Source organism: Tursiops truncatus, chromosome 16 (assembly GCF_011762595.2).
Source record: "Tursiops truncatus isolate mTurTru1 chromosome 16, mTurTru1.mat.Y, whole genome shotgun sequence".
In the NCBI taxonomy this organism is placed as follows: domain Eukaryota; kingdom Metazoa; phylum Chordata; class Mammalia; order Artiodactyla; family Delphinidae; genus Tursiops; species Tursiops truncatus.
The window spans coordinates 64,498,884-65,601,472 of record NC_047049.1 but is presented as its reverse complement, the minus strand read 5'-3'; the positions used below and the strand labels follow the sequence as shown (position 1 = coordinate 65,601,472).

At 36.2% G+C, this 1,102,589-nt stretch overlaps 1 protein-coding gene, 1 long non-coding RNA gene and 4 pseudogenes across 2 annotated transcripts; 2 read left to right on the top strand and 4 right to left on the bottom strand.

Moving 5' to 3' along the window:
- Nucleotides 1-190,093: 190,093 nt before the first annotated feature.
- On the bottom strand, nt 190,094-191,068 carry LOC101325987 (E3 ubiquitin-protein ligase RNF13 pseudogene; annotated as a pseudogene).
- Nucleotides 191,069-230,576: 39,508 nt separating this feature from the next.
- LOC141276764 (uncharacterized) lies at nt 230,577-235,963 on the top strand. The gene is made up of 3 exons (XR_012326761.1): nt 230,577-230,612; nt 235,066-235,181; nt 235,917-235,963. It is a non-coding gene; the product is annotated as an uncharacterized lncRNA (long non-coding RNA).
- Nucleotides 235,964-307,876: 71,913 nt separating this feature from the next.
- Nucleotides 307,877-309,148, bottom strand: LOC101322421 (BUB3-interacting and GLEBS motif-containing protein ZNF207 pseudogene; annotated as a pseudogene).
- A 17,027-nt stretch (nt 309,149-326,175) lies between these two features.
- LOC101322709 (catenin alpha-3) lies at nt 326,176-816,141 on the bottom strand. Its single transcript, XM_033841933.2, has 8 exons — nt 815,988-816,141; nt 719,520-719,720; nt 644,949-645,100; nt 497,128-497,220; nt 455,445-455,626; nt 391,063-391,168; nt 379,196-379,330; nt 326,176-327,414 (listed from the first exon to the last, which is right to left on the bottom strand). The coding sequence occupies exons 1-8, from the start codon at nt 816,082-816,084 to the stop codon at nt 327,127-327,129; spliced, it is 1,254 nt and encodes a 417-aa protein (XP_033697824.2). The 5' UTR covers nt 816,085-816,141; the 3' UTR covers nt 326,176-327,126.
- Nucleotides 758,750-759,068, bottom strand: LOC101319173 (small ribosomal subunit protein eS21 pseudogene; annotated as a pseudogene).
- A 77,920-nt stretch (nt 816,142-894,061) lies between the features above and the next one.
- Nucleotides 894,062-895,024, top strand: LOC101325186 (transmembrane protein 33 pseudogene; annotated as a pseudogene).
- Nucleotides 895,025-1,102,589: the final 207,565 nt, after the last annotated feature.

Below are 1,102,589 nucleotides of genomic sequence, written 5' to 3'. Positions count from 1 at the left end.
TAGGCCTTATCGGGGGGCCTCTTATGTTGGGGTTGTTACTTTTCATGCCAGGAGCTAACATGACCTCAACTAAGCAGTTATATAGGTCTTCCCTCCTGTAGTGAGTTCCTTGATGAGCCTCCCTGATGGCTTGACAAGCTGCAGGTGGGGGAAAGAAGTATTGCCCATGTTCATTAACTAGCCACCCATGGCCTCCTAGATCTCTCTTAAAGCCACATTTTGGAGATTTGTCTAATTCTTCCTTGGTGTAGATTGGGGAATAATTGGATGGGACTGGTCTTCAAGGCATGAGGAGTAGTTCTAGTGGTTCTAGTGGTTCTAGGGCCACCCTTTCGGCAGTTGTGTCCACTGTGTTGTTTCTCTTTATTATCTCTGCATCCCCCTTTCGGTGACCCCCTACAATGAATCACTGCCACCTTTTTTAGAAGCTGTGCTGCTTCTAAGAGCTTCAATATGCTTAAGCCATGTTTCATCAGTTTATTCTCCACAGTAAGCACAGCATTTAAGATCTTCCCTGGCTCAAGCTCTAAGGCTCAGGTGAGCACTATCAGCTCCAACTTTTGGGCAGAAGTCCCTGGGGGTAGGCGTCTTGCTTCTATGACTTGGGTCTGGGAGGTTCCTGTGTATCCCACCAGGCTTTTCCCTCTCTAATGAAACTGCTTCCATCTGTGAACCATTCCTCTGTGATGTTTGGGAGAGGCTCACTTCCTAGGTTGGGGCGACTGGAATGGATCATGTCTATGGTTTCTATACGATCAGGCACCAGGGACCCGTTTCTGTGGGTAGCAGGGTGGCAGGATTTAGCACGTGACAGGTTTTTATGGTAGCCACTGGGTTGTCTAAAAGCATAGCCGGAACTTGAATCAACCTTCTGGGGGATAGCCTTTCTGTTTCCTTAGAACTTGCTAAAGCCTGAACCTAGCATAGAATCCATAAGGGATTGGCTGACCAAATGTTAACCTCTCAGCCTCCTTTAGCAGAGTTGCAGCAGCTGCAATGCCCGTAGGCAAGGAGGCCATCCCTTAGCAGTTTGATCAAATTGTTTAGATAGATAAGTTACCACCCAAGTAAGCTAATACTCCAAGGGCAATTCCCCTTCTCTCATGAATGTAAAAGTCAAAGGGTTTAGCCAAATCTGGGAGGGCCAGGGCAGGGGGCTGAAGTAATTGCTCTTTTAATTCTTGAAAGGCCCCTTCACATTCTGGGTTCCATTCAAATGGATCATCATCCTTTCCTTTCAAGTTTTCATATAGAGGCCTAGCTATCCCTGGTTAGGGATCCAGATGTGGCAAAACCTGGAAGCGCCTAAGCTGTCTTCTATTTTTAGGAGGGACGAGGCTACAAACGGCTTCTTTTCTTCCCTGGGGTAGGCTTCTCTGACCTTCTATGAGAATGAAACCTAGGTAGATCACCCTAGTTTGTGATATTTGAGCCTTTATCTTGGACACCTTATGTCCTTTATTGGCTGGTGATTCAGGGTAGTTACAGTATTTTAAGTCAGAGGTCTCCTTAGTAGGGCTGGCAATCAGAATGTCACCTGCATACTGGAGGAGGATTCCCTTCTCCAGATGTAGATCTTTTAGGTCTTTAGCTAAAGTTTTCCCAAAGATGGCGGGGGAAATTTTGAACTTTTGGGGCAGGACTACCCAGCAGAATTGTTTTTGTTGTGTTTGGGTCCTGCCACTCAAAAGCAAAAACTTCTTCTGACTCTGGGGCTAATGGAATACAGAAGAAGGCATATTTTAAATCTAATACAGAATATCAGGTTCTAATGGATGGTAGAATGGCCAGCAAGGTGTAGGGATTAGGGACTAGTGGATATATATCCTCTGTGGCTTCATTGACTGCCCTGAGGTCCTGTACCATACAGTACTCCCCATTAGGTTTCTTTATGGGGAGAATGGGAGTATAGCAAGCTGACTGGCATGGTCTAATAGGACCCTGGTGAGGAAGGCTCTGTATGGCAGGGGCAGTGCCCAACAAGGCCTCCCGACAGAGAGTACTGTTTCCTATTGGGCCATGTGTGGCCGGGATTTAGATGGACTGTCACTTACTCTATCCGTCCCGAGGCCCAGACTTGGGGATTTACTCCAGGGAGGTCGACTTGTTCTGTCCCAGGAGATTTGTCCTCAGTCATTAACATTGTCATCTTGTGCCTTTGTCCAGGGGATGCCAATCTCCAGTTTGTCTCCCATTAGGTGGATAGTAGCCCCCAATATACATAAGATATCTCTTCCTAGCAGGGGCATAGGGCATTCAGGGACATACAGGAAGGAATGGGTGAGCTTGTGTTCACCCAGTTTACATTCTGTTGGCTCTGTGAATGCCTGCTCTTGGGCCTTCCCTGTTACTCCCATACTTTTACAGCTCTTGCGACCAAGTTTGCCTGATCTGGTGTTTAGAACTAAGTAAGTGACACTAAGTGTTGACTAAGAATTTGATAGGCTGTGCCCCTATGTCCAATATCAGCTGGACTCCTCTGGGGTCCATTGGATTGGCAGCTTAGGAACCCCCTGACCCCATAATTTTAATCTATTTGGGCCATCCGCCTTTCAGGGGAGTGGCCAGGAACTGCCACTTCCATCTCCCTTTGGGAGCAGTAGGGAATTCTCTCTTCCAGTGTCCCTCTTGTTTACATATGGCACACTGACTGGGTCCTAATTTCCTTGGCTTGCTATCCCTCGATGGGGGCTAGGGGTCACTCTCCAGAGTTGAGAATCTCCATGGGCAGTTAGTCCAGATTCCTGTGCCAACCAGTTGACATTGGAGGGCAATAGCCAGTGGGTGGGCATGCCTCTGGGCCTTTTCATCCTCTAACTTTTCCTCCTCTATATCTCAGTTATTAAACACCTGGTAGGCAACCTCGACCAGGTAAGAGGTAGGAGGTATCTGGTTCTATTTCCAGTTTCTGAAGTCTGTGTCTAATGTCAGGAGCACTTTGGGAAATGAAATACAACCTCAGGGTTGCATTCCCTTCCAAGGACTCAGGGGCAATGGTAGTATAAATTCAGAGGCAGTCCCTAAGGCTCTCTAGGACTGTGAAGGGTTTTTTTTGGCTCCTGATTGATTTTCCTTATCTTATCCCAGTTGACAGGTTTCTTTCCTGCTGCCTGGATTCTCTTTAGGATCATATTTTTATAACGGGTCAGCCTCTGTCTTGCACTCCATTCTCCATTGTCTCAGTGGTCCCTGTTAAGTCTGTTATCTGAGACCTCTTGATTCCCCAATCTGAACATAGAAGGACCTGAATCGTTTCTGTTCTCGTTGTTTGCTTCCTCTCCGGCTTTTGAAAAGACCATGGCCTTTTCTTTCTCTGGTAGGGGTACATTGAGGAGGCTCTGGATGTCAGCCCAGGTGGGGTCATGGGTCTCAGAGATTCTCCTAATCTGGATCTTTCCTCAACCCTTTACCATGACTTTTCCAGTTATACAGATCAGAAGTGGTAAAGGGGATGTATACCTGGACGAGCCCTCCTTCTCCATTGGGGACCTGCCTCAAAGGGAGTTCTTTTTCTGAATTTCACCCCATTTCTTTTGCCTCTGGCATAGCAGGCCCAATTGTAAAATGGTGTTGTAATTTAGAGACCCATTGGCAGGCCAACTCTCCCCATTTCCCAGATGGTATTGAGGCCAGGCTGTATTCCATAGGAAGATTCAGTGTTTGGGGATCAAGGAGTGATACCCGAAAAACTTGCAGTTCTGGAGGACATACCCTAATGGGCTATCCTTCCGTATGGTAGATATTTGGTTACCCATACCTTAGATGTTGTTTTGGGTTTGTTTTCATCTACCGAGGGGGTGGCTGGAATAATTTGTTGGCTTGCAAATGTCACAAGATTTAACCCAAATAAGATTTCCAGTTCAGGAAATTTGGAACCAGCGCCAAACTCATAATGGATTCCTCAAAAGATCAAAATAGGAGGTGTTCAAATGGCGTGGACTCTGGTATAACTGGGGGTCCCCCTTGAATTCATAACAGCCCGTTCTTGAGACGGCCCCTCCTCAGTCAGAACATCCCACAGGTGGTGAGATGAGACCGCCTCCAGGCCAGAGCAGCTTGGCCATATTAGTTCCTGACCAACTTGGTCCGTTAGGCAGTGGCACAGCTGTCTGAGGAGTGTGTGTGTGGGTCTTCTTTTTCCTCCTTTTGCTTGTAAAGGAGGAGTTTTCAGACTTCCCACTGGGTGAGATCTAAAGGCACAAGGGATTCCCAGTGGGTACTCACCAGGTCGCTGGGCAACTGGTATTCTGTGCTGATACTGGGAGGAGAGCCCATGGAATCTCGGTCAATAAAGAATCACCCAAGGTTCACCTCACAAGCAGAGTGGTGGGGAGGGGGGCGGGGGGCAGGCAATGAATGTTTCCTGGTCTTTCCAGCAGCTCACAGGGCTCCCCAGCCCACTTCAGAGAAACTAGCTCTGATTGGAAGAGGTCAGGTCAGCAGTCATGTACCTGCCTTGGGACCCTTTCACACTGGGGCATCCACAGTGCCTTTTCCTGAACTGGATTGAGCATCCTCTTCTGTTTTGTCAGGCGGTCCTTGTTATCTGAGCCTGTTCCCGATCTTGCTTCTTGGCTCACAGGGCTGGTCATTTTCCTTTACCAAACCAAAAGTGACTGTGGAGAGTGCTACCATTGACGCCTGGAGATTGGCAAGGAGGGAGAAAAGGCCCTGGTGTGGCTGCTACTGGCTTGTACAGGGGTCAAGCAGGCAGCACTACTGGCAAGACAGTGGGCAAGACTGCTGTGGCTCCCTCTTGTCCACAGGTCCCCACTGGCCCTTGGGCATCCGATACTGTGGGAAGGACAGCCAGAGGAAGGGGGCAGACACAAGTGAGTTTTAGTCTCTGCTCCCCAGTGATGCCACAGTTTGATCCCCTCATGGGGGTACAGTCTAAATGACTCTGGGGGCCTACACCGTGTGTGTGCCACACCTGAGTGGTTGCTGGGCAGAGCTGCTCTGAATTTGGCCGAAAGCTGCTGCCACTCTACCCCATCAGAGTGTACTCAAAGACCAGAGCCAGTCATCCACATGCACACCTCCCAAAGCTTCTGCCATCCTCCTGCTGGAGCCCGGGTGAGCCCAGAGCCTAGTGGATAGGTGCGGGCAAAAAGGAAAAGGTCGTGGTTCGTACGATCTGGGGTGCCAAAATTTGTTACCCTTTTGAGTCAGGCCCCCACAAGGGTCCTCCTGACTATTGAGCCAATAGAAGGAGACCTAGTTCAGTTCAGAAGCAAAGGAAAGTTTTCTTTTTGATCAAAGAGCTCCTTGTGCTGTAGAGTACATGCTCTCCCTGAAAGCTACTCTATAGGTGGAACTGCTTCATAGGGTTCTTATTAGTGCAGAGGGGGTCCAAGTTCTTGCCAGCCAGGTGCAGGGGTATTGATCACAGCCCTTCAGAACGCAGTGCTGGGCACAGCATCTCTGCACCTGGCCGGGCTGGCCGTTTCACACTAGAAACTGGTCTGAATTACTGTGCTGGGTGCAAGGCCTCTGCATGCGGCACCCTGTGAGCAAGAGAGACTAGACTGAACACAAAGGAAAAGAAAAAAGGGTTAGACTTCATTACCCAGATTCTGTTGTTATTCCCCGGGGATTGTTAATGGGCTTTGCAGGTAACATTTTGTCAAGTTCAACCAGAAATAAAGATTACTTTGATTTCTGTGTTGTCCCCATGTGTATTTCCCAGTTGCCCCATTACTCAGTTGAAAAAGACTGGTGTCCCTCCTGCCTCACCACCGCCAGGAATAGTTTACCCAGAAATCTCAAGTTACGCAGTTTGTTCAAGCAGATCATCAAATGTCTGTCCATGAATACCTTCCTATAGTCTCAGACTTGCATAATCATGTTTTTAGAAGTAAATCCCCAGCTCTGCTCTATACACACATTCAAGGTTCTATATTTCTTTTACTTTGTCACTGTGCCATTTTTGTAAGGAGTTGTCCTTGACCCAGCGGTTGAGGCTGGCATACTGCTGTGTACACATTCCTGTCCGTAGGTTAGAAAAAGATCTGTCAAGGACGAAAGGCTTCATTTTTGAAGAGGGAACCTGCAAGTGCATGTGTGCCTTTTTCCTAAGGTATTATTGTCCCCCTTAGTCATGAGGCCGTAACTAACTATGAGGAGATTAGCAGCTATGGTTCACGTACCAACTAAAAGTGAATTCTCTTAGAAGAGAAAGATGAAAAGGACGAAGGAGGAGAGGAGAAAGAGGAGAGGAGAAACCATATGAGGGTTATAATTAGTGCTACAGTATCTGAAGTGTCGAAGTGTTTATTGTTGCTAGCACATAGTTCTAATAGGGTCCGAAATACATAAAGAATTTAATATGTAAAGCATGGTAGTTAATTGTTAGCATTGTTCTCTTACAAAGTTGGTTGCTAGCAAATAGAAAAATATTACAACCAATGTATTTATTCAATATCCTTTTTTCCTTATTTTTATATTTATACTCTTTCAATAATTTGGTATTAAAATATATTTTTATTTATAAAATTACAGTGATATAGGTTTTGCTTATTATTGCTAATTCCATATTTCTGAAGTATAAATTGGTAATCCATAGTGGTGCTCTGTTTAAAAAATAAATAAACAAGTAAGGATTAAAGGTACATATGAGCCAAAAACATTGTGACCAATAATATGAGGAGTAAATGGAATTTTTCTCTCTAATGTGTTTACATTGCACAATGCACCTCTGAAAAAAAATTCCAAGATAAAATCATATCTTTAGAGTATTAAGGTAATTTAAGAATCATCTAGATCAAGAAACGACACAGAAGCCTTAAAGAATTTGTGCAAGTTTGTCCAATTTAGTAAAGGCGTTTCTGGCCCTAGAACAGTAGTTACCAGCTCATTTTTTTTTCTTTTCTTTTTCTTTTTTAAAAATATTTATTTATTTGTATTTATTTATTTTTGGCTCCACTGGGTCTTTGTTGCTGCGCACGGGCTTTCTCTAGTTGCAGCAAGCAGGGGCTACTCTTCGTTGTGGTGCGAGGGCTTCTCATTGCAGTGGCTTCTCTTGTGGAGCACGGACTCTAGGCACGCGGGCTTCAGTAGTTGTGGCACATGGGCTCAGTCGTTGTTGCTTGCGGGCTCTAGAGCGCAGGCTCAGTAGTTGTGGTGCAGGGGCTTAGTTGCTCCGCGGCATGTAGGATCTTCCCAGACCAGGGCTCGAACAAACGTCCCCTGCACTGGCAGGCGGATTCTTAACCACTGTGCCACCAGGGAAGCCGTTCATTTTTTTTCTTATTTCATAAAAAAAGTAATGCTTCTGTTAAAGCAGTATTGCTCAAAGTACAGAAAGTAGAACACAGTTCCACTGAATATTGTTTTTTACAAAATAAATTGGAGACCATGTCAAATAAGTTCACGAAAAGCTATAGTAACAATTAGAGAATGGAGCTAGCTTGTAGGGCTTTACCCAGTCTTTCCTAAACTAAAATGCTTTGTGAGTCATGAGAGGGATAGAAGACAGAGCATTTCACATAGGTCCCTGGTTTTGAAACATCACTTTATGTTTACTTTCTGAGAACACATTTTGAGAAATGTTTCTCTCTTGGAAATGGTTTTTATCAGTCAACAGAATTTCAAAAGTCCTATTGTATTAATACATTTCACATTCACAAAAGCCTTATGATATGCCATACACCTTATGCGTAATATGCAGCACACTGACAGACTATTAACTGAAAATCCATGGATACGAGTTTAGGGTTCAAGGAGTACAAATCACTGTTTACTTTTTTGTTCTTATGGAATCTTTGTACTAAAGTAAAAAGTATAGTAATTCAGGACACTCACCTTTAAGTTTTTGAACAGCATTTGGTACATAGTATGTGCTAAAGAATACGTAGCATGAATCACTTGTGAAAGCTGCCCACTTTAGGTTTTTAGGATTTGTCATTAGGTGATTGAAAACACTAGAGGCACATCTTCCCTCTTTAGTCAATGACAGACAAACAAACAAGACAAGCCACACACACACACAGTAGAGGAGGTGATCGGAACTACAAAGACAATTCATAGCAGGTTATCCCTGTTTCCATTTGTACACATTTTTATCTAGTTTTTCTGATTTAGTGTTTTTTTTTAATTGGGTCCTCTTTTCCAATGCTCTTAATTTCCCATTGCTCTTTTTTTTGTAAATGTGCATTACTTTTTTCACTCTATTACCCATAAATAGAACGCATTCTAATTGACTCACAAATGATCCCAGAGCACAGAAATATCTTTAAAAGAATATTTCTGAAGTTCAGAGGTTTTTATTTTTTTAAGTCAAACAATGAATACTCTGTATCTGGGCTTGTTTCACATTTTACAAGAAGATTAATAGAGATGTGATTAGAGTCAGGTAGTAAGTATTTTTTGGAAAGTGGTTTGGTGTTAGTTTCACATCTCATATTAGCAGATTTGGTGTTAATAAAGTCCCTCTATTGGGATTTGTCTGATAGTTTTCTCATGATTAGACTCAAGTTTTGTGTTTTGGGAAGAAAGTCACTGAGGTAGAGTGCCATTCTCATCTAGTCGTATACAAAGTACATATTGTCGAGATGACTTATTATGGTTCCTGTTGACCTGAGAGAGTGTTTGTCAGGTTTAATCACTTTAAAGTTAGGGTTTTTTCCCCCTTACTTTTCTATACTATATTCTTTGGAAAGAAATTACTATTTACAGCCCATGCTTAAGGGAGTGAGATTCATGATCCACCTCTTGAGGGCAAGGCATCTAAATAAATTATATAAAATTGTTCTGCAAGGGAAAAGCATCTCTTTTTCACCACTTATTCATTCATTTATTTATGTCAGTATTGACTCATAGATATTTATTTTATTCTTTAGGTTATACTCCAGTAACATTTGATTTATTTTGTTGCTCAAATTGTCCCAGTTTTAACCATTGGGAACTCTCTCAGTTGGTTCCTCTGTCTCCTTAATATACCCCCATAATTGTGGGTTTTTTTCATTGTTGTTGTTTTTGGTTTTCCTGCACAACTCTTATTTTTCATCAATACAAGATACTCTGGGATCATTCTCTGCCCAGTCTTAGAATCTGCCATTTCCCCAAGGAGTCCTGATTCATTTTATTGACGAATGGTATTCGAAACTAAAATCGGAATGCTATGTATTTGTACATTATTTGATACAACTACTCTTTCCCCACTTAAAAGTGATATCCCATGTAAATTCTTGCAATAATGCTGGATAGCATTTATTGAGTAGTTGCTGAGTTCTGGGCAATGTTTTGATTACTTTATTACCTCAGTCTCTAAAATAATCCTTTGATATTAGTACTATTGCTTTCCCTACTGTATCCAAGATTGCTCAAGCTCACACAGAATAATCAATTATGTGATAGGTATTCATACCCATGCAGTCTGACTTGTCTGATGTCATTCTAATCCAAAAATGCTGGTTATTTACTATACTTTTTTTTAAATGACATTTAGTTCTTTGTCTTTCATCATATTACTTTGTATATATAGCTATCAGCTTATTATATTTAGAAATTAATTTCTAATTTTGTGGAAGCCTTCCCTAGAAACCCCAATAATATATAGAAGTTAGGTGCCATTCTTCTATTTGCAATACTGTGTCACTATATTGTAATTGTACACATTTAAATATCTCTCTTCACTAGTTAATAAACTCCTTAAGTGCTGGAATTCTGGCTTGTGTATCCCAAATCCTGTCATAATTTATGGTTTCAGTACATTTGGATAAATGTACATCTTTATGAGGCTGCAAGCAACTAATATAGTTGATTCATATTAATATTTTTAGAAGTAATTTGCAGTCTTTTGGCCAACTTGTAGTTGTTCAACAATTGTTGAGTGAATGAATATGGATTTATGAAATAAGTCCTATCACTCCTTGTGTGGCTAGCATTTGAATTATTTCTCAAATAGAAAATAAATACAGAAGGGCTAGGTCTAATTTCATCTAGGTCTTCATGCTAAGAATTTGTTTCTCTAAATAGTATGTGATCCTTCTAGCATTTGAAATTGTTTTAAGGTTCATGGAAGTTTGTTTTGTTCTGTTTTGGTGTGGAATTAATAATTCCTTATTGACCTAATAAACACAAAACTTGTTTTCCTGTATATTTTAACCAAAGTAAATGAGAATATACTTTAAAAAAATTGGGTAAATGGTAAATTTAGAAGAGTTAGGAATACTGGAACAGAAGAGAATTATTTCTGGTACTTAAATATTTATTCATGATTTCTTGTCTCTGGCAAAAACAAAGGGAGGGAGAGTTAAAAATCAAAGTGGATTTAATTCTTTATCATTATTCAACAAATTCAGTGAACAGAAAAATATAATGGATTTTCTAGGAACAACTTTTGTTATTTGGGAAATGTTAAAGTAGGTTAAAAGAAAAATAGTTATTGACCTAAATAGCTCCAGTGTTAGAAGAAATAAATACTTTGCTAAAATCCGTAAGTAAAATGGTACTGATTTTGTATTATATTTGAAGAATTCACTTTTGATGGAGTTGATAAATCCAAGATGATTTTAATCTATAGAAAAAAATTAGAGAATCATGTTTATTAGATGTTTAACTCTGCATGAGAGAGGATTTCTTATTCAAGTTCCTGCCAATTTTTGCACCCTAGAGTGCCTAGCCCATAAAAGTCACTGAATAGGGCTTCCCTGGTGGCACAGTGGTTGAAAGTCCTCCTGCCGATGCGGGGGACGCAGGTTCGTGCCCCGGTCCGGGAAGATCCCACATGCCGCGGAGCGGCTGGGCCCGTGAGCCATGGCCACTGAGCCTGAGCATCTGGAGCCTGTGCTCCGCAATGGGAGAAGCCGCAGTAGTGAGAGGCCCGCGTACCGCAAAAAAAAAAAAAAAAAAAAAATTCTTAAGTTTTGTAACAGAAACAAAGCCAGTGATTTGGAAATTTTGTAGTATATTTTTGCCCTTAAATTAATAAATAAAAATATACTCAGATTTCCTTTTATGTTTACATTATGGACACTATTTTTCTGAAATGCTAATTTCAAGTTCCAGCATCTAGTCCACTAATTAGACATGTATAATAAATATTTGTTGAATTAAAGTTTACCCTACATCAGCATCAATTTGAGTTAGAAGGGTGATGTAGTAAAGTTCTACAATAAATGATATTAATATTCTCACTGAATTCTAATAAAGTTCTATGCATAAACTTTTTTACGATTTTAACCACCCTGAGAATCAAAATACTTAGCCCTCGTGTATTGTTATTTTAAGTCTCATTCTAGAGACTGGTCAATTCAGTCAAAGCTATTGCTTCACAATCCCAATAAATAAACTTCCTTGTGTTAAAAGAATCTAATGTACCATATAGATTTACACTCAGTGGAAACCAACAAATAAATTCAATATATAAAATTGTTTTCTGACAGTGTGCTCAGAATGTTCTAATATTTCATTTATTATTTCTTTCAATGAGTTGTAGAAATCTAGTTTACAAATCATTACATTGGCTATTAGCATATTATAAGCCTCAACTTACTCCATCATGCATGAAGAAAAAAATGAAGTCTTAAAACTAATGCATAAATAAATTCATACCAGTGACTCTAGAAGAAGTAACAGCATTTGTAATTTTGTAAATAGTCCAGTTTATGGCAATAAGCCCATGTTAAATCATTCAAAAAGGATTTGTTGAGCTTATATTTTCTTTGTGCCTAGCATAGCTATAACATATGATCTCTCCTTCTCCCTCTCCTTCTCCTTCTCCCTTTCCCTCCCTCCCTCCCTCCCTCTCTCTCTCTCTCTCTCTCTCTGTCTTTCTCTCTATATACACACACACACATATATACACATATATGTATATATAATCTATATTTAATATGCAATATATACAAATATATATACTTTGCTCTTTTTATATTTAATATTCCATATTCTTTCACAGCATGATCATCATAATGCTGGTATTTTTCAAGTAAAGAAAAATCCTCTTCTTTCAAGGTCATCAACAGAATCCCCAAACTCTCCCTGAAGCCTTGCTTATTATCACAAGGGAGACCAGGCAAAGACTATTAAGTGCCTCAGCCCTGCACAAAAATCAGTTCAGGGTTCATATTCTACCGAGAGTGAAGCCAGGAATTCTAGAGGGTCATGTTATATTTTATAGTAATGATTCCACTCTCTTTTGCTTTCTGTCTGTGTGTGTATACACACACACACATATTGTACTGGGGAAGAATAGACTAAAAGGATTTTACTAAAAGGAGACTAAATTAGAAAATGTATCAGATTTGCATGTAAGGGGAAGAAGCCAATAATGAAAAAGGGGACTAGGAAATATGGAAATAGCCCTTAGCAAACCATGGTAAACTATTGCTTATTGAAAAAGGGCGCTTGGAAATATGGAAATAGCCCTTAGCAAACCATGGTAAACCATTCAATTTTGAATTGACAATTTTATCTTGGGGTAGGTTCTCAAAGTTGTGGTTTTAGATTCACACCTTTAAAAATCATTATGGATCAACAATACCTTTTGATTTTGTGGGTTATATTTTATTACCTTTACCATATAGAAATTAAGACTGAGAAACTAAAATATTTATTATTTAATTTAAAAATAACAGAAACCCATTTCACATCCATAAAAATGTGGTTTCTATTAAAAAATAGAATAATAAACAACAAAAATAATTTTATGAGAATAATGACATTGTTTCACATGTTGACATATCTCTTTCATGTATAGCTTAATTTAAGACATCTGGATACTCATACTGCTTTGGCATTCATCCTGCTGTGATACTTTGTTTTGGTTCAAGTATATGAAGAAAATATAAACTGACACATACGTGTGTATATATATATATATATATATATATATATGTATATATATATATAGTTGGAAAATGGAGGAATATTTTAGTAACCTTGTCAGATAGTTGCAGACAGTCTAATTTGATGTTATATCAAACCTTGATAAATGGCAGTTTCTTAATGGTTAGTTGCTATTTGGAATGTGAAATCATAACAATGAACTCATATTCTGTTAAATTCCATTAATATGTCTCGGACTTAAAATAGATTTTGTGTGTGTGTGTGAAATCATTGGTCATTTGAAAAATATTGTTTTACTGGGCAATGTAGACTTCCCAAAAGTTGATATATTTCAGGAAAACAAAATTTAAAAATCACATGCTAATAGCACTTAGCTCATCAGAAAATTTTTCACATCTTAAGAAGCAATGGTGCTCATGATGGTAGATAAAAATTTTCCAAAATTCAGATTTTTCCCTGAAATTAAATCATTGGCAACACATACTTTAGCTGTTTGTTTTCCTTGAAGTAACAAGTAGTGTTCCTTCATTTTTGAGAAAATATTTCCTAAGCACAAAATTCTAAATAACAATCGTTTTTCAGTCATTCTTTTAAATTAAATGGTATTTAACAACAACAGTAAAGTGGTTAGTTCAGCTCACAACTCGAACAATTTCTTGGGTGGACAGCAGAAGTCCTTTATTGGTATATGTACTTCCCATTTCATCACTTAGAATATTAAAAAGACATGTTCTCAAAGTAAATACTTAATAAAATTAATAATTATCAAAGATATTCTTAGGTGAAAACAAGTATTTTTTTTCCATGTGTGTGTAGCAGGTAAAGTTATGACATTTTGTACATTTTGGCACCACTGCCTTGAGTTGTGTTAAGACATCAAGCTATCTACACACCACTGCTTTTATACCATCAGCACAAATATCTACAAATGAAAGCAAATACTATCTTAGTATTGTTAAGAAAAGAATTTTCTTGGACTTCCTGAAAGTGTCTCAGTGAAATCTGAGGACCAAAAACTGCACTTTGATAAATATTGTTCTAACAATATCAACTCAAAGCCGATGGTATTCTATGGAATTGAAAGCAAAGTCACTATTGACTGCAGTATTTCCCATACGTGCACCAAGAAAAAAATTTTGAATCAGAGAGAAATTTGTTTTCTGGGGGGATTTTTGCTTATTGAGCATATTATGTGAGTTAAATACAAGGCCATTTGTATCATTTATTACAGGTTCTTTTATGTTTCTATTCACCTCCACTACCTTTAAAGGAACATCTAATTGATAGACATTCAGGGTTCTTATTATAGCTTATTCCTAACAGTGAAACAGTACCTATTTCTCATGACAATAAATAAACTTTACTTACATCTTACTATGCAAAGCTCCTCAACTTAGCAGATACAATGTGGGAGAGCATACCACCTTCTATTTTCAGAATCTAAATTTGTGTATTGAAAGGACTTTAAGAATCAGTTCAGGGCTTCCCTGGTGGCGCAGTGGTTGAGAGTCTGCCTGCTGATGCAGGGGACACGGGTTCGTGCCCCGGTCCGGGAAGATCCCACATGCTGCAGAGGTGCTAGGCCTGTGAGCCATGGCCGCTGAGCCTGCGCGTCCGGAGCCTGTGCTCTGCAACAGGAGAGGCCACAACAGTGAGAGGCCCAAAAAGAATCAGTTCAAATCATTCTTATGTAGAGCATGGAAAATAATTAAATATTTATATAAGTTGATATAATATTTACAGTCAAGTTATAATGTATATACTGTGTTTTGCTGGAGCCAGCTCATAGTGGCTCACAAGAGTCAAGTGTGTATCTCTCTTCCCAATTCTACATTCACTGATGTTACCAAAACTTGAGCTGAGATTTGCTGAGTTTACCATAAATCAAACCTTTCATTAGGAGGTATTCCTGAAGATAAAACATCATTGAGTCCAGAGGAGGTACTTACATGATCATGTTTGATACCTCTACTATTGATGATGATGGTGATGATAATGATGATGATGACAATAATTTTAATAATATGCACTTTTGCCAAAGCGTCTGACACGGGTTGTGGTGAAGGAATGTGCAGTGTTCATTGAAAGGCCAAGCAAGAAGTACAGGTGGCTAATGCTCAAAAGACAGAACTCTTAGATGGCTTTCAGGAAAATGTGTGGGAGAGGGTTGTGGGGTGTGAGATCAGCTTATAGACATTCTTCTGATTGTTTGGTAGTGAGGTAATTAGGAGTCAAGGTCATCAGCCTTCTGGTTCCAGCAGGTCTGGGTCTAGCTGCTTATGGTCAGCATACTGTTTACTTCTTCCACCTGGTGGGGATTTCTGTATTTGCAAAATAGCTCAAGGATATGGCTCAGAATACTATCTATAGCCCTTGAGGAGGAGGTAAAAATCCTTGATTTTGTTTAGTGGCTAAACTATTATTTTGTCTTGCTTGACTATTTTCCATTGTTTCTGCATTTTCTTCTTTGATTAAATTTGTTCTTTGGAACTTGAGGAAGGCCTTAGGAGGCTGAAGTTTTTGTACAAACAAGAGACAAGCAGAGGACATGGGTGTGTCTGTCCTGAGAAGGCCCCTTAGGGTCCTGCTTGGTTACAGTCTCCCCTTTTCTTTGATACTCTCAATCTTGAGGGGTAACAAGTGCAGGACAAGGGAGTAAAGTTTTGGATATAGAGGTTAATCATAAACTCAGCAGAGGAACTTGTCCTGTATGAGACTTAAATCTTTAAAATAGATGTAAATATTTTTATTTAAGCATTTTAGCAAATTTTTCCAGTGCTTTGGATGGCATCATAGGTATATTAGGTAATATTTACTAAAGGATGTCAAAATCAAAAACTTTGGAACTTTGGCAAAAATCCAGCTCACTTTTGGCATCAGAGTTTATCCTTTTTTCCAGTTCAAATAAATTGTTGATTATCTTTAGCAAAAATGACTTCTATATCTTCACGGAATTTTGTTAGTGAAGAAATATTAAAAACCCATGTGGGATTGGTTTAAAAGTAATATACAATAATTCTTTAATAAGGTAAAAAAAAATCTCAATAACTAGAACTACATGAAAAAATAGCACTAGCACAGTTTGTGGTGGTAAATAAATATTGATTAAGAGAAGTTTTGCCTGGGTCTTAAAAAAAAAGGAAAGAAAATGAGAAGTTAGGTCAGTAAACCAAGAGTGAGAGGAGGAATGCTTGGTTAGATGTCAAGATATCCACTGATGTTTATTCTAATTGTGCCATTAACTGTCTATGCTAGTTGTGCCCTTGACCATATGGAAAGTGCTTCTTTGGACCTCAGTTGTCTTAAATTTACAGTGAGAGAAATTGATTGGTTTGATTTTAGTTGCTTTATATTTCTAAAACCTACAGTATGATTATGGACATATATAAGATGACCAAGGAAAAAAAACAAAATATATATATACACACACACACACACACACACATACATATACACACACACACACATATATGTATACAATAATTATATAAAACATTATATGTGTATAAACATTGTATATACATATGTAATATATAATCTAACAGCTACTACATGAGATATATATATCATGATAGTAATTTAATTATATATATATTTGTGTATATATATGTATAGTAGTATTAGATTATGGTTTCAACGGTTATCAAGACTTCTGGTCAAACTTGTTGAGCTGTGATGAGTTTACAAAACAGCCTAATCAGATCAGTCTCTTGTTTCTGTTCAGAACATGGCATCTGCAGAAAATCCATGGCTAATTTAATCGTAAAAGTTATGACATTGTGGCACTTTGGCCAAAAAATAAGAGAGATTCTAAAATCTCTAGAAATGTTCAGAGTAATTCCACAGGTTTTATTGAAGCATAACAAAGCAGGAATATCTATCACAATATAGGATTTGGGGAAATATATGTGTTTCTTTCTATTATATATAATGTTGAGAAGGCATCATCCATAGTACTGAATACAAGATAAAATGAGGCAAACTCTTGGCTTGGTGACTAACATTTATATTGAATGGTTATAATGAAGTGATTCAGAAAGCGTTTAAATTTTAGGAGTATCAGGCTTGTTGGCTATAAGAAGAAAATAGTGATTTAAAGATGTAAAAGCTCTTTTATTAAGACATAAAATAAAGCAACTCATGTAATCGAAAATAATGGGCTATAAACCAAATGCAGTGATTGGCATCAGTGCTATCAATAGCTATGTTGCAGTGTAAAATAAAAATAAAAATCACAACTTGGAAGTATAAGACCACATTTCCTCAGAAATCACAAATTGAGAATAAACTTTCTTTAAGGACAAACCTTAGACTGAGATATTGGCTGACCTAGATTTTAAGCTCAACTAACCTTTTTCTAAACAGGGAAGCTTCTATCTCCATCTCTTTGTAATAAAGTTCATTTCAAGTAAATAGTGCCAATTTCTCTACTGTGATTTGCTTTTATTTTATTATTATATTTTCTATTCTATATTGTTTGAATTTTGTATAATGAGCATATATTACTTTTATTAAAAAATACATAATGATAAAACTCAAAACAAATACACCTAGATTTTTTGAAGTGGTTTATTTTGAACAATCGGAATTTGAAGAATGATAATGTTCTTTCAACTTTCAGGTATTTGGGGGATTTTAATAATTTAAATTAAATTTATTAAAATCATTAATCAAACTGTTACTAAAAGTAAAAAAATTTACTTTACACATATGATAGCCTAAACACTTTACATAGGTTTTTACTTATCTCATTAAATACTCATAAAAACTCTGTGCAACTGAAAATATTATTATCCCGCTTTTAGTAGTTAGAAAACTGAAGTTGAAAGAGATTAATATCTCTTCCAAAGTTGTGTTACAGATAAAATTAGATAATAGATATGCTTTATTTTGCCTATGAGATTTGCACTTTTCATTTTCCGTTGAGTAAAGAGACCAATTAATTCAGTCATAACTACATATTGAGTTGTCTTCTTTGTACATAGCCTTAGGGTTGTGAAAGCTACTTTGATTTGTGACCCATTTCCAGTAAGCAGAATTTCCTTTGTCTTTCTTTTGTGCTTAACAAGAAAGTAGAATAAAAGGTGTTTGGGGGAGACTATTGAGAAAGGATTTAAATATTAGCATTGCCTGAAGTAGATGAAAAGATCTAGGAAACATCTAAGTGTGTTTTTGTTTTTAATGCCTAGAAAAATCAGCACTGGTGGTTTCTGTGTTGTAGTTAAACACTGTTTTATCTCAACCAGCATGTGTGACTGATTATGGTTGATAAATAAGAAATGATTTCAGCTAAAGCACTATTTTACAACATGGCTCCTACACATATGAAATCATATTTTTCGCAAAAGTTTTTATTTTTTCTCTCAGTTTTCTCTTTCCTCTTCTACTTTATGTGCGACTTAACTTCCTCTGAATATGTTTGGTCACTCTGACCTTTTGCTCCTAGTCAAGGGAAAGCCTGCAAGGGGAATCACCATATTCAGACGTTTTAAATAGAATCAAGTTTGCACCATTTTGGTTTCAGTGAGAGTTAAACCTGAATAGGTTTCCTGCCTGTGATTCATTGTCTGTTGAAAAAGGACATAATATGGAAATGGTGATTAATTTCCCTACAATATGCTCAGGTCAGTGTTTTCTTGATGGTCTAAAAGAACCAGAGAAAGATATAACTGTGTTTGTATTTCCTTCACGTGTTCTGACATTTCATTTCCTACCTCTCATCAACGGGAGTTCGTGGTCTTCTCATTAAAAAAAGAAAAAAAAAAAGAAAAAAAAATCCTTCTATTTTACCTGCTCAAAATTACAATAATATTTTTAATCTACATTTGAAATGTCACATATCATCTTTAAAATTCTCCTTAAATCATCCTTTTAAATTCTGTAACCTTTGCGCAGACCTTTTATAATTTTTTCTTTTCATTGGAAGTTAGTAAAAGGAAAGGAAGGGAAAAATATTAAAGATAGAGAAGCTAAAAAAGTAAAGGACAGGGAAATGAAACTAAAGAGAAGGAAAAGGAAGAAAAGAGGGAAGAAAATTTCAGATTTCTCAGCATATAATTTTCATTATCTTTCAGTTACAATATATGATAAAGTTATACATATTATATATTATATTTAATTATTTCAATGGGCTATTTTATCCAATTTTTATTTCTAAAATATAATTGCCTTACCATTATTTGACATAATTTTATACTGTTTTATTTTTAAAGGCCCTTGTTATTAGATTTTTAAATCATTAGTGATTAGTCTTTAAAAATGATTGGACTTATTTGTGCATTATATTTGTTCCTCTTCAAATTTTACTTTATTTTATGTTGCTTTTTAAAAACAAACTTAACTTGAAAATAAGTTTTTTCTGATAATTAAAATCTTTGAAGATTTATTTAAGTAAGTATAAATTGACTATGTTATCTAGATCAGTGTTTTCAAACTTTCCTATGTCCATGAAACATCTGGGAATCACATTAAATGCAGATACTGGTTTACTTGTCTGAGATTCGGCCTAAGGTTCTGCATATCTAACAAACTTCAGTGTCGTGGTGATTCTACTATTCTGTGAACTGCACTATGTATAGCAAAGACTGTAACAAGCTGTTTTTAAATTCTCATTTAGAAGTAATCTCTTAATTGTCTTTTTTCTCAATGTATTCTTCCTTTAGTCAATTGAATTTTAAGAGAGTATTTCTTAATTTTCAATTAATATTGATTTGTTTATTTGATTTCTTATTTTTATTTTTATATTGTCATTAGATGTAAAAGTCTGCTCGTATGTAGCAAGTGTTATTTTGTTAAAGCTGGATTGCCAGATATTGCAAATAGAAATATAGATTTCTCAGTAATACGACTTTCAGCGAAACAACACATTTTTTGGTATAAGTTGTGTCCCATATGTGGATGTAGCTTAAAATTATTCAGTCTATCTAAAATTCTAATTTAACTGGTGTCCTGTAGTTTATCTAGCAAACACAGTTTGAGGTCTAATGTAGCTCTAATGTTATGGACAGTTATGGACAGCTGAAAATATGAATATCTTCATTTGGAAGAATATAAAATCCAATTTAAACCTACAAATTCTGGTTTTTAAATTATGTTTACATTCTCTATATCTTTTAGTTTCTTTTCCATTTTACCTAACAAATGTAGATAATGAAGAATCTAAATATTTTACAATTTTATATCTGTCAATTTGTAATTATAATCCTATTTGTTTCAGGAGTTTCACTTTTCTATTTTTTTCTCCAATTATTTTTTCGTTTTTGCCAAAATGTAGTATATTAGTAATTTTTTAGTGGCTTTAATGTTGAGTTCTATACCATATAACAAGTTTTATGGTTCTCATTTTCCTTATGTTTGAGTATGGTATTTATTTGTCTAATGATCTATGATAAAACATTCTGAGATTTTCCAGGCTATGTTGCCCCAAATACAAAAGGTCATCATTTAAAATGTATATAGCCTTTTGGACTTTTAATGATGGAATTTGGACAATTTTTATATCTAGAGTTATATTGGTTATGTTTGCAACCAATATGTCACAGGTTTTGTCATCCTAATTTTTCTTAATATTAATGTTTTGCTGTAACTTCATTTTATTGGGTTTTAGGTAAGCATTGTATTTGATTTCCTTTTATCTCTTAAATCAGTTGGTAAGGTGAAAACAGTTTAAACTTACAATAATTTATACTAGTTTCTGTGTTTGCCTAGTCTCACATAATCGAACATAATAACTTTGGATTTTACTTTATTTAAGAGGGGCAAATAGTTGTACCCTTTTGGGCTTCAATGAGTCTCTCCTTTACCTACATTTCCCATTTCTATTAATTTAACACCAAATCTAGTACCTCTCTCCTTTATGGGTTTTTTTTTTTCTATTTAAATTCTGCATTGCATATTCATTCAATAATTAGAAAAAAATAGTTATCTTTTGTTAATATTTAATATTATTTGTTACAGTATTAGAAAATATCACATCTCAAAGCTAAGCAGCAATATGCTTTTAACAATTCACCTGAATAACTGAAAACACTATCCAGAAATTGCTTAATGAAAGTTTCTACCTTGTATATACTCAGATACTTGAGGCGTCTCATATAAATGGCTTTTTAATTTTTCTTTACCAAAGTAAGTTTCCTTGGTTCAGAATTTTCCCTCTCCAAGATATTTTAAAAGTGCTGTTGTATTGCATTTTTATGTTGTTAACATTGAGAACTTGGAGCTACTCTGATGTGTAATTGTATTATGTCTGTTTTTATCTACTCATACCTATAAAATCATAGTTTAACATATTATGAAAGAACAAATGATGTATAGATATGGATCTTCCAATGATCATTTTAATTCGAGTTCAATGAGAGTTTAATTTCTAAAATCAGAACTTATTCTACCAAGTGAAAATGTATTCTATAATACATTTGCATATAAATCCCCTGATTTTTGTTCTATCTTCCACAATATTTTCTTTTGTTCCCATATTAAAGTTCCATGTTTATTTTCTTATATCTAATATATATTGTGATAGTACTTTTATATCTATATAATCTATTGATTGAATTTTCTCTATTGTCAGTTCTGCATTTTACTACTTCCACCAGTTAGTCTATTAATATATTATTCTATTATTATATCTGGCTTAAAATATGTATCTGTGTGTTCAAATTTAGGCAAACCTTTTCCTTCAGTGTTCATTAAGAAAAGAATTAGCATTAGAATTTGTCCTATTTTAAGGAGCTGCTTTTAAGAGATTAATTTATCTCCAAAGACACACTTGTTAAAAAGCATTTTTCATTTGATCTATAAAAGGTTTACATTGGTCTTATTTTTAAAATTAATCTTCATTAATATATCTTTAGTATTAACTAATTGTACTGCAATAGCTGAAAATGTATTTAGATTATTATATTTGCATGTTTATGGAAGAGAAAAAATTTGAGAAGAATGTTGGTGTTGGTTAACATGCTCCAATGCTGGGTGTTTTTTATTTACTTCATGTTAAACAAAACACTAAAAAATAATTAGCAGAGAAACTCCACCAGGCAGTTCAGGCAATTAATCTTTCTAAGGCAGTGTGGAGTTATAGGGGAGAGATCAGGAACAAAGGGAAGATCTAGAATATAAGCCTGGCCATTTTTATTTCAGTTTTATTCCAGAAACATTTTTATTCCAGAGACTTCTACCAATTATGAAAGTGATGTCTAGGAGACTGAGATGTTAAGCAGAGTTTTTACCCATCTTATGAGACTGAGGGACCAAAATAGAAGTTTAGGGCAATTTAAGGAGGCAGGACTCTATTCAACATCCCAGTCTTCTGATTGGAATACCAAAGAGGGCTTCTCTAGAAGAAAGAATATACTACAACTAGACCAGCACTAACTGTGGCCCAGCTTGCAATCATCTAAACTTCTAATTGGCTATAAGGATCCTGAATTGATGGAACTCCTCTGCTAGCTAAATCCCAGAAGCAAAAGCATACATTCTGTGTGGAAAATGTCATCATCCAGATACTCAAGTTAGCTTTACGTTTTTTTTATGTACAATGCTTGCAATCCAATATAAAATAGCTGCTCATAATAGAAGGCAAGTAATGATGGAAGACAGAGAAGGGAAGAGAGGAAAAACAGACAATAGAAACAGGTCCTCAAGTGATTCAAATGATGGAATCATCAAACAAGCTATAAAATCAATGATTAATATGTGGAAGAACCTAAAAGACAGGATGGAAATTTTTGCCATACAATTTGGAATTGTAAAAAAAGAAGCAATTTGAAAATCTACAAAAAAGTCAATACCTAAAATTAAGAATGTCATTGATTAGTTTAACAGCAAATTTGACAGAGCTGAACTAATTGAAGAGCTGTAAGATAAGTCAGTATGATGTATCTATGTCTAGAGAGACAAAGGGAAGGGAAACACATAAAAGAGCAAAAGAAAAATAGGAGATTCAGCAAAAAGGTCAAGCATAGGCATAATTGAAGGGCTAGAGAAGTGAGAGTTAATGGGACTAAAGACATATTAGAAGGGTGAATAGCTGATAATCTCCCAAAGTAATGAAACCCACCAGCCATCATTCAAGAAGCATGTGCGCGCATACACACACACACAGCCAATCGAAGTAAGTATAAAGAATATTGCCTCTAGTTCGTCTTTTCAAGACATCACAGAAAAACAGCTTAAAATAAAAATTCAAGTCAGAATAGCTCAAACACTCATTAAGCCTATAATACCTTAGTGTAACGATCTGTCTCAGAACATTTTTAAAAAATTATATTCTTCTAGCGGTCTCATCGTTAATAGAGATAAGGGGAAAAGAAATTTACTTTCCAAATATAAATTATTTGCAAATAGCATTTATTGTTTCTCTCTTTCATTCATAATAATTATTTTATTAGCCATGATCAAAAAGCTTTCTTTTAAATTTTATTTTCTTAAAAATTTACTTTTAACATATTAAAAGAAAAAGGCTTTATTCACTTTCAACCAAGACGATACATACATCTATATAATTTTCTTTTTGAACTCAAATGATATCCTATAATACATATTCTTCGGTTTCAAAAACATATTTTTTAAGCCTCTTACTGGCTTCTAAGCAAGTTGGTACACTACAATCAAACTCATTAAAATTAGTCAAATGAGAAGTATACATCATTTCAAGGTCCATATCATAGCCATATATTATAGTCACAATTTAGAAACTGTTCTGTCCTTTCTTTTTTCATATTCTGAAAGGATCCTTTTGTTCCACCATTCACTTCTACTTTCAAGAGCTGAGTTTGGTATACTTAATTAAATCAGAAAATAAGGCAGGGTACACACATCCAACAGAGACAGGATGGTAGGAATTTGCAATTATCTGTTTAATGTTTTAATGTAAAACCAAATGTGAATATTAAAGTGAAGATCTATGTGAAAGATATATATCTTCTAGAGTGAATTTTTGAACATTTTTTTCCTTTTACTTGATGATTTACTAACATTAATTTTAATACATATATTGCTCCCTTACATACATGCTCTTTATATCCTGGAAATATAAGGGCCCCTAAGTGATAAAAGAGAATGGAATCAGTGAACCCATAGTAAAAACTTCTAGCTTGATCAACTGTGGGGATTTTAAAAGTGGCATGGGTATGTATAGGGTTATTTTCAAATATTTTAAGATACGTGTAATTTGATAAGCCTTTAAATAATTAAAATTCCTAAGAGTACCTATCCTGAGCATCACATGAGCAAATATATAAGGGTCCAGTGATAAAAGGGTAAAGCTGGCCTGTGGTTGATAGTATGGCATGATGAAAAATATACACTGAAGTGTTGACCTAGCTACTCAGCTCCAGTATAGTTTTGCCATGAAGGGAAAAGGAAACACAGTCTCCTGACACTCTAGATTTTCTAAAGAAATAGGCATTCAGATTCTTATTTGAAGTCTTCTGATTTCTATATGTCTCCCAAATGACAGCTGATATTTTATGACTAGTGTTTTAGAGTGTATGTGGTTTATATTCTTATATCTCGGTGGATTCTCATAACAGTCTGATGAGTCAGGCAAGGGATCAGGGCCCAGGGCCTAATAAAAGACAATAGTTCAGCAGTAATTCTTGATGCCTAAATTCTGATAACAGTTCTCCCATATGATGCATTAATTCAATATCATTGAGTAAAGAGTCCTTCTGATTTTCTCTAGTTTGTCTAAAAAATTCAGCAAGGACTTTTTTGTTGTTGTTTATTTCCCTTTGCAACAAGTGTTTTTCCTTCATGCTCAATAGTTATTTCAATTAAACTGTCAGGATATGTTTCACACTCCCCCAAACCTGACATCTTACAGCAGAGTGTACACAACCTTTTGTAAAGGGAGTTTGGAGAGCTTGCAATGAATATAGAAATGATTTTATCTAAAAATCTTCTGATCTCTACATAGATAGCACTAAATAAATCTCTATACAGGCTACTGTTATAAGAAAAATCAAAGGCTTAGTTCTAAATATACATAGATTTAAAACTCAGTTTCAATAAAGACTGAAAGTAAAGGACATTACATTTTGCTTTGTAAGCTCTTCCAAGAATGAATTGCATTGGCCTCTTGAAATGGCTCTTAGTCATCACTTTCAAAGACATTTAATGGTTGTACTAGATCTAAATCATAACTTACATGTGCATTGATACTTGCTAGCTGTATTAAGACCTGAGTCAGCACTGGCCATGGCTGAGCAAGATCAGTTTATTCGGTGGCTTCCACCTAACTGGAGAAGGGTTGCAGCTTTCACTGTGACGATGATAAACCATTCTGTCTTGTACCCTGATAGAGGAGATTCCTTGAACTTACTATATTGTAGAGTTTTTGGTTATAGTTTTAGCTGAACTCCTAAAAAATTTCATTTAAGCTGGAAATTTAAATATTGCTTTTAATAATTAAAAATAATTGTATAATTTTGAGTGTGAATGCAATTGAGAGATAATATAGCCCAACCCCTTATTCTAAAGATAGGACAACCAGGCACAGAGCAGGATGACTGCTCCAGGCCACATAGGTGGTTAGCAGCTGGAGTGAGAATACAGGACTCCAGAATATAATGCAGGTTGAGCTTCTGTATTTTGTTGCTAAGTACCAAGATTTAGTATTTAGCCATACTAACATAAAAAGAAAGAACAGGAGAAGTGGGATCAGACTTGGAGATAACACTGATATTCTTTGTTAGTTTAAATTTTCCTATGAATTGTTTCACTACAGCTATGATGTTGTCTTTTTTACTGAAAAGCATCTGAAACAATCAGCAATTCTACAAAACAGTCAAAAAGCACACAATATAGAAACAACTACAATAATCTTTCATAAGCAAGGGTTCCTTCCTAAAAGATACACATTTTAATTCATCTCTTTTGCATTCAAGCTACTCTTCTAGGTGATGTGGATGTAAATAGTTCCCATAATATGAAGCTTAAAGTTAATAGATGACAGGAGTGCAAAACGATTCTTTCATTAAGTGTTGATTAGGTTCAGGATGAAGTGATACTACTTTTGATTAATATATCCAGCATAGGCTCATGGACATGAAATAATGAACAAAGATTAGGAACAGTAAAGTGGAACACATTTTGAAAGGAAGGTGGGGAGTTTAGTTTGAATCCTCTAAGAAGACACTAGTTTGGTTAGGTAAATTTTATTGATAGATATAAATATATGGATATGGGGGGGGGGAGTATCTTCCAAAATGTGATATTAGAAACAATCAAGGGAATAGGCATCAAAAGGAGTGAGAATTTCAGGAATGCCTCTGTTTATGGAGAAGATGGAAAAGATAATCCAATGGAGGAGCAAGAGGAGATGTAGTCTGAATGTAAGAAGCAAACCAGTGAGTGCTGAATTACAAAAAGTAGCCAAAGAACAAGTCATGTATGAAGTTGGAACAGATGGGGAACTGCCATTTCCTCAAGCTCTGAACCCAAAGCTCTGACCGTGGACCACAGAGACTCGTCTGACTGTCACACCAAACTTGAGGACTTTACAGAACTTGAAAGTATACAAGAGCAAAGGTACAGCACTTAGTATACTTTAAATAACATCTTGCTTTAAAAATTTATGTATTTCTTATATTTGAAAATAAATAATGCGAGATATAAAACATTTGTCAAACAAGCTGTAAATATGTGCCATTTTAATATGTTACAACATCATTTCATGTTGAAAAAGCCTATTTCTAGATTTTGTTGACTGTGAATTATATGATGCCTGTCAAACTGAGTCCATCACTGGTCCAGATAAATGTACAAGTAAATGAGGTATGCTTCACGTGTGAATTAAATTTCAAGATACCCTAGCTAATCCATTGCTCCTCCCAAACTGTTTTACCACTCCTAAGCACCTCTTTCTCTGATATAAATCCCTATTAATGAGCAACTCTTCTTTTCATGCTAAAATTATGTTACATTAATTTTTTTCTAAAACAGGAATACATGTCTTCAAAAAATAAAACAGCATTAAAAATTTCACACATTTATTTCTGATAAAATGACACATTTTGTTTCAAATGACACATTCATTTCTTCTCCCCATTACTTGAATGAATAAAAACATTCTGTACTCTTCATTAGCATTACATGAGGCAATTTTCAAAAATAATATTTATAAGCAATATTTTCTAACAAGTATAATTTTTTTTAAATAAAACTCAATTCAGGAATAGGGAATTTTGTATTCCAACTGCCTGATTTTATTGAAGGGTTAATAAGCAATTTAAAAGAATATAAAGCAGCTGCTTTGATGAACAATAGTAAGATTATTCTCTCATCTTTAACATTTAATAGTCAAAAATATTGACAAAATTACTTTATAGAATGTAAAAGCCATGTCCCAAGTCAACAATAAATGAATGTAACCTGATTTTCAGAATACAAGATAGAAAACTATTGAAGATTATTTTACACACACACACACACACACACACACACACACACACACACAAAGATGCACACACACATTCCTACCTCTCCCCTTACATCGTATGTGTTAGAAGAATTACAGCTTTCCTAAAAAGTAAGGGTTTGGACTTCCATTCCCAGTAATGTGATTAACTGGAAGTATAGTGAAACCTCTCTAATATAACTTTCTTAGAATTACTGTAATGTATATATTTAAACTTGAGATGATGCAAAATTAATGCAGTTTTTCAGAAGCTGATTTTTTTCTAAAACTCATGAATCCATAGGGATGAAGTGACTCCAAAAACAGCATTTGCCCTGAGTTTATCTACTAATCTCAGAATATCTAGAGACTGGGATTTATCAAGTAAAGATAAAGGGGTCAAATAACAAAGTCAAGGCTATGAGCAGATTGAAAGTTTGGGGCATAGAAGTGGAGCTAAGACTCCAAAGGCACAAAACCCTCAGTGAGAGGAACTAGACAGTGGGGATGCATGCATGTCCCAGGTTTGGCTCTGGGAGGAGCAGGAAAACACATTTCTGTGAAACTTTTAAACTACAAATTTGCATTTTGGATTTGGGGTTAAAATCCACTTTCCTTAATGATCTGAAAACCCAAACTAAAAATTATAAAGAAATTCTGATTGGTGGTACCATCAAGTCCGAGACAGAAACAAAGCCAAATACTCTGTAGAAGGAAATACTTTAATTCAAACCTCAATACTGTCTAGTATTGAGTATCTAGACTGTTTCAATACTGTCTATACTGACTAGTATAGCTTTATGTGAGTCTTTAAAAAGTTTATTGTGAGTCCTTCAAATTTTTAAAAATTGTTTTGCCTTTCTGTAGGAATTTATATGAGATTTAAAATAAAAAACAAAAGCTGCTGGGATTTTGACTAGGATTACATTGACTATAACTATATTGAATCTTAAAATCCATTAACCTTTCTCCGTATTTAGGCCTTGTTGGTTGTCTTCCATTAGTTTTTTCTAGTTTTCAGTATACAGATCACGTAGAAATTTTGTTCAATTTATACCCAAGTATTTTATTTTTGGTACTTTGTCAATGATATTTGTTTTACAATTTGGATTCAGTGCTTTATTGCTAGTCTGTAGAAATGCAATTGACTTTTTAATATCACTTTGTAGCCTGCAAACTTGCAAACTTCACATACAGCTTCTGTAAATTTATTCTAGATTTATGGATTTTCTTTGTAGACAACATCATATGTGAACTGAAATAGTTTTATTCCTTTCTAATCTGGATGAATTTTATTTCTTTTTATTGCCTTAAGTTTTAATATAATGCTGGATATGAGCATTCACTTTTTTTAAATGAATATTAATTTTTTCCAAATCCTTCTGCATCTATTAAGATGATCATATCATTTTCTTCTGTTAACATGTTGAATTACATTCATGTGAAACTATTTTTCAAGATTATTCTTTTCATATGTTACTAGAATAGATATATTAACATTTTGCTAAAGATTTTTGAGTCTATGTTCGTGAGTATTATTGCTTTATAGTTTTTTTTTTTTTTTCTATTCTTGTGGTTCCTGGGTGGATTTTGATATTAATGAAATGCTAACCTCATAAAATTTGTTGGAAAGTATTCCCTCCTTTTTAATTTTTCTGAAAAGTATTGCATGAAGATGTGGAATTACTTTTTCTTAAATGCTTGAAAGATTTCTCCATTGAAAACATCTGGTCCTGAAGTTACTTGATAGAAAGAATTTTACTAGAAATTCCACTTTTTTTTTAGTAGATGTGAGACTATTCAGGTTATCTATGTCATCTGAGTAAGTTTTCATAATTTGCATCTTTTGTGAAATTAGTATTAACTATTTGTTGAATATGGGCGTAGAGTTGTTTGTGGAATCTCTTATTTAGTGGACAGAATAATGCCCCCCTCCCCAAATGTCTGCATCCTAATTCTCAGACTCTGTGAATATGCTACCTTAACATGGAAAAATTAACTTTACCAGTGTGGTTAAATTAAGGATTTTGAGATGAGGTTATTCTAGATTATCCAGATGGGCCCAGTGTAATTTTAAAGGCTCTCAAAAGAGAGAGAGGGAGGCAAGAGAGTCAGAATTAGAGGTGATGAGATGATAAAAGCAGAGGGATAGAAGGCAATATGAAAATGGAGGAAGATGCCAAAGGAATGCAGGCAACTACTAGAAGGCAGAAAAAGTAAGGGAACAGATGCTTCCTTAGAATCCCCAGAAGGAATATAATCTGCTTGACACTGATTTTAGGGCTTCTGGCCTCTAGATATGTCAATTCCTATTGTTTCAAGCTAATAAATCTGTGGTAATTTATCACAATAGGAAACTAGCACATCTTCTTATACTTTTAATGTCTGTGTGGTTTGCATTATGTCCCCTCTTTTATTTCTGATTATTGGTTAATTGTGTCTTTTCTCTTTTTTTGCTTGCTCAGTCTGGCTAGAGATTTTTTAATTGTACATTTTTTTTTTTCAAAACTCAGTTTCACTGATTTTCTCTATTCTTTCTCTGTTTTAATTTATTTCGTCTCAACTTTTAAATTTATTCTTTCTAATTGTTTAGGATTTAATCTTCTATTGTTTCTCTGGTTCCTTAAAATGAAAGCTTAAATAATTGATTTGAGCATTTCCTCTTTTCTAAAAGAAGAAGAAGAAAAACGAGAAAAAATTCCTCTAAAAAATTTCGTCTAAGCAATGCTTAAGCTAAATTCTGTACATGATATTTTGCACTTTTATTTTCATTAACTTCAAAATATTTTAAAACTTACTTTGTGAATTCCTTTTTGACCCATGTCATATTTAGAAATTTTTATTCAAATGTGAAATAATTAGGAATTTTCCAATTATCTTTCTGTTACTGGTTTTTAACTTAAATCTCTTACCATTGCATAAAATGCACACTACATGATTTCTATTCTTTTAAATTTCTTAAAGTTTGTGTCCCAAAATGGGATTTATATTGGTAAATGTTAAATGCAAACTTCAGAACATGTATTCACTGTTGCTATGGTGTGTTCTATAAATAACAGTGAACAACAAGCAGAATAAATTCAAAGAAAATCACTCCTAAACATATAATAAAAGTGACAAAAAACATAAAGAAAAAGCATTGAAAGCAGCAAAAGAAAAATGACAGAATGCATAACACATGGGAATAATTATTCAAATGACTGTGGGTTTTCTCATCAGAGCCACTGAATGACAGTGAAATAACACTGTCAGTTGAAACAGTGAAACATTTTAAAAGAAGAAAATAAAAATACAGAAATCTATAATGGAAATATTATTCTTACATAAATGCAAAATGAGAACATTTTCAGATGAAGGAAAACTAGATAAATCAACTGCAAGCAGCCCGGCTATATACAAAGGTGCTAAAGGGATTCTTCAGGCTGAAAGGAAATAATGCTAGTGGGCAATTTGGATCTTTGAGAATGAGGGAAGCCCAACAGTAATTGTGAATATTCGGAGAAATATAAAATACTAAGCATTTTTCTTCTTAAGCTCTTAAAATTAAGATAAATTATTAAAAATATATAATATTGCCTGGTAAGTTTTAACATATATGTGCATGACAACTATTACATAATGGTTGGTAGAAGAAAAGAATCTACTTGTCTCTAAGTTTTCTACATTTTGTGTGAAGTGATAAATACTAACTCCAGATAGTTCGGGAAGGTTAGGTATGACGAAGAAAGCTAAACTAAAAATATGTATATTAGGGATAAATAAAATATTTAAGCCAAAAGAAGCCAGGGAAAGGGAAACAGTGGAACAACAATGACAACAATCACAGAACAAATGGGGCAAAAAGAACACAAAGAATAAAATGGTATACTCAAATCCAACCACATCAGTTGTTACACATCAAATGGTAATTATCTAAACACTCCAATTAAAAGGAAGAGAGTGGTGGGGTGGATTCAATAATAATAGGACCTTACTATATGCTGCCTACAAGAGACAAATTTTGAACATAGAAACACAGGTAAGTTGAATGGGATGGATGGAAAATGATAAACCATGCAAACCATACACATAAGAGGACTGGTGTGACTAATAAACAGGGAAATAGACTCTGATGGGCTTATTTATTTATTTTTAATCAAAATCTATAATGAAAATTACCGCTAACACTAAAACTTGAGACATTCTTTTAAATTTAGGAATAAGGCAAAGGTGCTTATAATCAAAGTTCTTCTCTTGTATAGCAACATGTTGGAATTCTTGGTCAACAATAAGATGATAGCATAGAAAGAGAGGTACAGTGTGAGTTTCCAAGGAACAAGACGTACTTGACATTATTTGTACTAATATGAGAGTTACCAAGACTGCAAAACACCAAAACAAAAACATCCATCCCAGAAGTAACCAACTCGTGAAGAAAATGTTTTATAGTTTCAGATTTTATTTTTAGTTCTAGTTCAAGTTATGAATTAGTATCTAATTAAGTCTCCTTTTTATATAAAATGTATGTTGTGAAGTTGGTGTAAATGCTTAGTTACTTCCATAAGTTTCCTCAGGTAACCCAGCACCATTTGTTAAAAGATTTTTCTTGTCCCATTGAATTGCCTTGGCAACTATTTTTGGATTCTCTCTTCTATTACATTGATCTATATATCTGTGTACCAGTATCAAAGTGTCTTAATTCCTGCATCTTTCCATCTTAAAATCAATTAGGATAAATCCTTCCACTTTTTCTTTATTTAAAAGGCTGCTTTGGTTATTCTCTAGGTCTTTTAATTTTCATATACTTTTTTTTTTTTTTTTAAAAGCTTGAAATTTTCTACTGAAAAAGCCTGCTGTAATTTTGATTGATATTTGAAACTACAGGTCAGTTAGAAGAGAATTGACATCTTAGGAAATATTGAGTCTTCCAATCTATAAACATGCTATATCTCTCCACTTATTTAGGTCTTTAAAAATATTTCTCCAGATACACTCAGGTGGAGGTCATTGATGCCTTTCTTAGATTTATTTCTAAACATTTTGTATTTCTAGGCATTACTGTAAATTGAATTGTTTTCTTCATTTTATTTTCCAATTGTTTGCTGCTAATATAAAAGAACCCTCTGATCTTGTTAAGTTCATTTAACAGTTCTTGCAGTTGTTTCATAGACTTACTGGGATTCTCTATTTAAACAATGCTGGGCTTCCTTGGTGGTGCAGTGGTTAAGAATCTGCCTGCCAATGCAGGAGACACAGGTTTGATCTCTGGCCCAGGGAGATCCCACATGTCACGGAGCAACTAAGCCAGTGTGCCACAACTACTGAGCCTGCGTTCTAGGGCCCGTGAACCACAACTACTGATCCCGTGTGCCACAACTACTGAAGCCTGCGTGCCTAGAGTCCATGCTCCACAACAAGAGAAGCCACCACAATGAGAAGCCTGCGCATCTCAATGAAGAGTAGCCCCCACTCGCCACAACTAGAGAGGGCCCGCGCACAACAACAAAGACCCAACACAGCCAAAAATAAATAAATAAAATAAATTAAAAAAAAAAATAATGCTATTCTTAGCAAATAGAGACAATTTTTTTTTCTTTCTGTTCTTGATGTTTCCTATTTATGGAAGTTTGTTTTTAGTCATTTATTTTCTAATATGTTTTACTATATATATTTACTGAACATTAAGGTATGCATTTTGCATCTTTTGAGATTATAGTATCAGTCTTCTCTGTAGTCTTTTAGTGTAATGAATTCTATTAATGGATTGTCTATATTGAATCTTATTTGTTTTCCTTAGGTAAAGCTTATTCATTATCTAATACTTCAGTGGAAATTATTTTGCATCAGTGCTTCTGTACTATTTGGGCTTATTTTCATTTTCTTTCCCTGTATTGTGTTTATCTATGTTTATTGCTGAAATTATGTATAAATTATATATTCATGTTATCTGAGTTGATACCTCCTCCTCACACTGTTTTGTTTTGTTTTGTTTTGTTTTAATGGAGCTACTGAAGTATCTAAAGCAAGAGAGTGGCATTATCATGTTTGCATTTTGTAAAGGTCACTAAGATAGAGTGGAGAATGAATTTGAAGGCGATAATATTACTAGAATCAGGGAAAGCAGTTGAGTGTTGTTGTTGTTTGTTTTTGTAATAGGAGCTTAAATGATCAGGCAGTGGACGTAGAGATAAAAATTTGAGTTGTCAGATATGGTGAGATGTAGTCACAATTAGATAGGTGGGTGCAAGGGCTAGGAAGTTTACAATTTTCTGGTTCAGGAATCTCTGTGATAAAGCCATTGCTTAGATACGGAGTATAAGAAACAATAGTAAGCATAATAATGATCCCGATAATTTTTGATGTGCCTATGATTATTGGTAGTCATTTCGGATTTATAGGTATAGAGCTCAGAGAAGAATGTAATTTTAGAGATTTCTGAAGAGGTTAGCGATCATGTTTTTAGCCATAAAAACAGGTGAAAATATTCAGCTTTGTTAGCAATTTGGTAGAAAGCAAGAGTTCCATGAATTGAGAGTAAATTAAGAGTTGTGAAAACTATGATTTAGCCTTGGTTTTTGTTTTGCCATAGCTTCTTGAATCACTTCTTAATGAACTGTGTTTCAGGGTCAATGTACTAGCAGCTCCAAATCTGAGACCTTAAAATTAAGGAGTTTAAGGAATCACCCAAATTCCTTATAGCTGAGTGATGCAGCTGGTAACGTGACTGCAATTTGTCTTCCATACTCACACTCTTGGCTTTCAGGCTACAAAAGAGTAACCTTCCTAGACAGCGCAAATGCCAATAGGCTTTTCTTTTGCAACTCTGATGTGTGATTTTTGATGAAGTAGTTTGGGGAACTATCAAGAACTCCAGTGTAAAAGGTAAACATAAATGCATATTGGTTAGGATTCTCTGCACCTTTATAGACTAATAATAACTGCCCTCCCAGGATTGTAATGTTGACGGGGAAATAGAGTTGAGTGTGAGCACAGCTCTAGTAAAAGCCTTTGTTAAATGCTTTAACACCTTGTTATATAAAGGGAACATAGTCCCTATTTTTTTTTTTACGGAAAATGTATCCAAGCAATTCTTGTTCTTGTGCAAATGAACATTAATGCTTTATTCTTCAGATTTCACCTACAAAAGAAGCATCATGTAAGCCCCTTTCTTTTCCTAAAGTGGCTGCTATGGAAACAAGCCCTGATGCATGACAGAGGAAGAAATCTAGCTGTACTGTGCTTAAACAAAGAGGAGAAATTTCCACAAGATTTCCAATTGTATGTGGAGCCAATAAAGTAGTGACTGGGAATTACACTGCACTGCAAATCTAACGAAGGGATTGCTAATTCAGCTTCACAATATACATTTTCTCAAGGCCTGTAATTAAAAGTGAGCTTCAGGGCACTAGCAGAGAAGTCAAATTTGCTCCGAACCTCAGGGGCTTATAAACTGGCTGCTTTTGCAAACTGCTTTCACTCTTTTAGGTCAAGAGTGTAAGAATTAATGTCTTTGTGTGGTGGAATAAATGCTCCCCTCGTGGCTTCAAAGAAGAGATTTGCCTCCCTAAAGCTCAGATTACATACTGATACAAGGGAGAACTGGCTTTGGAAGAAGTTAAATTTGCTGCAAAAAGTTACAGGTATACCGGATTACAACACTGTGCTTTGCATTATAGTCAACATGCCTCCAGTTTTGTCTTCGACATGCCTTTTATTGTACCTGCATAATATGGAAATTAACAGACACATTTATAAAGTTTATGTGTAAAAGTCTAGGCCAAATTATAATGTGGGCAGCAGAAGTAAGAAAAGGGGAGTGGTCTCAAAAATCCAAGAATATTTTGAAAAAAGTCTTGGAATCAGTTTCCCTAGGATATCACAGGGTTGGTTTAAAATCTAGTCACAATGACAAGAGGCCAGACAGCAGAAGCAAGAAGAACTACAATCCTGCAGCCTGTGGAACAGAAACCACATTCACAGAAAGATAGACAAGATGAAATGGAAGAGGGCTTTGTACCAGATGAAGGAACAAGATAAAACCCCAGAAAAGCAACTAAATGAAGTGGAGATAGGAAACGTTCCAGAAAAAGAATTCAGAATAATGATAGTGAAGATGATCCAGGACCTCAGAAAAAGAATGGAGGCAAAGATCAAGAAGATGCAAGAAGTGTTTAACAAAGATCTAAAAAAATTAAAGAACAAACAAACAGAGATGAACAACACAATAAATGAAATGAAAAATACACTAGAAGGAATGAATAGAAAAACTGAGGCAGAAGAATGGATAAGTGTCCTGGAAGACAGAATGGTGGAATTCACTGCTGCGGAACAGAATAAAGAAAAAGGAATGAAAAGAAATGAAGACAGTCTAAGAGACCTCTGGGACAACATTAAATTCAACAACATTCGCATTAAGGGGTCCCAGAAGGAGAAGAGAGAGAGGAAGGACCTGAAAAAATATTTGAAGAGGTTATAGTTGACAACTTCCCTAAACATGGGAAAGGAGATAGCCACCCATGTCCAGGAAGTGCAAAGAGTCCTATACAGGATAAACCCAAGGAGAAACACGCTGAGACACATAGTAATCAAATTGGCAAAAATAAAAGACAAAGATTATTGAAAGCAGCAAGGGAAAAATGAAAAATAACATACAAGGGAACTCCCATAAGGTTAACAGCTGATTTCTCAGCAGAAACTCTACAAGCCACAAGGGAGTGGGATGATATATTTAAAGTGATGAAAGGGAAGAACGTACAACCAAGATTACTCTACCCGGCAAAGGTCTCATTCAGATTCGATGGAGAAATCAAAAGCTTTACAGACAAGCAAAAGCTAAGAGAATTCAGCACCACCAAACCAGCTCTAAAACAAATGTTAAAGGGACTTCTCTAAGTGGGAAACACAAGAGAAGAAAAGGACCTACAAAAACACACCCAAAACAGTTAAGAAAATGGTAATAGGAACATACATATCAATAATTACCTTAAACGTGAATGGATTACATGCTCCAACCAAAAGACACAGGCTCACTGAATGGATACAAAAGCAAGAACCATATATATGCTGTCTACAAGAGACCCACTTCAGTCCTAGGGACACATTCAGACTGAAAGTGAGGGGATGGAAAAAGATACTCCATGCAAATGGAAATCAAAAGAAAGCTGGAGTAGCAATACTCATATCATAAATAGACATAGATAAAAGACATTAAAATAAACAATGTTACAAGAGACAAGAAAGGACATTACATAATGATCAAGGTATCAGTCAATCCAAGAAGAAGATATAACAATTATAAATCTATACACACCCAACATAGGAGCACCTCAATACATAAGGCAACTGCTAATAGCTCTAAAAGAGGAAATTGACAATAACACCATAATATTGGGGGACTTTAACACCTCACACCAATGGACAGATCATCCAAACAAAATTAATAAGGAACACAAGCTTTAAATGACACAGTAGACCAGATAGATTTAATTGATATTTATAGGACATTGCCTCCAAAAACAGCAGATTACACTTTCTTCTCAAGTGCGCACAGAACGTTCTCCAGGATAGATCACATCTTGGGTCACAAATCAAGCCTCAGTAAATTTAAGAAAACTGAAATCATATCAAGCATCTTTTCTGACCACAGCGCTCTGAGATTAGAAATGAATTACAGAGAAAAACACGTAAAAAACACAAATACATGGAAGCTAAACAATACGTTACTAAATAACCAAGAGATCACTGAAGAAATCAAAGAGGAAATCAAAAAATACCTAGAGACAATTGATAATGAAAACACGATGATCCAAAACCTATGGGATGCAGCAAAAGTAGTTCTAAGAGGGAAGTTTATAGCTATACAAGCCTACATCAAGAAACAAGAAAAATCTGAAATAAACAATCTAACTTTACACCTGAAGGAACTAGAGAAAGAAGAACAAAAAAAACCCAAAGTGAGCAGAAGGAAAGAAATCCTAAAGATCAGAGCAGAAATAAATGAAATAGAAGCAAAGAAAACAATAGCAAAGATCAATAAAACTAAAAGCTGGTTCTTTGAGAAGATAAACAAAATTGATAAACCACTAGCCAGACTCATCAAGAAAAAGGAGAGGGCTCAAATGATTTAAATTAGAAATGAAGTTACAGCAGACACTGCAGAAATACAAAGCATCCTATGAGACTACTACAAGCAACTCTATGCCAGTAAAATGGACAACCTGGAAGAAATGGACACATTCTAGAAAGGTATAATCTTCCAAGACTGAACCTGGAAGAAATAGAAAACATGAACAGACCCATCATAAGTAATGAAATTGAAACTGTGATTAAAAATCTTGCAACAAACAAAAGCCCAGGACCAGATGGCTTCACAGGTGAATTCTATCAAACATTTAGGGAAGAGCCAACACCTATCCTTCTCAGACTCTTCCAAAAAATTGCAGAGGAGGGAACACTCCCAAACTCATTGTATGAGGCCACCATCACCCTGACACCAAAACCAAAGATATTACAGGAAAAGAAAATTACAGACCAATATCACTGATGAATATAGATGCAAAAATCCTCAACAAAATACTAGCAAACAGAATCCAACAATACATTAAAAGGATCATACACCATGATCAACTGGGATTTATCCCACGGATGTAAGGATTCTTTAGTATACGCAAATCAATCAGTGTGATACACCATATTAACAGATTGAAGAATAAAAACCATATGATCATCTCAATAGATGCAGAAAAAGCCTTTAACAAAATTCAACACTGATTTATGTTAAAAACTCTCCAGAAAGTGAGCATAGAGGGAACCTACCTCAACATAATAAAGGTCATATATGACAAACCCACAGCAAACATCATTCTCAATGGTGAAAAACTGAAAGCATTTCCTCTAAGATCAGGAACAAGACAAGGATGTCCACTCTCACCACACTTATTCAACATAATTTTGGAAGTCCTAGCCATGGCAATCAAAGAAGAAAAAGAAATAAAAAGAATACAAATTGGAAAAGAAGAAGTAAAACTGTCACTATTTGCAGATGAAATGATACTATACATAGAGAATCCTAAAGATGCCACCAGAAAACTACTAGAGCTAATCAATGAATTTGGTAAAGTAACAGGATACAAAATTAATGCACAGAAATCTCTTGCATTCCTATACACTAATGATGAAAATCTGAAAGAGAAATGAAGGAAACACTCCCATTTACCATTGTAACAAGAAGAATAAATACCTAGGAATAAACCTACCTAGGGAGACAAAAGGCCTGTATGCAGAAAACTATAAGGCACTGTTGAAAGAAATTAAAGATGATACCAACAGATGAAGAGATATACCATGTTCTTGGATTGGAAGAATCGATATTGTGATAATGACTATACTACCCAAAGCAATCTACAGATTCAATGCAATCCCTATCAAATTACCAATGCCATTTTTTAGAGAACTAGAACAAAAAATCTTAAAATTTTTATGGAGACACAAAAGACCCTGAATAGCCAAAGCAGTCTTGAGTGAGAAAAACGGAGCTGGAGGAATCAGACTCCCTGACTTCAAACTATATTACAAAGCTACAGTAATGAAGACAATATGGTACTGGCACAAAACCAGAGATATAGATCATTGGAACAGGATATTAAGCCTAGAGATAAACCCAGGCACATATCGTCACCTTATCCTTGATAAAGGAGGCAAGAATATACAATGGATAAAAGACAGTCTCTTCAATAAGTGGTGCTTGGAAAACTGGACAACTACATGCCAAAGAATGAAATTAGAACACTCCCTTACACCATCCACAAAAATAAACTCAAAATGGATTAGAGACCTAAATGTAAGCCCAGGCACTATAAAGCTCTTAGAGGAAAATATAGGAAGAACACTCTTTGGCATAAATCACAGCAAGGTCTTCTTTGATCCCCCTCCTAGAGTAATGGAAATAAAAATAAACAAATGGGGCCTAATGAAACTTTAAAGCTTTTGCAAAGCAATGGAAACTACAAACAAGATGAAAAAACAATCCTCAGAATGGGAAAACTTATTTGCAAATGAATCATCAGACAAAGGATTAATCTTCAAAATATATAAACAGCTCATGCAGCTCAATATTAAAAAAGTAAACAACCCAATCAAAAAATGGGCAGAAGACCCAAATAAACATTTCTCTAAAGAGGACATACAGTTGGCCAAGAAGCACATGAAAAGCTGCTCAGCATCACTAATTATTAGAGAAATGCAAATCAAAACTACAATGAGGTATAACCTCACATCAGCTAGAATGGGCATCAGAAAATCTACAAACAACAAATGCTGGAGAGGGTGTGGAGAAAAGGGAACCCTCTTGTGCTGTTGGTGGGAATGTAAATTGATACAGCAACTATGGAGAACAGTATGAAGGTTCCTTAAAAAACTAAAAATTGCCTTGTGACCCAGCAATTCCACTACTGGGCATATACCCAGAGAAAACCATAATTCAAAAAGACACATGTACCCCAATGTTCACTGCAGCACTATTTACAATAGCCAGGTCATGGAAGCAACCTAAATATCCATCAAGAGATGGATAGGTAAAGAAGATGTGGTACATATATACAATGGAATATTACTCAGCCTTAAAAAGGAAAGAAATTGGGTCATTTGGTGAGACGTGGATGGATCTAGAGACTGTCATACAGAGTGAAGTAAGTCAGAAAGAGAAAAAAAATATTGCATATTAATGCATATATGTGGAACCTAGAAAAATGGTACAGCTGAACTGCTCTGCAGGGCAGGAATTGAAACACAGATGTAGAGAACAAACATATGGACACCAAGGGGGGAAAGCAGTGGTGAGTGGGGGTGGTGGTGTGATGAATTAGGTGATTGGGATTGACATGTATACACTGATGTGTATAAAATGGATGACTAAAGAACCTGTTGTATAAAAAAATAAAATTAAATTAAAAAGAAAAGATTTTTACTTATGTACTTGTGTTTCCATGGCTGGATTAAAAAATAATAATAAAATCTAGTCACATTAATATTTATAGTGCATATTTCCAAGGCTTTTCTCCCTTCTGATATGGTGGGATCTCTAGCCTCAAGCTATGTCTTACATGTACTAATAAACGATGCCTGTGGCCTCCCACAAAAAGTCCACTCCCACTCTGGCCTACTTTCAAGATGTACCTGACAATCTTGCTGACTTCAGTGCCTAGAATCTAGGTGCCTTGCACCTGGCTTTGCCTCTGCTGATGGACACTGGTGCCCTTAAGAGTCCCAAAGCACCAAAGAAAATTTGAGAAACCTAAGAGAATCTGGTGTGGCAAAACCTCTTGTCCATGCAAAAGATAGGACAATGTTTCTCTTTCAGGTTATCCTTATACACAAATGGATAATAAAATTGATGGGAAGCACTTTTTTGTTTGCTTAATTTTTATTTTATATTGGAGTGTAGTTGATTGACAGTGTTGTGTTTGTTTCAGGTATACAACAGAGTGATTCAGTTATACATGTATTCTTTTTCAAATTCTTTTCCCATTTATGTTTTTATAGAGTATTGAGCAGAGTTCCCTGTGCTATACAGTAGGTCCTTGTTGGTTGTCTATTTTAAATATTGCAGTGTGTATGTGTCAACCCCAAACTCCCAATCTATCCCTCCCCTCACCCTTCCCCCTGGTAACCACAAGTTCATCTTCTAAATCTGTGAGACTGTTTCTGTTTTGTAAATAAGTTCATTCGTATCCTTTTTTTTGGATTCCACATATAAGCAATGTCATATGATATTTGTCTTTCTCTGTCTCTTGTATTGACTTGCATTTTCCAGCACTCTTCTGAAACCTCTCCAGTAACACCTTATTTAATCCTCACCACAGCAGCACTGTGAGGCAGGGTTTCAGCCACGGTGGACATGGGTTCAGAGAGATGGGATGTGTTCCCTACTCATAAGGCTCTCCTTTTCTGTTCTCTCCCCCGAATGTCTTGTATAAAAAGTGCTCTTCATTCTGACTGGTATGGAAATTTAATATCTCCTAGCATTGCTCAACTTTGAATATCTCTAACTTACCCTAACCCCACAGCACCTGCTCTGGTCTCCCTTGAACATGTGAAGCTCAACTTTCAGCAAAATATTCCTGGGGGAACCCTCACACATTGTCCTGGGGCCCAGTCTCTGCACTGTTCTCTCCCATTGCTAACCCTCCCATTGCAGCCCCTTCAGCAAGCCTGACCTCTGATATTTGCCACCTAAGTGCAGCAGGATTGCAGAAGTTGGTTGGAAAACTTTCACTGGGCAGGGAACCTGCCAGGGAAATTGGTAGGGCTCACCCCGTGCGTTTCCATTTTATCCGGGATCGCAGCCTAGGTTGGCCTATTTTTCAATGCCTAAAAGCAGTTACCTCATCTATTTTGTCTGTTTTACAGTTGTTTAGTTGTTAGTCAATACCAGTTGGTTTTTCTTGGCCAGAACTATAGCTTCTTAATTACAGAGTAAGGTATAATTTTATTCTACTTTTCCCTCGAAGAATGAAAGATACCAATGGGCTAAAATTCTACAACTGTTCTTCATTTTATTGTTAAAATCTCTGCACTAGATGCAAATGTCACTTGAATTTTTTTAAAGCATCTTTATGTATTCTGTGTTGAATCACCCAAAGGACAGGGGCTGGGGTATATGCATTGTTTAATACCCAGATCCTGGCACAGAGCCCAGCACTGCAATATTTGGTGAATAATTAATTGGATGTGTAAGTAAAGTATTCACAAGGTTTTAAAATGTAAAATAAATGTTAATATAATAAATTTTGTAGCCATTCTTTGAGATAATATTTTCTTTTTCTGAGCCATAGGATTTACTACTAAGAGTTTAGACTGAGAAATGAAGGAATTATGGCTTAGTGTCAGAAAAAAAAAAAAAAAACATTTGGAATTTTCTCCATGGTAAAGCATTATGTGCTAAAAAAGGCTAGAGACCACAGAAGCTAAAGCAATTTAAAATCAGAGACTTTAAATCATATTTCCATATTGATATCGTATTTTGAATGACACTAATGGCATCTTTTCATTGATATGGCGTCTACTCACAACCTCTAAATGTAGAGCCCAATTCTGAATATCCTATCCTTGGCCTTCTTTACTTCTAGAGTTAGTTTTCCTTAAAACTTCCATGCGTTGCTCAAGGTCACAGGGTAATAAAAGACTGGGCTGGAATTGGAAATACCAGTGTGGAGGAATTAGCATCCTATATACATATCAAAGTTAGTCTGCATATTTGTAGGTATCAAGCTTGCATAAGGACAACACTGGCTGTGTAGTTTAATAAGGCAAATATCACTCTTAATGTACTTCAGAAGTAAGAGTCTTTGGCATGATTTGTGCATCTAAAATTACATTTTAAACAGTACTATCTGATTCAACTTCATTTAAAATAGACTTATTAAGAGCTTTTAAAGAAAAAAAATACTGAAATTAGAGTTGGAGAAATAGGTTTGTATCTTTATTATTTCATGATTTTTGTGTGACGTGATTTTTTGTGACCTTAAGCAAATTTTAAAACATTTCCTTAGTTTTCTTCATGTTTAACATCAGAATTAAATCAAATAGTAAATTTGAGAAAATGTAATAGATTTGTTCAACACGTGTTTGTAGAATGAATAAATGAATATATATATATATATATTATATGTATATATATACACAAAGCAATTCAAAGGTAAATTCTTTTGTTGTTGTTGTTGTTTTTGTTTTTTTGTTTTGCAGTACGCGGGCCTCTCACTGTTGTGGCCTCTCCCGTTGTGGAGCACAGACTCCGGACGCGCAGGCTCAGCGGCCATGGCTCGCGGGCCCAGCTGCTCCGCAAGTGGGAACCTCCCGGACCGGGGCACAGACCCGCGTCCCCTGCATCGGCAGGAGGACTCTCAACCACTGCGCCACCAGGGAAGCCCCAAAGGTAAATTCTTAATATTACTTATTCTGAATACCTCTACATGTTAAACCTTAGTATGTCTTAGAGTAAATGCTTAACATTTCTGAACACAATGAAGGAGAGAGTATTATAATCATCCAGGGAATTATTTTTGCCTTGAATATTTACAAGATAATTGCCTAATCTAAATTTAAGCATTTTTCTGATTAAGTTCTCCATTTTCCTTTGTATATTCATAATCACAAAAGCTCTTTCTGTTAAAGTCCAGTATCTGTTACCCCAGAATTCATCTTCAAAGGTTCTTATAGCGACTTAACTCAGAGTTGTTAGGTCCTAAGCCCCAGCCAATGTCAACAAACATAAAGCAGTGGTATCAAGAAATAAATTCAAATGATGCTATCACATAAACAGTGAGAAAATACCTTAAATGTGATACTCTGATTATATCAAAGATTTAAACAGAAATATTAAAAACCTGAAGTTTATTCTAAAAATTAAAGTTAGCCAAAAAGGAAAGGAAAAATACAGTCTACAGGGAGGTGAACTTTAAAAAATGAGCAGGGTGGGAGAAAAAAAGAAACTTACTAAAATATTTGAATTATTTTCTTGACTTTCATTTAATTATTCTGTTTACAAAGGCTCTTTTAAAAGTCTATAGGCAGAGCTTTAATTAACATTTCCATGAAGTGTGTCTATCATCTTTACACATTCCCAGCAAATTTTCTCTTCCAACACAAAGCAAGTTTTTAATCACATAAACTAGAAGAAGGGAGCATTATGATATTTCATTCATTCTGCTGATTATATTAACCCTCAATTAAGTTAAATGAAATTACTGCTCTGCTCAGGGCTTTCTATGTTTTCTCATATCAGAGAGAAAGGCAAAGTCCTCACAGTAGCCTGCAGATTTCCATATACACCTTTTCCCTTTGAGCATGAGAGAACTTTTTGGTATAAAGGTAACATTCTCTGTCTTCATTGGATACTGGTTGTTTGAGTGGTTATATCGCTTATGACCCAGGAAAAAGTTTTCAAAACACATTGGTTTATCTGAAATAGGTGCATTTTATTATATAAGTTATATCTTAATAAAGTTGAGTAGACAAAATAGAGAAGGAGAGAAAGGGGGATGAAAAGGCACCAAACTCAAATACATTTTATTTGGTCTTCTTAATAAAAGGCAAAACTCTCCTTTTTATTCAGATTCTTGAATAACAAGGAAGGAGGTATATATCAACTTATAAATAATATTGTAGATAGTTTAGAAATTATGGGAAGTTACAAAGAATACAATTAAAGTCACAGTGATAAACTATTTAAATTTGATGTATATTACAGGTATCCCCCACTTTTTGAAAGTTTGCTTTACACTGCTTCGCCATTAAGAAAGACCTACTTTAGTACCTGTTTTCACTAACTGAAAGAAATCCGAAGAAGTTCCTCCAAGCTCCTTCCCAGGAACTACAATAGCATCTCAGCATCAAGCTGCCATAGCTTCGAACTGTGTCTCTGAGCATCTCTGCTTTGTCTGGATTTATTTTATGCATCCATTAGCAAGATGTGTCCAAAGGTAATTGCTTCTTTACTTTATACCATTTCAGCTTATGAAAGGTTTCATAGGAAAACTCTACTTTCTGAGAGTGGGGGACACCTTTACTTTGTTTTTTCCAATGCTTTTATTTTCTTTTGTTGCAAAGATCCTAAATCTATGCTATGCTCTACTTCTTTCTCCTTAATTTTAGAATTTTTATATCATTTACAATGAATGGAAGGGTACAACTCCTGAAGAAGACTCTGAAAGCCCAGCATTGGGTGTCAGGTAAAATACAGAATACAGATTTCAATCTGACCACCCAATAATTACTGAGACCCACTCAATAATCATGAGTAGGTCTCTCCACTTACAACCATTGACTTATATCAGATTTTCCTGGGAAGCATCAAAGCCATCTGTCAACAGCAATATAAAGTTCTGACTTGGGTCTAATGAAATATTTTTGCTGTAGTCTGTTTGCAAAGTCAGTCTCATTCTTGGATTTTTCTCGGGAGGTTATCCCCCAAAGTCTGAGCTGTTACCTGAGAGTAAGAGGAAATCCTACTACTAGCAGGTATAATACACTCACTGTTCTCTCTATACCATTTTGTCAAAATGATACATTTATAACATTGTAATTTATGATATATCCCATTGGATTCATCCATGTACTGCAAAAAACTTTATCTCAGAATCTAGTTATTATTGTGATACGTTTTAATTTTTGCCAAATAATTCTTTCTAAAATTTCAGAAGTAAATCTTTAATTCTCAAAGCATTTATCTTAGGAGTAATTTCTACAGACATATATAAACATATAAATAAAGTTTTATTATTTTAAAAAAGTAAATGTTGATAGTATATTCTGGGGATGTTTATTTTACTAGAAAAATACATCTTATTCAGGATATAAACCAAAGAAATGTTAGGATTTACTGCCACACTGACTTATATAAGAGATCTTATCAAATTATCATTGATTGATCCCTTGGGTTTCTAGTGATTAATTATTCAGTGATTATTTAGAAAATCACACTTAAGTTTCCTCTGAGAAGGGAAAAATAGGAAAAGAAACAAGGTGCTCTAGAAAAAATTTATATACTTACATGTCTGGGCTTATCAAAGTGTACTGTGCATATAAATCAATCTAGAAAACTTGTTAAAATGCATTTTCTGAGGCCCCTTTTCCTTGGAAACTCTGATTCTCTAGGTCTTGGATAGAATCTAAGTACCTACAAATTAAATAAGTACCTGAAGTGATAGTATCTTGGAAAGTCTGTTGGCAACAGTTAGAAAAACTGAATTAGCTGTTCCCTGAAAGTCTTTCTTTATTCTAAAATGCTATGACTTAAAATCCACAATGAAAACCAGAACTGAGAAAAAATCAGTAATCTAAATGTAATTAAAACATTGAAATCCCATTAGTAAATTTCTGTAATCAATAAACTGTTTATTTTAAAAGGAGTTTTGGTTCACAGCAAAAAAGAAAAGAAGGTAAAGAGTTCCCATATACCCTCTGTCCTCACACAAGTACAACCTCCCTCCCCCACTATCAATGTGTGGTATTGATAGTGTACATTTGTTACTACCCGCTGGGATACCCACTGTAGTACATTTGTTACAATTGATGACCTACAATGGCACATCATCATCACTCAACAGTCCATAGTTTACATTAGGCTTCACTCTTGATGTACATTCTGTGAGTCTTGACACATTTATAATTACATGTACCCATCATTATACAGAATAGTTTTACTGCCCTAAAAATGCTCTGTGCTCTGAATCAGTAATCTAGATATAATTAAAACTTCATTGCAATTCCATTAGTAAACTTAAAAAATGAATTACACTTTAAGTATATCTTAAACTTTTCTTATCCATTGGTATTAAAACATTTAACAATATTTTAATTCTTGGGTTCCAAAAGTTATGCAAGAGCTTGATATTCCTAACAACCCATGCTATCTTTTGTCATTTAATAACAATGCTATATAGAAGCGGAATATCAGATGGCCAAGTCAGTTCCCTAGGCTTGACACAGCAACTGCTCATCATGTCAGGATTTTTATCTATAGAAGTCTGAATACCAACAAAAATAATAACCATCATTTTTTTGCTCACATAAAGGATTTTTTAAAATCCTCAAAATTGTCTTAGGTGTTCTACAAAAATTTTCTCTGGTTTTCGAACAAATTACTTCCAGTGTATTCTAGTTGATGACTGGTAAACTGAAATAGCTTGGAGTTTGCTGATTTTGAAGATCACAGAGGTCCAGTAACTTGTCCACAGCTCCTCAGTGATTTCATTGTGCCATGGCTAGGCTATCAGCTAGACAATGTCACCGCGGCATATTTAAATATCAACAATTTAAAGCCATCTTTGATTCTTCTTTCGATAATACGAGTCTTTAAACTGTCGAAACAAGGATATCTATCTATAAGTAAAATAACAATCTCTAGCGTTCTCTCACCCTTTTCTTTCTTTCAGTTTTCAGATCCTGATCTTTTTCCCATTTTAGTACTCATTGACATATTGTAAACAGAGTTTATATTAAATTTAACTTAAGGATACTAGAGATACTTAGTACTGAAGATTTCCTTAGCATACCTAAAAAATATAGTACTTTTGACGGCTCATAAATCACAGAATTATTGACTCATAGTCTGGAAATACGGCCTAAGTCTATTCAGATTAATAATGAGAATTTGGGGCTCTGATATCATTTGGAAGCACACTGTTTAGATTGGTTGGTTCTAGAATCAAACAGCCTCTATTCATTTCTTAGTTCCATTGCTTGATTGCTTTTTACACTTCAGTAAATTATTTCCAACCTCTTAGATTCAGTTCCCTCATCAGCATAAAGGACAGGATCATAATAGTACATACCTCATAAGGTTTTCGGGACATTAAATTCATGTACATAAAACTCTGCTCATCATAACATTTTTATAAATTGTGGCTAATATCAGTTTATTCAAAAGTTAAGCAAAAACACATATGTTGTTCTGTGAGTTTCAATAATTCACTCTGTAATTTGAATTCAATTTATTATTTGTAAGTTGAATATAGGGTTTTGGATATCTTCTGAAGTTCAGGTTACAATTAAATTGCTGATTATACAGGGTCACTAAAGGTATTTGTGCTATGTGAAGTAGTCTGTTATCCATTCCATTCTAGTTTTTCAATGTCAGCTGCAATCCCTCTAAAAATGTTGAAGTCAGCCTTTATTTTAAAAATGCTTTAAACACTTCACTGAAATAATTCAATGTCCTGGTATTAATGTAATTCTCATGGTACAGAAGAATAAATGGGTTGTTAAGAATATTGAAAGGATTAGGGAACACTGAATTTAAAGTGCCCTCTTCAACTATTTTCAGACATTATAAATGTAACCAATAATATGCAGTTTCCTACTAAAGTTCAACATACTTGAAAGATCTTTTTTTTTTCTTTTATGATTTAAAAATGGTAGTTACAATATGTTGAAAGGATAAACATTAATTTTTTTATATATGAAAGCACTCCCAAATCATAACTGGGACATTTTTTCCTATAGCTCTAAATTACCTATTTAATAAAAGACCAAAAAAATTTGGTGTACAGAACTGGTCTAAAAGTGTCAGTAAATGTTAGAGTGGATTTTGGAAGCCTTTCAAAGTATATACTTATTAAGTATAAGGTTGCTTTGGAGAATATAATACATTAGAGTTTTACCTCATAATAATATCACTTATTAAATATGTACTATAAAAGGTACTAAGTATGTTACATTATAATTTTATCTAGTATCTCAATGACCAGTTCTGAGTTGTCTTACAATTAGCATCAGCACCATCTAAATTCTCCTCAGCTTCAAGAAATAACAAGAACCAAGTTTTACTGAATTCACTTATGTGTGTGGTTCTGACCTAGTGTCTGAAGTGAGAAATCTTGTCTGAGACATAAAAAGCAGGAAAGATAGACCATTATTCTCCAGAGACAGCTGCCCTTTGGGAATATGTAAGGTTCAAGGCACCTTTTAGATAAGCTTCTTGAGAAGAACTTGCATCATTGCTGCAGTCTGAAACCATCTAGAGAAGCTTTCCCAGAGCTGTTGAAATTTGCCATGGCTTTGGGCAAAGCTCCTCATAACCATCTACTTCTGTGCTGTTGACTGACACTGATGATGGTGGCTTCCCTGACCTTCATTTCCTCAGACACCCCAGCAACTGTTTACACATTTAAAACCTTCCTACTTGTAATACATAAGGTGGCTTCTCTTTTCCTGATGGAAATTTGATTGACACAAACCTTATGACACAGGTATCATTATTCCCCGTAAACAACTCAGAGATGTTAAGATCAAAAAGGTTAGATAAAATGTACAAATATCACACAACTAATACTTGGCTACACTGACATGTGGCCCTATTTATTCAAAGGTGGTTTTGCCGAGTGAAGAACACTTGCCATTGCGTTCTGGGGTTGGTTCTAAAAGTGGTGTGTCTTATACTAAATTACTCTATACTGCATCTATTATTAAACACAAAGAGGGGAAAAAAGACTATACGCGACAGCTATATATACTAATATAAATTTCATTCAGTATAAATTGATTCTATATCAAATAGAAGGGCAGCTTAAAAAATAACTTTATTAGGCAAACTTCATATATGCTCAGTTTTATCATCCAAATTTTCCTAGGCTTAACCAAGCTTAAATGCCTAGTGTGCCCTGAGTCTAAAATGCTTTAAAAATGCTTTAAACACTGTTGGTACTAAGTCTGTTGGTACTAATACGTGAAGACCCTTTCATCATACAGCAGCCCGTGCAGGAGACCTTGGGACCAGACACATGAAGATTAAGAACTTTGCACAGAAGATAATGACCAGAAGCTTAAATTTTCAAGGAGGGTAAACAGAATGAATAAGAGTGTCTAGTGCTTCCCTTGTGGCACACTGGTTGAGAGTCCGCCTGCCGATGCAGGGGACACGAGTTCGTGCCCCATTCCGGGAAGATCCCACATGCCGCGGAGCGGCTGGACCCGTGAGCCATGGCCTCTGAGCCTGCGCGTCCGGAGCCTGTGCTCCGCATCGGGAGAGGCCACAGCAGTGAGAGGCCCGCGTACTGCAAAAAAAAAAAAAAAAAAAAAAAAAAAAAAAAAACTAGTATGTCTAAGAAAGTTGAGTCCAAGAACACAGTTTTATAGAAGAGGGCAAGTGGGACTCTCAGTTTATATGTTTTAAGTGTTTCCAATACTTAATTGTTTCCTTTTATCGGAATATTCTTTGGGTGAAGCTCTCTCCTCTCTCAGGCTCAGTTCAATAATGCTTCTTCTAAAAATCTCTTTACTTATTGTTATATCTAATAATTTGCTTGCTTTTAAATGTTTGAACATTGAATGTCCATTTGTAATGGAAAATTTTTCAAAGTCTGCAAGTAAATTTGATCTGGGCCTCTCATATTTTTTTTAAAAATTTTTAACATCTTTATTGGAATATAATTGCTTTACAATGGTGTGTTAGTTTCTGCTTTATAACAAAGTGAATCAGTTGTACATATGTCCCCATATCTCTTCCCTCTTGCATCTCCCTCCCTCCCACCCTCCCTGTCCCACCCCTCTAGGTGGTCACAGAGCACCAAGCTGATCACCCTGTGCTATGCGGCTGCTTCCCACTACCTACCTATTCTACATTTGGTAGTGTATATATGTCCATGCCACTCTCTCACTTTGTCCCAGCTTACCCTTCCCCCTCTCCGTATCCTCAAGTCCATTCTCTAGTAGGTCTGTGTCTTTTTTCCCATCTTGCCCCTAGGTTCTTCATGACCTTTTTTTTTTTTTTTTAGATTCCATATATATGGGTTAGCATACTGTATTTGTTTTTCTCTTTCTGACTTACTTCATTCTGTATGACACACTCTAGGTCCATCCACCTCACTACAAATAACTCAATTTCATTTCTTTTTATGGCTGAGTAATATTCTATTGGATATATGTGCCACATCTTCTTTATCCATTCATCTGTTGATGGACACTTAGGTTGCTTCCATGTCGTGGCTATTGTAAATAGAGCTGCAATGAACATTTTGGTACATGACACTTTTTGAATAATGGTTTTCTCAAGGTATATGCTCAGTAGTGGGATGGCTGGGTTGTATGTTAGTTCTCTTTTTAGTTTTGTAAGGAACCTCCATACTGTTCTCCATAATGGGTGTATCAATTTACATTCCCACCAACAGTGCAAGAGTGTTCCATTTTCTCCACACCCTCTCCAGCATTTATGGTTTGTAGATTTTTTGATGATGGCCATTCTGACTGGTGTGAGATTGATATGTCATTGTAGTTTTGATTTACATTTCTCTAATGAATGATGTTGAGCATTCTCTCATGTGTTTGTTGGCAATCTGTATATCTTCTTTGGAGAAATGTCTATTTAGGTCTTCTATCCATTTTTGAATTGGGTTGTTTGTTTTTTTGATATTGAGCTGCATGAGCTGCTTGTAAATTTTGGAGATTAGCCCTTTGTCAGTTGCTTCATTTGCAAATATTTTCAGTCATTCTGAGGGTTGTCTTTTCATCTTGTTTGCAGTTTCCTTTGCTGTGCAAAAGATTGTAACTTTCATTAGGTCCCATTTGTTTATTTTTGCTTTTATTTCCATTACTCTAGGAGGTGGGTCAAAAAGGATCTTGCTGTGATTCATGTCACAGAGTGTTCTGCCTATGTTTTCCTCTAAGAGTTTTATAGTGTCTGGCCTTACATTTAGGTCTTTAAACCATTTTGAGTTTATTGTTGTGTATGGTGTTAGGGAGTGTTCTAATTTCATTCTTTTACATGTAGCTGTCCAGTTTTCCCAGCACCATTTATTAAAGAGGCTGTCTTGCCTCCTTTATCAAAGATAAGGTGACCATATGTGCGTGGGTTTATCTCTTGGCTTTCTATCCTGTTGCATTGATCTATATGTTTCTTTTTTTGTGCCAATACCATACTGTCTTGATTACTGTAGCTTTGTAGTATAGACTGAAGTTGGGGCTCCTGATTCCTCCAGCTCCGTTTTCTTTCTCAAGATTGCTTTGGCTATTCGGGGACTTTTGTGTTTCCATACAAATTGTGAAATTTTTTGTTCTAGCTCTGTGAAAAATGACATTGGTAGTTTGATAGGGATTGCATTGAATCTGTAGATTGCTTTGGGTAGTAGAGTCATTTCCACAATGTTGATTCTTCCAATCCATGATCATGGTATAACTCTCCATCTATTTGTATCATTCTTAATTTCTTTCATCAGTGTCTTATAACTTTCTGCATACAGTTCTTTTGTCTCCTTAGGTAGGTTTATTCCTAGATATTTTATTCTTTCTGTTGCAATAGTACATGGAAGTGTTTTCTTAATTTCACTTTCAGAATTTTCATCATTAGTGTATACGAATGCAAGAGATTTCTGTGGATTAATTTTGTATCCTGTTACTTTACCAGATTCATTGATGAGCTCTAGTAGTTTTCTAGTAGCATCTTTAGGATTCTCTATGTATAGTATCATGTCATCTGCAAACAGTGACAGCTTTACTTCTTCTTTTCTGATTTTGATTCCTTTTATTTCTTTTTCTTCTCTGATTGCTGTGGCGAAAACTTCCAAAACTATGTTGAATAATAGTGGTAAGAGTGGGCATCCTTGTTCCTGATCTTAGTGGAAAAGGTTTCAGCTTTTCACCATTGAGGATGATATTGGCTGTGGGTTTGTCATATATGGCCTTTATTATGTTGAGGAAAGTTCCTTCTATTCCTACTTTCTGGAGGGTTTTTATCATAAATGGGTGTTGAATTTTGTCAAAAACTTTTTCTGCATCTATTGAGATGATCATATTGTTTTTCTACTTCAATTTATCACTATGGTATATCACATTGATTGATTTCTGTATATTGAAGAAACCTTGCGTTCCTGACATAAACCCCCCTTGATCATGGTGTATGATCCTTTTAATGTGCTGCTTGACTCTGTTTCCTGGTATTTTGTTGAGGATTTTTGCATCTTTGTTCATCAGTGATATTGGCCTGTTTTTTTCTTTCTTTGTGACATCTTTGTCTGGTTTTGGTATCAGGGTGATGGTGGCCTCGTAGAATGAGTTTGGGAGTGTTCCTCCCTCTGCTACATTTTGGAAGAGTTTGAGAAGGATAGGTGTTCGCTCTTCTCTAAATCTTTGATATTCACCTGTGAAGCCGTCTGGTCCTGGGCCTTTGTTTATTGGAAGATTTTTAATCACAGCCTCAATTTCAGTGCTTGTGATTGGTCTGTTCATATTTTCTCTTTCTTCGTGGTTCAGTCTCGGAGGGTTTTGCATTTCTAAGAATTTGTCCATTTCTTCCAGGTTGTCCATTTTATTGGCATATAGTTGCTTATAGTAATCTCTCATGATCCTTTGTATTTCTGCAGTGTCAGTTGTTACTTCTCCTTTTTCATTTCTAATTCTATTGATTTGAGTCTTCTCCCTTTTTTTCTTGATGAGTCTGGCTAATGGTTTATCAATTTTGTTTATCTTCTCCAAGAACCAGCTTTTAGTTTTATTGATCTTTGCTATCCTTTCCTTCATTTCTTTTTCATTTATTTCTGATCTGATCTTTATGATTTCTTTCCTTCTGCTAACTTTGGGGTTTTTTGTTCTTCTTTCTCTAATTGCTGTAGGTGTAAGGTTAGGTTGTTTATTTGAGATGTTTCTTGTTTATTAAGGTAGGATTGTATTGCTATAAACTTCCCTCTTACAACTGCTTTTGCTGCATCCCATAGGTTTTGGGTCATCGTGTTTTCATTGGCATTTGTTTCTAGTATTTTTTGATTTCCTCTTTGATTTCTTCAGTGATCTCTTGGTTATTAAGCAGGGCATTGTTTAGCCTCCATGTGTTTGTACTTTTTACAGTTTTTTTTCCTGTAACTGATATCTAGTCTCATAGCGTTGTGTTCAGAAAAGATACTTGATACAATTTCAATATTCTTAAATTTATCAGGGCTTGATTTGTGACCCAAGATATGATCTATCCTGGAGAATGTTCCATGAGCACTTGAGAAGAATGTGTATTCTGCTGTTTTTGGATGGAATGTCCTATAAATATCAATGAAGTCCATCTTGTTTAATGTATCATTTAAAGCTTGTTTCCTTATTTATTTTCATTTTGGATCATCTGTCCATTGGTGAAAGTGGGGTGTCAAAGTCCCCTACTATGATTGTGTTACTGTCGATTTCCGCCTTTATGGCCGTTAGTATTTGCCTTATGTACTCATGTGCTTCTATGTTGGGTGAATAAATATTTACAATTGTTATAACTTCTTCTTGGATTGATCCTTTTATCATTATGTAGTGTCCTTCTTTGTCTCTTGTAACAGTCTTTGTTTTAAAGTCTATTTTTTCTGATACGAGAATTGCTACTCCAGCTTTCTTTTGATTTCTATTTGCATGGAATATCTTTTTCCATCCCCTCACTTTCAGTCTGTATGTGTCCCTAGGTATGAAGTGGGTCTCTTGTAGACAGCATATGTTCAGGTCTTGTTTTTGTATCCATTCCACCAGTCTGTATCTTTTGGTTGGAACATTTAATCCATTTACATTTAAGGTAATTATTGATATGTATGTTCCTATTAAAATTTTCTTAATTGTTTTGGGTTTGTTATTGTACGTCTTTGCCTTCTCTTGTGTTTCCTGCTTAGAAAAGTTCCTTTAGCATTTGTAGTAAAGATGGTTTGGTGGTGCTGAATTCTCTCAGCTTTTGCTTGTCTGTAAAGTTTTAATTGCTCTGTCATATCTGAATGAGATCCTTGCTAGGTAGAGTAATCAAGGTTGTAGTAATCCTTGCTAGCTACAGTAAACTTGCTTAACTTACTGTGTTTGAGGTCTCCTTTTTGCCAGCTGCAGGTTCGTATTTCCCGTTGTTTTTGGTGTCTGTCCCCAGTGGCTAAGGTTGGTTCAAGGGGTTGTGTAGGCTTCCTGGTGGAAGGGACTCTTGCCTGTGTTCTGATGGATGAGCCCGGATCTTGCCTTTCTGTTGGGCAGACCCACGTCTGATGGTGTGTTTTTGGGTGTCTGTGTCCTTATTATGTTTTTAGGCAGCCTCTCTGCTAATGGATGGGGTTGTGTTCCTGTCTTGCTAGTTGTTTGGCCTAGGGTGCCAAACAATTGTAGTTTGCTGGTCCTTGAGTGGAGCTGGGCCTTGGCAATGAGATGGAGATCTCTGGGAGATTTTTGCCATTTGATATTACGTGGAGCTGGGGGGTCTCTTGTGGACCAGTGTCCTGAAGTTGGCTCTCCCATCTCAGAGGCACTGCCCTGACACCTGGCTGGAGCACCAAGAGCCTTTCATCCTATCGGCTCAGAATAAAAGGGAGAAAAGAAAAGAAGAAAGAAAGGAAGGAAGGAAGAAATAAAGAAAAGGGATAAAATAAAATAAAGTTATTAAAATAAAAAATAATTATTAAGAAAAAAAATTTTTCAGTAGAAAAAAATTTTTTTTTAAGTAATTAAAAAAAAAACCGGACAGACAGAACCCTAGGACAAATGGTGAAAACCAAGCTATACAGACAGACTCACACACAGAAGCATACACATGCACACTCTCAAGAAGAGAAGAAGGGAAAACAATATATATCTATCATTGCTCCCAAAGTCCACCTCCTTAATTGGGATTAATTGTTGTCTATTCAGGTATTTCACAGATGCAGGGTAAATCAAGTTGATTGTGGAGATTTAATCCGCTGCTCCTGAGGCTGCTGGCAGAGATTTTCCCTTTCTCTTTGTTCACACAGCTCCTGTGGTTCAGCTTTGGATTTGGCCCTGCCTCTGCGTGTAGGTCGCCTGAGGGCGTCTGTTCTTCACTTAGGGTGGGGTTAAAGGAGCAGCTAATTTGGTGCCTCTCGCTCATTCAGGCCCAGGGGGAGGGAGGGGTACGGATTCAGGGTGAGCCTGCGGCAGCCCAGGCCAGCATGACGTTGCACCAGCCTGAGGCGCACCATGTGTTCTCCCAGGGAAGTTGTCACTGGATCACAGGCTCCTGGGCGGGGAGGTGTGGATAGTGACCTGTGCTCTTGCACAGGCTTTTTGGTGGCTGCAGTAGCAGCCTTAACATCTCATGCCCGTCTCTGTGGTCCACACTGATAGCAGCGGCTCGCGCCTGTCTCTGGGGCTCCTTTAAGCGGCTCTCTTAATCCCCTCTCCTCTCGCACCAGGAAACAAAGAGGGAAGAAAAAGTCTCTTCGGCAGCTCCAGACCTTTTCCCGGACTCCCTCCCGGCTAGCTGTGGCGCACTAGTCCCTACAGGCTGTGATCACGCCGCCAACCCCAGTCCTCTCCCTGGGATCTGACCTCCGAAGCCTGAGCCTCAGTTCCCAGCCCCCACCCGCCCCGGCGGGTGAGCAGAGAAACCTCTCGGGCTGGTGAGTGCTGGTTGGCACTGATCCTCTGTGCGGGAATCTCTCCACTTTGCCCTCCGCACCCCTGTTGCTGTGCTCTCCTCCGCGGCTCTGAAGCTTCCCCCCTCTGCCACCCGCAGCCTCCGCCCACGAAGGGGCCTCCTAGTGTGTGGAAACCTTTCCTCCTTCACAACTCCCTCCCACTGGTGCAGGTACCATCCCTATTCTTTTGTCTCTGTTTTTTCTTTTTTCTTTTGCCCTACCCAGGTACGTGGGGAGTTTCTTGCCTTTTGGGAGGTCTGAGGTCTTCTGCCAGTGTTCAGTAGGTGTTCTGTAGGAGTTGTTCCACATGTAGATGTATTTCTGATGTATTTGTGGGGAGGAAGGTGATCTCTGCGTCTCTCTTCCGCCATCTTGAAGCTCCTCCCCTCTCATATTTTTTAAGATGGTCTATATCCAAACCTGGAATGAAGACATACAGTTATTCTTTAAGCTAATCTGTTAATATCCTTTATAATTTGACAATGTATATAACCTTTAAAAATGCCTCTTCTAGTTCCATCATTACTTCATTCATTTTTTTAATCACAAAGAGTTTGAACATTTTTGTCCTTTAGATTGGTAGAAAGAAATAATATCTTTAGTTTTGGAATGCTGAGAGCCTAGAACAGCACATGGAACAGTATTGGTGCTTAATAAAGGGTAATGATAATGATAGTATTATATTATTACATATGCAAATTTTTGATGAATGATACCAAGACCGATACAAAGCATACTGTAGCTATGACTGATGAATTATTCAGAGCTGAAAAAGTTGAGCCATAAAGAGACAAGGTTACCTTCTGCTTTCTGGATAAGCCGTTTCTGGAGAGGTCCTGGGACACATGCACCAGAGGGTCCATTTTTTCCATTGATACAACAGGGCCAGAGAAAGCGAGTTGAGCATCAGAAGAATAAAGAGCATAACAACACAAAATGAACTGAAAGGCCAACTAGTGACACTCGGTGGCCTTTCCCAGCCCACCTAGTGTTGCATGAGTTACCCTGATGTTGTACCAGGAGGGATCTCTGAGGGAGTTGGAGATTAGGGTTAGACAAGCCCACCAGTGGAACACTGCATATTTGGATTCCAAGGAATTCTGAGTTGGGATTCAAAGCGGAGAGATTTGATTTCCCAAGAACAAATGTAGGGTGGGGAACAAAGTTACCTGTGCACTTATTTCATATCATTTAGAACTGTTTTATATTGTAACACATTTTAACAACAGGTTTATTTCCACAAACCATACAGTTTACCTATTTAAAATATACAGTTTTATGGTTTTTCATATATTTACTCAGTTGTGCAACTATCATCACAATCAATTATAGAACATTTAATCACGCCTCAACAAAATCCTGCACACATTAGCAGTCACACCCTTTTCCCCTCATCTTCCACACCACCCACCCACATCACCACCTCCACCACTACCACCAAGCCCTAGGCCACTTCTAACTTACTTCTCATCTCTATAGATTTGCCTATACTGGACATTTCCTGTAATGGAACTATATAATATGTGGTCTTCTGTGATTGGCTTCTTTCATTTAGCATACTTCTCTCAAGGTCCATCCTGTTGTATCATATATCAGTATTTCACTCATTTTTATTTCTAAATAATATTCTATTATATGGATATACCATATTTTATTTATCAGCTGATTAACATTTAGGTTGTTCCTACTTTTTGACTATTGTGAATAATGCTTATATGAATATTCAAATATTAGGGTTTGTGTTTGTTTAATTTTTACTGAAATATAGCTGATTTACAATGTTGTGTTAGTTTCAGGTGTACAGCAAAGTGATTCAAATATCTATCAATTGATTGATTGATCAATCTTTTTAAGATTCTTTTTAAGGTTCTTTTCCATTACAGGTTATTATAAGATATTGAGTACAGTTCCCTGTGCTACACAGTAGGTCCTTGTTGGTTATCTATTTTATATATAGTAGTGTGTATATTTTAATCCCAAACTCCCAATTTATCCCTCCCCCACCTTTCCCCTTTGGTAACCATATGTGTTTTTTCTATGTCTGTGAATCTATTTCTGCTTTGTAAATAAGTTCATTTGTATCATTTTTTAAGATTCCACATGTAAGCCATGTCATATGATATTTGTCTAACTTACTTCACTTAGTATGATAATCTCTAGGTCCATCCATGTTGTTGCAAATGGCATTATTCGATTCTGTTTTATGGCTGAGTAACACACTATTTTATATATATATGTGTGTTATATGTATATATATATATTATATGGTATATATATATATGTGTGTGTATATATATATATATATATATATATATATAAAAAAACACATTTTCTTTATCCGTTCATCTATCAGTGGACACTTAGGTTGCTTCCATGTCTTAGCTATATAAGTAGTGCTGCTATGAATATTGGGGTGCATGTATCATTTTGAATTATGGTTTTCTCCAGATATATGCCCAGGAGTGGGATAGCTGCATCACATGGTAACTCTATTTTTAGTTTTTTAAGGAACCTCCATACTGTTCTCCATAATGACTGCACCAATTTACATTCCCACCAACAGTGTAGGAGGGTTCCTTTTTCTCCACACTCTCTCAGCATTTATTATTTGTAGACTTTTTGATGATGGCCATTCTGGCTGGTGTGGAGTGGTACCTCACTGTAGCTTTGATTTGCATTTCTCTAGTAATTAGTGATTTTGAGCGTCTTTTCACGTGCCTGTTGGCCATCTGTATGTCTGCTTTGGAGAAATGTTCATTTAGATCTTCTGCTCATTTTTTGATTGGGTTGTTTGTTTTTTTCAATGTTGAGCTGTATAAGCTGTTTGTGTATTTTAGAAACTAATAGCTTGTCAGTTGCATCATTTACAAATACACATATTAGTTTTTAAATGGACATGTTTTCATTGGATATACACTTGGGTATATACTTAGGAGTGGAGTTCCTGGATCATATGGTATCTTTACATTTAACCTTCAGAGGAACTGACCGACTGTTTTCCAAAGCAGCTGCACCATTTTCCATTCCCACTAGCAGTATATGAGGGTTATTTTTTTCCATATCTTCACCAACACTTACTATAATCTGACTTCTTTGAGTCTACTTATCCTAGTGGGTGTGAAATGCTATCATATTCTGGTTTTGATTTGCAATTCCCTGATTATTAATGATGTTGAAAATCTTTTCATGTGCTTATTGACCACTTGTTTATCTTCTTTGGAGAAATGTCTATTTAAAGGCTTTGACTATTTTTAACAGGGTTGTAGTCCTTTTTTTATTGAGTTGTATGTATGTTCCAGATATAAGTCCCTTATCAGATACATGATTTGCAAATATTTTTTCCCATTCTGTGAATTTTCTAAATACACAAAGATTATGTGTGTATATATATATATATGCAAATTATCTATGTACCAGATCATGCCATTTACAAAATATAGATACTTTTATGCCCTAAAATACAGATGTTTAACTTATTTTCTTGCCTAATTGCCCTGGCTAGAACTTCCAGGAACACTGAACTGTAATTTTGACAATACTATAGGACATAAATTGCTCCACAGTCTGATCTGATTAGATTTGAGCCCCTTTGCAGGGGTAGCTGGGGCAAGTCTTTGAGGTTCATTCTGACTCTAGAAGAGCTCTTTTTAACTATCTGTTTCCCTGATTTTCTCAGGTAAATCAACTGCCTATGGTTTACCTTGTTGCTCTACTGTAGTTACCAGTTTCTTGTTAATTGTTTATCACCAAAACCTGTATTGCTTTTGAGAGTGCCCTTCGGATTAAACTCCCCATAGGCTGTATCCAATCAAGCCAGTTTCCTTGCAGAAAGCTTCAGAGCTCTCTGTTGCTATGGAGTGTCTCTTTTTCCTGGGCAGAATCTCTGAGCTTCAGCCTCAGAGCTGGCGCAGGGACATTGGTCCACTTTTCTCAGTGATAGCCTTGCTTTGTGATTAGTGTTCTGGATGCAGGCAGTAGAATCTTGTCTTCTCAGCTTGCCTGTGCTTCCTCACCCTCAATGAGACCTCTTCCCTACAGCTAGCTGAGGTGGGAGAGATCAAGGCCACAGCATTCTTGGCATGTCATACCCAGGGTCACTACCCTGTCAGTGTGGACCGGGTATAAGAAAAGAGTCTCCGACCTCTTGGCAACACTCACCCAGAATTTAGCTTCTGCTACTGGGGCTGGGGGAGGGGAGTGTGAAATTCTAATATTCTTTGATTAGACCTAATAAGAGAGGGAGCCATATTTTCTTGGCCACACCTACCTAGATTCTTTCATCAGGCTGAAAGGGATGAAGGAGAAGAAAGGTGTGGTGTCTGGCTCCAGTTTCAAAGAATTTCAGTGTTTTACCAAGATTTATTAAATTAAGACAAATATTTACTTAAGTATTTTAACCTTCTGGATCTTTAATGTATAAAAATGCTCATTTTTACGTACCAAACAATATAGACATAAAAGAAAATATTCATGAAATTCTTTCTTAATCCTACATCAAGCTAATACTTACAATGTGAATTTTTTATACCTTTATTCATACACGTGTATTTACTTTTTGTTTTTTACAAATATGAGCTAATCATGTGTTATATTTCACTGATTTTTGTTTTATTCTGTTAACAGCTTTATTGAGGTATAATTTACATATTATAAAACTACCCAATGTATGTGGACAATTTTGTGATTTTTGGTAAATTTATAGAATTATGCTAGTATCACAACAATCCTTTATTAAAACATTTTCATCAACCCACAAGTTTCCCTCATGCTCTTTCACAGTTAATCTCTGCTCCCACCTCCACTCTAGGTAAACATAGATCCATTCTGTGTCTCTCTATATATGCTTTTTCTGTACATTTTTTATAAATGAAATCATATAATCCATGATCATCTGAGTCTTTTTTTCATTTAGCATACTGTTTTTGAGGTTCATCAAAATAAAAAACCAAAACATCAAAAAACTGTTTTAGCATGCATCAGTATTTCATTTCTGTCTGTGCTGAATCATATTCTCTGGTATGGATACCACATTTTATTTACTTATTCATCCATTGAGAACATTTGAATCGTTTTCATTTTTTGATTATTATAATAACACTAATATATACATTCATATAATGTGCTTGTGTGGATGTATATTTTCTCTTGGTTAAATTTTAGGAATAAAATTGGGTCACATGGCAAGTTTATGTTTAAATTTTTTAAAAACTGCCAAATTGTTTTTCAAAATGGCTTTTTCATTTTACTTTCCTCTTTACACTATACTCGAGTTCTAGTTTCTCTACTTCTTTGCCAATACTTGTTATCATCTGACTTTTTTTAAATTATAGTCATTCTATTGGGTAAGCAGTAGTATTTCATTGTCTTAATTTATATTTCCTTAATGACTAATGATGGTTAGACCCTTTTAATGTGCATATTGGCCATTTGTGTATCTTCTTTAGTAACATGTATATTTCAAATATTTTGCCCAGTTTTAAATTGGTTGTTTTGTCCTCTTATTTATAAAGTTGTGAAAATTAGTATATATCCTGGATACTACTTTACCAAATATATGATTTGAAAGTATTTTTTGCCAATCTGTCACTTGTATTTTCATTTTCAAAATGGTGTTTTTGAAGTGCAAAAGTGTTTGATAAAGTCCAATTTATCCATTTTTTTCTTATATGGATTCTTCTTTTGCTATTATAACCAAGAATTATTTGCCTACATTAGGTCATGAAGATTTCCTCCTTTTTTTCCCCAGATTTTTTTTTTATAGTTAAACCTCTAACATTTAGGCCTTTGATCCATTTTTAATTACTTTTCTATATGGTGTTAGGTACAAGTGTAAATTCCCTTTTATTTTATTTTATTTTTTTAAATTTATTTGAATAAGGATAAATAATTTTCCCAGCACCAATTGATAAAATAACTGTCATTTCTCCATCAAAATTGTTTTGTGCCTTTTGCAGAAGTCAGTTGACCATAAGTATGAATTTAATTTATAGACTGTTAATTCTGTTCCATTAGTCTATACACCAGCTCTTAGTGCCAGTACCACATGATATTGATTACTATGGCTTTATAGTTTTTACTTTCTTTTACCATTTAATATATCATGGCTAATATCTCAGTCAATGCTCATGATTTTGAATAATTTAATGTCTTTCTGATATTTTTATAATAATAAAAAATGAATAAATTATAACTTTTCTACTAATTCCCTATGAGTTCATGAAGATAATCTATGTTTTCTTTTAAAAACTTTATTGTGTGGAATACACATATAGTCTGTAACTCATTTGGAATTGATTTTTTCATAGCATAAATTAGAGGAATGATCATTTTCATATGAGTACATAAATGTTTCTGAATCATTACTTGAGAAGACTGTAGATTAGTCATTGCTCTGTAGCATAACCTTTGTCATAAATCTATATCTTTATACCTTTTTAAATTCTTTTTTTTTTTTTTTGCGGTTCGCGGGCCTCTCACTGTTGTGGCCTCTCCCGTTGCGGAGCACAAGCTCCAGACACGGAGGCTCAGCGGCCGTGGTTCACGGACCCAGCCGCTCTGCGACATGTGGGATCTTCCCGGACCAGGGCACGAACCTATGTCCCCTGCATCGGCAGTTGGACTCTCAACCACTGTGAAACCAGGGAAACCCCTTTTTAAATTCTTTCATTAAATGTTTATAGCTTTAGTTATTGAACTCATGTACATCTTTTGTTAAATTTATTTCTACTTAATATGTTCATACTATTATAAATTACACATTTTTCTTTGTACTTCATTTCTGAATATTGCATTCATAATTTTCAAACATACACATAATTCTATCATATGAATGTTTAGGGATTTTTGTCTCTATTCCCAATCTCTATACTTTTAATTTATATTAGTTCCTTACAGAATTTTCCAATATTGAATAAAGTTGGTAATTTTGAGTATCTTTTCTTGTCCCTTATTGTATATAAATTTCAATATGTCACTTTTAGTGTGAAGTTTTCTATAATTTGTTGTTGTTATTCTTTCCTTGTTTCATTGTTGTTATTTTGGGGAAATAGTCTTTATCCAGTTAAGAAAGTTCCATTCTATGGTGGTAAGAATTTTACAAAACATTTAAAAGAATCTATTTAGAGGAACAAATAATTTTTCTTCTTTAGTCTGGTAATATGATACAAGTTGTTGAAGTACCATAAGTTAAACATTGCCTTTTCTAGTAGAGAACTTAGTAATGTTGTTGAATACTATTTATATATAGAGATGCATTATATTTGCTAATATTTAGGATTTTATATCTAATATTTCTTTATTTAATTAATCTATAATTGTACATTACTTGTCAATCTTAGTATCCAGGTCATGATTGCCATATAAAATAAGTTAAGTGTTGGGTCCCCATTCTGGTCTCTGGATAATTTGCTTAAGATTTGAATTATATTCTCTTTAAGTACTTGGTAGATTTCCCTAGTGAAGACCTCTGATAAAGGAGTTTTCACTCTGGTAAACTATATAATTACTAATTTGATATCTGTATTAAGTATAAGATTATATATATTGCTGGCTTGTTTTCATATTTAAGATTTTTTTTTTAGTTAGTATATCTTAACCATACAATATGGTATCTTACATACCATAATCTTATGGTATATAAGATTATATAAGCTGCTGATTTGTTTTTATATGTACATTTTGTTGGAATAAGTTTGCACACAATATCTTAAATTCCCTTATTTGATGTAAACGATGGAAATATTTGGAGGTACATTTTATGGGATTTGGTGAAGTCTTGGACATTCAGGATGAGGAAGGGGATTGAGTTGAGGATGACTGTTTTCTAGATTTTATCAAGAGAGGTATGGAGATGAGGAGGACAAGTTTTGTAAGTGATAGCATCATAGAATTTATTTGCATGTGTTAAATGTGAGTTGCCTTTGAGAACTGGGTGGGAAAAAAAAAGACAAATTTCAAGTGTGCTTGTTTATATCCATGCACAATTTGAAGCACAAAAGAAACTTCTCAGCTGGAGATACAAAAATGAGGGCCATTTGTATGTGAATTGAAAGCGTGGATACAGATGCAATTATTTAGAGAGATTTTGGGAATGAATAGAGAATAGGTTCATGAACTACAAGGACAAAATAATCACTAATGACAACACATTGTATAGTTTATTGCAAATTGTGTATCTTTTCCTGGGAACATGTTTTAGGATCTTTGGTCATTTTTTGTTGTTGTTGAAGACTTTTCTTATCAATTTTTATGTGTACCTACATGTTTTAACAATCATATTTAGATCAGATGTTTGTTTCTAACTTGCTATTTACCTTTAATTATACTTTAAAATGCATATCTTCTGTGCCCAGGTACTAAAAGTTTATGAAGTCATATCTATTGTCTTTGTTTTTTATTATTTTAATATTTATTACTTATGAATAAATTATTATATTTATATTATTTTACCAACATCTAGAAAAAATGTCCTCATTAATGCTTACGTAAACTTTCTCTTTCCATCTTAAATTTTCCCATTCACTTGGCTTGTAAAATGCATGATATGAAATGTCAATCTTAACTAACCAATGTTAATTGATTATCAAATACCTACCCAATTCTCTTAACTCAGTATGTTGAGTAATCTACCTCTTAGTCACTGAGTTTTACTTCTACATTTTATTTATATGAATCTTTTATACATACTAAGGTTACTCCTAAATAATCTGTTCTGTATCATTGATTCTGTCTATTTGTTCACTACTTTATCATTTTGAGGAAATGAATGTTCTTTGAACTGTGTGCATATATGTGTGTGTGTGTACATAATTTTCCTCAATGTAATTTTTAGTAAAGTCTGTATTAATGGAACAAATAACTGAAAATGGAAAAATTTGAAGTAACTTGATTAATTGACTATATTTATAGTCTTTAATGCACTATTTGTTATTTATAAAAAGTAAAAAATTAAAATAGGCAATGTTGAGAAGATGAAAGCCAGCTTTACTCTTCTTTCTTAAGGTTGCTTTGGCTATTTATGGTCTTTTGTGGTTCTATATAAATTTTAGAAATATTTGTTCTATTTCTGTGAAAAATGCCATAGGAATTTTGTTGAGAATTGCATTGAATCTGCAGTTTGCTTTGTATAGTATGGTCATATTAACAATATTCATTTTTCCAACCCATGAACACAGTATATCTTTCCATTTATTTGTGTTGTCTTCACTTTCTCTCATCAGTGTCTTATGGTTTTCCAAGTACAGGTCTTTAGGCACCCTGCTTAAATTTACTCCAAGGTATTTTATTCCTTTTAATGCAGAGAAAGCTTTCATTTATGCAAAATTTTTGGAGAATGTTCATGTTCATAAATAGATTTGCTGTTAACTATGTAACTTCTGATAAACAGAGTCTTATGTTTGCCTATATAAGTGAGTTCTTTAAATCACTCATAACATCAATTTAGGCTTACACTTAAAAGTCTTGAAACAAATACCTTCTAATTAGTACCTTTCAAAAACTGATTTTCATTTCCAGTCATGAAATTAATATTTATTAATGAATTATTCCATTTATTTATATTTTAACATATTTCAGAAGATTTAATTCCTTTAACTTTCTATATCAGTTAGCTAACCGAAACAAAAATCATTTTAATCAATTAAGTAAAATAATCTGTTTTGTCTATATCTTTTATCAGAGAAGTTAATTGCCCTTTATTTTTATTTGAATAGTTGTGCTCAGGTAAGCACAGTTTTCCCCCTTCTATAGTAGTACTATACACTTTAACATGAAATATTTTGTTCATATTTTATGAATATTTAAAATGTTACAGTCTTTACTATATTAAGCAAAAATAATTAATGCTAAGAAAATTATAATTGTTAATTATAAACAATGAACAGTTTATTATAGCCTTCAATTGCATGAAAATATTTTCTATATTTTAGAATCCAGTATATTATAGAATAGAGCTTTGATTTTGAGTTTTATTGTTTCATGACATTTCTAGCAGTTCTGCCTTTAAAACAGAATGATTACACAGTGGAAATTCAAAGAATTTCCACTGTAGAATTATTCTGTTTCAAGCCTATAATCTTATAAATTACTTTCCCACATTATACATAAGAGAAAGATTATTAGAAAGAAATAAGTTTTCTCTAACCTTGGTTTTGAAGAGAGAGGCATTGTGGGCAAAGGAGTGGTGGCCAAGAATGTCTTTCCAGAGGCTGATAATGTGCTGGTCAATGATAATTGCCCTGTGGAATTTCTTTGTGAATTGAATCAAAAGTTGAGAATATATAATTGCTGAATGAAACACTCATCTCAAGGGAATTGATCTGGAATTTAACAGAAAATCAGCTTGATCTGTCTATGAAAGTGTCTTCATTTTAATAATATTCAAACATAGAGTTTTCCCCGACCTCTGCAAGCACTTGAAGAGTACTTTAAATAATATACGCATTCATACTGAAACCTGAATCACTTTAATTGGATTCTATGACAATGATTCCCAGGTGTCTAAATTTCTTTAAAATTCTGTTAGCAGGTGACTCTAATGCAGGGCTGTGATTAACACAAGAAAATGAGTAACACAATACAGCTAAGAATGCATTTCTTACTACCATTTTATAAATCTAGTTGAAAATTACCTGTAATTTTATTAGAAAGGCTTAGAAGAAATAAAGTAGAGTGAGTGTGAAGAAATTGGTATGATAGAGCATTGGAATGAGAGTCAGAGGACTGAAGGTTTTCTTTCCCATTAAGTGTCTAGTTCTGCTTTGACTCTATATCCTGACTCATAAACACAAGAGTGTACAAGATAATTGTAGCAGACATGTTCTTGCCTCCTCATTTCCACTTTTTCCTTTCCGTTTTCCAACAGCTCTAGTCTTCTCTTTGACAATCCACATAGTTACGGGGAAGTTGCTCCCAATACCAGCTCAAGAGGCATGGCATGTTGTCCTTTCAAAGACCATCAGTATATTCATCTCTCCTGGCCACAGGTATGGACATAAAACTCAAACAAGACCAATCAGGATCAATATTTAACATTTTGCTTGGAATTTTAGGGAAAAGGACATTCTCTATTTGTTGGAGAGTGTAGTATATGTACGTAGGGCCAGGAATTGTGTAAGGTACTTTTGCCACTGTTAAAAAACAAAATTCAACTGAGAAAATTTTAAAGGTCTTATTGGCTTTATTCAGTGATTTTTGAATCTAGCAGCATCCAACCTTGGAGACAGAAAAGAGCCCTGAGGAGTTGTAGAGAAAGACCTTTACAGGCAGAATGAAGCAGGAGCAAGGAAGTTATACAAGCAAAAAGTAGATGGGATGTGGCAAGGTCACTTTCCTTTAAGCTATGGCAGGAGTCTGTTAGGCAGATTAGCTAACTAGTGCTGATCAGGCAATTCCTGACTGGTTTCAGATTCCATTTCTGGCAGAGTGAAAACTATATGTTTCCATTTGGTGATGTGGGGCTTAGCATAAGTGACTCCATTTTGATACTGTTGGTTTGTTTGTAACACTACCAAAAGAGAAGGCAACTGGAGAAGAAAGCCAAAACACAAAGAAGGGCAAGACCAAAATAATTATATAAAAATAGTCTTGTTGGTACAGTAGGCCTCTGTGTAAAACTGTATGTGAGAGGGACCTTCAAGATGGCAGAGGAGTAAGACGTGGAGATCACCTTCCTTCCCACAGATACATCAAAAATACATCTACATGTGGAACAACTCCTAAAGCACACCTACTGAATGCTGGCAGAAGGCCTCAGACTTCCCAAAAGGCAAGAAACTTCCCACGTACCTGGGTATGGTAAATGAAAAAAGGAAAAACAAAAGAGACAAAAGAATAGGGACGTGACCTGCACCTCTGGGAGGGAGCTGTGAAAGAGGAAAAGTTAACACACACTAGGAAGCCCCTTCACTGGTGGACACGAAGTGTGGATGGGCAGGGGGAGGGGGGAAGCTTCAGAGCCATGGAGGAGAGTGCAGCAACGGGTACAGAGGGCAAAGCAGAGAGATTCCTGCATAGAAGATCGCTGCCGACCAGCACTCATCAGCCCGTGAGGCTTGTCTGCTCACGTGCCGCGGCGGGTGGGGACTGGGAGCTGAGTCTCAGGCTTCGGAGGTCGGATCCCAGGGAGAGGACTGGCTTTGGCTGCGTGATCACAGCCTGAAGGGGCTAGTGTGCCACAGCTAGCCGGGAGGGAGTCTGGGTAAAAGTCTGGAACTGCCTAAGAGGCATGGGACCATTGTTTTGGGGTGCACAAGGAGAGGGGATTCAGAGCACCGCCTAAATGAGCTCCAGAGATGGACGTGAGCCACGGCTATCTGGGCAGGCACCAGAGATGGGCATGAGATGCTAAGGCTGCTGCTGCAGCCACCAAGAAGCCTGTGTACAAACAAGAGACACAATCCACACCTCGCCTCCCAGGAGACTGTGCAGCCTGCCACTGCCAGGGTCCCGTGATCCATGGACAACTTCCCACAGAGAACACACGGCATACCTCAGGCTGGTGCAATGTCACACCAGCCTCTGGCGCCACAGGCTCACCCCACATTCCACACCTCTCCCTCTTCCAGGCCTGAGTGAGCCAGAACCCCCTAATCAGCTGATCCTTTAACCCCATCCTATCTGGGTGGGAACAGATGCCCTCAGGTGACCTACATGCAGAGGCAGGGCCAATCCAAAGCTGAACCCCAGGAGCTGTGTGAACAAAGAAGAGAAAGGGAAATTTCTCCCAGCAGCCTCAGGAGAAGTGGATTAAAAATTCACAATCACCTTGATGTACCCTGCATCTGTGGAATACCTGAATAGACAATGAATCATCCCAAAATTGAGTTGGTGGACTCTGGGAGCAACTGTAAGACTTGGGGTTTGCTTTCTGCATCTAACTTGTTTCTAGCTTTATGTTTATTTTAGTTTACTATTTAGAGCTTATTATCACTGGTAGATTATTGATTTGTTTGCGCTCTTCCTTTTTTTTTTTTTTTTTTTGCGGTACGCAGGCCTCTCACTGTTGTGGCCTTTCCTGTTGCAGAGCACAGGCTCTGGACGCACAGGCCCAGTGGCCATGGCTCATGGGCCTAGCCACTCTGTGGCATGTGGGATCTTCTCGGACCGGGGCACGAATCCGTGTCCCCTGCATCAGCAGGCAGACTCTCAACCACTGTGCCGCCAGGGAAGCCCCCCTTTTTTTTTTAATATATATATATTTTTTCCTTTTTTTTCTTTTTGTGAGTGTGTATGTGTTTGCTTCTTTGTGTGATTTTATCTATATAGCTTTGCTTTTCCCATTTGTCCTATGGTTCTGTCTGTCTGTTTTTTTGGGGGGGGGTTTGTATAGTTTTTAGTGCTTGTTATCATTGGTGGATTTGTTTTTTGGTTTGGTTCTTTTATTTTTATTGCTTTTGAATTTTTTTATTTTTAATAATTTTTTAATTTAATAACTTTATTTTCTTTCTTTCTTCCTCTCTCTCTCTCTCTCTCTCGTTCTCTCTCGCTCTCTCGCTCTCTTCCTTTTTTTCTTTTATTTTCTCCCTTTTCTTCTGACCCAGTGGCTGACAGGGTTTGGTGAATGGCCAGGTGTCAGGCCTGAGCCTCTGAGGTGGGAGACCCAAGTTCAGTACACTGGTCCACCAGAGAGCTACCGGCCCCATGTAATATCAAATGGTGAAAGATCTCACAGAGATCTCCATCTCAACGCTAAGATACACCTCCACTCTACACCAGCAACATACAGTGTTAGACACCCTATGTGAAACAACTAGCAAGACAGGAACACAACCCCACTCATTAGCAGAGAGGCTGCCTAAAATCATAATAAGGTCACAGGAACCCAAAACACACCACAAGACACGACCCTGCCCACCAGAAAGACAAGATCCAGTCTCCTCCACCAGGAAGCCTACACAACCCACTGAACCAAACTTACCCACTGGGGGCAGACACCAAAAACAATGGGAACTATGAAGCTGCAGCCTGAAAAAAAAGAGATCTCAAACACAGTAGGTTAAGGAAAATGAGAAGACAGAGAAATGCACAGCAGATGAAGGAGCAAGGTAAAAACCCACCAGACTAAACAAATGAAGAGGAAATAGGCAGTCTACCTGAAAAAGAATTCAGAGTAATGATAGTAAAGATGATCCAAAATCTTGGAAATAGAATGGAGAAAATACAAGAAACGTTTAACAAGGACCTAGAAGAACTAAAGAACAAACAAAGAGTGATGAACAACACAATAAATGAAATTAAAAATTCTCTAGAAGAAATCAATAGCAGAATAACTGAGGCAGAAGAACAGATAAGTGACCTGGAAAATAAAATAGTGGAAATAATTATTGCAGAGTAGAATAAAGGAAAAAGACTGAAAATAATTGAGGACAGTCTCAGAGACCTCTGGGACAATATTAAATGCACCAACATTCGAATATAGGGGTCCCAGAAGAAAGGGAGAAAAAGAAAGGCACTGAGAAAATATTTCAAGAGATTATAGTGGAAAACTTACCTAATAGAAAAGGAAATAGTCAATCAAGTCCAGGAAGCACAGAGCGCCCCATACAGGATAAATCCAAGGAGAAACATGCCAAGACACATATTAATCAAACTACCAAAATTTAAATGCAAAGAAAAAGTATTAAAAGCAGCAAGGGAAAAGCAACAAATAACATACAAGGGAATCCCCATAAGGTTAACAACTTATCTAACAGCAGTAACTCTGCAAGCCAGAAGGGAGTGGCTGGACATATTTAAATTGATGAAAGGGAAAATATCTACAACCAAGATTACTCAGCAAGGATCTCATTTGGTTTCAACGAGAAATTAAAACCTTTACAGACAAGCAAAAGCTGAGAGAATTCAGCACCACCAAACCAGCTTTACAACAAATGCTGAAGGAACTTCTCTAGGCAGGAAACACGAGAGAAGGAAAAGACCTACAATAACAAACCCAAAACAATTAAGAAAATGGTAATAGGAACATACATACTGATAACTACCTAAATGTAAATGGATTAAATGCTTCAACCAAAAGAAATACACTGGCTGAATGAATACAAAAACAAGATCCTTATATATGCTGTCTACAGGAGACCCACTTCAGACCTAGGGACGCATAGAGAATGAAAGTGAGGGGGTAGAAAAACATATTCCATGGAAATCAAAAGAAAGCTGGAGTAGCAAATCTCATATCAGACAAAATAGACTTTAAACTAAAGACTATTACAAGAGACAAAGGAAGACACTACATAATGATCAAGGACTCAATCCAAGAAGAAGATATAACAATTGTAAATATTTATGCACCCAAACATAGGTGCACCTCAATACATAAGGCAAAAGCTAACAGCCATAAAAGGGGAAATTGACAGTAACACAATCATAGTAGGGGGTTTTAACACCCCAATTTCATTAATGGACAGATCATCCCAAATGAAAATAAATAAGGAAGCACAAGCTTTAAATGATATATTAAACAAAATGGACTTAATTGATATTTATAGGACATTCCATCCAAAACCAACAGAATACACTTTCTTCTCAAGTGCTCATTGAATATTCTCCAGGTAGATCATATCTTGGGTCACAAATCAAGCCCTGGTAAATTTACGAAAATTGAAATCACATCAAGTATCTTTTTGGACCAGAACACTCTGTGACTAGATATCAATTACTGGAAAAATATCTGTAAAAAATACAAACACACAAGACTAAATGATATACTACTTAACAACCAAGAGATCACTATAGAAATCAAAGAGGAAATCAAAAATTACCTAGAAACAAATGACAATGAAAACACGACCCAAAACTAATGGCATGCAGCAAAAGCAGCTCTAAGAGGGAAATTTATAGCCATACAATCCTACCTCAAAAAACAAGAAACATCTCAAATAAACAACCTAAACTTACACCTAAAGTAATTAGAGAAAGAAGAACAGAAATTAAAAAAAAAACCAAAGTTAGCAGAAGGAAAGAAATCATAGAGATCAGATCAGAAATAAATGAAAAAGAAATGAAGGAAAGGATAGCAAAGATCTCTAAAACTAAAAGCTGCTTCTTTGAGAAGATAAACAAAATTGGTAAACCATTAGCCATACTCATCAAGAAAAAAAGGGAGAAGACTCAAATCAATAGAATTAGAAATGAAAAAGGGGAAGTAAAAACTGACACTGCAGAAATACAAAGGATCATGAGAGATTACTACAAGCAACTATATGCCAATAAAATGGACAACCTGGAAGAAATGGACAAATTCTTAGAAAAGGACAACCTTCAGAGACTGAGCTGGGAAGAAATAGAAAATATAAACAGACCAATCACAAGCACTGAAATTGAAACTGTGATTAAAAATCTTCCAACAGGGCTTCCCTGGTGGTACAGTGGTTGAAAGTCCGCCTGCCGATGCAGGAGACATGGATTTGTGTCCCGGTCCAGGAGGATCCCACATGCCGCAGAGTGGCTGGGCCCGTGAGCCATGGCCGCTGAGCCTGCACATCTGGAGCCTGTGTTCCGCAACGGGAGAGGCCACAACAGTGAGAGGCCTGCATACTGCAAAAAAAAAAAAAAAATCTTCCAACAAACAAAAGCCCAGGACCAGATAACTTCACAGGAGAATTCTATCAAACATTTAGAGAAGAGCAAACACTTATCCTTCTCAAACTCTTCCAAAATACAGCAGAGGAAGGAACATTCCCAATCTCATTCTATGAGGCCCCCATCGCTCATACCAAAATCAGACAAAGATGTCAGAAAGAAAGAAAACTACAGGCCAATATCACTGATGAACATAGAAGCAAAAATCCTCAACAAAATACCACCAAACAGAATCAAGCAGCACATTAAAAGGATCATACACCATGATCAAGTGGGGTTTATGTCAGGAATGCAAGGTTTCTTCAGTATACACCAATCAATCAATGTGATATACCATAGTGACAAATTGAAGTAAAAAAACAATATGATCAACTCCATAGGTGCAGAAAAAGCTTTCGACAAAATTCAACACCCATTTATGATAAAAATCCTCCCAAAAGTAGGCATAGAGGGATCTTACCTCAACATAATAAAGGCCATATATGATAAACCCACAGCCAGCATTGTTCTTAAGGGTGAGAAACTGAAACCATTTCCACTAAGATCAGGAACAAGACAAGGTTCCCCGCTCTCACCACTATTATTCAACATAGTTTTGGAATAATATTTGTATACTATTCAACATAGTTTTTAGCCACAGCAATCAGAAAAGAGAAAGAAATAAAAGGAATCCAAATCGTAATAGAAGAAGTAAAACAGTCACCATTTGCAGATGATACGATGCTATACATAGAGAATCCTAAAGATGCTACCAGAAAACTTCTAGAACTAATCAATGAATTTGATAAAGTAGCAGGATACAAAATTAATGCACAGAAATCTCTTGCATTCCTATACACTAATGATGAAAAATCTGAAAATTAAGGAAACACTCCCATTTACCATTGCAACAAAAAGAATAAAATACCTAGGAATAAACCTACCTAAGGAGACAAAAGACCTGTATGCAGCTATAAGACACTGATGAAAGAAATTAAAGATGATTCAAAGAGATGGAGAGATATACCGGGTTCTTGGATTGGAAGAATCAACATTGTGAAAATGACTAAAGTACCCAAAGCAATCTACAGATTCAGTGCAATCCCTATCAAACTACCAATGGCAATTTTCACAGAACTGAAACAAAAAATTGCACAATTTGTATGGAAACACAAAACACCCCAAATAGCCAAAGCAGTCTTGAGAAAGAAAAACAGAGTTGGAGGAATCAGGCTCCCTGGCTTCAGACTATACTATAAAACTATAGTAATCAAGACATTATGGTACTTGAACAAAAACAGAAATATAGATCAGTTGAACCGGATAGAAAGCCTAGAGATAAACCCATGTACATATCGTCACCTTATCCTTGATAAAGGAGGCAAGAATATGCAATGGAGAAAGACAGCCTCTTCAATAATTGGTGCTGGGAAAACTGGAAAGCTACATGTAAAAGAATGAAATTAGAACACTCCCTAACACCATACACAAAAATAAAGTCAAAATGGATTAAAGACCTAAATGTAAGGCCAGACACTATCAAACTCTTAGAGGAAAACATAGGCAGAACACTCTATGACATAAATCACAGCAAGATCCTTTTTGACCCACCTCCTAGAGAAATGGAAATAAAAACAAGAATAAACAAATGGGTCCTGATGAAGCTTAAAAGCTTTTGCACAGCAAAGGAAACTATAAACAAGATGAAAAGACAACCCTCAGAATAGGAGAAAATATTTGCAAATGAAGCAACTGACAAAGAATTAATCTCCAAAATTTACAAGCAGCTCATATAACTCAATATCAAAAAAAAAAAAAAAAAAAAAAAACAATCCAAAAATGGGCAGAAGATCTAAACAGACATTTCTCCAATAAGATATACAAATTGTCAACAAACACATGAAAGGATGCTGAAAATCAATAATCATTAGAGAAATGCAAATCAAAACTACAATGAAATATCACCTCACACCGGTCAGAATGGCCATCAAAAAATCTACAACAATAAAGGCTAAAGAACATGTGGAAAAAAGGGAACCCTCTTGCACTGTGGGTGGGAATGTAAATTGATACAGCTTCTATGGAGAACTGTATGGAGGTTCCTTAAAAACTAAAAATAGAACTACCATATGACCCAAGAATCCCATTACTGGGCATATACCCTGTGAAAACCATAGTTCAAAAAGTGTCATGTACCACGATGTTCTTTGCAGCTCTATTTACGATAGCCAGGACATGGAAGCAACCTAAATGTCCATCGACAGATGAATTGATAAAGAAGATGTGGCACATATATAAATGGAATATTACTCAGTTATAAAAAGAAACGAAATTGAGTTATTTGTAGTGAGGTGGATGGACCTAGAGTGTGTCATACAGAATGAAGTAAGTCAGAAAGAGAAAAACAAATACTGTATGCTAACACATACAGAATCTACAAAAAAAAGAAGCTTCTGAAGAACCTAGGGGCAGGACAGGAAAAAAGACACAGACGTAGAGAATAGACTTGAGGACACGGGGAGTGGGAAGGGTAAGTTGGGACGAAGTGAGAGAGTGGCATGGACATATATACACTACCAGATGTAAAACAGATAGCTAGTGGGAAGCAGCCACATAGCACAGGGAGATCAGCTCGGTGTTTTGTGTCCCCATAGAGGGGTGGGATAGTGAGGGTGGGAGGGAGATAGAAGAGGGAGAGGATATGGGGATATATGTATGTGTATAACTGATTCACTTTGTTATAAAGCAGAAACTAACACACCATTTTAAAGCAATTATACTCTAATAAAGTTGTTAAAAAATGAATTGTGTCTAGGTCAGAGTAAGAGTTTAATAAATATTAATCCATATAAAAAAAAAAAAACTGTATGTGAAACCCTCCCTGCTTCTGCACCAATGACTGCCTTTCATTTCTTAAGCCAGTTGAATTTGTCTTCCTATCAATTGTAATTCTTGCAATTGAATTAATTCTGATATAGTAATCCTCAAGGCCTCTTCCAGTTTTAATGCTTTTGACATTATGATACTTAAAATTTAATGTAATTGGTACAGCATGAAAAGATTTTGGTCCAGATTAACCTGAAATTCTGTCAAATGAGCTAAAAAGTCAGCGATAGGACACATGTCAGATATTACCATACCAAAGAGACATATTTCTATTAGAGGTGTGATCTTCAAGTAATCTGTGAGAAACAATTCTGAAAAAAATAAAGCAGTATTTAAACATTCATTAAGTATAATGATAGGTTAAGAGATTTCCAAAATTGCCAGGCTCAGTGTGGCTTTCTTCTGTCCAAAACGGTGTATATTTGAAGAACAGTTGTACACACTGAACACTTTTGGTGAACCCTGCCCACCAGAACTGAAGACCAAACCCTTAACGCTGAGTTTCAGCTGGAAATGTTTGAGCATTTCTCATTCAGTACTTTGAGACTCCATGTCATTCTCCCTGCAGCTAATACATCTTTGGCTTTGTCTAAAATGCTCTATGTTTTGGATGGAATTTAAGCCCAACTCCCAGTGTGACCCCGGGTAGCCCTAAGCTAATGATGGCCTTAGACAGGGTAGGTAGCAAATGCCAGCCTCTTTCCTCATGGTCTGACCGACTCGAGAAATTTGTACTCTGGAGTCCCTAATGAATTAGGCTGAAATTAGTCTCTAAATGAGAATATGCTCTCACCTAAGTATTTTTCCCTGCTCTATTCTGGTACCTCACCTCCCCTTCTCCATTGGGCACTCCCTCAATTAATCATACAAATACAAGTCTGCATCTCAACTCAGCGTGTAGGTAACCCTTTCTCCCTGCCTTTTCCCCTGGTTCTAGAGTCTTTACCTGGGGAACATGCTGAGTTCTTTAACTTCCTAAAAATTGTAACCACGACTAGCATTGAACATTTTGTTTTCACAGGCCTGGAGTTCAGATCCTGGTGACTTACTGCCCATTGCCATGCTTTCCCATGTTTCTCTCTGAAACTCTGCTTCTGAACTCTGTTGTTAGTTCATGTTTGCTTTATATCATGAGTTTGGAAGATGGGGGAATGGACTGTGAGAGCCCTAGTCCTGAGAAGCAGATATTTTACAGCATTTCAAATGTCATTGTGTTCTCTCAGGAGATCTCTGTGGCCATAGTATTGAAATAATTGTAGATATAGTTATAAATCAATAGAAATTTAAACACAGAGATTGCTATATCTCTATCTAAATTCATTTACTTATTTTCTATCTATGTATTGCATATGGGGAGGGGTGTTTTCTTTCTACTTGGCTTTATGTGAACTATGTACTATTTAGAATCACATACTAAATGTTTCCTTGCTGATCCTTTTTTCAAATTACAAAGCCTCTTATTAGAGTTGGACTTTGAAAGCACCATGAGCAATTGCCCCTTTGGGCTTCTTCAGTTTTTGTTTTCTCATTGTGTTTGTGTTTCTTTCCCTATGTGATACAAGGATATATTCTGCCCTGCAGCTGTAGGTATATTTTCTTCTGTTCTTGCTTTGTTTAAACCCAGAATAGAAAACATTTATGGGAAGTAAATTGGGTCAATATAAACAATAGTTAGCCAGTAGAGTTTTTCCAAATTGCAATAATTTGTGAAGGGAAGTAGATAGAGAAATAAGCCAACATTTGAGTGAAATACAATTAAGGGGATTAAGCCATTGGAGGCGGCACTGGAATAGATGACCCTAATGCCCCTTCCAATTCTGAGATTCTGTTATTCCCTAAAATGATATAGAGTAAAAGAGTAAAGATTCTAAGTGGTAAAGCATTGTTATTTTTATTTTAAGTTAAATAAAATCTGAACATTTTCATCCTTTATGTTCCTGACAAATAGGAGAGATATGGTGACATTTAAGTTTGACCCAAATTTCTTAAATCTTTTTATATTTCTCTTATTGTGTTAAAATTTTTTTTTAGCTTACCTCAATTTCGAGAGGAACCCAGAATGTTTCTGACTACTTTTCACTTAAGAAATGATGTGCTTTTAAAGAGCTAGTTGGTGTCCTGAAAACTCTATTAGAGCTTTTTACTAATCCCGCTGAGGGGGTGTTTGTTTGTTTGTTTTGTTTTTGAGACAGGAATACACATTGTATCAGTTCTCCTTGTAATGGAATTTTTGTTTTTGTTATAAATCCTAAAATCCGTATGTTAGATTTCCCCTTTCTTTGTTAAGCCATAGTTAATTCAAAAATTATTTTCCTTTTTAAAATTAACAAAACTAAGATATTGACAGTTTGGGTGAATTTGTGAAAAGCCACAATAAAATGATAATAAGCTCAAAAAAGATAATTAATTGCTTCTAGTTACCCATCAAGCTACTTTCTGGGTTTAAACTATGAAAGCTAAAGTTCATGTAGGTTTTAAATTAAGCAAAATACACGTAAGGTATATTTTCATGTATATAAAAAGGTAACACAATTATTTTGCATTGTGAAACTTCTAAAATTTAATTTCCACTTCTTACATTGGCATAGTACTTTGTTCTATAAATAAGTATATATATGTAGTACCTAAGGAAAAACAACCCTTAAGATATAGCAAACTAAATGACTTTTAAAAAATAAAATTCTACAAGCATAACATTACTTACAACCAAAATATCATAATAATAGAGAATAACATCAAAAATTTAAACTATTTTATAGTTTAGAAAATTACTCTATAGTTTTCCATAAAATGTCTGTAATGTAGGTATTATTTTTCTTTTCTCCTTTAATACATTAGAAATCAAAAACTCAGAATAGTTAAGAAATGACAGAAAGTCACATGAAATCACACTGAAATCCAAGTTTTCTCATTCAGTTATGCATTCATTCATTCAAAAATCATATTTATTGAGCACCAATAGTGTTTCAGGCAATGGATTAAATATTTGAGGTTATAAGAAGAATACCATATCTCCTAACCTATTGAAACCACTAAACTGTTTGGATGTTACAGAACTCAGAAAATAGTGATTTTTTTTTTTGTTCCCATAAGAAATTTCCAGAGAAGTCATAGAAAAGACTTGCAAAAATGAAATGAGGGAAGTAATCCATCCCATTATTGGCATGATCAGGGCCACTGCCTGGTCCAGGACTATTCCATGACCTACTGAATAGACTCCTAATTTTTTTTCTTGCTTCTTTTCTATCTCCTATAAAGTTCAATCTTCACTCACAACTCAGAGTTATTTTTAGACTATTAGTTCAGTCATAGCACTCCTCTACCCTTGATATCACCTAATATATAGATGATAAATCTCAAATGTATTATCATAGAATGTTTTTAACTAATGACAAACTAATCCTAATCAATCTTCCAATATTTTCCTCAAAGGATTGAAGTTGGCTTATCTTGACACATATTTTGACTTAAATGGCAGAAACTGATTCCTAATACTCTCCTTTCTGAATCTCAGTCAAGATAATAGTGTATTTTAGAGTAGGAGGTTCTATTGAATAAAAGTTTTTAAATGCTCTACAAATAGGTGCTTTTAACTCTTTCTATATTGTCTTATAAAATAAACAATGAAATTTTCTGTCAACAAAAGATACTGGATGTCTCTCCAGATGTTTTTGAGACAGGTTATAATTTGTGATTTATATTGATATATAATTTGTAATTTTATATACTTACATTTTTAATATTTGTACTCACATGTATCAATAATAATGCAAGTAAACAAAGCAGAATTTTCTGTTTATTAATATCTTTTAAATTATGTACAAAACAAACTAAGTTAAAATAGCTCATTAGTTGCCTATATGTAGTATAAAATCAGCTTAGTGTCATCAGATCTTTGCTTTTCCAGTAAATCATTATCTAAAGAAAAAAGCCTACTCTTGCTCTTATGAATTGTGTACTAATTTGTTTAGTGAGAACCAATGTCTTTCCCTTTACGTTATCACCTCTAATGGAGGGGGATTTTGTCATAAAAAATGTCATGACACATGCTAAGAATGGCTATCAATATTAACATAAGGAATGGTTGAGGATTCATGCACAGAATATTCTGAAAGAGACCTGAGTATTCCCAATGAGGATACAATTACCTCCCAAAGTAATAGGGTCTTTGCAGCCTTGGGAAACCATGCATGGATGGTATCTGGCAGATGAAGTCATCGTTTCACTCTGGCTGGGACATAAAATTGATAGCTTGCTTAGCTTTCTTTCTATCTTTCCCCGTCTTACCTCTTCCACCCCTTACTAATCTTCCCTGGGAGCAATTACTTATTAACCCATCTGAACTTAAATCCCCCTCTCAGGGGCTGCTTCTGGAGAACATGACTCTAAGGGAAAGAAATATAGAAATCAGAGGAAAGAGGGAGAACAGGTCTGGAAGTCAAATTGTGTAAATTTTTAGCATGTTTCTAATCAATTAGTAATTGTGTCTATTTTCAGATAAACAACTGTATCTACATTTATTTTTAGTTGCTAGGGGCCTAATGACAGGATTGTGTTTATATCAATTTTTGTGGTTTTTTGGTCTGTGTGTGTTAAGTTTCTCCTCTTTGTGTCTAATTTGTATCCAGTTTTTGTACTTAACTACAATTGCTTAATGAGAATGGGATTTATTCTTTATTCTTTATATAGGGAACACCCATGGTATAGACTATACTTGGTCATGGGGCTTGACTTTGCCCCATAAACATATTTCCAAAAATTACATATTGTTATAAAGCTTAAGAATATAATGAAAAGGGTTAAAGTTGGTCATTTAAAAACAAGACCGTGGTGAGTTGTCAACTTTACAGACCCAATACCCCATCTTCCACCCCTGGCCTTGGACTTGGTTCTCAGATGTTATTATATATGAAGTCCCTAGGGAGAAGCCACGTGAAAACTGGAGCCAACTGCTAGGGAGAACGGAACCTAATACTTTTTATCTTGATCCATATTTCTATTTTCAGCATCTAAATGTTGCTAAAACCAGTCACTCCCCCAAAGAGATTATATTCTAACTCATTTGGACTGTAATGTCTAGGACATTACACTTTGTGTTAAATGACACACAAAGTGAGTTGAATTGATTTCTATTGTGACATTAATTTTTAGTTAATGAATTGTGTGTGCTTATGTGCTTATGTGTGTGTGTGTGTGTGTGAGCTGAGTATATTACCATAAGCGTTAGTGAGAGCAGGAGGAAAGCAAGACAGAGAGACTTCATGGATGGAAGCTCAAGTCCTGTGATATATAACCTTGCACTGAATTCTGGTTCTGCCCATCCTAGTCAAGCTACGCTAACCAAATTTCTTAACTCTTTGAAGATTTGTTTTTCTCTTCATCAAATGGGATCTTGCCTTTCATTCCTTCATGTAGGTGTGAGTTTACATCTGGTGTCTTTCATCTTCATCCTGAAGGACTTTCTTTAGCATTCCTTGCATTGAATATTTGCTGGTGATACCTCTCCATTTTTTGTTTTATCTGAAAATGTATTTTCTTTTAATTTCCAAAGGATATTTTTACTAGTTATAGTATTACGGTTTGAGAGGTGTTGTTTTTTCCTTTTCAGCATTTTAAGGTTGTTGATTCATTGTCTCCTAGTCTTTATATTTTTCTGATGAGAGGTCAACTATCATTTGTATTTCTAATTTTCTGTTCGTAATGTGTTTTTTTCTGACTGTGTCCAAGATTTTCTGTTTATCTTCAGTGTCCAGTACTTTGATCATGTATGGCTGTAATTTTTTGTTTGACCCTGCTTGTGTTTTTTAAAAATTCTTTGACTTGTAGGTTGATTTCTTTCTTGCTTGCTTGCTTGTTTGCTTGCTAAATTTAGAAATGCTATTTATTTTTTTTTTTTTGCTATTATTTTTTTAGTACCATTTTTCATCTGTTTTCAATCTGGAATAAAAATCACATGTATTTTAGACCACTTGATATTTTTCCATGGTTTATTTTTTAAAAATTTCTGTGTTTTTTATGTAGTATAGTTTCTATTAATATATCTTTAATTTTATTGCTCTTTTCTTCTGCTCTCTCCAACCTGCTGTCAAGCCCATATAGTGTTGTTAAATTTCAGTTATTATAACTTTCTGTTCTATAATATCTAATTTGATCTTTTCCATTTTTATTTTCTGCTGAGTTTTCCCTATATTTTTATTCATTAAAAATATTTTCTTTTTATGCTTTTGTAAATATTTATCATGGGTGTTTTAAGGTCCTTTTCTACTAATAATAGCATCTGGTTCATCTTTGGGAAATAGATTATATTTCCCAGTTTTTGCATTTTCAATAATCTTAGACTTTATATTGTACATTATGAATAATATGTTGCAAAGACCCTGACTTTTTTATCTACCTCTGAAAATTTTTGATACTTGTTAGCAGCATGCAATTTACTTCTGTGAACTCAGACTCCAAAATATCATTCATGTGATGCACAGCAGCTGCAAAATTCTGTTCTTTGAGACTTCCAGCTGTGACTTATACTTGCATGAATACTTTATGGGTCATTTGAGGGTTTAGTGTGGATATAAATCAATTATGGGACTCACTCTTCTGTGGTTTTGTCTTTTCTTCCCCACTTGCATTCTGCGACTATGCTAGTAGCCTACAACTTGGTCTCTGACAACTCCAGCTACTTATATCCTTTTTCTTTTTTTTTTTTCATTAATTCCAGCCTTCTCTCATTGTGGATGCTGGGGTATATCTTAAGGCATTAAGCCGTATAAATGCAAATTTACCTGGTGCAACACCTTTCTTTAGGTGGTCATCTTCCCTCTAGTTTCTGCCTGCTTTTGTTCATTCTTCAGGGCTTTCAAATATGTGTTTTTATATTTTGTCCAGATTTTATAATTGTTATCCATGAACATGTCAGTTCACCATGAGGCACCCCACGATTTGGAAACCATTTAAATATTATTGTACTTATTAAGTTCAATAACATGAGAACACATAATATTAATAATCACTAATCACAAGATATGTCTGATAAAAAATAGATTGTAAAGATTCTGAATTAAGTATCTGGATTTCCTTTGGGAGGCTGTAAGTATTTTGAGTAAAGAACAGACTGAAGCAACTGAGAAAATACTTTACTATCTCACTGAGATAATTGAGTTGATCAGAAGCATAGAAATTAGAGTAACTACCTCATATCACTCAGGAAAGGGTATTTCCTGGAGGACAATAAAGAAACATATATATTTAATAAATATATATATTAGTGGGGTACTCTTCAAACTGTTTATATATTAAATATTCACTTGTCTTTAATAATTTCATTTAATTCTAAAGTTCCATTTTTGCAAATGAATTGCTTATAAATATATCATGCCACTTTTAAGAAAATAATATAAGTTGAAATTATGAAAAGCAAATTTTGTGTTGCTCAGGTGGGTACGGTATTATGTTAGTTAGTAAGTATTGTAGCTCTTGGAATGTGAGGGCCATGAGGATCTTCACATTTATACCTAACAGTTTTTTGAGCTACTTATACAAATGCATTAGTCTTACAGTTTCTAACAAACCAAAGTACCTCAGGGAATTAACTTATACTGAAACCTAATTTACATGTGAATATAATCTGCAATGCTAGATTTTAAAAATATCAAATAATCTTACTAGGCATTATCATATTAAAAACAATTAGCTATTATCTAGAGAGGTATCATAATATCTTATATGATTAACTACCAAGTGGATTAAATATGCATAAATTTAATTTAGAATTAAATTTTATTAAAATATCTCTAAGGTCTTAGATTTCACAGTTTAAAAAAAATCTCTGTAGTATATACATATGTCTATCACTGTTACCCTTTAACATGCTAATAATAGACTTCTAGTCAACACTAAAAGAAACAAGAAAAAGAGAAGAAAGAAAAGAAAGGAAAGAAAGAAGAGAAAGAAAGAAAAATTAGTAATGTGGCATAAGTATTTGAAAAGATAAATACTCTTCTTGTTTCAGGCAATAAGATTTCCTCCTTAGTAGAGAACAAAAACAACATGAAAGAGGATCAGTCCCTAAACTGTTAGAACTGAATCAGGTTATTGTCAAAATCAGGACTGTTTCCTCTAGCACAGACCTTAATTTTGGTTATTTAAGTTATTCTAAAATAAACTATGAGACAGAAATTTTATGATACCATGAAACCTAGGAACCGAAGTGTTATTCTACAGCTGCCTTATTTTCTTCACCAAAACTCTTGCACAATATTCAGGTAATATTACTCCAGTGATTTTAACCCTTTGCTTGTATGTGTTTAACCCACTGTTTGTACAGATGGAGATCATTTTTTCCTTTTTCAAATATCTAAGTAGATCTGAATTCCAAACCTTTAGATCGGGTATCTACAATTTTTTTTCTGTAAAGGGCCAGAATATAAATATTTTAATCTTCATGGGCCATTAGGTCTCTGTTATAAATATTCAGCACTGCTATTATAGCATGAAAGCAGCCTTAGGCAGTATGTAAATGATGGGCACAGCTGTGTTCCAATAATACTTTATTTACAAAAGCAGGTGACTGGCCTCATAATTTACCCAGTATTGCTTTAGGGAGATGGAGTGAGAGCTCCATCAATAGAATATTGATTTTGCCATCAATAGAATGTCTTCCAAAGGATTCTATCAGATCTTGTTATCACCTCTCCTGGTGTAGATAAATAGACAGTAATAACATCAAATAGTTATTTCACTTTTTTCACTTTTCTTTAAAGACAAGATTAATAAGGAAACCTCTTGCTCTTCTTTAGTTGCAGCCTAAGTCATCAAGATGGAATAATTTTAGAAGAAAGCTTCTCTCACAACCGTGACAAGTGGTTTCAGGATTCATTTGTTTAAGAATGTGATAAGTATTTGACTGAGAAATGTGCCCAAAGATCTAGTTACTTAACCAGAGACAATATTTAGTAAGCTAGATTTGTAATATTAGTGTTTTCCCAATAAAATGTAGAGGAAATTATATGGATTGGACTTCAGGCCACTAAAGAAGAGTTTTACCAAGGGTCTGTCTGAACAAAACTGACAAGAAAAGGCAGCAAGATGCATATATTAAAACTAATGGATATTCTTAAATTGCAGCAATTACTAATTACTGGATAAATTTTAAAGTTTCATAATAACAAATAATTTTTAAAACCCTAGAAGCAAATGTAAGGCATGCAAAAATTATATAAAAATATGTAACTTTACTAATGGATGTAAGATGTAAACAGTGGTAAAATATACCTTGTTTTGGTGGCAATGTCTTGTGGGAAATATGCACATTCTTCTTAAATTTATCACTGAAATTTAACTTATCACTTAAATTGAAACCCTGATTGAAATCAATCAGGGAATTCCCTGGAGGCCCAGTGCTTAGGATTCTGCCTTTCCAGTGCAGGGGTCACTGGGTTCGATCCCTGGTCGGGGATCTAAGATCCTGCATGCTGCCTGGCACAGCCATAAAGAAAAAAAAATCATCAATAAAAATCTCAACCAGGTTTTTATAAGCAGTTGACAAATTTACCTTCAACATAAAATATTTAAGAATAGCTGAGAATTTGGGGGAAGACTTGGAGCAATAATAGCAAGGGCCTAATTTGAAAGACAGCTAAACATGTTACAAACAGGGCAAAAATAGAAAAAAAAAATATAAACAAACAAGTTACAACTCTGTCTTATATTTTCACGAAACAAATTCTCAATATAGTAAGGAGCTAAGTGTACAAAAATGGAAAATCATACATAAAAGGGTGATTAATAACATTATGGTTCTGGAAGTTCCCACAAAATAAAAATATAAGGAAAAATATGTTTACTACCTCAAGTATTAAGATATCAATATGATAAAATGCTTCACAGATAGTTAAAATGAAAATGTAAGACCTGGAGAAAACATTAACAACCTATATGAAGACAAAGAACCAATCTCTGTATTATTTACTAATATAAATAAATAAGAAAAAGGCTACTAATAGAAAAAAATGGAAAATGTGAGAAGGTAATTTACAGCAAAAAATGGTCACAAAATTTTAAGGAAAAATATGCTCAACCTTATCAATCATCATGAAAATACAAATTATAATAATAAGATAATATCCTTCACTCATTTGATGGATAAAATAAAAAAGGATGATAAACTCCTGGATTAAGGAAACTTTTCCTACTTTTGAGATTTCAAATTAATACAATTATGTGCAGGATAATTTGACAGTATTAGTTAAATTAAAAGTTATATGACACATTAATATTATTATTTCATTGCTCTGTATATCTGCTATAAAAGTAATCAATGGTATACAAAGAGACATGGCAGATGGGATTGTTGCAGTACTGGTGAAACAACATCACCAGTATGTGATGTTGTAGTATGGATATAGTTAAATAAATTATGCTCTATCTATACTGTATACTGCTATGTAACAGTTAGAACTACATGTTCTGATGTATGTTAACTAGATTTATTATGATTTATTATGATGATCATTTTGCAATATATACCAATAGCAAATCATTATGTTGTACACCTGAAACTAGTATAATATTGTGTGTCAACTATATCTCGATTAGGAAAAAAAATATAAGGTAGATCTGTTTTATTCTAACATAGAAAAATCTCTAAAGCACATTGTGACATGGAAAGCTGAGCATCCAGAGTATATATGACACAATTCCTTTAAGTAAATACACCTAAAACGTGTTTCTGTAATTGTTTCAAGTTTTGTGTAGTACTATGGAATACTAATACAATGAAAACTGATTATATAATTCAGTTAAAAATAGCACTTTTTAAAAATTAGTAGGCAAAAATAAGCACCTGATATATCTTGTCATTTGTATAAAATCTTGTAAATCAAGAAGTAACCTATGCTTTTCTTTTAATCACTGAAAAATTTTACAGCAAAAATCTTTAAGCATGTAAATATCATCATTACCTACTAATTGTGGTTAATTGGTCTGTTCATTTGGTTTAGGCAAAGCCAGAAGTGACTCGATATTTACAGAGCATTGAACCAGTGGCCGTTTTGAAAAATCCCAAGATGATATTCTGCAGGAGAGTGCTTTTGGTTAATACCACAAAAGGTAAGTTTTCATAAAATAATACATAAAATAAGTCATCTTTATTATAAAATTCCTGCATTTTTTAAGTAAAATTGGTATATAACATTATATTAGTTTCAGGTATACAAAGTAATAATTTGATATTTGTATACACTGCAGCATGATCACCACAGTATGTCTACTTACTATTTGTCATCATGCAGTTGACTCCCTTCACACACACACCCCAACCCCATTCTCCTCTGGAAACCACAAATCTGTTTCCTGTACCTATGAGTTTTGTTTTGTTTTGTCTGTTTATTTTTAAGTCCACATATTGATGAAATCATACAGTATTTGTCTTTCTCTGTCTGACTTATTTCACTTACTATAATACCCTCAAGATTTCACTTAGTATAATACCCTCAGGTTGTCACAAATGGCAAGATTTCCTTCTTTTTTATGGCTGAGTAGTATTCAATTGTGTGTGTGTGTGTGTGTGTGTGTGTGTGTGCATCACGTCTTCTCTATCCATTCATCCATCTATGGACATCTAGATTGTTTCCATATATTGACTATTGTAAATAATGCTGCAATGAACATAGAGGTGCATATATTTTTCGGGCATCAGACTATATATTTATGATTGGACTCCTTTCTATATTTCAAGATCTGCACTTCGATATAAGAAATGGCAACAGGAATAGGGTAGATAACCGGACATTGGACACTTTTATGGCAGGGACAGAGAGGGGCTAAACACTGGTAAAAGATCAAGAGGTCATACATGTCCCATCCTTGGGGCAAAGGAAACATTGCACATGCGCAGAAAGGCTCCTTGGGAGTCAAAAAGGAGGGGGCACAACCCTATAATATGTGATGCTAAGGCTGTCCCATAGGCCTCTGGCCTGTAATTCATCTTGGAAAAAAGTTGTGCATGCATGTTGGGGAGGGTCCTAAGGCAGGTCAGGTGTAGAAAAAGAAACCAGATAATTGGCCAAAGGTAAACAAAGACCCAGAAGAACTGCCCTATATAAGTGACTTAACGGCCTCTTTACTGCACTCCTCCTCATTAGGGAGGACACCCACAGCCTTTCTCTCTGTGTGCATCTCTGCCTTGCTTCTGTCTTAACTAAGCAAACTGTTTCTCTGTGTGCTCTCTCACTTGTTGTTGTGCTGTCTCTAATAATAAACTTTGTACATGTTTTTACAAAAAAAAAAATTTGTATTTTTGGGGCTTCAGATAAATGACCAGAAGTAAAACAGCTGGCTCATACAGTATTTCTATTTTTAATTTCTTGAGGGACCTCCATACTGTTTCCTATAGTGGCGACACTGATTTACATTCCCACCAGCAGTGTACAGGTGTTCCCTTTCTTCACATTCTCTCCAACACTTGTTATTTCTTGCCTTTTTGATAATATCCATTCAAGCAAGTATGAGGTGATGACTCATTGTGGTTTTAATTTGTATTTCCCTAATGATTAGTGATGTTGAATATCTTTTCATGTGCCTGTTGGCCATTTGTATGTCTCCTTTGGAAAAATGTACCTTTTTTAATCAAATTGTTTGTTATTTTTGCTACTGGGTTGAGTTCTTTACATATTTTGGATATTGACCCATTATCAGATGTATGATTTGCAAATATTTTCTCCCATTCCACAGGTTGCCTTTTCGTTTTTTTTAATTTTAAATTTTTATTGGAGTATAGTTGATTTACAAGGTTGACTTTTCATTTTGTTGATGGTTTCCTTTGCTGTGCAAAACTTTTAGTTTGATGTTGTTCCACTTGTTTATTTTTGCTCTTGTTGCCTTTGCTTTTGGAGTCAGATACATAAATTCAATGCCAAGACTGATGTGAAAGATTTTACTGCCTATGTTTTCTTCCAGGATTTTTATGGTTTCAGGTCTTACCTTCAAGTCTTTAATCATATTAAGTTAATTTTTGTGTATGGTGTGAAACAGTGGTCCAGTTTCATTCTTTTGCATGTGGCTGTCCAGTTTTCCCAACACAATTTATTGAAGAGAGTGTCCTTTCTCCATTATACATTCTTGACTTCTTTATCATAAATTAATTAACCATATGTGTTGGGGGGTTTATTTCTGGGCTCTTTATCTTGTTACATTGATCTATGTGTCTGTTGTTATGCCAGTACCATACTGTTTTGATTACTGTAACTTTGTAGTAAAATTTGAAATTAGACAGCATGATACATCTAGCTTTGCTCTTCTTTCTTAAGATTGCTTTGGCTTTTGTGGTCTTTTGTGGTTCTATATAAATGTTAGAAATATTTGTTCTATTTCTGTGAAAAATGCCATTGGAATTTTGTTGGGGATTGCATTGAATCTGCAGTTTGCTTTGGATAGTATGGTCATATTAACAATATTAATTTTTACAACCCATGAGCACAGTATATCTTTCCATCTATTTGTGTTATCTTTAATTTCTTTCATCAGTATCTTATGGTTTTCCAAGTACAGGTCTTTCACCACCTTGGTTAAATTTATTCCAAGGTATTTTATTCTTTTTAATGCAGTTGTAAATGGGATTGTTTTCTTGATTTCTATTCCTGATAGTTTGTTTTTAGAGTATAGAAATGCAGCAGACTTCTGTACATTAATTTTATATCCTGCAACTCTACTGGATTCATTTATTAGGTAAGTTTTTTGATGATGTCTTTAGGGTTTACTATATATAGTATCATGTCACATGCAAATAGTGACAATTTCTTTTTTCCTTTCCAATTTGGGTATCTTTTGTTTGTTTATTTTTTGCCTAATTCCTGTAGCTGGGATTTCCAATACCATGTGCATAAAAGTGGTGAGAGTAAGCATCTTTGTCATGTTTGCGATCTTAGGGGAAAAAGTTTCAGGTTTCACTGTTGAGTATATGTTAGCTGTGGGTTTGTCATATATGGCATTTATTATGTTGACTACATTCCCTTTATTACCACTGTGTATAGAGTTTTTTTTAATCATTCCTTGGGTTATTTTTGTTAGTTTGTTTATCACAAGGAAGATAAAGGTATTTAAAATGATCTGGGATATTAGAATTTTCTATTCTGAATTTATTAGTATATGATCAAATTTTTGAATGGATTCATTTTTTAAAAAGTATTTTGTATTTAGGTATTCAATCATCTGGTTTATTTTTAGAGTTTCTTATAAGACTGGAGGATGTCTTCCAGTTCACCCAACACACAAATATTCTGTTAGGTCACTAGAAGTACAAATTCCTCTTTTCAACTCCAAATATATCGATGGCAGCTGCACATTCCATTCTCATTGATCAAAGTCCAAGGCAAAGAATAATCCTTAGTAATTGCTTACTTATTCAATTTGCTTTTTGGCTCAATGTTCTAGCAAGATTCTTTCTGAAAGGTCAGCAACTTGTCTCCAATTCATTTCATTAAATATGAAAAAAGAAAGAAGCTTTTTATAACTTAGTGAGAACAAGGTACATAATCACAAAGTGAAAGGTGTTAATATCTGTTCTTAGTCAAAATGAACTGCAGCATTTTTCATCTTTTATCAGAACGTTAATTGGCACTATAATAAGGGTATCTTATAAAGCAACTGCATAGTAAAGAAGACAATAGCTAGCAAGAATCCCCATTGTTGAAGAACGCTTTTCATCATCTGAAAGAAAAGAAGGATTAAAATAGATTATTAAATGATAACTTTATACATTTGAAATCAGTTGTAAGAGGAGTTTTTTGTTGATGCTGCAGAGCAAGAAGTCATTTAGAATGTGGACTCATTAACAACTGTACCTAAATTTGAATGAGAGAGTGATAGGATTTTATTCATGTGCCAATTTATTCCTTCTCCTACAAAGTCTCATTTCTATTTTCATCTCAAAATCAACCATCTGCTCCAGCCAGCACTGGTTAGTGAGCTTTTAATGGTTAAGGTTTACACCTTGTCATCCACTTATTAGCTACGCGATTAGTACCGTTTCTTATCCTCACTTATCATCAGTTTTCTTATACGTAAAATGGGATAATAAAATGCACTCTAGTACCTGTTTCATAAAGTTGTAGTGGGCACTAAGCAATTCATGTAAAATGACTTGCACAGGAATACTTTTGTAGTTAATAATCATAAAGATGGAAGTCATTAGTGCCTTTATCCCATAGTGCATCCTTTTTAAATACTTTCCTCTATACTCATGGTACAATAGAAATGGTTTCCTTGCATGCTTTTCTACTCCTCAGCACTCATGCAAATGTTTCCAGCTCCTCTAATGAATATCTCTCTGATCAGCCCTGTGAGTTGGTATTATCAATGCTACGTACTTTACACTTTTAAAAGTCTTTCCTCGTTATTAGAATAATTACTGTTCCCAAATACATTTACCTGTTCCTCTATAATATAATTTTTAAAGATTTTATTCTTCTTTTGTATCTCAGTTCTTGTTGAGAATATGAGAAAATCTACAAAATATTTCCTGAAAACATGTCATATATATGATAAATATTTTTTCATACATATGTATATTTATATACATGTTTGTACACATATATGATTTTTGCACCCAATTTCATGGGAGTACATAACCTACATCACATCTCTAGTCCATCTAGATGTCATCTAGGGGTCCATGAAACCAGTCTTAAATATTGTGAATCTCTGTATATGTAGAAATCTTAAACTGGCACACAGCCAATTCTGCGTTAGAATATTCCAATTTCCCTTTCCTCAAAATTACAGAAAAATGTAGATATTGTATAAAACACTCGGAAACTCAATGTAAAGTCAACTTGGAAAAGAAAAGTGGAACAAATATTAGCTTGAAAGGAGGGCAGCTGAAGTCTTGTAAGCTAAGGAATATATCAGAACATGAAGACATAGCAAGGGCATATAATATTGTAGAAAAGTTTAAGATACATTTAAGAAAGGATATATTTCTACCTTGCTTGTGATGGAGGTACAGAGAAAGAGGGGTCCATCATGGATGCCCACCAGGGGAGATAGACAGGGTTTGGGGATGTTTGTATGTGAAGGAAGGTAACTTATGGCAGTGAGTGGTGAGCATATGTAATCAACTCTTTGTTTCTTCATATTGGTCCAAGTTGGCAGATTCCAACTTTGTGTTCAACATTTGGCAGGCTAATGTAAGCGGCCAATAATAATGAACTATCAGTGAAGATTTTCCAAGACTACTAACTCCTTGGCATATCAAAAGAGGTCTATTGGAGATGTTTGCCGCAAGAGATTAATATGAATATCATCCCTCATTTTTCTTTTTGTCTGGCATAGCAACCAACACACAGTGAATGTTGAAAAATCTTTTGTTGAGTATTTTTTTTACTAGCCAGACATGTGTCTGTGCAAAAACCTGGACAATTCCACCATACACTAGTAAAAGTTGTTCACCTTATTTCAGCTTTACAGGGAACTTTCTTAACAATGAGAGGTACAGGCTTTTTGGAAATCAGTGGGGGAAAGACAGAGGAGCCAGAGGAAGTGATGGAGTAAAGTGCCCCTATGTCTAGGGCACTCATGTGGAAAATTAACTGTTCACCATCTGGGTCATTAGAGTGACTTGGGAAGACTCAGGTAGGCTTAGTGATTAGGCTGCTCTAGTAGAAATTCAGAAACCTCAATTTTGTTACTGGCTTTCTGCCTTTTGACCTTTTGAAAAAGTAATTTCAGATCTCATTTTCTCTGGCTCTTAAATAGAATTATACTTGTCTGTAAGGCAATTTAAAGATACTCAGATGAATGATATACATGTTTGAATGCAATTCTCTACTGATTTACTGGAAGACATATATTTCTTTATTTGGAAAGTATCTTTTATATTTTATTAGCTCTTATACCATATTAAAAAAGTCTTGAAATAGGCAGCTAGTAGAATTGCCACTTTGCCAATATGTAAACTGAATAATAGAACTACAAATAAAAGGATCAGAAGTCAGAATCTCAAGTATCATATAGTCATTTAACCCCAAAATGAGTGAATAAAGAACTTTGATAAAGCACAATGTTGAACCTTAGATAAGGCATAATAATGTCCACTATATCTAATCTGTGTTAATAACAGTAGTTAATACAAAGCAGTGATTATATGCAGGTACTGTTCTAAGAATTTTACATATATTAACTTAGATAATCTCACCACAGCCTTGCAAGTTATATACTATTGCTATTTCCTTGTTCACTTGAGGAATCTGAGACATAAACTATCTAATATACTTGAGATCAGTAAGTAGCAGAACCAAGATTTGAACCTGGGAAAAATGGATTCAGAATCTGGGTTCATACCACTGTATTATACTATGCATCCAGTTGGATGGCTTTTCAAAACCATTGTTAGGTCACAAATCCAATAAGTCATCTCTACTCAAACATTACCTATCAACTTATTTCAACTATTTTAAAAATTGGTTAAAGATATTTTGGGTTATTTTAATACATGAAATAACATATATTTAATTGCTATAATGTGTAAGGGGCTAAATTTTACATTGGTTGTATGGAAAATTGCATAAGACTGCATTGGTTTCTTGTTATTTCTGCATTCTAACCGGAAGATCCCAATATCAGTATGGAAAGGACAAAAGTGTACAGTCAGATATTTACTATTAAAATGGCCATAGTTACCCCAAGACTTATTGACTGTTATGACAGTATAGACAAGGACTTGGACATTGTAAAACATAAATTAACACTTCCATAAAGATTTCATTTTGTTTTGTTTTTGTTTGAGACTCAGAGTTTCAACTGTTCTCCTAAGCTCCACTTAATGCTCACCTGCACCTCAAGCAAAACTATTGGGACAGACACTTTACATTTTAGATATATTCATAATAATAAAAATATTTTCGTTGCTGATGTATTAATAGGTGATTCAAAACACAGTTGACCCAAACCACTTGTTACAAATCAGTGTATAGTTAAACTAATTTAAACAGAGAATATACGTTCAGATTCACAATTCTTAGCCTATAGCTGATCCATAGTCACAAGCCATTCCTCCTAATTAAAGCTTGGTCTTACACTCTGCTAAAACTTGATAATAGATTTAAAGGAGTCATTATCCATGTAAACTCATCTCAACAAGTTCTTATAAATTGTTTTCTTAAATGAGCCCACGAATATCCTTTATTAAAATGTGGGTGGATTTTCTTTTTTTAATACTCTAATCAGAATGAGTGGCTCAGACTGTTTCATACACCATATTTTCTAAATCATTTTAGCAGCTGAAAGGTCCTGCCTCTATGTAACATAATGCATCAATATTATTTTTCATCTGGTTACTTTTGTATAGACCAAAAAAAAAGGTTTTTAGGAAATAACATCACCAAAATTGTTTTTGTAAAAGACTATCTATGCTTCATACATTATTTTATATTCTACACTATGCCAAACTATATTATTTGGCTTTCCATTTTGAAATCCTGCAGGTGGAGAAACATGTTTCTTCTCTTTTTTTTTTTTTTTTGGTTTTCCCCTATAAATTTTATATAGCTATTTACTTGAAATTGTGTTCAACTTGCTAGAAATGTGGTGTGACAAATATAACTAACCAAAATTATATGCATATTTGTCTGTCAAAGGTTCAAATTTGTGTTTTGGATACTACTTATGTAGTTTGGACCTATTTATGTGTGGCTTCTAGAGGAAAACGAGAAATTGAGCATCACAATTTCTAAGCAACTTAAATTGCAGTGTGAGACAGGCATTGGTCTTTCTAGGATAATATGTCATATGGTAAATGGCCAGTTAGTCTCTTACTTAGATTATAGATTATTCCACACAGCATAAAGCAATGGAAATGGAATACTTTGATTCAAAATGGTAATTCATTCATGATGTGATACTACAGGTTGTAGGGTTTGAAGTCAGTAATATAAAGGTAAAAATCAGCAGGTAATATATCATATCTGTTTTTCCTTCATAATTCTATCTTTAGAGAAATACAAAGTGGCATGAAATAAATACTCAGTGACTATAAATAAACTAACCTAATAAGACACTTAGGAGTAATAGCCATAGGAATGCAATTTAAATAAATAGGAAAACGATTTGGATACCTAGTATGAAAAATAGGATTAGTTTTACAAAGAAGGATGGAATAAAACCTATGTTACAGCACAAAACAAAATAGCCATAGGGTCTAAAGTCCCTGAAGTGGCTTCTATGGTTAAAGTAAATATTTATTTCTGCTTGGTGAATAAGGACATGTCAAAATTCTCTAGGCTGCATCTGGGGAAAGTGACATACATTTTCACTTCTGTTACATGTTACAAGTTCATGCCAGTGAAATAGACAGTTGTGTCTTCTGTGGGTTTCTTCTGACAGAATGAACACTATAAAAATACTAATAACGAAGTTCAAGCCAATTCTTTGTTCCATAGCTATTTCCACCATTGCAAATTAACACGTCTTGGTTTTTCAAATTGGATAGTACTAGTCCCTCAAAGATAATACATCAGTGTTCTCAGTCTGCTCTTCGAATGGGTATATTGAGCAATGCTCCACCAACTACACTTCATAAGGGAGAAAAATGTACCAATTCATATAACAGATAAGATTCTTCTTTTGGACGGGACCAGTGGATAGGGCTGCTGATAGACTTCATGCTTCTTTGCTACATGTACCAGTTATGTTTTCTTTTACAAGATGTTTCTGCAGTTATCCCAAGAGCAGCTTCTTTGCTGTGCTACAAATATAGAGAGTGATGCTACACACAGAATGGGCATGATGTGTTAAATGTATTCTATTAGCACCTCATAAAAGTTGCATGGACTTAAAGCGTCTGCATTCAAGTCCAGTTCTGCCACTTCAAGCTGTATAACATGGGCTAATTTTTCTTATATGGGCAAAAAGGATAATGATACTTTAATATATGGTTATGATGACGTGATGGTCAAATGTGGTAATATATGAGAAAGTGACCTTGTGAACTCTAAACTGCTGTAGAAATATATAATGTTATTATTCAGGATATGAACTTAGCTACATAAGTGCCCATTTAAAATTGTACATTTAATTGTATGTATAAAATGCTTTGCATTTATACAAACTATTTTTCAATGAGCTGTTTTTATTCGTGCATGTCTTAAAAGGTTTAATTTTTTAATATTTAAGCATCATTTAACTCTCCCAAATTTTCAGGAACCAACAAATTATGTAAGTTCATCCTTGCCACAAATGTTTTATGTGCAAAAACAACAACGACATTTATCAAGAGTATTTTTCATTGTGAAGGGCCCAAATATTAAATGAACTATTTTCAAAACTATAAATTTATTCTAAAATAGTGTTATTAAGTTCCTCACACATCTAACAAAACAAACATAAAGAGGTACAATCTCATGAAACATTCTCTATCTCAAAGAATTAATTTTTTCACCACCTAAAAACTATTAGCACAGTAAGAAAAAGTCAATGGTTATTTCAAGCCAGATAATAGGGCATTCTAAAAAGTAGGCATAATCATTTACTTTACTTGTTTCTATGTTTCAGGTAAATGTGACATTGGCCATTTGGTGTCTTTTCTTGAAACTACACAAGAAAATAGTGGGCATCTCTTATTCTACTCAATGGGGTATTAACTTTAGAGCTACCTATCTTTGAGAACAAGATTTGAATAGAACTATTCAACTAGCTGGGGTTTAACTTTTGGTTGCAATTTAGAACTGAAGGGATGCATTCAGGCTGAAAGCCAATTTAGGTCTTACAGGTATCTTGTTCTTGGGACTAGTAGACTTGTATCCAGAGGTAAAGTTCTGTTTTTCCATTGTTTTTACAAAACACAAAATTAAGAAAATAAATTAAAAGATGTGCTGTTATATTTTCCTACTATTCCCCTGACATTTTACACACACACACACACACACACACACACACACACACACGATTAAATTCTCTGGCAAATTGCTTTTTTTTTTTAAAGATAGATTCTATTCATTTTTTTTTTTTTTTATTTTACTTTTTTATTTTTGGCTGCGTTGGGCCTTCGTTGCTGCGTGCGAGCTTTCTCTAGTTGTGGTGAGCAGGGGCTACTCTTTTTTGCGGTGCGCAGGCTTCTCATTGCAGTGGCTTCTCTTGTTGTGGAGCACGGGCTCTAGGCGCGCTCTTCCTACCCTTTATGCTACTGTGACGGCTTGGGACCTAATGCTACAGTAACTGTTTTGGTGTATCTCTCAACAGAAACAACATTATCAGTTCTTGTTTATCCTATATCTCCTATGTGTGAAAAAGAAAAAAATAATATAATACTCATTTTTATGAAAAAACTCAAACATTATACTGCTCTGGCAGCATATGTTTTTTTGTTTTTTGTTTTGCGGTACGCGGGCCTCTCACTGTCGTGGCCTCTCACTGTCGTGGCCTCTCCCGTTGCGGAGCACAGGCTCCGGACGCGCAGGCTCAGCGGCATGGCTCACGGGCCCAGCCGCTCCGTGGCATGTGGGATCTTCCCGGACCAGGGCACGAACCCGTGTCCCCTGCATCGGCAGGCGGACTCTCAACCACTGCGCCACCAGGGAAGCCCCATATGTATTTTTTTAGAGGACGTCAAAACTTTCTCCAGAGATCACCAATATGAATTTCTGATAAAAACAGCAGACTAATCATAAGATATTCTTCGGCAGGAGGGTATGTCTTTCAAATCTTAACGCATATGTTGTCACATATGTAGAGGGCCAATATCATATCTCCTCCACTTCTACTTTTTCTTTTTTTTGGCCCCCTCCTGATCCATTTTTCATGTTCATTGGGCCTCTGCAAGTTATTTTTTATGTACTGCATCAAGTAATTCCTTTGAGGTCTGCCTTCTGGTTGAATTTGTTCAATGGAAGGCAATTATAGGAGATTAGAACAAGAAATGAGAGTAAGATCAGAATATTTATTATCCATTTCCTCTATGCTGGGCTATAGTTGTATCCCGTAACCAAAAGCCACAACTCCTATTGGACAGCAGGAGAACAATTCTTCTGAATTCTGGTAACTTTGCCATACTGGAGGTTAACAGCTCTTTACTTTTGTTAGCCCTGAGGTGTTTCAGTATCTCTTGTTGGTTTCCAGTAATCTTTCACACACCTCTGAGTATCTCTCACGGAATTCTACTACCTATTGTCATGACACTGACTAACATAACAGGGTGCTGAAAAAACAAAAATTCAGGGACTACCTCTTGAAATAAAGAGAAAAAAATAAGTTTTCATCTACCACCAACAGTTTTCACAGATGTTCACATGCATATTTTCTTAGTTTCTTAGTCTTTGCTTCTCAATTAAAAAACTGAGATATTAAGAAACGACATAAACAAAATTAGCATCAAAAGCTATAAAATTATGAAGTAAAAAGTGAAAGTTCCACCTAACTACCTACATTCTCACTAATGACATCCCACTTTACCCTGGCACTTCTACTCAGAAAAAGCTATTGTTATGGTAGTATATTTTTTCCTATGCATGTATTCATTTTCACTTTGCTGGTAACAAATTATCGCAAATTTTGTAGCTTAAAACGCCCATTTATTATCTCAAAGTTAGTCTAGGTCAGAATTCCTGACCCAAGTTTCTATTCAGAATCTCAAAATAGTGATATCGAAGTGTTGGCCCAGATGTATTCTCATCTAGAAGCTCAACTGGAAAAGGATCTAACTTCACCCTCCTTCTGGGTGCTGGCAGAATTCATGCCCTTGTAGCTAAAGAATTCACGGAGGCTTGCTTCTTCAAGCCAGTAATGAAGAGAAAAAGAGTCTCTTTGGTTTTAAAGTCTCTGACCTTTAGAACATCTTTTAAATGGTTCACCTAATTATGTCAGGCCCACCAAGAATAATCTGTTTTTGTTTATAGTTGACCATTGAATAATGTGGGGGGCTAGGGGTGCTGAACCCCAGCACAGTTGAAAATCCACTTATTACTTTACAACCAGCCCTTCATATCTGGGGTTTTGCATCCAGGATTCAACCAACTGCAGATCCTGTAGTACTGTAGTATATATTTATTGAAAAAATCTGAGAATAAGTAGACCTATGCAGTTCAAACTTGTGTTGTTCAAGAAGCAACTGTACATTAAAGTCCCAGTTGGGCATTTCTTTAAATATTTATGAGTTGTATACATTTATTATTTATTACTAAAGTAATTCATGTTAATTTCAGGTAAAATGCTTTTAATGAAACAAACATATGTTTTAAAACTGTCCTATTACTTTTATTGAAGATAAACACAGTTAACATTTGTTTATAATCTGTCAGACATTTTTCTAAGTGTACATGAAATCTGTCAATTTTTAAAATACAAATGCTATCTTAGAACGCATACCTAAACATAGATATTGTTCTATGCCACATATCATTCTATATCCTCATTTTTAATGGCTGCATAGTATTGTATTTTACAGAAGTGCCATAATTTTTATACCCAATTTCTTTATATGTGGAAATAGGTTTTCAGATATTTAGTTTCCTACTCAGTGCTCATGTGCAGCTGTGTGTGTGTGTGTGTGTGTGTCTGTGTGTGTGTGTGTGTGTGTGTATTACCTTGGGATAAAGTTCTAAAAGCCATTCATAAGTTTTAAGACATTGTATTTATATTGCCAGTTTTCCATTTAGAAAGATAATACCAGTTTGAATTCATAAGCCATATTCAATAATTTTATTATTCACAATTCTCTAATTTATCCCTATCTAAGGATGAAAAATCATGTCTCATTTTTAAATTTTGCATCTCTTTGACTACTATTGTGTTTGATTATTTTTCCTATGTTAGCTATCAACTTCTTAGTATCTGTTCTGACCCTAATTTGATTTTGACTTACAGGAAAAGCATATAAATATTAATAGTATGAAAATACTGTCAAACTTTGCAAATATGTTTCTCTGAGTATGCCATTTAACTTTGTTTACTAACTTCTGTTTTGTTGTTATTGTTTGTTTTTCCTCTGGATGATTTTGGCCACAATTAATTTCCATGATGAAGAGATATTTTACTCTTTTTTTTACTTCTATTTTATTTATTTTCATCTCTTTAGTCTCTCTTTTTAAAATGTTTTTAGCTCTTTTATTTATTTTTAATTAATTAATTTATTTAATTTATTTTTGGCTGTGTTGGGTCTTCGTTGCTGAGCACGGTCTTTTCTCTAGTTGCGGCGAGTGGGGCCTACTCTTTGTTGCGGTGTGCAGACCTCTCATTGCAGTGGCTTCTCTTGTTGCAGAGCATGGGCTCCAGGCGTGTAGGCTTCAGTAGTTGTGGTGCACAGGCTTAGTTGTTTCATGGCATGTGAGATCTTTCCGGACCAGGGCTCGAACCCGTGCATCGGCAAGCAGATTCTTAACCACTGCACCACCGGGGAAGCCCTTGATGTTTATTTTAAAGTTAAAATTTTTTCTTTAGCAAGTTTATGTATTTATATATTTCTTTCTAGTAATTTTATGTTTTTCTTTTTCTCTTTTAAAATTTTGCTTAGAAATACAATGGAAAAACACACTAAGATAGTTCAATTTTACCCATATGTTGTTTCACATTAGAAATATATAAACATATACATGTGTACAAATATGCATGCATACATATGCTCGTGTTTCCATGTATGTACATATATTCCCTTTTCACTCACTAGATCATAGCCCTAATTGTTAACTTTATTTTGTGTGTGTCATATATGAATTTTTCTTAAATTCATATTGAAGTAAATCATCTATGAATGTAAACACACATTCATATTATGCTCTAAATGTTGATCTATAAATTGCTATATTTTTACGTGAAAGTACCATTAGGCATTTATCTATGTCAATTCATCTTGCACTGTTTTTAATGACTGAAATTATACCATTTCATATAATGAATTTATTATAGTTTATTTATCCACCTACTGATTAATATTTAAAATATTTTCAATCTTTAGCTACTGTATATTTATATGTGCTGGTGGTTTTGTTTTGGTAGAGTCAGTTCCTATAATGATTTTTTTAAAATACATCTACAAATATATAAAGACCTTCAATTTATTGGATGAGGGTCACCCGCAGTGTGTAGAGTAATCTGTTTTACTTAAAGTCTACCGATTTAAATGTTAGTCTCACCTAAATAATTACCTTCACAGTGATGTCTAGACTGGTGTTTGGCCAAATATCTGGTACTTTTGACACATACAATTAATCACCAGAGAGTCTTAATTCCTTTTATTGGACAATACTTAGAAATCAAGATCTGGGTGGTAGGTGTGTTCATTGCTACTGGGAAATCATTGCCTCTCAGTGAATAGACCTCAAAAATAGTTGTATGTATACTAACCCCATGCACACACAACTAGTCTGTCTGTCTGTCTATCTATCTATCTATCTGAATGAGTTCATACTTACACTTCTGATTTTAGTCCAACACCATCAGTTCATCTTAACCTTCCCATTTCCATATTTTAACTTTTTATCCTCCAAGATAAAAAGTTGATAAGCCTGGATCTCATTAACTACAATGTATATACTTATTTGTATATGTACAATTGTATATGTACAATATACTTATTTGTTTAATCCTATTGTACACATACAGTCATCTCAGAATTATTTACTCATACCCCTGGGAGAAACAGATTTACTAATTATATTACAGTATGTATGTACAGTTTCTTGTGTCTTAAGCCCTACAGTAGCTAGTGAAAATACTATTTTCTGATGTTACTTAGGTTAGTTATTTTCTGCCTCACCACATATGGTATGGTGATGTTATTCATTGGTAATATGGTTAGCTTCCTTTGTTCCTGTTTTTATTAACTGTTTGGTTATGTCTATTTTTAACTCAACACTAAAAAGTAATTATGTAATGAAAAACAGATCTTTTAGATTTAAATTTCTATTTAAAAACTTCCAAAAATCTGTATTAATCTCTAAGTTCCAAATATGAGTTTTATTTTACATTTTCAATAAGCTCAGTGCTTTATGGGGGTGGGAGTTAAGGGGGAGAAGTCACTGACCTTGCTTGACACATAGATTTTGTTATCTCCTCCTCCAGAAGGTGTAACTTCTCAAGACACTCAACGCAGCATTAATAAAACATATTTTTCTGATAGAAAACAAGCCAACGTTCTAGCTTATTGTTTGAAACTGCCATGGAAACTCTCATGAATTCTCTAAGACATCTGGTTTGTTAAACTGATTTTCATTAGTTTTTCTATCTAGTGGGAGTTTTCTACAAAACATTGAAACTCTTTAATATGCCTCCTAAAGTTTACTTTGATTCACCAATGATCCTTGATCATATTATTAAAGCAGGTCTGACTTCAGATAAATTGTAAGCAACATTTTTCTATAGAAATCAATTTAAATCAATAAATATTCACATTTTAAAAACTTTAATACTTGTTATATAAGATAAACCTACTGTATGATTTCATTTTTGTGGCATTCTAGAAAAGACAAAATTATAGGGTCAGAAAACAAATCACTGTTTACCAGGGCTAGGATTGAATTCAAGTGGGCATAAGGGAATTTTTGCTGTAATGGAAATGTTATATATTTTGTTATTGGTGACAGTTACATGAATGTATATATTGTCAAAGCACATCAAATTGCACACTTTAAAACGGTGAATCATTGTGTGTATATTATATTTCAATTTAAAAATCATGCATAATGCACAAAGGCTAAAGTATGGTATATGAAATGTATAATTTAATGGTAGCATTTATAAAGAAGATGTTGGAATTATAGATTACTCAAAGATACATAGTATCTGACCAAAAAGACTAATTTGATCTTAGGCTATTTTAAAAGAGAAACACTGTTCAGGTGCAGGGACATTTCCCATAATGTGTGGGCACTGGTCAAGTGATAACTATATTATTCAGCTCAGCTCTAACCTCTGGGTGTTACACTTAAAAGAGAAATTAGAGAAAAATCACCAAATATGGCCTAGAGACTGTACACCCCTGCTACTGAAATCATAGTCCAAGGACCAGCATCAGTAGCATCACCTGGGAGCTTGTTGAAAATTCTGAAGCTCAGGCCCCGTTTTATAAGATTCAAAGATTCTTTTTACTGCAGGACACAGCACAGAGACAGTGGGGTACATGGAAGGCAGAACTCTGTATTGCTTACAATTTCAAAGGAGAAAAGACTCCAGGCAGGACCACACAGGGGGTTGTACCCAGGAGAAAGGATTATAGAAAACTGTAGCTGTAGGGAGCAGTTTAGATGTGACAAGTAGAATGGAGTCAGCTAGGTTCCCTTTGAATTGGTTTATTTGAATAATTTCGACTGTCTGCAGGGCACAGAGGCCATCCCTAGTTGTATGAAACGTGGCCCCAGGGTAATTAGGGCAGATGCCTAATGGCCCAGAATATGAGAGCCCATTAATGAAAGTCTTTGGGATGTGGACCTATTTAACTGCTCAAGAAGGGGAACCCACCAGCTTCTAGCCAGTGCCTCAAAGCTGAGTCAAGATAGCGTAAAGCAAACACACACACAACAACAAACTATGTTACAATTGACCTGTTGATGTCTTGAAGTCAGTTTTAAGGCTGAGTATTTGGGATATCTGAGCTGCCCAAATAGTAGAGGAGACTTTTTGAGAGTAAGGCATAAGTCGCTGTAAACAGTATAGAAAACATTTTATTATAAAAAGGAGAAGAACACAGTAGAAGTATACAGAGTCCTGTGGGCCGGCCCATTACCAAGGTTTCTATTTATATGGCGTTAGAAAACAGATGTAAATTTTGGGAGTCTCTAGCATTGTCTTGTAAAGTGTGTTTAAAGTATGAGTTATATTTTTTATGACAGTAACATATTAGTGTATTGAATAAAGTTGGAGGTTTCCCAGCTTCATTGTTGGAAGGTATGAACTGACAGTTTAGTAAGGTATATGTAAAAGTTAGTAGTATTTGTAACCAAGAGTAAGGAGAACTCTTGAGACCAAGGACAGGATGTCATGGTAGCAAGCTGAAGGGAATTAGGAGAAGCCTGGGAAATGGTAGGTCCTGCCCTCAAGAGGTCAAGGGGTGTACTTATATGAGGCAGTTGCCTACTGAGGAAAGCAATAATTTTCACTTGTTTTTAGAATGACACATTTAGTAGCAACCTCTATAAGCTTTCCCCTTAGGGATGGAGTAGAGTGCAGGGAGTAGAGTGTAGTTTTGGCAGAGAACAAGAGATGTGAAAGGATCATGGGCTAAGCAAGCAATAAGCTCAGGAAATGTAATAGAATCCCTAATATCTGTTGACCTAAAACAAATATACTGCCAGATCTTTCTCCAGCAAAGATGGGTCTATTCAGAATCATCAGAAAATTGCAGTTAGATGTCTGCAATCATGGTGAGCCACCTGTTAAGTCCCCGAAAAGCAAGGGAAGGAGAACACATCTACAGAGAGGAAACGGAAGTTGGGAGGGTTACAGTAAACATAGAGTCCACGGCTTTTCTTTGGTTGAGCCCTTGCCAGGAAAGACAAAAGGAGTCTTTCTTCTTCCAGTTGGGCTCTGCTATCATTAAAGGGCATCAGAGCTCCCCATTCTGGTCTCTCTGATCTATTTAATTGAGGTTTCTGTTTATTTTTTCATATCAAAAAAGAGAAGAAATGAATTCCCTGTGTCCAATTTGTCAGTGCCTTAGGAGAAGCAGTCTTGAATTAAGAGAGATTAAGACCTATTTAGGGCTTTGTTTTTCATTTTCTTTTTTTCTTTCTTTTATCTTTTTGGCTGCACTGGGTCTTCGTTGCTGCGCGTGAGCTTTTCTCTAGTTGTGGCGAGCGGGGGCTACTCTTCATTGCAGTGTGCAGGCTTCTCTTGTTGCAGAGCACGGGCTCTAGGGCACATGGACTTCAGTAGTTATGGTGCGCGGGCTCAGTAGTTGTGGCGCACAGGCTTAGTTGCTCCGCGGCATGTGGGGATCTTCCTGGACCAGGGCTCGAACCTGTGTCCCCTGCATTGACAGGTGGATTCTTAACCACTGTGCCACCAGGGAAGTCCCTGTTTTTCATTTCCTGATCTTATATTGTTGTTCTTTGGAAACCTAATTAAGCATTCTAATTAAACCAGCTACCTAGAACCTACCAGAGAGATGAAAGATCTATAGAATGCCTTTTTAAAGAGCCCAGTAACATGTATTTTGAGAAGTGAAATGTGGGCTGTGGTCACTATCAGTAATGCCAAACTCCAAGGGGGATAAGAAGAGTCCTGGTAAAGCCTTGTATTGTAATATTGTTAAATGTGGAGACATTTGGGGCATCTATTAGGCAAGAGAGTCCCAGAATTCCTTACCCTGAAGGGGTAAACTCCTCTTAAGCTATAGCCCAAGAGTTTGTAGAAATGTACAGATTGAACCATTTGCTAACCTGGGCCTCCAGCCTTAAGATGACTGCTTGAACTTAGGCCATAAATGCTGACCCTTAAGCCCCATCTTTTATCAGGGACATCTCAGCTATTTGTTGGAAAGCAGCAACATTCTACTGAGCTCCAGCATTTATGTCAGTGGCAATGCTATTGGTACAGTGTATGGACTCACTGCTGTTCTCTCAGTTTATCCTAAGGGCCTTCCCAGGTAGGTAAGGGGTCTGGGGGTGGAGTGACCTCCTCCAGCACCATTACATCTGGCAAGGACTAAGGACAGGAGAGGCCACTCCCTCCTGCAGGTGGAATATACCACAAGCTCCAGGTTTGCCTCCAGCATTTATTAAGGAGGCCTCAGTAGACCTGCCAAGCTTGTGGTGTGCTTCTTTCATGACTCAAGCAATAATGGACAGCTAGGTATGGAGGGTCACAGAAGAGCCTAGTCTGTGGCCAGCAATTTTTACTCTAATGGTGTATAGCATAAGTCTGAGAAGGGCAGTTTTTTGCATGAGAAGCCCATGGGTAATTTATGGCCATCATAGGTGGTCCAGAGATTCCAGGAGGCTGCTGAAGAGAAAAGGCTGCTAAAGTCTTTACAGTGAAGGAGTCTCCCAGAGCACTAACAAGAGTGCCTGTTAATTTTGACTTGGACCAATTCTAGAGGCTTTTCTGTAAAGTAGGCTGCTTTGTTAGTAGCAGCATCCGTGAAACAAAGTAAAATCTGTAAATGAGGAATATGCTGCCTCTAGAACTCAAAAAGAACTAAAAGATGTTGGATTTGTATGTTTTTAATGCGTGTGCCAAATGAATCTCCTCGGAGGAGGATATTGGCAATGTAATGTCGTGCCTGTGGTACTAGAGGAGGGTTGATGTAGTTAAGATCCTGTCTGCAAAGATGTGTGCAATGGCAAAGCTGTCGAGGTAACTTATGTGGAGTCTAGTAAAGGTGTGTTGTGTCCTTGGGAGGTGAGAGTGAACTGTAGCTGAGGGGTTGTTGAAATAAGCATGGAATAGAACACATTAGTTGAATCTATAATGGCAAAATATTCACTAGCTGCTGATTGGATGGAGTTAGTAAATTAAATAATATTGGGTATTGGGGACTTAACAGACGTGAGCACGGCATTAAGGTGGTAGTAATTTACCATGATGCACCGTTTATTCTTTCCATGTTTAAGAACAGGCAGTGGGGTGTCAAATGGAGAAGCACCCTGAATGCTTCACAATGAATGAATCACCTATTCATTAATTCGTTCTTATAAGTTTCAATCTTTGAAGACCCTTTTTAAATTTGTGTTGGGCTGAACCATTCTAACTAGGGAGTCCACGAGGTCCCATTTCATACAAGTTGTAAGTGTCAAAAATTTAAGTTTATTATTCACTATGTCAGAGTATTTATGTCTAATATAGGATATTTTAGGGCAAAAGGTACTATGACTATGGAAAATTGAGCCAAGGCTATAATTAAACTGAGGCATAGCTATTTTTTCTCTTATTGTATTTATTTTCCTAAGATTATAGGAGATACCATGTTTCAACTTAGTAGAATCCTCAGGTATAACTATAATTTAAGGCCCAGTATTAATTAAGTCCATAAAGCTTTGTCACTGGTGCATTTTAGCAAATGTTGAAGTTAATTTAAAATCTATGTTGTGGAGGCACAAAAACCAGTCAGTATCCTTATATCTTTTTATTATATACATTTTTATTAGTAAATTGTGGATTTTCAGTTGGGTCAAATAATTAAGCTTTGTTTTAATTTAATTGTATATGTACCTATGTGTTTGTTTTGTTGTTTCCTGCCCACGCATCCTGTTTTTTCCTTTTTTTTTTTACGTCCACCTTTTCTCTACCATTTTAAACTTCTAGCAGCCTAAAGCCACAGTTTTTAGTTTCTGTTTCTGTCTGACAAGTCATATGTGGACCTTCTATGTGGTTACGGGAAAGGGGAGCGGAGTGTACCCTGCCTCGTGGGAAGCCATCTCTTGTTCTAAGCCTTCCTAGTACACCTCCCTGGGCTTGGAGTTTACTCGTAGGGAGCTATAGCTGTCTCTTGGGACAATGCAATAGCCTCCTTGTGCAAAGTATCTGTCAGTTCAAATGCAGTGGCACTTACCAAGGCTCAGTTATGTTGGCTAGTGTTTTTTCATTATTTAAGCCATTGGGTAACTTCGGCAGGTGTATGGATAGTACAGGGATGAGATATTCATCCCCTTGTCCAAGGGGCCCCGCTTCCTTTAACCATCTGGCTACTGATCTCCAAAAGTGCAACCCACAATACCCCTGGGGATCTTGGAAGCATGAAGTTAGCTGGCAACAGCAGCAAGGGATGTACTAGCAGAGAAGAGAGACCACCACCACCGGAGGAACATCAACAACAGCACGGGGTGCCATTTTTCCACTGTAAGGAAGTCCAGTCAACACCTGCTTCCTTAGGGGTCACCCGAAACACATGGACAAACCAAAATTCTGCTCCAAATAGTAATAATAATAAACAGTGACACTGAAGAAGTGACAAGCCCCTGAAATAACCCTCTGTCAAACACAGATTATGACCAGAAACACCAGAAAGCTGACTCCAGAAAGTACAGTTCAAGTGACCCATTATTTCCACTGCTCTAAGGGATGCCCCCACCTGGGCTGGAATCTAACCCCACAGAGTTTAGACAATATTTTGAATATTCCAACACGAAGGAGATTTGGGTAAAGAAAGACATGGGAGCCATTAACAGACTCAGTAAGTTTTCTTTTTCTTTTTTTTTTTTTAACATCTTCATTGGAGTACAATCGCTCCACAATGGTGTGCTAGCTTCCGCTCCACAGCAAAGCGAATCAGCCACACACATACACACACCCCCACATCTCCCTCCTCCCGCGTCTCCCCCGATCCCACCCTCACTACCCCACCCCTCCAGGCTGCCACAAACCACCAAGCCGATCTCCTCATGCCACGGGGCTGCCCCCCACCAGCTATCTATTTTACGTTTGGTAGTGTATATATGTCCGTGCCACTCTCTCACTTTGTCACAGCTTACCCGTCCCCCTCCCCATGTCCTCAAGTCCATTCTCTAGTAGGTCTGTGTCTTTATTCCTATCTTACCCCTAGGTTCTTCATGACCTTTTTTTTTTTTTTTCTTTTTGTCTTAGATTCCATATATATGTGTTAGAACAGTATTTGTGTTTTCTATTTCTGACTTACCTCACTCTGTATGACAGACTCTAGGTCCATCCACCTCACTACAAATAACTTCATTTTGTTTCTTTTTATGGCTGAGTAATATTCCATTGTATATATGTGCCACATCTTCTTTATCCATTCATCTGATGATGTACACTTAGGTTGCTTCCGTGTCCTGGCTATTGTAAATAGAAATGCAGTGAACATTTTTGGTGCATGACTCTTGGAATTATGGATTTCTAAGGATATATGCCCATAGTGGGATTGCTGGGTCGTATGGTAGTTCTATTTGTAGATTTTTAAGGAACCTCCATACTGTTCTCCATAGTGGCTCTATCAATTTACATTCCCACCAACAAGGCAAGAGGGTTCCCTTTTCTCCACACCCTCTCCAGCATTTATTGTTTCCAGAGTTTTTGATGATGGCCATTCTGACAGGTGTGAGATGATATCTCATTGTAGTTTTGATTTGCACTTCTCTGATGATTAATGATGTTGAGCATTCTTTCATGTGTTTGTTGGCAATCTGTATATCTTCTTCGTAGAAATGTCTATTTAGGTCTTCTGCCCATTTTTGGATTGAGTTGTTTGTTTTTTTGTTATTGAGCTGCATGAGCTGCTTGTAAATTTTGGAGATGAATCCTTTGTCAGTTGCTCCATTTGCAAATATTTTCTCCCATTCTGAGGGTTGTCTTTTCGTCTTTTTTATGGTTTCCTTTGCTGTGCAAAAGCTTTGAAGTTTCATTAGGTCCCATTTGTTTATTTTTGTTTTTATTTCCATTTCTGTAGGAGGTGGGTCAAAAAGGATCTTGCTGTGATTATGACATAGAGTGTTCTGCCTATGTTTTCCTCTGAGTGTTTGATAGTGTCTGGCCTTTCATTTAGGTCTTTAATCCATTTTGAGTTTATTTTCGTGTATGGTGTTAGAGAGTGTTCTAATTTCATACTTTTACATGTACCTGTCCAGTTTTCCCAGCACCACTTATTGAAGAGGCTTCTTTTCTCCACTGTATATTCTTGCCTCCTTTATCAAAGATAAGGTGACCATATGTGCATGGGTTTATCTCTGGGGTTTCTATCCTATTCCATTGATCTATATTTCTGTTTTTGTGCCAGTACCATACTGTCTTGATTACTGTAGCTTTGTAGTATAGTCTGAAGTCAGGGAGCCTGATTCCTCCAGCTCTGTTTTTCTTTCTCAAGATTGCTTTGGCTATTTGGGGTCTTTTGTGTTTCCATACAAATTGTGAAAATTTTTGTTCTAGTTCTGTGAAAAATGCCAGTGGTAGTTTGATAGGGATTGCATTGAATCTGTAGATTGCTTTGGGTAGTAGGGTCATTTTCACAAAGTTGATTCTTCCAATCCAAGAACATGGTATATATCTCCATCTATTTGTATCATCTTTAATTTCTTTCATCAGTGTCATAATTTTCTGCATGCAGGTCTTTTGTCTCCTTAGGTAGGTTTATTCCTAGATATTTTATTCTTTTTGTTGCAATGGTAAATGGGAGAGTTTTCTTAATTTCACTTTCAGATTTTTCATCATTAGTGTATAGGAATGCCAGAGATTTCTGTGCATTAATTTTGTATCCTGCTACTTTACCAAATTCATTGATTAGCTCTAGTAGTTTAGTGGTAGCATCTTTTGGATTCTCTGTGTATAGTATCATGTCATCTGCAAACAGTGACAGCTTTACTTCTTCTTTTCCGATTTGGATTCCTTTTATTTCCTTTTCTTCTCTGATTGCTGTGGCTAAAACTTCCAAAACTACATTGAATATGAGTGGTGAGAGTGGACAACCTTGTCTTATTCCTGATCTTAGTGGAAATGCTTTCCGTTTTCCACCATTGAGGACGATGTTGGCTGTGTGTTTGTCATATATGGCCTTTATTATGTTGAGGAAAGTTCCCTCTATGTCTACTTTCTGCAGGGTTTTTATCATAAATGGGTGTTGAATTTTGTCAAAAGCTTTCTCTGCATCTATTGAGATGGTCATATGGTTTTTCTCCTTCAATTTGTTAATATGGTGTATCACGTTGATTGATTTGTGTATGTTGAAGAAACCTTGCATTCCTGACATAAACCCCACTTGATCATGGTGTATGATCCTTTTAATGTGCTGCTTGATTCTGTTTGGTGGTATTTTGTTGAGTATTTTTGCATCTATGTTCATCAGTGATATTGGCCTGTAGTTTTCTTTCTTTGTGACTTTTTTTTTGTTTTTTTTGCGGTACGTGGGCCTCTCACTGTTGTGGTCTCTCCCGTTGTGGAGCACAGGCTCCGGACGCGCAGGTTCAGTGGCTATGGCTCATGGGCCTAGCCACTCTGCGGCATGTGGGATCTTCCTGGACCGGAGCACGAACCCGTGTCCCTTGCATCGGTAGGCGGACTCTCAACCACTGCGCCACCAGGGAAGCCCTTTGTGACATCTTTGTCTGGTTTTGGTGTCAGGGTGATGGTGGCCTCGTACAATGAGTTTGGGATTGTTTCTCCCTCTGTTATATTTTGGAAGAGTTTGAGAAAGAGAGGTGTTAGCTCTTCTCTAAATGTTTGATAGAATTCACCCATGAAGTCATCTGGTCCTGGGCTTTTGTTTGTTGGAAGATTTTTAATCACAGTTTCAATTTCAGTGCTTGTGATTGGTCTGTTCATATTTTCTATTTCTTCCTGGTTCAGTCTTGGCAGGCTGTGAATTTCTAAGAATTTGTCCATTTCTTCCAGGTTGTCCATTTTATTGGCATATAGTTGCTTGTAGTAATCTCTCATGATCCTTTGTATTTCTGCAGTGTCAGTTGTTACCTCTCCTTTTTCATTTCTAATTCTATTGATTTGAGTCTTCTCCCTTTTTTTCTTGATGATTCTGGCTAATGGTTTATCGCTTTTGTTTATCTTCTCAAAGAACCAGCTTTTATTTTTATTGGTCTTTGTTATCATTTCCTTCATTTCTTTTTCATTTATTTCTGATCTGATCTTTATGATTTCTTTCCTTCTTCTAACTTTGGGGTTTTTTTTTTGTTCTTCTTCCTCTAATTGCTTTAGCTGCAAATTTAGATTGTTTATTTGAGATGTTTCCTGTTTCTTAAGGTAAGATTGTATTGCTATAAACTTCCCTCTTAGAAGTGCTTTTGCTGCATCCTGTAGGTTTTGGGTCATCGTGTCTCCATTGTCATTTGTTTCTAGGTATTTTTTTATTTCCCCTTTGATTTCTTCAGTGATCACTTGCTTATTAAGTAGTGTATTGTTTAGCCTCCATGTGTTAGTATTTTTTACAGATCTTTTCCTGTAATTGATGTCTCATAGTGTTGTGGTCGGAAAAGATACTTGATATGATTTCAATTTTATTAAATTTACCAAGGCTTGATTTGTGACCCAAGATATGATCTATGCTGGAGAATGTTCCATGAGCACTTGAGAAAAATGTGTATTCTGTTGTTTTTGGATGGAATGTCCTATAAATATCAATTAAGTCCATCTTGTTTAATGTATCATTTATAGCTTGTGTTTCCTTACTTATTTTTATTTTGGATGATCTGTCCTTTGGTGAAAGTGGGGTGTTAAAATCCCCTACTATGATTATGTAACTGTCAATTTCCCCTTTTATGGCTGTTAGTATTTGCCTTATGTATTGAGGTGCTCCTATGTTGTGTGCATAAATATTTACAATTGTTATATCTTCTTGGATTGATCCCTTGATCATTATGTAGTGTCCTTCTTTGTCTCTTGTAATAGTCTTTATTTTAAAGTGTATTTTGTCTGTTACGAGAATTGCTACTCCAGCTTTCTTTTGATTTCCATTTGCATGGAATATCATTTTCCATCCCCTCACTTTAAGTCTGTATGTGTCCCTAGGTCTGAAGTGGGTCTCTTGTAGACAGCATATATACGGGTCTTGTTTTTGTATCCATTCAGCCAGTCTATGTCTTTTGGTGGGAGCATTTAATCCATTTACATTTAAGGTAATTATCAATATGTATGTTCCTACTCCCATTTTCTTAAATGTTTTGGATTTGTTATTGTAGGTGTTTTCCTTCTCTTGTGTTTCTTACCTAGAGAAGTTCCTTTAGCGTTTGTTGTAAAGCTGGTTTGGTGGTGCTGTACTCTCTCAGCTTTTGCTTTTCTGTAAAGATTTTAATTTCTCCATCAAATCTGAATGAGATCCTTGCTGGTTAGAGTAATCTTGGTTATAGATTTTTCTCCTTCATCACTTTAAATATGTCCTGCCACTCCCTTCTGGCTTGCAGAGTTTCTGCTGAAAGATCAGCAGTTAACCTTATGGGGATTCCCTTGTGTGTTATTTGTTGTTTTTCCCTTGCTGCTTTTAATATGTTTTCTTTATATTTAATTATTGATAGTTTGATTAATATGTGTCTTTGCGTGTTTCTCCTTGGATTTATCCTGTATGGGACTCTCTGTGCTTCCTGGACTTGATTAACTATTTCCTTTCCCATATTAGGCAAGTTTTCAACTATAATCTCTTCAAATATTTTCTCAGTCCCTTTCTTTTTCTCTTCTTCTTCTGGGACCCCTATAATTCAAATGTTGGTGTGTTTAATGTTGTCCCAGAGGTCTCTGAGACTGTCCTCAGTTCTTTTCTTTTTTTTTTTTTTTTTTCTTTATTCTGCTCTGCAGTAGTTATTTCCACTATTTTATCTTCCAGGTCACTTATCCATTCTTTTGCCTCAGTTATTCTGCTATTGATCCCTTCCAGAGTATTTTTAAATTCATTTATTGTGTTGTTCATTGTTATTTGTTTCCTCTTTAGTTCTAGGTCCTTGTTAAATGTTTCTTGCATTTTCTCTGTTTTATTTCCAAGATTTTGGATCATCTTTACTATTATTATTCTGAATTCTTTTTCAGGTAGACTGCCTATTTCCTCTTCATTTGTTAGGTCTGGTGGGGTTTTACCTTGCTCCTTCATCTGATGTGTGTTTTTCTGTCTTCTCATTTTGCTTATCTTACTGTGTTTGGGGTCTCCTTTTCACAGGCTGCAGATTCGTAGTTCCCGTTGTTTTTGGTGTCTGTCCTCAGTGGGTAAGGTTGGTTCAGTGGGTTGTGTAGGCTTCCTGGTGGAGGGGAATAGTGCCTGTGTTCTGGTGGATGAGGCTGGACCTTGTCTTTCTGGTGCGCAGGTCCACGTCTGGTGGTGTGTTTTGGGGTGTCTGTGTCTTTATTGTGATTTTAGGCAGCCTCTCTGCTAATGGATGGGGTTGTGTTCCTGTCTTGCTAGTTGTTTGGCATAGGGTGTCCAGCACTGTAGCTTGCTGGTCGTTGAGTGAAGCTGAGTCTTGGTGTTGAGATGGAGATCTCTGGGAGATTTTCACTGTTTGGTATTCTGTGGAGCTGGGAGGTCTGTTGTGGACCAGTGTCCTGAAGTTGCCTCTCCCACCTCAGAGGCACAGCCCTGATGCCTGGCTGGAGCACCAAGAGCCTTTCATCCACACAGGTCAGAAAAAAAAAATTTTTTCAATAAAAAGAAAAAAAAACAAGAAACGGTCGGACAGAACCCTAGGACAAATGGTGAAAGCAAAGCTATACAGACAAAATCTCACACAGAAGCATACATATACACACTCACAAAAAGAGGAAAAGGGGAAAAAATAATATATCTTGCTCTCAAAGTCCACCTCCTCAGTTTGGGATGATTCATTGTCTATTCATGTATTCCACAGATGCAGGGTACATTAAATTGACTGTGGAGATTTAATCCGCTGCTTCTGACATTTTTGGGAGAAATTTCCCTTTCTCTTCTTTGTTCGCACAGCTCCCAGGGGCTCAGCTTTGGATTTGGCCCCGCCTCTGCGTGTAGGTCGCTGGAGGGCGTCTGTTCTTCGCTCAGACAGGACGGGGTTAAAGGAGCAGCTGATTCGGGGGCTCTGGCTCACTCAGGCCGGGGGGAGGGAGTGGTATGGAGTGCAGGGCGGGCCTGCGGCGGCAGAGGCCGGTGTGACGTTGCACCAGCGTGAGGCTCGCCCTGCGTTCTCCCGGGAAAGTTGTCCCTGGATCCCGGGACCCTAGCAGTGGCGGGCTGCACAGGCTCCCCGGAAGGCAGGTGTGGATAGTGACCTGTGCTCGCACACAGGCTTCTTGGTGGCGGCAGCTGCAGCCTTAGTGTCTCATGTCCGTCTCTGGGGTCCGCGCTGTTAGCCGCGGCTCGCGCCCATCTCTGGAGCTCCGTTAAGCAGCGCTCTTAATCCCCTCTCCTTGCGCACCAGAAAACAAAGAGGGAAGAACAAGTCTCTTGCCTCTTCCGCAGGTCCAGACTTTTCCCCGGACTCCCTCCCGGCTAGACGTGGCGCACTAACCCCTTCAGGCTGTGTTCACGCTGCCAACCCCAGTCCTCTCCCTGCGCTTCGACCGAAGCCCGAGCCTCAGCTCCCAGTACCCGCCCGTACCGGCGGGTGAGCAGACAAGCCTCTCGGGCTGCTGAGTGCCGGTCGGCACCTATCCTCTGTGTGGGAATCTCTCCGCTTTGCCCCCCGCATCCCTGTTGCTGCACTCTCTCCTCCGTGGCTCCGAAGCTTCCCCTCTCCGCCAACCGCCGTCTCCGCCCGCGAAGGGGCTTCCTAGTGTGTGGAGACCTTTCCTCCTTCACAGCTCCCTCCCACTGGTGCAGGTCCCGTCCCTATTCTTTTGTCTCTGTTTTTTTCTTTTTTCTTTTGCCCTACCGAGGTATGTGGGGAGTTTCTTGCCTTTTGGGAGGTCTGAGGTCTTCTGCCAGCGTTCAGTGGGTGTTCTGTAGGAGTTGTTCCACGTGTAGATGTATTTCTGATGTATCTGTGGGGAGGAAGGTGATCTCTGCGTCCTACTCGTCCACCATCTTCTCCACACCAGTAAGTTTTACAAGATTTCAAGGTTCCTTTGATGGTGGGACACAACACACTGACACTGGGATAGATGAAAGGCAGAACTCTTTGTTACCTATAGCTTCAAGTGAGAGAAGGCTGCCAGCACGGTCACATAGTGCCTGTACGTGGAGACCGGGTAACATAAAGTTGGAACTGTATGGGGCCCCTTCTACATGGCAAGTTGGGTGGGGTATCCATTTTTCTTGGCCTTCCCGTGGATTAGCTTATTTGAATAATTTCCCAGGCCCTGAGACAAGGGGGCTGCTGCTAGTCATTTTATAACTGGCCCTGGTCCATTGTTGCTGGTGCATAACAGCCCAAAGTGTGAAAGTTCAGTAACGGAAGTAGTTAGAATATAGACTAAATTAGCTGCTCAATAAGGGGAGTTTTAACCTCAAAACTAGGTTAAGACATCCTTTAGAAAACAACTACAACAAACAAAAGGCTATATTACAGGACTTATCCAGGCCTATTGAATCCGAATCTACATTTTAATATCTCCACAACCTGCCAACGCACATTCAAGTTTGAGAAGCACTGCTTTAAGCAGTTCCTTTTCAGAGACAGTTGAAACACTGGAAATATTTAATTTGGAAAAGAAGAAATGTTGAGATGAATATTGGAGGTGAGTCAAAATGCATTTTTAAAATCTAAATATATGAGGGCTCTCAATGATATTACTGGTCCCTTAGGAAAGAAAATGAAATATTAAATACAAGTTCAAGAATATCGATTTTGTTGAAATAAGATCATGATCAACCCACTGTATGGTTTGGTGACCCTCTCTATAGAAGAATTATACATCCTCATTCTGTTTAACTTAGGCACAGCAATATAACTTGTCCTGGCCAATGAAATGTGAAAGAAAAAGACATTTGTTGTCTCCATGTGGAATCTTTAAGAACTTCCCACATGGAATATTTCACCATTTTTCCTTTCCTTGCTTCTGGGATCATAAAAATATAGGTCAAGGGCTTCCCTGGTGGCGCAGTGGTTGAGAGTCCGCCTGCCGATGCAGGGAACACGGGTTCGTGCCCCGGTCTGGGAAGATCCCACATGCTGCGGAGCGGCTGGGCCCGTGAGCCATGGCCGCTGAGCCTGCACGTCTGGAGCCTGTGCTCCGCCACGGGAGAGGCCACAACAGTGAGAGGCCCATGTACCGCAAAAAAAAAAAAAAAAAAAAAAAAAATATATATATAGGTCAAGACAGAGCTTCCCGTAGCCTGTGTACCTCAGGGCATATAATAAGTAGTGTTTTGCTATCCTGGAATGGACATATAGTGTGAACAGGAACCGTTCTTGTTTTAAGAACCTTTTTTAAAATTCATTTGTTTCCTTCTTTTAAGCCTTTGAAATTTGGAGGTTGTTTGCTATGAGTGTAGCATAACCTAGGGTGACCTGGCTGAGACAATGAGGAACTTTCTGAAATAAGAAGTATGCAAAAAGGCAATGCACTTTCTTCTGAGGAATGGGAATAAGGCTTTGCAGTCAATTAGACATTGACTGAAATCCCAGCTCCACTGTTCCCAGCCAATTACATGTATATGGTCTGGCACCTCATGAATGTTTGATAAGTGTTACTTTCCCTCCACTAATGCAGCAGTTTTCAAGTAAGTCTGTGGAGCTCCATGTTCCCATAGGGGTGCCTCAGGGATCCCAGTATACCTCTGAGATGCTAAAGGTCCAGAGCTCCAGGTCTACAGTCTCCTGTTCAATCAGTGTGACCCTACATGAATATTTTTACATATTACAGTGGCATTTAAATTTAGCTGACTAAAAATCTCCAAAGGGGCATGGGTATAAAACTAGTGCACTAGAGAATTCCTTGTGAATGGGAATGTACTAAACATTTCAGTTAACTATAGTTGAGCAAAGCTAGGGTGGAAAATATGCTAGCTTTCACAGGCCTGACTACTTAATTAGTAATTGTTCCCTTTCTGTGCTCTCAAAAGTTGCCCAGTTTGGATAATAAGTTATGTAGTAACCCCAATAAAAAGTTGAGTATAATGGCCTTCTGAATAAATGATGATGATGATAATAATAAGCAGTTAACATTTACATAACTGCTCACAATGTACTGAACAGATTTCTTTCCTTTTTAAAAAGTGATTCTTTTTCATCTGATGAATAAATGGACTAGATATACTTTAAAATACATTTCAACTTTGAAATTCTATCATAACATAAACAACAGAAATAGCCTAGAGTAATTCAATCTCTTTAGAGGATGAAGAAACTGTCATTGCTAAAAATAATAAATATTGATAACACCAAATAAATAGAAGCCATGAGAAGAAGAAAATTTTCAATTGGCTATCACTTTTACTATTTGAAAGCATTATGTGGTTCTAAGATATAAGATATATCTTATAAGAATGCAGGATTCCATCATGTTCAAAAATCTTTAGAGTTGCAGGGAAAAGTCTACTATATAACTTAAAAGCAATAAAAATAATATCCAACTGAGAGCCAGAGCCATCAGGCACCAGTTATATATTTTAATCTAACTTAAAATATAATTTTTAAATCTAAGGGGCATGTTCAGAATCACCACTTACACCTTTTTGTGATAGAGTCACTGACAATTATAGAGTTCACATGTATCCTCAGTTCTAACGTCAAGGGTTTAGCTGCATCCTAGCCAGTAGTTCCAGTTCTTAAGTACTCAGAAAATCAAAAGAGCAGCTCCAAACATGTTGGTTTATGAAAGCAGGGCTTCAAGTTATGTTGGCTTATGTAATTGTGGTGTGAGTGGTAAGCATTTTAAAACTTATGAAGGCTTAGAATCACTTATAAAAAATAAAATTGACTTTATATTATTTTATATGAGGAAATCTAAGCATATATCTTTATATTTTAGCTATTTAAGACAATATGACTTTTAGGGAAATGACTTCAATATATGACTCCAATTTCAAAAATAAATAATTGGGAGTTTAGATTTTAAGTTGAAATCATCCTAAATTTAAAAACAATATTGGAATGTTTAAGATAACTTAGAATCACTCTACTAAAGTTTTAATGTGTCACAATTTTAAGAGTCACCTGAGTGCTTTCAAAAGTTTATCAACCAAATAATGGAGGAACTTAAAAAGGTAATCCAGTATTTCAAAGTATCTGATCGGCGTAAGGACTATATGCAGAACCTAGCATAGTTTAAGTACCTCACATTGTCATTTAAATTGTGTTGGCCAATATAAACCAAATTTAGAAAATTCATCCCTGTATAAGCATCTCTGTGGGGAAAAGAAACAATAACCAAAAGTGGTCCAATATATATAAATGTGTGTTTTCCTAAGTAGCCACACATCCATCCTGTTTCCTGATAACTTCCATCCTTACTTTTCAGGTGTGAAAAATAATGACATGTGGCCACAATGAAGTTTAAGTATTTAAATGTAATCATAAATTTGACAAAATACTAGCCGCTTGTGAGCAATGGGATTTGGGAGTAAATCTAATCTTCTCCATGCAGAACATTATTTCTATATCTTATTAATGAAAATAGACAATTTTCAAGCCATAAATGCAACCCAGTGTGAAAAGTCTAAAGCTCAGACCTTGAGTTCTTAACTGATGAAAAGTTTAATCATGAAATCAGTATTTTGTGAACAAAACTTCTAGTGAGTTTTGTGTGCCTGGGGACAACATTTTTATGGCTCAATGATGCTGCTTAGTAAGTGAAAATCATTGAGGCATAACCTAAGAATGAAGTTAGTGAAACAGAATATTCAGCTGTGTTTACAAGATATTGAGCAATGCAAATTATTTTGTCTAACCGCAATGCAAATTATTTTGTCTAACCGCTTTGCTTTTTTTTAAAGCTTGCCAATTCCTATATAACGGCCCATTAGGGTACTATAACTTGTAGTTGTGTGTGCTTTTTATTCCCTTGAGTTTATTGATACCTAATTCCATATTGTAAGTCACTATATATAGCATTGCATAAGGTTAAACAAAGTTTTTAGAATCAAAAGAGATTTGGGGTGGAGAAAATTGTGGCACATCCTTTTCTTTCTTTCTTTTTTTCAAGGAGAAGAAAGAGGCTGAAAGAACTAGCTCCGTGTGCGGTCGTATAAGCATCCACAGAGCACTGGGGCAGGAGTATTCACATTTAATCTTTCCCGTACCTTTCTCGTGAGGTTTCTATAATTTACCATAACCATGACCTCCCCACATGCCACAAAGCTCCACAGCGATAAGTCATTTTGGTGATGACCAATGTTCTTGCATGGTGACTTCCCTGATTCTAGAAAACACAGCAGAACAATCAACAGGAAGACATTTTCTTTTTCTGTGTAAGAGTGAAAGTAGTGAGGTTAAAAAAATGAAAGAATAAATACAAATATGAATATAAGGGAAATTCTGGTCAGACAAAATGCCACTTACTCAGGGGAAAGATCAAATAATTAAATAATTGGTTGCCTCTCTCTAAGTAGATAAATGGCTATGTTGACCGGATACAAGTGAAATGTACTGCTGATTCTCTCATCTTTTCGTTTTGGGGTTTCTTTCTTTTCTCTTGTTATCCCACTATTCCTATTCTATGAATTGAGAGATCTAGGCTTCCCTAGTGGGTAAGAAGGACACACGTGATATAACTCACCAAAAGCAAGATCTGTTTCAAGTCCTTCAGCAAATCGTGTGTCTGTCATTGTCTCATTGAATCTAGGCTCAGTTCACTTCTTTTCAAATGCAGCTAGTTAATCTAAGTGTGATAGACACAGTGAGTGCCACCCAGATCCCCCTCAAGAAAGGACTGCCCTGCTGCAGGACTATTGTCAGCAGAGAGCTTCCAACAGTCAGCTCTATTATGATCAGTTTCAGCTGCAGAGAACAGCTTCATCAGAGGTTGCAACTCCCTGGGAAGTTCATACTGGAAGAATGAGAAGGCTGGGGTATAAATGCACAGTCATTTCAGCTCAAAATATAACAACTCTAGTGGATAATACCCCTCCTGCAGGTTTACCAAGTCTTTGTAGGACCTACATCAGACAAACTTCTTCTGTCCAATCCTGCTCCTTCACTTTTTTTCCCCACAAGTCTTGATATCTAATAAATACTATGTACCCAAAACTTCATCTTAGTGTATGCTAAGCCCTCCAACATGTAATGTCAACAAATTCCTATTAAAGTATTGCTAGCAAATAACAGCTTAATACACAATGCTCTGGGTGCATTGTAGCTGAAGAAGAAACCCTTTAAAACACAAAGCCTTTACCTGCAAACAGTCAGTTTGTAATGCTAGAATTCTCATAACTTGGTAGTGCAGAAGTTTTTGCACCTGTTTGTAGGGCAGGAAAGTCTTCCTAGGTTCATTTTAAGGGACCTCTTTAGTAGGTGACTCAATCTTTATCAACCATTTTACCAATGCAGATAGAATGAGGAAACATCAAATTCTCTCTGAAAGACAAATGATTTCATTGCTGATAGTATTTACAATTATTTTAAAACCAACACTGTATCAGGTACTGTATTAAATTATGTACATTTATTATAACTAATCCACTTATGGGGCAATCTCTATTTTACTCTATAGATAAGAAAACTGAAGCTCAGAAAAGAATGAATGAATGAATGAAGAGATAGATAATAGATAGGTACATAAATAGTGAAGCAAAGCAAAGCCATTGGCCAAAATATATCTGAAGACTATGTTTCTGTCTTCCTGGGGGAACAAAAGGATGAGATCTGGGAAGAGGAGATACTGCTGATGCCTCCACTAGTATACCCAGGAGTTGGGAGCAGAGATTCAACAGAAAGAAAGAGAAGGAAAATGTAGAGGCCTGAGAGAATTTCTCCACTATTTATTTTTCCCTTTGGAATTGCCCTAACCAGAGTCAAATACTTCAAAAAATTATTTTTGCATGAAGTTTGACATAAAATAATAAAAATGAAATGTTTTAACTTGAATTCCCTATGTATAAACTAAAACTTTTAAGAATGTAGTAAAGAGGAATAAGTATAACCTTATCAAGACCTTTGCTAATAACTGACTAAAAATGTAAATAGCTCAGCATTATTGCATATTTATTGAGTCTCTAGGAAATACCATGTGAAGCACAAAGACACATTACCTTGATTGCTTTTATTATTTTCTTGCAGTCAGGGTTTTCAGGTATCTAATGATAAACTCCTAAAGGCAGTAGACAGAAGGATGGTTACCTTGGCAACTGAGTCTAACCAACCACAGAAATATCTTAGTATGACAGCAGCACTGTCGATGATAAACAGAACCAGTGTGACAGAGGAGTAAAATTGGCACACTGAACCTGAACAGGACAGGAACACATATAAGATAGACACAAACAAATGCTGCAGTAGGATGTGTTCTAAAATTCTACTTGCAAGAAAAATCATTGCAGTTCAAAAACGTATACTAGTTGCCAGGGGATGTTTAATATTCCATTGTGCCCTGAGTGCTCACAAGGTTGAAGCTATAGTTGACCTGCCATAATATTTAACAAAATTATTGGAAGGTTACACTCAATCAAGTCTAGGCACACAGATGATATTTTCAAGTGGGCTTTCAGGGCACTAGAAAGCTCTTAGTAAAGTGCTCCATGAGTGCCTTTGAAATAAATGGATGCAGAGATGGCGCTGAAAGGTCGAAGCTTAATTCATTGATCTCATCTGTTAAGTAGGTGTGGAGAACTAGGAAAGTGAGAAGACTTCAGTCTTCCTCATGCCTCTTCAAACATATCACAGGGGGCTTCCCTGGTGGCGCAGTGGTTGAGAGTTCACCTGCCGATGCAGGGGACACGGGTTCGTGCCTCGATCCGGGAAGATCCCACATGCCGCGGAGCGGCTGGGCCCGTGAGCCATGGTCGCTGAGCCTGCGCGTCCGGAGCCTGTGCTCCGCAACGGGAGAGGCCACAACGGTGAGAGGCCCGCGTACCACAAAAAAAAAAAACATATCACAGGGACAGTTCCTCCTCTTTTGATTTGTGAGACAGTTTAAGTGAGACAGAGTTTAAGTTGATGGCCTTCCGGGAAAGTTCATTGAAATGTCTTTTTTTTATAGGCCAGACTAATCCCTACGGATTGGTTTTGGATCCACAAAATAAGATAACTCAGTTTGCAGATAATATGCTGAACAGTCAACTGAGAATCCTACATTTCAGTATGTACAGGTAGCTGGATTGCAAACACCACACTAAAATTAGCATATTTGCTCAAAAATAGTCCATTTGTTGAGGCTGAATAAATATGGGCATAACACAACTCTAAAAAGAATCGTACTTTGTATTTCTTGTATCACTGAGCCCTATTAGAGATAGTGATAATTTCAGTGTGGCCTCCTCTGGCCTGCTTTTTCAAGGCAGGTTAGGTACCCCATTTTTTCATCTGCCTAAATAACCTTAAAAAACTATTTATTGAATTATTTTTTTATTTTTGTATACTGGCTTGCATCTTCTTTGTACTAAAAGCTCTTTGAAAACAGTAATCCTATTTATATAAATGCATATCTCCAGGATGTTATCCAGCATCTAGCTCAGAGTATATGTAAAATAAATGTTTTTTGACTGCACCAGTAAAATAGTAGAGAACACGTGTGAATTACAGTTATTATAGCTAGTGGGACTCCTGTTGACTTCTAATCTCCTCTCTGATGTGGCTGCCTCACACAGAAACTTGGTAACTTGGGCTTTCTTGATCTACAAGAAAATAAACTGTGAGTGAGAGGGTAACTGCTATTTTCCACCACCCCCCCTTTTTTTTTGTTAGACTCACATTCACTCTGAATTATCGGTTGTCTAGTGTTGGTTTGAAGCAATCTTACCTATTGGAATTTTCCCTTCCCAGACTCCCCAGACGTAAACCTCAGATCTAAGATCTTAAATTTATCACATGGACTGATGACTCCCTACACTCCTTGTCTTGACTGGTTGCTGCTTTGAGAAGCAGCGGACTGAGCCCCACTCAGGCTGTTGAATCTTGGTCCCTGACCTGTGCCTGCCTCCAGATCTGCTTAGTGTAAATTATTAACATTGATGACCAAGGATTTTGTTTTTTAAATTTTGTTCAGTTTCTTTATGCCAAGAGATGCTCAGAAATTACATACATTTGCATCATGAAAAGTCAATCACATAAAACTGAGATCATATAGAATTTGTCTTTCTGTGACAGGCTTACTTCACTCATCAGATTGTCCTCCAGGATCATCCATGTTGTCACCAATGAATAGGTTATAATCAACATGAGAGTATAGATATCTCTTTGAGATAGTGACTTCATGTTCTGTGGATACATACTCTACTATGTTCTGAACGTTACTAAACCCCCAAATTCCTGTGTTGAAATCCTAACCCCTAAAATTGATGCTATTATTAGGTGGAGCCTTTGGGAGGTGATTAGGTTATGAGGGAAGAGCCCTCATGAATGGGATTAGTGCCATTATGAAAGAGACCTCACAGAGACCCTTAGCCCCTTCCATTTTATATGAGGATAAAATGAGAAGTCTGCAATCCAGAAGAGGGCCCTCCATACTGGCACCTTGATCTCACGCTTCTAGCTTCCAGAATTGTGAAAAATTGCTGTTTCTAAGCCACCCAGTCTGTGACATTTTGTTTTAGAACCTCAGCAGACTAAGACATGCACAGAAGTGGCATTTCTGGGTCATATGGTAGTTCTATATTTTTTTGAGGAACCTCCATACTGTTTTTTATAATGGCTGCATAAATTTATATTTCCACCAACAGCATATAATGGTTCCCTGTTTTCCATATGCTCACCAACATTTGCTATCTTTCATCTTTTTGATAAAAGCCATTCTAACAGGTATGAGGTGATATCTCATTGGGGTTTGGATTTGCATTTCCCTGTTGATTAGTGATTCTGCTTCCCTGTTGATATACCTGTTGGCTATTTGTATGTCTTCTTTTAAGAAATGTCTACTCAGGTCCTTAGTCCATTCTTAGAAGCAGAGAGCAGAATAGTGGTTGCCAGGTGTTTGAGGGGTGGGAAAAATGCGGAAATGTTGGTCAAAGGGTACAAAGTTTCAGATATGCAGGATGAATGAGCTCTGGAGATCTAATGCGCAGCATCATGACTATAGTTAATGATACTGTGCTGTACACTTGGTATTTGCAGAATAAAAGAGTAAATCTTTATTGCTCTTGCAAAAAAACACGTTAACTCTATGAAATGAGGATGTGTCAGTTATCTTGATTGTGGTGATCATTTCACGGTAATACTATATCAAAACATTCTATCATGTACACGATTTTTATTTATTAGTTAACACCTCACTAAAGCCGGGGGTGGGGTGGGAAGTCTACTAATCATCTTATCGTCTGTTTGAAAAAAATATGTATGTACAGGCACACTACATCTTGATCATTTTTCTTTTTATCAGAGAGGAATATTTACTTGGAAGTTACCATTTGATCTTTGTATTAACAGTACCATTGCACTCAAGATAAATATTCTATCCCTTTTTTAGATGAGCAAACTGAGATTCTGGAAGTTGTGAGTGAACTAGCACTTATAGAGCCTGGACAAAAATCCAGGTTTATTTTCTCCTTGCAACCCCTACAGATAACATCCCATATCAGGAAAAACAACAAAAAAACCCCACCTTACATCTTTATTAATTCCACTTGGGTCATGAAAAAATGCTGTATTATTCATACTGTTCTCAAATAAGAGGGTGTTATGATGATTTGAGAGGATTTATATATACTAGCAACAACATAGTAGGTGCAGTATAAAAAAAGGCTTTTGTGTATAATTTGTCAAGTTATTATGTTGTAAAAAAGTAGAAAAGCCTTTCAGAAATGTTTATTGAAAAAAAATCTGGCAAAGATATCTTTGCTTTGCTGTATATGGCATGGTTTGTATGCGTTAAAGGTCTCCTACTTGAAGACACCTCATAATTCATTTTAGGTCACTCGTATTAGAAGCTTATCTCTATATTTTTATCCATTGTATCATTTCTCCCAGAAATCTGTGCAGTATTTTTTTCTAGGAAAATATCTTCCAATTTGATAAGCTAGGAAGCTACATTATAATAGGCTTCTTGATAGACAGGCATAATAAAAATTTATTTAAACTCATGTCATGAAGACAAAACAAATGTCATATTTTTAAAAAAAATTACAAGATGACCTTTTGAAGCAAGGCTAACGATCTCATACCAAGATGCATAAGTGATATAGCTAATATTACTTCTCATTTGTCATGATGCACAACCACACAAACGACATGTGTATTTGAAAAGGTCAGGATGGATGATGTGATTGCTTACTAAGATTAACACCCAATAAAATTTAAACTAGGCATTTTACAATTGCATTATTGAAAACTTTTAATGGCCATGGGGATAATTGAGAATTGAGTCTGAAGTTTTCCCATTCTAAAATTATCATGGCCATGTGTAATTGTCTATGATTGAGAGTGGTAAAAATGTTAGATCTCAGAATTTTTTTTCTGGGATCATATCTTGGGCCTGCAGAGAAAGCTTGGGAAGTGTGGCTGTATTCCAACAGAACTTTATTTATGAAACTGAGAGTGGCTGAATGGGCTGTAGTTTGACTCTTGATAGAATAACAACATCTACAGTTTTGATAGACAAAAATTATTCTGAAATCTTAGTATACAAGTTACCGAATAATCTATTGTGAACAGTATTAGTCATGGGATTTTCCTTGAAGGAAAGGCACTCCTCTCATTTCACCAGCTTCCTATTTACCCGAGCCTTTACTGGAAAAAATAGTATATCCATGCAATATTATTAGGCTATTAGTAATTGTGTGGTTTAAACTTATGCTAGATTAAAAACAATGTAATAGGCTTTTTGGGAGCAAGAGTTATGGTAATTTTTAATATAACAAAGTGCACCATGAATCTTCAAAAGGGGCAGGAGAGTTTTTCTAAATTTATTTTATGTGTGAGCCTCCTTCTTTAGTATTCTTTTTTTGTTTTTAACAAAACATTTCTCAAGGAATAGTTTTTTCTGGGACACAGTTTGTAAGAAAATTAACTTTAGTTTGTGAGGGAGTAGGTAGTGATATGTTCAGTTATTTAAACTGTCATTTTAGGTTTTTTGTTGATGTTGTTGTTTCTTTATAGATTTGGTAAGTATCCATCTTAAGAAAGCTTTGAGTTACCTCACAATATATGTCATATAAATCTTTGCCTTTAAGGAAGGTTTGGAATTAAGATAAAATAGAAGAAACATAAGATGACAGTGCTGTCATCCTACTACTCATGAAAACTTCACAAAGAGAAGTATAACCATGCTAACCTGTCAAAGATTTCCACACAATTAGGATTTCTACATTATAATGCTCTTGGCCATTTAAGTAATACAACTTTCAGACATTTTTTCCACTGCAGTCTGTAAGTGAAAACAAGTTTATTAATATTAAAGGTAATGTGAATTCATGAAAGCACACCCAGAATATTTAAATAAATTTTCCTTTTGTTAACTCAATCCCCAGACTTCTAATTGCTTTAATACATAATTTCAAACAGGCCTACCTCATATAACTCCTTTCTTTTTTTTTTTTTGGCGGTACGTAGGCCTCTCACTGTTGTGGTCTCTCCCGTTGCGGAGCACAGGCTCCGGACGCGCAGGCTCAGTGACCATGGCTCACGGGCCCAGCCGCTCCGCGGCATGTGGGATCTTCCCGGACCTGGGCGCGAACCCGCGTCCCCTGCATCGGCAGGCGGACTCTCAACCACTGCGCCACCAGGGAAGCCCATATAACTCCTTTCTTAATAATTTTTTGTTATAATGACTCTTTCGAAAGTATTCCACTTTTGGAAAACAACTTAAAAAAATAGGTGAGGAATAATAAGAGGTACAAACTTTCAGTTGCAAAATAAATGAGTCATGGGTATATAATGTACAGTGTGGGGAATATAGTCAATAACTATGTAATATTTTAGGATGGTGACAGATCATAACTAGTTTATTGTGGTGATCATTTCAAAATGTACAGAAATATTGAATCACTGTGTGTGTAACAGGAACTAACATAGTGTTGTAGGTCAAATATACTTCAAAAGTAAAAACAAACAACCTCATAGAAAAAGAGATCAGATTTGTGGTTATCAGAGGCAGGGGTGGGGGAGGGAGGGGGTGTGGACAGGGAATTGGATAAAGGCAGTCAAAAGGTATACACTCCAGTTATAAGATAAATAAGGACTAGGGATGTAATGTACAAGATGAAAAATATAGTTAACACTGCTGTAATGTTATATCTGAGATTTGTTAAGAGAATAATTCCTAAGAGTGCTCATCCCAAGGAAAATTTTTTTCTATTTGTTTATTTTTGTCTGTATATGAGATGATGGATATTCACTAAACTTACTGTGATAATCATTTCATGATGTATGTAAGTCAACTCATTATGCTGTACACCTTAAACATATGCAGTGATATATGTCAATTATATCAATAAAACTGGAAGAAAAAAAATATATATAATCACATCTTATGCAAAAGACACCAATGTGTAAAGTACGACACCTGGACATTAAAAATTCAAGTAAAGATGCAGTCACAATTTTTTCAACCCAACCCTCTTCATTCACAGAACATCATGTGAAATAAATGTGAATGTACACCATATTTGGACAAATCCACCACAGTTTGCCTAGCCTACTCTATCAAGGATGACAAAAAATGACTACACTCTCTTATGATTCTTCTATATTCCTTATCCACCAACCACTGCCCACTGTCAGCTTGTCTGTTCCTGTTTGGTGATTATGTATAAACTCTATGTTTATGTTTAAATTGTTCTTTACAAATATAAACTCTTTTCTGTCTTTTTGTTTGTTTCTCCTACTTTTATTGAAATATACTTGACATATAGCACTGAATATGTTTAAGGTGTACAGCATAGTGATTTAACTTACATACATCAAGAACTGATTATCACAGTAAGTTTAGTGAACACCCATTATCTCATGTAGATAACAAAATTAAAGAAATAGAAAAAAAAAATTTTTGTAATGAGAACTCTTAGGATTTACTCTCTTAACTTTCATGTGTAACATAAGCGGTGTTAATTATATTTATCATGTTGTATACTACATCCCTAGTACTTATTTATCTTATAACTGGAAGTTTTTGCCTTTTGACCACCTTCAGCAAATTCTCCCTCCCCTCATCCCTGCCTCTGGTAACCATAAATCTGTCTTATTCTATGAGTTTGTTTGTTTGCTTGCTTATTTTTGAAGTATAATTGACCTACAACACTGTTAGTTCCTGTTACACAACATAGTGATTTTATATTTCTATACAGTGAATATAAATTCTTTATATGTTCAATTGATATGCTTTTCCTTTTGTGAAAATTGTTTGAATTTCCTTGGTTAGGATGAAATGTATCATTTTCATTTAAAATTGATAATATTTTTCTATTAGTGTTTTTCTTTATTTGCAGAAGAAAGGATTAAAATCATTAAATTGAGGGATAGATGTGATAGATATCATTTCTATTAATGTCTGTCAAATATTCCCAGATAATTTTAAGTTCTTGGAATGCAGAAATCATGTTCCATTTTTCTAATATCTTCCATAGGACATAATATTATGCTGGGTATCAGGTAGATTGATGGAGTGATTAAACTTCCTCAGAGAGCAACTGATGAGGCTTTCCTATGGCTCATATTCCTTAGGGATTTTTATTTAGAAAAACCAATCTTCATAAGAAGCAATTTTTATAATAAAAGGTTGGTATATATTATAATATTAGAACTAACATGGGAAAAGCATACGATATACGTCCAGGGAACATGAGTTTAAGTTTCTGCCATTGTGGTTATTAATAGTATCATTATAACAACTTAGTTAACTAGTCTGAGCCTCATTTTCCTCATTTTTTGAATTTATTTTAATTTTTATTGGAATATAGTTGATTTACAATATTGTGTTAGTTTCTGCTGTACAGCAAAGTGAGTCAGTTATACATATACATATATCCATTCTTTTTTAGATTCTATTCCCATATAGGTCATTACAGAGAATTGAGTAGAGTTCCCTGTGCTATACAGTAGGTTCTTATTAGTTATCTATTTTATATATAGGAGTGTGTATATGTCAATCCCAATCTCCCAATTTATTCCTCACTTCCTTTCCCCCTGGTAACCATAAGTTTGTTTTCTACATCTGTGACTCTATTTCTGTTTTGTAAATAGGTTCATTTGTACCATTTTTTTTTACATTCCACATATAAGCAGTATTATATGATACCTGTCTTTCTCTGCCTGACTTACTTCACTCAGTATGACAATCTCTAGGTTCATCCATGTTGCTACAAATGGCATTATTTTGTTATTTTTTATGGCTGAGTAATATTCCATTGTATTTATGTACCATATCTTCTTTATCCAGTCCTCTATCAATGGACATTTAGGTTGCTTCCATGTCCTGGCTATTGTAAATAGTGCTACAATGAACATTGGGCTACATGTATCTTTTCAAATTATGGTTTTCTCCAGATATATGCCCAGGAATGGGATTGCTGGTTCATAAGGTAGCCCTATTTTTAGTTTTTTAAGGAACCTCCATACTGTTTTCCACAGTGGCTGTACCAATTTATATTCCCACCAACAGTATAGAAGGGTTCCCTTTTCTCCACACCCTCTCCAACATTAATTGTTTGTAGATATTTTCATGGTGGCCATTCTGACCAGTGTGAGGTGATAACTCATTGTAGTTTTGATTTGCATTTCTCTGATAATTAGTGATGTTGAGAACCTTTTCACATTCCTCTTGACCATCTGTATGTCTTCTTGGGAGAAATGTTAATTTAGATCTTCTGCCCATTTTTTGATTGGGTTGTTTGTCTTTTTTGATATTGAGCTGTCTGAGCTGTTTATATATTTTGGAGATTAACCCCTTGTCTGTGGCTTAGTTTACAGATATTTTCTCCCACTCTGTGGTTTGTCTTTTCATTTTGTTTATGGTTTCCTTTGCTGTGCAAAAGCTTTTAAGTTTAATTAGGTCTCATTTGTTTACTTTTGTTTTTACTTTCATTACTCTAGGGGGTATATCAAAAAAGATCTTGCTGCAATTTATGTCAGAGAGTGTTCTGCCTATGTTTTCCTCTAAGAGTTTTATTGATATAGTATTCAGTCTTACATTCAGGTGTTTAATCCATTTTGAGTTTATTTTTGTGTATGGTGTTAGAGAATGTTCTAATTTCATCCTTTTACATGTATCTGTCCAGTTTTTCCAGCACGACTTATTGAAGAGACTGTCTTTTTTCCATTGTATGTTCTTGCCTCCTTTGTCGTAAGTTAGGTGACTATATGTGGGTGGGTTTATCTCCAGGTTTTCTATCCTGTTCCATTGACCTAAATTTCTGTTTTTGTGCCAGTACCATATTGTCTTGATTACTGTAGCTTTGTAGCATAGTCTGAAGTCAGGGAGTCAGATTCCTCCAGCTCCATTTTTCTTTCTCAAGATTGCTTTTGCTATTCCTCATCTTTAAATGATAATAACAGAACCAGCTTTTCAATATCACTGTGAAGATTAAGTGAGATAATGAAAGTTCACAGGAGGAGGGAAAATTTAATATGTCGCCATGTTCCAAATAGACAACACAAGCACAAATTCACAAATAATCACATGAAAAACTAACAAGTAAAAAAGTAGCAAATAAAATGTCAAAGGGTATAGAAAAGGAAACATTATCTTTAACTAAGGGTGCCCCTCAAAAAGGAAATGGTGTAAGAAATGGGCATTGCCCTGTGGACTGTTCTAAGTAGAAGTCAATGAAATACATTTCAAGTGTAGGTGAATATGTGAATAAAGGTATAAGAGTTGTGGCTAGAGAGAAAGACACATTAGGGAAAAGAAATTAGGTATGTTTGCCAAATGTCTGGAACTTCCTTTGAAGAAAGTTGTAAAGACAAAGTGACATAGATCTGTGCTGACATTAGTACTATGACAATTATTTTAGATTTCATTCGATAAAGAAGGAAATGGATGGTACATGCTTCTAAGCAATGGAATCTCCAGGACATAATGATTAACTAAATATGCATTAAAAGAAGGTGAAGTTGGTGTAAAATTAATTTCAAGTTTGCCTGGGGTATAGGTGATGCTAATAACAGGAAGAGAGAGAACAGTAACAGAGCCAGATTTCAACACAAGAACTAGTAAAACAAAGATTAATAAAGAACATTATAAATATATCTGGGAGATAAAATAATTTAAAAGCACATATAAATTGAGTGAAGTCATATATATGACTTGCTTGTGTTTGGAATAACTGAGACCCTTTCACTATGAGGACATTTTGTGATTTCAAGTTTATTTACACAATATGATAGAAATTTTAAGAAGCAGAGTAAAGCCTCAGTTAGATGTTGATCTCAGGAGCTGTGATGAATGGCCGTCTACTCTCTCCTTATTCTATTTTGCTAATTACAGTAATTAGCAATAAAGTAGCTTTAAATTTTTTGCCTCTGAAAGAAGTTTAAGAAGCATAAATATTGTACAGCTGAATTCTTATATCATTCAGTTCAAATTCTTTATTTTATAGAGGCCCAGATGACTTACTGAAGGATTCAGAACATGATTTCCAAATCATGATTTAAAACCACCTTATTTTCTTGTAGAAAACATCACAGTTCATGGTGATAAAGTACAGAATATCTTTAGCATTAAGAGAATTCAGAAATCCTGGTCTTCCTTGGTGGCGCAGTGGTTGAGAGTCCACCTGCCAATGCAGGGGATGCGGGTTCGTGCCCCAGTCCGGGAAGATCCCAGATGCCATGGAGCGGCTGGGCCCGTGAGCCATGGCCGCTGAGCCTGCGTGTCCGGAGCCTGTGCTCCGCAATGGGAGAGGCCACAACAGTGAGAGGCCCGCGTACCGCAAAAAAAAAAAAAAAAATTTCAATCTATAAACTTTAACAGTTATGTAGTCTTATGAAATGCATCACAGCATCAAAAATATTTTTAAGCTGTATTTTTTGCATATACATATGCAAAAATGAAAAATATGAGAAAGAGTTCCCTAATATAAAAATCAATAGCAAAAGAAATGGGCACTTAAAAATGGGCAAAAGACTTGAATAAGCATTTCTCTAAAGGAGACCAACAGGGGTGTGTGTGTGTGTGTGTGTGTGTGTGTGTGTGTGTGTGTGTGTGTGTGTGTGTTTAGGTGTGTTTCCACTTGCACATGTGTGGAAATTCACATGCTAATTCAATAATGTATATGGAGATGCAAAGGATATGTAATATTCAAGCCAATTTTGAAAAATAACAATGATAGGAAAAAACTATTTGATTTTAAGATGTACAATAAAGAAATTGATATGTGTAATCAAAAGAACAGAAGAATATAAAGTTAAGAAATAGACTGACACATAGGTAGTCATTTGATCTTCAACAAAGGCACCAGTGTGATTTAATGGTTAAAGCTTAGTATTTTCAATAAATCATGTTGGACAACTGGATATATATCTATGGAAAGAAACTAACCTTGACCCTTGCCTAATATCACATTAAAAAAATACTCGCAAGAAATTATAGTCTTAAAGGTAAAAACTAAAATAATAAAACATCTACAGGAAAACAGGAAAAAAAATCTTGGTAACCTTGGGATTGGTAAAGATTTCTTAGATCACACACACACACACACACGCATACACCCCATAAAAGAAAAGCTGATAAATTGGATCAAATTGTGATTTAAATTGTCTACTCCTTAAAAAACACAATAGAGAAGGGAAAAAGTAAGCCACAGACTGGGAGGATACATAACAGTTACTATATCAAACAAAAGAGTTTTATACATAACATATGAAGAATTCTAATAATTCAATAATAAAATTAACCCTGAGATGTGTAAAAAAATGTTGAAAGACATTTCATAAAAGATTTATGAATATCCAATAAACTCATTCAAAGAAGCTTACATAATTAGTAATCAGAGAATGACTTTGAGATACCTCAAAACACCCACTGGATTGGATAAATTTAAGAAGGCTGGCAATACCAAGTATCAGTGAGGTTGTGGAACCAATTGGTGTTTAGAGTGTAAAATGGTACAAACACTCTGGAAATGAAGTTTGGCAGATTTAGCAAAGTTGAAACACACTTATGTGAGACACCAATTCCACTTCTACATATTTTCCAAAAAGAAATTAAAACACTTTATTAGCAAACCAAATCCAACAATATATTAAAAGGATCATACACCATGATCAAGTGGGATTTATCCCAGGGATGAATAATAATTCAATATCTACAAATCAATCAGTGTGATACACCATGGTAACAAATTGAATGATAAAATTATATGATTATCTCAACAGATGCAAAAAAAAGCTTTTGACAAAATTCAACATCCATTTATGATAAAAACTCTCCAGAAAGTGAGTATAGAGCAAATATACCTCAACATAATAAAGTCTGTATATGATAAGCCCACAGCTAACATCATATTCAACAGTGAAAAGCTAAAAGGATTTCCTCTAAGATCAGGATCAAGACAAAGATGCCCACTCTTACCACATTTGTTCAGCATAGTCCTAGCCACAGTAATCAGGAGAAAGAAATAAAAGGAATCCAAATTGGAAAGGAAGCAGTAAAACTCTCACTGTTTGCAGATGACATGATACAATACATAGAAAATCCTAAGGATGCCACCAAAAAACTACGAGAGTTCATTGGTAAAGTTGCGGTATACAAAATTGCTATACATACATCTATTCCATTTCTATACACTTAACAACAAGCTATCAGAAAGGGAAATTAAGGAAACAATCCCATTTAAAATCTCATCAAAAAGAATAAAATACCTAGGAATAAACCTACCTAAGGAGATAAAAGATATGTTCTTGGAAAACAATAAAACACTGATGAAAGAACTGAAAATGACACAAACAGATGGAAATCCATGTTCATGGATTAGAAGAATTAATATTGTTAAAATGACCATACAACCCAAGTAAATCTACAGATATAATGCAATCCTTATCAAAATACAAATGCTTTTTTTTTTTTTACAGAACTAGAACAAACATTTTTAAAATTTGTATGGAAACACAAAATACCCTGAATAGCCAGAAAAATGTACAGAACTGGAGGAATCATGCTCCCTGACTTCAGACTGCACTACAAAGCTGCAGTAATCAGAACAGCATGGTAGTAGTACAAAAACAGACACAGGTCAACAGAACAGAGTAGGGAGTCCTGAAATAAACCCACAGCCTTATGGTCATTTAATCTATGACCAATACAATGGAGAAAGGATAATCTCTTCAATAAGTGGTGATGGAAAAACTGGACAACTGCATGTAAAAAAAATTAAATTAGGGGCTTCTGTGGTGGTGCAGTGGTTAAGAATACACCTGCCAATACAGAGGACATAGGTTAGAGCCCTGGTCTGGAAAGATCCCACATGCTGCAGGGTAACTAAGCCCGTGAACCACAACTACTGAGCCTGCGCTCTAGATCCTGCGAGCCACAACTACTGAAGCCCACATGCCTAGAGCCTGTGCTCTGCAACAAGAGAAGCCACCGCAATGAGAAGCCCATGTACCACAACGAAGAGTAGCCTCTGCTTGCCGCAACCAGAGGAAAAAAAAGTCAGCACGCATCAACGAAGGCCCAATGCAGCCAAAAATAAAATAAATTAAATAAGTAAATTTTTTAAAAAATTAGAACATTCTCTAATACCATATACAAAAGTAAACTCAAAATGCATCAAAGACCTACGTGTAAGATCAGATACCATAAAACTCCTAGAGGAAAACATAGGAAGAACACTCTTCAACATAAATCACAGCAATATTTTTTTGGATCTGTCTCCTAAAGTAAAGGAAATAAAAGCAAAAATAAACAAGACCTAATTAAACATAAAAGATTTTTGCACAGCAAAGGAAATCATCAGCAAAATGAAAAGACACCCTACTGAGTGGGAGAAAATATTTGAAAATAACATGACCAATAAAGGATTAATATCCAATATATATAAACAGCTCATACAACTCAACATCAAAAAAAATCAAACAACCCAATTAAAAAATGGGTAGAAGAAATGAATAAAAATTTTATCAAAGTGGAAACACAGATGGCCAACAGGCATGCAAAAAGATGCTCAACGTCACTAATCATCAGGGAAAAGAAAATCAAAACCACAAGGAGACATCACTTCACACCTGTCAAAATGGCTGTCACCAAAATGAACACAAATAAATGATGGCAAAGATAAAGGAGAATTTTATGTTGGTGGGAATGTAAATTGTTGTAGCCACTGTGGAAAACTGTACAGTTTTCTCAAAAAACTAAAAATAGAACTATCATGTGACCCAGCAATTCCACTCCTGGGTATATATCCGGAAAAAGAAACATGCTAATTCAAAAGCATATATGCACTCCAATGTTCATAGCAGCATTGTTTTCAATTGCCAAGATACAGATGCAACCTGTGTCCATTAACAGATGAATGGACTTGGAGGACATTATGTTAAGTGAAATAAGTCAGAGAAAGACAAATGTTGTATGGTATTACTTATATGTGGAATCTAGGAAATACAACAAACTAGTGAATGTAATAAAAAAAGAAGCAGACTCACAGATATAGAAAACAAACTAGTAGTTACCAGTGGAGAGAGGGGGGAAGGGGCAATATAAGGATGGGGGAGAAGTAGGTACAGAATACTGGGTATAAGATAGGCTACAAGGATGTATTGTACAACATGGAGAATATAGACAATATTTTGTAACTACTGTAAATGGATTGTAAACTTTAAAACTATAAAAAATGATTTTTCCTAAAAAATAAAAATAAATACGTACATACATACAAAAAAAATATGGAGGCAAGAGGGTCTGACATTATATAATCTTTTGAACAAGGAGATGAAAGTGGAAGTCATTGAAAAGACTTCTAGAAAAATTATTTTAAATGAAGGGGCTTTCCTGCCGTTTCCTTTCACTTATTTCTATCTGAAATGCTGATGAGATGGTGTTAGTAAAGCAACTATTATGCAACCACGAGGTAATAAGATGGAGACTATAAACCACCTTCCCAAGATGACTAAGCAGAAGTTTTGACAGTATTGTTTCACTGACCACATTCTCAAACTACCATATCAGCTCCAGATCAAATATCTTTTTAGTTCTTGTTAGATGGGGAAAAATTAAACTGATTTAGATACACTCATTAGTTAGATATTCTGTTACACTCAGGTTTATTCCCAGCTAATGTAGAAAGAAAGTGTTGTCTTATTTATCTTATTTAGTAAGCACAACTGTGATCAGTTGTTCCCTCTACTTCCTCACCTGGTTTGTCCCTTAAGATACTTCAGCCCACTACAAGTCATGTATCAAGTTCCTTTTGTAAATCAGGAAAAGATTTCAGAGTATGTCCTCCTGCATGTTCAAGGCATACCTAGACTTATTCCAGTAGTATCCCTTTGAGAAAAGATTTATAAAAGCATATAAACATTTTTATAATTTATAACAGGAATAGTCCTCTGTCTCTTTTTTAGAGTCTGAAATGATGTCTTTTGTTCTAATCTGTTCTCCTGTTAAAACTTATTTCTTGCTATAATTCAGCTAAACCAACATAGCATAGCTATTTTTAGGTATAGATGAATTTGCTTTCATGTGATTTTTTTTCTTTTATCTACAGTGAACACAGGTCCAAAGAAAGTAATTTTCCAGAAGTTTCATGACGATTTTTCCCTTAGCTTAAGGAATAAATGACAGCCATTCAGAGAAGCAGAGCAACTAAAATATTGCACATTTCCCAAGAAAAGAAATCATAATATAAAATTAGATATAATTAGACACATTGTCTCTTGCCTGTTAATTATCCATGTTCAAATCCAGTTAAAAATACCTTACCCACTTTATTCTTTGTTCCTATTTTCATCCAGAGAACAATTAATATCCTAATATGCCATAAAGAAAGACTGCTGTACTATATTTTTTTTTGAAGGAATGAAAGCTAAAAGCAGGGGGTGAAATGATTGTTTACCTTGGTCGGAGGTAAAATTGCTTTAATTTTCCCAGCTATGTTGCTGCAGTAATTTAAAAGCCTGAGCACGTCCTCCCAGTAGCATTAAAACAAAACTGGAATTAAGACCCAGCCCACTCAATCCATATCATAAAGCAGTCAAGGAAATGCTGATGGTGTTTGAACTATTGACAGTGGGTTGAATTTTATGAACTAATGGAGTATATATCATCACCGATTATGCTGATAATGAATTGATGATGTTATGCTTAAACAAAGAAAAGGGCTTGCCTGAAAGATTTCCTATTTGAGTAATTATTTTTCTTTCACTTCATGCCTACAACACGGATATGGGTAAGAAAAAAATTACCCATGAAAAGAGATATTGTTACATCTGAAACTCAAATGTGAACCGTGTCAGCCAGATAGAATGCTTGGGTGCCACAAAAGTATAGTTAGAACATTCCATTTTGCGGTGGTGATGTGTTTATGTGAAGTACTTAGCACTAGAGAGAGATCTCCATCCCTTCAAGAGTGTCTCTGTTTTGAAAATTATTGTTTAGTACCTCTCCTTTAAGTGGTGATGGTGGTGGTGGTGGTGGTGGTGGTGGTGGTGGTGTGTGTGTGTGCGTGTGTGTGTGTGTGTGTGTGTGTGTGTGTGTGTGTTGGGGAGCAGAAGTGGTTATTGAGGGCTAGCCAGTCAAATGATGATGATTATTAGGGATATCAACAGAGTTGGTATTGAAACAAAGGAATCAGTGGAGCCAAAATTCAAAGGAGACACTGTGATCAGTAAAATAAACACACACCTTACCTACAACCCAACAATTCCAATTCTACGTAGATAACTATGGACACTCTGGCATAGCAGGCATGTACAAGAATTTTTGTAATATAAAGAAAAAGGGAGGGATTCCCTGGTGGCGCAGTGGTTGAGAGTCCGCCTGCCGATGCAGGGGACGTGGGTTCATGTCCCAGTCCGGGAAGATCCCACATGCCGCGGAGCGGCTGGGCCCGTGAGCCATGGCCGCTGAGCCTGCGCGTTCGGAGCCTGTGTTCCGGAACGGGAGAGGCCACACAGTGAGAGGCCCGCGTACCGGAAAAAAAGAAAAAAGAAAAAAAAAGAAAAAGGGAATCAACCTAAATGTCACCAATATTAGGCTGAACAAATTAATTATTATTTATTCATTCAGTGAATCATATGCACAGTAAAAATGAATCAATAAGCCATATGCATCAGATATGATGAACCCTAAAAATGTTAATACTAAGAAAAGGAAGCAAGTTACTTTTGAAACTTTAGTTCAAAAGCAGATAGTACTAAGTAATATAATTCGAAAGGACAATTAACATGAATTTAAGAAGAGCAATTTAAGGGAGCAATTTTGAAGGGTATGGTGAATGATGGCTAGAAGAAGTTTTCCAAAATACAGTAAATATTCAATTTTTAAACTTGGTTTGGTAGAAACAGGAATGTTTGTTATGTAAAAAATGTGAACCACTTTTATTGGCTCTCTTTCCTTGAGCATTGTCTCATGGAATTTTCACAATTTATCATATATTACTATTATCCTATTTTATGTAAAGGCAAACTTAAGCACGTATTAACCTGGCCAAAGTTGCACAGAGTGAATTATCCAAAATGACACAGCTAGCAACTTTCAGAACTGGGATCCAAATCTCGGTAATTTGACTGTAGAGCAAATGCTCTTAACCACATGATTATAGACCCTCTGTGCCCAGGACATTATCAAAGCACATGCATAATTTTAATGTAGCTATAATCATATCCTGCATTTTATATGTAATATCGCATTTAGGGAAACAGTCTGTGTCATTATTACCTTCTGAAAATATACATATTAATGGTTGCATAGTATTTTATCCTGTCTGTGCCATACTTTATATAAAAAACAAATTTTGATTTCCAATGTCTTGATATAATAGTGTTTCAGAAACATCCTTGAAAGTATCCATTATTTTCCTAAAGTAAATTTTTAGAAATCCGATAATGGTAAAACATAAAAACACAATTTTTAAACATTCTGTCTAATTACTCTCTAAAGGGTCTTTATCAACTCATTCTCTTCCTAGCTGTTTATGAGAAAACAAGCATTTTGAAAATTTGACACATTCTGATTATATAATAGTGCTGTTTTAATTTGTATACATCTAATAAGTAATGGAATTTTATATTCTTTCTGATAAACAATTTTTATTTCTTTTGATGATCTTCCTATAGCTATATTAGCATTTGTTTTAGTGTTTGGTAAGATAATTTTCTGTAAAAAAAAAAAAAGAAAAAGGGATTCTCTGTCATATTTGTTTAAATGTTTTATTAGTCTACAGATACCTTCTAAGTTAATTTTTAACCTAAAACTTTTTCAGATTCTTCATAAGTCTATGTGGCGTTAAAATTTTTTTAATATGTTTAGGAGATAATTTGCACCACAAAATGCCATATGTAGGCACCTTTTTCCCTTCTCTTCATATTTATAAAATCATAAGTTCTCATTGCACCTAAAAGTATATGTTATTGTCAGATGTAAGATAAGGATGTCACTTTTTTCAAAATTATTTCTTAAATTACCAGCAATGTTTGTATATTTACTCTTTTTAATTAATTTGGGTATTTCAAAACTTATGCATGTATATTATATATACAAAGGTCAATTTCTGGGCTGTCATTCTTTTCCATTATTTTCTCTATCATTTCTTGCCCTATTGATTTCTAAATCACTGACTTATCTATCAACTTTTGTACTAATCTCTACTCCTACAAACGTAGTAGCATCATCAATTTCTTGGATGATTGCAATGACATCCTCACTGGTTTATCTACTTCATCACTGCCCTCCATCATCAGTTCACCATGTAGCAGTCAGAGTAAATCTCAAATAAGTCAATCACATCATTTCTCATTGTAAATACTCTAGCAGCTTTTATTTCATTTTTAAATTTAAACTAATCATGGATTACACATCTCCATAGCACCTGACCTCCTCACCCTGGCCGTAGTTTTTGACTTAATTATCCATTTCTCTCATTCTTCTCTAGTCATTTCTGCCTTCTTAGTATACTAGTGACAAACCAAGTATACTTTTCTCCATACAAAATGTTAAAATTTAATAACATTTTCAGTACTTCCATGCTTATTTCAGTAGTGATTTGGAGGAGAATAAGCCTGTCACTGCTAGCTCTCTTAGTACATTTTAATCAGAAAACACTTTACAAGATTTATAGATCTTGAAATGATGTTGGCATCAATTAAAAATAATATTACTGTCATTTTCCAGTTTCTAAATGCAATAAATATAAAATAAATTTGTATTGCTCAAGCAGGCTTACCAACAGACTTAGATAAAAACTTTTTTTTTTTTAACATGAAAGGAGTACCATGTTGCTTACTGATGAAAACATCTAAATTGTAGCCCCCGGTTAAAATCTAATCACAAAAATGCTACTCTCTCTGAGATTTGGGAGTGACTACAAGCCCATTTGAAAATTAGGGGTAGGTGAAGCTCAGGAATTTGTGTCAGCACAAGAGTCTCGGGGAAATTAGTTACATCCCACTCCCAACCCTCAATTTTCTTGTGACAAAAACTATAGTGAAAACACATCCAGTAGTCATATTCTATCTGTTAAAGGCACAGTGTGGTTAAGCAGAGGTCATTGGCTACCCAATGACTTTCCTGTGTTCTTAGTTTATTTTTCTTATGACTCTTTAAAACAGCCTAAGAATACAGGAAGAGGAAATTATTATCAGGCTTTGTTTACAGATGAAAAGATTAACAAACAAATTTCTTTTTTTTTTAACATCTTTATTGGGGTATAATTGCTTTACAATGATGTGTTAGTTTCTGCTTTATAACAAAGTGAATCAGTTATACATATACATGTGTTCCCATATCTGTTCCCTCTTGCGTCTCCCTCCCTCCCACCCTCCCTATCCCACCCCTCTAGGTGGTCACAAAGCACCAAGCCGATATCCCTGTGCCATGCGGCTGCTTCCCACTAGCTATCTACCTTACGTTTGTTAGTGTGTATATGTCCATGACTCTCTCTCGCCCTGTCACAGCTCACCCTTCCCCCTCCCCATATCCTCAAGTCCGTTCTCCAGTAGGTCTGTGTCTTTATTCCTGTCTTACCCCTAGGTTCTTCATGACATTTTTTTTTCTTCTTAAATTCCATATATATGTGTTAGCATGCGGTATTTGTCTTTTTCTTTCTGACTTACTTCACTCTGTATGACAGACTCTAGGTCTATCCACCTCATTACAAATAGCTCAATTTCGTTTCTTTTTATGGCTGAGTAATATTCCATTGTATATATGTGCCACATCTTCTTTATCCATTCATCCGATGATGGGCACTTAGGTTGTTTCCATCTCCGGGCTATTGTAAATAGAGCTGCAATGAACATTTTGGTATATGACTCTTTTTGAATTTTGGTTTTCTCAGGGTATATGCCCAGTAGTGGGATTCCTGGGTCATATGGTAGTTCTATTTGTAGTTTTTTAAGGAACCTCCATACTGTTCTCCATAGTGGCTGAACCAATTCACATTCCCACCAGCAGTGCAAGAGTGTTCCCTTTTCTCCACACCCTCTCCAGCATTTATTGTTTCTAGATTTTTTGATGATGGCCATTCTGACTGGTGTGAGATGATATCTCATTGTAGTTTTGATTTGCATTTCTCTAATAATTAGTGATGTTGAGCATCGTTTTATGTGTTTGTTGGCAATCTGTATATCTTCTTTGGAGAAATGTCTATTTAGGTCTTCTGCCCATTTTTGGATTGGGTTGTTTGTTTTTTTGTTATTGAGCTGCATGAGCTGCTTGTAAATTTTGGAGATTAATCCTTTGTCAGTTGCTTCATTTGCAAATATTTTCTCCCATTCTGAGGGTTGTCTTTTGGTCTTGTTTATGGTTTCCTTTGCTGTGCAAAAGCTTTTAAGCTTCATCAGGACCCATTTGTTTATTTTTGTTTTTATTTCCATTACTCTAGGAGGTGGGTCAGAAAGGATCTTGCTGAGATTTATGTCATAGAGTGTTCTGCCTATGTTTTCCTCTAAGAGTTTGATAGTTTCTGGCCTTACATTTAGGTCTTTAATCCATTCTGAGCTTATTTTTGTGTATGGTGTTAGGGAGTGATCTAATCTCATACTTTTACATGTATCTGTCCAGTTTTCCCAGCACCACTTATTGAAGAGGCTGTCTTTCTCCATTGTACATTCCTGCCACCTTTATCAAAGATAAGGTGTCCATATGTGAACAAACAAATTTTCTATGCATCAAGTACCTTTATACTGGGGAAAAATTTTCCCAAGCAAAAAACTCAGCTTTCAAGAAACATTGTCTGTTTTTTTCTCTTGGTTGACTGAAATTTATTTATAATTCAAGGCTTTAGTCCACTAGAAGAAAATAACTTAATCTAAGTAAATTGAGTTATTTTCTGTGTACACAAGGATCCACTTTCATGACATCTGCTCTTCTACGGATCAAATCTAATTTCCTGATGGGAGTTGCGTACAAATCAGGCATTTTGTTTAATATCATTATCCATGGTGATATGACTTGGGCACCCAGATTCCCATTAGCTCTCACAATTCACAAGGTCCAGGAAGATCACAGCTATAATCTTTTGACCTCCAACTGCATGAGCATTTTAGATCCTACATTTTTCAGTTATTTTCATGGCCCAGAGAAGACACAGGAAATGATTTCATGCCCTCCTGCACATCTCTGGGGCTATGGAAAAACTCTCTTAAAATTACCAGCTCCTGGGGAAAGAATAGTCTCTTCAGTAAATGGAGATGGGAAAACTGGACAGCCACATGCAAAAGAATGATGTCGACCACTGTCTTACCCCATACACAATCATTAACTCAAAATGGATTAAAGATGTGAACTTAGGACCTGAAATCATAAGACTCCTAAAGAAAATATAGGCAGTAAACTCCTTGACTTAGGTTTTGGTGATGATTTTTTGAATCTGACAAAAAGTAACAGAAGCAAAAATAAATAAGTGGGACTATATCATACTAAAAAAGCTTTTGCAAAGCAAAGGAATCCATCAACAAAATAAAGCAACCTACTGAGTGGGAAAAAATATTTGCAAGTCTTATATCCAAAAAGCAGCTAATATCCAAAATATATAAAGAACTCAAACAACCCAATAGCAAATAAACAATCTATTTAAAAATTGGCAAAGGATCTAAAAAGATATTTTTTTCCAAAGAGGACATACAGATGGCCAACAGGTACATGAAAAGATGATCAGCATCATTAATCATCAGGAAAATGCAAATCAAAACCACACTGAGACATCACTTCACACCTATTAGAAAGGCTATTATCTAAAAGACAGGAAGTAACAAGTGTTGGTGAGGATGTGAAAGAAAAATCCTTTTACACAGTTGGTGGGAATGTAAATTAGTACAGCCACTATGGAAAACAGTATGGAGGTTCCTAAAAATATTAAAAATAGAACTACCATATTATGAAGCAATTCCAGTTCTGGGTATTTATCTGAAGAAAATGAAAACACTAACTTGAAAAGATATATGCACCTCCATGTTTTTTGCAGCATTATATACAATAGTCAAGATATGGAAACAACCCAGGTGTTCGTCAGTGGATGAGTGGTTAAACTGTGAGATATATATTTATATGTATGGAATATTTTTCCACCATAAAAAGGATGAAATCTTGCCATTTACAACAACATGGATGGACTTCAACAATATTATGCTAAGTAAAATAAGTCAGAGAAAGACAAGTACTGTATGATCTCAGTTATATGTGGATTCTGCAAAACAACAACAACAACAAAAGCTCCTGTATACAGAATACAGTTTGGTTGTTGCCAGAGGCAGGGGAGGGACTGGGGAAAATGGGTAAAGGGAGTTAAAAGGTAAAGAAAAACAGCAACAACAAAAGTAAATATGGTGCAGCATTACTGAGCAACAAAAAAGAAAATTTTGAAATGAGAATCTCTGATTATTTCCTGGAAGGTAGGTAGAAGAGGAGAAATAGGGAGGGAAGAAAAAGAGTAAAATATTCCTTGTCTTATTTAAAGATTATGATATAGATTCTGATTAAACTCTAGAGGTGCTTATATAAATACAGTTCTAAATATTTGTATTAAAATTTTAAGGGTAGAGAACTTTCTGAAAAACCAATAAAATGATGGCAAAATATTTTTAAAAGATATATTTCCCAAAAGGGTGGAGAATGGTAAAGAAGACAATAAGTAGATGGACAAGTGGTAAGTGATGCAACAGACTCAAGAAAGCTGAATCTTAGAGCATAAGTTGGAAAGCTGGAAAGGATACCATAGAAAAGGAACACTCAGTGTAAGAAATGAGCATTTGGAAATTAAAAACACGACAGTAGAAATGAAGAGATGGAAACTAAAGTGAAGGAAATCTCCCAGAAAAATAGAACAAGGGATACAAGAATAGACAGTAGAAGAGAAATAGAAGGTAGGAGATCAATCCAGGAGATCCAATAGTCAAATAATTAGTCAAGAAAGAGAAAATGGAGAAGAGGAAATTATTTACAAAATGATTTAATTTGATACAGTTTTCCAGAATTTTTGCCATGATGTGCAGTACTGCTGTGAACACTTGTATATTGTTAAGAACACACCACCATCATTTAGCCTGTGCATATTTTCTCATTTTATGCATTTTGATTTGCTCGTGTATGCATTTATGGATGCATTTATTTATATAATGAATTTCCATAAACCCACTACCCAACTAGCCAATAACCAGCTATGGTATTCTTGCCTTTCAATAAACAAACCAGCAAATAAATACGACCTCCCATATTTTAATCCCTTATATTGTCCTTTCTACTCTTCTGTTCCCAGAGAGTTAAGAGCTTTGCTCTTTGAAAATCTACTTGGGAAACTGGTCACAAACTCCACACTCATCAATTCTCATAACCTCCTAGAGAATCTGTTCTTCAGTTCATCCATCTGTACCCCAGGAAGCAGTCCTTGTAGTATGGCAGGTCAGAAGGCTTTTTTCTCAGGAAAATATACAGGTGATTAACTCCTTTCTTGCCATCAGACGTCATTTTTTCTGCCCTTTCTCTAAGTGGGGGAGAAAACTGACTAGTACTAAGGAAGCATTCTTCTATGCTCAGTATTAGCTTATAATGCACATTTATGTCTACAGTTATTATGGGTTGTGGCTTTTGTAATACAAAAGTAATTTTCCTTGAGAGATTATACTTCTGTGGTGATTTTAAAATCCCATTCTGAAACTCAAAAGCCAATACTTGATAAGTTTTGTTCTTCGTATTTTTATGTGCTATCTTTTACTGAATGGACCAATTAATCATTCTGAATGAAGGGAAAAGGGCAAAAGACAGGAAAAAATTCTTGAGAATTAAAAAGACATGCATCGATATATAAAAATAGTCTCATTTTAAAATGAAACTACTCAAGAAAATAAAATCAAAGATGGAAGCTCCTGTTTTCCAATTTCTAGTATATTGCATTGAATAAAACTGGCTTCATTGGAATACGGATGATCAGAATGTTAACTGAATCCTAGCCCTACTGGCCATCTTTTGAATTATCTCCCTATCTATCTAATCTCTATCCAGTATCATCTATCTATGGACATGCAAATAAATAAGAAATATAGACACATAAAACTAACACTTGTAATTCACAACTCAGTTGAAGAAGTAGAGCATTACAAAGAACTTTCAAAACTGAAATACCCTTTGAAGTCTCCTAATTTTTCTCTAGTATCAAATACATTTCTCAATTTTATGCTTATCACTCTTTTGCTTTTCACAATAGTTCTAATGCAAGTGGATGTGTTTTTAAATATGAAACTGTTATACTTTGTATTCTTAAAAATTTATATTAATAAGATTATACTAAATGTATTATTGCCATTTTCTTTTTTCACTCAACATTGTTATTTAATATTTATCTGTGTTATTTCACACAGATCTACTTGATTTTTTTTAATGCTATCAGTATTCCATTGGTTGGATATTCCACAATTTTTACATCCATTCCAGCATGTTCTGCATGATACCATTTTTTGAACTTTTTTGAGATACGCTTTTTGCCTCAGTGCAAAGTAAATTTTCATAATTTTGTTCATGGGCAAGAATATACTTGGGTTGAGATGATTGCATTTAACATCACAGATCAATGATTCTAATATAAAATACAACACACCCTTCTTTCCTCTTCAGTTTCATGCTCTGAAAGCAACCCTGTGCATTTTATTCGTTGGTAGATGTGCCTATGGGGAGATATCAGTCCTGCTGCCATGAGTATTACAACCTCTTTGGTAGTATTGCTTTTCTCCTTGCAACCAATATATTGGACTTGTAATTTATATGTCAGTCTCTTGTGAATCTTACCTGGAGAGAACAAATCAATTTTCTGGAATGGCAAATTTGAGGATCAAAACCCTTTAGCCTCAAGCAATTTTGTTTCCCTAGAAGACTTTTCATCTTTCTTCTTACTATGCCACACAGTTGCTCAGAGAATTCCTTCTCAGAAAACTATAGGAACCCACAGTAGCTCTACTGTATATTCTCTGAAAAAATGTGTAATCAATGAAGTGGCATATGACCAAAACAAATAAATAAAAGTCCTCATGATATAATACAACGTTGGTCACTCTTTATTCTTTTAAGATATTGGTTGCAGTATAGATTAACACACAATGGAAAAAAAAAAGTCTCCTTTTTTTACTCATTTTTTACTTTCCTTTTATTGTTCCTTATTTTCATCATTCATTTTTTGTTTTTACTTTAATTGCTTTCCTTGTTGATAGTTGAGAAAAGCTGCTAAGGTTTAAGATAGGGTTATGAAGGAAAAGCAGTAGAAAATAATCATATGCTATTTTAAAAATTGTAATGTATCATGATAATTCATGAGATAAAGAATGGTAGAAATCTGTTGAAACCTGAGAAATAATGTCATTTAAAGATAATTGGTGGGAGCCGACATAATTTCTAATTAAATTATTGACAGTTAAATAGAGGCAGATAAAGTAAAAAGTATGAACTAAATTTGGAGTAAGATTGCCTTTCTAAAGAAGCATATGTTGACTTCCAAAGCCTAAATTCTGTCAGAATTTTTTATCTTTGAGCAAACCAACAATTGAATTTTCTTGTAGATTTAAGGAAAATTATTACTTAAATATGATGCTAGTTCTTGATGAATCTACTGTGTGAATTTGATGAATCAAATTCCTTGCTCTACTCTAATTGTCTTACGTTTGCCTAAAGATTATGTTTGGATGTTATCATGGTAGTCTGCTTATTCTGATATTCATAAACGGTCTATTTATTCATACATATTAATGCTATGAATCAAATAAACTGTGTCATTGCCACAGGCAAAACTGTATGAAAAAGGAAATCTGAAAGGGAGCTTTCTCAGATCACATTAGTATTGTTCTGTGTCTGTCTTATCCTTCATTTGTCTATAGGTAAATAATAAAAATATAACTTTCAAGGTAATTCCTCTCCTCACGGAATTATTTTCCCAACAAGTTTCAAATCATATGTTATAGAGATTAATATTTTCTAATTTCCCCTTTTTTGCTAATTTCTCCACATTTGCATATTTCCTTTGTGAAATACTACATACATGTGATTATCATTGAATATGCCCTGACAGTGCATGTCAGACTCATATCATCTACATGTATGTATATATATATATATATATATGTATGTATGTATGTATGTGTATATATGTATATATAAAGAGATATATAGATAGATATCCTCATTATTTGCTGATCCCATATTCATATATTTTTCTACTTGGGAAATTTTATATGCGATACTTGGCAGTACTTCTGCAGTCACTCATGGACATACACAGAGTGGTAAAAAATTTAAGTCCCCTAAGGTACATGCTCCCAGCCAAGGTCAAACAAGACAATGCTCTTAGTTTTATAGCTTTCATATTATAAACAAATGTGTTTTTTTCCCACAGTCTGCTTAGTGCCGCATTCTTCACATTTTTGTGCTTTTGGTTGGTTGATGATTTTACTGTTTAAAGTGGCCCACAGGCATAGTGCTAAAGTGCTCTCCAATGTTCTAAGCACAAGAAGCTGTGATGTGCCTTATGGAGAAATATGTGGGTTAGGTAAACTTAGTTCAGGTATGAGGTATAGAGCCAGTTGGCTGTGAGTTCAATGTTAATCACCTATATATACTTATATTTATATTCATATTTATGTATTTATTTATATAAAGTGTCTTTAAACAGAAACACACATAGAACAAGGGTACTTATAAATCAGTTGAGGAAGATGTGGTGACCAGGCTCACAGGACTCTAACCTTGTGAGACTCTAAACTTTATCTTAGGGCAATGGTTCAGATTTCATTAATTGAGATTTTGCAGAGCCTATAGATTATAATTACTATTATTAAGGAGAATTGACTGTAAATGGATGATAGATGGTTGATAGACAATTATATAGGTGTATGTATGCATACATAAAATAGTGAAAATATAGGTGTTTTAATAACTTTTCTACAATGACCTCTGATATATTTCCATCAGACACTTTTTTTTGACTGTGTATGTCGTGCAAATACATGAACATTACACAAAAATATTTCGTAAACTTATCTATATTCCTGAGTTTGTTTTAGCACAGATAAGTTATAATTTCTGTTTTCGCATAGATCTGTGGTTTTCAAAGTGCATTCCCTGAACCAGCAGCTTCAGGATCATCTGGGAAGTCGTTAGAAAAATCTCAAGCCTCGCCTCAGATTTAGTAATTCTGAGTCTCTGGAGGTGGGGCCCAGCGATGCTGTTTTTAACAGGGCTCTAGGTGATTCTGACACACACCAAAGTCTGTGAAATGCAGGTCTAGATGATTGCAGTGCCACACAGAGATTTGGCAACATTCTATTATCACAATTCAAAAGAAGAATCTTAATTTGAATGAAATAGTAGATTTATGTCAACTTAATATTTGGCTTCTCTACTTGACTACATTATAAATAAAAATGATGACACCTTTCAATTTCAATTTCTTTCATTGCAGCTACGATTCTTAGGAGATAATCCTTTATAAACAGTCGTAGACACCTTCAGTCAATCATACATAACAACATACCACATGTTCAATAATGCAACATGTCACATGCACATGTACAAACACACACCTAAGCACACACACATTAAGTCTTTATTCAGGCTATTTGATGGCAGGTCTTACCAATGACAAGTAATTTCAAAAATAATTTATTTGTGCTTATGTTACAATAAAAATACGAAAGATACTTTCAAACTACTTATCTCAAGGACAAACATAAACTCATTAATATGGCATTCTTCATTTTCTGAGGATCTTTGTATATGATATAAATTATAGTTCATTTATATTCTACAAACATTATTAATATGGGATTTCAACAAGGAAATTAGATTAACTGTAAACACCCCGAAAAGAAATTCAGATGCTCAAAGAAAGTAACTATGCAGTATAGTTTAGTTACTATGCAGATAGTAACTAAACAAACCTACATCTGAGAGATATGACTAAGAAGATAATTCTAGTGTCTCGGCATTTTCCTAAAAGAACACTGATTTCAGAATGAAACACTACAGAATCTGCTTAGGTTCATCTGTCTTAGATATCCACATCTGCCAGTAACTTACTTTTAAATTTTTTTTTCACAATTTCCATCATGCCAATGGCAAGTTATATGGTGAAGCCAAACCTTAGCAACTTCTAGGACTAAAATCAGTAAGTCAAGGATCTCTTGTGACTTTATCTGGGTTTTAAAAATATCTGGGGCAAGATCATCAGCCTTGACTCTTGACATCTCTGAATGACTTCTCGAAATGTCTTCACACAGACCTAAAGGTAGAAAGAAGGCCTGAAGTAAACGGAAGATACAGTACTGTAGTTAAACCAGTAAAGTCTAAGGTTGCAGCAAGCATAATGATAACCTTGTCCTTTTTTTTTTTTTTTTTCCTTTTGCAAGATAATTTGACTTTCTCTCATGGAGTGATTTTATAGGCTTAGAAATAAACACTAATTTGCAGGTAGTAAATATTTCTCAAAGGGTTTACTGCAGCCCAAAATTAAGAACTGGAGAAAGCATAACTACATGTTGTGTTTACAGAACAAGAAGCTGTATTTTGACCAAATTCTAACATTTCCAGTTTGAAAAAGAATAATTGAAAATGTGCTGCTTACAAATGTAATGAGAGTTTCACTGTATTGTTGAGACGTCTCAGCTTTTTAACTGGTTTTGTTTTTTTTAATGAGTTTATTTATTTATTTATTTTTTGGCTGCATTGGGTCTTCGTTGCTGCACACAGGTTCTCTAGTTGTGGTGAGTGGGGGCTACTCTTCGTTGCAGTGCACGGGCTTCTCATTGCAGTGGCTTCTCTTGTTGCGAAGCAGGGGCTCTAGGCATGCGGGCTTCAGTAGCTGTGGCACGTGGGCTCAGTAGTTGTGGCTCATGGGCTCTAGAGCGCAGCCTCAGTAGTTGTGGCACATGGGCTTAGTTGCTCCGTGGCATGTGGGATCTTCCTGGATCAGGGCTCGAACCTGTGTCCTCTGCATTGGCAGGTGGATTCTTAACCACTGTGCCACCAGGGAAGTCCTTAACTGTTAAGTGAACCCCTTTGAGCCACTTTACGGAACAATCTTCTATGACTTTAGTGTTTTTGATTCTTTATCATCAGGATTTGTCCAGAGCTTGAGATCTGCCTAGAACATTTCTGGGCCTGTATCCCAACCAATCATAATTCATACATACATGTAATTCATGAAATTTCCCGAGAGCTGTTCTGCCAAGTAAATCTATTCTGAACCTTGTTATGTATATAAAGGTTGGACTCATGATGTGAGTAGAGAACAAAATTATTATCTTCAGATGATGAGCACAAACATATTTTATTTAAAGAAAACTCCCAGTTGGTGCAGAACTGAGAACAGATGGAACCAGCAAAATTGCCTACTTGCTTAGGCTCAATGCATTAACTATTTCAGATCACTAGGAAAACTCTAAGTAAATTACTGTTCTGAAAAACTCTGATGGTGGGATAATACAGCTATGCTAATTAGAATGGTTCAATAAATACGTGGGCCTGAAATCTAGGAGTCTATTGGTAAGTGTCGGTCGTTTAATACAACGTGAAGTGATACTGCTTTCTAGGGTATTACTTACTAACATAATCAGATTTTTCACATTTTAAGGGCAATGTGAGAGCAAGTAAGAATTGAGAAGGGAACGAAGTATGATAATATCTTTGAAAATAAAAATATTTTATTTAAATTCCTTTCTAGAGCTGCTATTATATTAGAGAATACCTCAATGAGATAACTAAGCAGATAAGAAGTCTTAATTTACTTCTTATAGTTTTTTTGATGCTATAAAATGCCCCACATGTTTGCATACATATTTTTTTTTTCTTCTCTGAGAACATGAATTGCTCTGGTCCATTGCCTGTTTTTGTTTTTTCGGGTATTTTGGAATAAAATACACGTAATGAAAGTTACCATTTGTTATATTTAGTACATTCACAATGCTGTGCAACAATTACCATAATTGAGTTTGAAAACATTTTAATCATCCCAAAAGGCAATCAGACCCATTATGAAGTCACTCTCCATTCCCGCCTCCTACTAGCTCCTTGAATCCACTAATTTGCTTTCTGTCTCCATGGATAGTCTAATCTGAATATATCATAGAGATGAAATCACTTAATGTGTGACCTATTGTGTCTAACTTCTTTCACTTAGCATATTTTCAGGGTTCATCCAAGTAGTAGCATGTACGAGTACTTCATTTGTATTGCCAAATAAGATTTCACAGTATATATCATTTCATCAGTTGATGAACATTTGAGTTGTTTCCACTTTGGGCCATTGGGAATAGTGCTGCTCTGAACACTTGTGTATACGTTTTTGTTTGAGTACCTGTTTACCATTCTTTTCGGTATTTACCCAGGAGTAGACTCAAATGGTTATATGGTAATTCTATGTTTAACTTTTGAGGAACTGCTAAACGATTCTCCAGAGTGCTTGTACCATTTTACATTCCATCAGCAACATACAATTTCTCTGTAATTTGGTCAACACTTTTTCTTTTACAATAGCGTTTGTAGTGGGTGTAAATTGATATCCCATTGTGCCTTGATTTGCATTTTCCTAATGAATAATGATGTTGAGTATCTTTTCATGTGCTTGTTTGTGCCTTGTAAATCTTCTTGGGAGAAATGTTCATTTATATCCTTCATCCATTTTTTAAAAATTGAGTTGCTTTCCTTTTTGCTGTTGAGTCATAATAGCTCTTTTTATATTCTGGATACTAATTCCTTATCATATATATGATTCACAGATATATTCTCCCATTCCGTGGGTTGTCTTTTCACTTTGTTTATAGTGTTCTCTGGTGCATGAAATTTTTAATTTTAATACAGCCAGATATATTTCTTTTTCTTTTTTACCTGTTTTTTTTTATGTCATGTATAATTAACCATTACCAATTCCAAGGTTGTGAATATTTACCCCTAATATTTTCTTCTAAAAGGTTTAGGGTTTTAGCTATTATATTCAAGACTCTGAACCATTTTGAGTTAATTCTTGTATATGGTTTGAAGTAAGGATCCAACCTCATTCCCTTGCATGTTCCCAGTGCCATTTGTTAAAAAGACAGTTCTTTCCCCATTGAATGGTCTTCACACCCTTGCCAGAAATTACTTGATCATAAATGTATGGGTTTATTTCTGTACAGTCACTTCTCTTCTATTGACCTATATGTATATCCTTTTGTAATATCAAACTGTTATAATTATGGTAGCTTTATAGGTACTTTCGAAATTGGAAAGTGTGGGTCCCCTAACGTTATCCTTTTTCAAGATTGTTTTGGCTACTTGGGGACCTTTGCAATTCCATACAAATTTTAGAATAGGCTTTTCCATTTCTGCAAAAGAAAAGAGCAGGGGCTGTTGGGATTTTGATGGAGAATGCATTGAAAACATAGATAGCTTTGAGTGGCAGCACCATTTTAACAGTGTTATATCTGCCAATTCATAAATACAGATGTCTTTCCATTTGTTTATTTTCATTTCTTCCAAAGATACATTGTAGTTTTCAGTGTACATATTTTGTAGCTCCATAGATAAATTTATTCTAAGTATTTTATTCTGTTTGATGCTAATTATAAATGGAACTGTTTTCTTTCATTGTGTATAGAAATACAATTAAATTTTTCATGTTGTATTATATTCAGCATCTTTGATGAATTCTATTAGCTGTAATAGTTTTTTCGTTGATTCTTTAGGAATTTCTATAAATAAGGTCATGTTTTCTGCAAATAGAAAAAAAATTACTTTTTCCTTTCCAACTTGGATGCTGTTTGTTTCTTTTCCTTGCCTAACTTCTTTCACTAGAACTTCCAGTAGAACATTGAATAACAGTGTAAAAATGTGATGCTTGTCTTGGTCCTGATTTTAGGGGTACAACTTTCAGTCTTTTACCATTTAGTAGTATGTTAGCTGTGGGTTATTCATAAATGTTCTTTATCATGTTGAGAAAATTCCTGTATATTCCAACTTCCCTCTTTTTTTTTTTTTTTCATGAACCCATGTCCCCTGCATTGGCAGGCAGACTCTCAACCACTGCGCCACCAGGGAAGCCCTTCCCTCTTTTTTATTATGAAAGGATGTTGGATTTTGTCCGAAGCTTTTTTCTATGTCAACTGAGAGAATTGTGTCAGTTTTCCCTTCATTCCGTTAATGTAGTGTATTATATTTATTGATTTTCATATCTTGAACCACCCTTGCATTCTTGAGATAAATCCCATTTGGCCATGAGGAAAAATCCTTTTAATACTTTGCATTTGGTTTGCTACTATTTTGTTGAGAATTTTCACATCTATCTTCCTATGTGGTCTATTGTTTTCTTTTCTTGTGTAATCTTTGTCTAGCTTGGTATCAGGATAATTTTGACCTTATAGAATGATTTAGGGAATGTTTCCTCCTTTTCTATTTGTTGGAAGAAATTTGAGAAGCATGGATGTTAAATCTTTTAAAAATCTCTGAGAGAATTCACTAGTGAAGTAATCTAGTCCTAGTTATTTCTTTGTTGGGATGTTTTGATTAATAAATTTGTCTCTTTATAAGTCTGCTAAGATTTACTATTTATTCTTGAGTTAGTTTTAGTAATTTGTATGTCTCTAGTAATTTTTCCATTTATGTAGTTTTTTCTAATTTGTTAACATACAATTGTTTATGGTATTCTTTTAATATTGTTTTTATTTTTGTAGTGTTAATAGTAATATCTTCACTTTCATTTCAGATTTCAGTTACTTCTGTCTTCCCTCTTTTTGTAATAGTCTACTCTAATGTTTGTCAATTTTGTTGCTCTTCCCAAAGAACTAACTTTGGTTTCATTCTTTCTATTGTTTTTCTATTTTATTTCATTTATCTTCATTCTAATCTTTATTATATTCTTCATTCTGCTTGCTTTAGGTTTAGTTTGTTATTTTTCTAGTTCTTTAAGATATAAAGTTAGGTTATTGATTTGCCGTCTTTCTTCTCTCATAATGTAGGCATTCATAGTTAAAGATCTCCCTCTGAGCACTCCTCAGAGGTGTTAAAGAGTAGTAGGGGGAAAGTGTTCTATGGCCTTATGATTAAACCTCAGTCTTTAAGTGGGCCTCTTCCTAAGAGCTGTGACCTTCACGAGTTTCTCTTACCTTCTTTTTTTTTTTCCCCTCTTCTTACCTTAGGTGAGACAGGAAGGTTAGAGCTGGGTGGTTTTGACACCTGTCATCTCTGTGAATTTGACTCCATATTATGTTGTCCGTGATCCTCACAGACTAGCTTATAGCTCTCTTGGAAGTGACTCTTGGCTTACTCCTTGTTTCAGTCTGGGTGCCCTGAATCTCAGCTGATTCATGTCGGGCAGGCAGAAAAACATCCAGAGAAGGGCAATGTCCAATAAATTTAAGAAAAGAGAATTTTGGAAAATAGGAAATATGAGCATTGACAAATGTAATGGGACTACAAAGAAAATCATGTTTGAGAGGCTTGGCCAAACACACACACACACACACACACACACACACACACACACACACAAGGAATGATTTTGAGGCCCTTTGAGACAGTATAGTACTGGATACACAGACGGGATCATTGCTGGTTAGTTTGATTTAATAGATGTGTCTGTTTATTTTTTAATGTTTTTAGACTTGAAGTAATTTGTTTTCTCCCCTTAGAATATGTGTATATCTACAATATTCACTAATTTATCTTTTATTTCTTCAAAAGTAAAAGCAGTAAAAGAAAAATGTCTCAACAAAGAAAATTAAATAAGGAGTAGACAAATATTCTATCATAATTCAGAGTAAATGACTATTATTGCTTTCATTAAAACAAGTTTCATAAGAATATCTTGTGAAAGATGATATCTTTGCATGGAAAAGTGACTTTATCTAATTTTTTTTCAAAAGCAGCATCAGTTCAATTGAGAACAAGCTATGAAAACCTGTATAAACACAGTCAGAATGCATTTATAGAAATTTTATTCAAACATCAACATCTAAAAAACATTAAATTACACTTCCCATTAGAGCTGGCACATATCTAACCCTTTACAGGCGCCCATAAATGTAATCTTACATGTATATTTTTCAGTGTCACATATTGAAAATTTAGTGGTAAAAGGAATTTTAGAAAACACCATCATCTATTATGTCTTAATTTGTACAGCCCTCATTTAACATTTATGTTCATGTAATGATTGGGTTCAAACTCACATAACAGTGAAATTCTAGGACATAAAGAGAAGCGAAGTTCTGTAACTATTCTCATGAGGATGCTAGGGTGACAGTTAAGATAGGTTATAATTGACACTAATTGGTGCTCTGGATTGCTACAGCATTATCTTCTTTATAATAATGTGTTCAGAATAGCTTGATACTTTCAAAGCATCAAAAACATGTCTTTTATGAAATAAACACACTGGTATCTATAACTGAATAACAGCAACAAATAGAGGTGACATTTTGAAAAATTCATTATTGTTTTAAAAACATATTCAGAGGTGATATAGAAATGCTGTAGATTCCATATATTTTTTTCTTTCTAAAGTGAATTTTTATTATATTAATTAAAAGATAAACATAAATATTAAAAACTATGCTATCTGAAGCATAACTATTCAGTCACAACTATTCTCTATGATGTGTGTAGTTCCTTCAAGTTTTCTTTTTGTAGACAATTGAAATATTAAATATGATTTTAATGCTGATTTTTTCTTATCTTCAACTAATAAATATTTTCCCGGTGTATTCCAATAACATTACCTATTAACATTTTCAATGGCCACATACAATTTTAAGTGGTTCATCACCATTTACTTAGCCTTTCCCCTATGTTTGGAAATGTAAGTTATTTCAGAATTGTACAATTATAAAAACACACTACCTTTAGTATCTTTGTGCTAATCAATGTTTCCAATTCATAATTATTTCTAAAATAAACAGCTGTAAAACTTCTGGGATAGACACATAAACATTTTAAGTGTGTTGATACAAGGATATATATTGTCAAACTGCTTTATAAAAAGATAAACTCACTTGACAGTCTCAATAAAAGATCTTATGAATACTAACCAGCCTAGGTAAGTTTTTTCTAATTCTGTTTTAAACTGTATTTCTCTTATTACTAAGGAGGCAGACAATTTTTATACATTTGCCTAATACTTGTATGCCAAAGGGATTATCAGTTCCTTATCTTTACTCACTTTTTAATTAGGGTCACAATGTTGCATCTTATTGCTATATAGGTTTCTTATTTAGTAAAATATAAATGTATGTCATAATGACAATAAATGTATTCCCTGTTTTTGCTCTGTGGCTTCTGGTTACTATTTTACATATCCAATTTTCAAAATTTTGTGAAGTTAAAATCTATCCATCTTCTGCTTTATAATATCTCCTATTATTTTAATAAAAATTAGTCTATCCAAAATAACTATATTTTTATCCATTTAGAATGTTTTGGTTTGTGTTGTAAGATAGGACTCTATCATTTTTCCAAGTGGTTTATCAGTTGTCTCTACACTGTTTAATATAAATTCCATTCCTCCTTGATTTATGCTTTCTCTTTTATCATATAATAAGCTGATATGTAATAGGTCCTGTTTCCTGGCTGTCAACTCTGTTTTATTGCTCTGTTTCTCTAATTTTATGTCATTTCATACTATTAAAATTAGGCATAAAATGGCTAGTGCCCTCTCATTGCCCTTCTATATTAGAATTCTTTTTGCTGGGCTTGTCTGCTTATTTTTCTTGATAAGTTTCAAAATCATTTGGTCAAAACTCCAAAATAAGGTCTACTGTTTTTTTGTAGAATTGAATTAAATCCGTTAGTGAATAGGAGTTAAAATTTGTCTAAAAGTGGCTTCAACCCAAATTAAGGAAGCTATTCTGAATTCATCACTGAGTTTACGAGGATCAGTAGTCAAAATTAATTTGGTCAATATTTCTTCACCATTGTCCTCCAAGATTTATAAATATTACTGTTAATCCATGTAATTCAGCATTTCTTATTTATTAAATGTTACCATTCAGTCCCTGTGAATATTCCAATATGTAGGAATTATGAGACTTTCACTAGTCATCCCGTATGATTTCACTAGTCATGATGCTGGACATGAGGAACAATTAAGCACTGGGATGTAGTACTGAATGTTGCAAAAACATGAATGAGCAAAAAGCAAGGTTCACAGTACAAGGCTTACTTTCCCTGTCATAAGAGTTCATATATTTTCCCACATTTTGTTAATCATGGGAGGAGAGTGGACTGTGTGAATATTTGCAAGGGGAGGAAGGACTGTTTCTTCTTTCTCTATAAACACTGTTAAGAGTGTCAATTTCTAAGTTAGCTGGGAGAAGTTCTTCCCCTAGTTGCATTAGTATATTATATTTCAGGATCCTTCTCCACAAAAGTGAGATTTGAATTCTACATAATACTCAGGTCCTTCAAAAGTAGCCTTGGTATTGGAAACATTATCTTCATAATACTTATTTGTATTTTTCCCATGAGAGATATCATTCATGCATTCTCCTTTGTGCCAGAAAAATTAAAAAGGGCAGTTGCAATAGTTTTCCATTTTATTTATTCAATTATAGTCCACTTGATTTTTCATAAGATATGAGGAGTCTTGAATGAATTAAAGTAATTTAGGAGGAAAATTTGATAAAAATCAAGATCAGAAAAAATACAAAAAGAGGAAATAATCAAAAGTGAGGAGCAGTATGAAATTTATATATGTATATATATATATTAAACCAAAGTTCTACAGAATTAAGGTTGAACTGCAAATCCGGCTCAAATAAAATAGATACACTTTCAGCTATGTGACTCACTTTGTTCATCAGGCCCACATATACTGATTTCTCAGAGGAAAAGGATCATTTCCCAGGCTTTTGTTAAGGAAGAAATTTCAGACATGAATCTCATCGTGCAGGCAAGATTGATGATGTGAGAAGTGTTGGCACCTATATCCATTTAATAAATGGAATAACCAAAGCTGTACAGATTGTTACCGCAATCGTCAATATTGGTCAATGTGATGGTGTTAAAATATAGGTCTGTTATCACCCTTTTGGGTGGGGAGCAAAACGGAATGACCAAAGCACCCAGCTTTCTGATCATTTGCCTTGATTCAAGATAATAACAAAAGGATATAGAGTAGATGAACTGTGAATCGCAAGCTGTCTTACAAATATATCAATTCTTTCAACCTGACCTTTAACAAAAGTTACAAATCAAACACTTTGAAATCACAATCTTTGGCCTGGTCTATGTTGTTCATTAAAGAAAATTTATATACTTTACAACTATATGAATAAATAACATGGTCTATTATCCTCTTGTGAAAGTAGGTAGTAGCTGCTGAGTGAGTGTCTAGTCATTATACCACTGAAGAGGGCTGAGATTTTTTTTCTCAAAACAGAGAGCTTGTTTCTCCACTGGTTCCAATTATAGTTGACCTTGTGTATTGGAACTACATTCTGCTTACATTTTGATTGATTAACTTGTTTCTAATATTGACATTTTTCTGTTTTAAATATTGCTTCATTGAACAGATATCTTATCCCAATATTAAACTACCAGTGGGCATTTTGTTTTCCTTTTATTCATTTTCTGAAAATGTTACCTGAACTGATTGTGATCTACCCCAAAATCTCATCTATAACCACTCTTCAACATCTTACTACACAGGTCTTTGCTTAAATGTCACTTCCTGAGACACAAGTTCATGGACCCCTTTGTCCAGTGTATCTGCCCATGCTCTCTCTGTGCCACCACTGGCTTTTATATTCTTCAGAGCACTTACTGTAGTATTTGTCCCTCTCAGTAGAATGCAAAACCTATGAGACCAAGAACTTTTAGAACCTAAAACAGACTATAACACACTGAATATTTGTAGGATCGATGAATTAGAGAAAGCTGAATGAATACATGAATAAAATTGTTAATGTAAGTAACATGTGCTGACTTCTTAATTATAATAATGACTGGTAATTGCAAGTAAATATACTTTAGCACACTAAAATGTTTACCTCTGTCTTCTCTAATAATTGTATAATATGAGTATTGGATTTTATCAAAATTTTAAGAATAATATTGATGCATTAATTATTTTATCTGACCTTTCAAAATCATATACTTTACTACTATATATCCCAATTTTCCTTGTGTATTTGGGTAAACCCTACCTAGAGGATCACCTTTAAATATACTCTTCATTTCTATATGCTATTATTACATCAAGGATTTTTACACCTACACTTCACAGTTTTTAATTAGTTTATATTAAACATAAATAGATTCATTTAGTCGTATACCTTTTAAAAATATTAAAATTTTCCTTTCTTGACCATTTTTTCTTTTATTTTGGGCGTGAGCTATAAAATGGTCCATGCAAAGAATGATCTGTTATATTTAGGCTTTCAAGGTGTTATCCCTTAAATTAGCCAATTTGATTGACATCACAGTTAATATTAGATGAAATATATAAAATATTTTCTGAAATATCTGTTTCAGATGGATATTTAAATTTATAGAGATAAATTATTTTAACTCTAATGGAAATTAACTTTTTAACTGAAGAAGTAAATATTGTGCATATGCTTTTTGTAGAGGGGGTGTGTGTGTGTGTGTGTGTTTGTATGTGTGTCTATTACTTTCAATGTATCCAAGAAAATTTGGGATATCCATAACTAAAGGAAAATTAACACAATAGATATTGAGATGCAACTAACACAACTATGTATAATCTATACAAGATTATACATAGATCCCTCAACCTGGGATGCATATTTCTTTGTACTAGATGCAGTGTTAGTTCTTCATATATTTGTGGTAACATGAAGAGAGCCTTAAGGACAAATGACATTTAAGTTATGAACTGGAAGAAACCAGCCGCTCTGCTTTTGTACTGGAGGATGACACGGCCCTTAGGTCTTAGTATATTTTGATACGTTCTACAGGATCTATTTTATTTTTCTAGCATGCCAATCTCTTGTACTGTGTTAATGCCAATAAGTTACACCAAATATTATGACAAAATGTCTAGTATGCTCAACTGGGGTAATAAAAATGTCCTTGTTTTTTCCTGCCTGAGGTAACGTTCAGTTAAAAACAATTTCTGCTCACTGAGATTCAATAGCTAATCATATATATATATATATATATATATATATATATATATATATATATATATATATATATCTTGTACTTGTTGATGGGCTGTAGAGGAAAAGAAAATTAAAACCCTTTCTTTGACCTTTGCAATTTGGAAATAATCTTTTATTACACGCTGATTTGACATATCAGTTAAAAGCGCAAATTTTAAATGGCAGTTATCCCTCTCCCATCTACTGAACCTTTTGATACACATACAGAAGCACAGAGAATTAAAACGATGCAGGAAATACTGGAAACTTGCCTGCTTGCTGCTACTTTTATGTGTTGCATCGGAAAATGAAGTTAACCTCTTTGCTTCCATCTCATTTTTCACTTATGTGATGTGATAGAGGGAGTTAGCTGCTATTTGTAAAGAGCTTCAAAGCTGAAAACTAGTGTGTAACCAGCGAAAGTGCTTCAATTATATTTCAGATGATGTAAACACAGCCCAGTGTAAAGCATCTCAAACACCTGCTCTCTCTTTTCAAATTAATGTGTTTTTCCACAGAACATGAGTTCATTTGAATTACTTTTTAAAATATATGCTTCATACACATTTTTAGAGTCCTGTTCTATTAAAGAAATTGATTCACATCTCATGTAACTATGTTTTGAAATGACTGAACTTTCCTCTCTCTTATAATTTGCTTCCCCACTCAAAGAATAAATAAGAAAAAGTATGGACTAAATGAAACAACTGACAAAGCTAAGAAAGAGCTAAAGAATGCATGTATTGGTTAACCCTAACTACGTTGCCTCCTACATGTGAGATTTAATGAGTAAATGTAAGTTACATAGCATAATCTTTGTGAAATAATCACTAAATGTAAATACAAATACGTTATAATATTTACTGATTAAAATTCTCCAGAAAATTCAGTATTTCACTTTCTTCTTTATGAAGTACGTTATCTCCTTGGCATTTTCAAGTTTCCAGTTTTAAAGTGGGAAAGCAAGTTCAAGTTTGTGGGATGTTTGTGGTATTCTAAGACGACTTGATCTTGCCCATTGTGAGGCTTGTGAGCAAATGGGAAAAGATTTCTTTTGCATTTTGGAAAAGAGTACATATTTACTAGTATTTACTGAATTCATAACAGCTTCTATTTTTTAATGAAAAAGTAGCTCAATTCATATCTACCTAGTAGTGCTTAAATGCATGTCAATACTTGTAGCTGTTATACAAGCAAAACTCATAGTTGTAGTTCATCCTATAATATTTACTAAAAATACAACTTCTTTCTTTTTTAAAAAAAATTATACCTGAACCATTATGTCAAAATATCCTACCAACAAAATTTCTGGAATTTAGCCCCCATTTAATGGGTTTTTCATTTATGTCTGAGTTTCTCAGAAGAAGGCCTTCTGATTCTTCTTGCCTTGACAATATTGACTTTGCAATTCAAAATCCTTGAGATGCTGTCATCTTGCTGCTCAGAGCTGGCCCTCATTAGTGACTACTGCTATCCCTCACACTATTCTTTTTTCTTTTTTCTTTTTTTCTGGTACGCGGGCCTCTCACTGCTGTGGCCTCTCCCGCTGCAGAGCACAGGCTCCGGACGCGCAGGCCCCGCGGCCATGGCTCACGGGCCCAGCTGCTCCGCGGCATGTGGGATCTTCCGAGACCGGGGCACGAACCCGTGTCCCCTGCATCGGCAGGCGGACTCTCAACCACTGTGCCACCAGGGAAGCCCCCTCACGCTATTCTTGATTGTTTCAAGGGTAATGAGAGTGTGTTTGTGGTGAGATGGTGCACTGATCTCCTCATCACCTAAAAATTGGTGTAGACCTAACTTCTACAAAAGAAGTTTGGATATACAACTAATAAGACTTTACTAAGGATTTGAGGGTAAACCAAAGCACATCACACACACACACCCCCACACACACACACATTTTTTTACAAAGTAACCTAAATTTGCCGCATAAACCCACACTACTTTAAGAAGCCTTAATCTTATTTCCCTATGTTGCTCACTACATCTTACACCTAGGCTTGGAAATTTGGATAAATTGACCTCAGGTTCTAGATAGAGGCAATATTTTTATTTTAAGCAGATTTTTAAGGCTTGCTTCCAGAAGTTCTTATTTTTTGCCCCTTTTTTTTTCCAAGGTGACTGGCACTAGGACTGCACATTCCATGAAGGCAAATGTCCACCCTCCCACTATGCACGCTTGCTTTATGGTCCTGCCAAAATATCATAACACATTCCAAAGTTGATAATTTCCTAAGGTCTGGATTATTTAGTATCTATAGCAACTGTTGTATAGCAGTTTGAAGATTTTGATATAGTGTATTATGTTTGCAAAATGAAAATCACAAATAAAAATTGCATCATTTGTACATTATAGAAATCTGTGAATAGTTGAAAAAACGTAAAATTATACAAAATAGTACCAACTACAAGATCACTGCTATTTTTCATTTTGGAACACTGATTTATCTATAGCAATCAAATAATTGATAATCTACTAATGGTTACTAGATACATATAACACTGTTTGAACCATTTAGAAAATCTTGATAACATAGCTATATATTTAACATAAATAATAAAACTATATGGGTATTTTTTTTAAGTTTAATAGGAGTTTTAAGGTATTGCTGTTAATGATTTCATTCAAAACATCTAGAAGGATGTGAGTGTGTGTGTGCATGTAGCACACATGTGAGTGTTTTGAAAAGCTAAACAAGTGTGTACCAGAAAAAGAAAGCTTCATACACTGTAACTTCTTAAGGAAATGTTTGTATTTCTTTGTGTAATTTGTACCAGCTTATTGTACATAACAATAGATGTGAGAAAGATAATTCTACTAAAATTCTTTTCTAAAAATCTTTAAATGATACTTGCTTTTAGAGAAACTGTGAAGTTGTTGCAGCTCATAGAGAAGTACAATAATTTTGAACAAAATGTGAAATTGCCAGTATAAGTGATCAGCTTCTAGTTCACAGTGTAATTTAAAACCATTTTTTCTCTTAATTCTTACACTGTTTTTGCAAAGCTATTGTGTGCAAGGCAGTCATTGTGTTTGAAAGATCTAAAAACACAGTCTCTGCTTTGAAAGATATTTCAGTATGGTGGCGGGTTTGGTGAGAGAACAATCCTGAGATTAGGTATGAACGTGAATATAATGTATGCAGAATATGTAAAATGTTCCAAAATATTAGAAGGATTTTGCATGAAGATATTATTACCTTCTGTAGGGGGACTTCAAGAAGGATTAAGGGAATATTTGGATTGTGAGGTTGGGACCCTATTTGAAAGGAGTTACATTTAAGTGAGGTGAATTAGATTTAAAATGTGGAGTTGAGAATGGAGTTTAATTTGTAGCTTTTACACTAGAGATAATTATAACAAAAATAATTACAGCTACAATTCGTAAAGTTGAATTAAGTGCTATGGGCTAAGATAAATAGTTGGGAGGCATTATTTCATATAGTTGCAACTAATTCCTTATAGGAAGGCACTGCTTACTATCATCCCCATTTTATAGGTGAGGAATCTGAATCGTAAACATCCTGGATAATGTTCACAACTTGTAAGAGGTGGACTTGAGTTCAAGAAGCAAAAACCATCTTTGTAAATGTAAAGGCCATGCTCTAAATTAAAACTGTATAGTTTTCCCACATAACAAGGATCAGAACATGGCTTTGGTCATTGAAACAGCATAGGCCTCCTTGGTTCTAAACAGCAGATTCAGAGAAACGATATGGAAAGGTAAATGTTTATAAGCAGGATATACTGGATCTGAGTGTCATAATATTTTTAGCTCTGATGAGCTCAAATATGTACCCCCAATAAAAATGATAGTTATAAAATAGATTATGTGAAGTAATGGTTTTTCATCCAGTAACATTAACTAGCTTGCTATAATTATGTATAATGCTTTAAGGTTTTATCTATTGATACTACAATACTATAACAATTAAGACATTTAGAAGTATTATATCTCAAATGTTTACTTTTATATTTTATATGCTTTATAATACACATGAAATAGTAGTTCAGGTACATATAAGGAGTGAGGACTCTAAATTATTTTAGACAGACATAATATAATCAAGCTAATTTGCAGACCACTGATTAAAGAGGCTGCCATCACAAGGGTCCACATCTAAAAATTAAAAATGTGACCATAATACTTAATTTTAAAAACCTTCCACTCTCTTTCAGCAGAGTAATATTTTAGTATTTGGCTTCACTTTTAACTCCATGAGTAGATTTTTTCAGTAGCCTACTAGGAGACTTATTTCTCATATATAGATTTGCAGTAATTTTCAGTAATTCTTCCCATGACAGATTAAAGAAAAATGCATTTCTGCCAAATGCATGCAAAACATTTTTACTCCCTTCTTCTTTTCATTTTTCCCCTTATCTTTCAAACTGACTGATTCTTGAGTTCCATGTATACTGTAGCATTATTTTAAATGTTTATTGTGAAATGTGATGCAAAATAAATATTCTTCCATTGAATAGCCTTGGAACCCTTATTGAAAATCAAATGACTGTAAAAATTTAGATTTATTTCTGGACTCTCAGTTCTTTTCTGTTGTTCTATATATGTCTGTCTATATGCCAATACCACACTGTTTTGATTATGATTACATACCTCTGCAGTAAGTTTTGAAATCAGGAAATATGAATCCTCTTTGTTCTTTTTTTTTCAATGTTGCTTTAGTTATTCAGGCTCCCCTGCATTTCCATATGAATTTTAGTAGCAGCTTGTTGATTTCTGAAAAAGAAGCAAGTAAGATTTTGATAAAGATTTTGTTGAATCTATGGATCAATTTAGGGAATATTGCCATCTTAGCAATATTAAATATTTCAGTTCATAAATGTGGGAGGTGTTTCCACACAGTTTGATCTTTAATTTATTTCAACAATATTTTGTAGTTTTCACAGTACAAATTTTACATTTCTTCTGTGATGTTTGTCCCTAGGTATTTTATTTTTTTGGTATTATTGCAAATTGAATTGGTTTTTTAAAATTTCATTTTCTGATTATAGCTTTGTATAGATATAAAATTATTAATTTTTGTACACTGATCTTGTACCCTGCAACTTTATGGAGCTCACTTTTTTCTAATACTTTTTAGTGGATTCCTCAGGATTTTTTGTATGCAACATAATCTTATCTGCCAATAGAAATTGTTTTACTTCTTCCTATACAATCTTTATGCCTTTTATTTGCTTTTCTTACCAAATTGCTCTGGCTGGAAACTGCAGTATCATGATGAATAGAAGTGGTTAACATAAGTGATAGAAACAGAAATACTTGTCTTCTTTTTGATTGCAAAGGGAAAATATTTGGTCTTTCACCATTAAGTATAGTGTTAGCTGTGTATTTTCATAAGTGACCTTTATCATGTTAATGCCCTCTAACAATTACATAGATATACTTTCTATTCCTAATTTTTTCAGTGTTTTCATCATGAAAGGGTGTTAGTTTTTTTTCAAATGTTTTTCTGCATCTATTGAGATGATCATGTAGTTTTTGTACTTTTATCTACTGATGCTATAATATAACATTCATTAGTTTCATCTCTTAAGATAATCTTGTATTCTTGGGATAAATGCCACTTCCTCAGGGTGTATAATCTTTTCACTATGTTGCTGGTTTTGGTATTTTCTGAGGATTTTTTTGTTTGTTTGTTTGCTAAGGATTTTTGTGTCTATGTTTATGAGATATTGGTAAATAGTATTTTTCCCTGTGAGGTAAAAGAAAAAAACAAAAAAAAACACGTTATTTTCCTTGTTATTTATATAAAGATAATACTAGCCTCAGAGAATGAATTGATAAGGGTTTCCTCTTCTTTTTTTCTGGGAAGAATATGTTAAAAAATTGTATAAATTCTTAATTAAGTATTTCATAGAATTCACCAGTGAAGCCATTTGGTCCTTTTCTTTTGGAACTTTACTTTGCGGGGTGCTTTTTCATTACTAATTCAGTCTCTTTCCTTGTTAAAGCTCCATTCAGATTTTCACTCCCCTTTTGAGTCAGTTTCAGTGGTTTATGTCTTTGTAGAAATTTTTCCATTTTATTTAAATTATTTATTTTTTGACATCCAGTTGTTCATAGTATTCCCTTGTGATTTTTCTATTTCTGTAAGGTTGATAGTGATGTCCTCTCTTTCATTCCCATTTTAGTAATTTGAGACTTTTCTTTTTTCTCTAGGTTAATCTAGCTGAAAGTTTGTTAATTTGTTGATCTTGTCAAAGATCAAATTGTTTTGTTTCATTGATTTTCTCAAATGTTTTTCTATTCTAATTAATTTTTGCTCCAGTATTCATTATTCCCTCTTTCTGCTTGCTTTATATTTAGTTTACTCTTCTATCTTCAGTGTATTAAGGTGGAAGGTTAGGTGATTGATTTGGGATCTTCTTTTTTTTGGGGGGGGGTATCTTCTTTGTAATATAGGTATTTATACTTACAAATTCCTTTCTAAGCACTGCTTTAGCTACACACAATATGTTTATTATTTTTATGTTATTTCCATTCATCTCAAAGTATTTTCTAATGTGTTTTGTGATTTCCTCCTTGATTTATGTTATTTGGAAGTATCTTGATTGCTTTCCACATATTAGCAAATTTCCTAAAGTCCTTTCTGTTACTATCTCTAGTTTCACTCCATGGTGGTCAGAGAACATACTTTATATGATATCAATCTTTTTAAATGTAATATTTTTATGGCCTAGTATACAGTCTATCCTGCAAAATGTTCCACGTACACTTGAAAATAATGTATATTAGGCTATTGCTTTGTTGAGTGCCATACAAAGATCTGTTAGGTCTAATTGGCTTATATTTCTATTCAAGCATTTCATTTATTTCTGTGTAGTTATTCTATCCGTTTGAAAGTGGGATACTGAAATCTTGAGCCATTATTATTGAATTATATATGTGTCAGCTAGATATTGTCAATTTTTGCTTCACGTATTTTAAGTCTCTCTTGTAAGTGCTTGCTTATAATTGTTATTTATAATGGTTAATTTTTTATAATGTTTCTAACTATAAATATTATTGTATATTTGTATTAAATATTCTTCATGTATTAACCTAATTATTAAATCTTATCTCTAGTAACATTTATTTGTTTAAAAGTCATTTTGTCTCATGTTAGTAATGCCATTCCACCTCACTTATGGTTGCTGTTTCCATGGTATATCTTTATTCATCTTTTTATTTTCAACCTACTTGTACCCTTGAATAGCAAGCATATCTCTTTTAGATGATATATTGGACTTAGCATTGTGTATGTTTTCTTTTTAATCCAATCTGACTCTCTTTTCTTTGGATTGTTTAATCCATTCACATTTAATACTATTATTAAAATAGTTGAATTTACCTCTGCTGCTTTTTTTAAAAATTATATCTTATTTACTTTTGTTCCTTTGTTCCTCTTTTATGTTGTTTTCCTTTTGCATTAATGGAGTATCTTTTAGTGTAATATTTTAATTTCTTAATGATATACACTACATTAAAATTTTTTGTTTTAGTAATTGCTCTAAGGCTAACAATATACAACTTAATTTATCAGAACCTACTTCAAATTTACATCACCTTTATTCCAATGAGATATAGAAACATTATTCATAAAGTTCTGTTATCTCATCCACATTTTTGTGCTATTATGGTTATGCATATGACATCTATTTATATTACACACCCAACAATATATAGTTATAATTATTACTTTCTATAATTTTATGTATTTTAAAGAAGCTGGAAAAAGAAAGGATAGAAAGTATATACTTCAGATTTTGTTATATTAACTTTTATACTTAGAATTCTGGGTATTCTTAATTTTCTATTTCAGTTTTAAGGTCCAGGCTTTGGGTAGCACACAACTTAAATGTCAGCTGTGATCTCCCCTTGGTATCTTTCTCATGATTTATTCTGTGGTGAAGAACAGCAACATGTGTCTCTTTTTACTCCACGTGAATAAAAATATTAGTGAGAATATATAATTTAGAGCACACTACATATTTTATAACACGTTGATTTATCCTTCGACCAGAGACAACATATGTTTGATCAACGTTCATATAAGCAATGAATTTGTGTTACTCTTCAGTAATTCATTTGAGGAAATTCTATGCGTGGGATGAACACTGCATGCCATGTATAGAGCTTGGGTCATCTCATCAGAATTCATTTTACAAATTTCTAATTGGATTGGATGGGACTTAGATTTATTGTTTCTAATCTTTAGTCCTGCTTGGACTTCTGATAATGCAACTACCCCTCTCAAACTAGTGGGAAACAGGAAAATGCAGCTGGCAAAAGAAAAAAGCAACTTTAATACTCCCAAACACAAACCTGAAAAAGATTATATAGTACTGGCGTGTTTACATGAAGGTAACATGTTACTAAAAAACATTAGGAATTTTAGCAAATCAAAGATACCTGTAATTGTTGAATAGCAGGTGGTTTGGCCATTATACTAGTGAGATCCATTTCCTTCACTAACTGTTCTAAATACATTTCTTCTGCAAAGAGGAAACAGTAGGATGCTGATTATTTCTCATCCTTTCTGGCCTTGTATCACACTTTCAAAGGAAAACTGCCCTTTTAACTATAATTTATAATGCATTATGTAATTTACTGCTACAGTGAACATGCAGAAAGTATTTGTTTAATTTGCAATTTGGGGACTGCTGAGCTTGGACCAATTAGTGGCAAAGCAGAAATCTTTTACTTTTGCTGAAACTCCACATTCCACACTCAATACTTGAGCAAACTTTTTTTTTTTTAACATCTTTATTGGAGTATAATTGCTTTACAATGGTGTGTTAGTTTCTGCTTCATAAAAAAGTGAATCAGTTATACATATACATATGTTCCCATATCTCTTCCCTCTTGCGTCTCCCTCCCTCCCACCCTCCCTATCCCACCCCTCTAGGTGGTCACAAAGCACCGAGCTGATCTCCCTGTTCTATGTGGCTGAGCAAACATTTTTGATATGTCAGCTTAACCATATGTCATTTCCTTTGTAAGTTGAATTCTGTCAATCACAATTTTGATTCCCACTTATGAAAACAAGCTCTTTATAATGACTTACATATATCTCAACTTGGCTGCAGGTATTCCATAATAATAAGTCATTTCCATTTTTACAGATGATAAGCAATTTAATAACATTGATCAAGGGTTTTGGTCTTCCTACATTCTAAGCTAATAAATGATGATGGGAGTGCTATATGTTTGTGTGTGTGTGTGTGTGTATGTGAGTGTGTGTGTATCTCTATATATGTGTATATATGTACATATATATGAAAATAATTTTATTAATATTTTCATATAATTTGTGAGTGATCATTAATCCTATTTGAAGCTGACCTACTCTTTAATATATGTGGCCAAATACCTAAGGAATGTTTCTTAGGATTTATCTTATTTCCACCTGATTAATTTGGGAAGCCACAGAATTTAGATCACCAGTAATTTATAAAGGAATGAAAAGACATTATTTGGGCACCTACTTATAACCCAAACCCCAAAGGCAATACTGGAAACCTCAAGATCCCAAACCATTAGCAGCAAATCAAGACTGACATTAAGAATTATTGTTTCCCAGTTATCCCCCCAGGAAGTCAGGCCCCCTGCATATATTTCCAGAAGTTGTGTACTACCCAGCATTAGGGAACTCTAGTCATATCAGCTTGTGAACATCAACCATCTTCAGTTTAACTCCATTTGTGACTCTTTGCCCTCAGGAGAGCCAGCAGACCAGCTTCAGGCAGGGTTAATTCCACTTCTCTGATGGGATCTGTTTTACGTAGAATAGAGACATTCACTCTCCTCTCCTTTCCTGCTTCCATCTCCTCTTCTGATACTTTCCTGCCCTGCCTCCATATTCAGTATTTCCCAATTGGTAGGGATATCAGAGATTTCTTATCCATGAAGCAAGGGATGTTTAGTCTGTTTTCAGCAGTTTTCTTGGAGATATTTGGCTAATTTAACACTGGGCCCTGTCCCCACCTGGTTAGTGAAGATAAGTCTCTCCTGTTCCTGGTAAATTTTTCGCTTTTTAACTAGTGTCATCTGCCTTCCTCTCAGTTCTCTGAACGTTCATTTTTTCACTCAGATTGAGAAAAATATAGATGCACATAATTTAAATATACCTTCTAAAAACCATGGAGGATAGATATTATTATCCCAATTTTATAAATATGGAAACCAGATTTTATAATTCACCCAAGTCAGGCTACTGATAAATGGTAGAATTCTAGTCCCATTCTATCTTATTTCAGTATCTTAAACTCTTTCTGCTAGTTAACAATTTCTTAAGATTGCATTTATTGTTCTTAATTCTCCCTTTCCATCTCCCTGACTCTTACACTTTTGATCTTGTTGGCAAGCTTTCATAGTAATATCTGGATGTAATATATTTTTCTTTGAGGGCTATGTATTCTCATCAGTTTTCTTCTAAATTGTGTATACCTACCACATTTTGTTTGTGAAGAGGGCTGGATTATAAACCTCGGGAGTCAGTGACATCTAAAACATTATTTTTTAATTAAAAAGATTTAGGAAGATACCACAATAGGTGAGCACAAAGTAAGGGTAATTTTATGATACTGATTTTCATCAGGAGACCTCATTCCAGGAAACAAATCTGACTGATGCATTGACACATTCTGCTTGCAGATCAGTGTTGCCCTGCTGGATGAAAAGCCCACTTTAAGCCCCAAGTCCCTGAATGCAAGATTGCAGCCTGTCTCTTAGAGTTTAAAGAGTTTTCAGGTAAGGACATTTGGTATTTCATAGAAATTAGAAATTTAAAATCCTTACAAATAAAATATACCTCAGATGACAATGTCACTTACATGAAGATTGGGAAGCACCTCTGCTTTGAGAGTTAATTTTACTCTGTTTGCTAGAAGAGATTGCCCAGGAAAATCAGAATCTTCAGAGCAATAGTTGAGTTCAAATCTCAATTAGAGTGTGCATTTTCACTCCCATGTTCATTGTAGCATTATTCACAATGACCAAGATATGGAAACAGCCTAAATGTCCTTTGATGGATAAATGGACATCTATCTATCTGTCTACCCCTATCTATTTATCTATTTAGATATAAATATGTAATGGACTATCATTCAGCTATATAAAACAAGGAAATCCTACCATTTGTGGCAACATGGTTGAACCTGGAGGGTATTATGCTAAGTGAAATAAGCCAGACAGAAAAAGACAAATACTGTATGATCTCACTCTTATGTGGGAATCTATTAAGAAAAAAAGAAGAAGAAGCAAATTTCATAGAAATAGAGAACAGAATGGTGGGAAGGGAAAAAAGGAGGGAGGGTGAATCTGTAGGTCTCAAAAAGTACAAGCTTTCAGTAATAAGAAGAATAAGTTCTGGGGATCTAATGTACAGCATGGTGACTATAGTTAATGATACAGTATTATACACTTGAAAGATGCTGAGACTAGATCTTAAGCATTCTCACTGCTCAAAAAAATGTAAAAGTTAACTATGAGAGGTGGTGAATGTGTTAATTATCTTAATTTTGGTAATTATTACACAACATACTTGTATATCAAATCAACACATTATACACTTAAAATATATTCAATTATATTTGTCAATTTTTCCTCAATAAATTTGGAAAAAAGGGGAAAATAAGAGAAGAAACAGACATATGCCGGTAAAACTGAAAACAAAAGAAAATAGCCCACACAGCTTATGTCAATTAATTTGAATATCAATGTGAAGTAAATGTTTTGGGGAAAATAAATATTACTGCTATTGACCCAAGAAATCTAAAAAAGAAATCATCAAGTTAATTGAAAAGTCAATTAAAGATCTCTCTGTAGTATCCAAGGAACATGTAATTAATGTACTCTTTGTCTCTTAGTACAGAAAAAAATTGGAAAACTCCAAATTCACTTTATGACACTAAATTATGTTGATAATACAATGATTAATGTTAGCCCCCAGAAGAAATGTACTGGGGGGCCCACAACTGGTGTATTACATTAAGAATATGCAGATTCTGATCTGCTGAAGAAGGCGGCACAAGCCACGCACACGTGGTCAGCGGGTAGCTCCCTCAGCATCCAGGCTCCTCCTTTGGGGAAGTGAAACCCACAGGATCATTTTGATTCAAGTCATGTTTTCAATACACTGACACAAAAGAAATAGTCACAAGATCCCAGAAGCAAAGAGGCTCCATGAGCTGAGTCTTTCCTCCAAGGTCAGAAGTGAGCAGAAGATAAGGAGCAGAATAGAAAGCAAAGATGGTTGGGGTGAAGGTTACTAACTTTTCCCAGGCTTAACTCTGAGTGGTTACTATTTTAAAAGTGCCCAGGAAAAAGGAAAGCAAGAATTTATGATAGGCATCCTAAATTCAAGTTCTTATCTAAATGTCCAGACTCTGGGTATGAGCAGGGTTATTGTATTGTAAAATGCCTAGGCGGCAACTCAGAAAAACAAAAGTTGTTTTTCTCCACAGCTGTTTTTCTCATCACAAAAAGTTTGTTCCAATTTCATTTACTAAATTGAATTAAAAAATCATAAATAAAATGTTAGCAAATAACATTCAACAGTTCTTTAATTCATACTTTGTCCTATCTTAGAAGGCATTATCCCCCCAAAAGTTGCAAGGATGTTACAAATGAAGAATTATTTTTATAATTTACCACATTGCCAAATGTGGTTATTTGAATAGGGAGTGACTATGGGAAAGTCTGGAGGTAGGAGGATGTAATTAGGTATTCATGAGTAGCACTAAATGACCCTGATCTTGGTGACTATCTATGAACAAGAAATATCTGTCAGTGTCATTTTATCAACAAACACTCCTGTGGGTAGGAATAGGCTTTACCTTTGTTTCAGCCATCTATCCCTGCTGAGAAACTATCCCAAAATTTAACAGGAAACTAACTTTCTATTTCTCATGATTCTGCCATTTGTGCATCGCTCAGCTGGGTAGTTTATCTGCTACATGGAGTGCGTTAGGGATAGAACTTCCAGGATGGCTGTATTAGTTCTCTAGGGCTGCCATAACAAAATCCCACAGAATAGGTAGTTTAAACAACCTCAATTTATTTTCTCACCGGTCTGGAGACTAGAAGTACAAGATCAAGATGCCAGCAGGTTTGGTTTCGCCTGAGACCTCTCTCTTTGGCTTGCAGACAAGAGGCCTTCTCAGTGTGTCCTCAGGTGGCTTTCTCTTTGTGCTTATGCATTTCTCATTCTTCCTCTTTTTATAAAAATCCAGGCCTATTGGATTATGATCCTACTCTTATAACCTCATTTAACCTTCATTACCTCCTTTAAAGGCTATTAACCTTCATTACCTCCTTTAAAGGCTATATTTCTAAATATAGTCACCCTGGAGGGTTAGATCTTCAACATGAATCCAGGGGTGGGGGTGAGGGGTGGCACACAATTCAGTCCAAAATGGTGGCTTTATTACTCACCTGTTCTAATTCCTCAGTTGGGATGGTTGGAACATCTGGAGGGTGGTGGGATACTCTTCTCTCTCCAAAACGCTTCTCACTGTGGCTAGCTTGGGATTTCCTACAGCATGGTGGTCTCAAGATAGTCAGACATCCTATATGGTGCTGGCTTTCAAGAAAGTAGAAGCTTTGAGGTCTCTTTCTTGAAGGTTAGGCCAGAAACTGATAGAGCATTATTTCTGTCACATTGTATTAATCAAGGTAATTAACAGTTCAGCCCAGATTCAGAGTGGGAGGAGTGGAGATATGGACTCTTCCTTCTTCATGGGTGCAAGGGCACACATATGTAAGGAAGAAAGGAATTACTTTTTAAAAGTTTTTATTTATTTTTGACAAATAAATATTGTATATATTTAAGTTATACAATGTGATGTTTTGATATATGTATACATTGCAAAATGATAACAACAAGCAAATGAATTAACATAGCATTCTGTAGTTACCCCCCCTTTTGTTTTTGGTGTGGTATTAACATGAGATCTACTCTTTTAGCAAATTGCAAGTATATAATACAGTATTATTAACTATAATCACCATGCTGTACATTAGGTCTCCAGAACTTATTCATCTTACGATGGAAAGTTTGTGCTCTTTGATTAATATCTCCCCTTTTCCCCCACCCCCAGGAAGGAATCGATGAGTTCTTTCTTCTAATGCTTTCTATCACACACCTAAAATGAATTAGTGTTCCCAACGCCAAGCAACCTATGAAGGTTAATCCTGGATAGGGAATAAATTTCACGAAAGAGACATTATACCAACTCAGGAGAGAAGCTTCTTTTTTTTCTGGGCAATAGAATAAATGTCCATATTCCAAGCCCTCTGGAGGCCTGAAGCAGTTCTAGAGTTGTTAGAAAGATTGACTGAAATTGATTAAGAGACCCAACGCTTGGCCAGAAGTTTTACTTTACTCTTGTGCTGTAGTTTCCATTCGTTGTCCATACCCTTTCATTAAACTCTGACTAAAATTACAGCCTGGTATTGGTTCTGCTCTCTGGAGAGAGGAAAGGGTCTATGTCCATAATTGAGATGAAATGATACAAAGGAAAAAGCAGTGCCCTTTGCCCAAAGACTAGGGAGGAAGTATTAGGGGTGATCAGTAACAGGAAATAGCCCAACCAAGGCATTGCAATAAGGCAAATGTTATTTATAATACAGACAGTAACAAGGTTACATAAATTAACAGTTCCTAATCTCATGAGAAGCTATAACCTAGGAAATAATGTTGGTGAATGTTTGTGCCACTGTGATTGGATGCAGAAAGACATCATACTAATCCCTGTTCCAATTTAAATTACTCATGTCTTCTAGTGTATCTGGTCCCATTCATGTATCTGGTTTCATTTAAATCACTCACATCTTAAAGTGCATATAGGATAAAAAGTAAACATCATAGCATAATATAAAAAGTCCTCTGTGATCTTGAGTCCATGGATGGACATAATATTGATGAAAAATTCTTCACAAAATAAAGTGTGTGTCTTTTCTGACTAAGACATTTTCCCTCAGATTATTAGTAGAATTCAATATCCAAAAAAAAAAAAAAAAAAAACACTGTCTTACTACCTTATTTCTCACTGTTATTTCTGTGACCTTCAGTCACATTGTTTGCTATTCCCTGAAACTGTTTTGTTCTTCCATATTAGCATGCCTTCGTTTGTTGTATTTCTGAATCCTGGACTCCCCTATCCTTTCTGTGTTCCCTCAGAAATCAATTACTAAGATTCAGTGCAAGCCTAATTCTTCAATGAAACATTTCCCAATAATTCTTAGCTCCTGACAGTTCTCCGCTACTATATTGTGAACTCCTTGATGGTAAAGACCACACCTTACATACATCTCCAAGGAAAAATAACAGGAAACATTTTTAAATGATTAAAAGGATGATATAATATCACACTCAGATTTTAAATGGAGATTGCACTGGCTTTCAATCCCATGAAACTTCAATTTTGAAGAAACCTGACAAAACAACAAATTAATCTCCATATGTTCTTCTTGGAATGCATATGCATACTGAATCGCAGGGTAAAACCTCAGAATTACATAGGTTCTTAAAATAAATGTGAAAAGTAATTCTAATGATAATATTTTGTGGCATATGTTTTGGTCAAATAAAAGAAACCATAGCAAATATGCTGCAAAAATGCTTCGGTTCAAAATGTCCTTTTAGATCATCTTTTCCCAGGCAAAGATAAACGTGATTCTAACAGTATTTGGCCAGTAAATGTGTTTTCATTGATGTAGGTTGGCATTTTCCTTTTGTAAACTAAAAATTAATAATTTGAGGGATTGAAAAGACATGTAAGATATGGTAACTGAGAAAAGAGACATGTATAACATCGTTTAAAAGAGTAGAACTTTCATGATATGTTTCTTCTTGGTATGCAGTTATAAAAATGATTTTTTAATGTTCATAGGGTAACAAGTTAGTTTTTTCCCTCTTGATGGTAAAGAAAAATAATAAAATATTAGATTCTCCTTTGGAGTGTTATTTCTGATACAAGAAATCAAGTGGACATCAATGCATTTCTCTATATAATCAGATTGCTTTATTGCAATCATCAGAAATTAACTTTGCTTAAGCATAATAGAAACATTTTGGAAGAATATCAGGTCTTACGGAATTACACTATAGGCTAGATAATCAGGTCCAGAAAATGAACAGACTTCACCACCACTCTCTAGGTTATTGCCACTGACAGCCTGTGACACTTATATTAATAATTTCTCAACTTTGCTATACCTTTGACTCAGTTCTGAAGAAGTCAAATCTCTAGTTGACCCTGCCTGATGGGGAGCAGGGACTGAAAACATCTTGCCTCTTTCTCACTTGTTGTAGGAGGTGGGATGTAGGTAAGGAAGATTTCCCAAAACATAAAAAGAGTGTTGAGAAATTGGTAGCCTTCACATGCATAACTATCTGCTATACATTTTTAATACATCAGGAGATAGAACATATTAAACATTTTGGCTCTTTTCAAACTCAATATTTGGCAGTCTCCATGTTAATCTAATATAAAAAGTAAAGATTGTGAGAGGACTCATTCTTTTCTATTTGAAGTTAATTTTCATAATATACATGGGAATAAAAAGATAAAATAAAAGATAAAAATATGTTACTGTAGAGTATGGAATCTTCCCTTATATTAATCAGACTGTTTGTACAGGATAAACTTGACAATTTTAGAGTTGACGTAAAAAATAATCACCAGAAGTAAGATTTTTGTTTTAGCGCCCCCAAACTGAGTCATTTACCAACTAGGTGGGGATTCCGGAGAAGATTATGTCATTTGTTTGATGAGAGTTTAAAACCCTGCATACTGTGATCCTGTGCTGACTCTTATTTTTAATGCTGTAATAACAAAGTAAATGCCAATGGTTATAATTCAGAAGATAAAGACATTTCTTATGGAACTGCTGAAGGCAAATCAAATCACCAGAATAGTGTCAAGTGGTGTCAACAGAATGGAGATTATTAAAGAACATGAAAATACTAACAAAGTATCCTCACTGAAGTTCCAGTAGCATGATAATTCTTGAAATGGTGAACAACCATCACAAATAATATGTATCACCACTGCTATTAAAAAGCCATTAGCCTAGATTGGGAAGAACTATTCAAACTTAGAAGTAATAGAAGAAATTACAAACAGAGGTATAGGCATATTAAAATATACAACACTTGAAACTGATATGTATCAAAGTAAACATCGCATCACAATTAAAGGCAAATAATATGGTACTTAAAATATTTTCAGTAAATATGCCAAAGGATTAATATTCTTAATGCATCAAAAATGCTTTCAAATTGATAGCCTTTTAAGATCTCAATATATAGATGGATAAAGAGCATAATTAGAATCAAGAAAGAAGATGCTGAAATAGCTTGTACAAATATAAATATATGTACACATTCCTCAACATTTTTGTAATAAAATAAATACAATTAAAAGCATCATATTTCACTTAGAAAGCATCAATTTTTTAAATGATAATATGCATTGTTCAAAAAGTACAGTGATAAAAGGGCACTTTTATTTATTCACTCTCATAGGACCCGAGGATATGATAAGTTTTTTGAAAGCAATATGGCTCTAGGTATCAAAGCAATACATTCATAAACTTGAACTCAGTAATTTAAATTATATGGATTCAATTTGTCACAATATAAAAATACTGCTTATCTCTGTATTATTTCTCGTAATTAGAAAACAAAAACTAAATGCTTAACAAGAAATAAGTGAAACAAACTATATTCAGATAAAATAGTTCAACCATTAAAATAGTTATGAGACAGTTTTAGCTCCAGAGAAATAGTCACTCCCATCATTACAACAACAATTTAAAAATGCCTCTTTGACTCGTCAGAGAAGTGAGATTTCAGGGCACATTATTTTCATGAAATTTAGAGAGACAGGTGAATTCAGAAAGTCACAGCAGAGATCTGATTACCTGGAACAAAAGTCATTGGAACCATAAAATGGTAGGAGCACTGAACGGTAATTTTCATTAATTGCTTTAGATTGAATATAGACTAACATGAGAGGAAGAAACTCCTGGAGGCCACAGTCTTGGTGGAATGTGGGCAGCAAAATGTTCATGAGCTTTACCTCCAGGAACTCCACTAGGTTCTCATGGTTGAATATCTAAGAAAGAACACCTTTTGATTCAATCAACTAGAAAGAAAGAAAAATCATTCTGAAATATTACCACCGCATTGTCTATAACAAAGGCCTTCTCTCCAGGATAAAGACTTTACCAGAGTCTTGTTCCAGAGTCATGGAGGAAGGGTGTTTGTCTCACTGCAGCCCCTTCTATCCTTCCTATCTTACCCAAGTACAGGACTGGAGTGGGAAACTCTACGAGAATAAACACTTGTATAGGTCACAGGTCACAGACATGAACACACTAAAAGACAGATTTACCTAGAATGCTTCCAACTCCCACACCTTACCACCACACCAAGAGGGCTCCAGTGTAATAGTGGATTATCAGAGATAGTAGATAGCTAGTATCTCTGAGGAAGGGTATATAAGGAAGACCAAAGTCAATACAGGAGACAAAAGCAAAAACACTACAGGATTTTGAGATCCCTAGGGGGTACACCTACTGCAAACATTAAACATGGCACAACTCTTAGCCAGATTTTTTAAAAAGCACAGTGGAAGAGACAAAGCAGATATTAGAGCCAGATCCAGGTATGACACAAATATTTTTACACACAGGAATTTCAAAACACTATAATTAATATGGTAAGGGCTCTAATGGAAAAAATAGACAATATGCAGGAACAGATTGTAATGTTACTAGAAAGATGGACATTCTAAGAAAGAAACAAAAGAAAATGCTAGAAATAAAAACACCCTACTAGAAATGAAAGCAATCTTTGATAATCTCATTGGTAGACTAGACATGACTTAAGAAACAATCAGTAAGCTTGAGTTAAATCAACAGAAAGTTCCAAGACATAAATGCAAAGGAAAAAAAAAAAAAAGACTGACAAAACAGAACAGAATATCCAAGAACAATTTCAAAAATGCATAACTGGAATACTAGAAAGAGAAGAGAGAACAAATGAAAGAAATACTTAAAGTAGTATTAACCAATGACTATGCAAAATTAGTGGCAGACACCAAACCACAGATCTAGGAAGCTCAGAAAACACTAAACAAGATAAATGCTAAAACATAAACATATGTTTATCTTATTTACATTGTAGAAAATTAAAGACAAGGAAAAAATCTTGAAAGAAGCAATAGGTTAAGAATAAGGATAGGAATTAAAGTGGATTTTTCCTCAGAATCCATCATAGCAAGAAGAGTTGTGTGAAATACTTAGGTGCTGAAAGATAAAGCCCTAAGAAATGAGAATTCTATATCCAATAATATTACTCTTCAAGAGTGAAAAAGAAATACTTTCTCAGACAGACCAAAACTGAATAAATTATTCACCAGAAGATCTGTCCTGCAAGGAATGTTAAAAGAACACGTTTGAGGAAAAGAAAAATGAAACTCAAACCTAGAAACTCACACTCAAAACTCAAATGAAGATAAAATAAACTTTTTTACTTTTCTTGTTCTTAATTAGTCTAATAGTTAACTGTTTAAAGTTATAATATTTCATGCAGTGATTATAGCATATGATAAGTAAAAGGAATGATATTAACATCAAAGGGACAGAAGGGAGGAACTGAAACTTCATGTTAAATGGTATAGTGTTATTTCAAGGTGGACATATATTAGTTACAAATGTGCCATTGGAAATTCTAGGGCAATCACTAAAACATTTTTTAAAGCATAATTGCTATGCTAAGAGAGGAAGTAAAATGGAATAAAATGCTCAGTTAAAAGTAGAGAAAGGAGAAAAAGAGAAAACAAAGAAAAAATGCAATGATTAAAAACCAGTTACCAACGTGATATATATTAATCCTGCTATATCGATAATCACTTTTTTATGATAGTTGTATGGAATCAGTTTATTCTGCAAGACTAAAATAAAATGTGTGTATATTTAAGGAGGTGGCATTCCATAACGATTTGGAACACAGTCTTTAGAGTCAGACAGAACTAAGCAGCTCTGTGTCCTTGTGGAAGTTTCCTAAACTATGTCTTCATTACTTCATCCTTAAAATGAGTTTATAATACTTCAAATTGATTTAAATGAGGTTATGCATATAAAGCTCTTATCCCAAAGTCTGGTATGTGGTAAATGTTAAATAAATGATAAGTATTATTATCAAACTTTTTATATTCCTATGGGAAGAAAGTCCCACTCAAGGTAAATTTCACATCACCAACAGAAAATAAGGGCAGACACATTCTATATGGATGTTGCAGAGAGGAATTCATTCATAGGGTAAATTGTTTCTATGTCTTCTCAGTTGAAATGTACAGTGATGTTATGACTTTGGTCTCCTAGTCAGTGTTTTCACTTGTGAATTTCAGGAGGAAATAGAAAAGGCATTATATCAATAATCATTTTAAATGTGAATGAGCTAAACACACCAAATAAAAGAAAGAAACTGCTAGAATGGATAAGTAAATAAGACAACCCAGGTATATGTTACATACAATAATGGATAGATCAATATATGGATGGATAGATATATATAGAGAGAGAGAGATAGATGACAGATAGATAAATTAAAACTTAAAGGATGGATAAGATATGTCACACTAACACTATTCAAAAAAAGTTGGAGTACTTATATTAATTTCAGACAAAGTACACCTCAGATCAAGTAAACCAATGACATATATAAAGAAAGGAAGTACATAATGATAAAGGAATCACTTATCCAAGGAGATATAACATTCTTAACATATATGCTCTTAACAAGAAAGCATCAGAATATGGGGCACAAACTGCTGGAAATAAAAGGAGCACTAGGTAAATTCACTATTACAACTGAAGACTGCAACAGCCCTCTTTCAATAATTGATACATCAAGCAGGCAGAAAATCAGTAAAGATAATAGTTGACCTTAACAGGACTATAAATCAACCAGATCTAACTGGCATTTATAAAGTACTTAATTCAACATCAAAATACACATTCTTCTTAAGAAACATGAACATTCACGAAGATATACCACTCCTGGTCTATGAAGGACAGCTTAATAAATTTAAAAAAAAGAAATCCTATAAAGTATGTTCTCAGACCATAATGGGCCTGTATTCAAAATCAATAACAGAAAGATAGCTGGATGATCACCAATTACTTGAAAATTAAACAATACAATTCTAAATAATACATGGAGAAAAAAGAACTCTCAAAATAATAAAACAGGGCTTCCCTGGTGGCGCAGTGGTTGAGAGTCTGCCTGCCAATGCAGGGGACACGGGTTTGTGCCCCGGTCCAGGAAGATCCCACATGCCGTGGAGCGGCTGGGCCCGTGAGCCATGGCCGCTGAGCCTGCGCGTCCAGAGCCTGTGCTCCGCAACGGGAGAGGCCACAAGAGTGAGAGGCCCACGTACCGCAAAAAAAATAAATAATAATAATAATAATAAAACAATATTTTTAACTAAATGAAAATGAAACTACATCTTAGCAAAATATGTGGAATGCAATGAAAACAGCATTTGAAAGGGAATTTATGTGTTAAAGAAATATGTCAGAAAAGAAAAATGATCTAAAAACTATCTTAAACTTCCATCTTAGGAAGTCTTTTAGAACACCAGAGAAAGAAGAATTTAAGTCTAAATCAAGCAGAAGTAAATAAATAATAAAAAACAGAGCAAAAATCAATGCAATTGAAAGCAGGAAATCAATAGAGGAAATCAATGAAATCAAAAGCTGTTTCTTGGAAAAGATAAATATAATTGATACACATGTAGGCAGGTTAACCAAGAAAAAGAGAGAAGACAAAACTTACCAATATCAGATATGAAAGAGGGGTCATCCTCGCTGATCCCACTATCATTAAAATTATAACAGAGAAATACTATAAAAAGTTCTATCAATTTGATACATTACACATAAAGTATCAATTCCTTCAAAGACCAAACCACCATAACTAGGTAACCTGAGTTTCCCTCTTTCTATTAAAGAAGTGGAATCAATACTTAATAACCTTACAAGAGAGAAAACACCAGGCCCAGATGGTTTCACTGCTGGATTCTACCAAACATTTAAAGACAAAATGTTATCCACTCTCCACAATATATTTCAGAAAATAGAAGCAAGTAAAACATTTCCTACCTCCTTCTATAAGGCCAATATTACCCTAGTACCATTAAATACCATTATAACCAGATAAAACCATTACAAGAAAAGAAAGCCACAGACGAATATCTCTGTGGACATAGATGAAAAAGATTCTCAACAATATATTAGCAAGTGGACTCCAACAATGTATAAAAGGAATTATACACCATACCCGACCGCATCCATAGTTTTAAGAGGAAAAATCATATGATCATATACACTACTCCCTCAAGGAGATGGAACATAAATCTCCACTCCTTAAGTGGTGGCTACACAAAGTGATTTTCTTCCAAAGAGTACAGTTTGGAAAGTGGGGGAAGGAGAGTAACTATACAATGCAAAAGTTGATAAATACCACTTCAGTTAGGTGGTCAAGGTTAACATCAACAAGTATAAATCATGTTGATAGTTTGTACCCTTAATATGGTAGGATGAAAATGGCCTCTTCTGTGGTCTCCTTCCCCAAATCACTTACACTAATCTAATAATAAGAGAAATATCAGACAGATTTCAATTTAGGGGCGTTCTATCCAGTACCTGACCAGGGATCCTCACACTATCAACATCATTAAAAAAAAAAAAAAAAGTCTGAGAAGTTGTCATAACTAAGAGGATCCTGAGGAGATATGATGACTAAATGTAATGTGCTATCCCAATACTGAAACAAAAAGTATATCAGGAGAGAATTAAGTAACTCTGAATAAAGTGTGGACTTTAGTTAATAATAATATATCAATACTGTTTCATTAACTGTAACATGCACCATTCTAATGTAAGATGTTAATAATAGGGGAAACTGCAAGTTATTTGGGAACTCTCTGTACTATTTTGCAATAAATCTTCAAATCTAAACATTTTCTAATATATAAGGATTATTTTTAAATATGAGTTTTTTAATGACGAGGAGGCATGCTTATATTATAAGATGAAGTGAAATACAGACACAATTAAAAATATAGTAAGATCTCAGCTAGGTTAAACAATGCTCATGCAAAATAATCTGAAGAACATCTACTACAGTATTATCAGCATTGTTTGTTTTGGAGAGGCTGTAGCAGAATAGGTGATGCTTATTATTGTTTTTATACTTTGTACAATTTCAAATAATAATTAGAAAAATGTTACACTAAAAGGTATAAATAAAGGTTGATACCTCAGCTTTGAATATTTGAAATCACAGAATATCACACCTCAACATATTTTCTCAGTTTCTGTAACAGTGTCAATGTCAGTAAAAGAATAAAAATTTTAAAAAATTTTAAAAAAACAACAACCTCTTTGAACTACTCATGCCAAGTGTTACTATGGCAATATTCTAAATGAATAATTAAAGTACATTTTAAAATTAATGAACATTTGATAGTTTGGAATTGTTCCCACAGTTTCTATGGAGATAATTATTATGCCTATTTGAACAAATATTTCTCTTGATAAATGAGACAGTTTATTTTCAAAATTAAAACTAAGACCTTCTTACTTTAATCTACTTAACACAAAACAGAATTAAACAAGTAAAGTACTCTTAACAGTCACTGAAGACTAGAAACCACAGAAATTTCTGCACTCTATGCTTTAAAATATGAATATGCTGGATCTTTTATTTCAAGGAAAGAGACACTTCGGGCATTTAGCTTTCCCTGAGAATGAGTTTTCAAAGACTGTAGAATCAAAGATGAACTGAGGTTACTTTTCCAAAATGCAGTGTTTAGGTTAGAAGTTTTATTATGAAAGAAACAAAATTAAACTTGAGCAGTAGTTTAGGTTAAAGGTCATTATAAAGCAAAGATTTGTTTGATTAAAACATGTCAAGCTTTGTCTTAAACTCTAGCCCTGATAGAAAATATCAAGGATACTTTCTATCTGAACTGAACAAGGAAAGGGTAGAAAGAGTGCCCCTAAGTCTAATATGATGACTTGTAAGGCGATAAATTGGCTGGCTAGTAATTCATATAGCTCTCTACAAACTTACATTATATGAAAGATCTGGAGCGGGCGGTGGGGGTGAATGAATTTGATATTAGGTAGACAAGAACCAATTAGGATTGTCTTCAATTTTAAGCAAAAGACCCAAGTCTCTCTGGACTCCATGTGACTTTCCTATGATAGATTTGGTGGGACCATGATTTTGATTTGTCCTTTCTGACTATTAGCTAGAGAATTCAAGTATGCTCAGGAACAACATCAATGCATGTATTATATGAGTAAAGAAATGTGATAATAATGTGAAGTGTATTATCTCTGAGTTTATAAGACAGTGAAAATAGCATTTGATATTTTGTGAGAAAACTGCTCAAAAGAAGTTTGAATGCTAAAGGTGCTTAAACATGTCATTTAGAGGCAAAGAAGAAAAAAAAAAACATTTTCACAAAAACTGTATGAGAAATCAATATTAAGAAGACAAACAACCCAATCAAAAAATGGGCAGAAGACCTAAATAGAAATTTCTCCAAAGAAGACAGACAGATGGCCAAGAAGCACATGAAAAGCTGCTCAACATCACTAATTATTAGAGAAATGCAAATCAAAACTACAATGAGGTACCACCTCACACCAGTTAGAATGGGCATCATCAGAAAATCTACAAACAACAAATGCTGCAGAAGAGGGATCCCTCTTGCACTGTTGGTGGGAATGTAATTGATATAGCCACTATGGAGAACAGTATGGAGGTTCCTTAAAAAACTAAAACTAGAATTACCATACGATCCAGCAATCCCACTACTGGGCATATACCCAGAGAAAACCATAGTTCAAAAAGACACATGCACCCCAATGTTCATTGAAGCACTATTTACAATAGCCAGGTCATGGAAGCCACCTAAATGCCCATCGACAGATGAATGGATAAAGAAGATGTGGTACATATATACAATGGAATATTACTCAGCCATAAAAAGGAACAAAATTGGGTCATTTGCAGAGATGTGTATAGACCTAGAGACTGTCATACAGAGTGAAGTAAGTCAGAAAGAGAAAAACAAATATAGTATATTAACACATATACGTGGAATCTAGAAAAATGGTACAGATGAACTGGTTTTCAAGGAAGAAATAGAGACACAGATGTAGAGAACAAACGTATGGACACCAAGGGGGGAAAGTGGAGGGGAGGATGAATTGGGAGATTTGGATTGACATATATTCACTAATATGTATAAAATAGATAACTAATAAGAGCCAGCTGTATAAAAATAAATAAAGATAAAAATAAAAATACTATGTGAGAAATGTTTCAGGGTAGAAAAGTTGCAATGATTTTGAGAGGCTCTGAGTCACCTATGGACCTTATTATTGTAGGTTTGATGAAAGTGGGGTTCAGCTCCTCTGTGGGGTTGACCTTGTGGACACACCTTGTGTGCCTAACTTGACCTGGTCCTCTAAGCCTTTTGTCTCTTATATTATTCATTTGTTTTCTTACACTGTTGATCAGTGTTTTTTTCTGTTCTCTTAAAGACTTTTAAGCCTGAAACCATAGAAATTCACAATGAGAGTTAAATGTTCCATGCTTAATCAAATGCTTTGTCTCTGACTGTTTTTTTCATTTTTAACCTTTCCAACATGAAAGTAAATATTAAAATATGTGTATTTTTTAATTTCAATAGAAAGTCATTGGATCTTTCTATAGTTAAGGCCATTTTTGAATCTAGAAGCATGACATTGTCTTTCTTGGAAGTATTCAATTTTACATCTTAATGTTTTAATACAAAGAACACTTAGAACTTTCTAAAATCATGGAAGACTTTTTGATTTCTATAGTGGGGTTGATTTTTTGTAATTTATAAAATTAAGTTTCTTGAGATGTGATTTATATACAAATACAACCATTTTAACAATACTAGGTTTTGTTTTGTTTTTATTTTTTATTTATTTTTTACATCTTTATTGAAGTATAATTGCTTTACAATGTTGTGTTTCTGCTGTACAACAAAGTGAATCAGCTATACGTATACTTATATCTGCATATCCCCACCCTCTTGTGTCTCCCTCCCACGCTCCCATCCCACCCCTCTATGTCATCACAAAGCATGTAGCTGATCTCCCTGTGCTATGCGGCTGCTTCCCACTAGCTATCTATTTTACATTTGGTAGTGTATATATGTCACTGCTACTTTCTCCCTTCATCGCAGCTACCCCTCCCCTGCCCCACCATGTCCTCAAGTCTATTCTCTACGTCTGCATCTTTATTCCTGCCCTGCCACTAAGTTCATCAGTACTGTTTATTTTAGATTCCATATATGTGTGTTAGCATATGGTATTTGTTTTTCTCTTTCTGACTTACTTCACTCTGCATGACAGACTCTAGGCCCATCCACCTCACTACACATAACTAAATTTCATTCCTTTTTATGGCTGAATAATATTCCATTGTATATATGTCTTTATCCATTTATCTGTCTATGGACATTTAGGTAAGCATACTAGTTTTGACAAATTTAAATTTTTGAGTAATCACCACCTCAATCAAGACACAGTATTTTCATCCACCCCAAATGTGCCTTTCCCAGGCAATCATCTCCTCCCAACACTGGCTCCAGGCAACCACTGACCATCCTTCTGTCACTATACATTCAATTTACATTTTCTAGAGTTTCATGTGAGTAGAATGATATGGTACATAGTTTTTTGGAGTCTAGCTTCTTTGTCTCATAGTGTATGTAATATTTACAATCCTCTTGTGTTCCTCAGTAGTTTGTTTCATGTTATTTTGAGAAGTAATCTATTCTTTGAATATACCACAATTTGTTTATTCATTTAACTGTTGGTAGATTTGAGCTATTTACAGTTTGGGGCTACAACAAATAAAACTGATAGGAACAATCATGTAAAGTCTTTGTGTTGATGTAAAGCTTAATTTCTCCTAGAAACATCTAGGAGTGAAGTTGTTGGGTCATACAGTAATTGTAGGTTGAAATTAATAAGAAACTCCAAACTGTTCCAAATTGGTTGTATCATTTTGCATGTCTACCAGCAGTATATAAGAATTCCAGTTGCTGATATCCTTACCAAAACTGGTACAGCCAGTTCTTGTAAACTGAGCCAATCTATTGATATGTAGTATTATCTGCTTGTGATTTAGTTTGAATTACCACAGTGGCTAAATATCTTTTCATGTGTTTGTCTATATATCTTCTTTTGTGAAGTGTCTGGTTTAAATAGTTTGTCCTTTTTTTTTTTTTTGCGGTACGCGGGCCTCTCACTGCTGTGGCTCTCCTGTTGCAGAGCTCAGGCTCCTGACACGCAGGCTCAGCAGCCATGGCTCACGGGCCCAGCCGCTCCACAGCATGTGGGATCTTTCCGCACTGGGGCACGAACCCATGTCCCCTGCATCGGCAGGCGGACTCTCAACCACTGCACCACCAGGGAAGCCCGTTTTTTTAATTGGAGTTTTAGTCTTATTATTGAATTGTTAGTGTTCTTTATACATTCAGCATACAGTTCTTTTATCAAATAAATACACATATATATTTCTTTATCAGAATTACATATAAATGTACATATTCATATGTCATATATATTTCTTTGAAGTATGTGATATGCTTTTTTATTTTTTAGTTGTATCTTTGCAAAAGCAGAAAATTTTAATTTTTTTAAGTCCAATTGTCAAGTTTTCATATTATGTGTGTATTTGTACAGTCTTAAAATCTGATAATATTATGTTCTCCAATGTTGCTATTTTCTTTTTAAATTGTTTATTGGTCCTTTGCAATTTCACATAAATTTTAGAATTGCCTTGTCAATTCCACCCAAATAAGTATGCTGGGATTTTGAGCAGGATTATATTAAATCTATAGATTCAAATGGTGGATAATCTTAAAAGATATTGAGTCTTCCAGTCCACAAACATAGTATTTCCTCTTTTGCTATATGTTCTTTAATTTCTTGGCAATTTTTTTTTTTTTTTAGATTTTTTCATTGAATAGGTCTTTAAATATTTTGAAATAATTTATCTCTAACTATTTTAGGTATTTTTATGTTTTATAAGTGTTATTTTGCTTTCAAGTTCCAATTGTTTATTGCTAGGCAGTAAGAAACCAAATGCATTTTGTATATTTATTTTGCATTTGGGAAATATTAATCTCACTTATTTTAATAAATTCTTTGCAAATTTTGTGAGATTTATATCATATAAAATTGTCACCTGCCAGAAAAGACAATTTTGTTTCTTCCTGTCCAATCTGTATGCCTGTTATTTTTTGTTTGTTTGATTGTATTGCACTGAGTAGGATCAATACAACATTGAATAGAAGTTGGAAGAATTGTCTTTCTTTCATTTTACAAATCTTACCAGGGAAGCTTTCATTAAGTATGATGTTAGTTGTAGTATTTTTATTTATTCATTTATTTATTTATTTTTTGCCAGTTCTTAAAGTGGAAAACGTGTTTATTAACATTCAAACTCCCTTCATACAAGGCCATATAAAAATTCTTAACATTTTGACTGTACATAAGTCTATATTTTCTACATAGTTACAATAATGTATAATTTAGCTTTTCATAATACATTGTTTAAATACATCATTAGTCCTGTTAAACATAAGCAATATTTGCAAATCTAATACTTGAACAATTTCCTCTGTTCATAGTTTAGCAGGACTAATTAGCATAAGATGCTCTTTTTTAAGAGGTATATAATCTGAGTATTAACAATTACTGAAGTTTGGTATTTCTATACAGCATTTTCTTTTTGCTTTGATCACAATAACACAAAAAATCCTTAAGGATACTGAAATTCAGTAACTAAAGCCCAGAGACATTAGCCAATAAGTCAAGTTCATACATAACACTATAGTATTAAAAACCTTAAAAAAAAAAAAAAAAAAAAACCTTTTGCAATCTGCCCTAGTAGAGACTGTTCCTCTCAGGATAAGCCTACTTGGCAATAGAAAGGAAAAAGACAACTTTGAGTCTCTGTGGTGCTGATCGGAAGAAAAATGTTAACTTACCTTGTCGCCTCTCACTAATGATGGCAGTAATACCAGAACAACCATATTCCAGCTCAACAACTCTAGGTAACTTTATGGAGATGGGAGTTGAGCTTAGCTCATGCTAGGTGACCACAGCACTGACCTTGTGTGTAAAAACATGGAACATTTGCATATTGTGATCTAGGTCTTAATTGTAAGCTATACTGAGGAATTTTTTTAATGTTTTGGCTATATTTCATTCCAAAAGAAGAGTTGATTTGATGCTTGAGTTACAGCACCAGTCTGTATTAGTTATTAGTGAAATGAAGTACACTCCTGCAGATAAATACCAGGTCAAAAAAACCTGTTTCAGTAATCTGATTAACCTGTAGAATACTAAAAAATAAGTTATTTCCACAGAAATCTCTGAAGGGAGCAAAATAACTATATGCCTAAATAAACATTTTAAAGGGAAATAACCCAATACCCTCTGAAGGTCAAACAGTGTTTGCTATGTTGTAATCCTATTCATCATCAGGCTGCAGTTGGACCACAACACTATGTTCATTAGCTTCGTTTTCTGCATCACTACTGTCAGTATCTTCATTGTCATCTTCCTCATAGTCTGAAGATTCTGTCACGTTCTGATGTGAGCGGGATTCCGGCAAAGCCCCAAATGACTGGGTGCTGACAGAAGCCAAAGGTCTGAATAAAGGCGTATGTTCTGACACTTCATTTTCTTCTTGACTACTCTCTGTGTCAGAGTCTGAATCGCCTTGAGAAGGAACAACTTTTTGCTTGCAGACTGGACAGGTTTTTTTGGTTTTAGTTAGCCAAGGATCTACACACTTGCAATGATAAGCATGGGAACACGGAAGGATTCTGAGCTTGTCTCCATCTTCATATTCATCCAAATCAATGGCACATACCTCATACTCATCTCCTTTTTTGAATTTATGTATAGGGAGTTTCTTAAGTTGATCTTTACGAAGTCAGTTTCTTCTAGCTCTATGTCTATCCTGGACAGATTTTGTGATCTGTACTTACTGTCACTGGATCCCATGTTAATGAGGTCATCAGAATCAACAGTGTGAACTATGGCTGCTTTGTATCCTGCTCTCTGTGCATTTAAAACCTTTTCATCAAAATTACAATCAAGTCTTCTAATTAACACGATGAAAGGGCCAGATGAATTGTCTCTTAGTGGCGGAGGCACTATGAGTTCACAGGCATCCTCTGGTTTTGAGTTAATCAAAAAACCCTTTAAACCTTCAGCTGGAAGTCTATAACCAAATCATGCTGGAAGGTCATCAGTGTCTGAGACGCGTTTTCAAAATTATATGCTAAAATGTCCGCTTCTACAGGCAGTAGGTTTAGGAATGCAAAGAGCTGGACAGTCAAGATGGTATAGACTTGTGTGGCCGACAGCATAAGCATCCCTATGGAGAGCAGCATCTCACTGTAAAGTCACCTGGAAGCCTGACGCCACAACACAAATAGGCTCGCCAACCACGTCACTGCGGGAGAAGTCCCTAATCCCGACTTCATGACTGAATCTCCGCACCGACCCCCACCCTAGCTGTAGTATTTTTATTGATGTCTATTATCAGAGTGGGAAAAAAAGTCCCTTTTGATCTAAGTTTGCTGAGTGTTTTTATCATGCATGATTGCCGAATTTTTCAAGTGCTTTTTTCTGCAACAATTATCAACAAAATAGGTGTTGAGGTGGTCAATTGGACAGAAAGACTGAAAGTACTAATCAAGCCTTTATTCACTTACTGTGACAGTGAATAATGCAAGAGGTTAAAGGAAGCTCTGGCTCCCTGCCATTTTGTTTTTCTTCATAGAATGGCAGGAGAGGGTCAGATGGATAGAGCGCAGAAAGGGGTAGCTGTCTCTGAGGAGAGGCTTAACAAAAGGCTCTTGTCTCTTCATGGACCATGGGCTGAAGGTAAGGAAAGAAAGAAGAGGTTAGGAGTTGGAAGGTACTGAGTTGAAGTACAGTGCCTTAGCTACGGGCACTGAGATGGAGGCCTCAAAATAGGTGGTCAGGGCTAGGAGTGCCCATATGCCTATGAGGATGCAGATGAGTGGGGTGGGGGAAATCTGAGTCCTTGACTACAACTTTCTTCAGAAAATTGCAGTGTAACATTGTGCACCAAATCTGGTGAGGGGAAAGCAGCTTTCACTCATGAGGCCTGTCAGGCAAAGCTTGGTAATTGCCTATAGTTGGGCCAAGGATTCCACACAGGATTTGGGGATGGAGCCAGACTCCTCAGTCACAGGTTTTTTCTCCTTTATTGTCTTGATAAAAACAATACTTTAAGTTCATTCTTCTTTCCTAATATATGCATTTGGAGCTTTAAGTCTCCCTCAAAGCACCACATTGGCTGCATATCCTGTTATTAGCTATGCCTTGCTTTTTTTTTTTTTTTTTGGCGGTTACTCATGGGTTGACATTATGCATCTTTAAATTTTCCAGTCTGCCTTCAGATAATATTGAACCACTTCACACAGAATCAAAGGAAAGGCTGAAATGAAAACAGGGATCTGTGATGTATTATTTTAAAGCAGGATACTTTTTAGCTGGCTTGCTGGTCCATGAGATTAGGATAAGTTGAACGTGAAGGTACAAAAGTGTGATGTGTTATAACTGATATGAAGATATGAAGGAGGTATTCAGGAAGGCATCAAGTGCCCAACCGAGTTTGGAGAACACAAATTTGTAATGGCACTTGTGCGTAAGGCTGTATGGCTTTCTCCAGCAGATCTCAGCAACCTGAGTAATAAGTGGAGAAACGTGGGTTGGAGTTGAGTAGGACTGATGGGGTAGAAAGTAAAAGCTCAAGTATTGATGGTGAAATTAATTGATTGAAATGACACGTCATCTTCCCTAAACTGGATAAGAGAGAAAAGGAATTGATGAGGTAGGTGAAAGATCAGGAAACAAGGAAATTCCATATTCAGTCTAACATTTCATTTTCATGATAAGTGTGAGATGAGAAGAAAATGTACAAAAATTGAGGGAGAGAGGGAAAAAAAGAAGCATGAGAAAAATTTTAGATGTAGCAGAATTTAACAATGATATAAAATCTCTATCAGATCCAATTTGCACCATTCTTCACTGTACTCTTTGCCCTGAGAGGATAGCCTGCATAGAATTATATCATCAATAGATTTCCTTTACCTCAAGCTTCTTTCTAGGTTTGAACATTGAGAGGCACTAGCATGAGATCAGAAGACAAGACAGGTCAAGGTAGTTATTCTTCTTGATGCCTCTTTGCCAAGCTGCAGCTCCTGCCAGGATGTTCCTTCTATAAGGCTCCTGTCTACAGATTCTAATATTTATTTCCTTTCTTTGTCCCTTAAGAAGTAGGGTCATAGCTGTTTCAGGTGCCACATTATTCCCCAAATGCTGCTCACACCTTTGTAGAGCATCTCCTTATTAAATTGACCCTGAACTTTCCAGTTTGAGTGTGCCATCTGTTTCCAGTAGGACCCAGGCTAACACACACACACACGCATACACAGTAATAGCCCAATGTGATGTCAGATTTCCTTCCTCACTGAAAATCAGTATTTCTCTTGGATTTGTCATACAAGTTCACATGTTATACAGGTTCACGTATAAGTGGAAAGTATGGCCACCAAAGTGCTATGTCTTGAGTGGACAAACTGTCTGATCTTTGTGCCCCACTAATTTTGGTGTCTAAAATCATATTATTAACCACTCTAAAACAAGATAATGAATCCAGAAAAACCTAATCCAACAAATATTTATTTAAATGCTTGGTATGTACCTGGCACTGACCTGATGAAATGAACATGACTCAATGTGTGTCATGAACACTAGTGCAAGTGATTTATATGAATTATCACTGCATTTCTCCAGCACCTAATGTCTTCTTTCTTCTTTAAAACTTCATAGAAAGTTCTGTTTGAAAACATATATTTTAAATGTCTAGCTTAGCTTATACCATTGTTTATCTTTGTATGTCTAATATATATATTTCCCTATCAGATTCAATGTAATTCATTTTTATGAATTCTGAATTGCCTGTATTTTTCAATACCCTTCATTTGCTACCAATCAACTTAAGACTCATAGAATTTGAACAGTTTTTTTGGCTTTTTTTTTCCAGGATGATATTGAAGATACTCATGTTGTTAGGTCAGCAATCATATTTCTAACTGCCTCCCCCCAATATCTGCCTTCCTCTTCATATGGCGTTCATCCCCTGTGCATATCTGTGTCCGCATTTGTCCTTTTTATAAGGATATCTGTCATGTTGGATTAGGGGCCAACCCTACTACAGTATTACTTAATCTTAATCTTAACTAATTACATTCCAATGACCCTATTTCCAAATAAGGTCACATTCTCAGGTACTAGGGGTTAGGACTTCAACATATAAATTTGGTGAGGGGGACACCATTCAATCCATAACAATACTCAATAAATAAACTACTGCATTATTTGCCAAGTACCTCAGGTGGACCCCAACTCTGAGACTTAATACATTTATCTTATTGTAAAATACTGACAAGAAACTGGTTAGGTATATTTTGCTAATCATAAGGACTAATTTTATTTTCTGTACTCCTGATAGCAATTTATGGAGGTAGACTAGAAGTACCTCGTGAATGAATCCAAAAGACTACATTCAAAGCTTAGAGCACAAAAGGTGGAGTATTAAATTCCAAGCGTAGGCACTTGTCTGATGGATGAGTTCTTTGATCCTTCTCTCCCTTTCTCTGAAGAGGATTTAGGGTAAAGAACTGAGTATATATAAGTACAATCTCTTTTTCACTCTCCTCCTCTCCAGTTCTTCCATTTCACTTCCTATTTCTTTGTATAAAAGACTTTGGAGAGCCCAAGAGCATAGCAGGCCTTTTTTATGTGTGTTTCAAATCAAAGAGATATCCAGTCAGCAAAAATCAAAGATCACAAGTAGCAAATCTGTCAGGTCTGAGATGTAACCCTGTGTCTTTTTTTCCAAAAGAGACAATTGACCTTCTCAATAAGTCATAACTTATGTACTATGTACAGAGGTATCAAAGGTTTTGAAAGCACAGCATGTTTAATACAAAAAGGTGTACTCTGCTATCTATAAGTAACAGAAAATAAGAGAATAAGTGTGACTGCGTCCACTTTAGTCTAATTTTTATGCTAATAATAATGTATCCTAAAGAGCACAGATTGTTTTTCCCTTAGTAGGTGGAAAGATATAGAAACAGATATAATGAAAGCTAGATAACATAAAATATGATTTTTAACTACTTATTCATTTCTTTTGTTCTTGAAAATGTGTCACATTCACTGCATAAGTGAGAAATAAGTGATAAGAAAGAAGGGCACCCCAAGCTTGAAGAAATAGCAGAACATGGAAATAAGTCTGAGGTGAGAACCATGAAATAAGATTCAGATCAGGGAAGAGAACAATTCTAACTAAAATACACTTTGAAGAATAAATGTAAGAATAAAGGCAATTTTAATCTGTCATCCTATTTGAAGCTTAAGTCCACATTAAATCTCCTACTACTGGAAAAAAGGAGGTGGTAAGAAAATACAAAGGAAGAGATTATTGGAAACTGCATAAATTAGTTGATGAGGACTCATGCATAGGAGCTTTCCAAAGTTTCAAACACATATTCTGTATGTGTGTGGGTATTTGTTTGCATAACTCATATTTTGTCAAGTTCAAGACAATTGTGACTCGCAGGATTGCTGAGGGTCTGAGAGGGAGAAAATGTATCTAAGAACAACTACCATAACAGTTGACATACTGGAGGATTAAAATTAGAAGTCAGTTTCTGGTGTTTGTTTCATTAGTATTGGCAGCAAAAGTTTTCACTTTGATTAAATAATTTTCTCTTTTATATTCAAAACCTGGAAAAAGATAACCTACAAAATAACATTAAAGGAGAAAAAGTAGGATGATAAAGCAGCTTGTTCCCAAGAAATCCTTAAGTCTCAAAAAAGAGAATGATTGTTGTTTCTTGTTGTTGTTGTTGTGTGTGTGTGTGTTTTAGGAAAACAGCTGTATATATCAGCAGGGGATGGTTAGGTTGGGCAGAGGTCATGAGAGAATAAGTGATATGAGAGCATTTTATTTTTATTGTCTGGAACTTTTTTCTCTGGGATGGAGCTTCAAAAATGGAACCCTCTCCCCTCAAGGTTTTCTCCTCATAGATATTTTGAAAAAAATCTTTATTTTAAGGATTTTTTTCCATGATGGGTTAAAATAACTACATAAATTATTTTATGTAGTTAAAAGGCTCCAGATAGGTGACAGGGAGATTGAAGAAGGAGGATGATATGGTCCAGAAAAACTATTTCCAAGAAAACCCAGCCCCTGAAAAATCACGTGAAGTGTTTGACCATATAGCAAGGTGTTTTAGATTCCTTTTTATTTTCAGTATCTTTAAGGGAAAAGATGGATAGGTAAGCACCTAATGAGGCATTAACTAAACTGGGGTGGAAGGCGGGGAGATGCATAAGAAAGGAAATGTAATCGTTATGGTATGTATCTCAATTGTGAATAATACTATGAATTATTATGTATTTCATAATAATGAAAATATGTAATACAATTTGCCCCCAAATTTTGATATGATTACATTGGAAGAATACCTTTAAGGTGGAAGGAGCTTTATAAGAGTGCTAAACCCTCATTTTACTGATTAGGAAGGCAGTAGGTAACATGTGTAACTGAAAAATACATTATATTATAAGTGTGTAATTTAAACATATAGTGCAAATACCTCCCAAAATAGTTAGAAATGTGTTTCTCTCTGTGAGTGAGCAAAGGAGATTGGAGGGTGGAAGGTGGGGACTGCTGACTTATACAGTGAATCTAAACAATAAAAACATATTTTTAAGTCAAGAAAGAAAGAAATGATAAATATAATTTTTAAAAGCTATCTAGTTTTTCAGGAATTCCCTGGTGGTCCAGTGGTTAGGACTTGGCACTTTCACTGCCAGTGCCTGGGTTCGATCCCTGGTCAGGGAACTAAATCCCACATGTCATACGGTGCAGACAAAAAAAAAAAAATTGTCTAGTATTTTATCATAAACATAGAATAATGTTTGGACACTGTGACTAAATTAAAAAATAAATTGTTTCAAAGATAAAAGCTATACTTGTCTGTATCTTAAATAAGACAGCGGGAAGAAAGACAAAGAATGTGAAAGAATAAAGACCAGGTTGCATTTGTGCATATGAATATGACACAGCACTTACTTTTGACAGCACATATGTAGCTAAAAATGCATACATACATCTAAATGCTAAGCAGTTCTACTGCCATATATGTGTAACATATTCACATCAAAGTTAATTAATGTGTTATCATTCTAAAAATAAATACCAGATTTTACCTTATGTGTTTCTCATGTCCAGGCTTCAAGACTTTATTGTGCCATTTATTCCTTTAAGCAATTGCTACTCAGAGGAATATTTAGTTTGGTTTGGCAATTAACAGCATAAAGAGCTTAAGTGGCATTTGTTGAGAACTTTTTAGCCTTGGACAGAAGCCTTCTCATAGAACAAAGTTTCATATATATTCTTCAGAGAAATAATACCAGAAGGTGCTCCTTCAAAAGAGTAGTTCCAAGACAAATTATTTTGGAAACAACATATTACACTTTCATTTTGGATTTTGACCAATATATCCTTAATGTTTTCCTCAGCTTGACTACACATTAGATAGGTTTATTCCTGAATCTAGTCCCCTTTTTCTTAGAACAATGGCAGTTAGAAATATGATTGCTGAGCTAACAACATGATTATCTTTAATATCATCCTAAAAAAAAAAAAAAACTGGTCAAGTTCTATGAGTCTTCAGTTCCCTTTTTCTTAGAACAATTACTATAGAAACATTGCAATTGTAAGTTCTTTCTCTGTCCTTTTGAGATGTAAATCTTCCCTCAGTCTCTTACCAGTTTTACAAACCAGGAAGCTCTCTCTCAAACATCTGGGAGCCATTCCTGTGAAATGTAGTCATAAAGAAAGATAAAGTCCCCATCTTCCTATCTCTGGGGCAGGTATCACTAGCAAATAGAGATGCCCTGATCACAGTCACCACCCTTCCATATAAAGTCATCTAGTACATTTTCACTAGCTCACCTCACGGCTTCAAAACTCCTAACTTTCTTTCAGTAGAGAGGAGTTCAATCTCTCTCCCCTATTTCAATAGTCTTGAATAGTTTTCCCTGCCTGTTTAACGCCACCTGTTGCAGTACTGCTTTGGCAATATTTATAAAATACATTTTATATTAAATGTTTTCAGGAATACTGCAGAAAAGAAACGAACCTACCTGAGGTTCCTAACCAAATGTTCCCAATTCATAGCAAAATGAAAACTTTTATTTGTTAATACATATTCCATTATACCAGTAGTTTTCTTCAAAGCATGGTTCAAAGACCAGCAATATCAGCACCAAATGGGAACTTGTTAGAAATAAAGTTTTCAGGCCCCACCGAAACCTTTTGAATCAGACAATTTGGGGGTGGGGCTCAGTAACCTGTGGGTTACCAAGTCTACCAGGTAATTGTGATGCATGCACACTAAACCAGCACATTTTATCACATGTGTTGGGAAATTCAATCCTAGGTAACAGCAATAAAGAAACAAAGGCCAGCTAAGAAAGAGCATTACTCTATTTATTTATTTATTGCATTTTAATAATTGAAATTAACACTCAGACAAATTTCTGTCCTAAAATTTAGAATGCAGAGCAAACAAATATATTTATATTTTATTTATGACTAAAGGCTTTTTAGGTTTCCTTGTTAGCTGTCCTCTCTGCCATGCACTCTTCTTTCCTGCTCCATGCATTATATAAATACATTTTTATTTGTCATTATTCTAGAACTAATATAAAAGTTTTATGATCAAGAATCTGGAGGTTTATTTGCACTCATTACTGTTAATTCTGGGAAGTCTTTCTCTTGTCATAGTTTTTGACATCCCATGAAAATACAAAGCAATTCTCCAGCACCTAATGTCTTCTTTCTTCTTTAAATCTTCATAGAAAGTTCTGTTTGAAAACACATATTTTAAATGTCTAGCTTAGCTTATACCATTGTTTATCTTTGTATGTCTACATATATATATTTCCCTGTCAGATTCAATGTAATTCATTTTTATGAATTCTGAATTGCCTGTATTTTTCAATACCCTTCATTTGCTACCAATCAACTTAAGACTCATAGAATTTGAACAGTTTTGTTTTTTTTTTTTCCAGGATGATATTGAAGATACTCATGTTGTTAGGTCAGCAATCATATTTCTAACTGCCATTACTAAACCAAATATTGTTTCTTGTGATTAATGTATTTCCTTCCAGATGCATATATAAATTGCATGTTACATTCAGAAGTAGTACAGAGTCTGCAGAGAAAGCAGAACTCTGAATTAGAGGCGATAGCCCTTACAGAAAGCTCATGTGACTTATTTTTTGGGTTTTTTAGCTGTGGAGAAATGACACTAACTACCCATATTATACAAGGCTGATTTTCTCCCTCCTTTACAAACAAGATCCATTCCCCACCCACATCTTTACCTTAGGTCTTTAGACAATATTTTTAACACTGAAGCTGGAAAAGCTAGGACTGAGAAAGTGGGAAGCTATGATGACTACATACCAAAGTATACTTAATAATCACAGTCATGCACAGAGATAAAGTTCACCTTTTATAATAACATTTGTGAATTTTCACATGTACATAAGTGTAATAAGCCTAGCAATTCCTCCAGGTATGCATATTAAATCTTCAAGCAAATACAGGTATACTGTGTATTTCCTTGCATTTGCATTAATATTTGCCACTTTTTTTTCATTGTCCCATCGTGAATCTGTTGGAATCTACAGACTTTCCAGTTGGTTTTGTTACAGCATTTTCTTTTGTTACCAATTTGTCACCACATTATAGATGAGAATGACACCAAATATAACTATCACTGAATGAAATTTGAAATTTTTAGCCCATTGGGAAGGACTGTTGGTTGGAAAATCTACTCATTCCCATTTTTCCAGAAAAATCAATGAGAGGAAATGAATTCAAGTGCTCTTTTTTTTTTTTTTTTCTGGATTCTTCTTCTAGAAGATATTTAGTCAACAAGCAAACTATTTGTCACAGATTGCTTAGGGTAAATTTTACTCTGAGACAGAGAATTGTCCTCATGAGAGCATTAGAATTCTTGACAGACATGGACTATGTCTGGAGGAACATCTTTGAACTTGGAAGCTGAAGATCCTGTTTATAAATATAAACCTACTTCATATTTTTGTAAATATCTCTTCTCTGCTTTTCTATTTTCCTTTGTGTTTTGAAGGTGTTCTGTGCACTGATTTAAAAACTGTTGGGGACCCCACTGGGGTTAATGAATAGGTGGAACCAAATACTTTGATGTCACGAAGACACTGATTGGCAGTGATTGTGCTGGCAAAACACTTTCCTCTCTTCTCTAAATTCTCTATTATACCATTTTCTGTTCTATTAGTCACATAACTGTGTGGAGGATAAACCTTTTCAGTTTCTAATTGCACTTGTTGTTTACTGTAAATTACTCTTATGAAAATATTCCCATGTATTTGCCTGTGCAAGTGTGCATGTAATTGCATTTTGGCAAGAGGGCAAAAATACATCCACTTTGAAAATGAAGTCTAAGGGGTGCTTGTACAATGACACTTTTAGCTTGACTCTTAGTTGAAATTTCTTTTGTACTCCTAAAACTGACAAGATGACAGTCTCGTCATCTTAGCTTCTCCAGCCACAAGATAGGTACAAAACTGATGCTTCTAGGTTTTTCCTGACATTGAACCTTTGTCGAACATGCCACATTTAAGGATAAAGGGAATTCTCTTGTAAACTCTCATATCTTGCTGTGGGCATGCATATGTACCTCTCAAAGCCCATCACCAAGTCATATGCAAATATATTCCAAAAGGTGCCATTGCTGTCATAACAGGGAGGTGAATTGGAGGTTTTTCCAGAATAATGGTAGAAAGCTGAGCTGAAGGACTGCTGTCTGCTTCTACCTATGAATAACCTATCAAAGGTGGCACCCCAGGCAGTCAGCTCACTCATGAGCAGATGATAGCTGTCTGGAGTTTCATGTCATAATTACTGAAAAGGAAAACTTCTGAAGTGAAAAAATAGGTTTGATAAATACACAGTCACCACAAGAGTACAGAAAAATTGTCTTTTTATAACTACAGTATCAAAAATAGGCTATACATGTTCCTTCTCAGAATAAGAAGTACTATTATGAGGGTGCTAGAGCTTTGTATAATCTTTGTCTTCCCAGGTAGAGATCATTAGGAATTTTACAGGCTTAAGCAAAGTGATCTGGCAATAATAAATGGAAATATGAGTTTATAAGCTCAGCTGTCTTGCCAGGCTGGACTGTCTGCCCATCTCTGGACTATTATTTGTGTAAGAAATAAACTATCTTATTTAAACTACAAAAAAAAAAAAATGGAAAGAGTAGTGAAAGGAGAAAAATGGGAAAACTAATGGTGTTTCTCTTTTTCTTTCATTATTTGGATTTTTTGAATTTTATTTTATTTATTTTTTATACAGCAGATTCTTATTAGTTATCTATTTTACACATATTAGTGTATATATGCCAACCCCAATCTCCCAGTTCATCCCACCACCAACCCCTCTCCGGCCACTTTCCCCCCTTGGTGTCCATACGTTTATTCTCTATATCTATGTCTCTATTTCTGCCTTGCAAACCAGTTCATCTGTACCATTTTTCTAGATTCCACATATATGCATTAATATATCATATTTGATTTTCTCTTTCTGACTTACTTCACTCTGTATGACAGTCTCCAGATCCATCTGCGATTCTACAAATGACACAATTTCTTTTTTTATGGCTGAGTAATATTCCACTGTATATATGTATCACATCTCTTTATCTATTCACCTGTCGATGGGCATTTAGGTTGCTTCCATGTCCTGGCTATTGTAAATAGTGCTGCAAAGAACATTGGGGTGCATGTGTCTTTTTGAATTATGGTTTTCTCTGGGTACATGCCCAGTAGTGGGATTGCTGGGTCCTATGGTACTTCTATTTTTAGTTTTTAAGGAACCTCCATACTGTTCTCCATAGTGGCTGTATCCATTTACATTCCCACCAACAGTGCAAGAGGGTTCCATTTTCTCCACACCCTCTCCACCATTTGTTGTTTGTAGATGTTCTGATGATGCCCATTCTAACTGGTGTGAGGTGATACCTCATTGTAGTTTTGATTTGCTTTTCTCTAATAATTAGTGATGTTGAGCAGCTTTTCATGTGCTTCTTGGCCATCTGTATATCTTCTTGGGAGAAATGTCTATTTAGGTCTTCTGCCCATTTTTGATTGGGTTGTTTGTTTTTTTAATACTGAGCTGCATGAGCTGTTTATATATTTTGGAGATTAATCCTTTGTCCGTTGATTTGTTTGCAAATATTTTCTCCTGTTCTGAGGGTTGTCTTTTCGTCTTGTTTATGGTTCCTTTGCTGTGAAAAAGCTTTTAAGTTTCATTAGACCCCATTTGTTTATTTTTGTTTTTATTTCCATTACTCTAGAAGGTGGATCAAAAAGATCTTGCTGTGATTTATGTTGAAGAGTGTTCTTCCTATGTTTTCCTCTAAGAGTTTTATAGTATCTGGTCTTACATTTAGGTCTTTAATCCATTTTGAGGTTTTTTTTTTTTGTGTATGGTGTTAGAAAGTGTTCTAATTTCATTCTTTTCCATGTAGCTGTACAGTTTTCCCAGCACCACTTATTGAAGAGGCTGTCTTTTCTCCATTGTATATTCTTGCCTCCTTTATCAAAAACAAGGTGACCATATGTGAGTGGGTTTATCTCTGGGCTTTCTATCTTGTTCCATTGATCTATATTTCTGTTTCTGTGCCAGTATGATATTGTCTTCATTACTATAGCTTTGTAGGATAGTCTGAAGTCAGGGAGTCTGATTCTTCCAGCTCCATTATTCTTTTCAACACTACTTTGGCTATTCGGGGTCTTTTGTGTCTCCATAGAAATTTTAAGATTTTTTTGTTCTAGTTCTGTAAAAAAATGCCACTGGTAGTTTGATAGGGATTGCATTGAACCTGTAGATTGCTTTGGGTAGTATAGGCATTTTCAAAATATTGATTCTTCCAATCCAAGAACATGGTATATCTCTCCATCTGTTTGTGTTATCTTTGAATTCTTTCATCAGTGTCTTGTAGTTTTCTAAGTACAGGTCTTTTACCTCCTTAGGCAGACTTATTCCTAGGTATTTTATTCTTTTTGTTGCAATGGCTAATGGGATTGTTTCCTTAATTTCTCTTTCTGATGTTTCATTGTTAGTGTATAGGAATGCAAGTGATTTCTGTGCATTAATTTTGTATCCTGCAACTTTACCAAATTCATTTGATTAGCTCTAGTAGTTTTCTGGTGGCATGTTTATTTATTTATTTATATTTTTGGCTGTGTTGGGTTTTCATTGCTGTCTATGTGCTTTCTCTAGTTATGGTGAGTGGGGGCCACTCTTTGTTGTGGTGTGCAGGTTCTCATTGCGGTGGCTTCTCTTGTTGTGGAGCACGGGCTCCAGGCATGCAGGTTTCAGTTGTTGTGGCACGCAGGCTCAGCAGCTGTGGCAAATGGGCTTAGTTACTCCACAGCAGGTGGAATCCTCCCAGACCAGGGCACGAACCCATGTCCCCTGCATTGGCAGGCAGATTCTTAACCACTGCGCCACCAGGGAAGCCCTGGTGGCATTTTAGGATTATCTGTGTATAGTCTCATGTCATCTGCAAACAGTGACAGTTTACTTCTTTTCCAATTTTTATTCCTTTTATTTCTTTCTCTTCTCTAATTGCCATGGCTAGGACTTCCAAGACTATGTTGAATAATAGTGGCGAGAGTGGACATCCTTGTCTTTTTCCTGATCTTAGAGAAAATGCTTTCAGGTTTTCACCATTGAGAATGATGTTTGCATGGGTTTGTCATATATGGCCTTTATTATGTTGAAGTAGGTTCCCTCTATGCCCACTTTCTGGAGAGTTTTTATCATAAATGGGTGTTGAATTTTGCCAAAAGCTTTTCTGCATCTATTGAGATGATCATATGGTTTTTGTTCTTCAATATGGTGTATCACATTGATTGATATGCATATATTGAAGAATCCTCGCATTCCTGAGACAATCCCACTTGATCATGGTGTATGATCCTTTTAATGTGTCCTTGGATTCTGATGCTAGTATTTAATGAGGATTTTTGCATCTTTATTCATCAGTGATATTGGTCTGTAATTTTCTTTTTTTGTAGTATCTCTGTCTGGTTTTGGTATCAGGGTGATGGTGGCCTCATAGAATGAGTTTGGCAGTGCTCCTTCCTCTGCAATTGTTTGGAAGAGCTTGAGAAGGATGTGTGTTACCTCTTCTCTAAATGTTTTATAGAATTCACCTGTGAAGCCATCTGGTGCTGGACTTCTGTTTGTTGGCAGATTTTTAATCACAGTTTCAATTTCGTTACTTGTGATTGGTCTGTTCATATTTTCTATTTCTTCCTGGTTCAGTCTTGGAAGCTTATACCTTCATTTCTTCCATGTTGTCCATTTTATTGGCATAGAGTTGCTTGTAGTAGTCTCTTATGATGCCTTGTATTTCTGAAGTGTCCATTGTATATTCTCCTTTTTAATTTGTAATTTTATTGATTTGAGTATTCTCCCTCTTTTTCGTGATGAGTCTGGCTAAAGGTTTATCAATTTTGTTTATCTTTTCAAAGAACCAGCTTTTAGTTTTATTGATCTTTGCTATTATTTTGTTTCTATTTCATTTATTTCTGCTTTGATCTTTATGATTTCTTTCCTTCACCTAACTTTGGGTTTTGTTTTTTCTTCTTTCTCTAGTTCCTTTAGGTGTAAGTTTAGATTGTTTATTTGAGATTTTTCTTGTTTCTTGAGGTAGGATTTTATTGCTATAAACTTCCTTCTTAGAACTGCTTTTGCTGCATCCCATAAGGTTTGGATCATCGTGTTTTCATTGTCATTTGTCTCTGGTATTTTTTGATTTCCTCTTTGATATCTTGGTTATTTAGTAATGTATTGTTTAGTCTCCATGTGTGTTTTTTTTTTTTTTACAATTTTTCCCTGTAATTGATGTCTAATCTCATAGCCTTGTGGCCGTAAAAGATGCTTGATATGATTTCAATTTTCTTAAATTTACTGAGGCTTGATTTGTGACCTAAAATGTAATCTGTTCTGGAGAATGTTCCATGTGCACTTGAGAAGAAAGTGTAATCTGCTGGTTTTGGATGGTATGTACAATAAATATCAGTTAAATCTATCTGGTCTATTGTGTCATTTAAAGCTTGTGTTTCCTTATTAATTTTCTGTCTGGATGATCTGTCCATTGGTGTAAGTGAAGTATTGAATTCCCCCACTATTATTGTGTTACTGTTGATTTCCTCTTTTATAGTTGTTAGCAGTTGCCTTATGTATTGACGTGTTCCTCTGTTGGGTGCATATATATTTATAATTGTTATATCTTCTTCTTGGCTTGATCCCTTGATCATTATGTAGTGTCCTTCCTTGTCTCTTGTAACATTCTTTATTTTAAAGTCTACTTTATCTGATATGAGAATTGCTCCTCCAGGTTTCTTTTGATTTCCATTTGCATGGAATATCTTTTTCCATCCTGTCACTTTCAGTCTGTATGTATCCCTAGGTCTGAAGTGGGTCTCTTGTAGACAGCATACCTATGGCTCTTGTTTTTGTATCCATTCAGCGAACCTGTGTCTTTTGGTTGGAGCATTTAATCCATTTTTGTTTAAGGTAATTATCGATCTGTATGTTCCTAATTACCATTTTCTTAATTGTTATTGGCTTGTTTTTGTAGGTCCTTTTCTTCTCTTGTGTTTTCCACTTAGAGAAGTTCCTTTAGCTTTTGTTGTAGAGCTGGTTTGGTGGTGCTGAATTCTCTTAGCTTTTGCTTATCTGTAAAGCTTTTGATTTCTCCATCGAATCTGAATGAGATCCTTGCCAGGTACAGTAATCTTGGTTGTAGGTTCTTCCCTTTCATCACTTTAAGTATATTGTGCCACTCCTTTCTGGCTTGTAGCGTTTCTGGTGAGAAATCAGTTGTTAACCTTATGGGAATTCCCTTGTATGTTATTTTTCGTTTTTCCCTTGCTGCTTTCAATAATTTTTCTTTGTCTTTAATTTTTGTCAGTTTGATTCCTGTGTGTCTCGATGTGTTTCTCCTTGGGTTTATCCTTCCTGGTACTCTCTGTGCTTCCTGGACTTGGGTGGCTATTTCCTTTCCCACGTTAGGGAAGTTTTTGACTATAATCTCTTCAAATATTTTCTCGGGTCCTTTCTCTCTCTCTCCTTCTTCTGGGACCCCTGTCCTGCAAATGTTGGTGAATTTAATGTTGTCTGAGGGGTCTCTTAGGCTGTCTTCATTTCTTTTCATTCGTTTTTCTTTATTCTGTTCCACAGCAGTGAATTCCACCATTCTGTCTTCCAGGTCACTTATCCGTTCTTCTGCCTCAGTTATTCTGCGATTGATTCCTTCTAGTGTATTTTTCATTTCAGTCATTGTATTGTTCATCTCTGTTTGTTTCTTCTTTAATTCTTCTAGGTGTTTGTTCTTTAATTTTTTTAGGCCTTTGTTAAACATATCTTGCGTATTCTGGATCTTTGCCTCCATTCTTTTTCCGAGGTCCTCGATCATCTTCACTATCATTATTCTGAATTATTTTTCTGGAAGGTTGCCTATCTCCACTTCATTTAGTTGTTTTTCTAGGGTTTTGTCTTGTTTCTTCATCTGGTACATAGTCCTCTGCCTTTTCATCTTGTCTATATTTCTGTGAATGTGGTTTTCATTCCACAGGCTGCAGGATTGTAGTTCTTCTTGCTCCTTCTGTCTGCCCTCTGGTGGATGAGGCTATCTAAGAGGCTTGTGCAAGCTTCCTGATGGGAGGGACTGGTGGTGGGTAGAGCTGGGTGTTGTTCTGGTGGGCAGAGCTCAGTAAAACTTTAATCTGCTTATCTGCTGATGGGTGGGGCTGAGTTCCTTCCCTTTTGGTTGTTTGGCCTGAGGCATCCCAGCACTGGAGCCTACCTGGCTCTTTGGTGGGGCTAATGGCAGACTCTGTGAGGACTCACGCCAAGGAGTACTTCCCAGAACTTCTGTTGCCAGTGTCCTTGTCCACGTGGTGAGCCACAGCCACCCCCTGCCTCTGCAGGAGACCCTCCAACATTAGCAGATAGGTCTGGTTCAGTCTCCTGTGGGGTCACTGCTCCTTTCCCTCAGTCCCGATGCACACATTACTGTGTCTGTGCCCTCCAAGAGTGGAGTCTCTGTTTCCCCCCATCCTGTGGAACTCCTGCAGTCAAATCCCACTAGCCTTCAACGTCTGATTCTCTAGGCATTCCTCCTTCCATTGCTGGACCCCCCCTGATGTGGGGCTCAGAACCTTCACAACAGTGGGTGGACTTCTGTGGTATAAGTATTCTCTGGTTTGTGAGTCACCCACCCAGCAGTTTTTGGATTTGATTTTATTGTGATTGCACCCCTCCTACTGTCTCATTATGGCTTCTTATTTGTCTTTGGATATGGGGTATCTTTTTTGGTGAGTTCCAGTATCTTCCTGTTGATGATTGTTCAGCAGTTAGCTGTGATTCCAGTGCTCTCGCAAGAGGGAGTGAGAACATGTCCTTCTACTCCGCCATCTTGAAGCAATCTGTCTTTTTCTGACTTAATCTTCATTCTGCTTGTGCCACTATTGACCTCCCCCTTTATAATCCAATCCTAAAATATCTTGCCAAAGTTTCCCACTTTAACGTTCTGATATAGTCAAATATATTGTAAATATAACTTTATTCTAAATGTGCCTCTTTCTTTTTATCCTATGTGACTTTATTTATCTTGTACTCTCATTTTGGAAGCCCTTCTAATTGCATGAAAGTTGTTGGTGATTGTCCAGAGAGAACTCCTGCTCAGTGACTCTTGCTGCATTCTCAGTTTCTATTTGTACTTGACTGAATGGATGTCTTTCACTCTTATCTAACTGTCCATAAGTAAACATCTCAAGCCTTTCAGGTGGTGGTTCCCAGACTTAAGCTTCTTTACATTCTCTATTATGCTTTGTACAAAGAGAAGGCATCATATTTCTTAGTAAAGTGTTTTATAATAGGTTTACTGGCATTGTGATTTAATAGCTGACTATTAGGAGGATTCTTCTATCTTATTAAAACTCATGACCACCCATTATCACTATCAGAGGGGGATTAAAACAAAGGGCTATGCTTGCTGATGTTTGTAAAAGCAAGACAAGTGGGAGACAAAGATATGGAAAAGCTGATTTAGCATATAGAATACTGGTATCATGGTTCAGTTTCAGGGGTTCTGGCAACTAGGGCAGTAGTTATAAAATGGGATGATCAGTTTTAGAATCAAAGTAGGTATTATTTTAATGCACATTTCTTTTTCTCCTTGAAAATTATTCACATATGGGGAAGAAGAATATTGGAGGTGAGTGGAGTATGCATGTGCATTTTGACAAATATACCCAAACAATTTAGAAATCCCTGTTATATATTTTCTCCCACAGGTAGGAAAACAATAACGTAAGGATAGAGAGCCATAAAAGAAGAGATATAAGACTGATTTACCCCCAGAACTTCACCTTTGTGGTTCCTGGGCCTAGCACAGTGTATGTCATAGAGTAATTGTATAATACATTTGTCTTGTTAAAAAGAAAAAGAAACAGCACTACTTCCACAGTGGCATTGCATACCTACAAACAGTTCTGTAGTCAGATTTGCTTGGGAAATTCTGGATTAAATGAAGCTTAACCAAGTCTTTCCTGAAGTCTTCTCACAAATGTAAACATGCTTTGTAAGTTTTCAAAAGAAGCCATGTTTCCCAAACTGATTTTACCAAAGGATCCTATCCCTGTGTTTTTCCAGGGACTCTAATGGAGCTGTGATTCCATGGAATAAACTATTAGAGATACTGAATTAATTTTTAAAAATTAAAGAAAACATATGTTAATATAAAAGATGAAGTCAAGCTAATAGGTCATTTGTGTTATGCTTTAACATTATTTCTCTAAAAATTTACCTTTCTTATTTACCATTTTATGTTTAAAAATATAGTTTAGCTGTTTGCTAAACTATATTTAACAGGATATAGTGAATGCAGGATTTTTTGATTATTCTTTTGTTAGTGAAGTGTGCTTCACACTGACTCACACCTCTTAACCCAACCATCACCTGTAGAAATGGAGATCTTCTCTATTCAGAATTCTATTTTACATCTGAAAGAACAAGGCCATTAAATAATTGTGCTCTTATAACAGAGCTTGGACTACAACCTGGATGTCAACTCACCAACAGTGGGTCTTCATATACAATCTTTGATGTCACATTTCTGTCTACCCCTTGATCTCATGTTTCAAAATTCTCAGGAGATACTCCTTTCAAAATTATTAAAAGAAACAATCAATTCATATTGTCAAGTGTTACTGATTTGCCTATGTAGATTCACCACTTCCAGGTTTTCAGATAGTATAATTCACTTCGTTAAATTACTGAAAGAGATTATTTCATCTGTATCTACCAAAGAGGAGAGAAAAATACTGATAGAAGTTGTAGTGCTTTAACAAACATTTTAATGATTTCGTATAGAAATAAACCATTGTTTTGAAATATTTAAGTAATAGAATCTGTCAAAAGTCAGATCCACAATAAATAGCTACCTCCAAAAGTGACATATATACTTTATGCAGTTTTCCATTTTTTATTAATCATTATGAATTTATAAATTTCTTCATAAAAAAAGATAAATACAAAAAAGTAAAGAGAGTGGTGTAACAAAACCTCATGTACTGCCTACTTCACCTCACCAATACCAATACAAGTACAATTTTGTGTCATCTCAAACATTATACCCTCCCACTACTGAATTATTTCTAAGAAGAAAATCCCAAGCATCATATTTTACTCATAAATTCTTTAGTACCTTATGTAGTTTCATACAATATATGTGTTGCAATAAATACAATCAGTATTATCCTAATCACATTATTTTCTTTTTTAGTTCAATTCTAATGAGAGCTTCCCCAGGCTGATTTTAGGACACTGGAGGGTCCTAAAAATGGCTGCTCTCTATTTACTCCTAGGACATGCTATTTCCTATCAGGATGGCAATTTCTCATTGTTCTTGTCTTTTTTAATTGAATTATTTTATTTTTACACAGAAATTCCTCTAAGTTTCTGGGGAAATGGAAAATATTACCATCTTTGTAGGAAGTCTGGGTAAGGTTAGAAACCTCTGCTTACCCTTCTTTTTTGTACAAAGTTCAGATCCTGATGATTAAAAATGACTCAATTGGGCTTCCCTGGTGGCGCAGTGATTGAGAGTCCACCTGCCGATGAAGGGGACACGGGTTCGTGCCCTGGTCCAGGAAGATCCCACATGCCATGGAGTGGCTGGGCCCGTGAGCCATGGCCACTGGGCCTGCGCGTCCGGAGACTGTGCTCCGCAACAGGAGAGGCCACAATAGTGAGAGGCCCACGTACCGCAAAAAAAAAAAAAAAAAAAAGACTCGATCATTATTATTCATTGTATATTTTAGGTTATTTGAAATAAATAAATAAGTAGGCCAGAGCATTCTGCATTTGTTTTGGAAGTAGCTCTTGTACCAAGTCTTTAATCTGAGAGTTGGTTATTTAAGTATTTTTTTCTGTCCTTTCTAGTAGGACCTATATTTCAAGGTAACCAAATAACTCTAAGTGATAAGGAAAAACTCTTCTTTACAAAATAACCCCATCTAATATACAGTGAAAGAAAATTTTAAAATTCACCACTTTTCTTACTAAGTAATTTCCTCAAGCTAAAACCATTATATTAAGAAAAAGTGTTTAGGAATTGAATATTTACAGTGTCCAAAGTGTCATCTGGAGTAATATAAAGATTTGTAATGGAGGAATTAGAGTATAATCACCTGAACCCCAAGCTAATTTTATCCAAACTAATAGAAAGATAAATAAGACACACCTGTACACTGATGTGATCCAATATGTAATACACAGCTTCATCTCTAAAGTATTCTTGCCTAATTTTTACATCTGAATTCAGTTAAGTCTCTTTATAAGAAATGTAGGGGATAGAGGGATATGTAAAAGGAACTACCAGGATGAATTAGATAAATCCATAAAGAAAACTGATTTTATCCCAACAAGTTCATGGAGTAAAATACAAGGGAAGAGCAGTGGCGTTTCTAGGTTAAAAGAGATTAAAACGACATAATATCCGACTCTCAGTAATTGATTGTAGAAAGATACTTCAGGTACAATTGAAGAAAAGTGAATATGAATTGAACATCAGATGATATTAAGGCACTACTGTGATTTTGGGATATGATAATGATACTGCTATGAGAGAAAACTGCTAATGTCTTTGTTCATGCATACTAAAGTAGTGGTGAGATATAATGTAAATAAATGTAATGTATATAATAAATATATAAATAATATTTCTGTTACCCCAGAAGTTGCCCTGGACCTGCTTCAAGTCAATCCATTCTTCCACAGAGGCAACTGCCATTCTAATTCTTATTATCACAGATAAATTTTGCTTGTTCTTTGGCTGCTTATAAGTGTTGTCAAATAGATGTAATTTTTGTATGTGACTTCACTCAGCATACTGGTATCATGTTCTTTTGTATAGCTGTATTTCTTTTTTATTTCTGTGCCATATTCCACTGTATGAATATGCCAAACTTATTTTTACTTTGCTCAGAGTTTTTACTTTAAAAGGGAGAAACATTTTATTAAATGTATTTTATACATGTATTTAGATGATAATATATTTTTTTATTTTTTGGTGATGAATTATATTGATTGACTCTAGGTTCTTTGAATTTTAGGATCAGCCTGTCAGTTTCTATGAAAATCTAGCTGAGATTTTATTTTTTAAAAATTTTTAAAGTATTTTTATTCTATTTATTTATTTTGGTCATGCCACGCAGCTTGTGGGATCTTAGTTCCCCAGCCAGGGATTGAACCCAGACCCTGAACAGTGAAAGTGCAGAATGTAAACCACTGGACTGCCAGGGAATCCCCTAGCTAAGATTTTAAGTGTGATCTGATCAAACTATAGATCAATTTGGAAAGAACTGACATAACACTATTGAGCCAATCCACAAACAAGATACAGCTCTCCATTCATTTGCATCCTTACTTTCTCTAAGCAACGTTTTGTAGTTTTCAGTTTACAAATCTTTCATATCTTTTGTTAGAATTATTTCTAAATGTTTCATATTTTGGTGGTATTGTAATATTTTATTTCAACTTCTTATTTTTCAATATAGCAAATCGAAATACTTTTTATTTTGACCTTGTATCCTGCAATATTGGTAAACACACTTATTATTTCTAATAACTATTTTATAGATTTTATCTAATTTTCTTCATAAACTTTAGTGCCATCTGTAGATAAAGACCATTTTATTTCTTGCTTTCCAATCAGGATGCGTTTCATATATTGGGTTGGCCAAAAAGTGCCTTCAGTTTTTAAGCAAAAATGAAAGACACATCTTTCATTTTCACCAAGAACTTCATGGAGCAATGTATTCACCCTTTTGTTCCACTACCTTCTGCCATTTTTCAGGCAACTTCATAATTCCATCTTCCCAAAACTTTTTTATCTTTTTGAGCAAAGAACTCGTCCAGGTGCCTTTTACAGTCTTCCAGGGAATTGAAATTTTTTCCATTAAGAGAATTTTGTAAAGACCGAAATAAATGGGAATCCAAAGGTGCAATGTCTAGTGAATATGGTTGATGAATCAGAACTTCCCAGCCAAGCTGTAACAGTTTTTGCCTGGTCATCAAAGAAACTTGTAGTCTTGCATTATCCTGATGGAAGATTATGCATTTTCTGTTAACTAATTCTGGACACGTTTTGTTGAGGCTGCTTTCAGTTGGTTTAATTGAGAGCAGTAGTTGTTGGAATTAATCGTTTGGTTTTCAGGAAGGAGCTCATAATAGAGGACTCCTAATCCCACCATATATACAACATCACCTTCTTTGTATGAAGACCGACCTTTGGTGTGGTTGGTTCATTTCGCTTGCCTCGCAATCTCTTTCACAGTATCCACTTTTCGTTACCTGTCAAAATTTGTTTTAAAAACGGAATGTTTTTATTACATTTAAGTAGAGAATTTCATGCAGAAATAGGGTAAAGAAGTGTATTTTTGCTTAACTTATGTGGAACCCAAACGTCAAAGTGATTAACATAACCAAGCTGGTGCAAATGATTTTCAGTGCTTGATGGATATTTTGAGTATGTTGGCTGTCTCCCATATGGTATAACGTTGATTGTTCTTGTTGATTGTTCTCAGTTAATGTCTCGATTTGATCGCTATCAACTTCAACTGGTCTACCCGCCCGTGGAGCATTGTCCAGCGAGAAATCTCCAGCACAAAACTTCGCAAACCACTTTTGACATGTTCCATCAGTCACAGCACCTTCTACACACACTGCACAAATCTTTTTTTTGCATTTCAGTTGTGTTTTTACCTTTCTTGAAAATATAAAGCATAACATGCTGAAAATGTTGCTCTTTTCTTCCATCTTCAATATTAAGATGTCTATACAAAAATTCACCAATTTTGATAAATCTTTTTTTAAATACACACTATGACAGCTGTCATAATCTAACAAAATTGTTTTGAATGAAGTAAAAGACAAATAAGTGCTACTAGAGGCATCTTATGGAAAAAAAAGGAAGGAACCTTTTGGCCAACCCAATATTTTTCTACCTGATTACACAGGCTAGAAACTCCAGTACAGTGTTGAATAGAAGTGGCAAGAGTGGATATTCTTGTCTTGCTCTTGCTCTTAGCGGAAAATCATTGAGTTTTTCTATCAGTATTATGTTAGTTAAAGGATTTTCAAAGATACCGATTTTCAGGTTGAGGAAGTTGCCTTCTTTGCCTAAGTTGCTAAGGGTGGGTTCGGTTTGTTGGTTGTTTTATCACAAAGGAATGATGGATTTGTCTAATGTTCTTCCTGCATTTACTGAGTTAATCACATGAATTTTCTTTTTAGCTTGCTAATGTGGTGAATTATCTTGATTGATTTTTGAATGTTAAACCAAATTTATATTCCTTGGAGAATCTCCCACTTGCTCATGATACAATGTTCTTTTTTACATATTGTTGAATTTCTTTGTTCACATGCTATTTTTAATCTTTTTGTCTACATTCATGAAGACATCGATTTGAACTTTTCTTTTTCCCCTCTTTATCCTTTTTCAATCTGATAGAATGAGTTGGAAAATATTCCTTCTTCTTCAATTTTATAGAACAGTTTGTGTATAATTGGTATTATTTCTTTCTTAAGTATTGGTTGAATTTGCCAATGAAGGCATTTGGACCAGGAATTTTCACTTTAGGAAGATTTTTAACTCTAAAGTTAATTTCCTTAGGGGATATAGGACTCTTCACATTATGAATTTTTCTTGAGTGAACTTTGGTACCTTGTGTCTTTAAAAAAATTTGTCTATTTCACCTAAATCTTCAAATTTATTGACATAAAGTTGATAATATTTCTTCATTATCTTTTTGATATCTGGTGAATATCTCACCTTTTTCATCCCGCTAATGGTCATCTGTATCTTTTCTCTCTCTTACTCTCTCTCTCTTTTTTTTTTAAATCTATCTGGCTAGACATTTATAAACCAGTTTTCATGCTTTAAACAATTTTTCTCCATTGTTTCTGCTTTATATTTCATTAATTTTTTATCTGATTCATTTTATTTTTATCTATATAACTTGGTTTCATTTGCTCTTTTTTGTCTAGCTTCTTAATGTGGAAGTTAAATTCGTTGCTTTGAGATCTTTCTTATTTTCTAATACAATAAGTATAATGCTATAAATATTCCCTAAGTATTGCTCTAGTGGCAACTCACAAATTTTCTTGTGATATGTTTTCATTTTCATTCAGTTCAAAACTCTTTCTAATTTCCCTCTGTATTTTTTTTTTTTGACCATGCTATTTTGGAATTTTTTTCCCCCTAAATATTTGGACATTTTCCAGAGATCTTTCTATTTTTTTTTCTAATTTTTATTTGAGTGTAGTTGATTTAAAATGTGTTAGTTTCTGCTGTACAGCAAAGTGAATCAGATATATATATATGTGTGTGTGTGTGTGTGTGTGTATATATATATATATATATATATATATATATATATATATATATATATATAGTCACTCTTTTTTAGATTCTTTTCCCATATGGATCATTACAGAGTATTGAGAAGAGTTCCTTGTGCTTTACAGTAGGTCTTTATTAGTTAGCTATCTTATATATAGTAGTATATATGTGTCATTCCCAGTCTCCCAATTTATCCATCCAGAGAGCTTTCTATTGATTTCCAATTTAATGTCATTGTTTTCAGAGAACATACTTTTTATATGTCATGAATCCTTTAAAATTGATTGAGATTTGTTTTACAGCCCATAATACGTTGTGTACATGTGTAAGAAGAATTTGTATTCTGTTGTTTTGGGTGTCAGGAGAGAGCGTAGAAATGTTAATATGTCAGTGTTCTTTTATATCCTCTTTGATTTTCTCCAGAGTTCTCTGGGCCCTACATAGTCTGTATAGTGTTTCCCTGAATACATGACGTTTTCTTATAAGTATCTCCAAGGGGCAAGACACCATGTTTTAAGGAGGAAGGCAGGCCAATGCCTGGTCTCCTGACAAGTATAATTCCAGGGATAGATGGTGCTTTTATTAGAAAAAAATATTGTTGTTTATTATTGTTGGAGCCACTGGGTAAATCATTCTTCAGTCAGACAGCAGGTTTATAGTGCTTAAGGGACCTTCTGTGGAGCCTCCTAGACAGCTGATAAACCTTAAAGTTCCTCTTCTGCGGTGTATCACACTGCAAATTCAGATCACATCTAGCTCACATCACATCACCCTGTGTGGCTTTGGACATGAGGAACTCATGAAATGTTCACGGGGAACATGAGAAGCTCTCAGTGTACTCTTCTGGCTGTGAGCAATAAATGGTCTATTCTTTTGAACCAGGGATATTTTGTATTCTGTCAGTATTCATTAGCCTGCAAGTAAAGTAAGATGTCAGACCCTTCAGTTTCTTACTTAACAGAGGTCTGTTAGGATTCTTGGAAATGAGGAGTTTTGTTTTCATCAAATTTGGATTTTTTTCAAACATTTCTTCTAATATTTTCTGTCTCTTCCTCTCTCCTCTTCTTGGATTCCAATCACATGTACATTAGGTCACTTTAACCTCTCTCACAGCTCACGGATACTATTTTTTTTTTTTAACATCATCATCATATCATTCTCTTTTCTCTCTTTTGTTTTGGATAATTTCTATTGCTAAATTTTTCAAATTTACAAATCTCTTTTTCTGCAATGTCTAATCAGAAGTTGATCTCATCTAGTGTATTTTTCATCTCACACATTACAGTTTTCATATTTGCAACTTAAATTTTTGATCTGATGAGTATAGTCATTGGTGAGAGACAATTCTTTGTGAACTGTTTCTACATATCTTGCCAGCAGAGGGACTGACAGTCTTTATGTTTTCAAGGATGGTTGTAGAGCAAACAGGCTTGGAAAATAGAGATAGTGTCTCTCTGTGGAGTAAAGAGCAGAATTGTTTATTTTACTATAGCAAATATAATGTTTTCCTCTGGGGCAAAGGGCAGGTTTATTTGCACTTCATTATAAAAGATTCTGATTGTCTTTAGGTTCCTCAGCTGTGATAAAACTCACTGTAGGTACAATTTTCACCTAGGCCCTTTTGTGTGACTCCAGAATTTGGAGGCAAGAGGTATAGATGTCAACATAAGTTCATGGTTTTTTGCTATGAATAACAAACTCCTTGGTCCCTGACCCAAGTGTCCCATGTCTTGTGAGAGTATCCATAAAACGATGGTAGTCTAACTTGTTAGCTTGCAACTAGTATAAAATTTCAGACCCTTCATGGTTCTTGACAGTTACCATAATTAGTTTAATATCCTTATCTACTAATTCTAAAATTTGTGTCAGTTCTAGATTAGTTTCAATTGATTTATTGTTTCATTTTAGGCTTCATTTGCCTTCTTCTTAGTATCCCTGGTAATTTTCGATTGAATTCTGACACTGATTTTTATCTCATTGGGTACTGAATAATTTTATGTCTCTATACATACCCTTTTTTTTACACATATATACGTTCTTTTTTTATATTCTTTTATATTATGGTTTATCCCAGGAGATTGGATATAGTTCTCTGTGCTATAGAGTGGGACCTTGTTGTTTATCCATTCTAAATGTAATAGTTTGCATCTACTTACCCCAGACTCCCAGTCCATCCCTCTGCTCCCCCTCACTTGGCAACCACAAGTCTGTTCTCTATGTCTATGTGTTCGTTTCTGTTTTGTAGATAGGTTCATTTGTGCCATATTTTAGATCCCACATATAAGTGATATCATATGGTATTTATCTTTCTCTTTCTGACTTACTTCAGAAAGTATCATACTTCAGTATGATAATCTCTAGTTGCATCCATGTTACTGTAAATGGCATTATTTCATTCTTTTTTGTGACCAAGTAGTATTCCATTGTATATATATGTACCACATCTTCTTTATCCATTCATCTGTCGATGGACATTCAGGTTGTTTCCATGTCCTGGCTATTGTGAATAATACTGCTATGAACATAGGGGTGCATGTCCTTTTACATACTCTTGAGCTTTGTTCTGGAATGCTGCCAAATTATTTGGAAACAATTTGAACCTTTAGGTTTTGCTTTTAAGATCTCTAACTTAAGCTAAACCATAGAAGTTCTCAATCTAAGGCTCTGGCACTCCCGTTGCATTTAAAGCCTTATCCCTGTCATTATATTCACCATATTATAGTGATATTTATTAGTTTCCTTTCATATCAGACATACAGCCCTTTAAGGGAAATATCAAACATGCACATAATAGATACTTAACAAATCTGAGCTCTTCTGAATTTTTATTCTTTTCCTACGTTTGTATCAATATTCTGCATCCAAAGATTCACTTCATCTAGCGCCATCCACCCACTTCCTAAGAGGCAGCTCTCCTCATATAAACAGATCTCTTGGCCATTCTAAAATTAGAAGTTCCCAGTGGAACTGTATATAAAATAGCTAACTAATAAGGACCTACCGTATAGCACAGGGAGCTCTACTCAATACTCTGTAATGGCCTATATGGGAAAGTAATCTAAAAAAGAGTGGATATATGTATAAGCGAATCACTCTGCTGTATACCTGAAATTAACACAACATTGTAAATCAACTATACTCCAATAAAAATTTTTTAAAATGAAGTTCTCAGTGGAATTATCTGAGTCTCTCTCACAGCCATCTCTCAGTTTTACCATTTTGTTTCAACCAGTAGATCTTATGTAGCTCTTAAGTCATTTAAAATGTTGACCTATTATTGGGATAACATATAAAAACTCCCTCCATATGACAGATAAATATTAGATATCGTGTAAGTACTAAAGACTAATTCCATAGGAAGAATTAAATCATACCATATATTTATTAGTTAGTACTACATCTGATTTTTTTCTACTAAACATTCATTTTTATAGACAATTTTATGGAAAATTTGAAGAAAACGGGCAATATGATATTCAAAGAAGTCGGTCTCTACCTTTTACACTCATGGCACTATATTATGCCTTGAATTCTTTGTTGCTTTCTTAAACTGTGCAGCAAACACTTTTCAGAGGCTGAAAGAACCTTGGTAGATACATATAATATGCTTTTAAATTCTTTTAGTAGTGTTATAAATAGAGAAGTACCTACCAGCAATAATTTAATTACACACAAGTTATGTGGGTGTTATAGTTTAACTACACCCTGGTGATCTGCTTTGCCTGTGTCAGATTACCAACCTCAAAGACAAGCTAGCCATGTGCCAGTTACTGAGAGACCTTTCAACACTTAAGACAGTTGCTTCTGCATTTAGTGTCTGTTTTGAGCCACACATATATTTTTGAATTGACATTGTATTCAACTTTATACTTTAAACATGGAAAGATTGTAACAGAATGCTCTGGCTGGAATATTTTAAAAAGATACAAATATCTCAGTGCAATTAATTTGCTGTCTTCAGAATCATCATTATTGACAGCAACAACAACTACAATATGGCTTTTTCTTCTTCTCTTTGGTTTTATGTTCCAAATATATGCTCTTTTTTTGCAATAGTTATAAAAAAGAAGAGTTGAAGGAGAGCTATGCGATGGGCATTCTCTCTCCTTAAGCTTTCAAGAGATAATGGTAGAAACAGCTTTCTGTTGTATTAAACTTTGTTTCACAAAGAAAATGCAAGTAATTTAATAAAAACAATCTGAACAACAAGACTTGTTACAAATGTCAGAAAGTTTAACAAGTAACAAATCTACTAATCATTGCTTTTAAAAGTAGTCACTATCTAAATAAACAAAAGAAAACATATATTAAATATTTTAATCACTGTTTTTTTAAGACACCAATCCTCCATCCCCAATGAGACCTCTTCCTATATATAACCTTTATGTCATTTCTTTGACATGGATGGTTTACATTCTGGGCATTTTCAAAATCTTTCCTGCTAATGCTTATGCTTTTCTCTTTGAATTATTTTTCAATTAATGGAATATGCACACAAAAAATTAAAAACACAGCCATTATCTGAATTCTTCTACTATTGCAGTAAATATCATACAAGGTTGTCAACTATGTTTTTCTGAATGATGCAATACTGGAGAAACAAGCCAAGTAAATATTTTTTTCAATTTTATAAATCTGTTTTATATTATCATGGTGCTTAACTGACATTATTGCTCATCATGGTATCTATATTAACATTTTTCCTATGTAACTGTTCTATTAGAGTAGAACCATTATATTTTTCTATAGTGCATAGGTTTTTATTGTTTTACATGTAATCATGAAGGTCCAATTTAAATTTTATTGAACTCTAAGGTATATTTCTAAGAGGTAGGAAGGTAGCATAAATGCAACAAATGCTCAATTTAGTAGGGTCTGTGCAGAATTTAATATGACGAGATCATAATTCCTGACTTCTCAGTATTCATAATCCAGTTAGGGTGAACAAATACCTGTAAGGATAATTTAATAACAGAGTAGAGTGTTATAAATGCTCAATAAAAATGTATTTTCATACAATAGGAGTTTGGAGTGATGGAGATGCTTCTGAGTTAAGGGATCTAGAAGACTTCTCAAGGGAACTATAGATTAGCTTTCTCTGGAATTATAGATAAGACCTTTATAAGCAGATACAAAAATGGAATGGGATTGAGGGAGATTCTGAGCAGAGTGAACCAACATATATAAGCAGAGTAATCAAATTTAGATTAATAATTTTTTCATTATCAAATAGAATTGTTTGTTTCATCATTTCCCAGGTGTGTACTGAAAGTTTGTTGCTTAACTTCTATGAGCTCCTCTAGGTTTTTTCCTCCTATTACTTTGAGAGTAAAGGGTAATTTCATATAAAGTAGTGAGCACAGCACTCAATAAACATTTACTTGTATATATTTAGCATTGTTATTATTTTGTTGAATTAAAAAATATAAAAACTTTTACCAAAGTTAATTTGACAAGGATTTTAATATTTATCAGGGCAAATCTTCAGCTAAAATTATACTAGCATTAAGTACATTATTAACATTCTTTATTTACTCAATTAGTTGAATAATGGTAGGTGGCATGTTTCTCCTATTGAATTCTTCCTTTCTCGTATTGAATGTCCAACATTCCTACATAATTTTCATGCTAATTTGCTAAGAATATATATTGAATCAGTGTGCTACATAAGGAAATTGATAAAAGCCAAAAATACAGTGATTGAAAAAGTAGTCATGACATAGAACATGTTTTTTAAAAAATCAGTTCTTAACTTGGAACCATGTATCATAACCTTTTTATATTGCATTAGGGAGAACTTCAGTGTCTGAAAATGGACCAGGGGATTAAAATGGCTAAGAATAGTTTATGGGCTAATTGTAATTGTCTAGGTTATATTAGTTATCTCTACACTAGCAAAGTTAGGTACAGACCTCAAATCCTCTTATTCATACCAGCCATCCCTGACTTGAAAGAAAATAATAGATTTCCTATGTGTTTGTTGAAACAACTGCTAAGTCATTTCTACTAAGGTCTCTTTCTAGAGAAGGTTAGGGAAAGAGACAGTATTTATCAAATCATTATCATCTTTAGTCGAGTGGGATTTGTTATAATAATTCAGCCCGCTAGTTCATAAATTGTCTCCTGAACTAGCGTTATCTTTATCCTGTGTCTGCAAATGAAAACTCTTTTTACATTGAAATCCTCTGGAAATTGACATTGAATGAAAACTGACAACATCAGTCTAACTCTTGCAAATGTATTTACACATTCTCTGAAGTGGTAGCATTTATGATTTACCACTCATTTAGCAATTAAGGCAGTATTACATTTATTGTGCTTTTGTTCCGTATAGGTAATTAGCATTTCCTCTATAGAAGTCCTTTCTCTCCCAATCTAGAATAAATACACTAGAATAAATAAATACAACAAGAGGCAAGAACAACATCAACAGTAACAACACCACTGGAGGGCAAAGGCTACCCATTAGTCTTCAGCTCTCCCTACAGAATGAAAATAATGTCCCCTTTGTGTCTTCATATATAGATATCAATTCAATGAAAGCAGAGAGCTGTCCATTGTTAGTATTTATAAAAGTTGTGATTATTTCTCCTACTTTCATGTCTTTCTATTCCAAAACAGCTCGACACAATTTGTGGGATATGATTTGATTTCTATGATAGTCCTATAATTATTATTTGATAGTCATCACAAGTATATACTGTACTTTTATTATTAAAGAGAAGCTGTGCTTAGGGATATAACAGAGAACGTCACAAGAATATCTAAATTGTTTTCCTTAACCTCCTGGAAAGCTCAAGATTGGGTTGCTCGCATATAACTGTCAGGCTCTCTAATAAGAGTGTTTTAAGCTGTTGATTCTTTCTTCATTAGTGCATGGATAAATGACATAATAAACTGTAATAACTTCAATTACATAAATACATATTTAGGAACTTTTTAGGATGCATACTTTTGACACAATCCATGCTAATAGCTTCTTCAAAGATCTGTTGTTTCACAGTCTGTTTGAAGGTGCTTCGTAACATAAATTTTCAACTCTTTAACATTCATATTACTGACAAAAATGTAAGATAAAACTTTTTGTTGTTGCAGTTATAGCTTACAAGGAAAATAATTTATGTTCTACTTGAATATCACTAATTTGTGGTTTCTCTTTTACAGTCCTTAAATGTGTGTATACGTACACAGAGATTGAAATGCCAGCAAACAAAACTGGGTGCCTTTTCATAACTCTTAAGTAAGTATCGAGCACATTTTTATAAATACAGTCATTTAGCAATATGGCTTAAGTGTAGTTTAATCAAAGGCATATGGCTTTTAATTTAAGCTTAATTAAAATACAATTATTTTAAAATATTTGTATAATTATTTGGCAGTAATATTGTTAAGCGTGATTATATAATTTACATTACTTATGTAAAATGCAAGCCATTTGTAAAAGCACCCATGAAACAAAAGTTGTGCTTGATTAAAATAGTATAAGTGTACCTACATAGCAATCAAATTCCAGATCAGCTTAAGAAGTTGTCACTGGAGTACCCTCATCTAGTGATTAAATAGTTTTGTCACTTTAGTTCAACTCAACAGAGGTCTGAGATATGAATTGCATATGGATCTTATTCTTTTTTTAAATTTATTTTTTTAAAAATTTATTTTTGGCTTCATTGGGTCTTCACTGCTGTGCGCAGGCTTTCTCTGGTAGTGGTGAGCAGGGGCTACTCTTCGTTGCAGGTGCAGGCTTCTCATTGCGGTGGCTTGTTGCAGAGCATGAGCTCTGGGTGCGCCGGCTTCAGTAGTTGTGGCTCGTGGGCTCTAGAGCACAGGCTCAGTAGTTGTGGCGCACGGGCTCAGTTGCTCCGTGGTATGTGGGATCTTCCCGGACCAGGGCTCAAACCTGTGTCCCCTGCATTGGCAGGTGGATTCTTAACCACTATGCCACAAGGGAAGTCTGGATCTCATTCTTAAACGTACCTAATTGTTTGGTTAATTTTCAGAGATTCACGCTTTCTAAGAACTAGTCTATACATCAGTTTTCTTGACATTTCATGTGTTAGTATGCCAGTGTGATGCTCTCCTTCCTAGCACAGGGTTTGCACTTACATTCTAAAGGTGTTGAAATTGTTTTCTTAATTCCTCAATTATATTTCCTGCCCTCACTTTCCACCTCCCCATACCACACCTTACCACCTGGAAACCAAAATATATCTACTAATAGTATATGTGTCCTTAGCACATTCCGTTTAATTTAACAGAAGTTCTGTTTGATCTGAAAGTCAAAATTGGTCTCAATGATATTTCAAGTGAGATTTTTATTCATTCAGCTACAAACCTGAGGGCTTCCCATGATTATAGTTCCAAAGAAGAGTTTTATACATTGGACAAACTTGGATTTTAATCCCAGTTCTGCCACAGAGAAGTTATTATCCTTAAACTTACTGTTTGAATCTGTAGATGTTGTGAGAATTCACTGAAATCCCGTATGTAAAACCCCTAGCTCTATGTTGCCATGTCTGGGAAAACATCCTCAATTCCCTTTATATTTCACTTAAATTTTGATATTTAGATATATCATTTCATACAATGCTACTAAATTTCTCTATGCAACTCTTGTGTTTGTGTGTCTGTTTGCTTGTTCAGGGATGCCAAAGCATATTGCTTACATGAACTCTCTTTCCATGAGAGGGCATGCTTCACAGCAGCAGCAGATTTTTCTATTCCTCCCCTGAGAAGCTCAGATGTTTTCCCTTCCATTGAGCAACAAATAGATGCTAATTAGAATTTGGTCCCAAGATAAGGCTTTCTTTTTAAAAATCTCTCATTTACAGGTTAATTTGTATTATATGGAATTTTGGCTCCATTGTCTCAAAAATTACAACACATTATTCTATCATCCTACCACTGTTCTTTTGTTTCATGGCTTAAAAGCAGAGTCAGAAGGGCCTTTAAATATACAGCCCTGGATCCATATTTTGCAGTTGAGAAAAATTCGGAAAACTGGAAGGGACATAATCTAAGTCACATTGGAAGTGGCATAAACGGATTTGAACTAGGAGATGCCTCATTTAATGCCTTTTATCTACTATACAATTTGGCTTCACTGAAAACATTTCCTATTCTATGAATAAACATCCCCATCCCATGCACATACATGCACTACCCCTGTTGCCTTCCAGAGAAAGGAACTTCTGAAACCTCATGATCAAAAGAAGTATGAAAAGACAAAAACAAACAAACAAAAACAAAAAAGAGAAGACACTGCCACGCCTATCTACTGCAGACTTTGCTAGCATTCCTTTCAATAAGCATAAACATGACCTGACCAGCAATAACAGTCAAATTGATGTAATTGTCATGTATGGGATACTCCATCCAATTAAAGCAGGATATACATTCTTCTGTAGATTGCATGAAACATTCACCAAGGTAGAACATATTCTGGGTCATAAAACACACATTCACATATTTAAAAGGGTATAAATAATACAAAGTATGTTCTCATACTGCAGTTCACTTAAACTAAAAATCAATAACAGAAATATAGCTGGGAAATCTTCCAATCTTTGAAAATAAATAATACTCATCTAACCTAAACCTATGGATAAAAGAAATCTCAAGAGGATTTTTAAAAAATATTTTGAACTAAATAAAATTGCAGTATGATTCATCAAAATTCGTGGGATGGAGTAGAGGGAGTGCTTAAAAAGAAGCTTATAGCTTTAAATACGCATGTCAGAAATGAAATAAAAATGAAATAACCAAATTTTCTACATTAGAAAACTGGAGATAAAGGAGCAAATTAAATTTAAATCAAGAAGGAGAAAAAATAACACTAGCACAGAAATTATTGAAATTCAAAAAAGAGGAAAATAATATAAAAATCATGACACCAAAATCTAGTGCTTTGAAAAAATCAGGGAAGTTGATGAACCTGTTCCAGTGGACATTAAAACGATAATAAGTAACATCATGAACAATTTAAGGCCCACAAATTTGATAATATACATCAAATAAAACAATTTCTTGAAAGACACACCTAAATGATTTTTATAACCTCCAAATAGGAAAAAATCAGGTCCATATGACTTTCATTACTGGTGAATTCTATCAAACGATAAAGGAAGACATGACACAAATTCTCTAAATTTCTTCCAAAAAAATAAAAGCAGAGGTAACATTTCCTAATTCATTCTATGAGGCCAGAATTACCCTACACCAGAACCAGATAAAGATATTACAAGAAAGGAAAATTAAAAGCTGTAATACCTATCTATAAATGTTTATGGCAGCTTTATTCATAATCACTGAAAATTGGAAGCAACTTATATATTCTTCAGTAGTTGAATGGATGAAACAAATGTGGCACATGCATACAATGAAATATTATTAAGTAATAAAAAGAAATGATGTATCAAGCCACAAGGAGACATGGATGAATATTGGTGAATACTGTTGTGTAAAGGAAGATAGATAGCCTGAAAGGTCTACATACTACACTTTTCCATCGTGGAAAAGGCAAACCTGTAAGGACAATAAACAGGGATTATATGTGAAGGGAGGATTAATTGGTGAGGCATAATGGATTATCTATGAATAACTACATGCAGAAAAATGAAACTGGACCCTCATCTTACACCATACACAAAAATTAACTCAAAAAGTATTGAAGACTTGAACATAAAACCTAAAACTATAAAAATCCTAGAAGAGATCCTAGTAGTGGTAAACTTCTTTACCTCAGTCTTGACGAAGTTTTTTGGATTTGACACCAAAAGCAAAGGCAACAAAACCAAAAACAAACAAGTGTGACTTCATGAAACTAAGAACTTTCTACACAACAAAAGGAAACTATCAACAAAATGAAAAGCCAACCTATGGAATGGAGTAAATATTTGCAAATCATGTAAGGGATTAACCAGTATGGAGGTTCCTCAAAAATTAAAAACAGAACTACCATAGGATTAGGTGATCTCACCTCTGGTTATGTTCCCAAAGGAAAATGAACAATATCTTGAGGAGACATCTGCACTCATGTTTATTGCAGAATTTTTCACAATAGCCAGATTATGGAAACAATGTAAATGTCAATAGATGAATATATAAAGAATCTATCTATCTAATATAGATACAGATATATATCTCACATATATTTAAATATTACAGATATTATTTAGCCATGAGAAAGAAGGAAATCGTGTCATCTGCAAAAACATGGATGAAACTTGAGGGCATTATGCTGAGTGAAATAAGACAGAGAAATTCTTTATGGTATCACTTACATGTGGAATCTAATATAGCTGAAACCGTAGAGACTAATGCTGGTTCTGGAGGCTGGGAGGGTAAGGGGAATTGAAAGCTATGGATTCAAGAGTACAAACTTCCAGTGTTAGATACACACATTCTGGGGATCTAATGTACAGCATGATGATTACAGTTAATAATTCTGAATTAAATACTTGAATGTTGGTAAGAGTGAATCTCCGGTGTCCTCACTATAAAAAGAAATGGTAATTAGATGACATGATGGAGATGTTAGCTAAAGCTAGCTATGGTTGTAATCATTTTGCAATATATAGGTGTATCAAATCAAGACTTGTTTTATTGGCATATAAAAACATTGCTTTACAATGTTGTGTTAGTTTCTGCTGTACAATGAAGTGAATCAGCTATATATATACATATATCCCCTCCCCCTTGGACCTTCCTCCCACCCCCCCCACCCACCCACCGAATCCCACTCATTTAGGTCATCACCGTGCACGGAGCTGAGCTCCCTGTGCTACACAGCAGGTTCCCACTAGCTATCTATTTTATACATGGTATTTTTAAAAAAAATTTATTGGAGTATAGTTGTTTTACAATGTTGTGTTAGTTTCTACTGTACAGCAAAGTGAATCAGCTATACATATACATATATCCCCTCTTTTTTGGATTTCCTCCCCATTTAGGTCACCACAGAGCAATGAGTTCCCCGCGCTATACAGTAGGTTCCCATTAGTTATCTATTTGATACATAGTATCAATAATGTATATATGTTGAGCCCCATCTCCCAATTCATCCCACCCTCCTTACCCCCTTGGTGTCCATAGGTTTGTTCTCTACATCTGTGTCTCTATTTCTGCTTTGCCAATAAGATCATCTATACCATTTTTCTAGATTCCGTATATATGCGGTAACATATTTGTTTTTCTCCTTCTGACTTACTTCACTATTATATATATATCAATCCTAATCTCCCAATTCTTCCCACCCTCCCTTTCCCCCTCCATGTCCACCTGTCTGTTCTCTACATCTACGTCTCTATTCCTGCCCTGCAAATATGTTCATCTGTACTATTTTTCTAGGTTCCACATATATGCGTTAATATACGATATTTGTTTTTCTCTTTCTGACTTACTTCACTCTGTATGACAGACTCTAGGTCCAACCACATTTCTACAAATGACCCAATTTCATTCCTTTATATGGCTGAGTAATACTCCATTGTATGTATGTACCACATCTTCTTTATCCATTCATCTGTTGATGGACATTTAGGTTGCTTCCATGTCCTGGCTATTGTAAATAGTGCTGCCATGAACATTGGGGTGCATGTATCTTTTCAAATTATGGTTTTCTCCAGATATATGCCCAGTAGTGGGATTGCTGGATCATATGGTAGCTCTATTTTTAGTTTTTTAAGGAATCTCCATACTGTTCTCCATAGTGACTGTACCAATTTACATTCCCACCAGCAGTGTAGGAGACTTCCCTTTTCTCCACACCCTCTCCAGCATTTACTGTTTGTAGATGTTTTGATGATGGCCATTCTGACTGGTGTGAGGTGATACCTCATTGTAGTTTTGATTTGCATTTCTCTAATACTTAGTGATGTTGAACATCTTTTAATGTGCCTCTTGGCCATCTGTATGTTTAATGACACAAAAACAAAAATAAACGGGACCTAATTAAACTTAAAAGCTTTTGAACAGCAAAGGAAAACATAAACAAGATGAAAAGACAACCCTCAGAATGAGAGAAAATACTTGCAAGGGAAGCAACTGACAAAGGATTAATCTCCAAAATATACAAACAACTCAGGCAATTCAATATCAAAAAAACAAATAACCCAATCAAAAAATGGGTGGAAGACCTAAACAGACATTTCTTCAAATCAACACATTTTACACCTTGTTGGAATATGTTACACAACATTACATGTCAGTTATATCTCAATAAAGCTGGAAAAGAAAGAATTTTCTTATCTCTCACGTTAACAACGATGTGGGAGATAAGAAAGACATGTCAAGAAATGGCATTCAGATTTCTACCCTCTTGAAGAACTAGAATTTGTTCCAAGGAACACATTTTAAGAGTGCTGGAGCTGAGATGAATCATGGTCCTCTTTTACCTACTTAATGTTCTGTCCATAATATTTTGATACTGAATATCTTGATATTGATAAAAAAAATTATATACTAAGCCCTTGAATTTGATATGAATATTGTTCAGCAATTCTCAAATTATCAAATATAATTTCTCCCATTAAGTACAATAAGAAAAATTTAAACTTAGTAAACTGAAAATTCAAGACACTTCTTCAGTTCCTGATAAGCAATAATGAAAGATCTAAAGCCACATCATGTGGGGATGCTAGGAAGTGACTAAACTCTCACTGTCTTCTCTGTACACAGAGTTTCACACCTGCACCTAAATAAAAGGACAAGTTATTTTGGGTTATACATTTTCAAGTTTTCATGTGACTAGTGGTAAATAAAAATATTATCCAGTACAAATAGCCTCTGTAGCTGTTAACATTTTGGAGAAGCAAGCATTTATTTTATTATTTTTAAAAATTCATTTATTTAATTTATTTATTTTTGGCCGTGTTGGGTACCCGTTGCTGCACATGGGCTTTCTCTAGTTGCGGCGAGCAGGGGCTACTCTTCCTTGTGGTGCACAGGCTTCTCACTGTGGTGGCTTCTCGTTGCAGAGCGTGGGCTCTTCTAGGTGCGCGGGCTTCAGTAGTTGTGTCTCATGGGCTTAGTTGCTCCTTGGCATGTGGGATACTCCCGGACCAGGGCTCAAACCCATGTCCCCTGCATTGGCAGGTGGATTCCCAATCACTGCGCCGCCAGGGAAGCTCTGAAGAGGTCAGCATTTAAATTAAGCTATACTGGAGTTGATTTTGACCCCAAAGTCTCTGTTGTTTCAGAGACTATGAGGAAGATTTAAACTCCCAAACTATGTGAATTATTGCAGCTTACTCTAAAATTTGGGGGGATAACCTGCACTCCAATTTATGTGCTGACTTACCTTCTTTCAGTCGAGAATAAAATGGAATCTTAAAGAAAATATATTAACAATTTTTTAGTCTCTCAAAGGGTAATCAACTTCATTTATGACATTGACTTTTCTCTCAACATCTAAAGATATTACTTCAGTGTAAAATTCCTGTTAGCTGGGAAGTTAACATTAATACTTATCCCTATATGACTAGTGATTATTAAAGATGTAGAATGAGCAGAAACATTGTGTTGGATCTTGGAAAGAGATTTCTAATTCCACCGTGTACTTTCTTTATAAGAAATGTCTTGAGAAATTCATGCCACTTGCCTGGAGGCAAGCATATCTCAGTCCTGGTGAATAAAGCTCTGAATGAATTAGCCCAATTCCATTATGTTAAGTCTGAGAAGTGTCGCCTTTACCCATTGAAAAGTTTATAATTTATTAAAGCCTCATGATCATACAATTCAGCCCCTTGAAATGGAGCTCAGCTTGATTAATTAAATTGGAAACATACGCCTTTCTTGCAGTTAAATAGAGAAAACACATTGTTTAGAATGCCTAAATTGCTGGTATATGTGTATTTGTGGATGGAAAAGGATAAGCTATCGAATAATCCAGTGACAATTAAAATACTTTCTGAAGAATATTTTGGCTACTTTTACCCTCATTAAGTGGAATTTTACTGAGCTAAGGATCGTCTGTTGGTTCCAGAACCATTGCCATCGGTCAAAGTTCAAACCTCTGAAGTTTCAGAAAATTAAATATTAAGTCACAGTTACCGGATTGTTCTTGAAGTACATAGAAACTTTAAAAATGGCCTATGAAGGTAGCTATATGTCCAAGGCAATTAAGCTTAGAGAAAATTTGAGGGTCTAGAAATGTTTCTCAGAGTCTAGTCCTTCACTCTCTACCTTGAGCGTGGGAATTTTTTCTCTGTTACACTTTTAGTATTGTGATTGGTAGCCAATATTTTATGTTGCTGAGAATGGATAGAGGAAAACAAGAAGCTAACCTATTAATATGAGAACAAACACTAGTCTTCTCTAAAAGAGTCAAACTCTGAGCATCTCATCTAATCCCCCAATTCATTATCTCTGCCATCTCAACTTGCTATCTCCACCTCATCATAATCACTTCCTGCCCCCACCCCCACAAAACACAAGTGCAGAAAGCCACAAGGGTGTGGTCTCCATTGTGGTTCTATGGGCTCTAGAAGACCTTTTAGAAATAAACATTCAGCAGAAGAGAAGTAGTCATAAACTGATAAATACAAGAAAGAATAACGTGAACTCTTATTCTGTTCTTGTTGGAACCTTAAGCAAGTCACTTAATTTCTGAGTCTATTTCTTTTTCTTCTTTAAAATAGATGTAAACTGTCCATTTGTACAACTGATTCAAAAACACCTCCAGATTTGTCCACACCTTTTTCTCTTGCAGTGTATGTTTTTCTGAAGATGACTGATTGGCACCATTGCAAAAGAATCCAGTCATGATATTTCAAAAAAAAAACCCTCTAGTTATTGAAGGTGAGCTTGCATTCTGCCTCAGCATGAAAATATGTGCATCTCACTTCTCTCATTTTGCAATAAGCTCAAATATACTTCTTTGTCAACATAGAAAAACTCATTAAGAATAAAGCCAAATTGGAGGTCACTCTTCATTGTTTCTGAGTGAGAACACACAGATTCTGTCCCTAGAAGACCCCAATACTTGCCAAAAGTAAATTGTCATAAGTTGTGTGCTCATTTACTCTACACTCATGTGATGACTTTAAAATAATGAAATAAATGAAGCATTTAATTTAAATGATACTTCATCTGTTAATGGTATTTGTGCCAATTTTCAATAGCTTTTGGTAGTGTTAATGTTATTTGATTTCTGAATAATTAAGCAATACATTTAGTACTGGCAAAATGATTAATTAGAAACGTTGGACAATATGCCAAAAAAGTTATCTTTTCCTTCTTATGTTATTTATTTTTGAAGCATTACAGGAGACTAGATTTATATAATTTCAGGCTTGTAGATCTTAGAGGCTATATAGTCCAACTGCCAACCTGAGGCATATACCAGGTCTACATTTTCCCAGGAAAGTAGCTGCTTAAAAGGTATTGCAACATACATTATTACTTTCCAAGGAAAACTAGGCCATTGTTGAAGGGCCTGAACATTAAAAACAAACACAAAAACAAAACAAAAAAATTAAACTACTTACACTATCTATCACCCCTAATGTTGCAGAAACTCTCTTTGATGCTGGAAATGCAAGGTTGATTTAGGCAAAATTCCTGCTCCCAGATAACTTGCAGTCCAGTAGGAGATTAACAGGTAAAACAGATAATCCTGACTCAGGACACAAAATTTTTGATAGAGGTGTTTGTAGGACACAGTAGGAAGATGGAGGAGGGCAGTTAACAAAGATTCAGGATTGAATAAAAGCTTGTCTAAGAGCTGAGGCCTGATCTGAATCTTGATGAAGAATGAATGCCTATAATAACCTAGCGGGATATTTGCAACGGACAGTTGAGTATATAGGCTGAAGTTGAAAGGGTTAGAGATAGAGATAGAGAGTCATTAGCACACGCATTTAGAACTCAGAAGCATAAAAGGGGGCTTCCCTGGTGTCGCAGTGGTTGAGAGTCCGCCTGCCGATGCAGGGGACATGGCTTCATGCCCCGGTCCGGGAGGATCCCACATGCCACGGAGCGGCTGGGCACGTGAGCCATGGCCGCTGAGCCTGCACGTCCGGAACCTGTGCTCTGCAACGGGAGAGGCCACAGCAGTGAGAGGCCCACGTACCGCAAAAAAAAAAAAAAAAAAAAAAAAAAAAAATCATAAAAGGGACTGAAATTGCTCAGTGAACGTGTAGAGAATGAAGAGGAGTACACCAAGAATGGGTAGACAGAGGAGAGGCCTGTGAAGGAAAAGGAATGGTCGGGGGTCTTGTACCCAAAGGTATGTAATAGAGAGACCAAGAAACAGCTATCTAGAGTAGCATCAGTCAGGGACCCTGAAAGTTACTGGGAAATTGTCAAAAAGCAAACCATCAATTTCATGGAATAAATTGAGAGGCCAATCCAAGTACAAACAAATTGCTTATCAAAAAAACTGGATTAATTCAGGTTTGAAATTTAAACTGCAAAAGCAAAATGAAGAAAAAGGCCAAGATTACATAGTAAATGGGGTTGTCATTGAAAGCGTAAGTGACAAAGCAGGTGGGTTGGGAGGATGAGCAAAAGTCCCTGAGTCAAAAAGCATATCATTAATTCTAATGTACAGCATAGTGACTATAGTTAATAATACAATATTGTATAGATGAAATTAGCTAAGAGAGTAGATCCTAAGTGTTCTTACCAAAACAAAAACAAACAGAAAAAGTGACTATGTGAGGCGATGAATGAGTTAATTAACTTGATTGCATGTAATCACTTGACAATCTATGCATGTAGGTACCAAATCATCACATTGTACATCTTAAACTTTCTGTTTTTGTGTAATTTATTGACCATATTAGGGGCATGGCCTAGGTGTAGTATAAGTCTTAACGATTGATTTTTTTTTTTTTCATGCAGTTACCTGACTTAAGCTTTGATTGCTGTGGCATCCACTTCAAAGAGGGCTCTCTGAATAAACACACTGTCAACCACATGGCTAGATAAAGAGCCAGGATGTGCCCTCTGCACTCCCCTCTCCCCTACATACATACCCAGACTCTTGGTTTTAGAGATCTTGGTTGATTTTAACAACTGACCATTTGGGCCTCTTGTTTTTCTCTTTCTAAGCTTTACATTTCCACTCTTACGTTTTAAATTCACCAATAAAAAGTGAGCCCACAAAACCCTTATAAAACAAGGGAAATAAAAGAGCATTGCTTACCAACTAGTTCTACAAGGATTGAGTCATTAGTCACTGCAGTCACCAACCAACAGTGCACCCTGAGAAGAATTCAGAATGAAAACCAGGATGAGGCACTCTGTGCTTTGGATAAACAGGCCACATGGATAGTTAGATGCATATCTCAGGAAGAATTCTAATGAACGCAGATTCTTGCATCTTCCCATACATAGAGAAGCACTAAAATCATGAACTTGGGATATCCGTTCTTTGTGACTAGCTGTAATCTTTTACGAAGATGTATGTATGCTGGACTGCACATATTCCCTAGCCAAAAGTTATATACTGGTTTCTCCCCTACTTCTCTGGAGCAATTTCCCCAGAGCTACTGAGAGGCTATCTCCTGGGCTATAGTCCTAGGTAAGATCCTGAGTAAAACCTAAACTCACAACTCTTATGTTGTGCATTTTTCTTTAAGTTGACACCCTAGGCCTCCACCATTCAACCCAATAAAAACAGAATTTCAGGCCTGCGTGTTCTCTCTGTCTCGCTCTCTGTGACCTCACTGTGTGGCCCCAGAACCTGTAAATATGAAACCTTGTCTATTTAAACGTTCTCAAATGGTTATTGCTGAGGGTATCTTGTAATCATAAGAACAAGGGTTGGTCAAGCCACAACACAGGTTACTCATATGCTGAGACTGTAGGCAGATAGGGTTAGGAGTCCCCAGAAAAAGAAGGGAAAGACATAGCTTTCTTGACATAAGAGAAGCCATTTTAGGCCCCAAGCCATTCTGTGATCTATGCCTGACCTCAATAGTTGCCCAAGCACATTTCTTGCAAAACTTCCTGGTTGAAACTGTAGAAGAAGAGGCCTCAGTAGTTAATGATTTTAAAGGAACAAAGAATGCAAGAACAAGCATCTATTACCAGACCAGGAAAATAGTTTGACCATATCTGAGACAATAAATCAGTCCCACAGACTCCCAGTTCTGTTTGAAAGTAAAGATCAGCCTGACGCACATTGCACATTCTTGAGCTCTTTTGCGGGTTTCAAACCCCTTGAGCACTCAACCACTGGACTAACTGGAGCCTGAGAATCAATGAGGCCAACCCTTACTGGCCCTCATGACTTCAATCAGAGCCTGGACTCTGTCAACCTAGAATGACCTTTGCCCCAATTCTGTGATGAAATCTCATCTCCACCAGGCAAGCACCCCTAGGACTCTCTCTCTACCTGGAACGACTATACCTTTCCTTCATATAGTATATGCATGCACCCTTAGCTTAAAAGTTCCCTGATCTTGCTATTTGGTGAGACACTACTTTGGGAAGTATCCCTGGTGTTCCCCTTACTTGTTGCAAGGAATAAAATCCTCTCTTCTCTTGCTCCTTAACTTGGTTGTGCCCTCTGACTAGATACCCACCAAGAGGTGAACCCAGTTTTCAGGTAACAAAACCAGCACAAAACACCTGGGCTTCTAGAGACATGACTGAAAAAGGAAATATGCTAGGTATAGCTTATGGCTGAGTTCTAGAGTGGGTGTGCCCCTCCCCCCCTTTAAGGACAAGATATCTTTTTCTAAAGAATGGACTTTTAGACTTCTTGTGTTTCAACATTCTAATTTGCATCTAAAGCTTGCACTCAGCGGGTTAAAACTTTTATAATATTGGTCAAATAATTGGATAATTCAACTGTTTCCATTAATTTGTGTTTTGAGCTCCGCAATGTAAACAATATTAGAAACTCAATTCCAGAATTCCTCCTAGGGAGGGAATTGTCTTTGCTTTCAGAAATTCATCAATGAGTGATTAAGATAGAAAATTATGCCCTGAATGCCTGAGGGATGGCTGCCAGTAAAGCATCAGAGAAAATGGTTTATAAATAAATAAAGAGATGCATTTATTGCTGACTTGGTATTGTTTTCTCCTAGGAGGAGGGATAGTGTTGAGATTAGAAAAGATGACAGAAACCAAGAGATGACAGCGGGGCTATGAAAGCATGTACTCTTGGCTGCTGTGGAAAGATGAAGAGAGCAGCCACTGGGTACATGTGAATAAAGAATATTTCACAGAATAGAAATTTCTAATAAACTGTTTTATTTTTTTTCTCCTATGTTCAATATATGTTATAAATCCCATGCAGCCATTATGCGGTTGAATTATTTCCAGAGGCTAAGGAAGCTGAAAACGCTGAGCATTTTATGTCTTTTAGACATGGTACAGAAGTCCACGTGGAAGGAACTGCTCAGAGGGAAAGAAGTAAGCTTTGATGGGAAAATGCATAATTGAGGGATTGTGTCAGGCTATCACAAGGTATGACATGGGGCTGAGGTATAGGTGAAAGGTTAAAGATAACTTGATTTTACCAATAGCTGATAAAGGCTATTTTGTCCTAGCTCATAGGTAGATTACATTGTAAAGGAGGATACCTCACATTACTTGTTTAAATATGGAGTTTGATTATTGGCAAAAGACCAAAGAATTGCTGGGTTTTGACTGGTTAAATGTCCTTAAAGTGTGATTGGTCCATAACAAGTGACACACATTTGCCTGACTGGGCTGCAATAACGTATCTTGCAGGGAAGTGTGGTTGTACCAGTTTTATATTTTACTAGGTACAATTTAAATTTTTTAGATTTGCTTTATTTGTTTGAAACATTTTACAATATCAATTTCAATGGATTCCATAATTAAATTCCTCAAAGAAAAATGCTCCCAAGATAAATGGCTGAAAATGTTTATTTGTATCATATAGATTATAAAAATTATACTGTGAAAATGGAGCAGAAACATGTTCATTGTCAAATTCACATTCTCTTGTTAGACCAAGAACATATTGGTTGTAGTCTAATGTTAGGCTGATGGTCTACCAAAGTTTCTAGTATAATTCAACACGTAGTTCATGACTTATCTTTCATACCACACAGCTGCTTTTTGTCTTTTGAGCTATTTTTTATAAACATAATTTAGCAATTATATTCTTTGTCTTTTTAGGTTGATGTTATACAAAGTCCTAACACTTCCCAAATATCTAAGGCAGAAATAATGAAGGTATATCTTAGTATTGTTGTTTTCATTAATATTTTTATTTCCAAGAAGCTTCCTTTGTGATGTTAAGCTCTGCGCACATAGCTTAATTATCAGGATTGAGAGTAGAGACCAACATTTTCTAAGGATTTCGTGATCAAGAAGAAGGCAGTTAAACCAATACGTAACTTCACTGCAAAACAATTTATCTGAACAAAGAGTTTGCTCATCTGAGAAAACAACTTACTTTTCACAGAATAGTTTACTTACATGGATTCATTTCAGTTCTCAGTTTGCTGTGTCTGCCAACCCTAAACTGTTATATTACAAATGTCGCCCAATTATGATTTTTTTCCCCTTTAAAGTAAGTAAGTTAAGAAAGTAAGAGCTAAATTTGATCAATAGTTTTTCTGGTGGTCTTTTTATGGAAGATGACAGTCATCAACCTTATCAAGTTATTTATGTCAACGTGTCTGTTACATTATTTGTAAATAGAATCAGTATGTTTTTTGTGATTACATGAAATAATTTAAGTAATATACTAATGACAGTTCCAAGAACATAGTGATTGCTCAGTAAAAATTGTTTATTATTAATCAAAAGCATTAAGAGCAATCCCATTGTTCTTAGAAATACATGGACACAATATAATAGTTTGATTTTTTTATGATAACAACATTGTTTCCCCTATAGAAAATTATGTTAAATGAAAACGATGTTAAACTATTTCTTAACTTCTTTTACTTTAATCTGTTTATTTAAACCAGGTGATGTGGCTTGATATTTTATTGAGCACTAGGTGCAGTTTCCTCAGGTGATAAATTTAAAGAGGAATAAAACATTAACAAATACACTTTCAACCATCCTTTATGTGAGATGCACCAGGGAAAGGAGTGTAGATATTTCTTGGAGAGAAAAAACCTATGAGAATATGAAAACGTGAATCTGGTTGTAGGTCAATAACATCTAGAGAATCAAGGAACAGAGTGAGAAGAGTAAGTGATAATCAGTCAAGGAAAACATGTTTCTTTTTCTCTGGTAAAATCCACCTATAAAATTAACTCAGCATCACCTTTTTATTGAACTGTTCAAACATGGCCAACGTGGTTTTTATTCTTGCATTAAAAGTGTTTTTTTTTCACAGGTTTATAGAACAAACCTGACACAACAATAAAGCTTTCACAAACATGTTAGTCTGTCTAAATTTGGCCATTTTTTTTTTGCTTCAGTATGTTTTTACACTTGTCCAAGTCAAAACCATCTTTAGATTGTGAGGAAATACATTGCAGGAAACTTGTTAAGCTGAAGCCATCTTACCTGTTAACTTCATTTGAGAGAGAGAAAAATGCTTCATAAAATTCTCATAATGACCAATAGAGCAAACATCCTTATTCTATAGTTGCATTAGTGAATTTATTACTTAATGTGTCTCAAACATTTCTGTAGAGGCCTTTGGTTTTCTTTTATTTAAAATTTTTATTGTGAGTCATATGAGAAACTTTGCTGTGTCCTATAAAACAAGTTACCTCAGTTTCCAACCTAGCTAAAATTCTATCTTTAATGTGATGGGAAATGTCTGCATTTTCTGGAGCTCTATCTTTTTATGAATCCCATTTGTTTAATTGCCAAAGAACTGAGTGGTATCTTTATTGACATCACAGACATGGCCACAAGGGACTGACTTTCCAATTCTTAAATTATTTAAAAACAGACAAATGAAATATCTTTGGGTGAGAATGGGTGAAACTCATCACTTAATCATCAGTTGTCTTCTCCTTCTTCCTCTTCCTCTTCTTTTTCCCCTTCCCCATCCCCTTCATTTCCATCATCAGTACAAGCAGCTGTCCTCTTATGGCCACATTTTGACCCTTCTCATTTCATAAGAGTTTTATAGGGTTAAATATAAAATTTATGGAGAATAAAGCCATATTGAAATTTCTGTTTTTGCATAATCAGATAATTTCACTCATTAATCCAGTGTTTATCAAACTCTGGGTCATGATATCAGTGTGAACATTAAATACATAATTAGATTAAATATATCATGATAAGAAAATGAATCATACATAGAAACATTAACAGACTTTTACTTGATTATCTGTTGTAAATGCTCACCTGTATTCATGAGAATCCTGGAACTAAATTTTGTAGAATCTCCTTCTATGCATTTTTCCTTGTTTAGAGGCTTCAATTAAGAAGCACTCAAGTGGGTAAATTCTGATGACAATTTAGAAAGACTCACCCATAGGCAGAGTTTGAGCTCTTGAGCATCGTCTCCCTTAAGGATGTGGGCAAATAAAATCTGTGGCAGTGGTGGCCACTCTTGCATACCTAGAGCTTCAAGTTGTTGAAACTGTGGGTAATCAGTCAAATCCATTTCACCTGCTTTCACTAATCAAACTCGTTTTAATTATTGCTACAAAAGACTTGCATGTCCTCCAAGAGGCTCGTAGCCTAAACAATAAGATGTTTGCCTGAGTTGTGTGTGTGTCAGGAATTTGGAGTCAGCTGTGTCTACTTTGAGCTGAGCTGGTTAAGATTGAAATTGAATGTGAATAGGCCTTGTCGCGTAGTTACGCCTGCGCAGAACGGTGATTACACACATTTTCCCAATCATCTTTCCCCACGCTCCCCACGTATCCCACGTTCCCTACGCTCTCTACGTGTCAGAACGTCCTTCTTTCTTCCTTCTTTATTCCGTAGGTAGCCCAGGCCCCTTATCTTTGGGACGCCAAAGGTTGCAGTATCCTGACTTGCTGCGCGTTGGGCAAAACAAACCTCGTTGTCTCCGGACCGGTGAAGCTAAGATTTACCATCTACATTCTAGCATGAGGTTGAGACTGCCTTCAGTCTTCAGCGTCTCCCTCAGAAGTCCTGAGACTCATGGTGGCTTCCAGGTGAGTTCCAATGAGTCATAGCTTTTAAACGCTGCTTTTATTTTTTCTAATTCCACCAGCACTCCCAAAGGTATACGTAAATCTAATGTTATGATTTCTCTGACGAACTCCCTTCAATTGCTTTTTAGTTCTGTATTTTTTGTTGTTGAGTTGAATGAGCTGTTTGTGTATTTTGGAAATTAAGCCCTTGTCCGTCTCATCATTTTGCAAACATTATCTCCCAGTCTGTAGGTTGTCTTTTCATTTTGTTGGTGGTTTCCTTTGCTGTGCAAAAGGTTTTGAGTTAATTAGGGCCCATTTGTTTAGTTTTGCTTTTATTCTATTGCCTTGGGGGATTGACCTAAGAAAACGTTGTCGGAGAATGTTTTGCCTATGTTCCCTTCTAGGAGTTTTGTGGTGTTGTGGCTTATGTTTAAGTCTTTAAACCATTTTGAGCTTATTTTTGTGTATGGTGTGAGGATGTGTTCTAACTTCACTGACTTGCATGAGGCTGCCCAATTTTCCCAGCCCCACTTGCTGAAGAGACTTTTCCCCACTGCATATTCTTGCCCCATTGTGTATTCTTGCCTCCTTTGTCAGAGATTAATTGACAGGCATGTGGGTTTATTTCTGGACTCTTTATTCTGTTGCATTGATCCATATGTCTGTTTTTTGTGCCAATAGCAAATGCTGTTTTGATTACTGTTAGCTTTGTAGTACTGTCTGAATTATGGGAGGGTTATACCTCCTGATTTGTTCTTTTTCCTCAGGATTGTTTTGGCAATTCTGGGTCTTTTATGATTCCATATAAACTTTAAGATTCTTTGTTCTAGTTCTGTGAAAAATGTCATGGGTAGTTTGATGGGAATCACATTAAATCTGTAGATTGCTATGGGCAGTGTGGCCATTTTAACAGTAGTAATTCTTCCAATGCAAGAGCATGGGATATCTTTCCATTTCCTTGAATCAATTTCAGTTTCCTTTATTAACGTTTTGTTGTTCTCAGCCTATGTCTTTCACCTCCTTGGTAAGACTTATTCCTAAGTTTTTTTTTTTTGTTTCCTTGATTCGATTTTAAAAGGGATTTGTTTGTTTACATTCCCTTTCTGATATTTCATTGTCATGTCCCTTTAGTCCTCCCCAATCTGTGGCATTTCCTCAGTCTTTCTTCATTCATTACGTGAACACTTTTGAAGAATATTGCCCAATTATTTTGTAGAATGTCCCACAGTTTGGGTTTGCCTGATTTTTTTTCTTCATGACTAAATTCAGGTGATGTGTTTTTAGTAGAAATGCCACCAAGTGATGTTCTGAGTTGTCACTTTCTCAGTACACCGCATTGGAAGGCACATAACATCAATATGCATCAGTATTGGTGATGCTAACCTTAGTAATTTGGTTAAGGTGATGTGTGTCCAGTTTCTCCACTGTCAAGTTACTATTTTGCCCTATATTATTAAGTATATTATGGGAAGATGTTTTGAGACTATGCAAACATCCTGCTTATCATATTTTTGCTCACCAATTTTAGAATACAGTGATGATTCTTGTTGGGAACAATTATTACTGTACTGTTTGCCAAAAGACACTTTTCAATTTCTGACATTCTTTCCATATTTATGAAATTGAATTTTTACTATTAAGAAGAGTTTTCTCCTCTCAATTTATTTATACTAGTATTGTTTTATTCTACTTATATTAGAATGAAATCATAGGTATTTTGTTTACATTATCTCAGATTTCTCCATTGACAGCCCCTTCAAGTTGTTGGCTATTGACATAACACCATTTTTGACCATTTCTTACTTTCCATGACTACAAGATGTTCCAGGATCACCTTGTGTTTTCCCTGTCCCAGCAGTCTTTATATTAGTCAGTTATATTTAGAAAATAAGATATGAACACTAGATATTCTCATTACCATTCATGTATATTTTGCCTCCAGGCCCTCTAAGCAGATATACATACATATAACTAAATCTATTTATCTATCTATATATACAAGACATGAGTTCATACTGATAGCTCTGAGTGCAGTCTAACTCCATAGGGTTTATTCTAACCTTTATTTATTTATAACTCCTGTATGGAAAATGAGAAACCTGACTCATTTCCTCAGGTATTTCCTTATTTACTCAATCCTGGAGTACTTTAAATTTTTTGTTAAATACCTTCAAAATTGTTAACCTCTTTAACCCTCTGAAAAACGTACTGGCTAAATGGAGTATTTTGTATCCTTCTTTTTGTTTTTAACTTTCCAGTATACAGTCAAAATTCCTTTTTCAAAGTTACTTAGATGAGTTATTTTCTATTCAACATTCTTCACTGTGATTATGTCATGAATCTGTAATGCAGTTAGGTTCATTTGTAGATCATGGAATCTAGAAAGAGAAGAGAGGGAAGTCAGAACAGAAGAAATATTTTAGAAGATACTATTTGAGAATTGTCCAAAATTAATGATGAATACCAAATCACAGTTCCAAGACACTCATAAGTCAGCAAAGCAGGATAAATGCCAACAAAAGCACACACACACACAAAACTAAACATATCATATTCAAGCTGATGAAAACCAAACACAGACAAAAAATCTTAGCAACCATAAAAAAATGACATACAAATAAAAAATGTAATAGTAACAGTAGATTGCTAATCAAAATCATGCAAGCCAGAAGAAAATGGAGTAAATCTTTAAATTACTGAAATTGAAAAAAAACAAAAAACTGTCTCAGAATTCCATACTAAGTGAAAATAACTTTCCAAAATAAAGGAGAAATGGATATTTTTTCATATAAACAAAAACAGGTAGTTAATTGCCAGCAGACTTCAACTAAAGAATTGTTGAAGGATTCTTCAGGTGAAAGTAATATGTTTAAATCAAACCTAGACCTAAGGGAATGAAGGTGTTGTAAATGGCATAGATGAAGGTAAATAAAACATTTACATTGTCCTTATATTCAATAGTTCTAAAAGATAACTATCTAAAGCAAAAATAGTAGTATGTGCTGTGTTCTTACTGTATATGCAAAATTTAAAGGTATGTCCAGATATCACAAATGATTGGTGGAGAATTTTAAATTACAGGTTGTAAGTACCTTACAGGATATGTGAAGGTAGACGTTGATTTATTAATGAAATATATTGTGTTAGAGTATCCATTAATTTTGTTATTTGTGTATTCATCTACTCTCATTTCCACCTTTGTTTTAGTCTTGAGTCTACACATACATGTTAAAGTATTTACCATCAGTCTTTTTGCTGAAGGTTGGATGAAGCTCATCCTCTAGTAGTTTCTTTAAGAAAGACTCAGGGATGCAGAATTCCCCTGGTTCTTTTACATTTAAAACCATTTTTTCCAAAGCTTTGATTAAAAGATTTAGGACTTGTAAAATGCTCAGAATGGTATCCGACACATAGGCAAGTGCTTCACTGACAGGTGCTTTCATGTTCTGATACAGTGAAATTTTCTGGGACAGATTGGGGTGTATTTGATAAATGGGATCAGGCAAGGATCTAACAATATCCACAGTTCTTCAGTAGAGTTGAATTAGTGAGGCTAGTTTGGACCTGAAGCCAAGGTGTAAGCATTGTACATGCCCTTGGAATGAAAAACAGTCACATCTATACACCCTTAAACACCTACCTTATTTTATTATCACTAGAAAATATGGAAAGGAAAAGGATGGTAAATAGGCAGAATTAGCTCAGTCTGCTTACCATAGGGAGAGAGGAAGTACAGGTGTTCATTGTAATTAGGTGCAGGCAGACTCAAGGGACTGTAAAGCCGAGGCATGAACTGTGTGTGATCTTTAATCCCACCAGCCAGCAAAACAAGAGCTGCTGGATATCAAGCTCTCACAAATTAGTTTATTTACTCCTGTTTCTCAGAAGAGGGATGAAAAGAACGTGGAAACTAATTCCAACATTCTCCTTTTCTAGGTAACTTTATTGAGCACTTATCGTGTGCTTCATTGTACAAAGCATTTAATATGCGCAGTATCCTTCTTATCACAGTAATTCTGTAAGGTAGAAACAATGATAATGAATATTACACATGAGCAAACTCTGATGAAAGAAGGTAAAGAGTCATCTACAGCAGAGCTTCTCAAAATTGAGCGTATTAGAACCACCCTGAAGGCTTGTTAAAATACAGATTTCTGGGTCCTAACCCTCTGACTTTGATTCTGTGGTTTTGGAGTGGGAGCCCAAAATGTGCATTTCTAACAAGTCCCTGGGTGATGTGATATTGTTCTTAGAGGACCACACACTGAGAACTACTGCTTGGTAGAAACATGAGGGTAAAGTGAGAATACCCTTCTTCCCTCCAACATTCCCCATGTTTGTTCTCTTTATCTTAACAACCAAGCATGGTATTAATTAGAAACTTGGGTCTCATTAAGGCCATTCCTGTGATTTCTAACAATATTCCTTGGGATTTCTCTGTGATAATCGGTAGAGAATTTAGTTTATGCCCCAAGAAATATCCAAATTCTGTCAAGTCATATTGCACCACAGGTCAGTTATTTACTGCCTTTTCTGTTATGTGTTTCAAATTATACCAACCATGTTTTTCAGTGTAACTCACCAGAGATTACACAATGAACTCTAGTATATAATGAACAAAAACTCAAATGTGAACACTATCAAACTCATATTATTCGATTTCCACAGAAAAACTAAAGTAATAAAATAAAATAACCTTAAGCTGAAGTTCAAAGACATTAAAAGCCAAACACTTTTCCTATTCGTTTGTTCAGTTTCCTCCAACGTATCTTAGCAGATGAAAGCCCAGTTCCTTGTTTCATTTTTCTTCATTTTTTTCCCAGTAGAATAAATTTGGCTTCTCTGAATGCTCCAAATTTGAATAAATCCAATTCCAACCTGATCCTGGCTTGTCTTCCTTTTCCATAGATACTGTTAATGGATTTAGTATTAAAAGAGAATAAAATCAGGATTCTCACATAAAATGAACACATTAAAATCTTGATTTTACTCACACTAATGAGAGAACCAGGTAGTTATTACAGCTAGCTCAAAGGAGAATCCAAAAGACAAACACATATATAGATCAGAAATATTGAAATAAACTTGTAAATGGATATAAAAGTGACTTTTTCAAGGTGGGAAAAGAGTTTTCCCACGAACAGACAGGATTCTTTTGAATACCTACAAACAAAATTAATTCTACATTGCTGCCACTTATCTGTGATTTACAAAATTGTAAAATAGCTCAAAGGAATTTAATGGCTAGAATGGATAACCCATAAGGCTATGCCCCAACAGTGTACATTCTTCCATTGGAGATACCCAGTAATCTTTTTGCTTATTCCAAATTTCCTTAATACTTCAAGGGTCATGGGGTATGTCTATATGATTATCATAATACCTACACACATCTATAAAATTTTGAAAACACATATAATTTTTCAAGTCATATAATAATCATTCCAAGAAATAATTTTTCTTGGACACAGTATAGAGTATAAGACAAATCTCCAGTGTCTGAAAATCAGGGGTTATGGTAGAGACTTGAAAAGAAGCTAGAGAGAAAAAAAAAAAATCATTAAAGAGATTTCATTATGTTTTTCAGCCTCTTCATATTAAGAAGTTAATTGAAATACTAAGCTTGCCACGTGATGTTGGAGGAGGTAGTTCTAAATAAGCATACACCCTCTATTGTCAGAGCGCAGCATTTGAAATTTTTTGCATTTTCTTGAAAATTTTAAACGTATATACAGTGGTGACACCCACCTCCTCCAGCTTCCCATCTTCTGAGACTCCCCTTTCCCTTTAATACTCATCCCACATATTTAAAACCACTTAACATTTTGCCTTTGAGTCTTAGATATCTGGCCTTCTCTATATACAGGCTTCGTCCCCTTTCCTCATTCCAATTAGGATATCTGATATTTATAACAGGAAACACCATAAGCACAGTTTATTGTCATGCATTTTGCACAGATACAATATGCTGTTCTTCTTTGTGCCCAGAGTGATCTTAATACATTTTTAGTTGCTCCATACTTGCAGATTCTGCTTCCTTTTCTGTAATTTTTCAAATGCATAGGTTATTTTTGCCTCAGTTGGAGGATCTCCACAATAACTTGTTGAATTGAAACAACTGGTGATGCTAGAAAATAAATCATCCGTGACAGGTCAACATCCCTCACATTTGCTGTCCCTCAGCTATTGAATTTTTACCCAGAACATACTTTCTTTATACATCTTTTCTTCAAATAATTATCTATAATTCTAATGTTTTACTTCCTCCCTCCCAGTTATTGTAAATAAGTCCAGCTATATGTTTATCACTTCAAACTACTTATTTTAGTTCTTTCCTTCCCCACTTCACTCATACTTTTCACTGGACTTAGAGACCCTCCTTCTTCTTGCTTTCAGGTCCAACATTTACCTTCTGTCTTGTACTCCAGATTCTGTCTTGCAGAGTCTCCTGTAGTGAGACATATAAAAACAATGAGTTTTGAATTTTTCAAAAGCATACACCATTTAAGTAAATTCACATAACCTTCTCTCTCATGAATACTTGATTTTGATTTTTCATCTCTCTGTGCTTTTATTTAGAATTTATTTAAATTTGCCAATCCATCCTTCATATTAACTCTATTACTTTAAAATGTATTTCATACTTTCAAAAGTATTGTACATTAATTTTCTCAGGACTTCTTCATTCAAATTCATCCAAATGTTGAATCATCTCATAGCTAATTTAATCATTATGGAGCTGTTTCTCAATTGCTTTCATAATTGATTTTTGATTAACAGCTTAAAAAGGAGTCCTCATTATAGATTTTGGGGGTCTTGGTTCCTCTGTAGGAATCAATTAGGCATCTGAGATCTCCCTTTGTTTTGTTGTTTTCCTCTTGTTTTGTTGTTTTCTTGATTTTTCTATTTTTGTTTTTTTATTTTCAGCTCTAGTGACCCTCCTAACCAACAACAACTCAATTTTCTCCTATTCTTAGTTCCATCTTTAAGGTAGGCCTTCTCTTCCCATTTGATAGATAGATGATAGAGTGATCAATCAATTGATAGGTAGGTAGATAGACTAATAACTTGGTCTCTAAGATCTCAATCTTTCTCAAAATAAAATCACTTCTTTCCATCAGGCAAACCATGTGTCTTTCTTTTTTCCATGTTTCTATTTGAACTACAAGATCATTTTGGATTTCAATTTATACCATTCATTCTTATGCTGAACAAACATGGCAAGTAGAAGATCTGGGTTTAAGTAAGTCTTTTTTTTTTTTTAAGTGCATTTATTTATTTATTTTTGGCTGCACTGGGTCTTTGTTGCTGTGCGTGGGCTTTCTGTAGTTGTGGCGAGTGGGGGTTACTCTTCATTGCGATTCCTGGGTTTCTCATTGCAGTGGCTCTCTTGTTGTGGAACACAGGCTCTAGGCACTCAGGCTTCAGTAGCTGTGGCATGAGGGCTCAGTAGTTGTGGCTCGTGGGCTCTAGAGCACAGGCTCAGTAGTTGCGGTGCACAGGCTTAGCTGCTCTGTGGCATGTGGGATCTTCCTGGTCCAGGGCTTGAACAGTGTCCCCTGCATTGGCAGGTGGATTCTTAACCACTGTGCCACCAGGGAAGTCCCTAAGTAAGTCTTTTTAATTTCCTTCCAAGATTTTATTTTTGTAAAATTACATTAAATTATTCATCTACTTCAATCTAAGAAAATGACATATTTCCATATAATAAGGATCCTCATTTTTATCTGTTATTTAATGAGATGTACTATTTGAGCATAATTAACCTACAGGCTATGTCTCTGAATTAAACAGCGATAATCAGAGCTTATAAAATAGAACAAAATTTATACTGTGTACATGTGATTGAAAATAATTGTCTGCATTCTGGTGATGGCATAATAAAAGAAGAGAATGCAAAACAAAACACACTTCCCTAGCCAACCCAACTATGCTTAAATAGCCTATATAGTGATGTTATTCTTTCTTTGAGGTGAGCCTTACCTGGAAATTAACAAAAAAAACATTCCTGATAATCTAGCATCTAGACCATCTAGGCCTTTAGGAATATCCATGGTCACAGTATAAGAAGCTACTGAATGTGCAGTTTATTTCTTGCTTGCCCTAGGTCTGCTAAAGCCAGTTACAGCACTGGCACCTAAAGCCTGATTCACTCTACAGTACTTTGATAAAACCCAAACCAGTGTCCATGTTTATGCATAAGGATTTCTTGTTAATCTCTCAATATTTGCAGTGGCATGGGGAGATATAAGAGTAAGGCTAATACTCATTCCTCCTTGCTTTGGAGTATAACCAATGAAGAATAGATCCAATGAACTAGGCCTGGAATGGATTTAAATTCGGGATTAATATGTTAGTTTTAATAACTGGTCAGGAAGGTACCCAGCAGCTCAGTACTCTGAAAGAATAAGGCCATCTAATAAAGTTAAATTGGAAAATGCAGCTTGAATCAATAATCAAAGTGGAGGGCTCCTTGCTATCTCCCCACATTTAGAACTCAATTATCACTGATGGAAAGAACTGGGTCTGCAGAGATATTATAGCTGTTGACATTGAAGATTTTAGACTTACTTCATCACATAATTGTTGGCAAGGCACTGAGAAGAAAGGAGGGAGAAAGGGTCACACACTGTCTTAATGCAGCAATCCTTAACTCCTAGTATAAATGTTAGATGCTCGGTAATAAGAGTAAATCTCTATCTCCCTGTAAGAAGAATGAGTTAATTAGATGAAAAGAGAGGCTCAAAGCATTTATTCTGATAATACACCCTTGTGGGGGAGAAAGAAAAGCCACAAAATGTGAACATGACATAGATGGGTCGTAGTGCATTCCAATATTTAGATGGAAGGGTTGATGGTCTAAGGGTCATCTTTTTCATGAACATCCACAATTAGTAAAATTGTCAAAAAATGAATAGGTTAGAGAAGTAAAAAAATGATTTCAGTAATATTTTTTTAAAAGATGTCAAGGAAAAAGTATGATCAAAATACACTAGTGTAATTTAAAAAGAGAGAATGGGAAGAAAGAAGATGGAGGCAAGGCTACAGGATTATGTTTGCACAGGAAACATAATTGGAGACAAAACTGGGAGTAGAAACCAGATAGCAAGTGAGGGACCACTTACTGGGAGTAGAAACCAGATAGCAAATGGAGACAAAGAAAGCACATCCCTCATTTAAAAGTTTGGTAGAGCAAGGGAATGAGGGGCATAGTGAAGATGTTTACATGATTGGACAGAATTGCACATGCTTACAAAGACAGATGGATCAAGTAAAGAATTAGTAAAACTACCTAGGACCTGCAGAAAGGATGAAAGGGGTACTCAGTGAGAAGAAGCTTCTTGATTTGGTCCTGTATACTTAACCTTATCAAAAATCTACCTGGTTCCCCAACTACTGAAAGTTAAAATAGTTAATTGTAGAAATGAAAATGCCAAGAAGGGATGGTGTCTGGGTGCAGTAATCTTTAGAGGGTATGAGGGAAGACCTTCTTAAACTTAAGGGAAGGATGAGAAGATAGATTTAGAGCTTAGTACTCAACCTTCGGTGCACACAAGAATGATCAGCAGAGAGTTTTAAAATTCTGATACTCCAGTCACACTTCTGCCCAGCTACATCAGAACTTGTGGGAGTGGGAACAGGAATCATTGATGTTAAAATTACCAAAGTGATTGCAATCGGTAGCCAAGATTGAGAAGCACAAACGTAAAGCACATCTCCCAAACATGTTCTATGGAACATTAATATGCTACTTGAAATAGTTCAGATATTGAAATGACTTGGGGAAATTGTCTCCTCTATATTCTCTTTCTAATTCAAAATGTAGTGTAGAATATCAAAAAGCCTGAGAAATCCCACAGTTACGGAAAAAAGCCAATTCCATATTGATAATCCAGCATTTCCCCCAAGTTATATACCACAGAACTTGAGTTCAGTAAATCTCATTTTAGAACTTAGAGGTATAGGGGAAATGGGCTGATTAGAAATGAGATTATGCATAACATTTATAGGTGACATTAATCTCTTTTTTGAAGTAGGTGGCAAGGAAGACAAGAAGACAAGACATATCATGTACTAAGCTAGCATGTGGTGAATGAGATTATGGACATGAAGCCTAGAGAAAAAGGTTTCAAAGAGTAGATATGGGAGTGTGATAAGGAATCAGAATAAGGAAGGGGTGCTATGCCTGCTGAGGTAGCATTACTTTTTAATTTTTTTTAAATTTTTGGCTGTGTTGGGTCTTCATTGCTGCTCATGGGCTTTCTCTAGTTGCAGTGAGCGGGGGCTACTCTTTGTTGCAGTGTGCGGGCTTTCATTGCAGTGGCTTCTCTTGTTGCAGCACACAGGCTCTAGGCACGTGGGCTTCAGTAGTTGCAGCACGCGGGCTCAGTAGTTGTGGCGCACGGGCTTTGTTGCTCCGTGGCACATGGGATCTTCCTGCACCAGGGATTGAAACCTTGTCCCCTGCATTGGCAGGCAGATTCTCAACCACTGTGCCACCGGGGAAGTCCGGCAGCATTACTTTTCATGAAATAAAACTACATAGTGACAGTATGTCTTCATACATAAATTGAGTTTCTAAGTGGATAAGCCAATGTCACACAATTTTGTTAAATTAAGGATCAGAAGGAAATCTGCAGGATATAAATGATTTTGTTTCAAATTTTCAAGCTTAAAACAAGAGTTTTAGTTAGAGCCTTATTTTAGATCTAAAAATTGTAATGAAATTGTGAGGTGTGATTATTATTCAATTGTTAGGTAATAAATATGAGAATGATGTTTGTGGTATTTTTAAAACTTGGCCGTTAGTTTTAGGGGCATAGAGTCAATCATTTGTAAAAGAATATAGGATTCTGCTGTACTTATTTTATGTTGTATGAAATGACGCAGGAACATTCAAAACAAGTTTTCCTAGCTTCATTGATAGTGCTTTTATGCTACCCTACGTTTATATCCTGTTCAAGTACTGAGGTCCAGGGAAGCAATTCAATGATTATATTTCTTGAAGTTTCAATACTAAAAGCAAAATTGAACTGAGCATGTACACTTGTAATTTATTCACTAGGCTTTTGCCAGTAAGATATTAAAGGTATTTGTTTGGTCATGAAATTTTACACCCCCAAAACAAATTTACCAAGCTAAGAAATATACTGAATAATCTCAATAGTATAATGTTCATGGATTCTTCATCCAGGGATTGTTCATTAATGGAACTCTTAGATCTTTTGTCGAAAGATATTTTCAGTAATGCAGTAAACACTCTTATTTGGAGAAGTGGAGGCAGGGACAAGGGAGTTAGAATTTTCTGCTATTCAAATATTGGATTTTCATCATGTATCGAGGGCCCGTTTTTAAACACTTAAGGGAAAATGAAATACATTGACATCGTCTTAAACACTGTTTGCTCTTTGGTAAGTTGATAACTAACCCACTTGTGTCAGTTGCTTCAGGGTTCCTTAAGGGCATAAAATTTTATCACACTGTAGAAGGTGGATAAGAATGACTGTGCTTCAGGGAGATTAACTCAGTGCTCTGTGACAACCTAGAGGGGTGGGATAAGAAGGGTGGGAGGGCTAGAAACACTTTTTTTTCTAGATAAGGGTAAGGGGCCCTGTTTAACTTCTTTTCATGGTGAAGTTATAATTTACAGTGTAAATTACTTCACCGGATGATTGTGTAAAAAATGAATCAAGCTATGTGTATGAAAATGATTTGCAATGTATTGTGTATTACTCAAATGTAAGGCATTTTTAAAACATTATATGGATGGCTTTTTGATATGTCCTATTTGCTGTGAATCTTCATCATTAGAAATAAAAAGATGAGGCAAATTTGAAAGAAGTCTGAATCACGGAGTTAATGTGTCCTCATTCCCAAGTGTCCTGGGGCCTTATCAGTAATGTATGTAAAAGATTTTTCTGCGAAACATACCAAGAGAATGGCAGATGGTAGCAGGCTTCTCTGACCCACAACCCAGGGCCATGGCCACATGTGTTTGCTATCTTTTTGTTCACCTAAAGGGGAGTAAAGCATTTGTCTATGAATAATTCTTAAAAAATCCATTGAGAAACGTTTCACATAAAACCACAACGTGCTGAAATTCCCAAAGTAAAAATAAACACGATGTCTTTCTGCAGTTTTTCATAGCAAACTTCATGTTTCTAACTAACAGCAACTTAGAAAATTTTTATGACAGACAAGATCAAAAGAATTTCCCTTTAGACTATTTTTAACAAAACTCTTTGGAGAATTTTTCAGCCAAATATACTCTTTACATGTGACAGTTCTTTCACACTCTAAACAAGTGTCATTTTAATCAAGTATGTGAATTTACAAAATGTGGTATCAGCCTCGACATTTCTGCCACAGAGAACATTTCCTCCTAAAGGAGCATTGGCAAACATTGAAAATCATTAAATATGTTTAGGTTTTTCTAGGCAGTAATTTTGAGAGATTATGTTAGAGTGATGACAAAATGAACACAGGTGAGAGCTATATGGCATTTAGACAAACTCTTGGAGGATAGGGAGCCCTCTGGCTTCACAAAATAGAGCAGTGGCCTGAAAAGAGGGCAAACAACCGTGGCATGGAACCACACCTTTCTATTCTGGATGATCTGCAAACATTGGTGATAGAGAGAGTTAGTTTACAGTCATTCACATGAAATGCAGAGGTTGCTAAGGGCAAGGACGAAGCACTGTGGGAGAATCACATTTCAGAATTCAGTATTTCCCCATCACATCAGGCCAGGTTTCTTTGCCTGGAGTCTGTGTTTTATAATGAAAGTTTTTTGGTTTTTTTTGTGGTACGCGGGCCTCTCACTGTTGTGGCCTCTCCCATTGCGGAGCACAGGCTCTGGATGTGCAGTCTCAGCGGCCATGGCTCACGGGCCCAGCCGCTCCGCGGCATGTGGGATCCTCCCAGGCCGGGGCACGAACCTGCGTCCCCTGCATCGGCAGGCGGACTCTCAACCACTGCGCCACCAGGGAAGCCCCATGAAAGGTTTTTTAACTCACTCAAGAGTTAGCATCAATATAAAGGCTGTGGTAGTGTTTAACATGACTTGTTAACTGATGTTCCTCCCATCACGTTAACTATTTTTAAAAGTCATCTATTTTTATTTGAGAATACTTTTGCACTTATAGAAAAGTTAAAAGAATATTACAGAGAGTTCCCAAATACTAGTTTTCCCTATTGTTAAGATTCCTGTGGTGCATTTGTCGCACTAATAAACCAATATTCGTACATTATTATGATCTGAAGGGCCTTTATAAGGCTTTGGCTCCCTTCCCCATAACAGTCTGAATTTTACCCACATCTGTGTCTCCCAAATGCAATCATTATTATTATTGAGATATCTTTAGATTTTATCTAATATCCTTTCCATGTTCTAGAATCCCACCCAAGGTACTACATTACATGTAGCTGTCAAGTCTCCTTAGCCTTCTCTAGACTGTGAGAGCTTCTCAGAAGTGCATTGTTTTTTTATGACCTTGACAATTTTGAGGAATACTGGTCAGATATTTTACTGAATGTTCCTCAGTTTGGTTTGTCTGAAGTTTTTTTCATGGTTAACTAGGGTTATGTGGTTTTCAGAGGAAGAGCACAAAGGTAAAGTATAATTTACATTATATCAAAAGTGCATACTGGGCTTCTCTGGTGGCGCAGTGGTTGAGAGTCCGCCTGCCGATGCAGGAGAGGCGGGTTCGTGCCCCCGGTCCGGGAAGATCCCACATGCCGCAGAGCGGCTGGGCCCGTGAGCCATGGCCGCTGAGCCTGCGCGTCCAGAGCCTGTGCTCCGCAACGGGAGAGGCCACAGCAGTGAGAGGCCCGCGTACCGCAAAAAAAGGTGCATGCTATCAATGTGAACCATTACTCACGATGTTAACCCAGCTCACCTGGCTGAGTTAGTATTTGTCAGATTTCTCTACCATAAAGTTACTCATTTTCCTTCTTTCCATACTGTACTCTTTAGAAAGAAGTCACTGTGAACAATCCACACTCTGGAATGGGGAGAAATTTGCTATATCTTTTAGGGAAAATAATCTATATAAATTATTTGGTAATTTTCTGTATGAGAGATTTGTCTTTCCTATTTATTTATACATTTATGTATATCCATATGGGCTCATAGATATTTTGTACTTTGGGCTATAATCTAATACTATGTTATTTATTTTGTTGCTCAAATTCTTTGGCCATTGGGGGCTATTTCAGTTGGTTCCTGTGCTCTTTGACAGATCTCCATCATTTTGTGTTTTTAAGCTTCCTTATTTTCTGGCACCATAAGATACTCCAGGTTCATTTTGTATATTCTCTGCCCCAACCCTAGAATCAGCCATTTCTCCAAGGATCTTTGATTCCTTTTATTGGAAAATATTAGAAACCAAGATACAGGTGAAGGGTGTGTTTGTTGCCACCAGTGTATCATTGCTTCAAAACTCTCAGTGAGCAAAACTAGTTAAATATGTGTGTACCACCTGTGTATACACATATATCTATGAATATTTCTGTATGTAACCATCTGTATATATTGTGAAAGGAATATCAAAATGGAGTCAGTGTTGCTAAGAGAGCTCTCTAAAATGAAACCAGGAAGTGTGAGGAAGTGTGACTTACGCATGTCTTAGCCTGAATGGAATCTGACCTTTTGACCACTTTTTGTCTTAACATAGGCATTCAGAACATCTACCAAATGTTCCAGAAACTCAAGATACTTATTGGGCCCTTGCCCTAAAATAACTCATGACAGCCTATCCCTTAAGGACAAATATTCCCTTTCCTGCGCCAGAGTCAATTATAATTCCTGCTAGACAGCTTTAACAACCTTGTGGGTTTTGCTTGTATAAGCCCCTGACTCACTTTCCCTTAACACTCTTTTGGTTTTACTGTTTTGAAATTCCCAAGGCCCCAAATAAAGCTTTCTTCTTTGCAGCCTTGATACTGATTACTGCCTCCCTCTCCCTCCCTCCCTCCCTCCCTCCCTCCCTCCCTCCCTCCCTCCCTCTCTCTCCCTCTCCTCTCTGTCTCTGTCTCTCTCCCCCCCCCCCCCCCCCCACACACACACACACACACACACACACACACTTTATACTTTTGGATATAAATCTATCCAAGTATTCATACTGATGTTTCTTACTCCCACGCATTACCATATATTTCTTTCTAAGCTTCACCCTTTGCTTATTGGTAACCCCTACTCCAACAGTGAGAAACCTACTTCCCTTTAACCACCATCCTACCCCAGAATCCATGCAGAGTCATTTCAGAGCTGTTTACCTGTGTCCCATACTTGGGGCAGGGTGAGGAGAATTTATCAACTAGAGTACAGTTCTTTTTGTCTTTAATCTTACAGTTTCCAATTATTTTCAAAATTACTGAGATCAGCATCTTTTTCCCTAACTCCCTTCAGTGAGGTGATGTCAAACATTTGTGATACAGTTAGATCTTTTTATTACAATCTACATTCCATCTTGGGGTTCCTCAATCTCCTAACTTATTTTTTCCCAATTAGTACACATTAAAGCTCACTCTTTATGCTGTAAGATTCTGTGTTTTGACAAACTCATAGTGTCATGTATCCACCTTGATAACATACAGAATAATTTTACAACCCTAAAAATCACCTGTGCTGCTCCAATTCAACCTTCCCCAAACTTCCAGTCCCTGGCAACTGTAGACCTATTTCCCATCTCTACAAGTTTTCCATTTTCAGTATGTGATATAAATGAAATCATATAGTATAGAGTCTTTTCAAGTTGGCTTCTTTCACTTAGAAATACACGTTTAAGATTCACACATGTTGTTTTGTGGATCGAAAGCTGATCCCCTTTTATAACTGAATAATATTCCGTTGTATGGAGGTTCCACAGTATTTACCCATTCAACTATTAAAGGACATTGTCATTGCTTCCACATTTTGGCAAGCCTGGATAAAGCTGCTGTAAGTATTGGCAAGTAGGTTTTCCTGGGAACATCAGTTTTGTATTCAGATGAACAAATTCCTAGGAGGGAAAATGTTTAATCATGTGGTAAGACTGCTTATCATTGTAAGACATTGCCAAAATGTCTTCTAGAATGTCAGTACTGTTTTTCATTCCCACTACTAATGAATGAGAATTCTGGTTTCTTTGTATCCTAGTCCGCAACTGAATATTGTCAATATTTTGGATTTTAACATTCTAATAGGCTTGTAGTTATATTCATTTTTTCAACATGGAATTGGGTGGTTGACACAATTTTAAATTGAAGTATCATTGATTTACAATACTATAGTAGTTTCAGGTGTACAACAAAATGATTTAATAGTTTTGAATTTGAAGATATTATAAAATATTGGCTACATTCCTGTGCTGTACAATATATCCATGTATCTTATTTATTTTATACATAGTAGTTTGGACCTCTTAATCCCATACCTCTGTCTTGCCCCTCCACCCTTTCCTCTCCCCACTAGTAATCACTAGTTTGTTCTCTGTATCTGTGAGTCTGTTTTTGCTCTGTTATATTCATTGATTTGTTTTACTTTTTATATTCCACATATAAGTGATGACATAGGTATTTGTCTGACTTATTTCACTACATAAAATGCTCTCTAGGTCCATCCGTGTTGTTGCAAATGGCAAAATTTCATTCTTTTTTATGGCTGAGTAATATCTCGTGTGTGTGTGTGTGTGTGTGTGTGTTTGTATGTGTATCACCACTTCTTTTTCCATTCGTCTGTTCATGAACACTTAGCTTGCTTTCATATCTTAGCTATTGTAACTACTGCTGCTATGAACATTGGGGTGCATGAATCTTTTTGAATTAGTGTTTTGTCTTCTTTGGATATATACCCAGGAGTGGAATTAATGGATCATATGTTCTATATGTAGTTTTTTGAGGAAGCTTCATGCTGTTTTCCACAGTGGCTGCATCAATTTACATTCCCACCAGCAGTGTAGGAGGGTTCCCTTTTCTCCACACCCTCTCCAGCATTTATTATTTGTGATCTTTTTGATGATAGCAGTTCTAACAGGTATGAGGTGATATCTTGTAGTTTTGATTTGCATTTTTCTGGTGATAAGAAATGTTGTGCATTTTATTCATGTGCCTTTTGACCATCTGTGTGTCTTCTTTGGAAAAATGTCTATTCAAGTCTTCTAATTAAAAAAAAAAATTTATTGAATGAGCTGTTTATGTATTTGGGATATTAACCCTTTATCATTCATATCATTTGCAAATATTTTCTCCCATTTAACAACTTGTCTTTTTGTTTTTCTCAGTGGTTTCCCTTACTGTGCAAAAGTTTTAAGTTTAATTAAGTCCCGTTTGTTTATTTTGCTTTTGTTTCCTTTGTCTTAGGAGACTGATACAAAAATACATTGCTACAATTTATGTCAAAGAGTGTTCTGCCTATGTTTTCTTTTAGGAGTTTTACTGTTTATGTTATTGCATTTAGGTCTTTAATCCATTTTGAGTTTATTTTTATATATGGTGTAAAAAATGTTCTAATTTCATTTTTTTACATGTAGCTGTCCAGTTTTCCCAGCACCACTGATTGAGAGATTGTCTTTTCTCCATTGTATATTCTTCCTTTGTCATAGATTAATTGATTCTAAGTATGTAGGTTTATTTGTGGGCTCTCTTTTCTGTTCCATTGATCTCTGTGTCTGTTTTTGTGCCAATACCATACTGGTTTTTTTTTTTTTTTTTTTTTTTTTTTTGCGGTACACGGGCCTCTCACGGCTGTGGCCTCTCCCGTTGCGGAGCACAGACTCCGGACGCGCAGGCTCACCGGCCATGGCTCACGGGCCCAGCCGCTCCACGGCACGTGGGATCCTCCCGGACCGGGGCACGAACCCTTGTCCCCTGCATCGGCAGGCTGACTCTCAACCACTGCGCCACCAGGAAAGTCCCATACTGTTTTGATTATTGCAGTTTTATAATATATAGTCTGAAGTCAGGGAGTGTGATACCTCCAACATTGTTCTTTATTCTCAAGATTGCTTTGACAGTGCAGGGTCTTTTGTGGTTCCATGTAAATTTCAGGATTATATGTTCTAGTTCTATGAAAAATGTCATAGGTATTTTGATAGCTATTGCAGTAAATCTGTAGATTGCTTTGCATAGTATGGACTTTGCTTTTTTTTATTTGCTGATTTCTTTATTTTTCTTTTTTTAATTTTTTTTAAACATCTTTATTGGGGTATAATTGCTTTACAATTGTGTGTTAGTTTCTGCTTTATAACAAAGTGAATCAGCTATACCATATCTCTTCCCTCTTGCATCTCCCTCCCTCCCACCCCTCTAGGTGGTCACAAAGCACTGAGCTGATCTCCCTGTGCTCTGGCTGCTTTCCACTAACTATAGGTTTTACATTTGGGCAAAGTGAGAGAGTGGCATGTACATATGGACGTTTTAACAATATTAATTATCTCAATCTATGAACATGGAATATATTTCCATTTCTTTGTATCATCTTCAGTGTCCATCAATGTTTTATAGTTTTCATGGTTTCTTTTCCACCTCTTTGATTAAGTTCATACTTATGTATTTTATCATCTGATGTAATTTTTAAAAGAGTTGTTTCCTTGTTTTCTATTTCCCTTTAAAAATTTTTTTTATTGACATGTAGTTGATGTATAATAGTATATAAGTAACAGGTGTACAATATAGTGATTCACAATATTTGAAGTTTATACTCCCTTTATAGTTATTACAAAATATTTGCTATGTTCTTAGGGAGGAGCACTATAGTGATAGGGGATTAAGAGGTACAAAATATTAGGAATAAAATAAGCTACAAGGATATTTTGTTTTCTATTTCTGATAGTTCATTTTTAATGTATGGAAAAGCAACACATTTCTGTATATTAATCTTGAATCCTTCAACTTTACTGAATTCATTTATTCTGATAGTTTTTGGAGGGAGCCTTTAAGGATGTTTATATGTAGTATCAGGTTATCTGCAAATAGTTTTACTTCTTCCCTTTCAATATGGATTCCTTTTCTTTTTCTTACCTGATTCCTTGGCTAGGAAGTCCAATACTATGTGAAATAGAACTGGAAAGAGTCAGCATCCTTGATTTGTTTTCAATTCTAGAGGAAAATATTTCATCTTTTCACCAGTGAATATGATGTTATCTGTGGGTTTGTCATAAATAGGCTTTATTATGTTGAGATATTTTCCCATTTATACCAACTTTGATGAGATTTTTATCATGAATAGACATTGAATCTTCTGAGAATCATGTGATTTTATCCTTCCTTTTGTTAATGTGGAATATCACATTGACTTGTGGATATTGAACCATCCTGCATTCTGGTAACAAATCCCAATTGATCATGGTGTATGATCCTTTTTATAGCTTGTTGAATTCAGTTTGGTAGTACTTTCTTGAGGATTTTTGCATCTTTATTTATCAGAGTTATTGGCCTGTAATTTAATTTATTTTTTAGTGTTTTTGTCTGGTTTTGATATCAGGGTAAAGATGGTCTTGTAGAACGAGTGATAGAAGTGTTCCTGCATCTTCAATATTTTGGAATCGTTTGAGAAGGATAGGTATTATCTCTTTATTATATGTTTGGTAGAATTCCCTATGAAACCACCCAGTCCTGGACTTTTGTTTGCTGGGAGTTTTTTTTTTTTTTAACTAATTCAATTTCAGTACTAGTGATTGGTCTGTTCAGATATATTTCTTCCTGATTAACTCATGGAAGATTTTTTGTTTCTAGAGGTTTATCTCTTTTCTTGTAAGTTGTCTAATTTGTTGACCTATAACTGTTTATAATATGCTTTTATGATTTTTTTTGTATCTCTGTGGTTATCAATTGCAATTTCTCCTCTTTCATTTCTTATCTTATTTGGGTACTCTCTCTTTTTTCTTGATGGGCCTGTTAAAAGTTTTATCAATTTTATCTTTTCTAAAAATCAGCTCTTGGTTTCATTGATCTTTTCTATTGTTTTCTGATCTCTTTTATTTATTATCTATCTGATAATAATTCCTTCCTTCCTTCAGCTGACTTTGGCCTTTGTTCTTTTTCTAATTCCCTTAGAAGGTAGCTTAGATTATTTGAGATTATTCTTTTTCCTTGAGCTAGGCCTGTATCACTGTATACTTCCCTTTTAGAACAGCTTTTGCTACATCCCATAGATTTTGGAAAGTTGTGTTTCAATTTTCTTTTGTCTCAAGGTATTTTCTGATTTCCTCTTTTTTTTTTTTTTTTTGTGGTACGCGGGCCTCTCACTGTTGTGGCCTCTCCTGTTGCGGAGCACAGGCTCTGGACGCGCAGGCTCAGCGGCCATGGCTCACGGGCCCAGCCGCTCCGCGGCATGTGGGATCCTCCCGGACTGGGGCACGAACTCGTGTCCCCTGCATCGGCAGGCGGACTCTCAACCACTGCGCCACCAGGGAAGCCCTCTGATGTCCTCTTTTATTTCTTCACTAACTCATTTTTTAGTTACATGTTGTTTAGTCTCTACCTGTTTGTGTTTTTCCCATTTTTTTCCTGTAATTATAATTTCATACTGATGAGGCCAGAAAAAATTCTTGACATAATTTCTATACTCCTAAATTTGTTGAGAATTGTTCGTAGCCTCATGTGTGATCTATCCTGAAGAATGTTCCATGTGAATTTGAAAAGAGTGTATATTCTTCTGTTTTTGAGTGGAATGTCCTGTAGATATTAAGTATGACTCCTGTAATGTGTCATTTAAACTACTGTTGCCTCATTGATTTTTCTGACAGGATGATCTGTCCATTGATGTAAGTGGGATGCTAAAGTCCCCTACTATTTTTGCATTATTCTCAATTTCTCCCTTTATGTCACTTAATATTTGCTTTAAATATTTAAGTGTTCCTATATTAGGTGCATATAAGTTATTGAATGTTATAGCCTCTTCTTATATTGATCTCTTTATCTCTTTATCCCTATATAATGACCTTCCATGTCTTTTTATAGACTTTATTTTAAAGTCTACTTTATCTGGTATGAGTATTGCTATCCCCACTTTCTTATCATTTCCATTTGCATGAAAAGTCTTCTTCCATCCCCTCACTTTCAGTCTGTGTGTGTCTTTAGCTCTGAAGTGAGTCTCTCATAAACTGCATGTAGATAGGTCTTTTTTTAATCCCAATCAAACACTTGTGTCTTTTGATGGTAGCATTTAGTCCATTGACATTTAAAGTGATTATTGATAGGTCTGTCATTGCCATCTTGTGGTTGGACCTTTTGGTCTATGGTTGTTTTTATCATTCTTCTATGTTCTTTTCTTCTTTCAGTTTCTTAATTTCTGGTTTGATGGTTTGCTTTAGTAGAGGCTTGTGTTCCTTTCTCTCTAGTTTTTGAGCATTTATTGCTGGTTTTTGAATTCTGATTATCATGGGGTTTATATGTGTTGACGTATAACTATATCTACTTGTTTTAAACTGATAGTCATTCAGGTTCAGACACATTCTAAAAGATCTACATTTTTCTCCTTTCCCCCATATTTTTTCTTTTCGATGTCGTAGTTTACATTTTCAAGTTTATTCCTTCACTGGTTAATGTAGTTATAGTTGCTTTTTACAATTTTTTGTCTTTTAATCTTCTTACTAGGTTATTTAAGTGGTCAATCCACAACCTTTACTACATATTTGTGTTTACTGGTGACATTTTTCCTTTTCTATAGATTTTTACTCTTTGTAGGTTTTCTTTTCCACATAGAGAAGACCCTCTAACATTTCTTTTTAGGGTGAGTTTAGTGTTGATGAACTCTTATGTTTTGCTTATCTGAGAAGTTCTTTTTCTCTCCTTTTGTTCTCAGTAATAATCTCACTAGGTAGAGTATCCTAGGTTGTAGAATTTTTTTTTTCTTTCAGCACTTTAAATATAACATGCTGCTCTCTTCTGGACTGCAGAATTTCTGCAGAAAAATCAGCTGATAGCTTTACAGCAGTTGTCTTGTATGTGACTCTTTGTTTTTTTCTTGCTGCCTTTAGAATTCTCTCTTTAACTTTTGCCATTTTAATTATGATATGTCTTGTTTTGGTTCACTTTGGGTTCATCTTGTTTTGGACTCTGTGCTTCCTGTACCTGGATATCTCTTCCTTCTTTAGCTTTGGGGAAATTTTAGCCATAAATTCATCAAATACATTTTTGACCCTTTTCTCTCTCTCTTCTACTTCTGGGACCTCTGTATTGTGAATGTTAGTACATTTGATGTCCTAGAGGTCCCTTAAACTGTTGTCATTTTTTTTTTCTTTTTGCTCTTTTGATTGGGTGATTTCCATTATTCTGTCTTCCAGATCACTTAAGTGTTCTTCTGTATCACCTAGTCTGCTGTTAATTCTTTCTACTGTGTTTTTTATTTCAGTTATTGTATTCTTCAGTTCTGAGTGGTTCTTTTAATATTTTCTAGGTCACTGTTAAAATTGCCATTGTGTTCATCTATTCTTCTCTAGTTCAGTTAGTATTATTATTACTAATGCTCTGAACTCTTTATCTCTGTTTCATTAGTTGTTTCTCCAGGGTTATTTTTTCTTGTTCTTCTGTTTGAAATAAATTCCTCTGTCTTCTCATTTTGCTTAACTTTCTCTGTTCCTATGAAATTATGTAAAACACTTACCTAACTTGGTCTTGAAGGAATGTCCTTGCGTTGGAGCACCACTATGTAGTCTACACATACCCAGTGGCTTTGGTGGGAGAGCTGGTTCTGAGATGAGTGTGCGTCTCGTCCTTCCCCAGTAATGCTGCTAACTATCACCTTGGTGCTAGGTGTGGCTGGAGTTTGAGGGGCTAGAGCCAGAACCATGTGTTAGGGCTTTGCCTGTGTTCAGTGGCCAGCTGCCCTATTGCGGGCAGGATATGGCCCCAAGGTGCTAGAGCTGAAGCCCTGAAGGTCGGGTCCAAGCTGGTTTTGTACTCTCTATTTTTGCGTTTTCTTACCTCCCAGCTATGGCAACGTTGCCCCTGAAGGGATTAGCCCTGGAACAAGAGGAGCCAGAGTGGGCACCTGGTACAGGGCAGAACTCATGCTGGGACTTTCCCACCATAACAGTGAACTCTTGTTCAAGACAGCTCCCAATAAGCCCCTTCACAAGTGCCAGTAACAGCTGCCCTTGAGCTATTTAGATGCCTTGATGGGTTCTAGCCAGCTCTGTCCCCAACAACTGCACACTCTCCTTAGCGATGGCAGTCTCCACCCTAGTAGGGAGTTGCACTGGAGCAACAGGGGCTTGAGTGGGCACTTAGTGTGGACCATAGTGCGCTGGGGCTGTCGTGGGAAACCACCCATAGTCCCAGGCAGTTAAAATCTGTACCCTCTGCCTTACTGTGGGTAGTAAGCAAGCCAGTGCATGCTCTTCATATACTGAATCTAAGTTTTTTTTACAGCCATCTTGTTAGTCCCACTGGTTTTCAACCAGCTAAGGGAACTGGTCTTCCAAGTGTCAGACCTCAGGACCAGGGTGCCCAAAATGTAATTTGAACTACTCAATCCCCAGGGGGCGGATCTCTGAACTCATGTAATCCCTTTCTTCTTCTCTGTTTCCTCCTAGTGGCACAGTTCCCGATTTGATCACTTCTCTTCCTACCTCACTCCATGTGATTCTACAACCTTGGTTGTAGAAGAGTCTTTCTGCCAGTCTCCAGTTTGTTTCCAGTGAGAATCACTCCACATCTAGATGTGTCTTTGTTGTGTTCTGGGCGGGGTGGGGGGCGAGGAGGGCTCAGCATCCTCCAACTCTGTCATCTTGAGCTCTTCCCTATTCCTTGTTGCTTTAATTTGCATATCCATAGTAACACATGATATTGTACATCTTTTCATATGATCATTTGCCCATCTGTATATCTTCTTTCCTGAGATGTGCCTTTAGAGACACCTCATTTTGCTCATTTACTACTTGGGTTGTTTATTTTATTATAGTTGAATGTTAAGAGTTTTTATATATTGTAGACATAAAACTTTTATCAAATACGTGTTTTGCAAATACTTTCTCCCACTTAGTGCATTGTATTTTTATTCTCTTAGTGGTTTCTTGTATTTTTTTATTGAGGTAGAGTCATGTACAATATTATAACTTTCAGTTGTGCAACAGTGATTCACAATTTTTTAAAGTTATACTGCATTTGTAGTTATTATAAAAATATTGGCTATAGTCCCTGTGCTGTACAATATACCCTTGTAGCTTATTTATTTTATACATAATAGTTTGTATCTCTTAATCATCTACCCCTATCTTGCCCCTCCTCCCTTCCCTCTCCCCACAGGTAACCACTAGTTTGTTCTCTATATCTTGAGTCTGTTTCTTTTTTGTTATATTCAGGTTTGTTGTATTTTTAGTTCCACATATAATTGAAAAGCTATAGTATTTGTCTTTCTCTGTATGATTTACTTCAATAAGCATAATACACTCTAGGTTAATCAATGTTGTTGCAAATGGCAAAATTTTATTATTTTATATGAATGAGTAGTAGTCCATTGTATGTATTTATAAGACATTATAACACATATTCTTTATTCATTCATCTGTTGATGAACACTTAGGTTGCTTCAGTATCTTGGCAAATATAAATAATGCTGCTGTAAACATTGGGGTACATATATCTTTTCAAATTAATGTTTTTGTTTTCTTCAGATGTACACCCAGGAGTGGAATTGCTGGGTTATATGGTAGTTTTAGTTTATTGAGAACTCTCTATACTGTTTTCCACAGTGATGCATCAATTTACATTCCCACCAACAATGTATGAGTGTTCCCTTAGCTCCATATCCTCGCCAACATTTGTTATTTGTACTCATTGATGATAGCCATTCTGACAGGTGTGAGGTGATGTTCTGTTGTGGTTAGTATTTGCATTTCTCTGATGATTAACAATGTTGATCATCTTTTCATGTGCCTGTTGGTCATCTGTATGTCTTCTTTGGTAAAATGTCTATTTAGGCCTTCTTCCATTTTTTAATTAGGTTTTTTTTATATTGAATTGTATGAGCTTTTTTTATATATTTTTATATTTATATAAATTTTTATATTTATATATATTTTTATATTTTTTATTTTATATTTTATATAAAAATATATAAAATATAAAAATATAAAATATTTTTATATATATTTATATATAAATATATATAAATATATATATTTATATATAAATATATATATAAATATATATAAATATATAAATTTTATTTATTTATTTATTTTTTATTTATTTATTTTTTAAATTTATTTATTTATTTATATTTATTATATTTATTTATTTTTTATTTATATATTATTATTATTTATATTTATTTATTATATAAATATATATATTTATATAATATAATATATAAATATATATATTATATATATAAATATATATATTTATATATATTTATATATTTATATATAATATAATATATATAATATAATATATAATTATAATTATAATATAATTTATAATATAATATAATATAATATAAATATATATATAATATAATATAAAATATATATATAATATAATATATATATAATATATATATTATATTAATATAAATTATATATATAATATATATTATATATTATAATATATATAATATATATTACAATATATATATTTATATAATATATATAATTATTATATTTATTTATTTATTTATTTATTATTTATTTATATATTATTATTTTTATTTATTTATTTATTTATTTTATTATATATAAATATATATAAATATATAAATATATAAATTTTTATTTATTTATTTTTTATTTATTTTATTTATTTATTTATTTATTTTATATATTTATATATATAAATATATATATAAATATATATAAATATATAAATTTATATATATATTTATATAAAAATATAAAATATATATTTTATATATATTTTATATTTTTATATTTTTATATTTATATGTATTGCTTTTTTTATATTGAATTGTATGAGCTGTTTATATATTTTGGATATTAGCCCTTTATCAGTCATGTAATTTGAAGATATTTTCTCCCATTCAGTAGCCTTTTTGTTCTGTTGATGATTTCCTTTGCTGTGCAAAAAATGTTAAGTTTAATTAGGTCCCATTTGTTTAATTTGTTTTTATTTCCATTACTTTAGGAGATGGATCCAAAAAAGATATTGTTGAGATTTATGTCTAAGAGTGTTCTGCCTATGTTTTCCTCTAGGAGTTTTATAGTATCTGGTCTTACATTTAGGTCTTTAATCCATTTTGAGTTTATTTTTGTGTATGATGTTAGAGAATGCTCTGATTTGATTCTTTTACATGTAACTGTCCAGTTTTCCCAAAACCACTTATTGAAGAAACTGTCTTTTCTCCATTCTTGTCTCCTTTGACATATATTAATTGACTGTCAGTGTGTGGGTTCATTTCTGGGCTCTCTATTCTGTTCCATTAATCTATGTGACTGCTTTTGTGGTAATACCATACTATTTTGATTACTGTAGCTTTATAGTATAGTCTAAAGTCAGGGAGCATAATTCCTCCTGCTCTGTACTTCTTTCTCATGATAGTTTTGGATATTTGGGGTCTTTTGTTTTTCCATACAAATTTTAAAGTTATTTGTTCAGGCTCTGTGAAAATATCCTATACAAAGGACATTGAATCTGTAGCTTTCCTTGAGTAGTATTAATTTTATATCCTGCAACTTTACCAAATTCACTGATGAGCTAAATTAGTTTTTTGGTGGCATCTTTAGGATTTTCCACATATAGTATCATGTCCTCTGCAAACAGTGACAGTTTTACTTTTTTCTTTCCAATTTGTGTGTGTTTTATTTTTCTTGCCTTATTTCTGTGGCTAGAACTTCCAATACTATATTGAATAAGATAGTGGCAAAAGTGGGCATTCTTGTCTTGTGCCTGATCTTAGAGGAGATGCTTTCAGGTTTTCACCATTGAGTATGATGTTAGCTGTGGGCTTGTTATCTACAGCCTTTATTATAATGAGATATATTTCCTCTATGCCCACTTTCTGGAGAGTTTTTATCATAAGTGGATGTTGGATTTTGTCAACAGATTTTTTTGCATCTACTGAAATGATTTTTATTCTTCCGTTTGTTAAAGTGGTGTATCATGATTTTTATTCTTCAGTTTGTTAAAGTGGTGTATCACATTGATTTGCAGATATTAAAAAAGCCTTGCATCGCTAGAATAAATTCCACTTGATCATAGTGTATGATCCTTTTAATGTATTATTGGATTTGATTTGCTAATATTTTGTTGAGGATTTTTGAATATATGTTCATCAATAATATTGACCTTTAATTTTTTGTGATATCTTTGTCTTGTTTTGGTATCAGGGTGATACTGGCCTCGTAGAATAAGTTCAGAAACACTGGCCCTCTGAACTTTTGGAATAGTTTGAGAAGAATAGATATGAATTCTTCTCTAAATGTTTGGCTTAGAATTGACCTTTGAAGCCATCTGGTACTGGATTTTTGGTTTTTGGTTTTGTTTTGCTACCGATCTAATTTTATTACTGGTCATTAGTCTGTTCATATTTTCAATTTCTTCCTGGTTAAGTCTTGGGAGATTGTACATTTCTAGCATTTCATCTATTTTTTCTACGTTGCCCATTTTATTGGCATATAGTTGTTAATGGTAATATCTTATGATCCTTTGCATTTCCATGGTCTCAGTTGTAACTTGGCCTTTTTCATTTCTGATTTTATTGATTTGGGCCCTCTCTCTTCTTCTTGATACATCTTGCTAAAGGTTTATCAATTTTGTTTATTTCATCAGAGTACCAGCTCTTAGTTTCATTGATCTTTTCTATTGTTTTTGAGTCTCTATTTTATTTCTGCACTGGTTTTTATTATTTCTTTCCTTCTGCTAACTTTGAGTTTTGTTTTTTCTTTTTCTAGTTATTTTAGGTTTAAGGTTGTTTGGGATTTTTTGTTTGTTTGTTTTTGTTTCCTGAGGTAAGCTTGTATCTTTATAAACGTTCTCTTAGAAATGCTTTTGGTGTATCCCATAGATTTCGGATCATTGTGTTTTCATTTTCATTTGTCTCCATGTGTTTTTTTATTTCTTCTTTGATTATTCCGTGATCCACTGGTTGTTTAGTAGCATACTGTTTAGCCTCCACATGTTTGTGTTTTTTGCAGTTTTTTCCTGTATTTGATTTCTAGTCTCATAGCACTGGTCAGAAATAATGCTTGATATGATTTCTATTTTCTTAAATTTACCAAGGCTTGTTTTGTGGTCTAGTATGTGATCTGTGGTGGAGAATGTTCTATGTGCTCTTGAAAAGGTGTATACTGCTGCTTTTGGATGAAATATTCATATATACCTATTAATTTCATGTGGTCTGAAGTGTCATTTAAGGCCAGTGTTTATTTATTGATTTTCTGTCTGGGTGATCTGTCCATTGGTGTAAGTGGGGTGTTGAAGTTCCCTACTATTATTGTGTAATAGTCAATTTCTCCCTTTATGTCTGTTAATATTTGCTTTATATATTTAGGTACTCTTATGTTGGGTGCATATACGTTTACAATTCTTATGTCTTCTTCTCTGATTGATCCATTGGTTATTATGTAATGTCGATCTTTGTCTCTTGTAACAGTCTTTGTTTTAAAGTCTATTTTGTCTGATATTGCTACCCGAGCTTTCATTTTATTTCAATTTACATGGAATACCTTTTTCCATTCCCTCAGTTTCAATCTGTGTGTGTCTTTAGATTTGAAGTAAGTCTTTTGTAGGCAGCATATATATGGGGCCTGTTTTTGAATCAATTTAGCCACTCTAGGTCTTTGAGCATTTACTCCATTTACATTTTAAGTAATTATCCATATGTATCAGTATGTTCTTGTTGCATACTCTCTTTTGTAATTTTAAAAAATTTCTACCTGTGGGGCTTCCCTGGTGGCGCAGTGGTTGAGAATCCACCTGCTGCTGCAGGGGACAAGGGTTCATGCCCCAGTCCGGGAAGATCCCACATGCCGCAGAGTGGCTGGGCCCATGAGCCATGGCCGCTGGGCCTGCGCATCCGAAGCCTGTGCTCCGCAACGGGAGAGGCCACAGCAGTGAGAGGCTTGCGTACCGCAAAAAAAAAAAAAAAAAAAAAAAATTTCTAGCTGTGACCTTTTCTTTTCCACTTAGAGAAGTTCCTTTAATATTTCTTATAAACCTGGTTTGGTGGTGCTGAACTCTTTAAGCTTTTGCTTGTCTGTAAAGCTTTTGAGTTCCCCAACAAATCTGAACAAAGACCTTGCTGGATAGAGTATTTTTGATTGTAGCTTTTTTCCTTTCATCACTTTAAGTACATTATACCACTCTCTTCTGACCTGCAGAGTTTTCGCTGAAAAGTCAGATGATAGCCTTATGGGGGTTCCCTTGTATGTAACGTGTTGCTTTTCCCTAGCTGCTTTTAATATTCTCACTTTATCTTTAATTTTTGCCATTTTAATTACAATGTATCTTGGTATGGTCCTCTTTGGGTTCATCCTGTATGGGACTCTCTGCCCTTCCCGGACTTGGATGTCTGTTTCCTTTCCCAGGTTAAGGAACTTTCCAGCTATTATGTCTTCAAGTATGTTATCAGCCCCCTTCTCTCTCTTTTCTCTTTCTGGGACCCCTAAGGCAAATATTAGTGTGCTGGATGTCGTCCCAGAGGTCCCTTGAACTGTTCTTATTACTTTTCATTCTGTTTTCTTTTTTTCTGTTCAGCATCAGTGATTTCCACTACTCTCTCTTCCAGCCTGCTGATACATTCCTGTGTTTCACATAGTAGTATACTCTTGATTCCTTCTAGTGTATTTTTTTATTTCGGTTATTGTATTCTTCACCTCTGGTTCGTTGTTCTTTATATATTCTAACTCTTTGTTAAAACTTCTAACTTCTCACTCTGAGCATCTGTTCTTCTCCCAAGTTCTTTCGTCATCTTTACAGTCACTCTCCTGAACTCTTTATCAGGTAGATTACTTATTTCCACTTCACTTAGCTCTTCTTCTGGGGTTTTATCTTGTTCCTTCATTTGGAACCTGTTCCTCTGTCACCCTGTTTTTGCCTAAGTTGCTGTTTTTATTTTTATGTATCTGGTTGGTTGCTTACATTTCCCGATCTTGGAGAAGTGGCCCTTTGTTGGAGATGGCCTATGCCTCCTATCAGTGCACTCCCCTTTCTTTACCAGTACTACTTGCTTTAGGGATTCCTCCTATGAGGGCTGTATGGGTCTTTCTGGGCTGACTATATGGGTGGTCTGGTGGAATTTCATGGCCCCAGTCCAGTTGGTAGTTAGCCCCTACCTTGTGTGGAAGCTGTCTTTTGCTGGTTGGCAAGACTGGGTCACAAGGCTGCTGACTGTGGGACCCTGGAGGCTAGTGCTGCATTACTGGTGGACGGTGTCAGGGTGCAGGTGGCCCTCAGGCTGTTGCCTGCCCACTGGTGGCTGAAATAAGTACCTAGGGCTAGTGCCAACCTAATGGCTGGTAGAGCTGAGTCCTGGGGTCTGGTTGCAAGGGCCCAGGGTCCCAGAATTGGTGTTGTATTGCTGGTGGGAGGGACTGGTTCCTGAAACAGTTGGCTGCAGTTTCCAGTGTGGCCCAAAACTTGTGTTGGCATACTAGTGGGCTGGGCCAGAATCCAGCCAGTCCTAGGGCAGGTCTGGCCTCCTGGTAACGGGGCTCCTCCACAGATGCACAGCTGCAGTTTTCTTGAGGCTGGTTTCTGCTCCCTGGTGGGTAAAGCTGGGTCTGAGGGTAGAGCAGCCATGCTGTTGGGCAGGGCCAGGGTCTAGCTGATCCCAAGGCAGGGTTTGGCCTGCTGATAGGCAGGCCTGGTCCACAGACTATGGGTCTGCATTTTCTTGAAGCTGCTGTCTGCCCCTGGTGGATGAGGCTGGACCCAAGGCTAGAGATGATGCCCTAGTGGGCAGGGCTGGGGCACGGGGATTCTGGGGCTGGTACCTGCCCACTGGTGGGTGGAGATGGGTCCTGGGTTCTCTGGCTGGAGGGATTTGTGAGCCCCATTCTAGTGCCTATGCACTGATGTGCCTATGCATATCCAGGGTGGCTGTGAGTTAAAATCCCCCACTATTATTGTGTTACTGTCCATTTCCCATTTTATGGTTGTTAGCATTTGCCTTATATATTGAGGTGCTCCTATGTTAGGTGCATATATATTGACAATTGTTACATCTTCTTCTTGGATTGATCCCTTGATCATTATGTAGTGTCCTTCTTTGTCTTTTGCAGTAGTCTTTATATTAAAGTCTATTTTGTTTGATATGAGTATCACTACTCCAGCTTTCTTCTGATTTCCATTTTCATGGAATACCTGTTTCCATCCCTTCACTTTCAGTCTGTATGTGTCCCTGGATCTGAAGTGGGTCTCTTGTAGACAGCATATATACAGGGCTTGTTTTTTTTTTTTTTTAAAGAAGATGTTGGGGGTAGGAGTTTATTAATTTATTTATTTTTGCTGTGTTGGGTCTTCGTTTCTGTGCGAGGGCTTTCTCTAGTTGTGGCAAGCGGGGGCCACTCTTCATCGCGGTGCATGGGCCTCTCACTATCGCGGCCTCTCTTGTTGCAGAGCACAGGCTCCAGATGCACACAGGTTCAGTAGTTGTGGCTCACGGGCCTAGTTGCTCCGCGGCATGTGGGATCTTCCCAGACATGAACCCATGTCCCCTACATTAGCAGGCAGATTCTCAACCACTGTACCACCAGGGAAGCCCCCCAGGGCTTGTTTTTATATCCATTCAGCCAGTCTGTGTCTTTTGGTTGGAACATTTAATCCATTTACATTTAAGGTAATTATTGATATGTATGTTCCTAGTGCCATTTTCTTAATTGTTGTGGGTTTGTTTTTGTAGGTCTTTTTTCTTCCCTTCCTTTTTTGTTCTCTTGTGGTTTGATGATCATATTTAGTGTTGTGGTTGGGTTGCTTTTTCTTTTGTGTGTGTGTAGCTATTTTAGCTTTTTGGTTTGCATTTCCCATGAGGTTTTGATAAAACAGTCTATATTTATATATACACAAAGTTGTTTTAAGTTGCTGGTCTCTTAACTTCAAGTGCAATTCCCATTTCCTGCATCTCCTCTTCTCATAGTTGTTGGTTTTGATATCACACCTGCTTTTACTATATGTTTGCCTTTACCAGTGAGCTTTCCCATTTGTGATTTTCATGTTTCTAGTTGTGGCCTCTTTTTTTTTACTCCCCTTGCCTAGAGAAGTTCCTTTAGTATTTTTTGTAAAGCTGGTTTGATGGTGCTGAATTCTCTTAGCTTTTTCTTATCTGTAAAGCTTCTGATCTCTCTGTAGAATCTGAATGAGAGCCTTGCTGGGTAGAATATTCTTGGTTGTAGGTTTTTCCCTTTCATCACTTTGAATATATCATGCCACTCCCTTCTGGCCTGCAGAGTTTCTGCTGAAAAATCAGCTGATAACCTTATAGGGATTTCCTTGTATGTTATGTGTTGCTTTTCCTTTGTTGCTTTTAATATTTTTCTTTGTATTTAATTTTTGCTGGTTTGATTAACTTCTGTCTCAGCGTGTTTCTCCTAGGATTTATCCTGTATGGGACTCTCTACACTTCCTGGACTTGGGTGACTATTTCCTTTCCCATGTTAGGGAATTTTTCAGCTATTATCTCTTCAAATATTTTCTCAGGCTCTTTCTTTCTCTCTTCTTCTTCTGTCACCCCTATAATTCGAATGTTGGTATGTTTAATCTTGTCACAGAGGTCTCTGAGACTGTCCTCATTTCTTTTCATCCTTTCTTTCTTTATTCTGTTCCACAGCAGTGATTTGCACCATTCTGTCTTCCAGCTCACTTACCCATTATTCCGCCTCAGGTATTCTGCTATTTATTCCTTCTAGTGTATTTTTCATTTCAGTTATTGTATTTTTCATCTCTGTTTGTTCTTTAATTCTTCTAGATCTTTTGGTGTTGTACCAGTAACTCATCTTCCAAACCAAGTTTATGCCTATCTTCACCTATGTTTCATTTTAGAAGTTTCATAGTTTTGCATTTTTCATTTGGGCCTCTGATCCATTTTGAGTCAAGTTTTGCTTGAAGTGTGAGGCCTCTGTATAGGCTTATTCTTTTGCATATGGAAGTCCAGTTTTTGAAAAGATCATTCTCTTTCTGTTGAATTGCCTCTGTGCCATTATCAATAGTTAGTTCACTACATTAGTGAGTCTGTTTTGGGCTCTCAGTTCTGTTCCATTATCAATGTGTTTATTCTTCTGCCAGTATAATGCTGTCTTGATTACAGTGTCTTTAAAACAAATTTGAAAATCAGGTTTCAAGGATGAGAGTGATGACTTCCAAGTTCTTTACATATTGGAGCCGAATCTAGATATTTCATTATATTAATGTTTGCATATATTCAAATTGTCATAATTTAACGCATGTCCACACCGAAAGGAGGTACAGTTTTACTCTACCACCACTTTCTACCTTTTAGGATTTCTAATTTCCAATGACATTTCACATAATCTTTAATCATCCTAGTATCTGTGACAGTAAGGGAGAACTAAGTAATATATCCTTATTTTTCTGTTAAAATAAATTAAGACAGAGATAAAGTAGCTGACTTATCCAGATTCATACAGCTAGAACATGGCAGAAAGAAGTTATTCTTTTAGAAGACTGAAATCCTGCCTTTTCAGAAATAAGAGAAATACAGCTCATTATCAAAACTTTCTTAATTCATTCTGTCATGTTGAATAAATTCTAATTCTTATTTTTAATAGAAACACAAACTGGGACTTCCCTGGTGGTCCAGTGGTAAAGAATCCATCCTGCAATGCAGGGGATGCGGGTTCGATACCTGGTCAGGGAACTAAGATCCCACATGCCACAGTGCAACTAATAAGCCCATGAGCCACAACTACTGAGCCTGCACATTTCAACTAGAGAGCCTGCATGCTGCATACTGCAGAGCCCATGCACTCTGGAGCCTGTGTGCCACAACTAGAGAGAGAAAAACCTACACAACACAACTAGAGAGAAGTCTGTGCACTGAAATGGAAGATCCTGCATGCCGCAACTAAGACCCAACACAACCAAAATAAAAAAATAAATTAAAAAAATAAATATTAAAAAAAAATAAAAGAAACAGAAACTCAAGTCAAAATTCCCAAAAGTCTTACAGTGAACAAGTACCATTACTTTATAGTCACAACCCACAAATAATCATTTGGTTTTTCACAAAGTTCTTTCTGTGGTTATAGCACCAAGTGAAACATAATTGTATAGGTTAAACATTTAGGAGGTCAAGGAAGATAATCACCATTGGTTTATACTGGCAAAAATCCATTTGTTATTTAAAATATTTACTCTTCCCTGATTCTGCATTGCTCTGGATTTTCCTCTGGTGTCTAGATGTAGATTGCTGGCTGAAATACTGAGTTTTAAATTCACATCTTGGCAATGTTTGTAGAGAAAATTGAATCTACATCGCATTAGTAAGTTCACGCCCCCAAGTGCCTGGATATTACAGCTTTTGTACGGAATTGGGGAAATAAGAAACCTTGTTTACAGTCCTAATTCATTATGACATTGCTTTGGCCCAGCTGTAGGAGTTCCTTTCAATTAGCACTTTACCCAGAATACTAAAAGTTCTTCTACACTTTGAAATATATTATGGCATTTGACAATTTCTTTACATTTTTAAAAAATTAATTAATTTATTTTTGGCTGTGTTGGGTCTTCATTTCTGTGCGAGGGCTTTCTCTAGTTGCAGCAGGCGGGGGCCACTCTTCATCGTGCTGCACGGGCTTCTCACTGTTGCAGCCTATCTTGTTGTGGAGCTCAGGCTCCAGACGCGCAGGCTCAGTAGTTGTGGCTCACAGGCCCAGTTGCTCTGCAGTATGTGGGATCCTCCCAGACTGGGGCTCGAACCCGTGTCCCCTGCATTGGCAGGCAGACTCTCAACCACTGCACCACCAGGGAAGCCCTTCTTTTCATTTTTGATATAGTTTGTTATATACATCAATTTTCATTCTAGTTTGTTATATACATCAATGCATCAGTGTAATACAACTTCCAAACTTACGAAGGCGCCACCTGTGACGTTTCAGAAATACCTTATATTAAAGTATAAAGTTCAAGGTCTAAACTCCAGGCCTAATTACCATTGTATCCTAGAGCCTCAGTCTGGCATATAGTTTGTACCTAATATTTTTTAATAAATTATTTGGCACAGTGGATATCATCTAACCTGCCATTGTCTCTCAGTTCTAGCAAGAAGTTGATGGGTAGTTTTTAGAGATCAGTGAGTAGAGCCTGTATTTCATGGAAGACTCTAGGCAAGTTTTTGCTCTAGTCTTCTAAATGTTTACAGTCGGTGTGGAATATAAGACTTAGGATTGAAGAAAAATAGTAAAAAAAAAAAAAAAAAAAAAAGAGACACTGAGACAATGATGTAAACATTTTAGAGAATATAGTATATCTCTATGTTTTAAGTATGTTTTAAATTGATGATAAATGTAGCATTAAGTTTAGAAAGAGGTAAATTTTACGTAGGTGAACATTAAGACTGTATGAAAATATTATTTTAAAACATGTTGATAAACCGTTTTTAAAACTTGTCTGCCACCCTTTCCTATTGCATTCCCCGCATAGCATCAGGGGCTCAGAATTTATTTTTTTTTACATAGGAGGAAGACAAGGAGAAAAAAAAATTAATTTTCATCATTAGACTTTAAGATCCAAGGGACCATTTTAGACGCGAAAAGAGTGAAAGCCACAGTTTAATTACAGGGAATTTTTTGTGTGCTGTTTTTGTAGAGGTATAGTTGATTTACAATATGATATTTGTTTAATGTGTACAACATAGTGAGTCAATATTTTGAGATTATACTCCATTTAAAATTATTGTAAAATAATGGTTATATTTTTGTGTGCTGTACAATATATCCTTGCAGGTTATTTTATACATAGTAGTTTGTGTCTCTTAATTCCATACCCGTATCTTGCCCCCCTTCCCTCTCCCCACTGATAACCACTAGTTTGTTCTCTATATCTGTGAGTCTGTTTAGTTTTTTCCTACCTTCATTTGTTTTATTCTTTAGATTTCCATATATAAGTGATAATACAGAGTATTTGTCGTTCTCTGCCTGACTTATCTCACTAAGCATAATTCTCTCTAGGTTCATCCATGTTGTTGCAAAATGCAAATTTTCATTCTTTTATATGGTTTAGTAATATGCCATGGTATATATATATACCACTTTATTTATTCATCTGTTGATGGACAGTTAGCTTTCTTCCATACCATGGCTAATGTAAATAATGCTGCTATGAACATTTGAGTGCATGTATATTTTTGAAATAGTGTTTTTGTTTTCTTTGGATATATGACCAGAAGTGGAATCAATGGATCATATGGTCATTCTATTTTTAGTTTTTTGAGGAACGTCCATACTGTTTTTCATAGTGACTACATCAATTTACATTCTCACAGACAGTGCATGAACATTTCCTTATCTATGCATGCTCGTCATCATTTGTTATTTGTGGTTCTTTTTTGATGATAGCCATTATGACAGGTGGGCGGTTCTATCTTGTGGTTTTGATTTGTATTACTCTGATGATTAGCAATGTTGAGTATCTTTTCATGTGTTTGTTGGCCATCTGTATGTCTTCTTTAGAAAAATGTATATTCAAGTCTGTCCATTTTTTAATTGGGTTGTCTGGTTATTTTGGATATTGAGTTATATGAACTGTTCATGTATCTTGGACATTAACCCCTAATGGTCATATAATTTGCAAATATTATCTTCCATTTAGTAGCTTGTGTTTTTGTTTTGTCAGTGGTTTCCTTTGCTGTGCAAAAGCTTTTAAGTTTACTTACATCCCATTTGTTTATTTTTGCTTTTATTTCTTTTGTCTTATGAAACAGATCCAAAAAATACTGCTATGATTAATGTCAGAGGGTGTTCTGCCTATGTACTCTTCTAGGAATTTATGGTTTTGGGTTTTACATTTAGGTCTTTAATCCACTTTGAGTTAATTTTTGTATTTGGTGTGAGGTAATGTTCTAATATTAATCTTTTACACATAGCAGTCCAGTTTTCCTAGTACCATTTATCTATCTGTATTTCTCCATTGCAAATCTTGCCTTCTTTCTCAAAAATTAATTGACCATAAGTGTGTGAGTTCAATTCTGGGCTCTCTATTCTGTTCCATTGATCTATGTGTCTGCTTTTGTGCCAGTACCGTGATGTTTTGATTTCTGTAGCTTTGTTGTATAGTCTGAAGATAGGGAGTGTGATATGCCCAGCTTTGTCTTTTGGTGTTTTTTTTTTTTTTTTCTCCCTCAAGATTTGCTTTGGTTATTCAGGGTCTTTTGTGGTTCCATACAAATTTTAGTATTATTTGTTCTAATTCTTTGAAAAATGTCATGGATATTTTAATAGAGATTGCATTAAATCTGTAGATAGCTTTGGGTAGTATGGACATTTTAACAATATTAACTCTTCCAATCCAAGAATACAGGATATCTTTCCCTTTCTTTGTATCATTTTCAAATTTCTTCATCAGTGTTTTACAGTTTTCATAGTACAAGTTTTTTACCTGTTTGGTTAAATTTATTCCTATGTATTCCTTTTGATACAATTTTAAATGAGATTTTTTTTTTTGCTTTCTTTTTCTGATAGTTTATTATTAATGTACAGAAAAGCAACAGACTTCTGTATACTAATCTTTATCCTGCAACTTTACTGAATTCATTTCTTAGTCTTTTGATGGAAACTTTAGTGTTTTCTATATGTTGTATCATGTCACCTACAAATAGTGACAGTTTTACTTCTTCCCTTCCAATTTGGATGTCTTTTATCCTTCTCTGATTGCTGTACCTAGGGTATCCAATATTCTGTTAAATAGAAATGGTGAGCATGGGCATCCTTTTCTTGTTCCTGAGGAAAGAATTTCATCTTTTCTCCATTGAGTATGGTGTTAGCTGTGGTTTTGTCATAAATGGCCTTTATTATGTTGAAACATGTTCCCTCAATACCAAATTTGATGAGAGTTTTAGCATGAATGGATATTGAATTGTGTCAAATGCTTTTTCTGCATCTATTGAGATTATTATGTAATTTTTATCCTTCATTTTGTTAATGTGGTAAATCACATTGAATTGCAAATGTTGAGCAATCCTTGTGTCCTTGGAATAAATACTGTTTGATTGTGGTTTATAATCCTTTTTATATATTGTTGAATTCAGCTTAGTAGTATTTTTTTTGAGGATTTTTGCATCTATATTCATTAGAGGTATTGGCCTGTAATTTTCTTTTTTATAGTGTCTTTGGTTTTGGTATGAGAGTAATTGTGCATCATAGAATAATCTTGGAAGTGTTCCCTTCTCTTTATTTTTTTAGAATAGTTTGAGGAGGAAAGGTATTAGCTCTTATTTGTATGTTTGGTAGACATCACCTGTGAATCTGTCTGATCCTGGACTTCTGTTTACTGTAAGTTCTTAAATTATAAATTCAATTTTACTACTAGTGTTCAGTCTATTCAGATTGTCTATTTTTTCCGATTCAGTCTTGAAAGATTGCATCTTTCTAGAAATTTGTCCATTTATTGTAGGTTGTCCAATTTATTGACATTTAACTGTTCATAATATTCTCTTTTGATTTTTTTTTGTGTGTTTCTGTGACGTCAGTTGTAATTTCTCATGTTCATTTCTTACTTTGTTTATTTGGGTCTTCTCTATCTCTCTCTTTTTTTAATGAGCCTGACTAAATGCTTATTAATTTTGCTTATCTTTAAAAAAAACGCTTGGTTTCATTGATCTTTTCTATTCCTTTTTTTATCTTTTTTTTTTTTTTTTCTGCTATGGTATTTATTATTTCCTTCCTTCTGTCAACTTTGGCTTTGTTTGTTCTTCTCTTTCTAACTCCTTCAGACAGTCAGTTAAGTAGTTTATTTGAGATTTTTCTTGTTTCTTGAGCTAGACCTGCATTGCTATAAACTTCCCTTTTAAAACTGCTTTCACTGCATCCCACAGTTTTGGAAAGTTATATTTCCATTTTCATTTGTCTTAAGGTATTTTCTGATTACCTCTTTGATTCTTCACTGATCCCTTCCGTTTTTAGTTACATGTTGTTTAGTCCCCATGTGTTTATGCTTTTCCCAGTTGTCTTCCTATATATATAATTTATTTCTGGTTTCATACTGTTGTGGTCAGAAAATATGCTTGACATAATTTCTGTCTTCCTGAATTTGTTGAGACTTGTTTCTGGCCTAGCATGTGATCTATCCTGGAGAATGTTCCACATGCACTTGAAATAACATGTATACTGCTGTTTTGCGATGGAAGGTCATGTAGATGTCAATTAAGTCCAACTGTGTCATTTCAGACCATTGTTGTGTTATTGATTTTGACAGGATGATCTGTCCATTGATGTGTGGTGTTAAAGTCCCCTATTATTATTGTTTTGTTGTCAATTTCTCCCTTTAGGTTTAATATTTATTTTACATATTTAGGAGCCCCTGTTTTGGGTGTATATATGTTAATGAGTGTAATTTTTTCTTGTATTGATTCTTTCATCACTGTATAATGCCTTTTTTTTTTTGTCTTTTGTTATAGACTTTGTAAGTATTGTTAACCCTACTTTCTTGTCATTTCCATTTGCTCGAAATATCTTTTACCATTACCTCACTTTTGGTCTGTGCGTGTCTTTTGCTCTGAAGTGAGTCTGTTACAAGTAGCATATAGATGAGTCCTGTTTTTTAATCAAATCACCACCACCTTATGTCTTCTGATTGGAACATTTAGTCCATTGACATTCAAAGTAATTATTAACAGATATGTCCTTATTGCCATTTTATTATTCGTTTTCCTGGCCATTTTTTGTACTTCTTTTTTCTTCTTATTTCTTGCACTTTTTTGGATTATTTTCTAAAGTCGTATGCTTGTGTTCCTTTCTCGCTAGTTTTTGTGTATGTATTGAGGGTTTTTTATTGTGGTTACCATGGGGTTTATATATGTTGACCTATAACTATATCTACTTGCTTTAAACAGGTAGCACTTTAATTTCAAAGACATTCTAAAATATCTACAATTTTAATTTCCCTCCCCCACGTTTGTTTTTTTGATGTTGTATTCTACATCTTCATGTTTTTCCCTTTGCTGATTGTTGAAGTTATATTTGATTTTACAATTTTTTGTCTTTGATCTTTGGTCTAGCTAATTTAAGTTGTTGTTCTTCAGCCTTTACTATGTATTTGCCTTTACTAGTGGGATTTTTTATTTCCTATGGGTTCATTCTCTGGTAGCCTTTTCTTTTCCACTTAGAGAAGACCTTTAACATTTCTTTATAGGTAGGTTTACTATTGATGAACTCCTTTTGTTTTTTCTCCTCTGAGAAGTTCTTTATTTCTCCTTCACTTCTGAATAATAATGTTGCTGGGTAGAGTACCCTAGGTTGTAGATTTTTCCTTTTCAGCACTTTGAAGATAACAGGCCACTCCCTTCTGGCCTGTGAAGTTTCTCAGAAAAATCAGCTCACAGCCTTACATGGGTTCCCTTATATATAACTCTTTGTTTTTCACTTGCTGCCTTTAGAATTCTCTCTTTCACTTTGCCATTTTAATTATAAAATGTCTTGATGTTTATTTCTTTCAGGGTTCATCTTGTTTGGGACTCTCTGTGCTTCTTATACCTGGATATCTGTTTCCTTTTACAGGTTTTGGAATTGTTCAGCCACAATTTCCTCAAATACATTTTTGACCTTCTATCTGTCTTCTCCTTCTGGGACACTATGATGCATATGTTAGTCCACTTAATGTTGTCCCACAGGTCCCATAAATTGTTTTCATTTAAAATTTTTTTCTTTTCGCTTTTTGACTGCATGATTTCCATTATTCTATCTGCCAGATCACTTATACGTTCTTCTATATCACCTGGATTGCTATGAATTTCTTTTTGTGTGTTTTTGTTTCAGTTATTATATTCTTCAGTCTGACTGGCTCTTTTTTATATTTTCTTTTTCCTTGTTAAAATTCTAACTGTGTTCATCTATTCTTTTTCCCTAATTCAGTTACATTCTTATTACTAATGCTTTCAATTATTTATCTGGTAAATTTTTATTTCTGTTTCATTATTCATTTTTTCTAGAGGTCTTCTCTTGTTTTTTCAAATGGGACCAATTCCTCTGTCTTCTCATTTTGCTTAACTTTCTATTTCTCTATGAAATTAAGTGAAAAAAAAAACCTTCCTATTGTGGTCTTGAAGGGGTGTACTTCTGTGGGAAAGTTCCTCTACAGTCTGCATGTGCCCAGTGACTTCGGTGACAGAGCTGGATCTGTTGTGAACACAAGTCACATCTTGATCAGAGTGTGCTGGCAGCAGTAATGTTGGTAGGAGGTAGGGTTGGAGATAGAGAAGCTAGGGCTATATCCAGGTGTGAGCCAGGATTTCTCTTCTGCTCGGTGTCTGTCACTCCCCTATTGGTAATGTGAGAGAGTCTCAAGTCCCTGGAGCAGTAGCCCTGAGGGTCAGGTCCAAGCTGACTCTGTTTGCTTTGTTTATCCTCCCCCAGCTCCCAGCCACAGTACCTTCACTCCAGAGGGGAGTGGTGCTACAGCAAGAGGGGCTGGTGTGGGCACTTGGAGTATGTCAGGGCACATGCTTAGGTGGTCCAGCTGGGGTTGGAGATCTACACTACTTCTCACATCCTGCCTGTTAATTGCAACGAATGGCTGACCCTGCCCTGCTCAGATATCTCTTCAGGTCTGAGTTTCCTTTGTCCATCCATGCTCACCACCAGGGACATGCACGAGAACCAAGCCTTTGCTTTAGGATAATCTGTCATCATTGAGATCCCTAGAAGTTTTCTCTAGAAGAGCTCTACTATCTGCCATTTTGATTGCTGTCTAAAGAAGGCATCCCACACACAGCTGTTATCACTGATTAATCATTCACTTCTAGTAACCTCTCCCTGGACATAGTTTTGTAAACCTATCTGAATTCTCCTGAGTGATGATTTTCCTTAAGCAGGAATGAATGCAAGATACCCAGAGGGAGTAATAGTTGTTAAAATGGAAAAACATGATCTGTCACCTCTGCTGGTTCTGCTTTACCACTCATCAGTTGTGTTCATTGTTCTGTATGCTTTATTTTTCTTATTTGGGCTGAATTAGTTAGAATCATTCCCACCCCAAAATAGACAAAGATAAAAATCTATCCCATGTGCAGGTATCCAAGTTATATCTGTTGCAAAAATGTGACACAGTGAGAAAAGTTGAGTACCTCTGTCTATTCCTTCCTATTAATTTAAAATTTGGAAGCATAAGGATCCAGGAGCCCCAGTACTTACCTTATTAATATAATGAGACCAATAACATGATTCACATAAGCATTTTGAGGAATAAATAACTAAATATATACTTAATAGCTTAGCAGTGTTCAACACAAAGAACATACTAATTAAAAATATGTACACCTCTCTCATTCCCCAACAAAGAGATGGAAGTGAAATAAGCTAAAGGAGTAAAGGGAAATCCACAAACAGCCTAATCAAAAGTCCATTGGGAAAGGGAAAGAGAGGAGGAGTCAGGAAGGCTTCTCTCCCTAACACAATTGGCCAATCGGAGATACAACCAATCCCTCCATTTTGGTTTTCTTCATTATCTGCAATCTCTGGGCCGAACAGAATGGGCTTCCATGCACTAACTGTGAAGACAAATGAAACAAGTGAATTGTGTGAGCCATGGTCTGTTTGTTTTATGCAGTTAGGCATCAGCTGTTCTCCCAGAGAACAACCCACGACCAAATAAAGAATGTGACGTTTTAAGTAGAATTCATCTAAGAAGCACCATCTCCCTGACCGCACATCACAAACAGGTGGCACTCATTTTCCATTACCCTTCGGAAGTCACCAAAAACATCATAACATTTCATTTGAGCTGCAGTTGAGAATAAATGTCCATTTTATTATCTCTTCAAGCATTAGTAGATGAGCAAGGAGGGGAGAATTTAACTGTCTGCTCTTTTCTTTTTATAGCCTTTGACAGAAGTAGAACCTTAACCAACGGATAGACAGTGGCACAAAGAGGCACTAAAGTTATATTAGTTATGTTTGCATCTTATTATTCAGGTCCCATCTTGAACAGATGTCTCAGCATCTTCAAAGGGGATTTAGAGCATTAGAAAGCAGTGCAGCAGCCCACGTAAAGAAAGATCTGTGAGAAGTCAAAGTCACAGAAAGATCTGTGAGGAACATAAGTCAACCCAAACATTATCACTAATTATCACATGTGCTGGCTAAAGTCATAGTTTCATTATTGGTATTATTCTAGAAAGTTACAGATAATTTACAGAACTTAGGAGAAACTTGAATTATGTAACAATCTTTAGCCTACTGCATGAGCAACAGTTGAATTTGCCAGAGTCTAGCAAACACAGTGATGGGACAGAGGAGTTGGTAGTGATAATGAGTAATGAGGGGAGACTGGGGGAAATCCAGCAATCATTTTTTATTACCACACCCCAATAACGACTTTATTTTCATTATATTTAGAAAGGAAAAGAAAACCCTGGCATCTGGTCTGCCTTCACACTCTGAGGGATTATGCTCGGTTCTAGGCCTCAGCATAATCACATTGGCTGATTGAATTTGGAGGTCTGTGGACCATCTTGAAATATTTAGAGTTCATCTTAGAGGAAAGCTCTTTCTAAAAAAATTATAATCGTGAACACTTACTATTGCTACTGAGGCCTGTCACGTCTGTGAACTCTACTTTATCCCTTATCACTTAGACTCATTATTCTGGATACGTTTCAGTTTTCTTATCTATCTGTTAGAGAATAAAAATAGTAAACACTCCTACTGTGCTTAGCACAGTAAGAGGTATATAAAAGCACTATTATTATTATTTTTGGTTATTATGAAAATCCTATGCCACTACAAAACATGACTGAACATCAAGGAATGTTCTTTTTTTTTTTTTTTTTAAGGAATATTATTTCTCATGTCAATCAGAGTCCTACCTGAAGATACGTAATCTTTTTCTGAATGTTATGTTGTCCCTGTGGACATTCTAAAATTGAATATGCTAATCCTGTTTTCTGTAAAGTCTCTTAAGATTTTATGTTCTTTCCAGTATGGTTAGAATTTTATAATACAGTATTGAAATTGTAGTCTGCGGCTTAATAAAACCTCCAAGGGTATCTAAGATAACTGTATGTGTGTATGTGTTGTAGTAGTAGGAGTAGTAGTCCTAGTATAGGAGTAGTAGCAGTAGTAATAATTGTAATAGTGTTTTTCTGTCTATGCCCTGAATAGGACAAAAAAGGTGCTTCTACTATTTAAGAAGAAAAGAAAAGAAAAAATAAAAATGCCACCATAATCAGTAGACTGGATTGAAGAGGGCAATGATTACAAATAGAGTTTTGTGGGCTACTTTTAATGTGGCCTATCACATACTATTGAAAGCAATTTAAGTTCATTGACAAATTTCTGAAGCAAATTTGTGAAAGATGCCACCAGTAAACCCCACATATGTGAAACCAAGTAAAACCTTTAGGGTGTGCTAACTGCCTTCTTCCCCTTTTCTATCTCCAAGGGTCACGTATGCTCTCTCCACAAAGTCAAGAGAACGGTAGGGGGAATGTAAAGAAAAGAGAAGGAGTTTTCAGTGCAAAGGAGACCAAAATTAAAAAAAAAAAAAAATCACCAGTCATGGAAATTTAGCATTACACAGCAAAGAAAACTGTTTAGAAGACCTGAGTGGTAGCTCGGAAATTCCATTCACTTAATTTTGATGGCATTATTTTTATTAGTTTTTGTTAATGTCTCTAGTTTGGAATGGATGCAAAATATGCCATTTTCCATTCTAGAGTGTTTAATATTGTTTTGAAAGGTATTCAGACTTATGAAAAAGTGAGATAGAGTATTTGCTTTTTTCATCTCATTTTCTTTTTTCTCTTCCTTCTTCCCATCTACACATTTAATTAACAGTTTTTATGGAATCTTTAGGGTTTTCTACTACTATGTCATCTGCAAACAGATAATTTTCTTTTTCCAAATGTAATGTCTTTTATTTATTTTTTTCCATTTGTCCTGGCTAGGAATTCCAATACTGTGTGGAAGAGAAGTGTGGAGAGTGGACATCCCTGACTTGTTCTTGATTATAGCAAAATTTTCAATGTTTCACCACTGAGTATGATGTTAGCTATTGGCTTGTCATATATGTCCTTTATTATGTTGAGGTACATTTCTTCTATACCCAGTTTCTTGAGAGCTTTTATCATGGAAGTGTATTTAATTTTATCAAATGCCTTGTCTGCATCTATTAGGATAATCATGTGATTTTTACCCTCTGTTCTGTTAATGTGGCATATTGTACTAATTGGTTTATATATATTGAACCATCCTTGCATCACCCCCATAAATCTGACTTGATAATGTATTGGCATCTTGATTTCATTTAGTTATCTCTGTGTTCTCTTATAACTCACTGAGCTTTTTTAAGATGATTACTTTGAATTCTTTCTCAAACAATTCTTAGGCCTCCACTTTTAAGGATCATTTACTGGAGATTTATTTTGTTCCCTTTTTTTGGGTCATATTTCCTAATTCTTCATGTTACCTGTGGCTTTGCATTGATGCCTGTGCATTGGAAGAACAGTCACCTCTCTGAGTCTTTACAGAATTGCTTCATCAAGGAAAGACCTTCACCAGTCAGACTGGCTAGAGATTCTGGGAAACTCTTGAAACTTTTCTATGATTGTATGCATTTTATTCCTCTTCTTTCCTCCTGGGAGATTAAAGGTGTAACTTTTCTTAGTCTCAGAGATGTGCTGGTCACAGTAAGCCTCCTACCCCTTTCCTGAGGCAGTACACTAAAAGACAGGAACAGTGGATGCACACTCAACTCCTCTCCCTCCCTCGTGATGACCAAGTCTTAGCATTGAGCATCTTCTCCCAGTATCACAGAACCATACTGGCTGCTGGGAGCCACTCATTCCTTTTCCCTAGGTCAGTGTACTGAAATTCTGGGACATTGAGTGGAAGCTCCACTTCTCTTTCTCCTGAAGGAAAAGTCTCAAGATTATGTACCTTCTCCCAATTTGGCAGGGCCATGCCAGCTGCTGAAAGCTGTCTGCCCCTTTGCTTTGTTCTTTGTCTCCAAGTGTTGCAATTATGCCAGTTCCCTCAGCATTCTGGGTGAGATTATACAGTAGCAGGTCTCTCTGAAATGCCTTGAGACTTGTTGCACAGTTAACTCTTTCCACTTATGGAGAAACTGATGGCTGAGGGGATCTATCTGGCTGCTAAGTTACGCTGGTTTAGTAGAAGGGCTGAGACAGGTAAAATGCAACTACTCTTAACTATTTCAGTGTGACTATTCTCAGTTTTGAACTCATCTAATGTACTGCAACTTCTTAACTGGATTCTGGAGTTTTCATAAAGGCATTTTGTTCCTTAAAGTGTTATTAAATTAGTGCTTCTGTTGGGGGGTGAGGGCTGGGACTTCCTATTCTGCCATCTTGCTGATATCACTCCCTCTAATCTAACTCAGTTTCTGCTCTTCCAATCAGAAGAGTCGGGGAATGTCTGTAGTGAGATATTTAGCATAGAAATAAGAGAAAATAAGGTTTTGTTTATTTTATGATATTATATCAAATATTGTTTTGGTAGGTGTTTATTTTTATCTACTTTGAATCTGTTTATAGCCTCTAATACAGACTTTTAATGAATCCTAATTGAAATTAACCCTACTCATCATTAAGAGAAAAAATATATATTTTCACCCCACAGCTCACTTTGAGGTAGAATAACACCTCTGAAAATGTAATTACCAAATACCCTTTGAGTGAAAAAAATGGCCCACTCCTTTGTTCATTAATCCATCTCAAGTGCATGATTACCTATATATCTGAAATGAGTTTATACACTTTTGATATTCCCTCTGAACATACCAAAACTTTACAACTGGAAAATCATATTGCTACTATGCCATCGAGGTTCACACAGATTATTTTGAGAATCAGAGCAGAATAGGATAAGCACTCTTGTAGAATTACAATGATTCTACAATTACAGTAAGGACTCAACCCACATGTTTCTGAAAATATGTAGGTGGAAATATTTGTATGATAAACGTCATTATTGAAGAAAAACTCATAAGGTCATATAGTCCTATATTTTCTGATCTTCAAGATGTAAAGGTTAGTCACTGAGTTTCTATATAAGATGACTCACAGCTTATCTAAATGAAGCAGAAAGCCACTGTCATGGACCAGTGTTTCCACAGAATACCTGAGATGCTTCAGGCCACCACATTTTGGGGAAACTGGATTCAGGCTTCTGTTATGGTGGACCAACAGACAAATCAATTCCATATTTTTGTACTGAAGCCAGTTATACTTATTACTGAATAGAGTATTCAGTGATTCCACTTATGATAGCATTAAAAAGACATGTCAAGGAAAAAATATTTTTGGAAGTAGAATCGTTTTTTGTTGTTAACTTGAATTATCACCAAATTTCATGACCTCAATTCCATTATGAAAGTCCATTTTTAACAGATTTAGTAATTGGAAAATTAAAGTTCAACCATTACCAGGTTTAATAATTTATTCAGTTCAGATCTTAAATATTTTAATTATTCAATATGTTAAAATCTGTGCAAGAAAATGTCTTACAAGATATAAATCAAGAACTCTCTGCTAAGCTATGTTTTAAAAGCTGTATCTTCTACCTACTCAACTGCCCATTCTCTCACTCCATACCAACTCACTACTTACCTCTGCCCACAACCACTCCATACTCCCCTCTTTCAAGTTTCTAAATTAGACTCTCTTCTGAACTGATAAATATCAGGATTATAGTTAATTCCATAAAGAGCAATTTGCTCTTATATACACGGACAAAGAACTTTGTGTATTTATTTTTCTACAAGGGAAGCATTTGTAGGACAGTCTCTAGATGATGTCTTTAACAATTTTTTGTGTCCTAAGATGATATCTTTGTGGTTTCACGTGTGTGAAATTTTGTGGCAGTCACGTTGAACATTTATATTTAGGAAGAAAAAAAAACATAAAAATAAAACTGTTAGGGGAACACTAACTGCCAATTCTTATTTGAGCTGACCTTCCCTGTCCACAACGTGTGTTGTTCAACACAGTCTAGTTGAGAATTGCTGAGTAATGATGGAGTTCTTGGCTTTTGTCATCACCTCATTGCTGGTGCTCTGGAGCTCTCTAAGAAGCCAAGTCCTTCATCCTTACCTCATTACTTAATGAAGTCCAAATGCTCATAATTGGTCAATATACTTTTGAGAAATGGAAGGTCACTTTTTTCTTTTTTAAATTTTATTTTATATTAGAGTATAGTTAATTTGCAATGTTGTTAGTTTCAGGTGTAGAGCAAAAGGATTCAGTTATATATATATATATATATACACACACACACACACACACACACACACACACACACACACACACACACACACATATACACACACACACATATATACATTCTTTTTCGGATTCTTTTCCCATATAGGTTATTACCTAATATTGAGTAGAGTTCCCTGTGCTATACAGTAGGTCCTTGTTGATTATCTATTTTAAATACAGTAGTGTGTATATGTTCCCAAACTCCTAATTTATCCCTCCCCCCACCTTTTCCCTTTGGTAACTGTGAGTTTGTTTTCAAAGTCTGTGAGTCTTTCTCTGTTTTGTAAATAAGTTCATTTATATCACTTTTTAGATTCCACATATAAGTGATATCATATGATATTTGTCTTTCTCTGTCTGACTTACTTCACTCAGTATGACAATCTCTAGGTCCATCCATGTTGCTGCAAATGGCATTGTTTCATTCTTTTTAATGGCTGAGTAATATTCCATTGTATATATGTACCACATCTTATTTATCCACTCCTCTATTGATGGACATTTAGGTTGCTTCTGTGTCTTGGCTATAGTAAATAGTGCTTCAGTGAACATTGAGGTGCATGTATCTTTCCTAATCATGTTTTGTTCTGGATATATGCCCAGAAGTGGGATTGCTAGATCATATGGTAATTCTATTTTTAGTTTTTTAAGGAACCTCCATACTGTCCTCCATAATGGTTGCTCCAATTGACATTCCTACCAGTAGTGTAGAGGGTTCCCTTTTCTTCACACTCTCACCACCATTTATTTATTTATTTATTTATTTATTTATTTTAACATCTTTACTGGAGTATAATTGCTTTACAGTAGTGTGTTAGTTTCTGCTTTATAACAAAGTGAATCAACTATACGTATACATATGTCCCCATATCTCTTCCCTCTTGCATCTTCTTCCTCCCACCCTCCCTATCCCACTTCTCTAGGTGGTCACAAAGCACTGAGCTGATCTCCCTGTGCTATGTGGCTGCTTCCCACTAGCTATCTGTTTTACATTTGGTAGTGCATATATGTCTTCAGCATTTATTGTTTGTAGACTTCTTGAAGATGGACTTTCTGACTGGTGTGAGGTGATACCTCACTGTAGTTTGGATTTGCATTTTTCTAATAATTAGTGATGTTGAACATCTTTTCATGTGAGTTTTGGCAAAAATGACTATACCATCCAAGGCAATCTACAGATTCAATGCAATCCCTATCAAATTACCAATGGCATATTTCACAGAACTAGAACAAAAAATTTTACAATTTGTATGGAAACACAAAAGACCTTGAATAAGCAAACCAGTCCTGAGAAAGATAAACACAGCTGGAACCATCAGGCTTCCTCACTTCAGACTGTACTGCAAAGCTGCAGTCATCAAAACAGTATGGCACTGGCACAGAAACGGAAATATAGATCAATGGAACAGGATAGAAAGCCCAGAAATAAACCCACACAGCTATGGTCAATTAATCTCTGACAAAGGAGGCAAGAATATACAATGGAGAAATGGCAGTCTCTTCAGTAAGTGGTGCTGGGGAAACTGGACATCTACATGTAAAAGAATGAAACTAGAACATTCTCTAACACCACACACAAAAATAAACTCAAAATGGATTAAAGACCTAAATGTAAGACTGGATACTATAAAACCTTTAAAGGAAAACATAGGCAGAAAACTCTTTGACATAAATTGGAGGAATGTCTTTTTGGATCTACCTTGTAGAGTAATGAAAATAAAAAACAAAAAATAAACAAATGGGACCTAGTTAAACTAAAAAGCTTTTGCACAGCAAAGGAAACTATAAACAAAACGAAAAGACACCTCACAGAATGGGAAAAAATATTTGCGAATGAAGCGACTGACAAGGGATTAATCTCCAAAATACACAACAGTTCATGCATCTCAGTATCAAAACAACAAACAACCCAATCAAAAAATGTGAAGAAGCTCTAAAGAGACATTTCTCCAAAGAAGACACACAGATGGTCAAGAGGCACATGAAAAGATGCGCAACATCACTAATTATTAGAGAAATGCAAATCGAAACTACAATGAGGTATTACCCCACACCAGAATTTCACCATTTAATATTGGAGTAATTACTAGGAGTAGAAGTGTTAGTCTTGTTGGAAAGATAGACATATAAACAGATATTTTTAACCTGTGAAAAGCAAGTTTGAGATGTTGTGGGTTAGAAAAGGAGCACCATTGCTTGCTATGTTAGTATTGAGGGTAACCAAGAGTGCCTTAATGTTCCCTTCAGCTTGAATAAATTTAAGACAGCTTTCTTCCTGACTATAAGCCCCTGACTTCCTTTTTCTTAGTGTATTTACTTTAGAAAACTCATGATTGTAAATCCTTTCTCTCTCTCTACAGGTATAAATATTCTCACAGCCATTTTACAACCCAGGTATGTCTTTGTCAAGGACCTGGGCACCATCCCTTTGAAATGTAATCATCAAGGAAGATAGAACCCCCACCTCCCAGTCTCCATAGGGGAGTCCAAGTCTATCTTAGATCAACACCAATTAGCCAACACAGATGGCCTAATCATATTGACCAACCCCTCCCATTAAAATCTTCCAGCATTTATCCACTAGCTCACCCCAGCATTTCACAACTCTCCCACTTTTTGTTTCAGGGGAGTTGAGTTCATTCTTTCTCCTTTATTGCAATATATTGAATACAGTTTTCCTTGCCTGTTTAACCTGTCTGGTACAATGAATGACCAAATACAAGATCCCAGAAGAAAGTTTAGAAACTAGTGAAAGCAGGATAAATAAGCATTATCATGGTTGTATGAATTTGGCAATTTCTAGGGTCTGGGTCAATGCTTCCTGCTTTTCTGAGAACGGCACAAAGAACTGATGATTACAGGTAGAACCATTCTATGCTTCCCAGCAGCTACGAAGGAATTCTCTAATATGACAAGGGGAGAGAGTCCTTCAGACTGTACATGGATTTTCCTTTAACATTCTTCGCTGTCCACTCTTATTCATTCTCTCTTACAAGCCAGTTGTAACACTCTTTTGCTATGTCAAGCTTCTTTGTCCTTCCCCTTCTGTAAAGTTTTAAAAATTAAAATATTTTTTTAAAAAAATTTGAACAATCTATTAAGAAATTTTACATTTTATTACATAGGCTTGATCTTAAAAATGCATTTCATCCATCCCCATACCTCAAGTCATAACATATCCCTTTACCCTGGCCCTTTTTAAACAGAAGGTAGTGTAAACATTTTCTAAGGCTTGTCTTTTCGGGAGGTCAAATTCTAGCACATGATTGCTGAAATGCAGTCTTAGAAAATCTACTCCATAGTTTTAGAATCTCTGCCTGAGGGAGTCTCCACTCTGATTCCTCTTCCTAATACCATGCCAGCCTTAGGAGAATATTGTTGTCCCTTTCTCTATTTCTTCAAATGGGCAAAAAACTAAATACTCCTTCTTTTTCCCTCATCAAATAAAAGATGTACAGTCCATGGGAAACCAAAGGGGAATTGACAGCAACAAACATTTAAACAGGATACAGCTGTTCAGTTTGTATTTTTTCAAATTTGAATTTCATTAAAATTTGTAAAATATATAGAAATGGATTACTGTCATTAAAGTCAAGTTATCTAGAGCTTCTCCTCCTTCTTGGTCTCCCTCCTGTACCCTGTTATAGTCCTGAGAATCTTTCATTAAACTTTAGGTCTTTGAGAAACTCAAATTGAAAACTATTGATCTAGAAGATTGGAGTCATTGTGGTTTTCAAACGTTAGGGTGCAAACAATCATTGGGAATCACTTGAAAGTGAAAATTGGAATAGACCATTATAAAATGGGAATACTGAGACTGTCTTAATAGGGAAAATGATGAGAAATTTTATTTTAAAAATTTGAGGCTTAGGTTATTCCTGTGGGGGGAAAACGTTTTAAAGTTAAAAGTGACTTTGAAATTGAAGGGAAACGTAGACAGCTGCAAAAATTAGTAATTAGTTAAATTACACTCTTCAAATGGTTAGCAAGTTCATCTTCAATTCTGCTGAATAGCGCCTGTTTCTCATTTTGAGTTCCAGGGATCCTAGAATGCTATCTTCTCTAACATTAAAAGAATTACTTTGGAAATACAATTTAGACATCTAACAAAGAGCAAGCATCCTTTATTCTTCTTCCTGCCTCCACTTCTGTGCTTTAAAAAAAATGTTGCTGACAGTTGGCTTGCCATCTGTTCTAGCAGAGCAAAAGAATAAAATTTTGAGATAGTTTTCAATGGAAGCAGTTGATTATAGATAACATTATTTTCAGAAAATATGTCTGTTAATGTCGCATTAAAATATTAACTAACAAAGCATTTAATCTGAAAAGAAACTTCAAGAACAAAGTTGGCACATTTGTTCCCAAGATATCCATAATTTTGTTTTTCATGTTAAAGCTACTAAAACTTTGAAACATATGTTTGGGCAAAGTGTAGGGACAGCGGAGTGGTACACTCTTATAACTTTCCAATCTGACATTTTTGACTGCATGGGCTGAAGACTAACTGGTCATTATTATTATAGTAAATATTATTATAATGGTGGAACAGGGACAGCTGGTAAACTGTTGTGGGATGATAAGTTCTTTGGTCATTCAATGAGAAAATGGAAAATGTAATTTCTTCCAATATCATTTTGTGACTAGTAGCAACTACTATTTATTTTAAGCCCTCTGGAAAATTTGTGTAGTGAATCCACTTTCTAGATCACAGTTTTCTCTCCTGTAGAATGGGAATATCCATATGCACATTTTGCCTTTATTCTACTATCAAAAGAGAGCCCAGTTACTCAGCCTTACTGATCTTTCCAGTAGACTCAGAAATATGACTCTTACCTGCAGTCTAGGTATATGGTGACAGGAGGTCCACAAAGTCATGTAGTGGGACTCAGGTCAGCTGACAAACCATGTCAAGGGTGCAACTTACTTACATGTGTCCTAATGGAAAAAACACTGAGAAGAGACTCCACAGATATTAATCCTTAGCCCACTCCACCCATTTTCCCCCATAATTAACTACTAGTTTCCCACTTCAGTTATTTAAGATATTAGTATCAAGTTATTGGCATGGTAGAACTTGGAGAAAAAAATCCATCCTTACTACCAAACCATCCTAGACTGATGCAGTCATTCAGTTTTTCATGTCCTTGTCCAATTACACCAGTAACAACTTTCTCTGTCTTACTCAGGTAAATTTTAAAACCATGGTCTATAACCAGAATTCTTCCTATTGGGTTTCCTCTTATTCTGTTATCAGTGCTGACAGTGGAGAATTTTCACTGCAAGTCTCCAAGCAAGATTTTAAAGTGGATCCTTTGCCCTTAGTTAATTATAAAATAAGTACTTCTCTTCCTTTAAGTGCCCTCCTGTCCAGCAGGGATTGTGTTGGAGGAAAGCACACCCCAAGAGTCACTGTTCTCTCTCTGGGAAGTCTCCACTTATGTGAAGAACATTATTACTTTGCCCTTCAAGTTGCTTCTCTCCAAAATGAATAAATTCAGTTTCTTTCATCTTTCCTCTAGGGCTTTCTTTTCCATGCATTTGTCATCTTCTCTTTGTATGAGACATCCAGAAATAACAATCTATGAGTGAACAAAGCCAAATGTTATAAACGTACAATTAATATATCCAATTAATTCCTCAATGCTATGTGGGAAAAAGTAGCTTAAATGTTATTTTGCTTTACTTTCAGAATATTCAAACTAAAAAATACTGTATTTTTGTTGTTTATACATTAGTATTAATTTTTCCCTAGCCAAAAATATCACTTTGTATGTTATTAATCTCTTGCAATGGATACTGTTTAAAGTAGAGCAGGATTGTTTAACTTCTGTCCCTCTTGACCTTCTGTGTATAATCTAATGGTTTATTTACTGAACAAATACAGATCAGAGATATTTAGTCTTCATTAAAGCCTGTTGGCTCAACAAAAGTGTAATAATAAAAAGAAATCTGATAACAATGGAAGTGAAGAAAAGAAATCAAAATTTATTACTCTGTTAATGTGCTGGCACTCCCTAATGAAGACAAACTCTTCCTGGCCAACTGAAGGTCAATGTCAACTTGAATCTCCTGTATTTATATATGTCCCCGGTACCTATAAAGACCTTGGGAGACTTGAAGGAATAATTTGTGTGTTACTGTGTAGAATAAAGTCTAATAACACTCTAAATCTTACTTCTAACCCTAAGTAACCAAGACATGACGTGAGGATAGACTTAAAATTGTTTTCCCACTCACTCTCTAACAATACAGACCTGCTGCACTTACACCGCTGTAGATCTGTTCCAAGCTAGTATTTTAAACCTTCAAATGCCTGAAACAGTAACCGTAAAAGTGTATAGAAACTTGTATAAATATACACCAGAAGGTCCTTAAGGGCCCACAAAAACATTTAACAGTGGCCGCCACCTTTAAAAAAAAGGAGTAAAGTGTGTAGTGGGAAGAAGGGGATGGTGGTTGTGTCTGATTAAAGGGGAATTTTAATTATTAAAATATTTCAGTATTTTTAGATTCTTTTATTGTAATACTATATCATTGCATCATTTTGTACAATTTAAAAATAATGTAAAGCAATAACCTTTGAAAAAACTAACATTCTCAAGTAGTTCAAAAAAATCTCCATAAGTTAATTAAAATTTTTACTTGAAATACAGTACCCATTAATCCTAGGTGTTTATAGTTTTTCTTCTTTTCTGGTATACCTTTGTGTAAGCTGAAAACTAACAACAACAACAAAATTTGGATGTACCTGCATATCCCCAAATGTCCAACATTAAGAATTACATTCCTGGAAGTAGCAGGGAAAAAAGCCATCATACGTCCCAGATCAATTCAATCACCAGAAATAAAATCTCTGGCTACAATTCTGGTTAATTGATCTGTTTGCATTAGCAACTGGCTTAATCTCAAGACTGAGTCTGTCAAATTCATATATTCTGTCTCAGGGTATGTAGTTCTTTTTTTAGAAAACATTATTACTAGATACCTTAAAATACTGCCTAATAAAAATGAATTTTGTTACTCTCTTCACACTATTTAACTGAGAGGTAGGCCAATATGCCATCAAAGCAAACAAATTGCTACCTTTAATGCAAGATGTTCCCTGACACAGAACTTATTCAGCAGGTGCTCCATAGAACACTGATGACATCCAAAGGTCAAATCACTGATTCGCAGAGTTTCAGCTGCTCAGTAGCAGGGCCTTCCCTCAGGTGGTATCTGTCCCTCTTGGCATCACCCACATGTGGTATCTTCTCCATAGCAAAAAGATTAAGTGTAGTCTCCTTATATGGAGAGAGGCATGAAGAAACCAGAAAAAAAAAAAAAAAAAACAAAACCCAGAATGGGAAATGGAGAATAGCAATCTTTGAATTATCTTGCAAAGGCAAACTGTGAAGGGGATCATTTCTGTCATGAAGCCTCATGGGAAATCTCATTTAGATCCATGTTTCTATGCTTCAGCTACATTTGGTGTGAATACTGCTTAGATGATAAAGTTTTGATGATAAGTAGGTTTTTTGAAATCAGAGGATCCCATACCACAAGTTAGAAATATTTGAGGAAATTGAAGACCCAAAGACACTATTGTAAAATACCCCTGTTCTTGTGGTGGATGAGTTCTGTTCCCTGATTTTGTTACAGTTACATCATGTCCATTAACTCTGATAACACAGTTGCTAACTTCCAGAATGACTGTTACTATGTCATTTTCTTCTTGGTTAACAGCCTGCTTCATTACCATTACCTTAAAGGTGGCTTGTGACAAATTAAGAATGAATCAACTGTGAAACAAGAATGAAAAATGGGGGGCTTTCCTGGTGGCGCAGTGGTTGAGAGTCCGCCTGCTGATGCAGGGGACACGGGCTCGTGCTCCGGTCCGGGAGGATCCCACATGCTGCGGAGTGGCTGGGCCCGTGAGCCATGGCCGCTGAGCCTGCGCGTCCGGAGCCTGCGCTCCGCAATGGGAGAGGCCACAACAGTGAGAGGCCCACGTACCGCAAAAAAAAAAAAAAAAAAAAAAGAATGAAAATGGGGAATGTTTTGTGTAGCTCCTTTGCACCTGTTCTGTGAATATGTTGTGTGCTTTTACAGTCTTTGCCTTTGCTTTTCCTGATCCCTAAGACTGAAGTCATATTCTTTCTACTTCCAACAGGCTAAAGTCAGCTCATACCATAAGTTATAATTTTATATATTTTTTCCACTTTATTTTTTATGAAGTATAGTTGATTTACAGTATTTTATTAGTTTCAGTATACAACATAGTGACTCAGTATTTTTATAGGTTATAATCCATTTAAAATTACTGAAAAACAATGCTTATTTTTCTCTGTGCTGTACAATATATCCTTGTTGTTTATCTATTTTTTACATAGTGGTTTGTATCTCGTAGTCCCCTACCCTTGTCTTGCTTCTCCTCACTTCTCTCTCCCAACTGGTAACCCCTAGTTTGTTCTCTATATCTGTGAATCTGTTTCTGTGTTTATATATACATTTGTTGGTTTCCTTTTTTTAGATTCCACATATGAATGCCAACAATATTTGTCTTTCTTTGTTGGACTTACGTAACTAAGCATAATACTCTCCAGATGATCATGTTGTTGCAAATGGCAGAAATTCGTGCTTTTTGTGGCTGAGTAATATCCCATTATACATATATACACAATATCTTCTTTATCCATTCATCAGTTGACGGACACTTAGGTTGCTTCCATATTTTGGCTATTATAAATAGTGCCATGAACATCGGGGTGCCTGAATACTTTCGAATTAGTGTTTTTGTTTTTTTTCAGTTACGTACCCAGGGGTGGAGTGGCTAGGTCATACGGTAGTTCTATTTTTAGTTTTTTTGAGAAACCTCTATACTGTTTTCCACAGTGGCTGCACCAATTTACATTCCCACCAACAGTGTGTGAGGGGTCCCTTTTCTCCACACCCTCACCAGAATTTGTTATTTGTGGTCTTTTTGATGATAGCTATTCTATCAGCTGTGAGGTGATATCTCACTGTGGTTTTGACTTGCATTTCCCTGATGATTAGTAATGTTAAGCATATTTTCATGTGCCTGTTGGCCATCTGTATGTCTTCTTTGGAAAAATGTCTACTTAGGTCTTCTGCCTGTTTTTTATTGTGTTTTTTTTTTTGATATTGAATTGTATGAGCTGTTTATATTATTTGGATATTAACCCCTTAAGTCATATCATTTGCAAACATCTTCTCCTATTTAGTAGGTTGTCATTTAGTTTTGTTGATGGTTTCCTTTGCTGTGCAAAAGCTTGTGAGTTTAATTAGGACCCATTTGTTTATTTTTGCTTTTGTGTCTTTTGTCTTGGAGACAGATCAAAAAAAATATTGCTATGAGTTACATCAAAGAGTGGTGTGCTTATGTTCTCTTCTAGGAGTTTTATGGTTTCACGTATTACAGTTAGGTCTTTAATCCATTTTGAGTTTAGTTTTGTATATGGTATGTGAATACGTTCTAAGCTCATTCTTTCACATGTAGCTCTCCCGTTTTCCTAGCACCACTTACTGAAGAAACTGTCTTTTCTTGATTGTGTATCCTTGCCTCCTTTGTCATAGATCAATCAACCGTAAGTGTGTGCGTTTATTTCTGGGCTCTCTATTCTGTTCCCTTGATGTATGTTTCTGTTTTTGTGCTAGTACCACATGGCTTTTATTACTGAAGCATTGTAGTATAGTCTGAAGTCAGGGAGTGTAATACCTCCAGCTTTGTTCTCTCTCAAGATTGCTTTGTCTATTCGAAGTGTTTTGTGATTTCATAAAGTTTAGGATTATTTGTTGTAATTCTGTGAAAAATGTCATGGGTATTTTAATAAGATTGTATTAAATCTGTTGATAGCTTTGGGTAGTATGGACATTTTAACAATGTTAAAAGTCTTCCCATCCAAGAACATAGGATATATTTTCATTTCCTTATATCACCTTCAATTTCCTTTATCAATATTTTTATAGTTTTCAGAGTGTAAGTATTTTAGCTCTTAGGTTAAGTTTTTTTCCTGGGTAATATATTATATTTTTAGATGCAATTTTAAATGGGATATCGTTTTTACTTTCTCTTTCTGGTAGTTCATTATTAGTTATAGAAGAGCAATAGATTTCTGTATTTTAATCATGTGTCCTGCAACTTTACTAAATTCATTCACTAGTACTAGTTTTCTGGTGGAGACTTTAGGGTTTTCTATATAAAGTATCATGTCTCCTGCAAATAGTGACTGTTTTACTTCTTCCCATCTGATTTGGATGCTTTTTACTTTTATTTCTTGTCTGATTGCTGTAGCTAGGACTTTGACGACCACGTTAAATAGAAGCGGTGAGAGCGGGTATCTTTGCCTTGTTCCTGATTTTAGAGGAAAGGCTTTAAGCTTTTCCCAGTTGAGTATGTTAGTTGTGGGTTTGTCGTAAATGACCTCTATTATGTTGAGGTATGTTCCCTGTATAACCACTTTGATAAGACTTTTTACCACGAATGGATGTTGAATTTTATCAAATGCTTTTTCTGCATCTGCTGAGATGATCATGTAATTTTTATCCTTCCTTTTTTTAGTGTGGTCTATCACATTGCTTTTGCAAATTTTGAACTATCCTTTCATTCCTGGAATTAATCCTGCTTGAATATGGTGTATGATCCTTTTTACGTATTGTTGGATTTGGTTTGCTAGTATTTTGTTTAGGATTTTTGCATCTAGATTCATCAGAGAAATCGGCCTATAATTTTTTTTTTTTTTGTAGTGTCTTAGTCTGATTTTGGTATCAGGGTAATTATGGCAACCTAGAATGGGCTTGGGAATGTTCCTTCCATTTCAATTTTCTTGGAATAGTTCAAGAATGATAGGTATTAGCTCTTCTTTGGTAGAATTCGTCTGTGAAGCCATCTGGTCTTGGACTTTTGTTTGCTGGGAATTTTTAAAATTGCAAATTCAGTTTCATTTCTAGTGATCACTCTTTTCAAATTGTGTTTTTCTTCTTGATTCAGTTGTCAGACTGTATGTTTCTAGAAACTTGTCCATATCTTCTAGGTTGTCCAGTTTGTTGGAATATAACTGTTTATAGTTTTCTATTATGATTTTTTACATCTCTGTGATATTGATTGTTATTTCTCCATGTTCATTTCTTATTTTATTTGGGTCTTCTCTGTCTTATTCTAGGTGAGCCTGGGTAAAGGTTAATTTATTTCAACCTTATAAAATTATTTGAATTTATTCTCATTTTTTAACTTTGTTTTTCTTTTTGCTGTTCTGATTGAGTGATTTTCATTATTGTCTTCCAGATCATCTATGCATTCTTCTATATCACCTAGTTTGCTATTAATTTATTCTAGTGTGTTTTTCATTTCAGTTATAGTATTCTTCATTTCTGACTGGTTCTTTTTTATGTATTCTAGTTCCTGGTTGACATCTCCCTGTGTTCATCTATTCTTTTCCCTAAATCAGCTAGCATTCTTATTACTGATGCTTTGAATTTTTTATCTGCTAAATTGTTTATTTCTGTTTAGTTAGTTATTTTTCAGGGATTTTCTCATAGTGTTTCATTTGAGATAAGTTCCTCTGACTTCTCATTTTCCTTAATTTTCTCTTTCTTTATAAAGTTATGTGAAATACTAACCTATTGTGGTCTTATGGGGTGTTCTTATGTGGGAGCTTCCCTATCCAGTCTGTGTGTGCCCGTTGGTTTTAAGAGCTGAATTTGATTTGGACACAAGTCATGTCTTTCTTCAGGGTGTGCTGGTGGCTATCTCCTTGGTAGGCAGTGGGGCTGGTGATGCAAGGGTTTGGCTGGAGCCAGGTGTGAGCACAAACTTCTCCTTTGCTTGCTGGCTGTCATAGCCCTATCAGGGGACGTGGGCAGGTCTCAAGTTACTGCAGCAGAATCCCTGAGTGTCAGGTCCCTTTTATGGTACGTTTCCCCCCTCCAAGTACCTGCACCTCCACACCATAGGGGCAGTGCTGGAGCAGTAGGGCTCGCGTGGGCACTCAGCTTGTGTCTGGGTGCAGGCTTTGGCAATCCAGCCTGGGACGAAAATCTGGATTGCTTCTGATATGCTGCCTGTGTAAGTACCAGCCATGGCTGCCTCCACCCTTCTCAGATGCCACCTTGGGCCTGAGTCTCTTTTGTTTTTCTCAGCTGGACTCTTCCCCCCAGCCTCTGGTACTGTTCTTGCCCTAGTGTGGGCCATGCTGCATGTTAGGCTGGGCCTGTGTGGGCTCTCAGTGTGTCAGGGTGCAGGCTGTGGAGGTCTGGCCACAGACGGAAATAGGGATGCTTCTGATGAGCTGCCTGTGTAAGTGCCAGGTCCCGCTCTGCTCAGACACCACTTTGGGACCAGCCGTATCTGTATCTCACAGCAGCATTCCCAAGCCGGGTTGGAGAATTTGCTCAGCTCAGGCTGATGTATGCCCCGGGGTGGTTGCAGGAAACTGAACAGCCACTCATGCAAGCTTCTATCCACTACCTGACTCGCTAGTAAGGATGCAAGCAAGCACGTGTTCCTTACGAGTGGAATCCAGGCTTCCCAGAGCCCACCTGCTATTCCAGTGGCCCTCCAACCAACCAAGGGGCTCGTCTGCCCTGTGTTGGACCCTAGTTCTGGGGCGCCCAATATATGGCTTGAACCCTCCCCAAAGAGGGTCTCCACCCATGTAATCTTCCTTTTCCTCTGTGTCCCTTCTTAGGGGCACATGTCCTCACCTGACTGCTTCTCTTCCCTTCCTACTGATTCTCTGTGCATCCTTCTTACAGCCTTGATTGTATGGGAGTCTTTTTCCAGTCTCCTGTTAGTTTTCAGTGAGAATTGTTCCACATGTAGATGTATCTTTGACGTGTTCATGGGAGGAGGTAAGTTTCTTGCCTTCCTTTTCTACCATCTTCATCCCTCCTGATAATTCAGTATTTTAATATAGGTTTCTCGAACCAATCTATTAGGAATTACACATTCTTTCCTAGGTTGAGCGACAGCTTTGTTTCCTCACTTTCTACCAATTTCCGTCACATTTTACCCTATGTATCAATTCCCAGCTCTCAATTTTGAGATTTTCAAGAGCAAGAACCAGATATTATCCATGCCTGGGTCTTTCATAGTAATTCAGCACGTGCTCAAATCATGTTGGTTTAGTTAATGTCTTCACATTATTACATGGTCTTGTCTATTCTCAGTAGTCATATTTTTAATCTGTTAACAACATTAACACATTGGATTATTTTTCCCTGTTTGGAACACTTTGTTCATTTGGCTTTCAGGACAACACGATTTCTTGTTTTGTTGTTACTCTCACTGGCTATAATTTTTATTGGTTTTGGTTCATCGCTACAGCTTCCAAGGTGGTGGATTGAAGATTCTACATTCTCTACCTACGTCTGTTTCTTTGGGAGACTCATCCTGTCACAATATATTAAATTTTATCTATATTTTGATGAATATCACATTTCTGTTTCTAGCCCAAACCGTACTTCAGACCTCAGGTAGTCATCTGAACTACTGATCTTCATCCTGAAGCATTCTTCTCCTATTGTCTTTTTGAAAGCAGCAAACGGGCAGTTCTACCTTCTGGACGCTTAGGCCAAAGCCCTTGAGATGATTGTTGCCGTATGTGCTTTATTCACAATGTACAGTGATCCATCATGAAATCTGATCGGCTCACCTCTTTTCTCACCTGTCCAAACGCTATAATGTTTAATGTGGATATAGCATTAATCCTTGAACTTGTCTTTCTGCTTCTGCCATTATCTCCATTCAGTTTGTTTTCAACCCAGTAGTCACAGAGATTCTTTTACTATAAGCCAGATTAGGGAATTTTTCATCTTCAAAACCCTTCAGTAATTTCTTTCTTAATCCAAAGTCCTGCAAGGCCCAGTATAGTCTAACCTCCTTGACCTCATCTCCTTCTACTTTTCTCACTCATTCCTCCTCAGACTTACTGGCTTGCATTTCAAATAACTTCTACTTCAGAGCCTTTGCATTGCTTTTTCATTTTCCTAGAATACTGTTCTCTCAGAGAGACATAGCTCTCTCCCCTACTTTCTTGTCTTCCCTCCCAAACATCACCATTTACAATATTTGATATTGTCTGTCTCTACCTGATCACCACATGAAAGTAGAACTTTTTGTTTGTATTGTTTTATTTATTGCAAATAAGTAATGATATTTATTATCCCTAACACCTAGAATAGTACACAACAAACAGAAGGCACTCAATAAACTTTCCTCGAATGAAAGAATAAATGAATAAATGATTGAAACAACATATTTGCTCAGTTTTTCCTTGTGTTCCTAATACTAGGTAGAAGGAGAACCATGACTGGACTGTCCTCAAAATACATTCAAACAACTACTTAGAAACATAACGGATGAATACATCTGCCTCTTTGCAATTTAATCATTTCTTTCCAAAATCCTAGGGCAAGACAATCTATAGATTATATTTTAAATATATAATAACTTATGCAGTTATATAAATTGATACTGTAAATCTCTATTATATATTAAATATTTTCCATGATTTTTGTTAAAGAAAAAATGGTGATTATAAAAGATTATATACAGCCATTTTTCTTCGATGAATGGAGTAGAAAGGAGGAAGGAAATAAAGAAGCCATTTGAAGACTATAGACCAACATGTTATCAGAAGTTTTCTATGTGTGGTAAAGTCATTTACTTCTTTTTTTCCCAATTTTCCATTTTTTATACATTTTATAATAAGCAATGTTAATCAGGAAAAATGTGGAAAAGCTAAAGTTTCATACTGAAAGAGATCATGAATTCTTGTGTTTGGACTACCATTTTTCTTATTTAAACAAAGTAGAAGGAATAGCTAGTTGAATAGGGCCTTATTCTTAAAATAAAGTGAAAACAGACTCTTTTACTTTTTCCTTCCTTTAGAAATTCCTGTTGGATCCTCACCTTCACTCGCTTATACATTTTCTTCTACATTCTGCTTTTGGTGGAAGTTGATACATACTTCCTTAGCGATCTGAGATTTAAGACTTTTACTCCTTCTCTCTGCTTACTTAATTACTATAGGAACAGTTGTATTTCTTGTCCATTCCATAGTTTGCCCCTCCAAAAAACCAACCAAACACACAAAAAGCTCCCACAAAAAAGGAAAAATACATAATAAAGTCACAAATAGCTTTCTGAGAAACAGTTTTTTTAAAACCTCAATACTTGTCAAGGCAGAGCCTGATCATGCCAGAGAAATAATTCATCTCTAAATATTTTTTGAGAACCCAGCTTGCTTGAACAGTAATGAAGAAAACAACTGCCATCTCTTCTGTTCTAACAATTAGATTTATTTACAATTCACTTTTAATTTTAAAACAATATGAAAGTAAATTTAATTGTCATTAGCATGGATCTCATATTAACTAATGAGTATTTTCTGGGTGGCATTGTTTTCCCTTTTCAGCATTTCTCTGTAATATTTACTTTCCCTCTCTTTTCATACCTTGCTTTTTGCCTTACAATTTTACATCTTTGTTTTTATGTCAATAAGAAATCCTTTTTTTCTGTGGTTTTATTTGTTTGACTACACTTTTGTCTTTCTTGAGCATTGAAGCACTTTGGCATTCATCACTTGAAACTATAGGGACTAGTTAGGTAATGAATGAAGCTAAAATATCAGACCTATAACAGCAAAGGATCATTTCTTGTTCAGGGTATTTATCCTGTTGACCCTGGAACAACAGAGGTTTGGACTGCATAGGTCCAATTTTGTGCAAATTTTTTTTCAATAAATGTGTATTACATGATCCCTGGTTAGTTGAATCTGCAGATGTGGAACCATGGATATGGAGGGTCAACTATAGAGTTATACACAGAGTTTTGACTGTGCAGAGGGTGGGTTGCCCTAACTCTGGCGGTGTTCAAAGGTCAACTTATGTATATGTATGTGTGTGTGTGTATGTATGTATATATATATATATATATATATATATATCCACACACACTTCTACATGTTGTCTTCATTCTAGTATCCAACTTGAGGAGGAAGCCCTTATCTGGAATATGGCTGGGCTTGTGTTAAAAGAAACATGGTGGGGAATTTCCTGGAGTTCCAGTGGTTAGGACTCCACAATTTCACTGCCGAGGGCACAGGTTCAATTCCTGGTCGGGGAACTAAGATCCCACAAGCCACACGACACAGCCAAAAAAATAAAACCCCAAGAAACAAAGAAACATGGTGAAACACAGCAGGCTTTTTCTTAAAATTTCTACCTGGAAACAACACATGTCATTGGCGCTCTCATTCTATTACCAAAGTAAGTCAAATGACAACTTACAACTTCGGTAAGATGGGGATGTATGATACTTGTACAGAAAGAAACAATAAATGTTCATTGCTTTATAACTTATCACTTATCCCAAGTCTAGGAAAATATCTCAAGTTTAGGAAAATAAATCAGAAATGGAGTTCTAGTGGAGGTGAGCTTGGAGTAGGGTTTTTAAGAGGAATCACTAAGTTATGATATAAAGGGTCACACATAAAGGCAGGGGAAGAGAAAGTATGGGAAGGAGGCCAAAGTAGAGAGTTTTTCATGGCATGTGACTCTGTAGGTTATGAAAATTAGGTGGTTGAGATTGTTAGTAAAGGAAATGGGACTGGTAAGGGCTTAAAGGTTAGCAGTATTCACACAGAAAAAAAAAAATGGACCACAATAATCTTTTGTGTATTGAGCTGATGTAACTTTAAAATAGCACTATGATGTAGGCATCTAACATTCTGTGAGTATAGGCAGTGAAGTTAAGGTGCTTATTTATCAGCTGGTGACTTCCAGCATGCTGTTTTTGTCTTTGGATGTATGTACTTCTGCAAATGTGATGTATGTTTACTTGGAGTTTTGTGATGGATAACTACCACTGAGTGACTGCTGTGACTATAAAAATACTCTCCCTATCTAAGTTAAAAGGTTTTTTATCTTTCATTTTTTTGCATTTTTTTCTTTTTTTTAAGGAAGTATAGTTGATTTACAATATTATATTTGTTTCAGTGTACAACATAGTGATTCAGTCTTTCCATAGGTTATAATCCATATAAAATTATTATGTCTGCCAGAAAAAGACATACTCTGTTATCACTTACATGTGGAATCTAAAAAGTAAAACAAACATGTATATAACAAAACAGAAACAGACTCACAGATATAGAGAACAAACTAGTGGTTACCAATGGGAAGAGAGAAGGGGTGAGGGGCAAGATAGGGGTGTGGGATTAAGAGATACAAACACTGTATAAAACATATAAGCAACAAAGATATATTGTACACCACAGAGAAATATAGCCATAATTTATGTCAGAGTGTTCTGACTATGTTCTCGTCTAGAAGTTTTATGGTTTCGGGTCTTACATTTAGGCCTTTAATCCATTTTGAGTTTATTTTGTATATGGTATGAGGAAATGTTTTAAACTCATTGATTTACATGCGGCTGTCCGGCTTTCCCAGCACCACTTGCTGAGAGGCTGTCTTTTCTCCATTGTATATTCTTGCCTCCTTTGTCATAGATTAATTGACCGTAGGTGTGTGGGTTTATTTCTGGTCTCTCTATTCTGTTCCATTGATCTATGTGTCTCTTTTTGTGCCAGTACCATACTGGTTTGGTTACTGTAACTTTCAAATATATTCAGAAGTCAGGAAGGGTTATACCTCCAGCTTTGTTCTTTTTTCTCAAGATTGTTTTGACATTCAGGGTCTTTTGTCATTCCATATCAATTTTAAGATTTTTTTTTATAGTTCTGTGAAAAAATGTTCTGGATATTTTGATAGGGATTGCATTACATCTGTAGATAGCTTTGGTAGTATGGATATTTTTAACAACATTAATTCTTCCAATCTAAAAGCACAGTGTATCTTTCCATTTCTTTGTATAATTTTCAAACTCCTTCATCGATACTTCATAGTTTTCAGAGTATGTCTTCCACCTCTTTGGTTAAGTTTATTCCCGGATATTCTATTCTTTTTGATGTAATTTTATATGAGATTGTTTTCTTTCATTCTCTTTCTGATAGTTCATTTTTAGTTATAGAAACCAACAGATTTCTATATAATTAATCTTGTATCCTCAATTTTACTGAAGGCATTTATTCTAATAGTGTTCTGGTAGATACTTTAGGGTTTTTGATATAGAGTATCATGTCATCTGCAAATATTGACAGTTTTCTTCCCTTCCAATTTGGATAGTATTTATTTCTTTTTCTTGTTTGATTTCTGTGGCAAGGAAATACAACACTATGTTAAGTGGAAGTGGAGAGAATATGCGTCTTTGTTTTGTTCCTGATTTTAGAAGAAAGGCTTTCAGCTTTTCACTGTTGAGTATGATATCAGCTATGAGTTTGTCATAAATGGCTTTTATTATACTGAGATATGTTCCCTCTTTACCCATCTTCATGAGAGTTTATTTTTTTTAAACATATTTATTGGAGTATAATTGCTTTACAATGTTGTGTTAGTTACTGCTGTATAACAAAGTGAATCAGCTATACATATACATATATCCCCATATCCCCTCCCCTTTGTGTCTCCCTCCCATCCTCCCTAGCCCACCCCTCTAGGTGGTCACAAAGCACGGAGCTGATCTCCCTGTGCTATGCGGCTGCTTCCCACTAGCTAGCTATTTTACATTGGGTAGTGTATATATATCAATGCCACTCTCTCACTTCGTCCCAGTTGACCCTTCCCCCTCCCTGGGTCCTCAAGTCCATTCTCTACATCTGCGTCTTTTTGATGAGAGTTTTAATCGTGAATGGATGTTGAATTCCGACAAATGCATTTTTTTTCTTCTTGTATTTGTTGGGATGCTGTCGTGAGTTTTCCCTTAGATTTGTTAATGTGGTGTATCACTTTGATTGATTTGTGAGTGTTGAACCATCTATAGAATAAATCCCACTTGAATATGGTATGTGATCCTTTTATATAGCACTGGATTTGGTTTGCTAATATTTTGTTGAGGATTTTTACATCTGTATTCATCAGAGATATTGGCCTGTAATTTCCTTTTGTGTAGTGTCTTCGTCCGGTCTTGTAATCAAGGTAACGTAGCCTCATAAACTGAATTTGGGAGTGTCCCACCCTCTTCAATTTTTTGGAATAGTTTGAGACTAAAAGTTATTAGCTCTTCTTTATAAAGTTGGTAGAATTCCTCTGGACTATTTTTTTTCTGCGAGTCTTTTAAATTATTAATTCAATTTCATGTCTAGTTATCAGTGTGTTCAGACTGTCTCTTTCTTCCTGATTCAGTCTTGGCAGGTGGTACAACTTCTAGAACTTTGTCCATTTCTTCTAGGTTGTCCAGTTGGTTGGCATATAACTATTTGTAGTAATCCCTTATGGTTTTTTTGGTACCTCTGTGGCATCAGTTGTTATTTTTCCTCTTTTATTTCTTATTTTGTTTGGCTTTTCTCTCTTTTCTTCTTTAGGCTGGCTAAAGGTTTATTTTGTTTGTCTTTTCAAAAACAAAGGTTTGATTTCATTGATTTTTAAAAATACTTCTGTATTTATTTACTTTCCAATCTTCATTTTTTCTCCCTTCTGCTGGGTTTGGGCTTTGTTTGTTCTTCTTTTTCTAATTCCTTTAGATGATAGGTAGGCCTAGCATGTGATCTATCCTAGAGAACGTTCCATCTGCACTTGAAAAGAATGTGTATTCTGCTGTTTTTAGATGGAATGTCCTCAAATACCTATTCAGTCCACTCTATTGTGTCATCTAAAACTTTAGTTGCCTTTTTGATTTTCTGTCTGGATAATCTTTCCACTGATTGTCAGTGGGGGTGTTGAATTCCCCCACTATTATTATGTAACTGTTAACTTCTCCCTTTTTGTCTTTTGGTATTTGCTTTATATATATAAGTCTTCCACTATTGGGTACATATATGTTATTGAGTATAATATCCTCTTCTTGTATTGATCCTTTTATCATCATATAATGCCCTTCTTTGTCTTTTGTTATAGACTTTGTTTTAGTCTATTTTATCTGAGATGAATATCGCTATCCCTAACTTCTTGTCATTTCTATTTGTGTGAAATATCTTTTTCCATTCTCTTACTTTTAGTCTGTGTGTGTCTTTAGTTCTGAAGTGAGTCTCTTTTAAGCAGTATAAGATCTACATTTTTTATTTCCCTTCCCCACATTTTGTGCTTTTGATGTCATATTATACATCTTCAAATTTATCCCTTTACTATGTATTTTAGTTATAGTTGCTTTTACAATTTTTTTCTTTCGTTCTTTGTACTAGCTTATTTAAGTGGTTAATCCTCAGCTTTACTATATGTTTTTCTTTACTAGTGGGATTTTTCTGTTCCTGTGGATTCTTTCTTCTTGTTAATGCCTTTTATTTTCCACTTAGAGAAGACCCTTTAACTTTTCTCTAAAGTAGGTTTAACATTGATTAACTCTTTTAGTTTTTGCTTGTCTGAGAAGTTTATGTCTCCTTTAGTTCTAAATGATAATTTTGCTGGGTAGAGTATCCTAGGTTGCAGATTTTTCCCTTTTATTTTTATTTTTTTTTTAATTGCAACTTCAGGAAAAGTTCCTGCTTTATTATTTCCAAATAAATTTTCGCATGTAAAATAAATGTCCAATAGTTCCTGATATGTGGGAAGATAATGTTTGTTAAAGTCACAATGAAGCCTTATTGACAGAAGCTTGTCTATATAAACAGCACAAGTTGAGAAAAGGTTTAATCTCCAAACCTATTAGACTGGATGAAGTAAGATCAGTAACAGCCACCTTGCAACATTACAGAAGGTCTCATTCCTATCGGAGGTTGAGGAGGCCCACCTTGGTAAGGGGGCACCATTGGCAGTCCCTGCCCATACGGCAGCATAGCACCAGGAAGATAACCTGGCATGCCTTGATGATGACCACCATACTGACCATGAGGTGGCATTGGGGGTCTCATTCCTTGTTGCTGTGGGATGCCTGGCTGTGGTGGCCTCATGCCTCCAGTTGGTCCAATGGGTGGATTACCAATGGGAGCCTCTCCTGGTCGAGGAAGATTACGTTGATATTTAGGTAACTGTGCTCTTCTCTCTTCCAGCAATATATCCTCATCTGGATGGATCAACTTACTGGTTGCACTGGTCGTCATAAGTGTAGCAGGCTTACTTGTTATTGAAGCTGCTGGTTTAGCTGCAGTGCTATTTGTTGTACTAGTGGTTGAAGCTGTAGACTGTGTATATGCAGGGAATGTAGGCTTTGGGGGTTCTGTAGTTGTTCCTGGGGTACTATTTAAGGGCTTGAAATCTGTACCAACAGGCCCTTGGACAGCTGCCTGAGCCTGTCTCACACTGGGGAAAAGAGGCTTAGTAACTGGAGGCTGTGGAGCTGGAACTGTTGCTGTTGGTGTAGGTGGTCTGTAAAGAATATCTGGCGCTGAAACAGCCTGTGCTTGAGTCATTGGAGGAATTCCAGGACATGGAACAGGAGGGGGCGTACCTGGTGGCATACCAGGCATCAGAGGTGGTATTCCTGGTCCAGGTGGCATCATTCCACCCATTGGCATCATTCCAGGTGGCATTCCCGGTGCTCCTGGAGCTGGTGGTAGTCCTGGTTGTGCCATTGGGGGGATATAACCTTGTTGAGGTTGAACAGGCTGTGGTTGAAATGAAGTTGAAGCTGCAGAGTCATCATCATCATATTCATCATAATCCTCCGGTTCCTTCTTTTTTTGACTCTCTGCTTGTGTTTTCTGTTCAAGAAGTCATCTTCTTTCATCCATGTCTTTTTTTGGAATACTTTCCATACCATATATTTCCAACTCTATGTCTGTTCTCCCAGGTATTGCATTTGGTACTGCATCTATTGTCTCTTTATGCACCTGCATGCAATGAATAGCTAAGCCAGGTCCTGTATACAGTTTCTTATGACATATATGACATTTAAAATGCTTTGCTTTTTGGTGCTGTATAAGAATCTTCTCATCATCAAAATCTCTATTACAATACCAGCACCATGGCTTCAGCTCCTGCTTCTTCTTGTGACCCATAACTACGCTCTACCGACAAAAAAAAGGGAGGAGAAAACAAGCAGGAAAAACTAGCCGAAGAGTCGCTCACTCTTCCGACCCAACCGCCACCACCGTGTCCCACAGGAAAACCAGGTTTTTCCCTTTTAGCACTTGCAATAATGATGCCTGTCCCTTCCAGCCTGCAAAGTTTCTGCAGAAAAATCAGCTTATAGCCTTATGGTGGTTCCTTTATATATGACTCTTTGTTTTTCTCTTGCTGCCTTTAAATTCTCTGTATCTTTAACTTTTGTTATTTTAAGTACGATATGCCTTTGTGTGGATCTGTTTGGACTCATCTTGTTTGGGATCCTCTGTGCTTCCTGGATTGCATAGCTGTTTTCTTCTAAAGTTTTATGAAATTTTCAGCCATATTTTCATCAAATATATTTTCAATCCCCTTCTCTCTCTCTTCACCTTCTGGGACCCCTATAATGTAAATGTTGGTATACTTGTTGTTGTTCCAGAGATCTCTTAAATTGATCTCATTAAAAAAAATTCCTTTTGCTGTTCTGATTGGATGATTTCCATTATTCTGTCTTCTGGATCACTTATGCATTAATCTGTATCCCCTTCTCTGGTATTAATCCTTTCTCGTGTATTTTTTATTTCAGTTATTGTATTCTTCAATTCTGACTGATTAAAATTCCACTGTGTTCCTCTATTCTTTTTGCTAATTCAGTTAGCATTCTTTTTACTAATGCTTTGAATTCTTTATCTGATACATTATTTCTCATTATTTGTTTTTTCAGGGGTTCTTCTTTCGCTTTTTCAAATGAGACCAATTTCTCTTTCTTCTCATTTTGTTCAACTTTTTTGTCTCTAGAAAATTTGGTGAAACAGTTCCCTGTTTGAGCTCTTGAAGGTGTGCCCTTATGTGGGAGCCTCCCTGTACAGTCTGTGTGCGTCGTGTGGCTTTGGTGGGAGAGTTGGATTTGATGTGAACGTAAGCCATGTCTTTGCTGTTTTGCTGGCAGCTATCATCTTGGTGGGAGGTGAGGTTGGAGAAGGGGGAGCCAGGGCTTGAACCAGATGCCAGCTGGGGCTTCCCCTCCTCTGCTCAGTGGCCATCATCACCCTATTGGGGGCAGGGGCCCATCCCTTATTGCTGGAGCAGAAGCCCTGAATAACAGGTCTAAACTTTCTCTGTTCTCTTTAAGTGTGTGATCTCCCCCCTGCTAGCACCAGCAAACTTCCCCCATAGGGGAGAAGTGCTGGGGCAAGTGGGGCCCATGGAAGCACTTGGTATGTGTTGGGGCATGGGCTGTGGTGCTCCGACCACATACAGAAGTCTGAGCTGCATGTGATGCACTGCCTATGCAAGTGCCAGTGCCTGGGTCAGCTGCCTATGACCTGCTCCACTCAGGTGCTACTTTGGGTCTGAGTCTCCTTTGTCCCTCACAGTTGACCTCTCGTCTTTGCCTCTACTACCCCTGCCCTGGTTTGGAGCTGCACTGCAGTGCAGGCAGGGCCCATGTGGGCTCTTTGTATGTATCGAGGCACAGGCTGTGGCGGTTTGGCCACGGACAGAGTTTGGGCTACTTCTGATGCACTGCTTGTGCGAGCACCGGTAGTGGCTGCCCCAGCCCTGCTCAGATGCTGCTTCAGATTTGCGCTGCCTCTGTGTCACGTGGTCCAGCGCTTTTCCTTAGTCGTAGAGCTGTGATGTGAAGTAAACAGGCTGGAGCATTCCCTTGGCTCGGGTTAGGGCTCGCGCTGGGGATGTCATGGGAAACCAGTCAGCCTCCTCAGCGGTTTCAATCTGTCCTCTTTGTCCTGTCTTGGGAGCAAACCAACTCATGTGTGCTCCTCGTGAGTGGAGTCCAGGATTCCCACAGCCCTCCTGTTAGCCCCACTGACCCTCCAGGCAGCCAAGGGGACTAGCCTTCCCTGTGTTGGACCCCAGGACTGGGGTGCCCAATATGTGGCTGGAACCGTCCATTCCCTAGGGAGGATCTCCACCTGTGTAATCTCCCTTTTCCTCTGTGTCCCCTCACAGGGGCACAGGTCCTGACATGATTGCTTCTCTTCCGTTCCTACTGATTGTGTGTGGATCCTTCTTATAACCTTGGTGTACAGAGTTTTTCTGCCAGTTTCCAGTGGGATTTGTTCCATATGCAGATGTATTTTTGATATGTTCCTATGGGGAGGTGAGTTCCACCTTTTCCTCTTCTGCCATCTTCATCTCCTCTCTCTCCCAAGTTAAACATTTTAAGCACCTTTTCCTCTTCTGCCATCTTCATCTCCTCTCTCTCCCAAGTTAAACATTTTAAGAAACAGAAACTGACTTAGGATGGATTAAGCCTAAAAATATTGACAAGTTTATTGTAAGTATATTGGGCAGCTAAAATCAATGGGAGAGCTGGAATACCAGGAGAAATGGCCAGAACCACATCTCAAACCTGGGCTGATGTGGAAAATTCTTCTCCCTTCACTACCTCTGCCAGGAAGCAACCACCTAAGCCCTTGGTTTCTGCTGCAATTAGCTCCTGAGGCAAAGACCAGAATGCATGTATCGAGTGCTGTAGCCAAAGATAATGCCAGGGCCTAACTGCAGGAAAGTCTCATAAGCAAGTGCCTGGCAACTCGCTCTTTAAAGAGAGATGCTTTTCCCATGTCAAATCAGACGCTGAAAGTGTGAAAACCCTAAATATCAAGAGGCATTTAGATGCTAATTGTCAAAATGAAGGAAAATACCCATACAAGTAGAAAGTAAAGAAGTGACTGATATGAAAAGAAATAAAAGAGTTGATTGGGAAAATGGGTATTGAGAGATGGCAAGAGGAGATCTGAAATTAGTTTGGGGAGTGTTTGTGCTAAGGGACCAGGAAGATACACATACTTCGGTGGCAAGAAAATCATGACCTTTGGAGCCAAAGAGAAGGGAATTTAAATCCTTGTCTTGATACATATTAGATGTGTGTCTTAGTCAAGTTAGTCCAGGAACCTCAGTAAATTGGAGATAACGATATTAGTATGAAGATCAAATAAAATATGTAAAGGTCTGTCATTCTGTCTACCATATGGTAGGTACTCAACAAACATTACCCACCCACCTATTCCCCCCAAAGCTTTAGGATAAAAGCAATGAGGAAAGTCAGTACAAAGATTTCCATGTTGTTCTAGCATCTAATGTCCTGAATTCCTCAGGAGATGATGGTTGGTAAAGGAACAATAAGAGAATAAAATTTAGAGGTAAGTTTTGTTACTGGTAAGGGATAGAATCTTTTCTGGAACCTAGCTGGATCACAGGTTGCCCTATGGTTATCTTTAGTTTTCTCTCAACCAAGGTGCTGAAGACAGACTAGTCCTTGAACAGTCTTAGTGAGCAGGTGTACCCCCTGGATTTTCCTCTGCTTCTGCACCATTTCTGTCCAAGTAGATCTGGATTTCCATTCAGTCTTACCTTCTTCCTTCTTTTGAGTCCTTTCTGGAAGGAAAAAATAGAAAGCAGCCAATCTAAAGGGAATTCCAGTTAAAAGCATTAAGAGTCATAAAAGGTCTACAAAAGGGCGCAAATTCAAATATATTGATAAATATTAGCATCATCCTTGGGCAAGACAATTGTAAGTAGTGAGTTGATAGGACTGAGGTTTGTTTGAACTTAAAGGAATTCAAATTCAAATTGCTTATAACTCAAGCAAAGTGAAATATAAATGAAGGCAGATAGCTGTCAGGTTACAGGTCCTAGCCTACATCTGGGGTTTCTTATCTTCTCAGAATCCTCTTGCCTCTGAGGAAACATGGGTTGGAAGACCCAAGGTGTGAAGACTTTCTGTTTTGAACTCAAGCAGCTTTACGTTGCATCTCTCATTCACACTGAGGTCACACAAGACATTATTTGAAAACAGGGCTGTGTGGCTAAAAAGGACATTTAGACTGTGATGCTCTTTTACGCAGATTTGACTCTCTCATCAGATTTATAGTAAGTGAAGACTACACTTTTCCCAAAGCACTTCCACATATAGTCTTTCAATGACCCTCTTAAGAACATAGTGAGGAAAGCATATGACTTGAATATTGGTGATCAAGAATATAGCCACATATTATTTTCAGTCAATGGAATAAAACGATGATTTTTTGGAATGGTGAAAGAGAGATTACTATTTTCTTCACAGTCAGTGGTTTTTGCTAAGTCTCTAACAGGCTCATTCTGACCAGGAAAAATGGATTTGGGTTGGGAACATGGAATGTGAAATCAGTGTTTCAGGGGCATGGACTTCCACAGAGGCCTCTGCAATCACCATGTTCCTGGCTAGTAAAACCCACTGAAATTATTTTCTTGCTATAATGTGATTTACAACTTAAACGTGTTCTAGTAAATAGAGATGCTTCCACGGCTCTACCGCTTCCCACCCTTTTTGCCAGATCTCGGCATATCTGAGAAAAATTATGAGATCTCATGTTAAAAGATCTAATGGTACATGAATTGTGTTTTCTCCTTATGTCTTGATGTGATGGGGAAAAACATGTCTCTAGAATTGGCTATTTCATTCTCAACGGCACCAGTTATTTAAAAGTGTCATTTATATACAGACCCTGCAGCTGGAATTTAATTTAATCCATTTACTCATTTGTTCAGTTAACATTCCGTGAACACTGAATGGTACCTGTGGTTGAGCCACAATAATGGGAAAAGTTATGACAAAGGAGACAAGAATATACAATGGAGAAAAGACAGCCTCTTCAATAAGTGGTGCTGGAAAACTGGACAGCTACATGTAAAAGAAAGAAATTAGAACACTCCCTAACACCATACACAAACATAAAGTCAAAATGGATTAAAGACCTAAATGTAAGGCCAGACACTATAAAACTCTTAGAGGAAAGCATAGGCAGAACCCTCTTTGACATAAACCACAGCAGCATCTTTTTTGATCCACCTCCTAGAGTAATGAAAATTAAAACAAAAATAAACAAATGGGACCTAATAAAACTTAAAAGCTTTTGCACAGCAAAGGGGATCATAAACAAGATGAAAAGACAACCCTCAGAATGGGAGAAAACATTTGCAAATGAAGCAACTGACAAAGCATTAATCTTCAAAATATATAAGCAGGTCATACAGCTCAATATCAAAAAAACAAACTACCCAATCAAAAAATGGGCGGAAGACCTAAATAAACATTTCTCCAGAGAAGACATACAGATGGCCAACAAACACATGAAAAGATGCTCAGCATCACTATTAGAGAAATGTAAATCAAAACTATAATGAGGTATCACCTCACACTGGTCAGAATGGCTATCATCAAAAAATCTACAAACAGGGCTTCCCTGGTGGCGCAGTGGTTGAGAGTCCGCCTGCCAATGCAGTGGACACGGGTTTGTGCCCCAGTCCGGGAAGATCCCACATGCCGTGGAGCGGCTAGGCCCGTGAGCCATGGCTGCTGAGCCTGCGTGTCCAGAGCCCGTGCTCCGCAAAGGGAGAGGCCACAACAGTGAGAGGCCTGCATACCGCAAAAAAAAAAAAAAACAAAACTACAAACAATAAATGCTGGAGAGGGTGTGGAGAAAAGGGAATCCTCTTGCACTGTTGGTGGGAATGTAAATTGATACCGCCACTGTTGAAAACAGTATGGAGGTTCCTTAAAAAACTAAAAATAGAACTACCATATGACCCAGCAATCCCACTACTGGGCATATACCCAGAGAAAACCATAATTCAAAAAATCACACACACCCCAATGTTCATAGCAGCACTGTTTACAATAGCCAGGACATGGAAGCAACCTAAATGTTCATCGACAGAGGAACGGGTAAAGACGATGTGGTATATATATACAATGGAATATTATTCAGATGTAAAAAGGAATGAAATAGGGTCATTTGTAGAGAGGTGGATGGACCTAGAGACTGTCATACAGAGTGAAGTAAGTCAGAAAGAGAAAAGCAAATGTCATAATAATGCATATATGTGGAATCTAGAAAAATGGTATAGATGATCTTAGTTGCAAAGCAGAAATAGAGACACAGATGTAGAGAACAAATGTGTGGGTACCAAGGGGGAAAGGGGTGGGGTAGGAGGAATTGGGAGACTGGGATTGACATATATACATTATTGATATTATGTATGAAATGGACAACTGATGGGCACATGCTGTATAGCACAGGGAATTCACCTAGTGCTATGGTAACCTAAATGGGAGGGAAGTCCAAAAGGGAGGGGATATCTATGTGTATAGCTGATTCATTTTGCTGTGCAGTGGAGGCTAACACAACATTGTAAAGCAGCCATACTCCTATAAAAATTAATTTAAAAAATAATGGGAAACGTTAATGGATGTATAGAGCTTTCTATATATAAAGCATTGTTTTAAGTGCTTTTATATATATTATTTGTTTAATTCTTTTACAAATCTAAGCAATAAGTACCCAATTTACAGATGAGGTAACATAGGTACAGAGATATGAAATAATTTAAACTTGGGTTGTCTCACTCAGAGTTCTCACTTCTAACCATTGTACAGCCCTTCCTCAGAGTCCCTGTGGGGAAAGCACCTGTCTCATCTGATCGTCTTCCTGTCTACTCCAGTGAAAGCCCATCCAGGATAGACCCTCTAACCAGGTACTAACCAGGTATCTATGAGCTATTTGATATCTTCACTTTAGTGATCAATGGAGATCATACATACACAGATGGGTGTGTGTGTGTGTATATATATATGTATCTATATATGAACTAATGGAGATTTTAATATCTATGCATATAGAAATGATGTTTTACGTATATGATGGATGTTATATATAGAAGGATTATATGTATATAAATGGAGCTTATTATGTATATATATGTAATTACAAATTTCCTGCATCTTCTCCTCCTCTTCCTCCCTCTCTCTCGTCTCTTTTCCTCTAAAATACCTCATAATAAATGACAAAGGAGCCATTCCCTTTTGGACCTCCCATTGTAAATTCTTCCTAAGGATGAATAACTTGACCTCGAATTCCTCCCGTCATGTGTGATTTTCACAGAGGGACTGGAAATCCCATTTCTAACCCACCTGCGAGAGGAAGAGCCCTTGTGCAGGGGTGAGATGGGGAGATGGTTTAGACAGGACAGAGCCCTGAGCACAGGAAGGGGTCCAGAGCGGAGGCTGTGACTCACACAGACAATTTGTAGCTGAGGAGTTGTGCCTTCTATTTGGTTTGAAGTATTTCCGTCATATTCAGTAAAATGGATGGCAGAAATAGAAGCCCATGTACTTCGTCCATTTGTAAGAATGCAGCCTAGGGTCATACATACTCTCCCTCCCTCCCATGTCAAGGTGCCATGAGGGCCAGCGGCCTGGGGCTGGAACAGGGGCTCTGAGCGACGGCTGAGCTTCCTTGAGGAGCGCAGCCACGGAGCCGGGCTCTTGCCTTGCTGGCCCTTTGGGGAATCCTGAGGGCAGGATTTGTCTTGGCCCTTCATTGTCTCCCCCACCATTTCCACCTGGAACCTGGCTTTGTCTCTGACTTCCTGTCCCCCCAAACCAACCTGCACGTTCTCCACTAGCCTGCTTTCACACGCTGTGCGCGGGGGCCCCGGCCCACAGACAGGAGCTTTGCACCTACTATTAACTCTGTTTTCAACACTCTTCCCATCCCGCTTCACCTGCTGAAACTCTACTCATTCCTTTGATTTCAGCTTAAGGCTCACTTCCTCAGACCAGCCTTTCCCGATTGTCCTAATTCTGCCAAAAGCCCTTCATTTTAGCCTCGTGGCACCTGTGTGTCTCTTCTGTGGCCATTGTCAAAGATAGTTTTACACTTTTGGACCCGTTATTTAATTAACTCCTAGTGTCTCTGCTCATCTTTAAATCCTTGATGAAGGAAGATTGTTTTTACTGACCAGTACCTAGTCATCCCCAGCACCTAGAAAAATATCCAGCCCACGGGTATACGTACCTGTTGGCTGGAAGAATATGTCAGCTACTCTCTGCCATTCCCTGGCATGCTATGCTCTCCTGCTCCAGGCTTTTCTTTCTCCCTGGCCCTCCTATAAGAAGCTTTCAGAAACCTGTTCTGTGTGTGTTTAATCTTGAAGCTTATAAATTGTATACATAATAATAATGGTTAAATTTTATATTGTGTTTACCTTGTGCCAGGCATCCTTCAAAAGTACTTTACTTACATTCGTTCATTCAATACTCATAGCCATCCTGTGTGGTAGGTTCTATCTCATTTCATTGAATATGAGGGACGTTGATTGTAAAACACATCATTGTTTCGTCAGTCGAACTCTGAAACGTCATCTCTCTCTTACAAATGAGAATTTCAGGATAATGAAAGGTTTAGCAACTTGCCCAAGAAAGGCTGCTGCTAAAAATGATGGAGCCATGGTGCAGATGTGGTAAGGCAATGCCAGAGGCCATGCTTTTCACCATGGGGCCATCTTGCCACACAAAGAGTCCCACACCTGGGCTGTTTCTGCATTTCTTAAATCAGATACAGCCATCCCAGCGGATCTCAGAGGCCACGTGAAGTCACAGGATAAACACGGTGCCACCTACTTGACTATCACTATTTGACAGGAAAATGTTAAATTGCCTTTATAGTAAAATATACTTTATTAAAATAAATAAGGATATATTAAATAGTAGAATGCAAAATGTATCCACGTTTTAGATAGAACTTAAAACCTGTGATAGTTTATGTTTGATACTTTATAGTTCATTTTGAAAATACTCTTTTAATTCCTAATGCTATCATTTCGCCCAGGCACTTGTTTATATCACACAGGATTATTGCAACTGATGTTTCCTGTTCACTTTCCTTACTCTGAATACCAACCCTGCATTTCACTGTCTAACTAGTCATCTTACAACTCTGCTTGTATCAGAGAACTTGTTTGCTAGGAGATACGAGTATTGTCCCCATTTACAGATTAAAGCTTTAGCACCTTTGCCTGACACTGAGATCCTCTGTGACTTAACCCATTCGTGTCTTTCTGAGCTCCTATCCCAATGGGGTCATCTAGAACTCTTTGCTTCAGTCAGCTGACCTCCATGTGTGACGTTCTCATTCCTGTGTTTGTGACTTGGGTCATGTCCATCCTCCTGGAATGTTATCTTCCTTCATCCTGCTGAACTCTACTCTCCTATTAAAACCTCTATAAAGGTCCCCCTTGAGTCCTGAAACTTGCATTGCTTTCTTGTACCCTGGGTGAGATTGCCACGAGCTGCATTTTTATTTCCCTTCCTCTGCTATTTAATTAACTTGATGAGTCCATGTCTTGATTCCAAAACATTCATGCTTCTTTCTGTCACCCATAGCACCTTTGCATATAACAGTCCCTCAAGAAATATTTTTGACTGTTGAATAAACAAATGAGTGAGAAACAGCCCATGGCTTTTCCTCATCAGTGACTTTCATTTATCTAAGGTGGCAGTGATGGTTTTGGAAGAGTAACACGGAGAATTAGGAGTTTTCAAATCCCGTCCTTGACACTAGTTACTGTCTCTGTAAACTTGAGGATCAGAAGCAGAAACATCAGTAGAGCCAATGGTATTCCGTGCCCACCCTGTAGTATGTGTTCAGTCTTAGAAAAATTGGTTCTTTTCATAAAGTCTTAAGCTAGAGAACAGTTCTTTAACTACACAGACATTATTTTAAAAACTTAATGTCCATATTGAACAAAAAAATGCCACTTAAACTGAAAATTTAATTCTATCCCATATGGTCTATGTTACTTGTGTTCATACGGTAGTTTGTGAAAGTACCCTCCCAAATTGTAGTACATATAAGTGAAAGAGAGTAGGAATGAAGGTGATACCTAGACTAGTGGTTAGACTACTCAGCAATTCATTACCTTCCCTTTTTTGTTCCCACTCAAGACACATACCACCAAAGATAAATGCCAAATGCATAAACAGTTCTTTCAGTTTTATTGCTTTAACATACATAGTTTAATTATCAGTTGAGCAAATTATTAACAAACTACAGTGACATGAGTTGAAATAAATATTGTTTCAAATAATACTGCATAATTTCAAAACAAACCCAGTGTTACATGCGTGAAAAAATTGAGAACACAATGAAAAAAAAATTTTGATTCAGTTAAGCACAAAAGGAATGCAGAATCCCAAACAAGGAATATCTGACCTTCTATGTCAATGTTGTGAGGGTATTAAAGAGCTTTATCTATTCCTGGATAAATAATTCATTTTTATTGATTGGTGAAATTGACTTTAAGGATGAATAATGACCAGAAAGCTCTACAAGTGCTTTTGCCAAAGTTTATCTATGGCCAAACCATAAACCTACTTTGAATTGGCAGTTACTAGAGTGGATGCTTCACTCAGCCCCATTCTGCCTTCTGCGCAGCAGGGTGAGGTGTAGAAGCCAAGGTACTGATAGTTTGAAACACCTCAAATGCCACTAAACTTAAGTTCTCAAGATATTGCTGCAATAAACATGACTATTATCAAGTGCTTGCTTTTACTTAATCTCAGGCTGTCAGCTTAAATCTCCCTTCATCCTGATTTACAATGTGCATGCTACCTTCGGAAATGTCACTAAGTTTAAAATGTCAAAGTTGTTGCCTGTAAAAGTACATAAGGTAAAGTAAGTGCATTTTTTTTTTTTTTTTTTTTTTTTGCCAAGTCAGTATGGAACTAAAACGTAATCAAAATGGAAAGCAGGGGCATCTGGAAATCTTTCACTGGAAGTTTTAATTCATATTTAATCACCCAAAAACTTGCTCAAGAAAATTTTGTTTTGTTTTTTAAAGTCCCAACTATTAGGTACTAAATTGGGCATAACATATGTCTACTTCTGTTTTCAGGGAGTTGTTAGTCATGGATATCAAAGAAAAATTATTATGCTGTCATTCAGGGCCAATGAAATTTTCTTTGGAGGAATTTTACCACACAAGCACAATTTTCAAAATCAGTCAGAAGCACAGCTTAACCCTGCAAGACAGTTGCTGAAATTCTCATATTTATATCTCATTGTATACCAGCACATAAAAATAGAGTTATAATGGTATAAGATTCAGCAAGCAATGGAATACTATCTCTACAGTATTTTCAAAATTAATTTTATGTTTAAAGCTTAAGGAAGAAGAAAAGTTCTGTGTAACTGAGAGTGTGAACTAACCTCTCAGACTTGCCCCTTTGCCTTATGAATAAACACTCCAATCCAGATTTGATGTTAGAAGCCCAGACTTGTCAGTCTTAGCTAGACTATCACTGAATATCACAGAGAGGTTCAGATAATTCATAAAGATGGGAAACTGATGGACATGTTGAGGGCTGGCCTGGGACTACCTAATACATGGTTGTCTGAATAGAAAAAGTAATCTGCCGGCTTTGAACTATTGATATAATTATTGAAAGGGGGCTTTAAGATGTTTAGAGGTGCTACGTATCTTTAAGACCGAATACCCAGAACAAAAAATAAGCATTCTTCTTGAAAATGCAAAGGAAAGAAAACTTTATAACTAAAAAATACCTCATTTGGAATGAAAACACAGGACATAAGTAGAATTAGTATTCTGCTAATACCATTTAAGTGGCTGTTGTATATATCCTACATTGAAGAGATTTTTAGAGATGGTTGTTAGAAATCTGAGCCTCTTTCAGAAAGAGTTTCCCTCCAGAGCTTCCTTTTATGACAGTTGGCAGCCGGCACCATCATGACTGCCAGGTACCCAAAATTGAAGACCCCAAATAAATACATTCCCAGTTAAGGAAACATTTCTGGCTCTACTTTAAGAAAGATTAGAAAGTCATTCAACTACCCCAGGCCTGAGATAGGGAGGTCTATCCAGCAACATGGGCAAGAGGGAGAGTCTAGACTTCAGTTGTCTCTAGGAAGAAGGACCATGTAAAGTTAGGGGACTAAATTTGCTTACAGTCAGACACATACTGTATACATTGTTACCTCTATAAAGAAGGAAACATACATTTCCTATGGTTCAGTCAGTGTGGAATACAAAGAAACTTGAGCTTATTTCAATAATCCTTGGCCCATCCTCCCTGGGATATATAATTTTAAACACACATTAGCAGTAAAGAAGGAAAGAAATGGTGTCAACAAATTGTTTTCACCAGTCAATGCTAAAGATGGATTTTAAACAGGCATCTCCATGGAAGATTTCACCTCTGTGGAAGTGAAAGTAATTTGGTGTTTTCATCTGATTTCAGATCACGTAGATGAAATATTCACTCCTCATATATCTGATACTTTTATTCAATTATTAGAGGTTATAACACTCAGCTAATTACTTATGTACCTGCTTTTTATTTGCTTTGAGTGATGTAGGCATGGATTTATATACCATATATATTTAAGTTTTGATCCTTTTGCTCTTACATAGGAAGCCAGCCAGCATTTGAAATGTGCATCTCATTTTCAACTAAAAAATCCAATCCCATTTTCCAGGAAATCTGGATGGTGTGGTGGCTAAAAGTTCAGACTCGAGAGTGCAACCAAATTTTAAGGCCAGTGAGTTTTCAAGCAAGGTCCGTCTCCTTAGTTTCTTTTTCTAAGGAATAGAGCTGATAATGTTTATCTCCTAGGGTTATTGAAAAAATTAAATAAGGTAATAGCATTCAGCACAGAGTCTGCCCATAAGGGCAAGAATCACTGTTTGTTTTGTTATCTGGTATATCCCAAGAACCTAGAGCAGTGCCTGGAACATCAAAGTTGCTCAAAAGATATTTGTTAAATATGTAATATCCTGATTAACTCTGATACTGGGGAGAATTTCACCCACCAACGTGCTAAAAAATTGGCTGAATTTCAATTTCTCATCTTGCAAACAATATCACTAAATGATCCTCAAAAGTTATATAGTTTGTCCTCTGCCCTGACACGACTTCACCCAAACTGCCAAAGATAAGTGCCCTATCCTATCCTTAAAATCTTCCTCAGGAGAAGGCTGCCTAATCTTCATAGAACTCAAAACTCTTCCTTCCTCTGGTATAAAAGTTACCTGCTTCTGCAACTACCTTTCTTATTCCCTCCTCTACCTCTGTCACTTTCTTACCCACTTTCTTTTAGAACTGCTCTGTATTTACTGCTTTCTTCCCCCTCTAACTTGTTAAATTCATTTTGAAGTTCATTCCTTGGGTTTTGTTCTCCTAAACCAGTGGGGACTCTTGGATTCTAGAAGCCAGCCTGCAGCCCTGAAACATCTCATCCCAGGATCTACATAAAGGCCAGCCCTACAAACCATCTATTGTCTGTAGGTGGGATTCTGGTAAGGTTGGGTTCCATTTGGAAGCGGTTCTCTCAGTTAGTATAATCTTCTTTTGAAGTGTTCAGGAGTAAGTCCTGTCTATCTTGGTAGGGGAAGAAAATTCACATGTAAAATGATTAATATAGGAAATCATTCTTTCTTTTGCTTTAATAGAAAATGTTTCTTGTTCATGTAAATTAGTTAAAATGGCAAAAAGAATGCATTAAACATTTTAAGCCTTCTCTCTTTCAGATGTCTAGGATAGTGTTAAAACCTTGGTTACCTCTCTAGTTGCATACACCTGGTTTTAGTAACATCCACATTTTTCTATCCTAATAGACCCAAAGAACCAAAATGAAAATTTTAAACTACTTTGTGTGTAGACTCTTCTGTCATTAGGCCTGGCTTGTTTATTTGGCAGTAACATGCAAAATATTTACTAATGTTAAAGATATTATAATGATAGGGAAAGAGAGTTATGACAAAAAATGCGATAGGGTTTTTGTCCGATTAAGTGTTGTTTTCTGGTATGTGACATATAAATGAAAATGATAAATAAATATAAATTTTTAAGGTTGCAGACCTTTTTCTAGTTGACTTAAAAAGAATTATTAAAATAATATGGAAGTTACAGTCTTTTAACTGGATGCCCCTAAATTTTCTGATGCAGTCAAACAGAAGTATTTCTGACTTTCCAAAAAGAAAAATGGCTGTTTGATACCTAAATATGCAATAAGCAGACTGTCTTAACAAAAGACAGGCAGACAAAAGAAAGTACAGATTTTACTCAACTTGATACTCTGGCGCTTGCTTTGCTAACCTAGAGAATTACTTACAATGAAGGTGAAACAGGCTGGCAGCTCTGCAAGGACTTCACTAGAGAAAGGTAAATATCACCAGGAAAAGTCTCGATCTCACTCTACTCATTCTGCCACTGTACAGAAATATGTATCCATGGGAACCACAGTGCCTAGCATGGAAGTGTTCATTTGACACCGAAAAAGATAAGAATGTTTTCTGGAATAGAAAAAAAAAAAAGATAATGGCATTGGGAATTAAAATTAATCATTTTAACTAGAATGCTACAGAATGTATTAATCAATTGATATGTGAGATGGTCTCCTAAGGGGATGAGAGATGAGCAAGAGAGATTTTGGACTAAGAGGGAAGGACATTATTTGGGGGTAATTGATTGGGATGAGCAGGCCTGCTGCATCATGCTGGTAGCAAACTGTCAGCAGTTTATAGGAAGATACGGAGCTCAGGGATGGTGAGATGAAAAGACCACCCTGAATGTGAAGGTGTAGGAAGTCACTGGAAATACTTTCTCTGTTGTCAGACATTAGTCTTTTCAGCCACTCATTAAATTTGAGGAGTACTAATTATTAGGTTTGAGGCCCAGATTGGGCACTTAACGGTGTGTTCACAATTTTAAATATCTTGCTTTACTGTGACTTGAAAACTGACCTCTCTGAAGATGTTAAGTGTGCAAGGATGTCAGGCTGACGACGCGGGCCTTTCTGTAGAGTTGTGGACGTACTTACCCCTCATACAGAAGGAATTTTATGGGGAACGTACATGTTATCTTAATACTGATAAATTCAGAGATTTGCAAAGACCAGAAGGCAATTTTAAGAATATTGTATTTTCTAATACATTCACAGTTTTCGTTCATGTCATAAGACAAGCAGAAAGGGAATAATTAACAAATTTCCTTAGAAGTTTAGTGTTTGAATTTTTTTCCAGACTCATTCATTTAGTCCATTAGAAAGAAGGAAATATTTTAAGCCATTAATTTCCACTTGTGATAAGTAAAAGGGAAAGATTTATATTTATCACCTTTCCTATTTAATGGAAACCTTCCAGTTTTTCTAACTAAAAAATCTTGAGTGGATTCACAGATATTTTCTAACTTATCATTCTGATTTCAGTCTAATGTTTGCCAGTGATGCTGGTGGCTAACCAGGACGGAACTGCTGTCCTTCAAAGGTGATATAAACCCTCTCCTCCCTCCCAAAGATTTTTTTTCCTTCATAAATTAACATAACTCAATTTCACTAAAAGAGAAAGGTGAGTTTTGATTAGCAAGATAAAGCAAAAGTATCATTAGAAGAAGCACCAGTCTCTGTGATGCAATTTCAAAAGATGCATAGATGGGCCACCAAGCAATCACTCTCATTAAGAAATTTCTGTCATTCCCCTGCCAGAAGAAGGGCTTAGTTATAAATATATACACCACCTTCATACTTACTGATTAGATTCATTTAACTATGTTTTATAATGGGAGGATTTGTTAATATATTTGCTGCTAATTTTTCTTCTAAGTATTATACTATTAGCGGGTTTGAATTGAATTAAATCCTGAAATGCTGCCCACTGCAGGAATTGAGTCAGGTGGACAGATGTCCTTCTCAGCTCTGTACATCTTGTTCTTATTGCACCTCTGATTATTGCACCAGACTTTACTCCTGGGACATTCTCCAAGTTAATGTTTTTTTTTTAATTAAGTTTTGCTTAATTATAGTTGTTTGCTTTGAGCTAAGCTGGAAATCCCTCTACTTTGAAGAGGAGGACTTGTTCACATCTCATTTTTAAAGAGTCATTTTCTTAAGATAGATACAGAAGTTATTTGATAAGTGTATAATTTCAAATTAGTTATGTTCTTTTGGCATCGAGTGCTGCATTCTAAACCCTAACCTGTGGAAAGCTGATGTAGAATTAAACAGACATTAGATTTTGTAAATGAGACTCTTAAGATTCTTGAGCATGTGGCTTTAGGAACTAAGATATACTAGTAGTTTGGTAATTTTTTAAGAAATTATTTTCTCAACTAAATTGTAAATTCACACTTCTACCTGACAAAGGGAAGTGTCATAGAGGTAACTCCTGTAATGTCTATCTTAGAACAGAAAATGATGGTAGCATGTCAACAAAAGAAATACCCTGTTTTGCCTCAGTTAGCTAGCGAGTCCTGGACAATATAATTATCTGGATTCTCTAATTCCTTTCTGCACTGCCTTTTCTTTTAGGGAGTGGACTCTGTCCAGAATAATATTGATCGTGGGCCAGTGCACACTGCAAGAGAGGCAGGAGCGTATTGCTTTCACTCTTAGAAAGTGTATGTATCAATACTGAGCCCAGGTAACCTAGCATTTTGGAAGAACAATATAACATATTACAATGAAAAGTTTACATTTTCCCCATAATTTATTAACATATTGACCGATTAAATCCCTTTCCCATACCATTTTGTTCAACATACTCCCATACCATTTTGTTCAACATACTCCCATACCATTTTGTTCAACATACCACACACATCATGCTCTCAACCTTTATGCCTTCTTACGTTTCACACATTCTTTTACCCAAACTGGCCCTCCTAACATCAGCTGATGTTGCATGTTTAAACTTTACCTAGTCAAACTAAGATGTCATGGCTGTTGAAACAGTTCATTGATGGAAATGTTTTACAAGGTGAAGTTACGATGTGGGTATAATTTTGATAAAGTAGAATAGGAAATTCATGTTTAAAATCCTGTGAATGGGAACTCTATGCATGAGAAAAGGTAAAACTGAAACTTAACTCCTCCAGAGACAGACAGAAGTAGAGAGAAGCAACGCACTAGACTCTGAAACTATTATAAAGTGCATTAGGAACTCAATTTGGCATCAGCACAATGACTGCAGTTATAAAATGACCTCAGACTTCTATTTTAAAAAATGTTATTAAAATCACTCCAGCTTCATTGCCACTAACTCTACTTCAGAGTTCAGCGGTACCACACATTTTTTGAGTTATATTTTACTCAATGACTTCAGAGTTCAGCGGTACCACACATTTTTTGAGTTATATTTTACTCAATGACAAAAAATATTTTTCAAACTGGCCTTTTCCTTTTAATTATACTTGCAAGGTGATACAAACGGAGTCATGCAGAACTCCTTGCATTTCTGTTATCAGTCATAACTCGCTTGGGGATAGAGTTAAATGCCCATTTCCCCAACGGATGATAACTCTTCCTCCATATATGTAGTATTCTGGTGGGCCTTTTTAAATCCAGAACTCAACGTGCAGAACAGCTGAGCACAGTGGAGTCCTGAAATGCACACTTGTGGCATGAAAACTCATTGTAAACTTTATAATGTTAATAAATTGTTTCATAAATAATTAAGGCGGACCTTGAAAATCCAGAAAGTAACTTGATTGCTCAAGCTTGGTTAGTTTCTGATGGATATTAGCCCAATCAGTTGACAACAGTTGTTACAAATATCTAGAGGTTGAATTTTTTTTTTTCCTGTAGAAGGAATCACACATGTCTGTCAGGTTACATCAGATAAAGGAAGTATGGAGATTAAATGGGAGAGTATTTTATGAAATCTTTTGTTTCCGTTGAAAACCAAGTCAAGAGCTCATATCACTATTTTAATTTAAAATGAAGAGGGTGAGTATACTTAAACTGGTACAGATGAACAGGACTCATTTGAGTCTCCTGTGTTCATTTAGTAATGAATATAAGATATTCTCCGTGATGGGAGAGGCTGAATGACCCTGAAGATTTCATTCATTCAGCAAGCATCTGTTGATTCCTTATTAGGTGCTGGCCATGCAGAAATGACAGTGGCATGATCCCCAAGATACGTTGCTCGTGTTGGTTAGGCTTTCAGTGTTTTACATTATTTGTGGGTTAAATTCTAAGTTAGTGAACTTACAGAACTAATCAAGTGTAAAAATAAAGCAGTGTGTTTAGCCAGGACTTTGTCATATAAACACTAGAGTAGAATAGTGGTTTCAGTAGATATGTCTTCCTCTAAATTCACTCATCACTTGCACTGGGTGGAGTTTTTTCTTTGCTGAGCCTCGTCTGACAGCTGCATAAGTTTCCTCTGGTTTCTCTCTTTTAATCAAGGGTTTTTTTGCAGGAGCCTTCATTCTCCACATAACAACTGGGTGCCGGGGCCCAGCAGGACTCTGAATTCGGATGATCTTGGTTGAGGCAATGTAAGACATTTTCACTGTTTGCACTACAGCATTCATTAAATTTTTGGCTGCTTGAATCAGGGAGGTGACACTGTCCAACTGTAGAAAAAAAACAAAAAACAAACTATTATTCAGAGAATGTAATCAGGAATTTAAAGAGATTTAATGTTACAGAAAATGAAATGTGCCACTTTGTTTTTATCCCAGAAACGAATGAGTTATTCCTCATTTTATACACCTAGGTAAATTATCACATCAATCTATTTTTAATCATTTATCTAGTCATCTGATGCATAAGTAATTCCATATTCTATTTTCTAAGATGATAGCTTAGATTTTTTTTCTTGGTTTTCAGTGAAATCAGTTCTGTACCTTCTATATCATACCATAAGAACCAGATGGTCACTGCTTTCTTTATAATGGATCTCCATACTTCCAGGGTTAATGTTCACCCCTTTTGTAAGAAATGACTGTCTACAGTAAAAGCTATATCATATATAAGTAACTTAATAAAACAACAACTGAAAAATCTTCTCAGGGAATTCACAGTCTACGATAAATATCATACCCACATATGCATATACACATGCATGTATACCACTCATTTTCATGAATATTTCCCAAATAATTCCACCTACAAGAGTCTCTTTTTTAAAAACACATAATTCTTACACCTATCAGGCAGTGTATTAAAACAGATCTTTTCAGTCAAAGTTGGTTGAAATTCCAGATCTGCCTGCCATTTAGTAACATAAACAAATCATTTAACTGTTTTCTCCTAGTTTCCTCAGATATAAAATAGGAAAAGAGTACTTATTGAAGTTAAATAACATGTGTAAAGAGCCTAGTAGACTGCCACGTAGTTGTTGTTAATTATTTCCTTTGTTTCTTGGGAAGGCTGACAAAATTGCTTAATTATAAAGATATACCAATGAAATTACTAAAAGACACCTTTTCCCACATGATTCTATTTTGTAATTGTTGTTATGTTTTCTGGGTTGTTCACTAAAACCATCTCAGGGCAAAACGAGGTGACAGTCCTAGAACCTTGCAAAATACTTTAGCGCTAAGCCCAGTTGGTTCATTTTTATATAAATGATGCCTCTTCCATTATTTTAGTTTGGCAGATTGTCACCCACAGCCAACTCACACAGGAAGATGTGCTTCCACTGTCACCTGGCTGTGATGTGTGCTGTCAGGGTGAGGCTCAAACACTGCCTCTGTAGTTACTGAAATCCATCAGCAGCTGACTGGCCTGAGTACTCTACTCAGTTTGCAGTTCGAGGAATCTCATCTCACACAGAATAAATGAGCGAAGGAAAGTAGTAAGCTCAGGTTATGTGCCTGGGGCAGTGGTCTAGCTGGCTGCTTCCTCAGTGAAAACTTTAATTAGCCCCATTATAATGCTAACCCTGAAATCCTTAAAAAGGTAACACCAAAAAATATGTAATTTGAAAGGCAGTAATACTTGAAAACTACACATCTTTGAGTCTTTTTACTTATTGAAGCCAGAAATGTAAAATCTTTGTATGTGTCAGGAATGACAAAATTTTTTGACAAACATTAAACAGGATTTCATGAAGCACTCACATGTATTTCACAGAACACTTAGAACTTCTGAATCTGTACACAACTTAAAAAAAAAAAAGACAGACTTTGAATAGAATAACACACTTTGTAATGAACGTTACACTGTGGACAAACTGCATGCTAAAATCTGCTGTTTAATAATTAGCAGTTTTCATTAAAGACCTCCTAGAACTAGTTAGATTCTGAAAGTCGTTTCCAATCTCACTGTAGTAAGAAGAAAGTTTTTCTAAGTGATGAATCAACCTGAATAGTATTCAGGATCCTTGGTCATCTCTCTCAAACATGAAACTATTTGGTGTATTCTCAGGGCTCTGTGCTGCCATTAAGTCTTCTGGAGAAGAAGGTCCTAGGGACCTGCTGTCATTCAAGATTTCACCAGGGCCTCTGGCCTTCCCACCCTAAAACTTACATTCTCTTCTCCTTTTGACTCTGTAATCTTGTCATGTATAGATTGTATTTATTTCATTTGCTCTTGAAGCAAATGAACCCACCCATACAAGTGGGTTTTATACATAAACCTATAGTCTTGAAAGGAGGTTTAAGTTAAATTCATGACTTAAAATGTGGAAATTGACTTGTCTTCTTTCCTCACTGAATCAGCAAAGCCCTGTCTGGGCCATTGTGGTTTCTTATTCTGGCTTCTGACAAATCTTTTTATTTAAAAATCCTAAATGACTGTAGTAGGACTTCTCCTCCAGTAGACTGAAGAAAACCACAGGACAAATTATCCCTCTAGGAGAGCATGAAAACTAGTTTTGCAGACAGATTAGGACAATCGCTGCAAGAATACTGTTATTTCACGAGGAGAGCTTGTAAGACATTCTATGAGGATCTTTGAGGTCCAAGAGCTATATGCCCTAAGAGGCCTGACTTTTTGCTATTAGCCAAATCACAGGCCACACAAGCAAGGGGCACAGGCAAGCCAAGCAAGTGGTAGGGAATTTTGTTTGAGGCCTAAGCAGTGCCTCAGGCCTACTCATAGAGAATAACTGCACAATTTCATGTCTCCAAAAAGTAGTATAAGTCCTCTTACCAGGCTTAGTTTAATGAAAAATCCTCCAAGGGAAGAATTCAGAAGAAGTCCCTTTGTGGAAACAAAGCATATTTGAGTAGGCTAATGTACCACTTTGGGATCTCTGTGTTCAATTTCTTGAACAAAGTTTTCTGAATTTCACAAGTGTCCCTGTGCAAGCGAGAATGCTATTTTACTCTAAAGGCCTGGTAAGCCAATCAGACTATAAAACTCAGGTCCAAAAACTCTCTTACCATTACAAATCGCTTTCATCAACTGAAAAGGCTTCTACGTAAATGTAACTTGAAATGTTTGCCATAAAACGAGCTATTTTTCCTAACATCTGGTAACAATCCTCTCTGATTTGGATGAAGAGTTCTTGATCAGGGTATCAACTGAGAAATGAAATGGCTTCTAAGGCCCTGAAACCTCCTAAGGTTATATGTAAGTATTTGCATGCAAGTACATATAAGCAGCTTCCTGTTGCCTTCTTTCCATAAACGTGGATGAGGTTAAAAAAAAATAAGATCTTGATCCAAATTAAAGGCCTGTGGTCTACATAAACTGGAAGTCTGTTCTCCTACCATAGTAAATAGGAATACAGCCATCCTTCTTATGGTAGTGACCTGTGCTTATTCTTACAATACTGATGTGGTTTCAAAATAACTGAACTTAAGGGTCTATTAATGTCACAATAAGATCTTCAATATTGTCGATGTTCAAAAGTAAATCGGACATAGTTCATAAGTTCTGCCTCTTTTTTTTTGAGGATCTACATGAATGTAGAGATGATGCCCAGTGTTAGCTCGAACTGCAAGATGTATTTTGCAAATAATCCAAATTAAGACCATCTAAATAGAGTCCTTCTCAATATTATCGCTCGACAGATCTTAGTTCATTTTATGGTAATGTCTCTTTTGTGCTTTGTGGTATGTGATCTGTGATTTCAGTTAAGCTACAGTACAAATCTGTCCAGTTCTAAGAATGTTTTCAGACAAAAGGCTTGGTCCTAGTTAGACATGTGTCTGCAAGCCTTTGTTGTGGAAAAGGGTTAGAACAACAATAAAAGGTATGTTCTTTTCCCTCATAAAATGTCAAAATTTTGGTCATGTATACATAAAATGGCTGGATCTTTTTACAAAACTCGAAGTTAAATACGTGTGATAAAAGTCCTCAACAACCACATCAGAGTGGAATGTGTGCTGGCAAATCTTTGTTCAGATCTTACTGTAATTATTGATAGTTAAGAGGAGTATCCAAGAAAGACATGCTAATTATTCCTCCTTTTAATTTTGTAAGTTCCTCATCCACGTTATGTCAGAACACCAGAATGTCTTGTACTATACCACTCTAACTCTCCACGTTCTGGATACAAGACCTTTGTCAGAAATGTGTTTTGCACGGGGTTGCTAACTCCCACTGATGTAGATCCCATACCCTTGCGCCTGGGCTGTCACCTGGGGAAAGCATAGATAGCTCCCCACCCGCTGTGTGAAGTGCCATGGCAACTACAGTTGCTGGGACTCCTGTGGAGAGAGAAGCCTGGTGTTGCCTGGAGAAATATATTTCCTGTCCTATAACCTTCTAGGTAAACTGGTGCCAAGGTAGCCTATGATATTCTTGTAAGTCTCAATGTTTACCTGAACTTAAAGACCCCTGGTGGATGTAGCACCTGCACAAAAGTAGTACCTGAAAGGCAAATGTGTGCGGTTTGGCTCCAAGTATGACAGCTTATAATAATTGCTAATATCTATTGTGTGCCTCCTATGTGCTGGCGCTGTTCTAAACAGCTGACATACATTAACTCACAGCAATCCTATGAGGTAAGTACTATTATTATCTCCATTTTAAACATGAGGAAACAAAGGAACTAGGTTTGGTAGCTATCTCAAGGCGATACAGCTATTAAATGGTAGAGTTGGAATTGGAGCCAAGGCAGCGTTGTTCAAGTACCTGGTACTTTTACCCATTACACAACACTGCCTCTCAGTAAAATGTCACTTCCAATGTGTGTTTATTTTCAGATATTGTATAGTTGAAGAAATTGCACCAACATTAATACAATGTCTAAAATTTTAAAAAAATGACTATTCGATAACTGTTTTTAGAAAGGTTATAGAATTTTTGTATGCATGTTGGTACTAAGAAAAATGAGGGTATCTTACTTGCCAATGTATTTTGTTAGGATGATAGTTTGATAATGTTTATACTCCATTATTTTCCAAGCAGCATGCTTTTGAAAGAGTAAATAGAAATACTCAGTCATCCTCATAAGCCCCAAACAGTTTGAAGACTTTGAGATTAAAGATATTTTCTAACAAAACCTTTTAAAATTTTAAAATGTAGATCTCAGTAAACATATCAATAAGGCAAAGATAAACCATAAACAAATCATATTATAGTTTCTAGGACATGGAATTGTATAACATTTACTTCATCTTTAAAATGTGTCATACTGTAAATACAAAGAAAACTTTTTTTTTCTGATTCTCAAACAAAATTAAATAAATTTGTTTGCCTTGGTTTTGCAGTAGAAACCAGGATTTTGTCCCCAGACCCTGGAGTTGCTTGCTAACCTGTACTTAGTTTTAAAATGCTCAGTTAAAGTATTTGGAAATAAGGTTAACATAGGTAAGTAACGTTAAAGGGCATTACATATGTGTGTTGGTAGATAACAAGTGACAGCTTAAATAATTCTTAAAAGTAAACACTGTTATAGTCTTTCTAACTTATGATTGATCTAATAGTGGTAGTTGTACACCATAGGAAATATTTAAATACACATTTGTTGGCAAAAATACATCATCTAATTCAACATGTTTTTAGTATCCACCCTGAACTTTTCTTGAGGACCTAATTTTATCCAAATACGTGCTTAACACATCCTTTTGTTTCTGAACAGATTTTTAGAAGAATGGCCTGTATTGAAAACATTCTCCTTTTTAGGTTGCATTCAAAAATGTTAAAGAGCCAGCCTGGCTTAATGGGAAAATCAAATAAGGGGCTTTGTTAAGGCTAGTCAAAATGGAGTTATACATCCAAATTGAAATTGTCAAGCTTATAATTAAATTGAGAAGGTGGTGCCTTCCTTGAATATGAAGAGTTATTCCACTGGGCCACTGATAGGATTCATCTTGTAAATTTGTCCTTTGCCAGCTCTCCATCAGATCATGACAACAGAAAAGGACAACTTAAGTTGAAAGGGGGAAAATCAATGTATGGAATAACTAAAGAAATTTAACACTGCTGAAAGGGCCATACGTGAAGTGAAATATGACATTTATTCAGTTGTAATATATTGTCCTGTCAAAAAGCAATTTTCAGATCTTATTGTTTTCTAAAGCACATCTTCCAGGCCAAAAACATTTTATGTCATCTTAAAAGGAAATAATAAAAAACATAACACCAATTCAGGTGGCTACTCAGAATGCTTTTTAATTCTATCTGAAATGGCCTATTTTGGAAATACTATTGGTAATGTTAGTGATTAGCTATCCTATAGTCATGTTGGCTTAAAGGCAAATGATTAGCTGAAGAACTAATTTTCTATAACAATTATACCCCAGCTACTAGTGACACAGATTCTTTACTAAGTAGTGCTAGCAGGAGGGGCTAGGTTTGGCATGGTTCTCTGACCTTCTGTGTTTCAGCCTGTGCCGTTCTTCTCTCCAGCATCAGGCAGCGCTCTGAGTTCTGCCCTTTTCACAGACATCTACTGATAATACTCAACCTGACATCTTAATGACGTTGCAAGGACTCTGTGCTGAGAGTAAGAAAGCACCGTTGTTGGTCCTAGATCGTACACTCATCTCTTGCATGACCACAGGTAAGGAAAAACTAGGTTGTGTGAAGCTAAAAATCCAAAGAGCATCGTTCCCCAATCCATGTAAGGACTTCCATTTCATAGACCTTCTCACATTCCTCAGTACTATTTTTCCACCTGTCTTGATCATCATCATTCTACCATTTTAATCCCTCTAGTTGCAGTAGTAAACATTTCTTAGCTTGCTTCTGTCTGCTACAACCAACCAGTAGAAGACAGATGTCCGTGTTCCCAGCACTGATCCATAGGTTACTCTCTCTTAGAGAATCCCCTCATTGGCCGCCAGATGGGTTTCTAGATAAATTGGTGGCCACCAAGCTGAAGCTGACAGACGATGCTTTTGTGTCTTTAGCCAATTATTGCACCCATTCTACCCAAGCACTGTTTCAAACTTCCACTCTAATCAAACCTTTGTCACCTCACATTCTCACTTGTTCTGCAGATTACTTCACTTAAAATATAAAACAAACAAGAAAGCAAGCAGACAAAATAGTAACAAAAACAGAAGCAGCAAAATGAAACTGCCTGAACTTGTCCTTAATTCTTGTCCATTTTTATTAAAATTAAAGTTCTCTCTTTTTCTCTCTATAAATGATACTTCTAATTATACCCTAGATTCTATTCCCTCTCTGCCTTCTTGGAGATTTTGCACAATTACTAATTATTTTCTACCAATGCATCTTCATGCTATTCCTTTCTATTGGCTTTTTCACTGTAGTATTTGTTTATTTTTTATATTTTTATTGAAGTGTAGTTGATTTACAATGTTAGTTTCAGGTGTACAACACAGTGATATAGATCATAATACATTTAAAGCTTTTACAACATATTGGCTATATTCCCTGTGCTGTACATTATTACATACTGTATCTTATTTATTCATACATAGCAGTTTGTATCTCTTAATCCCATACCCCTATCTTGTGTCTCCCCACTGTTAATCACTAGTTTATTCTCTATATCTGTGAGTCTGTTTCTGTTTTGTTATACTGACATTTGTTGTATTTTTAGATTCCACCTGTAAGTGAAAAAATACAGTGTTTGTCTTTCTCTGTCTGACTTACTTCACTAAGCATAATATGGTACAGGTCCATCCATGTTATTGCAAATGGCAAAATCTCATTCTTTTTTATGGCTGAGTAATGTTCTGTTTTTCTGACACACACACACACCACATCTACTTTATCCATTTATCTTTTGATAGATGTTTAGTTGCTTCCATATCTTGGCTACTGTAAATAATGCTGCTCTGAACATTGGGCTGCATGTATCTTTTCAAATTAATGTTTTCATTTTCTTTGGATATATATCCAGGAGTGGAACTGCTGGATCATGTGGTAGTTCTATTTTTAATTTTTTGAGGAGCCTCCATACTGTTTTCCACAAACCAATTTACATTCCCAATAACATTGAACTAGGGTTCTCTTTCTCTACATACCCACCAACGTTTATCATTTCTTGTCTTCTTGATGGTAGCCATTCTGACCAGTGGGAGGTGATATCTCATTGTGGTCTTGATTTGCATTTCCCTGGTGATTAGAAATGTTGAGCATCTTTTCATGTGCCTGTTTGCCATTGGTATATCTTCTTTGTAAAATGTCTATTCAGATCTTCTGCCCATTTTTTAATATGGATTGTTTGTTTTCTGGATACTGAGCTGTATGAGATGTTCATTTGTTTTGGAAATTAACCTCTTATATGACATATCTCTTGCAGATATCTTCTCTAATTCAGTTGGTTGTGTTTTCATTTTATTGTTGGCTTCCTTTACTGTGCAAAAGTTTTTAAGTTTGATTAGGTCCCATTTGTTTATTTTTGCTTTTGTTTATCTTGCCTGAGGACACAGATCCAAAAAAATACGTCTAAGGCTTATGTCAAAAAGTATACTGCCTATGTCTTGTTTTAGGAGTTTTACGGTTTCAGGTCTTATGTTAGGTCTTTAATCCATTTTGAATTTATTTCTGTATATGGTGTGAGAAAATGTTTTAATTACATACTTTAAAAAAATTTATTTTATATTGAAATATAGTTGATTTACAATGTTGTTAGTTTCAGGTGTACAGCAAAGTGATTCAGTTATACATATATGTATATCTATTCTTTTTCAGATTCTTTTCCCATATAGGTTATTACAGAGTATTCAGTAGAGTTCCCTGTGCTATACAGTAGGTCCTTGTTGATTATTTATTTTATATATAGTAGTGTGCATATATTAATCCCAACCTCCTAATTTATCCCTCCCCACCACCTTTCCCCTTTGGTAACCATAAGTTTGTTTTCTAAGTCTGTGGGTCTGTTTCTGTTTTTGCAACTTCATTCTTTTACATGTAGCTGTCCAGTTTTCCCAGCACCACTTCTTGAAGAGACTTTCTTTCCCTGTTGTATATTTTTGCCTCCTTTGTCATAGATTAATTGACCATAAGTTCATGAGTTTATTTTTGGGCTCTCTATTCTGTTCCATTGATCTATGTGTGTTTTTGTGCCAGTACTGCACTGTGTTGACTGCTGTAGCTTTGTAGTATAGTCTGAAGTCAGGAAGCATGATAACTTTCAGCTTTCTTCTTTTGTCTCAAGATTGCTTTGGCTATGTGAGGTCTTTAGTAGTTCCAAATAAATTTCAGGATTATTTGTTCTAGCTCTGTGCAAAATGTTGTGGGTATTTTGATAGGGATTGTATTAAATCTGTAGATTGCTTTGGGTAGTATGGATATTTTTAACAATATTCATTTTTCCAATTCATAAACATGGGATCTTTCCATTTATTTATATCATCTTCAGTTTCTTTCATCAATGTCTTATAGTTTTCAGAATATAGATCTTGCACCTCTTTGGTTAAATTTATTCCTAAGTATTTTATACCTTTTTATGTGATTGTAAATGGGATTGTTTTCTTGACTTCTCTTTCTGCTAGCTCATTATTTGTATATAGAAAATCAACAGATTTCTGTATTATTAATCTTGTATCCTACAACTTTACTGAAATCATTTTATTCTAACAGCTTTTTGGTGGAGACTTTAGGGTTTTCTATATATCATGTCACCTGCAAAATAGTGACGCTTTTACTTCTTCCCTTCCAATTTGGATGCCTTTTATTTCTTTTCTTCTCTGATTGCCATGGCCTGGACTTCAATACTGTGTTGAATAAAAGTGGTGATAGTATGCATCCTTGTCTTGTTCCTGATCTTAGAGGAAATGCTGTCAGTTTTTCACGACTTAGTATAGCGTTAGCTGTGGGTTTGTCATAAATGCCCTTTATTATGTTGAGGTATGTTCACTCTCTACCCACTTTGTGGAGAGTTTTTAACATGAATGGATGTAGAATTTTGTCAAAAGCTTTTTATGCATCATGTGATTTATTTTATGGTTCCTTTTGTGGATATTGAACCATCCTTGCATCCTTAGAATAAGTCCCCCTTGATCATGATGTATGATCCTTCTAATATATTGTTGGATTTGATTTGCTAATATTTTGTTGAGGATTTTTGCATTATGTTAATCAGTGATACTGGCCTGTAATTTTCTTTTTAGTGATATCTTTGTCTGATTTTGATATCAAGCTAATGTTGTCTCATAGAATGAGTTTAAAAGCATTCTTTCCTCTACAAGTTTTTGGAATGGTTTGAGAAAGATAGTTGTTAACTATTCTCTAAAAGTTGGTAGAATTCACTTGTAAAACCATACGGTCCTGGACTTCTGTTCGTTGGGATTTTCTTTTCTTTTTTTTTTACTGATTCCATTTCATTAGTGATAATTGTTGTGTTCATGCTTTCTATTTCTTCCTGATTCAGTGTTGTGAGACTGCACATGTCTAGGAATTTGTTTCTTCTAGGTTGTCCATTTTATTGGCATATAGTTGTTCTTAGTGATCTCATGTAATCTTCTGTTTTTCTGTGGTGTCGGTCATAACTTCTCCTTTTCCATTTCTCATTTTACTGATTTGGGACCTCACTCTATTTTTCTTGATGAGTCTGACTAAAGGTTTAACAATTTTGTTTATTTTTTAAAAAATCAGCTCTTAATTTCATTGATTTTTTTTAATAGTCTCTATTTCATTTATTTCTCCTCTGAGCTTCATGATTTCTTTACTTCTACCACCTTTGGGTTTTGTGTTTTTCTTCTTTTTCTTGTTCCTTTAGTTGTAAGGTTAGGTTTTTTATTGGAGACTTTTCTTGTTTCCTGAATTGGTCTTGTATCACTATAAACTTTCCTCCTAGAACTGCTTTTGCTGCATCCCATAGATTTTGTATCATTGTGTTTTGCTGCATCCCACAGATTTTGTATCATTGTGTTTTTTTTTTTTTTCTCCCCTGGTATTTTTTTTTTTTTTTTTTTTTTTTTTTTTTTTTTGCAGTACGCGGGCCTCTCACTGTTGTGGCCTCTCCCGTTGCAGAGCACAGGCTCCGGACGCGCAGGCTCAGCGGCCATGGCTCACGGGCCCAGCTGCTCCGCGGCATGTGGGATCCTCCCGGACAGGAGCACGAACCCGCGTCCCCTGCATCGGCAGGTGGACTCTCAACCACTGCGCCACCAGGGAAGCCCCTCTCCAGGTATTTTTTGATCTCTTCTTTGATTTCTTCAGTGATCCATTGGTTGTTTAGTAGCATATTGTTTAGCCTCCCCACGTTTGTGTTTTTAGCAGCTTTCTTTTTTTTCCTTGTCATTGATTTCTAGTCTCATAGAGCTTTGGTTGGAAAAGATGCTTGATATGATTTCAATTTTCTTAAAATCTTTTTGGGATATAGGGCTAGAGTTGGAGGGGCTGGAGCCTGAGCCAGGTGCACACTGTGGCTTCTCCTATGCTCAGTGGCCATCACAGCCCTAATGGGGTTGGGAGTGAGACCCAAGGAGCTGGAGCTGAGGCCCTGAGAGAGCTGGGTTTCTCCTGGGTGTGGTGGCAGTCTCTGACTTGGTTTCAGATGTGGCTGGAACCTAGGGGCTTGAGGCTACACTTCTGTGCTTGTTTCATTTTTCCCTGTGTGTATTCCTTGGCTGGAGACTGGATCATTTTTGGAGAGGTTGATGCCACACCACTGAGCTGGCCCCGCCCCTCCCAAATGGGCAAGAGACACATGCTCCTGTGATGGTGGTTTCTGCCTGGAGCTATCATTGCTCCCTCCAGAGTGTGTGCAAGGACAGATGAGAGAGTTGGGAGTGGCTGCCTCTGCCCTGATCAGAGGCAGGGCCAGGGTCTGAGCTGCCTCCATTCTCTCCAAGTTTGTGCACCCTTGTTGGCAATGGTTGCCTTGCACTAGTGGGGAGCAGCACTGAAGCAAGAGGGTCTGGAGTAGGAGCCTGGTGTAGGCTGAGGGGCACAGAGCCCCGGGCAGTTTTAAATTTGCTGCCTCTGTGCTGTGACTGAGAATAAGCAAGTCTGTGTGTGTATTCTTCAAGAGTAGAGTCTTGGTTTCTTACAGCCCTCCAGTAATCCCCACCGGTTTTCAAACCAGCTAAGGGGGCTCATCTTGCCAGTGTCAAATCCCAGTAATATGTGGCTTGAACCATGTTTTCCCCTGGGAAGATCCCCTAGTCTGTGATATCCCTCCTCTTCTTTGTCCCCCACTAGGGATGTGTGTCTCAACCAGATCACTTCTCCTCCCTTCCTACCAGACTCCATGTGGATCTTTCTTTATAGCTTTGGTTGTAGAAGAGCAGTTCTACTAGGCCCCAGGTTGATTTCATCAAGAGTTGCTGTACATGTAGTTGTCGTTTTGATGTGTTTTTGAGGGGAGGTGAGCCCAGTATCCTCCTACTCCTCCATCTTGATCTCTCTCCTCCTTCACTGTAGTATTTAAATGTTTTTGAAAGGTTTTCTATACTCCCTGACAATATTTTCTTCACTTCTCACTTATTCTCAAGCAGTCAAACTCTTAGTACGTTTTCCCTTTTTTCTACTAGATACTGATAGATATATACACATATTAAATATATAGAGTTTAATATATAATTAAAATATCTAACATTACATATGTGTTAAATATACAACACATGTTAAGTAATTTAATGTGTAATCTTGTATATTTGGCTTCTTTCAATCATTTCATTTATAAGATCAATTAATTCTCATTCTGCTGTACTATTCCATTACATAAAGAGTATATAGTTTATTTAGCCATTTTTCCGTTGATGGACTTTTACATATTTTGGGGCTATTACGAGTAGCAATTTATAAATATTCTGGCATGTATGTTTTGGTGAACAAATGTATGAAACTTTGTTGGGTAGATACCTGAGAGTACAATCTCAGAGTCATAAAAATGCATATCCACAGACTTCCAAAGTGCTGTTGCAAATTTACACTCCCACCAGCAATATGAGAGTTCCAATTGCAACACAAGTTCACCTATGCCTTTTTCCCCATCATCTTTTTCACATTAGCCATTTTGTCAGGTTTATATTTAAGATTTTAATTGGCACTTCCCTGATAACTAATGAAGCTGAGCATATTCTTCTATGTTTATACTAACCTGCATCTAGATACCTTGCAGAATGCTCTTAATAATTCTTAAATATTTTTCCAGATTTTTGGATTTTCTTAGTACACAAAGCATGTCATCTATGAATACTGACAATTATATTTCTTCTTTTTTATTTTCTCTTTTTTTCCGTTGCATTATTATACTACATAGAAATACCAGTACAGAAGTGGTGATACCAGGTATTATTTTATTCATCTTCCATACCAGAGAATGTTTTCAATATTTAAGCATTGATTTCTTAGTTACCTCATGGACTAGATACTTTTTTGAATTTCCTGGTAAGAGAGGATTTACTAGTTTTCTTCTTATTTTCTACGTAAAATACTATTGTAATTCGAGAACATGCTCTGAATGATTTCAAAAATGTACTATTTGTTGAGGCTTTCTTTATGACCCAACATGTGGTCAAATTTAATATGTGTCAGGAATACAGGAAAGTAAACTTTAGTATTGCTATATCAGTGTTGTTTTATATCAGATAGTTTCCTTACGCCTCTTCTCAGTCAAGCCCATCCCCATCCCAGGTTTCAGGCAACAACTGATCTTTGTATCACTATATAGATGTACCTTTTCTAGAGCTGCATACAAATGAAATTCTAGAGCATGTACTTTTTGTGTGTTTTACAAATACAATGCTGAGGGAAAGCAAGCTTCACCCATGTTACTGCATGTATCAGTAGTTTATTATGTTTATTGAGGATTATTAAATTTTATATGTATACCAAAACTTACTAATCCAATCATCTGTTGACTAGCATTTTTTTTTTTTTTTACAATTTTCATTATTATGAAAAAAGATGCTATGGCCATACTTGTACAATTATTTTGTATGTTTTTATTTGTAAGAAACTACCAAAATGTTGATCAAAGTTATGTTACCATTTTAAATTACCACCAGCAATAATATTAAATTATAATTACTCTACATCCTAGGCCATATTTGGTTTTTTTGATCTTTTTAAATTTTAGACATTCTGGTGAGTATGAACTGAAATGTTACTGTGGCTTTTCTCTGATTGTTAATGAGGTCGAGGATATATTAGAGTACTTAATGAATCTTCACACATCTTCTTTAACTGTTAAATATTTTGCTTCATTTTTTAGATTACCATCTTTCTAAGTTTTCTTTATACATTCTGGATACAAGTCCTTTGTATATTTTCTTCCAGTCTTATTTTTCTTTTCGTGTTCTTGTCTGAGTCTCTTGAGAAGTGCAAGTTTTTAAATTTGATGAAATATTTATCAAAGATTTTCTTTTATGATTTAGATGTTTGAAGTTTTAGATTCATGTTTAAGGCTAGGGCCAACTTTGTGTTGATTTCTGTTTATGGAGTGATGTACAGTACATTTATTTCTTATTGATAACCCACCAGTTTTCAAGCACCATTCGGTGAAAATACTATTTTCCTTTGAATTATCTTGGACTCACTGTCAAAATTAAATTGATCATCATATGTGGCTGAGTCCATTTCTGGACTTTCATTTCTGTTCCATTTCTATGTTTCTCTTTATCTTAAATACTATATAACTTTATGTTTGGAAGTAAAATATATTGAATATAAACTTGTTCTTTTAAACCAGTTGATTATTTTAGGTCATTTGAATTGCTATATGATTTATGAAAATGATTTATAAAATTAAGTAGTTTGGTAAGTAAGCCCTACAAAATGCCTACTGGGATATTGATGGGGATTATGTTTAGTATATGGATCAAGCTGGATAGAAATGACAATTTAGCAACATTGACTCTCAACCTATGAAGAGAGTTTGTCGTTTTTGGTTTAAGCATCTTGCACATATGACAATAGATTTCTTGCATATATAACAACAGATTTTTCCCTATTATTTTTTGATGCTACTGTAAAGGTTATTTTGAAAATGTCATTCTCCAATTTTTCATTGCTGACATATAATGGATTTTTGTTAGTTTTTTGTATTTTGGTCTCGTTTCTTGCAACATTTCTACAGTCCACAACTTGTCTCTAGGAAGAAATCTGGAGTTGATGTAGGGCTCACCTTGTTTGTTTTCCTTCTCTCAGAGATTGTGGTCTTCTGATATTTATTGACCAGTATTTGAAAATAGTTCTAATATATATCTCATTCAGTGTTGTGGTTTCTCAGGTTATGTTTACAACTATCATATTACTCATTGTTTCATTTTACATATTTTCATATTATTATTTTCTTCTTTCTTGTTTTGGGAGGCTAATGAAATATTTTACATTATTCCTTTTTTATTCCCTAGTACCTCCTCAGTTATATATACATTTAGACTACTTTTGATTGATTTACTGAGGTTTAATATAAAGTATTACTTATACCACACTTCTGTAATGCTAGAATCATAGAAAATTTGAATTCCACCTACTCACTCATTTCAATTTTTACAATACTGTCTGTCTGTCATCCTGAATTTCAATTCTAAACAAACATTGTAAACTCAATAGGGAAATTTTAGTATCACTTTGTACAGTAAAATTACCTTGGACTTGCCATTCTCCTTCACCCATAACATTTAGTCAATCACCAAGGTCCGTTAGTACAGAAGGAAGGTATTGACAGGATTAACCTAAACTATTACTACCTTAGAGCAGGTCATTATCCATTTTGCTCCCCTCTAGCCCATTCCCTACATTCAAACTAAAAATGATCTTAAAAAAAAAAAACAACAAAAAAAAATTTCTTTTACAGTACACTGATGGAGTTTCATTAGACTTATCTTCATTCTAAGCTTTTGTTACAGAGCCCAAAGACTTAAATTATCTTGTCTCTTCCTGCTTTAACCAACTTTATTTATTGCTTTTACATTATGAGGTCCAGCCATACAATGAAACTAAACTAATTAAAATATTTTAAATATGCCGCATATTTCTCCTCACCTCCAAGCCTTTCATAAGGGAACTCTTCTTCCCTTAGGTGTTACATTAATATCACTTTCTCAGGGAAGCATTCCATGATACCTAGACTAGGCTGGAACACCTTTTTATATGTTGTTATAGCAATTTATATTTCATCTAACAAACATTAGAGTCATCATAAAGCAATGAGGTCCATGTAGAAGAGATAATACTCTCATTTTCACCCTAATTGTTTGACACAGGTTACAGGAAATATTAGACACAAAAATAACTTGAAATATTTATGAGTCGCTGTGTCTTTCATCACAAGAAACTTGAGGAGGAAGTTTGGAGCACAGTGATGCAAACCCTATGGGATGCAGCAAAAGTATTTCTAAGAGGGAAGTTCATAGCAATGCAATCTTAACTCAAGAAACAAGAAAAATAAACAAACAACCTTACACCTAAAGTAACTAGAGAAAGAAGAACAGACAAAACCCAAAAAGTTAAGTCAGCAGAAGAAATCAATCATAAAGATTAGAGCAGAAATAAGTGAACTAGAGACGAACAATAGAAAAGATCAATGAAAGTAAAAGCTGGTTCTTTGAAAAGATTAAACAAAATTGATAAACCTTTAGCCAGATTCACCAAGAAAAAAAGGGAGAGGGCTCAAATCAATAATATTAAAAAAGGAAAAGTTACAAAGGACCATACAACTACAAGCAACTCTATGCCAATAATATGGACAACCTGGAAGAAATGGACAAATTCATAGAAAGATACAATCTCCCAAGACTGAGCCAGGAAGAAATCACAAATACTGAAACTGTAATTAAAAAGCTCCCAACAAGCAAAAGTCCAGGACCTGATGGCTTCTCAGGTGAATTCTATCAAACATTTAGAGCAGAATTAACACCTATCCTGCTGAAGCTATTCCAAAGAATTGCAGCGGAAGGAACAGTCCCAAAGTCATTCTCTGAGGCCAATGTCACCCTGATACCAAAACCAGATAATGATACCACAAAAAAAGAAAATTACAGGCCAATATCACTGATGAACATAGACGCTAAAATCTTCAACAAAAATACTAGCAATCCGAATCCAACATGATCAAGTGGGATTTATCCCAGGGATGCAAGGATTTTTCAGTCTCTGCAAATCAATAAATGTGATACACCACGTCAGCAAATTGAAGAATAAAAACCATATGATCATCTTAATAGATGCAGAAAGTTTTTGACAAAATTCAACACCCATTTATGATAAAATCTCTCCAGAAAGTGAGCACAGTGGGAATATACCTCAACACAATAAAGGCCATATATGACAGACCTACAGCTAACATCATCCTCAGTGAAAAGCTCAAAGCATTTCGTCAAAGATCAGGCACAAGACAAAGATGTCCACTGTCACCAGTTTTATTCTACGTAGTCTTGAAGTCCTAGAAATGGCAATCAGAGAAGAAAGAAAAAGAGAAAGAAGAAGTAAAACTGTCACTGTTTGCAGAAGACATGATATATACACAGGAAATTCTGAAGATATTACCAGAAAACTACTAGAGGTCATCAATGAATCTGGTAAAGTTGCAGGATACGAAATTAATAAACAGAAATCTGTTGCACTTCTATACACTAACAACAAGAGATCAGAAAGAGAAATTAAGGAAATAATCCCATTTACCACTGCATCAAAAGGAGTAAAATACCTAGGAATAAACCTACCTAAGGAGGCAAAAGACCTGTACACAGAAAACTGTAAGATACTGATGAAAGAAATCGAAGATGACACAAACAGATGGAACGATATACCATGTTCTTGGATTGGAAGAATCAACATTGTGAAAATGACTATACCCAAGGCAATCTGCAGATTCAGTGCAATCCCTATCAAATCACCAATGACATTTTTCACAGAACTAGAACAAAAAAATTCACAATTTGTATGCAAACACAAAAGACCCCGAATAGCCAAAGCAATCTTGAGAAAGAAAAACAGAGCTGGAGGAAGCAGGCTCCCTGACTTCAGACTATACTGCTACAGTAATGAAGACAGACAGTATGGTACTGGCACAAAAACAGAGATATAGATCAATGGAACAGGATAGAAAGCCCAGAGGTAAACCCACGTACCTATGGTCACCTAATCTATGACAAAGGAGGCAAGAATATATACAATAGAGAAAAGACAGCCTCTTAAATAAATGGTGCTGGGAAAACTGGACAGCAAATGTTAAAAAAAAAAATGGAATTAGAACATTCTGTAACACCATACACAAATATAAACTCAAAATGGATTAAAGACCTAAATTAAGACTGGATGCTATAAAACTCTTAGCAGAAAACATAGGCAGAACATTCTCTGTCATAAATTGCAGCAATATCTGTTTGGATCTGTCTCCTAGAGTAATGGAAATAAAAACAAAAATAAGCAAATGGGACCTAATTGAAATTAAAAGCTTTTGCACAGCAAAGGAAACCATAAACAACATGAAAAGACAACCCACATAATGGGAGAAAATATTTGCAAATGATGCGACCGACAGGGGCTTAATCTCCAAAATGTACAAACAGCTCATACAGCTCAATATTAGAAAAACAAATAGCCCAATCAAAAAATGGGCAGATCTAAACAGACATCTCTCCAAAGAAGACATACAGATGGCCCAGAGGCACATGAAAAGATGCTCAGCATCGCTAGTTATTAGAGAAATGCAAATCAAAACTACAATGAGATATCACCTCACACCAGCCAAAATGGCCATCATCAAAAAGTCTACAGACAATAGCGGGAGAGGGTGTGGAGAAAAGGGAACCATCCTACTGCTGATGGGAATATAAAGTGGTACAACCACAGTGGAGAACAGTATGGAGGTTCCTTAAAAAACTAAAAATAGAGCTAACATATCATACAGCAATCCCACTCCTGGGCGTATATCCCTAGAAAAACATGGTTCAAAAGGATACCTACACCCTGATGCGCATTGCAGTGCTGTTTACAATAGCCAAGACGTGGAAGCAACCTAAATGTCCATCAATAGATGAATGGGTAAAGAAGACACAGTATGTATATACAATGGAATATTACTCAGCCATAAAAAAGAACGAATGCCATTTACAGCAACATGGATGGACCTGGAGATTATCATACCAAGTGAAGGAAGTAAGTCAGACAGAGAAAGACAAATATCACATGATATCGCTTATATGCGGAATCTAAAAAAAATGATACAAATGAACTTATTTACAAAACAGAAACAGACTCACAGGCTTAGAGAATGAACTTAGTTACCCGAGGGGGAATGGTGGGGAGAGATAGACTGGGAGTTTGGGATTGGTATGTACACACTGCTATATTTAAAACAGATAACCAATAAGGATGTACTGCATAGCACAGGGAACTCTGCTCAATATTGTGCAATAACCTCAATTGGAAAAGAATGGATACATGTGTGTATATATATATATATATATATATAAAAAACTGAATCACTTTGCTGTACACCTGAAACTAATACAACATTGTTAATCAACTATATTCCAATATAAAATAAAAAAAATTTAAAAATTATTTGAAATATTTATATGTTATAGAACTATAAGTACAGAAACCATATATAAAATATTTTCAAAGATAGGCATGATTTCAATTATTCTCTTCTATTCTTCCCCCAAACAATATTTCCCAGGCATTCCACCGCCAAGGTCCATAAAACAAACTTTTCTGGTGTCTAGAAATGGCATTCTTGATTAAATGATGCTTTTCATTATTTGGCAGAAAATTCCAAATTTCTACATTTAGATAAAGATCACTCAGTGATTTAAATGTAGTATCAATAAGACATGTCTAATAACCTAAGAATAAAATCATTTTTGTAGTATATAACCTATTATATTTGATTCTCAACTCACCACATCCTAGATATGCAGTCAGGGAAGAAAATAATTAGCTTCCCTGAGCTTCTGTTTCCTTTCAGTGTTGGTTGTTAAGATTAAGTGTGATACTTAGGGAGGGCTCTACACATATATGTACACATGCACATAATGAAGCTATGACTTTTACAAATCTATAAAGTCAACTGGCAAATAATACAACACAGAATATGGAGATGTGGATGGAACAAAACTAAGGACAAATTCTACCTACGTTTTCAAAGCCAGGAACAACAGCACAAGAACATTTCTTGAGAATAAGGTGCAAGAGCAAGTACTAAGCGTCTTTCTCATCCCCGCGCGCGCGCGCACACACACGCACACGCACACACACACACACACACACGTCTCAAATTAGCATGAAGCCAGTTCTGCTCATCACAATTCTTTCAGTGAGTGTATCAGTCAGGGTCCAGTGAGGAAGATATAAACTATTTCAGGTGTTTCAAACATGGAATTTAACACAGAAAATTGATTACTGTGAGGCAGTCCTCAATTTGCCATCAGCATGAAATATTACCATTCCTAGTACTGAATGAAATGGAAAAGATGAAGCTATGACAAGCAGCTAAAACACCAAAAGTGGATGACTGCCTGCCAATAGGATGCCAATTGCTCCCACTGGTTAAACCTAGCTAAAAAGTAGTAGTCAAAAAAATCTTGGGTAGAGAAAGGTTCTGGGAGCAAAAGTGACCGTGACTAGCAAAATAAGATTCTTGCCTGAGCTAGCACGTCCCCTCAGTTTCAGTGTGTCATGCTTCCATTCATAAAATCTCACAGAACTTACCTTTCCATTATGTGTGTTTGAAAAAGAAAGTTCATGTCTTTGCTGTCATTAAATCAAACAAATGCTTACACAAAATCAAGTGGTTCTTTTCCTACCTCTATTCTTAGTTAAAAAAAAAAATACGGGGGAATGCTGGCTTCTTTAGCTCTCAAAGATTTTACATACTTAACGATCTTTAAGATGCTGTCAAACACACCTATGCTTCTTTAGAAAATTTTTGCTATTTTGTTGGGAAAATAGAGGCTACAGGAATAAGGGAGTGCATAAATGAACTCTAAAATATTATATAGATAAGCACATACATTTTATATATTTATATAAAGGATGTGGTTTTCCGACAGTAAAATGTCACCTTCCCTGTTTCGAAGTACATCTGAAATTCCACCTCATGTTACAAATTTCCTCTGCAACCTAGATTTTCCAGAGTCTTTGATGATTTGACCATGGTTTAAACATAACTCTATAAAATATAGCATTAGTCTCTATTTTAAAATTAAAAACTGAATTTCACAGTTATCTATAAAATAAAAGCTATACTGAAACCATGACTCGCTTTAGGTAACTGCCAGTTTTCTGGACTCTTGTGTACCTTTTTAATATCGTATGCTTCCTGTGATCTCACTTAAGTGGCAGATCTGGGTGCGACTCCAGCCTCATGCCCACTATGTCCTACAGACATTACAGTCATGTTCTGTGTCAGTGGTTTGAATCTAGGATAGGAAGCAGCTTAACTCTTACCATTATTGTTTCATCCACACACTGGAAGGAAAGGGCGGCAGGTAACAAGACAGAGCAGTGCTTCAGAAATTATTCCAGGGAAAGCCTGGAGCAACATAATGCTGTTATCTCAAATGTGAAGCATGGAATATGTCAGGTGTAAAAACCGTACCTCGAGGAAAACAAAGTGTTTTGAAAAATGACTGTCTTCTATTTATTTGAGACTCACAAACTTTGTATCTGAGTAAATATCAGAGGTTAGAAAAGCATCCACAATGGGGAAATACTAAAATGTTCTGTTCTGGAATTTAGTCTCTTTTCAAATCAGAAATCTCTCTCGTCTTGCCTAGAATGCGTTATAAAACAGAAAACCCTCTTCCAGAGTCTTTCTATAGATAATCACAGCTGTCTCTTAGTTGAGGGGATGAGATTCAAAGGCATTTCAGAGCAGCTGGTTGTTTCCTCCCAGCTGCTTGGAAAATGGGAAACTTTATTGGCAGCAAGCCCCAAGCCCAAAGCAGTAGATATGTAAACTAGCTCTCAGGCACTGGGATTCAGCAGGCAGCCAGCAGAAACATGAAGCCGTGAGTGTTTTTAAATCACTGTGATCTTAGCTTTTGTGTGAATTTAAAGAATAAAGCCCACAGGGTTGGTAGGTTACTGTATAGGTGTGCAGGTATGTGTGGGGAGAGGGGAGGAAGGAAGGAGAGCCAGGTGGTTAGGAATATGGACTCTGGAGACAAACTATTTAAATCCAAACAAGTTCTTTCTCTAGGTCTCAGTTTTCTCCTCTGTAGAATGGAAAACCAACAACATCTACCTCGTAGGATTGCCACGCGGACAGATTAAGGATATAGCACAATGCACCATATATATACACTGATTCACTGTCATATTTATATTACTAAGGTTTTGGAAACAACAACATTCCATTCCCACTGGTTATTGCAAAAAGTAAAAGAATGAGGAAGGGGGAAGTTGTAATAGTGACCCCTATTTTGTAAACTTGTGTCAAGACCATATGCTTTAAAATAGTATCTATAATCCTAATAACAACCCTATGGGGTAGGTATTATTTTTCCCATTTATCAGATAAGGTATCTAAGAACTATGACTCAGAGAATTTCAATGCCTTGTCCCTGGTAAGAGGTTTTGGGATTAAGCCCAGATCTCTATAACTCCAAATCCCCTGCTCGCTCAACCATCTTGTGCTGCTACGCTCTCAAGAAAAATATTTTGTAATTTAGTGAAAAGTCTTGTTTGGGACTGTTTTGCTCTGGCTGAGACCTCCCAACCCACCCTTCTTGTTCTCCCTCAAATACGTTGCACTGAGGTATTCCTCCTTTTTCTCTGGGGAGTCTTTTAAGCCCTGAACACTTAACTCTGTTAGTGATCTCCAATCAGTTTCTCTGAATGGCACTCCCCAGTCTTGTACTCCAGAACTGTGTGCCACATGTGATTGCTCATAATTTTCCTACTGCATCTTAAGAGAATGATTGATTTTTCTGATAAAAATTGTTTGACTTTATAGGTAAATCTCTATTTTTGTAGCACACGATTTTTGACTGTTTATTACATGCCTAACAATGGGCTGAGTGTTGTGTGTATGTGTGTGTGTTTACCACTTCAGATGCCTAGGGTTTTCTCTTCTCTTTTTAATCTCACTATTCAACTTGAACATCTACACGTCCAGGAAATACAACAATGTAATGACAATAACAGAGTGGTCACAAAGAAAGAAGAGGGCTGTCCTCTAGTTGAAAGCTTTTAACCCAGAGTTCAGACACACTGGTGCATTTCAATTACTTGTGCCATGTGTCACAGGGTTCAGAATTTGTTGGTAATAATAATAGTTCAGATACTGAAATTGGGGAATTGTTTTCCCATAAATTAGAGTGGCTTCAAGGTTATCCCTCTAATTATATCCTTTCACTCACTTGCATTCTGATACACTTCTTGGAGTGAAAAAGAAAAGAACTAAAACTAGTTTCCTAATAATTAAGCTAGAAGCCCACTTTATCAATACAGTGTTCAGTGAAGTGTGTCTGCTCATAAGAAATATGTTCTGTATATGAACGCATGTCATGGCAGCAAAACAAAAACGAAGAGTTACTGTTCTCTGGTAACTGGAGGCTGAGACTAAACAGATTATTTCCCTTCAAAGGTGTTCCCCATAACACCAATATGAAATAAATAATACGGTCATCTTCTAAGATTCAAGGTCTAATTTACTTTTAGTAATCTCTGTTTTATACATTTCATAAGTATCCAATTCATGTTGCTTCATATTCCACAGTGTCTTCTGTGGTGGACACTAGCAGCTGAGTACCCAATAGTCATTTCCCCATTCTTCCTTAATAACTAAATTTCTGCCTGATTTTTATTCAGGCAGAAATTTACCCACCATTGAGAGATGAAACATTGGTCTATGACCCTTTACAAATGATTGGTCTAAGGGTGTTTTATGTGACCCAATCCTGAACAACTGGGTAGGGGAAAATCTCCTGGGCGTGATTCTGGGAAAGATATTTTTGTAATAAAAAATCATGTCATATAAAGAGAAAGCTCATTATTTTACTTCTTAAAAAGCTGTGTAAAAACATGAAGTTTGCAGCCGCTGCATTCATACTGAAATTATAAGGGAACATTATAATTTAATGTTATCATTTAAATTATAAGAGATGACGGTAGAGGGAAATATGGAAAGAATCTAACTTTAATGATATTATTAAATATTGGAGCAACCACTATCTGGACTTCTTGTTATAGTTTATACCATTGACAGTAAATTTTGTTACTTGCAATTAAAATCATTCTTCTCTCAAATCCTATTACCACTTCTGTAAGCCCAGCCCAAAATATACAGAGGAAGATGATGCCATCATATTCCTAGCTGGTATTCCACATCCCAAACATCATGGAAACATTGGTTGCAGCTATTTCCCTCCAGCACTATTCGTTCAAGAACATACAGAAACTCTTTACTATGGGTTTCATACTACGGGTACTCGGTTTTGCACTCATTTATTTTTCTCCCAGGTCATATCTTTACTTAAGCATGACCATTGCATTTGCTATTGCTCACCTACACCTAGTTCATTCTGCCTCACAATTTGAATCGCAAACTATTTTACCTATGAAACCACACCACACTCACCTAATTCATATCGATTTCCACCTCTAAAATCCAGGTTTTAAAGCAAAGTAATCGATTATTTCAATGAAAACAGTGTCTGTAGGTATGGAACCAATCAGCATGATACTGAGATCTCGTTCAACAATCTGAGAAAGAAATAAAAAACGGACAGAGAAGTCTCTGAAAAAAGGATAGGATAAACTTCTGGGAGAATGGAAAGAGGTCAAGGCACAAATGTTGTTGCATTGAGGACCAAAGGCAAGCTCCCTTAGGAGTGAAAGACCTTAGGTACAAGGAGGTCAGACTTTTCACCTTAGATAAACATTGATTGGGGACCTATAAAAGACAGTCACTCCTTTTAGGAAGCCGTGTGGCTTTTTAAAGCAGAAACTGGGGCCTAGCATTGCAGAACTGGAGATTTCACCACCTAATAGAACCACAACATCACCAAGAGAAAAGGGACTTTGCCACCTTATTTGCCACCAATCCAACTATTTATAGTTCCTTTCTCATAGCATCCAATGAAAACCATGCCACCTTGCCTTTGTAGATGTTTGCCTCTATTTCAAGAATTCTTTCTTGTATTGATATTTATTTTTCAAGACTCAGCTTGATTATTCCAGTAATTCCCCAGTGAGATGGTCACGATTTCCCCTACTCCATTTTCCCCTTTCAGATAGAGACCAACATTAGTTTCTCTGTGCTCCCTATTTTACTTTGCACATACTTCTATAGTAGCACTTACCACAATGAACTGCTGTTTACTTTCATTGATCTTCACTGTGGAAAACAGAGATGCAAAACTAAAAATGTGGGATAAACCAAACTCTAATTTTATTTGGTTGTTGGCCCACATTAAGTGGTGATTACATTTTTTAAAAAAATCCTAGATAGATGGCTATCATTTTCTTTGATTTTGTGGATCTAGTAAATCATGACACTTTGCAAGCATGTCTGCCACACAAGAACAATCAGAATAAGGAGTTGAAGAGAAATGGCAATTAGTCAAAACAGGTTCAGATTTACTGTCCTATATCCAAAAATTGAAAACAAAAACAAAACATATTAGCAGGCTCTTTTGATGTTGCCTTAATACAAACCAAGAACATTTAAAAGAATGGAGGCGGCCGAATAAAATACTCCATCAAGGAAAAAAAAAAGATTTTTAAGGTGAACAATGGTTGTGAGCAGTCTCAGTAAGAATGCTATAGTTGAGGTGACAGTTATCTCTGGATTGAGTGTGAAAAATCAATAACCCTCTGAACTTAGTTGAATGTTGTATTCTGCAGTACTTGACTCCATTAAAACTGGAATCTTAATGCTCTGTTCTACTTTCCTAACATTGATACTTAAATATGCTTCTTAAACCACCCTAACCAAAACACCTGAGTAATCTATATGTAATGTAATGGCACCAGGAAGAGAATACACAATTTCTTCTCAGCCAAATTTGTTTCTCCCTGCTGTGTCAGAGAGATGATGCAAAATATCACTGATGTCATGACTTGACTGGCCACATTTACAACCTTGACACTGTTTATTGGAATTAAGTAGGCAGTAACATTGGTTGGAGGCTCAAAGGGGTTGGTAAAGACTTGACAGGAAGAAGTCTGATTTATAAACTTTCTCATCTATGGGTTTTCAAGAGAACTTTAATGTTCTAACCTTTGTGGCAGTGTCCAATTTATCCAATAAGCCGTCCAATAAACAGTTCTTGAGAGGTTTGTGAGGTCTTGCTGTGACTATCCCCCCAGGGCTCAACACAGAGAGCAGACAGAAAAACCCATCTCCCAGTCTTTCCCTGGAAGAGGCCTATTTGCATACTATAAAAGCTGCTGCCTAAGGGTCAGGCTTCTGATTCAGCGCACATGTAGGAGCTCACTGCCCTCCTTCCCAGAGACTGGGGAGGCCAATGGGTACCATTTCCACATTCTCCATCTGGCTCACTCTGGGTCCTGCAGTCTCCCTGGAGGGAGCTTATAAACATGTGTGGCATCGCAGCTTCCGCAGCTGCCACCCAGAGGATGGACCCCTTGACTGCCTGGCTCTGGTGAACAGTGGAGCTTGTGTTCCCAGGCCACAGAGGACTGTTGCAAACCAAGGAACGGTTCTTAACCAGCTATTACCTACCCCCTCTTCCCACCAGGGCTCAGTGCAGAGGGAACAGACAGAAATTCCCATACCCAGTCTTGCCCTAAAGAAGGCCTAACTTCATACCTTAAAAGCTGCTTCCTGCGGGTTAGACTGCTAATTTAGCACCTACGGGCTGAATATGATCTTCCCCAGAGACCAAGGCAGCAAGCGGACACCGTCTCCACCTTCTGCCTGTAACCTCTTCAAATCGCTGATATGTTCCTAGAAGGAGTTTGTGCTCAGGCCTGGCAACATGGCTTTTGCAGCTGACACTCTGGGGACACACCCCTGGATCGCCAGGCTCTCACTGGCTTGTGTTTGCCTCTTCCACACAAGAGCAGCAAACAGTTTTCAACCAGCTATCTCTCCCCGACCCCCACCCCTCAGTGGCTTGGAGGGAACTGAGAGGAACTCTCATCTCTTAGTCTTCACGTGAAAGAAGTCTATTTGAATAATTTAAAAGCTGCTGCCTTAGTGTCTGGCTTCCAATCAACCTGCATCTAAGTGTAGAGTGTGATCCTCTCCTTTGTACACTGACAAATCTTGGTACAACTTAAATCTTGGGAGCCATTAAGAACAAAAAGGTGGCTTTAACAAACAAAAAGGTTTGTTTTTAAAATGATAGTCTCTTCACAAAAAGGTTATGAGAAAACTAGACAGCCACGTACAAGAGAATGAAACTAGACTACCATCTTACACCATCCACAAAAATTAACTCAAAATGGATGAAGACTTGAATATAAAACCTTGAAGACATAAACTCTTAGAAGAAAAGGAGGTAAACTCCTTGACAATGGTTTTGGCAAGGATTTTTTTTTTTTTTTTTGATTTGACAAAAAAAGTAAAGGCAGTAAAAGCACAAATCAACAAATGAGACTACATCCATCTAAAAAGCTTCTGTACCTTTAAAGAAACCATCAGAAAATGAAAAGTCAATGTACAGAATGGGAGAAAATATTTGTAAATCATACATTTGACAAGGGGTCACTATGTAAAATATATAAGGAACTCATGCAACTCAGCAAAAAAGCAAAACAATACAATAAAAAATTGACAGGAAAAAATGAATAGATATTTTGCCAATGAAGACATAAAAATGGCCAACAGGTACATGAAAGGGTAATCAACATCACTAATCATCAGGGAAATGCAAATCAAAACCACAATAAAATATTAGAGTGGCTCCTAATCAAAAAGACAAGAGATAATAGTCATTGGCAGGGATATAAAGAAAAGGGATCCCTTGTGCACTGTTGGAAGTTTAAATTAGTTCAGCCACTATGGAAAACAGTATAGAGGTTTCTTAAAACTTAAATAACTACTGTATGATCCGTAAATCCAACTTCTGGGTATACATCCAAAGAAAATTAAAACAGGATATCAAAGACAAGTCTGCACTCCCATGTTCACTGCAGCATTATTCACAATAGCCAAGATATGGAAACAACCTAAGTGTCCATCAACAGATAAATGATTAAAGAAGTAGTAGTATATATACGATGGAATACTATTCAGCCATGAGAAAGAAGGAAATCCTGACATTTATGTCAACACGAATGAACCTTGAAGGTATTATGCTAAGTGAAATAAGCCAGACAAAAAGAGAAATACTGCATGGTATTGCTTGTATTTAGAATTAAAAAGAAAAGTCAAATTCATAGAAACAGTAGAAAAGTGGTTTCTAGGGGCTGGGAGGTAGGGGAAATAAGGAGAGGCTGATGAAAGGGTACAAACATGCAGGTATAAGATAAATAAGGTTAGTCTAAGAAAATAATATAAAAGGTAGTGACTATAGTTAATAACACTGTATTGTATAATTGAAATTTGCTAAGAGAGTAAAACTTAGATGTTTTCACCAAACAACAAAAGAATGTCAGATAGATGTGTTAATTAACTAAATGGAGGGAAATTCTTTTAAAATGTACATGTACAGTAAATCACCACGATGTACACTTTAAATATCTTCTAACTTTTAATTATATCTCAATAAAGCTAAAATTTAAAAAATGTTAAATACAGTCATAAGGGTGGGGCTCTAATCAGACAGGATTAGTAACTTAAGATCTCTCTCGGGGCTTCCCTGGTGGCTCAGTGGTTCAGAGTCCGCCTGCCGATGCAGGGGACACGGGTTCATGCCCCAGTCCGGGAAGATCCCACATGCCGCGGAGCGGCTGGGCCTGTGAGCCATGGCCGCTGGGCCTGCGCGTCCAGAGCCTGTGCTCCGCAACGGGAGAGGCCACAACAGTGAGAGGCCCGCGTAACGCAAAAAAAAAAAAAAAAAAAACTCTCTCTCTTTCTCTCTCTCTCTCTCTCTCTCTCTCTCCACCATGTGAGGACATTGCAAGAAGGCAGCCATCTGCAAGCCAGGAAGAGAACTCTCACCAGGAACCAAATCAGCCAGCACTTTGATCTAAGACATCCCAGCCTCAAGAACTGTGAGAAAATAAATTTCTATTGTTTCAGCCACCCGGTCTATTGCATTTTGCTATGGCGGCCCTAGCAGACTAAGACATCACACATGCCACTTGTTCTCCTGAGTTAGTAGAGATATTTGGAATATAATCCTATACTACACAGATATTTTACCCACTCCTCATAATTTACTAGAAACTACACCCTAGCCTAATGGAATTCTATGAGTTTGCATTATTCCCTAATGCTAGCCTCCCTAGTGTATCCCTTCTAAATTCTCAATGAACATGTCAATTAACAAAACATCATCTATTTACATATATATTAGATTCTCAAACTATTATCGTAGCACAGTTTGGTAATATGAACAAGCATGAATGTGCTAGAGTGTAATTATCTGATAAACTGGGTAACTGTACGATCCTTTCTGCTTTAGCAAGATTACAACAAAACACAGTATGGTGGTGTTTGGGGCAAAAGCAACTTGAACACCAAAGCTTTTAATCTTGATCAATAAAGGGGGCAACATGAAATATCCAGGTAGGGAACTGTGTATTATTCATGGAAAAATAAGTCAACTTGAATTGGGCAACAGATTTTTGTTGATTAAATAATGTATTTGTGTACCTACTAACTGATAAATTTAATAATTAATAGAATACTCCAACCAAAAGACAAGACATCCACTTCTAATTTGTATTGATAATTCAATTTCAGTTTGATGGAACTCAGTATTTCCTTTAGTGCATAAAAAGCATTTCTAACTCTGTAAGATGGACCCTAAATAATCAATATGTTGTAAAAATTCAGATGGACTACACTATTAAGCATGGAGTATAATTGTTCCTTGCACTTCTAAACCAAAATAAACTGTAAAAGACCTATTCAATATTATTTCATAATAACAGGGAACTTAGCAGCTACTTATTGAGAGGGAATATTATAATCGATGATATCTAGCCCCAGATTAGTCTAAAACATTAATAATCTAGAGTATGGTCATTTACAGCTCTTGGCCTCACCCTACCATAACAGAAAGCTAGCAAAACATATTATTTTACTATGTCTTTTATATATTCATGACCAATATATACTATATTTTGTTAGGCAACCTATACTGCCCCTCTTACAACATATTGAGAAGAGATTAGATGAGACTTGGGACAAATGCAAGAGTACTGACATATTTATTCAGAAAATCTGGGGTTTCATTTTACTTACAGACCTTGGTTGTATACACATGGGTTTTTAGCAAAAACAGAATTTAGATGCATAGGCTTCTATGCGTGCACTGCAACAAAATTTATCTGATTTAAGGATAACAGTCTAAGTATTTCAGTCTTATACATGGCAACATACTGGCATTTACGGATTCCCAATCAAATTTGGGGATTATAGCTTATTCAGAAATCAACTTGTAAAACTTGAAATGCTTTTCAAAAAGAAAGCAATATTATACATGGTAGTAGTATGCTTTCTCAGACTATCTACTAAATCTTTCTTATTTAACTCATGTTATATATAAAGTATCTATGGTTATCATGAATCCCAAAATAATAATTAGTATCCACTGGTTCATTACAACAAAAATATTACATCTATTATCACATCTATTTCTGCAGATGAACCAAAAAAATTCAATGGGATATGTGAAATTGAAATTCCCATTTTATACTAGGTAAAGGAGGTTTATTACCTTTTCCAAGATCACAAGTCTAGTCTAAATAGCTAGTATTTATATAGTTTAAATGCACAATAAACAGAACTTGTTATCTGCTAAGCATTATTAAAGAGCTTCCCTTGTATTTAAATAATTTAAAACCATCACTCCCAATTTTCGGTTTAATATCTTTATTAAATTGATTCTAATGTTTACCTCCCAAATATGATTGTGGCTTGTTCCACATGCTTAAACCTAACCCTGAGATGTGTAGTCCCAAGATGTTCTGAAGATGTTGATGACTTGCAATAATGGGGAGAATGTAAGTGGGTAAAAGTCACATTTTTGGAAAAGTTCAACTCCTGTTTATGATTTATTTCTGGTGTTTCTGGGTCACTCCATTTTAACATGGAATGTTCATATCATGTAAATTCCTGCCCCAGAGCCCCCATCACTTGTTTTGTTTTAATTTAATGTTTGTTTAGATAGTACAGATGAAAAAAAAAACATATTAGACATAGGTGAATCTTTAAAAGTGTCAAAGGAGTAGTTTTTTTGTTTTTTTTCTTTTTTGCGCGGTATGCGGGCCTCTCACTGTTGTGGCCTCTCCCGTTGCGGAGCACAGGCTCCGGACGCGCAGGCTCAGCGGCCATGGCTCACGGGCCCAGCCGCTCCGCGGCATGCGGGATCTTCCCGCACCGGGACACGAACCCATGTCCCCTGCGTCGGCAGGCGGACTCTCAACCACTGCGCCACTAGGGAAGCCCCAAAAGAGTAGATTTTACCTAGATTTCAGAGAAGAACTCTATACTCATCTGTTCAATTTTCATGAAAGCAAGCTGATCTTACAATCATTAAAATAAAATTTAGAGCAGGATGAGGGACAGGCTCCCTGGTGGTGTGGAGAGCTGCTGGAGATACACGAGAGCTTGGGGATGACAGCAAGGAAACTGCCACTGTCAGAAGACACATCCCTACAAATTCATTTTTATTTTATTTTTTGTCTCTTTTCTCTTCTCCTTAATAATATGTCTTCCTATTGAAACTTCTTATAGGGAGAATGAGAGAATAAGAACTAAAAAGATATTTAGAACAGAGGAATTTTATATCATTAAGCTAAAATTATTCATTTACTTAAAGAATATTTAGATTTGAGAGACAGCGAAATATCCTGGGTTAGGAGTGCAAGCTCTGGAGTCAAAAGGCCTCGATTTGAATCTTGGCTCTACCACATACTAACTGTGTCACTTCAGGGGCCAGATACTTAATTTTTGCCTCAGGTTTTAATTTGCAAAGTTGTGATAGCAATAATATATCTAATTTAGTTATTTTAAAGATTAAATAAAATAATTCATGTGAAGAACTTAAAACACTCTGGCATATAGCAGGCCCCAGTAAGAGTTAACTATTGTCACTGTTGCTATTGGTAATAGTTATGTTATTTCTAAATATGCATTGTGTTCTAGATGCTAAGGTGATAGTTTTACACAGAGATCTATACAAATCACAACCACAACTACTCTCCAATATTGCTGATGGGATACTCTAATGAGAAACAATACCATATTCTGATATGATGCAGGAAAAACAAAATCTGCAAATGACCTTACATCAGCGGTCCCCAACCTTTCTGGCACCAAGGACCAGCTTCGTGGAAGACAATTCTTCCACAAGAGGGGGGTAGTGGTGATGGCTCAGGCGGTAATAAGAGCGACAGGGAGCGACAGGGGGCGGCAGATGAAGCTTCGCTCGCTCGCCCGGGCGCTCACCTTCTGCTGTGTGGCCGCGTTGCTAACAGGCCGCAGACCGGTGGTGGTCTGCCCCCCAGGGGTTGGGGACCCCTGCCTTACATCAAACCCATTTGCTGCATGCAGCTAGCAGGGTGAATGATAGAGTGGCAAAGTGGAACTTTCTATCAGGATTTCCATTTCCATAGGCTCTTGGACCCACAGACGTGAACATTATGGGGTCTCTGGAGGGTTTAGGCATCGTGGACAGGTCCCTATTTTTTTATTCCATTTCTTTAAAAAGCAGGAGAACCTCTTAACAAAGCATATGGGTGAACTTTAGAGTTAGAGAAGCCTGAGTTCCCCCCTTGGCTTTACCTTACAATAGGTTTGTGAACCTGAACAAATTATTAAACTTCTATGAGACACAGACCCAACATTTGTACAGTGGAGACGATAATACATACACACTAGGCAGATGAGAACTAAAAGGGATGATGTATATAAAACATAGTTGCTTATATATAATGAGGCTTTAGCAAACTGGCTATTCTTGTATTATAATATCTAAATGTTAAATTGGAAAATCAAGCACAAACTTACCTTTTTTTTAAAAAAAAAGCTAGTATATGTGTACATATGTATGTATTTTCATATTTAGGCAAAGGCCCTTGGTATACGTCGCCAGAGATCGTGGCTAAAACAAAATCCTTTTTACTTGAGAAGCCCTTTAAATCTGAAAGGTTGGCAAGAGCAGATTCTTAAGTCCCCTTGTATGAATTAGTAGACCATATTTCTCAGCTTTCAAATTGCTTTTCCCAACATAGACCACAGTCCAAATATTTACACTGACCCCTCCAAAGTATAAGCAAACTGGGCTGGTACTGAAGCTTTGTTCATCACCTTCCCATTTCTTTGCAGCTCACTCCCAGGCACTTAATGCCATTAGGCAAACGTGCCACTGATGACACTTCACTTGGCAGGGCTGGTGCCCCCAGGTGGAGAAGCAGATGTATGATGGACCTATTTGAAAATGCTACATTAGAGAAAGAGCTCTACAAACAAAATTAGTGAGATAATGCCGAGGATTGCTCTTCCTTTTGTTCCATCATAATTTATCATCCAGAAAAAGGAACTGCCAGGTAAACCATGGAGGAGCACAATTAAAGGGGAAGGCAAAGGGAAGGAGTCTTGAGGTGGCAGACGTCCCCTGGATATCGTGCAGGGAAAGAGAATGCAAACTAAGGCATTCGGCTCATATGTCCGTGCATGTTAAGCCATTCAGCTGGCGTATAGAATGTTGCAGGTTGTCCCGGGGGTACAGGCAAGGAATTAAATATTGACTCAGCAAGAGCTCAAATGAGAGGTCTAATTTAATTAAATAGTACAAAGGGGAGGCTTTTTTCATAGACTCCAGTAATTGCTTAAAACTCAAAAGAGACTAAATAAAGGTCAAAAAGTAGAGTAACAACCAGGCAGATACATGTAGTGAGACATAAGGAAGACATAAGCAAAGAAATGAACAAAAGTTCAAAGGCTATTGTTGGCCCAATTGTGAAAAATGATTAGATGTTGTCATGACCATAAGTAATTAGTGCTGCCTTTGAAGTCTGGCATTGACACGTGCAGCGGCATGTTAGTTTTAATTTTACTTTAATGGCTGGCTATGTGCAGAAATGCCTTAGGGTAAATGCCCTTTCCTTGGACGGACTTGATTAAGAGCTCATGGAGAATAGGTGTAATACTTTTGAGCTCTAAAAGTGCTGTGTTTCAAGTTCCACTCCAGAAAGGACAGTGTGTAAAGGACCATGAGGATGACTCTAGTGTACTCAGGGTTGGCTATTTCGTAATACAATGTTGGAAATATGGGATAGCATTATGTGAACAGGCGGAAAGATGAAGAAGGACTCTGATTTTATTTCTGTGACCCTAAAGCTACTATCACTGGACACTGGGGGCAGCGGAGCCCCTCCTAGATGAGAGAATGAAGGTGGCAGAGAGGAAGAAAGAGACAGATCTCCCTCGTTGTACTTAAGCTCTCTGAGCCTTAGTTTCTCATTTTAAAATGGAAATAATAGTGGGACTTTCCTCAGAGCATTGTTTGTATATAAAATAATGAATATATGTGAGGGATTTAAAATATCTGGTCATTATTAAGAGCTCAATAAATGGTTATCATTGTTGCTATCATTATTCTTCTTGTAATTATCACAGAAGTGAAGAATAAGCACCTTGTCCTAAAAAAGTGCCTCATCTGCTCACATTTTGAGATATGGACCCCAAATCTACTCAATTTTCCATTTTCGCTAGAGCTTCAGTGTGCATTGCTGGGCAACTTAGTATTACTTATTTATGCTTTAGAATCAGAGGACTGGGTTTAAGTCTTGCCCTGCCTCTTAACAGCTTTGTGGTCTTGGAGAAGTTGTTCAACCCCTTTAAGTTTCAGTTTCCATATCTATAAAATAGCAATAAAACTTTCTGATAAAAACTATGAAAGCAAATTCATTTCAAATATTTAGGGCAATGCCTAGCATTAATGAGCACTCAGTTTCATGTATATACACAGACATCCATATATTACATATATGGTTTACATATATGAGCTATACGTGTATGCACACACACACACACCACCATTTATTCCCTAAAATCTAGAGTCACAGAATTTTTTAGCTTGATGTGACCTAGTCATATGGTTCATTCTCTCTGTCCTCGCCAGTCTCTGTTTCTATCTCTGTCTTTCTCTCATTCTCATTCACATTCATTCATACACACACACACACACACACACACACACACACACATGCTATGCAGGGAAAATGTTTAGGGGTTTATACTTACACTGTTTCTTAATCCAGACATGCCTTTCCTGATTTATTATTTATCTAGCATTTATTAAATTATCTGACATTTTAGAGCAATTCATAATTTCAGCTCAGTTTCATAGACCTTTTCTTCTCTCCACCTAACCAAATTCTTCCAATTTTTTTTTATTATTTAGCTCAAATTTTCTGTGAAGTTCTTCAGACTATACAAATCAGAGTGCTTTCTTTGCTGCAGATCTTGGTCATTTATTGCTTAAAACGTATTTGTTTATTAATTTGGTGCTACTCTTAAGCATTTCTGTAACATATTGACTTAATGTCCTCTGCCCAACATCTTAAAATCCCATGCTATCAGAAATGTTGGTCTTGCCAAAACGATTCCCCTGAAATTTGGGGTGGCTTAAGTTCTACTCTGTGTTGCAATTGAATAATTCTGAACATATGACATTTGCATAAACATTCTAATGTTGAATAAAAATACTTCTGTGCCCAATCTTTCTTAAAGTCTAAGAGTTAAATGTCTCCATTTGCATTGGCAACAAGTAGACTACAGTCCAAATGTCTACCTGAAGATCGTTTATCTTATGCTGAATGCAGTCAAGGATAGCCCAAGCTGTACTTTGTACAATTCTTCCAATACTCATCAGACTTGCATGGACCAAACTCTAACCTTGGCTCAGAAGCAAAGATAATTATTCTTCCTCAAAGCCCTTATCAAATGCCACTGCTAAAAAAGGGATGGGCAATAAGCAGTCTTATGATATGCCGAGGAATTATCTCACTAAAAGGAGAACGTTTTCCTAGGCTTCTCCTTAAATGTAATTTGAAATAAACATTTATAACTAGATGAAACACATCAATAAATATCACTTCATGAAAACTTATCATTTAGCCCACATTAGCTAATACTATGACTACTGCTACTACTACTATTACTGCCACAAGTTAATATTTAATGAGCACCTGCTATATGCCAAACACTATGCTAAGACCTTACATGCAGTATTTTATTTCCCTCCTGGAAGGTGTTTATCAGCCAGTGAGCAACATTTCTAGCCTTTCGTTTCCTAGTACAGAGATGTTGGAGGTCTCACAGTGAGATTTGAGAAAGTACATAAACCCTCTTTCTGATTAACTATGTAAGTAAAAGCTCCCTAACAACTTGTATCAATCTTAAAAGTGACCAAAAAGTAAAAACTTTGTTGTTTTAAATCACTGAGAATTGGGAACCATTTGTTATGACAGCAGAATCTAACCTAAATTGACTAACTCAGGGTTGTTGACTAGAAAAACTTTCTTTTTTCCGTTACAGATATTCTTTTCTATGCTATTTGATGCAGAACCTGAGTCTAGATTAAAAATGATTTATTTTTGTGCAAAGGGGAGTTAATCTGTACTCTACATCTGCTTGAAAGTATAAGTGAAGCTCCTAAAACATTCATAAAAGGATGTCAATTTTGTCATTAGCAATAATACCATGCATGTGTGCACGCGCGCACACACACACACACACACAAAAGCACACACACATATACACAGTACTTGCTCAATGTTTGCAATGTATGAGTGATATCTAAAACTGTATGCACCTTTTGGAATAAACACAGAGCTTTTTCATAAAATTCAACCATGAATTGTCTGTGACCCAGGCCTTGACCAGAAACTTTCTTGAGACATCTAATGTTGCAAAGAGATGACTTAATGCATTTGTTTCCCTTGGGGTGTCAGAGCATTATTTTTGTCATCAGCTACAACATCCGAAAGCAGCATTTCCAGACCATATTATCATAACTCCCTGCTGAAAAGCCTTGACTAAATTGAGGTTTTATGTGGCAACTTTAGGTTTATTGAGGGTCAGTGTTACAAAACGTCTGTCTGAACATTTCTGTCTTTTACAGACCCCTAGGTTAGGACATCATTCATTACATTATCAATTGTTACTCAAATAATAACCACACACACTACATTTTTTGTAAATTTAAAGCCTGATAACCTTTTTCTCTCTAAAGAAATTTCTGTGCTGCTTATCATCAAGCAATGAAAACTATATAATACAGTTACTTATTTAATTTCCAGATTAATATACTCAACTAGAGCAATTTAGCCAAAAGCTTGATAATACACATTTCTTTGTTTTTTTAAAAAATATTCTTTCAAGTATGTTTTAAGTTTTAGTGTTGAATTCTTATATTTTTCTTGATTTATAAAACTGCTAAAACTTTTCAGAAGCATGAGGAATACAAATTCTATTTGTGAGTTAGCATTTCCTAAAATTAACTTTTTTTTCTTTTTTGCTGTTTTTTTTTTCAACTGAATTCCTTTAGAACAAGGATTGTTGACTCATCTCCATATTGTTTCAGGGCAGCAATGTGAGAATAAATATATGTTAGTGCAGAGAGACACAAAGAGCTCTGAAACCAGAGCCTGGATTCACATTTTCACTCTATCACTTACTAACCATATAACATTTGGCAAGTTTACAAGTTTACTTGTAGCACTGTTGAGAGGATAAGAGAATATATACAAATGTGTCAATAAGAGTGGTGTATTCAGCAAATTCTCCTATCACCTCTTTTCTATATACAAAGAAATTGACAGTAAAGGACACAGTGATGCTATCATTTGTCTCTGGAGTAGGTAGGTACCTACGAAGAGAGCTTGAAAGGAATTTGTGCATGTGGTTTACTGAAGGTCTGTCCTCAGGAAAAGGGTAAGAAAGAAATAAGAATAGGGTGGGTGAGGGTAAAGCTAAATAACATTACTAGTATCAACCAGAGGCCAGCTTTGGCCTGATTGCATAGGGGGCTGTGAAACTGCACAGCAGAGTTGATTCCATCTTGAGGCAAGGAACCTGGACTTCTGTATCCTCCTCTCAAGTCAGTCACTGGCAATAGGCTTCCAGGCATGCAGGGGGGGGTGGTACATAACCAGACAGGGTGATTCCTGCTTGACTGAAAACAATTATCCAGAGAGGGGAGCAGCTGTGAGATGTCAGCAGCCAGAACTTGCAGCAGCTGGAAGATGGGAGAACTACCAGGTTAAGGGATCTGGCAGGAGTAACAACATCAGTAGCAGCACTATTCCCTTAATTCTTATCTTCCCTTAGACCACTAGTTCTCAAACAGGGACAATTTTGCATTTGGCAGTGTCTGGAGACATTTTTGGTTATCACAACTGAGTGAGAGGGTATGGGGTGGGCACTGGCATCTAGTGGGTAGAGTGCAGGGATACTGCTAAACATTTCACAATGCACAGGACAGCCCCCCAGAACAAATAATTATCTAGCCCTAAATCCCAAATGCCAATAGTGTCAAAGATGAGAAATCCTGGAATAAACAGATACAGAAGTCAATGTGTAGTATTTTTTATTCACAGTTATTGATTTGCTATTAATATTATTCAGACTTTAGGAATCAAAAGGGGAAAATGTCAGACTTCCCTGGTGGTGCAGTGGTTGAGAATCCGCCTGCCAATGCAGGGGATACAAGTTTGAGCCCTGGTCCGGGAAGATCCCACATGCTGCAGAGCAAATAAGCCCGTAGCCACAACTACTGAGCCTGCATGCCACAGCTACTGAAGCCCGTGCGCTTAGAGCCTGTGCTCCACAACAAAGACCCAACGCAGCCAAAAATATATAAAGTAAATAAATAAATTTATAGAAAAGAAAAGGGGAAAATGTATTGATTTCACACACACAAACACACCCTCACAGGAACTTTTTATCTTGTAAATGTAACTACTATTACTTCATAATCTGCATCAACAGGCACAAATTCAGCATGAGATGAATCACAGACTGAAATGACCACTTTTGCAAATGCCATCCATACTGCCTTGTGCCTTTTTTTCACTTCTGTCACGTCTGCTTTTGCCCATGCCTTTATGGGTTTTGACACCAACACTCTGCTGTCCTAGAATCTTTAGCTCCTTGATTTTTCCTTCTCTCCCCTTTTCTTCTGTGCTTTTTCTCCCTGGCTTGCAGCTGAACTCAGGATGAAGTGAACATCAGGATGTTTGCATCCAGCTCTGCTCTTTTCCTTCAGCTGCACTTTGTCTAATGGGGAATTTGGCACCATCCTACAGCTGTCAAATACATCACGCTCGCTTTCAAGGCCTCTCTTCCCACCTCTCTGAAGTTCTGTGTTTCAGGTTGTTTAGCACACAATAGAAATAATGAGCCCCTTATCTTCTTTTCTAAGGATTGTTAACAATTAAGGTAATTCTTGTTTTCTAAAACAGAAATAGTCTTTTCCATTAAATTTTAAATTCTTCCAGTATTTTCCTTTTTAATAATATAGAACTATTTGACATACAATAAGAACATGGCAACAATTATAAGAAGTAAATTTAACAGTAGAGTCTCTCACATCACATTTATATTTTTCTTCCTTTTCCCCCTCCATTTCTTAACTTTTGTGTGTGTGTGTATATGCATTATCCAGATGTTTTATCCTCTCCATCTCTTAACTTCACAAAGAAAATTTAACAAAACGGATCACTGCTGTTCTGTGAGAGATACCACAGCAGTCTCAGTAAAGCCATGTCAAACCAATCCTATACTTATGGACAGTATATTGCACCATTTTAATACACATCTCTCACTTTTCTCTAGGTCTAAAATTAACAGGTAACTCCTAAAGCATCTGATCTCATTCTCACTGATGGATATTGTTTAAGCAAAATTCCAGTAGCAGTCTTTCTAAACAAGTAAAAATAAAACATCTTGCTATGTCATATTATAATTTGGCAATTGGTGCTTAGAGGAAAATTCTGTATAAGAACTGGGAAGAGAAAGTGAGAGCAAAAGGAAATAAGAAGAAAGATTCTGAAACGATAGTGAAATAGGAAGCACCAAAAATCTGTCGCCCCACACAGACCACAACTGTACCGTACAATTGTCCAATCTGACTTATGTAACTATTTAGGAACAATGGAGTCTACTGAAGGCTTCCAACTTCCAGAGGAAGTTTTGGAAGGTACATTATGGTTAATTTATGTCAATTTCAGCTCTTAGCACAGTAGCAGCTATCCATCTCCCACTCCTTAGCCACTTGACAGGCAGCCGTGCACATGTTCCTGTAGTAGCTTGCATGCAACTTATGAGAGCTAGGGTGGAAAAAGTATGCTGTCTCAATATCAGAAATCTGTGATCTTATCCCTGAGTGCTGCTTCTCATCACAAAGGTACAGACAAAGTGGCAGAGGCCACTGTTGCACCTACCCTCATTGTTATAAGCCCTTTCCACTCTGGCTCAAGTGACTTCTGGGGCACCTGTCTTTACCCTCATTTTTCTTTTTTCTTTCCTCTTTTGGAAGCCAGATACTGAAGATTAGAACATTCAAAACTAACCACAAATACATGGGGAATTAGAAAGTCACTGCACATACCCAGGGGAAGGCACAGGCTCATAAAACACCTGAGAAGACCGCCAGGTTACACTTTAGGCTGATCACTGACACAGAGATAGACTGCAATAATCAAAAAGCAAAACAAAAGACCTCACAAAAAACCAAAAGCAAGCACACACATACACAGCAAACCCTGGGGAAGAAGGAGAATCTGATTTGCAAAATTACATTCAAATGACTAGTTTTCAACATAAAAGCACACAACATACAAATAAATAAGAAAGTATGTTCTATTCAAAGGAAAAAAAAAAAAAAAAACAGAAATTGTCCCTGGGAAAGACATGATGGCAGATCTACTAGACAAAGACTTTAAAACAACTGGTTTAAAGATACTTAAAGAACTAGAGAAAGATATGGAGAAAGAAAATGATGTATGAACAAAACAGAAATATCAATAAATGGAAGCCAAAAAGAATCTCTGGTGTTGAAAAATACAATAACTGAAATGAAAAATTAACTAAAGGGATTCAAAGGCCAACTTGAGCAGGCAGAAGAAAGTATCAGCAGCCTTGAAGACAGTACAAAGAAATGAACAAGTCTGAGAAGCAGAGAGAAACAAGATTGAAGAAAAGTGAAGAAGAGCCTAACAGACTTGTGAGATATTACCAAACAGACCAACATACCCATTTGTGAGAGTCCCAGAGGAAGAGAGAAAAGGGGGCAGAAACAATATTTAAAGAAATAATGACTGAAAACTTCCCAAATTTGATGAAAGACATGAACATAAATATCCAAAAAGCTCAGTAAACTCCAAGTAGGATGAACAGAGAGACTCACTTCCAGACACATTATAATCAAACTGTTGAAAGACAAAGACAAAAAGAGAATTTTGAAAGCAACAAGAGAGAGGCAACCCATCAACTACAAGGAATCCTCAATAAGATAATAATCAGACTTCTCACTGTAAACTTTGAAGACCAGAGGGTAGTGGGATGATATATTCAAGGTGCTAAAAGAAAGACTGTCAATTGAGAATACTATATCCAGTATACTGTCCTTCAAAAGTAGGGAGAAATTAAGACACTCCCAGGTGAACAGAAACTGAAATAGTTCATCACTACCATTAGACCTGCCCTGAAAGAAATGCTAAAAGGGGTCCTGCAGGTTGAAATGAAAAGGCACTAGACAGTAACTCAAAGTTGTATGAAGAAATAAAGGTCTCAGTAAAGGTAAATGCATGGGCAATTATAAAAGCTAGTATTATTATAACAATAGTGTGCAACTACACTTTTTGTTTTCCATGTGATTTAAGAAGCTAACATTTTTTTTAAAAAAGCAATTATCAGTCTAAAAGTAAGTATGAATGTATTTTTGGTTTTTAACTCCACATTTTGTTTTCTACATAATTTAAGACACTAATGCATTAAAAATTTTATTTGTTTATGTTTTTGGACACACAATGTATAAAAATGTAATTCTGTAGCATCAGCAACTGAAAGGAGTGGAGAATAGAGCTGTTAAGGAGGAAAGAATTTGTATGTTATTGAATTTAAGCTGCTACAAATTCAAGTTAAAATGTTATAACTTTGGGATGTTAAACATAATCCCCATGATAATCACAAATAAAATAGCCACAGAATATACAGAAGATGGAATGAGAAAGAAATTTAAATATTCAGTACAAAAGAGAATAAGATCAGAAATTATGAGTTGGAAGGAACCATAGAGCTCATTTAATTCCAAACCTTAGTTTAAGAGATAGATAAAGAAACAAACCCAAAGAGATTAAGATCTAGACTACAATCTGGGTCTCCTAATTTGGAGTCCAGTAGTTTTCCCTCCTGTTAGCTTCTCATGTTCAAGATGAAGAATGTGTTCTGGTCAGGCTTTCTTAAAAATCTGAGAACATTAAATCATCATTTTTATCAGTTAATACTGTGTTCAAGTCAGTGTTTTCCACATCTTTCTATTAAAACCATTCCTTACCTTTGGGAGACTGGGATTGACATATATATATATATATATATATATATATATATACTAATATGTATAAAATAGATAACTAATAAGAACCTGCTGTATAGCACAGGGAACTCCACTTTGCTGTACAGTAGAAACTAACACAACATTGTAAAATGACTATACCCCAATTAAAAAATAATTCCTTATCTCTTGATGTCCACAGCAACTATCCCAGCTGAGTATACCAAGACCACCTCCTGCCATTTTGCCGCTAACCCCACTCGGAGGCTACAGAGCTTACTTTCAGTAGTGATGGAGTAAAGAACTTGAGAATTCGATTCTAGCCCTGACTCTGCTGTTAGATACTGTCATGCACTAAGGCAAGTCATTGAAAGTCCTTGACCTATTTCATTGTAGAGCTAATTTGAGTTAGTTATAACATGAAGAGATTATAAGATTCCTTCAAGTGTTATTACAACCAGATGCATAGCACAATCAAGAAAATCTAATCCACTGTGATATCAGCTTACCTAAATACCAAGAGAATTTCATAGACTACTTTACTACATTGCAAGGAAAAAAAAAAAAAGAAAGAAAAGAAAAAAAAGACAATACCCCCACACCCTTTCTTGTTTTTAAAATATATTCTGGGCTTCCCTGGTGGCGCAAGTGGTTGAGAGTCCGCCTGCTGATGCAGGGGACACGGGTTCATGCCCCAGTCCGGGAGGATCCCACATGCCGCGGAGCGGCTGGGCCTGTGAGCCATGGCCACTGAGCCTGCGCATCTGGAGCCTGCGCTCCGCAACGGGAGAGGCCACAACAATGAGAGGCCCACATACCGCAAAAAACAAAACAAAACAAACAAACAAAAAAATAAAATATATTCTTTGAATTACTAAGGTCTATTACTTCCATTTCCCTCCTATTCAGCATTAAAAACAAACTGAAAACTCCCAACATTCTTGAGAGTTAAATTTATTGGCCAGGTGTCTTCTTCCTTCTCTTTACTTTTTCTCCTCGCCCTTCTCCCCTTCGTCATTTCTTTCATCTCTCCCCATTCCATTTCATACATCTCCTAGTCCTTCTATAAATCTCTAAATACTTCAGGTGATTTTCCAAATCTTCTTTTAGTTTTCCCAGTGTTCTTGATGACTACCAATGACTGCAGCAGGTTCAGAAAGCTCATTAACTAATTCCCTTAATGTCTTAACATGGCAAGCATATTAACCTACTAAATCATTCTGTATGCAATCCATTGCCTGCGTTCTTCAGGCCCTAGTGGCTCTTTCAGTCAATAGCTGCATTGTTACTGTTCCCTATCACTCTTAGTTGAATGCGCACTGCCCCTTGATTTCAGCTAAAGCTGAAGTGCTGTTGTTTGGCAAATTTTCCATCGTGCTGATCTTTCCCCCCCGACTGATTAGTTTTATTATTTATCCAATTTTTAAAATTGTGGCTTTGGCACACCTGCTCAGGGTAAGACAGCACAATTAAACACATTAAAGGAAATGCACAAAACATGGTGATTATGTAATTAATTGCTAGCCTAGAAGCATAACACTTTGGGAAAGAGTAATTTTAAGAATTTAAAACAATTTTAATTATTTGATTTTTTTCTCTTAAACTTTATATACACACACACACACACACACACACACACACACACACACACACACACACACACACAGGCTAGAATATAAGAATATTTATTTCTTTATAGCAAGACTCCTTTCACAAGGTAAAATAGCTTCCGCACTTGGCACCATGCTTAAGGACGCTAGAGGAACGATTGACAGATAATTTATTGGAATGCCCTTAGGTAACCCAGGTACATTTTAATCTTCTGAGAGTTATATTTGTAATGTATTCCTAATTAGTACATTAATAAGTCAAGAAGCCTATGGAAAATGATCTGCAACGGTAAGTTTAATTACATGGTTTCACTGTGTTTTGCTATCATTTTTTTCAGTTAAGCTTTTATATATTCCCCCTTTTTGTGAGAGAGGATAGCCATTGGAAGGCTTCCTTTTCATGTGACTGAAGGATAAAATGAAGCTGAGTCAGTTTGCATAATCCAGGCAATGTCCTGGAGCTCAGCACTGGCAGAATAATGTCTAGCACACAGTATATCTGATTACTATCTCAAATCATTGGTATTAACTTAGATTATTTTCTCTTCTAAGCAATACTGGAAAGTCTTTGAATATATGGACATATTTACTTTGTTCTTTTGCCAAAATAAAACTGTGGATAGAGCACTCAAGTCTTAATCTTAATGGGAAATTACTGCTCCCATTTTACCAAAATGACTGTGTCTAAATGTTTTTATATCCTCATTCATCTGTATCTAAATGTTTTTATATCCTCATTTCTCTTCATTTATCTGTATCTGTTGCTCAGGAGAAAAGTTCTTTTTTTCCAAATCTACACTTTCTACCTGTTATCTTAATTCTACTCCTTCTCCCTTGCTTAAGATTTTATTCTATCAGTTACAGTCTTAATCCTTACAGATTCATTCTTTTCTGGCTTTTTGCTCTTTACGTAAACATTTGCTCAATTACTACCATTTAAAAAGTACATAAGTAAAATGCTAACAAAAAAAAAGGGAAAAAAAAAGTAATAAGAAGAAGCTTCCAGCAATTCCATTTGCCCAAGTCTGTCTCAGTCTCTTCCCCAACCCTGACTTTCTCCTTCCTTTCAACTACAAACTGCTGGAAAATCTAGTGTAAGCTACTATCTTTTCTCTCTTACTGCATACTCAGTATTCAGCCCACTATGGCCTAATTTTTGCTTTCACCATATTACTGATCCTGCTTCAGAAAAGATGTAAAGATACCTTATAAATGTAAAATCCAATATGTGCTTTAAGGCTCAGTTAACCTGAATTTTCTGTGTTTCTAGTTACTGGCTATTGTATCTTCAATCATTCAAAAATATTCATGGACTTTATAGTCTAAAGGAGAAAATGTATAAAAAAGCAGATAATTAGAATATATACGAGTAGTGCTGTGACTTTTGTCATAATAGAGGGATATGGTATAATTGCTAGTTGTCACCCAATAACTATTCTCTCTTCATAGAAACAAAACTCTGATTTAGTTGGGGAAAGCAACATGCCTAGATTAAAACACACAGAAACAAACAAACAAATTTTACATTTTGTGGTGTCCTTTGCAGTTATACATAGCCATATAACTGAAGTCTTGGCAATAATATGTAAGAGAAAGCATTTGCAAGAGACTTAAAAAAGATGTAGGAATGTTTGCTTCTGCTTCTCTTCATTTTTACTGTCTGGAATACAAATGCCATAGCTACTAGAGTTAGAGAAGACATATTTTGATACTAATAAAAATGGAAACCAGAAGCCAAGCATAATAAAGCAAAAGACATAAGAGTCTGATTCCCTGATGACTTTGTGAAGCTGACATTCAGAACTGCCCATTCTTGGATTTATTTATTATTATTTTTTTTATGGAGATAGTAAACTCCCAATTTCTTTAAACGACTACAACTAAGTCTCTGTGTCTGACACAGGCACATTAGAATAACATGTGTAGGAAAAACATTCTTTCTGGATCTGTCTTAGCTATTTTTGGTCTTATTCAGCATACTTTCACTGGATGATCCCATCTATTTCTCCTTCATACCTCTCTCCTCAGTTCCAAAACCATATACCCAACTTCTCCTAGACTTTTCTCCTTGGATACCTCTTAGTTGCTTATGACTAAGTCACTTATGACTAAAACCTGAATGAGCTGCCTTACCCTTCTTGATCTGCTCTTTCTTCTGTGTATAGCTTTTGGCTAATGATGCCACTTTTAACTATGAAAGCTAACAACTCTCAAAACATTGGGGGTAAGTCTTAATTATTCCTTCTTCTTCATCCTTAAAATTCAATAGATCATTGATTCTAATCATTTCTACCTCAGAATTTTTTCTTGCAAGGATACATACATCTCCATTCTCACCAAGACTGCCTTAACCCGGGTTCTCACTGTTAATGCTCTCGAACTTTAAAAAAAATCATTCCTGAAGAGTCTTCTATCTTCCAGCCCCTCATCTTTCCATCTATCACCACCCTGGTAAAATAAAGATGTAGCATGCAGATGCATACACACACACACAAACACAAACACACACACGGGAATATTATTCAGCAGTAAAAAGGAATGAAATTCTGCCATTTGCACAAAAAAACATGAATGGACCAAGAAAGTATTATGCTTAGTGAAATAAGTGAGTTAGAGAAAGGCAAATACTGAATGCTATTACTTACATGTGGAATCTAAAAAATAAACGAATAAATATAGCAAAACAGAAACAGACTCATAAAGACCAAACCAGTGGTTACCATTGGAGAGAGTGAAGTGGGGAGGGGCAAGATATGGGTAGGGTGTTAAGAGGTACAAACTACTACGTATAAAATAAATAAGATACAAGGAGTCTCCCAAGGCAATAGAAATAAAACAAAAATAAACAAATCAGACCTAATCAAACTTACAAGCTTTTGCATAGCAAACGAAACCATAAAAAAAAACAAAAAGACAACCTACAGAATGGGAGAAAATATTTGCAAATGATGTGACCTAAAGGGCTTAATTTCCAAAATATACAAGCAGCTCATACAACTCAACAACAAAAAACAAACAACCCTTTCCAAAAAATGGGCAGAAGACCTAAATAGACATTTCTTCAAAGAAGACATAAAGATGACCAGTAGGCACATGAAAAGACAGTCAACATCACTAATTATTAGAGAAATATAAATCAAAACTACATACAAATATATACTACATATAAATATAAAATATAAAAAACTACATAAAACATATAAAATATAAAAAACTACATATAAGTACAAATCAAAACTACTACTACTGGTCAAAATGACCATCACTAAAAAGTCTACAAATAACAAATGCTGGAGAGGGTGTGGAGAAAAGGGAACCCTCCTACACTGTTGGTGGGAATGTAAATTGGTACTGCCACTGTGGAGAATAGTATGGAGGTTTCTCAGAAAACTAAACATTGAATTACCATATGATCCAGCAATCCCACTCCTGGCCATATACCCAGAAAAAACTATAATTCAAAAAGACACATGCACTCCAATGTTCACTGCAGCACTATTCACAATAGCCAAGACATGGAAACAGCCTAAATGTCCATCGACAGAGGAATGGATAAAGAAGTTGTGGTACATACATACAATGGAATACTATTCAACCATTAAAAAGAACAAAATAATGCCATTTGCAGCAGACAGATGCAACAAGAAATTATCTTACTAAGGGAAGTAAGTCAGAAAGAGAAAGACAAATACCATATGATATCACTTATATGTGGAATCTAAAATATGACACAAATGAACCTATCTACGAAACAGAAACAGACTCACAGACATAGAGAACAGACTTGTGGAGAGAGGGAGAGGGATGGACTGGGAGTTTGGGGTTACTAGATGCAAACTATTACATTTAGAATGGATAGACAACAAGTTCCTTATGTATAGCACAGGGAACTATATACAGTCTCCTGGGATAAACCATAATGGAAAAGAATATTAAAAAAAGAATGTATATATGTGTATAACTGAGTCACTTTGCTGTACAGTGGAAATTAGCACAACATTGTAAATCAACTGTACTTCAATAAAACAAAAAAAGATGCAAGGATATATTGCACAGCACAGAGAAATATAACCATCATTTTATAATAACTATAAATAGCATATAATCTATAAGAACACTGAACCACTATGTGGTACACCTGAAACAAATACATTATTATAAACCAACTATACTTCAATAAAAATAAAAGGTTAGGTATGAACTCTTTAAAAAAATGTTAACTTCCAAATACATACATTGGTTTATACCTATTTCAAACTTCAACTTTTTCAATTACTCTCAATTGCCTACAGGATAAAGTTGAAATGTTGTTAGTGATCCTTTAGAAACACTCTCAGTTTCATTTAAAGCTTCTCTTCTATTTCCCACCCCCCTTAACACACACCAACAGACCAAGTATAGTTGTTTGCAATCACTTCAGACTGTTTGTTATTTCCATAAAAATCCTCATCTTTCCCTATTTCTACCTTTCTACTTCAGTTGTTCTATCTACCTCAAATCCATTTCCCCTCCTTCCCTCATAAAGATACAGCTTTTTTGTTTTGTTTTTTTACCTATTAATCAAGGACCAAATTAGAGTCAAACCACTTTCTGGAGCTTTCTCTTGTTCACTTGCCACATCAGTGGAATTAATTATTCCTTCACCTCTTACCATATGCTTTTGTTCATTCAACTATCATATGGCCTATTACATTATTTTGAAGTCATTTTTGAATATTTAGGTATATTTTATGTACATTAATTCTGCACATATTTGAGGATCTTAAAGGAGGCTTTGCATCTCCCAGATGGTCTCAGATGCCTGGTACTGAGAGGATGCTCAATTCACGGCTGGAGTTTTGGACTAACTACACTTTGGTTTCGTTATAAATAAAATATGTAACTTCAGGCTAAATGCTTGCAGATAGACATAAGAATCATTGGAAAATTATTTTAATTAAATGGTCTATTATGAGAATGATTTCAAATTCCTTTATGTTATGAACTCAGCTTCTTTATCCTAAACCCTGACACTCCAGACCCAGAATACATTCTGCCCATTCACTCCAGAAATGCATTCCATTCATACCTATTTCCTTCTAACCAAATATATTTGTTAAAAGTAATGTTTCATGAACCTGATTTTGGAATGCAAACTTTGAAAAGTGTAGTTTTGAATACCAAATTTCTGTAATTTTTAATGGGTTTCCCTGCTTTACAATCAGGTTTATTACTTTTCAGAAGACCTCATAGAAAAATGATGGTTTAGTTTAGAACCTCTTCTCAATTTAAAGAAGAAAGAAGACGAGAACTCAGGATCACAGAGAGAATAAAGCAATTGTGCTTTGGCACACACAAATTAAATGTATTTTATAAGCTTTCCAGGATCTACCTGCAAGCAGATGGCAGTAAGGCATGTAAAAGGGTGCATGACATGCTCCCTTTCTTCAGAGTTATTTTTTCTAATGCAAAATTGTGGGTGAAATGATGACAAAATAGCTTTGGATTTGCAATGCTATTCTTCATTTTATATAATGACAGCTTTTAAATTGTAAATAATGGATTCTAAATGGTTCATGCTTAATCTATCTGCAAAATACGTAAAGTTCATGAATTTGAATTGTCATATCAAACAGGAAGGGATAAAAATTCAATTTGTACATCTGGAGGAAATTATATTTGGAGGGACCATTAACAGTAATACATTTTAACATAATGTATAGGCCAAACTTCTATCAACATTTTTGAAAGCTTAGCTTCAGACAACATGAAGAGGTAAATATATAATTGGAAAAGAAAATTCATATGGATTTAGACCTTGTGAATGATGGTGAGTGTGAGAAACTGAGGAAAGTAAACAGATGACAGGCTTGGGTATACAAATAAACATATTTTTTACACATTTAAAGTAGTATGATGGGAACTTCCCTGGTGGCGCAGTGGTTAAGAATCCACTTGCCAATGCAGGGGACACGGGTTCGAGCCCTGGTCCAGGAAGATCCCATATGCTGGAGCAACTAAGCCTGTGTGCCACAGCTACTGAGCCTATACTCTAGAGCCCAGAGCCACAACTACTGAGCCCGTGTGCCACAACTACTGAAGCCCACACGCCTAAAGCCCGTGCTCTGCAACAAGAGAAGCCACTGCAATGAGAAGCCCGTGCACCGCAACAAAGAGTAGCCCCTGTTCGCCGCAACTAGAGAAAGTCCGCACACAGCAAAGGGGACCCAACACAGCCAAAAATAAATAAATTAAATAAATGAATTTTAAAAATATAAAAATAAAGTAGTATAATGTTAAGTGAGAAAATGAAGACTGAGTATCTAATAATCCAAAATAAAGATACAATATTTTTAAATGTTTATATACGTATATGCATTCTGTTTGTATATATGCATATATGTAGTCACACATGGAATCATATACCCACACACATGTCTGTGTGGATAGACAGTGACTACTTAAAATGCATTTTCCTTTGAAAAATGATAGGGAACCAATATAGCACAGGTTATGTTGGTTTGCATTACTGTTTTTGTACAATTTGAATATCAAGGAAACTAACTTTTTATCTCTAATAATTACTTAGAAATAATTTCCAAATTATTCACTTTTAATTTTTGGTTTTCAGTTTCATCATAGATTCAAGCCTGTCCACCTGAACAGAGAAGGCAAGACCTTTGAAGGTAAACCCCCAGGTCTGATATTTACTAATAGGAATTTGGGGAAGCTATTTAACCTTTCTAAATTTCCTTTTTTCAAGTTTTAAAGAACATAAAACAAACAACTAAACAATCTATCTGGTATGTTATTGTGAAGATTAAATGAGACAAAATATAGGCAAGAGATAGTCAGTAAGGATTAGTTCCCAGCCACCTACCCTTGACGGTAATTCTTTGCTTTCTTTTTTTTTTTAAGCCAACTGTGCAGATTGCGGGATTTAGTTTCCTGACCAGGGATTGAACCCGGGCCCTCGGCAGTGAAAGTGCAGAGTCTTAACCACTGGACTGCCGAGGAATTCCCTTTGCTTTTGTTTTTGCAACTATGTTCTTTTGAAAAATGTTAGTTCATTGGGGGAAAGACCAAAGTCTGGCTAAAGAGCTCCCAGACTTACACATTTATATGTATGCTATCATTTTAAAAAATTTGTCCTCATGAATATAAGTTCCTAGAATGTTCATGATGTTTCACTTTAACTTAAATTTATAATCTTGGTCAATGTCCTTCTCAAAGTCACTGATAACTGAATCCAATATAGACATCAAATATCATTTTATTACAGACCCACTCTAGAGAAATGATCTACTGTTGTTATTAAAAGATGAGTAGAATAGGTAGACATTATTTCTACGATGGTCATTTTATAGCAATTTGAAACTCAGGGTCACCAAAGAATTTATGAAGGTTCCTCTAAACCTATTTACATTCTATCATATTCTACTGGTACAATTACATCTGGAGATAACAGTTTTCAAGACCTGAATTTCTATGATATAAAAATGAACAATGAGAAAGTGAATATTAATTAATAGTAATAAAGCAATTATTTCATTGATTTGCAATTACATATGCCCTTATTTTTCTAAAAAACTAGAGGATTCAATTCAGAAAACCATGCTCTAAATTCACATCCATTTCTTATACAAGGGGCTTACCAAACCTGATTCACTGTAAAATCTCTGAAGTAAATAAAGACAAGCTATACTGACTTAACATTTCTTTAAGAAATCTGGCAAGCTTTCTTGCTCGTTTAGTTTCATGCAATTTTAGATACTCCAGTTGAGTTTCTTCTAACCTACATGGCCCTAAACGATTTGGTGGGGTAAGGTGGGGTGTAGCTTCTTTGTTTCAAGCCTCTTCCACCCGTGGTGGGGTAAGTCTGGGGCAGTACTCACCGCTGACATGATGAGCTCTCCTCCCAGGCTCTGGATCTCAGCTTTAACCTGACTGCAGATTTTCAGCTGGTGAGAGTAGAATTTAATCTGTTCCAGGTAGGCCAACAAGTCCTGTTTGCATGATGGATCTGGGCACTAAACGTGCATGAGATAAAAATGGAAATAGCAAAACAAAGAGTAAGTAGATCAGAGCAATTCAATATTGAGATTGCAAGTATCTTATAAGGCACGGACTTTATTTGCATTGAGTCCCATTTCTCCGACCAAGGCCATGTAGATTCTGATATGCTTCCACCATTAGAAGAGTTTCTTCATGTTCCAACCTTAACTACTTTAGCATAGACAGAAGAAGTAGTAAAGGAATTTCCAGACATGAAAAGGTACATGAAATAATTGCCTTTAATTTATGATAAGGTTAGAAGCCTTAGATTTCATTTTTAGGTAAATCTGAAGAAGTATTTAAAATGCAATTATTCCCTTCATCTAAAGTTGCTATTAGAATACTCCTCGGGACCCATAGTTCTGCATTGTCTGTCCTTCGTTATTTACATGGGCATTAAAAACATCTGCAACAAAACATATATTATGTTCTATTACTTCCAGCATTTAATGTTTTTAGCTATTACTGACAAAAGAAATCATTTCCACCTTAGCTAACAGCTGGGGATCTACCTGGAGCCAAGAAAGAGGCAGCAGCATACATGTTTTAGAGATGTATTATTATTATTATTATTTTTTGCAGTACGTGGGCCTCTCACTGTTGTGGCCTCTCCTGTTGCGGAGCACAGGCTCCGGACACGCAGGCTCAGCGGCCATGGCTCACGGGCCCAGCCGCTCTGCGGCATGTGGGATCTTCCCGGACCTGGGCACGAACGCGCGTCCCCTGAATCGGCAGGCGGACTCTCAACCACTGCGCCACCAGGGAAGCCCTAGAGATGTATTAAATTTCTTTACGAGAAACAGTCTCCTACATTATGTTAGCTTCTGTAAGGAATTTCCTGGAGTAGAGCTTTGTGCTTAATCATAACATGATAAATATCTGTGGTCAGTGTTTAATGTTTGTGTTCTTTCTCCTATGCAATTAGAATAGATTTTTAAAAATCCCCAATAACTTAATTTCACTTTAAAAACATTCATAAGGATATGGAAATATGAACTGTAACTTATATTGCAAAGATATTCACTGCAGCCTTACTTACAATAGCAAAATTTGGAAATAAATATTCTATAATAGTGAGAAGATTAAATAAGGATACATATCTATATAATGTGATATTATACAGTCTCAAAAATTAATATTTTCAAAGGAAAATGTTTTTGGAAGGAAAAAACACAGCATTTAAAATTTCACATACTGGGCTTCCCTGGTGGCGCAGTGGTTGAGAGTCCGCCTGCCGATGCAGGGGTCACGGGTTTGTGCCCCGGTCCAGGAAGATCCCACATGCCGCGGAGCGGCTGGGCCCGTGAGCCGTGGCTCCTGAGCCTGCAAGTCCGGAGCCTGTTGCTCCACAATGGGAGAGGCCACAACAGTGAGAGGCCCGCGTACCGCAAAAAAAAAAAAAAAAAAAAAAATTCACATACTATCTCAAAGTATGTAAAAAATATGTGTTTATGCTTGTGTTTAAAACATAAAGGGAAATAAATATGTGAAAATGGTAAATAAACACGATATAATCAATATTTTTCACTCTTCATATTTTACATATCTAATATATATTACTTAAATTATATTATTTCTATAGTAATAAAAATGTTATTATTTAAAAAGCTTTAATTCTAATAGCCTAAAATGAAAACTGAAAAGCAGGATGAAAGACCTGAAAGTATTCCATGCATTTCTGCTTTTACGTAGTAGTTAATAAGCTGGAGTGTTGTTGAAAAAATCCTGAGAATCTTATTCTCTTTTATATTTGCTAAATAGACTAATCTACATAGCTCCAGAACGTGTGGACAAGATGAGAACATGTGACTTTTGAGTAAAATTTAGTCAACAAAGGTAGCAAAGATATCAATTCTTCTGCAGAAATACTATCAACCTGCTAGATAGGCATGGACAGATGACATGACACATGATAACCAGACAGACAGACAATCAGATAAGATGATAGAGAGACCGTGATATTAAGGGCGTTTCTCAAATTTTTAACACAGAAGAAAGGATACTCCCACAAGTCTCATCAGGAGGATTAAACTGTAACTAAGTAAGAAGAAAGAGAAGGAGAGGAAGGAAAAGAAAAGGAGAGAGAGAGAGAGAGAAGGGAAGGGGGGAGGAGGAAGAAGAAGCAAAAAACAAGTAAAGGAAGGGATTTCTCCAATTTACACATGAGAAATGAGAAGTTTAGAAAGCATAATAATTTTCCCAGGATTGAAGAGCTTATGCTAGAGCCAGTATTTGAATCCATATCTACTTGCTTTTAAATCCATTTTATTTTCAATCGCTGAACTTAGGAGAATTTGGAGTGAATTTTTTTTTTTAATCACAGATTACCATGGGTTGCATAATTTCAAGGAAAAAGAGAATTTATGGGAAAACTATGTCTATTTTGAAATAAAGATTGCTTAGATTTTTTTAAAGACAAAAATTAGCTATCTAGAATTACCTATAATGATGACAGGCAAGTCATCTCATTGTTTTACCACGACAGGAAGTTGATCTTTATTAGGTACTTCTTATGTGTCAGGCACTGTGCCATGTCCTTTACATGCATAATTCTAAGTTAGTATTCATAGTTAGTATTCTAGTATTCTAAGTTAGAATTCTAAGTTAGTATTCATAATTCTAAGTTAGTATTCATAGTTAGTATTCATGGTATTATAGTATTCATTTTACTGAGATCTAATTATTGTCATTTTGCATATTTGCAAGCTAGGTTTTGGATAGAATTTATGATTTGCGTAAAGATTTGAATTGAGTTTTCTCTGTTTCATTCACTACACAATGATCTCCTATGACACTCATTCAAAACGTTGCTTTGTCTATCCTGAGTAATGAATGTTCTTATCTATTGTTTGTTCTTATGGATGGACTCAATGATAATCTTTGACACATACAGTGTTCTATCTGTCATATACTCTTCTAGGTGCTTTACCTATATTAACTCTTTTAATAATCACACAACTTCATGAGGCAAGTTCTATGCCTCCTTCTCTATGCCTCAGTTTCCTCCTTAACAAAGGAGGAAACTGAGGCATAGATAAGTTAATTGACTTGCCCAACTGAGAAATAGTAGAGCTGGTATTCAGACTCACATGATCTGGCTCCAATCCCTACCTCTAAGGTCTAGGAACAATATCAGTCTTCCTGCCAGTTTTGTCTTATATATAAACAGTAAATTGCCACTCTGATTTGTACATTGGTTGCTTAAATTGACACTCTTATCTGTATACTGTAGGTAGGATTTGGGTGAATTTGTTCCTTAAAGACCAGCACCACTATATAACTTCCGATACAATCGAACTTGCAAATTAATAATCAGATTGTTAACTGATAACCAATGTTGCAATCACCTAAGTTTAAGCAAAACATACAGTCTCCCTCAAGACACTTTCAAGGCCATGCTAGAAGAGTCTAGAATTGTGTTAAGCAAAGAATGAGTCAAATGAGTAGAAAGTTTGAAGTTGAACTTTGGAAATTAAAAGTTACTTGACCCAGGGCTTCCCTGGTGGCGCAGTGGTTGAGTCCACCTGCCGATGCAGGGGTCACGGGTTCGTGCCCCGGTCCGGGAAGATCCCACATGCCGCGGAGCGGCTGGGCCCGTGAGCCATGGCCGCTGAGCCTGCGCGCTCCGCAACGGGAGAGGCCTCAACAGTGAGAGGCCCACGCACCACAAAACAAAAACAAACAAACAAAGTTACTTGATCCAGATTTATCCTTCATTCCCAGAATTGATGAAAATGTTGGTTACACCTAAAGATAGTAGTTTTATAAGTGAAGTATGAAAAACATAGTGATTGGTAAATTCCATACTATAAGACTTGTTAAAGCCTTCTTTTCTATTGACATTTGGAAAGTCTTTCTGAGTCACTTTTAGCTGCCCAGAAGCAGAACCAGGAGAATGAATCATTCCCACTTTAAGAATGCTCTTCTACTATTTGCCAAATCTCCGTTATTAAAATCAAATTATGTTTTCCTCACCTTTTATATTTTTACATAAAGCTAATTGAAAAAGTTTGGGACCTAGATTGGTACTGGGTGGGCCAAAAAAGTGCCTGACACATTTTTCATTTTCACCAAGAACTTTATTGAACAACGTATTCACCCATTTGTTCCACTACCTTCTGCCATTTTTCAGGCAACTTCATAATTCCGTCTTCCAAAAACTTTTTATCTTTTTAAGCAAAGAACCGTTCCAGGTACCTTTTACAGTCTTCCAGGGAATTGAAAATTTTTCCATTAAGAGAATTTTGTAAAGACCAAAATAAATGGAAATCCGAAGGTGCAATGTCTGGTGAATACGGCGGATGAATCAGAACTTCCCAGCCAAGCTGTAACAGTTTTTGCCTGGTCATCAAAGAAACATGTGGTCTTGCATTATCTTGATGGAAGATTATGCATTTTCTGTTGACGAACTCTGAACGCTTTTTGTCTAGTGCCACTTTCAGTTGGTCTAATTGGGAGCAGTACTTGTTGGAATTAATCATTGGGTTTCCTGGAAGGAGCTCATAATAGAGCAGCGGTCCCCAACCTTTTTGGCACCAGGGACCAGTTTCATGGAAGACAATTTTTCCACCGATGGTGGCTGGGGGCGGGGGGGATGGCTCAGGTGGTAATGCGAGCGACAGGGAGCAATGGGGGGCGGCAGATGAAGCTTCACTTGCTTGCCTGCCGCTCACCTCCTGCTGTGTGGCCCGGTTCCTAACAGGCCGCAGACCGGTACCGGTCTGCAGCCTGGGGGTTGGGGACCCCTGTGATAGAGGACTCCCTTCCAATCCCACCATATATACAACATCACCTTCTTTGGATGAAGATTGGCCTTTGGTGTGGTTGGTGGTGGTTCATTTCGCTTCTCCCACGATCTCTTCTGTTCCACATTATTGTACAGTATCCACTTTTCATCACCTGTCACAATTTGTTTTAAAAATGGAATGTTTTCATTACATTTCAGTAGAGAATTGCATACAGAAATATGGTCAAGAAGGTTTTTTTCTCTTAACTTACGTGGAACCCAAACATCAAAGCGATTCACATAACCAAACTGGTGCAAATTATTGTCAACACTTGATTTGGATATTTTGAGGATGTTGGCTATCTCCCAAGTGGTATAACGTTGATTGTTCTCAGTTACTGTTTTGATTTAACTTCAACTCTACCCGACCGTGCTGCACTGTCCAGAGAGAAATCTCCAGCACAAAACTTCACAAACCACTTTTGACGCATTCAATCAGTCACAGCACCTTCCCCATACACTGCACAAATCTTTTTGTGCGTTTCAGTTGGCTTTGCCCTTTCTTGAAATAGTAAAGCATAATATGCTGAACATGTTGCTTTTTTTCTTCCATATTCAATATTAAAATGGCTACACAAAAATTCACCACTTTTGATAAGTCTTTTTTATAAATGCACACTGATATGACAGCTGCCACCCATGATCTAACAAAATTGTTTCAAATGAAATTAAAGACTACTAAGTGCTACTAGAGCCATCTTAAGGAAGAAACCTCTCAGCCCACCCAATAGAACATGCGTGTCCTTTACTTTTCAAAAAAATAAAATTTGTACAAAAACACTTTTAAAGGAATACTGCTAGGGACTTTTAGTCAAATCAAGTGGTAGAATATCGTAACACATTTTGGTTATTATGTCCCAGTTTATTAAGATAGGAGATGTTAACCAGGACACCTGGTTAGCTTTTTAATTCATGGATTTTCTTTTGTTTAATTTAAGTTTTATAACCACCAGGACACTCACTACAGACAAGCAGATGGCATGTCAGCCTAAGTGGTTTTGGCACATTGAACCGGCTTTCACTCTTCTAGTAAGATGCTTCATACCAATACAGAATACATCATTTAGTAATGAGAGGAAAAGTGAAGAACATTTATTACCTTTCAGTTTGAATTTTAAGGGTATTAGCAAAGTGAATACTTTTAAAGACCTTTATTCCATTAGTTTAGCTATTTTTTTTTTTTTGCTCATAATGGAGTTGAAACTTTATTTAAGACACCATTAAAATGACTTTCGCAATTACAGACAACAAATTCTGCTAAGCTGGCAAAGTTTGTTAAGGGAAAGTTATTAGGTGTCATTGTGAATTTCTAGAGTAGAAATTTCAAGCAACCAGTGAGAGCAGAAGCATTCTGTGTCCATGACCTTTCCCTTCCCACAGGGCTCATTTCTTCACCTATACTCCAGCCCAGAGGCTGTCTCGTTTCACCTTCCTCAGGGTCACAGATCACCCATGATCCCATCTTTTTCTGTACTTTTAGTGTCTTTTTCTATCCTTGAATCTATCAACATAAAGTCCCTCAAACCAAAATCCCTCCCTCAACCCTGTAATCCCATCTTTCTCTCCTCTTGTTCACGAACATGCTTTCTAAAAAATTTCAATGCCACCCTTATTGGTGTTCTGAGTTTTCATTCTTGGGCATCTTTTCACTCTTACCCTCTTCTTGGACAATACTATCAATATATGCTGCTCTGGCTTCACTGATCACTTACAAAATAAACATGACTAAATCTCTATCATCCAGCCCTGTCTTCAGAAAATCCATATACATATTGTATTGCCCCAGCTCATCTCACTGTCTTATCAAGATTTCACACTCAACACATATAACCCCCCACTGTCTCATACTCCATCTTGCCTATTATAAAACCATTTTTCCGGTTCTATTAACTATCTCAATAAAGAGTGCTTCCTTCCTCTCTCCCATCTATTAAATTTGGTCAGTCATTTATTTGGGTTGATTTTACATCCAGAAATCTCAGCACACTTTGAACGTTTTTCTTCTTTGTTATGCCTATCATTGCTGCTCTTTAGCAAACTACGGTTTCTAAGACACAAAAGAGAAGGGTATCTCTGGAAGTATGGTAAAAATACAGTGGGACTCTTTTATGATGTCATGATGGAGGACGACATTGATTCATATGGTCTACAGTGGACCTGCTGACTTGTGAGAGTTATATTTGGGAAATTATAGTTTGGCATTTTTCAATGCATAAATGTTGTTTTACCAGAAATTGTATATGTTGTTCAAATTTTGTCACATCTCCTTATTTAGACTAAAATGGTCTTTTAAAAACAAATTATTTATTTTATTTATTTTTGGCTGCGCAGGGTCGTCATTGCTGCGTGCAGGCTTTCTCTAGTTGTGGCAAGTGGGGGCTACTCTTTGTTGCGGTGCGCGGGCTTCTCATTGTGGTGGCTTCTCTTGTTGCAGAGCATGGGCTCTAGGCACGCGGGCTTCAGTAGTTGTGGCATGCAGGCTCAATAGTTGTGGCACTCGCGCCCTAGAGCACAGGCTCAGTAGTTGTGGTGAACGGGCTTAGTTGCTCCGTGGCATGTGGGATCTTCCTGGACGAGGGCTCGAACCTGTGTCCCCTGCATTGGCAGGCGGATTCTTAACCACTGCGCCACCAGGGATGTCCCTAAAACGGTCTTTTTTAAAAAAATATTTATTTATTTTGGTTGTGCCGGGTCTTAGTTGCAGCGTGAGGTCTCTTAGTTGTGCATGCAGACTCTTAGTTGCAGCATGCATGCGGGATCTAGTTCCCCGACCAGGGATCGAAGCTGGGCCCCCTGCATTGGGAGCACGGAGTCTTACCCACTGGACCACAAGGGAAGTCCCTAAAATAGTTCTGAGTTTAAGAACTGCTTCAAATTTATTTTTAGTTTCAGCTTGGTTTGGACATACAATCATTGAGAGACGGCTATCAGTGACATATCCTTTGAACACTAATACAAATTAAAGACAAAGATATTTTCCATCTTCATCAAAGCTTCATCCTTTAGTAGGTATAAAGTTCTGGCCCAACCTACTTTTCTGCTTTATGCTGACTTCCATGAGAAATTCTCAGAAGGATTGGTTTCCCTATGTATTAGATTAAAACTCAAAACACATCATCTCCCTCCCTGAAACCTGAAACGTGTCAACTGAAGAGTTACGGGATTGAAATGAACTTATACAAATGTTTTACCCTGTATAAAGAATATGGATATGGTAAGGATGGTGGAAAGGTAATTCAGACAAATTTTGATTCTTTGGAATTTTTGGTTAAAGTCAGCCAGCCACCTGTAAGGAGAAACTTTCCTCATCTTTCATCTTCCCCTCTTATACCAAATAGCCCCTTCTTCCTAGACCCTAAAACACCTTATTCTGGGTACCCAAGGCTATAGTTTTGCATACATGAAATAATACTGAATATATAATCACCCTCCAATCATTTAAGATATTGTTTCAATGGGAAAATGACAAAGACCCAATAAAAAAGAAAAATAGTAAAGCAGCATGCCTTTTAACAGGAAACTCTTACTTCAAGGATGCAAACAGATAAAATATTTTCAGTATTTTATCTATTCCTATTTAATTTCTGAGAACCTGCTATGCATTCATTTTTATAAAGTAGGGGTTCATTAATCGGGAGAACAAATATAGGTATCAAATTCTCTGTTCAAGATAAATTTCAGACAAATAATTGTGTCAAAATACAAATATTGTCACAAGATGCATCTAGAAGTTATATTCTTAAGAGACATGTTAGAATGATGTAATTAATGCTTCATAAGTTTCTTTTTAGTGTAGTTTTATTACATTTTTTTTACTCATAACATCAGCAGGAAAACAATACAAATCAGGCTAGCCACCAACAATATTTTGTCAAAATATCAATATAAATTACCCTTGGAGATTGTTTTCTTCATAGTTGAGTGCACTGTGTATGATTTGCCTTGTAATTCTTTATCTTGTTTTTTAAATGCCATCTTTCTTAAATTAGTTTTGGCTTTCAATATATTTAAACTGAAAATTCATTTTAATTGTGTCCTGTTATGGTTAGGTGGGAGTACCCAATCAACAATCTGGATATCTTTGCTTTGGAAAATTTACAGTGAAGGAGCATTAGGATTCAGACACAACACTCAGGGGTTAGAAAGTCCAATTTTGTCCTCTTCTTGCACAAAACACTTTAGCAGATGTTAATTTTATTTTGTTTCCTATTCACCTCTTTTCTATTTGAGGTAGGTTGCTTCTGTGACTAATTGAGATCTTTCAGTGTATTATTCCTACCTTGTGAGGTATTTTCCAGTTCATCTAATTTAGAATACCTGCTAACATGATGATTTATCATGAAGAGTCAAAGAATAGAAAGAGATGTGTACCAAGAGTCCGAAATACTAAATTTGTAAGAAGCATACTTTTCCAACTTGTCATTCTCTTTATTCATGGGGAAAATGTTTAAGAATTGTGATAACTAACAACATCCTGACCCTCAGGAATATACTGGCTAATGGAGACAGGATTTGTACCAGAGTTCTACAGGACTTAAACAACATGGTCTTGGATGGCATATGAAATCTACCTCACCATCTCAAGATAATTCTAAATCCAAGAGATGTTGAGTGATTGGGACAAGCAAGCTTACATTATGCTTCTGTATGTTACAACAGAAGATTTTCAGTCATCTCTTCCTAGCTACCTAATGGTAATGCCAGAGTAGTAAATTGTATGTAGTTATATACAATAAACATATGTTCAAGGAAGCAAGACAGGGAAGAAGGGTTAAAAAAAAAATCCAGGAAGGCAGAACTAGAAGTCTCAATTTGATTAGATTTCATTCTCTCTACATATGAACTTTGACTATGAAACTTTATAGAATGAAACTAAATTGGCCCAACTATATATATATTTCACAAATCCATGTTGGATAGAATTGAAGATTGATTGATGTTTGACCTTCTGACACTCTAGCCAAAAGCAGACTGGAAAGCATCATAAAAATTATTAAAAGGTTTTTGGGCTATTAGTTTGTTCAAAATTAAAAGCAAGCGATGTTCTGGCAGAGTTTTTTTCATAATATACATTGACACTGTAAAAACTGCCTTACTTATTTACATTATTCAATTGTATTCCACAACCAATTTCAGTAATTATTTTTGTCTAAATTTTTTATGTTGACCTATCAAAAAATATCCGAAGCACAATCATAGAGAATCTTCCCAGATAGTCACTATAATAAGTGATTCAATTCTGATTCTTCAGAACCGTATTTCTTCAGATGAAAATTAAATATATCATTTGAAACTACTTTACTATATGAAATGGAAAAGGCCAAAGAGAGTCATCCATAATTCTTCATTAGTCAGTGACTGTTTCTTTAAGCTTCTTTTAAAATGTCAAAGTTATATGGAAGTGAGACAATACTTTTGCTCTCTTCCATGCAATGTGAATAATGTTAAAAACAATAGCATGATTTAATACAGCTATGTTATAGAAGCACCTACTGCAAGGTGACCTGATCCAATTAAATAAGAATATCAGTCAAGAAGAAAAGGACAACTTCAAAGTGACACAATTATTTGGACTTTGAAAACTGTGCATTCTAAAACAAACAGAAGTACACTGCTAGGAATCATTAAGTATTTTAAAAGTTATTAGAACACATGCATCTGTTTAATGTATTATGGTTTCACTTATCTTACTACTGTTTTGTCTCATAAAAGTGAATGCAATAAAATTCTAGAACACAGAAAACCATGGGCAGATTTGGGCTTCACTCATTTATTCATAATAGATTTTGAATTATATTAGAATAGAGTTTGTTTTTAACTGTAAATGCTGAATACTAAAAAGATTAATAAAATGTTTATAGAGTAGTAGCAAGAACTTGAAAAAATATATATGACCATATATGTGAATATATATATATATTCAAGTATGTTTTAAAATATTTGTCTCTGTTATTATTTTTCCTTGTTTATTTCTCTTCCCTTATATCTAAAAATATAATATCTAATAAGAGAAAGTTCCTCAGGTTCCAAGAAAAAGAGGATAAAAAAATAAAATAATAATAAGTAGCCTAATAAAGTTTCTCTTAAAGTATATCCACAAAAAAGATATGAAGTCATTTCAGACTCAAAAAGACAAGTGTTTTTTTTTTCCCCAAAGATAGATAAATATGTATTATGGAGTTGAATAATGTAAAACCTGCAAAGGAATACTATATCTCAGTTTGAAACAGTAACTGAATATCTCAGTACATTAACTAAAGAAACTGACAGATTTCTCAATTAACGTTAAGCAAAAGGTAACTCTAATAATGTAGCTGCTGCTTAGAAAACTGGAATAGAGACATCAGAGATCTAAAGAAAGGAAACCAAGTATTTAGAGCATCTGTAAGGATTAAATGCTTCCTACATTTTATATCTTCACTTCAGTATTCTACTAATTACTATTTGTCTCACAGTTTTACATAGAATGCCAGAACATATTGTTTACACAGAAAACCTAACATACTTCTGAAAAGCCCTAATTTTGAAGAGCAAAAATAAGAAATCTGAGATATTAAGAAAAAGAATACTAACATTGGGTATTACAGCCAATTAAAATAATTTGAGTACATCTGAAACTCATAAAGCTGATATTTAGGATAATCTGAATGTATTTGAAGCTCAAAAATCTTAAAAATAATCCAACCCTAAATAATAATAATGATAATAGTAGTAATAATAAAGCACCAAGAAATAAACTTCCTCAGAATAAATTTTCCACTACTTGTGTGTTAATTATGCAAAAAAAAATTAAAAATAATTCAATAATAATTTAGGAAAAACAATCCAACAGAGTAAAAATTCAACTTTGTTTTAAACGATGTCAAATGACAGAGGGCAATTACCATGAACTTTCATCACATCCATTTGTAAAGAACTCACCTGGTTGGCAATCTGCCGAGCAAGGACGTCCATCCTTGATCCTGATTCTGATATCATTTTAGCTGCATAGATCACATCAGTTGTATGCTTCAGTGGTCCTTTTCCCCTTAAAATAAAAGAATACATGTTTGCTGCAGTGGTTCATGCTAAGATACAAACACACACACATAAGATTTGTACCCCAAAGTATAAGCCATTGGTTTTACATACTTAGTTTTAAACAGGCCATGATTAGATTCCAGTATTAAATGAAGAATTTTAAAAAAAAGAAGGCCTATTTTGTTAAGATTCAGGATACTTTGCCAAGAAGATGGACTCCATTTGATCTTCATTCCCATGTATTTTGTACAATAAACCTTAGCCCAGAGATACTTTTGGTGGACGTAGACCCCTGAAGGCAAAGGTATTTTCTTTATTCTGGGTGGAAACATGAGATTTTGGACGTCTTATATGTTCAACAGTGTACTTTGATTAGCAGGGATGCTGTTAATCCTCCTATTTTAAATCTTTTTTTTTTTTTTTTACAGTCTTTTGGTTAACTGTACTTTGTTTTTATCACATTACCTCTCCTCCACAATTATTTCCTAGTAATATCAGAGTAGTTGAGTATGAATCTGGAGTCACACTATCGTGGACTATTTCCCCGCACAGACTGCTTCTGACCATTTGTGTAAGTCGAACAAGATAAATACCCACTTTATGCCCCAGTGTCCCAGTGAGAGGAAATAGGAGCACCCACCACATGAAGTCATTCTAGGGACTTCAGGATTTAATTTCCACAAAGTGCTCAGAACATTGTTTTAAACAAAGTAAGCAGTCAATAAGTTGTTATTTTTGTGCTTGTTATTTTAAGATAATTTTGGTTTCTAATGCCATGGAATAAAAAAGTTAGGTTTATTTAGGGATTTGCAACGTAGTTAAGAAAGAAGTACACTTCTTACATAGTTGGAGTGGGATAAGGAGATATTCTTCTGTCTTCTCATTCCTCAAAAATAAATGAATAGCTGACCTGAATGAATATAAATGTTCCATCCACCTAAAACTGCTCCTCTCCTTACTCCTTAAGGCCCAATTCCTAACCCTCTACTGAGTATCGACACACTGGCTATTCCAATTATGTGGTTTCTGTTCCTTGTTCCTAGCAGAGAATAGGACCCTGAAGAAATCACTCACTAATGCAACTGTTTTGATGCTTTGCCATCTGTTTCGATGCTTTGGGAGTGAGAAGAGTGAGGAAGGTGGGAAGAAGGAATAAGCCAGTCAGGGTGAGGAAAGGGAGATTTTGAGAGGCCAAAATACAGTGGAGTTGAAGAGAAGGGAAATGGACACAACCTTTGTCCAATATCTTATTTACATCTTGGACCAGTCTTGAGGGTAGATGCCCTAATGTTAAATCTAATAAGATGTGTTGTTAAGAGAAAAATCTCTGTTCACGTAGGGACTATCATTCTATACTAATACAACATAGGGGGATTCATGCAAAGGAAAATGATCAGAGTATTCTACACCTGAAAACCTGAACATCAACTCACTTGTGACTAGTATGTCAAAAAGGCCCTTTCACTGCATTTTATTCATGGGGCCTCTCCAATACATTACAAGCAAGTTTTCCTGTAAAAATGGAACCTCACAGCTAAGAGGATGAAAACCTGGCCTCAGTAGATAGTTATCACCATACTTCTCCTCTTTGAATCTGCTGACACAGGTTGCTTTGAATTTTTCTAAAAAATCAACATTAATCGTTACAATTTTTTTGACTTGCTCTTATCAGATTTACTTTATGAATCAGGCAGGACTAGATGTTATGTACATGGTTATGTTCAAGACGGGCACTGCATTTCATTATGTCTATGCATCTCCAGAGAAAGTTAAACTTAAATAAAGCTGTCCAAGCTCCCAAAAGGCAATGCATCAATTTTCAAGGTCTTAAACAACGGACAAAATTTGTTACTAAGGAGAGGGGCTAATGCTCACTTAGCTTAAACAATGGACACAGAGTTTTATCTAAGGGATGTAGCTAACGTACCCTTCCCCTCAAAAAGAATATATGTCCCCGTATAAAAACCCTGGGCTGATGAAAAGGAACTTACCTCTAGCTTTAAATACACACCTTGTTATGAGACGACTATCTTAAACACATATAGAACTTAAAAGTAACAATAATATATTTTGACAGACTACAATTATTCTCTTTTCCTCATGCTCCTAATTAAATGTATTGCCTGGCAAGCTTCCTACTGAGAGCCAAACAAAATATACATTTACAAATGATTCCATCTTATGCCAAGTTCCAGAGGAAGCTGCAATTACTGAAACTATGATAAATTTTTAACATTCTCAGCCTGAAATGTGCTATGTCATGAAGGCTTTTTAAATTGGAAAATACAAAGGTTGCTTCTGCCTTCATTTTCATAATGGGTTTTCGGGATCTCTGTCAGCCACTTCTGTCTTAAATCATTGAATTTGGATCCTGCAGAGAAAGATACCCAAGGAGGAGGGAGCAGACTTTGGAAATATGTTAAGGAAACCAGAGGCCAGAAATCTTTCATAAATAGTGGTTACAATAATTATCTATCTCCTCAAAAAAGAGGGCAGACCAAGCTCTGGAGTAGACAGTCTGCCAGTTAATCTCTTAAGTTATAGCTTAGAAGGTATAATGAGAAAGGCTGAAATAACCCAGTGATGTTGATACCATAGACAATTTTATTAACAAGTGAAAGGGATGTCTTTGAAACTTGATTTATTGGTACAACACAAACCTCTCAGCCATTTTTGATACTGCCCCAACCTGGATTCTCACTCCTCTCCCTGCCCTCTCTCACGTTCTGGCATCCACCCCTCCCTTCCTTCTACTGATTAGCATGAGAAGCAAGAAGATGGTATAGCTGATCAGTAACAGCTCAACTAACTAGAGATCTGGTTTGATAATAGAAAATATCAAATAAGTGTCATGGACTTATTTTATCTTTTTAGGGACAGAGAATATCTTTGAAACAACTTGGTATTTTCTGCTACTGATGAAAACAAAAGGCTTGTTTTATATCTTTTGCACTTTGTAGCCCCTAAATCTTTGATAATGTAACATTATTCCCCCTTTCACGACCAAAAACTTTCCCTTTAATTCTTTCTTCCTTTATATTTTTATAGAATAAGTCTCATGACTTTGTGGTTAACTTAAGAGATGAAAACAATGATAGCATATATTATGGTCCATAACAGTAGTTAACACACTTAGTATTTTCTATGTGCTATATACTATCCCATACACAAATTAATTTGATTAAAATAATCCTATGAATTTAGAATTATTATTATCCTTATCTTGCAGATGAGAAATCTGAGGGAAAGAGGTATTAAATATATATTTTATCAAGTTACACAGCTATTAGGTATCAGAGATGGGATTTGAACTCAGGTAGTCTAGCTACAGAATCTGCTTTTAATGACGATTCTACACGACTTCCAATAAAATATACTAAGATGACATTACAATATTTAAAAAGATCTCCTTAGACACTGGTGGGAGTTACCGTGAATGCAATAGAGAGCAAAGAGGAGGGTTAGATTTAGACACCAGGTGGCAAGGAGGCCCCCCAGCAGTTACTTGCTCATACACAACAGCCTCAAGGAACACAAACCAAATGTGTCCCAGACCCAATGAAATAAAAATGTGCCACATTACACAGGCTTTTTCAGTCTCGTCAAAGTGTTGAAACAGCACCAGTTGCCTACCGTTTTGAGATTTCTTTCTTGAGATATTATAACTTTTCTTTATTACTTTTCTTGGTACCTTTCCTCCCTCTCCCTTTCTCCCTGGATTCTAATCACTAAATTCAAAACTCAACCGCTATAAATGCCACACTAGGATGAGAGATGGAATGTTGACTTTTATTTATAATACAACAAATAGAACTTTTACCTGAGAATCTCAGCTTTAGACATAGTTATTTAATTCTAACACTGAAATTTAGTGCTGCAATAAAGTACAGCGAAATGAATACGGACTTGGGAAATACATTTTGTCTGCGTCCTAATACTTATTAGCCATGTAGCCTCAGGTAAATGAGTTGTTGGTCTGAGCTTATTTTCTCTTCGTTAAAATAATAATTGTGTTACTTGCCACATGGTAAGGATACATAAAATCATGTATTTTACACAATATTTGGCACACATTAGGTGCTCAGCAAATTTTATGTTTTATTTTCCTAATCCCTTTACAAATATTTTATAAAAATTTGCCTTTTGAATTATTTAATAATTATAGCACTTGCCAGACGATATGAACTGACGATTAAATTGAGTTCCTTCTTACACCTGCTGACAATATAACTCTGTACAGCCTTGTCCATAATATCCTTTTACTAATAAAAAAATATAAATATATATATATACCTATAAACTTTGTGTGTGTGTGTGTACTTGTTATTGTTGTTCAAGGCTGTTCTTTAACTGCTTTTAAGGAGCTGAATTACATTTAATGACAGGTCTTTTTGCTGTTATAAATGTCCCAAGATTAATGATTTAGCTCTACAAGGGTACTGTCAGAATTCTCTTACTTATAATTCTGACTTCAGATACAAAAGAAAAAAGTAATTATCATGGAAGCAGCTGAAAATGATGAGATAAAGAGAGATGCCAGACTCAAGCAAGGACATACTGTTTCTGTACTATTCAAACATGAAACTTGAATTAGGCAACTCTCTCCCTCTGGGTGTTACTTTCTCTTGTAAAGTGTCATTCTCAAGTTTTGAGGACCCTATAAAAGTCCTTGGAAAATAAACTAGTGAGTTATCAGCTAACAACCATCCTGAGTAATTAGTATCCTGAGGAATCTTTGAGATTCAAGTCTGAAAAAGGTGTTGCCCCATGAAAGAGGGAAAATATTGTCTGAACATTGCATATGTATATTTTTTTCATTTCTGCTCCCCTCATTCCATATTATTCAGAGTAGCCTGGCTGCTATAAGAACAACATAAAAATATCGTAAGGGCTTAACCCAATAAAGGTTATTCCTCTCTCACATCACAGTCAAGGTGGATTGTGGGTGATGGGTCATGTACCACACAGTCATTTAAGAACTCAGGCTCCTTCTCATTATAAGATAACCTAACCTCTAAGGCTTCACAGCCCTCAGAAGGATTCACTGCATCCAGACACCTGACATGGAAAATGAGTGAGGATCTCATGGGAAATTTTAGGGATCAGGATAAGAATTAAAATACATCACTCCCACCCGTATTCCAGAATCCAGACACATAGACTCATGTAACTGCAAAGAAAGCTGGAAGAAGTATTCTATCTGGGCACAGGAAGAAAAGAAAACAGCGTTTTATGAAATCATAGCATTTCCTCTATATACAGTCCCAGAGGTGCTAAAATCCTATATTTTCTTTTGTCGTTTTAGCAACGAAAGTGTGTGCTCCCTGTGAAGGGAATTTTGGATGTCACCAAGTAGGTGGGGAAATATTGGGAAAATCCCAAGTCTCTTCACCAATACAGCTGAAATTATAGGAGATGTACTTTGCCTGGGCAGAAGACCAATTCTATCTTTTGTTTTGAAATTGTCACTATGTAGATGGTTTATTATTAAAAATAAAAATTACATAAGTTTACTTTGTGCATGGTGATAATAGCCTTTCATGTTCAATGTTGTGTTTGTCTATGAAACAAGGATAGGGCTTATTTTAGAGATCTTTTGGGGGATCAGCCTGGAGAGAATACTTTTAAAGTTACTAATATTATTATTGTTGCTGCTGCAGTTGTTGTCTGTGTGTATATGGGCTCTGTGTACATGCATGAGTGTGTGTGTGTGTGTGTGTGTGTGTGTGTGTGTGTGTGAAGTAGGAATTCCCTTCCTCAAATGTAAAAACTAATTTTCTAAAAAAAAACTGAGACATAAATCTTGTCTATTCTTAACTCTCAAATTTTCTAATTTACTCTCCACCTGTTAATGTTGTTTCAAATCCTAGACAGATTGTAAAATTTAGAGATTTCATGGAATACCCTTAAAGAAACAAAAACGCTAAACATCTAGGTGGAAGCAGAAGAATTAGAATTCTTTAATTATAATTCTATATAATTATATAGGGATAGACCTTATTTAGCAAAGCTCATTTGTTTCCAACTTGTAGGCAAAGAAGAGGTCACCTAGCCAGACAGTCTTCTTTTTGTCTTTAGCAAAACAGACAACCTTCTTCAGTTCTTCCTAAGTGTGAAGATTTTACTATTTTCCTATGTAATTTTGTACTGAAAGCATATATAACAAACTTTTTGTGTGCTTACTATGTTCCAGACACTGTTAAGTTACTCAATTTTCTCATACCCGGCACTGCTGCATAGTGCTGTGCAGGTTGTTCACTGCACAAATTTAAGAGTTGCCATTCATATCATGGATACTCCCATAATAGTGCGTATCACAATTTATGCAGCCTTACATGCTCATTCTGCTCCTACAATCTATTATCTTTGTCCTACAAACAAGAATCAAAAGCTTAGAAGCTCAAAGTCCCTTAACTTTTCTCCAAGCTATATGAATATCAGTTGGTCTAAATTTAAAAGCAAGGAGTTTAAGTCATTGGTACTTTCAGAGCCAATTAAAAAGAAATCATGTAGATGGAAACTGTCATAAGTTTTCTGTCAGTATGCATCTTGAAACACTGAAATTCAATGGATAGCTCTGAATCAGTGGAATGTTTCATATACTGCAAAGAAATATACAAGAGCAGAGATTCTTAGCCATTGTCCTGAGTGGGGTCCTATTAAAACATCATTATCTGTCTATCTGAACATTCCCAGGGGTTATGAAATAAATAACCTCTTTTTCAATGAATGTTTTTTTATCAGTAACCTAACATTTATCTTTCTCTTTCTCCTTTTTCCCCATTCTACTTGGGGCTAAAAGAAGATATATGTAGGGAAAAAGAAAATCACAATTGTTTTTTTCCCTCTCAACTGGATTTTTGAGTTTTGGTTCAAAGAGAGATGTAGCCTGGTGATGGGGGCCCATGACTGATCATCAGAAGTTTGCTAGAACCAAAAATGAAGCCATTAATATTCATTTGAGAATTGTAGCACTGTTGAAGTTTGTGGTGTATAAGTCTAAATTTTTTGTAGTGAACTCAGCCCAATTTGTGAGTAATAAAATAAGCTGTTTTACTATCTCACCTAAAGATCATAGACATCTAAGAAACACTGTCGCTATCAACCACTTTTCCAATGGCAAGGAAATGCCTGTATCAACCTAAAGAGAAAACTATAGTTGGTAGTCACACGGATGCCGATTCTCACTGCTCCCTCTATATTTAATCAATTGTCCTCTTACTCTTTCTTCAAGAAGAGTCATTTTATTCATTTCCTACTGCTGTTGTAATGAATTGTCACAAACTCAGTGGCTTAACACAACACACATATCGTTGTACAGTTCTAGAGGTCGGAAGTTCTAAAGAATTTTCACCAGGCTGAAGTCAAGGGCTTGGCAGGGCTGGTTCCTTCTGGAGGCTCTGAGGCCAGAATCCATTCCTTTGCCTTTTTCAGCTTCTAGTGGGCACCTGTGTCCCTTAGCTGTGGCTCCTTCCTCTGTCTTCTGAGCACATCACTGCAACTGCTGCCTGTCATCACATCGATGGCCTTCTCCTTTCTGATTTCTTGCTTCTTCTCTGAGGACCTCTGTGATTACATCAGGCCCACCCAGATAACCCAGGATAATTTTCCCATCTCAATATCTCTAATGTAATTACATATACGAAGTCTCTTTTGCCATAGAAGGTAATAGTCACAGCTTCTGAGGACCAGAAGGTGCACACCTTGGGGAGCCACTATTCAGGCTGCCAAAATCCTCCAGAGTCACGACCAAGGAGTCAGACTTGGCTCCTATGAGGGAACTACTGGTCTTCCTGGACTTAGACCAAATCAGCTCGAACAACTTGACAGCACTCTGGTGGTTGCTTCTCCAGCCTGCTAGCTCTTTATTTTTACAACTGCCAGTGAAAGTTTCAGGTTCTTAGTTCTTAATGGTTTGCTAGCTGTATATTCCTTTCCTTACAATTCATATCAAAGGGTGGCGCCTGAAGAAATCTGAAGATCTGGGAAAACCAGAGTTACCCAGAGAGACTATTTTTGTGCCGGCTGCTGCCCTTTCCCCATCCAGCACACAGTGATTTCAGCGTGCCTCTCTCTCCTCCTGGAGCTGCCCGTGAAACACACACAACCACTGCCTGAAAGCATGTCACAGTCTAACATGGGGCAAAACGAGAGGAGAAGTCCTCTTCTGGGGGAGATGGGGAATGGTTTTCAGATGATTATTATAAATATTCATTTTTTTCTTTTGGACCTACAGGCCTTGAAAACGCTGAAACTTGTTTTCCTAAGACATTCAAAAAGTGTACCTGCTGCTTACGTAAAGGGGTCACTTAGGGACACTATGGTTGCAATCATTTAAGAAAACTCATAGAAGCAATTGGTTAAGAAACTGTGAAATAAGGGATAAACGTCTCAGTGGTGGCTCTCCAGACTCACACAGGGGGTGAAAACTGACAAGGAAATCCATTTGTACGTCCCCTCATTCATGGGAAAGTACCCCTCCAGCAGCACCAAAGCCCACCACCACCAAAAAATAGGACTGTATGTCATTATTCATCGATACTTTCTCAGGACATAATGGAAAGCCCATACTGAGCACCAACATTTGAAAACAGGTCTTTTCTCGCCCTCTATACATTACTTCTCTGAGCACACATCAGCCCAAGCCAATGCACTGTAAATACAATCACACTCTCCGACTGTGGCGGTCCCTCTTTTTCCTGTTGGCAGTGGCCTCGGCATTAATCACGTACATGATCTCTTACAGAGCCTGGGCACCTTTTCCAGCTTCCCCTTAAACCACTGTGATATACGGGCTGCTCCTGTTCCTTTAATATCGGACCAGATTTTGGGGCTCAGAAAATAATCATTTTCAATTTATGAAAATAATATAATTTAGCTTTTATTATTCGACATTTAGACCTTCTTAAAACCAACATACCAACTCACTTCTAAATCTGGTCATGGCCCAATGTTATCCTAAGGTCCAGTTGAAGAAACATACAGGGGGTGAAAAGGCCACTAACTTCGTACAGGCTTATCACAGCTAATAGATTGAGTACAGAGGGGGTTCAAGTGTCTGGCTCGCCACCAGTATCTGACCTTGATGTTTTGGAGATGATAAAAACTGCCAGTACATTTTTGGCATGCCCTCCCTCCCCTAGTCTAGTCAGATATAGCTGCAGTTTATTAAATATTAGGACGCTATAAGGCCTACCTTTTTCATTGGGCTCATTCAGATTGAGTATGACTTGAGATATCCTGATTTCTGTAGCTAGTCTCTTTGTTAATGTGCCACTATTGCTGCTCTCCAATGATTTGCTATATTGAATTATTTTATTGTACAGTGACCCAAAGCTGATTTTCATTAAGTAAAGGGTATGATTTTAAAACGTGAATGAAATAATCAGTGCTAGTTTAGACAAACACATTATTTTTTACTTTCTCCCCCTATTTGGCCTAATATTCAACTATTTAGCTAATGCTATGTGAGACAACATATGTAATGCCTCCTCAAGTAAAAGTTCAAACAATATTATTGTAAAATAGTAGTCATCCAGTATTATGCCCAGCTGTGTGATCCACCCTCTTGTCTGTACGTGCCAGCCTTTGCCCTAAAAATCTCTTGCCTTGGGGATAAGATAAACTCATACCATACCCAGGTATTTGGACCTGCTTTTATACTGTATGGCTCTGTCTAGAGGGTCACATGGTGATATCAGACTGAAATATATTAAAAGGACTATAAACTAGTTTCGAATTGTATACTTATTAATTTATTTCTGATTAAACCAAAATTACAATAGAAACATATAGAAAAGAAAAGTCAGGGCTGAGATTTTTCTTTTTCCTTCCTTCCTTTTTCTTTTGTAACTTTCTTAGATCGTGTTGCTCTTTGTTAGGTGCGAGTGCTTTGGTGCTGCCCCAGCAGTGTGCCTTGGGCCACGGTGCCAGGATGTATCATAGCACACACCTCCTCCACCCTTTTCTACAGGGGGTCTATTTCATTTAAGGCCTGTCAGTTCTGTCTTTCTGAAAATAGGCCTCAAATGTTTCCTGAAATTCTTTTGAAAACTTTAATGATGGCATGCGAGCATATCAAACTCGACTCAAATAGCTGCCTTTCTCTCCGGCCTAAAACTCTTCTCCAAACCCCAGTGTTTCTTTTTTGAAAATGTTCTTCGAAATGTGAGACACTGGGGTTCCAATGAAGTGTGGGGGTTATTTAGGAAGAAAAGAATAGGAAATGAGAAAATAAATGGCCACGTGATAGGATGGTTACTCTGAATAAAATCCAGATTTGCACCCCTCAAGAAAGAGGAAGCTCATAAAATTCATTTCTATGGCTTAGACTCTGGTGCTGAATAACTTTTATCTACCCCCCGGATGGAAAAACATGACATCTTCCCAGAGGCTAAAATCATTACGATTATGCCTGTTCTATGGGATTAGCTCTAAGAAGGCAAACATGTTCATGCTAGGAGCTAGCATTCTGAAGACCTCTTCATATTGAACTGTTGGTGTTTTAATTAGCAAAACATTCATATTATAGCCAAATAGGTTGCTTTGGGGGCCTTTATACATCCTACTCTGTCAAGCATAGAATAACACATGTTTTACCTTCATCTTCTATATCTGCTATTTATTTATGTTACGTGTGTACTACTGTGCTAATATGTATATTACAAAACATATACAGAAATGTAAATTGTAAAGAGATCAATTAAAGATAAAAGAAACTATTTTAAATATCTTGCTAATGATAATGTCATTAAAACAATCTCAAGATGCAATACTCCCTTAAGGAGAAATTTAACATGAGTATTAGGGAATGTAAATCCGTAATTCAAGCAGTCTTCTTGATAACTAATTTTATTAGCCCGGTTCTTGTCAGTTTTGATTAGATCATCACTGATCTTCCTTTGTAATATGGCTCACGAATAACTCCTTCTAGGAATAGAGAACTGTTAACTCTGACATCTTGTTTTTTGCTTGAGCTTGTCTTCTAATGATCCTCAATCCATGTTTTCATTTTGTTTTGTTTTGTTTTTTTTGGTTTGTTTGTTTTTTCTGAAAATTTTAAAGCAATGTATCCTATTTAATGAAGGTTAGGTTAGCTTAGTTAAAACTAGATAATGTAATTCATAAATCCAGTTAAACAGGTACATTAATTGTGATATGTTGAAAGCTACTGAACAAGTGAAGGCACCGTAATCAGTCCTTCTAGGCCACTGAAATCTCTTGCCTGAGATAGGCAGGGCAGTACCAGTGTCAGTCATATATTAAATACTGTTAAGAATACAATTCTTTTCGTCTTGTTTATGGTTTCCTTTGCTGTGCAAAAGCTTTTACGTTTCATTAGGTCCCATTTGTTTATTTTTGTTTTTCTTTTCATTTCTCTAGGAGGTAGGTCAAGAAGGATCTTACTGTGATTTATGTCATAGAGTGTTCTATGTTTTCCTCTAACAGTTTGATTGTGTCTGGCCTTACATTTAGGTCTTTAATCCATTTTGAGTTTATTCTTGTGTACAGTGTTAGGGAGTGTTCTAATTTCATTCTTTCACATGTAGCTGTCCAGTTTTCCCAACATCACTTATTGAAGAGGCTGTCTTTTCTCCACTGTATATTCTTGCCTCCTTTATCAAAGATAAGGTGACCATATGTGTGTGGGTTTATCTCTGGGCTTTCTATCCTGTTCCATTGATCTATATTTCTGGTTTTATGCCAGTACCATACTGTCTTGATTACTGTAGCTTTGTAGTATAGTGTGAAGTCAGAGAGCCTGATTCCTCCAGCTCCGTTTTTCTTTCTCAAGATTGCTTTGGCTATTCAGAGTCTTTTGTGTTTCCATACAGATCGTGAAATTTTTTGTTCTAGTTCTGTGAAAAATGCCATTGGTAGTTTGATAGGGATTGCACTGAATCTGTACATTGCTTTGGGTAGTAGAGTCATTTTCACAATGTTGATTCTTCCAATCCAAGAACATGGTATATCTCTCCATCTATTTGTATCATCTTTAATTTCTTTCATCAGTGTCTTATAATTTTCTGCATATAGGTCTTTTGTCTCCTTAGGTAGGCTTATTCCTAGATATTTTATTCTTTTTGTTGCAATGGTAAATGGGAGTGTTTTCTTAATTTCAATTTCAGATTTTTCAACATTAGTGTATAGGAATGCCCTTCTGTCTCCACACTGGTAGCCACTAGTTTGTTTTCTGTATCTATGAGTCTGTTTCTGTTTTGTTATATACATTCTTTTGTTTCATTTTTTTAGATTCCACATATAAGTAAGAGCAAACAGTATTTCTCTTTCTCTGTCTGACTTTTTTCAGTAAGCATAATACTCTCTAGGTCCATCCATGATATGACGAGTTTTATGAAGAGCTAAGGTGTCAGAATTAACATTTTGCAAAAGAAGCTATGGAAGGCTGGTGGCTTTATGGAAAGGGAGGGAGGGATCAAGAGAGAAGAGAAGTAAGGAAGAGAAACAGTAACTTTTCTGTTTCAACCTTCAGTAGGAACTAAATTTATAGTAAGATGATATTTGCACTTTAACATAAAACTCAATGTTCTAGCATTTAACCGTATGGACAAAACTCACTTTGTTAATAAATGGAAACAGGTATAAATTTCATGGCCATATCAATTTTTAAACATTCACTATGGTTAATTTTCCATCCTCTGAAAGTATGCGTGTGTGTATGTATGTATGTATGTATGTATCTATCTATCTATCTATCTCTGACTCTCTTCTCTATTAACAAAGTTTCGTCTCCTTACAGACAATATTCAGGCTATATTCAGCTTATGTAGCACCCTAACATTTCTCCCTCGGTTGTTTGTTTTTATCACCATCCTTGAATTTTTATACTACTCCATTTAATGACTGGTTTCTGCCTCTGTCAAAAGTGATGCTGTGTCAACCCCAGGAATCTGGATGCTCATGTCAGTGTGCTGTAATCTTGAGGTGTGAGGCACAGGAATCACTTACAGGCATTCTCTACTTAACGTCTCTCAGTATCAGATCTCACCTCTTTAAAAAGGGCATACATAGTATGTCAGTCTTGCCCATCTCATGGAATAATTTCTAGAGTTTAATGGGTTAATGCATATGAAAGTACTTTGTGTACTTCAAATTTCTGCAGAGATATATGAATGCCATTATTAATAATATCTGCATATGATGTTGAAATTCTTTGAGACAAATACTTTAATAATCTGGCATAGTTAACTAGTAAACACTCTCTTAAATTGATACCTGCCTTATATAAATGTGCATAGGAAATTTTCCATATCTGGAGTTGTGCTGAGAAAAATAAGCATGTCTATACAATAAAATAACCCCTCCACTCAACTGTGGATAGAGACTATTTTTGGTCTTGTGCATGCATTTGTTTCTTTGGTAATATACACTACATATTACATTTATTCAAATAATCAATATTGTTTTACATATGCTATTTGTCTATATTATTTTCCTGAAATATGCTTCTAGAAGAGAATACATTAGTTTCAGTAGTTTAGTACATTATAAAACCATTGTATTGAGTGGACCAGTATTCAACAAATAAGCCGTTTGTCAAAAACTATTAATCTATGTAACTTACATATATTAGTATCAATTAAAATTACATGTATTACATGTATCACAAATTTTAAAATAGCATACCCTAAATTGGGTAATATATATGTGTGTGTTTTATACACACACACACACACAACCTCTCATCAGTATTTTGTTAATGTACTTTGAAAGTTTCAAATGTTTGTGCAATAGGCTTTGATTTCCATGAAAACCTTTTATGTTTAAAATAAACATTTTCTATTGAGAGAAGTTATTTCAGCAGTTGAATTTTAGTAAAACAAATAAATTATAATATTTAATTTAGGTAACACATTGTAGAGGAATATGAACAGAATTTTTAAATTTCCATTTTGGGTTAGCTGTGTTTCTAGAACATCTGTTATGCTATTATGACAGGTGTTTATTAATATGGATATATAATCAGATCTCTTGGTTGCTAATAGCTTGGCAATTCAACATCTAAATATTGTCAAAATCCTTGATTATACGTTGAAAACTGTAGGTAATTGATTCAAGGCTGTTTGCCTTGACTAGATTAAAAAATTAAAACTTGCCCTGTGTACTTCCCTTTAGAAGCTCAATTTTTTTCTGAAACTTCTAAAACATTTCAGTAATAAGAGCTTGTGAACAAATAAAAGCCTTCTACAAGCCAAGATGTGTCTTGACTCAAATTTCTTTAGGCTATTCATTATACAAACACAAATAAATTATTTTTAATGCCCTGGGCTGGAAGTGAGTTCATAGAGGGGAAATAATGAAGTAATACAGTTCATAAACACACACATACACACACACACATATACATACATAAAGAGAAGAGCCTACAGAAAACCCCCTTTTGGGTGCATGAAAGCTCAGATTTTTAAATTAAATTTTCTTAAAATTATTTAATAAATTCTGAGTAACAGAAGTCAACAAGAAGCAATTTAGTTGTATAGCTTCTTTACATCACAGACCCAGAGCTAGAATTCTCCTTTGAATATACAAGGGTATGACACAAATTTCTAGGAAATTTCTGTGCTAATAATATCAAACAGAAATCTTTGCCAGTATGAAACTTGTAATTGTAGATTCTGAAAGTTTAAAATTTATTTCCTTCTGGCACACTTTAATTCTAGCACTTACATGAGAATGTTTGCTTTTTTATCTTTAAGGGTTAGGTACGTGTTCTTAGTCGAGTATCAGCACTGGCCAACAGAACTTTCTACAAAAAAGAACATGTTCCCTGTGCTATTCAATATGGTAACCACTAAAATCATTTGAAATGTGTCGTGTGCAGCTAAAAAATGGAATTAATTGTATTAATTTTAATTAATTTATACTTATTTACATAGCCTCACTTGGCTAAGGGCTACTGTGTGGGACAGTGCAGTGATTTAATAAAATTGCTTCATCATAGTTCAGAATAATGCTAAATTACTTGCATAGATACTTCTGCTAGAATTCAATGATTTTTTATGTATAAGAAAACAATATCAGCATCTAATAGACTAGTGATCTTTCTAGATATTGTTTTGCTGTGGCAGAAATGAAGTCACAATGACAATGAACATAGTTTATTAGAGGGTGAATATATTCAGAATTTTTTCCACATGACCTAGACCAGGAGTTGACAAACTATGGCTGACAAGCCAAGTTCAGCCTACCACCTGTTTTTGTAAATAAAACTTGATGGGAACCAAGCCACACCGATTCATTTATGTATTGTCAGTGACTACTTGTGTGCTACAACTGCAGAGTTGAGTAGTTAAGACTGAGACCATATGGCCTGCAAAGCCTAAAATATTTGCTACTTGGCCCTGTATGAAAAAGTTTTCCAGCCTCTGTTCTAGATGAATGGTTATGCGATAAATGTTAGGATAAAGTCTCTCTTATGGAGAAGTATGCATAATATATATTATATTTATATGTAATATATAAATATATATATTATAATCTATATAGCAATTTAGCAAGTGAGATGATAAAATCATATATATGTATGATATATATATAATTAAATAGTTAACAAATAAAAACTTATGTGTTTTCATCCATTTTCATGGTAAATTTGAGGCACAATCATTTATAGCATCTGCTTTCTAATTTAAGAAAAAAAGGAGAGCTAACATGTCTTTGTAAAGAACCTTGGTGATCAGAGAGTACTGGACCTAGAGTGGAACATACGAGTATATTTCAAACTCATTTTATGGATAATAGCCTAAGAAGTTCTGAGATGCCTAAGGACACACAGAGATAATAACCAGTTAATCAGTACTCATTTATTGAGATACATCTGTTGTATAACCACCCAGTTAAGCCTATGTGGTATGTAGAATTCAGAAACATAGTACTTTAAGAGCTCTGGATACAGCCTGGGAGGGAAACCCTGTGAACTGTCATTGTGACTATGCCCTCATCTCAATCCAATAGAGAAGAAAGACAGTCTTCAAATTAGATTCCCATCTTGGTTTCTGTAGCGTGTATATTCCATGCTATCAACTGCTATTAGGACACAGAGGAGAGTGGCATGCACAAGGGAAAAATTATGGTCTGTCATTTAAGGACACAAACAATTGGCAATCACAGATGACTTTTCTATCTCAGAGGATAGACTCTAACTGCTCAATATAAGCACTCAGATTTTAGACCTCACTTTACTCATAAGTAATTTTGAGTTAGTTTGAAGACTTACACCAAAATAGAAACATGCCCCTTTGGATTACATTACAATCGTCTGAAAAGCAAGTCTAATTGCATTGAAATTTACTTAAAGAATTCCATTCACTGTTAGGAAAAATCCTTGAATTAAAATTTACTTTCTGACCTCAGTAGAACTGGGTCTTTTTATAGGAAAAGGAAATGTATCATAAAGCAACAGACTTTTTATAGACTTTTCCTTTTTATAGGAAATGTATCATAAAGCAATAGACTTCTACTCAAATATAATCTGAAATTTGGTATAAATTTTAATTTGGTATAAATTTCAAAGTAAGACATATGGCATTACTTTCATTAGGGACTTTCATTAAAACTTTATATATGAGTTTCTGGAAGGTGTGGAAGAAAGTTATAAATTCAAATTAATGTATAATGGTAGAAAAGGGTATTTCAAATTCTGCATTGGTAGAGCCTTTAACCTAACCAGAAAACCATCTGGTTTTCACTAACCAGATGTTTAAATAAAAATTAATATCACAACTTAGGATTTTTTGTCTCTTCTTTCTGTCTAACAGTATAGATCTTGGGTTCATAATACAATTAAAGTGCATAATACAACCTGAGCTTTATAGATGCCTGAACTACATTTTTCTTTTTCAGCAATGTGTGTGAATCTAGATCTTTGAATGGATTGTAAAATGCAGACGTACTCAAAAAGAGATCCAATTTCATTACAATTGGATCATTTCAATTACATTACATTGTACTACCAAGAATATTTGAGAATATGCTTCTTACACTTTTCTCAAACACTGTTCTTATTCCTGTGTGATGCCTTATTAGTCCTATGAAATCAATCAGGTGGGGATAAAGGTGATAAAAAAGACTTTTATTATTCCAGAGTTAGCTCTGACCACAGCAGCCCACGGAGAGATTCCAAATAAAGCCCTGGATAGCCAATAGTGAGTACTATAAGTAGCAAGCCTTAAAACATTACCTTGTGCATTCTGTTGGAAGAGATAACTAAAGATCTCCATAGATTCTTTAAGTTATTTATATTACCAAATGAAATACTATTGAAGAAGTTTTATTTGAACTGCAAGCAAAGGTAAAGCAAAGTCACTACACGTGGTGTTACAGCTGAGAGAATTTAGCTGTTTTACACCATGACAGCGGGTTGATATATTAGGACTAGAGATCTCCAGCAGTGAGAGAACCTCTGAACCTCTTATGTGTGAATAGGCATATAAACAGGAGACAGCGTGAAGCATCCTAAATACCCCTTAATTATAGTGCCAAACAGAGCAATTGTTATCTGACAAGATGCTATGCATCACATTTTGGGTTTGACAACTGACAAAATGGATTTTGTTTGTTGATGCAGTTCAGAATGACATATACATAAATACTGGGATTTATACTAATTCTCTGAAGAATAATTCATTTTCTCCCAAAGATATACATGATTTGTTCTCATATCTTCTATGCCCTTCTTTATCTTTATTGTACTGATATTATCACGGCTAGGTATATCAAAACACATGTGTTTGGGACAATCTTTTGTATCATCTTAACTCCTTGACCACAGGAGAGGATGACTGGTCCTACAGAGATCTTTTCAGTTCTATCCCAGAAACATGTGACATGACCCAATATCTGTCATATTAGATACAAACTGCAAAAGACAAACACACCCATGGTCCTGGAGCTCAAGTGCTTATCTAACTATATTGGGAAATGAAGTTAATAAAAATACACATACATAAAAATAAAATACGCATACATACACACATTCTTTTACTGGTTGACAAAGAATGAGTGCAGAAGTGTTCAGTATATAAAATAGCCTACGCTGAAACAGCAAAAGTCTTTTTATTCACTACTTTTAAGTTTTATTCAATAAAGCACTGCACTACTTAATAATTAGTTTGTAAAGGTTGCAGTTGCATACAAACCATCACATGTAAGTATGGATGTTATCCAGGTGGACAATGAGGAGGATTTAATATATCATCAGTATTATTCTAAGAGAAAATACTCAGTCACACACAGATAAACATTCGGATTGCTTAATGAGCACAATTAGGACATATATTTTACCAAAGTCATTCTTTATGGGCACTCCAAACTCATGTAGAGCAATTACACTGCAATATGTTTTCCTTATTACATAATCAACACTTCTGCTTTGTGTGAAATGTCACATTAAATCTAAAGCCCTGAAGTTCAGTGGCCTTCAGAGAGATATCAACCATTTCTCAAACCATTCACCCTAGAAGGGATATTGAATTTTTTAAAACAGCAATTATCTTCCCTATCTGTAAAATGAGAGGGTTGCAAAAGATAATCTTGTAGGACCTTCTAGGTCTTAGATCTTATAATTTTATGTCTTTTTCCCTTTCAATGAATAATTCCTCAGAATTAAATAAACTATACATTTGTCTTAAAAAAGTATACTTTATAGTGATGATAATCAATCATATTTATATTTATAAGTGAAAAATATTTATCTTCTGTATTAGTTATAAAGCAAACATGTTTTCATTTTCAGCTATCTGAAACCAGTTAGGAAGACAGCTGCACAGATGATCGACCATATGGCATTAATAAATATATAACCAAGACAGACATGAAACATTTTATATTTTAACCAAACTGCTAAACTAACTCATGAAAATGTCATATATTACCTATTTAGCTGAGAATTTTATTGCAAAGGAATTGTGTCATAATTTAAAATAAACAGAGGACCAACCATTCTATTTTATGATTACTTCTCAAATTTTTTAAAAAAGATGAATTATCTTTCATCTACATTCAGTTATAGCTCCATACAATTATATGTGGGAATATATAAATATCTATAATTATATGAAAATGACTCAATCAGCTCTATGAGTAGTATTTACACAGAAGGCATGATGAGGAATATAATCAGTACAGTTAAATACATAGAAATTTTAGGTAGATCAGTAATTCTCAAACTGTCTTCCACTGAGGTGTCCAAGGCTATAGAGAGTAGAAGTGAAGAGCTAGAAAGGATGCCAAATTGGAAGACCTCATGCCTCTCACTACAGCATCCCCTAGTTTATCTTCTGTTTGTACTTGTATGATGTAATTGTATCTATGGTTCTGATTTTTAAAAAGATCCCAAATACTTTAGAAAATTAAAAGAAAAATCTGTGATAGTGAAATTCTTTAATACTGTATTAAATGATCTATATAAACACAGGACTACAGAAAAAAAAAAGGGAAGAAAATGAGAAAAAGGGAGTAACTGATAAAAGCCCAGGGGAAACAGACATTTAAAGAAAAGATGCAGACATAATAAATATACTTAAAAATTTGTTAGTATAATTTGATGGTACTGTACTTCCCATGTCTATAAAATGAATAAGGTAAGAAAGGAACTTTGATTATTTTGTCATATGTCTGCCTGAAAATGGAAATATTTTAGCATAGCTAGCCCATTAGTAGTTTACTGTTTCCTCCATTTTATCTCTGTAGTATTGTTATTAACACAATATTACATTCATTATAGATCTGAGAGCAACTATTTTCTGTAGGGGAGTTGCAGTGGAAATAGATTGAGTTATCCAATCATACTGGATTTTCAAGCATTCCAAATTTAATACAGGTAAGACATTTACTTCAAAACTATTCTTCCCTCCATTGCAAAATTCTCAACAGCAAAACAGTTGAATATGATTTTATATATTTCAATTGTGTCAATAAAAATGGCAAATGACATCAAAACAAATTCCAATTATAAGACCAATTTTTATTTGGAAGAAAGGCATACTCTGCACACATCTATCCCAGAAGGTTAAGTGCAAAATTTCAGGAGTATAGACTTGGGCTGAAAGAAAATGGAGGAAGGCTTTGCCGAATGGAAGAGAGGGAGGGGGTAGCACATGCTAGTTACTGAGTTGCTCCGGGAAAAGTCATCTAATTTGACCAGACCAGAGAATTTCTACAGCAGAGTGCTGAAGAAAGAAATAGGACAATATGTAAGGACCAGATCTGGAAGTCTGGGAATGCTGACATGTCTGGGACAACTCTATTCTTGCCACTCTTCAACAAAAACTAAACACGTCTGCAGAGTAAAGAAATGGTGTTAAATATTTAAGCAGCATTAATTTCTCTTTCAATACAGCCAGTAAACTCTCTGATGCTCAAAGAGCACTGGCTGGCCTCAGGGGTGATTTTCCAGTTGACTGGGTCTTCCATATGCTCTCAGGAGTGTGGTTCCTAAGTCTAAACACTTGATAATGATCTGAATTTTACTCATCGTTAATCACTGCCCCTTTCTTGACTCTCTCTGCCTGACCACCAGTAGCTATTAAATTTCTCCTTTCTCTGCCCATTTAATCTTCACTTTCTTAAATATTTTTATGGCTGTCATCTATCTCTCTATTTCTCAAGGACATTACTTAAAGATAGAAAGTCTGGTCTACATATTTTTTGTATAGTCCCAAACACAAGGATTGTGAATGCTCAAACACTGTCAATAATTAGTCTGATTATATCAAACTTAATGCAATAATTTAAAAGGCTGAATTTATCTACTCCCTTCATATGCTGGAAAATCAGTGTTATTAAGGAAAAATATAGATTCATTTCTTATAAGAGGATTGGCAAACTGGAGAAAATTGTAACAATTATCTACCGGCAATTTGTGTTTGACATTATTCTGTGTAATTTGAAATGTGAATTATTGTCTTAAGTACTCATAATAGTATTTTGAAAAGAGTTTACATTAAGACTAACTTGAGGAATCTGTAAATAGCACTATGTTGACAACACGTAGTGAATGTTGGCAAAATTCTTACTCACTGATTCACTCCTATTTGCATTATTTATAAGATACTAATTGGACTCTAAAAGAGATGCTAAATATGGTACTCTACAAGAGCTCTAATTTAATAAAGACCAAATAACAAATATTCATAAAGCTCTCAAATTTTGAAGATTCCATACTTGATAAACCACAATATTAGTGACTAAAATTGAGAAAAATAAAAGATTAAATGAAAATAAAAACTATTTTAGCTTGACTGAATGACTACTTTAACTGACATGTTCTTCTCAAAATAATCTGGAAATTCTATATATAGTACCTTTGCTATGTTTTCTGTTAGATGATGTCTTTCATAAAGGTGAGGAGTTAATTTTTGACCTTGAATTTCCCTGGTGATACGTTCAACCTTCACATGCTGGGTTCTTCTTACTTTTACACCACCCTCCCCAAATAAATAGCAAACACAGAATCTCCAGGAGCTCTGAACAAAAGTCATATTCCAAAAATGAATAATGTATGTAAGTATCCTCAACCTATATGCAAAGTACAAGGTTGAGGAGAACTTCTCTTTTGCTTTAATGAAAGACAGCTCTGCTCATGACCCTCTTCAAATTCTTCAGTGTAAACATTTGCCGAAAAAAGTATTCATGGTTCTATGACCTGTGATGCATTAAAAATTACATGACAGTAACTATTTTAGAAAGGAAGGGAAAAGGGGACTGTGCTTGTCCCACGTACACATGCCTTACCAACAGCACAGCACCCAGAGACAAGCATATGATCTGATATTAAACACACATACACACCTCAAAAGCAAGCAAGCTTCTTAGCAAGGCATACAAGATTATTTACCATCTGGGCTCCACCTATCCAGCCACACCCTGCCATATGCAACCATTCCTCACCACACGTTTTAAGCCAACTATATGGACTCCTTCATCCTTATATGCCCTTGCATTTTAATCTCTGTCATTCTGTTTCCTTAGCCTATAATTTCCTTCCTCCGTTGTCCACCTACGAGTCCCAATTCATTTTCTGGCATCTAATGTTTAATGTCCACCTCTTCTCTAAAAAATAAGTGGATAAGACCTTCAAGATGGCGGAGGAGTAGGACGTGGAGATCACTTTCCTCCCCACAAATACATCAAAAATACATCTACAAGTGGAACAACTCCTACAGAACACCTACTGAACACTGGCAGAAGACCTCAGACCTCCCAAAAGGCAAGAAACTACCCATGTGCCTGGGCAGGGCAAAAGAAAAAAAGAAAAAAAAGAGACAAAAGAATAGGGACGGGACCTGCACCAGTAGGAGGGAGCTGTGAAGGAGGAAAGGTTTCCACACACCACGAAGCCCCTTTGCGGGCAGAGACTGCGGGTGGCGGAGGGGGAAAGCTTTGTAGCCACAGAAGAGAGCGCAGCAACAGGGGTGTGGAGGGCAAAGTGGAGAGATTCCTGCACAGAGGATGGGGGCCGATCAGCACTCACCAGCCCGAGAGGCTTGTCTGCTCACCCGCCAGGGCGGGTGGGGCTGGGAGCTGAGGCTTGGGCTTCAGAGGTCAGATCCCAGGGAGAGGACTGGGGTTGGTGGTGTGAACACAGACTGAATGGGGCTAGTGCGCCACAGCTAGTCAGGAGGGAGTCTGGGAAAATGTCTGGAACTGCCTAAGAGGCAAGAAACCATTGTTTCAGGGTGCGCAAGGAGAGAGAATTCAGAGCACCACCTAAATGAGCTTCAGAGACGGGTACAAGTCACAGCTATCAGTATGGACACCAGAGACGGGCATGAAATGCTAAGGTTGCTGCTGCAGCCACCAAGAATCCTGTGTGCAAGCACAGGTCACTATCCTCCCCTCCCCTCCCAGGAGCCTGTGCAGCCCGCCAATGCCAGGGTCCCGTAATCCAGGGACAACTTCTGTGAGAGAACACACGGTGCTCCTCAGGCTGTCACAATGTTACCCCAGCCTCTGCCACTGCAGCTCGCTCCGCATTCTGTACCCCTCCCTCTCCCCGGCCTGAATGACAAGACAACTTAATCAGCTGCTCCTTTAACTCCCTCCTGTCTGGGAGAAGAACAAATGCCAGAGGTCAACCTACATGCAGAGGTGGGGCCAAATCCAAAGCTGAACCCAGGAGCTGTGCGAACAAAGAAGAGAAAGGGAAGTTTCTCCCAGCAGCCTCAGGAGCAGCAGATTAAATCTCCACAATCAACTTCATGTACCCTGCATCTGTGGAATACCTGAATAGACAACGAATCATCCCAAAATTGAGGTGGTGGACTTTGGGAGCAACTGTAGGCTTGGGGTTTGCTTTCTGCATCTAATTTGTTTCTGGTTTTACGTTTATCTTAGTTTAGTATTTACAGCTTATTATCACTGGTAGATTTGTTTATTGATTTGGTTACTCTCTTCCTTTTTGTTTTTATATACATATATATCTTTTCCTTTTTGTGAGTGTGTATGTGTATGCTTCTTTGTGTGATTCTGTCTGTACAGCTTTGTTTTAACCATTTGTCCTGGGATTCTGTCTGTCCTTTTTTCCTTTTTTTTTTAGTATAGTTTTTAGAGCTTGTTATCATTGGTGGATTTCTTTATTGGTTTGGTTGCTCTCTTCTTTTTATTTTTTATTACCTTTTTGTTTTTAATAATATTTAAAAATTTTTTTATTTTAATAACTTTTTTATTTTATAATATTTTATTTTCCATCTTTCTTTTTTCTTCTCCATTTTCTTCCAAGCCATGTGGCTGACGGGGTCTTGGTGCTCCAGCTGGGTGTCAGGCCCAAGCCTCTGAGGTGGGAGAGCCGAGTTCAGGACACTGGACCACCAAAGACTTCCTGACCCCATGTAATATCAAACAGCAAAGTCTCTCCTGGAGATCTCCATCTCAATGCTAAGACTGAGCTCCCCTCAATGACAAGCATGCTACAGTGCTGGACACCCCATACCAAACAACTAGCAAGACAGGAACACAACCCACCCATTAGCAGAGAGGCTGCCTAAAATCATAATAAGTTAACAGACATCCCAAAACACACCACTGGACGTGGTCCTGCCCACCACAAAGACAAGAACCAGCCTCATCCACCAGAACACAGGCACCAGTCCCCTCCACCAGGAAGCCTACACAACCCACTGAACCAACCTTAACCACAGGGGGCAGACGCCAAAAACAATGGGAACTATGAACCTGCAGCCTGCGACAGAGACAAAGAAACACATAGCAGATGAAGGAGAAAGGTAAAATCCCACCAGAACAAACAAATGAAGAGGAAATAGGCAGACAACCTGAGAAAGAACTGAGTAATGATAGTAAAGATGATCCAAAATCTTGGAAATAGAGTGGAGAAAATACAAGAAATGGTTAACAAGGACCTAGAAGAAATAAAGAGCAAACAAACAATGATGAACAACACAATAACTGAAATTAAAAATTCTCTAGAAGGAATCAATAGCAGAATAACTGAGGCAGAAGAATGGATAAGTGACCTGGAAGATAAAATAGTGGAAATAACTACTGCAGAGTAGAATAAAAAGAAAACAATAAAAAGAATTGAGGACACTCTCAGAGACTTCTGGGACAACATTAAACGCACCAACGTTCGAAATATAGGGGTCCCAGAAGAATAAGAGAAAAAAAACAGGACTGAGAAAGTACTTGAAGAGATTATAGTTGAAAACTTCCCAAATATGGGAAAGGAAATTGTCAAACAAGTCCAGGAAGCACAGAGAGTCCCATACAGGATAAATCCAAGGAGAAACACGCCAACACATAATAACCAAACTACCAAAAATTAAATACAAACAAAAAATTTTAAAAGCAGCAAGGGAAAAACAACAAATAACATACAGGGGAATCCCCATAAGGTTAACAACTGATCTTACAGCAGAAACTCTGCAAGCCAGAGGGGAGTGGCAGGACATATTTAAAGTGATGAAAGGGAAAAACCTAAAACCAAGATTACTCTACCCAGCAAGGATCTCATTCAGATTCGATAGAGAAATTAAAACCTTTACAGACAAGCAAAAGCTAAGAGAATTCAGAACCACAAAACCAGCTTTACAACAAATGCTAAAGTTGTCTAGGCAGGAAACACAAGACAAGGAAAAGACCTACAATAACAAAACCAAAACAATTAAGAAAACGGTAATAGGAACATACATATCAATAACTACCTTAAATGTAAATGGACTAAATGCTTCAACAAAAAGACATAAACTGGCTGAATGGATACAAAACCAAGACGCATATATATGCTGTCTACAAGAGACCCACTTCAGACCTAGGGACACATACAGACTGAAAGTGAGGGGATGGAAAAAGATATTCCATGCAAATGGAAATCAAATGAAAGCTGGAGTAGCAATTCTCATATCAGACAAAATAGACTTTAAAAACTATTACAAGGGACAAAGGAGGACACTACCTAATGATTAAGGGATCAATCCAAGAAGATATAACAATTGTAAATATTTATGCACCCAACATAGGAGCACCTCAATATTAAGGCAAATGCTAACAGCCATAAAAGGGGAAATTGACAGTAATAGAACCACAGTAGGGGATTTGTAACACCCCACTTTCACCAATGGACAGATCATCCAAAATGAAAATAAATAAGGAAACATATGTTTTAAATGACACATTAAATTAGATGGACTAAACTGACATTTACAGGACATTCCATCCAAAAACAACAGAATACACTTTCTTCTCAAGTGCTCATGGAACATTCTCCAGGACAGATCATATCTTGGGTAACAAATCAAGCCTTGGAAAATTTAAGAAAATTGAAATCATATCAAGTATCTTTTCTGACCACAGCGCTATGAGACAAGATATTAATTACAGGAAAAAAATCTGTAAAAAATATAAACACATGAGGTTAAACAATACACTACTCAATAACCAAGAGATCACTGAGGAAATCAAAGAGGAAATCAAAAAATACCTAGAAACAAATGACAATGAAAACACAATGACCCAAAACCTATGGGATGCGGCAAAAGCATTTCTAAGAGGGAAGTTTACAGCAATACAATCCAACCTCAAGAAACAAGAAACACCTCAAATAAACAATGTAAACTTATACATAAAGCAATTAGAGAAAGAAGAAAAAAAAAACCAAAGTTAGCAGAAGGAAAGAAACCATAAAGATCAGATCAGAAATAAATGAAAAAGAAATGAAAGAAACGGTAGCAAAGATCAATAAAACTAAAAGCTGCTTCTTTGAGAAGATAAACAAAATTGATAAACCTTTAGCCAGACTCATCAAGAAAAAAGGGAGAAGACTCAAATCAATAGAATTGGAAATGAAAAAGGAGAAGTAACAACTGACACAACAGAAATACAAAGGATTAATGAGAGATTACTACAAGCAACTCTATGCCAATAAAATGGACAACCTGGAAGAAATGGACACATTCTTAGAAATGCACAACCTTCCGAGACTGAAACAGGAAGAAACAGAAAATACTAACAGACCAATCACAAGCACTGAAATTGAGACTGCGATTAAAGCTCTTCCAAAAAACAAAAGCCCAGGACCAGATGGCTTCACAGGCGAATTCTATCAAACATTTAGAGAAGAGCTAACACCCATCTTTCTCAAACTCTTCCAAAATATAGCAGAGGGAGGAACACTCCCAAACTCATTCTATGAGGCCACCATCACCCTGATACCAAAACCAGAAAAAGACGTCACAAAGAAAGAAAACTACAAGCCAATATCACTGATGAACATAGATGCAAGAAACCTCAACAAAATACTAGCAAACAGAATCCAACAGCACATTAGAAGGATCATACACCCTGATCAAGTGGGGTTTATCCCAGGAATGCAGGGATTCTTCAATATATGCAAATCAATCAATGTGATAGACCATATTAACAAATTGAAGGAGAAAAACAGTATGATCATCTCAACAGATGCAGAAAAAGCTTTCGACAATATTCAACACCTCTTTATAATAAAAATCCTCCTGAAAGTAGGCAGAGAGGGAACTGACCTCAACATAATAAAGGCCATATATGAAAAACCCACAGCCAACATCATTCTCAATAATGAAAAACTGAATCCCCGCTAAGATCAGGAACAAGACAAGGTTGCCCACTCTTACCACTATTATTCAACATAGTTTTGGAAGTTTTAGCCACAGCAATCAGAGAAGAAAAATAAAAGGAACCCAAATCGGAAAAGAAGTAGTAAAACTGTCAGTGTCTGCAGATGACATGATACTGTACATAGAGAATCCTAAAGATGCTACCAGAAAACTACTAGAGCTAATCAATGAAATTGGTAAAGTAGCAGGACACAAAATTAATGCACAGAAATCTCTTGCATTCCTATACAGTAATGATGAAAAATCTGAAAGTGAAATTAAGAAAACACTCCCATTTACCACTGCAACAAAAAGAATAAAATACCTAGGAATAAACCTACCTAAGGAGACAAAAGATCTGTATGCAGAAAACTATAATACACTGATGAAAGAAATTAAAGATGATACAGATGGAGAGATATACCATGTTCTTGGACTGAAAGAATCAACATTATGAAAATGACTATACTACCCAAAGCAATCTGCATATTCAATGCAATCCCTATCAAACTACCACTGGCAGTTTTCACAGGAGGAGAACAAAAAATTTCACAATTTGTATGGAAACACAAGAGATCCCAAATAGCCAAAGCAATTTTGAGAAAGATAAATGGAGCTGGAGGAATCAGGCTCCCTGACTTCAGACTACACTACAAAGCTACAGTAATCCAGACAGTATGGTACTGGCACAAAAACAGAAATATAGATCCAAGGAACAGGATAGACAGCCCAGAGATAAACCCATGCACATATGGCCACCTTATCTTTGATAAAGGAGGCAAGAATATACAGTGGAGAAAAGACAGCCTCTTCAGTAAGTGGTGCTGGGAAAACTGGACAGCTACATGTAAAAGAATAAAATTAAAACACTTCCTAACACCATACACAAAAATAAACTCAAAATGGATTAAAGACCTAAATGTAAGGTCAGGTACTATAAAACTCTTAGAGGAAAACATAGGCAGAACACTCTATGACATAAATCACAGTAAGATCCTTTTTGACCCACCTCCTAGAGAAAGGGAAATAAAAACAAAAATAAACAAATGGGACCTAATGAAACTTCAAAGCTTTTGAACAGCAAAGGAAACCATAAACAAAATGAAAAGACAACCCTCAGAATGGGAGAAAATATATGCCAATGAAGCAACTGACAAAGGATTAATCTCCAAAATATACAAGCAACTCATGCAGCTGAATATCAAAAAAACAAACAACTGAATCCAAAAATGGGCAGAAGACCTAAATAGACATTTCTCCAAAGAAGATACACAGATTACCAACAAACACATGAAAGGATGCTCAACATTACTAATCATTAGAGAAATGCAAATCCAACTACAATGAGATATCACCTCATACTGGTCAGAATGGCCATCATCAAAAATCTACAAACAATAAATTATGGAGATGGTGTGGAGAAAAGGGAACCTTCTTGCAGTGTTGGTGGGAATGTAAGTTGATACACCCACTATGGAGAAGAGTATGGAGGTTCCTTAAAAAACTAAAAACAGGACTACCATATGACCCAGCAATCCCACTACTGGGCATATACCCTGAGAAAACCATAATTCAAAAAGAGTCATGTACCACAATGTTCATTGCAGCTCTATTTACAATAGCCAGGATATGGAAGCAACCTAAGTGTCCATCGACAGATGAATGGGTAAAGAAGATGTGACACATATATACAATGGAATATTACTCAGCCATAAAAAGAAACGAAATTGAGTTATCTGTAGTGAGGTGGATGGACCTAGAGACTGTCATACAGAGTGAAGTAAGTCAGAAAGAGAGAAACAAATACCGTATGCTAACACATATATATGGAATCTAAAAAAAAAAAAAGGTTCTGATGAACCTGGGGACAGGACAGGAATAAATATGCAGACATAGAGAATGGACTTGAGGACATGGAGAGGGTGAAGGGTAAGCTGGGACGAAGTGAGAGAGTAGGATGAACATATATACACTACCAAATGTAAAACAGATAGTGGGAAGCAGCCATATGGCACAGGGAGATCAGCTCGGTGCTTTGTGACCACCTAGAGGGGTGGGATACTGAGGGTGGGATGGAGACACAAGTGGGAGGAGATATGGGGATATACGTACACATATAGCTGATTCACTTTGTTATACAGCAGAAACTAACACACCATTGTAAAGTGATTATACTACAATAAAGATGTTAATAAATAAATAAATAAAAATAAAAATGGGATTAATATGTGAGGATAAAAAAGTAAATAAATAAAAAATAAATGCACCTCCCCAAAACAATATTACTCTCTCATTGTTCTCCCATAGCACTTAGAACAGAACATAACCAGCTCTTTTGTTGTTGATCTGAATAATATATTTGCTTCTTCGCTATAATTTGAATACCTCAGAGTCTGCGTCACAGTTTTTTGACTATCTCTAGTACTTAGAACAGAGCATGAACTATGTACTTAATAAATGTTTTAAGAAAGGCTTTCACCAACCACTGTTGTCTGTGTTTGCTTAAAATCTTAACCCAGAAAAACAATGTTGAAACAAGCATTAAAATAGCTTTCAGGAGCTTATGGCATTACTATTTTTTCTTATGTTGCAACAGAATAATAAGTTACAACTTTGCATTTAAAAAGTATTTTTGCCAAATACAGAGAGCTTTTGAACTTGGTACTTCGTCAGCATTAACAACTGATGAATTTAAAGTAGCAAACAGAGAGACAATGTTTGAAGCAGGATGTTGACTCATATTGACATCTGGAAATTTTGACTTAGTCACCTGGCTTCTCTATTTCCAGTAATGAAAGAGATGGAGGCGATGTATACCACTTTCTTACTACAGAAATAAAGGTATCAGGCAACTTAACTAAAATATACCTACGAATGTTACAACAAATTTTACTTTAAAAATACCAGCACAAATGTGTTCAGTGATGAAATGCTGCTTTAATAAGGAATCTGAGTTCTCCCCAGATGTATTATCAAATTGCTTCCTGAAGCCTTTCTAGTCTCACTTCCTCACTTGTAAAATGAGAAGATGGACTATATGAACATTTAGGTCTCCTAAATATTTGAAATCTAACACTTGATAAGATAATTTATACAATAACTGAATTGCTAAATCACTACTACAGTCTCCAAAAAGCCCTCCTTCAGAAAAAATCACAAGTATTTACATAGTTAGAAAAACCTCCAGACCCTACATGTACCTTGTTCCACTAAATTTTAATCAAGTCAAGTTTATGGTGACTATTCAGAAACACTTCTCACAAATGGAATAGAATTAGATTTCTTTTCAGTAGCATAATTTGGTTCAGTAAGAATCAAAGATATGCACCTCTTCTAATCATCTGAAAAACTGATGAGAAGTTTAAAAAAAAAAAAAAAAAGACTTTGCCCAAAGCCATTGAGACAGTTTCCCAGATTGATAAGTGGTATGAAAATGCCCATACTTTGGTGTATGAGCCTTTTAACAAAATGATACCATCCTCTGTAAAGGTGGACTCTATCAATGTATAGTTCATAAAATCTATATATTACATATTCTTTCATAAACAAATCAAAATAAGAAACAATCATCAAACTCTATCTCCCAGGCAACATATTAGTTCAACACTAAGCTATCTGATAATGTAAACAATGGCCAAATTAAGAAGTGGAACATATGCTTGCAGAGATGAGTAGCAGATTTGGGAAGCTAATTAAAGACTGATTCAAATGATGAAACTAATCTATGACTAGCCTGAGATAGACCAAGACAAGTTTCATGAATGAGTAAAAGTAGCACAAGTTAAGTGACTTAAGATTCAGCGTTCCAGACAGCACAAGACTATATCCTCTGTAGCAGCATCTGGCTTGATAATACATCATGGCCTGAGGAGAGAGACTGCTGATTTGACACAGATCACCATTTCTAAACCACAGACATAGTAATATTCCTAACAGTAACAGCATCATCTCTTACGGGGTTTTTTTTTTTGCATTTTTCTTTTTATTTTTTTTGGAGTATAGCTGATTTACAATGCTGTGTTTAGTTTCTGCTGTACAGCAAAGTGAGTCAGTTATACATACACCCATATCCACTCTTTTTTAGATTCTGTTCCCATATAAGTCATTACAGAGTACTGAGTAGAGTTCCCACTGCTATTCGGCAGGTTCTTATTAGTTATCTATTCTATATGTAGTAGTGTATATATGTTAATCCCAATCTCCCAATTAATCCCTCCACTCCTTTCCCTGCCGGTCTCTTATGTTTTTAAATGCTAAATCTAGTAGTGACAGTTTTGTATCCAGTTGAATGCTTTCGTTAACACTGATTAAGAGGCTAATACTGGCTTCTTCAAGAAAGCCTTTCATTTTGTGAAAGAAATATAGAAAATACTGCCAATGTCCATCATGTTACATGCCCTGTTTTGGTTTGTCTGCTGTTGCAAACAGCACACACACTCCAATGTGAACTGGAGACGTTAATTCAGTTGGGTAGAGCACTGGGTTAATGAGGACAAGGTCACAGATTTTATCCCCTTTCAGCCCAGTTAACTTGGCAGAGAAAAACCTTGCTACACAAGCTACAGCTGTTATTTCATCAAGCCCAATTGTAAATGCATAGTGTGGGTAATGGCAGAGGGGATCAAAACAACCCACCCATCCAGTCTCCTAGAAAACAATTCCAAATGTGTGTGGTTCAAGTTAGCAATTGTGTATTTTATTTAAATGACACCATTTTTTTTTTTTCCAGATTTTGCTGGGCTCTGAATACTGATGGAAGATGTAAGTTCAGAAAAACTTGTTGTACATCACTGAATGTGTTCTTGTACGTGATCTACTGTTTGTTTCAGGTGGTTCGTCCACCTGTAATGAAGGAATAATTCATACATCCTAAGCTGCAGAATTCAACTTTCATCAGGCAGAAATGGTGAATTCCAAGGGTATAATTATGTAAAATGGAATACATTTTCTGAGCCTCAGACGTAGAGGAGGATTTTCAGCAATGGAATATGTTGAACTACACTAATAACAGGCATTCTGCTACCTAAGCATTATGAGTAGGAGACATCCTGTTTCATGAAAAGAATCATGGTTTTAAAGTGAGTCTATGTGGCAGATTAGCAAATCAGCTGTAAAAAAGATTCTGCACAATTATGCCAATGTTAGAAGCAACCCACACTAGTCAATTGTACATGTGTGTGCCAGGACACACACACACACACACACACACACACACACACACACTCTTAGATCAAAAGTCAAAATGTGAGTTCCATCATCTAATATTAATCTATATTATATCTCCCTTATGAGCCTCCTATCAAATTTGTGAGACTTTATCATTAATGATCTTTAAAATCTAATAGACTCAAATCTTGAAAGTGAAGTAAACTAGCTCCTTCTGATTTCTAGTTCTGCTGATGAATGTCTGTGTCCTACTTACATGTGCTTTATGTGAAGGACTATGGCATCTCCTTCATGTAGGAGAAAATAAAAACAAATTGGCTCAACATGCAAGTCATTTTACAGATCCCTATACACCTACATTCCAAAAAGACTTTTCATATTAACTTTTACTTTAGTAAAGATGTTTTCACTGAGTTAGGTTCTATTATTCCTAAACTTTGTGCCTTGCTCTTACAGTTACTTTCAATTGATTTCTAAAGAACAGAAAAGTAAAGGCACACATTTAAAAATTCTATCTAGGGGCTTCCCTGGTGGCGCAGTGGTTGAGAGTCTGCCTGCCAATACAGGGGACACGGGCTCGAGCCCTGGTCTGGGAAGATCCCACATGCCGCGGAGCGGCTGGGCCTGTGAGCCATGGCTGCTGAGCCTGCGTGTCTGGAGCCTGTGCTCCGCAACAAGAGAGGCCATGATAGTGAGAGGACCGCGCACCGCGATGAAGAGTGGCCCCCGCTTGCCACAACTAGAGAAAGCCCACGCACAGAAACGAAGACCCAACACAGCCAAAAATAAATAAATAAATAAGTGCAGAGTGCATTAAAAAAAAAAAAAATCTATCTAAACAAAGTAAAGTATCAGAATCATTACATTCTTCAGGAATATCTGCAGAATGATAAAAGTCAAGAAGCCTTCTTCAAGTGAAATATGAAAGTGTTAAAAATTTAGCATTCTATTAGACCCTGTTTGACTGATAAATACCTTCCCCTCTATTTCTGTCCCCTAGAATGCTGAGCACCAAACTCTGCCTACAGTTTCTCTATTTTAATATTATTGTTATTTTCATCTTGCTCATTTATTAAGTAATTTCACAAGTCTATTTGTATTACCTCGTTAGCAATGCAGACACAAGATTTGGAAATCATACACTAAGTCAGAAGAGAATCAGTTTAAGGGCTTTGATTGTTGGGCTCCAGTTATCAGAGGTAACATGATTACTGTAAGAAAATGGTGCTTCTAGGTGATATTTGTAAAGTTCAAACAATAATACTGATCCTGTATTAGCATTTCTATGTTTTTTCCTTTCTGTTGAGTTCAGTTTTGTTTTGTTATTCCAAACATTGGTATATGTTAAGAAAAATAAAGTGAAACAAATAGGTGTTATGAAAATTAATAAAGAGAAACCTTACTAAAATGCAGTTGGGAGGCTGGAATGGGGAGCTCTCATGCAGTACTATTTGATGTCAATTACAGAAAGAATTGTCAATTACAGACCCCAACAGAAGAATCATTAACAGGAAAGAATCATTAATTACAGACCTGTCCAGTTTATACAGGAAAAAAAATGTGCACTGCATCTCCCACAAGAAACTGACTATCCAGCAACTGATACAATGAGAAACCATCACTACCCTGAACTCTCATTTTTCTCCAACGACTTCCATTCTTTCAAAACAACCCCTCCCAACTTCCACCTTTTACTCTATAAAACAGTGTCTCTCTCCTTTGTTTGTTGGACTTGCCTATATTTTTTTGTTGTGATTTGCTCACCTCGAATTCTCTGCTATTCCCAAATAAATCCATTTTTGCTGGTAAAATAACTATTTTATTTTGAAGGTCAACAGTATACAAGTCCAGAAATTTTAAAGACTATCTTACTAATCTGTAATTTTTTTTTCCTCTTTTTAGTTGAAATATAGTTGATTTACAATATTATATTAGTTTCAGGTGTACAATATAGTGATTCAAAATTTTTACAGATTATACTCCATTTAAAGTTATTATAAACTACTGGCTATATTACTTGTGCTGTACAATATATCCTTGCAGCTTATTTATTTTATACAAAGTAGTCTGTATAAACTATGGTTTTATTTTACAAGGCATTGTGGAGCAGAGTTGCAATGTGAAAACAAAACAATAAAATAAAATAACAATAAAAAAGCTTAAATGTATATCTCGTTTACACGATGCTCCCTCATGAAATAAAACCTTTGAACATGCTATGCCAGGAATATGCTTCCTACCATTTTCACCTTGTTAACTCCTCCTTATACTCAGATCTCTTCATAATTGTCATGACCTTAGGGAAACCTTCTCAACCTCACTATGTCAGGTACCTTGCTATATTTTTAAAAGAAAATAAGAGCACTTATCGCTTATAAAATATATTTTCTTATGGTTCACAGTAAAGGAAGCCTCAGTTTAGGATCATGTACACAAGCAACAGACTTGGCAACACCAATTTATACCAAATAATGAGGCTGAAATTCTTTTTGCAAATGGTCAATCCTTTTCCAACTCCAATAACTCTCCTCTACCCTGACTCACAGGTGACTGACAGTTACATATTTCTCTTGTGGGCCAAAAGGTGAAGGCTTCTCTTCTAATAAAACAAAAAAAAAGTATAAAAAGTATATTCTAAGTTCTCTTTTAATACAAATGTTGAAATCCTAATTCAAAGCGTTTAGAGTCCTCCATCTTAAAGGCCAGATTCATCCCACTTATTCTTGGTCAAGTGAGACAGAGACAACTCCCACCTAAGTACACAAGTGTACAAATTTGCTTTTCTTTGGCTTATTCTTAAATATAAGCAGAGATCCAAGAATTCTATACATTTAAGAACAGCCTTAAACATGAAAAAGAAACAGTAAGATAAACAGGGGAGAAATGACCCTTAAGGAGGCTCAGATTATTCAAGGAAAATAAGCAAAATAAAACTAAATTGAATCAATCCAAATAAAACTCTCAATACTAAATAAAAGGATTTATGAAGACAGTATATCCATAATGCAATAACTGGATAATAAGAAGAAAATAAAGGGACTTCCCTGGTTGCACAGTGGTTAAGAACCCGCCTGCCAATGCAGGGGACACAGGTTCAAACCCTGGTCTAGGAAGGTCCCACATGCCACAAAGCATCTAAGCCCGTGTGCCACAACTACTAGAACCTGGGCTCTAGAGCTGTCAAGCCACAACTACTGAGCCTGCGTGCCACAACTACTGAAGCCCACATGCGTAGAGTCTGTGCTCCACAACAAGAGAAGCCACCACAATGAGAAGCCTGTGCACCCCAACGAAGAGTAGCCCCCGCTCGCCGCAACTAGAGAAAGCCCGCACACAGCAACAAAAACCCAACACAGCCAAAAATAATCAATTAATTTAAAAAAATAAAATAAAAGCATTTAAATACAGGTAAATTAATTCAAATGAAATAATTAGAAAATAAAATAAAGGATAAGAGGCAGAACTTTGGAGAGGAAAACTAAGAAATATATAGAATCAATAGAGAAGATCCAGCATTCAACAAATAGGAGTTCCAGAGAGATAGGAAATAGGAAAGTGATGGAAATCTCAAAGACATAAAAGATATGGAATTCTCAGAGGTGGAGGGCACATCGTATTTTTCCTCAGTTCTTGTTAGAGCTACAAATTGCTCTCTTTGCCTTTATCCTTGCCTCATATTATTTTTCTCAACACAGGAATCATCTGTTTAAAATGTACTACAAAGCAGTGAACATCTTTACTCAAAACTCCAAAATGCCCCATTACATTCAGAGAAAAAGCCAAAGTTCTCACATGACCTGACTAGCACTCCCTATCACATCTCTGACCTTATCTCATATCACTTAGCCCAGGCTCAACGATCAGGCATGCTCCCCAGCAAGGTTTTCTCTAATTGAGCCTTCTGCCTCAAATTCTTTTTTCCCAGATATGCATGTTTAACTTCCCCATCTCTTTTAACTTGTGCTCAAATGAGGCCTATTCTGATCACAATATTTCAAACTATAACCCCAACCTAGCGATACTGGTCTTCCTCACCCTTCTCTATGTTTTGATTTTCCCATACCTTTCTCAAATATGATCAAATTTGCTTATTTATCATATCCACTCTTTAATGTCTGTTTCTATTCAGTGGGATATAATAAGGTCAGGCACTTTTGTAGTTTTTATTCATTATTGTGTTGCAAGAGCCTGCAACAGTACCTGGCACATAGAAGATGCCCTATAACTGTTTATTGAATGAATAAATAAATAAACAAATAAATGAAGAATTTCTCCACTGAGTGGCACAAAACCTGAATAATGGCATTGTAAAAAAAGAAACTACAACCTGAGCATACCATCCATTGAGATAAACAATATTTATAGCATGAGTAATATAGATAATACTTACTGGTTTTGAAACATATACAATCAGCCAATAGACACCACATAAATGTTATAACGATGGTTATAAAGTAATATTGCCAAGTAAAAATCAAGATACATTCCTAAAATTTGGTAAGGTAGGAACGTGGCAGGATAGGTTAAAAAAAAAAAAAGTTAAGATAGCTACTGTGTCCTCATCACACAAACTGGGAGTACAGACAAATCCTGTTCTCATCATGGAAAGTGGATGATTGGTTAACAAAATAGTTATTAGTGTGATTTTTTGAAGTTATAGAGATGGCTAATGACAGAACTAAAAACAAAAACAATGATGGTATAAATTTATGGGGAGTCAAAAAACAATGATCATGGCTGGTAAATTATAAAACAGCAATATAGTCATTTAGTGAAACCTAGATAGCTAAAAGAAAAGCTAAATATTAAAGTAGCTAAAAGTGGTTATATGTTGGAATTTGAATTAGAAGAGGGAAGGTGTATGTGCAAGAGAAGACTTTAAAAAAAATATGTTCTGGGCTTCCCTGGTGGTGCAGTGGTTGAGAGTCCGCCTGCCAATGCAGGGGACACGGGTTCGTGCCCCGGTCCGGGAAGATCCCACATGCCACGGAGCGGCTGGGCCCATAAGCCATGGCCCCTGAGCCTGCGTGTCTGGAGCCTGTGCTCTGCGATGGGAGAGGCCACAACAGTGAGAGGCCCTAGTACCGCCAAAAAAAAAAAAAAAAAAAAAATGTATACATATATATATATATATATATATGTTCTTATATACTATTAGGTATTTTAGTGCACAGTATTTCTTTGATAAATTTTTTTAAATATTTGAAAAGAAACAAAAAACAGCCTGGAGAATGCATATTAATAATTACTAACCAGTCGACATTCTTTTCATTCTGTGTGTGAAAAATGAATGATTTTATTACATAGAGGTATTTTTCAGGTGAAATACAACAAGACATGGCTACAAAACAGAAAAGGAAAATAAGAATAAAATTAAAATGAGAGCCCTGCTACTAACCCTTCATCCTGAGACCAAGGCCGGAATAATAGGTTTACATAACAGTACAGTATTTTTTCCACAGTCCAGAGGTTGAAGCCATAGTCTCTTTAAGGTGGAACAATGAAAGTACTGGTGAAAATCAGAACTTGACATTCACTCGTTTGTACAACTCACTTATTTTTTCATTCACACGTCAAATGTATATTGTGTACCTGTTAGATTCTAGGCAGTGTGTAACATTTTATGAGAGAAAACTCATATAGCCACTTTCTCATTTCTAAGTATTATTATCTCATTTCCAAGCATTATTTTGTCATGACCGAAAGCCACAGGAGTTTGATAAGCAATAGCCACCAGTTGGAATCATTTACTAAAATATCAACATAAATACATTATTAACAATATATTAATTTTACACATAAAGTTATAAAGTATATTCATGTAAAGTAATATTTTGCTTCATAACAACCCTGTGTAGCAAGTAGTTTTCTCTTCCTAACTTACAGAGGAGGAAATAAGCTCAGAGAAGGCAAGGGACTTGCCTAAGACCACATATTTCGAAAGAGGCAAGTTCACTGCAGTTTCCGCCACACTTCACCTACTTTTGCATCATTCTAACGCTTCAGTTGGACATGTTCGTGCCATCCTTCTAGTTATTCTGAAGACGTATCAAGTGCTCCTCTCTGGAAGTTAGACTGATTCAGTTCAGGCACAGTAATCGCTTCCTTATCGGGATTCTAAACCTTGTATGCTTGTATGTGCATGTGTTTGCATGTGTGTGTGCACATGTGAGTGTCTGTGTGTGTGTAGCATTTATCCTATTGTTTCAACATGCTTGCATATTTTTTGGACTAAGAGTGCCACGTAATACCTGCTAGCTTGTATGCTGCCTCATGGAAATACATTCATCGTGCAGGCTTAGAAGGACTTTAACTTCTGATTCTGACTGATTAAAAAGCTTAAAGGCTGGATTTCATAAAACTTCACACCCAAACAGATGACATTTTTCTGTACTTCTGTACGTCACCTAGAGACATGCATTAGGAATCACAGAATTACATGATCGCATAGCTTCTACCTCCTTCTCTGCCATATGTGGGGGAAAGACTGGGGCTGACTCTGGAGTCAAACTGGGTGGATTCAAATCCTATCTCTAGCATTCACCAACTATAGGCCTTGGGCTGTGAATATATTCTCTCCATGCCTCAGTGTCTTCATCTATAAGGTAACAGCAGTATATGCGCCATAGGATTGTTCAGAAGGCTAAATGAATTTATTAAATAATTTAGAACAGTGTCTGAAACACAGTGGCACTTAATAAATTATTATTAGCTATTTCATCTTCCTCACAGGTGATATGGATAATCAAATTAGATGGTGCATGTGAAAATGATCTGAAAGTTCTCTTACTATTTCTCTAAGTCATGTATTTATGAACAACGAAATGCGCAAGTTTAAAACATGTTAAATGACTCATCATTAATCTTAAGGATTACATGAAAATAATGAAATACTATCTAGAAAGGAGTGACTGATATTGTGAGGTCCTCAGAGAACTTCCTGTCAATTCAGTTATCAATGATTTCTGATTCATTCTACCATAGAATTCTGAGAAAAGAAAACAAAAGGGAGAGCAGGCTTTTGCCCTTCTGGGGCCCATATATTCCTGGTTACGCCCTCTCCAGCCCGATTCTTCACAACTGTCACCTAACTTCAATAGCACCGGTAGCACAATGCTCAGTGATGGGAACATTACATGTTTATTTAGATAAGTTGAAAAGCTAGCTTCTACTCCTTAGCTGCATTTGCATAATTGCAAGCTGAATATTATTTTGACCATTTACTAGCTTTATGCCATTTATAAAACAGTAATTTATACACTGAGTATTCCAGAGAACTCCTTTAATAGCCACTTACTTTCAATTTCCTGTGGCTGAAACATCATTCAGTTGAATGACAAGGGATCAGTGTTAGTCAATTAAAGCTCATGAAAGGAAAACAGACACTACCCATAAGGAGAACCCTGAACTGTGGGTTAAGAATGCAAAATGTACTGTGTACCTGCAAATTGGAACCTGCTGTGATTTTCCTGAACATTCAATTATACTCTACTATGCTTAGAGTCAAACTTATGTCTCAGTCTCAACAAGAGTTTCAGATTTTTATTTTTATGTTTGAGTCTCACTCAGTGCAATTTTACAACCATATCCTTTTTCCCTTTTTGTACATTTCACTTCTTTCAAATTTTGTTTACTTTAGGTATTTTACATGTTTTTTCAATCTAAATTAATTGTATTTCAAAACAAGCAGGGAAGATAATTAGATGGATAGATGGAAATTGAGTGTATTTTGGAGGAGTCTATATAGCAGAAAAGGATACAGGTAGGGAATGAAAGGGACATTCCAGGGAAATGGAATAGTATGTATACAGAACACTGAGTCCCAAAATGACGTTTTCATTCATTCACCTCCATCCTCCCTTGGGTGGCATCTTGGTTGCCCAAGAATTTATAATAATCCAAGAATAATATTCCATTGTATATATGTGCCACATCTTCTTTATCCATTCATCTGTCGATGGACACTTAGGTTGCTTCCATGTCCTGGCTATTGTAAATAGAGCTGCAGTGAACATTGTGGTACATGACTCTTTTTGAATTACGGTTTTCTCAGGGTATATGCCCAGTAGTGGGATTTCTGGGTCGTATGGTAGTTCTATTTTTAGTTTTTTGTTTTTTTTTTAACATCTTTATTGGGGTATAATTGCTTTACAATGGTGTGTTAGTTTCTGCTTTATATCAAAGTGAATCAGTTATACATATACATATGTTCCCACATCTCTTCCCTCTTGCGTCTCCCTCCCTCCCACCCTCCCTATCCCACCCCTCCAGGCGGTCACAAAGGACCAAGCCGATATCCCTGTGCCATGCGGCTGCTTCCCACTAGCTATCTACCTTACGTTTGTTAGTGTATATATGTCCATGACTCTCTCTCACCCTGTAACAGCTCACCCTTCCCCCTCCCCATATCCTCAAGTCCGTAAGTCAGAAAGAAAAAGACAAATACCGTATGCTAACACATATATATGGAATTTAAGGGAAAAAAATGTCATGAAGAACCTGGGGGTAAGACAGGAATAAAGACACAGACCTACTGGAGAACGGACTTGAGGATATTTTTAGTTTTTTAAGCAACCTCCATACTGTTCTCCATAGTGGCTGTATCAATTTACATTCCCACCAACAGTGCAAGAGGGTACCCTTTTCTCCATACCCTCTCCAGCATTTATTGTTTGTAGATTTTTTGAAGATGGCCATTCTGACCAGTGTGAGATGATATCTCATTGTAGTTTTGATTTACATTTCTCTAATGATTAATGATGTTGAGCATTCTTTCATGTGTTTGATAAGAAGAAATGAAATTGAGTTATTTGTAGTGAGGTAGATGGACCTAGAGACTGTCATACAGAGTGAAGTGAGTCAGAAAGAGAAAAACAAATACCACATGCTAACACATATATATGGAATCTAAGGGGGAAAAAAAAAGGTCATGAAGAACCTAGGAGCAAGACGGGAATAAAGACACAGACCTACTAGAGAATGGACTTGAGAATATATGGGGAGGGGGAAGGGTAAGCTGGGACAAAGTGAGAGAGTGGCATGGACACATATATACTATCAAATGTAAAATAGATAGCTAGTGGGAAGCAGCCACATAGCACAGGGAGATCAGCTCGGTGCTTTGTGACCACCTTGGGGGGTGGGATAGGGAGGGTGGGAGACGCAAGAGGGAAGAGATATGGGGATATATGTATATGTATAACTGATTCACTTTGTTATAAAGCAGAAACACACCGTTGTAAAGCAATTATACTCCAATAAAGATGTTAAAAAAAAACGGAGAAAATAAAATCAAATATATTAATTCAAAAAAAAGAGAATAATCCAAGAATAAGACAGAAACTTACAGTACTACAGAAGAAGCACAGGATTAAAAACAAAATCAAACCAAACAAAATAAAGGATTGGGAGGAAATAGATCAATATTCCCATGAGAGACAGAGAGAGAGAATAGTAGCATAATACAAGGATAAACAGTATTTTCTACCTTAACCTTTGTAATAAACATATTAGATTCTCAATAGAAAATTCTGACTCACACATAAACCTTTTTAGATGAGGTATTTGGGATGAATTGATATTACACATATTTCTTCAGCTGTTTATGTTTCTACTGCCAATATTTGAGGTTAGCAACCATATGTCACTTGCCTTATATTCCCAAAGTCTAGCATAGGGCCTGGTCATAGGAGAACTCTATAAATACTTAATTATGTGGTAGGGGTTAGGGATGGGGTAGGGATGAAGAATGGGCAAGACTGCCCATTATGTACATTAACTGATGATTTTTTAAAAATGAAAACAGAATTTTTCTTAGGAGAAATCAAAATTTACCTGGTGTCCAGATGAATGCAACAAAATATCATATACTTTTCTATATCCTTTGATTTTACACACACCGTGCCCTCATCTCCCACATACCTGCACCCCCTTCCACATACATACATGTTTGTAAGCTAGAAACTTGTGAAAAATAGTTTCAGGTGATTTCAATGGATAAAGCTGATAGAGTAAAAAATAAATATCCCTTTTACCCCTGCCTTGTCCCTCTGTCCCCTTGTCTAGCGGAAAATATCCAAAGATGTTTTACAGATACACAAGCACAGAAGTGTATATTTGGTATTAACACACATGGATGGCAGCAGTCTACACAAAGAGTTGTATACATCGTTATTTCCTCCAGATGATGGCGAATTATATTAAACATGCATTTTAAGCCGGTATTTTTGAAACAGTTCACGGCAGAATAAACTAGGAAGCTACAAATATTCTCAATCACTACACCCTGACATTCAGATATTTCTGATCACAGTTTGAGAACAACTGTTCTAACTGGGTTTACTTCTGTTGAAACTACGCACATATACACAGATGAACTCATCTAGGAGTTCAGAAAGAGAATTATTTGTCCAGGCTTCTATTACAGAGGCTTATCATAGAGATGCAGAGAATTTAAACAGTACTTCCAAATTTTAAAATGATTCAGATTTGAATCATATCAGAACAATTATTTATCTATACAGGAAAACGTTGCTTAATAAACTCAGTTTTCTAGAATATTATGCCCTCCTGGGTCAGGATAGTTCAGAACTAAATCTGGTTAAAAGAATAAACACTGGTTAATGTAAACAACACTCAGATTAATTCTAATGTAACTCTCCCTTGCAATCCAAGATTTTTATACTGCTAAATATAATTTGACAGATCCCTTCAATTAGTTTATGAGGTTAGGCCAGAGTCAAGCTCCTCACGGGAATCATAATTCAATCCATTTTGTCTTCCTTACTTGCCTACTGAATGAATGAATACCCAATTCATATCACGAATCCTCATCTTATACCTAAACCTTAAACCTAAACATAACTTTAATAATACTGGGGATGGAGAAAGAAGATTCAATTTATTCAAGGACCCTCATCATTGCCACCACCGAGAAACACACAGTAAATGAAGCATGATGTGATGACACATTCACATAGCAAAGTGGAGTCAGTTCCTGGCAGAGTGCCCTTCCTCCTACCTATGCTCATTCCCCATTTGAAATGAACATGAGAGCAGAGCAGGAAAGGCCTCTGTTATCATCAGCCTCCCCTGTGTTGTTACCGCTACTAGGAAAGCAATTTCTCTGGTTTTCAGCTGGGCTGGGAGAACACAGAGGCCTTTGTTTTATACCAAACACTTGCACATTGCTTTGAAAATAACGTCTCTGTCTGTATTACAACTCCACAGGAATACAAAACAAATGTGCAGCAAATGTGAAAAGATTATTAGGATGAATCTGAGAGTCATTAATACAGTCTTAAGCCTATATGTAACACACATATATATAAAAACATGGGTCTGCAACATACTGTGTGTATATGAACTATTTGTTTATTAAGGGTGAATTCTAAGCCAATTGGTAGCTTGCTGTTACTTGAAGGTGTCTCTTCAAGTGATAGAAAATTTCTGTGTAGGAGGTACTGAATGATATGCGTTACTGTGGCAGGTTCAGGATGCACCTAATGGGGATCATCTTTAAAATTGCTCATGTCTGTGAAGCCAGCGCCTTCATGGCTGCATCACCCAGGCCGGCATCCCAGCAGCCTAACTGCCAGGGCAGGGTCTGAAGCTGTCTAACTGAAAACATTTTGAGCATTTAAATAACCTACTGTCACTAGGATATACAGGTGAGAAAAGGCTTTTTCAATGCTCTTATCTGAAAATTGTGGATATTAACTGCTCAACTTCAGAGAATTCTCATGAGGATTGATTAAGTAACAGATAGGTGAGAGCTTGAAAAATTACGGTCCGCTTTAAAAAAACCAAGTTATCAATATTATTGGAAGACCGCTAGGGAGGGAGAACAAAGGATGAGCTGCTCCTCTGCCGTGTTCCTCCTCTCTCAGCTTCTGACGTCATCGTCCTCTTCCACCTCGTTACTCCAAGAATCATCCTTTCCCTTACTACCCATATTCAATCAGCAATTAAGTTCTGTCAACTTTTTCACAAATAATTCTTGAATCTGCTCTCTCTGGTATTTTTCTCTTTGCCATCCTGATCCAGATTTTCATAAAACAGTCTTCAGCTAGCAAGCCTACCACCATCCAAGTATATCTCTCAAGTCTATTCTCTAAATAGCTGACCAAATATATGGTCAAAATGAGTATCAGTTATGGCTATTTCCTGCTTGAAATGCATCCAAGATTCCCATTCATGTCCATGCTTCTCAGTATGACAAATCATTCCCTCTACAGCAAGACCATTTCCTGTCTTCAAGCTCCCTCTCTCCACATTCTCTGCCTTCCATTTACACTCCAGCAATGCCAATTTACTTACCACTCGCCCTTCAAGACTTAGCCAAGGTAACACACCATCTAGGAAATTTTTTCTTGATTCCACCCTCTCCTAAGCCACAGCACATTCCCTAGGGCTTCTATAAAATCCTGTATCTCTTTGTATCCCTGCATTTTCTACATATTTATCTTATCTTGTTGATTTATATGTCTGTCTCTTCTAGATGGGAACTCCTTAAAGGAAAGGTCTGTGTCATATTAGGCCCTTATATTGTCGGCATGTAGTGAACCTCAATAAATACTTATTTCTAAGTGTGAGTAAAGGAGGCTGGAGGAAAAAGAATGATATGGAAATAACTATAAAAATATAAGGAGAAAGAGATGGCACAGAAACATTGGACGTAAGTCACTTGTAAGAAAGAAGCAAAAAATGATAGGGGCAAAAATAAAGGGAAAGAATCATTGATGACATATATGGATAAGGAGGGTCATGGGGAAGAGGCAAATGTTGAAAGGAGAAATAGGAGAAGGTGGAAAAATAAAATAAGAAAGGGTTGATGGAGAATAGGTCTATTAGAGGACAAGATAAGAGAAGCAGATTGTAGAAAGAAAAGGCAAAATTGACAAATAAAAATCAATTATGTTGAGCCCAGACAAACAGAAGAGAAGAAACCAGAAGGTGTGTTGATAAGCAATAACCATGGAAAGTAGCAAACATAAAGTAGCTATCGGGGTAGTAGAAGAAAAAAAACAGCCTAGAATAGTTAGAGAAATCTAAATGATTTAACGTCAATATGAAGGAGGGAACACCTAAAAGTAAACAAGCAAACATGGAAAAGAAAGAGTAAGAAATTATGACTTGGAAATATACTAGAGGCTGTCTTTTAAATACTGAACCATTTGTCTGTTAGAATATGGAATTTGTTAAAAACAGTAACTTTTACATATCTTTCTTTATTAAAAATAGGGACAGATATTGACCCCAAAGTCAGCAATTCCACTGGCAATGCAGTCATTAAGTACTACACAGCTATTCAGGCCTATTTTTTTTAGGTTAATTTTTCCATGTAATTATATTAAATGAGTTTTGCTCTCATCAAGGGCAATTGCGATTTAGTATCTGCCCTTAACTATAACAAATGAGCCAGACTTGAAATACAAAATGTTCTTTTCTATCGGTACACTGTAAAAGACTACCAGTCTCCACTGGCATCTTAGAGTTGCTTCATTATACAAGGAGAAAATTGGAAGAAAAGCACCACGGGCAGATGTCCTGAATGCTGTCAGAGCAGGTGACATTTATGTGATGTGACTCACCTTGACATCTCTTGGTATTCCATTACAAATCTGAGAGAGAATGTTTTCGCTTGTGGGTTGCAATTGCCTCCGGTACCCTGGTACTATCCATGTTCTTCAGCAGGGGTCAGCCCATACTCATTGTTAAACACCAGTCAAACATATGGTGACCAGCTGGCAAATTGACAGTCCTGCAATGCATCAATCTGCCCTTTCTAATAAAATATTTTGTAGGAGGTAGACCTCAAGGGATATCATGATGTTAGTTATGATGTGTCTAAAAATGTAATAGGTCTACTTTTGTTTAAATGTAGAGTTTCATTGCTTTATAATCACATTCTTTATCCAGAAAAATCAAGAGTATACCAAAGCAAATTTTGTAGCTATTTTAAACAACACCCTTCAATAACTGTCTTTTTTTGAAACTGACTAGAAATGCCTACCTGAGGAAATTTTATCTTCTCATTTCTGGCAATGCAGAATATAACCTATTCCTCTCCCTACTGTACTTCATCCTTTGGCTCTCCTTTAATATTATTAATAATGGATTAGTATCCATGATGATTGATCCATGCTATTTTATGGCCAAAATATTTCAACCTCTCTTTGCCATCATCAGCTGTTGACTATAAACTTTCTCATTTCCCCACCATGCATTATGCCTGTATGTCCCATGTTCTCTCTAAATTTTGTGGGATTCTGGAAGGAATTTAAAATTCCACACCCACTTTTTCTTAGGGTTTTTCCTCTTGCCTATTCACATTAGTTTTCAAAGAATTTAAAATCAGTTGAAAATATTAGTCACCGTTTATAATATCTCTACTCTACAACCCAGTGGTTTTTATATGCATTATCTATATAACTGTCACAGCAAGCCTATCAGGTGGGCTTTGCTTTCCTCATGTTAATGAGGGAAAAAAACAAACAAACCTGAATTTGGAGAGTGTAAGTGATGTATGCACACCACAAAAAGCATCTAGTAGCCAAGTCAGGATTTGAACCTGGTGTGTTGGATTCTAAAGCCAGTATTTATCATTAAACACCAGACAAACAAACGATAACCTCTTGGCATTTTCCATGTGCATAGTACTTTCATATGCACCTGGAAAAATTCAATGACAAAAATAATCTGCTGGGAAAACAAACCAAAAAACCTGAAAGTCTTATACACTTAGAATTTTGTTGGCACGGTTTATCTCAATTAAGCAGATACCAGAAAGCTTCTTGTGTACTCTGAGCCTAAAGAAACATCTCAAAAGCCCAAGTACTCCATATTGGGAAGAAATGAGAGTCACTTCCAATATGCACTCATGACATATTGCTAGGTTTCATCTACCCAAATCCCAAATTGTTGTGGCTTTCTTTGTTTTCTGCTCAAATTATGTACACTTGAAAACCCTACAACCCCTGCTCTTAAACCACACTCAAAAAGCAAAGGGTAAGGTAAAAAACATTAAACAAAAATATTACTAATCGTTATAACATTAAAATATTCTGTGTAGAGTATATTTATATATTTACTTATTATTTTGGTATTTCTAGTGACATCTTTACTAAAACTGCCTTCTAATAATATAAGGTGCTCTAGCTTTAGCTTAAAAATGAAATGAAAAAGAAAGTGTTCACTGCTTGAACCCTGTTGCTATTATATATTCCTACCCCAGGGCAAATGAGAGTACTGTGGTACAGATTCAAAGTTAAATTTTCATTTCTTTTTTTGTTACATTGAAGGACTACTGAAAATATAAGTATATCTTCTTCTAGACTACTAAACTCCAATCTGAAAAAAGGAGCTGAGCAAAGTACAGCTCTTTTTCCATAGAGACATGACCATTTGGGTCTGCAAGGGATCCATGGGACACATAAAATCCCATTTCTGGGCCCATTAAGATGGTACATTAGCACATATACAAGAACTTTTAAATAATTTATGAAAGAGAAGCAGGCTAATGAGTATTTTAATATTTTAAATTTTTGAATAGATTTTATTATTTTTTTATTTGTAAATTATTTTATTATTATTATTATTTTTGGCCACGCTGAATGTGGCTTGTGGGATCTTTGTTCCCTGACCAGGGACAGCACCCTTGCCCCGTGCAGTGGAAGCGTGAAGTTCTAACCACTGGACTGCCAGGGAAGTTCCTTGACTAGATTTTAATACTCAGACTACAGTTTTCTTCTTTTTTTTTTTTTTTTTTGCGGTACGCGGGCCTCTCACTGTTGTGGCCTCTCCCGTTGCGGAGCGCAGGCTCAGCGGCCATGGCTCACGGGCCCAGCCGCTCCGCGGCATGCGGGATCCTCCCGGACCGGGGCACGAACCCGCGTCCCCTGCATCGGCAGGCGGACTCTCAACCACTGCGCCACCAGGGAAGCCGCAGTTTTCTTCTTCTTTTTTCACATAGCCTGCCTTGAGAAACTCATTGACTCTTAACAGCTTTAACAACAGTCTCTGAGAATAATTCCCAAATTTATATCTATACCTAGTATTACTCTAAACTCTCATTCCTCTTTTCAATAGGAATTAGATATTTTCACTTACATGTTTTATCTGAAATTCAAAATATCTGTATTTGAACTCCATCCTCAAAATTATCTTTTCTTCAAAACTCAGATTCCAGTAAAATTAAAAAGAAAAGCACCTTTATTTTCCCCTATTTTTCATATGCAACACATTAGAGTCATGTTAAACACTGGCATCCCCAGGTTTTTATAAGTTGAAATTCCAATTCCAAGTTCTTTATGATGCTGCTCCCAACTCACCCTAGTACATCCCCTGCTTCTCTTCCTTCTAATCATGCCCTACATTTCACATTCCTTCTTTGAAGTGCTTTTCTCCTTCTTACCCTGGGAAACTCCCACTCATTCTTCAAGACTGAGCTCAAACAGTTCCTCTTCTGTAAAGTATTTTGCTCAAGGCATAGCTGGTCACTTCCTGGGTTCCTAATAGCTACATTTATTCCTTCCCTAATTTCTAAAAATCCTTGAGGGCAAACATTGAATCCAAATCTAGATTTCTGCTTTCTATATGAAGAATAGAACCAACGTATAATAGGTGCTCACTAAATATTTTTAAATGCATGCAGAAATAAATGAGTGAGTACATGAATGAACAAATAGTTCAATTAATATTGACTTCTCTTAGCATCTTCATGGACTTTATATCACTACATTTTGTTTTTCCTTTATCTACTTGAAAAATAATCCCTTAGGTAGTTAATATCTGTTTAAACTAAAAAGTCAAAACTTCCATTAAATATAATTCAGCTTCTTTTTCCAAGGTCATAATATGTTGATGAACTTTAAAAACATTTTGTAGGTCCCAAATAGTTGCAATAAATTATCCATAAGACAACTGTGAATATGTTCCCTGCGTATGTGGGCAAATTATGATGACCACCACCAACAAAAGAGCTTCAAAGTTCAAAGGGAAAAATAATATATTTAATGTTTTTATTCCTACAAATCATTTCCTTTCATTTTTATTTCTACTCTCCCACATACTATCAATTCCATCAGATCAGAAATATGATGGAAACGCTTCCTGAAGTTTTAGTTTTTCCTTGTAGGACATAAGGAAATATTCTCTGCAAATAATGGTGGAATTTGGGGGGGGTTAAGGGTGTTTCCCTAAGGAAAACTCGAAATATAGTACCCCCTTCTAACACATTTAATTCCCAAGAATATCGAATTTAAAACTCTGGATGTTTTGGTCTCTACAATAATGGAATTATGATTTTTTTTGTCTTTTGTTGTTATTATTAACAGGCAAAAATACTTTAATCCAATAAAAAATCCATTAATAAGCATTTGTAAAATAAATCCTATGTTTATAGTAAAAATGAATCTAAGAAAATAAATATAAAAATTTGAAAGCAAAGAGTAAGCTTCCATGGAGAAATCACTAAATGGCCACTCTGATGGCCTTGACCTTTCCTATGAGCAAAGGAAGGCAGCCTCACATTTTAAGCGTCAGGATAATTACAATGATAATGAATATTTATATAGCTGCATGCAACTGACCAGTGCATTTGTTGGCAAGACAAAGCAGAAAGGACCTGGCTAATGAGTCTGCGAGCACCTAGGTGAGGGCACTGAGATCAATTCTTACCCACAATCAGGGAATATGGTCACAAAATGTAAATATCAAAGACTGCCTTCAATGTGGATACTTATTCCAAGCGAAGGATGGGACAAGAAGAGGAAATTACCTGTAATCAAGGTAGAGTGCTCAACAGAACCCAAAGGCTTAAAGAAAGTAAGAGAGAAGTTCATCTAGAGGGAGGATCCTTCTGCCCCAAATTAAAAATGACAAGCAACTACATACCAGAGTAATAAGAATTTAGTATCTCTTTGAGGCTCCCTCTTTCTCTAACATCTCCTGGTACAAACACACCCCTGATCATAAGGAAAGAAGGGGTGAAATTCAGTCTGAAGCCCAATCAAAAGACAGAAGGAGGCAGTGTTTGGACTGAAGCAGTGTTGAGATTCGGCATGTCATGTGGTCGCGAGAGACAAAGAGATCAAGAGAGTGGTTGTTACAGTGTAGGCCAAGTGGTCTAGGCTGTATAAGAAAGGCAAAATAAAATGACTAAAAGTAGAGGAAAAATGAAAGGATCTGAGGCCAGAGAACATGATAAGGTTGAGGATAAGGTGTTAAAACTTTTAGACATGAGAGAGTTAGACATAAGAGTGGGAATTTAAGTTATCAAAGTGAAAAAATAGCCTATTTGTAGATAATACTCATCGAAGTACTATAGAAGGGAAAATTAACTCCAAACTTCACTAATTAATGGTTCTTGAACCACAGCAAGAATAAGGCTGATAAAATTAGTTATATTTACAAAGATTCCTCTATTGGAATATATCACTGTTTTTTTTCTTTTAACCAGTTACTTTTAAACTCACTGGACATTGATTTAGGATACAGATTTTCACAGACTGCTCTTCTTTTTTAAATACAGTATTTTGTTTTTAAATATAAAATTAATCCAATATTGTTTGCATAATTATCTATCCATCACCAACTCAAATAAATGATTATCAGTTATATTTCTGAGAGACTGAAAAGACAAAAGGACAATGACCAGACTAATATGACCAGACTAAATATGACTAAATATGACCAGACTAAAAATGATTATCAGTTAAATTTCTGAGAGACTGAAAAGACAAAAGGACAATGACCAGACTAATATGACCAGACTAAATATGACCAGCTTTGACCCACAACTTCTGCCGCAACTACGTCAAGAAATTAAACCACAGTCTCTGTAGCAATTGGCCCAGAATGGACTTGAACAACAACAGCCAGCCTAGCTCTATTTGCCCCTGCTTTAAATTCAGTAACAATCAGACAAAGCAAAATGTGCTACCCAAACCAATGACATACATACGATGGCCTGCTTCTTCCCTGTGTCATTAATCTCCAATCAGAGATACCTGAAGTCTTCCCTTTTTTCCATTTTAAAGCTTTGTGTCACTGCCAAAAGCAAGTGATGATGGCTACAGTGAGCTCTGAATAGTCTCTGCATGTTTTCGTTTGGCTGTTCTTTGTTTATTCCCACATTTATAACAGTTGAGGCTCCAGTGTTCTAAGACAATTCATAATTTAATTCTACCCTCCTGAAATCTCTGCAGATTCACACAATACAGAACCGTTTTGCCTCTTGGAAACTGGCAGAGTCATTTCACCAAATTCTCTGATAAATTCCCCACAGCCAGACATTGAAATACCAGATTTCACATAAAAGTGTGCTCTCACTCTCAGTGAATTTTTTTTGTTTGTTTGTTTTGCGGTATGCGGGCCTCTCACTGTTGTGGCCTCTCCCGTTGCAGAGCACAGGCTCCGGACCGCGCAGGCTCAGCGGCTATGGTTCACGGGCCCAGCCGCTCCGTGGCATGTGGGATCCCTCCTGGACCAGGGCACGAACCCGTGTCCCCTACATCGGCAGGTGGACTCTCAACCACTGCACCACCAGGGAAGCCCTCTCAGTGAATTTTAATAAACAATTACTAAGGTGTTATATAAACTGAATTTTTGCCCATTACTTATCATATCAGAATACATGTAAATTTTTATCATGTAAAAATAAATGTCAGACAGAATTATTCTCCTTTATGTTAAAGTATTTCTCATTGGCATTACTGTATAATGTTTCCAGTGATTCAAGGCTCTACAAAGTAAAACCAATTCTTTACAGGAGAATATTCATGCAAAAGGCAATAATAATAGCCTATAATTACTCTAACACAATGTCCAAGAGAAAGAAAAAGAGCCATCATTTAGAGCACAGAAAAATAATTCCTCCTCCCTGATACAATATTTATTTCAAATATAGAATGAATGCCTTCTTAAAGTTATAAATTGGAAGGCCTTTTCAAAATCTTAAGTGATCTACATATCTCATATTTTATATTTTCAATTATTTGCTATATATTTATGTATATTTTTAACACATAAGGGAAAGAGAATTAGGTAGTTTTATCAAGTAAAGCAAAAGTCACCTTTCTCTGCTCGTATAGTTTAAATCATAAGACATAAAACTGCTTTTAAAAGGAAGAAACATAAAACTCACCAATATTTCTTATTCCCTTTGCTGTGTGGGCTAAAACATTTAAATTGCTAATATCGTTAACACATTGTGTTAGAATATAAACGCTTCACCTCAGAGAGTAAAACAAACCATGTGCAAAGAGATTCTGTATTTACCAAACAAAAGGATGTAAGGCATAGAACATATGAATTTCATACGTTTATGCTTCCAAAAAGGCTTTAATTCTGAAGTTCCAGCTGAATAGACGAATGGTGAGCTTCTATCCTTCTCTCTGCTCATTTGCTATTTCATCTCTCAGGATTGCATCTTGGAAAAGGAAGGTGGGGCAAAAGGGTGTCTTAGATACAAGCTTGCGTCCAGTGGGAGGTACACAGATAGTGAGAATAAAAGCACCCCGACTTCCAAACAGTTCGTCATCTGCCATCACTCTACAGTTGCCTCATCCGAAGACTCTCTTTCTACAGATGAATGCAACATGATTTCTACATGAATATTCATGAGGGCTCTTTTCTTCTTCCTTCACTTGGGCAGCCTTTATTGCCCAGTCATTACTTAGGATACCCTGGATATAAGGAAAGCTGAGAGCTCAGTGTTTTACCGGAAACCCCTTTACATCTACACAGTCCTCCATATTTTAGGTTAACTTCTTTTTAAATTCAATTCTTGTATTTTCTTTTCTTCTTTTTAATTTTATTGAAGCATAGCTAGGATAACTCTTGAGTGCAGCAGGCCACGCTTAAAATGGTTAGAGTGATAAAATGCCTGAGAAAACTGGCCCATTAGCAGACAAGTAGGCTTAGCTTGCTGGTTTGGCCAAGATTCTGAGAACATACAGATAGTGTAGAAAAATAAAACCAGAAGAACTGCTGGTTGTGGTATTAACTACATAGGATAAGCCAGCCCAGCCCTTTCCCTATTTATATCTCAACTCCTAGCAAGCTTCTTCAGTTTCTCTCAGAGCTGAATGTCTGCTGTCACCATGTCCACTCCTACTTTATTATCATTCCTTCAGATCTTTTTTCTTTCATCTTTCTGCCTTGCTGTCCATCTTCCTGTTCTCCTCACCTCTTCTATCTTAGGCTACCCTAGTTCAAAATTCTCCACTGTAGGTATTGGTATATCCTTCATACCAGGACAGTGCCTGATATTCTACAGATGTTCAGTAAATGAACCCCAAAAAAGTTATAGAAAAGCCTACAATCTAGTACATCATTTTTTCAAGTGAAAATTGACACTGCATTGTATCTTAAAATATAAAATCTGATGAGGATAGATAAACCACCCTGGTATATTTCTGAATAAGTAGTTTAAAGAATATTAGTGCTTAAAGCAGCATTACTTTTCTCTAGGTATTTTCAGTTTTTTAACTGTATTAATAGTAACATTACAGTTGGTACACACTTAGAAATCACTATTTTTTGACAAAGATGAAGTTTTGTATTTCTTATTTGAGGAAGAGTTATCATTTTTATCTTTTTCCCATAAATTTTCAGCAACTTTTAAAAATGCATCTTAAGTGACCATAGAAGATACAATTATCTAGAAAGTTTTACCTAGAACTTGTCTCCTGTTCAAATGAGGGAAAAGAATTAGATGTTCTCAAGTGTTATGTAAACCATGAAATGTAGAAACTAAGTTTAGCCAAGATATTGCTTGGACAGAATTTACCTGAGGTGAGAAAAGGAAAGGGGGGAGTATTATTCATGAAGAAAACATTAAATATTCTAACTTCCAAATATCATGAAGAGAAAACTTTCACAACCCTAGTAAATCCTAGTGGGTTTGCAGGTTAAGATGACAAATTGTCACCTATATATAACTTTTCTTCTTCTCCAAGCATCACTGAAAATACAGATGAGTTGTCTTTCCTTTTTTCTTTTTTTTTTTCTTCTTCTTCTTCTAAAAACCTAAACCTATTAGGATGCAGAGGACAAAATATGAGAAGAGGCAACAGCAAGAAATATTAGGAAACTAGGAAGCAGATAGCAAGTGGGAAATACTACAGTCAATCCAAGGAAGTCAGAGTCTAAATCAGCAGTGGGAAAACTAAGCATCAAACTGATTTAAACAGAAAGATACGTATGACTGAAATTTGGGGTGAAAGAAGAGACCAAAAGTAGCAGTTTGATTCCATCCCCTGTTCTACACCATTGAATATCTGCCTCTCTCTCATCCCAGGAAAAGTCTGGAGATTACTCCGTGAAGAGAATAAAGTACAGTCTTTGCGTTAGAGGTTTTTAGACTTATTTAAAGGGTATAGTACCTTTTACTGACAACAGGGGTATTAAGTGAACATCCGAATTCCTAATACTAAATGTAGAGACTACCAGCGACTCCACGCTCCACATCTCTGCTCCCAAAACCCTTACATTTCAGGCAGGAATTTGGAAGATGCTTCCCTGGGAAACTAATCAGTGCAAGGGGGAAAGGCTTGCTTTCCTCTAGCAAGCCTTAAGTCCTTCAGTCTGATTCTGGAAAGTCCCAGAGGCTGAAGAAAAGGAATGCTGAATTATTAGAAGATGTCACAGGTTCAGTGTAATAATGTAACATAGCTTATGTGACTGTGCGGATGGTCCTTCACCAAGGAGAAATCATGGTTAAAACACTAAAGCCTTACTTTTCTGCCCTGGAATGAGTGTATCACGATAGTAGTGACAGAAATACACAAAGAACCAGAGTAACACCTGCTCCACCTCTCCCCTTTAGGCTGGAAGAAGCACTAAATGGCTGGTGAGCCAAGGGGCTTGTCAAGGCTCAGAAATGGTTACATCAAGTTTTACAGAAGTAATTTTTCCAGCCCCTGGTACAATACTTTCTAGGAATTTATCAAGATTCTATTAGCCACATATATACACTACCAAATGTAAAACAGATAGCTAGTGGGAAGCAGCCACACAGCACAAGGAGATCAGCTCGGTGCTTTGTGACCACCTAGAGGGGTGGGATAGGGAGGGTGGGAGGGAAGTACAAGAGGGAGGGGATATGGGGATATATGTATATGTATAGCTGATTCACTTTGTTGTACAGCAGAAACTAACACAACACTGTAAAACAATTATACTCCAATAAAGATGTTAAAAAAAAAAAAAAGATCCTACTAGCCTCTATCAGAATTGTCAGAGCCTGTCTAATTATTTGGGTCTCTCAGTTGCGGCTAGACCCCCATGGGTTGAGTCTCTGCTGGCATTGCCATCCAAAAGTGCCTGTCCTTCCTACCACATGTCATACTTAGATTTATTTTTTTCTGTCATGCCACCATCCTGATTACAATTCTTGAATAGTTCCCTATTTTCTACTTCATTTAAAAAAATAAACAAAAAACCTGTCCATTTTCTAATGACTTATATAAGCTATCACTTTCTTCATGCCCATCTAACTTCTTCCTGTATTTATATAGTTTTCTGAGGGCCCCCAAATGGATCTAACACGTTCCTACTTCCCGGCCTCCATCCTGGGGGTTTTATCACTTATATCATCTCACTCCGCAATTCAATCCCCATATCTCACTCAAAGTCAAATACAAACTTCACTTGTTCAGGTTTCCTTCTCTGCTTACTCTGGTCTCCATTGCTAATCCCTCTCTTCCGAAGTCCCAATGTATTTACAGCTAGAAGCATACAATTATTCTTATTTTTAATGTGTCATTTTTGTTTCTTCTTGAAGAAAGGACTGGTTCTTGTTCTGTGTTTAGCACGAGGGTGAAGATTTGTAATACAATGAGTAGGTACCCAGATTCTGAAATTGAACCAGCTCCAATTCAGAGTCATTTGTGTGTCCTGGAGCAATTTACCTGACCTCTATGAATCTCAGTTTAACAATAAATTAGAGAATATAATAATCAAACTGTCCTGAAAATAAAAACGAGAAAACATGTATATTCATCATAGTGCAGTACAGAGTAAGCATTCAAAGTTTACTATTATGCCTCTTATTAATAATAAAATAGTAGTTAAAGAAAATGAGAAAACAGAGCATTCAGTGGCACTTTAGAGAATATAATTTATTATTTTTTCTTATTTAAAAAATATACAGCTATTTAAAAATCTGTATGTGGGACAGAGACTGTATGCCTACCAACTGATCGACTACTTGTTGATAAATATTATACTGGCAGCTCCCACTGCAAACAAACTAAAACACCTCTAATGAGATAAATGTGATGTGGGCAGAATTAAGGAATAATCTATAAATAAAACTGCTAAACTTAAACCTCAGTAAAACATTGCAGTGTCTGAGAAAAACTCTTAAAACAATTGGAAGTGAAAATAAGAACAAGGTTTCCTCCATTTTAAAACAATTTGAGATTTATCAGTTTATATGAACTGAAATTAAACTGAATGTGGGTGCAGTTCGAGTGTAAAAGATTGTCAGAAACTGAAATTCAATTTTGCTCCCCTACCTTTACTACAATCTGAACACACAGTATTCCTGTTCTGCGGCTGCCTTTGGCAGCAACACCTATAGGTTGTGAGAACGTTGGACTGATTAGTTTTTGCAAAACATGACACATGTCTTATTTTCCAATGAGTTATCACTCTGTGGAGTTGTGAATCTTCTTCTAACACACTAGTTACAGATTACAACACTCTCAAAGTCACTGAGCATCCTTTCCAAAGTCATATTTCAGCAACCCTTCCAACTTGATTCAAAGTATGTCAACAGCAAAACATTAATTCCTTTGGGAGGGAAACAGATATAGAGTAGGGAAAACTAAAGTCTATATCTTTATCACCTGTTGGTGACATATGCTTACCTTTCCACCTTTTGTTCTACTCTCCAACCTTATTTCCCTTCTGTCCCAGTCTGGGTCCAGTCAGTTATTTCAATATATTCTTTCTAGTAGTTTCAATTCTCTCATCCCCCTGAATTCTACTGAAAATTCCTTAACATCCTAGGACTTCAGGTAAGTCTAATTCACCAGTTCTCTCAAAACAGGTGAAGAGAATCTATTCACTCTGCTAATAAATGTATTAGGTTTTGAACTGGTGACTAACTCTAAGTAAATGACTGAATGAATAATCTTTCAGGTTAACTACTTTTTTTTTTTTTTTTTTTTGCAGTACGCGGGGCCTCTCACTGTTGTCGCCTCTCCCGTTGCGGAGCACAGGCTCCAGACGCACAGGCTCAGCGTCCATGGTTCACGGGCCCAGCTGCTCCACAGCATGTGGGATCTTCCCAGACCGGGGCACGAACCTGTGTCCCCTGCATTGGCAGGCAGACTCTCAACCACTGCGCCACCAGAGAAGCCCAGGTTAACTACCATTTATAGCCCCATATCTGTTCCTGTTTTGCTACCCAAGCTCTCAATCCATTTTTGCCTTTTCAAGGCTTCACATATTCCACAGTTGACATCACTTAGCAAGTAGAATCTATTAGGCGTATACTTCCTTAAATTCCCTCCGTTTATTCATACATTTCCTTCCTCTTTTAGAAAGAGATGTTTCCTCCGCTTTCCCATGGTTCCTAGAAAAAGTATTCCTATATGTCTCTGTTAAATGATAGATTTTTTTGTTGTTGCTGTTTGTACTTATAGTAGTATTGTACTTACACTTTTTAAAACTACTAAGCTTGCTACATTTACACATTAGAAATACTGATATACCTAGCATGTTTCATAAAATGATTGAATTTTTATATTCACGCCACATTTTCTTCTCTATATTTTTCTCATTTTCTAACTTCTAGCCCTCCATATTAATTTAATCTATTAATATGAAAATTTCAGAGATCCCTTATAAATATTAAAAGGCACTATATGCATTCTTTATGTAGCAACATATAGTATTAATACTTCTAAATTTTCCCTGAATATAAAAATAGACCATTTAACTCTGATCTCACTTACATGTTCCCTGTGTAATGTTGCTACTTCACACAGTCCTTCTGTGTTGTCGTCATTGTTCCGCCAAAGCTTATTTGAATAGACCAGCATGGTTTCTGATTTATTTGCTCACCATTGCTTCTTGCATCTTAATTCTTCTCTAAAGGTAGCCTTTTCTGGTTATGTAATTTGAAATTCATCAGTTTAATAGGTCATAGACTTGAAGTCACTATTTCTTAAAGACCTTTATTTGACCTAGACTCCAAGGAAAATAATTTTGATGTTCCCTCAGGCTGTTGCATAGAAATATTTCTAGTTTCCTTTTTAGAGGCACAGCTCTAGGCTTTTCCAAGGACCTCATCTCTAGCTCCCCTGACTATGTGTCTCCTCTTAATGCCATGTGGGCATTAAAATTAAAATCTTTGTGTTCAACATTTAGGATCTATATATGGGTTAAAGAATAAACACAACGAGTTGGTGTCAAGAGCTTAAATTTATGTTACTCCACTGTTTTTTGTTTGTTTGGGTATTTGCTTATTCCTAGCTCCTTCTGAGTTCAAGTTGTTTTTTTCTTTTTAGTTAATTAATTGAAATTGTTAAATGTCTTAATTCATTCAACACATTATTGTATACTATACATATATATGCATATGAATATGCTATAGTATGTGCAACTACATATATGTATATATATATATGTATTCTATTTAGGCTGTTATAAGTTCTGGGTATATAAAAAATAAGTCAAATTTCATATTTTCACACCACTTATGCTCCATTAGGGATATGGAGGAAGAGCATATGTAAACAAATGAACTAGGTAATCCAAGAAGTGCTAACTGTAAAGTAGAAAGTAACAGGATGTTGTAACATAGAGAGACAGGCTGGGGGGAGTCTTTATGCCATTTGGCCAGGAAAGGCTTCTATGACGGACATTCTAGCTAAGATTACAAGATACACCATGTAAACTCATGCAGGTTAATCCTTATATCTGTTTTTGTTTCTTTCTTTCCCTATTTCTCAGTGTTTATGCTCTACCCTTTTGTCTCATTTTTGGCTACAGCTATTGAATAAAAGTTGAATAACTTTTACAGTTTCATTCTATCCCTCCCCATTTCCCCTGTCCCTTCAACCTAGAATATACTCAAGTTATTCAGAAATCTCTAAATCTTGTCTTGATCATTTGCCTCCTTTAAGTTACTACTTTGAGTATCTTTGTTTTATCATCTGCTCTTTTCTCATCTACTTCGTAATGAATTAATTAGGCTTTTTAATCTCTCACCTAAAATTTAGTGAAGCTACTCAAACAAAAGTAACCATAAATTGAGAATTGCCAAAACTATACTATCTTTTCAATCTTTACACTAATTAGGATCTCTTCAAGTAAAACACTTAATTGATAATCACTGAAACTTCCTTAACTCTGGCCCAAGAATCGTTCTTTGCATATTACACAATTTCTTATTAAGTGCTCTGTCTTTATGGGATTCTATCTCCTCTGACCACTTCTTAAAAGCTTTTTTTTCTCATGGCTTTGTCCTTGATTGTTTTTCCTTCTAACTTTAGATTCTGCCTATATATATACTCTTTATACAATACGGTGAGAAAGATTAAGAGAACTCTCATTGACACATTTATCAAACTGATGTTAAAACATAGTTCTTAGTTCAGGTTTCTTTCCACGATGTGTTGTTTCCCATATAAATATATGGGTACTTCATGTATGTCTAAACTCTAATTCAACTTTCGACTGGAAATATGTTTCCTTCATGTGTGTTTCCTATCTAGGTTAATTATTTCAGTGTCATAAACATTTTATTTATTAATCTTCACTTTCAGAATAAACCAATAGAATAAGCATGGGTGATTTAGTTATTTAGAAGAATGTAAATGTTACATTAACTATCAATATAAAAGAGGTATACTAGAAAGAAGTTGGGTTACAAATGAGATGTACAGGAGGAAGCAGTAACAGGCAAAAGAAAGAGTAAGAGTGGGTATTTCTTCAACATACAGAGTGAGAAGTTGAGATATAACTAATATACATATAGCGAGAAACACTTTATGGATAACATATTATCAAGGTCTATAAATATAAGTAATAAAATATATAAATTCATGAAACCAAGGAAAAGATAGAAGAAGAGATGAACAGTCATATAAATGACCTACATTCTCATTTGCAGGAAAAGTCAATAAACCATATCTCAGAAAGTGTATTGTTTAGAGATATAGAGATAATCACATGGAATGAAATCATAAGGTTAAAAGTACATGCCTCCCCTTTGTGGAGGTAAGGATGTTTCTCATAAATTTTTATTATTCAATTGGTTTCACTTTGCTATTTCTCTCTCCATATACATATAATATGTAGGATATAGTATTGCTATATATAATATATTGGTATTTTTTACATATGAGGAAAACGTACGTGCATGTGTGTGTGTGTGTTTAGTGTTGTCTGGGTCAAATTTCCTAGGAATATGGTAACGCCTTTCTACATGTAAATTTAAGTTTAGTATTATGTATGGAAAACTTTCTTGGTTTATACTTTTAAATATTGGCTGTTTTATTATTTCTTTTTTTTCAAAGTGTCTAACATATGTCTATCAGATCTCCTTTGCCTCTTCTCCATTTCAAGCTATTTTTCTCTGAGCCTTTTCTTATTTTTTTTTTAAATCTTTATCTCACAGTCATTCTCTTGGTTAATCCCCTGCTTGTCCTCCCCTTACGGAATTTTTATCTGAATCTATTTTCCTTTGGACACTTTATAATTTTTTTTATTTTTTAGATATTTTTGTCCTTTAATTTTTTTCCCTAAGTTTTATTAACTCATTGCATTCCTCATTTCATTTTTTCATTTATTTTTAAAATTTATCTTCTTAGTTTTTGATCTTCTGAGTCCAGGTTTTAAAAACATGTATCTTCAACTCTTAGTTTTTGAAATCCACTGTAGTTTGGAGTGTTGTGTTATAGTTTTATTGTTGTTTTGTATTTGTTTTCTAGATGGAAGGTTTTCATCAGCTGAATTGTTTGATTCTCACTTTTTTCAGCTTTATTGAGGCATAATTGACAAAACTGTAATATATTTTTAGTGTACAATGTGATGATTTGATATATGTATACAATGTGAAATGATTACCACAATCAAGTTAATTAACACATCCGTTACCTTACATAATTGCCTTTTTTGCATGAGAACTCTTAAGATCTACTCTCAGCAAATTTCAAGTATTAACAGCTGTGGTCAATATGCTATATATTAGATCCTCAGAACTTACTCATCTTATAACTGAAAGTTTGTAATCTTTGATCAGCATTTCTCTACTTCTCCCGCCCTCCAGTCCCCACCATTCTATTCTCTGTTTGACTTTTTTTTTTTTTTTCAACATTCCACATATAAGTGATACCATCCAGTACTGGTCTTTCTCTGTCTAGCTTATTTCACTTAGCATAAGGCTCTCCAGGGTCATCCATGTGTCACAAATGAGTAGGGTTTCCTTTATTATTTAAATTTATCATATACACAAATTTACTTTTTATATATGACATTTTCTCTATCTATTCATTCATTGATGGACACTAAGACTGTTTCCATATCTTGACTATTGTGAGTAATGCTGCAGTGAACCTGGGAATACCAGTAACTCCTAAAGATAATTATTTCATTTCCTTTGCATATGTACCCAGAAACACGTTCATTTTCTATATCTCATTACGTAGCTTTGCATGTCATCGGTCTGAATCTCTTTGATTTTAGACAGGGCTCCTGGACCAAGAATACTCTCTTTAATCATTACTGTGAAGTATACTTTCTTTAATGGATAACATTTTTGGTGGTGGTGGGGAAGGGGAGGGGTTGACATATATTGTGATTCTCTTTCATTTCTCTAGGTTCCTTCTTATTTCCTATCTATGTCCTTTTCGATCACTGACATACCTTCAGTGTCACTTGTCCTGCATTTTCCTTTTTTTTCTCAAAAGTGACATTTCCCAAATCCAGACCCATTCAATTTTAAGCTAAATCTCTATAGTTAATGTTGTAAAATGACAAGTCCCAGACCTGTGGCTCAGTATGTTAGCACTTAGCATCAGGTGTTCTCATTTTGGTCCAATTTTCTTTTGTGCTTTATCTATTGCTTTATCTATCACATTCCTCCCATTTCTACTAGGTGTTTTAATTTTCTCAATGCCTGCTTTCCAGATCCACAGGTTTATGTTGATGACAGAGTACCAGCAGTAGCTCTGTTGGAATTTGGTGTTTATTTCTCTACTTAAAGGTAGTACTTTGAAACTCACACTATTTTCTGTATCTTAATAATGTTGAAAGCTGACATCACTTAAGGTTTTATTTGTGCTTCTTTTTAGTCTTAACTGTTGGGAAAGTTTGCATGAAATGATTTAAGTTTAGTCAATTTCCACTCTCCTAGGACTAACTTGAAGCAAAATTATAAATTATTTAAAATACCTATATACTTATCATAGAAAATTAACAAATTATAGAAAAGTAAAAGTAATTAACTTACCCACCACTAAACTACCAAAACATAGTCAGTATTTAATATCACTGTAGTATAGTTTGTTTCTTATACACAGGCACATTCATGTCTATGTTTTATATATATATAAAATATACGTGTGGAGTAGAGGGGGAGAAGTTTCTCAGAATCTTTGTAGAGACTGAGCAATAGGTTAAAACTGAATTCTGTGTATGAAAGGAAATGGTAAGACATTTAAAAGTCATGGTAGGGGGTTAGAAAAAAATGGCAAGAACCAAGAGGGGCAAACATAAACTGATATCTAACAGGCATTCTATATGAAATTGTATATGTAACATACAGATATAGATAGATATAGATATTAAAAGTCTGTGAAAGTTTTTAGTTTATATATAGTGCCAAAATACCACAAGGCTTATATCAATATATGCTTTCATTACCATACCTTCTCTGTAAAGGGCTATTTTAAAAGTTTTGGCCAGTTTTACAGAATTAAAAGGTACGTTATTTAAAATATTTTAGGTTAAAATATTTTCACATACTTACGCCTCATATCTTTTATGGGGAGAAATTGGTGAGCTATCTGCTCATATTTTTTGCCCATTCTTCTACTAGGACATTTAAAAAATTTTTAATGTCTGTAAGTATTCTTTACATACAAATGACATCCAATTCTTGTTATTTTTTGTTATAGATGTTTACCCAATTATCCATTTATATTTAAGTGTTGTTTAGGACATTCTATTGACATTTTGAAATTTTAATGCCACTCAATTTAATGATCCTTTTTTATGAGTTCTTTGTCTATAATGCTTAGAAAGCTTTCCTCAATCTTAATTTTAATGAAATATTCATGTATATTTTTTCCATTTATTATTATTTTAAAATTACATTTATTTCATTACTCCATCTAAAAGTTATTTTTGTGCTTCATGTATAGGGATATAAATAAATAGTTTTGTAATTATACTAGGTCTGCTTCAGAGTATTCTTCTGTACTGTGGCTTTTATAATTACATCAAGACTAAATTATTTTAATTGTAGTTTTGTACATTTTAGTAACTGGTATTGCTCTTTGGCTAGCTCTGTAAAATAATATTTTGAAGCTATAAGAAACATGTTTATTACTTCTAGAATATACAATGTATGATTCCTTTGTGTATATCATTAAGTCACTGTAATTTCAAATATATCTAGTTGATATCTCAGTATGTAGCTAAGAAAATCAATCATTCGGATAGCTCCAATAGAGATCATAACTTGATTTACCACTTTCTTTGTAATAAAAAAAAGGAAAAAAAGCTAATACGATACACAGAGAAGGTTCCTGATAGTGAGGACATAAATTGGTTTCTAAAATTATTCCTCAGCAGTTTATGAGAAACTCTGCCACATTTATTTACCAAAACCTCTAGAAGAACCTACGTACAACTTTCTAATTCTTTATTATTTGCTTTTCCCATACCACTTTATATTTAGCACCTGACACTCAGAGAAACTTAAGGTTTCACTAATGTGACAAATGTTTCTAACATTATAAATTTACACATCATTTCCCACATAATTACCTTGTGAAGTCTGTCATCTCCATCATGATCATACACATCTTCTTGGCAAGAACAATGATATCGTTGCTCGTATCGTCCCATATCTCAATCTCAGCATCCAGCTTACTCTTTACTTTCTTGAAATCAGCAACTTGCTCAGCTATCTTTTCCTTTTCTGCCTCAGGCAACTGAGTCATCTTAGCCTAAAACAGGTGATAATTAGATTTAGAATCATTCCACTAGGTCAAAATACATTTTAGGAAAAAAGCGATCATTATAGGATGTTCATAAAACTTGTTCATTTAAGAATAGAGACATACCATTGTTTTTTTAAAGTCATATAAAAACTTTCCAGGTTTAATTTTTCATATAAATATCTACTGAATATAATTGTTTGCTCTAGAACTACAATGTTAAATTTAATACAAAAGTATAATTTAATATCTGACATATTTAAATCTACTCCTTAATATAAGTGTATGACTTCTCACATTTCTAACGTATTAAAATTTTAACTTAATTCAAACTTAATGTAATTCCTCACATACGTTAGAAAAGCATATACCTTATTTAATTTTATTAATAGTATGCTTCAAAAGGTAGAAGTATAACAAACTATAGCTTGAAATGAGACTGTTTATCGATGTATGTATATACATTGATAGATCCCTATGTAAACGATGAATACACACTGGTAAACAGTACAGTATACATTTATAAATTGTTATGTATACAGACAAGCACATATATAAAATCCTAAGGATTAATGTGTATATGGTGCATATAAACATATTCAAGTGTGTATGTGTATTACAAACTATCTGGGGAAGAATAAAAATGTTATGGGCAGGGTTTATTAAGTCAGCCCTCCCTAATTAGCATCCTGAGTTTTGAGGTGCTATTTTCTTATACACAGTAAACTTAATGCACTGGCATAGTACTATTCTTTGTATATGTCATATTTTGAACAGTATGCAAACTTGCTTCTTGCACTTGCAATTTAAAATGTGGGATGGTAGAAAACTATCTATACCCCTAAACTACCATATTCACAACCATAGCACCTGGGACCTAAGACTTTTTGTCAAATAAAAAAGAACTTTGGGGCTTCCCTGGTGGCGCAGTGGTTGCGAGTCCGCCTGCAGGGGACACGGGTTCGTGCCCCGGTCCGGGAAGATCCCACATGCCGCGGAGCGGATGGGCCCGTGAGCCATGGCCACTGGGCCTGCGCGTCCGGAGCCTGTGCTCCTCAACGGGAGAGGCCACAACAGTGAGAGGCCTGCGTACCGCAAAAAACAAACAAACAACAAAAAAGTCCATACATAATCCAATAGTAGAAGAAGTAAATAGGTTTGAGAAGGAACATTTAAAAAGGATAAATCATATAAGTGGAATTTACTTATTTGATTATTCACAGGGAACATGTGATACCTACAATGCCTATATATTAATATTTCCAGATGCTGATTTCTAGTTCACCTATAAATGGGGAAATTGGAAGAAATCACCTCACAAAGCTTTACAAAAACGTGGTTACTAGGTTCAGAATACTAAAAACACACTTTATTGAGGCAATACTGTACAAGAGCAATAAAATTAAATATATGAAATGAAGGAATTATAAGAATGGTCAATGGAAAATCCGACCAAAATATAAAAATCAAAGAAGCAATATCAAATATGTGTCATTTATTATCTATCATAAGCCTAATTTGGGGTCTAAAATAACTTGACATTTGTAAAATCTCAGGATTAGTTATCCATGCTTCAGTTCTAACCTATTAAAGAAACTAAACGATGAAGCTTTCTGAAGTTTTCTTTAAGCTCCTTAGCATAAGGCTTGATACATATTGAGTAGTTCACAATAAATGACAGTCCATACTGAATAAAAAATAAAAATATATTCACATATCTAGCACTTAAAATTTGCTTTCTTTTCATTATATATTTTATTTTATTTTAAGAACTAAACTAAGCTATGAGACTAATTTTTTTTTTTTTTTTTTTTTTTTTTTTTTTGCGGTATGTGGGCCTCTCACTGTTGTGGCCTCTCCCGCTGCGGAGCACAGGCTCCGGACGCGCAGGCTCAGTGGCCATGGCACACTGGCCTAGCCGCTCCGCGGCATGTGGGATCCTCCCGGACCGGGGCACGAACCCGTGTCCCCTGCATCGGCAGGCGGACTCTCAACCACTGTGCCACCAGGGAAGCCCTAAGTTTTTAATTGATGAGTGTACAGATGACTCTTCCTTAGGAGCTGAAAATAGTTTGTAGTTTCTTTTCTCAGGAAATGTGGCCTATGTAACACATTAAAGGAAGAGCAGCTTTTACTGCTGCTGGTATGTGGCAAAGCATGTAAATAAAGACACAACTCTCTTATGTCTGAAATCAATAGTATACAAGCCATTAAGAAAGCTGTAAGCTACTAATGCACTAAACTAGCTTTAAAATAGAAATGAATTTTCTCCTTCTTAACTACTGGTCATTATCATTCTCTCCATTTTCATAAAAACATAATTAAACTTCCAAATGATAACAGCTATAGACCAATTTATTTGGGGTCTCTTTTTACAGCCTTTATCTCAGGGATAATAAATGCATGACTCTGGATCTAAGAAATAATTTTGACGTGTATCCTGGCATACAGTGGAAAATTTTTCACTATCCTCATGCTGAAGTTTAAACCATTTAAGAGGTTATCTGGTTAAGTGTATTCCAAGTTCTGTTCCTTGGAATGCCATTGATTCACAATATGACCTTGAGGAAGTCACTTAACTCTCCTGTCTACATTTCCCCAGACACAAAATGACAATAATTGCAACTGCTATCCACCTACCATGCAGGAAACAGAGTCGATTATTGGCTAGCATTGACTGACCCTGTCCTGGACAAGAATCTCATGGGTTGCACTCAGTTTCCTTAATAACATCTCAACTCACACGGTGAATTACAATTGGCAGATATTTACTTTTGCCAAGATAAGGGCCAAAAGTTGGGCAATAGTTTACAAAACTAAAAGTTCTGGAGAATTCTGACTCTTTTTTTACAAGAGGAACAACAGGGACAAAAAAGCATTAAATTACTGACTGACACCTTTACTGAAGACTTTTAGTGCTTCTGTGAATGATTTATCATACGCCATCAATCAATTGCAATCACTATGAAAATGTCAAAATAGAACTTCAGAGAATACTTGATATTTAGGAATTCTGGGTGAATGTTCCTTGTTGGATTATTTTTTGCTGGATAAGCAAAGAAACTGAGGTACAAAGCTCAAATCACGTAAGTGGAATCTCTGATATTTATTGCCAGCTGGCTAAGTGGCTCTGCTTCTGCTCACATATATAGAATACAACTCTGATACAAACAGCTAATAAAGGCTTTTGGAATCCCTGCCATCCACATGAAATTACATTGTATGTTAACTGATTCGAAAATCTGTTCCAGAAGACAATGAAAATAACATGTATATATGTCAAACACTCTTCTAGGCGCCTTAACATATATTTAAAATTTAATCTTCATAAGAGCCCTCTGAGGTAAGAACACTATTATGCTAAGATTACGAAGCTGAGTCTCTAAAAGGTTAAGTGATTTACTCAAGATTGTAGTGTTAGTAAATGGTAGAACCAGGATGAAAACCCAGAAACTCTGACTCGAGTTTTTGTTCTATCACCATGACTGCAAACAAGAGGAATACTGCCCACCATAGGCCAAAATATCTACATTCTCCTCGCTGATATTTCTGTATCACCTTCTACTTTTGAATGTAATTGTTCTCCAAAATATAGCCACATATCTTTTACAATATAAGTTTCCTTATTTGCAAACTAGAAAAAAATGATATTCACATCATGGGTTATTTTAGATATCAAAAGAATGAATGTATATGAATATACTTTTTAAAATTCTTAAGTGCTATTAAATGCTAACTGTTACTCATACTAAGAGATTCAGTTCTTCACTCTATACAGTTAGTGATCCTCAGAATTCTACTTCTCAGGTTATTCTCCTCTCTTCAACAAAAGTTGTATGTTCCCATTAGCCTATTAGGCATTTTCAAGTATACATATATCATTTATAATTTTAGCTCTAAAACAGAGGTAAGCAGAATTTTTCTGAAAGGGCAAGACAGTACACAGTATACATTTTCCAGGCCGTACCATACCAATCTATTGCATTACTTAACTCCACTGCTGCTGTAATGTGAGGGCAGTCACAGAACCTGTGCTAACAAATGAGCATGGCTGTGTTCCCACACAACTTTATATGGACACTGAAATTTCAATTGCCTATAATTTTCACACATCACAAATACTATTCTGATTACATCTATTCTAATTTTTTTCAACCATTTAAAAATGTAAAAATAAAGCAAACCCCAAAACAACAACAACAAAAAACCCATAAAAAACCCAAAACAAAACAAAAACATTCCCAGCTCATGGGCTGTACAAAACAGTCAATGGGCCAGATTTGACCAGCTGGCTATAGTTTGCCAATGCTTGCTAAATCCTTTATCTTTATGTTCATTTCTGTCAGTAGTACTACCTGCCATCCAGTCTTGAAATCTCATTTAAAAAATAAAAATTCTCCCCTTTTATCTATCCTGTTCTGATAGGCACAACATTTGCCAATTTTATCACTAACACTTTTACCACATCCATCTCTTTCTTTGTCTTCCTATTACTATCATACAAGTTTGGGTCTTAATTTTCTCTTTCATTTTCAATCCTTTCGTCTTGCCACCATTTGATTCAATCTTTCTGATAGAATTGTGCAATTCTTCAGCTAAAAAACACCTTTCATGTCTCCTTATTGAATAAAGACTATAAATTCCTCAAATATCACCATTAAATTGAATTAAAGTAGAAAATTCACATAGAAAAATGCCCAAATCTTAAATGTACAGTTGAACAACTTTCACAAACTGAGGGAATCCATGTACCTAGCACCCAATTAAGAAAAAAACAGCATCACCCCCAAAAGTCAGTATCTCCCAAGAGCAATCAAATAACTACCTGTATATCTAGAACTATAGATTTTCCTGTTTCTGAACCTTATAAAAATGGAATAATAATATATATACTCTTGTACTTGGCTTTTTATGTCCAACATTTATATATTTGAAATACATCTATATTATTGCATGGAGTTATAGTATGTTTATTCTCATTGCTCTATACAGAGTATTCCACTGTGTAAACATATACCATTCATTTATCTGTTTTTCTATTAATGGCCTTTCGGGAAGCATAGTATTTTTGGCTATTATGAATAGTAAATATTCTTATATTTTTCTTTTGGTGCACTTACGGGTGCGTTCTTCTTCAGTCTACATCTAGGAGTGAAATTACTATGACACAGCCATCACCACGACCTTTGCCCCTACCAGCTTTTCTTTTCATTTATTTATTTATTTATTTATTGGCTGCATTGGGTCTTTGTTGCTGTGCACGGGCTTTCTCTAGTTGTGGTGAGTGGGGGCTACTCTTCATTGAGGTGCGCGGGCTTCTCATTGTGATGCCTTCTCTTTGTTGCAGAGCACCGGCTCTAGGCACGCGGACTCAGTAAGTGTGGCTCACGGGCTCTAGAGCACAGGCTCAGTAGTTGTGTTGCACAGGATTAGTCGCTCCGCGGCATGTGGGATCTTCTGGGACCAGGGCTCAAACCCATACCCCCTGCATGGCAGGCAGATTCTTAACCACTGTGCCACCAGGGAAGTCCCCCTACCAGCTTTTCAATGTCATTTCATCTTCCTTTCAATGTCATTTCATCTTCCACTGTACCCTCAAGCTAAACCAAGCTATTTGCTGTTGCATTTAAATACCTTAAGATATTGTCCATTAATTATTTTGTTCATCTTCTTTCCTTTCCCCATCTCTGTTGGTCCAAACTTAATCATATTTCCAAGCCCAATTCATACAGTATATCCCCCTTTCTTCTCCAGAAAAAAGGAGATATATTATATAATTATATATTATATAATATATAATTATTCTTTTAAAGGTTTCAGAACATGTTATCAGTTTTTCCCTCAGGATGTTTATACTGTTCTCTATTGTAGCCTAATTATTTGTAAATGTGACTATCTTACCTCACTATAGGAAAGGTCTTTGAAAACAAAATCATCTTTCAGAGTAATAGTGGTGAATCTGTCTGTCTATCTTATTTGCTTTTTTGTGGGTTTTTTTGGTCTTCTGCCCCAGACTATAAGATTCCTGAATGTAGGAACATATACATGATAAATGTTTGTTTGCAGTTGTTAATAGGAACTGTCAAGACATAAAGAAGAAAAGCCTTGTGGGATCAAAATTTTATAGCACTGATCTTGCATTTTGTCACTTACATTTACATATTTTCTAAGCTTCTACCTGTACAAGGTAGAAATTAATTTCTCTTATTTTTCCTGTCCACTTTCTTTTTTAAAATTTTTTAAAATTTAATTTTTACTTTATATTGGAGGATAGTTGATTTACAATGTTGTGTTAGTTTCAGGTGTACAGCTAAGTGATTCAGTTATACATATACATAAATCCATTCTTTTTCAGATTCTTTTCCCATGTAGGTTATTACAGAATATTGAGTAGAGTTCCCTGTGCTATACAGTAGGTCCCTGTTGTTATCAACTTTATATATAGTACTGGGTATATGTTAATGCCCAAATCCTAATTTCCTGTCCAGGATTTTGTTATTCCTCTAAGACTATATTAATAACACAACTGATCTTCTCATTTTTTATCTACTTTTTAATTTCATTATGCTCATCACTACTACTTAAAATGTTGATATACCTATATTAGTTCTTTACTTAAACACGTTAAATGATTTTCATTAACACTTAAAAAAGATAAAAAGGGGGCTTCCCTGGTGGCACAGTGGTTGAGAGTCCGCCTGCCAATGCAGGGGACACGGGTTCGTGCCTCGGTCCGGGAAGATCCCACATGCCGCGGAGCGGCTGGGCCCGTGAGCCATGGCCGCTGAGCCTGCGCGTCCGGAGCCTGTGCTCCGCAACGGGAGAGGCCACAGCAGTGAGAGGCCTGCGTTCCGCAAAAAAAAAAAAAAAAAAAAAAAAAAAAAAGATAAAAAGGAAAAAGTGATAATAGAAAAAAATGCAAAACTTTGTTGTCATACAGACCTCCATTCAAACTCCAGCTCTGCCAAGTACTAGCTTTGTAGATAGTAATGCAACCATCCTAGACCCGAGTTTCATCACATGTTAAATGATGACAATCTTATTAGAGATTTTCTGACAATTAGAGTTATGTCTGTAAATAGTGATACCTAGAATACACTAGGGACTTAGTAAATGGTGCTTACGATTAATGTATATAAATATGATAAGCCTTGCCTCCAAGACTTTCTACAACATCGTGGGAAAGGACAGTTAAAAATATTCACTTAGCTACCTCACAGAGTTTAGGTAGAGATCAAGCAGTATATTTTGAGTGAATATATTCCATAAGCAATAAACTATATGGTAATCGAAGCTCACTATAATTCTCTTATTTTCAGAAGCTCTAGAATCCAAATTGCTTATTTTACAGATAAGGAAACTGAGTTCCAGGGAAGAGAAATGTCTTGAAAAATATTACCCAGCTGGTTAATGGCACATTTGGTACATAAATCCACCTGTTGCCATTATTAATAGTTCTCTCTTCCCACAAAAATGTTCTGCTTTACTTAGCTATAACTTTTTTGTTTTGCTACAACTTTTACATGAAAATTGAATTCTTAAGTAAATCATATGACTCTGTTACATTCCCTATCCATAAACCTGGATGGAACACAGAAATAGTATTTTATTAATAAGTAAGCCACAATTACTAGTTTTTATAAATATTAGGGAATTCCTAATCAATTAGTATTACTCGTGTGGGTGGGTAGCTAGAACTCAACATTCAAAATGAAATGTTTTATAAACTTTTAAAATGTATGCCTGGTGTATGCATATTGGTTAACTATTACTAAAAGGGGAATTCTTGTTCTTACCTTCAGAGTACACCTAATTTAATAACAGCATTTATAATTTTTAAAATAAGCCCAGAGGCATTTTGGAATGGATATATTTTTAATATATCAAAAACATAAGCAGTAGAACGTTTCACTGGAGTTTAGAAAATCTAAAGTACTGCCAGCAGAAATTCAACTTAATTAAAATTGAGAGAACAAATTCATAAAAAAAGATTTTTGGACTGATTTTTTAAGCATACTAAATTGTGATTTCAAACATATTCATGAGAATTCATTAGAGAAAGTTTTCCATAATATTTTAAAATGATATTTAGGGATTAAAATTGGACTCTGCTTTAAGGAATAATATACATTTCTACATTTTTATATGTAGTCCTTTAAATCAAATTTATAAATATATTAGCTTTAAAAAGCTTTCAGCTTCCCCACCTGTCGAAACTAGCACTCTTAAAACCTTGTGGGGTACACTCACAGATTCCTATCAGCTATAAAACTATCTCATTTTATTATAAAACCTTATAGGCTTCAGGGGCTGGGTTGAAACACAGTATTAAATCATTAGGCTTACTTGATTGATTGCCTATTTTCTTTTTTTTCTCATACCAAATAAACCTGCAACCCTCTTTTTAATTTTTAAAATTTTTGGAATTTTATTTTTTTATACAGCAGGTTCTTATTAGTTATCCATTTTATACATATTAGTGCATACATATCAATCCCAATATCCCAAATCATCACACACACACACCCCGCCCCACCACCACCCCTTTTTTTTTCCCCCCTTGGTGTCCATACGTTTGTTCTCTGCATCTGTGTCTCAATTTGTGCCCTGCAAACCGGTTCATCTGTACCATTTTTCTAGGTTCCACATATATGCATTAATATATGACATTTGCTTTTCTCTTTCTGACTTACTTCACTCTGTATGACAGTCTCTAGATCCATCCGCGTCTAAAAAATTATCCAGTTTTGTTCCTTTTTATGGCTGAGTAATATTCCATTGTATATATGTACCACATCTTCTTTACCTATCCATCTGTTGATGGACATTTAGGTTGCTTCCAACCTGACTGTTATAAATAGTGCTGCAATGAACACTGGGGTGCATGTGTCTTTTTGAATTATGGTTTTCTCTGGGCATATATCCAGTAGTGGGATTGCTGGGTCATATGGTAATTCTGTTTTTAGTTCTTTAAGGAACCTCCATACTGTCCTCCATAGTGGCTGTATCAATTTACATTGCCACCAGCAGTGCAAGAGGGTTCCCTTTTCTCCACACCCTCTCCACCATTTGTTGTTTGTAGATTTTCTGATGATGCCCATTCTAACTGGTGTGAGGTGATACCTCATTGTAGTTTTGATTTGCATTTCTCTAATAATTAGTGATGTTGAGCAGCTTTTCATGTGCTTCTTGGCCATCTGTATGTCTTCTTTGGAGAAATGTCTATTTAGGTCTTCTGCCTATTTTTGTATTGGGTTGTTTGTTTTTTTAATATTGACCTGCATGAGCTGTTTATATATTTTGGAGATCAATCCTTTGTCCACTGATTCATTTACAAATATTTTCTCCCATTCTGAGGGTTGTCTTTTCGTCTTGTTTGTAGTTTCCTTTGCTGTGCCTAAACTTTTAAATTTCATTAGGTCCCATTTGTTTATTTTTGTTTTTATTTCCATTACTCTAGGAGGTAGATAAAAAAAGATCTTGCTGTGATTTATATCAAAGAGTGTTCTTCCTATGTTTTCCTCTAAGAGTTTTATAGTATCCGGTCTTACATTTATGTGTCTAATCCATTTTGAGTTTATTTTTGTGTATGGTGTTAGGGAGTGTTCTAATTTCATGCTTTTACATGTAGCTGTCCAGTTTTCCCAGCACCACTTATTGAAGAGACTGTCTTTTCTCCATTGTATATCCTTGCCTCCTTTGTCATAGATTGGTTGATGATAGGTGCATGGGTTTATCTCTGGGCTTGCCTTACTTGATTGATTGCCTATTTTCTAATGGTAATAATAATAATGGTAATTAACATTTGTTCATGCTTCCCATATGTCACTCACTTTGCTAAGCACTTTTGAAAAATTATACCATTTAAATAATAATATTATAGGGTTGATATTGTTAATATCTACCTTTTACAGTCATGGAAAAGAGGTCTCTAGGGGGCATATACATGTCTCCTATAAATGAAGAAGACCTCCTCCAATTTTTTTTTCCTTTTACATAATACCTCATTGTTTATGGTTTCATTTACAACACAGTTTTTAGCACTAGGGTTAAATGTTAGTTTTGAAAAAAATTAGTCATATATTATTTGTAAACCAACTTGTGTCCTGGGTCTAGGAGAAAATAAAGCTGTAAAAGGCATTTAGAAGACAAATGGAGAAATCTGAATATAGACCGAGTATTAGGAAATATTAAGAAGTGATTGTTAATTTTCTTCCATGTGATAACAATATTGTGGTTATATAGGAGCGTATCCATTATTTTAGGAGACACTGGCTGAAATATTTAGGCATAAAATGCTATGGTGTTGCAAATCATTCTGAAGTGGTTCAGAAATAAAAAGCAACTATGACTCTGGAAGTATGTTAAAATTACTATCTAGATCATGGAAATATGCATGTACATTGTATGAGGGTTAAATTTTTCTATACATTTTAATTGAAAAAATAAACCAATCAATAAAATAAAATGTAAATAAAATGAAATAAAGTTAAAACTTTTAAAGAATTATTTGAAAAAATTTTAAAAGCCTGGAAAACAGATAATATTTTCTATTTTCTTATTTTGTCATGGTATCAGGGATTTTATAGGCCATACAATCTATTCTCTTAACCCAAAATACCATTCCGTCTGTCATATCCCTGAAGATGCTTCAGCCTCTCCTTGGACATACCTGAAGGCTCAGTTCTGAGTTCTCTGGTGCTAAGAGATAAGTAAATTTTACCAGTAAAAACCAAAACTGAATGAGATTCATGACCTGCAAAAGTAACCCACATAGATTAGTGTGGCTGAAAACCCATAAGAAACAAGTTCACTCAGAATCTTGGTGTATATCATATGATTGAAATTTAAATAAATGTGGCTATAGTATCAACCTTTCTCTAAAAAGAAAGGTTGCTAACTCAGAGTTGGTGATCTACATGGAGGCTCAAAAAAAGTGGTGCTGGTGGGAGGAGGTACCAAAAATCTGACATGAGAATCCCAATCATTTTGACAGATGTGACCCTACCATGGCCATATAGTTTTTGCACTACATGTTTTAGCTATAGGGTTAACACTAAGCCTTTAACATCTTTCCTCTGGTTCCTTTCTCACCAAAACAGGTAGGTTATTATAAGTTGTCGTCCAAAGTAGCCTTTCTCAATTGGAAAGGCATACTTTAACGAGCTTATATGAGTATTCTTATCTAAATGGTTCCATATATATTTTTTAATCTAAACATTGCAAGGATTTAGATTAATTTAAATTCAATTGAATCATGTTTCCTTTAGATCTTCGTTCCAGGTTTTTGTAATACTTTTTGTCTTGGGTATTGCCAAGATGGAAAAAATAGAAATACTCATGTTTTGAAATTACACAGCTACACATAAAAAAGGAACAATTCAGGCCTTCCCTGGTGGCGCAGTGGTTGAGAATCTGCCTGTGAATGCAGGGGACACGGGTTTGAGCCCTAGTCTGGGAAGATCCCACATGCCGCGGAGCAACTAGGCCCGTGAGCCACAACTACTGAGCCTGCGCGTCTGCAGCCTGTGCTCCGCAACAAGAGAGGTCACGACAGTGAGAGGCCAGCGCACCGCGATGAAGGGTGGCCTCCGCTTGCCACAACTAGAGAAAGCCCTCACACAGAGACGAAGACCCAACACAGCCAAAAATAAAAATAAATAAATAAATTGAAAGAAGGCTCAACATTTAAAAAAAAAAAAAGAACAATTCAATAAGTAAATATTATAAAGGCTGTGAGAAACTCAATCATGTTTTAGAAGCCCATTCATTTTAATCACAAGTCTGCCTTTAGGATGTGATTCAGAGCCTAGAATATTTTACTTTGCACACAATTTAAATAAATTTAGTTGCCTGAATTCCATGCCCACTTTACAGTAAACTGGAAGTAGAGAGGAAGAGTGCTAGTCTGATCCCAAGGAAGGAAAATAAAATCTATCAAAGAAGAGACGGAAAGCTCAGATAACTGGGGTCTTTCAGTTTATGAATAAACTTTCCTGCTCATATCAGGACACCTCCATCCTATCACTGTATTATAGCATAGTACAGTTATGTTTGGTCATAATACTGACAATGAGTCATCTACCACATCATCACCCAGCATTTACTGATTTTCTACTGCATGGGAGTTAAAAAGCACCATTCCTGCTCTCAAGGAACTTAAAATCTCTGTGCCCAGAAAATATCAAATTATATTTGGAATATTTTAGTTGGTAAGTTAAATTGCATGGAATACAATTTGAAGACAAATTCAAGTAGATATTATTTTTGAAGTTAAAAATGTATCTTCGTCCAAAACAATTTGTTCTATAACAGTTCCAGGAAAGCAAGTGTTTTACTAAATATAGTTTTTGTATATCTTTGATGGTGTAATATTTAATGTTTGTTTATAATTAATTAAAAATTTTTTCAAACATAAAATCCTGACACAGTATATGAATAATGTACCACTAAAATAGGTATACCCACTAAAACAGGTATAATTTGAGAAAAAATTCTACATCTCTACTGATAGTTAGCATAGTTCCTTCTTTTTTTTAAGTTTTTTTTTTTTATGTGGACCATTTTTAAGTTTTTATTGAATTTTACAATATTGCTTCTGTTTTATGCTTCGGTTTTTTGGCTGCAAGTCATGTGGGATCTTAGCTCCCCAACCAGGGATCGAACCCGCACCCCCTGCACTGGAAGGTGAAGTCTTAACCACTGGACCAGCAAGGAAATCCCAACTCCTTCTTAATTATACTTTTGTAATGAATATAATTTTATAAAATTATACATGTATTAAATGTATAACTGAATATAATTAACAGATTTCTTCCCAATAGTTTATGGAAATCTGAACACTTTATCTTTCTAACAACATTTTTCTTCATAGAATAACAATCTGAGGAATGTAGTATAGAATTACAAATAACTGTCCATATATTATGCTTATATATGTCTATATTATTATGATTTCATATAGTGCCATGTTTATGATCTATATAAATATGCTGAGAATGCTTGCCATCATATATACATGGTAAATTTTAAAAATCTCATTAGATTAATGTCAGTTGAATACAGGATATGTAATCCCCAAAGAAAAGTGAACAGTTATAATTTGTAACCTATTTAAGACTTGCTAGGTATTTAAAAAAGAAAAACATATATCAATTTAGAAAATTCACAAATATTGTTTAGTGACTACATTACTGGGTAACTGTCCATTTTTTCTATTCTGACCCACAGTTAGCTGAAGTTTCCATATTTAAAAAGAAACTGTCAAACTCCTTATCATACATTCTTTGAAAATTCCCTAAGAGCACTATAAATTACTGAGGACTTACATCCCCATTGACCAACTTTCTACTCTGCATTTCTGCCCTTACTGATCTATTCCTTTCACTTGAGACTAACCTTCCATGACTATTCCCTTCTCACTATGTTATAGTGGCCCAACATTTTTAAACTCTTTAAAAATCATCCATATACATAATTTGTGTAATGAAAAAATTGTGAAGTTGTTTAGGGGTAATATGGGAATTTCACAAAGTGGGAATGAAAATATCTTAAAATTATAATCTATCTTGTTTTTATCTGAGTATTTAGAAAATTGGAGAAAACACTGTTTCCACATTAAAAAGAACAAGTCAGAAAATCTAAAAGTTCATGACCATTTTATTAACCTATCAGAGACGTCAATGAAAAATTACACTGGCTAAATTAAACAAGCAAGGAAAAATTTATTCAAGAGTATTGCATACGGGAGAGACTGAACTCAACTCTGCTGAAACAGAAGTTGGGAGAGTTTTTAAGCACTGAGGTGAGCTAGCAGAAAAGCATTAGAGGACATTAAAGCGGAGTTGGTCAATGTGGTTAGACCATCTATGTATGGTAATGATGCTTATGAAAGTTTGGCTCCTACTATCCAGCAGAGGCTGGTAGATAAGAGACACTATCTTTCTTGATTATTATACTTCAAAGGGCTAGCTCCCAGGTCCTTGTGAAAAATATTCCTGAATTGTAAACCTGGCAAGATGCTGGGAGAATATTTGCATCTCAAAGGGACAGAGAGGGGCTTCCCTGGTGGCGCAGTGGTTGAGAGTCCGCCTGCCGATGCAGGGGACACGGGTTCGTGCCCCGGTCCGGGAAGATCCCACGTGCCGCGGAGCGGCTAGGCCCGTGAGCCATGGTCGCTGAGCCTGTGCTCCTCAACGGGAGAGGCCACAGCAGTGAGAGGCCCGCATACCACCAAAAAAAAAAAAAAAAAAAAGAAAAGGGACAGAGAAAGAATTTACAAGTTTTCTAAAGTAAATGCTCTAAAAAAAAGTAAAGTCAGTGACCTATAGTTAGGAAGAAACCTGTCTAAAGCTTAGTCAATCTGGAATGAACAATAAGGTCTTCTTGTTTAGAGGTCACAAGGCAACCAACTAACCTGAAGTCTAGGGGGAGTCAGGTGCCTGCTGGAAGAAGTCCTAGCAAACGCTTGCTTGTCTTGGGCAGGTGCCATTGGACATTGGTAAGATGAATTTAGTTAAAAGAGTTGACAAACTGGTTGAGCTTGGATCATCTTATGATAACAAAAAGTAAGCAATTCCTCAAAAAAGGGGAGCCAAGGGGCTTCCCTGGTGGCGCAGTGGTTAAGAATCTGCCTGCCAATGCAGGGGACACGGGTTTGAGCCCTGGTCTGGGAAGATCCCACATGCCGCGGAGCAACTAAGCCTGTGAGCCACAACTACTGAGCCTGCACGTCTGGAGCCTGTGCTCCACAACAAGAGAGGCCACGACAGTGAGAGGTCCACGCACCGCAACAAAGAGTGACCCCCACTCGCCGCAACTGGAGAAAGCCCTCGCACAGAAACGAAGACCCAACACAGCCAAAAATAAATAAATAAATAAATAAATAAATAAAAAGAAACAGGAGCCAAACTCTAAAAGTTTCCAGTAGCAAAGGTGGGACAACTGGTCAACAAACTAGGGTTAAATCCACAGAATACAATAAATATGCAGGAACCAACTGTGACAGAAATAAACTGAATAAATAATGTGAGAGAAGGGGTAGCTCTTCCTATTAGTTCTAATTAATAAATTCAGAAGAAATAGGGATATAAAAAATGACTTAGGCAAACATCACTGTAATATCTGTGGTTAGATTAAGTGATGAACATTAAAATTAGTAGATAAACACTTGAGAATAAGATTTGGATAGCCTTAAATCATTTTCTCCAAGATATTTATTAACTACAAAGAAAAAATGATCATAAATTTACAGTAGAGAGAGCTAACAACCAACACTTTAGCCAAGTGATAAAGGCCAACATCACAAGAAATTTAACATACTGACATCTTGTACCTCCTGATTTGATGGACAGAGAACATAATATAATCATAAGAAAAATATCAGACAAATCCAAATTAAGGGACAGTCTGTAAAATACCTGATCTGTATCAAGTATCAAGGTCATAAAAGACTAAGAAAGGTAAGGAATTGGCATAGTTTATAGGAGACTAGGAGATTTGACAACCAAATACAATCTTGGCTTTAATCTTAGAACAAAAAAAGAATGTTAGTGGAAAAATTGAGGAAGTGTATATACTTTAGCTAGTAGTATAATACCAATGTTCATTTCTTAGTTTTGACAAGCAGACCTTAGTTATGCCAGATGGCAACATCAGGAGAAACTGGGTGAAGGGTATATGGGAACTCTCTATATTATAACTGTAACTTTTCTATAATTCTAAAACTAATTCAAAATGAAACTTAATGAAAAATGTACATCCCAATGGTCAAACATACTTCAGAAAGCACATGATAATTTATTTTTTAGTGGTCACCTTTCTTTTAAGGGTCATCTTCTTAATTTGCCCTTTTCTCTCCTATGTGTTCTCCTACAAAAAAAAAATACTGTATATTTTTAAGCAAACTTTTAAAGTATTGTCTGATATCTATTCACACCTCAGAACCTCATCTTCCAGCACCGCACAGTATATATTCCTGAAGAAAGAATCCTCTCTCTCTAAAAGAAAGTCTGAAATTATTAAAAATTTTTTTTCTTTGCTAGAGTTCTTTTTTTGAAGAAGTAAAAAGAAGCAAGGGCAAAAATAAACATGAAATTGTTAACCCAAATAGGAATTTATTCCAAGGACACAAGGATAGTTCAACATACTCAAATGTGAAACAACACATTAAAAAAATGAAGGATAAAAGTTTTATCATATCAGTAGCTGTAGAAAAAGCTTTTGACAAAATTCAACATTCATTTAAGATTAAAAAAACTCTCAATAAAGCATGAATAGAGGGAATGTATCTCAACATGATACAGGTCATATAAGACAAGCCCATAGCTAACATCGCACTCAATTGTAAAAAGCTGAAAGCTTTTCCTCTAAGATCAGGAACAAGAATGACCACTTTCACCACTTTTATTCAAGATAGTATTGGAATTCCTACCTGGTTCAATTAGGCAAGAAAAAGAAAGAAAAAGACATTCAAATTGGAATGAAAGAAGTAAAACTGTCACTATTTCAGATGACAATATATTAGATGTAGAAAACCCTCAAAACTCCATCAAAAAATTGTTACACTAATAAACTCAGTAAAGTTGTAGGATAAAAATTAACACACAAAAATCTGTTGCATTTCTATACACTAATAATGACTATCAGAAAGAGAAATTAAGAAAACAATCTCATTTACTACTGCATCAAAAATAATAAAAGTCCTAGGAATAAATTTAACCGGGGGGGGGGGCGGTGAAAGAACTGTATATTGAAAATTATATTAATGAAATAACTTGAAAAAGACACAAATAAATGGTAAGATATTTCATGATCATGAATTGGAAGAATATTTTTAAAATTCCTATAATGCCCAAAACATTATACAGATTCAGTGCAACCCTTATCGAAATTCCAATGGCATTTTTCACAGAAATAGAACAAATAATCCTAAAATTTGTATGGAATCCTATAAGACCCTCAATAGTGAAAGCAATCTTAATGAAGAAGAACAAAACTGGAGGCATTATGCTCCCTGATTTCAAACTATATTACAAAGCTGTAGTAGCTAAAACAGTATGGTATTGACATAGAAGCAGACATGTAGTTCAGTGGAACAGAATACAGAGTCCAGAAATCCATGCATATACAGTCAATTAATGTAAACAAAGGAGCCAAGAATATACAGTGGGGAAAGAACAGTCTCTTCGATAAATGGTGTTGGGAAAATTGGATAACAACACACAAAAGAATGAAAATGGAACACTATCTTACAGCATACACAAAAAATAACTCAAAATGGATTAAAGACTTGAATTAAGACCTGAAACCATAAGACTCCTAGAAGAAAACAAAAGAAGTAAGCTCCTGAACATAGGTCTTGGAATGATATTTTAAAACCTGACACAAAAGCAAAAGCAACAAAATTTAAAATAAACAAGTGGCACTAAATCAAACTAAAAAGCTTCTGCATAGCAAAGGAAACCATCCACGAAATGAAAAGGCAATGTACTGAATGGGCGAAAATATTTGTAAGTCATATATCAGATAAGGGGCTAACATCCAAAATATCTAGAGAACGCATACAAGTAAACAGTAAAAACACAAACAATCTGGTTAAAAAATGAGCAGAAGACCTGAATAGACATTTTTCCAAAGAAGTCATAGATTGCTAACAGGTACATGAAAATATGCTGTACATCTTTAATCATCAGGAAACTGCAAATGAAAATCACAATGAGATTATCACCTCAAATCTGTTAGAAGGGCAATTATCAAGAAGACTAGAAATAACAAGTGCTGATGAGGAGGCAGAGAAAAGGGAACACTTGTGCACTGTTGGTAAGGATGTAAATTGGTGCAGCCACTTTTGAAAACAGTATCAAGGGGCCTTAAGTAATTAAAAATAGAACAACCATACAATTCATCAATTCCACTTTTGGTTATTCATCTGAAGAATCAAAAACACTAACTCAAAAAGTATGTGCACCCTCATGATCACTGCAGCATTATTTACAATAGCCAAGATATGGAAAAAACTTGATGGATGAATGACTAAAGAAAATGTGGTATATAAATATATATGTATGAAAATGGAATATTTTTCAGCCATCAAAAAAGAGAAGGAAATCCTACCATTTGCAGCAACATGGATGGACCTTGCAGACATTATGCTAAGTGAAATAAGACAGAGAAAAGACAAATACCATATGATCTCTCTTATATGTGAAATCTAAAACTATTTTTTAAAAAACCTCATAGATACAAATACCAGATTGATGCCTGCCAGAGGTGGAGGGGTGTGGGAGATGCATAAATTGTTTCTGTTTTTGTTTTATACTTTAAAAAAATTGATTCTTTTAATAAAAGAAATTATTATCCTAAGATTCTAGATTCCTACCAAAGCAAAATCAGAACACTTACTTATAAGCTGAGAAGCTGTAAAAAGTCCACCTATTTTTGGATAACATCATCATTTCTTAAAGGAACTTTTCCCAAATCTTGAAGCTAGAATACCATCATTAAATGACACCCAAGTTATGATTTAGAATGTTTAAATGGGCTTTCATACCACAATAAAATAAAATGTGGTCCAGACTATTCCTACCAAGAGAAAATCTGTGAGAGTAAGGCAGCTGGGCAAAGCAACCTGTGCTACTCTTCCTTAGATTCATCCTCTGCCCCACTGGGTATTTTTTCTTAAATACCACTGCCACCATATCCTTGGTTTCACTTGAGGGCCAGAGTGTCTCTTCCTACATACTTCCTACTAGCATCTTGCTTGTGTGGACAAATAAAATTTCTCTTAACTACCTCTGGCCAGCTAACATAAGACTGTATTATATATATATAACAACGTTAGATAAAATATTAGAAATAAGAAATGACAGTCAGATTAAGAGTAACATGGTCTTGGGCTTCCCTGGTGGCGCAGTGGTTGAGAGTCCACCTGCTGATGCAGGGGACACGGGTTCGTGCCCCGGTCCGGGAAGAACCCACATGTCGCAGAGCGGCTAGGCCCGTGAGCCATGGCCGCTGAGCCTGCGCGTCCGGAGCCTGTGCTCCGCAACGGGAGACGCCACAACAGTGAGAGGCCCACGTACCGCAATAAAAAAAAAAAAAAAAAAAAAAAAAAAAAAAAAAAAAGAGTAACATGGTCTTGGTAAAGAGACATCTAAAAATGGCTTATTATTCCATCGCAGTTATTGCTCACCCTCTATAGTGAGAAAGTCATTTCAGTATCCATTGCTGACCTCACAGGCACCTTATTGGACATCATTGTGTCCCAAATATAATCATAGGTGACCAAGTCCCAGAGAGAAAGGATTTTTCTATTCCAGCTCCCTGAGCACCCATTTTTTCTCAAATTGACTGACATTAGGAACGTGAGTTAGCCTTCAGAAGAGACCAATGTACTTTCTTTTTAAGTTTGTTACTTTCCTTCCAGTTATACTGATACATAATTCACATAAAGCACTGTACAAGTCTGAGGTATAAAACATAATGATTGACTTATATACATCATGAAACAATGACCACAATAAGTTTAATGAACATCGATCATCTCATACAGATACAAAATAAAATATAATGAAAGAAATATTTTTTCCTTCTGATGAGAATTCTTAGGACTTACTGTCTTAACAACTTTCATTCAACAATGTTAATTAATCATGTTATACGTTACATCCCTAGTACTTATTTATCTTGTAACTGAAGTTTGCACCTTTTGACCACTTTCATCCCATTCTCCTTCCCCCACCCCCCGCCTCTTGTAACAACAAATCTGATCTCTTTTTTTTTTAACATGTTTATTGCAGTATAATTGCTTTACAATGGTGTGCTACTTTCTGCTGTACAACAAGGTGAATCAGCTATATGTATACATATATCCCCATATCCCCTCCCTCTTGCATCTCCCTCCCACCCTCCCTATCCCACCCCTCTAAGTGGTCACAAAGCACCTAGCTGATCTACCTGTGCTATGCAGCTGCTTCCCACTAGCTATCTGTTTTACATTTGGTAGTATATATAAGTCCATGCCACTCTCTCACTTGGCCCCAGCTTACCCGTCCCCCTCCCCGTGTCTTCAAGTCCATTCTCTGTGTCTACATCTTTATTCCTGTCCTGACCCTAGGTTCTTCAGAACCACTTTTTTATTCTTTTTTATTTTTTTAGATTTCATATATATGTGTTAGCATACGGTATTTGTTTTTCTCTTTCTGACTTATTTCACTCTATATGACAGACTCTAGGTCCACCCACCTCACTACAAATAACTCAAGATGCCACCAGAAAACTACTAGAGTTAATCAATGAATTTGGTAAAGTTGCAGGATACAAAATTAACACACAGAAATCTCTTGCATTCCTATACACTAATGATGAAAAATCTGAAACAGAAATTAAGGAAACACTCCCATTTACCATTTCAACAAAAAGAATAAAATACCTAGGAATAAACCTACCTAGGGAGACAAAACACCTCTATGCAGAAAACTATAAGACACTAATGAAAGAAATTAAAGATGATACCAACAGATGGAGAGATATACCATGTTCTTGGAATGGAAGAATCAATATTATGAAAATGACTCTACTACCCAAAGCAATCTACAGATTCAATGCAATCCCTATCATATTACCAATAGCATTTGTTACAGAACTAGAACAAAAAGTCTTAAAATTTGTATGGAGATACAAAAGACCCCGAATAGCCAAAGCAGTCTTGAGGGGAAAAAATGGAGCTGGAGGAATCAGACTCCCTGACTTCAGACTATATTACAAAGCTACAGTAATCAAGACAATATGGTACTGGCACAAAAACAGAAATATAGATCAATGGAACAAGATAGAAAGCCCAGAGATAAATCCACGCACCTATGGTCAACTAATCTATGACAAAGAAGGCAAGGATATACAATGGAGAAAAGACAGTATCTTCAATAAGTGGTGCTGGGAAAACTGGACAGCTACATGTAAAAGAATGAAATTAGAACATTCCCTAACACCATACACAAAAATAAACTCAAAATGGATTAGAGACCTAAATGTAAGACAGGACACTATAAAACTCTTAAAGGAAAACATAGGAAGAACACTCTTTGACATAAATCACAGCAAGATCTTTTTTTATCCACCTCCTAGAGTAATGGAAATAAAAACAAAAATAAACAAATGGGACCTAATGAAACCTTTTGCACAGCAAAGGAAACCATAAACAAGATGAAAAGACAACCCTCAGAATGGGAGAAAATATTTGCAAATGAATCAACAGACAACGGATTAATCTCCAAAATATATAAACAGCTCATGCAGGTCAATATTAAAAAAAACAAACCCTATCCAAAAATGGGCAGAAGACCTAAATAGACATTTCTCCAAAGAAGACATACAGATGGCCAAGAAGCACACGAAAAGCTGCTCAACATCACTAATTATTAGAGAAATGCAAATGAAAACAATGAGGTATCACACCAGTTAGAATGGGCATCATCAGAAAATCTAGAAACAACAAATTCTGGAGAAGGTGTGGAGAAAAGGGAACCCTCTTGCACTGTTGGTGGGAATGTAAATTGATACAGCCACTATGGAGAACAGTATGGAAGTTCCTTAAAAAACTAATAATAGAATTACCATATGATCCAGCAATCCCACTGTTGGGCATATACCCAGAGCAAACCATAATTCAAAAAGACACATGCACCCCAATGTTCATTGCTGCACTATTTACAAAATAACCAGGTCATGGAAGCAACCTAAATGCCCATTGAGAGACAAAGGGATAAAGAAGATGTGGTACATATATACAATGGAATATTACTCAGCCATAAAAAGGAAAGAAATTGGGTCATTTGTTGAGATGTAGATGGATTTAGATACTGTCATACAGAGTGAAGTAAGTTAGAAAGAAAAAAACAAATACTGTATATTAACGCATATATGTGGAACCTAGAAAAATGGTACAGATGAACTGGTTTGCAGGGCAGAAGTTGAGGCACAGATGTAGAGAAGAAACATATGGACACCAAGGGGGGAAAGTCATTCAGGGCTGTGGGTGGAGGTGTGATGAATTGGGCAATTGGTATTGATATGTATACACTGATGTGTATAAAACTGATGACTAATAAGAACCTGCTGTGTAAAAAAGAAATTAAATAAATAAATAAAAAGATTTACCAAACAAAAATAAAATGAGATATTCAGTTGAAAACTTTAAGATTGTATTTTAATTCAGTGTTAGTAACAAAATGAGTATGTTAGTGAGAAAGATATGACTGGAGAAGTCAATGGGGAGGAAGGACAGATGGATAGTGATAAGCAGGGGAAATGTGGTAATAGAGAAAGCACTGAGTTGGGTCTCTCATTAAATGGTTGACCTACTTTGGACAATTCATTTAGTCCAACATGAGTTTTCCATGTAACAAACTGAGAACTTGTGACTGTTGTTATAATTTAACCAGTTATTATCCAATCACTTGGACCATAGTAATTCTCAGAGTACATTTCAAGTGTACCTGGAATAAAGTACAGCTTGTCTGTGGAATGAGTTAATAATGCAGTTTTTGAGTAATTTCTTTCCTTAATTATAGGATAACTTTACCGTTTACACTTTTCTTGTTTATTTTTTAAAATTTTATTATCAATTGAAAAAAAAAGAAAGAGAATATGGAGAGTGTTCTGAGTCATAATGTTGGTATGTTATTCCAACAGTTCCCAAAGAATCTAAGTGTGCTGATTTTGGCACTTAAACTTAGATTCTTTGGGAACTGGTTGAATCTAAGCTTAAGGCCTAAAAACAGCAAGTTTATTTTACATATTTATGCTTATCATTACACTACCAATAATATCCATAATTCTCCAATTACCACCAGGCTCAATATATCTACTTCTTCACGTATTACATTGTTAGATATCAATTAAAGCCCTCTTCCCTCGACACAAAATGTAGGTATTTCAATTCCTTTCTTTCATGCAGTTCCAAAAAAATTATTTTACATGTCTGAGATTCAAAATGGTTAAAACTCCTTTGCTGCTGCAAAACGAAAACACAGAGTTAATAGGAATATGTGTTCCACGTCAGCAGCCCTAACAATACATTTAAAGTATACAGGCTAAATCCATATGGTCAGAACACACACCAAAGTTAAACAAACAAAACATAATTCTTCCTGTCTTCTGAATGTGAATTTGGAGAGGCAAACCTCTGGATTAGGAAGGCACTTAGCAGCATACAGGTTTTTCCAAGTAAAACTCCATTCAGGAACTAGAAATGAGACTCTGCTCAAGAGGCAGCATCTGACGTGTGAGCCTAACTTAGCACTGAGACAGGATGTAGATGAAGCTGTGCCTACGGATGAGCACAAGCAGATAATAAAACTAAGGGCTCAGTGAGTCAGGCTTTCAATGGTAAAACTCCAGGGTATTTGGAAAAACCATTTTTACTGCAGCCTCAATGTAAACAGCTCACAAACAAAATCTATAGTGTTTAGAAACATTTTCAAAGTAAAAGATGAAACAGAATGCTTTTTGCCAAAGGTACTCAAGTATGGGATTGCACAGGCCTGTAAATTTGTTTTAAGTGAGAGGAAAAACATGTTGCAAATTATTCTGTTTTTCCAAGTAAGGTCATAAAACACACACAAACATCTGCATATACACACATTCAAAACAAACAAATGATGGTGGGGGAAGAAAAACTTTAACGCAGAAGACTTACCACCCACTATCACTATTATTTTATTTTTTTTTAAAAAAGGAGTATTTTAACATTAAAAAAATTCAGAAGGACCCAACTGAAAAAGACAAGCTTTTCTCAGAAAGAACAACTGATACTATGGTTGGTGTTACCTTTCTCCCACCCCACCTTATTGTCGTTTGGCAATCTCTTGAGATGTTTTTGGTTGTCACAGCCAAGGTGGGGTGCTACTGGCATCAACTGGGTAGAAGCCAGAGATGCTGCTAAACATCTTACAGTGCACAGGACAACTCCACACAGCAAAGAAGTCTCTGACCCCCAGTGCCATCAGTACAACAGTTGAGAAGCTCTGCCTTACACTAATGTTCTGCCCAAGGGCCAGTGGATGCTGGCTCTGACTGATCCTGATGTGCTGGTCAGATTGAGAAGCCAGTGATACCTGGTGAGCTTGTATGTCTTTTAATTTGTATTTTGCTTACAATCATTCTTAACAATAATAATTTAGCAATAGAACTGCAGTGGTAAAGTTCTACTCTACCAAATAGGACCAGACTGAAACACTGGTCACTAAACTGCAGGTCTATGACTTTGACATAGATTCCAGTTGCTTATTAGCTGGTATCTAAACATCAACACATTAGAGTCGATTAGGAGGCGGTGTTATTTTTTACTGGGAGGTAAAAGAATATTTTGCCAGGGTTTAACAACACATGCTTCATTAAATATTCAGTAAAAGAGCATATACGTTTTATTAATGTAACTTCTTGAAGACTGGGAAAATAGAATGAATTTATAACCATGATTCCCTCTCGTTAGTAAAACTACAGGCAGCTTCTTTTTTTTTCCTTAAGTTTATTTGGACATTATGCGTGTATAAAATTATGAATTAAACTGTAAATAGTATGGTTGACTTTTAAATTTTATTTATAAAATACTTTTTCATATACCAAAGATTTAGCAAGTGAAATTTCAATGACTATCCTTGAATAGTACACATACATGTGATTATTTCTACAAATTATATTACAAAATGGGATCTTACCTTGTATGCTCTTCTGTTATTTAACATTTTTATATAAAGTATTTACATATTTGTAAAATGCAGTTTCATCACAACTTTAAATCTCTCTTATCCACCATACAGATCTAGTATCATCTTTTTACATGTCTGTAATGGTTATCAGGGGTTTTCCATTTCTGTATATATGTATGTATACATGGAGATAAGTAGGTACATATGTTTGTATATCTGTATGTATATATGTGTATTGAGTAGGCTGTGATAGATACCTTTCTACATTTCTCCAAATGTATCTGGAGGGAAAATTTTAGAAGATAAATCAATTCTATAAAGATTTTTAATATATAATTTCTAATTTCCCTCCAGAAAATTTACCCTAATAAATATCCCCACAAACTGTGTTAAGTGTCTACTTTCCAAGATATCTTTCTGTCCAGATATCAACATTTTTTTTTTTTTTGCATTAAAAAAAAGACAAGGAGATAGTTTTTCATGTTTGTTTTTGTTTGCATTTCTGTAACTTCTGCTGAGATGGAACTGTTTACATGCTTACTTTAAATGTGCATGGATTCTTTGTGAATATCCTGTTCAGGAACTCTGCCCAATTTTCTGTTGGTGGGGGTGAGGGGTAAGAATCTGTTTATATACAAACACTTTCTTACATAAATTGTGCGTATCTCCCATCATCCCATTGATGTTTCTCTTTTAATAGTTTTTCAGACTTGATTTTGTTTTGTTTATTTGTTTTGGTTTATCTTACTTTATTTTGTGTTCTCAGGAGTAAAAGCTTGCCTGCTTTTTCTTTTCTTTTTTTTTTTTTGGATTCTCCATTTTTATTGTAATATACATGTTCTTTGTTTAGTATGTAGAGTTTTAAAATTTTTATATTGGAGTATAGTTGATTAATAATGTGTTTCAGGTGTACAGCAAAGTGATTCAGTTGTACATATACATGTACCTATTCTGTTTCAAATTATTTTTTCCTTTGTCTTTTTTTTTTCCTATCTTGGAATCATAGTTAGAAAGATCCTTATCATCCCAAGGTTACAAAAATAAGTATTTACTTTTTTATCTAGTACAGACTGTGTTAGTCATATTCTGCAGTTCACTGCACACTATCACTCTTGGTAAATAGAGTGCTCTCCAAACCCCAAGATAATTCCTTCCTTCCTTCCCTCCTTCTTGCCTTCCTTGCATCCATTCCCATTCCTTATGCCTATTTCTCTATTTCTTCCCTGAAAATTAAAATACAAACTGTTGTTTTATTAACCGACTCTGGTTCACCTTGACTTAGAGGGTTGTTTTTAATTCACTGCACAAATATATGAGTCCCTTATGATTAGACATTACTGTACTTCACAAACACTTTATTTTAATAAGACTGATCCTGTGTCAAGCATGTACTATGTTTCTATCACTGACTAGATCCTTTACAAACATTCTTTCTTATCACAATGCTTCAGGAGAGGTATTATCTAAATTGAAATATAAGGAATCAGCATCTCAAAGAAATAAATAAACTACTAAGAGTCACACAGTCACTAATTAAAGGAACCAACATTCACCCTAGCGAAGAAGGTGGCTTTAAAGCCAGAGCTCTTTTGTTTACCTCTTAGTGCCTCATAAAAATGAAAGCAAATGGAACCAAGGGAGTTCTGCATATTTTCAGAAACTACGCTTTGCAAATAAAATCCCTTTTCTCTATCACATCATTTTAAGTAATTTTAAGAAATTTCAGTAACAGTAGTTTCTAACTTCGTCATTTCACAGAACTACACTAATTTAATGTGACATGCACGGCTACACAATTGCAAGCAGATGGATGTGGGCAGCAGGTGTAATAACCGCCCTGGTTCTGCTTCTATGCAGCTCGATTTCAAAATGTAGATTCCTGCCATTTTAAACGCGACTTTACGCCAAACTTGCACTTGCAAATCAGTCGCAGTTTCCCATAAATCTAGCACATTTTGCCAGGAGTATGGAGACAGGTTTCATTCACACAGTCCCATCAAAGCAAGGAGGGGGGTTGTGTTGTACAGAGAGAAGAGCAGGGGCACAGGCGGATCCCTGAGGCAGACACACCTGGGTCAGCCTCAGCTGTGTCACCTCATACTACAGGATATTGGGTACTTGCACAAACTCTCTGTGTCTCTTTTTCTATGTTTTTGAAGTGGGGATAGTAATATCTACTTCAGAGGGTAGCTGTGGAGAAAATTTAACAAAGTACCTGCTACATACTAAGCATTAATTAAATAACTGTTGTTTTTACTGTTATCATCATCATCATCACATCACCATCATCATCGGAATAGGCAACTGTGATGCCTAAGGTATACTCATGTATTTTACAGATAAAAGCATAATTTGATAATAAACTTGGAAATGTTTTAAAACTGGGAGGATAACTTCATGCCACAGTGACTCCTCCATGGAAGGCTGTGTTAATTCCAACTTCCCTAAAAGTATACTTCAGGTACCAATTCTATGATCCTGATCTCCTAAAAGTCACATTTATCTAATTTCAAGTACATCGTTTCTTCTTAATTTAGTAGGCAATAGAAGACATGCTTATTCAAAAGCACATAGCTATGAAAGAGGAATAGGCATGCAACTTTAGTACAACAGGAAATTGAAGGAATTTTTAAAATTGACATTATTAAATTCAATTCTAGGAATGTGTAAAACTTCAAAGTTCCATCAGAAAGCCAGTAAAGATCAATTTTAAAAAGAACTATTAAAAAGGTACATATGCTTTACTGCTAATTTTAGAAGACATTCCTTTCTTTTAAAATTCTAACCTTCAAGTCAATTGAAACTATAAAAAACTCTGTTGCCACCTAGATTCTTTACTCTCCTCTGCACGCAGGATTTGCATGTAGAAGAGTTTGGACCTCTTATCCCTAGTGAAGCCTAAGAACTAGGAGAGAAGACTGAAGTAGTTCTGTCACTTTAAATTTCAAAGATGGGCTGATAGTAGCTGAAGAGCAGAGAGATCAAAACCTTCCAAACTGTTGCTTTGGAAACACATAATCTACACTTTACATGACAATCCCTTGGACTGATGAGGAGAAATCTGAGCATCTCACTGTGTCTACCTAGCCTAGACAGACAGCTGCATATTCTCAAGTCATAGACTTCTAGAACTTACTCCAGTTCTCTACTTGTACAGTGCACTTGCCATTGTTAGCGTGGAAGGTGAAAATTTTGTTTGCCAGGTGGTGATGTCTTCACATTTCTATTCTGCTGACTGCATATCCCCTCTACACAGTTCAATTGCTATGTCTTAGATTGCAAGTTCTAAGTGACCCAGGACCATGAATCATATAGGCAAGTGCTTCGTGAACATTCCTTGGACGCAGATGACTCTTACCTTCCTTGGCAACAGTCTGGTGTGCTATTATTATATTTTGTGTGCCTATCTTAACATCCAATGCACCCAATATCCACTGATAGCCTGATTTCCTCTATCACCTTCCACTCAAAGAAACAACATAGACCTCATATTATTTTCATACACAGCTTGAAAGTAGACCAGGGTGGGCCATCTACCTTGATTCAAGGGCTCCCTATCCACAAATTAACTACAAACCCATGAGAAGATCCATGCAAAGGGACAGAGGAGGGACTTTATTTAGCTTTGCCAATCAGGCTGGTTCTCTCCACAAATGTTCTGGAAAATCTGAAGAGGACTAATCAGTAAAGTGAATGTTGCCAATCTGCAGAATTAGCAGAGGTGTCATAAATGTGAAACCATTCAACAAATGATGATGATGATGATGATGATGATGATGATGATGATGAAGGTGGCAATGATAGTGGCATTGGTGGCAATGATCATCATGATGATAGTCACCTAAGTCTGAGCAGTTAACTCTGCATCGCGTTGTACAAATATTAACTCATAAGCTTCACAATAACCCTATGATGTGAATAGATCCATCTAAAAAATAAGGAGACTGAGACATAGAGGATTTCAGTAACTTGCTGAATATCAACAGTTATAAGTGGCAGAACCAGGATTTAAACTTGGGAGTTTGACTCCAGAAATTGTTCTCTCTCTCTCTAAATTGTATTAGAATCAGAAAGGAGGAGACGTGTCTGGAGATGACATTTTTAAAAAGCTTTGTTTCTCACAAGTACATGAGCTTTATAGAGCCAATGACCCCACACCAGGGGAAATGTTTGTGTTCTATGCCCATTCATATTTACATGTGATTTTAACCAAGCCATATATATATACACATACACAAATATACATACCTCATAATAAGAAATACAGCCAGTATACCTCATTATAAGAAAAACATGTTTAAATTTATTAAAAAAAATAAAGGTAGGTTAATAATCACTCACTAATTAAAAATATGCATATAAACACACAAGATTTACAAAAAATGGGCAGAAGACCTAAACAGACATTTCTCCAAAGAAGACATACAGATGGCCAAGAGTCACATGAAAAGATGCTCAACATCACTAATTATTAGAGAAATACAGATCAAAACTACAATGAGGTCTCACCTCACACCGGTCAGAATGGCCATCATCAAAAAATCTACAAATAATAAATGCTTGAGAGGGTGTGGAGAAAAGGGAACCCTCCTACACTGTTGGTGGGAATGTAAATTGATATAGCCACTATGGAGAACAGTATGGAGGTTCCTTAGAAAACTAAAAATAGAACTACCATACAACCCAGCAATCCCACTCCTGGGCATATACCCTGAGAAAACCATAATTCAAAAAGAGTCATGGACCACAATGTTCACTGCATCACTATTTACAACAGCCAGGACATGGAAGCAACCTAAGTGTCCATTGACAGATGAATGGATAAAGAAGATGTGGTACATATACACAATGGAATATTACTCAGCCATAAAAAGGAATGAAACTGGGTCATTTGTAGAGACGTGGAGGGACCTAGAGACTGTCATACAGAGTGAAGTAAGTCAGAAAGAGAAAAACAAATATAGTATATTAACGCATATACGTGGAATCTAGAAAAATGGTACAGATGAACTGTATAGATGAACAATGTAACTTTGCAAGGCAGAAATAGAGACACAGATGTAGAGGACAAATGTATGGACACCAAGGGAGGAAAGCGGGGTGGGCGGGGGAGGGTGGTGATGGTGGGAGGAATTGGGAGACTGAGATCGACATACATACACTAATATGTATAAAACAGATAACTAATAAGAACCTGCTGTAGAAAAAAAGTAAATCATATTTTTTTAAAAACCCAAAAAACCCAAGCTGTAGATTGAGGTACTTTAGCATGCAAAGGTAATTTTTATAATATCAATTTTGCTTTTGAGCTCTTTTTTTTTTTTTTTACTACCTTAACCATTACTTGATACACATTGTTTTTAACAGGAAAAGAAGTAAGCACATATATCATATTTCACCAGAGACTAATCATTCAGAATTATTTAATTTAGATACGTTAAAATTTCAGCATTAAAACAAATAGGACTTTTTCAATGACAACAATTAAAAGAATGGGATAAAGGGCACTACTTTGTAGCCACATGTTCATCACAAACACCTATAAACTCGAGAAGGCAAAGAATCACCTGAACACTTTAGCCTCAGAAAATTTTTCCAAATGACTATTGTTTGGGTAATTATCTATTAAAACACTAGTTTTGAAAAACAAGAATTATGTTATTTATCTTGCAGACAAACTTTTATTGGCTGAATATAAATGCTGTATCCAAAACAGTTACCCTCCTCTCCAGCTTTTTGCACACGTTTCTTTTCCCAAAACACACTTATGGTCAACATCATTCATCCACTTATTCACTCAGTAAATATTTATATAGCATATTTATTATGTGCCCAGCACTTAAGTTTGGGGAATATATCATGGGAAAAAGGATTAAAATTGTTGCCTTCATTGAATTTACTGTATAGTAGACATACTAAACCAACAAAGATGTAGTATGTCAGATAGTGAAAGGAAGTGTTAGGGAGAAAAACAGAGAGGGGAAGAGGTTTATATGGGGGTGGGGAAGGGACTGCAGTTTTAACCAGGGTGGTCAGTGGAGATCTTCCATCAAAGGTAATAGTTAAAAAAGCAACTGTATCAGAAAAGAGAAGATTTGGGGAAAATGAGGTCTGAAAGTAGAGGGAAACTAGACTTAAACTAAAATATCAGCTTCTTTGAGGGAAAAAAAAGTGGTCACCATGTAATATATAAAACTTCTCTATAAGTTGAGAAAGTTGTAAAATTGTAATATAAAGCTATGCATGTGAAATGAATTCCAGTCTGGTTTGCAAATTTCAAATCTGTCTACTTGACATCTTCAGTTGGTTGTCTAATAAGACTTTTAAGACTTAGATATATTCAAAATTAATTTCTGATCTTCTACCATCTCCAATGTGCTCAATTGTCTCCTCCGAAACGATATAAATGGTAAGTCCACATTCTCAGTTCTCAAGACAAAAACGTTGAGTTGTCCTTGATTCCATTCTCTCCCTCTCATACTCAATATCTAAGCTTCAGAGAATTCACTGCTTCACCCATCTCCATATATGTTCAATCAACAACTTTCAACCTCTCTATTTTTAAAACCACAGTCTCAGCCGCCATCATTTCTTACTTGGATAATAGTGATAGTTTTCTAACTTCCAGCTTTCTCCTGTACCACTACTCAGACTGTTTTCAACACAACATAAAGAAAGACCCCTTTAAAATAAAAGTCGTACGTCACTCTCTGGCTCAAAGCCTACCGTTCTCAAAATAAAAGCTAAATGTCCTACAATGGCTTTTGTGACCTACAAGATCAGGCCTCCTTTTTAGTCTCAGACCTCCCCTCACCTCACTAACACTGGCTTCCCAGAGCATTCCTTCCTTGAGGCTTTCCTGCTTGCTATTTCCTCTTCTATGAAAGCATCAATGAGTAGAAAACACTCTATTTAAAGCTTGATGGAAGGTTAGGTTCACTAACTAATACTAATGAAGATTAATTATTTCTAAAGATAAATAAGACAATTAGAAACAAGAGACAAACATACCAGGCATTTAAGATTAGTTACTAAGCATTAATTTTAACTGAGAACTTCCCAACGACCAAGGTAGGGTGAAATGTATATAGTTTAATGTAGTTCCACTGTCTGACAAGTGAGAGTATGTTAAGGTATTTGGTAACAATCTCTCCTGGATTGCCATTTCAAGAGCTATTTATTAAAATATTATAAAAAGTTTCAGATAAAATAATAACAATGCTTTAAGCTTTAATTTTCTCTGCCTACATTTTTACACAGTGACTTATAAAGTCAGGGGAATGACACTAAATTTCAATTCAGGTAAAGAATTTGTATAAAACGAAGTTGAGACTTCCAGGTACGACACTTCACTGTAGATACAGAAAGATAGAGCCTAGTGACCTTAGCACATAAAAATCCAAAATGAGTAAGTACACTGTCCTTTAGACTGCTTCTCAGCAGAAATTTTTGTATCATTAAGTCAATAGTGGCTAAGTATAAAGAAAACCTCTTGGAAATTAGGGGGGTCGAGCTCACCTTAAAGTACTTTTGTATTTGACGGAGTAAAAAAGGACAAAAGGTAGACAATTCAGACATGGGAAAAATCATAGCCTCAGGGATAGTTCTAACTACCAGGAACACAAGAATCAGTTTCGCAAAAAAAGAGAGTTTTTGGATTTGTATGCCTAGAGGGCCAGGAATAAGGAGGCACTGTGAAGGACTTTGGCAAGAAGAAGAACAATTAACATTTATACTAGCACGTACTGGGTAGTAGGGAGCCACTGAATACTTCAGAGTAGTGACCTAGCAATTTATAGTAAGATTTACCTGGTTCAAGTAAGTACAACTGTTGGAAGGGAGAAAGATCAGGAAAGAAATTAATGTAATCCCCTAGACTTAATCTATTGAAGACCTAGTGTACTTTTGAGGCAAGGTGGCTTACAAAAGGAAGGTGATCTTTATCTTTTTTCATCTAAATCTACCAGGCAGTGTATGAGGCTCTGTATATATAACGCTAAATGAGACAAAAACATGTTCTCTGCACTAATGAGGTTTACTTAGGTTTACTGAATGGAGGAAAAAAAGCCATCATGTAAGAAATTATACAGGTACAAGAAATGTCATGATATGGGAATCTCCATGTATTACAGATGGATGTTGGGAGGAAAGTACACTTGGACTTGCATTTCGATGAAGTCTAAGCTAATCTGGAATCCTAATGATAAGCAGGTATTTAAAGATGAAGGGGAAGACGGGGAGTTGAGGGAATTGTTTTCCTAAGAGAGGGATGTGAGGGGAGAGCCTGTGTCTTCTAGGAAGAATGATTTACATACAAGGGGTCAGGTTTGGAGAGAAAGTGGTGAAATATGAGGCAAAAGAGAGGAGCGGGGAGCAGATCCTGAAGTTCTCTTACATAGGGCATTGAGGAATTGGATGGGGAGACACTGAGACCTATAAGAGGTTTAATGCATGGTGATAGACGACAGATTTGCACTTTAGAAACATTACACGAGTTCAAGTGAGAGAATGAACGTTCACAAAGCTAGAGGCAAAAGACAATTTAGGAGTCTGCTATATACAGACAATCTAGTGAGACACACCAGTGCCTGAACTAAGGTATTCACCAAGACAACCTTAACACTCCCCTCAGCTTGACTGAGCTTCAGACAGACTTTTTCCTGACTCTAAGCTCCTGACCTCCTTTTTCTTAGAGAATGTACTTTATAAAATGTAGAGCTGTAAATTCCTTCTCTGTCTCTTTGAGATGTAAATACCTTAACGCTTCTTGCCAGTTTTCCAACCCAGGACTACCTTTCTCAAGGACCTGGGAGCCATTCCTTTGAAATGTAACCATCAAGTAAGATAGAGCCCTAACTTCCAGTCTCTGTGGGAGGGGAGGAGCTTACTTTAGACGGCACCTGGCTCCAAATTATAAAAGTCTCTCCGGTCATGTAAATAGAGAAAGTTCACTTTTCCTTTGGGTAAAGTCCAAAGAGAACGTAGATGGCCTCCAAACCCCCTCACCCCACCTCTGAAAATTTTTCACCCCCTTGTTTCAGCAGAGTTGAACTCAGACTGAGTTCTGGTCTCTCTCCTCTATTGCAGTGGTCTTGAGTAAAGTCTTCCTTTCCTTTTTAACTTTGTCCAGTGCACATTTTCTTTGAAAGAAGTGATAGTGGAGGTGGTGAAAAAATGGACAAGTTCAGATAGAAGATAGTAAAACCAGCACTAATTGTATGATTAGCTGTAGGAAGGAGTAAAAAAAAAAAAAAAAAAAGATTCCCAGTTCAGACTTGTGCAAAAGAATGTACAGAAGCACCATAAGAAATATGGGAGTTGGGGTAGATTTGTGGGGTAAGATGATGCATTCAGGCTTAGAAACAGTGAGTTCCACAGGTGAGCTACATGAGGCAAGGAAACTTACAGGCCTGCAAATATATGCAGCCAGAGCTCAGGAGACAGGACTTGGCTCAAGTCATGTACCTCTATATAGGACATCTGAAACATTGGGACTATATGAGCATATCCAGGAAAAGTGGAAAACACCTGAGGACTATAGGGCTTACATCAAAACTCTAGTGAACCCTAATGCCTAAGAATAGAGAGGAAGAGGAAACCATGAAGCACTGAGAATGATCACCCAGAAAGGTAAGAGAGCAGTGTTACCACCAAATACACAATAGAAATTATAGAACCAAATGATGAGAACGTGCACTACCTAGTGCAGTGCTGCTGAGTAATGTCATTTCATCAAGGCTTACCAGACCTGTGCTTTTCATGGCAACCTAAACCAAATTATATCACGAAGGTAATGCGGTCATGTCTCCATATTCTGTATGGTAATTCAGTATAAATTTAAGTTATTGGGAGTGTATTATGATAATAAATAGGACCTATTAAAATGTTTCCGGGCTTCCCTGGTGGCGCAGTGGTTGAGAGTCCGCCTGCCGACGCAGGGGACACGGGTTCGTGCCCCTGTCCGGGAAGATCCCACATGCCTTGGAGCGGCTGGGCCCGTGAGCCATGGCCGCTGAGCCTGCGCGTCCGGAGCCTGTGCTCCGCAACGGGAGAGGCCACAACAGTGAGAGGCCCGCGCAAAAAAAAAAAAAAAAAAGTATTAAAATGTTTCCAATTCTTAAAATACACCACTCATTCATGGCAATTTTTCTCTTCTCATGGTTGAGGATATTCAGCGGACTACATGGTAGAAAGCAGCAATGAGGGTGTTCTACCATCAACATCATATTTAAGTGTACATGGCTTTTTTTTTTTTTTTAATACCAAGAATCACCTCCAGTATTTTAAGATTTGATACGCTCCAATTCATTTGCTGCTGCTGACATTTTGGGGTTGTGTCAAGTAACCTAGCAACTGTTATTTCCCTCCTAATTTACTTCTATTTATAGAGCATATAGAGACTCAATGGCCTCAATGATATTCTTTAAGGCAGGGCCGGTTTACAAATTGTATGTTCTTAAGTGAGCATAAATGTTAAAGATAGGACAAATATTAGTCATTGAATTGACTACAAGTCACAACTTCTTTAATTCTGGGTCATCAGTAAATATGATGAATCTTTAAAAAGGTGTCATAACTTTATCATGCTGAAATATGATACGACTACAGCTGAAATTACAAAATTTTAAGTGTTTGTTTTTAATGTTATATTCATTAAATTTAATTTCAGCAATTAGAGACCACAGCATCAAATGCCTTCAAATAAAAATCTGGCCCTATTCAGCACTGTTAAATGAGTTCCCTTTTTCACTCCTTATCTATAAGACACTATGATCAAAGTTTAAATTGTGTAAGGCAGAACAGACTTTTTGATTTCGTTTTTAGACCTTACTGGCTTTCAAGCTGTTTAGGCAGAGGGAACAATCACTAGAACGTCTGTCCGTCATGGACAGGGGTAGAGAAAGGTGATTTTAAATGACTCCTTGCAAAACTGTCTCCAACATGCATCCCATAAAATATCAGGATGCTTTTTTTCTGTTTTTATGAGTATGTACCATAAAACTAGAAAATTCAGCCCCATATACCTTGCTGAAGGTAACTGAGGACTCTAAGATAGAAACTAATAGATCACCAAGCTACTATAATTCCACAAAGAAGAAAAACTCCCAGTGCAGGGCCAAGCATTCCAAAATCACTGAAGAAAATAAGAACTTGACAACTTTGGGGTAAAACTTTCTGTTCCTACTACCAAAAGTTCCTTTTTGTGATCATTATTTCAGTTCTACATTATGAATATAAAAGTGCTAGCATCATTAAGAATCATATTATACCATCTTCCTTTCAACCTTTTAAGGAAGTTCCAGATATGTCCCCCTGCTGAGGGAAAAAGAAACTTCAAAAGATTTTTGGTCATAGAGTGCTAAATATTTACCCCACGAAACCAGGAGACCAAAGCAGGCTTACATTGAAAGACTGAGAGATCTGTATTTACAAAGCTCCTTGAACTCCTCAAAAGGAAGTAAAGTATAACATTAGCACACACAAATCTATACACGTCTTGAAATTCATTTTTGTAAACATCAAAATTTATTGAGCATTTCCTTTGTGTGAGAAATGAGTTTTCATATATCTAATCTTCAAAAACAACTATAAAATAGACACTATTTTCTTCACCCTTACTTTGAGCATTTTTGACCCCCCTTTACCCATTTCTCCCACTCCATCTATTAGTAATAATAGGTATTATTATTATTATCACAATTTTACAGATGAGAAAACTGTAAGTTAGAAGTATAAACTAACTTTCCCAGGGTCATATGGATAGTAATTGGTAGAACCCTGATTTGAACCCAAGTTTATGTGACCCCAAAGTGCATACTTTTAACTTCTACATTATATTTATATAGCAGGGCCCAAAAAGGCAAGTCACTTTCTCACCCATTCTATTCACAAAACTCTTTCAATCCATTTTATTGAGTCTTTCTAAATCCACAGTTGTCTCCTAGGTAGGCTTGAGGAATATACTTTTAGCTACCACCCTACTGACACTCGCAATTTCCTGAGTATCTATGGCTACTGCTGCCCAAATTGCCCACAATAAACCAGGGAAAATTTCTAAAAATTAGAATGTTCCCTTTATTCAAATATCACAGAAGCCAATGTGATAAGAGGCTGAGTGAGGAGTAACTGCCTCTGTCTCTGGATCCTTTGCTTGGAGACCCCAGATTGCTGCCCAAGAAATTCCTCCACGGTGTGATTCTACTTGAGTAGAATCCATCTCATCAGTGCAAAGTGGTCCACCAGGGAGACTCTCAGGGTCTGGGCATCGCTACATAGTTTCCAAGTAGTACCCAACAAACTGATTTTGTTATTGATGGGAGACTGCAGTATTGGGACAGTTAGAAATTTGTGAGACTTAAACAGATCTGATACTAAGGTTTATGGCCTTCAGTTTCACGAGTCATCTTTCTGTTAGAGGAATTACAATATTGACACCATGATATGGCTGTAGCGATAGTACAGCAATGAAATCTTAAGGGGTTATGAGATTCTACCCAAGTTTACAAGCATGCTACACTGGAAAGAGTGCGGCTGGTACCAGAATACCTGGGATTTGGCCCCATTTCTATACGACTTGCATGAACTACTGAAACTCTTTGAGTCTAATTCCCTAATTAGTAAAATCAAGAAAAAATTACAAACCAAAACCCAGGGTTTTGTTAAATAAGACAGCAATTTGGAAATATTCTATGAACTATAAAGTGTTAATGGTAAATGACACGCCTCTGTTTAAACAGAAAATATGGCTTAACTTATACTTAATAAAATTTTTAAGAAGCTTTAAGGATTTACAAAAAAATCTTATTATCAGTGAGTTTAAGAATTTTATTTTCTTAGTCTATTTTAATTTCTTTCTGAGTTTTTAAGATAAAAGATGTCTACTTCATCCTTGCTAAGGGCATGAACAGAATAAACAATGAGCTCTGACGAATGCTCTATAAACCTGTAGCAAACCCACTCTCCTGTATCACCATGGAATGCCTGATCACTGGATATAACCAGAGGATCAGTCCAGTGAGTATTCATGTATAATAATTAAGATAATCACTAATTTCCACCACTGTTCCCCTGCCACCTCATAAGGCATGCACTACTGGTCTTTCAGTATTTTGCTCTCATTGACTGTGGACTCTAAATCATTATTTGTTGGTTACAGACCTTTACAATGCCCAGTGGCATTTGCCACCAATGACAGCAGTAACAGATGATGTTGAGCCAAAGCTACTGGGAGTGAAATGCAGAAAGTAAAATGACAATAAATAACTGTCACTCCATTACTAAACAGTGCCTAAGATTGGTTCTAGTACATGTTCAATAGAGCAGAGCCTGCATAATCCCAGAACCAAAAAGGCATTTACTCCTCAGTAATAGCTGCAAATAAAAAGGAACCCAAACACTTGTCTTGTGCAGTGACAAGGAATTCTTCATTGAGAACGGCGTAAGTATTCAAAAAATTCTCGACAAATTCCACTTCAGTATCTTCTCCAATTAACGGTATTTGGCAAATATGTCAAAAGGTATACTCTGGCCAGTGGACACGAACTTCAGGAAATGCTGGATAGAATACAAAGTCTCAAATGGCCATAAGACTGAACATATGGACTTCCCTGGTGGCTCAGTGGTTAAGAATCCGCCTGCCAATGCAGGGGTTCAAGCCCTGGTCCAGGAAGATCCCACATGCTGTGGAGCAACTAAGCCCATGTGCCACAACTACTGAGCCCACGCGCCACAACTACTGAAGCCCACGCACCTAGAGCCCATGCTCTGCAACAAGAGAAGCCACCGCAGTGAGAAGCCTGCACCAACCGCAATGAAGCACGGCTCCCCGCTTGCCACAACTAGAGAAAGCCCGCCCCCCCCCAGCAACAAAGACCGAATGCAACCAAAAATAAATAAATTTATAAAAAATAAAATAAAATAAAAAAGACTGAACATATGAATATACTCTAAGTACAGGGATGCAATTATAAGAAATATGGGAATATTAGGGATATAAGATGCCTGGGAGAGAACATAAAACCTATCTAAACATGATCTTAGTTCTGGTCTGGTGATTTAGGTAGAGGACAGATTTGAGCTATCCTCCTTAGCTAGTCATATAAACTTCAGGTATGACAGCAGAATCTGTTGTGATAAACTCACAAGATAGATATTCAATAAGAGGGTGTTAGTGGAGTTAAGTTATCCATACCGTACAATAATTATTCTTTAAATTTTTAAAAATTTGTACTCTTCCTTTCTTTCAGATTGCTGGAGTATCCTTTATTCTGTTCTCTTTCATTCCACCGATGATCTATCAGGTTTGTTGTGGTGGGGTTCTCTGTCTACTTTTTAGTAAAGGATTCATTCTGCTAACTCTATGTCCTAAGTAAACTGACATGGGGTAATCACTCAAGTTCTTAGTGTGGAAACATAATCCACTTATTAGACAAGTTATATAAATCGGGGCCTCAGTGATCTTATTAGTAAAACTGGGATAATAATAGCAGTATAGCATAATTAACACGATAATTAAATAAACAGCACATGCGATGTGACTACCTTTTCTCATTTTACCCCAAAAGCAGAGACTAAGAATGGAAAGTATCTGGGGGAATAGATTTAAGGAACAGAGCTAAGAGCCTAAGAATGAATCAGGAAAGAAAGGAGAGCCAATCCAAAGATACGTTATCAAGCTGGTCACTGCTGTTGGAATTGGCTTGATCCCTTGGGGAACTTTTGGGGACCTGCAGAAAATGCAGTTCTATATAGTTCATCCAAGGAATGGAAGAGTATTGGTTAAGAGTTGTTCTGGGAGGTGTTAGTGCCTCACATAAGGTTGTGTATGTATTAGACTATCTGATTTGCTTCCTGAGGGATTCCACACAGCAATTACAGGAAAGCCTCAAGGCAGGAAGTGAATAAAATCCAAGCTATTTGGAATGTATAGGGGAGATTTACAAAAGCAGAGAGTGGCTGTGTTGAATATAATGTTGCTTCCAGTAGATTTGATGGTGACGGATCTCTTTTACTAGATAGTGGTAAGGGTATAGCCCACAAGCATTACAAATGAACTGGATTATCAGGAAACTGCACAATGGAACACAAAGCCAGGATTCAGAGCACTTTCAGGGTGATTGCCACAAGGTTAGAAGCAGTGGCTTCTATGAAAGGGTCTTAAGATCTGGAACCGTGGAGGTCATCAGCTTTATAACCACCATGGGCAAGTGGTCATTTAGCTGCTGTTTTTCCCAGAACAAACATATAAATAATAATAAGAAGAAGAACCTTCTCCTCTCAGCATATGAAGTTTATGAAACAGTCTCGTATGCACTGCCTTCTTTGGAGTTACGAACGATGCTGTGAGAAGGTGTAGTATTATTCTCATTTTTCAGATAAAGGAATTTGAACTTTCTAAATTTTAAGGTTCTTAACCCAGGTTTCATTGTCTACACGTGATAAGGCAGAATGAGAACTAGGGCATGTTTATATTAATCCTAGCATCCTAAAAGGTGCCTTTATTTTAAGAAAATTCCCTCCGATCAGTTACTTTGTGCGCCCTGACACACACGCTCCACCTCCAGTGGCCCAAGTGCATCAATCGTTCACTTCGCTGAAAGCGTAAGCAAAGTTTACCATTGCCAAAATTCATTTCCAATTCCATGGCCATTTGTAAGATTTTATCTCCTACCGAGAATGCCTACCAGATTTGAAGGAAACTAACTCCAGGTGCTGTGTGTCCCCTGGCTACTACAGGACTTATAGATCAAATAATCAGCAAGAAATAAAAACTCAAGATAACCAACATTTCTAATAAAACACAGGTATTGTGACTGACATATACCTGTTCTAGGGAATTTGAATATTTGAAAACACAGGACTGTCTTAAATTTATCTGTTTCATACATTTCCAAATTCTATGACACTGAATTAAACTAATTAAATAATAATAATGACGATGTTGATAATAATACTATCACTACTTAGTTCGTTCTCAATAATCATTATTGAGAAGTTACTAAGAGCTAGTCACTGTGTTAAGTGCTCTATTCATTAATTTAGTTGATTCCCACAGTAATCCTCATATAGAGAATACCATTAGTATACTTACTTTACAAATCAGAGAACAGAGGTAGAGAAAGGCTAAGTGAGTTCCCAGTAACCCAGCAAGGAAGTGGCTGATTTAGATGTATTCCCAGGCAGTCTTAGCCGCTATGCTATACTACCTGGCTTTCAGACTCAAGTCCTATAGTCTGTTCTCCAGTTGCAAGCTATCAGTAGCTAGGAAATCAAACTTTCACAAACTCCCAAGCATTGGGTGTAAATAAAGTGAAATAGAACATCTCAGAGTAATTCAAAAATTGATGAACATCATTGGTGTGTGTGTGTGTATATGTGTGTGTGTGTGTGTGTGTGTTGATGGGGCAGAAGAAAGCATTGTAGAAAGGAAGAAAAGTAGAGGAATATTGCCTCAGAAGTTGATTTTTCTCCCCTAGAATTTCCAAGTATATTTACAACTTTGTGGTTTCTCTTTTCTACTCTAAACAAACAGGTACAAATTTCACTTTGATATTCCCATGACTGCTATAAAGACCAAAAGTAGCACGGAGTGATTCACTACCTAACCAGAAATGGCCTCACTGTGAGCTCTCAAGGTAGAGGAAATCATTCCCGTCATGACGGTGCTCCTGCATTCTAAGGATCTTCTCCCTGTGCTTTACGAGACCAGCCCCAAATCCAGGGATCCCTACTGTGAGAGGCTGCCTGGATTGACAAGGAGAGGGCATGGCACACGGCTCTCCCCGCAGGGCGGGGACTCACCCGGTCAGTTTTCCCTTCAGTCTGAACACTGGTGTGACTGCGGACCTCGTGATCTTCTTCCAGGTCAGAAACATCCTCTAGTTCCTCTGGAGTCTATAAAAAGAAAGCAAAACACTGCTGGTGGAAATGCAAAATGGTAACCAGGCTGGCAGCACATCAAAAAGGAAGCACAGAGTTATCAATATGACCCAGCAACTCCACTCCTAGGTACGTATGTAAGCAGCTCTTCGTAGGAAACTGCCCTCAGTAGGAAGCCCCTTTCACTGTCGCTTTAGCAAAGCTATATTGTAACTAACTTTTAAACCAGGCACCTCCATGCTCTACTCATCTCTGGCTCAAGCACACCTTTCAAATCTTTTAATCACACGAAACGTTGCCTAACTTGTCTGATCTTTCCATAGATCAAAGAAGTAGAAATGAAGAATAAGTAATTTAACAAATGACCAAATCTCTTCCCTAGCTTCCCCTTCAGTAATCTCAAGAACAAACTGAGATTACTTCCTTTCTTCCCTTTAAAAGCTTTCAGGCCCGAGTAGAATCTTCGGAGGTGGTTTCTGGAGGATGTTGAATCCACCATCTCCCCAGATTGCCAGCGTTTTGATTAAAGCCACCTTTCCTTTCTTTATCTCTTGAGTATTCACTGTTTAAGTGGCTAGCAGCAGGACCCAAGCCATTCGATGACATACCCGAGAGAAATGAAAACATATGTCCACACAAAAACTTGTAAATGAGTGTTCATAGTAGCACCAATCATAAAAGCCAAAAAACATATCTAGTGATGAATGAGCAAACAAAATGTGGTAAATCCACACAATGGAATATCACTTGGCATAAAAAGGAGTAAGTACTGATACATGCTGCGACATGGGTAAACCTTAAAAATATGCTAAGTGAAGAAAGTCAATCACAAAATAGCACATTACTGTATGATTCTATGTATTGGAAACTCTAGAACAGTCAAATTTATAGAGACAGATGTTTGATTCGCTGTTTCTAAAGGAAGGAGTGGAGGAGAGGGTTGGGAGCAGTGACTCTAATGGGTGTGTGGTTTCTCTCTGGGATGAAAACAACGTTCTGCAATTAGATAGTGGTTATGGTCACATGATCTCATGAATATATTAAAACCACTAACTTTTGTACTTTAAAATGGTGAATTTTATGGTATATGAATTATATCCCAACAAATTTTGAAAGAAAAGGAAAGCAAAAATGATCAGAAGGACATTTTTCTCTGAGGAGCAATTTGGCTAACCACTATGTGCTTACCGCAAACCAAGGCGTTTACAGGTGATAAATGGAATAATTCTCATTAAAACCATATGACAGGGCTTCCCTGGTGGCGCAGTGGTTGAGAGTCCGCCTGCCGATGCAGGGGACACGGGTTCATGCCCCGGTTCGGGAAAATCCCACATGCCCGTGAGCCATGGCCACTGAGCCTGCGCATCCGGAGCCTGTGCTCCGCAACGGGAGAGGCCACAATAGTAAGAGGCCCGCATACCGCAAAAACAAAACAAAACAAACAAAAAAAAACCATATCACATCAACATCAAAACACCAGAAATTGATAAATTAAATTTTCTTAGAACTTAATAAGTTAATATCAACTTTAGTGTCTATGCTAAATAGTTAACCTACTTTCATTTCTTTTTTCTTTTTTTTTTTAATGTCAGCTTAAACATCTCTTGTTCAGGGAGGTGTCTTGATTAAGAATCCCCTAGACTGGCTTGAGCTCCTCCACCAAGCATTTCCTGAAGCCCTTTGCTTTCACTATCACAGTGCTCATCACACTTTATTGTAAGCATTGTTTGTTCAATTAGTAAGCCGAGGGTTGAACTGTCTGTCCTTTGAGGTAAGGACTAGGTCTGCTCTGATTACTATCATCTCACCACAACCTAGTATTCATGCATACATGCTTTTGAATGAATGAAGCAAAATTAACAGTGACAGCCAAAAATACAGTTGGATATGAACAAAACATATCAACAGCAACAACAATTTGTCCTCACTGAACCTCTACTGTGCTTCCATCTTCCGTATTTCAAACTAAATTGCTTTATTTGCTTTTTGTTGTTTTTCTCTGCTCAAGGTTTCCAATCCCTCGGTCCCACCGGGGCAATAATTTAAACATATCAGTCATTATTGCAAATACCAGTATTGCAAAGTAAAGGCGTTATTGCAAATATAAAGTACTTAACGAGAATTTGTTTAATATTTTAGTTTACACAGTCTCCATTTTAATCTCTGATTCCTTTGTTACAAAGCTCTGGTGAGAAATCCAAAAGACAAACGTTTAGGTTTCGTGAAAAATATCCAAAAGTGGAAGTGGAAGGTGTCTTGCATATACACCTGGCTGTTAAAGGGTGGAAAGGGGCAGGACCTGCCTCCTCAGAACAGCTCCGGTTTCCCTTAAACCTTGCTCTGCACACAGGCCCTTTGTTTATTTTCAGGGCTGTGAAGAGCTTTGCTTCCCTGGGGCCACTCCAGAAGTGGGGATTTGCAATGATTAGCTCACACTGTGGGGCAAAATGACCAATTTCCTAACTACTAATGGTCTCAGAGTCTTTCTCAGCTCATGGATCTTTAACCAGCAATTTCTTTGTTCTCTGACACTTGCACTGAGCAGGTCCCATCACTTTGCATTGATTTCAACTGACTCTCATTGGATATTAATATCCACCCTCCCACCAAAGCCTCCAGTGTGCTGAGTAGTTGTTATCTATATGTTGATCTCTATATGCAGTCCTCCTTTGCTGCAACTATGTGCGACTATGATCACAGGGCAATTTACGGGCAATTTACTCTCTTCTTAGGTATTAATGGCATGAGTTTGCCATGAGGGAATTTCTGTACAATCACATATTTCGTTATTAGCTATTTTTGTGTATTCTTCCCAAATAGTCTTCAGAAAGCATCTTTACAATTTCCCTCTTGATACATTACCAGCCCCTGTAACATCTGAATAAGTTCAACTGATCAAATTCCTTTTCTTGAGTCCTGCTGTTTTGCAGCTGAAGGCTGTCTGGTGCCCCTACTGTGATCTGTTTCTTATAAATGTCTGTTGTTTATTACTTGGATTATACTCTATCACGTGGTGACATATAACTTCATCATCAATCCCAGTATTCTGTGCAATTCCAAAATAAAGTGACTTAACGGAAAGTAAGAGCAACTGCTGCTCTCAGAAGTCACAAGTACCATTTTTGTTGGTGATACGGCAGGAAGAGATAAGCCTACCATTTACGCCCAGGTACTTATGTACTTTTCCTTATCTTTAACAGGGGACTAATAGTTTTCTTGCAAAACCACAACTAACCTCTTCTCTTCATGAACAAAATCAGTGGGGGAGTGTTCAAAACACTTGCTGGCAGCATTCTGCATTCTGTAAGGTAAGCAGTTGGATGGTATTGTAAAAATAAAAAGTTAAATACACAATGTTACAGTTTAAGTAGAAACTAAGAAAGAAATAGGAGTCCTCTAATCATTTTGGGGGTGTACATTAACACCTTCAAGCTGAAGACAAATCATAACAGAAAGAGCAAACATTTAAAAAAGGGAGGAGGGAGGATGGGCTGCCCCATATTTACACTCTTAGAAACAGCTTGCTTTTACTCATCTAGTCACTTTGGAAGGTTAAACTTCTGGAAGGTGTGTGTGTGTGTGTGTGTGTGTGTGTGTGTGTGTGTGTGTGTGTGTGTGTGTGTGTGTGTGTGTGTGTGTGTGTGTGTGTGTGTGTGTGTGTGTAACTTGTGTGTTTCTAATCAATTTTCAACCCGTGGGAGGGGAAACCAACTATCTTAGATCAGTGTTATATAGGAGAAAGACCATAAACTGTTGAATAATACAGACCTGAATTTGAATTCTGCCCCTCCAGTTAGCAATTACAGAACGTTGGGCAATATGTGTCTCGTTTTAAACTTTGATTTCTTCAGGAAACAAATTTGGATAATGATAATTAACCGTGAAGATTGTTGTGAGACTCAATTGTACTGAGAACGCTTTAATTTAAGAGCTTAGTCCACAGAAACAGCTGGGGTGCAACAAAAGTTGTTTCTTTTTTTTCTTTTTTTTTTTGCGGTACGTGGGCCTCTCACTGTTGTGGTCTCTCCTGTTGCGGAGCACAGGCTCCGGACGCGCAGGCTCAGCGGCCATGGCCCACGGGCCCAGCCGCTCCGCGGCATGTGGGATCTTCCCGGACCGGGGCGAACCCACGTCCCCTGCATCGGCAGGCGTACTCTCAACCACTGCGCCACCAGAGAAGCCCAGAAGTTGCTTCTTTCTGTCTATAGTGTTTGTTCTCCTCTTCCCTCACTACCTTATCCCTCATCCCATCACAACCTTTTAGATTTGTATGATAAAACTTTTGTGGCAATTTGGATGCCTCCATTTTACTCCGTATCCGTTACTCTGGATTAACACGATACTTACTAGCTGCCTCTAGTTATGTTCACCTGATTTTTAGTATACAATGTCATTGTGCTAACAGGGTATAAAATAATTCCACATACAGTGCTGTCTTCTAAATTTCAAGTAAAGATCTCTTTTGATCCAATTTTAATCATGTATAAGAGTAAGATTATCTCTTAAATTGGTCCCAGCAGAGATATACTCTAACATAGATTCTCAGGGATGACTGAAATAACTTTCCTTCTCTAAGCTGAGCTGTCGCTAAACCAGACCAATAGGAAGATATCCTATTTTTTTTCTGGAAAAAGTGAAGTTAAACTCAGTTATTACTCATTTATTTCTCCTATCAGAATTCAGGAAAACTATTCTGTATATTCCTATTTTAACTCTTGCTTATTGTGAAGCCTTCCTAAGGCAACCCAAAGTGATTTGAAATTACCTGAGTTTCCTCCACCTTTAAATCTCACCCTCCACACAAAGGAGCTCAATGCTTCCTACAGACTTACCTCATTAATTCTTTCAGCATCCTTAGTGAGACAGGTAGGCAGTAGTATTATACCTTAAAATTCACTTGCACAAGACTTTATAAATGTTTAATATTTAAATATAAGGAAATAAATTTGTGGTCACCAAAACAGCAAAAATAAGGAAAGAAAGAAAGAGGGAAAGAAAGAGAAAGAGGGAGGGAGGAAGGAAGAAAAAAATAAAGAAGGAAAGAAAAAGGAAAAAAAAGATAGTCTAGGAAACAGGAGTCATGCTTGGCGTTTTCTTCTCAGAATTAAGGTTGAATTCTAAATCATACACATGATTTGATCATAAATCATACTGCTCTGGTGATCCCTCAATGGCTTACTACAATCAAATAACTGCGACAACAATGTCAGTGGTGGTCTGACACAGAGAAGGAATTATGCTAGGGATAGTATTCTGAAACAGGAAGCTGCAGTAACATGTTCAGTGAGATTATCTTAGCTGAGGTGATAACAGGCTGATTTTGGAATGTTAGGAGAGACCAGAATTAAAATACATTAATAAAAAAAAAGGAATAGATATAACAATAGCACAATTCAAATTACAGAAAACTAAAAAACACCCCTTGTTGAATGCACGCGCGCGCGCACACACACACACACACACACACACACTTTTCTTTTTCTTCAAGAAATCAATATTCTGTTCTTGGCATTTATTGACAAGGTTGTTGATCCTTTTCCTGAGCCACTGTTTTTCTAGTTTCCAAGTCCTATAAATTATTTAAAGGGTCACATCTCAGAAAAATGTAACCATCACATTTAACTGTCAAGCGTTTCAAAATATTACTAGAAAATAAAGTATACAACTGGTTGTGTGTTACACATGGGCTTTTGAAACCTACAAACCCCTGGAATCAGCCTTTGAGGGAGAGGCCCAGTAACCTATATTTTTATAAAGTTGTACAAATGATTCTGATGTGTAGTTCTTCATGAGAACCATTGGCCTGACATTGAACTTATTTTAATTTTTTGATTGGTTTGGGCTTAGTTAAGTGTCCCTGTAACAATATGAGTTGCAAGACTGTAGCGGCAATAGTTAATCCCAGATTTTCCCTGTCACCTGAAATGCAGCCATTTTGCATTTTAAGTATGCCTTCCATTGCTTGTCAGTTGGAGGGTTAATTTATCACATTCTTGGACAGATAATAAGTGGCCAGAAGCCATTTTGACTATTAAACTAAATTATACAATCAGTTGGAGTTTCCAGAGTTGTCAGAGACAAAAGACTTTATTTCTCATGGCAAGCACTATGGATCCATAACACGTGGACTTTTTCTGCTCCTCAAATATGCCCCAATCATCAGTTCATTCCGCATCAAGATCTTTGGCTCCTAGTATCTACTGCTCTCCTGCCTGGCATGCTCATCCTGCAGCTTTCACAGAGCTGGACCTTTCTACCATGCGAGTTCAGATGGCCTATACTCAACCCTATCCAGTCTTCCCTGGTCAGCCCATCTGAAGTTAACCCTTTTTCCTACTTCATTTATTAATTGTATCACACCCTGTGCATTTTTCTTTAGCCGCTTCACTGCCACCTATCTTGAACCATAAAATGTCTTTGAAAAGACAACTCAAAAAAACCCTGCTTGTTTCTCAGGCTGGCACACTGGCTTTAAGTTATAAGAGCTTGAAACCAATTCAGTTTTGGCCCATAATATGATAGCATGAGCGAAAGCTTGCCAATGGATCTGCCAAAAAAAAAAACGCTCCTGAGTTATTTCTTTTTCTTCTCTTTTCTTTTAAAGTTCCATGTAAATTAGGCTATACTAATCAGCAAAACTACTAAATGCGTTTTGGACAGAGCTGAGTTTATATCCTATTTATAACCTATGCCCAAATTATAAACAGAAAACCTAAGGTAAGTAACTTGCCAAAGTTCTTATAGCAAGGCAGGGACTCTGATGCAACAGAACATAAAGACTGCATATCTGGATTCTAGGTCAAGTGCTGCCTTCAGTAGCTGTGACCTCAAACAAGTATTTAACTAGTTGAGAACTCACCTTCTTCAGAAGTGAATGAAAGGACTGAACTAAATGATTTATAAAATCTCATTCAATTCTACTGTTCACTCTATAAGTCTATTGCAGGTTTGGTGACACTGTATCGGGAAAGATACTTTTTTTTTCAAGAAAATTCTGAATTAGCAGTATACCCTTCTTTGGAAATACTAAACACAATTTTAGATCCCAAGTCCCTTTTGGTTTGTTAACCTCTCAGGAGCATAGAAACAACTTTTAATACTTTGTCCAGGACTACATAGGACAAAGTTAGGCTCTTCACAGGCAGTAACTGATGATGCCATGGAGAACTGCGGCAGTACAGTTACGGTCATTGTGCTATAGGTGAGAATGTGCTGTTGGAAATGAAGCAATAATAAAAATAAGCGTAGTAGTGGAGATGGTGGTAATGGTGCTGGTGGCAACAGAGGCAGCAGATGACTAATCACGCAACCCGATCTTTAAGTCTTAGGTGTACACACTGCTACCATGAATATCAGAACACATTCTGCTGTATTTGACGAAGGAAAAGCTCAACTTTTCCATCAAACCCTATGCCAAACAGACTCTATGTGAATGTGTGTTCTTATCTTTAGAATAAACAGCTGAAGAGAGGTTATCTAACTTAAAAATTATTTTTTTTCAAAAAACTATTCTACAGATGTTAAAACGAGTTTCAGAGAATATCTAAGGGCAAAGAAAAAGCATTTAATACTCTTAATACTCTTAACAATGTATATGTACATATATTCTAATTCCATAAAACAATGCATATACATATGAGAGTGTTACAGTGTTCTATGTGGCTTTCTTCTTTATAACTGATTTGTTTCTATATTTTTACAATATATATTTATTATGTTTATCATCAGGGGAAAAAAACAAGCAATGAATGTTACAAGAAAATCTGCTTAAGGTTGAATATGCCACTTCAAGGACATGTCAGCAATAAAAAAAAGAGCAAGATTGCAAAACTCACTGCACAGGAGCAGAGCTGGCCTTGTCACTCTGCAATAGGTCTATCAGTGTGGCACTGTATTTGAAGCTGGTGTGGACACAGACAAAAGCTCTCAAGAGGGGAGAGGAAATTGCAGTGTAGCTCTTCATTAGCAGAGCAAACACTAAAGAAGACTGATAGCAGATACAGAGATCTATACCTCATCAGGGCCTTACGCTGTTCCCCAATATTGCATGGTCTCCTTCTTAGCTCTGTGGATCCATGAAAGCAGTTGCTTTCTTTTTTCATGGATCACATTTTCAGTTTCCTGGAAATTGGTTTTATAAAAGTATTCTGTAATAAAGATTCTGTGGGAAAGAAGAGTTGTGGTGTGACTTCCCAGCAGGGATATATATTTTGTAACCTATAGGAAATCTTTTACTTCCAGAAATTGTTAGGCAGCCAGGCATAATATCAACGGTCCTAACCAAATTCATCTATCTAGATTTGCAAAGTAATCCCAGGCACAGTAATAAAGCAAAAACCTGCCTGATGTGTTCCAGCCACGGGTATTATGTAAGGCTAAGCAGGATGTCCGCACCTGACACCCCTATTTCACACTGAACTAAAGAACGGAAAACTATGAAAGAAGTTCCACATTACAGAGGAGATGTTGCTCGATGAGACAGTAATTCAGATCTATGTTAGACTTTTGTACATATTATTCAGGGTTACTGGATTGAAGTTTGCTTTATGGGACATAAGAATTCCCTACACTAGTAGAATAAAGTCGCCTAAGTTGGCAGCTTATATATGAAATAGAACACTAGAATGCAGCAAAACAAGTATTTGGACAACCCCTAAGGAAGAATTATGCTCTCTCTAAAAGGGATTTTTAAGTCCCCAAACTAAAAGGCCTATTTGTAGAAGCAAGTGAATACATCATCGTTGAAGATGTAGTCAGATGTAAGTGGCTATGAAACTAGCTCACGGCAATGCATTGTGCTGTTTCCACACAGGTCTGTCTTGATCTATGGAATTAGGACAAGACGTAGAAGCAAACCTAGTGGGGAAATTAGATTTAAAAATTGCATGTGTTCCTTAACATGTTAAACATATACATACCATAGAATCTGGTCACTCCACTCCTAAGTGTTTACCCAAGAGAAATAAAAACATATATTCACAAAAACGCTTGTACACAACTACTCATAGCAGCTTGTTTTGTAATAGCCAAGTAGCAGGAATGACCCAGATGTTCATCAACAGAGAATGATAAACTGTATGATATTCAATAGAATATTACTAACATTACAATAGTAATATTCAATAGAATATTACTCAGTTAAAAAAGGGAATGGATTTTTTTTTTTTTCGTTACGCGGGCCTCTCACTGTTGTGGCCTCTCCTGTTGAGGAGCACAGGCTCCAGATGCGCAGGCTCAGCAGCCATGGCTCACAGGCCCAGCCGCTCCGCGGCATGTGGGATCCTCCCGGACCGGGGCACGAACCCGTGTCCCCTGCATCAGCAGGCGGATTCTCAACCACTGTGCCACAAGGGAAGCCCGGGAATGGATTATTGACACAAATAACAACCTGGCTGGATCTCAAAATAATTATGCTGAATGAAGGAAGCCAAATAAGAGTATATTCATATGATTCTATTTAGACAGCATTCTAGAAATTGCAAATCAATCTACAGTAACAAATCAGTTTGGTCTGTGGGACCATTTGGGGTCTGCAGCAAGGAGTGATTAGATTACAAAGTGTCATGAGAAAGTTTTAGGTTTTGATGTATATATTCCTTATCTTGATTGTGGTGATAGCTTCAGGGTTAAATACGTATGTCTATAAAACATATCAAATCGTATGCTTTAATATGCATAGTTTATTAAATGTCAGTTACACATCAATAATGCTGTCAGAATTTGCATCTACTTATTCAAATGCCTACCTAGACATATACTACATAAAGTAACAATTGTTTGCTTAGCCCAAGACTATAATTACAACTGGGACCACGCAATGTGAATTTCTGTTGAATAAGTACATGAAAGGAGTAATACTGCAAATTCAGTTTTAATCATTATCGCTATTTAATAAAATGGACTTCAATTTGTAGTAAGGGCCCACATATTTAATTAAAGATTGTTAATTTTTGTTATCAATATTAAATGTTCAGTTCACAGAAACCTTATCCATGGGTCATATCACTAGGGGTGCTTAGAAATAAAAAAGTCACAGCTTTAGTAAAATAATACCAACTGCAGGCTTTTATATATGGACTCAATGTGAAAAGACCACTGATAAGAATGGTAAGATGTTATAGCAGCAATGTGATTTTTCTATCACTTAACGTGTTTATAAAATATCAAACCAAGCTTTAAACTCTTTTTTCACTTCATTCAAGGCAATGGTTTTCAAAAAAATGTAGTATTAAAATCCCTTCTTAAATGAAATTAGAGAATGCTAATATTCACAGCAATGCAAAATATGTAATGATTCTGACTAAAGCATAAATCAGTAAAGCAGGTGTGTGTGCATGTGTATGTGGGCATGTGTGTGTATACATGGTGCAAAGCCTGGAGAGTCAGGCCTCCCTCTTGCCCATCTTTTATTGCAGTCTGGGAAATAGTTCCACTCATACCGACCACCCAGAGACCACTATGCTTTCACCCTGGAGAGTCTAACCTCCCACGTTTAACCAGAAGTTGGCCCATGCTATTTCAGTAAAGTATCATGAGACTCCCAGTTAAATGTGCAGAATTAATGATAATTACATACCTGCACTTGCTCTTGTATATGATTAATGTGACTATATGTTTAGTTCATTTAAAAATATAACAGTAAAATAATAAAATAGCAATTACAAATGTTCACTGCAATAAATACAGGGGTCATCTACTGCATTTCATCTACTCTACTCATGTGCGTCTCCCTCTGGATTTATCCAGAAGTAGTCTTAGATGTCACAAGGCTCATGTCGTGCATGTGTAGATAAAAATATTGTTTTCAAAAACCTACTCAGACTGTCTTTGGATGAACAATATTAGAGTGTCATTTATATAAAACACTGAAGCTGTATGCTAAATAAAACTAAAGATAGCATATGCTATATATAAAGTCAATAATTCTTTTTACAGCCTGATGAAAATTAATCCTAAGTACTCTTCAGCTGAACTATCTTTTCTTACTTTTCAACTCTCACCTTTTATTCTTATCTTTTCACCGATTCAAAGTAATTTAATATGCCAATCATTTTTTTCTAATATTGTTCTATCTTAAAAACTCCTTTTCCCTGCAGATCTTATCTACTATCCAGAAACCAGAAATAATATTTAGTCTCTGGAAAGGAGAAATCGTTTTCAAAATCATTTTACAATGAGAGAGACAATCTGCTTTGGAACAGGATCCCTGTTATCAATGTGGCAAGATGAAAAAGTATGCCATGTTCTATGTAAGAGAACTTGCTAGGCTTAATTTAATTAAACTCAGTGACTGTCGGGGCTGGGTGTGGGTGTGGGTGCATGTGTTTCATGTGCGTGTGACACTATCTTTTTTTTAATTTAAAAGTATCAAACATTTCTTTTTTAAAATTTGAAAAGAGAAAAAAATTAAATAGATACAGATTCTATTCCCAAGATATTTACAGATAACTGTATGAAGTGCAGCCGAGTTAGGTGTTATGGGACTGTCATAAATCGTGAGGTCACCACCTTTATGAAACTAAGTTCTGTGTATGGAGTTTTAGTGAAAATTTCATGAGTATTGAAATACATTATTCACATTCTCCTATCAACATACACCTTCATTTGCACAATGAAAAACTTTGATTCATGCAAAACATCCTGTTTGACTTGTTTTGTTAGACTCTACGAGCTGTTCCTTATTACACTCTCACTAATATTTACAAATTGTTTTAGCTTCAAGCTAAAGTGAATAATGCAGTGCTCCTCAAGATTTTCCATGATCTTATGGACAGGGTAGTTTTTAATCCCTCATGTTGTTTAACCATCTTTTGATCCTACTAAGGAATTAGACCATCTAAACACAGTTTTCACTTAAGATCTCAGCTCTGGAATCTTGGTATAATTAAAATAATAACAACTTCAGTATTATATTTTAAACTAAGTAAGGAATAAGTTCCGCATTTTGGGGCAAGAAGTCAGAAAAACTAGCTTCTCATTTTTGCTTTACACTCATTCATTCATTCACATTTTCATTTAGTAAGTATTCATTAAAATGCCAGACAAAAAAGAATTGATATTGTACCAAAAGTGTTTCCTCATCTAATTGGAAAATGACATTTATTTATTCTGTGACCCTAGAAGGTTATTTGGTAATTGGTCTTATGTACTATAAAAGAAAGATAGCTGTCCCTGACTTCTTCATGTTCTACATTTCACTATCTCCTCATCAAGATGTTATTACGGGCAACTCAGGTGATAAATATAGACTTAACTGTATACATAATGTAAGACAGTCTTTTCATTTTTATGTGAAAGTAGTTTTATAAAGCCACTTTCTCACTTCAGGGAACATAGTAGTTTCTCACTAAAATTTTCTCTTTGTTCTTTCTGTCCTAAGATGCAGTATAGGAGATAAATTAAGACCACGCACGTTGGAATGAAAAAAAAAAAATTAAATTCCAATCCTGATACACCACAGGTTAATTGTGGGTATGGGGGAAGTATATCAAACTCCTTCAATTTTGATGTACCTATCTTATAGGGCTGTTATAAGAAATATATGAGAAAGTAATATGTATTATTCAATCTAGTACCAGGAACACAATAAGCACTCACATAAATATTAGCTATCATGTCATTCTAACTTATGTCAAGAAATATTAGCTATTATGTCTGATTAATATTGTATTGAAATGCTAAATAAAGAATATTAGACCAGGAGTTAGAAGACTGGTCCTGGCTCAATCACTTACTCACTAGATAATATCAATCATGTTATTTTTAACTTTTAGAGTCTAAATCCTTTCTTCTATAAAATGGGATTCATTATATCTGAAAGGGCTTGAAAGTCTAAATAAGTATATAAAAATTATTAAAGTATGTTATAAATGTCAATTAGATGACAGCTGTGAATATCATTAAGTTGCATCACCTTTTACTTTCACTCAGTTTATTAGATAATTGAAAACACTCCGAAAAACCAACTCAAAGAAGCTAAGTTGGGCTCAAACAGAGAAAACTTGAGATAATTAAAAAAAAAAAAAGTGAATGCTTCATTTCTTCAAAAGGTATACTGAAGGTAAAAATAAGAGGCCCAGGAGAGGACAAGAAAGCAGCAGAGACCCGAAATTATGTAAGTGGTTCAGAATAGAAGGAATTGCAAACTACTTTTAGTCACCTAATGCAAATGGAAGTAAACAACAGAAGCTATGAAAATAGCCCAGGTGAAAAGGCCAGTGGCTTTCATACATTTGTGCTTCTCTCTATAAAGTACATTTTTCCATATAAAATCTCAGCTATCATATACACGCACATGCACACAAACACACATACTTACATGATATGACGACATGATTCAACTGAAGGTAGGAAACCAGAAACCCTGCCCACTAAAGCCCTCTCTTTCACCAGCACAGAGGCCCCTGATTTATTTCTTTGGATCAGTAAAACATAGTAGTTCAAGAAGTAGAGGTCGAGGCTCCCCTGGTGGCCCAGTGGTTGAGAACCTGCCTGCTAATGCAGGGGACACGGGTTCGAGCCCTGGTCTGGGAAGATCCCACATGCCGCGGAGCAACTAGGCCCGTGAGCCACAACTACTAAGCCTGCGTGTCTGGAGCCTGTGCTCCGTAACAAGAGAGGCCCACGCACCTTGATGAAAAGTGGCGCCCACTTGCCACAACTAGAAAAAGCCCTCACACAGAAACGAAGACTCAAAACAGCAAAAATAAATAAATTAATTAATTAAAAAAAAAGAAGTAGAGGTCAACAGTTAAAATTATGTCAGGTTTCTTAATTGAACAAAGCCTTTACTAGGCTTTGGCCTAATTTTGGCAATTCATAGTTAAACAGTGGAAATTAAAAATCACTAAATACTGTTGCTTATAAATCTCTACACCTAATTTAAAACACTGCCAGTTGCACCTAGATAGAGGGACCTATTTCTTTCAGCTCTCTATTACTTAGAAAAACCTGCAAAGTTCTTTGATTACACATCTTCCTCAGTATTTCCTCAGTTTAATTTTTATGCCATACACATATATATACACATACACATATACTACATTATATATACTAGCTTAATATGGCCATCGCTTTGTATTTCAGAAGAGATCAACACTCTTGGAGTGATCATGTGAAAAAAAACATTGTTGAGATTTAGTAACTCTGAAATATTTGCCCTAAGACAACCAGTGAAACTGTGGTACAAAAGATTTTCATGGTCATTTTTCATCTCATTACAAATTAGAATCTATTACATGTTGTAGTTTTTTTACCACATAAACAACATTATCGACTTTAATATTTTTGTTGCAACAAGTGCCCATGAATGAGACAGTGAATTGATTTTAAATATGGTACTCTCTCTCCTTCTGTGCCAACAACCTAAACCCGATTTTTATTCCAGTCAGAGCATCTGCTCCATACGGCACATCTCCAGGGAGTTCTGATTCGTCTAAATGACTCCTGGTATTTAAAAATCAAGAAAGAGGTGTGCTCACTGTAGCTAAGGCATCATTGTTCTAAGCCCTTTTAGTGAAAGGAACTAGGAAGTTATTTTGAAGATTATGACTCCATACTCACAAATAACAGTACATAAAAAAATATCACATGGCAAAGTGAGATATACTCCAGAAATTCAAGAATGCTCCACTATTAGGAATTCCAATAATATAATTCACCATATTACTAGATATAAAAGTAAAAAAAAAGAAGATTCCTCCAGATACACTGAAAAGCCTTTGACAAAATTCCATCTTTCCCTAATTAAAACATTCAATAAAATAGAAAGTTATTGCTACTCCCTTAATATGCTACACCTATTTCAGCTCTAAAGTCGGCATGCTAGTTAAAAACACCACAGGTATTCCCACTAAGGTTAGAAACAAAGTGAAATGCCAAATGTCTCTATTATTTAACATTGAGAAAAAAATCATAATTGTTTGGGAAGATTAGAAATAAACAATCTCTATTTGCAAGTAATATGATGTTATACATGAAAACCAAAGAGGCAAACAAAAATCTAAACAACAAAATAACTCATGAGACTTCTGGTTTCAGCTCTGACATGCGAAGAGCTTAGAAGTTGTCCTCACTGTAAGAAAAAAGCAGAACAAACTGAAAATGACTGACTCTTCTTAGCTTCATCAGAAAACTGAGGTCACAGGACAAACTTCTACTCCACAATCTAGAGAGAAAGGTAAATAACATGAAGAGAAACTCAACTAAGAAAAGCTTACCTTTGGGATTGGGATTGACATATATACACTAATATGTATAAAATGGATAACTAATAAGAACCTGCTGTATAAAAAAATAAATTAAATTCAAAAATTAAAAAAAAAAGAAAGAAAAGCTTACCTAAAGCAGAAGCTGCAGAAGTCGTAACTGGTGGAAACACATGGTAATTTTTATCAATTGTTGAAGACTGAGGGTGAGCTAGCATGAAAGTGAGAAATTCCTGGGGGCAGTCACAGCCTTTGGGGGCCCCCATACACTTTCAAGGGTTTTACTTCCAGAAACTCCACCTGGTTCTTATGGTGAAGATTTAAGGAAAAAAACCTCAGGTCTCTAAGATGAGATGGGAAAGAAAAAATATTGTGAAGTATTCCTACAGTGTTCTCTGTTTTATATGCTTCCTCTCTCCAGTTCTTTATCCAACTTGGGAGAAGTTATCCAACTCCCACCCCCTCTAGCCTTCCTGTATCACCTAATGTGGGGCTAGGAATAAGAAACACTTGTGAAGCTCACATGCCAGGTGCAGGCCACTAAAAGACTCAGATATAATCACAGGTTCCCCTCCCCCGCACTGTACCATTACATTAAAACAAGACCCCAGTATAATAACAATGGATTACACATATAAAGTGCTGCAAAAAGCAGACGCTATTAAGAAAGAGTTCCCAGGGAAACCCAGTGATATCAGAGGAGAACGCAAACAGGTACAACAGAGGAAACAAGGCTCTGGCACCAAAAGTGCATCAAACAATAAACACAGCCCAACTCCTAGGCAGCGTAACATAAAACCTCACACTAGAGCTTACGGGAAGATGGCGGAAGAGTAAGACGCGATCACCTTCCTGCCCACAGATACACCAGAAATACATCTACACGTGGAACAACTCCTACAGATCACCTACTGAACACTGGCAGAAGACCTCAGACCTCCCAAAAGCCAAGGAAGTCCCCACGTTCCTGGCTAGGGCAAAAGTAAAAAGAATAAACAGAGCCAAAAGGATAGGGACGGGACCTGCACCAGTGGGAGGGAGCTGTGAAGGAGGAAAGGTTTCCAAACACTAGGAAGCCCCTTCGCGGGCGGAGACTGCGGGTGGCGGAGGGGGGAAGCTTCGGAGCCGCGGAGAACAGCACAGCAACAGGGGTGAGGAGGGCAAAGCAGAGAGATTCCCGCACAGAGGATCAGGGCCGACCGGCACTCACCAGCTCAAGAGGCTTGTCTGCTCCCCCGCCGGGGCGGGCGGGGCTGCATGCTGAGGCTCGGGCTTCGGTCGGAGCGCAGGGAGAGGACTGGGGTTGGCAGCGTGAACACAGCCTGCAGGGGGTTAGTGCGCCACGGCTAGCCGGGAGGGAGTCCAGGGAAAAGTCTGCACCTGCCGAAGAGGCAAGAGACTTTTTCTTCCCTCTTTGTTTCCTGGTTTGCGAGGAGGCGGGATTAAGAGCGCTGCTTAAAGGAGCTCCAGAGACGGGCGCGAGCCGCGGCTAAAAACGCGGACCACAGAGACGGGCATGAGACGCTAAGGCTGCTGCTGCCGCCACCAAGAAGCCTGTGTGCGAGCACAGGTCACTATCCACACCCCCCTTCCGGGGAACCTGTGCAGCCCGCCACTGCCAGGGTCCCGGGATCCAGGGACAACTTCCCTGGGAGAACGCACGGCGCGCCTCAGCCTGGGGCAACGTCACGCCCGCCTCTGCCGCCACAGGCTCGACCCGCCCTCCGCGCCCCTCCCTCCCCCCCCCCCCCCCCCCCCCCCCCCCCCGGCCTGAGTGAGCCAGAGCCGCGGAAGCAGCGGCTCCTTTAACCCCGTCCTGTCTGAGCGAAGAACAGACGCCCTCCGGCAACCTACACGCAGAGGCGGGGCCAAATCCAAAGCTGAGCCCCTGGGAGCTGTGAGAACAAAGAAGAGAAAGGGAAATCTCTCCCAGCAGCCTCAGAAGCAGCGCATTAAAGCTCCACAATCAGCTTGATGTACTTTGCAGCTGTGGAATACATGAATAGACAACGAATCATCCCAAATTCAGGAGGTGGACTTTGGGAGCAAGATATATTATTTTTTCCCCTTTTCCTCTTTTTGTGAGTGTGTATATGTATGCTTCTGTGTGAGATTTTGTCTGTATAGCTTTGCTTTCACCATTTCTCCTAGGGTTCTGTCCGACCGTTGTTTTTTTTTCTTTTTACTTTAAAAAATTTTTTTTTCTGACCTCTGTGGATGAAAGGCTCTTGGTGCTCCAGCCAGGCATCAGGGCTGTGCCTCTGAGGTGGGAGAGGCAACTTCAGGACACTGGTCCACAACAGACCTCCCAGCTCCACATAATACCAAACAGTGAAAATCTCCCAGAGATCTCCATCTCAACACCAACTCAGCTTCACTCAACGACCAGCAAGCTACAGTGCTGGACACCCTATGCCAAACAACTAGCAAGACAGGAACACAACCCCATCCATTAGCAGAGAGGTGCCTAAAATCACAATAAAGACACAGACACCCCAAAACACACCACCAGACGTGGACCTGCCCACCAGAAAGACAAGATCCAGCCTCATCCACCAGAACACAGGCACTATTCCCCTCACCAGGAAGCCTACACAACCCACTGAATCAACCTTAGCCACTGGGGCCAGACACCAAAAACAACGGGAACTACGAACCTGCAGCCTGTGAAAAGGAGATCCCAAACACAGTAAGATAAGCAAAATGAGAAGACAGAAAAACACACAGCAGATGAAGGAGCAAGGTAAAACCCCACCAGACCTAACAAATGAAGAGGAAATAGGCAGTCTACCTGAAAAAGAATTCAGAATAATGATAGTAAGGATGACCCAAAATCTTGGAAATAGAACAGAGAAAATGCAAGAAACATTTAACAAGGACCTAGAACTAAAGAGGAAACAAGTAACAATGAACAACACAATAAATGAATTAAAAAATATTCTAGAAGGGATCAATAGCAGAATAACTGAGGCAGAAGAATGGATAAGTGACCTGGAAGATAAAATAGTGGAAATAACTACTGCAGAGCAGAATAAAGAAAAAAAAAAAGAAAATAACTGAGGACAGTCTCAGAGACCTCTCAGACAACATTAAACACACCAACATTCGAATTATAGGGGTCCCAGAAGAAGAAGAGAAAAAGAAAGGGACTGAGAAAATATTTGAAGAGATTAGAGTTGAAAACTTCCCGAATATGGGAAAGGAAAAAGTTAATCAAGTCCTGGAAGCACAGAGAGTCCCATACAGGATAAACCCAAGGAGAAACACGCAAAGACACATATTAACAAACTATCAATAATTAAATATAAAGAAAACATACTAAAAGCAGCAAGGGAAAAACAACAAATAACACACAAGGAAATTCCCATAAGGTTAACAGCTGATCTTTCAGCAGAAACTCTGCAAGCCAGAAGGGAGTGGCAGGACATATTTAAAGTGATGAAGGAGAAAAATCTATAACCAAGATTACTCTAACCAGCAAGGATCTCATTCAGATTTGATGGAGAAATTAAAACCTTTACAGAAAACCAAAAGCTGAGAGAGTACAGCACCACAAAACCAGCTTTATAACAAACGCTAAAGGAACTTCTCTAGGTAAGAAACACAAGAGAAGGAAAACACGTACGATAACAAATCCAAAACATTTAAGAAAATGGGAATAGGAACATACATATTGATAATTACCTTAAATGTAAATGGATTAAATGCTCCTACCAAAAGACACAGACTGGCTGAATGGATACAAAAACAAGACCCGTGTATATGCTATCTACAAGAGATCCACTTCACACCTAGGGATACATACAGACTTAAAGTGAGGGGATGGAAAAAGATATTCCATGCAAATGGAAATCAAAAGAAAGCTGGAGTAGCAATTCTCATAACAGATAAAATACACTTTAAAGACTATTACAAGAGACAAAGAAGGACACTACATAATGATCAAGGGATCAATCCAAGAAGATATAACAATTGTAAATATTTATGCACACAACATAGGAGCACCTCAATACATAAGGCAAATACTAACAGCCATAAAAGGGGAAATTGACAGTAACACCATCATAGTAGGGGATTTTAACACCCCACTTTCACCAATGGACAGATCATCCAAAATAAAAATAAATAAGCAAACACAAGCTGTAAATGATACATTAAACAAGATGGACTTAATTGGTATTTATAGGACATTCAATCCCAAAACAACAGAATACACATTTTTCTCAAGTGCTCATGGAACATTCTCCAGCATAGGTCATATCTTGGGTCACAAATCAAGCCTTGGTAAATTTAAGAAAATTGAAATCATATCAAGTATCTTTTCCTACCACAACACTATGAGACATCAATTACAGGAAAAGATCTGTAAAAAATACAAACACATGGAGGCTAAACAATACACTACTTAATAACGAAGTGATCACTGAAGAAATCAAAAAGGAAATCAAAAAATACCTAGAAACAAATGACAATGGAGACACGACGACTCAAAACCTATGGGATGCAGCAAAAGCACTTCTAAGAGGGAAGTTTATAGCAATACAATTTTACCTTAAGAAACAGGAAACATCTTAAATAAACAATCTAACTTTGCAGCTAAAGCAATTAGAGAAAGAAGAACAAAAAAACCGCAACGTTAGAAGAAGGAAAGAAATCATAAAGATCAGATCAGAAATAAATGAAAAAGAAATGAAGGAAATGATAACAAAGATCAATAAAAATAAAACCTGGTTCTTTGAAAAGATAAACAAAAGTGATAAACCATTAGCCAGAATCATCAAGAAAAAAAGGGAGTAGACTCAAATCAATAGAATTAGAAATGAAATAGGAGGAATAACAACTGACACTGCAGAAATACAAAGGATCATGAGAGATTACTACAAGCAACTATAAGCCAATAAAATGGAAAACCTGGAAGAAATGGACAAATTCTTAGAAATGCACAACCTGCCAAGACTGAATCAGGAAGAAATAGAAAATATGAACAGACAAATCACAAGCAGTAAAATTGAAACTGGAACATTAAAAATCTTCCAACAAACAAAAGCCCAGGACCAGATGGCTTCACAGGCAAATTCTATCAAACATTTAGAGAAGAGCTAACACCTGTCCTTCTCAAACTCTTCCAAAATATAGCAGAGGGAGGAACACTCCCAAATTCATTCTACGAGGCCACCATCACCCTGATACCAAAACCAGACAAGGATGTCACAAAGAAAGAAAACTAAAGGCCAATATCACTGATGAATATAGATGCAAAAATCCTCAACAAAATACTAGCAAACAGAATCCAACAGCACATTAAACGGATCATACACCATGACCAACTGGGGTTTATTCCAGGAATGCAAGGATTCTTCAATATATGCAAATCAATCAACGTGATACACCATATTAACAAATTGAAGGAGAAAAACCATATGATCATCTCAATAGATGCAGTGAAAGCTTTCGACAAAATTCGGCACCGATTTATGATAAAAACCCTGCAGAAAGTAGGCATAGAGGGAACTTTCCTCAACATAATAAAGGCCATATATGACAAACCCACAGCCAACATCATCCTCAATGGTGAAAAACTGAAAGCATTTCCACTAAGATCAGGAACAAGACAAGGTTGCCCACTCTCACCACTCTTATTCAATATAGTTTTGGAAGTTTTAGCCACAACAATCAGAGAAGAAAAGGAAATAAAAGGAATCCACATCAGAAAAGAAGAAGCAAAGCTGTCATTGTTTGCAGATGACATGATACTATACATAGAGAATCCTAAAGATGCTACCAGAAAACTACTAGAGCTAATCAATGAATTTGGTAAAGTAGCAGGATGCAAAATTAATGCACAGAAATCTCTTGCATTGCTATACACTAATGATGAAAAATATGAAAGTGAAATCAAGAAAACACTCCCATTTACCATTGCAACAAAAAGAATAAAATATCTAGGAATAAACCTACCTAAGGAGACAAAAGACCTGTATGCAGAAAATTATAAGACACTGATGAAAGGAATTAAAGATGATACAAATAGATGGAGAGATACACCATGTTCTTGGATTGGAAGAATCAACATTGTGAAAATGACTCTACTACCCAAAGCAATCTACAGATTCAATGCAATCCCTATCAAACTACCACTGGCATTTTTCACAGAACTAGAACAAAAAATTTCACAATTTGTATGGAAACACAAAAGACCCCGAATAGCCAAAGCAATCTTGAGAACGAAAAACAAAGCTGGAAGAATCAGGTTCCCTGACTTCAGACTATATTACAAAGCTACAGTAATCAAGACAGTATGGTACTGGCACAAAAGCAGAAATATAGATCAATGGAACAGGAGAGAAAGCCCAGAGATAAACCCATGCACATATGGTCACCTTTTCTTTGATAAAGGAGGCAGGAATGTACAGTGGAGAAAGGACAGCCTCTTCAATAAGTGGCGCTGGGAAAACTGGCCAGGTACATGTAAAAGTATGAGATTAGATCACCTCCTAACACCATACACAAAAATAAGCTCAAAATGGATTAAAGACCTAAATGTAAGGCCAGAAACTATCAAACTCTTAGAGGAAAACATAGGCAGAACACTCTGTGACATCAATCACAGCAAGATCCTTTTTGACCCACCTCCTAGAGAAATGGAAATTAAAACAAAAATAAACAAATGGGACCTAATGAAACCTCAAAGCTTTTGCACAGCAAAGGAAACCATAAACAAGATGAAAAGACAACCCTCAGAATGGGAGAAAATATTTGCAAATGAAGAAACTGACAAAGGATTAATCTCCAAAATTTATAAACAGCTCATGCAGCTCAATAACAAAAACACAAACAACCCAAACCAAAAATAGGCAGAAGACCTAAATAGACATTTCTCCAAAGAAGATATGCAGACTGCCAACAAACACATGAAAGAATGCTCAACATCATTAATCATTAGAGAAATGCAAATCAAAACTACAATGAGATATCATCTCACACCAGTCAGAATGGCCATCATCAAAAAATCTGGAAACAATAAATGCTGGAGAGGGTGTGGAGAAAAGGGAACACTCTTGCACTGTTGGTGGGAATGTAAATTGATACAGCCACTGTGGAGAACAGTATGGAGGTTCCTTAAAAAACTACAAATAGAACTACCATATGACCCAGCAATCCCACTACTGGGCATATACCCTGAGAAAACCATAATTCAAAAAGAGTCATGTACCAAAATGTTCATTGCAGCTCTATTTACAATAGCCCGGAGATGGAAACAACCTAAGTGTCCATCATCGGATGAATGGATAAAGAAGATTTGGCACATATATACAATGGAATATTACTCAGCCATAAAAAGAAACAAAATTGAGTTATTTGTAATGAGGTGGATAGATCTAGAGTCTGTCATACAGAGTGAAGTAAGTCAGAAAGAGAAAGACAAATACTGTATGCTAACACATATGTATGGAATTTAAGAAAAAAAATGTCATGAAGAACCTAGGGGTAAGACAGGAATAAAGACACAGACCTAGTAGAGAATGGACTTGAGGATATGGGGAGGGGGGAAGGTAAGCTGTGACAAAGCGAGAGAGAGGCATGGACATATATACACTACCAAACGTAAGGTAGATAGCTAGTGGGAAGCAGCCGCATAGTACAGGGAGATTAGCTCAGTGCTTTGTGACCGCCTGTAGGGGTGGGATAGGGAGGGTGGGAGGGAGGGAGACGCAAGAGGGAAGAGATATGGGAACATATGTTTATGTATAACTGATTCACTTTATTATAAAGCAGAAACTAACACACCATTGTAAAGCAATTATACTCCAATAAAAAAAATTAATTAAAATAAATAAATAAACCTCACACTAAAGACCTATTTACTTCAATTCCTATTACCCATGTCCAGCTTTCAATAGGAAATTACAAGGCACAGTATAAGGCAAACCAAAAACATAGCCTGAAAAGACAAAGCAAGTATCACAACCAGATGCAGATATGACACAGATTGTAAAATTATAGACAGAGAATTAAAAAAAAAATCTAATCTAAAAACAAAAAAATACAAGAACTGATGCGTAATGTAAGCAGAGAGATAAAAACTAAGAATGAATCAAAAGGAAATGCAAAAATTCAAAAACAATGAAAATGAAGAATTCCTTTGATGGGATCATCAGTAGATTAGACACAGCTGAAGAAAGAATCAAAACATTTCAAATTACATCAATAGAAACTTCCCAATTTAAAATGCAAAGAGAAAAAAAGAATGGGGGAAAACCCACAAACATCCAAGAACTGTGGGACAATTAGAAAGGTATAATAAACAGATAATTAGAGAAAGAGAAAACAGAGCAGAAGAAACATCTTAAGTGATAATGGCTGATAATTTTCAATAATTAATGACAGATAGCAAACCAAAAATCTCACAGAATACCAAGTAGGATAAACACCAATAACTAAATCTAGGCATATCATATTCAAACTGCAGAAAACCAAAGATAAAGAACAAAATCTCAGAGAATTTAGAAGAATAAAACCCTTTATTTATGGAGGAAAAAGAATACGAATTTCAGGTTACTTCTTACCAGAAACCATGCAAGGAATAGAAAAGTAGAGTGAAATATTTAAAGTGTTTATAGAAAAAAAAGAAAAAACACCAACCTAGAATGCTATAAAAAGAAAAATTATCCTTTTTAAATGAAGAAATAAAAAGTTTCTTCATTTTAACAGAAGTACTATATTAATAGAAGATGTTAATAATAGGGAAAACTGGGCACGAGCTATACGGGAATTCTTACGTCAGAGAAAATAACAGTAGGCTTATTTAGTATAATTTTTTATGTATTTTGCCCATTTAGTTATCAAAAGCCTCATTTCCAGGACTAATGTACAAGGATCAAACATCTGGATCTTTATACACTCTCTCAATGACAGTAATTTAAAATTAATCTTCATTTGTTTACAATTTCAAATTTCTATACTGAACGACCAGAAAAGCCAAAGCTCCCCCAGGTTTTCTGGTCATATTGTGTTCCTCTGCCCTGTGATTTTCTCCCTACTGACTGAAAGGAAACCTAAAATCTGACAGATTACCAATGAAATCTTTTACATCATTTCCTGAGATTCATCTCAGATTTATGGCTGTAGACTTAGAGATATCATGATACAGAAATGATGGGCAAGAAATAAAACTGTATTTTCCCCTTTCTTACTTCAGGGGAGTACAATTTCCATTTATTCACACCGTATTTCCTCACACTGTACGTTCTTCAGTCCAAAGGCTATCAATCTGAACAGATTTATGGGCAAGAGTACCCCTGATGCCATGTATACCTCGCTGGCATTTTGTTCCAGCTTGGGAGAGCCACTCATATCGCATATGAATGGCTCACAACATGTACTCACTTAGATGTTCCTCTGTAAAATGAAAGGTCATCCTTTGACTACAATACTCTTATTTTGATTAGTTATTTATAACACAAACTTGATAATGAGTTAAAAGAAAATTTGTTTATGAGTGTTCAGAGTTTACCCAACTTTGCTTTTTTCAGGTGTTACAAATTAGATTCAAATTTGCAGAGTGAGCAGTCCCCTGCTTTCTCCTATCTCTATTTCTAGAAAGAATATTTAGGGGCTTCCCTGGTGGCGCAGGGGTTGAGAGTCCGCCTGCCGATGCAGGGGACACGGGTTCGTGCCCCGGTCCGGGAAGATCCCACATGCCACGGAGCGGCTGGGCCCATGAGCCATGGCCGCTGAGCCTGCGCGTCCGGAGCCTGTGCTCCACAAGGGGAGAGGCCACAGCAGTGAGAGGCCCGTGTACCGCAAAAAAAAAAAAAAAAAAAAAAAATTAAAACATTTAAATTTTAATATTTCTCATACTAGAATAGAGAAGCACAATGATTCCTTTCAAGGTGCTCATGTATTTGTCAAGTGAACGGCATGGAGAGACACCGCAAGCATTGCACAGCTCTAGGAGGAACTCAGAGACAGCAAGCCCCAGTCTTGAGTCATCCCTGACATGATGTTTGGATCAGACAAGGATGGAATATTCCGGGTTGAGCCCTAGGAAAGGAGTTCTGTCTTCTTGCTCTTTTTCCTAGTAATTTAGTGAGGACCCAGGAGGGTTGAAGGGGCATGTTGCAATAGGGGATTTTGTGGTACTGAAAGGAGCCGTATTAGTGAGTAAAAGGATCTTGCAATTGCATGATGGATGTCCAGGGTGTTTGCTAACCATGCTTAAAGCACTGTAGACCTTCGGGAGAAGTTGATGTTTTGAGTAGTTGCTCCTTTGTCTGCAGGATACAGACCAATATTCCAGCTAACTCATTGCCAGACAACACAAAGAGACCCTGGAAATTCTAAAGAAAGACATACTATCTGTTACTCATCTTTCAAATTTTCACATCAAAATCAGAGCTAGAGGAAGTGTGATTTTTATTTAGTTAAATCCCCTCCTCCTTCCAATTCTTTCCAGAGAAGCATGGTAAGAACCAATAAACTATGAGAAGGAAATTTAATTTTTAAATACATTTTAAGGGTGTGACTAATCCAAGAGCAAAAGAGAAAATTAAGATAAAAATTCAGTTTCCTGACATTTTATAATACTCACAATGAACCCGAGGAACAGAGATATATACCACACTTTCTTTTTTAAAATTTTTAAAAACTTTTTATACATTATTTAAAGATTACTTTCCATTTACAGTTATTACAAAATATTGACTATATTCCCCAAGTTGTACAGTACATCTTGAGCTTATCTTACACCCAATAGTTTATGCCTCCCACTCTCCCACTCCTATCTTGCCCCTCTCCCCTCCCCACTGGTAACCACTAGTTGTTCTTTATATCTGTGAGTCTGCTTATTTTTTGTTATATTCGCTAATTTGTTGTACTGTTTAGATTCCGCATATAAGTGATATCATACAGTATTTGTCTTTCTCTGTCTGACTTATTTCACTTAGCATGTCCTCCAAGTGATATATATCATACTTTTATAAATTACTCTTTTTTAATAATTTAAACCTGATCCATAAAGGCATCAGGCATTGAGGGTTACATTTGTCTTCATGTATTTGCCCTCTTTGACAATAAAATAACCATTGTTTATTGGCCACTGTTGAACAACAAACCTGAACAGGCGTCTAGGAATGTTCTGTCCTACCCGGCAAACCCCACACTCCATGGTTAAAAGAGAAGTATGACCAGCTCATTTTTTGGAACTTCTGTGTAAGAAAGTGTCAACTGATATTTTTAAACAGTTGGTTATAAAAGAAGTGAATTTTGACTTTTCAGTCTCTTGGATGGTTGATGGGAAGCATCTCTTCTCCTAGGTCATGCTTCTTTGTGTGTGTGTGTGTGTGTGTGTGTGCATTTTTAATTTTAAAGGAATTTGTTATTCTTATTGCTGTTGGTGGTGACGGTAGTTGAGGAGAAGCTGGGGTTAGGGGAGATGATAATCTAAGAGCATTAGATAGAACATTTTAAGACAAAGATTTTACTTGCAGTGTAGTTTGTTTAATGGTAATTATTGAAAATCTGGGGAATTCATGAGATTATAAATTTACACTAAAGAATGCTGTTAGTGATATAAAGAACAACAAAGAGATGATTTCTCAGAATTTGAGATTTAAAAAAATAAGGTGCCCTCAGACAGTTTAACATATAAACTGTAGAAAGAACACAGAATTGCTCAGATTAGAGACACAAGAAATTGTCAGTTGCAAAGAAAATTTCAAACCTAAAACAAACTTAGCATAGCTTGACTCAGAGATACATAAAGTAAGATTTTAAGGGATGAGGTGCAGTTGAATATAGATGAAAATTTTATTAATTTTTCTAGCATTCCAATAGATTGATTATGTAACCCTTGGGACCATTTCCTTATCTGATAGTGATAAATTACCCAAATAAAATAATGTTAAACATAAGAAGAGATGATTTAAATTGAACTTAGGGAGTCACTGGAAAAAAAAAAAGTTGCCTTCCAATGTAAGTACTGCCGAGAAGTTGAAAATAATGTGTATTTTAAGGCAGATGTTTCCTTATAGAGAAGATGGACATCCAGGTTATTAAAGTTGATATAATTAGTAAAATCCACATATCATCAACTGCTTTTAATTTGTTTCTATTTTCATCAAACAATCTTCTAATAATTTGGCTTCCTGTGTAGTTTTCCTTTAGTTGGAAAACATAATAGGTGAAACTTGTGGGAACTTGTAAGTCTTCTTGAGAGTTACATATTTCTTATTATAAATTAAAACATAAAATCACGGTTTATAGCCTTTATTTTCTAATGAGTTTAATTATGAATATTCAGTGTTCCATCAATTAAAGCAATGTCTGTGATGAACTAACAAGACTTTTTTTCCCTGAATGTACAAAATCCTGCCTCTTGAAGGGGTTTCAACCACATGACCTCCCTTTTGATAATGTTATGAAATTGTCCTCTGACTTCTTTCAGATATGTATAAACTACATCACAGGAAGTGAGTTATTTTTTTTAACAGTATAGTACACTAAGTATCTTGTTCATGCAACTTATTATATACTTGGCTCTCTCTACCAAAGCCTAGCAGTACCTATTTAGTACTGTGCCCAGTTTAACACACATCACGTATACAATCTAATAACCTCTACAAAACTATCAGTTTATTAAACTATTGAGAAGAGTGGGAAACAATTTTGTCCCTTGCCTATCATGCACCAGTCATTGGTAGCATTTTCTCCACATTACAGACTCACAAGAAGCTGAAGATCAGAAAATTTATCCTGTCATTCTGCTAAGAACTGGTAGAGTTAGTTTTGGGCCAGGATTTATGCAAGATCTGTGTGACTCCAACATGGAACTCTTTCTGTGACACTGTGATAGTAAGTCAACTACCATAAGTACCAGGTAGAGAATGATACATTATAAGGATTAAGGATCTGACAATAATGTGTAACACTTGTTTTTGTTTTGTACTATTTTCCCCCATTTAATTTGAATACTATAGATACTACTGGCAGAAATTATTTAGAAAAAAGAGAAGCATATAAAAATAAATAAATAAAACAACCATATGGAAAGAAAAGTGAATTGCAGAGGAGGGAAAGTTAGAAGAATTGTTTTTTTTTTCCTAAGATGGTGATAACACTTAGTAAATTGTTCCAACTCCTTCTGATTACTGGCTTTACTGCCAGAACAGCAAAGCCAAGTTAAGCAGTTAAACCACCTGAATTTATGATAATGTAATGTATTATTATATTTTGAGTATTCTGGGGGAAAATATTTTAATACATAAGTGCTCATTTTCTCCCTAATGGAATACACCACCCAACAGTATTATGGAACTCAGTTATAAAAATATGAATCATTTGGGCTTCCCTGGTGGCGCAGTGGTTGAGAGTCCGCCTGCCGATGCAGGGGACACGCGTTCATGACCCGGTCCGGGAAGATCCCACGTGCCGCGGAGCGGCTGGGCCCGTGAGCCATGGCCTCTGAGCCTGCGCGTCCGGAGCCTGTGCTCCACAACGGGAGAGGCCACGACAGTAAGAGGCCCGCGTACCGCCAAAAAAAAAAAAAAAAAAAAGAATCATTTAACAGAAATTTGCTATCCTGAAAACTGGAATATATATGAATTATTGATTGAAATATGCTTACAGTATCAAAAATGTATGGAGTTTTTTCAGTGTTTTAAAAGCTTGATATAAAGACATCAAGTAATAGCTACTGAAATACAAGGGGGTTTTGAAGCATTACAACCATGCTTTCTATTTTGCTCAGAGAGCTAACTGATCTATAATTTTTTTTAAGTTTCTTTCTGAAAAGTTGGAGTCCCAGGAAAGGAACTTAGGGCACTGATAAAGTAAAACTGCCACTTTTCAACTTGGTAGTTAAACATATCTTCCCTCTGTCTATTAAGCACAGTAGTTCTGTCACAAATCTTTTGTTTCTTATAATTAATTAAGTAAAACTAAATCATTTAAAACTGCTACAAATCAAATTTAATTTAAATGGCTATAATAACTTAAACAAAGATAAATGGAATGGCTTTCTTATGCTTCATTACTTTCTCTAACTCCTTTTAAAACATTTCTATAAGAGAAGTCTAAGGATGGAGAAGGAGGAGGGGTTGACCACTGGAATCCCAATTAAACTACCAAAAGAATACTTAAACCCCAGTGGTTCCAGGACTGGTTCTTTCCACTTATTTCATTCCTTTTGTCATCTCAACTTCATAATATGAATTTTAAATACATATATATAACTGTTATAGTCTAATTTATCTTGAACTTTAGACCATATTTCAGTTCTAATGTGGAAATGTAATGTTGATTTAGGGGTCTAATTAAAAAGATGGCTAACTTGTAAATTAATTACTTAATTACAAGTTAAAAATATGTCATATAGTATGTTCCAAGACTGTACTCTTTTACCACTAAGGGGCATTTGAATGAATAAAAAAAAAATTCCATACCCTTATAAAATCCTTTTTAATTTTTTTGTTAAGGCAATCTATTTTTGTTATGTCATGAATTCATTGCATTATTGTGATTTCCTTATTTAATATAAAACCCCTAAAAGCTCTATTTATAGTTTATGCATAGAACCAAGAGCAGAATGGAATTTATTAAAAGTAGGCTAAGCAGGGCTTCCCTGGTGGCGCAGTGGTTGAGAGTCCGCCTGCCGATGCAGGGGACATGGGTTCATGCCCCGGTCCAGGAGGATCCCACATGCCGTGGAGCGGCTGGGCTCGTGAGCCATGACCGCTGAGCCTGCGTGTCCGGAGCCTGTGCTCCGCAACAGGAGAGACCACAGCAGTGAAAGGCCCACGTACCGCAAAAAAAATAAATAAATAAATAAAAGTAAGCCAAGCAATTTTTTTAAAAATTCAGATCAGATCACATAATGTTTATGTTTTGTTTCCATGGCTATGCAAGAAAATTAATTTTCAGTCAATTATGTAACTTTATGCAGAACTTATTTAATCTTATAATTTTATCCAACTGAATGGTACATTGCTAAATTCTGAAAATGTTGGGAATTTAATTAATCATTTATTTATTTCTTGAGCTTAGAATATCATATGAAAAAGAAAATGTGCTGTTGTCTGGTTAGCTCTTAAGTTTTTAGTAGGTCAAGCACTCAAATAATTTAGCAGTTGAAGCTACACTGAACAGTGTACACAGGGAAATCTCACTACCACACTTGATACACACAGCCAGGCCCCCTACCACACACACACTTTTAGAGAACTCTATCTCTTAGTTTATTTTTCCAGTATTTCTTTTAGCAAAATGCAAGAAAATGTATATATGTGCCACTTACTTCACCACTGTTCTCTTTCTTACTTTTTTCACTTAATATATCCTTGTAAATACCCCACATCAGTACATAGATATCTTCCTAATTAATAAAGGGGAACCTGTTTCCTACTTGTTACCAGGAATAAAAAATAGCCTTTTAGCCTTCTCCCCACTGTCTATCCACATGCTGTTGAAAATCTAACATCTGTAAGTTCTGCTCTATAGCTGTAGCACTTGGCCACTCCTTTGAAGGCCATTTTCCATGTAAGGACAAAAGGGAGTGCAGATTATCACCACACTGTACAGATATAGAAGCATCAGAGAGGGACATGGCCCCCAAGGCACCATTATGCCACAGAGAGATCTGCTTGGATAGATGGGACTAGCTGAATTATACACACTATGGAGAGGTCCCCCCAAAAGAGACCCTGGTCCACATATGTCTGTATATACTATTTATAGGGAAAATGGGGCAGGAGTTCTCAAATGACCATGTGAAAATAGGCACTTCTTGGTGGAAGAAACAGTCTGTAGAAAGGGGTAACCTCTGGGTCTCAAAGGTCCTTACCAGCAAGGTTTTTCATTGTGCTAACTTAGATCTCCTGAGTCAGCTTATTGCTAAACTACTGAAAGGGGGAAGGCAATGAGCCTCCAGGGCCACCCGAGTTTGTCTCTCTTCATGAAGTGTTTTTATTTTTTCCTGAGCACTGAGGCTTATTCAGAGATATGGAGAGAAGTAGAGTCAAAATGAAATGTGCATGCTGGGTCGACGGCTAAGTTCCCTTGCTAAGCGGCTCTTTCTTATATCTCAGCCTTACGTTATGAGATCCAAATCTGAATCTTAGTAAAATTAAAAATACTGGCCTTTCTAGGCCATTTGCAATGTTAAACCAGGATAGCAACGTTCTCTACTGAATAAAACAAAATGACATAAATCCAAAATAATAAAAGGAAATAGACCTACTTCAGAAGAACATCAACTGAATTGTAGGCAGGAAGGACTCCAATGTCACTCTCTAGATACCACTTAGCACCTAAATGAATATTATTTGGGGTCCAGCCATGGAGAAGATTTTAGACACTAGGATAAGACAAAGAACACACACATTATAAAAAAATCACATTAAGATTTTTTTTTAACCTCTACATTAAAACATTAGTGCTTAGGAAATCTAATGGAGGCAGAAGCAGTAAAGGGTAGTTTTATGGGAATAACATCACAGATTTTCTGTAGAATACACAGATTTTGACTGGTTAGAAAGTCAAGGAGGATTGCTTTTGTTCTGAAGATATAAACCCTCTTCTAAACTGAGCTGTTATTGGAAGTTAGAAATTTTTTGCTGCTATTATATTGCTTTGTGTTTTCATTATTATTCTATTTGCATCTCCCTTGTTAAACCTTTGATTTGGGGAAGAGTGTCATTACTGGAAATGAGTTTACAGAATTAATCTCAAAAACAGAAGAAAATGGTTCTCACCTAAATGTTAAGTAATAATCTCTATACTGATGTACTAGCAGAATTATGATTCAGGGGTAATAATTCTATGATATGTAATTAAACACACAATATATATTTTTTTCTTTTAAATTTCCGTTGTTACCTTTTTAAAGTACAATTATAATTCAAGTTCTTTGTAACAAGTGAAATTTAAAAAGATTAAAGGAAAAGACAATATTTTACCATTTGCCCTCCTTTTCCACTCCCTGAAACGACCAGCATAATGTGTAGCTTTCTCATTTTATCCAGGTGTTCTGTTCTATGCATCTGTAACATAATGTTTCTCACTGTAGAAAAACAGATTTAGCTCTCACTCTTTTTATAGGCTACATTAACAGTCCATAGAACAGATGTACCATGTATTTCAGACTTAGCTTTTTGAGGGACACTCAGGTTGCTTTCTGTTTTATTTTGTTGTTCTGCTAACCTGTTTAACAGCAGAAAAATATTTTTTTAAATATATATCTATTTGAAGTGTTGCTTTTATTTCTGTAAGATATGTTCAGAAGTGGAATTATGGGTTAAATTTTAATTTGAATAGAAACTGGCAGTTTATTTCCTATCACAACCTACATTTTCATACACTCAATAACATGATGCTATAACTTGTTTCTTCCTCGTTTTTGTTCATCTAAAGGGTGAAACAAGGCAGCCTATTGTTGTTTTATTTCATATATCCCTGATCATAAATGAGGTTTAAAGTCATATCTTTATTTCTCAAATGTTTTTCTTTCTTTTAATTAGGCTATTTTATGGATGAACTGTTTACTTTTAAAATTATTTTTAAGACCCCTTCATGTATACTAAGGATATTAATGCTTTCTAATTTATAATCAAAATATTTTTCTTAGTCAAGATTTTTCTTTTTACTCTGTTTATGGTATATTATGGTCTATATTTTTAATTTATATTTTTATATAGTCAAACATATCTACTTTTCCCTATGTCTCTTATTTCCCTGTCTTCGTTAAGACCATCTCACCATGACAATGTTACACAAATATTATCTCCTAGTTTTCCAAAATAAATATATATGCATGTATGTGTGTGTATAAACATTTAGATCATACATATACAAATATATATGGTATATGCAAATATAAAGCATATTCATTATATATAAGACAAAAATTAACATATAAAAGTACATTTAGGGCTTCCCTGGTGGCTCAGTGGTTGAGAGTCCGCCTGCCGATGAAGGGGACACGTGTTCGTGCCCCGGTCCGGGAGGATCCCACATACCGCGGAGCGGCTGGGTCCGTGAGCCATGGCCGCTGAGCCTGCGCTCCGCAACGGGAGAGGCCACAATGGTGAGAGGCCCGCGTACCGCAAAAAAAACAAAAAGTACATTTAGATTTTTAACCCATTTAAAAATTATTTTTAGCATGATGAAAAGTATCTGTCAGTTTTGTTTTTGTTTTTCTTGTAAATGTCCAGTAATGCCAACCACATTTATTAGCTAATCATTTCTCCACTAAATAGGCACTGAATTGAATTATTTTTTAGAATCTACTATGTAATTATATGTTTCCCTCCTATAATTTGTTTTCATAACTTATACTATTTGTTTTTCTAATATATAAGCATCTCTATACTTTTGTAATAAGTATACTTAATCACAAATAATATTCTTATTGCACTGTTAAAGTTGATGTACTTTTACTTTTTTTACAATCTTGGCATCTTCAAGTCATAAGGGAAACTTGTTTATAGTTTTCATTTTTTCACCAAGCTATTAGTATTAACATTATTTACAAAATGAATTGAGTTGATTGTCCTCTAGTCTCATAGTCTGCACTTTAATAGCAATGAAATAACCTATTTCACCTAATGTTAAAAAAAAAGCCATAAAAATATCAAACCCTTCTATTTGTTCGTACTGGTAAATCTTTAATAAGTTTTTCCAAACTTTAAGAGTTTTCTTCTTCCTAGTTTCCAAATTTTCTTGGGTTAATACTCGAATATTATTATACTGTCATAATCTTTCTAATCCATAATGTAGCTTATTTTGGCTTTATTTTGTTTCCCTTAATGGTGTCTGCAAAGTTATATAACTGATCTTTTTAAAAATTTTTCAATTTAATTCATCGTTACTAGCTCAGGCTTCTTACTTCCTTTATTATGACTGCATGTTTTTCTTTTTAATTTAATTTATTATGATATAGCTCATTCTTTAACACCTTTAGTGAAAAATAATTTTATAACATATAATTCACCATTATAAGTATATAAAATAATTTAAAATGAATTCATAGAGTCATATAACCATCACCACAATCTGATTTTAGAACATTTCCATCACTCCCCAAAATTCCATCACGCCCATCTGTAATCTTTGCAAATCCCAATCCCAGATCCTTTACACATTGATCTGCTTTCTTTCTCTATAAATTTGTCTTTTTCTAAACATTTCATATAGATGGACTTATACAATATTTGGTATTTGGTGGTCTGACTTCTTTCATTCAGCATTTTTGGAAGTTCATCCATGTTGGAGCACATATTATAATTCTATTCCTTTTACTGATGAATAGTATTCCATTGTTTGAATATTCCACATTTGTTTATCCATTTGACAATTAATGAATATTTGATATTTCCCCACTTTCAACTATCATGGATAATGTTGCTGTGTACATTTGTGTACAAGCCTTTGTGTCTACATAATGTCTTCATTTCTCTTGGGGAGATATCTAGGAGTGGAATTGCTGGGTTTATGGTAAATGGATATTTAACTTTTTAAGAAACTGTCAAACTGTTATTCAAAATAGCTCTATCATTTTACATTCACAATGTTCATGTTTGAGGGTACAATTTTTCTACTTCCTCCCCAAACACTTGGTATTATCTGTCTTTTAGATTACAGCCATTTTAGGGGGGGGTGAGTAATGACATCTCATTATTTTAATTTGCATTTCTCTAGTGACTAATAACGTGGAACACCCCTTTAGGTGCTTCTCACTGGTACACATTCATTAAATGTCTGTTAAAGCACTGGACTATCTTTATATTAGATTTTTTGGCTTATTATTAAATGGTGAGTTATTAATTTTTTCTTGGTACAATTTCTTTATCAGATATATGATAGGAAAATATTTCTCCAAGTCTTTGGCTTGTCTTTTCATGCTTTTAATGAAGTACAATTTATCTTTTATTTTCTTCTATGGCTTGTACTTTTGGTATATTATCTAGGAAATCTTTGCCTAATACAACATTCTGAAAATGTTCTCCTTCATTTTCTTCCAAGTTTTATAATTTTACCTCCTTACATTTGTGTATAATCTATTTTGAACTCATTTTTGCAGAAGGTAAGAGTCTAAATTTGTTTATTTGCTTATGTGCATACAATTATCCTAGTACCATTTGTTGAAACAAAAACAAAAAACAAACCTTTCCCCATTTCATTGTCTTGCCACCTTTGTCAAAAATCAATCGATTGTAAACGTGTGAGTTTATCTCTGGATCCTCAGTTCTGTTCCATTGATCTATGTGCCTACCCTTATATGAATATTCACTATCTTCAATACTGTACCTTTATAGTAAGTTTTGATTTCAGGTTGTATATGACCTCTACCTTTGTTTTCCTTTCAGAAAATTTTTTGACTTGAAGCTTATTTTTAAATTTTTAATTGCATTTATAAAAATTATTCCTAGATTATTTCTAACAATAATCCTCCAGTTAATCTTTGGAGTACAGTTTTTGCTGTGCCCTCAAGGTTTTGCTATTAGGGATTTTAATGTTTATCATAGTATATATAATTTATAGTTTTAGTTTTTATTTTCTCTTTGATCCTGGAAGAATCGTTGTAAATAATTCTCAATTTCTAAATAGTCTATTTTATTATCTTCATATTTATTTGATTTTATTCAGAAAATATTCTATAAAGTTTCTTGTTAGGAAATTTAAAAAATATTTTCTGGGCATTAAAGCATGTGTGTCTGATTCTCTAGTCTCAATTTATATTTAAGAAATACAAAGCTCCATGCTTGTAGTTCATCAAATCCAATGTTTTTACACATTGTTTCCAATGTAGTTAGCCAAAAAATACTGTAATTTGTAGAAAAAATTTGATCTAAGATTTTATGATTAATAACTTTAAGTGTTGGGATTAAAACTTGTGAGCTAGGGACTCCCCTGGTGGCACAGTGGTTACAAATCCGCCTGCCAATGCAGGAGACACAGGTTTGAGCCCTGGTCCAGGAAGATCCCACATGCCACCTGCGTGCCACAACTACTGAGCCCACATGCCACAAGTACTGAGGCCCGTGCACCTAGAGCCCATGCTCCACAACAAGAGAAGCTACCGCAATAAGCACACACACTGCAAGGAAGAGTAACTCCGCTCGCCACAACTAGAGAAAGCCCACCCGCAGCAACGAAGACCTGTGCCCCCTCCAGTGGAATTGTGGAGTCTTAACCACTGGACCGCGAGGAAAGTCTCTGAGGATGTTTATTTCTGATGCTCATCAGTTTGTTTCTTATATTTGGTAATATGAAATTCAAAAAGACAAAACTTAAAAGTTCCATAAACGTAAGTCAAATGTGACACTTTTGCAAGAAAGAATTCTTGATTTACCAATTCTTGGCTTTCTATAATATATTAAAGATAGAAGTATCTCCTGTAAATATCTAATAAAAAGAAGTATACCTCCCTCTGCTCTTCAGCTGCTAAAGTGAAACAAGTACAGACTCATCCCTACAGATGATATCAATCACCTCCCTAATAACTTTAAATGTCTCAATATATTGAAGTTTGAATTGAGCTATACCAGAATTAAAAGCATTAATCAGGTCCTCAGTCACTTTCCATATGTATTTTGATTTCTTTTTAAAAATTAGATAAAGTCATATCTTAATTATGTATTTAACAAGGAATGACAGCCATCTGGTACATACTAGTACAGGAACATATAAACTGAATGCTACATGAGTACAATTTATGTGACTTCACTGCCATCAGAGAATTTACGAAGTCCTATAAATCACTACTTCTGATAGTCTTAATAACCCAGAACATGGAAGTCATATTGTATCTATGACTATGCTTGTTTATATAATCATGACAAATTATTTGTACATAATTGGCACAGAATCATTTCATTCCTGCTGCAATAGGAGGAAAAATAAGTACCATTTGAAGACATTCTACTAAACTTGATAGAAATATTAAGACAGCACAAAATTTCTTCAAGGTACTAAATTATGAATAACCAGAATGCTAACCATGAAAGTCAGTATACATTTAATTTAAAAAGTAATCAGAGGCTTCCCTGGTGGCGCAGTGGTTGAGAGTCCACCTGCCAATGCAGGGGACACGGGTTCGTGCCCCGGTCTGGGAAGATCCCACATGCCGCAGAGCGGCTGGACCCGTGAGCCATGGCCGCTGAGCCTGCACGTCCGGAGCCTGTGCTCCACAACGGGAGAGGCCACAACAGTGAGAGGCCCGTTTACCACAAAAAAAAAAAAAAAAAAAAAAAAAAAAAATATATATATATATATATATATATATATACACACACACACAATTATACTCATTATATTAATAATTATATTACTAGAATAACATTATAATAATAATATATAACATAGTTTATAACCAGGAACACAAGTGAAATTAACAGATGATTGAAGTGAAAGGGTAAATGAAGGTAAGCATGATCAGAGTTATTTCTGTGGAAGAAAAAGAACATGAACTCTGTCCTAAAGGATACATAATGTGAGCACATGTGGATAAAGTTAATAAAATGCTAAGGGGAATTCCAGGCTTGGGCTTGGTGACTGTGTTGGGGGGAGCAGTGGAGAGGAATTTGAGAGGAGCTTCAGACACACGATAGAGGTTAGGAGGGTACGAAAAAAAGAGAGGTAACTTCACTTAAAAAAAAAAAAGAACTTTGAAAATCAGGCAGAGGAGTTTAGATCTGATGAAATGTCATTTGCTTATAAAAACTTAATTATCATAGAATGTAATATGTCCTATCACAAGGTGGCCACATGTGTCTCTTAGAAAAAAAAGATATATGCACCAAGGGAAAGGGACACAGGACTCTGTCATATGCAAAAGAAAATGAAGATTAAGTCAGACAAAGTTTTGATTTCTACTTTTAAAGTGAAAAATACCACTTTCCTGCCAAAAATTATTATTGTACAAGAAGAGGTTAGTAAGAAGAAAACTATTCTACATGTCAGATTACTAAATAATTCAACAATTATAGTTATAATTACAGTATTTGAATTATAAGAATTCTTATAATTGAAATTCTATAAGAATTGAAACTAGTTAGAGAAACAGCATAGTTTGCAAGTGTGACAGTAAAATTTTAAGCCCCCTGTGAGACTGTGAAGTGGCTTTGCACCTTCCCTAGAGATCATCGGGGTTTAATGGACCATCAAATACAAAAGAATAGTTTTTAAAAATTTGTTAGATAGGAACTTTAATTGACTAAGTAAAATGTGTTAAATTAAAATCATTGAAAATAAGAATGTTTATGATATTACTTTAGTTTAAGTCTTGGCAAGACAGGAGAACTGAGGTGTCAAAAGCAAATTGATCTGCTTTACCACTTTGTTAGTCTGGGTCCTCTGAGAAGCAGACATTTAAATGGGATTAAATATGCAAAGATTTACAAAAGAACTGTCTGTGAGACAAAAATAGGAGCAAGTTGGAAAAGGCCGAGAGAGTCATTAGACCAATGAAAGTATGACTCTGAGTGAAGGAGTCAAGGAAGGAAGGAAATGAAAACTTTCTAGACTGATGTGCAGTTTAAGGAAAATGAGGCAAAGTCACTGGAGAGTCCTCAAGCCAGAGTTAGTCATTAGAGGCATCCAGGGTCTCCAGGAATGCGCCTGCCTTAGAATCTCAGACGCACTTAGGCATTGGCGAGGCACAGCCCATGGGGCACCCAAACATACTCTTAGCATGGGAGCAGCAATGGATTTCAGAGCATAGCAGCTGGAAGACTTGGTCAATTCCCCTCCTTGCAGTTGGAGGTCTGAGAGGGGCATACCCGTGGATTCCGTGATCACTTTGCTTAAGGCTGGTCATGGGTCTCATATGACAGTAAAAGGAGTTTCTGGGCATTTTATTTTTGATGGACAACATATAACTGTAAGCTGTGAACTCTACCAAAATCTAGTAATTTGGTCATTTTGTGAAGACTCCTCATGCCATATTGTCAAATTATATTTTGAAAAACAGTGAGAGCCACACCTGTAGGCAGGGAACCATTATTTCTGGTAGGCTACTGCGTCATCCATCCATTCATTCATTTAATCTATCAACTTATTAAATTAAAAAAAAACACACATAGTCTGAGGCCTGCCTGATTTCTCAATTTCATCTTCCACACTATGCCCATTGCATACTGTACTGTTCAGTGAACTTTTTCTAGTCATTGAAGAAAACTAAATACTTCCCAACCTCAGAATATTAGCACTTGTGGTCCCTCTTGCCTGGAATGTCCTTCCTTTCAATTTTCACATAAATTAAATGTGCACCTTCCAAGGCTTTCAGCTCTGTATGGTATCCTGTTAGAAATGCTTCTAGAAAAATTTTCCTTTCGTTAGGCTCACTAGGGTCGGGTTGGCCTATTACAGAAGAGAACTAGTTTAATACTGTCTTGAATTACTGAATTAGCTGAATCGTGGAGCCATGATTTTACAAGCGGTGTGATGGAGAATGGCAGGCCCTGGATATAATGAAAATTTAATTACACATTTAATACAATTAAATCATGAAGTCATGAGGGAACATAAAAATTAAAAATATAGGGCTTCCCTGGTGGCGCAGTGGTTGAGAGTCCGCCTGCCGATGCAGGTGACACGGGTTTGCGCCCCAGTCCGGGAAGATCCCACATGCCACGGAGCGGCTGGGCCCGTGAGCCATGGCCGCTGAGCCTGCGCGTCCGGAGCCTGTGCTCCGCAACGCGAGAGGCCACAACAGTGAGAGGCCCGCGTACCGCAAAAAATAAAAATATATAATCTATGCTGCTTGGTAGCTGGAAACATTTTCACATTAGAGACCTAACTTCTATTATCAGTGTCAATATCTATATCATGCTTTAATATTTCATATGGATTCCACTAATGAAATTAGGAACACAATCAGGTGGCAAGGAGTAGAAAGCTCCCTTATTAATAAAATACATTGGCAGTGTTTGCTCTCTTCTCCACAGCAGAGGAAACTTTGCTTATCCTTCACTGGTCTGAATTATATGCATCTCTTCTGAGATGGAAATCTAATTTGTATGATTAATGTTACATGCTTCCTGAAAGTTTAAAGATATGACCAAACAGGGGATAGCAGCAAAGCACACAATTTTCCTTTACCATAATTGTGAAATGATTAAAAATTGAGTTGGATTCCCTATATTTAGTACAGAGTACACATTTATGCAATAATCACTCCAATAGTTCAGCAGCCTTTGTCTTTCTGCCATAAATATATAATTCCAAAACCTAATTTAGTATTTGGCTCAATTAACTCTTTTACTGTCAGTTCTGATACTTTTGGAGTTTGCGTAGTTGGACGTGTTTTACATTGTCTCATATAATTGTTTTTCCTAATTTTTATATTAACGTTCTTATTTGTATTTTATCTACATTCACACATACACGTATGAATATAAAATATACATTTTCTTTTGAATAGTTTCCATTCAGCCATTTTGTTATCTTTTTATGACACTTTAATACTGATGAACAGTATTTAAGAGAAAAATCCAAAGTAATTTTTTTTTTTTTTTTGCGTTACACGGGCCTCTCACTGTTGTGGCCTCTCCCGTCGCGGAGCACAGGCTCTGGACGCGCAGCCTCAGCGGCCATGGCTCACGGGCCTAGCCACTCCGCGGCATGTGGGATCCTCCCGGACTGGGGCACGAACCCGTGTCCCCTGCATCGGCAGGTGGACTCTCGACCACTGCGCCACCAGGGAAGCCCCCAAAGTAAATTTTAATTCATCATATATATGCTGAATCAATGATATTTCTTTAGGAAAGAAAGTCTTGTTTAATCTAACGATCAGCTTCAGGGAAATTCACACAGAGTCAAGGGGAAGGAAAGGACCACCTATCTCAAGAGCTGTATCCACCTTGGAGCCTTGTGCTGCAGTCTGATTGCCCTCACATACATACCTAAACCATGAGTTAATAAGGAATTCATTATTTAATCAGAGGACTTGTTCAAAACAAACACATAAGCAAACAACAACAACCAAAATCTGGTACCCAATTTAGATATTATAATAGTCATCTTGGGGGATATAAAGATAAATAAGAAAAAAACCTCAGCCCTAAGATAATGCATATTTTAAAGAAGAGCAAAAGCATACACACAACCAGTGTAGTCTATGATAAGGGTCTTAAGGGAGAATACACAAAAAACGGGAAATTCAGAGGTGGTGGTAGGGCAGTCACTTCTAGTTGAAGAGAAATTTTATGAAAAAGTATAACATCTTTTCACATGCATCTTAATAAATTAGAAGGGCTTTACTAAATGAATAAGGATATTATTCATTTCAATGTTTAACATGGTAACTGAATTGTAGAACCTTGGGGGAACATCTGTTTATGTATTCAGGAAAAATAGTGGGCAAAAACAGAAACAGTGGGGTATGAGATATTTTGGGGAAAACCGAGAAACAACATAGATGTAGAAACCAATTGACAAGAGGTCAATGGAGACGGAAATAGCTAGCAATGTCACACGTTCAAAGTGATCAACAAGGATTCATATGGAAGATATATCATTTAATGTGGTAACAAAGAATACTGAGTGACCTTCAAGAGTTTTTCAGAGACGTTGAAGGAGCAAAAGATGGAATGGTTTAGAAATTTGGAGATATTGGATACACATATTAAATTTAATATTTAAATAATAACATAATCACAGCCATCATTAATTCATGCATTCAATATTTATTGAGCACCTACTATGTTCCAAGCACTCTTATAAGAACTGAAGATATAAAGAAAGGAAACTGAGGCACAGAGATAACTTTAAGTAACTTGCTCAGCTGGTAAGTAAAGATGCCAGGATTGAAAGCTAGGCAGTCTGATTCCAGAATCTGTGTTCCTATCCACAACAAAATATGGCCCCCTTTCCTCTGTACCAGGCACTCTACTAAGTACTTTATGTACGTTATTCAATTCTCACTACAGCCTGGGACATACTGTTTAGATACCCGATGTTTAGATAAATAAACTGGGGTTTTGCCAAGTTACATAGCTTTCCAAAGTCACACAGCTAGAAAAAGGTAGAAGCAGAATTTTAGCCTAAAGAACCATAATACCAGAGCCCAAGTTCTAATTTATTCTACTAGATTACACAGAGATATTTAGGAGAGATGTTGGAAAACAGTAAAATATATAGAATAAAATACTTCTACCCAGAGAAAGCTACTATTAGTATTTCAGCATATTTCTTTGCAATATTATTGTAGACTTTTACATTATTGAAAATTTGAAATATATACAATTTTAGAACACATATTTTTTCCACTGAGTCTTTAATATGTTTGTACCTCTTTAAACACTCCTAGTAAACATAATTATTGGACAAAAGCTTATCTCATGGTTATATCAAAATTTATTTACTCTCCCTCAACATATTAGGCATATAATTTGTGACTTTTTTTTTTCTTTTTTTTTTGTGACTTTTGATTATTAAAAACAATGTGGTAAATTATAACTTGTTGCAAATTTTTAAAGCCCTTGATATTTATTGGTAAACTGTTCTACAGAAGATTTGTAGCAATTACAATTGAAAAGCAATTTGTAAGATTGCTCATTTCACTATATCTTTACCAGCACTGCATATTATTATTATTAAAAGTCACTCTTAATTTTATAGGTAAGAATTGGTATCTCACCTAAAGTAGAAATTTTATGATGAGATTTTTTTCTTCCCAGTAATTGTGCCTGACACATTTATTGAGGGTGTTCAATAAATATTTGTTGATTCCATTAATTCTTTTTTTAAAATATGGATATAGGCTTTGAAGATTTTGGTAACTAAAAAGGTATAATCATGAGGGCTGCACATGTGTTTGCCTACCATGCTAAAAAAGAAATATCAACAAAGAACATACACAGAGACCTGATGGGGCAACACTCACCCAGGAGGACCTCACAGAAACAAAAGAACTTGCAGGTCTGTAGGTCCACTGTTACCCACTGCCTTCTAGGGCTTCACTGAGATCTAGAATTGCTGGAAAGGTCTCTGACTCCTGGAGTATGATGATTTTAAACAGCATGATCAGGGGAGCCCCAGGATAGAACACAACAGCAATAAGACCGAGCAGAACCCACCTCTCTGCTGGAGGATCAGCATATGTGGTTGGTATCGGGTGACAATTCTCTATGGATCACCCACATTGCTCAACATCTCGGTAGTGACGCACTGACTGCCCTTTGTTCAAGACTATCTTTTCAATGATGTCTGCATATCAAACTGCCTCGGGTGACAAAGAGAGTGTGTCCCTTTAGAGCAAAGAGCATTTTTCCCACAGCCTTGGAAAACAGTGTCTCTTTCTGAAACAAAAAGCAGGCATGTTTACTCTTCACTATAATAAAGGTATCTCCCTCCAGAGCAAAGCATATACATGCTTACCTCTCATTATAAAAGATTCAGTTTTTCTAAGCTCAGTGTTTCTCTTCCGTATCACAACTTACTGCATGTGCAGATACCATCCAGCCCTCTTTATGTTCCAGTGTAGGAGATGAGGCTTGAGTACCTGGTGTAAAAGTGCTGGTACACTGGCTGCTGCTATTGATGTAAGTAACAAAATAGCCCTCACATCTGACCTAGCAGTCTCAGGTCATTTCCTAACATCCAAGAAACTGTGGTAACTACATTGCAAGCCTACACATATGGTAAAATCTCAGAACCTTCAGAATTTCTGCCAGTTGGGAGGTTCACCAACCTCTCCCTCGGGTGGGGACAAAGCCTCGTTGCAGCTCTATAGCATGGCTAACTAGCAGCAATTTCAGCACATCAACATTAATGATTAGAAAGCATGAGTCTTTCTTCTGTTATGATAGAAGAGAGGCTGAGGATAAGATTTGTGGTTACCAGGAGCAATCATCTCCATAATGGACTGGAGTCACTGGAGTTTTACAGGAAGCCAGGCTGCAGGAGAACTGCTTTAGACAAGTTAAACCCTCAATGCCAGCAGTAACGAAATATTTTATTTCCAGGGTCACAAATAAGTACGGTTTTAGTAAATAAATGAGGAGTCAATGAGAACTAGTGACTAGAGACGTTAGAAGGAAGGGAGACACTGGATTAAGCAGTCCTACGGTAGGAAGGAGTGATGTGTTGAAAGCATATGAAGTTTAAAGTTAGCTGCAAATAAAACAAGGTTTGCTTTTTTTTTTTTTTTTCAGAAATGGGAGAGTAGAGAGAAGGGAAAACTGAGACAGGGAAAGGGAGAGAGGGAATTGGTAATGAGACAGAAATTTTGATGTGAAAAAGGAAGGCTTTCATAAAAGCCTTAAAAAGGGTTCATACTGGGATTACTTTGGGTGGGTATAAAAGTAGAAGTAAGGTAGCGGGAGTAGGTGGAATTGGAGACTTGGTATAAGTGAAGTAACTTTGAATCCTCTTACTGAGAGACAGTATGGCAGAGAATCAATAGGCAATGAATAAAAAAGACTGTGTGGAATGAAAGAGCACGTGGCTGATATGCATATAATGGGGATCATGTACTTTTTTTTTTACAGATCTTTATTATAGGATACCATTGAAATTAGAAAGCAGTCCCACGTCTTTCAGATTGAACTTTGAGCTCTTTGACAGCAAGAGCACTGTTTGAAATATTGTGGTTTCTTAGTGTTACTGTAGTTTCTGGACCACCGATGCTCACTACAATGACTGAATTAATACTGGACCTTATCCAGCAAAGTTGAGCCAATTTGAAGAAGTAGTCAATTAAGAATTGGTTAGTTTTGCCTCTGGGTGGGTGACTCACAAACTGGAGAACAATAATACCATGGAAGTCCACCCACTGGAGTGAAGGTTCAGGGCCCCAAGTCAGGGTGCCCAACTTCCCCGGGGGTCCAGCAACGGGAGGAGGAATTCCAAGAGAATCAGACTTTGAAGCCAAGTGGGATTTGACTGCAGGACTTTGACAGGCCTGGAGGAAACAGAGACTCCACTCTTGGAGGACACACACAAAGTAGTGTATGCATCAGGACCCAGGGGAAGGAGCAGTGACCCCATAGGAGACTGAACCAGACTTACCTGCCAGTGTTGCAGGGTCTCCTGCAGAGGTGGGGGCAGCTGTGGCTCACCTCTGGGAAAAGGACACTGGCAGCGGAAGTTCTGGGAAGTACTCCTTGGTGTGAGCCCTCCTGGAGTCCACCATTAGCCCCACCAAAGGGCCTCATGGTAAACAACCAATAAGGAAGTAACTCAGACCCACCCAACAGCAAACAAACAGATTAAAGTTTTACTGAGCTCTGCCCACCAAAGCAACACCCAGCTCTACCAACAACCATTCCCTCCCATGAGGAAGCCTGCACAAACCTCTTAGACAGTTTCATCCACCAGAGGGCAGACAACAAAAGCAAGAAGAACTACATTCCTGCAGCCTATGGAACAATAACCACATTCACAGAAAGACAGACAAAATGAAAAGGCAGAGGGCTATGTACCAGATAAAGGAGCAAGATAAAACCCCAGAAAAACAACTAAATGAAGAGGAGATAGGCAACATTCCTAGAATTAAAGAACACCTAGAAGAATTAAAGAACAAACAAACAGAGACGAACAATACAATAACTGAAATGAAAATACACTAAAAGGAATCAACAGCAGAATAACTGAGGCAGAAGAACAGATAAGTGACCTAGAAGACAGAATGGTGGAATTCACGGCCATGGAACAGAATAAAGAAAAGAGAATGAAAAGAAATGAAGACAGCCTAAGAGACCTCTGAGACAACATTAAATGCAACAACATTCGCATTATAGGGGTCCCAGAAGGAGAAGAGAGAGAGAAAGGACCTGAGAAAATATTTGAAGACATTATAGTTGAAAAATATCCTAACATGGGAAAGGAAATAGCCACCCAAGTCCAGGAAACGCAGAGAGTCCGATACAGGATAAACCCAAGGAGAAACATGCCGAGACACATAGTAACCAAACTGACAAAAATAAAGACAAATTATTAAAAGCAACAAGGGAAAAACGACAAATAACATACAAGGGAATGCCCATAAGGTTAACAGCTGATTTTTCAGCAGAAGCTCTACAAGCCAGAAGGGAGTGGCATGATATATTTAAAGTGATGAAAGGGAAGAACCTACAACCAATATTACTCTACCCGGCAAGGATCTCATTCAGATTTGACAGAGAAATCAAAAGCTTTACAGACAAGCAAAAGCTTTACAAACAAGCAAAAGCTAAGAGAATCCATCACCACTAAACCAGCTCTACAACAAATGCTAAAGGAGCTTCTCTAAGTGGGAAACACAAGAGAAGGAAAGGACCTACAAAAACAAACCCAAAACAATTAAGAAAATGATCATAGGAACATACATATCAATAATAACCTAAATGTAAATAGATTAAATGTTCCAACCAAAAGACACAGGCTTGCTGAATGGATACAAAAACAAGACCCATATATATGCTGTCTACAAGGGACCCTCTTCAGACCTAGTGACACATACACACTGAAAGTGAGGGGATGGAAAAAGATATTCCATGCCAATGGAAATCAAAAGAAAGCTGGAGTAGCAATCCTCATATCAGATAAAATAGACTTTAAAATAAAGAATGTTACAAGTGACAAGGAAGGACACTACATAATGATCAAGGGATCAATCCAAGAACAACATATAACAATTAAAAATATATATGTGCTCAACACAGGATCACCTCAATACATAAGGCAACTGCTAACAGCTATAAAAGAGGAAATCAACAGTAACACAATAATAGTGGGGGACTTTAACACCTCACTTACACCAATGGACAGATCATCCAGACAGAAAATTAATAAGGAAACACAAGATTTAAATGACACAAGAGACCAGATAGTTTTAATTGATATTTATACAACATTCCATCCAAAAACAGCATATTACACTTTCTTCTCAAGTGCACATGGAACATTCTCCAGGATAGGCCACATCTTAGGTCACAAATCAAGCCTTGGTAAATTTAAGAAAACTGAAATCATATCAAGCATCTTTTCCAACCACAACACCATGAGATTAGAAATAAATTACAGGGGAAAAAAATGTAAAAAACACAAAATCATGGAGGCTACACAATACGTTACTAAATAACCAAGAGATCACTGAAGAAATCAGAGGTAATCAAAAAATACCTAGAGACAAATGACAATAAAAACACAATGATCCAAAATCTATGGGATTCAGCAAAAGCAGTTCTAAGAGGGAATTTTATAGCAATACAATCCTATCTCAAGAAACAAGAAAAATCTCAAATAAACAATTTAACTTTACACCTAAAGGAACTAGAGAAAGAAGAACAAACAAAACCCAAAGTTAGTAGAAGGAAAGAAATCATAAAGATCAGAGCAGAAATAAATGAATTAGAAACAAAACAATAGCAAAGATCAATAAAACTATAAGTTGGTTATTTGAGAAGATAAACAAAATTGAAAAAACTTCAGCCAGACATTTCAAGAAAAAGAGGGAGAGGACTCAGATCAATAAAATTAGAAATTAAAAAGAAGTTACAATGGACACCACAGAAATACAAAGCATCCTAAGAGACTACTACAAGCAACTCTATGCCAATAAAATGGACAACCTGGAAGAAATGGACAAATTCTTAGAGAGGTATAACCCTCCGAGACTGAACCAGGAAGAAATAGAAAATATGAACAGACCAATCACAAACACTGAAATTGAAACAGTGATTAAAAATCTTCCAACAAACAGACGTCCAGGACCAGATGACTTCACAGGCGAATTCTATCAAACATTTAGAGAAGAGCTAACACCCATCCTTCTCAAACTTTTCCACAATATTGCAGAGGGAGGAACACACCCAAACTCATTCTATGAGGCCACCATCACCCTGATACCAAAACCAGACAAAGATACTACAAAAAAAGAAAATTACAGACCAATATCACTCATGAATATAGATGCAAAAATCCTCAACAAAACACTAGCCAACAGAATCCAACAACACATTAAAAGGATCATACACCATGATCAAGTGGGATTTATCCCAGGGATGCAAAGATTCTTCAACATATGCAAATCAATCAATGTGATACACCATATTAACAAATTGAAAAGTAAAAACTATATGATCATCTAAATAGATGCAGAAAAGGTTTTTTACAAAATTCAACATGGCTTATGATAAAAACTCTCCAGAAAGTGGGCATAGAGGGAACCTACCTCAACATAATAAAGGCCATATATGACAGAGCTACAGCAAACATTCTCAATGGTGAAAAACTGAAAGCATTTTGTCTAAGAACAGGAACAAGACAGGATGTGCACTCTCACCAGTCTTATTCAACATAGTTTTGGAAGCCCTAGCCACGGGAATCAGAAGAAAAAGAAATGAAAGGAATACAAATCGGAAAAGAAGAAGTAAAACAGTCACTGTTTGCAGATAACATGATACTCTACATATATCATCTTAAAGATGTCACCAGAAAACTACTAGAGCTAATCAATGAATTTGGTAAAGTTGTAGGATACAAAATTAATGCTCAGAAATCTCTTGCAATCCTATACACTAACAATGAAAGATTAGAAAGAGAAATTAAGGAAACAATCCCATTCACCATTGCAACAAAAACAATTAAATACCTAGGAATAAGGCATTTTACCTAAGGAGTTAAAAGACCTGTACTTAGAAAACTATTAGACACTGATGAAAGACATCAAAGATGACACAAACATTTGGAGAGATATACCATGTTCTTGGATTGGAACAATCAATATTGTGGAAATGACTCTACTATGCAAAGCAATCTACAGATTCAATCCAATCCCTATCAAATTATACCAGTGGCATTTTTTACAGAACTAGAACAAAAAATCTTAAAAGTTGTATGGAGACACAGAAGACCCCTAATTGCCAAAACAATCTTGAGGGAAAAAATGGACTGGAGGAATCAGACTCCCTGACTTCAGACTATAGTACGAAGCTACAGTAATCAAGACAACATGGTACTGTTACAAAAACAGAAATATAGATCAATGGAACAGGATAGAAAGCTCACAGATAAACCCCCACACATATGGTCAACTAATCTATGACGAAGGAGGCAGGAATATACATTGGAGAAAAGACAGTCTCTTCAATAAGTGGTGCTGGGAAAACTGGACAGCTACATGTAAAAGAATGAAATTAGAACACACCCTAACACCATACACAAAAATAAACTCCAAATGTATTAAAGACGTAAATGTAAGGCCATACACTGTAAAACTCTTAGTGGAAAACATAGGAAGAACACTCTTTGACATAAATCACAGCAAGATTTTTTTGACCCACTTCCTAGAGTAATGGAAATAAAGACAAAAATAAACAAATGGAACCTAATGAAATTTAAAAGCTTTTGCACAGCAAAGGGAACTATAAACAAGACCAAAAGACAACCCTCAGAACGCAGGAAAATATTTGTGAATGAATCAACGGACAAAGGATTAATCTCCCAAATATATAAACAGCTCATGCAGCTCAATATTAAAAAAAAACAGACAACCCAATCAAAAACTGGGCAGAAGACCTAAATAGACATTTCTCCAAAGAAGACAACCAGATGGCCCATAGGCACATGAAAAGCTGCTCAACATCACTAATTATTAGAGAAATGCAAATCAAAACTACAGTGAGGTATCACCTCACACCAGTTAGAATGGGCATCATCAGAAAATCTAGAAACAGCAAATGCTGGAGAGGGTGTGCAGAAAAGGGAACCCTCTTGCACTGTTGGTGGCAATGTAAATTGATACAGCTATTATGGAGAACAGTATGGAGGTTTCTTAAAAAACTAAAAATAGAATTACTCTATGACCCAGCAATCCCACTACTGGGCATATACCCAGAGAAAACCATAATTCCAAAATATACATGCACCCCAATGTTCACTGCAGCACTATTTACAATAGCTAGGTCATGGAAGCAACGTAAATACCCGTCAACAGATGAATGGATAAAGAAAATGTGGTACATATGTACAATGGAATATTACTCAGCCATAAAACGGAATAAAATTGGGTCACTGTGGAGACGTGGATGGACCTAGAGACTGTCATACAAAGTGAAGTAAGTCAGAAAGTGAAAAATAAATATTGTATATTAATGCATATATGTGGAATCTAGAAAAATGGTACAGATGAACTGGTTTGCAAGGCAGAAATAGAGACACAGATGTAGAGAACAAACGTATGGACACCAAGGGGGGAAAGTGGTGGTGGGGAGGTGGTCGTGGTGGTGGTGGGATGAATTGGGAGATTGGGATTGACATATATACACTAATATGTATAAAAAAAGATAACTAATAAGAACTCGCTGTATAAAAAATTAAGTTAAATTAAAAAGTAAATTCATGCTAAGTTCAGCTTACTTTATATTTACCACTTTTAATGCTATTTGTACCTAAAATGTGCATATATACTATAAAAAAAAAAGAATTGGTTAGTTTTGTATATCAAAATTCAAGGTGTAGAGGAGTCTAAACACATAGGAAAGAGCACATTTAAAGACTACTTTTCTAAAAGAGAGACTAAGGTGTCAAAAGACAGCCAAGGGACAAAGCAAAAGCTTACTCAGGGGTAATGGAAAAGGAGTAGAAGGAATCAAGCTTAGGGTCAAATAAAGAATGGCCATATGATCCAGCAATCCCATTTCTGTCTATATATGCAAAAGAATTGAAATCTGGATCTCAGAGACATGTGCAATCCCATGTTCACTGCAGCATTATGTATAATAGCCAAGATACAGAAACAACCCAAGTGCCCATCAATAGATGAATGGATAAATAAAATGTAGGGAACATATAATGGAATATTATTCAGCCTTAAAAAAGAAGGAGAGCCTACCATTTGCAACAACATGGATAAACCTAGAGGACATTATGCTAAGTGAAATAAGCCATTCGTGTAAGAACAAATACTGCATGATTCCAATTATATGACGCATCTAAAATAGTCAAACTTACAGAAGTAGAAAACAGAAGGGTAGTTGCCAAGGGCTAGGGGGAGGGGAGAAATGGGGAATTGTTTGTGTGGGAGGGAGGGGCAACAGGAAATGTGTATTTACATACAAGTACATTGGAAAGCAATTTCCATTCATCTTTTTTTTAAAAAAATCTGCTACAAAAAGTTATTAATATATTCATCTTTTGCATGCAAAGTACATGGTTTTTGTTTTTAATCTCAGTATGAATTATCTCTTAATAATAAAAACTTAAGCTACAATGGACAGTCAGATGATTTGGCAATTTACAATCTTTTTTCAAGAGGGAGTGTCTGAATTTTAAAAGACAGTACATATAGGCAAGACATTGTATATTAAAAGGACTCCTTCAAAACAGAAAATATGAACAGACCAATCACAAGCACTGAAATTGAAACTGTGATTAAAAATCTTCCAGCAAACCAAAGCCCAGGACCAGATGGCTTCACAGTGAATTCTATCAAACATTTAGAGAAGAGCTAACACCTATCCTTCTCAAACTCTTCCAAAATATAGCAGAGGGAGGAACACACCCAAAATCATACTACAAGGGCACCATCACCCTGATACCAAAACCAGACAAAGATGTCACAAAGAAAGAAAACTACAGGCCAATATCACTGATGAACATAGATGCAAAAATCCTCAACAAAATACTAGCAAACAGAATCCAACAGCACATTAAAAGGATCATACACCAAGATCAAGTGGGGTTTATCCCAGGAATGCAAGGATTCTTCAACATACACAAATCAATCAACGTGATACACCATATTAACAAATTGAAGGAGAAAAACCATATGATCATCTCAATAGATGCAGAGAAAGCTTTCGACAAAATTCGACACCCATTTATGATAAAAACCCTGCAGAAAGTAGGCATAGAGGGAACTTTCCTCAACATAATAAAGGCCATATATGACAAACCCATAGCCAACATCGTCCTCAATGGTGAAAAACTGAAAGCATTTCCACTAAGGTCAGGAACAAGACAAGGTTGTCTACTCTCACCACTCTTATTCAACATAGCTTTGGAAGTTTTAGCCACAGCAATCAGAGAAGAAAAAGAAATAAAAGGAATCCAAGTCAGAAAAGAAGAAGTAAAGCTGTCACTGTTTGCAGATGACATGATACTATACATAGAGAATCCTAAAGATGCTACCAGAAAACTACTAGAGCTAATCAATGAATTTGGTAAAGTAGCAGGATACAAAATTAATGCACAGAAGTCTCTAGCATCCCTATACAGTAATGATGAAAAATCTGAAAGTGAAATTAAGAAAACACTCCTATTTACCACTGCAACAAAAAGAATAAAATATCTAGGAATAAACCTACCTAAGGAGACAAAAGACCTGTATGCAGAAAATTATAAGACACTGATGAAAGAAATGAAAGATGACACAAACAGATGGAGAGATATACCTTGTTCTTGGATTGGAAGAATCAACTTTGTGTAAATGACTCTACTATGCAAAGCAATCTACAGATTCAATGGAATCCCTTTCAAACTACCAATGGCATTTTTCACAGAACTAGAACAAAAAATTTCACAATTTGCATGGAAACACAAAAGACCCCGAATAGCCAAAGCAATCTTAAGAAAAACGGAGCTCGAGGAATCAGGCTCCCTGACCTCACACTATACTACAAAGCTACAGTAATCAAGACAGTATGGTACTGGCACAAAAGCAGAAACATAGATCAATAGAACAGGATAGAAAGCCCAGAGATAAAGCCATGCACATATGGTCACCTTAACTTTGATAAAGGAGGCAAGAATATACGGTGGAGAAAAGACAGCCTCTTCAATAAGTGGTACTGGGAAAACTGGACAGTTACATGTAAAAGTATGAAATTAGAGCACTCCCTATCACCATACACCAAAATAAACTCAAAATGATTAAAGACCTAAATGTAAGGCCATACACTATCAAACTCTTAGAAGAAAACATAGGCAGAACACTCTATGACATAAATCACAGCAAGGTCCTTTTTGAACCACCTCCTAGAGAAACGGACATAAAACCAAAAATAAACAAATGGGACCTAATGAAACTTCAAACCTTTTGCACAGCAAAGGAACCATAAACAAGACAAAAAAGACAACCCTCAGAATGGGAGAAAATACTTCCAAATGAAGCAGCTGACAAAGGATTAATCTCCAAAATATACAAGCAGCTCATGCAGCTCAGTATCAAAAAAACAACCCAATCCAAAAATGGGCAGAAGACCCAAATAGACATTTCTCCAAAGAAGATATACAGATTGCCAACAAACATATGAAAGAATGCTCAACATCATTAATCATTAGAGAAATGCAAATCAAGACTACAATGAGATATCATCTCACACCAGTCAGAATGGTCATCATCAAAAAGTCTACAAACAAGAAATGCTGGAGAAGGTGTGGAGAAACTGGAACCCTCTTGCACTGTTGGTGGGAATGTAAATTGATATAGCCACTACGGAGAACAGTATGGAGGTTCCTTAAAAAACTACAGATAGAACTACCATATGACCCAGCAATCCCACTACTGGGCATATACCCTGAGAAAACCATAATTCAAAAAGTGTCATGTACCAAAATGTTCACTGCAGCTCTATTCACAATAGTCAGGACATGGAAGCAACCTAAGTGTCCATCAACAGATTAATGGATAAAGATGTGGCATATATATACAATGGAATTACTCAGCCATAAAAAGAAATGAAATTGAGTTATTTGTAGTGAGGTGGATGGACCTAGAGTCTGTCATACAGAGTGAAGTAAGTCAGAAAGAGAAAGACAAATACCATATGCTAACACATATATATGGAATCTAAGGAAAAAAAAAAAGTCATGAAGAGCCTAGGAGCAAGACGGGAATAAAGACAGAGACCTACTAGAGAATGGACTTGAGGATATGCGGAGGGGGAAGGGTAAGCTGTGATAAAGTGAGAGAGTGGCATGGACATATACACGCTACCAAATGTAAAACAGATAGCTAGTGGGAAGCAGCCACATAACACAAGGAGATCAGCTCGGTGCTTTGTGACCACCTAGAGGGGTGGGATAGGGAGGGTGGGAGGGAGGGAGATGCAAGAGGGAAGAGATATGGCGATATATGTATATGTATAACTGATTTACTTTGTTATAAAGCAGAAACTAACACACCACTGTAAAGCAATTATACTCCAATAAAGATGTTAAAAAAACAAAAAAAAAAAAGAAAAGAAAAATTGCATCAAAAGAAAGAGAAAATAAAAGTCTAATTCATTCTGGTAAAAACAACAACAAAAAGTACTCCTTCATTAAATTCTAGAAGATTGAATGAGTGTTCCTCTCCAGCATGAAATGTAGCTGTCCTTTAAAACAATACAGAGGACTTTAGAAATTCTCTGTGTGATGACAACTCAATTTCTACAAGGCTGAAGCAATCTTCCTGAAATTGATGATCATATGTAAATGCTAGGCTTATTGAAATATCTACAGTTAATACAATATTTTGTACTTTCAAATGTTAAAAGGACAGTTCTCATGTTAAATGTTCTTACCACAAACACACACGTACACACACACAAGAACAATAGAACACAAGGAAATTTTTGAAGGTGATGGATAAGTTTAGTTACTTGATTATGGTGATGGTATCACAGGTGTATGCATATGTCCAAACTCATCAAAATGTATATACTATATCTGTATAATATATATATATATATATATATATATATATATAGTTTACCTCAATAAAGCTTAAAAAAAGAAGTTTAAGAAGTCAAAATCTTGGCCGATGGAACTCAAATCAAACTGATTTTTTTTAAAGTGTAATCAAATAAGAATCTACTGAACTGGCAGCAGCGATGAGTTTTACTAGAATCCTCTAACTCCTGATAATAACCAAGGTAAAAGTGATCAGTAAGAGTATGACTCTAACAAAAGTAGCCAGGTGAAGAGAATTTGAGCCACATTTGAAGTCACTAAGGAAGCTGGAAAATACCGAGGGATTGGAAGATGTGGGGAGGGGGTGCTGGAAATATATAAGTAATAAATGCAGAGACACACGTCTGTAGAAAAAGCAAAGGGTTTGAAGACAGGCAGGCAAGTCTCAGGTGGACCAACTGTTAACTGTGTCATAACTGACATTTTGTTTAAACAAACTGAAAATCAGTTCCAATTTCCTCATCTCCAAAATAAAGATAATAGTATGACGTGTGGTAGCTAGTCTCCTAAAATGACCCTCCATTCAGGCCCTTCCTGACATTCACACCCTGGTGTAGTCCCCTCCCCTTGAATATGGCCTGGCAATGTGCTTGCTTTTGACCCTTAGAATGCAATGATAGGGGTGCTACATGACTCTAGATTACAAGAAACCTTGCGGCTCTCTCATGGGTCTAGGTGACCCTAGGGGATGCCAGCCAGTAGGTAAAACTTCTGACCACTCTTATACTGCTCTACTGTGAGGAAGCCCAATATGGTCCCATGGAGAGAGGTGTCAGACATGGGATTGGAGAAGCCATCTTAAATATCCAACCCAACTGAGCCTTCAGATGGAGGTGTGGGTTGAATTGTGTTCCTCAAAAAGATATGTTCAGGTCCTAAACACTGGTATCTGTGAACGTGACCTTATTTGGAAATGGGGTCTTTGTGGATATAATCAAATTAAGATGAGGTCATATTGGATTAGGATGAGTTCTAAATTCAGTGTGACTTGTGTGCTTATAAGAAAAGGGGAATTTGGACACACAGACATAGAGGCAGAAAGTCATGTGATGACAGATACAAGATTGGAGTGATGCAAGAGACCAGGAACACCAAGGATTGCTGGCAACTATCAGAGCTGAAAGAGGCAAGAAGGGATTCTTCCCTACAGCCTTTGGAGGAAGCATGGCGCTGCTGACACCTTGACGTGGGACTTCTACCATCTAGAATTGTGAGACAATACATTTCTTTTGTTTTAAGACACTCAGTTTGTAGTACTTTGTTACAACAGTACTGGGAAACTAATACAGATGGCTTCAGATACAGGCACCATCTGACTGCAGCCACATGAAGAAACCCAAAAAAGCATCTTCCAGCTGAGCCCAGGCAATTCCCAGAACTGTGTGAGATAATAATAAATTGTTATTTTAAGCCACCAAGTTACATGATGATTTGTTACATAATAAGTGACAAATGAACAAGTGATTATCAAGATTTAAGTTCATATACACAAAACACCAGCTCTGCATCTAGAACACGGTAGGCATTCAACAAGTGAGTGCAACTGTATTATACATTTATAATTTTAATTATATTTACATGTTTAAATAGTGTTTTAAATGTTTAAAAAGTACATTCATGTATACTATGTTATTTGCTGTTCAATGCAGTCCTAATAGAACACATGAACTTTGTTATATTCACATTTAACAAATGAGAAATTCAAACTGTGAATTTAAGTAATTTACCTAAAGTTATACAAACAAGCAGTGGTAGTGCTTGGCCTAGAATGCTAAGTCAAATAAAATACATGTAAGTGTTAATCAGAGTACATTGTCTCAACGATTGAGAAATGAAGTCAGGTATTTAATTTCTACTGAGAGCTTACTGTGTGCCATTTTCCACTCCCTGTGCTGGACGCTGGATGCTATCTTACTTCACTCCCACAATGGCCCTTGTTACAGGTGTTATCCTAGCCCCACAGAATCAACACACACACACACACACACACGCACACACACGCACACAAACGCACACACGCTGCACAGCTGAGGCTCTGAGCGGTTAAGTGACTTGCTCATACCCATGCTTCTTCCATAACATCATGCAAGGAGTGTGCATTCTTTTCCTCTACAACCAAGGGAGGAGAATAAGCAGAGTAACATGAGAAAGATGTAGAATGTGAGGACTCACATGAGGAACTCCCACGAAGAGAAAAGACCAGGTCAAGGAAAATAAGGTCACCTTAAAGCACCTGAATGCAGTGTAGGGATATTCATGTAGAAGACAGGGTTATCACCAGACACTGAATAGCCAGGGGTGATGGACAGTATTGAGAGACACACGCTGTCAACAAAAGGAAGGGGTTGCAAAAGCGCAGGACTTTATGTCCAAATTCTTCTGAACTGACCGCTCACGCTGGTGGCAATACATTAGTTGGCTAATCTCTCTGCCGCTCTCTAACTTATCTCTCAGGTGCTGGCCCTCAGCTGAGGGTAAACACTCAGGATTCATCAGCAATATTTGCTTAAAGAACGAAAATATGCCATTTCTTGGAAATTGCTTATAAAAGTACCTCATAGCAAAAGAATTAGCATGGGTTAAACCTATGATGACACCGACCCCAAGGAAGAGTAGGTTTTCAAAATTATCTCTGCTGCCAACTCCACAATCGTCTTACAAAGGGATGAGCTCAAGGATTCTTTGGAGTTCCATTCAGCTTCTCTAATTAGGTGATTTCTCTATCACAGTCAGCTGGAGACTAATCAACAGTTTCATTTACTGAACTTCAGGAAACTTAATTGGTGATAATCATAAAATTGTAAAAAAAATCTGCAGAGATGTTCCACTGCTGCTGTAACATCGGCTTTAATACAAATTCGGTAGCTGTGGGTGTGTTTGTCTCTGTGTCTGTGTTTGTGTGTGGGTGTGTTTGTAAAGAGTGGATATTCAATTGGATGAAGAAGAAAAGAGATTCTTAAGGGAATGTTACAGATAATGGTCTGAAGGTAAGGACAAGGAGAAGGCTTCTGAAGATAATCATTTAGATACAAAAATGGAGGCCTATATAAACCCTGTTCTGACCTTATGCATATGAAGTATTTTTAAACCACTGAAGTCTTCAGAAACTGCACATAGTTTCTTATGGAAAAAATAAAAGTGTTCTCACTTAATAGGAACTCCTGAACTTAGAGAACTGAGCAAAGGAGAGATGAGACAGTAACTTATAATTCTCAAAAAGTATTAAATCCGTATAAAACTCACAATGCAGAACAGTCACCCATGCACAGCCTAAATCTAACCACTTACTGCTTAAAAATCTGAATGTCTTTGGGAAGTGTACCAGGAAAGTCTAAGGATTTTTAACTTTTCCTAACCTCTTTATTGTCACCGAAATGCAGGTATACTAAAAACAATATGTTTACATAAACTAGAGTAATATAAATCAATATAGAATTTTCCAAATCTCCTGGATTGTTTTAAGATTAGAAGCAAAAAAGGAGAGAGAAAAGATACTTTTTTTAAATTAATGAATAATCTGATTAGGTTCAACAAGTAAGTAGAAGCATATTATCTAAAAGCCACCATAAAACCAGAACATTAAAAAAAAATTGGTTCTTAATTTTAATAATAAGACTGCATTTTTGAAGGGATCTACTTTCCAGGGAAGGAAATATGAAATTCTGGTTGGAAACAGAAATCATTACAATTTATCTTTTTGAATTCTAGCCAAATTATAAAAGGAATGATTCCATCAGTGATTTTTTAAAAATGAGTCTTGTAATATATTGCTAGTGTTAGACAGCAGCATGTTACCATTTTAATGACAAACTGTAGCAATTACTTTATGCTAAATACCTTAACATACAAAAAAGTGAACATTTTATATGAATATAAATTATGTCTACCGACTATCTATATACATATTTTAAATTTCCATGACTTACCAAATATCTACTCAGAAGTAGGTCATTTTGATAAAAGAAGGTCTTTAAAACATAGATGAATAATTCAAAATTTATGCATAAACATCTCAACTATTCATAATATAAGTACAGACACATTTTTCATTATCAATTTCCTTTAAAATGTATTAAATTTGATTGTTAATAAAATTTTTATTTAAGGCAGGCATATTTCTATGAGGAAATGTTTATGCCTAGCTAACACACATGTTTAAGTATATGATACTAGAAATATTGATGCAAAGACCTTATAGTTTTACTTTGTAAACCTCTTTTCATTTGTACTTAACTTTGAATCCTTTTTCTCAGCTTCTCTTTTCTAGTTAAGCACATTAAGACAATACTAAAAAAAATTAAATATAAATTAGCAACTCTTTTGTAAAATAAAAGTTAATTTTCAAGACTTCCACTTCTGGGAAGATGCAGTAGGCACACTTTTCTATATTCCTCCTACTAAGTATGATGTACAGCTAAAAACCTTGGAATAAAGGTATATACATATTACAAATTCTGAAAGAGAGCAAAAGAAAAATGTTTGCCATATTTGCACACCACATAACTAACAAAGGACTAGTATCCGGAATATTTAAAGAATTCTCAAAATCCAACATTGAAAACAAACAATCCACTTAGAAAACAGGTAAAAAACATGAGCTGACATTTCACTACAGAATATACAGATGACAAATAAGCACCTAAAAATATGTTCACCATCTTCAGCCATTAGGGAATTGCAAAATAAAACCACAATGAAATATTACTACATACCTATGAGAATAGCTAAAATAAATAATAGTAATAACATCAAATGCTGGTGATGACAGTGAAACTGGACCACGCATGCTTTGCTAATAAGAATATATCAATAAAATGATACAACCACTCTGGAAAACAGCTGGACACTTTTTTTTTTTTTTTAGTTTGTTTTTTAAAACACTAAACATGTAACTACTATAAGACCCAGCAATTGAACTCCTTAAAATTTGCCCCAGAGAAATGAAAAGTTATGTCCACACAAAAAGCTATATATGAACGTTTATAGCACCTTAACTCATGATGGCCCCAAACTGGAAACATCCAGTACTTTAATGAGTGACTGCTGAAACAAACTGTTATATCCATACCATGGAATCTCACTTAGCAAAAATAGGACTGAACTACTGATGGATGCAAGAAACTGGATGAATCTCCAGAGAATGGTGTTGAGTGAAAACACCCAATCCCAAAAGGTTACATACTGTGTGATTCCATTTATATAACATTCTTCAAAAGGCAAAATTTAGAAACAGAGAAGAGATTAGTGACTGATGCCAGTTAACGAGGGGTTGGGAATGGGGGTGAAGTATGTATGGCTATAAAAGGGCAACAGGAGGAATTCTTGTGATAATGTTAAAGTTTTGTACCTTTATCACAAAAATTCCTCCTGTTGCCCTTTTATAGCCATACATACTTCACCCCCATTCCCAACGCCTCGCTAACTGGTACCTTAACCATATCAATACAAATGCCGGTTGTGATATTGTGCTATAGTTTTATAAGATGTTAACATTGGATGAAACCAGTAAAGGGCACATGAGAACTCACCATATTATTTCTTACAAAGGCATAGGAGCCTACACACTTCAAGTAGATTGTTCAATCTAAAATTAAATAAATAATAAAACTGCAAGCCCTGAAAAGATATTCACAAAGGGGGTCACAAAGGAGATCTCTAGGTTTGGGATTTTTTTTCTTTCTATTTTTCATTTGTATTCTTTTCCTACAGTGAACTTATATTGCTTTGATAATAAGAAAGAGAAAATACAGTACTCTTATAATCTAAATTTTACACATAAGCACGTCCTTCTGTTCATATCATTATAAGGTTCTAAGACTAAAAGTCAACTTTTACATTCATCCTCTAATATTAAAAACACAACCTGTGGTCAGGATATTTTATGGTGCGAATATGAACTTGTAATTTGAATAAAGTGAACGAGTTGATAGTAGGAGAACTGGCCTTACATCATTTTCTACCCTAGGTTCTCTTAGAGCCATTAACATTTACGAAAATTAAATTTTCTTTCAGAGCTTAAAAGTGTTCTGAATCTTAGAGATTCTGACCTAATGGCTGTATTATGACTTTATCCTGCCAATTAGATAAAGTAGCATTGGGAATCACCTCATATCATTTTATCATTTTTGCTTGGCTGGAAAAAGTGTGTGCGCACACATACACAAGCTTCCAATTTCTGCAAAGGATTCCTCTTAGTTCTTTAGAAAACTGCTGGCCTATTTTCAAAAGCTGAAAATAAGCTGGAGCCCAGTGCTCAGTTTCAGAAATCAAGAGGCTATTTAAGTTATGGTGATGGAGGGTTTCAGCGAACACAAAAGATGAAATAGAAGGGAGCTGGATAAAGATAATTAGGTTCCAGAACCCAAAGCGTGAGAGAAAATCAAGAAGTTAGAGGTCAGTATCATTGAAGAGGGAATGGTTTTGTAGCTCTAATTGATTCTGTAGTCTCCTAGAGGGAATGAACTTTTGGGAACATAAAAGTGTAGGGCATAAGCGCAAAATATATATCAGATATGGAACCAATAATTATCCCAGAATCATCTCAAACTGTAGTATAATTAAATTCTGGAGGCTTCAAGCAAAATTCTTCAGTTATCTCCTTGTAGTCCTCTAAAGTAATAACCTTGACCATATGCCCTAAGAAAAGATGTTTTCATTAATAATATGGCAGAGCTTATCAGTCTTAATTTAAAACATTACTGTGAAAAGGAATATAAGTTCGTAAACTGTTAAACTCTTACATGAATGTAAAAGTGTTAGGTCACCTCCATTATCCTCTCGCCTTAAAACTATAGAGTGTGATTAGTCTGAAAGGCTAAGTTAAGCTTGAAATAAACCTTGTTGTGTGATGCAAATTACTTGGGGAATTTGCTTTGTGCCCAACTTCTGTTTAGTGTTAGGTCTGCCATCTAGTGGCCACATAAATAAGTACAAGCTGCCATCATAAATTAAAGATCATATGAAAATTTTAGGTCATCCAAATGGGCTATTTCAACACTGTTTTCAAGCATAAGCAGACAAAAAATTAACTGGTGGTAGGAAAATTTTTATTCAAGGATTTCATTAAATATAACGGCTTACTTAAAACACTTAAAATTTGTTTTTTGAGTACAAAAGCAAATTAATAACTTTTTATATTTATGCTGACTTCAAAATAAAAAATTATATTCATAAACTTTCACCGAGTTTAAAAGAAATAAAGTACCTGTCTTGTTAATTATTTTCACTTAATTATCTTTTATTTTAATCACATGTTTATCTTTCCTACTTCTTAATTTAAACAATGAAGTAAAATGTTCTTCAGTACTTGGATTTGTGCTATCTGCCAATTTGCCAAAGAATCAACAGTTATAAAATAAAACATAGGGCTTTCCTGGTGGCGCAGTGGTTGAGAGTCCGCCTGCCGATGCAGGGAACACGGGTTCGTGCCCCGGTCCGGGAAGATCCCACATGCTGCGGAGCGGCTGGGCCCGTGAGCCATGGCCGCTAAGCCTGCGCGTCAGGAGCCTGTGCTCCGCAATGGGAGAGGCCACAACAGTGAGAGGCCCGCGTACCGCAAAAATAATAATAATAAATAAAATAAAATAAAACATAAACACAGTTTCAAAATTTGAACTCTTAAATACACAAATATAATATTAAAAAGATACAAAGACCCTTTGGAATTAAAAAAATTAGTATTGTTTTATTTGTTAATGTAAGTGACAGATAATGTTAGGCCCTCCACACTCAGTCTCCTGGCATAATTTTAGTAGCTGTTTGTCCAAAGCTATATGCTTCACTCCCACCCCCATTTCCTTCCAGAGTTCTAATCTGATGGCTTGTTTTCTAAAAGCCCCAATATTTTAAAATGGCTTATTCATATGACTGAAAATGACGCTTGCAGTGTGTCCAAGTATACTGAATACACCCTTAGAAGTATTTAAAAGCTAAATTCATTAGACAGATGCCCAATATTCATGTTTCAATGTTACAATTGTTATCTTAATTTGTTTGTTTTCTCAACTGGTATATCTATGCAAATTACAGTCCTTTGACATTCTAATCAGTTATGGTAAAAGCATTCAAATGAAAAAAATATAAAAAATCCAATAGCCATGAACCATGTTTCTCATTACTGCCGCATGCAGTTAAATCTCCTCTTCAGCTTATTATTGCTTGAGATAACAAGTTAGCACCGCGTCGTTCAAACTGGAAGTACAGGTAATTATGCAATCGCTAATACTGTGTTAAAATGTCCTATGATAATCCACAATCCTATATTCCATGTTGTTGACACCCAAACAAGTCTGCACAAGGCAGCCAAAATAATGGAATGATATGCAAACTGCTTAATCCTTGACTTTGTGTTGCCCATATTTAATTTTAATTCATAAATATAACCTTTTGCAGCCAACTATGGGAGCGTCAAAGTACAATAAACTCCAATTTAAGGCATGAATGTTAGTGGATACACTTATTTCTAAGACAGTATCTCACGTGACTTCTGAGAGTAATTCTGTTAAGACTCACTCTGAGAATAAGCACCCCAATGCGTGGACTGTTCTTTTTCTACTCAATCTGAATACTTTCTAACAATGTGGCCAAACTCCCAAGATCTTGTGAAAGAAAGAAGAAAAGAAAAAAGGAAAGAAAGAAAGGAAGGAAGGAAGGAAGAAAAAGAAAGAAAGAAAGAAAGAAAGAGAAAGAAAGTGAGAGAAGAGAGAGGGAGGGAGGGAGGGAGGATGGATTTGTTTTTACAAAAAAAAATAATTTCAGATTTCTAAATGAGAGCAAAATATCCATACTCATAGTAAAATCAGTCACAAGATTAAAGCCATGATCTCTAAGAATCAAAAGTCCTTTACTTATTACCCTACTATATGTCAGAGACCTATACAGGGCCAGGCTCATGAAGGGGAATATAACATTAAATGAGCATTTTTTTAAAACTACAGTGTGGTAAAATGAGCCCTCACTATGAAGTCTGGCTCCAGAAGCCTCCCTAGAAAAGTCCTCACTACCAGGACAGCTTTTGCAGCAATTTCCTCAGGGGAAAATCCATCAAGAAAGGGGATTTATTTTCAAGAGACAAGATGGTTACCATATCTCAAAGAGGATACAACACTCAGAGGTGGGGGTCAGAGGCACAAATCTTTAGACAGCCCATCCCCCAGCGCAGGGTTTGGACGTCACAATGCAAAGGCCAAATCCAGCCCTCCATCTGCTTTTGTAAATAAAGTTTTACTTTCTATATCCCTTTGTTTCCATATCATGTATAACTTCTTTGCAATGTAACAATAGAGTTGAGTAGTTGCCACAGTGTCCCTATAGTTACACAAAGCCTAAAATATTTATTATCTAGCGTTTTACAGAAAAACTTTGTCAACCCAACCCTTGTCCAGATAGCAATTGCACTTCTCATTCCCCATACATGCCTCATACTTCTCTTTTTAGAAAAAGAAATCCCTTCTACTGCTTCATGGACATTTGGGTTGGGTCTAATACTTTGATTTTTGCTCAGTCCTGTTTCTATGAATTCTCTTGTACATGTCTACTGATTTACAAAAGATTTAAATAATCTTTTGTGGTTTTAGTTTGCATTTTTGTCATTACAAATGACATTGAGGGACTTCCCTGGTGGCACAGTGGTTAAGAATCCACCTGCCAATGCAGGGGACAATGGTTCAAGCCCTGGTCTGGGAAGATCCCACATGCCACGGAGCAACTAAGCCCGTGTGCCACAACTACTGAGCCTGCGCTCTACAGCCCATGAGTCAAAACTACTGAGCCTGTGTGCCGCAACTACTGAGCCCGCATGCCTAGAGCCCATGCTCTGCAACAAGAGAAGCCACCACAATGAGAAGCTCGTGCACCGCAATGAAGAATAGCCCCCGCTCGCCGCAAATAGAGAAAGCCCGTGCACGGCAATGAAGACCCAATGCAGCCATAAATAAATAAATAAATAAATAAATAATAAAACTAATGACACTGAGTATCTTTTCAGATAGGGTCATTAATAACCATTAATATTTCATCTTCTATGAAAAGTCTATTTAAATCTTTGGCTTCTTTTCCCTTTTAGTTTGTTAACCTTTTTGCTTTACCATATTGAAGGGTTTTTGTTTATATATACCAGATACTAGTTCTTTGTCAATTATATATTGTAAATGTCTTGTTAATTTTATGGCATGTCTTCCCACTCTAGATATGAGGACTTTTCACAAGAAATTCTTAATTTGAATGTAGTTGAACTTACCTATATTTTTTCTGTATGGTATGCAATTTCATACCTTGTTTACTAAAACCTTCCCTATCCTAGGTTCACATAGGTATTTTTCTATATTATACTCTAAAAATGTTACCTAATCTGGAATTTAGTTTTGTATATAATAAGATAGGGAGATAATTCCATTTTTATGGAACCATTTTTTTTCCAGCATCATGTATTGAGAAGTCTTTTTCCACTGTTTTATAATGCTAATAACTCTGTATCATAAATCAAGTTCGCTTATGTTTAAAGGTCTCCTAAATTCTATTATTTCAGATTGTTCCAACTGGAACAAGATAACGGTGTCTTAATCTTTTAATTCTGTCTATATTCAATTTGTATATTTTGAGTCAACATTATTTCACCATTAAAAAATTGTTATATCTTTCTGTCAAATCAAACCTCTTATCCTTATGCATTGGGTCTCTTTATTCATATTCTTTATTTCTACTAATGCATTTTGCTCTGAATTTTTTTCTTTAGTATAGCTACATGAGTATTATTATGAAGAATGTTCACCAGATGTATCTTAATTCATCTATTAACTTTCAATCCTTGTATGCATAGAAATCTTATTTGTAGAGCAAAACTGTTTTGCAATGAATTGTACTGTTGTTGAACAAATATTTGTAACCTATTTTTGCATGAGCTTGCTATAAACTTTCTGAATGTGATAATTATCATCATGCTTCATGCAACTCTGCATAGCACCCATCACTAAAGAAACTGCATCATTGGATGCAACACATAATGACCTCTCCTAACCTTCCCACTGAATCATCTAAAGCAGTGCAATTATTAATTAAGAAGCAATTTACTGATCAATGAGTTTTTTACTTTATCAATAAAAATTTAAGTAAGGAAACAGAAAAAGCATCACCTTGAATGATAAATTTAGTAGACACACTGATAAGATGGCAGACGCCAGTAATATAACAGTAATAAAGAACAATTTTAAACAAAAGTTTACAGCAGATTGATGACTATACAGATATAACTGTGTCCACTTAGTATTAACAGTTAGAATACTTGAAAACAAATGCTTGAATGAATATAACTTGTTCTGCAAATAAGTAAAAACCAAAATATTGGAAATGAGTTATTCAAAGTTGTAAGTGAATTCATGAAAATGAATAACACATTTGCAAAATGCATTGTACATGCAATTACAATACTGATGTTGTACCCTTAAATGACATAAAGGTATAGAGTTTTACATCAGGAAACTGTTGAAAATCCTGAGATTTCAATAATACATTTTTATTCACAGAGAAGCTGATCCTCCTATGTAGAATTTTCCTTTAGATTTAATAATTAAAGGGATATCTTATTAGCGAATCTAAAATAATCCACAGTCCTAGAGTCCTATATATTTTCATGTTTAGATAAATAATTGGAATCAAATGATTCACTCCATTGTTTAACAGATAAAATGTTTGCCTGAAGTTTATGAGTTAAACAATACAAAAAACTGTGAAAGAGTCATGCTTTACAGATTGTGTGAAGGGTAGTTTTGGATTTAAAAAATGTCTAACTGTTGTGTATTAGAATCTGAATAAAGTATAAGGGCAATGTGAACATGTGAGTTTGTGTGTGTGTGTATGCACTTATATACGTATGTATTCACACACACATATATGTTTATCTCTGGAGACACATATGTATGTAGTCATACATACACACATGCATAAAAATGTATGAGCATGTGTTGCAAAATTTATGGACTTAGAACAAAAATTCAATTTTGGAAAAATTCACTAATGATGTTTAGTCAATGTTACAACTTGAATCTTAAAAGAAAGATTATGAAGGTGGGAGCAGTATCGCCTGTGTACGCTTAAGGAAAATCTTCATCATTATCTTAAATATTTAATGTAAAAAAGAATGATATTAAATTAAAAATGTGTTTTCATTATTAAAATAAATATCAACATTTTATGTGTTAAATATTTTTTAAATTCTCACACACTTAAATGTAATTTTAGGGCTTCCCTGGTGGCGCAGTGGTTGAGAATCCGCCTGCCAATGCAGGGGACACGGGTTCATGCCCCGGTCCGGGAAGATCCCACATGCTGCGGAGCAGCTAGGCCCGTGAGTCATGGCCTCTGAGCCTGCGCGTCCGGAGCCTGTGCTCCTCAATGGGAGAGGCCACAAGAGTGAGAGGCCCGCGTACCGCAAAAAAAAAAAAAAAAAAAAAAAAATGTAATTTAAAAAATAAAATTATCTGAATTATTGTAACGTGCTTTCCTTCTGTCAGGAGAAACATTTTAGGCATTTGCTATCAATTACCTGTACAAACTTTACCAGCAATGGAGACTATGAAGAATTTGATGTGGTTGATATCACCAGGAATGCTGGTGAAAGGACCTCCAAAACTCTTTTCCTCCATAAAAGCAAGAGGAACACTGGCAAAATTGTCAAAATCAACTCTTTTAGAAGTCAAAACTAAGCAAAAGCTCTTAATAATACAGGTAGTGTTTATTTGAGAAAAATGGCTGAATCTTGGTAAGAACAGGAAGTTCTGTGGTATTTTAATTTGCCCTAATACCATCCTTCTCTCTCCAAACATTTCCCTTGAAAACCAATAACCCCATGATCACAGTGAAAACTTTTTAGAAGTGTAACCATGTCTGCAGGGGCCAGAATGAATTTAGAGCAACTCCAAGGCCTGTTTTCCAGAAAACTGTCATTATTTGATCTTCCCAAAAGTTCCCTGGAAAATCCCATGTGCAAAACATCTCTTTACCTGACCTGACTCAGAGAATTCAAGAGCAAGCAACCTTTTCCCCATGGGCATTTGTCATAAAGAATCATCAGCAATTGTCAAACATTACAGAGAGCAGCAGTGGTATACCAGTTGGAGAAAACAACAAATTGGCCAAAAAGGTAAGAGGAAAAGTTGGGAATGAGGCGTCCACAAGTGGATTTGAAAAGCTGTGACATAATCCTGGGAGTCTAGAATGTCATGCTCATGTTCACAGCTGTGTGCATACCCAGGAAAAACTAGGGGAGGCCCTAAGCTGTCACCTTGGAAGGATATTGAGGTTCGGTGCAAGCAGCAAGTAAGGGCTAAGGTGGAATTGTAAACTGCCTGTATGATCGTTGAAGGCGTGCTACAACATGCACACTGAGCTCTTAAAAAAAAGCTGTGAGTCTTACTGGTTCCAGGCATTTCAGGAAATCTCTGTCAATCATTAGCTGACTCAGAAATTAACCAGAGACTTCAATGACCACATAGGAAAAGAATACTGATATTTCAGAATTAATTCAGAAAAGTCATTCAACAAATAAACAGCAGCAGCATCAACAACAAACAGCAACAACACGCCATGGAGAAAGATGGGGAAAGTCTGATTTTCAGAGCTGCCACAGCATATTATTTAAAATTTCCAGTTTTTCAGTTAAAAAATTATGAGGCATACAAAGAAAGACAAGACGTGCACATAAAGGAAAAAAAAAAGCAGTCAATAGAATCCGTGCATAAAGAAGCCCTTACATTGGACTTACTAGACAAAGGCTTTAAGTAAGAAGTTTTAAATATATTCAAAGAAATAGAGAAAGTATGTGAATGATGTCTAACCAAATAGAGATTATAAATAAAGAGACAGAAATTATTTTTAAAAACACAATAGAAATTTGGGGGTTGAAAAGTACTATCTCTAAAATAAAAAAAAAAAATATCACCAGGAGGGCCCAATGGCAGATTTAAATAAGCAGAATTAAAAATCAGCAAACTCGAAAATAAGTCCATTGAGATTATGTAGTCTGAGGAACAGAAATAAAAAAGAAGGAAGGAAAATGAACAGAGCCTCAGAAACTTATGAGACACCATCAACGGTACCAACATACTTATAATGGGAGTTCCACAAAGAGAGGAGAGAGATAAAGGGATAGAAACAATACATGAAGAAACAATGGCCAAAAAATCTCAGATTTAAAAAAAATAAATCTGCATATCCCAAAACTCAAGAATCTCTAAGATAAATCAGAGACACACACACCAAAATACACCAAATCTACCTAAAATCAAGACAAAGAAAGATTCTTGAAACAACAAAAGAGATGTGACTCAATACAAGGGATCCTCAACAAAATTAATAGCTAATTTGTCATCAGAAACCCAGGAGGCTAGAAGACAGTGAGATGACACAAAGTGTGTGGCAGAGAAGGGAAGGAACAGTCAAACAATAATTCTATAGCTAGCAAAAATGTCCTACAAAATGAAGAAGACATTAAAATAGTACCAAAGAATTTGTGTCTTACACCTAAAGGTTGTAAATAATAAATAATGCAAATAATAACCAAAAGAGAACTGCAGAGGCTATGCTGACAGCAGACAAAATAGACAAAGACATTAAGTAAAAAAGTGTTACTAGAGACAAACAATGATACTTTATAATGATAAAATGGTCATTCCATCAAGAAGAAGATACAATCTCTATAAACATATGTGCTTGTGGTCTGTTGAAATTTGCCCCACCCAAAGATATCTATGTCCTAATCTATGTATCTTGTGAATGTTACCTTATGTGGCATATATTATTTTTTAATTATTTAATCACACTTTCCAGATGTAATTAATTTATGGATCCTGAGATAGGAAGATTATCTTGAACAGTGGGCCCTGAATGAAATCCCATGTATCTTTACAAGAGGGAGGCAGAAGGAGATTTGACACATACAGAGGAGACAGAAATGTGAAAATTGACCAAAGAGAGATTTGAAGATTGAAGTGATGTGGCCACAACCGAAGGAATGTCAGAAGTCATTAAAAACTGGAAAAGGCAAGGAACTGAATCTCCCCTAGAACCTCTGGAGGGATGGCACCCTTGTGGATGCCTTGATTTTGGTCTAGTGAAACTATTTCAGACTTCTGGCCTCCAAAACTGTGAAAGACTGCTTCTGTTGCATTAAGCCACCAAGTTTCTGGTAATTTGTGACAGTAACCACAGGAAAATAATACAATAATCCTATACACAGAGTGCCAAAATTTATTAAATAAAACAAAAAAAAAATCAAAGGAAGAAATGGACAATGGTTGAAGAGTTCAAAATCTCACTTTTGTTAATAGATACAACTAGACAGAAGGATCAACATGGATATAGAAGATGTGAACATAACTATAAACAACTTAGAACTAACAGATATCTGTGGACCACTCCAGCCAATAAGAACAGAGTACATATTGCTCTCAAATGCATACAGATTATACTCCAGGATAGACCATATATAAATATTAGGCAATAAAACAATCTCAAAATATTTAAAGGATAGAAATCACATAAAGTTCCCTGACCACAGATAATGATATTAGAAATAAATGCAAGAAGAAAATTTGGGAAATTCACACATATAGGAAATTAAATCACATACTCCTAAAAAGTCAGTAAATCAAAGAAGAAATTACAAGGAAATTTGAAAATACTGATAGGTCAATGAAAATGAAAACACAATATGTAAAAACTTGTGGGATGCAGCTAAGGCAATACTTGGGAGGAGTGCACAGCTGCAGAAGCCTATATTTAAAAAAAAATAGAAGAGTCATCCTAAACCAATAACCTAATCTTTCTGCTTAAGAAACTAGAAAAGAGGTAAAATTAAACCCAAAGAAGAAAGGGAGATAATAAAGATTCGAGTTGAAATAAAATGAATTAGAGAATAGAAAAACAGTAGAGAAAATCAACAAAACTAAAAATTGGTTCTTTGAAAAGATCAATAAAATTAACGAAACTCTAACTGGACTGATAAAGAAAAAAAAGAGAAAACTCATATTACTAAAATAGGGAAGGAAAAATGGACATCATTTTGATCTTAAAGAAATAACAATTTTATGCCAAAAAAATAGACACAGATTAAAAACAAATTGCTAGAAAGACAAAAAAATACCAAATGACTCAAGAAGAAATAGAAAATCTGAATAGACCTTTAACAACTAGAGACTGAATCAGTAATCAAAACTCTTCCCACGAAGAAATGCCTAGGACTAGAGAGATATACAAGTGAATTCTACTAAATGTTTAAAAAATAATTAATACCAATTCTTCACAAACTGTTTCAAAAACTAAAAGAAGGGGAAGCACTTTCCATCTTGTTCTATAAGGCCAGTATTACTCAAAAGCAGAAAAAGATAGCCAAGAAAGGAAAAATAGAGAACAATATCTCTTATGAATATACACAATAAAATCTTCAACAAAATGCTAGTAAATTAAGTCTAGCAACATGTTACAAAATGATACACCATTACCAAGAGGGATTTATCCCAGGAATGCAAGCTGGTTCAATACAATCTATATAATATATTATATTAATGAATAAATAAACATACACACACACACACAATCACATCCATAGTTGTGGAAAAAAGTATTTGACAAAATTGAAGAAAATTTCATGATTAAAAGACAAAAAAAAACGGAAACGGAATAGAATTAAGCTCCATCCACATGATATAGGACATCCATGAAAAACCCATAGATACCATCATACTTAATGTTGAAAGTCTCAAATATTTCCCTTAATATCCTGGAACAAGACAAGAATATCCACTCTCATCATTCTATTCAACATTATCCTGGAGGTTCTAGCCAGAGAAGTTCAGCTAAATAAATAAATAAATAGTATCTAGATTAGAAAGGAAAGAGTAAAACTGTCTCTATTTGCAGATGTCATACTCTTCTGCACAGATAATCCTAAGGAATACACACACACACACACAATTAGAGATTATAAACAAGTAGAGCAAGATTGCAGAATACAAAAATCAATATACATTACCAATTTTATTTCTATGTATTATATGGGCAATCTGAAATAAAATCAGAAAGCAATTTCATTTCCAGTAATACCAAAAAAGAATAAAATGCTTATGAATAAACCTAACAAAATAACGATATGACATGTATACCAAAAACTACAAAACATTGAAAGAAATTAAAGAAGACCAACATAAATGGGAAAATATCCTATAGCCATAAATCAGAAGACTTAACACTGTTAAGATGGAAATACTATCCAAATTGTTATACAGATTCAATGCAGTTCTTATCAATATTGCAGTTGCCTTTTTTGTAGACCTTGACAAGTTTATCTTAAAATTCATACAGAAATGCAGCAAACCCAGAATTGCCAAAACTATCTTAGAACAAAAAGAAAGTTGGAGGACTTACAACTCATGATTTCAAACCTTAACTAAAGAACTATGGTATTCATAGTACTATAGTTTATGTTGTACAAGCATAAAGATAGGGGTGTGTGTGTGTGTGTGTGTGTGTGTGTGTGTGTATTTCTCTCAGTGGAAAAGAATTGAGAGTTTAGAAATGAGCCTTTACATTTATAGTCAATGATTTTGAACAAATGTACTAAGATAATTCAATAGGAAAGAACAGTGTTTTTGAAAAATTTTACTTGGACAAGCAGATATCCACATACAAGTAATTAAAATTGGATCCCTTCCTCACATCATAAACAAAAACTAAATTAAAATGCATTAAACACCTAAATGTATTAGTTGAAACAATAACTCTTAGAAAAAAAGAGAGGTATAAACACCACAACCTTGAGTTTGGCAATGGTTTCTTAGTTATGATACTGAAAGCAAAAGCAATAAAAAATATACATATATTGGATTTCTTCAAAATCAAAAATGTTTGTGCTTCAAAGGATATCATCAATAAAATGGAAACCAAACCTACAGTATGATATAAAATATTTGTGAAACAAATGTCTGATGGTACGTATCTAGGATATATAAATAACTATTACAGCTCAATAATAAAAATACAAAATAACCTAACTTTAAAAAATTGGCAGATGATTTAAATAAACATTTCTCCAAAGAAGATATACAAAGGGCCAATAAACACAAAAAGAGATGCTTAACATCATTAAGCATAAGAAATTTTAGGAAAAAACACTGTTAATTCTTAGTAGACATACAACTCAACTGATAGAAGTTGAAGTGTGTGTCATACGGAAGAATGGTCTTCTGGATCTGGGAGTGCCCTACGACTAGCTGTAGAGCGCTGTGGACGTCAGATGGAGTGGACTTTATCATTAATCTGTTTACTAAAGGTTAGTTGGAAGAAATTTTATTATACTATACAAAATCTCATGTCACAGAGCGTTTAGTATAGATCTTGTTGAGCAGTGATTTTCCCTTTAGCCACTCTTCTCACAAACACCTAACTTAGTTAATGTCCCCCATACATGGTTCATAAGAAGTCTCTGATGAGTCATTTTCCTGGTTATGCATACTCAGTACCTGAGCTAAGTTTCCTTTCTTCATTAGCAAAACCTGAGTTTTAATCTGTTCTTTTTTTTTCCCCTTATGTCTTATGCTTGTTTTATTTCTAATGTTCTATCTGTCATGAACTTCTTTCTACATCTTCTAATCTCGTAATGTCTTTCATAAGGTTTAGAAAGGCTCCGAGCAGGGTAAATGGCCCACCATCATCTCTCTGTAGCTCCAGAACGAGGAGAATTCAGTGAAACAAGTTAAATCTTCACACAGATCCTGCCTACCAGCTGGTAGATTGTTCCTGAAAAACAAGGGTCCTTCACTTTCATAGTCTGGGTATAAACTGCAATGACTCCAGTGCATAAGACCGTCAGAAAGTCTACCCAACAAGACCTCTCACAGCTGTACTCCTGGAGCTTATGGCCATTAATAAGTTTCCAATATCCGCATTTATTCATATTATATTGGAAGTAAAGGATAAGATTTCTAGAGCAAATCAGAGTATTATACCTTCTGGGATAATGTGATGACAGCCAGATGGACAGGCCTGCACATACAAAAGGGGATTCTATCACTACTGAAGAGTAACTCAGAGGTTATAAACTGGAGAGCTTATATACACATGGTTCCATTCACTTCCTAAGAGAGAGAGAAAAATTTTGCTCCCTACTTGTAGTATGGAGCAAAAATTCTCTTAGAGAATTTCTAGATTCTTGTGTTCTTACACTTTGGAATGGAAATAAATGTCCCCACAGAAAAAATAAGACAAGACTCTATATGCTTACAACCTTTGAAAAGTCTCCATGGTCTCAGGCTTCATCCTTCTTTGAAATGTAAACACGTGCCAGGGGAGGTAAATTTCTCCAGATAGTCTCTCACTGTCTTATCATCCTTTAAATTCCAAGGGTTATCCTTTAAACCAATTAGGAGGTTTCTTTATTCCCAAAACCCAAACCACACAGAAACCAAAATGTATCCTCTACAGTTCCACAGTTACACTTCCGCCCTCACAGTCTCTGCTTTGCAATGTTGCCCAAGCCTTGGCCCTGCCTGCATGTAAGCTGTATGACTTTTTTTCATTCCTATGACACCCCTGCATTTTTCTATTCATGGCTTAGACTAGATACTCAGATTCAGAAATATTACTGCATGATTTCCTAATCTTGGATCTGTGTCCCATGGTCTGCCTACTGAAATTTTCTGTCTCTTTTTTGTGGGACAGACTATACATAATGAGCCTGAACACTAAAGTCCCCAGAGTGGTCAAGTTCTGAGATGGTTGTTCCTTGAGTCCAGCTCTCACGGATGGGTGAGGCTTCATTGTGAGGCAGCCTGAGGCACCTCTTCTTTCTCCAGGCTCATTTTCAAATGTCAAGATATCCAATTATTTTTGTGGTCTCAAGCACCTCATAATTCCACCAGGAATCCCATTTACTTCCACTTGACCATCAAGAAAGTCTACCTTTTTGTTCTGAAATCCTCCCTTAGCAAATTAAAGACATCTTCAGTTAGCTTTTTGTTTAATTAATACTTTTAACCCTGCCAGCTAAATACCTCCAACTACATCATGATTTTTGAGAAAGGATTTTCCAGATTTTAGCAATATCTCCACCTCTCTCAACATACTCTCAGTAGTTAAATACTGCCTATGGATTGATTGCATACAGAAAATAGTTTACTGTAAGAAAGGAGTTTCACGTCATACCCACATATCCAGCAAATATTTGGTGCTACGGAATAGAAAGAACTTTGTGAAATATCATCCCAAAGATTTACCCTGTGTTTCTGATGTCCCAGTAACTTTAAGTTGATAAGAAAACTTGAAGTAAGGTAAGTGAACTCCACAAATTCATAATACTTTCAGTAGCTTTAGGGACTAAATAAGCATGACTATAATGACCACATACAAATAAACTAAAACCTTTTTTCCCCCAGTATTTTAAATATAAACACTCAAATGCTTAACAGGAACAGCAAAAACTGTGCACGATCTGACCCTTGCCTTCATTCCTAGATTTACTGCCCGTGGGCTTTAAACTAGTCTGCCTTTATTTTTCAAGAATAACATTTTCTCCCATTTTAAGGTTTTTGCAATTTCTCTGCCCCTTGCCTGAAACATTTTTTAAGTCTCCCACGTTGTATAACTAAGTTTCTTTGCATGTAAGTTGTCTTACAATTGTGTTTCTTTCATTTCAAGTGGTTAACTCTCATTGAAATTATCTTGTTTGCGTAATTATTTGATTGATTACATCTCTTCCACCAGCCTTACTAGTTCCCTGAGAACAGGGGCCATCTGTTTCTTGCCCCCTATTGCATCTCTAGTGTGTAACACAGTGCTTCACAAAGAAAAGGCCTTCAATAAATTTTTGTGAATAAAGTTGGTGAATAAATCATAGAAAGATTTCCTGAGAAAATATAAAGGTGTATGCCTCTATTTATTGGCAGTAATGAAAGCCATGACAATTTGCCAGGTCTGTTGGGACAAGGTAGAGTGAGAAGAGGGTCAAGAAATAAACCTTGAGGGACTCAATAAATAATGGCTGGTCAGAGAAAGATGCTACTGCAAAAGAATCTGAAAAGACATAGACAGAGTGTTGGATAAACACCATAAGACCATGGTGTCAGAGAAACAAGGGAAGAGAATGGCTATGGAAAGACCAAGTGAAGCAAACGCTCAGACATATCCATTGGATTTGACAAGGAGGTCACTAGTGGCGATAGTGAAAGTTGATATGACAGCTTGATGAGAATGGAAGTCATAGCATATCAACAAATCTCAGGGCCAATACTGAACTACATAATCTGAAAGAATTATCAACCCAGAAATTGTCCCTAAAAATAATGCTGCATTATCTAAAATCAAATGTGAATCTGATTGAGGCTTCTCAGTGTAATTACATATTAGTAATTAATTCAGTTATCCTTATTCCTTAATGCATTCCCTCATTTATTTCAGTATGAAAGCACAGTTCACAGAGGATTTCTTTCCAAAAAGCATGGCAACATATACTGGGCTATTCTTTATTTGCTAATAACCCATCTCATAGCTCTTGTGGGTGCATAATATTCACTGATGTCAATAAGAATTATGGGCACAGAAGTGCTGCAAGGCTGAGTCTTTAATACTCAAGAATATATTGTCTATACACAGCCAAACAGCACTTGTGAATATAATTCTAATAAAACCTAGCATGTCTTTTCCTTCAGGGAGGAAGAAAAAAATGATGGAAATTTCAATATGGTATATTCTGGAAACAGTGTGCTTGTGGAACAGCCAGAGGGATTTTCAAAACTTGATCATCTAAATGTAGACAACTATTCTAATGTAGGAGCAATATAGTAAGAGGCCACAGTATTAGACTATAGGTATGACATGGGAGAGACTTTGTAAAATAGCAGAATTAACATTTTTCTTAGGAAAGTATTTCAATAACTATAACTAAATTTCTCACTAAGCATTTGATATGCCAAAATAAATTTAAAATATAAACCAACCTACTATTTAAAATACTATATGAAATTTACTTATGTCAAGAATTTGAAACAGACACGTAAGAGAGGATATCAATACCCACTATGTTTCTTTTCTCAGATTTACCAGGCACGCACATCCTATTCTCTGTCCTTGTGACATGGCTCTGCAGAGTGTCTCATTATTCACCAGCTGAAGCCTAGTTATGTTAGACCAGCATTGGGAGGACCAAGTTAAGTAAATTTATGTCTAAAATCAGGCTTTATTCTGCCTTGTCCCACCACTGACGTAAGGAGAATTCCTGAGTCTATTTCATGTGTTATTCAAGTGACTCAAAGGAATATACTTTGTTCTAGGAGCAAAATTAATTTGCTATATGAAGTACAGGCAACCTCTTAATGGTGTATCTGCACACACACTTTAAAAATGACATTAAATCATTTAGGTAGACTCCTATGTATAAATGTTTAGTTTAGATGGAATATCTCTAACAAAATGAAAGGAGTTTTTTCATACTGGCCACTGATAAATGGAGCCTACAGTTTTCACTGCAGCTAAATATCACTGAGAATTAGAGGACAGATCAAAAGCTTCCCTGTATCATTTTTTTTAGATGACCCTTTATTTCCTCTATAGATAACACTACTGAAAACAGGTTAAGACGTTTCTATCAATCAGCAATATCTAAAATGCAATCTTTGAACTGCTGTCATATACCACAAGTGGGGAAGGGGAGGAAGAAAAGAGAAAGAAAATCGGCAATATTTACATTTAACTAAGATTGTGAATATTCTGGACATTACTGATAAAGTAAATAATATTAAGAATTACTGCAGATGAATTCACTTGTATTGCTGGGATCAAATCCTTTCGGAAGATGTGTATACCTCTTTCTGTTATCAAGGTAGTACATTTATTCAATGCCAGTAATATACCAGGTGCTGCAGCAGAAGCAAACCAGATGGTCCCACAGTTTCCACATGGAGTACAAACTTGGGCAAGTCCTTGAATGCATTTTATTTAAATCTTCCCTATTTGCTATAGAAAAGTGTCAACTAGAGTAAGTTACTGTGCTGTCTAAGGCAGAGTGAAATTAATGGAACATGGTCAATATCTCCTCTAATTTTTATTGCTTGTGCTGACTTAGACAAAATATTTTTATAGTGACATGAACATATATACAGAATGTTAACAGATTCTGAAAAAAGTAAAATCCTCCTGGGTGAACACGTTAGCTAGGACCACAATAATGAACTATAAATTAAGGTTGTAGAACACTGCCAACAGCTTGTAAAAACATCTATCTATAACTACTGCCTAGCTCCATACATACACACACACACACACACACACACACACACACACACACACTTAGCCATAGGACATGTTTACCAAGGATATCTGTGATATTAGAAGCATTCTAAATTCTTCCAAGAAGGAAATTATTAAAAGAAAGTCATATAATATTTACACTAAATCATTCTCTGTAAATGTTAAAAGAATGTGGTTTATTTTCAGCTTCCAAATTGGAAAGATATACATAGTATAAAAGAATGAAAGAAAGTTTACGGAAATGTGGAACAGAAGTTAAAATTTTAGAAGTCTATATAGGCCAGCCAGATAACATTAATGAAAGAAGTAGGTGTCAGGCCCAGACTCCTTGGAAAACTGTCTGAGGCAAAGCTTAGGTGTTAAAACTTTGTTGAGAGCTGCAATCTCAAGCAGCACGCACAGGGGAAAGAAAGAGAGGCGTGGAAAGCCAGGCAGAGTCAAGGTGGTGTTTTACCAAGGTGGTTATGACTTCATGAAAGGATCCAATTGGTTGCTTGGCCAAAGACATCTCCAGGTCAGCCTTAGAGAACTTCCTTCCTCTGTACATCAAAGGAAGGAAAGGAGAGGGATCTAACTCCTTGAGACCTCCTACCCCTCACTGATTTGCATTTGCATTTACTACAGGCATTAATTCCCTTGCTTCCAGGTTACTCCTCGGGGCTCCTTGGATGGCTTCTGAGGAAACCATATCCCACCCCCTGTTGCGGGGCACAAGTAGTGGGGGAAACAAGAGCCTTTTCGTATCTGATTAGGTTAAGCAGGATGGCCAGGCAGGAAGGAGCAGTGGAGGCCATACCAGAGCCCATAACTCATTCCAGAGGCAGCCAAGACCCACAGTGCTGTTAGAAGCTGAGGCAGATTCAGCTGCAGTGGTGGCAGCAGCAACCAGGATCCTCCGTGAGCTCATGGCCAAGGGCCCAGTAGACAGCTGAAGCTAAGTGAACCAGAGCAGGCTCATAAATTGGACCTGTTAAATTAGGTGGGACAAATTACAACTGACATTCATCCCCAGCGAGGGGAATATCATAAGGAGTGATAGAAACTGTGGAGAATGTGAGAGGGCATGCTGCTACGCAACTCTAGGAAACTGCCACAACGCAAGAACGTGGGGCCAAAATGCTGCATTAATTTATAATTTACATCAATATTGGACAATACACAAGATTTCTATTCTCCCTGGAGTCTGGAAGCCCAATGACAGCCACAAGGTGTGGTCTTAAGGAGAAGTTCTTGAAAAATATCACAAATAATTTTAGTTATATTTGAGATTCAGGGATTATGGTAACACATGCAAGCCTAGTAATGACCTGCAGTTTTGTGGTGTGTTTCTCTTCCTAAAATGAACACTAGCTTTTTGTAAGCCTCCTTGATCTTTAAGGTATAAGAAAATGACTTATGTTTACCAACTTGAGAGGATAAAGATTTGGTTCAGGGATGACTGGAAAAAGTAACATATAAGGGAACTATACAGGAAAAATAACTCTAGGGAGACTTAGGTGAATAAGAATTATTAGTAAGAGACTTTTTTTGTAGGAGGCTAAACATTAGATTGAGAGTAAAGGCTCCATCCTTGGAATCCGTTAGATCTAGACTAGTTGTATGTCTAATTCCTGAGCTTTTCCAAGGATTGGGAAAGCAGATTTTACTAGATCCTTGTTTGCTTTCCTCTTTAAGAATATTTAAGTTTGTTTCTCTCTATTTGAGTCAGGACTACTCAACAATTTTTTAGTTATCCAAAACTTCATTGGCATTTCTCATTTGAGGCAACCTCTCTTGCTGAATTCTGTCCTCATGTTTATATATATTTTTTCTAAGCATTTTTTAGCAAGATCTGAAGAAAGAACAAAGTGTAATCTGTATATAATCTGTCATCTACAACTAGAAGCAAGACAATCCCTATTTTATGCAAACTCTTTCATAGAAGACATAAGAAGGATGACTACTTGACTTATTTGGTGAAACAGTCTAACTTTGGTAGCAAAAACCAGACAAGAAGAGAACAAGAAAGTAAAATCATAGATGAATGTCACTTATGTATATAGGAAAAATATTAAATAAAACACTCCTAGCAAATTCAATTTGCCAAAGTATGAATAATAATACTCATAGGAATTTAAGATTGTTCAACATCACATAACCTATTAAAATATTTACTATATTCATATACTAAAGAAAAAATCTATCTTCTCAATAGTATTAAATAAAATTCAACATTCACTAATAATGAAATGACTTAGTAAATATGAAATGAAAGGAAACCTTCTTAATCTAATAAAAAAGTATTCACCTAAAAACCTACAGCATCTATCTCTATACCTGTATCTATATCTATCTATCTATCTATATATATATATAGAGAGAGAGAGAGAGAGAGAGAGACTACATTAAATTGCATGAAGTCTTTAATTCCATGTCTATTGCATTGTCTTTATTACTTTAGTGAGAACAAGTAATATTCTTGGGTCTTTATCTTCCTTTTGAAGATTTTGAAGAAATGTGTTTTCATTCAGCTGGGTTTCTAGATAATTAAGATGATAGACACTAGTTTTTCAACTGCTCTAGAAATAAGTGTTAGTATCCAGCACTTGAAGCTGAAATCTTCCTTTTATCCTGCCCAAAATAAGATTTCCTCTTTTTTTGTTGAAGTGCTGTTTCCATCATGTGAATAATGTTCCTTGATACTAACATGACTTCCTACTTTGTTTTCCAACCTGAAATTTCAAAGTTGGCATCATATCCTTGGCTTTCTTCCTAAGGAGCCTGAATTCAAAGGTGAGCCTAGCTGTTCTTATCAAATCATTTAGCAGGAAGCTAGTGGAAGCAGCACCAGTTTTAAATTAAAATTTCAATGATTGACTTATAAAAAACATGATAATGTAACGTATTAAATTGGTTTTAACCTAATATCAAGAAAATGCCAACAACCCACATGAATATATTTCCCTCCTGGTAGCTGACTCTATCTTTTTTAATCACATAAAAATAATCAATTTTTGTACACTAACTAAAATGTCCTTTCACTAATAAACATTTTAATGAGTTGAAAAAAACTCAGTGTCATGTTATCTCCTACTTACAATTCAAGATCAAAAAACTATCACCATACACCATCTCACTGCACTTTAATCAACTACCTTTTGACTGAATACTCATGGGCCTCACAGAAACAAGAAATAGGACTAGAAAAAAAAATTCATTATCAACTTACTTTAAACTCCTTTCTACTATATGATGCAGTCATCCCACTTTGGGGTACATACCCAAAAGAATTGAAATCTGGATCTCTAAGAAATATCTGCACTCCCATGTTCACTGCAGAATTATTCACAATAGCCAAGATATAGAAACAACCTAAATGTCTATCAATGGATGGATGGATAAAGAAAATGTGTCTTATATATATATATAAACATACACATATATATAACATAATATTATTCAGCCTTAAAAAAGAAGGAAATCTTGCCATATGCGACCACATTGATGAATCTGGAGGATAATATGCTAAGTGAAGTAAGCCAGTCACAGAAGGACCAATATTGCATTATTTGACACATACAAGATATCTAAAATAGTAAACTCAGGTGCAGAGAGTAAAATGGTGGCTGCTGAGGGATATATCGAGCTATTATTCAGTGAGTATATGGTTTCAAGATGAATAAGTTCTGGAGATCCGCTGTAAAACACAGTGCTACAGTTAACAAGATTGGACTGTACACTTAAGAATCTGTTAAGAGGGTAATTCGCATGTTGTGTTCTTATCAAAATAAAACTCCTTTTTACAAATTTTAAATAATGAAGACCCACTTAGAAGCATGCATACAGAGAAACACACACACACACACACACACACACACACACACACACACACGTGTGCGCGCACACATTAACTCATTGTGTCTCACAAAGAGTCAGGCCAGGGCAGAGTTTCCAAGCAATAGACTGAGGGTGGTTTTCAGGGGAGAAGAGAAGATATTGAGGCAGGGTTAAGAATCAATGGGAAAATGTTTCACATCAAATTCATTAGGGATGGACAGAGAGAAAAGAATACAATCAGAAGCAAAGGGATCTGTAAACAAGCTCAGCAGAATGAAGTGAACAGCTTCTGAAGCGTGAACAAAAGTAAAATAACCTGGAGTGATTACCTGACCACCAGCTCTTATAGGGTTATAGAATTTTTAAGATGGGAATGGAGCTATTAAATGTACTGAAGCAGTTTGAATAAATACTAGCTAGTTTTGGAATGATGATTTAAGTTCCGAGATGAAGTTCCATATAAAATATGGATGAGAGTATCACTGACTGGACTTCTCTTTACAATTGCATTGCAAATGTGTCCAGTAAAATTTTCTTGATGTAATTTCTAATTTATGACCACGGGAAGTCTTTTTATATTTTTATTCAATCCTTCTACTTCTGAAATATGCATACGAATCACATCCCTGGGGTTATAGTATTTTACTGAAATCTTACTGTATTAAACATTATTCAGCATATAAAATCTAACTTAACAGCTAAAGCCTAGGCAGTATTTTGCTATAAGGCAAAACTGCTTAAGGTTGCAATTTGTAGAAAACATTCCAACTACAATGATTAAAAATTTTAAATCACCCTTACTCCTCATAACTCCAGCATTTAGATTAGAATTTTTATCATCCACGTTACTGACACCTTTGAAGCCAGTGTTGCCAGTTCATATGACGTTTGAAATTCAGTTTCTTTAGCTCATTTACTACACTGACTTCTAACATAGAACTTATCACCCAGTATTTCTCCATCCTCAAAATCTAGAACTTTCTTAGGGATATCAATTCCACTCTCATTAGCTATTAAATTTCCACATCATCCACATCAAAATCTCTGTATCATTTACTTCTCTTATCATTTATTTCTCTAGCTTACTTCTGACTACACTTGACTCACTACCCAGACTACGATTCAGTTTAATTCTGTCATTGTTGCCTTCACTAACAATGCCTGTCTTCCAAAGGCTCTTTACTGTCCCTCTATCTCAGCTACTATCCCCAATCTTCTCTGGGTTGCTAATCTTTTATCCTGAATCATTTCTACTACCTTTTTTGTTAGCATTATTTTTTTTTTTTTTATTGTGGGGATTGTCACCTCTCTCATCACTTTTCTTGTTTTTTTCTTTTTAAGGTGTACATGTGTTAATTTTTTTTTAACATCTTTATTGGAGTATAATTGCTTTACAATGCTGTTAGTTTCTGCTTTATAAAAAAGTGAATCAGCTATACATATACATATATCCCCAGATGTTAGTGTTAATATTTTTGAAAAGGCAGAAAAACAGACTTTCATTAGCAACTGGAATTCCTTTACTCATTTTGTGTTGGTTTTATGCTGAATTGTCTAGACAATACCCAATCTCTTTTTTCCATAAGGAAGCCAAAAATCCCACTTTATTTTCTCTAAAGTAGATGTTGCCAGAAGAACCATGCAGTAGTAGATTCATCTACTCTCCCCAGATTTCAAAATATTTGTCACTGTAATACCCTTACCTCTCTCCTTGGAAGAATATATTCTACTTTTCCAAGGTTTGCTTTTTCTTCTCGACTTGCAATAGACCCTACTGCTCTCTCAACTCTTTGGGTTGTTTGATTCTTATCTTCCATTTTTAATCAAAGAAAGCTATTGCATCTACTTCAAAACTTCAAATAAATTATTGTTTAACATTCCATAGTTCCACACAATCTCCTCTTAGCCCTTATAACATACATTTAAATTTCCAGCATTTTAAAGTGATCAAACTTTTATTACTTTTTGGTTTAACCATTGAAATGTTTCAATCCCTCTGGCTCTTCTGACATATCTTTGCTTTTTAGTTGCACTTTCTGTGAGCACTGCCCAAGTTTCAAGTCTTGGTCTTCTTGGTGAGAATTTAAGCTCTTTTAAGGTGGTATAAAATTATTGATAATTAGCAATAACTCATTTACTGCACGTGTTTTAATTTTTAGATATCCTTGGAAGAATAAAAGTTAACAAGGTTCTTGCCCTTCAATAAGGGCTTCTTTTACACTTGTATTAAGAAGTGTAAATATGAGAAAAGAAAAGTCTCTATGCGGACCTTACTGCTGAGGTCTGGGCTACACTTTATGAGACAAATCACTGAATATTACAAGGAAAAGTTTGGAGTTTAGGTGAGAATCAACCTTACAAATCAACCTTCATCACTCTCTTCTAATGGAGGTTCCAACCACTGGTGAAAAAACAGCATTAACACCATATTTGGAAAATTCAGTAAGATTCCTCAGAACAGAGAAAGGAATAACTGTGACATTAGCTGAAACGGCAAAGTATTTGAGGCAATACTATGGATTTAGAGAACAATGCAAAGACACAATGAATTTTAATTATAAATCAGCAAAGTTGTAAGTATAAACTAACAGTAGTAAATAATGCTTTATAATACTGTTATGGTTCAAGGAATACCAGAAAAATGTTTCTGAATAGTGACAAACCCAAATTTGCTGAAAGGAAATTTCTGAGTCTTCAAGACGACCTAGGTAATGGAGGGAGCAGTCCCACTCTTACAAAAACAAAGCAATAATCATGGAAATGTCATAGGAATAAAAGAAGATATGAGGGCCACAATTCTGAACTAGACATAATCTCAAATGTTCAAACATCACCAAAGAAATATGCTATGGTTTTGAACACTCTTTTTGAAATTATTTTCTTTCCAAGGAAAAGAAGAAATTAAAAAAAATAAAATAAAATCAACCCAGCCATTCCACTTCTGGATATTTTAAGAATACAAAAATGCTAATTTGAAAAGATATATGCACCCATATAGTCACTACAGCCCTATTTACAATTTACAATAGCCAAGATATGGAAACAACATAAATGTCCACTAATATATCTATATCTATATCTATATCTATATCTATATCTATATCTATATATATAAAACTCAGCCATAAAAAAGAATGGAATCCTGCCATTTGCAACAGCTAAGTGAAATAAGTCAGATGTCAGATGGAGATAGACAAATACTGTATGATTTCACCCATATGTGGAATCTAAAAACAAAACAAAAGAACAAATAAAATAAAACAAGAACAAACTCACAGTAAAGGGAACAGGTTAGTGGTTACAAGAGGGAAAGGAGTTGGGGAGGGGAGCAAAATGGTTGAAGGGGGTCAACTGTATCGAGATGGATGGTAACTAGGCATGTGGTGGTGACCACTTTGAGAGTATGTAGATGTCAAATTATATAATGCTGCACACCACAAACTTATAAAATAAAAAATTGACTAAAATTACCTAATTTTATTAACCCACCAGAAAAAATATGAACATCTAGGGTTTACAGGCTAAATATGCCCAGTTAAATTTGAATTTCAGATGATCAGCAAATAATTTTATTATGTTTTTAGTATAATTATTCATTATTTATCTGAAATTCAATTTTAAATTGGTGTTTTATATTTTTATTTGCTAAATCTAGCTACTGTATAAGGACCTAACTGGTGAATATTATTTGTGTTCATATCTAATTACTTCTGGTCCACCTCTCCACCCCTACGAAGATTATAACTTCTAGTAGGGACCATAATCTTTCTAGTAGGTACCATAACTTCTGCATGGAAAATTCCAAATTCGTAGCTAAAGAACTGAAATTTGAAGGTGGGACTAGGATGAACTTCATAGACTCACTTCCGTCCTTGTTTTCTAATAAAGCTACCAAACATTAGTAAAAAACAAAAATCTCCATCACACCCTGAAAGCTGAGTAAATGCTCCTTCACAAAGAGTAGGGTCTTGTAAAATAGTTATTTTAAATAAAGGGATGAAGACAAAAGACCCGCACTGTTCGCTCTCTCCATTTCTTGGTTACTCCGTACAGCAGTTAAGTTTTCCTTGGTTGCCAATACTACGTGGTGGCTGACATAAGCCATCAATACATCTAAATTTTGCATTCAACTCTCTCTCATTCTCTCTCTCAGCTTCTCTTGTCAGACAAAATAATGACTCAGCTGGGCTGACGAATAACAAAATTTTGGAAGAAGAAGGGATAGAAAACAAGTTAATATCCTTTATTTTACAGATTAAAAAAATATAAAGTTCACATAACTACAAGAGTACGTTCCCAATCAAAACCTTTCAATAGCTCTGTTATATATAAGATAAACTTTCTAAAATTTTGGTATGGTGTAACTATCCTCCAAAATTCTGCCTCCATCTTCCTCTCCAGATATGTATCTCATCACAGTACTGGATATTGTATACTTACACTTATAACTAGTATACCTGTGCTCTCACTGACCCATAGGTGACCACTTCCTTCCCACCCTTGTCCTCCTATCTGTTCATGTTTCTATTACAGCACTTCTAACACTATGGAATTTATCAGTTTAAACATCTGTCCTCTCCTCTTAATATGAATTGTGTGATTGTAGGGAACATAGCTCATTCCTGCTGGAATGCCTATTCCAAGTACAGAGTAGAAGCCCAAGGAGCACTTGACAATTGAAGAAACACATACAGTAGTAAGCGCATAAACAATACCAGAATTTGAGTACTGTTATGAACCTACAGGATTAAGCTAAGGATATATCAATATTAATGTAAAAAAGGCAATGAATTTGGAGATGAAATTTGTCGTAAAAAATCACTGTCAGCAATCTCTGAAGCTCACAGACATGCTGAAAAGCCTGCTTTAGAACATTCACAAATTTTTCTATTTTCCACTTTCCTGTCCACTAAATAAGATTTTCTTTCAGGAATAGTTTTGAACTTGAGTATCTATTTCTTATTCCATTCTGTTTAATTTCTGCACGACTGTGTTCTGTAATTATTTATCACGTGAGCGCACACACACACTATTTTGAAAATAATGTGGATTGAGATTTTAGAAGACTATTCTGGGAATCAAAACACCTTTGATCACATTGTTTCTATAACTATTCCAAGTTCTCAACTCTCAATTTAGAAATGGATTTCTGGAATTCAACTTGTACGAAAACTAAGACTTGCCATTGTATGCAAGGTGGAAATAGCAAAAAAAATTGTACATCAACTTGTAAACCCCAAATCTGCATATGGTTATAGACATGCTTTTCCCTTGTAAATATGTTTTAAGCAAAAATTTTAAATGACAAATATATGTATTAATTGATGCATAACTGCATCATTATTTTAAAATTTTAAAATTTCATTTAGATTCAGTTTATGAGCAGATATAATAAATTTATCTACATGGCCTGTCATAATGTGTGGATGCATTATTTATGTCTACATCTTTTAATAGAACATTTAATAGTTAACATTAAAAAATACAGTATAAAATCTGTAATTCGTTTTATAATTATAAGAAGTTACCATATATATGCCATGTTAAGTACTAGCTATGTGCGAGGCACTAAACTAAATGTGTGAATTTAAACTTCATTACTCTCCAGAAAGTTCAGTAATAGCATTACCCCTAATTTGACCAAAAAAAAAAAAAAAGGCGACATACAAATTTAATGAATATATCCAACTGTAAAAGAAGGGCTTTGTAGTTAGGGAATTTGAGATCGACATGTACACACTGTTGTATTTAAAATGGATAACCAACAAGGACCTACTGCATAGCACAAGGAACTCTGCTCAATGTTATGTGGCAGCCTGGATGGGAGGGGAGTTTGAGGAAGAATGGATACATGCATATGTATGGGTGAGTCCCTTTGCTGTGCGCCTGAAACTATCACAACATTGTTAATCAGCCATACTCCAATATAAAATAAAAAGTTAAAAAAAAAGAAAAGAAGGACTTTGTTACATAACTATTACTTAGAAAAAAAGTGGTCACTTGATATTTTATTCCTTACAAATTTAGTCATTTTACCAGATATGTTCTCAATTATTTTATTTTGATCACCATCATTACGGAATTAATTCTAGCTTGACTAATTATAGAGGTCACTTATGTGAGTTTAAAAGAAAAAAGAAAAGAAATATAACACAAATTTAGTAACAATTCCTGGGAATACTGTCTCACAATTATTAAGTATCACATATAATTTTAAGCAAATATTTTGAAAATCACCATATCAAAGTAAGTGGTTACCTTTTGGAGATCATGAATATATACCTATGGAATAAATGAGTAGGTGGGAATGACCTAATTTTCTGAGACAATGCTTGTGAAATACATGTTACAATGGTAACATCACCCACACATTCATAAATTTGAGTATTTCAAACAGAGTGATGTTCTTTGGACAATTGTTTTAGATGACGCCAAGACTCAGAGATTAAGCTGCTGAGGTCTCAAGATGCAAATAAAGAACGCAAAGAATGCAAAAAAAAGTGTTTTATTACATCTAAGCAAAGACCAAATAAACTTCTAAACTTCTAAATTAAGATGTGTTATACAATTTGTATTATAAATATAATTTAAATTAATATATTAAGTTATTTTCAGATATTGGACTATTTCATCTACACCCTTGAAAGATTTTGTCATTAAATTGGCCAATTATAAAAATGTCTCTTCTCTGTAAAATGAAATATTGGCTTATATAATGGGATGTTTTATATTTGTAGGCATGTATTAGCATGTAACCACCATTATACAGATAATAAAGTGTAGAATCAGACTGACCAAGGTCTGCCCACCTCCACAGCCTAGGAATTTAACTAAAAATGTATATCTGCTAAAAATGTATATCTACTTTCCTTCCTCTAAACTTTTTAATATTAATTGATAATATAAAACTACACATTGGTAGTCTTTAATACTTTTTAAAGGCACTGTCTTGGTAGAGGAAAAGGTGTGCTTATAGATTCAGTATTCATGCACTTTCTCAGAACTTGGTATACTTTGGTGAGTGCAAATAAATAATATCTAACTACAATTCACCTTAAAGGAAAAAGATTGTAAGACTAGATACAGAAGAAAATAATAAGCTTTCATAATATATGATTTGGGATGTTATTATTTAATATATATTGACCTAAAAGGTATGAATATTTTGATCCTTAAAGGTCACACTGTGATTGTATGACATTCCTGAAATTTATCCATTATATTTCATGAAAAAAAAAAGTGTCTAGGCACTCTCAGGAAGGGTTATTTTTTTGTATGGGGTCAATATGTTTCTTTTGTATATAATATAATATGCAACCAAAGAGAAAAGTATCTCTCCTTCCCAAAGAACATCATTGAAAATAGACAATGTACAATTCCCCCATGTCTGAGATATCTGCATAGCCATGAAATGGCTAGAGAATCTTTTCTAAAATGTTCTGCATGTCTTAGCCACATATCTCACTCTTATTTTATTTCTACCCTCAAAATGAGCCCATCTTCTAGATATGCCATCAATTTATTTTTCCAAAAAAAACGATTTTAAAAAGTTGTGCCTTTTACATTGTAAAACTAATTATGGCAGAGGTGATAAATGGAGTAGGCAAAGTGTTTACTGATTATATTAATTTATTTAGACCTAGATATATTAATTGCTTTCTAAATATATGAATTCAAATTTTAAAAAGATGAGAGCTGGTGGTAATCACGTGGCTCTTATCATACTATTGTGCTCATTTGGATTGAAGTAGTGGGGCAATGCCAAAATCACTATTTGGAAAGTAATTTGCTACCTGGATTTATTTATTCACATTAATTAAAAAAAAATATTTTGCTGTAGTCTTTTGTAGCAGCTGAAACAGCCAGACACAAGTTCGTCTAGGATGATGTAATTTGTATTTGCCTCCGCAGTGCTTCTCCCAGGCATAATCAGCTACTCTGTCAGCATCAGTGAACCTCTTCTCTGTAACGTTTAAGGAAAAATGTAGAGAAGGAATAGCAAAAACATTTTTATCGGGGCTCAATTTTCTACCCCGCTTACAGTTTCAAGATTCCTAGGCAGTAGATGAGGCTCAAGAAAAGGTGAAAACGGCTAATGATCTTGGTTTCTCACTTCTGGAGTAAGAAGTAGGTAGATAAATGGAGAGGGAGATTGTAGAGGATCTAGTAATTCTGTAGCCACTCAAACATGGGAAGGAAAAATGAAAAGAACTTTAAACCTGCCAATGTCTCTCCCTTTACATATTCGCAGGAGGTAGATTGCAAAGAGAAAGTACAGCCACAAATGATACTGGACTTCTGTGATCATTCCTCAACTGACAGTATTCTAGAACAATACAGTAAAGCTTAACTAAATCAAAATATATATTGTCACTACGAGCGCGCCATAGGGTGCTGTGAATAACTTCCTTCTCACAAAGGGGCTGAGGAATATTTGGACTGAAGGCTCAGCAGTGCCTGTTCACCAGAAACTAAAGCACACAGAACGACACACACACAAACACATACGCTAGGCACCGCAAAGTGGCTGTGCCCTGCTCATGATACGCAGGTTCTTACGTGGGGCTGGGGGGAGGTAAATTCTAGTCTTCTAGCTCCCCATGCTACTCAACGATTCCATGAGTCCACCGTCTTAGAGAGGGGTGTCTGCTCTACTGTTAGGCGGTAGACAAAAGTACAACAGCGGTGACGACAGGTTCCCAACAATGTCGAACGCCTGGGTATAGGCCTGGGTAGGAATCCTGGTTGCCTGGGACAAGTTTCTTTACCTCTCGAGCCTTTTTCTCTATTTCCCAACTCTATACAGTGAACAGTGAGATCACACGTATTAAAGTGCATGTTGCCCGAGGCCTGGTGAGAGCCAACTTTAGAAAAGCAGTAGCTGCAATATCAGCCATCACTCTGTCCTTAAATATATAAATGCGTGTGCACAGAAAGAAAAAAAAAAATATATATATATATATAGTCACTAAGTAATAGTAATTAAAATAAATAGAATTTGTACTGTGCCATTTCTGAATTATTTGGATATACAGCACTCTGTGTTTATATCATCTTTAGCAAACATAGAAAACCAAACTTCCCCAGAGTGGTTTAAGAAGACAAAAATCAAGGACGCACCGAAAAGAATTTAAAAAGGAGAGATGTATGTAAAAGACTATACATCGGTAGAAAGTAAATGTACGTTGCAAAGTAACATTTAATGGCCTTGTATTATGTTTCCATGTACTGTTTTGTTCAACTGTGTAATTAAATACCACTGCCTTCTTCATATATACATCACACACTCCACATTCCCACATAAGCACCACTGTTTGAATAATGAGGATTCTCCTCTCTCAGTCACCAGGGGAGTCAATGCCCGGAGCGACTGGCTTTAGTCTTCTGCACTCCAGTGTCCACCACTGCCCTCCACCAAGAATACTATCTGAGTAAAGGTAATGCATTTTATGCAAATATATATATATTTCAAAATTCTCCAACCCCATCTCCATCTATTAAGGAGACGGAGATACCCACAATGGAGTTTAGAAGCTTGGATACATTAATAAGAGTTTTTCCAATTAGAGTAGCAACATAATTTTGGCTATGTCCTACATTTAACGTTCAATAAATATGTAACTTTACACCATGCATTGTTGTAAGGTATGGGGACACATAAGTGGGGAAAAAAAAAAAAAAAAGACAAAAATTCCTGCTCTCTTGAAGCTCACACTCTAGTGAGGGGAAGACAAACAATGCAATGAATAAGTTAATGACACTGTATTTTATAAGGAAAGAAGTGCTATAAAATCACAACAGGATAAGAAGGATGGAGAGAAGGAAACCATTTTAAATAGGGGAGTTAAGGTACATCTCATCAATAAGGTAACATTGGCAAAAGAACTGAAGAAAGTGAGAGAGACGTCCACTTATATACATCAGAATTAAGAACATTCTATGCAAAGAAAAAGCTAGCTCCAAAGCCCTGAGGCAGGATCATACTGGCTGTGTTTAGGGAACAGTGAGTGTGAATAAGTGGGTGGATGGATAAGGTAAAGTAGAAAATGCAGTCAGACTACAGGCATTTTAGAAAGCAATTTGTTATAAAAGTCACGAGAAAAACAGAAGAGTCAGGGATAAGCCCATTTTCCATATTTTCCATACTTTATAGTAATAAATTACTATAAACTTCTCCTTAGAAATCAGGGCTATAGGAGAGCAAATCAGACGGACTCAGGAAAACTTCGGCATCTGCTTCTCATTTTGGGTTAAAATATGTATATGCGGTAGCAGATATTTATGCATATTATATACGATTTAATATTAAACATTCCAGTCTATTCTCCAACTAACTTACATGTGAGAATAAGAGAACACAGAGAGAGAGAGAAGTAAAACAGAAAAATGTAGTAGCTAAGGAGGCAGTTCTCTAACGATGTTCCTTTCTGGCTCTCATGTTTTGAAAACACAGTCAACTGTATTACTTGATATCGATTTGTAAGAAAATTCATCTGACATATAATATCCAAGGTGTGTTAAATTAATGTTTGATTGACTATTTAAAGTAATGGTATTGTACAAACCAACTGACGTAAAATAAGTATGGGAAAGGAACCTTTGGCACTGAAAACAAACTTTGTCATATGTGGGAAGAAAAGGCTTAGGTATGCCAGGAAGCATGATCTCAATATATAGCTGTTATAGGGGAAAAATGGCCATGACGCTGAAGTCCTTTTCTAAAATTTAGTAAAGCAAACAAGATAATCAAAGAATCAGATACAGAATCTTGGCTTATTCAAGTAAGCACACTTCATTTGGGTCAAGGATACTTGCATTAAAAATAAGGGAGTACAGGGCTTCCCTGGTGGCGCAGTGGTTGAGAGTCCACCTGCCGATGCAGGGGACACGGGTTTGCCCCGGTCCGGGAAGATCCCACATGCCACGGAGCAGCTAGGCCCGTGAGCCATGGCCGCTGAGCCTGCGCGTCCGGAGCCTGTGCTCCGCAACAGGAGAGGCCACAACAGTGAGAGGCCCGCGTACCACAGAAAACAAAATAAATAAATAAATAAGGGAGTACAGATTTTTTATCTTGATAAGAAAAAGAAGCTGCAGTTATTATGTGATGTATTAGGTCTAGCAATAAGCAACTTTTTTTAAAGGGAGGTCTATTTCACAATTCCAGAGCAAATCACTGCTTGGATACAAATATTTCTTTCAGTGGATGTCTACAGGGATGCTAATGTTGTTTTCAGGTAGCCAGCAATTATACTTTTAGTGCCAATAAACGTACACATTCGGGTACACTGTTATTTTCACAGAGTTTATATTTGCACTAACTACAATAACATAACATGTTTTTGTAACGCAAGATACCAGTGTCTCCTGAACATATTTACAATTCTATGCTAAGCAGATGGGGGAAACAAACAAACGAAAAACCCCAACACAGCTGCACAAGGTTCAAAAAACAATTCACATGTTGTTTATAAAATGGGTTTAAAACATGATCTGATTGAAAATGATTGAATTATTGATGACATTTTTCTAGGACCTAGGCCACTTTGTAAATATAGGAAGTCACCGTTCTTGGGAGGCTTAGCCACACTGAAATGTTCTCAGATTTTACATTGCCTAAAGAATACTTCCCATAAACAGAGAGCTCTCTGGGGGCATCTACAGGACTAAGTGGTAACTCTCAGTGAAGCAACGGTTTGGGAACTTTCGGGCATGCTGTACCATTAATGAATTGCCTGATTTATAACCAATGTAAATTCGGAGCTGGCTCCTTTCCCAGGATGCTTCTAAGGAAAAGCCCAGCAGCAACAGTAATACCATCGACACAGAAAAACACAGCAGTTGGAGGAATTGAAAAAAATGCAAGTTTTGGCCAAGGCATAAAGATATAACGGATGCTGAGTTCCAAAGGAGAAGCTAGACCTCGTGCAGGATATAAAAACTGAAATAGTAAAAATGAGTAATGTTACATTTCAATCCTCACCACGCTAAAGACTTAAAGGGTTCCAGATATGTGGACAGCCAACATGGGCAACATCTGTGAAGACATTATTGTAGGGAGAGTGATGCTGTGAGTATACCTTTTACACAAAAAGGGAAGAAGGGGAGGGTGCGGCCAGAGGAATTGAAGGCTAAAGCTTTCAGTGGTGTACTGTTGCGATTAATTTTCATTTACTATTTGCATAATTTATTTATAAAATTTGTTTAGCTCTCTCTCAGGAAAATACCATTCAAGACAAGGAGTTTCCTTTCTGCCCTATGTTGTACAAATAGCTTCATTAACACCTACAAATGTATCATTTATCCCACTCTTTTTCCAAATTTTTCAATTAAGATAGTTTTCCTTTAAATTAAGGACATTTTTCTTTTACTGCGTTTCTACTTATAATTCACAGGATACTTAGATAATCTTTAAACAGACAAAAAATATTTATTGTGATGTTAGGTATCCTCATATTTGAAGATGGATATAGGAAAGAAATCCCCATAAACTGCAATGCCCCATACAGGATTCCAAATGTCTTTACTTGCTTTGGTACTTCTGACGTAGCATTACAGACTAAAAAAATTTTAAGCAAAAAGTAATTATTTCATATATCATACTAGCTAGATGAATTACTGATTAAGCTGCATCCTTTCTATGCCAAGGGAAAATTATAACATTGTATTAGTACTTAAAATAGATATAAGCAGATGATTTCCAGCATAATTTCACTATTATCTTACAATAGGGTATGAGCTAGATTGATGAAAAGAAATATTGAAACTGTCTTGTGAACATCAGTGATACTAACGTACCTCGGCCTCCTAAATCAGTTCTAGACACGCCCATCACAGACCATGAACTAAATTGAGACTTCCAAACTTTTTAATTCACGGTGTTCCTAAGTGCCTACCATTGTAAGACACATTTAAGGGAGAATGAGGTGACTAAATGCCCGAATCATAATGAGTCTAGTATGTAAGAAATGGCAGGATACTGCTTAGCAAAGCTGATTTTCTGCTTTGGCTCCTAGCCATATTTACCCAAATTTCTTGGCGGGGGAGGGGGGCAAGAATTTTTCCTCCTTTAGAATTGCTTCACGAAAGTGGAATTCAAGAAATTATTTTAAGTCACGTAAAATGGGACGCGAGCAGAAACTGGGGTTTTGGTTGATAGTAGCCAAAAACATTGTAAGGAGCATTGGAGGCTGTATAATTTTGAAACGATTGTTTCTACGCATTGTATTCAACAGTCTACAGGAGCAAAAATGATAAGAAAAAACGATTTAGCAAAAAGTTCCATTGCCAGGGATGTTGGCAGCCTGCCGAACACATAGGGGTAGCAACTATTCCACTTCCTTGACTGTCTTTAGAGTAACATTACCCTTCCCCACTAAACAAAAGAAGAGGTGCAGCCTGCATTCATGCCTGCTCAACTTGTGCTTGCTTTTCCTTCATACAAAATATTTGTGTGTCTGCTAGCAGGACGTTACATCTTTACCTAGCATATAAGTTGAAGAAAATAGCATGTTAATTTTTGACATGATGATAAAGACATAAAATCTTAGGTAAGTGTATTTCACTGTATTGTTTGTAATTGTACATTGGAACAGGCTTGTTGTATTAAATTTATTTTTGCTACTGTGTGTGTATGTGAGAGAAAGAGAGGAGAGAGAGAGAGAGAGGGAGCTGCTGCCTGAAAAGTCCAACAAAATGTATTCTTCATTGTTCCTAAAAGTGAGGGTTGTCTCCTGTCTCTTACTGTTCATTATAAACACAGCTATTTTGTTAGGATACCTTCTAATTTTCTATCATATGACTTATCATATGTCATATCAGTTTTAGATATTTCAGGAAAGAGAAGGGGGAGAAACATATTGTTCAATGACTGGATTTCCTGAACACAAAATGAGAAGGGTAGAGAAAGCAAATAGTGCTCCCTTCTGATTCTGTAAAGGACATAATAACCTTGTCTCTTTGGAACAAGAAGTCTATTTGCTTGAGAAACTGAGCAACTTCCTAGAAAGGGGTTCATTCTATGAGAAATAGAAGTGATGTGCATAATTGTGTCCAAAAATGCAGGTTGGCTGCCTGAGGTCAGAGGAGATTCTCAGTGGGGTGTGATGATTTCCCTAGACGTAGCCCCCAACTCAATTCCCTACAGACTTAGGACTCATGAGTGAGTCTCAGGAAAAAAGGATACTTTCTGTTGTGGAGTATAGAGCAATACCTAAAGAGAACAAAATGGAAGAAAGACCTCTTTTCAATTTGGCTTCTGTCCCTAGTGGAATCTAATGGGCAGAGTCATGCACAAGAAATGACAGAGGTGATGGGACACATAGGAGGTGAAAGTACCCATAAAATATGACACAACTGTGGACACCATTTGGCTGTCATTATGGGGCAATGCAGGAAACAGAATGTCCATGAACAAATCCAAAGGAAAGCACAGCAGAGAAAAAATAGGTGCTGGCAAATTGAGTTACTGTTCATTCAGTGTTTAAGCCAACATGGGCAATGTCCTATGCCTTTTACAACCATTATCTCATTTGATCCCCATAGCAAGTCTTTAAATTAGATATTATAATCCCATTTTGCAAATGAGGAAAGTGGTTATTTTGAGGAAAATACCTACTTATGGGTACCATCCTCCTTTTATGCATGAAAAAATGCAATGATTCCATCTCTAGGAGCTCTGGAAATGAAGGCGCTGGATTGTAAATCAATATTCAAAAGCAGGAAGTAATATAGTTAATAAGAATGTATAACTAGAAGAATACATGGCAACTGTTTATACATACACTTAAGACAGTGGCAGAGAGATTATTAGCTATAAATGACTTAAAATGAAACTGTATTTTACAGTCTAAGATAAGACACAATGAAATTACTAATAGTACTAAATAATAACCATGGATTGGGGTGGGGGATGAATAACACAAAAGCTGGGACCAATAGTTTAGGAAAGTATCAAAGGCTTATGCCGTGGCCACAGTCAAGGAAGAAAATAAACCTTTCAAAAATGCCACCCCATGGTAAGAATAACACAAGTGATGACTTACATGTTGACCATTAAATTCTAGAAGGACTTCACTCTCCCCCTCTGCCTCTCCCATACTACTTCTCTGGAATAGATTTGAAAAGTAGGAAGAAAAGGAAGATAGAACCTCAATTCTCATGTGCTTTCACTTCCAGATGTTTCCTTACTAACCTCAGCATAAAATTTATGTCACTACAAATTATCTTTAAAAATTAACTGGAATTTTTTAAATAATAAATTTTTTAAAAAATAAAAAAAGATTAAGCAATGTATATCCACTGGTACACCGTTAATAGGTGAAAGAACTGGGATTTGAATACAGTCTCTCTGACTTGAGAAGCCATGTTTTATTTTTTAACTCTTTATTTTGAAAAGATTATATATCTACAGGAAGTTTCAAGATAGTACAGAGAGATCCCATGTACCCAGTTTGCCTCATGGTTACACTGTGTACATAAATAAAGTACAATATCATTTGCTACCGGTGCAAAGTGTGTAGAGTTCCATGCCATTTTATCCCATGTACAGATTTATGTAACCACCACCACAACCAAGATGCAGAACTATTCTATATCACAAAGATCTCCCTCACACTCTCTTTTACAGTCACACCCACACTCTCCCCTCAACTATCTCTAAACCCTGGCAACTGCGAATCTGTTCTTTATATTTTTATCTCAAGAATGCTATATAAATGGAAACATACAGTATGTGACCTTTTGAGATTGATTTTTTTTTCACTCAGTATATGCCCTTCAGGTCTATTCAAATTGTTGCACCTATCAAGAGTTTATTCCTGTTTTTTTTTTTTTTTTTGCGGTACGTGGGCCTCTCACCGTTGTGGCCTCTCCCGCCGCAGAGCACAGGCTCCGGACGCGCAGGCTCAGCGGCCATGGCTCACAGGCCCAGCCACTCCGTGTCATGTGGGATCTTCCCGGACTGGGGCACGAACCCGCGTCCCCTGCATCGGCAGGCAGACTCTCAACCACTGCGCCACCAGGGAAGCCTGAGTTTATTCCTTTTTACTGCTGAGTAGTAGTCCATTGTGTGGACGTATCACAGTTGGTTTAACCATTCATATGTTGAAGGCCGTTTTGGTCATTCCATTTTTTGACTATTACAAACAAAACTGTTATTCAAAATCATGCATATGTGTTTGTGTGGACATAAATGTTCATTTATCTGAAATAAATACCCAGGAATGTGATTGCTGGGTCATAAGGTAAGTACAAATTTAGGTTTGGGTTGTTTTTAAGAAACTGCCATTTTTTTCCCCCAGAATAGGGAGCTGTGTTTTAACCCCTCCTTTTCTAGCGCTTTCTAAATTTGAACAGACAGCATCCACGGCAGCCCAATGATCCCTGCCTCCTCCTGATGTTCAAAACTGCGTCTAGCTCCTTCCACATTTTACTAAGGCTGGAATGTATGGCCAATAGATTATTATTACAGAAGTCATGGTGTACTTCCAAGATCAGGTTTTAAAAGGCTGCCTTTTCTCTCCCTCTTTCATCATTTGCTTTGGAGGGAGTTATCTTGTGAGAAGCCCTCTGAGAGAAGCCCAGCAGTGAAGAACTGAAGCCTCCTGCTAAAACCACATGGGAGAGCTTGGATGTGATCCTTCAGCCCAATTAGAACTTCAGAAACTATAACTCTGCCCAATACCTTCTGCAACCTTATGAGAGACGCAAAGCCAAACTCAACCAGTTAAGACATTCCAAGATTACACACGCACACACACACACACACACACACACACACACACCCCTGAGACAGAAAATATTTATTGTTGTAAGAAGACAAGTTTTGCATACTTTGTTATGCAACCATAAATAGCAAATATATATTTTCATACAAGAAGTTCTTCCATAATAAAAATTTAAAATGTTAGAAAAGCTTTGTAACTAGGTAACAAATGGAGCTGAATAAACTGTAAGAATTCTGAGGAGCATGCTAGTGAGGTCTTAAAATACCTTGAATACACTATTCATAGAATTTTTATTTTGTGAAAGCTAGGGGTGAGGACTTAAAAGAAAGTGAGCAAAATCTTATTAGAAACTGGCAGAAAGAGAACCCTTGTTATACAGTGACAGAAAGTTTAGCCAGTCACATGTGGAAATGTAGAAGGTAGAAAATATACCTAATGAATCGGGTGATCTAGTTAGTGACATTTCCAACTAGAGTATGGAAAATGCCACCTAGCTGCTTCTCCCTCTTTAGAATAAAATGCAATAGAATAAAATGCAATAAGGGAAAGATTAGCTACAAAAGGGAGGAGGAGGCTGTTAAACAAAATCTAATACTTCAAACAAGTCTTAACTCCAAGATCTGTGCCTTTGTTAGAAGTCAAACAATGGGAATATTAATAAATGGCTCCCAAGCAAGGACCATATGCAGGGAACTCTGGGGGGAAAGTATATATAAAGATGAAGCAAAAGTGTGCCTGTAAGATCTTGAAACGATCAAAGGGTAAGCCTCCGATCAAAGGCCTTTCTTAAAAGCATGGCTCACCAATCCTCTCAAGCGATAGTGGTTAAAGGCTTTAGGAATCAACCTTCACTGTTTCAGCAGAAAACCAAGACAGAAAGAGGCTTATCTCAAAGAGACTTTTGGGGTGGCTTCTGTCTAATGGAGTATCCCTCAAGAGATGAACGAATCTGTTTTTAAAAGAATTGTATCAGCAGAAACACTGCCAGCTTAGAATGAAAGAAATAAAAACGGTGCAAATAAGAAGAGACTTTGGGCCACCAAACTTCTAAAACCAGGAATCAGACTACTCAGAAGACTACTGAGCTGGAAGCATGTGCTTCCTTTCATGAGGAAAAAAGTGTGACTCGGGTTAAAGCCAAAATGGAGCCACACTCCATGGAGAGTAAGTCCTGGGTAGGGGCAGGACAGAGTCCTCATCAAGAAATTCCCAACATTCTTCTGGTTGGATTTTAGGACTCTTAGGTAGCAAAGAATCCTGTGTATCTTCTGTTTTCCCCCTTTCTTATTAGAAATATCTACGGTGCTTATGCTATGCCTGGCTCACATTTGTATGTTGATTATGAAAAGACAGATAACCCATCGCTTTAGTCTACAGGCCTTCAAATGAAGATGAACAGTCCTGGAGAAGTTACACCGACAGAACTACACCCAAGGAATATTACACATACATGAACCTGATCCATGTAATGAGATTCTAGATTAGGAGCTGATACTGTAATGAGATGAGGCTTGGGGTGGCCTTGGGAGAGGGTGATTATAGTTTGAATGTGCAAAGGTTATGAATCATTGGGGGCCAGAGGGCAAAGTGTGGCAACCAATCCCCAGGATCCTCAAATCCTGGTATTCACACCTTTTTGATATTCCATCCCATATTGTGGCAGGACTGGTCTACGTGACCAATAGAATATGGACAAAATTAATGGTATGCCACTTCCGAGATCAGGTTACATAGAACTGATTTCTGTTTTGATGTGTCTCTAGTTCACTTGCTCACTCGTTCATGCGTGCACACACATCTTTCTCTCATCACTTCCTCGAGGAAAGCCATTTTGTGTGTAGCCCACGTGGGGAAGAACTTAATCCTCATGTCAACAGCCACAGGAGTAATCTTAAAACCAGATTCCTCAGTCCCAATCAAGTCTTCATATATTGTAACTACAGCTAACACCTTGACTGGAACCTCATGAGACAATCTGAGACAAGACCATTCAGCTAAGTCACCCTAGAATTCCTGATCCACAGAAACTGTGAGATAATAAATGGTGTACCTTCAAGCCACTAAGGTTTGGGGTAATTTGTTATGCAGCAGTAGACAACTACAGTAGCCGCTAATAAGGCTTAAGAATTAGGGTATCCACAAATAGAGCAACATGGATTACCAGATGCAGCAATAACTTGAGAAAATGTCTATAAAAATGTGATTCTAAAGGCAGCTAAGATGTCTAGGATGTTATCTCAGAGAGGCAGAACTGAATTGTGATTATAATTGAGGAAACGTATCTCTAATACATTGCAGCTTACATTCTTTGAAGAAAATATAAAGCAAAAGGGGCTATCAGTGTGTCTTTTACACTATTAAGGCAAGCATATACCCTGACCAGCTAATGTGAATTCACTGGACCCATGTTTCCTTTTATCAGGGATTACATAGAATTGGTGACTCTCTGTCATTCAACCAACTGATCTGGTTCTGATCCTACACTCACCAAGCCATCTTCTAATTATAAACTGGCTTCGTATATAAATTTTCCTGGGGGAAGCACTTCACTAGTTAGCTAATGTTAGTTTCTAAGCTATTCAATACTTGTGACCAAAATCATCACTAAATAAACATTCTGATTAAAATAGAAGTATGTTGTGGCCATGTTAGCAGAAGCCAGTTACTGTCCCATACCATCCTGATCAATTCTGGATGTCCTGAAAAAAAAAGTGTTTCTTAATCTTTAAGTCCGAAGAATATGGTAAATGCACTGAGATCTTAACAACTGGTGAGTTTCCCTCTGGTCTCTCTAAATTCAGTACAGCTATTATTAAATCTTACTGTGTCATCCATATAGCCAAAATGCACTTAATAGTTTTCAGAAAATTATGAACATATTTCCATTGAATTTTTTTTACTAATGAAACAAAACTAAAAAAGCTGAATGAATAAATGATAAGCCAGATGAATTTGTGAATTCTTTGTTCGAAACATGCATTTTGAATGTATTAACAAGGCAACATAACCTGCCAGTGGGAAAAAAAAAATTACATGGCATAATGTTTAGTGTGGGTACGTGCTTCAATTTTGTCAGCCAAGTACAATTTTACAAAGCCCTTGTATTTGGAATGATAGTGCTTAAAAGTATAATAATTTTGCATCTGGGGATTTGCCTTAAGATAGACAGAGGGCCAGAGGCTTCTGGGTTGAGTACAAATTACAGAACAGGGCCTTGCAATTTTTATGACCTAGATTATTGTCCAATCAATGGGTCACTGGATCTTTATTATTTTAATTAAAATCAGTTCACTTTAATGACATAAAATATATTGATTTAGGCTATTCTGTTCAGAGTCTTGAAAGTTTTGCTAGAAAGTAGCAGTCTCCACTTTCTCAGGATACCTAGTCTGTTTCTCTTGGACTGATTTCTCTTTTCTTCTTTGATTTTACTTTTACGTGACTTTTTATTTCTATTCATGCTTCTGAGTAATTTTATGAAGATGATACCCCATCCCTGAAGAGTAAATACCAGGAGTCATAACTACTCTGTACTTGATAAATTTACAAAGGGCCCATGATCATTCAAAATGTCTACTCATTCCCTACATTGCTACTTATATTTCTGCACTCTTAGCTTCACTATATTTTAATTCAAATACCATCATTTTGACCACTGTTTTTTTTCTCATTCCTGTGTTTGTTCATTTATTCAAAATTTAGTGCTTACTGTGTACTAAACAAGGTAAATAGAAAGGAAGGAAACAAGGGAGGGAGGGAGAGTGTGGGAGGGAGGAAGGAAAGAAGACAGAAAAAAAGAAAGAAAACAGACTCTACGCTCAAATGTCCCACAATCCAGCAGAAGGACACGAAAACAAATGAGTGCACTAAAATGTTATAGGTGTTCATAAAGCAGAAAATATTTCAAAATAAAGTGCATTCTTTTCTACATGGGTATTCTCTTCTAGAAAAAGTTCATCTGGTTAAATGTCCTTGTTTTTTTAAAGTTACTTGGTAATAACTGTCCTCCTAACCTTATTTTATTTATTTGATTTGGTGTATTTGAGATGTGGATAATTAGATATTTGGATTATAAAACCCATGTTATTATCATCCCTGCTCTCAGCTCTGAGATTAAAAACAAAAACAACAAACAAACAAACAAACGAACTTTCACAAAGTGTCTACAATTCCATTAAGCTGACCTTTCAAACATCCCTGAAATGTATCTTTGGTTCACAATTTTCATTCGTAATGTTTTAAATGGTATTTTTAAAAAATCAATAAAAGCCAGGTAAAACAAGTAAGGAATAAAAATCTAAATGTCTAAAGAATAATACCAGGTAGCAGAAAGGAAGTTAGCATTCTTTTAACTACTTATGCATACTAGGTATTGTGTTATGTATGAAAAGTAAGTACATGTCCATAACATTTTTACAGAAACTCTTTGGAGCAAAATATGTTATAGAATTGATTTTTTTTTTTTAATTTTAGAGAAGACTTGTATTCATTTCTCTTTTCACTACATAATGTTTCAACAAGTTAAGATAATTCGCACTAGATAGGACTGAAAAAAAGACTATCAATCATCTCATAACACTTTGCACAAATTTTGATCTATTTTACAGATGAGGAAACTGAGGTTTAAAAATATAAATTATCCAGCCTATCAATTAGTGGCCAGATATAAATGCCCAAGATCACTACATTAATATTTAGTAGGAAGTGTTCAGTTCAATAAAGATTTATCCAGTGGAGATTCAAACTCATGCCTGCCACATTGCATAGGCCATACTTTTCTACTACCCCAGGTTGTATCAATTAGTACAAGATACTTTCTCCACAAGACTTGGCATTGGAAATGTCATATAGCATATGGCTGCTCACCATGATAATAATGTGGAGTACAGTGATTTTATTCAAAAATATTTGCTTTTAAGTTTGGAACTTTTTCAATTTTTCTTCCCACAGGGTGGATATAAATGAGAGTCAGACACTGCTGCAATTCTCACCTGCTCAGTGATACTTAAATAATACAAGTAGAAAGAGGATGCAATAAAGGACTTGATCTAACAGTTAACTAATATGTTTTAAAGTCCTGAGAAAGTTCTAACTCCAGTGGGGAGGAGGTAGCTCTCCTAAGATATGAGCTAACCATAGATGGTGCTTTATAATAGAGCTCTCATGTAGCAATTAAATGGCATTATAAACTGACATTTATAGTCCTAACAGGTTTTCAAAAGCAGTCTCAATTTACTTCCTAACTGTGATTTTCTTCTATTTCTGAATCCAACCTCGTTCCAAAGAGTCTTTCCATATAGAATAATTTCATAATTGGCAAAACTCAAGATTTACTGAGTCATCAAGTACTCTTCTTCGTTTCTGATGAAGTCGCTTGAAATTTCCTAATAGCCAGCAGTCATCCCTCTGAAACACTTTATGGTAGGAGGCAACTCTCCCAAAATATGAAGGTTTAAGGACGTAACCTGATATAACAGGAGCTTGACTTCTTCGCTCCTGATTTTAATGCTGTTTCCCCTCATTTTACACTAAGACAGCTTCATACAATATAATTAGTGGTTTTAGTCACACACTCATTTCAAAGGGCAAATAAAATGAAATGTTTGGAATGGGTGTATATTTTAAATTAATAAAGTTACTTTATTTGATCCTTTATTTGATCTTTTACTAGAGAAGCTCAGTGCAAAACTCAAGTAAATAAGCTAGCAATTATTATCCAATTATCCACAAATATGTGTATGATTTAGCTCTATTTGTAAGGATGCCAACAATGAGAAAGTTGAGAGTTTCACAATTATCTGACAAACCAAGTCCCCTTCTCTCCCCACTCCTCCTTACTGTCAGATTTCAAAAGATCAAATTAGCACTACTGAATAAATTATCTTAATGCTATACTACTGCTTCTAAGGAAGAAATTCTGTTACCATTTGAGCAGAAAATTTGGTTTCACCGTCTAAACAGAGGAGAGGGATCTAGGGAGATCAAAAGGAATATAACCTGCAACTTGGGCTTATCACTGTATAGTTTGAGGTTTTCAGAGTTAAATCTTACAGAAAGTGATGACTGCTGCAAGGCTCAGCTGAGATAGCAGTCCTGGGCACCACCTTGCTTTTAGCCTGGTGAGACCCTGAATAAGAATCCAGCTAATTTGCACCCTGATTACCAACTCATAGAAACCCTGAGACAATAAATCTGTTTTAAGCTGTTAAACTTGTGGTAATTTGTTATGCAGCAACAGACAACAAATACAATTTACCGTGTTCATTCATGAGAAGATTCAGGATTGTAAAGATGTCAATTCTCCTCAAGTTAGTCCAGAAATAGATCGACATATATACAGTCACTTGATTTATGACAAAGCTGACCTTGAAGTCAAGTGGGAAAATGATGGATTCAGTAATTTTAACAAGTCTATAGGATATCCACATGGGAAAAACGTATCTTGACTTTTATCTCGCAACATAGTCAGACGTCAATTCCAGGTGGACTGTACATTTAAATATGAAAGAAAAAACAACAGAGCTACCATGCAATCTCATGACCTTAGAAAAAACAATAGAGCTACCATGCAATCTCATGACCTTGAGGTTTGGCAATTACTTCTTAAACAGGACAAAAAGTTTTAAGAATCTTATAAATCGATTTTAAAAAATCAGAAGACTCATTTATAAAATAGCTAAGAGTCTTAAATAGGTACTTCACAACACAGGAATTTCAAACGGTCAATAAACATATGAAAAGGTTCTCTATGTCCACATCCATCAAGGAAATACATACTAAAATGCAATACCACTACACAGCAACTAGAATGGCTAAAATGAAAAGACTAATACTATCAAGTGTTGGCTAAAATGTGGAACAGCTTAAAAACCAACCCTTGAGCACTTCTGGTATATATAAAATTGATCTAAAAACATCTTTAGAAACTGGCAATATCTTCTAAAACTGAATACATCGTATATGATGACCTAGGACACTCCTAGGTATGTATCCATTGGAAATGTATTCATATGTGTTAAAAGAAATGTACAAAGAATGTTCACAGCAGCACTACTACTAATTGCCAAAACCTTAGAATACTTTTTTTCACCCATGAAAACGAACGAAACTTGCAAGACAAAATGTCATAGTTGAATCTCACGAATCATTTTGAGTAAAATAAGCCTGTGGTAAATGTGTACATACTTGATTCCATTTATACAAATTGAAAAAATAACAGACAACACTAATTGACGATTGCTTTTATGGACTGAATGTTTGTGTCCTTTCAAAATCCATATATTGAAACCTTCCTCCGTCCCCTATGTGGTGGTATTAGGAGGGGAGCTTCTGGGAGGTCTTTAGGATTACTGATCTCATCATGAATGAGATCAGTACCTTACAGGAATCACAAGAGAGCTTGCTGCTTTCTGCTCTCAGCCATGTGAGGATACAATGAGAATACGGCAGTCTGCAAACCAGAAGAGGGTTCTCTCCAGAATTCAACTATGCTGGCACCCTCATCTCAGTCTTGGAGACTCCAGAACTGTGAGAAGTAAATTTGTGTTATTTACAAACCACCCAGTCTATAGTATTTTGCTATAGCAGCCTGACTGGACTAAGATAGGGGTAGAGAACAATGGTTACTTTTTAGAAGGTTAATGACCGGGTAGGCACACATGGCATGCTCCTAGCATACTGATAACGTTCCATTTCTTGATTACATGGTGCTTTCGCTCTGCAAAATGTCATGAAGCTGTACATTTCTGAGTTTGCACTTCTTCGTATGCATGTTACACTTCAGTAAAATACCTATCATATAATAATCCCAAGAAATATGATTTTGTTATAAATCAGGTATGGTTCTTCAACACGAATCCATCTCCCCTTATTAAATAGCAGGATTTCCTTGTCCAGGGCCCCCGTGGAGTCACGCGTGCACGCGTACACACGCACACACACACGCACATACCTGCCAAATACTGTTACATTGAAGATACACTTAAGAAGCATCACAGATAAACACTGATTTTTAAAAATCCTTGTTGTTATGTACCCCATATATTCAATGTGTTATCTGTAGTTTCTTGATGTAAAACAGCTAATTTTTATAAAACTGTGTTAAAAGTATTTGAGTGAGACTGACCTGAGTAAAATGGGAAACCTCTATCTAGTGACCCTTGAGGCTGATAAAAATTATCATGAGGATAACTTGTTATTTTGCAATGTGTGATAATCAGCGTCTAAAATGGCCCCCAATGACCCCTGCCTCCCAGTATTTACAGCTATGTGTATTCCCCTTCTCTTGAGTGTAGGCTGGATCTAGTGACTTGCTTCTCATGAATAGAATACACCTAAAATGAGATGTCACGTCCAAGATTAGGTTATAAAAGACTGTGCCTTTTGTTTCCCTCAAATGCTCTCTCACCTTATCACTTGGTTCATTCTGATGAAACCATCTGCCATGTTGCGAGCTGCTTTTTGGAGCAGCACACATGATAAGGAACTGAAGGTGGACTCTGACAGTCAGTCTAACAACCTGAGATGTACTGAATCCTGTCAAAAACCACGTGAGTAAGTTTGAAAGCAGATACTTCCCTGGCTGAGACTTCAGATAGACTGCAGCCCCAGCTCACAACTTGACTGAGACTTGGGACAGATCCTCAACCAGAGGACCAAGCCAAGCTATGTCCAGATTCCTGATCCACAGAAAATGACAGATGATAAACACTGCTGTGTAAGCCACTAAATTTGGGGGCAATTTGTTACATAGCGAGAGACGAACATGCAATACACCAAACTATGCTGTTTCTTTATTCTATTCTTTATAATTTTTACTTCCAATTTTTAATTTTTAAGATATAATTCTATATAATATGTAATTATGTATAACTATAATTGTATATACTTTTGATTATATATTTATTATATATAAATATAATTATATATAATATATACTTATACACAGTAATGTATAATATATTAGTATAATACAAAATAATTATTTTACTTCTTCTTATTAAAAATAACCATATATAATCTTAATTCAGTTATATTTCAAAGCTATCTGATGCCTTCTTTCATAAGTTTAACACCCAAAGATTAGTCAACTATTTGTAAGTATATTTACTGTAATTTCTTTAGATAGTTATAAGTAGATTGGTCGCACATTTTGTTGTTGGAAACAAACAAAGAAAAAAATCCACAAGAAACATATATAGAATGTGAGGAATGAGAGAAACATATTTTCAGATGGTTACAAGAAAAACGAGCAGGGGAACTAATCTGGCAATATGTAGGACCAGATTTAGTAACGATTTCAGATTATGTATTACTTTACTGGCCATTTACATCACCTATCAGATCCATAGCTCTCTCCTATACTGGAGTAAATAAACTATCTGTTCTATTTTTTTAAGGCATATTTAACTTAAAATATTTTTTCTCATTATCTATTTACTCACACTAGTACATTTGACACACCGATTTCCCCATTTGGGTTTTGGAAAATATAGTCACTGTAATTATGGAAATGTCAAAGGAAACTTTAAGTTTCTCTCCTTGAGTTGTTTTTAGTCTCATTTGTTTAAAAAAAACAAAACAAAACAGTAGTCCTCCCAGTGGAGGCCTGAAACCCAGACAGTACGAACCCTATATGTGCTGTTTTGTTCCTACACATACTGATGGGTGAGCTACATATACAGTGTGGAGAAGCTGGACAAAGAGATGATTCATGTTCCAGACGTGATGAAGCAGGAAAACATGGGATCTCGTCACTACTCAGAAGGCACACATTTTAAATTTGTAAATCACTTATTTCTGAAAACTTCCATTTAATAATTTTGGACCACAGTTGACCATGAGTAACTGAAACCAAAGAAAGCAAAACCTTGTATAAGGGTGTACTACCATACATGAAGTGTATCTTCATTTATCTTCCCTTAATCCCTGTAAATAAGGGAAAATTATGGTTGGAAAAATAGATGAATAGATGGAGAAAATGAAGCATAGAAAAGTTCAACCTTAGAGAAGTAGTCAGAACTAAATTCAAGTTTTTTTAATAATCAATTCTGCCTTCGTAATTTATGTTTATTTTTTCCCTAGGTAAGTAACTCTTACTGAATTAGGCTGTCTAATACCCAAATAAACTACAAATATATCAAGCATATAAATTCATAGGAAGGCTACGCTTATGACTAGATATGTGCCAATAAATCTAGACAAATCTAACTTATACTCTGAATCTGCTGTAATTATCTAAATATTTGGTAATTTTAATCTTTAAAATATTTTTATGGGGTTGAGTGAGGATGCATAATTTCTTCTTTTTTAGAGAAAATGTCACCTGCTAGTCTTTGTAAAATATATAGAGTTTGAGAAACCTAAAATCAGAGCCATTCATAACTTTCAATAAGAATGTAAAATTATTAACAAGAGTTGTATATTTTTTTCTGAAATTGTTCCCCCATCCTCACCCACTCTATGGTAGCTAATCCAGTTTTCAGACAAAAAGCACACAGCAGATAACAAAAGTAGTTTTCCAGGTTTAACTTTCTAGCATACTTGTATTCATTTAGAATTTGTTCAATTGTTGATTTTAAGTTTATTTTCTCATTCACAATAGTTACATATAGTTGATAAGAACCTCAAATACCTAGTCTATTTCCACATTTATGAAAACAGGAAAGAGGTTTTATATTTAACAAATGAATGTCTATCATTCATTTGTTAAATATAACAAATAGAGCCAGGTAGTCTTCCTCTCTATCACCAATAGAAAAGTAATTTACAAAACAAGCAAAGACTTGTGCCTACCTAAATTTCATATAACATTCTGTGGCTTCCTACTGGAAATTTAAGGGAATTACTGTATCTTGCAGGAATAGAAACACAATTGTTAGAATCAAGCAATGACTAACGTGACATAGTTTGCATGTTTTGTTAGCCAATTTAATCTGGGTGGAATGCTAACTACTGAATACAGGATATGCCTTTCTTTGCAATTTGAAGGCATGATTAGGCATCATAGTGAACACTTATTTGTAACTTGCTCAAAATATCATTTTCCTTGGGTCAATACTGGAGTTCTGTGATTTAGAACAAAAAGGTATGAATTTGTAGTACTGCAATTCCAACAATGATCTGCAGTACTGGTGATCTAGGAGTTGCTATTTAAAACTGTCTTTTTTTTTCTTTCTGGATATGAAGAATTCATTACTTAGGGGAACACTGTTTTACAAAACGCTGATAGGATAGTTTCTGTCATTTATGCTCTAACTTGAGGGTCTCTGAAACAAAACGGGGCCTGTGAAGGTATCTGGCTAATCTATACAGCTAGTAGCCACAAAAGGACTACCTTCATTATATGTCTGACATATAATGCTAAAATGGTGTGATATGGCAGATTCAGAAAACAGCAGTAAATGAGGCTTTGAGTGGGGAGGCTTAAACTGGGGGTGAAAAACAGAGATTGGAGAACAATATGTATAATCCGATCCCATTCTGGAATACTAATAAATTTAGAAACATATATATTTGCATACACCTACATAGAAAATGTCTGAAAGAACATATAGTAGTTATCTCCAAATGGTAAGACAACTGATAATTTTGTTAATTTGTTTCTATTATTTCTAATGTTTCTATTATAAATCTGCATTTTTCTAAAAATTGCATAATTTAAAAAATTGTTTAAGTAACCATGAAATAAGCATTCATTTTTTCCAATGTGAAAAATATTGTGGTAGATGTCAGCATTACATTGGTGAGTAAGATAAATATGGTCCCTATTCAGGAGAAGCTTATATTTTAATAGAAAAAATAGAGAATCAACAAAGAAATTCTAATAACAAATAGTAAGTGCAAGGATAAGTTAGACACAAGTTGTGTTAGGCAAGACACAACTTATCTTATAACAAGGATAAGTTATAAGAGCATATATCAAAGGTGTCTAACATAGTCCAAGAGCTAACCCATGGCAAAAGAAATAATAACCTTAATTATAAGAAATTCTTAAAAAGATGGCAGTTTTATCATTAATCATATTTTACTTTTTCTAAAATATAAAGTATACTCATATTCTGTTTCAACTTTTCATTCCCTTAACACCGGGGGTGAAAAAGTAACACCGGGGTTACTATTTGCCCATCCCCAGCCTCCCGACTCCAGGGTATTTTACCATTAAAATCAGTGGGTGCACTGTTCACCTTTGAAAGGCCTAATCCTGTCATTGCTCTTGTTTTATTTTTTTTTTTTTGCGGTACGCGGGCCTCTCTCTCACTGTTGTGGCCTCTCCCATTGCGGAGCACAGGCTCCAGACGCGCAGGCTCAGCGGCCATGGCTCACGGACCCAGCCACTCCGCGGCATGTGGGGTCTTCCCGGACCGGGGCACGAACCTGTGACGCCTGCATTGGCAGGCAGACTCTCAACCACTGCGCCACCAGGGAAGCCCCTATCACTGCTCTTTGATAGTCTTTTCTGTCCAAAAACCGTGTTGAGAAAACCTAATAGATTAGGAACTTTCAAGAACAACATCATCATCATCACCATCAACAAAAGTACTTTGCAATCATTTAGAAAGAAAATGAGGCAAATATCAAATCACCAGTAGCATTCTACAGTTTACTCAGAAATATCCTTTGAAGTGAACATGTTCCATACTTGCTTTTCATCAGACACTTCAAGTATTTCCTTTATGAGCTTCAGCTGGTATTGATACTGGTTTGTTTACTGTTTTGTTCATATTGTCTTCAACTATGTACACTGTTTGGGACAACTCATGATGTTGTGACATATAATACTAAATATTTGTTTCACTGTTAAGTTGGACAGTTTTTCTTGACACAAAATCCTATATATTACCTTTTCCCATTATGTTCAGTTTAAATTCCTCTGCCTTCTATTCTAAGAAGAATTCCTCTGCCTTCTATTCTAATAATAATTCTATTATTATTTTTAATAATAAATATTAAAGCAGGAATATTTAAAAGTGTTGTCAATTTAACAGAAATATATATACAAACATATATTAATATACATTATTTTGACAAATGTATTCCCTATAAATATGTGTTAAAAGATAAACTGAAGTAATTAAAATTTTGAAGAGTTTATGGTATTTGAGCAAATATCAATTTGAATTGCCAACACAATACCAAAAACGACTAGGAGTCCTTCAGTGGAGCTATAGGAAAGGCTTTTATAAAGCAGACATGGAAGCAAAGCAAGAAAATTATTTGATTTGCTATAGCTTAAGCAGTTGCCTTATTTGGGAAAGCCTAAGTTGGCCATTTGTGATTGGTGGCTTTTAACTTTAATTTCTTAACTGTGAGGTGTTTACAGGAATAGACTCTGGTTTAGGTTTCAGTTTGCTTACATAGGTTGCCAAGGCATTAGAACAATCTCAGTTTAAAGGCCTCCTTATTTAATTACTTTAACATATGTAATCTGTATTTCTGTATTTTCCTTGTAATGATAACTTATACATTGGGTGTATTTTTCCACTCAAGCCTGCTTAGTGGGAAAGTCAGGGTTGTAATTACCCCATTTTGGCTTTCTGTTCTCTTTGGGAACTCCAGGATTCTAAAAGTCAAGGCCTATGAAAATGAATTATTAATATTTTAAATGAAGAACCAAACTCAGGAAATGCAAATCACAATTCTGATATCAACACTAACTTATGCAAGTGGCCCATTTGCAATTACCACACTTGACTTTTCTGCTTATAAAACATAGATATCTTAACCTTAAGCACTGCCTCATCCATATGTGTTTCCATCTTTGGGCTTCTGAATATATACCAGCCAAGCAAGACAAATAATACTCTTTATAATACCTACAGATCCCTGCAAGAACCAAATAGATAGTCTACTGGGTTACCAGATGCACTGTAGTACTCCAAAATTAAAGGAACAGATGCTCTTTGTTAACGTTATTTTCTAACAAAAAGTAAAGTTTTAAAAATAGAGATTGGGAGAAAACTCAGAAGCCTATTATCTCCAAACATCGGGAATTTTAAAAGAGAGGGATAATTGAAAGTACTTGTTAAGATCATAAAGCTAAAGATGAAATGATATTCTTTGATAACAAAGAAGACAGACATAAGGAAACAAAGGATGAATAACTGTAATGCATGGTGGTAAATACAAAACGTGTAACAAAGAACAGGAATAAAAGTTAACTAGGCAATCTCAAAAATATTTTTTTAATTGCTGAAGAACAACGCTATTATATAATCTTTGTTTAGAAAAAAGAATAAAATTGTTCGATTCAGTCATGGTAAAAACAGCTAATTTTAAGGAAATAGCAACCTAAGGATTTCAAATACATATAAATACAAAAATGATATTTTACATGTAGTGACCCATGCATTGCCTTATAAGTAAGAATGAGAAACTATTAGGGAGATTGAGGAAAAATGAGGAACTTTTCAAACTCACTCATATTGTCCCAGATAAACCACAAACAAAAAAAACAAAACCTTAAACTGTCTTTGTCTTCTTAGAAAGGTTAAAAAATAAAAGATGTGCACACATACAAGGAGTGATGTAAAACTGGTGACATTTGAATAAGGTCAATGGATTGCTTCACTCTTAATTCCCTAGTTGTATAGTGCACTATAGTTAAGCAAGGTGCTACAGTTGAAGGGTACATAGGATCTCTCTGTATAATTTCCTGCAGCTGCATGTGAATTTACTAGTATCTCAAATAAAAGTTAAAAAAAAAAAGGAAAAGAAAAGATGCCCAGTAGAATCATATTAGAGTTATTATTCCAATGACAAATTAATCTTACAAATTTCCTTCAAATGGTCTGACACCCTATCTTTGAGGATATAACTAAGATCCTGGGCTAATATAATAGGAAATTATTTAAAATTAGTGAACAAAGAGAAGAATCAAAGGCAATCAGGTGGTCAGAGTGAGAGTATTTTATGACTACAGTCTGAAGAGAACTCAGTAAGTCTTAAAAAAATAGTGAGCCACTTAACTGAGCAATCATAGAGCTATAGAAAGAAATCAAGAATGAAAATACCAGAATCACCAATCAAAATAAAAAGAGGGGGCTTCCCTGGTGGCGCAGTGGTTGAGAGTCCGCCTGCCGATGCAGGGGACACGGGTTCGTGCCCTGGTCCGGGAAGATCCCACATGCTGCGGAGCGGCTGGGCCCGTGAGCCATGGCCACTGAGCCTGCGTGTCTGGAGCCTGTGCTCCGCAATGGGAGAGGCCACAACAGTGAGAGGCCCGCGTACCGCAAAAAAAAATAAAAATAAAAAGAGGAAAACCCAAATAATTGTTTTAAATGTTAATTGGGAGAAAGGATACTTGTAAAATTAAAATAAATAAATAGCATTTTAAAATTCCACATACACAGGAATACTCAAAATTTCTTTAAGATAGATAATAAACCCCAATGTAAAACTTGAGACCATTCAGCTCCTAGAAGCAAATGTAGGAGACTGTTTTCACAATCTTGGAGTAGACAAAGTTCTTTTTAATCCTTTTCTTTTAGTTTATATATGATACAAAAAACAGTAACCATAAAAAAATTATGTTTTTTACAAAATTAAATTTTTCTGCTTATCAAAACAGAGAAACACACCACAGACACAGACTGGGGACAAAATATAATCACAGTACACAAATCCAACAAAGGACTCCTAACAAGAATATATTAAAAACTCCTACAAATCAACAACAAAAATATGAAAAATTTGATCAGTATACGGGCAAAGGATTTGAACAGATACCTGAAAAAGGAGATACACAATCAGCCAATAAACAATGAAAAGGTGCTCAACATCCTTAATCAACAAGAAAATCCATATTAAAACCATCAGGAGATACAATTTTGCACTCACTAGAGTGAGTAAAATCAAAAGGACTGACAATAGTGAATGTTGAGAAGTGGAGCAGTCAAAACTTTTCATGCATCACAGACGGGAGTATAAAATGGAAAGGAGTTTGGGAGTTTCTTAAAAGGTTAAGAGTATATCTACCCTATGCCTTTGCAATTTCACTACTAAAAATGGAATTTGTGAAGGAGAAATAACAACTCCACAAGAAAATGTGAATAAGAATGTCCATACTGTCCTCATTCATAATAGTTCATAAGATGAGAAACACCTAAATGTCCATTAATAGGAAAATGGATAAACAAATTGTGGCATAATACAACTGAATACTTATCATCAATAAAAAGAAATGTACTATTGACATGAACAACATGGATGAGTCCAAAAATATTATGCTCAGCCCAAAGGAGACCCACACACAAATAAATAATTCATAATATATAAAATTCATCATGAAGTGATTTATTAAAACTAACATCTTTGGATTTGTAGCTCAACTTGCTCATGAGAAAATAATGAACAATTACCCTCAGAGTTTCGACTGCCCTCAGGATTCTCTAGTCAAAATCCATACTAACCTTAAACTTCTCATACTGATTTATATCTAGATTTATTTTCAAAAAGCAGTACAAGTGATTATTGAAATGAATTTTCTCTAATCCGGTTTAATGCTATTGACATTGCATCATTTTCTGTTCACACAGCATGCAAAACTATTAATATTTCTGCAAATTGTTCCACTCTAGAACTCTGAATTTACCTACGAGAATGATTACAGCATTTAAAATTACTAGTTGAATTGTGAAATTTCTCTGTTTACTTCTAGAAATGTTACACACTATAGTCTCACTATACACAATAATGACAGGGCAAAGATCCTCATTAGTCCAAAGTATAGGACACCAGCACAAAACTACTTCATAATCTTGGAATCAAAACACCCTCAGGGGCACAATAATGGATTCAAAATGGCAGGTGCAAAATTTCCTGCATATCCAGATATGTTGCAGCTCTAATGAACTTGCTGTTTTATTATTATCCTATCAGCAGTTGCCTATTGCCCTCAATCCAATTGTCTATGGTAACTCAACTACTCTCTGTGCCTCTGTTGTTTCTTCTCTTGCCATTAAAAACTCTACATTCTTTCAAAGTTTATTTCTGCTTTTTCAGAGCTTTTTCTGTCTCGTATTGTCACCTCACTACTGCCTTTTATTTTTGTGTCTCTGGCTTCTGTACCATTGCTACTTCTGACTTTTTATATCATCCACTGAAAAATATCTGACTGAATTGGCCAATTACCATATATGGCAAAGAATGTAAATACTGGATGGTATAGACCTCTCATACTGGTCTACCTTATAAACTATTGATCATTCTACAAGAATGACTTTGGATGAGAAATGATCTTTGCTCCAATAATCTATGGCTAGTTTTGCAGAGACATGTGGAACTAAAGACAATAATCCATGCACCGGAAATCCCTTAGAAAGGAACCATGAAAATGCCAAGCACAAACAAGCTCTCCAGAAAGAAGACTGTAGCCTGAAGCCACCTTGCATGGCCTGCACCAATACATTCATTGATTAGGTCTCTTTCAGGGACATCTCTTTTATTCTACTGATCGTCTTTGTATTGGTGAAGCAGTACCAGATGATTAACACCATACATTTGAAATTCTTTAAATATCTGACAGTTGAAAATGTCTTCTCACATTCTTCATTTTCTAAATTTTCTTAACCACTTGGTTAATTTTTGTTATTGTTGTTAGAAAGTAATTTTAGAATAATTTTGTCCATTACCAAAAATTCTCCCTCAAAAATTAGGTTGGAACTGCATTTTTATAGGTTATTCAAGGATAAATTAGCATCTAAAATATTGAACCTTTCCACCAAGGCATTGTAATAAAATCCATTGAACCAAACTCTTGTAATCCAGAAATTCCAGTAGTTCCACACTGGCAACCTAAAACTAAACAGGAAAATACCAAAAGCAATACAGCTCCACATGTACACAAGAAATATTTTGTGATATTTTATGACAAAATGATTTGACAATATAAGAATGATACTAACTACTCTTTAACATAGTTCAGAAATTGGAAATATAAACATTGTTTGAATAATAATAAAATAATAACTATTTAGTAAGCATTTACTATGTCCCAGAGTTCCAAGTACTTCCAAGGAATGGAGCATTTAATCCTGAGTGGGGATTTATCAATGCCATTTATCAAATGAGGAAACATTTACAGAGAGGTTAAGCAACTTGCCTAACATAACACAGCTATCAAGTAATGGAAGCAGAATTTGATCTCCAGGCAGCTTGATCTAAAATATACTGTTGGGCTTCCCTGGTGGCGCAGTGGTTGAGCGTCCGCCTGCCGATGCAGGGGACACGTGTTCGTGCCCCGGTCCGGGAAGATCCCACATGCCACGGAGCGGCTGGGCCCGTGAGCCATGGCCACTGAGCCTGCGCGTCCGGAGCCTGTGCTCCACAACGGGAAAGGTCACAGCAGTGAGAGGCCCGCGTACCACCAAAAAATAAATAAATACAATAAAATAAAATAAAATATACTGTTAAATATTATACTATATCTATCTACAAAATATGAAAAGCATCAATTTAATCTAGCAGAAGCATTTCTTTGAGATATATATCAACTTTTATATATATTAATGAGAACTTTAAAGCAAATGCAAAGTTTTGTGAGCATAAAAATCTATATATCTTAGTACTACCTTATTTATAGTTCCCTAACCTTTATATGATTGTCAAATGAAGTATCAAAACCAACCTACTAATTTGAGAACACATTTTAAATTTTATTTGCCCTAGACATCAATATTTAAAGATATTAATCAATTATTAATTAAAAACATTATTCTTGTAATTTTTCATCTTAATATTCCTCTCTAATTTTAAATATGGGTACAAGCCATTCATTCATTTATTCATTCAAAAACTAGTAACTCAGTATCTACTATGTGCCAAGCATCATGATGACACTTTGAAGGAAAGAGATTTGGAGCCATAGTCTTGGATTTCCCTGGAGTTTAGATCCTAACAGAAAATATGATAAACAGTCGTAATCAATGTCATAATTGGCAGGCATAGGAACTACATGAATATATGAGAGTACCTAATTCATAAGTAGGGTTGAGAAAATCCTTCCAGAAGGAAATAAAAACAATCAGATATCCAAGCTTGAGTAAAAATTATTGTAGAGAAAGGGTAGCGCGTTCGGACAGAATGACAAAATGATTGACTATCCACAGATGGCAGGAGTGGGTGAATAATTTGAAGAGGTACTGTCAGAGCATAATGGCCAAGTTTCTGGCTCCAGTGGTCAGGTAATTATTATTTCCTGAAATCTGCATTTCTAAACTGTTTTCATACCCACCATCTCTATAAAATCTAAGAACAACTTTTTGTAGGATACAAAGGTATTTTATAACTGAAAATATAAAGGGTTTACATGGTTTGTCTAAAATCTCAATTGGAGGGCAAGTCGTTAATGGAAAGCACATGGAATTAAATTCTTTTTACCATCATTCCTACTCAGTTTTAGAACACATGTCTAATTCTATTGTTTAAAATACATGTGTTCTTTCAATCTAGATTGTTATCTGGATTCAGGCCTATGTTATATTACCCCCTTTGGGATCTAATGTAGAAATTCCTAACTGGCTGTCCTGACAGGAGCAATCTGTCATCATGGCGCCATGGCTAGTGGAACACTTTGGACCAACCGTGTGAACACCCCTATCATTACCACCAAGTGCAAATGCACATGGATATTCAGTGTAGTGGCCAAACAGATGCAGAAAGTCAATATATCTCTTCAAAAGAGGTCCGCAGGCCTCTTCCTTGTCTAGTCACCTTCCCTCTTGCTTTCTAATCCATATTAATATTTAGCAAGCTTTGCTCATATTTTCCAGTTGAGATATAAAACTCATCTGACCATACTACAAGGTTATGTATGGTCACGAGAATCCCTTTCTCCATGTACCTACACTGCCCCTTGTGAACTTAGATAGAAGTGAAATAGCCAATGAGGACTCGGAAGCCATAAAGCGTCCTCTTGGGGGGCTGTCTTACTGAAATAGTGGCAGAGTTTACCAGTTCTCTAGCTCTGCCTGAGGCAGGCACCTCAAACTGGTTAAACTGTATCCACCACAGTACTAGTACTCTGAACCTTTTCTTTCACAATGGCTTTGCTTTTGAGGGGTGTCCAAAGCCCTGCTTGTTGACTCTCTCTCTTTCCCTTTGTTTGTTTTTGATGGGGGAAGGTTATTAAGTGTTCTGTCACTTAAAGGGGAGTTAGCCTGACAGCAGTTCCAACAGGGAGGAACAAAGTCTAGAGACACCAGAAGAGTCACTTCTGCATAATCCAGGCAACATGTGGGCAGCTACCCCTGAACAGTAATAGGAAGAAAGAGGGTTTTCAGTCTAGGTGACAAATTATCACTCAAGTGGTGACTGACGCTCTGCAGGTGTTGGCCCGGCCCTTCCACTAGGCTCTTTGGCCTAGCTATGAAAGCATTCATCCTCAAAGAGGCTGGGGAGCCTCAGATGCATTTTCTTCTTTCTCCTTAGGGTCCAGACAAGCCTAGTCCCTCAGACTTTCTTTGTCACTAACCTCCCAAGGCAGACAGCTCTATTAAATACACCTCCTGGGGGGTAATGGTATTTAGTTCTTCCTCTAACCTCTGTTAAATCTATTTATTGATGATAAACTTTATATTCCTTCAAGATTGGACTCTTGCTTTTCAAAACTTTTTTCTTCTTCACTCTAAAAACAAATGCCCTGTACTTGCAATTCATCAACTTTAGCTTTAAAATGATTTCTCCTTAAAGAGGGATATGAATTCAAATTAGCAAATGGTAGAACCAGGTGAGGCCTATCTGACTGAAGAGCAACTCCATGTTTATGTAAAATATTAGCAGGATTCTGGGAAAATAGAGACGTTCTGTGTTAGAGTCTATTCCTGCCCCATGTTGACTCCAAGTCTCTACATCTGGGCCAACCTGCAGAATCAGACAGTGAAAATGAAAGTCTCGACCTGCAAGTAGAAATCTTAGTGACAAGAACAGTTTTGCAAGACTTGCCTTGTCTCCTTGACTATTAATTCCTGTCTTTACCTACTCAAATTCCTACAAGCTCTAAACATGCTGAGTTATAAGCAGGGAAAAGCAGAATAGGTAAATGACAGGAGGTTTATATTCAAAAAATCTTTAAAATAATGTGCAATCTCTAACATACCACCCTTTTTTCCCTTAATCTTACCTTCTTTATACTTGAATTTAATTGTTTTCTAAATTTTTAAGGGTAGTTCAAAATACTAAAATGAATCTCCCATACCCCCGTATCCAGGAAATCCAGACATAACATAAAGATCATTTTCACTTTAGTGATCAATAAAGGCAGTACAGGTAGCACAGTGAACATGGGCTTTGGAGCCAGACAGAAGTTCCTGAGTCTGAACCCTGCTGGACCACTGTCTGTCAGAGTGACTTTGAAAGAGTAATTTTACATTATTTGTTTCCTTTCTTGTCAATAAAATGGTTATTTAAATCCCTTCCTTAAGGGTTTCCTTAAGGGTGAAAGGAGAGAATTGTATGTAAAGTTCAGGTCAGGTAGTGATCTCTCAACAAAACTCTCTTCCCTTAAGCGAGATTTCTTTATCAGCAGCTCAAGGGTAAGCCTTTACCTCTACTGGATCTTCTCAGTTTCTGTTGGGAATTTTATTTTAAACTGAAGGGCATTTTCTCTTTGCTTCATTTCTTAAACAAATTCAGTACATTTAAATTATTGCACTTGATCCTACCTCATCTTCTCTTAGAGAAAAGCGAATTCGACCTTCCCTCCAAGCGACTTGTCCCTTGCCCCTTTGTCTTTATATTAATGAATTACTGCATTTAATTACTACAATATGCTGCACTAAACACATTTAATTACAATTATATTTAATTAATACAATGTATTTGTCTTTTTGTTAGTTTGCACTTCTGGTTGTGGTGACATCAAAAGTGCACTGAGTTTGGAGCCAGGAGACCTGAATTGTAATCCTGATTTTGACACTAATTAGCTATATGCACTTAAGTCACTTGACCTCTCTAGGCCTCAAAGCTATCTAAGGATTTTGAGCCATGTGATTTTTCATTTAATTCAGCTCTATCATTTCAGAGTTTTATGACTCAACTTTTGCAGCAATGCAATGCTCCATTAATGACGTTATGTTGGCTTCCCCTGTTTTTCAACCCATGACCTTCAATGACTACTTGCTTCCATTTTTCCTTACATGTTTCCTGTGACTGCCTTTCCCATGTCTTCTCCTTCATTCTTTCTCTACCTACAGGAAAAGCTTATCAGCAAGAGATGTGTCATTGACAGTAATGGTCCTGTGAGGGAACCATTGACCAAAACCACCCGCCTTGGCCAGGCAGGATGATAAACTGCTTTTCTGAGTTGTCACAACAAGAGGTCCTGATAAGGAAAACGGTGCTGCCACCGAAAACTAACTGGGAAAATCTGCGAGGGGACAAAAGAGAGAGGAGACGACCAACCTCCCAGAGTTCTTTGCTTTGGAATCCATCTTGGCTGCGAGATGCTCGTGCCGCAAGGAAGGACCCTGAGTCAGACTATGGGCCAAGAAAGATGACTGGCCAGAGACATAAAACCTGAGACTGCGAGCCACATGGCAGAGCAGTTCTCCTGGGTTCCCTTACCCTGCTGCTCTCCACCCGGGTGCCGCTTCCCAATAAAGTATTTCGCTTTGTCAGTACATGTGTCTCCTTGGACAATCCATTTCCAACTGTTAGACAAGAGCCCACTCTCAGGCCCTGGAAGGGGTTCCCCTTTCTGCAACAGGCCCTTGCTAACTTTTATTTGGGGTTGAAACTAAGAGAACCTGATGCATGAAATTGTAAAATTATAAAAATCAAATCAAGTTTCATAACAGTAGGCGTAGAATGGTCTTATTTTTGCAAAACCAACCAAACAAAAGATACAAATACACAATAAGCAGATGTGTTAGGATTTACGTAGAAAATTATCTTAAAAGATATATACAAAATTGCTAAAAGCAATTAGCTCTGAAAGAAAAAGTGTGAAATGGAAGAGTAATAGCAGTAAGGGCTTAACTTTGTACTATAAACTGTCCTACATTAATTTTTTATCACAAGCATGGGTTACTTTTATAACAAAAGTGCTATCATTTACTAATATTGATTTTCACTTATATAATTTTTAAGTGACTTTGTAATTTACCATATATTGGGTATAAACTTATTAATAAGATAGTGAGTTGAGGTGGAGGGATGTTCATTAGTATTACACAGGAAATGCATACATATAGCCAGTGGGTGAATCTAATTTCACCTCTGACCCAAGCAGGAACTGATACCTTCTTCAAAAAGTAACTTGAGACCACTGCTCTCATTGCGTCTAGGGTAATAAAACTAATTATGGTAATTAAAATATAATAGGAAGAGGAAACACAGGTTGAACTAAATCTTACATTAGAAGAAGTGCTGAGGGCTAAGCAAAAGCCAATATTGGAGTTATGAATAGAATAGGGTGGCAATGAAAAGGAGCAGGACCCTCTGGGGCCCTCCCACCCCTGTCTCCCCACCCCACCCCACCATGTAAATAGGCTTCATTCAGACTCCTTGACCTTCCCTGAGTTCCAAAGGGCAGATTCAAACAGTTGCCAATCAGGGAAGAGAGGGAATGCAGAAACAAAGGAGGAGTAGTCAAGAAACAATAGTGCAATGATGGGGCAGGGTCCTGGTTCCTTCTCAAGGAATATACATAACAATATCCTTGAGTTCTTCTGTAGGAACTAAGGTCCCCACCCAGGTAGAGGATGGTAACTTCAGGCTGAACACAGGATTCCTGGAACACCACCCTGTTACCTCACCACCAACAATCAGAAGAAAATCTGCAAACAGTGGAAGATAAAGAAGGTTCTGACCCCATCCCCTAATGATTCTCCCTTTAAAAACTTTCATGGTCAGCTGAATCTTCAGAGTTGTTTTTTGGACAGGAGTCCACCTTATCCCCAGGTTATCAGCCTCCTGAATAGAGCAAACTTTTCTTTCCAACCAACACTTGTCTCTTGAGTATTGGTTTTCGAGCAGCAATCAGCTGAACCTGAGTTTGGTAATAGCAAGATTTTCTAGAAGATACTGGAACAAAACAAATCAATAGAAACAACTGGCATTTAAAGATAATTCTTTCAAAAAGTACACAAAGACAAATGACTCTGTAAATATTCATAAGGGCACAGGAAAGAAGAGGCCTTCCAAGCAAAGAGCATAGTTCAACAGCAAAAACTGTAAGAACAGCAAAAAAAAAAAAAAAAAATGGGGCAGGAGCCTAGAACTGAGACATTAACAGTCATTAACAACTAACGTTCTTGTGAAAAGCTATATGTAATGTTCACAGTGTATGACTTTATGCCTACACAAAGCATAAAGAGTTCACTTTCAGAGTGTGGGTTCAGTCACAGGGTATCAGGCTTATTTTGTTATTGTTCCTCCATTTATAGCGTGAGGACATCACAGAGTGTCCCAAGGGCACTCCAAAGGGAAAGGAGAGAACTGTTTAATATCTCTTTCAGAACACTACACGTTTCAAAAAATCTAATCTTTTTGTCCCTGTCCCAAATCCCCTACTTATATCTAAGCTCTATGGAAGTGTACTGCTCCCCAAAAATTGGCATTTCTCTCAAACTACAGTTGGGATATTTAGCTCATTTTGCTAGCTTCAGCCTTAGTCATCAGTTCTAGGAAACCCTGACATCAATACACCACATATCTAAATTTACATTACCTACTTGATCATCTATGTGTCCAAATACAGTGCACACATCTCATTTTATCAGTCCTCTAAGTGACATTCTACACAGTCGAAAAACTCTTGCCTTGGCTTCTTCGATAGCACTCTCTTGATTTTCTTCCCATTTTTCCTGTTACTTCTTTTCAGTCTCCTTTGCTAGCTCTTCAGCGTGAATTCTAAATATTTTTTTCTGTATCACTTTATTCTTTTCTTATATACTTTCTCCAAGTGCGACTACATTCTACGCTAAGGGAAATCAAATTCCAATCACAGGCCAAATTTTTGCTCTACGTTTCAAAATCATATACTCAATGACCCATATAACATGTCTGTAAAATAAGCAAATTTAACATCTAATGAGCCCACTAAAATGGAATCAAACTTCTACCACAAACTGTTTTATCTAAATCTCCCCTAGTTCATTAAGTAACACTCATATACATACTATATTCCAGAACAAGAAACCTAAGAGCTAAATTTATTTCTCTAATTTATTTCCAAATTTAATTTCCTTAAATTCCGTATTGATTCCTAGAAAATCCAGTCAATTTTATTTCCAAAATAAATGTCAAATCCATCTACCTCTTTTGCCAACTCTCTAGTCTAGCACTGTTCAATACCAATATAACGCAAGCATCCTATAGAATTTTAAATTTGCTAGTAGGCACATTAATAAAATAATAGTTTGTACAGATCAAATTGATAATATTTTGATATATTTGGTTAAAACGTATTTATTAAAATCAATTTGTCATGTACCAATGTAAAAATATATGTGAAATATTTTATATTCTTTTTTTCTTACTGAGTCTTCAAAATTTGTTGTGGGTTTTACACTTACGTAGCACATCTCAATTCACACTAGCCAAGTTTCAGGTGCTAAACAGACACAGGTACCTATTGTATTGGAGAGTGCAGTGCTCATCTACATCAGTGTCATCCGCTGCCTGGAAAACTACAGCACTCATATTTGGTATTCTCACGTCTTTTCCTGCCAACCTCCACCTGGAACAACATATTTTCATGGACTAGTGAGAAATGAAAACAACATAATTTCCTGATCCTGTGTCAAACAATAATGGGACTGGGTAGACTTTCCTATTCCTGTATTCATAATAGAAAAATTAAGCAATAATAACTTAGCTGCTTTCCCCAGGAAATACCTGCTCCTAGAAAAGAAAACTGATCCAGCTAAACTGATCGGTTATAAAGACTAACAAAGTCATCCAGATTCATTTCATAATCTTCAATTCACTGTGTCCACCCACCCAAGTCTACTATGTCACCTAATCCCAACCAGTTCTCTCTCTCTTGAAATATGCCCTTTAAAATCTCTCAGCACAGGCCTTAAAATGACATAAAGAGCCTTATCTAATTTCCGCATTTTGAGACACTAGTAAGACTGTCAAGGTGCTGTTCTACTTTACTGCACTAAGTCTAATAAACATAGTTTTGCTTGATTAACACACTTTCGGAGATCTTTTGGAAAGTGAACCTTCACCAAAAGCAAGAGGGGCCTTCTTAAAATGCAAATGGGATCATGTCATTCACCTATTAAAGATATTTCAATAGTTCCCAATGCTTTGGAACAAAATCCAAACTGTTTAATATATCTGACAAGGGCAAAATAATCTATTCTCTGTCTAGCTCTCTAAAAATCATACTAGATCACTCCCCTCTTCCATTCACTAAGTTTTACACACAGTGTCTTCTTCCTTTTCTTTAGGTATAACTAGCATTTTCCCAAACTTGCCATCTTTGCATTTACTCTATTCTGCCTGCAACATTCTTCCCTGTCTTAAAAGGGATGAATCATCCTGATTCTTATTAACTAAGTCAAATTTGATCTCCTCAGAGAGGCTTTCCCCGACTCCTGTATTTAAGGTGTTATTATCTCTTATGCCAATTTTCTCTCCATCACATCATTCTACTTCCTTAATATCACTCATCATAACTGCCTTGTCTATTTCTTTCTTTAATTGTTTACTTTCTCCTTCCACTAAGAATATAAACTTCTTGTAAACAGAGATCTTATCTATCTCTTCCATCTCTATATGCCTAAATATTGGATAGATTTATTGACACATAGGTATTCAATAACAATTTATCAAAATAAATTAATAAAAAGGATCCAATGAATATATTAAATAATGAGGGAAGGAGAAGGAAAGAAGGAAAGAAAGAAGAAAGGAAAGACCCACTAAAATATGTGATATAAGCATTACAAGTTTGATTATCCCCCCTTATATATCAGGACACTGTGTAACAGTGTGTTAAAGGGACAGATCTGGGACTCCACAGCTACTATATAATGTAGCTGAGACCAGTATCAAGGTCTTCTGATTTCTAATCCAGTGCTCGTCACAGCATAACACACTGTCTTTCAACCTCCTGATTGATGTGGTTCTTTTGAAGTAAACATGTAAAGCTTCAGATTTAATAAAGAAACAAGGCATCTGAAGGAGAAAATGATTCTCTCTGCATTCATTGGTGAGTTCATATTTTTTGCATTTATATCTCCCACTTGCATTTTGACTAGCAATTTCTTCCATCAATTTAACACCAAAATCCTCTGTAATCAAAGACATGTAATATTCTGGAATAGACTCAGTGAATCCCTGCAGCTGGAAAGACAGTCCTTCAATCCTTCACCTTGGCTGCTCTAGTGGTGAACATGCCTGACTGTCAGTCTGATTTCCTATATCTCCTCAGAGACAGTTAGGCAGTTAAAAATGCTGTTGGCATATGCTTGGCTTCAGCTCACTGCAAATACAAAAATGCTGCTTGGTTCCAAACACTAGCTTCACTTCTTTTCCATTATTATCATCATCATTACTAATATTATTATCTTTATCACTCTTCCAATCTCCCTTTTGGAGATGTTTCATATTCTAAGGAAGAGCAATTCCTGAAAATTACATTTGATCAATATATTTAGTGAGGCATAAACCATAAATTGGCATTTGATGAAAACTCCTGTCCTTCTCTAATAGTAAATACACTGGAAGGGATTTGTTGTTGTCTACCCAATTACTAATTTCTCCTACTGTCTTGCTAAAAGAACCAGAATTTTCAAATATTAGGCAGCTTGAGGTGAATGACTGTGGCAGGTGAGACAGAGCATTACTGCTCAACCCAAATCCCATGGAAAGAATCTTGAATACTCTGTGCCAAGCCTAGTGATTCTGTTCCTATTACCATTTGGCCAAGTCATGTCTCTTTGAAATGACATAAAAAAATATTAACAATCTGGAATCCTCCTACTTTTCAGTCTTCCTACACCTGTATACTGGGGTCCAGGCACCTTGGCTTAATTGCAGTTCTCTAAACATACCTTTACCTCTATATTCTTGCAAAAGGCCTAAGCCACAATGCCAACTACACAACTCTTACTCTTTCATCAAAGCCCAACTCAAATGTCACCAAACGGTTACATCTTTGCATAATTTTCTCCATGGCAGAATTAAAAACTCTATATTTCCAACAATGATTCTATATGCTTCCATTATAGCACTATCACAATAAAATCCTATCATTTGCTTATGTATCTCTTTACTCCATGAGAATGCCAGTTATTTGAGAACAAGGATTACATCTCACTCATGTTTGTGTTCTTAAAACCTAGCACAGTGCTTGAAAGACAGAAGATTCTCAAATATTTTTCAAGTGATTGACTGAGGAGACTACATAACAGATAGAAAATTATTCCTTAATATGGTACCTTCTTCATTCCGTGCTATCCAGGTTCATGATAATTTCATATTCTACACATACTTCTCAAGACTTTTATTCTATTTTGTATTTCCTAGATATTTATTTCAAAGGCATTTATTTTTCAAAGAAGATATAAAAAAGACTGTGCATAGCTTAACATCTTAAATAAGAAAATGGATACATTTAGAGAAGACATTAAAATGTGGCAATTTAAAACTCTTCTAATTAACTAGCATATCTGATTAATCAGAACTCCCAAAACTCTGTAATTAAACAAATGATCACCTGGAATAGTTTAAGCATATTTCCATTGATTTATTTTACTACTTAATAAGAAGAAGCCTGTTTAAATTAAACTACGGTCACGAAGTTAATCAGTAAAAAATTAGTAATAAAGACGATGACAATAAGAGTATTATAATAAGTAAGGCATATTGCATTTTCCAAAGATGGGCACAAATTACTTCCCAACCTATATGTTCCTTTTGACCTTTATACTCCTTCCATTGAAAGGTAGGGTTCATGTTTCCTCTTCTTGAATTGAGGAGGCTTTTGACTTGTTTGTAACCAATAGATTATAGCAGAAGTGACGCTGCATGATTTCAGAGGTTAGGTTAGAAAATAAAATATTATATGTGCTTTTTTAACTGTAACACTTATTCTTGGATTCCCTAAATGCCATGAAAAAAGCCCAATATCCATAGGCTGTCATACTGTGAGAAAGCCAAGCCTCATGAGAGGCTAAATGCAGTTTTCCTTAGTCTTCCAGTCCTCAGTCCAGACATCAGACGTGCAAGTGAACAAGCCTATGCCCTTTGTGAACTTCTGACCCAGAGAATCTGGGAGCATAATATATTGATTGTTGTTTTATGTCACTAAGTTTAGGGTAATTCATTGCACAGCAATAACTACTGGAAGAAAGAGCGAGTGACAAGGAATGGTCAGATGTTCACCAATCCCATTTCTTCTTCTTGGACATAAAGGAATGAGACATTTACCACCTCCTTTGCAGTTGATTTGCGTCCTATTGGAATGAGTGTTGGCCATTGGGATGCAGAAGGAAGTATGCCTCATAGAAGTCTGGTCATCAAACTTCCTGTTTAATCATCTACTTACTGTCTGTTCCCTTTCTGCAGCGACAGTGGAGGTCACATTAGGGCAGTATCAAAAGACTGGAGGACTGTGAATCACTGAGTTATCACCTAGTAGAGACCTATCCAGGAAACTAGCTAGCATCAAACCAATGTATGAACGATAAATAAACCATCACTGAGATAAGCTACTGGGATTTGGGGCTTGTATTACAGCAGCTAGCATTTGTTACTCTAACACACATAACAAATTTATTTTATTTGCATTACTAATTTGTTATAATGATAATGCTTATTGAGCACTTAAACGTGTTGGAAACTTCACTGAATGCTGTGTATGTGTTATCCCATTTAAACTCAGATCAAATGCAGGTATATTTGTTTTCCCTGTTTTGCAAGTGCAAATCCAACCTGAAAGAAGACCTGAGTTATTCACGGTCACAAAGGCATTTCAAAGAAAGAGAATTTCCTTGAAGATGGAGCACTGTGAGGCAAACCTAAAGTAAGGTTATGTTCTAAGAGTTAAATTAGCAAAACTCATTGGAGAGGTTAGCTGTCTATAAATTTATTTTCAATAAAAATTTCCATTGAACAGGCACTCTGAATTTATTCCCAAACCATGAATTTTACTGATAATGGACAATGTGCAAAAACCCCTGGTTTGAGAGAGGAACCAACAGGGTGGAGTAGAAGGACGTGCTCTCACTCCCTCTTAGGAGAACACCAGAATTACAACTAGATGCTGGATAATCATCAACAGGAAGACACTGGAACTCACCAAAAGAGATACCCAACATCCAAAGACAAAGGAGGAGCCACAATGAGACAGTCGGAGGGGCTCAATCACAGTAAAATCAAATCCCAGAAATGCTGGGTGGGTGACTCACAGACTGGAGAACACTTATACCACAGAAGTCCACCCACTGGAGTAAAGGTTCTGAGCCCCACGCCAGGCTTCCCAACCTGGGGGTCTGGCAACGGGAGGAGGAATTCCTAGAGAATCAGACTTTGAAGCCTAGTGGGAATTGATTGCAGGACTTCGACAGGACTGGGGGAAACAGAGACTCCACTCTTGGAGGGCACACACAAAGTAGTATGTGCATTGGGACCCCGGGGAAGGAGCAGTGACCCCACAGGAGACTGAACCAGACCTCCCTGCTAGTGTTGCAGGGTCTCCTGCAGAGGTGGAGGTGGCTATGGCTCACTGAGGGGACAAGGACACTGGCAGCAGAAGTTCTGTGAAGTACTCCTTGGCATGAGCCCTCCCAGAGTCTGTCATTAGTCCCACCAAAGAGCCCAGGTAGGCTCCAGTGTTGGGTTGCCTTATGCCAAACAACGAACAGGGAGGGAACCCAGCCCCACCCATCAACAGTCAAGTGGATTAAAGTTTTACTGAGCTCTGCCCACCAGAGCAACAGTCAGCTCTACCCACCACCAGTCCCTCCCATTAATCCTCTTAGATAGCCTCATCCACCAGAGGGCAGATAGCAGAAGCAAGAAGAACTACAATCCTGCAGCCTGTGGAACAAAAACCACATTCACAGAAAGACAGAAACGATGAAAAGGCAGAGGGCTATGTACCAGATAAGGGAAGAAGATAAAACCCCAGAAAAACAACTAAATGAAGTGAAGATGGGCAACCTTCCAGAAAAAGAATTCAGAATAATGATAGTGAAGATGATCCAGGAACTCTGATAAACAATGGCAGTGAAGATCTCGAGGAGATGCAAGAAATGTTTAACAAAGACCTTGAAGATTAAAGAACAAACAAACAGAGATGAACAATACAATAACTGAAATGAAAACTACACTAGAAGGATTCAACAGCAGAATATCTGAGGCAGAAGAACGGATAAGTGACCTGGAAGACAGAATGGTGGAATTCACTGCTGTGGAACAGAATAAAGAAAAACGAATGAAAAGAAATGAAGACAGCCTAAGAGACCTCTGAGACAACATTAAATTCACCAACATTTGCATTACAGGGGTCCCAGAAGAAGGAGAGAGAGAGAAAGGACCCGAGAAAATATTTGAAGAGATTATAGTCAAAAACTTCCCTAACATGGGAAAGGAAATAGCCACCCAAGTCCAGGAAGAGCAGACAGTTCCATACAGGATAAACCCAAGGAGAAACACACCAAGACACATAGTAATCAAATTGGCAAAAATTAAAGACAAAGAAAAATTATTGAAAGCAGCAAGGGAAAAATGAAAAATAACATACAAGGGAACTCCCATAAAGTTAACAGCTGATTTCTCAACAGAAACTCTACAAGCCAGAAGGTAGTGGCATGATATACTTAAAGTGATGAAAGGGAAGAACCTACAACCAAAATTACTCTACCTGGCAAGGATCTCATTCACATTCAATGGAGAAATCAAAAGCTTTACAGACAAGCAAAAAGTAAGAGAATTCAGCACCACCAAACCAGATCTACAACAAATTCTAAAGGAACTTCTCTAAATGGGAAACACAAGAGAAGAAAAGGATCTACAAAAACAAACACAAAACAATTAAGAAAATGGTCATAGGAACATACATATCTATAATTACCTTAATCGTGAATGGATTAAATGCTCCAACCAAAAGACACAGGCTTGCTGAATGGATACAAAAACAAGACCCATCTGTATGCTGTCTACAAGGGACCCACTTAAGACCTAGGGACACATACAGACTGAAAGTGAGGGCATGGAGGAAGATATTCCATGCAAACAGAAATCAGAAGAAAGCTGGAGTAGCTATACTCATATCAGATAAAATAGACTTAAAAAACCAGAATATTACAAGAGACAAGGAAGGACACTACATAATGATCAAGGGATCAATCTAAGAAAAAGATATAACAATTAAACATATATATGCACCCAACACAGAAGCACCTCAATACATAAGGCAAATGCTAACAGCTATAAAAGAGGAAATCAACAGTAACACAAGAATAGTGCGGGAGGGCTTCCCTGGTGGCACAGTGGTTGAGAGTCTGTCTGCTGATGCAGGGGACATGGGTTTGTGCAGTGGTCTGGGAACATTGCACATGCTGCGGAGCGGAAGCCCGTGAGCCATGGCCACTGAGCCTGAGCGCCCGGAGTCTGTGCTCTGCAACGGGAGAGGCCACAACAGCGAGAGGCCCGCATACCGCCAAAAAAAAAAAAAAATAGTGGGGGACTATAATAACACCTCCCTTATACCAATGGACATATCATCCAAAATGAAAATAAAGAAGGAAACAGAAGCTTTAAATGATACAATAGACCACAAAGATTTAATTGATATTTATAGGAAATTCCATCCAAAAACAGCACATTAAACTTTCTTCTCATGTGTGCATGGAACATTCTCCAGGATAGATCACATCTTGGGTCACAAATCAAGCCCCAGTAAATTTAAGAAAACTGAAATCATATCAAGCATATTTTCTAGCCACAATGCTATGAGATTAGAAATGAATTACAGGGAAAAAACGTGAAAAACACAAACACATGGAGGCTAAATAATATGTTACTAAATAACCAAGAGATCACTGAGGAAATCAAAGAGGAAATCAAAAAATACCTAGGGACAAATGACAATGAAAACAGGATGATCCAAAACCTATGGGATGTAGCAAAAGCAGTTCTAATAGGGAAGTTTATAGCTATACAAGCCTACCTCAAGAAACAAGAAAAATCTCAAATAAACAATCTAAACTTACACCTAAAGGAACTAGAGAAAGAAGAACAAACAAAACCCAAGTTGGCAAAAGGAAAGAAATCATAAAGATCAGAACAGAAATAAATGAAATAGAAACAAACAAAACAATAGCAAAGATCCATAAAACTAAAAGCTGGTTCTTTGAGAAGATAAACAAAATTGATAAACCATTAGCCAGACTCATCAAGAAAGAGAGGGAGAGGACTCACATCAATAAAATTAGAAATTAAAAAGAAGTTACAACAGATACCACAGAAATAAAAAGCATCCTAAGAGACTACTACAAGCAACTCTATGCCAATAAAATGGACAACCTGGAAGAAACAGACAAATTCTTAGAAAGGTATAACCTTCTAAGACTGAATAAGGAAGAAATAGAAAATATGAACAGACCAGTCACAAGGAATGAAACTGAAACTGTGATTAAAAATCTTCCAACAAACAAAAGACCAGGACCAGATGGCTTCACAGGTGAATTCTATCAAACATTTAGAGAAGAGCTAACACCCATCCTTCTCAAACTCTTCCAAAATATTGCAGAGAAAGGAACACATCGAAACTCATTCTATGAGGCCACCATCACCTTGATATCAAAACCAGACAAAGATACTACAAAAAAAGGAAGTTACAGACCAATATCATGGATGAATATAGATGCAAAAATCTTCAACAATATACTAGCAAACAGAGTCCAACAACACATTAAAAGGATCATACACCATGATCAAGTGGGATTTATCCCAGGGACGCAAGGATTCTTCAATATATGCAAGTTAATCAATGTGATACACCATGTTAACAAAGTGAAGAATAAAAACCATACGATCATCTCAGTAGATGCAGAAAAAGCTTTTGACAAAATTCAACACCCATTTATGATAAAAAAAAAACTCTCCAGAAAGTGGGCATAGAGGGATCCTTCCTCAACATAATAAACCCCACAGCAAACATCATTCTCAATGGTGAAAAACTGAAAGCATTTCATCTAAGGTCAGGAATGAGACAAGGATGTTCACTCTCACCACTATTATTCAACATAGTTTTGAAAGTCCTAGCCACGGCAATTAGAAAAGGAAAAGAAATAAAAGGAATACAAATTGGAAAAGAAGAAGGAAAAGTGTCACTGTTTGCAGATGACATAATACTATACATAGAGAATCCTGAAAATTCCACGAGAAAACTACTAGAGCTAATCAATGAATTTGGTAAAGTTGCAGGATACAAAATTAATGCACAGAAATCTCTTGCATTCCTATACACTAATGATGAAAAATCTGAAATAGAAATTATGGAAATACTCCCATTTACCATTGCAAGAAAAATAAAATACCTAGGAATAAACCTACCTGGGGAGACAAAAGGCCTGTATGCAGAAAACTGTAAGACACTGATGAAAGAAATTAAAGATGATACCAACAGCTGGAGAGATATACCATATTCTTGGATTGGAAGAATCAATAGTGTGAAAATGACTATACTACCCAAAGCAATCTACAGATTCAATGCAATCCCTGTCAAATTACCAATGGCATTTTTTACAGAACTAGAACAAAAAATCTTAAAATTTGTATGGAGACACAAAAGACCCCAAATAGCCAAAGCAGTCTTGAGTGAAAAAAACGGAGCTGGAGGAATCAGACTGCCTGCCTTCAGACTATACTACAAAGCTACAGTAATCAAGACAATATGGTACTGGCACAAAAACAGAAATATAGATCAATGAAACAAGATAGAAAGCTCAGAGATAAACCCACACACCTATAGTAAAGTAATCTATGACAAAGGAGGCCAGGATATACAATGGAGAAAAGACAGTATCTTCAATAAGTGATGCTGGGAAAAGTGGACAGCTACATGTAAAAGAATGAAGTTAGAACACTCCCTAACACCAACCACAAAAATAAACTCAAAATGGATTCAAGATCTAAATATAAGACAGGAAACTATAAAACTCTTAGAGGAAAACATAGGAAGAACACTCTTTGACATAAATAACAGCAAGATCTTTTTTGATCCACCTCCTAGAGTAATGGAGATAAAAATAAACAAATGGGACCTAATGAAACTTGAAAGCTTTTGCACAGCAAAGGAAACCATAAACAAGACCAAAAGACAACCCTCAGAACGCGGGAAAATATTTGTGAAAGAATCAACGGACAAAGGATTAATCTCCCAAATATATAAACAGCTCATGCATCTCAATATTAAAAAAAACAAACAACCCAATCAAAAACTGGGCAGAAGACCTAAATAGACATTTCTCCAAGGAAGACATACAGATGGCCAAGAAGCACATGAAAAGCTGCTCAACATCACTAATTATTAGAGAAATGCAAATCAAAACTACAATGAGTTATCACCTCACACCAGTTAGAATGGTCATCATCAGAAAATCTACAAACAACAAATGCTGGAGAGGGTGTGGAGAAAGGGAAACCTCTTGCACTGTTGGTGGGAATGTAAATTGATACAGCCACTATGGAGAACAGTATGGAGGTTCCTTAAAAAACTAAAAATAGAATTACCATACGACCCAGCAATCCCACTACTGGGAATATACTCAGAGAAAACCATAATTCAAAAAGACACATGCACCGCAATGTTCATTGCAGCACTATTTACAATAGCCAGGTCATGGAAGCAACCTAAATGCCCATCGACAGATGAATGGATAAAGAAGTTGTGGTACATATATACAATGGAATATTACTCAGCCATAAAAAGGAACAAAATTGAGTCATTTGTTGAGCCGTGGATGGATCTAGATTCTGTCATAAACAGTGAAGTAAGTCAGAAAGAGAAAAACAAATATCGTATATTAACACATGTATGTAGAACCTAGAAAAATGGTACAGATGAACCAGTTTGCAGGGCAGAAGTTGAGACACAGATGTAGAGAACAAACATATGGACATCAAGGGGGGAAAACTGCTGTGGGGTGGGGATGGTGTTGTGCTGAATTGGGTGATTGGGATTGACATGTATACGCTGATGTGTATAAAACTGATGACTAATAAGAACCTGCAGTATAAAAAAACAAACAAAGAACAACAAAAGAAAAAAAAAAAACTGGTTTTATTTTTTTATATTTTGTAGTATACAGACCACTATGCACTGGTTAAAATGTATTTTACAGCCATTTTTAAGGATTAGAAATAATTTTTGTTATGGTATCTTTCTATATTTTATGACTTTAATTAAATTTCTGTTCCAAACACTGCAATATAAGACAGTATAAAACACATTTTAACCAGTAAATTTGTGGATAATTTTGTGATTTTTTTCAGAGCCTATAACACCAAGGGACTGATAATACAAGATAATGTGTATAAAATACACTTCAGCAAGTTCCACAAACTCCATCCTCAAGGATCTTTCCTTCTCTCACAACCCAACAGCTAACGCACACAATCAAGAAGTCACATCAGGGGTGTTCTACAACTGCCATCATCTTTAAAGAGGAACCTTGTCATGAGCATTAGGTAAAATAAAGGACATTTTAAACCAACTACATATATCCTACTTTACAGAAGCTCGTAGTGAGACAAATAGCATTGACACAGATGTGTACGTACATGTGTGATAGCATTAGTGGTCACAGAGTACAATATTTAGTAAAGATCATTGGCACTGTCAAAATTATCTTAAACCAAAGATCAAGCAAATTTTAATTCTTCATGAAAATATTTATGGAGATAGTTTCCTATTATCCATCACTATTTGTAATATAAAATATAACAAAGTAACCTTTTTCTTGCCCTTAATTCTGTGCGGTCGAATGATCATATTTCAAACAAATGTCAAATTTGGCAGCCAAATCAATCACGTTAACTGTGAAAAAGTCTAACATCTTATTTTAGTTTAAAGGTCTAAAAATTCCTTCTTTTATATAGCCTATATTCTTGTATGGGGAGACAGGCAATAGATAAATAAGCACATAAGTATATAATGCCATCTGTCATGGTAAACATAAACTTCAGGAAGAAGATAAAGGCTGTCTGAAGTGGAAGATGCTATTTTTATTCATGATTCTTAAAGGGCTTATGCAGGATGTTATGTAAGGTAATGATAACTCAGACCTGAAGAAGTCTGCTGTGCAATTCTTGTAGAAAGCACATGGTTAGAGTACAGGTCTTTTGCCTCCTTAGGAAGATTTATTCCTAGGCATTTTATTCTTTTTGATGCGATGGTAAATGGGATTGTTTCCTTGATTTCTCTTTCTGATATTTCGTTGTTACTGTATAGGAATGCAAGAGATTTATGTGTATTAATTTTGTATCCTGCAACTTTACCAAATTTATTGATGAGCCCTAGCAGTTTTCTGGTAGCATCTTCAGGATTTTCAATGTATAGTATCATGTCACCTGCAAACAGTGACAGTTTTACTTAAAAGAACATGAAAAGATGCTCAACGTCACTAATTATTAGAGAAATGCAAATCAAAACTACAGTAAGGTACCACCTCACACGGGTCAAAATGGCCATCATCAAAAATCTACAAACAATAAATGCTGGAGAGGGTGTAGAGAAAAGGGAGCCCTCCACCTCACTGTTGGTGGAAATGTAAATTGGTACAGCCACTGTGGAGAACAGTACAGAGGCTCCTTAAAAAATTAAAAATACAGCTACCATACGATACAGCAATCCCACTCCTGGGCATACATCCGGAGAAAACCATAATTTGAAAAGATACATGCACCCCAATGTTCACTGCAGCACTATTTACAATAGCCAGGACATGGAAGCAACTTAAATGTCCATCGACAGAGGAATGGATAAAGAAGATGTGGTACATATATACAATGGAATATTACTCAGCCATAAAAAAGAATGAAATAATGCCATTTGCAGCAACATGAATGGACCTAGAGATTGTCATACTGAGTGAAGTAAGTCAGGCGGAGAAAGACAAGTATCATATGATATTGTTTATATGTGGAATCTAAAAGCAGGGTACAAATGAACTTATTTACAAAACAGAAATAGAGTTACAGATGTAGAAAACAAACTTATAGTTACTGGGGGTTGGGGGTGGGGAGGGATAAACTGGGAGATTGGGATTGACACATACACACTACTATATATAAAAGAGATAGCTAATAAGGACCTACTGTATAGCACAGGGAACTCTACTCAATGCTCTGTAATGGCCTATATGGAAAAAGAATCTAAAGAAGAGTGGATATATGTATATGTACAACTGATTCACTTTGCAGTACACCTGAAACTAACATAACACTGTAAATCAGCTATACTCCAATAAAAATTAAAAGAAAAAAGAAAGAAAGGAAGCACATGGTTAGAGAGGGCAGTAAGTGGAAAGACACCAGAAGTGTAGGCATGTCTGTCAAACTGGAGAAACAGTCAGGAGGTCTAAGTATCTGAATTTGAAGGTGCAGGGAAGAGAGTTGTAGGATAAGTATTCTTCAACAAACTGCCCCAAAAGTGGTTCTTGGGATTTCTGTGTTTATAACTAAGTGGCCCATCAACAAAGGGGAGTCAGTGAGGTAGAAGGGCTCCTGTTGAGTGCATAACAACACTGGGCTGTTTCCTTCTACCGAGGTAAAGGAAAATGTCCTGAACCAGGTGCTCAAAGACTCTGGATCTTATCCTGTTACTTCCCCATCAGTGTGTGACCTCAAGAGCCTCACTTCACTTCCTGACCTTTGCTATCAGGCTCCAGAATATTTCTCCCTTTGAAACTCCATCGTTTACTTTACAGATACTGGAAACACAAAAGTCTCAATATCCCTCCTACTATGAGTTATGCCAAAGTCTGTATCTTAAAAGTCATCACTTCATAAATTGTATCTTTCAGACTTCTTTTCTCTAGAAGGCTTATTCAACATTCCAAAAGTTACTTTTGAAATGTGGGCAGCCAAACATTTCACTTGAGTTAAGCGATCAGCCCCCCATAAGAGTTTTTAGGATGAAAACAAAATAGAAAATAATGAAAACGTATTATTAGATTTAACACTTAATATATTTACTAATTTACTTAATTACTAATGCAAGTTTAGTTATAAAAATTGAAATAAATTATTTAATAATTAACTTACCAGAAACAAATGATAAAAAAAAATCCCTTAAGATTCCACAACTAAACATCCCCCCATCCTCCCCATATTATTTTTCTATTCACAGTGCTAGCTATTTCCCCTGAAGGTACTTTCAAAGAGAGATGCTTGGCTCCTTAAACTCAGCTACTCTGAATCAGAGGCTCTGCATAGCACTTGTGTAGAGTTCCCTGAGTGCAAGGCTAGTCTGCATCAAAGCCCTTTTGGACCACTGACTCTCCTGCCAGTCCATGGCTCTGACCCTTTGGTGAAAGAGCACTCCCGAGAATGACTTCAAGCTGAACATCTCTCTCCCAGCATGAGCAACAGAGATCACTGACTGGTGCTGCTTTGTAGCTTAACCAACAGGTTTCTCAGTGAACACTTTTTCCTACTCTAGTCACCTCTGTTCCCTTAGTCAAAAGTCTCTTCAAATGGTGCACACATGAGGAAGGTCATTAAGTGCACTGAGAGCATACAGTCTCACCTCTTGCTGACCAGTGCTAGCAGGCGATTCTGCTTTTCCTTGCCTTAAACTCTTTGTTTTCAGAGGAAACAGCAAGAGCCTCACTACAGAATTCTTCCCAGTAATGTCTGATTTAAATCTGCATATAAAGCTAAGGTTACTCTGCTGCACGTCTTTTATTAAATTTCTTTAGAAAGCCCCCTGGAAATTGGCTTCTCTACAAACTGGCTCTGACACTATAAAGGAGTCGTATCATTTCCAAAAAGGACAAAGTGCTTTAATTGGTATTCCCTGGCAAGACTCCTGTGAGAATGCAGAGTGACTAAGATGAATTCAGGAAATCTGCTTTCCACCGAAAAATGAAAAGGTGTAAATTCTTGAACGTTAAATAAATGTGAATGGTGCCTGAATAGAGTCTCCACAGTCAACAAAGGGTCTGCAGAGCATGAAGAGTGGAAGGGAACATTTGCTAGCAGTTAGGCCTATGGAAAGAAAGTGTCGGAAAACCTGGCTTGATAAAGTACTGTGATCATTAGTGCCCAGGCACTGTGGAATGTAGTCTGGTGGGTAAAAATGATGCAACATGGGGCCTCAAGCAGCATAATCAGGACCCAGAAACCAGAGTGAACATAACAATATATCGTCCAAATTTGATACTTTTGAGAGTGAAAAGGGGGATAATCCAAATCTGTCCTAAGGAAACCAAGACATACACTTACCCTAATTCACTGCATGCTTAAATTCACTCAGCAAGTACTTATTTTATGAAAATTCATTTGCAATCCAATAATCTTTGGACAAATTTGTTACTACCATAACATAAAAAAAAAAAAAGAAGAAGCAATGGTTGAATAAAGTTGATGAATTTCAACATCATGTAAGTCTCAAAAAGTGAATTTCAAAATGTATGATAATCAAAGGCTAAGCTAAAATTTAATTTTATCTGCTGAATGAAAATACCAAGAACGCAAAAAAATTCCATTCAGCTTTCGGAGAAGGGTGAGTCCTAGTAATTAAAGGACTCTCTCTGCAGGAATATAAAATTTGCAAAGGAAGAAGCACAGATAGCTCAAACTACAAAAGAAAAGGTAAAAAAATTTGAGCACCTAAGGCGTGGAAGCCCTCAGGGTAAAAAGGAGGATGGAGAAAGGAGGCTGGGACACTTCCTATTCATCCCTTCCCGTGGGAATAGAAAGAATTAGCAGAAGTTGTTCTAGGTGGTCACATGATTCAAGGAACTTGGAAGGAAAAACAATTCTAATATTCAAATGTTTTGGACAATTGGATTTATAAGGGAAAACTAATAAAGGAGTGATTGGATCCTTGGGCAAGGCATTCAAGATTTTGGTAAACAGTCAAAACAGACTATCTAAAACAAGGGTGAGAAAACTTGCTCTGTAATGAGCCAAACAGTAAATGTTTTAGGCTTTGTGAGCTGCATAGTTTCTGCTGTAGCACAAAGAGCAAGGTATAATATATGGGTGTGTCTGTATTCCTAAAATTAGAATTTCATATAATTTTCACATTTCAGAAATTCTTCTTACAAATTTTTCAACCATCTAAAAATATTAAAATCATTCTTCACCTGAAGACCATACAAGACAGATGGTGGGCTAAATTTGGCCCTAGGGCCGTAAGTTTGCCAACCCCTGATCTAAGATAATAAGTAATGAGTTACAAATATAGGGAATAAAAATCAACAAAAGAGGAGACATGCATTAGAAATATCTGGTAGGCAGACAGTTATAAAGTAGAAAGGTGTTAATTTTATAGTATTCAATGTGTTAGCATTTTCAGAAGTCCAAGCAGGCCTTTCTAATTAGTCCTAATTAATACTGTTTGGTAGGACTTTAATTAAAACTGCCTGTGGGGGCTTCCCTGGTGGCGCAGTGGTTGAGAGTCCGCCTGCCGATGCAGGGGACACGGGTTCGTGCCCCGGTCCGGGAGGATCCCACATGCCGTGGAGCGGCTGGGCCTGTGAGCCATGGCTGCTGAGCCTGCGCTCCGCAACGGAAGAGGCCACAACAGTAAGAGGCCCGCGTAACGCAAAAAAAAAAAACAAAAAAACTGCCTGTTTTCTAAGGTGTTGGCTACTGCGCAAAACATTATTTTCTTAAATTATCTTTATCAATATAATTTACAAGTAATTTTATGTGTACAATTTGATGAGTTTTGACAAATGTATACACCCATGTAACCACCTTGGACTATTAGTCTTCATAAAACTCTGCTGAGAATTTGTTTGGGACATCATTAAATCTAAAATCAATTTTGGGGGGACTTCCCTGGTAGCACAGTGGTTAAGAATCCGCCTGCCAATGCAGGAGACACGGGTTCGATCCCTGGTCTGGGAAGATCCCACATGCCTCGGAGCAACAAAGCCCGTGCGCCACAACTACTGAGCGTGCACTCTAGAGCTCGCAAGCCACAACTACTGGGCCCATGTGCTGCAACTATTGAAGCCCTTGCGCCTAGAGCCCATGCTCCGCAACGAGAAGCCACCGCACTGAGAAGCCCACACACGGCAACAAAGAGTAGCCCCCGCTCACTGCAACTAGAGAAAGCCTGCACGCAGCAACAAAGACCAAACACCGCAGGAAAAAAAAAACAAAAAAATCAATTTGAGGAAAATTGACCCCTTTAGCAATACTGAGTCTCCCAGTCCAGAAATATGATAAACTCCACATATTTAAGTGATTTTAGTTTTTCTCAGTAATATTTTTGAATATTTGTAAAATTGAAATTTTTATAATTTTCGGAGTTTAGATCATGTATGTCTTTGTTAAATTTATCACTAAGTTTATTTTATTTTTAATGCTGAAATATACTGTACTTTTAAAAGATATATTTTCTAGTTGTTAGTTACTACTATACAGAAAAATATACTTTGAGTTTCATTGTATTTCTCTACTGTACTTTTCTTTTTTTTTTTTTTTTTGGCTGCACCCTGTGGCATGCAGGATCCTAGTTCCCTGACCAGGGATCGAACCTAAACCCCCTGCAGTGGAAGCGCCGAGTCTTAACCACTGGAGGACCAGGGAAGTCCCTGTTGTACTTTTCTTATTTCATTAATTTTGCCCTTATTTTTATTTTTCCCTTGCTCCCATTATAAAATTGTTTTTTTGTATACTGACCTTGTATTCTGTGATCCTGTATTCTGTGATCTAAACTTATTTATCAGTTCTACTAGAATGGGTTTTTTTGTTGTTATAAATTTATTTTTTAAGATTTTCAATGTAGTTGAGAATATAATTTACCAATCTAGACAGTTTCACCTTTTCCTTTGTAACCAATATACTTTTTATTTATTATATTATTATTATTAATATTACTATGATTATTGATTTACTGTTCCGGCCAGAACATCCATAACATTGCACTGCTTTGGAAAATGGACATTCTCACTTTGTTCCTAATCTTAGGGAACAGTGTTTTGTCTTTCATTTTAAGTACAATTTTAAAGCTACTTTACTAGGTAAAAGTAGTAATTTAATGGTATGCTTTCATTTCCCTCCACAGCGAAGAAACTAATGATATCATGTAAAATAACAATGTAAGTGGTAATGTAAAACAGGGACTTCAATGCACGTCTTGATTTTACACAGTATTTTTTTCACTATTTCTTCATTTCCAAGTTGCATTACACAGAGTTCTAACTGTACAAGATAATATTCTACACTGGTTAGCTTCTAATTGACACCACCATAGCCGTTCTCTCTGGCAGTGTGAGTGAGACTTCAAAGAGAAAAACAGCAGCTCAGTCCAGAAGACATAAAAAGAAAAAAAACTTTTGAGGTCATGAAGAAAAGACACTACGGTGGACAATGAGAGAAGTTCAAAGAAATCATGACAGTGCAAGTAATTTAAATTTTAAAAATTATATATTATTCCAGTAAAAGCTATAAATCTATCTACTTCTATACACATAGTAGAACTGGACACAAAAGGTTTTTCTGGCTATATAAGCTGAACTTGTATATTAAACTATGTTCCAATTCTAGAATCCATTTAAATGATTCAGGTAAAGATGGTCCATGTAAACTGGGACATGTAAATGTTTTTTTAATTTATTTTATTTTTCTTTGTTTTTTCAAAAATTAATTTCCATCAAGTGAGATATCCAAAATATGTTCCTCTTCCCTGAAACATAAAGTCAGAAAACTAACACAGAAAATCTAAATTTATGATGGTCCTGAAAATCTTCACATTCGTCTTTGGAAAGTTCTCTGTATTCGCAGAGAACTTTTGATAACTCACATGTGAAAATGCACAAAGAAAATATATGAAAGTCTACATTCTGAACACCTGTTACAGGATGAATTTTTGCTGAATCTTTTCCTCTCTTTGAGAGTATTTCACTTCTGGCCACCCACGCTAGTCTCTCACAATTCACTTATGCCATCCTTTTCAAATTTCCTCTATTTCTGGTTAAGCACCTTTTACCAAAAAGATGAGCCACTGAGCCTCCTTGTGTGTTTCAAGAGGTTAAGAAAAACAATACGCAGAATTATAACGCTAGCTTAAAGTAATACGGATTCAAAAGCAAAATTTGCATTAAATCAACTATAATTCAGACACCCAATGCTGATAAACATGGCTGTCCTCTTATACAATGTAAACGGTACCGTGAGAAAAAAAAATAATGCTTTGAACTTCACCCTTTCAAGTTACTTTTTGGGTTTCAGTTTCACGTTGCTCCATGAGCATATTTCTACAGCTTCTATAGCTAACATTCTTCAAGATATACAAAATCATAGGCAGCTTCAGTAATACTAGTTCTATTCACAGTGGTAACAGCAATAGAAGCTATCTTCTTATTAGACTACTATTTACTAAGTACTTCATTTCTGTTAGCTCATTTTGTCAGCATAATAATCCTTTAAAGTAGGTATAATACCAAGTTCATTTTACAAAGGAGGAAACTGAAGCTTAGTGAGATTTGTTACTTGCTTTCGTTTTAACCATTATATTATTAGGGTTCTTGCTGGGCTGCACCGCACAGGCCTACAAGCCCTATGCTTGCCCAGCTTCAAGACTGAAGAAAGCTGGGAGTCAGCAACAGAGACGTCAGTGGTTTAAGGGATGGGGGAGCTTACGCGTCTGAAGCAAGGTCCTGGAGAGACACCCCAGCGTGTGCTTCAGAAGACGGGCAGGACATGGCAGCCGTCCTCACTCCGGGAGAAGGGGGAGTTTGGGAGAAAGGGGAGTTTGCCAGTTACAGGGGAATTGATTTCAGATGGGCTCATTAGTTACCAGGGAAACCAGCAGAGGGGGAATGCTCTTCACAGCCCCCTTTAATAATAACAATCACTAGCTGGGGCCTGGGGCAAGTATGTAGGAAGGTCAGTCCTATGCATAAGATACAGGTGAAGCAGGCACTGGTTGGGGAGGGGAGGTACAGAGAGCAAGAGAACAGCCATCTTAAGTGGCCTGACCATACAGCCCTTAATCACTGTAAAATTTACACATAGATATTAAACACCAAACAGATAAAAAATATTAATACTTCCTACTCTCCAAGGTTAAGAATGAGATTCTACAAACTCAATTGTCCATACACTGAATCCAGTGGAGATAGTAATAGTCACAGTATTTGACTCAGAAATTTAAAAAATAATCTAAACAATGGCAAACATAGTTATTCATCAAAATAAATATTAAAGACCAGTATAATCATATTTTTTTTGTAAAACTATAAAATATCAGGCTACGATCTTAAGTTAGTATTTTATCATCTCAAGAGCACTGAAGAACACTCATGAAAATTCAGGTGCAAGACTGGATTCTGTAACACGCACACACATTCTCAAGAGCACAGCTTAGCCTTCCCTGAACTTGCATAATTATACATGTATTGCCTTAATGTTGACACTCTTTCGATACTCTAAATAAAGTTTTGCAGTTCTAAGTTCAGGATACTGGTCAGCATTACATCTGACCTTTGAAAGAGAAGATTATACCAGATCAATTTTATTATCGTCTATGATAAAGGGACAGTCCTCAAAGGAAAAAAAAAAAAAGAGATTTTCATTAATTACACCTGAGTTACCCTTCTATTTTTCATACTATAATGAAATTAGCAGTTAAGTACAATGGTTTCTGGGTCATCATCCAAGGAATCCCTGCAGAAGTGCTGTACAGGTGCCCCTAGCAGCTGTCTAGGTGACTGGGGGTGTAGGGACAGAGATAATGGGCCTCTAGATTATCCCGCATCGTTTCAAGCACAGGATTTCTGCCTTTATCTGGGTTTTTTTGGCCATAAAATGTGTTTGAAGAAAGAGTATCTTTACCTCAACAATCAAAAAAAAACATTCTTTCAAACCAAACACTTACCAGTATGTTCTCAGCTGGCTGGAGCATCAGATTCTAAGGGATCTTAACACTAATGCCCTTAACTGGAGCTATCTAGCAGGGATTAAGGGCCAATATAATTTAATATTTTTATTTGTAATCTAGATGAAGGAACTAAGATTATAATCTCATATTTCTAATTAATACTAATTTAGGTATGGTCACCAACCAAAATTAAAAACAACCTGATAAATTACATGAAGAATCATTTAGAAATATAATGCAGGTTTAGTAGCATTAGGATTTGGGCCCAAGAGCAAACACATCAAATCAAAATGGAGAAGGGATATACAGGCAACAACAGTATAAAAAATAAAAAAAAAATGTTATTGTCTATCCAATAATCACGGTGTTTAAGAGGGGAAAAATTAGGCTAACAGTAGTTGGCTGTATTAATAGCCGTAATGTAAGAATACATCTTCCACTTTATTTGACAACGGACTGGCTCTAATTAGAGTATGCTTTTTGATAGTCTCATTTGAGAAGTTTGTTGAAAAGTTAAATAAGGACTAGTAAAGAACACAAAATACTAAATTATTGGGCTTCCCCGGTGGCGCAGTGGTTGAGAGTCCGCTTGCCGATGCAGGGGACGCGGGTTCGTGCCCCGGTCCGGGAAGATCCCACATGCCGCGGAGCGGCTGGGCTCGTGAGCCATGGCCGCTGAGCCTGCGCGTCCGGAGCCTGTGCTCCGCAATGGGAGAGACCACAACAGTGAGAGGCCTGTGTACCGCAAAAAACAAAACAAAACAAAACAAAACAACACAATTATTTCTATGAGGAACAGTTAAAAGAAATTGAAGCATTTACCTTGAAAAAGAGATGGCTATAGGGAAAAATTACTGCCCTCTAAGGCTGTTAAGAATAACAATAAATTGTTCTCCTGCCCTAAACAGGACTACTGCAAATGAGGGATATACAGAAATAATGGCAAGACAATTTAATTTGCTATAAGTAAGCTATTTTGATAATAATAAAAATTTTAAATACTAGAATATTCAAGTGGGAGAGGTTATAAAACTTTTGTCCCTAGATAGCTTTTGCAGAAAAAAACAAAACAGAAACCAAAACGCATTCCCTGCCCTGGTTCACCTATGCTATTTCACTGGCTTATCTTCTCAAACATCCACCAAGGGATACTGGAAACGTGGGGCTTTCACTCTTGTAAAGCTACCTCCTGAAGTTTATGTGCCTTCTTCATACTTTCAGTGTTTCCCTCCTGGTTCCACCTATCCAGCTCTGAATTAATACTAGCCCACTAGTCACCTAGTCCACACAGGTAAGGAACAAAAACTTTTGTTAGAAGAAGAAACTATTTGGCAAAGGTACTTTGCCGTTCATACATAGTACTAGTACACTACCACTGTTCCCAGTCACATACGAACAAATACTTCTAGACTGTTCATAAATATATATTGAGGTTTCCCCCTGTATAACTGGCTTGCTGGCAGGTTTTCCCGAGCTCTGAAGTGCTAGATCCCATGTCTTGACACCTCTAGACTTTCTCTTACAATTTCTTCCATAAGCGTCCATCTGCCCTGCGAGGCTCCTCGACTTCTCTTGGCCCTTTTCCCTACAAGGTCCTCAGTTGGCTCCATTTTTATGAACTGCTCCATGTAACCTATGACATTCAGACCTGTCAGATACTACTGAGGCTCCATCCTTATCTCCTCAGTACATCCAATTCCATCTCACAGTCTTACTAACAGTTAATTCCAGAGGCCTTCAAATTGAACTCTACTCATACTTACAAATTGCACTCACCAGTCTTACTGATTCTTCTTTCCTTTACTCTGCCTCAGGGTGGATTTTGGCCACAAGAGCTTGATTGGCCCTGCAGGAGGCTCTGGTAACACCTCTGAAGAGAGGTGGCCTTTAACCAAGGGTGAATAGGTGGATAAGCTGGATTTTGTTTCCCTAAGGTAAGATAATTCTGAGGTGTGCTCTACAGTACCCTCCTAGAGTTGCCCAGGCTCAAGCCCAAGTTGTCTGCAGTGACTCATCATCACCACTTGTTGGTTCTCTGTCTCACTTTTTCCTAAACAGACTAATGTTAACACAAATATTTGACTCTGCCTCCAGGTGAACCAATCCTAAAATAATCTATCTCCATATATTTATATGTGCATTTTCCCAAGAACTTCTACTGTTTTTTTGTTTTTGTTTTTTTGCGGTACGCGGGCCTCTCACTGTTGTGGCCTCTCCTATTGCGGAGCACAGGCTCTGATGCGCGGGCTCAGTGGCCATGGCTCACGGTCCCAGCCACTCCCCGGCATGTGGAATCTTCCCGGACCGGGGCACGAACCCGTGTCCCCTGCATCGGCAGGCGGACTCTCAACCACTGCACCACCAGGGAAGCCCTTTTTTTTTTCTTTTTAATAGCATTAAAAAAATATCCCACATTAACATTTTGAGTAAAAACAAATAATCTTGGTCTGTGTATATGCGGTGTGCCCACAACAAACGACTCAATTTCACACTCAGGAAGATGGTATATATTCTCCCAAATAGACAACTCTCAAACATTTCTTGTTTCTGGCAGTTACAAGTGAGATTTCTTACAGAACACTCTGATTCTATGATGTAGTATGAGAGGGTTCAGCCATAGAAATACCTTGTTTTAGACACATTTTTCTATAAATTTCAGTACTGATGAGAAAGATCCTCTCCTTTCTGCTCAAGAAAAGAAAGTAAATTACTTTATGTATTGTTCTTTGGCTTTTGATATGCTATGTGACACTTCAGCAAATCCTGCACACAATGATTTCTATCATTTCTGCACATGTGGCAGTTAAAAGTGCTCATTTGCATAAGTTACAACCATATACATAAGTAAAAGCGTTGTTTTTGACAGTAGATCTGATTTTGGGGATACATATGAATTTCTAAAGTTCTAATGGATTTCAGCGTTGACGTTACGGCATAGAAATAAAACATTTCTTGCAATCATTCCAGGCATACCAGATGGTGAAAAGTCTTACAATAATTCAATAGAAGGTAAAGCAAACTTACCCGAATCATCATGACTGAACATCTAATATCATGAATTGTATCATAGATCTTTTTTGAGATGTCCACAAACTGATCATCATCAAACACATCCAAAGAGTTTTTACTTAAGGCTTCCAAGGCAACATTCACTTGTGTTACAAATTCCGGAATTACTGTTAAAATGAATAAGAAAGAGAAAATTGTCCTATTTGTATTTTCAGATTTCTGGAGTTTCCGGGAAATGAGGAATCATATTTTTAAACAAATACTTGATTAATAATATTTCAATTATTTTTTAAATGTAGGGAGACAAAACATTCTGGCAGGATAATCTTGAATCTCTGAAATACAAAGGTAACCAAAGACAAGAAAGGCATCGTTATGGAAATGTTTTAAAAGATTATCTTTCTCCTTTATAGCATTTTTGTTTTGACCAAGGTTGGAAACATATAATTATTTTTCATCCGATCCAGTGTAAGCTCAAAGAAATGACAAAAAAGAATTGGTGTGAATAATAGTTGAAATTGTAAACATAAAAATATTTAAAGAAAAGAAACATTTGAGTTGCTAAATAGAAGAAAATTAACTAAAGACACTAATTCTATCTCATAGAAATAATAAAACTACTGTAAACTTTCTATTGATAAAATATTTCCTCCTCATCAAAAATATTAATGCGAAGAAACTGGTGATCTTATATGCAAAATGTTTCTATGTAAAATAACACAACATTGAATGAGTTTAGGGATATATCAATCAGTAAGGCCAATTCATAGAATGCCCTTTTCTTTTATTAAGATTTCAAAATAGTCTCAATTAAAAACATTTTTCTGACTTTACTTTTAAGGTTAATGATAACAACATTCATTAACTCTTCAGTAGATTCAAGGCAGTTTTCTAAGTGTTTGCTGTGATTTAAATCTTAAAACAACCCCAGTATTAACCTGGGGTTCATACTTAGTTGAATGACAAAGACACAGAGAAATCAAGAATCTTTCACAGAGTCATTCTGCTAATATGACTTTTAACTACTATACCATATCATATTGAATAAGTTTCTTCCCCATGTGAATATGCAGGATAAAAGCAATTGATTTTTAGAGCAATGATTCCAAACCTGGAAGATATAGTACTTTATCTAACACAAAAATATTAATAAATATTATTTTTTCCTCCATCCAAATCTCTATCTGCATGTATGGCACACCATGTCTTGCAATCTTACCTGCCATGTTCTTGATATGGGGAAATGTTGGCAATATACATAGGTACCCATATTTTATCTAGTCTCATCTTTCCTCCACCTACTAAAATGTATCACCTATACCCTAATTCTTAGCTACTATACCCACCAGGATTATCCACTGTGCTTTTCTCCTCTGTCCATTCTCCAGGTGTACCATCCAATAAAAAGGGGCACCTGGCCACATAGGGCCACATATGACTAGGACACATTAAATTCATTAAAATTTAATTTAATTTGAAATTGAGTTCCTCAATCACATTTACCACATTTCAAGTGCTCAGTATACACCTATGGCTATTGAATTCTGTTTTGAGACTGGCAAGATGGAATGTTTCTATCATACCAAAACTTCTACCGGATAATATTATTCAGTAGTGAGATTTCATGAAATCATTGTCTCACTTTCAGTGAACAGAATAACAAAGGCAAGGAGAAAGCTAACTCACACCCCTTTGCGTAGGAGAAACACTCCTGAACCACAATTCCCACTAATTTAGGTGTGACTCCCAAAGTGTATCTCTAATCTAACCTTTTCCCTGAATGCCAGAGCTATAAATCCAAAATGGTCCACTGCAAAATTCTACCTAAATCTTTCGTAACACCTCAAATCCATCCTATCTAAACCTAAACACATTCTTTTCTACCTGGAAAGCCGAATTTTCTTGTAATATTTTCTATCTTGACGCCCAGTCATCAAGGATAAAAACTCAGGTGTTTTCTTTTACCTCCTACTCTTTTTTAACCTCTATATCCAAATGTCCTCTAAGTGAAATCTCCTCTACCATACAAGTACATTTTCAATCCATTGCCAGTGCAGCCCCACTGCCTCTAGCCATCATTATCTCCTGCTTGAGCCCTCACTATAGTCCTCCTGCCTAAGATCTTCTCATCCTTCACACTCATCGTAAGTATAATCTTATTGACAAAGCCAACTCTTAGCAGTGAGTACAACAGTGTCTGTCACAAAACAGATTCTCAATAAGTTGTTTTATTAGTGAGTCACATCCCTACACTGTTCAAAAATGTTCACTAGTTCCTTGAAACTTTTTCCTGTTTGTATCCCAAGTGTCTAGCCTGGCACATAGTAGATACGTAATTGAATTAAGTAATCGAATGAGTTAATGAATGAATAAATATAAAAACCCCACAAAAATGTAGGTACAAATTTAACATGTTAAGCTTGCATTTCAATGTAATTTAGGTTTTGTTCATACTAGGGAATCTCCAAAAATATACTTATGTGGGCTTATAAGAATATTCGACATATTTAATGAGTTAATCTTTACTTTTTATAGTGTTGAGAAAGGAGGAAACTCTTACAGAACAGTGTCCAGTTATTTCACATTTCCTTCAGGTTCTTGGGGTGAACAGCAAACCCCCCAACAAAACTTCTACTCCAAAGAACACGGCAGAGAGTCTCCTGATCACTTTGACATCCTCTATTAACCCTAAAGACGTAGATAAATACAAAGAGATGTGGTTTCAAAACTTCTGGTGGGGCTTCCCTGGTGGCTCAGTGGTTGAGAGTCCGCCTGCCGATGCAGGGCACGCGGGTTCGTGCCCTGGTCTGGGAAGATCCCACGTGCCGCGGAGCGGCTGGGCCCGTGAGCCATGGCCACTGAGCCTGTGCTTCCGGAGCCTGTGCTACGCAACGGGAGAGGCCACAGCAGTGAGAGGCCCGCATACTGCAAAAAAAAAAAAACCTTCTGGTGGTCTACCACTGACAAAACTCTTTTCATAGTCTTCCCCACTAAAAAAAGGTTTTTCTCATTCACCAAACACCAAAGTGTTCCATACAGTAATAATTTAACTCTATCTACATCTTCAGTTTGTTACTAACTGCCTCTACAATTTGAAACTGCTCCTATCATCTTCCTATGTAAATCTTGGCCAAAAAAAGAGACAAGCATCAAATCATGTAAAGGTCTAGTTTTCACTGCCATGTGAGATAATGTGAGAAAGATTTGGTGTATTTTAAGGAAAATACATCATAGCCTTTTCATTATTGCAACATGATTTCAATTTAACTCCCTTAGGGGCCTCTTACTAATAAACTAATATTAGTTCCAATTAAAATAAAATCTTTGAGAAGCCAATGTTTAATTTCTGAAGTACAGATGGAAACTACTACTTTTTTCACTCTAACAGCATAAATGAACTATTCAAAGCCGACATGTAATACATTTCTCATTTCATTAGCTTAAACATCAGCTGTGGGTGTGTTTTATTCATACTATGGACATATGGTTGCTTGGATTAGAGTGGGCGTGAAATTTTTTAATGCTTTCAAGAAAATACAAAGTGAGTATAATTAAGTAGCCAGTTAGTGGTAATTTAGAAGGAAAAACAAATTGACAAAGCTATCTCAAATCCATAATCTACCTACATTTCAAGAAAACAAGGTTTACACACAGTATACCATCCATCATGTTATACAATCATTGATCAGAGAGGGGGACACCTTAAACAAATTCACTCTAATCATCTGACATCCCAGGTAGGATCAACTGTTCTGAACTCTGGAGTGCAGATTTATTAAACACAAGTGGCCTTGGGGTCAATACCTTGTCAACTTCAAAGTATCTTGTGTATTTTATACTGCCAAATTCTAAGCCAGTCCTGAACTCGTTAGAAGTCTGTACTTTCTCTACCAACCTTATTCAGAATATGCAGAATAATAATATCCATTAAGTGCTTGCTCATCTGGGCACTGTGCTAAGCATTTTGTATGCATTGTCTCATTTAATCCCCACAGCAGCCCTGTGAGGCAGAACTATCATTATCCTGATTTCACTGATGAGGAAACTGAGGTCAAACAGCTAATAAGTGGCAGGCTGGTAACTGAGACTCCAGAGCTTGCTCTCCGAGCCCCAAAGCTGCACTGCCTCCTTTTTTTTTTGCGGTACGCGGGCCTCTCACTGCTGTGGCCTCTCCCGTTGCGGAGCACAGGCTCCGGACGCGCAGGCTCAGCGGCCATGGCTCACGGGCCCAGCCGCTCCGCGGCATGTGGGATCCTCCCGGACCGGGGCACGAACCCGTGTCCCCTGCGTCGGCAGGCGGACTCTCAACCACCGCGCCACCAGCGAAGCCCCACTGCCTCCTTTTGATAAGTAAAATACTTTGGGCTTCTTAATTTCAGTGCTCCTGGGGCACTGAAATTAATGTTAATTAACATTAATGTTAATGTCAATTAATTTCTAAATTAATGTTAATTTTCTGGCAATAGAGCCAACCTCTCCCAGGCCTTGAGTCTCGCTCTGGTACTAACTCAGGAATATTTTATCCCTTCTCATTTCTTGCTAGGTTTATTAAGTGCTTTTGAAAGTAGGTAAGGGTACATAATTATTGGATTAAGTAGGTCAGAAAAAAATCCAGACTCATTATAGGTAATCATCTCGAATGATGTCACTGAATTATGTTTCTATCATTAATAAAATGCAGATTAAAATATTTCTAATCATACTATTATCTTTGAAAATTACCAATGATAGAGGTATTTGGCTTTGAAAATTCACATAATGCTAAGTCACCATTTCTTTACATGATGCTAAGTGGGAAGAACTTACAGCAGAAAGTGCAATTAAGCATATGCATGACTTCTATAAATGCCACATACTCTTCATTTTTTAGATTGATTGAACAAACATTGATTATCAAGATTCATACCTTTTTTTTTTAAGGAAGCCAAGAGTATGTATCAGTACTGTGTTTGGTCCCTCACAGATTACATATCATAAAAGTCAATAACTGGTGAGAATTTTTCCTTTTTTCAAATGAGAGAATCAAGGATCGGAGTGAGTGCTTTATGACACATCACACAGTTAACAAGAGTCATACTGGCCTCACTGTTCTGCTCCACCCCTACCTTTCAAACATCTGGAATAGCTCAAAAAAAAAAACCCTAAGAAATAACAGAGAGAGAAGACTTTGTTGTCATGGCTTCATGATACTATACTGATACTTTCTTCCCCCTTTGGCAGAGATGTTTTTTCTATATATGAAATTCTGGATCATTTAATTAGCCTGAGTGTCCAGCTTTGGGTATCTCCAGTGCCTTAGGGACTTAGCGATTTTCCCTAAAGCTTAATCTTGATGTTTCTCAATAATACATTAATATTAATAAATAATATTAATTTATTTAAATGTTTTAGAAATTAGTCATGACTACTTAATATAAAATTTAGCTCTTTCACAATTTTCCTCCTAACATTTTCAAATTTGTTAACACCACAATAATTGGTTAAATGAATGTAACTATTTAAGTATTTAAAGTTGGACCTGGACCAAGTAACGGTCTATGATGACCTCTGCTCATTATGTAACACACTATTTTAATGGAGTTATTAACAAGTTGCTTCTGAAAAAAAAATTTTTGTTAGCTGTTTTTGTATTTCTTAGTATGAATTCTCACATATTTAAACTATCAATGCAATTTCCTATACTATCAAACCTCTCAAAATTCATCAATTTAAATTTTTACCAGGTGTAAGAGCCAGCACTCAACATGGCCTCTGATGACCCCAGCCTCCAGGTATTCACGTCTTAGTACACCCCTTCCCCACATTGTGCCAGACCTGTGTGCCAAACAGAACGTACTATAAATGATGGGATGTTGCTTCTTAGGCTATTTAAAAAAGACTTCAAGAATTCCATCTTGGTCATTCTCTCTCATGTACTGCTTGCTCTGAAGAACTTCAGATGTTATGCTGTGAACAGCGTAATTGAGATGTCCACATGGCAAGGAACTGAGGCTGCTAGCTAACAGCCAGCAAGGATATGAGGCCTTGGACCAGCAGCCATGAGCTTAGAGGTGGATCCTCTAGTTTCACTCAAGCCTTCAAAATAACTGCAGCTTCAGATGACATCTTGACTGCAATGTCATGAGACTGAGGCAGAATCACACAGCTAAGCCGCTCCTGGATTCCTGAGTCTCAGAAAATGTGAAAGATAATAAATGTTTGCTGTTTTAAGCTACTAAATTTTGAAGTAATTTGTTTTACAATGGATATATACCACACTAAGAGACTGGAAAGGTCTAAGAGAATACATTAGTTTTGCCTGTTTCAGTTCATTCAAATGGAATCATACTGTATATATTCTTTTTTTGTTTTTAACATCTTTATTGGAGTATAATTGCTTTACAATGGTGTGTTAGTTTCTGCTGTATAACAAAGTGAATCAGTTATACATATGTTCCCATATCTCTTCCCTCTTGTGTCTCCCTCCCTCCCACCCCTCTAGGTGGTCACAAAGCACCGAGCTGATCTCCCTGTGCTATGTGGCTGCTTCCCACTAGCTATCTATTTTACGTTTGGTAGTGTATATATGTCCATGCCACTCTCTCACTTTGTCACAGCTTACCCTTTCCCCTCCCCATATTCTCAAGGCCATTCTCTGGTAGGTCTGTGTCTTTATTCCTGTCCTGCCCCTAGGTTCTTCATTACCATTTTTTCCCCTTAGATTCCATATATATGTGTTAGCATACGGTATTTGTTTTTCTGTTTCTGACTTACTTCACTCAGTATGACAGACTCTAGGTCCATCCACCTCACTACAAATAACTCAATTTTGTTTCTTTTTATGGCTGAGTAATATTCCATTGTGTATATGTGCCACATCTTCTTTACCGATTCATCTGTTGATGGACACTTAGGTTGCTTCCATGTCCTGGTTGTTGTAAATAGAGCTGCAATGAACACTGTGGTACATGACTCTTTTTGAATTATGGTTTTCTCAGGGTATATGCCCAGTAGTGGGATTGCTGGGTTGTATGGTAGTTCTAGTTTTAGTATATATTCTTTTCTATCAAGTTTCACTCAACATTAAACTTATGTGATTTGACTCATATTGCTGAATGTAGGTTTAGATTTCTCATTCTTATCACTGTATAGTATTCCAGTGTATAATTATACCACAATTTATTTATCCATTCTATAGTTAATGGGCATTTGGATAATTTCCAGTTTGGGACTACTATACATAGTGATGCTATGAAATATTGTGCACTTTTTGGTGCTAGGAATATATGCACATATTTTCAGGGAATTTACATACATATTTTCAGGGACTATACCTATCAGTGGAATTTCTGAATCACAGAATATACTTTTGTACCATGTTAATAGACACTGACAGTTTCCAAAGTGGTTGGAACACATTTTACTCGTATCAACAGTGCCTGAGAGTTCTAGCTGGTGTACATCCTCACTAACACTTGGCATATTCCAGCTTTTACATTATAGCCTTTCTGGAGGGTATATTTCCCTCTTCCTTTTTAATATATTGATCAGGGGTGTGTGTGTGTGTGTGTGTGTGTGTGTGTGTGTGTGTGTGTTCTACTGGGTAAGCCTCCGGATTACTTTCATTGTTTATCTACTCTCTTGTTGTTCTTGAGTTTTAACAGTTTAAATTTTCCTCCTTTAGAATCACCTACCATCTTATCTATTGCTTAAGCTCATTCTTTAACCTCTTCAGTTTCTACTATCAAGAAAAGCACAGGACTTCCTTGGTGGCACAGCAGTTAAGAATCCACCTGCCAATGCAAGGGTCATGGGTTTGGGCCCTGGTCCGGGAAGATCTCACATGCTGCGGAGCAACTGGGCCCGGGCACCACAACTGCTGAGCCTGCGCTCTAGAACCTGCGAGCCACGACTGCTGAAGCCCGCAAGCCTAGAGCCCGTTCTCTGCAACAAAGAGAAGACACCGCAATGAGAAGCCCGCGCACCACAACGAAGAGTAGCCCCAGCTCGTTGCAACTAGAGAAAGCCCATGCACAGCAATGAAGACCCAACACAACGAAAACAAATAAATAAATTAATTTAAAAAAATAAAAGAAAAGCACACACAGGAAAAGAGTGAAAGAAAAATAAAGAAGTAAAGGAACTCCATGATCTGTATCTCTAGCTAAATACAGATCAATGTGCAGGGGATCACACACTGATGACCATAGGAACATGGGCCATAGGAAGAGGTAAATGTAAACATTAATAAACAGAAACCTCATTTTAAATGGATTTGGGAAGACAGAAGGGGCAGCTCTCACACCCTACCTCTTGTTATCAATTGCAGACCCAACAGGAAGAGACATACCTTTGCATCTCTGAAAGGAAGAAAGTTCCTATTTTGCTACCCAGCAGGATGAAGGAAGAACTTCTCCTTGACTGGCAACAGCCCAACCAATGAGAGACTGTCTCAACTCTGCCAGTGAAAAGCCCTACACTTCAAACTCCCAGTTTCTTCCAATGGACATTTTGTTTGTAACAGCCCCGCCCACTCTTCCTTCTCCATAAAAGAATGTTCCTCTCCTTTGTTTTCCAGATCTGCCTATAGTTTGCCACAGATTCCATGTCCTGAGTTGCAGTTCTTTGCTGTTCCTGAATAAACCCATTTTGCTGGTAAATTAACTGACGGTTTTAATTTTTTAAGTCAATAGAAATGTCTAGGGGGGAAATATCTTTAAAGATGCTGAGGTGTACAAACAGATTGGGAAGGCTTCCAGTAGGAGAAACATATCTTTATTTGACATATCTTTGTGGTGTTGAGGTTGTCCTTCACATGTTGCTGGGGATTTCTTGGGTGAGAAGAAAAAGAGTTGATCTCAGCTCCCCAGACTCCAACTGTCTGTGTCCAGCTGTCTATGATTATATGCCTGAGAACAGCCCTTTTCCTAACCCTGTCTACCTGGTAACTTTCTACCCACAATTCATATTTATCTTCATAGATATCAGTTCTTTGTGAAACTTTCCCTGATCACCAGCCCACCCATGCTTCTAACTGTGTTAGGCAATCTTGTCCCTTGGACTTGCTGACACTAAAGACATACATTTGCTAAAGATCCTATGTCTCTAACTGCATGTGTTTTGCTGTACTCAGCCACTTCCAAAATCCTGACAGAGAGCTCAGAAACTCTGTCAAGCCACCTTAGTTTCCTCAGGAAAGGGGTAGGTATCAGAGTCAGAATTCAGCACCAGGTATTCAGACTCACAGCCTGTACCCATTACCACTACATTCTACTGCTGGATGCAAGGATAACCACGCTGAGACATATTCTCAAACATTAGAGAACACTGAGGGTAAAGAGAAGAACTAAATCTTCAAGAGAGAAAGGGTCATCTATAAAGTATTTAAATCAGCTTGGTATTAGGCTTTTCATGAGCAACACCGGATACAAAAAGGAAAAATATGAAGCAACGCATTCAAGTATTAAGTAGAAATTATTTCAGAAATGAGATCCAATACTCAGCCAGTTAATTAAGTGAACAGTGGGATAAAGATTTTTTCAGGTATGCACGTACACAGAATATTTAATCTCCATGAACTCTTCATTAGGGAGATACTTGTCAATAATTCTCAAAACAAAAAGTGAGTCAAAGGAGCAAGATATGGGGCTGAGGAAATAGTGGAGTCGGAATACCAGTCAGAAATACCTGCGGGTATTTCTGTGTGTTGTACGTGGAAACAAGGAGTAAACGTGTAGATATTTTTGAGAGCCAGGGTTCTCACTATGGAATAAGAGAGGTACTACAATGGAATGTGATAAGACAAAGAACCCTATGGGATGGGATTGCACTGGAGGTGTCAGTACGAACTTATGATTGCATACGTAGCAATATATTACCTTTTGTGTAAGAGTGAAGAGGAAATAAAAAAGCACATCCTTAATCAGCTTATTTTCACAAATATTAAAAAAAGACTCACATGAAAGATAAAGGAATAAGGAAACTTGTTATTTACAAGGGATGCTAAGAATTGGGTAGAAGAAATATGAGAAGATAGATCAGCAGCTGAGTATATTTTCTGTATTTTTAACTCTTGTAAGCGTGTTAACATTATACAATTTTAAAAATATAAAATTGACAACAAGCATATGGGCAGGGGAAGGAAACCTAAAACCAAATGTGAGTAGCAACAAATGAACAAATGAATTTGTTTTGAGGTGTGTATCATCGAGGTACGTATCATCAGGTTGCTTACACTTGACTACTTTCTAAAGTCGTGCTGCCCAATCCGCTAGCTGCTAGAAATAGCCTGCTATTTAACTAAATTTACATTAAATTGATACAAATTAAAGACAATTAAAAATGCACTTCCTCAGTCACTCTAGCTCACCACATATGGCTATCATTTTAGACAGTATAGATATAGCTCAGTTCTATCCTTGCAAAATATTCTGTTAGCACTGTTCCAAATATTGCAATCAAGTATTTGTTGAGCACCTGTCCTCTGTAGGACACTGGTTTAGATTCTGGAAGAGTGAGTATCAGCTGTGTAGTTTTTCTATGTATACTTCACAAATACAAGTTATAAACCTTTGGAAAAAAACCCTCTTTGGCACCTAGAAATGTCCTGGGCCGCTGCAAAATTGTGTCAGGTTCTATTTACTGATACCATTCTTAGCTTTTTTGGTCAATATATATTCACCTTTGTATAAATATAGATGACTACCTAAACAAGAAAATGTATGTTTTGTTTGTGCTTTGAGAAACTACAGGTATCTTTGCTTACTGTGTGAATCCCATGAGGGCTATGGAATTTCACATCTGCTGAAATTATACTAGTTGAAATATATGTTAAAAATGTTCTGAAATTTCAGTGCCAACTTGTTATTTTTACTTTGACAGAATTGTCATTATTTTTAGTGAGTTATAATATTACAGTGAAAGAGTAGAGACTCAATCTCATTGACAGTAGTGATTTTACTTTCCCTTTAGTCATTCAATATCACAAGGTTTGTAAGGGCTTCCTATGTACAAGTGTACAATATTAAGATTTTTAAAGAACAAATTCATTTTTCTTGTATCTGATATTCGTTTATCTTGAACCTTCTTGCTATTATAATCAATATATAAAAAATTTCAGGGAGCCCAGATTAATATGATTTAAATATATATGCACGTATGATTCATTCAACAGATGTTTTTCTAGAAAGTCGAATAAAAATTGATTGTGAGAGACTTCTTGAGTGAGAGAGCCTGTTGTATTGAATTACTCCTTTTACTAATATTTCTTGATCAAATGAAGAAAAGTCATATTTTAAATGCAGCAGGGAAGCTTCTATTTAAGGCAACTGAAATTACTTATTTCCTAAATATTTATCCCTTAAGCTCTTTTTTTGTAATGCTGGATTTATGTACATTGGTTACAAACACTATTATAAACAAGTTTACTGAAGTAAATCAAGATTTATAACTCTGCTAAAATTTTTTTAAACAGTTACAGAAATCCAGAAACCTCTGCATCAATGTAAGCTAGGATTGTGGAAGGTTAGTCAATTTTTTTTTTCAGGGAGCTAAAGTTCTGTAAAATGAAGAAACTGGTCTATTTCTAGCATAGACTCTCTGGATCCATAGGTCTATTCATAATCACACATGCACTGTGCTCACTTTTTCTAGCTACATTTGGTTACAAGCAGAAAGACATTAGAAAAAGATAAATGAATGGACAGGAGGATAGCAGATGTATGGACAGATGAATGGGTAGTAAAGTAAAGTATGGGTTGTTGGAAGAAAAGATAGGTGTATAGAATCATGGGGGTAAGAATTTGTGAGTGGATGGAAGGAGAGATTAATCTTTATAACTTTCCTATTTCCAAAAGAGAAAAAAATTCAAAGAAGCTCAAAAAAGAGGCAAGGGTACAGTAAGCTTTTAAAACTTAAAACAAGGCCAAAATAACCAACAGCCACATAACGGAAGTTAGGGAAGACAAGTGTAATTACATAAAAACTTCTAGAGTTAAGGTACAGCAATTAATTATAAAACTGATCTGTTGCATTCCAGGCAAAAGTGAAGCAATGTACTACATGGTTCATATTATTTACTAAAATGGGGCTTGGCACTTTAAAGTTTTCACTGGGAATGACTTAAAAAGATTTTCCTCTTCAACACTATATGCTAAGGGGAGTGAATGTACCACTTATGTATTTATATTTCTCATTATTAAAAAACATAACAAAAAGAGTCTTCACAAATAGTGTTATAAAAGATGTAAAGGCATTCTTCAAAAGAATATTTATTTTATACAACATTATCATCTGCTTCTTCAAAAAGTTAAAGTCCTAGAATTTTTGGTTTGCACCTTTTTGGATTTCTGATATGATATGATACAAAAATAGGACTTGGAAAATTTTGATTCTAGGCAGAAATTTAATGGATAAATGAATGAATAATCTCAGCATGGCTCTGACAGGAGTGAATCATACATTATTTGAAATTGATGTCAAGAGTGAATTAATTCTTGAAGGATGGGCATTCAGGGTTATCAGAAAAAAGAACTTCCATTTGTTTTAGATACTAACTGCTGACAGGGTAAATTGATATTTTCCTGTGAAAATGTAAGTAACTTGTATTCTTGGTGCAGAAAGTCTCAGATCTGGATTCCAAACATGATAAGCTACCTGAAAGTGACCACCACAATACCTCATGCATAATACGGTTCCAGAATAATAGCGGACCAACATTTATTGATTACTTACTAAGTACCAATAATCTTGCTCGTGTTTTACCTATGTTGAAATCAGTAAAGCGTGATGGTGACATGTCTAGACTTGCAGTCAAACTTCCTAGTAGGGGGCACTTTCTTCTTTGCACTTTATTCACATTGTACTCTCTGCAGTTGTGCAAAGCTGTAGCTCTGAGCAAATGGTATTAATATATTCTTTCCTCAGTAAACTTTATCGTGACACAGAGGTTTTTGAACTTGGCCCTGAATCAGAATCACCTGGAGAGCCCATTAAAACACAGAGGGCTGAGCCCTACCCACAGAGCTCCTGATAAAAAAGTCTGATATGGAGCAGAAGAATTTGAATTCTAACAAGTTCCCAAGTGATATAATGCTACTGGTCCAAGGGATCAAACTTTGAGAATCACATGTAGCAGATAAAGTTGGTTGGCTCCCCAATACTCATTATTAACATCCTTGTTAAAAGAAACATGGATTTGTTCAGCATCCAAACAGCAGAAAGGTGATGTAGCTCTCAGTTTAGAGGTAAATTCTGATTATTACCCAATCATTTCCTTTGGCAGTGATTGGTTTAAAGAGAACCTGACACCCTGTTCTAGCCAATGAGATTTAGGAAGTGTATTGGGGGAAGATTTATGGGAAAGTTATTCATGCTCAAAGAGAAATACTGGAGAGATGGTCCCTCTTCTTTCTCTGGACATTTTCCTATCTGGATGTGACTTCTAAGAACTGCTGTGGTCATCTTACAACAAAGAGAAAGCTGTCATATCGAAATAGCAAAAAAAAAAAAATATGTATCTCTATTAGTGTTAATGAACTGGTGAATTAAACAACACTGGACTTCGTGATATATAGCCTGTAAAAATTTCTGTTACTCATGGTTTGAAGAGATATAACTGATTAAATGTAATATAATTTAATCCTAAAAATAATCCCACTTTAAAGATGAGAAAAGTAAAACTTTGATAGCTGCTCACATTTATAGTTAATAATTAACAGAGCCAACTTTTATACATAGTTCTGCTGACTCCAAAGCCTGTGTTATTTCCACTACTCTTTATACTGATGGACATGTTTTGAGGGTTTTTTTTTGTCTGTTTATTTTAATTGTTCTGCCTATCTCAGTGATTTTTTTTTTTTCTCTAAGCTAAACAGGAATAAAAGATATAATTCAACACAGATGTTTGAGATCACTCTATTCCATATATTTTTAAATTCAAATGTTAGGAGGGAAAAAGAGAAGAAGTTTTAGTATTATATTTAGCAATAAATAGGCAACACAAAATATGCCCCCATTAACACTAAAGGGTTCTCTTTTATACTTGTGTCTTAAATTTAAAAGATGTTTTTATGGTTTGTGATATTAACTCAATAACAAGGACATGCGGTAGGATGACTACCTTTAAAATACTAAGAGAATCTTCAGAAAATAAACATACAAATGAAACCGAAGACATAAAATATCAGGGATTTTGGAACCAAGATCAAACACCAAATCCTAAATGGTCTTTTCTCTTTTTACAATAGAAAATATGTACAGTACATGCTTTCTTTAAAAAGTCTTGAGTTCTCCAAACATACCTAATTAACTCCACTGTATGATTTTATAAAATCTTTATCCTGGGTTGCTTAAGAGCAAAACTATGTATCTCCTACACTTTAACCCAAATTACATTGTTCTTTGTGATAACTGAAATGCTGATTGCTAACTATGCTATTGATAAAGTATTTGAATTAGATGAGATACATCTGTTCTTTCTTGTACATTCCATTTACTACCTACACAAACAGAACTTCCAAACTACTACACTTGGCTCTCATTTCTCTCCCTAGCCTCACATGTGTGGCCTTCAATGTATCTCAAACTACGTAAACTGTAAGTTACCTTTCAATTCAACATGTACAAAAATGAAGTCATCACCTTCTTCTCCCAAATTTGCCATCTTTCTTGTATCTCCCATCTCAGCAAATGTGATTACCATCTACCCAAGGCCCTAAACAAGATGACTGGGAGTCATTCTTGTCTCCCCGCCGTCTACCTCTATCTCCCCTCGATCATCAAATATGGTTACTTTTTGCATCCTGTATAATTCTTGAATTGGAATTCTTTTGGAAACCCCAGGTCTTCCTTACCAGATCTCATGCTGACTGAGCTGATAGCCTCCCTAACTCTTCTGCCATATCTAGTTCTCAGATCTATCCATCCCACTACTATCACAGCAATCATTCTAACCATCAATGCTCACCATTTCTCTGACCTGGTAAGACCCCTTGGTGGACCCTTAACTGTCGAAAGGATGATATTCAAAATTTTAGTCACAGAATTCATTGCCTCCATTTAACTCATTCCTCCTCCTTTAGCTCCATCTCCAATAATTTCATATCTGTCATTGTACGCCTCGAACACTCAAAACAGCTTATAGCCTTCCCAAAAAGCTAGCTTATTTACACCTCTCTATATTCGTTCATTATTTCCTTTCTAAGGCATGCCCTTCTTCATGTTCCTCATTACAGTAATTTTCCTCTCTTTTTAAAGAGTCGATACAGAGAGTACTTGTTCAGGGAGCCTTTTGTGGCTTTCTCTTTTCTCTACGCACATCTCAGATTGGATTAGTATTCTGCTTCTGTGCCTGATACACTATCATTTGTCACTCTACTTTACGTTCCACAAAGATAAGGTACTTAGAAGGTGTGTGTGTGTCCTAACCTTCTGTGTCATCAGCTTCTCTCACCAGATTTACTCCTGCCTCTCCCTACGTAGCCTCCACCCTCCATATTCAGTCAGTCACTAAGCCTGCAGATTTTAGCTTCCCAAATACGTTTCTAGCACATAGCAGTTGCTCAGTAATTGTGCATTGAGTGAATATGCTTTTCTAGCTCAAGTTCTTATAATTCAATAATCCTACTTCTATGTATTCTTGGACTGTACCAAGAATACTTGGAGAGTACCTCATAATTTGCCTAATTTTACAACTAGAACTTGTAGTGAATTTATTTTGAAATAATGCACTTAGTAACTTTACCATTAGTTAAAAGAATTATTGAATCAGTTGCAGAGCATTTAAGTTGGGTCTCTCCCTATGGAAAAGTTCACTCTTCAAATCTGTCCTGTTCTTTTTCACTAAAGCTCTGCCCCTGAAATGAGTAGCTTTGCCTCTATACTGCCCACGCAGTACATTTAGTATACTATTGAATGACAAAGGTCTGAAGTTAAGAGGATTAATTAGGATAAAACCCGAAATACCCAAAGCTAACACCAATTCCATGGGTCAGCAGAAATGTTCTGAAAACCTTTCCTTTGAGGTGAGAAAATCCTCTCACTCTGGAATTCTCTAAAAGTTATCAGGAATCTGCAGGAGAAGTAGAGAGAGAAAGTATATATAAGCATTTTTGTTGTTTTTATTCTTAATAGTCTTAGATTTATCTGCTTCTTTCTCCTCAGAGCACCTCATCACTGTGCTTAGGTGTCAACTGTCCTCAAGATTCCCACAGATGTCCAGTAAACTCTCATATCTCAGGCTATTTTTGTGCATTGCTTTTTTCTCTTCTATGGGAAAAAAATCATTTCAATAGATATCTATTTACCTATATGTATAATTAGCTCTATTTGAAGAAGAAGAAATCAAGGTTCAGTGAGACTAAATACATATGCCTAGAATTGCATAACTAGTAAAAGATGGTCCACAAAATCATTCTAAAAAACAACCTTTATCCCTTATACTTTGAAAGCCTACCTTTAAAAGGTTAACAGTCTGTTTGGTGATGCAACAAGTACATAGCAAACTACATGGGGCCACAAAGGCAGGTTTTGAACATGTATTATAAAGTGATCTCAATAAGTCATCTGTTATATATTTACTCGTGTTTCCTATTACCTGTAGAAAACAAGACAGAAAAAAGCAACTACAATAAGAGAAGCACATTAAAAGAATGGTGAGATTATATCCAATTAAAGATATTTTGGAAAATTCTCATCGAAGAGGTGACATGGAAAACCTTAGGCCTTGTAGAATGACTAAGATATAAAGAGAGAAACATAGGAAGGCAAGTTGGGGGAGAAGTATATTACACAAAGAATAGAACATGAGAAACTACAGAGAATGGTTGTGATTAAGAAATAAGCAAAAGTAGGGTTTACACGGTCATAATTGTACAAGTAGTAAAATAGCAAAAATGCTAACAGTTAATTTGAGTTCATATCAGGTTTTTATTAAATTCCAAGCCAAAGACCATGTTCTTCATTTGGTAGATAATTAATGGCCTTTGGAAATTTTGAGTAAGATTCTAACATGACTAGTGGTGAGAAAGAAAATCATTTCCTACCAGAGCTGGGACAAATTTCTTATATATAATTCATCACTTTTTCTGGGAAGTAATTAACACTCCTGATAAAATAACCAGTGTAAGTTTTTTGATACTAATAAGGTTATGACCTCTTCTAGGAATTTCAGCCTACCTCAACTAACCATCATGCTAAGAGCCTGTTGAATTTTTGGTATAGTTGTGTACAATCTAATAATGTTTATCTAATTATCTTCTTTCCCCTAAACCATCTTTATTAAGATGATCCATTTGAATTTACTTTTTCTAAAGCTTCTACCCTTGTAGCATATTTGAAATACAGTTTTATCATCTGGTCATGATTAATTTGTTTAAGAATATGTTTTAACAGTGGTTCTCAACTACATTCCGATGAGAGTGTTTCAGGGAGTACCATGGGTGGCAGAGGAGCAGTAGGTAAAGAGAAGCGTGAATGGGACTAGCTGTGAGATCCCATACTCAATCCCTGCTTCAAAGAAAGCAGCTCTGATTTATATATTTGGGTTCCATTTCATTTGAATAAAAGGTTGCAATACTAAAAAGATTGTTTGGAAAGCACTGCTTTACATAATTGATTTAGAAGTGGTGTATAACTGTCTTGTATAACTGAAGCAGGAAGACAAGTTAGGAGACTTAGAGCAAAGCTAAACAAAAAGTTTATAAAGATTTGAATGAGGATGTCTGCAATGGAAAGGCTGAGCCATTTGGTACTGAGATAGAAATGTCAAGATTTTATTACTGACTACATGCAAGAGGTAAAAGAAAGGAAGGAATGCAAGACAACTAAGGTATTGATACTGGATATCTAGAAGAAGTGGGGGAAACTATTATCATCATAAAGAAGCCAGGAGGAAAAGAGGTCTCAGAAAGAGGATAGTCTACTCATGTTGACTTAGGGGTTACCTTCAAGTCCAGATATCTACCAGACAGTCAAGAAGGAGACTGAGATAATGGGGAGGGGTAGGGAAGGAGGGAGAGAGAAGGGGAGAATGAGAGACAGAGAGACAAGCATTTGACAAGCATTTGCATAGAGATGACATTTGGTGCTGTGACAGTAGACCAAATCATGGAACTGTGAAGAAGATATTCATCTGGGGGAAATATGTGGAAGTGGAGTTAGCCAATGTGACAGAGATTGAGCTGAGAGACAGTTAGAAGGAGAATCAGGGAAACATGTACATTAAGATACATATGCTTGGTGCCATACTAATTTTCCTATAGTTTCAAAGAGGAACGTGGTCGTCAGAATTAAATGTATTTTTATTGATAGCATTTCACAGACTTGAGACAGAAGGAGCTTTGTCCTTCAGGTGATTAGCTATATATACTGCAGGAATATCTGTACTGTATCCTAAAAAGCTACAGAAATCAAAATGAGTTTTCAAATGTAAGATGGAAGTATTTTTGACACTGTTGTTACTCTTAAATTATGACAGAGGCTTATCAATGTAAGACTTTTCTCTTTTTTCAGCATTCATTAATGAAACTGCATTTATCTAATGCATTGTAGGAGCAATGTCCTACTCAAGCAGTCTAAAAATAGGTTAAAAAATGCATAATCATTGACTTAGTAGTCTCTTTATAGGCAATGGTAGTAGAACCAACTTTCCAGCAGGGAGAGCTGAGTAACTCAGGTTCTATCTGCATGTGACTCTATCTGCATTGGAACGGGGCTTAACTTATTTTGCTGTTAAGCTAGTAGGGAAAATGGCACCTGAACTGAAAGGCTGTGATTGCACAACATGGGAGGTGATTGTGTATATAGGGGGCTAGGACAGAGAGGATGCATGCAGAGACCATTTGCAACAAGGCAGCATCAGTAACAGTCAGCAAGACAAGACAGAAGTCAGGATACCATAGCAGCCAGAAGGAATCAAAAACAGACTCTGCCGACCCAAAGGCTACAAGGCCACAAATGTCAAGCTCTCCCCTCAGTGACTGCTGCTGTCAACGACAAAATAGTCTCTCTCCTGGCAAGGACAGCAGGTCACACATTTCAGTTATTGTTCAGGAAATAACCTGTCAGCACATCATCTCTGAACACAAAGGACAAGATAATTGTCCCAAGTTCTGTCAGCCAAAAGTCCCAGTCATCTGAGGAAGTAGTAATATGGAACGTGGGGCACTCTTATTAATATTATCTCTCACTGTCCCTTGCTTTAGTAGGAAACAGTCTGGAGGTGGCAGTAACATTTTGTAGTATTGGGTTGTTTTTTTCAATATCTTTCTTAATGCAGGGGATTTATTTCTAAAATTGTAGATAATAAGTAAGGAGTTCGATGTTGAATGATTATCATAATCAACAGTGATTTTTTTTTCCATTTTCTGTTTTATACTTCAACCAAAATAGAACAAACACAGAGGTAAGTTCCAAACCCACTAAGAGTATTTTTGGGTTGTGTGTAGGGAAATTAACCCGTTATTAAAAATAGATTTTAAAGGATGTATAGGAGGAGGCAAGTAGATGAAATGGCCCTGTCAGGATATTTCATGACTTTTATGGGATAAAGGTAAAACTGTATGATTTCTATTATACTTTCTCAGCTGTTATTCAAATTGATTATAACCATAAAGGAATTTCATATTCTGATTCATCTCCATGTTAAATGACTATGAAGTCTTCTAAACAAAAGCATGAAATTCTGCTTCCTCTTCCTAGTGCTAGATTTACATAGCAAGGTCTCTCTAAAAATGGTCATCACATTTTTCTGTTTATTCCTAAATGTGTTTTTAAAATAGCTAAAGTTGGAATTTATAAACAAAATAAAACAAAAAACTGATCATGCCTGTTGACTGATTTTGGAAACTACGGGGAACTGTGTAATGCTTATAATCCAAGGGAAGATTATCTGTACGGATTTCAAGAAGATCCTAACTCCCTAAATGTCTTGACATTTTAGAAAATGTTGGTTAAGTGTCATTCTTTTTCCCAGGCTTTGAAAAGTCACAATCCAACAGAGTTTGAAAGCTTGATTAACAAACACAAATAACAAATAGGAAAGTGGAATTACTCCAGAACAATATATTAAAAAAAAAAATGGATGTGTTAAATTGAAAGCAAACAAAGAAATAGGCATGTCTTTCTTGCTCCACTGAAAATCCATACCCAAGATACTAATGACTGTCTTTTCTTTTTCTTGTTACTTTTGGAAACTGACATTCCCAATTTTGTCTGTACTGAACAAGACTCACAGTGTTACATCATTTCACTGAATGAAAACATTAATGAAATTTAATGTGTGAAAAGATATATTCTGTGAATTTATGTGTGAACTTACACAAGAAAGGAAAGTATGGCAGTAGATATGGGATGGGAGTGAATCTAGTCCTATATACTCATTAGGGAGGAAAATAGAATCATTCCAATGAATAGATTCATCCTTGAAATAGAAAACTTTAAAATAATTTCTGGAAAAAAAAATGGAAGTATAAACTTGGAAAGAAACATTCTAAAAAGATGTAGAGACACAGATGTAAAGAACAAACGTCTGGACACCAAAGGGTAAAGTGGGGGGCTGGTGGGATGAACTGGGAGACTGGGATTGACATATACACACTAATATGTATAAAATAGATAACTAATAAGAACCTGCTGTATAAAAAATAAATAAAATAAAATTCAAAAAAAGTAGGTTCAGAATATAATTAATCATATATTTTAAAAAAGGAGTTTTATATAGTAAGAGGCAACTTTTACATTGGTATCAAAATCCATAAGCTGAAAGAAAAAAATCACATGATCATATCAACAGATGCAGAAAAAGCACTGGACAAAATTCTACACCCATTCATGGTAAAATTTCTCAGCAAACTAGGAATAGGATAAGAAACACACCAAGGCTGTCTGTTCTCACTACTCTTATTCAACATCATACTGGAAATCCCAGGTAACAAATAAGACAAGAAAAGGAAATAAAAGGCATATGAATTGGGAAGGAAGAAACAAAACTGTCTTTGTTTGCAGATGACATGATTGTTATTGTAGAAAATACCAAAGAATCAACAAAAAACTCATCAAAATAAAAAGTGATTATAGCAAGTTTTCAGTATACGAGGCTAATATACAAAAGTCAATTGGTTTCTTATATACCAGCAATGAACAATTGGAATTTGAAATTAAAACATAATACTATTTACATTAGCACCCCCAAAAGAGAAATGTGTAAGTGTAAATCTACCAAACATGTGCAAGATCTACATGAGGAAAACTACTAAACTCTTGATAAAGAAAAGAAAGAATATCCAAATAAATGGAGCGATAGTCCATGTATGTGGATAAGAAGACTCGATGTGGGCAAAATGTCAGTTCTTTCCAACTTGATCTAGAGATAACACAATCCATATCAAAATCCTAGCACATTATTTTGGATATTGACCAACTGATTCTAAACTGATTCTCCTTAACATGGATTCTAAACTTAGCATGGAGAGGCAAAAGACCCAGAATAGCCAATACAATATTGAAGGACAACAAAGTTGGAGGACCGACACCACCCAACTTCAAGACTTACTATAAAGCTATGGTAATCAAGACAGTGGGTTTCTGGTGAGTAAGTAGACATGATAAACAAGGAAACTGTGAGAAACTACCACATTTTGGAGGACACTGAGAAGACATGGCAAGTAAATGCAATGTAAGATCCTAGATTAGATCTTGGAACAAAACATGGACATTAGTCGAAAAACTGGTGAAATCTGAATAAGGTCTGTAGTTGAGTAAACAGCCTTGCACCAATACTATTCTTAGTTTTGACCAATGTAGCATGATAATGTAAGATGTTAACTTTAGGAGAGGCTAGTGGAAGGGGATGGGGGAATTTCACTATCTATACTATCACTGAATCTCTTCAGTAAATATAAAATTGTTTTTAAATAAAAAGTTTTAAAAAATTCCAGACTAGTTGTCACTCATGTACATATATACTAAAATCCTAATATTAGCAAGCAAAAATCTGTCACCACATAAGAAAGATATATACCATGCCGAAGTTAAATCCATTTCAGGAAGACTACTGTGCAAGATTGTTTTAAAATTAGAACATTTATTAATTTTCTAATTCACTTCATTAACAGATGAAAGGATAAATTACATATAATCTTCTCAACAGATACAGAGATGAACAATAATTCATGATGCAATCTCTTATCAAACTAGGAGAATGAAACATCTTTAGTTTGGTATAGCACACCCACAAAGATCTACAGTAAATATCACTTTCAAATGTGAAAAATTAAAACCATAATTTCGAAATAAAATAAGATAAAAACAATTAGGATATGTACTAACACCATTTCTCTTTATTATTGCCTGTATATTACTATGAGAGAAAATAAAATTAAAAGCATAAAAATTAGAAAATAAACCAACCACAACAAAGGGTAAGAACAAAGGTAAGAATAAGTAATATGCTCTGGAAAAAAGAAAAGCCCATAGGTATGGAAACTTTCCCTACCAGTTATCAAGGTATTGTAAATTTAGAACAATTAAGATGCATTGTAAAATAATAGAAATGGACATGTGGACTACTGGTACAAAACAAAGATCTATGTACAGACTGTGCGTTTACGTAAACTTGATATATGGTAGATATGGCTCTGCACATCGATAGAGTAGGAAGAGCATTTTAATAAAAAGTTCTTGTGAGGGGCTTCCCTGGTGGCGCAGTGGTTGAGAGTCCGCCTGCCGATGCAGGGGACACGGGTTCATGCCCCGGTCTGGGAAGATCCCACATAACGCGGAGCGGCTGGGCCCGTGAGCCATGGCCGCTGGGCCTGCGCGTCCGGAGCCTGTGTTCCGCAATGGGAAAGGCCACAGCAGTGAGAGGCCCGCGTACCGAAAAAAAAAAAGTTCTTGTACAATTGTCTATGCAAGTGGAAAAAACAAAAATAAAATCCTTCTCTCACAATATACAAAAAATTCAAATTTATTAAGACCTTAAATGAGAAAGGCAAAACTTGAAACTTTCAGAGGCAAATATAAAAGAATATTTTCAAGCCCTCAGTTGAAAGAAGGACATAAAATGACAAATCTTGAACTTTTCTTCAATAGTATCATAAAGAGAATGAAAAGGCAAATCCAAACTGGGAAAAGATAAAATACATAAAACCAATAAAACAACCGAATAGGAAAATGGTTCAATGTCAAACAGGCATTTCATAGAAGAAGAAAAAGGAAATGTCAACAAACATATTTAAAAAGTGCTTAATGTCACAGGAAATCAGAGAATGCTAATTGGAAAAACAGGTTATTATTAGATATTTCATATGGTATAGACTGTCAAAAATTCAAAATCTCAGTTTGCACAGAGTCATCGAACACCTGAATTTTGCCTTCATTACTTTTCGGTGCCTAAAATGAAAAAATCTTTTGAAAAACAACTTGATATTGCCTCTTAAATCTGAACAATCACATAACCCAGGACTAGTCCTTTGTTCTTAAGTATGAATCCTTAAAAACTTTTGTACCAGACACACCAGAACTAAAGTGTTCACGGTACCTTTATGCATAATAGAAAAAGAGAAAGGAAGAGACAAAGAAGGAAAAAGAAGAAATGTCCCAATAGTCTATACGCTCCTTTCAGCAGCAGAATGAATACATTTTGATATATTTATATATTGGATTAATGAATGCATTAGTGTTTTGAAAACAAAATGTGAAAAAAGCAGGTTGCAGAGAAATAAAAAATAAATTTTAAAAAATAAAATAATACTGAAGTATATCCTCACACATACACTACAAACACATATCTAAGTATTCTATTACTATGTTACTTTAAATATGTACAATTATAAAAACAGACAAGAAAACGATCAACACAAAATTCAGGTCACTCTAAGAGAGAAGAGACGGTCATACAGTAAAGGTAAGTCCATAGATATTTAGTTGATTTATTAATATTATTTAAGTAACATACGTTATATTCACTCTAGTATGTGAGATATATTAAATATTTTTCAATAGCAAAAAAATAAACAAAAAATTTGAATTTTTTGTTTGAATTTTTTATGGTTCCCAGCCCTCCTCTTGCTTCTCCCTGGTCCCTGCCTGTTCTGGCAGCCTGATCTTCACCTCCTGCCTCGTACCTGAGCCGTGGTTTAACATAACTAAGTTATTAGTTTCTCTCGCTTGCGTCCAAGTATCCTGACTGAAACACAACATGAAAATAACAGATCCAACTTAGAATGACAAATATTATGCCCCTAGGTATTCAAGTTTCATTGGTTTTATTAATTTTATTGCCTACACCTTATCAATTTCCAAGTACTTTTGCAGATTTCTAGAAAATGATTTGTGCAAAACAGTGCTGATAGTGTGTTCAACATAAAGACCAGGAAAAAAGAAAGAAAAAAGAAAACACGGTGAAGTAAACAGAGTCAACCTCGTTTTCTCAAGTGTATTACACATTTGGTTAATTATCCTTAATAAATCTTTAATCCTATGCTGTGTTCCTCCCATCGTCCTACATGAAATCGGCAAATGTAAGTTAAAATTCCATTAAGCAAAATATAACCATCACAAAGAATCAGTTGAAAGAAAAGTAAATCATATATGACTTAAAATTCTGATGGTGCCTTATATTTTTCTGCTGCTTTCGTAGCTGAAGTCTTTCAGTTAGTGAAGTAGTCAGTTTAGGAATTGCCTGTTTTGCAAATAAGGAACCCAAGGTCCAGGTAGGCTAAAAGTTTCATCTGCGGATGAAGGATGACTCTGACACTGATGCCACAAATTCAGAGAGAATTGTCTACTTCATTAAAAGGGACAATTTATATAAAGCACTTGCTACAGTGATGAACACATGGTAAGTTCTCAACAATAAAGGTGAATTCTCTCTCCTATCCCCTGCATTTTGCTTTATCAGTTCATTGCAACTGACTCTTCTGAGCTACAGATCCCAAGTTTCAGCAAGAGTGTTGAGTTGACAGTATCCAGTCACATAGTGGTTTTTCTATCCTGACCCAACTAAATGTATTTTGGCCAATCTGTCACTTGTCAATTATTACTACATTTGGATTATCACATGATCCCAAATTCCAAAAAAAAAAAAAAAAAAATCTAGAATGTTAGAAAAACTCTAGATTTTAAGCCATACATATATATACAGTGCCCAGATACTTAACTGATTTTTTTTTCCAGCTTCCATTTGGTATAACCCATAGGGTTCAGACCGTAGAACTGGACATCAGCCACCTGGACTTTGTTTTCTGTGGTTTGACCTTCAGCAAATCATGTAACCTCCCTGAATTTCAGCCTCCTCACTTCTTCATCTGAAAACAGAGCTGGTTTAACTAGACATTCAGTCAGGTTCCTCCCTGTTCTGAGTCTTTTTTTTTTTAACTGCCACAGATTTACAGTATCTTCTGATTACTGCCAATACAGAAAGCCAAATGGCAGCTTTAGGCACTGGTGTTTCTCAATGATGCATTTTAGGCTATAGCACAGAAGGCTCAGTGAATCAGAGGTGGTGCCAGAAAGAGAATTTATAGTTGCGTCTAATCTATTGTTTTTCTACTGAGCCATACTGCCTCATACAGACTCCATTCAATAATAAAACAATACTTAAAGGGCAAAGCTTCATGATCTCATTTCAGCATATGCAAGGGTAAAAGGGAAAGATGCTGCTGTAACATCATCTCACCATAAAGACTATTGAGTATTTACACTGCTGCAAAAAATGTGTACTCGTGGGCTCTGGCTTGACAGTAATATTTGGTTCAAAGACTATAGCAGAGTTTTAAAATAAAATTAGAGCCTGGTTACCCATATGTCTGAAAACTCTGCATACAAAGGTACACTTGAACAGCCCTTATTAATAAAAAGGATAAGTTCTTGCAACTTTGTACTTAAGGGACTTTGGCACTGAAGAGATGTAAGGCAATGAGCTTAAAACTCAGGGCTGAAAAGAAGTGCTAACTGAAGCAAACCTTATCTATTTCAAGATCCCAAATTACAAAAATAATATTTCTAGGAACAGTTACTGAACATGTGTTGCTGAGGTAAATACTACTATTATTCCCAGCTTATATATGAAGAAGCAGAGGCCTGAAGTTACATATCTAGTACAGGGAAAAGCAGGAAGCAAGAATGGTTTCTGTTAAACATCATGCTTTCGTCCTGTCTGTAAAATAGCCGTGTCAATGAATATTTCGCATGTGACTTTTACACGCTCGTAAAGGAGCATGCATTAAAGTACACATTCTCCTATGATGTAAAGTAATTAAAAAAAACTTTCAAAGCTAAAATTAGTTCTCTTTATCAGTCTATTGATCTCAAAACTTTCACATATTACTTGTTTAGGTGAAGTTAACTGTTTTAAATGGAAGTACACTAAAGCTTAAAAAATAAGGCTTGCTTCACAAATGAAAACAAGTAAATTTTTAGTCATGGTTTTACAAATGCTTTTATTGCATATTATAACCTAGAGAGGTGGGATAGGGAGGGTGGGAGGGAGGTGCAAGAGGGAGGGGATATGGGGATATATGTATATGTATAGCTGATTCACTTTGTTATAAAGCAGAAACTAACACAACAATGTAAAGCAATTATACTCCAATAAAGATGTTAAAAAAAGAAAAAAGAAAGTATATATGCAGCTCCAATCATCTCCAAAACTTCCTTTTATTCAGAGATAACATTTGATACCTCAAATCCTGATGTTATTTTCTCATTAGCTGTTTCTTTTTCTTAAACTGACAAAACCATATTTAAATTTGATTTAGAGTGAAAATAAATGAAGTGTATTGTTGATTCTAATTTGCAAACTTTGACACTTGTTATAAAGTTCATAAAAATCATAGGCACTGTAATTTATTGGTCGGGAGACCTGAGTTTCATTTTTAGTTTATTTCCTGAGAATTCATTTTGTGACACTGCCTGAAGCATATCCTTTGCAAATACACAAATTTGTTTCCTAAATAAGGTTTACTAGCTGAGACTGAACTTCCTTGTCAAATGTGGCAAGAAATTCATGCTGCTTCTCAACTCCTTTAAGCACTCACTGTCTGCTGGGTTAAATGTTCTCAGTGGTGGGCATTGGTGCCAGAGACATGCCTGGAACGCAGGGTGATAGGATCACCAAGCGGCCTCCCTAATTTTCAGGACTGAAGTCTCATCTAAGCAGTGTTTTCATGGATGCCCATGTCTAAATCATACCTTTGTTTTTACTGTAGGTGGCAGGATTTTTATGCTTTACATCTTGCTATAACCCTATATTTTCTTGCAAATGAAAAATTAACGTGCCCTATCCATCAGATCATGTTTTATGAAAATATTCACATGGCTCCAGAGAGAATGGCCAGGCCCTTGAAGGTGGGTACTTTTTGTTCTTGTTCTTGCTTATAAACTAATACACATTTTTTGATCTGATCATACTTTACATGCTTTATGTTTTCCTTTTATCCTGCAATTTTAGTCTTTTCCTAAATTTTGAAAATTATTCCATAAATTAAAAACAGTAATTATTGAAACTCTTAAAAACAAAATGCACTCCTGTTTAAATTTTGAAAATTTATATCTCATGGAATCAATTATTCCAAATGACTTTACTTCAGACTACTGACAAGCATATTTATCCCTGAAACAGGGTATCATTTTAGCCATTAATAGCTGAAAAAAATAGCAATTTAAAAACATAAAACAAAAATTAACCAATTTTTTACGCTTATGAACCTGTGACTCTTAAAATCTTTATTTATGCCTCCAATAGTATAAAATACTACCATTCACATTTTTGTGATATTTACATAGATTGGTGTATAGTTAAAATCATCATTATTTTTTCATTCTGCATTAGAACATTTTCATCATCTGTCTTTTTAAAAGCACATTATGTCAGTGAAGATAATTTTCTTGGCCATCCCTTGGAAAGACTAATTTACTTATATTTTAAACACCCATAAAAATTCATGCCTTATTATTTATTTAAAAGCTTTAAAACAAAATAATTAGGGTGGCTTGAAGTTCATCAAAATGCTTTGGCTTCTCCTTAATTTGAAGTCAACATATGCTCTTCCTTAATAACTGTTACTTATTCTACTCGTGGCAAATAGCAAATAATCTAAAAGGTAAACAACCCAAATAGCTTAATATTCTATTTTAGCCCCTTCACATGTCTTCTACTTGGCCCATACTCTCAATTAACCCATGGAAAAATCTCTGTACAAATCACTACATTTGCAAATAGTAAAATGGCTGTCATTCACATCTGCTTAAGGAGAACCACAAAAGTTATACTTTGTGCAAATATGCTCATGCAGGCATTTTAAAGGGAATTTTAGCTTTTTTTAGGTCTAACTTTATGAATATTTCTGGGTAAAAAACAATGAAACCTAGAACTATTCTCTGCTCTCATTTTAAAATCTTCATGACTTTTCACCAAAAATTTGCCACAGTGTTTGAAATACTTAAGTGTGTCAGCATGGCAGTAACACACACGCACACACACGCACACACACATCCCTTACTAATGATACTTTTTTGTTTCTGGAGCTCAAGATTGTGTCACTAAGGCTAGATAATAACATTATTATAAATGGGAAACTTAGGGGCAAAAAAAAAAATCTCCTAATATACTCTCAACAGACTATAGACTTTCTCACAAAGAATAACATTTTCATTTTTTCTTTTGCACACAACAGATCTTAAACTTTGGATGATATCTTCCATTAGTTTACCACTTTCTTGTCTACAAAATACTTACACAGGGTATCATCTGAGCTTTATGGTAATTTTGTGATTTAGGTGTAAGAGTAGCATTCTCATTTAACAGAACAGAAAAAGTCTGAGGCCTACAGAGGTTGATTTGCTCAACATCATGCAGACTGAACCCAGGTCTTCTAATTCTAAATTTAGTTCAGTACTTTACCACCATCAATCTCTGTACGATAAAGTATTTTTCTAAATTGCTTTCCTTTGGGCAATAATGCATAATAATTGTTCCAGAAAACTGGGTACAAAATATGGCAAGATTTCCTTGGAAATCTGTGCTATGGTAAATTCAGTTTCTCAAATGTCCTACTATGTGTTCATCCTGGCCTCTCCCACCATCGTCTGCAGAACACAATACAGAAAGTAAACATTTATGCCTGATTATTCCAGGCCATATTCCAGTTGGGCAATAATATTGGTATATGTTTAACTTAATTCTTTCTTGTGGAAATAGCATTGATTCACTTTTACATAGATTATGGCTCCAAATGCAATGATGTTCCACATCCTGCCATAAGACAGGCACAGTGTATCCCAGAATCATTAGCATCAAGTAACTGCATGTCCACCTTATGCAAAATATTTTATGTACAGATACATAAAGAAGGCTGATGCTCCACAGATCTTGCAGAGCAGATGACGAGGTAGGAACTGAAAACCCAAATGCATGAAAGTAGCTACCTTAACATTTTTATCTGGTTAAGAGGAAGGCAAACATCAAAGAGTTTGTTGCTCTTATTGACATTTTAGGTTTTAAGTGTTTTCCCTCTGTGGCAACTCACACTACCTAAAAGTGGCATGGGTAGAATCATGTTCAGGTGTAAGACAAAGCTGAACAGCTGAGCTTCTAAAGCCTTTGTGGGTAGCAGTATCTCTGAAACGCAGAGAAAATAAAAACCTGGCTCAAGATTGGACAGCTAGTAAGTGACAGGTCTGCCAGATTTTTAAGTCTAAGATTTGCTCCTGTTTCATGTGGCTTTGGGGAGGGTTAAATGAGAGTTCCCAATGAATTTAAAAACAAATCATATTATAAGCAAGCATCTGCTCTTGCTATCTATTACTCATGTCTATGCAAAAGTGAGGTCCATTAAAAAGAGAAGGACAGCAACATGGTGAGTAGTGTGTTCCTTTTTCACTTTTTCATGCGCTGTACTTTCATCTCAGGAAGATATAGAAAGAACTGAAGAAGGGAAAGGTCAAAATTTTCAAAGGCAATTAACAGTGAACTATGGTGACTTAGTGATCAATTTTACAAAAAAACAATGTATTGTTCCATTTTTTTCATTACAAAGAAGTAATTTCTCTCTTAACTACAAATATTTTGTGAGTAAATACTGGATTTACAAAAGTTTCAGGAATCCCAATTCTGACGTTACAATTTCTAACAACTATTAGAAGAATATATCCTCTATCCTGTTCCTATTTTGTTGTTAAAAACAACAATGAGGTGCAAATATGGGTCAGATTTGTGCAAGGGGTTTTGTATATTCTACCTCTAACGTCTACCGCAACCATGCAAGGTAGGGCTTATTCTCTTTTTATGGACAAAGAGAGACTGAAAGGAGTTGAAGGACAAATTTTAAAGGAAACTGTATTTGAATCAACTCAGAGCTAAGTGGCTCCAAATGACTTGTTTCCCACCAATGTGTGTGTGTGTGTGTGTGTATTTACATGTTGTTATTTGAAAATTGATAAAAATTAGATCCATGTTTATATACAACTTGTTAATTACTTCTGGTATTTCAGATATATACCACAAAGCTTGTTACTAACCTGCTTAAATTTCAGGCCAGATGTTATAGAAAAGAGTGAAGGTGATAAAAACCAACCTGTTAAGAATTTCTTGTTAACTCACATTGTGACCCACAGAGAAAATTACTGTGTAATGTTCTGCCCTCTAAACAAAGGTTACAAGTTTATTCTTCTAAGTAGAGGAAAAGCTAAAGCCTATGTTCCCAACAACATGATAAAAATCTAAAACATAAAAGCAAATAAATGATATCCTTAAGCCAGTCTTTGGAAAGATTTTAAAGTCCGACACCCTTTTGCTCCCCTCATCTTAACATCATAACCTGTTTAACTTCAAATACTCAATTCAGATTTCAATTATCCAGTCAACAGATAAATATTTTTAAAAAGATTTCATACAAGTTTACCTTGTCTGGATTGTCAAAATCTGTGAAGTTTTCTCATGAACTGGTGACTACAGAATAAACCTAATTATATATAACTTTTATTACACAGAATTAAATAGCAGAATGATTAGTGATCTTAAAAGTAGTGAGGAGATAGATAAAAGCTTATAAAATATACACATTATCAAAAGCAGAATACTTCACTTTTGCATCACTCTCAAAACAGAATTTTATTTCCTTCAGAAATTCATACTTAACAGTACAATTTTATCAGTATAGCCTAATGATCAGTTAGACAATGAAATAAAATTCATGCGCCAAATTTCTGGTATGGAAAGACTATGTTAAGTACATTAAAATAAAGAGAAAATAATGATGCTTCAAATAAGTATTCATAGTTTAATATCTGATTGTCCAAGGCATGCCTTTGAATAACTTAATTCTTTTTCTCAAAATAAATTTATGGTTAGTTAAGTTTTGCCATTTCTACCTAATCCTCAGTTCATTTGGGGTTGTTCATCACACAATTTTGTAGGAATACTTGTAAACATTGTTAAATTCCTTTTAAATTTATCCAATTAGTTTGGTTTAATGTCAATGACACGAACAGTCTAGGAATGTACAGTGATTAATTTCTAAGGTGTTCTGTTGGAATGGATATTTGAATTTTCCATTTGCCAAGGTAATGAAAACAACCTCCAAACGCTCCCAATGATTTTTATCAAATAACACAGAGTGGTATTTAAATCACATTCACTAATATGTTCTTCTTTTATTTCATAAAGTTTGATATTTATTAAGTATTTACATTTTAGGAACTATATGGACCATATACTAAAAGAAATGTAAAAGAGGTAGAAAGTGTTGTGGAGTATACTTAGAAATACTCCTTGGAGGGCTTCCCTGGTGGCGCAGTGGTTGAGAGTCCGCCTGCCGATGCAGGGGACACGGGTTTGTGCCCCGGTCCGGGAAGATCCCACATGCCGCGGAGCAGCTGGGCCCGTGAGCCATGGCCGCTGAGCCTGCGCGTCCGGAGCCTGTGCTCCGCAACAGGAGAGGCCAAAACAGTGAGAGGCCCACGTACCGCAAAAAAAAAAAGAAAAAAAAAGAAATACTCCTTGGAAAGTTTTAAGCTCACCTACAGACCCCTCTCTGCATGGAGGCCCTTATTTCTTTTGCCCATGAAGCGTCTCAGCTACAGTCTAGCTGACCCAGTGGGATATCAGGGCTTTACTCTGCCCTCTTTCCCTGGAACCAAGTCACCTATGAATAGTCAGTGGAATCAGCTGAGTAAGGTCATTTGCAGATGTAGTTGCTGAGTTAGAAAAAATAATTATATGAATATAAATACAAATATATATATATATGTGTGTGTGTGCTAATTTAGATAAGTGATTATTTTCTATAAAATAATTCATATTCTATATTCCTGATGGTCACAATAATTCCCATACCTGGATGCATATATTTAAGTCCAGTGTCTTTCTTTGCATTCTGCCCTTGTGATCATTTGAGACCAATTACTCCAGTCTCCCCTCATTTCAATCTGATTACTCCCAACTCTCCTTTGTGCACTCCAAGCTTCCTCTCTGATCTCCACATGCCGCATACTCTTCCTCATCTATGTCATCCCTCAACCTACTCCTTCCATGTGAACTTTTATTTCCACGTTTAAGTCTCTCCTACTTTCTAAAAACAGCTTTGGAACATGAGGATGATTGTTTAGGCAGCCATATTTTAACTCCTAGGGCAAGTCCAAAAGAATCACAACATCCTTACCCTGATATTCTAAGGTGAGTAATCATCTACCTCCAAAATTCTTGTCATGAATAAAGACCCAAACCACTATGATGTTTAAGTCACTGGTAATGTCAGTTAATTGTACTCAAATGCAATTTCTAACTGAAACAATTGTCTTCCACTTCTTACTCCTACTCTTCAAATAAAGAGAGTATGTATATATTTGTAAGACTGAGAAAATAGTATATAGACCCATCACCTAGTTTATCTGCTCTCTTGGGTGACAGCAGATGTTCAGCTTGTGACTAAAGCTGCATGGGTGAGTTTAATTCTGAGGAAAACCTATTAAGAAGGCCATTAGGAGTCTAGTTTATTCACAGGGTTCATTGCACTCTCAAATCCATCCAACTGCCAGTAATAAAGCTGGCATTTTGACCCATCGTCAAGCCTACGCTTTACCCACACTGTGGGATTGTTGTAAGGTTTAATGCAGCATTGAATATAAAACGTACAGTCTAGCACCTGATGTGTAAGTATTTGCTACCATAATCATGATCATCATTATCACCATCATAATTGTGAAAATCATTTTTACTGGTGAGTCCCAGCTGTCCTGCTGGCTTTAGGCTGTCCTTTTAATTCCTTCAAGCCTCTCTCTAGTTGTAATCTTTGGGTTTGCTTTACTTTTACCATTTATGCATTTCTTTTTCTTGCCTGCCTAATTCTAATTTTCCCTGCTCCTGGCCAGTTGACAAATTGCTCCCTTTGATGTGTATCTTGGCTTTAAATAATGTATAAACAGTATTGTTAAAGGGATCAGCATACTGTCTTTAACAAAAGAGACATTCAACCAATGTAAATTGAATGTGAATCGTAAAAATCCTTGTCTTAGCTTTTTCAGTTCCTTGTTCCGCGGGCTATCTTCACAGCCCTTGTCCCGTGGAGCATGGTATATCCACAGTTTGGATCTCTGCATATCATTAAGACTCTGCTGCAGGTCTTGGTCCCCTCTTCCTTCCCCTAGCTTGAGACATTCTGTTCCCAACAACAACAAAAAATCCCCAAATAAAACACACATTTCTTTTTCATACATAACAATCTATGTCTTCTGATATCCCTGTAAAAATATGTTTGACCTTATGATTTAACAGATACTTGTAACATCATGGAAAAGGGACATATTGTTAAATGTGAACAAAGCGGGGAACAGACAGAAATAAGGAATAATACAAAATGAAGCGTCTCATATATACTGATGCATTTAGATAAAATGGCTGAAAAAATACTCTTGTGCAAAGAAGTGAGCAAATATAACCATCTTCCAAGCTTATGACCTATCATTGCATTTACATTATGTATTATGATCACATCAGGAATGCAAGTATAGGGGCTTCCCTGGTGGCCCAGTGGTTGAGAGTCCGCCTGCCCATGCAGGGGACACGGGTTCGTGCCCCGGTCCGGCAAGATCCCACATGCCGCGGAGCAGCTGGGCCCGTGAGCCATGGCCGCTGAGCCTGCACGTCCGGAGCCTGTGCTCCGCAAGGGGAGAGGCCACAACAGTGAGAGGCCTGCGTACCGCCAGAAAAAAAAAAAAAAAAAAGAATGCAAGTATAATAAATAACTCTATCTCCAAAAGCAATGACTTTACCTTCCAGACCAAGGCCATCATGAACAGCTGGCCAGGCTCTCCTCTGTACAGCTGGAGGGGGTCCTGTGCACATGGACTAGGATGTGAATAGTGTCCTTTAAAGCTGTTTTACATGGTGGCCAAACTCCAGGCTCTGCCTCAATAATTTTTAATTGTTTGGGGCTGTCTTTGTTGAAGAGAGAAAAAATAAAATTTAGATTTGAAAAAAACATCAGTTATTACATGTTGGAAGATCTTTCTGCAAATGATAATTCATGGAAAATCATGTTTATTTTTGGGGATCAGAATTTTATCCATTTTCTTAAGTAACTGGACAAAAAAAATAATAATTAGAGATAGGTAGTATACCTTGGTAGATTGTTAATGTTTAAAGATTGTTGGTGAAAAAGGGTTGGACTTGCTGGTAATCCTTAAAAGTAACATAGTGTAAAGTGAAATATTGGTAAAATCAGAAAGTGAAAACTGATATAAAATTTGTAGCTTGTTTTAGACTCATTCAACTTATTATCAATGATTCTATTATGTTTCTTCTTAATGTTCTCTTATTTTTTTTTTTTTTTTTTGCGGTACGAGGGCCTCTCACTGTTGTGGCCTCTCCCGTTGCGGAGCACAGGCTTCGGACGCGCAGGTTCAGTGGCCATGGCTCATGGGCCCAGCCGCTCTGCGGCATGTGGGATCTTCCCGGACCAGGGCACAAACCCGTGTCCCCTGCATCGGCAGGCGGACTCTCAACCACTGCGCCACCAGGGAAGCCCTAAATGCCAAGATTTAAATTTCAAAATGCTATTTTTCCATGATTAAAACGATAATAACATAGTTTTCACACTCTCAAAGTTTGATTTTTATTTTACCAAAGTGCTTTATGTGAGTAATAAACTTTTTAAAAGTCTTTATATTTTAACATTTGCCTACCACTACCAGAAAACTCCAAATAATACTCTTAGATTATGCTGAACCAGTGGAAACGTGTATATGCTATGCGTTTTCTAGTGCCCAGGCTATAATATCTGACCTTGAGTTCTTGTCCAAAACTGAGTAATTCGGAAATAGATACCTGCTGATACAAGCTAGGTTAGAGTATCTGTCTCAAGGATTTACATTTGAAATGGAAGCAAACTGAAAATTAATGATGAAGTGACAAATCCCCAATTATACACCTTTTTTTTTATTCTGCATCTCTAAACTATTATTATAATTTTAAATTTTTATTTAATATATATTTATTTTCTATTGCTTGCAACGAAACTATCCTTTACTAATACATATAGCAGTAGGAACTTCTTATCTTTCTCTCTACTCCAGTCAAGGAAGCCAATGTAACTGGCATATCGCATTACTGCCACAACAACTGTAATAAATAGCGATTTTGAACATGGCACTCCACTGCTTAGTTTTTAATGAATCATTATTGCCTCTAAATAAGAGCTCTCTGAAGTAGGCACTGCTGCTATTTGATAAACACTCCAAAAGGTTGAGTAATCTGTTAAACCAAAACAAACAAACAAACAAAAAACATGCTTAGAAAGGGACAGAACTTGGAACCCAGAACTATCAGCTTCTAAAGCCATACTTTTTTATTAAAAAGGAAACATGTTTAACATATTCGTATAGAACTTTAGATTACATAATGCTTTCCTAGAATGACTTACTTTTATATTCAATAGAACCCTGAGAGAGAATGTATATGGCATTTATGCTTATTTTATTCATTCAATAAATTTTCTGATCTCTTATTGTCATCGTTTTGATCATATAGTTATAAATAAAAGATAAAACATTTCCTGATCCTATCAAGCTTACCTAACAGTGGGTAAGCATCAAAGCAATACATAAACATATATTTCCAGTCAGGAAAAATTATTCCAAAGGTGAAGGACAGGGTGCCAAGCACTGTAAATTATCTGAGATTTTAAATACACGATCTGAAAACTAACAAGTTATTTTGTCACAGTTTCACAGATGCTAGCAGGAGACCTGAGATTCTTAGGTCAGAAACAAAGGACAGTTGTTGCTCACAGCAATAGCAGCACCCAGCAGTACCAGCACTGAAGCAATTTCTCAAGCCCCAGTTCCCACAGGGCAATATGAAGAGGACAGGTGACATCTACACACACACTGAATCATACCACAGGAAAGGGAGCCCGAGCTTAGGGAAACGAAACATTTTATAATGTACAGTAAGTCTACCTGACCTTTGCTGTAGGGAGAAACATTATATTTATCATACTCAACAGTGAAAAAAAAAAACCCTAACTTTTGCTAAAGAGCCCCACAACCTCTATCTTTCTAGTCTGTTTGCTAAACAAATATTCTTGAAAAGGTAGTCTAGGATCAAAGTTCAGTTTGAAGAGGTGAGGTAGCTGGAATCTGTGACATACTGTATCAGAGAAGAGGGAGCTATGCAGAGAAAGAGTTCCAGAAATCTACATATGGGCCTCCTGGAGTCTTTGAGTCCTAATCTTTGAATAAAAAGACATCACAAGACATTGTGAAGAAAAATTCTCAGGGAAACAACAAATCCTGGGGAAAGGACAACTACCAGGGACTTACGCAAGGTCATGGAAGGAGTACCTCAGTTCTGAGCATTTTGGAAAGGGTCCTCCAATCTTTAGAACACACTGAATATTGCTAACTGTACATTATCAGCTCCACTTTAGTGTCAACCTGAGGAATAAAAGATTTTTACCAAAACATGGAGACTTGAGTTAAAGAGAAATTACATGGGATACTTGTCAAAATGGGAAGACAGATTTTAACGAGCTACTGTGATAGTGGGGAGAGACCTCAATACAGAATTTAACTCAGTGTCACTGAAGCAAAGATGGGAGAGTTTTCAAGTGCTGGGCTGAGACTGTAGAAAAGTTCCTGAGGATATTAGTCAATGTGATTAGGCCATCTATGTTTTCTAATTGGCACTGATTAAAAAGGTCCCTTTCTTCCCACAGAGGGAAACAGGAGTGCTACATTTCTTATACTTCAAACCAGTAGTTCCCTGTTTTAGGAAAGGAATTCCTGGGTTGTACAACTGGCTGTAGGCCAGGAGAAAATTTACATCTCAAAGGTCATAGAAACAATTTACAATGGCAGGCTTTCTAAAGTAAATGCCCTAAGATAAAGGAAGTCAAGGACAAAAAGAAACCTGTCTAAAGCGTCGTCAAGGTGAGGGGAATGTTAGGTTGTGTTGGTCACTTGTTCTTGGTGGTACATCTCACTTAATGCACCACTCCCACCCCGACAGGGAGAGAGCAGGGAGCTTCTTTCCCAAACTGAGATCTCTCACGGGCCTTGTACCAGTCCCCATGAATTCTCAAAAACCTCTCTCCTTTCTGATCATTTCCATCTTCTAAAATCCAAGCACTCACATTGTCCTTCCAAAACAACCCACCATAATTCGTCTGAGCCCAGACATGAACAAGCAAAAGCCAGAAGTAAGTTGGCTGATGGGTTCCTGGTAACTTCTGCTTTCAAATGTGCAGCACAAATGTCTCTGAGGTAAGACACCACAGGACTGGATTCTTTTTAATTTTTTTTTAAATGCATTTTAAATGACAGAAGAGGTAAAAATAAATCTAACAGCATTAAGAACAAAACACAAACTACTGTCTCAATAAATTAAACTGCCACATTCTCTAAATTCAAACCAAATGTTTTTAAACATTAAGTGTTACATTTAAGGTCTTTCTTGACTTGCCATCTGCATATTCATTTTGTGGACAACATGCTCTGAGAAGCCATCATTTAACCTGATGGATGCTGTTTGTCTTCAGCTTGCTTTAATTAGTTTATCATCATTCTTAAACCAGATTTGGGGATTTAAAAGGAACTAAGGTGGAATTGAGCAGAGTCCTTATCTGACCCATTCAAAATGTTGGAGGCATGGGAATAATTATATTTTGAATGTTTCTAAGTCAGAAATACAGAGTTGTTATAATTTTACAAACCAAACATTGGAGGCACTTTCTGGACCTAGATGCAGGCAAGGTAAACCCAAGCAGAGCATAGAAGTCTTACTCAGCTGTGGAGAGAGGTCAAATTTGGAGGAGTGAGATAGCTGGATTTGTGGGTCACTGCACCAGAAAGGAGGAAGCTACACAGAGAAAGAGTTCCAGAAATCTCCAAAGAAGTCCTCTTGCATCTTCGGGGACTAAGAAGCAAATGTTAAAATAGGAATAGGCATACAAAAGTCAGGAGAAATTTACCAGGGACGACTACAGTCCCTCAGCAAAATGCACCTTGGGTTTTTTTGTTCTGTTTCTGTTTTCTGTTTGCTTAGTTTTTACAGGTTTGTTTTCTGTATTTTAATGGATAGACGAAAAAGAAACATTAAAAATGTGCTGAGCATCTTCTATGTGCAAATTTTGAAAGACAGAAATGATTCACATTTCAAGGGATAGAAAATAATAAAACAGGAATAAAGGTTGAGTTGTTAATCTTTTGTCTGCAGAAAGAGAACGTCGTTTTTGTTTTTAAATAAATGTCTTCATGATACGATACACAGAGAATCCTAAAGATGCCACCAGAAAACTATCAGAGCTAATCAATGAATTTGGTAACGTAGCAGGATACAAAATTAATGCACAGAAATCTCTTGCATTCCTATACACTAATGATGAAGAATCTGAAAGAGAAATTAAGGAAACACTCCCATTTACCATTGCAACAAAAAGAATAAAATACCTAGGAATAAACCTACCTAAGGAGACAAAACACCTGTATGCAGAAAACTATAAGACACTGATGAAAGAAATTGAAGATGATACAAACAGATGGAGAGATATACCGTGTTCTTGGATTGGAAGAATCAATATTGTGAAAATGACTCTACTACCCAAAGCAATCTACAGATTCAATGCAATCCCTATCAAACTACCAATGGCATTTTTCACAGAACTAGAACAAAAAAATTCACAATTTGTATGGAGACACAAAAGACCCCAAATAGCCAAAGCAATCTTGAGAAATAAAATGGAGCTGGAGGAATCAGGCTCCCTGACTTCAGACTATACTACAAAGCTACAGTAATCAAGACAGTATGGTACTGGCACAAAAACAGAAATATAGATCAATGGCACAGGATAGAAAGCCCAGAGATAAACCCACACACATATGGTCACCTTATCTTTGATAAAGGAGGCAAGGATATAAAATGGAGCAAAGACAGTCTCTTCAGTAAGTGGTTCTGGGAAAACTGGATAGCTACATGTGAAAGAATGAAATTAGAACACTCCCTAACACCATATACAAAAATAAATTCAAAATGGATTAAAGACCTAAATCTAAGGACAGAAACTATCAAACTCTTAGAGGAAAACATAGGCAGAACACTCTATGACATAAATCACAGCAAGATCCTTTTTAACCCACCTCCTAGAGAAATGGAAATAAAAACAAAAATAAACAAATGGGACCTAATGAAAGTTCAAAGCTTTTGCACAGCAAAGGAACCCATAAACAAGACCAAAAGACAACCCTCAGAATGGGAGAAAATATTTACAAACGAAGCAACTGACAAAGGATTAATCTCCAAAATATACAGGCAGCCCAGGCAGCTCAATATCAAAAAAACAAAGAACCCAATCCAAAAATGGGCAGAAGACCTAAATAGACATTTCTCCAAAGAAGATATACAGATTGCCAACAAACACATGAAAGGATGCTCAACAACACTAATCATTAGAGAAATGCAAAGCAAAACTACAATGAGGTATCACCTCACACCAGTAAGAATGGCCAGCATCAAAAAGTCTACAACAATAAATGCTGGAGAGGGTGTAGAGAAAAGGGAATCTTCTTGCCCTGTTGGTTGGAATGTAAACTGATACATCCACTATGGAGAAAAGTAGGGAGGTTCCTTAAACAACTAAAGACAGAACTACCATATGACCCAGCAATCCCACTACTGGGCATATACCCTGAGAAAACCATAATTCAAAAAGAGTCATGTTTTCATTGCAGCTCTATTTACAATAGCCAGGACATGGAATCAACCTAAATGTCCATCTACAGATGAATGGATAAAGAAGATGTGGCACATATATACAATGGAATATTACTCAGCCGTAAAAAGAAATGAAATTGAGTTATGTGTAGTGAGGTGGATGGATCTAGAGTCTGTCATACAGAGTGAAGTAAGTCAGAAAGAGAAAAACAAATAATGTTTGCTAACACATAACTATGGAATCTAAAAAAAAAAAAGGTTCTGATTGATGAACCTAGGGGGAGGACAGGAATAAAGACACAGATGTAAAGAATGGACATGAGGCCACGGGGAAGGGGAAGGGTAAGCTGGGACAAAGTGAGAGAGTGGCAAGGACATATATACGCTACCAAATGTAAAATAGATAGCTAGTAGGAAGCAGCCACATAGTACAGGGAGATCAGCTTGGTGCTTTCTGACCACCGAGAGGGGTGGGATAGGGAGGGTGGGAGGGAGAAGCAAGAAGGAGGAGATATGGGGATATATGTATAGCTGATTCACTTTGTTATACAGCAGAAACTAAGACACCATTGTAAAGCAATTATACTCCAATAAAGATGTTAAAAAAACAAAAACAAAACTATTTTCAATGAACGAGTGTTCTGAGAAAGTTCCTGCTTTTCTAAATCTATCCTTCAAGCAAATCCAAATGCAATGCGTTTAGTTCAGATCAAGTCATAAGGAATGACCTCTTGACCCTGAGAGGTTTAGCCACAACAACTATGAAAGTGGGTCCAACAAGGTTCTGCTACTAGAGATCATTAAACCTAGGACTGACAACCATCTGTCTGAGATATTTATCTGCTCATTTAAAAAAATTAGACAACCAAATAGTTTGAAGTGGTGAGAGCAAAAGTGCAAAGCAATGTCTATTATAAAAGAGTTTCAGATTGCTGAATTAAAGTGCTTGTTTAAGTGGAGCAGAGGGATTTCACAGTCAAAGTCACACTCAACCATACATGAAAAGAGTCACCCTTTAAAAATAGTTGAAAAAGCCAATTACTCAAGTTTAAATGTCTTCATTGTTTAAAGTAATTGATTCAAACTTTGGAGAACTAAGTCAAAACTCTGTAAAATGAACAATGTCATCCAACTAATCCAAATATGGAGTGGCGTTGATAATTTAAAAAGTAATACTAGGATGTGAACGACTACACTGCAATTCATAATGCTTTACCATGCAATACAGAATGACTTAAAAGATTCTTTTGACATGTAGAAGAGAATATCTCTAACAGCAGAAATTGGTAGACTGAAGGAAACTGATACTTGATCTACCTGCTGTACTTCACTATTGTCTTACAATGTGTCCATCATTCCTTATGCACATTCTTCTTGTAGATAACCAAGAAAAGTTTCTCATAAGGCAGATGATGCTACCTTGATATTTGGCACAGGTGGTACTTATAAATGTCTTACAGTATGGCATCCATTTATGGGATTGACATAAAGGGCAAATTCATATCTAAAGAGTATATTAAGTAAGGTATTAAATGTTTTTTCAGAGATAAATTCAGAAAAAGTACAGGGGTATAAATTACACGTCACACAAAAAATTAATGTAAGTTACTCAAATGATGCTTAGGAATGCAGAATATTGAAGGGTAAAAACTATACATTATCACTATAAATAAAAAATAATTGTTACAGTCATTAATTGACATGTATCTTTAATCCAGACTTACAAATTAATATTTATTTATGTGCTCTAAAATCATATGTGAGGGGGGTTGTTGCAAGTTCTTTTATGTGCATTCATAGTCTGTATTATCCCCTTTTTTGGCTAAAAAATTGTTCTTTTACACTTTGGTTCATTCACATTTGGGACAAGATGGCGGAGTAGAAGGACCTGAGCTCAGCTATTCTCATGACAACACCAACATCACAACTAACTGCTGAACAACCATCAACAAAAAAGGACTGGAATCTACCGAGAAAGATATTCTACTTCCAAAGACAAAGAAGAAGCCAAAACGAGACAGCGGGAGGGGCGGGGCACTTTCATGATGCAATCAAATCCCATACCCGACAGGTACAGGAGGTACTTATAAATGCCTTAAAGTTTGGCATCCATTTATGGGATTGATATAAAGGGCAAATTCATATCAAAAGACTGTTAAGTAGGGTATTAAGTGTGCTTTTCCGAGTTAAATTCAGAAAAAGTACAAGGGTATGAAGTATGAGTCACACAAAAAGTTAACGCAAGTTACTCAAGTGATGTTTAGGAACACAGAATATTGAAGGGTAAAAACTATACATTATCACTATAACTAAAATATAATTTAGTCATTAATTGATATGTACCTTAAATTAATACATATTTATACATTCATATTTATATATGTACTCTAAACTTGCATGTCGGGGGGTGGTTACAAGTTCTTTTATATGTATTCATAGTTTCTATTACCTCCTTTTTTGTCTAAAAATTTAAAAAAATGGTTCTTTTACCCTTTGGTTCATTCAGTGAATGAGTTTTCAAAATAAAGTTTTCAGTATATGTTTTTATTTTGATTCATAAGAGGAAAAAAAATGTAGGCTGAGAGTGCTTTAGATTTTAATTCCATCATAATTACTTATATGTGCAAATACACAGAAAAGTTTAGGCACACAGTTAGGCAGCTAACTGTGTTGAAAATACAATCGCTTGCTCACAGAGATAATCATGCCCCTAGGGTATACACTTCTGTTCCAGAACTATTTTTAGGCCCTCAGGAACTTGAGCCACCTCTTGACTCTTGGAAAACAAAGTCGAAATCTAACTAAATGTAACCTAGCATTTATTCCAAAGCAACAAGCCTAAATTTGATTGCAATGTAGCAATAAGAAATTAAAAGTTTAAAAGCTGTCAACTGTGAATGTGACAAATAGGAATGCTCCTGCCATGAATTTTCTCTGTATACAGTGAATAATTACATCACATAAGGAACTGATGTTCTCCACAGTAGGAAAACAGTCATTTATTGCAAACCTTAAACTTGATAGGAAAATTTACTTTCTGTTCTCATTCTTTGTGAAAAAGAAAAATAGTTGGCACATTTCAAAAGACTCTGAGATTTCAATTGTTTATCTAATTAAAAAGTAGATACATTAAAGTGTTAAGAACCTTAAGAATTTGAGAATGTTCTTCATCAGGGAAAAAAAAATCCTGAAATTTCTCTACCCTGATGTCACGTATTTCTTCACCATTCTATTTCAACTGTTGTATTCTAGAATCAAGTCTCTTATAATACCCATTTTCTCTTGAAAACATTCTCTAATCTTATTCACCTCTTTAATTTCTCAAATGTACCTCTTAGGAACCTAAAATGAATTTTTAAAAAAATGTCCCTTGTGTATACTGATGTTTAGAAAGAAAAAGGGAAGAGAATTAAGATTAACATAAATTAGCTGAAACTTATCAAGAATAACTTGCTGTATGTTACATTTCATGCACTAATTCATAAGTGCTATATTATTGTGCTATCTTGCACTATAAGATTTTCTGTCTAAAAGCATTTCTGAGCATATAAATGTTTCATAATTTTGATCTGTTATCCTTATTTTACTCTTTACTACTAATCATTTTATACAGATGGCCAATACACACATGAAAAGATGCTCAACATCGCTAATTACTGAGAAATGCAAATCAAAAATGTGACGAAGTACCACCTGACACCAGTCAGAATGGCCATCATCAAAATAGTCTACAAATAACAAATGCTGGAGAGGGTGTGGAGAAAATGGTGGGACTACACTGTAGTGGGAATTCCCACTACACTGTTGGTGGGAATGTAAGTTGGTGCAGCCACTGTGGAAAAAAGTATGGAGGTTCCTCAGAAAACTAAAAATAGAATTACCATATGATCTAGGAGTCCCACTCCTGGGCATTTTGTCTGGGTACAGGCAAAACTATAATTCAAAAACATACATGCACCCCTATGTTCATAGCAGCACTATTCACAATAGCCAAGACATGGAAACACCTAAGTGTCCATTGACAGATGAATGGATAAAGAAGATGTGGTACATATATACAATGGAATACTACACAGCCATAAAAAAGAACAAAATAATGCCATTTGCAGCAACATGGATGCAACTAGAGATCATCATGCTAAGTGAAGTAAGTCAGAAAGAGAAAGACAAATACCATATGATATCACTTACATGTGGAATCTAAAATATGACACAAATGATCCTATCTATGAAACAGAAACAGAATCATGGACATAGAGAACAGACTGGTACTTACCAAGGGGGAGGGTGTTAGACGAGGGATGGAGTGGGAGGTTGGAGTTAGCAGATATAAGATTTTATATATAGAATGGATAAACAACAAGGTCCTACTGTATAGCACAGAGAACTATATCCAATATCCTATGATAAACCATAACGGAAAAGAATATATAAAAAGAAAGAAAGCATGTGTGTGTGTGTGTGTGTATGTATGTGTATATATATATATATATATACATATAAATGTGAATCACTTTGCTGTACAGCAGTAATTAAAACATTGTAAACCAACTGTACTTCAATTTAAAAAAAACATTTTATGAGAGAGATGCCATAGTTATTTGCTCCAGAAAAAAGACTTTAAAATATGGAAAAGGAGATTATTTCCACTAAGAGAAGATCAATGATGGGAATTTAAGACCACCTTCTCAGCCAACCATTCTCCCAGTATTGGCATTGCACCATGTCAACAGCATTCCAACTGTGATTTCTGCCAGAAGATAGATATCTGGGGGATGAGGATCCATATATCCAACAATAGCAATCATTTATTTGTGGGCCTCTAGGGGTCAGACACTGTGCTGAGTGCTTTCCACCTATTATATTTACTCCATATAATAAAACTGTGAGGTAAGCATTATTCCCATTTTATACATGACAAGCCAAGTCTTGGATCATTTCCCCAAGTTATAAAGCTAGTAAGCAGTAGAAGTGATATTCCAACCTAAGAATCCATTGTTTTTAACTGCTCCTAAAGTGGTGTCAAGTGACAGCTGAGACAGGAGACTTGAGCATGAAGAAGAGGACCTACAGGGATATCAGCTCGGTGCTTTGTGACTGCCTGGAGGGGTGGGATAGGGAGGGTGGGAGGGAGGGAGACGCAAGAGGGAAAAGATATGGGAACATATGTATATGTATAACTGATTCACTTTGTTATAAAGCAGAAACTAACACACCATTGTAAAGCAATTATACCCCAATAAAGATGTTAAAAAAAAAAAAAAAGAAGAGGACCTAAATGTGATGTCATGGTACTTCCCTGCCATTTTCAGACAATCTGAATCCATGTGAATCCAAACTCTATTCACTAGGAAAAAGTCTCCCTTTTTCCTTTAAAATTAGTGCAGCTCAGATTTATTCTCTATAGAGAAATCTTTCTTGATGATCACAAGATTCTTTCTCAGCAAGGTCATGGTCCATTCTGCATAAGTTGTAATAGAATATAATAAGTGGTAGTGCTCTGTATACACCACGAGTCTTCACTTCTCCATGTAGAGAACCTAGAGGTTGATCATATTTCAGAAAATAAAATATAAAATACTGAGCAAAACACTATAATATGTTAAGATAAAAATGAAAGAATGAATGAGCAGATAAATGAATGAGTGAATGAGCAACACACCCAGTTAAATGAGCATAATTTTTCCCAAAGACAAAAGTTATATCAAACACATTTAGAAAGTTTCTAGTGTTTTAAAACTCAAAAATTAATTTTGAAGAAACTGCTTTCAGTTTATTTAACATCCTGTGAGTCATTAAGCCCCAAATAATTTGACTGTAAATTAAATTACTTGGACTCATAATATACAGGTTATTCCTCATGCCAGTTTTCATCAGAAACTCTCATATGATATTCTGGAATTTATTCTTTATCATGAAATAAATATTGTATACCTGGTTAAGTGGGACATGATTCCAAGCTCAAAAGAATAAAATACAGAACAGCCACTTCATTGGTTGGTTGCAAGATATGGAAGATACATAAAGAGATACATTCTTCTTCCCAATTTCTGACCATCTAAACTTCAGCAATCTTTTATTTGTCCAGCCATTCAATAATAACTTTGGAATTCTTGCTTATGTGAAGAAAATGCAAGGACTTAAAAAATCTACAAAACCATCTCTAATCCTAAATTGTTATATAGCTTAAGACATTCCTCATCAACAACTCACAATCATTTGCCAGTTGCCCAAAGAGCCTTTCTTCATACAATATTTTTTTGTAATATTGTCTATTCATACAAGTCCCTGTTTTCAAAAATCTCACGTTTCATTTCCAACAACAGATTAAGTTCTTCAAAAGTAAGCCCAAAATCATTCATACTGTGCACAGTACAGGGTCTAATTAATTGGGTTGAAAAACTCCCTTATATTCCTTTCAGCAATGGTTCTCAAAGTGTGGCCTAGGGCTTCGGGGCGAGGGGGGTCCCTGAGAATCATCAAGAGATCTATAAAGTCAAAATATTTTCAAAATAATACTAAGACCTAATTTGCCTTTTTCATTCTCATTCTCTCCTAAGTTTACTATGGATTTTTTTCCAGAGGACACATGCAGTGATAATACAACAGATTGAATGCAGAAGAAGATTTGAGAACCCAGCTATCTTCTATTAAGCCTAATATTAAATAGATTTGCAAAATGTAGAACAATGTCACTCTTCTCAGTAGATTAGTTTTTCTGAAAATATATCTGTTTTCCATAAAATGTTATTAATTTGACTTATAATGGTTTTTTTAATAATTATTTCAAAAGTAAGTAAAGGAATATTTTTAGAGTTTCTCAGTTTTACATTGTAATATAATAAATATCAAGAAATACAATGCACATAACACAAATTCTTTGGAGTGTTCAATAATTTTTAAAAGTGCAAAGAAGTTCTGAGACCCCAAAGTTTGAGAATTACTGCTTTTAAGGGTTTCTCAAAAGGATAAATACTGATAACGTTATTAACAAGAATAGTAACTACCATTTATTGACTTTGTCCAATCAGCTAGTCATTTCATACACATTATATCATCTAACCCGCCACAGCACTAGAAGTCAGGTGTTGCTCTCCTCCTTTTATGGGAAAGAAATCTGCATCTCAGGATGGTCAGGGTGTTCACCCAGAGATGGTAAGAGGAAATGCTGGCCTTTAAAATGTGTCCGACTAAATTTATTTATTTATTTATTTATTTAACATCTTTATTGGAGTATAATTGCTTTACAATGGTGTGTTAGTTTCTGCTTTATTGACTAAATTTAAATTCAAATGCTTAACCATTACAATAATCAACTTCAAAAAAGACTCATAAACACGTTGCATGAGCACACGAAGACATTACTATCATAAGTCATTAGGGAAATGCAAATCGAAATCCCAAGGAGATGCCACTTCATACCTATTATAACAGCTCTAATAAATAAGCCAGACAAAAACAAATATTGGTGAGGATATAAAGAACTGATGAATACTCATATATTGCTAGTGGGAATGTAGAATGGTACAGCCACTTTGTAAAACAGTCTGGTAGTTTCTCAGGCAGTTATACATAGTAATTATCACATGATCCAGCTATTCCATTCCTAGGTGTATAGCCAAGACAAATGAAGCATATGTCCATGTAAAAACTTGCACACAAATGTTGATAACAGCATTATTCATAATAGCCCCAAAGTAGAAACAACCCCAAATGTTCATCAATTGATGAATGAATAAAATGTGGCATATCCACACAATTAAATATTATTCAGTCATAAAAAGAAATGGAGCTCTTATACAAGCCACAACATGGATAAATCTCAAAAAAATGATGCTAATGAAAGAACCCAGACACATAGGACTGCATACTGTATGATTTCATTTATATGATGTGTCTTGAAAATGGGAATTTAAAAAGCCAAGAAGAAATGAAAAGAGAAGAAAAGAGTAGATAAGTGGTTGACTGGAGTTGGGAGTGGGAACAAGAAGTAACAGTAAACAGGCATAAGGAATGGTATTGTGGTCATAAAAAAGTGCCCTAAAACTGATTTATGATAATACTTGCACCACTCAGTAAATATACTGAACACCATTGAATTGTATACATGCAATGGGTGAATTTTATGATATAGAAAATATGCCTAAATAAAGCTGTTTACAAAAAGACATGTTGCACAGGTTTACTGACAGCTATTTGAAAATGTCTATTACCAATTACTGAAGAAATTTATAGCAGTTAAAGAAATATCAACCTAGTAGTTGAGTAGTAAAGAAAAAGATGTTAACTTAGTGACTGAAAGCCTAATACAGATCAGGGAGACAATACAAGAAGATGGTCAGCACAGAATAAAGATGGGAATGAAAAAAACTTAAACAGAAAAGAGTATGAGAATAATGAAGCAAAGACCAGGGAACCAAGTTGGTACTGTTACTCAAATTCTGAGGGCAAATTGGTACTGGCCAGATTAGAACAGCCTTTGTCCAAAGCAATGTTAAAATAGACATCAAGACTCCAAAATTTTTATTTCCTTTGAATCAGGGATTCCTGCTATGGGAATTTATGGCAAAGAAATAGTCTTAGCTACAGAAAAAAATGATTTACCCAAAATAATTAAAATGTAAATCCTTATCATTATTCACAATGATGGAAAAATTGAAAATTACCTAAATTCTTTAAAAAGAATACTTTAAGTAAATAACTGTATTCATATATGAACTATTATGCAACAATTAAATTGATTTTACCAATGAAACTGTGATAAAAGAAAATGCTTATGTCAAAATGTTTAATGTCAAAAGCAAAATACAAAACTGTATACACCATGGCCTTAAATAGAACAACACAGAAAAAGGACTGAAACTAAATATGCCAAAATACATATTTTAACATTTCATCATATGAAAATAATAATGGTCACTTTTTCTGAATTCTGGAAATCTAGATGATTTATTAATTTTTCTTTTTAAATCTTTTTTGAGGGGATCACTAGATTATCTAAAATTAGCATGTGTTAAAGTTGTGATGAAAATTGTTTACTTAACAAGCATTTTTAAGGATATACTGTTTATTCATATTTCCACTGACTTCAACCTTGAGCCTTAATAGAATTTTAATCATAGTTTAGGTTTCTATTTTTGAAGTGGGTCTGGAGAAACAGTCCAATCCCAGAGACAAAAGAAATTTAAAAATTTTAAAAAAAGAACAAATTTTAGAGGTTTGAGGGAAGGGACTTATTTGTAGAGACCTAAGGAATCAGAGTTTAGACATAGGAGTACAAGGAGGTACTTCATTGCCTGCAAGCATATGTAAGATGGAAACACAAAGCAAAGCAATGCCAGACCTTCTCAATTACTGTAAGATTTATGAAAATAAGATTAAGTAATGACATTTTAAATAAGGACCAACTTACTCCACAGAAAATTTGATTAAAATTTGGAAAGACGACTAAAGGAGTTAAAGAAATCACTATTCGGGCTTCTCTAGTGGCGCAGTGGTTGAGAGTCCGCCTGCTGATGCAGGGGACACGGGTTTGTGTCCTGGTCTGGGAAGATCCCACATGCCGCGGAGCGGCTGGGCCCGTGAGCCGTGGCCGCTGAGCCTGTGCGTCCGGAGCCTGTGCTCCGCGACGCGAGAGGCCACAACAGTGAGAGGCCCGCATACCGCAAAAAAAAAAAAAAAAAAAAAAAAGAAATCACTATTCATGAAGGTTGCTTAAAGACTGCTTAAGTTAGCCAATAACTTATTTTAAGTTAGGAAGAGAGGGCTTTTACATAAGGGGAACAGTAAGGCAAGCAGTTTGAGTCTCTGGAATTGAACGACTTGGCTGTACAGCCTGAGTTTTTTACCTACCCTTACTAATGTTCAGTGTATTTATCTGTATAAGAGTTAATACTAGAGTCTGCCTTTACCAACAAAAATTATGATTTTTGTTGAGATAATTAAATGGAGCTAACACATGAAACATAGGCATTAAATACAGTGAGTGACACATGTTAAGTGATTATTTAAAGTTAACCTCTGTTATTAATTGAGATAAATTGACTCACAGGAGACTCAAAAAAGAATAAGAAGTAAAACAGAAACCTAATTTAGTTAACTATTAAGAAAACAATATTTTTAAAATCACATTTATTTCCAAGCAAATGACAGAAAAAAAATTAGCATCGATATGATCAGTATTTAAATCAAACTTAATTTCTGTAATATAAACATAAAAACTGATTGTTCTGTCTTAGAAATATTTTATAGGGTCAGCAGGAATCTTAAGTTCACCAATTTTGATTTCCTCCTTTGACAAGAGAAAAAGAAAGATTGGAAAAGAGAAAGAAACATAAGCTAAAATAAAAAGACAGATGAAGACAGTAAAGGAAAGAACTAAGCTCAATCAGGATAGATTATCATGTTCTGCTTAGTTTCTTAACCCCCAGATTTATTATTACCTCCACAAATAGTACCATAGACAGCTTCCTGATGGCTGAGTTCAATCTAATGTCCCAATTCTTATCCTTTCTCTAGTGAAAAGGGGATTTTAAAAAATCAATGCTCAGAAGAGTCAGAATCTACTTAAACTTGTAGATAGTCCAGTTCTGACCTTGGGCTAATTCTAGTAACTGGACTTCTGGTTTACCCATGACAGTAATGCAATACTTTCTACTTGATTTCAACAACTTGGATTCTTCATTGCCAGAGTTCTTTGGTGGACCTCCTGTTCACTATACTGGTCCTTTACTGGATCTGTCCTGTTGGAACTCCATGGATCTCACCCTTGAAATATAGCCCAACGGCCAGAGTCTTGTAGATTTCCCTTATGCTGACTGCCCATTTGACTTCACAGTTAATATTACATGCACCAATAATGCCAATGATTGTGCACACCTGTTACATATTCATACTACAGTACAGGGTTATATCTGTCTGTCTTGGTTAATATTAACTGCTTGTATAAACTGCCATGTATTAGCTGTCATCACATACTTAAAAAACTCAACTTCCCTTGCCTGATTGGCTTTCTTCACTTATGATATTGATTGTTAGATCTGTTTCTCCAAACACAAGTACTTATAGCATCCAAAAATTCATGTCCAGTATATAAAGTTTCAACTCCACTAGGGGATTTTTCCAATTCAGATAAGAAGTCCATTTCTGGACAGTTCCAGAGATAAATTTTAGATTTAGAGAGGGAGAGAGGTTAAGGGTATATAAGAAGTCCCTCAGGTAATTATACCTAAAGACTTTTAAAATCTATACTCCAATTTTTCCAAGAAATTATGCTACTTTCTCTACAATGTATTTTTAATAGAATATTTGAGCTAAAGCTAACTGAAATCAACTTAGGAAGTATGACTTTATTATTGAAATGAACTCCAGATGTCTTTATAATGGGCAAGTGGAGAAACATTAAATGCCACTGAGAATACGAATTTTGAGTCCTCCTAGAGTCCTATCTATTCTCATGGCTATTGTTAGAGATGTTTTTCTGAAATAAACATGCTCACTGATGAGTTACAAGTAGATGAAACAAGATGATAAAACCAGACTCCCTTTAGGAAACTACAAACACTTCAGCAACCATCAAATTCCTTACACCTTCATCCTAGTAAATTATGAGCTATCAAAACTGCACACATTTTGAAAGTTTACTGAATGCAATAAAGTCATCTAGTTGCTATGCTGTAACTTGAGATAATAAGGGACTTAAAAAATACATTCAGTGGAAGCAAAGCCTGATATCTTTGGGTGTCAGAGGTTACTTTGACTAAGCTCATTTCAAATTACAACATCAGCAAAATTAAGCTAGTAAAACTATAAATAAAAGAGTACGGTTGGTCCTAAGAAGAAATAGGACTAATTGGATACTCACATGCCTCTTAGGCTATATTTCTTAAATGTGCGGCTCATCAGTAGTTATTACTAAAGTTGGCAGAAATGACAGACATAGCAAATTGCATTTCTAGACTTCTTTTTATGCAAAATGTTTCAGGTCACAGAATAAATGTTTGAGTCACTGAATAAAATCTAAGAAAATAGATGTAAACACGCAGACATCAAAACACATAATTACTTTTGCCTTTACCTTTTCATGCTTGCTTTTGCAATGATGCATGGTTAAATGAACCTCATAAATTTAAATTCCAATAGAAAACAAACACTTTCTATATTCTATTTAAGTACATGAATTGGGTGACCTAATTGAAAAAAATAACACCAATAATACACAAACTCTTAAAAACAATTTGAGGGAAATTGGAAATTGAGAACGGCTGCTGAGTCTCAGTGCTCATCAGGGGGTTGTCTCCTACCGCTGGTACCATGCTCAGAGCGGGAAAAATTGTGGAAACAGAACGGAATGATAAGTCTTCAGAAATCATAGCAGAAAGACCAATACTCCTATCACCTTTAAGAAGTAGGCATCATTACCTGTGTGTGTGTGTGTGTGTGTGTGTGTGTGTGTATGTGTGTGTGTGTGTGTGTGTACAAGAAGTTATTTCAAAATAATGAGCTTGAGGTACAAGGACAGTTTATAACTCACCTAAGATCTCACAGACTTCAAAAGCAGAGCCAAGGTTCTAATTCAAACCTATCTGATTCTTAGGTGCGGATGGTAGTTCTCATCTAGGTCACAGATTACATTTCATTCTTGCAGCAAACTTTAATAATCCAAACAGTGCCTAGTTTATACTGTTTTTAGCAAGGTTTTTAGACTAAATCAATGCACTTTGAAGATCAGGTCTTCACCACTGTTTCCCCAGAGGTCAGAAAAATGCCTGGCATAGATCAGTCATTTAATAAAGAACAGTAAATGAACAAATAGTTTAGCAAATGAAAAGTGCATTCATTTAGAAAATTGTGTTTATTTATAAACACTAGAATTGCAAATCAAACATTTTCAAACTTACAAAATCTCTAGATGGTTAAATCCATAATTAATGTACAAATGGGTGAGGAGAAATTTTTTTTATGTAAGAAAATATTATGCTCTTCCATAGAGTCAATAGAATTTTAGAGAACAATGTCCAAAATTTATGAAAAAATCAGTTGCTTACTGTGATCATCAACAAAAGAGACCATTTTCTATTTAATAATATATTGTGAAGCATCTATATATAGAAGGAAAGAAATAGGTTCTATCTTATAAATATTGGTCATGTAATTTATTAATTCCTTGATTTATCCACCAAGATAAATGGACTATTTGAGGTACTATCATAAGCTACCTCATAGGATCTTTATTCTTTATTCTTCAATATTCTGGATTTATTCTTCAATATTCAATAATATTTGGAAAATACTATATTTGTTAAATTCTTTGTTCAGTGCCCACTAATTCCAAAGAATTATTTGCTGATTAAAAACTGTGAGCAAAATACATCAAGCTTTTCACTGTATTACTTAATTCTCACAACAAATCTATCATGAGTTCACCATTTTACACATATGAATACTACTTTTCAGAAGGATTATGCACTTTGCCTAAGAACGCAAAACCAGTGACAAAAGTCCGAAGTCAAGACAAGCACTTGTAATCTTCAAAATCAGTAATTTTACTGTGCCATGATGCTTCCATAAAATCAAACATTGCATATTTTTGTATGTTTCAAATTTAAAAAATCAAAATTCTTGCCATTGTTTAATGATTTTTACATAAACCTAAGTTCAGATACCACTACTTTCTTCATCTAAAGTCTTCTCTCTATGGTTCCAAAACCAGTCTCTCTCTTTTTTTAAGTTTATGATTTCTGTAGAAGGAACTATCCTCAGACAAACTGACCAATGATGCTAGCAATGGACAGAAGGCATCTGGTTTGAAAGCCACTTAGTAGGACCACAGGCTCCTCATACTGAACCCCTCTTGGCTTTAGAATTTTCAGAGTATCCAGATATAAACATGAATGCTTTCCTTCCCACAAGTATATAGCAAATCATGTTCCTTTACTGGAAATTTGGAAAAAAGAAAAAATTCTAGTCCTGCACTAACTGTACTTAAGAGATGTTTTAGGAAGTATATTAAATATAATCCACAGGTAAATTTCAAAATACAGAAGGAGAGTGATGCAGTTAAGGGATAAGAGCAGGACAAAGGGCTAAAGATTTTTAGTAACTTTAAAAAATATATATGGCATAGTCTTCATATTTTCAGCCATAAATTTTTTTGTAGCACTCCCAATCATAATTTCTGCTGTTGAGATAATATTGTCACTAAACAACACTACATGATGGGAACAAAAGCAAAATGCCAGAAGACACAATAAAGGCTAGAATGTTGTTTAGAGGCAATTTGGAATACGTCAATGGTTTCTGGAAAATCTATAGCATCATAAAAACCTCAAAGCCACATTTCCTCTGAAAAATATTAACCAAAGGTATCGAAGATAAAAATGCTTACTTATATATTGGCTGATGACGAAGTTTAAATCAAGCAGTATGAATGGCTGATGTGCTCTACTCCTCTGTGCCATTATTCCTACCACTTCATTCTGAGAGGAATTACTGTATCCTTGTCAGTTAGAAATAATTTTCAAGCCTCTGGGAGAATTTGTTTTCTTTTAAATAAATATGAGAATGCCTATTTTTGAGAAAAAAATGTACTCAAAAAAGCTGGAAGGTTGGAAATTTGGTATGGCCTTTAAAAACAAAGGTGTGATTTCACTTTGGTAAGTATCATTTGGTTGAGTTTTTCATGAAATAGCAAGACTAATTTTGGGAAGTCCTTTATATAATGACAAGCTATGTATTAAAAAAAAAAGTAAAATAGAAGAAAGCTTCTGAATCATATTAAAATATCTAACATCTAAACTAACATTTTAAACAATACTCACTTTGAAACCATAGCTTCCTACCCTCTTATTAGAAAAAATGTAGAAAACATCTGCCAATTTGTTGCAATGTAGCAAAATAAATTGGATAGTAAGTATATTTGTAGCAACTAAAAATTCTTCCTGGGTAGCTTCTCTTGTGATAGTTTTGTATGACTGGTAATGACAAGACTAGAGACTTTTGCTTGCAGTTTCACGGTAGAATAAACAATTTGAATTACTTGATCACTACATAATAACTTACAAAAAAAACATTTTATCACATTTCCAGGATCTAAATAAGATAGGAGACTTATTCCAATGACAAACTAATGGATAAAGAAGATGTGGTATATATACAAGGAAAACTAATCAGCCATAAAAAAGAGTGAAACAATGCCATTTGCAGCAACATGGACGGAACGAGAGATTATCACACTAAGTAAAGTAAGTCAGAAAGAGAATGACAAATAACATATATCACTTACATGTGGATTCTAAAATATGACACTAATTAACTTAGCCATGGAACACAAACAGACTTGCAGACATAGAGAACAGACTTGTGGTTGCCAAGGGGGAGGAGGGGTGGAGGAAGGAGGGATTGGGAGTCTGGCATTAATAGATACAAACTATTATATACAGAATGGATAAACAACATAGTCTTACTGTACAGCACAGGGAGCTATATTCAATATCTTAAACCATAATGGAAAAGAATATGAAAAGAATAAATATAAATACATATATATACATATACATATATATACATATACATATACATACATATATATATATATAAAACTGAATCACTTTGCTGTATACCAGAAACTAACACAACATTGTAAATCAACTATACTTCAACAAAATTAATTTTTAAAAAAGGGAGACTTACTGAAAGGGAAAAAGAAAGTGTTGTAACCAAATATGAAATAATTGTCTTTTAGGGCACATATTAGTACTATAATGGGCATTTAGACTTAGGTAGTAGGGAAATGGAGGTGATGAAAAGAAGAATCTTGATTAGACTTGGAACTCTGGAATGGGGCTAATGTGTTCTGAGATCTGTAGAAGCAAATGTGTGTCTTCTCCAGGGGAAAAAAAAATCCTCCTAAGAATTCATAGAATAGCAAGTACCAGATTTAGATTCTCAAGGACTTCACGTGCTGAAAATATATACATATATACCTGTATCGCTTACAATAGGCCAGGTGCTGTTTAAGAGCAGCTTTAAATAGATCAAATGATTAAATTATCCAACAACTGTCCGAGGTTGAAACAATTTTTGTATTTCCATTTTACATATGAAAAGAGTGAAGTATAAGGAAGTTTTATGTTTGTTCAAAGCCAAACAGCAAGAATCTACCAAATATGTAAAATTCAAAAATACATGTGTTTAAAAAACCAGAAAGGATGGATTAGCATATAACATACAACTGGAGAAAATTAAGAATAGAGAATAAATAAAGTCAACTGACCTTTGGCAAAGGAGAAAGGGAAAACAATGCAGCAAAGATAATCTCTTCAACAACTGGTGCTTGAACATTCGGACATCCACATTAAAAATGAAAAAGAAGGGACTTTCCCGGTGGCCCAGTGGGTAAGACTCTGCACTCCCAATGCAGGGGGCCCAGGTTCAATCTCTGGTTGGGGAACTAGATCCTGCATGCATTCCACAACTAAGAGTCTGCATGCCGCAACGAAGATCCCATGTGCCACAATTAAGACCCGGCGCAGCCAAAATAAATAAATATTTTAAAAAAAGGAAGAAGAATCTAGACACAGACTTTACATCCTTCACAAAAATTAATTCGAAGTGGATCATGGATCTAAATGTAAAATAAAAACCTATAAATCTCCTAGAAAAATGACATAGGAGAAAATATAGATGACCTTGGGCATGGTAATGACTTTTTAGATACAACACCAAAGGCATAATAATCCATGAAAGAAATAATGGATAAACCAGACTTCCTTAAAATGAAAAACTTCTCTTCTGTGAAAGACAATGTCAAGAGAATGAGAAGGCAAGTTATAGACTTGGAGAAAATATTTGCAAAGACACATCTGATGAAGGACTGTTATCCAAAATATAAAAATAACTCTTAAAACTCAGTAATAAAAAACAAACAGCCCAATTAAAAAAAGGGCCAAAGGCCTTAATAGAAACCTCACCAAAGATATACAAATGACAAATAAGCATATGAAAAGATGTTCCACATCACATGTCATCAGGGAAGTGCAAGTTAAAACAACAAGATACCACTATACACCTTTTAGAATGGCCAAAATCCAGAATACTGACAACACTAAATGCTGGTGAGAATGGGGAGCTACAGAAACTCTCACTCATTCACTGCTGGTCAGACTGAATGCAAAATAGTACAGCCACTTTGGAAGACCATTTGGCAGTGTCTTACAAAACTAAACATACTCTTACCATATGGTCTACCATTTGTGCTCCTTGGTATTTACATAAGGGAATTAAGAACGTTATGTCCACATAAAAACCTGCACATGGATGTTTATAGCAGCTTTATTCATAATTGTAAAACTTTGAAGCAACCAAGACGCCCTACAGTAGGTGAAGAGATCAGTAAACTGTGGTACATTCAGGCAATGGAATATTATTCAACGCTGAAAAGAAATGAGTTATCAAGTCACAAAAAAGACATGGAGGAAACCTAAATGCATATTGCCAAGAGAAAGCAGCCAATCTGAAAAGGCCACAGAATGTATGGTTCAACTACATGACATCTGGAAAAGGCAAAACTATGGAGACAGTGAAAGATCAGTGGCTGTTCAGAGTTAGGGGAAAGGGAGGGATAAATAGGCAGAGCACAGAAGATTTTCAGTGCAGTGAACCTACTCTGTGTACTATAATGGTAGATCCATGTCTTTATACATTTGTCCAAATCTATAAAATGTGCAACACCAAGAATGAACCCTAATGTAAACTATGGTTGTTGGGTGGTAATGATGTGTCAATGTAGGTTTATCAATTACAACAAATGTACTTCTCTGGCGGAGAATACTGATAATGGGGGAAGCTATGCACGTGTTGGGGCAGGAAGTATATAAAAAAATCTCCGTACCTTCCTCTCAGTTTTGCTGTAAAACTAAAACTTCTCTTAAAAACTAACAAAAAAGGGACTTCCCTGGTGGCACAGTGGTTAAGAATCTGCCTGACAATGCAGGGGACACGGGTTTGAGCCCTGGTCCGGGAAGATCCCACATGCCACAGAGCAACTAAGTCCGTGTGCCACAACTACTGAGCCTGAGCTCTAGAGCCTGCAAGCCACAACTACTGAGCCCACGTGCCACAACTACTGAAGCCTGTGTGCCTAGAGCCCATGCACTGCAGCAAGAGAAGCCACTGCAATGAGAAGCCCGCATACCGCAATGAAGAGTAGCCCCCGCTCACGCAACTAGAGAAAGCCCACGCACAGCAATGAAGAACCAACACAGCCAAAAATAAATAAAAATAAATTTAATAAATAAAATGAACTTACATAAATCAATAGGAAAAAGAAAAACAAAAAAAAGAGAAAACTAATGAATTGGAAACATGATACAGAGAAATTATTTGATTTTCAGTACAGAGAGTGAAGCAAAGATATGGTAATATATAAACCTGACATCAAGAATATAAAGGATAGAATGAGAACAAACATCATGTATACTATCAGAGTCTCAGAAAAAAAAAAGAATAGAGAGAATGGAAGAAATTATCTATTTGAATAGAGGATAGCTATTAATTTTCTAAAACCGTTAAAGACATGATTTCACAAATAGGCAAAATGTATACCAAGCAATATAAATAAAATATATATCCGCACTTAAGTACATCATAGTGAAACTGCAGAATGCCAAAGATAAAAAACAAAACAAACTTAAAAGTACCAAGAGCACCTAAAGCTGAAAGAGAATTAGCCTGGGAGCAGACTCATAAAGGAATATTGTCTTTATTCCCCATGTCTACTCTTTCTTCAATGCTTATTGCAAAAAATGAAGATATAACTTCATCTTAGGTAAAATGTGCTGACATAATTAATAAATTATTATTCAATCAATTAATCTATATTTTTAAAATCAGTCCTAGAATAATGGTTGAAAGAACAGGCTTTGAACCACAGACCTGTCTTTCAATATTGTTCCAATCTCTTAATTAGCTGTTTACTGTTGTAAAATTAGACGAATCACATAAACCCAGTGAATTTCAGTTTCTTCATGTATACAATGTATAGTATTCCATGATAGCATTGTTTACAGGGATTTTCCCTGGAACGTAGAAAACAAAATACATGGGAAGTATCAGGTTGACCCATATAAAATTATGTTATAGGTCAAAACAGTTGAAAATCAGTTATTATATTTAGGCCAACTTAATATTTATAGTAAATATGGTTTTCATTAGAGAAAGCATCAAGTTTACTTTTAAATTCATATACAATGACGAGAAAAACTATTTTTCAAAAGAAGCTAGTTCAGAATCAGCCTTGCCGTCTACCCCATTAAAGTCTGTAGGAATTACTCTAGGCCTGTCTACTTGTTTCATTAGGTTCAGGCATGCTTTTATTGAAAGCTATAAAGTATTTCCCTGGTATGTCCAATAGACCATTAAGGTGGCCACCATAATACTCTTATCTTGAGTTTGAGCAGGAACTATGACTTGCTTATAACCAATAAGATATGGGAGAGTTGATAGAATATATGTGATTATGTACACATGATTATAAGATTATATTACATAAGATTATAGCACTTGCCTTGCTGAGTGTCTCTTTCTTGCTGACTTTGAGAAGACAAGCACCTGTTTTGGAGAGTTCCATAGTAAGAACTGTGGGAAGTCTCTGGGAGCTGAGAGTGTCCCTTGGTAGACAGATAGCCAAGAAAACGAAACTGAAGCCCTCAGTCCTAGAACCATGAGGAACTGAATTCTGCCAACGACCTGAACGAGCTTGAAAGAGGCTATTTCCCTAGTCAAGCCTGAGATGAGGCCACAACCCTGTCTGACACCTTGATTTATATTTTACAAGATTCTAAGCAGAGGATCCAGTTAAGTCTTGTCTGGATACCTGACCAACAAAAACTGTGGGGTACTAAATTGTATTGCTTTAAGTTGGTAATGTTGTGATATTGTTACTCAGCAACAGATAACTAATACACCTAGAAAGAGAAAGATAAATCATCAGGCAGTGGCTCATGATAGAAGATAAAAGGCAGGTTATTCTTTCCAGAGCCATTCACAAATTCCACAACCATACTAACTTGTTCTGCAATAGCTGCAATCTTTAAAAAATTGCATTATCAAAATAATCTTTAAAAGTAATCTTTTCCATAGAAATCATTTTCACACTGGTAATGGCCAAATGAAGAGGCCCTGAATGGACAATTACTGATATTCTTCAATTCCCCAGGAAGCCACATTTCTCCTACCATAGCAATATATGCCACTGGTGGTATGGAATTGTGACATTCAATGTATAGAATAATTCTGTGTTTTTAGTGAAAATTGCTCTAACTAGCCAACATAAATTGGGTATTCTGTTGAGAATGTGCTGTCCGAGTAGCCGCCATATACCGGCTTTTGTGAGACACTTCAAAGTGTCTTCATTGGCTCTGCTGTGAGCATTCTTAGCTGCTCCACTGAAAGATCCTTAGGGCTGCACATGGAGAGAAGAACCATGGAGGAAAGATTCAGGTCAAGGCATCTAGCATGAAGTAGTCATGGAGAGGACTCCTTTTTCCAATTGTTCTGCTTTGTCAATCAATCAACTTTATTAAGGCTTCCAGGTGAGCTGTGCATTCTGTTATTTATTCATCCATTGAACTTATATTTATTGTCTACTGTATGGCAGGTTCTTTGCTATGTTTCCAAAATTAGATGTTAGATCAGAAAGCAGGGGGGTTGAGAGATATAACCACTCCAAAAAGTATAGTCTATTTGTGGACATGGAAATAGATTGAGCATTTCCAGAATATAAAACACTTAGCAGTTGTGCTAAGCAGTCTGTAAAATGGCTCAACGGCCTTGCTTCCTGATATTCATACTCTGTCTTTAAGTAACTTAGTAACCCATTGAATTTAGTAACTCCCTTCTAACAAATTGAATATAGCAAAAATGATGGTATACCACTTCAGAAATTAGGTTATACAAAAACACTGGCTTCCAGCCTAGGGTCTCTCTTTCTCTCTCACTCTCTCTCTGGTTTGGATTGCCTGCTCTGAGGGAAGCCAGGTGCCATGTTGCGAGAATACTTAGGCAACATAAGGGAGGCCCACGAGGCAAGAGAGCGAAGTCTCCTGCCGGCAACCGTGTGAATGAGTCCAGCCACACCTGAGACTTGGATGAGGGCGCCCAGGCCAACAGCCTGACTGCAGCCTCATGAGGGACCTTGAGCCAGAGCCACCGAGCTAAGCTGCTCCCAGATTCTTGATCTCAGAAACCACAGGACAGTAAATGTTTGTTGTCTTAATTTGCTAACTTTTAGGGAAATTTTTTAAAATTCAGCAATAGATAACTATTAATATAGAAAGGATAAGCTTTGTTATAGCTCTGCGTTTTTAAGGGGGCAGAGTAGTGAAATGGTAATTGGGTGGAATGATCTCACAATTGGCGGAAACAGGCCATAAAAGACTGAGTCAGTACTCATGAGAAATGTTTGTCCATTCTCTATTGCTGTGTATTGTGTGAGTCAGTTATTCTAAATCAAATGAAAGTTTAGCCACTAAGGTTTCAGAGTTTAGAAAGTCCTCTGAGGAAAATACAGCATGATCCAGTACTTTTGGCTGCATAATGTCCAATTATGAAGACTTACTAAGGACCTTCAAAAAAGGAAAAAAAAGCAGTTAACAAAACCAAATGTAACCATTTGCCCACTTGCCTTGCTCTGTACGTTTAAGGTAAATGTGTGAGTGTGTGTGTGCTTCTTCTTGGTATCTTCAAATACACGTTTTTTGTAAATAAATGAGTTATGACTGCAACAATTATACAAGGTTGAAGAATTTAAAGGGTCTGCAAAATTCTGTATAACACACTCACATAAAACCTATTCAAGATAAAGCATGCAACAAAGCAGGAGAAAGAATGTACAAGCCAGCATCGGGGCCTGGGACATTTGCAGGCACACCTACACAAAGTCTTTTCTTAGTCACACAGGATGCACTTCATCTCTGGGTTATGACCTGCCAAGAGAGATATGCAAGAAATTGTGGTTTTAGGAGAGTTAAGGCAAAAGATTCTAGCGGAGTCTTTTATGCCCCACTGGTCATATAGCCAAGCCGAGCTATGAAACCAGTGAAATAGGTGTAAGCCATCAATCTACACATCCCTAAATAACATAAATAAGCTGGCCCTGGGTGCCACCAGAGGGATTTCGCACTTTAGACAGTGCATTATAAATTACTAGCTAGTCAGTTATTTCTGTCATAGCCAAAGTCAGTACTAGACTTCCAGATGTCCCTGGAGATATGTACGGATCTGTCCAGGTTGTTCTGTATGATAACTCTATTTTATACAAAGACCATTAAACACACAGGCCAAAAAAATCAATCATTTTGTATATAATGTAACATATGCACTATACATATATAGTTACACTAATACTAAATATAATAAATTATAAAATAAGATATCTGTATATAAATATTACTATCATAAATGGATATAAACATATGCACATATGTATATGTGTGTACACCATTTATACATACATATATATATATAAATACATATTCATAATAGGCATAACAGGTAATATTTACCATGTGACATGAAATCTAGTTTCTTAACAATGACAAAAGACATGACAAACACAGACAATAAACAAATACAAATAGTTAAGCATAAGCTGATAACAATATAACCAGACAGTTTTAAAGTTTTAGGATTATGTAGTTGGGTTCACAATATTCTAAGCTAGCTAGGTGACATCTTTTGGAAAGGATAGTGAATTGCTTTCTTTATCATGTGACTAATTTAATGATTCTGTTTGTCTAAATGTATTCTAGGCTCCTTTTAGAATTATTTTTTCTTGCAGCCCATGACTTTCTATTCTAATTTGGATCAGTTGCTTTCTAGACCTGCTAGAGATCTGCCATCTTGTCATTTTATTCATTACATTTCTGAGTTAGATTTACTATTTCAATTCTCCACATTCTTACTATTTCTGATTTTTCCTCATTTCGCTTGAATACATTTTCAAGTCATTTCTCAAAAAGGGTTTGTGTAACTTAAATATCCTGGGTTCTTACGTATACAAAAAGGTTTTATTTTGCCACACATTTTGGATGAAAGTAGTGCTCTAAGTTCAAATTAACTGTCTTACTGAATGTGAGGCCATATTATTTCATTGTTTCCCAGAATTCAGTGATGCTAACAGGAGAGCTGGAACCCTCCCTCTCTGACGAGCTCTGCTTGTGCATACCCTGGATTGAGGTGTTTGCTGCTCTTTTCCATCTATCTGCACGTTTCCAGCTGCTTACTATCTTCTGGATGTTGCTTTTCTCTGATGAGCCAACACCCATGCATTTGACGTTATGGGCTCATTCCTTTTGTTTCCCTTTACTGTTTCCTAAAAGCGATGTTAAACTATAGAGTGAGGCAGAAATATTTTGTGAATCTGCCTTCTTGCTAACTTTTTAAATAGATGAAAAAGGAAAAAAACACACTGCTAGTCTCTGAGCTCAAAATTATTTGATTGTAATTGTGAAGATAGGATGAATACATTAATAAATACAAATAATGAAGAAGGGATAACTATTTACATACTGAAGTAGTTGGTAGAAGGAGAATAAATAAATACGGTAGGGGAGATGGTAAGAGAAGTACAATATTTTAACTTACTGCTTCTTCCCTCAAAAATAACTTTGTTTTTTATCAATTATCAGTAATCTATTTCCTCTTTCTAGTTACATAAGAATTTTAAGGCAAGTAGTAATTTTGCACAGCAAAGGAAACTAAAAACAAGACGAAAAGACAACCCTCAGAATGGGGGGAAATATTTGCAAAGGAATCAATGGACAAAGGTTTAATCTCCAAAATATACAAACAGCTCATGCATCTCAATATTAAAAAAACAAACAACCCAATCAAAAAATGGGCAGAAGACCTAAATAGACATTTCTCCAAAGAAGATATACAGATTGCCAACAAACACATGAAACGATGCTCAACATCATTAATCATTAGAGAAATGCAAATCAAAACTACAATGAGATATCATCTCACACCAGTCAGAATGGGCGTCATCAGAAAATCTACAAACAACAAATGCTGGAGAGGATGTGGAGAAAAGGGAACCCTCTGCACTGTTGGTGGGAATGTAAATTGATACAGCCACTATGGAGAACAGTATGGAGGTTCCTTAAAAAAACTAAAAATAGAATTACCATATGACCCAGCAATCCCACTCCTGGGCATATACCCAGAGAAAACCATAATTCAGAAAGACACATGCACCCCAATGTTCATTGCAGCACTATTTACAATAGCCAGGTCATGGAAGCAACCTAAATGCCCATTGACAGATGAATGGATAAAGAAGAAGTGGTACATATACACAATGGAATATTACTCAGCCATAAAAAGGAACGAAATTGGGTCATTTGTAGAGACGTGGACAGACCTAGAGACTGTCATACAGAGTGAAGTAAGTCAGAAAAACAAATATCATATATCAATGCATATGTGTGGAATCTAGAAAAATGGTACAGATGAACAAGTTTGCAAGGCAGAAATAGAGACAGATGTAGAGAACAAATGTATGGACACCAAGGGGGGAAAGTGGGGGATGGGGGGTGGTGGTGGTGGGATGAATTGGGAGATTGGGATTGACATAGATACACTAATATGTATAAAATAGATAACTAATAAGAACCTGCTGCATTAAAAAAAAAAATAAAAATTAAAAATAAGAAACTAAGCTTTACCAGCAAAAAAAAAAAAGAAAGTAGTAAAGGAATGTGCCTTTAACCTTTGTTAAATCACTATAACCTACATTCAAAATCAACTTTAAAATATCTAGAATCTTAAAGAAATACTGGCAGCAGTGTTTATAATAAATGATAATCCCTATATCAGCAGAGAAATTTTATAATATAAATTGTTCACTTAACTTTAACTGCTACAGACTTTGGCAGACAGTAAAATTCAATGGTGGATGATCACCAGAATATATTATACTTTCTAAGATACTGCTGGGTTACTAATACATTTCAGGAGAAGAACCATTCCTAAGTCCTTAGCCTGCTGTGTGGGATTGTTAAGCAGTAATGCTTTCTTTTGTAATTGACAAAAGAGGAAGTTGTAAATTACCATGAGCTAGAGAATTCAGATATGTGAAATGAAAATATTTGTCAGCAGAAATCAGCATGGGCACATGGTGGGAAAGAATTTCCACATGCCTAAAATCCCTTTGGCTTTTCTTGAGCTACATCCTTACTGAGCTGGGTAAACAGGACACCTGATCAAAGTTTCCAGAGACTCTTTTATTCCACTTGTTCTACTCCCAGCATTGTTATCCCAACTGTGGCTATCATTTAAAATATACTTCCCTTCTTCAGTCAAACAATCCTTTCTTCCTTCACTGAAGATCTTGAGATATCCACTAAGTTTATAGTATTCCCCAAGTTTACAGTTTTCACCAAAAGGTGAAATAATCTTTAACTCACCCAATCATGATAAACGACTTACATATGGACTTTATGTGAAAATATTCACATCTATTCATAAAGCTTATAGATAACACTGTCCTTTGAAAGTATTGGCCTTCTGACAGTGTAAATGCAACATTGCCTTCTTTTGGCAGTAGATACCTACTGTTCACCTTAGAAATGCTTAATCCTTCACTTACTACACTTACTCTTGTCTTGGAAACTTGGCAATATCATCATGGCTATTGTGACCACCCTCATCCGAGCAGCACTACATTTGAGGAATCCCAGAAAAATGGACATGAAGGACAGGTGGGAAGGAGAGGCTGGGAATGAAATGGCTAAAACTATTGCCAGTTAAGCTCTGCTATCTACACCAATTACTTAACACCAGAGGAAATGCAGTCTGTTTCATACATTCAACTTCACATGGTTTATGCTCTCCCCAAAGCCAGAAGATGGAAAATCTGAGAGATGTCCCACATCAGTTTATTTTCTAGGCTCAGTGACCTTGAACCTCAAATACAGTTTTTCAGATGAGTATGTAAATGTACCAGCTCACAGCAGTAACTGTATAACCAGACTTTCCAGGCCGCATATAATGATCTTAAAAAAGTAAAATTAACTTGTCTTTACAACTGAGGACTATTAATACATGAAACAGATACTTGTAATGACTGGAGTTATTTCATTAGTTTCATAAATCGGACTTTCAAGACGGAGTACAAGGAAGGAGATTCCTACCAGATATTAGCTCGCTTTTAAAAACATAAACTATGTTGCAGTTTATAAAACATTTTACAGTAATTCTATTATAAAGAGACAATTGTTGGATTTCCCAGGTGATAAAAGGCTATTCCAGAGCTTCCTAACAACTGTTAGGAAGTGTGTGTTTTAGAGGGTTACTGGGGTGTTGAGATATTGATGCCCATAGCCCCTCAGAAGGGCTGGGAAAGACCTAAGACTGTTTATGACCCCAGAGCCACTGATTCTCTCTGGCCTTGAATAGCCACTTCTCTTTTCCCAGTGGCTGTGCAAACACTGTGATTTTAGAAGGCACTAGTCTCCTCTCTTACAAAGAATGTCTAGTACTTAGTAAATCTTAAAATGAATGAAGTCAAAGTCCCCATCCCTTTAGGTTTAAAATAAAATGATATAGTTTGGTACAGTATTACTGTATTTGAACAATAATAGGATTACAGGCCTATTAATTTTTTGTCATTATTGTCGTTAAAGAAAGAAAAAAAAGAAGAAACCCCTGAATGATCCATTTTTCTACTTTTCACAAAACTTCATAGACACCTGTATGTTTATCTTGCCACTATCTTGGTAACAGAATCACATTCACATCGTATATTCTAAGGCACATCATCCCTGAAACACTTAGATTTAAAGTGGTATCATAATACCTCATTTAATAAAACCACCAGGCATAAAGCATGGTTTTATGCTTATTTTTAAAATTTCATAAACCATCTGAAAGAAATGGGTTTGGAAACAAGCTGCTGAAAGGCCATGCTCCTGTTTGGGTGATACGGATGGAAGCATTTCCATTGTTCCAACACAGATGATGACCAACCAAGTTGGAAAATCAGTACTCAATTTCCCTTCTCTGGGTCCTTTCACTCCCTTTTTTTTTTTTTTTTTTTTTTGGCGGTACGCGGGCCTCTCACTGTTGTGGCCTCTCCCGTTGCGGAGCACAGGCTACGGACGCGCAGGCTCAGCGGCCATGGCTCACCGGCGCAGCCGCTCCGCGGCATGTGGGATCTTCCCGGACCGGGGCACGAACTCGTGTCCCCTGCATTGGCAGGCGGACTCTCAACCACTGCGCCACCAGGGAAGCCCCCCTTTCACTCCCTTTTTGATGCTATTCCTCTCGTGCTCCTTGCCACCCCCACCTCCCTTTGCTCACAGACTCCAAAGTCCTTTCTGTGCCAAGAAATCTGCCAGTATGAGAATCTAACTGAGGCAGAAAATGTCTCCATAGAAGCTCAAAAGCCAGTACTTGTGGCTCCCCTCCATGCTGGTCATCAAGGTGTGGGCATATGATTTAAATTCTGCTAACATGATGCATCTGCTCAGGAAGTTGAATTCAGGGAGAGTGAGGCAAAAGCAGGGATTGGCTTGGAATTTATTTCTGTGGTGGAAGTATCTGGAATCTGGTGGCAAATGAAAGTAGCATCTGTAGGATCCAGTGTCATCATGTTATGATGCCAATAATGGCATTAGATGTTCACTGAGGTCTGGAATGGCAGCTCAAACAAATGCTCCCTGGGAATGACCAACCGGTTCTTGTATTCAGCATCCCTTGCAGTCTGTGTGTTTTCTCTTGTTCTCTAGCCTTCCTGTGCATATGCGTTGGTTTATAGTCAGATTCTGTTGTTTGCCATCTAGAGCTGAAACTGGGACTTCATGCCTAAACCACTTTCGTTAGGTTATTTTACTTCCTACCTATTCCTACCATATAAAGGCCCATAAAATAAAAAATCTGAATTCGTGTTTTACAGACAGTATGTAAAAATAAGATTAGAAAGAAAGGTGTGGCCTATTTCTCTTACCAGATCATGTCTTCTTTGGCTGGAGAACATGCATCTGAGGCTGGTAATAGGAGTTCTAGGGTTAAAGAAGACACAAGAGCTCTACAATATCTCTGCATGGTGAATTACCCACACAGCATGTTCAAATTCTCCACTTACTTTCCCAATGATCCCTTCCTTTTAACCCATGCCATTTCAGCTCATCTATTTTTAATCTATCCTTCATTTAGCATCAGCTTCACAGTTCAATATTTTACATTTTCCAGATTTGGGAAGGTATCAGCCCCTCTTTATGATTGTCTGAAATCCACCCTTAAGCCCTCTATACCATTTCCTTCCTTGACAATAAAATGTCTACTAGTGTGTCAGAACGCATTCTTTTTATTAATAAGGACAGTACTAACAGTGGCTTTTTAGATTATTCCACGTACCTACCTTTCTTAGGATCTAACTATATCAAAAATGTCAAAAAAAGCCTTTGCATTACCCAGTACACATAGGGGATTTCAGTTCTGATGGTACTTTTTATCTGACAAGTTTATATTTCCAATAACTTAAAACGTCAAGATAAGTAAGTACCCTCAGCCCGCTCACTAGATCTGGGTCCTATTCAAATCCAGGTCTCTTTGGACAAAAAAAAACAGGTTTTCCACTCAGAAGCTCTAGAAGCTTCTTTCTTCAATTCACAATGTCAGTTCAAAGTGCCAAACGTCTGCAGCAGCAGCAGTACTTCTAGGGCCAGGGGATCTTACTCTTCTTTAAAGAGGCTAAATTGTCATTTAACTTTTGATTTTGGCATCACCAACAAGAAGACACTGGTTCTGCAGGCTGGCCAAGTGATATGCAGATAGAAGTGGTTTATTAATGCTCTCTGACTAACCGTCTTAAAGGGTGTCAGATTAGGGCTGAAGCCAAAAGGAAGAAAGTGCATAATCCCAGAGGCCTGTCTCAGACTGCTACCAGGGGGAGGAAGTTTGCCAGCATATGCTTCTGAATTTGAAGGCACGGCTGCTACCCTTAAGAGGGATTTGCGGGAACCATTAGTGAAAATAGGTTTAGTGGGATCTTTCAACAGATGTAGTTCAAGGATGGTTCTTGGAAGTAATTATTTATACGAAAGTCATGATCTCTTGTTCAAAAGCTTGCTAAAGAACCTTTTAAGAATCTGATCCGAAGTTCTCTGAAAATGGCTAATATTTGACTCTGGACAGTAATGAATCACCTCCCTGATCTTTTCTCTGCCCCAGCCTTTGACATAGGCCACTGCTCTTGGGTTTTGTTTTTGTTTTCTTTCCCCAAAAATTGCGATGATAACTTGTCCTCTTGCTTAACTGTAGTAGAATGTGTCACAGTATAATCTTACATTGAATTTTAAATTTAAAATTGGGAGAAGGACTCGAGTACTCCTACAATGTATAAAATGCTATTGGGAAATATGAAAATAAATAAAGTGTGGTATCTACCTTTAAGTACGTTACAATCTAGTGGGAGAAACTTGTATGTAAATGGCTGATTATGATACAAGGCAAAGTGAAATAAGCATTAACTAGAGGATAAGCTCATCCATGGTAACACAGGTAATGGAGCAATTAATTCTAACTGAAAGGGAATCAGAAGCTCCTTTGTAAAGGTGGTGGCATTTGAGAAAGTTATAAAGAATAATTATAACTGTAGAGGGCCAATAGAGAAGAAAAGGTGTTTCACTGCTGGAATAAAATTAGCATAAGCATATAGGTTCAATTCAAGAGTTGTTTTGTTCTGTTTCATTTTAATCTAGCACATGCAAGACATTATGGTAGGCTTTGGAAGAGATGCAAAGAGAAACAATACAAGTTTTCTTTTCTCCTATAACTTAACTTCTGTTTTGAAAGAAAAGTCATTTCTAGATAAATATACCTGAAGAGTTCATCAGTAACATATAGTTGCCTGTAACAATGCACCTGAGTGGCAAGTCCTTTAAAATCTACAGCACAGGAGACCAAGAAGAGCTCACTGCTTCCAGAGAGAGTAAAAGAAAAGGTTTCTAGAGTACACAGGGGTATGAGCTGTTTCTTGAAAGGTGGATGAAATTTGATGTGATAAATAAGGCGCAAGGGTATTCAAAATGACAGGTACAGCATGGACAAGACCTAAAGGCAGAAATGATCCTGGTATGCCCATGTGATTGTGAAAGCAACAACTTAGATGGAGGAGAAGGTGCCTTTTGGCCCATGCTAGGAAGAAGAAAACAGAAATTCACGTTTAGGTGAATTCAAACGCCTACAAAGTTCAGGTAGGTATATTAAGTGAGCAAAGCAGACTGGGCATATAATGAGAGGTAATAAAGGAGACTATGGCCCAGTCTCAACCAAAAGAAAGACACTACTAAGCTCCAGCCATTTTCGTTTCCATGGTAAACTCTGCTCTAGTGTTGCCAGACCCTCCAATTTGTTACGATAGGCCATTAATCTGGAGATATATGTATGTATATGTATATATGTATATATATTCATATATATAATTAGAAAGTAATTCTTATAATAAAACATAAAACTTTGTTGGTCAAAACTCTACTGGACACATAAGAATTCTCTGAGTCACACTGAATCACATCCAGTATGTGGACCACTGAGTTGCAACCTCTGCTGGATGGTAGTGGGCAAAGACGGCTGGAACTAAAGCTTCTGTTTTATATCCTATAGCCATTTAAGATTATAAACAGAGATGCAACATAAGGACAGTAGCTAAAAAATGTTTCAATTAGGCTACAAGAATGCAGGCTATTTGTATATGAAAACTATTAAATGAAGGAAATTGATCGGAATTACTAACTGCTATTAAAGTTTTTAAAATGTTTTTTAGAGAAATTCATCTTAAAAGTCTATCCATTGTTTCAACCGATCACAAGAAAAATTTACAACAAAAATTTGGAAATATTTATTGGCTCTAAATTGTTCTCAACTGTCTCATTTGCCTTTAAGAAGAAAAATTGCAGCTATAGGACTCTTCTCCACTCTAACAGGGGAAAGCGTTCAAGTTTGGGCCTGAAAGAGTACTTGATGAATGACACTTTATTTGCCATCACTACCAGTTGCCAATGTTGGAGGCCACCAGGATGTCTTGGTCAGGTTCATCTGTGTGTTTGTTGTGTTTTGGTCCATGAGCCTAGCTGACTTTGAAACCAGGTGGAGTTTGAGTGTTTGCAAAAGATGATTTGGGTCCTGCTGATTTCTGAATTGATAGAATTCATAAATCACTTACAAAAAATATTATGTGTGTCCACTCTTGGTTTAGGTTTTCTCCCAGCCTAGTGTGAAAAAACTGAAAATGATGTTAGGTATACAACTTCTAAGCCTTCCCATTGCAATCCAGAAGGCTTGTTATTTAACACAAAAGCTAATATTTTCTCTCCCCTATTGGGAATTCCTGACAGGTAGAGGAGCTTAGTAACAGGGAAGAATTGGGCGGAATAAAAATTTCTCATGGAGATTACAATACTCCGCCTCAGTCTGAATGAAATGCAGCATTCCAGATGTTGCCTACATTTCACTGAAAACCAGCTGGTTGATTTCATGAACCATGCAAATCCTGCAATGTAACAGGGCTTCTCTAAGTGCTGATAAAACACTTAGAAGATCAACAAATCTTGAAAATGTGCTAATGAGCCACAAAGTCTGATTAAAAGCAAAGGTGCAATGTTCCAAAAACATTCTTTGTGACTTAGAGAAGTATGACTTAGGTTTCATCATTGATGACAGTACTTTAAAGGCAAATTGTGCAAAGATAAGAAAGTCTCATTAATAAGAACAATTCACAATAGCTCCTTATTGAGTTATTTTCGGAAAAAGGGTTAAGACCTGAGAACTGCATAAAAGGAAAAGAAAGAAAGAAAAACAGGTCACATATACAGACCGTTCACTTGCTAAAATATGAACTATTAAGGCTTCATAACATAAAACATGACATTTTGAATTATTTAATTTGATGATTATTTATAAATAATAAGTCCAAGTTATGGGCAGATGTGAACAAAGATGAACATCTTCTGTTAATTAATTGTGGAGGATAGAATAGTTGGAAGTATTTTTCATAGACAATATCTCTATGGGAGAGAAAATGCTCATATATTTTAGCTTTGGTTAAGATCAAACTGATCAAATTAGCATTTTCATCTAATTTATTGCTCAGAATTCCCTTTAGTGAGGAATGCTTTTGATAAATTTCAAGGAAAGCTGTTGCAGAAAAGTTTGAAATTAGACATAAAAAACCCCAAATGAGAAGATTTTAAGATAAGCCAAAAAGTATCTAAAAAACTAAAACGACAAAATTGGAAAATCATAAACTATACTGTTATATTACTAATAAGATGTGACTTATACAGAATAACCCAGCATTATTCCATATTTATTGTATTTGTATTTGGGGTACAGGACATAATTTACCTGGAGAATTTCAATTAAAGTTACATACAAGTAATTAGAGGAAAAAGGATTTCTCTCTCTTCTGATTGAATGATAATGTAGCCATATTGGTTAGTTATTTTGTAAGGTCATCATAAATCATACAGGTATTGACAAAATTGTAATTAAATGTGTAAATAACTTTGTTTCATTTTTGTTTTCTTATTTCAGATTATAAGAATTGATTGTGAATGGAGTGTTCCCACAACACATTTCACATTCTGGACACTTCAAAATTTCACTTCCACTTCTTTGCATGTGAAGTCCAGATATGGGCGCTATACTATAGAGAATAAAACTATAATCTTAGTACCTCATACAGACATGGTGACTATAAGAGTGTGTTCACAAGACATTACCAATACGATTACAAAACTGAGACAGAAACAAGATGTAGGTACAATTTTGGTAGACTTTAGTCAGTTCCCTATAGGACATTTTTCACTGGCTAAAAGGAGAACCACTGATGCCTTCTTCTTTTTACTTACAATGCTATCCCCAGAAGGTAGAAAAAAATCAGAGAACTCTGTACTTGATTTTGACCAACAGGAAAGGACCAGCTAAATTTAGTTTAGGGAAGAGATGCTGAACTACTCTAACACAATTATCTCCTTAAGCAAGTAAATGTATCGCCACACCTCACTGATAAAGCAACTACCCTGTACCCTATTCGTGACACCAGTGACTTTTGAGTAGTATAGAAATATCATATCAAGAGTTGCAAATACACCTCCTTCATCTTTCCTTAGTATATCTTAAGCATTTCATTGTTTTAGAAATATTTTAAAAGAGCTACTGAGAAAACTATGCGCCAAGATTCATTAATGAGTTCTGTATCAACATGCTAGGAAAAGAGCAACACTAATCCTCAGTTCTCTACAAAACTTGCCAAGGCTACCTGTGGTATAGCTCTTCAGAACTATTCCCTAATGAAGGCTATTCAAATGCTGATAAGCTTATCTTTATTAATTTCAAGGAGCAGCTTCCTCTCCCCCCAAATCACCCATCTCCATCCCTTCTACCCCTTTCACAAAACAAGTATGTACATCCAAACACAATATGCCCCATGCATAATATGAACAATTCTCTAGGTAGGATCAATGACTTAAGTATGGAATTTCAAATATTTTAGGAATCATGGGTCCACTGTCACTCTCCTCTTATGAAGTAATTAATAAGAAAAATTCAGCCTGAGGTTTTCACAGATTACAAGGGCTTTTCACAAGAAAAACTACTGCCATGATGACTTCTAAAGATGGTTGGTTGCCCTCATTCAAATTGTATCCACTGTTTTTGAATTCATATGAATTTAAATGCTTCTTTGAATGTTCTGTAAGTGTCTTGGAGAAATGTTAATAACAGTGCTAAAATAAGAATACTATTTTAATGTGTGATTCAAAAACTAAGCATTTATTAGCTGATTTCAGAACATATTAACTTCGATGCTGCAACCAAAACAAAATCCTGGTCTGGTATTTCTTAATTAATCAAAGATTATGTGAAAGAACAAAATAGTGCTTTGCAAACAGATTGCAAAAGAAGGTAGAAAGCATTTCTCTGGAATCATCGGACAAGTTTGTTCTGTTTAAGCAATGTAAACAAAAACCTGGGGGGTACCAATCAGACAGCTAAAAGAGAGCTTGGAAACTATTACATACTTATCACATCTGGCCTAATTATATCTCCTACCAACTCTAGCATTAATAAACATTCATAAGTGGCTAAAGGCCTGTGGGTAATTTATATAATGCATATATGTATAAAAGCCTTTTTTCTCCAGTGAATATATTTACTTCCCAGAGATAAATTTCAAATCACACAACCACAGGATGTAAGCCCCTATCAGATAGTAGAGCAATCTATTTCAAAACAAGCCACACAGACTGAGATCTCCTTTCCATATGTATGAATATTTGGTAGCTATGTAGATGCAAATGTCAGAAAGAGAGCAGCTGTTATTGGGGACAGAGACTTACCAGTACTTGTCAGGAAGTTAACATTTCTCATCACACCTTCTGTGTAAGCTCCTGGCTCGTAACTGTCCATTTCACCTGTGACAATGTGAGCAACTCTTGCGGCCCGTCCTCTGATAGCACCTGCAGCTCGATCTAAATTATCAGCATCCTGGTCTCTCAAGGCTATGATACATTTGTTGACATCTTCTAGGATATGGCTCTCTGTAAGTAAACAGGTCAAATTAGTTTCGTGTTTTTTTTTTTTTTATCACACAAATCTAGCATACTATAATTCATGTTAATTTCTGGTTGTGGATAATGTGCACATTGGGAGTAAAAGACATTGACAACTAAGAAGAAAAAAATACAGATGTGACTTTGATTATACCTTTTTCAACAGCTCATCTTGTAAAACAAAAATTTTGCATTTTTATCAGCAAGTTTTACAGATTGCATCTTATTTTAGATTCTAGTTCCAGTAGGTTAGATTTTAGATTTGAGTGACTTACAGATGGAAATTAAGGAAAGATTCTAGATTGAAACAAAAATAAAATGTATAATGATGGAATACTTAATCCTGATTAAGCACAATACTATGCAGATTATGAAACTCTTAAAAAAATCACCTGCCCTAAATATATAGAAAAATAACTACGGTGTTCCATTCAACTAATGTTCACTGATGTACGATATTTAACACAATTACAGAAATATTATAAATTAGCAAATGATGAAAATGGTGAAATATATAATTTTATACTGTAAAGCAATAACCTCACTACATCTGTGAAAAGACATATATAAAAAGGGCTTTAAAAAGATTGATTGATTTGAAGTAAATGAATCCCAGAGAAATTTGCTCACTCTGAAGAGTATCTCCAGACCTCTTTCTCTCCTTCCTTCTTTGCATGATTAAGGCATGAAGACCGCTGGGAGTTATTACTATAGTCCAACAATGTTTACTTTTTCTATAAAATGATTAATACTCCCGGAATAAAACTAATGAGTGGAGCTGAGTAAATAGGTAGAATATCAACAAGCATGGGCAATGATATTTCTAAGAAATTAAAAGAATACTAAAGAAATGGTTTCTATTTTTATTAAATGAATCCCCACCCCAAATCTTTAAAGACTCTACTACTTCAAAACACACAGAGAAAACAACTACAACAAAAAGGTCTCAGTAATTCCAGAACATATTGTTAACTTCTCCTTCCCCCTCCCCCTCCCCTTCTCCCCCCCTCTCTCCCTCTCCCTCTCCCTGGATTTGCTGACTTTCTGCAGGTAAGCTACACAAGACATGTATTCATAAAGCTATTTCCTTGCAGAGTCACACCTTCCTCTTATTTTGTAGAGCATAATATCCAAACCATCAAAGAATATGGTCGTTGGTGAACTTCTTAGACCTGATGTCTACTATTCCTCTGCAGGTCCCTCATGCTTTAGTTATATCTATTTTACAATTTTCCAAATCTGCCATGTTTTTTCATGTCTCTGTGCCTGTGGGCATATTAGAACCTTGACCTAGACTGTTCTTTTGGGTTCCTGGACCCAATGTCAACGTGTGTGTGTGGCGGGGGGGTGCTTCCCCACAACAACAAGCAACTCTCTGTACACCAGCTGGGTGACCTGTAATTCAACTCAATTCTGACACCATCTACCTGGAGATAGCATCAGATTCCACAGGTTAAGGGTTTAGTCCCACAAGACTGCCCCTTCCCACCCTGCTACAGACACCAGTCAAAAGCCTAGATCGTTACTGTGCTTCTGCTACAATTTGAAGTTCCCCCCTTCTGGACTTCAGACGCTGGTCCAACTTCAGGTTGTTACATATATTTCTGACCAACTAGCTATAAATCAGAGGTTCCCACAACCTCCTTTTTAGGTTTGATTATTTTGCTTAGAGTAGCTCACAGAACTCAGAGAACCATTTTACTTACTAGATTTAACTTTTATAACTCAGGACCAGCCAGATGGAAGAGACGCAGAGGGTAAGGTATGGGGAAAGGCCCAGAGCCCCATGCCCTCTCCAGGCATGCCACTCTCCCCAAATCTCCATGTGCTCACCAACCTAGAAGCTCTCCAAAACCCATCCTTTCGGGATTTTATGGAGGCTTCATTACATAGGCATGATTGATTAAATCACTGGCGGTTGGCAACTGATTCAGCCTCCAGCCCCTCTACCTTTCCCAGAGGTAAAGGGCTGGAACTAAAAGTTCTAATCACATGGTTGGTTGCCCTGTCAACCAGCTCCCATCCTACGGGGGAGGGGGGGGGGTGGTCCCAAAGTCATCTCATTAACAAACAAAAGACAGCTTTATGGCCCTCATCACTCAGTATATTCCAAGGGTTTTAGGAGTTCTGTGCCAGAAGCCGGAAAAGACCAAAGATACACCTCTTATTCTAAATCACAATATCGTAATTGCCAATCCCCTCTCGTCTGCTTGCTCAACTCCTACTATTCTTTTTTTTTTTTTTGGCCATGCCTCATGGCTTGCAGGATCTTAGTTCCCCTACCAGGGACCAAACCCGTACCCCCTGCAGTGAAAGGGCAGAGTCCTAACCACTGGACCACCAGGGAATTCCTTACTATTCTTTTAAGACACTAGTTAAATGTCCTGCCTCAGGAAATCCATGCTGACCTAGAACAAGGCAAACTTTGTTCCAAGTTGTTTGGGGTTCACATAAAATGGTTTGTATGTTTTCATTAGAGCTTCTTTCTGTGTTTTAGTGATATACTAATGAAACTATCTCTCTAGTAGACTAACAAATATATATGAGTGCAGGAATTTTATCTTATTCCTTGAGGTATCTAGCCCTTGGTACAGTACATAGCACCTGTTAGGTTAACCAGAATGTTTGTTGAATGAATGAATGAAGTCTTCTTATAAGATGCACCTGGGAACAGTACATTATTTTGTCTAAATCCTAAATCATGGGTTATGAACATTGGTAGACACATTTCTGTAGCCTTAAAATTAGTCAATTTAAGCCACATTAAGGACAGTAAGTTCGTTTGCATGAAAAAGATTAAGTACTGAAAACCTTCATTATAAATTCACTGGAGTTTTAACCTAATTTGTAGCATTCAGTTATGAATGTGTCATTAAGGCCTGTAATAAATCGAGGCACAGTCCCATCTCAACAGAAAGCACATGTGTATCATCATCATCATGTTTCCCTTGGAACTGAAGTACAAGTATAAATGTGGAAGGCGTAGTAATGATCAGTTTTTTAAAAATCCACAGATGTGCCCTTTAATGACACATTAAGAAGCTGTTATTTTCCAAAATATGTTGGTAAGTGTTTTTAAAAGCAAACACAATATATATGCATTCAATGCATGTTTAATCTGTATTCACTAAAGGTGCTTAATTTTAGATTGCAGAGCTGTTTTTCTCAGTTCTGTGAAAGTGAAAAGATATTTAGGAAAGAAAAAACATTGTTCATTTTTGGAAAATTAATTATCTAATAAACTCAGTAATTTCTGTTTAATTAAAGGTGAAATTATAGCTGTCACAAACTGTTTTTTTCCTATGAATTTTTCACTGGAAAAAATACAAAAAATATTCACTAACAATGAATGTTCACTTCTATAAAACAATGATATATACGCTTCACAATTTATTTTATTACTTTAAATGGAGAATAAAATATACAGTAAGAATTTTTCTGATTCTTTTTTGCTTGGCCTTATAGAAGTTTGTGTGGTTATTGCTTTAGATTGTGCAACACAATCAGAAGCCCTGGTGTTAATTATGTTGAAGAACCATAGAGTTAAGGTCAGATATGGAAATAAAAACCTTACATGAAAATATACAACATAAAAAATAAGGAAAATAAATGACAAGAAGCATATACCCAGCGTTTACCTGAAGCAGCTATATTGAGAATGTCGGAGATGATGACTAAATGATCTTTTGAATTACTAAGATTAAATATAGCGCAGAAGCATTAGGAAAGGTTTGTAAGATTTCCATTATTGTGACACTTCCCCATTATTCTGAATGTTTCACAAAATGCCAGCAACAATTATTTGCATGAAATTCTAAACACAGAGTACCAGAAAAAGAAAAAAAATATTGGGCACCTCCTATATACACAGTAACTAAACATTAAGCTAATGTCTTAAAAACAAGTATTTCTTTATTTAAGGTGAACTTAAGTAGTTAAAAGGGCCTTCATGATAGCTTGAGTTTTTGTGTCTAGATATATAAATCCACACCTATAGGAAAGAAATAAAACACCAAATACTTTGCATAAAACTTTCTACTGACATATCTCTTAAGTCTTCGCTGATGGAATGAGTTTACTCATTAGACGCAGAAAAAATCATTAGGAACTCTACCTCCAATTTATTTTTTTTCTCAACTGCACATGTACTTGGATTTAACAATTACATAACTTTTACATAATGAGGTTTAAAAGAAAGAAAATATGTTATTATAAAACAAGTACACTTGGAAAACAGTTGACCGTTGAACAATGCTGCCGCTAACTCGTGTATAACTTGTGTCAATAGTTGGCCCTCAGTAACCCCAGTTCCTCTGCAGATTCAACTAACCATGGACGGTGTAGTACTGTGATATTTACTGTTGAAAAATATCCTCATGAAAGTGGACCTGCGCAGTTCAAACCCATGTTGTTCAAGGGTCAACTGTAGTATGTTTTGAAGGATTGATTGAAGATTTGTCTTAATCGTTTCAAAGTGTCAGCTTAACATTTGATTTGGGGTGAGGGGTGAAATGTCCTAGTATTACTGCAAATCCTGAAGTGCATTATTTTAAGAGCAGAGAATAGCTGAATGACTAGCAATTACTGTCACTCATTTTATAGCTATCCTGAGAGGCAAAGGATGATTTTTATTACGCTGGAAAACAGTAATAAAGAGGGCAATAAAGGAACTGATCTTAGACTGCAGGACATTTCATTTGTTGCAAACTTCTGTGGGTGGCTCCATCTTCAGTCATCGCAGCAAGTGTAGCACAAGAAGATTTTGAAATATATTTTAAATTTTTTTCGACGATTTTTTTCTTAATTCTTCAGTTTTCTACAATTAAAGCTAGAACTTGCCTCAGGGAAAGTAGAAAACATACAAAGCAGAATTTTATAAATCCATAACCCAAAGAACAGACCTAAAGTAGAAGGACATTTTATTTGCAAAAGCCACACTTAAAGTTGCTTTCTTTTAATTCCCAAAGCTGGGCTTTGAATACATCAATGGCAAAGCCTGAAGAGGTTTATGCTATAATCCATTGAATGGGGAATAATCTACCACCAACTGTTTCCTCCTCTGATATCTGCATATGTAAAACAAAATTCTAAGGAGGAAAGGAGAAGAGAGAAAAGAATCTTTTTCTAAAGAGGAAATTTTTCCTAAAGAGACTGAATTATAAGCCAAAAGAGTTTGAGTTTCTTAAATTGGCAAGATTAAGTTTAGCAACCCATTGTATATGAGCTCAGAGATTTAACTAAGTATAAGAAAATGTTTCAATTTTGCACACCTGAATCTCTACCTGTAAATTTAAAATTCATTACACAGGCAACTACACAGTAATTTTTCTCCTTCACTCCCCCGCCCAAAAAAAGAAGCTATAAAGCCAATGGAATACACCAGTATATAAGTTAATTGTTGTTTATGTATCTACTTAAAGGTGGCCAAATTTTTTTTAGTAAGAATTTGATCATGATGATTGTTCTCCAAATTAACTAATATCCTGCATAAATATCTAGGCAAATACTATTCTGAGAATAAAGAACATGTATATAGCTAAATGTAAAACTTTTTGAAATTTCGTATCCCTTTTCTACATCCTTAGAACCTTTCCTCTGTCTCCTTTCCTGAACCTAAGTATTGCTATGTGTTAGAAAATGTAGATGATGTAAAAGATAAAGGTAAATCCCCTTCTGTAAAAGGTTTAAAAGCTAGAAACCAGAAAGAATTTTCTTTTTTAAAATTAAAAAGAAATTATTGAAGTATAGTTGATGTAAAATATTAATATTATATAGGTGTACAATATAGTGATTCACAATTTTTAAAGGTTATGCTCCATTTATAGTTATTATAAAATATTGGTAAGAATTACTTTCTTTCATTATCTTTTATTCTTCCCAAAATACAATAGTCAAAATTATCTCATCATTTTAACGAAGTTTTGTTAACCTTTATCACAAAAGTTTGCCTAGTTTCTCTGCACTATAAGCTATTTATTCTTCATTGGACTTTAACCAGCTCAAACTTACTTGACCCACTTCTGACAATAATCAAAAGAAAAATAAAGATTGCTATTCCCAAACTAGTTCTTTACCAAACTATACTTAAAGGAATTCTGCAGTACTTATGCAGACACAGTTCTATAGAAATAAACACACACACACACACACACACACACACACACACACAAAGTCACTGAAGTCTTCATATTTCTTTTCATAAGTCTCAAGTAGGCTCTTACAACAGTTTTCTCTGTGAAGTAAAGAAATTTATCAAAAGCTTAGAAATAGGCAAAAGGTACTATTGCTTGTTCCTTCAGTGCCCTCCTGGGCAGACATTGTGAACCAAGCCTACCTGGCAGATATCTAATTTTCCAGCAGTGTGTATCTTTTTACCACCTGCTATTTACTATTGGTTAGGATGTTTTACAATTCTGTAGGGGTTTTACAGTTCTGATGCTCATTCAGTTCTGATGCTCATTCAGTTCTGATGCTCATTGTAATGATGCTCATTACAATTCTGTAGGGGTTTTACAGTTCTAGATGCTCATTTTGTTAAAAGGGATAGCTGGGTAAATAATTCTTGTCACACAGGAATGCAAATAAATTTTTATCTGAGATGGGAATAATTTTTATAGAAAACATAATACTGAAGGTTACATTTTTACCGTTCTACAGGACCATCAACCAGTTTTTTTTCTAAGTTAGAATTTTATTTAACCATTCTTTCTTTATCCAGTTTTCCTTAAACAAGTATTATCATCTTGGTGTCTCTCAATAGTGAATTTTTGACAGCTGTTCACTTTAAATTTGTAAAAGTCTTGCTTTCAGCTTCAGAAAATTATTCTTTGACTGTGTGTTTTGTCTTGAAAGCTACTGACTTTTCAAGTATTTTTTCTACCCATGGGGAAAAAATGTAAAGGATAAATTACATGTGGAATCACAGACCTACATGTAAAGTGCAAAACTTTAAAGCTCCTAGGAGAAAATCTAGGTAGCCTTGAATTTGGAAATGACTTTTTAAATACAACACTGAAAGTATAAAAAATGAAAGGAAATATTAACAAATTGGACTTCATAAAAATTTAAAACTTCTGCTCTGTGAAAGGCACTGTTTGTTAAGAGAATGAAAAGGCAAGCACAGATCAGAAAAAAATATTTGCAAAATATATTTGCAAAAGGACTGGTATCTAAAATCTACAAAGAACTCTTAAAATTCAACAATAAAAATTAAAAAGTCTATAAATATTAGCAAAAGATCTAACAAAGACACCCAAACAAAGAAGACATATAAATGAAAAGTAAGCATATGAAAGGACACTTAACATCACGTATCATCAGGGAACTGCAATTAAAACAACAATGAGATACCACTACACACCTATTAGAATGGCCAAAATTCAGAACCCTGAGAATACCAAGTACTGAGGAGAATACAAAGCAACAGGAACTCTCATTCATTGCTGGTGGAAATGCAAAATGGTACAGCCACTCTGAAAGACAATTTGTCAGTTTCTTATAAAACCAAACATGCTCTTACCATGTGACCCAGCAATTGTGCTACTTGGTATTTACCCAAATGAGGTGAAAACTTACATCTACACAAAAACTTCACATGAACATTTACTGAAGCTTGGCTTATAATTACCAAAACTTGGAAGTAACCAAGATATCCTTCAACAGGAGAATGGATAAACAAACTGTTATACATCAATACAATGGAATATTATACAGCAATGGAAATAAATTCACTATCAAGCTATAAAAAGACATGGAGGAAATTTAAATACACATTGATAATAAATTAAGCCAATATGAAAAGGTTACATACTGCAGTATTCCAACTATATGACATTTTGGAAAAGGCAAAACTATGGACACAGTAAAAAAAACATCAATGGTTGCCAGGGATTCAGGGGTAAAAAGGGAGGAATGAATAGATGTAACACAGGGGATTTTCAGCATAGTGACACTATTCTGTATGATACTGTCATGATGGATGCATGTCATTATTACATTTGTAAAAGCCATAGAATTTAAAACACATAGTGAATCCTAATGTAAACTGCAGAAGGTAGTTAATGAATCAATATTGGTTCATCAATTACAACAGCAAAGAAGATTCTTGAAACATTCACTACTCAGTGCCAAGTCCACTTGAGACCTTTAACAAGCACTGTGTTCAGTTTCTAAACTGGAAGAAAACTGATAATGTTCAATCTTACATATTCAATAACATTGATTATTTACAGATATCTATAATTAATGTGATAGGAATTTTGAACATTCTTCAATTTTCCAAGAATATAATTAAGAAAAAGTTTGATCCTTTCCCCAACTCTTTCCTAGCTTTTACACAGTAACATCTCTGATCGTCAATTTGCTTGAGTTTTTTTTTTTTAATAAATCATCATATTAGGGGATATTATTATTTATTTATTTATTTATGGCTGTGTTGGGTCTTCGTTTCTGTGCGAGGGCTTTCTCTAGTTGCAGCAAGCGGGGGCCACTCTTCATCGCGGTGCGTGGGCCTCTCACTCTCGCGGCCTCTCTTGTTGCGGAGCACAGGCTCCAGACGCGCAGGCTCAGTAGTTGTGTTTCACGGGCCTAGTTGCTCCGTGGCATGTGGGATCTTCCCAGACCAGGGCTCGAACCCATGTCCCCTGCATTGGTAGGCAGATTCTCAACCACTGTGCCACCAGGGAAGCCCTTGAGTTTTTAACAAATAATTTTGGAATGCCTGTTTTCCATAATGTGCATATCATAATCAACATATATGCACATTATTTCATTAAATTCTTATAACATTCCTAAGAGGTAGGTCTCTTACCTATCATTTTTTTTCAAAACAGAATGAACTTTGTTTTTAAGGGAAGTTTTACATTCACAGCAAAATTGAGCAGAAAGTACAAAGGTTCCCACTTACCCACTCATGCACAGCCTCCCCATTATCAACATCCCCAACCAGAGTAGTACATTTTTTTACTGTCCATGAAGCTACACTGACACAATATTATCACCCAAAGTTTAATACATTAGAGTTCACTCTTGCTATTTTACATTCTTTGGGTTTGAACAAAGGTATAATGACATATATCCACCATCGTAGTATCAGAACAGAACAGCTGCAGTGCCCTAAAAGTCCTCTGTGCTCTGCCTATTTATTTATCCCCCATGTAACCCCTGGCAACCACTGGCCTTTTCACTGTCTCCACAGTTTTGCATTTTTCAGAATGTCACGTAATTGGAATCATACAGTATGTATCTCTTTCAGATTGGCTTCTTTCATTCAGTACTATGTGTTTAAGTTTCCTCCATGGCTTGTTGGCTTATTTCATTTTAGCACTGGATGATATTCCATTGTGTGGATGTACCACAGTTTATTTATTCATTTACCTACTGAAGGACATCTTGCTTGCATGCAGATTTTGGACATTATGAATAAAGCTGCTATAAACATCTATGTGCATGTTTTTGTATGGATGTAACTTTTCATTTTATTTTGGTAAATACCAAGGAGTGTGGTGATTGTTAGGTCGTATGTTAAGAGTATGTTTAGGGTTTTTTTTTTTTTTTTTAATTTTTATTGGAATATAGTTGCTTTACAATGCTGTGTTAGTTTCTACTGTACAGCAAATGAATCAGCTATATGTATACATATATCCCCATTTTTTTTTTGGATTTCCTTCCCATTTAGGTCACCACAGAGTACTGAGTAGCATTCTCTGTGCTGTACGGTAGGTTCTCATTAGTTATCTATTTTATACATAGTATCAATAGTGTATGTATGTCAATCCCAATCTCCCAATTCATCCCACCTCCCCTTCCCCCTCGGCATCCATACGTTTGTTTAGCTTTGTTAGAAACTGCCAAACTGCCTTCCGAAGTAGCTGTATCATCTTACCTATCAGTTTTAAAGATGAAGAAATAAGGCTTTGAGCAGAAATGTATAATTCCAAAATTCATAGTTACAGCAATTGAGGCATAGCTTGAAATCAAGTTTATCCCACCTACTAAGGTCCTAGAAATGCTAAGGTCTCATCTGGCTTTAAAATATGGTTATTCTATAATTATATTATTCAGCTACCCCAAATGTACAATGGGAAGGAGAAATTATAGGTCTAAAATATTTTCTAAATTTTATGAAATGGTGCAAAAGATTGTTTATAATATTATGTACCTGAATGCATTATAAGTTTTCACATTAATTTTAACTGAGCATGAAATACCATCTAAGCATACTTAGAGGGAGAGTTTTTTTTGTTGTTGTTGTTGTTTTGTTTTTGCGGTACGCGGGCCTCTCATTGTTGTGGCCTCTCCCGTTGCGGAGCACAGGCTCCGGACGCGCAGGCTCAGCGGCCATGGCTCACGGGCCCAGCCGCTCCGCGACATGTGGGATCTTCCCAGACCGGGGCACGAACCCACGTCCCCTGCATCAGCAGGCGGACTCTCAACCACTGCACCACCAGGGAAGCCCTATTTATTTATTTTTTTGTAAAATACTACTATATGTCATAATACATAAGTTTCATCATTTTAATGATTACCATTTCAAATTATACTCTATCTTTAATTAACAGTGTTATTAAAGAGTGCACCTCAATAGGTAAAATTTAGATGACTAAGCACACACCAGTTGTTAAGAGCTATATATTGCTAAGGTAAATATATGCCTGATGCCCCCTAATATCAAGAACTAATATCATTAGTTCTTCCAGGATTATTTTTCCTCTCTCTCAACTTTCTGCCTGAAAACTAGTAGTAATTGTAAAGTGGTATTTTTAAAAATTCATTTATTCAATGAGTATTTACAGAGTTCCTACCACTAGATATACTGCCGGGTAAAGGAGATGACAAGATAAATAACTCATTGTCTTTGCTTCAAAAGAACTCACAGTCTAATGCCAGAAAAGAGCACCTAAATTAACTACAAGAAATGTGATTAGTGTCATACTATACATGGGGAAGAGTGTGGCTAAACCATTTCCTTTTCCTACAGTGCACTGCCTCTTTCTATGTTTGTACATCGTTGCATTACATACCATAGATTGTTCCATTAAGATCAGATTGATCCAGCGAATATGTCTTGGTCTTTTTTAAGTTCATTGTGTATTTACATGTTCCTTGATGACTGTGAAAGTAGGGGTGTAGTAATTTTCCTATCAAAATGATATGTATATGATCAATAGTCTCTAATGGCTCTAACTATGAGAGTTTGAAGACAAGTAACTGATGTTCTGTCCTATTAATTGCTAGCGTGATACCTGTATAAAAACTGAAGAATTATTTAAAAGGTATTTTAGTGGGAGAGTTTTACGTTATATAACCAATTTATAAATATTATTTCATTAGCTCATTTATTGTTAACATCTTTTTTTTTTCTTTGCACATTTTAATTGTTTTTAGGTGCTCCTTTTATAACTTGTTAAGTACAATCCATGTCCTTTGTGTGTGGACATCTTAGTTCAGCTTAGATTCAATACAGTAAAAGACAGGCATGGAAATTTTAAAACTTCCTATTTAAAGATCAAAAAAAATTAGTTCTTTTTTTTTTCCCCAATTCTGTGCTTAAGAACAAGTTTTTGCATCATACAGAAACTTCCAAAGTAAAAATTGGCACGAATAGCAGTCCTGTCCAGCAATTACAACTGCATTGGACCAGTACAACCTATCTACAAAATACTGCAGTTAAAAGAAATTTTTGCCAAGATTCAAACATGATGAAAGACAGTAGCACATGACACAAACATTCATATACTAAAGATCACAGTAGGGGAAGCTAGTAGAGGTACTGTAATGAGGCTGATGATAATAAAATGAGGAAGAAAAGTAATATGACAGCAAAAACTGCTGATAGTAAGAAGAGGTAAGCTGCTAAAATGACTCCTAAAAATGTGAAACAAACAGGTTGTGTTTTTTTTTTTTGATGCTATGTCTACATAAAAAGCAGAAAAATATAATCTTTGTTCAAGATCTTAAACAAAGATATGAAACTTCTAAAAAAAGTGCAAACAGCCCAGTTGGCCTACAACAGCTTATTCTTTCAGTTTTAAACCTCTACTGTCAGACCATCTAATCAAACCATCTTGAACCAATTCAGTGTTATTATCTCAGCAACCTTGCCTGGAAGGTCATACCTCCCATTTAAGCATCTGCGCATGAAGCCAAAATGCAGAATTTCTTTGCTCATTACTCTGCCATACCATAGATCTATGCCATCATCTGAAGAAAATTGTCACCTACTGCTGAAAAACCTCTGGGATATTCTGCATCCGAAATCAGGGACTACCATCATTCTGAAAAGACAACAACGTACAACAAAACATAGGGCAGCAATAAGACACAGAGGCATTAAAGCACAAATAATTTATGTGGCCTTATTGTCAGAGTCCTAGATGATAATCTTGGCTCTTCTACTTACTAGTTCTATAAACTTAGAAAAAACAATATCCCTAAGCCTTAGTTTCTTCATTAATAAAATGGAATGAATAAGATTAACAATCTCTGAGACTGTTGTTAAGATTAACTAAAAATATACATAAAGAACATAGTACATGGCATCTAGTAAGCAACCAAATACAGTTTACCCTTAAACAATATCAGTTCGAACTGTATAGGTCCACTTATATATGCATTTTTTTCAATAAATAGTAATACGAGACTATACAATCTGTGGTTGTGGAACCTCAGCTACAGAGGGAGGGGGAAGACCACTGTAAAACTATACGTGGATTTTCAATTGCACAGGGGTTGGCAACCCTAACCCCAAATTGTTCAAGGGTTAACTGTATTATTTAATGTTTGTACTTTGATTTTACTTTTGAAAATCAGTCCCATTCCTAAATTAGTCCTTTTATGTTTCTAGTGGTAAATAGAACTCAAACTATCCATTCACTTACCTAATTTTTTCACTCAATTTTATGTAAGCAAAAGGTATTTCTTATTATTATCCTTTAACATCCATTTAAATAAAACTTGTATATATTTAATATGTACAACATGATGATTTCATATAGAGTGAAATGATTACTATGGTCAAGCTAATTAACATATCTCCTCACATAGTTATCATCTTTTTGTGTGTGATGAAAGTACCTGAAATCAATTATTTTAGCATCTTTCCAGTGTTCAAGACAGTATTGTTAAATACAGTCATCATACCTGTACTTTAGAGCTTTAGACTTATTCATTCAATATAACTGCAACTTTGTACTCTTTACAAAGTACATCTTCCCATTTACCCCATCTCACCAGCTCCTGGTAACCAGTATTCTCCACATTTGAGTTCAACTTAAAAAAAAAATTATATTCCACATATAAGTGATAGTAGGCAGTACTTGCCTTTCTGTCTGGCTTAATTCACTTAGTATAATGTCCTCCAGGTTCATCCATGTTTTCACAAATGGCAGGATTTTCTCCTGTCTCATGGCTGAATAAATGTTGTGTGTATATATATATATATATATATATATAGTTGTATATATGCTGTATATATGTATAACTGTTGTATATATGTATAAATGTTGTGTATATATATATATACCACATCTTCTTTATCCATTCATTTGTTCACCCGCACTTACGTTGTTCCCATACCTTGGCTCTCGTGAATAATGCTGCAATGAACATGGGAGAACAGATACCTCTCTGAGATCCTGATTTCATTTCCTTTGGATATATACCCAGGAGTGGGATTGCTGGATCATATGGTAGTTCTATCTTTAATTTTTTGAGGAATCGCCATACTGGTTTTCTTAATGGCCATACCAATTTACATTTCCACCAACAGCGTGCAAGGGTCCCTTTTCTCCACTTCCTCGCCAACACTTATCTTTTGTCTTTTTTGATGACAGCCATTTTAACAAGTCTGAGGTAATATTTCACTGTTGTTTTGATTTGCATTTCCTTTATGATTAGTAGTGTTGATAATCTTCTCATACATCACTTGGCCATTTGTATGTCTTTTTTTTGAGAAATGTCTACTCAAGTCCTTTGCCCATTTCAAAATATGGTTATTGGTTTTCTTGTTATTTAGTTGTTTGTGTCCCTTATATATTTTGAATATTAATCCCTTCCCTGATCAGATATATGTTTTTTTTTGTTTTTTTGCTGTACGCGGGCCTCTCACTGTTGTGGCCTCTCCCGTTGTGGAGCACAGGCTCCAGACGCGCAGGCTCAGCGGCCATGGCTCACGGGCCCAGCCGTTCTGCGGCATGTGGGATCTTCCCGGACTAGGGCACGAACCCGCGTCCCCTGCATTGGCAGGCGGAATCTCAACCACTGCGCCACCAGGGAAGCCCCAGATATATGTTTTGTAAATATTTTCTACCATTTAGCAGACTGTCTCTTCACTCTGTTGATTGTTTCCTTTGTTGCGAAGAAAATTTTTAGTTTGCAATCCCATATGTCTAGTTTTGCTTTTGCTGCCTGTGATTTTCGGTTCATAATCAAAAAATCATTGCCCATACCAATGTCAAAAAGGCTTTTCCCTATTCAAGAAGCTTTTTCCCTATCATCATTTACTTATTGAGTAAATGAGGGAAAAACACTCAAAATGGAAAACTCTCAATGTACATATTATCATTACTCAGTTTGGAAGTACATTTAACGAGGCAATTAAAACACTTCTGAACAAAAGAGTAACTGATTTCATCTCACATGAGCCTGGAGTACCTCAGGTATAATTCATGTGATTAACAGAATGGCTGTTATCATTTCATACTATATTTAATGTTACTGATAATTCAGGGAACATAAGAAGGTAATCACCAATCCAAGAGGTACATAGCTTTAAAGAGAACATACTGAATTTAATTATTTGAATTTTTGATTATCAAAACTATTGATGAGATGCATAGAGCTTATTAATGGTCTGGCTGTTCATATCTCTCTTTACTTGTTTGTTTCCCTGTTAGACTATGAGCTCCTCGAGGAAAAAACACTGCTTCTTCCTCATTTATTGAAGCTTCAGAACCAAGATTGGTGTCAAAAATATAATAAACACTCAATAAAACTTGTTAAAATGAACACTGTACATTGGTATTTTCTTACATTCTTTTTTTTTTTTTTTTTTTTTTTTTAATAAACGTCCTATTTTATTTTATTTTATTTTTTATTTTTTTGCGGTATGCGGGCCTCTCACTGTTGTGGCCTCTCCTGTTGCGGAGCACAGGCTCCGGACGCTCAGGCTCAGCGGCCATGGCTCACAGGCCCAGCCGCTCCGCGTCATGTGGGATCTTCCCGGACCGGGGCACGAACCCGTGTCCCCTGCATCAGCAGGCGGACTCTTAACCACTGCGCCACCAGGGAAGCCCCTTCTTACATTCTTTATTAATTTACAAATTATATTGTTTATTCATATGTTAATATATCAACAATAACAGACCTGAAATATTATTTGCAAGACAGGTACTGTATAATATTTTATTCATCTACTTAGCACATTATTTACTGGATTTCTATTATGCACTGGGCACTCTGCTAATTTTAAGGTAAACGGTAATTATATTTTTCAAAAGTCTTGGCTGTCTTGACTTGGTTTCAGTCCTTGCTACACAGCTCTAGCTTAGACCTAATCAAACTTTTTGATAGAATGTTCCACATGAAAACCTAGGGTTGTGATGTTGAATTAGGTAATTTATATTAAACGATTTGTCTGATGTTTGGCGCATAATATATACTTAATAAATCATAGCGTTATTATTTCAATTAATCAAGGAATTACTTAAAAAGAAGTATCTAGTGAGATGATCTCTAAATGAATTTTTATTAATTAACTTTAAACAGTTTGTCTAATTTCAAGTGTTTGCTACTTATTTTGCCCCCTCAAGGAGGTGATAATGTCTCTCCAGCCATGAAGAGTGTTTCTGAGCTATATTAGATTGACCCTCACTAATGCTCTTGCAACCATTTGTGTCCAGTGTTCTTCTCTTTACATATGAGTGATGAAGGAATTCCTACACATTACACAACTCAAAACCATATAGATACCTCTGGGACACTTTCTTTGGAACCACCACCCTTCTCTGCGTAACACTACTATCACATTTCTTATTCTTTCACTGCACTCTACATTTGAGTAGTACATTAAAATGTACTGGACCCAGATGACCTGTGTTCCTGCCTTGTGCCACACTGGTTTGCAAGGTTGTTATTTTTCTTGGCAAGTTATCTCTTAAAACAGGCTTCAGACTAAACCCCCTGTCTTTCTAATTTGTACAAACTCTCTTCTGGTCAGAATATTGGTGACTGGATTAGTTACACCTGTTCCTTTTAGCCATACTAACCACCAGGTCTGTGTTGGTCACATATTGAAAGCAGCATCTTTATAGACTGACTTTTCTGCCTAAATAGACATTTTAACCTTTTAGCTTTTACTACACAGTAGAATGAGACATTTATCCAACATCATGATTTGGGGAGGCAAAGAAACATTTTTTCTCCAAGTGTTATCTACAGTATCATCTCTCCATGAAGAACAAGAAAAGGACACTATCTAATGGCAGCTAATCTAAATAGGAAAGAAACTGAGAACATACGAGAATCATTTTGAGGAATGTTTTCCAACTATATGCATCCTCCTGACCCCCAAAGAAGGCCTGCCTCCCCTTTTGAGGGTCAGCATTTAGAATAGACAGGAGTGGGCTTCCCTGGGGGCTCAGTGGCTGAGAGTCTGCCTGCCGATGCAGGGGACACGGGTTTGTGCCCCAGTCCAGGAAGATCCCACATGCTGCGGAGCAGCTGGGCCTGTGAGCCATGGCCGCTGAGCCTGCGCGTCCGGAGCCTGTGCTCCGCAACGGGAGAGGCCACAACGGTGAGAGGTCTGCGTACCAGAAAAAAAAAAAAAAAAAAGAATAGACAGGAATTATGACCCATTGGTGTGATGCAGAGGTAATGATTGAGATGCTTTAATCCTTCATTTCTTCATCTTTAGTCACTCTCCTTCATTAAGACAGAGAATGAGAATGGAATACAAAATACTGTGGGGCTTTTATCTCCATTGAAGGGTATTTTCCTCTGCACCATCTACTTTATATGTGAGATCTATAAGCTTTGTTGTACGGATTTCCAGTGTGACAGGGAAAAAGTCAATAGTAATGTGACTTTGTTTTCTGTATCAATCTTCAGATATTTAAACCTGAAACTGTATAAAGAAAAACCATTACAGTTATAATAAAACCCTACTTGTATGTTTAAGGTATATATGTGTATACAAGTAAACGAAAGTACAAGTACTTGTATGTACAGATACATACATATATACAAGGAACAAGTACATACAATATACTGGTATGTGTATTGTTTGTAAATTAGAATTTCCTTTAATTGTCCAAAGAACACAAATAAATAATTACTATTATTACCCTCATTCTTACCAAAGAAACAAAGGCAAACAGTAATCAAATGGTTTATTCCAAGTTCAAATACTGATAAGTGGTAGAGCTGGGATTGACCCCAGGAAGTTCACATCAAGAGCTTTTGCTCTAAATCACTTCTTGATGCTGTTACTTTAGTATAATTATGTTATTAAAAGTAATATACACGTAAGTTTTCCATGCCAATTCAACGAAATAAGCATTCATCTCCGTCACAGAAAATGTAGATTGTGTTGATATGCATTACTTTCTTGAGGTTTAAAAGCTTTCAGAATAAAATTTTCTTTCCAAGGACTTTATCTAGAACTCATTAAATTGTTGTTTTGTTAAACAGCTATGAATTTGCTCTTTAGGGGCCCTTCTGATAGTAATGAATGTCTGTCATCTGACTTTCCAAGAACATCAAACACCTACTAGCAGATTTATGTGAGAGTGGAAAACATCCAATTACTTTCAGCGAATGCTTTCTTAAAAGGGCATGCATTCTAACTATACAGGGAATTTAAACAACTGTGCTTAAAACATAGAAAACAGGAAAGGAAGATTTGAGTCAATTCATCATTTTTATTAGGTACTCTCAACCCTACCCAAAGCACACCTAAAAACCACATTTCAGTGGCATTTACTACTACTTCCCCGCTCCATTTTTAAAGCAGCCTGTGCACGTATCAAGTGGATGGACTTATATATCACATAATGTAGGAGGAATACTTAGCATCAATAATAAGAAGAATTAAAGAAATTCTTTGAACATTGCTGCTTTTTAGATCACTCCTAATATCTGATTATTCCTTCTTTCTCTTATTTCTTTAATTAGCTGTGGCTCTGATACTAGGCATACATTTATTGGAAGCCAGAAGACCACTCTTAACAACTTGCAGATATTCAAAAATGTTTTCACTCATTATTTACAGTTCTACTTTAACACTTTCAAATTACTTTCTAATAAATTTCCAATTGTATATATTTCTCATTTTTCAAAAGGTGGTTTCTTCCTCCCTCAAATGTAAAATTATAGTTCATTCAACCATTTCTTTCTCTTGATAAAGTACATGTTATCTTTGAGTCTCAAATTAGAAGCTCCACCACACACAACAGAGGAAGCCCCCAGATCATTCCTATTGGCACAAAGGACCAGAAGAGACTGTGAAGTGAACAAAGATTCACTTCAATGTCCTTCTTTCTTTGTCACTTTCTAATGTATCTTCTTCCAAAACCCAAATTTTAATTGTTCTTAAGCTCTCCAAAATATACCACCTAGGCCTGCCACAGAGATCTCCTTGATATATAAACATCCCTCCCACTCCCTATGTATTCTTTCAATAATACTCTTATTCTTTAGTAAAAATGACCTTGGCAATCAACGTTTGGATTAAAGAAATTCAAACTAAAATGTCAATGACTGTAATTCAGATGTTTAAAGAGTACATTAAACCTTTTAAAAGAACAGTGTGGTAAACTCACTGAAAATGAATGTGTAATTCGCAGACTGGAATGGGGAGATATTTTTCAATCACAGAGTTACCCTCACTACTCCTTATCTATATAAGCAAGCCACAAACACACATATCTCACACTGCTGACACATCAGAACAGACACTGCCAATGGACTTCTGACCCTAAAATGGAAACAGAATATACAAAATAACCTCAGAATTCCTTGGCATTTCTCTTTTGCTAATGAGCACATTATTCTAACATTATTCCGAAACAAAGTTATGGAATTTCTGGCACTATTTCATCAACCTAATTATGACTGTATCAAATTTACTTCTATTGACATTTTCTGGGTATTCTGTGTGTCTCTTATGTACCAGATAATTAGCTTGTATCTAGAAACATGGTTAATGAGTGGCTTCAAATGGGAAAGCCCTGGGAAAGTTTGAATAATGAGAAGAGGCCAAAGGGAAATTTTCTGGGTATGAGAATTTATGTTGCCCTAACTTCACTTCATGCTCTTGGCCCACCTCATACACTTCCTGAACTCACACCTAAACTCATCTCATCCTCTTCAATCTAAATTCTACACAGAATTTCCTAGCCACAACAAGGAATGCACAAAAGGGTCATGAATGAACTTGGGGTTCTTCTAGTTTTAGTAGTTCCTGTGGGGTGACCAGGAGAGATAATATAATCACAGTAAAATGGTACAGCTAGACACACTGGTGCAGTGTGATAGATATAAAACATCTCACCACATTTGATTTTGTAGAATTTGATTTGAGAACATTGAGAAATCAGAACTCAAAATGTAAGCTCGATAGCAGTGAGCCCATAACCATATACTAGATCACTGTCTTCTAGCTGGAGTCACTATAGAGACATTTGGTTTGTGTATAAAAATAGCAAAACAAGACTTAAGATTGAGAGTTCTCCTTCTAACATGATAATAGGTCGCATTCCAAAACTTTAAAATGCAATGTCTAAAACCTAATTATACAAAATTCAAATCAGAGACCTTCTCTTTTGTTTAGCTTCTCCTACGTAAGCCCTTTCAGAGTGCTCTGAATCAATCTCTTCTGCCCTTGGAAACCTCCAAACTCAGGAAGCACTGAGTGCCCCAGATCTTTCCCACTTTTCTTTCCTTACTACCTGTTTCCACTCCTTCAGTAGCCTGAATTGCTCCCTGCTACTCTGATTAAGTAATCCGTACTAAAAATAGGCAAAGAACATACAGATAAATACATTTGTACTTTTTTTTTTTAAATTCCTAAAGGGAATGTCCTAATTACAAAATGCTACAGTGAGACAACTGAGGAATGACTCTGCCTAAACAATCAGATCAAAAAGAAAAAGATCAGCCTTGGCCTTGGGATAAACTTTGGTGAAAATAATCATCCTTCAGCTGGAGTCAAGATCCCAGACTTGCCTGCTCCTCAGAGAATATTTTTATCTGAAGATAGGACCACTTTCCTCCATCCAGCAGTTCCATCATACTTTAGGGACCTACCCAAGCCTAGCTCTAGGAAAACATAGGGTTAACTTTGCAACCCAGTACCAAGTCAAGAGTACGCTAGTCTTACTCTGATGTCAGGCCCTAGGCTTCTGCATCTTGGCCCCATGTCTTTATCTGGTAGAGTTTCTCCTCTAGAATGAGGCTCTACCTCTGATCCTCAGCCCTTGGGCTGAGAGCATCCAAAGTACTGATAGACTTCCCTTGTGGTTTCCCTTTACCTCTCCACATATTCCCTGCACCTTGGTTCTCTGTCACTATGTTTCCTCTGCCTTCTAGAATAATTAATCACTGGCAGGACATTCTTGTCACAGATCATTTGCCCATATTTTCAGGTTGTATCTTTTTCTACCGTCAGCAGATACTACGTTACAGCTGCCAGAGTGGCACTTCTCGCATCTGGAATATGCACTGTGTTTCCAAGATCCCTTCTAATCCTAGTGCAGGCCTTAAACTGCCTGTGTTTCCCAAAGCTTACTCTGTTGGTAAACAATTAGGATGAGCTAGACTAAGGATAATTGAGCTTTCTTTTTCTTATGTACACAAGAGTACAGAGGTCTAACAGATGAGGTGACTCACCCAAGATGGCATAGTTCATAACTGTCAGACCTGAGACTATAATCCCAGTCTCATGACTCCTAGGGTTTGGGCTCCTTTCTCTACACAATTTTGGTGGATTACAGACAGCCAAATGCCATGCCATTCTTCAAGTAAGATTATGCAAGGAGGTGAAAATAAAAATGTTGACTTGCCGGACTTTGAAGTGGAAGAAAGTATTAAATTGAATTACCTGATTTACAGGATATGTTACCCTAAGCAGATATTTAGCTTCTCTCAACTTCAATTTCTTCTGTCAGTTTGCAAATAATAATGTCATATTTGCAAATACTGTTTGAAAATTTAAAAAGATGTGTTTATGTGCTTAAAATTCTGTCTGGTATAAAGTAGGCCTTCAGGGGCACCTTCAAGATGGTGGAGAAGTAAGACGTGGAGATCACCTTCCTCCCCACAAAATACATCAAAACTACATCTGCATGTGGAACAAATCCTACAGAACACCTACTGAACACTGGCAGAAGACCTCAGACTTCCCATAAGGCAAGAAACTCCCCACGCACCTGGGTGGGGCAAAAGAAAAAAGGAAAAACAGAGACAAAAGAATAGGGATGGAACGTGCACCAGTGGGAGGGAGCTGTGAAGGAGGAAAGGTTTCCACACACTAGGAAGGCCCTTCACTGGTGGAGACAGGGGGTGGTGGGAGAGAAGCTTCAGAGCCACAGAGGAGAGCGCAGCAACAGGGGTGCAGAGGGCAAAGCAGAGAGACTCCTGCACAGAGGATGAGTGCTGACCAGCTCTCACCAGCCCGAGAGGCTTGTCTGCTCACCCGCCGGGGCAGGCGGGGCTGGGAGTTGAGGCTCAGGCTTGGGAAGTTGGATCCCAGGGTGAGGACTGGGGTTGGCTGCGTGAACACAGCCTGAAGGGACTAGCGCACCACAGCTAGCCGGGAGGGAGTCCGGGAAAAGTCTGGACCTGCCTAAGAGGCAAGAGACCATTGTTTCCTGGTGCATGAAGAAGAGGATTCAGAGCACTGCCTAAACGAGCTCCAGAGACGGGCGCGAGCCGCGGCTATCAGCACGGACCCCAGAGACGGGCATGAGATGCTAAGGCTGCTGCTGCCGCCACCAAGAACCCTGTGTGCGAGCACAGGTCACTATCCACACTCCCCTTCCGGGGAGCCTGTGTAACCCACCACGGCCAGGGTCCCGTGATCCAGGGACAACTTCCCCGGGAGAACACACGGCACACCTCAGGCTGTTGCAACGTCACACTGGCCTCTGCCACCGCATGCTCGCCCCGCGCTCCGCACCCCTCCCTCCCCCCCAACCCCGCCTGAGTGAGCCAGAGCCCCCTAATAAGCTGCTAACTTAACCCTGTCCTGTATGAGCAAAGAACAGACGCCCTCAGGTGACCTACACGCAGAGACGGGGCCAAATCCAAAGCTGAACCCCAGAGCTGTGCGAACAAAGAAGAGAAAGGGAAATTTCTCCCAGCAGCCTCAGGAGCAGCAGATTAAATCTTCATAGTCAACTTGATGTATCCTAAATCTGTGGAATACCTGAATAGACAACGAATCATCCCAAAACTGAGGCAGTGGACTTTGGGAGCAACTGTAGATTTGGGGTTTGCTTTCTGCATCTAATTAGTTTCTGGTTTTATGTTTATCATAGTTCAGTATTTAGAGCTTATTATCATTGGAAGATTTGTTTATTGATTTGGTTGCTCTCTTCCCTTTTTTAAAATATATATACATATTTTTTCCTTTTTCTTTTTGTGAGTATTTATGTGTATTATTCTTTGTGTGATTTTGTCTGTATAGCTTTGCTTTTGCCATTTGTCCTAGTATTCTGACTGTCCGCTTCTTATTTTTTGGTATAGTTTTAGTGCTTGTTATCATTGGTGTATTTGTTTTTTGGTTTGGTTACACTCTTCTTTCTTTTTGTTTATTTTATTACTTTTTTATTTTTTAATATTTTTTCCATTTGAATAACTTTATTTTATTGTATTTATTTATTTATTTTTTCTTTCTTTCTTTCTTTTTCTCCCTGTTCTTCTGAACCATGTGGCTGACAGGGTCTTGGTGCTCTGCCCGGGTGTCAGGCCTGAGCCTATGAGGTGGGAGAGCCGAGCTCAAGACACTGGTCCACCACAGACCTCCTGGCTCCAAGTAACATCAAATGGCAAATGCTCTCCCAGAGAGCTGCACCTCAACACTAAGACCCAGCTCCACTCAACGACCAGCAAGCTCCAGTGCTGGACACCCTATGCCAAACAACTATCAAGACAGGAACACAAGCCCACCCATTAGCACAGAGGCTGCCTAAAATCATAATAAGTTCACAGAAACCCCAAAACACAACACCAGACGTGGTCCTGCACACCAGAAATATAATATCCAGCCTCATCCACCATAACACAGGCACCAGTACTCTCCACAACCCACTGAAACAACCTTACCCACCGGGGACAGACACAAAACACAATGGGAACTACGAACCTGCAGCCTGCAAAAAGCAGACCCCAAATACAGTAAGTTAAGCAAAACGAGAAAACAGAAAAATACACAGCAGAGGAAGGAGCAAGGTAAAAACCCAACAGACCAAACAAATGAAGAGGAAATAGGCAGCCTACCTGAAAAAGAATTCAGAGTAATGATAGTAAAGATGATCCAAAATCTTGGAAATAGAATGGAGAAAATACAAGAAGCGCTAAAAGAACTAAAGAGCAAACAAACAATGATGAACAACACAATAAATGAAATTAAAAATTCTCTAGAAGGAATCATAGCAGAATAAGTAAGGCAGAAGAACTAATAAGTGATCTGGAAGAAAAAATAGTGGAAACAACTACCACGAAGTAGAAAAAGAAAAAAGAATGAAAAGAATTGAGAAAATTTCAGAGACCTCTGGGACAACATTAAATGCACCAAAATCCAAATTACAGGGCTCCCAGGAGAAGAAGAGAAAAAGAAAGCAACTGAGGAAATATTTGAAGAGATTATAGTTGAAAATTTCTCTAACATGGGTAAGGAAATAGTCAATCAAGTCCAGGAAGCACAAAGAGTCCCATACAGGATAAGTACAAGGAGAAACACGCCAAGATACATATTAATCAAACTATCAAAAATAAAATACAAAGAAAAAATATTAAAAGCAGCAAGGGAAAAGCAACAATTAACATACAAGGGAATCCCCATAAGGTTAACAGCTGCTCTTTCAGCAGAAACTCTGCAAGCCAAAAGGGAGTGGCAAGACATATTTAAAGTGATGAAAGGGAAAAACCTACAATCAAGATTACTCTGCAGAAGACTCAAATCAATAGAATTAGAAATGAAAACGGAGAAGTAACAACTGACACTGCAGAAATACAAAAGATCATTGAGAGATTACTACAAGCAACTCTATGCCAATACAATGGACAACCTGGAAGAAATGGACAAATTCTTAGAAATGCACAACCTGCCAAGACTGAATCAGGAAGAAATAGAAAACATGAACAGACCAATCACAAGCACTGAAATTGAAACTGTGATTAAAAATCTTCCAACAAACAAAAGCCCAGGACCAGATGGCTTCACAGGTGAATTCTATCAGACATTTAGAGAAGATCTAACACCTATCCCTCTCAAACTCTTCCAAAATAAAGCAGAGGGAGGAACACTCCCAAACTCACTCTACGAGGCCACCATCACCCTGATAGCAAAACCAGACAATGATGTCACAAAGAAAGAAAACTAGAGGCCAATATCACTGATGAACATAGATGCAAAAACCCTCAACAAAATACTAGCAAACAGAATCCAACAGCACATTAAAAGGATCATACACCATGATCAAGTGGGGTTTACTCCAGGAATGCAAGGATTCTTCAATATAAGCAAATCAATCAACGTGATACACCATGTTAACAAATTGAAGGAGAAAAACCATATGATCATCTCAATAGATGCAGGAAAGCTTTCGACAAAATTCGACACCCATTTATGATAAAAACTCTGCAGAAAGTAGGCATAGAGGGAACTTTCCTCAACATAATAAAGGCCGTATATGACAAACCCATAGCCAACATCGTCCTCAATGGTGAAAAACTGAAAGCATTTCCACTAAGATTGGGAACAAGACAAGGTTGCCCACTCTCACCGCTCTTATTCAATATAGTTTTGGAAGTTTTAGCCACAGCAATCAGAGAAGGAAAGGAAATAAAAGGAATCCATATCGGACAAGAAGAAGTAAAGCTGTCACTGTTTGCAGATGACATGATACTATACACAGAGAATCCTAAAGTTGCTACCAGAAAACTACTAAAGCTAATCAATGAATTTGGTAAAGTTGCAGGACACAAAATTAATGCACAGAAGTCTCTTGCATTCCTATATAATAATGATGAAAAATCTGAAAGAGAAATTAAGGAAACACTCCCATTTACCATTGCAAAAAAAAAAGAATAAAATACCTAGGAATAAACCTACCTAAGGAGACAAAACACCTGTATGCAGAAAAGTATAAGACACTGATGAAAGAAATTAAAGATGATACAAACAGATGGAGAGATATACCATGTTCTTGGACTGGAAGAATCAATATTGTGAAAATGACTATACTACCCAAAGCAATCTACAGATTCAATGCAATCCCTATCAAACTACCAATGGCATTTTTCACAGAACTAGAAGAGAAATTTTCAGAATTTGTATGGAAACACAAAAGACCCCGAATAGCCAAAGCAATTTTGAGAAAGAAAAATGGAGCTGGAGGAATCAGGCTCCCTGACTTCAGACTATTCTAAAAAGCTACTGTAATCAAGACAGTATGGTACTGGCACAAAAAAAGAAACATAGATCAATGGAACAGGATAGAAAGCCCAGATATAAACCCACGCACATATGGTCACCTTATTTTTGATAAAGGAGGCAAGACTATAGAATGGAGAAAAGACAGCCTCTTCAATAAGCGGTGCTAGGAAAACTGGAAAGGTACCTGTAAAAGAATGAAATTAGAACACTCCCTAACACCATACACAAAAATAAAGTCAAAATGGATTAAAGACCTAAATGTAAGGCCAGACACTATAAAACTCTTAGAGGAAAACATAGGCAGAACACTCTATGACATAAATCACAGCAAGATCCTTTTTGACTCACCTCCTAGAGAAATGGAAATAAAAACAAAAATAAACAAATGGGACCTAATGAAACTTCAAAGCTTTTGCACAGCAAAGGAAAGTATAAAAAAGACGAAAAGACAACCCTCAGAATGGGAGAAAATATTTGCAAACGAAGCAACTGACAAAGGATTAATCTCCAAAATATACAGGCAGCCCAGGCAGCTCAATATCAAAAAAAACAAACAACCCAGTCCAAAAATGGGCAGAAGACCTAAATAGACATTTCTCCAAAGAAGATATACAGATTGTCAACAAACACATGAAAGAATGTTCAACATCACTAATCATTAGAGAAATGCAAATCAAAACTGCAATGAGGCATCACCTCACACCAGTTAGAATGGACATCATCAAAAAATCTACAAACAATAAATGCTGGAGAGGGTGTGGAGAAAAGGAACCCTCTTGCATTGTTGGTGGGAATGTAAATTGATACAGCCACTATGGAGAACAGTATAGAGGTTCCTCAAAAAACTAAAAATAGAACTACCATATGACCCAGCAATCTCATTACTGGGCATATACCCTGAGAAAACCATAATTAAAAAAGATTAATGTACCACAATGTTCACTGCAGCTCTGTTTACTATAGCCAGGATATGGAAGCAACCTAAATATCCATTGACAGATGAATGGATAAAGAAGATGTGGCACATATATACAATGGAATATTACTCAGCCATAAAAAGAAACGAAATTGAATTCTTTATAGTGAGGTGGATGCACCTAGAGACTGTCATACAGAGTGATGTAAGTCAGAAAGAGAAAAACGAATACCACATGCTAACACATATATATGGAAGCTAAAAAGAAAATTAAAAAAAAAATTGTTCTGAGGGACCTCGGGGCAGGACAGGAGTAAAGACTCAGACATAGAGAATGGACTTGAGTTCACAGGGAGGGGGAAGGTTAAACTGGGATGAAGTGAGAGAGTGGCATGGACATATATACACTACCAAATGTAAAACAGATAGCTAATGGGAAGCAGCCACAGAGCACAGGGAGATCAGCTTGCTGCTTTGTGTCCACCTAGAGGGGTGGGATAGGGAGGGTGGGAGGGAGACCTAAGAGGGAGGAGATATGGAGATATATGTATATGTATAACTGATTCACTTTGTTATACAGCAGAAACTAACACACCATTGTAAAGCAATTATACTCCAATAAAGATGTTAAAAATAAAAAAAGTAGGCCTTCAGTAAGTAACAGGTATCCTGTCACTAAATCTTTCCCCGTATCTTAAGTAAAATAATTGATACTTAAAATATAGCCCAGAATATTAAGCAAATTAATATAAAACAAGGTGTGTACATGACTAAGTTCTCTAAATTTTTTATTGTAATGGAGCTGTTGAGTATACGGGAACACCTCAGATATATTGCAGGTTTGGTTCCAGACCAGTGCAACAAAATAAATAGTGCAATAAAGTGAGTAACAAATTTTTTGGTTTCCCAATGCACATGAAAGTTATGTTTACACTATACTGTAGTCTATTAAGTGTGCAATAGCATTACATCTAAAAAAAAACAATGTACAAACCTTACTTTAAAATACTTTGTTGCTAAGAAATGCTAACCATTATCTGGGCTATCAGTGAGTCATCATCTTTTGGCTGGTGGAAGGTCTCGCCTTGATGTTGATGTCTGCTGACTGATCAGGGTGGTGGCTGCTGAAGGTTAGGGCAGGGTGCTGTGTCAATTTCTTAAAATAAGACAAGAGTAAATTTTGCCACACTGATTGACTCTTCCTTTCACAAACAATTTCTCTGTAGCGTGCAATGCTGTTTGACAGCATTTTTCCCACAGTTGAATTTATTTCAAAATTGGAGTCCATCCTCTCAAACTTTATCAACTAAATTTAGGTACTATTCTAAATCTTTTGTTGTCATTTCAACAATCTTCCACAGCATCTTCACCAGGAGTAGATTCCATCTCAAGAAACCATTTTCTTTCCTCATCCATAAGAAGCAACTCCTCATCTATTAATGTTTTATCATGAGATTACAGCAATTCAGTCACATCTTTAGGCTCCACTTCTAATTCTAGTTCTCTCGTTATTTCCACCCCATGTGCAGTTACTTCTTCCCCTGAAGACTTGAACCACTCAGTCATCCATGAGGATTAGAATCAACTTCTTTCAAACTCCTGTTAATGTTGACATTTTGACTTCTTCTGATGAATTACAAATGTTTTCAATTGCATTTAGAATGGTGAATTCTCTTCAGAAGGTTTTCAATTTACTATGCCCAGATCCATCAGAGGAATCACTTTCTATGGCAGCTTTAGCCTTACGAAATGTATTTCTTAAATAATAAGACTTGAAAGTCAAAATTAGTCCTTGATCCATGGGCTGCAGAATGGATGTTGTGTTGGCAGGCATGAAAACAGCACTAATCTCATTGTATACCTCCATCAGAGCTCTTGGGTGACCAGATGCATTGTCAGTGAAGAAATCTTTTTTTTTTCTGAGGAGTAGGTCTCAACAGTGGCCTTAAAATATTCATAAACCATATTGAAAACAGATATGCTGTCATCCAGGTTTTGTTGCTTCATTTAAGCAGGACAAACAGAAGAGATTTAGCATAATTCTTAAGAGCCCTAGGATTTTCGGAATGGTTAAATGAACTTTGGCATCAACTTAGTCACAGCTGCTTTAGCCCTAACAAGAGAGTCAGCCTGTCCTTTGAAACTCTAAAGACAAGTATTGACTTCTCCTCTCTAGCTATGAATTACTAGATGACATCTTCTTCCAATAGAAGGATGTTTTGTCTACATTGAAAATCTGTTGTTCAGTGTAGCCACCTTTTTTTATTATCTTAGCTAGGTCTTCTGGGTAACTTGCTACAGCTTCTACATTAGCACTGACTGCTTCACTTTGCACTTTTATGTTATAGAGAGAGCTTCTTTCCTTAAACCTCATAAATCAACCTCTGCTATCTTCAAACTTTTCTTCTGCAGTTTTCTTACCTCTCTCAGCCTTCACAGAATTGAAGAGAATTAGGGCTTTGCTCTGGATTAGGCTTTGGCTGAAGCGAAGGTTGGGGCTATTTTCGATACAGACCATTCACACTTGCTCCATATCAGTAATAAGACTATTTCACTTTCTTATCATTGGTGTGTTCACTGGAGTAGCATTTTTAATTTCCTTCAAGAACTTTTCCTTTGCATTCACAACTTGCCTGTTTGGTGCAAGAGGCCTAGCATCTATTTTGGCTTTTGACATGCCTTCCTCACTAAGCTTAATCACTTCTAGCTCTTGATTTAAAGTGAGAGATGTGCAACTACTCCTTTCACTTAGAGGCCATTGTAGGGTTATTAATTGGCCTAATTTCAATATTGTGTCTCAAAGACTAGGGAGGCCTAAGGGGAGAGAGAGAGATGAAGGAAAGCCTAGTCGATGGAATAGTCAAAAACATATCCTACATTTGTGGAGAAGTTTGCTGTCTTACATGAGCATGGTTACAAGAGTAACATCTAAGGTCACTGGTCACAGATCACCATAACAAATATAATAATAATAAAAATGTTTGAAACATTAAGAGAATTACCAAAATGTAACACAGAGACACAAAGTGAGCAAATGCTGTCGGAAAAAATGGCACCTATAGACTTGCTCTATGCAGGATTGCCACAAATCTTCAATTTGTAAAAAAAACTCAACATCTGCAAAGAACAATAAAATGAGGTATGCCTGTACTCCGTAACTTATTTTGATTTTCTGTTTTTCTTTGATTATATTTTCCCTTTTGATATGTCAAAACTCTAAAATTTATCAGTAAATTAAATGTATAACACTACTTATATAAGTATTTTTTAAAAACTTTTTTCTATGTAATAATCATGAATGTAATCATTACTCTGTAGTGATTTTTATATAGATACAGGATTCACAAATCCATTTAAGAAGAATTTACAAGATCATCAGTTAAGAATAATTTTGGTATTTGAGACACAGTGCTAGACAGGAAAGACAAAGTTACCAACCCAAGAAAGCCTACATTCTATTAAAGAGGAATAACAGCAACAAAAAAACCCCAAAACAGACAAAAAAAATGGGGGGATGGATAAGTATAATAACTGCTGATGCTGATAAATACTGTAAATAAAATAAAGTTAGGTAAATAAATAGAGAGAATATGGTGGAGGTATAATTTTAAATAGGGCATATCTTAGATTGGTTCTAAGGAACAGATCTGTACATGAGGAACTGCATGCAGATTCGTTGAGGAGCTCTCCCGAAGATACACCTAGAAAGAAATGAGGAAGGTAGAACTCTGCTAAATGAGAAGTGGACCCACTGAGCTCTAAAATGATACTCTTAGGTGCTCTGGAGCCTATTAGAATTCTCCCAAATTGAAGCAAGGAGTTAATATATCCTCATATAAATATAAGCCAGTCCCTAACTGCAGGCCACCACTTGGGAGGCGGCATAAATCTGGGAAAGGAAGTTTCCTGCAGTGAAAGGTGAGTCCCAGTGAGGGGCACAACCATGAGACACTGGCAACAGATATTCCTAGTGGCTGAAGGACAGTTGCATAGTCCCTAAAGAGGATGGAGTACTGCAGGACCTACTACAGTCTATCCCTTGTACCACTCATATTTACTTGTTTCTTATCATAAATTCACTATATCTAGGAATAGCTTCTCTGGGGATCCTGGCTGGTGTTGTGTCCTGGGTAACTTACACGTAAAGAGTTAGTGAGACGAATTACAACCTGCACTAATGTAGCTGCTCTTGGGGTTGTAACCAAGACTCATGATTGTCTCTACCATAATCCATTTTATTTTCTCCTAATCCTTAGCCAGCACCTCTGCTAATCAAGGCAGCTTGTATGGTGAGATGATCCTGACTCATCCCTGAGAGGTCCAAACCTCTAGTTACCTTTCCTCCCCAGGTCATATCTACTTGTACTTGTCCATTTTTTTAAACTAAATCTTGGTGTAAAAATACCAAGAGGTGTCAAGAAATCCATCAAGTTTCAGACATTACTATTCTCTGCGCCAAATATGTAGCATAGCCCTACCTTCCTGTTAATCAGGATTAATTACTTTTACCCACATAGTTACTCCATTTGTTACTTGCTGGCTTGACCTGGAATGAGTAAATGGAAGTACTTATTAAATGAAATGAATAAGACTGGGAGAGGAGTAGCTTTAGAAGAGAGAGGGAAATCAGGAGTCTTTTTTTGATCATGTTATTTCTGAAATGTTCATACATATATGCCAGTAAGTGAAGATGTCAAACAAGTAGTGGGATATTCAAGTCCCAGCCAAAACCAAGCTTGAGATTAATGTTAAACAATTGGGAGTCATCAAGTTTAAGACTGACGACTGGAATGGGTGGCTAATAATAGTGTTGAAGAAAAAAAATCAACGGAAGTGAAGACGCCATGAGATTGAGAGGCTAGGGTGCTGGATAGTTCATATGAACAAATGTGAGTCACATGTAATCAGGACAAAACAAAACAGGGGAAAGGAAATCCAAGATTTACATATTAATCTTTGTTTAAAGTAAATCAATATCTTTTTTTATCGTTCATGGAACATTATTTGGTAAAACTTGAGAAAAAGAATTAATTCCATTACTAGTTTAAGAAATGCCATGGTTAAGGAAAGTTAAGTGGGTAAAATAACTTTAGAATTTCTTGAAATATTTACCATATTAATATTTATTTTAAATATACAAAAGATAAATATACGGAGTATCCCAACCTTATTATCTTATAGGACTAGCATCTACAAGAAACATACTAAGGAAATACTAATCAAGACTTTATAGAGGGGCAGGTCACACAGGTCTTGAGAATGTGATAAAACTTACAGGTACTCTCCCTTGAAAATGCACACACACACTCTGTGCACAACATCATATAGTTCACACAAACCTTGAGACTCCTCCGTGGAGCCTAGGTTACAAACCTCTACACTCTATTCTTGCTACCAATGTCTGGTGTATTGACCAGCACCATGAGCATGACTTAAGCACTTGTTAGACATGCAGAATCTCAGGCCCTATCTCAGACTTACTGAATCAGAATCTTAAAAAGACTCCCAGGTGGTTTCAAGTTTGAAAAGCCCTGCTCTAGAAGAAGGTCATATCGTTCATTTTCATACTCAATAAAAAGAAAAACTGTCTTATATCACTAGACAATTTCAATAATTTCAAACATTCTTCTGAATTTCCCCCAAATTTTTATGCTGAATCATATTGACCTTAATCATAGCTGGGAATTAGTTCTTTTAATATTTTGCCACTTTTATAAAACAAATAATGGTAAAATGGTATTAACCACTAATTATTTGGTGCAAGCTATGAAGCCTGAAGAGGCATCCTCTTGTACCTTAATACTAGTAAGGTACAATTTACAAAGGCATGGAAATGTCATCTCAGGAGTCTTCATGTTTCTTTAAAAGATTAAACAGCCACAAAATTCCATTATCTAGAAGGTTAGACAGAAATGGCACTGCCTGGGTGTCCCATAATGTAGAGTGACGATTTGTAATAACAAAACACAAGGTCTTTCTTTCAGAGGTTTATGTCTGACTGCAATTTTCCATGTCCAGATACCCATAATCAATAATAGGTACAGCTTTAACTACCAAAATAGAATTTTAAAATATAAAAGGGAAGATACAGAAAAGAAAGTGGAAAAATAGTCCCCATGCATTAAATCTTCACAGCTAAGTCCTGCTGTTTGATATACTCAGTCTATTCCTTCTTTCCTTCAAACTACACTATCTAAGAGAAAAACTAATAATTATCTTATTTTCTTAAATTTGTTCCACCTGTTTTGTTCATTGGTGAAACAGAAGGATTATTATAGAATTTAAATATATAAATATTTTCAAAACAAATGGTGCTCTGGTTAGGCAATTTAATTCAAAAGGGGACTTTAAAATTCATAAGAGCTTCATGATAAATGTGATATAGATATGAGAAAAAAATGAGCTCAGAAATACAAAGCTGAAATGAACCCTGCTGGTTCCAATTCTTTGCAGAAGTAAGTGGGGCACGGTTTGTATTTTTTCCAAATGGAATTTCTAGAGATTGCCATTTCTGGGGCCCTGACTTCATGCTGTCTATAAATGTTCAATGTTGACACTTCTCGACTGATCTTTAGAGGTGACCATTACACAAATACACTCTTTCTTTTATAGTTACTACTTTAGTTATAGTCAATGACTTCTTGCAGCAGGTTATTTTTTTAATGGTGGCGACAAACTGCTCAAAAATCAGATTGATAAGGACACTTGAAAACGTTTACTCCCCATCAATCCTTGCTAAATAATAAAGGTCCGATTTCTTATGGATGCCTCATTAAATCTATTTTCTATTATTTAAACTTTGTTTTTCTCCAAGACCACTCCTATTTTTCTGTATCTCTTACAAGAGAAGAGCATATATGATTCTCAAATCAAGGCTTGATCAGTTACTAACAGAAGAATATTGATTTTCTTTCATGTAGGTCTATTCTATTTCATGTACAACATTATGTTCATTTTGTTTTTAATTTTTTTTTCAAAAACAGGAAGTTGTTACTGTTATTGATAGTCCATTTTACAGCGAATTGTGTCTACTCATTTTTCTGATACATATCTCTAGGGTAGATTGGTTCTACAGAAAGGCTATTTTTATATCTTACCATTGTACTTATCTCTTTGCTTTTTTCCCCAAGTCATTTAATCTAGCCACAGAATTGCTATTGTAATCTCAGAGAGATGAAGGAGAGAGAGAGAGAGAGAGAGAAAGAGAGAAAGAAAGAAAAGAAAAATGAAGAAAAAGCAAAAAAGAAATTAGCTATGCTAACAGTGGCTTGGGAAAGCTTCAATCCCTTCACAATCTCATCCAACACAACTACCCCTGGTGGTGGTTTTTATAACCTCCTGTTGAACCATAATCCTCTCCTATATAGAAATTCTAGAGCTACCAGGCTTTTAATGAATATAATCATTTTTAAGAATAATAATGCTACTTGGTCATGATGTGTTTCTTTACATGTGTGGCCATTTTAGATTTAACTTTTAAGTCCTTTTAAGGACTTCATATTGCATATATGTTTATATATAAAATTGGCCTGTAATTTTTGTTCTATTTCTGACTGCTGTGGATGTTAAAATTACACTGATAGACTTAATCATGTGACTTTGCATCTTTCTTTAGTCTTGAAATAATTTGTAAAAGACAAGACTAATCTCCTTGAATATCTGGTAGAATCTGCTTGGAAAAAACATCTAGGTCTGGTATGTTTTGCTGGGGGCAAAGGTGGAGGATTTAATTTATTTGCAAGTTTACTCAGGTTTTCTGTTTTACTTAAGTCTATTTTTAGTATAATTATTGAATTTTCATTCATGAAAATTGCTCATTTCATCTAAATTTCCAAGTGTATTGAAGTTGCATTCCTTAATGCAAAATTCCTTAACATGTTTCATATTATTTTCAAATGATATTTTTGCTCTACTCTATTTATAGTTTTATTTCCCTTCACAGTTAGTGTTTGTAATCTTTAAAAGAAAAAATTGTATTCTGTCTTGCAAGAGCTTTATTTCATTGACAAAACTTGTAAAGAACCAGCTTTAAAATCTGTTTTATTTTCTATGATTTTCTTGTCTACTCTCTATTTTTTTCTACTTTTTCCAGCTTAACTCTGTTGTTCATTAGCTAGTTTCTAGAGATGAATGCTTAAGTAACTTTTTTTCCCATTAAAAAAATAAGTTTCACACGATAACTTGCAGTTATTACAGACTTAGATGCATTTTATAAGTTATAAAATGGATTCTTATTGTCTTTCAGGTATATATATTTCTCACTTTACATTATGAGTTCCTCTTTAACCTGTTATTTAAGAATAATTTCTTTGTTTTCAAACATGTTTTTCTGCATATTTTTAGTGCTAATTTAATCATATTATGGTGAAATAACATAGTTTGTACTGGACTCATTCTCTGGAACTAGATAGACTTTTTTCCTTTGTTATATACTATGTGGTCAATTTTTATAACACTCCATGTGTATTTGAAAAAAATATATTTTTTCTTTGCTATAGAGTATTAATCAAGCCTTTGAGATGACTTGTTCAAATCACATATAACCATTTAAAAATTTTTGCTGTTCTGTTTGAGATTTCAGTTTCTGATAGCTGATGAATTTGACCTATTCAGATTTGGGAAGCTACTTCCCTGAGGAAGTTATGCTTAAACTGAAATCTAAATGATAAGCAGAAATTATTCTGGAGAAAAGGGAAAGAAAGGCCATTCATGTAAATTTAACTAGGTAAATTAATGAAGTTATAGCCTCAATTCATTTTAAACTACTCTTACAAATAAGCACTATTTCATAAACAGTAGTTCTAAATACCACTTGGTGATTCAAAGATTAAATAATTAAGAATTCTTTCTACTCAAGTTATTTGTGAGAACTACATAATGCAAACATTTGTAAAGAATTGATTACTTTTAGAAAGGCTGATATTGAATTTAATTTTTAATTTACTCTCTTGCAGAAATACCTATTGTATATTTTAGAAAAATTCTGCCATTTTTCCAGTATATAAAGACACTTTGTACAAAGTTTTGATACACATGTAGTTAAACAAATTTAAAAATCCTAGAAAATATTTCCTTTAAATGGTTAATAAAATGAGAGATGAAAGAAATAAATGAAAGGAAATTAAAGGTGCTGGGGTTGCATGCACCAACACGAAGTGGTTGTATCCACAAATTATGGGACAATTGGGTGAAAATTGCACTGTAGAGCTTTGGGGCTTTTTTTTTTTTTAGTGCTGATTGGAAATCTGTAGTGTATAGAAATGCGAAGCAATAAAGAAGCAAGAGGGGAGGGGGAAGAGGGAACCAACACAATGGAGATCCCAGGCGCTGCACTGGGCCCTTTTCTACATGCAGTATAATGTGGTGAAAAGCATATGAGCCATGTTATCATTTTGTTTTTCAATTGCTTGATTTGGACATTTCAACAACTGAAATTAAAACTGAGGTTTTATAGTTAAAGTTTTAGCTTGATAAATAATCTTAAGTAAAAAATTATAAATGAATGCCTTTAGAAAGCTTTTTCAATTCCAGGAAATTCCACGAGCTGTGCTTTTTTGGCTCCTATAAATTATAACATTTAGCAAAAGGCAGTAACTACTGCATTACCAAAGGGCATTCATCCAGCAAATCTAGATTCCAGACAACACCATCATTTTAGGGAAATAATTTAATGACTCAGAGTCTAGCAATATATCTTTTAAAATAATAACGTGCTACAGAGTGTTAACCTGCTATTTCTGTGGCAAGAATACATGCATTTCTTTTTGATTGTTTTCTACATGAAAATGGAAATAACTGAGTTGACAAATGACACTAAAATACTAAAAGTGCCTAACTTTATAATGGGCTTCATTTGTGAAAGGAAGATAGCATTGGCTTTGATTAACAGATTTCCTACTGGGAAATAAATTATCTTTTTCTCCATCTTGGGTTGTAGTCTAAGTTTAAACTCATTTTTTAGATGTAATTGCTATATTAAATAATTTTCTATAAAACTCATCCTAACAATCAAAAAGCGAAACCTTCAACCACTCTGAGTTCCATTCCACAGCTCAGAAAATAAAGCAGTTAACAGCCCAACCTACCTCCAAATAATTGTATACAAGATGTCAGCCAAATATCTTAAAAGGATAAGCTCTTTTTAGAAACTCATGCAATTTTAATTTATTTTCTCATTTTGTTCTTTTGCAGTGATAGTGCACATGGTAGAAGGTTTTGGTATTCTTTTCCAAGAGTTTAAAAAATCTACTTTGTTTGAAGTGCTAATATAAATACAGTTTGAATAAATAACCTGTAAGGTGAAAGTGAATCTAATGTATATAAAGAACAGTTTGTTGTCCATTGTTTCTTGTACAACACAGTAAGGCTTTAGACCTCACTTTATTCTATTAATGTTAAAGGGCCACCATTCAGCAAAACACTAAGAGTTTTACATTTCAGGTTTAGTAGAAATAAAGTGGTAAATATTCATTTTATAGTGAATGAGTAGACAGGGATGATATCAGGGAACATCATAGGATATAGTAAGTGACTGCATTTTACAACACCGAGAAAACATTTCTTAGAATATTTACACTTAAAAGAAAAATCTTGTTCTGCTGCATCACCTCTCAAAGAAGAAGTAGCAACAGAAGAAAAATGTACTGGGTTTAAGATTCTGCTATAGTAGTATTTAAAGTGCTGCCTCATTTTCTCACAAGCTAGAGAAGTTACTTTGCTCAAAATTAATTATTCCTTTTTTTTCAAGTTGCTTATGAACTAGATTTGTAAAGATTCCTAATTAGCCTAATCATTCCAACCACAGTTCCCTGTCCAAGTCACAAGCTTAGCTTTTTTGAAGATAAAGTAAGACTAGGAAGATTTTTCTAATTTTAGCATTCACCAACCTTGTGACTATGGGCTGATCACTTGGTCTCTCTGTGTTTGTTTCCTCCAATATAAATAGGACTTCGCAATAGTACACACCACATAGAGCTTTGAGGGGATTAAATAACCATGCACACACACACATATACATACTTACATTTAGTACATTGCCTCGTATGTGACAGTACTTAAGCAAATCTAATTAATAATTGGTTGTAGTAATGATAATAGTCCGAGTTGCAATAGCATGGATTAAGATGGTATACGTATAATCACGAGTAGCTACAGACAGTATTTAGTGAGCAGTCACTATGTGTCAACAGATACTTTTTTATGCTTGACTTGTATCACCTTATTTAACCAGCAAAACAGTACAATGAGATAAATAAAATGCTCACCTCCATTTTATGGATGAGGAAAACACTAGGGCACAGAAATTAGAGAAATGAATGCAACACAGAAGAGAGAGAGGCATATGTGTTTTAGAAGGTAATAAAATAAAAAGGTTAGAAGAGAAAAAATATTTTCTAGATGCCTAAGAAAACATATAAAAATTATCTAGATTCAGAGACAATTTATTAATTAAATGTTAAATGTAAGAACAATTAAGAACAATACAGTTGTAAAAATTTCCTTAAAACTTTAAGAAAATACTGATTTATTGGACTCCTGGATTTGTAATTCCTTTTTTATAAAATATCACTGGAAAATTAAATTATAAAAAATTTGGCTGACAGCTCTCCTGAAAAGTTTCAACCCTTTTATCATAACACAAAGCAAATACTAACTCCTGTTATCTCTTTTTTTGTTTTCTTAACATCTTTATTGGGTTATAATTGCTTTACAATGGTGTGTTAGTTTCTGCTTTATAACAAAGTGAATCAGTTATACATCTACATATGTTCCCATATCTCCTCCCTCTTGCATCTCCCTCCCACCCTCCCTATCCCACCCCTCCAGGCAGTCACAAAGCACCGAGCTGATCGCCCTGTGCTATGCGGCTGCTTCCCACTAGCTATCTACCTTACGTTTGGTAGTGTATATATGTCCATGCCTCTCTCTTGCTTTGTCAGCATCCTGCCAAGGTCAAACCTGCCACGCTTTCCAACGTATTATCTGTAACCATATTTCATGGTAGTTCAAAATTTCTACCTGAAAGATTTGGGAATCATTCTAATCCCAGATTTGAATAGTTCCTGATTTATAAAGGTCTAAAAAATAAAATCACGTACTCTTTCATTTATAAAATTTCTCCTATACTTTTATATTTTTAATTACAAAAAGTCAAACAATATAGATATATCATGTAAAATGTTAAATCTCTTTTAATCATTTCCATTCCATCCCATGGATAGCTATACTTAACAGTTTATCTATATCCTTCCAGTTCTTTCTCTGTAGTGTTCTCTTAAAAATAAAACACACCAAAAATTTTGTATACTATATATTTATTTGTGACAAGCTTTGTTTTTACTTGTCAATTACATATACGAGACATCAGTACCAACAGATCAACTTCACACTTTTTTTTTTTTTTTTTAGGTTTTCACTCTGTATTTATGACACACGTTCCACATCCAGGATCCTCTCCAGTCAGAAGTTCTTTAAGACAATGCCGTCAAGCTTGGCCAGTTGGAGAATGGAGTCATCTGACTCGCCCATCCTGAGAATGGCCTCGCAGATGGCATAGGTTTTAAACTGGCCGTTGAACCTGCCTGTCACCTTGTCAACCTTGGCCACGTTCATCTGGATGGACGCGTGGTCCTTGGCGCCTATGATGCGGTTGCTGGCAGAGCATTTCCGCAGCATGTACAGGTCCACGAACTCGCCGGCATTGTTCTGCATGTTGAGGGAGCGTCTGGTGGCACCACAATGAGCGCGAGCGCAGAAAGAACTTCACACTTTTTTAATGACCATAAGAACCCATGATGTACCTGAATCATAATTATTTATATCCTTTTCTATAGAAATTTTATCTCTATTTGTTGTTATTACAGAGTAATTAATATCTTTATAACCTTGTTCGTATGTGAAAATATTTTTGTAAGATAGATTCTTAAGACTGGAAAAGCTGGATCAGTACATTCTCAAATTTGTAGAGTCTGCCAAATTGCCCTCAGAGAACATTTTCACCAATCCGCACAAGATAAATAATCCTACCAAAAGTGAATAAGAATATGATTTACAAAACCTCAAAAATATTTTGGTATAAATCTAGCAAAACATGTACAGGATCTTTATGCTGAAAGGAACAAAATGCTGATGAAAGATGCCAAAGACCTAAATAATTTGAGAAAAATACTATGCTCAGGGGTTGGAAGGCTCGACATTGTAAAAACATCAGTTGTTCCCAAATTGATACTTATATTTATTGCAATTCTAATGAAATTCCAAGTAGGATTTTTTAGATATAGACAGCCTGATTTTTTAAAGTATATGAAAATTCAAAAGATCTAGAATAACTAAAGTGATTTTGAAAAAGAAGAATAAAGTTGGAGGAATCATTCTACCTAAATTTAAGATTCACTGTAAAGCTATGGTAATCAAGACAATGGGGTATTGGTGAAGGGATAGACACATAGATCAATGAAACATAATAGTCTAGAAATACATGGATAAGTGATTTTTCACAAAATGCAAAAGAATCCAATGGAGAAAAAAATAGTCTTTTCAACAAATAATATTGGAAAAATTGGATATCCCTATGTAGTAAAAATAATCTACCCTAAGCCTCATATGTTATCAAAAATTTAACTCAAAATGGATCATGATCTAAATATGAAATGTAAACCCATAAAATATTCTTTTAAATATAGGAGAAAACTTTTATGACCTGGTGTTAGATAAAGAGTTCTTATACATTATACCAAAAGCACATTCCATAAAATAAATAATTATTAATTAGATTTCAACAAAATTTAAAACTTTTGTTCTTCAAACACACTGTTGAGAGAACGAGAAGATAAACTTCAGAATTAGAGAAAGTATTTATAAATTATATATCTGATAATGATCTTGTACCCAAAATATATAAAGAATTCTCAAAACTCAATAATAAGAAAACAAACAACTCAATTTAAATGTTCCTGAAAATACCAAGTTCTGGTGGGAACGTGGAAAAACTGGAACTCTCACATATGTGCTGGTTGGTAGTTTCTTCTTTACCATATGCCTCAACAATACTATTCCTGGGAATTTAAATAAAAATTTATGTTCACACAAAAATCTGTAATGAATATGTAGGTAAGCTCTATTCATAATTTCTAAAAAATTGTAAATAATTCAAAATCCTGGCAAAGGACTGATTTGTCTTTAAAGAAACAAGAAATTCCTGTTAGATCCAGACAATTTATAACTTACAAGAAAGCAAAAGAAAGATGAGCAAAAGTGCCAGCTCCCCATGTCCCTGGTCCCCAAGGATGACACTGAAACAAAAGGGGCCAAATAATATGACGATGTGACATGAGTGTCAGTGTAACCTGTTACTCACTGAGAAGCCAATTTCAATTTAAAGGTAAGCTGTTTTATAGTCTGTCGTTGTACACTAATGGCAGCAAGGCAAAAATTCTCACATCTATTCAAAACACTGGAGGTGATAAGAAACTGCCTCATGACGCCTTCCTGGGAAGATAGGTAAGCAGGTGGAAAATGGTCTTGTTCACAAGCTCCGGCATGCTCTCATGTTCCAGGAATATCGCAGGGAATTCTGCCAAGACTTAGATCTGCTGTAGTTAAGCCTTTCCCACATGGCCTATGTGGAGACATGCAAGGCAGATGCTTACTGTATGCCTCAGAAATCCCACTCCTGGGTATTAACCTTAGAGAGTGAAAACTTACGTTTACTCAAAAACCTGTACATGAATATTTATAGCAATCCTAGTCATAATCATACAAACTGGAAATATTCCAAACGTCCTTCAACAGATGGATGAACAAATGTGATACATCCGTTCAATGGCATACTACTCAGCTATAAAAGAATGACTGATGTGATCAACAACTTGGATGAAAGCACTGTGTTATGGATTCTAGATTTGTGTTTTGTGTTTTATATGGTAGAACTCCTTTACTGTTTAAACATATTATCCTTATAATTTCATCAAAACATTTGTGTTTTTTCTTTCACATATATTATGAACTGAACTGTGTCCCCTCAAAATTCATATGTTGAAGCCCTAACTGCCAACACAACTGTATTTGGAAACAGGACCTTAAAGGAGATGGTTAAGGTTAAACAAAATCATAAGGGCAGGGTCCTAATCCAATAGGACTGGTGTTCTTATAAGAAGATGAAGAGACACCAAAGCTCTCCTTTTCAGCTCACACACAGAGAAAAGACCATGTGAGGACATGGCGGGAAGGTAGTCATTTACAAGCCAGAGAGAGAGGTCTCACCAGAAACCAACCCTGTCAGCATCTTGATCTTGGACTTCTAGGCTCCAGCACTGTAAGCAAATAAATGTCTGTTGTTTAGGCCACTCAGTCTGTGGCATTTTGTTATGATAGCCCTAGCAAGCTAATGCTATGGAAATTACTTTTTTGTTATGATGCGAATAATGGACTTAACATTTGTTTCTGCCAACATAAACAATGAAATGTCAAAACAAAATGTATTAAATGTTTTCCCAAATGGTCCAAAATGCCACTTTTCTTAGATTAAATTCCTGTTTCATATGGATCTGATCTTGGCTTCTCTATTGTTTTCCATAGATCTATTTGCATATTCCTGTGCCTATACGATACTGTTTTAATTATAGTAGCTTTTATGCTTCGTTTAATATCTGGTACAATAAGCTTTCACTTATGTTCTCTTGTCAGTTTTCTTAAATAATTTAATTCAATACTGCCCTCAGTTCCATTTGTCTATACAAATACTATTCAAAGTGCCAGTTCACAAGGAAATAATCATCTTGCAGCAGAATGTAAATTAAATATAATACTTTGTGTACTGTTTATCTGACAGTTTTCATAGTAAGGCCTTTTCCATAAACAAACCAGTGCATTGATTCTGACACATTCTAATAATGAATTGGAGAAAAAACCATCTACTCATATAAGTTGCAGATTTGTGGACCACACTATAGTAACATCGGCTTAGACTTCCTCAACCATGAATAAGCTAAAACCAGGGAACCATGTTTGACCTAGAGGTTTTTAATCAGCCTGCAATAGGGCACAAGTCCCTTATTCTTACGTTTCCTCATCAGTGTTTCTGTTGACTTTCCCACTCTTCCCAGTCTGGGGTACAGAGAAGGAGAACTAGGACCTTCTCAAGGGTTTAGGCAGCATATAATCCCAGGTAAAAGTTCTCATATCATTTCTCACTTACCAAATGGTTGAACTTTTATCTTCTTCACAACTGCTGGGTACATTGCTCTGACATCAAATTCTGTATTCTTTCCTGCTCTATTATTTATAGTATAAATTCTGGTTCTTTGGAACTCACAAATCCCTTTTTCTCTCAAGAAATTTCACTTCTTATAATAAAGCCTTGGTGTCTAGACTACTGTTTTGGTTTGTTGTTTTAAAACATTTTTCTTTGTGTGTTTTAAATTCCTTAAGCTATCCTCAGCCCTTCAGGAAAAAAAAAAGTGTTAAATGTTAGAGCTTGGTGTGGGCTGAAGTGATAAAAGAGGGAAAAGTAGTAGCACGGAGAAACAGTTACAATCTGGCAAAAACTGACCAACAGAGGAGCCTGGAGTTGGAGTAGAGAGTGAGAGAATACAAGCGCAAGTCAGACATGCTTGTGGGACATGAGTATTTCCCAGGGATCTGAAAAATTTGTGGAGCGAATCTCATAAAAAGACTGGACATTGTACACTCATGGAAGAGGAGTCATAGGCAGACAGATCATTCTAGATGAGTCGTAAAAAGAAGGGTGACCCCCACAGTTGAAGAAGTTATAGATATTCAGATTCCATATATATAGTAGACACTTATATGTAGCATATATTTTAACAACAGTCCATTTATTATGGCCATTACACACTATATAATTGAAATAAAATTTAAAAAGAATAGGGAATATGTTGCTGAGTGATTAGGTCATACATTTGTATAAAAACTGATTTTCTATGAAAATGATTTTCTGTGAAATTAATGAGTAGAGGAATAAAACAGTACAGGATGTGACCCTGGCTTTTGGATGGCAGTCCATCTATAGACCCTCTAGCAGACAGGATTGATGTCTCAGTATTTCACATACATAGCTTCTGTTTCTACTTGCATCTTATCTCTTACAACAAGTTGTAATATTTCAAAAGTACTATAATCGTTTCCTCATCTCAAAGAGTGCTCTTTTTTCATTCATTTACTGAGGTAATATTCTTGTATATCTTCAATTATTACTTGCAGAAAAAAAAGTTTTATTTAAATTCCCTCCACATGGATAACCTCTCTACTCCTCAAAAAGAATGAACATTTAAAAGAGAAAGAATGCAATAAACTGGTTTCACATGCCATTTATTTATTGATAAGAAAGTCTCCAAATAAAGTTGGAGGGGGGTATGATTTGATACCATGTATAACAACTTTCTATAAAGTTCAATTTGCTTTTACTTTGTAACAGAATGATTTGAAATCTGAACTTTACATATGAATAAAACTTTATTTATGAACTTCATATATTACCTTTTTTTTATTCTTGGTAGATAAAACTGCCTGTTATTTTTCCTCTCATATGTAATATCAATATAATTATAATCTCATTAGCATTTGTATACATGCGTCTTCCTATTCTATTTATTACTACCATCCTTTCCTCTGTTTCTTTCCTATTTTGTCCCAGGCCCATAATACCAGGTCAGCATTTACCTGACAGTGACACTAAAAATAATGAAAGCCAAGATTTATAGAAGGCTTATAAAATGCCAGTCCTTATGTTAAGCATCTTATAATCGTATGTAAATTATTTCATTTCATTCTCACAACAATCCTATAATACAGGTAATAACAGTTTCCCTTGTTGACGAGGAAGCTGAAGCTGAATGGTTGAGTAATTTCACTGAAGTTCTAAGTAGCTGGAAGTAGAAGAACCAGGATATGAACTAAGATCTGAGTGCAGAGTTAGTGTCATTAGAAATTAAAATAATCCTTTGCACTTAAAACAGTATTCATCTCCTACAAAATTTTTTATTTTCCAAAATTTTCTTTAAGGATGATTTTCTAAAGTTAAAGGTCAAACTAAAAGAATGCATTTGCATTTTTAGAGGATGAATGAACACAAAGCAGTTCCTTGCACTAAATTGCTATCTCCTATCATTAAATTATTATTTCTTACTGCAGTTCTCCTAGCTTCTGTGTTCACATGTTTTCTCTTCTGCATTTCTATTACTTCTAAATGATCTAGCTGAAATTCTTCTTTCAACTTGAAAACTTTCCAAATAACAGACTTCAGGCTAAGATGTGAGTAGAAGAACATGCAGAAAAAGTGACTCCCCAAACTCCATAAAAAATGACCAGGAAAGCATTAGCACTATATGAAAAGTCATTCCCAAGACCAGAATAAGCTATGAAAGTTATGAGACTCATGTATACTTTGTAATCTGAAAGGAAATTAAATAATCCCCTATATGACAAGAAGAAACTCAGGAACTATTCCTTCCCTTGCTCCGGCCTGGAAAAAATAGGTTTAATTCAGGCTATGGAAGAAAAGTTGGAACTGGGCAAGGTATTTTGGAGAAGCAAAGAAACTACATGGTCGGAGTAGAGGAGCGGTCCCTTCCCTGTTTTTTACAAATCAGCATAAGGAAGGAACACGTTTCATAGATAGGAGGTAAGGAGTGTAGATGTTTAACTGGGGGCACAGGATCCTTCCGGTTCCATGTGCAATTATATACTTAGTATTTTATTTATTTATTTATTTTGCGGTACGGGGGCCTCTCACTGTTGTGGCCTCTCCCGTTGCGGAGCACAGGCTCCGGACGCGCAGGCTCAGCGGCCATGGCTCACGAGCCTAGCCGCTCCGCGGCATGTGGGATCTTCCCGGACCGGGGCACGAACCCACGTCCCATGCATCCGCAGGTGGACTCTCAACCACTGCGCCACCAGGGAAGCCCTATACTTAGTATTTGATGGAAACTGGTTTAGTATTTTCTCTCAAAAAATCTTATTAATATCTTTATTTTAGAGTCTCCGAAAAATTATGAGGAAGGGAAAATATGTTATCGGGCAAAATTTCATGAAATTAAATCTCTGGAGACTTTTGACTTTCATTTCAGGCCTCCAGTGAATATGCATTATTTTGAAATAGAAAAAAAATTCAACTAAAATATTTCCAGGAAGTGCATGATAGTAGGTCTAAATTTCCCCTCTAAATGTCATCTCCTATTCAGCAGGGCTTAATCCAATTCATTCTTCCCCACAATGTTCTCACTCACACTTGCTTCTCTGTGAGCATTATTCCCCTGACATGACTGCTATTTCCTCCTCAAGGAGCAAGTATAGCACATGAAGATGAAAAGTCAAAATCTTTCTCTTAAACGTAGGAAAATAAGATTATTAAACTGGATTTAACAATGACAAGACATGTGCCTTTTATAGGCTAACTGGAATGGAGAATTATTCTGAAGGTAGCCAGCTATATTAAAAACCAAAACCAAAAACACACAAAAAACAGTTTCAACCAGAAAACTGGAACATGCTTTTAAACAGTGTCCCTATTCAACTAAATTCCAAATACGGGCTTGCAATGGAGAAACGCTGATTTTCTTCCTTGATTCCATATGGTATCTGGTATTAAGAATGAATGACATAGGGTGCAGAAAGGACAAACGGTAGCAGAATTTCAGAAGTGGGAAAGGCTACCTAATGATTACAATAGATTTCAGAGCTACAGCTATGCTACAAATAAATAGCCTGTCAGGAGTTAACAAAATGTCCCAAGAGACGTACTATAAAAGTCAGCCACATGCAGAACACATTCAATATAAGACAGCTGTCTTACTTTAAAGTTTAGGGCAATAGTGATTGATCACCAAATCAATAGGCTGATGTGCAACGGAAGCTCCCTCCTGGGAAACACTGTGTGTTCTTAGAAGATGAAAACATCTTTCGGGACTTGTACACGGTGGTAAAATTTTCAAATATTTAAATAAGGTAAGTAAGTATTCAGACTTTGGATCACCTTCAACGTGACAAAATATATCTGATATTACCCAACATCCTGATCTTTGCCATATAAAAATCCTGTATCAGGTTAGATAGTCCTATTACGGTAGCTTTGCAGTGAGAATCTGGTTAAGACCTGCATTAAAGTAAGTTCTTCGATCTTACTGCACATGAGAGCAAATTGTTTATTTCCTTGCCTCTGAGATGCCAAGGCAAGTAGTTTTCACAAAGACAAATCTAATGAGACTGTTCTACTTGTTGAGAACTGGGCTCAGGAAGCATGTCCTGTCTATTCTGAATTGACCTGCTTCATAACCTTGGTGATCTGGGGTCTGCTTATTTGCTCAGAAAATTCTAAAAAAAAATAACACAGAGAACACCACTGGGCGTCAATGTGGTTCCTAACTAGAAGTTTTGTTCCAAGTGTATATGGTCCGAGGGATTATCTAATGGGAATATCATAGAGTTGTGGATTTTGGAACTAACAGGAACATTGGAAATCATAAAGTGTGACCCACTGACATCATAGACATGACCAATATTTATTAGATGGAAATGATAAAACCAGATCACATATTTACCTGCCCTCTGTGTTATATCTTATGTGTCAACTTGGCAAGGCCACCATACCCGGATTTTTAATCAAACACATCTAGATGTTGCTGTGAAGGTATTTTTCAGATGAGATTAACATTTAAATCAACAGATTTTGAGTAAAGCAGATTCCCTCCATAATATGGGTAGGCCTAACCAAATGAACTGAAAGACTTAAGAAGACTGGCCTTCCTGAGGAAGAGAGAAATCGGCCAGCAGACAGCCTTCATACTCAAACTACATAGTCAGTTCTTCCCTGGGTCTCCAGCCTGAAGGTCTACCCCTGCATATTTTGGATTTGCAAGCCTCCATAACTTCATGAGCCACTTCCTTAAAATCTTTCTCTCTGTCTCTGTCTCTGTCTCTCTCTCTGCTCTGTTTGGTTCTGTTTCTCTGGAGAATAGTGACTAATCCACATTTCATCCTGCAAGGGTATCTCATCACACTAAGAGCTATCTAAAATCCTTTGCATGACCTACAAACTCTCCATGATCTGACTGTTGGGAGATCCCTTTAACCTCATTTACTATCTTTCTTCCCCTCATTCACTGTGTCCAACTACACTAATCTTTTAACCTTGCGTTTAGTCCTCTCGTGGAATTTTATTCTCTATAAGAGCCCAGTCCTTTATTTCACTCAGGTCTCTGCTCAAATATCACCCTTAAAGGCTCACAACTCAAAGTGGGGTTCATGAGCTAGCAGCATTGACAAGACCCAGGAGCTTACAAGAAACAAAGAACCACAAACCTCATCCTAGATCAACTGAATCAAAATCTGCATTTTAGTAATATCCCCAGCTGACTCATATGCACGTTAACGTTTGAGAAGCATGGATGCAAAGTGTCATTTCCCATCCTTCTTTGGCCCTTTGCCTGCTTCTTCTTTAAGGCACTCATCAGTAACTGACATGATAATATATGTTCATATATCTGTTCATTGACTGTTCCTCCCACTATATTGTAAACCCCAAAAGGCCAGGGACTCTAATCCCAAGACTAGAACCCTTCCTGGCACATAGTAAACCCTCCCTCTCTCTCTTTATATATATATATATACCGACACGCACAATGAAGAAATGGCAGACATGACAGAATTTTCTTCTTTAACCAGTTTTCTCTGTCTAGAACACTCTTCATGAGCTCTTTGTTCCTTTAACGCTTACTTATAACTTAGGTCTCAGCCAAGACAGTCCTTCCTTTGGGCAAGTTCTTCTTGATTCTTCTTGTGTTGATTGTGCCCTTTGGATGTGCATCCATGTACTACCTCATCAGAATACTTATAATACTACATAGTAGGTCCTCAATACAGCATTAATGAGTGAATGAATGCTGACTGCAGCAGACAGCTCTTAAATAACCACTCAGCGTTCTCTACCCAGTTTCCCCTAAGCAAATACTGATTTTTGTGTACGTATCAAATCTCCTCCAGTAGGTCATGTACTTCAAACTATATCCGTTCTGCAGACTCAGAGAGTAGGATCTAATTGTCCAAGACAAAAATAGCGGACCCTTTGTCCTTGCCGGGGATTGGTTTAAGAATGCGCATGCACTTCAGTTCTAAGCAAGGAGACATGAGACCACATCTGGGCTCTTAGAAAGGGACTCAAAATGATATAACTCTTTTTCTGCCTCTGGAAAATTTTGGTGTACAGGTTTAATACCCAGAAATGCTATAGCCATCTTGCTAACAGTTAAAAGATGAAGCCAACCTACATGAAAGGGTTTAGAGAAGTGAAGTCAGAGCTTAGACGGTCCTACCCAGGGAATTTTTGTCCTTGTTGAAGATGAATGAGATCCGATTTTAATTATTTGAAACTGGAAACGTTTTTTTTTAGGTTGGTAATCTGAGTATTAACTTATACACCTTCCTGGTGTTTGAAAAACAAGAGTGATACTAGTAATTATTAGTGCACATATTCTCTTTTTCTTCCCCAACCAGAACATCCAACAGTACTGAGAGAGTCTTCTGTAGTATAATAAGTAGCTAACCCTTGAACTTATAAAACTTCCTTCTTAGTAGCCATTAATAAATAAGCATTTACCAATGGCATAGCTATTATACTGTAACTGAGGGAATATCAATTTTAATATTAAAATGCAAATCAGGAAATTCTTACTTGTTTTAGCTATCTGAAAAAGCATTTCTAGACAACTTACATAAATTCTTTAAACAGTGATATAATCAGTACAGATGTTATAATAGTCAAGACCTATGGTATCAGACAGCCAAAAGGAAATAGGAATTAATTGGATGCATTTCAAAAAGTAAGAGTATAGGGAGATTATACCAAATGATTGTCCACCTGCCTAAATTGTTGAAGGATTCTGTGCAGGAACAGTATAAGCAAGATGGCATATTTTAAAGGTAGATTATTCCCTGAAGTAGGTATTAGTGTTACATAGGTAGTTTTTCCTTAAAAGTTTGTGATTTGACTCAATTAGAAATTTAAAAGGACACTCAACAAAAACCTGAATCCAATGCACAAATAAGGATTGCATCCATTTACTCATTCAGCAAATATTAATTAAATACTAGATTGTGCCCAGTACTGAACTAGACACAGGTAATGCAACAGTGAACAAAAACCAGAAACAGTCTATAACCTTATGGAATTCACAGATTAGAGGAGAAAAAATAAATTAAATAATAATGCAATTATATGTTAAGGATGAAAGTAAGTTACTGAAAATTATGCAAGCATATATCAAATAATTTTTAATAAGTCTGGACTATTTGGGAAGCCAGAGAACTAAAAGAGGAGCAGAAGTTAGAAGGAGGTGGCGAGGAGATATCTGAATCAAGGAGTACAGAATTAGCCAAGGCCAGATTGGTTCAAGATGGCGGAGTAGAAGGATGTGCTCTCACTCCCTCTAAAAGCTGAACAATCATCGACAGGAAGAAACTGGAACTCACCAGAAAAGATACCCCACATCCAAAGACAAAGGAGAAGCCACAATGAGATGGTAGGAGGGGTGCAATCACAATAAAATCAAATCCCATAACTGCTGCGTGGGTGACTCACAAACTGGAGAACACTTATACCATAGAAGTCTACCCACTGGAGTGAAGGTTCTGAGATTCACATCAGGATTCCCAACCTGGGGGTCTGGCAACGGGAGGAGGAATTCCTAGAGAATCAGATTTTGAAGGCTAGTGGGATTTGATTGTAGGACTTCGACAGGACAGCGGTAAACAGAGACTCCATTCTTGGAGGGCACACACAAAGTAGTGTGCACACTGGGACCCAGGGGAAGGAGCTGTGACCCCATAGAGACTGAACCAGACCTACCTGCTAGTGTTGGAGGGTCTCCTGCAGAGGCAGGGGGTGGCCCTGTCTCACCATAAGGACAAGGACACTGGCAGCAGAAGTTCTAGGAAGTACTCCTTGGAGTGAGCCCTCCCAGAGTCCGCCATTAGCCGCACCAAAGAGCTTGGGTAGGCTCCAGTGTTGGGTGGCCTCAAGCCAAACAACCAACAGGGAGGGGACCCAGCCCCACCCATCAGCAGACAAGTGGATTAAAGTTTTACTGAGCTCTGCCCACCAGAGAAAAAGCCAGGTCTACCCAGTCCCTCGCATCAGAAAACTTCCACAAGCCTATAGATAGCCTCATCCACCAGAGGGCAGACAGCAGAAGCAAGAAGAACTACAATCCTGCAGACTGTGGAACAAAAACCACATTCACAGAAAGACAGACAAGATGCAAAGGCAGAGGGGCTATGTACCAGATGAAGGAACAAGATAAAACCCCAGAAAAACAACTAAATTAAGTGGAGATAGGCAAGCTTCCAGAAAAAGAATTCAGAATAATGATACTGAAGATGATCCAGGACCTTGGAAAAAGAATGGAGGCAAAGATGCAAGAAATGTTCAACAAAGATCTAGAAGAATTAAAGAACAAACAAACAGAGATGAACAATACAATAACTGAAATGAAAAATACACTAAAAGGAATCAATGGCAGAATAACTGCGTCAGAAGAATGGAAAAGTGAGCTGGAAGACAGAATGGTGGAATTCACTGCTGTGGAACAGAAGAAAGAAGAAAGAATGAAAAGAAATGAAGATAGCCTAAGAGACCTCTGGGACAACATTAAATACAACATTCGCATTACAGGGATCCCAGAAGGAGAAGAGAGAGAGAAAGGACCCGAAAATAGATTTGAAGAGATTATAGTCGAAAACTTCTCTAACATGGGTAAGGAAATAGCCACCCAAGTCCAGGAAGTGCGGAGAGTCCCATACAGGATAAACCCAAGGAGAAACACGCCAAGACACAGAGTAATCAAATTGGTAAAAAGTAAAAACAAAGAAAAATTATTGAAAGCAGCAAGGGAAAAACGGCAAATAACATACAAGGGAACTCCCATAAGGTTAACAGCTGATTTCTCAGCAGAAACTCTACAAGTCAGAAGGGAGTGGCATGATATATTTAAAGTGATGAAAGGGAAAAACCTACAACCAACATTACTCTACCTGGCAAGGATCTCATTCAGATTTAATGGAGAAATCAAAAGATTTACAGAGAAGCAAAAGCTAAGAGAATACAGCACCACCAAACCAGCTCTACAACAAATGCTAAAGGAACTTCTCTAAGTGGGAAACACAAGAGAGGAAAAGGACCTACAAAAACAAACCCAAAACAATTAAGAAAATGATAATAGGAACATGCATATCAATAATCACCTTAAAAATGAATGGATTAAATACTCCAACCAAAAGACACAGGCTTGATGAATGGATACAAAAACAAGACCCATATATATGCTGTCTACAAGAGACACACTTCAGACCCAGGGAGAGATACTAACTGAAAGCAAGGGGATGGAAAAAGATATTTCATGCAAATGGAAATCAAAAGAAAGCTGGAGTAGCAATACTCATATCAGATAAAACATACTTTAAAATAAAGAATGTTACAAGAGACAAGGAAGGACACTACATAATGATCAAGGGATCAATCCAAAAAGAACATATAAGAATTACAAATATATATGCACCCAACAGAGGAGCACCTCCATACATAAGGCAACTGCTAACAGCTATAAAAGAGGAAACTGACAGTAACACAATAATAGTGGGGGAATTTAACACCTCACTTACACCAATGTACAGATCATCCAAAAAGAAAATTAATAAGGAAACACAAGCTTTAAATGACACAGTAGGCCAGATAGATTTAATTGATATTTATAGGAAATTCCATCCAAAACCAGCAGATTACACTTTCTTCTCAAGTGCACACAGAACATTATCCAGGATACATCACATCTTGGGTCACAAATCAAGCCACAGTAAATTTAAGAAAATTGAAATCGTATCAAGCATCTTTTCTGACCACAACTCTATGAGATTAGAAATCAATTACAGGGAAAAAAATGTAAAAAAGACAAACACACGGAGGCTAAACAATACGCTACTAAATAACCAAAAGATCACTAAAGAAATCATAGAGGAAATAAAAAAAATCTTAGAGACAAAAGACAATGAAAACACGACAATCCAAAACCTAAGGGATGCAGCAAAAGCAGTTAAGAGGGAAGTTTATACCTACCTCAAGAAACAAGAAAAATCTCAAATAAACAAGCTAACCTTACACGTAAAGGAACTAGAGAAAGAAGAACAAACAAAACCCAAAGTTAGGAGAAGGAAAGAAATCATAAAGATCAGAGCAGAAATAACTGAAATAGAAACAAAGAAAATAATAGCAAAGATCAATAAAATTAAAAGCTGGTTCTTTGAGAAGGTAGATAGAATTGATAAACCATTAGCCAGACTTATCAAGAAAAAGAGGGAGAGGACTCTAATCAATAAAATTAGAAATGAAAAAGGAGAAGATACAACAGGCATCGCAGAAATACAAAGCATCCTAAGAGACTACTACAAGCAACTCTATGCCAAAAAAATGGACAACCTGGAAGAAATGGACAAATTCTTAGAAAGGTATAACCTTCCAAGAATGTACCAGGAAGAAACAGAAAATATGAACAGACCAATCACAAGCACTGAAATTGAAACTGTGATTAAAAATCTTCCAACAAACTAAAGTCCAGGACCAGATGGCTTCACAGGTGAATCCTATCAAACATTTAGAGAAGAGCTAACACCCATCCTTCTCAAACTCTTCCAAAAAATTGCAGAGGAAGGAACACTCCCAAACTCATTCTATGAGGCCACCATCACCCTGATACCAAACCCAGACAAAGATAGTACAAAAAAAGAAAATTACAGACCAATATCACTGATGAATATAGATGCAAAAATCCTCAACAAAATACTAGCAAACAGGGCTTCCCTGGTGGCGCAGTGGTTGAGAATCTGCCCGCCAATGCTGGGGACATGGGTTCAAGCCCTGGTCTGGGAAGATCCCACATGCCGCGGAGCAACTAGGCCCGTGAGCCACAACTACTGAGCCTGCGCATCTGGAGCCTGTGCTCCACAACAAGAGAGGCCGCGACAGTGAAAGGCCCGCGCACCGCAATGAAGAGTGGCCCCCACTTGCCGCCAACTAGAGAAAGCCCTCGCACGGAAACGAAGACCCAACACAGCCAAAAATAAATAAATTAAAATAAATAAATTAAAGTAACTTTCATCTTAAAAAAAAAAAAATACTAGCAAACAGAATTCAACAACACATTAAAAGGATCATACCCCATGATCAGATGGGATTTATCCTAGGGATGCAAGGATTTTTCAATATATGCAAATCAATCAATGTGATACACCATATTAACAAACTGAAGAACAAAAACCATATGATCATCTCAATAGATGCAGAAAAAGGTTTTGACAAAATTCAACACCAATTCAGGATAAAAACTATCCAGAAAGTGGGCATAGAGGGAACCTACCTCAACATAATAAACGCCATATATGACAAACCCACAGCAAACATCATTCTCAATGGTGAAAAACTGAAAACATTTCCTCTAAGATCAGGAAGAAGACAAGGATGTCCACTCTCACCACTATTATTGAACATAGTTTTGGAAGTCCTAGGCTCAGCAATCAGACAAGAACAAGAAATAAAAGGAATATAAGTTGGAAAAGAAGAAGGAAAACTGTCACTGTTTGCAGGTGACATGATACTACACATAGAGAATCCTAAAGATGCCATCAGAAAACTACTAGAGCTAATCAATGAATCTGGTAAAGTTGCAGGATACATAATTAATGCACAGAAATCTGTGCATTCCTATACACTGATGATGAAAAATCTGAAAGAGAAATTAAGGAAACACTTCCATTTACCATGGCAACAAAAAGAATAAAATACCTAGGAATAAACCTACCTATGGAGACAAAAGACCTGTATGCAGAAAACTATAAGACACTGATGAAAGAAATTAAAGATGATACCAACAAATGGAGAGATATACCATGTTCTTGGATTGGAAGAATCAATATTGTGCAAATGACTACACTATATACTATATATCCAAAGCAATCTGAAGATTCAATGCAATCCCTATCAAATTACCAATGGCATTTTTTACAGAACTAGAACAAAAATCTTAAAATTTGTATGGAGACACAAAAGACCCTAATAGCCAAAGCAGTCTTGAGGGAAAAACATGGAGCTGGAGGAATCAGGCTTTCTGACTTCAGACTATACTACAAAGCTACAGTAATCAAGACAGTATGGGACTGGCACTAAAACAGAAATATAGATCAATGGAACAAGATAGAAAGCCCAGAGATAAACCCACGTACCTATGGTCAACTAATCTATGACAAAGGAGGCAAGGATATACAATGGAGAAAAGACAGTCTCTTCAGTAAGTGGTGCTGGGAAAACTGGACAGCTACATGTAAAAAGAGTGAAATTAGAACATTCCACAACACCATACACAAAAATAAACTCAAAATGGATTAAAGACCTAAATGTAAGGCCAGACACTATAAAACTCCTACAGGAAAACATAGGCAGAACACTCTATGACATAAATCACAGCAAGATCTTTTTTGATCCACCTCCTAGAGTAATGGAAATAAAAACAAAAAGAAACAAGTGGGACCTAATAAAACTTAAAAGTTTATGCACAGCAAAGGTAACTACTAACAAGACAAAAAGACAACCCTCAGAATGGGAGAAAATATTTGCCAACTAATCAACGGACAAAGGATTAATCTCCAAAATATATAAACAGATCATGCGGCTCAATATTAAAGAAACAAACAACCCAATCCAAAAATGGGCAGAAGACCTAAATAGACATTTCTCCAAAGAAGACATACAGATGACCAAGAAGCACGTGAAAAGCTGCTCAACATCACTAATTATTAGAGAAATGCAAATCAAAACTACAATGAGGTATCACCTCACACCAGTTAGAATGGGCAACATCAGAAAATCTACAAAAAACAATTGTTGGAGAGGGTGTGGAGAAAAGGAAACCCTCTTGCACTGTTGGTAGGAATGTAATTGATACAGCCACTATGGAGAACAGTATGGAGGTTCCTTAAAAAACTAAAATAGAATTAACATATGACCCGGCAATCCCACTCCTGGGCATATACCCAGAGAAAACCATAATTCAAAAAGACACATGCACCCCAATGTTCATTGCTGCACTATTTACAATAGCCAGGTCATGCAAGCAACCTAAATGCCCATCGACAGACAGATAGGTAAAGAAGATATGGTACATATATACAATGGAATATTACTAAGTCTTTAAAAGGAACAAAATTGGGTCATTTGTAGAGACACAGATGGACCTAAAGACTTGAAGTAAGTCAGAAAGAGAAAAACAAATATCGTGTATTAACGCATATATGTGGAACCTAGAAAAATGGTACAGATGAACCGGTTTGCAGGGCAGAGGTTGAGGCACAGATTTAGAGAACAAACGTATGGACACCAAGGGGGGAAAGCCGCGGGCGGGGTGGGGGGGGATGAATTGGGTGTTTGGGATTGACATGTATACACTGATGTGTTAAAACTGATGACTAATAAGAACCTGCTGTATGAAAAAGTAAATAAAATAAAATTTTTTAAAAAAGGAATTAGCCGGGCTTCCCTGGTGGCGCAGTGGTTGAGAGTCCGCCTGCCGATGCAGGGGACACAGGTTCGTGCCCCGGTCTGGGAAGATCCCACATGCCGCGGAGCAACTAGGCCCGTGAACCATGGCCGCTGAGCCTGCGCGTCCGGAGCCTGTGCTCCGCAACGGGAGAGGCCACAACAGTGAGAGGCCCGCATACCGCAAAAAAAAAAAAAAAAAAAGGAATTAGCCAACGTCCTAAGGTAGGTGAATTCATACTTTTGAGAAAATAAATGTCTTTTTTAGTTGGAACGCAGTAAACAAAGGTGAGAGTCCCATAAGAAAAATATGAAAATGTAGTAAGATGTTCGCTCATGAGATTCCTTAAAAATTATGTTAAAATTGTCTTCTTTATCCCAAGAACAACAGTAAGTTATTAAATGATATTATGCAGTGGGTATATAAGAGGAGTAGAACTGAGGTCTGTATACGAGAAATGAAAATTGTATTCTGAAAATAACACTCTGCCCTACGGACACAGAAATAGAAATGGTCAAAAGTGAATGTAGGTACACCAGCTGGGGACTATTACGATGATCAAAAGTGAGGGATAATGAAAGCTCTAACTCAGATGATAAAGAAAATTAAGAAAAGTGAACACAACAGGTATTTAAGAAATAGAATCAATAAAATCTGGTAATGGATTTGAAAGCAGAGTAGCAATAAAGAGAGTGAAAGTGGTGGCAATGTGGTGATTTGGAATGAAGGGCCATGAGTTTAATTTTGGACATGCTGAGTTGGAAGCACCTTTGAATTATCTAAGTAGAAATATAAATGCTATTGAGTTCTTAGGTCTGAGGCATACAGAAGAAGGCTATGGAGATATAGATTTTTGAATAACCTGCATCTAACCGTGATCAACATAAGAATTTTTTAATCTTAAAAATGAATGAATAAGATTACCTTACTAATCTAAGGGGTAAGGGAGAGATTTTGGAGTAAGGAGAACATTGTACCTTGGAGGACACCTAAAGACCTAAGAAGAAAATGAACTTGCAAAGGAGTCATGGAATGGAAAGCCAAGAAAGACAGAAAGAAAGCCAGGAGAGTGTGGGTTTATGGATGCCAACGGAAGAAACCGTGTCAAGAAGAAAGTGGTCTACACTGTAGAATGTTAGGAAATTTTACATACATTGAAAAGTGAAATACGTACCTTGTCTCTAGTATTATTTAAACAATTGTTGACTTTAAGAAGAACCATTTATATGAAGTAATGGAGACAGAAGCCAGACAATTGAAGAAATGAACAGGAAGAGGGGAAACAAAGATAATATCTTATCTTTTGAGAAGTTTGGCTATGAAGGAAGAAAGAGACAGAGGCAGCCTATAACTGGAGGAATTTTTGTTTAAATGTAACTTGCGCATGTTTAAAATATGTGGGGGAGAATCCACTTAAGAAGTAAAACACACATAAAAATACATAGTATAAATACATAATAAATAAACATAAATAAAACATATAATATAAATATGATTAAGTAAGTAAGATTCCTGAGAATACAAGAAGGAACAGGTCCAGAAGAACTTGGGAATGTTGGCTACGGGTAATAGGAACAACTCTTCTACTGGAAATGGAAGAATCCAGAATATGTTAGAAGTTCTAGGCATGTAGTTTGGTAGAGAATACTGACATTTGTTTTTGTTCTTTTTAATCTATAGAGTAGGAGGCAAGGTCATATAGCAAACATTAATGTGGAATGCATTAATAGCAAGTTTGAAGAGAGTATAGAAGTTTTCAAATTGTAGCTCCAAATAGTGAGAGATCTGGATAGACAGAAAAAACTCTGTAGGATTTGGAGATATTAAGGGATCAAATGAAGTTAAAATCATTATTTTTTTTAATTTTTTTTTTTTTTGCGGTATGCGGGCCTCTCACTGCTGTGGCCTCTCCCCTTGCGGAGCACAGGCTCCGGACGGGCAGGCCCAGCGGCCATGGCTCACGGGCCCAGCCGCTCCGCGGCATGTGGGATCCTCCCGGGCCGGGGCACGAACCCGTGTCCCCTGCATCGGCAGGTGGACTCTCAACCACTGTGCCACCAGGGAAGCCCAAAATCATTATTTTATAGTGATATCAGTCTGCCATATTGTGTTTTCCCTAGTAACTCTCAGCCACCTGGATCTAGACATGGAAACAGTGGGTAGCTGGAATCATACGAGGCTGGAGGATTTGAATGGAGCATTCCAAAGACCGTTACGAACATGGATTTTAGTGGAAACCTGGGGTATTAATTATATTACTCAAGGAGAATGGATAATCTAATAGAAAGGAGAAAATGCTGGGAAGAAAAAAAAAAAATACCAGTGTTAGGAAATAACGGAGTAGGACAAGCCGGCAAAGACTGAGAAGTAAACAGAAGTGGGAAGATAGCCAAGAGAGTCCAGAATCATACAGAATGCAGTAAAAGAGAGAGTCAACAAACGTAACTAGTCAGCAGTGTCAATGAAAAAGACAGGTGGATTAAAATAAGAAATAGCATTGAGCCTTTGGTAATTAGACTATCATGAATTCTCTTGAAAAGAATAGATTGCGTAAGGTAGACAAAAATATCTGACGAACTAAAGACTGAGCAAGATACTTTCCAGAAGTCTGACCCTGAAAGAAAGGAGTAAGAGATGTCTGTCATCATCTTAACTTTCACCTACTTAGAATGGATTCTCATTTTTACATCTCAACCCGTAAGAATACAGAGAAAATGAAAAGGGGAAAAAAAGGATTTTTTGCTTGCTTGTTTTTATCAGTTAATAATGGTAACCTGTGGGGTTGCAAATATGAAAGAGCTTTCATTGTTTACTGTCTATGCCTCTCTACTTTTTGAAAACTTTTCACTGAGAAAGTAGTCTTTTTGAACTGAGTCACTTTCCTGTACAGCAGTAATTAACACAACATGTAATTCAACTGTACGTCAGTAAAAAAAAAAGAAAGTAGTCTTTTTGTAATTATAAAAGCAATTATAATTTTTAGCATGCTTCTAGTATCTTGGTGTTCTATCTATAGTATCATTCAATATTGGAAGATGAGTAAAATGCTTTCCCATACTGTCCTTATACCGATTAAACTCGAAGTTGCTTTCTACCTGCCTCAAACAAACATAAAAGCCTTACAAATATATATTTGTTGCTGGAAATGCTCACATACTCATTTTGAATATACTCCAAATCTCTTAGAGGGTGGATTTTTCTTTCTTGCTCAATTTCACACTGACATATGTAAAAGTATAATAAGAATTTGCTATTTAGTCCATTATGTACAAAAGAGCGGGTTGTCTAGTGTTTCAAAAGCATCTTCTGTGGGCTTTTAACTAATTACTCAGTCACGTGAGAAAAGCTGAAGAGAGAATAAGATGCCAGCCTACACAGAAACCATGGAAGCTTGAATCTGGCCACATACGTTGGCAGAAGGAAGGGTGCTTGTATCCTAGTGAACAGAAAAAAATGAGATTAATTTACTTTTATTTATTTATATATTTTGAGAGCAAAGTGTGATTTACACATGAAGAATCATCGAGCCCAGGTTTGTTGAGATTTGGACAATACTTTCTACAGCAAAGACATCTCCCCTGTAGACTCTGGAACATGCTGTATTATCTTATCATATAACAGATGACCAGCCATATGGCGAGTGGGGAGGGAAACCAGGGAGGTAACAGTCTACGGTACCAGTAGATGCGTGACTGAGAAAACAAAGGTTAAAACCATATATGGGCAATGTGGATGATTTTCCCATTTTAGTTAGAAGGTTTTTGGTTTTTGTTTTGGAATGGTATTTCCTGTTATATGAGAATATATTTTAAAAACCATATTTATATACAAAATTTTCTTTTGAAAGTATATTTTTTAACGTGTTCTTCACAATAGCACAATTGGGATACAGCCTCAGGGTCAATTATAACATAATATGATCCATATACGCTCACTCAAAAAGTCTAGTCTTCCACAGACATTAAAAAAGATTTAAAATATTTATATGAAATAGCCTAATTCTCCCAGTATGCAAGTTCCTGGTGGTAGGTTACTAAACTATTTTAGGAGTCTGCAGTTGTTCTTTCAAGACACAAAAATACAGTGTGGCAGTAACTTATCTAATGTTACCTCAGCTGCTTAAAGTGAAACCAATTTAAACAATATCTCATTTAATGTTTTGCACTATTATTCATAACACTTAACAGAAGTAGAAATTTACAATGTGACACTTGCCTCCCACCGTGCAAACTGTTTCTTCATTTTTCTTGAAAAAGTCAGATACTGACAAATGCCACGGTAGATACACAGAATATGATGTTACAATTACCTACTCAGCTATGGAGAAAATGAAGTATTCCAAATATATGTGATTTTATCACAATTTCTATCACAGCCAATATCTTATTTATTTATAAAACTCATTTTCCTAGTTTAAAATGTAAAGTAATAAGAATAAATTGTATGAGTCATCATCTTGGCTATGTTTGGCTTGACTTCATGTTGTAAAGCATTCTGTGTCACAAAATGCATACCTTTTCAATACAAGACATGTTTACATAAAAACTAGACAAGTTATAACTTTTTCGCACTTGCACAATAATTTCGCATATTCATAGGCATAGACAGATAGATATCCACATGTAACAATCTGTTCTTTACAAAAGTAAGCATTTTTTCAAGATTAACAAATATATTCAAAAATGAAATCACAAAGGTATATTTGATTTTTTAATAAAGTGAATATATGTTTAATCATCATCCAGAACAAGAAATAATATATTACCCCATCCTAGATACCCCTCATATTCCCTTCCAGTTACTACCACACCTCCCAAAATCTACCACTAGTCTAACTTTAGTTAATACAGACTAATTTTGCCTATACTTGAACTTTATGAAAAATAATCTAACTATGCCCTCTTCTTCTGTGTTAATCTTCTTTGACACAACACTGTTTTTATGTCTACCCCAACTAACTGCAAGTAGCAGTATTTTTTTCATTTTCATTCCTGTATAGTATTCCACGGTACAGATATATCATGATTTATTTATCCATTCTACAGTTAATAGATACTTGGGTCTTTTACTTTTTTGAAAGCTGGTATAAGAATTTGAGCAGTGGAGAGATATTATGTGACTTGAACTTTAATAGAATAATTCTGGATCCAGTATTGAGAATGGACTGGTGAAGGGGGAGAGTAAGGGTGAAAACAGGTAATAACTTTCCAATATCTGTTTGGCATATTAGAAGCTAAGAGATATTAGTAGTGGTAAAAACTGGAAGAATTCCAGATAGATTTGATTTCTTTTCAGTATACTGTCAGCTTTTGCTGATAAATTAGATACAGAGAATGTTAAAAAAAGAGAAGCATTAAAGACAACTCCACTGTCTTTTGCAGAAGCAACTGGAAAAGAGTTATCTTTTACTGAGATGGGGAAATGTATGAGATGAAAAAGTTTATGAATGGATAATTTTTTAAGCCACAAAACTTGATTTTAGCTATCAAAATAACTAGACTATTTATAAAACCATCCACTAAGAAAAAAAAAAAAAACAAATTTTCTTACGGAAACTATTAGGAAAACAGATGCATGCTTCCTTATCCTTGTTTTCTAAATTACTCCAGTTAATGGAGAAAATGTCTTTAGTCTCACTGAAAGAAGCACACTCACAATTTAGAATATTAGCTTCTTAATATAAACAAAGAAACACAATGTACCTCAAAGGACTTTTTTTTTCTTTACCTTTCTGATGAGTAAAATAAAAAAATCAATATCTTAATTTTAGAATTCTGATGGGGTACTGACTCCAATAAAAAATGGAAGGATACTCTCAAACTTTTATATACGGAAGAACGGCAATTACTGACTCCTTGTACAAGGAGTTACTGGATATCAGTTATTACAAAACCTGAGAATCACTTTGAGCATGAAAGACCTAGAGCTAATACATGTAGGACGTTTTATCAATATTCATGAGTATAACACAAAGCCTTGTTGCAACTGGAGAGAAGATAATGATGTAATGAGTGCTAGATTAGGTGAGTAGAGAATGCAATCATTGCTAAAGCCAGTTTTCATAGCCAAACTAGTTTCTCACTCCAGGTAAACTTTGAGCACTACTTTCTAAACCCTTCTCATTTAAGAAAATGTACTTTACGAGATATGTAAACTAATGGGAAAATACATCAGATTTGAGATCCTGCTTAAATATAAACCTTACAATTTCAGAAAAGCCTTTGTGGGAGACGTTGTGCAATTCACAGATCAAAGAATAACATGTATATTGTTCTGTTTCAATTATTATGGAAACTGAAGCCGGTGACATGCATTAAGGGTATGTTAAGGCAAGATGTTTGCTTCTTCCAGTTCTCTCTCTATATATAAATAGCAACATTTGCATGGTGTATTATAGTTTACAAAGTGCCCACTTGATTTCTGATTTTACATCTTAGATTCAAAGGCACACTTTAAATAGCAATCATTATCTCTAGAAAAATGTAAGCACTGGCAGAGCACACAAATGTAACCAACTCTACATTTCATTCTGTATTTAGATAAGAACTGCACAGTAGTTTGCAGCGACTATTAGCAGATATTTGCTTTTTGGGGCTTCACACATACCTTAAGTCCAAGCAATATTCTCTCCCCTACATGCCATCTTCCTCTTTGTCATTATAAGAATCCTTTCTTTGTGAAACACCAGTTCATGGCCACGATATAACATATGAACTCTTTAAAACACTCTGTCTCTTGCTCTCTTCTCTTAAACTGACAGTACTTAAAATCTAAGCAACTCCATAAAGCATGTAACTGAAGTGGATGGTGTTCACCTTGATCTGCCTATCTTATTTTGAGTATTTTTCTGCTCTTCACCCAGGTCGGTCCTCCAAATATCTAGAAATACCACTACTTTCAACCTTGTTCTGCCCTCCAGACCTCCAAAACAAAGCTTTATGATTCTGATTTCCTACTAACAATGCCTTTTGCAACCCCCTTCCAACCTTCAATCTACAGTTTTTGCCCTATGCCCCAGATCCTATCCTCTGCTTCAAAACAGTTTTTAAATGTACAAAATGAAATGGTATATAATGGTGTCAAATTATTTTCATGTTAATTGTCCCACACTGAGGGAGATTATAATGATAAAATCTTTTATTAAAGGAGATCTACTTGGCAATATTACATAAGTGCATTGTCTTTGCTGAATGGGAGCAGCAGGAATATTGCTTTCTGTGATCAAAAGTAGTAAAAAGGGACTAATTCCTATAGGTTATTAGATTTCAGGTCTGTGGTAAATATCAACATATGCAATCTGTACAAGTACATCCAGTAGAGATCATTATGTCCATTTAACCGATCAGGAAACTCTAGGTTTAGCTTAATTAAAGTAACCACAGTTAAAGGGTCACATCAGTAATAAATGGCAGAGGCATATTTCCTACAAATCCAGTCTGTCAGACCACAAGGCTCGTGTTCTTTCTCATACAACAACAACAGAATATGTATATATATAATATACTGTATTAGTCTGATAGGGTTGCAATAGCAAAATAGCACAAGTTTCTGGTACAAAATATACAAACAGCTCATGCATCTCAATTTAAAAAAAAATCAAAAATTGGGCAGAAGATCTAAATGGACACTTCTCCAAAGAAGACAGACAGATGGCCAAAAAACACATGAAAAGATGCTCAACATCACTAAATTATTTGAGAAATGAAAACCAAAACTACAATGAGGCATCACCTCACACCGTCAGAATGGCCATCATCAAAAAATCTATTAACAATAAATGCTGGAGAGGGTGTGGAGAAAAGGGAACCCTCTTGCACTATTGGTGGGAATGTAAATTGGTACAGCCACTATGGAGAACAGTATGGAGGTTCCTTAAAAAACTAAAAGCAGAGCTACCATATGATCCAGCAATCCCACTCCTGGGCGTATATCCGGAAAAAAATCATAATTCAAAAAGACACATGCACCCCGATGTTCACTGCAGCACTATTTACAATAGCCAGGACAAGGAAACAACCTAAGTGTCCATTGACAGAGGAATGGTTAAAGAAGATGTGGTAAATATATACAATGGAATAGTACTCAGCCATAAAAAGGAATAAAATAATGCCATTGGCAGCAATATGGATGGACCCAGAGACTGTCATATGGAGTGAAATAAGTCAGAAAGACAAACATCATGCAATATCACTTATATGTGAATCTAGAAAATGGTAAAAATGAACTTATTTGCAAAGCAGAAACAGAGTCACAGATGTAGAAAATAAACTTATGGATACCAAGGGAGGAAGGAAGGGGTGGGATGAATTAGGAGATTGGGATTGGCATTTATACACTATTGATAAGATGTATCAAATAGATACCTAATGAGAACCTACTGTATAGCACAGGGAACTCAGTGTTCTGTGGTGACCTAGAGGGAAAGGGAATCTAAATAAAGAATGGATATATGTATATGTATAACTGATTCACTTTGCTGTACAGCAGAAACCAACACAACATTGTAAAGCAACTATATTCCAATAAAAATTAATTTTAAAAAAAGAAAACATACACAGAGAAAAGCTTTGCTCACTCTACTTTTGATTTAATCATAACTACAAAGTGTGTCTTTATAATAAAAAATAACAGTCTTTAAAAAATGACTTCTCAATGTTTTTACTGAAAGAATTAAAATATAATTGAGTCTTTTCTCTAACATAGCTGGTTAAAATTTGTTTTTATTATTGTTTACTTTTATTATTTATTGTTTCTCTTCATTAGTATTTATTAAATAATAAAACAAGCATTTATTGTTTGCTTTTATTATTTATTATTGTATTATATACTTTAGAAAAATATATATCACCTTCACATCTTATAATTGGTAACATGTAAAACCTCTAGCAGGTTATTTCTTAAATGAGCTGTAAGATATCAGAGCATTTACAGTTTTCTTCTGTGATGATTAATCTTAAGTACCTTTAGAAATAATGATTCTCTGACTACTTTAACATCAATGCCTTATTAGAGTAGCATATTTTGCTTTATGCTATTTCTTTGATGTTAATGTTTTTTGTGAAATTAGAAAGGAATATTTTTCTGATATCTTCATAAGTCACATTTCTTGTCATTGATTAACAATCGAAAAATATATTCCTTTTTCTACTAAAATTTGTGTCTTCTCTAAATAAATTGTTGCTCTGATTTTACCTGATATTTTATTACAATATTCTCTGTTATTTAATAAATAAATGTAAATATGACAAAAAGTAATACTTTATGTACATCAATTCTGGATTCCATAAGTTTTCACTTGTTTAACTGACTATCTCAAAACATCTTTCCAAATTGCAATTAACACAACATATCTGGGTCTTATCGACATTTTGAACAAATGCTCAACAATCTTCTTTTTATTTGTACTTATCTTCTTAATCTTTTATACTATATCTTAAGGCTTTTAAAATCTTGACATACCTATGGTGCAAGAATTGAACAGAACATTGTTTTGGGAACTGGCTGAGGAGAAGCTGAATTAAGATACTTTAAGTTTAGCGAGATGTATTTATGTGTTTGACAGTCATTTCAACATGTGATGTAGGGAATGGCTTGCAAGGATATTCCTACTACCCACTGTGACAATTCACTCAGCTTCATGGCAGAAAAGTACAAGAAAAGAAATAGTATTGCAGTATGAACATGTCCTACAGCCACACAGACTCTTATCAAACACAGGAGAGTATGACACGGAAGAGAAGTCATAGTCAGTATTGCCCTAAAAACCAGACAAGAAGTAATACTGTCTTAAACTTCACACTTCAGAAGACTCCTCATATCACAAACACTCACAAAAACATTTATTAAAAAAATCATGCATGACTCTCATTCAGGATTTGTATCTAGAGCTGATACAGTGAAACTCACAACTTTAAACATCTACTGGCATGAATAACACCATCAGGCCCTGGGGAAATACTTCTCTTCTGTTTAAATTCTGAAAACAAAAGGTCATTGATTGTTAGTGCCATGAAGTGAGTCTGACTCCGTTTCTGAGTTCAGGAAGGATTTAAGTAGAGAAAGCACTTAGGTAACAGAAAAAACAAATTAATGTGTTGATGAGTCTTCCTCTTAGATAGCAATAATGCAACAGAGTCTTGAAAAATAAGACACCATTTCCCAGCAGTTCTCCATAATATTTATTACAGACCTGTTTCACATAGGTCTCCATGTATATTCTTCTCCTTAAATTTCTGGAATGTTAGGGGTAGATTAAACAATTTCAATTAAAATATTCTATATTTTCAAGTTTTATAGTCCCCTCCAAAAACTTGAAAAGGGCCCATGCAAGTGAGTAGCCCTGAAGATTTAGGTTCATTTACTTTATGGTGACCTTTACCTGGCCTGGTTCTATGGACAGGGATGAGGTGTAATCATTCCAATTTGGTGATGACTTGTTGCCTGTGCGGCTTTCTGCTCCATGGTCACTTAATTATAAAGTCATTGTTAGTATATATTTAATGTACTGAACTGCCCAGGTGTGCAGTTCAAGTTTTGGCTCTACCATTTTCTATCAATATTTCCTTAAACAATGTCCCTAGGTTTCCTCTTTCCAGATCTCTACACTGAAAGGGTTAAGCTAAACCACAGTATATTACTTGGGTTCAAAGCTAGGCTTCTGTAAAATATATATACACACACACACACACACACACACACACACACACACACACACATATATATATCTACAATAATAACTAAGTGAAAAAAATAGAAATTTATTATTCCCCCTTGTAGCAGTCCAAGGTGAGTGTTCCAGGTTACCAAGAAAATCTGCTCTACCTTGTTCATTAAGGGACCTAGGTTCCTTATACTATATTCTAACTCCAACCCTAGGCATTGGTGTGGTCCGCATAATAAGAGTTGTGTTCTCTTGGATTTCAGTTGGTGGGAAGAAGAAAGAAAATATGGAAGAGACACACCCTTAGTTAACTCCACAGCCTGTAAGTGGCACCCATTCTTCTGATCGTACTCCACTGGTAAGAACTTAGACACACAGCCACACCTAAATTTAAACAAAGCTAAGAAAAGTGGTATGGCTGAATAGACATGAGCTTGGCCAAAATTCTATTTCTATGGCTGAAGGGATACTGGATTTTGGGTGAACAAGGAGCAACATCTGCGATAATCCTTAAATTGTCTTCAAGTTGTGAAATTATAATTTTTATGCCTCAAGTTATTTATTGTTTCATTTTTGCCAAAAGCACATCTAAAATCTGGATAAAATTAGTGCTTGGTAGAACTTTATATTCTGTTGAATTTTTATTGCATCTGCATCAGTACAACTCTCCCATAAATATTAAAAAGTGGGATTGTCATTGTTACATACCCTCCCTAAGTTTAGGGTATAAGAATGACAGTAGGTATGAACTGTGGGCTTATTTATGAGACATAAGTAAAGTTTCTTAAAAAATTAGTGCATTTTACAACTGTTTCTAGAGACAGCTGTTGTTGTTGTTATTTTTTCACCATTACTGTAACTTTCTCCAGGGAGATATGTAATGCTAATGTTCTTTTCTTTCCAATTGTGATAATTTATGCTATATTATTTGAATCATACGTCCATCTACAACATTCAACTTTCTATTTAAAAAATAAGTTTAGACTCTGCATATATGAGAACTACTGTCTCTTTTTTAAAGCATGAAAAGGTCATAAAGAATAAGAACTACGTGCTAATTACACCAGAGGCTTTTTAAGAAGTACATATTTCTAGACTAAATGACTCAAGTACACAAAATTATTTCTTTGGTAAAATTTACATGCAGGATAGTAATTTTTTTTGGAAACTGATCGCAATATGAGGGCAATTTGAACTCATTTTAACTAATTAACATGTTACTTATATTTAGTCATAAAAACATGTCCAGAGCACAGTAAAAAAAACTACATTATATTTACAAAAGTCTACCTTAAATTTTCTCTAAGATGAGTGAATTCTTTAGAACCATCATAGAAAATGACACCATGATTTTCATGTTACCTCTGCCAGATGTTCTGTTTGTGTTGCTGTTGTTTTATAGTATCTTGGAGCTATAATTTTTTCTAGGATTTCTCTTTTAAGTGTATTACAAAAACAAACAAACAAAATTCTTCAATATACCTCCAATGATCAGGTGGAGAGTTCACAATTTGAGCATACTTTAGGGAAGATGTCTAAGGCTAATAATGGGCTACTCCAAGCTATTTTGACTCTAACGCATGGGGTCAAAGTGTGGTCCCTAGATCAGAATCATCAGCATCACCTGAAAACCTGTTATAAATGCCAACCCTCAGGTCCCACCCCAGATTTACTGGATCAGAAACTCTGAAAGTAGGTCCCAGCAATCACTGTTCTACTAAGCTCATCATGCTTACTGACAAGACGGCGGAGTAGGAGGGCTCAGAACTCACTCCCCTCCGCCCCCCATGAATATATCAAAAACACATTGACATGTGGAACAATCCTCACTAAAAACTAACTGGAGACTGGCAGAAACATTCCTGTAGATCCACATGGAATCAGGTAGGAAGGGAAGCAATCAGGTTGCAACCTGTGCCCCTGGGAAGGGACTCAGAGGAGAATAGAGATTACACAGGCAGAGATCTTCCCTTGGGAGTGGGCAGGTGTAGGCAACATTGGCTGCCCCTGCCCTGGGGTCTGAGACTGGGAAGAGTAGTCCTGTGGGCCGGTTGGAGGGCCAGTGGAACTGATAGAAAGGATATGGGAAGCCTGGACTCCCTTCATGAGGAGCATGCATGTGACTGCTTACTCTGGGGGAAAAAGGGCAGAGAGGGCAGATGGAAACTGCATGGGATGTTGCCTGGTTTCCTGCACCGGTTTTGGCATGTGCCCCACGTTCAGCTGAGTGCCAGCTCTGCCCCTCTGATCATGATGCAGCTCCACACTGGGAGGAGGGCTGCTGCCTGCCATGGCTTGGGGGAGAGCTCAGCTGTGAGGGACAAAGGTGGCTCAGACACAGAGTGGCATCTGAGCTGGCAGGGGCAATCATGACTGGTGCTCACGGAGGCAGCACATCAAAGGCAGACTGGGTCTCTCACTGCAGATGGGGCTGCCTAGACCTTTGCTGAAAACCAGGACCAGCCCCCCTTGTTCCAGCACTGGTCCTCCCTGGAGCAAGGGTGCTGGTGCTGGGAAGGGGGAGAACACTCATTAAAGGGAATGAAGCAAGCTCAGACTCGACCCTTAGGGCTTCTCCAGAAACATGGGACTTGACACCACTGGCAATAGGCTGGTGCTGGCCAATGAGCAGAGGCGAAGTTTTGGCTCACACCTGGCTCTGGCTCTGGTCCCTCCATCTTCAGCCCCACTTACAACTAAGGTGATAACTGCCAGCACACCCTGGGGAAAGATGTGACTTGTGTCCATGTCAGATCTAGTTCTTTCACCAAAGATATCAGGCACACACAGAGGCTACAGGTATGCTCCCACACAAGGACACCCTTTCAAGATTGCAATAGGTAACGTTTCACACAATTTCATAAAGACAGAGAAATTTAAGCAAAATGAGAAGACACAGGAATATGTTCCCATTGAAAGAACAAGAGAAAATACCTGAAAAAGACAACTAATGACACAGAAGTAAATAACTTGCCAGATAAAGAGTTCAAAGAATTATTAATAAAAATGCTAAATAAATTAGGGAATTTAATTTATGAACACAGTGAGAATTTTAACAAGGAACTAGAAAATATAAAAAAGAACTAGTTAGAATTGAAGATATAATAAACAAAATTAAAAAAAAAACAAACTAGAAGGAATTTACAGCAACCTAGGTGATACAGAAGAATGCATAAGTGATCTGCAAGATATAATAATGGAAATCACCCAATCAGAACAGCAAAAAGAAAAACAAACTAAAAAAAGAGAACAATTTAAGGGGCCTCAAGAACAACACCAAGCATACCAACATTCACATTATAGGGGACCCAGGAGGAAAAGAGAGAGGGAAAAGGGTCAAAAATGTATTTGATGAAATTATGGCTAAAACCTTCCCAAACCTGAAGAAGGAAACACATCCAGGCACAAGTAAAACAGAAGGTTCCAAACAAGATGAACCCAAAGAGAGCCACACAAAGACATATCATAAGTAAAGAAGTATCTATAGGAAAAGAAAAATCTCAGCAGTAAAGGCAAATATGTAGCAAAGGCTGAGGATCAACCACTGAAGCTGGTAAAAAGTTTAAAAGACAAAAAAGTATAAAACCAAGTATAACTACAAAGAACAGAGTAGGGATAAATATAAGCACTAGAAACAAAATGTTGGGGAGGGGAGTAAAAATCTAGATCTTTGAGCAGCTGAACTTAAGTGGCTACCTGTTTAAAGCAAGTAGATATAATTATAGGTCAACATATAGGAACCCCATGGTAAGTAAAAATAAAAAAACTCAATAAATCCACAAAAACTAGAGAAAAAGGAACACAAGCATACTACTAAAGAAAATCATCAAACCACAAGGGAAGAAACTAAAGGAAGAAGAAAAGAACAGAGAAGAATTACAAAAATGCTCTGCTTGTGGTTCTAAATGCTCTGTCACTGCTATACATTAAGCCAGAAATTGTAGTGAAAACTGGCGTCTCTTGCAGACACACATATATTCACATATACATGCATATACATATATACATACAAATATATACATATAAACTTTGTAAATTACATATAATTTTTTAATCTTCTAATTTTTGTGTTCTTCCTTCTTTATTCACTGTGCATGCTTTGAGACCAATTTTTAAATCCATGAATTTGTTAGAAGTCAATTTTTTCCCATGAATCACTATCTATTTAAATACAGTGTAATCTATATATAAGCTTATTTTTCTATGATCTAATACAGGTTAAAAATGTAAACCTAAGGAGGAATTTATATAAATTCATGAACCATAGATGAGTAAATTATTATTGAGGAAACAGAAATTTTTTAGAATATATCCATGGTATCATTAGGGCAATTCTCAAAGGTCAGTTCTGTCACAAAGATTAAATTTCTCTGCCCATTTGAATTCAGGCAGCATAGTCATGAAATGTAAGCAAAACAGCATTTCTTAGTAGAAGTATGTGTGTTGTTCCCACACTCTCCTTTCCCGGAAGCAGGTATATAGTTTCCACATTCTCTTTTCCTTGTTCCTTTGCATACAAGGAAGCTTGTATGAAGATAGAGCCCCTATCAGTATGGATCTCTGAGTCCATGCAGAGACCCCCTTGCTGACATGCAATGAACCCATAATGTTGTGAGAAATAAGCCTTTCATTTTAAGCTGCTGACTTGCTTCACTGTTTGCTACCAGTGTATAACCTAGTTTGTCATGCCTGATACAATTCTGCAAATCTTATGATGTTGATATTTTGTAATTTCTCAAAGTCCTCAAGGTCCTAAAACAAAGGGCTATAGGTAATAGAAAAAGGGTGGGATTAAGAAACTATTGCAGGACCTTAGACATTTAGAGATGTCAATCAGAGCTACTCTGCTTTTAACTATTTTATATATAGTTCTGTTGCTCTCAATCTGCTCCCCCTCACCAAAAAAAAGAAAAAATAGTACACCACTATTGCCATGGATAACTCTTAAATTCCTATTTTAGTCAAATACTAAATACAGGCTTGCCCTGTAATAGCTTCATGTTTCATTCCACACATATTTGATAAGAACCTATCACATACAAAGATGGGTTATAGGGCTTTGTGGAAGATTTAAGAAATAGAAGGATGCATTTCTCGTTCTCCAGAACGATATAGTCTAGCTATAAAATTTATAAAATTTCTTTAAAATTTTCTCCAAATGGGGTGGGAGAAGCCTGTTAACACTTTTTTGACGTATTTATTTATTTTAAAGAGAATGCATAGAATTAAGTATAATAACCATTTAATTTTTTAAAATGCATCTGCTGTGAAAGAAAGCTACCTGTGAGATATCTGCCTGTGAGAAATAAGTATCATCTCTGATCCCTTGCTTTAAGCTCTTTTGTTTTAGGAATCCATTTAACTTTTCGATAAATAGACAACCTTAAATGAATTTTAGGGCAAAACTTGTCTCTTTGTATCCCCAAAATTCAAAAAGAGTTACAATAGGATTTCAAATGGTAGCCTAATTTTGTTATAAGTAGAGTAATTAAAAGGATTAGAAAAAGTTCTCCCCTTTTTTAGACAGATAGTCTGCATGAACTACAGAGGCTTACAGATAACCCTTTGCCTTCCATCCCTAGCCACCACAGGAGCAGTTCTGGGACTGCTAGACAACTGAAAATTCTCGCCTTCAGGCAAAGGGCTAAAAACAGTATCGATAATCTCTGAATAATGCATGTGATAGAAACCATAGAAAATAAAAGGCATATGAAAAACTGCAATAAAAATAATGCCAGTATGGTCTGATCCCAAAGGAAAGAGATTCCTAATTTTACCACCACCTAAATAAGTGATGAATACAAATAAATACAAAGCAGTGTGTAATAAGTACCGTGAGTGACCACGATGCCATTCTTTTTATTCTGAATACATTTTTCTCCTCTTCCCCATTTTAGTCTTTTGGGTGGCTTCTAGCCACCAAGGCCCACTTCAAACTCTGTTTCTTTTTTTGAACTATTTCCTAATCAACCCACCAGGAATCACCTGCATCCTCTCTCTGGTCATGTTGCCCTCACTACGATGCATTTAGTCTTCAATGGTTCACAAGTTGTTGCACACGTATTAGCCTCCTCTCCCCAGACAGGAACTGACTTGTTAATTAGCACTGACTATGAAATTGCAACCCCCCATTCCTACCTTTCTCAACATGACCCACAAGGAAATAATGAGTATATACTAAGTATCCTGTAACCCCTGTGCACCATCCATTTCTGCATAATTCCTTCATCTACTCTAGCAACACTAATAGAAGACTATACCCTTAAAGTAGGAAGCTGGGTAATTCTTAGTGAATTTACCATCTTCTTTGTTGTAGATAATTATAACTTGCTTAAAATTCTGTTTTGGAAAATTGTCAAAGTTCAGCAATTAATGATAGTAAACACCTATGTTTTCCTCATTTTTGATAACTGGAAGAGCACTTTCCCCCTCTTCAGTTCTCTAGCACTATTGTTATTGCCTGTGGTTCTGCAAAAATTACTGAAAGTCCAGGGGGCGGGGGGAACCTTCAAGATGGCGGGGAAGTAAGACATGGAGATCCTCCTCCTCCCAACAAATACATCAAAAATACATCTACATGTGGAACAACTCCTACAGAACACCTACTGAACGCTGGCAGAAGACCTCAGACTTCCCAAAAGACAAGAAACTCCCCATGTACCTGGGTAGCGCAAAAGAAAAAAGAAAAAACAGACACAAAAGAATAGGGACAGGACCGGCACCTCTGGGAGGGAGCTGTGCAGGAGGAAAGGTTTCCACACACTAGGAAGCCCCTTCGCAGGCAGAGACTGCGGGTGGCGGTCGGAGTCGCGGAGGAGAGCGCAGCAACAGGGGTGCAAAGGGCAAAGCAGTGAGATTCCACACAGAGGATCGGTGTCGACCGGCACTCACCAGCCCGAGAGGCTTGTCTGCTCACCAGCAGGGGTGGGTGGGGCTGGAAGCTGAGGCTCGGGCTTCGGAGGTCGGATACCAGGGAGGGGACTGGGGTTGGCTGCGTGAACACAGCCTGAAGGGACTAGTGCACCACAGCTAGCCGGGAGGGAGTCCGGGAAAAGTCTGGACCTGCCGAAGAGGCAAGAGACCATTGTTTCGAGGTGCATGAGGAGAGAGGATTTCTTCCCTGTCTGCCCAGAGAAGGCAGAGCACCACCTAAACAAGCTCCAGAGATGGGCGTGAGCCGCGGCTATGAGCTCAGACCCCAGAGACTGGTATGAAACGCTAATGCTACTGCTGCAACCACCAAGAATCCTATGTGCAAGCACGGGTCACTATCCACACCACCACTCCCAGGGTCCGGTGATCCAGGGACAACTTCCCCAGGAGAACACACGGTGTACCACAGGCCATCGCAAAGTCATGCTAGCCTCTGCCGCCACGGGCTCACCCCTCATTCCAATTATAACTACTGTAGCTCTCCCTCCCCCTGGCTTGAATGGCCAAGAGCCCCCTAATCAGCTGCTGCTTTAATCCCATCCTGTCTGGGCAGGGAACAGATGCCTGAGGGCAACCTAAATGCAGAGGTGGGGCCAAACCAAAGCTGAACCCCCTGAGTTCTGAAAACAAAGAAGAGAGAGGGAAATTTCTCTGTGCAGTCTCAGGAGTAGTGGATTAAAACCTCACAATCAACTTGATGTACCCTGCATCTGTGGAATACCTGAAGAGACAACGAATCATCCCAAAACTGAGGTGGCAGACTTGGGGAACAACTGTAGACTTGGGGTTTGCTGTGAGTGATTTGTTTCTGAGTTTTATGTTTATCTTAGTTTAGTTTATACTGCTTGCTAACATTGGTGGATTTGTTTATTGGTTTGATTGCTCTCTTTTATTTTCTATTATTATTTATTTTTAATTTTTTATTTTAATAATTTAAAAAAATCATTATTATTTTTTCTTTCTTTTTTTCTCCCATTTTTTCTGAGCCATGTGGCTGACAGGGCTTTGGTGCTCCAACCTGCTGTCAGGCCTGAGCCTCTGAGGTGGGAGAGCCGAGATCAGGACATTGGACCACCAAAGACCTCCCGGCCCCATGTAATATCGATCAGCAAGAGCTCTCCCACCCAATTGGTGGTATAATAAAAGTACCTGGCTGCTCTAAATTGCATCAAGCCTCTAGGCTAGACAAATCATACCCCAGAATTCTGAGGGAACTGGCAGATGTTGACATAGAACTACTTTCAGTGATTTTCTTTTTTAACATCTTTATTGGAGTATAATTGCTTTACAATGCTGTGTTAGTTTCTGCTTTATAACAAAGTGAAACAGTTATACGTATACATATGTCCCCATATCTCTTCCCTCTTGCATCTCCCTCCCACACTCCCTGTCCCACCCCTCTAGGTGGTCACAAAGCACCGAGCTGATCTCCCTGTGCTATGCAGCTGCTTCCCACTAGCTATCTATTTTACATTTGGTAGTGTATATACGTCTATGCCACTCTCTCACTTTGTCACAGCTTACCCTTCCCCCTCCCCATATCCTCAAGTCCATTCTCTAGTAGGTCTCTGTCTTTATTCCTGTCTTACACCTAGGTTCTTCATGACCTCTTTTTTTTTTTTTTTTAGATTCCATATATATGTGTTTGCATATGGTATTTGTTTTTTTCTGACTTACTTCACTCTGTATGACGTTTTGGCTATAAACACTACACTATTATTAATGCGAGAAATTCTTCCACAGAGAGCTGGAAACACAATACAATGCCCAATACAATCTCTAAATATTAAATTAAATCAGCATTTAAAAATGAAAGAAAAGGAAAACTATTTCCAATTAACCAACTGGACAATAAAGCAGTATGAAGCAGATACTGCCATCTGGCATTTCAGGGTATCTGATACTGGTTATTCCATTCACTTCCAGAGTGTGGGGGACATGCTAAAAACTTCAGTATCATAAATATCTTTTTAAAATTTATGATTCATTTTCCCTCTATTCATACTGAAAATAGTCACGAGCTCATTTCTATGGTTTACACTTAAATCAACAAAGAACTGTGACCTTGGGTAACAGGTCACCTAGAGTAATACTGATGTTTTCCCAAATTCTTTCTTAAAGACAGGTAGAAGCAATGGAATAGGTGGTGGAACAAAAAATAAATTATCCTGTCAGACATAGAATTGTTGAGAGATTGGAAGGTTAAGAAACAGGAAATGTAACAAATCTTATTTACAGAAGGGAGGAAGGCTCAAGACATTCATTTTTAAGTAACTTTAATTTAGAGTCAACCAATATTGTTGAGAGGACTCTATGCCACATTACTCTGCTATACACTTTCACAGCCATTGTCTATTTAGCTTCAAAAATTACCCATGAGGTAGGAATTATTATTGTCATTTTACAGAATAAGGAAACAAAGGATATTAAGCAATTTGCCCAAATCTACGTAACTGGTAAGTGAGGGAGGGCTCATGATAAACAGTGATGTTCTCTGCAAGATGAGGGATGAGGGAGCTATCCCCGGTTGTGTGCTGAATGACAAAAGCAGAGGAGAAGGCGTGAATGGTGCTTCCATTCACCAATCTGCAGCAAATATTTGCCAGGCCATACCCCATTAGCTTCCAATTAAACTATGTCTACTTTTTGGTATATTAACATGTTGACCACAATAGGATAGCACATGCATATATCACTATAACTCAGGATGATAAAAATGATTCCTGGCCTGCCCATAAACTCTCAGAGTTCTTTTTCCACCCCACCACCTTAACCATCACACTGGAGGATCACTTCCCATGAGGATAAAAGAGAAACCAAATTATGCTAAAAATACGATTAATGACTATGAGGAAAGCTGATATTAGAATGTATTCTAAAAAGCCATGATTTAAACTTGAATTTGATGTGATCAATGGGACAAGTTTAAAGAGACTATAGTTAAGGATAAAAACGAAAAGCTTCTGTTTACATAATATTTCATTAGTATCTGGAGATACAGAGATCAATGCAGTAATTAATGACATAGCTGTGATTCCTTACATCTTATTAATCGTTAACAGATATAAAAGTGTGTATATAATTGGGAAATTCAGCTAAGCTTCATTATAAAAGGAAAAATACACTAGAAGTCATTTTTGTTTAGCTCATGTATTAAAACTATTTCCACCAGGCAGTAATGACAGCAATCTAAGAAAATTTCCTAACAAGTAGATAGCACACAGTGATACATAAAAAGAAATCTTTTGATTTTTTCCCTTTATTTTCTGTATCATTTTCACATTCTCCTTCAGTTAACTGGACACTTAGCTAAGTCATATATGTCATATGTCATATATGTCATAATGAAAACCTTTCACTAAACTCCTAAGGAAACAGTTTTTAGCATCACCATATCTACTGTGACAATTATGCTAAAACCAAAAGACGAACCTTGATTCTTTTCAATCCATGGAATAATATGGTGGGTGAGTCATAAAGAAATTATTTTACCGTCTAGTGTTCAAAATAAAAATACACCAATAAAGCTGTATTTTAAAATGGTACATCTACATAAAGTATGATAATGAAGTGATTTCTAATTTGATTAAATGTCATAATCACTATTTTTCTTACTTTAATAATTAAGAAACAAAGGCAAAAATGTTATCACATGATCAATACCAGAATTTAATTAAGTAGGCCATTGGACAAATCAGAAGATCCTTACAGAATTTCAGAGGTCCTCGACTGCCAAAAGTAAATTCAGTTTTGGACAATAAAGAAAAATGTTGGAAAGTAAGGCTGGATCACTGAAGCACGGTTTCCATTTATTTCTTCAATGTTAGGGGTCAAAGAGGAAATTGCCTCAGTGCTTCTCTACTTCACTGAAACAAAACTTTAGCTCACAGTGAATAAACTATGTAAGAAATCACTTTAATGACCTTTATCGAGATACTACTGGATACAAGATACTGTGCTAAATGGTCTGGAAACATACATAAATAACAGGTGTATTATTTTTTAGGGCTGCTGTAACACAATATCACAGACTAGGTGGCTTCAGCAACAGAGATTTATTTTCTCAGTCTGAAGGCTGCAAGACCAAGATCAAGGTGTGGCCAGGGTTTGCTCCTTCTAAGCCTCTCCTTGGCTTGTAGATAGCTGCCTTCTCCCTATGTCTTCACCTGGTCTTCTCCCTCTGTACATGCCTATGTCCTAATTTCCTCTTCTTATAAAGACACTGGTCATACTGGATTATGGCTCATCCTAATGACCTCATTTTAACTTATTTACATCTTTAAAGACCCTGTCTCCATATATAGTCACATTCTGAGGTACTGGGGGTTATGGCTTCAATGTGTAAATTTTGGGGAACTCAACTCACCCAACAACAGTAGCATTCCCGCCCTCTGGGACTTTTAAAATAATAGAGAAAAACATAAAAGTAACAGTAACATAAGGCAGAAAGTGGCGAAAGTTACAGTAGGAATTCAAAATTATGAAGGAGCATAGAAAGGCTTAAAGGAGGAAAAAGTTTAAAGGATTTAGAAGGTTTTCTAAGGACAGGATTTCAGCAGACTTGAGATGAATGTCGTGAAAAGGGCAGAAAATGACATGATCAGAATAGGCACTGTGTAGGGCTAATTTTTCTTTTAATAATCAAACCTTACTCTGATTGACATATATTATGTGTTTAAGATGATAAAGGTCATTTGGTTGCTGATAGCAAAAGCGGCAATATGAAATCATATTTTCTTCAGCGTTCTATGTAAAATATATCACAGGCAAATTAAACATATCATTTTAATTCCCAACATATCATTTGCACTTGTGGGCATTTTTGAAAAGAAATAGAATACAGAGAGAAGTGGAATTGTACCTGCCGTACACCAGAAGTAGATACGGATAATAAAAGTCCAACAGCAATTGGATTATCCTTGTAAGAAATCTATATATCAAAAAACTATGCCTATAGTAGCTCTTTTTTTCTGAGGGTCATTTCGCAAATTTATGTGACGCAACAGTATTTTAAATTCTTTCCTGTTATAAAGTGTCACTATCTGAGTAAAAAAAAAAAAAGTAGATTTGTGATATTTTATTACCAGTGAGCACAACCTATGTTCATCTGCCCAACACACTACTCTTAGTCCTGTTTGCAAAATAAGTAATATTTCTGACAATAACAAAGAAATATTCTCAATTTTAATTGATTTTATTTAAAAAGTAGAAGAGAGTAGTAAGGAACCTCACAAAATACCCTTTTATATTATTAGAGGAGAAAAATGCTGAACTTTCAATGAAATTCATACTAAATCTGTGCTTCCTTATAACTTCTTACATATGTCACTGGCAGATAAAATGAATTTTTACTTACTACTTAAAATTACAATTCAATAGCACTCAGCCATGTGACATTAAAAATGTGGTAAAGTACAGGATTTTCATTTTGTTTCCGGATATTTTTCCAAAGGCATATTAAAGTTCTCGTCTATTATCACGGCAATTATTTAGGTTAGTGTCGGAAAATGTTTGAAAGACATATGAATTCCGCATTTCATATCACTTGTTAGTCCCTAAATAAGCAGAAAAAAATTTAAGTTCAGTGAATTACACAAACAAAATTAAAGTACTCAGATTTTACATTAGGAAGTAAAGATCTTGGCACATAAACCTTTAGCACTGCAGGAAATGAGCTTCATTTTTCACACTGGTGAAAGGTACAGAGCGATCATTCTGTACAATTATATAGCGAGGCAGAGCCTTGATTTGGATACAGTACTATACCAAAAAAACCCCAAAACTCATTTTGCATAGCTATGCTTAATGTTTGCAGTTGCCTAAAGTAGTTATGCTACTTATACAATCTGGCTTTGCTCTAAAGCCTGTGTTGGGAGGCTCTGAAACGTAAACAGAGTAAAATCTGCCCCAGATCACTGGGAAATTACTTCTGCAGAAATCAAATGAGAGTTTATTAAGTAAAACAGATTTGGTTAAACTAATGTTTGTTAAGTACCTCCTGTATATCAAACACTGTGTAAGACACTGCAATGAAGGAAAACCTAACAATCTGCACACATCCATGGTGCGTGGTTGCTTCTCTTTCTTTGACTTATTTTTTTACTAATCTGATGTTTTGAGTGGTGGTGTTTTTGGATGTTTTCGCTTACCTTTAAATTCTTCAGAATCTCACTAAACTCTGATGTGGGAAGAAAGAGTCTCATATTCCCAGCCAAACCATATTTAGTCTAGCTCAAAGGGATATTTATTTTGCATTATCATGATCATACAAAATTGTCCAGCTGTGTCCACATGGACAACCAAAGATTTATAGAGGAAGGGACTTGAGCTTTTGTTAATTATTTGACTCAAAAGCTGAATGAGTAACAAATTGAAAGTTAGGCTTAAGAGTTATTTACATCTATCTCCTTGATTCAAGAAAGTTCCAGATGGAGAAACTCTGAATTATGGCCTAAACATGACCTTCATATTTTAACATTTAAAAAAATAGCCAAAAGCTATTTTGCAAAAATAATTTTTTTTTTTTTTTTTTTTGCGGTATGCGGGCCTCTCACTGTTGTGGCCTCTCCCGTTGCGGAGCACAGGCTCCGGACGCGCAGGCTCAGCGGCCATGGCTCACGGGCGCAGCTGCTCCGCGGCATGTGGGATCTTCCCAGACTGGGACACGAACCCGTGTCCCCTGCATCGGCAGGTGGACTCTCAACCACTGCGCCACCAGGGAAACCCGCAAAAATAATTTTTAATAGGAGACAATCTGACGTGATTAAAAGGTAACTAAAAGTAACATGATTATTATTTATTGTATCAGAGAATTTGAGCAATTCAGGAATTCTCTGTGACAGGTCTCTATACATTAAATTTGATTATACTAGCCAAATTCATTCTAGGGGGAGCAATAAATAGAAATATCTATGGAACTCTTAGAGTTCTTGGCCTAAATGATCACACACATATTAATAACAGCATTTCTTAAGAAAAATAGAAGTTAAAAAAAATATGCACCAAAATAAGCACATGCACACACACTATGGAACAGCTATTTAAACCATATAAATATTAATGCAAAAAATTATAAATTCATTTATTTAAACAGTGACAGTGTAAATGTATATCATGCCTTAATAAAAGTACTTTTAATTAATACAGCCACCACACTTTTTTTTGTTAAATATGATAGACAAAAACTAATAAAACCATCATAAATCAATAGTTTTAGAAGAAGTTACCATTGTTCCTTAGCAGGTTTTTATACTTTGAAAATGATGTTAACTAAAAATGCAATGGTTTATGATAACTTAAAATTTTCAAATAACTAGATTTTATAACCCAGTTCACAAAGAAGAGTAGAGTCACAAAGCTGAATAGTTAGGTGGAGAGAATTTATATGCAATTTATTATGAAAACATAAAGTACATAAATCACCATCAAGATGGTGGATGCAAATTTTCAAGAAGACATTGAATAATGCCATGGGAATTTAAATGTGGCTATAATATATTGAATTATTTAGATACACAAAAAAGCACGTTTTTCATTACTCCAATGATCATTATACAGTATTAGTACTGTATCCAAAAAACAAAATTTAATCTACATATGAAAGTTCCTGAAATTGACTAAATTGAAAACGCTATGGGAAGTTGTGTGGCAGTTGGTTTGCATGGCACTGAATATTTAAAAATAATATATTACAATTAAGTGTTAGAGTTCTGGTGATTTCAAGTCTTATCAATGTTTTTTGTTGTTCTTCATTTAGATTTTTAATAGTCATAATCTGATGGCCAAAAAACACATGAAAAGCTGTTCAACATCACTAATTATTAGAGAAATGCAAATCAAAGCTACAGTGAGGTATCACCTCACATCAGTCGGAATGACCATGATCAAAAAGTCTACAAACATTAAATGCTGGAAAGGGTGTGGAGAAAAGGGAACCCTCCTACATTGTTGGTGGGAATGTAAATTGATACAGCCACTATGGAGAACAGTATGGATTCCTTAAAAGGAACTAAAAATAGAACTACCATATGATCCAGGAATCCCACACCTGGGTATATATCCAGAGAAAACCATACTTCAAAAAGATACATGCACCCCAATGTTCATTACAGCACTATTTACAATAGCCAAGACATGGAGGCAAACTAAATGTCCATTGACAGAGGAGTGGATAAAGAAGCTGTGGTACATATATACAATGGAATATTCCTCAGCCATAAAAAAGAATGAACTAATGCCAGTTGCAGCACCATGGATGGACCTAGAGCTTGTCATACTAAATGAAGTTAAGTCAGACAGAGAAAGACAAACACCATAAGATATCACTCATATGTGGAATATAATTTTTTAAATGAACTTATTTACAAAACAGAAACAGACTCACAGATTTCGAAAACAAATTTGTAGTTACCACAGGGGAAACATGGTGGAGAGGGATGAATTGGGAGCTTGGGATTAACATATACACACTACTAAATATGGAATAGATAAACAACAAGGACAGCACAGGGAACTCTACTCAATATTCTGTAATAACCTATACGCGTATAGAATCTGAAAAAGAATGAATACGTGTATATGTATAACTGAATAACTTTTCTGTACACCTGAAACTAACACAACATTGTAAATCAACTATACTCCAATAAAATTTAAAAAAATAGTCATAATCTAAAATTATTATTTAACAGGTACTGTACTAGTATCACGAAAACTTGAAATATCAGAGCAACTGATTCCCTACAAGAAAATCTATGATATAGAAAGGAAAAAAGCACTTGTAAAATTATCTATAAATGGATGTAAACTCTTAATTTATTTGTAAATTCCTGCTAATTATATGTTTTAAAAATTGTTATAGAGAACCAGGTTGAAAATTGGTTACTGTACATCCGTAATTTATAGAGATGAATGAAATAACATTATAGTGAACTTGGATTATGCTCGGAATCTTCTTTGAATTAAATCCTGTAAGTCCTTATAATAAGCTACTAAATGCCAATATGAAAGAGTGATCACATATTCAAGTAACAATAAAAAAGGATGAGGTTTCAAAGTCTGGCTGTCATATGGTTCCTTTCCTTATAGAAAGATAGCCTTGGCGTTTTTCCCAACAATTTTACCATACTGTAATTGGCATCTGAGGGCTTGTTTCCTCTATTAGACTACAGATCCTCTGTGAATAAGTCCGATGATACCACTGTATCTCTTCGGTGAATAGAAATTGATCAATAAGTAGTTGTTAACTGACACAATAAATGATTAACTTACCAATACCAAAGTATTAATTGGGTGCTTGCTTCAAGAAAATTCATTCCTCCATTACTCACCATCAAGATTGCTAATAAGATGGTAGCACAGAATATCATTTAAAACTTGTTGACATGTCCCTGTGGGAAACTTTTCAGCTTTAGCTTTGAGTTTTATATACCCAAAGTGAGAAAATTCTATTGCCTGAGGCAGGTTTTGGTTATTTTGATGCCTTAGATCTTGTAATCCAATGGAAGGAAACTGTCTGTCATGCAGATATGCTTATTAAGAGGCAAGTGCTTTCATCAAAATCCTTAGCAAAGGGAAAATTATAAAATCTTAGGAAAGTTACACAGGGGACTTTAATTATGCATGTAATAACAAATGTGACAAGGGTAAAAGTTTGTAAAGCTTTACAGTAAGATAACATTGTTTATCATTCTACATATTCTAGTCTTTTATGGATGCTTGAAATGTTTCACAATAAAAATATTTTTAAAAATCTAGCCATCCTTTCCCCACCCTTGTCCACAAAATAAAGGTAAAAAATAACGTAAAATCTCACAAAATATTATTCCATCAGAGATTGACCCTGGTTGATGAAGTTTTAGGTTTTTTTTCACATTCACAAAGCGTTTTCTTAAAAGGTATTACAGAGATTCACAATCAAGTTCCATAATACTGGATGATCAGCACTATTTGGTGAGTTTCAGGTGCTGATATGGGTGGCCTGGGAAGATTTCTCTGTTACACCAGGCACACAATCCACCATGCCAGCTGTTTTTGCACATCGATATTTACTTCTCCTGTTCACTCTCTTTTACCATAAAAGTTTAAGATTTCAATTAGGTCCTATTTGTTTATTTTTGTTTTATTTTCATTACACTAGGATGTGGATCAAAAAAACTATTACTGTGATTTATGTCAGAGAGTGTTCTGCCTATGTTTTCCTCTAAGAGTTTGATAGTTTCTGGCCTTAGATTTAGGTCTTTAATCCATTTTGAGTTTATTTTTGTGTGTGGTATTAGAGAGTATTCTAATTTCATTCTTTTACATGTAGCTGTCAGTTTTCCCAGCACCACTTATTGAAGGGACTGTCTTTTCTCCATTGTACATTCTTGCCTCCTGTGTCATAGACTAGTTGACCACAGGTGCATGGGTTTATCTCTGGACCTTCTATCCTGTTCCATTGATCTAGATTTTTGTTTTTGTGCCAGTATCATACTGTTTTGAGTATTGTAGCTTTGTAGTATAGTCTGAAGTCAGGGAGCCTGATTCCTCCAGCTCCATTTTTCTTTCTCAAGATTGCTCTGGCTATTTGGGGTCTTTTGTGTTTCTATACAAACTGTAACATTTTTTATTCTAATCCTGTGAAAAATACCATTGGTAATTTGATAGGTATTGCATTGAATCTGTAGATTGCTTTCTGTAGTATAGTCATTTTGAGTATTGATTCCTCCAATCCAAGAACATGGAATATCAGTCTGTTCATGTCATCTTTGATTTCTTTCACCAGCATTTTATAGCTTTCAGAGTACAGGTCTTTTGCCTCCTTAGGTATGTTAATTCTTAGGTATTTTATTCTTTTTGATGCGATGGTAAATATAATTGTTTCCTTAATTTCACTTTCTGATCTTTCATTGTTAGTGTATAGAAATGCAAAAGATTTCAAAGCTTTTGCACAGCAAAGAAAACCATCAACAAAATGAAAAGACAACCCACAGAATGGGAGAAAATATTTTCAAATGAAGCAACTGACAGGTGATTATCTCTAAAATATACAAACAGTTCATGCAGCTCAATATCAAAATATAAACAACCCAATCAAAAAATAGGAAGAAGATCTAAATAGACATTTCTCTAAAGAAGACATACAGATGGCCAAAAACACATGAAAAGATGCTCAACATGACTAATTATTAGAGAAATGCAAATTAAAACTACAACGAGGTATCACCTCACACCCATCAGAACAAAAATCTACAAACTATAAATGCTGGAGAGGGTGTGGAGAAAACAGAACCCTCCTACACTGTTGGTGGGAATGTAAATTGGTACAATTATTATGGAGAACATTATGGTTTAAGGAACATAAATGCTCCTTATAAAACTAAATACAGAACTACCATATGATCCAGCAATCCCACTCCTGGGCATATGTCCTGAGAAAACCATAATTCTAAAATATACATGCATCCCAATGTTCATTGCAGCATGATTTACAATAGCGAAGACAGGGAAGCAACATAAATGTCCATCAACATAGGAGTGGATAAAGCAGATGTGGTACATATATACAATGGAATATGACTCAGCCATTAAAAAGAATGAAATAATGCCATTTGTAGCAACATGGATGGACCTAGAAATTGTCATACTGAGTGAAGTCAGACAGAGAAAGACAACTATCATGATATCACTTATATGTGGCATCTAAAAAAATGGTACAAATGAACTTATTTACAAAACAGAAATAGAGTCACAGATGTGGAAAATAAACTTATGGTTACCAGGGGGAAAGTGGGGAGAGGTAAATTGGGAGATCGGGATTGACATATACACACTACTATGTACAAAATAGATAACTTATGAGGACCTACTGTATAGCACAGGGAACTCTACTCAATACTCTGTAATGACCTATATGGGAAAAAAATCTAAAGAAGAGTTACATGACCATGTATAACCGATTCACTTTGCTGTACACCTGAAACTAAGACAACATTGTAAATCAACTATACTCCAATATTTTTTTTTTAAATTTAAGAATAGTAGAAGTCATAATAAAATACAGAAAATAATCTACCTACTTCAATAATAATAGAGGCTATTTCTTCATCAGATTTTGTTGATATTATCTTTAAGAATAAAGCATTACAAATATAATCAAAGTCCCATAGGTACTCTTTTTCAGTGCCATCCAACTCCTCTTTCTGCAGTTATTCACTCTTAAGTATTTGTTTTGTATGACTTCTATGGCTAGTCCTACTGTTCCTATTGCCTAAAACTTGCTAATTACTTAACATTGCTTTTTATTTTTTATTTAATTATTTTTAACATTGCTTTTTAAAAGCTGTCCTATTCGCATGTGAAACAAGTTTATTTGTTTTAACTACTACGTTTGCTGCTATTTATTCATTCTTCTACTGATGGGTGTTTATATTACTTTCAAGTTTTATTTTAAAAAATCCATAATGATCATACTTATACAAGTCTTCTTTATGAATATGTGTACAAGTTCCCCAATAAATATAGAAAGATATTTGTGGCAAAATAATCCAGGTCCACATATTATTGTTTTGTTCTTCAAAGAGATTATAACAATTTACTTCCCAGAAGCAGTATATGAGAATTCTCATTTTACTACATCTTGTCTCATATTTGACATTATCGTAAATTTTTACTGTCTTAACATCTGATAGTTATACACCATAGATTTTAAGATAATTCTTCAGTTATTCTGATAAACTATAAAGTACTAACTTTGGGGATAGGTTTAACAAAGATAGCTCCTTTAAAAAGATTTTTTCTTTCTCATATCTGGTTTAAATTTTAACAATGGTCTGCCAATGGTATTAGTGATAATGGTTATCTTTTAATGGGCAACTTACTATGTCCCAGACACTCTTCAAATCATTTAAAATATATTATTTTATTTTTTTTAATCATGCAAGAATATGTACTCTAAGAAGGCAGGGAGTTTTGTCTGTTCTATTGACTATTCTATTTCCAGGATTTAAAACATTCTATCACTTAATACGTGTTCAGTAAGTATTTCTTAAATAAATTTAAAAATGTATCAGTTCATTTGGGCTACTATAACAAAATAACATAGACTGGGTAGCTCAAAAACAACAGAAATTTACTCCTCACTCTTCTGGAGGCTGGGAAGTCTAAAATCAAGGCACCAGAATGGTCACATGCTGGTAGAAGTCTTATTCCTGCTTCACATCCAGTGCCTTTCACTGTAACCTCACAGTGGTGGAAGGCGCTTGGGAACTCCGTAGGGTCTCTTTTATGAGAACACTAATTTAATTCATGAGGACTCCACTCTCATGACCTAAGGACCTCCCAAAGGCCCCACCTTCTAATATTTTCACATTGGATATGAATTTTGGGGAGACACATTCAGATCATAGCAAAATGATATAATTATTAGCATTTTACAGGAGGGCATTTAATGAGTCAGAGATTAATTTATTTCCTGAAGATCATAGATCTGGTAGGATCTGGCAGACTTGTCAATCTTAAGCATAGTTAGTTAGCCTCCTCCTAACAGACTCTTCTCTTTCTATGCTTTCCATAGATTCTAGAGATAAAATCTATCGTCTTCATGTCTAATCTATAAGAGTTCTTTTAGTGGTGACATTTTAGTGATCATGATATATGCTTTGTGAAAAGGGAATTCTTGGCTGCTTTACTCCAATATACATAAATTGTTCCCAGCACAGGCTCTGGAGCCGCTCTGTAAGTGGAAGTTTTTATTGCTTTGTTAAAAAATCCCCTAGGATGCTATCAAAGTCCATACGTCTATGCCAACACAAATTTGAAAGCTCAGATACATGACTTCATATTTTCCAATCTTGTATCTGCACCCACCTGGGTGGCAGGAGGCATGCTTCTTTCTAGGTCCAGAGGAAGACCTTTGGAGAGCATATAGGGAAGGATCAGCCTGCTTTTCCTGCCTAAAATCCCTTCATCTCTAGCTGAAGTCTTTGGTTTTTCAGAATGCTCAAGAGCACCTCTTGGACTCATTAGCAGGTGTGGGGGCCAGGGGTGGGGAGAGTGGGTATCACATGACAAAAATAAACTTCCCAGCTAATCCCTTGTCTGACCTATAAAGTGTCCACAGGATTCACCACATTAGGATTTTAAGTCATCCATATTACACTGATGAAATGCATGTGCTTGGAGTTGAAACAGTGCCCAGAAATAACTAAGAACGAATGAAATTATGAGACTCACTTTGACTCTCTGTTTTTGTTAAAAGTTTCTGTCAATATATCTGACTACGGCAAATAGTATGGCTATTAATAACTTCATACACTCACTGAAACAATTTTAAGGAAATCCTTTATTAAAGATCTATCTATTTATTAGTGCTATTTATTATGTCAGTAAGATTATTGATGATTACTACAGCTCTACCTTAAAGTTCTGGTAAAAATTCTCAAATCTGACTGATTTTGACGAAGTCGAAAAAGAACTTCTAATTATAGCTTTTCTGAAGATCTAATTCATAATATTCGAACAACAGTCCTGCTGTGTATTTACTGTTCATTCAGATAAGAGCATCTTGAGTGAACTTGCCTGTTAGTACATGGAATGATGCATGTTAAATTTCAGTTCATATGCCCAAAGTACTCTTCAGTCATATAAGTACAGGCAGTAATTCAAAACATAATTATCAATAGAGCAATAATGGATTACTTTGGGGGAGCTTACTCAGTTACTTTTGAATGCACGCTTTCTCCCTGTTGTTCCATGACTTATGAAAAGCTGTGTGTATAATTTTTCTGGAGTCTCTACAATGACTGAGCCATATACCATCACATGAAAATATAATCGCAGAGGACTCAGAGGAAAAAACCTACAACCGCAACAAGACTCTCTCCTGATTTTAGCCACTGGCATAGAATATCCTGGATGCAAGTCATCACTGAACTATTCTGACGAGGACCTTCTTTTCTTCCTACACGCACACCTGGGTTTTTCAGCCTAAGCTAGGTTTAAGTCATCCAACTGGCTCTCCCCTCACCTTCCTATTGTTACATCTTGTATGTGTGTGTCAGTCTTATGTTTTAATTTCTTGGAGGAGGGGTGGAGGGAGTGAGGGAACACCTGCTTTATATTGGGATTACTTTCTTTTCACTTCTAAGAGCAATTAAAGCATTATGTAGCACTCACTCTCTACTTCTATAAGAATGTTTTTCAGCATCTGGAGTTACTTTTCTGAAGTATTGATGACACGACCATTTAAAATTTTAGACAGCTTATATTTTCTTAAAAATGCTCAGGCCTTTATATAGTGTTATCTGTTGACTTTCTGAGTCCAGTACCAATCCAGATGTACCCCCTGTTCCTGTAATACTGGCCAACTTGCTGTCCCTCAAACCCACCATGCACTTTCACATGCTTTTCTCTCTTTCAGTATTTGACTTGGTGGTTCATGCCACTACATCAGTGTTAGATGTAGACTGAGGGGTCACCACTGTCTTGGAACTACAGATAACCTAAGCATTGCTAATAGAATGTGTCCCTCAGGGAAATACTGGGCTGATTTGATATTGAAACATACCAAGAACTTTTGGTCCAAACCAGATTTACTCTTAAAATTCTATTATGCATAATCTGAGTATTCATCTCTATTTTGGAAGCTATGTAGCAACTTGGAAGACTCTATATATAATTCATAATTGTCATCTATTCCCCTGAAAAAAAATAATCTCTTAATGTTTCTAAGTGCAGTGGAACATAGAAAAAAATTCAGGAATTTATCAAAGACAGTCCAGCATAGCAGATTTATTAAAGACTATTCCAGTGTAGTATATGGCAAGCACATATACTAACCCAGAATCATTCCTTATGGAGGGTTTTTACTTATCTTTTGTTTCTTTCCTTCAGTGTTTCTATATTCTTCACACTGTCTCATTTTCTAACATACTCTAGCAAACTTAAAGGCAATAAAAAGACCATCTCCCACTCATTTAAACATGTAAAAAAAATGATATTTCAATAATTCAGTTCAACCAGTGTCTCCTTAACAATGCTCCCCTCAATACCCTGACGCTCCAGCAGCATTAACTGCACACATTTGAGTTCCCTGGAAGCAAACATTGTGCGTTTTTCTTCTTTGCATCCTCCTCCACTTCCCAGCATACTGCCTTGTACATAGTTGATATTCAATACACTTTTATTGAAATTCATTTTTGTAGGGCTTCCCTGGTGGCACAGTGGTTGGGAGTCCGCCTGCCAATGCAGGGGACGCGGGTTCATGCCCCAGTCCGGGAAGATCCCACATGCCATGGAGCGGCTGGGCCCGTGAGCCATGGCCGCTGAGCCTGTGCGTCCGGAGCCTGCGCTCCGCAACGGGAGAGGCCACAACACTGAGAAGCCCGTGTACCGCAAAAAAAAAAAAAAAAAAAAAAAAAAAAAAAAATTCATTTTTGTAGAATATGATTTCAAATATCAACTTTAAAGGAATAGATCTCATGCCTTGATGCCTTTAATCAATTAAAATTTCAAATAGGTATATGTTGAAGAGATACATAAGAGAATGTATGATGACAATTGGTTATAATTATATTATATAATTTATCTTTGCATAGATATGTACTATGGGTCATTTTTTTTACCCCAACACCTAACCCATAAACATGTATGAGATTTAATAGTGCTTAGTTTGTGTGCAATTAACATTTGTATCTTGCTACTATTATGTATTTATTATTAACTTATGAATAAAAAGAAAATCTATTTTCATTTGTCAAATGATTCTATTTTCATTTTCCTTCACAGAAGCCATAGATCACATTCACTACAATTTCATGAACACAAAGGACTTTGTTAGTGCATTTTTGATGGCAGTATCAGAGTTATACTTGTGTCACTAAGTCAAGGTCACAGAACATTGTGATGATTAATGCTTAAAGTTATTTTTCATTATTTGAATATTTTAAAAAATATTCATTCCAAGGCTGAACACCTTTAATGAAAGCGTAAGACGTAAATCCCCCGAATTAATCTTGCAGAATTGAGAAGGGGAATAAATACTTTTTTTTTTTCATTCAGCAAATACCTATTGAGAATTTCAAGCAAAACTTTGGAAGCAGGAGGTTCAATTAAAAAGATTACATGGGGCTTCCCTGGTGGCGCAGTGGTTGAGAGTCCGCCTGCCGATGCAGGGGACGCGGGTTCGTGCCCCGGTCCGGGAAGATCCCACATGCTGCGGAGCGGCTGGGCCCATGAGCCATGGCCGCTGAGCCTGCCTGTCCGGAGCCTGTGCTCCGCAACGGGAGAGGTCACAACAGTGAGAGGTCTGCGTACCACAAAAAAAAAAAAAAAAAGATTACATGATAATTCAACTAAGAGATAGTGGCTTGAACTAGAGTGATAGCAATGGACATGGACATTAAAGAGAAATGTAGGACATGGAATAAAGAAAATCTTCAAGCATCCTCCAATACTATAATTCACAAAGAATCAATATGATGTTACCTTTAAGATGAGAAAACCTTTTACGATAAAGGAAGAGCAGTGCTAATTCTAATCAATAAGTGGTCAATCTGTCTTTTAGAAAATTCCAAACCATTGTCCGTTGCTTCCTCCATTGCTCATGTGGTCCCCTCTCTCCAATAATCTCCACTGTCATAACTCTCATAAAGTTATCCTTTGTACTAATTTTTACTCATTATTTAATCTGCAGTACCTTTTGGAGGGTTTAGCATTTAAAATTATGCAATAAATATTTAATGAATGAATGAAAGACTAAGTGAAACAAAGGTCATATCTTCACAAACCCTCACACTTAATCAGTTCTTAGTAATTGTTAAATAGGTCCAAGGCATCCCCTCTTCTATCAAAGTTTACTTCTTCTAAATTCAATTCCTTGGGATTATAGCTCACTATGAGTCAATTAATGCAATAGTTCAAAAAGATGATTCATGCGTTAATATGCTTCCTCTTTCAAATTTGTATCTTAGACAGAGATCTTAAATATTTTTTTTACTCTCACACAGATAACTAATACTTGGAATTTCAGGAACCATGGCAGGCTGGAAAGATGGAGTTTCTCAAATCTTATCACATGGACACATCTTCTGTCTATACAAAAGAGAGACGTTGATGTGGTCAAAGAATCTTTAGACCAGCTACTTTCTGACAGGTGTTTTGTTATATGTGTTTTCAGAGAGTGACAGAAAGCACTGTGAATGGTGAGGGGGTAAGCCCTGTAGTCAGTGATAAGACAGAAAGTTTGGGGACCAATGCATTTTGAAGACTTTTTCTAATTACCTGTAAGATGACAATGACAGTATTACATAAATAACATTAAACTAAAAAGAGGCTGTTGGGCTTCCCTAGTGGCGCAGTGGTTGAGAATCTGCCTGCCAATGCAGGGGGACACGGGTTCAAGCCCTGGTCTGGGAGGATCCCACATGCCGCGGAGCAACTGGGCCCGTGAGCCACAACTACTGAGCCTGCACGTCTGGAGCCTGTGCTCTGCAACAAGAGAGGCCGCGATAGTGAGAGGCCCGCGCACCGCGATGAAGAGTGGCCCCCACTTGCCACAACTAGAGAAAGCCCTCACACACAAACGAAGACCCAACACAGCAAAAAAATAAATAAAATAAATTAATAAAAAGAGGCTCTTTTGGACAACTGAATGTCAGAGAACTTAGTTTGCCAAACAAACACTTTGCTTTTGGAAGGGGGTTTGGTTTACTGTTTCATTTTATTTTTACACATAAAAATTTTAAAATATATAATACATTTGTGAGATAACTATATTCCTTATGATTTTTAAAAAAGGACTGATTGCACTTATGTTTGGAATTTTCTATGTATAGCAGGAAACAAAAATGGCTTTTGAAAATTGGTATTTCGACTTCTGTATCATGAGAAACTGGTGATTATATAAACATATAATTTTAAAATCATTATTTTAAAATAATGATATTTCTATGTTTAGAAATGAAATAAATAAAAGACATTTGGTATTAAAAATGTCATTATTCCAAGAGCTACTAGTCAATATTGGATGATCTGATCATGTTAAAACATTATATAGGGCAAACATTTTACTACTGTGATCCCTACTTTTGCTAATGACAATAAAGTAATAAAGTCCAAGAATCTTTTCTCACTGATTTTAGGGTTTAATTTTTGTTTACATTTTAATGTGGAGAGATGATGTTCTGAGAATCCAACATCATCAAATCCAACTTTTTACAACTGACTCGGGAGAAAGTAAAAATCTTTTCAGGACCCCTATTCTTTTTCTTATAAAAAAGATCAAAATAATTGAGCATTGCTATCAACTACTGGAAGAAAGTCCAAGAAAAAGATGAAATGTTTATAAAAAAATGGAAAACATAATATTCTCAAGGTAATTCATAATTATGATATCCCATGAACTAACCTGTCAGTCATTCTACCTGGCAAAACAGAGGAAGCAAAGTTTGTGAATACAAACAGCATAAAGATCATTGCAAAGTAGTACCAGAGAAGTCGTCCATCACTGATGATGACGATGAGAAAAAGAAAATCTGTCCCACACAAAAGCTGCCAGATTGTCACCAAGATTAGCCATCTGAAGAAAGGTAACCCATCCATTGGTTGGTCTGTGATCTTGGACTTGGGACTTCTGGCTCAGTACTAAAAATAATTATAGAGCAGCTAGATTCTTTCTCATTTATTTGACTAGGAAGATTTAGAGAGGAGAAGCCATTATCTCTGGGAACAGATGTTCAAAAGTTATCATGTAACAAGAAACATCATTGGAGCTCATGCTAAACTCTCACAGGGTACGTTTAGGAAGGCACAGAAACTTGAGAAAGCAGTGGACGCCACTAAGTGTTCGGGGCAAACACATTTTTTTCTCTAGCCATTTCCACTTTGTTTCTGCTGATAAAACCTCTGATTTTGTTTGTATAGTACGTGACTAGTCAGAAAGGTTGAATTATGACTGGTCTAAGCCCAGTGGTCTGTTAGGATAAGCTTATACCTAACATAAAAATAGGCTCACAAGAGCTATTTGTATGCATCTCTTCCCAATGCAGAGTTCAAAGATATCGCAGTGGCAGCTGGAAACTCACCCGTGTGGGAGTATTTATGTCACAGAAATCAGCAAGTGCTGCAAATTAGTACTACTACTCTCTCTGGCTCGAGTCAGTTGTTAACCATTTACCAGCACTCTAAGCCCATCATGGAAACCCCATTTCCTTTTGCCATCAATTGGTCCAGAAGTAGGTACAGGACCAAGTTCTGACTTACGATTAGAGAAAATCTGATGGTAGGCATCTGGGAAAGACTTCCTCCTTGATAAGTTAAAGCCAACAAGCCACCTTGCCTTCCTGCTTTAAGTGATATTGTGTAGCACTTTGAGATGTAAAATGAGGGAAGGTCAATAGAAATCCAGAGATGCCTACATAGGTCATTAATAACCTCAAACCACAACCAAACGGGCAATCAAAGAGCAGGAAAGTGAGAACAGTCCACACAAGGTATAGAAAATAGTGGAGTGCACTGTGTGTAGAGAATTTAAAAACAATAATGAAACACATTAAATATGAATCCACTTTTTATTATTACCCTGTACTGGCAATTCCAAAAAATGTTAGTGATAAGATACTCCTCCCCACATACAGGGACTATTCCTATCCAAGTCCTCTGGTGTGCTAGGGCCAGTAAGTCTAGAATCAACTATCTTAAACATCTAGTTACATGAGATAATTAAAGGTTTTTGTGATTTAAGCAACTTTCATATGAGTTTTCTGTTACATGCAGGCTCTTAAGTACTATGGTTTTTCACAGAAAGTAACAGACTCAGGTTAATCCAGCACTGAAACGAAAATAGGAGCTTCTGCTCTGAGGACCCACAGAGTTGCTTAGATCCCAAGCTCCCCACAGCTCTAATCACACAAGGCCTGGCCAGTTATGGCTTCTATTCTTACACGTTCAGGAGATTCTCCCTATTCTGCCATCAGCTTAATTATAATAAACTGCCTCTACAGTGACTAGTGTGAGTAGGTTTGCCTTGTAACCAAAAGAACCAACTAAAAATCAGAACCTGGCATTTAACAACTAAATTACAAAAGACTGACCCAACATAAGATGTTGATTGGATTCACACTGCAAAGTCTATACTAAGAGGAGAGCAAACAGACAGAAATATGCTTAAGAGAGCACTGCTTATAGTAGTTAAAATTTATCTAAATGCTCATGAAAGAAAAGATAAATGAATGATTTTTTGAAGAAAATATAACAATGTGGGAAAATTCAGCCAACTATTACCTGTAAAAAGGCAATACATAATTACACAATTATTTGAAAACACACACACACACACACACACACACATATATATATATATATGCTGGTTGGAAATAAATCACATATTAGTAGTTGTTATTTCTGAATAGTGTTATCAAGGGATTTTAATATTTCTCCTGTTCATTTTCTATTATTTTCAAAGTTTCAGCTCTAAAGAAATAAAACAATCTAAAGTAGTTAATTAGCACATATTTCCTTTTCATTAGTATATTATGAAAATACACCAGGTTTCAAGATATTGTTCACAATGAGAAAGCATACATATATGAAAGTAATTAAATTGATAAGGTAGATAAAACACAATCAGGAAACTTTAAAAAAGATAAAATGATGTTAGAAACTCATAAGAAATTGCATTCTATAAAAAGAATCATCACATTCCAAGAAAATCTCTCTCTCAGAAAAAAATATGTAATTTATTTTAGTGAGAGGCTTAATTTTTAAGAGAATAAAACAATTAAAAAATATTTAGTTATTTGCTGTTACAACAGTATAATCAAAACCTGAGTTATGCTTCTGAGAATATAGCTTTATGAGGGTAATTTCACAATCTTGTGGGATGCTATTCTAATATATGATGAGAGAATTATCTGAATTTGACGTGGAATCTCAAGCCTGTCTGTTATTGATATAGTTAGATGTTTAGTCTTGTTTATTTTATTCTTTAGATCACCACTATTCAAATACATATAGTGGTAGTTGAAGTATATATTATATCTCAAATCAATGAAGAGTCTTCCCATTAATATACATTTTTTTTTCTGAGTAGAGAAAAATCTGGTTGGGAAAAAAGTGCAGGAAAATGAAGAGATATAACTATATTAAAAGGAGGGGGGAATGATGATTTACTTGTAAAGCCAGGAAATGCCTAAATTTTCCACATGCTATTTTCAATTATGCTTTGCCCATGAATAGGCATTTCTTTTAGAGAGTGTAACTTGTTGAGGTGTATGGATTACAAGGCATGAGGCTCATTATCCTAGGGTAGATCATATGTAGCAGCACTTTGCTTCAGAAAGGCTATCACTGGAAAAAAGTCTCATAATATTTCATAAAATTCATTACATTCAGTATCATCGTATTACAATTTGTATGGAAACACAAAAGACCCCGAAGAGCCAAAGCAATCTTGAGAAAGAAAAACGGAGGTATTTCATAAAATTACAAGAGCAAATATAGAAATTAAAAGATAAAACCATACCAGATACAGCAAGGAAGTCATCAATGCTTGTAATGTCATCTACAGCTTCGGTGAGGACATGGATATGATTCTCCCACGTGCATCTGTACATTTCCATGGTTTTTTTGACCACTTGACTTTTGGGTCTTGCAGCCAAAGCAAGTGCAGCATTAATAATCTGTAAAGATGTAGAATGTTCACACAGTGATTTCTTTCAGAATAGTTACCATTGTGCCTGTGACAGGTATTCTTTTTTAAAAAAAATTAGATATGTTTATGCCCTCATGTGTAACTCCTTCTTTGCTTTTGCTAATAGTTTAATTTCATTTTTGGTAATAATTTAATTAATTTTAGAACTGTTTGTTGAGCATCAATGCACTAAGAACTGCAAGAGATACAAAGATAATGGGTATCTGCCTACAAGAAGCTTGCATACTACTCAATGGGAAGGGCACCATATAACTCCAGCTCAGTTCGGGATGCAATACATGCCATAATTACAAAAATGATAGACGGTCTTTAGAAAGTAGAGATCACCTTCAGCAGAAGTTCTAAGAAAAGGCTGTGAAAAAGGTGCAGGAAAATGAAAAGATATAACTATATTAAAGGGGGCGGGGAAATGATGATTTATTTGAACAGCCAGGAAATGCTTACATTTAACTGGTCACTTGGATTCACACTGCACAACTATGTGGTGAATGCCCATTACATGCAAATCACGGGAATAAAAGCTTGACTTCCTTGAGGACTTGAAAATTTTTACCAGTAGATATTCCCTGTTAATTAATTCATTCATTCGTTTGTGCATTCACTCATCATTCAGTATTTCGAATATATTCTGAGTGTTTTTTTTTTTTTAATGTATCAAGCACTGTTCTTGATTTTAGGGATATGGCAGTGAACAAGACACAAGCAAAAATCATTTTCTTCATGGAGCTTATATCCAGTTAGGGGAGGCAGGTAAATAGCAAGTTAAATAAGTAAAATATATATATGGTCTCTTCGATGGTTATAAGAAATAAGGAGAGAAACAGAGCAGAGAAGGGGGATAAGGGGTGGAATGGTGGTGAGGGTAGGAAGTCTGCAGTTTTAGCAAGGCCTCACACTGAAGTGGACATCATGGGTGAGAAAGTATTGTGGAGCAGAGAAGTAGCAATATTCAAAAAGTGAGAAAGCAGGCTAAATGCTATGAGAATGGTGAGCAGGCTCACCTAGACCCTGGCTATGCATAAGGAGTCCTTGACCGTCTTGCTCAGGACTGTGACCTTATTTGGAAGGTACTGGAGCGTCATTTAAACTTTTGAGTGATCTGCTCAGAACTACACTATAGAAAATTTTATTTGGCAAACAAGGCTACTGTAATAGGTTACAGGAATAAGAAAGAGTTTGGACTGCAGTGGTGGACGTACTGAAAAAGTTTTGACAGGACTTACAATAATTTAAAGGAGGATGTGGATAGATCTATTATTGCCAAAAATATCATGCAGACATTAACACATCTGTGAGAAACAATGCTTAAAGACATGGAAATATATCCACCAAAGTGTAGTTAACAGCAGATTGCAAAACACATCAAGCTTCATAGAATGTCGCTTCTAGCAAATATGCTAGAACTAAAAGTTAGATGAATCCATACGACAAATAACAATGGTTCTCTCAGAGTGGTGGAATTTCCAGTGCCTTTTATTTGATTTTGTGTGTGTAACTGAATTTTTCAGATTTTCTACAGTGAATATGTTTTTTGTCGTATACTCAGAATAAATGAAGTTATTCTCTAAAGGAAGTGATTGCTAAGGTTTTTCCATGATTAATGAAGAGAATGATTATAGTATTGATAGAAAATGAGAGATCAGAGAGTTAAACAGTCAGGGTTGTAGAAGGAGATGTGTGAAACTGTTTTGGAGGACACTGTTGATGAAGGGTATTAGATGTCAACTTTCCTAACACAGAGGTTGACTCTGAAGTGACTCTTGTCTCTCCCTACAAATTACATAGTGGCCAATCACAGATGTGAAATCGGAGTTCATAAAAAAGTTGTCATTCATTTACTCATTTGCTTGTTCATGCGTTGAAACAAATTAGTGCCATCAGATTCCACATGGACTAAAGACATCACAATGAAGAAGATTCCATCATAATTTCTAAAACAGCCCATAATCTAGAAGGGGAATAAGCCAAAAGCCAGGCAACTGCAACATACCGGTGATTCTCAAACGTTAGCCTCTATCAGAATCCCCTTGGATGGCTTGTTGAAACAGATTCCTGAGCCCTGCTCTAGAGTTTCTGACTCAGTTAATGTGCTTTGGAGCCTGAGAATGTGCACGTCTAACCAATTCCCAGGTGATAGTGATGCTACTGGTCTGGGGCTCCCAGTTTGAGAACGACTGCAATATACAAGTGCTATAATGTAGGGGTTATTGTAAAGGCAAGCAGAAGATGCCTTATAACACATGGGAGAGGTATTCAGCTCCATAAGGAAAGGTGTTTCAAAGGAATAAAATCTGAGGAATAAGTGGAAATTAGTATAAGGTGATACCAATTTAGGACGAGGCAATAACATGTGATAATAATGATGACCTAGAAGCAAGGTAGAGCCTAAACCTCACCTCCTGAGGGGGAGGAGACAGTAATAAAGTTGTGAGAAAATCAAAGAAGACAATGGAAAAAGGGAGGAAAGAACTCACCTTCGCGTTCCAATATAAAGTACCAGTATGTATGAGGAAAGGATACAGTGGAAGTGATAAAGATGAGAGAAGGAATCGTTGGGGAGGTAGAAAAGTAAGGTACTGAAGAGTCAAGACGAGGAAGAAAATCTTTTCAAAGGGTCAAATGCCATAGAAATGTCAAGAATAATGAGGACTAAAAATGGCTTTTGAATTTGGAAAACAGGAATAATTGGTATAGCAGAATACTGCATACAAAATTCAGATTTCACCAAAATATAATGGCAACAATAAAAATAATTTTTTTCTACTCAGTAACCTAAAGGCTGCACCTTACATACATGACTTTCAACAAATTATTGGAGGTACAGAAGGAGAGAAATTAGTTGCTTGAAAATATTATGTTGCTATTCTCATTTCTTTTTTATGAAAGAGGAACACATTGAATTTTAAGGAAACACACACTACCTTTAGAAATAACAACTCCGCAGTATTCCTGGACTTTAGTTTTACAGTTTTATTAACCTATTAACTTACAATGTACGTTTGTGTACACTGCAGAGGCTCTGGTCTCTGGTGTTTGGTGTTTCACTGCCCTGCAGTTGAACAACTGTACACATGTGGTTGTGTACAGTTATGCCTTCACACTCTGTGCGTAGTGTTAAAATACTTGTGCAGATCCCTCAGTGGAGATATGGAATCATGAATATAAGGCAGGCTATATTTTGTAAGAAAACTTCCAGTTCTGCAGCTGATCCAATTTACTGATTCAACAATGCACACTATAAGAAAATGTATCCTCCTTGACTCTCCTGATATTTAGCTTAAATCTAAAAGCAGACAAAACTCAGAAGATGTGCAAACCCTCTTTAAGGCAGAAGAAATCTTCATCCCAGAGTCATACTCCTAACGTTTTAGCTACATATCTAGAGGTGGGGGGGAACTCTTCTTAAATCCTCTTCATGTGTAACTAAAGATGACTTAAATCTGAAGTGAATGATGTTGCTTTCTGAGGCATCTTTCTTTAGATTATGGTTGAGGTGTGTATAAGTCAGAATCACCCTTGACCCTGAGAATCACCTAATTAGTTCAACTTTGAAATAGTATCTTTAAGAACTTACTATATCTTAATAGGACTACTTTGATAGCCTTCCAAATAGTTTCCTAATTCCAGTCCCTATTTGCTCCAGGTCATTCTCCTTGCTACAAACACATGTAGTTTTCAAATGCACAAGGGATCCTGTCCCACCATGCCTGATAACCTTTGATAGAATCCTAGTTGACTGAAGATAAAATCCAAATTCCTTTTCACCAATTCACAGTCTAAAAGCCTCCACAGGCTAGCCCTTACCTCCATTTTCAGTCTGCTGTAATAATCTCCCTCATTTTAGCCTACTGTTCCAGCCATCCTGTCTTCAGCTCCATTTTCTGACCACATGATGTATCTTCACACCTCCATGACTTTGTTCTTACAACTGAATCTGCTTCAACACCATTGCTCCATCCCTTTCCCTGCTCTGGTCCTTCTGAGGAAACATTTCTTTAACAGACCTGTTGAAATGTCATTGCATACTGTGAAACCTGTCCCTTTCCTTATACCCAGGAACCTGAATTGTCTTTGGTGTTTTAAAAGTACTTTGTCCATATAACTAAATAGTAGTTATCATATTGCATGATTGTTTATACACATCTGCTCCATATGAGCCTGTTTATAGGAGGGGCTGTGTTTTATTCATCTTTGCTTCTATACTAAGCATGTGAATCATAGTTACTGCCATATTCATAAACCGTCCCTAAAACACATTTTTCTACTCCTAGTCTACTCTTAGCTCCATAGGGAGCCAAGTTTGGTATCACATTTTTCCCTCTTCAAAACTGCTGAGATCAAAGGCTGGCACCCACTTCAAGGACATCCAATCTGTAGGCTGACCAGTGACTGGTCATGGGCATGATGTAAAAGGTTGAGCTGGTCAAATCTCTCTTGAAAATTTGAACTAGAACTTACAGAGAAAGAGTTAGTTAGCAATGGAAATGAAAGATGAAAAAAAAAATATATATATAGAGAGAGAAGCCATCTAGTAAAATGAGAACCAGAGGAGCTGATGGGGTTAAGGCCATGAGGAAGTAGAACAAACCAAAGTTGAAAGGAAAAAGAAACTATGAGTTTGAAGTTATTATGTAAAGAAAAGAATGAGCATAGAGTAAAATAAGCCAGTGGATTGAAAGAAAAATGGAGGAAATATGTAAAGAGAGTCAAAAGCACCAACAGAGAGAAAATACTCAGAAAAAAAAAGAGCTGGGAGTTGACTCTTTTTGAGAGCTTCGTATTTGGGGTTAACAGTCCACAGAAAAAATAATAGCAATAATAATAAATGCTAATACTCAAAGCCTCTGCTCTATGCCAAACACTGTTCCAAGCACTTTCTCTATACTAACTCACCTAATTTTTACAACTCAGTGAGGTATTACCATCCCCATTTTTCAGACAAGACCGTCCAGTTATTAAGTGGAAAAGCCATGACTCTGACCCAAGTTCATTCTCACTGCCACATCTTAGTGTCTCCTGTATTATTTCTACAATAATTTAGGACACCGAGAGTGAGTCTATGATCCTGAAAACCAAAGGGGCCTCGCTGAAGAAAACATTACAATGCCTGGTGTGGGGGAAAAAAATGGTGTGTGTGCGTGTGCTAAAATGCATATAACATAAATTTGACCATTTTACCCATTTATAAGTTTAAAATTCTGTGGCATAAAATACATTTACATTATTACGCAACAATTATCACCATTCACCTCCAGAACTTTTTTTTTTTTTTTTTTTTTTGCGATACGTGGGCCTCTCCCGTTGTGGGGCACAGGTTCCGGCCGCGCAGGCTCAACAGCCATGGCTCACGGGCCCAGCCGCTCCGCGGCATGTGGGATCCTCCCGGACCAGGGCACGAACCCGCGTCCCCTGAATCGGCAGGCAGACCCTCAACCACTGCGCCACCGGGGAAGCCCTCCAGAACTTTTTGATCTTCCCCAAATGAAACTGTATACCTATCAAACAAAAACTTCTTATTCTCCCCCTCCTTCAGCCATGGTAACCACCATTCTACTTTCTGTCTCTACAAATTTGACTATTCTAGGTACCTCGTAGAAGTGGAAACATACAATATTTGACATTTTGTGTGTGGCTTTTTCATGTAGAATAATGTTTTCAAGGTCCATCTCTGTTGCAGCATGGGTCAAAATTTTATTTCTTTTCAGAGCTGAATAATATTCCATTATACGTACATATATTCTGCTCATTCATTTATCTGTTGGTGGATATTTAGGTTGTTTCCACCTTCTGGCTACCGTGAATAATGCTCCTATGAACACTGGTGTACAAATATCTCATCAAGTCCTGGCTTTCAAATGTTTCATTTATATACCACAAATGAAATTTCTGGGTCATGTGGTAATTCTAAATTCAATTTTTGAGGAAATGTCATACTGTTTTCCAAAGTGGCTGTACCATTTTACAGTCCAACTAGCAATACACAAAGGTTCCAATTTCTCCACTTCAGTGTTCCAGGAACAGTTTCTAAGTAGTTCATTTGAATTAATGTTTTGAATCCAAAGAGGAAGGTCCTACCAGTATTCCCATTTTACTGGTAAGAAAATGGAGACACGAAGAGATTGAATAATTTGTGCAAAGTTATAGAGAGAGCTCTAGATTGTAAAACAAGAGGCTTAAATTAGAGTTTTACTTTGCTTCCAACTATTTTATGTACACAAAAGAGTCATATTAACTCTCCCAGGACTCGTTTTCCCAGGAGTTATAGGTAAGTCTGCACTGGGGTAGGGGGCAGTGTTTGAATTAGCTCATCCCACTCAAGTTCCTTCGGATTTGAACATGCAGATTTAATGCTATCAACTGATGTATATACTTCTCTTAAAAGATTCCTGAAAACAGTTACTTTAAAAGTGAAAATAAGTCCACGTAATTTAATTTTCCTCAGAGATATTTCAATATTGGCATTGATATAAATAATCTTAAACATCTTAGTTAATATAACAAAAGCACTTTGTGGATTAAAAAGATGAGTTATGTGTAAGTACCTATAGGTCTGATTACCTCAGTGTCATGGCATGTAGAGAAAATTAAAATAACTAGATATATGATACCTCAAATACATCTAAGCTAGTATGTGAGGGGAATTTATATGACATCCACTTAAACTGGTAACACTAATAATTTTGGAATTGTAGCAACCATGGTAATGACATCAAATTCAATGCTCTAATTTTGTGCATTCTTTTCTTAGTTGCTGAAATAGCATTCTAGTACCAAATGTTTCTCACTTTCTATGTTGGTTTTTCCACATTTCCTTAGTTTTGATAACCTTTTATTTTTGTCTTCTTTCATTTATGGGAAACTGTCATTACATTTTAAAACTAAGCCATGTGATATCTGTCATCAAGAATCTCCACAGTCACATCTTTTGTTAAATGATAAAAGCATTTTGAGGTTGGGGAGGGGTGGTGGTGAGGAGATATAACCTGTCATGCACCCTCACAGGTTTATAAACAATTAGATTGCTTTCAACTTTGGCCTAACAATGTTGTAATCTCCTTATTCCAAGAAGAGATGATCCATGCATGATAGGATTACTCACACGAATCATCTCATGAGGCTTTCACTTGACTTTGGATACACATAAAAAAACTGAGATAACCCACTCCAGGGGTGAAAAGTAATTTTTAAAAAGGGACGGGGGCGAAGCTGATTTCTGGGAGTATATGGCATTCTATGAAAGTCTATACATTTCTTTTATATTTATTCTAGTATAAACGTTCATATCTCTTAATCCATACTGCTAGAGAAAAGGAGAAAAATTCAACCTAGGACTATTTAGGTTATGGAAAATGTAATGCTCCCTAGAAGGTCTGTAAAAGGCGATTATTTACATGAAAATCAAACTACTATTATCCTGTCTTCTATACTAATTATTAAGACAGGACAACCTATTAAATGCAATAGGTAAGTGAGGGAGGAAAAGAACATCAAATGAATTATCTGGCATGACATAACAGTAAGTATGTTTTATAGACAAATTAAGTTGGAATTTGGGGTATAATCCCACATTTTAATCCAGCTCTATTACTTATTAGTTTTGTGTGATTTCAGACAAATTTCCCATTCTGAGCCTCAATTCCTTATCTGTAATGGTTAGAAAAAAATGCTTATTACAAAGGTTGTTGGCAGAATTTAATTAGGTTAACTAAATAAAACGACTAATACTCACCCGGCACAGTGTTAGACATTTTATGAACGTTTGCCTCAATGCAGATAGTTTGGGAAAAAATACAAAGAATACTTCGGTAATTTAAACACTATATATACAAACACAAAGACATACAGAATTTACAGTTCTGATAGGCTCAACAATCATTTTCATATGCTAATTATAAAAATATCCCTCAGTTAAACAAATATGAATTTAAGGAAAACTGAATCTACAGAAACAGTATACTGTTGAGATTTACCTGTAATATAAAACTAAAATAAGAGAAAATTTGCTTTAAAAAAGAAAAAAAATTCTGAAAACAATATCGTAAATTACAACTTAAGGTAATGGGGAATACTTTAATTTCTAATGATGAAAAAACAGAAACAACAGAGATTTTTGGATCCAATATAATCTGCCACTTAGGTATCTAATAAGTTTTGAATTTGGAGATGAGGAAATATCTACTATCTTCCAAATCATTGGGGTTCAAGTGGAGGAATTAAAAATAAATTTGACATCTTTGCTAAATTAATAAATTCCCTTTTTTAAAAAAAGGAATTCTATGTCAGAAACAACTACAAAGTTCCTTTTAATGCACCATCCAATTCCATATAAACATGAAGGCAAAATGCAAGCTATTCATTAATTGCCAAAATGTGTTTTATCCTAAGAAGTTGGCAAAATTTTAAACGAAAAACAGCATATATTTGCAATGTCTGAATTCTTGGGATTGGACATTCTCTCCATATATTTGGAATTTCTGAAGGTTCAACTTGGTCTTATCAAAAACCGTGAACTAAAACAAGTTCATGCAACATTAGGAGATTTAACTTTTTTAATTGTCAAAGAATATTTGCTCTTTATCTACTATGTATCTAAAGTAAAGAAACATTAGACAGGACAAACTCTGAAAATATTTTAACAGTGTTAAGGGAGAAAAGCCATGCACAAATATTTAGTAAAGGCTAACAGGTATATAAAACCCAGATCGTGTAAAGCAATATTTTCCCTGAGCTTCCAAGATATGTTAAAAAGATATATACATAGGGTATAGGGTATAAATTGGGTTAAAATAGTCAAGGATGACTTGGTCTCTCTCCTTTTCTCATTGCTTTTGTTCTCACTCTTCCTCCCTTTAATGGTTTCCTAGAAGATAAATTACCTTAATGTCCTTGACCTAGCATTTTGGCTTCTTGGCTACTATGTCCACATCCACAAACCTACTCTATGGTACCATGATCTGCCAATGGGACAACTGAGGTAGCTTTAACCCTGGTCCCAGCCACTCTCTACAGATTAATATTTCCAAATTACAAATCTCACAAAGCTCCCATTTTCCTTTTTAATCTTAGGATAAATGCAAAAGTACTTCACTTGGCCTAAAGCCCTGACACCTGTTTATTTCCCTAGCATCGTTTACCATCAGCCCCCCTAACTTTCTACCTTTTCCTAGGTAACTCTGATTCATCTAATAGAGCTCATATCAAGGATCACTTCCTCAGGATAGCTTTATCAAATCTAGGTCAGGTTTCTTGTGATATATTCTCATAAAATAATGTCCTTTTCCTCTTGAGTGTTTATCTCACTAGGTAATGTGATGTTCATTAGAGTGAACTTTTGAGTTCATTTGATAAATGTATGATCCACATCCCTCATTTTACTGAAAAGCAGGAATTTTAATGTTTTAACGTTATCTCCCCAAGGGAGTGTGGAGAGGTCAAACAGAATCCCCTTCTCATATAACCAGGGCTCCAGGCTGTGGTTCTTTCTACTTGGCAGGTCTACACATTTAACAAAGCCTTTTCCCAAGTGAATTAGTCCATCCCTACAAGAAACTCTTATACTAGTTCCTACAATTTTATATATATATATATATATATATGTATGTATATACATTTTCCCAAAGAAGACATAACAGGGATGGTTAACAGGCACATGAAAAGATGCTCAATATTGCTAATTATTAGAGAAATGCAAATCAAAACCACAATGAGACATCACCTCACACGTGTCAATGGCTGTCACCAAAAAGACCACAGATAACAAATGCTGGAGAGGAAGTGGAGAAAAGGGGACCTTTGTACGCTGTTGGTGGGAATGTAAATTGGTGTGGTCACTATGGAAAACATTATGGAGGTTCCTCAGAAAACTAAAAATAGAATTACCATATGACCCAGCAATTCCACTCCTGGTATATATTTGAAAAACATGAAAATATTAACTCTAAAAGACACAAGCACCCAAATATTCATAGCAGCATTATTTGCAACACCAAGTTATGGAAGTAACCCAAGTGTCCATCAGCAGGTAAGTGACTAAAGAAGATGTGATATATATATTATATATATATATACAATATTCTATTATATATATATCACAGAATATTACTTAGCCATAAAAAAAATGAAATTCTGCCATTTGCAACAACTTGGATGGATCTAGAGAGTATTCTGCTTAGTGAAATAAGTCAGACAAAGACAAATACTGTACGTTATCACTTATCTGTGGAATCTAAAAAAAATAAAACAAACAAATGTACATCACAAAACAGAAACAGACTTACAGATATAGAAAACAAACTAGTGTACACCAGTGGGGAGAGGAAAGAGGGGAGGGGCAAAAGAGGGATATGGGATTGAGAGACATAAATTATTATGTATAAAATATATAAGCAACAAGCATATATTATATAGCACAGGGAAACATAGCCATTATTATATAATAACTTTAAATGGAGTATAGTCTATAAAATATTGAATCACTTTACTGTACACCGGAAACTAATATAATACTGTAAATCAACTATAATTAAAAAGAAAAAAGTCAGATGCTACCAATAAAAGGGAATAATACTGAATTTTTCTCGGCTACTATTTTATAAAATTCTTCTTGAGAGACAGAGAGAGAGAGAAATTTCCTGAGAATGAATTAGAGTTGCCTTTCTCAAATTAGAAGCGTTGTGTATAGTTTGGGCAACTCAATCTTTGTATCTTTTTTCTTTAATCTGTCAAATTTGGAATATAATATCTAGCCTATAGAATTATTTAGAACTATCGATAAATAGTAAAGTACATTAGGAGTGATTTGAAAACATAAAAAAACTATATAAACTTAAGGTATTATCATGCCCCCTCAAATTCCTGTTTTTTTAAGATATTAAGAGTGAGAGTTGGAGGAGAAAGTCATTTTCATTCTGGAAATGGAAGAAAAAATATCTTGTTCAAACATTATTGTTTAAAATTTACTACTATACTGGAGAAGACTACTTCTAGGTCACAACAGATTGTAAAAGTTCTGGATGTTTATTTCACTCTCCGGGACCTGGAGTCCTTAATTGCTGAAGCATATTCACTGGTGCATGTGAAATACCACAGTGATGCACTACTTATTGTAATAACCACACATTGAAGAAGCAATGGCCTACATTCAAGAGAACTCTCTTTGTCAGTAAAACAAACAATCTGAATTGTTTGTAAAGTATGCTTCTCAAGTAAAACAAACAATCTGAATTCTCAGCTGCAAATGAGTTGGTTGACAGATATTACCCTAGGAAGATACAATGATACTATACACTGGAAAATAGCCCCTCTTTGTTGAATGCAGACTTGAAATTCTTAATTTTAAAGTGCTATTTATTTTGTGCTCAGCAGGCTTGAGCCATAACATGCATAGTAAAAGATAAATACGGTTGTGGTTTTTAATTACAGACTTGAATACACTGGGCTATGTATAGAACTCAGGAATAAAGTACTACTGCTTCCTGGGAGTTGGACCTATGTAAATTAGATTGAGTAGTAGGACACAGACTATGAACAGGAGGTAATTCTCTCTGGGGAAATATAGGTGACAAACCTACAATGGCTTTTAGCAGCTAGCAGGGTCTATCTGACGTGCTAATGTCATTTCATGTAATGCATTTTGGGAAGAACTGGATGCTCTCCATGATGCAGGCCAAGCATCAGTTCTATGATGACTGAGTTTTCTTGACATAAAAGACATGTTTCCTTCCATTTTCTAGCCTCATTTGCAGCCCTCCTGGTGAGGAAAGGGAGGGAGTGGTCTACATTTCTTCATAGTCAGCTGAGGCTGTAGCTGCAGTGAAAGCAAGATTCCAGGGATAATTTACATGCAAAATTCACAGAATTATGACCAGATGAATGTGAGGGATGAGAATTAAGAAGGAGTCAAGGAGAGTTCCCAAGTGTCTGGCTTGAGTTACTCAGTTAATGGTGGTTCCGGTGATGGAAATAAAAAAATATGGAAGATACCATTTGGGGGAGAAAAATTTTAAGTTGCAAAAGCCCAAGATTAAATTAGAAGCGAAGCATTTTATGTGGAAAACAATTTTTACCAAAGAAAGACTTACATAAAATTTAAAACTATGGATGGCTCATTCAGTTGAATTCAGTAGATTTTTTTTTTTTCTTTCATAGAAATTGTTTTCACTTTTCAAATAATGTGAGGGGTTTCTTCAATTTGACAAATGGTTGTAAAAACAAGTTTGTAACACGTGAGAATATATAGCAATCTGTTCCTGGATGAAACCTGATCATTAACTTAATTCACAGAAACTAATGATGCACTACAGTAAGGAACAATAGGACTGGGGCCACAGTGACAAAGACCAGACTACACCTTTCTGTCAGAGGGCAAAAATTTCACTTATATTCAAGGTCCAGTATTTTTGAATGCAAAGACAAAATAGATGGTGACACAGAACACAGCCCATACAAGTTTCATTCATTAACTTCGGAAAATCTACCACTGAAAGTAAGACTTTTCTTAGTTTATCTACCATTACGTGAGATAAACTCAAGGCAAACTTTCGTGGCCCCTTTCATTTCCCTTTAAGAATAGGGTCTTCACTACGATGTTATTAAAATCAGCAAAAAGGGTTAATATACTCTTCAAAGCAGGAAAAAAAAAATGGAACACCATCTTCTCAGGTGTTTCTCTAAGATCCTTTCACTGTACTGGAAAGAGTAAAAGATGTAAGTCAGCCCTCAGTGCATATCACAAAGCCCCCATGCCCACCGCTACCAGGGCAAGGAGTAATAACCACCTTCTCAGGAAGTCAATCATAGATATTGTCTTTACATGAGATAACACACTCTTTCTTACAGATTATCCCCTATGGGGAGGACCACACCCATGGTCTCATTGCATTAAGGCGATCAGTTCCTCCCTGGCTACTCTGTAGCAACACAACATTTTAATTCTTTCACTGGTAGACTAGGGCAGCTCAGATCAGAGGTCAAAGCAATATCTTTTGTTAGAAAAGTTGGCAGAAGTCCCTATTCAAACACTTTCAAGGTAATGGCCTTAGCGTTGATAGGGTAATTAGCCTTATTGGACTTTGCAGCGCAGCCTTGCTATTTCTGGGAAGATGTTTCCAGAGCTTAGTTCTTATAAATCTGCTGTGTTGAGAGCTGAAATATTTAGTGACTTTGGAAGTATCGACTTTGAGCTTGAACAGCCCTTCCTGTGGTAAAGTTTAAGAATGGGGCAGTGTTGCAATCAACATAACCAAAAGGAAAGTGCTTGCTTTTCGGAAGGTTCAACCTGAGTGGTTCTAGAGCAGTAACATGACTTTCCTGAATCAGGCATTTGAAACTTTACTGATAAACCTTTTAAATAGTTATCAAAAGGTCACTTGTACCAGGTAGGCTAACCACTGAAAACATGAAGAAAACTGCTGATTTTAAGCATTCTGATGACAGGAGGTACTGTGGATTGAAAGAAAATATAAATGTTTTCTGTCTTAATATAAACAAAATCCATCCTAGCTAGAGTTTAGCTGAGTAGGAAAGGAGCATTTTTAGAGATCGTTAATACACTTTACTCTTCAGGTTTAACCTTCTTTCATTATGTTTTTCTTTTTCTCGTAGCTCGATTATTTTATTATTCCACAACTTATCAGTTTTCTTTGTTCGCTTACTAGATGTGTCTTACCAACCTATAGAACTTTTGTTCCAGCAAGATGATATATGCTAAACTACTACTGTTATCATCATTGGAACTATCATTATATTACACTACCTCACAGAACTGTGTAAAACATTGTTGCTCAAAGTGTCATAGGGCAACTACCACCATCAGTAATATCCCCTGCATTGTTAGACATACAGAATCTCAGGTCCCATATCACACCTACTGAAAGAGAACCTGCATTTTAACAAGACCCTCAGGTTATTCATAGGCACATGAAATATTTCAAAGCACTAATGTAAAGGATTAAAATTACTTAGGTAAATTAACTACAATAGTTCCTGGTTAATGTTTAATAAATATTTCCTTCCCTTTCTTAACTAACTCAGAAAATGGATTAACCCATTTTCATTTCATTTCAACAATCTCTCCTTTTATCTCTATTTGTTAACATCACACACACCAAAAAAGAACCACTATCATCACAAATACCAATAATAAAAACAGACATTAAACCTTTACTGGTTTAAACACATACAATGCAAGCCATGATCCCTGAACCAGAATGTATGATCTGTTTGGGATGACAGAATATTATCTAGAAAACTTAAATGTGAGGTACCTGTGTAAATAAAATTTAATTTCTGTCTGTTTGTGAGTAGCATCACCAAAACAAAATGACTAGGTGGCTGGTACTTTTGGAATGGTCTCACTTGAAATACAGGTTATTTGTTGTACATGAAATTCACTTTGGTAGCTTATGGTTTAGAGGAGATCAAACCAGAAAGTTAAATGGTCATTTCTGAGATCAGGAGAAAAAGATACAATGCAAGAAAAAGAATCACTTGACCACTGATTGAGAGAGAGATGCCACAGGTATCTTATGCTTTGGACATAAAAAATAAAAATGGTTTTTGGGACAAAACCCAGATCAAAAGTCATTAGTACAGATGTTCTAAATTGCAAAAATGAAGTTGAGGGCTTCCCTGGTGGCGCAGTGGTTTAGAGTCCGCCTGCCGATGCAGGGGACAAGGGTTCGTGCCCCGGTCCGGGAAGATCCCACATGCCGCGGAGCGGCTGGGCCTGTGAGCCATGGCCGCTGAGCCTGCGCGTCCGGAGCCTGTGCTCCACAACGGGAGAGGCCACAACAGTGAGAGGCCCGCGTACCGCAAAAAAAAAAAAAAAAAAAAAAAAAGAGGTTGAGCCATTTTTCACATAAATTACTGAAGGTGAGCATGAATAGCAGTATCTTTAGGTGTATTTTACTTTTAAAGCAAGTCTTAAAAAAACAAAACAAAAAAAGCGATAGAGACAAAACTACCTCATCTAAGGTTATCTGGAATTTGGAAGAGCCAGACTTGGGTCTAGGTGGATGTTGATTGATGAACAGAGCTACATTCCAAGTTCTAGTTTATAAATTGGTAAGTCTGTGTTCACCTTTTATGTACCTTCCAAAACTGTGTGAAATTAGAAATTATGCCCTCTCAGGCTTTATCTTTTAAAATGGATGATCCTCATATACAAATTCTTCTAATTTTCCTTGATTTTACCTGGATCTTTTCCATATCCAATTTTTTTTTTAATCAAAGTATAACAATTAGGCCTACATTCCATATTTATGGCATATGCTAACCCATTCTGGGGATTTTATTCTCAAACAAATCTTAATAATTACCAACATTTTTAACCCATTTGTTAAAAAAACAATCCAACAATTTCAGTAGACAATCTACAGTAATGCTCAGGTTCCTCTTGTTATTATTTCCTGTCCAAATCTCATCACCATACAGGGGTGGCTTGAATTATTTCCTTTTAAATCTATAGCATATTTATCACAAAAGAATCTGATCTCTTTCATTTCTGCTCACTCTTCCAAAAGTATAACTACTTCCTCAAATTTAATCACACCAATTTGGCATCTCCTTGGTGTTTTTATTCTGTATTTCTACTTCGAGATACCTTGCAAAAATGTTAGTGTATTAGAATTCCAGTAAGTTTTTTTTCTATCAAGTCCTGATTGGTTGTAATTTTCTTCCCTGTATCTAAGATACTTACATATATTATAAAAATGTTTTTACAATGAATGTACCTCTCACTCAGTCTTCTATTAACCCATGAAAAAATTCTAACATATCATTAGGCACAATGTCCTTCTATAGAAGTCATCTTTCCTCCATAACATATGTTTCCTTCAGTATTCTGTGATTCTAAGACTTAAAAGTGATGTTGACATTGTACAAAGTCAAGACTTTTTTTTTTTTTTAATGGATAAACTGTTAGGTTGTAAAACACATGCTCATCCTTAGGGGAGAGGATTTTTATTCTTTCCCTTGCTACTCAGTGGATTCTAACTTTACAACGCTTAAGAGAGGCAGATTATCAAATGGCTGCTATAGACTCATTTAAGAAACTCCTATTTCTATGTGTGAAGAGTATTTTGCAATGCATATTTTAAAAATTGTAAATGTGCAGACTTTGAGATAGCAATTCACTTTTAGAAATGTACTCTAATGAAATAACCAAAGATGTATATTGGAATGTAACTTAACAACACCACAGTAGTGTTTAATAAATAAATAGTACATAATAAATGACCAAAATGGAGATTGGTTAAGTAAATTGTAATACAGCTTTTTAATGAAATACTATACAGCCACAAAGAGTTACATTGCAGGACAAGATTTAATAACATGGAGAAGGGTTCAAAGCATCTTAAGTGAAAGAACAGACTAACAATAGGAGCATGATACAGTTTGGTTTGATGTGTAGAGATACCTACCTATTACTGAATAATCTAAAAAGGATGTACACCAAAGTATCACTCTATTGTTTCTGGTAGAAGAATTATAAGAAATTTTTTATTTTTAAATTTATTTTTTTCCTTAAAAAAAACACAAATGAATTACATTTCTTAAGATGGGAGGAGTAAAGCTCTATTAGAGTTATTCAAAATATTTCTATTCAGCATCTCTGTTTATCTCACAAGCTCATTTCAATTATGAGAGAAGCTATGAGCAGCATGTAACAACATCCAATTTGCAACTATAAGAGGATTTAAAAAGTTTCTTCTCATGGTGAAATAAGGGAATCAATGAAAATTTTTGAATTATCCTTATTCAAAATTTAGCTAAACCTTTTTGAGATATGTATTTGTTCTTCAGCATTTTAATTTTATTCTATCCACTTTTGAGCTAAATGAAAAACCTATTCTATTTACCAGCTCCATCAGTAGTTTTATTTACTGCTTCAGACTTTGAAACAAATTAATGCAAAAGATTTAATGATACTTTAGGATTTACTTCACACAGAAAATTGACCCAAGGTTTCATCTGCTATAATGTCCCTTTTGGTATTAAATATTTTAATATGCTAACCATGAAAGATACAGGATGGCCAGCTTCCCAGTAAATGACCAACTTCCTAGTAAATTTCCTTCTCCTTCTTTGTACCATGTAGTTTATTAACCTATAAAATCCCTTCTCCTCTAGTATAGGCAGGAAATCTTTACTCAAGACTTGATGTTAAACATTTTCTAATGCTTGAGAAGACCCTGTATTAGGGGTGTGGAAAAGGATAACTAATCATTTCAAGCAAGGTTTGAGTTGCTGAGACTGCAAACGTCACTTTGGTCCATTTTCTATTTCAAGGATTTTGTGAGTATGTAATTCAAAAACCAAGCCAGAGGAGCATTTTAATATATATAAATTGGGATTGCTTTTTAGAAAAAAAAATACCTATCTTATTTTTAGTAATATATTCTAGGTTCAAACTAATAAATCTCTTGAATATTCAATACACTAAACTTATATGACCACATCATATGAGTGAATAAGCTATCATCTCAGGAAAAATGAAGTCAACACTCAATTTCAATCTGTGGGATAATCGTGTTTGGTTTGCTTTTAATCTAAAGTCCACAGTCTAACAAATACAAAGGTATCAGAAGAAAATTTAATAAAATATCTCAAGCTATTCTGCTAAATAATATCAACGACTTTCTTGCATTTCATGGAAAGAGAAAATATATACTGTGTACTTCTCATTATTTTAAATTTTCTAGGACCAAATAAACCAGGTTTTCTATTACCCTTCTATTGGTTTGGGAAAAGATTTATGTAACAAGGCATTATCTTCTAATTGGAAATCATAAAAGATGAGGGCAGTTGTTCTTATAATTAATCATATTATAGTATAGTTTCTATAATTAATCCTATAATTTCTCACAGTGACTTAACAAAATACATTTAGATATGAATTTTAAATACTGAGAAAAAATATTAGAGATGAATGGGTAGGATATTTTCTTCTTTTAAGACTTTATATAGTGGAATAAAACAAAATAAAAACAGAATGTATAGTTTTAAAATCATCACAACAACACCTGATTTGAGAAAGAGAAATATTGCCATGACTTACACATCCCTATATCTTTCTTTTCCTTTATAATTGTACTGTATATATATGCAGTTCTAAACATTATAGCTTGGTTTCATCTGTTTCTGAAATTTATAAAAGCAGCCAGCTCTATGCCTGGCTCTTTAGTCAACATTATACTTCTAAGATTCATCCAGGTTATCATATGTAAATATGTCATTCATTTTGTTAGCTTTTTCCATTATATAAATATAAAGCAAATTAATTCTCCATTCTACTATCAAACACTTTTCTATTTCTAGTTTGGAGCTATTACGACTAAACTGCCATAAACATTTTCTATATATCTCCTCATGCTTATATGCAAGAATCTCTTCAGGGTATATGTCTGAGAGTGAAATTATTGGGTCACAGAGTGTACGCATTTCCACTTTAAGAGACAATGCCAAACAAGTTAGCATCCATCCATACCAATTTATTTATTTATTATTTATTTTCAAAATTCAGTGTAGCAATGTGATATTCACATTGCTACAGGTTCTTATTAGTCATCAATTTTATACACTTATACATCTTACTAGTCATCAATTTTATACATCTTATTAGTCATCAATTTTATACACTTCAGTGTATACATGTCAATCCCAATTGCCCAATTCATCACATCACCACCACCACCCCCCCGCTGCTTTCCCCCCTTGGTGTCCATACGTTTGTTCTCTACATCTGTGTCTCAATTTGTGCCCTGCAAACTGGTTCATCTGTACCATTTTTCTAGGTTCCACATATATGCGTTAATATACGATATTTGTTTTTCTCTTTCTGACTTCATTCTGTATGACAGTCTCTAGATCCATCCACGTCTATACAAGTGACCCAAATTTGTTCCTTTTTATGGCTGGGTGATATTCCATTGTATATATGTACCACAATTTCTTTATCCATTCATCTGTCGAGGGGCATTTAGGTTGCTTCCATGTCCTGGCTATTGTAAATAGTGCTGCAATGAACACTGGGGTGCATGTGTCTTTTTGAATTATGGTTTTCTCTGGGTATATGACCAGTAGTGGGATTGCTGGGTCATATGGTAATTCTATTTTTAGTTTTTTAAGGAACCTCCATACTGTTCTCCATAGTGGTTGTATCAATTTACATTCCCACCAACAGTGCAATAGGGTTCCCTTTTCTTCACACCCTCTCCAGCATTTGTTGTTTGTAGAGTTTCTGATGATGCATATTCTAACTGGTGTGAGGTGATACCTCATTGTAGTTTTCATTTGCATTTCTCTAATGATTAGTGATGTTGAGCAGCTTTTCATGTGCTTCTTGGCCATCTGTATGTCTTCTTTGGTGAAATGTCTATTTAGGTCTTATGCCCATTTTTGGATTGGGTTGTTTGTTTTTTTAATATTGAGCTGCATGAGCTACTTGTATATTTTGGAGGTTAATCCCTTGTCTGGTGATTTGTTTACAAATATCTTCTCCCATTCTGAGGGTTGTCTTTTGGTTTTGTTTATAGTTTCCTTTGCTGTGCAAAAGCTTTTAAGTTTCATTAGGTCCCATTTGTTTATTTTTGTTTTTATTTCCAATACTGTAAGAAGTGGGTCAAAAAAGATCTTGCTTTTTCTTTCATTTAGTTAATGTAGTAAATTACAGTAATTAATTTCTGAGTGTTAATACAATCTTGTATTCCTGGAATAAAAACATCTTTCTTGTGATGCTTTTTTTTTTAAATGTTTCTAGTCGGTGGAAATACATTACCCTTTTAATATGTTATTGGATTTGGTTTGCTAGTATTTCTTAAGGATTTTTTTTGCATTAATATTCATGAAGGATGTTTTTCTGTAATTGTCTTTTTCATATAATGTTTTTAAAAGGTTCTGGTATTAGGATTATGCTGGCCTCACTTGAGCAGTGATTCCTCCATCTCAGTTTTTGTTTGTGTTTTTTTGAAAATCGTTGTATATTACTTTTGTTATTTCTTCCTGGACTATTTAATAGAATTTACCTGTGAAACCATCTAGACCTTATGGATTTTTACTAATAACCCCTTTTTTGTTCCTAATTTTGATGATCTGTGTTCTCTCCTTTTTTCTTGATCAGGCTAGCTAGAGAGGTTTGTTAATTTTGTTTATACTCAACAGCTTCAAATAATGAGCTGTTGGCTTTTTTTTCATCTGTTTTCTATTTCATTGATTTATTTTATCTTTATTTTCTTTTATCTACTTACCTCTTAATTATTTCTACATTAAAGCATAATCTTAAGTCATTAGTCTTAGATTGCTTTTCTTTTCTAATATAAGCATTTAAATCTATAAGTTTTCCTCTAAGTATGACTTTAGCTTCAACCCACAAATTATGATATACTGTATTTTCCCCGTCATTCATTTCAAAATACTTTCTATTATGTTGTACATACGTTTTAACCCCATGAATCATTTCAAAGTGTTATTTAATTTCCAGATATTTGAAGTTTTCTTCAATAACTTATTGTCATTGATTTCTGTTGTAATCATGTTATGGTCAGATAATTCACTTATATGATGCTGATCACTTTTAAATTTATTGAGACATCTATTGAGTGGCATAGGGTCTAATCTGGTGAATGTACTATGTACATGGGAAAAGAATATGTATTCTCTAGTTGCATGTAGTTTTCGATACTTATAAAATAAGGGTTGTTGGGCTTCCCTGGTGGCGCAGTGGTTGAGAGTCCGCCTGCCGATGCAGGGGACATGGGTTCGTGCCCCGGTCCGGGAAGATCCCACATGCCGCGGAGTGGCTGGGCCTGTAAGCCATGGCCGCTGAGCCTGCACGTCCGGAGCCTGTGCTCCGCCAACGGGAGAGGTCACAACAGTGAGAGGCCCGCGTATCGCAAAAAAAAAAATAATAAAAAATAAGTGTTGTTAACAATTCAAATCTTTTATGTCTTTGTTGATTTTTGTCTAAATGTTCCATTAATTGGTTAAATGGTGGCATTATAATTTACTACTATAACTATGTAATTGTCTATTTTTCCCTTTAGTTCTGTCAATTTGTGCTTCATGTATTTGAAAACTGGTATTAGGCACATATACTTTATAATTCTTATGTCTTCCTGATGAATGTCCCTTTCACTATTATGAAACATTCCTCTTTATCTCTAATAATATACTTTGTCTTGAGGTCCACTTTATTGATACTAAATATATTTCCTCAACCCTTCTTATGTTTAAAGATTACATGGTTTATTATTATTTTCCATTTGCTTACTTTTATTCTATCTGCATTTTTATATTTTAAGTAATATACAGTAAGAACTTGCTTTGTTGTATCAGCTCTGACATTCTCTATCCTTTAATTGGAGTGTTTATATAAGGAGTCAGCAAAAAATGGCCCACAGGCCAGCCATCTAATTTTGTAAATACAATTTTAAATCAGACACAGCCATGACCTTTCATTTACTTATTGTTGATGGCTGTGTTTATGCTGCAACAGTAAAGTTGAGCAGCTGAGACCTAGACCATATAGCTCTCAAGAAGAAAATATTTACTATTTGTGTCTTTAAGAGAAAGTTTGCCAATCACTAGTTTAGACTGTTAGTATTGCATGTAATTATTGTTATAATTGTTTTAGGTCTACTATTTTATTATTTTGTTGCTGTTGTTCCCCTGTTCTCACTTCCCTGTCTACTTTTGAACTGTTTAAATATTTTTTAGTATCTCATTGTAATTTGTATCTATTGGCTGATTTTTGTGTCTGTTGGTTTTTTGGCTATACCTCTTTGAATAATAATAATAATTGTTGTTGTTGTTATTGTTTATTCCAGAGATAATAATATGCCTACCTAAATTTTCAGGGTCTACTAAGAGTTATTATTGTATCACTTCACTTAAAACTTAGACATGTTGCTACAAGTCCTTTTGCCCTACTTAACTTTAGGTTATATTTATTGCATTAACATACATTGAAAACCCTTGAGCAATTAATTTTTACTTTCTTAAATAAATTTAAGCAGAAAAACAGTTATTATTCTTATTGTTTACATTTATCCTAATATTTACCATTTCTGTGTTCTTTCTTCATTCCTGAAGATCTTAAGTATTAATTTCATATCATTCCCCTTCCTTTGGTCTTTTATGTTCTTTTTTGAGCAGGTCTGTCTAGTGATTAATTTTCTTAACTTTAATTTTGCCTTCATTCCTGAAAAATATTTTCAGTGGATATAAAATTATGGCTTGACAGTTCCTTAACCACTTTAAAATGTTCCACTGTCTTCTGGAGGGTATTATGGTTAGCGAAATAAATTTGACAGAGAAAGACACACACTGTGTGTTATCGCTTATATGTGGAATCTAAAATGTAAAACAAACGAATGAATATAACAAAACAGAAACAGACTCACAGACATACAGAACAAACTAGTGGTTACCAGCAGGGAGAGGGAAGGAGGACGATGCACGACAGGGGCGGGGGATTAAGAGGTACAAATTGTTATGTATAAAATAAGCTATAAAATAAAATAAGCACAGGGAATATAGCCAGTATTTTATAAGAACTTTAAATGGACTATCAACTATAAAAATATTAAATCACTAGATTGTATACCTGAAACTAATACAAAATTGTACATCAGCTATACTTCAATAAAAACTAAACAAAAACAAACAAACAGCTGTGTCCCAGTACATAATGTCATTTTTCTCTAGTTATTTTAAAGATTTTTCTTCATCTTTGGATTTCAGCAATTTGATTATAATTTGCCTAGTATACCTGGTTTTCTTTGAGGTTATCCTATTTGGGGTTTGCTGAGCTTCTTGCATCTGCAAAATTATAACCTTCATTAATATGTATAGTTTACTCTTTCTGAATTGTCCATATAGGCATAGCTCAGCTTATTCTGAGTTGTACAGTTTCATTCATAGGATTAGGCGTTCTTCTGCAGACTTTTTTTCTCTACTCTGGGACTTCTCCCTCACTCTATAGCCTCTGGGGGCTTTTGTTGTTGTTGTCCCCCTGGCCAGAAGCATGGGCTTCCTATTAGAGTTTTAGCCACAGAGACCATTACCACCATCCCTGTGGTGTTTCACAACTGGGTCCCATCCTTGGGGTAAGGCCATAGGAGAAAATTTTAAACACACACATGTGCACACACACACAGAAACTCAATCCTGTGCAATTGCTTCTTCAAGTTTTGACTGTCTTCTAACATTAACCTTTCTTGTTGTTATTGTTTTATTTTTTCACTTTTCAACTTAAAATTAGAGATCTGTTTTTGCATTTCTTCAGAGTTTTCAGCTGTGATCCGGGAAAAGTACGGGCTATAGTGCACTTACACCACCATGCCAAAACCAAAATTATTTTTTTATGGTTCTCAACACAAATAGTTTATAATTTGTGTAGGGATTAAATATGTATACATTCATTTCAGAGGTTGGCCTATAATTTTTCTTCTTGAAGGGTCTCTGTCTAGTTTTTGGTCCTCACAGAACAAGTTTGGGGGGCACAGTCTTCCCTCTCTTCTTCTAATTTTTGGTGGAAATTGTGTATGACTGGTGTTTTACCATTCTTAAATGGTTGGAAGAAATCACCAGTAAAACCACCTGAGTGGAGTTTTCATTACAGAAAGGTTGGTTAATTACAGATTCAATTTTGTTAATACTTACAGGACTTTTCATATTTTTAATTGCTCTTTGTTTCAGCTTTAATAAGCTGTACTTTTCCTGAAATGCGTCCACATTATCTAAACTTTTAAGTTTATCAGTATGAAATTGTTCATAATATTCTCCTATTGTATTTTTAATCTGTAAGACCTATAATGATGTCTCCTTTATGTTCCTGATACACTGGTGATTTCTGAGTCTATTATTCTGGATCAGTTTCATTGAGGGTTTATTAGTTTTACTAGTCTTAAAAACTAACTATTTTTGTTGATTTCATGCTTGCTTCTACTTCATAATTTCTCTCACACCATTTACAAAGATAAATTCAAAATGGACTAAAGACTTAAGTGTAATACCTGAAAACATAAAACTGCTAGAAAACAACATAGGCAGTATGCTGTTTGACACTGGTCTTGGTAATACTGTTTTTGGATATGTCTCCTTAGGCAGGGGAAATAAAAGCAAAAATAATGTCACTACATGAAACTAAAAAGCTTTTGCACAGCAAAGAAAACTGTCAACAAAATGAAAAGGCCACCTACTGAATGGGAGAAGATATTTGCAAATGACATGACCAATAAAGGGTTAATATCCAAAATATACAAAGAATGCATAAAACTCAACATCCAAAAAAAAAAGAAGAAAAATAAACCCAAACAACTTGATTTGAAAATGGGCAGAGGACCTGAATAGACATTTTTCCAAAGAAGACATACAGACGGCCAGCAGGCACATGAGAAGATGTTCAACATTACTAATCATCAGGGAAATGCACATCAAAACCACAATGAGATATTACCTCACATCTATCAGAATGGTTACTATCCAAAAGACAAGAAATAACAAGTGTTGGTGAGGATTTGGAGAAAAGGGAACCCTTATGCACTGTTGGTGGGAATGTAAATTGGTGCAGCCACTACAGAATACAGTACGGAGGTTACTCAGAAATTTCAAAATAGAACTACTATGCAATGTAGCAATTTCACTCCTGGGTATTTATCCAAAGAAAACAAAAACACTAATTCAAAAAGAGATATGTATCCCTATGCCCATTGCGGCATTATCTACAATAGCCAAGATATGGGATATATCTTGGATATAATGGAATATTACTCAGCCATAAAAAAGAATTGAATCTTGACATTTACAACAACATGGATGGACCCAGAGACTATTATGCTAGGTAAAATAAGTCAGACAGAGAAAGACAAATACTGCATGATTTCACTTATGTGTGGAATCTGAAAAACAAATGAAGAAACATAACTAAACAGAAACAAAGCATAGATACAGAGAACAAACACATGGTTGCCAGAGGGGAGGGAGTCAGGGGGAGGAGAGAGATAGGTGAAGGAGATTAAGAGATACAAACTTCCAGGTGCAAAATAAATGAGTCATGGGTATGAAATATACAGTGTGGGGAATACAGTCAGTAATTATGTAATGCCTTTGTATGACAGATGGTAACTAGACTTATCATGGTGATCATTTTGAAATGCATAGAAATATCAAATTACTGTGCTGTGTAACAGGAACTGACATAGTGATGTAGGTCAGTTATACTTCAAAAACAAACAAACAAACTCATAGAAAAAGAGATCAGATTTGTGGATACCTGAGGCGGGGGAAGGGGGAAGAGGGAATTAGATGAAGGCAGTCAAAAGGTACAAACTTCCAGTTCTAAGATAAATAAGTACTAGGGATGTAATGTACAATGTGATAAATATAATTAACACTGCCGTACATTATATATGAAGGTTGTTAAGAGAGGAAATCCTAAGAGTTCTCATCACAAGGAAAAAACTTTTTTCTATTTCTTTAATGTTGTATCTACATGAAATGATGGATGTTCACTAAACTAACTGTAATCATTTCATGATGTATGTAAGTCAAATCATTATACCGTATACCTTAAACTTATACAGTGCTGTACGTCAATTATATCTCAATAAAACTGGAAGAAAAAAATTTGACAATACGGTTGTAAAGTTTTCTATTTCTTCTAATAGTTCTGTAAATTTTAACTTGTATGATTTGAGGACACATAATTTAAGTGCATAAGTATCTAGATAAGAATATATTTATATTTATCCATCTTTAAATTTATTAGAATTTTTGAATCTATTATCAGTTTGGGATAATTTCAGCCAAAATCTTTTTTAATATTCATTCTCTTCTCTCCTTCTGAGACTTCAATGGTAAGTCTAGACCATTCACATTCTATTTTTAACAGCTGTTACTCTTTCTTTTGCATTTCCACCCTTTGTCTCTTTGTATGCTTTCTGTGGGGTACTGTGTGGCCTATTTCCCAGTCCTCTGTTTATCTGTACATAATGTGCTGTTTAACCCATTCACTGAGCTCATAATTTCAGCTATTTTCTTTTTCACTTCTAACATTTCTATTTTAAAAACGTAGGATGTCACCTTCTAAAATTATAGTTCTCATATTTAATCTTGTTTTTAATCCCATTGTACATAGAAATCACAGACTCCTTTCTTCCTTCCTCCTTGCTTTTTTTTTTTTCTTCATTTTTCTGGTATCCTTGTGAGGCCGAGTCCTCCTAAAACTGAGTTCCTCTGCCGAGTTTATGATTAAACTCTCTACCCAAAAGGTTATTCCTTTGTAGTCCAACACCTGTTACCTTCAAGACTGAGGGGGATCAAAACTGCATACAAGGCCCTGTGTCCCTTTTGCTTTAGTATCCCAGGCCTCCCCTGAGTCTCAAAGGGCTGGCTCAAGAATTAATGATTAGGAAATGTGAAGATGTAGAAACAAAGAATATTTGCTGGGCCAGGAAACTGGTAACAATTTAGACTATAAACCGGCTACATAGCAGAGTCACCAAACTCCCAGTTCCCTAAAAGATATAGATAAAGGTCTGACACATATTCCTAAGTTGTTTTTACAGAGAGCAGACACCCACTAGATGAAAACTGCTGACCACCAGCATGTAGACACAAGACCAGTTGAAACCAGATGATTGATCATGCACCCTGCAGCCCCCTCCCTCACACTGCCTTTAAAACCTGTTACCTAACCAGCAACTTGGAGATGGGCTTAAGACATTACTCCTCCATCTTCCCACATTGCTGAGCTCCAGAATAAAGCAACTTTTCCTTTTCCACCAACACTTGTCTCTCGAGTATTGGCCTTTCAAGTGGCAAGCAGCAGAACTTGGGTTTGATGCTGGCCTTGTCCAGTTACACTTGTGTTTCTACTTCTTTATTATTTTTCCCCTGCTATATTTATGCAATTTTGGTCCTACAGTATGCTTTGTTCTTTGACATGTGTTGAAAGTTTATTAAAACAATATTTGTTTAAATAATTTGAGAGCCAGGATGATGATTCCATCTGAAGGATTTTCAAGGTATCCTGGGCAGGATCAATCCAGACTGCCTTAGTCCAATCTTAGGGTTTGAGAATTTTTTTTTTTTTTTTTTTGGCCACCCAAATTACTTTAAAATAGGCTCCAGTCTATGTGCAGGGTGGTTTAATTTTGTTTCACTTTTACTCCTACATATAGTTCTTCAAGGTCCCTGCCCAAAAGAGATGATGTTTCTCCTCCCTTTGGCAGTCCCTTACTTTGACTTTTGTTCCATATTATTGAGGGGCTTTCAAAAATTCTGCTCAGCTTCTCACTGCTTTCCAGAACTACAAATGCCTTTAGGTTAGGGTTTCCATGCTTAGAAAATAAAAAAAAAAGAAATTCCTGGTTACTTTTACATTTCAGATCAACATTGCATATTTTTTAGTGTGAGTATGCCCCATGCAATATTTGGGAGATACTTATACTTCAAAAAAATCACTGTTTATCTGAAATTCCAGTGTAACTGGGCATCCTGTGTTTGATGTTATAACCCTACCCCAAGTCAGGGGTGACCAGAATGACTAAATCACTTCCCTGGATTTCCATTTTCATCTAGACTAAGCCCACTCTAATCTCATTATTTTATTACACTTTGATGCTTTTAAGAAGATATTTTAAACAATATTTTGTCCAACTATTTTAGTTATTTTCAGTGAGAAGCTGAGTCCAAATTACCTAGTCTAACATGAGCAGAATCAGAAAGCTAATATCCCATTTTCTAGGTGTTAAATCCACCAAATCCACTGAATATACCAAAGATTACATCAAGAAGCTTTAACGTTAGAAATGATGAACATAATACTTTGCAATTATTTTCATTTTTATAATTATAACTTTTATTCCTACTAAGTACCTATTAAACTTTTATGGTTTGCTCAGTTCAGAATTTATCTACCAAAAGAATATATATTCTCTGTTTTTCATTGGATTAAACAATATGCATATTGGGTGTGCGTATAGGGTGAAAGGGTGTGCATACTACAAAATGACAGAAAATAATATGCATCATTAATACTAGCAAATCAGTGTGTCACAAGTTCTCTTAAATATAAAGCACCATAAATGGGACCCAGCAGAGTTGATGACTAAGTGATTCCCTTGCATATATGATCATTATCCAACCTTCAGCCTTTATTCCCAAAGATATATGATGAGGACAAAAACTGGCATATTCTATGTTTAGTATCTGGTCGTCAAGCACATCATGAATGTGTGAAACATGCTTCACAGTAGGGGTTTGTTAATATGATGATAAAGGCATAGAATGATGAGGAAATTGTCTGCAACAGTGAGGTTTTTGTTGCTCTCAACATGCCATCTGATTGACACCAATGGCTAAGTGAAGGAATAGATGGGCCTTAGTTATTTCTGGCTGTTCACATATGAAAGTGTACTGTCAAAACTGGAATTTCTATATTAATCTCTTCCCTTGGCTTTCAAAATTGTTGACTTACTCCTTTTCCTGATTATGAAAGAAATATTCCTAGTCTTTCATCTTTATAAAACATTCAGCTTTAGAATATCCTGATTATCAGATTACAATTTTAAAATATTTCTTTTACTTCACTTTTTTCCTGTTACTAATTTTGAGTTGGTTTTATTTTATTCATTTGCTTCTGGTGATTAAACCCATGGAGAAATAGTCATTAGCTAACAACTGGCTAGTGGTTGAGTCTGCTCAAGTATTTCCACTATATATATTAAAAATAAAATTATTTTGACCTTCAAGGCCAATTATACTCCTTAGCTTTGAGAATGACATTGTCAGAGACACTACAGGCTGCCACAGAGCTGAGAATAGGTGTAAAATGAGAAAATAAGCACAGGGGAACCCTGGCATATGGATAAGCAAATGCCGTCATTTGTATAAGGCTTGGATACATTTGGCTAGAGCACTGTTTCCGGCATTGACCTCCCAGGTCCTGCTGTCAGACTTGAAGCCTTCAGTTCTGCATGTAGCAGCCGACTCTCTGCCAACTACAATCCTTTACAAAAAGCCAAAACACTTCTGCTTTTCTATATGAGTTATGTTTTTAATTTATCTGTCTTTCTTTCCTACTCTTGCCAGGATTTTGTTCATATTATAATTTTCTGTTGGGGAAAGGGAAGAAATAACTTTTACTGCTTAAAGAGGCATATTAAATATTGGAAATCTTTGACAATTTTCCAAGATTCACTAGTATTCTGCAGAATTCTGGGTGAAAAATACAGCCAATAATTCTACTTTATGATAATCATTAGGTATATATTTCCACATGTAATAAAACACAAAATTCACTGATCTTGCTAATCTCTACTTTTTTTAATTTTTCACATCTCAAATATATATATATATGTGTGTATGGATGTGAGCGTGGGTATAGTGCAAGTGCATGCACTATGCTTTGTGTTATTCAAATAATGAGTAACTCTGGGTAAATATTTTAAATATCTGACAACTTCATCAATGTATATGGCAAACCTGACAGCATGAGTCTGGAAAGAAATTTAAACTGCTATGGGGAAAGTTACTGGTTATGACTGCAACTTCTTTGAGGATTGAAGAAGTTTCCTATTCAATTTCACTTCCACAGTTTTAATTAGTAACTATTAAAATCTCACTAAAACATTTCTATTTCAGTGTCTCCTCTAAATTCTAGATCCATATCCAAATGTCTTCCTGATATTCAACTTAAATTTTAGAAAAGTCATTCAAAGACAGCATGGTCTTCATCTTCCACATCTGGTTTTCTTTCTGTGTCTCGTTCATCAGTAAATGACAATATTCTCTACCCATTTGTGCAAGGCAAAACTGAGGATTCCTATTTTTTTTTTTTTTTTTGCGGTACGCGGGCCTCTCACTGTCGTGGCCTCTCCCGTTGCGGAGCACAGGCTCCGGACGCGCAGGCTCAGCGGCCATGGCTCACGGGCCCAGCTGCTCCGCAGCATGTGGGATCTTCCCGGACCGGAGCACAAACCCGCGTCCCCTGAATCGGCAGGTGGACTCTCAACCACTGCGCCACCAGGGAAGCCCGAGGATTCCTCTTTGATACCTCTTTTTCCTTCAGACTCTTTATATCCAGCCCAAATACTTCTCAAGTCTATCTTCAGTTTTGCATTTAAACCAGAACCTTCCTACAGATCTCTATTACTAACTACTCCACTAGCTCCCTCCTAATGATTTTCCTGCCACCTACTCCACTCTATTCTCTACTCCGCAGCCACACCGATACTTGCAACATAAGTCTGGTCTTCTTGCCTCCTTTCTTAAAAACCCTTCATTCTCTTTCTCTGGTTCTTAGAATAAGGACAAAAAAATCTTGATTTGGCCTACAAGCCTTGCATTATCTGGTTCTTACCTACCCCTCCAAGACTATCCTGCACCTTTTTATTCAATGAGGGGTGACTTGACTCCTTCCAGGGGACGTTTAGCAATGTCTAGAGATTTTTTTATTATTATTATTGTAACAACTGGGGTGGGGCATCCACTACTGGCATCTAGGAAGTAGAGGCCAAGAATGGTGCTAAACATCCTGCAATGCACAGGAAAGCCTCTAGCAAATACTACTACTACTAACAACAACAACAACAGTAATAATGATAATAAGGAAGAGGGAAGGAGAAGAAGTTGTTCAAAACATCAAAAATTCCAAGATTGAGAAACCATGTCCTACGGGTTTTAGCCATAATGCCTGTGATGGATAGATGGATATAATGGTGCTCTGCTTAGATCCTCTTGCAAAAGAGGACTTGTTGGGAATGCCTGTCAAATAGGTTCATCTGTCAGTCCTGTCAGAGACTGATTGCCTCCGCTGAACAGTACTCCCTCACACAAGATGGCACCCTGCCCAGGACGGCCCTGCATCCAATGACTGATGGGAGTAGGGGTTTTAAGATTGGCCATCTCAGCCTGAAGCATCCTCAGATGGACCATTTAAGCTCTATAGTTCCCATAAGGTCAGCCTGGCTTCTCTTTCTGCCTAATTCTGCTTCTTTTCCATTCCCATCCCCAGATGGTAACCCCAAGCACACTCCCTAACAAATATCCTATGCTCTAATTGGATTCCGCTCCCTGGAGAATTCAGTCTGCTATGTCAATTTTTTTTTAGTTTTTTGTGCCACCATGCACCCCATCTCAGGTCTCGTGACCTTTATACATGCTCATGTTTCTGTATGAAATGCTCTGTCCTCATTTATCTGGTTAACATGTAATCATCTTTTAGAGCGAATTTAAACAACTATGAATCCCCTTCTACTCTCTCTGACTAGAACAAAATCCTACCCCCATCCTACCTTTTAAGCTTTTATAACACCATGTGGCATTTCATTTTTAGAGCTTCTATTATTCAATTTTACTTTCATTGAACTAATACTTGGATACTGTCTATCTCTACTTTTACAGCTTAATCTCTTATTTTGTTCACTGTGTCATAGTGCCTAATCCAGTGTCTGACACACAATAGGCATAAAATAAAGACTTGTACAAAGAAGGCAGAGAAGGGATTTTGTGACTCACACAGAGGCTTCTCAGAAACGTCTGATTGAAAAAAAAAACATAATGTGTTTTTTTCATCTTTTTAAAAGTTTATATTCAACAAATGGAAATTATTCCCTAATATTTATTTTCTGCTAAACAGACCATAATAAAAATTTCCTCCTTCTGTTCCATCTTCTAAGCAAAGCATGGTGGCAGCATTTTAGGTTCTGGAGTCTGATTGTTCTGGTTTTACATTTTGGGATAGAAGCTTGAGCAAATTTCCTAACTTTCTGAACCACCATTTTCTTATCTATAAAACAATAACTTATCTCCCATAACTACTGTCATTTGAATTGCCTGCGAAACACTTAACACATAATAGATGTATAACAAGTAGTTTTCTAACTATTATTATGCTGACCTCAAAACTAAGAAAAGATAATTGTCTCTATATTTTTGCAATGCATGGTTATTGCAGTAGGTGTTATAGCACACATATGGGGAGCACACTGCTACACCCCCGCTATAGTATTACCATGACTTTTTGTGCTTTATTCTTTTGGAATCTATAGCTGCATGTCCTATGCTATTTGTAAAGCTCAATCAATATCATTTTATAAATTCATTATTTCAATGAGACCAGTAAGTACTAAGTTATGATTTATCATGGGATAACACTTTAAAAAATATGTAAACTCAAGAAGAAAATAATTATTATAGAGACAGCATTATATATTAAACATTAACAAGTTATAACTGAAACAGTTTTACAGGATTTTTAATCTAAAACCAAGGGGGTTAAAATCCTGAAAAATATCAATGTTCTTCTTCATTTTTAAAAAATCATCTTTTCTTTTAACATAACGTGTAAATAATTAAGGGAGCAAGATAGAGGTCCATGTATAGTAGCAAAACTTTATTAGTGGATTTACATTATACCTAACAATCATTATAATGTGCCAGGCATTGTACCCAATACTTTACATATACTATCTTAACTGACCATTACGGGAAAGACATAAGAGAATATTATTTATCACAGATACATGAATAAACGTGCCCAAAGTCATTTAGCTAGTGCATGGTAGAACCAAGTTGTCAACTCAGACTTTTTAAATCAATAGCATATTTTTAAAATCACTTCTGTAAAACCTCACCTATGTAATGTAACTAGGAATAGAAAGAAACATGCCTTTGTCATAGCAAAGATCTAATGGGGAGTTAGGACAGATTTTCATAGTGCCTTCGTTTATAGGATAAACAAAACAATATGGACTACAGTTACTTTTGTCCTCTAAGGGAGATGGAATATGTCAATGCTACAGGGCTTTGAACATTTTATGGAAAGAGCACTTTTGAGAAATTTTCAGTGCTTGGGTGGCCGTAGGATTTATAAGAATAGGCATTTAGTTGTTTTTAGTTGTTTAGTTGTTTCCACTGTCTTATAGTTTGTATATTGCTATATGGTTTACATTGCTCTAATTTGCCTAAAACCTTTACTCAAATCTATTTATATACCTTGTGAGTTTGGTTTGTGGGGAGGCAGAGATCAAAGACAAGAAATTGAGTACAGCATATGGAATGCGTCAGAGAAGAAGGAAAAGAAGAGAGGTAGGAGAAAAGCTCTAAGTGTAGACAAGAGTTCAATGAACAGAATCTGAAAGCCATCTATAGATTCAATGCAGTCTCTATCAAAATTCCAATGGCATTTTTCCCCAGAAATAGGAAAAATAATCCTAAAATTGGTATGGAACCATAAAAGACCCCAAATAGCCAAGGCACTCTTGAGAAGGAAGAACAACGTTGGAGGCATCACTCTCCCTGATCTCAAACTATATTACAAAGTAATCAAACAGTACGGTACTGGTATAGAAATGACATACAGATCAATGGAACAGAATAGAGAGCCCAGAAACAAACTCACATATGGTTAACTAATATTTGAAAAGAAAGTCAATACTACTCAATGGGGAAAGGATAATCTCTTCAATAAACGGTATTGGGAAAATTGAATATCCACATGCAAAAGAATGAAATTACACCCCTATCATACATAACTCACAAAAACTAACACAAAATGGATTAAAGACTTAAACGTAAGACCTGAAACTATAAAACTCCTAGAAGAAAACACAGAGAAAAACTCCATGACTTTGTTTTTGGTAATGCATTATTGGATATGACACCAAAAACACAAGCAACAAAAGCAAAAATCAACAAGTAGGACTACCGCAAACTAAAGCTTCTGCAGAGCAAAAGGAACAATCAAAATGAAAAGGCAACCAACGGAATGGGAGAAAATATTTGCAAACCATATATCTGATATGCATTAATGTCCAAAATTTATAAGGTACTCATCATCTCAACAGAAACAATTCAATTTAAACTGGGTAAACTGAATTTTACCCAGAATCTGAATAAACATTTTTCCAAAGAAGACATACAAATGGCCAACAGGTACATAAAAAGGTGTTCAATATCACTAATCATCAGGCAAAATCAAATCAAACCACAACAAGATATCATCTCTCACTTATTGTAATGGCTATTATCCAAAAGACAACAAATAATAAGTGTTGGCAAGGACGTGGAGAAAGGGATTCCTGTGCACTGTTGGTGGGAATGTAAATTGGTATAGTCACTATGCAAAACAGTACAGAGGTCCCCCCCAAAATTAAAGAGAACTATCATATGATCCAGCAATTCCACTTCTGAGTATATATCCAAAAAAGATGAAATCATTATCTCAAAGAGATATCTGCACCCCATGTTCACTGCAGCATTATTCACATTAGCCAGTACATGGACACACCTAAGTGTCCTCTGATGGATGAATGGATTAAGAAAATGTGATATATATATATATATATATATATATATATATATATATATGTATGTGTGTGTGTATAAAATCACATGTATATGTACATACATATATTTTATGTATGTCTATATATGTACATATATTATTCAGCCATAAAAAGAAGAAAACCCTAACATTTGCATCAACATGGATACATGGATGGACTTTTAAGGCATTATGCTAAGTGAAATGAGTCGGAGAGAGAAAGAAAAATACTATATGATCTTACTTACGTGTGGAATCTAAAACAGTAAACTCAGAGAAACAGAGAGTAAAATAGTGGTTTCCAGGGGCTGAGTGGTAGGGGAAATGGGAAGATGTTGGTCAAAGGGTACAAACTTTCATTTATAAGATGGATAAGTTCTGGGGACCTAATGTACAGCATGCTGACTATAGTTAACCATATTGTATCATACACTTGAAAGCAGCTATGAGAGTAGCACTTTAATGTTCTCACCGCTACCACCACCACAACGAAATGATAACTATGGGAGGTGAAGAAGGTGCTAACTAACCTCATTTGGGTAAGCATTTCACAATATATGTGTATCAAATCATCACACTGCATACCTTAAACTTGCACAGTGTTATACGTCAATTATATCTCAATAAAGGTGGGGAAAATAGTATAGAAATGGGTCAGAAATTACCATGAAAACATAAGGCCTGGTATTTTTAAATAGATAAATATGTATGTATGTATGTGTATTTTATACATATATAAGTAAATACATATTAGTGAGGAGACAGGACATTGCACATCTCACAGAATGCTGGCGCTGGAAAGGAAACTGATGTCAATTTTACTGAAATCTCATTGGTCAAGAAGAGCTTTAGCTAAAAGCTCAGTCTTGCTGTCATATATAAGGTAATTCACAAACTGCTTCTATAAACTTTGTTTTTAATCCTTACTACAATCTTAAAATGTAGATATTTGTATTCCTGTTTTAAAGAGAAGAACTGAGAAGAAACTGGCTGAAGTTCACTCAGGCAGGTAAACAGCCCAGCTGGGATTTCTAACTCCAAATCCAGTGTAACTTTCCCTACACAACATTTTCACCTCCTTAAGAAATAGTTGAGTCCTCTTTATCCATTACCCTTCTGAGAGTCCATAGTGCAATTATCTGAAGAACATTTTTAAAGGATAACTACCAAAAGCACATCAAATTTTACTACACTCAATCACTCCACAATATGTGAGTACATTAAATAACATCAGGCATATAGTGGCCCTACCTAGTGGCTGGAACATACAAGAGACTCGGTCTTATTTGTGTTGTTCTCATTGCACTTTGTGAATATGTACTAAATGGAGATCATTTTATGCTATCTCTTTTAGTTTACTGATTATACAATATTCTATAGCTATAAGTATTACTTTATCAAAAATAGATCAATGCAATTAGGTCCCTACCTTGCCCTATTTTTATTTATTAAAAATAGTAATTTTTAAATATAAAAAGTATTTTATTCTCCAAAAAAGCTTAAAGTGTTTCACTGAAAATATCTTTACACTATTTGATCAATAATCTCATCTTTCATACTCGGTTACATTTCAGTCTAGCTGCAGCATAGTATAACTACTATTAATGAGAATTTTTACTGCATTTCTCAAAAATTAAAATAACTTTTCTTGAAAATAGGAAACATAAGCTTGAGCCACATTCACATGTTGTAAGGGAGGATGGCTCCATGAATACATTAGCCCTTGCTTTTGCCTTTTATATGCTGGTGCAGAACTGTCACTGCAGTGGAACACAGCAGGTGACCGTAGAGCACTCAACATCCCTTTGTGTTCTGTAGCTTACAGGAGCTTTATAATTGCAGAGTTCATAATTATATTAAATAACACAATATAGAATAACTACCACTCTTTTCCTCCAAATCCCTATCATTAGTAAACGTCCCAGCCCTCCTTATCAGCCATAAATGCGTTAGGCAGCACAGCTGTTTTAGACTAGAGCACAGTTTTAAAAACACAGAGGAGCAAATCAAATTAAATAAACACATCTCCTTTATTTTGAAAATTACAGAAGAATTAAAAGTAATTCTTCCTACCAAAGTTTTATTTTTCTCTACGAATACAGGCATTCCAAATCCTGATTTGGTTTTCTATGCTGAAAATATGCTGTCATTTTGGAATTCATTTAAAAAGATGAAGAAAGAAAAAACTGTTGTATTCCAGAAAAAAAAAAAAAAGATTTTGTAAAGGCCTACTTATATAATAACTTTGCTAGTTGTTTTGTATTCTTCCTCACAAAAACTGGTATCATTTTACATACATATATATAAAATGAGGTCCTTGGCTAATCATCCCTGTCTTTAAAGACTTTGCCAAAAGTTGTCTGCTGTGTTCAAGTTTTCAGAGCTGCAAGTCTTGTACTGGCTCAGAGTTAAATGGTGAGAACGGTCCTTACTGCTATGCCTGCGATATGCCACAGGCAAGGCCTCTAGCCAGAGCCCATAACCAGCAGGTGCACAACCAGCAAGACTACAGGAAAAGGCCTCGGGGTAATCCAAGAATCAGCTGGGCTGGAGCCTCCATGGCTACACTTCCCCATTCCCACTCATGGGCCTTCTTCACTCAGAATCCAATTCTGTGGCACTTAGCTTCTCCAAGCCCCTCTGGAAATGGAAAGTGGGGATACCCTTAGGGTGTGACTGTCCCACTGCTCAACTACTAGTTGGCATATAAAGAGTGCTAAGTCAACATTCGTTGAGAGAGTCAAAGAGTGGCTGTCACGATGTGAATGAAGTCTTCTCTTCCTGATTTCCAGGGGCTTATAAAGTATAGAACCCCTCATTCTCAGTAACCTGTCTTTGCACACATAACCTGACAAAGTTGCCTAAAGTGCCAATGTCATGAAAGACATAAGAGGGAGGGACAGGCAGGAGAGCTATCGTATAAAAGTGAACTTGCATTGTTTGAAATAGGTAGCTTATATATGATACTTATTCAATTCTTACAATGAACAAGCAAGGGAAATACTTGTATCTTCTTTTTTTTCAGGTGAGAGAAATGAGTTGCTCTTAAGTGAAAGCATTTGCTCAAATATTATAAAAATTAGAAATAGCATTAGAACTCATGTATCTTTGGCTATTTCCATTGGGCAGCTCTGCCTTTTCTATACATATCCGAGAATCAAATATGTTCTCCTTTTTTTCTCTTTACGGAAATGCTTTGCAAGTTTGCAACTATTTAGTCATAGAGCAATAATTAAAATACTTTGCTTCATTATAAAGGAAACTTTTTGTATTAATGATATTGTAAAAAAAGAAAGAGACTGTCTGTAAGTATTTATTATCTAAAGCCAATAAAATTGACAGCACCAATAAAACAATCACTCTATCAATTTACTGTTAGGTTTACTTGATCCAATGGATACACTGGATTCTTCCCATGCTGAATACAAAGGATACAAGAGATGGAGAGAGAAATACAGTCAAATGTATGTATAAGGATTGGTTCAAGATGGCGCAGTAGAAGGATATGTGCTCACTCCCTCTTGCAAGAGTACCAGAATCACAACTAACTGCAGAACAATCATCAACAGGAAGACACTGGAACTCACCAAAAAAGATACCCCACATCCAAAGACAAAGGAGAAGCTGCAATGAGATGGTAGGAGGGGATCAATCACAATAAAATCAAATCCCATAACCACTGGGTGGTGACTCACAAATTGGAGAATAATTATACCACAGAAGTCCACCCACTGGAGTGAAGTTTCTGAGACCCACGTCAGGCTTCCCAACCAGGAGATCCGTCAATGGGAGGAGGAAATCCCAGAGAATCAGACTTTGAAGGCCAGCGGGATTAGATTGCAGCACCTCACATCAGGACCCAGGGGGAAGGAGCACTGACCCTATAGGAGACTGAAGCAGACCTACCTGCTAGTGTTGGAGGGTCTCCTGCAGAGGAAGGGGGTGGCTGTGGCTCACCCTGGGGACAAGGACACAGGCAGCAGAAGCTGTGCAAAGTACTCCTTGGCATGAGCCCTATGGAGTTCACCATAGCCCCACCAAAGAGCCTGTAGGCTACAGTGCTGAGTCACCTCAGGGCAAACAACCAACAGGGAGGGAACTTAGGCCCACACATCAGCAGACAAGTGGATTAAAGTTTTACTGAGCTTGGCCCACCAGAGCAGCACCCAGCTCTACCCATCACCAGTCCCTCCCATGAGGAAGCTTGCACAAGCCTCTCAGATAGCCTCATCCACCAGAGGGCAGACAGCAGAACCAAGAAGAACTACAACCCTGCAGCCTGTGATATGAAAACCACATTCACAGAAACATAGACAAAATGAAAAGGCAGAGGACTATGTGCCTGATGAAAGAACAAGATAAAACCCCAGAAAAACAACTAAATGAAGTGGAGATAGGCAAACTTCCAGAAAAAGAACTCAGAAAAATGATAGTGAAGATGATCCAGGACCTCGGAAAAAAAATGGAGACAAAGATCAAGAAGATGTAAGAAATGTTTAACAAAGACCTAGAAGAATGAAAGAACAAACACCTAGAGGAATTAAAGAACAAATAGAGATGAACAATACAATAACTGAAATGAAAAATACACTAGAAGGAATCAATAACAGAATTACTGCAGCAGAAGAACGGATAAGTGACCTGGAAGACAGAATGGTGGAATTCACTGCCGCGGAACAGAATAAAGAAAAAAAAGAATGAAAATAAATGAAGACAGCCTAAGAGACCTCTGGGACAACATTAAATGCAACAACATTCGCATTATACAAATGTCCCAGAAGGTGAAGAGAGAGAAAAAGGACCCAAGAAAATACTTGAAGAGATTATAGTCGAAAACTTCCCTAACATGGGAAAGGAAATAGCCACCAAAGTCCAGGAAGCGCAGAGTCGCAGGCAGGATAAACCCAAAGAGAAACACACTGAGACACATATAATCAAATTGCAAAAAAATTAAAGACAAAGAAAAATTATTAAAAGCAACAAGGGAAAATTGACAAATAACATAAAAGGGAACTCCCATAAGGTTCACACCTGATTTCTCAGCAGACACTCTACAAGCCAGAAGGGAGTGGCACGATATATTTAAAGTGATAAAAGGGAAGAACCTACAACCAAGATTATGCTACCGGGCAAGGATCTCATTCAGATTCGACAGAGAAATCAAAAGCTTTACAGACCAGCAAAAACTAAGAGAATTCAGCACCACCAAACAGCTCTACAACAAATGCTAAAGGAACTTCTCTAAGTGGGAAACACAAGAGAAGAAAAGGACCTACAAAAACAACCCCAAACAATTAAGAAAATAATAATAGGAACATACATATCAATAATTACCTTAAATGTGAATGAATTAAATGCTCCAACCAAAAGACACAGGCTTGCTGAATGGATACAAAAACAAGACCCATATATATGCTGTCTACAAGAGACCCACTTCAGACCTAGGGACACATACACACTGAAAGTGAGGGAATGGAAAAAGATATCCCATGTTAATGAAAATCAAAAGAAAGCTGGAGTAGCAATACTCATATCAGAGAAAATAGACATTAAAATAAAGAATGTTACAGAGACAAGGAAGGACACTACATATTGATCAAGGGATCAATCCAAGAAGAAGATATAACGATTATAAATATATAGGCACCCAACATAGGAGCACCTCAATACATAAGGCAAATGCTAACAGCTATAAAAGAGGAAATTGACAGTAACACAATAATAGTGGGGGACTTGAACACATCACTTACACCAATGGACAGATCATCCAGACAGAAGATTAATAAGGAAACTCAAGCTTTAAATGACACAATAGACCAGATAGATTTAATTGATATTTATAGGACATTCCATCCAAAAACAGATTACTTTCGTCTCAAGTGCACATGGAACATTCTCCAGGATAGATCACATCTTGGGTCACAAATCAAGCCCCCGTAAATTTAAGAAACTGAAATCATATCAAGAATCTTTTCCAACCACAATGCTATGAGATTAGAAATAAATTACAGGGAAAAAAACATAAAAAACACAAACACATGGAGGCTACACAATACACTACTAAATAAGGAAGAGATCACTGAAGAAACCAAAGAGGAATCAAAAAACACCTAGAGACAAATGACAATGAAAACACAATGATCCAAAACCTATGGGGTGCAGCAGAAGCAGTTCTAAGAGGGAAGTTTATAGCAATACGATCCTACTTCAAGAAATAAGAAAAATCTCAAATAAACAATCTAACCTTACACCTAATGAAACCAGAGAAAATAGAATAAACAAAACCCAAAGTTAGTAGAAGGAAAGAAATCCTAAAGATCAGAGCAGAAATAAATGAAATAGAAACAAAGAAAACAATAGCAAGGATCAATACAACTAAAAGCTGGTTCTTTGAGTAGATAAATAAAATTGATAAACCTTTAGCCAGACTCATCAAGAAAAAGAGAGGGAGAGGACTCTAATCAATAAAATTAGAAATGAAAAAGGAGATGTTCCAACAGACACCGCAGAAACAGACACACTTTGTGTGTCATAAGAGACTACTACAAGCAACTCTATGCCAATAAAATGGACAACCTGGAAGAAATGGACAAATTATTAGAAAGGTATAAGCTTTCAAGACTGAACCAGGAAGAAATAGAAAATATGGACAGACAAATCACAAGGAATGAAGTTGAAACTGTGATTTAAAATCTTCCAACAAACAAAAGTACAGGACCAGATGGGTTCACAGGTGAATTTTATCAAACATTTAGAGAAGAGCAAACACCCATCCTTCTCAAACTCTTCCAAGAAACTGCAGAGGAAGGAACTCTGCCAAATTTGTTCTATGAGGCCACCATCACCCTGATACCAAAACCAGACAAAGATACTAAAAAAAAAAGAAAATTACAGACCAATATCACAGATGAATATAGCAAAAATCCTCAAAAAAACACTAGCAAACAGAATCCAAAAACACATTAAAAGGATCATACACCCTGATCAAGTGGGATATATCCCTGGGATGCAAGGATTCTTCAATATATGCAAATCAATCAATGTGATACACCATATTAACAAATTGAGGAATAAAAACCATATGGGCATCTCAATAGATGCAGAAAAAGCTTCTGACAAAATTCAACACCCATTTATGATAAAAACTCTCCAGAAAGTGGGCATAGAGGGAATCTGCCTCAACATAATAAAGGCCATATATGACAAACCCACAGCAAACAACATTCTCAATGGTGAAAAAGTGAAAGCATTTCCTCTAAGATCAGGAAAAAGACAAGTATGTCCACTCTTGCCACTATTATTCAACATACTTTTGGAAGTCCTAGTCATGGCAATCAGAGAAGAAAAAGAAATAAAAGGAATACAAATTGGAAAAGAAGAAGTAAAAGTGTCACTGTTTGCAGATGACATGACACTATCCATAGATAATCCTAAAGATGCCACCAGTAACCTACTAGAGCTAATCAATGAATTTGGTAAAGTTGCAGCACAGAAACTTAATGCACAGAAATCTCTTGCATTCCTATACACTAACAATGAAAGATCAGAAAGAGAAATTAAGGAAACAATCCCATTCACCACTGCAACAAAAAGAATAAAATAAAATAGGAATAAACCTACCTAAGGAGGTAAAAGACCTGTACTCAGAAAACTCTAAGACACTAATGAAAGAAATCAAAGATGACACAGAAAGATGGAGAGATATACCATGTTCTTGGATTGGAAGAATCAATATTGTGAAAATGACTATACTACCCAAAGCAATCTACAGTTTCAGTGCAACCCCTATCAAATTACCAATGGCATCTTTTTACAGAGCTAGAACACAAAATCTTAAAATTTGTATGGAGACACAAAAGACCCCCGAATAGCCAAGCAATCTTGAGGAAGAAAAAACGGAGATGGAGGAATCAGACTCCTTGACTTCAAACTATACTACAAAGCTACAGTAATCAAGACAATATGGTACTCGTACAAAAACAGAAATATACATCAATGGAACAGGATAGAAAGCCCAGAGATAAACTCACACACCTACGGTCAACTAATCTATGACAAAGGAGACAAGGATATACAATGGAGAAAAACAGTCTCTTCAATAAGTGGTGGTGGGAAAACTGGACAGCTACATGTAAAGGAATGAAATTAGAACACTCCCTAACACCATACACAAAAATAAACTCAAAATGGATTAAAGACCTAAATATAAGCCCGGACACTATAAAACTCTTAGAGGAAAACATAGGAAGAACACTCTTTGACATAAATCACAGCAAGATCTTTACTGACCCACTTCTTTGAGTATTGGAAATAAAAACAAAAACAAACAAGTGGGACCTAATAAAACTTAAAAGTTTTTGCATAGCAAAGGAAACTATAAACAAGACGAAAAGACAACCCTCAGAATGGGAGAAAATATTTGTAAACGAGTCAACGGACAAAAGATTAATCTCCAAAATATATATACAGCTCATGTAGCTCAATATTAAAAAAACAAACAACCCAATCGAAAAATGGGCAGGAGACCTAAATTGACATTTCTCCAAAGAAGACATACAGATGGCCAAGAAGCACATGAAAAGCTGCTCAACATCACTAATTATTAGAGAAATGCAAATCAAAACTACAATGAGGTATCACCTCACACCAGTCAGAATGGGCATCATCAGAAAATCTACAAACAACAAATGCTGGAGAGGGCGTGGAGAAAAGGGAACCCTCTTGCACTGTTGGTGGGAATGTAAATTGGTACAGCCACTATGGAGAACAGTATGCAGGTTCCTTAAAAAACTAAAAATAGAACTACCATATGACCCAGCAATCCCACTCCTAGGCATATACCCAGAGAAAACGATAATTCAAAAAGACACATGCACCCCAATGTTCATTGCAGCACTATGTACAATAGCCAGGTCATGGAAGCCACCTAAATGCCCATCGACAGATGAATAGATAAAGAAGATGTGGTATATACAATGGAATGTTAGCCATAAAAGGAATGAAATTAGGTTATTTGTAGAGATGTGGATGGACCCAGAGACTGTCATACAGAATGAAGTAAGTCAGAAAAAGAAAAACAAATATCATATATTAACGCGTATATGTGGAATCTAGAAAAATGGTACAGATGAACCGGTTTGCAAGGCAGAAATAGAGACACAGATGTAGAGAGCAAACATATGGACACCAAGGGTGGAAAGCTGGAGTATGGTGGGGATGGAGGTGGGATGAATTGGGAGGTTGGGATTGACATAGATACACTAATATGTACACAACAGATAACTAATAGGAACCTGCTGTATAAAATAACAAAATAAAATAAAAATTTAGAAAATGTATATATAACAATGAGAAAAATGCCAAGTAATAACTAATCCATATAAAGTGTTGTGGGAGCTGAGAGATGACAGCTATTCATTCTTCTGGGCCATGGGGTTCAAGAACAAGGATTAAGTAATTTTAGGGAAGATCGTCCTTAGAAGTATAATCAGACCTCTGTATCTATAGGTTCAGGATCTAGGGAGTCAACCAACAGAGGTTCAAAAATATTTGGGACAAAAAAATCCAGTAAGTTCCAAAATGCAAAACTTGAATTTGCCATACACTGGTAACTATTTATTACACATAGCACTTACATTATATTAGGGATTATAAATCATCTAGAGATGATTTAAGGTATACGGAGGGTATGTGTGAGTTATTTGCATACACTACATCATTTCACATAAGGGACTTGAGCATCTGAGGAGTTTGGTATCTGCTGGGGTCCTGGAAAATATCTCCCCCCAGGTACAGAGGAATGACTAATACTTGAGTTGGATCTGGAATAGTGAATACTCCATAAAGCGAAAGAAAAGGGGGAAGATAATTAAACAGAAAGTCTTACCAAATATCAAGTGAAGTAGGGAAAGTCTGGGGCAAAGGCCCAGGAAAACTCACAGCTGGTTGAAGGACGGCAGGCTGCCTGTTGCAGGTTACCATGAGGTCTCACCTGAAGACGCTGCAATTCTTTCTCCAAATTTCTGCTTTAGCAACATCAATTCAGGAGACTTTTTCTGATCCCCAAGAGTAGGTCAGGTCCCTTAAGTATATGTTTTCCTAGCTCTGAGCTCCTTCCTCTCATAGCATTGATCTTTGACTGTGTACAGACATTTGTATAATTTGATTATATGCCCTGCACCCAGTAGGCAGTAAACATTATGAGAAGAGGAACCTCATGTGGTATTATCCTTCATTTTATCCCTAGCACAGCATCTAACGTATTAGCAGACACTCAAAAGAAAAAAAGAAGTCAAATAAATAAATGTTGAAAGAAATCACAAAGATGAGAGAAGCAGGTAGAGGCCAGAATACCAAGAGGGTAATGGATGTTGTCTTGTGGACAGTGGGAGCCACTTAGTTCTCCAGCAGGAGGAGAACATGATCAAGGCTGCATTAAAGGTTAACTCTGGCTGCAATGTGGAGGACTAGTTGCTGAGAGTAGAGCCTGGGGGCAAGAAGACCAGTTAAACAAATGTTTCAGGATTCTCACTAAGAGATAATGAGGTCCCAAACTAGAACAGTGATTAGACTTGGAGTGAAACAGTGAAAGGACACGAGGGACATATATTTAAATCATTAGGATTTGGTGACTGATGGAGGACTGGCAAACGGAGGAGTCAGTTATGATTGTCACTAGCGTCCTAGATCGCGTCAGTGAATACAAAAGAATTTGAAAGGTAAAGAAAAGGGCTGGTTCTTTCCAATAGGAACATTATGACGATAAATGTGTACTCAGATTCATAGGCAGCTTAACTTATGGAGTTGAAATCATTGTATCTTAAATATTTAAATGATTCAAATTCAAAAACAATTCTCATGAACTGAGTGGGATTATTTATTTTGGGTTGCATGAAAAACGTTTTCGAATAGGTAATCCACAGAAAGAAAAATAGGCCATAACCAAGTATATACAGTAAAAAGTCAATTCCCATCCCACCCATGTCTCTTACTTCTCTATATGCTCTACCTAGAGGCAACCCCTGTTATCACTTTTCTGTGAATCTTGAGTATTAGTAATCATCAAAAAGGTCAAAAGAGAAAACAAAGTGAATTTATTTCCAGAAGAGTGATTTGAAGTAAACAACTGAAAACTGTCAGTGAAAATAGATATTAGCAAATTACTTTAAATTACAAATGCATCGTAGCTTTCTGCTTTACCTTTCTTCTGAATCTGAAAAAAATAAATGCCTTGGTAACTTTTGAAGCTTAAGGTTCATTTTTCAGTATCGCTCAATGCTGTGCTGAATCACGTAAAGGGACCTCACTGACAGCTGAGGGACAAGGAATCCTATGAATAAAATAAACAGCATGAAGTCCCAGAGAGCAACACAGAAGAGAGGATGTTACTGTGTATTACACATCCTCCAGAAACCAATGGTCTATCCTCCACTACCTGACATCAGAGTAAAATAACATCCTGAATGAAAGGGAATTTTGAAAATAGCACCTGAAAACAATAGCAGTGATACTGCGGGTAAGACACTATTTCCCTTATCGCCAAACGGTAGCTAGCTACCCTGTACAAATTTATCATCCTAGCATTTTACTGAGATATTGTTTTCTTGCATCTCTCTTTGAGGTCATTGCCACTCAACTATATCCAACTTTGTTATCCTTATCTCTGAGCTGGCTTCTCTCCACCTTGGTTGATCATTCATGTTTCTGGCTCAACGACTCGGGCCCCCACCACAGCCATTCTCCAGGTTACAACAGTAAAGTTTTCATTTGCTCTGCTGATCAAAAAATCTGGGTCCTGAAAAATGTTGTAACTGACACAGCTGCAGCACCATCCATTGAAATAACCACACTAAAATATAGGGATTCTTCAAACATTCATACAGGTATCTCCAATACCTTGGAGATATTGCAGGTGTGATTCCAGACCACCACAGTAAATTTAACATTCCAATAAAGTGATTCATATCCATTTTTGGGTTCCCAGTGCATATAAAAGTTATTTTTACACTACACCGTAGTCTATGAAGTGTGTGATAGCATTATGTCTAAAAAAATGTACCTACTTTAATTAAAAAATAATGCTGTTGGAAAATGGCATCAATAGACTTGCTCGATGTAAGGTTGCCAGGAACATTCAAAGGGTAAAAACACAGTATCTTTGAAGCACAATAAAGCAAAGAACAATAAAATGAGATGTGCCTGTACTTCCCACCTACGTACTCATTGTGGCTTTACTTTCATTTGCCACTCTATATTCTTTCATCTTGCAATGATGTAATCAAGGAGAAGCAGGTAATAGATAGGGTCCAATGAAAGAGCATGTGCATATTAGTCAGAAAAGTGATGCTTCACACAACGTTCTTTCCAAACACAAGTAGAGCAGGGACCTAAAAATGATCTTTTGCAACCAAATTGGTGCCTAAGTAATTGCTGACAGTGCTTCACTTAAAACCAATCAGAGACTAACTCGACTGTAGATAGATTCATTCCAACAGACATAACAAGGAATATATCTCTATTTTGATAATGTTTATATGCAAAAAAAGAAATCACTTGGAGAAACATCCAAATACAGCAATTTCAATGTATGAATTATTTCCCCTCAGTTCATGGACAACATTACTAAGTGCTGACATCAATTCCACTAGGGCTGTTTTTCTCCCCTCCTTTGGAAGTGACTAAAGAATTTATTAATGACACACCATAGGGGTGGCCACTTCTACAACTTGAGCTGCATACAGAACATAGAATCTTTAGAACTCAGAGTCTGGTTCAACTGACCTTCATTGCGCAGTTGAAGACATTGCAGCCCAGGAAGAATAAGAGATTTGCCTGAGGTTACACAGCTCGGAAGCAGCAAAACAAGCTTAAAGCCGGCTACTGTTTGCTGCAAACTTGGTCTCTTTTTTTGGTCTCTCTTTTACCTGTAACAGTCAAACACTAGCAGGAACAGCTGGAACACGCAGAAATGGTGACCAAACAGAGAGGGATGTCAGAACAATCTATAGACATGGGGCAGAGGCAAGGGAAATCCACACAGGAGATGAGTTCACCAGAGCTGGCAGGAGAGGAAGGCTCTGCCTCCTATCTCTATGACCTGAAGGACTAAAGAATGGGGAGAACTGCATCTATAGCAAAGGGCCTGTAGTAACCATGGCCGTGGAAAGAAACACAGCCTCTGATAAACTGTAGCTCTGTCAGGAGGAAACCAGGGAACAGAACCCAGACCTCACTTTTCTCCCATCCTCCAGTCCTCTACTAGTGCCTCCCATTGGCCTTGCCCAACCAAAAGCCAGAAGGCAGAGGAGCCCCACTGATGCTATCCTAGGTCCACAGGAGGGTAGACAGGGGATATAGAAGGGCAAATGGAGAACATCCAGTACAACACTCCTTAGCCATACCGGCCTTTTGCTTTGCAATTTTCTCTTCCTTACCATCCCCTACTTTCTTCCACTGAGACAAAAACTATCACAGTTAACGAATAATGATGGTCATGCAAAAATAGCATCATATTCTGTATGGACTTTATCTAAAATTCACTCAAATATAGTAGAAGTCTCTAGATGGAGTACAATAAGCAGGTATAATTTGCAATATTTACTCAAAAGTAGTCATCTCAGCAATCTGACTCATTAGCTGACAGGAAACACAGTAATAATATGTTTTGTGCACAGAACAATTTTAATTAATAGGCAGGACATATTTATTCGAAAATTACAATAAGACATCATTATTCTCAGAACATGAACTTGGATGGTAGGTGTTAGCATCCTGTTGAGTTCCGGAGAATGAATTTCCGGATATTAAACCTGATTGCTTAGAGACCTCAAACAAATCAGCCTTGTGCGGTCAGCTATTATCTACACTGACAATTGTTTATGGCTGCAAATCACCCATGCCCAGTGTGACGTCCAAAAGCACTTCGGTAAGATATTATGAGCAATATCAGGTGTGGGTGGTAGGAAAGTCATTTCAGTAATAAAACCGAGTTCAAAGTGTCGATTCAATGCAGAGGCATTACTAATAAAATAATATAGGTAGAAACCTCAAAAACTGTTTCCTTTCTTCTTAAGGGCAAAACTTTGAAGAGCGAGGTGAGGAAGGGGAGTTGTCTACAACCTTTACCTTTCTTTGGTTTAGCACCAATCCATGCAGATGTTAAGAATGACTCTAATTTCTTGCCTTTCCGAAATGGGATAAAAGGAAATCCCTCCGTTATAGACAGGAAAGATGATTACAAAAGCAGTCTGACTTGAGACAGACCCTTTAGTTAGAAGGTTTAGCTATGTGTGGGTTTGGTGCCCCACTCCCACCCCACATTACCACTGAGACCTAGATCCTGGAGAAAACCCAGCATTGCCTTAAACTAAAGGCAATAGATGTTATTTCTTCGTGTAAGTCTTTCTAAACTATGGATTTAAGAAGGCCAAACATATCGGAATAGATTACCTAATGACTTTTAAAACCCACCTGAATTATAGATAAGATTTTATATTATCTGATGGAAACATTTTCTAAACCACATGAGTTAGTGAAACATCTTTTATCCTAAAAAGAAGAAAGAACCAAATGTTTCCTAGCTGAAAAAAAAAATGCCTTGAGCAAAGTGTCTGTGAACATACATTTTTAACTTTCTCAGATAAAAACAGTTTTGAGGGAAGGGCTCTCAAAAAAAGTATCCCGATGTTCTCCTAATACACCAAGAAATAAAACCTCTCCAAATGTTGAGATTATCTTAGCTTAGTGTATGTTCCAATGGACCTGGCTCTAAATAAAACATTATTTAAGCGAGATAATAATCAAGGTGACTGAGAATCTTAAAAATTACTTAAGAACATGTACTCAGGCTTGCCTGATGAATATTCTCTTTCCTTTATTCTCAGAGTAAGAAATAATTTCTCCATATTTGGAGTTTTACCAAAGCACTTGTTCTGGAACTTTCTGATGTGTTAACACATTCTTACTTTACTATAGTTGTATGTATAGGTGTCTTATCACACCTGCTAGACCATAAGAAGTGAGCCTGAATCAGTCACCTCTTTCCTTTTTGTAGATAAACTATCTCCAAAGGTGGTACAACTATCTGCCCTGCATTCCAAACTAAACACATGCTTTCATATAAATTGTCTCTTTTGGTCTGCATTATAACCCTGTGACAAAACCAGGACAGCAATTATAGACCCCATTTCATGGATAAGGAGGCAGGCTTATGAGAGTTAACACGGCTCACTTAATGCTGCATGGCTGAGCAGATCTCTGACTCATTACTTGCGCCCCGTACAGGAAAACACATATTTGTTGAGTGTTTCAAAATCACAATTCTATGTCTTTTGGGTACAAGGTAGAGTACAGATGGTAGACTAACAGATAAAAAGAAAGCTAATACACAGTACTTATTACCTGAGAGGTTCTTTTACAAGAACCTTATAGATTTATTTCCTTTAATCCCATAAGAAGCCTATGGGGTAGCACTATCGTCATTGTCATGTTACAAATGAGGAAGCTGACCATGTAATTAACTTGTGCAAGGTTACAGAGGCAACTTTGACTTTAGATAAGTCCATGTTCTTAACCATTATACACACTGTCTCTAGAGATTCCAAATCCTATGGACAACTTTTCATTATACTTCATGTCCTCCAATGGCGAAGCATGAATAAAAAATGAATATGTCTGTGAAAACCCATGTGCACACAGAGGCATGAGCACTAGACATAAGTTATCTATCTATCTATCTATATGTACATGTATTTTATATGTTGGGACTTGAAGATGACTGATGATCTCATTGTGTATGGTTATCATTCCATTTAGGCCATTCCAAACAAAACAAAGCAAAACAAAAGAAACAATAACCTAGATGAGTGAGATTTTCTAAGCCTTATCTTTAAATGGGGAGGAAAAAAGAAAAAGAAAGAAAAGCTTCCCAGATTGGAGACACACTTCTCCACATTTAACTTTCAAAATATTTCTCAAAATATCTTTGTATTTAAAAGAATCCATCAGCCTTTGCAAAAAGAGAAGAGAAAATAGATTTGAGGAAGATGTTCCTTTCTGTGTGACTCAGGAGACATGATTCTTTCTTCTATGCAATGCTTTACCATCATCTGCTAAAGATGTGTGTGCAAACATCAGTCTTGCAAACAGAAAATGTTTGCACTACACTGAAGCTAACTTACCATCTGGTTATCAGATGTTTGGAATTCAATTTGTACAGTTTCCCATGAAACTAATGTTTCTTCTAATGACAAATGGAATGACGGGGCTCTGATAACAAGCATCCGTGTACTGGGCTGACATGCCACATACTCATATAAAGTAACAAAAACAGTGCATGTAAGAGAAATGGCTTATGTTGTGCATTGGTCTTTTACAGAAAAGATGAAAATATTTTCTGTGGTTCAGGTTCACATGAAATATAAAACCTCTTAGTTCAATATGTATATATCTGTCTCAAAATTTGGAGGATCCACTGATGTTCTGTGTTATTGTATTTCAATGTTGGGTCTAGCAGAGTACATCAACTAAAAATGCAATCACAGTAAAAAAAAAAAATTCTAATTTCTGAATAAGCAAGGGCCAAACGTACAATCCTAACGTAATATGAATGATGTGATTGACTACTAGCGTTGCTCACAGCCCATAGCTTCAGGTGAAGCATCTGTCTCCCACCATTAACGAGAAAAGAGATAGCATTTTCTGTTTAAAATTAATAACTGTAACACTCTAGGATTACAGGACAAATTCTGTGTTTCACACAAAGTGCTTCACAAAATTTTACTGAAGTTCAACAAAAATCATTACTTAACAAATTCATATGAGAAATTCTTGTTAAAGACTTTTTCTACTGAATTGCCTATTCATTTTTACCTGCCCAGAATCTAAAATTTTCAGCAAGATGAATATTAGCAGAAATAAAAATATCTTTTCTATTTTAATATCCCTTACCCTCAGTTTTACAAACCAGTTTAGTCATTTAATATCTTAGAATGTTCCTCACTTACAGTGAATAGGTATATTCTTGTATTTAATCCAAACCACTTGCTTAGCCATAGACAACACCATTAATTCCAGTTCAGGTGATACTTTTTTGGACAACTTTGGGCAGTGGGTCACCATCAGCAATATCAACAGAATAACATCATTCTCTGAAGAACTGTAATACTCATGTACTTTATGCTGGTAACAGTACAATGCTTAATGTTCTCTTAAAACATAATAGAGGGGCTTCCCTGATGGCGCAGTGGTTTAGAGTCCACCTGCCCATGCAGGGGACACGGGTTCGTGCCCCGGTCCGGGAAGATCCCACATGCCGCGGAGCGGCTGGGCCCGTGAGCCATGGCCGCTGAGCCTGCGCGTCTGGAGCCTGTGCTCCGCAACGGGAGAGGCCACACAGTGAGAGGCCCGCGTACCGCAAAAACAAAACAAAACAAAACATAATAGAAACTAATGACATTTCAGGAATTTTTTACTTTGGAGAAGTTATCAAGATTAAATACCACACTTTTCAAATAGCAACAGCTTCCTCAAAAGACTATCATGTCTGTTATCAAAACTGTGCAGAAAGATGAACACAGACGAAACTAGTACCCATATGTCCATTTAATTATCTTTCCTGTTGCTGTCCTACTGAGGAAAATTTAATTTGGAAATGTCCCCATACTATGGTGATAAACCAAGGTGCAATGGAGCAGGATAGAAAGGAAGAAAAAAAGAAAAGGATAAACAACAAGAATGCATGATAGTCAGGTGGAAAGAAAAAATGTGATCACTATTTTGTTTCGGTCAATGTTCACTGAAAACTCCAGTAAGGTACGGAATGAGAGCAAAGTTTCTGTTATGTTTCTGTACAGAAGGAATAGCCCTCTGAAATATTAGAGGGAAATAGAGTCAAAAGGACCAGTGAAATATGTAAAAGTAAAAGAAAAAAAAGAAATTAGAACAGAAAAAAAAGAAAATATCTTGCTCCTTATATCTGGATAGTATTTTCAGTTTATGAAGTATATAAATCACAGATCTATCATCCAAAAATATTTCCCAGTTCATCTGAAGAGAAACAGATTGAAAAGGGCTCTAAAGCAAGTTGATCTTCCTTCTGGCAAGCTACTACCTCACGCAATCAAATTATTGAGCATTAGGCAAAGTATAAGACACTTCAGAAAAATCACTGTCCATGGTTACTTTGAGTTTTCCGCAAATATAGTTTTTTTCATTATGAATTTTCCTCTAAAAAGCAGATATGCAACTTATGGATTCAAGGATGCCCGTGCCATAGTTTATCCTCAAGAGAGGAATGTTAGTCTATACTCCAGACCCAACTAGAGTCTGAAATTAACCACATCCCTTCTTTTAATATTGACAATATCGCATGGGTCGATGTCCCACGAAGGCACTTGACTATATGTGTGATTGTGAATTCAAGAACCTAGAAAGCATGACAAACTGGTTTCCAGAACAAATAATCACAATCTTGATTTTAGTCAAGAGGACTAGAGTCCTCTGGCTATATCTATCATTTGAAAGCTGCAATCATGATTAAGTACACATTAAATATCAGTATTTTTATTCAGAATTTGATTGAAAATGCAGCGACTGTCCCAGCCAGTGTCTTTTTTACTGCAGAGAGAGAGGACCAGGGAGGCAGAAGGGGATAGGAAGGGAGGGAAAAAGGAGAACTAAATTCTTTTAGAGTCTTACACCAATCCTGTGAGGTAAATATTACTATGCCTTCCTTTATGAAAACACGAGGCTAAGAAAAATTAAGCAACTCGTGCCAAAGCCACAGAGGTAAGAAATTCTCAGGCAGGCATTCACCCCAGGTCTTAGTGACTCTGAAGTCCACTTCACGGTGGCACAGCTGGTAACTCTGCTCAGAAAATTTAAATAATTTTTAAGTAAATAATTTAAATATTTTTTCAAATTATTTAACTAATAATAATAGGCAAAAATTCCTGCATCCCTGAGAAGTTCTTTCCCCAAACTGAAAATAATAATAGTTGCAGTTTACTGAGCACATTCCATTCGTCTGGATCGTTTCAGTTAATCTTGGTCAAGGGAGTACTATCCTCACTTTGAAGATGCGGCTTAGAGAGGTAAAATAACACGCCCCACATCCTACATCTGGCAAGAGGCAGAGGTGGAATTCATACCAGCTGCCTCTGAACTCCAGAGACTGTGCTTTTCCTCACTATTCCATTTCACCTCCCCTCCACAAGTTTTTCTAACAACCTTTTGGGTTCAGGAATTTCTTCTGTTTTCAATGAGAGAATAGGTTCAGAGAGAATGCGAATTGGTAACTAGAATACGGCCAGGCAGGGATTCGAAGCCAGGCCAATCTGACATCTGAGGCTCTTGCCACTGTATCCTGTGGACAAGGGCAATGAATAAGAATGAAAAATGGGTGCCCCTCAAAGCAACAGCCCTGCGCTTTAAAACCTGTCACCACAGCTGTGGAATCCAGGGCTTGGGAGCCTTGAATCAGGCTGAATACACAGCCTGAAAATACCCTTGTGAAAATAACTGTGGGTTCAGCTGCTGAGTATCCCGAAGTTCAGCTGGATGCCTCACCTGCTAGGAGGTGCTATGCTGCAGTGGGCAGAACAGCAAAGGAATTCCATTATAAAGGGCAGAGAGGTGTGAGAGGAAGTCCAGCACAAAGCTGAGTGTGTGTTGATAAAGAAATCACTCCCCTTTGCCCACAGATGGTGGCTCTGACAAAGGTCCCTTGCAGTCTCGTGCTGTGCAACTGTCTCCAGTGTGGACAGGAATCACGTGAGGGCTTGTTAAAAATACAGTTTTAGGGCCACTTTGTCTGAGATTCTGATCCAGTAAGTCTAGAGTGCTGCGAAAGAATCTGCGTCTTTTACAAACATTACAGCTGATTTTGGTGTGAATGGGCTGTGGACTTCATCCTGAGGACCCTGATCTAGTGGACGAGGGAGTCTTTGGGTGAAGCTGTCAGCATCAAGCTAAGTCTGGTCAGAACAACACAAGATAAAAGTTAAACCTAACATAATGAATTAGTTATTAGTTAAATTCCAAGATGATCAAGATAGTCATTGTTCTAGTGTAATTCAACTGGTGACACATTCTTTTAGTTTCCTTTCATATTAGAATGTCTTGATTTCCCCTTCATTGCAGAAGGAGGCTTCTACTGGATATGAGATTCTGAGCTGACAATTCTTTTCTTTCAGCACTTGAAAAACATTGCATCATTTTCTGTTGGCCTTCGTGGCTTGTGGTGAGAAATTCAGTGTTGTTTGAATTGTTTTTCCTCTATATGACATGTAATGCTTCTGACTGTTTAAAGTTTCTTTGCTTTGTCTTTAGTTTTCAGAAATTTGATGCTAATGGGTCTTGGTGTGGATTTCTTTGGACTTATGCTTGGGGTTTTCCCAGATTCTTGTATCTCTAAATTTTGAGGATTTGGTCAAATTTGGGAAGTTTTCAGCTAGCATTTCTTTAAGTGCTTTTTAAGCTGACCTTTCTCTCCTCTCCTTCTACAATTCCAAGGACACAAATGTTAGATTTTTTGTTATAGTCCCACATACTCCTATGACTGTGTTTGTGTGTATGTGCCCACGTGCCTGTGTGTTTTCTCAGTCTATTTTCTCCCCATTGTTCAGATTTGATAATTTCTATTGTTTTATCTTTCAGTTGATTAATTCTTACCTCTGTCCTTTCCATTCAGTTATTGAGCCCATTTATTGAGGTCTTTTTAAAAACTTATTATTTCAGAGCTTCCCTGGTGGTGTGGTGGTTAAGAATCTGCCTGCCAATATGGCTGAATATTACTCAGCCATAAAAAAGAATGAAATAATGTCATTTGCAGCAGCATGGATGAACCCAGAGATTGTCATACTAAGTGAACTAAGTCAGACAGAGAAAGACAAATACCATATGATATCACTTATATGTGGAAACTAAAAAGATGACACAGATGAACTTATTTACAAAACAGAAACAGACTCACAGACTTCAAAAACAAATTATGGTTAGAAAGGGGAAAGGTCAGGGGGAGGGATAAATTAGGAGGTTAGGATTGACATATACACACTACTATATATAAAACAGATCATCAGCAAGGACCTACTGTATAGCACAGGGAACTCTACTCAAAATTCTGTAATAACCTATATGGGAAAAGTTAAAGATTCTTTTTAAAGAGATTTAAAAAGATATTTTAGTTTTTTTATTACTAAGTATAACTTTTGATTATATCATAAGCATTAAGTAAATAATTGTATTAAAATACTTGTCAATTAGAAAAAATAACTTTATTCTAATCTGTTATTAAGGAAATTTTTTAAATAAAAGAGGGAGGAAACCCCCAAAGTCCTGGCTTTCCCAGGAATTTCTTTCTTGGCACACGGAGCCCAGTCATTGGTTCTAATATGTGAATTCATTTTTCCTTTCATTGTCATTCTTTCATTCAATAAACATTTATTGAGAACCATGTGAAGAGTCTTAATTAAATATAAGGGATATAAAATTGAATAACATGTGTTCTCCGTACTCATGAAGCTTATAATAAACCTCCTCTAATAAACCTCTCCGACTTCCTTGTCTGGGTCATGCTTTGCCTCTGTCCTCTGCTCTTCTGCCCATTGTACCCTGAGTTTTCATACTATTGGGTTGGCCAAAAGATTCCTTTAGTTTTTAAAGTAAAAATAAAAGATACATTTTTCATTTTCACCAAGAACTTTATTGAACAACGTATTCACTGTTTTGTTCCCCTACCTTCTGCCATTTTTCAGGCAGCTTCATAATTCCATCTTCCCAAATTTTTTTATCTTTTTGAGCAAAGAACTGTTCCAGGTGCCTTTTACAGTCTTCCAGGGAATTGAAATTTTTTCCATTAAGAGAATTTTGTAAAGACCGAAATAAATGGAAATCCAAAGGTGCAATGCCTGGTGGATATGGCGGATGAATCAGAACTTCCCGGCCAAGCTGTAACACTTTTTGCCTGGTCACCAAAGAAACGTGCAGTCTCACGTTATCCTGATGGAAGATTATGCATTTTCTGTTGACTAATTCCAGACGCTTTTCATCGAGTGCTGCTTTCAGTTGGTCTAAATGGGAGCAGTACTTGTTGGAATCAATCGTTTGATTTTCTGGAAAAAAGCTCATAATAGAGGACTCCCTTCCAATCCCACCATATACATAACATCACCTTCTTTGCGTGAAGATCCACAATTAGTGTGGCTGGTGGTGGTTCATTTCGCTTGTCCCACAATCTCTTCCATTCCACATTATTGTACAGTACCCACTTTGCGTTGTTCGTCACAATTTGTTATAAAAACAGAATGTTTTCGGGATTTCCCTGGTAGGCCAGTGGTTAAAATTCTGCGCTCCCAATGCCGGTGGGCCGGATTAGATCCCTGGTCGGGGAACTAGATCCACATGCATGCCACAACTAAAAGTGCGCATGCGGCAACTAGGAGCCCTGCACAGCCTAAATAAATAAATAAATATTAAAAAAAAAGGCGGAACATTTTCCTTACGTTTAAGTAGAGAATCGCATGCGGAAATATGGTCAAGAAGGTATTTTTCGCTTAACTTATGTGAAACCCAAACACCAAAGTGATTAACATAACCAAGCCGGTGCAAATGATTTTCAGCTCTTGGTTTGGATATTTTGAGTATGTTGGCTATCTCCTGTGTGGTATAACGTTGATTGTTCTCAATTAATATCTCAATTTGATCGCTATCAACTTCAACTGGTCTACCAGACCCTGGAGCATCGTCCAATGAGAAATCTCCAGCAAGAAACTTTGCAAACCACTTTTGACATGTCCGATCAGTCCCAGGACCTTCTCCACACACTGCACCAATGTTTTTTAACGTTTCGGTTGTGTTTTTCCTTTCTTGAAATAATAAAGCATAATATGTCTAAAATGTTGCTTTTGTTTTCATCTTCAATATTAACATGGCTATGCAAAAATTCACCAATTTTGATAAGCCTTTTTAAAACGCACGCTGATATGACAGCTGTCACAATACAATCTAACAAAATTGTTTCGAATCAAGTTAAAAGCATCTAAGTACTACTGGAGCCATCTTGCGGAAAAAAATGAACTTTCTGGCCAACCCGATATATTCTATGTCATTTTATTGTCTTCTCTGAAAAGCTGCAGGTTTCTTGAGGGCAGAGACCTTGCATTTGTGGCATCATTCTCAAATATGTCACCTTATGCAGTGTGATTTCAACAAATATTTGCAGTATGAATGAATGACAAAAAGAGAAACTTTTGAGCCAAGTAGCTAAACCCACAGGCCAGATCCCTTCTGTTAATACAATGCTTAAAACATCTGCAATTGGACGTCATTTTTCATTACATTATTTGGGGGCAGATTGATATTGGGGTAGGACCTTGAAGATTAACTAGTATATTAGCCTTATTTCATGTATCTCATTAACCTTCTAATTGTTTCATAATCCTCAAAATCAGAGACATGCAAGAAGGGGAAGAGGGCTAGCATATTTCCACGGAAAAGAACGAAAAAAAGAGCTCTTGTGAGCATCAAATATTATGGGCATGAGTCTTAGGTAATCCAAGGCACAAAGGGGGAGTTTGCTTCCAAGGATGGACAAGGCAAAAACTGGTTTAACATGTACTGATTTATAGGATTGGGATAAGGGGGGAGTGGAGATGAAAAAGACCTTTGTCTAAAGCAAGGTGTATCAGTGAAGTCACTTTGGGTTGCAAGCAGAAATTCAACTCAAGTGGATTAGCAACTAAATCAATTTGTTAGCTCATGTAGCTGAAAAATTCTAGCTGTGAGTGGTTTTCAAGTGAGAAGTGATCTGGCAGAGCTCAACAATGACACTGAAAACGTGCTTTTTCTTTTCCCTCGATTTTCACTTTGTTTTCTGAATTTCACTTTGTCCTTAAGTTGGTTTTCTTTGTGGTTGCCAAAAAGATGTCAGTAGCTCTTAGGTCTATTCAGTACCCTTGGTCACATCACATTCAGAGACAGAGAGGAGAAGGAGAGGGAAGAAGAAGGGAGGGGAGAGAAGGGGGCTGGGGAGGAAGGCAGAGGAGGGACGCCCCCAGCTACCTAATGAAAATTTTCTATTTCACTTTGATTGTGACAATATACATCGCATGCCAAACAGGGAATTGTTTGTTTTAGTTCATCAGTACCTCCACCTCCCCATGGAACCGAGGAGAGGGATGGAATGGGTATGGGAGAAAACCAACTATCTTCTATATCAACATTTTTTGTTTTACAATAAATACCTATGGCTGTTGCTCTACATCATTAGGCATCAACATCAACAGAAATTTCCCCTCCTTCGGGGTGGGAAACTAGAATACTTGTGTGACTGGGTTTAAACAGTCAATCATAAAAATTAGAGATTCCTTTTTATTACTTTTAAGAGTAGGATGTGCGTTTTTAATTAAGAAACAGCATACAAGTTGAAATGTCTTAATATTAACAGAAATAATAGCAGCTATTTATTCTAAAACAGATGGCTTAACATGCTCTGACTCATCAGTTGATTCTATTGCTTTTGCCTTTAGATGAGAACACTTAGGGAAAAACAGTCATCATCAGATTAAAAGAAGGACCATTCTATGTTTCAATGGGAATAAAACAAGTGGGCTTAGAGTGCTATGTTATATGAACGGCTTTTGAGACTCTCATAATAAATGTTTCCCTAACTATGTTTTTTTAACAATAAAGTAGAACAAAATTACTTTCTTCTTAAAGTATGCAAAAAAAATATTGAAAGCAGTACTGTTTTTGAAGAAAAATATTTAGTAGTATAAAATGTTTAAATAATAGTGAAGATTGTGAACTGATGATTCGAAAATATTGTTTCAATATGTTAAATTACAATATAAAATACTTGTCATGTGTTTAAAATATGATACACTGGTACAAAGTTTTAAAGTTAAAGTCTTCCTGAAATTGTAGAAGTTTAGATCTAGAAGCGATCTTAGAAATCTAGTTCAAATCCACCAACTTACAAAGGAAAGATTAACAAACCTGAGAGTTTAAGGTTCAAATAACTTGTCTAAAGCCACATAGTTAATCAGTGCAGAAGACTAGAGTGCCCATTTCCAGACTAGAAACCCACTGTTTTTCTTCCTTTCAACATACATGAAATATTAAATCACCTGTACAGGACAGCTGGATACCAGCAAAAGACGTGTTACATATATCATTTTGAGAAAAAACTGAAATCTAGATTATTCTACCATTTGTTAAGGCATAAACCTAAAGTTATATACATTTATCCAAATACTGGTTATGATTCTATTAAAATAGAAAACCTACTGGTTAGGATTCTGTTAAAATAGAAAAAAAAATAAAAACAGTAAATGAGGAAAATGTATAGGAATGAGAAAAACAAGGAAAATGAATCAGAAAGCAAGACATATTTGATTCAGTGAGACGAATTACATTAAAATTGCCACTGCATTTATTTTTAACATAGTCATGTAACATACAGGAATAATGTTAAAATTAGATACGGTTCACCACACTTCTAAAGAGGAAAAACAGTATTAAAAAACAGTAATTATAAAGGCTATAAAATATACCATTGATTGATGATGCATTTGATTAATACAGAAAGGGAGAAAAATGACTTATGTATGTGCAGAGATGGCATTGCTAATATATTTGAAACACTTAAGTTGTTTGTGGAAGCTAGAAACACAACGACTTGGTTCTGCATCCGAGTAAAATTTAATACAGTCTATAACTGAATGAGAGTGGTTTTAAATGAATTATTTTCTTGTCTTCTCTTATTAAGGGAATCAAAACAACAGTTTTGTCCCATTTTGCTGACAGTGGTTTCTGCAGTGTGATTGCTACTCAAGTGGGAGAGAATAGCACATCATCCATATCATTTTAAGAACTTGAGTTGGCTCCTAGAAATGTTCATAATTTCCCTTGCAAAAGAGGGCAACCTCAGTACGTTGGAAAATTACTGGTCAGTCAACAAGTGCTTATTGAATCCCAGGTATGTGTTCAGAATCCCAGCCCAGCTCACAGAGTGGGCTACAAAACATAATGGGCAGTTTTTTCCCCCCATTGAGGGAGAAGGGATAATGGAGAATAATATCAATGCCCATGGAAGGAAGAGTAATTAAGTGCTTTAATTAATAAATGTGGTCCTTCAGTGCAATTACAAATCAGAAGGGGGAGAGATCATTTTGAATAAGAGCAGCCTGAAGGCAAATGAGAGAGAGAATAAAATCCCAGAATCTTTAAAGATAGAAAAGGCTTTCCTTGATCTCATTCAATGATGGGATGTCGTCTGTTTCTTGAGGCTGTCCATTCGACTGCTGGGCTGGTCTGGCTGACTCCAGAAAAGTTTCTTTACATTGAGCTGAAATCTACCCCTTTTTAACTTCCATCTATTTGCCTATTTTCAAGTCTCAGCTGCTCCAGTCCTTCCATGTGGCAGAATTTCAATGCAAGTAATAATATAATATTACCACTCAGTATTCTCTAGTCTGTCAACTATGATAAAGGTGCCATGCTAGTAGTCATCATTTTATACTCTGTACTTTATCAAAATCCTCTTTAAACAGATTAACCAAAAATGACACAATACTACAAATGAGTATTGGCTGATGAGAATACACAGGAAACATAACTTTCCTTGACCTTCTGGATGCTATACTTCGATAATTACAAAAGTAAGAGTGTATTAGCCTTATCAGAACCTATATCACCCTATCAGCTCATATCGAGCTTTAGGGAATCTCCTTTGACCTCTCCCATCAACTTCAGTAAGGCAAGTTCTGTAAGAACTTATATATATATGAAGGATGAATTTAACTTGGATATAGATTTTATAGTTATTGCTGTTAAATGTCCCCTGTTGACTTTTGACTCATTCTTCTAGCTTGAAAAGATATGGTGACTCATGACCTGATCATCCATAACATTAGCTTTTTCAACCAGATTTATGTTAACAACAGACTTTATAAAGAGATTGCTGTATTTTCAAGAGACCCATGCAATAGTACCTCTTTACAGAGTTGCTGGGAGAATACAAATGAGATAATGTAGGGAAAATGCTTATCACAGTATTTAGAAAACAAGATGTTCAATAAATGTTAGATCTTTTCTTTTCTTCAAAATAAATATTTGAAAAGGACATAAAGAAGTACAGAGCCTCCAAGATAAAATTGATCTCTTTATTGAAATCCTTTGTGTTAACCTACTACAATTTTTCCTAATTACACCAACACTCAGCTTTAAGTTTTCTGTCTTGGACACAAAGATATAATTATAGATCTTGTCAAATACATGTTGGTAAAATATATCATTGAGTTGGAGTGTGTAGGAAAGGTAGAATGTATATAGAGGATAAAGAGGGATGGAAGGGAATTAGTGCTGGTCAGGTGTCCACACAGTTATGAACAAAAGCCTAGACATAGGAATAAAGTAGGTTGATTCAAAAGATTAAGGGATGGATATATGTTGGTGTGAGGTGGAAAACACCTGGTAATAAGTGCTTGGTTTTCAAGCACAAAAGGAAATTGAAATTGATGCAGGAAGCAAGAGCAGCTATCAGATAACCTTATGTCCAAGGTGGGAGGAGCGAAGAGGGAAACATCAAAGAGTCTGCACAGGGTAACAATGTTAGCCAGATAAATAAGAGGAGACTGTCATGGAGACAAGCTCTGGTAATAGTGGGGGCCAGAAGAATGAAGACTAAAATAATGGTAATGATGTTGGAGTAAAAATTTACTCCAAATTCAGATAAAGATGAAAACAAATTGAAAGAGAATTCTGAAGATCATACAATTAGAAATGCATAAAAAGGAATGGGAGTTTGAGAAGTATGACAGAACAAAACAAATTTAGTTTTGATAATTCTCAAAGTGTGGACCCAGGGTCAGTAGCATCAACATCACCTGAGAACTTGTTAGAAAAGCAAATTCTCAGGCTCCACCCCAGATCTACTGAATTTACCAGTAGCAATTTGTTGGTAAAGGTTTAACAATAAGCTCTTCAGAAAAAAAAAGGGGGGGGGATGTGTGGGGGGAAGCCCTGATTTGTAGCATTTGGGGATTTCTGATTTCCCTGATATGTATACTCCCACTATGGTCAATTTCAAGGCACAAGGGACGTGGAGTTGGTGAGAGATACACATAATCAGGTCTCCAGACCCTGTACTAGACTACTCCATCACAACACTATTGAGGTGAAGCTATAGCGTGTATCAGGATCACTCACATACTTGTCAAAACACAGCATGGCCACATCACTGGGGTTTCTAATTTATATGGTCTAGGGTGGGCCTAAATCTTGCATATCTAATAAGTTTCGAGGTGACACTAATACTGTTGGTCTCAGGACCACACTTTGAGAATCACCACTCTAAGGGTCCTTTGGGTCACCTTATTCAGAAATTTAACTGGCATACAGAATGAGTCTTAATTAATAACGCCCCATCAGATCAAGTTTTGTCTACTATTCTGTTTGTAACCAAAATCCAAAGAGTAGTTTTTCAGGTCTCACCTTCCCTGAGTCTCAAGCAATAAGTGACTTAAGTTAAACACCTCCTTCTAGTGTTTCTAGTTTTCTAAACTAATTCTCTAGTTGTCCACTATTCCACCTTCTTATGGCTTTCTTCTTGCTCTCTGGTTACTTTTTCTCAGTTGCTTTTCGTGGGTTTCTCCTCTGCTGTTAGCTGACATTGGAGTGCCCCATAATTATAACCCTCCTTCCTTCCTCTTCTGAAGACTAAATTCTCCTTTGGTGTTATATCATCCCATCCAATGGTTTTAAATATAATCTATATGTTGACAATTTTCAATTTTCCTGCCTAAACCTCTTCCCTAAACTTCACACTGGATCTCTCTCCTCCACCTGACATTTACACGTGATTATCTCATTCCTAGAATATTGCCTAAATAGAACTCATTTTTCACATCCCCAAATGGCATCTCCTCAAATCTTTTGCAGTTCAGTAAATGACACCACTGTTCACTCTGATGTTTAGATCCCAAACCTCAGAGTCAATGCCTAATCATGCTCTTTTCTCACCTACCACATTCAATAAACTCTATCACCACCATTTCCAAAATATTTTCTCAGTGTTATAGGTTTCACTATCTCCATAATCACCACCACAGGTTGAGCCATTATCATTCTTTCCTAGACAACTGGATAGCCTCCTAACCAACTCATCACCTTTCTTTCACTCTTGTAACTCTATCATCCATTTGCCAGACATCAGCCACTATACTGATTAAGTTCCTCCAGTAGAACCGCAGTTACCTCCTTCACATAGTCTGACAAGGTCTAATCCCTGCCTTTTCCTTTTCCTTCCTACTCAACCCTACATCTCTTCACTCAAACAGGTTGAATTCATTCCCATTTGGGGGCTTTTACACAAATTTCTTCTGCCCGAAAAGCCCTTTCTTCAAAACTCCACAGGGTATGTTTTTTCTTGCTGTAAAACTATCAACTCAAATGTCACCTCTGCATCCAGGCATTTTTTGCCCATAGTCCCTTTCTATCTCAGCTTACCTGATTTCCCTCATCGTGCAGCATGCAGCACAGTGGGTAACAGTATGGGTTCAAAGATCAAGCTGTTCGGATTTGAATCCTAGCTCCCAGCTCCTTTCCCCTCTGACCTGACAAGTTACATGAATGTTTTGGACTCCAGTTTCCTCATTTATAAGAATGTGCACACAATAGTACCTGCCACTTAGGTTTACTGTGAGGATTAAATGAGTTCATATATAAAAAAAAGTATTTAGAACTGGTCTGGCACATACAAAAGCTATGTGTTAGCTATTATTATCCAAAATTATCTTGTCTGTGGCCTTGTTTCCAGACTTATTATTGCTAGCTCTCGTATAGAGTATAAGCTCCAATAGGACAGGCATTTGACTGTTGTATTTACTATAGTATCCTCAGTGCCTAGAAAAGTACTGGGTATGAAGCAGGTCCTCAATAAACATTTGTAGAATAAATCAATGGATCTTCTGTGTTAAGTGACATGACTCCCAAAAGACAATACCCATTGACCTACATGCAAAGCCTAAGTTAAAAATCCCATATCTTCCAAAGAGATCTTTCTAGAAACTATTTGTTATGAAAAGTCTGTCTTGAGAAGTACTACCCACGACTGCAACAAATGACCTCATTTTATTCATACTTGTGTTCTGAAAAGATTTCAAATCTTTGTCTTTGCATTTTGTGATTTATAGGAAACATCTGGCAAAAAGCAAAACCATAATTATTATTTATTGGCCACTGACAGCGTACTAAGCACAAAGAAGCAAGGGTTTCAACAGGAAGGTGGCTGTCACCTCTTTATTCACTTATCAGTAAAGCTTGGCTAACAGGTACTTGACTCCCAGGTCACAGACATAAGTATTTGCTTGAGAGAACAACCATGAATTCTTCTTGGAATGCTGACAGGGAGTTTTGCACTCATGAGCTGTGACGGATCCTTACACTTCTGACTCATTTCCCCTAAGCTGCCTCACACTATATAGTCTGCTTTCCTATCTGATGGCCCCACTCTCAGATTGGTACCAGACCTATCTGGAGGCCAAAGTCTCTTTCCTTAAAATGGTTTAGCTCACTACTGTATTATCCATGAAATATCTCTATCTACACAACAGTATTTCTTGGAAAATGAAATAATACCTTTAGCCAATTACAGGATTGTTGAGAAGGAAAAACAAACAAACAAAGTGTACTCTAAATAGCAATCAAATATTGTACTAGAATAAGGATCTAAAAACTGGCTACAGGGGCTTTTCTGTTCTTGTCTTCCCTTTTTTGGGAGGGTGGGGAAGAGGTTGGAGGAATGACCTCAAAGGTCTTGGGAAATAAATTCGAAGGGCTTATGGCAGGCAAACATTTCCAGTTTGCCATAGTTTCTTCCAGACTTCCTTACACCCTGCCTGTTCTTATATTAAAGTAACTTCTCTGGCCTCCACCCTCCACCAACATCATTTAAATATCTTCAACATCACCACCAAAAACATTCAACAGCACTTGTATGTGAGGGATAGTAAGTGTACACTTCTTGGGTCACTATTTCACCTAGGAATGGAGCTAAAGTATTTGGGAAATATTTATTTCTTATTCAATCATTCACTTGTAATTAATAACTTTCCAGATTAGAAAAATTATTTGAAATGGCTCAAAATGACAGGCATACAGAGTCATTGTTGATGTAGAAATATATAATACTAAAAAGTAGAAAGAAGAAAATTCAACAAATACCAAGACTAATATAGTTACTGAAATTGAACCTTAAGTTTAGTATGAACTCGTCTATAATCATTACCTCAAAACAAATACATGAAGTTACATAATTTCCTTAACTGATAAAAGAGACAATGTTCAAAAGAGTGTGATGTTTTAGAGTAAATTCTTTTTTTTTGTTTGTTTTTGTTTTTTGCGGTATGCGGGCCCCTCACTGCCGTGGCCTCTCCCGTCGCGGAGCACAGGCTCTGGACGCGCAGGGTCAGCGGCCATGGCCCACGGGCCCAGCCGCTCCGCGGCATGCGGGATCCTCCCGGACCAGGGCATGAACCCGCGTCCCCCGCATCGGCAGGCGGACTCCCAACCACTGCGCCACCAGGGAAGCCCTAGAGTAAATTCTTAAAAAATTTAGTATATTGCCTGAATCCTAAACAGAGGATTTAAATATAAAAGAATACTTTTCAAGAAAATGAGAATACACAGCCTGAAACAATTCAGTCTTTTAAAGTCAAATTGTTCTTTCTAGCATTATCCATGTATGGGCTCAAAGGGACCAAATATTGCTTTATTATCTTAAATATATACTTTTATACCCAGCTACCTGCCCATAGAAGCTTTTTTAATCAAAAGCTTTGACTATTAAATATTTGAAAATACTATAGCAAAAAGACATGATTAACACATTGATCTATTGTTTTTTGCCCATCCTGTTAAGTAAACAGAGATGTTAATTAAGTGATTTTAGAGGACAAGAATTATATTCTAAATTCTTCCCCCAGTGTGCTGTGTAATCTTAGAGAGCTCATTTAACCTCTCTGGGATTGAACCTTACTCAGTGTGATAGCTTAAAGAAATTACAAAGCCTGTTTAAATAATAAAGTGATACATAAATATCAAATAGTACTGCTACCCTTTGTGAAGAAGCCAAGGTTAGAATTCTGAAATAGCAAGCCCTAAATACATGAGGGTCAAAAGGCATTACAGACTCTATCTTGAAAGTAAAGACTTCTGGGAAATTTTCTTTATCACCTGTTTTACAGAAAGGAGAAATAGAAAAAAAGTATATGTTCTTTGGAGAATTACACAAATATGAATAGATAAAAAACTCTGTTGAAATAATTCCCCTAAAACCAAGAAGAATGTTAGTATCCAAATCCTGAAGAAATTCTTCTTCCTTATACATAAAATTAGTCCAATGACTCTATGTCACAAGACTGTCACAAAAGTATGAAAACTCTGGGAATGCAACTGCCACATCCCAGTTGCATGACAGATGGCCATCTCTTCCTCAATGTACTTTGTTACCAAGTGTTACATATTCAGAAGGTGTATATATGTTCAAAAGCAGATGGTACGATTATTTTGTCAGATTTTTAACCCACGTTGTTTTCATTCGATGAAGAATGGAACTTTATTACGATATAACTACAGTGACTGTTATTTCTCAAAGTGTAGGTCAAAACACAGATTAAATCTACTTTTAAAAATATAAACTGTTCAATGTGTTATTGATACCTTGCTACTTCTTAGAAACACCATTTTGACTCATATAAATTCCCCAACCTAGTTCATTCTGTCTTATGGAGCAATGACCTTATAGCTTCTGGACCTCAACACAGTTCTATTTCACTCCCCTTGATCTGGTATCTGCACATTGCCTTTTATATGGAGCACATGTGATAATGGTATGTCTATTCAAATTGTTTCCCATTCCCCTAGTCCTGTTCTCCCTGGGTGACCCGAAATGGCAGAGTACTTTATTTTATGGAACACCGTCAGCAAAGGCAGCTTTAGAACAGAAACTATAACGTTAAAAAAAAAAAAAAGATTGTTGGTCTACATATATGCTTTTCACATTTATTCTTAAGTCTATTCCATTGCTCTCTTAAAACTGACTTCCCCAGGTCATATCCCTACTCAGTGTATATTCCAAGAGACTGAGAGTCATCTGATAGTTCCAAGTTTCTGATTCAGTGTGGATGTGCAAGTGGAACACCCTATTCTTGAAAAAGAATGCAGAAAATCCCTCTAAGTCTAAATTGGGATGTAGGGGTCAGTGGCATTGTCAATAACAACACATAAAATGAGAGCTCAGAGCCTTTCAGTTATAGGACTATAATTTGGAATCTTGGTCTTATTTACCGCTTATCAAAAATCTGCAATAGGTCCTATTCATATTTAACTCCATGAGGCTGTGCTCACTGAATTAAAACATAATTTAGAGAACACAGCTCGAATTACTTAAAGACCTACTGTACTGTATAGACACTGGAGATGAAAAGCAATATTGAAAAATTAACTGGAAGTAAAAAGTATGGTAAGACTCTAGAGTAAAGTCTGCAGAGTGGGGATTCCCGGTGTTTTTCTTTTCCACAGTTAGGTTTACTTTTCAATGCCTAAGGGGAAAAAAATTTACAATTATATCGTCCAGCCCCACTCTCTCCTCCTTTCCCACAAGGACACCAGAACCTCTCTTGTTAAGATCACTGCTGACTTCCTAATTTCCAGCTCCACCAGAGACTTGTCAGTACGCACCCCACCGGAGCTCTCTGGAGCACGTGGCAGTGCTGTCCACTGTGCTGACACGCTCAAGTTGCCAGGCTTCCACCAAGCCACCTGTTCCTGAATTTCCTCTTACTTCAGTAACTGTTCTTTCTCAGATTCTTCTTCTTCTCTCCTAGGTGTCTTTTCTTAAGGTTCTGCCTTTGATCCTTTTATTTTCTCTTGCTCTTTAGCAATCTGGTCCTACATGTATGGTTATAACCATTGCCTCTATATGAATGGCTACCATATCTAGCTGTGATATCTCAAGTTCTTGTATGTGTTTGCTATAATCTCAACCTTATCTTGAGAATACCTTAAATATATTTAAAGTATTACTTGGATGTTGAGGAAGCACTTTAAATACATTAATTCCTGCCCTAAAGTGACTCCTCCTTCCTCATCATATTTCCAATTTCTCCTAATAGAACCACTATCCTCCCAGGTATAAGCCAAAACCATCCAAAATTTATCCTCTTTGCCTCCATCATCACCATCATCTAATTTGTTTTCAATTTCTGGCCAATTTATATCATCCATTTATAATTTATCCCATCTATAATTTTTATTCTCATGTCTCTGATTCAATTTCTGACTTCTGTGTATTATATTCAATAATCTCTTAACTGGTCCTGCCTATCCCTTTTTCCACTCAGTTGACACATAGTTTCCAGATTAATACCCAGGAAGCAAAGCTGTGATGATGTCAGTCTCCTACTCAAAACCAGTAATGAATCGCCGTCCTTTACTAAATTCCAAATGTAAATTCTTTCACTTGGTAGTAAGGGCTATAACCTTTGTTTCAATTGTGGATCCAATCTCTCCCTTTTCCACAGCCTATGCCCTCCAACTTGCTCTCAAATGAGGCAATATCGCCTAGAAAGCACTTGGAAACGTGTGGAGGCATTTTTGTTATCACAAAGATTGTGCTGGGGGAGATGGTGATTGTCTATCTAGGGCCCTAGATTCTGGGTTTTCTGGCATGTAGAACCCCATCTGGCATTTGATGTTGTTGTCCCATACAACAAAGAACTGTCCCACCCCAAATGCCAGGAGCTCCTATTAGGAAACAGTGTGGCTTAGACAGATTAAATTACTTACTTTCTGCAATTTCTGTTACATACTTTTCCATCTCCTCTGCTTAGAGTGCCCTTTTTACATTTTCCCAAATGTCCAAATCTTGCTCGTCCTTTAAGGCCTATAGAAAATGTCACTTTTCTCAGAGTCCTCCCAGAATCCCCTGACATGTATCTCTAGCTTCCATTGCATTTCATGTATTCTTCCATAACACCACTTTGTTTCTATCAATACCTGGATAATACATTTTCCCTTCTCATTGGAAATATAATGTAGTAAAGCTCCGTCTTACATTTTCCTCTGTAACTAGACGCTGGCACAGATCCTTTATGCTAACATGCTTAATATTATAGCATACACCGTGAGTGTAAATGAGGGCTCTAGCATAGACTCTCTGGTTTGTGAATAATCCTGAAATTACTGCCTCAGCCTTCATTTGGAATCACAATTAGTTCTGGCTACTTACTTTTAAGCCATTATCTAACTTTGATCCCACGTCCCCACTAAAATTTAATGGCTGTGACTTCTCTTCTACAACTTCCATTTCTTCTTCCAGGACACATAACCTCATAATTTCTTAGATAAAGCCCCTCCTAATTGAACCCAGACCTCATTCCTGAGAACTGTTTTAGTGGGTACCCCATGAATCTTTATTGCCTGCTCCTTGCTTGCCCTAGTTTCACAGATGCTCCTAATAGGTGTTCACCAAATATTTGTCAAATTAAAGAGATCCTTGGGTTGAGGGGAAGGGAGTGGCCAACTGTGTAATCAGGACAGGATTCAGAACAATGATACTACAATAATACAGAGCTTAATTTCCAGGCTTGGAAAGCAACTGTGTTCATAGCTTTCTCAGGCACTGTCTCTCCATATAAATATCACAGCGTGGCAGAGAAGAGACTGATCCTAGGCTTCCAGTCTGAAATCATCCTAGACAGTCCTGAGGATCAACAAGCCAATCATAATCAGCTTTAAAAAAAAATGATCACCTCATTTTAGCCTTTTTATGTCTTGCATGACTCTTGATTTCCAAAATCTTAGAATTTTTTTTTTTTTTTTTTTCCCATTCTCTGAAGAGAAAAGAAATAGATTAGGTATAATTGTAAAAGGCCTGTCACAACTCTCATAGGTACACTCTGGGATTGTTAAAGAATATGATTATTCTAAATTGATTATTTGAGTCCTACACTGTTTAGCTGCAAACAAAACATCCATCATTATCATCTACAAAAGATGAAAAGAAAACGTATCTGCTTCCCCAGAGTATGATACTTAGAAAATTAAGTACGTTTAATTCATAGATATGACAGCTCCTTGATCACAAAAACAACAACAAAAAACTCATACAAATCAGGACATACCTTTCCATTTGAAAGTGATAGCCCAATGCCCTTACTGAAGCGTGAACTAAATACAGTAACACATCATAACGTAATCAGAACAAGCTGTTATTATAACAAAACAATCCTGTCCATGCAGAGACAGATAATGCTAGTCACTTTACATGACTTGTACTTCAAGTGAAGTGTTATACTGGGACCTTTTATCACTTTGGTTAGAAATGGTTAGAAACTGCAAGTTTCTATACTTAGAGAACAAAGAAGGATGAGGAAGAGTGCCGGCTTTGACCATCATGCCCCTGCCAATGTCTGCCATGCAAAATAAGTTCATGCAGATATAATCATTCACTCCACGAAAATGTACTGATTCGGGCTTCCCTGGTGGCACAGTGGTTGAGAGTCCGCCTGCCGATGCAGGGGACACGGGTTCGTGCCCTGGTCCGGGAAGATCCCACATGCCACGGAGCGGCTGGGCCCGTGAGCCATGGCCGCTGAGCCTGCGCATCCGGAGCCTGTGCTCCGCAACGGGAGAGGCCACAACAGTGAGAGGCCCGCGTACCGCAAAAAAAAAAAATGTACTGCGTACCTACTATGGGTCAGGCATTATTCTCAGGGTATGTCAGGGAACCAAAAATACCTACCTTCATGGGAATTTTATTTTTCCAAGTTTAAATATAAATTCAGGTGATCTTCAGGGCACACCCTCCCCCAGGTACTTTGTTCTTTTTATACTTCACAGACTTCTATGTCTGGGCAGCCTCGACTTTCCTCCCTACTTTTCAACATACCTAATATACAACCCTTTTAGAAAGTAATTATAGATTTCCAATAAACAATTTATGAAAATATATCCCCAAGCATATGACTGAAAATAAACTAGATGCCTCTGCAGCTGTCAGGTCATTGGATACCATTTGATGAAAGGGATAAACAGAAGAAGATGAAACGAAGCTGAACGAGATATTGATGCAAATGTGACAGAGATTTGAAAACTTGACTTGATTCTGGAAAGTCTAAGCACCTGTGAGAGTCTGCCCAATTGAGTGTAAGTGTATTCACCGTAAGGGAAAATATCCAAAGTTTTCCCATGCTTTTTACTAATTAAAGAATCTTATTTAAGACCATCTAATACCTCTACCACCCAATCAAGAAATTCTCTTTCCAACATCTTTGACAAGGCATAGCCCATTTGACTTCTGTTTAAAAATCACTTCCAGTGATGAGGTAATAACTAACTCTGGCTTAAACAACTCATTCCTCTTCTACCGAGCCCTTAAATTGCAGGGCCTGAACCCACATGGTATTCTAGACGTGGACATTTCTGTGCCAAGTACAGTGGGAAGTTTCCCATATTCTACAAGCTAAGCCCCATAATCACTTTAAAGCCGTGAGATGGTCCCCATGTCATGCTACTGACTTATAAAGCTGTGTCAGCTATACAAATGTCACCTGTTTTTGATGAATATCAAAGTAGAAAATACATTAATTTTGAGTAAAAAGTTGAATAAATTTTACTTAAAAAAAATTTTAACTCTATTGACCTTATTTCACTATAGACCATGAGAATGCTTTCACGGACCAGTGTTTGGAATTCACTGAACTAGATAACAAATGCCCCTCTCGACTCCTGTCTTTCCAGGCGCTTTTCATAAGCAATGTTTTGCCTATCCTCTTGCGCAATAGATTTTATTTAACCTAAGGCTCTGACTTTACATTTACCATTTTAAATTTTAGCTTATGAGTTTTCAAACATTAGTCCAGATTACCAACATATTTTAGACCCTTGAATTCTTTCTCCTATTTGTGCCACATGCAAATATAAAATGCTTACTTTCAAAATAACCTTCCAAGTTACTTGTTAAAATGGAACAAGGATTAGGCCCTCTAGATAGTGATGGTTTTATCCTTCTGCCAGGTTAAGTTCTAATAGCTATAGTACTCCAGCAATGCTATCATCCAGATCACATTTCTCTCCTTTAAATAAAAGACACATCCATTAGAGGGTCTCAGGATTTGGGCATTAAAAGGCTTGCAGGCCAACTTCTTACCCTCTACACAATAGCTTGGTCTAAAGATCACCCTCCTTACCTTTAAATGTCTGTGGCCTTGAGAAACTCCAAATCCCTCCCTCTCAACAAAGTCCAATTTCCTCCAGGAGAGCTCCTTTAGAAAATTCATTCTATACTGAGATAAAATTTGTATCTTTCTAGCTCTTGCTCATAGGTTGTAGTTCTGCCCCTTAGGGACCTTCAGAGCAAGTCTTTCACTTTGAAGATTTGATGATAGTGATCATGTTTCTCCACGTCTTACCTTTTCCTGGCTAAAAATTCCCTGTTGCTTTTAGGAGTTTTTTATATGGCATAGTTTCAAGTCATGTCACTACTTCAGATATTCTCTGCTAAATATGCTGCAAGTGACAATCTTTTAAAAGTGTGACACCTGTAACTGGGCAAAGTATTACAGTTGTAGCCCTCTAGACACAGTAAGAACAGGATGATCCAGTTCACTGAAACCTAGGTGAATTCAATGGCATTTAACAAAGGGGAATTAAGTGCAGTCTCATTAGCTCCTTCTGCCCTGTGTTTTCTCAAGCTGACTCACTTCAGAATTAATCTAGAATTTTTTAAATTGGTTAGGTTTTGTTTCAAAATTAAGAAAATACCTATTTCTGGTTAAACTAAGAGTCCTTAAAGAAACAGAATGAGATCTGCAAGTATTCCTCCTGTTTCGCTTCTTGGAAGTAAACACTATTAAAATTTTCATGCGAACCTTTTTGAAAAATTTTCCTATGAGTACATAAACATATGGCTCAATCGTCTCCTTTTTTTCACATAAGTGGGATAATATACATACTCATGTGAAATACACCTTTTTCAATTATCTTGGGTATCTTCCATACCAAAACACATATTGAGCTGACTTACTACTTTCAACGACTTTTTACATTCTCTGCTCCCCGATATTTAGGTTGGTTCTAGCTTTTGCCATTACAGATAAAGCTGCATAAGAACCATGCTCACAACAAACTGGTGGTGCCAGAGGGGACGTGGCGGGGGGACAGGCAAAACAGGTGAAGGGGATTAAGAGGTACAAATGTCCAGCTGTAAAAATAAATAAGTCACAGGGACGGGATGTACAGCATAGGGAATACAGTCAATAATACTGTAATAACTCTGTACGGTGAGAGATGGTAACTAGACTTGTGGTAATAAATTCATAATGTACAGACATATCGAATCAACATGATGTATACCTAAAACTAATATAATAATACTCTATGTCAACGCTAATTCAATTAAAAAAAGATTTTAGAAAACTTGCTCATAGGCTTTTGTGCACGTGCACACATATATCTGTACTATAAATTGCTGGAAGTGGAATTAGCGGACCTATGCACATATTTTATTTTAAGAGATATTGTCAAAATGGAGCTTACATGCACATGTGCATACATACATATGTACATGCATACATACACAGGCAACTGGGGTTCACTCTAGACCCACTAATTCCGAATTTCGAGACATACCATATAAAAAATACTCAGCTTGAAAAAATAATTTTGAAGTACAAAGGAGGTTGAGAATGTTTTAGAACTTATTCTTTGATGAAAAAATGTTAAATCATACTAGTCTTTTTTGACAGCTACAGCACACTGGTGATTCACACCAAGATTACTATCAACTAAAACTTCTAAGCCTTTTGGAGAGTAAATTTTTCCTAAGCTATATTTACTCTATTCTCTACTTTTAAATTTGTTTTATAGTGCTCAATATCCATGGTTTAATATTTACAACTATTATATTTTATCTGGATACTGATGTTTAGTCCATATTTTGAATATTCAAATTCTTTGAGACTGGACTCTTGCAGCTAATATAGTTCCTTTATCCTCTTTTTTGTTTGTTTGTTTTTTGGTTTTTTTGTTTTTTTGTTTTTGCGGTACACGGGCCTCTCACCGTTGTGGCCTCTCCCGTTGCGGAGCACAGGCTCCGGACGCACAGGCTCAGCGGCCATGGCTCACGGGCCCAGCCGCTCCGCGGCCTGTGGGATCCTCCCGGACCGGGGCACGAACCCATGTCCCCTGCATCGGCAGGTGGACGCTCAATCACTGCGCCACCAGGGAAGCCCTATACTCTTATTTTTAACTGAAAAATTTAAGAACGTAATTCTATAATTTTATCCAAATCACTAGTAAAACACTGAAATGAGCTAGGCCAAGAGCAGACTGTAGCCCAGCAGCAGAGGTCTCACCCTTGGTTAGCAACTATACATTAATCAATCATTTTAAGGATTTTGTTTTTCATCAGTTACAACTCAAACTAATTCTAAGGTAATTTTTTTTTTACATTGTCAAAAAAAAAAGAAAAAAGACATGCCTTGTTAGGAAAAGTATCATAAAAGATGTTACAAAAAATCTTGCTGCCCTCTATGAATATAGAATGATTTAACATTCTAGAAACCCTATCATTCACTTATATATTGGACAAATAGTTATTGAGCATACAATATATGCTGTATTTCTGCTAGGTATGGGAGACATAAGTAGTGAACAAGGAACTATAAACCATTGCCTTCATGAACTTTATGTTTGAGTGTGTACAATGTATAATAAAAAGTAACAAAATAATATAAAATATAATTTCAGATTGTAGTAGATGCAGAAAGACATATGTCATATGATATTACTTATATGTGGAATGTAAAAAAAGAGACTTTAAAAGAAACAAATATGGTGACATAATAGGTTATAGCTGAACAAGTAACTTAGGGAGATTGACGTCTGAGAAGATGATATCTGAGCTCAGTTCTCACAAATTAAACGTAACAGAAGCAGTCCATATGGCCATATGAGAAAAGCACACTGGAAAATTACCAAGGGCGAAGTCCCTCAGGTTGGAAGGCGCTTACTGTATTCTAGAAACAGGCCAATGTACAGAGATCTAATGAGTGAAAAGGAAAATAATATTAAGTAGGGCTGAAAGCTGAGCAGTAGGAATTTCATATTAAGTGTGAATAAGCCATTAAAAGAAGTTTGCATTTTACTGTAAGGGGCTAAGGAAAGCAATTGCTATGATAAACATTTTTTAAAATTTTACTTTGGCTTTTACACAGAAAGTAGATTAGAGAGATATGAGTGTAAGAATGGAAACCATATAGGATGATATTTCTGTAGTCAAAGATAGATGATGGTGGCATAGGCTATGATGTTGACAAACGAGATGGAGAAAAGTATGTAGATTCAAGATAACTAAGTTTTGGTGAAGTTGATAGGGCTTGTTAATGGATTAAATAGGAAAACCAGCCATTAGATATCATTAGAATATAAACTTCACAAGGGCAAGAATTTTTGTCTAATTTTTGTTTTCTTTACTGTTTACTCCCCAGTTGCATAAATAATGCCTACCACATAGTATATATTCAATAAATATTTACTGAATAAAAAAAGTAAAATCTTTAGGTTTTTCCCCAGAGCAACTACTAGGTGAAAGGCCATGCCATTAACTAAAATCAGAAAGTCTGAAGAGGAAGCAGAATGAGGTGGAGATAGAGCAAACATTTGTTCCATTTGGGCTATTTTAAGCTTTAGATGTCTTCTAGGTATCAATGTGGAAATGTCAAGGGCAAACTAAGTATGTGAGTCTAGTCTTTAGGAAAGAGGGCTGGCCCGGAGAGAAAAATTTGGATGCCATCAGCATGTGGCAACATTTAAAAAGAGATCTGATTATGGAGATACATAAAAACATGTTTAGTAGTGGAAATATTTAATATTTTGAAGGAGTCATTATTCCATAAAATAATCTAAAACCTAAAACATTTTAACAATTTCAATAAAAATTCTAATATGTATTTTTATAGAACTTTGCAAGTAGATCCTGAAAGTTATAAAAGAGCAAAGAGTAGAACAGTAATACTTTAAAGCAAAAAATGAAGTAACTGAATTTGCCTAGAAGATATCAAGATGTAATACAAAGTCATAATTCTGTGACACCCTCATACCAAAACCAAAGACACAACACACGCACACAAAAATTACAGGCCAATGCCACTGATGAACATAGAGGCAAAAATCCTCAACAAAGTATTAGCAAACCAAATTCAACAGTACATTGAAAGGATCATACACCACAAACAAGTAGGATTTATCCCAGGGATGAAAGATGGTTCAATATTCTCAATCAATGTGGTATACCACATTAACAAACTGAATAAAAATCATATAAGCTTTTGAGACAATTCAACATCCATTTATAATAATTAAAAAAAAAAGTTCAACGAAGTGCGTATAGAGGTAACATATCTCAAAATAATAAAGGCCATATATGACAAGCCCACAGACAACGTCATATGCAATGTATGAAAGGCCAAAAGCATTTCCTCTAAGATCAGGAATAAGACAAAGATGCCCACTCTTGCCACTTTTATTTAACATAGTACTGGAAGTAATAGGCACAGTATTCAGACAGGAAAAAGAAATGAAAGGAAGCTAACTTGTAAGGCAAAAAGTAAAACTGTCACTGTTTGCAGACAACAAGATCCAATATATGGAAAATCCTAAACCTGTTACCAAGAAACTATTGTAACTCATCAATGAATTCAATAAAATTACAGTATACAAAATTAATATACAGAAATCAGTTGTGTTTCTATACACTAACAAACTATCAGAAAGAGAAATTAAGAAAATAATCCAATTTACAATTGCATCAAAAAGAATAAAATACCTAGAAATAAATCTAACTGAGGAGGTAAAAGACCCGTACTAGGAAAACTATAAAACACTGATAAAAGAAATTGAAGAAGACACAAACAGATGGCTTTCTAACATCTTTATACATCAAGTTGATGGATTGGAAGAATTATTATTGATAAAATGACCATAGTACACAAGGCAATCTACAGATTTAATGTAATCCCTATCAAAATACCAATGGCATTTTTCACAGAACTAGAACAAATAATTCTGAAATTTGTATGGAAACACAAAAGATTCTAAATAGCCAACATAATCTTGAGAAAGAACAAAGCCAGAGGTATCATGCTCCCTGATTTCAAACTATACTACAAAGCACAGTAATCAAAACAGTATGCTACCTGCACAAAAACAGACACATAGATCTGTGGAACATAAAAAGGAGACCAGAAAAAGGAACACACACTTATACGGAAATTAATCTACGGCAAAGGAGGCAAGAATATAAAATGGGAAAAAGACAGCTTCTACAATAAATGGTTTTGGGAAAACTGGACAGCTGCATGCAAAAGAATGAAACTGGACTATTTTCTCATACCATGTACAAAAATAAATTCAAAAGGGATTCAGACTTAAATGTAAGACCTGAAACCATAAAACTTCTAGGAAAAAACATAGGCAGGGACACTTCCCTGTCATGCCTCAGGGCACCACTGAGGGTCTGCCCTCTGCATCACCACCTCTTCCCCACAGAAGTGAAGTGAGCACTTCCGGGTTCAGCAATAACCTGGAGCCGGTGTTAGGTGTTAGGTTGGCCCTGCTGGGCCTTGTTCCGAAGCTCTGCCTTCACTTCGGTCTTTCTAGAAACCCAGATTTGCTCTTGGCCATGCTGGACAGCGTCCCAGATGCGTGTGTGAGCCCCCCATGGCGGATACGTCCTGAACAGCCCCCAAGGGGCATGCGAAGTGTAATTAATGATAGCCAATAAACGACACGGCAATGTGGCTTTCTCGCTTGTTCACAGTTTACGGCTCTGCTTTGTTCTGCCTCTTCTTGGGTTGCACGAAGCAGCAAGCTTTTACCAATGTGCTTTGCTGGCAAATGCTCTGACTAGTGCTCTGAGGCTGCACCAAAGACTACCACACTTCCAGCTAAGCAAAGCATTCCTGGCCCACGCTTCGTCAGAGGACAGCTGCCACTACCTCTTCTATTCACTCATTTTTGTCAATTCCCTACCCTGTTACAATGAGTATTTTCCCAGTGCTGTTATTTTATTTGCTTCATGCTGCCACATACATGAAAAAGGTCCTTGATGCAAAGTGTTCGAACAGCTTACCTCTGCTGAGAGCTCTCTTGGATAAATTAAGCGCTAATCAACAGAATATTCTGAAATTCATTGCTTGTAATGAAATATTCTTGATGCCTACTACAGTTTTCATGCTTTTTAGTGGTCAATTAAGTTTGCTCCACCCTTTTATATGCTATATTCCTCACTCTTTGATACTCCTCTTGAAGAAATCCATATTGTTGGACTTTGTTTAATGAACCGAGGATTGTTGTTGAACATCTGATAATGAAACCTGCTTGCTCACTGTTTGTGAGAAGACTTTGTCTCCAGAGCATTGCCTTTATAAGCAGACTGGCACCAACAGTTGCATAGTTTAACATTCAGCTAAGTTATATATAATATAAATGAGCATTGTTAGCTGCTGGTACTTCTGTTAGGGATGGTTAATTCCAGATGTACAAGTGACCTCAATGCAATTTACATAATTTACATAAATGCATCTCAAAAGAAAAACATTCATTTTCCTCGCATGTTAAATCAAGCCTTTTAAACACTTGCTGAGAAACTTTATTGTAATGTGTTGTTAATAGTTAGGGAAGTTTGAATCTTGTGATAAATGTATCAAAAATTCTTTAGATGCTGCTGTGCCTTTATCATGAAGTACATTTATTTCTCTGGTAAAAATAGCTCTAAAGTTTGTCTTCCTCTAATTGGTAACCTGAATTTATATCTGGCATGAGTTCACTGTGGTAATATTAACATGTAAATTCAGTATATTTTGAGACAGTATTCTTTTGCTATTCAGTAATTTTGGTCGACGATTTTAACAAAAACACTTCCCGCTGTCATTTCAAATTATTTCTAAATTGATTTTGTGCTGCTTTGTTAGGACAGATTTATTTTGGATGTACCATTATAACAGGAATTCTATATGTATCTTATACTATGACCTTCCAAAATTTTATTTTCATAATTACTTTTGTGGCTTTGAATATTTTTTTAAAAGGCCCAAATGAAAGCTTGTTAACCAACTGGGTAAATATTTGTGGTCACCTAAGCGTTTTACATCAGAGAGCAGTACAGTAGTCAAGTCAGTTTTCCTTTCAGAGATCCATTGAGTAACACTTCTCAAACAGGAAATCATTCTTTTAGAAATGCGGACACACAGGTTTCAGTATTATCATAGTTTACACAGTTTTTAGATCAGATTCTTGACTGCCACTTTTCTCGGTTTCTTAGGCTTGAATTGTCATAGACGGTTACAGCAGTTCAGATACCTTTTGAAAGTAATGTAACTGAAGATTGAGCACATGACTAAACTTTATATCTGTTCTGAAATACTAAAGACAATTATACATACTTACCCATAGTATCTGACTTAAAAGATTAAATAGAAAGGTTTATAGGAAAGGTTATTGGTTGGGAATGGAGCCAGAGGAGTTGTGGGGGAAATAGTGTGCGTTTCAATGGCGTAATGCACAGATACGGTTGGGGGGATTGGATGTATTATGCAACTGTGATTTGAGTTGTGTAATATGTTAAATACATTCATTCAGCCTCCATTAACTCCTTTTTAAAATTCATTCTGATCTTTATTCATTGTTGCATGACTGCAAATGTTTAAAACATTGCAAAATGTTAACACAGAGTCATGTAATGGTTTTTGTAACCAGTTTCCTTCTATGTGCATAACTTGGATTTCTCAAACATACTTGGTGACTTATCAGTGACATCAGTGACATCAGTGACTTATCAGTGACATTTATTCAACTTTTTGATCTATAGAAATGTGATACCTACTTGATAGCTCAACTGTAACCAGCTAGTTTTGTAATTTTGTAATATTTATCTACTAAGTTAGAGAAGCCTCGTAATATACAGTTGATTGTGTGGGGGGCAGTCTTATTATCACTATGTATGTAACCTGATGGTTTTAAAAACTAAGTTTTCTAGAGCAATAAAGTAACTACAATGTTAAGTAAACAATAAAAAGAAACTCAGGTAGGATGCTCTTTGACATGGGTTTCAGCAATATTTTGGGGGGGATAAATCTCCTTAGGAAAGGGAAACAAAAGCAAAAATAAACAAATGGGACTACATCAAACTTAAAAGCTTTTGCACAGTGAAGGAAACTATCAACAAAATTAAAAGGCCTCATACTGAATGGGAGATATTTGCAAACAAAATATTCATTAAGAGGTTAAGATCCAAAATATACAAAGAGCTCATTCAACTCAACATCAAAAAAATAAACAACCCAATTAAAAATGGGCAAAGAACCTGAATAGACATTTTTCCAAAGACGATACATGGCACATGAAAAGATGCTCAATATCACTAATTATCAGGGAAATGTAAATTAAAACCACGAGCTGTCAACTTCACCAGAATGCCTATTATACAAAAGGTAACAAATACCAAATGTTGGCAAGGATGTAGAGAAAAGGGAACCCTTAGGCATTGTTTACAGGAATGTAAATTGGTGCAGTCACTATGGAAAACAGTATGGAGATTACTCAAAAAAATTAAAAATAGAACTACCATATGACCCAGAAATTCCACTCCTTGCTTTTTATTCAAAGAAAACAAAAACACTAGTTTGAAAAGATATATGCATTGCAGTATTATGTACAATAGCAAAGATATTAAAGCAACCTATGTGCTCATCGATAAATGAATGGATAAAGAAGATGTGCTAAACACACACACACATAAACACACAAGGGAACATTACTCTGCCATAAAAAAGAATTAAATCTTGCTATTTGTGACAGCATGGAGAGACCTAGAGGGAATATGCTAAGTGAAATAAGTCAAACAGAGAAAGACAAATGCCATATGATTTCACTTACATATGAAATCTAAAAAAAAACCACAAATGGACAAATGTAACAAAACAGAAACAAAGTTATAGATACCAAGAACAGAGGGGAGGGGATGGGGTGATGAGAGAACTAGGTGAGGGAGATTAAGAGGTACAAAACTTCCATGTATGAAATAAATGTCACAGGTATGAAATATACAGTGTGGGGAATTTGTCAGTCATGATATCATATGTTTATATGATGATAGATGGTAATTAGACTTATCATGGTCATTTTGAAATATATGGAAATATTGAATCAGTATGTTGTGCACAAGGAACTCACGTAGTGTTGTACATCAATTATACTTCAAAAACAAACAACCTCATAGAAAAAGAGACAATACTTGTGCTTTTCAGAGGTAGAAAGTAGAAAGAGTGGGAGTTGGATAAAAGTGGTAAAGTTACAAACTTCTAGTTATAAGAAAGTATGTACTAGGGATGTAATGTATAACATGGTTAATATAATGAACATGGCTGTATGTTATGTATGAAAGTTGTTAGGAGGGTAAATCCCCCCCCAAATTTTTTTTTCTTTCTTATTTTGTATCTATATGAGATGATGGATGTTCACTAAACTTACTGTTGTAATCATTTTATGATGTATCTAAGTCAAATCATTATGCTGTATACCTTAAAATTATACAGTGCTGTATATCAATTATATCTCAATAAAACTGGAAAAAGGTTCCATAATACTGTGGCAGGGATAAAGAAATGAGTCACTGGAATAGAATAGAGATCCCAGAAAATTGTATACTTTGAAACATATTTCAATTTATCTATCAATTTGTATTTCATACAGAATAGGAGTAAAGAAACTATTTAGATTTGATATGTATGTATTATACATGTATAATGTATTAAAACATGTATATATATGCACGCGTTACTTATGTTATAGTTTATGCACATATGTATACAAATACATATAAAACAATGGAAACGTTTAAAAAGTGTGTGTGTATGCGTGAAAAATGGTAACATTTCACATTAATTGGGAAAGGATCAACTATTTAATACATGACGGTTTCCCAATGGTTACCACTGTAAAAAAAAAAAAAAACCCACTTCATTTAGACATAAAAATAAATTTCAGATGAAAAAAAGATCTAAAGGTTAAATAACAATAATTCAATCTTTTAAAAAGAAAATGTGGGAATTATATAACATTTTTGTTGCAAGAATTTCTTGACAAAGCACAAACCAACAAACCATGGCACTGGGTAGGTGCTCAAATATCTATTTAAGAAATTAAAAGATAGATCATATGTTCACATTAAAGTTCTTAAAATCTTTTATGATTAAAATGTTGTTTTCAAAGTTAAAAGAAAAGCCATAGTCAACAGAAGACATTTTTAATAAACCTAAGCAATGCAATTAAAAAAAAACAAAACTAAAACTTGGCAAAGGGTTAAGGCAACTCAGAATTAGAAAGCCAAATGGTTAACAAGTGTTTTAAAAAAATGTTTTCTTGAGTAATCAGAAAATTATAAATTGAAACCAATGAGATACATTGAATACTATTTGGATTCAAAAGACATTTCAAAAATGACAGCATCAAGTGTTATCCACCATGTGGAGAAATAAGAATTCAGACTCTTGAGGGGAGTGTAAGTGATTCTGCCACTTCAGAGACCTCACTGCAGAGTTCTGTTCCCTGTGGAACCTCACAGAAAACTGACATCAGTTACGAGATCTCAGGTGCAGGTCCTCAGACTGCATTTCTTCAGCCCCCGTTCATTTGTTAATCAACATTAAGTCTAAGGAAGCACTCTCCCTTACTGTTTCCTCAATATTCTTAGAGATGAAGTCACCAGCAAGGCAAATCAAGAATTTAACACACACTCTACTTTTAGTAAAATCAGAATCTAAGAAGATGTCCAGAGACTGGAAGTTTCTAATCATTATTATATTTCACATCCTTACAACATGTGTGGTTTTTATTATGAAGTAATTATCCATACTATTTATTGCTTATTCTAAGACAAGGAAGGTGTTTAAGATTGACCTCATGTGTATCCTGATTCATGGTTTCAAGACAATCCGTCATCTAAAAATAATTCCCTAATGAATGTGTTGCTCTTCAGATTTTAAAAAATTCCTGAATTGCAGACAAGAAAATATTTCTTGGCTTTTTTCAAACTCATGCCTTATTTTGATAAAAGAGGGAAAAAAAAATAATGTTTTATAATTTGAGGTTTCAAAATAAATAAGACTACAAATAAATCAGATCTGTTAGACAAAACACTGCTTTGATTTCAAACTATACCTTTCACAAAATCTAATATGGTCCCTCAGGATATGTTACAAGAACCAGGTGTTAAATAAAGAATGAGGTGCTTAGCAAACAACTAAGTATGACCTTAGGATGAGTCATTGTCTGTGTTTAAAACATATATTTTAAAATATTTCCATATGTATGAAAGTCTGAAGCATTACATATAATTTTTTCTAGCTAGTTTATTGAAAGAGTCAGTAACTTAGTTATCATACCTGTGGACACAAGGTTTCCAGGTGATTGGCTGCAACTTTGACAATCTTAATTCCATCTTCATTTGTTGACATGGAACAAGCAAGATTTGCCACCTTAAATACAATATAAAACAATGGAAATTATCTCAGATTATGAAGGAAATGAAGAAACATTTGTCATCCTAGACAAGTAAGAGTATGTATATGTTCACTGAAAATCTCAATGACAAACAACAGCATTTTCATAAATGTCACTGGTATCTGCTTTATGGAAGCATTCAGATAATCTATTGATGTTAAATAACAACAAAGGGCCATGGAAAATCATTTAAAGCCAAAAGGAAGACTGGTGAGTGAATTAGTAAACCCTGTACAGTCTCTTGGTATCAACACCTAACCCATAATAAGATGCTAACTATTATGGTTTCCTATGGGACTGAAAAAAAAGTTTACTTATGGATTGAATGCTGATAGATTCTTGGAATCTCATATGATTGTGGTTTATTTTATGTTTGTAATTGGTTTATTATTTCCCAGAGGTCTATTATGCATACTTAAGTTGCATTAAGCATGACTGTATCTTTATTCATGTTTTATTCAGCATCAAATATGCTGCAAAGCTGGACAAATACAAGATAATTGAATTCTTCTTCCTGTTCTTGATTTTCTACCACAACTTCGTAGGCACTATTTGACATTCGAGCAGTCAATTTGATTCAAGCCCTTAGTAATACCCATACTCTTTTATACATTATTGCTTTTTAAACTAACACTCTTCTCCAGGGAAATGGGTGCCCTTTTAAATAACTACATTCACATCCATTACCTAAGTTCAATGTTTACAAATAATTTCTTTATACCATGAATGAGTGATGAGAAAGATCATGGAATTCCTTTCTTTTCCTTTGAACCTCGCTCTTATTCAACATTTCCCTTGCTAACAGGGGAGTATTCATGTAGAGAGGCAATGTTTTCTCTAATCTACAAAATACGTTGTTGTCTTCATCACTGCAAACAGCTTGCTTTTCTGACAATCACTTTCCGAATATCTCTGTTAGTTATTATACACTTTAGCACATGGCAAGTTTTACTGATCAAATCCAAAACGCATTCAGTTGCAGAGAAACCGCACTTAAACTGCATGCAGTGGAAGCGAACAACAAACATATCCTTGGATGACTATTTGTAGAGTACCACAAACTGTTACTTACATGGATTTGCAGCCTTTTCTTTTTTTATAGCATTACTTTAAATATGTCAACAGTGAAACAACTCCATGGTTTGCATTTACATATAATGAAATAGCAGCCATACATTATTTAACTGGGGAACGGCATTGTTCACTTTATTAATATACATGGAAATGGCTTACTTGAAAAGGTCTTTTGTTGGCTTGAAGGTCACAATGCCTCAACTTTCATATCTGACACATAATTAGCACATTTGTGAATTATCTGAAAAGGGCAGCAGTTTCTTTGCCCCTCTCCCCCACTCCCAAAGCCCCACTCACAGAAAGTAAAATGTAGCAGTCTAACTGATTTAGTATGTCTCATAATAATATGCACTGCACTTGCAGAAAACAGCTATCTGTAAATTTGAGCACTCTTTGTTTTAGGTAAAAATTTTAAATTATTGCCTCAATCTTTTGGTTAAATCAGATGAATGTTGGTTAATCCAAAGTTTAAAATCACAGAAAGGTACTCTATGTAGGCACTCTTTTTTTAAAAAAAGTTACTTTATATTGGAGCATAGCTGATTAACAATGTTGTGTTAGCTGTACAGCAAAAGGATTCAGTTATATATGTATCTATTCTTTTCCAAATTCTTTTCCCATTTAGATTATTACAGGACATTGAGCAGAGCTCCCTGTGCTATACAGTAGGTCCTTGTTGGTTACATATTTTAAATATAGTAGTGTGTACATGTCAATCCCAAACTCCCAATCTATCCCAAACAACCCAATCAAAAAAATGGGCAGAAGACCTAAATAGACATTTCTCCAAAGAAATAGACATACAGATGGCCAAGAGGCACATGAAAAGATGTTCCACATCACTAATTATTACAGAAATGCAAATCAAAACTACAATGAGATATCACCTCACACCAGTCAGAATGGCCATCATCAAAAAATCTACAAACAACAAATGCTGGAGAGGGTGTTAAGAAACGGGAACTCTCCTTCACTGTTGGTGGGAATGTAAATTGGTACAGACACTATGGAGAACAGTATGGAGGTTCCTTAAAAAGCTACAAATAGAGCTACTATATGATCTAGCAATCCCACTCCTGGGCATATATCCAGAGAAAACCATAATCCGAAAGCATACATGCACCCAATGTTCACTGCAGATCTATTTATAACATTCAAGACATGGAAGCAACTTAAATGTCCATCAACAGAGGAATGGATAAAGAAGATGTGGTACATATACACAATGGAATATTACTCAGCCATTAAAAATGAAATAATATCATTTGCAGCAATATGGATGGACCTGAAGATTATCATACTAAGGGAAGTCAGACAGAGAAAGACAAGTATCATACAATATTGCTTATATGCGGAATCTAAAAAAAAATGATACAAATGAACTTATTTACAAAACAGACTCACAGACTTAGAGGTTACCAGGAGGAAGGGTGGGGACACTCTTTTACTTTATTTTTAATGTTTCATCTTTACCTTTTTTCCCTTTTAAAAACACATTCTTCTTCTGGACATTTTCTGGTCTCCATGTTTATCGTAGCCAATTCAGTGACTAATGTTAACATAAGAATCATCCTAAACACAAAGCTTCTGTTTATATTAGAAGACTTAAGTCTTACAAAACTCTCAATTGAAAATACAGAAACCTCAAAGTTTTCTACTCAATTAATCATTATATTAACACTCTTTCTGTCTTCCTTTATTCAGACATACCCAAACTTCTTACCAGAACTGTTCTATGTCAGGTAAACTTTCTAGATAATCAAGTACTATTTCCAGATTAAGGCATGTGGAGTTTTAGTGATATTTTATACAAACAAATTGAATTTATAGGATAGCTAGTATTCTGCGACCAAACAGAGAAAGTTATGTGATAAAAATCGCTTTACATTTCTAATTTGAGTGATTTGTGACATATTTTCTAAGTCACATGAATGTGTAAATGAAAGCCAAATTTTTTCTAACAATATTCCTAAGTTCTGCGTGGCTCTTTAGGCAGTCAGGTATGTTCCCCAGCATAGCATGAAGGCAACTCCCTATTGGTCAAAGAAAACAGCATGCAAACAAAGTATTTTATAAAACAGTTTGAGATATTTGGACATCTGACACCTTTTATACATCTAACTTTGACAGTGTTTCAAAAGTCTGTGTAAAGTTTCATTATTCAAGAGATCCTTGTGAAAAATTTTTGCCCACTAAGGAAAACTGTTCACAGAGAGGTTTTGGATACAAATAGATCTGGGTTTTAACTCAATTCCCACAATTAATAAAATTTCTGACCACGGGCAAAACATCTCTGAGATCATTCTGTCACCTATAAAATGGGCATGATAGTATCAATCTCACTGGAGTACTTTGAGGATTAAATGAGATAGTTTGTGAAGATAGCCTGATACCAGGTAGCCCTGACCATGTATCAATTTCCTTCCAGCTCATCTCCCTTCTATTAACAGGGGGTAGGAAAGAACATTCACTTTCTCAAGAGGTTTTATAGAATTAAAACTTTAGGAGTCTAAAGAAATTTGACAAAATGTCTAATCAAAGAGCCACAAATTCAAATGTTTACAGCACTCATGCAGGGAATACAAACATAGCGTCTAGGTATAACAGTGGTTAGGGTGCATGATGGTGCCCCAGGCAAACGTGAGTGTGTATGCCCTGCCTAAAGGCATAAGGCCTCATTAAAACAAGTTGAAATACAAGGAACAACTCAATTCCTTAACCAAGCTAACAGTCTGTTGACTTACCTTAGTTCATAGTTCACCAATTTGTGACCTCTGACCTCATTCTCTAATCCTCTATTGTATAAATAGGAAAACAAAGTCAGAGAAGAGAGACATACTCAAACTATCCGAGGACAGGGAGACTATTAATCAAGGCTATGTGTGTGCTATTTATGCCACCCTGAATTAAAGCAATGAAAAGTTTCCTGCATTGAAATGACTGGCCAGACCTTTTATTGATATTGTGCTATATCCTTAGCCAAGACCAAGAAAATCAGAGCCTAAATTATCCTAAATAAATGAGACCAAGCACACTCAGGTAACTTCACAAGTTTATTAAAAAGACAAGGCCAGGGCTTCCCTGGTGGCGCAGTGGTTGAGAGTCCGCCTGCCGATGCAGGGGACACGGGTTCGTGCCCGGGTCCGGGAGGATCCCACATGCCGCGGAGCGGCTGGGCCCGTGAGCCATGGCCGCTGAGCCTGCGCGTCCGGAGCCTGTGCTCTGCAGCCGGAGAGGCCACAACAGTGAGAGGCCCACTTACCGCAAAAAAAAAAAAAAAAAAAAAAAGACAAGGCCAGGACACAACGTTCTTTCATTTTTACAAAAGATTAAGCTATATCACTAAAATAATTGCTGATACTCTAATAATTGCAAAAGTCAAATTTTAAAAATATTTCAGACAGGGACATGTTTTCATGTTACTCAGAGGGGAGTGATTTTTTAACATCAGCACCTCACTTGTGAGCCTCTTTCCTTCTCACCAGTCCTTGTGCCCTCTAAGATGTATATCTCATTCTAAATGCTTTAAACTTGAATTTACTGCCCTTTCAGGTCTATTAAAAAAAAAAGTTGTAGACAAAAACGCCTGACCAGACAATTCTTGACCTAATTCACATTTATTACCATCTTGTTGGTGTTTGTTCTCCTCTTCCTGGTTCCTAGTTCAGTTTCTGTATACCAATTTTGAATGTCCCTGCCATCTTTTCTATTTGCTGGACTTTTCCCCCTTCACCTGGCATAGAACATGGTACCTCTCACTCCCTGACCCATGTTCTGAAATAAGAAATTCCCTGCTCCGGAACCTGGCTTCATAAAACCCTGCCAGCTAGGCCGGTTCCAGCAAGGTCAGGGAGTTGGCCATACTTGACCCCCTCACCACCAATGACTCACTAATGGCAGTATCAAGGAAGGCTATAAAAAAGATATTTGGAGAGTGGGAGTATTTTCAATGACCTTTAAATCAGTCTACCATGCTATACGCTTAACTCTGCTGTTTATCATTACTCTGTTCTGAGCTGATCAAGAGATTGAATTTTAAAAAGTACTGAATACCAGAGCACGCTACATTTTAACATTGTAATATCAAGTGTTATTTGAAATCTCAGGTGCACTAGCTGTCCTCTCAAGTCATCTTAGACAACCAAAATGGTACCGTTGCTAGGAACAAGCTCACTATTTGGACAGCTGCTCATCATACATCACTCATTCTGTCACTAAGGAGCTCTCACACAGATATTTACCTGCGATATGATTTCTCAAGAACATGAAGCCAACTTTGATGTTTGGTGAGATTTCCATTTTTGCATATTCATTGTTTATATATAGTTCACATAGTTAATTGTAATATCATGTCACTGTGTATCTTAGCTCTCAAGGGGGAAGAAAGGTCACTGTCTCATTTTCATTCATTTTCCTCTCTGGCAGATTGTCATGCAACTCCTGTGTAAACACTTTCAGAGACAGAATTTACTGTTTTGCGGGGCAGCCTATTCCCGTTGCAGGGTAGCCCAAAGTTACACAAGTTAAGAAGTTCTTCCTTATAATGAGGTGAAATCTTTCTCTCAACAACTTTGTCACAGTGGTTATAGAATCTAAAATGTCAAATATCTTCAATAATAGAAATAAGGTTGGGCTCATAGAAAATCTTCATTAGTAGTCCTCAACTTGTGGGTTAAGTTAGATGGTTAGCATAACAGAATCACCAGGATAGCTATTAAAAGAAAAGTTCAGGTTCCTCTGCCAAGATATTCTGACATATTAAGTCTGTCTATGGGTGGACGTTAGAAGAGGTATAAAGTACGTTTAATTCAACTGTTAAAAGTTCCCCAGGTGATTCTGATATACCACCGTCCACACACACATACACACAACACACAGAAACATACTTAGACTTTGGGTTGATTTTCATTTGTTTGGATAGACACTCCTTCCTGAAAATTAATGTAAAGGGGTGAAAGTCTACAAGAAGTATGAACTGAATATATATGGAAGAGGCTAGGAGTCATAGAAAAGGCTTCACAAATTAGAGACAAGAAATAATAACCTATACTACCACCTGAGAAATAGGGCTTAGTCTATTAGGGCTGCTATAACAAAAGTAAATACACTGGGTAGCTTACAAACAGCAGAATTTATTTCTCGCAGTGCTAGAGGCTGGGGAGCCTAGAATCAAGGTGCTGGCAGACTCAGTGTCTGGTGAGTACCAGCTTTCTGATTCACAGAATACACCCTCTAGCTGTAACCTCACATGGCAGAAGAGGTGAGGGATCTCTCTGGGGCTTCTTTTAATAAGGGCACTAATCACTTATATGAGGGTTCTTCCCTCATTACCCAATCACCTTCAAAAGGTTCTACCTCCCAATACTATCACCTTGGGTGTTAGGATTTCAACATATGAATTTTGGGGGACACAAACATTTAGTCTATAACAAATAGAGAAAAGTTTAAAAATCAAAATACTCAGGAAAGAAGAAAATCAAGTGTACGAGAAATCTCTGGCCTTCTCCCCAGTATCCATTCCTTTTTCTGTCAATAACACTCTGATTTCCCTTTGGAGAACTACTGTCTCCTCCTCTAACCCAGTGGTGTGAAATCTTGGTATGACAGTTAATCAAAGCTCCTAGTAGTCCAACCCTGGCCCTGGTGTGGGCATATCCATCACTTCCTGCATGGAGTCCTGGAGCAGTTCCTGTTCCTACCCAATCTCAGCCCTCTTCTCTCAGTTTGCCTGTTTTTACGTGCACTACCTTGTATCTTCAAATGAAGTCTCTTTTGTTTTCTACTTAAGTAACCCAAATTCATACTATCTTGCATGCAACTATAACTGAATGTAGTACTGAACCAGAAATTTACACACCACTTATGCACTAATTTCAGATGGTTACTCTCAGCAAAGTTAAAGGCTGGCAATGCAGAACCATAATCATTTCAGTGGAAGGCACTTTCTAGTCGAATGTCTGCCTCTGGATTTAGGCAACCTGGATACCCTAGTATCAGGGGCAAATGCAGAGAAGGAGATGTTCATTTCAGTTCCTGCACATATAGATAAATGTGTTTTTACCTGTCTTGTTTTGAATATCTAATCCCTAGATATCTATTAGAACATTTTACAGACCAGGTAAAAAAGGACATCTAATTCTTGAAGAAAATAATTTAGCAACTGTGTTTATCCTTTTGTAAGCTGTTTATTGTATCTAAAAGACATCCTTTCATGTGCTTTTTTTTTTACATCTTTATTAGAGTATAACTGCTTTACAATGGTGTGTTAGTTTCTGCTTTATAACAAAGTGAATCAGTTATATATACACATATGTTCCCATATCTCTTCCCTCTTGTGTTTCCCTCCCTCCCACCCTCCCTATCCCACCCCTCCAGGTGGTCACAAAGCACCGAGCTGATCTCCCTGTGCTATGCGGCTGCTTCCCACTAGCTATCTACCTTACATTTGGTAGTATATATATGTCCACGCCTCTCTCTCGCTTTGTCACGTGCTCTTTTTTTTTTTTTTTTTTTTGTGGTACGTGGACCTCTCACTGTTGTGGCCTCTCCCATTGTGGAGCACAGGCTCCGGACGTGCAGGCTCAGCAGCCATGGCCCACGGGCCCAGCCGCTCCGCAGCATGTGCGATCTTCCCGGACCGGGACACAAACCCATGTCCCCTGCATCGGCAGGCGGACTCTCAACCACTGCGCCACCAGGGAAGCCCTGTCACGTGCTCTTTTAAATTCATACCTATACATTAAGGCCTGGATCAAATAACATCTCCTCCACAAACCCTTCTCAGACGCCCAGAATCATAATTCATACTCCCACAGTATAGCACCTACTTTATTCTTCCTAGACTTACTTATGTATTTTTCAGATGCTAAACTGCTAGAAGGTAAAGACAATTATGTATTCTTTTTTAAAAAAAAATTTATCAGCCAAAGTATCCTAAAAACAGAATTTAGTCTATGTAATTAAAAACTAGTTTATCTTTGTTCACCTGGAAATTGAATTATCATGAATAGATATCTTCTATTGTGTCTTAATAAATGCAACGAATGTATATCTTAGAGGGCTTAGCACAACTTAATTGGAAACTATGTCCTTCCTCTGCCCCTTCCTCATCAAAAAAAAAGTTTCTAATTATCTATTACATGAGTATAAAGGTTAGTATCATTACTTTAAGTTATGGAGGAAAATACTTGAGGGAAGAAAGCCCTTGAGTCATTAAACTTAATTGCCTTGAGCTGATTTCAGTCTGACTGTATATTGGGAAAGTCAAAATCTGACAAATCTGTAGCAAAGATACAAATAAACACTTGAAGTCAGGATACAGAAACAGTATAGCTAAAACAAGTTCTTTATTTGTGACCTGGCATTTACAAAAGATTGGATTGCTTTCTGAATTTAGAAAAGAATAAAGATTCCCAAAAGCTTGTGAAGAGCTGTGAAGAAGGAAAAGAGAGGAAGGGTCTACAGTGGACATTAATTAGGAAGCTGCTAGCTTATCAATAGCAATTGGATGTGTGTGAGTAGGGAGTAAATATTCTTAGAAGAGTACCTAAGATACCAATATTTATTAGGCAGATAGAGAAAGATAAACCTATGATAAGTCTCGGAAAAAGTGGCCAGAGATAGAGAAGGTTACCCACAATACTCTGATGTCATAGAGGATAGAAGAAGAGAAAGTTTCAAGAAGGTGGTTTCAAGTATCAAATAATAAGAAGTCAAGTAAGTAATTCCTGAAATTATTCACTGATTCACCAAAAAGAGGGCCATTGTTGGTTGAGGCAGAATGATAATGGTCAGACTAGTGTAGTGTGGACAGAGGACAGTGTAGGTGGTGAGGTAGCCCCATGTGTCTTGTGACACGAAGCAGAGAGCTAGAGGCTGCCTAGACAATACTCACTCCCATTCCCTTATCAATCCATTTGTTTTGATTTACTCTCTCAAAACATCTCCTGAACCATCTACTTTTCTTGCTCCCCACCCTAGTCAAGTTTATTGTCAGTTTTATTTTTTCATTCAGACTTAGCTTTGATTCTCAGCCACTGTGCCTTCTCTACAATATGTTCACCACACTGCAGCTGATGATTTTTTTCAAATGCAAATTTGATTCCCCCATCATCATCTCCCATTCCCACTCCATATTCCCTTCCCTACAAGGTCCTCTATAGTCTGGTCCAAGACTCATCACCCATAGTTCTTTTTCTCTCTTTACTTCAGCTGTGTCAACCTATTTTCAACTATCCATGCTTCCTTCTGCCACAGGACATTTGCACATGCTGTTTTCTTTAGCCTGGAATGTGCTCCTCCTCCTTCATTGCCACATTTACACCACTTAGACATAGTTAACTGCAGGTCTCTGCTCCCAAGTGAATTTTTAGAAAGTTTTTCACCAATACTGCATCCCCTACGCACCACTGAGACCTCTCTAACCAAGTCAGGTTTTTCCTTCAGAGTCTGATTCTCGATTTGTAATTATACGTTTACTGAAAAGATTATTTGATTAGTGACCATTTCTTCTGCTTTACAAGAGCAGGGGGCCCTTACTTGTTCATCACTGGACCCTCAGTTTCTAGTACCTGATATATGGTAGCCAAACAATAGTCCTTCAGTGGATGAATAAATGCATGAGTGCATGGATTAGTATGCGTACGAATGCATCATCCCCAAAGAGAGGATGAAAAATTGAGTTTAGAGGGAGGAGGCAGCAGCAGAAATTCAGGACACGCGAGAAAGGGAAATGAAATTTCCCTCTGAAATTCATTTGCAATATTCCACAAAGGCTTAGACAGTTGGACCTCAAAGAAAAGTAACACACTTTTCTTCTAGTCTGGTCACTGTACTTAACAAAGCTTGGGAGGCAGCTTCTTTCGAGTTTTAGTTTCACTTAAGATATCAAATTGGGAACAACTGATTAGCTCCCAATTTAGCTTTTAATTTATTTACTTTTAATCAAGCAAAATAACTCTTCAAAGGACCCAGGCTGGCTGCCAAATGCTGGTGAGTAAGGCAGATGGAAAGAGGCGCGATAACTCCCATGAACAAACCCAGGAGCTTTAGTATCTCCAGCAGAACCTAATGTAACACATGCTTTGTTTCCAGGTAAGCCTAGCTCAGAGCACTGGGACTGAATGTGAGAAGTGTAGAAGGGGGTCTGTGATCTCTCAGTGTTGGGGTCCAAGTGACCTCTGGCTAAGCAAGCCAGTTCTTCTGTTCCTCCTGGTCAGACAATGCTGCTGTGCTGCCCCTTGCAGCAACAAGAAATGACCATGAATTATGAGTTTTGTAGAATATTTAACTAATAGAATTGTGTTATAAAAGTGCATAGCAAGGTGCAGGTAAACAGTTTCATCAAGTAACAAATATTGATTATGCACCTATGATGTGGGCTAGGAACTGCCGGAGAACTCAAAGACAACACAAGCAAATCTCAAGAAACATAACCTATTTAAGGGGACACATGAAAGAGAGAATAAAACTGTAGTTTCTAAGTAGGATAGGAAGCTAGAGGTAGGTGAACCTCTTAGTGGTGACTGTAGTCAGGCTGTTTCATGGCAACAAACTATTGCCAAGGAACTTAATATCCTCTAAGACTTTGCATCTCAAATTGCCTCCCAAATGTTATAAATCTTAAATCACACAATCCTGTCTCTGATATTAGTTTTGCTAATGTAACCATTTACTTCTCTGTCTTTGGTTATCCATCTATAAGATGAGCAGATTAATTATTTGACTTCTAAGCCCCCTTCCATTTAAATGATCACATTTTACTGATTGTGTAACTTGATAACAAAATTAGACAGAAAGGAGGCAGGGGACAGAACTATCAGGCAATTTTGTTTTTAATTTAAACATCACATTTCTAAATAAAATATTAGCAAATTAACTCTAACTATGTAATTAAAGACTAATAATACAGCAAAACAATGCAGTTTCTCCTAGGAATAAAACAGTGGCTTGTGATTGGGAAATACTACCAATGAAATTCCTTGTTTTACTATATTTTAACAGATTTTAGGAAAGCATTTGATAAAGTTTTATGCATATTCTTATTTTTTAATTTATTCTTTTTTTTTTTTTTTTTTTGCGGTACGCGGGCCTCTCACTGTTGTGGCCTCTCCCGTTGCGGAGCACAGGCTCCGGACGCGCAGGCTCAGCGGCCATGGCTCATGGGCCCAGCCGCTCCGCGGCATGTGGGATACTCCCGGACCGGGGCACGAACCCGCGTCCCCTGCATCGGCAGGCGGACTCTCAACCACTGCGCCACCAGGGAAGCCCCATATTCTTATTAATACAAAACAAAGCTAAACTAAAACAGAACAAAAACAAACAAAAGTCTTAGTGAGCTATGAATAGCATAAATTATTCTTAACCTGAGACAGGTCAAATTACAGAAAATTAAAGAAAATTATAGAATACTGCTCAAAAGTCAAGATTAGGGCTTCCCTGACACTTAATCATGACACTTACTGCAAAATCTGAGGATCCAGAATCACTTACAAATAGGGTTTCCAGAAAACACAGATATAACGTTTAAGGGCTATTAGGCAGAAAATAGCTTGGGTTGTTTCATAACTGTTTTATTTAAAGTGATTCACAAATATGATTGCTAATTCACAATAGGAAGACCAGACATTGGTTTTCCCTCATGTTGTCTTTAATATAATGGCAAATATCAAATGAATCAAAGCCCACTGCCAATGAGAAAATCAGACCACCCAAAAGTGATTTTAATAACGAATAAAAATTCAATTTGTTTGGAATGTTAATGGCATTCCACGCATGGGGTATGTGTGTATGTGTGTTTGTGTGTGTCTGTGTGCGTGTCTGTGTCTGTGTGCAATAGATATGAGGTGATGATTCTTGTGATTAAGGGATTATAACATAGTCCTACATTTCTTTTCTTTTTCTTATCTTAACCTTGCTCTCCAGCTCAACTCAAATTTGCATCTGAACTTCTTGTTCCTCTCCAATGACTCATTAAAGATGAAAATATTCATTTGTCTAAGTGGACATATGTCAATGTTATTCTAAAAAACAGTCATTAGTATGCTGTGTCAGGATGTGTCATCACAAAAGAAACAAATGAGATGAAAACACACACACACACACACACACACACATGCACGCATGCACAGGACTTAAACAGGTTTGGCTGTTAAGAGTATTGCTTCTAATAAATTATCTGAAGTATATGTTACATAGCTCAAATTGAGGACTGCAATGTATACTGCTCTAGAAGTCCCATTTTACCAAACACATTTCTCATCTTTTATTTTGGAACAGTATATAACTGTCTATGAATATACATACACCATCATGATATGCAATGTAAATTATAAGGGTAAAACCAACTAGACAGTGTTCTCAAGGTCCCTCTCTAAATTAAGCTATTATTCACCTCAGAATCACGACCCAAAGGATAAATGTGCCACCTGCCAAGTTAATGTAATATAATAAGCAGCATCAAATAAAACCTATTTAACTACCCAAAAGACAAAACAAATCTAAACTACAAATTAAAAACAAGATCACGTATCGTTTCCTGAACTAGTGATATACTTTGTTGTCTCCTGAAAATTAAGTACAAAGTGAAGCATGCAGGTCTAATAAGTCCTTATTAATAGGATCAGTGTGTAAAGGGCACATGTCAAAAAATACTCTAATCGGCCTTCAGTATCACTGAAATCGACATCAAACTTCAAGGCAGTTTTATAGCCAGTGACCTGACCTCTCAACTGGCAGAAAGAGAACTGATTGTTTTAAAGACAGACAGAATATGCTACAGCCAATATAAAGTTTTTCAGTTAGTTTAATTCTGAACCAACTTTTGTACATATCACCCTATTCAAATGCCATCATGGAAAAAGAAGTTGTCATACACTGCAAAGTTAATTGAATTGTATAAACTTCAAGGATATGTCAAGACTATCTGATTTCCAGACAAATCAAGACATCCCCACCCAGATGCATTCCCTGCTTTCTTGAAAGAAGGGGTCTCTTAGCAGAGTGACACTTGGTAATCAATTGTCCCACAGCATTGCCTTCAGGGGATTGATAGTTTATTGAGAAAAGAGTTAAACAGTAAAGTGTAATGACTCTGGTAGAATTACAGAATGTTATGGAAACGAGGAGGGCTTCTAGCTCAGCCTGGGGAGAGGGGCAGGTGAGAAGTGACACCTTCCAGGAAGAAAGCAGTGTGGGCAAATGCAGGGAGGTGGATGCTGCCTGAAGAATCTGCAACGCTCACAGAGGTCCAGTGTGCTGGAGGGAGGGTGGGAGGGGCACACACCTCTGCTCTGCGACTCCCCAGTCTCTCTGTAATTCATGGCTTTCTAATTTGCTAGCTCCCAGTGGACTAGAGTTCCCTATGGCAGAAACCTTCTCTTGGAGGTCTCCTGAGTCACTAGTGCCTGTGTGGTGTCTGGTATTCTCTGCTCTCGGATGTCCTTCATGATGCTCTGCCCCAGCATGCTCACAGTTGAACTCACCCACTTCTAATCGTACGCCACAACCTGGCCCTCTGCTCGGTCTCCTATCTCAGGAACCAGTTTCCACGTCCACCCAGTTCCTGAGCCAGAAGCCTGGGGTATCATTCTGGACTCCCCTCTCACTTATTTTGGGAGATATCAAAACAATAACCTGTGCAACTATTTTTTTTTTTTGTCTTGCAGGCATCTGTTTAAGATTAAATTCTAACTTTGAGAGACACAGGCAAACAAGCTTTAAAATTACGAGAATTATATAAACCCGGAGAAAGACTCTTATCTCTCAGCATAAATGGCCCATAGTGAATCAGACAAATCAAAAGAACACGTAGTGTATGTGAGAGAGTGTGTGTTTACAGAGAAGTGAGAGTGGGGTAAGCATGTTTGTGTTTGTGTGTATGAGTATGAAGTTCCCAGCAAAATATGCAAATGTATACTGGTGTTAAACACTATGATTTCCATGTCCCCTCATCCTTGGGTTCCCTGAATCTTTGAGGGCTCCTTGAATGGGTTCTGGATTTAAATCACATGATAAATAGTGGGGTTAGCAAAATAATGTGATATAATACAAAAAGAAAATCAAAGATTTAGGCCCCTATAAATTTGACAAAGATGTGAGTTATAATGTTTGATCTCAACTACCCCTTAAGTTTCCAATAGGTTTAGAATGGAGGAGGGAGACAGAAGGAGAAAGAAACGTTATTTTACTAACCTTCCTTAATTGGAGCAAACCAATATGTTATTTCTATCTGCACAAGATTAAATTGTGAAATCCTTGACAACAGAAATCATCTTACCTCTCTTTGTTGTTCTAAGACTTTGCAAGGAATGTTACTCATAAAACTCCTATCAAATTGGATAAATTCAAGCCAACATTGCAAATAAAATATTTTTCACATCATCTTCGCTACAAAGTTCATGATTGACCTGTTTATAGAGGGCTAACGACAACATTCAAAGAACAGAAGATGGGGACAAATAGTTTCCAAGGTTCAAGAAATGAAAGATTTAGATATAAATACACAAAACAAGATATTACATGAGTAAAAAACTAATTGCTGATGGTCTTCAGAGTAAGTAAATAATGCAATGAAGCCTTAAAAAACATAGTTGGATTATTTTAAAGAATCTTAAAGAAAGATAGTTTCAGGACTTCCCCGCAGGTCCAGTGGTTAAGTCTCCGCGCTTCTACTGCAGGGGGTGCGAGTTGGATCCCTGGCCAGGGAACTAAGATCCCACATGCAGTGTGGCATGGCAAAAAAATAAAATTTAAGAAAAATAAGAAGGCTTCCCTGGTGGCACAGTGGTTGAGAGTCCGCCTGCTGATGCAGGGGACACGGGTTCGTGCCCCGGTCCGGGAAGATCCCACATGCTGTGGAGTGGCTGGGCCTGTGAGCCATGGCCGCTGAGCCTGCGTGTCTGGAGCCTGTGCTCCACAACGGGAGAGGCCACAACAGCGAGAGGCCTGCGTACCGCAAAAAAAAAAAAAAAAGATAGTTTCTATATATCAAACAAACAATTTTTTAAACTACAAATATGACTACCTTGTTAAAAGGTACATGTTAATAGAAAACATAAAAATTTTAATAAATCTCAGTACTGGAAGATCTCTGGATAATAAAAATCAGAAATTTCTGGATAAAATTTAAAATTCTCTTTAATAACTAGTGAATGGTCTAATGAAAACTAATGTTATTCCAAAAACCTAAAGTTAAATTTTGTTATTGTTACAAAGATAGAAATGGAATAGTTCCTATGTATTTAGTTGTTTTCAATTTTCATATCAAGCAATAGGAAGCTTGAATCAAATTCAAGAAAGTGGTGCTTCACCTAAGGTAACTGTGTGCACATCAGCCACACGGCTCCACATGGCTGCACGGGCCAGGCCGCATCCTCACCAGCACTGCTTCAAGGTCTCGAATCAGAGCCATGGGAATTGGAGGGCATTTTGCAACATCTAGCCCATCTCTTGACCCTGCTTCAGGAAGCTGGCTTGCTTGTACTGCATCTGGAGCCTTTCAAAATGTTGTCAAGTTCAGCCTCTGAAGGAAGAAATCCCACCACGTTCTGCCTTTGCCCAGTGTGGGCAGTTTTGTTTCAGAGATCAGGAGACAGGTTGCTTCCTATCCTAGCTCTTAGGGCAGAGGGTGGGCTTTCTTGCCTATGAGATGGTCACCTTCATGACAGCCTCCCTCATGGGACTGAAAGGAGGGTACAGAGCCCTGAATGCTTAGTAGCCAGAAACAGAGAATGCCCAATAAAAGCTCCGTCAGTTCTTTTGCTGCTACTTCACCTTCAGCCTCAGACTACTGTGGATTCATCCTGCCTTAGGCTGTCAGGCTTCGGAAAGCACACCCACACCTTTTATCTCTCTCCTGCTGGTTAATTAACACTAATGGGCAGCTGTCCTCGCTTCCTAAAGCCACAGCCATCGCTGGATTACTTGAGGGCTAATTACGTTGTCTGTCCAGGCCCAGTGTCTCTCTTCCTTCCAGCAGCCTCCCCTTGGGACCCTTACTTCTCATTATCACCTCCACCAGCGGAGGAACAAGACAAGACTGTCAACTGCACCACTTCCTACATTTCCAAGAAAAAACTTCCATCTAAGTCATGCCATTACAGGCTTCCTCAGCAGGGGTTTTTAGCTAATAGCAAAATCCTTCCTGTGATCTTTGTCCATAATTTCTTCCTAAACGGTGAATTATATAATTAAGAACTAGGAGTTCCCTGGTGGTGCAATGGTTGGGAGTCTGCCTGTCGATGCAGGGGACACGGGTTCGTGCCCCGGTCCGGGAAGATCCCACATGCAGCGGAGCAGCCGGGCCCGTGAGCCATGGCCGCTGAGCCTGTGCGTCCAGAGCTTGTGCTCCGCAACGGGAGAGGCCACAGCAGTGAGAGAGGCCCGCGTACCGCAAAAAAAAAAAAAAAAAAAGAACTAGAAATCGTTTCTGCAAATGACTTACTTTTAAACTTGCTTTTCAGACATCTCTAAGAGTCATTGGTAACTCAGTGCAATTCTTTATCTCCTCCCTTCCAGTACATTCTATTCAATCTATTTATTTCACATGGATGCAGGATTTCTCCTTTCTTCCTTCAGCAATGGACCTCAGAATCTATTGCTCTTTCTGTCCCCATAAGTAGATTAATGCCAGTCCCTGCTGTCTCCCTCCATTCTACCTTCCACACCTAGTCCTCTTTTTCCAATGCCACCCTATCATCTCCCCTTTTCTTAAACTAAACTGCCACATCACAGCTGGTACCAATCTCCAGGTGCCACAGTTGAGCTACTTTATTGATTTCTGGACTCCTATCACTTTCTTTTTCTTTTTTTTTTCTAACTCCTATTCTCTCTACACGTCTTCCCCCTCTCACCAATTCTTCTATCTTCCAGATTCTAAGATTGCTCCACACTTTCCCTCATTCTACTCTATGACTTGACCATCTCTCTGGTAAGTGAAGCATAATATATAAGCCATGTGGAGTCTGCTCTCTTTGTACTTTAAAAATATATTTATCTGCTTTCCCTTTTAGTGAATCATTCATTTCCTGTTGTTGTGCTAATAGAGTCTGTGAGTCAGGGGTCAGTTCTACATCTGTGTTTAGTAAACTGGGTAGAATATTTTGTCATAATGCAGCAAGTGTACCACACTTACTGCATCAGTCTTTTGGGAGCAATGAAATCCTGAGGGGCAAGACTCAAATGCTGTGGTAGATTAGTTAAACCACAGAAAAAGTAACTAATTGTAACTGCTTATATAGTTTAATATTATGAGGTACACTGAGTGTTTCAGCTAGTTTTGAAAAAACTCTTTTATTATTTCAAGACTTGCATCCTAGTGACAGTGGCCATTTTTTAAGTAGGTCCAGTAAAGTAATCAGATTTACCTACACTCTGTTAATAGGTACAGATGAGATGGAGGTTGCTCTAATAAAAATATGAAGCAATCTGATTTGAAAAGAAGACATGGCAGTATGGATACTGGGATCCAGAGACCGAACTCTCTCTGCTATTATCTTGTATTTTACTTACAACATCTACCATGCAGATGACTAACCTCAAAGGTCTCATTATCCACCTGATGTAATGTCCTACATTAAGTTAGTGGCAACACATCATACCTCTTAGAGAATTACTCAAAAATAAAAATTCAAATCCTTCTAACTCTCTACTCTTTCCAAATCTGCAGCAAAAAATTAATTTTGAAGCATCTATTTAGAATTCACTGTGCATATACTGGTTTGGGGGTTCATAGTTGTTTAAAAAGATATAATCCGGAACAAGAATCATTCTAATATTGTGTGCCACTTAATGGTTAAATAAGTACATGTGTGAAAGAAACAAGTGACCCTAATAAATTTTACCCAGTCAAATATTCTACTTCATATATGTCACCTTTAATTCATCACTGTGATCATATAAAACTTCTGGATAATTCAAAGAAAGACTTCTTTTCTATAACACCTGTCACACTATGAATAAACCCTTTGCATATATATATATATATATTTATATATACAACACATACATATAAAGTGTCACAATTTAATGATTTTAAAATGACTGTGTGCTTAGTATAAACTATTTGGGAAACGCAGCTAACTATAGAAGAATAAACACACACTGTCAGTGTGAATAAGTTGGCTCACTCAGTGCCTACTCTCAACTCCTCTTTGCTTTTGCCTTTCTACCACTCTAGTGCACCGTGTGGACCTCTAGCCAGATCCCCTCGTCAGAATGGATGCACTTATCTTCCAGCCGCAGGGAATATCTGTTATTGATCATCCAAAGCTTAGTCCCTCACTAGGAACAGCCCTTGATTGTAGGAAACTACCTTTCCCACGGTAATGCCCCTTCCCAGCAGGCATTCACAGTTAATAACAGCATGAAACAGATACAAAGTTCAGCCCCTTTGCCTCAATTTGTGACAATTCCCAAGAGTCATCTGAGTTCCAGGACTCCCAACAGATCAGGTGAGATCTCAGTTGCAACCACATTGTAATCTAGCTTCTCTATCTAGTCTTGCCTTCCTCCCTTCCTTATAGGTTTATCTCCCAAAATAACACCTCAATAAACTTTCTGAATGCAATGTTCTGTATCACAGTCTATTTCCAGGGAACCTAATTAAGAAAACCAAAATACTTAGAAAATACTTTTTCTCTCTCCCTTGTTGTTCGGCTTGGCCATGTGTCAATGAGATTAGGCACAATTTCTCAGGGAATAATTGTTTTTTCCTCCATTTATAACCAAGATTCACCAGGAAACGTTTCTTTGACATTTTCCCTTTTGTCTTGCTCCCACCCTGGAGACAGAGAAGATAACAGCAGGGCTGCAGTATCAAAGCTAACACAGCAGGCATCCTAAAAGACCTCAGATGTTTCAAAACATCACTGAGTAAATGAACTTATGCCAACAATCATCAACTCCTAAGCTTTTGGATAAGTGGGGAAGAAAACTCTCTTTTGAAAGTTCATTGTTACTTGCAGCCAAATGCAACTCCTAAATGTTACAGTTAAGGAATCACGCTATCTAGAAATATATGTATGTGTGTAGTCAAGTGTTATTTATAACAACAAAGAAATGGAACAGTTTTGTAAATGCTAAATTTTGGCCCATCCTTAGGAATGAAAATTATAGTCATTAAAGTAATTCCTTTGAGGACTGATTTTGTGTTGTTGAGAATTACTCTTGGTGCCATATTAAGTGTAAAGATATAAATCCCGGGGCTTCCCTGATGGTGCAGAGGTTTAAGAATCCACCTGCCATTGCAGGGGACACAGGTTAGAGCCCTGGTCCAGGAAGATCCCACATGCCGCGGAGCAACTAAGCCCACGAGCCACAACTACTGAGCCTGCACTCTAGAGCCTGTACTCTGCAACAAGAGAAGCCACTGCAATGAGAAGCCCGCGCAACCACAACAAAGAGTAGCCCCTGCTCACCACAACTAGAGAAAGCCCAAGTGCAGCAGCAAAGACCCAACTCAGCCAAAAATAAATAAATAAATAAATTTACATATTAAAAAAAAGATGTAAATCCCATTACATATATACACCTACATGTTTGATGAAGTCACCAACCGTGTGGAGATTCTTTATGGAAAAACAAATTTGCCTGCCGTGACACACTGTATTTTCTAAAGATGGCCAAACTAATATATATCTCGTCTCACATGCTTTTCTAAACATGAGTCTATCATCCTTTGTACGGAGGGGTGGGGTCTATGATCCCTCACCTTGAATCTCAGTAAGAGCTTGTGACTGCTTCTGACCCACAGAAAACAAAAAAGACAATAAATGATTGTTGCTGTTTAAAGTCACTGCATTTGGGGATGATTTGTTATGCACCACTCGATAACAAGAATATCTGTAGATTATCTTATTTGTTATCTGATCTCTCAAAACAGATTTTTTTGGGCTTCCCTGGTGGTGCAGTGGTTGGGAGTCCGCCTGCCGATGCAGGGGACACAGGTTCGTGCCCCGGTCCGGGAAGATCCCACATGCTGCAGAGCGGCTGGGCCCGTGAGCCATGGCCGCTGAGCCTGCGCGTCTGGAGCCTGTGCTCCGCAATGGGAGAGGCCACAACAGTGAGAGGCCCGCGTACAGCACACACACACACACAAAAAAATTTTTTTTTTTAAACTTGAAAACTGCAGAGAAGTTTATAGCTTTACTTGAAACATATTTAATATGCTCCCATTGCTCTTTTTAATTGTGATGAAAAATGAGAAAAATACCTTAAGATAAGCTTAAGTGGTGGAATCCAGGACCTTCACCCTAGAATTATTAATGAGTCTTAGTAGTTAAAACTGCATCTGGCAAAATTGTAAAGGTCAACACCATTGTCTCAGTGTTAATAGCACTTCAAAATCTGTGCCAAACATATTAGTTCTTCTAACCAACAGGCTTCTCATTCCTTGTAGGAACTCTGTAAATAAAGAAATGCTACAGCAGAACACATCTGAATTTATGAGTAAAGGTGCCAATTCCAGGCTAAGGTTTGAGAATACAGAACTTGAGCCTGTTGCCTCCCTCTGCGAAAAAGCACCTTGGTAGGAAAATGGGCAGCAGATAGCTTACACTTCAATGCCATAATATGCAGATAAAAGGCAACAGAGATCAAGAAAGTAGCTTACTTCTGTATGTTCTTTGGGTCCAGCTCATCTATCCCCAATTTCCCATGTGTCATTTAAACTACCACAGTGTAAGAGAAAGATAACTGAAATTCTCATTTTTCTTCAGAAAAGTCTCCAATAAAACTGGCAATATTTCTTTAAAGCACACACACACACAAACACACAGAAAATATGACTAGGTCACTTAAGCAATACCATATATATTCACAGAAAATCAGCAGTTCAGGTAGAACATGCCTCACCTACATACCAGCTGTGCACAATGTTGCTGGGTCTGAATCACTGCCAAGAAGTTCAGCATTGGCATATCTCCACTTTTCAATTTGCTACAACGCCCTTCACCTACCACTGTTATTCAGTGTCCTGTAACTGTAATACAAGCACCTGTGTGCTCACCTGAACTCAACTATTTCCTTGGCTAGAAATATTTCCAAACAGGGTGATAAATATAAATGCCTGCCATTTTCAAAAGTACATATAATAAACATTCCTGAAAGACTGCAGTTAACAATAAACTTTTGTATACAGGGATTAGAGAATAAAGGGCAAGGTAAACTTTATTAGCGCACTTTTAAGTACTTGATTTATTATTTCTGCAGTGACACCCTTGCAGAATTTCTTCAATAACACAAAATAGTCAATATCTCAGCTGATGAAGGCCCCAGTTTAGAATCCCAGGGGTATACCCAGACAAGTCCTAGTGATTATTCATGGAACAACCTGTGCCAACACCCAACTCATTAAGCAGACCATTGAAAAGACCTTTTCAAATCTTAGATGTAAAGAGAAACCTAGATAGAGATAGATAGATAGATAGATAGATATTGTACATAGATAGATATATAGATACATAGATATAGATATCAGGTGATAACAAAGATCAGATACTAACAAAACTAAACCATAGGTGTTCCAGTCAGCTAATGAAGAATAACACATCATCCTGAAATTTAGTGATTTAGAACAACCATGATCCTATAATTTACAAGATAAACTTGTAAATCCTACCATTGACAGTTGGGAGTCCACCTTATCCTCAAATTCAAATAAAATTTTATTTCCAAGTAGAAAATATTTTCTTTCTTAACTCTATGGTGATCTGAACGCAACGTCTAGTCGAGGACATAAAAATAGCAACTTTGCTTGTCTGGTAATCGATGACCTTGTTTATGACTCAGAGCATAATATTAATGTACTTCAAATTCTCATTCCTTAAATGAATCTATTCCTTGTCAACACTTGATTTTGAACTTGAAAATTTTGTAAACATAGCTATACTTGCATTATAAGTTATAAATGGGAAACTATTTACGGGCATCTTATTTCTAGCAGAGGTGACAACATAATTACCAAACCATGTAGATGGAATTAGGTAACAAGTCTAAACTACATTTTACAACTAGTTGACAATTTCCCAAGGTCCTGTGCTCTATTTTTTCATCCGTTGTAATACATAAAAGGGTCTAAAAAATACTTTATCCTAAGCTTTCTCTGCTGCAAATCAATGTTCATTAATTCACTTCATCAACAACTACAAGTATTTGCTATCTTTCCTCATAAATTCAAAATTAACCACTGTAAAAAAAGATACAAAACCTACTGCCTTCATTCCACATTGGTTTTATCTATTTTTCTACTTCTAAATATATTTTATTCCCAAATCATGACACATTCAAATAAACTGTATACAAAGAAGAAAGTATAGACACAAGATGTAGATTATCCCAAGCAGAGTATATTTCAACTGTCTCACAAAAAGAAAATGACAAAATGATGGTGTGTTCACACAACATAATACTATACTACTACCTAAAATAAGCTTTAATTGAAATCTTTCTTGAGATAATTGTAAATTCACATGCAGTTATGATAATACAGAGACATCCCTTGGACATTTTGTCAACTTTCCTCCTCCTGTAGTAACATTTTATAAAACTATACTATCAGAATATTGACAATGATAGAATCCACTAATCTTGTTCAGATTTCCCCAGTGTTACCTGTACTCTTTGTGTGTGGGGGTGGGTGGGTATGGATTAAGTTCTTTAAAATTATGTCACCTGTGTAGGCTTGTATACTCACCACCACAGTCAAAATACTGAACATTTCCAACACGACAAGAATCTTTCCTATTGCCCTTTGATAACTATACACAAACCCCTCCTATTCCTACCCCCCACACAATTACTAATCTGTCCTCCATTTATAAATTTTATTATTTCAAAATGTTACGTAAGTGGAACCATACCGTATGTACCATAGGGATTTTTGTTGTTGTTGCTGTTGTTGGGGTTTTTTGGATTTTTTTGCAGAGCATAATTCCCTGGAGATTCATCCAATTTGCTACATAAATCAATAGTTCATTAATTTTTATTGCTGACTAGAATTCTATGATATGTTTATATTTCAATGCAAATATTTTCTCCCATTCTGAAGCCTGTGTTTTTATCCTTTTCACATGGGCTTTCACAGAGTAAATGTTTTTAATTCTGTTAGATCCAGTTTGAAAGTTTTTCCTTTATGGTTCATGACTGCGGCATCAAGTCTAAGGATGCTGCCCTAGATCCCGAGGTGCCAAAGATTTTCTACTAGTTTTTCAAAAAGTTTTATTTCCATCTGACTATTATCCATTTTGAGTTTATTTTTGTGTATGGTCTGAGACCTGGTTCAAGGTTTTTTTTTGTTTGTTTTGTTTTTTGCCTATAAATGTCAAACTGCTACGGCACCATTTGTTGCAAAGGCTATCCTTCCTCCCTTGAATTGGTTTTGTACCTCTGTCAAAAAACAGCTAAGCATGTGTGCGGATCTACGTCTGGATCCTCTATTCTGTTCCTTTGATCTATATATCCATCTCCCTGCCAGTGCCACACTGCCTTGACTGTTGCAGCTGTATAGTAAAAACTTAATATCAGGTAGAGGAATTCCTCCCACTTTATTCTCCTTTGCTTAGAGTCTGTGAGCTATTTTAAGGCTGTGCCTTTCCATATAAATTTAGAATAATATCATGTATGTCTACAAAAACTTGCTGGGATTTCCAAGAAATTGCATTAAACCTATGAATCCATATGGGGACTATAAATTGAGATTGGAGAAGGAAAGCATAACAGAGCAGACACAGATAACATTATGGAATTGGAAGAAAACTGATAAAACTAATTCAGGATGAGAAAGAATGATAGGAAAAATAGGATATCTATTTAAACCATACATGTGTATGTGTTTGTATGTGTGTGTGTGGGGGGGGTATACCCAAGCACAATTAATGAGTCAGCAATAAACAATAAATTATAGCACAACGAGTTGAATTTAAATATGTAGTCATCAGAGTATTGCTGGAATGGAACCAATCATTCAAATATAGCAATAGAAGGCTTGGCTTTTTAAAATAAAAGTACTGGCTTTATGTGTGTTTTGGGGTGGAGGGCGGTGGTGAGAGGAAGGTAGGAGGTTATCAATAACTTTATGCCTGTGTGGAAATACATGCAACTTGGGTTAGTAGTCTGCTAAAGCCCTCTACTTTTTTAAATACCTCTTAAGTATATGAAGTCATATCATTTTAAAAACATCTTTATTGAAGTATAATTGACGTACAAAGAACTATACATATTTAATATATATAATTTGATGAGTTTGGAAATGCACACACTTATGGAACCATCACCACAATCAAGGAAATAGACACATCCATCACCTCCAAAGTCTCCTTGTGTCCCCTTTTTTGTGTGTTTGTAGTAAGGACATTTAATGTGAAATCTACCCTCTTCACAAATGTTTAAGTGCACAATACAGTATAATTGACTACAGGTACTATGCTGTACAGCAGATCTTTAGAATTAACTCATCCTTGCATAACTGGGAGAAAGAAATGGCGAGTTGTTGTTCAATTAGTATAAAGCCATCTAGTGTCAAAGGTGAAAGGAGAGAGGAAAATAAGTGATCTTGTTAGAGTGTACTCCAAACTTCCAGGCGAAAATGAGAAAAGTGATGTGGCTGTCCTGATCGAGACTCTGCAACTGAAACAAAGGCAGCACAGAGCAGTGACCTGAGCTTCAGTCGCTGGGTTCCCATTGGCGAAAAGTATCCTCGACAAGTCTTGCTCAGATAGAAAGGCAATAACAAGAGAAGTTCGTTTCAAATCCCATGCTAACCGATCAGAAAGAATTTGTGATCGAAACAGTGGATACCCTGAGCAAAGTTACCTTGCTACTTTAGGGTTTGTAATAGCCAGAACTACAGAAACAGTAGATTCTAAAAAGTTCAGAAACAGTAGGTATAACTCAATGGCTCCAAATTATGTAAACATATGACTGAGAAGGTTCAAAGCTTTCAAAAAAAAAATCCTGTCATCATAGACAGGAAAACATTAGGAAAACGCTATATCTCTAACTCCACAGAAAGATTACATATAAAATGGACAAAACCGAGATAGAAATAAGGGCCAAGCACAGGATGTAACATATAAGATGTGCTCAATTCATATTTTGGTAAAATAAAAAATGAATCTTTTAAAAGCAAAGGTAAACATGTAAAAGTTGTGTATACCGTAAGCCGGAAGAGTCAAAGTATACATTATCTGTTCACTTATCATGCAGCCCAGCAATATTTATTGAACATTTATTATGTACCAGACACTTTCTGCTTTCAAGGATATCAGAGTCTAGAGTAAGAAACTGATAAGCAAACAAAAAAATCAAAATATAAGAAAGTAAGTACAAATAAATAATTGTTTAAAGTACTGTGGGAACACACAGGATGGAGTTATTAATTAACTGAGCTTGGGGAAAGAAAGACTATAAAAATGGTTCACCATGTAATTAATATTTGAATAATTTTTAAGAGCAGCTGAGATATGCAGAGTTTTAAAAAGAACTCTAAAAAAATGAACTCTATATAAGTTTAAAAATAAGAGGAAAAATAAGAGGAAAAGTACTGTTTAAAAACCACTAGTGAAATGTTAATGAGCTCAGAGAATAGCAAACAGATAAACTATCTGCATAGGGTTTAGAGAGCTAAATTGTACCCTCAATGGCCAGTTCCAAAGACTCAAACACCCTATAAAAATTTGGGGCAGTTAACACTACAAAATTGAAAAAATTTTACGTCTGCTGTGATTCCTCCTTGTCACCTTAAATCCCATGTTTCCACCCCATTGACTCTGCTTTTATGCATCCTCCCTAGCTTAGCAATTCTCAACCAGTGGCTTTTATATCCTGGCAGCTTATTAGAACCAGCAGAAGAGCTTTTACAAAAGATTTCTGTCTGGGTCCACCCCCAAGGATTTTGATTCAATTGATCTGGGGTTGGGACCCATGTGTTGCCCACGGTGACTGATGCTCTCCAAAAGCTCTGTGGGAAATCACTCTGGTTTGCCATGGTGAATGAGTGTCTAACAGAAGAGGGTAAAACAAATATCAGAAAGAAAGAATTAATGTCATGGAGTTTCACATGAGTTTACAACTTAATGACTCATATAACGTCATACAGAAAAAATTTGCTCAAGATAGCTCTGTATATTGCAGCCAGGATCTTGAAGAAAGAGCTGAACATGTGAATGCTACCAAAAGATTGAAGACAAGTGACTCTTACTCTAAATTTATCATAGGTGTAATGGGAAGGCAACTGAAAAGCTTTCTGGATTGCACTGACAATTTAAAATGTGTACATTACAAGAATTATTCTAGCTGGATCCAAGAAAATTGATTGGAGAAAGGCACAGATGATCCCCAACCTTTTTTGTTTGGAAATAATCTGAACATAGATACCATTCACTGAGAGGTAACAGAGGAAAAAGCACAGTCTTACAGTGAGATTAGAAGGAAACATAACAAGTTCTAATGTGAATGTGTTGACTTTTGGGTAGCACAGGAGGAAAAAGAAAAAACAAATGGGAGATATGTATTTGAGATCCATGCACATACAGCTGGGTTTTGAACTCACAAGAATGGATGAGCTTGTTCTGGGAAGGTGTGTAGACTTTCTTTGGGAGAAGAGAGTCTAAGACAAAAGTTAGAAGAACGTTAAAGCTGGAAATCAGAGAAACATCCACAAAGCAGATTAGAAGGAAACAACCAGAGGGGAAGAAGGAAAACCAGGAGAGTGTGACATAATGGGTGTCAAGAGAGAAGAGTATTTATAGAAGGAATGACTGAACAGTACTTGTCAAATGTTGCAACAGTTTTAATGGAGGGTAAAGCAGAAATCTGATTATAGTAGATTAAGGTGTGGGTAGGAGGTAAAGTAAAAAGTAGAAACAAGTACAGTTACCTCTTTAAAGACATTAGTGAGGTTGATTAAAAAGATTTTTCCTCTTTCTTTTTTGAATCATAATATACACACAATGTGGTACTAAACTTTAGATTTAAGAAGAAAGAAATGTGAACATTTTAGTTCTGATGAAGAGAATCTAGAAGAGAGAAAGATGGTGAAACTAAATGAGAGAGAAAATGATAATTATTAAAATGTGCAAGGTACCTGGGATGAGAGCAGGGAAGGTAGAAGAATTAACCTAGCTTTGCGCTGTGAGGAGGGAAAATTCCAGAATAATGGGCAGAATGGAGGAAACCATGAACATGGATGCAGTACGGTTGGAGTTTTGGTGAAAGGATATGGAGGCAGTTCTTGTCTAATGGCTTCACTTTTCTTGTTGAAGGAGGAGAGATCTGATAGTGAGGAAGGGATAGTAGAACCCAAAGTTTGAGGAAGTGGAATGGGCTTGAAAGAACAACTAGAGAATCTGAGAGAGAGAGAACTGATTGGGAATTACAGAAGAATCGCCAAGGAGTGTCGAAACCCCAATATGTTTCCTGAGTTAGAAATATAAGTGTACATTTTTAGGAGTAGTGATGGCAGAAAGTATGTAAAAGCTGTGTAAGTACTGACTCACTTTAGGCTCTATACCATCCAACAGAATGTTGGGACTTACAGAAAAGCAAACAGTATTCAATAATAGAAGTACAATAACCAAAGCAAAGACTTGTCTCATATCTACCGTACGAATAGTAGTCGTAGTAGCAGTAGTAAACATTTTTTGAGTATTTAATGATTTTTTTATGTTAATTGTATTACATGAATTGTAGTGCATAGATGGTCATGACTTATTATTTTCAATGGCCTAATGAGGGAGCAAAGGCTCAGAAAAGTCGATTAATTTTCCCAAGGTCAAGCAGCTACTAAGTGGCAGAGATTTTGGACAGCTAATATAAGTCATGTCCAGAGGAAAGTGAGCAGGACAGCAAAGGGTCCAGAATCTCTGAAATATAAGGAAGAGTTCGATAATTGAAGATATTTTGCCTAAATAAGACTAGCAGCAGCAAATAAATATTACTTTAGTACTTTAATAGTTGCCATATGGAAAAGGAATTAGACTTTAATATGTAGCTTCAGGGAGCAGAACTAAAACCAATATGCAGAAGCTGCAAGGAGGTAGATTTCAGCTGGAAAGAATGAAGATTTTTGTAGCCACGAGAAATATGGGTGAAACAGAAGGGGGAGTTTCACAAGTGAAGTTCCAGTGTCTGAGGTGTTTGAGCCAAGGGAAGGGGCGTTTGGGAAGGAGTTCAGACCCAGGGGCAGAGAGGACAGGCTGGCCTAGATGAAGTCCAACACCCTTTCCAATACTGCAAGTCTGCCTCTGGTGTGCACTTTATTAACCCACGATACACACTGACTGCTTTATTTTCTCCCCAGAGTCAGACGTTTGGCAGATACATAAAGCACTTGGATCACTGCTATGACAATATTTGGATATAACAGATAAGAAATAATGCTGTGCCAAGTCTGCTAGGTCTGGACTTTCAATTGCTTCAAGAGCTCTAATAACTCAGATGAGAGAGAGAGGAAAAGAGGGGGGAGGGGGAGGGAAGGAAGGACTCTGGGAGGGAGGGAGAGAGGGAGAGGGGAAGTAGAAGAGAGCTAGAAAGAGAGAGAGACAGAGAAATAAAGAATCCTTTTAGCTTGCAATTTAGCCTCTTCCCAAGAGCAAGCAAATATTCTACAGACCATTGTGAAACTGTTGCCTGCCAAAATTGTCCTTTTTGAAGTTTTTAAAAGATAATCCATGTTTCTACCACACTTCTTTATACTCTCACATGCACCTTTACGCGAAAGCTCAAACGAGATTTTGAAGCTCTTCTCTGAGCAGAGTTCAGTGTTTCTGGTGTAGTGCCAGGCTGAGTGAGATTTTTTTTTTTTTCCCTCTTAGGAGAAGGCATGATGGAGCTATATGCTAAGAAGTAAGATGCTCTCTGCTTCCTGAACCTCATGCCAAGAGAGGGTCCATGCTATATTGTATTTGACATTTTCAGCCTTGAATTGGCTGCCAGATTTGTTAAAAAGAGTAATATGCTTTACAGGTTCTAGATAGTAAGTTCTGAGTTTTGATCCTGCCCTCCCTTAGAGAACTTTTCCTTATAAAGCAGATCTTGTTTTTTAATCTTCTAGCACATTGCTGTGTTCTTTCCTCCTGTTCTTCCATGTGGAGAATATTATTTGTTTGTTTGGGATGTTAGGATGCCACAATTACAGCCATCACGCCAATTCACCAGGATCCATGGGCGTCATATATATATATATATGCAGTCACTAATATGTGCAGTAAATCCTGCAAAGATGACCATTATATTTTGAAGCAAATGAAAAATTCTTCACTTACTACAGGAGTTTCTTTCCTTCATTTGTCTCCTTCTCCAGGAGCTGTAATCTTTGCAATTCCTCTCAAATCTGGCCCAAATATTGCTGAACAATATACTTGCATATTTTGTCCTTATGAACCACTGCACGCCTGTTTCTCTATGAATTTTACTTTATTAATTGAATATAGACTTCTACCCATTTATCATAACATAATATATGGCAGCCCTAGTCGCCAAATACCATTAAAAAATACCTCCACGACTTTGCTACTTGAAAATCAGAAGACTGTTTTACTCTTTCCTTCAAATCATTACAAAGCTATTGTATGGTAGAGACAGGCATACAGTTAGGCCCTGGTTATTAACAATTTCCGGAGGGAAATTGCCCATGGCAACATCACGGCTGAAATATTTACATTTCAGTTCATCTTTTTTGCCAATTGTTGAAAGCAAATCAAATCAGGAATTTTTGACAGTAAGCAGCTGTAATATAAAACAAACACGGAGAGGTATATACTCACCATGGGGATGTATATCCCTTTCAATTTAATCTGTCTGATGAATAGGAAGAGAGATACACTGTTTTTGTTTATCTTTTGTTTTTTTTGTTTTGTTTTTTTTTTTACAATTTTCACCTCATTCTGGGTAACCTATCAGAAGACGTGGGCTTGAGTCCTGTTTCTGTCACTTTTTAGGATGTGACTAACAAACCATCCTCTCTCTCCCTCTCTCTCTTTCTCTCTCTCTCTGCCTCCATTTATTCATTTGTGAAATCAGGGTCTGGGTTAGATAATCACTAAAATCTCATCCAGCTCTAAAATTCTGTTTCTATGAGATGCTATTTCTGGATGAGCAATTAGGAAATAAATAAATGATATGATATGATATATCAAGAATATGGTAGCTGAAAGGATATGAGAGACTAAACTATCTTTTTTAATCCCTGAACAATTCAGTGGGGAATTATTCTGTCTCACTAAAAATATACGAGAGAAAGGTAACTTTCTGTGTTACATCTTCATGGCAAACCAAGTCAACGGGCCCATAGTCAAGTGCCAGCATTGGAGAATTAAAGTGTCAACCCAAAATGGGTATAAAGCTGGGAAAAAATAGGTGTGGCAAATGGAGGGTACCCTGAGCATCGGCAACTTGACCATCTCTGTTTTTATTTTCTTCACAGTCTCTTTCTTTCTCTCTCCTTTCCTCCCTTGCTCTCTCTCTTTCTTTCCTTCTTTCCTTTCTCCCTGCCACGCTCTCTTTCTTTCTCCCTTCCTTTCATCCTCCTGCCTCCCTCCCTCCCTTCCTCCTTTTTGTCTTTCCTTTTCCTTCTTTCATTCATCCAACATTACTCATTGAACAGATATTTATTGAATACCTACAATGTAAATGAAACTCTTCTGGGAACTGGAGCTATGCGCTGAACAAGAAAATTTCCCAGCTTTTGTGGAAATTACATCTAGGTAAATAAACAAAAAATAATAAGAAAATACTTAAATATATAGATTCAGGTAAATATACAATGCTTGACATAATGGGATAATGAGATAAAAACTGACTAGGAGAGAGGCTATTTAGATAGAGACAGAGAAGGTTTCTCTGAGGAGGTGACTTTGAGCAGAGACCTACATGAAGTGAGAGAGAGAACCACACAGAGATTCCTGGAAGGAGCTTAAGTTTTACCAACCTATTGACTAAGATCTTTGCTTCCGTTATATTTTCTAACTGGCTGTTGTTAGAAAAGACTTATTAACTGTGTACTTTCAAGGTATATTTAAATGCATGGAGACCAGGGAATTTAACAAAAATAGAGTACTTCTAGGAATAAAAATATTATTACGGCAATATTCCTGGTTCTAATAGAGAATAGAGAATTAGCCCATCCATTTGGGTTCCAGAACCTTCCCTGCCCATACACCTGGTGACTGAGCATTGGCTAATGTATTGGAGAAGCTCTTTCTCTGTCCACTTGTATACTTCAAGGCACCAGTGTGGTTCTTTGAGATCCCTAAAATATTATTTGATATTCTTTTGACCGTGTATTTGATTCATGAGGCAGTTGGGATAGGTTGCCTTGTGATATGCTTTGAACTCCTAGCTTAAATCCTAAGGGTAGCTGGGGTCTTCTCCATAATCCCTTAGGGACAGCTTTCAAAGTGCTGTAGCTCTCAGAGCTGTGATGGTGAGGAAAGGTTATGGGATTGAGCCTTGCAAAGGTCAGTGACAAACCTGCTATCTCTGAAACAGATGGTTAGTTACGAAGGAGCCATGATAAGAGAATGTGAATGCATAGAAAATCTATTCTAAATTTAGAATTCAAACATGTCTTACTTAAGATGGGAACCATAATCTACTTTCATAATGCTGGCTTTATTTAGGATGATATAAGAAAGAGCCACATGAAGAGTTTGCCTCCTCTATAAAACAGTTACTGTGTGTGTCTATTATACTTTTTAACGCTGCTTGTTGCAGCAATAATTTTCTCTTAGAGGCAAGATGGTATGGATGATGAAATGTAGGACCGTAGAAAATATCAGACAGAATTGGGTAGAAATTACAACTTGCCACTTATAAAAATGAATGAACTTGAGAAAGTACTTAAACTCTGCTGACCTCAAATCCTTCTTCTGCAAAATGGGGAACATAATACCTAAAATGAGCATTAAATAGTATCTATAATGAACCAGGTGTAATGCCTGACATACAAAATAAAGCTCTTAATACCTATGACTTTTCTCCTCATTTCTAGATTTTTTTTTTTTTTTTGAGGAATGTTAACTCATTCAGTATCTTAGGTATCAATTAGAATTTTTTTTTTCTAGAAATGGATTTGGGCTTTGAAATAATACAGATTAATAATCATAATAACAAAATGTGGCCATGAAGAATAGTGTTTAAAGCCACAGGAATTAGATGCACCCCATAATCCTGGGTTTGAGTTTAGGTTCTGTCTCTAATTAGTCTTGCTATTTGCTGGCTTCTCCCCATTCTCATTTGTTTATTCCTCTTCATCTCCCTATTCAGCATTAGATTGCTGCAGGGCTCAGTTACTGGATCTAAGTTTTTGTCTATCTACTCTTACTAACTTCTTGATAATAAACAATATCATAGTTTTAAATAAAACTCCCCAATTTATATCTACAACCCAAACTCCAGATTTATATGTCCAGCTGCCTCCTGGACATCTCTACTTGGCTATTAAGAACGTAAGCTCATCTTGTTCAAAACAAAATTCATGATCGTCCCTAACAAACCTGCTCCTCCTGCAATCTTCCTCTTTCAATTAATAGCAACTCCTGGCCCTCCAGTTGCTCAAGTCAAAAATTTTAGAGTCAGCCTTACCTCTTTCTTTTACACGCCTCACTCAACAAACGAACTAATGTGACAGTTCTATTTTCAAAATATATTCAGCATCCAGCTACTACTCACTACCTTTTCTTCCTGCTCTCACCCTGGATCATTGTATCTCTCTCATCAGATTACTAAAACAGCCTTCAATCTGGCCTTTCTACCTCCTCACCTATTCCCCAGCAGTCTATTTGTTTTAATTTAAGTATAGTTGATTTACAATATTATACTAGTTCCAGGTAAACAGCATAGTGATTCAGGATTTTTACAGAATATACTCCATTACAAGTTATTACAAGTTAGTGGCTATAATTCCCTGTGCTATAAAATATATCTTTTTTGCTTAACTATTTTATACATAGTAGTATGTATCTCTTAATTCCAAATCCCTAATTTGTCCCTCTCCCCTTCACTCTCTGCTTTAGTAACCGCTAGTTTGTTTTCTGTATTTGTGAGTCTTTTTCTGTTTTGCATGTACATTCATTTGTATTATTTTTTAGATTCCTCATATAAGTGATACCATATTGTATTTCTTTCCCTGACCTTTTTCACTAAGTATAATATTGTCTAGGTCCACCCCTGTTGCTGTAAATGGTAGACTTTCATTCTTTTTTATGCTTGAGTAATATTCCATTGTGTGTATATACACCAAGTCTTCTTAAGCAAATTGTCTGTTGATGGGTATTTGGGTTCCTTCCCTATTTTGGCTATTGCAGATAGTGCTGCTGTGAACACCGGGGTGCATGTATCTTTTCTGATTATGCTTTTGTCCACATATATGCCCAGGAGTGGAATTGCTGGGTCATATGGTAGTTCTATATTTAGTTTTCTGAGGAACCTCCATACTGTTTTCCATAGTCGCTACATCAATTTACATTCCCACCAACAGTGCACAAGTGTTCCCTTTTCTCTACATCCTCCCCAACATTTGTTATTCGGACACATTTGATAATAGCCATCCTAACAGGTGTGAGGTGATATCTCATTGTTGTTTTGATTTGCATTCCTCTAATAATTAGTGATTTTGAACATCTTTTCATATGCCTGTTTGCTGTCTGTATGTACTCCTTGAAAAAAATATCTATTCAAGTCTTCTGCCCATGTTTTTTTTTTTTTTTTTTTTTTTTTGTGGTACGCAGGCCTCTCACTGTTGTGGCCTCTCCCATTGCGGAGCACAGGCTCCGTACACTCAGGCTCAGCGGCCATGGCTCATGGGCCCAGCCGCTCCGCGGCATGTGGGATCTTCCCGGACTGGGGCACGAACCTGTGTCCCCTGCATCGGCAGGCAGACTCTCAACCACTGCGCCATCAGGGAAGCCCTGCCCATTTTTTTGATTGGGTTGTTTGTTTGTTTTTTATGATAGAGTAGTATGAGTTGTTTATGTATTTTGGTTATTAACCCCTTGTTGGTCATATAATTTTTAAATATTTTCTCCCATCCCATAAGTTGTCTTTTCATTTTGCTGTGCAAAAAAGCTCGTAAGATTAATTAGGTTGCATTTGCTTATTTTTGCTTTTATTTCTTTTGCCTTTGGAAACAGATCCAAAAAGCACTGCTAAGATTTATGTCAAAGAGTGTTCCCATCTGTGTTCTCTTCTAAGAGTTTTATGATTTCAGGTCTTACATTTAGGTCTTTAATCCATTTTGAGTTTATTTTTGTATATAGTTTGAGGTAATGTTCTAATCTCATTGTTTTAGATGTAGCTGCCCAATTTTCCCAGCACCACTTGTTGAAGCAACTATCTTTTCTTTTATCCATTGTATATTTTTGCCTCCTTTGTCATATGTTAACTGACCATATGTACGCGGGTTTACTTCTGGGCTCTCTATTCTGTTCCATTGACCTATGTGTCTGTTTCTGTGCCAGTACTGTGCTGTTTTGGATATTGTAGCTTTGTAGTATATTCTGAAGTCTGGAAGGCTGATAATTCCAGCTTTGTTCTTTTTTCTCAAGACTGCTTTGGCAATTTTGGGTCTTTTATTGTGCCATATAGATTTTAGGATTATTTGTTCTAGTTCTGTGAAAAATGTCATGAGTATTTTGATACCCAACAGTCTATTCTTAACTGCCAGGGTGATCTTTTCAAAACTAAACTTAAATCAGGTTATTCATTTATTCAACACCTTCAATGTCTTTCCATTTTATTCAGAGTAAAAGCTAAGATCATTACCGTGACCAAATGGTACCACCTCCTATATTTGACCTAATCTTTTCCTCATCTCCCTTTTACTCATTCTACTCTGAATATCTAGGCTATTGATCCAACATATCAAGTATATTTTTATCCCTAGGGCCTTTGTACTAGCTGTCCCCTCTTGCTGGAATTCTTTTTTCCTCAAATGACCATATGTGTCACATTTTTACCCCATTCAGATTTTTGCTCAAATATCAATAAAGTTTTCCTTAAGCTCTCTATCCAAAACTGATCTCCACTCCTATCATCCCACATTCCTGTTTCTTGCTATATTTTTATCCAAAGAATTTCTCACCATCTAACAAAAGAAAATAAACAAAAAGGAGAACATGTTGTATGACTCCATTTATGTAAGATTCTAGAAAAGGAAAAAACAACCCCAAGTGATAAAACTGATAAGTCAGTGGATACCTGAGACTGAGCTAAGGATGACTGTAAAGAGGCATAAGTGAATTGTTTGAGATATTGGAAAGGCTCTCTGTCTTGGCTGTGGTGTTTGTTACTTGGGCTTATTATGCATTTGTCAAAACTCACCTCATTGCACACCATAAATGGGTGTATTTTATTATATATAAGTTAAGCTATAATAAAGTTGGTTTAATAAGTAAAAATCATCTAGGAAACTCAAGTTGAACTAGACTCATTGGTCTTTCTCATTAATATGAAAACCTTTAGAACATCAGATTACCCTTTATTTAAAATATGTACTAAATTGTAGTGAAAGAGCAGAAGAAAAGTTTAAAAAGAAAAAGAAAAATTAAATTATTATGTCTTCCCTTGAATCAAATTCCTTCTCACTGAAGTTTCCAACTGCAGACTCCATCTTAATCCAACAGATTTTCTGTTCCAAGTCAACCGTGACCTATTGCCTTGGTCAAGATTCCCAATAACAGAGATGTCAAGAAAGTAATTGATATTTCTAAAATGTTAACTGTTAATAATGTGACCACAGGAAGGTTCAATGTGTCTACCAGAGCTGATATAATTCTCTGTATAGAAAAGTTTGATCTCAGCCAACTTTTACCCCACTCCACTAAATTTTTCAATAAACATGTATGTCAAGCAAAAGAAAAAAAAAAAAAAAGAATTTCTCACCATCTAATACCTTATTTATTTATTTATTTAATTTATATCACCTCTTGCCCATTAAAATGTAAGCTCAATGGGGTCAGGGACTTTTATCCACTACTATTTCCAAGGCCTGGTGCAACCAATATTTGTTGAATGGACTCATGAATTTCGATTATGTTTTTGTTAGAATTTAGCATAAACGTTCAGGAGAGTGCCTTGTATATAGTAAATACTGAATAAATCATAGCTATAATTATTATGAAAGAACCAACTGAATCAGTATGTATGTATTTTTTTCAATGCTGAACAATTGGATCAGTCTTATTAGACCATTCATATAGCTAGTTTCAACTACACAAATTTAAGAACATAATGCCATTTTTATTTTTAATCTTAGTAAAACATTTACCTTGTTCAAAAATAACTTCATAAAACAGAAAAAATAAACCTGTAGGGAGAGAAAGATATTGCTTTGTCTCCAGGGTTTAGATAAATGCACCAAAAGAAAAACTATGCATACCTTGGCCACTATTGCTAAAGGGCTAACTTTTATTAGCCTTAAGGTTGCTAATGCAGCCTTTATCACTGAAGAGATTAATGTAAAATTGTTAAGAGCCTGCCAACAGGGTAAATGCTTCCAAAGAGATGGCATGAGCAGCAAGGTAAGACATTTCAGTGCATCAACATTTCTTATTATTTCTCACTGAAAATGTTAAATGGTTGAATCAACATTTGGCAGATTTAAAATTCAGCCCAGCAATTAGTTTGTAAAAATCATACAGCTTCAAAATGCTCATTCAAAAAGTGGTAAGTTGCCCACCATCTATACACATCACAAATGAACAAGTCTAGTCATCACAAGTAAACCCTACATTTGCAGATGGAAAAATCCATGAATCTTAGCAAGTAGAGGATATCTGCTGAAAAATTATTTATTGTTTATCTAAAATTCGAATTTAACAGGATGTCCTATATTTTATCTGGCAACCCTATTCATGGGTAAATTACATTCTCCAAAAATTCTGCTGTTAAACTATGCTTTCCTGAGTATCCTTAGAAGTATTGGTATCTAAAGAATATTAATTAACCAATTAATTAAAATGTACATTTCTTACAATAACAAAACATAAAATTTACCGACTGGTGGCTTCCCTGGTGGCACAGTGGTTGAGAGTCCCCCTGCTGATGCAGGGGACACGGGTTCGTGCCCCAGTCTGGGAAGATCCCACATGCCGCGGAGCGGCTGGGCCCGTGAGCCATGGCCGCTGAGCCTGCGCGTCCGGAGCCTGTGCTCCGCAACGGGAGAGGCCACAATAGTGAGAGGCCTGTGTACCGCAAAAAAAAAAAAAAAAATTTACTGACTCATCTTTCTGCATTCAGGACCACCAACTTCAAAAGGACACTCAGTGTAGACCTGTAGTCCTGCTACATTTGCCTGGAACTTTCCCGCTATCCTAGATAACAACGTCCTAACTTTTCTTGTCTCCTTAAATTTTAACAACACTACCACTGTCCTTTGTCTTTGCAAGTAAACTTGCTTTCCCTTTGATGAATAGAAGCAATTGGAGAAGATCTTCTATGCACTCTCTTCACGTCTATTCACCACCACGCCCCACCGCCCATATCTATGGCCATGTACTCTATATTTTTTCTGTCTCAGTCCTATATAAGGCCAGCCCTCCTTTTATGTACTAGATCCCATTTTGCCTCTCAGGGCTATTTCTCCCACAACTGTTGCCTCTCTCTCCTTCAAAATCAACTTTCTCTTCTCGAATGCATTATTCCCATCAGCCTTCAATCATGTGATAAGAAAGAAAAGAATAAAGGAAGGGAAGGAGGGAGGAAATAGGAAGGGTGGGAGAGAGGGGAGAAGGGAGGGGGGAGTAAGAGACAGGGGAGGAGAGGGGAGAAGAGGAAGAAGAAAATGCTTTCTTTAACCTCATATATCCCTTCAGCTCTGATCACAATTTGTTGCTTCTTCCTTTATAGAAATACTACTTTAAAAATTTACCTATACTTTCTGCTCTCAATTCATTCCATCTTACCTTTTCTCTTAACCCCACTCCAATCAGGATGCTAATCCATCTTCCCCCAATGAAACTGTTCCTGTCTAGGATAACTCCACCTAGCTGAATCCACTGGCAAATTCTCAGTACTCATCTACCACAAACTGGGTGGGCTAAAACTACACAAATGTATTATCTCACGGTTCTGGGGGGCTCTAAGTTCACAATGAAGGTGTCAGCAGGGCCACGTCCCTCTGAAACTTGTAGGGAAACTCTTCCTTGCCTCTTCCTAGCTCCTCATGCTTTGCCAGCAATCTTCATCATTCTTTGCCTTGCAGGTATAAAACACCAATCTCTGCCTTCGCTATCACACAGTGTTCTTCCTGTATGTCTCTGTCTTCACATGGTTATCTTATTATAAGAACATCAGTCACACTGAAAACGAGGCACACCTTACTCCATGTTGCCTCATCTTAACTAACTGTATCTGCAAAGATGCTAGTTCTGAATAAAGTCACATTCTGAGATACTGGGGGTTAGGACTTCAACATATCTTTTCGGAGAGACACATAATATTTCCATTTGAATGTTGGACAGTTATCTCAAACTTAGCATATCTAAATCCCAATATCTGACGGGGACCCTAAATAAGGTCCCTTCTGCTTCCACAGCCTTCCACATCTCAAAAATGGTTACTTCATTCTTCTGATTATTCAGATACAAAAATCTATGGAGTAATCATTTCCTCTTTTCTCTTTACAATGCGCATCAGATGCATCAGAAAATCTTGTCAGCCTATTATTTCTCACCACATCCACTGCTGCCACTCTGGTCCAAGCCCACAGTGTCTCTCCCCTTAACCATTACAATCGCTTCTAACATGTTTCCATACATCCAGGCTTACCTTATTACTATCTATTCTTAACACAGAAGCCTGAACCATCCTTTGGAAAAGGCAGATCATGTTACTACTCAGCCTAAAATCTTCTAACTACTCCCCTTTCTTTCAGAGTAATTGACAAAGTCCTTACAAGAGCCTATAAGCTCTTCCCCCCATGACCACTAACCCCCAGACCAACACACTATTCCCCTTAACATGCCTTAGAACTTATTCTTCGTATTTGGAGGGTCTCTCCTCCTCCACATTTGTCCCAGATACCTTCAGGGCTCTCTCTCTCTCTCTCTCTCTCTCTCTCTCTCTCTCTCTCCTCTTAGTTCCCTGAAAAAAATATCCACATAGCCATACTTTCTCTGATAAAACTTTTGTTTGTTTGTTTGTTTTGTTTTTTTACAAAAGCAACCCCTTACCAGGACCCCTATCACTCCTTTCCTGCTTTATTTTTCATAGTGGCCCTAATGCCATCTGAAACACTACAAATTTAAAAAATCACCTCTCTGACTTACTGCCATTCTCTCTACTGGAAAGTAAGTTCTAAAAAAATTGAGATTTTTGTCTTTTTTTCCCCCACTCTACTGTTGAAATAAGGAATCAGTGAGTCAATCATAGAAAAACCTGTCAAAAATTAAACAGGATTCAATTCTGTATACCAAGTTCAATGTCTTATGGTCACTGAATGCTTAAGCTGAGCAAAATAAATAGAAAGCTGTCAAGACTTACGTAGTCTTACAGAAAAATTAAAAGCCATTATACTTCATAAATTAGAGATATGTATTTTTTAAATTATCATTAATCTCCAAAGAATCGTTTTTGGTTGGACTAAGACTCCTATTATTTATATATTCTCTTCTCTGTCACCTTAAGTAGTGACATTATTTGCTGGTTAATATTTTGTTCCCCTTACCTGCTGCATAAAAAAATAAATAAAATAAAATTCAAAAATTCCAAAAAAAAATATTTTGTTCCCCTTAATAGAAGATTAGAACTTGTGTAGTCACTTCAACATGCAAATTCAGCTTAAACCTCTTCTGCCAAATGTGTGGTACTAATTTTATATTTTATATTAATTTTTCATCATATACGAAAGGTTAATCTTTTATACAAAAGGTTAATCTTTAGTCTCTGTCCTGTTGAATACTTATCAGAAGTTTAATCTCCCCCAGACACTTTTCTATGAATATTTACAGGGTTGACATTGAATAATAAAATGAAATCCCATGATACTCTTGCCCTGTCGCATCTCAAATAGTTAAAAAAAATAAGTGTCAATCAGCTTTATAGCACTAAGCAAGTCACACATAGCTCAAGGACCCTAAATTTACCAACCAAAAAGGAATAATTTCTGGAATGTTTGGAGCTTGGTGGGTAACTGGTAGTGACCTCCATAAACATTGGTCCCATCTCTGTGCAGAGAAGAGCAGCTCTTGGCCTGTGATTTCCTTGTGAGGTCGAATGAGACTGGGCTGGTAATTCTGAGCCTTGCCGGGCCCTTTAGGAAACCATCAGCATAGGCTGGTCATCTTTGGTGCCGTGATGATGACAGGCTGAGAATCTGGAAGCATGATTCTTAACTGAGTGAAATCATCTGAGCATGTGCTGTCTCCCCTGATTCCTCCTGGTCAGGGCAGAACACAGCAATCAGGCGAAGCACTGTTGTTACTACCAAGTAAAATCCCATGGGAAAAAAAAAAAAAAAATCACTCATACTCTCCCTTGGGAAATGATCATTTGAATAGCCCCTTTTAAGGCCCATTTATTATTATTATTCAATTTTGTCCTCACAACAATACTACAAAGCTTTGGTTTTCAACCTTGGCTGTACATTTGAGTGACTTAGATTTTTAAAAATAAATAAAAATCCGGGCCCTCCTACAAACTAGGTTAGGACACAGACACCTCAATTTTATAAAGACTCTGCCAATGATTACAATACACAATAAGGATTAAGAATTACACAAGAAAGATTGACTGGACCAATGGTGTCATCTGATTTACAGGTCAGGAAAAAGAGGCTAAGTGACTTTTCCAAGATCACATGGCAAGAGATCTCTTCTTTCAATTACATCATGGTGCCCCCTTCAACTTCCCCAATCTCCCTGTCACAGAAAAATTTTCCTCCTTTTCAGCCAATGAAGTGTATTTGAGTTCAGAGGAGACAAACACAAAAAAAGTAGACTAAAGTGGGAGTAGGAATGGTTCATGAAGAATAATTAATCATTATGTTACAGTCACCCAATCCTCCCAGACTAAGTCAGCATTGGAGAGCTGCCAGATACTTCACAGTTGTGAAACTGAAACAAGGAAATCAGGCAATCACTACTACCACTACTACTGCTGCTACTACTACTACTGCCAACAACAACAAAAATAAACACAACAACACTTTTGGCACTTTACAGATTACAATCCTATTTATACTGTAATTTCAGTAACAACTCCCATAAATGCAAAAGCCATACAACTTTATCCTACTCTTTTTAAAATACACCTTTTTATTTCAGATACTCTGTGCATAGGCCTAGGCATCAACTGAGTACACATGTGAGAATCTCTACTCAATGATGAGTCAGAAAAAGTCAACTGACAGATTCTTATAAACCCTGTCTAACCTCCTTGACTGACCTAGTTTAAAGCCAGGATAGGCCAGTAATGCTACCTTTGTCCAGAGAAACCTTAAATGCTGATGTTTTAGAAGTATAAAAGACCCCCAATTATGGAGAGATGATAATGGCAGAGACTCTGACTAGCAATGTTTTTGTATAACAATAACTTCTACTTTTTAACATAAAACACCTCTTTTGGGTAATGAAGTTTCTTTCCCTCCTATTCTCCCTGAGATTATACTTTCTAAAAGTGACATTTGTGTCTCATATGACAACTCAAGGTCCCAGCCTGGTAACTGATGACTTTTAAGTACTTGGTGAATTGCTTGAGCGGATGGGGAAGACTGGGCAATAGGAACATCATTGTCATATCATAAATTACTGAGTCATAGAATCTTAGATTTCTAAAACTAGAAAGGATAGATGTAATCGAAGTCCAACATATTGCATGTAAGGATGTTGGTGACCTGCTGAATTCTGGACAAAGCAGATAGCAGAAGTCATCTGCATGCCCTAATTTCCATGTCTAAGAAGCCAGAATGTCTACCTTGGAGCATTATATAATCTAAGTTTATCTAATTCTGTTTTTTCCTTCAAGATTGCCCAGTATCACAAAATCAGGAATGAAAGAGATGCTAAGGTCATCCTGTCCATTTAGGGATTGAATCTTTTCTTTCCTGTCCCCTACACCATAGGGTTATGTACATGTATGTATACTGGGTTATGTAGGATATAGTATATCTCGTGACAAAGAATATTATTCCTAATGAAATAACCATTTCCATTTTTGGATACTTTGGACAGGTAACTTATAATATTTAGCCTAAATACTGCTCAATAATTAGATCCCTTTTGTCATAAAACAGCTTCTCACATATTTAAAGATATGTATAAGAACCGCTTCCATTTCACTTTCCCTAGAATAACCATTCTTTGCCCTTTAAAATTTCTTCATGTCACGCCATCCTCAATGTTCTCTTTGAATATTATCTAGTTTTGAAATATGTCCTAAAATGTGCTATTCAGAAGTGAACACAATATTTTAAACAGCTAAGAACAGTAGAATTTTTCTTTCATTATTCTAGACTATTCGCTATTAATAAAGCCTATGCATTCTCAATGAGGGTGATATTGCCCAAAAGAGGGTGAAAATTGATTCTTGTAAGAAAAAAGCTTACTCTTTTTATAGATAAAGCACATAGATATAGCACATTAAGAGATATACAGTACACCTGTGCCACTAAAATTTAACTGGAAAAATGACTAAGAAAAAAATGTTAAAGGATTCATTAGAGGGACAGTAATTAAAAAAAGGTTGAGAAACAGTGACATAGCCTAAGATCACATCAGCTGTTTTATAACACCACCATACTATTAACTTCTATTGACAAAATCCTTAAAACTGTTTCAGTTGGGTTGCTGCTAATAGGTATATCCTCTATTTTGTGGTTTCTAGTTTGTTTGGTTGATTGGTTGGTTGGTTGTTTGGTTTTGGTTTTTAGGGAGTGGCAGATTTTATTTTGTTACTACAAGACCACAAGTTTAAATTTGTTCCTGATAAAACTCTCCTTGTTAGGTTTTGTCTGTTACTGCCTGTCGAGATATTTTAGAACCTAATTCAGCCAACTAATACAGTCATTATTCTCCTAAGCTCTGATTATTTGCAAGTTTTATCTCATCATCTAGATTACTCATGCCAATAATTTGCAGAAAGAACACTGAAGAGTGGCCTGAGAATAATATTGTCCTACGCAGAGCTCCTCCATTTTGTTAAAGTATTAATCACTGTGCTTTAACTAACATCTATTAATGTGACCAGCTGTACATTTTCATGCATAAAATCCAGTTTTCTGTCTTATTCATTTGTACACTATGAGAAACGTTGTCAAATAATCTCATAGTTATCCTGACTCTATTACATTTTCTGACAGTCTAGTAACCCAAGCCAAAAAAAAAAAAAAAAAAAAGAAAGAAGGTTTAGTCTTTTATTTTTCTTTAATAAACTTGTGGTAGCTCATGATGATTACTTCTTCATTTTCTCTATTTAATAATAATCTGTAAAGCCACCTCTGTGCAGCAGGGATTAAGTATTCTATCGATTATGTTTCTTCTTATAATAGTATTTGTCAGCTATTTTCAGTTGACTCTTACTCTGTTCATTTCTCTTTTCATAGTTATATGTCTTAACTTTCCAAAAAGATTATAAATACCCAGGGCTGAAGCCATATACCCCACAGTTGCCTGCCGAAGTATCACAGAAGATAATACAAATATACTGTTTAATTGACTACTTAATAATATCACTTAGTTTCTACTCACTATCAACTAAGGTCAAATGAAAGGATCATAAATCACACCCACACTTTAGACCAGGTTTACAGATTGTTTTAAAGGCTTGCCCTAGTAAGATTATATAAAATAGTCTCCTCCCATATTCAAATCTGTTTACTAATTTCTCACTAAAAAATAAGGTTTTTACTAAATAATAGGGAAATTAAAAACTGACTATGGAAAAGGAGAAGGAAACTATATAGGTTATATATGAAAAAAAAAGAATGTTTACTTAGGATGGGGAGTCTCCTCACATTTTAACAAATAAAAATCATTTAAAAATAGACATATCAGGATGGACTCCAAAGATGTTTTTCTAAATATAATTAAGCATATGTGTATAATTTATTTAAATTATCATTCAGCTCTGTGGGTGAGATTTTTAAATTAGACATTTTGACTACATTAAAAACACATTGACTACTTAGTTGAAAACTGGCTTACTGAATTATCTTAATGAGCCATTTGTTTTCCATTTGATGGTAGTGTATTTTTATGTCTTAGATATTTTGTTATTCTGCATGTATATGTTCTGATATTCTAAATCGATAATGCAGTTTAATTATTTGAAAACAGGTATTAAATGATAAAGGAGGTGGCAGTCTTTAAAGATATCAACATAGGAGGCTCCTGAATTCCTCTCCTCCCGTGGACACACTGAATGAACAGGTACATACAGAGCAATTTCCTCTGAAAGAAATGTAGAAGCTAGCTGAGCAACTCCTAAACACTGCGTGAACAAGAAAATACCCATATGAAAATGGATAGGAAAGGCTGAGACACACTCTTATCATAAACCTCACCACCAGGACAATACCGTACAATTAGGAGATAACCACGAACTCCTAGCCTTTTCCTGAGGACTGAAGGGTTTGAACTGTGCATCTAGTGTCCCAACTTTTAGGACTCCCTTTTAAGGGACAGGCCCCAAAACACCTAGTTCTGAAAGCCAACGGGGTTTACATTCCTGAGACCCGGAAATTTAAGAAAGTACCAAATAGAAACCAGAGAGCTAAAGAATATATTAATTGACTTAAAGAATTCAATGGAAGGGTTCAAAAACAGACTAGATGAAGAGGAACTCGAAGACAGGGCAGTGGAATTCATCCAACTCGAGGAGCAAAAAGAAAAAAGAGTATAAAAGAGTGAAGATAGCTTAAGGGACCTGTGGGCACCATCAAACAGATTGATATACATATTATAAGAGTCCCAGAAGGAGGAGAGAGAGAGAAAGGGAGCACAAAGCTTACTCACAGAAATAATGATTGCAAACTTCCTTAACCTGGGGAAGAAACATATATCCAAATCCAGAAGGTCCAGAAAGTTTCAAATGAGATGAACCCAAAGAAACACCCACTGAGACACATCACAATTCAACTACCTACATTAAGAAAAAAGAAAGGTCTCAAATGAATAACCTTACATTATAATTCAAGGAACTAGAATAACAACATAAGCTCAAAGTTAGTAGAAAAAAAGGAAATAACAAAGATCAGAGTGGACATAGATGAAATAAGGGACAGTGGAAAAGATTCATGATATTAAAAGCTGGGCTTTTTTTGAAAAGATGAAAAAATAGATAAACCCTTAGCTAGACTTACCAAGAAAAAAAGGGAGTGGACTTAAATAAATAAAATTAGAAATGAAAGAAGAGATATAACAACTGATACCACAGAAATACAAAAGATCACAGAAGACTACTATGAACAATTATATGCCAATAAATTGGACAACTTAGAAGAAATGGATAAATTCCTAGAAACATACAACCTACCAAGACTGAATCATGAAGAATAGAAAATCTGAATAGACCAGTAACAAGTAAAAAAATTGAATCAGTAATCAAAAACCTCCCCAAAACAAAAAATCCGGGACCAGATGACTTCACTGGTGAATTCTACCAAACATTTAAAGAAGAACTAATACCAGTCCTTCTCAAACTTTCCAAAAAATAGAAAAGGAGGGAATGTTTACAAATTCATTTTACAAGGCCAGCATTACTGTGATACCAAAACCAGACAAGGACACTGCAAGAAAAGAAAATAATAGGCCAATATCCCTGATGAATGTAGATGCAAAAATCCTCAACAAAATAAAATTCAAATAAATTAAATGGATCGTATGCTCTAATTCAGTGAGATTTATTCCTGCGATGTAAGAATGTTTCAACACACATAAATTAATTAACGTAATATACCACATTAATACGATGAAGAATAACTACTGTATTATCTTATCAATAGATGCAGGGAAAAAAATTTGACAAAATTCAACATTATTTCAAGGTAAAAGCTTTTAAGAAACTTTGTATAGAAGAAATGTACCTCAGCATAATGAAGGCCATGTATGACATTAACATTGCTCTTGGTAATAAATTTTTGGACTTGACACAAAAAGCAAAGGTAACAAAAGCAAAAGCAAATAAGTGCTACTACATCATAGTAAAAACTTCTACACAGCAAAGTAAACCATCAGTAAAATAAAAAAGCAACCCATGGGATGGGAGAAAATATTTGCAAGTAATATACATACAGGGTTATATATATATAACCTTTATATATTCTTCAAAATATATGAAGAACTCATACAACTCAATAGCAAAACACAAACAACCTGATTTAAAAATGAGCAGAGGAACTGAATAGACATTTTTCCAAAGAAGACATAGAAATGATACACAGGTACAGAAAAAGGTTTTCAACATCACTAACCATCAGGGAAATACAAATCAAAACCACTATGAGATACCACCTCACACCTGTCAGAATGGCCATCATCAAAAAGATAAGAGATTTGAAGTGTTGGAAAGGATGTAGAGAAAAGGAACCCCCATGCACTGTTGGTGGGATTGTAAATTGTTACAGTCACTATGTAAAACAGTATTTCGGTTCCTCAAAAAATTAAAAATAGAACTACTGTATGATCCAGTAATCCCACTTCTGCGTACACATCCAAAGGAAATCAGATCAGTACCTCACATAGATATTTGTACTCTCATGTGAATTACAGCATTAGCCACAATAGCCAAGATATTGAAAAAAACAAAGTGTCATCAATGGATGAATGGATAAAGTAGATATATTATTCAAACATGTATTAGTATATTATTCAGAGATATATTATTCAGAGTACTAATCAGCCCTGAGAAAGAAGAATGACGTTCCCTTTGTAACAACATGGATGGACCTCGAGGGCATTATGCTAAGTGATATCAGTCAGACAGAGAAAGATGAATACTGTATGATATCACTTATATGTGGAATCTAAAACGGCAAAACTCAGAGACACTAAGAGGAGAGTGGTGTTACCAGGGACTGGTGGATGTTAGAAATGGGAGATGTTGATCAAAGGGTACTTGAAAGTTGCTAAAAGAGTAGATCTTAAATGCTTGCATCACAAAAAAAGAATGGTAACTATGTGATGTAATGAGGGTATTACCTAATACTATGGTGGTAATCATTTTCCAATATATGTGTATCAAAGCAATACTTTGTACACCTTAAACTTACACTATAAGTCAATTATATCTCTATAACACTGGGAGGAAAAGAATAAAAAGAAGAATTAAAAGAATGATTAGGAGGGGAAAAAATGAAGCCTACATTATTTTTATGTTTTCTCTCTTAAGCTGATTGGTGCTAACAACAGTGTTCATATATTTTCCTCAAAGTCTTCTGGTATATCTAAAATACTTCATAATAAGGTATTACAGTAGGTTTTTTGTGATATCAGATGATGTTAAAAATGTAAACAAAAAAAATCAAATGTTTTATTCCTTCACTCAACTGCTATATTTACCCACAGCACCTCTCTTCTGGCAGCTCTTTTTAATTAAGAGAGGGAGCATTCAGTGGAGGATGGTATGGGCACACTCCTTCCCAGTTGGCTCTGTAAATAGCAGTCCTCTTTAGCATACATCCTCTGAAGATTTGATAAGAAAATTGAAGAAAGTGAAGAAAGGATTAATCTTTAAATTATTGTCAGCATACAGTTAGATAGAGTTTATTCTTCTTCAATTTTAACAATTCTTAAAGGTACAGAATGCTGAGGTTCTTAAATGGCGTCCTTGGGACAGTGAGGGTGGGGAGAAGATGGTAAGAGAAAAGAAACTGCATGGAAAATAAAATACATTTCTATATTTCTTTTAAAAAAAGTTGGTCCACGCAATGTTCACTGCAGCTCTATTTACAATAGCCAGGACATGGAAGCAACCTAAGTGTTCATCAACAGATGAATGGATAAAGAAGATGAGGTATATATATATGATGGAATATTACTCAACCATAAAAAGAAACGAAATTGAGTTATTAGTAGTGAGATAGATGGACGGAGAGTCTGTCATACAGAGTGAAGTAAGTCAGAAAGAGAAAAACAAATACCATATGCTAATACATATATATGGAATCTTAAAAAAAAAAAAAAAAGGTTCTGAAGAGCCTAGGGGCAGGGCAGGAATAAAGACACAGACGTAGAGAATGGACTTGAGGACACAGGGAGGGGGAAGGGTAAGCTAGGACAAAGTGAGAGAGTGGCATGGACATACATACACTATCAAATGTAAAATAGATAGCTAGTGGGAAGCAGCCGCATAGCACAGGGAGATTAGCTGGGTGCTTTGTGACCACCTAAAGGGGAGGGAGACACAAGAGGGAGGAGGTATGGGGACATATGTATATGTATAGCTGATTCACTTTGTTGTAGAGCAGAAGCTAACACACCATTGTAAAGCAATTATACTCCAATAAAGATGTTAAAAAAATAATAATAAAAATAAACTTCCAACATTCTATTCAAAGTAAAAAAAAAGAAGTGCCAGTCCAATAATGAAAATTGAGAATTTTGAGAAAGAAATATTTGAATAATATAGATGTTTCACCCCAAAATTCTTTAAATTCTTCTTTCAATGGGTCCTGAGAGTCATTAAGAACCACTATCTGAGATTATGTCCACGTTTTCTTTTCAGTATGTAGTAGTTTCCTATCGCTGCCGTAACAAATTACCACAAATTTAGCAGCTTAAAAACAATACAGATGTATTATCTCACAGTTCTATAGGTCAGGAGTCTGGGCGGTTCAGCTAATTCCTCTGCCCTGGGACTCAAAAGGCTCACATCAAAATGTTGGCCAGCCTGGACTCTTATTTGGAGGTTTGGAGGAAGAACCCACTTCCAAACTCATTCAGGTTATTGGCTGGATTCAGTTCCATGCTACTGTAGAACCAAGGTCTACATTTCCTTGTAGCTTTCAGCCAGGGAGAGAGCCCGCATTCTTTAAGGCCCTCTTTCTACATCTTCAAAGGCAGCAACAGTGGGTTGAGTCTTTCCCATATTTTGAATCTTTCTGACCTCTTCTGCCTCATCTCTTCTGGGCTCATCTCTCTTACTCTTCTGCTTCCTTCTTCTGCTTTTCAGGGCTTATGCGATTACATTGATCCCACTGGCATAATCCAAGATACTCTTCATTTTTTAAAGTCAATAGATTAGTAACCTTAACTTCATTACATCTGCAAAATTCCTTTACAGCAGAACCTAGATTAGTGTTTGATTGTAACGAGAAATGGGAATCTTGAGGGGACACCTTCAGAACTTTGCCTACCACGGAGTACGCCCACCAGCTTCCAAGTAAACTAGAATTACAGGTAGTGGAAGACACTTGAATAGATATTTGCCTGGAATAATGCCTCTAATACCCCATTTATAAATGATGAACACACCCATAGAAACATACACACACACAAAACGACACAATCTTGTATTCTTTTCAACAAACTGTCAGATTTATACATATATACACACATGCATATATGTAAATAACTTTGTGTGTATATATATATGTGTTTTCAATTTGTAAAACATAAAAGTTTAAAGCATTCTCAAACATTATTTGAGTACTTGAGTGGATAACTTCATGACTAATGATAAATATTTTTATTAGGAATTTCAATTAAGATCTAATCAATACCAATTTTGTACAATTGCTGAAAACCATTACTGAAACCATCCTATTAATATTTGAATTGGAGTGCATTACTTCTTTTAAAATTTATGTATTACCAAAGATCTACAGTGTAGGTTTCTGTCATAGTCTGGATCCTAAAGATGGACATCACTTTCAGAATAATAAGAACTAAGATTGACTGAGCCCAGATTAAGTGCTCAAGAGTCTTAAAACTTTATTTTAAATGCTTTTTCTGGATATTTGAATACTTTTCCCAAGGCCACAGAAGTGGTTAGTTGCAAAGCCAGAACTGGAACCTAACTCTCATTCTTACTTCAACTTCTTTCCACCTCAGTTTGTATTCTAATTGGATGTAATGGGCATTTACTATTGCTGAGGATAGATTCTAAACTAGTGATTTAATCCATGGCTAATGAGGCATTAAATGTCCACAGCTGATAACAAATCGCATGCAAAATATTTGAAAACTGAATTTATCATCATTTACCATCACTTTAATAAGACTGTGTACTACCTTTGTTTATGTATTTCATCATGCTTATTTCTTTGTTAAAGATTCTTGCTCATTCAATCATCATATAGACAAATTACATACATTAATGAAATTATAATCTTGACACTAGGGGTCGAAGTCACTAAAAATTATTGGAAAAAGAATAAAAGATTCATTAAATGTTGCTAAATTATGTCAGTCTATGTATTCTCCCCTCAAATCAGAAGAAACAATCACATTAGAACATTATAAAAGTCATGACCACAAAATAAAATGACAACACCTTAATAAAGCAGGCTTGACTGAATATTGGATTTTTTTAGTTTGGGATACAAAAATTCTAGACATGTGTTTATTAAGAATCTCTTCATTGATGGAAAATGATACATGTAAGCTTCCAATATCTCAATAATTAAATTCCTTCAATTAGATGTAGCAAATGCAGCTACATCATCAAAGGATATACTGCATAATGTTGAAGGCAGTGCAGACTACATATGGACCTCATTATATTCATCATTTCAAAGTAAACATCAAAAGACATCTGAATAAACTCAACAAGGGCATTTTTCTACTTATTTCAAGTACATTGTCTGGCTTAGAGTGTCAGATTAGAAGCTCAATGTCAATTTGATTTCTTGCCTTTGTAAATATTCTTGCATTCTATTAGGACATTTATAGGGTTTTTTCTTTATTATTGAAATTCAGAAATCTCACAATAATGTTTAGGTGTGAGTCTTCTTTCATTATTACTGACTCAGCTTTTGGTCTGTAGCCTCAAGTCTTTAGCTCAGGGGAATATATATTTCCTGTGATGATTGCTTCTCCTCAATCAACTCATTTTATCTTTCTAGGATTTTATGTGTTGGATCTTTGTGTCTAAATTCCATGTTTCTAATATTTACTGAGATTTTCCAACTCCTTGTTCTCGAATCTAAGGTATGGGATAATTCCTTGAGTTTGCTTCTGGTTTTCATGGGTAGCTGTTCTGTTTTTACTTTTCCTATTAATTTGCTTGTTTGTGTTGTTGTTTTATTTTTCCTTTAAAACAATAGCTACCTTTCAGAGTAATAATTAAAAGGTATTGGCCTGGACTTCGGTTCTTTTGAGCCTTGGCCTGGCAATTTCATAGCTATTTAACCTTGGGCAAGGTATGTTAACTATGCCTCAGTTTCCTCACCCCATGGAGCTAATAATAACCTATCTTTCATAGGGTCATTGTGAGGACTGAATGAGTTAATATGTAAAGATCAGAGAACACTGCATGCTGTATAGTAATCTTTCAGTAAAATTACCCTATTGTTCCTTTTACATAGCACTGTACTATTTTACAGAGACAAGATGACAAAAAAAAAAAAAAAAGCCAACATCTCAAATATCAATGAGGACATGAATTAGAATTTTAAATAGTTCTCTTCTGATTACCTATCTGCAATATCTATGTTTCCTTTGTTTCATTGGGAACATTTGCTCTGAGTTCCAGCTTTCCTCTTTTTCTCCCCAATGATGGGTTATTTCACTATCTTTTCATATTTCTGGGTTCAGGTTTAGATGGCCCATACTGGGGTGGGCCATCTAAACCTGAAGCCAACATTTGATATCATGAAATTGCAATGTTCAGGGAACAGAGAGAAGCAGAAAGTGAGATTTCCTTCCAGGTACAGGTACTGGGAATGAACCTGACAACTATGTTCCAAAAGGAAAAGCAAGAGTGAAGTGGGTAAGAAAAGCTCCAACTGCATTTAGGATGCTGACGACAGCACTTGGAGGAAGCACTAAAGCAAATATTTTGTTTAACGTCTTTCTGCAGAGCTCTGATAAATTCTAGAAGCCCTACTGTGTTATTCTCACTGACACACCCATCCTTCCAAATAGGGGTTAAATAATGCTATAGTTTCCCAAGCCTGGGTTTCCATCAGTTTTCTATTGGAGAGATTTGCTGACTTGCCTCTCAAGGTTTCCCTACTTTGCTGATATTGGGCTTTAAAAAAGCCCTTGTCAGCTCCTTGGTAAACCCAACACATCTTCATTTTCAAAAACTAAATTCCTGAAAGTGTCTGCTTATTGATGTCACCCTTCCCTGTTTTCCAGCATTGTTACAGATTTTCTTTTGCTCATTTGGTACTTCTTTAGTCAGTTCCATGGCATTAGAGTATGAAGGGAAAGAAAGAAATATGATTGGTTTAATTTCCCATCTGGAAACTGGAAATCCATTTTAGGTATTGAAAATAATAAGATGTTCATTTTTACTATGGCCGTCAAGTTAGCTGAGGAATAGAATCTACAGAGTAATAGCTTGCTTATTTAGCTAAAATGATGCAAAGTAAATAGCTGTCAACATGATTAAAATTACTGGCAATCTGAATTTAATTAATTTGAGAGCTGTGTTATTTTCTTACTTCCTTCAGCCTCTTGACCACTTAATAAGATTTACTTTTAATTCATCTCTAAAATTTCTATGCTTATGATCAAGAGTAGTGATGTGGACCACTCAAAAGAGAAAATCAGCCTAAATCATTTTATTGGCATATGCTCCCATTATGAGACTGTTTAGATTACAGTTTTCCTTTCTAATTATGTTATCTTCAAGCTATAGGAAAATAAAATTTAAATCTTTTTAAGATTTAAATTTTGACCCAAATATTGACCCTATTGACCCAAAATATCCAGGAGGGAATATCTAGAGAAAGGAAAGGCCAAGCTAGCCAGGTATTTGAATCTGGAAGCAGAGAGGACACATACTGACTGTATGTAAAACAAAAGGGACCAAAGACAGGTGCACGATTTCAGAGTTACTGCTTACATAAAACCAGTCATGTCTATATCATTGGTAGAAAGCATTTGGTACAATGTGAAGATTTACTTACTGTTAACATAAATAATGGTGATTTATATAAGTTGCATTCAGTACCTTTAAAACACATACACACACAATTGCAATTTAATTTATCTTATTTCTTCCAGCTTGTGAAATGGACTGGAAAAGAACAGCGACAGAGAAAGAGGTGAGACTGACTTGTTCAGGTGTGGGCAGGTTGTCAAAATCGTAGCAGGGATGGGGAAAGGGAGAGCATTCAGCTTTATGCAATGGAGGAAGCTCTACAGACTTGCCCTGAATGTCTGTGAGATCAAATGCTGTGCACCCCAATCTACTTCCTGAAATTAACAGCCAGGTGTTATACTAGTTATGTACCTTAATCGTTAATTATGACTGTGGCAGCAAGAGAAAAAAGTACTAGGACACATGAGCTCAGGTGACTAAAGGAAAGCATCAATCACGCACAAGAAAGCCAAAGATATCCTTTCTGCCTGGATGCTTTCATTTGGGACTCTGCAGACTCTCTCTCACATCAGACTTCAAACTTCAGAGACATCATTTCTCATTGTCTTTTTTTTTTTTTTTTTTTTTGGTAGCAACCAGCTTTGGCCATGAGACTCAGATGAAAACAAAATAAAATGTATATGTTGGCAATGCCCATATTTTCCAGGTACCATCACCAGGCTCTAGATTAAATTAAAGGCATTTTCCACAAACAAAATTGTCAGTCAAGAGTTATTATTCTTTCAATAAAGGTTAAAGTAAGCTACATCAAGAATAGATTTTGGAATCAACAGTTAATAGTCATACTAGCAGCACAGGTTGCCCTTTAATTTTGCTACAATGTCATTATAGTGTATTGTATATGTTATCTTAAGCAGGTGGGCAGAGCAGGCCAATCTCCCCAAAGCCCCATGCCACAGTATAGTGCATCACAAAGTTTGAGAAGAAAAAACACAATCCCCATTCTGGTGGTATCAAGCGGTATAAATGGGGCATTTAGAAACAGGAAGAACAAGACATTATTTTGGTGAAGTAAACTAAGTGTTGATTCCAGTTTGCTATCAAATCTTGGATAGATTATTTCACTTCTCTAGGGTTCAGTGCTCTTGTCTATAAATGACTGGTTTTAGCCATATCAAGAGTCCTTCCGGAGGTCTACATATGAGCTTCATGAGGATCTGCAGAGAGACTCTACACAGAAAATTTTGTCAACCAGATTCTTTAAGGTTTACTGAAAAACAGGCATTAAAGGAGTGTTCCTCTGTGTACTAAAGAACTAGTTATTTTATCTTTCCAATCTGTTATGAACCAATGCTTTAAAAAATATATACAAAGTATGAATAAAAAATAAATTTATGCAACACAGAATCCTAAATTTTTCTATTAGATTAAACAGATATAAAAGTCCTCTGTTAAGTCACTATAACAATTTCTAAGTGCTTTCCATCAACTGGGGTCACTGTTATGGACTGACCAGCACTAGTTCACAGACCACACTTTAGGTGGGGACTGGCTTAAGGTTCCTTCTAGCACTAACCTTCAAAGTTCCTGTATGAAATCTAGATTCCTGACATCCATTCTGCACCAGCTCCACCTACCCAAATCATACAACCCAACATGTTATCACACTCAGAACAAAATTAAGATCTGTCTTCCTTAGAAAGCAATGTGAGATTGTAAATAATAATGACAACAACAACAAAATATGTTTCCCCCAGTTACTTGTGATTACTAATGTTCCCTGAACAGTAAGGGTAAAGAGGAGGGGGAAAGCCTGTAGAACTCATTATCACAAAGCCCAACCATCTGCTACCTGACCTACTAGTTCCCTCATCTATGCTTCTCCAATCATGAGATTACCCAGAACTGGCAAGTCTTTACCAACCTCTACACTGTTTTATATTTACAGCCTCATTCAAGATTCTTCACTGCATTTATTAGACACCCAAAGCTTATCATATCCAGGAAGGGGACAAAAGGAAAAAATATGGTCTTCTGCCCTCAAGTTGTTTAGAGCGTAACAGTTCTCATAAGTATATTGTGTTAAGAACTACAACTAGGGTATGCAGAAGGGGTAATGCTGAAGAGACAACAAAGTTAGCCTGGAGGGTCACATAAGGTTTCTCAGAAGAAGTTATGTTTTTTTATACTGTGTCTTGAGCTATGACTACTTGGTGATCTATCTATAATATTAGAGAAGTTTAGTCTGCTCATTGGACTAATGTTTGTGGTTCACTACTTTATTGCTACATGCTTAATTAAAAAGGATGTCCTTCCCAGAGATCTTTCTTTGATTAAGAGTGCTCTAACTGACAAAAAAAAGAAGTGTGTGTATGTGTTAATTTTGTGTGTTTCGTGGGAGATAGCAAAGAACCAGGAAGGGCAGTGCATATAAAGTAAATGGTGAAAGGTATCATAAAATATGACTTTATCAAAGAATGTGGTAGGGAGGGTGAGGCAAGTGGTGAGAGATGAGGCTGGAGAAAGTAAGGGCCAAGGTCATGAAGCTTCTTGGTTATCTTCCTAAGGATTCTGGACTCATCCAAAGATCTTTTTAACTCATTTAAAGGCTTTAAGTAAGGGGGTGATAGGACCAATATTTTGTTTTAAAGAGACCATTCTGGCAGCTTTGTGAAGGATATCTAGGAGATGAGCAGGATGGAATACCAAGGGATTGATCTAATAATTCGGGTGAGAAATCAGGAGGTCCTAGATCGAGTCAGTAGTAGCTAGGCATGCAAAGAATGGGACATAGTTCTAAGACACCAACAAGGCAGAATTGCTAGCAATGAGAGATGAATATTTTTCAGGACACTGGCTTGGGAAATTTGGAGGTTGGTGATTTCATTACCTGAAAGAGAAAATACTGATGTAAGTGCAAGACGAGAGTGGGAGTGGGGGAGGAAAGAGAGTTCAGAATTGAATATGTTCAATAATTCAAGGTATCTGCAGAAAGTTAAAATGGAGGTGTCTGCAGGGAGTTTGAAATAGGAGTCTAGTTTGGAGATGACTCTGGGCTGGAGAGAGAAAGGTTGCTCAGCAGTAATTGTAGGCATGAAATGGGTGTGATCACTTTGACAAGCCTTGCCCGAGGAACTTTATTCCACTCCAAGAGAATTTACTTTATTCCATAAATACGTGGTTTTTATCTCTTTCATCTTCCCAAACAGTATTAAGGGATCATACAAAAATATGCATTTTTACTTAAAACTTAAGTGGGAAAGTAAGCTAAAGCGTAAATGATATAAAACAATAAAGTTAAAGCTTTATTTACACACAGTGTACAATCCACTAGATACCGTTTACTTCCCAGGGACAGGTCACATTTTTGCCTCAGGATTTTCAACCAGCAATGAAAAGGGGAAGTTACAAATTATGTATTATATATTTTAAACCCATAAAAATAAACCAACTTCTCAAAAACGTAATTACTTATGGTACTGGGAAGTGAGAACATTTTTCTCATAAGAAAAACACTGTACTATAGTGAGAAGTGTTCTTAATAACTCCCCTAAAGTGAATAAAAGATGAAACATATAACTGTTATTATGTCCATCAGTGTAGGGTGATGATGTAACAGCTAGAGTAAAGGCAATTCAAGGAGGAAGGAAGGCAAATTATGTAAGTCACCTGTGGAGCCTAGGCATGTTGGTATGTATGAATGGACAGCTACATTTCCTTCAAGCACTCATCTATAATACCCTAAAAATATTTTATCTCCCAACCTAGACTGTTGTGCCCTCACCCACCGTCTCACTATTTAAGGTCCACAATCTTCTTCAAGACACATTCATTTGTCCCTTCAATATTCAATGATTTCCTGAACTAAAATTAAAATTTATGAGAGAAGTGACATTATTTTGATAACTCCCCTAAATCCAGTGGCTTAAATAGTACCTGGAAAATAAGTAGCTGTTTAACAAATATTTTGAATAAATTAACAATTTACTGAATAAATAATCCAGATGATATGATAGAGGCTAGTGATGTAAAAATTAATGAGATACTGTTTTTGCCCTCCAAGTACTAACAATCTGAATAAAAAACACTAAAGTTGATTATTCTTCCAATAAATACTAATTGAGTGCCTACTTTGGGACATATTGGCAATAGAGAAAGGAACAAAACAGACAGAATGTACTCATGAAGCCTATGTTTCACAGGGGGAGATTCAAAAATTATATATGTATAATAAAATTATATATAATATACGATATTAAAATAATATACAATATGTTATATATATTAATATATACTTATATATAATATATAATAAAATTGTATGTGTGTGTGTGTGTGTGTGTATATATCTTGAAGGAAATGAGGGAGCAAGCCATGTAGATATTTGCGACAAGGCTGGTCCAGACCAAAAAAAAAAAAAAAGAGCACGTACAAAAGTCCTGAGGCACTGCAGCAAAAACGAACTAATTCTAGTGGAAAGTTGTAAGAGATGGTGGTGATGGGTTGGTGTTTGTTAGGGACTTATAGGCCTTTGTAAGGACTCTGGCTTTTCCTTTGAGTTCCATGGGGTATCACTGAAAAGTTCTGAGCTAAGGAAGGACACAATTTGCCCTAGTGGTAAGTGCAGTGATTGTGACACATATGTCCGATATATTTCATGAAGAGAAATGAAGACTCAGGCTAAGTCATACAGGATGCTTAGGAATTACCCAGACAAGGTAGGAGACAGGATGGGAATAGAAACACTTTCAGACAGATGGATATATGGCCTGAAGAAAGAAACTAAGGGGAGAAAAAGTTTGGTGTGCAAGGAAGTACAAGCAATTTATCATGGCCACAAAGCAAATGGTAAGGCGGAGGGAATGATGAAAAGCAGCTAAAGAGACAAGCAGGAGAATACTGAAGGATTTTACTCATGTCCCTAATCTTTGCAAATAAACTTCATATTCTCTGGGGCAGAGATCATATGTAACATAAGCCGTGTCTATGACACAGAAGTAATCTTCAGTGTCTACATAAATTTCGTGCAACTTCACTGATGAAATGATTTTCACCATGGCTGGAAAAAAACATTTGGATACATATTGATTGACTGATATGCCAGATGTTATGTTTGAGTGTTTTTTTAGAAGAAATTACTTACTTGTCTATTATATAAAAGAAAAGTAGTTTCCCCCCAAATGAGGCCTTGGGGAGCAACTGCATGTTATCCTGACTCATTTCACTATCCATGTGCTGAAGTCACCATTAGAGAACTGCTCTGCCTAACTCACTTGGACCCGATGCTGGGAGCTCTAAATTCTAACACCTTCACAGTAAATGCCTGGGAATCTAAACTGTAAACCGATAATTATATTCCAAATAGGAATAAATATTCTAGAAAATGAAACCTAACATACTTTCACTGACCTTTACAAAAGTCAGACTGGAATAGGTGGTCTGAAAATAAATTTACCTAAAAAATCATATTCAAAAGAAAAAATCAGTACCGGTGCCCTGGCTTAAATAAAGTGGTTGGTTACTGCCTTCCTCCTTAATCACCTCAGGCTCTTGTAGTATGAGGACTTTTATCATTTTCAGCTGCTAAAAGATTCAGTAAGGACACAATGTGCTGTACCTTTCATTTAACTAGGCAACCCAACATTCTAAATAAGATTGAATGGTTGCCAATAGTTGGAAGAAGAACCTCAGGGATTTCTTAAAAGATTTTTACTTTTCTTACTTCTCTAAGACTGTCTTTAACCTAAAAATGACTTCTTCATTTTATATATAAAAGGTATCCTTTTTAATTTTTCTTTTTTTTTTGGTTTCTCATTTCCCCCAAAGGAGGTTTTTCAAAGCGCTTGGATTTTAATGGAAATTAACTGCTGGGTGTTTGATAGCCAAAAAGAGTGTGTTTCCATCCCAGGCAAATGGCAACTTTCCCCACAGCAGCATAGCAGCAGATCAGTGCAAGACCACTCAGCTGCCAACCAGCAGAAATGCTGGGTCCCGAGAGTCAGTACCACCTGCATGAGCCTAGTCTCTAAGTGGGCTGAGAGGAGGCTGATCTCAGTAAGTTTCAAAGAGTATGTCAGCTCTTCAGCTTTGATGCAAATTCTTCCAGAGTTGCCCATTTGTCCATTCATGGTAAGAGACTCCATGAAATGTGTGTAATCTAAGAGGCACTGGCAGACTTTCTGTGTAGGGACAGTTTTGGAATGACCCCTGGCTCTGTTGAGACTAGTATTTCTTTAGCTCTTCCCAAACCAATCAGTCTTTTTATATGGGGTTATACAATGTACATGTATATTAATTAAAAGAAAAAGAATAAATGTTATTATGTAAGAATTAATGCAAAAGAAATATAGAGGCTAGCTCCTCAAAAGTGAGCCTCTGAATGGCCACAGATTAAGATATGGATGGAAGGGAGAGTGGCAACAAAGAAAGGAGTACGAGAATGAATCTAATACTCTGTATTTTGTATGCAAACAACAAATCGAGTAAATTATTTTCTCAGGAGATTCTTTCTCTAAATCATTGAATTTTACTATCTATGAATCCATGTGAAATCCTCATTCTCCAGCATCTGCATGGTGAAGCCTTTTCAATAATAAAAGAAAGAGGTAAATAATTATGGAAGCAAGACAGAAAAATGCAAAATAAAAGAATACATTGAAATGTGAGGCCAAAGACCTAAATTGAGTATCATCATTCACTTGCTCTGTCGCTTCAGTCTCCTGGGCTTCAGTTTTCTCTGCTTCTTCTGAAAAATGGAGGCATAATAATACTTGTCCTGCTTGCTTCATAGTGTTGTGGAGCAAATGAGATAATCAGTATAGATCATTCATCTCCAATTCTTAAAGAGCTATGCAAATATTAGTGACTTAGGAAAGTTATTTAACTCTGATGAGCCCCATGTATTCATCTATCAAAGAAAGCTCTGCTGCTGGCCTGCTTACTTCCAAAGTGATCTTGTAAAAATCAGGTAAGGTGGTTGCAGCACGTTCTTTGAAGTGTAAGGTGCTGTCAGGCATAAGGCTTTCAAATCTGTTCAAACAACTGTGTGGAGGAAAAAAATTATGGTTGACTAGAAATGACAAAACTTTAGACGCATTCTAAAATCTTAGGAAATAGAGCTGGTATGCATGAAAAACGTGCTGATATTAAAATTTTCACCTCTAACACAGAAAAATAGATTAGCAGAAAATTCTACTATCAAAATTCTGGAACATTAACTACCAATGCTATTATAAGTGGTTAAGAAACAGTAAATGAAACTTTGTAATGCTTTCCCAAAGGAAGTGGAAATACACAGTCACTACTTAGAGTTTAAATTGGACTGGGAACAGTAGGCCAACATGCATTATGGAGATGCAATGCTTCAGTGATAGCGAAGTGAACCAAATGACACTACAGATCTTTTCCATATTTAATGTTTGATAGGCAAAAATATTTGCATGAATGCAGTAATGTGCTAGGGGAGTCATCACCATGGGAATGCTCAATCAAATCTTTAAAACTTTTAATAAGTATCATACTATGAGAGCATTTTTTTCTTTCAGGTGCAACTCATTCAAGTTTGAGGGAACTGCTAAATTGTTGCACTTGGTAAAATCTAGAATGACAGCCTGATGTAAACAAAAGCAATCCTTTTATATTTTGGGCTGGTCCGAACGAAGATAGGGAATGTGGAGTAGGCCTGAGGACTTAGGATACCCTAAAGGCAATCAGGTAAAACCCTTGCTATATGGCAAAGGTAGGGTAGGCAGGAAAAGGCGACGTTTTTAAATACAGGACCACAATAACTAAAAAATACATAGTAATCTAACACACACACACACACAGAAGGAGCTTTGATCAATGATAGAGGTATGAGGCATGGCTCCTAAAAACAGCTGTGTTAATGACTAGTCATCTGACCTGCCATAAAATAAGCTGACCTCTCTATGATTTTGTCCCAGTTCGTATACTTCTCAAGTGGGGTGTGAGGGGAGGGCAATTTTACCAGGGATATTTGGCTTATTTAGCTTGTCTGATAGGAGGAGGGTGGTGGTGCTACTGGCAGCTAGTAGGTAGAGGCCAAGGACGCTGCTAAATACCCTACAATGCATAGAACATTTCCCATAACAGAGAACTATCTGGCCTCAAAGTCAATAGTACCGAGATTAAGAAACTATGTTCTAAGCTGAAGCTACCCAAAAAGTACATTATGGGGTAAATAAGGACTTGGTCATTCTCAGCATGAAAGCAGTGTAAAAAAATCAGTATTTTATTAATATTATTGGCATTGCTTAAGCTTCTCTTCCACCTGAGTTTTGTTTTAATTATAAAGCACTTGGCAAAAAAATATGTCATTTTTATAATAGACTTAGTGCTTTCTTTTTCAGTAGACTTTTTTCCAATTAATTAATATTTAGCAGCTTTCTTATAACAAATGCCAAAAAACGAACTATCTCCCTTAACTTCTCAGAAGAAGTTACAAAACTCAATGAGATTATTAAATTTTTCTGATAAAAATTTGTAGGACTTAAATTTAGAAGGTTTGTCTCCCTCAAGGATGTTATTTATAAACATTTCTTGGAAGTCTGAAATAAAGTAAAAACACATATGCACAGTTCTGGAGGCTTGTTATGTTATTCATGCTGAAAATAGAATGTTAGTGCTGGAGAGTTCATTTCTGAACGTGTCAGTGAGATGAGGTAGCTAAAAGCCAAGGCCATACCATGAACCAGATCTAAATCCCAGGTCTCCTGATGCCCAGTTTCTAATTTGATTCCTGTTCATCATAAACATAAAACAGCTTTACATGACTAATAAATCATTCTAAAACAAAAACTGAATTTTTATTCTTTAAAACTTGGAATGATATTATATGAACAATATCAGAATCAGGGAACATTATTACAAAGCCTTTCCTGGCTTCTTGTAACTGCAGTTTATCTGATTTGCCACATAGAATTAAAAAAAAAAAAAAACACTGAACTGTCATTTATTAGTGATTATATAGGATTAAACATGTGACAATTCTAAAAAGTTTATTTTATAATCTTTGTTGGCATGTATAAAAAAAAAGTGATAAAAGCAATAACCTAGATGTAGTTCATAGATTTTTTTATCGTGGCGAACAGTTCATGTTTTGCGAACTGTTGGTTTGAATTATTGCCTTTGCTACATATAAAAATGAAAAGTTTCTAAAAGAACATGATTAAAATGAAATATTCAGATGAAAAGCAGGGAGAGCTTAAAATAAGACATTCTTACAAGAATTGTGTTTTTTGAATTTTGCTACTGCAAACGAGACCAAAGAGGAGGGGGGAAAAAAACCCTGACCAAGAACAATTTTTATATATCCACAGGTTTATCGTTTTACCAAAATTAAAGTGTAGAGTACTGGAAGCAGCACAGAACTAGAAGCCATGGTACTTGGATTCTTCTGCTCACCTTGGCTGTTTCTGAGATGTTGAGTAAGTTACTCAACCTCACTGATTCTTCATTTGCCTAACTGCAAATTGTGGGGATTGGAAAAAGAGATGTACAAAATCCCTCCCAAGTCTAAATCTTTATGATTTTATGAAACTTTGACCTCAAAAATCTCTTGATCTGCATACAGGATACAGCAGTTTAAATTTTTTTATATTTTTCTCTCAGTGAGGGTAATTTGTGTTCTGACAGAAAAACTGACTCAAACTAGCTGAAGCCAATAAGGGGATTTAGACTACAAAGTCTCAATCACTGTTTCAATTCTGGTCCACAGACTCCAAGGGCATCCTCAGTACTTGTTTTCTCTCCGTCTCTCAATTCTGTTTATGTTATTTGGTTTAATACCCCCAATATATGCAGTGATTCCCTGACGCTCCAAGAACAATTCTTCTCAGTTTCAAATTCCAGTAAAAAGAGATGAACATGTCTTTCTCTTACTACTATCCTAGCGAGAGTCAGCTTATTTATAGTTTTATCTGATTAGATAAGAGGCCCCTTTATGAACCAATAACTACAGTCAGGGAAACGAGATACACAAATTTAGGTGGTGTGGAAGGCACGTCTTCTCCTGAAACCAGAGATTAAGTTACCGGGAAGGGGGGTGCCTGGAGCAACAGGCAATTATGGTGTATATTTGGAGGATTAAACTGATATAGTATAAATCAGGACTGAGAGATGGAAATAAGCCAAATAATGAGGATGCTGTCTGAGTCCCTGGAACAACAGCTGCATGAAGACTGAGACTTTAGAGAAGACAAACTCATAAATCCTCTTTACTTGCTTAAGCTAGTTTAAGTTGGCTTTTCTATCATAACATAATTAGTACCAACTGAATTAAACATAAACTCTTTTTTTAAATTACAGAATATTATATCCTACATTCAAATTAGTGAAAGATTTTAAGATCAAAGAACTCAATAATCTCTTTAATACATAAGATATACCTTGTAGTTAATAGGCACTCAGTAGATATGTATTGTTTAACACAGTGTAACACACAGAATTGAAAGAAGTCTGTGTGTGTTAAGAGAACAGTAAGAAGTGTATTTTGCAATCTATAGAATAATATGGGGAAAAAACATATAAACACATAAGGCAGAAAAGAGGCAAAAATGATATATTTCAAAGTTGAAACACTCAAGACGTGATAAAATGAAGAGACAAGAGGCAAGGGCCAGGAGAACATGAACTATCCTTAACTCTTTCTTCTACCTCTTTTCTCACCCTAAAAATTGTGATCTTTATCTCCTGTCTTTACTAATATATACACATAACATTTAATAAGCTAGATTCCAACATTCAGAACATATGAAAGTGATTATCTTCTAGAAACTTATGTTTTAATGAAAGAGGATAGGCTGTATTTTATTATTTGGAGATTTCACATATTTCATAATTAGTGGAAGTTGGAAAAAATGAAATCGAGACCAATTATGCTATAGGATCTGTAGGATAACTTCCCTAAATGTGTGAAAGTTTTTAGGTTTGTTGAGCTTGGAAGAGGTAAGGAAGAGAGATTTTTGTCAAATATAAAGTGAGAAGCTATTCTGGGGTTAAAAGATGCTAGGAAAAAAAAGTAGTAGAATGAAACAAAAAAAACCTATGGGATCTAAAAGAAGATTCCTACAACTGCTTTTTGATCCCATCTCTGGTAGAAAGAACCGGAAGGGAACAGGGCTTACATGGCAGAAGAGCAGAAGGGGTGTCTCTTAGAATCTGCATGAAGATAAAACAGAGAGCATGTCCATGGGTATCATGAAATCATGTCACCCCTCTGATCAAAAAACAACCAAGAGTTTCTCATAGTTTTTAGAATAAAACCCAAATGTCTCCCCTGTCTATTTTTTCAGCATCATCACTCATCTGCTCTCATTACATTACAGTCGTACTGGCCTTCTTTCTTACCTCAAACTCACCGGACTTGGTTTCATTTGTAGGAGTTTGGCAGGGCCTGTTCCCTCTCCCTGAAATGCACTGCCCTCCCCCAGTAGTCCCACGACTAGCTCCTTCTCATCAGTAAGGTCTCAGAGCAAATGTCACCTCCTCAAGGAGGCCCTCCTTGACACCAGTTACTTTCTATCACCTAGCCTGCCTATTTTCCCCCTCCTACCAGAAGCCTGTTTGTTTGTTTATCTTCTTACTTTACTGTCTCCATTTTCTAAGACGAAAGCCGTGTAACAGCAAGAGCTAAATGCCTATTTTGTGATATGCTCAATACCCAGAAGACTGCCTGGCACGGAGCAGTAAATCAATTATTACTGAAAAAATTCATTTTTAAAGGTTTTTGTTGGCCTAGACAACTATCACATAAAGTTCTCTCCAAAACTGGGGACTCAAAGGAAAGAATTAATCCATGAGAAACTGCCTTGTACAGGGTCCATTTCAAGTATTTTTACCACTTCATAATCACTTTTATCTGAATGGGGTTTAATGGACTTCGGGAATGATGATCCCAATTACTTGTTAGAGTCACTTGCGATTAATATCATAAAGAAAATTTAAAGGTGATATGAATGAGATCATATTAAAATACTGTGGTCAGTTTTCCTGTGGCCCAAATGCCCTTGGAGCAATTTAAAGAAATTTAGACATCTCAAAGCTCTTTGACACACTAACGATATTGAATGTCACCTTACTTCCTTACAAGGAGTCCAAAAATGTTCAAAATCATAAATAACCAGTGGAGTCAACTAAATAATAAGACAGTAACTGCTGCTGTCAAAAGGTAGTGAGACAAACGATAAAGGAGAATGCAGCAAGACTGTATGAGAAAGAGAAAAAACTGAGAAGATAAGTACGTGGATGCAGCTGGCGTCTCACAGGATTCCCAATACTTGTGACATAGTTCCACAAACACAATACAGTGGTCCCTCAGTATCCACGGGGGACTGGTTCCAGGACCCCAGCAACTACCAAAATCTGAGGATGTTCAAGTCCCCTATATAAAAAGGTGTAGTATTTGTAGATAACCTACGCACATCCTCCCGTATATTTTAAATCATCTCTAGATCACTTATACTACCTAATACAATGAAACTGCTAAGTAAATCGTTTCCAGCATGTGTCAAATTCAAAATTTTGCTTTTTGGAACTTTCTGGATTTTTAAAATATTTTCCATCTACAGTTGGTTGAATTTGCAATGCAGACGCCACATATGAGGGCCGACTGTAGAAAGGACACAGAGAAGGCAAAATTCCACAGATCTGCATTTCTTTACCACTGTTTTAAAACTCTGGGAAATTAAAAATAAAAAATAGAGGAATGAGGAAAGCAATGAAAATTGCAGTAGATAAAAGGACAAGGCTAATGAGTATTAGGCCAAGGGGAATTTTTTAAAAGGGAAAACAGACAAAAGAGTCTTAAAGCTCTACAAAACATTCCTCCAAAATGAGGCGTGCATGTGAGCCTGCACGTGCACACACACGTGCAGGTGTAAGTGTGGGGATATGTGCACAGTCATGTAGCGAATGCGACTGTGAGGGTTCATCAATGGCTCTAGAAATAGGTTGTAAGAGGGACTTGGGTGTAGTTTGCATTCTAATAAAACTTTATTTATGGATATTGAATTTTGAATTTCATATAATTTTCATGTGTCACAAAATATTACTCTTTAGGTGTTTAAAGATATTTAAAATAGATCTTTAAATATATCTCTAAAATATACCATTTAAAATATATCAAAACCATTATTAGGTTGCAAGATGTACAAAAACAGGTGGATTGGGCCACACAGGCCATAATTTGCTTCCTCTACAGAAGGATAGCATTCTGTAACCTACAAGTGTGAATTTCAAGGGATCACAAAGAGGCAAAGCATAATGGAAGTTGAGAGCAGTAAAGAAAGAATAAGTTCTTATTACTATTGCCAACAAATAGGAAATGCTACTTTTAAATTTGGTATTTCCTTCTGTGTCTCTTCAGAAATTATTTTAAATTCCTTTCAGAACTCATTTATTATTAACGTACACAGATTGTTTCAGTATGACATTTCCTCATTGAAGTGATTTTATTTTGAACTGAGCAGGAACAACACATTTGGCTATTTACTAACCACAAAATATACAACCACTGTAAGGTCTGTGGTGCCTAGAGAAATTGACTACTTTGTTATCCCCAAATGTTCTGATACCTCAATGTTATTGAAAAAATGCCAGAGATATTTCAAGGGATTTCTTTTCCTTTCCAAAGAAGTACATTAAATAGATTGCTATGTAATGCTGGACACATCACCTGTTCTTCCCCAAAAGGGAAATGCAGGTACATGCATGTTTGATTTCTGCCTCCCTGGCACTATGGCTGGAAAATATCAGTGAAACAAGCAAGGCTGGGATTCTTTAGAATCAGGCAAACCTGGGTTCTGCTACTTAGGAAACGTGTTTCCTTGGGGGAAATGGAGTCTTAGTTTTTTCCTCACTGAAAATTAGACCTTAGTTCCCTCACCTCTAAAATGGAGACAGAAATTTCTACTTCCCAGGGGAAATGAGAGGTTTAAATAAAGTTAAATGAAATGAGAAAGTATATGTAATGTTCACATCGCTAACACAATGTGTAGAATCCATTATTATTACCCAAATAGCCTCTGTGATATAAGTAAGAATAGGTACAGCTTGACCCAGCAGCCTAGAAGTTGGTTGAGAATGGCTCTATACTTACAATAAAACTCATTCCCAGAATTTGTTGCAAGGAAGGAAGTGATCCCGTCACAAATGTATTGAGATAGAAAAACACAGAAGGCAAAAAAGATGTTTTTCCTTATAATTGCTATTGGCTCATCTGATCTTAAAAAGTAGATTCCTGCCTACAAATTCCTGCTTAAAAATTCATGACTAATTTGTAGTGTGAAACAGGTTCAAGAGAAACAGTGTGATGCAAATCCTGAGGTCTTTTTGCATAGTTCAAAACTAATGGCAGTAGTTTGGCCCATTGGTGAAAGAGAAGTGGGACAGGGGGTGGGGGGCACGAGAATAAAAATATATTTTTCTAACTAGTTTTCAAGCATGCTTATTCCCAAATAGAGCCGTATCCTTGCCAGAATTCCAGAGGATTGAGAAGTTGAGATGGCACTACCACCTATATAAAATATGGCCACTTCTGAACTACATCCTAAAGAAAATTAATAGATACGTAACATTTTTGAAATGTCAGGTACAACAAGGCAAACAATTATATCAAAATGGAAATCACCCTTTTAGCAGAAAAGCCAATACAACTTTTAAGTGCAAAAAAGCCGTATCTGGTGAGTTTTCTAACCTTTTTTAGGTGTCATCAGTATTTCAAGAACTGATTCTTACATTTTATAATAAAGAAATGTTATCCACTACATCACTTTCCAGCCTTTCTGATAGGCATATACTAATGTCAGGAGGAGGCAGAAAAATTGAATATATAATGTCTCATTATAGACTATCCACCATTTAAACCTCCAGGCTGGCAACATGTGTTTAAATAATATGTCATAAAAACCTCTTGGTACATAATGATGTAATAAATATGAGAACGTCTCTAAGGCTAACTAACTTATTTTCCCAATTGTTAGGTTATGCCCTGCTACAATCTCATTACCAAGTGAAACTTCAGGGATATTCCTTTGGGCAAAAGAAATAGTGTAGGGAAAAATGTTACTAATTCTAGCCGGAATGATAAAACAGCCTCTTGAACATCTAAGTGTTTTTTGTGGGTCAGATTTCTCTCTGCTTAGGTCGGTTCAACTACAAAATTCTCAGTGATTTTTTTAACATTCAACTTTCCAAGATACCTAGATGGAACTGTTAGAAAAACCTGAGATTTCATTCACTGATTCATTACATTTAAAAAAGAAAATGTACATACACACACACACACACACACACACACACACACACACGCATCAGAATGCAAAACTTAACTTCATTAGTCAGATGGAAATTTGAGGAAACTGTATTGGGGTATGGAAAAATAAATGCTAGGAAAAGCAACTATATATGTATGTATATATCTATATATATGTATATATAGATATATAAAATCTCCCAAGTAAACTAATCTTGAGAAAAAAATTATATACACAAATATCCATACACAGAATATGATGAGTGTGTATATGTAGACAGATAAATATTCCATATACCTATATTATATATCTATTATATGTATATACAGAGAGAGAGAAAGAAAGAGAAAGAGAAAGAGAGAGAAAGAGAATATAGGTTTAGCAAACCTTGGAAATCTACTTCAAAGGAGTAGTTTCAGAAAAAATTGGCAAGAAGTAGCATATTACATAGTTGATAGCTTGGAACTGCAATACTTCCAATGATCACAAGCTTTAAAAATGCTCAGTGAGCTCCTCTATGAATTTTAATATGAGTATAAATTAAAACGTATTAATTTTTTTAAGTTGCATTCCCAGGGCATGAAAAGACATTGTCCTGAGACCACCTATTTGAAGTAACTTTCAAAATTTTATGAACAGATACTATAAGCAATAAATTAAACAGCACAGGAAAGCTGCTTGTATAAACTCTGCTAACATATCGTTGATCTTTTGTTCCAATCACATCATAAGCATTGCTAGACTGGCTCAAGCCAATGGTTCATTTAAAATGATGTTTTTATCTCTATAAAATATTTATTCTTTTAGAATCATAACACACTGTGGAGTTTCAGGTGACTATTTTGACCACCATTACAAGGAAATGGGTCTTCTGATTTTTGAAAAAATCTGTAAACAACAACAAAAAAATTTCCAGAGATATACAGAAACCAGCTCTTTTACTTATGTCTGAATGGGATCTTAATGATATTTTTTTAAATAAACAGAACTTGGTATTTATAAACATTCTCTAAACAGACTCACATATGTTCTTAATGTAAAAATCTTCTAGATGTGACACCCCATTGAGCTTTCCACGTCTGGTGAGGTATCTTTCTCTGTAAGTGCCACAGGCAGTTTCACTGAGAAACAATGCATCTGCTCCTGTTCACACAGATTCCCACTTCTGATGGGACTTGGTACTCTTGACATTATTTAGCCAAGCACTTAATTCAGTCTCATAATGTGTGTGTTTTTAACCCTTCAATCTATCACCCACCTAAAGTACCGGCAGGTGGCATCAGAAGTGAGATCTGAAATGCCTGGGGCCCGATTATAAAAAATGTTAAGTGGCATTTCATATGGCGGTAGAGTGTGCAGATTCTTGCTCTAGATTCATAATTCTCAACAGTATCACAAGTGTATCACACTCAGAAGATAAAACTGTACTGAAGTAATAGAAGACAGTGTCCAGAAACAGCAAAACAAATAGTTCACCTAAGATACAAAATCTTCTGACAAAATGAAACCCTGAACTAACAAATAGATATGTACTGATATCAGGCCTTAAAACTTATATTACTGAGAGATGAAACGTGGGAGACAGGAACTTAGATAGGGCCACTGCATTAAATTCATGATTATGTTAGCTAAAAAGAATAAAGCACAAGAGATAAAGAAAAGCATCCAGGAAATTCATCAAGATTTACGTTGCAAGCAGTGTACTGATGTCTGAGACTATCTACATATGAGGACACTAATAAAAGCACTGTTCTGTTGGACCATTTTAAAAATCTCATTTGTTTTGAAATCCAATAAAATTGACTGGCTTGAGTAGCAGACTATCAACTTCAAATTTCACATATATTTATGTCTGTGTGTGTGTTTATACATACACACACATACATGGATACATATATGTATGTATACATACACACATACAATCACATATGTAATATACTCTGGTCCACCTATATTTCATATGGGTAATTCGAAGGGTTTTTTTTAATAAATAAAACTGAGACCTGTTCTTTCCCAACACTTATTCATGCTACTGTGAACCAGACCTCAGTCAAAGGGCTTTGAATATGTTCGTTTAATCCTTCCAACAACCTCTGATTTGTACATTTATTACACAATTTTACAGATAAAAAACTGAGGCACAAAGAGTCTCAGTAGCCTGGTGAGTGTTATAGTTTTGTAGCTGGCAGAGCAACTGTCTGAACACCAGCAGTCTGACACCAGAGCCTCTGTGCTTAACACCATACTACACAATCTCTCAACTGAAGTGGAAGATGCAAGAAAGAGCAGGGATTAATTAAGCCAGGAAGAAGAGTATATTTAGACGGATTTGAAGGCAGAGGAAATTCAACTGATTCCAAATATTCCTCTCAAGCTTAAAAATAAATCAGAGAAATAATTTAAAATATTATTGGAAAATATACTGTGATGCAGAACGTATGTACAGATGATACCAGAAGGGTTAAAGCTTTGGTAGATGGCTATTTCTTTACTCAACAAATAAGAATTTCAGGTGTTAATCAAATAGGTGTTCCTCTGTTGTGGCGTAAAGCAGGGGTCCCCAACCCCCAGTCCACGGACGAGTAGCGGTCCGTGGCCTGTTAGGAACCGGGCCGCACAGCAGGAGGTGAGCAGTGAACAAGCGAAGCTTCATCTGCCGCCCCCCGTGGCTCTCATTACCGCCTGCACCACATCCCTCCCACCCCTCGCCACCAGTCCTTAGAAAAATTGTCTTCGAGGAAACCGGACCCTGGTGCCAAAAAGGTTGGGGACTTCTGGCCTAAAGGGAAATCTAACAGGGTCGTGATAAAAGCATAGTCCAAAACCCATTTGAAAACACCAGCCACTCTTCTAAACCACTTTGAACAACACAGTGGGCATCAAACCAAGATTGCAGGCATGAATTTGGTGTCAGCATGGGAGACTATTCCAGGATACCTCTATTCCAAATCTTCATTAAACTACGACCTATATCTTAGCGGTCTACAATGGAAACTATTTCCTGCAGCATTGCTAGAGAAGCAGCAGTGAGTAAGGATTGAGTCAACTAGGTTATGTAGCCAGACTGAAGGTAATCATGACAGAAGCAGGTTCGACAACATTTGAGAATAACACATGAGACTGGGCAAACTCAGGCCTGGACACCATCAGTAATGTCTCTCAGATAATGTTCAGAAGGCTGGGAATTTTAAATTAAACAATCTATGAAATGACATGCAAAACCCCATTGAAGAGTTATGATGAAAAGAAATACTACATACAAAAACTCCAAGAATATTTTACTTTACTTTTGAGATAAAAATTTGACCTCAGATTGAATGTTCAAATGGTAAGGAGGTTTTCAAGGAGTGTGAATCCACATGGCTTTGTTGTTGCGAGTGGCTTTGTTTTATTTTAAATGTGCAAGTGTTCCTAAGTTGACTGTAACAATGAAAAGATACGCCTTACTTTAAATTGTACTTTTCAACCTTGCAAAATGAACGTTAGAATTTAGAAACATTATTTACCTAATTCTACACCTGTAATCTAGAATACATTATTTTGTGCTGGAACAGAAGCCATATATACCTCAGGCTTTGATGTAGTGAATTAATTCAGTTTTTCTATTTGTTATGCACTCTTCTTTTTGTTCCTTTCTTATGCTTTCCTACTATCTATCTATCTATCTATCTATCTATCTATCTATGGCTGTGTTGGGCCTTCGTTGCTGCATATGGGCTTTCTCTAGTTGCAGCAAGCAGGAGCTACCCTTCCTTGCAGTGCACGGGCTTCTCGTTGCCCTGGCTTCTCTTGTTGCAGAGCACGGGTTCTAGGTGCGCGAGCTTCAATAGTTGTGACACACTGGCTCAGTAGTTGGGGCGCACAGGCTTAGTTGCCCCACGGCATGTGGGATCTTCCGGGACCAGGGATTGAACCTGTGTCCCCTGCATTGGCAGGCAGATTCTTAACCAATGCGCCACCAGGGAATTCCTCTTAATATTTTTATTGACGTATAATTGGCATAAAATAAACTGCTTATATTTAAACTGTACAATTTTATACATAAAGTTCATTTTTTATATAGAGACAATCAATTGTTCCAGCACTATTTGTTGACATGATTTTCCTTTATCCACTGAATTGCATTTGTCTTGTTGTCCACATACATATAGATCTATTTCTGTACTCTATTCTCTTCTGTTGATCTATTTTTCTAACTTTCCTTTAACACTGCACTGTCTTGATTACTGAAGCTTTATAATAAATCGTGAAATCATGTATTCTTAATCCTCCAGTTTTGTCCTTCCTTTTCAAAGTTGTGTTCATGAGTATCAATACTTTGCATTTCAATATGAATCTTAGCAGCATTTTTTCAATTGCTACGAAAATACTTGCTGGGATTTTGGTTGGAATTGAATTAACTCTATAGATTGATCTTTCAGCATCAAGATGTTTGCTGTAGGCTTCACATAGATGCTCTCATCAATTTGAAGAAGTTTCTTTCAATCCCTAGTTTTCTGGTAGTTTTTTTCTCAAGGATGGATGTTGAATTTGATCATATTTTTTGTCTATTGAGATGATGAAATGTTTTTTCTGTTTTTTACTTTGTTATATGGTGAACTTACACTGATGTTTTTAATGTCAATCCCCTTTGTATTTGTGGAATAAATTGCATGTTGTCATGACCCAACATTGTTGGATTTGATTTCCCTACATTTTGAAAAATAAATGTTCACATTTATTTTCATAAGATATATTGGTCCCTCCCTCCCTCCCTTCCTTCCTTCCTTCCTTCCTTCCTTCCTTCCTTCCTTCCTTGTATTGTCTTTGGTTTTAGTATGAGGGTAATACTAGCCTTAGCCAATGAGTTGGGAAGTATCCCTCTTCTTTAATTTTCTAGAAGAGTTTGTATAATGCTGGTAGTATTTTTTTCTTTTTTCTTTGATAGAATTCACCAGCAAAGCCATCTGGACCTGGAATTTTCATTATGGGAAGGTTTTAAACTACAAAATCAATTTCTTTAATAGACATAACACTATTCAATTATCTATTTCTTCTTGAATGACCTTTAATAGTTTGTGTCTTTCAAGAACCGTGTCCATTTATTCTCCTTAAAAAACTAAAAACAGAACTACCATATGACCCAGCAATCCCTGGGCATATACCCTGAGAAAACCAATATTCAAAAAGAGTCATGTACCACAATGTTCACTGCAGCACTATTTACAATAGTCAGGACATGGAAGCAACCTAAGTGTCCACTGACAGATGAATGGATAAAGAAGATGTGGCACATATACACAATGGAATATTACTCACCATAAAAAGGAATGAATTTGACTTATGTGTGGTGAGGTGGATGGAGCTAGAGTCTGTCATACAGAGTGAAATAAGTCAGAAAGAGAAAAACAAATATCATATGCTACCACATACATATGGAATCTAAAAAAACTGGTAGTGATGAACCTAGTGACGGGGCAGGAGTAAGGACACAGACATAGAGAATGGACTTGAGGACACGGTGGGGAGAGGAAGCTGGGACGAAGTGAGAGAGTAGCATTGACATGTATACGCTACCAAATGTAAAATGGATGGCTAGCGGGAAGCTGCTGCATAGCACAGGGAGATCAGCTGGGTGCTCTGTGACCACCTAGAGGGGTGGGATAGGGAAGGTGGGAGGGATGCTCAAGAGGGAGGGGATATGGGGATATATGTATACATATAGCGGATTCACTTTGCTGTACAGTAGAAACGAACACAACATTGTAAAACAATTATACTCTAATAAAGATGTAAAAATAAATAAATAAATAAAAGCTGTTCATAATATTACCTTATTATACTCTTACTACCTGTAAAAAAATGGTACAAATGAACTTATTTACAAAACAGAAACAGACTCTCAGACTTCAAAAACAAACTTATGGTGACCAAAAGGAAAAGGCTGGCGGATGGATAAATTAGGAGCTTGGGATTAACATATACACACTACTATATATAAAAAAGATAGTAAGAAAGGACAGGGAACTGTACTCAGTGTTCTGTAATAGCCTATATGGAAAAAGAATCTTAAAAAGAATGGATATGTGTATATGTATAACTGAGTCACTTTGCTATACACCTGAAACTAACACAACATTGTAAATCAACTATACTCCAATACAAAATAAAAATCAAATTAACAAGAAAAGAAAATATACTCTATATGACACAAATCCTTTTAAATTTATTGAGACTTGTTTTATGGCCCAAGTAGAGCCTATCTTAGTAAATATTCTGTGTACCCTTGAAAATAATTTATATTCTACTGGTTTGAATGGACAGTTCTATAAAAGTTATACGGATTAAGTAGGATGATAGTGTCAATCAAGTCAACTAAATGTTTACTGATTTTTTTGGTCCATATGTTCCATAATTTATTGAGAGTGAGGTGTTGAAATCTCCAAATATAATTTTAGATTTCTTTATTACTTCATCATATTTGGAAGCAAATATGCTTCTCTTGCTCTATTTTTTCATAATGTTCTTCTTTGCTCTTTTTTTAACCATACTGGTATAACTAAATAGCACACACGGTTACAATGGTTTTTATCCTAACCATCATCTCTTTATTTCTAGGCCAACTAGGTCTTTCTACCTCCTGTTTGAAACAAAATACCTCATTCTTCTCTATAAAATGGGCATCCCTCTCAATCATAAGCAACACAATCCTCCTGGACACAAATATTATCAAGCCACGAACCATCTTTGACACCCTTTTATATTAAATACATCTCCTCAGTTCAACCTTTATTTAGTGTATTGTGCTCTCTCTGTTATCAGTGTAGGACAGTGGCTCATGTTGTGACATCTTAAACTATTATGGTAAACCACTTCATTGCCTAGAATAGTAATATGCATATCATCAGTGCTCATTCCAAGGTTCCCCACTGCCAAAAAGCAGAAACTAAACTCTTCAGTCTTCATTCAGGTTCTAAACTAGTTGTCTTTTCTTTTCTTTTTTTTTTAAACCTCTTTATTGGAGTATAATTGCTTAACAATGGTGTGTTAGTTTCTGCTTTATAACAAAGTGAATCAGCTATACATATACATATGTCCCCATATCTCTTCCCTCTTGCATCTCCCTCCCTCCCACCCTTCTACGTGGTCACAAAGCACTGAGCTGATCTCCCTCTGCTATGCGGCTGCTTCCCACTAGCTATCTATTTTACGTTTGGTAGTGTATATATGTCCATGCCACTCTCTCACTTCGTCCCAGCTTCCCCTTCCCCCTCCCCATATCCTCAAATCCATTCTCTAGTAGGTCTGCATCTTTATTCCCATCTAACCCCTAGGTTCTTCATGACCATTATTTTTTCTTTTTTTTTTTTTTTTAGATTCCATATATATGTGTTAGCATACAGTATTTGTTTTTCTCTTTCTGATTTACTTAACTCTGTATGACAGTCTCTAGGTCCATCCACCTCACAAATAACTCAGTATCGTTTCTTTTTATGGCTGAGTAATATTCCGTTGTATATATGTGCCACATCTTCTTTACCCATTCATCTGTTGATGGACACTTCGGTTGCTTCCATGTCCTGGTTATTGTAAAGAGAGCTGCTAGTTGTCTTTTCTTGTTTTCTCTCTTTTACTCTCTCTCTCCCCACCCCATCCTTCTTCCATCCCTTCTTATTTTCTCCCTTTAACAAATACTGACACTGTCTCTAAAACGCTCGCTTTCATGCAGTTAATCCTCTCAATGTCCTCAGAAGATAGCTTAAATTTTCTATTTGGACCACGTGATCCCACCCCTCTCTCTATGAAAGTCCTGCAAGACCAATTTTTAGCCCAGTTTCTGGATGAAGATTTTCTGTCTTCAAAGACATAGATTTCTCTCTTTTCTGACCATATTATTGTCTGTGCTCATAAACACACTGAGAAGCAGTGGGTTAAAAGGGAAAAACACAGAAACCACCGCTGCCTCTATTAATTATGAGAGAATGGTCAACAATCTGACTTGTAAAGTGATGAAAATACTAAGGGAAAAGGCAAATTGCTTCTCAAGAGTATTGTGTTCATGATAGCACTAGTAGAAAGGATAATCTTTTTCTCTAAAAGACAATAATGAATTTTGATGAATACATAAATAAATAGAACTTCCCACTATGCAGAGTCCATATGAAAAGTGGGAGCTCACCAAAGCATAAATAGAAGAAAAGGTTCAGTTTGTCTGTAGATGCCTACACAAAAAGGAGAAAATGATTTGAAGCCACAGTAATGACAGGGTGGTTCAGTAGAATCAAGTATGAAATTTGCAGCATGGAGAACCAAGGCTTGAGATTAAAAACAAAGCAAAACAAACGAACACTAGGAGGAAAGAGATACTGTACAAGACTATAATGTATACAGTTGACAGAAGTAGTAGAGAAACAAGAGACACATAGCAATATGATAAAAGAAAATATCAATGCTAAAAATACAGAAGAGAATGTTTAAAATAAATGAGAATAAATAATCATATATGTCAAATTTAAGCATTTAATATTGCCTGTTTAAATAAATAAACTATTCTTTAAAAATCCCTTATTCAAAGTTCCAAGATAAGGACATTACAGAGGTATTGTTCATATCAGGAAAACAAACTTCAGGTAGAACAACTCACTATTTGATCATTTTATTAATGTACAATAAGGTTGGATTCATATTCATTGAAGTCTACATCCACCTTATATACAAAGTATGGAGAAAGGGGAGCTACAGAATGTGCGTCTAAACAAGGATGGGCACAGTGCGCTTTGGGTTATGTCCATATTCACAGTCTTATGTAATAATTGCATTGTCATGTTTTTATCTTCTCTTTCCAACCAGATCTTAAGCTCCACGAGGTCAGGGCCCTCTGTCACTTTCTGTGTATCACATATAGTATCTAGTATGGTAGATATTAAATAAAGATTTGTGAATTTATTCTCTGGTTGTTAATCTTAGTTGTAGATAGTGATTCATGTCTCTCCCATTGATTTGAGCCCACTGTGAGTGCCAAGTATCCCTAATATTACATCCTTGGATTAGAGACTATAATAGAAAAATTTCCTTTAGTAGAAAAGAAACTAATTCAAAAGATCAAACACTTTCAGGGAAAGTACACTGACGACAAAGATAAGATGTACAAGAGTGAGCTACCTATTTCAAAAATATATTCCATGTGTCAGTTGGTGTTAACTACTGTGGACGTAGACAATCACTACAGACAATACTCTCCAAGTCTTCATATTGTACCTACTTGGAAAAATGTCTGTAGCCAGCAGGACTGAAATGTAGTTACACCTTCTGTAAATGTTATCATTTTAGACCTACATAAGGCAAAGCGTTCTGGTTTATTCAGTTTTAATTGGTAGGGAATTTCAATTAACTTTCCATCTGTTATCATGTCGAAGTCACACAACCTAGGGTCTTGGCAGGTTTCTGTTTTCTGAAGAACTGTAAAAGGTAGAAATAAGTTTTATAAATAGTAAAATCCCAAATATATATTGGAAATGATAATACCACTAACTGGAAAACATACTCAGTACTATTGAAGAGTAACTCTAGAAAGACCCTATTCTGGAGGCCATGGTATATAAGGCCTAAAACTGAGAACTATACTGATGTGGCCATTATACAGAAGTGTCTTACTTTACTAAGACATAAAGGGCTGCATAATAAAATACCATAGACTGAGTGGCTTCAACAAAAGAAATTTATTTTCTCAGTTGTGGGAGCTAGAAATCTAAGACCAAGGTGTCAGGTTTGGTTTCTTCTGATTTTTCTCTCCTTGGCTACAGAGGGCTGCCTGATCTCACTCTGTCCTCACATGACTTTTCTTCTCTGTGCACACGTTCCTAGTATTCTGCCTGTGTGTTCAAATTTCCCATTCTTACAAGGACACCAATCATATTGAATTAGAGCCCACTCTAACAGCTTCATTTTAACTTAATCACCTCTTTAAAGGCCTTATATGAAAATACCTCCTGATTTACTAGAGATTGGGGCTTCAACATATGAATTTAGTAGAGTACACAGTTTAGTTCATAACAAGAGGCCAGAGAGCTGTTAAGAGATTCCAGAAAAGATAAAATTCTCTTAAATAATATTTTTACTTAATGTCACTGAGTTTTGAGCCAGAAGGCATCTAAAAGTTTATCTTGTCTAACCACGCAAGCAAAACAGAAATCTCTCTTAAAGTTTCCCTGACTACTGCCAGACTTTGCTTCCTTAATAAGGGAATTCACCACTCCCATGAAAATGAATTCTGTTCATACAGAGAGTTATTATTTGGTGGGATAATATTTGGAAATATTAACCAACATGGTCTTGATTTTTCTTTTCCTTTTTCCACCTCTGATATTTTCTCTTTCCCAACTCCACTTAATTTGATTCTGTATTTATCACCTCAGGGAAGTGATATAAAGTACAAAGTAATCACATTTAAGTGTCAAAGAGTCTAGGTCCTGTGGAGATCAGGAAGGATCTGACATATGTGCTCTCACAGGTCCCGTTTCCTCCAGGTCAAACCTTAAAGTATAAACCAGGGGTCCCCAAACGGTCCGCGGCCTTTTAGGAACCAGCGGCACAGCAGGAGGGGAGTGGCCGCAAGCTGGCGAAGCTTCACCTGCCGCTGCCCATCGCTCACATTTCTGCCATACACCCCACCCCCGGTCCGTGGAAAAACTGTCTTCCATAAAACCGGTCCCTGGTGCCAAAATGTTTGGAGACCGCTAGTATAAACAACAGTAGCAGAGACCTTATATAGACTTGAGGAAGGATATAGGAGAGTAACAAGACCTCAGGGTAGCATGGCTTAGGTTCTGTGTCTCCTCAAATGGACCTACAGCCATCCACAGAATTTCCTGTGCCGCACTGTGGCACAGAAACATGATTCCCATCTGCCAAAAGCAGCCTTGGCGTAGCTGATGTAGTCTCTGAGGACAGGAGCAAGTGTTGACCCAGCAGCAATCTGCATGGGTTAAGAACCAGACAAGATAATGAGTTTCAGCAAATGCCAGATAAAATGGGAGATCAGAAGTCCTCATCCCTTAGCACTATGGAAACTCCCAGAAATTAACTGGAACACTGGGGAAAAGCTGGGAGAATCCAAAAATGGCTGAGGTTTAATGTTTGCCATTCAGTTTCAAAACGAACACTAAATAGAAGGAAAAAGTTAAGTTTTTGGATATCTGAGTTTATGACTACCCTTATGTGAACAAATATTGGTTTTTTCATTACTTCTCCACTTGCTTATATTGCTACAAAAGTGTGGATTTTACTGAAGTTGTTGGTTATTATAAGCAAGAATTGAATTTGATCTATTAGCATATACACATGGGCATTGCACAGTCATTTCAATGCCTACTCTTGAAGGTTTCCCAGGCTGGTAAAATATGGTTTCCTATAAATTAAGAGGTTTGAAAATGTATCAACAACCATGGTTGATTAAAAGTCTCACCGATGTTTTCTTTAGTAACCAAATCAGAATACCTAACACTTAAAATTTCACTATTCTAGTGAGGAAGAAAAATACAATTATGATATTTGAAATGCCAACTATTAGAAATTAAGAAGAAACCTAGTAACACAATATGTCACTCTCTTCTTCAATAAAGCAGTTATAAAAATAAAGTGCACGTGTCCATCCTCTGAGATTAAGATCAACTGTGGCAACAGAATGTTGGAATTAGAAAGGTTCTTAGAAACCATCTCGTCAAATACTCTCATTTAAAGATATAAGAATTGAGATCTGGAAACATTAAAAGATTTGTTTGGGTCAAGAGCAGTCACTGGCAGATCCTGTCTATAAGAGTATTTTCACATTCCACTTCTTTTTCTGCATATCTTTTCAAGGTCAGAACAGAATCACTTCTTCAAAGCCTTTCTTACTCTTCTACAAGGGCAATCACATGATTGACACTGATTTAAACTATTTAAAACTATTTGCAATGGTGAACGAGAAAACAAGTCAAGATCGTGGTTTATCCCAAAAGCTGGTTCAGCTTTCCTCTTCTGAAGAAATATTTTTCTAACTGATAAAGACTTTGGTTTCTTAACTTTTATCCATCACTAATGGCATGCTCTGCTGACAGAATGGTGGAATAGCATAGATTGTTTAGGATATATTGAGTTGGCAAAACAGTTTGTTCGGGTTTTTCTATAAGATGTTATGGAAAAACCCGAATGAACTGTTTGGCCAACACAATAAAAAAAACTCTGTGTTAAAAAAAAAAAGAAAAAAAACCCTTCAACAATAAGGTAAACTGAGCTTTTTAAACATTTACATGTATCTCCCAAAGTATTCATAATGAACTGCAAATTCTTTAATAAGTGTTTTTTTCCTGAAGTTATCTCTGTGGTAATTCCATAAATATTTTGAACACATATTCAAAATATATGTTTTGAATATACAGTTTAAAAGTGTATACTTGAAATATATGTTCAAATATAATGAAATATAATTTGAGGTAAGAACAAAATAACTATTTGAGTTACCTGCAGTTCAACGTTGAAACAAATTTTAAAATTTTGTTATGCATTTGCACCAATTATTAGTTTTGGAATTCTCTTTGCATCAGGTATGTTGCAAATGATGCTACTTCTTCAAACATTTACCATTTTCTACCTGCAGAATATCTTTTAATATACTGTTAATCTTATTGTGCTTTGTCAAAGAACCTTTTAAAAAAAGTATTAACAGTTCATGTTGAAATGCATTTTTTTCTTCTCGTTGTAGATAAATGGATTCAGGGTTACCTACCTGAAGTAGATAATGTGGAAACCCACTCTCAAAGATATTTGTAGTGGGAGAAAATTGTACTGTGTTCTACCAATTGACACAAAACCTCAGAGTGATTTGCTAGAACTATACATTCTCTGTATGGTCAAGTAATACGGAACTTGGAATACACAATTAGTCTCTTCAAGAAACTTTAGTAAGATAAAGAACACAAATACTTCCTAACCTTCAGCTTCAGAAACATCAGAAAGAATTGAAACAATATAAATAAGATAGATATATACCCTGCAATTCAAGAAGTGTGTAGGTCTAAGCACTTGACCCTTCTAATAACACATTATCCTCAGTGTCTGTCATTCACATCTTTCGTCATTCAATCTGCTTTTGTCTTCCCTGTTCTTTACGTTGCTTTTCCTGTTCAACACAATTTAGAATTATGTGGTTGACCTTTCTTTCTACAGTTCTTCCTTTGCTCATATTTTACTCTGTAGAATGTCTGTCTGATGGCTTTCCCTCTTTCTGACTGTCTCCCACCAACCCCGCACTCAGCCATCTTTTCTGGGCTCACTCACCTTCGCTAGGTCAAAACCTCCCTTACACCAAAAATAAATTTCCCTCATGCCTTCTTGTTAGGGTACAGTAGTGGTGCAGCTGAAATAAAGCCAACATAGTCGTTTATATCCTCTAACTGGGTACTTATTAGCCACAAATCTTAGAAAGGGAAGGATGGTGGAGAATTCTCTGAAGATGCGCAAATGGGAAGCAGTAAACATGTAATATTTACAAAGTGAGATTCACAATTAATTCAGGGAATGTCCCAAAACATATTAACTTAAAAATTATATCAGTGATTTCCCTTAGGAGGTTTAGAGCACAAGATTTTCTAATCCTCGATGAGAAATGATGAAGGAAGTAAATGAATTGGTAAACATTTGACCTGCATATTAAGAATTTATTGGCCCAAAGAGCTGCCTTTAGCTCAGATATGTCAGTATTGTTCAAGAAGGTAGCCATCCTCAGTTTTAAAAGTGTCAACTTTATCTGAAAGTTGTTACTAGCGATTTTTTCCAGATATGAAAATGTAGAGTTAATACTTGTCAAAGCAAATAATCAAAATCTCTCTCCCTCCCTCCCTCCCTTTCTCTCCCTCCCTCCCTCTCTCTCTCTCTCTCTCTCTCTCTCACACACACACACACACACTCAAACACACACAACCCCCATACCATGGCAAAACCCATTTGAATACATTGTCAGCTCTCCTTTGCCTACAAATGCTATGACACACTGCAGTGTATTCTTTTCCTTCAGAGCTCTGAAGTAGCATAATGAAAACCTTGCTTAAAATTGAGCAACACATTTTCATGCTGAATGACTTTATTTTACATTTTCTCTGATACAAATAGAAAAGACATCTCACATTCAGCTTCCTATGCTAGACTGCACCACAGTTAAGCAAATACTTTTTTTTTTTAAACATCTTTATTGGAGTATAACTGCTTTACAATGGTGTGTTAGTTTCTGCTTTATAACAAAATGAATCAGTTATACATATACATATGTCCCCATATCTCTTCCCTCTTGCATCTCCCTCCCTCCCACCATCCCTATTCCACACCTCTAGGTGGTCACAAAGCACTGAGCTGATCTCCCTGTGCTATGCAGCTGCTTCCCGCTAGCTACCTATTTTGCATTTGGTAGTATATATAAGTCCATGCCACTCTCTCACTTCATCCCAGCTTACCCATGTAAATTTATACAGCCACTACGGAGAACAGTATGGAAGTTCCTTAAAAAACTACAAATAGAACTACCATATGACCCAGCAATCCCACTACTGGGCATATACCCTGAGAAAACCATCATTCAAAAAGAGTCATGTACCAAAATGTTCATTGCAGCTCTATTTACAATAGCCAGAACATGGAAGCAACCTAAGTGTCCACTGACAGATGAATGGATAAAGAAGATGTGGCACATATATACAATGGAATATTACTCAGCCATAAAAAGAAACAAAATTGAGTTATTTGTACTGAGGTGGATGGACCAGAGTCTGTCATATAGAGTGAAATAAGTCAGAAAGAGAAAAGGCAAATACTTTTAGAATGTGTCCATATGATAATAACAACTATGGAAAGCATAAGATTATCCATATACTTGTTTCTTCCTATTTCTTTATTTTCTTTTAAAATCCAGGCCATCTCCCTGGAGGCACTGGGAAAAGTTGGATGTTCAGATAGGAAACTGCAGGTCAACTTTTATTAGTACATTCATATCTTAACTAAGGAGTCCATCATATACTTCTCCATCCTCCTTCCAAAACCCTCAAGACAACAGATCTCTAGCTCCACACAGCAGGCCTGAAAACCACAAAGCTAGCAGGGTGATGTGACCTGTGCCCCGCTCTCCTCCTTGCCTACCCACATCTTATTTTCCCTCCTTATTAGACAGAAATAAGATCCAATTTTTAAAAATTATTTCTGTCTCTATCAACATTAACCAGCAAGAAACTCACTGTGGTTCCCACAATTGCCTCACCTTCCATCTTTCTTCTTAATCACTAGTGGTTTTTTTCCTTTTGGATTTTGGTTCCAAAAGTAACTCAAACCAGACAATCTCTCTCATCTGGCAATATTAAGCAGACTAGTACTCTATGTTTTCAAGTTAGGCTCCTGGCAGGGCTTCTGGCTGTTTGGTTTTTGTCTTCACTATGAGTATTAAAGGTCTTAAATAAAGAAATTAGTGAAAACACCATCCTGAGTTGGAAGCTCCGTTTACAGAGTGGGTTGTGCCCTGGCAACACTGTCATTGTACACCATCACAGAACTGTGCTGCAATCTTCCAGGCCCACCACAGAGTCTCACTCTCACTGCTGTCTGGACTCCAGACTCATGGTAACCCGGAGTCTTCCTGGTTCCATCTTTATCGACCAGTATTCTATCTCCCGGTCTATGAATCATCATTAAAAACCTGGTCACTCCTCTCAACCAAATCCATCAGTGACATCCCACACCATTCAGGGTACTCAGCACTCTTACCGGGTCCTGTTTTCTCTGTCCCCCTGATAGCTCTCTGCTCTCAACTCCTATTACTCTCCCTTCATTCACTCCTTTCTTGCGACACTGAAATCCATGCTATTTCTTAAATATACATCACAAGTTCCTAATTACCATTTTTCCCCCACATCCCTCTCCATTTATCTTTCTCCTATTCACTTTCTCCTCTTTCCTCTCCATCTCTATCCACTCCCATGGTCCTTTCCCTCCTTCCCCTCTCACAGTCCCCTTAGATACCCAGTTAAGGTCTCCCCCTTACTACACTCTCCCCTTTCAGGCCAATGTCTCTAACCTTCTCCCCTACTCCCAGCTCCATCTCCTTGGGGCCTTTATTTAACTGTGTGCTTGTACACAACACTTTAACTGTGTAAGGAATTTATCCTTTATTTAGTTTCTTTAATTTGAATGCCTACTGAGAGCACCTGTTCCACCAAATAACAGATATTTCTAAGAGATCAAACATTTTGGAGAGGAAGAGGGTCAAATGGAGGGTGCTGAGAAAAAGAAAGTTATAATTTATTATTTTTCTCTTTTAAAGTATCTAAAATACCAACATTAGTACTTGACACTTAGAGCCACTACAGTATGCTCTGCCTTTCACACCCTGCTATCAGGAACAGGACTCCTGTGTGCTTAATATTGGCTTCCCTCACTAACAACACTGAAGCCTCAGAGAAATGTTTCTCAACATGTGTTGCCCATTTCCTTAATGTTTTAAAGAAAAAGAGACAACGGAGTGTGCCTAAATGACACAAAGTGTCTGTCTAGGTTGAGAAGGACACAGCTTCCTAGTGTGGAGAGAACATGAGCAATGGAAGTGCTTAGCGAAGACAAAAGATAAATTAATGACCTTGTCAAGTCATAATCTCAGAAGAATGCAATATATTCTTGTGTTCGGTATTTTTTCCCAGGTGTACAGAGTATCCGTATTCTTTACGCTCTTCTTGTTCTAATTCTTAGCTTCATAGGTTCCTACAGTAGTCACAACAGTTCCACGTGTTGACTCAGCAATATTCTGCAATATTAATTCCTATTACTCTGAAACATGTAAGTACGTAGATCTAGTCATATCATTCATGAGGTTTATAAAGACATCAAATTTTTATGTAAGCAATTAAATGGATACTAAGCACTATAAAATATAAAAATATTAAATGATTTAGATAAAACACTTTAATTTTTTTTAATTTTCCCTTTTATTTTTTTATACAGCAGGTTCTTATTAGTCATCAATTTTATACACATCAATGTATACATGTCAATCCCAATGGCCCAATTCACCACGACCACGACCCCCCAGCGGCTTTCCCCCCTTGGTGTCCATACATTTGTTCTCTACATCTGGGTCTCTATTTCTGCCCTGCAAACCGGTTCATCTGTACCATTTTTCTAGGTTCCACATATATGCGTTAATATACAATATTTATTTTTCTCTTTCTGACTTACTTCACTCTGTACGACAGTCTCTAAATCCATCCACGTCTCTATAAATTACCCAGTTTCATTCCTTTTTATGGTTGAGTAATATTCCATTGTATATATGTACCACATCTTCTTTATCCATTCATCTGTTGATGGGCATTTAGGTTGCTTCCATGACCTGGCTATTGTAAACAGTGCAGCAATGAACATTGGAGTGCATGTGTCTTTTGTTTGTTTGTTTGTTTGTTTGCAGTACACGGGCCTCTCACTGTTGTAGCCTCTCCTGCTGCGGAGCACAGGCTCCGGACGCACAGGCTCAGCGGCCATGGCTCACGGGCCCAACCGCTCCGCGGCATGCGGGACCTTCCCGGACCGGGGCACAAACCCTTGTCCCCTACATCAGCAGGCGAACTCTCAACCACTGCGCCACCAGGGAAGCCCGCATGTGTCTTTTTGAATTATGGTTTTCTCTGGGTATAGGCCCAGGAGTGGGATTGCTGGGTCATATGGTAATTCTGTTTTTAGTTTTTTAAGGAACCTCCATACTGTTCTCCATAGTGGCTGTATCAATTTACATTCCCACCAACAGTGCAAGAGGGTTCCCTTTTCTCCACACCCTTTCCAGCATTTGTTGTTTATAGATTTTCTAATGATGCCCATTCTGACTGGTGTGAGGTGATACCTCATTGTAGTTTTCATCTGCATTTCTCTAATAATTAGTGATGTTGAGCAGCTTTTCATGTGCTTCTTGGCCATCTGTATGTCTTCTTTGGAGAAATGTCTATTTAGGTCTTCTGTCCATTTTTGGATTGGGTTGTTTGTTTTTTAATATTCAGCTGCATGAGCTGTTTATATATTTTGGAAATTAATCCTTTGTCTGTTGATTCGTTTGCAAATATTTTCTCCCATTGTGAGGGTTGTCTTTTCGTCTTGTTTATGGTTTCCTTTGCTGTGCAAAAGCTTTGAAGTTTCATTAGGTCCAATTTGTTTACTTTTGTTTTTATTTCCATTACTCTAGGAGGTGGATCAAAAAAGATCTTGCTGGGATTTATGTCAAAGAGTGCTCTTCCTATGTTTCCGGCTAAGAGTTTTATAGTGTCAGGTCTTATATTTAGGTCTCTAATCCATTTTGCATTTATTTTTGTGTATGGTGTTAGGGAGTGTTCTAATTTTATTCTTTCACATGCAGCTGTCCAGTTTTCCCAGCACCACTTATTGAAGAGACTTTTTTCCATTGTATATCACTGCCTCCTTTGTCATATATTAGTTGACCATAGGTGCATGGGTTTATCTCCAGGCTTTCTATCTTGTTCCATTGAACTATATTTCTATTTTTGTGCCAGTACCATATTGTCTTGATTATTGTAGCTTTGTAGTATAGTCTGAAGTCAGGGGGTCTGATTCCTCCAGCTCCGTTTTTTTCCCTCAAGACTGCTTTGGCTATTCGGGGTCTTTTGTGGCTCCATACAAATTTTAAGATTTTTTGTTTTAGTTCTGTTAAAAATGCCATTGGTAATTTGATAGGGATTGCATTGAATCTGTAGATTGCTTTGGGTAGTAGAGTCATTTTCACTATATTGATTCTTCCAATCCAGGAAAATGGTATATCTCTCCATCTGTTGGTATCATCTTTAATTTATTTCATCAGTGTCTTATAGTTTTCTGCATAAAGGTCTTTTCTCTCCCTAGGTAGGTTTATTCCTAGGTATTTTATTCTTTATGTTGTAATGGTAAATGGAAGTGTTTCCTTAATTTCTCTTTCAGATTTTTCATCATTCGTGTATAGGAATGCAAGAGATTTCTGTGCATTAATTTTGTATCCTGTAATTTTAACAAATTCATTGATTAGCTCTAGTAGTTTTCTGGTGGCATCTTTAGCATTCTCCATGTATAGTATCATGTCATCTGCAAACAGTGACAGTTTTACTTCTTCTTTTCCAATTTGTATTCATTTTATTTCTTTCTCTTCTCTGATTGCCATGGCTAGGACTTCCAAAACTATGTTGAATAATAGTGGTGAGAGTGGACATCCTTGTCTTGTTCCTGATCTTAGAGGAAATGCTTTCAGTTTTTCACCACTGAGAATCATGTTTGCTGTGGGTGTGTCGTATATGGCCTTTATTATGTTGAGGTAATTCCCCTCTATGCCCACTTTCTGGAGAGTTTTTATCATAAATGGGTGTTGAATTTTGTCAAAAGCTTTTTCTGCATCTATTGAGATGATCATATGGTTTTTATTTTTCGGTTTGTTGATATGGTTTATCTCATTTATTGATTTGTGTATATTGAAGAATCCTTGCATCCCTGGGATAAATCCCACTTGATCATGGTGTATGATCCTTTTAATGTGTTGTTCGATTCTGTTTGCTAGTATTTTGTTGAGGGGTTTTGCACCTATATTCATCAGTGATATTGGTCTGTAATTTTCTTTTTCTGTAGTATCTTTGTCTGGTTTTGGTATCAGGGTGATGGTGGTCTCATAGAATGAGTTTGGGAGTGTTCCTTCCTCTGCAATTTTTTGGAAGAGTTTGAGAAGGATGGGTGTTAGCTCTTCCCTAAATGTTTGATAGAACTCACCTGTGAAGCCATCTGGTCCTGGACTTCTGTTTGTTGGAAGATTTTTAATCACAGTTTCAATTTCATTACTTGTGATTGGTCTGTTCATATTTTCTATTTCTTCCTGGTTCAGTCTTGGAAGGTTTTACGTCTCTAAGAATTTGTCCATTTCTTCCAGGTTGTCCATTTTACTGGCATAGAGCTGCTTGTAGTAGTCTCTTAGGATGCTTTGTATTTCTGCAGTGTCTGTTGTAACTTCTCCTGTTGCATTTCTGATTTTATTGATTTGAGTTTTCTCCCTCTTTTTCTTGATGAGTCTGGCTAATGGTTTATCAATTTTGTTTATCTTCTCAAAGAACCAGCTTTTAGTTTTACTGATCTTTGCTACTGTTTTCTTTGTTTCTGTTTCATTTATTTCTGCTCTGATCTTTGTGATTTCACTCCTTCTGCTAACTTTGGGTTTTGTTTGTTCTTCTTTCTCTAGTTCCTTTAGGTGTAAGGTTAGATTGTTTATTTGAGATTTTTCTTGTTTCTTGAGGTAGGCTTGTATAGCTATAAACTTCCCTCTTAGAACTGCTTTTGCTGCATCCCATAGGTTTTGGATCATCGTGTTTTCATTGTCATTTGTCTCTAGGCTTTTTTGATTTCCTCTTTGATTTCTTCAGTGATCCCTTGGTTATTTAGTAACGTATTGTTTAGCCTCCATGTGTTTCTGTTTTTTACGTTTTTTTCTCTGTAATTCATTTCTAATCTCATAGTGTTGTGGTCAGAAAAGATGCTTGATATGATTTCAATTTTCTTAAATTTACTGAGGCTTGATTTGTGACCCAAGATGTGATGCATCCTCAAGAATGTTCCATGCGCACGTGAGAAGGAAGTGTAATCTGCTGTTTTTGGATGGAATGTCCTATAAATATCAACTAAATCTATCTGGTCCATTGTGTCATTTAAAGCTTGTGTTTCCTTATTAATCTTCTGTCTGGATGATCTGTCACTTGGTGTAAGTGGAGTGTTAAGGTCCCCCACTATTACTGTGTTACTGTGGATTTCCACTTTTATGTCTGTTAACATTTGCCTTATATATTGAGGTGCTCCTATGTTGGGTGCATGCATATTTACAATTGTTATATCTTCTACTTGGATTCATCCCTGGATCATTATGTAGTGCCCTTCCTTGTCTCTTGAAACATTCTTTATTTTAAAGTCTATTTTGTCTGATATGAGTATTGCTATTCCAGTTTTCTTTTGACTTCTATTTGCATGAAATATCTTTTTCCATCCCCTCACTTTCTGTCTGTATGTGTCCCTAGATCTGAAGTGGGTCTCTTGTAGACAGCATATATATGGATCTTGTTTTTGTATCCATTCAGCAAGCCTGTGTCTTTCGGTGGGAACACTTAATCCATTCACATTAAGGTAAATATCGATATGTATCGTCCTATTATCATTTTATTAATTGTTTTGGGTTTGGTTTTATATTTTTATTTAGATAATTTTGATTTTAAGCGCTGATATGCATTAATATAATTTGTACTTTTTAAAAAGTTATATTGAATAACTTTTAGAAAACAAATGAAAAATAATTCTAATTTTTTAATGTTACATTTTCTTAAGTATACCTTTTGGTATTAGTATGTTAAATTTTGCCCACTTGTGGACAATTATGTTTTATATTTCAATCCTTTAAAATCATTACCATCAATAGAACAAAAATTATATAAAAGCTGCTTATTATAATCTAGTAATTTCACTAAAATGACACAGAAATAATGTGGAATTAATGTATAACATGTATGAATTGATTCATGTCTGTCCACATTTTGTGATTCATGCAGTCAACACAAGCCCATCAGTCAAAATCCCAGAGGGATGATGAGCAAATTCATCCATCTTTGGTGTACTGGCAAATTTAAATCATAGAAAAGGCACAGGTGCAGTATAAACCCTAAATTAAATGCCAAGGCATCCACTGAAAAGAGGTGTGCCCTTCAAAGACAGCTATCTCAAGTAAACACACTGCCAGCCACACACCCAGACAAAAAGCCAGCTTGCCTCCCCTTTGTTTTAGAGATCTTGGTTGATTTCAACCAAGATCTTGTTTTTCCTTTTCACGTGCTTGAAATTCCAGCTCTTATGTTTTAAATTCACCAATAAAGAGTGAACCTGTGAAACTCTAGGCCCCCACCCTCCTCCCAAACGCAAGCAGAACCCCATGTGTACTTCCTTTCTACTCATGGCCTCACTGTGTGGCCCCAGGTGTGCCGTGTAATTTCCATATCCTGTAAGTAATAAACTTTTATTTTTTTCAAAGTGACCTTATGGTTATTGTGAAAGGGCATCTTGCAATCATAAGAAGAACCTCAAGGGCCAGTCCAACCACAACATTGGTTATTTATAGGCTGAGACTGGCACAAAACAATAAACTTATACACAGTTTTAAAACTTGTTATTATGTGAATCTAAGTATGTGAGTGTGTGTGAAGGCAGAGAACTAGAACATATATAAGAGCTTGTTTTCTTGGTTTACAACATATGCATATTTACATATTTAGACAAATGGAAACCGAAGCCTTCATTTGTACTTCTGCCCTGATCCATTCAAATGTTAAGGGTGAGCCTATCTCCTTTCTCCTGTGGAAGAGAATAATATTAAATGTGACTAAACCTAAAGTAATATTTAAAAAGTAGAAAGACACACTATAGAGAGAGAAAAATCACATAATAGCAGCATCATGAAACAAAAGTGCCCATTCTGACAGCTCTATCTTGTAAGAAAGGAATTAAGTCACAGACTTAAGGCAATCTACCAAGAGATCAATGCTTAACTGTGCTCAAAATGCTACAATGGTGAAGGTATGCTGACTATAATAGATGAATAAAATATTAACATATTAACAATATTTACTTCAAATGTTTGCTAATGGAGTAGTGTATTCTGTAGATGAATGACATCTCCCTCTCTTTTGGTTTAGCATACTCAAAGCTAGGTGAAGTTGTATTAAATTGCACCTTTACACCAATGACCTAGAATTAAAATATAAATCCATTCTCTTTGTGGCTCTCTCCATAGATTACAAACCTGGGCTCTTTCACACATCCAAAGCCAAATCAACCAGATACAGAGTGATTCTCAACACCTCTGTTTTTCTTACCTACAGCGTCCAAATTCAGTCAGTCAGCAAGTTCCTACTTCCTAACATTCTTTTATTGAGACTCTTCATCACTGCCTCTATAATAAAATTCTCATGATTGTTGCCTGATCTATTATAACAATCCCCTAGCTCATCTACTCTCTGTAGTTTCACCTCTCTGAACAATTCACCATCTATCCTCCTGTTGTTGAACAGTACTTCTTATACAGTGTGGTTCCCATGTCAGCAGCATAGCATAGGAATTTGTTAGACATGCAAATTCTTGGGTTCTACCCCAGTCCTACTGAGTCAGAAACTCTGGAGGTGGAGCCCAGCCATCTGTGTCCCAACAAGCCCTCCAAGTGATTACCATGCATGCTAAAATTTGAAAACCAAAGTTTTAAAGTGATATTTTAAAAAGGCAAAACCAATCATGTCACTTGCCTGCTTGAAACTCTTTTAACAATTCCCTACCATATAAAGGATAAAGTCCAAGTTCTTAGGAAGATGTATAATGCCCTTTTCTGTTCTAGTTTTTCAGTCCTCTTTCCACTTCCTCCCTCCCACCCAGTGTTTTAGTCATCTGAACATTTTGAAATATTCTAAATGCACCCTGCTTTTTATGCCTTTTCCTAGTGCACCTCTTCCCACACACAATTTATCCACCTGGAAGAGTTCTATTCATCTTTCCAGATCCACATCAAATGTCCCCTTTTGTACAATGATTTCTGAGGGCTAATTTCAATAACTTACTTACAGCCTATTTCCATTCTTTCAGGCCCACCTACATAATTTTCCTGAATTAACATTTTTAGATATCCAGCTCTTAAGAAAGAAATGCAGTCTGTTTACTGGGTACAAAGAGACAAAAGGTAGAGATAATAATGGTATTGCTTATTTCATCTCCTCTGCTCCCACCCTCTTTCAAGGGTTAAAGATGGTCATCCATCTCTTGGAATAGTTGTGGCTCCTTGAGGATACCGGTGGCTTCTCCCAGACACTGGCTCAACTGTTTAGTAGTGATCCCACCCCTACATTTGCAGGACCCAAGGCAGGAGTACAAGTGGAGGCCCATATACCACATGACTAAATATAAAAGTTATAAATAAAAATAAGAAGCTCAATAAAATATGTTCTATCATTGTGTTACCTTAAAAAATAATTTCTTAATGACAAATCAAAAGTATATGTAAAGCAAGGATTTTTAGATGCCTAAAGTTGGCAAAATATCAAAGACACTAAATTTAATATTCACTGTACATACCTGGATTTTCTGTTGATGAGATGGCAATGTTTATATGAGTAATAAAACAAACAGTTCATAAACTCTTGTGTGTGTAGTCCATAAAATTTATATTTCTTGCCTTTATCAAAATATTACATTGGTTTAATCAAGATTTTCAACTAATTTGTGTATTACTGACAGTGATAACCCAAAGGATTTAAAATAAAATGCAATTTTAATGAATGGCAGAAAATGCAAATATATTTTATCAAAAAGTAATATAAGTACTCAAAGATAAAATTACTTTTGTTTTAAAATTCCTTTCTCTTAAAAATTCAAAATTTCCTATTAAAGTAAAAAAGATGTATGTAATAAATACCAAATTTCAATTTCAGAATATTTCATTAAGGCTGATATTTTTATCTTTAAAATCTTTAAGTCTCATAGCTTGCCATCTGCTTGTCAGTATAAAGAATTGATAGCATGCTTCATTCATGTCTTCTCTAGTCTTACACATGTGCAAATTTAAGAGTAATATGAATGGTTTAATAATGCAATACATATCTTAGTCACCATGTGAAAATACTATAATTTGTATATACTTTCAAATCCACCAATGAAACATGAAAAGAATCAAGAAAATTGATGTTCACCTCTACTTGGGGAAACAATTCTTGGTTATACAAGGATTTTGTGCATTTATTCCAAGGGAAAGAATCTGAAAGTTTATCACTTCTCTTACACTGTTTAAATCCACGCCCCACTCCCCCATAATCCAAAGCAAGATGTCTGTCTCCAGTTGACATGCACAGCAGTTCAACCTGAATGCTTTCTTGGCATTTGCACTCTACTGTCTTTTGCTTTCATGATGTAGGAAGTGACACAGAGGACTTTTTCCTGGGGCCTGAGTCCTATTAATCATGAAGTGGCTGTTTAGAGTTACAGATTGCATTGAGCCAGTTCTAAAGGCCAGATACCAGGTGAGAAGCATTTATGTTGTGTGTCTGTGATATGTGTGGCCCTCTAATACATAGGGCCCAAGACAGAGACCCCTTTTCCTTGGTTCTAAGTGAGGTACTAATTAGATGTTTGGTGTCCTCATCCTAGCCAGAACCAGAGGAGTAAGGTTGAGTTTTAAGGTGCTATCCTAAGGGAATAACTCTGATACATCTAGGAGTTAGAACTTTTATACATTTGCAGTGTCTCATCCAGCTTTGATCCATCAGAGCAAAAACAACAACAACAAAGCTTTTATCTTCTAGTCACCCCCATGCCGAAAGATTGTTATATCAAAAGAGGGAGTCTCATGTTTGGCTTAGCTGTCTTCTAAGTGGAGGTAGAGAAGACAGAACTCATTATATTCTGAGACTTACGTTTAAAGTTTTATGTTTAATATGTTTAATAAAATATGTTCATGTTTAATAAAGCAGCATAGTTTTGTGATTGAGTTTAATAAAATATGTTCATGTTTAATAAAGCAGCATAGTTTTGTGATTGAGTTCTTTGGTACAGTTATCATTTGATTCATCATGTTTGAGCCAAAACGTACCCACTACACATCATCACTCTATGACTTTCATGTCTCTGTGGCCACAGATATGAAGGGAATGTGAAAGGGATACAGAAATTTGTAGGGGAATATTTTCATATATAGGTAGTGTGATAGTTAATTTCATGTATCAACTTGGCTAGGCTATGGTGCCTGTTGTTGGTCAAACAATTGCCTAGCTGTTGCTATAGAGGTATTTCTCATAGATGTGACTAACACCATCAGTTGACTTTAAATAAAGGAGATTACCCTTGATAATATGGGTGGGCCTCATACCATTAGTTGGAAGCCTTGTGAACAAAAGTAGGTTTCCTAAAGAAGAAGGAATTCTGCCTCAAGACTGTAAGATAGGAATCCTGCCTGAGTTTCCAGTCTGACAGCCTGCCCTACAGATTTCAGACTCAAGACTGCAACATCAACTCTTACCTCAGTTTCTAACCAGTCTGTCCTATACCTTGAGGACTTCCTAGCCCCAACACCCACATAAGCCAACTCCTTCTGGAGAACCCTGACTGATACAAATGGATATTTCCATCATCTTGTTTTATCTCAATCCCCAAAGTTACATAATCACCAAGAAAAAATAAACATACGTGTGTACTATGTACCTTCTCTCTTTACCTTCCACAGTATATTGTAAAAACACTGTCTTTAGAATTTATGGCATTAATATTGTAATAATATATTTAAAAGTCTGTCTCCTACTCTAGACTGTGAGTTCCTTATGTGCAGAGGCTGTGTTATTCATTGCATTTCCCAAGGCTAGAAATTGCCAGTCACTTAATAAATGCTTGATAAATGTCTGCCAAGTGTTAGATAAGCAAAATTAATGTTACCTGGATCAGGTGGCATGTGGCAGAGGACAGGAGTAAGGGATGGTGGAAGAACAAAGGGAAAGAAAGGAGAGAAAGGGAAAGAGGGAGAGGGAAGGGGAGAAAAAGAGAGAGACAGGGAAAGAAAAGAGAAAGAAAGAAAGAAAGAAAGAAAGGAAGGAAGGAAGAAAAGAAAGAAAGAAAGAAAGAAAGAAAGAAAGAAAGGCAGGAAGGAAGGAAGGAAGGAAGGAAGGAAGGAAGGGAAGAAGGGAGAGAAGGAGGGAAAAGAAAAGAAGAGAAAAGAAAAGAAGTCTCCGTAAGGTAAGACACCACACGAGATGGTATTCAGCCAGGTTTCCCAAGCTCCCAGCAGTCTCAATCACCTCTTTCTCAGCGACTTTGATAACCCTGGCTGAGGAACTTGGTACCTGCAAACAATTAACTTTAAAAGCCAACGGGTGATTTTCTTAAAAGAATGTTGACCATTTGATTTGCTGACAGCAGCTCTAGATGCTCTGATAACTCAGCCATGGCTTCTACCTTTGTCCTTATGAACACAGGCTGTGATTGTGAGTAATGAATGAGAACGTAGCCAGCGTGTGATTGTTTTAACAGTGAAACTTGTAATCAGCTTTATGTCATGATCGTATATTACAAATAGGACCAAAAAGTCTTTCCAAGTTATGAATAAAAGCATAAGCAAGCCAACAAGTGGTAACTGGCATAGCACTTTATAGTTTCCGTAAATGTCTGTTGAATGAAGAGATACAAAAATGCTTTCACCTGTATTAACCTGTCCTTTTTTGCTCTCTGCACCTATCATCCCACTACCGAAGGCAGAATCCTGGGAATGATTCTGAAGTTCTCTTTCCCCTATATCAATACTTCTCAAATGTTTCCTTATTGTCCTATTTTGTTTACTTATTTCTTTTCAGTGAAATGGCAGCCTGATGCGTTTCCCTGGTGTTAGTCTTAGGTATCACCTATTCTATAACATCAACATCACTGCCTGTGTCCTCTTTCCAAAATACAAACATTATTTCATTTTCGTGTTCAAAATTTTCAATAGTTCCCAATTGCTAATTGAATATAGTGGAATCAAATCTTAGAGTTAAGTTTTAAGGAAAAAAGGCAAAAACCACATTTTACTCAAAATTAACACTAAATATGCCTTAAATTGCCCAACAAATATAGTATATTCCCCAATATATATGAAACCCTGTACAGTAATACATCTGTTTGCATATATAGTAATTTAAAATCTATTATAAAGAAAATGTAAACTTCATGAGGGCAGAGATTTTCATTTGTTTTGTTCACTGATATAGCTCAAGGGCCTAAAATAGGCTTATCGTATAGCAAGCAACGAATAAATATTTGTTAAATGAATAGGAGAATTCACTTTAAAGAATACTATTTAGGACTTCCCTGGTGGTACAGTGGTTAAGAATCCGCCTGCCAATGCACGGGACACAGGTTCCATCCCTGGTCCGGGAAGATTCCATATGCTGCAGAGCAACTAAGCCTGTGCGCCACGACTAATGAGCCTGCGCTCTAGAGCCCATGAGCCACAACTACTGAGCCCACATGCCACAACTACTGAAGCCCACGCACCTAGAGCCTGTGCTCCACAAGAAGAGAAGCCACCGCAATGAGAAGCTCGCACAACGCAATGAAGAGTAGCCCCCACTTGCCGCAACTAGAGAAAGCCCATGCGCAGCAACAGACCCAACGCAGCCAAAAATAAATAAATAATTTATTTACTTAAAAAAAAAAAGACTACTATTTAAATTTCTTTCTTTCACTCGCTCGCGCTCTCTCTCTCTCTCTAATAACACATATACAACCAAAATAACACAAATTAAGTCTGTGTGTGACGCTACATCAGTAAATTTACATTTCTTTCTACATACTACATGCAGTCTTCCATGATCTATGCTATCAGTCATGCTTTTGTACTTAAAGCTTCAGTGTACCAAATCACTCAACTTTCTCCATAAATGCTGTGCTCTCACCTATATCTTTGCACTTTGATCCTTCAAGCCTATTTAGGTGTCCTATGCTCTTGAAGAACTTTAGTTATTCTCTAATTTAAGTATTTATTAAATATTTTAAATGAATTGCATTTTATTGTTTTCTTGTGGATCTTCCTTCTTGATCAGATTCTAAAATCCCTGAGTGTAAAATTTATGTCTCTTTTAATAGTTGTTTCCACAGCACAGTGCCTGGCATATTGATAGACGTATATGGAGTTTCTGACTTGTATTAAGTGTATATCTGTGTGTTGATCTCTATATCTGTTGTGCTGAGCACGATCCCTTACTCATGCTGCATGTTCCTTCTAGTTCCATCATGGCCAGGTATGTTACCTTAGACAAGTCATGTAAACATTCTGACCTTATGTTATTATTATCTGATAATACCTGTTCTGCTCTTTAGGAGCAAAAGATATACTCAAATTTTCGGAATGAATAAAGAGCAAATAACTTTAGTATCAAAGTTAGACTGCAGTAAGCATCCTTTGGTTCAGTACTCAGGCCACTGTGAGCAGCTTCAACACACGGGACATACATGGTACCACTTCAGAAAAACTTCTATGCCCAGAAATATTGCGAAGAGACCAGGGTAACCGGCAGCTGGATGATCCTGGAGAATATCTGCAGCAGCAGTGCCTGGTGATGCTCGTATGTAGTTTGTAGGAAACAGACTGCTGTGAGGAGGTCAGCAGGACATATTGTGAGGCTTTTTCCTGTGTAAATGTGTGCCTCCCAGGTGGCTCCTTGAGATGATAGAGCGGGCTTGGCTGTGAGAAAGGGGAGAGATGTTCTTTGGCCTCAATGGTAGCAGCTGAGCACAAGTATCATTAGATACTAATCTTTAGATTCATACATTTCAACTCACATCCCAGGTAGGAATGTGAGTTCAGGCATTTAGAAAGCTTTTTCACAATGAGGGCCAAAGGAACAGATGAAAGCAGAAGGTGGAGGGGAAAGAAAGTTTCCTGGTGGTTAACTCATTGCTAACATACAAACATATGTGTATGCATATGTACAAATAAAAATAAAAGCTCTGTGAAGAACACCACTGTTCAAGCATTAATTAAATGTTTCCTCTGATTCAGGTGTCGTCGCGCTAGCAAAAATTCTGGAAAGACTTTCTCTCTCCTCATCCTACCCTCAATAAAAAAGAGGGAGCAAAAAAGAAACAGAAATGAGCTCCTTACTATTAGGACTTTCTGGAAATAGAGATAAGTCGAGGGACTATTCTGAAAGTGAGAAGGTAAAGATAGTCATTTCTGATGCCCGCCCCCTCCCGTCCTGCCAACCATCCACTGTATTTGTCTGGATCCCATAACCTACTTAACAAATAGAGAACAAAGCAAAACTTCAGCTTCGGGAAGACAAAGACATACCAACCTTTCACCTGCAGCAAGATGCTAGGGCTGTGCAGGCTGGGCTGGCCTCTGGGGCAAAACTGTGCGCCAGGCTGCCTTCACCAGAATGAGAATTCACAACACGGCCCTCCTCTCAAGTGACTGAGGAAAACTGAAGGAAGGCAGGCAAAGCAGATCTTTTCCAGGAACCTCTCAGGCCCTAGCTTCCCATCATGAGGGTTGACTAGGACCTGTGGTAAATGACTTGCTTACCCCAAGCTAAGGCCTAACAGGCTAACTTGAAGAAAAGAAGAGTCCCTTGTCAGCCTGGGATCAGACTCATGGAGATTTTTACTTAATTGGCCTGAGATAGGGTCCCTAGACTTTTTAAACTGCTCTCCAGGTTAGTCAAATGTACAGACAAGATAAAGAAATACTGGGTTATAGGGCCAGCATGAGAGCCAGAGTGAGATTTCAGGCACCTGGTCTGCAAAACAGAGCCAGACTATCGGCTTTCCTGGTGGAAAGAAATCCAAGTGGGTGAAATGCATTTTCAGAAAAGTGATGTAGGTACCTGGTTTATGAATGCGGCAGCTTGATCTACAAAAAAAAAAAGTGATAAATTTCTAGAGCAATGGTTTTCTAAGGTGTGCACTCCAGAGGTTGTGCAAGATGACCCATAAGGATATGGAAGAAAATAATTGAATTTATTTATATTTTCTCCCCATTATTTATTTTCCTTCTGTGTATGTTTTAATCTATACCCAACTTATTAATACGATACTGTATATTATTTACAAATTTAAAAAATATGTATTAAGCTATATCCTCAATAACATTTTATTGTTAGACATGAATGATTTTAAAAGTTTGGAAACCACCATTCTAAAGAAAAACCATCATTCCTCACTGTAGTCTGCTGAAAAATCTGTGAAACTTGTCAAATTCAGAGAGGAACTAGCCAATTCCTCCACCCAAGTGCCTGGTAAGAATGATAAATACCCTGCTATTAAAAAGAAACAAAACAAAACAAATCATAAGCCCAAAGAGGGCAAAAGAGGCTGTTCTGCTGGGGGATGGTGGTGAGGCCATGGAAACAGAAAGTGGAAGCAGCAGGAGGGCCTCTTCATCACTACTATAAACAACAGTAGCAACAGAAGAAATAATTGTTACTACTTACTGAATCCCTAGTAAGGTTGGGCATTGTGTTCACCACTTTTCCAGCATTACCATTAATCCTCATAATGACATGCCCATTTTACAGATGAAGAGAAAACGCTCCAAGACAATAAGTGGTACAGGGATACTTTACTCCAAAGCCAATGTTCTTGACACTATGTCATTCTCTCAACAGTATGGGTCATGAGTGACATTAGGAAACAGTGAGAGCAGATACATATTATAGTACTTCAGGACATTATAATCTGACCAGATTATATTTAACAGCTTCTTTTTTCTTTTAATTAAAATCCTAAACTAGACATACAGATGACTAACAGGCTTACAAAAAGATGCTCAGCATTGCTAATTATTAGAGAAATGCAAATGAAAACCACAATGAGATATCACCTGACACCGGTCAGAATGGCAAACATCAAAAAGTCCACAAAAAACAAATGTTGGTGAGGATGTGGAAAAAGGAACCACTTCTACACTGTTGGTCGGAATGTAAACTGGTGCAGCCACTGTGGAAAACAGTATGGAGGTTCCTCAAAAAACTAAAAATAGAACTACCATATGATCCAGCAATTCTACTCCTAGGTAGATATCTGAAAAGAATGAAAACACTAACTCTAACAGATACATATACCCCAATATTCATAGCAGCACTCTTTACAATAGCCAAGATATGGAAGCAACCCAAGCATCCATCAATAAATGAACAGATTAAGAAGATGTGGTGTGTGTATGTGTGTATATATATATATATATATATATATATATATGCAATGGAATATTACTCAGACATAAAGATGAATGAAATTCTGCCACATTCCACAATGTAGATGGACTTAGAGAACATCATGCTTAGTGAAATAAGTCAAACAGAGAAAGACAAATACTCAAATACTGTATATTATCACTTACATGTGGACTCTAAAAACTAAAACAAACAAATGTATATAACAAAACAGAACCAGACTCACAGATATAGAAAAGAAACTAGTGGATACTAGTAGGGAAAGGGAATGTGGGAAGGGCAAAATAGGGGTATAGGATTAAGAGATAAAAACTACTATGTATAAAATAGATAGGGGCTTCCCTGGTGGCGCAGTGGTTGAGAGTCCGCCTGCCGATGCAGGGGACACAGGTTCGTGCCCCGGTCCAGGAAGATCCCACATGCCGTGGAGCAGCTGGGCCCGTAAGCCATGAACGTTGAGCCTGCGCGTCCGGAGCCTGTGCTCCGCAACGGGAGAGGCCACAGCAGTGTGAGGCCCGCGTAATGCAAAAAAAAAAAAAAAGATAAGCAACATGGATCTATTGTACAGCACAGGGAAATACAGCCATTGTTTTGTGTTAACTTTAAATGGAGTATAATCTATGAAAATATTGACTCTCTATACTGTATACCTGAAACTAATACAATATTATAAATTAACTATACTTCAATAAAAAAAAAATTCCTAAACCTTGGCCAGTATCTTTGTAAATAGGGAATTGGTGCTGGCTTCCTCAACTATCAAGTAGAGAGTCGGGATTTCCTTCAATTGTAAGCTTGACATCCAAGTTAAGAGAAGTGTGACATCCACTATGAGATTCAGGCCCTCAAGCCAAAGGTAATTCTTTCCATTACAAGGGAAAGCCAAGTTTATCAACTCCCTCTCCCAAACATGCACACATCTTTAAGTACACCCTGTCCCTGTATTCACCCTTTTCAGAGACCTTCTATCCAAACTTGTGGCTCTAAAAGCACTGACAGCAACAGTGAACTCCTGAGGGCACTTCACTAGAGCTATCGTCAGTTTAAGCCTTTACTCATAGGCACAACCGTGAACTTGAAGGGAATTTGAAATATCAGCAGAGCAGTAAGGGTCATAGGTGTCCTGAAGGAAAAGTGTAGCTGTTGAATAGATCCAGACTTGGCATCAGAGTCCCTCTTCAGGTCTGAGGGCTGTGTAACCCCAGCAAGGTCAACATCCCTTCTGTTTAATCACGGTGTGAGACCAGGTGATTTCTGGTCTTTCCTGCTCTAACATTCTAGGTTCTTGGTCACTCCCTTTGAATTTTATGACTTGCTCTTTGTTCTGCTCCTGTCTAGCAAGAAAAAAAAAATAAAGCAAAAGAACGGCATAGAAAGGAGTGAACCAAACAGACCATTACTTTTAACTATTCAGATATAAAATCAGCTGTTTCTTTCCTTATGAGGGTATTAGCTACATGACACTTGTTTTTAGAAGTACACATCTTCTCGTTTGAATTTTTGGACTTTTTTGAAGTATTCGATACTTTTATGACCATCGGGAAGATGCTGATGCCATTGTTACTTTTTGTTGCATCACACAGCCCAAAAACACTGAGATCTTGTTCTTGGAGTAACAAAAGGTGTCTCTTCAAAAAAAGAAGCACAGAATCTGTCAAAATATGTCTCCTGTCTGAAGACATTTGCCAACCTCAGAGCTTCTGGCTTAGCTCCTTTGCTCAAACCTACAGGGAAAAGTCTCAGCAGTTCTTTCTACTGTCAAATGGAATATGAGTATGTATATCCAAAGCTACACATCTCCAAGTCCCATGTGAACACTTCAATTTATCTTTGCAATATCAATAGCCTCATGACACAAAAAGAGATGAGATGAGAAGCAGACCTCACGTGGGCAAGCTGGTTTGTTAACACACAGTGGGCATCTGGTGTTTCCTCTCTCAGTTAAAAAATTAAAAATAAAAATATTTTGTGAGCAGATTGTTTTTTTGTTTTTTTTTGCAGTACGCGGGCCTCTCACTGCCGTGGCCTCTCCCGTTGCGGAGCAACAGGCTCCGGACGCGCAGGCTCAGCGGCCGTGGTTCACGGGCCCAGCCGCTCTGTGGTATGTGGGATCTTCCTGGACCGGGGCACAAACCCGTGTCCCCTGCATCGGCAGGCAGACTCTCAACCACTGCGCCACCAGGGAAGCCCAACAGCAGATTGTTTTTTAAACCAACAAAATTTTTCCTGGGCCTACCAGAACTTCCTCCTCACCTCAGTCCCACCACTGCCTTCATTCCCCTTTTCAGCTCCCATCTCATCCCAGCTCAATTCTTCCCTGCTGATCTCTCTCCTCCACACATCTACTAAGGTGGCTTGACTGTTGAAATTCGCCTGCATGCCCAGGATCATTTCAGGCTCCTAGTTAATCCTCACTGGTTCAGCAAGCATCCTGGCAGGTTTGTCTATAGGACGTATTAGGAGGACTGGGAATTAAGTTGTGTTTCAAACTAAATCTGGGATTTACAGTGCCAGAGCCCTGAGTTTCCATGCAGCCCTTGAGTTGCACCGTGCTTGAATTCAGCCACATGCTGGTCCAGGTTTCAGGCCACAGCATCTGCCTTGATCCCTGATCCGGAACTTGCCTGATGACTCTCCTTCTAGCCCAGTTTCTTTCTAGAATTGGAGCCTACATTTAACCAAGTCCTTCTGTCTTGTTTCTTCTATTTTGTCCAGTTTTTGCCTAGACAAGAGAAGATTCCAGGGTTGGAGTGGGGGAATCTGTTCCCTGTATTCCGGATCATTGTCTGGAGGCCCTGACAGCTGTCACAATGCTGCTTCGTCTCTTCCCCGTCTACTGCCTGGCATCTTTCCACATGCTGCCATACCCACCAGACTGTACCATCTAGGATGAGGACTTGGAACACAGTGTCTCAACTTCTTGTCACAGCCAAGCCCTACAGCTGCATTACAGTCCCTCATCTTTGGCAACCACCTATTACCAACATACTTGGAGGCTGAGCCCACTCTCTTTAAGAAAATCTTTGTGTTATTCCCTCCATTCTGCTGACAAGAGGTTCTAGGTGTACTGGAATCAGTAATAAATTCCTGTTCAAATCTTACTTCTTACATTAAGTATAATAATATTGGTCTTCTAGGTCAGGAATGGCACACTGGAAGCCCGATCTAGTCTATCGAAGTACTCCTTTAGGAAATCCATTTGTATTCTTTAAATACCCACAGAGCCATAGGCTCCACCATTCTCCATCACCTTATACCTCACTTTTCCATGGAGGGAGGGGTATTCTTACCAGCTTAGCCTTTAAGGGCATTTACATTTTTTAACCATTCTGCAGGACTTCTAACAGCTTCTCGCCTATCTCACTACTTTCATTGTTTCTTTCCCTTCTACCTTCATATTCCAATGTACCTAAGTGAATTTTCACCAGGCTATTGGTCAGTGAGGGCACCCACACTATTCATCTGTACATCATAAGAGCTACATCTGAAGAGGAAACCCACTGAAATCTACCTGCTCACAGTAGATGGCCTGAATCCCCATCACACACACTGCCTGAGGAAGCAACAGGATTTATCCCATAAAACCCTTTGTCCCTGCTTATTTTAGTCACCTTAAGAAGCCCAGGACTCATCAGGCTATGCAAATTATCTAATCTGATCCAGTTTCAAACCCCTACTTAACTACTCACAAGCCTTCCACCATACCCTCTGGAAACCACTAGCAAAATCTTCTGAACATTCCTTTCAATAATTTGTTCTAACATCTGATTGCCCCTTAAAGATACCTCCTACAGACCTCTCAAAGGGTGGCCTATTTTCCCTTCTAAACTTCTCTGCTATTGGCCTATAGATGGGTGGGTTACGTCCCCTTCTTTTCACTTCCCAAATATTTTTTCCCTCTTCTCCAAACCCCCAAAGTTGCTTTGAATCTTGACCCATCAGACTTCATAGGAACTACTTCGACCTCTCACTGTCAGTTACATCCTTATGCTCCCTCTACAGTGATTGCCATGGAAGAAGGGACTGGATCTGACTTACTGCTGATTTTACAGACCTTAGGTCATTGTGTAACACATAACAGATCATCAGTAAATATTTCTAAAGGGAGTAATTGAATAAAATTCATCCAATGGACCTTCCTCCCTTACCTTGATCTCCTAAGTCAATACCCTCTTGTGTCAAAGTTCCTACTCCAGTCACCAAACCTGGTGACTACCTCCTTAAGCTAAGAATCCTCAAAAAGCTGCCCAGGACCATGCCAATCCTTGACCTCACAGCCACACATGTGTTATAACTGGGCGCCTCCTGTCTGGAAACTACCTCCTTCAGTGTCTGAATCCCTACTTCTTCCTTCTCTAACTGTTCCTTTTCTTCCCCATTTTGATGCCCTTACTGCCAGCTAAGTGTTCTCAGTGTTTTGTCCTTAGATGTTTCCTGTTCCATCTTTTCACTCTCTCCTTTGGTGACAGCATCCAATCCCATGAATGAAACATAAATCTGTGTTTTTAGCCCCACTTTTTATTGTATGTTCCAATCAATCACTCCATGGGAGATAACTATAAATGTATCCCACTAATATTTCAGATGGAACAAGTTTAAATCAAACTTACTATTTTCCTTCCTGACTTGCCCCTTTTTCTGTTCTCCTATGTCTCATAATGAAATCCTAATACTCCTAGTCACCCATATTTGAAATCCCATAGTCATCTTGAATTCCTCCTTCTTCCTTTCCCTAATACCCAATTAGCTGTGTAATCTTGTCACTACTACCCCGAAGTCTCCGATGTTAACTTCATCTTTCCACTCTGCAATCACTCCTAACTGGGACTTTATCTCTTGGATAGACTACCCGAATACCCTATCCTTCTTGAGAGAAATTGGTTTTCCCAGAGTACATCTTTGATTTTGTCACTTCCCTTCCTCAAAAACCTTCATAATTGTCCCATTATCTATAAAATACACCCCAAACTCTTCAGAAAGGGCCTCCAAAATTTGGTTACAATTACTTTTCTAGAGCTCTTTCTCGTTTCTTTTTTTCCTTTACTTTATTCTTTCGGTTTAGGCAACAAATTTTTCTCTACTATTCCCAGTTTAGGCACAAAATTTTTCTCTCTTTCCACTGCTGCTCTTGTAGTTTTGTTTACTTTTCTTTTTTTTTTTTTACACTTATCTTTCCCTACCACGACCCTACCCAATGCCTCAACTTTCTAAATCCTACAATCCTCTATAAATGGAAGCAATGGCATTAAAACTAACACTTCAAATTATACCCTTGTGCACACACACAGGCCTAAAGCACTTTGTCTTATAGACACAGGGCATGACTGTGCCAACAGCCAAGGCCATCAAAAACATCCTAAAGGCCAGTTCACTACACAGGACCTTCTACAGCTATCTTACTTACTAATTCTGGATAAAAACAAATCCCATCAGGGACTAGAATGGTGACCCTGCTTGTGAATAATGGCATGCATGCAGTGACCTGGGAGGGTTACCAGAAAACAACAGCATAAGTTAATAGCCTGTGTTGTCTCCTAACTGCCCATTGCCAGCAATAGGTTTTGCTCTATATAGTCTGGATTCCCAGTTTCAAGGGTCTTCACTCCTATCAGGCAGACTTCTGTAATGAGAACAAGCTGAGAAGGGAATGATACAGGCAACAAGGCAAAAACCAAGTTGTGTTAGAACAGCCTAGTCAGGGAAGCAGGAAACGAATAACTGAAATTTGAAAAAAAAACTAGATTTTCAGAGGCGGGAGCAGTATCATCAATCAGACTTGAAAATTTAATTTGAGGGCTTTTCTCCTCCTTGCATCATATTTTTTTCCCTCCTAGAGTTGTGCTGCAGGCCTGAACAGAGGAAGTGGAATGTAATTAATCAATGTGAATCTGCTTCATTAACGGATTGCTACTCCCTGTGTTTCCTCTAGTCAAGAATGTTTCTAAAACTGTTATTTGGCAACAATGCTACACACAGTCTGGATAATGGTCCATGGCAGGAGAACAAACACTGCGATACTTGCATGAAGAGAACACATGTCTGCTGCTGACTGATGGAGAAATTAAGTTACTTAGCTCATTAAATGTTCTGCCTACAAAGAGTACTCATGCTTTTTAATCAATTGACATGTGTCCAATCAAACCTGATTTCTCACAAAGATTAAATACTGGGATTTTGCCTCAAGACAGTGAGATATGAAGTTCCCTTTGCAGTTCACAAATGATCCTAAAACCCCTAGAAAACACACATGTATGCGCATCTCTATACCAACAGCAAATATACCATTAATCTGTACTACTAAAGGGGAACAGCAGGCTAATCGTAACTCATTTATATTTGGCTCTGAAATGTGTTATGCGGTTTTGGGCAGAGATTTCCCTTACTAATTATGTTTTACTTAAATTAATAATACAGTTAATTTGCATTCCCTTAGCACATACCAGTTGACAGGGAGAAAGTAACATGCTAAGTGATGAGGGGGAATCATCTTGAAATTTAAAGCATCTCTGAATAATCTGTGTGTATGTGTGTTGACACTGTACATACATTTAGCATAAAAATCCTCAACATATGAGGAAATAAGAGTTAAAATTACGTGTGAAAATTCCCGTCACTTATTATGTGACAAATTCACATTGTCATTGTTTCTCTGCAGAGAACAATGATGAGAACGAAAAGAGAAACACTTCATCTGAGACTAATAAATTAGCAAGTTAAACCTTTAATCAACAAACGTGTACGGTGCCTACTGTATGCTGAGTACTATGCTCAGCATTGTGAAAAGGTTGGAAGAAATATAGTCTATTTTCTGCTTTAAGATGGAAAAATCTGGAGGGAGAAATATGAAGAGACCCATTCCTCATACACTCTAGTTGTAAACTGCCTTGTTTCTACAGATAGTCACTCTCTTATAACATCTCCTACGGACCTGGATTGCTGATGTGGGAGAGACAATAGTAATTAATGGGTTTACCTTTGAACAGAGTCAAGGAAGGTGAGATGGGGTATCTGATTTCCCAGTAAATGAAGTTTATAAGCACAATAGACCCATGTATCCTTGATGAAGCTCTATGAAGTGGAGCTTTAACTGTCTTCCCCCATTCTAGAACCAAGAGTTAGTAATAGTATCCTCCAGCAATTCTATACTGGCATAAACACATTGCTTAGTTGCTCCACTTATGATATCTTCCCAGACAAACCCAGACAGTTGGTCATCCTGGCAGAATGAAGACTCTAATGTCCTTTAGCTGAGTAAAGTACCTGATAATATAATGTTGATCTACCTGCTTTTGGAAATAATCACTCAAAATTGGATATGGAAAGCAAATCTCACTTGTTTTGCTATTCCCAGGCATGTTAATTTAAGAGATTGTAATATAATGGTTTTAACCTTTCTCACTTTTAGTATAAGCATTGCATAAGACCTTTGCAAGTTCAGCTAAGAAATACTAGTGAGTCCCTTCTATTATTTTTTCATGATTAGTTAGTCCTTTGGGCCAATATATATTCATTGTTACCATTATGATATAGGAGGAAAAAAACAACAACAGAGTTAGACTTAAATTTCTTCTAAACTTCTTTCTTTATGAACTTGGACAAATTACTCAATTTTGATGAGTAAACTATAGAGACTGATATCCACATTATACTGTAGTCATAAGAGTTAGAAACAACATATGTTAAATACTTTAGCAAGTGCTTTATGGACTTCCCTAGTGGTGCAGTGGTTAAGAATCCACCTGCCAATGCAGGGGACATGGGTTCGAGCCCTGGTCCAGGAAGATCCCACATGCCATGGAGCAACTAAGCCCGTGTGCCACAACTACTGAGCCCACGTGCCACAACTACTGAAGCCTGCGCACCTAGAGCCTGTGCGCCACAAGAGAAGCGACCACAATGAAAAGACTGCACAACAGAAATGAAGACCCAACGCAGCCAAAAATAAACAAATAAATTAAAAAAAGAAAAGAAAAGAAAGGTATGGATTAAGATGATAAAAAGTCTTTTTAAAAAAAGTGCTTTATTATTCTCGGAATATCCCCTTTCTTTGAGTAGAGCCACACTTTGATTCTTTTTAGTTGCAGTGACAGAAATTTTAGGACACAAAAATCAGAGACTTGTTAAAGGAGGCTCTTTTCATAGGATAAAACAGGAGATTAGCAAAAACTAAAAAATAAATAAATGATATAATTAAATAGCTAAAGCGTGTAATTCAATAGCTTATTAATACATAAGAAGTATGTACTGGGCCTCCCTGGTGGCGCAGTGGTTGAAAGTCCACCTGCCGATGCGGGGGACACGGGTTCGTGCCCTGGTCCGGGAAGATCCCACATGCCGCGGAGCGGCTGGGCCCGTGAGCCATGGCAGCTGAGCCTGCACGTCCGGAGCCTGTGCTCCACAGCGGGAGGGGCTGCAACAGTGAGAGGCCTGCATACCGCAAAAAAAAAAAAAAAAAAAAAAAAAAAAAAAAAAAAAAAAGTATATACTGATATTAAGTTCAATAGAAATGAACACTATGGCATGGCTTTGAAAAGCTAAATCATTAGGGCAAATTAATAAAGTGCCTGTGGAAGTGAGATGATAGTTTCATAATCCATTATGCTATCTGCGCCAACGCAGGAATACTACATTCCAATCTGAGTATCATATGGAGGGGAAGTACCAAAAAATAAACTGCAGAGTATTCAAGAAGAGTGTTTCTGACCAGGAAAGAGCCAAAAGTAACCACTGAAGGGACCTCCAATTTTACCTTGGAGAGGAGGGAGTGTATAGCTGACTTCAATATATCTCAAGGGACATCATGGGGAAGAACCCTAAACGATACAGTAACACTTATTAGGTAGACAGACTTTTTTTTTTTTATGTAAGTGTAGAAGAGTCATCTTTCTAGAAAAAAACATGGATACGGATATGGGACCCAACAAATCCACCTGCCAATGTTTCACCTCCCATTAAGCAGCAATGTGACACTGGACATTAAAATTCTCTGAACTTTTTTTTTTTATAAACTGTAAATCATGTTAACAGTAAGGTTGGTATAAGGATTAAGTGAGGGAAGACGTATAAAAGCACTAGAGTAGTGCTTTGTACTCAGATAGATGCTTGATGAGAATCTGTTTCCAGCAGTCCGATGTGAAAGATGTTGAAAGATGGAATTGAGTGTTACGGAGACAGTGATTTTCCCACCCTAGGAACTGCTTTCGTAAAGGCTAAATAATCACTTGGAAGAATGTGAGAGAGGAAACTAAAGCTTCAAAGCTGAAATTAGCTTATTTTCAGCACTCCTTCCAACTACAAATGTTAAGATCTTGTGATTCTAAACAAACAAATCTTAGAGAAAAGGTCAATGAGTAGCAACACCTATTTGCAAGAGTAAGCACAAACTGACAAATATTTGGAAAATGATTCTATCTTCCTGCTGAGTCAAGGCATACAGTGGTCCATTTCACACTGGTCAAGGGAAAAATGAAATTGGTAAAACCCAGTGCAGACCACGCTGCATTAAACAAGCGTATCTTTCTTTGCTAGATGTACAGAACAGTTCTACATTTTCGGAGGACATTCTGACAATGATCAAAAATAATAACCTAGTTGTCCCATTCCTTGATATTTATATTAAAGAAATATTTATTTTTAAGAAATGATTAATTTTAAGTCAACTAGTAGAATAAATTCAAGAAAGGAATGATGTATAGCAAAAAACAGAAAGGAGTTTTAGTAAATTAATAAATGGAATGTTGAATTCAGCAGTGGCTACGACCAATGCCATGGACTCATCCACCACATTCTATGGAAAAAAAGAGAAAGTGGTTTGTTAACCAGTAGCCCAGACTGCTAGGAACATACAAACATCAAGTGATAGGTAATATTTTTTATAAAATTTCAAAGGTAAATTGCGGTGTGAGGGTTATATAACAAATGTAAAACTTTTAATTCAAATGTGATACATGAGATGTTATAGATTCATTCAGGCTATGAAAGAGTCATTTACTTTTTTAGTTAAAACTTTACTGTATTTATGTGAGGACATTTTTGTATCAGGGTAGGAGGGCACTTACATCATATCCTGCACTAAATGAAGGGTCTATTGTTTATAATATAATGTTACATGAGAAAGTAGAAGGTAATACTGCATATACATTGTAACAGAGCCAGCAGCTGTCCAGAAAACCTAGTCTTTCCTTCCTCACTAGTAATAGATTTGTAGTTTGGCACATGGCTGCCAGCACCACATCCCCCAATCTCCCCTGTACTTAGAAGAGGTCATGTGACTAATTTCAATAGAAGGTAAGCAGAAGTGATGAATGACACTGATAGACTTAAGACTAGCCTAGTCTTCTCCACACTCTCTCCACCCCTTCGTATAGGCTAACCAGACTGAACTCAGAGACCACATGGTGAAGAAGGCAAGTCCACCATCAGCCTGAGTCCCTGAGTGACTGTGTAGAGCAGAGGCACCACTAACCTGAAATATTCATTCGTGACTGTTATGTGAGAGAAATACATTTCTATCTATCTAGTTTAAGCCACTGAATTTGGAATTTTTTTTGTTTGTTTTTGTTGTTACAATAGCTTAGCATTTGACCCTAACAGAACACTCCGATTAAAACTATGCAAAAACATATGTTTATATAATGATACAATGACAAGAGGCCCTAGGGAAGTGCAAATAGTGATTGTTTTAGGTAATGTTTTATCAAGTTATTTAAATATTTTCAACAAAATTTCTTTTGGGAAATCAACTATTATGATCAGTAAAGTGTCAATCAAACACAATAATATTTCAGTAGATTCTGTCTTCCTCTGAAATCCAAAGAAAAGCCATATATTAAAAACAGAAGCAAATTGCTAGGGCAACTCACATTTGACACATAATTATACATTTACTGGAAGGTAATTTGGCATTTGAATTCAGCATTTAAATCCACTATTCAGCAGCAATCTGAATCCCTCAGTTCAATTAAAAAGGTCATTACCCTCTGGAACTGAAGGTGCTCTTTTAATTACAATATTGCTAATGAATTGAGAGAGAAGATATTTTGGCTTAGTTCAATTAGCACATTTAAGTCAAAGCAAGATCCAGTGAATACTGTGTGACTTTCCCAGAGAATTACTGTTTTTTCCTTTTTTTTTCCTTTCCCTTTCTTTTTTCCTTCCTTCCCCCTCCTTCCTTCCCTCCCTCCCTTCTTTCCTTCCTTCCTCCTTCCCTCTCTCCTTTCCTTCCTTCCTTCCCCCCTCCCTCCTTCCCTCCCTCCTTCCCTTCCTTTTTTTTCAAATAGGGGTTTGAACATAACCCTGGCACTTAAGTCTCCAGTCTCTATTTTACCTGTAAATTGCTGGTAGAGCTATTAATAGCTAAGTGCCTACAATATTTTGTTTTACAAAACTCCTCAAACATATGAAAACTGACAAAACAGTTTTATGAGAAATTTTCAACCTAGCTTTCAGAGATAGAGTAAAACCTAAGCTATGTTTTCCCTAGCTTTAATAATTATCCAATTGCTTTATCATGGTCTATTAGACACACTGTGCTATGGAAAAGGAAAAAAAAAGGTGCGGGGGGGGGGACATATTTGGCACTTGACTAACAACAATTGTTCATCAAAGTTAATCTACATTAGGAAAGAGGCATTTCATGATGGCATTCCAAACTAAAGAATATGTTTCTGTAGAGAGCTCTGAGCTTTCCTATTGGCAAGGATTCAGATGAGCTTAACTCTTTTAAGTTTTCAAGTAAATAAGAGATAGTCTTCTCCTCAAAGTGACTTGTAGAGCTCAGAAAATTAACTCTTATGCTCAAGCTAATAATAATAAAAACTCTGCTACCAGATTAAATTTTAATAAAGTTCATAACAGCTGCCAGTAACATCTGGAATAAAGCTTTGGGGGAGACAGTTAACTCTAATTTACCTAGGTTATTCTCTTCCTTCCCTGTTCCAAGAGGGGGCCTGGAGAAGTTGTCCATGCAAAAATGTCCTGCAGATTTGAGTCAGCTAGACTGGGTGTTTATTCATTTACTCAACAAAAGCACTGACCAGCCCACTGTGAGCTTGAAGCTGGGCAACTACATAGAGAAAATGCTAGACCTCCCTCTTTCTGTAAATTGTCGTTAAGACCTTGTCTTAGCAAAGGAGGAATGATTTGCCTCTAATTTACCACTGCACTCACAGACACGCATTCAGAGCATCTTCCTTTGAGAAGCCATCTATTTGGCTTTGTACCCTGAGCAAAACCTTAAAATCTCTCTCTTTTTTTTTTAACATCTTTATTGGAGTATAATTGCTTTACATTGTTGTGTTAGTTTCTGCTGTATAACAAAGCGAATCAGCTATATGTATACATATATCCCCATATCCCCTCCCTCTTGCGTCTCCCTCCCACTCTCCCTATCCCACCCTCTAGGTGGACACAAAGCACCAAGCTGATCTTTCTGTGCTACGCGGCTGTTTCCCACTAGCTATCTATTTCACATTTGGTAGTATATATAAGTCCATGCCACTCTCTCACTTCATCCCAGCTTACCCTTCCCCCTCCCCGGGTCCTCAAGTCCATTCTCCACGTCTGTGTCTTTATTCCTGTCCTGCCCCTAGGTTCTTCAGAACCATTTTTTTCCCTTAGATTCCATATATATGTGTTAGCATACAGTATTGGTTTTTCTCTTTCTGACTTACTTCATTCTGTATGACAGACTCTAGGTCCATCCACCTCACTACAAATAACTCAATTTCGTTTCTTTTTATGGCTGAGTAATATTCCATTGTATATATGTGCCACATCTTCTTTATCCATTCATCTGTCTACGGACACTTAGGCTGATTCCAGGTCCTGGCTATTGTAAATAGTGCTGCAATGAACATTGTGGTGCATGACTCTTTTTGAATGATTGTTTTCTCAGAGTATATTCTTTCTTATTATATTCAACTAAACATGTTCTTTAAAAGAAAATCTGGAAATAAAGAAAGAAAAACAAATATCCTCTCTCTTCCCTAAAACACATACTGTTAACATGTTTCTCTTTTTTCCTTTCAGACACTGTTTATCTCTTTTCTTTCTCTCTCTGTGTAGTTTCTTTTATATATATATTATATATCAAGTTGCAATGATACTGTTTTTCTTCATTTGTCCTTATTATAAAATTTTCATAAAAAAATTAAATGGAAGCATATTTCATAATATGCCATGATTTTTTGTTTTCTTCCTCATTGGGGGTATAATTGAGATAATCATCTTTGTAAATGACATTTTCCTAGGAATAGAAGTATTGAGTCAAAAAATAAATATATTTTTAAGTTGCTTCATTCATATTGTCAAAGTGCATTCCCGAAGGATTGAAACCAATTGCCCTCTAACAACAAGAGAATGCCCATTTAATTCCACTCAGGTATATACATAATATATACCCTACTTGGATATATGTATAATTTGCTAATGATTAAGAAAATTATTGTTTGTCATAGGTATTTTTAAAATTTCCTATATTTATAATTAAAATATGGTGCAATATAGGGGTGAGGGAGTGGGAGGCACAAAATGTGGGGTGTAAGATAGACTCAAGGATGTGTTGTACAACATGGGAAATATAGCCAATATTTTATAATACTGTAACCATCTTTCATATTTCTATTGTTCTCCCAGAAGCCCAAACTTCCGTAACTATACAAAAGAAGAAAAGAAGAAGGGGGGGGAGGGGAGGAGAAGGTAAGCAGCAGCTGCAGATACTGTTAGTTATTACTACGTATTGTTTAGCATGTTAAGGAAATACCGTTTTACTTTTATATTTCTCCAAAGTATTTTGTTGCTGGTGCTGGTGAATAATTTTTTTATATTTAAAGCCAGAAATAGATGTTCTATTTTATCAACACTTTTTGACATCTACCAAAATGATCAAATTTTTTTTTACTTTAATCTCTTATTGATGTAATACATGAGTATTTTCTTGATTACATAATACTAAACCATTACTCTTCTGCCTAAGAAATGATAAAAGTTTTCTGAATGTTTTTTTGATTCACTTTTCTAGCATTTTATATTGGATCTTGACACCTTTAATCATAAGAAATATCTTCTATAATTATCACTTTTGTACTATCTTTGTCACTTCTGCACTATCTTTGTCACTTCTGCACTATCTATATCTATCAGAATTATGACTGGATACTTAAATGAATTGGTAGCTTTTTCTTTTTTCATGTTCTGTGACAAATTCTATAGCATGGGAATAATCTATTTTTAGAAGTCTTAAAACTTTGGGATCATTTATCTTATTTGGATGTAATTATTTGATAACATTTTTAATATTATTCATGACTAGTGGCACATGTAGAATGTTTTCACTTCTATTTCAATTTGGCAATGTGTATTTTCTCAGAAAATTGCTTCTGAGACCTTCAAATGTACTAAACTTTAGTTGTACATAGTATTTTCTTAGGAAAAAAAACTTTGTTAAGACATTCCCATTTTAATTTGTCACATTTATAACTTTATATGTTTAGCTCTTATTATTTGATTTGCTATGAGTCAGTCTTTGTTTTAAATAATCAGATTTAATGTATATATAAATTCTTCTGAGAGTTTCTAATAAGTAAATCCCTGCTTTTATCTCCATCATATTCTTTTCTCATATGTTTTTATTAGAGATGAGATTAAAGAACAAATTGTCATTTCTTCAAAATTCATCCTTTGCTCCTGTTCTTGCCATGGTTAACTTGCTGGCAAAGTCAACTCCCTACTCACTGACCTAGGTTTGACCATGAGACTTGCTTTTAGCAATAGAAAGCGTGCCAGGTCCAAGCAGTGGTTTTAAGAAGCATTCTGTGTTCCTCTTCATGTTTTGTAGTCTGCCCTTTGCCTTAGGAAAAAATATTCGATGTAAGTGGTGATCCTTCAGTCACCAGCACAGAAATAAAAGAGTGTGCATGGAGCAGATGTGAACTCATCCCACAGACTGGAGCTGAGCTGCAGCTTCTCTCATTCAACCTGCTGGAAAATACATCTTTAGGGTAGCCATTGAGTTTGCATGTTACCATGCAGGGTGACCTAGTGAAAAGTGACTAATGCAATTTTATATTAACTTTTCTATCACAGTAAGTTGAACCCATACTTCATTTATGTTCCATTTTTCTTGTTTAATAAAAGCCAAAATTGTGCCAGTGAAATAACTTTAATATGTCAGAAATTTGATATTTTCATTTTTAAAACTTTCTAAAACGTATGAAATTGTAGTTATTATTTTCTATTTGACCTAACAGATATTTTAAAAATATATATTTTTTAATTTCTACGTGTGTGTGTTTTTATTTTTTAACGTGTTATTCACTTACAGCACTATTATCCTATTTTTAGAGATATATGGCCTTATGAATTTCATCTTTCTGAATAGATTTAAGTTGTCTTTATGGTCTACAATATATTTTAAAACTGTTTTGGTAAACAGTTGGAAATAATATTTATTTGACCTTTAGGAACACTTTAGATTTAGATTTTTTTAACTTAATCTGAAAATTTAGATTTAATTGGGGAGATAAATCAATTGCCTTTAATATTATGACTGACAAGTTTGGATATATTTCTGCATTGTTTGTTTTCATTTTCTTTAGAGATACAAAAATAAAACTTTAACATTCTCCTAAGTTTCCAAACACATTCTTGAACCGATTAGCAAATTTAAGTAAAATGCAAAAATATTAGCCTGCCAGCACATGCCCCTGCCCTAATTCAGTGAAAAATGAAGAACACAAATGGTTTTTCATTTCTAGACAACCTTAATTCCCAATATTCAACAATATATTTTGGTACCAGATGTTGATTATGACTATTTTATGATCAGAATAATCATATAGTTATACTCTTGGATTTTTTTAAACCTTTGCAATATATTCAGTGGCTAGCTTTACAAAGAATTCTTGTGAATTAGTTATTTTGAACTAGAATCATGCCCACGCTAGCATTTATATGTTATTGAATCCTCCATTTTTTAGTTGTCAAGTACTCTTTGTTTTTCATTTGGTTGGAGAATATTTTCAAGCAGGATTATTCAGAAGTGATTCATCAGTGATATATATTTTTTAATCCTTGCATTTTAAAGACTATCTTCACATACAAATGACAACATGAAAAATTATTGAAATGCAATTTTTGTTTCCTGTAAGACCCCATATAAGTGCCTCCATTTTCTTCTGACATTTATTATAGTGCAAACAAAATGAGATACTGACTTAATGGCTGTGCCTTTTAAGTAACATTGCTCACTCCCCCACACAGAAGGATAAGCGTTTATTATTGGAATTTTAAAATCTAGCAGTATATTTCTAGACATGGGTTTTTTTAAAGTTAATTTTCCATATGTTTCATACACAGTAATCCCTTTAAACTTACAAACTCAAAATCCATTAGCTCAGAAAATAGTTTTTTTTTTATTATGACTTTATTATTCTTTTTGATCAGTTTGCTTTGGTGTGCTTTTCAAGGATCGTCGGCTATCTCTAAATTGCATCTTTGTTTTTTCTCCCGCATATCTATTATATCTTTGATTAGTCTGCATCTTTAACTTGCTTTTCTAAGTCGTTCTCTAAGTCACTGATTGGATTTCTCACATTTTGACGATTCTGTTTTTACAACCTCCAATGAATACATATTCATATATTTTAATTTTTCTAATTTTCCCTTTTATCCCAGATTTTTTATATTCACAACTTGTATCTCTGCAAATGGCCATTTTATACCATCTTTCTTCTCTTCAGTGATTTTTTGTTTTCTGGTTCTTTATTGAGAAAGTAAGCATATACATTCTAGAAAAATCTGTTGCTAAAATAATTACTTATCTTTGCAATCTTAAGGCACCAAATCCTTCTTATGTTATTCTTTCCACGGACCTTAACTTGGTTTTTTATCAATTTGTATAAAAGGATCTCTACTCAAGTCCAACATGTTTCATACAAATGGGTATATATGCTCCCTTTAATTTCCATCACTATTTACCTAGGTACAGCCAGATATTCCCTTTCTGACCTTGTCAGTGAAACTCAGCTTAACAGAGGTTGTATCTTCTGCCTCCCTAATCCTTTAAGTAAAACTGGTGAATTTATTTCTGGATAATTTTAAGCAGCCTCATTTTTTTTTCAATAGCAGAGTTCTTTTACTGTTCTACTTAAAATTTACTTCCTCTAATGTGTTGTATCTTTTCCCCAATTCTTTTCTTTTCAAAATTATTTTATTTTTTAATAAAAATTATGTACATTCAAGGTATACAACATAATTTGATATACATCTATAGTGAAATGTTAACTGTAGTCAAGAAGATTAACACATCTATCTCCTCACATAGTTACCTTTTTGGGGGTGTGTATTGAGAGTACCTGAATTTACTCAGCACATTTTTAGTATTCAATACACTGTTAATAATTATAGTCATCACGCTATACATTATACCTCTAGACTTACTCATCCTCAATGACTTCAACTTTGTACGCTTTGACCAATATATCTCTGCTCCCCCCACCTCCATGCCTGGCCTTAGGAACCACCTTTCTGCTCTCTGCTTCTATGTATTCAACTTTTTTAGATTCCACATAAAAGTGAGATCATACAGGGTTTTTTCTTTCTGTGTGTGGCCTGTTTCACTTGGCATAATGTCCTCCAGGTTCATCCGTGTTGTTGCAAATGGCAGGGCCTCCTTTTTTGAGAAGATACATATTTCACAATTTCTTTATCCATTCATCTGTCAATTGATACTTTGGTTGTTTGCATATATTGGCTACTGTGAATAATGGGAACACAGATATCTCTTGGAGGTACTAATTTCATTTCCTTCCAGTATATACCCAGAGTAGGATTGCTGGATCATATGGTAGTTCTATCTTAGTTTCTTGTGGAACCTCCAACTGTTTTCCATAATGGCTGTGCCAATTGATATTCCCACTAACCAATGTACAAAAGCTTCCTTTTCTTCACATCCTCACCAACACTTGTTACCTTTCATCTTTTTGATAGTAGCCATCCTAAAAGGTATGAGGTAATACCTCATTGTGGTTTTGATTTGCATTTCCTGATAATTAGTGGTGTTGAGTACTTTTTCACATATCTGTTGACCACTTGTATGTCTTCTTTGGAAAAAATGTCTATTCAGGTCCTTTGCCCATTATTTAATCAGGTTGTTTATTTTTTGCTACTGAGTTGTACGCTTAAATATTTTGGATTTTAGACCACTACTGAATACACAATTTGCAACTATTTTCTCTCAGTCTCTAGGCTGCCTTTTCATTTTGCTGTGCAAAAGCTTTTTAGGTTGATGTAGTCACAATTATTTATTTTTGTTTTTGTTGCCTGAGCTTTTGCCCACTCTTGCCATGTTTATTCAACAAAATACTGGAAGTCCTAGCCAGAGCAGTCAGGCCATGTGTGTGAAAACACCACAGCTAACGTCACAATCAGTAGGGAAAACTGAAAGCTTTTCTTCTAAGATCTGTTACAAGGCAAGGATGCCCATTCTGGCCACTTCTATTCAATGCAGTACTGAAACTACTAGCAAATGCAATCAGACAAATAAATAAATAAATAAGTAAATAAATAGAAATCCACATTAGAAAGGAGAAACTAAAGTTATCTCTGTTTGAAGATGGCATGATTCTATATGTAAAAAAAACCTTAAAGATTCCACATCAAAAACAAATTCTGTTAGAACTAATAATTAATTCAGTAAATTTGCAGGATATAAAATCAACATACAAAACATCAGTTGTGTTTTATTACACCAACAATGACTTATCAGAAAAGGAAATCAAGAAAGTAATACCAATTAGGGTAGTACCAAAAACATAAAATACTTTGGATTAAATTTAAGGAGATGAAGCTTGATACACTGAAAACTATAAGACATTAATGAAAGAATGTGAAAAAGACACAAATAAATGAAAACATATTTCATGTTCATGGATTAGGAAGAATTAATATTTTTTATATAAATTTATTTATTTTTGGCTGTGTTGGGTCTTCATTGTTGCGCACGGGATTTCTCTAGTTGTGGCAAGCAGGGGCTACTCTTCATTGCAGTGCACAGGCTTCTCATTGCAATGGTTTCTCTTGTTGCAGAGCACGGGTACTAGGCATGTGAGCTTCAGTAGTTGCAGCACATGGGCTCAGCAGTTGTGGCTCACAGGCTCTAGAGCACAGACTCAGTAGTTGTGGCACACAGGCTTAGTTGCTCCATGGCATATCGGATCTTCCTGGACCAGGGATCAAACCCATGTCCCCTGCATTGGCAGGTCGATTCTTAACCATTGTGCCAACAGGGAAGTCCCAGAATTAATACTGTTAAAGTGTCCATACTACCCAAGGAATTTACAGATTCAACATAATCCCTATCAAAATCCGAATGGTTAGATGGAGAGATACACTACGTTCTTGGATTGGAAAAATCAACATTGTGAAAATGATCTACAGAGTGATCTGCAGATCACCCAAAGTGATCTACAGAGTCAATGCAATCCCTATATCAAACTACCACTGCCAGTTTTCACAGAACTAGAACAAAAAATTTCACAATTTGTATGGAAACACAAAAGACCCAGAAAGCCAAAGCAATCTTGAGAAAGAAAAACGGAGCTAGAGGAATCAGGCTCCCTGACTTCAGACTACACTACAAAGCTACAGTAATCAAGACAGTATGGTACTGGCACAAAAACAGAAATATAGATCAATGGAACAGGATAGAAAGCCCAGAGATAAACTCACGCACATATGGTCACCTTATCTTTGATAAAGGAGGCAAGAATATACAGTGGAGAAAAGACAGCCTCTTCAGTAAGTGGTGCTGGGAAAACTGCAGAGCTACATGTAAAAAGAATGAAATTAGAACACTCCCTAACACCGTACACAAAAATAAACTCAAAATGGATTAAAGACCTAAATGGAAGGCCAGACACCATCAAACTCTTAGAGGAAAACATAGGCAGAACACTCTATGACATAAATCACAGCAAGATCCTTTTCGACCCACCTCCTAGAGAAATGGAAACAAAAATAAACAAATGGGACCTAATGAAACTTCAAAGCTTTTGCACAGCAAAGGAAACCATAAACAAGATGAAAAGACAACCCTCAGAATGGGAGAAAATATTTGCCAATGAAGCAACTGACAAAGGATTAATCTCCAAAATTTAAAAGCAGCTCATGCAGTGCAATATCAAAAAAACAAACAACCCAATCCAAAAATAGGCAGAAGACCTAAATAAACATTTCTCCAAAGAAGATATACAGATTGCCAACAAACACATGAAAGAATGCTCAGCATCATTAATCACTAGAAAATGCAAATCAAACCTACAATGAGATATCATCTCACACCGGTCAGAATGGCCATCATCAAAAAATCTACAAACATTGAATGCTGGAGAGGGTGTGGAGAAAAGGGAACCCTCTTGCACTGTTGGTGGGAATGTAAATTGATACAGCCACTATGGAGAACAGTATGGAGGTTCCTTAAAAAACTACAAATAGAACTACCATATGACCCAGCAATCCCACTACTGGGCATATACCCTGAGAAAACCATAATTCAAAAAGAGACATGTACTGTAATGTTCATTGCAGCTCTATTTACAATAGCCAGGATATGGAAGCAACCTAAGTGTCCATCGACAGATGAATGGATAAAGAAGATGTGGCACATATATACAATGGAATATTACTCAGCCATAAAAAGAAACAAAATTGAGTTATTTGTAATGAGGTGGATGGACCTAGAGTCTGTCATACAGACTAAAGTAAGTCAGAAAGAGAAAAACAAATACCATATGCTAACACATATACATGGAATCTAAGAAAAAAAAATGGTCATGAAGAACCTAGGGGAAAGACAGGTATAAAGATACAGACCTACTAGAGAATGGACTTGAAGATATGGGGAGGGGGAAGGGTAATCTGTGACAAAGTGGGAGAGTGGCATGGACATATATACACTACCAAACGTAGAACAGATAGCTAGTGGGAAGCAGCTGCATAACACAGGGAGATCAGCTCGGTGCTTTGTGACCACCTAGAGGGGTGGGATAGGGAGGGTGGGAAGGAGACACAAGAGGGAGGAGATATGGGGATATATGTATATGTATAGCTGATTCACTTTGTTATAAAGCAGAAACTAACACACCACTGTAAAGCAATTATACTCCAATAAAGATGTTAAAAAAGAAAAGACTAATTCCCTATCCTTAGGCTAGTAAAAAAAAAAAATATATATATATATACTTTTTTACTTATATATTTCACTTATAGATAAAATATATTTATAAGGAAAAAGAAAACAAAGGGCAGGATAGTGTGTCTTCTGTGTAAATTGTCTTAAAAGGACATTGGTAAATAAATAGAACCGTATTGGTAAATAAATAGAACATTTTTCTGGAAGTACATATAAGAAATCTGTAACAGTTGTTACTATTATGAAGAGGAAATAAAGTAGGAGACTGGAGAAAAAAAGAATTCAAATGGTATTTTTCACAGAAATAGAAAAAGCAATTCTAAAATTCATATAGAACCTGAACAGTCAAAGAAATCTTGATGAGGAACATAGTCAGAGGCATCACACTTCCTGATTTCAAATTATATTACAAAGCTGTAGTACTTAAAACAGTTTGGTACTTGCATAAAAGTAGACACAGGGGCTAATGGAACAGAATAGAGAGACCAGAAATAAATCCAGACATATACAGTCAACAATATTCAACAACGGTGCCAAGAATACACAATGGAAACAGGATAATATTTTCAAATGAATGGTGTTGGGAAAACTAAATACCCACATAAAAAAGAATAAAATTGGACCCTACCTTACACCATACACAGAAATCAACTAAAAATGGATTAAAGACTTAAGCATAAGTCTCTGTTCATTTCACTTCTGATAATGTTGTATCCTTGAAGTTGCAGTTTCCAGAATGTATATAAAGAAGAGATGCTGATGAGACTTCCCTGGCAGCGCAGTGGTTAAAAATGCGCCTGCCAATGCAGGGGACACAGGTTCGATCCCTGGTTGGGGAAGATCCCACATACTGCAGAGCAACTAACCCTGCACGCCACAACTACTGAGCTTGTGCTCTAGAGCCCGTGAGCCACAACTGCTGAGCCCACACTCCACAACTACTGAAGCCTGTGTGCTGCAACTACTGAGCCCATGTGCTGCAACTACTGAAGCCCACGTGCCTAGTGCCCATGTTCTTCAACAAGAAAAGCCACTGCAATGAGAAGCCTGCACACCGCAATGAAGAGTAGCCCCTGCTTGCCACAACTAGAGAAAGCCCACGCGCAGCAATGGAGACCCAACATAGACAAAAAATAAATAAAATAAAGAAAAGATGCTGATTGTGACTGGGGGATGTGGAGGAGGATAGAAAACTAGTTCAGTTATCTCAGTTACACTTAGACCTGGATGACCAGATTCTCTGAATACACATACAGATTATAAATTTCTAAACAAAGGTTCCAAAGTGGGATGGGTGGAAGACAGCTCCTAACCAATTCCTACTGGACCATACTCTTCAGATGTCTCAACAGTTGTCCACTATCTAATCGCTTCTCAATCTATTCCAATTCTACTATACTTAGAGCAGTGGTTCTCAAACTTTAGTGTGCATCAAGAAACACCTGGAGGGCTTGAAAACAATAAAACGAAACAAAACAGACTGCTGTCACATCCCAGAGCACCTGGTTTAATAGAACTAAGGTAGGGCCTGATAATTTGTTTTTCTAATAAGTCCTAGATGATGCTGATGCTGCTACTCTGAGGACACACTTGAGAATCACTAGTTTTTAGCAACTCTCCCAAGGGAGTGGTCAATCAGAGATTTAAAAATGTTTTCAACTTTGCATCAGGGCATGTATTTTCATAGGTATTTCCATGGTCAGCTAAGGATAGGTGAATTAAGCATCCACAGTTAGTGATTTAGTTAAAGTATATTATTATATTTATTTTATTTAAAATTTTTATTATTAATTTTATTTTTAAATTATCTTTTATATATATATATATATATATATATATATATATATATAGTTATAGTTATGAAGTGGCCAGTGGGAAACAAAATGCTATGTTTTATTCTCCACTAGACCTATCAAAAGTGCCTTGTTAAGACTGTTTAATTTGCAAAACTACTTCTGGGCCAGCATTCTCTGGAGGAAACTTGTTTTTAACGGCAGACAGAAATTAAAAATTCTTTACATGAAGATAGAATTCAGCCCAGAGAAAAATATATATATATGTTTACATATATATATATGGGAGAAAGTTTTTAGAGGAAGACACAAGGAAGAATTCTAATATCTGGCTGTATTTAACCATGAAGATCACCTTTCTGAGACTACAAAAAACATGCCCAAGATGACTTGAGAATTGGGTAGAAAAGGTTGCTTATTCCTGGCTGGCCACATTCTGATCTTTTGGAAATTCATGTTTTGAGGGCCGAGTTTTGGGACATGGTGTCTCTATTTCTATTTGTTGCTTTGGGTTACTGAAGGAAAAAAAAAAAACAAAAAACTGGGCACTTTATTAAAAATAGAAAATGATGTTACTGTTTCAGTCCTGTCCATGTCTTGAAAGTTCTATTTCTCTGACAGTGGCCAGGCATGGTGAGACTTTACTCAATCAATAAGAAGAGCACCATGTCCTTTAATAACCTAAAGAAATTAAACTTGAGGCTTTTGTGCCAACAGTTTCTTAGTGACAGTGCAAAACCTAACATACACAGAGATGCCACACCAACACAGCATCTGTGAGGTTCAGGGGTATATGCTCCCTAGGTTTGGAAGAGTCTGTGTTTCAATTCCAAAAAGAGAAAATTTCAGATTACCTTTATGTGATTATACTGTATATTCAATTTTGTCAAATTATTTTTCTTTTCTACATTGAACTATTCCTTTTTTTCCATTTGTCTTAGGAATTAACAAATTTGGATTTTCCAGCACATGGTAGTTCCTTTCAATGGAATAAAAATGGGCTTTAAAAATTTCTCTTTTGCCTTCTATAGTTTATTTTTCTCCATGTGAAAAGGACATTTCTTTGTCAGATGTGTTGCTCCATAAACACAAAGAGAAGCTCCTTTTGCAATTGAACTCATTTTTTTTAATCTTTAAAGAACTACCACTATGAAAGTTTCATGAGCTAGAAAATAAGCATGATTAAACACTACTTGACCTTGTTTGGCCCTTTATTCACAGAACATTTCCTAGAACAAGGAACTCTGGGAATACAGAGATGAAAAACAACCTTGCCCTGAACTTTGAGAAGCAAAACTCCCTTTAGATTGTACTGTTGTTCTCCAAGTGTGGTCTGTTAGCATCACCATCATCATCTGTGGGCTTGTTAGAAATGTCAATTCCTAGACCCAACCTTACTTAAGTGAACCTGAAGCTTTGCTTAAATAAGCCCTCCCCAAAACCTGTTTCAAAAAGTCATCAAGGTGATTCTTATACACATTAAAGTTTGCAAACCACTGTTATAACAGAAGGTAAATTATAATTAAAAATTTTTAAAGGATGTCTTAGCAGATTTAGGAAGTGGAAGCAATGCCTTCTGATGTAGATAAGGGAAGGTTTCTGGCATCTGAACTGAAAAGTAAGGGGGAGGTCCTTACGGGGAATAATCATATGGAAGGGAAGGAACTGCATAAATAGATTTCCAAGGCCAGGGAAAGACAAATATCTCACTATATAGAGAGCAGGTAAGTCAAAATATAAAGTCTAAAGACATTATCAAAGTACTTTGTGAGTGCCATGGGAGAAAATGTCTGATACCAAAGAAGAGTGAGGGGAGGCCTCTTGGAGTGGCTTATACAGTGCTGGATCAAGAAAAGTAATTCCCATTTACAATGGTCATTGTAAACTGAGGACTCAGAAAACACAAATTCAGATTCTTAGAGCTTAAAGAGGCCTTCAGGATAATCTAATACAACTCACGACACAATTCATAAGTTCCTCCTCTACAAAATATTAGATAAGTCCAATTGTTCATGTGGCCTGTTAGGCTGTATTGCATGCTTACCAAGATTCCCTTATACATAAAGATATCTAATTAGCAAGGCAAAGGGTCCTTTTCCAGTGCTCTCAGGTTTTTTTTTTCTTTTCTGCCATTTTCATCTGCTCATGAATCAGTATTTCTGGATATATATATTTTTTTAAGTGTGTATTTTATTTTATTATTCATTTTTTGGCCACACTGCATGACTTGTGGGATCTTAGTTCCCTGACCAGTGATTGAACCCAGGCCCCCAGCAGTGGAAGCATGGAGTCCTAACCACTGGACACCAGGGAATTCCCAATAATATTTTTAATATATGTTGTGCTAGCCTGTTTTATTATATTGCTTAATTAGTAAGCTTGTATTTTATACCATTTCCCCTGTGCCAGTTTTCTATCATTTATGCATGAATTTAGATAACAACATGAAAGACCAAAACAACTTATTCCACTGACAGGGAATGAAGAGGTATAAAATTAAATTATGTGGCGTAAGATTCAGGATAGTCTAACACATAGGCCAAGGTTGCATTTACCTTTATCGTATGATTGGAGGAGCACCAAAAGCCCTGACTGACCCAAAACACCTGCCCAAAGGGTGGTTATATTGGATAAATAAGATATATGTAGTTTACAGGGCCATGAGATTCCTTCAGATATCTACAGCATGAATATACCTATTCATTGTATATGTATATGTATATATAAACATTGTATATGTTTACATACAGAGTAATTGTTAATCTATAAAGAGGACAGACCCATCGAATTAGGGAATAAGACTTCTAAAGAAGGGCTTCCCTGGTGGCGCAGTGGTCGAGCGTCCGCCTGCCGATGCGGGGGACACGGGTTCGTGCCCCGGTCTGGGAAGATCCCACATGCTGCAGAGCGGCTGGGCCCGTGAGCCATGGCCGCTGAGCCTGCGCGTCCGGAGCCTTGTGCTCCGCAACGGGAGAGGCCACAGCAGTGAGAGGCCCACGTACCGCAAAAAAAAAAAAAAAAAAAAGACCTCTGCAAACAAAACTAATAAAATCATTAGGATTTGACTTTTTTATTTGTATGTAGAAGTTTGCTTATATGTAAATTAACCCTCATTAAGAGATTTTATAAATATTGATACTTCTGAAAAAATGAGACATCTTGTAGTTAATAAGAGCTAGATACTCGAAATCTATTTTGGAGATTCACCAGGTTGTGTTCTCGCAAAGACACAACTTATATTTCTGCTGTAAGGAAAACTATAATACATCCAATTGAATTGTGAAATGCCTAGCATGAGGTGCTTCTAGTTATTGATAAAAGAGAAAATCGTATAGGAAGAGTGTATTCAGAGGGTGAAAATGAGAACTCTAGAGAGAAGGAGGAGGAGACAGAGAAGGAAAAGCAGGAGAAGGGAGGGGACAGAGAGTAAATTGTTGGTGGAAAGGCTACAGTCTCTAGAAAAGTGACTGCCATAATGCAGCAAAATCACTCTATAAGAACTTTATCTTCTTTTTCTAATAATTAATTTTTATTGCAGTATAGTTGCTTTACAATGTTGTGTTAGTTTATGCTGAACAGCAAAGTGAGTCAGCTATAGGCCTCTTTTTTGGCTTTCCTTCCCATTTAGGTCACCACAGAACATTGGCTTCACTGTGCTATACACCAGATTCCTATTAATTATCTATTTTATACATGGTAGTGTATATATGTCAACCCCAATCTCCCAATTCATCCCACCCCCTCTCCCCCCTTGGTATCCATACATTTGTTTTCTACATCTGTGTCTCTATTTTCCCTTAGCAAATAAGTTCATTTGCATCATTTTTCTAGATTCCACATATAAGCGATACTATACAATATTTATTTTTCTCTTTCTGACTTACTTCACTCTGTATGACAGGCTCTAGGTCCATCTACATCTCTGCAAATGGCACAGTTTTCTCCCTTTTATGGCTGAGTAATATTCCATTGTGTATGTGTGTGTGTGTGTGTGTGTGTGTGTCTATCTATATATAGATAGATAGATAGACACACACACACCCCCCACATCTTCTTTATCCATTCCTCAGTTGATGGACATTTAGGTCACTTCCATGTCCTGGCTATTTTAAATAGTGCTGCAATGAACACTGGGGTGCATGTATCTTTTTGAATTATGTTTTTCTCCGGGTATATGCCCAGGAGTAGGATTGCTGGGTCATATGGTAGCTCTATTTTTAGATTTTTAAGGAACCTCCATACTGTTCTCCATAGTGGCTGTATCAATTTACATTCCCAGCAACAGTGTAGGAGGGTTCCTTTTCTCCACACCCTCTCCAGCATTTACTGTTTGTAGATTTTTTGATGATGGCCATTCTGACTGGTGTGAGGTGCTAACATCATTGAAGTTTTGCTTTGCATTTCTCTAATAAAGTGACGTTGAGCATCTTTTCATGTGTTTGTTGGGCATCTGTAACTTCTATAAGGATCTGATTCCATGCTGGAAATAGAAGCTTTGGCCCATTTGTTAAGTTCTACTATGTATGCACCAAAGACTGAATAGGTATGTTTGTTATAAGACATTTGTGCAGCTCTTCTTAGTTTAGGTTTCCATTTCTTTGAATTGGTCAAAAATACCATCCCTTTAGATAATTACAAAGCTATTTATTATGGAGGACATAGAGTCATGTAATCTGCATGTGACATTCTTCTTTTTTCTTTTTTTGCGGTACGCAGGCCTGTCACTGTTGTGGCCTCTCCCGTTGCGGAGAACAGGCTCCGCACGCGCAGGCTCAGCGGCCATGGCTCACGGGCCCAGCCACTCCGCGGCATGTGGGATCTTCCCAGACTGGGGCACGAATCTGTGTCCCCCGCATCAGCAGGCGGACTCTCAACCACTGCGCCACCAGGGAAGCCCTACATTCTTCTTTGAATTGTAGAATTAAGTGATAGAACTTTAGTGCTAGTATCACTTTATAAATTCTGCCACATCTTTATATAATGGAATGGTTAACACTTTGTCAAGTTCACTCAGCTAGTTAGTGAGAGTGTTGGTGAGGACAGATTATTTGTCTTGTGACTCAGTGCTGCTCTCTTTCTGCTGCTGCAAATCACCTCTCTAGATATTATCTAATGGTCACTGTATACTCAGAGATTAGCAGGAAAAAGTTGTTTGCTTTGCTTTCAGACTTTAAAATCTGACAAAGTCAGATTTTATATATTTATATATTTATATATATATTTATATATTTATATATATATATATATATTTATATATATATTTATTTATATATTTATATATATATTTATATATATATTTATATATATATTTATATATTTATATATTTATATATTTATATATTTATATAATTGGTAAGTTTAGTTAGTTCAAAATCTCAAATACTGTTTCATAAAAAGGATCACTACCTTACACATGACCCCAAAACAAAATGCTTACCACATAACTAGAGAAAAATAATTAGCATAATTAAGCTTCTTTTGTATTTCAATAAATGAAACTGCTCATTTCAGTTTACTCTTGAATCTCAGGTGTAATCACTATGTCTTTAGGAGTTCTAAGGTTTCTTTACATTGAGAAATGAATTGCAATAAAGTATTTAAGAATTCATCTCCTCCAAGTGATTGTTTAATGACTTCTGAAATTTCTTATTTCAATTCTAAGTGTCAAATTCTTTTGGCCACACTAACACAGGAGCTCTTTAAAAGACAAGAGTCACAATTTAGGACCCGGGCTTCATCATTTTATATATATCGGCACAAACTCAGTCAGCTGTTCACAGTCAGCTCTGCCCTCAGCACCCTGTGGCTCTCATTTACGATGCTGTCATCTCCATATACCCAGTTATCAGTCACAACAAGGTCTGTGGCTCTCCTTTCAGTGTACCACGTTCTTTGTTATCCTCAAGTACCAGGCTTCTCAAGTTCTGCATCTGCAGAAATATCAACACAGCTTCTAAATATTTTAAAACTTTATTAAAAAAAAAAACCCAGATGTACCTTATATTTGGTTATTCTGTAGTTGCTCAAGGCCATCCAGTAAACTTGGTAAAAATCACACCAAAGGACAAGCTCATCTGCTGGCATTAACTCTACCATTTAGAAACATACTGTCAGGATGTACAGAGTATCTAAAAGACTAGAGTATCTGTACACCATCCTTTAAAAGCCAGGCCTTCTTCTAAAGAGTATAAAGTGTTCACATTTATTTTCATTCTATTAAACTACAGAATGGTGACTATATGCCCCATACATGGAGCGTCTGGTAATGCACAGAGCCAGAATTCTAGATATTGATGACTTAGAGAAAGAAGATATATAATATTACTCTATGATAAGACATGAGATTATGAGTCATATTAATGACATTTATAATAGGGGGCTCTGGTAATCACCCTTGTACTAACTAACTGTATGCCTTAGGCATTTTCCTTAATTTTCCCATTTGCAAAATAAAGATTACAAGACTAGAAGTGCCCGTAGCCTCTTCTATTTGGTTGCCTCCTGTCCAATCAGATGTATTAAAGTTGATTTTTGTCATTTGGAGTAAATGCTAACATAGTACTTGACAATTTTAGAAAAACAGATTTCAAATCAAAAACCATTTGTCAAGACAAAGAAAGATACATTTTATAAAAGGTATATTAGAATTTAAAACTATGGACTTTGAATCCACTCAAACCTGTGCACGCACTGCAGCTCCGCCAACTTCTAACTGCGCGTGGTTGATAAGCTGATTCACCATTCTTAAACTTCCTTTTCCATAAAACGAGGCAAATAATATCTAAATGTGATAATTCATGTAACATTGTCTGACACACAAAAGCACTTACACAGGATAACTATTACTATAAGCATTATCCACGTAGTATTTTTTTTTCCTTTTCTAAGCCCTTGCATGTTAACCACATAATTTTATCTTCACAGTACTCTGTAAGGTAGTATTATTCCTATTCTGTATTTGAAGAAACTGAATCACAAAGAAGTTCAGTCACTTCCATAGGGCATGTTAGGAAACAACTTCTTTGTCTCTCCACATAAAAACAGAAGGAGAGTCTAAAGTGAGAGTTCCCTGACTCCCCAAGAGTGCCAAATTTTGCAAAACTATTTTCATCCCAATAGAGTCAATCTTTAAAAGTTTGTTCTCACAACTTTAAATGTCTTCCCCTTACACACTGCTAAAAGTAGATGCATTGTGGTGTGTGTGCATGTGTGTGTATGTGCTGAAAAATTTATCATGAATTGTGATTGGTAGAAGGGGTTATTAATTGCATACTTGGTACATTTTTGGTTAATAATCTCAAAGAATTACCCAAATGAAAAAAATATTCCTACCTCAATAAAGATCTATTAAAAAAATAAAAAGTAAAATGTAACTAAAAAAAATTGAATTAGATTAAAAAAAAAGATGATGAAGGTAGAAGGCACAACAGAAACAAAATGCTGGTACACTATGACTTTCCCAGTATCATAGTGTCCACAGTCCAGTGGCAGAGCCAGAAATAGAAGCAAATTAAAATGTTTTTATTTTATATCACTTCAATGTTGCTTACAAGCTTAGAAAATGTCTATCATCTAGGGCCTTAATGTTTTATTTTTTCCTCTGTGGTCCACAGCTTGGAGAGAGAAGGTATTCAATCAACAATGTAAAAAAAAAAAAAAATCCTTCCTATTCTTAGGAAAATAATACATGAGCTGAAAAGTCTTAAGCATTAAATGGTTAATCATGGCCACATTTGTGAATAGGAAGTTGCTAAATCCATATTTATGTAGTGATCACACCATGGAAGGCTTCAGACCTCTCTATTTGGCTCTTGTAAAACTGCCTGTACTGCACGTCACACTCTCAGTGCAGCACTACAGTCCTTTTTTAATTTAGCAGGTAGCTTTGTGGCTGTGAATCTTCTGAACACAGATTGGTTTATGGAAAACTGATCTCCACACCATCACTTAGCTATCTGCCAGTCACGATTCAGGTCCAATCTTTATTAGCTCCCTGCAGAAATGTCTGAGACTGACCACAAATTCCAGAAGTGACATGATGGTTTGTCATGGAAATGTGGTTTTCATATTCTGGAAGATTTAGAAAACAGGACTACAAAAAAAGAGACTCCCTTGATGAATAACTACTATAGTGTGGGTTGTTCTGGGACAATTCTTAGGGAGGAAGGTATCCTAGAAACAATCATAAAAATAGATGGATCTTGGGTGATCCCTATGCTTTTCCTCATTTATTTTGCTCTTGCTTTTTAAAAAAGGCTTATAGCAACCAGGAAAATAATAGAGTTCGGTATATAATGAGGGTATTCTTTTCCCCCTGGCATGAGCTCATAGGTCAAATGGGACACTTATACTGACAAAAGTCCAGATGTCTAAACAAAAGAATTGATGGTGACAGTCCATTTCTTAAAGAATGACTGTGCTTCCTGCTGTCAGTTCTTGCCACAGAGCTCATCGAGGTATCTCTGGTGTCAAAAGAATCAGCACCACCTCATGCCAAACCTAAGCAAGAAAATCTAATGCTAAGGGGCTTTGAAAATTGGAAAAGTATGATAACATAAAATGTATGCATCTGGGGATTAAAAGCCTTCAACGTTCTCACAACAAGAATGCCAGATCCATTTGTGTTTTCCCAGACTTATAAATGGCAAGTCCATAGCCATTTATTGCTGAAAATTGTTGATTTTTTAACAATGAAGACCAGAAAGAGAAATTAAGGAAATAATCCCATTTACCATCACATTAAAAAGAATAAAATACCTAGGAATAAACCTATCTAAGGAGGCAAAAGACCTATACTCTGAAAACTGTAAGACACTGATAAAAGAAACTGAAGGTAACAAAAACAGATGGAAAGATATATCATGTTCTTGGATTGGAAGAATCAATATTGTCAAAATGACTATACTATCAAAGGCAATCTACAGATTCAATGCAATCTCTATCAAATTACCAATGGCATTTTTCACAGAACTAGAACAAAGAAAATTTTATTTTTTATGGAAACACGAAAGACCCCAAATAGTCAACGCAAACTGGAGAAAGAAAAATGGAGCTGGAGGAATCAGGATCCCTAACGTCAGACTATACTACAAAGCTACAGTAATCAAAATAGTATGGTACTGGCACAAAACAGAAATATAGATCAATGGAACAGGATAGAAAGCCCATAAACAAACCCATGCCCCTATGGTCAATTAATCTATGATAAAAGAGGCAAGAATATACAATTGAGAAAAGAGTCTCTTCAGCAAGTGGTGATGGGAAAGCTGGACAGCCACATATAAATCAATGAAATTAGAACACTCCCTCATACCATACACAAAAATAAACCCAAAGTGGATCAAAGACCTAAATGTGAGACTGGATACTATAAAACTCTTAAAGGAAAACACAGTCACCACACTCTTTGACATAAATCGCAGCAATATCTTTTGGGATCCACATCCTAGAGTAATGAATATAAAAACAAAAATAAACAAATGGGACCTAATGAAACTTAAAAGCTTTGCACAGCAAAGGAAACCATCAACAAAATGAAAAGACAACCCACAGAATGGGAGAAAATATTTGCAAACAAAGAGACCGACAAGGGATTAATCTCCAAAATATATAAACAGCTCATGCAGTTCAATATCAGAAAAACAAACAACCCAATCAAAAAATGGGCAGAAGATGTAAACAGACATTTCTCCAAAGAAGACATACTGATGGCCAACAGGCACATGAAAAGATGCTCAACATTGCTAAGTATTAAAGAAATGAAAATCAAAACTACAATGAGGTATCACCTCACACCAGTCAGAACGGCCATCATCAAAAAGTCTACAAACAGGGCTTCCCTGGTGGCGCAGTGGTTGAGAGTCCGCCTGCCAATGCAGGGGACATGGGTTCGTGCCCCGGTCCGGGAAGATCCCACATGCCGCGGAGCAGCTGGGCCCGTGAGCCTTGGCCGCTGAGCCTGTGTGTCTGGAGCCTGTGTTCCTCAATGGGAGAGGCCACAACAGTGAGAGGCCCGCGTACCGCAAAAAAAAAAAAAAAAAAAAAAAGTCTACAAACAATAAATGCTGGAGAGGGTTTGGGGAAAAGGGAATCCTCCTACACTGTTGGTGCAGGATGCAAATTTGTACAACTATTATGATGAACAGTACAGGGGTTTGTTAAAAAAACTAAAAACAGAATTACCATATGATCCAGCAATCTCACTCCTGGGCATATATCTGAAGAAAACCATAATTTGAAGAGACACATGCACCCCAGTATTCACTGCAGCACTATTTACAACAGCCAAGACATGGAAACAACACAAATGTCCATCAAAAGAGGAATGGACAAACAAGATATGGTACATATAAAAACTGAAATATTCCTCAGCCATAAAAAAAAATGAAATAATGGCATTTGCAGCGACATGGATGAACCTAGAGATAACCATATTAAGTGAAGTAAATCAGACAGAGAAAGACAAATATCATATGATATCACTTATATGTGGAATTTAAAAAAAATGATACAAATGAACTTATTTACAAAACAGAAACAGACTCAGACTTCAGAAACAAACTTATGGTTATCAAAGGGGAACAGTGAGGGGAAGGATAAATTAGGAATTTGAGATTAACATACACACACTACTATATATAAAATAACAAGGACCTACTGTATAGCACAGGGAACTCTACTCAATATTCTGTAATAACCTATGTGGGAAAAGAATGTGAAAAATCATGGATATGTGTATACGTATAACTGAAACACTTTGCTGTATACCTGAAACTAACACAACATTGTAAATCAACTATATTCCAACATAAAATAAAAATTAAATTAAAAAATTTAAAAAACAAAAAAGTGTTGAATTTTTGAAATCAGATAAATCTGCCACTTTGAGTGTAAATGTCCCCTTGTGGATGCTTTCCTAGGTGTATTTTGTATCTTATGTGCTGCTACTTGATAGATGTATTACAACTCCTATCTAATTAATATCCTGGAGATTCTGGCTATAGTGTTTACACAAAAACAATGAAATAATATTAATCGACCGTTAATCAGAGATAAATGAAAACGTTCACTAATAAAAGACATTTTAAAGTGAGATATTACCTTAGAATTTCTTTTTTATACTACCATATTTTCATTTTTACCTGGGACTTTTAAAATTAATAAAATAATCCATAAAATAATAAAGTTTATTTTTTACAACAGTTTTAGGCTCACAGCAAAACTGAATGGAAAGTGCAGAGATTCCCCATATAACCCCTATCCCCACACATGCATAGCCTCTCCCACTATCGACATCCCCCACCAGAGTGGTACATTTGTTACACCTGATGAACCGTCATTGACATATCATATCAAATACAAATCATAATGTAAAACATAGTTTACATTATGGCTCACTCATGGTGTTTTACATTCTATGAATTTGGACAAATGTATAATGACATGCATCAGGCATTATGGTGTCATACAGAGTATTTTCACTGCCCTAAAAGTCCTCTGTGCTCTGCCTATTCATTCTTTCCCCCAACCCCTGATCTTTTTATTGTGTCTGTAGTTTTGCCTTCTTTAGAATACCATACAGTTGAAATCATATAGTATGTAGCTTTCAGATTGGCTTATTTCACTTAGCAATATGAATTTAAGTTTCCTCCATGTCTTTCATGGCTTGGTAGCTCATTCCTCTTTAGTGCTGAATAATATTCCAATGTTTGTCTGGATGCACCAGAGTTAATTTATCCATTCACTTACAGCAGAACATCTTGGCTGTTTCCAAGTTTTGGCAATTTTGAATAAGGCTGCTAGAAAAATTCATGTGCAGGTTTTTGTGTGGACATAAGTTTTTAACTCCTTTGGGTAAACACCAAGGAACAGGACTGCTGGACTGTATGGTAAAGGAGTATGTTTACTTTTGTGAGAAACTGCCTACTGTCTTCCAAAATTTCTGTACTATTTTGTATTCACACAAGCAATGTATGTGAGTTCCTATTGCTCCACATCATAGGCAGCATTTGTTGTTGTTTCTGCTTTGGATTTTGGCCACTCTAATAGATGTGTAATGGTATCTCATTGTTGTTTTAAATGACAATTCCCTACTAACATATGACGTTGAACATATTTTCATTTGCTCACTTGCCATCTATCTGTGTTCTTTGGTTAGGTGTCTGCTCAGTTCTTTTGCCCTTTTGCCCATTTTTAATAGGGTTTTTTGTCTTGTTATTGCTGAGCTTTAGGGATTCTTTGTACATTTTAGATAACAGTCGTTTATCAGATATGTCTCTTGCTAATATTTCCTCCAAGTCTGTGCCTTGTTTTATTCTCAATGTTGCCTTTTGCAGAGCAGAAGTTTTTAATTTTAATGAAGTTCAGCTTATCAGTTGTTTCTTTCATGGATAGTTCTTTTGGTTTTGTATCTAAAAAGGCATTACCATAACCAAGATCATCTAGGCTTTCTCCAACGTTATCTTCTAGGAGTTTTATAGTTTAACATTTTATATTTAGGTCTATGATTCATTTTGAGATAATCTTGTGTAAGTTATAGGGGCTGTGCTAGATTCATTTTTTTGCATGTGGATGTCCAGTTGCCCTAACACCATTTGTTAAAAAGACCATATTTGCAAATATTTTATCCCATTTGGTAGGTTGCCTTTTCATTTTGTTGACAGTTTCCTTTGCTGTGCAAACGTTTTTTTTTTAGTTTGATGTAGTCCCACTTGTATATTTTTCCTTTTTTTGCCTTTACTTTTGCTGTCAAATTCGAAAAGCATCACCGAGACTGATGTCAAGTTGTTTACTGCCTATGTTTTCTTCCAACAGTTTTATGGTTTCAGGTCTTACATTCAAATCTTTAATCCGTTTTAATTTTTGTTTGTGGTATAAGATAGTGGTCCATTTTCATTCTTTTTCATGTGGCTGTCCAGTTTTCTTAACCCATTTATTGAAGAGACTGTCTTTCCCCATTTTATTATTCTTGGCTACTTTTACTTAAATTAATTATCTATAAATGTGTGGGTTTATTTCTGGGATCTCTACTCTATTTCATTTATCTACGTGTCTGTTTTCATGCCAATATCATGATGTTTTTTGTAATATAGTTTGAAATCAGGAAGTGTGATGCCTCCAGCTCTGTTCTTCATCAAGATTGCTTTGGTTATTATTAGAGGTCTTTGTAGTTCCATACAACTTTGGGGATTGTTTTGTTTATTTCTGTGAAAGATGCCATTAAAATTTTGATAGACATTGAATTGAGTTCATAGACTGCTTAGAATAGCATGGAAATTTCAACAATATTAAGTCTTCCAATCCATAAGTACAAAATCTCTTTCCATTTATTTGTGTCTTCTTCAATTTCTTTCATCAATGTCTTACAGTTTTCAGTATACAAATCTTTCACCTCCTTGGTTAAATTTATCCCTAAGTATTATATTCTTTTTGATGCTCGTATAAATATGATTATTTTCTTAATTTCTCTTTCATTGGTGGTGCATAGAAATGCAACCAATTCTTGTATACTGATTTTATTTACTGAAACTTTATTTGTTAATTAATTATAACAGATATTGATGGAATCTTTATGGTTTCCATGTATAATATCATGTAATCTGCAAATAGAAACAATTTTACTTTTTCATTTCCAATTTGCATGGCTTTCATTTATTTTCCTTGCCTGACTGCTCTGGGTAGGACTTCCAGCACTATGTTGAAGAAACATGGCAGAAGTGGGCATTCTTGTCTCATTCCTGGTCTTAGAGGAAAAAGCTTTCAGTGTTTCACCACTGTGGGCCTATCATATATAGCCTTTATTATGGGGAAGTATGTTCCCTCTACACCAGTTTGTTGAGAGGTTTTATGATTAAGTAATGTTGAATTTTGTCAAATGCTTTTTTTGCATCTACTGACATGATCATGATTTTTATCCCTCATTTCATTAATGTGGTGTATCACACTGAACCATCCTTGCAATCCTTAAATAAATCCCACTTAATCACAGTGTACAATCCTATTACTGTACTGTTGAGTTAGGTTTGTTAATATTTTCTTGAGAATTTTTGTTCTCAACAATTCATCAGGGATACTAGCCTGTAATTTTTTTTTTTTTTTTTTTTTCTAATAGTGTCTTTGTCTGGCTTTGGTATCAGGGTAATGCTGGCCTCATAAAATGAATGCTCTTTTCCTTTATTTTTCGGAAGATGTAAGAAGGAATAGTATTAATTCTTTAAATATTTGGTAGAATTCACCAGTGAAGCTATCTGGTACTGAATTTTTCTTTTTGGGAGGTTTTTGATAATGATTCAATCACCTTATTTCTTCATGATTTGGTCTTGGTAGGTTGTATCTTTCTAGAATATATCTATTCTTCTAGGTTGTCCAATTTTTGGCATATAATTGTTCATAGTAGTCTCTTACACTTCTTTGTATTTGTGTGGTATCAGTTGTAATGTCTCTTCTTTCATTTATAATTTTATGTATTTGAATCCACACTTTTTTCTTAGTGAGTCTAGCTAAGGATTTGTCTATTTTGTTTATCTTTTAAAGAAACAGCTCTTAGTTTCTTTGATCTTTTCTATTCTTTTCATGGTCTCGCTTTCATTTATTTCTACTGTGACCTTTGGTTATTTCCTTCCTTCTGCTAACTTTGGACTTAGTTTGTTATTCTTTTTCTAGTTACCTGAGATGTAAAGTTAGGTTGTTTATTTGAGATCCTTCTTGTCTCTAGCTTTTCTTTTTCTAGTCTCCTGAGATGTAAAGTTAGGTTGTTTATTTGAGATCCTTCTTGTCTCTTACTTTATACTTTATTGCTTTATACTTCCCTTTTAGAACTGCTTTTTCTACATCCCATAAATTTTGGTATATTGTATTTCTGTTTTCATTTGTCTTAAGATATGTGTTTATCTTTTGATTTCTTCTCTGACTCATTGGTTGTTCAGAAGAATGTTGTTTATTCTTTTTGTTCAATTTGTATAAATTTTTGTAAATTTTCCAGTTTTCTCCCTATAATTGATTTCTAGTTTCAAACTCTTGTGGTCAGAAAAGATGCCTGATATAATTTCAGTCTTCTTAAATTTACTGAGACTTGTTTTGTGCCTAATATATGATCTATCCTGGAGGATGTCCCATGCATGTTGGAGAAGAATGTGAATTCTGCTGCTATTAGATGGACTTTTCTGCATATATCTGTTAGATACGTATTGCCTAATGCATAGTTTAAGTCTAATGTTTCCTTATTGATTTTCTGTCTAGATGATCTATCCACTGTTTAAAGTGTGGTGAAAGGGGAAGTCCCCTCCTATTATTGTACTGCTGTCTATTTCTCCCTTCAGGTCTGTTAATATTTGCTTTATATATTTAGGTGCTCCTATGTAATGATAATGTGTTTTTAATTTCTAATTCTACTTGGTCATTGCTGGCTATAGAAAAGTGATTAAATTTTGTATGTTAACTTTGCTATAATCAACCTTCCTATAATCACTTATTAGTTCCAGCAGATTTTTGTCCATTATTTCAGATTTTCTACATAGACAATTTTGTCATCTGTGAACAAAAACAGCTTTATTTGCACCTTTCTTCCCTGAGATTTTTTAGGCTAATGTTTATTGCAACGTTACTGCATTGTCAGACATTATCATAAAGGCTTTACTTGCGCTACTTCATTTAATTCTCACAAAATCTTTATGAATAAGTATGCTATTATATCCATCTTCCTAAGGAGAGATTTGAAGCCCAGAGAGGCTAAATAAGCTGCTCAAGTTCACACGATATTGAAGTCAGGATTTGTTTGTCTGATTCTGTGTTCTTTCCCACTACATTAGTCTTCAGTGCCTTCTAGGATTCTTACAAGTTTTAGTATTAAAAGCAGCACCAAACTTTTTACTTACATTAGTTTCCAAGTAAGGCCAGCTAATTAATAGGCAAGTTTCCTGGCATTCACACAAAATACACACCAACCCCCCCCCCCGCCCTATAAATTAACAAAGTAAGTAGAAAATCTTAAAATGGATTTGTTTAATGTAAGAAATAAGTTAAATTTGCTTTATTATGTAAATATTTAGTAATTAAAAATGTTTGGATGCTGGAAACTACAAAATACTGATGAAAAAACTCTAAGATAGTGTAAACAATTAGAGAGATATATCATGTTCAAGAATTGGAGGACTGAATATTATCAAGATGTCAATTCCTTGTATACTGATCTATAGATTCATGCAATTGCAATCTTAATCCCAGCTACAGTTTTGTAGGTATTGAAGGAATTGTACCAAATTTTACACAGAAAGACAAAGGAATTAAAGTAGCTGAAACAATTTTTAAAAAGAACAGTATTAGAGGACTCACAACACCTGATTTCAAGGCTTACTATAAGGCTACGGTTTTTTGTTTGCTTGTTTTTTTGCGGTATGCGGGCCTCTCACTGTTGTGGCCTCTCCCATTGTGGAGTGCAGGCTCCGGACACGCAGGCTCAGCGGCCATGGCTCACGGGCCTAGCTGCTCCGCGGCATGTGGGATCTTCCCGGACCAGGGCACAAACCCGTGTCCCCTGCATCGGCAGGCGGACTCTCAACCACTGCACCACCAAGGAAGCCCAACACTACAGTTTTAAAGACATTGTGGTGTTGGTGAAAGGTAGACACATAGAGCAATGGAATAGAACGGATAAACCAGAGGCATACCCACAATATAGGTTAATTGATATTTAACAAAAGTACAAACATGATTCAATGGAGAAATGATGCTGAAACACCTGGACAACGGTATGCAATAAATACATACACACATAAACAAACCTTTACCCCTACCTTGCACCATATAGAAAAATTAACTCAAAATGGAATAAAAACTCAAGTGTAAAAACTAAACAGTAGGGCTTCCCTGGTGGCGCAGTGGTTGAGAGTCCGCCTGCCGATGCAGGGGACACAGGTTCGTGCCCCGGTCCAGGAAGATCCCATATGCCGTAGAGCGGCTAGGCCTGTGAGCCATGGCCGCTGAGCCTGTGCATCCGGAGCCTGTGCTCCACGATGGGAGAGGCCACAACAGTGAGAGGCCCACGTACCGCAAAAAAAACAAAAAACTAAACAGTATAAAACTTCTAGAAGAAAACATATGAGAAAATCTTTGTAACTCTGGGTTAAGCAAAAGTTTCTTATATAAAACACAAAAGCGTGATCCATATTTACTAATATCGATAATTTTGACTTTTCAAATTTTAAATTTCTGCCCTAGATACTATGAAGATATTAACAAGACAAGCCACAGATATAACAGAAAACATTTATGACTTACATAAACGAAGGACTTGTATTCAAAATATATAAAACACTTTTAAACAATACAAAAATAAGTAAACAAACAACTCAATTAAAAAATAGGTAAAATGTTTGAACAGGCACTTCCCTAAAGAAGATATACAAATGGAAAAAAGCATAAAAAAATGCTTGGGGAATTCCGCATGAAAATAAAATTAAAGCCATCCATATTTGAAATGAAGACATATAATTATATTCTCAGATGACATGATCTTATATATAGAAAATATTAAGCAGTATACACAAACATATGCAAACTATTAAAACTAATAAAGTCAGCAGTTGCAGGATACAAGATCAATATACAAAAAATTGCATTTCCATATACTGCAAAAAAGAACCTAAAAATGAAAACAAGAAACAATAACATTTACAATAGCATCAGGAAGAATAAAATGTCAGGAATTAAATAAGAAAAGAAGTGCAAACTTATATGCTGAAAACCACAAAATGTTGAAATAAATTAAAGCAGTTCTAAATAAATGGAAAGACATTTCATATGTGAATCAGAAGCTTAACATTGTTAAAATGGAAATATTCCCCAAACTGATCTATAGATTCAACACAATCCCTATCAAAATTCCAGATTTTTTTTTTCTCAGAAATGACATACTTATCCTAAAATTCATATGGAAATTCAAGGGACTCATTATAGCCAAAGCTATCTTGAAAAAGAAGAACAAAGTTGGACTCACATTTTCTGACTTTAAAACTTATAACAAAGCTATAGTAATCAAGACAAGTGGTACTGACATAATAATAGACATATAGATCAATGGAATAGAATTGAGTCAAGAAATAAACACTCAAACTTACAGTCTACTGATTTACAGGATTCAACTGGAAAATAGTAGCCTTTTCAACAAATGGTGCTGGGACTAATGGATATCGCATGAAAAATAATAAAACTAGATTCTTCTTGAATATGTAACACCATAAACAAAAGTTAACTCAAACCTGATCAAAGACCTAAATGTAAGAGCTAGGGCTTCCCTGGTGGTGCAGTGTTTGAGAATCACCTGCCAATGCAGGGGACACGGGTTCATGCCCCAGTCCGGGAGGATCCCATGTGACGCGGAGCGGCTGGGCCTGTGGGCCATGGCCGCTGGGCCTGCGCGTCCGGAGCCTGTGCTCCCCGACAGGAGAGGCCGCAGCAGTGAGAGGCCCGCGTAGCGCAAAAAAAAAAAAATGTAAGAGCTATAAGCATAAAACTCTTAGAAGAAAACATAAGAGCAAATCTTCATAACTCTTGATTATTCAATGGTTTCTTAGATATGAAACCGCAAGCACAAGGAACAAAAGAAAAAAGAGGTAAATAGTACTTCATTGATATTTAAAACTTTTGTGCTTCAAAGAATACCATCAAGAAATGAAAAGACAACACACACAAAATGGGAGGAAAATTTGCAAATCACATATCTGAAAGAGACTTGCCTCTAAAATATATAAAGAACTATTATATCTTGATAATAAAAAGACAAACAATCCAACTTGTAAAATGAATCAAAGATTTAAACTAGGACTTCCCTGGTGGCACAGTGGTTAAGTATCTGCCTGCCAATGCAGGGGACACAAGTTCGAGGCCTGGTCCAGGAAAATCCCACATGCTGCGGAACAACTAAGCCCATGCGTCACAAATACTGAGCCTGTGCGTCACAACTACTGAAGCCTGTGCACCTACAGCCCATGATCTGCAACAAGAGAAACCACCACAATGAGAAGCCCACGCGCTGCAACAAAGAGTAGCCACTGCTCGCCACAACTAGAGAAAGCCCGCACACAGCAAGGAAGACCCAATGCAGCCAAAAATAAAGTAAATAAAAATTTTAAAAAATTAAAAAAAGATCTAAACTAATATTTATCTAGAAAAGATATACAAGTAGGCAAAAAGCACATGAAATTATGTACAACATAGTTAGCCATCAGGGAAATGCAAATCAAAGCCACAATGAGACGTATACACTAGAATGAATATAATCAAAGGCAAACAATAACAAGTGTTGACAAGGAAGAGGAGAACTGAAACGGTCACACGCTGCTGGTGGGAATGTAAAATGGTACAGCTTGGTACCATCCGAAAGAGTCCCGCATTTTCTCAAATATTTAATATAGGGTTATCATATGACCCAGGAATTCCACTGTTAGGTATATACCCAAGAGAAAAAAACATACACCCACACAAAAACCTGTATAAAAATGTTCATCAGAATTATTAATAATAGCCAAAAAATGGAAACAGCCCAGACGCCCATCAACTTATGAATGGATAACTAAAACATGATATACCCATACATAGAATTGGCCATAAAAAGAATGAAGTACTGATACATGCTACACATGACTAACCTTGAAAACATTATGCTAAGTGAAAGTAGCCAGTCACAAAAGACCACATGACATATGATTCCATTTACATGTAACATCCAGAATAGGCAAATGTATAGAGACAGGAAGTAAATTAGTGATTGCCTAGTTTAGGTGAGATAAAATGCTTTAAAAGTAAGTGTGATGGTTGCAAAACTCTGTGAACATTCTAAAAATCACTGAAATGTATACTTTAAATAGGTGAACTGTATGGTATATGAATTATATCTTGATAATTTTGTCATAAAAAAGATATTCAACATCATTAGTAATTAGGGAAAGGCAAATTAAAAGCATAATAAAATAATACTACATACATTAGAATGGTAAAAACAAAAACAAAAACTTTGACAGTACCAAGTACTGGCAAGGATATGGAGCAACTGGAGCACATAGACATGGCTGGAGGAATGCAACGTAGTCCAGCCATTTTGGGGAAAAAAAAAATTGACAGTTTCTTATAAAGTTAAACATGCATGTATCATATAACTGTCTGTACCATATGAGAAATCTGTACTCTTCATTTCTGGCACATTAAATGTACCAGTCCTTCTGTCTCTAAAATAGCCCTCTTTCCCCTTCTCCTTTGCCTAATTCGACTTTTAAACCAACAGCCCTTTTAAATTTACAGCTTTAAGCCAATTCGTCAAAATTGTAATATTTTTATCCTAAACCAAGCCAATAACCACAAATGTCCCCAACAGGACCCAGCAGTTCATCCCTAACATCATTTATCACATCCAAACACAATTGCAATTTACTTTTCTTTACTTTCTCTTAGATGGTAAGCTCCAATAGGGCAGAGTCTATCTTTTCTCTGTCTGTGATTGAATCCCCAGCACCAGTACAGCTCCTGTCTTGAAAAATATTTATTTGAGGAATAGGTGGCTTTTTGCAAATATAATGCAAACTCTTTAGACATCATGTTGCTAGCAAAGGCAAATTAAAGCAACTAAATGTTCTCCTTTGACACTTCGATTAATAATTTGACTATACCAACGGTTGGAGGGAAAGAGGGAGAGGGAGAGTTAAAGTGAAAGAAAGATATGGGGAGGACAAAGGGAATTTGTAGCAGTCATTTACCAGACTGACTCAAAGCACAAAAGTCAAACCGTCTAAGGATGTTCTGCTTTTATTTTGGCACACCATGAATAATTCCACAAAAATGTCAGAGAATGATTTAGAAAACCCAAGTCTCTTTTCATGCTCCTTATACTTTAGACAAAGTGATCAAACAAATGCAGAATAAATTTGACTTTGCCACTAATGAGAGCATTTCTTTTAAAAGTATCAAATGTAACACTTCCATTGTGCAGAAAGTTCCAAGTGTAATTGATTTCTCACGAAAGGAATTTTCTGAACATACACAGCTATAGCTTTAACTTGGTCTAACATATATATGAAATATCCTTTGGCAAGATCCCCCTTTCTCTCTCCCCATTCCTACCCTAGAATTGCTTCCAAGCAGCAGAGGAGATAAGAGGAAATAGCTGATCTTCTCTGGGTTCTTAACCCTTTGCAATTCACCTCCTATTTCAAAGTTAACCACTACAGGAAAGAAAATTGGAAGGAGCCCACTTACCCAAACCAACCTCCCTTCCATAGCTAGCTTCAATACCTGATTCTTACTATCAGGACATCCTCCAGATCTTATCTACAGCTCCTTCAAAAATTCATCTTGGGGAAGCTTGTCTTTCATAACTTGACCTCAGAGCAGAGACTGAAAAAACTAGTGGTCCTTGGCATTATGTATTGGTACAAATGATGAAATTGTGGTTTTGTTTTTATTTTGTTTTAAACTGATTTAGTTGTCTACACCTAGAAATCAAAGATTTTTACATTAAAATCTATATGTATGAGTTCTTTTAAGAAATTGTAATGCCTGAGAACACAGGGCCTGCTTTCATACACAACAATAATTGACCAAAGATAATTTGAGGGGGCTTCCCTGGTGGCGCAGTGGTTCAGAGTCCGCCTGCCGATGCAGGGGACGCAGGTTCGGCCCCGGTCTGGGAAGATCCCACATGCCGCGGAGTGGCTAGGCCCATGAGCCATGGCCACTGAGCCTGCGCGTCCAGAGCCTGTGCTCCGCAACGGGAGAGGCCACAACAGTGAGAGGCCCATGTACCGCAAAAAAAAAAAAAAAAAAAAAAAAGATAAATTGAGGTCAATCCTTTAAACTCAGTTTATGTTCTCCATTTCATCAGAGGCCCATCTACAGAGCGTTTACATTCATTACTTGTCTGTCCCCTGCTGTAAACATTTGAATTTTCTGCCCCTACCTTAGGGATGCTCTGCACACAAGGTTATAAAGGGGATGAGTGAAGGGGAACCCCTAAATGCATTTTAGGTTAGGAAGAACACTTCTAATAAAATGCTCTGCAATTTTTAATTTAATAGGCCTTTGTGGACTAACTAAGGGAGCTAAATAGTATAAATAACGCTGATTATAAGGCAAAATATATTTCAAGTTCCAAACAATCACCTTAAAAATGGACTCCTTGTACTATTTCATCAGAAGATGATGCCTGATCTCACTTAGGTCGTACATCCTGGACTAACCACTAAGCATTAGCTATGCAGTTACCCAAGAGTTACGAAGAATGACCGAATGCAGAAGGATTTCAAGGGCATAAATGTGTGCTTCTGACTTTCTGCTTCTCTAGCTAAAGACGGTAGAATAAGATCAGAGATTCTTAGAAAAAAATGAAATCCACTCTTGGAACTTTTGCAGCTTGATCCACTTAATAGCAGGTCTCTTGTCTAAAAGCATTCAGAAAGGTTTTTCCTCTCTCCATCATGGAATGAAACAAGTAAAGCTTGGGCTCACTTTCCATTTTTAGATGTATTGGGCTTCCTCTATTCCTTTAATTTCTGCCACTGATAGAAACAAGTTGATTCCCTACTCTGTCATTTATTAGATGTGTGACATTAGGCTAGTTGCTTCATTTCTCTCAGCCAGGGTTTCCTTATCAGCAAAATGGTAATAAAAATATTTTTCTCAATCACATTGTGAGCATTGATGATATGAGGTAATGAGTATAAAGCTATTTGTATGATGCTGGTACAGATTACTAAATCTTTTATTTATTTTCCTATATTTTCTTCCCTTGTTTTTCTCTTATTACTAAAAAAAGTTACTTTTATGCTATGAAATCCATAAAATAACCACTCTTCCAATACTTTTATTTAGCCAGCCTCCTTCACCCAAGTTATCTACACATATAAAACAAATAGAAGAACTCTTCTCTTTAGTTTCTAGAATTTTGAATGTCAGGAAGAGAGAAGATTATTTAATCCTTTACTTTCCATTTACAGATCATTAAATTGAATTCCACAGAGGCTGAGTAATTTGCTAAAGTCACCTAAGCAGGGGAGTAGAACTCATATGTTTTAAGACACAAAAGACAAAAATGAAACCAGTTCTCAACAGTAGGGCTCTGCATAAATGAGCTCTACAGATCACATTGCAGGGACTCGCTATTTTTGTTTTTAATTGAGTGAAATAGTGAATTGATTAAAAGAAATAGATTAGCTCCAACTTGCATAATCAGACTGGTGATTTAAAAAAAAGTTTGGCTTCTAGGCCTGGGATTATTCATCAGTAACTGTCAGCATGTTTGCTTGTTAACTTTTGGCCAAATACCATCATGAAGCGTAATATGGGGAAGTTTTCAGTTTCAGAGAAGTTTTACACGTTAATTAATTACATATCAAAATGTTGGGTACACAATTTCAGCAGGAGATTTTTTTGCACGTGCCGTTTTATTGCCTGTTAATGTTCCTGAAAAACACTTTTATCTGTATTTGGAAGTTGCATACAAAGGTCCAACAACTACAGTATATTTGACATCACCTTATAAAATATATATATATTTTTTTTCCCAGTACGCGGGCCTCTCACTGTTACGGCCTCTCCCATTGCGAAGCACAGGCTCTGCAGCCATGGCTCACGGGCCCAGCCGCTCCGCGGCATGTGGGATCTTCCTGGACCAGGGCACGAACCCATGTCCCCTGCATCAGCAGGCGGACTCTCAACCACTGCGCCACCAGGGAGGCTCTAAAATGAATTTTTTAAGAGGAAATTTTCATTGCTTATCAGGGGTATTGGAGATTCAAGTAACCTCTTTCCAGATTGAAAAAAAAAAAAAAAGAACACGTTAAAGAGAGGAAAGGGAAGAAGAGTAATATTCACCGAACTATGATGTCCACATCACGTGGCACTTGGTATTTTAACCTGTCAACCTAATCTTACTGTTATCTTCACTTTACAATGGAGTATGCCTTTTACAGGACAGATACAAGAGACACTAAGTCACTTTCCCAAGAACATCAAGAAAGTCTCCATATTTCACACTTTACTCAGTAAGTCACAGTGTTACCATTTTTAAGATCTCCTATAGGATTAACGGACATTCTACTTCATTTCTTATACTAATGCATTCAACAATGATTTATTGAATGTTGTGCTTACTGTATATCAGGCCAGAGAAACAAAAACAAAGGCTCTAGAGTACCAGAGTCCAGCACAGTACATGGCACATGATAGGCACTGAAGACATGTTTGTTAAATGAATGACTGTATGAATGAATGAATACACTCTTGTCCTCATCTTGCCAATCACCTGTCTAGAACTGCACTATCTAAAACAGAGCCGTGAGCCACTTATGGCTATTATGCCCTTAAAATGTGGCTAGTCTAGATTAAAATAGGCTGTAAGTATAAAATCTATACCAGATTTCTAAGACTTAGTACCAAAAAATGTAAGACATCTCATTAATAGTTTTTATATTGATTACATGTCAAAATGATAATATTTGGAGTATACTGGATTAAATAAAACATATTAAAATTAGTTCACCTGTTTATTTTTACTCTTTTTAGTATGGCTACTAGAAAATTTTAAATTATATATGTGGCCTGCCTTCTATTTCTATTGTATAACATCAATCTAGTGCCATTAAGTCCTGGGACACTTGTTTTCTGCTCCAATTTCATTATTAAAACTAGTTTTCTTTTCTCCATTTATTGTAGGATAATAAATAGGTTTTAAATCCAGTCATTTTAAAATGCCAGCTTATGTTCACGAGATTCGAATCAATTTTGGGGGGTTAGAAATTTTTATGTTCTGATGCAAAATAGCCTCCACATAATATGACTTCCCTTGAGAGCCTTCCCTGCTGAGAAGCAACTGCTGCTTTCCAAATCCATTACTGGACCCAGTTCTATAAGATGAAATCTAACTTCTTCACCCTAGCATTCAAATATTCAAGGCTCTTCATCAAGTACTGCTATCCCACTTCATGCTCCAGCCAGTTTAAATCTAGATTTCATTTTATTCTTTATTCATGCTGTTATCTCCACTTGGAGTTCTAGTTTTTCATATCCAAGTCCTGCCTAGTTTTTAAGGTTTAATGTAAATATTGCTTACTTCATGCTGAATTTCCAAACTACTCTAATCCCATATAGTTTTCTTTCTCTTAATTCCAAAACACTGATATTCCATTCAAAAATAAACTACACTTGACTATGGAAAGTCTCTGACTTGTCTATAATTGTATCACTGAACTTTCCCTGTATTCCAAAGACCATGAATAGAAAATTTATAAAGAAACCTCTAAAACATGGAAAGGTCACTCCCTGTGCTTTCACGCTAGGCTTTGAAGAATCATGTTCATCATGTCTTTTAACTAAAAGAAGATTAAAATGCTGAGCAGTTTCTAATCCAGGGAGTGGGCAGTCACACCTGTGTGCTCTATTCTATATAAGCAAAACCATTTCTGACTTAGCTATAATATCCTTTCCCCAGCAAAAGAGGAGAGCTGCCAAGATGCTCACTGAGAACAGTTGTTGGTTTGTGTAGAACAGTTGTTGGTTTGTGTACAAGCGTAAATATGGGTTTGTTCTTTTTTTTTTCTTTTCCCATTTTTTTTTTCTTGTCGAGGACGAGAAAGAAGGAAGAATGGGCTGGGTCTCTAAAAGCTTGATTTATTTATAACCAAACATATCCTTATTTGATAACAGATGATCAATTAAAGCAATGTGTGACATTTGAACAGCATTCTGTCAAAACGCAACGATATTAGAAGAGCTGATAGCAATGAGCACTTCTTGCAAACAGCAAGAGTCCCCCTCTAACGTCTTCTCTCTTGGCACTGGGGCTTTGCTAAATCTGGCTTGCCATTTTGTGAGTGGGAACAATCAGCTTTGTAGGTTGGAGGGAAGTATTATAATTAAATGTCCACCCACTTTTTCCTTTTTGATGAAAGGCTCCCATGAAACTTACTAAAATAAGGTACATCAAGACAGATGAATTTTTGATGAATAAGTCAAAGCACTGACAAAGCTGGCTTTTCACATAGAGAAACTTCACTAATTCACAGGAAATTTCCAGGTCTTGATCATTAACACTGGCAGGCTTAATGATAATTAATATGATAAAATCCATGGAACAAACAGGAGATTTTATCATTTAATTGGTAGCAACTGTAGTGTTCAACATGAACTGACTTGCTGAGAACAAATTGTAATATGATTCAGAAATAATAGTGGGGTTTTTACAAATTAATTTTAGAGAAATATTTAATAGCCATTATAAAAACAATGTCTTTATTGAATATATAATGGCATTCTTCTGAATAATAGTTACATTACCACATTAAAGCTACAAACTTTATCTCTGAAGTGGGCAAAGTTCTTTAAAGATGTTATCAAATTGTCACAAACTCCTGAAGGAGATGTGGAGCAGGGTTTATAGTGTCTGTCTGCTTTTGATAACTAATGGCAAAGCCATTTGCTAATATCACTGTGTAGTATTATTTTAAAGTATCTTTGTACAACAGAGTAGGGAGGTACTCAAATAATTGGGATCAGGCATATATGTCAAGTCCAGTTACTGGAATCCTCAGAGTCAACTTTTTAGAGAGGAAGAAAACTGAGCGAGTGTGATGAATGTGTTTCTTCATTTAAGACAGATCTGTTGAGAACTAGCTTATAGACTTTGCTATGAGAGGAAGCTTAAAGCGATAAAAAATAAAATCCTTACCCTCTAGAATTACTGAATATTTTTCTTTTTAAGATAAAATTAATATTTTAAATGTCTTGTCTAATAGGTATTATTGGTGGAAACCAGTAGAGTTAATGGTGCCCTAAGACACCATCAGTGCAACATCAAAGTACTGGGGAGCACCATTCCATAAGCACATTAGTCATTAATTGCTAATCACTATGTGAGCTTAATTTTTAAAAGGCCAACCTCGACTCCTGCGTCTCATTCTTATTGTGCCTTGGTGGATCCAAAAACACAGACTAATTTGGATGTTCAAAGTAGGAAAAGCTTTGCATAACAGTTACTTAATTCAACATAAGTAAAATAAAATTAGCTACAAGGATCTAAGTTCTCCAGTTATTGGTACTGCCCAGGGTTTTATAACCATCATTTCACCCATGGTCACTTTATGCTAAACTTACTACATGGTAATAAAATAGACATGACTTCACTAGAGAATGGGAATGTTCAGGCCCTATTTATTGGCCACTTTTTTCCTCATTCTCATTTCTTTCACCAATACTCCAAATCCTTTTTGTTTTCTAATTATTACTCACAGAATTTCTTAAGGCTTTGTGATTTTGCTTTGTGTTCAGTTCGACTTTTTATTATTCCTTTCGTAAAAGTTACAAGTTAACCATTATCTAAAGCATTCCTTTAACAGCATGGACTTTTTCTTCAAAGATCTGATAGGAATTCTTTAAAAATAGACTATTTTTTTTCCCACTTATGTCTTACTTCAACAAGTTCACTTTTAGATTTTAAATTTCTCTGACAAACATAGTTGAGGCATCAAAACCCAAACACATTGAAAATAGCTTTTTCTTGAAGTCATTTAGTATCGAATCTGCGCTGCTATGTCAAATAACCCAGCTTGGGAATAAGATGGGTATATGTGCTTGTCTGTGTAGGGGGGTGGTAAGGAAAAGGGACATGGAAGACTGGTAACCAATCCATACAAAGTGAACTCACAATGTCCTCTGAAACTGATATATTTCAGTTCTCTTATTTCCTCAAACTCTACCCCTGACACTCCTATCTCAATGTTTGTAGTAAATTAATGATGATTTTCTCTCTTGCTTTGGTTAGACAGCTCCTTTCAAAAAAGAATTTTCCTGGGACTTAAATGCAGCCCTTTGTTTTTTCCTTCTTGATATATATAAACAACCTAGTGTTTGAGCAGTATACTTAATATGCCTATATCTCTTAAAGAGCTAGGAGTCTCTCAACTGTAACAAGTATTTCTCAGATCTTACAATTTTAGAAACTGGTAGTGACCTTAGACATTATCTTGTTTAACCTTCACTTTACAGCTAAAGCAAATGAAGCCCTAAGAAGAGACGTGTAAAGGTGGCCACAAATACTCTGTGCTCCTTCCAGTGAGACGTGGAGTCTCCTGCTGCCTCTTCTCTCCTTGTGTTTGGGCAGGCTCTGTGGTCGCTTTGATCAATAAAGTACAGCGGAAGCTGTACCCTGCCAATTGCTGGACCCAGGCCTTAAGAGAATGTCAGCTCTACTTCCTGTTTCTGGCTTGCTCTTGGGACTTTTCATCTCAGAACTCAGAAACTATGCTCTGAGAAGCTGAAGCCACATGGAGAGGCCACGTATTTATTGGCTGGTGCTCCAGTTGACAACCACAGCTAAGCTCCCAGATGACAGCTAGCATGCACTTTCCATCATGTGAATGTACCATCTTGCTTGTCTAGCCAAATCAAACCTTTGAAGGGTTCCATCCCCAGCCAGTATTTGACAACCAGCACATGAAAGAGACCCTACATGAGAACTGCCCAGCTCTGCTCAGTCAACCTGCAGATCAGTAAGAGAATAATAAATGATTATTCTAAGCACTAAGTTTGGGGATGGTTTGTTAACTAGTAAAAGCTTACTGGAAATGAAGACAAGTTTCTAAGTAATATCAGAGTGAGAACTGGAAGACTCCAAAGCCAGCATAATCTCATAATGTGTTAAGGGAACCAAGAGTTAAATAAGACCCATTCTCAGTCCCCTAGTAGCTCAAAATTCCAAAATCTGTTATTGTTTCAGATTCACATGAACTACAGAATTTTCAAAATCCTTAAACATTTAAAATAGATTCTTAGAGCTCTATCTACATAGCAATAAACTGTCATTTGGTAATAAAATAAGGTAGTATTCTCAAGTGTTTCTGGAAGGCAGTGCCTTACTAATAAGCATCATGAAAGAAAGAGAACTTTAGATAAATTGATTTGGGGAAATTCTGACTTAAAGAGAATTCTTTATATCTGGATTTTTCAGATACGTAAAATCTCCAAGAGGAGAAATAGAACTTCTTCCCCAGAATCGTGGGATCAAGGAGTCCTTTATTGAGCACCTCATGAGATTTATGTTTCATTAGAAACTAAACTGAAAAATAGGAATAAGGATCCAACGTTATTAGCACAAACCAACTTTTACTTTCAGAATATTTCACCAAAAAAGTTATTTTCATAATCTGGTGTTCCTTCAGCTTAGAAAACACATCTCTAGACAAAAGATTTATGATATTTAGGAGCCACACTTTGTTAGGTGCCTTTAACGACCTGCTCCTCTGTTCTGCTCTCTTTTAATATTTAACATTTTCCTTTGGGAATAGTTAGTAAATATTTGAGGAATGAGTACAAGAAGGAATAAAAAAAACTAGACAAGTAATAAATAGTTGAATGACTTAGTTAAACACGGTAAACCTGGAAATCAGCTTCGACTCTCATTAGCTTGTTTTAGGTTTTGTATTTTTATTTCCATGTAAGGCCAATGGGAATTACATCAGCTGCCCTGTCTCACAGAGTTCTTGGCAAGTTCAAAGATTTCAAAGTCGTAGGTGGGGCAGTTTTAGGGCTGAAATTCTTAGTAATCTTCTATCTATCCACTCTTATTTTCTAGATGTGAAGACTGGGACCCGGTGGAAGTGCTTGCTACATCGGAAACTTCCTTCCCAGTTGATACACATTAAAGATGTTGGAAAAGTCCTCAACTTTAGTAAACGTCGTATAGAACGTTTACTATACAACGTTTCTAATTCAAGTGGGGACTATTTCTAACACAAGTTTTACAAGCAATTTGGGCCCCCAAACACATATTTCATCACAGAATTCATGGCCTATATAGGAAGGTGTGGCAGTCAAAACATTTAATAATCAGCATAGCACATAGCACTGACAATGAGTACGGAGACAAGCCATAAACAACTGATAGAGTCACACTGATGGGTACCAGCAGTGTATCGGTCTAGTACAAGGATCTGGTCAACCACATTTTCCCCTTCCTTCCAGTGTTTCCTGGACTTGCGAGTACTGTCACTTTACTGAGGTTAGGAATTCTTCCATTCAGGCTTTCTCTTATACCGTGGTTGTATTATTGATGTCCGTAAGACAGTAAATTCCACTACCTGTCTTCTAGGAATCACCCAGCACTTCATAGCTCCTTCAGCAATATGCCCCCCTGCCCCCCAAATCATGGTGCATTTCCATGTTTCCAGTTTCCAAGCAGGAGGAAATTACAGTTTTATCATCTCCTCTTGCCTCTACTGGGACATGGACAAATCCACTATCCCTACTTAATTATTCTGTGTTTCTCTATCCCTGTATACCCTACATTCATGTCCTATAGTCATGTTTCATAGTTGAATATGATTTGAAAGGCTGAAGGAGTAACAACCATGAAAAGATGGGAGAGAAACAATAAAGTGGCATGAGAGAAAGCATCTAATACTTTTAAGTTAGAATAGGAAGAAAGTATTTGTAAGGATAAAACCTGTGTTTAACCAGGTTTGTGTATGTGTGTGTGTAGCTCTGAAAAAAATACACATTAAGAAAATATATCGATCATATTTTCATAATTCTTTCTAAATAACTTGCTCCTTTTCCAAGCCAATGGGGGATAGTTTATACAATTTGACATACATACCTTCATAGTACTTTGGCCCAACTCTGCTTCATTCACTATAAGTGGACAAAAGTTTTTATTTGAATCCAATTCAGCTATAAATGCAGAACGAGAGCCCTATTCTCCTGGATTTAGAGTAGTTAAAGTTCTAGCACACTCACCTCTACAAGCCTGCTGGTGTGTTCACGAAATATCGCAGCATATTCTTTTATTTCCTTTTCCCGGCCATTCTTGGCAGCTTCAATGAGAACCAAAAGTGGGACTGTCGTATCCAAAAAGGAGTCTGACACATGATCTATAATAGCCTTACGGAGCTGAGGAGAAATAAAAAATTCAGGGTTTTTTTTTTTTCCCCAAGAAATAGTTCTTGTTATTTCCTATTTTTACAATCTCAGTAATTACAAAATTTCTTTTATATGTATTTTTGCACAGTCTCTAAAATCATAATATTTAAGACTGTATGAATGTCACTTACAACGCTAAAGCAAGCTAAACATCCAAGAAAAAAAATCATCGACCAATAGCTCTCTTGCTCTCAAAAATGACTATCTTTTTCTTAAATTGTACTTAGCCCAGAGGTCAGATTATAAGTGATAGTACTGTATTTTTCCCTCAAAGAAATTGCACTATTGTAGTGTTTATGCATGTGTACAAACAACATTGTACATCATGTATTTTCATAATTACAAAATTATAAAATGTTTTCTACTTTGTTGGAAGAACTCATGATAAATTTTGATTAGCTGAATTGTAGACTTCATGGTAATTAAACCAAGTTAGATCACTGATTATGCCAGTGGGTAACAGATTAATAGAGCAAGGAGAATCAAAAATGAGTCTGATGTCCAATTTTCTCCATTTGCATTAACTGTTCTTGCCCTCACACCTTAAGTTATTAAACAAGTATAACATTCTACTACAATTAGTTCTTTTAAATTAGATTACGTGTAAGCTTATAAATGACAATCAGGCAATTACTCTACTCAGCAGATTTTATGAAATTTAAAACTGAGTTGGAAAATTAATGCATTGTATTTATATAATAGTGAGTCCTTAAAGATCACAATATCTTGAAATGTTTCATTAACAATGTCAGTGATTACGAATGGCTCCAAAGTTTTTGGTCAACTCCCTCAATTTAATAATCTCTGTAATAAAGATATGACTAGCTATCAGACAGGGAATTTGTAACTTGCCTTCTGTGAAAATTGTATTTTAGAATATTTTTTAAAACCAGCAGACACTTACTCTAGTTTTGGATTACATTAGAATTAATATATTTTCAAGGGGTTAAATGATATAGCTACATGAAAAAAAAAGCACTGTCTCTCTTCCTATAACAATTGTAGGATAATAAATCCATAATAATTATAGATTTGGGGGAGAAAAATACCTTTGTCTAAGACAATGGAGCTTTCTCAGAAGAACTGTGAAATTTTTATGGCTATCAACAATTTCACAAAGGCAGTAGGAAGATCCCCAAGGAAAGATTCTGCTTAGCATGCAGAACAGCAAATCACTAATGGCAACTAATTAACATTTACTGAGCATTTACTTGGACAGGGTGTAGAGTGCTAAGTGTTTACAAGGCAAAGGGTAGACCTTGAGTGAATGAACTGTTTGATGTCCATAAAGAGTGGACCAGGGAAGTCAGGCAAGAGATCGTAAGTTAGGAGTTGCGCTGGGAAATGCAAGTTGTGTTAGTTCCACGTACATGAGAGAAAAGTAGAAGAAATCTCTCAGAAGGGGAGCTGTTGCCAATGACCATCCCTCCCCTTTATCCTTTTCTTCCTTCATTTGTAGCCAGAACATATAGAAGGGAGGCTAAGAGGAGATTTACACTAGAGATATGTGGCTGAAAGCCAGCATACATATGGGAGGTAATTCAAGCCAAGGAGGTGAAGAGAATCATATAGAGGAAGATGCACAGTGAGATGTCCAAGAATAAAATATTAAAAAATATTACCACTTATGGTAGTCGTGCAGATGGAGAGTAGGACCTAAAGAGAGGCTGAGATGATGGCCAAGAAACAAAGAGAGGAAATGACCCAACAGCTGAAAGGGAAACTTTCAAATAAACCTCTGTATCAATGCTCTTCAAATGAACTTATCCTACCAAACACAATTATAACACCCACATTATGGATGTGTTGAATCTTCTTTTCTGTGTATTTGATTTCATTCAATTCAACAAGCATTTCTGAACACCATTTCCTTACATTTCTACCAAGAGCTAGGTATTGTGATAAATGTCAGGTTGGAAACACATGATCCCTTATAATCCTCCAGAATCACAAGTATCTAGTGTGACTGGAATGTGGTGGTAGAGAAAAGATTGAAATAGAGTCTCATTAGGCACAATGGAAATAATGAAAGGTATTTCAGGCAAAAGAACAAAATTCAGACAAAAAGATTAAAAGATGACAGAAGGAAATGGCCAGAAATCGGTGACTTGTGTTAGACATGAGTGATACGCTTAAGAGATAGCAAACCATCAGCAGGCATGGAAATATCCTTCCCTTTGAAAGCATCTTCAACCCATGCAAACAAACAGCACGATTAATGCAAACAGCCCACAGTTTTCTCACAAGGTTCTCTCTCTTACTGATTCCTGATCATTTACCATCACGTTCATAGCTATGATTATAGGCTACATTAGAGGCCTTTGGTACTTTACATCTCATCCACTGGACCAGTCTCTGATTTCAAGTGTTGCTGGGGGGTGGGGACAGTTCCACGTCCTCCAAAGACATCCCACCTCGAGTGCATTCCATGCTTCTTTTTGTTATTCTTTCGCAGGGCCTGCTCCAAGTCTCTATGAGATTCTCAGCTCAAGCACAAAGAGCCTCAAAGTTCTAGAGAGTCAATACTACTGGGAGCAACCCTCAACCAATGGGTACGGGAGCTACTGGATAAAATTCCCAGCTTCCATCTATTGGTCAGACAATTCTGGGAGGCATTCTGTCACTTCTCAGAGGTCCTTAAGCAACTGTTGCCTATAGTGATGCCCTCAATCGCGTATCCTTTCCTCCTTCCCTGCCTGTTCTCTTATGCTTGATATTCTTTTACACTTGCTTCTTGGAAGTGCCTCTCAAATAAATAACCTGAATAAAGGCCCCAGTCTCAGGATCTGCTTTCAGGAGAATCCAATATAGACACATTTATCCGGTGTTAGTGCTGTTTGTTCGCGTAGCAAGTAATAGACTCTGAGGTCTTATGTAAACTACCCATTGGTGATCACACTCTGCCACTTCTGCTTTGCACACCATTGGGTTTAATTCTGCTATCTCCTGTATTATGGCTGACCATGAAAGAGGAAATATTATGAGATCAGACCACAAATGAACATAGGGACAAAATATGGAAGACCCCGAATGCCATGCTAAGTAATTTCCTTTATATGTTCTGACATATTCATATGGAATTTTTTTCATTTCAATTGTACATTACCACTGATGAAAGTGGTTTGGGATCTCACATAAAATATTTCTCTACAGTGGAATTCCAAAAGTGACGGCTGTATGTGCAAACTGTAAGAAAGACCTGCCCACCCTCTAACCCCCACCAAATAAAGGAATAGAAAAAATGAAACTGTGTGTGAAAGAGGAATGGAAAGAAGAGAAACTGTTTTAGAAAAGAATCACCCTCAGGGAAGTATAAAACTTATATTTGTGTATTACTAATGCCATTTTAATTTTAAGTCACAAGCAAAATATGACTTTCAAAACTCAATTAACTAATAGGAACTAAATCACCTAATAATTCAGCATATACCTACTGTGTCAATTTAATGAGATGTGTATCTTATGGATACTTAATATTATTTGATGACAAGAATGAGGAGAAGGAGGTACAAGAACCTAAACACATTTTTCTGAGTGTGGCACCGGTACTACCAACATGGAAAAGAGATGAGTACAGCAATTCAGCAACTCAGCAGCTAAAGAATCAATCAAATTGTTGTGTTTCTTTTTTTGTTTTCACCAGAATCCTATTTTATTTGACATACCTTAAGTCTTTATTATGGCCTTTATGAAACAGACAATTATTTCTCAATATATATAAAAAATTTAACCTGCCTTTAGTGTAATCAAATATGTTAATTTTCTAATGAAGTAAAGAAGGTTTAAAATCTTCCTTATTAAGAATTTTAATATGCATGCAGTTCTCAAATAAATGAGAAAAGAGATTAAAAGAACAAGAAAATTGAAATTCTAAAAACATGTAAAATAAATAATAAGGAAGAAAACAATTTATAATAGTAAAATCAGTGTATTACACACTAGAAGTTCTGAAGGTGAATAGGTCATTATTCCTGGCCCCTGGCATAGTGGTTACAAATTTGGGCTGGGTTTAGATGGATGGACCTGTGCTGAAACCTTGGCTCTACCAGTCAGCTGGGTGATGTTCAGTAAATTGACTCACCTGAGAGGTTCAGATAGTCATACTATGGCATTACTTCTTGCTCCAGGGATAAAAATCAATAATGTAAGGACTACAGTGGGTAGAAAGCATTTGCTAAATGAGAAATGTTGTCATAACTATCATTTTAAGGATTTAAAATCCAGTGTGAAGAAAAATCCACTAGAGAAGAAAAAGACAAGCAGTATATGATTACTGCTGAAGACAAGCAGTATATGATTACTGCTATAATACAACTACCAATGCTGTAAGTGCTCTAGGAAGAAAAAGAATAATTCCAGCTGATAAAAATGGCAAAAGTTTCATGGGAGAAATAGCATTTATGTTAGTCTTGAACTTCCTCAGTCACTTGGGGGTTGGGTAGGGAGAGTAAGGGCTTAGGAAAGGCACCACATTGAACAAGCCATATATACAAAGATGCATGTGTATCTGGAGGTGAGTATGGAAGTGGTGGGAAATCTGGTGAATAGCAAGTAGACTCTAGCCAGAGAACAGGTTAGTGTGCTGGTGTGAAGCAGGAAGAACTGAGGAAGAAAGTGAAAGGAGAAGGAACGTTAAGAATTATGAGGACTGAGAGGAGACCTTCAAGATGGCAGAGGAGTAAGACGTGGAGATCACCTTCCTCCATCTACATGTGGAACAACTCCTACAGAACACCTACTGAACGCTGGCAGAAGACCTCAGACTTCCCAAAAGGCAAGAAACTCCCCACCTACCTGGGTAGGGCAAAAGAAAAAACAGAGACAAAAGAATAGGGACGGGAGCTTCCGGGAAGATGGTGGAAGAGTAAGACGCGAAGATCACCTTCCTCCCCACAGATACACCAGAAATACATGCACACGTGGAACAACTCCTACAGAACACCTACTGAACGCTGGCAGAAGACCTCAGACCTCCCAAAAGGCAAGAAACCCCCCACGTACGTGGGTAGGGCAAAACAAAAAAGAATAAACAGGGACAAAAGTATAGGGACGGGACGGGCACCAGCGGGATGGAGCTGTGAAGAAGGAAAAGTTTCCACACACTAGGAAGCCCCCTCGCGGGCGGAGACTGCGGGTGGCGGAGGGGGAAAGCTTCGGAGCCGCGGAGGAGAGCACAGCAACAGGGGTGCAGAGGGAAAAGCGGGGAGAGATTCCCGCACAGAGGATCGGGGCCGACCAGCACTCACCAGCCCGAGAGGCTTGTCTGCTCACCAGCCAGGGTGGGTGGGGCTGGGAGCTGAGGCTCGGGCTTCTGTCTGAGCGCCGGGAGAGGACTGGGGCTGGCAGCGTGAACACAGGCTGCAGGGTGTTAGTGCGCCACAGGCTAGCCGGGAGGGAGTCCAGGGAAAAGTCTGGACCTGCCGAAGAGGCAAGAGACTTTTTCTTCCCTCTTTGTTTCGTGGTGCGCGAGAAGAGGGGATTAACAGCGCTGCTTAAAGGATCTCCAGAGACAGGCGCGAGCCGTGGCTAAAAGCACGGACCACAGAGACAGGCATGAGACACTAAGGCTGCTGCTGCTGCCACCAAGAAGCGTGTGTGCGAGCACAGGTCACTGTCCACACCCCGCTTCCAGGGAGCCTGTGCAGCCCGCCACTGCCAGGGTCCCGGGATCCAGGGGCAATTTACCCCAGAGAACGCACGGCGCACCTCAGGCTGCTGCAACGTCACGCCAGCCTCTGCCGACGCAGGCTCGCCCCGCACTACGTGCCCCTCCCTCCCCCCCCCCCCCAGCCTGAGTGAGCCAGAGCCCCCGAATCAGCGGCTCCTTTAACCCCGTCCTGTCTGAGCGAAGGACAGACGCTCACCGGCGACCTACACGCAGAGGCGGGGCCAAATCCAAAGCTGAGGCCCTGGGAGCTGTGAGAACAAAGAAGAGAAAGGGAAATCTCTCCCAGCAGCCTCAGAAGCAGCGCATTAAAGCTCCACAATCAACTTGATGTACCCTGCATCTGTGGAATACCTGAATAGACAACGAATCATCCCAAATTGAGGAGTTGGACTTTGAGAGCAAGATTTGTATTTTTTCCCCTTTTCCTCTTTTTGTGAGTGTGTATGTGTATGCTTCTGTGTGAGATTTTGTCTGTATAGCTTTGCTTCCACCATTTCTCCTATCCATTTATTTTTTAAAGAATTTTCTTATTTTTTTATTTTAATAACTTTATTATATTTTATCTTACTTTATTTTATTTTACTTTATCTTCTTTTTCTTTTTTTCTTCCCTCCTTCCTTCCTCCCTCCCTCCTTTCTTTATTTCTTTCTTTCTTTCTACTTCTACTAATTCTTTCTTTCTACTTTTTCTCCCTTTTATTCTGAGCCGTGTGGATGAAAGGCTGTTGGTGCTCCAGCCAGGAGACAGGGCTGTGCATCTGAGGTGGGAGAGCCAACTTCAGGACACTGGTCCACAAGAGACCTCCCAGCTCCACATAATATCAAACGGCAAAAATCTCCCAGAGATCTCCATCTCAACACCAGCACCCAGCTTCACTCAACGACCAGCAAGCTACAGTGCTGGACATCCTATGCCAAACAACTAGCAAGACAGGAACACAACCCCACCCATAAGCAAAGAGGCTGCCTAAAATCATAATAAGTCCACAGACACCCCAAAACACACCACCAGACGTGGACCTGCCCACCAGAAAGACAAGATCCAGCCTCATCCACCACAACACAGGCACTAGTCCCCTCCACCAGGAAGCCTACACAAACCACTGAACCAACCTTAGCCACTGGGGACAGACACCAAAGACAATGGGAACTACGAACCTGCAGCCTACAAAAAGGAGACCCCAAACACAGTAAGATAAGCAAAATGAGAAGACAGAAAAACACACAGCAGATGAAGGAGCAAGACACAAACCCACCAGACCTAACAAATGAAGAGGAAATAGGCAGTCTACCTGAAAAAGAATTCAGAATAATGATAGTAAAGATGATCCAAAATCTTGGAAATAGAATAAATACAAGAAACATTTAACAAGGACCTAGAAGAACTAAAGATGAAACAAACAATGATGAACAACACAATAAATGAAATGAAAAATACTCTAGATGGGATCAATAGCAGAATAACTGAGGCAGAAGAACGGATAAGTGACCTGGAAGATAAAATAGAGAAAACAACTACTGCAGAGCAGAATAAAGAAAAAAAATGAAAAGAACTGAGGACAGTCTCAGAGACCTCTAGGACAACATTAAACGCACCAACATTCGAATTATAGGGGTTCCAGAAGAAGAAGAGAAAAAGAAAGGGACTGAGAAAATATTTGAAGAGATTATAGTTGAAAACTTCCCTAATATGGGAAAGGAAATAGTTAATCAAGTCCAGGAAGCACAGAGAGTCCCATACAGGATAAATCCAAGGAGAAATACGCCAAGACACATATTAATCAAACTGTCAAAAATTAAATACAAAGAAAGCATATTAAAAGCAGCAAGGGAAGAACAACAAATAACACACAAGGGAATCCCCATATGGTTAACAGCTGATCTTTCAGCAGAAACTCGGCAAGCCAGAAGGGAGTGGCAGGACATATTTAAAGTGATGAAGGAGAAAAACCTGCAACTAAGATTACTCTACCCAGCAAGGATCTCATTCAGATTTGATGGAGAAATTAAAACCTTTACAGACAAGCAAAAGCTGAGAGAGTTCAGCACCACCAAACCATCTTTACAACAACTGCTAAAGGAACTTCTCTAGGCAAGAAACACACGAGAAGGAAAAGACCTACAATAACGAACGCAAAACAACTACAAAAATGGGAATAGGAACATACATATCGATAATTACCTTAAATGTAAATGGACTAAATGCTCCCACCAGAAGACACAGATTAACTGAATGGATACAAAAACAAGACCTATATATTTGCTGTCTACAAGAGACCCACTTCAGACCTAGAGACACATACAGACTGAAAGTAATGGGATGGAAAAAGGTATTTCATGCAAATGGAAACCAAAAGAAAGCTGGAGTAGCAATTCTCATATCAGACTAAATAGACTTTAAAATAAAGAATATTTGAAGAGACAAAGAAGGACACTACATAATGATCAAGGGATTGATCCAAGAAGAAGATATAACAATTGTAAATACTTATGAACCCAACATAGGAGCACCTCAATACATAAGGCAAATACTAACAGCCATAAAAGGGAAAATTGACAGTAACACATTCATAGTAGGGGACTTTAACACCCCACTTTCACCCATGGACAGATCATCCAAAATGAAAATAAATAAGGAAACACAAGCTTTAAATGATACATTAAACAAGATGGACTTAATTGATATTTATAGGACACTCCATCCAAAAACAACAGAATACACATTTTTCTCAAGTGCTCATGGAACATTCTCCAGGATAGATCATATCTTGGGTCACAAATCAAGCCTTGGTAAATTTAAGAAAACTGAAATTGTATCAAGTATCTTTTCCAACCACAACGCTATGAGACTAGATATCAATTACAGGAAAAGATCTGTAAAAAATACAAACACATGGAGGCTAAACATACACTACTTAATAACTAAGTGATCACTGAAGAAATCAAAGAGGAAATTAAAAAATACCTAGAAACAAATGACAATGGAGACACAACAACCCAAAATCTAAGGCATTCAGCAAAAGCAGTTCTAAGAGGGAAGTTTATAGCAATACAATCCTACCTTAAGAAACAGGAAACATCTCGAACAAACAACCTAACCTTGCACCTAAAGCAATTAGAGAAAGAAGAACAAAGAAACCTCAAAGTTAGCTGAAGGAAAGAAATCATAAAAATCAGATCAGAGATAAATGAAAAAGAAATGAAGGAAATGATAGCAAAGATCAATAAAACTAAAAGCTGGTTCTTTGAGATGATAAACAAAATTGATAAACCATTAGCCAGACTCATCAAGAAAAAAAGGGAGAAGATTCAAATCAATAGAATTAGAAATGAAAAAGGAGAAGTAACAACTGACACTGCAGAAATACAAAAGATCATGAGAGAGTACTACAAGCAACTCTATGCCAATAAAATGGACAACCTGGAAGAAATGGACAAATTCTTAGAAATGCACAACCTGCCGAGACTGAACCAGGAAGAAATAGAAAATATGAACAGACCAATCACAAGCACTGAAATTGAAACTGTGATTAAAAATCTTCCAAGAAACAAAAGCCCAAGAACAGATGGCTTCATAGGCAAATCCTATCAAACATTTAGAGAAGGGCTTCCCTGGTGGCACAGTGGTTTAGAGTCCACCTGCCGATGCAGGGGACACGGGTTCCTGCCCTGGTCTGGGAAGATCCCACAGGCCGCAGAGCGGCTAGGCCCGTGAGCCATGGCCTCTAAGCCTGCACGTCCGGAGCCTGTGCTCCGCAACGGGAGAGGCCACAACAGTGAGATGCCCGTGTACCGGAAAAAAAAAAAAAAAATCATTTAGAGAAGAGCTAACACCTATCCTTCTCAAACTCTTCCAAAATATAGCAGAGGGAGGAACACTCCCAAACTCATTCTATGAGGCCACCATCACCCTGATACCAAAACCAGACAAAGATGTCACAAAGAAAACTACAGGCCAATATCACTATTGAACATAGATGCGTAAATCCTCAACAAAATACTAGCAAACAGAATCCAACAGCACATCAAAAGGATCATACACCATGATCAAGTGGGGTTTATCCCAGAAATGCAAGGATTCTTTACACAAATCACTAAATGTGATAAACCATATTAACAAACTGAAGGAGAAAAACCATATGATCATCTCAATAGATGCAGAAAAGCTTTTGACTGAATTCAACACCCATTTATGATAAAAACCCTCCAGAAAATAGGCATAGAGAGAACATACCTCAACATAATAAAATCCATATATGACAAACCCACAGCCAACTTCGTTCTCAATGGTGAAAAACTGAAACCATTTCCATTAAGATCAGGAACAAGACAAGGTTGTCCACTGTCACCACTATCATTCAACATAGTTTTGGAAGTTTTAGTCACAGCAATCAGAGAAGAAAACGAAAGGAACCCAAATTGGAAAAGAAGAAGTAAAGCTGTCACTGTTTGCAGATGACATGATACTATACACAGAGAATCCTAAAGATGCTACCAGAAAACTACTAGAGCTAATCAATGAATTTGGTAAAGTAACAGGATACAAAATTAATGCACAGAAATCTCTTGCATTCCTATACACTAATGATGAAAAATCAGAAAGAGAAATTAAGTAAACACTCCCATTTACCTTTGCAACAAAAAGAATAAAATACCTAGGAATAAACCTACCTATGGAGACAAAAGACCTGTATGCAGAAAACTATAAGACACTGATGAAAGAAATGAAAGATGATACACACAGATGGAGAGCTATACCATGCTCTTGGATTGGAAGAATAAATATTGTGAAAATGACTATGCTACCCAAAGCAATCTACAGATTCAATGCAATCCCTATCAAACTACCAATGGCATTTTTCACAGAACTAGGACAAAAAATTTCACAGTTTGTATTGAAACACAAAAGATCTCGAATAGCCAAAGCAATCTTGAGAAAGAAATACGGAGCTGCAAGAATCAGGCTCCCTAACTTCAGAATATACTACAAACCTACAGTAATCAAGACAGTATGGTACTGGCACAGAAACAGAAATATAGATCAATGGAACAGCATAGGAAGCCCAGAGATAAACCCACACACAGATGGTCACCTTATTTTTGATAAAGGAGGCAAGACTAAAGAATGGAGAAAAGGCAGCCTCTTCAATAAGTGGTGCTAGGAAAACTGGACAGCTACATGTAAAAGAATGAAATTAGAACACTCCCTAACATCATTCACAAAAGTAAACTCAAAATGGATTAAAGACCTAATTGTAAGGCCAGACACTATCAAACTCTTAGAGGAAAACATAAGAAGAACACTCTATGACATAAATCACAGCAAGATCCTTTTTGACCCACCTCCCAGAGAAATGGAAATAAAAACAAATATAATATAAACAAATGGGACCTAATGAAACTTAAAAGCTTTTGCACAGCAAAGGAAATCATAAACAAGACAAAAAGACAACCCTCAGAATGGGAGAAAACATTTGCAAATGAAGCAACTGACAAAGGATTAATCTTCAAAATTTACAAGCAGCTCATGCAGCTCAATATTAAAAAAACAAATAACCCAATCCAAAACTGGGCAGAAGACCTAAATAGACATTTCTCCAAAAAAGATATACAGATTGCCAACAAACATATGAAAGGATGCTCAACGTCACTAATCATTAGAGAAACGCAAAGCAAAACAACAATGAGGTATCACTTCACACCAGTCAGAATGGCCATCATAAAAATTCTACAAACAATAAATGCTGGAGAGTGTGTGGAGAAAAGGGAATCCTCTTGCACTGTTGGTGGGAATGTAAATTGATACAGCCACGGTGGAGAACAGTATGGAGGTTCCTTTAAAACTACAAACAGAACTACCCTATGACCCAGCAATCCCACTCCTGGGCATATACCCTGAGAAAACCATAATTCAAAAAGAGTCATGTACCGCAATGCTCACTGCAGCTGTATTTACAATAGCCAGGGCATGGAAGCAACCTAAGTGTCCATCGACAGATGAATGGATAAAGAAGATGTGGCACATATATACAATGGAATATAACTCAGCCATAAAAAGAAACGAAATTGAGTTATTTGTAGCGAGGTGGAGGGACCCAGAACCTGTCATACAGAGTGAAGTAAGTCAGAAAGAGAAAAACAAATACCATATGCTTATACATATATATGGAATCTAAAAAAAAAAAAAAAAAAAAAAAGGTTCTGAAGAACCTAGGGGTAGAACAGGAATAAAGACTCAGACGTAGAGAATGGACTTGAGGACACGGGGAGGGGGAAGAGTAAGCTGGGACGAACTGAGAGAGTGGCATGGACTTATATATACTACCAAATGTAAAATAGCTAGTGGGAAGCAGCCACATAACACAGGGAAATCAGCTCTGTGCTTTGTAACCACCTAGAGGGGTGGGATAGGGAGGGTGGGAGGGAGACGCAAGAGGGAAGAGATATCGGGATATATGTATATGTGTAACTGATTCACTTTGTTATAAAGCAGAAACTAAGACACCATCGTAAAGCAATTATATCCAATAAAGATGTTAAAAAAAATAAAATAAATAAAGTTTATAGCAAAACTAAAAAAGAAGAAGAAAAATTATGAGGATTAAGTTGGTGCCAAATTATAGAAATTCTGAAACACAATGTCAAGGACTTTTGTCTTTGCTCTCTAGTGCAACAAGCAATGAAATCACAGAGTAAGAAAAGACAAATTGTTTATTTGAAAAAAAAAACCAGTAAATCACCTGTAGGACATTCATGTTATTACCCCAAAATGTATAATTTGCTTTTTCCCAGCTATGCTTAAGAAATCTATCTCATTCCTCACAGATGAAGTCCATTGATTCTCTGAGCTAAAATGTTTCTGTGCTGCCAGTGGACAGGCCATGGGTAAGCAAAGGAATTAAGATGAATGAGCAGGGAGACAGGCTTTGTTTGCTTGTTTTTTTCCTACTAAAAACAAGCAAACAAACACAGATCTAGAACAAGAAAAGAACATTAAATATTCCAATGAAAAACACTAAGGATAGGGACTTTCTCCTTCCTCTGTAAAAAGTACAGTATATACAGGATGCTTAAAACAGACTGCTTAATAAATTTTGCAAGAAGAGGTGGAGATGACTCATGTTGTTTAAACTAGTTTGTATTATTGCCACAAGCATAAACATCAGGATGGAAAATTAAGTTCTTGGGAAGGCAAGTGAGGATACTGAGAACAGATCAGAGCAACTACCTCAACTCATCACACTGAAGACCACGGATATCTCCGAAGACAGCTCCTAACAATCCCATCTTCCCATATACACATGCCACTCTTCCCATAAGAGATAGTGCTTTTACTTCCTCCTGTTGACCTGGAGCAGGGTTTGTAGTATGCTGATCTATAGAATGCAGAGGCAAAAGCATCCTAGTGACTTTGGAGCTCAGGCACTAAGAAAGCCTGTCAACTTCCATCTCTCCTTTCTTGGAGCCTTGAACCAATGTGTAAGAAATCCAGGCTCCCCTGACAGAGAGAAAAGCCACATGAATGGGGGCCTTAGGGGATTAGACACCACGTGGCGAGAGAGAAAAAGAAGAACTGAGGCCTCAAATACTAAGCCCTGAACCCAGACACCATTTGAACTACCACTACCTACGAGACCACAAGTGAAAATACTACAGAAATGGACTCCCTAACAGCCCCACCTGCACCCCAGCCAACCTATGGAATCATGAAACAGTAAAATGGTTGCTATTGTTTATAGTGGTTTGTTAAGCAGCAGTACTTAACCAAAAAAATGAAGATGTGACCTGTGAAACCACAGGGAATTTTCATAACTCTGGAACACAGTAGTTCTCTAGGAGCTAGAAACATCCTCTTACTACGAAGAAAAGTATTAGTAACCCCCTTGCTGTTTCTCTGTCTCACTGATGATGTAAGGTGGAAATCAGAGTAGGATTGCAAGATGAAATACAAGATTCTTGGTTAAACTTGAATTTCAGATCAACGCAACTATATTTTATACGTAATTATGTTCCCATGCAATATTTGTTAATCTGAAATTCAAATTTAACTGGTCATCCTGTACTTCGATTTGCTAAATCTGGTAATCCTACCCACAAAGGATTGCTTTATTTTAACTTTTTTTAAAGAAAAATAATTATTCCAAAAGCTTTGGAGGTCTAAATGTACATCAGGTCTTTGTGCATAACTTTGTTGAAGGGAATCTAGAGGGATGAGACCAGAATGAAAGACACAGTTGTTAACAGCTCATAGTAACAACTTTTCCAAGTCCTGGGAGGAGCAGATGGGGTAGAAATACTGAAGAAGGTAGAGAATGAAAGTAGTACAACTAACAGGGAGGACAGTCCTGAGGGTGAGAGTTCCTGAAGTGGGTGGAGGTTATGAGTGGATGTAGGTTCAGTCCCCTTCCTCCTTAGGTGGGTCACCTCACTACACTAACCTGCTTTCTCATCTGCATCATAAGACAGGTTGTGCTAAGATCCTTCCAACTCTTACATTCCATGATTTTAAGTGCTGACAGTAGAAACAGAATTCCCATTAAGGCCATAAAGTTGAGAAATTGGAATTTTCCCAGCCTTCAAAATTGTGCTTTCACACAGCTAATATTACCTGGCTGGGGATCCCTATTTATTCCACTTCCAAATCTACTTCTGAATTAAAAGATTGCTCAGGCCATTTTACTAAATCTTCCCGTTAAACTACAATAATATATTGCATTAATAGTTTATGGTTGAAAAGTTTTTGCCCCACTTTTATGTGTTGATAGTGACCAACTTAAAGCCGTACATGAAAAAGAACTCCGGTTATTAAAATAGTGGAAAGGAATGGAAAGCAAAGGTCTTTGAAAATAGCTAAATCTTCATATTTCTGGAGGAAAAAATTTCAACTTGTGGCATAACACTAGACTCTAAATTATTTAATGAAATCCTTTCTAATCCTATGTTCCTGATGACCTAATGTTAAAAGTAGCCTTAACTTAAACAGAAACTAATTTTTGAAGCATCCTGGCAAGAGTTAGAAGGGGAAATTGGTAGGGTCTCTGAATTGCTAGCTGTTTGCTCTAAGCATCTGGATAATAAACTCAGTTTTTAATGTAATAGAATCAATTTACCAACATTCTCTAAAAATTTACTACGTACCAGGCACTCAGAGGCATTTCAGCCCTATCGTGTATTATTAATTCCATTTTATAGGTTCAGAGAGGCTCAGAAAGGTGCAATCTGTTCCTGAGGTCACACAGATGATGATGGCAGGGCCAGCATTTAAATGTAACTCTGCCTAATATTAAGTCCCTTTCTTCTATCTCACGTTTGCCACAAAAACAGCTGAGGTACGTAAATGTGGGAAGTATATATTTATTGTTCTTGTTTTGTGTTCTAAATTAACTTAAAAAGAAGAAAAAAAGGTTCCTTTTGCTTGGTGTTTGTCTCCACGTTTCTCTCCTCACTCACCTGTCTGCGAAGGTCTCTTGTCTTCTTGCACATGTTTTCTATTGCAATATTCAAGGTATTACTCCTTTCCTTTTTTCCAGTCTGCAAGGGAGAAAAAAAAAAGTAGCATAAGCAATGGTATCAAATTACTCTTCATCACTTAGCAATTTGCTTTCTAAATTTCCTGAAAATAACAGCTTGAAAATTCAAGAATAGGTCTCAAAACTGCTATGATATTGCATATGATTCATGAGTACTTCGCTTAAGAGTAAGTCAAATGCTGATTAAAGTTCACATTATTTTCTTCTTTAAGCTTTTGTAATATTTATGATATAGTGCTGGGCTGCATTCAGTATGGCAGTAGGCAGAGCATTATCTCCAAGAAACCCTGATCTTCACTCTTCACAAGTCGACTCTTTAACCACTAAGCATGCAATTAGCTTAAAAGCATTAGATGCCCAATTTGTCAACTTCCGTGGGAGTTTCTGAAGTCATTTTCATGGTGTATTGTGTAAGTTATGCAGAGCCATATTGGAGCTTTGCTAACACTAAATAAAATATGCAGTGCAAATTCATACAATTTGCAAAAGTTGACCACAATTTTAGCTGACAATATTCCAAGAACAAATTGTTTCAAGTAAAAACTGGACGCTGTTTTTGGCTCTTTGAGATAATTTGTGCAACACCTTTAAGCAGAACAGTTCTCTCTGTTATATCCTTAACCTAAATCTTTAGGCTATTAATCACACTGAGAGTCACCTTGGTTGGTATTTTCTACATATTACTTTTGTGGGAGACAACTGAATTGAATCTAATCATACTTTTTCAGTGATACCTTATATAAAAGAGATTGAAAAAAATCATTATGTGATTCACCTCCAGGAATATTGCTACCATTTAAAATAATAAACTGAAAGAGCTCTTTAGAGGAGAACTTGAAAATCAGGAAGGCAAGTTTTAAGCAGCTGATACCTGAGGGAGTTTATAGCATGGACTCTGTGAAGAGGGACATTGAAACAAAGTATAGACCATTAGGCAGCATGCCATACACTACTCCCAATGGCTAAACTCACACATAAATCCATACCTTCAAGTGGAAAGACTCCTTTATAAGAAATTCAAGACCATCTATTCTCTATCCTAATCTACGTTTTTAGTCCTATCTTCTGCCACCTCTTCTCAAGTACTGTCCTTTACAGTAACAATATTTCTATACATTTCTATCTCTTCTCCCAAGTTCTTACATATAATGTACCTTTGACTACAGCAAGTGTCTCCCAAAATAACTCCCTATTAAAATCCTACCTGTTTCTCAATGGTTTCCATGCAGAGTTATCCCCAACAACTCTGCTCAAAAATAAACCCTCACCTCTCCTTTTCCAATAGCATTTTGAAAATTTCCTAAAATGCTCATTTAGTTTCGTACATGCTCATCACCGTTACGATATTGTTAAAACCTTGATGTTGGCAAGTATATCTTAATTTTTTTTTATTCCTGAAAGTAACATGTATAGAACTTATTAAATAGTGTTGACTAGTTTATAAGTGAACAACTTGATTCAAAACACAACATAGTTTTACTAAGAACCTACTAGATTCTGGAAGAGATTTTAGCATCTGCTCAAGGCACAGCTAAATCATCTATTAGCTGAGGTGGTTGGTACCCACCTAAACTTCAGTTAGACCTAGTTTTTCTCAGCAGTAGCATTAATGATATTTATGATTGGAAAGTCACCATCATCTGAGCCCATTCTGTACACGGCAAGATGTGTGGCATCCAGGGACCCCTGTCTACTAAATTCCAGTAACAATGCCCAGGCACTATGAGAGACAAAAATTGACCCCATGCATCTCCAGATACCTCCTAAGGGGAAACACAGTAGAGGGCTATTAAGTCCTTTACCACATTTTCTTTTTGAGAGTGAGTGTACAATGTGTGCATGATGGAGACTGTGTCTAGTGAAGGAAGTGGGGAGAAGAGGAAGGGAGGAATAGGAAAGAGAAATAAAATTCTGAATGTCATAGTAATAAAACAATGGTAGCAATTACTCGGACTGCCACCGATACACAACGGGCTGTACGACAGGTTCTCATTTTACCTAAAGAATCTATCCCTTATTCTCCAGTTTAAGGCACTGGTAGCTCTTGGTTTTCTCTTTCCACTTCACAAAAGCAGACATAGTTCAAAGGAGGCAGGAGTAGGACAGACAAAAAGACACTTCCCACCCCCAACACACACAAAGCATCAGGAATAATATGAAAGACTTCTGTTACGTTGGTCGTAAAAACTCAATAGTTTCTGTGATGTGATTCATCAAACAACTAAAAGATGTCAACCTTCGCAGAGCTAACAGCAATGGCACAGAAAACTTTAATAAAGGATGACAGGGGGTGACAGCATGAAGAAATTAAATAAGGACTATAAAGATAATTTCCTAATTTCTACACAGAGCTTCACCCTAGTTTAAAAGGTTTCATTGGGTCAAAGACATTTTGTTCTCCAGGTAATAAAAGAAAGTTACTATCATTTCAAGAAGTATAGTTTTCCCTTCTCTCCTCCCTGCCTCTCCGCTTCCCTTCCCCACCTTTCTTTTTTTTCACCCCCAGAGTTTTACTGGGTCCTTGCTCTATTTATCCAGATGTATTTGGCTCAGTCAAGCCATTTTATGCCTTTTTATTACTTTCGCATGGCATAAAAATAAATAAAGCAAGGAGAAATAGCCCCATCCTGCTTAAAAGCCCTCATTACTTCTGTTTTCAAAGCCTTAACAAATCATCAAGCAATGAGCTAGGACTGAAGGTGAATTCTGTGTGCTGAGGTAGGGGACAAAAAGGGCAGGTTATTAAAACATAACCACAGATAACAGTCAGACCCTGCCTACATTTGCTCAGAAGAGAAGATGCTCCTCAAAGGAAGCCTTAACAGAAGCCATCATTAGGTCAGCATAGTCCTGCTAATGGAAAAGGTACCACTTACAGTAAAGGGCGGGGGCAAAAAAACTCAGAAAACACGGTACAGATCAGCACTGTATAGGAAAAGCAATCACATTCTTCATCAGTAAATAAACTGCCAGGAAGGCTATATTGAAAAGAACAGTTCTGAGTACAGACTTCATTCAATGAAATCTCATTAAAATTATTATTGAATATTATAAAAACTGTCCCAATGTGATCTAGACTTATAATCTCAACTATGAGTCCTTCCATGAATTCTGCCTCACCATTGCTCCCATATAACTATCACAGTTAACGGCACTCTCTCATGTGGTTCCCTAAAGCTGCCCACACGTTTGGAAAAAGTCACTTTATAAATAAACTCTTCTTGAGTTATCTGAATTTGAGTGTTCCATCTGTTTCCTGCTGGGACCCTGCTGGATAACTTTCTAATACTGGGCTGTCCAATATGATAGCTACTGGTCATATGTGGCTATTCAAATTTAAATGTAAATTAATTAAAATTAAATAGCATTAAAAATTCAATTCCTCAGTTTCTTAATTTAAAGTGAGCAATAGCCACGTGTCTAGTGGCTACTATACTGTACAGCACAGACACAGAATACTTATCTCAGAAAGATGGATTAAACAGCACTGTTCTAAAACATATCTTTGTTTATTCAAATGTATAATGAGTTCCTACTTTTACATAAGTCACCTTTTATTTGAGAATAAAATAATGAGCAAGAAAAAAACAAAATCCCAACCCTCAAGATGTTTAGTAAAGAAAATCGAGATCTAATTCTGTCCCTTTTTTGTTCTGAAAATCTTCACTCTATTCCCATTGCTAATGGAATTAAGAACAAACTCTTGATCATAGTGTTCAAGGCCCCACAGGATCTACCCCCATATTTACTCATCAAACATTAATGAGATACCTTAATGGATCTTTTATTTTTTAGGCTATACAATCACAACTTGGGAACTCACAACAGGTGAGTGACAGACAGATCTTTATTTCAAACACATCAGTCTGGCTGGAGTCTGCACAATGTATTTGAGGAGATTAAGAACAGAGACATGCCAAAGAGTTAGACAGTTCCAGCAACAGCCCACAGGAGAGATGAAAAGTGTGAAAATTCATGCAATGGCAGTCATGAAACCAAGCAGGACCCTGTGGGGCTCCTGGGCACAGAAGCTTTACTGTGTCCCCTGTTTCTTGTTTGTAGGGAATAGATTCCAGCCTCCATGAGCTGCCCTGATTTCCCAAGGGCAGATTCAAACAGTTGCTAATCAGGGAAGGGATGTGATGCGGAGACAGGGAGGTGCGATCAAGAAACAACAGTGCAGCCTTGGGGCAGGGCCCTGGTTCCCTCTCAAGGAATACACATAACATCTTTCAGCTCTTCTGCAGAACTTAAACCCCTACCAAAGGGAAGATGTTCCACAGAGAAGGTCACAGTTTGATAACCTAGAGAAACTCGTCAGGAGACCACCTGAGGCCAGATTAAAGGAACCAGAGAAGCTCGTTAGGAGACCATGTGAGGCCAGATTAAAGGAGTGCAGGCCCTACACACACCCCGATGCTTAGCAGCAACTCTGCCCTTGGACCATTGCTATAAACCTCCTCACCAAATCCCTCCGGGTTGGGACACACGGTTTTGAGAGGCACGAGCCCACTGTGGCCCCCTTTGCCTGGCCAAGCAATAAAGCTATTCTTTTCTACTCGACCCAAAACTCTGTCTCCAAGGTTAGATTCAGCACTGGTGCACAGAGGCTGAGTTTTCAGCATCAGTCAGGATGAAGATGATAGACTTAAGGACTCTGAATGAGTAATCTGGGTAGGATGACACTGACAGATGCTGGCAGGTGAAGAAGAGAGAACAATCTCTCTCACTAGACTTTATGGTCCTTGATGGAGAGAAACTTTGCATGTGTAATTTATCCCTCATAGCATCCAGCACAGTGCTTTGCACATAGTAGGAGCTCAGAAGTTATTTGTTGAATAAATAGAGGAAAGAAAGATTGGATAATCTTTGGCAAATCTTTGGCAAATCTCATAACATTTCTAGACCTTATTTTTCACACCCATAAAATGAAGATTTGCCCCAAATTGTTCCCATATTTCTAACTCATATTCTATGAAAGGGCCATGTTCTCTTTTAAAAATTATAGAATAATCTGTTACTTTTATTGTACAATATCTTGCATAAACAGCTGTTAAAAATGTGTTGGAAACATTCATGCATAATATAAATCTGTGTTGGTACAAATAAAAGAAGACTTTTGAACTAGGAAGGCCACGATGCTGACCTTACAAAAACTAGGAAGTCTCAAACACTAAGGGATGAGGTTTAAAGCAAATGAAAATTTATCTAATTCACAGTCAAAACAAAATGTTATCAGGGCAGAGAGGAGCTCTGTATGGAGTTTAAAAAGCAAGAAAAAAAAGTTTTTGTTGTTATTTTGTTATGTTTTCTTTTTGTTTTTGTTTTTTAAATGTGTGCCATTTTATTCAACCTTTTAAAATGACACAGTTCCCTTTAAATGGGAAATCTTTATTTCATGGTAAATATGAATTATGATGCCCTTGAATTAGTTCCTCTCTACAGAAATAGCTTTAAAAATATTTTATGTTTAACACACAGCAGAGGCACAGATTCTAGTCCACATTTTTTCAGGCATGAAAGACATACAAACAGACGAACATAAATGAAAAATGAATTATCTTCTAGATTGCCACTGTACTGAATGGCATGTCAGGAAAACTTCTTAACATGGTATCCTAAAAAATCTTTCTGAATCAAGGTTTGTGCTATGAAAGTGAAATTAAAATAAACAAAAAATTAACTCTGAGATTTGAAATAAGGTTTTTAAAAATCAGTTTATAAGAACAGAATGACTTAGCTAACAAGGGAAATAGGTTGAAGATTTCAAGTGTCTTGAACTTTCATCTTTTGGGAAAGTACAATGCCACCCCAAGTAGCTGCCTGCTGGGGTGGAACCGGAAGTCAGTGAGTGGGAACCAACTTTGTCCAATGTCTGCCACAGCTAAGTATTTTACATGTATCTCCTCAAATGCCATTCACCATAACTCTTCACACATTTGGGCATGAAGACACTGAAGCTCAGTAAGTTTAAATACTTACCCCAGGAGGAAACATAGTTAAGTGGTAAGATCAAACTGAACTGAGTCTAGTCTCATACTTTATCTACCATACTTGAATGAGCAGTAACTTAAATCCAAATTAATGTTTTATATAAGTTTATATCTTAAAAATAATGAGCAGAGTAGCATAGAAGTTTGTGGAGTCAGTTAAAATTGTTTGAATCTGTGGCTTGATGGCTTTGTGTCCTTGGACAATTAATCTCTCAAAGTTTTAGTTTCCTTACCAATAAAATGAAGATAATATAGCAATTATATCACAGGGTTACTGTAAGGAATAAAGAGATGAAGGATGTACAAGTTACAGCAAACAGTAAGGGCTCAGGACATGTCAGCAGTTATTAATGTGCTTGTCAAGAATGGCACCATTGTTACTAACACCTGCATTTCCTCAACTACACCAGCCAGCTGATTTCCCTATGCTTTTCAAAACACTAAACCATTATCTTGGAATGCCCTAATCAGTTCTCTTTCAACAGGAAATTTCTTAATTTGTAACTCAAATTCAGTCCAAGCACCTCAGTCATCTTTTCTGACTCTCCTCAATCTAAACTGCACAATAAAAAAAATAAGACATGAAAATAAAAACCCCTCTCATCTCTTTTTCCACTAATTTCTCCACATATTTAATTATAGTACCTGTGAAACTTCTTGTCATCTTTTATTTACACTCTGACTCATCTTTTAAATTGCCAAGTCTGTAATCTTAGTATCTACTCAGCGTTTGGCACTCAGTTAATGGCTGTGGATGAAATACATAGATGGAAAAATGGTTAACCACATTTTTATTATAGTAAATAATAATCAAATAGTTTTATTAATAAAAATTATTATTTATCTTTTTTAGAAAGTAATTAACAATCATCCTGTTAGCTGTCATATATTTTATTCAATCAGTGTTTTTGTTCAAAGACTATTACCATTACTCCTTACAAGAAGGTACAACATAAACTTGGTGTGAGGATGAAACTAATATGTGGATCAGAAAATGGGAGTTTTGAAATAAGCAACCTGTGTGACCTTAACTAAGTGGAACCCCCTCTCTTGTCCTTATTCTTCGCATCTGTAAAAGAAGGCCGTGAGGGGCTTCCCTGGTGGCGCAGTGGTTGAGAATGTGCCTGCTAATGCAGGGGACACGGGTTTGAGCCCTGGTCTGAGAGGATCCCACATGCCGCGGAGCAACTAGGCCCGTGAGCCACAACTACTGAGCCTGCGCCTCTGGAGCTTGTGCTCCACAACGAGAGGCCGTGATAGTGAGAGGCCCACACACCGCGATGAAGAGTGGCCCCCACTTGCCACAACTAGAGAAACCCCTTGCACAGAAACGAAGATGCAACACAGTAAAAATAAATAAATTAATTAAAAAAAAATAATAAAAGAAGGCCATGAGACTAAATGATCTCCAGAGTCCCTCCCAGCTCTTGGAACAAGAGGTGCTAGAGTTCTCTGTTGATATATAGTCTAGTAAGTGTCTAGTCAAGCACTGAGAACATGACACTGCAGCCTGGTGCATGTCTTCTAAGACCAGAGATGCCTATGCCAGATCCCATGATTTCAACAGATATACCCCAAGCATGACAGAAACATCTGTGGGTTTGCACTGCAATAACACCCAAATTGTTTTACTGGTGATGTTCCTCACCTCCTTTAAATCTCAGAGATGGATATAAACCATGGCCTTCTCCTGTAACGATGTTACCATGGAAAATCAGTCACACATATGTGCAAGTGCAGAGGCAAAGATCCACTCCAATAACCAACAGGTAACTTTGAAAGTGACTGGAAGAGTCAGGAGTAACCTGATACTTTTTTTTTTCCGAAAATCACTGGCCCTTTCACTCACCAGTTCTCACTTCAAGCTGTTTTGTGATAACTTGTCTCAATCCCCGCCTCCCATTTTTCCTCTCTTGCTGCTAGCGTTTATTGTCCTCCACTCAAGCCCAGCAAACTCTGGAACTGACACTGTTCTTAATAAAAAGAAATTGAAAAGATAGAGTTTATTAATTTCAGTGATTCAGCATTCACCTAAATTTGCTGTGACCCCTGCTCGAATGGGTTTCAGATCTTGCCAGCTCCTAGGTCAGTGACTATTCCTATAAATCACACTACGGTTACTATTAAATAAAAGGAGTATGTTCAAAATTGAAGGTTTTACTTAGGTTCAGAGTAGAATCCAAGGATATTGTATACATTTAAGGTACCTAAATGCATGTCTCAGGTTCATGCAGTGAAAATACAAAATACAGATAATCAAGGTATGTAACCATATTTCCATCTTTTATGTTAAATTTTTTGTCATTTCTTTTATAAAGTGATGGCTTGGTTATTTAATGGTAACATAACATTTTTATTTGACATAGCAAAATAACAGAAAACCTTCTGTCAGTCTCACAGGTTGTGTATGTGCATGTGTTTTGTTTCTGTTTAAATAAATATAAAGCTTTGCGAATTAATGGTTTAAAAAATGAAATAAGAAATCTGCCTAATCTCACAATCAAAATTGACTAAATCAGTTAGTGGTGCTGCTGATGTATAAACAGATTGAAATAATTTCTGTGCTTTTGAAACTGAACCTATTTTCTCAGCTTGTTCAGGACTTTTTATCAATTGCATTGCATTTAAATCAATTGCATTGATTTAAAAATAGCATTTGTGTTAAACTGCTTTTAAAAGTTGGTATAATAGTAGAATCAGATAAGATATTCTTCAAATCTTAGTTCCAAGACTTATTCACAAGGTGACCAAATACCAGCTATGTAAGCTAAGCTTCAGTCTCCTCATCTATAGAGTAAGGATGACAATACTTGCTGTAGGGGTTGTTGTGAGAATTAAATGAGATAATGTACATAAAACATGTAGGGCCATAACTGCCTTATAACTGACATTTAATAAATTATATTTATTATTAGCAATAAAAATAATTGTCTGTTAGATCACTGAGGGTTAAGGGCATAAACCGTTTTATTCACTGCTATATTTCCACTGCTTGGCCATAATAGATACTCAGTGTTTATTGATCTGAATGAATTAAAAAAAGACTGAACTGATGAATGAATTAACATATGAAACATGATAGAGATCTATCTGAAAAAGATTTGCCTATTTTCATCTAAAAGACTGTAGATCTTGTTACACGGCTCATGGACCCCTTGAAAATAGTATAATCTTCAGGACAGTCAATGTAGACAAAACATAGATATCTAGGCCAAAGTTCACAAATCCTCTAATTTCAGTTAATGGTTAAACTGTGTATTATGTCTTTACTGACATTTAAATTTCCAAAATCCCTTTATTGAGTCATTGTCAGAGGTTGCTAGCATATTTCAGAAGGAGATATGGCTCATTCTAGACATCCTTTTGATTTTGTGATGCCTGACCCAACACCAGCTTCATGACAGTGCCTATCCATGAAGAAAACAACTATGATGTTAAGTAAGAGTGGCTGTAAGAAAGTGGAAGAATGCAATATTTTGTGTTGTCAATTATACCTTGAGTTCTTATGGCAAAAGCTTTTTTTTTTTTTTTTTTTTTTTTGTGGTACGGGGGCCTCTCACTGTTGTGGCCTCTCCCGTTGCGGAGCACAGGCTCCGGACGCGCAGGCTCAGCGACCATGGCTCACGGGCCCAGCCGCTCCGTGGCACGCGGGATCTTCCGGGACCGGGGCACGAGCCCGTGTCCCCTGCATCAGCAGGCGGACTCTCAACCACTGAGCCACCAGGGAAGCCCGGTAAAGGCTTTTTTTTATGACATTCAAAACCACTACCAGAGTCTAATATGCAATGATACGGCATTGTACACACAGTCCAAATAAATTATTTTCCTTTTTTTTTTTTTTTTTTGTGGTACGCAAGCCTCTCACCGCTGTGGCCTCTCCTGTTGCGGAGCACAGGCTCCGGACGCACAGGCTCAGCGGCCATGGTCCACGGGCCCAGCCGCTCTGCGGCATGTGGGATCCTCCCGGACCGGGGCACGAACCCGCATCCCCTGCATCGGCAGGCGGACTCTCAACCACTGCGCCACCAGGGAAGCCCCCTATTTTCCATCTTTTAAACAGAACCACTGTTCTCTAGTAATTTTTCTGTCTCTACAATGCTTTGGGAGGTAGAGTATTAGAACAATACTGACCTCATTAAAATTTTATCGCCTGTCATTCCCACAGTTTCTTAAGTCTAATTCCCACTCCTTTTGTTTCCTAAGCCAGGTTTTCATAGTTTAATTATACTCAATATTTCAGATTCTGCAGCATGGAGGAAAGTTAAAGAAAGGTTCCACTTAGAAGAAACTTAGCCTATAAAATTCTTTTTCTTTAAAATTAATTTTAGCAGGTAATAATTTTCTTCACAATTAAAATTTCCTTATAAATAAAAGATAATAGGCATATTCTTTTATATCAAGTCTGCTTAGCCTATTGAAAAGGTATTATTTTTTATGAAATTTGATTTGTGCATATATCTTTAACAGAAAAAAGTCTCGTAAACAAGATCTAATTTATGTGCAGTCAGAATAACTATTGATCCATGTGGTGTAATTTGAAAGGCACCAATGGCGACTGCTTGAAAATATTCTGTCCCTCCCATGTACCCACTCCCAGACCCTACCGGGTATATGGAATTTTCCATTCCTCTCTATTACATTTAAAATATACATACGGCATTTCACACTGAGGTACCAGACCAAGATAATGATTTTCAAAAGAAATAATTAACCTCACATATATAACGAAGGTATAAAGGTCAAAATGTGTGGAGACTGAGGAAGATTTTTAGGAGAGGATTTTTAGGGACAAAGCTAATCTGAGATTCCCATCCTCCCCCTACATCCTCATTCACACAAGTCTAAAAGGGACCGTTTGGAAAGTGTAATATGAGTCCCTGGCAGCTGAGATTCAGTGGGCAAATGTCAACTCTCTCCTGAGAGATCTACCTGCTAAGAGGTGGCTGGCTAGTTGCTGATGAATAGACAGAAGAGGTGACTGAATTCTAATGTGTGAACATTTTCTGTGGTCCAGATGTGACCCTCTTGCCAAAGAAAGCTGGTCTGGGGTCAACTTGGTTTTTGTTCAAGATCATTTCCTCCATCAGTAAATAAAGCTAAGTTATATCAATGACTGGATTTAAGAATAAGTAGGCAGTTGCAGGAGAAGTATCACTCACATCAAGTGAATTGCAGGTGAAATGGGGACCTTCCAGGAACTCGTGAAATCACTGGTGCCAGATTTTTATCCATTTGCCCCTCCAGATCCACTCACTACCCGTTTTGCATCACCCTCTAAGCCCAGATTTTATAAGGATGTTCCCTTGTTCCCTGGCTTCAGGTGGGTTTGGTCAGTAGGAGGCACAGGAAGATGAGAGGAGAGTAAGGCTGGGGTATTTATTTTCTGGTTGCTATTCTGCAGGGTTGCTATAAGCTGACTGTGTTTGTCTCCTGAAGACACAGCTTCTGTCAGGCAGCCTTCTTCATACACAAGCTGGGGAAGACTCCTTCACAGCTGTATCTGGAATGAGTTTTTCTCTCTGTTTCTCTGCCTTCTCACTCCTCCATGGCAGAAGGTAAATTCTCAGGGAAGTGCTGAACAGCCTTAGTTTAGAGAAAAAAGGAATAGGAAGCCCTTTTATGAGCAAGCCCAGTTCCTTGTCTAGTTTTGTTAGTTCTAGTTTTCCTGGAAGGGAGGAGGGGCAAGTGACAGGCCACAGCAAAAGCACATAAGTAGGCAGGCACTAGTGGCAAAATATATTCTCATTCTCAATCTAATCAGCAACATTTAAAATGAAATGAAATATCATTTGGCCAATGGCATGTGTAATAGATACTTGTGCTACCACGTCTTCTCAAATATGCAGATTTAGTGAGTGATTCCTCTGCAGACTACCAAGGCACAGAGATTTCAAGGTCCTTCAGTAAGCTTTAATTAATGTTATCAAACAGAGCCTAGAAGATGCCCGCATATCTGAGAGGCAAAACTAGATACTGTATATTCTAAAGGGAAGCTATAAAATAGCGGTTACTGCCGCTATCTTACCATCTCTTCAGGAGATTTATACATCACTCTTCATCTTAAGTTTGCAAGGCAAAACTAAGTAACACCTTGGCTTCATTATTATTTAGCCCTGAACAAAACTCAGTAAATTTAACTTAATAAATGATATCATCTATTTTGGTTCAGGGGGTGTTCAGAGTCTTAAATGTTAGGTTTTTATTTATTTAATGACCACTGCTCTCTTTCCCAAGGGTCAACTTTCCTCCTCACTGAGACTGTGCAAACTGGCCTACCCAGTAGTAGAGACGGACATCTGGGGAGTCATAAACCAGGCCTCTCTGAGCTGGGGTGATTTGGACGCAGTGTTATATATCAGTTCCAGACGTCAGGGAAGACTGATACAGCAGTGCAAATCTCCCGATGAAGCACAGCTGACTTGCAGGAGATTGCTGTGATGATAATCGCCAGAACAAACCATAAATTCTGGACGCAGAATTAGGAATGGCCTGTAAACAGCAAATAATGGGTGTCTAAATTGAAAATGAAGCTATCTGTTGCCTGTAATATTTCTTGCAGTGTGGCTTAGGGAGCCAGTAATGTTCGAGACAGGCATGATGTTTCTCAATGTCTCCCATTAGAAAGCCAAGCATATTAACTCCTCCTTCCATCAACCTCAGGAAACGGAACTAAATGAACTAGCTAGAAATCATGGGGCATAAAATACAGATTTAACACTATGCAGCAGGAACATTACAGGTTAACAAAAAATACAGAGGAGCACAAGTATTGCATTTAAAAAACCACCGTAGCAAGCACTAAAGGAAAGCTTAAATAATTTACCTGGGTCACTCTCTCACACACACTTATATAATAAAAAAATGAATAAAACTTGACTTTCCTGCCCCTGATTGTAAGGAGATGTCAGTCAACTTAGTGTGAATCTTGATTACACAACAATTTAAAAGATATGGAAGTATGTGGATCGAGGATAACTACAGATACATACTGTTGAAACTGGGCTATGACTTGAAGGATATTTTTGCCACTTTATTAAATAGGTAAGAATCATGTAATAAGCACATTTTTAGTTCAGTGGGATAATTTATAAATAATAAGTATGTTACTTGTTACAAGTATGTGAAAAAAACTTCTTCCACCGTTTTATTAATAAAACACCATTTTTGCTCTATTTAAATGCTTTGTGCTTATGACAACAAACTAAAGCCAAGATTTATAGGTTAGTGGCTTCTAAATTCATGAAAATTTACTGTTACTCCTGCTCAATCAATATAAGCATACAATCCATTTAACCAAGATTTTAAGTTTTTTATACTGAACTTATGGAAGAATAAAAATTCTTGTGGATTCTTGGTACTGTAATGAAATAGAATGTTTTCTGTATTGATCTAAGCTAATAAGATGCATGAAGCAGTTCACCACGACTGTGGGGTGGGGGTAGGCTGGTGCCGTTCAAGATATCTGACAAGCAGCAGTGCATGAGCACAAGCTCTTCAGCACGGGCAGGGGGCACTCAGGGACCTGGAGCGGCGGGGGCGGGGGGAGCTGTTGCTTACTGGTATGGAAGTATCTGCGTATTTAAGTCATCCGTGCTCCGCAGGGGCAAGATGCTGAATGTTAGCTTGGCAGCATTTGCTGCTGGAGAGGTGAAGGAGAAAAATTTAAATTGATACACAGCAATCCCAAGGCATACCGAGGACTCTTTATAAGCATTGTGCCTCAATTAGGAGGTGTCTCTACCCAAAAGAATGTTCCCTACTCCCACCTCCATCACTCTACAGACCAGAAATATTCAAGTTAAAGAGAAAGAGAGCTAAGAGACAAAAATACTACTTCTGAATTAACAAGTAAAGCCACGACCAATATTTTGCAGAGTACATGGAAGAGAACCAAAGGCCAAATAATACCAATAATGTAACAGCGATAATGACTAATATTAATAGTTTACTTGTAATGTACCAACCACTGGATCTACAGACGTTATTTTATTGAATCCTGTCAACGGCCCTACTAAGTAATTACGGTCTGCTTTTGGCATAAGCACACTGAGGCTGAGAGGAGCAAACTGTTCCTCGTGAACACAGAGCTACAATGTGATACACTCAGACTTAGGACACAGGTGTGTCTGACTCCTGAGGTTTTAATTGCTATGTTACTTTTCTCCCATATTGCTAAACACTTGTTTCTAGAAATGCACCTTAAGTTATTAGATTAGCAAATATTAACTGAAAAGAACCCATGTACAAAAGAGCAATACCCCAGCAAAGAATATGTTTGACAAGAGCAGTATGAGGCACAAAAGAGGGCCATCGGGCAACGGAAGAAGGACACAATTTCATAGAGAACATAAATTAATTCTTTTGCATCCTTGGAGCGGAGGGATATGAGTTGAATATCAAAGAACCACTGGAAATTTTCCATATTTTGTGATATACCATAGTTACTGTACAATTAAATATATGTTATCCTCACCTTAAGTTATAAGATTGGTCATCCTAATCAAGTAATTTTATCATCTTAATAAAATTGGAACCAAAGAACGTCTTCATGTCCAAAGCTCCTGACCTTTCCACCCGAACTTGGATCTCTTCACCACCAGCCATGAAGGGCCACACACTGGAAATGCAGATTCCACCCCGGCTCCTCCTACGCTTGCCAATAGCTCATCAAGGTCTTTTATTAATACTGCTGGAATCCACTCATTCTTAACCACCACCCTACCATAATCCTCTATTGCCTGTACTACTGTTACCATTCTCTAACTGGTCTACCTGTAACTTTCACCCTCCCAGCCTCTGAGCCAATGCATTCTCCAATCCGCAGTCAGTGTGATTCTGAAATAAATAAATAATTAGAAATTCCCTTTGTGTCACATCCCCCACTTTAAAGCCCATCACTGGTTTCCCTTTAAAAGTTTTCTAACAGGGACCCAAATCCTTACACCCTAAAGGTCCTAAAGTCTTATATCCTAAGGCCGTGATTTGGCTTCTACCTAACCATCTCTCCAGCTCTGTCTCAGGCCACCTCTTTACTGTTTATGTGCCAACCATTACGGCCTTCCATTTTCTTAAACATGTCATTCCCTCCCTCTCCACAGGGCTCTGTTCATGCTGTTTTCTCCACTCAGAATTCTCTTCCCACACTCACCTCCTGTATTCAGATCGTGGGTATTTCCTGCTCATCCTTGAGATCTCAGTTCCAGTGCTGCTTCTGCCAGAAAGCCTCCCCAGACTCACAACAATTAGAGATGCTTATTGCAGCTTGTAATTATAAATTCTTTTTTTTGTCATTAATTGAGTAATGGCCATCTCCCCCGATTAATAGACTGGAAATACTAGGAGGGCAAAGGACTGAGTCACTTTTGTTTACCACTCTCCCCAGCACTTAGTATATGCCTGACACTTATAATCTGCAATAATTATTATTGAATAAGTGAATGAATTAATTGCTCATATTTATAAGGATATTAGGTATTTTTATAAGAATATTGGGGCTGAATGGCCCTTATTACAATTAATATTTTCTTATCTGAGTAAGCAGTACTCTGTGGAAAATACTATCTTACCAATGTTTATTCCTATATGGGTGGACTACAGTTTTCATTCATCCGCTAAATTATCTGGTACATTTTTAACTTGTACAACTGCCAAATATGTAAGATTTCACTGGGAAAATGGCACATCATATGAAAGAATAACAATACTTCTAAAGGACTATTTTGTAAAATAATTTTAAAAGACTGATAACGTTACACTAACAAATTATAAGTTATGATGAGGCATTTGCCTCTTTAATTTATTTCACCAGTTGCCTATATAGCTTTGATATGCCAAATGTTGACTTAAAATATCTTATTTTCTAAATATATACATATTTTTAAAATTTCACATTATACATATTATATTATGTATTACATATTTTAATATATATATAACCTCCTTTAACATTTAGCTTGTAAAGTAATTATCTTTTCTGAAAATGTGTACTTTATATTTGTTCTGGTCTTGAGGTTAAAAAAGGTACTTGAAATCAACTATCATTTATAGGAACAAGTATTGTCATGATGTCTATTAATATTCTCCACATTTCATTATTTTAAACTTGTGACTCAGTATCATTAATTCATATGAAGCAAAATTTTAAGTTTTAAGTGTTCCAGAGCACTGTTTCTCAAACTTCAGTGTCCATAAGAATCACCCGTGCATCTTGTTAAAGTGTAGCTTGTTTCTTTAGGTCTGTCTTCCTGCAGTCTGGAATTCTGCATTACTAACAATCTCCCAGGTGATATTGATACCTCAAGTCCATGAACCATACTTGGCGTAGCAAGGATATAGAATAACTCAAATACTCATAACTAAATCCCACACTGCTGATATACCCGACATTCTCTGTTCTTTTTCTTTTTGCTTTGAATTCTGGCACACAAACACATACAATCCCTTAACGTTATCAATGTCAAAAAGCAAAAGTCAATTACCACTTGGCAAACTATCCCACCTATCTGTTTTTGAAATATCAAAATCTAACCTGAAATAGTAGCTATAGTATTAGGCAAAATCATGGAAGATGTTATGAGAAGTAATTATAGCAGTCTAAAACAAACTTCTAAAGATCGCTCGGCCACCCACACATGAGCATGAGTTTGCGTAAAAGCTGTCCTATTTAGGAAATTATCTTTTCTACAGGTTCACAAGTGTGTTGAAGGGTTTTGTAACTATTGTTTTTCATTGATCAACAGAATATGGAAAACAAAAGAATCTTACTAAATATGTACAGAAATTGCTTCATTTGTAAATGGAAAACTGAGTCAAACAAAAGTCCAGGACCAGATGGCTTCACTGAGGAATTCTACTAAACATACAAAGAAGAATTTATACCAATCCTTCTCAAACTATTCCAAAATACTGAAGAGGAGGAAACTCTCCTAAATTCATTCTATGAAGCCACCATCACCCTGACACCAAACTCAGACAAAGACATTATTTAAAAAAAAAAAAAAAGAAAGAAAGAAAACTGCAGGCCAATATATTTGATGAATACAGATGCAAAATTCCTCAACAAAATATTAGCAAACCCAACCCAACAACACACACAAAGGATCATACACCATGACCAGGTTGTATTCATTCTAGGGTTGCAAGGATGGTTCAACATACACAAATCAGTAAATGTGATACACTACATTAACAAAAGTAAAGACAAAAACCATATGATCATCTCAATAGATGCAGAAAAGGCATCAAACAATATTCAAAATTCATTCATAATAAAGACACTCCCAATGCAACAGAAATAAAAGCAAAAATAAACAAATGTGACCTAATAAAACTTAAAAGCTTTTGCACAGCAAAGGAAATCATAAACAAAATGAAAACACAACCTATGAACTGGGAAAAATATTTGTAAACAATGTGAGTGACAAAGGCTTAATTTCCAAAATATATAAACAGTGCATACCACTCAATAACAAAAAAAACAAACAAACAACCTAATCAAAAAATGGGCAGAACACCTAAATAGACATTCTCCAAAGAAGACATACAGATGGCCAACGGGCACATAAAAAGATGCTCAAAATGCCAATTATTAGAGAAATGAAAATTAAAACTACAATGAGGTATCACCTCACACTGATCAGAATGGCCATCATTAAAAAGTCCACAAACAATAAATGCTGGAGAGGGTGTGGAGAAAAGGGAACCCTCCTACACTACTGGTGGGAATGTAAATTGATGTAGCCACTATGGAAAACAGTATTGAGGTTCCTAAAAAACTAAAAACAGAGATACCATCTGACCCAGCAATCACACTCCGAGGTGTATATCCAAAGAAAACCATAATTCAAAAAGATATATGCACTCCAATGTTCACAGCAGCACTGTTTACAATAACCAAGACATGGAAGCAACATAAATGTCCATACACAGATGAATGGATAAAAAGAGGTGGTATATATATATATATATATATATATATATATGTACAGTGAATACTACTACAAATGAAATAATGCCATTTGCAGCAACAAGTATGGACCTAGAGATTATCATACTAAGTGAAGTAAGTCAGACAGAGGAAGACAAATATCATATTATATCACTTATATGTGGAACCTAAAATATAATACAAACAAACTCATTTATAAAACAGAAACAGACTCACAGAGATAGAAAACAAATTTATGGTTATCAAAGGGGAATGGTGCGGGGATAAATAGGAGCTTGGGATTAGAAGATACAAACTACTATATAGAAAATAGATAAACAAGGTCCTACTGTATAGCACAGGGAAATATATTCAATATCTTGTAATAATCTATAATGAAAAAAGTATGAAAAAGCACACCAAAAACTACCACAACATTCTAAATCAACTATACAGTAAGTCCCCTACATACAATCCTTCAAGTTGCGAACTTTCAAAGATGCAAACACGTCCAATCACGTAAGTTAGTTCACGTGTCTGGCGTACACTGTCATATGCGTGCATCCTCTACAAGTGGTTGTGCTTTTGTGTACTTTACTGTACACTACTATATACAGTACAGTAGTACAGTGTCTTTATTTCAAGCCCAGGATGTCCACAAGCAAGTGTAAAAGCAGTGGTGATGTAGCTGGTACTGCTAAGAAGTGCCAACTGTTGTACTGTACTACTGTACTTTTCTAGGCACGCTACTGTAAGATTAAAAATGTTTTCTTTATTTTTTGTGTTTGTTTGTTTATGTATTATTTGTGAAAAGTATTATAAACCTATTATAGTATAGTACTATAGAGCTGATTGTGTTAGTTGGGTACCTAGGCTAACTTCGCTGGACTTATGATCAAATTGGACTTACCAATGCCATCTCTGAATGGAACTCGTTTGTATGTAGGAGACCTACTCCTACATTGGAGTTAAAAAACAAAAACAAAACAAAAACAAAAACACCTCTCACCAAAGTGGGTACAGAGGAGGGAACATATCTAAACATAACAAAAGCCACTTATAACAAACTCACAGCACAACACAATACTCAATGTTGAAAAGCTGACAGCCTTCCTGCTAAATGCAGGAACAAGACAGGGATGCCCACTATCACTGCTTCTATTCAACATAGTGTTGTAAGTCCTAGCCACAGCAATCAGACAAGAAAAAGAAATAAAAGGTATTCAGGGCTTCCCTGGTGGCGTAGTGGTTGAGAGTCTGCCTGCCAAGGCAGGGGACACGAGTTCGTGCCCCAGTCTGGGAAGATCTCACATGCCGTGGAGTGGCTGGGCCCGTGAGCCATGGCCGCTGAGCCTGCGTGTCCGGAGCCTGTGCTCTGCAACGGGAGAGGCCACAACAGTAAGAGGCCCGCGTAGTGCAAAAAAAAAAAAAAAAAAAAAAAAAGGTATCCAAACTGGAAGGGAAGAGATAAAACTATCACTGTCTGCAGATGTCATGATACTCTATATAGAGAACCCTAAAGTCTCCACACAAAAACTATTAGAACTAATAAATGAATTCAGCAAGGTAGCAGGATATACAGAAATATACAGAAATCTGTTGCATTTCTTTATGCCAACAATGAAATATCAGAAAAGTAAAAAATAATCCTGTTTAAAATTCCATCAAAAAAAAAAAAAAAAAAAAACCTGGAAATAAACTTAACCAAGGAGGTGAAAGACCTATATGCTGAAAACTATAAAACACTGATAAAGGAAATTGAAGACAGTGCAAAGAAATGGAAAGATATCCCATGCTCTTGAATGGGAAGAATTAATATTGGTAAAATGGTCATACTATCCAAAGCAATCTACAGATTTAATGCAATCCCTATCAAAATACCTATGACATTTTTCACAGAACTAGAAAAAATTATCCTGAAGTTTTTGTGGAACCACAAAAGACCCAGAACTACCAAACAATTCTGAGGAAAGAAAACAAAGCTGGAAGTATAACCCTTCCAGACTTCGGACAATACTACAGAGCTATACTAATCAAAACAGTGTGGTACTGGCACAAAAACAGACACATAGATCAATGAAACAGAATAGAGATCTCAGAAATAAACCCATACACCTATGGCCAGTTAATCTATGACAAAGGAGGCAAGAATATACATTGGAGAAAAGACAATCTCTTCAGCAAGTGGTGCTGGGAAAACTGAACAGCTACACGTAAATCAATAAAATTAGACCACTCCCTCATGCCATATACAAAAATAAACTCAACATGGTTTAAAGGCCTAAATATAAGACATGACACCATACAACTCCCGGAAGAGAACACAAATATTCTCTGACATAAATCATAGCAATATTTTCTTAGATCAGTCTCCCAAGGCAAAATAAATGAAAGCAAAAATAAACAAATGGGACAAAATCAAACTTAAAAGCTTCCATATATACAGTGGAGTATTACTCAGCCATAAAAAAATGAAATATTGTCATTTGCAACAATATGGATGGATCTAGAGAATATCATACTAAGAGAAGTCAGACAGAGAAAGACAAACATATCACTTACATGTGGAATCCAAAAAATAATACAAATGAATCTATGTAAAAAATAGAAACAGATTCACAGACATAGAAAACAAACTTAAGGTTACCAAAGGGGAAAGGGAGTGTGGGAGGGTAAATTAGGAGTATGAGATTAACAGACAAAAACTACTGTACATAAAATGGATAGGCAACAGGGATTTACTGTGTAGCAGAGGGAGCTACAGTCTATATCTTGTAATAACCTATAATGGAAAATAATCAGAAAAATTTTTTCACTGAATCTCAACTTTGATTCCTACAGATAATTTTTTCAGACTTGTTTTTTGTTGCTTTGTTTGCCTATATCATATAAAATTTCTCCACCCTAATGGATAATTTTTGTCCTAATTCTTCCTATGTTTTGGGGGGAAATTTTTCTCACAATGGAAAATAACCTGGAAATATATATATTTATATAAAACTGAATTACTTTTCTGTACAACTGAAGGTAACACAACATTGTAAATCAACTATACTTCCATTTTCAAAAAGAACTGGAGGGACTTCCCTGGTGGCGCAGTGGTTAAGAATCCACCTGCCAGTGCAGGGGACACAGGTTCAAGCTCTGGTCGGGGAAGATCGCACGTGCCGCAGAGCAACTAAGCCCATGCACCACAACTACTGAGCCTGCACTCTAGAGCCCGTGAGCCACAACTACTGAAGCCCGTGCACCTAGAGCCTGTGCTCCTCAACAAGAGAAGCCATCACAATGAGAAGCCCGCGCACTGCAACAAAGAGTAGCCCCTACTTGTCGCAACTAGAGAAAGCCTGCGCACATCAACATAGACCCAACGCAGCCAAAAATAAATAAATAAATTTATTTAAAAAAAACGAATTGGAAAAAAAATTACCTGTCAAGTATCTATTATATACCAGAAACTGTGCTATTCTCTGTATATGTACCTTATGTACTTTAGTAGGCACTCTGAGGTAGAATATGATTATTTACAGTTTAAAGAAGAGGAAATAAAGTCAAATACATTTTAAAAAATTATGACTGGTAGAGTCCCTATTTTTTACAGTATATACTACATATTTTAAATGTTTACCAGTATTTTTAACATTTTTATTATAACATCCTTTGAACCTGAGCTGTTATTTACATGCCTATTAAATAGGCTCATGGTATCTGGCTCTGCTCTGTTGATGTGTCAGTACAATAATATTTTTGCAACTACATAAAGAGCACTACTATTTATGCCCTGTATTGGGATCACATTCCTGACCTTTCCCCCTTACTGGAGTTACATGAAGCTTGGTTTCTCACATGAGACATTAATTACATATACAGTAATACACAAGCAAATTTGGAATTTTGAGTCACTAAAGATCAAAGTGTCCCACTCACCTTCTGTTGAGGAAACTATTTAATTGCAGGCTAGTACTTTTTTTTTATTTTTTTTTTCAGGCTAGTACATTTTAATACTAAGTATTTAAGATCAAATTTCCTAGCCAGATATAGATCCTGAAAAACCGGGTTAAAGCAAAATTAGGCCATGGCTTAGAAGGGCACAGAGATAACAGGGTAAAAGATCCAGAAATCTAGAGAACACCCCACAAAACTCCAATTAGATGCATCAATTTTTAAGCCTTAAACAACAACTACCCCTTACGTGAATAAGTTGGGAAAATGTCATGGATCAAAGTCAAGTATATGCAAGTATAAAACACAGCAGTTTGAAAGACCAAGTAAATATTAACAATGAATGAACGAAATACACCGTAGCCATATTCAAAAGCACAAAGGCTTCTGAGGCCATAAGCCATCTGATGAAGTAAAAGTGATCTCATCAGGATAATCTATCCATCACTCTCCAATAGTATCAACGCTTTAACTAGTCCACACAGGTTCTGAGCTCTCTAGGTTTTTCATTATTGTAATTTTTATTATCCTCATCATTATTGTTTTCTTCTTGTATTTCCTATAACTATTCTTTGGGTTTAGAATCTGTTGACACAATTTCAAGGAAAACAACTGGAATTAGTGAAGAGCTTATAAATTTATTTTTTTCTTACTAAATAACAAGGGCAAGAAAGTCAACTTGTTGACCATAAAGTGCCTCAAGTGATTATGTTTTCTTTCTTTATTCTTAGTAATTATTCCCAATTTCTCAGACCCACACAAAGCCCCATCACAGAGGAGGCATATTTCTTGAAGCCGTAAAATAATTTAAAGATATCACCTCAATACTTGTATGGTGGCAAAATATGTTCAGCTAGGTGATGCCTGTATGATGGTTTAATTATGGTTCCCAGGATGGCTATCCTGCATTTACACCACACAAGCAGCCCCACAAAGATACAGTTCACTGCCTCAAAGGATTCAGCAATAAAAAGGAACACATTTAAATACTAAAGCCATTGTGCATGAATAAATGGCAAAATAAAGGAAACCCTTTAAGTGCTTTCCAGCCATTTAACCCAGAACAATTCAATTTCCCTTTATTTTTCCTCTTAACAACTTCTTTCCCTAGGTAAGACTCAGAGAGCATAGTACCATTATGACCTTGAATTTGGTATAAAGCAAGTAACGTATATTGATACTACCAATAGCTGTTCATATATGTGATTTTTCTGTTTTTATAAGGAGAATTTTTTTTTTTTTTTTTTTTTTTTTTTTTTTTAATGGAAAGCCAAACCAAGATTTGGGGCTTGTTCCTTCTAACGTTTCTATGATGTCCCTGTCCTAGGTCTCAAGTTATTTATTGCAGCTCAATTTGGAGAGATAGGGCAGGGTTTTCCCTGGATTATTTTCTTCAGTCTACAAATTAGGTTAAACTCAGGGAGTAAGGAAAGCAAGTTAAGCTGAAATTAACATAACAATTATTCACACATGTTAACTTTCATAATAATTTCATACTTATTTAGCACTCCCCTCAATCTTATAATGTCACAAGCCAGGTATTAGAGCCCTTGTAAATTATTATAGATTCATTCAGATATGTACCTAGATTGGCTTTTGATATGTATTATACCACAAAAGACTACTTAACTAGTCAGATTACTACTAAGATTACTCAGTCTCCTCTAAGTTTTCACTAAAACACCCATGAAAACATATGGAAAAAAGTCAAAAATTAATAACAATATTGATAACTATGTCTTGCAGTTAACCTATGTTTAAAATTATTGAATATCATTAGGCTTAATCACTTAGGATCAGGTCAGTTTTTTAAAAAGTGAGCTGATTTAGAGTTTGTTTCAAGGAAATACTAGACAAATAATAGTACAGGTGATGTTTAGATATGGAAACAAATGTGAAATGGTGTAATTATGATGGAAGTTTAGGAAACTCTAATTCATTGTAGATATAACTATTTTAGGTAGGCAAAGCATTGTCTAACCCAATTTAGATCAGTAGCTCTTTCTACATCTAGTTTGAGATTCCACATTTCAGAAAATACTGGGTAGAAAATGGAGGGAACTAGAGATAGTACATTGAATTCTAGGAGTTGAGGCCCAAACAGGTAAGCTATAAGTGGAGTAGTCATACAAGAAGATTCTAATATCAGTACATAGTGGGTATTGTAGCATTTTTGTCATGTACTTTACCTGGGGGGAAAGTCTGAAGGCTATTACCAAGTGATTTTCTCTTCTAGGTTTATAATTAAGACGAGAATGTCCATTCCCCACACCTCTATTCAATATTAGGCTAGAGGTCCTAGTCAATGCAATGAGGCAGCAAAAAAACTAAAAGGTATAATAAATATGAAGGACGAATAAAAACCATCTTAGTTTTTCAACATGATTCACAGACAATGTGATTGTGTACATGGAAAAGTCAAGGTTTCAGAAAGCCAAAATATAGAGATAAAAAATAATATTTCAAGCCTGTTAAGCCATATTAGATAAAAGCCTGCTAGACATCTACAACTGTTTTATAAATCATATGCATTAATCTGTCTCCATTTATACATGTGAAGGGAATTCAGCCACCTCAGCAAAACAAAGTGTACAATTAAACAAAGTGTAGTTCCAAGGTAATATGTATACATTGTTTCTTAATAAACATCAAGCCACTAGAGAGCTTTCCTTGCTCATAGAATAAAAAGGAAAGGGAAAAAAATGCATGGTTTAAAGATTACAAAGGTAACATAAACCTACCTTTGACAGAATCAAACTGATCTGCCAATGACTTAACTCACTGGCAGAAAAAATTCAACATTCTTAAAGGAAGATTAATATAATCCAGAGCCTCTAAAATATATGATCTACAATATATATTTATTGTTATTTATTGTTTAGCTTACAATAAAATATATTTATTGTTATTTATTGTTTAGCTTACAATAAAAATTGAATAGGCATGTAGAGGAAGCAGGAAAAGGTGAATTATAAGAACTAAAATAGCCGATAGAGATGGATTCAGCCTGAGATTTTCTAGATAATGGAGTTAACAAACAAGGACTTCAAAACATCTATGATTAGTACATCAATGAAAATGAGTAATAAATGAACAAAATATATGAAAATATAGAATATTTCCACAGAAAATTTGAGTCTATAAAGTATCAAACAGACATTTTAGGACTGAAAAATACAATATATGCAGTTAAGAACTCATTGTACAAGATTAACAGCAGATTGGACATAGGAGGATGGGATTAGTAAATCTGAAGAAAAGTCAATACAAAATATCCAAACTGAAGCATGGGAGCGGGGAGGGAGGACCACAGGGATGAGCATAAGAGAAATGTGGGAAATTGTCTGAAGGCCTAACATACATTTAATAGGAGTCCCAAACTGAGAGTACAGAGAGAATGAGACTGAGGAAATATTCTAAAACATAATTTTACAAATCTAAAGAAAGTAAAAAACCTCAGTTTCAAGAATCTCAGTGAACCCCAACTAGAATAAATTCAAGGAAAACAGAGCTAGGCACATCACAGTCTAATTTGCACCACTAGAGCAAAGTTAAAGATAACGTTTTAAAAGCAACCAGAGAATAAAGACTCATTACATTTAGGGGAACAACAATATGAACAATGGGACAACAAAACAACGGAGGATATGGAAGCTGATGACAATTAAATGACACCTTTAAAGCACTAAAAGAAAAAAATTCCCATGAATTGAGAATTCGACACCCTTCAAAAATAAGTAAAAAAGACATTCTAAGATACACAAATGCTGAAAGAATGTATTACTAGATGTCACACACCACAGAAAATACTAAACAAAGGTCTTTAAGTAAAACTGAATCACCAATATTCTTGGTGGCACAGAGTACAATATTGGGTGGAACACATTTATATAAATAACTGAAATAAAAATATATTTAGTAGAATTAGATTATGAATGTGAAGAGCTGAGTAATAACTTAGTCCATGTATTCTGCTTATATTTTCCTCTTTGATGTAGTATACACAATAGTGATTAATGTTTTAAGAATATGCTAAATTACTCAAAAGGGCTCTTTCAATAAATATAACATAAAAAGCGTAAGTGATTTAAAAACACTGTATCATAACTTATTTGGCAGTGTTTTGTTGTCTTTCTTAGTGGTATATAAGTTAATGATGTATCTTACTATCTACTGAATGATAGGTTTGATAAAACACAGCAATAATTTAAAAATTAAAAATGCTGAATTAAGAGAGAAATCTAAGAACAATTCTTTGGGTAAAATACAATGATACAGGCAAATATTTGAAACATTTGGCTATAAGAAAATGGAAGTAAAACAGACAAAAGAAACAAATGGGATAAATAAAATAAGGCAATTTTCAAATGTTCCCAATACATTTTAAAATATTTTTTAAATTTCTGGAAAAATATAACACAATTTTGTCATGAAAAGGTAGACAAACATCAAGGAACTACAACTGTACAAAAATTGAATGAATAAAGATATTTAAAAATTATCTCCATTAAATCTTCTATGATTTAACTTATTCCTCTACAGATTTATATATAAAATTTTACAAATTCTATATATTACTATATAATCCTCATGTTCTGAATTTCTTTCAAAATATAAAATATTCAGAAATTTTTGAAGTCCTGTAACATATTATGTCTATGCAATTTTAAAATATCAATAAAACAGATTATGAAAAAAAAAATATGACCAAACTGACTTAAGATAGTCTGAAAAGCTAATTAGTGAAGTAGCCAAAATATATCTTCAAATAATTCCAAATAGAGTTTAAGTTCAGGAAGCTTAATGGGTGAATTCTTTTAAACTTTTAAGGGATGGTAATTTTTTTTAAAATTCTCATATAATAGAAATTGTTGCAGAACAAAGAAAAATGGAGAAGATTCTCAATCCATTTTACTTGTTAGTATAAGCTTATTTAAGAAAATCTGACAAAAGTACTACCAAAACAACAACAAAGAAGACACAGATCTTATCTGTGAAAACAGATGTAAAATATTCCTAAATAAAATACAGCCATGTTTCACACACACAAAAGAATTCAGACTGAGATGGCTCCATTAGTGAATTCTACCAAAAATGTAAAGTCATGCTACTATAGAGAATCTCAAACATACAGAAAAAAGGAACATTATCCAACTCATTTATGATGCTAACATAACCCTAATACCAAAACCACACTAGCCAATTTCCAACATAATTATACATGCAAAAAAATTTAACAAAATATTAGCAAATCATATTCACCACTATATAAAAGATAATACACCTTAGCCAAGTAAGCTTTATCTCAGGAATGCAAGGTTTGTTTAATATTCAGAAATCAGTATCATTTGCTACATTAAAATAATAAAGGGAAATAATTATTTGATCATTTAAATATGTGCAGAAAAAAAGCATTAGAGAAAATTCAACACCCATTCATGATAAAAATCTCTCAGCCAGTTATGAACAGTAGTAAACTTCCTCAAATCAAAGATAAATCTAGAGCTATTACCAAGTGATTTTCTCTTCTAGGTTTATAATTAAGACGAGAATGTCCATTCCCCACACCTCTATTCAATATTAGGCTAGAGGTCCTAGTCAATGCAATGAGGCAGCAAAAAAACTAAAAGGTATAATAAATATGAAGGACGAATAAAAACCATCTTAGTTTTTCAACATGATTCACAGACCATGTGATTGTGTACATGGAAAAGTCAAAGACATCTATTATTGAAATATTAGGCTAGTAAGTATAAGGCAGATCATAGGCTATATGATCAATGTTAAAAAAATCAATTATATATGTATATACACTAGCAATGAACAAATGGAAAATGTAATTTAAGAACAATACCATTTGAAGTAGCATCAAAAATCATAAAAAACTCAAGGATAAATTTAACAAAAAAATGTACAAAACTCTACATTAAAAATTAACAAAATATTTCTGAGACAAAGTAGTCTTAAACAGATACCTATGACATATAGATATTGGAAAAGCAAATATTGTTACACTGTCAATCTCCCAAAACCAGTCTATAGATTCAATGCAATTTCAATCGAAACCTTAGCAGGATTTCATTGTAGAAATTGGTGAAAACTGATTCTAAAATTTATGGAAATGCAAAGAATCTAGAATAAACAAAACCATCTCAAAAGCAGAGTAATATAGTAAGAATAAGAGCACTTGATTTTAAAACTTCCTATAAAGCTACAGTTACCAAGAAAATGCACAAAAGGATAGATATATAAATCAATGAAATAGAAAAAAGAGTTCAGAAATAGACCCATATTTATGTGGTATATATATATATATATATATATACACACACACTATATAAATATATATATATATATTTTAAAGGTTCCAGAGCAATTAATGGCAAAAAAAATCTTTAATAAATGGTGCTGGAACAACTAGAAAACCATATTTTTAAAAACAAACCTCAAATCCTTTCTCACCCCACATGCAAAAATTAATTTGAAATGGTTCATAATATAAAATCCAGGAGCAGAAAGGTTCTTGAAGAAAACATAACATATTTTCAATCTTAGAGAAGGCAAAAATTTATTGGACATGATACATAAAGTACTGACAAATTAAAGTGCTTATAAAAAGAATATGAGTAGACAAGACACAAATTGGAATATTCACAGTACATACATCTAACGACAGACTTGTATGAAGAATATATAACTACAACATAATAAGAGGACAAATAAAAACAATGATAATGGGCAAAACATTTTTTCAACAACTACTTCACAAAAGATAATGGCCAATAAACACATGAAAAATGATCATTTTTGTTTTTTACCCATACCAAATAACATTATATAGACTGAATGCCATTTCAACCTCCACTAAAATGACTATAATTAAAACAACTGACCACATCAAATGTTGGCAAGGTTGTGAAACAACCTGGAACTCTCTTCAATGCCAGTGAAAGTGTAAAATGCTACCACCTTTTTGCAAAAAGCTTTGGCAACATCTTATAAGATTAAATATATATCTACGACCAGACAATTCCACTTAGTATGTGTTTAAGAGAAATTAAAATATATGTCAACAAAAAGAATTGAACAAACCCAAACCAGAAACTACTCAACAGTCCATCAGCATGAGAAAGGACACATCTGTAGTGTATTCATTCAAAGGAGCACTACTCAATTATTAAAATGTTCAAACTACTGGTATAGGCATCAACTTGGAGGAATTGCAAAAATACTGTGCTAAGTGAAAGAAAGCTTCCACATTTCATTTATATGAAACTAAACTGGGCTAAAAGGTATGGTAAAAGAATTCAGCCTGAGGGTGTGCAGCACATAGGGGTGACTGCTAGGGGGCCCAAATGAACTTAATTGTTCATTGAAAATACTCTGTATCTCTATCTCTATTCTATACCCTGTTAGGAGTGTGAGTTACACCAGTGCTTGTATTTCTCAAAACACATCAAACTTCAACATGTAAAATTTCTATACTTAATTTAAATATGCCACATTTTAAAAACATAAATGTGTTACAATCATTGTGTATTCTTACAATCCATAATTCACTTTTTTCAAGCGGTGATTTTTACTTCATTTTGATTAGGTTTTGGTTTTCTACTTGGCTCTTTTACTACCTCTCACATTCATATCTTACAATCCACCAATATCAACTACTTATCATTACCCAAAACCAAATTCTGTTTGGAATGTCCTTTCCCTCCTTCACCTACAGAACTTTCATTTGTAAATTTCAGGACTGCAGTGAGTTCACTTCCTCTCCAAAGAAGAGAGTTCCTTTCCTCTTTCACCTAGGATAGGCTTTGCAGAGGAAGTTAGTATCTTTGAAAGGCAAAATAGTATCTTTCACTTCTGTTCCATTCTGCACCTCACATCAACTTTTATCACTGTACACTGAATATTTCAATAATTTATTTGCATGTCTCTTTCACCACATGTGGTCCTTAACGGTGAAACTGAGCAGGACCCTGTGGGGTTCCTTTCTGTCCCTTATTTCTTATTTGTAGGGAATAGACTCCAGCCTCCACAAACTTCCTTGAGTTCCAAAAGGGAGATTCAAACAGTTGCTAATCAGGGAAAGGAGGGGATTCAGAGACAAGGGAGGGGCAGCCAAGAAACAATAATGCAGCCTTGGGGCGGGGCCCTGGTTCCGCCTCAAGGGATATACATAACAATATCTTTGAGCTCTTTACAGCAAGGGTCCCAAACCTCCAGGCCAGGGACTGGTACTGGAAGGAGGTGAGCAGTGGCTGAGTGAGCGAAGCTTCATCTGTATCTACAGCCACTCCCCATTGCTCACCTTACCACCTGAGCTCCGCCTCCTGTCAGATCAGTGGCGGCATTAGATTCTCATAGGAGTGCAAACCCTACTGTGAGCTGTGCACGCAAGGGATCTAGGTTGCTCACTCCTTATGAGAATCTAATGCCTGATGCTAATGCCTGATGATCTGAGACGGAGCTGAGACGGTGATGCTAGTGCTGGGCAGCGGCTGCAAATACAGATTATCATTAGCAGAGAGGTTTGACTGCACAGAGACCATAATAAATCAATTGCTTGCAGACTCATGTCAAACCCCTATCATTGAGTGGTAAGTGACAATTAAGCTGCATCTGGTGGCAGGCTTTCTAGTGGCAAGTGAGGTGATGTACTTGAATTGTCCAGCTGCAGCTGGTGGCAGGCTTTAAGTCAGAATCTGACACTTATTTTAGTCCACGTGTGGACCGCCCATATTTTATCTGCCACTTCCGTCAACGCCTCTTTCCCACACTGCACACTTGTCTCAGTCACAGTTTTGGTAAGCCCACAAGCTAACCCTAGCCAAAATGAGTAAAAAACAAATGTCACTGGAGAGCTTCTTTGAAAAGAGGGAAAACCCAATGACGAGACAGGAGAAGACTCTAAGACTGCCAACCAAAAGAAAGCTGCATTTAAAAGAAAATATCTATAGAGTCCTACTTAAAATACCCAGAGTCCTACGGGTTCATTGCAACAGGTGATTCACATTCTCCAAGCCCGCTCTGTATAAGATGTGACGACCGGCTATCCAACAAAGCCGTGAAACCTTCAAAACTGCTTCGCCACATGGAGACCAAGCACCCTGCATTAAAAGACAAGGCTTTGGAGTTTTTCAAAAGAAAAAAACATGAACACGAAGAACAGAAGCAATTATTGACGTCCTCTACTTCATCAAATGTGTCTGCACTGAGTTCATCATTCTTATTGGCTAACCGCATTGCTAAAGCTAAGAAGCCCTTTACTGTTCGTGAAGAGTTGATCCTGCCTGTGCTAAGGACGTGTGTCGTGAACTTTTAGGAGAGGCTGCAGTTCGAAAGGTGGTACGTGTTCCTCTTTTGGCTAGCACCACAACTAGACAAATTGATGAAATAGCAGAGGATATCGAGGCACAACTGGTAGAGAGGATTAATGAGTCACCGTGGTACACAATCCAGGTTGACGAGTCTACCGATGTTGACAACAAGACAACAATGTTTGATTTTGTGTGATATATTTTTCAGGAGGATGTGCCTGAGGATATGTTATGTGCACTTTTGTTGCCAACCAACACCACAGCTGCAGAACTATTCAAGTCTTTGAATGATTACGTATCACGAAAACCGAATTGGTCATTTTGCGCAGGTAGCAGGTATATGCACGGACAGAGCGGCTGCCATGACTGGACGGCTTTTTAATTTCACTCCTCGGGTCAAAGAGGTCGCTTCTGAATGTGAGTCAGTGCATTGTGTCATCCATAGCGAAATGCTCGCTAGCTGAAAAATGCAACCTGAGCTTAACAACGTATTGCAGGATGTGATTAAAATTATCCGCCACGTTAAAGTACATGGCCTTAACTCACGTCTGTTCGTGTAGCTGTGTGCAGAGATGGACGCAGAGCACACACGTCTTCTCTTATACACAGAAGTGAGTGGCTTCTAAAGGTAGATCACTGACCAGAGTTTGAGTTATGAGAGCCTCTCCAGAGATTTCTTTTAGAAAAACAGTCACCACTGGCAGCACATTTCAGTGCCACAGAATGGGTCACAAAACTTGCTTACTCGTGTGACATATTCAGCCTGCTCAACGAACTCAATCTGTCACTCCAGGGGAGAACGACAACTGTGTTCAAGTCGGCAGATAAAGAGGGTGCATTCAAAGCCAACCTGGAATTATGAGGGCAATGAATGAACACCGGGATTTTTGACACGTTTGAAACATTAGCAGAGATTTTGAAAGAGACTGCGCCAGGGCCTTCTTTCTCCCAGCTGATGCATGGTCACCTACCTCAGCTTTCAAAAGAGTTTGAGCATTACTTCCCAACCACAAAAGACCCCCAAACTAGGAAGGAATGGATCCATGACCCATTTGTAAATAAGCCAGGTGAATCGACTTTGTCTGTGCTAGACGAGGATCAACTGCTTGAGATCGCAAACGACGGTGGCCTTAAAAGTATGTTTGACACAACTTCAAATCTCCATACGTTCTGAATTAAAGTCAAGGAGGAATATCCTGAGATGGCCACAAAAGCACTGAAAAGCCTGCTTCCATTTCCAACATCCTATCTTTGTGAAGCAGGGTTTTCTGCACTGACAGCAATCAAAACGAGTTCACAGAGTAGGCTAGACATAAGCAACACACTTCGGGTGTCCCTGTCTCCCATCACCCCCAGATGGGACCATCTAGTTGCAGGAAAACAAGCTCAGGGCTCCCACTGATTCTGCATTAGGGTGAGTTGTTTAATTATTTCATTATACATTACAACGTAATAATAATAGAAATAACGTGCACAATAAACGCAATGTGCTTGAATCATCCTGAAATCATCCCCCACCACCCCAGTCCGTGGAAAAATTGTCTTCCACGAAAATGGTCCCTGGTGCCAAAAAGGTTGGGGACCACTGCTTTACGGAACTAAAACCCCCAACAAATGGAAGATGTTAGCAAGATGTTAGCATTCTTCATTCCAGAGAAGACTACCTGAGGCCAGATTAAAGGAAACAGAGAAGCTCATTAGGAAGAGACCACCTGAGATCAGATTCAAGAAGTGCAGGCTCTGCACACACCCTGATCTTATCAGCAACCCCACCCTTGAACCATTGCTATAAAATTCCTCACCAAATCCTCCCGGGTTGGGACACACAGTTTCGAGGGGCATGAGCCTGCTGTGTCCCCCTTTGCCTGGGAAAGCAATAAAACTATTTTTTTCTACTTCACCCAAAACTGTCTCTGAGATTCAATTAGGCACTGGTGCACAGAGGCTGAGTTTTCAGCATCAAAGGTAGGGACTACACCTATAGCATCTACTGTAGAGTAGCAACAGCAACAACAGGAACCATTTATTGAATAGATACTTTGTACCTGACACAGACAAGCACCTTTCATAAAAACCTTATTTAATTTTCAGCATAATTCTCACTTTAAG

Bases quoted from the DNA above. Each gene is read 5' to 3' on its own strand.
- LOC101322709 (XM_033841933.2), bottom strand. From the start codon at position 816,084: ATGGAAATGTACAGATGCACGTGGGAGAATCATATCCATGTCCTCACC. The intron at 719,721-815,987 runs GTATGGTTTTAT...GTTTACTTACAG, and splicing joins TGACTTCCTTGCTGTATCTG to AGAGCCATATCCTAGAAGAT. The intron at 497,221-644,948 runs GTAAGTTTGCTT...TTCTTTTTATAG, and splicing joins GTTCAGTCATGATGATTCGG to ACTCCAGAGGAACTAGAGGA.